Source organism: Rhipicephalus microplus, unplaced genomic scaffold, assembly GCF_043290135.1.
Source record: "Rhipicephalus microplus isolate Deutch F79 unplaced genomic scaffold, USDA_Rmic scaffold_13, whole genome shotgun sequence".
In the NCBI taxonomy this organism is placed as follows: Eukaryota; Metazoa; Arthropoda; class Arachnida; order Ixodida; family Ixodidae; genus Rhipicephalus; species Rhipicephalus microplus.
The window spans coordinates 17,905,939-19,059,371 of record NW_027464586.1 but is presented as its reverse complement, the minus strand read 5'-3'; the positions used below and the strand labels follow the sequence as shown (position 1 = coordinate 19,059,371).

At 45.6% G+C, this 1,153,433-nt stretch overlaps 2 protein-coding genes, 2 long non-coding RNA genes and 1 pseudogene across 5 annotated transcripts in view; 3 read left to right on the top strand and 2 right to left on the bottom strand.

Annotated features, from left to right (window-relative positions):
- Positions 1 to 147,327, top strand: part of LOC119162950 (muscle calcium channel subunit alpha-1-like) — a 1,445,695-nt gene extending 1,298,368 nt beyond the window's left edge. The window contains exons 45-51 of the mRNA XM_075882643.1: positions 5,189 to 5,586; positions 40,494 to 40,609; positions 105,399 to 105,588; positions 112,394 to 112,458; positions 114,405 to 114,482; positions 135,048 to 135,173; positions 147,190 to 147,327. Of these exons, the coding sequence (XP_075738758.1) occupies positions 5,189 to 5,586; positions 40,494 to 40,609; positions 105,399 to 105,588; positions 112,394 to 112,458; positions 114,405 to 114,482; positions 135,048 to 135,113 (913 nt within the window). The 3' untranslated portion in view covers positions 135,114 to 135,173; positions 147,190 to 147,327. The remainder of the gene's footprint in view (positions 1 to 5,188; positions 5,587 to 40,493; positions 40,610 to 105,398; positions 105,589 to 112,393; positions 112,459 to 114,404; positions 114,483 to 135,047; positions 135,174 to 147,189) is intronic.
- Positions 147,328 to 223,770: 76,443 nt separating this feature from the next.
- Positions 223,771 to 785,786, bottom strand: LOC119162997 (luciferin 4-monooxygenase). 2 transcript variants are annotated; one of them, XM_037414886.2, is made up of 11 exons: positions 785,621 to 785,784; positions 720,676 to 720,819; positions 667,242 to 667,449; positions 534,756 to 534,862; positions 529,520 to 529,719; positions 459,091 to 459,259; positions 439,314 to 439,485; positions 435,777 to 435,877; positions 358,849 to 358,993; positions 248,273 to 248,539; positions 223,771 to 224,502 (listed from the first exon to the last, which is right to left on the bottom strand). In XM_037414886.2, exons 1-11 carry the CDS (start codon positions 785,627 to 785,629, stop codon positions 224,363 to 224,365), a joined length of 1,662 nt encoding a protein of 553 aa, XP_037270783.2. In that variant the 5' UTR covers positions 785,630 to 785,784; the 3' UTR covers positions 223,771 to 224,362. The 2 variants fall into 2 exon arrangements, with proteins under 2 accessions (XP_037270783.2, XP_075738757.1); XM_075882642.1 differs by having other exon boundaries at positions 224,396 to 224,502; positions 248,201 to 248,539; positions 785,621 to 785,786.
- Positions 271,751 to 281,736, top strand: LOC119162999 (uncharacterized). The gene is made up of 4 exons (XR_005108617.2): positions 271,751 to 272,247; positions 276,928 to 276,991; positions 279,387 to 279,549; positions 281,334 to 281,736. It is a non-coding gene; the product is annotated as an uncharacterized LOC119162999 (long non-coding RNA).
- On the top strand, positions 510,509 to 517,050 carry LOC142784023 (uncharacterized). The gene is made up of 3 exons (XR_012888565.1): positions 510,509 to 510,656; positions 513,530 to 513,639; positions 516,991 to 517,050. It is a non-coding gene; the product is annotated as an uncharacterized LOC142784023 (long non-coding RNA).
- Positions 785,787 to 1,028,409: 242,623 nt separating the features above from the next.
- LOC119162951 (uncharacterized) lies at positions 1,028,410 to 1,029,168 on the bottom strand (annotated as a pseudogene).
- Between the last annotated feature and the right edge of the window lie 124,265 nt (positions 1,029,169 to 1,153,433).

Here is a 1,153,433-nt window from a genome sequence, read left to right as displayed (position 1 = left end):
CCGAAGCAAAATATGTCGGAGAAATAACAATGCGAGCAGGTGTTTTCGCCAAGCTAGAGTGGATTTGGGACGTGTGGTTTCACTACGGACAAAAACCGCCTGGTCACCATCTAGGTACTCCATCCGCCGAAATTATTGCATTTCGCATTGTACATACGAGCAGGTTTTTTTTTTTTGTGGCAACACGCCGCTACTAGGCCTTAATTCGACCTGAACGCGCGCCGTCAGCACATACAACTGCTATTTGATATCACTGCGAGATCCCTGCTGACTCAGCACTTCATTTCAAAATGCTATTCTGAAAGAGCTAGTTTATTGCAATAACCACTAAGGTGCTGTGAAAGCTAGCTGCATCCGGGGGGGGGGGGGGGGGGGAGGGGAGCCGGCACAACTGTGCAGCTCTTCCTTACAGCGCTGTGCCATCTTACGGTGCCGTGTCGAAGCAGATCGACATTTCACCGAAAGTGTTGTCTAACACTTCTTTTTATATGACATGAAGTGCTCGCGTTATTTATAAGAGTTCTATTATCTATATCGTTGTGTATATCAGTTTTGTATATAAGCATGTCGCGTAGTTATTACTTTCCGCATACTGCAGTCATGAATCGAAAAAGGCGGTTGAGAAACAATTTTAATGAATAAGTGAGCCAGAATACGGAAACCTAAACTGAAATTTGCGTTTTCTTTAGCTCTTTGTGAGCGCACAAACACGCCAACCAAGAACACATTGCACATCGAAGAGCAGTCAAAATGCCTGAAGAAATATGGCAGTTTTGAGTTAAGGTTATGCATATCGATGCTTGCATTTTTCCGTTTATATGTAGCGCCCTCGCTCGGGAGAGCGAGAACTTAATTTCTGCTTTCGAAGCCACCTTTTCTTTCCTCCAATGAAAGTCAGTGTACTATTTTCTGAAAAAAGTAGAGTTTCCGTCCGGCGTTACAGGAGATGGCGTCCGTACACATGTGGTATATTCAATGCAGTACCGGTGTATACTGTATTTGGCCAGCAGTCGGCAAAACTGTCAGGGAGAGAGCCACTTTTGTCGATACACTGAGGGCCAGACAGCAATTACAAGGGGGGTGGGCTTTGAAGCCAAAAAGGAAAAAAAATGGCGATTTGGCAATACTGTAGGAAAATGGTAGTCAAGGAACAAGGTTGCAAATTGAAAGCCCCGCTTGGAGTAAAAACTGCGTCGTCGGCCGTCAGACGGTATACCTCATAACACTATCCCGCAGGTTCCGGACGCCTGCATTAGGCGAAATTAGCTGCAAAGTTTTATATTTGCAGGTATATGAGCTTCAGCAAATGCAACTTTCATCTACAACAAAACTAAAAAGATTTATAATGACGAGAAAGCATCAAAGATCGTCGTGGAAAGCTGGTTTTTGCGTGCAACTGACGGGGAGAAGGTGAAAGTGGCCAGAAGAAGAAATAATAAGGTTTGATGATTGGTGACTATGGTGTATAGTTTAATGAGAAGCTTCACACACTGAGCTGCGCGCGGGCACGACACGCGTGAAACTTTTTATACTGTAGCACTTGCTCCCAAAAGCGATCGTATAAACTTGTACCACTTAGAAACCTTAACAGGCACTTCAAGCTCCGTTGAAGATGTTACCATTCACCCAAAAGCTTCTCTTCCTCCAAAAAGAGGCGGCAGACCAGACGATTTGTCACACATATCACTGTCCGTCTTTCGGACGCATATTATCTGCACATACCCACTACATGTCATGGTTTTGGTACTGACCTATGTTGCAATGTTATTGTCGCTCATAACAACCGTCATCTAAGTTTCCTAGTCTTAAACTAAGGGAAGGCTTGAAAGGCTGACTAGAAGATACTTTTGGTGATGACAGGGTTATGCCATAATAGACGATGTCATATATGATGTCATAGACCTCGGCAGTAAGAGGTTCATTCTTTAGTTATTCAGTGTATAGATACAGCTTTGCCACTAGTGTGTGTGATTTTCGCTTTGCTACGTCAAAACTGAGACGCTTCTCACCGTACCAGCGTCTCACCGTACGTATCCATCGTGTTGGCTATCCTTTGAAAGCGTGAGTGCAACACAGGATCCACGCTGGTGACACATTCATCATGTGTTGACCACCTACAAAGGACTCTTCGCGGTTCTTCGCTTCATGTAGTTGCTGATCAGTGGGTACACGCAAACTCGGAAAAGCGCTCTCTTATGTAGAGAAAACAAGTTACTTCAAATGACTGTGTGGGTTAGATTTCTCGTGGAGGTGTTTAGCAGGGACGGTTTGCTGTATCACTACGCGAGCTCAAGACTACGTTTGCTAAAGGTATGTATTCGAGAACCAGCAGTGACGACACGTACTGACTTGTAGTCTCTCGAGTACTAGTGACACAGAGTGCGCTGATATTCATTTCTCCTATGAAACACCGCTCTAGGAACTTCGAAATGCGTTATTGATTCCGCTGCTAAGCGTAGTCTCAAAGCAATCCAAGCTTGTCGCGGCTTCCTTATTCTGTTTTCTGTCCAGTGCTTAGGTTGAACAAGTGCACTCTTCTCGACAACCATTTAGTTTAGTTTCTAAAACTTTGTCTTGGTGAAATTTACCAGCAACCAATCCTGCAGAGAAGCATAAAATAAGTCTTTTTCTCAAGCAGTGCTCTCAAACTCTCCTTAACCAGTGGACCGCAGTCATGCAGTTGAGTGTAGGGCAGTGGGAGGGATGGATAGTCAGAAGACGTTGCCATTGAAAAAAAAAAACAACTTCGGAGTATCATTTACACAAGTAATGTTTAAGGAGACGTGGTGCCATGATTCCAGCAACACGTTGATACCAGTCTGTAGAATGTCTCAAATCTAATGCCAATCGCGAAATGTAATTTTCTCATGCCTATGTGTTAGAACGACATGGGGTGGTTCATAGAGACAATGCCTTAAACCAGTCATGCTAGTTGCGTAGCTCACGTAGTGCGAAAATTGAAAAAAAAACATTGTGGCAAATACAGTCATGTGCGGGCCGCAAGCGGGAGCTGCATGTTGGAGAGTCCTAGTCTAATTAACAAAATAAGAACATTTAGAAAACTAATGTGTGTTGTCGAAGTGTTCACTCGGAATCTTATTGCGATTCATCTTCATTGCTATTTTCTTCTCAATAACGTGACAGCATGAGGGCGTTCTATAAAACCGCCTAAGTACAATTGCTAGATTAAACTTTTTAAAGGAGAACTTTTCATGTCGTCAGTTTGTGCTAGAGCGTGTGTTTACTATGAAGTAGCCAAAGACGGCAGATTGGAAGTTCTGCGTTCTTTTTGATTTCGCCAATTCATGAAATAAATACAGACAATAATTTATTCCCCACAAGCGAACTAGTTCTCCACGAATGCACACATGGGCAAGATTGGAATTGAAAAATTCATTCAGTGATTGCAAACTCGTCCAATTTTTTGGTGCAGTTTTACACAAACAACACGGTCAATTTAACGGGCAATTTCATGCACGGGCAGTTTCACACAAGTTTATTTGAATATGCGTGGCGCTTTGCTCATAGCGCTATGACAGCGGGTTAGAAAAACGGGAGTGAGGTCACGAAGTGTGTCATTGCGCCTCACCCACTACGGACTTATATATAGGAGTGCGGCGAGCGTGTGGCCTGTTTGGCATGAAGGAAGCATGCGTGAATGTAAAGTGATTGCCGATGCTAATGGCACTAACGCTGCCTGACAAGTAACACAGCTTGCCAGATGCATGCAATCATCAGGTGAATTGCAAACTCATTTTACTCTGAATGAAAGAATGCTTTGGACCTTTATAAAGAATTTCAGAGATCTGCCAAAATTGCCCAAAGTCTTTGGAAGTATTCAACATATGCTAAGTCCTCGCTCTCAATTTTCCTAGACAGAACCGTGTCCTTGCAAAATTCTTGTCGGCTCTTAGTTCACTCTATTCTTGTAGCAGTTCACACCAGTTAGTTTAATGCAGGAGAACAGCGCCAAGAGCACCCACAAAAAAAAAAAGGAAGTGTATGTGACACTTCTTAGGTTACGTCCCGCCTATATGACTCTCTTAAAAGAGGCACGGTGACGCTCTTGTGGCTCACGCGTCTCTCCGTATAGAGTACAGTGGCTCCCAAAGAGGGTAGACGTGCCCTTTTACGGAATCACATGCGACACGTCACCCGAAAAGAGTCACATACCTTTTTTTTTTCTTGGGGCGACTCGTAGAGACAAGCTATGCTCGTGGCTTAATGCTAGTCGCCTTGTCTTTTCAAAACATATGCTTATCAGTAATTTTTTCTGCTTTCCTGTGCCACAAATTTGCTGTCTCAACTAAAAAATGTGTCGCTTAGTTATTCATTCACTTAGGTGACCAAACAAAGGTGACTGAGCAATTTCTACGCTCAAGTGTAAGCTTTTCGTGTGGGAACTATAATTTTTGCACGTGTGAAATGCATTTTATAAGCAATAGGAGCAATTTTAAGAGCAGTGTAAATTAATTTTCAGCCAGATTTGCAACTTACGCACTATTACATAATCAGAGCTGGCTGTTTTCCAACCCAAATCTTACCGTATGTCTTTTAACTTCTCTCCTCCCATCCACTCCTTTCACCTCCTCCTCACACAATTGTCCACTCATGAACAAACACAAAATCGACAAATGCTATTTTTCTGACTATAAAAAAATATATTTATCATCTATGCTGGTTTATAACATCCAAATATTGTTGTCCGATGGATATCGATTGGCCTACTCACGTCGTTTGAAACGCGCTGCTTATCACAAATGCCATTTATATCATACTTAAAAATTCAATAAATTCTGATTTGCGTATTTACTTCTTTTCTTGCATTTCATTCAATATAAAAATACAACCGTGTTTTATGTGGCACCACTGATCTAACTTACTTCCCGTCTTTGTATTTCTGTGCTGAATCCAACTTTCAATCAAACAAAACTCGATCGCAATACTTTGTTTCACTCACGCACCACCTCATCCTCAAATTGCATAATCTGTGTAATGATAAATCGCAAACTAACGATGCAAAAAACCCTTAATGTGATTCCTATTCCAAATCGCAAACTCACGAATACTCTGCCACCTCGAATAACAAACAACAAAAACTGACCAACTCGCATTCCTCACACTCATACCTTTTCCCGCCCGTCCACGATCATACTGATATAAAAAAAAACACCGACGGAACTCGAAGCACGAGCGGCGAAGAGGACGATGGCGGCATCGGTCGCGCACCCACCCCGCCCCCCCGCCGAGGCCTCGTGGGCGCGGTGCGTGCAGGCAGCTTTCGGCTGCCTTGCCTGAGCAAACAGGACAGCCATGAGCGACCTATCCTGAGCTGCAGCTCGAGCTCGCACGACACGCCTCCGCTGTTCCGCCTGGGCTCGTCGGGCCTGCTGCGCGCGGGTACTGAGCCGTCCTCATCCTCCTCGCTGCTCCACCCGACCATGCACAGGATCGCCGCCTCGCTGCGCCAGGCGCCCCTACCAGCCATGGCCGTCGCGGGACTGGCGCCCGGAAGCCCGCCCGCCCTACTTCGGGGGTCGAGCCCGCCGCCCCCGGGACGCTTCCTACACAGGGCATCCTATCACGGTGAGCAGCTTCTTCCTATTGATAGGTCACGAGAGGTTACCGTACTTACCCAATTACACCGCCTCTCCAATTTTTTATGACAGAATAAGAAAAAAATGCTGAATTCCCGATTCTAACGCGCACCCGTTCTTCACCACGAAAGATAAAGTAATCAACTGTGTACTCAGCTCCTAACGTGTTTGAAGTTCTCACGATCGAACAAATTGTGCTAATATTCTGTACGTTCGCAAGCTCATATTCGGTAACACCAGCTCATCTGCGAAACGTGTTTTTGCGAAAATACGCTGAATGGGTTGCTCGGTACTTGGAAATTATCGTTTGTGCATCCTTGCAGCAAAAATAGGTACCAGACGATTCTCTTGTTGCAAAAGTTATCTCGATACACATAATCGGAGGTAAGCATAATATAAAAATTAGCGACCAATTTTTTTAACTCGTGTCGGCTGAAAACTCCTTGAGCACATAATATTGAAATCGATGTATATCTAGAAAACACGAAAGCAACGCATTCCAACCAACATGGCTTCCGGTGAGAACTGTCATGAGTAACGCAGTTTGTTGAAACCAATGACGACTTCTCAAAGGCAATAGATAACAAAAAACAGGTTGATGCAATATGCCTTGACTTCTTAAAAGCATTTAATCAGGTGTAAAATAACGAGCTAATTATCAAACTTAAACAGCTCGAAATAAAAAAATTGACAGATCCCACATAGAGTGTGAATTGATGATACCAAGTACGAATGAACAATATTGGCATGTCACTTCAAAATCAGCCCAACGTTACGAGGAGGAGGTAAAGTAGGCCGTACATGGCTTTCATGTCATGATTATCATGTTTGGTCGTGTCATTTACGTTAGTTGTTAATTAATGTCATGAGATGCCAAAATTCGTATATGTGAAGGTGACTTGAATAGATGGCGTAGGTAAATTACCTTCACCATCAATTAAAGTCACGTGATACAAAGTTTAGTATATGTGGACATAGCGAAACGGCTGCGAGCGTGCTATGAGCGTAGCAAGTTTTACGTGAGGCGCATATTATTAACATGTTTGGACCTGTCATTTACATTCATCATTCTTTCATCACGTAATGCGAAATTTGCTATATGTAAGACGGCCACGAGCACGCTGTGAGCGTAGCGTGCAGTCGTGATTTACATGACACGCATACCATGATTATCATGTTTGGACGTGTCATTTACTTTTGTCGTCTATTCAGGTCACGAGATAACAAATTTGGTACGTGTGAAGGTGGCGAAACAGCCTTGAGTGCATTATGAGTGTCGCATGAATACTCTGCTTCACCACTTTGGTTCAGTGCCAACAAAGCTACGGGGTGTAAGAAAGCCACACGCTTGCGCAGCGAAACGTAGTACCACATTGACAAGAAAGTCTCGAATTGACGCTTTTGGGTGTGTGTTACGCCACATCGATACGTGATATGTTTATGCTTCTTCGCATTTATTTCCTACGCGTTAAAATATTTGTGTCGTTATTGCCGATAACGGTGTTTACAGATCAGCATGACAGCACCCATACAATGCGGCCACCCGCTTCGATCCGGACTTGCTCTTGCTGCACGCCCACTGCGCTGACAGCAGTAAACGAATGGGTGAAATCGACCATCAATTTGTTTCATCTCACTTTGGGAATAAAACATCAGGGACGTTTTGTCGTTACTAGTGAGATATGCTGGTTGCCTAGTCGCACATGCTAAGCTTAACGCGCAAGACAGTGTTCGGGCTGCGTCGCCAGACCAAGAACGCTGCATCTACAAATATTGGACATGCAACCTCACACAGCGCTCAGTGCGCGGTGGATCCTTATTCGGTGGAAACGAAAAAAGAGAGAAATGGATCGTTACAGCGGGAGACGCGAAGCATTACGTCGACGGAGAAACTGTTCTACGAAAGCCACGGACAGCGTCGAAAAAAAAACAGCCACATAGTGAAGTTATCCGCCGACATGAGATTCCGCCGATCTTCATCAGAGCAACGAACTCACGCTTCTTCAAGTTCCCGGTGTAGTTGCCTGTATAATAGCTTTACTGCATTTTTAAGTTAACAAACTAGTCATAATAACTACAATTCAGTAAGCAGACGAAACGGCGCGAATGTGAAGGGGCTAAGCGCCCTTTCTATTAACTGAGGGGCCTGTAGTCTCCACAGTGCTGAAGGGAACTTCTGAAACGGAGAATAGTGATGTTTTTACATGACACGCATCTCATGATTATCATGTTTGCATCAGTCACGTACCTTTGTCATTCATTCTCGTCCCGTAATACCAAATTTGGTATATGCGATGCTAACGAAAGGGCCGCGAGCACATAATAAGTGTAGCATGTAGTCATGTTGTTACATGACACTCATTTCATGATTTTCTTGTTAGAATGCTCCGCTTGTGTTCACCATGCAGTCACGTCATACCATACAGTTTTGCTACATGTTATGTGAACGAAACCACCCAGTACAGCAAGACCATGAACTGTAAATCATGACATGCATGAAATACAAATAATGATTTTCATGTTATGACTAGTCAATTAAGCTTGACATTCCGTCATGTTATGCGATACCAACTTTGGTATCGATGCAAATATTGAGACGGCCAGGACAACCAAAAGTAGTAGGCGGCTAGATAGATAGATAGATAGATAGATAGATAGATAGATAGATAGATAGATAGATAGATAGATAGATAGATAGATAGATAGATAGATAGATAGATAGATAGATAGATAGATAGATACGCTCAATGTCGCTGAAGTTCACTAAGAAATGCGTCGCAATAATTAGCAATATAGAGGAATGGACAAGGTCTTATCTGTGACGTAGGACATAGTATGTGGACATAAACGGCCATCATTCGGATTGTTTAACACTAACTTCCAGTATACTCCAGGGTTCTCACTTCTCATTTATTTCTCAATTATAATAATGACACTTGTTCTGATATGAGTTAAGATGTTACTGTGCGGCTATTGGAGGACTATTGTCTAATTTATTGAAGAATATGTACCCAAAGAGATAAGAAACCCTGAGCGATGTGCTGACGCCTATTGAGAAATGATCTGCAACTTGGAAAATAGAGCTAAATAAAGAAAAAACTGTTGTTATACGCGTCATAAACAAGGTTAAGGACGTCGTAACTCTGATTATCAACTATCACTGTACTATTCATTTTTAACATAGTGAAATACTTAGGAGTGACAATATCTAAAGCCCTCAACTGGACTGAACGTATGAATAATATTTGTTGAACTGCTGAAAAGAAGCTATAGCTCTTACGTCGAAATTAAAGCTCACTTCAGCAAAAGAAAAGTTAACAGCTTATTTATCAATAGTAAGATGTATATTACAATGCGCTATTATACGAGTCTCTTATCAGAAAGGACTAATTAATAAAGTTATGCGAGTACATGGGAGAGCGGCTGGATTTATTCTTCCAAGATACACTTGAGCTGATTTTGTGACAGAGATGCTGCAACAACTAAACTTATAAACTCTTTTGTAACGCCGTCATATAACTAGACTGAAATTCTTGTTTTTGCTTTCTCAAAATGCATTTAATTGATGTGTAGTGCATGATCATCATCATCATTTTCTCAATCACCGCGCCGCGCCTCTCGCGCAGCTGATGCTAGCTCAAGCTGCGCGAGGATTAGAACAAGCTAGGCACTTGGTGTGTCGGACGTGGACAGCCACCGCGGCTCCGCTTCAGGCGTGGAATAAAGTGGCGAGAGAACGACACGACCACGTTGGCCGCCATCCCGTCTTCCTCTCTCGCTACATTGGTGACCCGGAGAACACGCCCTTCGCCGAGCGGCCCGCGGCCATGTTCCCGCAACTCTTCCCGCCAGTGCCGCCGTTCCAATCGACCTACCCCAAGGTATGGTTCATGCAGCTCGATGCCGTTCTTGCGCTGAATGGCGTCACGGACCAGCCGCTGATGCACGCCATTCTTCATGACGCCCTTCCGGTAGAGTTGCGTCATAACTCTGCCACTTCAACCTCCAACCAGCAGCCTTACGATGACCTCTGCTCTGCGGTGCTTGCCAGCTATGGCCTCACCTACCACCCGCTGCCGTTTGCCCGCGACTTTCAGGTTTTCCCTGCGTCGCAGCGTGCTGGACCCTCCGGCCCGAAGCTCTCATCTGACCGCAACCTAACTTCCCCGACAACGTCTCTCTCCACCTTGGGTCCGGCCACTAGCGCAGTGAGTCTCGCACCCGGTCACAGATCCGACGAGGTTCTTGAAGTCGTTCCTGCTGCCGACAACCTGTCCACCACGAAGTGCGTTTTTTCGAAGTCCTCGGCCGATGGTCCTTCTTGCATGCTTGCTACCTCCATGTTTTCCACGAAAGCGACGACACGCGACACCGTGGCCCCACCAGACTCCATGACGACCACCTTGCCGCCCGCATCGGAGTCTGGCACAGGTGACCTTTCGCCCGTTATTGACTTCCCGACCTCGAAGCTTTCGCCTTCAACAACGTCCGATAAACGAGACTTAACCTCTCGTCTGGCCACTAGCGACGCGTGTCCTGCGCCCGACTGCCCATCCGCCATAGTTCTCGACATTTGGGCTGAAGGCAACCAGTCAGCCACGGGGTTTGTGTTTTCATCGTCCTCGGCCGAGGACACTGCAGGCATACTTACCACCGGCTCGTCTCGGCCGACCTCCATGGCTCACAACACGGCTGACACGTCAGATGCTACAACGGCAACATCACCGAACGCCCTGGTGTCTACCATGACTACGGACATCGACACGCCTGCTATTCACCCCCCTGTCGCGAAGGCTTCAGTGTCGACAATGTCCGAAGGTGCCTTTTCACTCACCTCAATGATCTGCGTGTCCTGCCAGCAGCAACCATCCTCGCCCTCGCAGTCTCTCGCAGGCGAAGTTGAAGCCACAAGCTGTCAACCACGACCAAACTTCCGAGATGTTGAGACTATGACCGACGCTCCTGAGGACGACGTGCCTGGTCTGCCTATGTCACAGCAAACCGCACATCTCACGCCTGGCATACAAGCACCCATCTTCCATACCGACCTGCGCACGAACCGACGTACGCCGACTACTGAAGGTGTTTCCCCAAGTCAAGGTACGCCCACTGAGCCTCCTCCAGAGTCCATATCTGCTGGATCCCATGACACGCCTCCTACTGAGTTTTTGACGTAAACCGTAGGCGAGCTGGCGTGTAACTGGACTGTAGGCACACCCTTTTACAAGCCGCTTACGTCATTCACCTCTACCCAACGTGTACAATCCTACTTACTCACTGCCAACATAAGTGGTCAAGTCCACTCATATTCAAATACCACCCACGTCACGACACCTGCGTACCGACATCGGCACCAGTGCTGTGCACGCCCGCGAAAGCACCGCCAAAGCCATTGCTTGTCGATGGGTGGTCTGCAAGACTTCACTACGCCACTTCTAATTGCTTCGCGCGCAGGGGCCCAATCAGCTTTTGTGCACCCGTCGTCACCTCACCCTGAACGCCTCTCTACCTGCAATGCTCACTCGCGACACCCTGTGCGCTCACAGCTAGCCCCAGCTGGTCACCCTCTGACCCACTTGTGTGCAAACATAGTTTCCGAACGCTTACTTCTTCGTCCTCTGCGCAACTCCCAGTGTCGCCCACCAGAGACCCACTGGTTCCCGATGGTCACTACACGTTGACAAACTGGACTTCCTGAACGGACACCTTGCGGATTGTAGTTCATGTATATAGTCTCTTTCTCTTTCTTTGTTATACACACTTCAAATCGCGCAAAGCGCTAGGGGGGGGGGGAGCCCTGTAGTGCATGATCATCATCATCATTTTCTCAATCACCGCGCCGCGCCTCTCGCGCAGCTAATGCTAGCTCAAGCTGCGCGAGGATTAGAACAAGCTAGGCACTTGGTGTGTCGGACGTGGACAGCCACCGCGGCTCCGCTTCAGGCGTGGAATAAAGTGGCGAGAGAACGACGCGACCACGTTGGCCACCGTCCCGTCTTCCTCTCTCGCTACAGATGTAACGCAGTACCTCGTTCCAGGACATGTCCAGAACCTACGAAATGACTACCGCAGTAACTTTCGAATCGTCAAATCTGGTGTAAACACGTTAGCATACTTTTATTTTTCTAGAATCATAAATGACTGTAGTGATTGACCAGAGGCTGTACAGAATTGTGAAACTTTAGAAAATTCGAATTCAAAACTACAAATATTTTCAGTAGTTGTTAAGTAAATCTTAATGAATGCTCACTCTCTTTTTTAAATAGTTTGATGAAATGTACCGAGTCACACAAATTTCATGTAACATGTAGAATTGGGTATTGTGATGCCTAATGCTCTGCAGTAAATGATGTAATATATGATGTATAGATAACGTAGGAGGTAGAGTAAATTAGAAGTTTTTGTACTTTTTTTTTCGTCGGTGCATTGCTTCTTTGTTTGACATGATAGTTATATCATATTGTTCACCGTTTATATGTAATGATAAATTGTGTTTTTCTTTTGATTTTTGTACGTGTCTTCCTAGTTCATGTAAACAATGATTAGGTTTATACCCTTGGACTGGCGCGAGCGATCTGGCAGTGGCTCTTCATCCCGCGTAGAGGTTCTCTGGCACGGCGTCTTACCGTACGGATCCATCGTGTTTGCTATCCTTTGAAGGCATGAGTACAACACAGGGTCCACGCTGGCATGATTCGTATGAGCACGGGCCGTCACGGCAACAGTGGTTAGCTTATGATGTTAACGGATGTGTGGAGTCACGGCAATCGAAAGAATTGAAAGAGATGGCGTCATCTCGCCTGGAATCAATAAACCAATCAGTTTTATTTCACTTAAAATTTGAGAGAGAAGAAACAGGACAGAACTAGAAGCTACTGCTGTTTGCCAGAGGTCCGGCCCCCTTTCACAAATGACAGCAGCACATTGCAGAGAAAGAATAAGCGCAACACAATAAAAACAATGTAATACGCGATACACAATACATTTGCAATACAATAACGTCTGTAGGCATCAATAATGAATGGCATTGTGGATTTTCATTTTCATACCAAATACACAAGTATATATAAACAGGTCTACATACGCACGTGTATACGCTCTTTGGTAACATGTTCAAGACAATTTGAACACGAAGGTAAAAATAGGAAAGAAGAGAGAACAATATTATGCACAACGTTAGTAATCTCTGTGGCACAACTGACAAAATAGTTTCATATAAATCAATTATTCGGCCACTCCCGGAATATTGTTCCGCTCTTTGGGATCCATACGCACACAGAAAAAAATCAATATTGAAAAAATACAGAGAAAATCAGTTAGGTTCATCTTTATTCAATACAGCTGGGAGGCATCAGTCACATCTCTTCTAGAAATGGCTGAGCTGGAAAAAAATTAGCAAATCACCGATACCGTGAACGAATGAAACTGTTTTACCTTTTTTATCATGAACACTTAGGTATCAAAAAGGATACATATCTAAAAGACTCCCACCGGCGGCCTACTCGGTCCCTTCATAATAGAAAAGTAAGCGAGTTCTCTAGTGACACCAATGTTTTCCAGTATTCTTTTTTCCAGGGAACTCCAACCGACTGGAATTCCCTCCCTTCAGCTGTGGTGGAAAGGCCGTCGCTGTCATCCCGTCTACAGGCCCTTCAGTCTATGAGACATAGCCCTGACATAGTATTACATGAACCCTGATGCTTTTTTTTCTTCCATATGTTTACGTGTTCACGTTTTTACCTGTTATTTAATTGTCTTGCTGCTGTGCTTCTATAACTTAATGTACTCTTCTTCTTTTGCTGTTATTATCGCCGCCATGCTTCATATGTGGTTATTGTAACCTTTTTTTGTATTCACTTGTACCCACTGCTGCCTAAGGTCTCAAGATCAGACCGGCAGTACAGTAATAAATAAATAAATAAATAAATGAATGTATAAAGAAATGAATAAATAAAATAAATAAATAACTATGGATGACGTATGCCAAACAAGATATATAAGAGGGGGGGAAGTGCTAATTGAGAGGGCAGAGCGGCTTTGGGAGAGGAGACCAAGAGAGGGCAGCGAAAGAAAGAGCGAAAGGAGTGATCGCTCCGTTTTGACAATTAAATGTGTCTATATCTGCGGCACCATCTTGAAAAAGTCTGCCAGCTTCATGTTCATTGCAGAATCGTGCACTACTTCCTCACCACTACAAGATTTTCTCCGCAGGGTGGTTTAGGGGCCCATAAAGGCTTATTTTACCGTAAAATGCGTTGCGTTATAATGGGGTTAATACCGTATACTGTTACTTGTTAGAAATCTTGCCTTTGATGTAAATGTGAGTTACAGCTCTGACAATATACTTTCATTACACACCGCAAGAACAGCATTAAAAGCCAGGGCGTCCATAAAGCATATTACCATATTGTAAGAAGCCTACAGGGGCTACACAATCACTGCATAGTACTCCAAAAATAAAGCGACAAGATTTTTCGAAAAAGAAGGCTATAAGGCAGGAAGACATTAATTACGCAATATTAGTTAAAGAGGGTTTATAGAAGGTCTTCAGGAACTTAACTTGTGAACAGTTAGCAGGCGATGCCTTAGTAACTTGTGATCTCTCAGTGACATTACTGTAATGAGTAACTCAGGGGACGAATTACAGCTTATGCTTACTGATATGGACAAGGAAAACAGGAGAGTAGGTAGGAAAATTAGTATGCACAAAACTGATTGATTGATATGGGGGGTTTTACGTCCCAAAACCACCATATGATTATGAGATACGCCGTAGTGGAGTGCTCCAAAAATTTAGGCCACCGGGGGTTTTTTAACGTGCACCAAAGCTTGAGCACACGGGCCTACAGCATTTTGGCCTCCATCAAAAATGCCGCCGCCGCAGCCAGGATTCGATCCCGTGACCTTCTGGTCAGCGGCCGAGTACCTCAGGCACTAGACCACCGCGGCGGGGCAGTGTCCTTAAAACTGAAGTAATGTGCAACATTCTCGGCAGATAACAGCGCTTTGCCATTGTTGGAGAGACGCTGTCAGTTCTCAAGGAATATGTCTACTTGGGACAGGCGGTGAATGCTGAGCCGAGCCATAAGGATAACTATGTTCACTGCAGGGCAAATGATTCTATTATGTACCACCAAGCGACGCTGTCGTGAGTTTTCTGTGGCCATGCTATGCCTGCAAACTTTTTAATCTTATCGGCCCTCGTAACTTTGTCTCCCTCTTGTGTGGTTGCCTTTCTGTGAATGAAGTCAGCAACCCTTAATTACCAGTGATTATTCTGCCAACTTGCCCGGCCCCTGTTCGTTTCTTTTTCTTGATTTCACCTATGATGTGGTTAACCACGGTTTGTTCTTTGACCCAATCTGCGCTATTCTCGTCTGTTAAGGCTACACCTATCATTTTATTTCGCTGTGGCTGCATTTTCGAAGAGGGCGGAAATGTTGTAGGCCCGTGTGCTCAGATTTGGGTGCACGTTAAAGAACCCCAAGTGGTCGAAATTTCCGCAGACCTCCACTACGGCGGGTGGTTGTTTTGGGACGTTAACCACCACATATTAATCAATATCATTTTCTTTTGTGACAGAAAAACGTCCCGTTCGCCTTTCCATCTCTAGCAGCTAGCGTGCACGATTGAAAATACTAGTAGGTGAACAAAACAAACAGCTTTCTCATCTTGGCGTGGGTGTTCACAGCGGCGTCTAGAGCACACAATTCCGAATGATCTTGAGAGACGCCTTGTCAGCGAACCGTCGAGAGCGAAGTGTGAGCGGACCAGAAACTGAGGCGCAAGTAGGAGAGAGAGCGAATGGCGACAGAAGGAGCGGCTAAGCACTGCAACTATCATTGTACCTTTCGAGCATAATGTCAGCGTTTTATCAACACAAATGCTACACAGACGTTGGCAGGACAAACGCTACAAACGCGTTTTAAATGCACTTCATTGAGGCGGTGGCAAGTCGTGTTCAAGTCAAGTAGGAGGAGGGGGGGGCTTGGTTTGCTAAGGGCTAGGATGATAAGCGAGCACGCCCGCAGCTTTTGCTGACAGCTGCCGACGCCGAAGCATGAAATGGTGAGGCTCCGGTCGCTCACCATGTCACCATGTCTGACGCCGAAGCGTGACATGGTGAGACGCGCGCGACCACAGCTGTTGCTATGGGAGAGGGCGATGGGCGGATACCGACTAACACCTGGCACAGCCCGACTAAGAAATGCATTGACATTTAAAAATAGTCAAGAATTTTGAAGCAAAATATCGCCGGTTCTATTTTCGAAATAGGTTTGCTTATTTTTATATAAAAATAGGACACTCTTTTTGTATAACTTATAAATACGATATCAACAGACATATCAACAGGCAGCAAGTTCAAACAGGAGAATTAGGCAATTGTCGAAGGGTAACATTATTGAAAAAGAGAACCCTAGATTCTGACAGCTGCAGCTCTTAATAAGCCCATTGCTCCGACAAAGTGGCCTTCAAATGCTGTAGGACCAGCTATCAGTACAATGGCTTTGTGCACCGAGAAAAACGTTGTGAATGTTTATTTGTTGTGCCTTCCAAGGACACATTTTATACATGACTAGATCCAACAATGAATGCCAACTACCCAGTGAATATTCAAATCATGCATTGAGTTCAGCCTAGCGCAACAGAATAAATAAGCAAAGGAACAAATAGTATTTAAATAGAAGAATGCATCTTGCACTGGAGACAAATGCTAGACAGACAGCGATGGACAGCTTCGCACTAGCGTGCGTGGGTAGGCAAGCCTGACGGAAACGCGTAGCTGCCCTTTATTCTCTTTCTCTCTCTTCTTGCCATTGCTTCTCTCCATTCGTCTTCAAGTTTTATCCGCTCTATCCCCTCCCCCCCTCGCTTCCCTATTCTTCCCCAATAAGAACTTCTGTAGGTTGTATTTGCGTGACGTCAGCTTGGTGGGCGTGGCAGCGAAAGTGTGCCAGCTGTTCTGGTGACCACGTTGCCACCATTCCGAAGGCCGCTATAGCGGCGGCATACCGGCAGTCGAGTCTGGCGCTTTCAACAGATGCACACAAGTTACTGCAGGCAATTCGCTCTTGTTTTACGTTATTTGGATTTAGAAGGTACAAGTTTTACCACTTGTGAAGCTGCTGAAGCCATGGGCGATGCGTGCTCGGCTCGCTTGAGGGTGTATATACGGCGAAGAATTCGACGCCGATGCTAAACAACGATACATGGACAAAGTGCCTCTCTAGAGTGTACGTTTACCCACTCAATAGAATGGAAAGGTGGGCTAGTTGGTAATTCATGATGGTTCAGCGAACTGCGAGCGCGGGGGTAAACACAGACACAAAGCAAAGAGGAGGCACACAGCACGAGCGCTCAACTAACAAATGGTTTATTCTCACGTTTGAAGGACATATAAGTACACAAGGGTGCGCATGTCAACAGGAATAAGATGATAGTGTGAGCAGCAAGCATGGCCGAGGAAGCATTGGAACGACATCTCAAACCTATTTCTGTAAAAAGCAATGCCGTAAAAGCCAGAGCAATCTCGCTGGTAAATAGAGTGAACCTAGAAAGGCTCGGCTCTTCTGTGGCAAAGGCCAAATCTGCAGAGTTGGAAATCTTTTCCATAAAATCGCACAAACCAGAAATGCCGTTACGCGCGATTATCTCGGAGAGGAACTCATGGCAGCTGGCTGTGCCGAAATATCTGCAGAAGCATTTATCTGTGTTGCACGTGAACGACCCTTTCTACGTTAAAAACTCGGATGTTTTGGTTGAATAGTTGAACACAAGTGATTTTTCAGAGCTAAGAGCGTTTAGTGTTGATGTAGTTGACCTATATTATTCCTTGCCGCATGATTGGTTGCTAAACAGCATTGAGCAGTGCATTGTGGAAGACAATGACGAACTATCATTCAGAAATCGTACAGGAGTGTCAACCGAGTGTTTTTTTAGAAATATTGACGTTTTGCCTAAAGTCGACCTTCATCGTATGGCTTGGAAACCTATACATGCAGAAATCGAGTGTGTGTATAGGTTGAAGTGTGGCTCCTGCATTAAGCAACATTCGCCTAGGAAAGGTGGACACCACCCTAAGCACTAAAATCTTCAGTTACGTTAATTATTATCTGATTTTTGTAAAGCAATGTGCTGCAGTGAACTATGACGATGTTTTGGCATGCTTCGAGACGGAGGGCATGGGCCTCCAGTTTACCTCGGCGGTTTCGAGTAATCATAAATTGCAACTTCTAGACCTTTCTCTATTTTTCGGAGGCAATATCTTTGCAGGCAATATAACCCTCGATCCGCGAAACCTGTATTAAATTACTCATCTTGCCATTCGAAACTTATAAAACAAGAAATTGTTCTGTCATGCCGTCGTTCAGCGCTCGAAAAAAGCTGTATCCACATGTTTCACTATGGTTTCTTAGCGCAGCTAGGACGGTTATTCGAGGCTGGGTACCCACCGTATCTAATCGCATCGGTGTGTGGAAGACTTCTGCGGATTATGAGAAACGGCGATAAATGTGCGTGTGTTTCTGCAGAATTCAATAAAGAAAACAAACGCGTGGCCGTCATCCCCTACATTCATGAATTGTCGCATGGACTGAAAAGTGTGGGGAATCGGCTTGGTGTGCGCGTTGTTTTCTCTGCACCCAATACATTGGAGTGTATATGCGCCATGGTGCATAGGGCGCATGGCGCGTCAAAAAGCAGAGGAGGTTTGCAGAAACATGGAAAACAATTTGTTAAGTGTTTTTAAGAGTGGTTTATAGCATACCGCTATCGTGTGGTCGCATGTATATCGGCCAGACCGGGCGATGTTTGCATATACGCCACAATGAGCAATTGAGTTCCTTGAGAAAGAGTCCTTTTTTGTTTTAGCTTCACATTGCAATTCCCGCAAGTGTCAACCGTTGTTTGAAAATACAAGTGTACTTTTCCGACATTCGCTTGAAACCACGCGTGAAATTTTCGACGCCTATCACATTTCTAGAAATATGAATCATTTAAATCATTGTGAATCATTGTATTAGCCATCCGTCATTTACACTACTTGACTGCGAGTTTAACTATATTTATAATTCGTAGACAAGTGCATCGAATGAATGCCACGCTTGCTGCTCACACTATCATCTTATTCCTGTTGACATGCACACCCTTGTGTACCTACATGTCTTTCGAACGTGAGAATAAACCAGTTGTTAGTTGAGTGCTCGTGCTGTGTGCCTCCTCTTTGCTTTGTGTCTGTGTTTACCCCCGCACTCCCAGTTCACTGAGCCATCTTGACCCACTCATTCTGACGAGGGAGGAGGCCCCATTTCATACTAAACATGTTGCGAAGATGGAACGCTGAGACATGGTGCATATACAAGATTTGTGATGCGCGAACGACTCAAAGTCATGAAATTTTTGCTTGACTAGTGGGTTTGTCCACGAACTTTTGCTGAAAAGTGAGGTGACTGCCTTGCAGTGCATGAAAATGTAAGATAATCTGAAGATGTATTCTATCTTGAAGCGCTAAAGTCAAGTTTAGCAATACATCGATACTAGTGCGATGTTTGCTTACACAATGCATCGATACCAGGGCGTGTTACTTACAAACTTTCACGTGAAAACACGTACGATTGCATGAGGCAGATTGGCTTGTGGCAAAGTGCACACGAGACTAAAACTTTGACGTGGTTGGTGCACTCAAAACTTTGATCAGTTGAAATAAAAGTATCAGAAGCATTAAATTATGACTAGACCTAGGTTACAAGCCACCTGTGCTTTGACGCAAAGTTACTGAGCCAGGTCACTTCAGCGGAAAAAACGAAAGCGTGTGCCTCTAATTTAAGCTCGAGTCAACTGCGCATGTATTAATACGAGTAGTTGAACGTTTAGTACTCATCTGTGTTGTGCTTTTCGCAGACGTCTTTGCCAGAGCATTGAAACTAAGTGAATTTACTGTGTTATTGTGATTTCTTTAATTTTGGGTTTTGTTCCCATCTAAGTAACTCAAAGTTGTCAAAATCCGAACTCAACTGAGTTCGCATTCGCAAGAAAACCATTTTCTAATGCTCACCCCACAGCATTGTTAAAATTAACCTGGCGAAGGAATAAAATCTAACCGGTTTCGCGTTGTCCAGCTCATCAGCCTTTCATTTTGTGTCATGACTGCACACAAATACCGCACAATCGAACGTAATAACGGATGGTGGGTGTAAAGAACTGCTTAAATTTAGTAATACGCAGATGCACACGCATGTGTACAAGACCATAGTCATGGCGGCAGAAAGCAGTGGCTTCCTCGCATTCCCCGCATCGTGTGCATACAGCCGATGCGTAGGCTGCCAAAGCACAGCTTTGCTCGTAGGTGAATACCACCTATAAAACCTATGCAAGATTGCGCTCTCTACAAGTAGCCGCCCGTTTGTCACCTTTTTCATGTTTAGCACGGCGAGTAATGGGAATGGCTTAGTTTCTGTGGCACATACCTATTATCCTGAGACATTCAAGTGGTTTTGTAATCGCTTAGTTTTTACAAAAGCCACTTCAGCCAGTGTAATGACGTATTATGGCGATGGAGCTAGGATACAGCAATGGATGCGGCAGATACAGTTATACATTTATGAGGAAATTCGCTGCAAGCACAGTGTATATTTTTTCGCGGGCGAAGCTCCTTACGCCGTGGGCTGTTCGTCCCGTGTTTGTAGCAGAAGCCACCTCTCGTTTAGTCGTTAGAATGTTCGCTGGATGGCGTTACTTATTTATGATGAATACATGATGAAAATTGCGAGGTCGTAGTACTTGAAGTGTTCACTAGACGGACAGACACATGGACGAAAGCAAGAACGAGTGGACGGACGGAAGCACGGACGAACTTATGAATGCTTAGCCCCACTCATCATCGTTCACTGAGCGCTGAAAATTTTTGAGTTTTAATGGGGCAAAACCGCCACAGAAGTATGAAGGACGTCGTCACGAAAAGCACCAGAAAATCGGGCCACCTGTGGTTCCTTAACGTGCACCTAGATCTATGCACATTTCACGGAGGAAGTGGCCTCCAGCAGTCGAACACCATAACCACGACACCAGGGCTGGACATGACAGTGCTGTAAATGCATGGGCATGACGCTTTGTTCTAAAGTCCTCAGTAGTGGGGGTTGTGTATACAATACTCGCATTAAATTTGCTCAAATTAGATCAAAAACAAGAATAATCACTGTTGGATCATGTGGTTTGTATGCCAGTGCAGCTGAGTAACGCTTACAAAGAAGCAGACAGGCGTTCCGTTGCTGCCATTGGGAAGATGTCGGACCGAGAGCGATGGCGTTCGCCGATGGTCTTTTTCCCACTTTAGACACAACGCGGGCAGATTTCCGGAGCATTTCGTCTCTTATGATGTTTTCGAGCCAAAATGTCAAGATATTGTTACTGCATATCTGATTTGGGTATGAACCGGTGGGTAGCGGGGAACAGGCAGATGAGAGAAAAGGACGTTCGGCTAGCGAGATAGGCCCCCGGTGAATGACCCCTTGAAGTCTACCAGTACGCCTCAGCGTAATAACTACATTACTAAAGGTAACAATATATTCAGGAATCTTTTCCAGCTCATAGAGGTGCGCACTAGAGTCAGGGCTCAAGTTGTAGCTCAAATAAAAGGCAAGTCGCAGATTTTCAATAGCCCAAATATGGCCACATATCTAACTCACCCAAATAGACACCAAAATTTTTTTCTGTACCCAAATTTGGCTGTTTATTGCGAAACCTGGCAACTATGGCGCTGAGAGCGAGTGCTATATATAGGCGTATCCACCTAGTGGTCTGCTACCAAACTAGAGCAGGCGCCGATACTGGAGCGAGCGTCGCCTGAGCGACGGCGCGCCATCTAGTGCGCGCTTTTGAGACGAAGATCACAGCTGTGTTTCTAGCAATAGCAACGAGCACTAGCGTACACACCGGCGCAATGACAAGAGACACCCCCTCCCCCCTCATTCATCAAAAGGAGCAAGCTCCTAAAATTGCTGAAGTGGAACCTCCCGCAAGGCTTTGCCAACAGTAGTGAATCTAACTTTTGCCCCCCAAAGATCTCGGAAACGTGCGATTTTCAGATGGCGTTGACTTAAACTTCAAGTGGCTTTGATTTGTTTGTTTAAAAGCTAAGCGAATTGTAAGTAAAAGATAGTTGATCGTGATAAAATATTTCGCAGAGACGAGTATCGGTGAATTAACTTCCAATAAAATTTGTCATGAATTCGAGCGTTATTAAAAAAACTAGCTACACAAAGACGCACTTTGAGCATTATTGGGCCGGAAAAGGTTGCCACAATAAACTCGTTGGGTGCGCAAGGAAAACGCTCCTTTTCAATCGCCGGCCGCCAACAGCTCACCATGCCCCTAGTAAAGATGGCTGCTGCAACCACCATGTTACGGCGGGTATAGCTTCACTCGTGGGCGATAACTTCAACACCAGAAATACGTTTTAAACTTTCTTGAGCAGGATTTGTGAACGGGTGCGGCTATAAAATGCTGCGCACTTAATATAGTTCGTTGTCCGTGATATGAATGATCCCTCTATGAAGTACACGTTCATTGTAGTCGCTACTTCGTCCAGCGTCACCTCTTTCCATGAGCACTTCACTCCGCATAGGTTGATGTTGTTATATATGTAATTCAAGCATACTTAGCATTTTGCACATCGTACCAATAAAAGGAACAACATTGCACGCAGTTCTAAAAAACTTCAAGCTGCTCCGTAATCAGATCCGGGATGTGCCCCGGTGGCCTTGTCGTTAGGAGAAGCTCTGCAGCCGGTAATAGCACACCACGCCCCAGTGAAGTGTAAATCTTGCACGTAACCAGTGTAGCTATATGAGTGTGCGCCAAGGTCGGCAGCTACGCTTTTGCGACAGAGGAGACAGCTGTAGGGAATGAGCTGAACGAACCCATTAACGGCTGCGAATGTCTCAGGCTGATGCGAAAAATCGTCGCCACTGAACTTGAAACTGAGGTTCTGTCGTTCTCGAAATCGAAGCTCGTCTTCAGTCAATTTAGGTGGGGTCGCAAGACAGTTTCAAGCGGGTTGTGCTTTTTTGCTGCGCTGGTTCGCACATTTGCGTGCATGACGACGATGCCATAGGAGTGTATAGTGACGCTAGGTGCGACCCTGTGTCGTTTTTATGATACAAGCAGAACCAAAGCTGCAGGAAACTGGGTGCGAAGATCACCTCCGTAATTTATACATGCGAGGGACTTTCGGAAATATTTTTTGTACACTAAATTTCTTCGACCTAGAGCGACAGCTAAGCAATAAATATCTGGCGCAAATGTTTTGCAAATATTACTTCTCAACGCTGTCAATTCGCCTAGCGGAGACTACACTTCAACATTTCGCTTGTAAATATTATTTCTATTGCAGAACTTCAACGTTACTCCAGCATAATTACGAGGGGCACGCACTACTTTCAAGCTTGCCAGCCTGGTGCATTCTTTAACAACACATGCACGTTAGTTACTGCAAAGGTCTGTCAAAATCACTATGCTATAAAAAACAAGCAAATTTATATTGCTTCTGAAATTTTATTGGTTGGGCTAACTACCAGAAATGCGGCGTGCACGAGAAAAAGTTTAACATGCCATAATCGACGATCTAAATTGTCAATCACTGATGCTTGATCTGAATAGGCATGGTAACGTAAGAGTTAAAAAAATGCCCAATTTTGTCGGCCTTCAGCATCTCGGCATTCGCTTCCTAACACAATAATATCACATCTTCAGTATACGAGGCGTACGATTCGGCGGACATCTGCGCCCGAGACGCGAGCATGTTGTTTGCGGCCATCTTTCTTTTAACAGGCTTTCGTTGTGCGAGTACTGCTCCCAGACCAACGCCACCGGTGTCTGAGTTCACTTCACTGGGGGCACCCGGATCGTAACGACGCCGAATGAGTGGCGACGTAAGCAGGCGGCCCAGTGTAAGGAAGGCTTCGTCATGTGCTGGGTTTAAGTTAGCAAGATTAGCTGGACCATTCAGTGCGTATAAGTTGCGTAAATGGGGCTATTACTGACGCAAAGTTGTAAACGGCAAAAATATGAGCAAAAGCCGATGGAGCTACTAAGTTGTTTGAGTGAAGTCACTTTCGGAAAGTCGGATACGGCTCGAAGTTTGTCCATGTCTGGGTAAATTGCATCCTTTCACACACCATGACCAAGTATAGTAAGTTGGCGAGCCCCGAAGCGCCACTTCTTTAGATTAGGCTGCAGGTTTGCCTTAATGCGGCACTGAAGAATTGTGCGCAGATGGTTGACGTGCGTAGGGAAATGAGGAGAAAAGACGAAAGATCATCAATATAACATAAGCATATTTGCCGTTTAAGGTTGCCTGAAATGACGTTCATCAATCGTTCAAACGTTGCAGGTGCATTGCACAGACCGAATGGCATAACCGTGAATTCATATAGGCTTTCTGGTGCAACGAACGCTGTTTTGGGATGGTCACACTTTGCCATCAGAACCTGCCAGTAATCGGAACGCAAGTCCAGTGAAGAAAAGAATTAGGTACCTTGTAGGCAATTGATAGCGTCGTCGATGCGGAAAAAAGGGTAGTCATCTTTTCGCGTAATTTCGTTCAAGCGCCGATCGTCCAGGCAAAATCTAATCGAACCGTCTTTTTTCTTCACTAGCACAACACGTGAAGACCAGGGGCTTGATGACACCACGCTCAAGCGTATCGTCCACGTGCTCTGCAATTACACTTAGTTCCGCTGTAGGGGCGTTGCCGCAAAGGAGGGTGCGCTCCAGTGTAGACTGTGTGAGCTACGGTGTCACTTTGACTCATTGCCATTTGAGGAAGGTCAAATGAATCTCGGAAGTCATGTAGAAGGATTTTTAGCTGGTCGCTTCGATCCGGAGTAGGGTTCCTGTCTATGGAGCGAGTGAATATATCCAAGGAGTCGTCATCCGGCTTAAAAAGAGCAGTAACAGCGTTCAGTTGAAGTTGCTGGCCGGGATCGTGGGACTCGATAGGCACAATAACGTCGTCATGAGTAGGAAAACTATAGCCAAGTGTTTCGTGAGCACATAAGGTGTGAGGACATGGGCTGGGATCGCAAACGACAATTCCGTAAGCATCTTCGTGAGGTGGCAGAACGGCGTAACAGAGACGAACCGTCGCGGCGACTGAAAGCGTCAAATGGCGAGAACACAACGGTAGAGCTAGACAATCCAGTGCGACTGACGGGGACAATGACGGCACTAGAAGGAGGGACATCAATGTTGGAAGCAACAAGAAGCTTGCCAAGGTGAGTGCGCTCATTGTCTGTAGATGGGGCGTCAGAAAACACGGGAAATTCTACCTGAGCGCGAGCGCAGTCAATTAGGGCGTGGTGGCACGACAAAAAATCCCATCCAAGTATTACGTCGTGAAGACAAGTGGTCAACACGAGGAACTATATGTGATAAAAGACGTCCTGAATGATTAATCTCGCCGTGCATGCTCCGGCTGGTCGAATGGGTCGCGCGCTCACGGTATTCAGCAAAACGGCGGAAGGCGTTGTCGTTACATTTAGTATAGAACGGCAGACTTTTCGACTCATCACAGATACGGCGCCCAGTGTGAACAAGCACACGAGTTCGTAGACCTTCAACAAACACATCCGGAACGTTTGCGGCCGACGGGCGAGGACTTCTACAATGAGACGATTTCGCACCACATGCTTCCGGAGCTATGGCAGTCAGTTGTGCGTATCCACGGGGTTCAGTCAGTGACACAGAGAGGAGGGAGAACGGTAGTAGCGTGGTGAGTATCAGCGACGGGGACCGAATGCTCGGGAGTCGGCAGCGGAGTGATGGTCTAGTTCGGTTGGTGACGGGTCGCGTTCCACTGATGGTCGGTCGCATTGACGAGGCTGTTCTCGTCGCGCGTTGTACTGTGCCGGGAAAGAGTAGTCAGAGTACCTCGGTGCGGCCGGGCCAGCTGTAAAGGGCCAGTTATAGAAGCGCGTGACGTGACCTGGATATCCGCATGCGTACCAGATCGGGGGATTGTCAACTTTGCGCCAAGGATTTTCGTTATAGCGCTTCTGTGTTCCTGGAAATGGCGTCAATGGTACTCTTACAGGCTGGGGAGTTGGCAGAAGTGGAGGTCGTGGCGGAGTAGCAGCAACAGCAGCGTAATTAGGTCAATGGTGCAGTGACAGGGGTCGTCTGAGAGGTGGAGGGCAGTGCCTCAGAGGCTTGCACCTTTATTATCTGCTTGATTACGGGCGCAGGGCTTAGTTGTCGGGCTACCTCCTCGCGCACATATCATTTGATTTCGGACATTAGCGTAGTTCTCCACCGAGGGTCAACGCTACGAGAGTTTTCACGGCAGCCGCGGGCCGCCGTGTTATGACCCGTTGTTTACGCAACTTCTCAAAGCTTTGCGAAAGAGTGGCTAGTTCGGACACAAACCAAAAGCTCTTGGCCAGCAACATCTGCAAGGCGTTGTCGTCTATGCCTTTGAAGATGTGTTTCATCGTTTCTGCTTCTGTGATTGCAGGGTCAATGCGCTTGCAAGAGTCGAGCACATCCTCGATGTAGCTTGTGAGTCTCCTCCACCTCTCCTATTGAGAAAGCGTCCACCATAAGAATGGTAGATGCCACCATCCACTATTTTAGTGGATTATGGTGCTGGAAATGTTGGTGGCACATGGTGTATGGTGGAGCGCATGGTGGATGGCGTGCTCAAGCCGGCAGTGCTGGAGCGCGAAGCACCATCAAAACCATTGTGACGAGCTGCCCAGTAAAGAAAAATTATAAATAATTGTATAGAAAACGCAGTACAAAGCAACCGTAAAAAAAGGGTGCGACAGCGCGGAAACGAACCTGCCACCTTCGGGTTCCCAACTGAGCCCACCGACCACTGCACCACGATGACAGATGACAACTTTGGTGTAATAGTCAACTCACCGACTCACTCTTTAACTTCAGTTCTGTTTGTCGCTAAGTTGAGATGGAAGGGATCGCAACTGCTACTAAACTTTGCACGTTTGATAAACACGAACAACTGCTCCCTGTAACAATCACCACTCCGATAAAGGCAACAACGCTGTTTTTTGTTACAATTTACAACCGCAAGAAAAAAAACAACTGTGTGGACTGAGGAGCAGGAAGAGTTAATCAGTGGTTACTGCCAAGTTTAAGATCCGTTTCTCGCTCCTTCCGAAAAGCGATATCTGTTCAGGCTCTATCACGCTTTTGCACTCATTCGATAGATACACCTACAGAATTGATTGTAATGCTTTGCGCCCAATGCACAGCGCAGTCGTGCCAGCGCACCGCTGTTGCTCTGTCCTTAAGAACTACATAACGGCTTGGCAAAAACAAATGGAGTGCACCAGAAAGATTATGCTATCTAATTGGTTGAGTAAGCGTATGAATTGACGAGTCTGTGTTCTCGCATAAGAGCCAGTGAAGTGCCGGCCAGTGTGACCGGCGGCTGTCGGTGAGTATAGGCGTACATTTGGTGTAAGTGCTGCAAACGCGTCACATCGATGTATGTCGCCTTTTTCGCGGACACCGTACACAATGAAAAAAGGCTTCATTTAGGTTAAATGACGCCACATCTGTGCTGTATTGTCATTTTTACTCGTCAAAATTGTGCACTCCGAAACTCAGAAGCGCCGATAACACTTGTACAGGCTCGGTTGGTAGGACTAACCTTTGATGGGAATCATGGTGGTAGACCGCTGAAAGTCAAATTCGCTGGAACTCATCTCGACGCATGTTGAAAGTGAAAGTTTCTGCATATTCGCACGCACTTTGTTAACTTAACTATTGGGCTCAAGCGATAGAGTGTGCCAGAATTGCCAGAGTTGCAATTCTAGCGTTGCGACATCAAGTGACCTCTGCGTTCTGCTCTAACATTGAAAGGGGCAACTGCGAACTGGGGCTCATTTTTTCTCGACAACTGCGCGCAGATGTAGAACATTTAATATTGTCCATGTAACAATTAACAATGTCATTATAAGTAAGGTTAATGAATACAAATACTTAGGAGTGTACTTATCGTCTAACTTAAATTGGCAGCGAAATGTTGACTATGAAACAGGCAAGGCCGGGAAAGCGCTTGGGTTCCTTCACCGTAACGCGAAGAACTTTAATATGTCGACTAAGGAATTGCTTTATAAAACATATGTGCGTTCCGTTTTTGACTATGCGTGTGTCACTTGGGACCCCTCAACAGTACGTGACACAGAAAAACTTGAAAGAGTGCAGAGCTTGGCCACTCGATTTTTTGTAGACGTTACGACAGAAAGTTCAGTCCTACGCTCGCGAAAGAAATATTGCAACGGGATACACTAGATTGTCGAAAACGCAGGCTTCGCTTGAAGTTTTTTTACAACATCTTTCATTCAAAATTTGGCATTGATAGGCATCTTTACATAAAGGCACCTAATTACTATTCCCATAGGGTTGAACATCAGAATAAGGTTATAGAAATTCCTTGCAAAACACATTTCTTTTACAAGTCTTTTTTTCCTAGAACAATACGGGAACAAATCAATTAGACAAGTCTGTCACAGCTATATCGTTTAATGACATATTTTTTGCACTGCAACAATAATTCTTCTTGTATTAGAGTTGCTGTTCACTCAGTTTACTGCTAGTGATGACTGCTATATCCCTGTACTTTTATTTTCCTTTATTATGCATTCTTGATCTTGTAATTAGGCTTTTATCACTATATAAGACTTCATTATTGTATTCTTGTTTACTTGCAATCTTGTTTTTTTGCACAATGATTCACTATGGTGCACGTTAGTGTACACTCATCATCTTCTTGTAAATGCACTTATTTGTTTTTCTGATGCTGCTAGCTATTGTTATCAACTGTACGCTTTGAATTTTTTTTTGCTATTCTCCCTCCACTGTAATGCCATGTCGCGCTGTGGGTATGACATAAATAAATAAATAAATAAATTTATTTACACTGTTCACAGTGACGCCTCTAGTCTTTTAAACATCATAAGAAGGAAACACAAGCGGATGTCAAACTAATGTAAGTACGTGCGCGAAACGTAAACATATTCACGGCCGCATATTCTACGCTGCACAAAAATTGAAGCGTTGTGGACACTACCAGAATAAAAGAAATAAACTTTCTAGAAAGCGTATATTGCAGCGGTGTTTTTAACCGTAAGCATATATATCTACGCTTGAAGAATGAAACACTACAAATAAGTGATTGCACATACTTTCATGTGCTTTTTCAATATGCCACCATTATCCACCAAGCTTCCGTCACGCCACCATCAACCACCTTGCTCACCAAGCCTTCCACCAAACACGTTTTACAACGCCATCATCAGCCGGCGTTTTCCATCGTCACCACCATTGACTCGCCACCACCACTACCACCTGCCATCGTTTTTTCCACTCTTGCCGTCATCAGCCATTATGCCCACTACAGTTTCCATCATATCTTCTAAGATTTCCACCATATCCACTATTCTTTCCACCATATCATATCCACCAACGATTCCAGCACCCACGAACCCAGGATTTTCAATAGGGTCTGAAGCTCTGTGCGTCCCCGTAGTCACTGTTCGGCACGAAGCTTGCGTACCTCAGGGTGACCGAACACATCGGTAATACGTAGCTAAAAGCACCCCAAGTGGCGAGTTTCGAGAGGTGGTTGTTAAACCAGAGACTCGCGAGCTCTTTCACATAGAAGGGTACATATTGCAGCTTTGACGGGTCGTTCCACTTGTTGCTTGCACCCACGTTTTCAAATTTCAACAGTCCATCTTAAACGTCTTGATCACCGGTACTGTCGAAAAAGGTGGATCGCGTACGCCTAGCGCAGTGGACACGGTGGCCATCGGAGGCTGGGTCGTACCTTGCTGGGTGTTTTCGTCAGCCATTTCTGGGAGGGCCGGTAGTTTCCTCTTGCAGAGTTCCAGGATGAGTTACCGTGCTCTTCCACCACCATGAAACGGGATTTATTGGCGCAAGTAGTACTTGCGCAGCAGGTCTGTTAATACGGAAAGCGGGCGGCAGCAACCGACACAGGAATGACAGTCGTAGGACCAACTGCTCGCGCTCGGCTCCTCTTGCCAACATCGTGACCCACTGAGGCACATAATCTTCTTCCTCTCTAAACTAAGAACTTCTAAAGCGAGAACGTTACGGCGTGTTGATTATTCATAGTTATTCATAAAACAGAGCACACAAAACACCGGTAAGAAAGGAATCAGGACAAGCACTCACTATCAACTGAAGTTTTATTGCAGAATCAGAGCATCTACACACTCATCGAAACAGCAATAAAGAGGAGAAAGAGAGAAAGAAGGAAAGAAAGAAAACCAGCACAAAAAAGGACATGCGTCTACGCCAAGAATTCATGCTCTTTGACAGATAAAAGGATGAACGAGATACTAACACGCCTGTCACCTGCCCTCGCTATCCCTACTGCCTCTACGATTTCTCTAGTTTTTTTGCGACATCTATACAGTACAACTGTCTGACTGAACAGTGGAACGCACTGTGGCCTTGCATCACACCACTTACAATGGCCTCTAAGATGGCCATCAATTGCAGTGTTCCTGATTTTGTTTTTATGCTCCTGCAGGCGAACGTTGAGGCATGTGCAAGTCTGGCCTATTTAATACCTACCACAAGAAAGAATAATTCTGTAAACTACGCCTCTTCTACAAAAACCGTAGGCATATTTGTGTCTGATGGCGCAAACATGTTTCCGCTACCTTCTAGCTTAAAAGCCCGTTAGGTGCTGAAAACACAGCCAGCGGCTATCGGACTTTGTTTTGAAATTGTGAGACAATTTGTGAAGGTATGGGATTAGAGCCACTTGTTCTTCGACTTGTTTTTCCTTAGTGGTTCTCTCAATTTGTGCTCTCTGCTCTTCTGTGAGACAGGAGACAGAATTCCCCCTTCGTGCAGGGCCTCAGCGACTGAGACAATAACATGCCTAGGGTAGCCCGCTGCTTCCAAACGTGCAACTTCTTTCTGAAGGCTTTCATCTACCAAGTGTTCGCATGGCTTGCAGACGGCATTTGACAGAAGGAAAGCACAGTGTTCCTTTTGATAAGCTTCGAGTGTGCAGAAGAGTACTCTAAGGGCAGCTTTTTTGATTTTGGTTTGTAGATCCAACGCATGGGGTCATCTTTAAAATGCAACCTAAGATCTAAGAACCACATTCTCAGTGGTCTGGGAAATTTCGTAGTAAAACTGAGTGACGTAAAACACTTATTAAAAGATGCGAGAATTCGCGCGATTGCGAAGTTGCGAAGTCCAGACATTGCACACTAAAACTACCCGCCAGAGTATCAAAAGCTGATTTATCTAAAAAACACCAAGAAGTCGTATACGCACCTAAAAATTTTTACAATTCCAATAACAACCCACGTCTCAGAGAGAGCTCGGTCAAATAGAATGAGGAGCGAATCACTTAAAGACGTGCTATGCACGATCCGATGCAAACACCGTGCTTTTGCAGGTAAATGTCATTGAAAAAATCAACACAGGTCGGCTTCAAGTAAAAAGATAAAAGTTCTGGAAAACGAGGCTCACGAAACTGTCTCTTTCTCGTGACAGGAAAACATAGGCCAGACTGGCAGATGCCTCAACGTTCACCTGCAGGAGCATAAAAACGAAATAGAAAACACTGCATTGACGGAAACCTTGCCGGCTATTGTTAGAAGTGTAACACAAGGCCACAGTTTGTTCCACTGTTCAGTAAGACAGTTGTAGTTTGTCGGCACCGGGAAAAGAATGAGTAGAGAAATAGCAGAAGCGGCAGAGTTAGTGAGGGCAGGTAACAGGTGTGTTAGTAAGTCGTCCATCCTGTTATCCGTTGAAGAGCATGAAATCTTGGCGTAGATACGTGTCCTTTTTTCGTGCTGATTTATTTCCTTTCCTTCTTTCTTTCTTTCTCCTGTTTAGCGCAATTTCTAAGGGTGTATATATGCTCTGATTCTGCAATAGAGCCTAAGTTGATAGTGAACATTTGTCCTGATCTCATTCTGTCCTGTGTTTTCTGCTATCTGTTTTATGAAGAAGTACGAATTTCCAAAGTCGCGCATTTTCTGTCTGTACGTTGCCCAACGTCTGCCTCAAGGAATTCATACCACACACACATTGGCGGTTTCCCTAACGCAGAACAGCAAGTTAGCCAGCATAAGAGTCAGGCCCCGTCAGTATTGAGTACTCACACGTTAGTACTCTGCTAGCCAATCCTAAACGTCCAACTCATTTGAATCGCAGAACCGCTAAACGTGCCAGGACCTCGAAGGGGTTCAAGCAAAATAGTTGTACTGTGAGAAACCGGTTTATTCAGCCAGGCTCGAGCTAAATCATGCTGGTGATGATATTTTCAGATGAAGAATATGTACAGGTGATGATGATATCAAAGAAAATAAACAGTCATTCGCTTGTCGCGCTCACACTAATTCCCCCGCGTGGTGAAAGCGGCCGCCTGGTCGCTTGACAGTATTATGTAATGCGTCGCGCCTCAGGCTTTAATCAAGATACGTGCACTATCTCTGTTCCTCGGCAACGATGATCAGGACTAGTGCAAAGAGGAGAAACGCGGTAATTGACAGGCTACCGTGTATGGCCCAATGAAGCTACTGATGAATTTGTCGCATAGGCCGGGGACGCGTAGTGGAGTCCATAGAAGAACTTCATCACCAGGGGAAAAACTCACAACACGTCGAAACGAGTCGTAGCGAGATTTTTGGGTGTCTTGAGAGAGGCCGGTGTTAACACGGGCCTGGTGACGGCAGTGTGCGAGACAAGATAGGAATTTTTCAGAGAAAGGAGCCATCGAGGGTGCAGGGGCCGATAGGAAAGAGACATCCAGAGCGAAACTTGGCGAGCGACCATGGACGAGAAAAAATGGAGAAAAGCCGGTAGTGCGCCGAGCAGCCGTATTATATGCGAGTGTCACGAAGGGTAGAACTGCATCCCAGTTCGTGTGGTTGGGGTGAATGTACATGGCGATCATGTCCGATAGGGTCCGATGAAACCGTCCAGTCAATCCGTTGGTCTGCGGGTGGTAGCTAGAAGTGATCTTGTGAACAGTGTTCGAGGCACGCAAACTTGCTCGACAATGGAAGATAGGAAAGCTTTGCCCTGATCACTCAGGAGAATGCGTGGAGCTCCATGACGCAAACAGATGTGGCGAATAATGAAATCGGCGATCTCAGTGGCAGTCCCAGATGGTATAGAAGCTGTTTCTGCGTAAAGGGTAAGGTGGTCGACGGCCGTGACAATCCAGCAATTCCCATTGGATGATATAAGAAGAGGGCCATACAATTCGGTTGCAAAAACTCCAAAAGGCGAGGCGGGACAAGGAAGAGGTTGCATTAAGCCAGCCGGAGCAGTTGTCGGTCGTTTTCGCCGTTGGCAATGAACACGGGAGGCGACGTACTTAGCGATGGCTGAAGAGAGGCCAGGCCAAAAACAACGACTTCGTATTTTGTCGTAAATCTTGTGATAGCCTAGATGAGCGGCGGTTGGATCATCATGAAAGGCTTCCAGAACTTCACATGGCAGAGAACGTGGGATGACGTGTACCCACTTGTTGCCATCGGTGTGGTAAATGTAGTGACATAAAGTATCAAAGACAAGCTTAAAATGTTATATTGTCGACGGATTCTGGCGTTTGGAGGAGTAGTAGAGCCGGTGAAGTGGTCAACAATGGTGCGGCAGTATGGGTCGACACGTTGTTGTGAAACAAGGATGGATAGGGTGGCTGGTGATGAACTTAGCGCTGCGATTGGAGAGGTGCTGTCGTTTTGGAGTATCGATGGTGAGTGGCTTCCGCTGGGCAAAGGACAGCGCGATAGAGCATCAGCATCTTGATGCTTCTTCCGAGATCTGTAGGTGACCTCGAAATCATACTCCTGCAAGCGAAGCGCCCAGCGACCAAGGCGACCCGATAAGTTTTTCAGCGATGAAAGCCAGCATAGGGCGTTATCGTCGGTCACGACAGTAAAATCACGGCCGTGAGGATATGGTCGGAATCTTTGCACTGCCCACACAACAGCAAGGCACTCCTGCTCGGTGATAGTGTGGTTCTTTTCTGGAGCGGTAAGAGCATGACTTGCGTAAGCAACGACGCGTTCGCGTGAGTTGTTGTCACGCTGCAAGAGTACCGCAACAAGACCATGACTACTTGCGCCGGTGTGAAGGATGGTGGGTGCGGTGGAATCAAAGCGGCACAGTACCAGATTCGGCGTGAGGGCTTGCATCAGTGCCGTGAAAGCGCTTTCGCAGACTTCGGACCAAATGAAGGGGACGTTCTTTGCGAGGAGTTTAAGGAGCGGAGACGCAAGTTCCGCGAAACCACGTACGAAGCGCCGGAAGTAAGAAGATAACCCAAGAAAGCTGCGCAGGTCCTTTTGACGTAGTGGACGAGGAAAATCGAGGACAGCGGCAAGCTTCTCGGGGTCGGGCCGAATTCCTTCTTTGCTGACAAGGTGGCCGAGAACCTTGATTGTCTTGCTAGCAAAGGCACATTTCTTTGTGTTAAGCTGTAGGCCGGCTTTTGCAAGGCATGTGAGGACTTCGTCAAGACGTTGTAGATGCTGCGAGAATGTGGATGAAAACACTACTATGTCATAAAGATAGCACAGACATGTTTTCCATTTCAAGCCACGCAATACACCGTCTATCATCCGTTCGAAGGTGGCGGGCGCATTACAGAGTCCAAAAAGCATCACATTGAACTCGTACAACCCATCTGGCGTTGAAAAAGCGGTCTTCTCTTTATCAGACTCCGACATTGGTATCTGAGTGTAGCCTGACCTAAGGTCGAGGCTAGAAAAATACTCTGCGCCCTGTAATAAATCCAGTGCATCGTCGATCCGAGGAAGGGGATAAACATCCTTGCGCGTTATTTTGTTTAGCGCACTGTAATCGACGCAGAAACGCACTGTCCCATCTTTCTTTAAACGAGAACAACTGGAGATGACCAGGAACTCGAGGAAGGACGTATGATGTTGCGTCGTAGCATGTCTGAGACGTTTTCCTCGATGCACTTGCGTTCTGTCTGAGGCACGCGATATGGACGCCGATGTACAATACGAGAGCCGTCAGTCTGGATGCTGTGAGTAGCGGTGGTAGTCATGCTGAGGGCGGGCGAGTTCACGTCATATAGAGAACGGTGTCTATTTAACAGGGCGAGCAAATCTTCAGTTTGATCAGGTGTTAAGTCATTGCTTATTGTTGCGGACACAGGTGCGGCAGAGGCATTGAATGGCAGTGATTGTGACTTCGGAACATCGTTGTGGTTGTTCGGAAGAGTAACATTCGCAACAGGCTCACTGTCGACCGTGCAAGATACTGTTGAGCCACAGGGGAGCAGTACACACTCGGGCGTTTGATTCATGGCGGTTAGGTACGTAGAGCCATTGTAGAAGCGAATAAGCCCTGGTGTGATCACAATGCCCCTACGTAGGGTATGACCGTAAGGGAGAATTAGTACGTCGCCATCAACAATGTCGGTGCAATTAACACTTATAATTTCTTCGATGTATGGCCGATGTACATAATATGACTTGGTGACAAGGCGGATGCGTCAATCGTGTTCAAGCGGAGAAGAGTCAGTGGCATTTAGATACAGGAGGCGCTGATGACATGATATGAAAGCGGACGCAGAAGACAAGAAATCCCACCCAAGAATGAGAGCGTGGGTGCACTCACAAAATACCGCGAAAACAATGTGATGACGAATGCCTTCTATGCAGACACGAACGATACACTGTGCAAGTGGACGAATGAGAGCGTTGGTCGCCGCACGAAGAGGTGGGCCGCCGTAAGGTGTGTTGACTTTTCGAAGGCGGGAACAAAAATCAGCACGAATAATCGAAACGGCAGCGCCAGTGTCTACAAGAACCTGAACACGTACACCTTCTACAAACACTTCTATCAAATTGGATGGCCGCTCTGGAGGAATCGTTATCTGTGCATTGGATGCAGTTGCCCTCCTAAAACTGCATTGGGGAGTTTTTCGCGTGGGCGTTCGCGGAATGGGAGGCGGGCCGTAGAGGCGACACTGAACGGCGACCTGGCGAAGGCGACCTGCGTCGAGACGTACGGGAATTCCCAGGCACGTCCGTGTAGTAAGTAGGTGACGGTGAACGGTAATAGGACGACCAGAAGGGTGGTCGTAGGTAGTTCATGGTCGGACGGAAGCTTCGATGTTCTTCGGGAGCGTAGCCGCGTTGCTCGTCTTGTTGGCGCCTTCGGCAAAACCGAGTGATATGTCCTCGATAGCCGCAGTAGTAACAGATTTGGTCGAGGTGGGCGCTGAAGTGCGTGGTAAGGTGGTGCACGCACTGGTGGTGATAACGAAGCCACAGACCTATGGTCTGCTGGTGTAGCCATAGAAATGGTGGGTGCGGCAGAGAGCGCGGCAACTTCGGCGTACGTGCGCGTCTGGCGCACACAAGGACTGTTGGAACACGTCGCACGCGATGCGGAGGCGATCTCTTGCTTAATCAGGTCTTGCAAAGCTCTCTTTTTCAGAAGGGAAAGTAACTTCAGCAGCACAGGAAGAGGAGCGCCCGTGCAGCTCTTCACGAACGATGTCGCGAATAAGCGCACGCAAGTCGAGGGGTGCAGGCAAACGAACGTCGGTGACATCGTAGCTAAGGCGAAGAGACTGAAGCTCGTCAAGTCGCTGACAGATGGTTATCACGTCCTGGGTGGTGGCAAGATTTTGCGTGGCGAGGGCGTTAAAGGCGACGGTGTTAATACCTTTAATAATGTGGCGTATGTGGTCGTTCTGAGACATGCCAGTGTTAATGCGCTTGCACAGTGCAAGGGCATCCTCAATATAAGAGGTGTAAAATTCATCCGACAGCTGCGTGCGTTCAGCAAGTTTCTTCTTTGCTGCCTCAGTGCGAATTGCAGGGGCACCAAATATCTCACGAATTTGCTGCTCGAAAGTGTCCCAGTCGGGAAGATCTGGGTAGTGGTTCTAGAACCAAGTTTTTGCAACATAGGACAAGTAAAATGGGACGCTGCGCAACTTCTGTGGATTGTCCCACCTGTTAAAATCGCTGACGAGGTCGTAGTTCTTGATTCAGTCTTTGACATCATCGCCTCGGAGACCGGAAAACACAGGCGGAAATCACGCAGGCGAGTGTTGTTGGGCGGAGTGGGTGGCGGTGGCTGCAGTAGGACGGTGACGTTGGATGGGCCAGGGTTTTCTTGGGCCGCCATGGCAGGGGGTTGTATGCGACGACCCGAGCGGAGCTCCAGCGAGAACGGGCGAGAGGACTTGAGGGAACGAAAAGCACAGTCCACCACTTGTGAGGAACCAGTTTTTTCAGCCAGGCTCGAGCTAAATCACGCTGGTGATGATATTTTCAGATGAAGAAGATGTACAGGTGATGATGATATCAAAGAGAATAAAGAATGATTCGCTTGTCGCGCTCACATATTCGCAAGAGCACATGAGGTCGCCACATCACCTTCAACCTCAGGAACACCACCTACAGATGCTGACAACGTTACTGAAATAAACTTGACTTGTGTAGTATCGTTGGATACAAACGCCGTACTTTCCGAGTCTAGTGGCTAAGGTACTCGGCTGCTGACCCGCAGGTCGCGGGATTGAATGCCGGCTGTAGCGGCTGCATTTCCGATGGAGGCGGAAATGTAGGCCCGTGTGCTCAGATTTGGGTGCACGTTAAAAAACCCCAGGTGGTCAAAGTTCACTACGGCGTCTCTCACTACGGCGTCTTTCATAATCATATGGTGCTTTTGGGACGTTAAACCCCACAAATGAATCAGCCGTACTTTCCGTCATAGTTGCAGAGTGACCCCTCGAACGACGGCCGTTGCGAAGTCCCATTGTGAGGCGTGGTGTACCCAGCACCTCCACCAAATTTGATGAAGCCAAGATGTAGATTTATACACACTAGAGATCGTCCACCGGATGATCTGGCCGATGAATATTACGCGCAAGTGCTCCACGTTTACCCATCATCTTCATTTTCGCGACCACCGCTAGTTTATGTCTACGTCACACCACATGTTTTTTTTTTCTTCAAAAAGTGCCTGTTTTACTTTTTCCACACTGCATTGATGTAGGCGATAGTTTGACGGACACATGCCTTGTTGGGGAGAAAAATGCATGTATTAATTTACCATAGCCTCGACAATGGTAAAAATACCTTCCAAAATGTGTTTCGGCTTCTATACGGGAGTCTTGATCACAATGAAGCATAAACAGCAAGTTCACTTAATTGTAAGGCTGATTATTTGCATCTTTCAGGCGATTATTATACACAGGCTGAATATTTTAACAGTTTTTGCTCAGCGAGCACGCAGTGTTTGAAATATACAATGAATCGAGATGAAGCCGGGGAGAGAGTCTCTATTTCGTGGTGATGGCGGAAGCATCTTCCCAGTTGATGATATAGTTGGCGCACACATGTCGACAAGTTTACTCGACGTCCATTTCTTGTTTTTCATGTCATTGCTGTGTTCGGATAACCCTCTCTTGACATTGCCTTTCTCTCCTACATAATGTGTGCAAATTGTGCACGAGCTTTTGCAGACCACACCTGCAAACTTCTCGCTCTCTAACTTGTTCTTGACGTTCGTCAGGCTGTTTTAGGTTTTCACGCAGATGTACGGAACATCTATTGTAAATGATCTTGTAGTTGGGCTAGTTGGTAGATTTTTTCAAAAAATCATTTGTGCGCAAACACACGAAATATTCACGCGCACACACACCAAGGCATCAAACACCCACAGCGATGTGTGTGTATGATGCCTTGGTGTGTGTGTGTGTGTGTGCACGATGTGCACGATGTGTCGTGTGTTTCCGCTCAAATGAATTTTGGATGGGGCATCCGTACGTCGTATCGACGTAAAGATCTGGAGAGTGCCTCACTAAAGCCCCGCACATACGGCATCAATGCAGTTTGTTTCTGAAAGATTGCTTGGTTGAACCGGTTGTGAAACATGACAATAGGCTGCATTGATGTATGAGACGGGTAACCACATGCGGCGAACTCTCGATCGATGGTCTCCACGTCTCTACGTGCACCTTCCTTGCTTGAGCAAGTCCACTGATCCCGTTGTAAGAGTGTTGAGACAACAAAGCGTTTGTGGCAAGAATGAATCAGTGTTCTTATATTGAAGTATACCGCCCAAAATCTGTGTTTTTCCTGTAGACGAAGAACTCTGGGCGCCCGTGTTCTCGTTTTACGCGGACGTTGGAGAAAGAAGACAGCCTTTTCATTCTTTTTCCACCTTGCCTTGTATCGAGTCTTCGATTGAATTCAGCGGAGCAGTAAAGGCCTGCAAAGCGTCACGTCGCAAAGCGCAAAAGCAATCGTCAATACACCGCGAGTAATTTTGGTTTGGTATATGAGGTCAAAGCAACACCCTCGACCACTTTTATGGCTAGGTTTGTGACTGCGGCAGACACGCATGCACCCATGACAGTGCCATATACCTGTTTGTAGAACTTGTTCCGAAACGTAAAGTAAGTATTGTGCACGTAGAACTGGAGAAGCCTCGTCAGGTGTGCAACCTCTAGTGGCGTCCGTTCTCGTAGTGTCCCGTCTTACTCCAGGGCTGCTCTTCAGACTTCAACGACGATATCGGCTGGCACTCTTGCAAACAGAGACTTGACATGAAAGGACACTAGTTCTCGTCTTCCTTTGGTTACAAGGCGCACACCTTCCCAATAAAATTTGCAGAATTGATTATGTGTGTCTGATTTCATCTAACGAGAAAATTGGGAACTCTGTGCAGATAGCGACGCAACTTCAATAATATTTAACGGCCGAAATCGACTATGTGGTGCAAGAAACATCAGGTTTATTTATACTCGGAAGGTCATATAAAGCTGGGATGCAGTGGATAATGCAAACTAGTTAATATTACAGAGGATTGCGAAAGACGTCATCCGAAAAACGTCAGCAAGCAATTTCTGCAGGTCCCTTTGAAACTTTGCTTTAGGATCCTTGCTCAGGAAAGCACAGGCACTCTCATACACCAGAAGTGTGGACATGTTGTTGACTAAGTTTTCTGCGTCTAGTAAAACAGGTGCATTGTGTTTGAGGGCAGAGAGAATAACGATTTTCTCGTTATTACAAAAAGATTATATGGCCTCACGCTCTTTCGAGGACAAAAGGGCACAGACGAGGTGACAGAAAGATTACGGCACGCGTGCGGGCTTCATTCCTTCGGGAATAGACTGATGGCATTTCCCACCACACAGACTAACTTCCTTTGGCCACTTTCAACACTTGCGTTGACCGCAGTGAAGGAGAGCGACTTCACTTTTGTTTGACTTGTAAGACAAAATATACCATAAGTTTTGTTCCCATGATTTCCAGCTCCATCTGAAAATTACGATTAGCTTTCTAACGTCTTGTCGTGCGACAGTTCGCGCCAGTGGCTTTGAAGGTAAGCGTTGTCATTCATACGCAACTGTATGCTAGGAGAGTATTCGGGACAATCCAATTGAATACATCGTCATATAAAACAAAGCTTCGTTCTCTAAGTGCCTTATCGTGTCTCTGCGATCCCGAATTCTTGCCTGTTGCAGCTGGCGCTCAACTATTATGATGATGGTTGTTCCAGCCGTCGCATGCACAAGTCTTTGTAGGCAAAGAGGCCGTGGTATCACGCCGCGGGTTTTGCAAGTCAGGTTGAAGTTGAGGTGGCTCTTGAAAAACGACAACTTGCAAGAGAGTGACATTCACTAACAAAAAGAGTGTGACAATACATTCACTACTAAAACTTATTTGCTTTCCTGGAATTCTCGTATGTTCTCATTATAAATGCCACAAACTGTGCACTAGAAGCAGCAAAAATCTGAGGCGCGCCCTGCTTCCTCGTGCCGTCAAGCTTTCTACGAGTGGGTGGCAAGACACATTTGTGGTGTTGCAGGCTCGTCGCGGGGCAGCCTGGGCCTGGACCAGAATCACCTGACGAGCAGTGCGCCGAGGAGACCCGACGACTCGCCCAGCGCCTTCGTGGGAAGCGCCGAGAACCTGGTTGGACGGGTCAGTGCCTTGCGCTGGTGTTTGTGCGAGATTAGTGCTGGAGCAGCATTTTCATCACTTGGTAGAAAGCTGCCAAGCAAGGTAGGGGACCATCGTGCGGGAACGTAGTGAAACTTTTGTTGTATGTTTGAGGTAGCGGGGGAGGGGATAGAAGTGAAGATGAAGGTTTAAACACCTTATTTTGCTTTTTCGTACCCCAGGCAAAATAGCGAAAAAAAATGGCAGTGTGCATGTGTGTGTGGAGGGTGGGGCAGGAGGTCTTCTTAAAGTTACCAACAACACATTCTTGCCTTGTCAAGTGATGCCTGGGTAATACTAGTATAACAGCACCTGTACTGTATTTTAAAATACTTTCTGTCAGAGATCACTCCACGTCAGCTATAACGCATTGTTACGTCTGGGAGTCCAGACCGAACGTCATTGCCTCTGGAAAGGCAATCTGTGTCAAGGCCAGTAAGTGAACCCTCCTGACGTAATCACCTACACGACGTGATCTAACCCGGCGGCGCTGGTGTGTTTTATGCAACGCACGGCGAGCTCTCTCAAACCACGGGCTCGATAGCAGCCCGATGATACAATCGGCGTCATGCTGTCTGGCGAGTCTTACTCAATGCGTGGCAACATCGCTCGTCCATGGGTGCAACCCAGTGGCGGTTTCTCACTGGAGGATTTCGACAACACAGCCAGTGGCGCTTCTGATTGGACGTTGGTGACGTAAGGCATTACCTGGGGCCTACCAAAAGATCCAAGTAACGCGGCGTCAAGCAGCTGACCTCTACGTCAGAGAGAAGAGCGTACTAAGACACCTCGCCTCTTCGAGTCCCTAAGCTGTCGGCTGCAGTGCCGAATATGTAACACGTCTATTCTACGCTGTATATAAATCTTGCCTTAGCTCACCGTCGTCTTGTCCGTTCGTCTATCAGCTCTTCCCAAAAGCAGCCGCGACCTAAGAAACGCGCTACTGAACAACCGTGGTGGCCCGTGACCTTGGCGCACTACGCAAAGGTGTCGGCGGTTGTATGAGTCGTAACAGTGGATGGCAGCTGTGGTACCGGCCGGCGTCAGTGACATTGATGCGGTGAGTACCTGATGTTTTCCCCTTAATTCACCAGACTGCTGTAGAAAATGTTATAGTAGTTTAGAGAAGGGTTTTGCTACGTTGTCACTGTACCACAAGTTGTATCACAGCTCACTCCACCAACCACCTTACATCGCTCCCGCCGCACGCATTTCTCCCCGCACTGGCCACCCACTTCAAGTCTTCCGACCCCGATCTGGCACCTCAACATTTTCTGCATCATTTCTCTGCCGCGCCGCCAAAGAATGGAATGACCACCCCCACGATGTTGTTTCAATCACCTGTTCATCACGTTTTATTCAAAGTGTGTCAATGCATCTGCAATGTTGACCTGTGGCTTTTGTATCTTTGTTGTACAACCCACCCCTTATGTAACACCCCCCCCCCTGTGGGGTCTTTAAGGAAATAAAGTGAAAGTGAAAGTGAAAGGATGTGCGAAGCATTAGAGTAAGATATGATCGTTTCCCGCAAATTTGGAGGGTGTAAACATGGAGGGTGTAAGCACGGCAGTGTTAAAAATTGCTTGTGCGCCTTGCTGGTTGAAGTAAAGTGAGAACGGCAAGTAGATTCTTAACAGGGGCAAACAGCAAGAGGCTAGTGTAAACGATGGAAAGCCTTAGAGTGAAGGAACTCATCGAAATTTGTGAGGAACCTGGCCTTACTTTGGGCCGTGCGAAACAATATCAAGCGATCCTTGAGATCATGAAGGATGAAGGAGTAACAGCTGAGGAAGTCGATGAGGCCTGGGTGGAGATCAAAGCCTACCGGGTGGAGGCTGAAAGGTGAGTAGTGCGCGAACGAGAAGAAGCTGAAAGGCGCGAACATCGCAAGAGAGAGGAGGCCGAGAGACAAAGCACCTGGAGTTGAAAAGAATAGAATTGGCGATCCTACAGTGTTCACAGGCGCTTAGCGTAGCATCTGCAAAGGTTCAGGTCAGTGGGCATAGAATTTGAGACCAACTGCCAGCGTTTGTAGTAGGCGAGGACATGACGAAGTATCTCGTCAAGTTTGAACACGCCTGTGAGCGAAATGCTTTGGAGTGGTCTCTGTGGGCGCAGAACCTGTTAGCTCTACTACCCGGTGAAGTGTCCGACGTGATAATATGCTTGTCGAAAGAAGCGTTTAAGAGTTATGACGAGGTTAAGAAAGTGCTTTTAAGACGCTATACGTTGTCACCCGAGGCTTTCCAGCAAAGGTTCCGGTATGCAAGAGAGAGGAATGAGTCACACGTTGACTTTGCGTTTTGTCCTAAAGCCAATTAAAGGAATGGCTCAAAGGTGAAGATGTTTATGACGATCGCGATAAGGTGGTAGAATGCATTGCATTAGAGCAAATATACCGCTGCATCGAGGATGACGTCAAGCTTTCGCTGCAGGACAAGCTTGGCGAAGTACAGCTGAACAGGGCAGCAGAATTAGCTAAGGAAGATTATACTGACTGAAAGTTGCATAGCCGGGCAGTACGTGCTGAAAAGGGTGAAATAAAAAAGAGCTTTTCAAAGAAATCTGATCAACAAAAACCCACTCCGCACCGTAATTTCAGAAAGGACCTGTCTCCTACGTCGGACATCGGACACTGTAGGGGAAGGTCAAAAAGAAGCAGAGAATTGAGTGAGGTTCCGTAACAACGCACTGATACCACCCGGGCGTTCGAATCATGGAAGCCGCTAATCTGCTACAACTGCAAAAAGGAAGGGCACATGGCGGTAAACTGTCAACAAAAGTTTGCTTTCGCAACAATCCGAGAATCGGAAAAGAGCGTGCGGTTGTTAGAGGCGTATCTCGAGAAATTAGTGGGAAGGGGAAAACGTGTCGAGCACTGCGAGATTCAGCGGCAACTATGGACGTTGTTCATCTTTCGTTGGTGTCTCCGGACGACTTTTCAGGAGAGTGCGCGTGCTTCAGGCGAATCGCCGTGGTGCAGAGTGCTTGCTTACCAATCACTACGGTTGTCATTGAAGGCCTGCTTTGGTTGTCATTAAAGGTAAGCTTCGCACTGAAGCAGCTGTGTCTGTGGCGCTTCCCCATCGTTTTCTTATCTTTTTTTCTATTAACTCTGACCAGCTTCTCAAAGAGCAGGGCGAATAGTTCTCCTCTAACTTAGCGTACATGGCCCTCACGTGATCAAATCGCGGAAGCTTTCGCAGCAACTTGATCTTGTTCAATGTAGTGAAACACCACCTGCAAAAACTGCGTATATATATATATGTCACCTTGGCAGCGAGTCGACAGAACCTCGCACAAGAAATTCCCTGGGTCCGTCACTCAAGCAGTCACTCGAGTGGCCCGTCGCCGAAGCAGCTAGCGCTGTCTTAGTCGGAGGAGGAGACGACAAGGCGCCATTGAGTGAGGGCGAGAGGGGTGCAATGCTCTCGACTGTAGCGGAAAGTTAGAGTGAGTTGTCAAAGGTTGATCAAGAAACGCTTATTCGAGAGCAGTGTGAGGGCTTCTCGAACAAAGCGTTAATGAAAAGTGTGCAATTAAGAACAAAGAAAAAGAATGTTTCATTTTTTGAGAAGGCAGGGCTCCTGTATCGGAGCTACACTAATGTGCATTTATGATGGCACCGTATTTCCAAAGGAAGTCCATGCCGATAATCAGCTGACGTGAACAGTCGCGCAGAACGAGGCAGCTGAGCACAAACATTGACGCACGAATTTTCACACTTGCCGTACAGCGACCCAGCGGTGTTACAACGTGTCCTCCAGCAGTTAGAATTCGCGTTTTATTCTACGGCGTAATCACTTTCCTGAGATCTTTTGCTAGCCTACCGCTGATAATCGAATAGTATGCACCAGTGTCTATTAATGCATTGACCTGAAAACCGTCAATCAGCACAGGTATGTCAAGTGACACGCGGTCACTGGGTTCAGATGTGGAATTCGGCGTTTCTTCTGTACTGCGATTATTCTCTGATGAAATGACTTCTGTGTTGCGTGCAAGCGTCAATGGGAGGTCTTCCGCATTATGAGTCCCAGCGACTTTGCCCCCGAAGGCCGCTGCCTTCAGTTTTCCCGACGAGGGCTCTGAGAGCGTTCCCGTGCCGTCACCTCGAAACGTGACCCAGTGGCTGCGGTTCTCCTCGGCGATGGTGACCGCGATTGCCGTCGTGTAAAGGGTGCACGCTGTTGCGCGAGATACTCTTCGATATTCCTCGGCCTTTGACCAATTTGGGGACGAGGTGAATTGACGGAAAATCCACGCAGGCCAAGTTGACGGTATGAGCGTTCGCGGTAAATGTGACCAGCCTCACCGCATTGATAGCGGAGGGGTCGTCTGTCCGGCGTACGCCAGAGAACAGACTTGCGCGTCGGTGCATGGCGACCATCAATGTCCAAACCAGCGTGTGCTGACTGAATCGCCACTGATGGCATCATTGTCTGGATCGGGACGTATGGCACTGTCTGGATCGGGACGTGCGGCACTGTCTAGGTCGGGACTCGACCAGAAAGAGGCGTGGCAGATCGCAAGGCTTCCATGTACGTACGACGGTGACGGTCAGTAGACACAGGAGCCGTTTCCGGATCAACCGACATCGGTGGAAAACGATGGGCGTACAACACCTGCCGGACCTCGTCATGGATGACACTGTTCATAGAACCAACATCGATTTGCCTTGTCCCGTATATCTTTTCCATTTCTTCCCGGACGACAGCTCGGATGATCTCGCGAATCCATTCGGGGCTCTTGCTCCCAGGAGTGGCGAAAATTTCGGGAGTTGAGGCAGCATTCACTTGACGGTCAAAGAGGGCAGACCGTTGGTGCAGTACTTGCTCCATTGTTGCCGCTTCAGTAAGGAACTCAGCAACACTCTTGGGTGGACTACGCACCAAACCAGAAAAAGTTGTTCCTTCACACCACGCATGAAGAGGTGCAACTTTTTTTCTTCTGCCATAGCAGGATCCACTCGCTTGAAAAGCCGTGTCATGTCCTCGACGTACATCGAGATGGTCTTGTTTGGCATCTGGAGGCGTGACTGTAGTGCACGCTCCGCCCGTTCGCAGCGGTCAGGACTCCTGTAGGTCTCCAAAAGGCGACGCTGGAACTCGCGCCAAAATGTCAGAACATCATCCCTGTTCAAAAACCACGTCTTGGCACCGTCCTTTAGGCAAGTCTACACGTTCCGGAGCTTCGCGGCATCATCCCAGTAATTTGTCGCTGCGACACGTTCAAACTCACTCAGCCAGTCGTCAACATCTTCATGCTGCTCTCCGTGAAAGGGGCTAGGCATAAGTGGGTTCTGGACGGTGCAGTAGATTGGCGTGGAAGGTGTCGGAGCTTGCACGGGATCTTGTGTCGAAGTCATAGTCGCTGCGTCAGTGGTTGGTGTCTCAGGTGGTAGGCCTCGTGGGCGGTGGCTTACTTTGTGAACAGGAGTGTCCACGGGTGCAGGGTTTGTGTTCCGGCTGCTGGGTGGGATCTTGGGCATCGGGTGGATTGTGAGACGTTGTACCCAGCAACTCCACCAGTCCTGTCACGTTTCTTAAGACAAACTTGGTTTAATGGGTTCGTTGAGTCGACTAGCCAAGCAGCAGCTCAGACAGGTCGTCTTTGTCTTCTTTCTCTCCTGGATCTCACTCAAGCATATCATGTGGCAATAATATCTAAGCTTTCCGCTACCAAATATGAAGTGAAATTAGAAAGGCGGCCAAACAAAACTTACCACAGTAACTTGATGGAACCGTGCGTTCAACGTCAAGCAGTCGTAAATCTACTTTTGAATGCTTCAGAGGAAGAGGGAGCACATATTTAGACCTTTAGTTATGGAAGTTAAAGAGGATTAGAGATAATCTTGGAGCAGTTGAACCTAGAGCCTAGGTTAAATGAAGTCCAGAAGGATGACTTAAGAAGGATTGTTTTCGAATTTGAAGACCTGTTTTCGGACTGTCCCGGAAGCATAACGATGATTAAACACGTTATTGATCTACCTTGTGAGGAGTGAATTCGTAGTAAGCCGTAACGACGTTCTCCTGTGCAAAAGCTGATGATGAAAAAAGGAGATCGACAAAAAGTTGCAGTTGGGAGTCATAGTACTGGGTGAGTGTGACTCTACATTCCCTCTAATAATGGTTCACGTGCCGGGAAAGCTCCTAGGCTATGCATCAACTATCGGCGTCTTAGCGCCATAACTCGAGACTAAACTTACCCGATACTAAATCTAGAGCAGAGGGTAGAAACTGTGTCACAGTCTAGTTATATTTCCACTTTCGACCTCATGCGAGGGTGTTGGAAAGGCCCCCTTACGGAGCGCGCAAGCCACTATGCCGCATTCGTTTCCTCATTCAGAACACAACGTCCACTTAAGCTGAGCTTCTACTTGAAAGATGCACCCTTTTGTTTTTCAGGCTTAATGGACCACGTTCTTAATGGCCTCTACAAGTTCGCTCAGTCGTATTTTGACGATGTCGCCATCTTTCCGAATTGCTGGGAAAAACATGTAGAGCATCCGCGAGTCGTGCTCAACAGTTTGAAAGAAGGTGGTCTTACCGCAAAACCGGCTAAATGTCACCTAGGGTGCGGTAAGGTGTCTTACCTGGGACTTACTGCAAGGCGTGGTCAGCGTAGACCTTCATAAATTAAGGTAGCTGCTGTCGTGAACTATCCATGACCAATCACAAAATATGAGATTATGGCATTCTTGGACCTAGCGGGATACTATTGTCATTACGAGCAAAACTACTTCACATTTCCATCCCTCTTACTGACGAGTCGGTTAAGTAGTCTGGGACCCAGAAAAAGAATACGTGTTATGGAAGCTGAAACAAGCCCTAATCAAAAACCCATTCTCAAGGCACCCCATTTTACTGAGGGCATTGTCATTTAATGTGATGTGAGTGATCGTGGCATGGGAGTTAAATTGTGCCAGAAAGACAGCGCTGGTAACGAAAGGCGTGTTTTGTATTTAGGTCGAACACTGAGCTGCAGGAAAGCGGCATACCAAACCTCTGAAAAGGAATGCCCTTGCCTCGTGTGGCCCGTTCACAGCTAGCCTGTTATGTCTCCGGTTCGAGGGTCGTAGTCGAAATGAACCACTGTCCTCTGATTTGGTTAAAGAACATATCGCCTAAAACTGGTCCGGTACTGAGTTGGAGCACGATACTCCTACAGCACAACTTAGACGATTGCTGCGAAAAATGCAAGCTGAACGCTAATGCTGACGCATAGAGCCATGCGTTTTAGTTGGTAGCTTCTCTACCTTTGTCTTTTGGTGGCGAGTTAATTGGGGCAAAATTTTGTTCTCATCACGGCCTTAGCTGAACGTTCTCGACAAAAGTGATCTCATGGGTCCAACTTTAAGTTGTATTCTACTTTATTACATTGTTGTACGTGTAAAAACTTTGAATTCTCATTTTAAAAGTCTTGTGTCCCACATATGCCTCTTGATGTAGAGGGAAAAAATTCCGATAGACACGTAGCTAGGTATATGTTGTACTATATTTTGTCTGGTGTTCTGTCGGGTAACCGATGTCATTTGCCTGCGTCGTGTGTTGTCTGTTGTCGAATCCTTCTTACGAGTTGCAGAACCGTCGACAAGTGCTCTGACCAAAAATCGTAGGAAGAGACGACTGAAGCTATCTGCAAGTTTTGGCGACAAGCCACTGGAACTAAGACCATTTTCAAGAATTGAATGTGTACACAGAACTGAGTCTAGAGCTACATCCTTCCCACGGCCGTGGAGGCAAACCTGGATGAACCTGGCGAACGAGCACGCCCGACGACTGAGCCACGTGGAAGCAGCACGTCTTCCCGGTGCATTGTCTGGCAGCGGAGTTGCTGTTACGCCTGGGAGTCCAGACCGATTGTCATTGCCTCTGGAAAGGTAATCTGTGTCTAGGCCAATGAACGAGCCCGCTTGACGCCATCACCTGAATGACGTCATCTAACCCTGTGGCGCCGGTGTTTCTTACGCAACGCACGGTGAGCTCCCTCAACTCACGGGCCCGATAGCAGCCCAATGATGCAATCGGCGCCATCCAGTCTGGTGAATGTTACGCAATGCGTGGCAACATCACTCGTCCATGGGTGCTACCCGTTGGCGGTTCCTCACTGGAGGATTTTGACACCACAGCCAGTGGTGCTTCTCATTGGACGTTGGTGACAAAAGGCATCACCTGGGGCCTATAAAAAAGCCAAGCGGCGCGTCATGAAGCAGGCGACGTTTGAGTCATATAAAAGAGCGTACGAAGACACCTCGGCTCTTCGAGTCCCTAAGCTGTCGGCTTCAGTGCCGAATAACGCGTCTATTCAACGCTGTACATAAATATTGCCGTAACTCACCGTCGTCTTGTCCGCTCGTCTATCAGCTCTGCCCAGAAGCAGCCGCGAGCTGAGAAACGCGCTACTGAACACCTTTGGCAGCCCGTGACCTTGGCACACTACACAACAGTGTCGGCGGCGGTGCGAGTCATAACAGTATGCAACCTTACACATGAGAGTAGTTGAAAATCCGGCCAGTCGGTTCAACGTAAGACTACTGTACAAGTAAAGCAAGCAAACAGAACACAAAATGAGTATCAACACTGTGCTGACCGAAAAATCAAGCGCTGAATAATCGTTTACCACGCAAACTTGGTGCTCGGCTCTTAACCCGATCTTCACGGGTTCGATCCCGTCCGTGGTGGTCGATTGAGACAAAATGCACCGGATCGTGTACTGTCAGTGCACGTTGATGAACACCAGAGGCGCAACTTTTCCAGAGTCAATATAGCCTGCTCCATAACCATAGCGTGCGTCTCACACGTAAAACTCAATCAAACAATACTACTAATAATAATACTACTATAGTTATAGATACAATGATTATTATTACACACATGTAAATACATTCAGGTCCAACCACAGGGACATTGCTCACAATGAGAGGAATTTCTTGAAAACAAGGCATATAATAAACCTGGCAAATCCCATGTAAAATGGGAATTGATGGTATGCGAAGCACTTATGAAGAAGGTTCATATGATACTTTAAAATCAGGACAACATTACGAGGCGGGCGTAAATTATGCCGTACATGACCTCTATGTCATGATTATCATGTTCGCGCTTGGTCCTTGTGTGTAGTCATCTATTCACGTCCCGTTATACAAAGTTCGTATATGTGAAGCCAACGAGACAATCACGGGCACGCTATGAGCGTAGCCTCTACTCACGCCACGCATGTCGTGATCATCATGTTTGGACGTGTCATTCACCCTCGTCGTCTATTCACGGCATGTGATACCGAACTTGGTATATGCGGAGCTTGCGATACGGCCGCGAGTCTGCTCTGAGCATAGTGTGTAGTCGTGTTTTACATGAAACGCACATCATGATTATCATGTTTGGACGTGTCATTTACCTTCACCGTCCATTCACATAACGTGTAGTGAAGAAGATGAGTGCTACTCGTCTCCTCATCACTTCGTTTTGAGCACTGTGAGCGAGCAACGAATTCGCCCTTTTGCTGCATGCAGAGCACGTTTCGCTATTGCTGACGATATTTATGTTGTCGAGTTTGTAGAGCTCCCGCAGTGGTCCCATAACATTATATTAGGCTGGGACTTTCTCTGCACTCATCATGCCATCTTCGACTGTGCTCGCGCCGAAGTGGAGTTCGCGCCGTTACGTGTCGCTGCTTCACTCGACTCGCCCTTAACCTGCAAAAGTTTTCGTTGCTGGCGACACTTCGATACCACCGTTCTCATCCGCCCTAGTTCCGTATTTCTGTGACGTCTTTAGAGGCTCAACTGTACATTTTTCGCCTTCTGAAACCGCTGTTCACCACAACTGCTTCCCGATCCCTTTCGCCGTTCTGAGCCTATCACGATGGATAAAGTGCAATTCGTGTTTCCACTTCGTTCCCCTCGCCTTCCAAGTTACTGTGTGCTGAGTGCCTGGGGCTCGCCGATGACATTGATTTCTCGAGTGCACGTGTAGGTCCTGACCACCCGACTACGCTACCTATTGACACTGTTGATGGCTGCGCGTCACCCTCCTTCCCATCATTCACCGATGCAATTTCACGCTGTATCGATACCAAACTTACGGCGCAGCAGCGCGCCGACATCATCACCCTCCTCGAGCGCTTCCGCGCTAGCTTCGATCACAAGCAACTGACTTTGGGCTTTGCTTCCACAGTATCTCACCAAATCGACACTGGCCTTCACCCTCTTTTACGTAAGTGTCCGTATCGGGTATCAGCATCTGAGCGTCGTGTAATCGTGAAGCAAGTTGACGACATGTTGAACGTGGCGTTATTGAGCCCTCTAACAGCCTGTCGGCCTCCCAAGTGGTTCTAGTCAAGAAAAAGCATGGCTCAATAAGATTCTGCATCGACTACCGCCGGTTGAATAAGATCACGCGCAAAGGTGTTTACCCGCTACCTCGCATATACGATACCCTTGTCTGCTTACAAGGTGCGGAGTTCTTCTCGTCACTAGAACTGCGCTCAGGTTATTGGCAGGTTCCCATGGCTGAGGCCAATCACCCCAAAACGGCTTCATTACCCCCGATGGCTTATGCAAATTTAACGTCATGCCATTCGGGCACTGCAATGCGCCTGCCATTTTCGAGCGCATGATCGACAACATCCTCCGTGGCCTTAAATGGCAGACATGTCTGTGTTATTTAGACGATGTCTTGATATTATTAAGCGACTTTTCAGCGCATCTTCAGCGCCTCGAGGCAGTGCTTACTTGCCTCACCTCCTCCGGTCTACTGCTGAACTTAAAAAAGGGCTGTTTCGGCGCTCGAAAACTCCTAATTTTGGGCCATGTAGTATCTAGAGATGACATTATTCTGGATCCGACGAAACGCCGTGCCGTTGTCGAATTTCTTAAGCCGAGCGCCTTAAAGAACTTCGCAGCTTCCTTGGTTTATGTTCATATTTTCGTCGTTTATTCACAACTTCGCGTCCATCATATCGCCCTTGACTGACCTTCTTGCCGGCAACCAAGACCTTTCTAGTTGGTCGTCAGCTTGTGATGATGCATTCGCCACACTCTGCCACCTTCTTACGTCGCCTCCTATACTGCGACATTTCGATTCTCTTGCCCAGACGGAAATACACACGGATGCCAGCGGAGTTGGTCTCGCTGCAGCACTCGCCCAGCATAAACCCGGATTTGATGAGTACGTCGTCTCTTACGCCAGCCGTGCACTCACAAAAGCAGAAGCCAACTATTCAGTCACCGAAAAAGAATGTCTAGACATCATATGGGCCATAGTAAAGTTTCGACCCTGTCTTTACGGGCGCCCATTCAGCGTGGTTACAGATCATCACGCATTATGTTGGCTCTCCTCATTAAAAGATCCCACCAGCCGGCTCGCCCGTTGGACGCCTCGGCAACAAGAGTACGACATTCATGTCGTTTACCGATCTGGCCGAAAACATTCCGACGCAGACGGTTTGTCCCGATCACCTCTACAATGTAGTGACAAGTCACCATCTTCGCCTGCCCCCGACGTATCTGCACTTAGTGTCAGCGACATGCTACAGGAGCAACGAAGAGATCCTTGAATCACTTCACTTATCAACTTGTTGAGTCAAACTCCCTCGCAAAATATTCCTAGAGGTACGCGCCGTCAAATACAGCACTTCGTTATCAGAGATGGTTTGCTATACAGACGGAATTATCTTTCCGAAGGACGCCAATGGCTCCTAGTTATTCCCAGATGTCTCCGCTCAGACATGTGTGCCTCCAATCACGCCGACCCACAATGCACCCATGCTGGAGGGTTAAAAACCTACACCCGCCTGTCCCACCGCGCCTACTGGCGTGGAATGTATCGCTTCGTTCATCGCTACATACGTTCCTGTGTCGCTTGCCAGCGCCGGAAGAATCGCACTCCAAGTTTTCCAGCTCCACTACGACCCATACCTTGTCCTGCCCGACCGTTTGACCATGTTGGTATCGATCTGTATGAACCTCTTCCGATTACACCGGCTGTAAATCACGGAGTAATTGTCGCTATCCATCACCTTACGCGTTACACAGAAACGTCATCACTTTCTTTGACGTCAGCGAGTGACGTCGCTCGTTTCATATTGCATCAGATCATTTTCCGTCACGGTGCACCACGTGAACTCCTGAGTGTCCGAGGGCGTGTGTTTTTGTCGGACGCTGTCGAATCGCTTCTCAAGGAATGCCAAGCCATTCGTCACACCACGACTGCATATCATCCTCGAACTAATGGCATTAGAAAACGATTCAACCGTACATTAGGAGATATGCTGTCAATGTACGTCGCAAGTGATCACTCCAACTGGGACAATATTCCCCCTTTTGTAACATACGCGCATAATACTGCTGTCCAGACAACCACTGGTTTCTCTCCATACTTCTTCCTTTATGGTAGCGAGCCCTCTTGCACGCTAGACACCATCCTTCCTTAGCACCCGGATGTTGCTGAGTTGACGACGATGTGACAAGCTGCTAAATACGCGGAAGAGTGTCGTCAACTTGCCCGCTCCCTAACAAGTGCTGAACAGCAACGCCAGAAACACCACCGCGATAGTCCGACACCTCCGGCTTCTTATGCATCGGATGACCCTGTCTGGCTTCGTATCCCTTCAACCATCCCTGGTCTCTCAATGAAATCGGTGTACAAGTATAACGGCCCTTACCGTGTGGGTAAACAAACTTCACCCGTCAATTACATCGTGAAGCCGCTTGAGAAACCCCTTTGATCAACGACGCCATGGACGTGAGACCGTCCACATAGACCGTCTAATACCGTATTACGATCTCTCTATTGTCTCCTACTCATGAGTCGCCAGGATGGCTCTTTTCCGGAGGGAAGGTAAATGTTGTGAAGAAGATGAGTGCTACTCGGATAGGCAGGGGGTATCACTCAGTCTGTGAAGAGCACGGCGTTTGGTTGGCTGGGTACACAGACTGGTTCCGCCATTACCACTTGACTTGTCGCGACCATTCTCCTGCTTTATAAGAGAGTGTCACCATAAAACGCCTTATTTTAAACGTATTACCGAGTTTCGTATTTGTGGAGCTACTGAAATGGCCACGAGAACGCCGTTGAAAATGTAATAAATGCTGCCAGCTAGTGAAACCAAAGAAGAAGATTGTGTTTGGTCATGGCGGTGATGGCTTGTGGCTAAGTTACTTCACGTCTGTTGACGTTTTAGCGACCACATAAATTTTGGTGCTGAAAAACCCTGTCAGGACAAGCCTTCCTTCTACGCATGGCGGACAGGGCTTCTCCTCACGCTTCACGTCGCGGGCGCTGAGGACTTGACGTATCGTGGACGCGAAGATCGGTGTTGGCGCAATAAATTCAGCCAGCAACGGTGCTCTCCCAATAGATGGTCTAAAGAAAGCGCGATTCAGGAAGCGCGAATTTTACTTGACTCCGGTAGCGCCTATATCGCGAAGCTCACAGCCGTAAAGCAACAGTTCTCCGCTAGCAATGATGAGCTGTCGCAGATTAACGAGCAGTATGACCAGTATATCCCAACAGAACGTATCGAAGACGAGTAGACCGCTATCGCGGTATATCACGATAAAGCACTGAGCACGCTCGCTGAGATCGGGGGCAGACTCTCACTAGTGAAACGAGCAAAGACCGGCCATTCACAAGTGGCCAGCGGTGAAAGCACAGCAGCGATGACTTTCAACCACGATAGTCCCACAAGATTTATGACACCCCAGTTGCCGCAGCTGCAGATCCCAACATTCAAAGGCGACTTTGCACAGTGGACAGGCTTTTGGAAGCGATGCCAACAGCTGATAGACCGCAATACTGACCTGACGCCATCCACAAGGTTTTACTACCTGAAGAGCTTTGTATCCGGTGTCGCAGCGCCAGCAATCACGGGTATGCCCGCAGACGAATCTTGCTACGCCGACGCCGTGCATACTCTCAAGGAAAGATTCGGCGATAAGACGAATATTCAGCACTATCTGACGGCGCTGAGAAATTTACCAATGGTGACATCCGTCAACAACATCCGTGGTTTGCAAAGAATTTACCATGTCACATAGTTGAATATTCGCTGCCTTGGAGCTCTGAACGTGCCGACACTGACGTATCCAGCTATGCTTGTCAACATTTTTCAACCAGCTCTTCCGCGGGATATAGTTCTTTCTTTCACGCGAGAAAAACGGCGCCACGTCTTGACACCACAGCCTTCTGACGTATCTACTGCTCGAACGTCCTCGTGAAGTGAACCCGTAGATTCGGCAGGGGCATTCGACGTGAAGCTGAACGACCTTTAATCATCATGCGGGAAGAGCTCGAAACCAGAGAGCAGCATACAACCACAAGTCCACGTCCTGCAACGGACGATCACTTTACGAAGTGAATGGTGATATCCCTACGGCATCAGTGATGCGCATTGCATCTATCGCAGGGATTATTCGGCCGTACTGATCAGCATGGAACGCACAGCTGCCACGCCGTTATTCCTCTTGAGACCAAGAAAGGGCAGCTGCAAAAAGACAACCGGTGTTTTTGCTGCACATCAAAAGGCCACCGAGCGAAAGAGTGCCGTGTCAAGCTTACCTACAGTTGCTGCCGCGGAAAACATGTTTCCACCATGTGCAGCCTTAGTTACAAAAGGGCTTCGATGACAATGAGAACCTCAGGATATAATACAGTGTGCATTTTTTGAAATGCTGTTTCGTCCTATGGACACGTATCGTACACTGGCTAACCACCTAAGCACAATGCGGCCTATTTTCCGACATTCAGCTCTGAGTTGATCGACAACGACAGGAGCAAGTGCGTTCATGGTATTCTAGATGGAGGTAGCCAGAGTACATTTATTCAAGAAGAGCCAGCCCACAAGTTGAACCTTAAAATGATCCGCAAGCCATGTCTCGCGCTAAACACCTTCGGAAGCACTTCAACCTCAGCCACGGAAAAGCGCAACGTAGTGAAAATACAGTTTCAAAATCGATGCATTAGCGTTCCGGTGGAAATAAAGCACTAGTTGTGACTTTCATTTGTCACAACTAGTGCTTTATTGCGTTTTAAGGTTTAAAGCACAAGTTGTGACTTTCATTTGTCACAACTAGTGCTTTGAACCTTCAAACAATCTACAAGCCATGTCTCGCGCTAAACACCTTCGAAAGCACTTCAACCTCAGCCACAAAAAAGCGCAACGTAGCGACAATACAGCTTCAAAATTGGTACAACAGCGTTACGATGGAAATAAAGCACTAGTTGTGACTTTCATAGGTCATGACGTCGCTCGGACATCAGCTAACAACGCATTCATTCAAGAATTAAAGAGACAAGGCAAGGTGCTCACGAACGACTACCGGTATAAAGACACACCAGACGCCGGAATTCATTTGCTAATAGGGTCAGACTATATGTGGCAAGTAATCACCGGTGACGTGTTCCGATCTGCAGACGTACCAGGTTTAGTGGCAATGGAGACAATTTTTGGTTGGGCCATACAAGGACCCATTAGTTAGAAGACCCTCACTGTTCGTGAATCTCATCCCCTGGTCAGCGCCTTGCGTGTAGATGCAGCAGAAGAGGAATTTGCAGTGGCAATCCTGCAATATTTTCCAAAACATTGCTTGTTTAACATCACCGACTGTAGCCAATGTCCTTCAGGCAAAGCTTTCTGGCACAAGCAGACCTTTAAGCCATCTAGTGACAGACACTAGGTAGAGCTAACGTGGATGAGCGACCGCATTCATAGGAGGGACGACTTTGAAAAGCCAGTAACACGCGCATCTTTCACACCGATAACAAGGCCTTTTCAACAAGGTTACCATAAATTGAACAGGACAAGCATTGGGGAGAGAGCCACTGCCCGAACATCGAAGCAGAGTTTGTCTATCGACGCCTTAGGGCGAAGAGCTGACCCTTTTGACTAAAAACTTTAAGCGTTTAACTCAAGGTCAAACGTGAGCAACTCTGAAATAGACCTCAAGAACCGTAAGACAAGCTCCTCGATGACCACCAGTTTTCTTCCGCTACGTGCTGTGAGCCTACTTGTCTGGAATTTACGCCCATCTCATCCAGAACGCTGCTCACATGACACATTCACTTCGCGACAGGCTCTCAGACCTAATTCTCTCGGGAAGCTAAGGTACCGTCAGAGGCGATGGTATGGTCGTTGGAAGAGATGGAGAAGGAAGCAATGAAGAATTGTGACCGCTGCATAAGTATCCTGAAACTTCGAACCAAAGTCCAATGGGGTACTATGATGTTACATTGCGACATCACCCGAAAAACCGATGTTTTTTTGACACTGTCGCGAATAACGTATGCACATTCCGGTAATGATGGACTATTGTGGCCGTACTCCACCAAAGCACAAGAAGCCCGCCCTGTATTTCCGAGGCCCGTCCAAGCTGCATGGACCAGACTTCTTTCGTGCTGCTATTGGGGCAGGGCAGGTTGTTGAACAACACGACGCTATTTGCAGTTCTGAACTTCTCTACGTCGACCCAAGTTCTTTCTCAAGGCATCAATTGAGCTGAACTTTACACCCTCGATGAATGTTCAATTTCTTCTTTCACCCCTGAGATTAAAACCATGACGACACTTGTCATCAACCTGCCAAATAATGCGTTCCTCGACAAATTGATATCTGGCGACCGCTTACCTATCCAAGTTGCAGTGCTCCGAGATGTTCTATTTTCTTATCTGGATATCGTGGACGTCGAAGAGCGTCTTCTTGGCCAGGCAAACGCCATATCTCACCGCATCGACACCAGCGACGCCAGTGCACTCCACAAACGTCCTTATGCGTGTTTCATGCTGAGCGCCAAGATATTCATAGGAAACTCGAAAAAAATGCCAGCAAAGACTTCATCGAGCCTTTATGGAGTCCCTGGGCATCCCCCGTTGTCTTAGTTAAAAAAAGGACAACAGCTGGCGATAATTCGTCGACGATCATCACCTGAATGGGATCACCAAGAAGGACGTTTATTCTCTGCCCAAATCGATGATGCGCTCAGCTGCCTCCACGGTACCACGTATATCTCGTCCCTTGACTTTTCGATCCGGATAATGGCAAATTCGGTCGACGACCGCGACCACGAGAAGACAGAATTCATCTCACGCGAAAGCTTTTACCAACCTATTCAAGCCTTTTGGAATGTGCTACGCTCCGGCTATTTTTGAGGGTATGATGGACTCTCTTCTGCGTGGTTTCAAATGGTCGACCTGCCTTTGATATCTGAACGATGTGATAGTTTTCTCGCCTTTCTTTGAAAGCCACCAGCCTTGTCTCTCGCCAATTCTTGACGTTTTTCGTTGTGCTGGCCTGTAACTAAATTTGTCGATATGCGCATTTGAACGCCGGCAGATTAAACTACTCGGCCACCTTGTTGACGCCACATGTGTTGAACCCGACTCTGGCAAAGTCCATGCAGACCGCGAGTTCCCGGTTGCGCGTTCCACACAAAGAGTTCGTAGGTTTATTGGGCTCTGCTCATACTTTCGCCGCTTTGTCGTCAACTTTGCGGATATTGTTAGGGCCCTCACGGATCTCCTCAAAACGAATGTAGCCTTTCCTTGGGGTGAGGACCAAGAACATTCATTCGCATCACTGATTACCGCCCTCACATCACCACCTGTGTTGGCTCATTTTGATCCAGACACTTGAACAAAGCTTCGCCCCGATGGAAGCGGCCATGGCATTGGTGCTACACCCGCTCAGATACAGAATGGCACCAACCGTGTGAATGGCACCAAGCCTACGCTTGTCGCCTTCTGTCTCAAGCGGAAAAAATCATTCCATCAATGAGCGGGAACGCTTAGCCCTCGTCTGGGCCATCACGAAATTCTGTCCGTACCTATGCGGACGTCCGTTCGCAGTCATCACGGACCATCATGCGCTTTGCTGGCTGTCAACGCTTAAGGACTCTACGGCGAGACTCGGCCGATGGGCACTACGATTACAGGAGTGCACATTCTCGGTTGTGTATAAATCTGGAATGCTGCTTTGTGATGCCGATTGTTTACCCCGACACCCCATTGACACCGTTTTGGAATCCGATGCCTGCGTTTAGCCTTCACTGACTTTGTGCACGTGGTGGATGAACAGCGCCGAGATCCATCCCTGCTGTCCATCATTGACTGCCTTCTATCACTACATACTGACCCATCACTTGGCAGATTCCTGTTCCAATACATTTTGTACCACCGTAGCTTACACCCCGACGGCCCGGAATTTTCACTCGTCGCACTACATCACGTACGCAAGAATATTCGGCAACAATTTCACGACGCTCCATCTTCAGGACTTTAGACGTCTCCAGATTCTACAACCGTGTTCGAAGACTAGTATCCTCGAAAGGTCTTTATTGCTTCTTTCGCCGTTACGTTGCATCTTGTGATCTATACCAGCGCCGAAAGGAGCCTACGAGTCCCCCTGCCGGTCTCCTTCAGCCTATTGAAGTTCCAGTCAAGCCGTTTTATTGAGCGGGGTTGGACTTGCTAGCCCCCTTTCTCTCTTTAACAACTGGAAACTAACGGTTCGCAGGGGCCACTTTATTCCACTTGGTATGCGATCACTTGTGCGCTACCAACCAGCTGCGTGACTGACGTTGCCAACTACCTGCTCTACATCATTCTCCAGCATGGCGCTCCATCCCACCGGCTCACCCACCATGGTTGCTATTTACTATCTCGTCTGGTTGGTGTTTTATTTAGATCTTGTGCTACCCGTCACAACTTCACCTCATATTACCACCCTCAGACTAACGGCCTTACGGAGCGCTTCAATCGCACATTGACAGACATGCTTTTTATGTATGTATCTAGCAACCACACTAATTTGGACATAGCTCTGCTGTTCGTCACTTTCACCTACAACTCGTCGCGCCATGAAACAGCCGGCTACTCACCATTTTATCTACTTTTCGGACGTCATCCCTGAATGCCCTTCGAGACCCTGCTTTCATCTGACCAACCGTCCTCCAGTTAGTACGCTAAGGATGTCATCACCCGAGCCCTCATGGCACGCTTGGTAGCCCGCACTCGTTTATCGTCATGACAGGCAGCACTAAAGTCTCTTTACGAACGTCTACATAGAGATTCCGTCATTTCTGCGGGCTCTCTTGTTCTCCTGTGGCTCCTATCTCGACGTGTTGGCCTCTGCGAGTAACTACTACAACGATACGTCGGGCCCTACTGCGCCCTACGTCAGGTGACACCTGTGACCAATGAGATTTCCGTGACCGCAAACTCATCAGTGGCTACACCCAGAATTGAACTGGTCTACGTTTCTCATCTTAAGTCTTACAACGCCAACTCGCTCATTATACAGGCACCGAGACGGTGCCTTACTGGCTGGGATGGTAATCAGTGTATGTAATTGTCACTTTGGCACAAGCACTGAAATGGCAGACAATGCGTTTGTTGTGGGTTGGACTCTCGAGCTCCCCCGCTGGTCTGCTTGACAGTGCGCCTCTGTACATTGTTAGCGAAACCCGCGGTCGGCGAATAAATCTTTCCCGTAACAATATAATAAACGCTGCCAGCCAGTGAAGGCAAAGAAGAAGAAGATTGTGTTTGATCATGGTGATGATGGCTTGTGGCTGAGTTATTCCGCGCCTGTGAACGTTTCTGCGTCCACAAGGGCAATGAGCGTAGCATGTAGTCAAGTTTTACATGACACGCATATCATGATTATCATTTTTTGACATGTCAATTTATTTTACTCGTCTATGCACGTCACAAGATACCAAACTTCGCCCCACCGCGGTGGTCTAGAAGCTAAGGTACTCGGCTGCTGGCCCGCAGGTCGCGCAATTGAATTCCGGCTGCGGCGGCAGCATTTTTGGTGGACGCGAAAATGCTGTAAGCCCGTGTGCTCAAACTTGGGGACATGTTAAAGCAGTTCTTCTGGTGCTGTAGAACGGATCGATGTTGTTGCGCAAACGGCAACGCGGAAAGCGACGCTGTTGTATTTCGAATCACAAGACAAACTACCTTGACTTGAGACTACGGCGACACACATCAGCTATTTTGTCATTAAAAGTGACGCAATGTCATGTGACGAGACGACAAACACCGTTTGCTTTTGATTTGTTCGACGCGAGAAATAGCTTCCAGCGTCCATATGGTGGTAGCTAGGCCATACGAGCGAGTTCTAAAAACAGCAAAAATTATTCTTCTACATTCTCAAAAATAAAACATTCCTCTGTCTAACTGAAGTATTCTCAAAACAAGGAACACAACACTTGACCAGCGAACGAGTATGGGGTACGCCAACAACTAAAAGTGGAAAAGCGTGCCGCGTCTTTAGCGAGCCAAAAATGTGACGGGCGGTGAGCGCCAGCGTTACTGTAGAACGAATCCTGCATGCAATCTGGGAATTGACCCTGCCCAAAGTGTATGTCTGTATCTTACATACTGCGATCATGGAAGCGCCTGCTACTCGGAGAACGTGGTTTGTAGTAATCCTGCTAACGACGCCGACAAAAAGAGCGGTAGCAAGGTACTATTGGGAAGGCCATGATGAGGTGACATTTCCGGATTGTGTTTATGAGATGTGTGCTGTTATTTGAAGCGGTCTTTGACGTCAGCAGACGCTCAAGAGGGCGAGACACAAGGTAGCACAGCCAGAACATTACTCCATCAGCGGCTCTATACGACTTAAATGTCGTTGCGAATCTCTGCACTAGACCGATGATAATGACATAAATTGTAGTACACCATTGTCCCATCAAGGTTGAGGTTGATTGTGGAGCAGCATGAACGCTCATAAGTGAGAACACTTATCGAGCTACTTGGAGTTACGACGCGCCAATGCTCCAGCGAAACGACGTGCAGCTTAGAACGTGGTCTGTGCATTTCCTTCTACTACGGGGTTGTACCAACGTATATGTCTACTTCAGTGGCCAGATCAACTATGTGCCGTTGCTAGTCGTTCACGGATCCGGATCAAGCCTTTTAGGCCGAAATTGGTTCACTCTTGTTAGAGTGGTTGTTGGCGCAGTTAACCATGCATCCAGCTGTACGTCGGTAGGGGAGCTCTAAGAACACCGAAAGGCGTTTTTTCCCGAAGAAGTACCAGGAAGCAACGGACCTCCAGTCACACTGGAGCTGTGAGAAGATGCAACGCAAAAATTTTTGAAAGCTAGGTCGGTACCTTTTGATCTACAAACGTCAGTTGAAAGTGAACTTCACCGACTTCAAGAGCAAAAGATCATCGAACCGTAGCAACATTCAGAATGGGTTACACCACTCGTTGTCATCCAAAAGAAGAACGGAACCCTACGCCTTTGCGGAGACTACTGGAGCTCTGTCAACCGGTCTACAAAGACATAATCCTACTTACTGCCGACACCGAAAGAGGTTTTTAGCACGCTTCAAGGTGGAAAAATCTTCAGCACCTTGGATTTGACACAAGCCTACGTAGCACTCAAGGTGAGCGAATCAACACCTGTACTGCTCGTGATAAACATCAGTAAGGGTCTCTACAAAGTGAAGAGGCTACCATTCGGTATAGCTGCAGCATCAGTAATCTTCTAGAAATTTATGGAGTCTACACTTGTCGGAATTCCTGGAGTTTGCGTCTACTTTAATGATGTTATTGTCGGAGGAGCCTTCAATGCAGAGCACACAGAACGTTTAGAGCTCATTTTTGAAAGGCTATCAAATGCTAACTTGTGCACCAGCAAAGAAATTTTTTTTTGCGGTGCCTGAAGTGAAGTTTCTTGGACATCAGATTGACGCGCAGAGCATTCAACGCACCGAAGACTAAGTGCGAGCAATCACTGAAGCACGATCGCCTACTAACAAACAAGAATTTCAGTCGTTTTAGGGCTATTAACGTTCTACGACTGGTTCTTGGAACCTTTAGCTACAGTGGCCAACAATCGATACGAGGTCCTGCAGAAAGAAGCCCCATGAACTTAATCACCACACCGCCACGAGTCATTCATCGCCTTAAGGGACTGCTACAGAAATCTACTCTTCTGTGACCATGCGACAAATGGAGATCCCTGCTGCTATCCTGTGACGCATTATTATACGGAAAGGGAGCAGTTATCTCCCGATCTGACAGTTAGAGACGGGAAGCCCCTGTCACTTTCGCATCGCAACCCCTTTCACAGGCAGAGAGAAATTATTCCAAGCTAGACAAAGAGGGACTTGCCATCGTCTTTGCAGCAGACCACTTTCAACAGTATAATACTGGCAGACACGTGACCTTTTTAACTGATTACTGGCGCTTATTGTGTGTTATGGTCCCCCAAAAACCGATGCTACAGAGGTTGTCGCCGCGAATGACACGACGGTGTATCAAGACGTCAGCGCATGGTTATGAACTTGTACATCCAACTGGAAAGAAACACCAGGACAGCGACGCACTAAGCCACCTGCCGCTGGACACCACAAGAGACGAACCACCCCGCCAGGTGACTCATGCTCGAAGCGCTGCCGAACCCTACGCTAACGGCTGATACAGTAGTGGCATGAACGTAGGAGTGCACGGTCTTGAATAAAGTCTACGTAGCTATACAGGAAGGCAACGTGCACAAGCTAAAGGGTGAATACTTCAACGCTTACCGCAAGTGAGCTACGGCGTTGAGCACTCATCGTGGCTGCTCCACATTGGCATCAAGGGTGGTAGGTCTTACGGCACTTTGCGAAGAAGCCGTTTCGCTTGCTCACGCAGGTCTGCGAGCTATCGTTGTCATGAAGAAGTGCGCTAGAAGTTGCATGTGCTGGCCGAGTATCGACCGTGACATCAAATGAGCAGCTCACGATTGCCAGCCTTGCCAATTCAATCACAGAGCCTCACCAAGAGCTCCAATACCATAATAGGAGAGACGAGAAACGCCTTGGCCCACCCAGCACATTCTCTTTGCTGGACCTATCGAAGGATGCTCATTCCTGGTGGTTGTTGACGCATACACCAAATGCCTTGAGGTGAAACAAATGACCACAACGACACTGCCGCTGAGCACACGCTCAGCGGCAGAGGCACCAACGAGGTCCTTTTCAAGCAACTAAGAAATCTGTTATTACGCAGGAATCTAGGAAACCTTGGAATCTTCCATCAACACTGCAAACTGCCACCATTACGCCCTAGCGCGAATGTGGATAATCACTGGCCATCCAGCCGGCACGGTTCCTACGTAACAGACAAGAAGACATAAAAGACGGCTGTACCGACGAAGGATCAGCACACGCTCAGCTGCAGTGGCACCAACGAGGTCCTTTCCAAGCAACTAAGAAATCTGTTATTACTCAGGTTGGTTTTACTTACATTCTTAGTTTGCTTTTATATATATATACATATATATATTGTAAGGCAACGTTTTTTTTACAAGAGTACGTCAAAATCGTACTCTTGTAGGTGGAGCACCCAACGACCAAGGCGACCTGACAAGTTTTTCAGTGACGATTGCCAGCACAGGGCGTGATGGCCTCTAATAACTGTGAAGTGTCATCCGTAAAGATACGGTCGAAATTTTTGTACGGCCCAAATGACAGCAAGGCACTCCTGCTCAGTTATAGAGTAGTTCTGTTCAGCAGCCATGAGAGCACGACTAGCATACGCAACATCTCTTTCCTTTGAAGTCCCATCCCGCTGTAGAAGAACTGCACCAATGCCATGGCCACTCGCATCGGTGTGGAGACATGTAGGTGCGTTCTCGCCGAATTGGCACAGAACAGGGTCGGATGTTAAAGCATGCTTGAGGGCTTGAAAAGCACGCTCGCAGTCGTCGATCCAAACGAAAGTTGGTCCAGATGGCAGCAGCTTATGCAGTGGCGACGCTATGGCAGCAAAGTGGCTGATGAAGCGTCGGAAGTAAGACGCCAGGCCCAGAAAACTTCATAGGTGTTTCTGGAGTTCTGGCCGAGGGAAGCGTATCACGGCAGCAAGCTTGTCAGGATCCTGGCGAACGCCATCTTTGCTGACAAGGTGGCCCATCACCTTGATGTTTTTGTTGGCGAAATGGCATTTCTTTGCGTTTAGCTGAAGTCCAGCATTAGAAATACACGTCAAAACTTTGTCTAAACAATCAAGGTGCTGACGAAAAGAAATGGAGAAAATGACGATGTCATCTAGATAAGAGGGACTTGTTTTCCCTTTCAGGCCGCGTAGAACTGTGTCAATCATGCGTTCACACGTGGCAGGAGCATTACATAAACCGATTGGCATCACGTTGAATTCGTACAGCCCGTCTGGTGTTACAAAGGAAGTTTTTTTTTGTTTGCTTCGTGAGTAGGTATTTGCCCATAACCAGACCGTAAGTTCAGGCTGGAGAAAAATTCAGCGCCTTGCAGAGCGTCAAGTGTGTCGTCGACTTGTGAAATTGGGTACACGTCTTTTCGCGTGATGTTAGTAAGTGCTCAATATTCGACGCAGAATTGCACCGAACCATTCTTCTTTCGGACTAGCACTACAGGTGATGACCAAGAGCTGGACAAAGGCCGGACAACATCTGGTTTGAGCATATCAGCAACGTTGTTCTCGATGATTTTACGCTCTGTAGATGACGCTCGATATGGGCGGTGGTGTACAATTGTATTGCCTTCCATTTCTATTCGATGTACGGCGACGGAAGTGCGAACCAAAATCTTGGAATTTACAGTAATGAAGAACTGTGTTTTGAAGTATAGCCAAAAGTTCTTGCTTTTGCGCTGACGTGAGATCAGGATTTATTGTAGCTGTTAAAGCAGCCGTCGTAGCATCGTCATCAGTGCTCGTAGAGAAAGATCGTGCGTCTGCGTGAAGCGGCATGAGAGAAAGTGGTCTGGTTTTTGTGAAGGAAACGACACTGGTGCCCTGGGGCAGCGCAACAGGCAAAGAAGTAGGGTTAACTGCCGTAACGAACGCTCTACAATCATGAAAGCGCACCAGGCTAGGAGCGATAGTAAGCCCACCAGGGATGAAGCGTACACACGGTGCACGGAACACATCGCCAGTACTGATCTTATCTGATGTCAGGATCAGAATATGCTCATTGCCTGGAGGAATAAAACAGTCATCAGCGGTGACGAAGCGCTGGCTATGAGCATCTTTATCAGACGAAAGCGCAGTATCTAACATACGAATGACCCTCTGACGGCAAGGTATCACGGCTGAAGCTGAGTAAAGAACGTTCCACCCTAAAATGAGCGCATCATTACACGATGACAGAACGAGGAACTTTATATGGTGAAGAATGCCCTTAATAAAGACTCGTGCTGTGCAAACACCAGAAGGCTGAACAAAACCGCATTAGCAGAGCGAAGGGGAGGGCCATCATACGGTGTCTTCAGTTTGCCACACGGGAACACAAGTCCACACTAATAACTGAGAGCGATGCACCTGTGTCCACCAAGACTTCAGTCTATATACCCTCAACACACACTGAAACTAAATTTAAAGGGCGTTCCGGAGGAGTTCGATGCAGTCCGCCAAATGCAGCTTTCGCTCCTGAAGCTGCACTGTTTAGTTTTCCGGGCGGTGATTAGACGCCGTGGTAGCCGGACGAAGTGGTGACGAAGAACGGCGCATAGGTGACGGGGAACGACGGCGCGAGGAGCGGAAGGTATTGGCAGCGTCGAAGTGCTGTGGAGATGGTGAGCGGCGTTGGTACAGTTGGTATGAATGGCGATGTTGTGGAGCAGAAGCAAACTCATCCCTCTCGAGGTCACCATAGCCCCGCCTTTCGTCGTGTTGATGCCGACGACAGAACCGTGAGATGTGGCCACGAATTCCGCAATAATAGCAATTCGGTCGAGTTGGACGTCAGGCATGGAAAGAAGGGGGCGATGCCCTTGGGGCGAGGGCATTCAGTGAGGGCATTCAGTAGTTGACACATACTGCGGTGATTGCTGAGAAGGTGACGCTGCAACAACCTGAGCGTATGTCAGCCTTGGAGTGGTATGCGAGCTCGTGACTTGCTCACACGTAATGGATGCCAGTTCCTTCCTGACGATGTTGCGGAGGCTGCCTGCAGAAGGCGTTATGCGGAGCTCATAAGACGACGAAGTGGCCTGGAGTTGCAGCTACTCGCGGAACATGGACCGTATCAACGCACGGAGCTCATTGTCATGCGTTGGCCTGAGATCTCCTTTATCAGGTTGTAAGCGTATAAGTTGAAGGTCATCGAGTCGCTGACACGTACTGATGATATCCGCCACCATGGTGGGGTTCTTTGCCGCTAAAGCGTTAAATGCGACGATGCCTATGCCCATGAGCAGGTGGCGAACGCGGTCATGTTCCGCCATCGAGCTGTCGACGCGACAGCATGGGACGAGGATTTCTTCAATGTACGAGGTATAAGACTCGTTGGAGTGCTGTACACGTTCAGCAAGCTTCCGTTTGGCTATGTCTGCATGGACAGAAGGGTTAGCAAATATCTGACGGAGCTGCTGCTTAAACATAGGCCAGTCCGGGAAATCCAGCCTATGGTTGAGAAACCATGTCTTAGCGACACCCGTCTGATATAAAGGTAAGCGGGACAGCTTCACAGAATCATGCCAATAGTTAAGCGCACTCACACGGTCGTACTCCTTCAACCAGTCTTCAACGTCTTCACCGAGAAGGCTGGCGAAAATCGGGGGATCTTTTCGAGGGGTGGTGACAGTCCATGAAGGCATGCCCAGGGGTGTAGGTGGGGTGGATGGAGCCGTGTTGTTGTGCTCGTCTTGCTACATTACCGTGGGCTAACTGCGCAGACGGCGACCCGACTGGAGCTCCAGGGGTGGTTGGTAGTCGAAGATAACGAAAATGCGCTGAGGGAGAGGACTGGGGACCGGAAAGCACTCTCCACCACTTTTAGGGCAACGTTTTGGCTGCAAGACGCTGCTTTTTCTTGCCGATCCTCTCCACAACAAAGGTCAGACTGATGATGATGAGCATGTACATATAATAAGATGACGCGCATGAGTAATGCTCACGATATATATATATATATATATATATATATATATATATATATATATATATATATATATATATATACGTTGCGTGCCCATGCTGCTGAGTTATTCGAGTTACACCATTAGCAATTCAATTTGAGCGCACAGGCATAAGTGTGTGCCTGCGCTTGGGTCCGTTGTGAGCATCGTTGTGAGCGCAATGGCTAATCTTGCTTCCGATATATGCCTGGTATGTTATCAGTTGCTTCCAACAGACGGCTCGTGCCTTATTTGTTCCGAGTGTGATTACGGTTATCATTTGGGCGCTTTTTCTGGTACGTGTAAGTCAAAGTACAAAGCAATTGCAGACACTGCCAAAAAAATTCCGCCATATCCACGAATTGAATGTTGATGAGTGGGCGAAGCTCCGGAGGTAAACTTGGTAAACCATGAATCCTCTGTACATTTTGCCCACTCGACTTTATTACATCGTTCCCCCTAGCGTACGTCGCCTCACTAAATCGAACGATTGCCTTCAACCAATGACACGCGCCATATGTGACATCATTCCTATTTTATAAGATCTCGCGTCTTTCATCAACTACAAGTACCGCTTTCTAGTTTATAACATCTTGCATCTTTTCATCATCAGCTACAAGTACCACCATCTAGTAAACACTACAAGAACTAAACCAGAGGTGGCTACATACAGGAGACGGTACCGCCATCTAGTGAACACTGCAAGAACTAAACTAGAGGTGGCTACATACAGGGGACGGTACCGCCATCTAGTGAACACTGCAAGAACTAAACTAGAGGTGGCTACATACAGGCTACAGGGGACGCACAGCCCACGCCCTAAGGAGCTTCGCCCCTAAAAAGCTAGAAATGCCCGACGTGCGTGATCTTATCTGCTCGAGGCCGGCCATAAGTTAAGAGGTAAGCACAAAACGAACAGTCGCTCTCTGAAAAGATGCTCATAGAAATCAATAAAAAGCTGAATGTACTGCCCGAAATCAAACAGAAGCTGGATGTCCTTTTCCAGGCCATGGAAACCGTGGAATGTATGGAAAAGTCTTTTCAGCATCAGCACAATAAAGTATTAGCCGAAATGAAGCTTCAGTCAACTGAGATTGTTGCTTTAAAAAAGAGTTGAAAATATTGAGAACACGAACACCGACCGGAAGTCATGGAATTGTGACAACAAATAAACAGCCTTGAACAATATAGTTGAAGGAATAATTTGGAAGTGCACGGACTTGTGCAGGTTGAAAATGAAAATCTGTTACAAATGATCAATGCAATTGCACAGGAATTAGAGTTGCCTCAGTTAACTAAACATGACGTGGAAGGCCTTCATTGATTGCCAAATAAACGTGGCAAAACCCAAGCAATACTGGTCCGTTTTTTCTCGCGTGTAATAACAGATCAGTGGATGGCAAAAAGACAGGGTATGCGGCAGTCAAAGTCAATTGTGTACTTTCTTGATAATTTGACGGCGCAGAACAAAAAGCTTATGTGGATGATGAGGGCAAAGGCCGCAAAAAAGCAATATGACTTTGCCTGGCACAGCCATGGGAAGCTGTTTGTGCGCAATGGCAGCGGTGAACCAGCAATACAGATTTAATGTGATGCCGACCTAGAAAAGATAATCTAGAGGATCGCCGCTGTTTCTTTGTCATTCTTATCTGTTATACTTTTTTTTCTTTCATGGCAACACAAAACAGGCAGCCTTACTACGATGCTTCATCTTTTAATTTAGCGGTGCGCAGTTCCCTCGTTTGTTAAACTGACTGGATATCGCTTTTTCACGTTAAAATTAGAAGCATGAAAAATGAGGAGTTTGAAATACAGACAGCTTTGCGTTCCTTGAATCACAGATTCGATATACTCGCTTTCACGGAAACTTGGTTCACAAGTGAAACTGATGTGCCGTTTTTCAGATACAAATCTGAGGGGGTATACAGAAAAAGTCGTAAAGGTGATGGTGTTGCATTGTACTTCAGAGAAAATCTTCAAACTGAGGTATTGTCAGACTTTTCTCTTGTCTGTACTCATTATGAATCGATTGCTGTGAAGTGTTCAGGAACTCTGGTTGCTTGTGCTGACCGCCCCCCTTCAAGTGAAACTGTCGAATTTGTTCAGTTCGTGTGTGACCTCCTTGAATATGCATGTACTCTCAATATGCCTGTTATCCTAGTTAGAGATTTTTATATTGATCTTTTGCAAAACAGCTTGCCACGACGTTTATTTCTTGAGGCCATTGGCCCATTTGACTACCCTAGTGTAATCCAGTCACCAACGAGAATAACTGTGGAGAGTGATACCTTAGTAGATCTTTGTGTCACAAATGATGAGTTGTCTGGTATTTTAGCAGGAGTGCTCACATTTGATTTAGGTGATCACCTACTTATGTTTTGTTCCTTTCCCAGATTAATGAGCAAACGAAAAAAAACCACCATCACAACAAATATTATACCGCAGTTATAACCAAGATAATGTGGCTTCGTTTCAATCTATGGTAGAAAGCATCTCGTGGAGTGACGTTTACAATGAAAAAAAAACCTAGTATTGCGTAGGATATCTTCGTTGATTTAATAAAAGACAAATATGATAGCGCATTTCCTTTATTGGTGAAAAAAAACTTACAAAATGTCTCGAAAGCCAGGGGTAACAAGGGAGTTATACAAACGAATTAAGGCACGTAATAAACTATTTCACAAATTTATTAAAGTAAAAGACATAGTTTATCTTAACGAGTATAAAAAACTAGAAACAAGTTAGGCTCTGACATTACAAAAGCCCGGAAAGAATAATACAAGAATAAGTTGGCCGCAGTCTCAAACTTTCCACAGAAAATCTGTAATTGTCTCCATGAATTAATGGGCAAGGTTACCTGTCATGTCCCTAGTGAACTAACACTCGATATTGTCGAATACAGTGGCGGTGCTATTGCAGAGAAATTTAATTAGCACTTCCTATCTTCTGGAGAATAGTCACACAATGAAGATGGAAAGCATAAAATTAATGGGTACATGGCTGCTCCAGTCATCAGTACCATATTTTTAAAACCGTGCAGTGAGCATGAGGTGTTCACTTTTGTGAGTAATTTAGATAAAGGTACTGCAGCAGGAGCAGATGAAATCAAGGCTGAACCAATTATCGCTGTTGCCGATTTAATCAGTGCCCCACTACAGCACATATGTAATGATGCTTTAGATCAGGGTGTTTTTCCAGACAGTATGAAAATTACAAGAGTGGTTGTTTTGCACAAAGGTGGGCCTAATGACAACATCTCTAATTACAGACCTATATCTGTCTTAGCTATGTTTTCTAAACTGTTAGAATACTTGATAAAAGATGGACTATGTAATTTATTTGACAGTAGAAAAGTCCTTGTGAAAGAGCCGTTCGGGTTTCGTCAAGGGAAGTCAACGGAGATGGCACTACTCAGCGTAAAAGACAAAAAATACTTTCTAATATAGATGAAAAGCGATTCACCGTTGGACTTTTTTTAGCTTTCAAAAAAAGCGTTTTACGATATTTTATTTTATAAGCTACCGTTTTATGGCATTTTAGGAGTAGCCTTGAAATCAATTCGCAGTTATTTTTCGTATAGAGTGTAGTACACGTGTTATAACGGCTACCCATCACAGTTGAAAAAACTATTATATGGCGCACCGCAAGGATCTATTTTAGGTTCAATACTCTTTATTATCTATAACAATGGTAATATAGCCATCCCAAGAACTCCTGCAATCACACTGTACGCAGATGATACTTGTGTGTTTTTCTCTGGCATGCAACTCATTAAAATAGGCATTCAAGCTAACGCATGGTTAAAAGAATTAGCATTATGGTTAGATATAAAAAAAACCTAACCTGAATGTTACCAAAACAAAAGCTATTGTATTTAAAGCAGGTTACAAACCAGATAATTTCGAACTTCAGCTTGCATTTGAAAATAGTGTAATTGAACGTGTTTCTTTGTGCAAGTTTTTACGTGTCTTTCTTGAAGGACACTTAGATTGGTGCCATCACATTAATAAAATTCATGCCAACATATCCAGGTCCCTCACTGTACTCCACAAGCTTAGAGACCTTGTTCCAAAATCTCTTAAGTGGCAGCTATATTAAACTCTAATTCATTCACACCTTCACTACTGTATAATGATTTGGGGGTCTTCATCAAAAACTAGTCTTGTTAGGCTGATAAGATTGCAGAAGAAAGCAATGTGATATGTAGAAAACCTATCATACAACGATCACACAGGTTCATACTTTTTAGAACACTGTGTTCTAAAGGTGAATTAACTATATGAGTTTCATTTACTCAGTTGTGTTTTTAATGAAATTAGGCTTAATCCTTCTAGATGTATTTAACTGCAATCTAGTAGCAATGTGCCTTATGAATTAGGATACGACCATTATAAAATTCCACTTGTCTGAACCACCTATGAAACGCAAGCACTTACATATTAAATTCCCAGTCTTCTCAACAAACATACTCAGGTTATAGAAATCGCGCAGAAATCTTTGTCTCTGAAATCTTTCAAAAATATATCAAAGCTCACCTTCTATCCTGCCCTCAAGATTGATAAGTTCTGTACATAGCAGTCATATGTTTCTCTGGTTTCGTTATTTGTAGTGTTATGACTCTTTCTTTATTACTGTACAAATATGTACTCCATTTACTCTGTACAAAAACAATGTTACGCATGCATCATTAGTGTGTTATATTGTACTTCTTTGACCCTGCTCCGAGTGGTGCTTTTGGGTACTTGGGTCCCATCAAGCAGAGGACATCTGCCTTTTGCCCTTGTATTTCAGACATACATTTCTCTGAAATAGGGACAACATCGGCGGCAGTTATTGACACTCTGCAGTCGTTGTTTGCAACGTTCTGACTACCACGCAAGGTTGTGTCCGACAATTGCACTTCGTTTGTGTCCACGGAAATTCTGAAGTTCTACGGAGATTTGATTAGTGCGGTTTAACGTCCCGAAGCCACCATACGATTATGAGGTTCGCCGTAGTGGAGGGCTCTGGAAATTTTGACCAGCTAGGGTTCTTTAACGTGCACCCAAATCTGAGCACATGGGCCTACAACATTTCCGCCTCCATCGGAAATGCAGCCGCCGCAGCCGGGATTTGATCCCGCGACCTGAGGGTCAGCAGCCGAGTACCTTAGCCGCTGGACCACCACGGCAGGGCGAAGTTCTATAAAGAACGTGGCGTCTCGTCTACTACGTCAGCTCCATACCACCCGGTGACCAACGGGCAAGCCGAGCTCTACGTGGCAGAGCTCAAACGTGCCTTCGCTAAAGATCAGTCTTGGACACTTCATTGCCGCGCCGCGCGCTTTCTCTTCAAACAGCACAACACTGTTCAGATCTCTACAGGAGAAACGCCAGCGAAACTGATGTTTGGCCGAGAAATGAGAATCCAGGTGACAGCAATTGTCCCGGAGCTTATGGCAAAGTATGGTTTGAGGAAGAAAAGCTTCCACGTAGCAGGAGAACCGAAAGTGGGCAGTACATATACGCCCGCCAGTTTAATAGAGGACCTGGCTGGGTTGAAGTGACGGTGCTCAAACGCACAAGTTGGCGGTCATGGCTCGTCGACATCGGCGGAAAGGTCACAGGCTGCAACCTTAGTCAGCTACGTCGGCCAGTTAGTTTGTCAAGAGAAGCTTCCATTCAGCAGGTACCCCGAGAGCAGCTTCGTTCCACTTAGCCTGGCATCTCGCTCTGGATGAGTCAGCGCTGCCGACGACCGCCGCACTGAACGCAAGGGAAATGACACTCGGCAAGCCGAGGCTCCGTATCCCCCCAGAGCATTTACGCGACAACAGCGGCCCACAGATTGCTTTCAAGTGACAAAAAAAATATAAGGAGGGAGGAGATTTTGTGTCTCAAACCACCCCTGGGTTGCGAGCGAGTCTCCAAGCGGTACACAATGAATGGGTGGATGACTGGTTGCAAACGACTACTCCTCCTTCGTACCCCGCTCGACACAACGATCCACCGCTCACTTACCCCACGGCAGTTCAGCGTCCGCCCCCGTCTGAGCAGGAATAAACAAGTTGTAACCATTAGAGTTTACCTATGCCTTTTCACTACCGTTCCAGGAGTACGTGTATGGGACGACGACAACCACGGACATAAGTTTTTTTTACAAATGGCATGCGTCCTGTTTTGCAGCAATTTTTCTTGCTATGTGCCACCGCTTTATGAATGACAGAAATATTTCACTTTTTTGGGAATATTTTACATGTTATCTATGACTCAATTAGTTCTACAGATTAGGCTGTTTGGATAAGATTCGTGTTGGCAGGTTTGTCCGACGACAGACCACATGAAAATATATGATTGACGACTTCATTGACTTTCTCATTCCTATTGCAATGAAGGTGCGCGAGCCTACGGGGCGCGGAAGAAGAAGAAGAGTAGGGGAGTGGCGCTTGGACTGTGTGGCTTGGACGCGACGAAATGAACGCCGGCGCGCCCGCGTGCCCGGTCACGTCGAATTGTTGTGGCGCCTTGAGTGTGGCAGGCAGTCACGTTGTTACATGACAGGCATCTTATGATTATCATATTTGCAACAGTCACATACCTCCGTCGACCATACACGTCCCGTAATACCTGATTTGGTGTATGTGAAGCTAGCGAAACGACCGCGAGTGCATCATCTGTGTGGCTGTAGTCATGTTGTTACATGACACGACTTTCATGATTCTCATATTTGCACCAGTCACATACCTTTGTCAACTCTCTCGTCCCGTAATATCATATTTGGTGAACGTGAAGCTAGTGAAACGACCGCGAGCGCATCATGAGTGCGGCATGTAGCCATGTTGTTACACGACACGCGTCTCATTATTATCATGTTCGAACCAGTCATATACCTTTGACATCCATTCACGTCCCGTAATACCAAATTTGGTGTAATTGAAGCTACCAAAACGGCCACGAGCACATCATAAGTGTGGCATGTAGTATTGTTGTTACATGACACGCGTCTCATAATTATCATGTTCGAACCAGTCATATAGCTTAGTCATCCATTCATGTCCTGTAATACCAAATTTGGTGTATGTGAAGCTAGCGAAACGGCCGCGAGCACACCATGAGTGTGGCATGTAGTCATGTTGTTACCTGACACGCGTCTCATGATTATACTGTTTGCACCAGTCACATACCTTCGTCATTTTTTCACTTCCCGTAACACCAAATTTGGTATATGGGAAGCTAGCGAAACGACTGCGAGCGTACTATGAGCGTGGCACGTAGTCATGAATCATGACTTACATGACATGCATGTCATGAACTGCACGTTATGGTCTGTCACGTGTGTTCATCATGCAGTCAGGTGATACCATGCACTTCCAAAGAATGTCGTTTGAACAAAACCACTGCAAGAGCAGCCAGACATTGAAATATAAATCGTGACATTAATAGCATACATGTCATGATAGTCATGTTCTGACCTGTCAGTTATGCTCGTCTCACAGTCATGTTATGCCATACGAAATTTGATATTTACACCATTAACAAAACGGCTCTTGGAGCTAAAAGTCATTGGCGGCTAGATAGATTAGATAGATAGGTAGATAGATAGATATAGATAGATACAGATACATAGATAGATAGATAAATAGATAGATAGATAGATAGATAGATAGATAGATAGATAGATAGATAGATAGATAGATACTGTTAAAGTCGCCGAAGCTCGCTAAGAGATGCTTCGCATTTAAAACGTTATTGTGCCTCGTTGCCTAGGGCTCACCATCGATTGTTGTGCCAATTTGTGGACTGTGAACGTTTCCGCGCAGCCCATAACTCTGCCTGCGGCACTTAAATTGACAAGCTTTCAAGAGCAAAGTCATCTTACTACTTAAACTGTCGGTGGATGTCAAGAAACCCCACGCCAACTCTTCTGCCCGACCCTTCTGCCAGCATTAACCGTCTGATCAACAAGTCACTTCCTTCAACTCAATGGTCCCTGTTGCAGGAGGGCATCGCAAGCTACGCCTCAGTCTTTGATTTTGCCCAAGACGAGACGTCTACCGTTACGACACCGTCTTGACGTACGCAACACCGCATCTATACAGGCCAAGCATCACCGATACGCCAGAAGCCGTATCACGTATCACCTTCCGAGAGAAAAGTCATCGCTGAGCAAGTTGAAGACATGCTAAAGAAGGGTGTCATACAAGAATCGTGTAGTCCGTGGGCAGCTCTTGTCATTCTAGTCAAGAAGAAGGATAATTTATGGAGATTCTGCGTAGATTATAGTCGCCTAAATGCAATCACAAAAAAAAGACGTCCACCCTTTGCCACGTATAGATGACGCCATGGACTGCCTGCACTCTGCCGCCTATTTTTCTTCGGTTGACTCGCGTTCTGGGTATTGTCGAATTTCTATGCGTCCCTCAGAGAAAGAGAAGACGGCGTTCGTAAAACCGGACGGTCTTTTTGAGTTTAACGTTATGCCTTTTGGTTTGTGCAATGCTCCAGCGACATTCGAGAGGCTTATGTATACAGTAATCCGTGGACGAAAATGGGAAGTTTGCATTTGCTGTTTAGTTGAAGTGATTATCTACGGCAAGACTTTTCTAGAGCGAAACGACCGCTTAATACTTGTGTTTGAAGTGGACGAGTTTCTTTCTCGTCCCACTTCCAAGATACCAGCAGCTTCAAACGTGAGCCACAGCACGACCCTACCCTGAAACTCTTGCTCAAAGCTGCACATAACTCCGCCGACAACGACTTTAGAATTTCAAATGGCTTGCTGTATCAGCGAAACTATTCAGCCGACGGACTCCCGTTGCTTCCAGTGGTGCCGAAAAGCCTGCGCCAGGTCGTTCTTCGCTCTATGCACGATGACGTAACATACGGTCATCTCGGTTCCACACGTACGCTACATCGACTACGTGAGAGGTTCTACTGGCCGAAAATGTGAAAGACTACAAATCAGTACGTCTCCAGCTGCTATATGTGCCAGCGCCACAAGCGATCTACCACTGCCCCGGCAGGTTATTTGCAGCCCATCCCTCCAACAACGTCCTCTTTAGAAAAAGTCTGCATCGACTTGCTCTGACCCCTTCCTATGAGCCCATCCAGCCACCGATATAGTATAGTGCGCGTGGATTATTTAACTCGTTACACGGAAACGGACGCACTGACATCGGTCACAGCAGCCGCTGTTCCTTCTTTTTTGTTACAACGGTTTATACTACAGTGTCTAGAAATATGCTGCCTAGTGTGCTGAGCACGCGCCCTCCGTACGAGAGAGGGTGGCTTGGCATGTGATGACTGCACTCAGATGCTACAAGCGGCGCTGCGTGTCGAGAGGGTCAACGAGACAGAATTCACTTCGATCGGCTAGGTCATGAGGCTAGGTCATGAGGTGGGTTGGCGACTTGCAGGACGCGCAGTAGCTTTTTTTGGACGCAAGCGGGCCCTTCGGGATGCAGGATAGCTAGTAACGAATAAAACAACCAGGGAGACTCTTTGACAGGTGGTATGGACAGATAAAATTTCAAAGTGGCACCAGTATCTAAGTTAGGTAGAGTCCGGGGCAGAAATAAACGTAGCCACGAGCGCCGAGCCAATTGAGACATAGGGTATATTAACATGCATGGTGGTAGAAACAGGCTGAAGTGGGAAGAGTAAGAAGAACAGCTAAGGGAGGAGAGGCCGATGGTATACGGTTTTGTAGAAACATATCTAAGCGACATGAAACAACCTCCTCAAAATGCGGACTACGCGTGGGAATATTGTAATAGAACAGAAAGCAGCAGAAAGAGGGTGGTGTTGCGGCATTTAATCTTAAAAGTACAGACTGGAAAAAAGGTCAAGCAGGAGTGCAGGGAACATTTATGGCTAAAAGGGAAAGTGGCAGGGCAAATGACACTCCTTGGTTTAGTGTACTCGTGGACGGGAGCAAAGGCCAGAGAGGAAAACGAGGCAATCGTATAGTGTATATCAAATGACATTCAGGAGTTAGGTGGAGAGTGCGAGATAATTATACTAGGAGATATGAATGCGCACATAGAACATATAGATGGGTATACCGACCCGACAGGCAAAATGATCATGGATATGTGTGAAAGGCTTGATTTGATCATTTGCAACAGTACCGAGAAGTGTGAAGGGCAAATATTCTGGGAGGTAGGAAGGCTGCAGTCCAGTCGACGATAGATTATGCACTGATGTCACATAGGATGTATGATAAGCTCACGGGAATGCACATAGATGAAGGTGGCTCCAGATGTCTGGGTAGTGATCACAAACGTATCAAGCTAAGTTTTGGAAGAGCAGTGAAAGTGGGAAGTAGACAAGATGAGCGACTACAGGAAACTTTTTATTCAGAAAGGCAAATTGAAATAGCTACTTAACAAATTAAAAAAGTAATCACTGAGGATAATAAAACAGTGTGGATATACACGAATCTAATAGACTGTTTGAGCTGGAGCTTGCTAAGGCACGTGTCAAGTCACCCGGGAAAAGAAGACACAAACACAAAAGTTGGTGGGATGAGGAAGTTAAGAGAGCCATAGCAAAACGTCAGGAAGTCTCTAGGGAACACAGACATGCTTAGCTGTGGGGTGAACCGACAGATGATGTTGAAAGAACATGGGAAATTTTTCTAAGCTGTAGAAGGCATGCATCCCTTCTGATCAATGAAAAGATTAGAAGAAATGGAGCTCAGTGGCTGGCAGAAGTACTTTATTTCTCGTCCTACTTCCACTCCCACTTTCTATGCCTGAGTACTTAACATAGAAATGCAGCTGCGAAATTTCGGAATCATCTAAACTCCCTAAAAAATGAAACGAGCCTAGAGCATAGCTTTATAACTACAGCTCAAGGTAATGGGCTAGAAGGGAACAAAGCTGTAGATTATATAAGAGCAAGGGTGACAGAAAAATTCAACAAAGAAGTGCTTTATGCACCACGATAGACAAGGACGAATCAAGTGGTGCAATGGCTCCATTTTCACAACGAGAGTGGGAAAGAACTGAGAAAAGGGTTCCTAGTAGTGCATCAACAGGCCCAGATGGCATTCCAATTTTGTTGATAAAGACATTAGGTCCGAAGTCTAGGCAGGCTTTGAGAGAGACAGTGAGCAAAATAAGAATCGATGGTGAAGTTCGCGATGGATGGAAACTTAGCAGGATGAGCATGATCTATAAAGGAAAGGGGGACAAAGCTGACATAAACAACTACCGTCTTATAACAGTGACATCAGTGGTCTACAGGCTGGCGATGCAGATTATAAGGGAAAGACTGCAGCCCTGGATAGAGAATGAGGGGGTGCTGGGGGAACCGCGGAATGGGTTTCGGAAACACAGGAGGTTGGAAGACAATCTGTTCTCACTGACGCAGTGCATTGAAATAGCAAAAAAAAGAACACAGGCCCCTGTGGCTAGCATTTTTGGGTATCAAGGGAGCGTGCGGTAGCGTGGTTCAAGAGGAATTGTTGAGAATACTGGACACACTTGGCGTGGAAGATGTAGTCACTAATCTTTTGAAGGATATCTATAAAGGTAACAAGGTAATTATAAAGTGGGAAAACAGCTATCCAAGCCTGAAGAGATAAAACAGGGGCTTAGGGAGGCGTCTCCCCTGTCACCCTTATTATCCATGATGTACCTACAAGGATTAGAGACCAAATTAGAGGGAAGTGGACTGGGCTTCAACCTCTCTTTCGTCAAGCAAGGAAATTTCATTGGACAAGCACTACCAGCATCGATGTATGCAGATGATATAGTGCTAATGGCTGACAACAAGGAAGATTTGCAGAGATTGATGGACATCTGCACTAAGGAGGAAGATAGGTTAGATTTCATATTCAGTAAAAAAATCAGCAGTCATGATTTTAATGACAATGAAGGTAATGAGCCATCGTGAACTCTCTTGCAGCGTTCTATGCTAACCAACTGGCCCGACTTACCGTCTTACTACGAAGGTAATGAGTTTAGAATACAGGAGGTCACGCTCCAGATAACAGACAAATACAAATATCAGGGCGTATTGATAAGCAATGGGGCCGAGTACCTAAGAGAACACGAAATATACGTGTCGACTAATGGTAACACGAATGAAGCGGTAATGAAAAACAGGGCACTGTGGAATTACAATAGGTATGATGTTGTGAGAGGAATATAGAAAGGGGTTATGGTTCCTGGACTGACATTCAGCAATGCGGTCTTATGCATGAGATCGGAAGTTCAATCAAGAGCAGAAATTAAGCAACGTGGAATAGGTAGGCTTGCCTTAGGAGCTCACGGGAATAAACTAAATCAGGGAGTACAAGGTGATATGGGATGGACATCATTTGAGGGCAGGGAATTTGAGAAGCGATTGAGAGAAATGGGGGAGGAGGATTGGGCTAGGAAGGTACTCCGCTACTTGTGCATGAAGATGGTCGATACAAATAGGCGGAAGTGAACCAGAAAATTGACCGGTAAATACTTGGAAAACGGCAGGGGCCAAACCAAAAAGAATTATTGGTTAAGAAGAAGGTGAAAGAAGCTGAGACCGATATGTGCAGAAGTGGCATATTTAAGAAGTCCGCACTAGAAGTCTATCGAAGTCTAGAAGTCTAGAAGTCTAGAAGTCTTTTAAGCAGGAAATTCCCAAGGAAAAGATCTATGATTATACTCGGGGTAGTTCTCTACTGTTTGAGACCAGGACGGGAGCATTGCTAACATAGACATATCGGGCCAAATACGGAGGGGTAGACACGGTATGCAGTGCGTTTGGAGAGGAAGAAGAGACTGCCGAACACTTGATTATGTTCTGTAAAGGGCTTCACCCAGGATGATGGCGCAGAGTTTTTCAAACCACTGGGGTTTAGGGACAGTGATGGTAAAATAGACATTAAGCGGGTAGAATTAACTAAAACAAGGTTATCTGATTGGTGGCCGAAGTCGAGGCACAAGTGAAAATGAAACCCTTCACTGCAAAGTACGAATCCTCAATCTTACTATTCTAGAGAAAAAAAATCTATCTAGTTTTGGATGACTAAGTATTACGGCTTGGTGGCGTTAGCCACCACCCGATCTAAAGGGTACAGCCATATCAATTCATCCATGCATCCATGCACGAACGCGCCAAATTCATCTCGTCCTGTTGCTGCCAGAGCCTCGCCGAGTTTAAAATCAGTGTGTTACAGCTACTCTCTAATTTACTGTGAAGTTTGATGGCATCATATGTACACCCTGAGATGTCAAAAGCAATGCAAAGCAAAGGGCGTGTATTGTGCCACTATGCCGAAGAAGTTATCGGTCTAACAAGGAAAAGGTGTCTTTTTCTCCGTACTAACGGATACAGCGCGGTTTCCTGAATGAAAAAGGAAGATCAAGAGAGGGCAGTCAAAAGGCTGAATCCGAAGGCTTTCGTGTGAGAAAAGCAATCTGAGAGTGACTCCATCGAACTACCTTTTCGCATTAGGGTGAATGGTGTCGGGAACGAAATCGCCGTTGAGGCATAATTTCAAATAGGATTATTTATCTGAAAAAATTGGAAATATCCTTTCAAATTTCATTCACACAGTTTTTCTCCCGTTTCATCGTCGGACTCCTTTTCCAACAACGTTTTGGGTATCATATGCAGCGAGTGTCAGATTGTTTATTGGCATGTTATCATTTTTTGTTTTCACAGAAATCCTAATGAAATGTAGCCTTGGGTAAAGGTTTTTAGGTCTTCTTTGATAATTCTTGCTCTCAAGAACAAAGCAAATTTAAAAAATAACTCTAGTGGTTACACTGTCAATGGATGGATGGATGGATGAAAAACTTTTATTGGGGTCCTGAAGGATTCCACCCCGGTTTTATAGGGGTAAGATCACGGGCCGCTCTCACGTTGGGACGGGGAGGCCCAGCCTCACCGGCGCATCGTGGGCCTTCTGGACAGCCTTGAGTTGTTGTATGAGAACCGGACTCGTGAGCATTAAATGAAACTTCTCAAAAAATTTTTCATTTTTTCTTTGTAAAAAGGGGCACCTCCAGAGCATGTGTACTGGAGCACTGTCAATGCTTTTAAAAAATTACTTTCTTTGCGTACTGCAACCACTTTGAGAACCTATCTATCTGTCTGTGCATCTATCTATCTATCTATCTATCTATCTGTCTATCTATCTATCTATCTATCTATCTATCTATCTATCTGTCCATCCGTCCGTTCATCTATCTATCGATCTGACCGTTTGTCTATCTGTCCATCTGTCTATCTGTCCGTCTGTCGATCTATCTGTCCGTCCATCTGTCTCTCTGTCCATCCGCCCGTCTATCTCTCTATTTGTCCGTCTGTCTATCTGTCCGTCTGTCAGTCTGCCAATATATCTATCTGTCCGTCCGTCTATCCGTCCGTCTGTCTGTCCTTCTGTCTATCTGTCCGTCTGTCGATTTATATATCTGTGCGTCTGTCTATCCGTTCGTCTGTTTATCTCCCTATCCGTCCGTCTGTCCGTCCGTCTGTCTGTCCGTCTGTCTGTCCATCTGTCTCTCCGTCTGTCCATTCGTCTATCTGTCCATCTGTCCGTCCATCTGCCCGTCCGTCCATTCCTCAGTCCGTCTGTCCGTCCCTCAGTCTATCTATCTATCTATCTATCTATCTATCTATCTATCTATCTATCTATCTATCTATCTATCTATCTATATCTATATCTATCTATCTATCTATCTAATCGCCTACGTGTGGGTGCCCTCACGATCACCCCTTTACTAGGGTAATCTAAAATTTGTGTGAGCGGGTAAGATGGTTTGGTGAATAAGACTCGCTGGTCCTGACATTGAATAATATCACAACCCCGTCACATACGCCATCAAACCCTTCTCGTCACATCTCTTGTCTAACGCGTGAGCGTTAAGCTGGCACTGGCAAATTTGACCCTACGAATGCAAATAATAAACGTTTGTGTCCTAGCAGAGAAATCGAAGCCAAGCAATCTGCGTAGAAACCAAGTATTCTACGACAGAGCCACGCAAAGTCTTCGAAATTATTTGCAAAAAGAGCCCAATATTTGTGAAACGCCAATGCTGGTTTTAGTGTTGACTATCCATTTTCTCGCATATATTTAGCAGCACTTCATAATGTTTTACTTTTAAAAAAGATACAACAGAGCCACCTTGCATGGCATTGATTTTCAAGTTACGTAAGATCTGCCTGTTTTTTTTTTGGACAGTAGCAGATGGCGATGTGTATGTCATGAAATAATCCTCATTTGGTATTGCAAAGCACCAGTACTGTGAAAGCAATCGAGTAGTTCTTATAAATCATTATGTAAATAACACTACAATAATGCAGGAAATTAGTAGTTGGCCTCGCGCGGCTTGGCCTCCTGAAAGCTTCGCTGCGCTTGCTGAGCGCAAGCATTGAACGCACATGCACCCACTTGCACAGCAGCACACCATGCGGGCACCGCCAGCAGTCATCAGCTGCGGGACCATCTCCTAGCCCGCGCTCAGCACACTAGGCAGTGCAATTCTAGACACTGTAGTCATACTGCGTCACGGTGCTGCACGGGTTGTCAGCAGTGACCGTGGACGGCAATGTATCGCCGATGTGGTTGAAAATATATTGCGCTTCTGTGGCTCCTCTTATCGCCACTCCACCTCTTACCATCGGCAAACTAACAGTCTCACTGAGAGAACAAATCGAACTCTTACGATTATGCTGTCGATGTACGTTGACGCTGATCACAGAAACTGGGACGCCATCTTATCGTTTGTTACTTACGCGTAGTAGTAGTAGTAATAGACTTTTATTCAGCGAGAATTTACAGGCCGACCATTTCGACCGCCTGTGCCACCAGTCGACGCTGTTCTTCTTTTCCTTCGGCGCCAGTCTAGTAGAGCCAGGAGGTGATGGAAAGAGATGGGGGAGGGTAATATCTAGATTGCTGAGCAGTTGGGCAGTAAAACAGGCAGTGTGACAGGTCAGCGTATGGGGAGGGGCAGTCAGGACAGCAGGGGTTAGACCTATATATATATAAAAAGGCGAGAGGGGGTTATCAGGCAGTTCAATTGGATGTGCAGTAGAGATCGAGCCTCGAGCGCAGTGAGTGATGGATGAGGGAGAGGGTAAAGACGCTTGTCGAGCCGGAGCTGGAGATATACCTCCTTGATAGTGTGACGCAAGGAGATCTGCCCTTCGTTATTCGCGGAGCTCTCACTGTCTTCTGAAGGTGTGGGCCAGGGAATGAACGGTGCCCGTTGCAATATATCGCGGGCAAGCTGACGAGCTAGCTCATTTCCGTTAATACCCGAATGACCAGGAACCCAGCGGAGGAAGACAGTGGAGGGTTGAAGAGCAGAGGCCGCTCGCTCGACATCCTGTTGAAAAGCAGGGGGCAACGTGTTGTTCCGTATGTGACGGATGGCGGCGTGAAAGTCGGAGTAAATCGTGTACTCGGGGAGAGAAGGGAGAGAGAGAAATGACTGCATGGCGTGAACCATGAAAAGGACCTCGAGTGAAAGTACATTTGGCGGGTGTAAGTATGGCCTTCTGGTGTGCGTGTCAAGTGCCGAAAGGTGTGGATGGTAGATAACATAGCCACACGAGCCCCGAGGAGCCATGTATGAGGCATCCGTGTAGGCAACTGCCTGTGTAGAGAGAGAAGGAGAAAGATGCTGTGCCGCATGAAGCCGGCCTGCGTGAAGAACGGGAGACATATTGGATGGGAGGGAAAGGATTCGAAGGTTAGAAGCAGCGGTGCTAGCTGCAGAAGGCAAGTTGGGAACGGAAACGGGAATGTGAGGGATACCGGCTTGGGCTAATAGCCATTGGCCTTGACGAGTTAGAGAAAGATGGGCGATCTGAGAGTTGTGGTGCAGAGAAATAGAAGAACGTAATGGATGGAAGCCTGTGGCAAAGTGCTTAGTGGTAGAGGTAGTGACAGGAAGAATTAGAGCTGCCTTGTAGAGGCCTAATAGAGCTCTTTCGAGTGTGTTGAGTTGCGTTTGGGTGAAATGAACGTATTGTACAAAGTACAAGAACTTGTTAAGGGCAAGCGCTTGTGCAACCCGGCACGCATGAGCCGCGTAGAGCCCCGACTGCCGAGTGACAACACGTCGCAGGAGGTAGAGCACCGAGTGGCAAGTCCTCACAGCGTGATGTAGAGCCTGCGCGTTCTTTGTCGCGTACAAAGGGAAGCCAAGAACTTTGCATTGCTGAACAGTGGAGATGAGAGAGATAGAAAGATGTAGGGAGATGAGGGTATTGTGGGAGCGCTGGTACGCAGACCGGTTTAGCAAAAGTAGTTCACATTTCTCCGGTGCAGGGGACAGGCCATCTGTAGCGAGAATGGAAGCGATAACGTCCAGGCCACGTTGCGAAGTATCCTGCACGTGGCCGGGACATCCAGACGTACACCACAAAGTGATGTCGTCTGCATAAAAAGTATGGTGGAAGTCAGGTATTTGGGACAGTTGGGAGGTAAGGGGGGCCATAGCCATAATAAAGGGAGTAGAATATAGAACGGCACCTTGAGGAGTGCCGCGGCTGAGGGAGGGTGGGTTAGACAAATGAGTATCGGCTCTAAAGCGAGCAACTCGATTAGAAATAAATGATTGGATGTAAGAATACATGGGGGAGCCACATGACAGGGAGGAGAGCTGAGCGAGTATGTGGTCATGACTCACGCTATCGAATGCCTTCCGTACATCGACGGTTACAAGCCCATAGATCTGACTATGAGAAGGCGAAATAAAAGTATGCTGAAGAACAAGGAACATGTCCTGCGCACAAACGTGGCGTCGGAAGCCAATAAGAGAAGGAGGGAAATCTCTTTCGCCTCAATAAAAACAGACAGTCGAGTCAAGGCCATTCGCTCAAGAGTCTTGCCAACGCATGACGTCAAAGGGATAGGGCGAAAGTTGGAGAGAGATGGAGGTTTGCCCGGCTTCGGAATCATGCAAATTAGAGAGGATGTCCAAGAGCTTGGAATACAGCCGCTGTTCAATGCTTCGTTGAATGTGTGTAAGAGAAATGCCTTCGCGTTGTCGGGGAGATTACGTAGTGTAGTATATGTTATCTCATCCTCACCGGGTGCCGAGCTGGTAGATTGAGTAGCTAAGGCAGCTTCCAGCTCCCTGAGCGTGAATGGGCGGTCCAGGTCTGGGTTAGCTTTGCCACAGTAATTTGGGTAGGAAGGTGTGAGGGTGTTAGGAGATACAGAGATTTTAAATTTTCAAACACATCAGATGGAGTCCCTTGAGCGAGAGCCTTAGCTAGGGTGGGAGCAACGGCAGGCTTGGTACCTAAGAGAGACCTAAACAGAGACCATGTAGAGCGCGAGTGCAGTGCGGAGTCAAGGCCGTCACACAGCGTGTTCCAACGAGAGTGTTCGAGAGACGTGCCGTAAGTGATAATTTCAGCCCGCAGAGCATCGATTTGGAAGGAAAGTTGGAAGTTGTGTGGCTGGGAGCGCAGAGTGCGTTTAAAACGTTGATGACGTCGCCATAAGCGGAGGAAGTGAGGATCAGGGTCAGGGATGAGGAGTTGAAAACGAGCGTGGCGACTACTGGATGTCATTGCTTCGGAGATCCTCGACGTCCAGTCGTCGTAAGTTTTAAATGAGTCAGACAAAAGGTTATTACGGAATGCTTCCCAGTCAGTGTCAGTGACTCGTTGTTTCCGCCTGTTGTGGAAAAGAGAAGTGATGATGTTTATGAGAAAGTTATCACTGGAAAGATTTTCAGCAGACTCCTGCCAGTGAACAGGAAGGGAACTCCGAGAGAACGCGAGATTGGGTGTAGTGGAACGCTGTGAAACAGTGCCCGCTTGAGTAGGGGTGTCAGGAGTATTAAGAAGGATGAGATGGCGTTCCTGGGCGAGGCAGTGTAGAAGGCGACCTGGTTTGAGTGTTTGGGGATAACCCCAGAGCCTACGAGGAGCATTAAAGTCACCCCCAAGGAGGATATGGGTGGTCGATGGAAGAGAGTGCAGTAAATTGCCAAGAGCACTAAACAAAGAGGACGTGACAGAAGGGTTGTAAAAGGACATCAGAGCGAGAGAAATACCGGTAGATGGTTGGTAAGAGACCACACCAACTAAATGTTTCAGGAGGGGGAGGGTACGTCTAGAGGTTCAACGACAACGTCATTGCGTACATAAATGGACGCAAGTGGCGTTCCCGTTGTAGCGTGATATGCACGGTAGCCCGGGACGGCAAGGGCCGCCCGAGTCTCCTGTATAAGGAGAAAATGGGGTAATGTTTGGCGGGTGAGAAGATATTGGTGGAGAGGGGTCTTATTATGACGAAAGCTGCGGCAGTTCCACTGCAAAATATCGAGGTTCTTTTCACGCGCCATCTAGGTCTTCTAGGTAGAGAAAGCGTTTACGCGTGCGCATTCCTTCTTTTTTTGCCGGGGGAAGCGCCTCTTGCAGAGAGTCAAGCATAAAGGTGAAAGATTCCAGCTGCTTGCTTTGGGTTTCGAGTGTCGTAAGAATCAGGATAAGTGAATTTTCCAGCTGGACCAAACGAGTGTGATGCGCAGTGGCGGTGGTTTCGACCATGTCAGCCAATTTGATTACATGGGAGCTGGAGGTCGGGGCGGTGAGTGTGGTGAGTTGCTTATTTAGCTCCGTGAGTTGAGACGTAAGAGACGATGTGGTAGTTGCGAGTGTCTGCGTCAGTGCGAGTATTTTCTGTTGTAGCTCATCTGAGACGCGTTGTTGCTCGCGCTGGTTGCGCTCCAACATAGCCAGTCGCAGATCGAAGGAACAGCTCTCGTTACCTAAAGATGGTGAAGGTGTGTTTGATGAAGAAGTGCATATGGGAGGTGTTCCCTTAACCTTAGCGGCGTATGAGCCCGGGGGGGATGTTGCGGGAGGTGATAGAAACTCATGCGCTGTAAGGGAGGGCGGCGAAGGCTGAGTGGCTCGGCGCATGGCTGTGCGACGGAGAAAAGCTGCTTTGGCGAAGTCGCGTTGCTTAGCTAGAAAGTAGGGGCAGGTGGAGTCGAGAGATGAGTGGGTGTTGACTTGGCAATGGATGCACCAGGGTTAGGCGCAAACGTGAGCATCGGGATCTGCTGGTAGAGGAGACGCACAGCGGCGGCACTTGGCCGGAACGCTGTGTTGGGGGCATTGATGAGCACGGTGCCCTATAGCAAGGCCCCGAGTGCAAGTAGGGGGCTTAGGTTTATGTGGACGGCATCGGAAAGAGACGCGTTTGAAGTACACAAAGTGAGGGATAATGGTTCCAGCAAATGTTATGAGGACGGATTCAGTGGAGCCCATCATACGTGCAGCGAGTATGTCTGAAGTAAAGAATTCGAGGTCATGCAAGAGCTGAGATGATGTGAAGTGACCAGCGACGTTGTGTATGACGCCTACACATGATATTGGAGGACTGAGGCTTAATGGTGATCGGCTTACCACTAAGTTCAAGGCTTGTGAGGGAGAGTAGGAGGTGGGCAGTGAGAGGTGAGTGCGTTTTCAGAAACACAACGCTCTGAGCAGGTTTGGCCTGAAGGGTGACCTCCGCACTGGTCTTGGGAGAGAGATTTGCGGCGGCTATGATGGTAGAAAGCAGGTCATAGAGAGGCAGTTTCGGCGTGAGTGTTCGGATGGAAGTTGAATTCTGACGGTGATGAGCTCGGAGCGGGGGCGGGCGGTCGAGGCAGGTTCTCGATTGGCACTAACGGTATTCCAGCTGCTTTCAGGGGATGGCGTATTGTCTTCGTTGACCTGCGACGCCGTAAAGTCCATTTCCGTCGATAAGTCGTCAGCTGAAGTGATGGAAGGCAAAACTTCGGCGATTGAAGAAACGATGCTCGTCGAAACGCGCTTGTCGACAGACTCGGAATTTACAATGGGTAGGCCAGACGCAGATAAGGCGGGGAGAACAGCAGGCGTAGTTGATTGCAACGCCAATGCTGCATTACGACTCTCGGGCTCCGGCGTTTGCGTGGCTATCAAGCTGCGAGTAGCAAAGACGTCACCAGCGTTGCACGTTGCTGGACAGTGCGCGCTGTTGAGGAACGCTGCCTGTTGCTGCATTGTTGTAGGCACGGGGCTGGTGACATTGCGAGATGTTGACAGCGGAGGCACGGCTGTATCAGCGGTACGACCGGAGGAGGCTGGGCTTACCGACAGGGCGTCAGTTGTCGTTGTTCTCGAGTGCTGGGCGGGACGCTGCATCGTGGAGGTGCAGGTGCGGCGCTTTAGGGTTAGCGTGGCGCCGCGCCGCTTCGTACTTTGAAGGGACTTGGAAGGCCAGCCGGGGGTCGGACCGGTGCCCGGATGATGTCCGCGTGTCCCGGAAGTCTTCTAGAAGGAATAGTGAGCTTGTCCAGACAATGGCGGGGCCCGGTAACAGGCCAAGAACACGTGAAAGCGGAGCACTCTATGCGGATGGATGGATGGATGAATGGATATGGCTGTACCCTTTAAATTGGGCGGTGGCTAGCGCCACTAATCCGTAATACCTAATGAACCAAAAAGTAGACTTATTTTTTTTTTCTTTAAAAAGTGAGTTTGAGGATTCGTAATTTGCAGTGAAGGGTTTAATTTTCAATCGTGCCTTGACTTTAGCCACCAATCAGAAAACCTCCTTCTAGTTAAGTCTAACCGCTTAAAAGTTTATTTTGCCCTCCCGGTCCCTAAACCCCAGTGCTTTGAAAAACTCTGCACCATCATTCTGAACTATAGGGTGAAGCCCTTCACAGAACATTATCAAGTGTTCGGCAGTTTCTTCTTCCTCTCTACATGCACTGCATACTGTGTCTACCCCTTCGTATTTGGCCCGATATGTCTTGGTTCGCAGTACTCCCATCCTGGCTTCAAACAGTAGAGAACTACACCGAGTATTATCATAGATCTTTTCCATGGCAATTTCCTGCTTAAAAGTTCGATAGATCTCAAGTGCAGACTTCTTAATCATGCTCATTTTCCACATGTCAGTGTCCATTTCCTTCACTTTCTTCTTAACCGATTGTTCCTTTTGGTTTGGCCACGTGCTGTTTTTTTAGTAATTACCAGTAAATTTTCTGGTTCGCTTCCTCCATTTTGTATCGACATTCTTCATGTACAAGTAGCTGAAAACCTTCCTAGACCAACGCACCTACCCCATTTCTCTCAATCGCTTCTTAAATTTTATCTTGCTGTGAGATTCCCTGCCCTCAAATGATGTCCATCCCATATCACCTTGTACTTCCTGATATGGTGGATTCCTGTGAGCTTCTAAAGCAAGCCTACCTATTCCACTTTGCCTAATTTCTAATCTTTCTTGAACTTCTGATCTCATGCACAAGACCGCATTGCTGAACGTTAGCCCAGGAACCTTGACCCCTTTCTATATTCCTCTCACAACATCATACCTATTGTATTTCCACAGTGCCCTATTTTTCATCACTGCTGCATTCCTGTTACCGTTAGTCGTTACGTATATTTCGTGTTCCCTCAGGTACTCGGTCTCATTGCTTATCCATACACCCACATAATTGTTTTTATCTGTTATCTCTAGCGTGACCTCCTGTATTCTAAGCTCACTACCGTCATTGTCATTGAAAATCATGACTGCTGATTTTTCATTGTTGAATCTAAAATCTAACCTATCTCCCTCATTACCACAGATGTCCATCAATCTCTGCAAATCTTCCTTGTTGTTGGCCATTAGCACTATATCATCCGCGTACAGTAATGCTGGTAGTGCCTGATCAATGAGTTTTTCTTGTTTGACTAAAGAGAGGTTGAAGCCCAGTCCACTTCCCTCTAATTCGGCCTCTAATCCTTGTAGGTACATCACGAATAATAAAGGTGACAGGGGACACCCCTGATAAGCCCTCGTTTTACCTCTGCAGGCTTGGATCCCTGTTTTTCTCACTTTATAACTACATTGTTACCTTCATAGATACCCTTTAAAAGATTAGTGACTACATCTTCCACGCCTAGTGTGTCCAGTATTCCCCACAATTCCTCTTGAACCACGCTATCGTACGCTCCCTTGATATCCAAAAATGCTAGCCACAGGGGCCTGTGTTCCTTTTCTGCTATTTCGATGCACTGCGTCAGTGAGAACAGATTGTCTTCCAACCTCCTGTGTTTCCGAAACCCATTCTGCAGTTCCCGCAGCACCCCCTCATCCTCTATCTATGCCTGTAGTCTTTCCTTTATAATCTGCATCGCCAGCCTGTAGACCACTGATGTCACTGTTATAGGACGGTAGTTGTTTATGTCAGCTTTGTCCCCCTTTCCTTTATAGATCATGCTCATCCTGCTGAGTTTCCATCCATTGGGAACTTCACCATCGATTATTATTTTGCTCACTGCCTCTCTCAAAGCCTGCCTAGACTTCGGACCTAATGTCTTTATCAGCATACTTGGAATGCCATCTGGGCATGTTGATGTACTACTAGGAACCCTTTTCTCAGTTCTTTCCCACTCTCGTTGTGAAAATGGAGCCATTGCGCCACTTGATTCGTCCTTGTCTATCGTGGTGCATAAAGCACTTCTTTGTTGAATTTTTCTGTCACCCTTGCTCTGATATAATCTATAGCTTTGTTCCCTTCTAGCCCATTACCTTGAGCTGTTGTTATAAAGCTATGCTCTTAGCTCGTTTCATTTCTTAGGGAGTTTAGCTGATTCCGAAATTTCGCAGCTGCCTTTCTACGTTATGTACTTCTGCCAGCCACTGAGCTTCCTTTTTTCTAATTTTTTCATTGATAAGAGTGGATACATCCCTTCTACAGCTTAGAAAAATTTCCCATGTTCTTTCAACATCAACTGTCGTTTGACAGCTTAGCATGTCTGTGTTCCCTAGAGGCTTCCTGACGTTTTCCTATGGCTCTCTTAACTTCCTCATCCCACCAACTTTTGGGTTTGTGTCTTCTTTTCCCGGGTGACTTGTCACGTGCCTTAGCAAGCTCCAGCTCAAACAGTTTAAATTAGATTCGTGTACGTCCACACCGTCTTATTATCCTCCGTGATTACTTTCTCAATTTGTTTAGTGGCTATTTCAATTTGCCTTTCTGTATAAAAATGTTTCTGTAGTTGCTCATCTTCTCTCCTTCCCACTTTCACTGCTTTTCCAAAACTTAGCTTGATACGTTTGTGATCACTACCCAGACTTCTGGAGCCACCTTCATCTATGTACGTTCCCCTGAGCTTATCATACATCCTATGCGACATCAGTGCATAATCTATCGCCGACTGCAGCCTTCCTACTTCCCATGTTATTTGCCCTTCACACTTCTCGGTACTGTTGCAAATGATCAAGTCAAGCTTTTCAAACATATTCATGATAATTTTGCCTGTCGGGTCGGTATACCCATCTATATCTTCTATGCCAGCCAAACAAAACGGCGCCACTTGGCGGTCTCTTACGCGTGTAACACCACCAAGCATGAAGTTACTGAACATTCGCCCTTTTTTCTGCTTTCCACACGAAATCCACGGAGTTTCCTGGACATTCTATTACCTTTTTCGCATCACGAAGATCTGTCTATCGCTCAAACGTTGTGTCTTGCTAAAGAAGCACATCTACTAGCGAGCCTTCGAACATTGTCTTCTCAAGAACACAGCAAGAGGCACTACGATGCCAAGCATATCCTCGTAGAGTTTTCTTCTGGTGACTCCATTTGGCTGTGTTGTCCTGTTCGCAGAAAAGGATTGTACCAAAAGTTTCTAGCAAACCGTTCCGGCCCTGTCGTGATAGCCACTTGTCTCAGTTACGCGAATTACGTAGCCCGCCTCAAAGAGCACCAGCATAGGATTATTTAACTCACTCGGCGAGCTTCGTCTGCCGCGGGGGGAAATGCAATGAAGACGCACAAGCCTACTGGGTGCGGAAGAAGAAGAGTAGTGGAGTGGCGCTTGGACTGTGTGGTTGGGTGAACCAAACAAGGACTTTCTCAGAAGTACGCTGCGCTTTCCCAACGCCATTTCACCTCATCTCTAAATAAACACAATCACTCGTAACACTACATTTTCTTGAGCCCAAACCCCAAAAAAGTGGATGGAGGGAACTCCACTGTGATAGCTCAAGGGTTAGAGCATCGAACGCGTTATTCGAAGGACGTAGGTTTGATTTCTGCTCACGCCTGGTTATTTTTCCACCCTCTTTTCTTTCTTCTTACTTACATTTCGTTTGTTCTAATAACTTCTCCTAGACATTTCTTGGTATTACTGTCTGTTAGATCTCATTATTATTGTGTCAAGACACGAAAAAACGAGCCCTTAAGTATACACTTCTTTCCCTTATTCATATACGAGGGTCTCGTACTGGCAGACTTGGTGTCATTATGTTGTATACGAGGGACTATTGATGAGCTGCCCGCTCGTAATAAGTTCACGTGCTACGTGATGCCACACATGCGCATAAAAGAGTGTTTCACACTCGTCGCTTGGCTTATAGATGGCACTGACTGACACTCCTACTTCTAAATTCATATATAAACCCAAAAAAGTGGATGGAGGAAAGGCCGCTGTGATAGCTCAGTGGTTAGAGCATCGAACGCGTTATTCGAATGTCGTAGGCTCGATTCCTGCTCACGGCTGGTTAATTTTTCACCCACTTTTTTTCTTCTTATATACATTCCAAAGGTTCTAATAACTTTCCCTAGACATTCCTTGCATTACTGTTTGGCCTCTCACGAATCTGCTTTCCAACAGCAAAGGTATATCTGCATTGTCACCTTCATGTGACGGCGCATTTCGCCAGCTGCACCGCCTGCTGACCTCACCACCTATTCTTCGTCACTACGACCCCGCTGCTGCCACAGAAATTTACACGGATGCAATTGGCATCAGTCTTGGTGCAGTTTTGGCACAACAAAAAAGCACCCAAGCCGAATACGTAGTCGCCTATGCAAGTCGCGCTCTCAAAAAGGCTGAATTGAATTACTCCGTGACAGAGAAGCAGCGCTTAGCCATAATCTGGGCGTTGACGGAGTTTCGCCCGTACCTTTACGGCCATCCTTTCGACGTGGTCACAGACCACCACGCTCTATGTTGGCTGTCCACCTTGAAAGACCCGTCCGGACGCCTGGGGCGTTGGGCACTTCGATTGCGAAAATACGACATCCGTGTCGTATATCGTTTCGGTCACAAGCATGCGGATGCAGATGCACTTTCGCGATCGCCATTAACACTAGGTGTGGCTTCCCTGTCATCCCTTTTTACCACCTGGTCACCAATAAGCACCGCTGACAAACTTTCGGAGCAGCGTAAAGACCCATACTTTGCATTGTTACTCGACTACCTTACCGATTCGTCTGCTGTCCCTTCCACGAGAGTGCTACGCCGGCAAGCAGCCCACTTTTCCGTGCGAGACAATATTCCGTACCGCCGCAACTACATGCCTGGTGGTCGGAATTGCTCCTTGCTGTCCCAACTCATATGCGCTCTGACATCTGCACGAAAATTCATGCAGATCCCCAAAGTGCTCACGCAGGGTTCCTGAAAAACCTACGAAAGGCTGCGCCAACAATAATACTGGTGAGGAATGTATCGCTTTGTGCAGAAATACGTTCAGTCTTGCACCACTTGCCAACAGAACCAGACACCTCCGCGGCACCTTACTGGCATGTTACAGCCGCTACCATGCCCGGCTCTCCCATTCGACCCCGTGGGTATCGACCTCTAAGGCCCCCTCCCATATAGTCGCTCTGGAAACCGGTGGATCATTGTCGGCGTCGATCATCTGACACGCTACGCTGAGACTGCAGATCTACCGGCAGCGACCGCCCACGAAGTTGCACTCTTCATTCTGCGCAGCTTTATTCTCCGCCATGGGGCTCCACGGGAATTACTCAGTGATAAGGGTCGAGTGTTCCTGTCGGAGGTCATCCAAGCTATTCTCGCTGAATGTAACATCAACCACCGGAAATCTACCGCATACCATCCACAGACGAATGGTCTCACTGAATGGTTCAACCGCACAATTGGCGACATGCTGAAGATGTACACCTCCTCCGACCGCACTAACTGGTACGCTGTATTACCTTTTGTTACCTTCGCTTACAACACCGCGACGCAAGCGACTACCGCTTTTCCCCCGTTCTTTCTGTTGTACGGCCGCATACCATCCCACCCACTCGACACTATACTCTCGTACCGCCCTGATGCATCGGAGTGCTCCCCACTTTCGGACATCGCCAGATACGCTGAAGACTGCCGTCAGTTGGCTTGGTATGTGGCAAGTGAGGCTCAAGGTCCCCAAAAGACCCGACATGACGACGTTCATCTCATAGCGCCTACGTTTCGTACTGGCTCCCTTGTGTGGCTTTGGGTGCCCCCACACGTTTCTGGCCTTTCTTCTAAGCTTCTGGGCCGGTAACATGGTCCAGCCCCGCCACGGTTGTCTAGTGGCTAAGGTACTCGGCTGCTGACCCGCAGATCACGGGATCAAATCCCGGCTGTGGCGGCAGCATTTCCGATGGAGGCGGAAATGTTGTAGGCCCGTGTACTCAGATTTGGGTGCACGTTAAAGAACCCCAGGTGGTCAAAATTTCTGGAGCCCTTCACTACGGCGTCTCTCATAATCATATGGTGGTTTTGGGACGTTAAACCACGCAAATCAATCAATCAATCGGTACCATGGTGCATACCGTGTCATTGACGCAACCTTGCCGGTGAATTACATCATCGAGCCCCCAACACAAACGCCCAATTTGCGCCGTCGAGAACGCGAGACCACACACGTCGATCGTTTCAAGCCTTACTACGACCCCCTCATCGTGGCTACTCCCTGAGTCGCCAGAATCGCTCCTCCTCACCCCGGGGGTATTGTAGTGGAGCATAGGCACTAACGCGTGTGCGCCTTCCAAAGAGAACGAAAAACCTCGTGCTCTGATTGCGCGAGAACCTGTGCCGGTTTTGGCAGACTTGCCGTACGCCCATTTTCCGTCGAGACCTCGTAGCGACTTTTCTGTTTGAATAAACATCATCTCAATATATATATATATATATATATATATATATGTATATATATATATGTTATAGAGGTGTATACCTAAAGGCTTGTTTTTCTGTGTTTTGACACAGTAAAATTGAGATCTAACAGACAATAATGCCAAGGATTGTATAGGGGAATTTATTAGAACAAATGGTATGTAAATAAGAAGAAATAAAAGTGGGTGAAAAAATAACCAGCCGTGAGCAGAAGCAGGCTACAGGTGGCACTGACTGACACTCCCACGTTGAAATTCACATATAAACCCCCAAATTGTGGATTGGGGAAAGGCCACTGTGATAGCTCAGTGGTTAGGGCATCGAACAATATATATATATATATATATATATATATATATATATATATATATATATACTTGCTACTTTCAAGTTCCTCTTGTGTGTTTGGCAGCCATGACGTTCAGGTAAATATCCATAATTACACATTTAACGAAATCGATTGTGAAAATAGCGGTCACCAAGTTCCATGGCTTGCATAGAACGAGCAGCAGTTTAGAAGTCAGAATACACAGATCATTGTTTTTTATTTTTGTGTATTTTGAAGGCGGCCTAATTCTAATAGCGTGATTTAAAGCTTAAATGTAAACATTTTAACCAAAATCTGCAGGGCTTGGTAGAAGATTTAGGAAATACGGAAATTCGTAGAAGGCCCGAGGATTTAGGACCCACTTGGTCACTACCTGAAGATCTGTCTTTGTTAGTCATAGAAGCTACTTCATGTCTCGTTTCGTCAAGGCTGTGGCTTTTCGTTTCCCCCACGTTTTCGAAGCTGTGAACTGAGGATATTGTTTTTTAGAGCGCAGTTCAAGTTTTTTGGTGTGTTCAGAATGTGCCAGGATTCGCGCAAGGACTTTTTTCCAGAATTCCTCGCCGTTTCTAGAGCAGAAATGCCATTGAAGTCGATTATATATGGTCAAGCTTCTCATGGACTATGCAAGAGCGCTGCGTTGCACTTCCACGTTTCTGAAGTCGTTCCTATGTTGGAAGAATCTCGATGAGCGGGCGCGAGATTTTATAGAGGCCCGGCAAGACGCACGTTAGCGCGCAGCGGCTGACTCCCACGTCGGGACCACCAGGCCATACCTGTCGGCCGCTCAATGGGCGTCTTGAACGGAAACATTCGCTTTTTCCTGTTAGTAGGTGACTGGACACTCAAAACATGGCACCTTGTAGACTACTCCCTGGTGTTGCTCCGTCTTTCGGCCCTAGTTGCAAGTGGTTAAGCATCGAAGCAGGCTTGCGAACCACCTCGACCCCTGCTTTTCCTTGAATAGCGGAGAGCTCTTCACTGGCGCCCGGCATGTATAGAATGACGATGCGCTGGGCTGACTTCATTTATTTTTTGCCGGTGAGGTGACTAGGGAGGGAGGGTTGTCACGTACTGTGTCTTTCGCAGGTTGTTCTCGACGGTACGGTGGTCATCCTTTGAACACACCTCGTGACACCCAGTTAAAATTATAAAAACGCAAGAACAAACAAAAAACAAAGAAACAATTGGCATCAAAACGAACAACGTTGGACATTTTTGTTAAGTTTTTCCTCTCGAAGGGCCTTCACGAAAGTGGGGAAAGTGAATATTTCAGTTGAGAATTGTAAAACCTGGTTGCTGAGCTGTATTGAAAGCGGTACGTCAATTGAAAAAAAAATAGGAGTCATTTATGCTGTTTATTGTATAATTGAAAAAAAATGCCGTAGTTAAATATTGTGTCATTGTGTTGCTTACCGTTTCTAAAACTCAGCTGTTTCTCCAGTAGTTCGTGAAGTCCACCACATCAGCCAGATTTTAACCCTACCGTCAGTCATGAATAATTTAATATAAGCATTCAGTACCGCGATGGCTGCTTGAAGCTTTATTGCTTTCCGCAAAATCTGTAGGTATTTAGCAATTACACTAGCCTTCTAAGTAGAGCAGGCAATTTAAAGGGGCTCTGGTGACTCAGACCTCACAAGGGCGTCTGCGCAAGCAGGTGTTTGGTGTGTAGCGACACCATGGACCCGAGCTAAGCGGGGTTTCGACTCCCTCCCACGCCCAGCCGTGCGTGGCTTTGCCGTGTCCCAAAAAAAGGGGATCCTGGAAGTTGAGCCGACGCTGGGTGATTTGACCTTTAAGGCACCCGGCAGAAGCAATACACCCTTTTGACCCCGGCTTCACGTAGATTGCACCCCTGGGCTGACCCACCCAGGGAAAATCGGCAGTCTCTTTTTTCCTACATCTTCGCCCTTATCTCTTACTCTTTATTTGTTCTGTCATCTTCCCTTTACCGTTTACTTCCAAATTTCCTGGCGGCGAAGGTTAACCCTGTGTAGTTGCCCAAACTTTAGTATTTATATTCGGTTATAGTGGCGATGCATGGCTGGTGATCTCAAGTATACTTCCTTGAAGCGTCCCCTTGTGGGGCTCGGTGGTGGGTGGCCACCATCGCCGCCGAATTCAAAATGCTTCTTGTGGAAAACCCTTTTCCCGCACTCCCTGATCACCGCCTGAAAACTTGGCGCACTGATGACAGCTTCTTTTCTGCGCACCCAAAACAGACGTTCTTTATTTACCATGTAATTCACAGCCAGAATGAAAACAGTTTGATCTATTTAACCGTTCAATGCCTCGAAAACGCTCACAGATGCAATTGGCCCTGGCTCTAAAACAACAAAGAAGGGAAAGGCAATCTTCTTCTAGAAGTTCGCAACAAGACTCAGTATGACAAGCTCTCAAAACTCGTAGCATTTGATAACATCCTAGTATCAATGGGCCCACATAAGTCGATGAACACAGTGCGTAGTGTCATATCTGATGACGACCTCCTAGAGCTATCTGAAAATGAATTGCTCGAAGGCGAAAAGGAACAAAATGTAGTGAAAGTACCAAAAAATTTATCAGGCGAGACACAACAAAGAAACCGACCCCAACAAAGCACACCATAGTTACCATCAGTACAAGCAACCTTCCTGACCCTGTTAAAACCGGTTACTGTAAGCTTCCTGTCAGACGTTATATACCGAATTCTCACCGAGGTTTCAAGCGTCAGCGCTTCAGACACAGATACAAAACGTGCAGAGGACGCACTAGGTGCGCGAAGTGTGCATCTTGTGAACATGTATCCGAAGAGTGACTCAGAAACCTGTTGCGCTAACTGAGAAAGAGACCATGTTGCCTTCTCTCAATCATGCCCTTCATGAAAAAAAGAGAAACATATATTAGAACTTAAGGTTAGGTTACACCTGTCATTCCTAGATGCACGTCCATAGTTTTCTGCACAAAAACATTCTGAGCCTTCCTTCGCCGACGTGGTGCCACGTTTTATAGTACCCGCGAGATTCACACCGAGTGTGACTGCGATTGTGCCAGAAGCGCCACAGGCTGGAGAAGCCTGTACTGATCCGCCTCCTGCAATAAAGGACCAGCAGACTTCAGCGTCTGCTGGACCCCGGACCACTGCAAGTGCAGGTCCAAAACCACCAAGATGGCACCATCCACCACCTCAGAAGAGGTGATAGACACAAGGCATACTCCTCCGGTGCCCCAGACACCAAAGGAAAGGCGCAGCTCTTTGGAGTGAAACAAGAAAGAGAAATACCACATACAGGACCTCCAACAGGCTCTGTAGCCAAAGAGAACGTTTTTGTATACAGAGCTCCTAACTACATTAAAAATATTGTTACGGGTAACCTATTTAATAAATTAAATACGATGCACCGTGCTCGGCGAACAAGATGGCGACAGTTTATCAACCACCAGCCACCAACGCCGTCTTCCTCTTTCTTCCAGACAGGCTGTGCCGGCTGTTGCGTATCATAACCTCCCGGCGGTAGAAGCACCGTCTCGGTGCTTGAGCAACTCGGATGCGGTAGAAGGAGGGTGATAAGGCTTGAGTCGAGCTATGTGCACGATGTCACTCGAAGGTGACGATGATGACGTTGAATCGGCTGGAACGATCTCGTATGTAACGTCAGTCACCTGGCGAACGACGCGGTATGGTCCAGTGTAGCGTGACAGCAGCTTTTCAGAAAGCCCTACACGTCGAGGGGGGGACCAGAGGGGGACAAGGGAACCCGGTGAAAAGTGCACGCTTCGATGATGGGAATCGTAGAGCTGTCTTTGGTGCTCCTGTGAAGCCTGCAGGCGGCTGCGGGCGAGTTGGCGTGCGTGATCAGCTCGCGCGATGACTTCGCCGGCATACTCCGTGACCGAGAACAGCAAGGTGTCAAATGGTAGGGCGGGTTCTCGGCCGTATAGAAGATAGAATGGTGAATAGCCGGCAGTGTCGTGACGTGACGAATTATATGCGAACGTCACAAATGGCAAATGAACGTCCCAGTCCTGGTGGTCGGCCACTACGTATTTAGAAAGCATGTCGGTTATGGTGCGGTTGAGGCGCTCTGTAAGACCGTTCGTTTGCGGATGGTACGAAATGGCAAACTTGTGCTTGGCAGAGCAAAAGCGCAGGATTTCATCAACGACAGCTGATAGGAAGGTGCGGCCCCGGTCAGTGAGATGTTGGCGTGGAGCTCCGTGTACTAAAATAATATCATATACCAGAAAGTCCACCACATCGGTTGCGCAACTCGTCGGAAGTGCTCGTGTGATAGCGTACCGTGTCGCATAGTCAGTGGCGACCGCGATCCATTTGTTGCCTGAGCTGGAGATCGGGAATGGGCCAGGCAGGTCGAGGCCAACTCGAAAAAAAAGGTTCAATAGGAATATCGATCGGCTGAAGAAATCCAGCTGGTAGGGAAGATGGCTTTTTGCGGCGCTGGCAGGGTTCACAAGCGGCGACGTAGCGCCGAACAGAGCGGGCAAGACCAGGCCAAAAGAAACGACGACGTACACGGTCGTATGTGCGAGAGACGCCCAAGTGGCCCGCCAAAGGAGCGTCATGAAGTTGGTTGAAAACAGTCGCACGAAGATGTGCTGGTATGACGGGTAGCAAGTCATGGCCATATGGATCGAGGTTACGGCGATACAGGATGCCGTCTTTTACCAGGAACATTTGCAGAGATGCGTCGCGAGGCCTTGACTCAAGCTTGCCAATGATGGTTCGCAGCGAAGCATTCAGGCGTTGTTAGTGGCCAAAGTTGAGTAGCTGCGTCACAGACAGAAGGTCTGGAAGGGTGTCAGTATGGGCAGCCTCTTCCACAGGGTAGCGTGATAAACAATCAGCATCTTGGTGTGACCGCCCTGTTTTGTACGTTACGGTGAATGTGTATTCTTGTAATCATAGGGACCAACGAGCGAGGCGTCCTGTGGGATCCTTGAGTGAGGCCAGCCAGCAGAGCGCGTGGTGGTCGGTGACTACCCGGAATGGACGCCCGTATAAGTATGGGCAAAACTTGGCGACTGCCCACACAAGAGCGAGACACTCACGTTCCGTGATTGAATAGTTGCGCTCGGCTGTAGATAGCAGGCGGCTTGCATATGCTATAACACGGTAATGTCCGCGTTGATGTTGCATTAGCATTGCCCCGATGCCATGCCCACTAGCGTCAGTGCAAACCTCGGTTGGAGCTGATGAATCGAAATGGGCTAAAATCGGCGGTGTTGTAAGGAGCATCGTGAGCTGGGAAAAAGATGAGGCTTGATCAGCGCCCCATAAAAACGGGGTGTCCTTCAGGAGGTTTGTGAGCGGGCGTGCAATGATGGCGAAGTCCTTAACAAACCGTCGAAAGTAGGAGCACAAGGCCACAAAACTGGGAACGTCTTTTGCTGACTTCGGAACAGGAAAGTCCGTGACGGCGCGAATTTTCTCGGGATCCGGGCGGACTCCTGCGGCATCGACGATGTGGCCAAGTACGGTTATTTGACGATGAGTAAAGTGGCATTTCGACGAGTTCAGTTGAAGTCCGGCTCGACGAAAAACTTCAAGAATCGCCGATAAACGCTTGAGATGGGAGTCGAATGTGGGCGAGAAAACGATAACGTCGTCTAAATAACATAAGCAGGTTGACCATTTAAACCCTTGGAGCAATGAGTCCACCATTCTTTCGAATGTGGCCGGCGCGTTACAGAGACCAAAGGGCATAACTTTGAAGTGATAAAGCCTGTCAGGAGTGACGAATGCGGTCTTCTCACGGTCCATCTCATCCACAGCGATCTGCCAATAGCCAGATTGAAGGTCGATAGTGGAAAGTTACGTAGCACCGTAAAGGCAGTCTAAGGCATCGTCGATTCTAGGCAACAGATAAACATCTTTCTTCGTAATTTTGTTGAGATGCCTATAATCTACACAAAAGTGCCATGTTCCATCCTTCTTTCTGATAAGGACGACAGGAGAAGTCCAGGGGCTACAAGAGGGTTCGATTATGTCTTTTGCAAGCATCTTTTCGACTTCCTGTTGTATGACTGTGCGCTCGGACGCGGAAACACGGTATGGACGTCAGTGAATGGGACTCGCGTCACCAGTATTGATGCGATGAGTAACAACCCTCGTTTGACTTAAAGCCGTGCTGGCGAAGTCGAAAATGTCACTATAGGACGCCAGGACGTGACGAAGGGCTTCCGCTTGATCAGGAGTGAGGTCTGATGGTACCATGTGGTCAACGTCGACGCCCGATGAAAGTGATAGAGTTGGTTCATGGTCTGAGGTGCAGCAATCATCCACTCTGAAGGGTTCAACCGTATGGTCTTGTAGAGCAGTAATTTCGGCCAGGGAGTTACCTTGTGCAAGAATTTGGGCAGTGAGGGCAAAATTGACATTAGGAAGGCATGTGCGGTTTTCAACGATTGTCAAAATGGTGTGCGGAACAGCGACGCCATGCGTAAGCATCACGGCATGAATTGGTGCCACCATGTAATCGCCGTCAGGTACAGGTGGTGCAGAGAAGAGGTTGATATGTGTGACACAGTTAGGCGGAAGGCGTGCGAAATCAATGCAGCAAAGGCGACTTTGGGGTGGGTTGGTCAGATCAGAAAGTAGAGGCATTTCAAGGTCAAGACAGCCGTCTGGACAATCTATAAGGGCCGAGTGAGCGGTTAGAAAATCCATGCCTAGAATTGCTTCATGAGGGCAATTGTCTATAACGGTGAAAAGAACAGCAGTGCTTCTATCGGCAATAGTCACACGGGCAGAGCACATGCCAATAATCGCGGCAGTTCTCCCGTCGGCGACTCGAACGGCTCGGTCCAAGGCGGGTGTGGCAACTTTCATTAGGCGGCGACGAAGAGCAGCACTCATTATGGACACATGCGCGCCGGTATCGATCAACGGGCGCACAGGTACATTGTCTAAAGTAACGTTACATTATCTGTAACGTTACGCGAGGATTTCTTGCAGAGGTCGTCGTCAATGCAGCTTCACCTCCAGAAGCTGCACTGCCTAGTTTTCCGGTCGGGGGCGCTGCGAATAGGTCGGAGAGGCAGGACGGCGTTGTGGGGGCGAACGAGATTGATGGCGAGCAGGGGATGGTTAGCGGGCGTAGCGAGATCTCGTCAGAGGTGCGGCAGAATCAGAAGATGTGGTCGGCATAGGGGAACCAAAATCAAATGTTGAGGACGACTGGGGGTCAGAAGTGGCCTGGGTAGGAGGCCCATAGCGTGCCAGCGGAGCCCAGTAATTGCGGCAGTGGCGAGCAATATGACCGACACGTCGGCAGTTGAAGCATATGGGCTTGTCGTCCAGTGTACGCCATTCGGACAAATTGCGCTGTCGAGAGTAGTTGGGACCAAATCGATGAGCAGAGGGACGACGATAAAAAGGCTTGGCAGAGTAGACTGGTTGAATGGGGTGTAGGCCGACGTTCGATAATTCTTGACGAACGACGGCTTGTATAAGTGATATAGTGGTCGGTGAAGGTTCAGGCATTGGAAATGGAGTAACTACTGGTTGGGCTGCCTCGACCTCACGACGAATGATGCGGGTGAGGTTGTCACATCAGGGAACTGGGCGGACGGACAAGAGGAAGTAGCAGCTGTGTTCGGCAGGCGCGTGATGCCGTGGGTGACGCGGCGGGCTTTAGCCTGTTCTAGACGGCGGCATTCTGTCAGGATCGTGTCGATGCTCGTGACATTATTAAAAAGCAGCAGGTTGAAGGCATCGACAGCAATCCCTTTGAGGACATGGTTAACTTTTTCTTCTTCTGACATGCGCTGGTCGACCTTGCTACAAAGCGCCAAGACGTCAAGAATGTATGAGACGTACGATTCAGTAGACGTCTGGGCGAGAGTGGCGAGAGTCTTCTTGGCAGCGAGCTGACGACCAGATGAATCGCCGAAAAGATCACGGATCTTCGATTTCAAAAGATCCCAGCTTGTGATTTCGGTTTCGTTGGTTTCAAACCATGCCCGCGGCGTGCCGTCGAGGTAGTCACAACATTGGCGAGCATGAGCGTGGGATCCCAGTGGTGGGTAGCACTGACTCGCTCGTACCGGTGCAGCCAGGAGTCAACGTTGATGGTGCCGTCAGCGCAGAAAGTTCCAGGATCCCGCAGGGGTGGCAGGGTGACGTAGGTTGTCGACTCGGATCGAGAGACCGGTGGGGATGAGGCACTGGCAGTTGAAGTAGCCGAAGAGTCCCCGGTGTTGCGACCGCTGCGCGTCTCCATCGAGGTACGGGAGTCGTCCAACTCCACCAATAATGTTATGGGTAACTTATTTAATAAACTAAATACGATGCACCGTGCTCGGCGAACAAGATGGCGACAGTTCATCAACTACCAGGCACCAACGTCGTCTTCCTCTTTCTTCCAGACAGGCTGTGCCGGCTGTTGCGTATCAATATAGACACAAATTTTACAGTGGAACGTCAGAAGACTCCTGATAAACCTCGACGATGCACAAGAACTTTTACACAATCATTCATAAAAAGTGCGGTGTGTAAAAGAAACACGCCTAAAACCCAAGGTCACTAATTTTCTACGCCAGCATATTGTTTTTCGAAAGACATGAATGAAGCCGTTGCGTCATTTGGTGGTGTGGCCGTAATAGTCAACCAAGGGATTGCATGTGCTTATCTACCACTCGAAACATCTCTTGAATAAGTGGCTATTCGAGTAGTTGTTCTGAACAAACTCGTCACCATCTGCTCTGTCTACCTACCTCCACACCACCATCTTGAAAAACGTGAATGCCAGTCCCTAATAAATAAATTTCCAGAGGCTTATATTCCCCTTGGAGATTTCAATGCTCATAGCATTCTATGGGGTGACTATCACTGCGATGCTCAAGGTCGCCTGATTGAACGGTTCCTATTTACGTTTCGCCCGTGTCTTCTAAATTGGAAGAAGCCCACCTACTACTGCCTCGCCAACAATACCTACTCGTCAATAGACCAGTATTGTCTCTCCATTCCCACTTCCTTTATTGACCAGGAACGCCATCAATAATTCTTATGGAAGTTACCACTTTACGGTAACGTTAAGCGCACCCATATCTAATGAATATCGCCCAAAGGTTCCCAAATGGATCAATGACAAAGCTCATTCCTCGGCTTTTGTTTCGTTCCTAGCCTAGTTTTCGCTTTGATGTGTTCACTGACACGGAATAAAGCGACGTGGTTATCTACTCAGCCAATACGAGGCGTCCCTCTTTTCTGGTCATATATAGTATGGAAATCTGCTCCTGTGCGTCTCTTCTCATTTGTCAAGAAAGAGATGCAGCTCTGTTGATTCATCAGTTAGCACTTGACTCAGTATGCTGGACTAGAGATCGTATCTTTCAAGTCATTTGGGAAAAAGGTCAATCGCACGACTATGGCTAGTCCCTTCTGGCTTCATAAAACTTCTGTACAGGCCACGCATGCTTTCAGTTTCAATTTAAAAGCATTTCTGGAAAATTTTACTCTGCCCATATCTCCAAGTATAGATGCCTGAAAAGTGTTTTGTACGCCATATATAGTTAACGAAACATTGCTCTGTCTGCCGATTTTAGGTGCCTAAAGCGCGCTTTTTAGTGCAGAAAATCCGGGCTCTAATGATTAAGAACCTCGCGTAGGTACTTTGCCTTTTTTGTATATAATAGATTCCTCGGTCGCCTCTTGGGAACCTCCTGTAAGAAAGAGACTTGCCATAATTTCTGCACAGGTTCTCCACGAGCAAGGCCTGGGCAAGTACTGCGACGCCGACTTCGTGCGGGCCACTCAGCTCGAGCTGGCTGAGGCCTTCAACCTGACCCAGGAAGAAATGGACCGGGCGGCGCACGAGATCCTGCAGGCCGAGCGCCGCCGAAGCATGCCGCAGCTGCACCGCCCGGGACACGGCACCAATGACTACGGTACGGCAGGGTCACAGCTTTGCCGCAAAGGCGAAGCAATGAACGTGACAGCAAGATATTGTAAGGTCACGCGCAGACCAGCAGATAGAAACGTGTCCTGCGTTTCTCACGCACAAATGATGCACGAAACGTATTCTCAGGTTAGCTGAACCCTAATAAGCGTCTCACTTTTTTCTTCACTGTGTCTGAAAAGTGCGCTCTTTTCGCAAACGGCGACTTTGCAACAATTGCAGTGACCTTTGTGCGCCCGGTAACGAAACAGAATCGTAAAAGCCGGAGGCCAGCCAAGACGTACGATCATCCCCACCATAAGATATGGGCGCATGAGTGAGCGTCGACCCCATGCTCTTCGCGGGGCAAAGTGCACGTGAGAGATGATAGCGCGCACTGGCGCGTCATGACGCTACGCACCCGCTCATTGCGCCTTTTTGCTGGTAATGCTGAAAACATAATTCATCCCGAGATGCCCGTCAACAGTGGTAAGTGGTAGATATACATAGCTTGCCGTTCGAACGTTGAAGGAAGTGCTGCTCGGTGCCGCAATCGTCAGCGCCTCGCACTCGCGATTCAGAGGACCGAAGCTCGATTACATGCACTGGAGTCTTTTTCAGAATTATTCTTGTATTTTAAATAAATAGATTCGTATACATATACGGTGAGTGTCGGCGACACCCACAACAACGTCGAAGCCGGTGCTGATGCCGGCTGTGGAATCCAGCCGAGGGCGTTCATATAATTGCTACAGCACCAAACAGTCGCAGTTTTGCCTCAAAAGTAAAGCATTGAACGCGATAGCAACGAGTGGGAAGATTACGCGCAGAATGGAAAGCAGATCTAAACGTGCCCTGCCTTGTTCACGCACAAAAGGTGCACGAAACGTACTCACTGGTACATATTCACGCGAATAAGCGTCTCAGTTAATACTTCGCTGTGTCTGAAAAGCACGCGCTTTTCGCAAACAGAGACTGCAATGATCGCAGTGACCTTTGTGCGCCCAGGATCGTTGCAGGTAAACCCCAGGCCAGCTAAGACGTACGATTATCCCTACCGCGAGATAAGGGTGTGTCAGGGAATTTTATGCAGTTTTTAGTTCTTGTCACATCGTTTTCGTATTTTTTATGTTTGTACAGTATAAATTTCATTTTTGTTTTCGCTCTTCGCCTGGGTTAGCTGATCTTTATGTAATTCATGTGTACTGACAACAATGTATGCCACTATTCTCCTTAGTTTTTCTCTACCAATGTTCGTGAAATGTATCATTTATAAATTCTCTGTTTAACCCCCCCCCCCCCCATGAATGCCTAAATTACGCTCTGCGTACGAGTGTAAATAAATAAAAAAAAACCTGCTCTTCGCGGTGCAAAGTGCTCGTGGGAGATGACAGCACGCGCCACCGCGCGATGTGGCGACGCGTGCTCATTGCACCATCTTGCTGGTATTGCTGAAAACACGATGATTCAATTGGAGATGCCCGTCAGCAGCGGTAAGTGGTAGATATAAATTGGTGGTCGTTCGAACTTTAAACATGTGGTTCTTGGCGGCTCAGTGGTCAACGCCTCGAACTCACGGTGCAGTGGACCCAAGTTCGATTCCTTGCGCCGGAGTCTTTTTCTGGATTTTTTTCTTTCTTGCATCTTCATGTATACGGATACGTATACAGACACGGTGAATGACAACAACGCCGACGTCAATGCAGGCGGCAAAATCCAGCCGAGAGTGTTCATATAATTGGTATCGCAATAAAAGCTGCACTTCTCTTTTCTCATATATGCGTGCCGTGGTAGTCCAGCGGCACAGTCCTTCAAAACACGCGTTCGGTGCCTTGATAAAGCACCCGTAAAGGGCCCAAACGTCGAATATTTTGTTTCGTGTTCGTTTAAGTTGACGGGCGCACATTTTCTTCAACCATGGTTTTTCCTCGCCAGACGAGTTTTCGTTAAACGGTACACTTCGTGAAGAAGGTTTGAAGGTTTCGACTAAGGTTGCAATATATGACGCTTTAACATATACCTTACGATCATATATCATGGCATCTTATGCCTAATTGGGCTACGACATGAATATGCATGCGTTGTTTTCAATCCCTTTACTCTAACTATCATAAACCGTCTTTAGAGTGTAGAAACAAAGTCTGTAAGGCTTATTTATTTGAACTTCTCTGCCTATGATTCACTCACTGATAAACTGCAGGCTCTCCTCGCATCTCCGCCGCGGCGACCGGGTTCATGCTCTTGAAATAAATGCAGGAGGCAGTAGTGCACACCACGGAAGAAGACAGAAGGAAATGTCGCTACCACTTGGTTTACCTTAAAAAAATCACAAAAGTATAAAGCCCAGCTCGTCACAGTCGGGCGTGTGCATCAGAACGAACGTATTCACTTGAAAAATCTGCAACACGTTATGGTGAACCGATTAAGCGAAACAACAGATGCAAAAAATGAAGGCCGGGGTAAGGCGCTTCAAGTAGTGAAAAGTAATCTAGTACCCAGCAACGCGGCATGTCTCATGTTGAAAGTGAAATCGCATAATCCATCAAGTTCGCTTTCACGGGTAAATTTACCTAGTCGTTCACACATAGCTGTTCCGAAATATCTCTATGCTCGATTCCCACCACCATTGTTTTATTCGTTTCGCAGCTGTGATCACAAGAGGAAAGTTCTAAAATGATGGACGGTTTCTTTGTATTATGTCTTTACTTCACGAAAGTCGTGCCATCCTCGCAGTTTGATCGCATAGTTTGTACAATAATATAGAGGAGATATTTCTGAATTCGTTTTGATAGAGTGTAGCGTTTCCTTGTGCAGAATTCGACGTCCACAGCGAGCATAATGAATATTTTTTTCCTTGTTTCAGATGGGTGTGTATACAAATGACAGCTTTGGCAAATATCGCGCATTATGGCATCTCTAGGTAGTTCATGTCTCTTGCGCTCATTTGAGCTCGTGAGTAGCACGTTCTTCGAAAAGCAAGCGCAACTGGTTGTTTCGCACTTGCAATTTCTGCTCACACGAGGTATATATATGTGCCAGTGGCCATGTGCACGAGGATCATGCGGCCTCCGTCAAAAAAATTGTCAAATGATGCAATTTTAGTACAGGCGTTCTTAATTTATGCACCTATGAGACTCGACACGACGGTTTTGTGGTTATAAAGCCCGACTGCTCACTCGCAGATTGCGAGATCCACATTCTCTATAAAAGCGGCGATGGTTGAGGCCCGTGTAAGTGGTAGACGCCATCGCGGTACGGGGGCGCACCGCGATGGCGTCTCTCATAATCGTATCATGGTTTCGGGGCGTGAAATCTAAACAATCAATCAATACTTGGGTGGACCTTCGTGCAGCTCGACCCCTTACAAAAAGAAGTTGTTCGTCAGGGTGGGTTGAACCGCCTACTGTGCTTAATTTGAAGCTGGTCGAAACACGAGTGCAGAAACATAGGACAAAAGCAATGTTCCTTTTCAGTGTGCGAAACATTCGGAACATGCCTGTGACAGTGCATCTGATTTTCCGTGCTGCACGAACCATATCCGGAAGCGAGGCCTTTTATTAAGGACTCCATCGTCGTGCAGTGGTTTCCCTGATAATGTTAAGGTTATTATACGCTAAGCGTTCATTTCAATGCTGAACTGCATTTTTCCGCTCATCTGTTTCTGGCGGTCAACTGCGCAATGGCAGACAAAGCAAGTGAATGTGAACCAGACCTGGAGACTGGAGAGATCGTTGATCGCCTTAACGTACAACACGAGTGCACGCCTAAATTACGCTTAGAAGTTGTTCAGCCCTTGTTATGTCTGCGCTCGTTTTATATGCATGTTCTCTTTTTCCGTTGAACATTTATGTATATCACATGCAGTTTCTTGCGTTAACCACAGTTCGAAAAAGTTGGTTGTCTTTGTGCATGCCGCGGCCCCGCATAATCAAATATGTGCTGCAAAGAGAGCTATGCGAACACCCTGCTAGGCAATTCTGTCTGCTTGACTAGTCGCCTAATTACCAGTTATTGCGACTCATTAAGTAGTCACGTACGTCTATACATATGGGCTGTATCTTACTGACTGGTTACGTAAACATGCTCTACAGCAACTGCAAATAAATCGCTGGTACACTCACGATGTGCTTTGTTGTGCAAACGTAAATATTTTCATCGACTAAGTTGAACACACTGTTTTAAATGAGTGCAAGCATAATAGGTTATTCCTCGATAAAAAAGTGTGACTTTTGATTTTTGATTAGTAGTATTACTTCTAGGGCCGAGCACAAGATCGAACAAACATTAAGGGTAATGAAAAGCTATGAAAACAAAATACCCATCAGTTCAGTGATGAAGTGTTACAAGAAGAGCTGACGTGCGCAGGGTACTATGAGTTTAGAAGGGACGCCCAACCACGGTGGTCTATAGTGGCTACGGTACTCAGCTGTTGACCCGCAGGTCGCGGGATCGAGTCCCGGCTGTGGCGGCTGCATTTCTGATGGAGGTTAAAATGTTGTAGGCCCGTGTTCCAAGATTTAGGTGCACATTAAAGATCCCCAGGTGGTCTGAATTTCCGAAGCCTTTCACTACGGCCACTCTCATAATCATATGTTGGTTTTGGGACGTTAAAGCCCACATAATAATGAATCATGCGTAAAGTTTTAGTATAAACTGTGGTATCTTATAGAACACTTATCTATGTTAATGTTAGTATCTACATTGCCCCTGAAATACTTGAGCGGCTCCTTAAAGAGAGCTTGGCGAAACGCAAACGTGAAATTTTCGCAAAACAAGAATATTTTGGGGGAATGTTCGTCGAGGTTAATTATTCTGCCACCATTCTATGCTGCTGATTTTGGTCAACGAGGCAGTTTATCTATCTTCTTGAAATTAGCGTGTAACCGCACAGCAGTAATAAATCTTGTGCGGACGTCACAGCCATGCACGCCTTCCTGAGTGCTTGTTTTGTACACAGAAAGTTTCGGAGCCTGCGATGAACAAGTTATCAACTTTCGTACCAGTGCAACACAAAGTTAAGCATGACTGATGCATTTAGGTCAAGAAAAAAAGCCATAGTTGAGCCAGAAGTTTTTTTCGTGAGTTGAACCATACTTCACATATATTTTTGCGTGTGCTTGTATGTACACCTGTATATACAAGTGGTGAATCCAAAAAAATATCTTTGGCAAGCCCCACTTGCTGCGCCAGTTGAAGACAATTCAACTGTGAGCGTGTGTGTGTGTTGAGCGTAGCAACGTTACGGTCATCAACCTCTTGGCTATCAGTTGTGCTCACGTCAAATTTCGTTGATCCTTGTACAAATAGGCGCGAGATGGTTATAGGTTCCAGAAGATTCGTAAAACGGCCTCGTTAAACAAAATCAGCAGCGTACGGTGGTGGCAGAATAATAGGCCTCGATAGACATTTACCGGGCAGATAATTTCTTTGAAAAAATTTCATGCTTGTGTTTTGTCATGCTTTCTTTTTTGGCAGCCGCTTAAGCACTTGGCACTCAATGTGCGTGTTAAACTATGGAATAAAAACAGCAACGTTTGCGCTGCGAGCTCATAAATTGCTTCGGATTCTCATTACAGCGGCTACAACAAGTCCGACGGAAGAAAACGCTGCGACGCACGTCGAGCTGCCTGTAGTGGCTACATCGCCGACGGAGAACCGCAGCCCGCAGCGGGCCGACGTTGCCGAGACGTCTCCTACGCAACTCCAGTCGCAAGGGCAGCCGTCCGCGAACGGCAAAACTGGAGGCTTCAGGGATACGCCGTTATAGCAGCGACGACCTCTAGAAAGTGTTCATGCCTTCGAGTTGGCTGTTCGGTGACAACGCGGACACTGCGCGTAATCGAGGCGCCTGCCAACGCTGACCGCCTTTGCTGACGTCAAAGACTCGTTTCTTGCCAGCAGGGCCTAAGAAGTATCACTAGGGGAGAACAGAAAGTCTCCTTCTAGTTAAAACAATCGCGCGCTTGGTCGACATGCTGCTTTCTAATGCGACCACTATATGGGCAATGGGTAGATGCGAGCGGGCTGGCTGTGCATTTTAAGTGTTCTTTCTTCTTTCATACGGTGCTTCGCGCTGTCTGGATCCCAATCCAGTTTTGACCTTTCCAATATGTTTCACGGCTGTCAGCTTCAAATCCATGCCATGATGTATTCGTCTGCAGCTCCTGGAAGAGACAGATCGCCACGCGATAAGCCCGTGCGAGACTACCTTCGCATCCGGTTAAACTTACTCAACACGAATCTTCGCGAAATAGAACAGCAATGTGACATTGTCGGCATATACAGCGAGTAATAGTTTATCAAACTGTTCATTGAACGACTCTGTTTTCTCTCTGTCGCTCTACGAACACACATGGCCGACGAAAAGTAACACTTTCTTTGACGGAGTGGAGAGTTCAAGAGCCCGAGTGAAGCTGTAAAAAAAGAAGAAAAAAAATGGTCGGTATACCTGCGCGCGCTTAGCTTTTTTCATGCCCCTCCGCTACCCCACTATAGACTAGCTGCATCGTTCTCACTGTGAGGCCGTGTAAATAGCTGTACAGTCGTCTGAAGGGTCTTCGCAGAAGTTGAGATGTCGTCTGAACACTCTAGTGCCTTTTGATCTCTCTCCTACGCACTCTTTCTTCATAGAGTGACTGTGGGCCTGTAGGACGTAACTATGGCTGCATTTCAATGATTGTGTGCCCCTGCAAAGCACTCCAGCCTAATCACCACACCCTTCATTGTTTCGCTTTGACATTCATCCCGCCTTCACCACTTATTCTGGGAGCCATTGATGTGTGTTGAACTAAAAGAATGCACTGCTCTGTTTGTAGCCCTCCATACACGTGAAGAAATCGTTGCTTGGCGCAACACGTCCATAGAGCCCACACCGCCAAAGGTGAGAGACTTTTCCGCTACAATTAGGAAGAAACGTTTGGCTTGCCTTTGATAACTACGCAATTTTTTTCCGGTTGACGGTGAAAAAGAAAGATCTCAGAAGCAAGCCTATAATATTACCCGAACGTTCAACTCGCGTTGAAACATCAAGTGTTTCACAGACAACAAAAATATATGACTGTCAAGCGCAGTAGTTAAATAGGTCACAATGTCCAATCAAAGGGAAACCGCTGTAGCGAGACACCACTCGTGAAAGGATTCATTTGGTGCAAATTTTCTGCAGTCAGCGTACTCACGCAGGGCGACAAAACGGCAGACATAGCCAGTCTGCAATCATAGCAACTGTTCTTTATAGCCACTGAGTGGTTTAGTTCTAGCAACGTGTAGCACTCGCTAAAGCAAAATATAATATGCAATCTTCCATAAAAAGGAACCGTGTGTAGATGCGAAGCAGTGGGCGCTAACGCTTACAGTGGTGGTGACGCTGGTGCTCAAGGCCGCGTTGTGCAGGTACCTGGGAAGGCGTAAAGCACGCCGTGATGAACACGTGTTTTCTACTGGAAAGTCAATCGCTGCTAATGTGTAAAGAGGGAGAGAAAACCCCGCAGTCGGCTCTTTTACATTGAAAGGGGTTATGAGATCTATTGTTGCCCACCACTGCCGGTATCCGTAATCACTGTCGAACGAGCTACGAAAAAAAAAAGGCCTAGTGCAAAGGACAGAGTGGAGCTCGAATCCTGGTTTGCTGTCTGTATTCTACCACTGGGCCATGCGTGTGCTTGATTCAGGATTATTCGAACTTGCCTTAGGCTTGTTTTTGTTCTAATAACTGCGGCGCATACTTATTGAGGCACGATTCCCCATCGTCGTCAGCCACTGCATGAACAATTGTTACCAAAGTTCTCGCAATAGTTAGGGGATTTCACCCTTTTCAGAAGAATGACGAAAAATAGCATCGCGAATGCTGGCGTACTACCCCAAAATTTATTATCAATGCCCTAGTGGGTATCAAGCAAGTGTGCTTGCAGTAGTTACCCACTAAGTGTTTTGAAAAGGCTCGGAAGTGCCACTCTTCCAGCTTTTGCTGTGATTATGATGCGCCTTCCGCGCAGGGCTAGCTTTGTTTTTTGCTTTTTATGGACGGCGGTGCACATGTTTACATAATGCACATAGGTTCTGTGTGCTCTTGTGTATGCTTCAATATGCAGTACTGGGTACAGTCACGCTAATGCATCAAAGACTAGTGCTTTATAAAAACGGATTATTTATGTTTTATTTCGCTCTCTGCAAGGTAAGTTTCATTGAAATGGTGTGCCAAAGGCACAGTTATGTAGTCATTTTGCCTTCTCTGGATTCTCTGTGAACACATGAGGGGGAGGCTTATGTGGCCAGACGATTATAAGGAATTCGCAGGAATAGCGCGATTGCAGCATGCACACAACCATGTTGATTGGTGAAACATGGACTATACCCTGCAGTAGACGTAGTCAGGGTGATGGTGATGATGTTAAACAACGCCTACAAATTGGACATACATACTGCATGTTTTTCAGTCAGTTAGTAAATCAGGAAACCAAATAAACGTGATTTATTCAATCAACCTAATACTAAAACTGGCTACAAAGTATTTCGTTCTTTATCTTTTCGGGCTAGTTACTGGTCTGACCTATTAAATGAGTATTTATTTATATATCGGAGTGCAGACGCAGTTATGTCATCATGAATCACAAATTGAGTGAGCATCTCGCCGATGCCGTGGTGTCTTGCGTAAGGGTCGCGACACCCATCGGTACTTATCCGCTATGCGTCCTAACAATATAGTGAATTTCGTTCGTATACGTCTTAATTTCATGATTCTGCAGTTTTCTATTCAGCTGCACTTTTGCGTACAACTAGACTCGGGTGTTGCGAATGCTTACGAGAAGTTTTCTATTGATTACGTTTCAGAGGTCCATTTCACGGTGGATTCAGCTTGCTTCGTACAGGCTTCAGAGTGGACAGGCACTTGTGAAGGCGGCAGCCGGTGTGAGTGTCTGTGTGTACGTGCGCGTGTGTTATCTTGTTTCTGTGGCATCACTGTTTATTTGCTTTGTTATTTGTTTGTGCACACTTCGAGACTGGTGGAGTTCTTCGAGAGACATTGGATCTTCTTTTTTTTCGATCATCTTCTGAAATTGTGCAGCTGTGCCAGCCCCCGGTTTGGGGTGCAATACGCATTGTTTACGAATCTACAGGTGCGCACCTTGTGAAGCTTCTTGCCTTGCTTTCTTGCACACGTGCGCTTTGTGAGTGTGTCGCCCTTGCTTTTAACTTCATACTTCGTGAGCGGGGAGAACGAAGTTAAAAATAGAATGGGAAATTTTTACCTGCGCTCCGAAAAAATATCTCACTTTTTCAAGTGCAGCTTCGACAAGTGAGAACAGCACAATAGTACGATAGTGTTTCAGTGCGGTTTTCTGCAATGAGCATGGCGACCAGGTGAAGTCTGGATGACCTGAATCAGCTGAACGTTTCTCTAAGTACTCATGCTCAACACTTTGACGCTGAATTCAGACTAAGATAACCAGCTAGCAATATCCAGTAAGTTGACGCTTACTTCGGGCTCCAGTTTTCACTAGCAAAATTGAATGTGATAACAACTTTGTCAATGGCGCATATACAAAACCGAGTTATCAGCGCATTTAACCTGTTTTGAAATACCGCGAATACAATACAGCAGGGTGATCAGAATGACTGTGAGTTTGTGAGAGTCACTATTCATGAGACAAGTTCTCCTTTTTTTCTCCTGGATGAATGGTGATGTAGCTTTGGTTTGCATTCTTGCTATATTCGTTGATCCGTACTCTACGTCAAACTAATAAAAAACGAAAAGATGTGGCATTTTTCGAAGTTGTATACGCGCATAGAAATGTTGCTCACAGGAATATTTTAGGAAGTGACCGCCATTTTAAACAGCCTGCAGGCTTGTTCTCTCAACTTGCGTAATTCCTCCAACATATTGTGAGGCCGACGTGGAAGTGCACCCAGCAGCAGATGTCGCGAGCTTTTGCATGGCCGCTTCTTCGTAAAAAAAAAAAAAACGCCATGCGCAGTTTTTCTCGCAGGCCTTTCGCGCTTTAGCTTTTTCGCACATTGGTCCTGCCTGTCCTCACTTTGCAGTGGCATTGGCCGACGCCTGCTTTAGGGCGCAACAGGAGGTTCCCGAAACGCTACTACAGGCTAACTAGCTGCACGTTGGTGCGTGAATCTCTTATAAATTGCAGCGACAGTTACGCATATGCAAAAGCATGGCGCAGGGGAAACTTAATAGGTTATTTGTTTGCAAAGGGATTAATTCTTTCTGTTCTATTGTTTGATTATTCGACTCACTCGAATTTTAGAGATTTTGAAATAATTATATATATTCGCAAATGCCGTATATAACGTTAATGCATAGGCAAGTGCCGAGCATGAGTACCGCACCACATTCGGGTTCTTACATATTTTCTCCTTTAGCGTCCCATTAGGTCAGTGACACTTTCAGTTAGTTTAGGCGAAACTATTGCAGAGCGTGAACAACAAGCATGTGAGTTGTCGGACCAAGTATTTTTCATAGTGGTGTATTACACTGTACGGGATAGCGAAGAAGCTTGCAGACAGAATAAAGTGAAAACAATCGTGGCAGTGCAGAATAATACAATGGCTGCTTACTTTCTTTTTATGGTGTCGATACTTTCGTTTGAAATCCCCCCCCCCCTCACTCTGCTTTTCGTGTAACTTAACTTTGAAGACGTTCAACCTACTATAACAATAGATGAAAACGTTCGTTACGAATGAATGCGAACAAAAGCGACAATATGTGCAGTTACGATGTCATCTCGAAGAGACAAAGCAGCGGAATGTCTCGTACTTGGCTGATGATAAATACAGGCTTCTAGTTCGTGCTCTTTTTATACAACGTAAACTGAGTCGAACGGTAAAAATTATATTGCTATGTAATGTTATGATAGTATGAAATTTGTTGGAAAGCAGTTTTGCAGTTCATTACTGCTTTTTAGAGGACACAAGCATCACAGCTTGAATTGGCACGAATGCTGACTCGGTCAATCGCATTTCGTTTGTGCCAACAGCCATCGCCTGGCGGTATCTACGTGGGAGTCCGGGAGGCGCGCTTGAGTACGACCGTAATGAAGCTGAATAAAAACGTCTAACTCGTATGCGTTGACTGGAACGCCACACCGACCATTGTAAAAACATTTAAATAACATTTCTTGTAATAATAAAGACAGTCTTTTACGAGGACTCATTACATATGATTCGTCTTGCGCTAACGAGACGCAGCTTATGCGAAATTGCTTCAGCCTGCGTAACGAGAAACGTTCTATCTTATTTCTCAGGTGGAGAGCCCACCTTTCGTATAATTAGTAACCCTCGAGCGTTGTACTAGCACAGATTGCAGTTGTGTAGAAGGCGGTCGTCGATACAGGCGACGCCTGCGCCGCTTTTCTCCGAGAGTAAAAGTGCTTATCCCCGTAGTGGTGTCGAAGACGCAGAGCTGTTACCATGAAGTAACGAGCAGGAAACAGCAAAGCCGCGCCTTGTACATAGTGGGAGCACGCGCAAAGTGAGCCTTGTGATGATTCGTTGTGTCAGACTTCATTCAGAAATAATGAATATTTGAGGTCGCTATGTCTGAACGCTGTAGTTCATGTAATTATTTCCTGCCTGCCAAAAAAAGTTGTGACGCAAGGCGGTGTTAAGTGGCAGCACTCCACCCAGTGGTCTGTCACACTAACACTAGCTGAAATTCGTTTCTTGTTCACAGTAATTTTGGCTAAGATTTGTCTAACGCCAATAATGCTCAACGAAAAAACGCAAAAAATCATGAAAAGCAGATGTAGACAAAAATGTCATTCAACAACCACTCTTTATACGTCGATGAGCTCAAATAAAAGATTATTCTCTCCGCTGTTTGCGTGTCCCTACCTCTGTGGCATCGCTCTTATTTGAGCTTTAGCGTTCTTGATTGATTGATTGAAACTTTATTTTTGTCCTGAGAAGACGCAGGGGAGACCCCACGCCACCCGGCCAATCCCACGTTGGGACCGTCAAGCCGAGCTTGACGGCCCGTTCACGGGCACTCTGGACGGCCAGGATTTGATCCTTAAGTTCGGGGCTGCGTAAGAGCGGAGCCCACCTGTCTTCGCTGAGGGTGGTGCCGATGGCTTCACATTCCCACAACACATGATTGAATGTGGCTAACAGCCCACAAGCGGGGCAATCCGCACTTGGATACCGTTCAGGGTAGATGGCATGAAGAACCGCAGGGTTAGGATACGCACTGGCTTGCAATAGTCTTAGGGTGACTGTCTTCGCCCTGCACAAGGCCGGGTGTGGGAGAGGGAATACCCTTCTTGACAGATAGAAGTGCTTTGTTATTTCGTTGTACGTAAGTAAGGGTTCCCAGCGAGGCAGAGGGACTGTGGAGGCGGCGCGGTCAGTGAGTCCTCACGCGGCCTCGTGTGCGCCCTCGTTCGGGTTAGAGGTAGCGCTTGCACACCGGAATGTGTCAACAAAGAAGTCTTCGTAGTTAAAGCCTTTGTTTACGGCTGCTACTATCAGCGGCGTTTAGGTCTAGTGCAAGTTACTGAGTGCCGAAAATCCACTAATCTGGTGGACCACAATCAGTGCTTTCAAGCAAAGCGTGGGACGCACAAAAGAGTCTTTAAATAGCACAAAAGAAATACACACACGAGAAAAAGACAATCAAATTCCTTCGACAAGCCTGTTCGGCGTGTCCGAGTTAATATTGTGCAACGGGAAAGTGCGCAAGCACTTTCCCGTAGTACAGTAATAACCATCTTTTGAGCTGAGCTGATCAAACTTATTGCTTCGCCAAGCTTCCCCCAAATTTCGTTCATACAACGGACACTTTACAACTGACTGCCGTCTTTGTCGCACTAAACGCAGGCGCTTTCGCAGGAGATGCACTGCGCCTTGATTCAAGGCGCCCAGTGCGCTTGACGGGAATGCAAACTTGAAGACGACATGAAAAGCCACTGCACGGCACGCTGCCCCCTTTCAGACATGTCCAAGCCGAGCTAGTCGGCTTGCAATCTTCATGACATTTTTCGCGCACGTACGTCTCGTCAGGCGTGCTGAAGGCGGAATCGGAGAACAAGCAGAAAAATAACACGCGATATGCGTCCATGACCAAGGTTACCAGTTGATTCACAGGATGTGGCAGCTTATATTTAATACTGACCACTTGATCAGCTATAGCTTACGAGAATCACCAATGAGGCTGAAGCTACGGCTGCCGCCATGCTTAGTGACGCTCCTTTAGTGTAGCTAAAATTACGGACAGTACACGTAACTGGCGTAAAGGTAGGGTACGGAACGTAAAAAAATTTGGCATGCGCACTCATGGTTAGTTCTTAACGTCAAGTTCCCACGGGAAGCAGCCCAGTGCCGCATGGCCCCTTGTGCGCGAGCTTGCTCCACACTCCGAGAAAGCGCTGCACCAGTTCTCTTTTCGGCGTTTTCCTCCCATTGCGTCAGCACCAGCCAAAGAACGTATATACCCACGTTTTTCGCACTTTTAAAAGTTAATGCGCACAGCCTTTTGAACGTAGGCACTGCTCTGCACGCACGCGGTGGGTTTGCGCTTAGGCTAAGTAGCCCCGTTGCCCCTTTTGCCGCAAGGCATGTTGACGTTTGCGAACAGCGAGCCGTTCGGTGAAGGCCCTCGACTGATGGTTGTTCTTACGCGGCACGCGTGAGAGGTTTCTTCAGGTTTTTCTCTTGTTACGGTCAGACGCAGCAACTGTCTGTGTTTTCGAAGTGGGCGCCCTTCGTCACAACGAACGATGGCACGTGACCACTGACAGGGCAAGTGTTTTATGCGCCTGTCTTGAGTAGTGATATAAATGTTTTCTAACGGTGGTGTAGTAAGCGTTGCCAGTGTTGACGTGCCGTTGCACGTGGTAATGGAGTATTGCCTAGTGGGTGCACTTTACGTCCGCATGCTTCAAATTCGTGTATTCTCTTACCATTTTGGCACTGTGTACGCATGGCGCATAACTATAGGGTGCTTTTATTAAACGAATGAACGAAATATCCTTGTTACGGAGACAAATCTGCGCTTTTGTACAATGTTATCGCTTAGCATGCATTTCCTCCGAAGTGTATCTTCATTGCATTACTGTCTACGACACTTTTACTGTGCAGCGTTTTCTTTAAAATTTATTGTGCTTATCTCAGAAATTGAATGCATAACCACAGATGATTCAATTTTTTTCCTGCTATTGTTAATTATCCTGGTAGCCTGTTTCATAATAAAGGAACAAATCTAGGTACTGTCTGCTGTCTGCTTGTAGTTTTGGCCTGCACGACACCGGGGTAAAAATACCATCTAACCGATGATTATCAGCATCACGATGCATGGTTTCAGAGCGAATGTTTATGTTGATGTGAATATCCGTGACTAAAGCAAGAAAAGAATGTCACTGCCGCATAAAAAAAATTAATGCTGTTTAAGAAGTTTTCTCGAAGATGATCGGATAAACCATGAAACCTTGGTGCATATTCTTATACCACCACAGTAACAAGCCACGGGCTTGCTTAACAACGCGTCCCTATCGCTTCAGCTTCGCTGGCCCACAGCTACGGGTTTGCTTGAGCGCGATCCTTCATCGCTTCCATCTCTCGTGCTCTCCCAAAAAGGTTCTGGCAGTAAGCCTAAGCTGCTGCTGCGCTGCTAGTCCATCGCGCAGCAGTCTTGGTTTCTGGGGCGTTTATGCCGCGGAGCCGTAACTGAGAGTGTTCACTCAGTGAGACCACAGAACACCTATACACTACCATATTGAGAAGGGAAACTTTACGTTTGACAATGCAACGAAAATAAGGGTAGCGGTGGCGTTGTGAACTAACTTATACGACCTAGAGACGGCGCTTGAAGGCCTATCATCATCATCGCTTTAAAGCAATATGGCGGCTGCTTTAGCAGCGGGTGCGGGGGTATGGTGGCTAGAAGCCACCATAGCGGGAGGTCGCGGTGCGTGCCCGCAGGTTTATGGGCGTTTATTCGCTGATATTGCGGGGTGTTATTCGCGCACACAGCACCCTAAAGTTAATATAAATATTTCCGCTATGCCGCCAGATGACCGAGAGGCCTCAAATGGCAAAAGACACGCCAAGCAAGTAAGATTACGTTGTTTGTTGACAATCGTGAATGCAGCAGTACACATGTAAACAAGGAACATTGTCTCTCACAGAGTTGAACAATACATGAAAAAAAGTGATAGCCACCTGTGCAATAAAATTACCCGCTGAAATTGTGCAACCTTGTCCCTTGGCTCGTTCAGTCAGACAACGATATTTACACTGGACACCCATTGCACAGTAATTGATTCTGTGCTGCCCATTGGCTTTGTCACCACACATGCTCTCAAAAAGTGCAGTGTCAGTACGATTCGCCTGAGCCGCAATATGATATTTGACAACGCATTGGCGAGAAGACATCACGTTGAATAAATAAAAATGACCCCACGCTGTTGTGCTAGGTATCCCTGCATTGTTCTCGATATAACATTGTTCTCAATATTGTGTTTAAAATCTGTGTTTTTGACTGCGCGTCCGATCTTTTTACGACTGACTAGATCAACTTCCAGTTGTGGTAAGCAAGTGCATCCTGGGAAAACACCATTTACAGGATCATGTCGAAAAGGAAACTTGGTTTACGTTTCAAAAGAGGTAAAGGGTAGCAGTGACAGGCACTTTAATTGAGCAACACTTTCCAATAATGAAAGCCTGAGTAAGACATTCCAGCAAGTCAACATTCTTGCGAAAGTTGTCACCGATGACAAGTCAAGAGAATTAGCTACCCTTGCCCTTGCTCGCTTACTGTTTATCAGCTGACACACGAGATACAGGATGCCTGTTCGTGCTCCCAAAAGCACTCATTCGTTAAAAATTAAATTATGCACCAGTGGATAACAATCGCAATACAATGCACATAACATATACGTACACAATAGAGACATATGGAACACTAGACAGCTGAGAAGTGCTGGAAGTCATGGTAGCAATGTTAAAAAAATAGGCAGTGAATACTCATTGCAGTCAAATCTGCATAATGAAATTTTCTACAATGTTTATTCAAAAAGTAAGGGTCATTTCCTAATATTTCAGTATTTGCACTTCAGACTGAAGAGTTATGTGCACAGCATAATCTGCTGCTTTTCAGGCAAAGTACTGAAGTGATTGTTCTGTCTTAGTAGTCATCTGTATGACGGATAACGCAGCCACCAATGTTGGCGAATATTGTTGCTCCCGCCTGTTGTGGGGTGCACACTGTATTTACATTTTTGCATGCAAAAGAATCACTAGCTTTTCAAATATACGAGGAGTTGTGCGCAGTTTATGGACCAACTTTGAGGAGTGAGACAAGTGTCAGAACACGGTGTTGAGACTTCTGAAATGGCTGCATGAATGCGTACGAAAAAGAGTGGAGCACCACGCCAAGAATCCAGATCAACCAAACTGTTCAAGTGGACAGGATATTGCAATAAATTGAGGATTAACAGTTACTGGTCTGTGAGGCACAGTTCCCCTTGTAGGCCTCGCTACAATTTGCACAATTGGGGCCGATATGCCCAGACATCGCAAAGTTAGGTTCCAAAAATGCTTACCGACTAACTAAAACAATAAAGGACATCAAGTGGATCAGCGTTTATGGACTGCCAGTGATAAAACAGGGATGACTTGTTTTCGCACAATGTTGCACAAGTGACGACGCTTCACAGTGTACGCAATTGAATTAACAACACAATGGTGCCACCACTCTTTTTCACAAAAACAGAAAAAAATTCAAGTAGTAAGCTTATTCCAGTTGGAAAATGGCGGCTACCATTTTCAAAGTCAAAAAAGGAATTTTTAGTGTTTAATTTCATAAAATGTGGGCAACACGTCCATCTGACATATACTGTGAAACACTCACCAAACTAATAAGTACGATAAACATTGATGACGTCACCAATTCTCATCCAGAATCAGCCTCCTACATGACAACATGCATCCCTGCACCACAATCAGAATCAATGGAAAGATCAAATATTTTGGCAGGAAACACTAATTACTCGCCCCGCTCTCCTGCGCCAGCACCGTGTGATTATTTCGTTTTCATTCACTCAAAACAGTGGCTCGTGGTACGATTGGAAGACCATGATAAATTTAAGATCACCGTTCGCAACAGGTTCAAATAACAAGCGGCAATCTTTTATTCAGATAGACTAAAGAAACTACTGCGACGGTACGAGAAGCACTAAAAAGTTAGCAGTGATCTTGCAGAAAATGAAGTCGATTTTTGCTTATGTGAACCGACCAATAAAAACTTTTGCTAATGAATATTTACTTGCTTGGAACCAAATTTCTCTTACTTTTTGAATGACCTTCATAAAACTGTCATTCTTTGGATCGACAAGTGAATACATGAATTTTTTTTATTTGCGTCAATGGTGCATGGTCATCAAAGACACTGCTCAAACGATGAAAAACGGCATAAGATGAATTCACATTTTTATTCTTCCCTACTTCCTAACTGTCTGCCCCACTCTTAACACAGTTATCCCACAAAGTTAGTCCTTTTGGCTACATATTTCACAGCATTACAAGGAAATAGCTGTTAGTGGACATTCGAAGTATCAACATGTACAAAGACTGACCAACTTCAATTATACCTAATGAGTGCACTCAGTCATTGTTCTGGTAAAAATTAACATACCTTTGAAATGCCTTGTCATGCGTCAGATATTTTACATTGAACAATTATTATTACAGCAAAAGGTCGTTATTTGACTCGGTTAAGTAAAAGCACACTGCCCTGAGCATTTCTATTGAGGGAAATCTTTCGAAAATTTGAACACATTGGTATCCACAACAGCTAATTCAAACTGGCAGCCCCTTGTTTACGTTGCTGCTTGCACAATTCTGTCCAGAGTGATCCCAACATTTTATAAAAACAAACCAAACTAAATAACTAGAGGAGTAAAACAGCTGAACACCAGCATTTCTCAGCAGATGAGATTTCGGATGCTGAACTGGAGCCCTTGGCGAAGCTAGAAATGATGGTCATGGAGTCACAGTGGAACAAATGCAAGCGAATGCAAATTACTGATTACTTCTCATTTTGATTGCGTTAACTCTGTCGTGTTTTGAAGCACAAATATTGACATACGTTGAAACACTAAAACTCACTGCTAGCGTGCAAGTCGGTGCTTGTTTTTGGCGTATTGTCAGCATTATTACATCCTCTGCAGGACAAAGGCCTCTCCCAAGACTGGCCAATTAACTTGGTCCTGTGCTTTCTGCTGCCACATTATACGTACAAACTTTTTGATATCATTGTGCCACCTAACCTTCTGTCTTCACTTCATGCGTTTTCCTTCTCTGTGAATCCAGTCAGTTACCCTTAATGACCAGCGGTAATTCTGCCTGCTTACTACGTGCCCAGCTCATGTTCATTTCTTCTTCTTGATTTAAACTACGATATCATTAACACCAATTTGTTCCCTGACTTACTATGCTCTCTTCTTGTGTCTTAAGGTTACACCTACAGTTTTTCTTTCTATCGCTCGCTGCGTTATCCTCAATTTAAGCTGAACCCTTTTTGTAAGCCTCCAGGTTTCTGCTCTGTATGTAAGTACGGGCAAGACGCAGCTGTTATATACCTTCATCTTGAGGGTTAGTGACAGATTATCATTTATGCTTTGGGAATTTTTGCCGATTGTGATCCACCCATTCTTATTCTTTCTTATTCTTTTAGATTTTTCACTCTCGTAGTCCCGCTCTGCGATTGCTGCCTCTACAAAACACGTCTTGCCTAATGAAAACACGAGTTCTTGCACAGTTTTTTAGTACTTCGATTGTGCCACTCCCGACATGCACGCGGTATTAGTAACTGTTGCCACATTACTATAGTTGCACCTACCACTGCCTCGCAACAGCCTTTACATTCACAGATTTTATACGCAATGTGAAAAAGAAGTGCTGCTAAATATGCTCTACTACAAGCCCATTTGTTACCTAGTTATATGTGATCCTCTATGCAAAGTTTGACACGTAAAGTGAAGTACAGTATGTGAAACCCATGACATGCACTGTCCAAGAATTTTGAAGCCTGCATATTTCCTGTAAACTGAGTAATTCATAAATAAGAAACAGCAATCTGTGCACCCAATTTCACACAGCTTGAACATACTGTTCGCTATCACTGCTTTTAAGCACAAGGGTTCCATTTGTGCGCCTGGCATATTAATGGCGCGTGGGGTTTTCACTGTGTCAACTGTAGAGCTTGTCACGACTGGATGTGGGTAGCTTGGAAATCAATGGGTTCTTTTTAGTACTGCTTTCTGAGAAGAAAAAAAAACAGAGTCCTGAGTAGGGTAAGACATAAATGAATGAGCAAATTATGTTCAACAAATAAAGTGTGTTCCACAATACCTTGCGAGGATTTTGGCACATGAGCTTGCTTTCAGTGATGACACATTCTTCGCTGCCTTGAGGTAGGTTCAGAGTGATGAGGCATCGAAGCGTAAACTGATATGAGCAGTTCCTTGGAAGCTGCGGTTGGGTTGTAAGAAAAAAAAAACAGTCTTGGTTGCTCTGGTAGAAGCGTGAACGGATTTGTGGTGCATGACTAAGAAGAATGCGTATGAGAACACTGCATATAAGAAAGGTAGTGTGGACATAACATTGCTATTTTTGTGAATTTGTCTTGTGGATGCCATTATAATAAGTTCGTTTTAGTGACGTTCTTCAGAGGACAAAGCCAGGTAATTTCCCAACTGAATGGACTATATGGTTCATGAATATGTATTATGCTTCATTGCAAGCTTACGAAAAATGTACAAATGCGTATATGTACTAAATGTTCACTTGGCTCTACTATGCATTGAATTTATGAGCATATATTGCAGCAGACACATCCTGAGAAGAAACAGGTAGAACTTATGCTGTGACCTGTTCTACAAATTTTCGCAGTAAAGATATTTTCACCGATTGTGACAACAATGTAAACAATCTCAAATGCTCACAAGGTGTGCATCTCATTAGCTGTACAATTCGAAAAGCCTTATGAAATGACAAAAACTGTAGCGCATGCAAAATATAAGGGCCATGTTCAGATGCAAAGCAGCGCATTTTCACTCACCGGCGAACACGCCTACATTCTGCAAGATTATTCCGTCTTCGTAGGCAGTCTCCGAGCGATTTCCCGTCGGTGAATTTTCACGCTGGAGGCTGTGCAGCTGGACGTCAGTGAAGCACAGCATCTGACATGGTTCACAGCCTCTAGACACGTTCGCCTCGTCGTAGTGGCCTGTAGAGTCTGACACACAAGCTCTCATTGATATATCAAAGCTGAATTAAAACGGAGCTTTGCAATGCCGATCGATAAAAAGTACCGCGGCTAACCACGGACAATTTGAGCAAATTAACCGACAAAAACGCAATTGATGCCAATGATCTGCTGCTTTTAGAGCGTCAGAATAATGTCATTACTTGAAAAAAAATAATGACCACTCTTTTATTATTAGTAAAGGCAAAAGAAAAATATGATATTCAATTTTTTATAGAAACAACGTATTAACTACTTTTTAACAGTGTTTCGATACATTACAAAATAGAAATTTTAGCCACGTTGAGTGCCCCTAAAAGAAAAAATTCACACTAACTTATCCGACCGCTAAGAGTGGAGTTAGTAGTTTCACCTCACGCGCAAATGAAGCTCGCCGCGCTAAGGTAGATAGAGGGACTTTACGCCGCGGTCGATTTATTCGCCCTCTACGGCCATCACGGGAACTTGAGACTTTCCGGGGCCTGGCAAGACCCCAGCGAGAAGAAAGGAAGCGCGCCAAACACGAATGCTGCATACAGGGGCAGCCCTCTAGCGTTCACCTATCGAGATAGATGACATTGCACCGAGTGCGCGGATGAAGTGGCGGCTTGATGCTTGCTTGACTAAATCGAGGCCACACACCTGCGAAAAAGCACAGCGGTGCCTATACCGGGAGCAATGTCAACTTGTGTACACAGTACCCACAATAGACAAGGCGCGAGCATAAGAAGCTTAACGAGCAAACTCCAAAAAACACGGCTCATCCCTCCGTCTAGGAATCGGGTATAACTAGAAAGTGAAACGTGTTTTAACAGAGCCAGTTGAGCGTTTAAGGAGCACTGTTTCACCACAAAGGCGAAGGAATGAATGCTTCAGCAGCCAATCATATTTTCAGGTGGAGAACTGCAAGCAGCTTGAAATTCGTTTAGCGCACTTGAAGAAGCGAAGCGCGCACGAAATGAGCATAAGGACAGAACGAGTACGCGCTAGAAATTGTCGGAGCTGCACTTCTTCGTGTGTGAGCAGCGCCCTTCTTTCGTAAATGCGGCAGCGGAAGCAAGATAAGTTGCCTCCGTGCTCTTTTTAACCATTGTTAACTTCAAAGCAAACTTGCAGTAGAAGAATGATGGTGGAAGCACAAGACGCACTATAAGCGCGTCCTCACGAGGCCAAGCAATGTGGAGGTGCGCACGCGTCGCAATGCCCGCCTTTCACTACCGATAAAGAAAATGCGCTTGGGTTGTTGAGTTTTGAAGACCACCAAAGGGATATGGTGTATATGAATAGCTTGCCGGTAGCAAGCTGGACAACATACGATTCGTGGCTTAGTGCTTTCACTCCTCGCTGCGGGGCGAAAGGTCCATAGTGTGGCGCCTATTGAGGGAACTTCTTCTTCTCATTTTTTTTGCAATGTGCTAGTATACAGTTTGTGAAGTCATCTTTGGAATGAAAGTACGTCATCGGAGCCGTAGTGGACTCCGGCAGAAAATGCTTTTGTTTGAGACACTAGGTAGGGCGAACCATGCTGGGATAAGTGTTCCTGTTACACTAACGTGAAACGTGGGTTAGGGCGAAGCATGCAGTGTTTCGAGAGGGATTCCTTCGATGAGACACCAGTGTTGCGAAGCCTGAAATCGCGCGTGTAGGGAACGATGTTTCCGCTCGAGTAACGTCATTGACAACTTCGGGGTCTATCATCCAAAGTGGTGCTCCTTCTTCTCTATATGTCTGGTTTCGGCTGTTCGTACGATGTGTCTGGAGGCGTGTTTCACACTAACGTCACCGGTTACTTGTTGGGCGAAGTGTTGCCGCCTTCATGTTTAGTAAAAAGAGGTGACTAATAGGACTTACCTAAACTTTGTGGCGCATGCCCTGTCCTGACAGACCATGACGACATGAGGCACCGATGAGCTGAGACCCTCATGCGCTTCGCGGCTAAAAAAAGCTGTCCACCCGGCCATGTCCGCCTGGCTAGTTTCATGCGGCTCCAAGTGGCAGTAGTCCTCCAGGCTGTAGATCTAAATAAAATAACCGAAACTAGCCACTGCATGGAAGAACATTTCATCTATAGTTGGCCTTTCGAAGAGCAGTGCGCTTGCTACGAAAGTCGAAAGGTAGCGAAATGAGATTGTCAACTATGCTAGCGGCTGGCAAGCACGAATAAGAATAGTTCACGAAGAACATTCAGCAAATGCACACAGTAATTGTGCAGCGAGCATTGCGCAGACGGCGCACGAATTCCCAACCTTTTTTTCTCTATCTATCTATCTATCTATCTATCTATCTATCTATCTATCTATCTATCTATCTATCTATCTATCTATCTATCTATCTATCTATCTATCTATCTATCTATCTATCTATCTATCTATCTATCTATTCGGCTACGTCTGGATGCTCTCTTGGTGGCTTCCGAAACTATGCATATCAAGTTTAGCACAGAACATTACGTGATTGACACGTTATGACATAAATGACGTGTGGTTCATGTAACGAACGTCTTGTAAGTGCCCCAACATGGTGGCCTAGAGGCAAGGTACTCGGCTTCTGACCCGCGGGTCGTGGGATTGATTCCCAGCTGCGGCAGCTGCATTTCCGATGGCGGGGGAAATGTTGTAGGTACGTGTGCTCAGATTCGGGTGCACGTTAAAAAGCCCCAGGTGGCACAAACTTCCGGAGCCCTCCGCAACGGCGTCTCTCATAATTATATGGTGGTTTTGAAGCGTTGAACCCCAAATATCAATCAACGTCTTGAAAAGGTTTCCTCAGCCACGTGTAATGGATACCCCTATTGACCAGAGCCCGCCCATTTTTCACGCAGGAGCCTAGGCTCCCGGGAGCGTACTCTTGCAACAAAATACCATTTTGTTCTGAATTGCAAGGGCGTGTATCTCTTGCCCCATGTTAACATGGCAAGCGGTAGCTCTGGCTCTTTAAAATGCGAAAAAGCGACTGTTCACGCTGCTTCCGCTTACGAGAATTCGTCTAGGCACAATTGCGCTGTGTTTGGATAGGAAAAGAGTGAGCGCAAAATGAAGATATTACTTAGTACTGTCTGCGAAGGTCACAACACGACCCGGAAATTCTGTGGGTTCAGTGCTTTCAGATAGCACATATATATTCATCTGCAACGACTAGTGGCGAGCTCCACCGCTAATGCATAATTGCAATTGCTTTTGCGTCTGTGTCTTTTCTCTTGCATTTCAAAAATTAAAAATAAAAAAGTCCTGTTTTTTACTACTACTACTACTGCTACTACTACTACAGTTAAGAGGAAAAATCACAAGCCCAGTGAGTGAAAGAGTAAGAACTCTTACTGCCTGTACTCATACGTGTTGCAGCTTTTCCGCTTTGCAGCAGTGATTTATGTGCATTTAGCATGGGACACCCAACCACTGTAACACTCTTCCAATGGCAGCATATCAATACTAGGAAGTATCACGACTTTCGCGTGTACACGCACGCACTGTGCGGTTGCTCATTACAAATGTAACGGCGTATTAGGGCGATATAACGAAACACGACGAGTGGAGTGCCTAGCTTTCGACACAATCGAACTGCAACGTGCTCTGACTGTCGAGGCGAATCTTGCATTCAGCGGGTGTCACAGCAGCCCTATAAAGTCATACTCTGTCTTTTCATCATGTGTATGTTCCGGTGAGTGCCAGGCATGACTCGCCGTCGACATGCACACTCGGTGCAGAAGCTCCTTCCGCAGCTGTATAAATGTGCTACGTTGACTCTGGGTAAACGCACACGTTTTACCTAACGATTGACAAGACATGTCGCAGTACAACTGAGCAGAATGCCACGCTTTCCACCGTTCGCGGTTTTTTCCATCGTTATAGTACGCACCTGACCAAGATGCTTCTACAGGCTGCAATGCACCTATTGTAGACATTCCGGAATGTTTGGAAAGGTCTTTTTGACGTTTCACAAGGAAACGCACTATTAATCAGAAGATGAAACTATCAAAGCATGCTTACAGCCGGACCAAGTTTGAAGTTTCGCGTTTGATTTGCGGAGCGTCTGCTATCATGGCAGTTCAGGGAATTTCTTCACCATACTTGCTACAAATGACACGGCGCGCTGCCTAAATTGTGTGGCACACTGACTTCGCTGTGTTCTGCTTGTCACTGGTCCCGTTAATTAGTGCGGTAATCACCAGATTACTTCTAATGGCTGACGTATCAGTCCCAAGAATCTCACCACGAAAGCGTAGACAATTTAGTATTCGCCCCTTTGGCGCGCGAGCGAACGCCAGCTGTGGTCCGAATAACGTGATAGAGTCAAGATTTGACAATAAAAGAGAATATAATTTCAAATAAGACAGAACTAACACCCCACAAATATGCATATTCACCAATAATTAGATAATATATCCCACTCTCCATCACAAGTTACACAAACAACAGGCTACACAACACTACCAGATGCACTCAAAACAACGGACACAAACAACCACAGGCGCTACAATGCAATCTCATGCATTACCAGACCAAAACACATATACACTAAATTGTTGGTCAAACAAATGAGGCCCGAAATTCTTGGAACAAAGCTTGAATAATTCTATTCAAGGAAACATCACTCAAAATCCGGTACTGGTTGTCGATCCATTGCACCCGAGGTTTCTCTTCCAGGTATTTTCACGTCGTCGAATTTGCGCAAACCTCTTCGCCGGTAACACGTCGGTGACTCACGCGCTGAGACTGCAGAACGCGTCTGCGCCCACGGGTGGTAAGTACGCACTTTTTCCTCCTTGTAACACAAGCCTTCACCCTCAGGTGGAAAACCTCTTCATCTCCTGCTTCCTCACTGGCCACACAAGTCTTCGCCTGACGGCGAAAAAACTCTCTTCATATCCTCTGCTTCGTCACTGTAGAATACTCATATCGCCTGACTGCGGCAAACTCTCATCTCCTGCTTCGCCTTATATGTACTCGACCTGGGTTCTAGAAGTTTCTAGTAGTTTTGTCGGTGCGGCGCACAGTCAAGGCTGTGGAAAGTTCGGGACCTCTGTTGTAACGTGACGCAACACTGCATCACCACACCCCTTTCCTTCGAGATTTTTCCAGAGATCGCTCGGTGACAGGTGCGATTAAGTTGTTCGGCATGACCATGATTTCGAGAGATGAGGCAGCGTGCCCTAGGAGTCCTTTGATGGTTGTTTTCTTTTCTAAGTTAGTCATTGTTGCGTCCGAACGGCACCTGGTATTGTCGCGTCGCTAGGATTCCGAGGCGCACGCTTTCTTGAGCGCTTTTTTGTGGCACAGCCCCACCGCTTTAACAATATATCAAATAATATTCCAAAAACACAAATGAGCGCGAACAATCACAGAATACAAAAGTCCCACACACAGAGTCCTTAACTCCGTTCATAATTCATGGCGCCTAACATTCACAACCAAACCCCCAGTTCTATTTCACAATGCAATTCAATTGTACAACACATGAATAACCACTGGTGCATAAAGACAACACTCCATCACACATCTCAAACGATTGAAACGAACAACGGTCTGCCTTTAAAAGACTTGTCCAATCATATCAAATCGTGTCATCGCAACAGACGCTTAGGTCCACTCGACATACATAACACAGAATAACAATAGCACAAACAATTGAGGTTCAACACAGCCAAACACACGCAAATTCATCCAAACTCTTATCCTGTGTACTTCATACTGCGTTTGCGCCTTTTCTGGTGGATCTCGCTTGATCACTTTTTTGTTTTTCTTCCTCCTCTTTTCGCGAGCAATCTCAAAAGAAGGGGTCGGTGAAGTTTCGTTTGTCGCCGTTGACCCATTGGACGCAGTTAAGGTGTCATCACGTTCGACCGGTCTCTGCTGGTTGTTCGCCAACTCGTGCACAACACGTCCTTCAGCTCGATTGACCGAATGCGTCCGCTTTTCAATGTTTCTTGTTGGTGCTCGTTTTGCTGCAGTCTCACTTTTACGGCACGTGTTCTTGTCCACCACGATGTTCTTATCACTGCCTTTGCTTTGCACCACGGCAAAATTTTGAGCGTGGGAGAAATCCGTCTCGGGATTTTCCTCCACTGTATCTCGCGGTAGCCCTGCTGCGGTGGTCTAGTGGGTAAAGTACTCGGCTGCTGACGGGATCGAATCCCGGCGTCGGTGGCTGCGGCGGCTGCATTTTTGATAGAGGCGGAAATGCTGTAGGCCCGTGTGCTCAGATTCCGGTGCACGGTAAAGAACCCTAGTTTGTGGAAATTTCCAGAGCCCTTCACTATGGCGTCTCTCATAATCATGAGGTGGTTTTGGGACGTTACACTCTACATATAATCACTCTATCTCGCAGTACCTGTGTAGATGAAGGCTCCGTCTATGGGTCTTCCCACATACGTTCTGAAACGTTCAGCCCTCATGCTTCGTCGACAGGGGGGTCGTCATTCACAGGGTAGTGTAACCTTCTGGCGAAATTAAGGTGTCTCGACTTCAATATCAGCCTCGGGAAGCATCCTAACCAAACCTTCAATTAGGCAAACTGGCTGAGATATGCCTGCTAATTCACTTTCCCCGAACCACGTGTCTCCACAAGAGAGAGACAGAAGGAATGTAGAAAAGGTAGGGAGGTTAAATAGACTATGCGTCCAGTTTGCTACCCTACACATGGGGAGGGGAAGTAAAAGAGAGAGAGAAGGATAGACACATGTCACATCACACACACAATGCCGAGTTTCACAGGCGGTCCCTCAATGAAGTAGCTGACAAGTATCTCAGGAGGGCTCGTGTGGCTTTCTGTGCTGATGTGGTGCGCGACCAGGCTCCTAAGATCTTTGCTTCATTAAATGGCCGGTCATCGAGTCTATTCAAGGCACACTGGAAAGACCGGCGATCTTCATCAAAGATGACAGTGGAACTTCTGGTGTCTCTTAAAACTGTATTCTTGCCCGCAGCTCTCCCAATTAGCATTGGCATTCCCTTCATAACAGCTGTTGGCCATGTCGTCTTTGCAGCGCCCGCGCAAAAAATTTCTTCCCGCTTTTGAGCTCCGAAAATCTGCCGTTGACGTCTTCATCTTAATCTTTTGATGGTGCATGCACATGGGCTACTTTGTGTGTTTTACTCGCTCCGTTGTGACATGCGTCTCCGTTGTGCCCATTGTGACCACATTCAAAAGATTTCGTTACGTTGGCATGCGTAAAGCTGGTTCGAGAATTGTTCGTGCGATGACCCACTCGATTGCACAGATAGCATTTCGTAACGTTCTCTGGTGCATGCTTCCTCAGGTGCCAATTTCTCCAAATTTTCGGGACTTTCTTGATCATGAACAAACTTGTAACACTTTGTACTTCCAAGAAATAATTGGGTAATTCAAGCATGTCTCCCAGCAACTTAGGTGTCTTCTCTTTCCAGTACAACGACAGGCTCCTGTGGCAACTGGGGATACATTTGGTCAACTGCAGTGTTTTTCTAGTTGGTCACAACACAAACGGCTGAGGTGTGTTCCTTTCTCCTTAACATGCTACTGTGCACTTCAATGCTGTAAGTTCTGGCCATTACTGGTCCCACAACACCACCTTTTTCCTATAGAATTCGAGGCGTGCACGGTTGCAGTTTTAACGGAGTCTTCTTTCTTCTGTAAAGGAAGCTTCGAGAATTTCTCTCTGTAGTAGTTTCTTACTAACTCCATTTTTTTCAACTAAGTCTGCTAGTGCAGGGTAGGTTTTTGAAGCAGCATGTTTGTTGTCGACAGATTAGGTATGGTAACCTGTCAGCAGTTAGGCTAGCTTCCGTTTCTGTTCCAGCATGATGTACATGCATAAGTAGCACCACGTTTATGCAGCTGTCTCGACGGCTAATACATTTGGTCAACTGCAGTGTTTTTCTAGTTGGTTACAACACAACGAAGACTTAGCTGTTTTCAAACTGTCAACTATTAAATTAGACTGAGGCTGATTTGATATGGAAGTCTTGTGCGATTTTTCACTTCTTGGTGAGCTTGGCCAGCTCTGTACATGACAATTGTGGACTATCGTCGCTAGTTCGAACAACTTGTGATTCATACCTGGGGAGTTCTGTTGTCTGATCATCTTGTCGCGCTGCTGTTCATTGTTACTTTCATGAACTACTAGGATTGTGGCAGTGGGGGAAGAGCCGAGACGTTATTTAGCTTGCCGCTTTAAGCAGCGAAGGGTGCAGCGGGTATACCCTTTGTTGCGTGTCAGCATAGAGCGTGCATGAAGTTTTGACTTCTAATTGTGGAGTCACCTCAGTTGGAGGACCGAAATCTAAACTGTTGTAGGTAAGGGCATCAGGTCCACCAGCTAGGGAAAGTCGGAGTATCACCATCGGTTCGATAGATGCAGTTTCTTGACTTGCAATGGTGAAATAAAGCTGAAATCGCTGTGTGAACAGCATCCAGTTCGCCAACAAATCGCCCAATCATGCACTTACGCGCTCAGATGTCTCTGCTGTGGACATTATTTTTTGTAGGAAGATCCGCATTAGGTGAGCTCATGATGCTTAACTGTTGCGTGGAGGTACTCTGCTTTTTTCACTAGTGGTTGTCACTATCGGTCACACTTGAACGGCTCCACAGGATTGACTAAGCCACCCTAACTTGACGCCTTTGACCGAGAATGCAGAGCGAAAACACGAAAATAAGATGCTGCGTGCTACTGTGTTGCGATGATGATGACGATAATAGTGAGTAGAAATTAAAATTTCACAAGTTTCGATTTCAACCTAATTTTTAAAGTGGTTTTGTAACCGTAAAAAAAAGACAAGTAAGGCAGCATAAAAAGGTGAGACAAAAGTTGTTTGCAAAGACCGAATTACTGTACACACTAAAATATCTGCAGGACAACGCTACGAGTTGTACAGCGCAACTGGAGTTTCAGTTTCGCACTGATCACTTGCTTTTTTTTTGCGCCCTCATGATGTGTTTTCACAATGGTTTCCATGTTGCGCTCATCAAATGCCACCAAAACAAAAATGAAATCATGAAAAAAATATAATACGATTTGCGTAAAGAGTATCTAAAATTACCTAGTTATAAAACAAGCAATGGCATTTAAGATTAGCACTGGCTGTATTTGTCTCAGACGCTATACATTGTCAACATCCCTCCGCGCCCTGCATCATGTGCTGTTATAGTCACGTGATAGCTTCGCGCTCAAAGTAATGGAGGTTTCCGCCGCGGTCCCTTCATCTGAAGTTAACAATGTAAAATTTTATTTTATGTAGAGTCTGCGTGGCTGCATTTCTCGGCTTTGTGTTCTGCGGTGCCCCCTCCTGTCCGTGTACAACTAAACAAGGAGTTTGACGGCGGCAACGGCTTCCACATGACCACTCCTCAGGCTGCATGATCGGGTAAGTAGCGGGCTTTGCAGTCTTCTCTTTGTAGCCCTTTTTGCCATCGCATATTTCGTCGCACTAATTTTGACGTAACTGACGTTCACTGCCGGTGTCGCAAAGGCACTTATGATAGTGATTTGGCTCCCGAATTGCGGTTTGACTCTCGTTTCGGGCAAACTCGATCCAGTATAATTTGCACCGCTTAGCAACGATTATTGTTGATCGTGATCAAAATATCTGACCCGTCGTCGTTCTGATCTCTTGCTATAACTATCATCATGTCATACTAACTAGCCCAAACTGCCACACTTCTAAATCAACCCTTTTGACGTGCAAAAGTTCTCGTGTGACACCGATGCAATCTACTGTATGCAACCAAAAATCATAAATCTGCCATTTTTGCGTTCATCACTTTCAATATCTCGATTTATGTAGTGTATACGATGTATGCACTAAATAAAGTCAAAATAACATCAACTATTCAGAATCATTGTTAGGTTGCTCTGTGTGATTATGTCTACAAAAGTTAGTCCTTTAAGTGAGTGGCAGCCCCTTGTTCGTTTAAACAACAGTTTCACGTTGTTTCCCCGGGCCACCAGTTTTGCCGTAACATATTTCGTCGCGCCTGTTATCATGGCCTTCTGCGTTTGGCTCAAGTCAGTGTTATTATATTTGTACACGTTTCTTCATTTTATAGCATTAGTATAATTTTACTCTGATTAGTCTGTGAGGAGAAGACGAATGATTCTATTATGGCAGTTGAAACAACCACAGCCTGTAAAGCGTATTTCTATCGACGTGGTGATTTGCGGCACTATTCATTTGCTTTAACCACTTGCAACTAATTAAAAAAGTGAATAAATGAATGCAACTTTGTTAGGAATTGTGTAACCAATTTTGACACACGAATGCTAACCATTCAAATGTTGACCATAACCTGAATGATCTAATGTTTAAAAATTAACAGATTGGAATAACCGCTTGATAAAGACTGCTTGAAAGTACTACACTGGCTTCAAAGATATTTACAATTCCACTTATAGATTCGAAAATGCTTTGTCACTTTTGTTTGTAGGCTATTAAGGTTTCATGAAGTCTATCCTTACGACATCGTCCCATCTGACCAATGTAGCTCCTGCCCCATGTCAGTGATTGTGTATATCATGCCTTCAACACAGGTTACATATTCTGCAAATGATGAGTGCGGCAGTGTTTTCTTCCTTTCATCTGATCGATAAATTTGCGTAGGTCAGAAAGTTTTGGGGGCCATAGACACTACTTCAACTCCAGCGCTTTCTTCCTCTTTTCTAGTAGAGCTTGTGAGAAACACTGTGCATGCTAAAAGGGACAGCCGTCTTCTTTTCTTGCAGCCCTTCAGATGTTCTGTAGCTCCTTTCTATGCCTAGGATACCTCGCATTCCTAAGCTAATCCTCTGCTAGAGGCAACTTGTCTCGAGTTGAATCTGCAATATGAAGTCTAGACAATTACTTGGAAATCGCTCCTACCACTTTGTGTTAATGTGATCCACACAGAGCACTCTGCAAGGCCATGCGAATGGCCGCCCTTTTGGCCCTTTTTGTGTTCCCCAATGAGAAAGGCAGCAGCGGCTTCCATGGACGAGACTTATACCGCCAACTTGTGCACCACTTTGTCAAAAGCTGTGTTAAGCGCAGGGATTTGATTTCGCAACATTAGGGAATCTCATGTGTTGCGACAAAATGCTGGAGCTTGTGCTGCAAAACTTTCATACTGGGTTTGACAACCTACTCCCGGTCCACAGATTCTACCAAATTAAACAGTAAAAAAGATACCCATATAGCAAGAGATTGTACAGCACTGAAACCCAGCAATCTGTTTTTATTGTTCCTTTAAATACTGGTCAAGTACAGGTCTCTAAGAATTGATGCAGTGCTGGATTCAATACTAATACCCTGCCGTAACAAATACACCTCTATGACCTAGCCAGGAAAGGTAGACTCAAGTAACAGCGTGAGAAATACTTCCAAACACCTGCCAGTGACATTCAACACTTTTCAGAGAAGGATACTGCTCAAACTTCAATAGCATCCTCTGCAGTATATCCATTGCACTGGCAGGCTGTTTATATTTGGTTAATCATCGCACTGAATTTAAAGACTTGTACTTAGCTTGTGCTCAAAGAAAGAAATATTATTAAAAGGTTGATGACTTCTAGTGCTGTAAGATACTCCTGCTTTGTGGGTGAATTTTGGTGTTTCACTAGGCCGAACCAATAGGCTGGAAGTAGAATGTCGTGCCCACTTTGATGCTTTCTTAGGATGTGCTCCAACTTCTTGAAATGCGTAGCTGCTTCTGCAATGAGGCACTAATAAATTATAGAACTAAAGGTGGTTTCTCAGAGAATAACACTTATATTGGTGGAATGAACCTTGTGCTTGGAAGCCATTGCTGCTTTTGTGTAGCGGTGTTCAAAAGTGGCTAAAAGGCGGAACAAGCACTTGCGTTTGCAGAATACTCTGTGGCAATCGACTCATCCTAAACAAGGTTGATGATGCATTCTCCGAGTAAACATCCCATTTTAAGATTGCGGGTTTAACTCAAGATGTGTTCTTGTTGATAGCTGTAAGTTTGCTTACATATGTGATGGATCCTAGGCGTGAAGAGGAGTGGCTGGCCACATCGAAGGCCCAAGAAAATAATAAGGCAACTGTGTACATTGCTTGTACAGTGTCTCTCGCAGACTCAAGGAGGTAGGGAGAAAGTGGTGAAGCACAGGCAGTGTACTTTCTTGCCTGTACAGATCCACCTCTTGAATGGACTAAAAAAAGGCTGCAGCTCTGATCACAGGCAGAAGCGTGTAACGTGTTTTAAACACATGGTGAACACAATTCCTTTAACAAAAAAATGAGCCCCTAAAATTTTCTTCTGTTCACTCATGGCGAGGGTCTTGTTCCTGTAGACTTAATGCCTTTAGGTAGTGTACGAGGGCTCATTGTCAGCTATTAACACGTAGAAAGATCACGTGCTCTGAATCGTGCCCACGAACACTCCCACGTTTACGTGCTCGGAAACAATCGATAATGTCGACAAGAGGACAGCCGCCACTTTAGCTAATTGATAAGAACATCGAATGCATTATCTGAAGGTTGTAGGTTGTCTTTGCCGGTGGTAAGTCGGGTGTTTGTCCACCATAATTTCTGAACATTTTTATTGTAATTACTGTACTATAGTCAAAAAGCTACCAATCTCGTCTCCTGTATTTTTCATGGGCTGATTGTCTGTTCTCATTGAAGAACTGTATATATATATATATATATATATAAATATATATATATATATATATATATATATATATATATATATATATATATATATATATATAAGGGAAAGAAGTGTATACCTAAGGGCTCGTTTTTCCGTGTTTTTAACACAATAATAATGAGATATAACAGACAGTAATGCCAAGGAATGTACAGGGGAAGTTATTAACATTAATGGAATGTAAATAAGAAGAAAGAAAAGTGGATGAAAAAATTACCAACTGTAAGCATATATATATATATATATATATATATATATATATATATATATATATGCACTGCTTTGTAATAAATTTCCGTTGGAAGATGGTGCTGCATTTTTTTATACTTTGTCCCTCCCATTGCATTTGCTCAAAGCAGCCTTGGCACGCGAGTTAACTTGTGGGATAGATATGTGGGCGCACGGTTGTCTACAAAATATCAAGAAGTGATATATGCTGGAACACACTTAAATTCAAATTTAATGTTCTTTTCATATCATTACTTGTAGAACACTCCTTTGGCTTCTGTCTAAACAACCCACTGCCTTCTTTGTCATGAGTTTGTGTTGGCTTCCACAACCCTTGCAAGTGCTCTTCTAGGAGACTTCTTCAAATAAAGAGGGGGGCAGACTTGCATGGGAGTACAAAGGCTGATGTCCTTGCTTTGGCTGCGCATTTTTATGAATCATGCGTATCTATATCTTAAAGGCAATTATCGCCGCTCCCAGAAAGGCTTCATTGAAGAAAGTTTTCTGTGCGGTGAACACGTCTATGCCGTTTTGTGTTCATGTAGCCAGCTATGTTTGCATCGAAACCACGTTACGTCCCACCTCACTTGTTTAGCGCCCTCATAAACCAAAATCGTGACTGAGCATTTTAAAACCTTTTTCTAGGTAACTAACTGTTCCATCCACGATGAGTGTGTCATTAACTACTTATTGCAACAGAAAAAACGCTATGCAAATATTTTGTGTGAGTGCCCAGGCTGTGTCAGGAAATATAATTGAGCCCTTAAATGCTCCTTTCGTTATGTGACATGCAGGAGGATCAGTGGCTCCGGCAGGTACCTTACATAATGATACACTCTGTGCGCACCATTGCAGTCTATAAACAGCAGTTTGAAGGTTTCTCGAAATGCTTGCGTGGGTTGATGGGCTAGGCAGATTTTTGAATACAGTGTGTTTCTTGCACTTAGTCCAGGTCAAAAGTTCGGGGAGATAGTAGGGGTGGAGGAGATTGCAAGGTCAACTGACGCATGTGTAAGCATGCTATCGTTGCACCTTTGAGAGAAAGAGCATTCTATTTTGGTGGGATTTAGAAATGCGAGCAGTTAGGCTACATCTTTTTCGTTTCGCTTATCCTGATATTTTTATTCTGGTGCATGGTTTGATGCTTTTATTTCTTTTATTTTTTTGCATACTTCTTACCCTTGCTGTAACTATATGGAAAGGTGAACAGAAAATTTTTGGTGTTGCAAGGGTTTTGTTATTGAAAAATTACACAGACCTAATGAAATACGCAAAGGTGAATACCATCTAAAAACAAAATTGAGAACACAACAGAAATGACGTCACTCGCAACTAACTTTATTCTTAGAAAATATGCAAGAGTGGGCCTTGCAGCAGCAGCGGCAACAACATGCTCAGAAACCCGTTCCACTTTATACTTCAGGTGGCAACCATCCTACTGGGCTGCATCGATACCAGCTGGTGCTGCGTTGGAGGGGGATCGTCTAGCGTGATGGTGCTGCGCAGGCTCCAGCCGTACATCGCCGCACGTGGAATGTTCCATCGCGTCGACGCTTATGCTGATCCCTTCGTCACTGCACTGACATATCGGCCGACGCCGGTGACATCATTCCACGTGACTGAGAGCGTTCCTATAAAAGCAGCGCCTGGACTATGCTTCGACAGTGGGCCTTGCAGCAGCAGCGGCAACAACATGCTCAGAAACCCGTTCCACTTTATACTTCAGGTTGGTGTTTATCTCCCTGACAAGTGTTACCGTAACGATGACCGCTTTTTGCTGTTGCTGCCTTGCCCACTGTGCCTGAGATGTTTTTTTGGTTGCGTGAGTGATTTAACGAAAGATCTACTAATTTGCGGCGATATAGAATCAAATCCTGGCCCTACAGAAAAAGAAATGCTGCGTGATTTGTTAGCTGGCCAGGGAAAAATGCAGTCTTCGATTGATGCCATCACGGTATCCCAGGCAGACATTGAGCGAAAAATGTCTGCTCTGGCAGACCGAGTTGATTACATTGAAAAACAGCTGTCGGCAATGAACGCATTGTCAGGAACAGTAAAAGAACTTGCGGCAAATAATGTGAAATTGTCAAAACAGCTTACAACACTCGAAGCAAAAATAGATGAGCTGGAAAACAGAGGACGCAGGAATAACCTGATAATATACGGTCTAACTGAGTTACGCACCGAGACTACGGAAACACTCACAAAGGCAGTAAGTGACGAAGTTTTCCAACTCAAGCTTGGCGTATCAGTCAATGGCATTGAGAGAATCCACAGACTAGGTCAAAAGGCTGAAAACAAAGTACGACCGGTTATAATAAAATTCCTGGATCATCGCGAAAAGGTGTCTATCCTGAAGGCAGCCTATAAACTAAAGAACAGTGACCTATCCATATCTGAAGACTTTTCAAGGCGAGTTAGAGATATCAGGAGGCAATTATGGCAAACATCAACTACCGAAAGGGCCAAAGGCGCGAAAGTCAAGCTCTCGTACGACAAACTAGTTCTTGATGGGGTAACGTATGGGTGGGACGACATTAAAAAATCCCGTTACCGCATTAAGAACAAAATTAGAAACTGACAAAGCATCCCACATGACACCTCGCTTAAAATTCTGAATAATAATTGCCGAAGTGTTGTAAATAAGGCTGTTGAGTTAGAAGGAGTTCTGCTCTCACAGAATCCTGACATAGCTTTCCTAACTGAAACATGGTTAACAGATTCGATCTATGACAGCGAAGTGTTTCCACCGGGTTTCAGTGCTTATAGAAAGGATCGCAGCTCGAAAGGAGGAGGTGTATGTATTCTGTTTAAAAAGGGGTTAAAATTAATTAAAATGCCAGATGTGCCTAATGCCGAATGTATCTTTTGTAAGGTCAATCATGGTAACACTAGATATGTATTGGGTGCTTTATACAGATCCCCTGGTCCTTCAGTCAATATTATCGATGAGCTAAAAAAATATATGGAAAATTATGTAAAGCCGGGTGACCGAATAATCTTGGCAGGTGACTTTAATCTGCCAGGTGTTGATTGGCCAACAATGACACACATTAGTCACTGCGATGCTTCCGCAGATACCATGATGGACATTGCTTTTCAACATGATTTATCACAAGTAGTTGAAAGTTACACAAGGATTCAAGGCAGCTCGAAATCAATTCTAGACCTCGTCTTTGTTTCTGGAAATATAACACATGATTGCGTTTGTGACATTGTCCCCGGTATTTCCGATCACCTTGCTGTAGTGCTAACCGTGTGAAATCTTTGTGTCTGTGAAAAACCCAAGGTGACTACTTTTTATAATTTTCGTAAAGCCGATGATGAGTCGATACTCGATATCCTTTCTTTTCATTTTGATGATTTTGCCGATAGTGATGATAATGTAAATGATCTTTGGATTAAGTTTACGGGCATTGTAAGCAAAAGCATTGAGCGTTATGTCCCAACCACGTGTAAAAAGCCCAGAACCAAGAACCCGTGGATAACTAGGGAGACATTGAAATTGAGAAGGAGGGTAAAGCGATTAAAAAAGAAAAGTAAAACTTGTTGTGCTGATTTCAGTTGTCAAGAAAGAATTGCAGAATTGACATCTCAAATTAAACTTAAGGTTATTTCAGATAAAGAACATTACTTTGGTGAGTCCTTACCTAGCTTCATTACTTCATCGCCAGAGAAGTTTTGGAGAACAATTTCTCCTAAGTCAAATGAATGCGAAATATTTGATGACGATGGCAGAGAGATAAGTGATCATGAATCAATCGCGAACCTTTTTAATGAACACTGCAGATCGGTTTACACTGAAGACAATGGTACCTTGCCAACTTTTGATGTCTCCTTACCTCCCATGTCTGATGTTGTTATCTCGGAAAGGGGTATCTTAAACATGTTACTGAAACTAGACACGAAAAAATCACCTGGTCCTGATTGCATACCCAATGACTTTTTAAAAAGGTATGCAGAATGGACATCAAAGTATTTGTACGTACTGTTCTGTAAATCATTACTCGATGGTGAACTACCGCATGATTGGGTAACTGCTCGAATTAAACCATTACACAAAAAGGGAAACAAAAACCAGGTCGGTAACTATAGACTAAATTCATTAACCTCAACATGTTGCAAAATATTAGAACATATAATACACAATCATATCGTAGAGTTTCTCAACAAACACAATTTCTTAACTAGACATCAGCATGGATTTAGAAAAGGTTTTTCAACCTGCACTCAGCTAGTTGAAACCGTACATGACTTTGCGAAAAGTATTAACCACGGCAAACAATTAGATGCAATTTTTATGGACTTCGCCAAAGCCTTCGATAAGGTTTCCCACAAAAAATTACTTTTTAAATTAGAGAAAATACTTAAAAACAAAAAGTTAATGGGCTGGCTCTCTTTCTACCTAACTAAACGACAACAACTTGTTTCTTTTCGCGATTGCAACTCAAAATATGTAATGGTTGGTTCTGGCGTTCCCCAGGGCTCAGTTCTAGGGCCTCTACTGTTTCTTTTGTTCATTAATGATATTGTAGAACAAATTCCTGTTAAAGTGAAACTTTACGCAGATGACTGTGTTTTGTATTCTGAGGTTCATAGCACATCCGACCAACTTCTGTTAAATCAGGCATTTCAAAAAGTAGCCTCCTGGTGCGAGGAATGGCAGATGGTCATTAACTTTGATAAAACTGTTTTTATGCGAATTACACACAAGAAAAAACCTTTGCATTTCAGATACAATGCTAACAACACCTTTTTGACTGAAGTCACTAATTATAAGTACTTGGGGATTTACATATCGAATGATCTCTGCTGGAACAAACACATTACACATGTAACGGCCAATGCAACTTACAAACTGTTTTTTCTATGTCGTGCTCTCAAACTATCCACTCCTTCTGTCCGCCTTTTAGCGTACAAATCAATTGTTTTACCAATATTAGATTACGCCGCTATTATATGGGATCCTTTTACTAAGACTAACATTAACAAACTAGAAAAAGTGCAAAAAAGAGCAGTTCGTTTTGTCTACAATAATTTTTCGAGGACTTCCGTTACTGACCTATTAAGCAGAGCTCAACTTTCACCTTTATCATTAAGATACCGTAACTTAAGGCTTAAGTTTCTGTACCAACTAATTAACGGCCACTATCAAGTAGACATAGCCGATATTTTTGCTTTTTCTTCTGGCTACTCTACCAGGCAGAGACATGACCTCACCATAACCCCCTTTCCCACACGCAATAATTGCTTTAAGTATTCATTTTTTCCTCGCACCATAGTCGAGTGGAACAAACTAACTAATGCAATTGTTTCAGCACCCTCATTGGCATTGTTTTCCTCGAAATTAGAAAGTGCACTAACCAGTTGATTTGTTGAATCGTATTACATACCACTGTACATGCTTGTATAATTGTAGTCTTCTATTTTTTTATTGTATGATATTGCCAGTTGAAGTTTGTATTTGCCCTATACACATTGTATAACCTGTATATATTATATGTCATTGTACTTGCCATTTGTTCATGACTAACTTCATGTACCACCCTGCTAAAATCACCAAAGGTGATTGCAGTATCTGTAAATAAATAAATATAAAAATAAAATATATAAGCGTAGCAACCATGCGCGTGCTCATTGCCTCACATGCTATTAAAAAAACATGCCACAAAAATTCACAACAAAAGAATGATAATAAAAAAGCCACTGAAGAAAAAACAATTCTAAGAAACAAATATTCCCCACCACGCAGAACAACAGATGTAACACTAACACGTATATATCCCTCATTTTTTGTGTAGAATGCTTCCATATTTTCGCGTGCCAAGGTATCATTACTCTTTCCAAGGACGCATACACTGGAATACATAGCCTCACATTTCCAGAAACCACAATGTGCTGGCAAATATGCCAAAAGTTTGTTTTTCACAGGAAGTTCTTGCTTCCTAATTCAGTTCTTTATGCACCGGCACGTTTGCCTGCACATTGTGGTTCCTGCAAGTGTGAGGCTAGGTTTTTCAGTGTATCCTTCCTTGGAAAGACTAATGACACCTTAGCACGCAAAATTATGGAAGCATACCAGATTAAAAAAAGAGATATACCCATGTTAGTATTAAATCTGTTACTCTGCGTGATGGGGAATTTTATTCTTCAGAATCTTTTTTCATCGCTTGTTCTTAGTCTTATCGCGTGTTTTTTGACTAGCATGTGGGGCAATGTGTGTGCGCAAAGTTGTTACGCTTATATATTTCGCTGATTTTCCGAGAAAAAGGTTAGTTACGAGTGACGCCGTTTCTGTAATGTCCTCAATTTTCTTCCCCGATGGTATGCATCTTTTTAGAATTAGGTAAGCATGTACAAACTAGCCCAACAAAATGATTTGTTAAGGTGGCGGACTCACTCCGGCAGCACCCGCTCTGCATTTTATTCACTGTTTGCTGACGTTCTATGCCCAGTCTATTGATGTGAATTGTTTTGCATTGGAAGTTTCACATTCTCCACTTTTCAATGACAGCCAGTATTGTCGCCTAGTCTGAAGCTGTTTTGCATAGCACTCAAAACAGTGCGAGCAAAGACCAGTGGTTTTGCTGTACAAGCCTACCTTGCACTAGAATTGTGGCAAAACTGTTCAACATAATCGAATTAAATTTCCTGAGCCACTTCAAAAAGCATTATGGAGGGTTTCTTTGAAAAAAATGTAGCCAGTGAAGCAATCAAAAAGTCATGCAGGCTTCAATCAAAATGAGCAGAGCAATAAAGGTTTATGAGGGAATAACTTTTTTCTTTTTGTATAGAACAACAATATTGAATAGTTTTCCAGGCTACAATTTACCCAATGTCTATGCGAAGTTGTTTTGCGTTCTGATGAATAGCTCTTGAATGATAACTGCTTGAATTCACAAATTTATGGATCCACTTGTTCAGGCATTACTGACGAGGTGGAAAAACTGTCCAAGATGAAAACCTGAAATTTTCAATATTGAAGCAGCAAGCCTTTCTATGCAGAAAAAATGTCATAAGTTAATTAGAAATATGTGAGACAGAGTGAATTTAGCTCATATTTCCGCTTGCTAGGTTTGTGCAAATATACTTTTTTTCTTCTATTCCTAATTCGCAATTATCGCACATTAGCAGGACTATGTCATGTTTTGTAATTACCAGGGCACACTAAATTTGCGTAGCAGCGCTTGACGCAAAACATTTTCAACAAATAATAAATATTGCAAACATGTTGTGGTGGTGGCGTCATCCGTGAAAAGAGCCATGAAGTTGGCTCGTGTCAGTTCTGAAGTTTGTCAAAACTGATGCCGCTAAACATGACTATGCCGCCGAAACACGTATGGGTTATTTCTCCAGATTTCAGACTTCAGTGTCTAGCCCAGTGGGTATATTTAGTCGCTACGTCTCCAATACACAATTTAACCCCAAGAGGCTGCTTAAAAAAGAAAGAAAGAGACAGAGTGAAAGAAGCAAAGAAGGGAACAAAGCGTGCCACTTTCCTGACCAAATGGTTTGGCAATTTTGCCGAGGATTCCAGGACCCGCTTGGCTGCTCGCTCTTGTAGCCAGGATACTGCAGAAGCGTTTCTGAAGTACACAGAGAACTTGACCTTGCCTTCTATTTTTGAGATTCGTAGGACATTACCTGGTGGTTTTTACTTTGGGGGGGGGGGGGGAGAGGAAGGTTTGGCAGTGTGTGTTCCACGTGACACTGGTTGAAAGGTAGTATAACATTGCACTTTTTTGAGAGACTAGTCTGCACATGTGAAGGGGTGGTGACATGACGCGCGTCGTATTTTTTTGCGAGAGAAGGAGTGGTCACAAGGCCTAGCAGCCTCTATAAACGTTGCACAGATTGGCGACAGTTGCTAAATGAGAGGTAACTTGAATTGTCTGCAAATCATTCCTGAAAAATACTAAGCCACGGAGATTTTTTTACGAGTGCGTGGCGGATAACTTCAGAGGCTACGGACCCCCAGTTTCAATTTTGTTGACCTTCTTAAAGACGCTTTGCAGACTTGAAAGGGCGCATTGACAAGTTTGTGGAAAGTTTGCGGGCAAGTTAGTGGAAAACAAACTTGCATGTGCGCAGTAACTATATCATGAACTGCGAATTAATGAGCCATATTCCCCTGACAGCAGCAAAAAGTGCGGATGGCTGCGTGAGCTCTACAGCGTTCTCAGCCACGCTCAGCAAAACAAACATAGTGTCTTGACTTCTTCTGAAGTTTGGAAACATTATTTTAGTATGCCAACTTTTTAATAAAAAATGTCAAATTACGGTAACACATGTATTGCGAATGATCATTGTGTCCTCGAAGATCATTGATGTGATGTCATTTGCTTGTTGTAGTGGGCAGCGACTGGTCTAGCAGAGAGGTAGCAGGAGTAAAGCTTGAACTGCAAGAAATAGACAAGATGGTCACCATTTATCTCTAGCAAAGCTTAGCTTTAGCAAATAATCTGTTCACTCATGTAGGTCATGTTATATTTTACTTTCTAGGCAACCAGCCTTCACTGACCATAGCGGGACATAACGCATTTACTCTCAGCATCATCCTCCATAGACACCTAGAAAATGAGACGTTCCCAGAAAACATAGACGCACTCAAGCGTATTTCTCCAATCAACTTCTTCGAGTCCTCACTGCTTGCAGCCACAAATGTGTGAGCCGCCTATTCCCCTGTATCTCCCAAATGACAAATTCAATATCCGGACTGGTTTTGCAGCTTCTACTCGCTAAGCCAAGGGTACCAATCAGATAGCGTGCTGTCCAGACACTCAAGATGGTAAAAGCTCAAAGAGGGTGGGAGAGGGGAAAGCAATTTCAAGTTTGAAACAAAAGAATTAAACCTTGAAAAAAAAAAGACTGTGCGTGAGTTTTCGCGATAACCATATCACATGCTAGTGCTATGAGTACTCACTTAGGTGAGCACTAATGAAGCAATCGTTGCGTGTGATCACTTCGTATACCACACCACGGTGCTGCTGTTCTATAACTGGAATGAAAATATCTGCAGTACCATGTGCACAAACTGATGAGATTCTGACAGGTCTACCGTCATATTCGTGAAAGCCCAGTAAGTGTGCAGGTGTGGTGTGAAGTTTCTGTGCCAAAAAGACACCCAAGATCTCATATGCGTTTCTCTTAGAGGATTTGCCGAAGCAGCCTACCTTTTCTGCTTCGCGGTCGACTGTGTTCGCTCGCCAAAAGCTTTCTGCACCTCATGCGGTTTGTCAGTTTCTTGGGGATCCGCCCAATTTAGACCATGCGGCGATGTCACTTGATGACGTCATGATTTCAGAAATTTCGGTGATATATGATGTCAAAAAATGATTTTATTTAGCACTTGTGGAGACCGCGACAGGCACTTCTCGCGCTTGATAAGGCCTCTAAACTTTCCCTACCATGTGTACTGTGCTGTTCATTTTGTAGGAGCGTGTGAATAATATTAACTTTTCACAGTGAATTGAATATTGCCTAAGGCATATCAAATAAATACCCACTTTTTATATTAGAAATCTGCGTGAATATGATAACATTAGAGTAGTTGTTCAAAGTTCAGCGGATGCAATTTGCATCTGTTTTACAAATAAATTGCGGTGCGAGCGTAACTCGTTTTATAGCTGAAAAAATCGACTCATGTGTTGCACTAAATCTGAGCACTGCATTCGTTTATGTAGGTGTGAGACCACCCTCCAAGTATAAATGTTGCGCTGCTTAACCTCATCTTTCCTTCTGTCGGCTGGCTCACCACGCTTGCACCACATCATGACCGATGTCACCCTGATCCCCATTCATATTCTTGAAGGTTTCAAGTAGCTATGCAAGAAAGAAAAAAAAAGTGGCAACCAATACGTCTGTTTAGCGATCCGTGAGGCTAGTATTGTTTTGGCTTGCAAATTTCTTCTGCCGTTCATGCCCTTGCAATCACCATTTTTTCACTCATTGCAAGGCATGAAAAAGGGGCTTTGTGCAATGATAGCCAGGAAGTAGTAAAAGACAGTTTTCCGGGTAGCTTCTGTATATAGCGACATAAGTACCAAGCGGACCATGCGTAACACCCGCAGTACATGTGCAGAGGGGTCCATTGTTAAAGGAAACGCGGGAGCACGTGCCATATACTCTGGTGTTTTTTTAAAACTGCCACATCTAGTGGCACCGTGATCAAGTGAAGGAGGTGACCTTTAACATCCCCTGAAACGGGTTCGCAAACCTCGCCAGCTATCGCTCGTGTCTCTCAACTAACTACATTCCCCCTGTAGGGTTTCTAGAACGAATATGAATAGCATTGGCAGTGAATAACGCTACCGGCTGGAGAGTAAAGCCCCGAAAAGGGGGCCATCTTAGCACATATGTTGAAGGGAGAGTGCACGATGTAAAGCAAAAGTGTTGAAAGGAAAGTAGCAGGACATGACGTCTCACATCATGCCGCAGGGACATCTGACATCATGCCCATTAAGGTCCTGCCTCACAAAGACTGGTGTGCAGCTGCGGCCTGCTAGCAATGTTTCAAAAATACAGGCAGATCTTGAGAAACACTGAAAGTAAATGGTTTATCGGAACAGAAGCTGCTCTAAAATGAAATTTCGATGCTTTCATATTTGTTACTGTTTCTGCTTAGTTTGCTTTAAGCTCCGACAGAGGATATTATAGAGTGATGCATATTAGAGTGATTTGAGTGTCAGAAAGATGGTATGTTGTAACGAAATGTCGTAAAATGCAGGTATTTGGTTGCACAAGTAAAATTGTTGCTAACATAAGGTATACCACTATAATGAACGCTAGGCAATTTACGTGAGTTAGCCATGTTTTGTTGTGAATTTGCAGCTTAACATGATATTAAAGGTAATGCTTCTGCGAAGCCACTCATACAGTGTCTTCATGAAGAGGAAGTACATACATTTTTAATCTTATACGAGAAAGTGTGGAGCAAAAAATTAAGCTTGTCCTATTCTGATAAATTTGAAACATTTCACCTAAGGCAAATGCCTGAAATTGGATCAACTTTGTTTTGATGCTTCAAAGTTAGAAGGAGCAATCTGATAGAGTTAGCAGCCCTTGTTGAGGTAAATACTAACCAAAAATTTGGTAGTCAACTGTTGCACTTCTTGAATTAACACAGGTGGTGTAGCCAAATAAAAGAGACGCATAGATAGCAATTTCCGAGAAAACAGTTCACTGGCAATAGCATAATTATGGGATGCTAGATTATCGGTAGTCAACGCATGGCATGAGTGCTGAGTAGCAATCTTTATTTTACCTTAGGGGGGAATTATGTACGCAAAGATAGAAAGCAAATCTAAAAATATTTGTTCTTTGTTTGAATAAACAATTTTGTTTCTCTGGAAATCTTTGAACATGTGCGAATTAACTTGGAAATAAAACTCTGCTCCTTAGTGATTATAATATGTACTCCGACTCTACACAACAAAATATAACAGATCTACTCAGACATTTCGCCTCCTAGGTGAGTGGAATTCTCAGTGTGCACTAGCTGGCACCAAATTTGTGGAGGTGACCCAATTCACTGATTGTCTCGGATGTGTCTACTCATCCGGATGGAAGCCGTGATAGTTTTTGCACGCTGGCTGGTCACGACGGTCTAACCACGACTCAAAAAGCTTTTTCTTTCCTCTATTTTGTTCCCGAGGGGGCGTCATCAAATTACGGAAGTCGAATGCATGCCCCATTTTTAGGCAGTGTTTGATGAGTTTTGTCTCACAATGCGTGGTTTTAGTGATGTACCCTTTAAGTTCAATAAAACCCGGTGACCACTTCTTGCCAGTTTTGCCAATAGTGTCGCAGCCACCGCAGAGGAACTTGTAAACAACCCTGTTTTGATAATTTGCAGGGGTGCTGTCTTTTGGCTTAGAGAGCATATTTACCAAGGTACAATAAGGCTTGAAAATTGTTTTAATTCCCAGTGGACGAAGTGCTATTCGAACAGAATCGGGAACCCTTTCAATGTAAGGTACAGAAACAATGGGTTTCGTGTTTTCTCACGGCAAACTTCTTGTTCCCTTTTGCATGTGTTTTTGGGTGTCATTGATAAACATGTTCAGATAATGGCTTCATTACAAGTCACGAACCACGTTTTTCATCTATATCACTGCAAATGCTGATCAGTAATGTATGCGACACCACATGCATGAGTGAAATAGGCTGGAAGCGAGCAACAGGGCCCAAAGAGCACAAAGAAGACATTGCCAAAGCCATCCATGCCACGCATTAAAAGGCAAAACTCATTCAACACTGCTTCACGACGGGACATGCCTTCGACTTCAGTAGTGAGACGCTAGCTCGGGAACAAAAGTGCGGCAAGAGAAACCTTCTCGAGTCATGATTCATTAGTGTGACAAGTTGGTGCGTGACAACCACGGCCACAAACTAAGCGACATACAAAACAAGCAGCAAACTGTGTAACCTCCGCTCATTTGGTGTCAAGGCATACTGAGGATGCCAGCTGCATATTTGGTGAAACATCTATGAAGTTTTTGCTATATTTTACTGTTCTAAGTATATGTCTATAGTTTTAATCATGAGCTGGCCTGTCTTTTGGAACATTTTTACATATGCTCCTTAGTTATAACTATTCTGCATACTATGGTGTACCAAAAAACATGCTGATAATTTTAATTTGATGTTTTAGATAAATTTTTATTTTGTTTTAGGTACATATGCACGTGCCAGAAGAAGGAATTTATCTTACTTTTCAGCAGAATTTCATCTAACTTTGCCAGCAATGCAGCTGATGAGGAGTGACAGACAGGAATACTATGCTGTGAGTGCTATCTGTTTCGTAAGCAGCATATTATATGGCAATATTGAACTACTAACAATTTTTTGTGCACCATTAATAATAATTAACTCAACAAACATTGCCACCCTGAAAATAACTTCCTAGACTGAATATGTTTGAGCTGAAGAACTGATATGAGGCTGTAAATAAGCTCAAAATGTCGATTCTTCGCCATCATTAATGAGTAAGGAGCCAATCATTCAGCTCAATAAAGCTTTACAATTTTCATCTCTGCACTATTTCAGTTTCCTCACTGTTGTGTTAGTTCACTGCTGGATTGTTACATAGCTTTCCGCCAGTCCTGGCACAGCTTCCATAGGATGTTGCAGAGAGATTTCGTCAGACGATTCTCTGCAATTTTTAGAGAAGTGTTCACATTTAATTATTTTGTTTGCTTGATAAGCTACTAGTATGGGTCTATTCACTTACTCTTCATAATGCAGGCCCTATTGCCAACCAATTTTCTCGCATCATGGCTTGTTCTACGGTCGTCACAGCCATCACCCTGCCATTGCTGTTTGCCGACACCGTCGACAGTGTATCCCTTTTGGACGTGCCCTGACATGGCGAGATTGTTCACTCAAGTCGAACCACATTGGCAAAGTCTCGAGCAAAGACTGGCAACTTCAACGTGCTGCTCAATTTGCATATGTGAACACCACTGTGCATGTGAAATGTTGTGGCGGTATGGCTGTTAATTGCTTTTCTGATGGTGATGCAGGTTGGTGTGAATTTGTCGTTCTACTCTAAAAGATTGAATTTCCTGTGCCTGCTTCTGTTCCTGTGCCCACAAGTATCATTGTATGTGTATCCGTAGTTGACATTTATGGCGTTATATTTTTGTGACAAATAGAGTATTCGGTCATAATACTCGTTCTGAATACCTCCAAAAAATCAACTTCCTTCCTAACGGCTTCCGCAAACAAGTGAGGGTACTTTGCTACTTTTCCGAAGATACGCATAACCACTCGCTACAAAGTATCAACATGGAAGCTGCATTCACTGAAAATCCAAAAAGTTGAAATGGTAAAACTTTTGGCACACACAGTGCAACAATTGCATTATTGAAAAATACTAGACAGTTATGCAGAGCACTGCATAACAATCTCAAAACAACTTGAACTCACCTCTAGATAGAAATTAATAAAATCTGGACTGCATGAAGAAGAATAATTTTGTCAAGGCAGTTTAATCAACTAATGGACAAAAGCACAGCAACTTGGTGATGAACTGAACAGAAAAAAGTTGCATGCCCTGGGTATTTGTTTCGTGACCAATATTTCTCACTCGGTTGTGGCTGGAAGGTCACTGTTTTGCGCGAATTACACTAAACAGTTGCTCCACTGATCGCGTTTCGCTTTTTCTGACCAGGTGTCAGCTACCTTAACTTTCAAAGGCATATTTTTTTATGTAATCAATCGGTCACATTTATTGAGCCACTTTTCACTGAATGCATGTTCGGCAGTAATCATGAAGTTCAGTTGCTTTCAAACTTATAAGCTTCTTTTGATGTGCAACATGTTTTGCTGCACAGATATAGGCATGTTTTTCTGTTTTGGTAAAAACAAGTTCTTGTTTTCAACCTTTTAGGCTTCGTCAAAACAAGCTGTACTTGAGTTGGATGTGCCAGTTTTTCAATGCTGCTATAATGTCTCTGTTCTTAAAATCATAACATAGACCGTCAACAGCAGTGGCAATCATCATTGTATACAATGCATGCATTACTGTTAGAAAATTACCGACAAGGCAATGGCTGCCTATAGTATCGTGTCCTACTATGTATTTAACACATAGCAGTTTCGCCGGTGTCTTCTTCCTTGCCTATTCACTTCCCACTAATAATGAAAATACTATAAATAAAAGTTTTTTTTCGTCAAACTTTTGCTAAAACTCTATGAACAAGTTGTGTTTTCGTTTTGCATCTGTATTTGTGTTTTACGACCCAGCAGTTGACATAGTATGAAAGAAATTTGCAACGTGTCGTGTCCATATTTATTACTGTATGCCTAAAATGTTTTGTAACACTCCCATTTACGTCTTGCTATGTGACAACAACAAATTAATAAGAAGTAAGTATACTTTGAAAATAAATGTCTTCTTTTTTTCATTCATACGGCATTCAGGTACTTCAACGTGTTCTTTTCTGCCTAAGCTGTGTGACTATATGTCCTCATGGTTGCTGCGATTCTGCTTTGCCCATAAAAGTACTGCAACCTCTACACATGCTCAGTTATTCTAATCATTGCTTACACAAAGCGAAACCACATTTTTCAATGCTCTAAAAAATGCAGTATGTATATCACATGTGTTGGAAGCTTTGGAAATTGAAAAGTTTGTTTTTGGTCTTACGGACATGCACAAGTGTGTTTTGACATTTTTATAGCTTCGCTGTTCCAGCACCACGTGTTTATGCATGTACGAATGTGTTGATAAAGTGCTGTTAGGAAGCAATTTTTGTGCATGGACAATTATAATGAAATTTTTTCACACCATACCAGAGCTTTTTTCCTAGCCAGAAGCTTCGCGGCGGTTGCCGTAACAAGTGAACATGCCTTTTACAAATAACGCACACACAATAGTATACATTTTCTGCACACGTCGCATCAAAGTCAACACGTCACACAGCAATGTTGACATCACGTCGCTGGAATGTTGCCATCACGTTGTTAGTATGTTGACATCACGTTGTTAGTATATTGACATCACGTTGCTGGCATGCTGACATTACGTTGCTGCTATGTTGCAAAACATTGCCGTGATGTTGAAAATGTGATGCTGGACGTTGCCATATCGTCCTGAATGTTACAAGCAACGTTATCATGTGATCAAAAAAGAGGACGCTAAGCGTGTTTAGCCAACGTCGCTGACTGACATCTGGGCACTTTCATTCAACGTAGAGACAACATTCTGCTTTACTTGGGCCAAATCTGGTGCAAAGCAATATAATGTGTGAATTTAATAGACGTTCACATCTTGAGTTTATGCAATACTGTGCAGAAATCACAATATCTCTTAATGATGCATACTGAGGCAAGTAATCATCGGTATCTTTCCAATTGTCGTAATGCGGAACCAAAATAAGCTTTTAAATAAAATATGTTACAAAGCAACTGAATTACCATGCTAGCGATCATAAATGGTGAGCACATTGCAACAAAATAATGCAGTGCTCTATGCAAGACCTAAAAAGTTATAAAACAATAATTGCATTTTAAAAGCATTATTATGCACATCAGCCCTGCTACATTAAATAATTTTTTATTTGTATTTATGCTCGAGCTGTGAATAGCCACATTTCATTGTTGATGGTTCGCAAATGAGGTGACTGCGCCGTCATTTCATGAGCTACAGCTAAGCCACAGAAGGGTGGCTCAGAAATAATGTAACAGCTACTTTTGAACAAAATATTTAAACATATATAATAATCAAGGCGTTATGAAAGTGTGGTGCTGTGTTTATTTTTTGAATGCCTTGTAGAGATCGGTGAAACGCTGCTTGAGGCTCCAGCATCACTGTGGATATGGGAGGTCACTACTATAGACCTTGATGTGTCCTTCGTAGGCACCTGAATATGTAAATGATTGACACAAACGATGTCAGACACACATGTAAGCACCTTAGTTCACATGCGCAAGAAATATAACGCACAGAATGAACCTGAAAGGCACCCAATCCTCCATGGTATACATATGTGAATATTAGAAGAAGTGTATAAACTATTTCTGCCATATACTAGAAAACAGCATGCTTATCACAGTAAAAATAACTAGATTCTTCTCACTATTTTCAACGGTAGAGATAATCTCTTGAAATGTCATTACGAAATTCATATTTAAATGCTTCCTGCATACTACACTTTCAGGAACTGCCAGTAAAAGCCCTCAATGTACATTTATAGTGCGTACATGTATATTTGCTGTCTTTAAACTGTACAATTTGTGCGCTGAATTGGCATCTTGAACAATTTTGTGACGTGAAAATATGCAAATTATGAAGGTTAAAATCACCATGACAGCAAGCAGGATTACGCAGCTGCCATTACACACCTGTGTAAGCCAGACTACTATAGCTCACCCGCACAGAAACGGGGGAGAAGAGTAACAGAAATTTGGCTGCTAAACCGCAGGTTGCGGGAACATATCCCGGCTGCAGCGGCTGCATTTCTGATGGAGGCGGAAGTGCTGTAGGCCCGTGGGCTCAGATTTGGCTGCATGTTAAAGAACCCCAGGTGGTCGAAACTTCCGGAGCCCTCCGCTAGGGCGTCTCTCATAGTCATATTGTGGTTTTTGGATGTTAAACCAAACATATAAATCAGGAATAACAAAAACGACCTGCCAACAGAAGAGTTGGGTGCATGTGCTATCTGTAAGTGCTTACATCTTAATACATACAGAATGCTCATTTCATTTTATATACCGATATTGAAAATAACTGCTATATCAAGAGTGTAAAAGGTCCGGTAACGCTGAATGCCTCTTTAAAAAGTCACCTTTTTTATTAAGTCTATGTAAGGAAAAAGTGACTTATTATGACATCACGTTTTTGTAACAAAATTTACTTTGGCAGCAGCAGCACGACCAGCGAGCCCACGCCTAAGATTTCGCTCCATATTTTTCAGCCGCAACAGGAGAAGACGCTGTGACTGAAAGCACCGTGGATCCGGACGGCGCACTTCGGTACTCGTGTTGGCATCATTTTTTCATTGAAAAGAGAGGCACAACGAAAGATTGCGCTGTTGACGTCACCGTCTGTCACAGCGACGCTACTCAGACACGGCCAACGAATTTTCTACGAGGGGTGCGAACCATCATTTGGCAGCAGCGGCACGACCAGCCAGCCCACGCCTAAGATTTCGCTCCATATTTTTCAGCCGCAACAGGAGAAGACGCTGTGACTGAAAGCACCGTGGATCCGGACGGCGCACTTCGGTACTCGTGTTGGCATCATTTTTTCATTGAAAAGAGAGGCACAACGAAAGATTGCGCTGTTGACGTCACCGTCTGTCACAGCGACGCTACTCAGACACACCAACGAATTTTCTACGAGGTGTGCGAACCATCATTTGGCAGCAGCGGCACGACCAGCGAGCCCACGCCTAAGATTTCGCTCCATATTTTTCAGCCGCAACAGGAGAAGACTATGTGACTGAAAGCACCGTGGATCCGGACGGCGCACTTCGGTACTCGTGTTGGCATCATTCTTTCATTGAAAAGAGAGGCACAACGAAAGATTGCGCTGTTGACGTCACCGTCTGTCACAGCGACGCTACTCAGACACGGCCAACGAATTTTCTACGAGGGGTGCGAACCATCATTTGGCAGCAGCGGCACGACCAGCGAGCCCACGCCTAAGATTTCGCTCCATATTTTTCAGCCGCAACAGGAGAAGACTATGTGACTGAAAGCACCGTGGATCCGGACGGCGCACTTCGGTACTCGTGTTGGCATCATTCTTTCATTGAAAAGAGAGGCACAACGAAAGATTGCGCTGTTGACGTCACCGTCTGTCACAGCGACGCAACTCAGACACGGCCAACGAATTTTCTACGAGGGGTGCGAACCATCATTTGGCAGCAGCGGCACGACCAGCGAGCCCACGCCTAAGATTTCGCTCCATATTTTTCAGCCGCAACAGGAGAAGACTATGTGACTGAAAGCACCGTGGATCCGGACGGCGCACTTCGGTACTCGTGTTGGCATCATTCTTTCATTGAAAAGAGAGGCACAACGAAAGATTGCGCTGTTGACGTCACCGTCTGTCACAGCGACGCTACTCAGACACGGCCAACGAATTTTCTACGAGGGGTGCGAACCATCACTTGGCAGCAGCGGCACGACCAGCGAGCCCACGCCTAAGATTTCGCTCCATATTTTTCAGCCGCAACAGGAGAAGACTATGTGACTGAAAGCACCGTGGATCCGGACGGCGCACTTCGGTACTCGTGTTGGCATCATTCTTTCATTGAAAAGAGAGGCACAACGAAAGATTGCGCTGTTGACGTCACCGTCTGTCACAGCGACGCTACTCAGACACGGCCAACGAATTTTCTACGAGGGGTGCGAACCATCATTTGGCAGCAGCGGCACGACCAGCGAGCCCACGCCTAAGATTTCGCTCCATATTTTTCAGCCGCAACAGGAGAAGACGCTGTGACTTAAAGCACCGTGGATCCGGACGGCGCACTTCGGTACTCGTGTTGGCATCATTCTTTCATTGAAAAGAGAGGCACAACGAAAGATTGCGCTGTTGACGTCACCGTCTGTCACAGCGACGCTACTCGGACACGGCCAACGAATTTTCTACGAAGGGTGTGAACCATCATTTGGCAGCAGCGGCACGACCAGCGAGCACACGCCTAAGATTTCACTCCATATTTTTCAGGTTGGCGAATATCTCTTTATGCCATTGTTCTGCTCTCCGCCACTGCTGCCATGCATTGGTGTGTAGTTGTAGTGTGAAACTGCAGTGACATGTCACAAATACGTTGTTGTTCATGTCGTCTTGAACCAGAAGACAGACGCCCGCTTCTGGCTTGTTCAGAATGTAAATTCGCATTCCACCTAGGTGCCTGCTCAGGCGTTGCGGAAGAAGCGTGCAAAAAACGAAAAAAAACATGGAGGTGCGATAAGTGCAAGACTGGCGGCCAGAAATCTGGGACTGATGCGGAAGGAGTGTCAACTGATAGCATAGTAGCGCAGCAACTACACTCACTTGAACTTAAGATTGGTGCACTCCTAGCTTTGCCAAGCAAGCTCCAATCAATGTAAACAGCTGTGCAGCTTCTGTCGAACAAACTTGATGAATTCAGTGAACGACTGCACTCCCAAGAAACAGCTACGAAAGACTTGTCGAAGAGAGTCGATAAGCTACAGAAAAGCAAGGTAGTTAAAGATGTGGCTTTGATGGCACAAGATTTAGACAAGCTAGAATATCGTAGCCGAAAATTCCTAAAATCCGAAAATTTCCGAAAATTCCTAAAATGTTTCCAGCACTTTCTCTGTTACCAGTCAATGTACTCTTGAAAGCTATATCTAACAAAAAGAAACAAGCCCCGAAAATTATGCTCTTTCACTACATAATTATATACTCTGACCAGTAAGCTTTCCATTAAAGAGAAACCAGCTACTAAAAAAAACTTATAGTTTGTCCCTTTCACTGCTTTGTGATTTAATCCATGTTTATTATGCTAAACGGGTGTCCTCTTTCACACGATCATGTCTGCATGAACTTTTGAACTGGGCACCATATATGCTGAAAGACCCTCTGTTTGAGCCAGACCTACTTTCTTGGTAGCATCTTTGTGCACTAGAACAATACATATCGGTCTAGTTAGTTGATCTAACGAGGTGAAAACAGCTCGCACTTGACAAGGACGGGCAGAAGGAATGACACTTGCACCCTCTGATCCCAGTCCATCCTCGTTGAGGGTACAGATTTCACCTTATCCTTATGGAATAATTGTATTTATAACATTTCTCGCTGCATATTCTTCGTAGCAGTAAAATCTGTGATACCGTCATGTCTAGCCCATGTAATGTATAAAAATAGAGTTGAAGATGGCTTAATTCAAAGATAACAAAGTACATCCAGCACCATGTCTTGTAGCCATTGCTTAGACAAGTGGCACAATCATTTTTCATTCTGCAAAACATATCCTAATTGTATTCATTACAGGAGCCAACAATGACACTAGCACATTCTGTTTGCCTCTTCAGATTATAAGGTACCTTTTTTATCAAACACCAGAAATTATGCAAGAAAAATACAAGTGTATGTTCTGAGGCTTGTTTTTCTTTGTTAGGCACAATAATACTGAGAATAGACAATGCAGTTAAGGAAAGTATAGTGGATGTTTTGAAGTATTTTCTTGTATTAGTGAAAAAAGGAAATTAGAAGAAAAAAGGTAACCTGCCCTGGACAGGTACCGAACCTGCGATCTTCGAATAACGCGTCTGATGTTCTACCAACTGAGCTAGAATGGCGGCTATCCCCCTTTCACTTTTTACGGTATATATGTGAATTTAATCGTAGGAGTGTCAGTCAGCGCTGCCTGTTGCCGTTATGGCTAGTTTGGGACAACTTTTTGTGCCTGCTGGTGTCATGTAGCTTGGGATATTTTTACGAGCTAACAGGTGACCAATTATCCTCGTATGCAACCTCATGGCACCAAGCTTGCCAGAACAAGTTCCTCACTACGAACGAAGGAAAGAAATGCACGTCTAAGGGCTCGTTTGTCTTTGTTAGAAACGATAATTATGAGAACTGACAATGCTACCAGAAAAAGTTCAGGGGATATCATTGGAAGTAAATGTAATGTAATTGAGATGAAAGACTTGTGGAAGAAAAGGTAACTTGTGTTGCACACAGATCGAATTTCTGACCCTTCAACAACGCTTCTGATGCTCTACCAATTGTGCTATCACGACGGTTTTTCCCATGTTCACTTTACGGGGTATATATGTGCATTAAACGCAAGAGCGTTAGTCAGGCTGCCAACTTGTAATAACATCACGTGCTACGTGATGCCACTAGAAAAGAAAAAGTGTCCCACACTAGCCATGATGACAACAAGTGGGGCTGACTCAATCTCCGACGATTAGGTACACATATATACCTTAAAAAGCGGAAGGGGCGATAGCTTCTGCGGTAGCACAGTTGATAGAGCACCACAGGCTTTATTCGTGGCTCGCAGTTTCAGTCCCTTGCCACAGCAAGTTATCTTTCCTTCCACTTTTCTTCCTTGACAATACGTTACAATTACTTCCAATAATATCCTTCATACATTTTTGGCAGCATTACGCATCTGTTAGTTTTCAGAAAATCTGGAAGTCACATGAGGTGGCAATGGTGTGCCCTTCCACCTAAATACACGTACACGAACGCACGCAAAACTGAATAAAAACAAGTCACACACCGTTAAGATGAATGGGATTCACTGTTTCAGATGATTGAGTAAAGGAAAGAATTATAATTTAGGCGTTCGCTGTCTCGGCTGAAACAATATAATGAAAACTAACAGACAATGTTGCCAACCTAACTATAGGTGATGTTATAAAAGATAATTGTATTAAATTGTGAAAAAAATTAAACAAAACGATAACTTGGCGAGAAGTTACTAATACGTTCACGTTTTTTGACAATTGCATTGAATTTACTTTTTACAACATCCCTATTTTGTCCTGGATTGTGTGGTCTGTTAATTCTCAGTATCAATAGTGTTGAGTAGGCTGACAAAGGAAGGATATGGCATTGATACTTTTTAAACACCAAATAGTTTGAGCACCTTAAAAGAGCGAAAGCTGTTCTGAGTATGGCCAGAATATTTAGTTGGAATGAAAAAAGTACACACAATTTCACCAGGCTTTATAACACATATAGAGACATGAAAGTGTGTGCTGTCAGTAATGTTAAGTACTATTATTTTTTTCGCGCTGTGCTCTGTAGCAGGTGTTCTTAGGGCGGTGATGGTGATGCATTATTCATGCACGTCACGGAGTGCATTCATATCTACGGTGGTATATTTAAAAAATCAACCATCTGTATTGAAAAGAAAGTTTGAGAGCATTTATGACGTTGTCTGAATCGAGTTACACGGACTGGGTAAATGCGCCATTTGCATAAAACCAAAAGTCATAAACCAATTTATGCATTATAGCTACGCTAACAATTTCAGAAAACCCGTCTCTTGATAACATGCATGAAAAGCACCATACTAGAATATTTTATAGTGCATGTAATGTCGAGACTACTAGAATCTTGATTGACCTTTTAGAAGCAGGGTATCTCCTTCACGTTCAAGGGGCAACCACTTAGCCTTTTTTTTTGAGATTTTCTGTGAATCTTTGCTGAATTTGAGATATATTCGTGATTGATACATAGTGAACAGATTTCGCTTACACATTGAAACCTATTTTTGTAGTTAACTGCAGTAAAGGACGTCAAACCACTTAGAAATATTCTTTTAGCATTTCAAGCAAATGTGTGAAACGAGTTCAGAATATTGTCCTGAAAAACAATAGCAACTGAAGCAGCACAAGTAGCCGCGGGTGCCCAAAATGTTGCTAGAAACTATTCCTTCTCCTCTTTTCCTCTCAGAGCCCTTTGGAAGTGTTCAGCCACTTAGTGCTTACTTTAAGACAACATTTTTTAAAGTACGTGTTCGTGTTGCCAATGCACTTCCTCTTTGCACAGTTGAGGAGGAGCACACGGCAAGAAGAAATAAGCCAATGAATGAAGCACCACGAAAAAAAGCGATATAAGAGAGGACACCTTTTCTATCATCCAATGTGTGTAACATTACTCTTGCGACAGCATATAGAAAAATTATCCCGGCTATGCATTCATTGTAGACTCATACACAGCTGCAACACCATGAATTATTTCAACTTTGTGTTAGTTTAGGATCCCTTTTTGGCGGCAAGCTAGAAGTATCTGAATTTGTCGACACACAATAAGACGAAGTCTCTTACTAATAGGTATCTTACTTACAGAAGATTTGACAGTCACAGCTTGGCGTACACTCACTCATAAGTCAGGAGTAAGCCTCTTCATTTGAAAGCTGCAAGTATAATGAGGGGCATGAGTAAAGTCGAGTATGAAGCGAGTGAGTACGCATAAGAGTCAGTTGGTACGAGTATGAACGAGATTGTATCGATAAGTGGAAGAAGGTATGAGTACTTATGAGTGCTATAAATGATTAACACTGGTACTTGTGCGTAAACATCGGGTTGCATTGATGTGTAATTCCTTTTCTGACCACCTCCACTAATCAGTTCAATGTGATTAACCAGCCTGTCTTAATTTAGCGTTTCTTTGTTTTTCTGTTTCCCATTATATACCCTTGAATCTTAAATATAGATATTAATCGTGTGCTTCGATCTTCTGAGTTTATGGGAAAGCAAAGAATGAGAAGCAAAATTGCTTCATATGTATATATGTTAAAACTGGCAACTTGATAACTTGCATGAACACAGATAACCAAGCAGCTCAACATATGATTTGAGATCTACAGCAGTTACCTTCTGTGTGACATTACGTATTTATTATTGATAACTACAGACCCATCCCACAACTTTTCAAAGAATAATGCACTTATTCAGCTGTTTATGCTGATGATATGTCACTCCTACATAGAACACAGAGCTTTCTCTAGGACAGATTTGAGTAAATTAGCCGTTCTTTTGTGGATGGGTTATAAAAACACATGTACGTGTGCTCTTAAATTCTTTTTGTACAACAAAATAGAGAAAGTGAAGCCCCTACAAAACAAATTGCTAGTGTTTGCTAATAAAAAATGTGTAGTGTTAAAGTGCACAACAGCAAAGAACCCCACGCCAGAAGCATTTTCGGTGTGTGGTTCTGTGTGTCCATTGTGTCTTTTCACACTACATTGTGATTATTACCAAGCACCATGAATAGCTCAAGAACAATCCCTTATGCATGTATTTATTTTTTTACGTTTTCATAAGTACGACATTCTGCATATGCACATACCTTTTTAAGAATGTTTGTTTTTAAGACCGGTTTCTCAGAAAAAATAAAAATGCAATATATGTCGGTCATGCAGGTACAGTACATTTATATTATCAACACTCTAACTTGTATAACTCAAATTATCTCTGAGGTAGAATAAGTCACTGTTCGCATTTATTACTGAGAATACCAGAAGTTCAATCACACAACTATTGAGAAAGAAAAACACCTGTCATAAAGTCACTTTACGGCAAAGAGTCTTCGTTGTCTGTGTTAATGTGCTGCAACAAGAGTTAAACTAGCGACTTTATGTTTGTCCTCAATCACACCTTAGAAACATAATTCACTCCCTGACATGCCCCCCCCCCCCTGGACCACAATGTAGGCTTGAGGGTAACCAATCTATGTGCATAGGCAAATATTTGTATACCAGACTAACTTATCTTGAATTGAATTCTTTGCAGACATTGACATGTACCTGGAGAAAATGTTGAAACTAGCTCGGCATACTCACTTACTTTGTAGGCAACTCAATCATTTCAAAGACATCAGTATGAATATGAGTGAGTGACAAGCTGCATGAATAAACATGTGTAGGAACTTGAGTGATTACTAAACTGAGTGCGAGTTCACATGTAGCATGAATGTGAGTGAGTCTCAATGAGTGTGAGTCAGTGCGAATTTGTATGCGTGTGACTGCTCGTGACATTGAGTGAGAGAGAACGAGTATGAGTTAGTGACGAGTGATGTGAGTAGAGTCGAGCATTAACATGAGTAAGTAAGTAAGTAGACATGAGGGGACGAATGCGTGAGTATTGAAGGGGGGAGTAGAGGGAATAATCTTCAGTTTATGCATAGATGTGAGTACAGTGTGGGTGTGAGTCACATGAATATCATGCGTTCACTCACACGGCTACAGAGAAAGAAAAACACCTTTGATCAGTGCAAGTACTATAAAATTTCGACCGAGCCCCCCCCCCCCCCTTCCCTACGGGGAATGATAATCTTAACCGATTAGGGAGCGGGCTCTTGCTCGGTCCTCGACAAGTTACTGGCGCTTATTTTAAAACCTCCTGCGAAAGGTAGGGGGGCTCTTGCTTTGGTGGGGAGGCTTAATAAGCCTTTTGTAGGTGCAAGTTTGAGTATAGGTGAATCTCAAGGGGTGCGAGGAGGTGTAGTGTGACATTTCTATTGCATAGGCAACTATAAATCGGGGTTGATACTCACGCTTATAAGTTACATTTTCGTGCTAAAATTTTATATGTGTTTTTATGCTTTTGTATGTGCAGCAATGTTATTCCCATGATACTATAATCTGTTTGTTTACTCAAGCCGGTATTTCTTGTAATCAATACATCACCCTAGTTATCATAATCGTGTAAGACTGTAGTATTGAGAAATAATGAAATAACTAGTCTGGATATCTTGGTGTACCCACAGTTTTCCACCAGGGAGTGAATATTTAGGTTTATCGCAACCACCTTCCCGCTACAAAGTGAAAATATGAGGCATATTCTGCACACTCTCCTTTTAGGTGAATCTTGTGTCCTAGGTGGAACCTGTGAGTGTAAGGTAATGCACTTTTTATTCACTTAAGGCCATTTTTAGTGGGCGCCTTACGAAATTCGTTCATTTCCAAACAGTGTGTGTAATACCACGGTGACACGAGACATTTTAATGTCATTTGAATGGAATGACATTTTCGTCAAACAAGATTATGCGACTGCTACATAGAGATATATAGTTCCACTAGAATCGAATGAATTAGTCAATCGAATGAGTTCAAGGAACATATTGGCCGACGCAGTTAAACCAAGCGTATACCTTCCTATCCCAGAGACATAAAAGGTGGAATTTAACATTAACAATTCGACCTGAATGAATGCAAACAGGCTAATAATGCAGCTTTCTTTTTAGGGCATTTATAATTTCAACAGTAATGGTGTCACAAACGTTTTTACTCTACATCTCGGTGGCACTTGGCCGCCGGCGCTGTGGGCCATGATGTAAACAAGCAGACACCTCTGGGCACGCGTATGCGCGTATCTGCAGTGATGACATCAGCTACACGAGCGCAATCAACCGAGGCAGAGACGCTTGCAAAGCTATGGCAGTTTCCTTGCAAGCTGTTCACCTACATGGGCAAGTGGGAGACCATGTTTCAAAGCGAACAAATGTGAAACGCTCTGGGTTTTTCTTTTGTGTGCAGTCGCACCACAAGATACCAGGTGTGCAACTCTTACTTCGTGTTCAAGAAAACCTGAATAGACGTGAGACGTTCATTTTGCCTTTTTTTTTGTAACGCCGTAACACCGCGTGGCTTGCGGATATTCTATTGGCTGTGTGTATACTGGTTATGCGGGTCGGCTTGGCTTTTGGTGGTCATATATTCTGTGGTATAAAATTTCTATTCATATTTACCTATCAAAGTGAACAAAGAAAACACGTTGACTGGACGGGTACTCACTTGTGACTGTTTATTTCTTGAGTTATTCCTTTCAAAACACGCAAAATACCGTGTTTTTAAAGGAATAACTCGAGGAATAAACCGTTGCAAGTGAGCGCCCGTCCTGTCGACGTTTTTTCTTCGTTTGCGTGGTAGTTTCTTTATTCTTTATTCAATGATCTCCCCGCTTAGCCCGAAGGCGCTGCAGGAAGGGGGTTACAATGTCGAGAAAAACACATCTTCATTAATACAGGACGCTTGTTCATTTGATAAGTGATACCATTCTCTAATGGAACGAACGAAAAACGAATCAGCACACAAATTAGATCTGGTACGGTACTCTAAAATCTTGAAACAATGATCATTTCGTGAAGAGATTTAATGAGGACTGTGAAGGTACTTTTCTTTTCGAATGCCAGTTTTACCATGAAATATTTGGTACAGGAGCTATAGCCGCAGTTTCTTTCGACACGATGAGGGTAATTCCCACCCTAGTTCATTTTCCATATTGGTGCAACTTTCATTTCTTGAGTACCGGCTTAGGACAAACCTTGCAGTTCTATTTTGTATTTTTTCAAGTTTGTAACCTAAAGTACTTTGCCAGGGGTCCCACACGGCACATGCGTATTCAAGCATAGGGCGAATGTATGTTGAATACGCCGTTGATTTCAAACATGCCGGCGCTTGTGTCAGGCTGCGCTGTATAAGATTTAGTGACTTGGCGGCCTTCGCAACAACTGAATCAACGTGTGCATTCCATGAACAGTCGGCTGAAAAAGTTACACCTAAATATTTATAATGCGGTTTTTGTGTTACTATATTATACAATTACAGATTATATACTCTGAAGCTAACTTGGTTTTTTTTACGCGTGAAAGTAACATGAATGCATTTATTGGCATTTAATGTCATTTTCCACCTTGAACACCATTCTTGGATGCGCGATAAGTCGCTTTGGAGCAGGGCGACATCACTCTCATTTCTAATGTTTCTGTACAAGACACAGTCATCTGCAAACAACCGTACATTAGAATGAATTCCTGAGCAAATGCCATTTATATATATTAAAAATAAAAGTGGCCCTAGGACTGAGCCCTGTGGCACCCCTGAAGTGATGTTTACAAAACTTGATTATTTGCCATTTATTACTACACACTGTTGGCGGCATGAAAGGTAATTATCTATTCACACCAGAACTTCGCGGTCAATGTTTAGCGCAGCAAGCTTACTTAAAAGAAAAGAGTGCGACACAGTGTCGAAAGCTTTTTGGAAGTCCAGGAAAAGGCAATTCATTTGTCCGCTGTTGTCTATTTCAGATACTAAATCATGGTTAAATTCAATTCATTGGGTTGTACAAGATAAGCCCTTACGAAAACCATGTTGTTGAGACGCCAGCAAGTTGTTTGTTGATAAATGTGCCATTATTTCTTTGTACAGAATATGCTCTAATGACTTGCAGTGTATGGACGTAAGTGAAATAGGTCTATAGTTGGTTACGTCTTTCTTGGAACCAATTTTATGAATAGGAACTGTATGTGCAATTTTCCAGTCGTCTGGGAGGGCACCGGAGGACAAAGGTTTTGTGTAGATTACGTGCAGGTAAAGAGAAATTGACTCAGCACGCTGCTTTAAGACTCGAGGTGAAATTCCGTCCGGTCCAATTGCCTTATTATCGGTAAGTTAGATTAGGAGCGAGACTATTTGTTTCTGAATATATTCACTCTGCCTTTTTTTATCACTCTGCATTTACCTTTTTCAATTTTTCCGGCCATTTCTTTCTGACTTGATGACATTGATGTCATGTACAATCACAATGACATTGCTTTTACCGCCGCGGTGTAGCACCACCCCGGATCGCATGGGATTCTTAGCTCAGACTGCCATTTGAATCTAGTGAAATTAACATCTCCAGTCCTATTAGTCTGCTACCACTCTTTATTTTGACATATTTCCCTCAGAAAGTTTCCGTATGCTCCGTATAACTTCCTTAAAGGGGCACTGCGACACATTTGGAACAGCCCTGTTTAGCACCGAAACACGCGTAGCGAGGGTTACTGAGACAATTGCAACAAGAAATATGGAAGTTTGTGCACGGACAGTGAAGTTATGAGTACTCAAAGTTCAAAACCCGAGCAAACGACGAAGAGAAGCGTTCTCTTTTGCATTTCATTTGCCTGCTGACGTCAAAGACTGCTTTCAGTCACAGTGCGCGTCTCATAAAGACATTCCGGAATTTTCACCTCATGGTGGTCTTCACACAATACCTCACTACCGCTCTTTTTGACGGCGTCATTAGCATGGTTACTATGAACCACGTGCGTTGAGTAGAATTTTAGAAGACGCTCCCATTATCACAGTGTGAAATACACACGTACATTTTGGGCAGGGTTCTCAGCTTGCATGCAGAACTTGTTCTACGTCAACGGTGGCGCCCACCGCCCGTCGCATTGTTGGCTCACTGAAAACGCGGCATGCCTTTTCATGTTTAGTTGCTTGCTGTCGTACCATAGCCTCCTTCAAGGGCTGTGTTGTGTTCTTTGTTCTCCAAATACATCATTTCGAAACAGGAATGATTTTTTTCTAAGAAAGTATAAAAAAGGTTTTTGGTGTATTTAGCATTCACTCGTATGGCCTAGCTACCACCATATGAATATTGCATGCTATTTATTGCATCCAGACAATCAAAAGTGAACAGTGTTTGTCGTCACGTCACATGACCTTACGTCACTTTCCATAACAAAAATATCCGATGTGTGTCGCCGGTGTCAGAAACCAAGGTAGTTTGTCCCGTGAATTAAAGTAATAACAGCATCGATTTCGGCGTTGCTATTTGCGCAACGATATCAGAGCGTTCCAGAGTACCTGAACAACCAATGAAAAATACATGATCAAATAGTGTCGCAGGGCCCCTTTAAGGAAGTTTCAGTATATTACTTAATGCTTTTCATACTTCCACGTCATTAAATCATTCATTTTTTTTTCCAAGAAGACTTTTACAACCAGTCGGTGGGTCCCTCCGGTGAAGAGCGGTTGAATAACCACTTGAGAGTGCCTGAGGCCCCACGTAAATGGCAGCAGTTACGAAATTAAAGCTCTTAAAATTTTTACTGTGATGTAAGTATGCCATTAGAACAAAACGTTAGACGAATATTCTACAAATACAATAGTGTAACGATTAGACACAGACCAAACTAATAACTATGTATCTGCACTCATGAATACACTAAGCAGTATCAAAATGAACATGATTAAGACAAAGAAAATGCAATACATCGAGTATAGATAACATAGCATGATAAAAAGAAAGATACTAGGCCAGGGTAAAGAAATATTCTCGCATTTCTCGTTTTGTGAACATTAAAATGTTGGGTTCATCATTTACATATTAATTAGGTAGAATAGTAATGGATATCTAAGGGAGTGTAGCAAATAATTCATGCGAGAACGAGGAGTGAGCCACCTGTCAATGCTTCGGGTTTGTGAAACCGTGTGTTGAAGACTTATGTTTGATAACTGAGTCTTTAAAAAATGTTCGGAAGTGTTCCTTCTCAAGGAAGTAGTTGTAAATGAGTCGAAAATTGTACATGTGTTGCATGCTAATTATTTTGTAGCGGTGCAATAGAGCACCAGCAGAAGTACTGCGTTGGATATTTGCAATGTAGTGCAGTGCCCTTTTTGCAATAAGTGAATAGTTTTTACGTTGCCTAAGGTTGTGGTGACCTAGACAAGAAGGCAGTAGTTTATGTACGAGGAAAACAAAACATGGTAGATTTGCACTTTAGCTTTTTCCGGAAGTGCCGACCTCGTGACAATACTCCAGCTGCACGCGATAATGATATAGTCAATGTTTCCACATGACATGACCATGTCATATGAGCGGAAACAGTTACACCTAGACCTTTACGTTTCTCCACTATTTATACGGGTTTTCCCTCAAGAGTTCACGATTGGCGAAGATTAGTTTTCGTTCCCCTCGATCTGAAAAAGACAGCTTTCGCTTTTTTCGCAGGCCATTAGTAGTAGACCACCGCAGTATATCTCATAATACGCTTTTGGCTTTGACAATTATGTCACCTGAATTTTTTTCGTAGACAAAAAGACTGGTATCATCCACGTACAGTATAAATTCAGCATTGTTATTTATGTCGACACTATCATTTATGTAGATATTGAAGAGCATTGGCCCTAAGATGCTTCTTTCAGACACGCCGCAAGAAATGGTTTTATGGGAAGAAAAACAGTTAGCGATTGAAAAACACTGTTTACTCTCAGACAAATATGAAGAAAATAGGGAATTAGCTACTCAACGTGCCCCATACGCGTCTAACTTTCCAAGTAAAATGTGATGATTAAGGGTATCGAATGTCTTGCTATAGTCGACGAAGACACCCAGCGTAAGATTTTTTCTTCGATGTTTTTGATTATCGATTCTTTTTGGGTTAACAACGCAGTCTGTGAAAATTTGCCACGTTGAAAACCATCCTGATTTTTTGAAAGTATGTTGTGTTGTTGAGAAAACTACTCAGGCGGCAGAAAATTATTTCTCTAATGCCTTCAAAAATACAGGATCATTGAAATATGTCCGTAATTATTAGCATCATTAACATCTCCATTTTTATATATGACGGGTACTTTGGCAATTTCATGAGATTTGGGAAGCATCCAGACTGGAGAACTAGATTGAACACGTAAGCTTAACAAGGAGCCAGAAGGTCACTTACATGCTTATTCCCTTCAACCTGAAATCCATCGACATCAATAGCTTTGCTGTTTTTTAAAGATAAAAATGTGCGCACTATTTCTGCTTCATCTGAGGGAACAAAATATATTGTGTCAGAATTGGGGTAAGAAATCTGAGTATTGGCAGTGCTTCTCAGAGGTTTTACGCATTAGCAAAGTACTCACTGAAATGCTCGGCTAAAAGTACACCAAATAGATTATACCCGTTTACAGTTACTTCCGTTGAAGTATTCTAACAGCCTTGCAGTTCAGGGCCTGATTGTTTGCTTTCCAAACCTGGTTGGGGCGCCGTAGATAGATCTCAGACAACATGTGGTCATAGTAAGAGTTTTTTGCCTTTTTTATCGATGCAGTTAGTTTATTCCTGTAGGCTTTAAAGGCATCAAAGTCCGCAGTGTATCTTGTACGCAAAAAATTCTTGAACAGCTGAGTTTCTTTCTTGATCATTTTGAGGTGTTCTCGCCCTACCCAATGTTTTCTTATTTTTCTGTTAGGCGCAACGTTTATGCAAGGAAACATGTATTGTAATGATTCCTGAATATAGACACGAATTCACAATAGCTCTCGTTTGGGTGCATCTGAACGTGAACAGAAGACCAATTTTTTCTCAGAGTCATCCTACAGAATGAATTCATGTTTTTGCTAGACATACATTTGTACCTAATATTGCCATTGCAAGTCATTTTCTGTGCAGCAGTTCTGGGAAATGCAATAAAAACAGGACAATAGTAACTTACCCCTGCGCATATTGGGCCAGCTGTGTCTATGCTGTGTACATCAGTGTCTCAGTGTACATCAGCTGTGTACATCAGTGTCTATGCTGACAATGAACAAGTCCAAGACTGAGTGGCAAGTCGTCGTCACGCGTGTCGGTGTAGTAATGACGCTAATATAGCCACAAGCGGACAATGTGTTAATGAACTCGCGAGAGGTCAGGTTATCTTTCATAAAGTTTACGTTAAGATCACCGCCTATCAAAATGTCGTACCGATTGAACTTTCAATTTTCTACGAATTCTTCAAGGAATTCCAAAAATATGCAGAGGGGACCAGACAGTGGGCGGTAACATGCCACGTACAAGTTGTTCCTATTATTTATGCAAAGCACTTCATAATCAGGTGTAATACACGTATATCCCAAAATTATGTCACAGAGCACGTGTTTTCTTACGTGAATTGCCACTCCACCACCTTGGAGCGTACTTCCATTGATGAAGTAGTGATCAGTGTTAGTGAGATTCAGCATTTCACTTTCTTCATGATACCGTGTTTCAATAAGCATAATCACATTGAAAAGGAAGTTGAATTTGATAAAAAGTGTGCTCAAATCATCTATCTTAGGAGCCGCAGAACGCGCATTGAGGCGAATAGCAGTGAGCATGCTCTGTGACTGTGCCGGAAGTTTAAGTTCAGATGGGAGACAAAATTCCTGATATTCCAAGACGTGCACAAAAAAAAGAACACAAAGCTTGGCTACAAACAGCCTAGGCAATCTTGCAAAGGCCAAAATCAGTTTCCTTGTGCACCATTAGACTCGACTGTGTTTTGCGAGCGAGAGATATTCTATTCTTCGTCCCCACTTATTGCCAGGGATGCTTCCGTTTCTTTGCGATTGCCTGTGCAAGTAGCTGCTTAAGTGTAGGACAGAGATGCTCATTCACAAAAATTTGTTCTTCGCTCGAGATTCCTACGTTGCTATCTTCCCATATTTTCTGCAAGTAACTTTCTGTATATATGACATAACTTCCGTATCATTCCTTATCTTTCATGATGAACTTCCCATATGTCCTACATGATTTCTGTAGCCTTTAAAGTTTTGCTTGAAAGTTTTTTGTATATCCTTCTCAACTTTCGTATGCGTCCTTAAAAATGCACAATTTTTTCGTATAAATGCTAAATATATTGTATAGAGTCCATAATTTTTCCGTATGATTTGTACGGAACGATACAGTAGAGGCTTTTCATAAATGCCCTCGCTTACGACTTCCCCAGCTGATTGACCCAGATAAAGATCTACAGAAAGAATTTTGATCTGAATTTTACACGAGCACGCAACGAAAACCACTGGAGAGTACAAATCATAACGAGAGTTCTTGCACTCCAGGTTTGTTTATTCAAAACCGCAACTCAAAATATGTGAAGTTTCGCAATCACAATTTTGAGTGTTTTTAGTGTACAATGTAAGCACCAACCAGCAATTTGAATTCATACCAATTTGCGCTAACGACAAGTAGAATGCTTCAGCATGTATTGTTGACGAAACAAAACAGCCTCCGCAGAAGCGTTACTCAAACCGGAGTGGAAGATTGCGACGCCCTGCGCAATTAACTGCGGCTTGTCGACGGCACTAGATGAGGAATTGTATTGAGCAAATACGGAAGCGATCTGAAACGCACAACTTACTTCACAAAGTGGGTTGAAAAATGTCGGCCTGAAGCTTTCATTTTCCATTTTATGCAACCATGTCTTTTGTCGCAACTCGTAGAACTTAACAGGCGGCAATATAAAGAGCTTTCGGCAGTAACTAGACTTGTTCTGGCATTCAAATGCGCAACAACCACTCAACACAGTGAACAGCGGCGTCAACCTTGATGAAACGCATTTTAGAGCACAGTGCGCACAGAAGGACAAGTTCGTATCCATCAAAACAGATGCCCTGTGCCCAAAGGAGTCTGCACCTAGAGAGCAAAGATGGCTGTTACGAGCGAATGTAAACAAACTATCATTGCGAGCTGTCACACATGACAGCATCTGGCCAATTTCGACGTGGTGCTGCCGGTTGGAGTAGGGGGAGAAGCGAGGAGACGAGTGAATAACCATGTGCGTCACTGCTTGGAGAAATTATAGGGGCTCTACATTCCATCGCTCGGCGCCAGAACGACCCAACTTCTCACTAAGAGCTACTAATTCGTCCAGACGCACAGTGTCTCTCAAATAAAGTCTAGCTGAGTGCACGAAATATCTGTCTAACTCTGTCAATTGAAACGCTGTACACTCGTTAGCGAGAACGTCGTGACACAAAAAAAATGTTCCGATAGCACTACCAACGACTTGGGGCTCTTTCTCCCCACTTTTTACACACTGTGCACCAAGAAGTCCCTGTTGTAGACGCCAGAATAATTGTCGCTGGTCACACAATTTATGGAGGCAATGACCGGGCGAATTCCAAGGACCAAAGTATTGGTCCCCTGAATTGCGCATCGAAAGCCTTTTTAGGCGCCAGCGAATGCAAGCTATATTCCAAAGACCGAACAGAGGCGAGAGTTGATAACAAATCGAAAATATTTTCTCAAGTATGGCTGAACTGACAACACAATTATGCATACTTGGCAATTATCCGATACATTACATCATCAATCACAAGGTACTTACACAACACTACCAGATACACTCAAAACAATGGACACAAACAAGAACACGAGCTACAATGCAATCTCTTGAATCGACCAAGCAAGGCATCTTCACACTAAAATGTTCATCAAACAAATTCATTCAAAAGCTTTGGAACAAAACTTGTACACTTCTCTTCAAGGAACTAATCACTCAAAGTCTAGTGCCGGTTGCCGATTCATTGAATTCAAGATTTCTCTTTCGCGGACTTTCACGTCATCAAATGTCCAAACTTCAATCAGAAAACTTTTGCCGGTAACATGTCGGCCACTAAGGCACTGCGAGCACAGAACACGTCTGCGCCCAAGGGAGGTAAGCGCCCACTTTCCCCTGCTTGTAACGCAAGCTTTCACCTGCCGGTGAAAAATCTCTTCATCTCTTGATTTGTCACTATAGACACTAGCCTTCGCATGATGGCGGAAAAACTCTCCTCTCCTCTGCTTCATCATTGTAGAATGCGCATTTCGCCTAACTGTGGCAAACTCTCTTCGTCTCCGGTGCGGCCTAGATGCACTCGTGCTTGGTTCTAGAAGTTTCTAGTCGTTTCGTCGGAGTGGTGCACACTCAGGCTGTGGAAAGGGCGGAAACTCTCTCGTTACGTTACGCAACACTGCATCAGGCCCATTTTGAAAATTTGTCAGAGATCGCTCGGTGAAATATGCGATGACATTGGCTGGCATGGCGGCACTTTCCATAGATGAGGAAGCGCGCCCGAGGAGACTTTTGATGCTTGTTTTCTTCTTTTACGCTGGGTTTTGTCGCGTCCTAACAGCGTCGTATTTTCGCCGTTGCTAGAATTTGGAGGACCTTCCTTGAGTGCTCCTTTGTAACACTGATGTAGTCTACACTCCGTTTCAGGAGCTGTTGGCGGCACTGCCTTCTGAGATGTAGGAGCACAGCGAAGAGTCTTTCAAATATTTTACAAATCTCGACTATTTCGCAAATCGCAAACACAAACAGAAAAAATAGTGGGAATCGCTTTTAAATCTAGAAGGTTTAAATATTAGTGAAATCATTAGTGAAAGCTCGCATGGGCGCATCTCTGCGGGGACTTGTTGTGAGTTGGTGAAAAGCCGCTGTTTGTAAATGTGGCGTCGGCCGAGTTGGTTTACTGGAAACCATTTCACACCTTGAAAGGTGTATTTTCGACATCGTACACCTATTTTTTTTCTGCCAAGATTATCCGATGGGGTGAAATTCTCGGTACACTTCAAAACTTCTTACGCCTTGAAGGATGTGAAATGGGTGTATGCATAAAAAGCACTTTTGTATACACTCTTTCACACCCCCAATTTAACCAGTATTTGTAATGAAAGCACCCTTGAAATGCTCATTGACACTTTTATCTTAGAGATGTTATGAACAAGGCGCTACAAATGCACAATACTGTTGGACAGATTTGCTTATAATATGTGTGTACATTAACCATCCTAATACAGGAAGCCTCGTGTACAACTAGCTGCCTGCAGGTCTAGTATTGAATCAAAGCAGGAAGTAAAGCCATGCAACCGAAACGCAGTGTTAATTGATAAAGCGCGCAAACCACAAAGATGGAAGACACAAAAGGAGCGCCGCTTGTCCGATGGAGTCAAGGCCAATCCTCTTATATCTGCTCCTCCTGTGTCGTTTGTGGGATTAGTTAACGTTCACAAAAGGTAAAAACTTGCCTGAATCAAGGTAATGTCTCGTACAATGATATAGCCATGGAACCCCTCCCCCCCCCTCCCGCCCATAGGACCAAAACTCTCGAAGCTGGAGGTAAAACGTCCACCGCCTGCAGAAAACCATCCGTACAGTTGACTAGCCACAACCACTACATCAACACACCACAAGATGTGTTACAAAAATGGACATTGACCTAACGTATTTCTATCAGACAGGTTTTATCTATTTACTTTCGCGAATATTTCTCTTCATGTGTCCGAAGCACTGCGCTGTGAAAGTTGAGAAAGAAGACACCAACCATAAAGAAAAATGCACAAAAAAGATGTCGGTGACCTTGACACAACTTTGCTCACAATGAGAGGAGCCTTGTCGACTAAATTGCAAACAAATAAAGTCAAAACGCAGGTTTTTTCCTCTTTTCGATACTATTGTTTTACCTCTATGGTTCTTGTGCTTTGGTCAAAGCCTCGACTTCATAGACAGCGAGAAATCAACATTCCAGAAATATATTCAGCCGCGGTCTTGTTTTAAGGACTGCAAGCTAAGAACAAATGTTCTCATTTAAGAGTGTGTTGGTAAATGTATGCAATATTTTGTAGAGCAATGTTTTTCCTGAATCGAAATTCCTGATAAAATACCGCTTGTGTGACCATGAATGTACAGTCCCTAGAACCCAGAGAGCTAAGCAAAAGCCATCAGCTTCACTTTTTGACCAGTCTTCACGACGTTAGGTCGGCGAAGGTGCGCTGAATTTTGCTCTTGATTATTACAAATGCGCGCTTTGAATAGCAGCTCGAGCGGGCCACACTGCGTCGCCACAGTGCTCACTGTGGTTCGAATACACGCAACAGATCACTGTCGCAGAAAGAAAGCAGAGGCCCCGCAGCCAGTCAAGGGCCAGAACCGGATCTAGCCAGAGTGCACGCGCCACCAAGTCTAGTTGCCTAGGCAGCCCCTTCGCCCGGATCGTCGCGCGTGCACAGTGGACGCAAAGTGCGTGAGCTGGCAAGCAAACGGCTTTATTTTACTCATTTGGCCTGTGTTACATATATTTATGTATTTGGTCATTCAGTGCATGCTGGTGAAATACCTGAAATAGCCTACTGAAAAAAGTCATATGCCGTCATGCGGAAAGTATACGGATTCCGTATGCTTTTTGCGTGAAATTTACGAAATTTGTATGGGCTTATACAGATGCATACGGAAGCTGTAAGAAAGTGTGGAAAGCAGAATATGGCACATTGAGGACATCCGTTCCTGGTATATGGATAGGCCATACGGAAATAAGGAAGCTATGTTATGGATCATACGGAAATTGTAAGAAAGCGCGGAAAGCAGCGTATGGCACATAAAAGAATTCTTATGTAATACGGATGGACCATATGGTGATACGGTAACTATTTTTGGTTCATGTGGACCACAGGAAAAAGGAGCCTTATTACTAATGAAAAGAACGTAATTTGCATATCCTAATGGCAAGAACCTTGTAATGCAACATTTAAAGCATGGTGTTCAACATAAGGAAGACACATGGGTATGTGTCTTTTGCGGAAAACATTTGTATAGCAAAAGACAAATTTTACTACCCTAGACAAGCTTGGGTCTCAAGCTTTTCTATAGAAAATCTGTAACTTATATTTATTTCCAGATAGCACAATAATAAACACTAATCATATCCGTCTAGTGAACGAACAAGGTTACGCAGGAATAACAATAGTATACATACAAAAATACAAAATACCAGATCGATCGCATGCTCTGTGGGCTTTGATGTATTTGAAGGCAATTGCTGCACAAATACAGCGCCTGTTTGTTTTCGAGGCAAACAAACGAAGTCGTTGATGTTATGCCATCCAGTCTCCTTTCTATAGCATATGTTTGTTCTGTATGCATGCATGTACAATCTAGTATACACCCTTTAAATGAAGCTTATATTATGGTATGTTCAATGCATGACCCGTGAATTATGTTCATCAGGTACTCTTGTGAAGCTATAATCAACAAATCTGCTTGAAGTGCACCAAGACAGTCATGCCATTCATGCCACATATGACATTCCTATCACGACTTTCTTGTGAGGGCTTGTCATTTAGGCTTCCGATAAAGTCATGTTACGCAATATCAAATTTGGTACATGTCAAGCAAGTGAAGCTGTCATGAGTGCAACATAAGCATAGCAGGTAAGCAGTCATGACATGCATGTCAAGATGTTGAAGGAAACACCTCTCATTTATGTTCTTCATTCAGTCACGCAATAGCAAATTTAGTATATGCCAAAGTATCAAAATGCTGCGAGCGCACCATAAGAGTGGCATGTAATTCGTGTCGTGCGCGACATGCATATATTGAATTTCATGTGAACATCTGTCAATATCTTCTTCATACAGAAATGTCATGTGAAGCCAATTTCGGTATATTTTCGTTTGAATAAATGGCCGGCAGCTCCCTGAGACCATGTCTCTTAAATCATGCTGTACACAAGATGTGCGTCATGACTTGCATGCCATGAGCTGACACACACGTTAGTCATACACTCATGTCATGCAATACCAATTCTGTGATATATCAACGTAAAAAATGACAGCTAGAACACCAAGATCATGGCGTGTAAATAATGCCAATCATGGCATGCATGTCATGATTTTGTTGTTATGATCAAAGATTTATGATAGTTGTACAGTCATAATATGTCATGTCAATTTTGGTATGTATCCCGTTACGAAATGGCCAGGGGAGCGCAAAGTCATAGGCGGCTGGAGAAACAAAGTTGCTGAAGTAAAGAAATGCTTAGAGCTTAAAACACAAATAGAATCATCAGCCCAAAAATATAACTCATGAACGAAGTAATCGTTCGCTATTGTGTTCATAATCGTGTCACAGACACCACTATACACTCCGCATAATCATTCACGCCTACTCACACCGATATACACGGTGTTTGACCAGAAATTAATTGGATTACTTCCCGTATGGCAACAGGTACTGCAGCTATTGAAGACGGCTTATGATAACTTGACATAAAATATGTGTTACAAGCCATTTCCTCTTGTTGAAGAAGAGGGAAATATTAGACAATAGCTCTAAAATTTATTGAAGTATTCGAAAATTATACAGAGGAACAACTTGTTCCTCTAGTAGAAGATTGTAATGGGGAAGGGGGTGCTGTGAATAATGCTCGTCCCCTCTGAAGGGCAACCCTGCACACACGCCTATGCAAAAAGGCATAACGACTGATTTGTCTTAGCCAGACTATCAATACAAGGCATCAGCGGGCATCCACTTTTCGCCTCCCCGCTATAATGAACTGCCCCGGTGTAGCCCGTTTGCTACACCGGGTCGGTCTGGCAGTTGTTTTAATTGCCACTGTCTGCACCTTAGCTGTCATGCAGACAGCCCAAACTGTTAACATTTTCAAGCCAATGAAACAACAGGTCCTCTAACACGTGACTGCCCGTCTTACTTCTCGCGACTAAATGTGCTTTCTTCAATGTTCTTTTGATTTGGCGTGGTAATATAAAGTGAGACCAGTATTTGGTCAGCAATGTCCAATCAGACAAATTCATGACTCCTTTTGTCCCCATCGTCATCATTCCATCCCTTCTTCTAATCCCCTTTACACACACTGAATTCAGCCTAAAAAACAACGTTACATGTATCTCAGAGATCACAGTTTGAGGTAGCAAGTGTGTGTCGTTTATAAACTAGCTCTGCCACCTTTGAGTTAAATGTCTATAACAGCACGTACACCTAGAAAAGATGACATGAACCGAGTAAAGAGCGGTTTCCTTAATGCCGTTTATGTTTCAGGTGACCAATCACCGTTATGCATTATTATGCAAAAGCTCCGTGTTGAAGATCCGAAACTTCGTGTGAAGCTGCTTGGTTATTAGTTTTCAAGTTTTCGAGCAAGCAAGTTTTCCAATAGCAAATTTTAGGTACAGACGTGTGAAGCAAATTTGTTTCTGCGCTCTAGTTTCCTATAGACAGCCGGTAGTATTGGTCCACATGATTATTACCTCTTTCAACTACACAGCTACATGAATTGAAAAAAAAAACGAGAGGTAAAAGGTGATGAAAAATCAGGGAGGTTGACGAGGTTGAACTGATTTGCTATACTACAGTATAGAAAAGAAGGGGGGGGGGGGGTCAGACAAAGAATTTCACAGGAAGGCACAACCATACTGTGACCAATAACCCTATGCATCATCATATAGAAGCTGCGCCTCGAAGATCCCAAACCTCATTTCAAGCTCTTCAATCATTAGTTTGGATGTTACCGAGCAAGCAAGTTGAAGTGAGAGTAGAGAATTTTGATTGCAGACGTGTGAAACGAATTTGTTTTTGTGCTCTACTTTCCTATAAACAGCCGGTAGTATTGATCCACATGATTATTACCTCTTTTCACAATACAGCTACATGAATTGAAACCGAATAAAAAGAGAGGAAAATGGTGATAAAAACAGGAAGGTTAAGAATGTTGAACTGATTTGTATGCTAAGGTAGAAGGAGGGGGCACAAAAAGAATTTCACGTGGAGGCACGACCGTTCTGTATGGGCGCAAAGCAGTGCTTATCAGTGATTCACAGTTGGTCACGTATAGTGCTGAGTTGCTTTTGAAATATGCAATAGCCTTTTTTCAGACCACAGTGCAGATCATGATTGCAATGCCATGCTATACAGTAACATCTAAGGGCCTGTTTTCGTGAGAAGTAGGAAGAGGCAACAGGTGCCTTAGATTTTAATTCATGGCTGCATGAACACACAAGCGGAACATGTATTAGTGTGTAATAAAGTGAAGGCGGTTCAGCTTCAGCTTCAAGAGCAGGGCACAATAGCATAATCAGATCCTTAGTGTACCATCTTCTTAATTGCTAGCCGGCCTGCGGTTCTTAGTTGATGCCTAAACCATGCTTCAAGTAAACCAACGTCTGTGCGTGTAACATTGGCTTTTCCAAACTATCCTAGAATGCCCACTGAAAGCGCAGTTCTGTGGTGCTGCCTATGTCATAGCTCGTCCTGTTGTGAAGAAGAATGTTCAAACAATGATTATTGCGCTCATTCTATATCGACATTGTACCCTTACAATAGTTGCTCAGCTCAACCACTTGTTCCAGTCGTTCTTTTTGTAGTATTAGGAACTGAATATTCTCAGAAAAGAGGAAAGTAACCTCTGTGCAAGCAAACACATTGCCACATACGTATTCGACTGTAATATTGTTTCTTTGTAGTTTGCGCACCCAACTCGATAAAATTGCGAATGACGGAAAAAGAATATATGCATCAGACAGATCGGAACATGAGCCCGTGATCACATACTCTGACCTGTAGTGCCCGATAGTGCTGCATCAGCTTGCTTAGCCACTCGCACATCACCATTGATCGGTGTTTATTGTAATCGATAAACGTGCCATACAGCTACTTCGAGCGTTAGTGAGGTGCGATATGTGATCGTACCTATTATTACAGACATATATATTGCTACTGTATCTACACCGCATACCTTTCTGGCATCTTTTTGCTATAAGTTGCCGATCAAACGCGTCTAAAAATAGAAATTTTCATGCTTAAACTTAAGCTTGAGCAATTGAAACTTATTTATGGAGGCTCTCTTGCAACTTAGTCGGCTATCACGCGTAAGTGAAGTGACACGTGGTTAACTTTGGCATTTAAATCTGTTCCATTCAGTATTTGTCTCGCTCTGTCACGAAGGCAGCGCGGGGAACCACTCTAATGCATACGGCGGTGCTGGTGGTGCCAAGTGTACCAGCGAAATCATCTGATCACGGTGGCTTCCCTGCGCTTCAATGCATCAAAATAGCTTGCTCTGAAAAATATCAAAATGCACTACGGAGAAGCATGACTACCTAATAGACATTCTTTAATACATTGATAACCCAGATACAACTACTGTAGGGGCTATAATCCAACGTAAAGCCGCATTACTATGTCAGTGGTTGAAGCAGTGAACAGTCTGCTAGAACAAAAAAAATGTTGGAAAGTTATTTAGCTTGTGTTATTTAAACTGTTGTTGAAGTTGAGTCAATATTTTTGTTTTGAAATGAATTCATCAAATACTAGGGACTTTTTTTAACTTTGCAAGACGATGTTTTTTTTGCAATTAACAATTCAAGACAAAGCCATCCGCAGCCAAAGCTAGCTGTTACTTGTTTTTGTGCATGTGGTGAGTCGTCGTTACATCCTGTTGAAGATTCAAGGTAAAAGCAATAAATTTGCGCAAGGAAGCTCTGTTCCACGTTTGTGTGATGCGCGCGATTCCCGTGTTACTTGGAGTGCCGATGGATGTCGAGCGTTCAAGGAGTCAAAGAAATGCGTGGTGCTCCAAGGAATCCTAGGTTAAGGCTGATGGCGGTGGAGGCATACTACATGGCAGTGCAAGAAAAGGTAAGGTAAGTGGGACAGGTTATTATGTAAAGCGTGCAACTCGGCGCAAGGCATGTGTTATTGCACTCGGACGAAGTGTCGTAAAGGGGCAGCCTTACGTTCTCTCGCGAGCCACGGCGGACATTATGCGCGTTACTGATTGTCTTTGGCTACGCTGATACTTAAGTTACCGAAAACTGAGAACATGCGTGTGTGTAATGATGAAGTTTTTTTATGTGCATTGTCGTAAGCAGGACGCTAGCGGCGCTTGTGTCGTTGCTGACAAAACAGAGCCCGCAGTGCCATTTACGGCTGGGCAGCGTTTTTCTCGCGTTTAGGGAGGATATAACTTTTAATTTGGCTCAATTCACCTAGCGAACCATCTAAGTGGTTATAAGGGGCCTACATTCCCAGTAAAGTGGTTAGTGGTTATTTTGACCTTGAACACTATCTTGTGCTAGTTAAACGTAATCATGTGTTTGCCCTTTGTCGGGAAAAATGTTCATGCAATTGTGTGTACATGCATGTCGTCTTCGGTTGCCAGTAATGCTGTACCAGCCAGTATCTATGTTGGACTCCTTACTGCATGCACCATGTGAGACTTCATATTACGCTAGAGCTTCGCATTTTTACACTTTTTGTGTTGCCAGCAAGTAGCAGAATGCATTACGCTGCTGTGTGGCAGCGGTGTGATTGTCAAAGTGATGTGTTGTTGCTGATGCAAGAATAGGTATGATGGTCGAGTATTTATAATCTAACTAGCTTATCAGACATGTCAGTGTTTTAGCATAAACAAGACAGGGACATAAGGAAGACATGTAATGACAAGACCAGTGCGCATTTTGCATCATTCTTCTGTTCTGATCTTGTTTGCACTAGAACACGTATGTTAGCAGAAATACAGCCACATGCTTTTCTTGCCCAATATGTCATACAGTACAGTCATCAGCAATACAAGCGGATACATTGAAATTAGGTTTTAAAGCTTGTAGCGAAGAAAGCGTAGTAGTGTTAGCAGTGTTAGCCCGAAAAAATGGGAGGCATATCAAAAATGCGGGACGCGCACAGACTGTTATCAGAAAAATGTATTGCACAAAACCTTTTATAATTAACGTTAGCTACATACCTCGTACACATGTAGGTCTGGTAAAATATTTGCTAATTAAGGCGCTTCTTTTTTCGAACCGCACCCTCATTCACACTAAGGGTACAATAATGATATTTTTAGTCAAGTTTCTAAGCAACATGTTTTAACATATTTTTTAGTTGCGACTCTATGTTCGTCTCACATTGTGTTGTTTATACAATGCAAACAGAATAAACTATCCAGCAAGATAAAGACTATAGTTCCTAATGCTAAAACTAAAAAGAAAATACTGGCCTGCTCTGAAGCTAGTGACTTTCTCAGATTTCCCTCTCTCCACTGTCGTTCATCCTGCCATTCATGTTGATGTGTTTTTTTTCACCCACACCTGCAGGGTCATTTTAAACTATATTGAATCTATGCAGTTGGCAAGCGTAGTAATGTACATAACAATGATTACTCAAACAGAAACCTATTTTTTGATGTTCTGTGATTCAGATTTTTATCAATACAATACTAGTAATCATATATTAAACTTGTATTCGGTGTTAGCTCTCTTGTTGCTCACAACTGTACTATTGGCAATGTAATTCAGAAATATTTCTTCATGACCTAGTTGGTATTGCTTACTGCACGACATTCTGCCGCTAGTAAGCAACACACACACGCGAGACGTGAACACGACATGGCCACCCACGTCGTCGCGCTCATGTCTTGTTTATGTGCGTGTTTATTCTTGTGGCAGAATGTCGTAAATGTACCATCTGCGTCAAATGAAACCCAAACAGAAGCAAGCTTTTGGTATAAAATAGTGCGCAACGCCAAGCCATCACATTTACCAGGTGCGCGCATCCGGTAGCATTGCGCATGCCCACGCCTCTCTACGGTGATTTCTGGGCGATACAAACAATACCATTGTCAATGTTTACCGTTCGAGTTTCTTTTGATGTTGATAGTGCATAGAAAAATAGATGGTGCATGTATGAACACGTTTTCTCAGCAAAGGAAACCGGGCATTGCATTGAAAACTAATGAAAGGCTGCTGCACGTTTACTTTCCACCTGTTTGAGTGGCTTGAAATACGTTTCAATTTCTCACCACTCAAGTAACAATGAGGCCGACATTTTATTTTTAAATATCAGGGTGCCTGAAAGGAGCCTGCACGAAAGATGATAGTGCAAGAACCCATAATGGTTCATAGCCAGATGAGGTGGCAATGAAGAAAGTGCGTGTGGCAGAAGCTCTTGCTTCTAATACGATAGTGCGCTGCCGGGTCGAGTTACTGTATTATATCTGTTGTCCGGTAGGGAGCATATATAGCTACTGTACTGTGCGGCTGCGGGCGTCTTCTATCAGCATCTTTATGCCACTGTAACTTTGCCTTACTTTGCATGGACTATAACAGCCCACAATCACACCCACTTTCCCGATTGCCGGCTCAACTGGCTGGGGCAACAAATTACCCGCCTACTGCGCCACCACTGCTGGTGCAAGCTCCCTATGAAATGCTTCTGCGCTTGCATGCATGCCAGTGACTCCTAAACATTTGGTAAACTATGCTCATCTCTCCGATTCGTTGCAGCAATCTGGAGGCTGCAGAGCTGCTTTGCCAGTGGGAAGGGCTAAAAGCCCTGAACATGCATTCACGTACGCTGCAATCGCTGCTCAGTGTTTTCATAGCATCTCTGCAGTAATATTGGATGAATAAAGCAAGCTAGTTGCAATGCAGAGAAAACGAAAACATGGCAACAACGCTCAAAGCACGTGTTTTTCACCTCGAATCAATTACATCATCGTGCACCTTGTGGCTTGCAAAACTTTATGGCATAATCAATTTTTATTTGCTTTATATTGATATCCTGATGCTTCAGCAGCAGTGTATTTGTGACAATTTTGCATTGTTTCCGTATTATACTTCCCCATTCTTGGAAACGAAGCCTAATAATCGTGGCGAAACAAACAAACTACTTCAATATCGAAAAAAAACATGTGATTTTTTGTTGTAAGCGTAATGTAGATCATTGCAATAACTGACTTCACCATTTTTTTTGGCTGTGTTGATAGTGACCTAGTAGCAAGTATAATTTCAGATTAAAGTGGGAATTCATGGCTGCATGGGGTGTGTCATGCTGCTTCGTAACGATGATTATCGATGGTCACTTATACAATGAATGCACATGATGTTTATTTGAAACAAGATTAACAAGTTGCATAGTATCGTCACGTATCATTTGCTAAACAAATGAATATGTCTCAAGCTTGCCTTTTTAAACAGCCCTGAGACCACCAAGAGGTCGAAATTTAATTGTAATGTTGCGGTGCAGTTGAGCGCATATGTAACAATCAGATTTTTCGATGCAATTGTTGATACAAAGAATGCTTCACTAGTTTTCCTCTTTCTGTGCATACTTGGTTGATTAGCTTGTCTCTCTTCCTAGCCGAGTGCTCCTCAACATGCGAGAAGGTAGAGCTGTGAGCTGACTAACAGGTTTTGTGGGTGATGAGCAGGGAAAAATGTGGACAGCATGGTAAACAGTAAAAAGATGGACACTTCAGAGTCTCGGAGAGCAGAAGTGATTGTTTCTAGGAATGTGTAGGACGCCTGTTGCTTGTAGTGCTGTTACTTTTGCCATTGTTGATCGTGTTGACATTCTGAACACAATGCACGTCTTTACTTGAAATGCAAAAAAATATCAGAGGTAGTTTAAGACTTGTTTAAGCAACTGCTTACAGAATTACGCTTTGCTGGCCAAAAACAGAGCTTGCTTACACCTCGTACATTTTGCCCTGCTGCAACATGTTTGTGGGACGGAATATACATAATAACGAGAAAAAAAGGAAATTAGTCTTAGTGGTCCTATGGCAGCAATCGCAAATCTGTGAAAATTATACGGAACTGCTAATATGGCTGCAACTAAACCATTTGCAATGAATCTACCGTAACTAACGGCAACAGATTTATTGTGAATCGGTCGCTTTCGTTACAACTGGACCAGACTTAGTTGTTACTCTTTGCGTGTTTGGTGCTTCTGAGAGGTGGGTAGGCATCATATGGTGGTCACTACATTATAAGCAGTGTAAATAGGTTCGTTCAGGTGCTTTGCTTGCATGTTACAATGTAAAGTGTTTTGGACTAACTGGTGTGACTTGAACCTGTATTGCTGAAAACGCTTAGAATAGTTGTGGTGCAGTTATTGCTGAATGCCTATTTCTTTCAGGCAAATGGTTTGCCTACACGGTGTTGTATGTTGATTTTGGATGAATTATAAATGCTCTAAACCTTTGTTTACGATAGAGCTAATGTACTTTGAAAATATGTCATGGCAGACATTAGTGCAGCAGGTAATGTACTTGAATAAGGCACACGAATTATTATACCTAATATTACAGGCTGTGAAGACACTTGCATGTCTTCAAAAGCATGGTTTTATACGTCGACTACTTTTTTTTTCATTTCAAGAAAACATCGTAGCCTAATTACTATGTGGAAATGAACAATTTCTGCCATTTTTAACTCAAGTTATCACTTGGTGGTAAAAAAAAGCACCTGTAGCATATCCTACCTTTGTCAGCCTACTCGTCTCTGAAACACTGAATCTCATTCGTATTGACTGTGTGAGTCAGTTCCTTGTTCCTTAAGTGTGTGTGTGTGTGTGTGTGTGTGTGTGTGTTTGCGTGTAAAAGGGGTGCACACCGTTTGTCACCCCACAAGATTCGTAGATTTTTTATTGTTTTTTTCGTAAATGATGCCTCTTAGTCTGAAGCTGGCTGAGTGCACCAGTGTTAACAGTTGGCACTTGTTGTGGTTGCAAGTAAGATATGTTTTGCAGCATCAGTCATTCTGCCACTTGCATGAACAATGTCTACTTGATGTGGAGCTGAATGTGCTTTATTTTTTTTTGAATTGGGAAATCTTGCATTCCATTTTCATGCAGCATTGCATGGGCTAGAAGTCACAGGGCTTAGTGAAATAAAAAACATTCAAGAGCAAGGCTGAAAAGAAAGAAATCGCCAAGTATGGTCAACACAGATGTAGGCTACCTTGAAAGATTTGTCTCGAGCTGCATGTGTGTTTTTCAGCAAAGGTCCCCAGTTTCACAGCTAATGCTGACCAAAGTGTGCTGTATAAAACTCTTTTTATTTCAAAGAAAAAAGTCTCATATAGCACAACTAATTTTATATATTTACACGGTTCAACGTATAAAACAAATAAAGGCACTGACAATCATTTTTGTGCTATATGTTTGCTTTAGTTCAGAAGAAAGTCAGTTGATCAGTGTCCAATAATTGAAATTAACACTTAATGCACCGTGAAATCATTTCAGAATTTTGGAGTCTGTCTCCACTATGAAGTTTTCTACACACAACAGACTACCAAGAGCAGGCAGTGAGCACGACAGCAGTACATGTTTGGACACTACAGTTCAGTGCACATGCTTGCATTAAGGCGTGTGCATCCATTCAGAAAGCATGTGTTGCCTCTTGATAAGTCACAGTAGTCACAAAGGCAAAATTCTCAGCATGAACTGCTCTGTCTTGTAAGCAGCTCTAAATAGAGAGCGGCTAGGTAATATCATAATATCGAGCAGTATTGAGCACTAATAGTGGTGTACAGGAAAGCATAAAATTGTACAGCAAACAAAGTAACTCAGTAGCACGACACAAAGCGTCTTCTGCTAGGCTTTTTGGGTTGCTGTTCATTGAGAGATTTAAACGCAATTTGAAAATATAACCCTACCTATATATGAAAAGCATGCACTACGATTCGTGGTCTTCTTATTTCCACCAGGATGTAACCGCACGTAATCGCTAGTTCTCGAATCCATGAACCATTATTATTCTTGCATATTTTTCAGTATAGTAGCACCATCTAGGTCCACATAAGCTATTCCGTTATAGAAGCTGTTCAAAGCATCGAGCTGATGCTGCTTCCCTGTGTATTACTTTACAATTGCATAGATAGCTAGCACCAGCAAAGGCAAGTGAAGCCTCAGAAAATGAAAGAAATGAAATAAAGGTTTCGAATGCCGGGCCATAACTTTAAAATAAAGGATGCCTTGATGTGTCTGAAAAATGGGAGCGGTTCTTTTTGCTGTGCGTATAAGGGATATTATGATTTACAATTCTAAAGACCTTATCTACGACCTTGCGCAGATTGACTTCAAGCAGAAAGTCAGAAGCTGCAGTGGTCTCGAGTAGAGACACCAAGGACCCCCACGGTCTGTAGGTAGAGAAACACATGTGCCAGGAGTGTGTTACCGGGGTACTTTGCTGCTGTTGGATCAAGGAGAATGAAGGGGATAATCCCCAGCAGAACTTCATACTTAGCAGTGCGACTTCATGTATGGTTTAGCATAGCCCTGTCATAATTGCTGTAAAGCTGGGTGAGATTCCACCGGGGTTGCTAGAATGATTTGGGGGTGGTAAGTGGGGAGGTTTTCCTAGCTTGGTAGTGTCGACTTTTTCACTGGTGGTGTTAGTGGTCCCAAGTGGGGCTTCTGTTAAGACGTTCAAAATGATTCTGGCTGCCATGGCGCATGCAGCAGAGGTGTCGAGGAAAATTATCTGTATTGCTTTCTTCTAGATCTGCTATGACAATAACTGTAGCTTTGTCACCTTGGTAAACGTGCAGATGGGTCAAGGAAAATTCTCTGCATTGCTCTCTTCTAGAGCTGCCAGTGTTTTGCAGTGTACATTCTCTCGTATAAACAAAACTTAAGTAAAGGAGCCGATCGGAGAAGAAATGCTGTATTTTTACTCCCAGGAAGCTTTACATGCAGACTTCTCCTTGTTATCATGAGCATCAAGGTTGGGCCAGCATGACCATTTTGGAGAAGTATAGTGAATAATTGGTTGCCCGTTGTATCATGGATGCTACATAATTCATTGATCACGTCTAGTGAAACCAGATTCAGTGGTACACTAGATCATTCACAAGATAGCGAAAAACTCCTATAAATTTACGGTCTCAATATAAAAATGATGTTGTTTGCAGGAAATGCGTATTAACTTTTTCACTGAATAAACGCATGCAGCATAGATCGCTCATATTGTAAGTTCCTGGAAGCACAAATATCTGCGCTATTAGCGGTACCACCCTGTAAACAAATTCACATCTTTGAAAGGCTGTAGGTCTCTTAAACACGACAAAGCGGGAAGCCGTAAAGCGGAAATATATTTATTTGTGCATTCTTTTATTTATTGCTTATGCTTGAATAAAAACTGCGACATCGCGTTGTGCTCGTTCCCAGGCAGCACGAAAACTTTTCCGAGCAGCCGTGGTGTCATATTTTTTGAAAAAATCTTGTGCATTCATGGCCAACACTTTACAAGTGATCATTTGCAAGGTTGCCACCTGATGCACGAAAAAATAATTCAGTACTGTTGGTGTGTCGTTAGACTACCGAGGCTTGTAATAATTCAAGCGCCTCATTATTGTTTAAGCCTTTTCAAAAAAAATTGTTGAAAAAAATTGCCGTCGTGTCGTCAGTTATTAAGATTTGTCACTGCGTTTTGCAGGAGCAAGCATGCAGCCACAACCTCGTTAACGAAGAAAATGACAGAGCTGAAAGAAACATCATTCACAGAAATGCAATGAACAAATGCAGTTCTTTTGGCAACAACAGTTTTTGGTGTGAAAGAAAGAAGCACACGCAAAGGAACCAGCACGATAAATGCAACCACGAACTTCGCACACTCGCTCGAGAAGCAACGATGATAATAAGTCGACATTAGTACATTGGCAGAAACCAACATCAGCCTTTAATGTTTTACCTTCATAAGCATAAACAGCAGCATGAAAACACGTAGCACACAAAAAAGGCTCAGGCTAAGGAAGAAGACGGGATGATGCGCTCACTTTGAACAGTAGTCGGTGCGCTTGAACACATAAAGAAACAACGCAGGCGCGGCTAATGGTTATGGCTGTCAGTTTTATGAGTGAAATGAGGTTTAACGTATAACATAAGTGGCCCAGTTTACAAGAAGTATAACTTGACAGGATGTAGCAATGGGCTTGTTGGTGGTGCTACATTAAGGAAACGTGTGACAATTGTTCGAACTCAGCGCATCATCATGTTGTCATTTTTGTGCACTGCACATTGTCGCGATGCATCAACCCCAACAAGCCCATTCTTACATTATTTCAAGTAACAATTTTAGTACATTGCGTATGTCCTGTATTACGTTCCAGCTTGATTTCGCTCGTTATGTTGAGGGCCATTGCCATCTGCTGCGCCCGGGTTGTTTCGTTCTGTCTAAAGGCGCACTACTACAGTTTCAAGTCAGCGCATCGTCTCGTCGTCTGTCCTAGTCCGTTCTTTGTGCTCCACATGTTTTCATGATGTATTACTACCAACAAGCCCATTTTTACATCCTCGCAAAAAGCAGCTTTAAAAGTACTTATGATATAGATGTTGTGTTTGCATTATGAATCTCGAAGGCAGTAGTTTGTTTCATGGTTGCTAGAAATACGTTAAGCTTGTCGCGTGCATCGCTCATGCAGCGAAACAGTCGAGCCAGGCCAAGCAGTATGAAAAGACCTTGTGGCAGCTCTAATGGTCGCTTGATCGGCTCATAACGGGCTTTGTGATGTATCGTACAGGAACAGTTCCACAATAGATTGGATGCTGTGGGAGCTATGCTGGGACCAGGGGAAAATGGTATAACAGCCGGGAATTGCAGTAATGAGAAATGTAGCAGTAGATTTTCACAATACCTCAAAACAGAAAGACACAATTTCTACGCAATATCATGGCTGCGTGGAGAGGTGTGCAAACGAAGTTCGGAAGGGTTGCTGATCAGGCGAGTCAGTCATCCAGGAACGTAGTGTGTATTAGCGCAGTACATAAAAGAAAGGGACACGACACAGACGTAGAGATAAGAAGGTGCTGAACTTCCAACTGTTTATTTCATGCCAATCACACCCATTTTATACATCCACGACAAAGCACAACTCATTTTGCACATGTTCTTAAACCAAGAAACGCCATTTCCTTTTTTGACAAGGAAATCGATGACGAGCTTACATACAGATGGCCTAATTCTTCTAGAGCCTCGGCTTCTTTTATCTCCCGTATGAGCCGATCTCTAAAACAACCGATAACTATGCAACTATACAAATCAAGGGAGCACCCAAAGCCTCTGCAGTGTGCCGGCCAGAATATTCCCGCTGTAAGCTTATTTCTCGCGTTATAGCAGTTATCGCGTAATCTGTCATTCAGACACCGTTACGTTTGCCGAATATAGTATCCCGCAGGATAATGGAAACTTGTAGATGACACAGTAAACACAATCAACGATTCTAACATTGTGTTTCTTACCATAAGTTGGGGGAGCAACATTTCTTAGGCAAGTGAGCTCCCAAAGCTCCCCTAGTTTCTTGGGCGCTGAAAAAACGACACGTACATTAGGCCTCTGGGCCACTTTCTTTAAGTTGTGAGAAATTGTGTGCATGTAAGGGATTACACCTACTTTGCAGCCCAAGTACTCCGAAACATCACACCTGCTTTCTTTTCGAGACTTTTGGAGAATACATTCGGCCACAGAAACCTGTAACAGAATTAGGTAGCCTGCTTCGGTTAGAGGCTTGCTTTGGGTCTCGAAACTGGCCGCCACCTTGTGGTGACACAATTTGGTCATGGCATTTTCAAAACACAAGTTTCCCCTCCTAATGAGTTTCGGATGCGCGGAAGCGAACCTATATAGCCTTTATAGAGCCTTTAGAGTCTTTGTAGCCACCTAGAAAGAGACCTTCAATATGTTCAATGTGTTTCACCTCATCACACTCGTATTGCGCGAAAGCTGCCTTTCTGGCTCTGCTACGGTCGCAAATGTACTGACTTTAGAAAATGATTCTAACAAGGAGGTGATAGATGTGGCGGAGGCAAGGGCTTATTTATAGTTGTTTTCCATCTGAAATTTGACCAACTCCTTGGCTGCATGAAATCGTGTATATAAACACAATCGTGTATATATAAATTCAATTGCGCATTGCCTTATTCTCTATAAGGCAACTACGAAACGCTACCCTACCAACACTTCATCAATTTTGCCAAAAGGAAGGCTTTCATCTCATAGAAGCCTCTTCAACTTTTTTCTAGAACTTCACAAGAAGTATTTGCAAATAATTCTAGAAGTATTCGCGAAAATTCTGAAAATTATTCAATTTGCCCTCACACTTCAATATTCGAATACACTTTGGCACCCAAACAATAACAATAAGTTTCAAGAGAAGTGGGAAAACCAGAAATACCTCAGCATTTGATCGCACACTCGTGCCACAGAGAATTATCCTTTTTTTTCTTCAAGTACTTTGATGATGTTGAAGCAGGCAAAACCATATAAAGAGTAGCCAATTAAGGACAAACTTGCACCAGAAAGACCTTTTCCTCTTGTTCTTCAAGTGCCTCGACCATAACATTAAGTGTCCAGCAATTTAAGGGCCTGGATCGTCTACGGTCATTACAAGAATCGTTTTCAAATTGTTCTTATAAAGTGTAGCAGATGACATATATACAGGAATTAGGCATGCTAAAATGGGCATTTCTTTCACAACTTCAGTACAGTATACACAACACTCCCCATGAAGCAATTTAGGTTGCCCACCATCCCTTTTTGGGCATGGTCGGAAAATGCTGTCGAGGGTAGTTTAGGCACCTGAGAGCATGTGAGACAGACATTATAGAGCAGCACGCAGCCTGTTATTCGTTATTTTTTATGAGTCACCAGAAAAACGCTGTTTTCCCTCAACAAATGAGGCTCCAAATCAAACTTACTGCGCTTCAAGTGCAATGTGTACAACCGCAAGAGGAGGCTGCCACATGTCCGTGCACCTGTTCGTTATTACACTAAGAAGAAGTCCCATGATAGAAGAAAAAAAGCGCCCAAGGTCAGGACGCACCTTGATAAATAGGCATAGTTTCTTGCCCCCTAGTCCTCCCTTCCTGCGTAGCTTCGAGTGTGCTCACTGGAACGAAAGGTAAAAGAAAGCACGTAAAGCATGTGACAAATTCTTGTAGCTCCGCTAGTACTTCGCAGATTGTAAATTTTTTTTCAGAAGTCGATTTGGGATGAAATAAGTTTCTCTAACGAAGACATTTGATGATTACTTGGAAAGGCTTTTCAGGGCTTCTTCATTACAAGGCAATGCGAACATGTGCCTGTAACATGAAGGTAGGAACTCTTCAACCTGATATGGTTTTGTTATGGCACAACGTAGTCATCACAATTCCAGCTCCCAGTTTTAGATTTAGTCGACCTGTTCCAAAACTTTACCGACTATACAAACCATACCTTTAAATCAGTAAATTATCTAAAAATGAAGAAAATGCGATTCTTATGTGAGAAAATACAGTACATGGATACAATAAAGATAAGTGCAAGCAGAAGGAGTGTAAATGGCATATTTAGGTTGTATGAGGAATGTTGTGGAACTGGTAAAAATGAGTACTAATGCATCAACAGCAAACGAAAAATTTCAAAAGAAGAACAGCTGCCTACTTTATTTATAAGGGCCAAGACTGTAAGCGGCAGTCCTCCCACTGGGTGCTGCCCCCAAAAAAGCAAAAAAAAATTGGATAGTTAAGTCAGCCATAAAATAAGGGGATCCTACGCAAGCATGCAACCATAGTTGGCACAAACGAGCACTTAAACAACATTAAAAAGAAGCCCCCAAGCACAGCCCCTAATGAGCCCCTTGCAGCTACACAAGCCACCAACAGCCGCTTCTCTGAAGCATGCATGCTCCTGCACCCTCCACTGAAAGAAGGAACCGCACCAATAGCGAGCAAGCTTAACCCCAAACACTCGTGCAAAAGCATAAAAAATGAGAACTCAGGACACAATGTCATGTGAAATCCACTACAGTGCTATGAGAAAAGCATGCAACGAACTTGTTCGTTTCAAGGCTTTGCCTTTGTTTTAGTATGCATGAATGAGTCGTGTCAATATTCTTAGAACCAGGGTGCAAATGCCATTGTAGTGCATGATCATCATCATCATTTTCTCAATCACCGCGCCGCGCCTCTCACGCAGCTGATGCGAGCTCGAGCTGCGCGAGGATCAGAACAAGCTAGCGCACTTGGTGTGTCGGACGTGGACAGCCACCGCGGCTCCGCTTCAGGCGTGGAATAAAGTGGCGAGAGAAGACACGACCACGTTGGCCGCCGTCTCGTCTTCCTCTCTCGCTACATTGGTGACCCGGAGAACACGCCCTTCGCCGAGCGGCCCGCGGCCATGTTCCCGCAACTCTACCCGCCAGTGCCGCCGTTCCAATCGACCTACCCCAAGGTATGGTTCATGCAGCTCGATGCCGTTCTTGCACTGAATGGCGTCACGGACCAGCCGCTGATGCACGCCATTCTTCATGACGCCTTTCCGGTAGAGTTGCGTCATAACTCTGCCATTCAACCTCCAGCCAGCAGCCTTACGATGACCTCTGCTCTGCGGTGCTTGCCAGCTATGGCCTTACCTACCACCCGCTGCCGTTTACCCGCGACTTTCAGGTTTTCCCTGCGTCGCAGCGTGCAGGACCCTCCGGCCCGAAGCTCTCATCTGACCACAACCTAACTCTCTCGATAACGTCTCCCTCCACCTCGGGTCCGGCCACTAGCGCAGTGATCCTCGCACCCGGTCACAGATCCAACGAGGTGCTTGAAGTCGTTCCTGCTGCAGACAACCTGTCCACCACGAAGTGCGTTTTCTCGAAGTCCTTGGCCGATGGTCCTTCTGGCACGCTTGCTACCTGCACGTTTTCCACGAGAGCAACGGCAGGCGACACCGTGGCCCCATCAGACTCCATGACGACCACCTTGCCGCCCGCCTCGGAGTCTGGCACAGGTGACCTTTCGCCCGTTATGGACTTCCCGACCTCGAAGCTTTCGCCTTCAACAACGTCCGATAAACGAGACTTAACCTCTCGTCTGGCCACTAGCGACGCGTGTCCTGCGCCCGACTGCCCATCCGCCATGGTTCTCGACATTTGGGCCGAAGGCAACCAGTCAGCCACGGGGTTTGTGTTTTCATCGTCCTCGGCTGACGACACTGCAGGCATGCTTACCACCGGCTCGTCTCCGCCGACCTCCATGACTCACAACACGGCTGACACGTCAGGTGCTACGACGGCAACATCACCGAACGCCCTGGTGTCTACCATGACTACGGACATCGACACGCCTGCTATTCACCCCCCTGTCGCGAAGGCTTCAGTGTCGACAATGTCCGAAGGTGCCTTTTCACTCACCTCAATGATCTGCGTGTCCTGCCAGCAGCAACCATCCTCGCCCTCGCAGTCTCTCGCAGGCGAAGTTGAAACCACAAGCTGTCAACCACGACCAAACTTCCGAGATGTTGAGACTATGACCGACGCTCCTGAGGACGACGTGCCTGGTCTGCTTATGTCACAGCAGACCGCACATCTCACGCCTGGCATACAAGCACCCATCTTCCATACCGACCTGCGCACGAACCGACGTACGCCGACTACTGAAGGTGTTTCCCCAAGTCGAGGTACGCCCACTGAGCCTCCTCCAGAGTCCATATCTGCTGGATCCCATGACACGCCTCCTACTGAGTTCTTGACGGAAACCGTAGGCGAGCTGGCGTGTAACTGGACTGTAGGCACACCCCTTTACAAGCCGCATACGTCATTCACCTCTACCCAACGTGTACAATCCTACTTACTCACTGCCAACATAAGTGGTCAAGTGCACTCATATTCAAATACCACTCTCGTCACGACACCTGCGTACCGACATCGGCCCCAGTGCTGTGCACGCCCGCGAAAGCACCGCCAAAGCCGTTGCTTGTCGATGGGTGGTCTGCAAGACTTCGCTACGCCACTTCTAATTGCTTCGCGCGCAGGGGCCCAATCAGCTTTTGTGCACCCGTCGTCACCTCACCCTGAAGGCCTCTCTACCTGCAATGCTCACTCGCGACACCCTGTGCGCTCACAGCTAGCCCCAGCTGGTCATCCTGTCACCCACTTGTGTGCAAACACCGTTTCCGAACGCTTACTTCTTCGTCCTCTGCGCAACTCCCAGTGTCGCCCACCAGAGACCCACTGGTTCCCGATGGTCACTACACGTTGACAAGCTGGACTTCCTAAACGGACACCTTGCGGATTGTCGTTCATGCATATAATCTCTTTCTCTTTCTTTGTTATATACACTTCAAATCACGCAAAGCGCTAGGGGGGGAGCCCTGTAGTGCATGATCATCATCATCATTTTCTCAATCACCGCGCCGCGCCTCTCGCGCAGCTGATGCGAGCTCGAGCTGCGCGAGGATCAGAACAAGCTAGCGCACTTGGTGTGTCGGACGTGGACAGCCACCGCGCCTCCGCTTCAGGCGTGGAATAAAGTGGCGAGAGAAGACACGACCACGTTGGCCGCCGTCTCGTCTTCCTCTCTCGCTACATTGGTGACCCGGAGAACACGCCCTTCGCCGAGCGGCCCGCGGCCATGTTCCCGCAACTCTACCCGCCAGTGCCGCCGTTCCAATCGACCTACCCCAAGGTATGGTTCATGCAGCTCGATGCCGTTCTTGCACTGAATGGCGTCACGGACCAGCCGCTGATGCACGCCATTCTTCATGACGCCTTTCCGGTAGAGTTGCGTCATAACTCTGCCATTCAACCTCCAGCCAGCAGCCTTACGATGACCTCTGCTCTGCGGTGCTTGCCAGCTATGGCCTTACCTACCACCCGCTGCCGTTTACCCGCGACTTTCAGGTTTTCCCTGCGTCGCAGCGTGCAGGACCCTCCGGCCCGAAGCTCTCATCTGACCACAACCTAACTCTCTCGATAACGTCTCCCTCCACCTCGGGTCCGGCCACTAGCGCAGTGATCCTCGCACCCGGTCACAGATCCAACGAGGTGCTTGAAGTCGTTCCTGCTGCAGACAACCTGTCCACCACGAAGTGCGTTTTCTCGAAGTCCTTGGCCGATGGTCCTTCTGGCACGCTTGCTACCTGCACGTTTTCCACGAGAGCAACGGCAGGCGACACCGTGGCCCCATCAGACTCCATGACGACCACCTTGCCGCCCGCCTCGGAGTCTGGCACAGGTGACCTTTCGCCCGTTATGGACTTCCCGACCTCGAAGCTTTCGCCTTCAACAACGTCCGATAAACGAGACTTAACCTCTCGTCTGGCCACTAGCGACGCGTGTCCTGCGCCCGACTGCCCATCCGCCATGGTTCTCGACATTTGGGCCGAAGGCAACCAGTCAGCCACGGGGTTTGTGTTTTCATCGTCCTCGGCTGACGACACTGCAGGCATGCTTACCACCGGCTCGTCTCCGCCGACCTCCATGACTCACAACACGGCTGACACGTCAGGTGCTACGACGGCAACATCACCGAACGCCCTGGTGTCTACCATGACTACGGACATCGACACGCCTGCTATTCACCCCCCTGTCGCGAAGGCTTCAGTGTCGACAATGTCCGAAGGTGCCTTTTCACTCACCTCAATGATCTGCGTGTCCTGCCAGCAGCAACCATCCTCGCCCTCGCAGTCTCTCGCAGGCGAAGTTGAAACCACAAGCTGTCAACCACGACCAAACTTCCGAGATGTTGAGACTATGACCGACGCTCCTGAGGACGACGTGCCTGGTCTGCTTATGTCACAGCAGACCGCACATCTCACGCCTGGCATACAAGCACCCATCTTCCATACCGACCTGCGCACGAACCGACGTACGCCGACTACTGAAGGTAGTCCAACGAGGTGCTTGAAGTCGTTCCTGCTGCAGACAACCTGTCCACCACGAAGTGCGTTTTCTCGAAGTCCTTGGCCGATGGTCCTTCTGGCACGCTTGCTACCTGCACGTTTTCCACGAGAGCAACGGCAGGCGACACCGTGGCCCCATCAGACTCCATGACGACCACCTTGCCGCCCGCCTCGGAGTCTGGCACAGGTGACCTTTCGCCCGTTATGGACTTCCCGACCTCGAAGCTTCACCTATTGTGATGCACGTGAGGGCTGGCACGTGCATCACAATAGCACGTGCCAGCCCTCACAACTGTGTCTTTATGTCCATATAATTGTCATTGCAATAATGTATTCTAAATGAATAAATTATTAACAGCTCACTTTGTGCTGGCCGCGTCTTTCAGGACTATGAAGTTCTACCATCTATCCATCCACCCATCCGTCTTACATACATGCACACACCTAGTTAAATTTTTATACAAATCAGATTGGTATATCAATATTGAGGAAACAATTGAATTGTATTCAGATAGACTCAGGCATTTCAGAATATTAAACAACACTTCAAGCAATAATTTCATATTCGCCAGCACGACCAGTCAGGTTGTAGTGCCGAGAAGCGGTTCTCTTTGGGAAGTTGGTGAATACTTGTTTGTCCTAAGTGTCCCTGCCTGAGACTCTTTTTCAAAACACTTTCTCTGCGACGGCGCAGCGTCATGTCTTCTCACTTCTTCATAGACTGAGTGTTTTATGCCAATAAAGCAGTGATAGGGGCTAGCTTGTACATGAAACATCACCCTGTGTTTTTTTTTCTAGTGCGTGTATTAGTCAGCAGCGCATCACAAGAATGATGACCATTGGCAACACTTGAAATGCAACACTTCTCTGGCCAACCGAACCATTTCTGCGTTTTTTCTGTCTCTGTTCACTCATGTTGAGCCGTGCCCTGCATAGGTTTGGAAAAAAATTCAAATAAGTCACACTCACTCATAAAATATATTTTGTCTTTTGGCCTCCCATATATTGCATAATTGGTGCTCCAGTTGGTGCCTTGCGGCACTGTCACGTGGTAGTGTAGCGGCCTCCCTCCACATGGCATTGCGCCTTGAGCTCTCATTTTTCACAGCTCACAGATATCTCAATGCACAAGCACTTGTACGCCTACTCAATATTTATAGCTGAGAGGCCAGATCTACAAGGAGGGGGCGAAGGGGACAGTCGAGGTTCCTTAACATGCCCTCGTGTGATTTTTTTTCCGGGACGTTCTCATGAAAATATCTTAGGCGCCATCTCTTTAAATAGAGATGACCTTACTGGGTTGCAGTCACTATATAAAGGTGTGAGATTGAATGGTTGTAACTGGAGCATCAATTATGCAACACACTGCTGTGAAGGAGCATTGAAACCATGTGTGGAAAAGATCATCATATATTAACGGACACTGAAGTCGACTCACCAGATTTGTCAGATTTGCATTGGGCCATGAGTCTGAGTCCACTAGTAAGGCCTAATGAAAAAAAATATTATTCATGAGTGAATGTGCATGACTCCCAAATTTCTTTTTAACCTATGCAGGGTGCTGCTCAATATAAGCACGCAGAGACAGAGTAAATGCAGAAGTGGTTCAGTTGGTGAGCCAATGTGTTATGATTTAGAAGATTGCTTGCGTTGTCCATAGAAGTGTTACATTATTAAGTAGTGCCATCGATCACGTTACATTGCTCCCGAGAAAAGCACTGACCAGAAAAAATTTGTAACAATGCAGTGTGATGTTTTGCATACCAAACAGCTTCTAATGCCACCTTATTAGGGCATCAGTCCGTCTATGATGAAGGCTTTAGAGACGATGCTGCGAAGTCACTGAGGAGGTGTTTTGAAAGAGAGTCTCACACAATGACGCTGAGGAGTAACGAGTATTCAACGACTGCAGCAGGGGATCCCCTAGTCAACACTGCGCAGAGTTTACATGGAGGGACTAGTCGGGCTGGTGATGAAATCATTGCTTGAAGAATTGAATATTCTCGAGTGCCTGAGTTTCATGCTCGTGATGAGCAATACTTGATTGTTTCACCATTAATGTTGAACCCAATTGAGTTGTTCAGTGATTTAACTAGCCAGTTATTTAAAATGAATAATTGCAAGGGCAATCGCATGGACACTTTCAACTGCTGATACCATTGAACATAAGGGCGCAGTTACGAGTGCTGGTGCGTGCTAATTGGATAAGTATCACAACACGGCTTGTTTTCGTGGTGTGCTCTCAGCACTTTCTATTCGTTGAGACTACTGAGAGCACAAAAAAACACTCACTCTCAGTAGCACTCACATTGCCTTTAACCAGTTTTTCGTTTTGTGAGATTGAATCTGAAAAGTTAGGTGCTTACCTTTTCGTATTTATTTCAGACAAAGACAAGTAATATGTACATTTGCCCTGTCTAGGAGGAGTGACAAAAAGGCACGAATGCCTGGCTGGGTGTCACACCCCTTTTTAGACACACACAACTCAAACATCAGTGGCAGTTATCTAAGCAAAATACACAAGGTTACATATAGTATACATATTTTGGCCAAACATATACAGGATTTTCTACATATATACATTGTTCTATATACATATGAAACAGAAAGATTTTCTATATACATATACAGTATAAACTGCAGCAAGGTAAAAAAAAGAGAAAAAAAAAGAAAAAATAGAAAAAAAGAAAACAGAATTATTCTTGTATTGATAGGAGATATGCAGTTAACTTTCTTTTGAAGCATTTCATGTGCATCGTTTCTTGTACCAAGTTTATCACGGTAGGATGATGATTTAAAAAGTCTGCTATAACGTAAGATTGTTTTTGCATACCATAGTTAGTTCGTGTAAAACCTTTAACATACCTAGTTTTTCTGGTTTCGTAAGCGTGTCCTTTTCCCAGAAATTGTCGAAAAAAACTATCGTGGCATAACTTTATTTTCTGAAATATTGTAATGCCTAGCTTCTTTTTCAGTATGTGTTGCATTGTTAATATAGTGTTCGCTTTAAAAAGTGGAGCGGAGTGAGTTATATATGGCACATTTTCAATAACTCGCACAATACGTTTTTGTAAGATATACAGCTTTTTAAGATTTGTTTTTGTTGTTGTTCCCCACACAAGGAGGCAGTATTGTAAATGGGAATGAATTAGTGCGTAATATAGCTGGAGTTTTAACCAACGTGGCAAAAGTTGCTTTGCTCTGCTGATAATACCTATTGAACGTGAGATGCGTCTTGTGAGGTTATCGACATGAGGAGACCAGCTGAGATTTTCTTCGAAAAGAACACCGAGAAATTTATGTATTCTTACACGCTCGATGATCTCGCCACGGAATTTCAAATGTACGTCATTCCTGATTGACTTATTTCGGCAGCGAAAAATTATATATTTAGTTTTTTTGGTATTTAGTTCTAGTTTATTTACAATAAGCCACTCAGATAAATTATTGAGCCATTTGCTAGCTTGCAACTGAAGAATATGTAGGTTCTCTCCTGAAAAAAATACATTCGTGTCATCGGCGTAAAGAATTATATCTGGCGTGAACGGAATATTACCTATATCATTTATATATAATAAAAAAAGGAGTGGTCCAAGGATGGAACCCTGAGGAACACCGTATTTAATTTCACCTAAAACTGATTTTGAATGATTGGTGTCTGTGTATTGGTAGCGGTTTGTCAAATAACTGCGTATAAGGTCAAGAGCAAGTCCCCTAACACCATATTCGCTTAACTTTTTTAATAAGATATCATGCTTAATAGAGTCAAATGCCTTTTTAAAATCAAGAAATATCCCTAGAGTATACTTTTTGTCTTCAAAATTCTGAATTATTTTTTCTTTGATACTTAAAAGAGCCATTTCACTTGACTTCTTTTTCTGAAAGCCGTATTGATTGCCTGTAAGTACATCATTTTTAGTGCAGAAATTCATAATTCTTACATTAATCATTTGTTCGAAAACTTTTGAAAACAGTGGTAGTACCGAGATTGGTCTGTAGTTGTTCATGTCATTTCTATCGCCTCCCTTAAATATAACTGTTACTCTAGCGATTTTTAGTTTATCAGGGAACACGCCTGTAGCCAAAATGAGGTTGCATATGTGCGATAAAGGATTGCTGATACTGCTGACAACTGTTTTTATCGGCTCGGCTTTTATCTCGTCCTGGCCACATGCGGATGCATTCTTTAACTTTAGTATTTGGGTTTTAATTTCATGTTCTGTTGTTGGCTCCATGAAAAGAGAATTCAAGGAGTTATGCATAATGTATGACCTGTAATTATGCCTGTCACAGTTATCACTTACCGATGCTCCACATTTTAAAAAGTGTTCATTAAACTTATTAGCCAAAGATATACCGGTATAAGTTATATCGCTGTCTACGATTTCAGAGACGCTGAGTGGCTCTTTTTGCGGCAGTAGGCCTTTTAATGTTTGCCACACACGTTTGGGGTCATTTAGAATGGTTTCGAACTTTCTTTTGTAATAACAATTTCTTGCTTCTTTGATATCACGCCCTAGTTTGTTTCTAGTTTTCTTATAAACAGTTAGGAGATTAGGTTGTCTAGTTTTAATGAATTGACTAAAAAGTCTGTCTCGTTCCTTCATTCTCCTTAGAAGCACCGTGGTAATCCAAGGTTTCCTACATTTCTTGTTTTGTTTGATAGTAGTTACAGGAAATGCTTCATCATAAAGTTTTTTAAGGTGATTGATAAAATAATTATAAGCAATGACAGGATCCATTAACTGATACAGATAAGACCATGAGGTTTCACTAACAGCCGTTTGAAAAACAGCAACATTGCTTTTGTTAATCTTTCTAAGTTTAAAAGCTTTATTGGCACGCATTCTATGTGTTTTTGAATGAGGGTTGAAGAAAACAAAAATTGGCATGTGATCACTGACATCAGATATCAAGACACCTGCTTCTATGACATTCGTTTGTGGGATAAAGCATAGATCAATTAGAGTTTCGGAGACATCTGTTACTCTTGTCGGTACATCAATTACATTTTCTAGGCCGTAAGAGAGAAATAGATCAAGAAGAACTTGTTTGTTGCGTTCTAGAGACAGCATATTGATGTTGAAGTCACCCGTCGTAACAATAGTCAGACCGAGTTCGGAACAAAAATTCAACATACGTTCTAAAAAGTTAAAAAAGGCATCTATGGCACCAGAGGGCGGTCTATAAATTACCACAATTGCAGTATGGTAGCACTTCATCATGAGGGATTCGTAGTGTGGGTTTACGACTGAAAACTCTGTCACAGTTTCGAAATGCAAATCGTTTTTGATATAAAATGCTACCCCGCCTCCTCGCTTTTCTTTTCTGGATACGGTTGTACATCTGTAACCTGGGAATTGTACCTCATATTCATCGGTGAACCATGTTTCAGAAAAGGCTAAAATGTCAAAGTTGTATTTAAAATCATCAAGAAGCATGCAAACGCGTTCTTCCTTACTTTTCAAGCTTTGCGCATTTAAATGCAGAATAGACAGCATTCCTTTGTATAGCATTCCCATTTGCTCCTATTTAATTCATTGCTTCGTGCTTGTAACAGAACTCTGAGCTCAGACTTTATCTTTGGACCCCGATCGGCATTTGCTGGTATGCTAAAACAGGGGTGCAGCAGCCAAAATACCATTTGGATCAATTTTCGGAGCAGCAAATTGTTACTTTTGGAGCACTAAATTTCAAGTTGGAGCCGGTTATGGTAAAAAAAAAAAACATGCATCATGACATCGAGAATTTGGAGCAGTATAAAAAGGAGGATTACATTCAGAGAAAAAAAAACAGGTATAAACAATTCGACATACTCTAATTTATGTAGTGTGAGCATACTGTTTACTACTATTTCAATGAAGGTAGTATTTAGAACAACCTCGCTAAGGAACCAATGATAAAGTCTATATCAGCGTTTGCTGCACCTATTAAATCAATTTACAAGCTTTGAGAATTTCAATTTCAATTCGCCGAGATTGTGACCTTGAAATTTGGGAGATTCATGAAACTGAGAAGTAGAGGTGGTGAAGAAAAATGACCCACAATTTAGTTTGTTTCTGTAGGGAAGCATAAGTGTCACACACTGCTTCAAAGGATTGCCAGTAGCTTATTTATATGTCAGTGATTATACTGGTACTCAGGATTGAACGGCGTACAAACGCATGAGTAACTGAGTAAAATGTGAAGTGTCTCAGTATCGCGAACTGCCCTTTGTAAATCTCAACACGCTTTTTCGCGGCGCACCGGTCTGGTGCGGCAAAGGTGACTCAACCATCTTTAGAACCAAATTCAACAAATTTTCTAACCACTTACCAGCCCCCTCCCACCATCCCTTTTCAGTGTGGGGCTACGGGCCGCCTCGGCTGCCTTGCAAGGTGCGTTTGACCGAATAAAGTAAACACGGCGCGCGCCCGTTGCCCCGGCGACGATACCAGATATCTATCGCCAGGACCGTGGCAAGGACGACGCAGCTTCAAGACGAAAATGTGTTATGTGCCACTGCCAAGGAAACAGCGCCGGCATTCGCAGCACGTCGAGCTTGTTCGAGCCTTAATAAGCCATAGCCACGTTTTCTGGCAAGAAAACTTAAATTTTCCGTGAAGCGTTGGTGGCTACATCAACAAATTTTAGTTTTGAAGTTCCGTTGTCCCACCGATACGTATCTGTTGCGGTGAGCGGACCGATGGGCATCCAGTGTTGTTACTTTATCTGGTCGATCACATCTCACGAGCATAAGGTGTGTTAAGTTGGTGTTCGGAGATCCGCGGCGCAGGAACCACTTGAGACTGTGGCTGGCAGGAGACTGTTTATTGCTTTCCTTTACAAGTGGACGAGAGGAGGTTATGACGAGGATAGAGTCACCCAGCGAGTGTACACGTGTAACGTGATATGCAGGAGCTGGGGACGAGAGTCCAAGGAAGGCGCCAGATGCGCGGGTGCGTCGGGCCGCACCCGCAAGCGAGGCACAACACATGGAGTAGTTGTTGTCGGTTACGTACGCGTACACAACATCCTTTACCCCCTAGATGGGGTCACCGTATCGGTCATGTGGACGCCGATCACGGTGGTGCCTCGGCGCAGTCTGGTGCTGCGCGCACCCTCTGGGTTAGTCATCGCGAGCTTGCGTCATACAAGTGTCCAGCCTGGCCTAAGCTTTCCGATGTTCGGAGTCGGGAGTAATGGGCAGATGATGCGGCGGCGGTGCTTCTACTGCGAGCGAGATCACGTACGGAGCCGCCACTGTGTCTTGTTGATCACTTGCTGCTGGTCCGTTAGTTAGATAGTTCCACGGCGAATCTTCTGTCGGGTAGGCTTCTGCATCTGGATTTATGTGATCAAGGTGCCGACGAACCGTTCCGCTTCTTGACTTGATTAGCCAAGATCGATGTCCGAGTCTTTTTGACACGGTTCCGCCAACCCAAGCAGGTGCTGCGATGTTGCGGAAGAAGACCAGTTCTCCTGATGGATACCTTTCTTGGCGATTTCGTAGTGCTGTGGTCAGTGGCTACCGTCTCAGCTGGTCGCAGCTGAATGCGTGTCAGTGCCGTTGAGAGTTCGCGGCCGAACATGAGTGCAGCTGGCGTTTTGCACGTCGTTACTGAAACGGTGGTGTGCTGTTTCAGCTGGAAACGAGCAAGCCTGCACGAAAATGTTCCTGACTGATCCTTTGCAAGTGCCTGTTTCGTTTCATACACCATTTTTTCGGCTTGCCCATTCGTGTATGGATGATAGATTGCACTTGTCATGTACGTCACCCGATTCTTTTTCAAAAATTCTTCCATTTCTGCAGAAGCAAAGGACGGGCCGTTATCCGTGACCACCCTTTCGGGAATGCCGAAAGTTGCGAACAGGTTTCGCAGTTCCTCGATCAGTGTCGGCGACCATATATTCCGCATGATGCGCACTTCGAGCCACTTGCTGTATACGTCGACTACAATTAGCAGCATCCTTCCCTCCACAGGGCCAGCGAAGTCAGCATGGATTGTGTGTCATGGTGTCGTCGCACCTTTCCACTGGGGAACTGGTGCTTAAGTTGGCATTTTCTGGTGCTGGCAGCAAGTTTCACAACTGTTGACCACCCACTCTATGTCGTTGTCGACGCCGGGGCATCAAAAATAGCCTCGAGCGCACGCCTTTATAGCCACCGCGTCCCTGTGACCCGCATGTGTTAAGTCGAGCACGTATTTCCTTGCTTTCTCTGGAACGACCAATCTGGCACCCCGGATGACGCAACCTTCCTGTAGCGAAAGATCGTCTTCAAGCTTTGCAAATGCCCAAATTTCCTGCTTGGGGAGGAATTTTCGCAGCATAACAGTGGGTCACTCCTGGTGAGCTCAGCCAGCTGACGCGGTGACAGCTGGAAACGTGGCGCGGACGCAAGCATAAGCACATCTTCCGGAGAGCATGGCTCATCTACCTGCGCGGGCCGTGGCAGACTGCTGATGCTGAGCGCGTCAGCATTTTGGTGCAGACGACTGGGCCTGTACACCAAGTCGTAGTCAAATGTGGCCAATCTGAGGCACCATCGAGTCATCCTCGGTGACAATATCTGAGGGATTTGCTTCTTTTCCTTCATGATGCCTAGGAGTGTTTGGTGATCCGTTTATACTGTCACGTGCCGCCCAGCGGCACATTTGGTGAAAGTGGCTGACGCCATAAACAACGGCAAGACCTTCTTTATCGAGCTGCGAGTAGTTTTTCTCAGCGGTTCCCATAGTTCGTGACGCGAATGCAATGCGAGCCTCTCGGCCGAACGCATCTTTTTGAGCGAGAATCGCGCCGGTGCCTTATGGTGGCGCATCCACAGATAGAATGAGAGGCCTGTTTTCATCATAAAGTGCAAGGACTGTCGAAAACCTAATCATCTTATTAAGCCTCTCGAAAGCAGTCTTGTGTATTTTCTCCAACTTCCAGGGCGTGTTCTTCTCGAGAAGCTCATTTAACTCTGCAGCTACTGTCACTCTGTTCTCCAAAAAACGATCGTAAAAGACGAGAAGCCCCAATAAAGCCTGCAGAGAGGTCTTCTCCGTCGGTTTCGGTTCCTCGAAGATTGTCTTTACCTTCTCGTCGGTCGTATGGACACCCTGAGCGTCGATTTTATGACCGAGAAACTGGACTGAGCTGATACCGAAGTGGCACTTCTCTTGTTTGAGCCGCAAACCTTTGTCGCTGAGCCTCCACAGGACTTGCTCTAGACGTTGCGCGTGCTCTTTAACGTTCTTCCCGCTGACAATAATGTTGTCAAGGTAGGCACTCACCTCCTGAATTCCGGCCAGTGTTGTCTCCGTCATCTGCTGGAAGATGGCTGGCGCAGCGGATACTCCAAATGGGAGACTCTTCACCTTGAACAGTCCTCTGATGGTGTTGGCGGTGAGCAGTGCGGCTGTCTCGTCGTCCACTCTTAGCTGCTGATAGGCCTGGTAAATGTCTAGCATCGAAAACGTCGTCCCATCACGCAACTTTGTGAACACCTCTGCAGTTGTCGGTAGCGGGTACGCCGTCTTTTTGACCACCGCGTTAACTGTGCTCCTGTAATCTCCACAAACGCGAAATGTTCCATTCTTTTTGCGCACCCACACCAATGGTGTGGCCATTTCGGCATGTTGCGTCGGCTCCAGGACATCTTGTTTTTGCAGGCTCTTGGTAAGCTAGGGTACCAGCCATGCTTTGCCGAACTTGGGTGTGGTAGCTTGTTTTATGTCCAAGTGAACCAATGGACCCACGTAGCCGTTGATACCTTCCTTAAATACATCAGGATGGCGTGCGAGAAGATCCTAGATCTCTTGACTTGGTTCGGCGACCTGGTTTACTCCGTGAACACGGATGTTCAGTGTTGAAAACCAGTCACGTCCGAACAGGTTGCACCCAGTCTCTTTCATTACCAGCAGGGGCAACACGTAGTACTTTGATTTGAGACGCACGCAAACTTGTGCCGAACCGAGGGTGCCAAGTTCTTCCCCTGAGCAGGTGCGTAAGTCCAGGGGTTCTCTCGAAAGCTTAGGGGCGTTCGATGGCCACGTTTGGTGGTAGGTACCTCACTGATGAGAGAACATGCGGCGCCCGTGTTCACTTCAAATTTCAGGGGCCTTCCCTCGACATTTACGTCATCGAGGAGTTTAGGGCAGGGTTGTCGCCCCCTCACGGCGCGTAGGTCGTAGCACCTATCGGTGTCTGCGAGGTCGTAGCTCACAGGTTGGGCGTTAAGCAGCTGAGTTCTTTGCCGGGCGTTGAGGTTTCCTCCTTTATGTTTCTTCTTTTTGGAGATGCAGGCGTTCTCGAAGTGACCCTTTTTGGCACAAAAATGGCACTGCGTTGTTCTGAACTTGCAGGTGTCAGCCTCGTGCCAGAAAACGCCTCGGTAGCCGCGGCGTTGCGGAGCCTAATGTTTGGTTTCCTTTTTAGACTGCGAATTCTTGAGCACTTCCGTGGAGCTCGTCGCTCCCTTAAGGCCTTGTTGCTGCTTCGACGCACTTTCAGACGATAGTGCCAAGTCTAACGCGCTTTGAAAAGTCAAGTCTTTCTCCACAAACAGTCGCTGCTCGAGATGCTCGTCGTGGATGCTGCACACCAAACTGTCGCGAAGCATCACATCTTGGGGCAGCTTGGTGGGGTTCACCAGAACGGCTGCGAGGCCTTCTGCCGGTGGTGTCGATGTATCAGACGTTGTCGCTGGCACTTCGAAGTTACAGTCAGCTGACAAGCTTCTGAGGGCTGCAACGTAGTTGCTGATCGACTCTTCCGGCCACTGGTCGCGTCGCTGGAACAACTACCGGCTGTACAACACAGACGGTCGTGGATGGAAGTGTTTCTGCAGAAGGGCAACTATGTCGACATAGCCCACCTCTCCAGGAGTCTTGGGCGCGACCAAGGCGCAGGCAGTTTCAAAGGTGTCGGCTCCGCACAGCGTCAGGAGGAGCGCATGATTTTTGTTCATCGCAGACGTCGTTCGCCACGAAGTAGAAGGTCAGGCGCTGGATCCACGATGACCAGTTCTTGCCGCTAAAAGGCTCGATTGCGGCCTGCATTCCTCCAGTAGCCATGGGCGTAACCTAGAGAGCTGCGCTCTTTATAAATTTCACTTCTCGCCGCCAGTGTTATGTTAGTTTTCGGAGCCCAGTGGCGCAGGAACCACCCGAGACAGCGGCTGCCAGCAGACTGTTTATTGCTTTCCTTTAGAAGTGGACGAGAGGAGGTTATGGCGAGGGTAGAGTCACTCCAGCAAGTGTACACGTGTAACATGATATGCAGGAGCTGGGGACGAAAGTCCAAGAAAGGCGCTAGGCACGCGGGCGCGTCGGGCCGCACCCGCAAGCGAGGCACAACACATGGAGTGGCCGTTTGTCGGTTACGTGCGCGTACACAACAGGGTGGATGGCTTGATCATTTTAAGTGTATTCTAGGCACTATAGTTCAGGTCTGCGCGCTTTGACTGATGGCACAAAGCTGCAGGGAGCCCACGTGGCCTGCATTGCTCACTGAAATTAGAACGCCTGAAAAAAAATTGAGGCTGACTGGGCATTTTGGCACAGCGTGGTGCAATTTGAACGATTTCATGTGTTTGGCGCCGCTCGGTGCAGAAACGGCAATTGTATCAAATTGGCGCAATTGGCGCAGCTGTTGCATGCATGCTAAAAAGACCTGCAGTTAAACTGTTCAAGCTTTAGCAGTGCATTTTGGTGGCTGTTAAGTCAACCATTTGAGTCTACCTGGTTACTGCCTCCTAGTAAGGGTAGTGACAATAACTTTTCTGCGCCTTGTATTTACCTTGCCATTACTTAATGAGACAGGTCTGCGGATGTAAGTAAACTCTGCCTTATTTCAGAGCACTGTGTCACTTAGAGAAGGCCGGGCAAGTCCCTGACTTCCACGTATTTTTGACCCTATCGTAATTATTTTGAAGCACGTATTATTGGATGCGACCAGATGTTTATACTAATTTGTTCAGAATCTTGTGTTCTATTGACCGAATTTAAGTATGCTTTATTTTACAAAAACATTGCATTTTTTGCTCCTGTACATAATTTTAGACAAGTTGTGCACACTTCTTCTAGCTCAAATGAAAGTTATTCCAAAAGGATCAAGTTCAGTTCAGTACACTACCATGTGTTGCTTGAGTATGTGCACAAACAATGAGCATGACATTTTTTGCCATTTTAAAATTATTGTACTGACATAGCAAAAAATGCTATTTCGGGAAGATGGAGTACAACTTGTGCAATGGAAATGATGGAGTTCAACTGTGCCACCTTATCTTTTTCACTGTGTGTGACTTCGCTAATTGCTTAAAGATTACTAGTTTGAAAGCTTTTTCTTTTCCCTAAAAATGCTAAACTTCATGCTTTTTGTCAATTTACAAAGAAAAGAAGGTACAAATATACTATCTGTAGAAGGGCCATTTGCTTTCAGGTCGCTTTCCTCAGTTGATTAAAAAAAGATACGCAGGATGAGGAGCAATACTGAAATATCTCAAGCAAGCACCCCCACCTAAGCAAGTGCCATCCTCTCTCTTTCAAGATATTTGAAACATGCACGAACTGAGCAAGCACCCCCCCCCCCCGCCTTCCTGCCATTTCTGCAGTTTCCTTCTTTTTCTTTATTTAGAAGTGCAACGAGGTTGCAGAATCATAGTGAATGTTTGCATATTTATTAAAGTGTACCAGTTTTGTTGGAAGCACATGCGGCTTTACAACCACCATCTTGATTTTTGATGCAAGACCGAACAAGAACCCCCCCCCCCTTCGAAATCTTGTCACACTCACCATAGTGGGAGCACTTGCTCAGGATTGCACGGTACATTAAAATTATGGAAAAAGAATCTGCTTTCATATCTAGTAAACAATGAAAAAGTACTTTTTTCTTATTTTTGCTCTCCCTGCTTCCTTCGTACACAAGATTAATAACATAACCCCTACAAATATTATTTATATTCGGCACACCATTTAACAATGGAATATGCTGCTCGCTGATATTTTCAACTGCTCTTCTGTCAAATTCATCAGCAGAATTCAGAACTTATATGAACACCTTGTTTACTGTACAATGTGCATATTTTTTGCTCTTACTTGCTTTGTACTTAAGTTCTCTTTTCCTCCCATTTTTGTGTATTCAAGTTTAACCCATTCCTGCATAGGCCCGGGATGGGGCCTGCAGTATTGTAAAATAAAATAGAAATAAGATCCTTTGCAATTCACATAAATTTTGTTCCCTGCACTGACAGACACACGCAGTTTCAACCCTGTTCAAGAAGCATGAAGTTGGCAGACTTGTCAATTATTCTGCCCATTGAAAACATCAATGCCATTGAAAGCTAAATTTCTTAACAGTGCACACTTGCCTGATAGCTTCATTTGGAAGCATGTGAAGCCCTGTCAAGGTGAGGCATCATTGGGAAGGACTGAGGTAGCGGCTCAGAAGTGGTAATTTTGGTTGCGATGCAGCAATGGCTGAAGTGAAATCTAGGCCATGGTGGTGGTAGCAGCAGCTGCAGTGTTTGTGCCGAAGGTGCCTGACCTGGAGGATATGACTGAAACTTAAGGGGTGACAGATAATAGGTACCAAGAAATCATGAAAAAGAATGTTCAGTACATAATAAGAATTTACAACTTAGAGTCACGAACAGCTGAGCTTGTTGGTAGAGATTCATGTTGGACTTCTGTGAACATAATAAGCGAGAAGCGTAGCAAGTAACGGGTGTGTCGTGGGTAGTCCTTACATATACAACTCAGCTCAGAGGCTAAAGAAAGCGATAAATAGACACAACATCAATGTATTTTGGCCACCAATAGACTAGGTACTAGGTGAGATATGCGCAGTCGTGCTGAAAAACAATGAGAAAGGACAAGAAGCTGGACTCCCATTTGTTTCGTAAACACACCAAAAAATTTGCTGATTACCATACAGGCACAAATAAAATGTTCCTTTTAGCTTCGGCCATACCTGCATAGTGCAGATGAGCCAGTGTTAACCAGAGAATAATGAAATATAAGAAAGCGGTAACTACAGGCTCACCAAAAATTTTATCTCCAAATTGTCGAAAGTGTCTTGAAAGCACAGGCCGACCGAAAAAAAACAAATGTGAAGCTCACTCAATCCCAAAACGTATTTGCACATATGGCTCATTCAGATTCCTATTTATGGCCCAATCCGAGTTTTAGTGACTCGACTTGTGAGGGAGTTTGCCGACCTATGGCTGGGAGAGGTTCTGAAGTGTGCCATTCCTTTCCTCCAAAGCCTCTATTTGTTGCTCAATCAAACAAGCTTCAAATACCGAGAGCCATCGTTCAAGGCTCCTTTTCCTTCTTGAATTGCTGCCTTCTGTGACATTTTTGGAGGGGGGAGGGGGGGCTTGGGAGTGTATATATAAACCCAAATTATTACCACTTAGTAGAGACGCTCTAAGTGCTATAAAAATCAGAGTAAGCACTCCTAGCAGAGAAAGCACCTTCCTACTTTCTTCAAGAGGTGTTAATTAAGTAACCTCTTCTCCTCTATCACCATTTTCACTGTTTCTATTTGCCAAGTGAATACGAAGTAAAGCCAAGTATGCATGTGCATTCAAGAAAGTGCTTAAGTAGACGCACAGATGTGCATTTTTAATTCTCAGTGATTCTTCCACTTCCATGTTAAATAGTGACCGATGACTGAGCAAGGGCCTACCCTTCAAACCTTGTCGAATTATCATTCACTCACCTGGAGCACTTGCTGAGAATTTTTCGGTAAACACAACATACTACGCAGTCTGTACTTTCCAGTAACACATACCTCAATACTAGAGTTGCAGTAACTGCCTTACTTAAGTCATCTATACATTCATAGGTTATAGGTTATAAATATTCACTTGCGGAATGTCATACTGCCTGCTGTGTTGCTGACCTCAACAGCTGTATGTGCTCCTTAATTTTTAACTATGCGATTGTTTCACATCATATTTGCAGGCTTATGTTTATGCAGTGATTTAGCCCCATAAAGTTATGAAAATCGTTACAAAATTAATTGCTTAATGAACTGAACAAACACACAGTCAGCATGAGTGTAATTTGAGAAGCTTGCTTTGGCATGCTGACACTCCAGAGATACATTTTAGCTCATAAAATACAATGGCTATATATTTCAAAGTCAAAATGGCCCCCAAATAAACAGCAATTGAAGTTTCATGATGCAACGCATATGTGTTGACAATTTCTTTAGTGTGCCTATCTATCTTATGAGGCCACAGCTCTCAGTTCTTGACGCAAAGCGCCCATGTAAGCATGCCTTGGATAAGTGTGAAGTGTGTGGTATAATTCAATTTTGGGGTGCTGAGCAGTGCAGTGCAGCTGAAATTCATCGAATATTGAGCAATGTGCACAGCACGACTTTCAATACTTAGCAACAAGGCACTGCAATAGTGTAGGAAATTAGAAGCATGATGCACAATACTTACAATGCAGATTGACTGGGAATGAAGCCAGTGTAAAACAATGATCTTGTTGTCTGAACAGAGCAGATAATTCGGGAAAATATTGGGTCAGAGTTTTTGGGCTGAGTAATTCATTTCCCAAAATATTGCAGTACGCTCAATACAGCACAGATGGTATACCATGGTTGGACACAGAGAGAGACTCCAGTGCTGCAAACTGCGTGCTAAGTCAGTTCCTAAAATGTTTAGTAGTCATGAAAACAAAGCGACAAACGCATGCCATTTTGAAATTTCTCTAGCACTACCATGATGTACTCCACAAGTGAAGAAATGAAGGTGCAATACAAACAGTGCAAGCATTTCCATGTGCGCGAAGAAGTTCAAGTGAACCTTCTCCAAGAAGAAGTGCATGGCAGCTGTGTTCGGAGAGAGAAATGGTGATGTTTCCTTGCTAAAATAGGTGAGGCATAAACCCAGAAAGATTCATGAGATTAGCCATCTGCATCTGCTTCTAGTTCACGATATTTGTGACACGCTGTTTCGCTGGCTGCGATTTTGGAGCCGTAGACATTGCTGTCCTTTCAATTGTGTTGCAATTTAGCCACTTGCACAAGCATAGTCAGCTGTGCAGCTGTAAAACAACTCCAAACGGAAAAAATGTTCAGATTTCCTTGGAAAAAAAGATAGAACATTGAAGTCAATTTGTGGAGAAAAAAATGATGAGTGATACAGCCTTTGAATGCCTAGCGTCTGGTGGGTAATATTTATCGAAAATCCTGCATGGATGGTTTCGCTTAACAGATTCGGTATTTACGTACAGGTGCTCCCAGAAAAGCCCTATGGCAGGTTGACTACGTGCTATCAACATATTCTCACGTGGAAAAAGAATCTAAGGCGCAAAGACAAAAGTCATTTGGATGTGTAGCTTTCATCGGCACAACCACAATCACTATCTACGCAACTACGACAACCATACGGTATTTGCCCTAAAACGCACGGCCACCATGCAACGCGCAGCCAGCTCTGAGCTTGATACAGAAAATAGCAAGACAGAGCAGCCAACAGCCCCACGACATCATGCCAGGGGTGACACCGGGGAATCCACGACACCAATTGAAGCGGTGTGCACACAATCAGTAGTGGTTAGGAAGGCGACGACCTCGCACCAGTTGGAGAAAATCATGCGTCAGTAATGCTATGTAGACAAGAAAAGCGCTCCACGAGTTTCTAATTATAGAACAGGTATACAATGTGTTGCTAGTGATTCCAAATGTTCCTCCAAGCATTTAGTTCGTAGTAGTCAATTTATTCATACCTGATATGGTGCAGATGCCAGCAGGACAGGTAACTAGGATAAACAAACACGGTGCCTGACTGTGAGGTGAGCGTCGCCTAGACCAGCTTGTTCACCAACGCGATACAATGCGGCAACGCCTAAGAAGCTCGACTTGGCTAAAAGAAAAACGTTACCGCGGACAGATTTCACTTTCGCAGCTTCTTCAGCACAGCATTCTAGTCGATGTCATTCACAAACATTTGAACATTTTGCCAGGCCGTCACCGCTGAACACGTAGTTTTAGTAACATATAATACCCATTGCACACGATGAACTATGAACAAGATACTGTATACCCAACAATCTGAGACAGCGACAGGGTAGTGCAACTGCAAATGCAAAAACAGCTGAGCGCCCTCACTGAAGCAAACACGTAAAAATAAGCACATTTGTCTGGGATGTGCGTAATATGCAAGTGTAAAATTAGTTGAAAGACGTTACAACCAAGGTCATGTCACTTTAAAAAACACATAATTGTGATAGCACATACAGTCGGTTGTTTGCCACTTCAAATGAAAATATTATTTGGCAATCGCAACACATGCTTCTCTTTCGTGGTCAGTCATAGATGCGGCCGTGCTATTGTGTGCTACAAATTTGCAGCATACACGTGGGGTTACCATGAATAAAGCAAGTGACATCAATAAATGCCAATACCTAAGGAGTGATACAGCACACGGAGAGCCATTGAATTGGTAGCTGGTGCAGACTGCTGCATCCCATGAGCCTTTGCAAGTTTATGCCTCACTTATTCATGGGACATGGCATGACCCTCACTGCAGTATTGTAGCTCTAACTCTCAAATGCCTACAGGGTGCAATTAAGAATAAGCAAAGAGATATGTTGTCATAAAGCACTGTATTTTTTTTTATTTCAAGACAACATGGGGCCACGGAGGAAGCAGTGGGAAGTTTTCAGTCACCCATCACCATACAGACTGGACTAAGCTATCCCTGATTGCGATATCGTTGCTAACATAAAATGTTGGCTAGGAGGCCTGTGCTTTCCCCCAGCCCTGTTCTTCGCTATGTTGCTTGTTGCAGACTCGCTTACTGAACTTCTTGGTGGAGAGTAAAGGAAGTTGCAAGGCAGACAGTTCTGATGAAGCCCTTGATCAACATTTGTTGGGCTGAATACTAAATCACTGAGACTCTTACATTACTAAGTCACAAGTGTGGTTGCTAACTATTAGTGCTGTTCTTCTTTTTCTTTGTAAGAATCATCCTGGCAAAACTGACGTATTTGCGTGTGGTGCCAGTATTGTTATTATTGTTTCTGTACCATTCTTCTTTCTTGTAATTCCTCTGCAGCTTGGGCTATGCTAGGCTGCAGTATTGTGAAATAAATAAATAAATGAGTTGGTGCTACACACTGATAAATGTCTGTGTCAAAATGGCAAATATGTAAAGATGTAGCTGGTATATGTACCTAAACGTTTTAAATGAAGAAGTCTTCATTTTCGCTCTGGTTACTACTTCACGACCGAACAGAACTTGAAAAATATGTAACATAGAATGACTGACCCTTGCCTAGCCAATTAGCGCAAGTGTACTTGAATGAGCAACTATTGTATAGACGTGCGGCTTGTGAAAGCAACTAGGACATTGGAAGTTAGCATTTTGTATATGTTGTTAAACTCAGTTTTACTATTAAAACACCGTTACTTTTCAAGTTCTGACGTTGCTTTCACAGTCACTCAGGTAGAAAAGATTGTGTTGTGCGGCGAGTCGTTTTTTTTCCTCCATCTGCATGAGGTCGGTAAAAATAATTTAATCAGAGAACACATAAAGTTGGAGAGAAGGCTACTATAAATAACCACACAAAAATGAAAACTTAATATGTGTGAGTATTACGCGTGAACAATAAGTAAATGCAATTTAATGCAGGTTTGTCATCAGGAAGAGCGATGTCGACTTGTTCATATAATTTTAACTCTACCGGTGTCACACCGGACATTTCCAGTGCCATTATGGCCGACCCGATTGTGGCTTTTTGATCGCGATCAACAGCAGCAGCTACAACTTATGTCACTGTGCAGCCGCACGTAATAAAGACATTTTAATCCAGATTGGTAATGATCGCGATCAAAATATCTCATGGGACACGAGCGCCCGGTATCAGGTGCAGCACGCCAACATACCAACATACACAACACACGCATAAAATGTGGCTCATAAAAAATAAAACACACACACTCAAACATGTTGTCGTTGTGCCTTTCTTTGTTCGCCTAAACGTACGCCAGCGAAAACGTCATTGAAAATAACATCATAATCACCTCGAAGAAGGTGGACATCCCTGTAAAAGCAGCTCTTCTTGATGTCCTTACCCGGCTCACTTTGCCGATAAAGGTTTTTTTGCCATATCGGCAACGCTTAGCAGAACGAAGCCTTTTTCGAAGCTGTACACAACGGCGCGGTAACCGTCTGCACAAACGACGAACGTGACTTTTGGTGCACCCCGCATTTCAAATGACTCTTCATGGTTTTACTGAAACACATCCGTTTCATACCTGCCGCACAGTTCAAAGAGAAATAGAGGCTGCACACAGAAAACTTTCAAACCCGGTAGCACAAGACAAGCAACAAAACCCATCTCACAACCCGCAAGCGCCATATTGACAGCTAATGACTCCAAAATGGGCTTGTCTTGGCCGCTTGGAGTTAAACGACTCTCCCGAAGTTCACATGAAAAAAAAAACTCGAAGCTGGCATAAAAGAAAAAAAACTCAGTCACAAAGTTTGAAATTTACAAATTTTCATTTTTTTCGCACGCGTAAAAAAGCATGCAGTAGGTTTGATTGGTCTGAATAGTTTATTTTTTCTTCACGCTAATGAAAATGGTATTTTGACTTCTGTAGTGTGGCTGTTCGGTGTGGTTGACTTATAGCTTGTAAACATCCGGTCGCGCAAAAATTCAAATGGCAGCTAAGCAATCTGCAATGATCCCGTTGATTCTAATCGACGCAGTAAAAAAACTGGACCTACCTACAGCGGAGAGCATGTGAAAAAAAAAAAGCTTTTTCGAACTTCAGTAAGCTTCCCAGCTGACTATTCTTCAGCAGCATGCCATGATGGCATACGTTAACTGGCATACATAAGCATACACAATCACCAAAAGAACGCGACCAGTGCACCCAAATTCGAGGAGACCAACAGAGAAACAAAAACACATCAGAGATAAAATTTATCTATGTTAATCTAGATTAACGACGAAAGCATAAAGCGCAGATCTGCGAGGTGTTGACTATTTTTCGTTCAATACACAGGGTAATGGTAGAGATATTCTCGTCTGGGCGGTGTTAGTGTGTGGTGTTGTTTAGAACTTTTTAACGAGCCCTAAGCGTTACACAAATGAGTATTCGGCTGACCTTACTATACCAATAAGCTATAATATATTCTTTATCTTGTATATGCATATGCCAAAACTCAGTGTAAGTAATAGTGTAAAAACAGCTAAGCTGTGGAGAAGAATTATCTTTGGCTAAGTTGTAAATGATGCGTAAAGCTCTTTTTTGAATAACATGGAGCTTCTTTGAAGTGCTGCTAGTAGGAAGAACAATTAAAACGTGAGACAGCTTAACGCACGAGACTGGTCTGCACATCCCTCAGCAACTTTTCTGTTAACAAAACACCTATATTGTTACCTAGCTGGCACAATTTTCATGTTTCTAGAGCTGCAAGTGAGTGATTCCTGTCATAGCACATGCTTTACCCGTGGCCAAAAAAGTGATCCCTTTTGAATTAGCCTCAAAAATTTCTAGTGCACTTTCCCCCCTCACGCTCAATTTTTACTAACCGAAAATTCTACGAAGATTACGATATTACATATAGCGACTTCTACGCGCAGCTTCTTGTTGAAGCAATGCTAACTGCAGCCACATGCATTCCGCAGTTGTAGAAACGTAACATTATTCGCTACATGTTGCCACTAAAACTGCCAGTGCCCAAGATTATCGCTCACCACTATGTGCGTTCAAGGCGCCGCGAACTAAGCGGAACGCCTACAGCCACTTTACGGCAATCAAAGCCTGCCGCACTGCATGCTCACAAACTTCGTCCATAAGGAACGAAAGCGAGGGGTGGAGAGACAGCTTGCGTGACTGTGGAAGAAAACGAGGCTGCAGTCGCTCTTGATATCTACAGACTCCGCGTTTACTCTCTCGTTTTCGATCTATTGGTTACGCCTCCGACGCAGACAGCGAAGCCGCATGACCCAGGAGCACACGCCTAGAGATCAGCTCTCACACACAACTGTATTATCGGTGCCATAAGTGCATGGCCATCAGTAGGATTCTTTCTTAGGCGGTGCAAATGGCTGGTGTGGGGTGGAAGCACTGCCGTAGCTTGGGTGCGTGGAATTGCTAGTGAGGCTTGAGGGGGACAACAACTACATTTTTTTCTCTTAGCGATGTCCATGCATAGGTGTGAAAAGCAAAATGGGTAATAGATACTGACAATCTTGTTAATAATAAGTTAAACAAGAAACAACACAGTATGCTTTCCTATGTGACGTCTGGCTGGCATTGGATTCAGTGCTTCTCATGAGTGCTAATTATCATTAACCTACTGATGTCGAAGCAACACACAAGAATTCACAAGTTTGAAGACTCGATTGCCATCATAATACGGAAATTCAAGCTTGACAGAAAGTATTTCTTGGTTTTGTTTTATAAGTGTAAAACTTCTTCAAATAAATAAACAAGGCTAACAATAGACACTTCTCTTCAATTCTTTGGAGAATGAATTCTCTCTGCAGCTATACTACATCAACAATATCTGAAACAATGCTTGCATGGCATTGGAAGATTACGTCCCTCAATAAAATGAGAAAGATGTCTTCAAATGACGTGTTCTAGGCCTTTGAACAAAACAAAAAACGTGCAAACGGAAAATGCGCAAGTTTGTGGCACACAATTACTCAGATAACACATTTCAAACAATGCACATTCATGTACCACATCATTCGAACAGCTAATGGTAACAATACACATGTCGTGCAAACAAGAGTGACTCAAGTTGTTTTTTCAGCTTCCACGCATTGCTTGAAATGGTTTATCAGTGTGTTTGGTGGCACAAGCTTTCCTCTTCATGATACTTGACTGCGCTATCACAGAGAAGCTGCACAATAACAAATATTTCCCCACACTTTGTTTTGTACGCTTCCATCTGTACCTTTAAAAACGGCCTGTTTAACCTATTTGTAACAGTTCTAATGTCTTGCAAACAAAAGAAACTCAACTTTTCATTTTGAGTTTCCACATATTGCTTGAAATGGTGGATGAGAGTGTTTTTGTGGCACAAGAATTCTTGTATGTGATACCTGGCTGTGTTTATCCCCGTTACAAATAGCTGTCCAATGGGGATGATGCTATACATGCAAGCGTACAGCAAGCCGTTTTGAAAGGTTCAGATCGAAGTGCACTGAACAAAGCGTGGAAAATTATTTGCTATTGTGCACCTTCTCTGTGATAGCCCAGCCAAGTATCAGAAAGAGGAAAGCTTGTGCCGGCAAAAACACTGATAAACCATTTAAAGCAACGCGTGGAAGCTCAAAACAACAACACGAGCCACTCTTGTTTGCAAGATATGAGTACCGTGGCCATTAGCTGTTCAGATTGAATGATGCTGTATATAAATGCGTAAAACAAGCTGTTTTCAAGGTTTCAGACAGAAAAAACACAAAACAAAGCATGGAGAATTATTTCCTCTTGTCTATCTTCTGAGTGATAAACACAGCCAAGTATCATAGACAAGAATTCTGGTGCCACAAAAACACTCTCATCAACCATTCCAAGATATACGTAGAAACTCAAAATGAAAAATTGAGTCCCTTTTGTTCGCAAGACATGAGTACCGTTACAAATAGCTGTCCAATAGGGGTGATGCTATACATGGAAGCATACAACAAGTCGTTTTAAAAGGTTCAGATGGTTTTAAAAGGCGCATATCTGAGGCACCACAACAATACGTCAAATTTTGTATGTGTGCCTTTTACTAAAATGGCATACATAAATATTTCTAAAAACCGTAGCGCTTTTCACGCCGCTCTGATGATGTGACACATCCACAAAAAGTCAAGTGTTTCCAACGCTTTGCAAAAATGGCATGGTGGTGGCACCTACCCGTCACCTTGCGTTCTACGCCTTATCGTCTCCGAGACGGGCGCGCATGCCACACGCTTCATTATCCGAGATAAGTGCCATATAACACTCATGTCTGACGTGTGACGGGACTTGATGCGCTTGTTCGCCTCCGCTGCACGCTCGAGGCACTCTGACGCAGTGCCTCTAGAATACCATTAACCGATTTTCTTGCACAGAACATCAAATGAACGTTTCCTAGACTCTGTCCAGACGCAAGACTATCGTCTTTCGATGACATTTGCAGTGTAACATGGAGACACGGGGCCAATTTTCAACTTGTTAAGCACTACAGTTTGCACGGCATAACAAAAGCTGATGTTAACCTGAAAAACTTGCCTGAATCTCAAGTAGGTCATGACATACATCAACCACTCATGGATCTCTAACAGCCACTTTATTAGTTAGGTGTCTATTAAAAATGACATGCCATGATGGCATAACTTCTATAACTGACTGGTCATAATAAGAAAATCATATCATCCATGTCATGTGTGCTACGTTCTCAAGAAGGTCATGACATACATCATCCACTCATGGATCTCTAACAACTTTATTAGTTTGGTGTCTACTAAAACTGATATGCCATGTAGGCATAACTTCCATAACTGACTGGTCATAACAATAGAATCATATCATCCATGTCATGAGTACTACGATACACAGGACCATATTATGGCGCTTCAATGGGGGATTTTCAATCGTCTTGACTACCAATATTAACATGGCATGGTGATGGTATGAATAATAAAAATGAATAGCGATAAAACAGAAATCAGATTAGTGTAACCTAGTTAGGAATCAGTTATTATGGCTTAATTCGGATGGGCTTAACGTGACGGTGCTGCGGTATTCAACTGGCTAGACAATCTGTGGCTGCAGATATAATTGCTCGTGATTCGCTTAATAAAAATAAGCTTCCTCTTGCTTAATACACACTGCCTCATTATGGCCTTATTCTGTCATTCAACTGGCTAGGCAATCTAAACTTACTCCAAATTGCATGGTTAGATATTCGGATAACCTTTTTCTAGCTCATTCGAAGTTAATTGGAGCGTCCTAACGCAACCATGCGAAGCAACCCGATTCGCTAGTCATTCTCAATTGAATGGGGTCTACTGGGGTCTAATCGACCTCATGGCTCTGCCATTTCTTCTGAGACCGGATGAGCGTGATCAGCTAATCTTCATTAATCTTGCCTAATCGCAATTGACAGGTATATATCACTATAAATAGATACCTATCATATGTTAGTCAGTATAGTTAGTCGATATCGCTGGTATCGACTACCGTTCAATTGGCTTATTCAAACTCCATCACGATGTGATATACTGGCTTAACTAGGCTTTCTCTAAGCATAACCTGTTTTAATCCAGTGGCTTAGCTGATAATGAGCATGAATTCGTATCGACTACTATTGATTGTTTTGACTATGCTTTTTTATTATGAGCTATGATTAACTTGTGTTGAACAAGCTTATCTAAGTTTATCAGCAAGGCAGTCGAAGCATCTGTTCACTTAAAAGGCTTAGCTTCCTGTTAGTAAAATCAGCTTCCTGAAGTGATAATACTGTGCCGCTAGAAAGTCAGGAACAGCATGTTCACTGCCTGCGAGAAAAAAAAAGGGTACGGCCAGATGCTGGACAAGTCAAGAATTAACGTCGCATATGTTGGTGCTGTCGGTCGGACGCCAACGGTAGCATTTCACTGGTGCTTCCCTTTTTTTTGTCGCTCGCGGTTACGAGAAAAGCGAAACATCCGCTAGCCTTTCGCGTGTGAACTATTGCTGCCTGCTGCACACAGCAGCCTTTCAAAGCGGCCGAAAAACGGACCGCAGTACGTAAAGAGCAACGCATCTACAGCACCGTTCCGCCCCGCCACGGTGGTCCAGTGGATAAGGTACGCGGCTGCTGACTCGCAGGTCGCGGGATCAAATCCCGGCTGTGGCAGCTGCATTTCCGATGGAGGCGGAGATGTTGTAGGCCCGTGTACTCAGATTTGGGTGCACGCTAAAGAACCCCAGGTGGTCAAAATTTCCGGAGCCCTCCACTACGGCGTATCTCATAATCAAACGATGGTTTTGGGACGTTAAACCCCGCAAATCAATCATTACAGCACCGTTCCCGCACTAGCCTCTGCGAGCCGCCCGATACTTTTGAACCAATATGACTTCCAGGAGCGCAAAGCGTGTGAAAAGGTGTCTCCCCTCTCGTAGCGAATTCGCTCGCACATCTAGGCACCCTACTTGACGCCACAGCGCCGTGGCACCTTCCGGTACGGCGGGCGCCTATCGCTCGGTAAGCTACTGTGTGCGGCGAGCAAGTGGGGCCACCTTGTAGAGTAGATGTCTCTTTGTGGCCACTTAATTTTTGTGCCTAGGCTGGGTGCTTTGTGGATGCCAGTTGTTGCCAAGTGACTCGTGAGGTCTAGGCCTCCACGGAGCCGCCTGTCACACGTGACACAACCAGATGTATAGTGGCGCTGAGGTGTTGCGCTATGCTTCCCTCATTTTGTCTTGCGATAAAATAATTAGCAAAAACAGCCTTTGTTTTATTTGAGCTAGGCATCTTGATCACTACCGATGTATTTTCTGACAGTACTGACTATTGTGCCGTGTTGGCGAAAAGCCCGAAGCTCCCTTTCCTTTGCTTTACTGCACCGTTTGAATGGGTGTTTTGGAGTGTGCGCTGCGGGATTGATGTACCGGCGCGTACCCTGCGCCTAACTGTTTTCTGCTCATCATCTGCGCCTCTCACCAGGAATGCCATCGATACATGAGGGAAGGACCTGCATTGGACTTTCACAACTGCCCGCAGTCTGGCACTCTCGTGGGTGCTGTTTGGAACCAGAATGCGCGTCGGCGCAACGGACGCTTTCTTGCGCTGACGGCTGCGGTGACGTTGCGGTATATAAACACAGACGTGACGTCATTGAGTTGCACAGTGCAGTGGTGTCAACGAGCAGCGGTGTCGGGTAGCACTGACATTGTTTAGAAATATGTGTATTCACCTTTTGTTGGAGCTTGTGTAGCTCCCCTTTATCTAAATTTGTAGCTAAATGTAGCTCAATTTTTTCCAGAATAAGGTTTGAATTAAGGTTTGGGATGGTGGGGTGCTATCATTCCCTGTTACGGTCGTTTGCGCCTTAAGGCGTGAACGAACGCATTTAGGTTTAACTACCATCGACCGGTAGTTGGCGTAGTGCTCGCATGCAAGTTCCTCATCATCAAGGTTGGTGCGCCAGCAGTAACGCCTCGTGGTGAGGCTGGGTGGCGCCGCTTGAGACAAGAGCGGCTTTTTGAAGTGTGGCGGCTATAGCGAACGGTCGTCTCCCGCGGCGACTCCATAGGGACAGCGTCGCGGATAGAGATAGTGCTGCAAGCTCTGTGGATCTCGACGTTATCCCTTGACAAGTTTTCATGTACCTGCATGCAGCATTTGTTTGTTTCTCAATAAATGGGAAAGAAAAAACAAAATCAGCCCAGGATGAACGCTGACTGTGAGGTCAAACATTTATTCCCAAAAGCCATGACATAAATATGTCTCGCCACACATGGACACGTTACAGAAAGAAAATGAAACCATAAACGGCAAAGCGGCGGCATGCTTCTCAAATTTATCAATTACGTTGCTTGTGCAACAGTTCCAGCGAGTATGACAAGATCGTCTGCATTCAAGTTTTCACCTTTAGAGAAGCAGGAGTATCAATGTCTGATTCAAAAGTGGTCAGATAATTAAAAATTTTGCGCAAATATCTGGTGACGTAATTCGACGGCATGCTGAAGCGAAACATCATCCACACCCTGTACCTTCGCGCATCCACTCACCACAAAGACGTCTCAACACCTGCGATGGCATTCTCAAATGGCATTGATGCGAATTGTTGCCCCCTAAACATCGATGCGAGGCATCTAAGAACATGAATTTTTTTCCACACAAGTCAAGTACAAAATTGAAGTGTTGAAGTACATAAGTAGCGCTGAAATGCAAAGCTCATAGTTGAAGTTGTACATAAATTTAAAGTCAAGAAAGGGCAGCTTATCAGGCCATAGCGTGGCTCGCTCAGCCATATTTGCCTTGAAAACGCATTTCACGGTGTGGTTTTAGCCCCTTCCCGCTGGAGGTATTCATCCCTGAGCTGGCGTCGGTGCGGTTTTCCAGTCTCGGTCTGGGGTATGACGTCGACGAATTCGATTCCGCCATGCAGCTGCTTGTGAGGTGCCACCAGGCCTGCGAGTAACCAATCGCGTAGACATGCATGCATAAGATTGTGATAGCTGGCGTCACGCAGTCATGCATGTTCTACACGTTGAGGAGGCTCAGCTATCCCCATTCAAGGCTCTACTGAAAGGGTAAAGCAGCAACTTCTATTCTTTTTCAGTACAAACATTTAAAAAATGTAAAAATATTCATTGAGGTTTAACCTCCCAAAACAACTGCATGATGATGAGAGACGTCCTAGGGGAGGGCTGCGGAAATTTCGACCACGTAGGGTTTCAAGCATCCACCTCATTCTAGGCACTTAAACATCAAGCATTTACACTTTCAACTAAAATTCGGCCGCTGTGGCTGGGATTCGATCACGTGACCGGCGTGTGAGAGGCCCAGTGCCTTGTATACTAGACCACCATGGTGGGTCACTTAAGAAATGAGAAATGTCCCTTTATTTTATTTCAGAAGTACTGCCAGCCTCACACATAAGGCCTTAGGCAGGGGTGGGTAATACAAAAAAGGAAACAAATATGAAAACACAACACAAAAGAAAACTTGTCAAGCAGAGCTACACCATCAAGAACTAGTGCATCAAAGTGAAACGCCAGTTCGCTGATGATTGTATCTTGCACAGTGAAATTAATTCCGTTGATGATCACCATGTACTGAATAATGCACTTGGTCTGTCTTTTTTTGGTGTGAGGTGTGGCAAATGACTCTCAATGTTGAGAAATCCGTTACGCTTACTGTAGCTAGAAAGAAAGCAATGTCTGATTTCACGTACACTACTAATGACACACCGCTTACACGCATATTTGAACATAAATATTTAGGCGTCACTTTAACGCACGATCTTCGATGGGAAACCCATGTACACAATATAACCTCAAGTGCACTAAAGCGGCTTTATTTTTTCAGAAAACGCCTTCATCTGGCACCCCCAAATACAAAGCTGCTGGCATACAAGATGCTTGTCAGACTAATGTTAGAATACGCCATAATTGTTTGGTTTCTGTACACAAAGGAACTAATTGCAAGAATCGAAGGGGTGCAGAGGAAGGCAGTAAGGTTCATTTATAATAAATATAGGCAAACGGATTCTCTTAAAGAATTATTACACAAAGCTGCATGGTCTGTCAACACTACAAAGTCGGGCGAAAATAGCAAGACTAAAGTTTTTGTTTCAGTTAATTCATGGAGACATGAACATCGACACGTCAAAACTAAGCTCTTTCAGTCGATCTAGGTTAACACGTTACCGGCACTCTCAAGCACTTAATAACTACACTTTTCATTCAAACTGCTTTAAATATTCATAATTCCCGCAAACCATAAAAAATTGGAACCAACCTAGCCCTTCTGTTACAAACACTTCATTTTTGAATGTGTTCTTAGATATGGTAGAAGCAAAGGTACACGCTGAGGAGTTTTTCTGAAAATTGTTGTTCTTTTTCTTTTTTTTGTCCCCTTGTGATTCGTATGCAGGCTCTGTATATTGATAACGTGATTGCATCATTGTACATTTTGTCTTTATATTTGTTGTAATTCGTAGTTTAGCAGGGATTTGTACCCTCACCTTGCTCATTGCTACTACTGCTTATCATGTATCGATTGCTTATTGTTTTGCATGCTAGAAATGATTGCTTCGTGTTTCTTTTTTGTATCATATGTATGTCCTCCCTGCTATGATATCCTTGTGAGATCGGCAGTATTGTTAAATAAATAAATAAATGAGTGCAATAGACGATACCCAACAACAATTCACAAATTTTTCTCGGTTCTTGGTTTTACAATCCCGTTTACCGCTATTGTCGGCATTAACCTTTTTTCAGATTCCTCGTAATCGTTCGAGAGCGGAAAACACTACGACCGCACCAGCCTTTCTCGTTATCCTACGCAATTTATGCAATATGTCATGCATGTAGGGCACTATGGCAACCTTGGCTGCCTTAGTGCCGGCTGCCTTGTCTCGGACGTTTCCCTTTCCTTTCCTGTTATTTTTTCGTTGACGGTGGTTAGCAGGCGCAAAGGATAACCAGATTCCAACAAACGTTTAGCTTGAGCCCACAAGCTCGCATCAAGATTATGGTAGCACGACTTCGACAATGAATTTTAAAACCAGGAATTTGTCACCGCGCGCTTTACCAATTTTGAGTGAGCGGCCGTGAACCGAAGAACCGGTGTGGTTCCTCGCGGTTCATAGCTCCAGCGTACTGTTGTCGGCGAAAAATAGAGCCTGAGGTCAGGAAATGTTATGAAATTGTCATTTGGTATTTAATGCGTCAGCCCCAGGGGAGATAACACTGTCGTGAACATGGTTAGACTATCTGTAAGAGCCACGTCAATGTTGCTATGATCATTATTGACCATAGTTAGTATGAGGTAACCTTTAGCGCCGTGTTGTGTGTAGCGCAATTAATGTGGATGATGCAGAGAGTAGACGTTCGCGCTTGGACTAAGGCGTACACTTGAGGCTGCAATAAAGCGTCTCTTCACCAAACTACAACTCTTCCTTCGCTTTGGCACCGAGCATTCGAGTCATTGAGGGGGCCCATTCCGAACCTCCAACATCTTTCTCACTAATTTGGGAGCTGTTTGTGTGCTGCGAGGAGCAGCGTCAAGACGCTCACTGCTTTGGGACCTAATGGCGTACTGCCAAAAGCAGCATTGACATTAGGTCTGAGCCTGCTGATCGACTTCGGAGGCAGAAGTTGGGCAGCGTAAAGTGCTGCGCGTTGGTAGAGCTGATCAGCAGGGACAGTTGGCCCGACCAACTTTAGACAACGACAGGGGTGGACCGATCGAGCACCCGGAGCATCAAAGAATTCATCGCTACCAGCGGTGGCGATAAGACGGACGTTGTTCCCACCAAAGTGGTCATCCGACGACGCATCACTGCAAGGTGAGGCCTGCATTGTGCTCTTTCGGGGCCCCAATTTTTTTTCTTGCTGAATGCTTTTTTGTTTAGGCACACTCTGAGAGATGGCGGATTCAGAGAGAAGTGTGATGAAAGGTAAGAGTGTGAATGAATTAGATCGCAACCGTGAGTTGATGCTTGAGATTGCAGTGTTAAAGCTCAAGCTTGAGCTAGAGAAGATGGTGCTATCACGCACCTTGTCAGAGGGTCCGCAAAACTGGAACCAGCAGAGCAGTATCGGACAGTACGCGATAGAGCTTAAGGCATTCCTAGCACCTATGCCTACTAATGAGCCGATCATACCCGCCTGGTTCAAGATGGTGTACGCTCTTTTTGTGGCAATAAACATACCGGAAGAAATGCAGGGAACGCTTCTGCTGCCATTCTTAACTGGTAAGATGCGTTCGTTTGATGCCAATCAGGCAGAAGCTGGGGTAATACCTTATGCAGATTTAAAGGCGAGAGTACTGAAGGAGCTGCGGATGACTGCAAATGAGTGCCGACGAATGTTCGTGGAAATCAAGAAAAATAAACAAGTTTTGGAGCCAAGTGACGACTCGCCTAGAAACTATGTTAGCTTACTACGTTAGAAGTAGAGAAATGGACACATTTGAAGGTCTTCGGGAGTTGCTAATAGCTGATAGGCTAAAGCAGTTAATGACAAGTGATCTTCGCTCACTGGTCACTCAGCAGGAAGTAAAGACTGGTTAAATCCCAAGGACATTGCAGAAGTAGCCGGCAATTTTGAGGAATGCCTAGACAGCGGTAGGCGGGGTCGTTACTTCAGTGCCGAACCAAAAAATTTGAATCAGGGACACCAAGCCAAACCTTTTGCTAGAATGATATTCAGCCACAAATTAGGAGCGTGTTTTTGCTGTGGAAAATTGGGTCACCTTCAGAGAGATTGCTAGCTTTCACGTGACACTGCTGCTAATACAGCAGAAGTTTTATGTGTAGCTCACCAGAATAAGCGGTCATTTGTGCGCCGAGCTACGCCTTCGTGAAAGTCTGCCGTTAGAGAAAAAGTGCAGATCTTACTAATAGCGGAAATCGATGACAGGCTGTTAAGTTTGACCTGGAAATTCGTCTGGGCAGACGCCATTGTGCGTAAGCCGGTCCACTGGGGAGGCTCTCAATCCCTTCGGCACACAGTCTGCCAGACGCTGTCGAAGATATGAGTAATTACCCAGATAATGCGGCAAGCAAAGGCAAGTTCCCGTCTTTCAAATGCGGACCCTTTATTCGTCCCTTCAAGCAGCAGCGGTGCCTGACGACCTCGGTGATTCATCTGGCGACGGGAAAGCTGTTGTGACCGGCACCAGAGCTGACAGGAGAGCGGCGCTCCTTTTAATCCCCAATCAAAGAGACAACCGGCCGGCTGCCTATGCCCGCCAAACATTGTCCCTGCTAGCTGGAGGATGAGACGTCATGTCGCCACGACGCCACGACGAGAGTGGACAACAAAGAAAGCATCTTCCTGGAAGAGACCGCGGTGGCCCCCGCAAATTAGGCGAGCTGTGCGGCAGACCCTTTTATATACGCTGTCAGGATCGTGAGAACTCTCGACTAGCGGCTCACACACGACGAAAAAGAGCCCTGCTGGCGCCACCTAGCAGTGCAGTGTATACGACTCAATATTGGACATTCACCTGGACTGTGCAGGCTCGTCCCCCTAACCTGTTGTGTGTGCGTGATTGGTGTTCCACTCGGAGAGGAGGAGCCCGACAGGGCTTACAACGACGCCGCAGAGGGCTGGACGTCGCTCTGAACCATGTAACGGTTTAACCACCACGCTCGTGGTTTGTGAAACCCCTAACCTTTCTTTGCTGTAAATATGTGTAGATAGTGCCATAAACATGTTTTGTTTTTCGTATCCTCTTTTTGTCAGCGTTTGTTACCTCCACCCGGTTACATCCTGCGATCCTACTTCAACCTTAACAAGGCCAAGCGCGAATGAGAAATGATGATATGTCACTTTAAACTGAGCACAACGTTTAGAGGCGGAGGTAAATGATGCCGCACGTAACTTCAATGTCATGATTATTATGTTTGGGTGTATCCTTTACCTTCGTCATCTATTCACGTAACGTGATACTAAATTTAGTATATGTGGAGCTAGCGCAACGGCCGCAAGCACGCTATGCGCGTGGTATGTTTTCATAATCTTACATGACACGCGTGTCCGGATTATCATGTTTGCACCTGTCATATATATCCCCATCCGTTGACGTCACGTAACACCAAATTTGGTATATGTGTAGCTAGCGAAACGGCTGTGGACGCATCATGAAGAGCCCAATATACTCTATTGAAGCGTTCATGAGCACGCATGCTGGGCACAGTGACCCTACGTTAGCAAAACGTGAGCACTCTACAGTTGGACGCCAGGGGCGACCAGCGTCTGTCGACACGAACCGACCGACTGGCGCGAAATGCAACATGCTGCATTTCGCGCCGATTTGTTACCCAGACAACACTGAGTATCTCTCCTTTCGTGACGGAGGGACGCCGGATGTGCTGAAACGCACATACGTGTAAGCGACGCAGTGCGCCACGCTCCGGCGAGTACATGGTGGGACCGGTGCCTGGCGTGGAAACGCAGGCGTGACGCGACAATATGAGCGCCGGTGAGCACGCGCACCGCGTCACGTCCAAATGTGTAGGCGCCTTGACTGTGGCATGTAGTCATGTACTCACATGACACGCATCTCATAATTATTATGTTTGCACCAGCCACATAGCGTCGTCATCCATTCACGTACTGTAATACGAAATTTGGTGTATGTGACGGTAGCGAAACGGCCACGAGTTCATCATGAGCGTGGAATATAGTCATGTTGCTACATGGGACGCATGTCAATATTTTTATGTTAGGGTGTGTCGCTTGTTTTCGCCATGCAGTCTTGCCATACCAAAGCAGTTTTTCAACATGTCATGTGAACGAAACCACCGCAAGAGCTGTAGGACCATGAAGTGTAAATCACGACATTCAAGACATACAATTAATGATTTTCGTGTTTTAATGAGTGAAATAGGTTCTCAATACAGTCATGTTATGCCATACCAAGTTTAGTATCGATAGCATTATTGAAACGGCCAGGACAGCTAAAAGTCGTAGCCGGCTAGATAGATAGATAGATAGATAGATAGATAGATAGATAGATAGATAGATAGATAGATAGATAGATAGATAGATAGATAGATAGATAGATAGATAGATAGATAGATAGATAGATAGATAGATAGGTTTGACGGGAAGCAGTCACAGCAGTGAGTGGTGCGAGAGTCGTGCCGAGATGTATTGTCGGCGCACAACCCTTGCGTTGGTTGGCAACTTCCTAGAAAAGAAAATAAGAAAACGCGTTAAAAAGCCGCTGGCATTGCGGAACGGTGGTGGAATGGGTGCGTTTTACATCTTGCGTATTCCCCGTCCAAAAGGAAAAGTCGTCATACCAGGACCTTCGCGTGTGCGACTCAAAAGGGAAGTATGGCAGCTTGGGCTGGTTGGTATGACATGACGATGGTTATAGCGCGAGAACAAAATGACGACACAGAGACAAGAAGGATACGAAAGACCCGAGACACGAGCTATTTCGTGTCCTTCTTGTCTCTGTGTCATCGTTTTGTTCTCGCGCTATAAATATTGTCAAAGGGACAGTTGAGCTACAAGGTCTTTCGGTAATCTTACCACCGAATTATTTGAAGTTAGTTGTTGTTTTAGTTGTTTTTTGAGGTTGGAAACAGTGTTTTTACGTGACGGGAAGTTACTTTTGTAACAATATTTGTGTTTTTTGTGTTTAGGTGTGTCGTGTTACCGAAGAGTGGTGATATTTTGAAAGAATTTCAGTGAAAAGCCAGTTATTTGTCGGTAAGGGCGGTTCGAGAGCGTCGAACAGGCTGCCAAACGTAAAGGCACAGGTAGCGTTTGATTAAGTAGAGACATTCGCGTTGTTTTTAGAGTTGACTGCAACCCACCCCAGCAAAACTTTTTGTTGGCCACGGACACAACACAGACGGTGATTGTAGATTGCCGCTTCCAAAGTATGGGTTGATGTGAACGATTGGTCGCAGTTTTTAGGGAGAGGCTGAGCCAGTCTCAATGGGAAGCGTCCACAGTTGAATGGTAGGCAAATGAGAAAAAGAAATTGTTCCCACTGAAGACGTGCTGAACGAGGCTGCTTGTGCTCTTTCATGTCTCGGATGATCACTGGCTGCGTGATTGTAACTTTGTGGCAAGATGATGTTTTGTCTCTTTTATATTCTTTCTTTTTTATTGTTATATGGCCACTGAAGCAGATTCTGTTAATTGAATGACTGTGCCAGGAAGAGTATACATTGCACGTTTAGGTGTTATGCGTGATGTTAAGCGTGTCGGAGAGACTATTAGTTCCGGCAAGATGTGAAAAGGTTTTGTTTGTTGTACTAAGCATTTTTATGTTGTTGTTGTTGTGATGCGAGCTTTCCTTTCTGCCCTTTTAGATTGAAGATCTCGGAGAATAAATCCTTGCTGAAGTGCATTGCGTTCTTTCTACAAAAAAAATTGAAGTTTATGTCACGACAAGCCATTTTTAGAGAAAATGTCGAAACAAGTGCTAGACTTTTTCATAAACAAGGAAAACTTGAATCTTTTAGCATTTTCTATCAATGTTAAAACTTTTTATTACACTCTCTCTCAGGCCGAGTTGATGGCGTGTGTGTCGGAAGGTATTGACAGAGTAGGAGCAGTTCAATTTCAAAATACTGCCGGAGTGTCGAGTGAACAATAGTAGAGCTCCGATACTTTTATTTTAACTCGACCTATGTGACGTGAAATTGAAACAATATGAAACACAAGAACGAGATAGGTAAAGGTTGTTGCATAACCCTGTGGTTTAGTGACATGTTTTTAGCAAAACGTAATAAGGTTCTTGGCGAGCGTGTGAAGCACTGATGCGATTACTGATTTTCGATTTGTAGATGACTCTCTGTTTATTGTCAGTAATTATCATAACACTTTTGACGCGGCTGTTTCAGAAACTCTATGTCCATGACAGTGTTATCTCCCCTGGTGCTGACGCACAAAATACCAAATGGCAATTTCATAAGAATCCCTGACCTCGGTCTCAGTTGTTCGCCGGCCAGAGTACGCTAGAGCTATGAACCGCGAGAAAATACACCGGTTCCTCCGTTCAAATCCACTGACTCAAAATTGGTGAAGCGTGCAGTGATAAATTCCTGTTTTTTTCATTGATAAAGTCGTACCACATGATTGATGTGAGCTTGTGGGCTCAAGCTAAACGTTTATTGGACTCTGGTTATCCCTTGCGCCCGTTAACCGCCATCGCTGAAAAAACGAGCAGAAAAGGAAGGGCAAATGTCCGAGACCGGGCAGCCGGCACTAAGGCAGCCAAGGTTGCTGTCGCGCTCTACATGCATGCAATTTCGCATAACTTGCGTAGAAGAGCAGGAATGACTAGTCCAGTCGTAGTGCTTACTGCTCCCGAACGATTACGATAAATGTGCAAAAAGGTTAATGCTGACAGTAGCGGAAAACTGTATTGTCAAAACAAGAACCAGGAAAAATTCGTGAATTGTTGGGGTAGTGTTGATTGCACTCCTTTGACTTGTGATTGCGTGTAGATAGGCCATCTCGAAGGTGTGTCAACGAAATACTTAGAGAACGCAAGTAAAACGTTGAAAAAGGTATATCTGGTCATTTGGCCCTTCACTGTCAAAGATGCGATTGCGTCTTAGTGTTCCAAGACAACCGTATTCTCTATAGGGCGCGTGACAGAACCACGCATGAAATTGTTGAAGCTTATAAAATTGACAAAATAAAAGAAAATGTGTGAGTGTGGCTTACATAGCTTTGTCAGCTAAAAAAATATTTTTATAGTTCACTTTGAAGTTGGCGAGTGCAGTTTGTCGCAATTGATGACGCGTGCATGAGCTGTACTGTATTGCAACAAGCTCATTTCCAGGTTTTAGTGGTCTGTTATTGTTTTATTACCATGTGTGATCACAAATAAAAAGATAGTTTTAAGTTAGTGCTGTGTGTTTGTCTCTGTGTTCTTGTCATGGTGCGCTATACCCTTATAAATGATGAACCACAATTAATTAGCCCGGCAACGTGCCTAAGCCTTCCAAACATGCTGAAAATTATCCTAAAGGTTTCTAGGAAATAGTAAAGCCGCCAAATCGGTATCGCTATGTGATCAGTACGATTCCGTGATATCTGACTTCAAAGTACTATAAGTTCTGATCGAAGCGCTTTGTTGTGTTTTCACTGACGAGCCTGGCGACATCCTGGCTCATATTCTATTTCTTGATCATCCGCCCATGTCAGAACTCATTATGTGTGCTGCACAAGAATTGAAAAGGCTATTGAGTCTCTTGATTTATCTTCATCTGTATGAGTTGATACCACCACCACCATCATCATCATCATCATCATCATCGTCATCGTCGTCGTCGTCGTCGTCATCATCATCATTATCATCATCAGGCTGACTATGTCCACTGCAAGACAAAGGCCTCTCCATAAACCGCCAGTAAACTCGGCCCTGTGGTTGCTGCTGCCAATTTATACCCGTAAACTTCTTAATCTCATATGCCCACCAAACCTTCTGTCTACCCCAACTCTCATGGCTTCTCTGGGAATCCAGTTAGTTATCCTTAATGACCAGCGGTTGTCCTGTCTACGCACTACAAGCCCGGCCCATGTCAATTTCCTCTTCTTGATTTCAACAATGATATCCTTAACCCCGGTTTGTTCCCTAATCTGCTCTGCTCTCTTCTTGTCTCTTGAGGTTACACCTACCATTTTCTTTTCCATTGCTCGCTGCGTGATCCTCAATTTAATCTGAACCCTCTTTGTAAGTCTCCAGGTTTCTGCTCTGTAGCTAAGTACCTGCAAGATGCAGCTGCTATATACCTTCCTCTTGGGAGATAGTGGCAATCTACCTGTTATGATTTGACAGTGCTTGCCAAATATGCTTCACCCCATTTTAATTCTTCTTGTCACTCCTGTCTCGTGGTTTGGCTCCGCGGTTAATACCTGTTCCAAGTAGATATAGTCTTTTACAACATCAAGTGCACTAATACTTATCTCGAAGCAATGTTTTCTTCCGAGGTTGTTGAACATTACTTTCTTTTTCTGCAAAATAATTTTAAGACCTACTTTTCTGCTCTCCTTGTCTAACTCCGTAATCATGAGTTGGAAATCTTCCCCTGAGTTACACAGCAATGCAATGACGTCGCTGAAGCGCAGGTTACTAAGCTACTCTCCCTTAACTTTTATGCCTAACTGTTCTCATTCTAGGCCTCTGAAAACCTGCTTTAGGAAGCGGTAAATAGCACTGAGATTGAGTCCCCCTGCCTTACACCTTTCTTGATTGGTATTCTGTTGCTTTTTTTATGAAGCACCATGGTAACGGTTGATTCCCTGTTCCAATCGCGGCTTGTCCGAATACAGAGATTCTGAGCACCCTCTGATGCGTTGCTGATCCGACCAACTGCCATGGTCAAATGCTTCGCAGCCGCTGGGGACTGAAAGCCGTTAGTTAACTCACGTATGCATGTGGGAGGTAGTGGCCATATACTTCACCAGGGTGGTCAATCCTTCTTTGTTTAGAAGTGCGTCACCGGCGGTGGTGACCGGTGAAGCCGAGTTGATAACGTAAGCTCAAAAATACTGGAAAGTACGAAACATGTATGTAGTGTCAGCCTTCAGAGCATTTTTTCAGCAGTCATTGTCAACTGGAGTGGTGAGACGGCACTGGAAAGCCGGAAAGGTCGTTCGTGTCCCTAAAAAAGGTATTTCTTCCACTCCCAACAGCTATCGGCCCATATCATTCATAGACGTGCGTTTCCTACAAATTAATAGAGCACATCATTTACTCACACATAGCTAATTTTCTTCTCTCTCTCGATTATTTTCACCAAAAGCAGCAAGGTTTCTAAAAACTACTTTGTTGTGAAACGCAGTTAGCATTATTAGTATAGACATCAGCTTTGCCATTGATGTCAACGTACTAGTAGACGCTTTATTCCTGGATTTTAAGAAGGCCTTTGGCAAGTTTCCGCATAAAAGACTTTTCTAAAGCTGTCGCGCCTGAACCTTCACCCACTAAATTGGATCCGAAACTTTTTGACTGACAGAAAACAATTTGTCTTCGTAAACACTAATTCTCCTCATTCATCCAGTAATCTAACGTTAGGTCAGGGGTTCCTCAGGGGTCTGTACTTGGCCCTCTACTCTTTTTATATATATCAACGGCCCACCTGCTAACCTTCCATTTAACATCAGATTATTCACGAACGACTGCGTCAACTATCTGCCAATTCACAACAATAACGACATCCTAGCGCTTCAATGTCACCTAAACTACGTACATACCGGTGCTCAAACTGGCTCATGTCTCTAAACATCACTAACACATTTTTTCTCTCTTTTCACCACACGAAAGACTATCATGTACCTCAATACCTTCTTTGCGATTCCCCTATTCAAGCTGTTACTTCCTGTACATACTTCGGCAATAACTGACCGATGATCTCTCTTAGAGGCCTTACGTCACCAATATAACTAATAAAGCAAACCGTGTACTTGGCTATTTACGCCGGAGCTTACACCAAGCCCCATATTCCGTAAAACTAGTAGCATATACCACTCTTCTGCGACTAAAGTTAGAATGTGCATGTGCCATAAGAGATCCCTATCAATGCAACCTGATTAATACACTACAATCTTTTCAGAATTGTGCGACCAGGTTTATCCTGTCCGATTACTGATATAACAGCAGCATCACAGGGCTAAAATCTGTTATTAACCTTCCCAATCTTGCTGTTCGCCACAACATCACTCGTCTTTGTCTTTTTCATAAATTTTCTCATGCTACCCCTCGTACATCTGTGATCAATTGAGCTTATCGCCTTTCTAGCAGACTCAACCACTTGAAAGCCGTTCACCCGCCTCATGCTCGAACCGTAGCTCACCCATCGTTCTTTTTTGTGTTGACGCCCAAAGACTGGAACGTTCTCCCTGCCGGTACCGTGCACCACTCAAGCTCGGTACTTTTCAAAGAAGTAGTCAAACGTTTTTGTTATTGTTAAAAACGACAGTCTTTTTTGGGACCTTCAACGCAAAAAGTTTGGTCTGTCTGTCTTCATTTGTCTGCTTGTCCACCCTAAACAATACCGGGTACTCTAAGCTGCAACAGCCGATAACCCATACCGCCGACTCCATCCGCAGAGCCCATCAATTTTGCTGAAGATTCAGCGTTCGTACGTGTGCAATTGTCAATTAAATAGCAATTATTGCACACATCTAATACCCCTTAACAACACGTATATATTCTGTATGTGTGTATTTTACTAGAAAAGACATACATATGTAACTATAAGGACTGTATCACGCTGCGCTGGTCATGCAACGCTTGCATGGAAAGGCAAGTGTTTCGAACGCTTCGTAAGACGATGCGGTGGCAGCACCTACAGTGACCTTGCGTTCTACACCTTATCACCTCTCAGCCAGGCGCGTACGCCTGTCTCAGAGCCGCATGCTTCGTTTTCCAAGATAACTACCATATAGCGCTCATGTCTCACGTGTGACTTTACTTGATGTGCTCGTTCGCCTCCGCTGCACGCTCGAGGTACTTTAATACCATTTATTATCATTCGATACCTTTAATACCATTCTGTCTAGGTACTCCAAAATACCATTCACCGATTTTCTTGCGCAGAACATCAAATAAACGTTTCGTTTATTCTCTCTAGACGCAAGATCATTGTCTTTCGACGACATTTCAGATTAACATGCAGATACGGGGCCAGTGTTTTTGACCACCCCGCAAGTAAAGCCCCCTAAACGAAGGTCTTTGAGGTAGCAAAGGTAAATAAAAAATAAATAAAATGATCTACCACAGCCTAGAGGTTTTTCGAACATCGCGGACGCAGTTTGCGCTGAGTGTAGGGTAAGGGAGTGAAACAGAACTTGAGGAAAGGTACGTGAAAATATTGAGCCGACCATTTCTCTTCCTTTGCACAAGCTTATTTTTGAATGGGAATTTCTGATGCTGCTGCTTCCATCAGTTGTCGGCAATGACTCATGAGTTTACAAGAGAGTGATCATATCTACCCGGTACTTTCATCACGCCTCCGGCGGCGAACATTGAACAGCTTTCTAGAGTCATTTGTCCACGACACCCCGCTGCGGTGGTCCAGTGGCTAAGGTACTCGGCTGCTGATTCGCAGGTCACGGGATCGAACCCCGGCTGCAGCGGCTGTGTTTTCGATGGAGGCGGAAATGTTGTAGGCCCGTGTGCTCAGATTTGGGTGCAAGTTAAGGAACCCCAGGGGGTCAAAATTTCCGAATTCCCTTCACTACGGCCTCTTCACAATCATAAGGTAGTTTTGGGACGTTAAACTCCACATATCGATCAAATCAGCATCTGGACACGAGCACGTTATCACCGTTATATTCGACCTCAATCACCATGGTGACATACTAGTTGCTCCATGAGCCCGTTGTCTATCCAGAAGGATCGTACTAGCATCCAGTCTTATCCGCTTTACAGACGGCACAGCCTTTCTTACTTTACTAATATCACTAATGAGCCGAATATGCCTCTGGAAGTTACGGTTGTAGTGCGTAGCGTGGATACAAAAGCTATCTCTGTAGTGGGTACGAATGCCAGTGTTCTACAATCAGGCTCAATAGAACATGTACTCCAACTACTAGGGCTTTTATCAGTGCCATCAACACGGATCTGACTCTTCCGCAAGCAAACTACTGGACAATAATCGAAGGTCGCCAAGGGAAAAAGCGGTGAGAGTGGCTTGACCAAGGCCATAGTGACCTATACAAGCATATGGGAGCAGTGCAGAAATGACTAGTGGTAGCACAGAACACTCAAGCGAACCTGAGGAATACATACTAATGCATAATCGATCGCACAATTCATTCTTTCCAAGTACGCACTCTAAATGTGGAATAAAAAAGGGCTTCCAGAAAAATAATAAACATGGTACATACACAATTTTTCATTGTTGGGGTTTAACATCTGAAAACTACAATAATCATTAGAGAAACCATAATGGGGGGCTCCGGAAATTTTGACCCCCTGAGGTTCATTACCGTGCATTTAAGGCTAAGCACACTGGCCTGAATCTTTTTTGCCTGTAGCGAAATGCCGTTTTCCGCGGCCTAGATTAGATCCCGCAACCTGCGGGTCAGTAGCGGAGTGCCTTAACCACTAGACCAACGTGGCAGGTATGGTGTATGTATTGTCTTACGCCTTCCATGTACATTTATGAGCGCACATGCATTTATGCAAATATATATATATATATATATATATATATATATATATATATATATGTATATATATATATATATATATATACTGTAATATGAAATAGAAAATTGAAATTGGCTCCGAAAATAGTCTTTTTCGAAATGTGCCTGTGGCTGCGAAGCGCAGGAATGCTAGTGTAATTATTTTTCGTTCCACGAGATCGTTCCTTCGTCTCTCTAAATCTTTGGGTGCCTTGGCATTGTACTACCTAAATGTGCAAAATTTTTCGTCGCAATTTATGCTTGGAGAGGATGAAACCAATGCCCTCGCTAACCTAATTGCTCCAAGCATAGTTAAATAAATTGCCTTCAGTTCCTTGAACAGGTGATGCCAATCGCCGCATCTTACCTACTGCATGCGTAGAACCAGAGCGCCATCTGGCCGTTTGCGGACACGATCGGCGCTTAATGAGACCACGCTATCGACTGCAGGCTCGGGCACTGTGATCAACGGCAAGAAACACGGATCATGGCTGACCCTATAAAATCAGCCAGCAAGAACCTACAGCCTCATTGGGCACTGCGGCACAGCTTATGCAATGTCACCTAATCACCTTCTGTTCCTTGAACAGGTTAGTTATTACTGTTATTATGGCTACAAGAATGATGATCGCTTTATTTTTGTGCTGCCGTGCCCCAATGTAAATTTTTCTGGCTTTGCATCATTGTGTATATTGCTTTTCGGTTACGTAGAAATGAACCACGGGCCAGAAATGAAAACAATTTTGAAAGGATTGTGTGATAAGCAAAAGGCGATACAAACTGATCTAGAAAGCTTGACCAAGCGAATGATTGTAGTAGAAAGCAGCCTTAAAGAGATTAAAGAACAAGCCAGTACAATAGCTCAATTGTCAAAAACAGTTAAGAAAATACAGATTACTCTTCGTAAGCCGCAAGAAAGAATAGAGAGCTTCGAAGACTGAAGTAGGAAAGATAACCTAATGGTATTTGGAGTGCCGGAAACCGACAAGGAATCTGCTGCCGACCTTGAAGCGAAAGTGCTCGCAAACGTATTCCAGGAAAGGCTTGGTGTCAACTTCACTACCGTGGAACGAATACACAGGATAGGGAAGAAAAGCTCTAGGCCTCGAATTGTCATTCTCAGGTTGCATCACTACAGGGAAAAGGCTGATATTTACAAGCAGTGCAGAAAGCTGATAGGCAGCGGCATCTTTATATCGGATAACGTTTCAAAGGAAACATTGGCAAGACGTCAATTGCTCTGGGATTCCGCGAAACAGGAAAGAGATAGTGAATGCCATGTACGCTTGAATTATGACAAGCTGCACGTGGACTCGGACGTGTACACGTGGGATCAGTCAAAGAACAGCCGCATGAAGGTTCAGCGTACGAAAAAGCATGCTGCTTCTGTTAAGGATGACTGACGGGAAGAAGAATGTGATCCGAGCAGCTTACGCTTGATCAACTTGAATGCAAAAAGTCTGGATAACAAGATTGGGGATTTGGAATACATATTGGATAACAATGATCCTCACGTCAACACCATTACCGAAACGTGGCTGCGGCCTGAAATAAAAGACCATGAGCTTGTGCTACCAAACAATAAAATCATTCGCAGGGACCGCGATGCGCGGTAGGGGCAGAGTTGCTGTAGTGATTAAGACTGATATATACTGTGTACAAATGGCTGGCATTCCAATACACGAAAGTGTTTGGTGCCAAATTAAAGTAGGTAAAATAACAATATTTTTGGTGCAGTATATAGATCACCTAACTCCCTTATTTCGTGTTTCGAAAATGAGCAGCTTTATTTAGAAGGCCTGAAGATCCGCCGCTCTCGAATTAACATTTCTGGCGACTTCTGCTTGCCAGGCAACGACTGGTCCGAGCTTGGCGCAGAGCCTTGCGAAAAAAATTCCGCCATATCCACGAAGTGAATGATGATGAATGGGCGAAGCTCCGGAGGTAAACCTGGTAAACCATGAATCCTCTGTACATTTTGCCCACTCGATTTTATTACATCGCTCCCCCTAGCGTACGTCGCCGCACTAAATCGAACGATTGCTTTCAACCAATGACACGCGCCATATGTGACATCATTCCTATTTTATAAGATCTCGCGTCTTTCATCAACTACAAGTACCGCTTTCTAGTTTATAACATCTTGCATCTTTTCATCATCAGCTACAAGTACCACCATCTAGTAAACACCACAAGAACTAAACGAGAGGTGGCTACATACAGGAGATGGTACCGCCATCTAGTGAACACTGCAAGAACTAAACTAGAGGTGGCTACATACAGGGGACGGTACCGCCATCTAGTGAACACTGCAAGAACTAAACTAGAGGTGGCTACATACAGGCTACAGGGGACGCACAGCCCACGCCCTAAGGAGCTTCGCCCCTAAAAATCATTCTGAACTGCTCCTATAGATAGACTTCAGTCATGATTTACTACAGGTAGTTCAAGAGTGCACGCGCGTAATTGACAAATGGGGATCGATTTTGGATCTACAGTTCCTGGACGGGATTTTCGCAGAATATGAGGTATTAGTAGAGGCTGGCATTTCAGATCATAAGTTAGTTTATTTGAAAATAAAGTATTACAGTAATACCACCTTGGGCTCAAGGACTGACAGCACAAATATGCATCCGCCAAAGTTTGTTAGAGCCAATGACACGAGCATTATTGATCACGTTTCGCTATGTTTAGATAGAATCAGTAAGACGCCAATGCAATGTGGGCTGAATTTAAAGATATAGTATTTCACTGCATTGGTAGATTTATACCAATAAAAAACAAAAATAAACAAAATTCATGGATAACTCGTGAAATCATACATTTAAAACAAAAAAGTTAGCCGTGACCGAAAAAAAATAAAAGAACACTAAAATTTCCGCACCAAGCACTGCCTTGCGCATGAAGCTGAGTACTGCTAAAAATTTATTCTGTGATGTTACATTGACTGGTTTTATGAGAGATGACCCACACCGTTTTTAGCGCCAATTGTCACAAGACAACGACGATTCTAGAGACATTATCGTTAAAGATGAACTCTGTCAAGCTCGTCAGAGTGATCTCCAGACACTCGTTACATCGTGACCAAGAAAAAAGCCCTCTTTAATGTTTCGTCGTGAAATATATACAGTCAGAATGATCCAATGACTTCCTTAATAACCGGATAAAGGAAACCAATATAGCGCGTGTCTTGGCGCTCGTCTCTGGAGCAGGCGGCCACGGAATGCAGCAGGATGACGTCACATCTTCCCCGTTTTATTAGCATCGTGGGCCTGCCAAAAAAAGGAAAGCATTTCAGAAATTAATCATCAATACCAAGTCTTTTAGGAGCTCGTACGACGCGCCCATATCGCGTCGTTCTTTGCTCAGGACTTGAAGTTTTGTTCATAGAACGAGGCTCTTGGATGTCAGGCTACTTGGTAGCTACGATTTCTTTTTCCGTCGCGTCCGTTGGCTCGCCGTTTCGTGTATGCTGCTCCATCCTTAAGGGGCTTGTTTATCCTCCGTGTGGGAGAAGGAAGAGATGACGCCTGTTTCTGCGTACGGTTTTTCCTTCAGTTTGGACACAGTAGGATCTCGGTGTTTAGAAGGACGAAGGACCATGCTCTCGGCGCCTCTGTCTGAGCCACACTTGAGTGCCTGCGGATAGACAGGTAAGAGGTCTCGCAGCATGACGGTTTCAAAGCACATCTTTTGTTTTTGTCTGTATTTTGCGTCTTGCTCTTTCCAAGAAGCCGTTACTACTTCTGGCTTTAGCGCGGATGGCATGCAGTGTACTTTTGAGCGTAAACAGCGGCTCATTAGCAGCTGCGCTGGACTATAGCCGGTTGAACCCGGCGTGTTTCTGTAGTTCAGCAATGGGATGTAGGGGTCCTCTGCCTTCTTCAAAAGTCTTTTGAGAGTCCCTACCATGCGCTCAGCTTCTCCGTTAGCTTCAGGGTAACGAGGAATTGTTGTGACATGCCTAAAGCCGTAGTTTCTTGCAAAATCAGCAAACTTGAATAAGATGAATTGTGGTTCGTTGTCTGATATTACCGTTTGCGGTATCCAATGTCTGGCACAGCAGCTTTTCAGGTGCTGGATGACCGCCTTAGACGATGTTCCTCAATCCAGCAGGGCCAGCTCAGGATACCTGGAGTTATCATAAACAACGGCAAGATAGGCAGCTCCTCTCATCTCAAATAAATCAATTCCGATTTTCTGCCATGGCAGCACGGTTGTTTCCGATGGAATCATCGGTTCGGAAATTTGGGTACGCTCTGTGGCGCATGCTTGGCAGTTGGCCATGGTTTGTGCAATGTCTTTGCTGATTCCTGGCCACCAGAGAGATTCTTTAGCGCTGGCGCGGCAGCGTGCAATTCCCTGGTGTCCCTCGTGAACCCTCCGAAGCATTTCTTTCCGCAGCGCTCGTGGAATCACCAGCCAAGAGTCCTTCAAAAGCAGCTGCTTGCATACCGTGATGTTACCACGATGCGCCCAGAATGGCTTGAGAAGTTGTGGTGTGTAGTGCTTAGCGGGCCAACCTTGCATACAAGCTTCGAGCAACGACGCACATTCGGAGTCGTTCTTGCTCTGAGCGTATGCGTTCGAGCATGTCGTCAGAGAACGCATACTGAATGACTCCCTCCACGTGAGCCGAAACGTCTGCTTCAGACAACTCTCCGACCGAAAGCGCAGTGTTCATCACTCTCGCGCGAGAAAGTGTGTCCGCCATAGCAATGCTTTTCCCCGGGATGTGTGTTAGCATCAACGAGTACCGCATAAGACGCATTCTTAACCTTTGAATTCTTGGCGGTAGAAAATCAAGAGGATCTCGACCAATTAGCGGGAGGAGAGGCTTGTGATCCGTCTTAAATAGGAACGTGAGGTATCTTAGGAATTCGTCGAAGCGTTCCGCAGTCTAAGTTAAAGGTAATGCTTCTTTTTCGATCTGTGAATACCTCTGCTCTGCTTTTGTGAGCGATCTGGAGGCATATGCAACAGGACGACTCTCACCAGATGGCTGATCCTGGAGGAGTACTGCGCCAACCTCTAGAGAAGACGTGTCCGCCGATACAATTGTCGAATAGCGGGGCTTGTACCTCGCCAGGTCTGAGCTGAGAGTGGTCTTGATATTCTCAAAAGCCGTCTCTTGTTGAGGTCTCCAAAACCAGTCGCTGTCCTTGTTGAAGAGGCTGCGTAAAGGAGCAGACATTGAAGCTGCATCAGGTAAAAACCTTGCGAGATGGTTCATCATACCTAACAAGGATCAAACCTCAGCAACGTTTTGGGTCTGGGCAATCGCTTGATTGCTCTAACTTTCTCGGGGTCTGTACGCACGCCGTTGGCATTGAAGATCACCCCCAATAAGGCGACCTGTTTAACTAAGAAACAACACTTTTCCCTGTTGAGAGTTACGCCTGCTTGTTGAAGTCGTTCGAGGACGTTACAAAGCCGCTTGTCATGTTCCACTTTGTTGTTGCCGTACACCAGAATGTCATCCATGTAGTCCAGTACGCCATATAGGCCTTATAGGACTTGCGAGAACTTTCTTCGAAAAATTTCAGGTGCGGATGTAATCCCGAACGGCAACCTGTGGTAGCAGTACCGCCCGTACTGCGTAATGAACGTCGTGAGCTTTTGACATTCCTCGGAAAGCCCCATCTGGTAGAAACCAGAAGGCGTGTCTAGTTTAGAGAAGGCTTTGGCTTCCTGGAAGCTTCTCATAACTTGCTCAATCGTCAGCAGTTGATGACGCTCTCGTCTGACGAACTGGTTCAATTGAGTTAAGTCAACGCAGATCCTTACTGCTCCCGACGGCTTCATTACAGGAACGATAGGCGCGCACCATTTTGTCGGTTCTTCGACCTTCTGTATCATTCCTTCTCGTTCTAGCCTGTCCAGTTCTTCTTTGACTTTTTCTTTCATGGAAATAGGAACCCGTCGCGTTGTAGACAGACTGTACGGGAATGCACGTGGCACAAGGCGTATGATGTGTTCTCCCGATATGGTACTCGTGCCTTGGAATATCTTGAGATATTTGCTTCCGATATTGTCAGCAGCGTCTCATTCATCTAGGAAGCGAACAATTCCCAGAGCTGGTAGTCCCAACAAGGGCGTGCGCAAGTTCTGCACGACGTAAATGGTTTGTTGTGAACAGCTTTCTTTCCAAGCTATTTCAGCGTCAAACTTTCTGATCGTACGAATGCTAGTATTGCTAGGTTCTTTAGGATCGGCTGCGTTTTCCAGAGAAGGCGGAAGAAAAGGACAATTTTCACCGTACTGTCACTTCGGCTCCCGTATCTACTTTCATGCGGAGCGTCTGGTTGTTTATCTTTACCGTCACGAATAGCTCAGATTGTGTGTTCGCACACTGCTCGACCGTGCCTATAATCTTGCCATCAGCTTCGGCGATGCTATTGATATTTGTGTCTTTTTGCTTCTTTTTTCGGCATGCCTTTTCATAATTGCCCAACTTCTGGCAAAATCTGCACGTTTCTTTTTGCGCTGGACACTTTTTTCGTGGATGAAATGGTCCGGCACAATAACTGCAGTTTTTTTGATGATAAGCGGGCTTCTGAAAGTGAGTAAACGTGCTCTTTGCAGCGGCTTTCTTGGGCTTTACTGCGGCGACGCAAGCTTCTGGGACTGTGCCCTCATGCTCTATTAGTTCTGCTTGCTCTTGCTTTACGGTTTCGCTCGTACGCGCTCTTGCCAAAGCAGTGGCCATCGTTAGGTTGGGGTCCATCTGCAGTTCTTCCGAAAGAATCTGGTCCCGTAGCCCTACTACGAAGCGGTCTGTTATTAGGCGTTCCTTCATGCATGCGAACTAGAATCTGTCAGCTAACTTGCTAAGCTCGTTTGCGAACTGGTCTGCTGTTTCTCCCAGTTGTTGGTGGCGTAGATTAAAGCAAGCACTTTCGTCGACTATGTTCTTGGTGTGGACAAAGTAGACGTTAAGTTTAGACATTACGAGCTTGAAGTCCTCCTTTTCTTCGTCTTTTACGTTTAGCGACCGAAGAATCTTCCTCGAATTTCTGCCCATAGTATAGAAAAGAGTCCTTCCTTGAACTTCGTCTTTTTCTAATGTAACCCAGACACGAATCTGTAGTCTTCAAATTCGACCATCCAGGCGGGCCAGTCCGCTGCGTTCTTGAAGTCGAAGGGCTTAGGAGGCTTGATCCACGCGATTCTGAAGCGCTGTCGCCGATACGGCTTGTTCTTGTAGACGCAGCTGCCAGTCGCTCGCTCGTTGACGGGGCCGTTGAAGCGCTAGTTGGCTACATCGGAACCACTTCTAACACCATGTCAAGCTCGTCAGAGTGATCGACTGACGCTCGTTACATCGTGATCAAGAAAAAAGCTCTCTTTAATGTTTCGTCGTGAAATATATACAGTCAGAATGATCACATGACTCCCGTGATAACCGGATAAAGAAAACCAAGATAGCGCGTGTCTTTGCGTTTGCATCTGGAGCAGGTGGCCAATGAATGCAGCAGGATGACGTCACATGACGTGATGAAATTCTCTCGTATTGAAACTTGTTTTAATGACTTTTTCCAATCTGTGTTTACTGATAGTCCTGCAAATGATTTTTCACACTTTGCGCCACAATCCCCATACATTTCAACAATAACTGAGATAAAGGTGTCATATGAAGGTATTGTAGCACGTTTGCTTAATAATAAAAATAAGAAATCCATAGGTCCTGATGGTATACCAAATGCGTTTTTACGCAGGTATTCAGAATGGGTAGGCTGCTATCTTGATATTATATTTAAGGCATCGCTATTACAAAAAGGAATCCCACATGATTGGCTAGTTGCAAAAGTTGTTCCAGTACAGAAATGAGGTGGCAAGCAAGACATAGGAAACTACCGGCCCTTTTCATTGACGTGCGTGTGCTGCAAGCTTCTGGAGCACATATTATCAAAAATCAATCTATGGTTATCTTGAAAACAAGAGGGTGGTTTTTTTCTAATCAGCACGGCTTTTAACAGAACCTATCAACTGTTACACAATTGGTAGAAACAATTATAGACTTTTCGACTGCTCTAAAGAACAGAAAGCAGATAGACGCTATATGTTTGAATCTATCCAAGCCTTTTGACCGGGTTGTGCACACCAAATTAATAAATGAGCTAAGGGAAATGAATATCAATTATGAAGCGTTGAAGTATGAGCGTGGATCCGCTCATACTTCACAGTTCAGACACAATACGTCGATATAAATGCTAACAAATCGGATCTGCTAAACATAACTTCCGGCGTACCACAAGGATCCGTTTTGGAACCCCTGCTTTTTGTTATTTACATAAATGATATTGCTAATGAGGTAAATGACGACATAACCGTCAGGTTGTTCGCAGATTATTGCCTAATATACCGTGAAATCAATGACCAGAATGATCAGGCGTCACTTAAGCAAGCTCTTAGAGCAGTAGAAAGATGGGCGACTAATTGGCAAATGAGAATCAATGAATCCAAATCAGTTATGCTCAGAGTTACGAACACAAAAAACATGCAAATAAATATCAATATGAGATGAATTACACAACTCTAAACGAAGCTGAATCAATGAAATGCCTAGGCTTAATTATTTCAAATGAGTTCAGTTGGAAACCACACGTGAACAGCATTTGTGCAGCGGTAGTAAAAAAAAGGTATGGTGCTTCCGTCGCAAACTAAAGCTAGCAACACCATCGGTTAAGCTGCTTGCATATTTGACCTTCGTAAGGCCAATGCTAGAATATGCCAGTGCAGTGTGGGACCCCTTCCACTCGGGGTTAATAAATCGAATTGAAGAAATACAGAGAAAAGCCACAGGGCTAATGATATCGCGTTATTTACGAAGTGACTCCGTTTCTGAAATGCTTCAGTTGCTTGAATTAACTACGCTGGCTTATCGCCGGAAAGTCGGTTGACCTAAATTTCTTTTTTTGTCGTTATCAAAAGGACACCTTTATATTGAAACTAAACCCTATCTTCTTCCCAGGCCTTCCAGCAATGTCAGATCATGCAATCAATTTGTGTATTCGGTTCCTAAATGCAATCTCATGTGTATGCATATTCCTTTTTTCCATGAACAATAAAAGAGTGGAATCAGTTGCCAGTGCCGGTACTGAATTCGAAGAACATAGGGAGCTTTAAACAGTGCATTAAAAATATGTCGTGAACATTCAGTTTTGCTATAGTATTGTACATATAATGCCACGGTATCCGAGAATACATCGCGCAGTTACTCCATATTGCATACTATACCACCATGACAATATATGTATGTACGTTTTTATTAACAGCGTTTAAATATTTTTCCTTTTTTATTTAGAAAATTCTGTCTTATATACCATATATTGTATTTGTTTTCGTTTTATGTTTACTGTACCCACCCTGTTACGGCCATAACGGCTAACAGTATTTGTAAATAAAAAACATTCTTCAGCTCGCTTGTAGCGTCGGCCGAGCTAAAAATGCCACAGGAAACAGGTCTACTGAATAGTTACCGTAAGCCTGCCACATGAAGTGAAGACAATTCGACTAAGCCAGACGACCAGGACGCTTATGTGGTGGCCCACCTTTGATGTAATTGAGCAGGGCTTCCTTGTGGGCATCTTTTTCTTCTTCCCTCCCCGGGCGCCGTTCGAGCACAATAAATGCCCTAGGCGCTTCTAGGTACTCAGGGTGCGGTACACCAGCTACGGCAGCTTGTATCACGTCCGGGTGCTCCTGCAGCAGTTCTTCAAGCTCCGCAGGGGCCACCTGTTGGTCCATGCATCTGATAATGTCCTTGATTCGGTCCAGCACGTAAAGCTCACCGCGCGATGTATAATAACCCGTGTCACCTGCAAAGAATCCGGAACATTGTACGCGAGGCTGGAAACCTACATTCAGAGAGAAATTAACTCTATTGACAGGAAGGCATTCAAGCACCGTGACAGACGAGTAAGAAGTCACGGGCGACTACTGGCCCGCAGCTTGAAGATCTCCATTTTTACTCAATAAAGCTAGCATAATTTTCTTGCCTAGAACATTTAATAGCGGTTCACATAGGTAGCTACCGAGATGCGAGAGTAAGAGAGGCAGAACAACTTTATTAGAGTTTTATGCAGTCGATTAGGCTCCCTAGACGCAGGGAGGACGAGTTTTAAAATTTTATTTATTTACTCATTTATTCACCTTTATATTACTTATCTATTTTAGATATTGCAGCCCTGTAAAAGGGCGATTGCAGAGGTGGGGTTTTAAAGTGCAGAAAAACCTTAATACAAAACATACATTAGAAGTAACAACAAAACAATAAAATAATTTACAACAATGAAAGAATTAGGATTTTGTTACATGAATTTCAACAACAATAATCACAAAATTAGTCAGGGGGCGTGATAGAATGTGGCCAATTGAGAAATTCTATAATTAATTTATTGTCACGTTGCACTAGGTAAGTCTCAGGGTGATGTGCCCGTCGAGGTCTTGCTTCCTCGCTGCTGGGCACCGTGATACCAGAGGCATCATGTCACTTACCAAACGTTTCCTGTTCACAATTTAGGTTTTGCTGGCTGCCGCCGCCGTTGAATCATGCCCCGTAAGCAAGTGTCTAAGCTGACAAGGATCACGTCAAATCTGATTCCGTCCTCTGGCCATGTATTTCGTCATCATCTGAGTGGTAGCTTCTCCTTAGTTTCACTGTGCAAGTGGAGTCATCACGTGAGCAGGCGCATGGCCGACGCCACTCAATCCGGCTTTAAAAGACTTGCGCCAATGCTTCTTCACCAGTGGGCAAGGCGAAGCTTGAGGCATCGTATCACTTACCAAACGTTTCTTGTTCACAACACAGGTCAGTTACTCATCATTTAAAAGTTATTGGTTTTGTTATTTGTGCCAAGCCCGCGGACATGCTTGTTGATAGCGTCTGTAAACTGCTTGTTTGTGGTGACGTTGAACTTAATTCGGGTACAGCTGTCGAGGAAATGTTCGCGTCACTTAAATCTGGCCAAGCCACAATCTTATCTGAACTAGCCGACGTTCGCGAACGTCTTTCAACAACAGAAAAAAACTGTGTCAAGTCTAAGTGATAAATGGGCAGAACTTATTGAATGGTTGTTAAAGATCTACGAAAAAACTGCACAAATTGAATCAATTCAGGCTGAAGTTCAAAGTTTAAAACAAGTCATTGATCAACAAAACACTAAGCTGGCGGATTTTGGGGATCGCAGTCAGTGCTGCAACATCATTATTCATGAAACAAAGAACAACAAGGCGAAAGTGAAAAATCGCTGCGACGTGAGAGGGAGAAAGAGATTGACTTTATTTAAACATATCCTGAGGAGGCTGAGAAACGGCCATTCCGACCTTTAATTCAACGTGAGGGCTCTGCCCAGAATGGCGCTGGCAGCCGAAGGCTTGTAGCGATGTCCCGGGCCCTCTGGACTGCCTGTAGTTGCAGCTTGTATTCGTTGCTCTTGAGGGCTTCTTGCCAAGCCTCTTGGTTATTCAGTTGTTCTGCGCTGTGTGTAGGGAACAGCCAAAGCATGTGTTCGACATTGCAATAGGGATGGTTGCAAAGAGTGCATGTGGGTGGTGTGTTGGGGTCGACTCTGTGTGATATGGATGGTGTTATGTACGTACGTGTTTGCAATCTTCTTAGAGGTAAAGCTTGTGCTTTGGTAAGTTATGTGTGCGGTGCTGGGAAGACATGTCTTTGTCCCTGGTAATGTGAAGTGATCTCGTGGTATGTGAATGCTTTGTCCTTGCTGCAGAGATTCTCGTACCGCTCACTCGTCGAGGGGCCATGTCCGTGGCGTGGCATGTGAGCTCACGCGCCAGGTGGTTGACCTCTTCGTTATGATTGCAGGGGTCGAGTCCCGGTAACAGTCTCATGTGAACTGGGAACCAGGATACGAAGATTTGAGTTTTCTCTTTTTAACAAGGGTTTCTTTGCTCTCGTACTCTTTTAATACGTTAACGGTGAGTTTTCCAGTGCTTCTATCAACTAGGCCAGCCGCGAACGTTTGGGTCGCCATCTTAGAGTCTGTGTATATAGTGAAGTAGGCTTGGCAGCTCTGCAAAGGCTTGCGCGATCGCCATTTTCTCTGCTTCGTAGACATGCCTTGTTTGGACGGTTGCCGCGTTTATGAGGTTTCCGTCTATATCAGCGACCGCTATGGCAAACGCCTCCCTGCCGTAGTAGCGGGTGGACTCTACGAATAGCGCGTGCGTATTGTGTTTTTTTGCCTTGTTTATGAGCGCCCTGGCTCTGTCCTTCCTTCGCCATTTTTGAACGTTCGATGAACGTTGCGGGGGATTGGATCAACTCTAACGTGTTTCCTCACGTCACCAAGTTGTGTTCTTTTCTCGGGTTGAAAATTGGTCAAATGCCTGCGTTTCGTAGGTTGAGATGGCCTACCTGCGTCAACGAGAGGCGTGTGATCTGTGCCACTCTCTGAGCCTCAAAAATTTTTTCGGCTGTGTTGTCCAGACCGATTTGCTTGAGTTTCTCGTTGCTCGTGGTGTTGGGCAACCCGAGTGTCGTTTTCAGTTCTTTGTGGAGCATGGAGCCGACCTTTTTGGTTTCAGTCTTCGTAAGTTTCAGAAACAGGAACGCGTATGCTACGTGACTTACGAAGAAGGCGTGATACGCCTTCATGATGTTGTCTTCTAGGAGGCCTGCTCTCTTGTTGGCGATTCTAGCATTGCCTCTTGCAAAATTGTTTGTGCTTTTTTTAAGGCACTTGAATGCTTCCTTGTTGTGGCCCTCCTTGGCACTTAACGTTAGCCCTAGTATCTTAACCGTATGTACTTGCGGTATCGTTTGGCTGTTCTCAGCTTTGATCAATACTTGCTGCTCCTCTTCGTCCAAATTTCGTCGAGGGTGAAAGGGTGTTAAAATAGACTTAGTGGTGGAGAGTGCCAGTCCAGTTTGCCTAAGAAATTCTTCGATTGTAGTCAGTGCTTGTTGAAGGATTCCTTCCAAGGCACCATATGAGGGGCCACATGGGACCCATATGATAATATCATCCGCGTATATGTCATGGTGCACGGAAGGGATTTGAGCGAGCTTCTCAAACAAATCGATTGATAATATGTGGGGTTTAACGTCCCAAAACCACCATATGATTATGAGAGACGCCGTCGAGAAGGGCTTCGGAAGTTTCGACCACCTGGGGTTCTTAAACCCAAATCTCAGCACACGGATCTACACCATTCCCGCCTCCATCGGAAATGCAGCCGCCGCAGCTGGGATTTGAACCCGTGACCTGTGGGTCAGCAACCGAGAGTACCTTAGCCACTCTGACCACCGCGGTGGGGCGAGCTTCTTTTACAACCTGTGCATCGCCACAGTAAAGATCAATGGCGAGAGCACTGACCCTTGTGGGGTGCCGATATTTCCGAGTCGTTCGGGTTCGCCTCATTGCTCTCCTATGCATATGGTAGCAGTTCGGTTTGTCAGAAAGGATTTGAAGTAGTTGTTGAATTCCTCGCCTAGGTTCATGTGCGATATTTCACTCAGTATGTGTTCATGTTTTACGGTGTCATAGGCCTTGGTGACGTCCTGGGCTAATATGGCTTTGGGCGTGTGGAAGAGCCCTTAAAATATGTGTTCCCTTAACATCAACATGGCGCGTCCTGTGTGTACAGTGCCCTGAGGAAGCCAATAATGTTGTGTCAAAAGAGCATTGCTTTCAATGTTGTCCGTGACACGGTTGAATATTGCATGCTCAGCGGTTTTCCAGGTTTCGGAATGCGCGAAACGTTGGCACTACGCCATTCTTGTGGCACGGTACCCGTTTTCCATGCCTCATTTAATTTCTTAGTAATGCTTACAATTGCTTTATTGTCTAAATTCCGTAGCAGTTTATTGTCGATGCCGCCGTCTGGCCCTGGTGCCGACCTGCCATTGAGTTGCTGGAGAGCGTACGTCTTCACTGAATAGTTCGTCTAGCTTTTCTTGCGGTCGACCTCCATATGAGGGATCTTTGATTTCCCAGGCTACTGCTTTGCTTTCCGGTGGGAGATATTTTTGGCCTAGTGTTTTCAGGAGAACTTGAGATCCACCACTATTCTGGGCGTGCTTGTGCACCAATCGTTCAATTTGAAACTAAATGCCACCTCTGGTGGGTTTGTCACTGTCCGCCATTAGGTGTTTGAGCAGCCCTCATTTGCTTCCTGTCCACATTTTGCCATCTGCTTTGTCACATGTATTGTTCCACTGCTGGGCGCAGAGCGTTTTGGCAGGAGATCCGAGTTCGCAGCCAAGGTCCGCTATTTTTATGCGTAAGAGCCTGTTGAGCTCGTTTTTTCGCCACGCTTCTTTTAGGTCATGCTTTTTCTGCAGCAAACTGGTCAGTTGAGAGCCTATGGCCTGGATGGATTCATAAGACTCGACTTTATTGGTGGCCTCATTCAATGCCATTTTTATTTCATTTAAGAGGGCTTCATATAATAGTTCTGTATTTCCCTTCTGCCCCCGCATTTTATGGAACTGGTCCCAGTCTGTGATTTTTGAATTTTCTTGGCGCTTTCGCCTCGTTCTCAACGGCAATTTCTAGGATGCAGTGGTCGCTATCTAGGTCTTCGGCTAGGTTATGCCAGGTAGGTCTGACGTTCTTGATGAAAGTTAGTTATTTATTATTTATTTAATTAGTACCCACAGCGCCCATACAGGCTTTATAGTGGGGGGGGTACAGAAAAGAACATGAAAATTGCAGGTTCACATAAGTTCACATAATTGCATTCACATAAGTAAAAAAGAGAAAAGAAGTAGATTTCCAAAATACAAAAACATACACAGTTGCACCGAGCACAGATGTGTCAGAAAAGTCATATGTATTAGAGAAAAAATCACAAAAAAAATTGATGAAAATCTCATGATAATTAAAACAAAGTGCAGCATTCGTCTAGCACAAGGGCAAATTAACACCAAAACAAAACAACATAGCTTACAACCAAGATACCGTACAGATCATGGCGACTGCCAGGCGCACACACGTAGTCTGCAGGGCTTAGCGGTCCAAAGATTCAATCATTTTTATTGCAGAAAAGAACGCATCCGTTGAAGAAATTTCTACAATTGTGGGAGGAAGTCGATTCCACTGACTGATAGTTCTCGAAAAAAAAGAGTTGCTGAAGGACGATGTATTACATTTATATTCTCTTATCTTGTGTTCATGATCTTTGCGGGCTGAAATGTAGTGAGGCCGGCTTATGTATACGTCACAGGGAATTCGAGTATGAGAATAAAATGTGCTGTGCAATAGCTTCAGTCGAAACGATGCCCTTCGGTGCTGCAGAGACTTCCATTTTAACTTCAGCTTAGCTTCCGTCGCACTGAATTGTCTGTCGTACATAGGTGCATTAAACACATATCTCGCCGCCATAGACTGAACTTTTTCTAATCTTTCTTTATTTGATGATGTTGCAGGGTCCCACACACAACATGCGTACTCCAGTACTGATCTCACGTATGTTTTGTATAGTACCTCTCGGGTTTGCTGTGGAAAAGCACGTGTGTTTCTTTTTAAGAATCCTAAGCTCCGACAAGCTTTATTTACAGTGTAATCCACATGCCGATTCCATGATAGAGAGGGGCAAAAGAAAACACCTAGGTATTTGTATTCGCGCACCATTTTTACCGGAGAGCTGTTTATTGTGTATTCAAATTCACCTGGGTTTCTTTTTCTGGAAAACCTCATGCATACAGTTTTCTTAAGGTTCAGTTTCATTTCCCATCGCTGGCACCACGCGTATATTGCACATAGGTCGTTTTGGATTACGGAACAGTCAGTTTCAGAGGTAATCTGACGATATAAAATGCAGTCGTCTGCAAATAGCCTAATATGGGATTGTACGTTTTCGTTAATGTCATTTATATATAATAAGAAAAGTAATGGTCCCAGAACTGATCCCTGAGGTACCCCTGACGTAACACTAGTTATTTCAGACTGTTCGCCGTTTACAACTACATATTGTCGCCTCTCATGTAGATATTCAGCAATCCATGCAATAACTTGGTGAATAATATTAAAGCTGGTTAGTTTTTTCAGCAATAAGAAGTGTGATACAGTGTCGAACGCTTTTTGAAAGTCGAGGAAAATACAGTCGACCGAAAATTTGTCGTCCAGTGCTGCTGCTAAAACATGGGTGAACTCTACCAGTTGTGTGACGCATGATAGCCCCTGCCTAAATCCATGCTGGTTAGAGTTGAATAGGGAATTACTATCTATGTGCTTTACAATCGCAGTATATAAAATATGTTCAAGAATTTTACTGCACACAGAAGTGAGTGAGATAGGGCGGTAATTATTCACAGCATTGCGCGGGCCAGATTTATGTATAGGAGCAACAGACGCCATTTTCCAATCAGTTGGGAGAGAACTCTGTTTTAACGATTTTTCAAAAATAACTTTCAAGTACATAGACACTGCATGGGAAGAAGACTTCAACATAAAATTAGGCAAGCAATCAGGACCCACTGCTTTCGCACAATCTAGATCTCTAAGTAGTAATTCAATGCCACGAGCGTCAAGTACTACTTCAGGCATGGATGTGGATTCGTGTACCAACAATTTCAAGTCTTTTTGGGGGTCAGTAGCGGCTGAGAACACTGACGTAAAATATAAATTGAACAACTTAGCCTTTTCTGTCGTATCGCTCACGGTAATATCACCGCTGGTCAAAGCGGGAATTGAAATGTTGTCTTTCTTGTTTCGTTTGATATACCTCCAAAGTTCTTTCGGGTTTTGCGTTATTTTACGTTCAATTGTTTTAAAGTAGGCTACTTTCATTTCGACTGTAGCATTATTTACTTCACGCGTTGCCAGCTTCAGTTTGCAAGAGTTCTCTTCCGAGGGATTTCTTTTAAATGAACGGTAAATTCTCTGCCTACGCTTGACCAAAACGTCGAGTTCTCTACAAAACCATGGTTTACTTTTATTACGCCTTCTAGTTAGCACCCATGTCGGAACAAATCGGTTTCTCAGCTCTAGAATCTTGTCTTTAAACAAATTCCACAGCTCTTCTACTGAATAATCATCGGCAAGTGTTTCGACAACAATGAAATATGCCTCCAATGCAGTGTTGATTCCTTGGACATTAGCCTTCGCGTAATTGTACATGCACCGACTCCTTTCACTGTAAGCACTCGTATGTTTCATATTTATCTCACTTAGCACAACCTCGTGGTCACTTATCCCTGGTAATACTTCAGTGTTTTCTACCATTTCTGGCATATTTGTGAAAAATAGATCAAGGATATGACCTCCTCGAGTTGGTTTCAACACTGTCTGTGTTAAAGACAAGAGGTTCATGAAATCAGCCATTTCAGATTTAAAACTAAGAGAACTTCCAGAAGCTATTGGTTGCTCATTCCAGTCGAGATCAGGCAGGTTAAAATCCCCACCTACAACGACGTAATCAGAGGCGATTTTTGTAGCTGTAGCAGTGAATTCACTAAATTCCTTAGTTGAACCAGTTGGCGGTCGATGAAAAGAGCAGACTGATAGTGATTTGCCATTCGAGAGCTTAAGTTGACACCAAACAGCTTCACTCGTATCGTCTGTAGTGCTTATGCCTATAGACGGAATGCGCTGATCTACCAAGATAAATACACCACCTCCATGATAGTTCCTGTCTTTCCTGTAACAAGTAAAGTTATCTGGAAATACCTCGGTGTTTGCCACGTCTTCATTCAGCCATGATTCAGTACCGATAACTACACTTGGTTTGGTCATGCGCACTAAGTCATCGAATATGTCAACTTTATTTTTAATGCTCCTACAGTTTACTAACAAAAAAGAAAGTGAAGAGCATAAGAACTTAGTCGGTCACTTGCACTGCACAACCTTGCCTGAGGTATCATCGTAAGTGTACCTGATGCCGTCCATGTGAAGGGTATCGTGTTTTAGCTGTACTCGTGCGTCCCCGCTTCTATTTTCTCTAGCAAACTGCCACAAAATTCGCCTTTTCTTTCGCACTGGTTCAGAAAAGTCTTCCGACATACCGATACCTGTATCTTTCAAATTCTTGGCCTTTCCTAAAATCAGGTGCTTTTCTTTCAATGACCCGAACCTTGCGATCACGGGCCGCGTTTTTCCCTCTCGAAATTTCCCGAGCCGATGAGCTTTTTCTATCGTTTCGGGGTTAACTTGTAATTTTGTCGAGCATACTTCTTTCACAAGCGATTCAGATTGTGACCAAGATTCGCGGACACTTGTATCAGGTATGCCGTAGAATACCAAGTTATGCTGTCTACTACGATTTTCAAGATCATCAATCTTATTTTGAAGCAACTGTATCACCCCGTGCTGGGTATTACAGCGCGCAGTACACTCAGTGATAGCGGCTTCTAATTTTGACAGCACTGACATTTTTCCTTCCATTGACGACACTCGTTCACTCAAGTCATTTATAGCAGCCTTATGTTCCGCTTGGTTCGCTTCAATGGTATTAAGCTTTCGAACAATCGCGTTTTGCCCATCCAAAATTTTCTGTAGCGTCGCATCAACGACAGGGCCAGGATTCGTTTCGATATCCCCGCAGAGAATTAATAACAAAAAATAAAAGCAAAAACGACGCAGCAGCAAAATCCGACGCTTTGAGTGGTTTCCAGCATCGGAATGCACGCGCACACAGTTATACAACATATGGGGTGGAACCGGCTGGATAACAAGAGCAAATTGTCTACAAAGGGAACATTCACTAACCTGCACAAGAAGCAGAACATGCGTGAACGGCACTGCCATTGCACTGCCGGTTCCACGCCCCAAAGATGCACTGCAGTCGATCGTCTTTTGTAGGGCGGTGATAGCGGTGAACCAAGGTTCGTAGACTGTTGCTGGACACATGTCGGATTCAGCTGCAGTGGGCGTCAACGGTTCCCCATTGAGCGCTTCGCAGATTTTCTCGCTGTTGCCTGTGAATCCTTCGGCGACGTCGACGATAATGCCGTAGTTGACAGCGTGGTCCGTTGAAAGCACCCCGGAACTATATGCAACCTGCACAAGAAGCAGAACATGCGTGAACGGCACTGCCATTGCACTGCCGGTTCCACGCCCCAAAGATGCACTGCAGTCGATCGTCTTTTGTAGGGCGGTGATAGCGGTGAACCAAGGTTCGTAGACTGTTGCTGGACACATGTCGGATTCAGCTGCAGTGGGCGTCAGCGGTTCCCCATTGAGCGCTTCGCAGATTTTCTCGCTGTTGCCTGTGAATCCTTCGGCGACGTCGACGATAATGCCGTAGTTGACAGCGTGGTCCGTTGAAAGCACCCCGGAACTATATGCAACCTGCACAAGAAGCAGAACATGCGTGAACGGCACTGCCATTGCACTGCCGGTTCCACGCCCAATGCCAAATCCGGCATTGTGTCCCGCTGTACCGAATTATCTCTTTTTGAAGGCAGGGCAAGGTTGTTCATCAGCTGCAGGTCCAACGCATTCGCGCTTTCTGGTAACTTGGTGCCTTTGCCTTCGCTTTTTAAGTATTCCCTCTCGGTGCTCCTGGCGTTTAAATCGCCCGCTACTATAAGCGGATTGTCAACCGCCATTTTTACCGCCAAGGTAAGCTGTCTGTCGAAATCTTTTTTCTTACCTGATGGAGGACTGTAAACATTGAGCATAACGATGCTTCTTTTACCAGCCCTGTATGGCAAGATTTCCACCAGGACCGTTTCCAGGCATCTTTTATATGGGGGCGTCCCTTTCAGCGAACATTATGTCCTTCCATATGAAGGTAGCTACTTCTCGCGTCTTGTTCCGCTCGGGATGTAGGGTCGGCCTGGCTACCCTGTACCTCTGTATGCCACTGATTTTTGCACTTTTTTTACAGGCTAGCAATACTTGTGTTAGTGGTGCTTTGCGTTTCTGAATTGAGTTACAGTTCCACTGACAGATCATAATCTCATTACGGTCAGCGGCCATTTTGGCTTGGTAGCTTGTGTGCGTCGGGGCTCGTTACCTCCGCGAGATTGCGTGCTTTGACTGGTTGGACTTTAGCTCTAGATGTTGTGCTCGGCGCGCTTGCCGTAACCGTTGGTTTCTCCATGCTTAGGTTCTGAGGAGCAGCCACAACAGGTGGGTTGACTACCATCTTCTCCAGGCTCACTAACCTCCGGTAAGCTTCGTCAGTGTAAGTCTTAAAGATTTCCGTGAACTTGGCGTGCGTGTTCGCTTACGTATCAATTTTGTCGTTTAGTTTAGTTGTCGCGCACTCGGCATTTGTCAGTGGGGCTTCTTTATCGCACGAGACCATATCTATCTCCTCCGTCGTGTCGCTGTCGCTGTCTACGGCTTTGCGTTTGTGTCTGTTGTGGATCGTTTGTTGTAAGCGTGTTGTCGGTGGTGCCGATGAGCTAATAATAATAATACGTTTATTTCATCATCATTGTGTACATGATGACAGGGGCCCGCAGTAAAAGCTGCAAAATCCGAGGATAGTTCCAATGAAAACTCCAACAAAAAAAAAAACAGCTTGACTGAGCTGCTGACCCCTAACTTGGCGAACAGCAAGGATTCACCAAATGTGCATAATATAACACAACCAAATGTGCATAATATAACACAACCAAATGTGCATAATATAACAGAAAAAGAAAAATGAAAGACACAATACAAGGAAGTACACTTTTAAGGCACAGAAATTGCGAGCGAACAGATAACAGGAATTATGAAAGAAAAACTGATAACAACTCTTTATTTGTCAATGTTTCAAGGGGTGCGTTTTTAGCTGCGAAGCTATTGAGCAGTCGCGGAAGCTGGTTTTTCAGGGTTTGCGTGCCGTAAGTTGTTCGGTATGTTTGAACGTGCCATATAGCTGTATTTCTTGTTCTGCATATATGTTTTCGCGGCTCTAGCAGAGCAATCTTACGAAGTAGAAATGTACTATACTTGATTCAACGCTTGAAGGAATGACAAAGACGATACTCATATAATTTAGTTACTCTCACAATTTTGTGTTTGGTAAAAAGTTCGGTTGTTGTGTGCCAGCGAGGAAGGTTTTCCATTACGCGTAAGAAGCTCTTTTGTAGGACGTGTAATTTGTTTAGGTTTTCTTGTGTCGTGGTACCCCAGACTAAGAGACAGTAGTTTAGATGAGAATAAAATAAAGACTGATAGATTAGGATCATCACGTTCAGCGGCAGCATGTCACGTTTTCTGTAAACAATGCCTATTATCTGCGACAGCTTTCTACCAAGACAGGTGAATTCCGTAGCTGCTCTCTATTCTAGCTATTGAGGCCCGGAGCTCTTCGAGCTCCTTCTTGAGGGCCCTGTTTTCTTGTTCAAGCGCTAGAATACGAGAATTCGGAGCATGCTCTGGCTGTGCCTTAACTTTGGGCAGGCTAATTGTGCTTCGTGATGCACCTTCAACCCTGCTGTCCCAGGAGCCATTGTTCGGCTGCGGCTGCTGCTGCGTGGCTGCTGGTCTTGTTCTCGATCAGGATCTGGAGCACTCCCGATATGACAGGCAGTTGTCGGATCCCGACAGAGTCGAGGGGCGCCCTCCGGAATGAGAACGCCCTCTGGACTGAAAACGCCTTCTGGATCGAGAAAGTCCTCTGGATTGGGATCTCCCCTAGATGGAGAACGGTCATGGATGCTCAAGGCGTTCTCCCGTCCCGGCACCTGGTTGTGGCAGGGTTCCTTGAACGTGACCGATGTTGGTGCGTCTTGACGTTGTTGTGCTTGCCACTCTTGCTTTCTGCGTCTTCTTCTCCTTCTCACTGTGTATGGAATGTGGAAGCGTCTTTTGCATTCGCGATCTCCGGTGGGGTGACTGCCATCGCAGAGCTTGCATTTCGGCTTGCAGTGATGCACGCCTTCTTCTTGTAGCGTTTCATCACATTTGTGACATTTCTTGCTCGTTGCGATTGCGTGCCGGCAAACATTGGTGCGATAGCCGACTCATCCGTACGTTCTGCGAACATCGACTTGTCGCTCGTAGAGAGAGCCGGGAACCATAGCGGTTCCGCACATAACTGTGCTCGGAACACGCAACCTGTCAAAGAGGAATGCGACAACTTTGGTCTTTTTAATGCGTCTTGCCACGATGGCAGTGGGATTTCAGTCGTGCACGATGAGGCGTTTGAGCGTTGCGTCGTCAAAAGGAAAGTCATCGTTCTTCATGACGCCCTTGCTTGTATTATCGGGCGTGACCACGTATGCAGGAACTTCGAACGAGCCTTGGTTTTTGTGCAGTTTCTGCACGTTCGCATATGATGTAGCATTGTTTTGGTGCAGCGTAGAACTAACAATGATGTCTTGCATATTGTTGGGGCAGATCGTGTTCTCCCGTGCTTGCTCATCGGTGATCTGGGCGGCCATGATAACAGCTCTTGCCAGCAGAGCGAGGTCTACTCTGGCTACTTGCAATCCTCCTCTGGGTCTCATAATTACCCTGATCTGGTCCTTGGGTAGGCGGGGTAGCCTGGAAGTGGATACCTCACGGTGTAGTGCTGATTGACTCTTTTTGAAGCCCCTGGGTTGCTTCGATTGGTTGTTGCGCTCTACCGTCCCAGCGGCCGGCTCCTCGTTCGGCGGAGTCATCTGTCTTCGGCGTCCAATGGCGGTGGTTCACCCTTGTCCTTTGAAGATCTCCACGCTAACTTCCATTCCCTCCACGGTTACGGTGGAAAGCAGTTCGATTGCCTGGTTGTCGGCTGCGACGTACGGAGGATGATCCAGTAGCTGCCGCGTCTGGCCGAGCCTTTGGCTACGTCTAACGGCCGTACTCCTCGCCAATCCTAGGTGTGGTTAGGGTAAGCGGGGACGCTCACCACGCCGCAACTTTAAAGTCCAAAAAGATGTTTAGGATTTCACTCAGCGCCGAAACTGGCGTCTCCACTGAAACCACAGAGCTTGCTTGTTCGAATAAGCACAAAGCAAAGTGATCTTGGAGAAAATAATATTTCTCCGCCGAACGAGGAGCCGGCCGCTGGGACGGTAGAGCGCAACAACCAATCGAAGCAACCCAGGGGCTTCAAAAAGAGTCAATCAGCACTACACCGTGAGGTATCCACTTCCAGGCTACCCCGCCTACCCAAGGACCAGATCAGGGTAATTATGAGACCCAGAGGAAGATTGCACGTAGCCAGATCTTGAATGATATTGAATGATATTGTCAAAAGGCACCCGCATACACCTGTTTTTATTCTAGGCGATTTTAACTACCCGAAAATAAACTGGTCACTTCCTTCCTGTTCATTAAGCTCACTTTCAGCCGACAGTTTACATTTCGTGGAACTGTGCGAAGACTTTAACCTTACCCAACTCGTAACGCAACCAACAAGAATGGGCCCCAATTCATCAAATGTTCTTGATCTGATTCTCACCACTGTACCTGACCTTGTCCATTCTATTTCATATATCCCAGGCATAAGTGACTATTGTTTTGTGCACTTCAATCTAACAGGTTCTTTAAGGCGTCGGTCAAACAATTGCAAAACAATAAGAGACTATTCACGCGGCGATTATGACTCAATCAAGAGTGAACTCGAATCGAATTTTGAGAGCTTTGCTGATGGCTTCTTTGATCGCAGCGTTCAACAAAACTGGAACTTGTTCAAAATGAAAGTTGAATCTTTAATCACGCGATACATTCCCACATACGTTATCAAGGGTCGCCAACGCCCCCCTTGGTTCTCAACTGACTTAAAAAAATTGCGGAATAAAAAGAAACGGTTGTTCCGTCAGGCAAAGCAGACTAATTCGTTAGCCCGTTGGCACGTGTACAAATCTGTCCTTTCTGAATACAGAGCAGCTATCAAGGAAGCCAAGCGCGTTTTTCTTAATGATACCCTTCCTTCAATTCTTGTAACCAACCCTTCTAAGTTTTGGAAAACTGTTAAACCTAGGGAAAAGATAAACATTTCGCTTACGAACTCAGATGGGCAGCCAGTTCGCTGTGAAGAGTGTTGCATTGCATTAAATGATTTTTTTGTTACTTCTTTTTCAAGGTTTTCTGCTTCTGCGTTGCCGCAAATGCCTAGTCGTGATTTTTTGCCCATGTATCCTGTTACCGTTGATGCCATTGGAGTGCAAAATTTAATTCACAAGCTTAAGTTATCCTCTTCTTGTGGCGTAGATGAAATCAACTCAAAGTTTCTAAAAAACACTGCATTGTATTCATCAATATACTTGTCCTTAATCTTTTCGCAATCTATTCAGACCTCCACTTTGCCGCTTGACTGGAAGGTGGGGAAGGTGGTCCCTCTGCACAAATCTGGTAATACACAGTCTCCTCTCAATTACAGACCAATTTCCCTAACCAGTGTTCCTTGTAAAATGTTAGAACATATAATTTACTCCAACCTTGTCTCATTCCTAGAATCAAATTCTTTTTTTACTCCCTACCAGCACGGATTCCGAAAAAGTTACTCATGTGAAACCCAACTTCTTTATTTTACTAATGACATAGGATCGGCTTTAGATCGCGGCTCACTTGTGCATTGCATTTTTCTTGACTTTCAAAAAGCTTTCGATAAAGTACCTCACCAATTACTCCTCCTGAAAATTAGTGCCTTAAACATTGACCCGAACATTCTTAAATGGATTGAATGCTTTCTGACTAATCGCACTCAGTTTGTAACAACTAATGGCTATAACTCACCTCTTTCTAAAGTAACATGCGGCGTACCCCAAGGTTCCGTATTAGGCCCTTTACTCTTTCTTATATATATTAATGATCTCCCAGACAGCATTAACTCCGCTATAAGGTTATTTGCAGATGATTGTGTAATTTACCGCGAAATAAACAATGAATATGATAACCAATTTCTACAGTCAGACCTTGACACTGTCTCAACCTGGTGCAATAAATGGCTTATGACTCTCAACTCTAACAAATCTAATGCATGTCAATAACCCGGCGATCTATTTCTCCCCCCTGTACCTACAGAATTAACGCCGTTCCCCTCCTGCATGTCTCTTCATATAAGTACCTCGGCGTTTACATTACCAACAATCTATCTTGGCACACGCATGTTACCTACATCTGTAATAACGCTAACCGAACGCTAGGATACTTACGCCGCAACTTTTCTCGCGCTCCGCTGTCCCTCAAAATTCTATTATACCGATCACTAATTCGCCCAAAGCTTGAGTACGCGTCCGCTATATGGGATCCCGTGCAGCAAAATTTAATTAACGCGTTAGAATCTGTTCAGAACCGCTTAGTTCGGTTCATTTGTTCTAATTATTCCCGTACTGCTAGCATATCAGAAATGAAATCTAACCTTGACCTACCCAATTTAACTGTCCGGAGGAAACTGGCGCGACTGCATTTTTTTCATAAGATATTTTTTCACAATCCATCAATGAAGCGAGACCTCATTTCACAACCGTCATACCACTCATCGCGCATTGATCATCAGCATAAGGTTGCCATTCCGTTTTGCCGCACCAAATTCTTTTCAGCAGCCTTCTTACCGAAAACAGCCGCCGATTGGAACCACCTTCCCTCTTCCGTTGTATCAATAACAGACCCTTTGTTATTCAAGACTACAATTTCTCAGCAATGCTTGTAACTATACGCAGTTTCCATTATCTATCTTTGTCTTGTATGTGCTTGAATTCTTATTCATTTTTAGTTGACTTATGTTGCCTTCCTGATTTGCGCATCTGATACTTGTTTCTTTATTTTGTCTTTTTTCTTGTGTGTTATATATGTTGTACCCACCCCCTCTGTAATGCCCTACGGGCCCTGAGGGTATTCTAATAAATAAATAAAATAAAAGAAACGACTAAAACATTTAGAAAAGCGGGAGCCAACGTTTTCACGTCCGCGCTCCTCGACGCCACCTAGAGATTTGAAGCTGAGACTTGAAGTGGTCGACGAGCTTCTCTCTCAAAAGGTGAAGAAAACCGTCTGCTTCGTTGCGAGAATTCACCGTCTTGGGCAGAAATGTGGCAAAAGGCCTGTGATTGTTTACTTCCAGAACTTTGTAGAAAAAAAAAACTGTCATGTGGAAAGCTAAAAAGCTTTAAAACACAAATATTCATTTGCAGAATAACTACAGCCACTACACCCGGCGCAAAAAGCCGTCTTCTCTGAGAAACTACCCAGCATGGTAAATACCAAGCCAAACGTGTTTTCCTTCCTTAAGATAGGCGAAGTGTTCATGGTAGTAATTACGTGGGGGACGAGGCTAGTATTCAGCATATTATTTTCCGAGAAGCTCGTAGGCCACGTGATAATCAATGATTTTCGACGCCAACTCGTTCAAACGAAAATAGGCTGCTAAGTTTCAATGCTCAAAGTTTAACGAATAAGACTGAACAGCTTGAATAGCTTATTTTCAGATAAGATCCACATATAACGTTGGTGTCTGAAACATGGTTACATTGTGAAATGAATGATGTAGAGGTAATTCCTCCTTCGTATAAATTTTTTCGACGTATTCACACAAGTAGGCGTGGAGGCATGGGCATAATGCTGAAGAACAGTTTCTCGCCAGCGAACTTGCCCAGATAGACGACCACAATAGCCTTTATTTCTAAATGTAAGGTGCCGGGGCCACATGTTCTATGTGCTGTCTATCGGCCCCCGTCTTCTTTCCCCGAGTTCCTACCAAAGCTACACGATCCATGTCGTCGTCAAAGTGTCCTTGTGTATTTTAAAGCTAGAAATTTCAAATCGTCCTCCATTAAGTGGTCACAAGAGTCGAATGCTAACCTGATTGATAACCCTCTGTATGATAATACGCTTTATTTAAACCCCAAGCAAGTGGTACATGAAAACACGAGGGTTATTGGGAATCATGGTTCGACACTCTAGCTCGCATTTCTCGAAAGAGATATTCCCTCGTTTGACGTATTCATTGAAGAGGGTATATCAGACCACGAGCTAATACTGGTGACTTGTAAATTTGCTGATAGTGCGCAACACCCCAAAACAGTTACGAAAATGATAAAAGATATTTAGCACACTGTTCTCGTCTCTTGTATGCCCTCCAGTCATTCGGTCTGATTAGCACTTTCTTCGTCTACTATGGCGAAAGCTTGATCGATGTATTCTTGATATACTATGGCAGCAAGTTGAGAAGGAACTCCACAGTGATGTCATTTCTTTGTGGCTATCTTTTAAACATGCCATGCTGCACTGTTTAGAGTTCCTTGTTCCTGACCACCACGTTAAAACAAGGAGGGCCGATCCCTGGGTAACCCGGGACATTTCACACATTAGGGGAAAACTCAAGCGCCTGAAAAGGAAATCAAACAGTAATGCTGATGTGATTCAAGAACTTCAAGTTGAACTTTTTTGCACACTAACATCATTCCAAGATCTCTTGTTTTTATCAACTTCACTAGGTTTTTTGAAGAATAATTAAGGAAAATTTTGGCAATACTTGCGAAATGAATGTTCTCCTTCAGGAAAATGAAGGGAGAATGGCTCAGTAGTTACCGACTTAACAGAAATTTCCAACATCATGAATGATTATCTTCACTCCATGTTTTCTTCAAAAGATACCGCAAATCCCTATCTTATTTCATCCTTGCCTGATTCGGATTTCATAAGCTGTTAGGCTGTGTTATCACCGTTACTTCGCGAAAAAAAACCCCTCTGGTAACCCTGGCGGCATCCCGAATTCTTTTTTGCGTAAATACGCTAAACCAATATCGCATATGTTAACCACTACATGCTCTTAATCTCTGAAAACAGCAACATTACCAGATGACTGGCGTCTCGCCAGGGTTGTAGCTGTGCATAAAAAAGATGATCGTCTGCTGAAGCAAAACTACCGTCGAATTTTTCTAACGTGTACATGCTGCAAAGTACTTGAGTACATCATTGCTCACTTTATTACCGATTTTCTTGAAAATGGTAACCTGTAGTCTCTAGCGAAGTACGGCGTTATTAAAAAACTACCAACGTGTGCGCTATTTGTTGAAACAGCTCATTATATTGCATAAATAATTTATTCTTCAGGCCAGGTTGATCAAAATTTCTTAAATTTTAGCAAGGCATTCGACAACGTGCCCCACGGCGAACTTCTCTTAAATCAGCGAAACTAGAATTCTCCATCTTTCGTCATAAATGGAGTATTAGCTTATATTGCAAATGACGCACAGTACGTTGACGGGGGTACATACTTCTAACACAATACCGGTGTTATCAAGTGTTCCACAGGGGCAGTTTTAGGGCCGATTCTTTTTCTTACGCACATGAATGACTAAGCTGACATGGTTGAGTCTAACGTCAGATTGTTTGCTGACGAATGTGTTCCGTATAAAAAGTGGCATGCCAGCAAGGTCAGGTTGATCTAAGCCTTGCATTAACGCATGTTAGTCAGTGGTGTACTCGGTCCTGAATCACAATAAACCCCGACAAAACAATACTCCTACTTGGGACAAAAAAGAAACAGCCGTTCACGTTTACCTACCACGTCCAAAGAACGCAAGTACGGGAAGTAAAATGCCCCGCCGTGGTGGTCTAGTGGCTAAGGTACTCGGCTGCTGACCCGCAGGTCGCGGGTTCAAATCCCGGCTGCGGCGGCTGCATTTCCAATGGAGGCGGAAATGTTGTAGGCCCGTGTACTCAGATTTGGGTACACGTTAAAGAACCCCAGGTGGTCAAAATTTCCGGAGCGCTCCACTACGGCGTCTCTCATAATCTAATGGTAGTTTTGGGACGTTAAGCCCCACAAAATCAAAATCAATCAACGGGAAGTAAATGGATATAAATATCTAGGAGTTATCATTTCTAACACATTTTCTTGGTGCGCACATATAACAAATGTCTGCGCATCAACTTCTCGTAAGCTTGGTTTTCTGAGGCACACAATAAAAAAAGCCCTTACGAAATTAAAAATGCTCGCATACAAAGCGTATATTTTGACCAAACTTGAATATGCATCCGTGGTTCGCGAACCTTTTTACAAAAAATATTATTCAAAAACTTTAAATGGTTGGAAGACGCGCTGTACGTCTTGTTTATTTCTAAGGGTAAATCATCTGATTCTCCCACAAAATTAATGAAAGACAGCGACATCCCTGTGCTAGAAAAACGCCGAAGAATCACACACCTGAAACTTTCTCATTCCATTTATAATGGTAAGCTGAGTATTCTTGCCCACAAATACATACAACCATATTCTCCTTGTGCATCTAGGCATGGTCATATGCATAACCCGCTACCATACTCCACTCGGACAAACATCTTTAAAATTTCTTCTTTCCCCGAAATTCAATAGAATAGCTTACCACCTGATGTCGTGTCATCTGATGACTTCGAGAAACCGTTGCTCGGAGCATCCAAACCATGACATAGGTGCACCTTCTCTATATTTCTAGTTCCTATTTTACTGTCTATGCTTTGTCGTCATGCAACATCACTCCTTCAGATTTTTAATCCTTAGTGTTTGCAATACTGCAGGTGTTTTCATGTGTATATATTTCGCAGTGAATATGTATATATTAAGTTTTTTGTTCTTTAATACAGCACTCCATTTCTGCCAATATTTATTCTTATATATCGGTTGTTATATTTTTGTTACAATTGTTGTATCACGTATTTTTGTATTCTTGCAAATTTGTTTATTGCAATAGTTTTTCTTGATGTTTGTATATATTGTTTATAGCAATGTTCTTGAACTTCCTGGTCTTCAGTGACCGCAGTATTTTCTAAATAAATATACACTTCCGTGAAGTCCAGATGCCGCCACCTTCTTCAGGGGGGTGCTGCCCCTCTTGTTCTCGTGTTCACTCGGCCGCGGCTTTTCTAGAGGTACCAAGACATGCAGGACGGTCTTGATTTGCAAATCTTGGTCGTAACTCTTCGTTGTAGTTTCAGGTGCGGCATGATCGTTTTGTTTTCGTCGATGTCTTTCGGATTTTTGCCGTAAGCTGCGGTAGCTCTCTCCTTCACACATACTCTGCTCATGTTACTCGTGTGCACACTCAGACACACGTAATTAGCTAGCACAGGTCTGAGCAGGGAACCCGTCTGTAATTGACTGCATAGCGCCGCTTCTTTCCGGGTAAGCCCCCCGTGAGGTGGCGGCATAGTCTGTCAGTTCGTTTGTTCCATTTCACTATTTCGCTGAAGGCGCTCATCTCGCCCTTGCCACTGTACCACGACGAACACTCAGAGTGGGCCGTGTTTGCAGCCGCGTGGTAGGTTAGTGGTTACGCTGCCGCTTTGGCCGTCTCGTTTCGGTTCGCGCTCCCGCGTTTAATTATGTCAGTGCCCGTTTTTATTGGAAACCACTTGATTATCACTGCACTTTAGCGTCCGCTATCTTCGACGTTGCCTAGTATACGCGCGGCCTCAATACATACTATACCCTGGGCATAGTTCTTACTGCCGTGCTAGAGTCACACTCGAACGATGCTTTAGTGCATCCGGGATCACAGGTGGCCAATCGGTGGCAAACTCCTCCACTCGATGTGCTTATCTACAATGTAAAAACTGTCCTTGAAGCGCACGGCAAATACTGGTGTAATACTCACGGATACCTGTCATTTTATGGAAACACGACGTTAATAGCCGCAAAGGGCAACAGACACATGCTGTATATTCAAACACGGACATATTGGTTGTAGTGGGTAATTTTGAAATTTGGTTAGATTGGTTGCACTGTAAAGGTATTTTCCAACCAAAGACTATTACAGGCTACTTTTGTTGCAATAACAATTATATGACCACTCTTGACGTGTTCTTGCCACCAGCGCCACCGTCACAGTCATGTTCCGTATAAAGTCCAAATTGATATTTTCCCTAATCGCACAGTTTAGACCGTGAGCAGAACGCAGACGATGCGCATACGATGCGCGACACAATACAACGAATTTAACTTAATATGTCACGCTCGAGAGCAGTGAAGTAAATTATATTAAGCTGTCGTCCTGACATACTGCCAGACTGTCTGCGTGTATTACTTCAGCGAAGCAGACATGTGCAATTATTCGTGCACAAGGAATACTCAAAAGAATGTCACAGTATTCCGAGAGATAAATATGCGTATATTAGAATTCTTTGTGAAAGTGGTTTCATTGCAGCGTAAGAATGTTATGCCAAGAGAACACCTACAACCAACCCTATTCAGCGCTGCCGCTAAGCCGAACTTCAAAGTCGAATGAACTAATTGCTCTCGCTCATGTTACTCATTTATTAACGGTTAAAAGCTTGTTGTACGGGCTTATATCTTATGAGTATAGTATTTTTGAAAGTTTACTGTACTTTACTGGTTATCTTGTTTGGTAGCAAAGGAAAACAAAATGAATAGAGATTTTCACTTTTTCTGTCAAGGAAATAATTATCGTGATTAAGAACTGTATCCTATTTCGTCAGGCACTCTCCAAGTTCAGAATTTGAGAACTTGGAAGTAAAGTGTTCATTGCTGTTTGTTTATGTGGGCACAATTTTTATACATTTTTTTTTCGATCAACAATAAGTTTTTCGTAAAAATAACTTCGAAGTCACTGTTGTGAGCCAAAAACCTGCGCGTATAAGTTTAGTCATAATCAGGAAGACTGTCCATGGGACCACGGTATGACTCTGAGTCACGCCGTAGTGAACGGCTTCGTAAATTCAGTCCATCTGGTGTTCTGCCACGCACACTGACATTGCGCACTACACAAGCGCCTCTATCGAGACGAAATTCAGTGTGGCCGCCGCAGCCAGCGTCGATGTTGTGCGACTATAACGTCGCTGCGCTTTTAAAAAAGGCAGTTTGACTTAGCGATCTTGTACAGCAAAAATAATGGAACCAATAAATATAAATAAATAGTAAAAGTTAAACAGTTGGATGCGTATATGAAGAATGAGAAACGATCTACAGTGTGTTGGCGACAGATGTACGCATTGCTATGCAAAATCAATCGTAAAGACCCGTGACAACAAAAAAAAGTTCAATGTGATAAACAACGCAATCGCCTAGCATTCTGGTAATTGCAGTTCTGTCGCGGGCATTCGCGCCTCACGGTCTCGCCTACCGGAAGTAGCAAAATTGGAAGCACGTACTGCACTGACGTTTTCCTGTATTTAGTATTACAAAACACCTAATTGCAATTAAACACCGTTTCAAAAATTGTAAGATGTGCACTCTTTTTTCGTCCCACTTGTTTCTGGAAGTGTTGAGTAAGCTCGATTGATTATTATTTACTTATTTATTTATTTTAACTTACTGCAACCCCATTAAGGAATTTTCGCAGGATGGAATACAAATATTTGATACAACTAGCAGGGCGAACAAAACAAAAAAGAAACTATGGGTGATACAAAATCTAGGCAGATATATATAAAATTTAAGCAACACTTAAAATACAGTTATCAACACAACGAAAAGTAAAATAACCTAGTTGCACAATACGGGAGATGAATCAATTCAGGATGGCTGCAACACCACATCGTTGGACATGAATCGTTGGAAACCTGAATGGAAACGTTTCTAACGTTTCCAACAGATTCCATGCATTTCAGACCCTGCGAAAAATTGCCCGCAGCTTCCCTCGGGGGAACACTGAGGAGGATGCGGACCATATAATTGGTTAACGGGGTGTTAAAGTGGCGACTTACTTGGGTCGATGTCTAAATTGGTTAACGTGGTTGTGAAATGGGGTGTTAAATTGCGACTTACTTGGGTCGATGGCTAAATTGGTTAACATGGTTGTAGGAGGGGGTGTTAAATGAGTGAACACGTACACACGTATGCGAAAGGGCGGCGCTGGTCGAAGGGACGTCGATCATTGTGTTTGTGGATTCGTTGGAATTCATTTCACCGCAACCTTGGACGTCGACGCGCCGTACAAACCAACCGACGAGCGGCAACTGAGCGAGCGAGCGCCGACCTTGAGTATATATACAGCACGACGGCGCATGCACTGTCAGCTGTTGAATGTTCTCGAAGCGCGACGCCACATGCGCGTCCACTGGAGAATCAGGAGAATTGTAGATGTCGAACGCGGTGTGTAGAGGAGGAAGGGTGCACAGATGGTGGAGGAGTGAAGCGCGCGCGGTGTGTAGAGGAGGAAGGGATGCACAGATGGTGGAAGAGTGGGCGACGGCGCGACGGCGCATGCGCGCGCGTCAGCTGTCGAATGTTTGAGAAGCGGTGTGGACGGCGCGGACGGCGCACTACAAGGCGCGAGTATAAGATGCTCCGCATCTAAAAAATGAGTACTTAAAGCAGTTGACGAAAGGAGCGGTTGCCGTACAGCGCGACGTAATAATGACGCCTACCAAGCTTACGGCAGGATGGTGTCAAGGTGCAAAGGTTGTCGCAGAGATAACACCTTCCCCGCGCTGTAGTACACGCTCTGCCCCGAACTATATTCCCCTCATGCGCAAAACGCGCGTTTGCGGCAGCGCACTGCCACTTCAAGCGATTCAACAACTGGGCGCCGGAGCTGGATTAGACGTTTCGCGTGGGCGTCGCGGCGGAGTTCAAGTCACGTGATCAACGTTTCCCGCCTTTCGTCTCGGTCGTGTTGTGCAGACTCCCCTCGGTGCACGGTCCGATCCGTTCGAGTGTTGGTCTTCGTCAACATATTTTTCAAGCAAGAGACTGCGACGACAATTGACGATCGTCAGCACAGGGCTCGCTGGGAATTTTATCGCAGGTACGTGTGCTTCACTTTGGCTTTTGCTATTTTTATTCCACATAACAGGCACGCGAAACGTATATGCGATTTAAGTAAGGCTAGGGGCGCAGCACTCCCGATCAGTTAGCAACGAATCAGCGAAGCGTATAATCTTTATTAAGAGCATAACGCCCGTGGTACAATGGCGTGAAATAAGGTTCCTGTTGCCAAATGGTTTACTGCTCTGACCAGAGCGGCACTAGGAGGTTTATCTTTTGGGCAACAACCATTCCAAACCGTACATTGTCACCCGTTGAGCGCTTAACTTTTCATTTTGGTGGTTGTTAACGTTTGAGTTGAACGTGTCGCATGGGCTCATCGTTGTGTATTTGTGTTGTGCTGAGAATGGTCAGGGTTCATGAGCTCAAGCTGGCGCTATGCATTGAGTGACGTAAACACGTGTTTCTTGAGTAAAATGGGCAAGGTTCCATTTGGCGTTGCATAAATAAATTGCCAGACTTTGGGGTGGTTGTTGCCAGACTGCTGCTAAATTTGGCTGAAAATGTTCTCTTGTAGTTGTGGCTTCTCCGTAAGAGTTTGGTGCCATCCGTGGTGCATTTCACGAGTGCATGAGTGACGCTGGCCGTTTTAATTAACAGAATGAACCGAGCCTACCAGAAGTCCAGCGTGGTGCTGCCGTGCAATTAAGAGGCCGTTTTAATTATCGAAATGAACCGCGCATTACAGAATTCATTTTAATTAACGGAATGAACCGAGCCTAGCAGAAGTATAGCGCGGCGCTGCCGTACAAATAGGAGGCCAATTTAATTATCGAAATGAACCGCACTTCTGCTATGTCATTCCGTTAATTAAAACGGCCTCTTAATGCACAGCAGCGCCGCGCTCGACTTCTGCTAGGCGCGAGTCATTCCGATTATTAAAACGAATTCTGTAATGCGCAGTTCATTCCGTTAATTAAAACGGCCTCCTAATTGCTCGGCAGCGCCGCGCTTTACTTCTGCTAGGCGCGGTTCATTCCGTTAATTTAGTTCGCCTCTTCTTTGCACGGCAGCGCCGCACTCGACTTCTGCTAGGCACGGTTCATTCCGTTAATTAAAACGGCCAGCGTCGCTCCTTCGCGAAACGCACCGTGGATGGCACCGAATTCTCACGAAGAAGCCACAACTACCAAAAAAAATTTGCCGTCAAATTTAGCGGCAGTCTGGCAACACTGACCCTACCAGTCTGGCAACCACTTATGCAATGCCAAAAGGGATCTTGCCAAAAAACGTACGTGTTGCTATATCTATAGGTGTGCAGCTTCTGCTTCAGGGAAGGAGGGAGGTTTGTCGCAGTGCCCCCGCCTTCCCCATTATACGTCTATGTATGGGGCTGACTTTGAGCCCCTCGTGCGCCCGCCTATTATACTGTCCGTTGTTACATGTGGCTAAATGCCTCGACCTATATGTTCACGTGTTACATTTAAATGCTTCGCTGGCAGTGCACATAGTCACGGAATATTTCCTGGAGCCCTGGTGAACCGGTCGAAGTGATGAGGACCCATTGCAGTGATTGAAAGGTCCTAAACTAACACAACATGCTGCGTCAAATAGGTGGCTTTTCTTTCTCTTTGGTATGGATTAATTCAGGTTGCCAATTCGATCTTAGCAGCTTGCAAATGAGTTGAGTGGTCTGCTCCCAAATTACACCTGTTTCTAGCTACGTTTGGGTTTGAAATGCGTGAGCTTTGAAAAAATATTTCTGCGTGCATATGCCATGGGAAACCCAACAGTTTCTTTAGCCATTTTGTAGAGAAAGGGCAACACAAGTCAACTCCGCTGCAATAAATAAATTATCATGCGGTGATGCATACCAAAAACAAAATGCAGCAGTTGTTACAGGAGGTAGTGTTTGTTTGCTTGTTTGTATCAAACAAAAGGCGTTTGTTTGCTTGTTTGTTTGTATCAATAATGGGTTTCACGCCACCCCGTTGTGAAAATTTCTGGTGTAAAACACCTTGTGTGTGTGTGTGTGTGTTTTTGTCTCCTAAGTGCTGTCTCATATTTCCTCGAGTTTTTGTGTGTGATGTCTTCAGGTAGATAATTAAAGGTGTAAAAGTGGGTGGCGTCATCTCCGACCTGACAACCCGTTCTGATCCGACCACTGCCTTGTACTAAAATGTTCTCCGATTGTAATGAGCTTTTTTTTGTGTGTGTGTGTGTGTGTGTGTGTTTGTGTGTGTAGCTCCTCGTCTGAACTTACGACTGCTATTGTGGTGTGCACCATGGAAGCACACTGAGACGTTCAGAAAAGGTTCAATCCTTATAGGACCAATCGGCTAATAGCAAGTGGTCGTTGCTTTTTGTTTACAGCACTGTGTTTCGTTTTGAAAGACTCCGTATTCGTCCATGCACAGCGAGTAAGTGCTGGCACTTTTCGGGAATAAAATGTATTTTTTTTGCTCTACCTAGCATCCTCTTTATTTTTTTTATCAGTAAGTTTTTGCTATAGCATCCACGTATTGCAATGTGCGGTCACGCGATGGTTAGTGTGGTGTGAACGATGATATTTGTTTGCCCTCAAACTTGTCCATCCCGTTTCTCAACAAGATAGACAATCCCTCCTCACCCTCTAATTCCCTTCGGTTGCGCAATCACATCTGTTCACAGGCGAATACTGGTGCATAAAATGTTGTTAATGCTCATCCGTCTGCGTGTCCCCCCTTTTTTCTTTATTAAATACACTGAACAGCATAGCTGTTGAAACTCGCCGTGATTAATCAATCGGAGAACGGAAAGGATCACCATGGGTCTGCTTCGCGTCCCAGAACGCGAGCACCGATTTCTTTGGCCTGGGTTGCAATGCAGCATGGCCTGAGCTTCTCGGGCAGCCGAGTTTGCTCCGAGCTCGCTTGCGGTAGCTGTGGCACGATGACAGTGCGGAGCGCGTGATAGCCGTGTTAATAGAAATTGCTACAGAAAAGCGCGTGGCGTTTGAAACACATGTGGGGCATTTTCGGTAGTTATCAATGAAACACCGCGTGCGAGCACGTCAGCACGCGAGCATGTCAGCGCCACTACTCACTCACCATTTTAGCAGCGCAGCGATGTTAGCGTCATTGTCGTGCTGTATTTTTGCCAACTCAACACGCGCCTCCCACAGACGTGTTTTTTGGGCGTATGTCCTTTTTCGCACAGGTTCTTTCGCTCCACCTGCAGCATGGAAATTTTCACTCTCGAAGGCAACAAGGCCGCTCACGCAACGCTCTCGTGCTAATTCTTTCGGTTCCATGAAGTATTACGGATAAAATAAGGACAAGTGGTCACCAGGCGTGCTCGCATCTTGTCGGCAACGCGGCTGTGATTGGTATGTCGTGAGCGTGGTTAAATAGAGTATGAGATCATAGGGCGGTGTAAAATAACGTTTGCAGGTGCTGCGGGCGCTGCTTTAGTTGCGGGCGCCATATGAGTTTCAGAATCGCGTTTGCTCTTCCTGAGGAAACTTTCACCCCGACCGCAAACCCAAATGCCGGTAGCTGCACACAGCAATTCGCGGGCTTCACGGGTCACGGTCGCCGCGTGGTATTTCGGATTTTCTGCATGCGGGCCGCGAACGCAAACGGCGGCTCACGTTGCAACGCATGTGCAGTGGCAGCTACTGCACCGCAAGGGCTCGCGGTGCGCTATTCTATACCTCCCTTATAGTAGTTACATGGCTTCTTTTACTTCTGCGTGCGTGTGTCCATAGTCTGTGCAGTAAAGCTGGTAGATGAACCATGCGCTCGTTGGCGTTGCGGCCTGAGCACTGCTTCTTGGCAAAAGCAAAAGTGGTGGGCGGATTCGATACTCGCCGCGGGCTTCTGTCAATCAAACTGATGGATGAGTAAACTCGGATACAAACTCGTTGATTCTGAGAAGGCCCGAGTTCAACTCGTGAATGCGATGGTGCCACTGAGACTGTCAAGCGTTTGATGCGGTGAACGCTACGTGGCAGCTTCCTTGCATATAAAACATTCGACCCGCATTTTATCTCCCTATGTCCGTGCACGCGCTTCTCTTGGAACGCCTACTGCGTGTCACAGTGTTCGTGTGCGACGCGTACCGCGTGTCACTGGGACTCTGGTACGCGTTCTTTGCAGTGCACGTGGGAGGGTTCCCGCGCTCTTGTGGGAAGCCCACAACGTTTTCGTCAACGAGCACCGCTCGAGAGACCTCAGCCGATGGTTGCGCTGCCAGTCTCCAGTCATGATAAGGTGCACTTCTGCACTCAGTGGAATGACAAACAAATGGAAGAATGAAGATACCTCTGGTTTGAAAACACCACCCACTCAACTTAGCCGACCGTCCCTGACGCGATGACTGTTTCGTCATAACCAATAAATCGCAGCGCGCTGAGGGGTGGATTTGACGTTTTTGTACTGTTGGGTCATTCAAAAAAAAAGGGGGGGGGGGGGTATGAGCCCACTGGTACATCAGCGCACGACTACACCTCACTTATATGAAATGAGACGAAGCAGCGAGCAGTAGGATTTGCGCTGATTTTGTTGTAAATTTACCTGTTCATAATGCCGTTTGTTTCACAGCAGGAACAAATATATAAGATGGGCATAAGCAACTTCGCCTTTATATCTGCTCAAGTGGAATGTCCAAAATGTTGAGATGCGTTTTTGAGGAAACGTGCTCCTAACATTGGTCAAGTGTATTCCTCTTTATTTTCCAGGAAGGAACCAGCATCGCAGAAAAACTCCTTGAACTGCCACACACACCTGCTATTATTGCACTTGGTATGTTCAAATATGAGCTTTCATTGCACTGCTATATATGTCCGAATAATTATGTAGCCTAACTTGCATTGAATTTGCCTCACATGTTATCACCACATCTGCTCCCTTTATAGTAAGGACGGCAGGAATGATTGTGATGTAAGGAAAGATTATATTGTGCTCCTTTTTCTGACCATGTACAAGAGTGTCTTTCCTTTGGTTAGGGTTTCTGCTGGCTGTGCGTAAGAAATGTTTTTGTCTTGTGTATTGAACAAGTACTTTTTGTTTTTATCTTTATCAACTTGTGAGTACAGCTTTTATTGCGCTCTCGTGGTGGAAAACCCTGTCAGTGATAACCACAAGCAGCCTGCACATTCATTCTATCACCTTGGCTAGCTTAAGTGAGAAGACTGGCTGAAATGACAACAAAACACATTGTCTGCTGGAAGTTGTCAACATGAGGAGAAGGTGGACCAATTCGCATTACCAAACCGTATTGAATTTGTGTGCACTTAACTACTGTGTGCCACCCATCTGCAGCAAACCACGTGTCCAAATAAGACAGCTTATTTAAAGATGTGACTTTTGACACTATCTCTGTCAAAATTTGTTTCTATGCAGCTATGCAAATAACAGGCATCTAAACTAAATCTGTGGTGGGCATCTGTCACTGTACAGCCTTTCAATGCAAGTTATCAAAAAGGAGAGATGCTTTTCACATAAATCTCTAAAGTCATGCAAGAACCTTCATCAATCAGCTCTCTAAGCACTGTTCAGTGTTCAGAAGTGAGTAATAAAAGAGATTTTTGAATCTCCTGCGCAGCTTGCTGCACTCACAAGAAAACAGCTGCTGCTATGACTGCAGGAAGACTTGATCACTGTTTTCCGATAGGTATATTGTTGCAAGCTTAGCTGTGGTAATGCAAGGGAATGTGCTGCACATTGTATTAGCCCTTCGTCATCTTTCAAACGTGGTTGTGGCAGAGTTACAGCCCTAACTTAATAAAATCAGTTTCATTGCTGCTGAGGCAGGGAGTCTGTATTCTGCTTAGCAGCATTTCTGAAATTTAAGAGATAAGTATCTTCACCAGTCAGTTGATGTAATCAGTATAATTAGTCCTTCTTCAAGCCACACATGAAAGGGCATTGAAACACTTTTTCGAAGTAACTATGATACGGATTCTTGAAAAGATTTTTTTGTTTCATGAATTCAATGCCGCAAGAATTTCAAGAGTCCTTCTTGTACGAGCGCAATAACAAAAGTTTGACGCACTCTGAAATTGCATTCTCTCTTCTCTCGTCCTGACAAAAGCGCTGGAAGCTAAGCAGGGGGGGGGGTGGAGTGCTGAATAAAAATACGCCACTCACGCCTTGTGATATTGAGAACTGCTTTTTTTAACCGCAGCTTTTTCAGTAGGATCGCATGTGCACACGTGGACAAGCCACAGCCTCCCGCGGCGATCGCTGTAATGACCGAGCACGCCATGTTCAATTCCCTCAATGTCTTGTAGAAGGCCTTCTATGAGTGCTTTTTTGCTTGCTTCATCATTTGCTGAAGAGAGAGAGCAATGTTTAGCTAAATTTGATAATTTATTGTGAATTGCATGCCTTGTGCCAAGCTATATTACTTAGATCGCGTGTTGTCGAGAATCAGCAGCGTTTGAGACCATTTTCAAAAAGTGTTTCAGGGCCCCTTTAAGCCACCAACCCCGAACTGTCGTGATCAGTGCTGTGATGTCGTGATCAGTGCACATGTGTGGCATTGCGTGAACGCTGATAACCGACCACTTGCTCAATAAACATCTTAGCACTTTTCAGTGTGTTACCATGTATTGCATAAGGAAAACGCTTCAGGTTTCAGTGTGCTGTGACCCTTTACCAGTTCATTCATTGAGTGAAAGCCGCTTTCAAAAGCAGTTTTCGTTTTTAAATTTTTTTGCGACTTCCACAAATGAGCGTAATAATAATTGGAAAATCAGAATCGCATAAACATCATGTTGTATATTGTAAAATTTTAACGATTTTTGTTAAACATTGGGAAGTTAAATAGGCAGTTATATGGTTAAGTGGGAAGACCTTTTAGTCAAGTGTTTTAATTTCTGTTTACTGAGAGTTAACTGTACTCAATATCATCTTCTTTTATTGTCAGGGGCCTCTATCATGTTAGTATATTGTGCAAACATTCAGTTCTCTGTTGGGAACTGTAAGCCATCTGCAGTGACACAAGTTCTATTCAGCCATACGACAAAACGGCACTTGGCTTGAAACCCAATTCATATGTTGTGATGAGGTGTTTTGGATGCAGTAAATGTAGTGGGAACCTTTTTGATAAAGTAGCTATACGTTTCAGACTGCATTGATAATATTAATAATAAAGTGATTTCAATCCTTTGGCTTGTTTGCCATCTTTTCACAGGAAGCATTTTCAAGAAGGAATCTTTTGTGACCTGCGAACAGCAGCTTCTTTTCAACGAGGCTGTGGACTTTTCAGAGGCTACCTGTCTCTTACTTCTGAGCTACTACAATTTCAACTTAGCATATGCTGACCCTGTCACGACTACACAGGACTTTCTTCAGAGGTGAGATGTGCTGATGATGAAATCAGTCTCGGTGTCTTGATCCACCACAGTGGTCTAGTGGTTATGGTGCTATACTGCTGACCTACAGGTCGTGAGATCTAATCCCAGCCATGGAAGCCGTATTTTAAATGGAGACGATAATGCTGGAGGCTCATTTGATTAGATTTAAGGGCCTACTAAACAACCTCAGGTGGCTCAAATTTCTGCAGCACTACACTAAAGTGTCTCTCACAAACATATTGAGAATTTGGGACATGTAACCCTTGAAATTGTGAAAACTGATAAGGAGGAAGCCTAATATCTTGCTAAAGCTGAAGATAAATCTGTCACTACCAGATGATTATATTAGATGTTTTGTTCAAAACCACCTGGTAGTACAACAATACCTATGCCTTCCATCGTTGAATAATGTTGGAAATTTTTTGTGACGAGGCGTTGTTCTGATGTAGGCATAAGGGATCAATTTTCAGTAACGATTCAGTTGGCAGTTTAGCGCTAGTCCTGTTGGGTGTGTTGTTTTATTGCCCTCATTTTTGTTTTTTTTTTGTGCTGCTTCAAGTCATTTATGGAAAACATCAAATGAAGGGAAATTTTTTGGAGAAGCTCACTTTTTCTGAGACGGAATGAAGTAAATTCAACAGACATTAGGGCCAAGAAAATTTTTATGGACATGATACAATTTTTTGTGTCTGATAATGCATGACTACAAATTTTGGTTAGTTGCCACTTGAAGAAGTGCTGTTGATCACATTTCAGCATATAAATAATTTTAGCTCGTAATGAACATATTCCCGCGCTAGGCACTGCTTGAAATTTCTTGTGGTGAAAAGAAAAATGCTGATTTGTTGCTTTTGTCTGTAAAGCTTGGTTTTGTAGGGACTTCTTTGCGTTTGTGGGTAGTCAAGTAATACTCCATTGTATACCTGTATTTTGAACGATATAAATAAAAGTGGTAATATGAGCCACAAACTTTATTAAGGCAAGAATATAGTAGGCCTATGTTAAAAAGAACCTGAAGGAACCAGAAAAAAATGTTATATAGAGTAGGAGTTACATTTACTGAGATCAACCAGGTTGAAGGCTTAGTTCGACACCAATCATTTTACATGCAGTTGTTCCATTTAAGCGTTAGTTCTGTGTACCATTTCTGTTTAATTTGAGGTAACTGTACTCAACGTCATCATACTTTGTTGCCAGGGGTCTCTATCATGTTATTTCTATAAACAACTACCGCTGTCTACTACTAAGCAGCATGGCAAATTGAGAAAGCTGGTAAATATTCATTATAGTTTAACTGTGCAGTGGTATGATACACAAAAAAGAAAGCTTAGACAAAGAAACCTAGTTTTTGCTAAGCTTCTTTCTTCATGCAGTCTCACCACATCTTTCGACTATAATATGGTAATAAAATCAAAGTTACCTTGTTCTCGGTATTCTCTCACTTGCCTCATGACCTGAATAGTGCACAAATTGTAGGGAAGTTATTGCAAAACGAAAAGAAAAAAATCAGCAGCTAGCTTCTGAGATGCAGTTACATGCAACTGGTTTCAATTTTGTGCCCATGCATGGAGCTTATGGCCTTGGCAGATAGCACCATACACTTTAAGTATTGCATAATAATCTTTATAAATAACAAATTATGAGCACTTCAAAATAAAAAATAGAGCATCTTTGAGATGCGCTACAAAACCAGAAAGAAATGCGATAGTGACTTCATATTGTATAAACTGATGTTACGAGAAACCAAACTAAATCACCAGCTGACTTATTTACATGCTTTCTAGGAAGATGTTCAACGCAAACCCGGAAAGGAGCAGTAAATTGTCTAATGGCTCATATCAAGGATCATTGTGGACAACAGTATAATGAAGTTGGTGCTGCAGTTGCGCTGAACAACTCATGTTGTAAGTCGACTTTTGATGGTGTTATTTTCTGATCTCCTGTAGTGTTATTGTGCGTGTATACTTTGTCATTTAATATGGTTTGCATGAATAATTCAAGGTTATTCAGAAATGTGAGGAGATCTATTATAAGAAATGTTTATTGAAAGAAGACAAATGTTTTGCACAAGTAGCCCTTTATGAAAAGAAAGCAAATATTTTCGGATTCGCCCGGTGTGCCACCCCTCACGTTGCACAAAAGCAGAGTGTTATTAAGATTCATACAATAAAAGCTTGTTTATTCAAACTTTTGTCGAATTAGAACTGATGCCCTAGTCCCGGCACAGCCCTGTGTAATATTCTATGGGGAAAGACTCCTGATAATTCGAACAACTCAATGTGAAAGATAATGATTTCAACTGGGAGCCCTCTGGTTTCATCGCTTTTTGCGGAAATTAGTGTAGAGTGATTACTACCATATGTTGCAAAACGAGACTATGTGTAAATTAACTACAGATTCAATACAGCAAAACAGCAGATTTTCTCAGCAGATGAAATTTCTACAAAACTCTTGGTCCGTCACCATTATTTGACAGAGTTGACGCTCTGCCTGACTCTTCTGACGGGAAGCAGCAACCCCGTTTCAGTTTTATTTTCATGTGCAGGCAAGTCTTGGACTCTATAGATAGAAAGATACGCGCTGGATTTTATATATTTTACGGTTGAGAATAATGATTTGCTTGCACCTTCTTCAACTTAGTAATGATGTCGTTAGCTCCAACTGGCAAGACTGCTTTCATGCACCTTTCTTGCACAGCTACAAGGTCATGCCGTAGGCTTGTTCAGTCAATCTGTGGCCTTTTTTCTTTTTCAACAAGGTGCAGTGTCACGCTCGGTATTCTTCGTTTTCCGGTTTCACGACATCCGGATTATAGGACGGTTTTGAGTGATCCCCTGAAAGTCCTATAATTGGGGATCCACTGTATTGTCAGCACTGGTTTTGTTTTTGATTTATTGCCTGGATTACACTTCACGTAGTTTAGTACTAAGACACAGAATGTGAAAAGCTTCTGACACCTTGCATGTCTAGTGAGTACTGGAATAATTTTCCGAATTGTTTTGTGGAAAGTTAAGTCATGCCTCTATTATAAAAAATGAAGCCTCTTCAGTCGCAGATTCATTCTTGAGCCTGGATTTTCTGAATCTTCAGAAGCTGGGGTCTGTGCAGCTTAACAGCACCATCTGGCAGGCGTTATGCTCTAAAATGTTCAAAACATTGATTGTACAGTAAGACAAAGTTTGGCAGAATCAAGCTGCCTGTTTTTGATCTAACACATTGAGCAATTAAGTCGAGTAAAACTGGCAACGCCAGTGCCCGTTTCGGAAGTGTCTGACATTGGAGCAGAAAGTTCAACTGATACGTCAGGTGAAACAAAAACGGCCGGCAAAGGTCTAAAATCGCAAAACAGTTCGAAATACCACCGCAACACTATCAACTGTTCTAAAGATTAAAGATCCTGTACTGGAAAGCTTTGAGAAGTTCTCAGGAAATGAAAGCGCAACCATGATTATATGTATTCGGAAGTGCAAAGAGTGCTTCTCGAATAGTTGAAAAGCATTAGAAGTACAAACCTTTGTGTAAATGGATCTGTATAGACTGCAGAATCCAAAGCCCTAGAGACCCGAATAGGCAAGCAAGATTTAAAGTGCAGTGAGGGTTGGCTTGAACATTTCAAAACATGGCACGATGTGTCATAAAACTGATGATTGGTGAAGGCGCAGCCATGGAGCATGATGTCGTCGATGGATGACGCAAGCGTCGGGTGAGTGCCCTACTTCAGCAGTACGCAGATAGAGACATTTACAACTTGGACGAGGCTGCGTTCTTTTACAAACTATTTCAAAAGCGCGTGCACCCTACTCATGGCGAAACTTTATCAGGATGTAAACAAAGCGAAGAACGCATTACAGTGCTGTTAGCTGCTAACAAGATAGGGGAGGACAAACTTCCTTTGCTGATACTGGGAAAAGCAGCAAAGCCCCAGCCGACTAGCTGGGCCGAAATATTCAACTTGCTTGGAGGCCCGGATGCGGAAAATGTGCCGCTTGACTTACAGCTCCGTGTTATACCAACAATGGCACAAACGCAAAAGAGCCTCGTTATGTTACAAAATAGAGTGTAGGGCTCAAGCGGTGACCATGACCTCATAATTTGCCTCAACAAACTCAAGCAGGCAATCCTCGCGCCCAGCCAAAGCACGCGACAAAGATAGCTGAATGAGTTTTATGTGTATGAATAAAGATATGTTTCACGTGATACCACTTCTGGGAAATTGTCATAGCTAATGTGGCTGTAGTTGCTTACCTTTCATCAGGAAGTTGCGTATATCGAATCACTGCTTATATCGAAATTTTTCTCCGTCTCCCTGACTTCGTTATTACGAGGATTTACCGTACTTATTGCCACAGAAAAAACAGAAAGTAAAGTTTTTGTAAGTACTTTTAGAAGTTACATATTTATGATCTCTAAAGGACAGTCTAGCAATCATGCTTAACGTGGCCACACTTCAGTGTCTCCCTTTTTTGGCATCCACGCAGAAGTCAATCAGCTTCTTTGTTTTGAATGATGATTTTGTTCACTCGTCCAGACATCTTAGGTATACATGTCTTTTATGCTTTGAGGAGTTTGGTTGTACTGTCGATGCATTAGAGCCACTTTTTGTTTCATTTGTTATTGCTAGGTAGATGTATTTTGTTTTGGCAAAGATTGCCTTCTTTTATTAGTGGACGTGTCCTAATATTTTCTGTTTCTTGTGTTTATTTTCAGGTAAACCATAAGACATTGTGCGATTGGCAAAATTAATTCCACCTGTATATGTTCAGAATGACTGGATGTTCAGAGTTTATTTGGCAAGTAGTAGTATGTATGCACCCTTCCCGTCAAGGCTATGCACTGTCTCACTCTTTGTAGAAAGCATAGTGAATGCTATGAGCTTGGCTGAGAAATATCAGGCTATGTTACCACAGGAGGCGTTTTATTGCTTCACTGTAATCTACGTGCTGATCTTAAAATGACACTGTTATCTGGGGCAATGCATGGCGCAGAAAGATGTGCTTTCCACAGTGACATGCTACAACATTTGACCAGCTAGCAGAATCGCAATGTTTACTGACCAGTACCAGCAGCTGCTCTCACTTAACTGCTGAAGAAACAGTGAAGTTCAAGCAAAGCATGCACAACCATGTTTTTTTAAATATTCCACGCAGTCAGTTGCAGTACATTACAGGTTAAAAAACAGCATAGCGAATCGAGTACACAGTTGAGTATTGGGTAAACAAAAACAGATGTGTATATTCATTTTCACAGCTTGAACATCTGTACAGGTCAAAAAAACAAGCCTCGTTATACTTTACTTACAAATTCACACATCATTGTAGGCTTCTGCGAGTAGTGAATTTTAGGTTCAAAGTGAAAAGTAATTTAGCTGTAATATTTTGAAATCGAATTCGAATAGTGTATTCCACATATTATAAAAAATGGTCATGTTCATCGTCTACCGACCCATTTGAACATTATTATTTTCAAGTGAAACAAGGCGCGTGCAAATGTCTGTCTTTTTGGTTCAAAGAAAGTGCAATTACCTTTGAATAGTGCTAGCATAATTCGACTTTCTGCAGAATGCAAGTGATAACTAGTAAAATATGTTAAATTTTAAGATTTGTTATACTTGGAGCATATAAGCCAGCATAACAATCTTTTAAAGTTGAAAACGAAAAATTGATTCGAGGGCAATATGTCAATTTAACTTATAAAAGTACAGCTTTGCAGCAGTGCAAATTATTCCTGCAATGTTTTCATGGCATAGCACTTTCATACAGCAGTGAAACTACATTTTGAAGGGAAGGACATGCACCTATGTGTTGCACGTAATTTCGGACACCTAATTTTCAATCATTTATATTGGAATCAAAATAATTCAAATGTATTAATATTCATCTGAACATTTGTCGTGCTCGAGTATTCGCATAAGCCTACGATATCGCATGAACAGCGCAATATGTATATAAACCGCATGTATGGAATCCACGTGTGGTGAGTGGTAAACTACCTGTGAATATATTATCAATGCATACGATAATAATATAACAAATCGCCTTATAAAAATTTTTTTGTTTACTTTCATCCGGGATGCACTGCACTATTGTGGATCTATATTCCAGGTGCAAACACTTTTTACGTTGTGTCTTTTGCAAGCACTGTGCATTCACTGCATGCAAGTCTGAGTAAATATTGTGGTCTGTCAGCCCGAGGGGAAGATCAGCAAGGGCACCCTTGCTCATATTCAGCACCCTTGCTGATATTCCTCTGGAAATTCGCTTGGAAGAGAAATGGAAGAGGAGTTTTGATATTGCCACATGGTTTGCTTGGGTGAGATCGAAGAGTGAAAGAAGACAAAGACAGTCTCTCTGAGCCGCTGCTTGAGTGGTCGACTAAACAAGCCCACTTTTATCAAGTTTGTCGAGAGTAACGTGACAAGACTGGTGGAGTTGCTGGGTACAACGTCTCACAATCCACCCGATGCCCAAGACCCCGTCCAGCAGCCGGAACACAAGCCCTGCATCCGTGGACACTCCTGTTCATAGAGTAAGCCGCTGCCAACGAGGCCTACCGCCTGAGACACCAACCACTGACGCAGCGACGATGACTTCGACACAAGATCCCATGCAAGCTCCCACACCTTCCACACCGATCTACTGCACCGTCCAGAACCCGATCATGCCTAGCCCCTTTCACGGAGAGCAGCATGAAGATGTTGACGACTGGCTCAGTGAGTTCGAACGTGTCGCAGCGATAAATTACTCGGATGATGCCGCGAAGCTCCGAAACGTGTACACTTGCCTAAAAGACGGTGCCAAGACGTAGTTTTTGAACAGGGATGATGTTCTGACATCTTGGCGCGAGCTCCAGCGTCGCCTCCTAGAGACCTACAGGAGTCCCGACCGCCGCGAACGGGCGGAGCGTGCACTACATTCACGCATCCAGATGCCCAACGAGACCGTCTCGATGTACGTCGAGGACATGACACGGCTTTTCAAGCGAGCGGATCCTGCTATGGCAGAAGAAAAAAAGTTGCGCCACCTCATGCGTGGTGTGAAGGAACAACTTTTTGCTGGTTTGGTGCGTAGTCCCCCCAAAAGTGTTGCTGAGTTCCTTACTGAAGCGGCATCAATGGAGCGAGTACTGCACCAACGGTCTGCCCAGTTTGACCGTCAAGTGAATGCTGCTTCAACTCCCGAAATTTTCGCCACCCCTGGGAGCAAGAGCCCCGAATGAATTCGCGAGATCATCTGATCTGTCGTCCGGGAAGAAATTGAAAAGATGTACTGGACAAGGCAAATCGATGTTGGTTCTATCACCAGTGTCATCCGTGACGAGGTCCAGCAGGTGCTGCACGCCCATCGTTTTCTGCCCACGTCGGTTGATCCAAAAACGGCTCCTGTGTCGACTGACAGTCACCGTCGTACGTACGCGTAAGCCTTGCGATCTGCCACTCCTCTTTCGGGTCAAGGAGTCCCTATCCAGCCAGTGCCGCACGTCCCGATCCAGACAGTGCCGCACGTCCCGATCCAGACAATGCCATACGTCCCGATCCAGACAACAATGCCGTCAGTCGCGATTCAGTCAGTGCACGCTGATCTGGACATCGATAGTCACCGTGCACCGACGCGCAAGTCTGATCTCTTGCGTACGCCAGACAGACGACCCCTCTGCTATCATTGCGGTGAGGCTGGTCACATTTACCGCGAATGCCCATACCGACAACTTGGACTGCGCGGATTTTCCGTCAATTCCCCTCGTCCCCGAATTGGTCAAAGGCCAAGGGATATCGAAGAGTATGTCGCGCAACAGCGTGCACCCTTTACACGACGGCAATCGCGGTCACCATCTCCGAGGAGACCCGCAGCCACTGGGCCACGTTTCTGGGTGACTGCACGGGAACGCTCCCCGAGCCCTCGTCGGGAAAACCGAAGGCAGCGGCCTTCGGGGGCAAGGTCGCTGGGACTCAAAGTGCGGAAGACCTCCCATCGACGCTTGCACGCAACGCCGAAGGCATTTCGTCAGAGAATAATCGCAGTGCCGAAGAAACGCCGACATCCGCATCTGAACCTAGTGACCGCGTGTCACTCGACATACCCGTGCTGGTTGACGGTCTTCAGGTCAGTGCATTGGTAGACACTGGTGCAGACTATTCGATCATCAGTGGGAGGCTAGCGAAAGATCTCAGGAAAGTGATCACGCCGTGGAATGGAACGCGAATTGGAACAGCTGGAGGACACGTCGTAACACCGCTGGGTCGCTGTACCGCAAGAGTGAAAATTCGTGCGTCAACGTTTGTGCTCAGCTGCCTCGTTCTTCGCGACTGTTCGCGTCAGCTGATTATCGGCATGGACTTTCTTCGGGAATACGGTGCCATCATAAATCTCCGGGAGCGCATCGTGACCTTCTCGACTCAAGGCGCAACAGATCGAGACGCTGATAACTGCCGTAGACTTGCGCTGCGTGTTGCTGACGACAGTGTGACGCTGCCACCTCGAGCAACTGTTCCCATCGAAGTCACTTGTGAAGACTTCCAAGACGGCGACGTGGTGGCTGAAAGCAACTTATCACTTCTGCTGCTCCAAGGTGTATGCGCCGCCCGAAGTGTTGTGCGCGTCCGTGACGGACAGTCAACTATACTAGCTACGAACTTCAATTACGAGCACCGGCATCTTTTCCGCGGAACCACCCTAGCTTATGGAGAACCTGTTGCCGACGTCACGGAGTGCTTCGCGTCCGAGGAAACGCATGAGGATGAGGAATTTTTAGACCACATCGACATTAATTCGACGCTGTCAGACGAGAGAAAGACTGCACTTCACGACCTTTTAAGGGAGTTCAGATCTTGCTTCGCCTCTTCTTCTAAAGTCCGTCAAACACACCTCACGAAGCATCGAATTATTACCGATGATGACGTCCGCCCCATCCGGCAGCAGCCTTATTGCGTTTCTGCCAAAGAACGCGAGGCTATTCAGACACAAGTAAAAGAGATGCTCGATGACAGGATTATTCAACCATCCAGCAGCGCTCGGTCCTCGCCAGTCGTTCTAGTAAAGAAAAAAGACGGAACGCTGCGATTCTGTATTGACTACAGGAAGCTTAATAGCGTCACAAAAAAGGACGTCTACACACTTCAACGTGTCGACGACTCCCTCGACAGGTTACGACGTGCGAAGTATTTTTCGTCCATCGATCTAAAGAGTGGCTATTGCCAAATTGAAGTGGATGAACGAGACCGAGAAAAAACTGCGTATGTGACTCCAGACGGACTTTACGAATTCCGAGTTCTTCCCTTCGGCCTCTGTTCTGCACCAGCCACTTTTCAGAGGATGATGGACACAGTTCTCGCAAGCTTGAAGTGGCAAAGCTGCCTTGTCTACCTCGATGATGTGGTCATCTTTTCCGAGAGCTTTGAAGAACATCTGAAGCGTCTGAGAAAGGTTCTGGAAGCCATTCACGCAGCTGAACTCACGCTGAAACCCCAAAAATGCCATTTCGGCTATGAAGAGCTGAAATTTCTGGGACATGTCATTAGTGCGGATGGAGTGCGACCTGATCCAGACAAAACTGCTGCTGTTGCCGTCTTTCTTGTCCCATCAGATAAAAGAGCAGTACGCCGTTTCCTCGGCTTGTGCGCGTATTATCGCCGATTTATCGCCAACTTCTCTAAGATAGCTGAACCTCTTACGCGACTTACCCGAGATGACGTACCCTTTACTTGTGGTGCAGAAAAAGATACAGCGTTCACAGAGTTACGACAGAGAATGCAAACAGCCCCTGTTTTTGCCCATTTCGATGAGGACGCTGCTACAGAAATTCATACAGATGCCAGCAACGTCGGACTTGGCGCTGTCCTTGTACAACGACACGGCGGCGTTGAGCATGTGATAGCTTACGCCAGTCGTAGTCTTTCTCGAGCTGAGACCAACTATTCTACATCAGAAAAAAAATGCCTCGCAGTAGTGTGGGCGACGACCAAATTTCGGCCTTACCTCTACAGTCGTCCCTTCAAAGTGGTGACTGACCACCACTCGCTCTGCTGGCTGGCAAATCTCAGAGATCCATCCGGCTGTCTCGCACGGTGGAGTTTGCGTTTGCAGGAGTTTGATATTACGATTGTGTACAGGTCAGGGCGCAAACACGAAGACGCTGACGCGCTTGCTCGAGCACCTGTGGGGAACGCTGTCAGGGGCTCCGAAGATGAAGATGCCTTTCTCAGAGCAGTTAGTGACTCCGAATTTATGTCAAAGCAGCGGGCAGACGATGAATTACGCCCAGTCATGGATTCCCTGGAAGGCCGCAACTCTGAGGTCCCTAAACACATTGCTCGCGAACTGTCTTCTCTTTGTCTAAGAAGAGGCATTCTTTACAAGAAAAACACCCGTGGTAGCCATACATCACGTTTCCATACATCAGGTTTGCTTATAATACGGCAACGCAAGAAACAACGCGATTTCCGCCTTTCCGACTCGTTTGCGGACGCAACGTGCGCACCATGCTCGATGCTATGCTTCCGTGCGACCAAAGCAATGAACTTGCTCAAGATGCTGAGCAATACACTCAGTACGCCGAAGAAGCTCGTCAGCTAGCTCGCATAAACACCAGTCACCAACAAGATGCAGACGCACGACGTTACAACCTCCGCCATCGAAATGTCACCTACCACCCTGGGGACCGAGTGTGGGTGTGGATCCCTGTCCGGCGACCAGGCTTATCCGAAAAACTCCTAAGCCGTTATTTTGGACCGTATAAGGTTCTTAGACGAATCACAGATCTTACCTACGAGGTATTTCCGGACGGCGCAGCGTCTTCTCGTCAACAGCTTCGACCCGAAACCGTGCATGTCATTCGGCTGAAGCCCTACTTCACACTGTAGCCCTTGTGGTTTCACGTGCTACGACATGCCGTGACATTGCGTTGCTGCTGCTGTTTGTGTTCTCCTGTGTTTTTATGCGTTTTCTTTTTGCGCTTGGCGCAAGCGTTGGCGAAACTTCCTCATTTGCGCTGCGAGTAATGACACTCTCCCTCTTTTGGTTCTCTATATCTGCGTGTGTATACCTTTATTTTTTTCATTTACGAGCATCGAGTCGATGCTTTCAAAGGCGGGGACTATTGCCACATGGTTTGCTTGGGTGAGATCGAAGAGTGAAAGAAGACAAAGACGATCTCTCTGAGCCGCTGCTTGAGTAGTTGACTAAACGAGCCCATTTTGATCAAGTTTGTCGAGAGTAACGTGACAATATTTACTTACTAAATTCGCAAGAACTCAACCACAGCATAAAAACCACACATTCTGGCTCACAGCATTTCCGCAAGTGAAAAACGAGGGGGAGGGGGGCTGGGATACGGGCAACGGCTTCAAGGAGGCAATCGCCCCTACCGCTCGCCCTCTAGATCCACCACTTGTCAGTACATCCCACAAAATATAATATTTACTCGAAATGACATCAAAACAGTGAGCAACAGTGTCCGTTTTACGTTTCTCGCCATCATTAGGACCTACGTATACACTGTTCATGGAGCGGAGGGTTGCGTTTACATGTAACGTAAGATGTTTGTAGGGGACTCTTTCATAAGATAACAGCTGTAACACAGTCACGGAAAGGAGCTTCTTCCGAATGAAGTACTCTGCTGTGATCATAGCTACGTATGATGCACGTAATATTATTTTGTTTTAGGCAATTGCTGTGTTTCAGTCACGGAAGGGTGTCTGTTACTAAAAAAGCTGGGACGGAGTGTTTTGTGGTGGCCGTGCTAACGTTAGCATTCCGTGAGAAGACTCTTCTTACAGAAACCGGTCTAGTTGGTCTCACGGAAGTGCTCGGCACCGCTATACTTTCAGCTTCCTCCGTGAAGGAGGGCCCTCATTTTTACAGTGTAGCCTGGACGCTTGCTGCGGTCTTCTTTGTAGCCCTCGATGATCACACTTCCGCCACCGCGTATACTCTCCCGATAATTTATACGTTCAGTTGCATCCGTACTTAGCAACGATAATATCATGGTGTAATGTGCATAGCTGTACACGTCCTTGATCGCCAAGGCGAAATGCTTTGCCATTGCCCTTGTAATCAAAACGCGTGCACAGAGAGATGAACTGCAGACAATTATTATCTCCAACTCGTAAGAAGTGTGCCGTTTCTTTTTAAGAGGCCGGCTTCCCGTAAAAACAAGCAAATGCTTAGGCGGGCAAATAAAGAACAAAGACAGGTTGATCTGGTGTCCAGGAAACGCATGCCTGAAAGGGAAAAAAAGCTGACGCTTTTGCTCGAGGGCTCACGTACAAAGCAAAGTCTCAAAATCACTTTCAATCCTAAGAACCAATCCAGGGGAAAGCTTACGAGGAACGAAACGACCTGTAGCTACTTTACGGCATCTGACGTAGAAGTGCCGTCGTCGTAGGTTAAATGAAAAGACGAGACGTACAGAGAAAGCGAGCCACCGAAGTAGAGCTGCGGCCGTGGTGGCAAGCCAGTCTGAAGCACCGAAAGTTCTAGACTCCGTGCGCCACAAGCCTCCGGTGCTCGTCCTCTATTTCTCCCGCCGGCTGACCGCCACCACAGCTACGCCACAAGGGGTCCCCACCTAGCGTGTTACACGACAAAGGAAAGAATGTAAAAGATGCATTAAGAACACTATGCTCATGTCCGACAGTTCCTAAAATGTCCGCTGGCAAGTCTGAATGTGGTTAGGGTAGAAGGCGTACGGAGTATTCAAACAGTTCTGGTGGACGGTGGGTCGAGGGTCATGGTAAAGGGATGCTTTTGGCGGTAGCGTGTACAACCAACAAGGTGAAAATCGTTTAAGGGCCGAGAACACACAAGAGCCATTTCGGTGTGGTCGGTTGCCGCGTGCACTCGGGCACTGATGTATGAAAGATGGATTGTAGAATGTGCGTAGTAGGGCCAGTCAAGTGGGCCTAGATGTACGTTCATGTTCATGCTGGTGGGAACGTTGAGAGGGAGTGTGGTTCACGCAGGTAGCGTGTTGACGGTGCTGGTAGCATTACTTTCGGTGGCACATTACCGGCTGAGGCGGCCGCATGGTCTGCCGGGTAGGGTGCAGACAAGTAGGAAGACGAGCGCTCTGTACAGACGAAATGCGACATAGCTCAGCGTTATGACGAGCCGACTAAGAGTAGCAATAGATGTTCTTTTCTGGCCTTTGATGACGTGTATAGCTTAGGTTACGCCAATCAGTTGAGTTGATGTTCGAGCGAGAGCCGATGTTGGGCAAGGAGAGATCTAGTTAGCAGTGGGTCTGTGGCGTCACAGTAGTCAGGAGCCGTGAACGGCATCGAAACTCTCGAGCATGCGTGTGGAAAGACAGGCGGATGGTTTACCTGCATGGCTCCAAGAGCATACATGGTGTGCTACACCTGTGGTGAACCAGGTGGGCAGTCCTCCGAATTTTATGTCAGCGTCTGAACCTCACGCGCGTACAGCCGTAGAAGGTTAGGGTGTGAACTTCTTCAGACATCGTAAACGGTGATGCCTCAACGATTGGGTGGTGTATAGTGTGTTTGACGATTTTTGTGGTTGTGGCAGGCTCCGGAGAGTGCGGTGAGGTTGCCGCCATTGAGCCTGAGCTCCCTGAGTTGTCTCGGGCGAAAGAGATCGAAGAATAAGTATGGCTGGTTGGCATGCGTGGTGAACCGTCAGCTGAGGACGTCGATAAACACATCTGGCGGAGTGATCAATAGCAGGAGCGACAACCTGAACCTCGTCAGCGGGTGTTCAGGTGTGGAAATTGGTGCGCTAGTGGCTGGACGGGAGGTTGGAGGTGACATAGCCGGGAGAGTTCGGTAAGTTTGAAGGCAGGTAGGCGAGCCAGTTGGCAGCGCATGCTGCAGCGTGGTGGCAACGCCGAAGTTACGGGCCGCAAATGCCAGGAGGGGCGTGGAGTCTGCAGGCAGGTCAGCTGGCCCTGCTGAGGTCGTCGAAAAGCCCGGGGTAGACAGTGCAGCCGACCAGGTCTCTGCAACGAGTCCAACGGCGCAAGAGGCGGCTGTCGGTGTCGAATAGTCAACGAAGAGAAGAGCGAATCCCTTCAATTGGCAGAAGCGGTATATCAGAGGCAGGATACGTGAACCTCCTCGGGGTAGTGGGTAACTCGGTCAGCGGCTCGATCAATGGGGAAGCATATTCTCCATCAGCTGCATAGCCGGTAGCCGGCCGTGCAATGGTCTTGTGTGGCAAAGGTGTGAGAGGCGCCCTGGAAGGTGATAAGCCAGGCACCGCTGTTTCGCCCTTGAAAAAAAAGACGACGTTTGATGCGGTAAAACTTGAGCGTGGCGTCTCGCAGATCATCGTACGGGCGAGGGCTCCAGGAGAAGTATGTTAGGTGGCGTTTGGGGTTATGTGGAATATGATATTCTAATACCTCGTACATGAACTCTTGTATCCAGATGCCGTTGCAATGCAAGGCCTCCACAGACTACTGAAACCATGACTCAAGGCGAGAGGTCTGGAACGGTGGCAGTGGTGGGTCGAATTGAAACTGCCAGGCTCGCGCTGGCTGGAACATGGCCGCAGAGCTCGGCGGCGATTATGCAGCGTCCGTCGCTTGGCGGTGTGTCTGTGGTTTCCAATTTGTAACGACGTGACGGCATCTGACATAGACGTGCCGTCATCCCACACTCTAAGGCAAAATGCCCAAAAAAGGATTAACGCACGCGAGTGGTTCTTAAGATAGAGAAAGGAAGAGAAAAATGAGCCCCGTTATTGTCTGCTTCAGTGAGCGACACCGCCACAGAGCTCACGAGGGATGGGGGTGAGGAGGGATAAAAAGGGTAGAAGTAAAGGTATAAAAAAGAGGAAGAAGAAGCAACAACAAACTGAGGGGATAGGAGAGACAGGAAAGATGAAAGCACGGTGACTGGAGTCCGAGGACGGGGTACATTTGCGAGAGATGTTGTCGGCGTCTGTAGATGCCATAGAGCAGGTCGAGTAGGTCAGAACTACACTGTCGTCGAAGGTTGTCGGCGATAGGAGGTGACGTAGGGCGAGCCCAGTCGGGCAAAGCTACAATGCCGCCAAAGATCGCGAGCGCGCAGAGCGCGCGGGCGCACAACCGGTCGGCACGAAATCCAGCGAGCGACCCAAGAGTAACGAAGCCCAATGGGCAAACGCGATGAACGTATAGATCGTTGAGGAACAACCACAGAGGGAAGCGTGCGGCTAATAACCACTGTCTCCACTTGGGATGAACCGCCCGGGCATTACAGGCAGCGCGAAAAGCGTTGCCAAGGTCCAGTCCTTCTCTACAGAACACATGTCCTTCTTCTCCTCTGCTGGCTCAGTCTTTTCCCGTATTTTGCTGGGCGGTTGCGCAGCGGCGCTTTCGGAGTGCTCGACCACGGCCGCCTATATTCGACGATCAAAGAACTACGACGTGGTGCTTGTGTGTATGCCTGGATGAGCGTGGGCCTCTGCTTTAGCGTTTCGCTGCAACCATGAACTCTGGAGCAAGCCTCGACAGGTCACCACACCGCGCTGCATATCTCTAGCTTCAAGATAGTCACGAGCAACACACGACAGCAACCGTTGGAAAGGCCAATATGGTGGCCGAAAAGAACAGGCCTATCGGATATATTTCAGTCCGACTCAGGGCAGAAAACAGCGCTGGATTCTAAGGCAAGTAGGTTATCATCCTTTATTCTACTCTACTTGTCGCGTGTGCGATACGTATCGCGCTTGCCGGCAACGTGCTCGGTCGTGTTGTATATCGCATGCACGAAATTCATCGCGAAGGTCAGATTCGGCGTCTGCAGTTTCCCTGTGTTTTGCGACCGCCTGATAATTGGCCGCCATTGCCGTCGGCCACCCGTACGCTCGCTCATCGAGTGCTTGCCTGTCTTCGCCACCGCGGAGCTCCGTGTTGACGATATTGGGCTTAGACCTCGTCGCATTGTTGCGAGTCACCGAAAATACGTTGCGGGTCCTCGTAAAGAGCTTGGTTGTAGTAGGTCGCGTGCTGCAAGTGCACCAGCACGGGATGGCGAGACTTTCGCTAGCGTGGGAACTCACTGAAAATTGGCCGCCATTACAGTTAGCTTCCCCGTCAGTCGGTCGCAAGCAGCTCGGCAACGTCCGTTGGCCGCGGTGGTGGACTCGCGTTTGCGCGCTGCACTCGCTCGAGTTTGTGGAAAAGGGCCGCATTACCGTCGATTTCTTCAGCGCTAGCTCCAAACCAGCTCTGTGCTATTCGTGGCGGTGGCCAAGCATACGCTCGGTCTTCTGTTCGAAGTTCGCTGGCGGCAGACACTCCACGTGCAGTACCATGTTTTGTCTCGCGTTCGTTCGCTCGAGCTGAACGACGTCACTCGCTTAGGACTCGCCAACTTGTTAGCGGTAGGGTGGTTCGCGGAGGTGTGACTGCGGCCGCCGCTCTTAGGCCGCGTTCACACTGAGCTTTCCGGCCACCGAAAGTGCTCCGAATTCGGTTCGGCGGCTGCGAGATCCGCCGAAAGGGCCCTCTCCGCGCCGATTGCTCACCGACCGATTTTTGCGGCGTCTGCCACCGAATCTGTCACCGCGGACCAATAGGAGCGCTAGTCAAGGAATTTTGAAAAATGGCGGCCAAGCCCTACTCACTTGTTATGCCGCAGTGCACGTAACTGAATGTTGAAACCAACGGGAGTTTAACCTACTCTGTGCCTACTTCGCCTCCGCATTTCGTGAAAGAGGTGACCGAGCTTGCTGTTGGCTTGACCCAGCTTGTTGCGGTCTTGCAGAGCGAAACTAACCCACCAACGTCGCTGGCGTCGGTGGTTTTTCTGCTCTTCCTGCATTAAAAGAAAGCCACTTGCCAGCAATGTAAGCGGTACTGTCTTTTCTTGCTTCTTGCGTGAGAGAATCGTCGAAGTATACACCACCGGATAGCGTAGTAGCGTTTGCGAGGCGCGACAGCAACCTAGTGACAGCGCATCCATCCCCCGTTTGCCCCGTAGTAGATGGCATATTCGGCGGCGCGGGGCGCGTCCAGTGCGAACGACGCTGCGTTTCGGTGGCAGGGGAATTTTGGTCGCTGTAGAAAGCGGATGTTTCAGTGTGAACTAGGCATTAAGCTGTCACGCTACGGGGATCAAAATGATGTCTTTTACGAAGTGTGACATCACGGTGAAATTATCAGCATGTCATATCTCACATATGTTTTCATTTCACCTTGCACGTATTTCTCATAAGCATTTGTATTCATCCTCTGTCACGTGTGACTCACTATTTTCATACTTATTCTGCAGCCGTGGGCACATACCGTGCTGAAGACTGTGCGCTGGCGTCTGCGATACCCGTCATCCATCTCTTTCGTCAGAGCACCTTCAGAAGGTCTGTGTGAGATGTGAACGTAAAGTTATTCGTGTGTCATATTTGAACGCTTGTTTTCATACTAAAGTGCGCGTACTTGTCATATGCGTGCATCTTCATCTTCTGTGACGTGTGCCTAACAATTTTTACTGTATTATTGTACGTGCAGCCGTGGGAACACAACAGACAGAAGGCTAGTTGCGCTGGCGTCTGCAATGCCTGTCGTCTATCGCTTCAGTAGGAGGAGCTCCCCAAGGAGTGAACAAGATTTGACAATGAGACTGTAACTGTACACTTCACCGTGAATTTATTTAAAGGAATGGAGAAACTTCATGTGTATGTAGAAAAATAAAAGATTTTGATGTCTCACTTTTGTCTTTCGTTGTTGCCGTGACTGTGAAAGCAGTTACACATGGGTGGCCAGCTACTTTTTTGCTTTTCTTTTCTGCGGAATTTGTTGGTCACTGCCCACAAAAACAAGCGAAAACAGTATTCTGCTTGGTGGAAAACAAACAAAAGAACAATGATTGAACTGAGGACAAAAAGTTCATCTGACTGGAGTACTTGACTGGATCAACCGTTCGTCCGGCATGGTGCAACTTTGAGGACTAACGGTCGCCCGGTAAGGTGTAAATGTGGGAAGTAGCAGTTGCTCTATAAGGTGCTAATATGAGGACTAAATGTTAGTCCTTTGAGGTGAACTGTGATACTAACGGTTACTCACTAAGGTGTATGTATGAGGATTAAATGTTAGTCCCTTCTGGAGACTAACTGTTAGACCGTGTGCCATTAGTCCTTAAAGGGAATAATGGTTGTGGCAGTCCCATTAGTTCGCAAAAGGACGAACCACACACCCTTTTAACACCCTTTTACCTTAGAGTGCAGGTTAAATGAAAATACAAAACGTACTGATGAAAGCGAGCTGCCGAAGTAGAGCATCGGCCGTGGCGTCCAGCCAGCCAGAAGCATTGAACTTTCTAGGCTCCGCGCGCCACGAGCCTCCAGTGCTCGTCTTCTTTTCCTCTCGCTGGCTGGCCGCCACTACCGCTACACCATGCACAGACCCATTCAGAACGGCCCCTCGCAAAATTCTTGGTAACAAGCCAGGCACGCGGCAACATAGTTTCCCCCACAAATCCTTGGAATAGGAGCACGCTATTGACCTCCGCAGAATTCCAACGGGAGTGTTTTGCAACCGTCAAAGATTATGCAAAAATTTTCCAACGCTATATGAGCATGCCTGTCCGTGGTGTGGTTGTTCGCCATTGCTCTCCCAAATTTCGTGGGGATTCCTAAACCGACCATCAAGATTCCTAAACCGACCATTAAGATACCTTTTTAGGCCAGTAAAGCTTTCCAGTACTTTCGAGCAATGGGAGGCACAGATTGCCAGCTCTGACCCAGAGGTGCAGATTGCTCTTCTGCGTCACGTCGGGCAAGCAGCACCAGTCAGTGGATCCCTGGGCATTGGGCCCCACCCATCAAGCTCATGACCCCTGTCCAAAACCGAATAAAGTTTTTTCTTCCGTTCTTATTTTCCCATCGCATCTATATAGGCGGCGCCTTTTTTCCTGACGAGAATTGTGGCCTTCACGAAGAACCGCTACTTGTTTTGCTTCGTTAGCCTCCTTCGGGATTGGCTAGACCCTGAGTCTTCTTTTGATGTTATCAGGTATCAGAAGAGCAGACGAGACGCGTCCTGTGCAGCTGCTCTTCGATGGCGCTGACCGCTTCTTGCAGCGTTGTGTTGATGCGTCCGTCACTTACTCTCGGTATTCATAGTACTGCCGTTACTCTTCCTAGCCGGTTAACCAGTGGTATCATCACGAGGTTGAAGAGCGATGGGGAGATCACTGCACCCTGCAGGGTTGCCCAGCTTCCCCGCTTCTTCTCTACAACCTGTAGGTCTTCAGAGCTGATTTTGGTGATCCGCTCAATGAGGAAGGTTTTGTATACTCGTATGCTTTTTTCCGTGTTTAGCCTAGATACTGCGGCTAACATAGCTGAGTGCTTGACTTTATTGAAGGCAATCTGCAGGCTTCTCTTCAGTATGAGTCTGTTGCCCTAAGTGCCTGTGATATTGTAGATGATCTGAATGGAATCATCTTATCTGAAGTAAAATCTTTATATACCTACGTTTCATACTCACATCAGATCTGTGGTGGAATGGGCATGTTTCCTACATAAAGAAAAAGCACTAACTAAACTAGGATACCTAAAACCAAGTTTCGCGCCATGTTCCTCCAGATAAAAAGCTGACAGCCTATAAAGCGTTTATCCGACTAAACATTCAATACGCATTGATATTATCAGGCCCCAACGGAGAAGGGAACTGCCGACTTCGAAAGTGTTCAAAGATGGTCGATATGCTTTATTTTAAATATGTACTGTTGGCAGACATTGGTGAGCACGCTAGTGCGAAAGGCTCAGCTGGAAACCGTGGAATAGTGACCTCACACGGAAAGAATAACGTACGTATACAATATTTACCACAACAAAATAAGGATAGAAAAGGATCATTTCATTCAACCTGCAAGTAACCAAATCACACGCTCTCATCACTAATAAACGTTGATGCTGTAACTTCCGACCAGATCCACTTGGCAACACATTTCTTCTATGAACTGTAAGAGAATGAAACGGTCTCCCAGCCGATTTTGTGGAACGCACCACCACAAAAATTTTCATTTTGGCACTGTGGGGCAGTAGGAAGACTGTATTTAAACCCACACGTAGTGGGTCGACTGCAAGAGCGGCTCTCAACCTCGAGGAAAAAAGAAGATCGCCTGCTTCTTCTCTACTGGACAGCCAGCCACGACTGACGCATCGTCCTAGAGCTAGCTACTTCGTACTTTAATAAACCCCCAGTTCTTGTGATTCATCGTGACAAACTGGTGGAAGTGCTGGGTAGTCTCACGAATGTTGCAGACCCTCCAAGGAAGCCGCAATACAAGTTTAGTGCCAGTCAATACTCCCGTGCATCGGACCAGCCGCCAAATCAGGGAATTGCTTCCGGAATTCGATGACACTGCTCCCACCACGTCCACAAACATGACCAGCGCTTTGGTGCAAACCTCGCCAACCGGAACGGAAGCACGACATCGAACCGCTATACGTTAGAAAGCCCACGGGCACCGGCGACGTTGCATAGTACGGAGCGCGAGGACGTTGAGGACTGGTTGGTGGACTTCGAGCGCGTAGCCACCTTGGATCAGTGGGACGACGTGGCGAAACGGGGTCGTGTCTATATCCATCTCAAAGACGGGGCACGTACGTGGTATCAAATCGGGAGGAGCAGCTGACGACGTGGCCAGAACTATCTTGTAGACGTCTGCAGACCTATGCCAGCGCTTATTGCCAAGAAAGAGCTGAACGAGTTATTCTGGCCCGCGTCCAGTCGTCAAACGAAACTGTGACCCCGTACGTCGAAGACATGACGCGCCTCTTCCGACGGGCCGATTCAAGAATGACGGAGGACAAGAAGTTGCGTCACTTGATGTGCCGTGTTAAGGACCAGCTTTTTACCGGCTTCGTGCGAAGCCCTGCGAAGATGGTCGCGGAGTTCTTATCCGAAGCCGTGACAACAGAAAAAAGATGCTGCAGCAGCAATCCAACCAATACGATGGGCAAGTCAGTGGCATGCCTACTGCTGACATTTTCACCGCTGCTGGAACCAGCCATGACTCTCTACGTGAACTCATCCTTAATATCGTACGTCAAGAGTTGCAAAAAGCTGGTGTAACACCTCATCTTACAGTTAGCGCTACTGCTACTGTGATCAACGATAAGCTGCACGAGGCTCCCGGGACACTTTACCTCCTGATAGAGCTGCGCCAGCTCCTGCTGAACATCGCCGTGGCACAATCTACGCGGAAGCCTCGAAATGCCCTCCTGCATCGCCGCCATTGTTCATTCATCCTGTCTCTGCTGTTTCACTCGAGTCGGCGCAGCACATACCATAGTACGAAAGCGCGTACACACCATCGCCATTGCCCTTTGTGCGTGGGGCTTCTGTCGCCCAGAGGTTTGGTGCAACCGATCCAGTACGTCGACGATCGGCGCACGTCTCCTCGGAAGTCTGTTGTTTGGCGCACAAACGATCAACGACTTCTATGCTTTCGCTGCGGTGAAGCTGATCACTTTCACCGCCGGTGCCCAGATCACCGTCTTGGGCTTCGCGGCTTTTCTGCGTACTCGTCGCCACCCCGTTACGGCCAGAGACCACGCGACATCGAAAACTACCTCTCCCAGCAGCATGCACCACCGTTTGCCGGGCGCTAGTCACGCTCACCATCACCGAGGCGATTTTTATCAACGTGCCAGTGATATTCTACTGCATGATCTTCCAGCCCCCGCCGGGAAAACTTGCCGAAGCGACCTCTGGGGACATGGTCACTGAACGTCGAAGCGCTAAAGACCTCCTATTGACGCAGAACCGTACAGAAACTGGTCCGAGATCACCTGCTTCTGCAAAGGGTAGCCGGCTTTCACTCGACAAAGCAGTGACAATTGATGATTGTGTAGTTAATGCGTTAGTGTATACCGGCGCAGACTATTTCTTACTGAGCGGGAAACTGACAACGTCGCTGAAGAAATTAATCACGCCGTGGCATAACTTGCAGACTCGGACAGCTGGTGACCATGTCGTTACATCACTGGGCGCCTGCACAACTTGAGTACAGATTCAAGGGTATACATTCGTAGCAAGCTGCCTTGTTCTACGTGTATGCTGCCGTGACGTCATTCTGGGAGTTGACTTTCTATAGAAAATCGGAGCTATCATTGATCTTCAAGAGCACTGCGTAACCTTCTCAGCCCAGCGAGCGATCAACGTGCAGGATGACGGAAGGCGTGTCGACATACTCCATATTTCTAAACAGAGCATGACGCTTCCTCCATGAGCAAGTGTTCTAGTTGACGTAACATGCTGAGGTTTGAGCGATAACAATGTGGTGGCTGAGACTAATTTAGAACACATCCTACAGCAAGGCATCTGTGCAGCTAGAAGTGTAATATACCATCGAGATTGCCGCTCTGAATTGCTCGTTACAAACTTTAGCAACGAGCATCGACACCTTTTCCGTGGCACTTTAATAGCGTTTGCCCACGAAGTAGCAAACGTGACTAACTGTCTCACGTCAGCACTAGTACATACCGCAGACCCGTCAATGAGTATATTGACATCAATCCTCATTTGTCAACCGATAACCAGACTGCGCTGCGAGTGCTCTTGTTCGAGTTCAGTTTTTGCTTCGCAAGTTGCTCAAAGATCCGCCAGACGTTCATCGCTCAACATAGTATCATCTCGTAAGAGGACGCACACCCAATACACCAGCACCCCTACCACGTGTCGGCTAAAGAACGTGAAGCGATACGCACGCAAATCTGCGAAATGCTTGACGATGGCGTTATCGAACCATCCAACAGCCCGTAGTCATCTCCAGTCGTGCTTGTCAAAAAAAGAACGGGTCGCTACGTTTCTGCGTCGACTACCGAAAGCTTAACAACATGACCAAAAAAGATAAGTACCCGCTACCGCGCATTGACAATTTGCTGGATAGACTTTGTCGTGGCCACTTGTCTTGAAATCAAAAGCGGGTACTGGCAAATCGAGGTAGATCCACGAGACTGCGAGAAGACAGCCTTTGTGACTTCAGACGGCCTATACAAATTTCGAGCACTCCCTTTCAGCTTGTGTTCAGTGCCGGCAACATTCCAGCGAATGATGGACACTGTCCTCACAGGGCTCAAGTGGCAGACTTGTCTACATTGATGATGTCGTGGTCTTCTGTGCCACGTGCGAGCAGCACTTTCACCGCCTGCGCAGCGTCCTGGAGGCTATCCTATCGGTGAACCTCACACTAAAGCCACAGAAGTGCCACTTCAGCCATGAATAACTAAACTTTTTTGGACATGTGGTTAGCGCTAAAGGAGTCCGGGCCGATTCGGACAAGCTTGCCGCTGTTGCCGAATTACCAGCTCCTGTCGATATGAAAGCCGTCCAGTGTTTCCTTTGTTTGTGCGTCTACTATCGCTGCTTCGTTCACGGCTTTTCACAGATAGCAGAACCTCTGACTCGTCTCACAAGGGACGACACGCTGTTTGTCTGGGAAAACGAGCAACAAGCAGCTTTTGATGAACTGTGACAGCGCATGCAATCAGCACCCGTTCTTGTTCATTTTGACAATGATGCTGTCATGGAGGTCCATACTGACGCTAGTAACGGTCGGCTCGGTGCAGCGCTCGTTCAGCGTCCAGAAGACATCGAACGAGTGATAGCCTGCGCCAGTCGCTCTTTATCCCGTGCCGAGGCAAATTATTCCGCTACGGAGAAAGAGTGCCTCGCTGTCGTGTGGGCAATCACGAAGTTTCGCAGGTATTTTTATGGTCGTCCCTTCAAGATACAGACGGACCACCACGCCCTCTTTGGTTGGCAAGCCTGCGCGACCCTTCAGGACGGCAAGCATGGTGGAGCTTGCGGCTGCAGGAATTTAAGGTCACCATCGTTCATAAATCTGGCAGTAAGAATGAAGACGCTGACACACTGTCACGCGCACCCCTTCAAGTCGTCAGTCAGGAAGCTGAGGAAGACGATGGCTTCCTGGGCGCCATTAGCTCATCATACTTGAGCAAACGACAGCGAGATGACGCAGAGATTCGTCCGATCTTCTAACATTTAGAGGGCCAGGGCACAATGATACCACATCAATTATCCTTCTCGTTGACGTCGTTCTGCCTTCGAGAATGTGTGCTGTACAAGAAGAACGTTCGTTCGATCAACCGTGCTTACCACTTGGTGGTTCCTCGAGACATGCGAGACGACGTCTTCTTAGCTTGCGAGGACGTACCCATATTCGGTCATCTGGTCTACTGAGGGTCACTTGCCAGAGTGAGCGAGAGGTACTATTTGCCAGGACTTTCGGCAAGCGTCAAGAAGTAAGTTAAAAGCTGTCGGGCATATCAGCGCCGAAAGCAACCATCTGTTAAGCCATCTAGTTTGCGTCAGCCCATTGGAGCACCTCACGCGCCGTTCAAAGGAGTTGGCATGAACATTCTATGGCCATTTCTCCTGTCTGTGGACAGCAACAAATGGGTGATCGTCGCGACCGACTATTTGACATGCTACGTTGAGGCGCAGGCGATCCCACAAGCCACGGCTTCTGAGGTAGCACAATATTTCATGCGCCACATCGTGTTACGACACAACGCTCCTTCCTGTATAATAACGGGCAGAGGGACGACATTCACGGCACAGCCTTTAGACAAAGCTTTCAAACTGAGCATCACCAGACACCGAAAGACAACTGCGTACAACCCGCAAACCAACGGACTTACCAAGCGACTGAATAAGACCCTCGCAGACATGATCTCGTTGTACATTGACTTACAGCACAAAAAAAAATGGGACCGGATCTTACCTTACATGACCTTCACGTATAATACCACCGTGCAAGAGACCACGCGATTCACGCCATTTCAGCTTCTCTACGGCCGCGAAGTGCAGACCATGCTGCACTCTATGCTACCGTGTCAAGACGAAGACGAGTTGGCAACTGACACCGAGGGATTCGCAGAGCATGCTGAAGAAGCCCGGCAGCTCGCGCGACTACATATTGGCCAGACAGCAGGCAGACGCATGGCGCTATTACACCCGCATTAGTGAAGTATTTTACAACCCCGGAGACTAAGTTTGAATGTGGATTTCTGTCAGTCGCCGTAACCTAATGGAAAGTTACTGAGCCTGTACTTTGGCCCATATAAAGTGTTACGCCGCGTCAGAGGCATGAAATACTAAGTGGTTCCGGACTCAACACCACAGGCACGGAGCAGGACACGAACGAGGCCGGACGTCGTTCACGTGTTGCTCATGAAACCATTTATTGCGCGTTGTTTGTAACTTTTTCTTTGCCGTACACGCTTCTTTGTGTCATTTATTTTGTGAACTTGCTCCTACGTTCATTGATTATTCCTATATTGGAACGCTCTTTTATTTCAACTTTTACTTTCTCCAAATTGGCAATTTCTTTTTTTCTCGTGCTTATGTTGTGACATCGGGGTGGTGCTATGTACTTTTCTTTCCCTCTTTTAGGACTTTTTTTTCTTTTCGCAAGAGAGGATAATGCCACCCACACGTAGTGGGTCGACTGCAAGAGCGGCTCTCAATCTGGAAGAAAAAAGAAGATCGCGTCTTTCTGCCTACTCGAAAGCCAGCAACCACGTATTCTGTGTGTTCATTCTTATCATCGTCGTCGACATCAGCAGTACTAGAGACTTTTAAATCATTAATCCCAGCAAACATCCGTCTAGTGCGAATGATATGGGTGCCAGGCCATCGTAGTATATTTATAAACGAGATGGCTGACAAACTTGCGCGAACATCTCTTGATCTTCCGATTGTGCCAATCATGCCTCCTACAGCTTATGTAACAGCAGCGAGGTTTAGAAAACTTTCCCTTCTTGAAGACTCATCAAAAACCATGATACCGAATCCAGATTTCTCGCACCTGCACTTCACATGGAATAATAAATGGTGTCCCACGCGTAAATTGGAAGTCTTGGTAACAAAATTACGTTGCCGTGTACCACCTCTTAATTTCTACTTAAACAGGTCTGGTCTGGTGCCATCCCCTATGTGCTCAAGCTGTAACGAACCTGAACATATCGACCATTTCCTTATCACATGTCACCGATTCAAAAATCAAAGAATGAACTGCTTCGAAATTTTATTCAGAAAATTAGGAATATCACCTAATACTCCCAATATTTTGTCTTTTGGGGCCATTTCATTGGGACATAGCGACAGGAACATCTGCGGGGCACTCTGCGATTTCATATATAACACAAGAAGATTACCTTGCTGAGTCAGCCATCAGCTCTCGAATTTTACTAGTCACACTACCACTTACTATTTAGCTGATACACTGCAATGATTCAACTTTCAGGAGAATTTCATATAACGATTCCACCACAGATATTTAACAAATTCTATTATTTCTCCCCCCCCCCCTTTTTGTTTTTTCTTTTTTTCTTTTTTTTAACATTGCGCCAAAGTAATTTCACAGTCAAAACACAGTATTCATATTCCCCTAATCTAGAAAATCTATAGGTATTTACTTGCATTAACCACCGGCTTCTTGGCCAATCCCCCTTAGTGGGTGAGAGCCACAAAAGAAAGGAACAAGCAAGCAAGCAGTAATTTTATCACTTGGCGGAACTTCATTTGGTTACGGCCACAGGGATGTATGCTCCGCTGTGTTTGATTACATCAACGCAACTAAAAGATTACCATGCTAGTCAACCACTACCTTTTCAGATCTTTAGTTTATAATTCGTAGTTATGTCTTTCAAAAACAAAAGATGGTTTGACCGCTTGCTCAGCACACATTTTTGTTTTTTGGTAGTATTATTTTAAGCTACTTTTTCAGATTGGCTCCATTTTCAGTTTAGTTTCATTTAGGTATCCTGCCGCCCGGTTCTTGGCCCATCCCCCTTTGTGGGTAAGCGCCATCCATCAAAGGTCATCAGCATCAGCATCAAACCACTGACGCATCGTCCTAAAGCTAGCTACTCAGTGCTGTAATAAACCCCAGTATTTCTGATTCATCGTGACACCATAAATGTGCGAATTGACTAAATAATTTTGTGTATGTTAACTTGTACATTTCTACCTGTATGTCTTTTTTAACGGTAAAAAATTACGTATTGGTCACTTCATAGGTATTCACATGCATATAATCTTTCATTCCATGTATGTTTTATTATAATACGAATGCAATGACTATATCGTGAGTATGTGCTCTGATTATCGACATAACTTATTGCTGTTGAAAAATGCTTAGAGTGTTGGATGCCTCAATCACTTTTGTTATAGCTTTCTTTTTCGTAGGTGTGCGTATTTTGTCATCTTTGTATAGCAACTCATGCTTACAGTCTTTTCAAGTATCAGTATTTTGCAAATAAATAAATAAAGATCTCGTTCTTCAGTAAGATTCTAGGTGGTATTAAAGACACGAAGATGGCACTTGTCACAAACATATTTTTGCGAAAGACGCAGAAAATGGACTTATGAGCTCATACATAACTGTGCAACATGAAGTGTATATTCTATACCTGACTAATACATTTTCTTGTTATTCCAAACGGCGCATGAACGAGAAACAGATAACACTGCACACCACAGCGCTGGTGTTGTTTAGTATGATCAATGTCCCGTTTCTGCGTTGTTCGGAATAACTTTGTTTGTTTATGAACATATCCTTTAAACTCCACTTTGAAATATAGATTTAAGTACTGGTAAAAATCACCACCAATATAAGTGTTGCGAAAACCTGGCGCCAAGTTTTGTTAAGAAAACTGTCAACAAATAGAATATGGAATAGACGTTCTTTTGAATGAACACGTGGGTTGATATTCTGTTGATATTGCCCCCAATATTCACTATTCTAGCTCTTAAGCGGCAAGCTCACTTTAGCTGCATTGCTTTGAAGACCACTGCCCTATGGTATTAGTTCGATCGAGATAATCAGGCTGCAGTGAGTGCAAAAATGCTACCACAGACACGTGCATCAGCCTTTCTTCATGAATATTCCCAAATAAAGCGATAGGGTTAAAGAGCTCGTGTCGCCGAAATTCCACCGTTGGCGTCGGCACCGTTGGTTGTGTGCGAAAAATTGTCTGCGAGCGAGAAATCCAGAAAGAAGGCAAATAAAATAAAGAATAGAATTTTCGGTTCCATTAAGGATCAAACCCGGGTTGTTCTCGCAACAAGCAAATAATCGACCACAGAGCCACGATGTTACTTACAGCTCATTTGGAAAAAAAGCACGACATATTTGTCATGTATTGCAAGGAGTCTCCTTGACGCATTTTGTTCGACGACAGGTGTCACGACAAAAACAAGACTATTCGGTGATGGGTAGGCGCACTTGGGAAGCGATTATACTACGTCGAAAAAGGCCGGGATAGTGCAGCCATCGCCGCTCTAAACACAGAGGAACTTTCAAACACCTCTAAAAATGAACATCTATATCCACCTAGTGGAAAACATATCGTGCCTTTTCAAAGGCGTTGATCAAGCAAACAGCGAACGCTAATGTGCGGCCATCTGTGAGGCATTGTGAGACTCTATATGGCCTCCAAAATGGCGAGTGCGCGGGGTATATTTAGACGCCATGCGACTCTTACTTTAGCTACAAAACTTGTGTGCAGCATTCGCAAGCACGCACTGGACACTGTGTGTGCGTGTGTGTGTAACAAATCATACTAATAAGTATGCACGTAGCGGTTGAACGGCATACTAGGGGCCGCATTTCGCTCTAGCGTTCCACTTTTAAAGCGAAGCTTAAGAGACCCCATTTTTCCGCTCTACTGGTTGCGAAAACGTGCAGCACCACGTTCTTGTCGCAGCTTTGATGAGTCGTAAGTGATGTCTCTCTTTGATGCACTGGAAATGTCCTAGCTGTATCACAATGGCGTGCAGGATGACACCAGGCTGATTCTGAAGTGTTGTTCGGGGGCCTTCAAACAAGCGTCTTGTTTTAACTGTAGCACAAACAATCGTGCGAGCTCACGTCGTAAATATTAGCATCGAACCTACGGTACTTAATATGTAGCACTTATTTTCCTCATCGCGTCAACAAACTGCCGTGACGCCAGAAGCTATATACTAAGCTGACTGTGATGAAAAAATCGCAATATATCCACGGTGTGAATAACTATGAGTGGGGCTAAGTGTCCGTCCGTCCGTGTGGCCATGCCTGAGTCTGACCACCCGTTTATCCAGACATAAGAATTGACGGTCGGGCAGAGGCACGGACGCACGGATAAAGTTACTGAAGCACAGACGCACTGACGGACGCACGTACAGACGCACAGACGGACGGATGGAAGCACGAACGAATCGATGGATGGCTGGACGCACATGTGGAAGGACGTGTGGACGGACGGGCAGAAGTACGGACGGACAGATGGAACCATCGATGGTTAATCATAGAGGAAATGACAGATGGACAGACGGACGGATGGATGGATGCTTCCCCCCATGATCATCATTCACTACATAGATATGCTGTGAAAACCACTCACGTCATGTTGTTACATTATTCCCAAGCGCATCTACTGGGCAAGTAATAATATAGAGGTGGCTACATAATACATACGCAGAGAATGACCCTCGGCCTACGGAGCTTCGCTCCTAAAACGCGGTCTTGTAGCAAACCATCTTAAACAGCGTCGAATGAAGAAAAGTCAAACGAAGTACTTGATAGGTCTGGTTGGCGCTAGACGAAGAAAAGAAGTGAACGTCTGAAGCATCGGAAGCTTCGCCGGTAATGCGATGGTGGCCGACCGAAATAAGGGCTCATCGTTCGACGTGTGGCAGGTCGTTTACACATTTTTAACGTTGCCATGCTAGAGCAAAATGCGACCACGATGAAAGACACGTGCTCAGCTGGTCTTCTTTGGTGCGTGGTCGACTGCAAAGAGCGCGCTCCCACGGTAACCGAAAAAATGCAAAAAATGTCGTCCACATCTTCACACGCGGGAATTTAACTAAATGTGTCACTGACTTGGGGGGGGGGTATCGCGTGGAGGGGGCGCAACAGGGTGTGGCTTGAAAATCGTTAATTGGTGTTTATTCTTAATTATTCATATTTATTGAATGAAGGAGAAGCGCTACCTTCAACGCGTGTTCAGACGCTGATGTGCAATCCAGTTCCTACATCTACGGGGTGGCCAGTGAATGGTTGTGCAGCTAGAGCAGTCACTTTCAAATGTCAATGAATTTCTTAGTCGGGCTATGTCAGGAATCCGGCGTTATTCGCTGCGTCTGCGGCGGTGCCAGCGTGCCGGCAGGTTCTCTGCTCTCACTCCCTCTCCTATAGCAACAGCTGCGGGCGCGCCTATCCTCGCTCGTAGCAACAGGAGGATGAGCTGCAAAAAAAGTGTAGAAGAGGGTAGGTGCAGTGCTTCACCACTTCTTCTGTCACCATTCACTCTCTCTTCTCCCTGCGCCCCAATTTCCTGTCCGGTCACGCCTCACTCTAGAACATTCGCTGGCTGGGCAGCTCTCAAGAACATCCGGAAATGTGTGCTCGAGACATCCCGGTGAAACGCCAACGCCGAGCTGAGGACGGTGTTTGTTTTGTTCGCTTCATAATTTTTAACCATGCAAGCTAGCTACTTGAGCTGAAAACGCAAAAAAAAAAAACGCAACGTGCGGCGAATGGCGCTACTGGCTGCACGGTGTAAGAAAAAGAGGAAACATTATTCCTCTAAGGCTGGGTTTTCACCTGCGAGAAGCCGTTAAGTACGCTATGCAATGCATCCGCATTTATACACGATTCCCTTCGGAAAGGTAGGAATTTTTCGCTAACCGACACCGCCTGTGTCGGCCTTGCGTGGCGAGAGAAGCGGGGGGTGAGCAAACGGTTGGCAAGAGCCGCAAGCATGCGGCACGATAAGCGAGGCGCGAGCATGCGCAGGGGGGTGTCAACAAAGCCGACGCACGACGTGTGATATCGTGCGGCTAAGAAATGCTCTGCATTCATAAAACAAAGTCGAAAGAGGGGTTCACTTGTAGAGTGCCAAGACAGTGGAAGCAAAGCGAGGCGTCGTGTTGTTGGTGTGAAACACTTTGGAGAGATGGCGTTTGTTTAATTTTTCCCAATGGCAGCGCATTTTTATTTAAATGCATGAGATCCCAGGAAGAGTTGCGAGAGAGTGTATTCTCTTTCTCCGCAATAGTCAAGCAGCAAGCCGAGTGGTGGTGCCAACATACCAGCGCGCGAAGCCGATGATGTGTCGGGAGTCGGGAGCATAGTGAATGAGTTGTGTGAGAGACGGCGGTTCGGCAGCCATGAACAGGACACTATAGCACAGCAAACTAACTGATATTGAAACAAAAAAAGGCACACACGAAACAAACTCAAAAGTGCAGCGATTCAGAACATGAGAAATGTTTAGAAACAGTTTACAGAGAAGATGCGCTTACGCGTTTGTGCCTCAACGAAGCATATGCGGCGGTGTCGATGCTGCTGGAAGAGAGGGGCCAGATGGGTTGCCACAGGTACCGCGTCCGCTTGGCGCCAGAGCAGAGCTTTCTTCGTGAACCTTCCCCAGCGTATCCGTTAAGGTGATCTGATCAGTTTGACACCTTCGTAGTCGAGCCCGTTTTCAACATTTTTGAACCATTTTTATGCGTTGTCACGCCGTTGATGCGCTGTGCTGAAACTATTATGCGCCGCTCGACTACGCGACCTACGGAACGCTCAGCTGCCTTTTAAGCCATCGAGTGCCAACCACTCACGCCTCCGCGTCAAAAGCGTCAAATGCGCCTTTCGGCGTCGGCGTCGGAGGGACAAACGTGAGGGGGCGCGAGGGATCAAGCCGGGCTTGATATTTTTGCTACGCTTACCCTACGTCACCACGCGTACAGTGGTGCCAACTAACCAGGGGCAGCGATGCCTTCAAATGCTGTACCTAATCGCCGCTGCTTCGAAGGTTTATCCGAGTGCTTGAAGCAAGCATGGAAACTACTTCAAATGTTCCTGAATGACGCTTCGTAATTTAGAACGACACGACGAACGACAGCGAATGCCACCAGCGTGACGTGGTTTTGTGCCGAGTTCAAGCGACGCCGTCAAATTCAGCCAATTCCGGCCGGCTGCGCTTGCCCCGGTCCTGAGTGCGATCGTCGGCTGAGCGAAAACATCGTACAGACTACTGGAGCATTTCGGTGTTCTGGTGCTTTGATATGTGATCCGCTGTGCCAAAAATGAGTGTAAACAGACTTCGGCGGTTTGTAGCCTTGAGCCTGAGCTCTCACCTTCCGTGGTAGCAACTCAGAGCGGTGTCATCTGCATCCAACCTAGGCCCCTACCGTCGAGTTCGTATGAACCGGCACATGCGAGCAACATCGGCTGAAAAAAAAAATTGACGGTAGTTTCCGTGGCAACATAGACAATATATACGACGCCCGAAACATCGCATAGGGCATACGGAGGAATTTTTATCTGCACCGTGTTTGTTGTCATCATTGGTATTCATCATCGCTGAAAGTGAACCTCGCACTAGCCAGCACGATTCGGCGATGTGAAAACGTACGTGCCTACATATGTGTATTCGCGGATTGTACGAGTCTAATACTTTGTTGGCTTCGGTGCAAATCTTTTTCGCGTGTTGCCAAGCTAATAACAAGCGTGCGCTGGTTGGTAGCAGTGTGTTGTGATTTCATGTCGCCGCTGACACATTCAGCTGTCAGCGGTCCTATTTTACATTGATGTACAAGATAGAAACTCGAATGTGCATTGCTGTGGTGATCGAAAAGAAACTTGCATGATTAACTGCTGCTGGCATTGCCTGCCATTTCACTTCTCGCTTCTTTTGCTTCTCTGCCATGCTCACTAGCACATACGTTGTTCAGCAGCATTCTAACGCACTCATTTTTATTTTTAGTTCATTCTGATTCTCATAGCTATAGGCATACAATGGCGCTTTTCCGTCGTTTTACCGTTTACTGTAATATAGCGCGCGCTTTGTTTGCAGCCGGACAGATAACTGAAAACCCTGCAAGTGAGAAGCACCCAATTTGAAATCAGCTGCACAATGACACGATAGTAGGAAGAAAATATCACCACATGTATGCACGGAATGAATGAAGGTGCACTAGTATTGTACTGCACTTAGTTTAGAAGAAATGCAAACAGTGTCTCATGTTACTTAAAAGACCATTCAGAACTGTGCAGGTATTTTTCTGTTCCTTCAGACGGTAATGAACTGAAAAAATTATTACATGGTTTCGAACATTGAATCTTTGTGTTTCCAAGGACTGCTTCATTTCTGCTCAGTTTTTATTAAATGCATTAACTTGGACTATATATGCATACACCAAAGCATATTCCAAATATCACAATATTCAGTTTAGCTATGTTAGAAAACTTGCCGAATCTTCTGTACAGAACTCTGGTGATAACCTATGACCGGTATCTGTCGATATAACATTTTGAACAAGTTTTATTGTATCTTAGAGTATTTTGACTACTGATGACATGTGAAAGCCCTCTACGCAGTGCTTGGCTGCAATATCAAAGCCAATATCTGTCTCATCAAGAAGTATCAGGTGCATTCTGTAGATGTTAGCGGACATTTCAACTACCATAAAAGTGCAAAAGCCTTCAACACAGCACTGACCTGCAATCACAATCCAGCCTAAAAGTCATTTTTAGTGCTCTCTAACACGTTAAAATAAAGTTATCAAACACTGAGATCATCTACTTGGTTTGGTTCGTGATACCAGTGTGTCTGCCATTTTGTAGGCACTTGTTCTATTTCTCTCACTTTTTACCAGGCTCCGCTTAGGAAGTAGTGATGTTTGTTTACGTTGGTACATTTCTACGCAGTGCTTAGTTCCTATTTTATGACCAATATCTGTTGCATTATTAAGAGCGAGGTGTGCTTTCTTGCATTGCAGGATATTTCTAAAACACACATAATCAAAAGATTCATCATCAAAAGACATCATCGCAGTCTTTTGACCTAAATCTGTGACATCATGAAGTGTCGAGTGTGGTTTTATTCAATGGAGAACATTTTGTTTGCAAACAACGTTCAAATGCCTTCCACATAGGGTTAAGTTGCAATCTTATGATAGATATCCGTGACATCAAGAATTGTCAGGTGTTCTTTGTCACTTTAGAGAATATTTCAACTTCGGATCAAAAGACTTCCATACAAGGTTCAGTTGCAATCTCATGATCCATATCTGTGACATCACGAATTGTCGGGTAGGATTTGTTGCTTCAGAGAATATTTTGATTGTACACAACGTCCAAAAGTCTTCCATACAGGATTCAGTTCCTTATAAAATATGCCCATAAGCAACACCTGTCACATCAAGAAGTGTCAGGGTTAGTTGGTGGTGTTAGAGCATATTTCAACTAGGGACAATGCCCATAAGCATTGTATGCGGTGCTTGGTTCCTGTCTCATGACCAATATCTGTTGCACCACTGGGAGTCAAGCGTGTTTCTTTGCATTAGATGATATTTCTAATACACTCATCACCAAAAGCCTTCGATACAGGGTGCAGTTGCAATCTTATGAACAATTTCTGTGACACCACGAAGTGCGGTTTGTCGCTTTAGACAATATTTCGACTACAGATAACGTCGAAAAGTCTTTTGTACAGAATTCAGATACAGTATGATGACCAATATCTGTCTCATAACGAACTGTCAGTATAGTTAGTTATGTCAAACTAATTTTACCTACAAAACAATGCCCAGAAGCATTCCACAGAGTTCCTACCTTATGACAAATATATATTGTTTCAATAAAGCCAGGTGTGGTTTGTTGCATCAGAGGATATCTCTATCACAGACAACATCAAAAATCAATTTACATAGGGCTCTACTGTAGCTTTATTACCCATATCTGACGCATCATTAGGTTTTTGTTGTGATTATTCAGTTAACGAGTGCTGGAAGTTGTGAAGTGTAAATGTACTGAATGTACCTGGATAGTCAGAATATTATCAATGAGTTTGGTAGTGTAGGTATAGCAACCTGGTGGTTTGTACACCTTGGTTTTTATAGACCTGATTTAAAAGCCTATTCAGGGATGCGGCCGCACGGAAAAGAGGGGGTGCAAGGTCAGCTCCAAAGAATATTATATTAGAAAGGGGGCGCTAAGGCAGCCCCTACATTGACGTAATAAGATGAGGGGCACTGTGTCGATCTGCGGCGATGGCGTAGTGGTTAGAGCAAGCTGCGGCGATGGCGTAGTGGTTAGAGCATCCGCCTCGCATGCAAGAGGTCCGTGGTTCAAATCCCGGTACCGCGCTGTTCCCAACCGGATTAAAAAAAAAATCCGCGTGTTGATGGAACTGCATTAAGAGGCCTGGGGTGCGGCCTCACCGGCAAACACCGCCGAGAACGCACTCCCTCACCAGAGAAGGATTGGCCACCCTGGTGCAGTATCTGGCCACTACCTCCCACATGCTTACGTCAAATAACTCACGGCCCTCAGTCCCCAGCAGCTGCGAAGCAACTGACCATGGCGGCGGTCAGATCTGCAACGCAGCAGAGGGTGCTAAGAATCTCTGGATCCGGACAGGCCGCCATTGGAACCTGAACTTGGCAACGTTTAATGCTAGAACCTTATCTAGTGAGGGAAGTCTAGCTGTACTATTCGAGGAGCTAGAGGGTGTTAAATGGGATATAATAGGGCTCAGTGAGGTTAGGAGGACAGATGAGGCCTATATGGTGCTACAGAATGGGCACGTCCTTTGCTACAGGGGCTTGGCAGACAGAAGAGAACTGGGAGTGGGGTTCCTAATTCACAGAAACATAGCTGGCAACATAGAGGAATACTATAGCATTAATGAAATGGTGGTAGGTATCGTAATTAAACTGAATAAAAGATACAAGATGAAGGTAGTACAGGCTTACGCGCCTACATCCAGCCATGATGACGCTTCAGTTGAAAGCTTCTATGAAGACGTGGAATCGGCAATGAGTAAGGTAAAAACACAGTATACTATAGTGATGGGCGACTTTAATGCAAAGGTAGGAAAGAAGCAGGCTGGAGACCAGGCAGTAGGAGATTATGGCATCGGTACTAGAAACGCCAGAGGAGAGCTACTAGTAGCATTCGCAGAACGCAATAATTTACGGATTTTGAATACCTTCTACCGAAAACGAGAAAACCGCAAGTGGACATGGAGGAGCCCTAATGGCGAAAATAAGAACGAGATAGACTTTATAATGAGTGCACAACCTGGAATCGTGCAGGATGTGGAAGTGATTGGCAAGGTACGATGCAGTGACCATAGAATAGTACGGTCTCGAATTCGCCTAGACTTGAAGAAGGAACGACAGAAACTGATACGCAAGAAGCCAATCAATCAGCTAGCACTGAGAGGGAAAGTACAGGAATTCAGAGTGTCGCTGCAGAACAGGTACTCGGCTCTTAGTGAGGAAACGAACCTTAGCGTAGATACAATGAATGATAATCTAACGAGTATCATTACGGAGTGTGCAGTGGAAGTTGGAGGCAGGGTAGTTAGACAGGACACTGGCAAGCTTTCCCAGGAAACGAAGAACCTAATTAAGAAGCGTCAAATCATGAAAGTGTCAAGTACAACAGACAAAAAAGAACTGGCAGAGCTTTCGAAGTTGATTAATAGACGTAAGGTATGCGATGTAAGAAGGTATAACATGGAGAGAATTGAACACGCTCTGAAAAACGGAGGAAGTGTCAAAGCATTGAAGAGGAAACTTGGGATAGGCAAAAGTCGGATGTATGCACTAAGGGACAAAGAAGGCAAAATAACTACCAATATGGATAGGATAGTTAAAATAGCAGAGGAGTTTTACAGAGATCTGTACACTAGCCGTGACAACCACGGCCTTAATACTATAAGAACTAGCAGTAACCCAGATTACACCCCACCAGTAATGATAGAAGAAGTCAGGAAAGCTTTGGAAAGCATGCAAAGGGGCAAAGCTGCTGGTGAGGATCAGGTAACATCAGATCTGGTGAAAGATGGAGGACAGATTGTGTTAGAAAAACTAGCCACCCTGTTTACGAGGTGTCTCCTGACGGGAAGAGTACCAGAGTCTTGGAAGAACGCTAACATCATCTTAATACATAAGAAAGGAGATGACAAGGACTGGAAGAATTACAGGCCGATCAGCTTGCTCTCTGTAGTATACAAGCTATTTACAAAGGTAATTGCTAACAGAGTAAAGAAAACATTAGAATTCAATCAACCAAAGGAACAAGCAGGATTTCGAACAGGCTACTCAACAATTGACCACATTCATACTATCAATCAGGTAATAGAGAAATGCTCAGAGTATAACCAACCCCTATACATAGCCTTCATAGATTACGAGAAAGCGTTTGATTCAGTAGAAATATCAGCCGTCATGCAAACACTGCGGAATCAGGGCGTAGATGAAGTATATATAAACATTCTGGAAGAAATCTACAGGGGATCAACTGCTACCATAGTGCTTCATAAAGAAAGCAACAGAATACCAATCAAGAAGGGTGTAAGGCAGGGGGACACAATTTCCCCAATGCTATTTACCGCGTGCTTACAGGAGGTTTTCAGAAGCCTAGAATGGGAACAGTTAGGGATAAGAGTCAATGGAGAATACCTTAGTAATCTGCGCTTCGCCGATGACATTGCATTGCTGAGTAACTCGGGGGACGAATTGCAACTCATGATTACGGAGCTAGACAAGGAGAGCAGAAAGGTGGGTCTTAAAATTAATCTGCAGAAAACGAAAGTAATGTACAACAACCTCGGCAAGGAGCAGCGCTTCGAGATAGGTAATAGTGCACTTGAAGTTGTAAAAGACTATGTCTACTTAGGGCAGGTAATAACCGCAGAGCCGAACCACGAGATTGAAGTAACTAGAAGAATAAGAATGGGGTGGAGCACATTTGGCAAGCACTCTCAAATTATGACAGGTAGTTTGCCACTATCCCTCAAGAGGAAGGTGTATAACAGCTGTATCTTGCCGGTACTTAGCTACGGAGCAGAAACCTGGAGACTTACAAAGAGGGTTCAGCTTAAATTGAGGACGACGCAGCGAGCAATGGAAAGAAAAATGGTAGGTGTAACCTTAAGAGACAAGAAGAGAGCAGAGTGGATTAGGGAACAAACGGGGGTTAAGGATATCATAGCTGAAATCAAGAAGAAGAAATGGACATGGGCAGGGCATGTAGCGCGTAGACAGGATAACCGCTGGTCATTAAGGGTAACTGACTGGATTCCCAGAGAAGGGAAGCGGGTTAGGGGGAGACAGAAGGTTAGGTGGGCAGATGAGATTAAGAAGTTTGCGGGTATAAATTGGCAGCAGCAAGCACAGGACCGGGTTAACTGGCGGAACATGGGAGAGGCCTTTGTCCTGCCGTGGGCGTAGTCAGGCTGATGATGATGATGATGATGATCACTGTGTCGATCATTCCCCTCCCCCATTAAGGAGAACCCTCCGCACGTCTATGATTGACGCAGAGTATCCTAAGCTTGAATTTTCGTTAGCGGGAACGGCGCACGCACCAATCTTGATTTCTGGTGCATACCGCTGTAGATACTTTGCCCAATGTCAATTTCTTCTAAAATAGTCAAACGTTTGGCGAGTGAAGCAGTATCAGTATTTGAATGCGGTATTATTTCTTCCGCATTGTACTAAACAGCTCCAGTTCAGAACGTGGTGCTTTGTGCTGAACTCAGAGAGTCTTAAGCCAAAAGATCAAGCAACATTGTGCAGCGGCCTTGGACGTGTGAGCGTCAACGCGGTCGACGAGTGCCAGTGGTTATTTATTTTTATCTTGGCTTTACGTGCCACGACCTAGCGCCTTCTTTTTTCTTCTGTCGCCATCGCGCGCTCTCCGGTTTGCGCGCCGCCCGAACGAGGGCGCTATAGGGCCCCCCGTGTAGACTGGAAGTCGGAATGTGACATGCCGTTTGTGGTATTCCAACGGAAGATCCGTCGTAGATGAGAGGCTTTCTAGGGCGGTCTCCAGGTACGCCGGCTTGAGTCGGTCCAAGCTGACTGTCTCTTCACGGCCGTTCTGAAGTAGAATGGCAGTTTTGGGGGTGCGGTGAAGGACGCGGAATGGTCCGTCGTAGGCTGGTGTCAAAGGTGGTCTGACCGCGTCGTGGCGCACGAAAACTTGTGTTGCAGTGGCCAGATCAGGGTGGACGAATATGGTCTTGTGTTCGGAAGGTCTGGGTGGAGTGGGCCGGAGGTCTTGAACGCAGTCGAGGAGGCATTGTAGGAATTGCTGTGGCTGGCCTGGTAGCTTCGTTGACGTGAAGAAGTCTCCCGGAAGCCGTAGAGAAGTGCCATACACGAGCTATGCTGTTGAGCACTGCAGGTCTGCCCGGATGACCGCTCGTAAACCTAAGAGCACCAGTGGCAAGGCATCAACCCAGGTGGCTCTATTGAGGCGGGTAGTCAAGGCGGTCTTCTGTTGTCCGTGAAGGCGTTCCACCATGCCGTTGGCGCAGGGATGATAAGCCGTGGTACGGCAATGTCTGGCTCCGAGGATGCGATTAAGGCAAGTAAACAGTGAGGACTCAAAGTGACGTCCACGGTCTGTTGTCCCGGTGCCAGGACAGCCAAAATGGGATACCCACGTAGAAATGAAAACGCGGGCAACTGTCTCAGCTGTGATATCTTGAATTGGAACAGCCTCTGGCCAGCGTGTGAAGCGATCGACCATGGTCAATATATAACGGTACCCCTGAGACACTGGTAGAGGGCCCACAATGTCTAGATAAACATGGTCGAAACGACGGCCGGGTGGAAGGAAAGGTTGGGGTGGCGTCTTAGTATGACGGGAGATTTTTGTCATCTGGCAGGGCAGGCACATGCGCGTCCAAGCGCGCACATCACCGTTGATTCCAGGCCAGCTGGGTGAGAAGACGCTGAGTAGCCCGAACGCCAGGGTGACAGATGTCGTGTAGGGAGTGGAAAACGGTGCGTCGTAATGAAGCGGGAACGAAAGGGCGGGGAAGGTCAGCTGAGACATCGCACCACAAGCGCTCAGATGATAATGGATGAGGCACCAGGCGTAGTCGGAGAGAACGGGGGTTCTCCCAAAAAGAGGCAAGCTCTCTATCATCCTGCTGTGCAGAGAATAATGACGCCCAGTCGATGGTTGGCGGTGGAGAGTCGACCACGGCTATACGAGAAAGGGCATCTGCGGCGGTGTTGTCAGCTCCTTTCACGTGGCGGATGTCAGTCGTGAACTCCGATATATAAGCCAGATGGCGGAGTTCACGGGGCACGTACTTGGATGAGTTAGTGCGGAAAACATACGCCAGTGGCTTATGGTCAGTCAGCACGTAAAACGAGCATCCTTCCAGGAAATGCCGAAAGTGCTGTATTGCAGCGTAGATGGCTAGTTTTCCCGGCCAAAGACGCTGTAGCGGGTCTCAGCAGGAAGTAGCTTCCGAGAGTAAAACGACAAGGGTCTCCACTCGGAGTTAATGCACTGCTGTAAGACGGCTCCGACGGCCACGCTGGATGCGTCCACCCTCAACCGAGTAGGGGCGTTGCTGCGTGGATGAATGAGAAGAACGGCGTTAGCGACCGCTTGCTTAGTAGCAGCAAAGGTGGCCTGGGCCTCTGACGACCAAGGAATGGCGGAGGACGGGCCGGCGGTCGACCGAAGGAGGTCGCTGAGCGGTTGTAGCAGTTCGGCACAGTGTAGTATGAAGCGCCTGGAAAAATTCACAAGCCCCAGGAATTGGCGTAATTGGCGCAGTGTTGTAGGCTGAGGATAATCCTGAATTGCTTTAACGTGGGACCGGAGAGGGCGTATTCCTTTGGATGATATGTGATGGCCCAAGAACTCGAGCTCAGATGCGCCGAAAGTACACTTAGAGGCGTTCGCAACGAGGCCTACTGCTGAAGACGTTGGAACAGAGCGCGTAGATGGTGCTCATGATCTTCAGGTGTGCGGCTGGCGATGAGGACATCGTCAAGGTACGCAAACACAGTAGGAAGACCCCGTGTGACCTCAGAAATGAACCGCTGGAAAGTTTGAGCCGAATTGCGGAGTCCAAAAGGCATCCGCTCGTATTCAAACAACCCAAAGGGCGTCGTGATGGTGGTCTTAGGTATGTCGGCGGGCTCGACAGGAATCTGGTGGTACGCCTTAACAAGGTCCACTTTGCTGAAAATTCTGCAGCCGTCGAGGCGCGATGTAAAATCCTGGATGTGAGGTAGAGGATAGCTGTCGTGGACAGTCTTGGCGTTCAACGCTCGATAGTCCCCACAAGGACGCCAGTCACCAGGATCACGCTTTGGCGCCAAATGCAGCGGGGAAGCCCAAGCGCTTGACGACGGGCGGATAATGTTGAGCTGCAGCATGTGGTCAAACTCCCGTTTAGCAATAGCTAGGCGGTCTCCGAACAGGCGGCGTGGTCGAGCGGCTGCCGGTGGACCCCGGGTGACGATGTGGTGTGTCACCGTATGTTTAGGCGGCTGAGTGAGGTTGCACGGTTTAGTTAACTCCGGGAAACTCGCCAAGATTTTTTCGAACGGTGAGGGAGGTATCAGCATGCGAATGGTCATTAAAGCGATGTCGGACAGGACTTCCAAGATGGAGAGACGGGTCTTACCATCTATGAGGCGGCGCCGCCGCACGCTGACGTCCAAATCGAAGTATGAGAGGAAGTCCGAGCCGATGATCGGTTGAACCACGTCTGCGATGACGAAAACCCACCGGAAAATGCAGCGAAGGCCGAAGTCGAGGGTGAGAGATCGGATCCCATACGTTGCTATAGACGAGGCGTTGGCAGCACGAAGCACTTGCCCCTGTGACTTTGAACGATCAGCCTTAGTCGGGGGCACAACGCTAATTTCCGCGCCCGTATCTATAAGGAACCTGGCGCCCGATAGCTGGTCCGTGACCATGAAAAGGAGGCTGGGACGAGAAGGGAGATCACACGCCGCCGTCAGTGATACCGGCAGGCTTCCCTGCCACGAACATGGGGGTGTACACTTCGTGGCTCGGTGTCGGAAACGCCGGTGGTACCAGCAGAGGGGTGGAGGGCTGGGACTCCGAGCATCTCGTGTGCGTGGAAGAGCTCGACGACCGGAACGAGGCGAACGAGTCTCCTGCAGGGGGCTCCGCAGTGCGGCAATGGAGGCGGCGAGTTCGTCGATGCGGGCCTCAAGGCGCGAAATCGCTGTGTCTGCTGGTGGTAAGACAGCGTTGACAGATGGGGAGGTCGCTTCATGAACCTGATCGGCGAGCTCCGCCAGGCGGTCGAGATTGACGTCGCCGGCCGCTGCGAGGACGAGGCGGATTGGCTGAGAAAGGCGTTGGAGGAAGAGCTCGCGAAGCAACGCTGAGTGGGCAGAGACGTCGTGTTTCCCAAAAAGCTGTCGCATTCGGCGCAGTAGTTGGGAGGGGCGCCTGTCGCCAAGGTCCCCCTCTGTATGGAGCTGCTGTAGGCGGACGCGTTCCGAAGGCATGAATCGTTCCAGAACCTTGGTTTTAAGGTGATGATTTGGCGTAGTGTCCGAGGGGTTGGAGAGGACGTCGGAGAGCTCGCTGGCAACGTCAGGAGGAAGGACGGAGGCTACGTGGTAGTAGCGTGTCGTTTCCGAGGCGATGCGGTACAGGGAGAATTGCACCTCGACCTGATGAAACCAAACTTGCGGGTCCTGTGGCCAGAAAGATGGGAGACGCAGTTGCACGGCCGAGACGTCCTGCGGACGTGAGGCTTGTTCGGTTGAGGGTGCATTCGAGTCAGTCATTGTCTTCGTCCGAGGTCACCACTTTTAGGCCTATGCCACAGGAGCGAACGAAAGACACGCCTGAACGATAACCGATGCCAGCCCGGAACGTGAGCCGTGGTTTTACGTGCCACGGCCTAGCGCCTTCTTTTTTTTTCTGTCGCCATCACGTGGTCTCCGGTTTGCGCGCCGCCCGAACGAGGGCGCTATAATCTATTTATTCATTACATACTGCAGACCCTTAGGTCAAACAGGTAGGTAGTTACAAGGGGACATAGTTGAAATAATAATTGGCATAGAGATTATTTGGGGTGAGTGTTTAATACACTTATAGTGAACACAAGGAGCGACATAGCAAATAATTTTTTAATAACGCATGTACCGGACAAAAGAGAAAAAAACACCACAAATTCATACTTCATATCTTGTGCGATTAAAGTAAAAATAAATAAATACTAAATACAAAACAATAAACATGAGTATTTTCACTATTTAAGCCGAGAACGTAATGAATACATAAGTATACAATAAGTACAGCACATGCAAGATGAAAAAGAAAACGAAAAGAAAAGAAAAACGCTGTAATAAAGGTTGTGCGCCCCTTTCCTCAATAGGTGTGACTACACGCTTTTAACGCGTAAGCGTGAACATACCAGTGGTTCGCACTTAACAGCAGCTGATGCCACTCTCGTTTCACTGCCTTCATTGAAAGTGTTCCTAAATCTTCAAGCCACCAACATCGACTATCAAGTACGCGGCAAATCTATCACCCCAGCTGAATTGGAAGCTGACTCACACTGGATCCGTGCAGTGAAAGCACAACATGCTGCTGCGGCCTACCAGCCCATCATTTCAACGCCGCCTTCTCATTCACATGGCAGGAGACTACTCCACCACCGAACATCACCCCCAGTGCTCCCACTCTTCATCACCATGCTTCCCTCACTCGGCTCCCTGCGGAGGACTTCCAATTTGTTCACAGACCAGGATGGGGACTTGACCTCCACACTACAACTAAAGGCGTCCTGCTCCAAATCATCTACAATCTCGTCAGCACCGACTACGCAGCCGCCCACACCGCTGACCGTGTACGTATCAATCCGTATAACTCACTGTCAGCACCCCGTCTGATTCACGCGCACGTCTCTACTTCCGTGCGTCAGAACTCCGTCTGGATACCATCTTCTACCCTTATTTTCCTACGTGGCGGAACCAGACAACGCTCTCCGTGGCATCATCTACAACGTCTTGGACTCCCAAACACAGGACAGATTATCAAATAACTCGTATCTATAATTTAGAACACCTTCTATGCCATCGTTGATGCGCGCCAAATGGGGTGCTGAAAACCTATCCTAATTACCTTTGTCGGACCTACCATCCTCCCCTTCTCGATCGTATTTAGTCGCAGCCTCTACCGTCGCCACCCATTTCACCCGAAAGCCGTGGCCTGTATGAACTGCTCAGCTCCTCGCCATCGCGCGAATGTCTGTACCAAGCCCAAGTATGCCCTTTACTTGCGTTGCGGCCAGACCCACAGGAGAGTTGAGCCGCCGACCTGCGTGCCATGCTGCATACTGTGCAAAGAAGACCACGTCACGAGCTCACGCCCGTGCAAACTGCAATTCAACAGGACTGGCCCGACACCATCGTCCAACTATGAGCCCCAGCACCACCAACCAAGCTCATCCTCCAGAGCTCCTGGCCTTCCCACCCCAGTCACTGATCTACGTCCCGCGATGCCTGGTATTCCAGCCACCATCGCTTCGTTTCTTTCCCGTCGCTACCGAGTTTCGAGGCGCCCACTGCAACCGCCACCACTAACAACATCACCACAGCCACACCACCGGCAAGCACTGGAACGCAGCCTCACACGTCGAACCCCAAAATCACAGCACTCGAGGCTACTCTAACTTCCAAGCAGCTTCAAATTCAAAAGCGGACGTATCAGCTCCAGCTCGCTCTGGCACGTATGTCTTCTCTCGCCCCTACTCCTTCCCTTTCTCCAGGTCCGACCCCTTCACAAACGCCATCTCCACCTGCACCAGCTGAAGAGTCAATGAACACAGCACCATTGACTGCATCATGGCGCGCCTCTTCCCCTACCCGTCAACCCCTTCCCCCAGATCCGCCATTCACCTTCTTCCGACGCCATCGCTCCACACGAGCGTGACGTCAATCGCTAAATAGCCTGCTTCTTGGAGTCATTCAAACAGCGCATCATGACCCAATTCACACGACCTGAAGGGCGCCTAGCCCCTAAGGACAATCACGAGGGCGCCATCGCCAACTCTCACCTTGCAGCCTTAGACACCAGTTTGGCTGTATACCTACGCAAAGCGCTTTTCTGTACCACCCGCAATACTTTAGTAATTTTAGGCAACTTCAACGCCCCCCCCCGCATACCAACTGGTGCTACCCCCAGAACATCCGCAAGGGCCACTCACTCTGGAACTTCATCCACAACGCACGTCTTTTGATTCTTAATGACTTCACTCGCCCTACCAGACTCGGACCCAGTGTCCAACATGACACCAATCCAGACCTTGTCCTCGCCATAAATGTAGCCGACTTATCCGGGTGTTATACAGGTATCTAACTCGGTAGCGATCACTAAATTTTCTGAACCACTTTTTCACTCTCCTCCCTTTCTCGCTCGTCTACTCGTCTTGCCCAGGTAGTGGACTGGTTGGTTGGTTGGTTCCTCAACAACTTGGTAAAACCCACCTAGGGAGACAGCCCATGAATGGGATGGTGCCTTGCTCTTTGAATTAATTCACTTCTTCGAAGGAAGGGTTGAATTCATTAGGTAATATTTTAAAGGTGTTAGATTTCTAAACAAACAAAGAAGTTTGAAAAGGATAACATAATAAAAACAAGAAATGAAAAAATGAATATCTAAAAGAAATGAATTTATCTATGTTTAGCATTTCATTCTTTTAGATTCTCGTAAGAAATTTGCAACAGTGGTAAAAACGCGCCTGTGGCTGAAACCAAATGCGATTGCGCCAAATGAAATGATCACTGGGAGTGCCAAGTTTATGTTGAAGTTTCGCAGGGTTTTTTAGCAGTTTTTTTTTACCTTTGAACTTTTCGCATGACAAAAAGGAGTGCTCCAAACATTCCCTCTCAATACAGTGAAAGCACAGTAGCGACTATGCCATACACGAGCTTTGAAGGAAGGAAGAAGCAACAAAACAGAATAGGCAGGGAGGTTATCCAGAAAGACATCCGGTTGGCTACCCTACACTGGGGGATTAGGGAAGGGGACAAAAAAGACGAAAAAGAGGGAAGAGCGGGAAAAGAAAAAAAGGGGGGAGAGACTGACAGTTTTTTCACTGCAGTGCGTAGAACTCTACGGCATGTCAGAGGCGTTCACACAAGCTTGTCTTTCTCAGAAACACAGCAGGGCTTTCACTGCCTTGTGGGCTGTCGAGGCATGTGCAAGTTGCTGTAATAGCACCTGCACAGAAAGAGGCCGATCATCCAGTCGCCGCATTGCGTTGGCAAGTACTTGTCTATCTGGGGCAAATCGAGGACAACGGCACAGCAGGTGTTCGATATTTTTGTCGGCGCCGCAACCATCGCACGCCGCACTGTCAGTAATTTCCATTAACGTAGTATAAGCTTTCGTTAAAGCAACTTCTAACAAAAGGAGCTGTGAAGGTACAAAATCAATGAAAAGACTCAATGATGCAGCCTTGAAATTTCTATTTCTTCCTTTCTTGATGAACACGATTTGTTTTTCCAAGATAACTTTAGCTGTGAATAGTCTGATAAAAACAACTGAGATTTTCCGAAGTTATTGGCTGTTGTGCGTTTTTCAAAACGTGCTGGTATGACATATTCATAAGTAGGCAAAATAGGTAAAACAAGAAAATCAAGGGAAGATACAGCTGGTGTATCTGCATGCTCTTTGAGAGCTAAACCTCTGTGGCCTGGTACCCAAACTAGTCGAACGAGTCGCAAATGTCTAGAAGTGAGCGAGTAGAAAGTTTCTAAAGTACGCGAAAAAGTTGTTGAGCTTAATTAAGGCAATACAGACTGAGAGACAGTTTGATAGAACAATCCCTGCTGATAGAAACGCTTCCGCTCCATTCATCTCTCTGCTTCCTCTTCTATAATGGACCTCTCGACCTGGACTGAGACCATTTTGGCGGATGCCCGCACCGCTACACTCCCTGCAGCGCCACACTCCACTATGGCAGACAGCCGTCTCTTGCACCTTTGGGAGGCCTATCACGCTGTCCACCATGATGGCAGGCCCAGAAACATAATCGCCACCTGCGCCTCCGTTTGGCTCGGCTCGCGTTGGAGATGAAGGCGTACTGCTCCTCGCTTCAACGACAACAGTGGGGTCAGACGTGCAATCGCATGGCCGGCAATCTTGGCCTCCACGACACTTTGTCGCTTCTCAGGGTGCTGCGTGACCCCACCCATACTAAAGCATCCCAGCGCAACGATGTCTCCCGTCTACTTCGCTCTTATTCACTCAACAATACGGAGATTCTGGCTACCCTCCGGGACCACTACATTTGCACATACCCCTACACTCCACTTCCTGCTCACTCCGGCTCCTCCAACAGCGACCTTGATACCGACATATCTTTTGGTGAGGTTTGTGCTGTGCTACTCAAGCTCCGCACAACCGCGGCTCTGGGGGCGTGCCGAACTATTAAGAAGGCTCTCCGCCACCTGTATACTCTCTCCCTCGAAGCCCTTACTGATCTTCTCAACACACATCGGCAGGCTGGTACGCTTCCCTCATCCTGAAACCATGTTCAAGTCTCTTTCAGCCCCAAACCTGGAAAACCCATTCCCCTTGGGCACCTCCAGCCATCACTCTGACATCTTGCTTCGACAAGCTGTTGGAGCATGTCATCCTGGCCCACCTTCAAGCCTACCTGTATGACTATAACCTATACCCGGACTGCATGTTCCGTTTTCGTCCGCAGTTGTCCACCCATGATGTCATGCTTCAACTTTCCGAGGATGTTTTACACCCATCCCTCTAGAAGTGCATTCGAGCTATCCTGGCGCTGGACCTAACCAAAGCATTCGACAATGTACACAACACAGCCATACTGGACGTTCTCTCCTCCCTTGACGTTGGACACCATGTACCTGCTTACATCACTACCTTTCTTTCCCGCCGCACAGCAGAAATTTCATACGGACCACTTTCTTCTCCTTCTTTTTCCCTAGGCAACAAGGGTACGCCCCAAGGCTCTGTGCTTTCTCTTCTTTAGAACATTACCCTTTTCCAACTGGCAGGCAAGCTTAGCACCATAGCAGCTCTATCTCATGTTTTTATGCCGATGACATCACCTTTGGGGGACTACCGGCAGTCTAGTTATCGGGTTGAGCTGCTCTGTGAACAAATCGGGGCTTTTGCTCCTCCTGCCTTGGGAAGAGGCTGCCCTGTCTCCTCATCAACTCACCTTCTCTATTGACGGCCCACCGTTTTTTCTCGTCTCTACCCTTCGCATCCTAGTACTTTTTCTTAAGTCTAATGATAAGCACACTACCCTCATCACTCACTCAGCAACGCTGTACACCAGACCATGCACCTCGTAGGCCGCATTGCCAACCGCCACCACGACATGTGCGAGCACGGCCTCCTCCACTTGGTTCAGGCCTTTGTTCTTAGCCGCTTCATCTATTTTCTACTGCATTTCTGCCTTTCTCGCACCAAGGACGCCAAATTGAACTGTCTTATTTCGTCAGGCGTGTAAAATAGCCCTGTCCCTTCCCACGTCTACCTCGACCAAGCAGCTACTGTCGATGGGTGTCCACAACTTCCTTACGGAGCTGACGGAGGCCCATCACACGGCCCAGCTTCTCCGTTTCTCTCGCACATATCCAGGCTGCGCACTTCTCTCCACCCTAAAACTCACCTCTATATTGCCTCTTCCCACGTCACTGTACATCCCTTTCCAAGTCTCTTCCCTTCTAGCCGTCGATTCCCTCCCAAAAATCACGCATCCCCAACACCTTCCCTCCCACAGAGTTGCGGGAGCTTCCTCAATCTGGCGTAAATTCAGACGGCAACCCAACGTAGCTCAAGTGGATGCCACCCCATATTGCCACTATGCAGCCCACGGCCTTTTAGTCCCCGAGAACTCCCTCCAACCTATCATTACTGCCTCCGTCTGTACTTTCACCTCGGTCGAGGCTGAAGAGGCAGCTATCGCCCTCGCCATAACTTAACAAATTTCAGCACAATACATTTTCTCCGACTCCAAACCCGCGGTATACAACTACGCAGTTGGACGGGTGGCATCTCTCGCAACAGGCACCATGTTGTCTTGCACCATTTCCTCTCACCCCGTTTATATCATCTGAACAAACGCTCAAGCAAATCATCGAGGCAACGAGGCAGCCAGTTCTATCGCTCGCGATTTGACCGACTGAGCAAGCCCACCAACCACCGGGAATCTATACGCGTGACGCACCTCTCACGCACCACGGCATAACATTGCACTACTACCTTTTCCACCTCACCGTCCGCCTACCACACCAATACTTATCCCGGCACCAACAACAATCGCGCCGACTACAGGCCCGCACCCTCCTTACGTCTTGCCCTCTGCCACCTCAAAACGTACTCTCCAGCCGGCTGCTTAAGTGGCAACTCCATCGCCAACTATGAGAATATATTTTACTCCTCTGCGGCACACTTGCTTCTTGCCTCTTGGCACCTCAGTAGTCTGCAGCAGCGCTAGCGCCTGGCCGGACCTACAACTTCGGCTGGTGACTTGGACGGAAGACGTCATGGCTAGGCACTGCCTGGACGTCACAAGCGACAGCCTGAAGGCCACCCACAACGCTGCTTTTTATTTTATAATTAATATTTTAGTTTTGGCCTTCAAACAAAGCTTTTCATCACCATCATCACCGGAGCAGAAAACGTGCGGTTTACGAAGTTCTTCTGGCATTGACGCCCAACGAGGTATCTTCCCGCTATGTCGGCTTCCCGAACCTTGACGTCTGGACAGGCCAACGCGTCTTCTCCCGTTCCAGTTTCAGGCTCCATCTCATTGGCCAACGTGCCCAGGTTCCTACCTTGAACGGGAGCATTTTATAGTCGCACTTACTCTCAAATCCAGCATCGGCGGTGTCGTTTATACCCCCACGGCGCATGCTCGCTTCTCGTGCCACAAGCTCGCGCCTCGCGCCAACTGTCGTTCCGCCCATACCTCCCTCGCCTCGAAAGGCCGAAGCAGGTGGTGTTTGTTAGTTAAAACGGAATGCTCGCGCTGCACAACCATTCAATGGCCTTTCTGTATATGGAAGGACTGGATCGCACATCAGCGTCCCGCCACCCGTTTAAAGCAACGCTTTTCTTTTATTGAAGAAAATTCACAGCTTTGCCTCAAAGGCGAAGCAATGAACGCGATAGCAACAAATTATAAGATCACGCCAAAAATGGCGAGCAGATTGAAACGTTCCTAGGGTTTGTGTTGCGCAAATGGCGCACAAAACGTACTCACAGGTACTGATTAACGCGAATAAGCGTCTCAGTTCATACTTCACTGTGTTTGAAAAGTGCACCCTTTTCAATCAATCAATCAATCAATCAATCAATCAAAGAACTTTGTTTTCACCTAAAACAAAACATTTTTGGTGAAAAAATGTGGCCGGGAAAAAAGCTGTCCAATGACAGTTTGACAAAGCCCCAGCCACCCATCGGTGGCGAAATGACAGGGTACAGCAACTGATAAAAGTGGGAAAAAATGCATATTGATAGTCGCTAAACAGTTACTAATTGATATCATAGTGCATTCACTACGGGCGCAGGCGCTACAAGGTTCAATGTACCTATTTATACACTTGCTCAAGATAAATAACGAGGAAAAAAAGAAAAAAGCGAAAAAAAAACAAGGACAAAAAACAAAACAAAAAGTAAAACAAAGACAGAAAAGAAGAAAAAACAAAAAATGGAAAGAAATACATTAGGCACTTCAAGTTCATTAAAATGTACAATGCGCAGTTATGTACTGATATGCATGCGCATAAGATTCATATATATATATATATATATATATATATATATATATATATATTACCAGCCGTGGGCAGGTTATTTTTTCATCCACTTTTCTTTCTTCTTATTTACATTCCATTGGTTCTAATAACTTCCCCTGTACATTCCTTGGCATTACTGTCTGTTAGATCTCAATATTATTGTGTTAAAACACGGAAAAACGAGCCCTTAGGTATACACTTCTTTCTCTTATATATATATATATATATATATATATATATATATATATATATATATATATATATATATATATATATATGGTGGGGTGATATTCAATGGATCCGGTGGAAAATGCAGTATAAAAAGAGGTCGACAAACGTGCGAAAAAACACTAGTTTTACTAACGTTTCGGCAGGTGGGCCTGCCTTCGTCGGAGTGAATGACGAAGGCAGGCCCACCTGCCGAAACGTTAGTAAAACTAGTGTTTTTTCGCACGTTTGTCGACCTCTTCTTATACTATATATATATATATATATATATATATCATATGAATAATGAAGAACAAAGCAAAACACAAATACCTTGCGAAACACGTGTATACTACAATATTGGAAAAGGAAAGTTTGTTATGTGAACATACTTATAATTTGTTTTTGTGTGGAATAAAACATCTGTTCCTTGCGTTTCGAAATAGTTTAATGTTGAGGCCCGTGTGCTCAGATTTTGGTGCACGTTAAAGAACCGCAGGTGGTCTAAATTTCCGGAGCCCTCCACTACGGCGTCTGTCATAATCATATAGTGGTTTTCGGACGTTAAGCCCCACATATCAATAGTTTATTGCTGTCGGGACGATGTGTCGGGTACGTTCCATAGTGTGAGCGTGAGAATGGAACATGCCAAGGCGGTTGATATCGGACATGATAAGAAATTCTGTTTTGTGTAAGGTTCACGAGTTTAAGAAGTGAGTCCGATTTCCCGAGTGCTGCCTTTTTGTAGCAGCACAGCAATTTGTAAGTATATAGATCTGATATTGTCACAATTTGATGCTGTTGGAAAAGAGGGGCGGTGTGTTCTAGAAAGGAAGCATTTGAAATAAGTCGAATCATTTTCTTTTTTAACACGTTCAGTTTTGACATATTAAGGGCTGTAGTTTTACCCTGTACCAGGAAGCAGTAACATAGGTGGGAATTAAAAAGCGCATCGGAAAGTAATCTCTATATTTTAGCTGGTATTATGTGTCGATGACGGCTAATTAGTCCTACAGGCTTAGCCGATTTCAGCGTAACCGCGTTTACCCGGTCATTCCATGACATGTGCTCGTTGAAGATGATGCCAAGTATTTTAACGCATTTTTCAATGCGAACAGTGAGCGGACCTAGGACAAGCTCCTCAGGTACTACAGCTAGCGCGCCGCGAGCACGATATATAACACACTTAGTTTTGGCCTCATTCAATACAAGGCTGTTCGCCTTGCTCCAGTCATTCAGCTTCGAACAGAACGCACTTGCTTCAGCTTGAGTGCTACATAATTCCTCGCCTTTAAAAAATGCAGTGCAATTATCGGCGTAAATGATGAACTGACAAGTGGTGTGTAATTGTATTACATCATTAACGTAAAACAGGAAAAGAATCGGCGCTAAAATACTGCCTTGTGGTACTCCACAAAAGATACGCCTGAGACGTGATCTGTGAGTGCCTATTTTGGTAAATTGAAGTCTTTCGTCTAGGTAGGAGCGAAGAAATTGTGATGCAACTCCCCGAAATCTATAGCATTCCATTTTCTGTAAGAGAATATCATGATTGACACGATCGAAGGGTTTGCTAAAATCAAGGTATAGTCCTACTTTGAATGTTTTGTTTTTTATGTTTTCTAATATGAGCTCTTTTAGAAGCAAGAGTGCGTCTTCTGAGAAACGACTTTTTCTAAATCCGAATTCATAGGTAGTTAAGAGATTAAATCTTTTACCAAAGCTCTCGATGTGGGTATTAACAACTTTTTGAAGGCCTTTCGAAAAAACTGGCAATATCAAGGCTGGACGGTAGTTGAAGAAGTTATTTTTGTCGCCTCCTTTATGAATTACTGTCACTCTAGCAACTCGCATGCTACTTGGAAAAACGCCACATGAGATAGCTTTGTTAAATATGTGTGCGATGAGAGGAGCGATCAAATCTAGTACGTACTTAACGGGTTTAATTACTAATCCGTCTTCATCGGGGCTACGACTGTTTCGAAGGCCGGAAAAAAAGAGTAATCACCTCAGAAACAGAAGGCTGAAAAACGAAAGACCGTGATAACCGTGGAACATCTACAGAAGTAACCAGGGAAGTATACGTGTTTCCTATCTGGACAAAAAGTCATTGAAACTGTTCGCGAATGTTTCCCCGCTTAGTAACACATTATCAACCACCATACAGTCAACGGTGTCTGATACCGGCTTTTTATTCAAGAGATTTATTATTTTTTCCAGACTACGTCACTCTTTCGTAGACAGTCATTGTCGAAAATTGTTCTTAAATATTCTTCCTTTGCTTTCAAAATGGCTTTGTTCAATTTGTTTTGGAAACATCTCAATTTCTGCAGCGTTTCGCTGTTGCGTGTCTTAAAGAAAGCCTTAAACATCCTGTTTTTCACGTTGATTAATTTTAGCAAGTCTCGAGTGACCCACGGTTTGCGAGCCCTCTTGCAACCGTTGTACGCTTTAGCTAGAAAAAAAGCGTAATAACACTGTTTAAATATGTGTAGAAACTTATCTACGCATTATTCACATCTGTAAGGGCCGTTACCTGACTCCAAATAATGAGAAAAAGTCTTTCCCTAAAATCCTCAACTGTACGTGTTGATATGTCTCGGTATGTTTTCATTTAATTTCGTTTTTAAGGCGCTGATTGCTGGTAAAGTATTAGCGTGATAGGCGGATGATTGCTCAAATCGGATATCATGACGCGGGAAATTACGTTTCCAGCAACTGTGTTTGTGATGAACAGGTCAAGCAAAGATGTTGATGTTGTGGTAACGCGGGTTGGCGTAGTGATTTCATTGCGAAACCCATTACATTGCAGTGTGATTAACAAGTCAACAGCAGGAGCTGAATCTTTCAATACATAAATATTCAAATCACCACCTATAGTTAGGGTATATGCATTGTTGCTCGCAAACGAGGGCAGTTTGTCGAAAAAAACCAAGAAACCCGCGTATGCTACAATTTGGTGGTCGATAAATAACCCCAAACATTTTGGAGTCTTTCCTAACGCACAAAATCTCCTAGTCTTCCGTGGCAACAGTGTAGTCATCAATCATCTGAAATCCAGAAAAATTAGTTTGCAAGGCCACACCACCTCCTCTACTTCCTTTACGATTTAGGAAGAAGTGGTTGTACCCGGACCTCACAAGATGCTCACTGTCATCATCGTACCATGTTTCGGTAAACATAAGTACATTGAACGCCGTATTACAAAAATAGATAAATGTCATTATGTCATCACTTTTTTATCTGATTGACCTAGCAATAATATGGAAAAGTTTACCCGATTCACTGGTCAAATGGAGACTGCGCAACGAGTGGAGAGAGCTTTGAGTGCCAGTAACTACAACAAAATAGTTCCTGTGAAATCCCAAGGCGTCCGATTCTCCCCACTACGAGATCAGTGAGCGCACGTGCGAGGGTACACGCACCCCTCAACTTTCCGCGCGGCATAGTACGCGAGGGAGATGAGAGCACGCCGCCGCCGTGTCGTGACGATCCGGCGACATTCGCTCATTGTGCCATCTCGTTGATAATGCTGAAAACACGTCAGTTTCCCCTAGGTCGCCACCGCCACCAGTAAAGGGCAGATATAAATAGCTTGCCGTCTCCAAACGTTGCGAGATGTGCTCCTTCGTGGCTCAATGGCTATAGCCTCGCACTCACAATTCAAAAGTGACACGTTCGAGTCCGCACGCAGGATTCTTTTTCGGGAATATTTTTTGGGGGGGTTCATGTACATACTTACATACATATAAATACATATACGTATACGGTGAATGACGGTGACGCTGACGTCGATGGCCACGACAACGCCGACGATGGCTGCAAAATCCAGCCGAGAGTATATATGCATTATCGCAATAGTGGATTTAAAAATTGGCAGATTCCTCGTACACTAGGAATCGATTATATGCGAAACATAAAGGTTGATACGTCCCTTTACAATCAGCACAACGTTGGGGGGCGCAGGTATATTATGCCGTACATCGCTTTCTTGCCATGATTGCCATGTTAGAACGTGTCATTTAACTTCGTCATTCTTCACGTCACCAGATACCAAATATGGTGTTGCGCAGCTAGTGAAACGGCCGTGAGCGCGCTATGAGCGTAGCATGTTGTCATGTTTTACATGACACATTATCATGAATATGATGTTTGGACGTGGCATTTACATTCATCGTCTATTCACGTAACATAACAACAGAGTTGGTATATATGCAGCTAGCAAAACAACTGCGAGCGCACTATGAGCGTAGCATATAGTCATGTTCTACATGATACGCATGTCATGATTATCATGTTTCGACACGTCATTTACCTGCGTGTTTGTTCGTGTTATGCAATAGCAAATTTACTATACGCGGAGCTATACCGAAACTGCCGCGAGCGCATCACGAGCGCGGCATGTAGTCATGTTGGTACATGCCATGCATCTCATGATTACTATTTTTCCACCAGTCACATACATTTGACAACAATTTTCGTCCCGCAATACCGAATTTGGTTAGGTGAAGCTAGCAAACGGCCGCGGGCGCATCAGGAGTGTGGCATGTAGTCATGTTTTTACACAACACACCTCTCAAGATTATCATGTTCGCACCACTCCATACATACCTCTGTCATCGTTTCAAATCCCTTAATACGAAATTTTGTATAGGCGAAGCTAGAGAAACGGCCACGAGCGCATGATGAGTGTGGCATATAGTTATGTTACATGACACGCATGGCATAATTTTTATGTTAGGGTCTGTCGCTTGTGTTCGCCATGCAGACATGTGATACCATACCAGTTTTCCAAATGTCATGGGAACAAAACCATCGCTAGAGTAGCAAGACCGTGAAATTTAAATCATGATATTAATGTTATGTAAGTCTTGATTTTCATGCTGTGGCTAGTCACCTATTCTTGTCATACAGTCACGGTATGCGATAATAATATTGGTATTGATACCTTTATCGAAACGGCCAAGAGAGCTAAAAGTCGTTGGTGCATAGATAGATAGATAGATAGATAGATAGATAGATAGATAGATAGATAGATAGATAGATAGATAGATACGCTCAAAGTCGCTGAAGTTAGCTAAGAATTACTTCGCATTTAGAAGTCATAGTTTTGCCGCAAAAATGAAGCAATGAACGTGATAGCAACAAAATGAAAGGTCACGTGCCGTAAGGCAAGCAGATCGAAACGTGCCCAGCGTTTCTCACGCACAAATGACGCAAGAAACGTACTCAAGAGTGCAGGTTAACACTCATAAGCGCCTTAGTTGTTACTTCGGTGTGTCTGAAAAGCGCATCCTTTTTGCAGACAGAGACTCTGCAACTATTGCATTGACCTTTGTGCGCGCAGTAACTACCACAAAACATTCTAGGTAAAGCCCAACGCCAGCCAAGTTGTCCGATCGTGCCCCATCGCGAGATAAGGGCGCATGGGCGAGCGTCGACCTTCTCCATTCTGTAGGGACAGTGCACGTCTGAGATGAAAACGCACGCTGAATGGATGGATAGATGGATGGATGGATGGATGGATGGATGGATGGATGGATGGATGGATGGATGGATGGATGAATGGATGGATGGATGGATGGATGGATGGATGGATGAATGGATGGATGGATGGACGGACGGACGGCTGCACCCTTAAAATCGGACGGTGGCTAGCGCCACCAAGCCGTAATACCTAATGAACCAAAAACTCTAGGTATTATCATAGATCCTTTCCTTGGCAATTTCCTGCTTAAAAGTTCGATAGATCGCTAGTGTAGAATTCTTAATCATGCCGATTCTCTACATATTGGTCTCAGCTTCTTTCACCTTCTTCTTATCGGATAATTCTTTTTTGGTTTGGCCACCTGCTGTTTTCTTAGTATTTACCAGTACATTTTCTGGTTTGCTTCCGCCATTTTGTATCGACATTCTTCATGTACAAGTAGCTGAATACCTTCCTAGCCCAACGCTCCTCCCCCATTTCTCTCAATCGCTTCTCAAATTTTATCTGGCTGCTAGCTTCCCTGCTCTCAAATGATGTCCATTCCATATCACCTTGTACTCTCTGATTTGGTGTATTCCCGTGAGCTCCTAAGGCAAGCCTACCTATTCCACGTTGCTTAATTTCTTATCTTGCTTGAACTTCTGATCTCATGCACAAGACCGCATTGCCGAACGTCCGACCAAGAACCATGACCCCTTTCCATATTCCTGTCACAACAATACACCTATTGCAATTCCACAGTGCCTGTTTTTTATTACGGCTGCATTCCTGTTACCTTTGGTCGAACGTTCCGCGCGTTCATGGCGCCATCTAGCTGGTAATGCTCAAAATACGGCAGTTCTACCCCGAGATGCCAGTCACCAGCGATAAGTGGTAGGCATAAACAGCTTGCCGTTTGAATGTTGGCGCTCATTCTCTCCGGTAGCTCAGTGGTTAACGCCTCACACTCACAGTGCAGGGGACCCAACTTATATTCTGCACGCCAGAGTACTTTCCTGAATTTCTATTTACTTTTGTTTTGTTATAAATAGATACGTGTACATGTACGATAAGTGACGGCGACGCCAACACCGGCAGCAAAATCCAGCAGAGAGTGTCCATATAATTGTCATCGCAATAAAAATCATAGCATATCTACGGTGTTGTTGAAAAAACAGGTCACTGACCAATGTCAAACAAAACAATGACGTTACGGGACCCGTACGGGTCCCTTGTTCACAATGGAATGACGGCTGAGCAACAGGTTCTCCGGACCATCTTCAATGGTCCGGAGGATTAGGTCATCTTCGGTCCGGGGATTAGGTCATCTTCAATGGTCCGGAGCTCCTCCTAAGGAGGAGCTCCGGACCATTGAAGATGACCTAATCAAGAATGTATACCCCAAGATTTTTATTAGGAAAACAACTAAATCCGTCATACATAAACTGCAGTCAACTAGTCAGGCCATGCATAACACATCGTCTACAAAAAAGCGTGCATCGATTCCTTATATTCGAAATATAAGCGAAGCCCTAGCCCGTCTATTCAGAAAACGTGGTGTACAGATCGCGCATGTTCCAGCAAGCAAGCTTAAGGCTGAGTTGCTAAACGTGACGGATCCTCTCCCTCGGCAACACTTTCCTGGTGTGGTCTACAAGATACCATGCGCCGATTGCGAATCGGTGTACATTGGCACGAGTGGAAATTACTGCAAACGTCTTATGCAACACAAGAATGACGTCGCCAAGGGCCACACAGTGACAAATGCACTCGCAGAGCATGCCGAGAAGACGGGCCACGAGATAAGCTGGGACAACGCACGCATCGTGGCCACGGAGAAGAATTTTACAACCAGACTGAACCTCGAATCACTTATCATTCAGACGACAAGTAACACAATCAATAGATCATCTGGCACACTAAACCACGTGTACTCCCGGACTTTGCGTCATGCGCTCAACGTTACATAAGAACCTGTTGCTCAGCCGTCATTCCATTGTGAACAAGGGACCCGTACGGGTCCCGAAACGTCATTGTTTTGTTTGACATTGGTCAGTGACCTGTTTTTTCAACAATGCCTTTACCTGACCAGACGGCATTCCGTCGAACTCTCGACTACGTGAGCATCCGCCACAAGTATGGACAATCGGCTATCACCAGGATTCGTCAGTTCTTGAGTGCATCTACACGACTGGCAGCCTTCAAGACGCACCTGCGTTTCAATGTAACCTGTAAGTCCAAGCAACTCATCCCAAAATCTTTGCAGTTAAAGCACCCTGTGAAATCGGCATTCGGTCATCATGTCATTTCGAAAGCTGAACGGCAGCTTGTTCAAGCACGGATAGAAGACTGCAAGCAGACTGTGAAGCGCCTTGAGACTGACATTTTCTTCACAACACGCCAGCTGGAATTCATCATGCCTTAATTACTCCCTGAAATACATCTCGTGGCGAACCAAGCATCGCGACGACGAACAGAAAAGCAGGAAACGTCACAAGAGCGCAAACTGAGTGCTTTGCTAGAAAAAGGCAGGAAAACCAGAAAACCCATGTTCGAGGTCAGGAACTTGTCGTCATACGAGCTTACTCCTGCGGAATGCCAAGTTTTGAGCCGTGGTCTCAACTTCAACCAAGCAAAGCAGCCGGACACACGCAAAGTCGTGTGTGCTGTCGAAAACGCTAATGGTCTACTTCAAGAAAGTGAACGAGACGAAATCCGTACGAGAGCAGTAGGTATACTATCAAGAATTCGCAAGTCCGGCTTCCAGCAAGTCCTCTCGGAATACGAGGAAAAAGCGATTAAGGCATTGCACAAAAACAAGAAGATTGCCGTACTTCCTGCGGACAAAGGCAACGTGACGGTTGTGCTTGACCGCTCGACGTATGAGTCGAAGATGACGGAGATAGTGGGGGACTGTACAACGTACGCCAAGATTAACAAGGATCCTACCTCGAAAGTCCAAACGGGCCTGCAAAAGACGCTCTCTAGTATTTTTCAGACGCTTCCTGCATCAGCAAAAAGGTTATACTTCCAGCTGCTGTGCACCAATGGTTCCGCTCCAGCGATATACGGTTTACCGAAGATTCACAAAATCGGAACGCCTCTAAGGCCCATAGTAGATTTCACTCGGTCACCCCTATACAGCCTCTCAAAGTATCTTCACGGCATCCTGGCTCCCCTTGCAGGCAAGACTGAAACTAACCTCCGGAACACCAATGACTTCATAAGCAAAATGAAGAGTATCACTGTGGATGTCGACAAAGTACTGGTTTCATTTGATGTCTGCTCCCTCTTCACAAGTGTTCCCGTCGACCTTGCTGTAGACACTTCCAGACAATTGCTTCACAAGGACACGACATTGGCCGATCGCACACCGTTCGACGTCACCGAGCTGTGCACCTTGTTACGGTTTTGCCTATCGAACACTTACTTCTTGTACAAGGGTGAATTCTACAGGCAAGTTTTCGGTACCGCAATGGGAGCTTCGATTTCGGTCACAACTGCGAATATCACAATGGAAGCAATTGAGCAGAAAGCATTGGGAACATTTCAGCCGAGACCCAAGGTTTTTCTGAGATACGTCGACGACTGCTTCTGCGTGATAAAGAAGAAAGACGTCCAAGCTTTCCTTGACTGCCTAAATGGGGTCGAGACTTCCATCAAGTTTACTGTAAAAGAAGAAAAAGACGGTTGCCTTCCTTTCTTGGATGCAGTTGTAAAAACGTACTCCCACAGGCCTCGTCTTCGCTGTGTACCGAAAGCCAACGCACTCCGGTAGATACCTCGACTATGAGTCAGTCCACCCGGTAGCCCACAAACGCTCAGTGATTCGGTCTTTAGTTCAACGAGCGATTCGCATTTGTTCCGATGAAGAAAGCCTGCAGGAGGAGCTCCGGACCATTGAAGATGACCTAATCAAGAATGGATACCCCAAGATTTTTATTAGGAAAACAACTAAATCCGTCATGCATAAACTGCAGTCAACTAGTCAGGCCATGCATAACACATCGTCTACAAAAAAGCGTGCATCGATTCCTTATATTCGAAATATAAGCGAAGCCCTAGCCCGTCTATTCAGAAAACGTGGTGTACAGATCGCGCATGTTCCAGCAAGCAAGCTTAAGGCTGAGTTGCTAAACGTGAAGGATCCTCTCCCTCGGCAACACTTTCCTGGTGTGGTCTACAAGATACCATGCGCCGATTGCGAATCGGTGTACATTGGCACGAGTGGAAATTACTGCAAACGTTTTATGCATCACAAGAATGACGTCGCCAAGGGCCACACAGTGACAAATGCACTCGCAGAGCATGCCGAGAAGACGGGCCACGAGATAAGCTGGGACAACGCACGCATCGTGGCCACGGAGAAGAATTTTACAACCAGACTGAACCTCGAATCACTAATCAGTCAGACGACAAGTAACACAATCAATAGATCATCTGCCACACTAAACCACGTGTACTCCCGGACTTTGCGTCATGCGCTCAACGTTACATAAGAACCTGTTGCTCAGCCGTCATTCCATTGTGAACAAGGGACCCGTACGGGTCCCGAAACGTCATTGTTTTGTTTGACATTGGTCAGTGACCTGTTTTTTCAACAATGCCTTTACCTGACCAGACGGCATTCCGTCGAACTCTCGACTATATCTACGGTGTGTGATGATGAGTTAGGCGAAGCGCCTGTCAGTCCGTCCATGCTACCGCCGATCTATTCGTTCTTCCTTCCATGCGTCCATCCGCGCGTCTATTTGTGCGTACGCTTGCCTGCCTGTCTGTCTGTCTGTCCATTTGTCTGTCTGTCTGTCCGTCCGTCCATCTAGGGAACACTCCAAATACCGCCTTCTCGCATATTTTCAGTGCATATTCACCATATACTAATACCGCCATTCAGTGGGCATTCCAAGGACTAAACGACAGGTAACTATGCCTACTCCGATAGATATAACGTCTCTAGCCGGTGCACGATATTGCACCAAGTTCATGTTTTTTTTTGCTGCGAGAGTCTTGCGTAAACTCATTTAAATAGACTGTAATACGGTGACGAAGCGAAGTAGACGGACTGTCACGCTCCACTCACTGGTCTTCAAAACAAAACCAGAGGTGTGTTAGGGGAAGAACACTTGGATATAAACACCTACCGTATCAGAACACAAAACGTTAGGTATTTCTCACTTAATAATCTGCTGTTATTTTCATAAATTGTGTTTACTTTCGAGAAAAAAGGAGCATGTTTGTTTTCAAGTGTTGAAAAAATTATTCAATAAATCTTGATGCCAAATCTTGAGCGCAATGACAGAGCAATGCATACCCTGATAGTTAAACTTCCCCTTCTTTCTCCAGTCCCACCTGGTCAAAAATTTGTTTGCAATGAAGTTTGCGTTAAAATAAATAAAACAAGCGTTGATTACACATAAGTTTATACCAATTTGTTTTACACTTAGAAAGGAAGTGTCACGCATCTCAGGAATACAGTGCATCCAAAGAAAATTCGAAGCCTGTACTTCCCATAATTCCCATGCGGTACAAGCGCTGCTGAAAGAGCCCGCCTAGACGCTAGCGCCAGATTACCATCGACGTATTATTGTATGAAGCTCTATGCTCTTAAGAAAATTGCGTAACTTGGTGTCGATTTAGGAAAGAGGCGTCATGCTGTGGCCTTCTGCTATGTGCGGAGTTTGCTACCCGCACTAGTATGGTGCTTCGACGATCGCAATCGTTGTCACCAGGACTTCTTCCTCTTCACGAATTTAATTGTCATAGCTGAAAGACGGAATATAAGGCACAAAATAAATCGGCTTCTAGGCACCATAAACAGGCAAACAGAACACAGTTATAGACCTCCAAAATCATAAATATACCCATCATACATTTCTAATTTCAAACTCACGAAAAAAGATGTGCGCGACCTGAATCTATGAACTAAAAACAAAGAAAATATTATTTATGATGGTAAAAATGCGAAATATTTAGTATAGCAATGTGGCTGTTTTTTTTGCGGATGATTTTCAGAACACGCTTTCTCCTTATAATATTCGTCATGTCGAGTTAAGTGTCCACCATTCCTTAAACACGCTTCTGGGTCCCTTATCAGCATGGTTGAGAATGGCAGCATATGAGTAAATAGCCTGGCTGCTACAAGGCTAGAGTGTTTTTTTTTAGCCAGGGGTTTCGAGCTGACAACTGACATGCACTGGGTTCTCATGGTAACGTTTGCCAGGATTTGCAACACTATGTGTCCATGAAAAAAAAATTGGCCCCGTATCTACATGTAACCTGTAAATGTCGTTGAAAGACGATATCCTTGCGTGTGGTAAGAGTGAACAATTTATTTGATGTTCTACGCAAGAAAATCAGTGAATGATATTTTGGCGGCACTGCTTTAGAGTGCCCCGAGCGTGCATCGGAGGCGAACGAGCGCATCAAGGCGCGTCACACCTGAGACATGAGTTCCACCTGGCAGGGTTCTTAGAAAACAAAGCGTGTGGCCCTGAGACGGGTGTGCGCACCCGTCTCAGAGGTGATAAGGTGTAGAGTGCAAGGCGACGGGTAGGTGCCACCACCATCACGTCTTAGCAAAGCTTTAGAAACACCCATCTTTTCGTGCAAGCGTTGCATGGTCGGCACAGCATGATACGCGCTACAGTCCTTTAAATTACTTATGTGTGCCTTTTCTAGTAAAATATGCACATGCAAAGTATATAGGTGTTGTTATGGTGGCCCAGACTTGCGCAATACTTGCTTATTATTGACAATTGCACAAGTATAAATCCTAAATGTTGAGCAACATTGGTGAGGGCCACGTCAGGGGTCGGCCGTTTCAAATACCCGGTGCCATTAAGAGTGGACAAACAGACAAATGTACAGACAGACAGACAGATCAAAATTTTCGCGTCAAAGGTCCCTAAGAATATCGTCTTTAAAAATGAAATGTCAGACCAAACGCCACTGGCATTATATCTCATGGGCACGTGTCCCAACATGGATGAGGTGACGAACAACAAAGAATGGTCCTGCATCAGTCACATGAGTGCGTGGCAACGCAAGATTTATTCTAGGCGACATGAGTAATTTGCACAATACGTTGCCTGAAATGGAAAGAATGTTCATAAAAATAACGAAATATGCAAATAAAATCTGTCAGCGTTGTTTTTTTTTACTAAGAATCGAGTCAGACGCGAGGCTAAGCTCTCTCCATTTCGTTTGCGTTCGTGTTCTCACAGTTCTGGCGTCGTGTCGGTGCCAGCGCTGAAACTGCTTGGCGTGTTTTCTGTGCGTCGTCATTTGAAACAGTTTCAGTGGCGCAACGACGTGTATCGTGCTAAAGATACATTATCCATGCTAACGTCTTCAGTTGTGCGCGCACAGAAACATAGAAACAGGCAGTATACTGCAACACCGTTCAGGTTGACAACCTGCCTCGCGTATGCCATATAAGGTTAACCTTTCGTTAACACAATATGTTAATGCGTGTGCATCGTGAGATCTTCCGGCTCTGAGTTGCTGCGACACCGAAGAGGGCAGAGAAAGAATTTGGCTTGTGAAGTGTACATGGGGCGGGCGGCAAGCGGTTCAAGCTTACCTCCTCGCACCATGGTTTCGCGACTCATAATGAAGCAAGGTAAAAGAATTCGTCTGGTGCAAAACTCTTCATTGAACACGCAACAACTTCCAGTGTGCAACTAAAAAACAATTTTTTTTCATGTCACCTGTTAAAGCACCCCTTCTACTGTGAATTTTATACAAAGAGAAAAACCCGCGTGTACATTTTTCTCATTTTCACTCTACTCTTCCCAGTTGGCCCTTCACTTCGCATTCGTTCTTCATCGTCCTGCGGCTGGACAAAAACACCTCCCGTTTTTTGAGCGTCGACGCCAGAATTTTGCCGAGCAGACTACACGACACGAAGAGTAGGCGTCTTGGGGCTATGGCTTTACTAATAGCTAGGAACTCTTTAATCTTTGACAGCGCTGAAAATAAATCCTTGGATGAAGTATAGTTAGCAATCATGGAGTTTTAAAAGCTCAGTTTTGTGTGGTAGCGTGTACAACAGTTTCCAACTGAATTCGAAAGCAAAACTTGAGGCTAAATACTGCTCATTGAGGCACATATTTTGTAAATGACATTTGGGCACCAATAGAAATGTAGGCGAAAACATAAAATTGAGGTATTTATACGCACTCTAATAACACCATATAAGCCCTTTTTATTTTTTAATCGTTCTGGAAGTGTTTATCTGCCCAACGCTGCACACGTTTGGTGCTTTATTTGTGAATTTATGCATTTTCCGAGGATCATCGCTCTCCTACGGGCAGTGTTGGATTCAGACTTCACAGTACGCTGTCCAGGCTTGGCGTTGCCTTTGATGTCAACCTCAAGGAAGCGCAACAGCCGAGAGGGTGAGAACACCAGTGACAGCACTGAACTGTACACGGCGAGTAGTGAAGACAGCGACGACAATTTCATCCCTGCAGCGGAAAGTACAGCTAAAAAGAGAATACTCGGCACTTCTTCGCTAGCTAGCGTCTCTACCGTGAAGGCTGCGTGCAGTTGTAAACACCGTACCATACATTTGCTCTTGGGGACTCTTAGATTAACCTGAAGAACATGAACAGGCAAGTGATATCGGCGCATATCGTAGGTGTTGTGCCTATAGAGATAAAGGATATTCGACTCACTCAACGGAAGAATATCTTGGCCATAGACATTGAGCACCCGGCTGTGCTACATACCTTGCAAACTGCCACGGAGCTTGGAGGCATCAATCTCAGTGCTTACATTCCGCAGGATAGTGACATGACGACGGGCGTCATTTATGGCGTTGATGTTTTCACACCGAAAGCAGACCATCCTGCGTGGATATAGCCAGCTACTGAGACAACGAACAGATGGCAAGTATGCCGGCTTGGCAAATCCCGTTGCATCAAGGTGACCTTCAGAGGTGACTGCATCCCATGACTTGTAGAGGTTGGTCACTTTCGTCACTTTCCGACCATACATCCCAAGGGCACTACACCTGACTGAACACCTGACTGAAACTGGGTCATGTTGATGCTATGTGTAACAACAAGCAAGCTTGCCCACGTTGTGTCGGACCCCACAAAGCAGAGGCTTGCGAGCAACTCTCATAAAATGCAGCAACTGCAACGGAAACCACGAGAACTCATCAAAAGCCTGCGCAGTACTCAAGAAAGAGAGGAGCATTCTGAGACAAATGGTTAAAGATGAATCCTTACGAAAGGAAGTGGTAACGATTGTTCAATGACGACGTTCCCGTCGACAGCAGTGCTCGTAAAAAAGAAAAAGCAGTTATCTGCCTAATGTGCCTTCACTTACGCTGCGACTACTACTACCACCCACGCCTTGACCACAGCAATCTCTCCCGCCCCCGCCACCAGGTGGGGTACGTCCAGAAGTGCCGAAAGACACTGTGGCGCAAAAGACAACATCTCACTCTGACTGGCCCGTTGTACCAAGGGTACACGTGTCTACGGAACCACAGCATCGACAGTCAACAACGGCTACGCCCCACGCAGGTAGTCTATTCGCCCAAGAGGTACAAGTTGTTTCTGTATTGAGGTCGTTCAAAAGTGTTATTTGCACTCTCTTGGCTAGTCTACAGATCCCTGCCACTAAATGCGCGCTGCAAATCTTGGACATACTAGAACCAATTTTCGCTGGCCTTCAGTAACAAGATGGCACGTCATAGACCACACCAGCCCTTCCGAGAAAAAGTCAAGCATGCTTCCACAATTCAGTGGAATGCCAGAGGTCTACAGTCAAGAATGCCTGAGTTCAGACAGTTCATTTTCGAGAATAAGTTTCCCATCATCGTAATTTGTAAACAGCATTTTTCAAAAATACTTCAACTGTCGGGCTATGAGTTATTCGCTTCTTTATCGTGCATTGAGCGAAGTCAAGTTGTTAGCGAAGTCTCACAATGAAAATTGCTACGCGTGTCTGTATGTTAAAGAGAAGAAGTTGTGCTTTAGGCTGATAGGCGTATATATAACGCCGTCACGTTGACTGGATCAACAGATATCAAATGATATATTTGGAAACACTCCAGCACCTCGGTTATTGATGGGTGACTTCAACGCCCATCATTCACTGTGGGGAAACATCAGGACAAATAAAAAAGGCACTAATCTAGTTGATCTCGCATCAGAACACGGGCTTCAGGTGCTGAGCGAGGGCAGCCATACTTATCTCCAAGGAGTACCTTATAGCATTCGCCTGGACATGACATCAGTGTCACCTGGCACTGCCACGAAAGACACGGCAAAGACCATATCCCCACGTACGTGACAGTCAGAAGTCTGGACGATTCTGCTTCTACAAGACACTCAAGGGTAATTGACTGGGAAGGTTATGAGATATTAGTGGAGAGCAAGTGCTAGTACGAACCACATGAATACATTGAAATGTGATTTCTTGTACGATGAAGACTTTCACGAAGATATTATCACGAGAGGAAACGATAGACAGGGACTCGAAGTGGACGACTGTTTTACTAAGCCACAGCAGCCATTCACTTTTTCGCTCTCCTCATCTACCCCAAACCCAGCGTGGCTTACCGTCTCCCCAAAGAAAAAAAAGAGGAAGCATCACATGAGAACTGCGGCTCCGAAAAACAATGAGAGGTAGTAAGAAATGTCTTGTCCATTGAGAGATGGTAAAAAAAAGAAGCGAGGAATAGATGTTCAATTGCTTTTAGGCAAGTGCCACATCACAAAGTTCTTGACTTGCAGTCAACGCGAATGGTAATGTTTTCATCCTGGAGACGTGAACCACATTCGAGGAACGTGGTCTACGAAAATGGTGTGATGTGTCTGCTGGGACAACTTCGTAGTCAACTTCCCTGATGCGATGAAGAACTTGGTAGGGTCTGAAGTACCGACATAACAATTTTTCCGAGCATCCACGTTGACGTATAAGAGTCAGAACCCAGACTTGGTCACCATGTTTGTATATTACTGCTCTGTGGTGGACGTTGTACCGTCGAGCATCTAGATTTTGCCGCGATGAAATGCGAAAGCGTGCTAGCTGCCGGGCGTTTTCGGCACGCTGAACGAATACATCTGCGTCCAGGGTAACCATGTCCGGCAGAGTTGGTTGCAGCATGGTGTCAAGCGTTGTGGTGACGTCGCGGCCGTAAACCAGATGAAATGGAGCAAAGCCGGTGGTTTTCTGCAGAGCCGTACTGTAGGCAACTGTTATATACGGGAAGATTTCCTTCCAATTCTGCTGATCCTTGGCGACATACATCGAAAGCATATCTGCAATCGTTTTCTTAAGGCGTTCGGTTAACCCTTTAGTCTGCGGGTCGCACGCAGTTGCTGTATAGTGCGTCGTGCCGCTCAGCTACAAGATCTCTCGAAGTAACTGTGCCGTAAAGGCAGTACCACGATCTGGGATGACAACAGCGAGAGCACCGTGGTGGAGAACGATGGTCTTGATAAAAAAAGTCAGCCACATGGGAAGCAGTTGCTCGCTGGTCGGCTTTTGTTTCGCAGTATCTGGTCAAGTAGTCAATGGCAACCACAATCCAGCAATTACCAGCCATAAACTTCGGAAATGGGCCGAATAAACCAATCCCGACCTTTTCAAAAGGTGCGTGAGGGGGCCGCGAAGGCTGAAGCAGACCGGCTGGTTTCATCGTGGGATTTTGGCGGCACTGGCAGGCTGTGCATCTCTTGACGTACTGCCGGACGGTTTTCGTAAGTTTCCGCCAGTAGTATTTGTCCTGGATCCGCGCCAGAGTACGGGCGAAGCCAAGATGTCCTGACGATGGCTTGTCGTGACAAGCACCCAAAATATCATCGCGGAGAGCAGCAGGAACTACGAGCCGATAAACAGTTTTTGTTTGATGAAAGTTGCATTTGTAGAGAATGTCTTGGCCTAGACAGAAAGATGACAAATCACGCGCATACTGACGTGGTGGTTGTGAGCGACGTCCCTCAAGGTATTCGATCAGTGGTTGCAGTTCTGAGTCTTCGCGTTGCTGCTCAGCCACGTTTAATGATGCGAGAAAAGCAAGGCAACTGAAGTCTTCATCCTTGTCTTCTGCAGCGATCTCTTCGGGTGCGTGGGAAAGACAGTCAGCGTCGGTGTGTTTCTGGCCAGACTTGAGAACCATCGTTATATCGATTTCCTGTAACCGAAGGCTCCATCTTGCGAGGTGGCCCGAAGGATCTTTCAGGTTCGACAGCCCGCAGAGAGAGTGGTGGTCACAGACTATTCGGAAGGGGCGTCCGTACAAGTAGGGCCTGAATTTGGTAATGGCTCATACAACCGCTAGAACTTCTTTTTTTTTCCTCCGCAGATGACAACGTGCGGCTAGCGTAGGCGATGACGCGTTCCACGCCATCTTGATATTGCACGAGAATAGCTCCGAGCCCAAGGTTACTCGCGTCAGGGCGGACTTCTGTGCCTGCTTCGGTGTCAAAGTGATCAAGGATCGGCGGCGTTTGTAGGCGTTGTTGAAGGTCGCGGAAAGCGTCGGATTGTTTGGGACCGCAGTTGAAGGCGACGTCATCCTTCACGAGTTGTTGTAGAGGGTCGGCGATTTTCGAAAAATTTGGTACGAAACGGTGGTAATAAGCACAAAGGCCCAGAAAGCGGCGTACATCATGCTTTGTTAGAGGTATCGGGAACAAAGCAACTGTCATATTCTTCTCAGGGTTGGGGCGAACACCACTGCTGCTGACAATGTGGCCAAGATTTTTAGGAGCGAAGCTCCTTAAGGCATGAGCTGTGCGTCCCTTTATGTAGCCACCTCTCGTTCAGTTCTTGCAGTGTTCACTAGATGGCGGTACTTGTAGCTGATGGCATTAAGTATTACGCTAGCCACCGCCCGATCTAAAGGGTACAGCCATATCCATCCGTCCATCCGTCCATGCGTCCGTCCATCCATCCATCCATCCATCCATCCACCCGTCCGTCCGTCCATCCATCCATCCATCCATCCATTCGTCCGTCCATCCATCCGTCCGTCCGTCCGTCCGTTCGTCCGTCCAAAAGATGCAAGATGTTATAAACTAGACGGCGGTACGTGTAGTTGATTATGAAAGATGCGAGGTGTTATAAAATAGGAATGATGTAATATATGGCGCGTGTCATCGTTCGATATAGTGCGGCGACGTACGCTAGGGGGAGCGTTGCAATAAAATCGAGTGGGCAAAATGTACGGAGGATTCATGGTTTACCAGGTTTACCTCCGGAGCTTCGCCCACTCATCATCATTCACTTCGTGGATGTGGCGGCACTTTTTTTGAGTTCATCGTATTCAAAATAACGTTTTTCCAGTTTCAGAGAGAGGCCGGCTTTGCGAATAGCCAGAAGACCGCCTCAAGCCGCTCAAGGTGCTGTTGAACAGTCGTAGAAATAACGACTACGCCGTCTAAATATACTTAACAAGAGTGACACTTCAGGTCACATAAAACAGTGTCCATCATTTGTTGGAACGTGACTGGAGCGGAGCACAGGCCAAAAGGTAGAACTTTAATTCATAGAGACCGTCAGGTGTAATAAACGCCGTTTTCTCAAAGTCCCGTTCATCTATTTCAATCTGCCAATATTTGCTACGGAGATTCATGGAAGAGAAGTAACGGGCGTGTCGCAGGCGATCCAAGGAGTCATCAATGGGAGGAAGAGGATATACTTCTTTTTTTGTTATCTTGTTCAGTTTGCGGTAGTCAACGCAGAATCGCAGTGAACCATCTTTCTTTTTAAGCCAGAACAACTGGTGACGCCCAAGGACTAGTCGATGGTTGAATTACGTCGTCATCGAGCATTTGTTTCACTTGATGACGGATGGCATCCTGCTCCTTCTGCGACACGCGGTAAGCATGTTGGCGCATAGGTTGGACGTTCGGCTCAGCGATAATTCTGTGCTTTATTAGAGGGATCTGCCGCACTTTCAACGTAGTGGCAAAACAGTCTCTAAAGGATGACAAGAGACTGAGGAGCCTTGCCCTCTTGGGTTCTTCTAACTGGCGAATGACGTTGAGGCGACTAGTCACGTCAGTATTGCAGCTGTTCTCAGTCGAGATCGTCGTAACCAAAGGGAAGGCGTCCAAGTCATCCAATGCATTCAAGTAAGCTATGGTTGTGCGTTTCGCAAAACGACTGTATTCATCACTGAAGTTCGTAACGAAAAGCACAGTCTGGCCATTTCGGAGTTGAACGAGACTTCGAGCAATGGTGACTTCCCGATCAAGCAATAACGTCAGGTTACTTTCGGCGATTCCCGTAATTGACTGCTCCCGTAAACACTCAACAAGCACGAAGATACTACTGCGAGGTGGCATCGTGACGCAATCATCAACTACGCGTAAGGCGACACCACGATGTTCGTTCTCGATTTCGAAATCTGGAGAAACACAGTTAGCAAAACTGATGAACAAATCACGCAGAATAATTATCACTTCATACTCTTGCAGAAAATTCATGCCCAAAATGACCGACCAAGAACAATTGGGCAGTACAAGAAATGACGCTACAAAAGCCGACGCACAAATTTCAAGCCTGGCAGTGCACTTTTCTATAGGGAATACGAGGTATCCTCCAGTGGTGATTAGATGAGGGCCGTCCCATGAGGTCAGCACCTTGTGTAGACGGGTGGCCAATGAAGCACTCATCACCTTGTAATCGGCTGCCGTTTAGACAAGCGCAGTCACCGGATAACAGTCGACGGAAACGGTAATGGCAGCGGACGTTCTGTTGGTGGTTTCCAAAACAGGCTTCAACGGTACGTCGTAAGGCAGCGGCGGAGAGTATTTGCGGTTCGCGTGACAGCGGCCTCACCTCCGTAGGTCGCCGTTTTCAGTTTCCTTGGCGTGGGCTTGCGCCCCTGACACCAGAGGACCTAAAGGTGGGTCGGGCGCTGTGCGTTTATGCGGACGGACAGGGTGATGGTGACCGTGACTGTCGTCGTGGCGGGACAGGAGCGTGATGGCTACCTTCCAAGTAGTCCGCAATTTCTCGCGGGCGGTCACCATAGCGTGGACAACGGGCATCTGGGTGGAATCCGCGTAGGCCTATTCATCGGTAGTAACAGTCGTGGTTAATGTGTCCAACTTCGCCACAATGGTAGCACAAGGGACGATTGTCAGGTGCACGCCAGACGGTGAACTTCCGCGGGCCAGGACGAAAATTGGCCTCAGAAGGTGGGCGATAGGTTGGACTTTAAAAGCGACTGGTGGTCTCAGCAGGCGAATGAGCGAAATGTGCCGTCGACGGCGTAGAAACGCGTAGGGAATCCGCGTAAGAAAGCGGTAGAGCTTCGACCTTCGATGGTGGTGAGGAGTGAACGAACTGCCTGATTTAGTTACGAGCGACGTCCGTAAAGTAAGCGCTACTGGGAGGAGACGCTGCATGAGATTTCCGAACTTTTTCGCGTACAACCTGCCGTATAAGTTCGGTGAGAACCTCCCTGTTATCCCCTCTCAGTACATGCGAGCACGCAGCGGACATGACCGTCTGACGCATATACTGCAACAATCGCTGCCGAAGCATGCACTCTATAATTGTGGCCTCACGTATGAACTCCGACACAGTCGTAGGAGGGTTGCACACAAGGCCCGCGAAAAGTGCCTCTTTTACGCCTTGCATTAGCAGGCGCACCTTCTTGTCTTCCGGCATGTGGGGGTCAGCACGTCGAAACAATTGCGACATCTCTTAGACAAACATGGCGACGCTCGCGTTCGGCATTTGAAAGCACAAAGAAAGTGCCTGCTCCACTCTCTCTTTTTGTTCGGGGTTTCTGAACGCCTCGCGAAGCTGCCGATGCAATTCCTGCCAACTTGTGAATGAAGTGTCGTAGTCCTCGCACCACTCTTTCCGCGTCTAAGAGGGAGATGTACACGTTCTTCAACTTACGGTGATTGTCCCAGTAGTTGATGGCAGCGACCTGGTCGAAATGGTCAATCCAGTATTCGAAATCCTCACCTGCATCGCCGTGGAATGGGTTTGGTGTGCGAGGCGTATTGATGACACAGGGCGCGCTAGCGAATAGGTCACGCTCGGTTTGGGTGGCGGACGTAACAAACATTGACTTGCCAGAACTTGCCAAGGGGTCATACTGTGGTGGCAGTCCTAGAAGGCGGTGGTCGCTTCGGTGGATATCTGCAGACCTTGTGCATAGGCGGTGGTTGCTTCTGGATCAGGACCAGCAGGCATAAGACGTTGCAGTACAGTACCCAGCACTTCCACCAGACTTTCGCGAGAGGAAACGACAGGCAGGGACTCGAGTGGACCACTGTTTTACTAAGCCACAGCATCCATTCACTTCTTTGCTCTCCTCCTCTCACTACTAACCCAGCGTGGCAATATATTCGAAAGAATCGAGACGTACCGCACTCGACCAAGAGTTGGAGCAACTTTGAGCTGATAGCCGGCAAGCCGAAAGGCAATACAGACGCACGAAATCTATAACCTCAGAGAATATAGACGCATTCAGAAGAAAATCCAGGACCGAATGCACAAACTCGAGGAACAACGATGGAAGACTTTTTGTGATTCGCTAGACCCTCAAAAGATTTTGTCTACCATACGGAGGACTCTTCAAGGTATTCAGTCGCATCCGCAACAGTGTACTCCCTTCGCTGCTCTGGCTCTACATGAGCGTCGCTCACATTGATGCTTCTGGTAAATTCCATGCAGAGATTGCCGGCGACGTCTATATACCAACTGATCTGTTGCCACAAAACGTTCCAGTCACACAAGATGAGCAAATGGAAGTTGCTTTCACTATAAAAGAATTTTGTGTAGCATTAAACCCATGCAGGTGCTCATTGTCCGTAGGTCCACATGGAGTGACCTATGCTGCCCATCGTCACCTAAACCCGAAGACACAGCGCTCTCTTCTGGATATTTCCAATCAGTCTTGGCACAATGAAATTGTGCCTGATGAGTTGAAGTGCAGTTGCCTGTGCATTTGTTGAAACCCGGAAAGCCTCCATTGAATCTGGCACCACACCGGCATATAGCTCTACCAAGCCTCGTCAGCAAAGTCATGAAGAGGATGCTGCTTACCCGCATGTAATGGTACCTGGAACGATATAACATCTACCCTGATTCTATGGCAGGCTTTTGACGACGTCGGTCTTCAACCGACAGCTTCTTTCACCCAGTGACTTCTGTTGAGCAAGAGAAAGCTAAGAAGCGGCTGTCGGTAGCTCTATTTTTAGACGTGACAAGTGCCTATGACAACGTGACCCATGAGGCTGTTCCTAATGCTCTCAAACAGCTGAACTTGGAGGTTTTCTCTTTCGATGGGTAAGAAGCCACCTAGCAAAGAGATCCACGGTCGTTCTAACTGAACATAGGTCTACGAATAAGCGTTTCACAAGTCGTGGGGTGCCACAAGGCGGCGTTTTGAGCAGGGCTATTTTTAATTTGGTTCTGGTGGGGCTCACCAAAATGCTGCCACTGACGGCTTATATATCTCTCTACACTGATGATATCTGCATTTCGGCGTCAGGCGTGACACGGACTCCACTGTGCGCAAGTACACAGAAGGCGGCAACGATGACATCGGCATACCTTTACCAGCAAGGTTTGACTATCGTTACAGAAAATGCGCAATGGTGGGGTTCATACATAAACCTATGTCTTTCTACCAATTGTGCACCGATAGCAGATCAATAGCATATAACAACCGTCATAGACTCATAGGTGTCATCGTGGATCGTGACCTAACCTGGAGCCCACATGTCGCCTACCTCAAGAAAAAGCTCATTGGCATTGAGAAGGTATTCATGTGTGTTGCCGCAAAATTATGGGTCCCATACGTGCACTTCGTGCTGCAGCTTTCTACAGCCCTCTTTCTGGGACTTCTCCGGCACAGCCTTCCTGCCCTGTACAACCATGCTATACTAACATCCGTGCGCTACAGAGCGTACAAGCCCAAGCACTTCGGACATGTCTTGGCCTTCTAAGATGCTCATTGACAGTTGTCATTGAAAGTTGCGTGACAGTTATCACACAAGAACAGCCGGTCACAACGCTTATCACTGTCGAGACGCGGGGAGCGCACATACAGCATTTATCACGACCTCAGTCACATTATTTAGCGCGTTTGACGGCACAGAGGCCTCATTCTTCGTTCTGTGGTATTGTGACGAAATATTAGGACATATTACCACCTGGCTTCAAACTTGCGATGCGTCCAGGAGCGGCATTATGGAGTCTCCATTAACCTAACGTGCGCTCATTTCAAAGTTTCAAAGTTTCAAAGTTTATTTGCAGGAAAATGCAAAAACTTCCCTGCGGGAGGCAAAGACTAAAGGCTAAATAGCCTGACGAGGTCTTGACCTCCTGATACAGTCTGCATCAGTGCCATATTACACATATTCACACATCAGTAACATACATATACAAATAAGTGCCATTATACATATCTTATTTAGTTACATAGCTTATTTCTACATGATATACATTCAAAATATGTTTTACATAAACAGGAAACAATTTTGGTATCAAACGATTCAGTTTAAGTATCATTGTTCACAGTAAGAAAAAAATCAACTCAGTATACAAGTATTCCTAAATCATTGATTCCTAGAATCGTTAAGAATGCACGCATGTCACCGCTAGCCCTGAAGCTTGGACTTTGCGCCCGTTGGACGAAAGATACTTTGACAGCATACATGTTTACACCGATGGCTCCTCTAGTTCCAACACCTCGACAAGAGCAGTGGTTGTTTCATCTGGAAATGTGTTGCTTCAATACAAGTTTTCTCACACAACGACGTCGACAACAACAGAGCTCGCAGCGCTTCAAGGTGCAGTCAAGTATATTCTTTGCAGACACCTAATCAATGGGCCATCTTTTGCGACTCCAGGTCAGCCTTACAGAACCTACGGTCTGTTATACAGCACGGGTTACACGAGCTATTAGTATATCAGATAAAGCACGACCACCACAAAATACTCGAGGAAGTTCATGATATTTATTCAAATGGTTGCCGAGTCATTGCCGATTTGTCGGCAATGGCCATGCGGATGAAGCTGCTCGATCGCCTCATGACGAAGATCTGCAAACCTTCATACCACTCTTAAAAACAGACTCTGCAAGGCGACTACGATTACTCGGTCGCCGTATAACTCTCCCACAATGAAATACGCCGGGTTTCTCGAACGCGCGCCTGTATTCCATCGACCCAAACTTACAACTTCGTTTGCCATCCGGGCTCCCACGATGCGCTGAACCTGTACTGTGTCGCATGAGGTTGGGCGTGGAATGTACGAAAGCGCATTCTCGTTTCCTCGGAATGGCGAGCAGTTTGGCATGCAACATCTACGCCTGCGAGCAAACGCTTCCGCACATTCTACGCCGCTGCTCAGCATACCAGTCTGAACGACGTGTTATGGAAGTCAAGCTCTGTCAGCTGAATACACAGCCGCTTACAGAAATGAAGATCCTGGGACCTTCGCCGACGGCTTCGCATAGGCGCAAAGCCACGAAAGCCCTCTTGTACTTTTGAAGCACCACCATACTTCACAAGCGCCCGTGAAAGAACAGTGGGAGACGGTGCTGTGTGGTCTCGAGCTGACTCTTCATCCTTGTCTCTCTTAGTCCTCTTCTTTTCTATCTCTTTCTTTTAAATTATTCCTCCTTTCCCCCTCCTCAAGTGTAGGGTAGCCAACCCAAACAAGCTTGGTTAACCTCCCTGCATTTCCGCTCTATTTATCTTTCTCTCTCTCTCTTAATGTTTCTCATATCAAGGTGGCCTTATAGGAATGCAAGAAACAAGAGAGGCATATTCCTAAAATCTGGTCTCAAGTGATGGCTATGCCAACAATGACAAACTTATTGAAGAAATATCATAAATGTTGCGTATGCGCCTAGTACCTCTTATATACTTCCAGCGCTGCCGTCTATATGGCGTTGCCCTCGAACTAACGAACAAGAAAGAGTGCCACCCAGGTTTCGCTTTCAAGTCAGTATGTGAAGAATAGGAAGTTCCACTTCTGCTTTTGACTGGGCTGTTCCGGTATTCATTGCAGCTTAACAACACAACATATAACAGTAGACATAACAATATACGTCTTTTGTCCCTGTGGCCACCATCCTCTGGCTCTTCTGTGTACTGTGAGTCGTCCTTGCACGTGACGTAGCTCTGAGAAGCAGTAAGGTAGCGTTCATTTTTTTCACGAACAAATGATCGCGCTTGTTTTGATGGCTGTTACGTCCTTGTTTTGTTGTTTTGTTCCACCAGCTTACAGCAACATAGCGTCTTGACCATAACATATGTCATACTGCAGCCAAACCTGAGAATTTCGATTTGCACGCAGCAAGTGTAAATGTTTGCCATTTTTCACCATAGCCAGGCTAACAGAAAACATATCGCATGTGGCTGAGGTTTTAAAAAAAAACTGGTCAATCAGCACCCGTGAACTCCTCTTCGATACCATTTTTGCTATTACGTAAATTGAATATATGAATAGTACAGGCCTGGTGAAGTTTCTTTGCGCGTCCTTGATAGCACGACGATCGATGAGAATAAAAACTATGGAAATATTAAGCTTCGCCTTTAAGAGTTGAACGCGATAGCGAAATCTAGCCCCTAGTGCACCCTTCAACCTCTAAGTGTATACTTATTCATATGTTTTGGTACATGCTCACGGATGCACACAAACATGCACAGAGTAGATTGGACCAGCGCACGCTATTATCGCCAAATGGGCTCATTTTCGTCATAACACCTGGCAAAAAAACCGCGTTATATGGGCCCTGAAACACTTTTTCAAAAAACCATGAAATGAATTCACTAGAAGAGCTTATTGCCTCTCGAATTCAACGCCGCGAAAATTTCAAGAATCCATCCAGTTCGAGTGGAGCTACAAAGGTTTGTCGAATGCAGCAATTGCATCATCTTTTCACTCGTCCCGACAAAGCGCTGGAAGCTAAGCAGGGAGGCCTGGCAGGGCAAAAAACTATTGCGCCTCGTGAACTTGAGCACTTTTAAATGCGAAGCATTTCTTAACAAACTTCGGTGACTTTGAGAGTATCTATCTATCTATCTATCTGTCTATCTATCTATCTATCTATCTATCTATCTATCTATCTATCTATCTATCTATCTATCTATCTATCTATCTATCTATCTATCTATCTATCTATGTATCTCTCTATGTATCTATCTATCTATCTATCTATCTATCTATCTATCTATCTATCTATCTATCTATCTATCTATCTATCTATCTATCTATCTATCTATCTATCTATCTATCTAGCCACCTACGGCTTTAGCTCTGCTGGCCGTTTCGATAAAGGTATCGATACCAAACTTGATAAGGCATAACAAGACTGTATGAAAAACACATTTTATTAGTCATCACATGAAAATCCAGATATGTATGTCATGAATGTCATGATTTATATATCACGGTCTTGCAGCTCTCGCGGTTGTTTCGTTCACATGGCATGCTGCAAAACTGGTATGGTATGATATGATTGCATGGCCAACACAAGCGACAGACCATAACATGAAAATCATTGCATGCGTGTCATGTAACAACACGACTACATGCCACGCTCACGATGCGCTCGCGGCCATTTTTCTAGCGTCACATATACCAAATTTGATATTACAGTACGTGAATGCATCACGGAGGTATGTGACTGGTGTGAACATGATAATCATGAGGTGCGTGTCATGTAACAACGTCACTACATGCCACATTCATGATGCGCTGGCAGCCGTTTTGCCAGCTTCCAGTATACCAAATTTGGTATTACGGCACATGAATGGATGACGAAGGTATGATACTGGTGCGAACATGATAAACATGAGATGCGTGTCATGTCACAGCATGACTACATGCTACGCTCATGATGCGTTCGCGGCTGTTTCGCTGGCTTCACATGTAGTAAACTTGGTATTACGCGACGCGAACGGACGACATAGGTAAATGGCACATCAAGCATGATAATCACGACATGCGTGTCGTGTAACAACATGACTACATGCCACCCTGATAACGCGCTCACGGCCGTTTCACTAGCTTCACATATGCCAAATTTGGTATTACTTGACGCTAATGGAGGACGAAGACATGTGACTGGTGCAAACATGATTATTGTGAGATGCGTGTCATTTGAGAACATGAGTCACAGTCAAGGCAACATGCGTGCCACAGTCAAGGCACCAATACATTTCGACGTGATGCAGTGTGCGCGCTCGCCGGCGTTAATTTCGTCACGCCGGGTGCCGTTCCTGCCTTATACTTGCAGGCGCGCACCGCGCTGCGTTGTTTTGACGCCGGCACGATTGAGCGCGTCCAGCGTCCCTCTGTCACGAAAAGAGGGAGATGCAGTGTTGTCTGGGTAACGCATCAGCGCGAAGTGCAGCATGTCGCATTTTGCGCCGGTTGCCGTCGGGTAACGCCAACGGAAGCTGGGCGTGCCTGGCGGCAGAATATGGAGGGCCAGTGTTTTGCTAACGTAGCATTGCTGTGCCCGCGTGCGCGCGCGTCAACGCTTCTTTCGAGTATACTTGGCCCTTCATGATGCGCTCGCGGCCGTTTTGCTAGCTCCACGTATACCAATTTTGGGGTTACGTAAAGTCAATGATTGACGAAATATATGACTGGTGCAAACATTACAATCCGGACACACGCGTTATGTAAGAACATGACAACATACCACGCTCAAAGCGTGCTCGCGGCCGTTTCACTCGCTTCTCATATACTAAATTTGGTATCACGTGAAGTGGATAGATGTCAAAGGAACACGAAACATCGAAACATGATAATGATGACATGGAAGACATGTACGGCATCATTTACCTCCACCTCGTAACGTTGTGCTGATGTTTAGGTGACATATCCACATTTTTAGGTGACATGTCCACATGACATAACCACGCACGCCTGGACAAGTAGTGGCATCTCGTGGCTATCTCGGTAACTTGATTTTTCGGTCCCAGATGCACAGACAATTTTTCCCTCGCAACAAACGAGGCCGACGCCGGCGGCGGGTTTTCTGCGACATGAGCTCTTTAACGCTAACGCGTCATTATTTTCTAAGAACTTGCCCGTTCTGACGTATCCTTCATCGTCGAAGACATGAGCGGTTGCCTCAGGTGCATCAAGGTACCCTTTGAAGCAGGTCGGTCCCTTCACGCAGATTTCGCCACACTCTCCTGGACCGAGCTTCGCCCCACTGTCAATATCCACCACCTGCAAACAAAAGGCAACAAAAACACTCGAGTCAAACGGTTACAGTACCCGCATGTGAGCTCTATGGTGTGCTCTCTTTCACAAACAACAGAGCATATGCACAGTTTATTTACTTATTTGTCTATTTATTTATTTACCTGTTTATATCAGTACCTTCAGAGTCAGAGGGCATTACAGAAGGGGATGGGTAGCATTTTGAAAACAACATGCTTAGAAGAGAAAAGTTGTCAATTTTAAAGATCACAGGAAGTAACGAACAAGAAATAGTGCACGGTATAATAACAAAAAAGAAGTATTTAAGAAATACAAAGCATAACCAGCCATATAGAATAAGCATCAAGTAAATGAAATAACACTCAAGTAAAAGCACGTGCCTAACAACAAAGAAAATGCATCGTAGCAGCAGCCAGTGTAAAGTTACTGGTGTGTGCAAAAAAGAGAAGATGAAAATAAATGTGCTACAGAAAAATGAAAATATTACATTCCTAAAAATTACGACGATAAGGGGTTAGTTACAGCCAAAGTTACTAGAACTAACTCTGCCGGGAAGTAGGGCTGGGTGGCTGTCGCCAGAACTAGTCGCGCTGCAGTTCAATTTTGTTCCCGTGGCCCCGAGCGCGTGTGTTGTGATCGGCGGCGGCGATGGTACAGTGGCTAGAATAAGGGAAGTGTGTAGACCGCGCCGCGTGCGCTGATGCTCTCCACCGATGCCTCGACCGGCACTGTCTAGGTGGCGCTGGTTGTAGCCTACACGTCGCTCGCTCGGCGGCTCGCTGCAGCGAAGCGGCCATGTCAAGGCTGATTTGTGGCTGATATGTTTTTGCTTGCACCGTAAACTTTATGTGCCTCTACTCTATTGCAGGGCGTAAGTGCATCATATATAAATGAACTTCGCAGCAGATAATATCAAACTTTATCACCGTATGATGTGACCATACCCATAGCATCATAAGTGAAGCTTTACATCAATCGCAAACATCGCGGCCAGCTAAGCTTACCACTGGTAGCGATCGTTCCTTCATGCTAATAATTGTAACCGATTATCATTTCGGGGGCATTGCCATTTCGCAAGGTTATAAGCAAGCTCAACAAGAACAAAGTGCTACTGTGGCATTGATATCAATTTCTTTAATATTGTTACACCTAACATTTTGCATGAGATAGTTTTTAAGGATTTAAATATTCTTGCGTATTCACAGTGGAAATATTTTTCGATTAACAACTGCACAGAAAATCGGACAACGTTTTACTTTTCTTACAAACTTTATTTGAAGTTGGGGGCATAATAGTAGGGAAGAAAGCTAGCACACTACAGTGTGATGCACATCACATCGTTCTTCGAAGCTTGAGGTGCTTTGATCTTTCTCTTGCAGAACTTCTCTGTTTGTTTAGAGATTTCGTGAAGAAGTGAAGTTGTGTGAGAACATAAAACTTGATTATGTTGCTTGTCAGATCTTGCTTGTGTGAGTCACACCCTAAGGATGGTACGGTCTGCGTTGAATTAGGAAGTTCAACTATAGTGTCCCTTTTGAGCTTAATATAACTGAACCACAATGCAAATGTGTCCTGCAGTGCCTCCACAAATGAAAATAGCTCAGGTGACGGGTACAAGAGCCCTCCAACATCACAGAATGTTGTGAATGACACAAGGTCCTTATTTGCGTTCTCGAGGGATGTGAGCAGCTGCTCAAAGCAGTCCCGGCATATCGTTGCCATAACTTTCCTCCGTGCCACATAGCCAGCCAAACAGTACACCAGTCTTGCGTCAATGACTTGCACAGGATACACACGGTCAAAAAGGACAGTCGATGCCTGTAGCACACTTGAAGCTTCGTCCAGGTTTCCAGTGTCCAGTAAATTGTCGACATGGTTGGCCCCTTCATCAGTTCCAACTAATGACGTAAGTGTTCCACCTGTACAGTTGCCCATGTCGGGTGCTTCTATCAAATTGTAAAAGCTAAGGGAATTCATGGCAGTAAGGAACTTGGTTGATGTGGGATGGTCGTTGCATCTGGATAACTGACGAATTATCCCAAATAGCTCTTCGATTGGATCTTGGCTGAGGCGTGAAGTCAAGAATTATTTGTACTGCACTTCCTCTGACAGGTATGTTAAAAGTTCCAAAGTGCCTTGCAGAGTTACTCTTAGACCTTCTTCAGTGCTAGCAGACAAAAAGCCTGCCTTCGTAGGTCCGGTGCAGGCTTCCCAATGGTCTGAGTATGCTAGAACACTCTGCAGTACTCTTTCCTGTTCAGAATTTTTTCTCAGTGCCGTCGAAGGCACTGGAGATGTCATCCCAACAATTAGCTTCTCCATGAAGCGAACAAATTGTTCTGTCGCTTCTCTATATGAACATGACTGAGATTGCTTCTTTGTATAAGAAAAGCCCGCATGTAACCTCAAGGCTGAAGAGATGAGATGCGTAATTAACTTTCATTTTTTCGAAGTTGTTGGTGTTCAAGTGCACTTCTGTAATCTTCGGCATAGCTTTAAACGTTGTAGAACACTTGTCCAAGTCATGAGCTATCCTGATTGGCCTAACATCAACGTGCCCATATGGTGTTTTATAGCCATTTTTGATGAAGCCGTTCCTGATGCACTTTACTAAATGCGGAAAGTCAGACAGAAAGAAAAGCCGCCTCTTGACGTCAGTTGAATGAGGTGCTGAAGGCTTGATAGTTGATGCCGAACCAGATATGCCAAATCGATGCCACATTGCACGGTTCCAAGATGCTCCATCCGTTGTCACATAGTCTACCTTGAGGCCAGCATTCTCTGCCAGGATAAAATGCTTCTAAAATGATTTTGGAAAGCAGTGAGGCTTTCACATTGCCTCTAGATGCAAATACACCCAAGATTTGGTGCCATCAACCTGACAAAAGTTGAAACATTATCACAAGACCATGGTTACATGGAACCTTTTGTCAGCCTCGGGAGGGAAAGAACCAAGGTCTACAAATTCATCAAATTTTTTTACTTCCCCGCTGAACACCAACGTTTTCTGCAAGTTTCATTTCGTCAACGATCATTCCACCATGACGTTCGAAGTCTCCCATATTAGCAGTCTTCTTAGAAATGCCTGAGAGGACACATTTATTAAAACCAAAGCACGTGTCGTACTTCTTCATGAATGCTGTGAAGCATATACGACAGGGTAGCACAAGAATTTTCTCCTTACGCACATGCTCATGAAGTCGTGGGCTCTTCATGTGCATAATGACACACTCCAACATCCACTCCGGGTTGTAGCGCATGCCATTTCGGGACTTGCGCCTTGCACTTTCAAAACACCGCATAAAAGCGTTTCTTCTGTTTAGATGGGGCTTGTCTATTTTGCTCAAGAGTGCGCTTTCTTCAATTTCTTCATTCCTTAGTTTTAGCTGTGAGATGGTCTGGTCGAGAGTCTTCAACTTGTTTCTAAGGCGGCGTACTGTTGAGGTTTAGCTTTAAGCTTTGTTGCATGGGTCAGTTTGCCTGCTGTTTTCTTTTCCGGTATCTCTGATTGAAGAGGAGCTTTCTCAAGTACTTGCAACTCATGCAGCGTCTTTCATCTTGACTTAAGGTACCTTTACACTTGTGGTGGTAGAGCTTCCCATTCCAGACCTTCAAGTTCTTACAAGATGATGCAAAAGGAAACTCACACAACAAGCTTGCCTTGAACACACTGGCATGGCATCAACAGTCTCCAGAAGAGAAGCTGGTTCATATGGCCCATTCATCAAAATCTTCACACCACGCATAAATACTTCATGTGTTATGGCACTTCCACTAGCACAAAACTTAACAAGTTTCTCTGCGTGTAGAAGGCTCATGTCCGAGCTAGGCGTGCACAAGCTGTAGGTGACTTTTAGGGGTTCCTCACTGAATACGTGCCTTCCCCACTAATTTGAAGGAAGTGAAACGGGCTTGTAGTCGCAAACAGGCGCAGCTGGTAGGTCGGGTGGCTACGGTTCATCCTGCGGTGGCTCCTCTTGCAGCTCCCGGTCGTCGTCCTTTCAACGTCTTTTCTGACGAATCACAAGCGGTGGGTGTGATCTCTTCTTAGGGTTTCTTTTTTGCACCACACGTTTGGAAAGGCAGAAAGGAGCATTTGGAAAGATCGATGGGACGGCATGCGGCAATAGTACAGGCCTAGCTTTGTCCAAACGCACTAACTCATCGTTAATAACGTGCTCGAAGTGGCGCGAGATGAACTGCTGATCGAAGTGGAGCTCCCGAACGGCAGCGTTCTTTTCCAAAGGCTTGTCTGCTCTTGGTATATTACGCTGCCGCTGTTGGAACAAATGGTCGTCATTTGGTACTCCTAACAATGAAAGCTTCTGCTTGCACGATTTGTACCCAATTGAGCGTCTCGGCCCAAAACAGTGGCTCTGACATCTGCTCATGGCACACACTCCACAAAAGACATAACGTAGACACGATAAGGATGTCCGAATAGCAAATGCAGCACAAAAGAACAGCTTGAACAGGCAAAAGAATCATGTTTGACCGGCGAGTTGCAGCGTTGAACAACGTGCGCAGCCTGAGAGCCTGACGTGGATGGATGGATGGATGGATGTGGCTGTACCCTTTAGATCGGGCGGCGGCTAACGCCACCTAGCCGTAATACTTAGTAAACTAACCATTAGATTTATCTTTTTTTAGTTTAAATAGTGAGGTTGAGGATTCGTATTTTGCAGTGAAGGGTTCATTTTTCACTCGTGCCTTGACTTTAGCCACAAATCAGATAACCTCCTCTAGTTAAGTCTACCCGCTTAAAGTCTATTTTGCCCTCCCTGTCCCTAAACCCCAGTGCTTTGAAAAACTCTGCACCATCATCCTGAAGGGTGAAGCCCTTTACAGAACATTATCAAGTGTTCGGCAGTTTCTTCTTCCTCTCCACACGCACTCCATACTGTGTCTACCCTTTCGTATTTGGCCCGATATGTATTGGTTCGCAACACTCCCGTCCTGGCCTCAAACAGTAGAGCACTACACCTAGTATTATCATAAATTCTTTCCTTGGCAATCTCCTGCTTAAAAGTTCGATATATCTCTAGTGCGGGCTTTTTATTCATGCCCATTCTCCACATGTCAGTCTCCGTTTCCTTCACTTTCATCTTAACTGATAGGTCTTTTTGGTTTGGCCACCTGCTGTTTTCTAAGTATTTACCAGTAAATTTCCCGGTTCACTTCCTCCATTTCGTATCAACATTCTTCATGTACAAGTAGCTGAAAACCTTCCTAGCCCTACGCTCCTCCCCCATTTCTCTCGATCGCTTCTCAAATTTTATCATGCTGCTAGCTTCCCTGCCCTCAAATGATGTCACTCCCATATCACCTTGTACTCCCTGATTTGGTGTATTCCCGTGAGCTCCTAAAGCAAGCCTGCCTATTCCACGTTGCTTAATTTCTAATCTTGCTTACACTTCTGATCTCATGCACAAGACCGCATTGCTGAACGTCAGCCCAGGAACCATGACCCCTTTTCATATTCCTCTTACAACATCATACCTATTGTAATTCCACCGTGCCCTATTTTTCATCACTGCAGCATTCCTGTTACCTTTAGTCATCAAGTATATATCGTGTTCCCCTAGGTACTTGGTCCCATTGCTTATCCATACGCCCATATGTTTGTATATATCTGTTATCTCTAGCATGACCTCCTGTATTCTAAGCTCACTACCTTCGTTATCATTGAAAATCAAGACTGTTGATTTTTCCTTACTGAATCTTAAATCTAACCTATCTCCCTCATCACCGCAGATGTCTATCAATTTTTGCAAATCTTCCTTGTTTTCGGCCATTAGCACCATATCATCTGCGTACATTAATGCTTGTAGTGCCTGATCAATGAGTTTTTCTTGTTTGAATAAAGAGAGGCTGTAGCCCAGTCTACTTCCCTCTCATTTGGCCTCTAATCCTTGTAGGTACACCATGAATAATAAGGGTGACAGGGGACACCCCTGCCTATGCCCCCGTTTTACCTCTGCAGGCTTCGATACCTGTTTTTCCCACTTTATAACTACCTTGTTACCTTTAGAGATATCCTTTAAAATTAGTGACTACTTGTTCCACGCCTAGTTTGTCCAGTATTCCCCACAATTCCTCTTGAACCACGTTGTCGTACGCTTCATAGATATCAAAAATGCTAGCCACAGGGGCCTGTGTTCTTTTTCTGCTATTTCGATGCACTGCGTTAGTGAGACCAGATTGTCTTCCAACCTCCTGTGTTTCCGAAACCCATTCTGCAGTTCCCCCAGCCCCCCGCATCCTCTATCTATGCCTGCAGTCTTTCCTTCATAATCTGCATTACTAGCGTGTAGATCCCTGATGTCACTGTTATAGGACGGTAGTTGTTTATATCAGCTTTGTCCCCCTTTCCTTCATAGATCATGCTCATCCTGCTAAGTTTCCATCCAAGGGGAACTTCACCATCGATTATTTGTTCGCTCACTGCCTTTCTCAAAGCTTGCTTAGACTTCGGACCTAATGTCTTTATCAGAATAATTGGAATGCCATCTGGGCATGTTGATGTATTACTAGGAACCCTTTTTTCAGAGCTTTCCCACTCTCGTTGTGAAAATGGAGCCATTGCACCACTTGATTTATCCTTGTCTATTGTGGTGCACAAAGCACTTCTTTGTTGAAATTTTTCTGTCACCCTTGTTCTTATATATTCAATAGCTTCGTCCCCTTCTAGCCTAGCACCTTGGGCTGTAGTTATAAACCTCTGCTCTAGGCTCGTCTCATTTCTTAGGGAGTTTAGATGGTTCCAAAATTTCGCAGCCGCCTTTCTATCTTTTTTATGTACTTCTACGGGCCACTGAGCTCTCTTTCTTCTAATCTTTTCATTGATCAAAGGGATGCATCCCTTCTACAGCTTAGAAAAGTTTCCCAATTTCTTTCAACATCATCTGTCGGTTCACCCCACTGCTTAGCATGTCTGTGTTCCCTGGAGGCTTCCTGACGATTTGCTATGGCTCTCTTAACTTCCTAATCCCACCAACTTTGGGTTTGTGTCTTCTCTTCCGGCGTGACTTTTCACGCGTCTAAGCACGCTCTAGCTCAAACAGTCTAATTGGATTCGTGTACGTCCACACTGTTTTATTATCCTCCGTGATTACTTTCTCAATTTGTTCAGTGGCTATTTCAATTTGCCTTTCTGGATAAAACTTTTCCTGTAGTTGCTCTCTTGCCTCCTCCCATTTGCACTGCTCTTCTAAAGCTTAGCTTGATACGTTTGTGATCACTACCCAGACTTCTGGAGCCACCTTCATATATGTGCATTCCCCAGAGCTTATCATACATCCTATGCGACATCAGTGCATAATCTATCGCCGACTGCAGCCTTCCTACCTCCCATGTTACTTGCCCTTCACACTTCTCGGTACTGTTGTAAACGATCAAATCAAGCCTTTCACACATATTCATGATCATTTTGCCTGTCGGGTGGGTATACCCATCTATATCTTCTATATGCGCATTCATGTCTCCCAGTATAATTATACCGCACTCTCTTCCTAACTCCTGAATGTCCTTTGATATACACTCTACCATTGCCTGGTTTTCCTCTGTGGCCTTTGCTCTCGTCCACATATACACGAAACCAAGGAGTGTCATTTGACCTGCCACATTCCCTTTTAGCCATAAATGTTCCTTGCACTCCTGCTTGACCCTTTCAGTCTGTACTCTTACGAATAAATGCCCCAATAGCACCCCCCTTTCTGCTGCCTTCTGTTCTATTACAATATTCGCACGCGTAGTCCGGATAGTTCAGAGGTTGTTCCATGTCCCTGAGATGTGTTTCTACAAAACCGTATACCATCGGCCTCTCTTCCCTTAGCTGTTCTTCTATCTCTTCAGAACAAGCATTTCAGCTTGTTTCTACCACCCTGAATGTAATATACCCTATGTCTGAATTGGCTCGGCGCTCAAGGCTACGTCTATCTCTGCCCCGGACACTACCTATCTTAGATACTGGTGCCACTTTGGAATCGTATCTGTCCATACCACCTGTCAAAGAGTCACCCTGGTTGTTTTCCTCGTTATTAGCTATCCAGCACCCCGAAGGGCCCGCTTGCCCCCCAAGAAAGCTACTGTGCATCCTGCAAGTCGCCAACCCACCTGATGACCTAGCCGCCCATCGAAGTGAATTGTGTCTCGTTGAAAACCACCCCACCTATGCACCTCTCTATTTATTTCTACCTTCTCAAAGCCTTTCTGTCGACTCATCCGCCATATTTCATGGTTTGTATGGTTGGATGGATGGATGGATATGGCTGTGCCCTCTAAGTCGGGTGGTGGCTAGCGCCACCAAGCCGTAATACTTAATGAACCAAAAACAAGATTAATTTTTTTTTAAAAAGTGAGCTTGAGGATTCGTACTTTGCAGTGAAGGGTTCAATTTTCACTCGTGGCTTGACTTTAGCCACCAATCAGATAACCTCCGTCTAGTTAAGTCTACCTGCTTAAAGCCTATTTTGCCCTCCCGGTCCCTAAACCCCAGTGCTTTGAAAAACTCTGCGCCATTATCCTGAACTATAGGATGTTGTCGTATATATACGGCACACGCTGTCGTATATATACGACAGCACGTGCCACCTAGCGGAAACATCTCAAAGCGGCGTCACTACCTCCCATTGCAGCCGCTTGGCGGTGATCACACTTCTAGTATTCTAGCCACTGTAGCGATGGCAAGCGGCTTCCGCGAATGGTGTGCTGTATTCGTACGTCTCTTATCGGGCTATTCTTGACATGGCAGAGCTTCTTGTGCGAAAAGGTATTTGTTTGGTATGAATAGCAGCGAGGAGGAACAGATTTATCTACAGTGAGGTGCGCCGACTTGCTTTGCGCCTGGCTCCAACAGCGACGACCGCAATTGCGACTCCGCTTCAACTAACTTGTTCGCTTGTTTCTTTCTTCATTTATTTCTTTGTAAACATGGTTACACAGTAGTGGGGCCCAAGATAAGCAGCTTGAGAAGCTGATACAAGTAGCCCCGCTCTTTTTCGCCCAGAGGTGACGGGCTGGCAGATGGACGCTCATGAGAGAATTTTCTGTCTAGTCTTGCACGTTACCCGAGAGGTCATATTCTTGTGCAAATGAAAATTATATCATTATTATTATTATTATTATTATTATTATTATTATTATTATTATTATTATTATTATTATTATTATTATTATTATTATTATTATTATTATTATTATTATTATAGAAGACGTTGGTATTGATTGATATTTGCTGTTTAACGTCCCAAAACCACCATATGAATATGAGAGACACCGTAGTGGAGGGCTGCGGAAATTTCGACCACCTGGAGTTTTTTTACGTGAACCCATATCTGAGTACTCGGGCCTACAATATTTCCGCCTTCATCGGAAATCAAGCCGCCGCAGCCTGGATTTGATCCCGCGACCTGCAGGTCAGCAGCCGAGTACTTTAGCCACTAGACCACCGCGGCGGGGCCAAGACGTTGGTAAGGTAAGCTAAACTATCATCGACAAAAGAAGAATCCACGAGATCGGTGATCTTGCACCATCATCTGCGTGCTTTTCGAGCTACCACCCGCTTGGTCCGCTCGTTCAATAAACCCCCTTTACATTTGGTGAATCGTGCTGGGTAACCGCATCGCCTACGCACTGCCATTCCGATCCCGCACGCTGCCGTCGACCATGCAAGTGGACGCAGCCCAACAGACAGTACCTCTAGCGACCACTACTTGCCCCGGCCCGGTTTCTTAGCGAGACCCCCCGATTATTTCGGGCACCGAAGACCAGGACGTCGAGCACTGGCGGTCGTCCTACAAAAAAGTCAGTGAACCAAACAAGGCGATGACGCTGCTAAGTTAGGCACCTTCAACTTTTACTTGGCTCATGTGACGAAGCTCTGGTATACAAACCACGAATCCGAGCTCCAAAACTGGGCCTCTTTCAAGCAGGCAATGTCCTCTGTATTCGGTCTCCCTGCTGTGCGTAATGTACCCGCCGAGCAACGCCTGCGTACATGCGCACAAGAACCAGTGAAAACGAGTACAGCCTAGATCGAGGACATACTCGATCTCTGCATGCGTGTCAATGCCGCAACGAGCGAGAGTGCCAAGATTCAGCACATTATGAAGGGATTCGGTGACGACGTATTTAAAATCCTCCTTGCGAGGTCTCCTGGCACGGTGTTTGAAGTGGTAACTCTGTGCCAGAGCTACGACGAATTGCGGCGGCCACGAGCTCTCACCCATCGTTCATCTTAGCCTAACGAACCGTTCTAGCTGCACTGCACGTCGTGCCTGACCGCTCCAGCCTTCAGCACAAATGAAAGACTTTGTGCGTGAGGAAGTCCCACGTCAGCTTTTTCTCCTGCCGTTTGCTCAGCGCCAAGAGCTCCCGCAGCAGCAGCAAGTGTGACCACCAACCCAGTTGGCTCGAATGCTCCAACATGTGCTTCGGGACCCTGCACTACGGCGTCTCACATAATTATATGGTGGTTTGGGGATGTTAAACACCGCATATCAATGAATGTCTTAACACGAGCAGAACTATACATCAAAGTTCGGGTGGAAAGAACTGCGCAGTTAAAACGATTGAGGCCTCTAGCTTTGCCATCAAATGTTGTCTAAGTTTTTGTAGACGGCGCCCACGCATACGCTCTTTTAGGTAGTGGTGCCGCCGTGTCCCTTATAGACGCCAAACTTGCCGCAAGCTTCGAAAAGTGACCACGCCGTTTGATATGATGTTCTTACGTGCAGCGAATGGAGAACCTGTTCGGCCTATACCCGCCTGCATTGCCCGGCTCACCATTGGGAAGACCACTACATTATTGAGCTTATCGTCCTTTCTTCCTGCCCTCATGACATCATACTTGACTGGGATTTCCTATATCGTAATCATGCCATTATAGATTGTGCCCATTCCGAACTTGAACTGCTCCCGTTGTTCAACCAGGCCTACGGTCACGCGTATGAAGCCGCACACAAGCTAGTTGTCAGAGAAGACACCGACATTCCAACGTCAACAGCAGTTTGCTCCCTGTGTTCTCTGACGGCATGTGTGGTGAAATAGCTTTCTTTGAGCCATGAAGCCTAATTTTAAGTCGAAAACAACTTCTTCTCTCTCATTCGGTCCACTCAATTTCTTATAGAGACAGTGCTCTCTGCCTCACTAATTCATTTCCGTATAACACCAAACTGTTAAAAACAAAGCTCTCGGATGCGTGCAGCCCAGTGATAATGGACAAGTTTTAGCGCGCAGCAATAATCAATTCGAAGCGACCTCTCCACTGTCAGTGCTTTTACCCATTTTGATGTACAGCCTTTGAAAGTATTCGATTTCTCGATCGCAGACGGTCTGTCGCCATCTGAACGACCTGATTTTTTCCGACTGCTGCACCAGTACAGCGATTCTTTCGATGTCGTTCAACCTGCACTTGGCCGGACTTCTATCACTCTTCATTACATCGATATCGGCTCCCATGTGCTATTTCAGCAATGACCATACCGTGTTTACGCGGCACAACGCCAAATCATTTCCGAACACGTGAACAATATTCTGCGACGCAGCGTCATTCAACCTTCACAAAGTCAATTGGCCTTACCTGTAGTGTGCGTTAAAAAAAAGATGATTCCATGTGTGTTTCCGTGAATTACCGGTGCCTAACTAAAACCACTCGAAAATACGTGAACCGTTTATCTCTGATTAATAGTGCCCTTGATACTTTGCAAGGTGCCGTGTTTTTTCATTGTTATATTTGCGTTCGGGGTACTGGCAGGTGCCCCTTTCAGATGCTCATCGGCCAAAAACAACCTTCGGGACACACGTTGGTATATATGAGTATAATGTCATGTCCTTCCGCCTCTGAAATGCGCATGTCACCTTCGAGCGCATTATAGACTGGGTTCTTCGTGGTTTTAAGTGCAAAATACGTCTCCGCTACCTCGACGATATTGTCGTCTTTGCGCCAGACTTTCAAACACATCTTGAGAGTCTGAAAGATGGCCTCAGCTGCCTGAAAAATGCTCAGCTCCAACTCCACCTGAAGGAATGCCATTTCGCTCCTCGGCTACTTACGATTCTCAGTCACGTCATATCAAAAGACAGATAATTCCAGAACCCGCAAAATTACATGCGTTCGCCAACTTGCCTATACCAACTACTGTAAAGCAGTTACGGAGCTTCATAGGGTAAGGCTCTTACTTTCGCCGGTTCGTTCGCAACTTCGCCTCCATTATTGCCCCTTTATCCGAACGTCTAGCAGCGCCACCGGTATTTCGTCATGATTTATGGAGTGTGACAAAGCCCTCTCCGCCATTCGTCGTCTCCTCACTCCACCACCATTATTGTGTCACTACGATCCTACGGCGGCAATAGATGTCCACACCGACGCCAGTGGCGTCGGCCTCGGTGCGGTTCTCGCACAACGCAAGCCTGTATTCGCCGAGTATGTCGCCGCATACGCCAGCAAAGCTCTCACCGAGGCTGAATAGAACTACAGTATAACCGAGAAGGAATACTTGGCGACCGTTTGGGTGCTTGTCAAGTTGCGCCCATACCTTTATGGCCGTGCTTTTGATGTAGAAACGGGCCACCACGCATTATGCTGGTTGTCTTAGCTCAAGGATCCATCGGGTCACCTTGCCCATTGGGCTATTCGGCTTCAAGCATACGATATCCACGTGTATATCATTCCAGCCACAAGCCTATCGATGCTGATTCACTGTCGCGATACCATCTATTTCCTGACATTGCATCTATGCCTTTGACAAGACGTTGGCGGCTCATCACGTGGGCACCATCTCTTCTGCACAACGCCATAATCCAGGGATCGCTTGGCTTCTTGACGCATAATCTGAGGCGCCAACACTTCCGACCGCTCGAACCCTGTGCCGCCAAGCCCCGCCCTTTAGTCATCGAGACGTCCTTTTGTACCAGCACAAATATTCAGCAGATGATAGGAAATGCCTATTAATCCTTCCCTGAACACTGCGCTCTACAATCTGAGCGTCGTTTCATTCCGAGCCGTAATGTGCTCACGCTGATGTCTTCAAAACTTACGAGCGCCAACCTCGGTAAGCCAAAGTTAGCCGAGATGGGAGTTTCTCCAGCACATGAGCCCACAAAACTCCCCTGCCCCAATATTTTAGTCCCTGGCAGGGCGTGAACTCGGCACATGTCATCTTAAAACGCCCCTGCTTAATCACAGAGTTAATGAACGACGTCACCTTGTTAAACTTCCCAGGGAGTTTCAGGTTACGTGGTTACAAACTCCCTATAGGAGCTTTAAAAACCCTCTTTGGGCGTGACGTGTGTGTGTGTGTGTGTGCGCATATGTTTGCACGTCGGTGAGAAACACATGTGCTTTGTGTGGCTAACCGTGTAAGCATCTGTAAACAGGCAACGAAATTATAAGTGCAGCGAAGAATAGCAACGACCGGTTGGTATTTACTGTGAACATTTCAATATATTTCGCACCGTTAAACCACGCTGCACATCGGTCCGATTCCTCAACGAAACGCCGTGAATGCCGCGCTTCAAAGGGCCGAGTAACAAAAACTTCGAAGAATAAAATAATGGTAGCAAAGGTAAGCTGTTACGATCGTCAGCGGCTGCTCCTGGAGTTTCACCACCAAAAACTTCGAAGCAGTCTGAAGTAGGCTTCGCTCGACTACGGCAGGCTGGCCGGCAACCTGTCTGAGAGTGGCGCCGGTGACGCGCTCGCCCCGTCTCCGCCAATAGTGGCTTCTCAAAGTGTCACTGGCATTTCACCGGCTGTAACCTCTAAGTGGTAAGAAGGCCTCGCTATGCCGTCGGTATCAAGCCGGCATCGTATCGAGCTCGCACTGTGCGCCGGCCACCACGGCAAGCGCTACGAGCTAGCACCGACCACCGGCGAGGCAAAGAATGTGTTTCACAAAAAAAATGAAGGCTGCTAGGATGTATAACAGTCTTCTGCGCCTTGCGACCGCAGCTGTCAATGACTAACTACAAGGAAAGCGCCGAACGAGGCGGAGTAAGATTGCCAGCGATTGCACCGTAAGAAGCGGTTCGAAGTAGGCTTCGCTCGACCATTACAGGCTGGCCGGCAACCGGTGTGAGAGTTGCGCCGGCGACGCGCTCGCCCCGTCTCCGGCGATGACGAGTTCTCGGAGTGTCACCGGTATTTCACCGGCTGCAACATCTAAGCGGTAGGAAGGCCTCGCTATGGCGTCGGTATCAAGCCGGCATCGTATCGAGCTCGCACTGCGCACCAGCCGCCGTGGCGAGCTCTGCGAGCTATACATGCAATGCATGCGAGCAACGGGAACGGCGACTGCGAACCGTCTCATTCATTTAAGTCTACCGCTCCGTAGCTTAAACTGCGTGGATAGCGGACACCTATTTCTGTGCATGGGAAAAACAACGAGACGTACACTGCCCATCAGCAAGCATTTTGTGATTGCCAGCTCTCATTCATCGAATCACCGTGCCGTACTCGTGAGTGAGGCCTAGTCGTCGAACGCGGTAGCGGCGGTCTACTTCGGTTCATCGCTGGAGCTGCTAAATGTGCCTCGTAAATGTGTTCATTCAAGACCGCGCGCACTTTATGTATGATTCAGTGCATTTCACGGGTCCACAAACAGTACTGCTAATGAAAATTCAGCCCGTACGACAGAGCGTCAACTGATAAAACTTTTTTGCTATAGTAGAAAAATATTGAATATTAGGCAGACTCAGAATAAAAGGCATGTGTGATGAAGTGCTTACATCAGACCACCGCAAGTTTATACTTACGCTGTGCGTATTTATTGCCTAATTATCAGCGAAATAAGGCTTTTACCAGGGCTACATGGGAGGTAAGAATGTGGTGCCTATATCTATACCCGGTGACTCTATGGTTGGTATGTACTGCGTGTAGCAAGCTGTGGTGAGTGCGAGTGTTGTGATATTTCGTGAACGTTGTGAGATTGTTTGTGTACTTTAAACATTGTTGTGCGCATTAAATGTAATGTAATTAAAGTTACGCTTGCGCATGCTACGGATACTGACGTAATTTTTTTCTCGGTCGATGCAAAAAATTTACTCTCATACTGGCCTGAAAAAGTTCCGCAATGGATGTAAATAAAAACCCCCCTGGCACCATGCAAAAACCCCCTGCTGATGGGGAGTAAATTTTTTACTCCATCTGGGCGGTGTTTATAAAACTCCCATCGGGGCGTGCGCTAGAGGACAAGTTCATTTACTCCCATCTCGGCCTATTTCTGTTTACAGTGTACAGAAAGTGTATTACTGGCGTGGAATGTTTACCTTCGTCCGTGAGTTCATTCACGGCTGCCACGAATGTCAGTGGCGCCTAAACGAGCCACGTCCTGTAACGCAATCATTGCAACCACTTTCATGCCCAGACCACCCATTCGACTGCAATGGAATTGACCTGCACGGATCACTGCCATTGAGAACAACAGGGAACAAATGGGCTACCGTGGCTGTGGATCATCTTACACGGTACGATGAACCTGCTGCTCTTCCCACAGCGACAGCACAAGACGTCGCAACTTTCATCCTCAATCGTTTTGTGCTTCGTCATGGTCCTCCTCACGAACTCCTCAGTGACCATGGACGTGTATTCCTCTCCGATGTAATCCAAGCACTTCTTCTCCAGTGCCATATTGTACACCGGAAGAGTACAGCCAGCCACCCATAGACGAACGGTTTGACTGAGTGGTTTAATCGTACTGTGGGGGACATACTCGCGACGCACGTTGCTTCTGATCAAATAAACTGGTACCTCGTTCTTCTATTTGTGAAATACGCGTATAACAACGCAACGCAAGTCACAGCCGGATTTTCTTCATTTTTTCTTCTGTACGGTCGCCAACCACCACACACCATCAACGCTTTGCTGCCATATGCACCAGATTCTTCCTAATGCACGCCTGTCTCAGAAGCCGCTCGTTACGCAGAAGAGTGCCGCAAGCTAGCGAAGCGGTTTACTACAGGCGACCAACAGCGCCAGAAGGAAAGCCGCAACGAAGACCATCGTTTCTGGATCACTTGTATGGCTGCATGTTCCGCCCTGCACTCCTGGTGTGTCACTCTAGCTGCCTTTTATTACCAGGGTCCTTACCGCGTGTTCGAGCGTACATCAACCGTGAACTCCGACAGGAATAAAATAAACTACAAACTTCAAGCTTCAAACTTTAAACTACGCCAGAGAACCCCTCAAGCCCCCGAACGACCATTGTCAGCGTGGACATGACATCGTTCCCGTAGACTATCTCCAGCCCTACTTCAATGCGCTTGTCCCCACCTGTTAGCTTACCAGGATGGCTTCATTTTTTTCGCCGGGAATAAATATAATGAAGAGGGAAGACTTTGGTCTGATGGGCTCATCTATCATCAACATGAGAAGAAGGCACTAGATCGGCGATCTAGCGCCATCATCTGGGTTCACCTGCGTTCTTTTCGAGCTACCACCCACTTGCTCCGCTCATTCAATAAACCTCATTTACATTATAATTATTATTATTAATATTATTATTATTAGTAGTAGTATTAGTAGTATTAGTATTAGTATTATTCCATTGCTAATAATAATAATAATAACACATGCGGCAGCAGTTGACGCATAAGGCAGTGGTGACGCCATATATAATACGTAGAAACTGCGCGACACAATTATATACACAAGTTTCCAAAAGCGATTGCAAAACTTGGACGAGGCTTGAGCTTCGCCTTCAAAAGTAGACCACGATAGCGTAACCAGCTCCTGTGAAAATCCTTCTTTTTTAAATTAGCTAGCTTCGGTCTCGGTGTATGCCTCATCTATGCCGTGGGGGAACATAAAATTGTGCGTGCAACATTAGGCTTTTCAAACTATCCTAGACTGTGGGAAATGATTTAGTTTCCAACCAACAGTTTTGAAGACCGTCTACTGACAGTAAAATTGTTAGGTGCCAATCCGTGAAGGGCCATCTACGCGTGTGTTAGGCAGCACGCGAGCTTATGTTGGAGCACTCCGTAATGGGTGGGCCTTTGAAAGACCCACTCGTTTCAGATTCCACATGTATGATGCCTGGCGCAATTCAACGTGTCTACCACCTGATATTGCGTGCATTAAAGTGATTACTTCTACTACATCAACGGAAGAATTATAAACATAAGGCCTCGGTTTTTCAGTTAGACACAGTATCAATGGCAACTTCTACTACATAACATTTGTAAGTTTTTTTTCTGTTTCGAAATGGTTTCGATAATTGGCGAGCTTTTGTGCTAGATGATCTAATTGCCTCACAGAGAGCCTCGGTTCGAATAATACTCGTATTGGAAATATTTATTTGCGCGATAGCGTCAAAGAGCTCGTTTCGCAGAAATTCTGGTGTCGGCAACGGCGTCAGTGTCGGCGTCGTTGGCGTCGAGCAAATCATCATCATCATCATTTATTGCATCACCAAAAAATCAAGAGCGATAGAAATAAAATAAGTGATAAAGAATCTGGAGCAGAACCAAACCATTCTGCCAAAAGACCCAGCCAATCAACCGTTACACTCGACCGCAAACCCTGTGAAGAGAAGATAAAAAACCTTTTACAGCCCTGAATACGTGAAAGTCACGAAAGACGTTACGCCCAGAAGTCATAGAAAGCTAAACAAGCTATCAGCTGAAAATTTCGAAAACCTCCCACAATCAAGAATGCTTTACTTGCACCTATATACTTGCGCCTTATCTATATCTATCTATCTACCTATCTATCTATCTATCTATCTATCTATCTATCTATCTATCTATCTATCTATCTATCTATCTATCTATCTATTTATCTATCTATCTATTTTCTATCTATCTATCTATTTATCTATCTATCTATCTATCTATCTATCTATCTATCTATCTATCTATCTATCTATCTATCTATCTATCTTGGCGCCTATGACTTTTAGCTTTCCTGGCAGTTTTGATAATGGTATCAGTTAGCATGAGGCAATCATTAGCGGTGTGTTGTGTGTAGCACGATTAATGCGGCTGATGGAGAGCGCGGAGCCCGTTCCCGACCAGCCACCTAGCGAAACTGATCGCTTCTAGCGAAACTGAACGCGGAAGACCAGCACACGGGAAAAAAAAGGAGACTTCTTTGTTCACCTTGTTCACGAACACGAGCGGAGCCGTTAAAGTTGCCCCCGTCTGGGACTAGAAGAGGAAGCTTACTCGAACACGCGTCTTGCAAGAATCACGTCACGCGCGTTTTTTGAGTTGAAGTCATTGTTGGAATGCAAGTGTGTCATTGAGAATGATGCAGGGACGAGACCAGTGGGCTAACCGAGACGTGGTGGCGGCTCGCAAATGAAGTTATCCTTCCCCACTACACGTGATTACCGAGAATCGTTAGGATGGCGCGGCACCTCACTTTCGCGTGCACACCTGGTCAACGTACAGGGCCTGACAGTGTACTCTCCGCGCTTAAGGAGGCTTCTACGAAGCGACGTTTAATGAGAAATCTGATGAAGCTCGAGCGTTAAAACGACTACCGCCAGAGGTCGGCCGATACACGGCCTGGCATGGGAGAGTGTGCGACACGTGGAGAACCCATCTCTTTGCGTGTTTTATTCGGTAACATGGTGTTTATCAATGCAGTGCTTGTTATGAAAGTGTTTCTGCGATTGGTTGTGATGATGCGAGCCCCAACGAATGATTGGCTTCTATGAAGACGCTTTGTTCAACCGAGGGTAGAACAGAGGGTGTCTGAATGTGAAATGAAGAGCGGAGGTTTGGACTTGGACTCGCGTAGACGCTCGAGGCTGCAATATAGCGTCTCTTCACCGGATTACAGATTTTTTTTTCGTACTGCCACCAAGCACTGGAGTCCACGAAGGGCACCTGTTCCAATCCTCGAGACCTTCCCTCCTTAGCTAGTGTTGAAGCTAGTCGAGAAGAAGTAAATTAACTGGTGCAGTTGACGTGGAATGGAGATCTCGCGGCGAGGAAGGCGCTGAAATCCGAAAAGACCCAAGGATTCCCGCTTGGTTAATACATGTGGACGCTCTCATTGCAGCACTGGTCATTGTAGTGTTCCTACCTAAAAGAACAGAAAAGCATTATAGCTTCACTATAGAACTGGCGTCTATCTTAATCTGCTTTATTCCTAACTTAATCCATCTCTTTTTTCCTTCTCCCGGCTCTCGTGCTTTTTCTTCTTTTGTCCCAAAGCTCATACCACTTCACCATTCCCGGTTTCTTTTATTACCCCTCCTAGGGTAATATTTGAAGACATTTTTAATTGAAGCACATTCAACTGATCCACGTTCACCAGTGTACCAGACAGTCTTGAAAATTCCGTTTTGGGTGGCTGGATTGGTCACAGAGTAAGGACCGTAAAATTTGGCACTGTCATCTCTTATTCCGCTCCTCACTAGTACGAGGTCAGTGACTTGAATATTTGGTATGTCTGCTCAATGCCTCGTGTCGAAATTCTTTTTCATTCGTTTTCGCTATCTCTCCTCCTGTGATTTTTCTTGCCTCTCCTGAACAAACTTGATGTTTTCCAAGAGTCACAACTCACGGTCTGCCTGCAGTATAGGGGTTTCTCCTGAAGAAGCCTTCTGTAGACTGCACCCCAATCCACATGTATAGGATCGATTGTGATGTTTTATGGCGGCTTCCAAACAACATTTCCATCCACCAGAAAATTATTCGTGCATCTTGATGTACTGTTTCACGTCCCGTATGGCACGTTCTGCCAACCCGTTCGCTGCGGGATGGTATGGCGCACATACTTTCCCGATATATTGCCACGTTCCATTTCAGAAGTTTTTGTTATCGTTCCGAAACACCACGTGATTCTCGGCGCAAACCACGCCTGCAGGTTTCGAGAAGGTTCCGGACGGTAGTAGATCATTTCGATAAGATCACGCCCACTGTGCGAACGGTACAGATTGTTCTGGAACCTACGCCACCGCCAGCGATAACGCTAGAACATTCGACGGCAAGGGTATAAATGCCGACGCGCTTCGCCGCTTGTCAGTTGTTGATCGAACGCCGACGCTGCGTTCGCCGCTATCAGTCCGAGACTGCTATCTGTGCAAGACTGCTGCTGTAATTAAACTTTCCCTTTACCGGGCACAGGTTCGCCCAAATAAACAGTTAAATCCCAACACGAAGTTTCCTGTCTCTGGCCACGTCACGACCCCGTGACATCTGGTGGAGGTGCTGCTTCGTTCATGTACCGGACGCCCCCGTCAAGCCATGAACCCAGCCCCCATCGTGGAGAAGACACCGACGCCAACCAAGAGCAGCGAACGAGCCGCCGACAGCAAGGTCTCCCACCGGAGTACGGCCTTCTACAAGACAAGGCGCGGAAGACCAAGACCATGACCTCGACTGCAGCGACAATGACAACCGGAGCGTCCCAGCCCGCGATCGTCATTCATCAACCCAGGGAACCACCAACGTTCCATGGCTCATCGTTTGAAGACCCGGAAACCTGGCTAGAAACATACGACCGCGTGGCCGCCCTCAACCACTGGGAAGACGAAGAAAAGCTCCGTCGTGTGTACTTCTACCTGGAAGACACCGCAAGGACCTGGCTAAAGAATCGGGAGTCAACGCTCCGAACGTGGGATGTCTTCTGCGGCGCATTTCTGCAAACGTTCGCAAGCGCCGCTCGCAAAGAGAGGGCCGCTGCTCTACTCGAGACCCGGGTTCAGCTACCAAAGGAAAAGGTTGGAATTTTCACAAAGGAGATGACCCGCCTATTCCGTCACGCTGACCCAGACATGCCTGAGGAAAAGAAAGTTTGTTTCCTCATGCGAGGGGTCAAACAGGAGCTCTTCGCGGGACTAATGAGGAATCCACCGAACACCGTCCAAGATATTGTATCCGAGGCGACCACCATCGAAAAAACGCTGGACATGCGCACCAGACAGTATAATCGTCGCCTGACTCCAGAATGCGCTGCTGCTCAAGCCAGTGACTCCGACGACCGGCGTGAAACGATCCGAGCGATCGTGCGGGAAGAGCTGCGCAAACTGTTGCCTTCGGCGCAGCCTCAAGTGGATTCGATCGCCAACATTGTGCGAGAAGAAGTCCGGCAATCGCTTCGAATTCCCGAAACACCGCCGCCCGAGCCAGAAACTATGAGCTACGCCGCTGCAGGGCGCCACAACGCTCCTCCCCGTCCACGCCAAAACGCCGCCCCGTCACACTTCCGTCGCCAGATGCCACCGCCGCCACCACCCCAACCGACGTCCTACCGTTGCCCAGCGGGCCAGCGCAGTGCACCGAGGAAAACGGACGTTTGGCGTGCACCTGACAACCGCCCGCTCTGCTACCACTGCGGCGAGGCCGGGCACACATACCGCCGTTGCCAGTACCGACAGATGGGACTGCGTGGCTTCGCCGTCAATGCACCGCGTCCGCAGCCAGGAGATCGGCCACGTGACATCGCCGACTACCTGGCAGGAACTCAATGGACACCCCGAAGTCCTTCCCGTTCGCCGTCGCCCAGCCGCCGCATGTCACCGCACCCCCGGCAGTACTCCGGACCAACGCGGGGCCGGTCTCCTAGCCCGTATCCGGGAAACTAAGGGCAACAACCGGTGGAGGTGCGGTTGCTGTGCGACGCACTACCGAAGATCCTTCGACGACGACGACGCCGCGACGGAGCTTTCCGAACACAATGCCAACCAGGCAAAGCCCTGATGGCGAAAGCTCACTTACCGGAGGTGGCCTGACGACGCAACATAGAAGCAGCGGATCAAGCCGACGCAGCCGTGACCCGACGCCACGCCCTAACTGTAATGCGAGACGGCAAACTAGCGACATCGACGTTCTTATTGACGGCCACAGTGTGACCGCTCTCGTCGATACTGGAGCCGACTATTCTGTCATCAGTGGGTCGTTCGCCTCGAAGTTAAAGAAAGTTAGTACAGCTTGGAAAGGCCCTGAAATCCGCACAGCCGGAGGTCATCTTGTAACGCCTGCAGGAATCTGCACAGCGAGAGTCACCATTAACGACTGTATTTATCCTACAGACTTCGTAGTCCTACAGCGTTGCTCGAGAGATGTCATCCTTGGCATGGACTTCTTATGCCTCCATGGTGCTGTCATCAACCTAAAAACAAAGTCGATAACGTTATCCACAGAAGAAGCACTACCACCGCGCACGCCGTCAGGACACCATGCCTTGAATGTGCTGGAAGAACAAGTCACCATTCCGCCTCGCTCGAGCGTCATTATTTCAGTCGGTGCTCCTAAATCACCTGACTTGGAAGGCGTCGTTGAAGGCAGTCAGCATCTGTTGGTCACCCGAAATATTTGCGTCGCAAGAGGAATAGCAGAGCTGCGGGGAGGCAAAGCAACGGTTATGCTCATGAATTTCAGCAATGAGTACAAACATGTGAACAAAGGAACAACGGTCGCATACATCGAAAGAAATTGTCGAAGCCACCAGTGCTTTCGCCCTCGCCGATTCTGCGGAACCTGCTCAGGGGAACCAAGCCCCTCCCATAGCTTTCGACGTCAATCCCAGACTACCGAACGATAAGCAAGAACAGCTCAAGGCCCTGCTCCTGCAATACGAAGACTGCTTTTCGTTGTCATCGAAAATTCGGCAGACCCCAATCACGAAACATCGCATTATAACTGAAGAAAATGCCAGACCACTCCGTCAGAGTCCGTACAGGGTTTCGACGCGAGAACGTGAGGCCATGAAGAGACAAGTTGATGAAATGCTGCGGGATGACACTATCCAGCCGTCCAAGAGTCCATGGGCATCCCCCGTGGTGCTAGTGAAGAAAAAGGATGGGACCCTACGTCTCTGCGTCGATTATCGCCGCCTGAACAAAATCACAAGAAAGGACGTGTATCCTCTCCCACGAATAGACGACGCACTTGATCGGCTCCATAACGCCAAGTACATTTCGTCAATGGACCTCAAGACTGGCTATTGCCAAATCGAAGTCGATGAAAGAGACCGAGAGAAGACGGCGTTTATAACACCGGACGGCCTCTTCGAGTTTAAGGTGATGCCCTTCGGCCTTTGCTCAGCGCCTGCAACTTTTCAACGCGTTATGAATACAGTACTGGCAGGATTGAAGTGGCAAACTTGCCTTGTGTACTTGGATGACGTCGTCGTGTTTTCTTCGAGTTTCGACGAGCATCTTCGGCGCCTTGAATCTGTACTTCAAGCCATCAAGACGTCCGGACTCACACTGAAGCCAGAAAACTGCAGACTTGCGTATGAGGAGCTCTTGTTTCTGGGACACGTTATCAGCAAGTCTGGAGTTCGTCCCAATCCACGGAAAACAGCCGCCATCGCCGACTTCCCGCCGCCCACTGACAAGAAGGCCGTGCGCCGATTTCTGGGCTTGTGCGCCTATTATAGGCGGTTCGTGAAAAACTTCGCCCGCATCGCCGATCCTCTCACTAACCTTACCAAGGCCGACGTAGAGTTCAAGTGGTAAACGCCACAGGAACACGCTTTCCAGGAGCTTAAACATCGCCTCCAGACGCCTCCGTTACTTGCCCATTTCGACGAATTCGCCGAGACAGAAATACATACTGACGCAAGCAGCGTAGGTCTTGGCGCCGTTCTTGTGCAGAGGGCTGACGGACTTGAAAGGGTTATTAGTTACGCCAGCCGATCGCTATCCAAAGCAGAAGCAAATTATTCCACAACAGAAAAGGAGTGCCTCGCCATCATCCGGGCTACGTCGAAATTTCGCCCCTACCTCTACGGCAGGCCCTTCAAAGTTGTGAGCGACCACCACGCCTTGTGTTGGCTAGCCACCTTGAAGGACGCTTCAGGTCGCCTCGCACGATGGAGCCTGAGACTTCAAGAGTATGACATTACTGTCATTTAGAAGTCCGGCAAAAAACACTCTGACGCCGACTGTCTCTCTCGTGCGCCTGTCGACCAACCGCTACCCGACGACCCGGATGACGAGTACTTCTTGGGAACGATAACTACCGACGACTCCGCTGAACGACAGCGGGCCGACCCGGAACTTAAGGCCCTTATAGAATACCTCGAAGGCAGGACCGCCGAAGTCCCGAAGGTATTCAAGTGCGCACTTGCGTCGTTCTTTCTACGAAACGGTCTTCTACAAAAGAAAAACTTTTCACCGCTTCGAGCTAAGTACCTCCTTGTGGTGCCTTCAGCTCTGCGACCAGAACTCCTGCAGGCCCTGCACGACGATCCGACGGCAGGGCACCTCGGTGTTTCTCGCACGCTCGCGAGGATACAAGAAAGGTACTACTGGCCACGTCTTACCACCGACGTCACTCGTTATGTGAGGACATGCCGGGACTGTCAGCGACGCAAGACACCGCCGACAAGGCCAGCGGGACTTCTGCAGCCATTTGATCCGCCTTGCTGACCTTTCCAGCAGATTGGTGTGGACCTACTGGGTCCGTTCCCGACGTCGACTTTCGGAAACAAGTGGATCGTGGTAGCTACTGACTACCTCACCCGCTACGCCGAGACAAAAGCCCTGCCAAAAGGCAGTGCATCCGAGGTAGCTAAGTTCTTCGTCGAAAATGTCGTCCTACGTCACGGCGCCCCGGAGGTCCTTATCACCGACAGAGGAACGGCATTCACTGCCGACTTAACTCAAGCGATCTTGGCATACAGCCAAACAAACCACCGCCGGACGACAGCGTACCACCCAAAGACCAACGGCCTCACCGAGCGGCTTAACAAGACGATCGCCGACATGCTGTCAATGTACGTCGATGTCGAACACAAGACGTGGGACGCCATTCTTCCGTATGTGACCTTCGCATACAACACGGCGGTGCAGGAGACGACGCAGATATCTCCATACAAATTGGTCTACGGAAGGAGCCCGGCAACGACGCTCGATGCCATGTTACCCAACGTCACCGACGAAGAAAACCTCGATGTGAGCGAGTACCTTCAACGCGCCGAAGAAGCCCGACAACTTGCGCGTCTCCGTATCAAGAATCAACAGACGACCGACAGCCACCGTTACAACCTTCGACGACGCTTCGTGGAATACCAGCCCGGTGAACGTGTTTGGGTGTGGACGCCGATACGCCGACGTGGACTAAGTGAAAAGCTTCTGCGACGGTACTTCGGACCGTACAGCGTGGTTCGACGTCTCGGCCCACTTGATTACGAGGTTGTCCCCGACGGCATCACGAACTCTCAACGACGCCGATCACGACCTGAAGTCGTACATGTCGCGCGCCTCAAGCCGTTTCATGCACGTTAACAAACTGAAACAGTGTTTTTTGTATTATTGTTCTATCGTACTTTATTCATTGTACTTTCTTGCATTATTATTGTACTTTCATCGTTAGTTAAAGCATCGGGACGATGCCTTTTTTCAAAGGGGGGCAATGCCACGTTCCATTTCCCAAGTTTTTGTTATCGTCCGAAAACACCACACGATTCTCAGCGCAAACCGCGCCTGCAGGTTTCGAGAAGGTTCCGGACTGTATTAGATCATTTCGATAAGATCACGCCCACTGTGCGAACGGTACAGATTGTTCTGGAACCTACGCTACCGCCAGCGATAACGCTAGAACATTCGACGGCAAGGGTATAAATGCCGACGCGCTTCGCCGCTTGTCAGTTGTTGATCGAAGGCCGACGCTGCGTTCGCCGCTATCAGTCCGAGACTGCTATCTGTGCAAGACTGCTGCTGTAATTAGACTTTCCCTTTACCGGGCACAGGTTCGCCCAAATAAACAGTTAAATCCCAACACGAAGTTTCCTGTCTTTGGCCACGTCACGACCCCGTGACAATATCATGATCCCTTGCCCATCCCACTAGGTTTTCGGTCTTGAGCGCAGGGCTGTTATCGCATACGATTTACCACGTAGTTTTAAATATGTCTTTTTCTAGGAGGGTTATGACGCTACTTGCATATTCTTTTCGTGCTCGTGCCACAATCATCCTCGTGCATTCATCTATGGCCAGAAGAAAAGCTTGCGTTTTCTTGACTCCTTCACGTTTCTTATTTAGCTCGGCGAGATCCAGGTTAGCTACTTCGAAAGGCACGTTCGAGTGGAAAGGCAGTAATATAGCATCCGTATGCTGTTTATACTCGACTTTGTGTACTTGACACACATGGCAGGAACGATCGTACTGACTGACGTCTTTCTTCATGTTAGGCCATGTAAATCTCTTGACCAATTTGTTGTAGGTGCTCCAAAATCCGTCGAGTACGCCAGATTCTGGGCTATTGTGGTACAAATAAAGAACTCTGGAAACAAGTGTTTGTGGGACTTGATACTGACCTTCAGTGAAAACCAGTTGTTCAGAGCCCTTCCACAACTTCACTTCATTGATTTCTTCAGATTGTTCTGTTTGCTTCGCACCATCAACCTTGATAGAGCATCTGCATATGTCTTATTCCTTGCCACGGCCTCGACTAGAACCACATCATCCCAGTATAGGTTGATCTTTAATTTCCCTTTATCAGGTCTTGATTGCAAAAAGTCGTACGTCACACCCTCGACTACCAACACTTCGCTTTCTATTTTCTGACCCTGTAACTCGGTGTTTACAAAGACCCACTGATCAAGTAATATTACTTTCCTATCATTGACTTGTACCCGTAGGACTCTCCCACTATGCACCCGACGTGCATCCACAATCTTGGCATTTGTAATAGACACAGATGCATTGCTGTCTACGGGAGCCACCATCGGATTGTTTCACATTTCCGTCAAAGTAGGACTTTGACGGGAATGTGAAGTAGGCTAGAGCAACTTTAATAAACAGTCTCATTTGAAGTCATCGAGTGGGACTCATCACCCTCATTTATGATTTTTTTTCTGTCAAATCCTCCTGAGCTTCAATGCAGATATTATTTACTCGACCTCTTAGAGCGCGCCAGGTCAAGTTATAAGAGCTACTTGCGAGGTGGCTCAGTTCTCGTTGACCAGTCCGCTTTACTACGACAAAAATAGCTGCTTCAATTAGTGGTTATGCTTCTTTCCGATGTTGATGGTATGTTCAAAAGAGTCTCGAGGAGGTCATATAGAGTTTTGGAGACCGTATTTGCACCTGCTTCAAGACTTCAGTGTGTAATCTATGCAATAGTAGGACTACTATGGCCGTACATAAAAATGAAGGCTCAGTTAGCTTCAAAAGACGCCGTTTCTCGAAGAAGTACTCGACATGGGAGCTTTTATTGGTTTTGAATTTAAGTGCTGTACTCCATCTATGTACTAGATTGCTTGCGAACGTGGTCAAAAGTTTTTTCTTTAACTGACTCCAAGAGTCACCACTGTCTTCCTGAGTGCATATTTCATACCACTTGAGCGCAACACCTCTCAAATGAACACGCATTTTAGTGATTTGCTCCTCATGAGAGAGCTACCTGTTTTTTTTTTCAGCGGCATATTCGTAGAGCTCAAGCCAACTTTCTGGACTTGAAGAGATACTGTCGAAGGCATCAGGCTCTACGAATTTAGGCACCAGTTTCTCAGCATTTAGAGAGCTTTTAAGGGCTGTCGTGTTTTGGTTTTATTGCACAGTCTATTCATGTTGCAGCTGAAGAGCTTTTAAAACAAGGCTCACCTCTTCCGTCGAAGACCGTGATCCTGAGTCTCTTCAACGCGCTGGTTCAAGAACTAGGTTGTAGAAAGTCGCCACACGCAAGTTCACTTTTACAGCACCTTTCCGCCGTAGTCCAGTTGTGCCCACGACTACTTTTCCCAAAACCAGACTCAAAAGTCCTTCCGAGCAGAGTTCACGAGGTAGGCCCACCGCTGCTTCTCATGAACTTGGTACTTCGAAAAGATGATCTTGTCCGTGGAGGTCTCGTCAACGATGAACGTCACCCACATGTTGGCATTGATGGCCAGCTAAGCCAAAATAATGTAGTGTTCCTACTCAAAATAACGAAACAGCACTATAGCTTCTGTATGGAACTGGCGTCCATCTTAATCTGCTTTATTCCTAACTTTATCCTTCTCTTCTTTCCTGCCCCCGGCTCTCGTGCTTCTTCCTCTCCTGTCCCAAGGCTCATACTGCTACAGTCATAGCCGAAGGATTACAGCGCACAATCCTTTTATCATTTTCAACTGACAAGATATGTACGTTCTTTTCCAACCAAGCAGAAGCGGGGGTAATGCCGTATTCAGACTTAAAGCCGAGAGTGCTATGAGAGTTGAAGATGACTCCGAACGAGCAGCACCTTATGTTTGTGGAAATCAAAAGAGAAGCAGGCGAGCTTCGGAGCCATGTGACAGCGCACCTGGAGACTGTGTTCGGTTACTACCTTAGAAGCAGAGAGGTGGAGTAATTTGAGAGTCTTCAAGAACTACTAATAGCTGATAGATTGAAACAGGTAATGCCGAGTGATCCCCACCCGCTGGTCACGCAGCAGGAAAAAGGGCTGGTTGATGCCCAAGTATATAGCCGAGTTAGCCGCCAATTTGGAAGAGAGCCACGAGAGCGGCAGGCAGGGAGCTGTGCATTGGAGTTGCCGCGGTACTACGTCAAGAGGGCACAATTTAAGGGTGCAAGCTAAACAACTCGCTGGTGCAAGCTTGAACCCTAATTCAGGAGTTTGTTTTCTGTGTGGACGGCTTGGTCACTTTCAAAAGGATTGGAAGCTCTCACGCGACACAGCTGCTAATAAAGCAGAAGTTTTATGCGTAGCTGCTCAGAATGAGTGGTCATTTGAGAGCCGACCCACATCGTCACGCCACCCTACCATCGTGATATACTCACTGATGAGAGACCAGCGTCTTGACATTTCAATGAAAAACAAACCCTGTATAGCGCGAATGGATTCAGGTGCGAATATGCTAGTGATACAAGTGAATGAGGTATCCACTGAGATTTTGCGTGAGAGCACCGGCATAATAAGGCAAACTGACGCTTTTGGGCATGGTGTCACTGCAAGTTTGCTCTATATACCTTTAGGTCTTTCAAACTTGTCGGCAAGCGCTGCTCAGCCTATGAAAGTGCCATGCGCAGTGTCTGATCAGCTAACCACTAGTGTGTCTGTATAGCTAACTCCCGCCAATTATCAGTGTCGCCATCATCATCGTCAAAAACTCATCATCGTCAAAATGTGACGCGAGGGAGAACTGTATAATAGAGGAAGTTAGATTACACCAGTATTAAGATCACACCACTCATATTCACCATTTCATATTCAAAGGTGAATGTTCGTAATAAAGGCGCATTGAACTAGGCTGCTTGTGCTCTTTCGTGTCTCGGATGAACACTTGGTTGCGTGATTGTTACTCTTTGTGGCAATGGCATGTTTTTTCTGCCTCATATGGTTGCTTTTTTGTTGTTGTTATATAGCCAGTGAAGTATATTTTGTGAGTTTAGGTGTGAGTTTTGTGAGTGCAAGAGTCTGCGTCGCAAGTTTGTATGCTTGTTGTTACGTGGGTCGAAGAGACTAATTGTTTTGGCGTGGTGTGAAAATGGCTTGTTTGTGGTACTAAGCACTTTTGTCGTTGTTGTTGTTGTTGTTGTTGAGATAGGAGCTTGCCTCTAAGTTGTAGAACTGCTTCAGTGTATTGAATGTGTTGTGTAGGAATAGTTTTGTAGAATAATTAAGGTAGCGTTTGGGAAGTAAGTTTCTTATAATTTCCTTATAATTTATACATTAAATTTTTTTATAATTTTCATATAATTATATAATATAAATTCCTTATAAGATATACCTATAGCGATGGGTCCATCGCTCTCTTTGGGTGTGTTATGCGGGGCCTGGAGGGCGCATGGAGTGAGTCTCCTGTGTTGGGACAATGACCGTGTGGTGTGGTGAATTTAAAAGACAATATGCCGCAGGACTATGCACGGTGCGCGTGCCCTGTTTCCAGCCAAAGCGAACTGACAGGTGCTGTGGATTTCATTCAGAGTGTGTCTTAATTTTTGTATGTTTCGAGCTCGTTTTCCTTAGAAGAACCATTCGAGCAATATGTATTTATGTCGCTGCGTCGATTTTGAAGTGGAACGCGAAGGTTCTCTTGTCGGGTCTGAAGTGAAAATTGTTCACACATGTGCGCGCACCAAAAGTGAGCCTATTTTGATCAATTTTTTATCGCGTTAGTGGACATCGAGTATCCAGTAATACTCTTGAGGGGAGAGGAGTTAGTATGAGGCAACCATTAGCGGTGCGTTGTGTGCAGCGCCATTAATGCACTTGATGCAGAGCGCGGCGCCAGTTCCCGAACTGTCAACTAACGAAGCTGATCGGTTCCCCGAAGGTAAACGCGGAATACCCGTGCGCGAGAAAGAAAGGGCACGCCTTCGTTCACATAGCTCACGAGCGGAGCCGTCAAAGTCCCCCTGTTTGGGACTAAAAGGGACTCGGACGCGGTTCTGCAAGAATCAAGTCAAGTGCCGTCTCTGAGATTAAGTCACTGTTGGCATGCACATGTTTCATTGAGAATGCCACAGGGACGCGACAACTGGACTGACCGCATGGAGACTAGTTTATCCTCCCCCGCTATACATCATTACCGAGTGTTGTTAGGATGACGGGGCACCTCTCTGTCGCGTGCATACTTGGTAAACGTACAGGGCTTGACGGTGTACTCTCTGCGCTTAGGGAGGCTTGTACTAAGCGACGTTTATTGAGAAAGCTGATGGAGCTCCAGCATGAGAACGGCTACCCACGGAGGTCGGCCGATACACGGCCTGGCTAGGGAGAGTGTGTGTCACGCGAAGAACCTCTCCCTAAGCGTGTTGTATTTGGTGACATGGCTTTTACCAATGCAGTGCCTGGTATTAAAGTATTTCTACGGTTGGTTGTGATGATGCGAGCCCCAACGTGTGTTTGGCTTGTATGGAGACCATTTGTTCAAACGATGGTTGAAAAGAGGGTGTTTAAATGTGAAATGAAGAGCGGAGGTTCGGGCTTTGCTATGCGAGACGCCTGAGGCTGCAATAAATCGTGTCTTCACCGGACTACAGCGGGGGGACTCGCTCGCTGGATTCCGTGGCGACCGGTTGTGCCCTCGCGATGTCCAACTTCAGCGTAGCTCTGGCTGGTTGGGCTCGCCCTACGTCATCTCCTGACGCCGACCTCTGACGACAGTGTAGCTCTCACAGACCAGACTTGCTCTGCGCCATCTCCTGATTCCGACAAGAGCTCTCACAAGTGATGCCCCGTCCTCGGACTCCTGTGACCGTGATTCCATCTTTCCTCTCTGTCCTATCCCCTCGATATTTCGTCGCTCTCTGGCTTACCTCATCTCTCTTTCTCTCTCTCTACACCTTTATTCCTATCATTTTAATCCCTCCTCACCCCCATCCCTTGTGAGCTACCGTTGAGGTGTCGCTCGCTGAAGCCAGACAGTTACGGGCTCACTTTTCTCTTCCTTTTTCTTTTAGAACCACTTTGTGTGCGTGTACTACCGCCCTTCCTTCGCGCTGCCACCGAGTACTCCAGTCATGGACGGGCACTCATTCCAAACTTCAAACATATTCCCTCCTTAGCTAGTGTAGAAGCGATACTGTGTTGCACACATCATGTACAACGTTGCGGAAGCTAGCGAGACTTCTTGCAGTGGATGCATTCGCAACAAAAAGTAGATTTATGTTCTTACTACCAAAAACCAAATTTTTATTTCTTTATTAGAGCGAGAAGTAATTGAACATATTACGTATCTTACAAACAAAAAGGCCGTTTAACGTATGCTCATAGGTGGCTGTATAGATTAGTTTTCACGTGATGTCACATACAGGCTTTCTACTCTAGGCACGTCACGATGGCGGCCACCTCCACTTTCAGTGTCAGTGCAGGATGGAACACCACAGGGTCCTCCAGTACCCGCGTTCTTTTGTGCTCACCCCGGTTTCTTCTGTTCGCCAGTCGCTTCAAAGGGGAGCACAAAGAAGGGCGAGGGTGCACCTACACTTATCAGATTTAACGCGAGTGACCATGAAATGCGCGGAGTTATATACGTTTTGCTGGTCGAACTTCTTGCTTACCGTCCACAGCATTGCACCTGATGTATGAAACGGAGTATAGTCGAGGAAAAAGAAATAACTGTATCGATACCTAAATTGGTTTGGCATAACATGAGTGTATGACGAGCATAAGTGGCTAGTCTAAACACGAAAATCATATGTATGTCAAATGCAATGATTTACATTTCATAGTCTTGCTATCCTTGCGTTGTATTTGTTAGCATGGCATGTTGCAAAACTGGTATGGTATGATATGGCTGTATGGCCGACACAAACGACAGACCCTATCACGAAAATCATGACATGCGTGTCATGCAACAACATGGCTATTTGCCACTCTCATAATGCGCTCGCAGTCGTTTCGCTAGCTTCGCATATGCCAATTTTGGTATTACAGGACGTGAAGGAATGACAAAAGTATATGATTGGTGCAAACATGACATGCATGTCTTTTAAGAACATGACAACATACCACGCTCATGATGTGCTCGCGGCCGTTTCGCTAGCGTCACATATACCAAAATTGGTATCACGTGGCGTGAATAGACGGCGAAGGTAAGTGACACGTCCAAACATGATAACTATATGCTATGCGTTTTATGTAAAACATCACGACGTACTGCGCTTATCGGGTGCTTGAGGTCGTTTCACTAGTTCTACATATACCAAATTTGGTATTGCGTGACGTGAATGAAAGACTAAAGTAATTAACACGCCGAAACATGGCTTCGCTATGCGACTAATACTGCAAATGCGTATTAGTGCATTTCTGCAAATGCACTTAGTGCATTTCTGCAAATTAGTGCATTTCTGTAATACTGCAAATGCGTATTAGTGCATTAGTGTATTTCTCTCGGCATTTGCAGTAATACTGCAAATGCCGAGAGAAATTCACGGGTGCGCAGATGCTTCAAGGATGTAGACTTGAACCCCGTCGTCTGCTACGGCAAGGCGCGTGCCGCATTGTGGGCCAGGTGACGGATATAATTGTTAATACAGGAACTGGGCCAGTCCCACCCACTAATAATTTTCAGAAAACTCCGCACCGTGAGGTGATATACGAGTAATGAAGGAACGGCAAACTCGCGCGTTCTATTTTTCTTCGTGTCCGTCTTGCTGCGCAGTTTTGAAAGACGTTTTCATACCAACTTGCCCAGCTCTAAACGCTTGTCTTCACTCAACTTTCTGCACTGCCAACCTCTCAGCCTTTATGCGTAATTATGGGACACTATAAACAGTATCGAACAGCATACCCTGTTTGCTCTATCGCAAAATCAAGCACTGTGTGCGTTCACGATTGTTTCTTTATTGGATGCGCCGCAGTAAGCTTCGACGACAAAGACAAATATTGAGAATCCCATGCATGGTTTCTAGTTGACTTTAAGTGTACCAGAGCGTCCAATGGTGACTGCTGAGCAGCTGAGCAGGTTTAACACTACAAAATAAATGAAGAGGAATTCAAGCATGATATACAGAAATTGACCACCTGAACGTGCTTATTCTCCTTGATATTGCTACGTGCTACTGCATGGACTTGAAGAAGACAAAGCACATAGACTGGCGCGAGCTAATCTCTAAGGCTGGCGCTGCTCGCTTAACCGGCTAAAAATACATCTGTGACTACCTCTCCAGGTCGGTCTCTTTCTCGTAGCATATTTGGGGAAGTTGAGTTATCCCCGTCCTCACAACGGAACTTCGAAGCGCACGCTCCCCCACGGCTTTCAACATGACTACTAAAGACTCGGCTACATCCTCCTCGGTGACCCACCGTTCTGCCCGGCCTATCAACCCAGTTCCCACAACAACTTTTGTGAAGCTTTCAGCCCTGAAAGACTCTGGAGTGTTCTCGGGTCGCGATGATTCCGAGGTCCACAAGTGGCTACGCCTCTAAGACCGCGTCAGCACCACACACAGGTGGGATCCCACACCTATGCTCGCGAACGTCATCTTTTATCTCGACGGAACTCTTCGTGTTCGGTTTGACAACCACGAGCATGACATTACAAGCTGGAACAAATTCAAGGAAAAGATCCGTGAGCTTTTTGGCAATCTTTTCGGTCGTCGTGAAGCTGCGAAGAATGAGTTGTCAACACGCGCACAATCTTCCACGAACTACTACGTCAGTTGCATTCAGGCTGTCCTCTCACTATGCAACCAAGCTGACGAAATTATGTCCGAGCCTGGCAAAGTTGTTCATAATCTAAAGGGTATCGCCGACGATGCATTCAACCTCTAGGTATTCAACAATGTGTCATCTGTTGAAGCGATTATTTAAGAATGCCGCCGGCTCCAACAAGCTAAAAGCAGGTGCTTCTCCCATCAGTTCCAGCGCCTTCCGAACTCCGCTGTGACGTCCTCGTGTCCCGAGAGATATCATCCACCAGACACCTGTGACAACTTGACGCGACTCGTCAGGCGAGAACTTGAAGTGGCTGCTCCAGCTAAGGTGGGAACAACATCCCTTGACCCTCTACTCCAATTACGTTGCCCCTCATTCAAGCAGTCATCCGGCACGAAATCGAAAGCTTGAGAATTTATTCTATTTCACCACTTCCCCGCACCAACTTCCAGCCCCAATACACACCTGCACGTCTATTACCAACCGGCTGTCCTTCATCATTCCGTAATCCGTCCGCATGGCGAACACACGGTGATAAGCCGACCTCCTTCTCGTGTCCCCAAATTGGGCACATTTCTCGCCATTGCCGAAGTCGCTGGGGCCCTCCTGCGCAAGCCTCCTCTCGTCTCTTCCATGCACGTCCTGCCTATCACCACGAGAACAGCCGCGACCATTTTGCCCAGAAACCTGCTACTTAACACCGCTGCTCCCGCTCTCCATCCCCCCAACATCGCCAGTTTCGTTCTCCACAGCCCCGCCAACCGTCTTCCCCCACCTACCCATGAGGCTCCCTGACGAAAAACCAAGTGTTGCAGCCCCCCGGAGGTGGTGCTTCATCGCACGGATTGATGGAAATTCCTCCTTTGACGATACAGACAGAACGGAAACTTATATACAGCGTATTTGTCACTGCCCTTGTCGACACCGGCCCTCAACTTTCCGTGATGACGAGTGATTTTCGCCCGAAGCTCAAGAATGTTTTCACACCTGTGACCACTCAGTTCGTACCTGTTGCGAATGGCAGAATATCATCTATCGTTCGAATGTGCTCCGCTCATGTAAGCATTGCGGATCTACTCACAGTTCTTCTCTTCGCCTTCCTTAATCAATGCCCCCACGACGTAATCTTAGGCCTCCATTTCCTGTCCGCGCATTCTGCCCTTACCTTCAAAGACGCGTCGCGGAAGCGGCCCCATCCCCCTCTTTCTTTCTCCATGTCCCTCTCTAACCTTCAAAGACGCGTCGCGGAAGCTGCCCCAACCCCCTCTTTCTTTCTCCTCCTACCCTCTGTTTCTTTTTTTTCTTTTTTTAAGCTCTCCCGCTAATCTCTCTGTGACCTTCAAAGACGCCTCTGGCAAGCCGCCCCATCTCCTTCTTTCTTTCTCCTCCTAGCCTCTGTTTCTTCTTTTTTCTTTTTCTTTTTTTTTGCTTTTTGGTTTGCTCCAGCGAATGCGACGAAGATAACTGTTCGGCACAGTATATGTCAGCACTGTAAAGCACCACTAATTTGTCGCTATCTCCCGTTTTCTTCTTGCACCACCATGTGGACGCGATGTGGCATGTTCGCATAGCATGGCACTTATTCGCAAACCCTGACAAAGACCGGTCCGCCGGTTGAAACCGTTGGTAATAAATAAGACAACCGCTAAGTTGTGTTTCTTCTACCTCTCTCTCTCTCTCTCTCTCTCTCTCTCTCTCTCTATATATATATATATATATATATATATATATATATATATATATATATATATATGTATAAATATATATATATATTATAGCGACTCGGTTGTAACAGGTTTACTGGCCGTGAACTCGGGAACGAACAAGCGCAACGGACCCCCGAAAAAGAAGCGCACGTTCAAAGAAGATGATGACTGTCAGCCAGAACAGATGATGATGATTGACTGCTGTTCAGATGAGGATGAAGCGCATAATAGATGCCCACACTGATTCCCCCCCCCCCCCCACTCGTGGAAGCGGCCAGCCTGGCCGCTGCGGGTTGGCAGTAAAGGGGACGAGGAACGTCGTGTGAAATGCTTCATGCGGGAAACGTGTACAATTTCGGTGCTGCGGTAGTGGCGGTCAGTTGGCACGACAAGAGGTGTCACATGATAGTTGACAGGTGAAGTCTGCTCTAAAACAACATATTGGCCGATGAATCGAGGCTGGAACTTGTCGCAAAGACCAGTTGTGCGAATTGGTGTTAATAGCTGCACCTCGTCACCCGGTCTGAATGATACCACAAGGTGAGAGGTGTCGTAGATGGCCTTCCTTCCTTGTTGCGCAGCTTCCGTGTTCATACGAGCGTGCTGGCGGCACTGGGCAAGGCGAGAAATATATTCTTCGCAAGAAGATGGTGATGGAGGGCCATTGCTGGTGAAGAAGGAAACATCGATAAAGAAAGTAGGTGAACGTCCGTAAACGAGATAAAACGGTGAGTAGCCGGTTGTGCGCTGAACAGCGGTGTTGTAGGCGAAAGTGAGGAACGGTAGAAGTTTATCCCAGTTTCTGTGATCCGGTTGAATGTATACGGCGATCATGTCGGCAAGAGTTCGATGAAATCTCTCGGTCAGTCTGTTTGTTTGAGGATGCTGGCTAGACGCCATCTTGTGTGTAGTACCAGAAAAGCGAAGAACTTCACTAAAAATCTGTGATAAGAACACCTTTCCACAGTCACTTAGAAGTACACGAGGAGCACCATGACGTAGTATTATGGCCGGAAGGACGAAATCAGCAACTTCCGATGCTGAACCAGTAGCTACTGAAGGTGTCTCGGCGTAGCGTGTCATATGGTCTACGGTGGTGACTATCCCTCTATTTCCAGCACCAGTACCAGGAAGGGGCCCATAAAGATCGACACCGACGACCTCGAAAGGTGTTGTAAGGCACGTCATTGGCTGTAACTGACCAGCCGGGGGAGATGTCGGAAGTTTGCGAAGTTGGCACGGAGAGCAGGAACCCACGTACTTTGCTACGCTGGTAGAAATCCCAGGCCAATAAAAGCGGCTTCGAATGCGGTCGTAGGTTTTGTGAAAGCCTAGGTGGCCAGCAGTCAAATCGTCATAAAAGGCGTTGAGTACATTATGTTGAAGAGCGCGTGGCAGAACAGGTACCCAGCGTTGGCCGTCAGGATGATATATGCGACGATACAGCACACCGTCCTGAAATTTGAAGTGCTCGAGTTGTCGACGAAGGCGTGCATTGGGTGAACGCTTACCTCCTGAGAGGTGGTCTATAATGCGACGACAATACGGGTCAGCCTGCTGGCGAGAACTGAAGGGTTGTTCATCGTCGATTGGCGGTCGGTACAGCGAGGCGAGCAAGGCAACAGAAGTAGGAGTCACGTCCAAACTGGTGTCGTTGAAGGTGGCAGCTAGAGTGTCGAACGAAGCCGTAGGTAGTGGGCAACGAGAAAGAGCGTCAGCGTCTTGATAGTTTTTGCCCGATTTATAAATAATCTCAAACTTATACTCCTCTAGGCGAAAAGTCCAACGACCCAAGCGTCCGGACAAGTTCTTCATTGTAGAAAGCCAGCATAATGTTTTGTGGTCCGTAATGATGGCGAATTGACGGCCGTACAGATAAGGACGGAACATTTGAATGAACCAAACCACAGCGAGGCACTCCTGCTCAGTGATGGTATAGTTCTTTTCAGTAAAAGTAAGCACTCGGCTAGCGTATGCGATCACCCTTTCCCGTCCAGAGTTACCGCGTCGGAAGAGAACAGCCCCTATACCGCAACCGCTGGCGTCGGTATGCAGGAGTGTCGGGGCGGTGTCATCAAAATGGCCGAGTACAGGCTCTGGCGTCAAAGCTTCCTTCAATAGGTCAAACGCCGACTGACATTCCTCGAACCACGCAAAGGGTGCATTAGAAGCAAGTAGTTTGTGAAGGGGCGCAGCTATTGAAGTGAAATTTCGTATGAAGCGACAAAAATAGGATGCGAGGCCAAGAAACTTCTGAAATCCTTAAGTCTTGTAGGGCGTGGAAATCAAAGGATGGCAGCGATCTGTTCGGGGTCAGGGCGAATACCGTGCTTGCTGACGACATGAACGAGAACCTTGATGGATTTGGTGGCAAAACGGCATTTCTTAGTGTTGAGCTGCAGACCCACGCCGGCGAGGCATGTTAGGACGTCATGCAAGCGCCTCAGGTGCTGAGAAAACGTTGATGAAAAGATGATAATGTCATCGAGGTAGCAGAGACACGTCTTCCATTTGAGACTATGCAGGATGGTGTGGATCATGCGTTCAAACGTCGCGGGCGCATTGCAGAGCCCGAAAGACATCACGTTAAATTCGTATAGGCCATCGGGGGTTGCAATTGCTATTTTTTCTTTGTCGTCATCGTGCAAGGGAATTTGCCAATATCCCGAACGCAAATCAATGCTTGAAAAGTATCCGGCGCCTTGCAGTGAATCAAGGGCGTCGTCGATGCGTGGCATCGGGTATACGTCCTTGCGTGTGATGTTGTTAAGTGCCTGGTAATCAACGCAAAAGCGCATGGAGCCATCTTTTTTTCGTACCAAAACAACTGGGGATAACCAAGGGCTAGTTGATGGACGAATTATTTCTCGTTGGAGCATGTCAGCGACGTTTTCCTCGATGATTTTTCGCTCAGCGAGAGACACGCGGTACGGGCGTTGATGTACAATAGATGTTCCCTCCGTCTGAATGCGATGCGCTACAATGGCAGTTCGGCCCGACGTTGAGGAGCAGATGTCGAAAAAATCGCCGTGTTTCGTTATTAACGCAACTGCTGCGCCTGCATAGCTGTTAAGTCGTCACTGATGAGGGCTGTGAAGGGAGAGGATGATCCAGGCTTAATCATAGAACGGTCGTTGGTAGTGGCACGTTTAAGTGGCGTGACGCTGACAGGCTCAGCATCCACAACACAGGCTACTGCAGTGCCCTCTGACAAGAGAACTTGCTCTGACGTTTCATTCGTAGCAATGATGAGCGCGGAGCCATGGTGAAAGCGTAAGACACCTGGTGCAAGGGCTACGCCTTTAGCGACGCAAGTCGACGAAGGGGACACCAAGACGTCACCGTGGTCGATGCCCTTAGAGGTCAGGGTCACAATTCGTTCTTGATGTGGCGGTAGTTCGAGATCTTCGCGAGCGAACTGGCGTAGTGGCTTGTAGACGCCTTCGTCGAACATGGAGTCCGTGTTAGGTGCAGAATCCGTTCACCACAACATATAGCGGCTGAAGAAGATAGAAAGTCCCACCCTAGAATTAGCTGGTGAGAGCACCGGGTAAGCACAGTGAACTCTATGTAATGCAAATTGTCATCAATAAACACACGAGCAGTACAAAGAGCAAAAGGGCGGATAGTGTTCCCTGGGCTTCGACTAGATTGGGTTCATTATAAGGTGTCATTACTTTTTTCAGGCGTTTGCACAAATCATACCTAATCACAGAAACTTTAGCATCGGGGTCCACCGAAGCGTCCACGAGAACTCCTTCCATCGTAACAGAAACCATGTTCAACGGGTGGGCTGGAGGAATATGAGTCTTACTGTTACATGCAGTTTCTGCTCCGAAAACTGCTTCATTTAGTTTTCCGACCGGTTGTCAGTCGTAAACGAGGCTGGCCGAAGAGGAGAGGAGGAGCGACGGAAGGGCGAAGGTGATCGGCGTAGGCTCGAATGGTAAGTGTTCGGCGTCTCAGTCGACGTGGGTGGAGATAGAGACCGCTGCTGTCCAGATGAATAACGCCGAGGGTAAGAATCCCCAATGGAAAAGTTCCGTTCGCGCATGTCGTACCCGCAACGCTCGTCCTGCTGACGCATGCGGCAGAAGCGTGATATATGGCCACGACATCCACAGTAAAAGCATGTTGGGCGAGACGGGCGCCAAGGCAGGTAGTAGAGAGCGTTCGGCACACAGGGAGATAGCGCACTCAAGTGGACAGACGGAGGGTCGGGTGGCATTGGCCGGAAGTGGACCGGTGGTGCAGCAACTGCCGTGAATGATGGCAGCGGTGAAGTAGAGTTTACATTGCGAGGATGCGCGGCCGCAACTTGCACGTGCGTTGGAGGGCTAGACGGAGGTGGCTGTACGTAGGCTGGACCGGTGAATGATGTTAGTTCTTCCCTTACGATGTCACGCAGGGCCATGCTTGAAGGCTGTGTGACAGAGGGAGAAGGTTGTGAGATGCCGATTGATTGAAGTTCTTCGCGTATGATTTCCCGTATCATGTCACGCTGGTCCCGGTCTGCTGTACGGTGTTCACTTTTTTCAATCAATGAATCAATATGATTTTTATTACAAACCAAAGAAAAGATTACAAGATATCGGGACCGTTATGCTACATTGGCTAGTGATCGGTCCTTATCGGAGTACATAAAAGCAGCTTAGTAGAGCATATTGAGCAATGAACACATATATACACAATTATTTATACATATACCTATTCACATATGCACATACATACTACATACATAGGCACGTGTACATATATGCATTTTGACAACATACCCAAATATAGTTTGTTTCATCCTCGTGATATATAATAAGTGACGGGGTAAAAGCACTTATTAGCGCAGGAGAAAGTGGAAAAAATTGCCCGACTGAAGGCGAACAGAATTAAATTCGTCGAGACGCTGACACGTAGAGACGACGTCAGCGACAGTAGAAGGATTCTGGGCAATAAGGGCATTGTAGGCAATGCTTCCGATGCCCTTCAGGATGTGGCGCAGTTTTTCCGACTTGGACATCGAAGAATGAACGCGCCGGCAAAGCGCAAGGACATCCTCGATGTAAGACGTGTATGACTCGCCGGGATGTTGTTGTCGAGTATCTAGGGCCCTTTTCGCTAGAGTGGATCGAACGGCTGGCGTGCCGAATACTTGGCGAAGCTGCTGCTTGAAGGCAGGCCAGTCGGTGAGGTCGATCTCATGGTTCAAAAACCATGTCTTGGCAACGCCCGTGAGATAAAGCGATACTCGGCTGAGCTTGTTAGAGTCGTTCCAATGATTAGTTGCGCTTACTCACTCGTAGTTATCGAGCCAGTCCTCCACATCTTCGCCGCGGAGACCAGCGAAGATCGGAGGGTCACGCTGGTGGTTTACGATGTAAAGAGGTGGCGCTTGCGGTGCAGAGACGGGAGCAGAAAGGGCATACACCCGCTCAGTCTGAGACATGTTGGCGGACTGAGGGTCCAAGCGGCGGCCAGAACGGAGCTCCAGCGAGTAGGCGTTGTAAGGAGAGGTACTGGGATCGTCAATCGAACTCCACCACGTATGACGACTCGGTTGTAACGAGATTTATTGGCTGTGAACTTGGGAACGAACAAGCGCAACGGACTCGAAGAAGAACGCGCGTTCAAAGAAGATGATGATTGTCAGCCAGAACATATGATGATGATTGACTGCTGTTCAGATGAGGATGAAGCGCATAATATATATATATATATATATATATATATATATATATATATATATATATATATAAATACATATATGAAAGTGGGTGCCTTGAGAAAGGAAGCTGGTACACGTGCGAGAAAGCAAGCAGTTTCTTTATGAATTTACGTTTGGGCCGTGGTAGGGCCTTCTCAGAGATTCTCTGACAAATGCCGTGACTCGGCCGAAACGTAAATCTATAAAGAACTGTTTGCTTTCTCCTACGTGTACCAGCTTCTTATACGTACCAGGCCCACTGAGCTTTCCCACAACATATATATATATATATATATATATATATATATATATATATATATATATATATATATATATATATATATATATATATATATATATATATATGATTATATTCCGAAGGGCTCGTTTTTCCATTTTTTGACACAATAATAATGAGATCTAACAGACAATAATGCCAAGAAAAGTATAGGGGAAGTTATTAGAACTAATTGCAAAGAAGCAGAGTTGGTGTCCTGATAAGGCATGCCCAAACTCACTCTTTAATGACACCACACATTCAACACTACATACAAGGAAAAGATGGGTCTCCTGCGTGCATGGCATGTGGTGGCTTCCCGGATAATGCTCTCGTTGTGTAGGATTGTCCGGGTTGTCGCGCAGCCTCGGGCGAGAGCCTCAAGCACATACCTATAAACGAAAGACCTGCGGCCCTGGAGGAGTGTCTGGTGGACTCCTGCCCGGACATCATGAAGACATTGCTCCAGCATTTGCAACTTCTAGGCCTGTCCGATGGATAGGTCTTTTTTTAGTAGACCCGGACAGGGGTTATTTTATTTTTAAACAAAGTTGTTCTCTCTTCTCTCTGGGTGAAAAGATTACTTGCCGTGGGTAGGAACCAAACCGGCGAACTTCCAATGACGCGTTCGATTCTCTACCACTAAGCTACCACGACGGTTATCTTCCCAGCCACTTTATTAGGTATATAAGTGAATTTAAACGTGGGAGTGTCAGTAAACGCCTTTTGTAGCCATGGCGGTGAGTGTAGCACACTCTTTATGAGCCTCTGTGGCCTTACGAAGCACGTGAATTTATTACGAGCTGGTAGCTGACCAATAGTAACTCGTATAAAACCTAAGGCACCACGTCTTCCAGTACGAGTCCCTCGTTAGTGAATAAGAGAAATAAGTGAGTACTTAAGGGCTCATTTTTTTGTTTTTGACACAATAATGCGATCTAACAGACAATAATGTTAAGAAAAGTATAGGGGAATGTATTAGGCCAAATCGTAATGTAAATGCGAAAAAGGCAAGTGGGTGAAAAAATATCTTGCCGTGGGCAGGAACCGAACCTGCATCGAACGCGTGATTGTGCCAAACATGACATGCCGAACAGCAACCCTGTGCGCAGTCGGGCGCAACGTTTTTAGAACTAGGTAAGTTGCAAAACTCCCCGCGTCAAATTACCCGTCACACGGCGCAAGAACAGCTTCCGGCTTAGTGGTGCTAGCGGCGCTACAAGCTTCCGCTAGCAGACAAAAACGCGTAGTCGTCGTGGCAAGGCGTCTAGGTGGCCGTTCTGTTGTGCTGCTGCATGTGCTGTTGTGCTGCTGCAGAAACTTAATACAGGGGAATATTTAGCGGTGTAAGGTAAATGCAGTATATTTATGGCTTCCTGATCTTCCCATGATAAACGATCCTTCACATATATATAGCATAACATACAAGTCTTTCCGTTAGTTGCTAGTTGGTGTACGTTCGCAATTGATTTTCAGGCACAAAAAAACAATCACAATGTCTTGTATCCCCTGTTGTGACTGTGTTTCTCGTGCCTTTACATTACAAATATTTGGCGCAATCCCGTGGCTTTTCTCTGGTTCTGTAGTCAGCTTTTTTTATGTCAGTCGCATTCTTTGGCAACTTAGACTGTCAAAAAGCTGCGCGTGCGGTCCTTTTCTTCAGCATGTGTCACAAAACGAGCGCTCAAAAAAGGGCGCGCCGCCAAATTCTCGCGACAAAGCGCCGAGAGGTCAAGATAAAAAAAACAAGCATCCAAAGACTCCCCGGGCGCGCGACTCTCTCCCCTCGGAAGCGAAGGTTCGCCGACAAACCTCCTCTCATCAGCACCGGAGCAAGCCTTTGAATGTTCTAGATGGAAAGGGGCATGGTGATGCCGGGTTGCGTCATCCGCCACAGACGGCCTTCGAACCGTCTCGCCCTCTCCCCAGCTTTCGCTGCGCATCGCGCCGACGAAATGATGAGAACTTTCTGGAATCTCGCGGGAAGGTATTTAATTGAGCAGCCGAAATGGGAGATCAGAAGAAGACTGAAGTTAGCGCCAGAGCGCGTAGGGATTCCGCCGTGTAGTCGGCGAAGGTTTTGTCCGTAGTGACAAAGCAGGAGAAGAAGAGGATTTCCACCTGAGGGGTGAAGGCTCGAGCTACAGGCAAGAGCGTGTGTCTACCGCTATCCAGCGAAGACGCGTGGCAACAGCTGCGTGTGTGAAGCCGGCATGTTTCCGGCGAAGAAGTTTGAAGCTTGGAGAGTGGCCAATCGAAGACGCGAGGTTTCCTGGAAGAGAAACTTCGGGGGCAGCGGAACGACAACAACGCTGGACTTTGAGTGAGTGATTCTCGGAAGAGTATCATCCAGACTTTCGTTCCAAGAACTTTGGATTGAATAGGTTTTCTATCTCTTTAGTCTTTGAGTGTCTTGGTTGTTCAATGCAAGCGACTGCATTGTAGCGCGTATTGTTGTCTGTGTCCGTTGTTTCGAGTGTGGCTGATTGTATTGTGTAGTACGTTGTTTGATTGGCGACATATTGTATTCAACTATTGTTGAGTGTGCATACTTGTGTATCGTTTTGATCTGCCATAACTGAGAATATAACTTTGGTTTGTTTATCAACTCTCGGCTCTGACTTGTTCTTTATGCCACAGCCGGCTTCTGCTGGCGCGCCAAATAGGACCACTTCTAAATTGTCCACGCTTTCGTGGTGTGGTTCGGGGGGCCGATACTTCGGCCCTTCAGCCCTTGGAAACCTGTGACAATTAATCTGGCGTCCGCGACAGGACCTTTTGGTTCACAGTGTGTCCAAAGTAGTGAGAAAGAGCCTCGAGTTGTTGATAGTGCTATCGGATGATTTTGTGTGTTGCTCAGTGTTCTTGTTAACGGGTGCAGGGGAGGGTCCCGATAGACTGATTTAGGCAGATACTTTTTACACGCGGCAAGACTTCATTTGCGAGACACATGGATCTCGAAAAGTTAGTCGCTCTTGGTGAGAAGATTGCTCTTTCTGGCGCCGAACTACGGAAGTGGGTCACCCAGAAGGAAAAAGAAGAAAAAGAGAGAGCCAAGGAAGAAAACGCAGCTGAGTTGGAGAGAGAAAAGTTGGCAGCCGAAATGGCGAGAGAAGAAAGAGACGCAAAGGAGCGACAGCTGAGAGAAGAAAGAGAGCAGCAATTGAAGTTGGAGCTGGAGAGAGAAAGACTGGCAGCTGAGAGGGCGAAAGAAGAAAGAGAGGAAAGGGAACGGCAGCGACAGCACGAGATAGAACTCGAGCGGCTACGTTTGCAACAGCGAAGTGAATCTCCGGTCCAAGCTAGAGTTGAAAGAAGCGAACGGGAGGACCACGGCTTCCGCTTGAACCCAAGCCAGCTGCTTGTAGCGTTTGATGAAAGGAAGGACGACCTTGACGCGTACCTTCACAGATTTGAGACGATTGCAAGGAGCCAGAATTGGCCAGAACATCAATGGGCAACTGCTTTGAGTACCTGCTTGAGTGGTGAAGCGCTCAGTGTGTACAGTAGGCTGACGCCGACCGATGTAGCCAACTATGCAAAGGTGAAAGCTGCTTTGCTGAAGCGATTTAGATTTACTGTGGAAGGATTCCGAGACGGATAACGGAGAGGAAAGCCAGCTGATGGTGAGACGGCTACGCAGTGCGCCGCCGGACTTAGCCATTATTTCGACTGATGGATTGAACTTTCAGGGACAGCGCAAGAGTATGATGAGCTCAGAGAGCTCCTAATTAGAGAACAATTTCTTACTAGTTGCCACCCAAGCCTGTCGCTCTACTTGAAAGAGAGGAGAGCTAAGTCACTTAAAGACATGCTGGAATTAGCTGATGAATTCTTGGAAGCGCAAGGTAGCACAAATTTAGCCAAGGTCAAGAAGGAGTGTCCCGAAGATTCAAAGAAATCGGCATTAGAACAAAAGAAGCGTGCACCGGAGAGTGTTCCGCGATGTTTTCTGTGTAACCGAGTGGGTCATCACGCCAGCAAATGTCGAACTAACTTTACGAGTCCCACGGTCGTAAAATGTTTCAAGTGTGGTCAGACTGGGCACAAAGCAGACGCATGTCGAAACGGAGAGAGTCAAACTCACCAGGTATCCTGCGTGCTAGCAGCACCGAAATCTGATGATAATGCCATCACCGACAGATTCGTAGAGTTGAAAATGGGGAGAAACTAGCTATTGTGGGTGCTGTAATGACAAAACAGCCAACCGGTGTTACGAAGGGAAGCCACCGCTGCCTGGAAAAGTTGCGGGCAAGAAGGTTACGGTGTTAAGAGATACCGGCAGCTCCACTGTTATCGTGCGGAGAAATTTGGTACGGGAAAGTGAGTTAACAGGCAAAACAAAGCCAGTTTGCCTAATTGACAGTACAGTTCGGATTCTTCCCGAAGCAGAAATTGAGATCGAAACCCCGTACCTCAGCGGGAAGGTTACCGCTCTATGCATGACGACCCCCCTGTACAACGTCGTCATCGGAAACATCGACGGGGCGCGAGGACCGAATGATCCAAAAAGTTTGGGAGAAGACCCAAAAACAGAGCCCTCGCCAACCCAGCGACTGCGAGATAGAGTGGAGGAGTATCCCGTGACGGATCTCACTCGAGCCAAAGGTAAAGCCGCGGTGCACGAGACAGTGAATGAGAAGATGATCGTGTTGAATGAGTTCACGAGCTGGGCAGCTGGACATACGTCGACATGATCTCAACCGACCGACAGTGTGAAGGTGACGGAGTCGGCCAGCCAGGCTCAATGTCCTGACATGAACAAGCGGGTGACAGGATCGGTTGAGCGTTATGACCCGCTAACAATGTCGGAAGTGACAACGATGGCTGAGACGTCGCCTCAGATACCATCGGTGGAAAGGGCTCGCCCGAACAAAACAAAGAAAAACAAGAAGAGATCGAGCGAGCACCGCAAGAAAGGACGCAAGCGCAGCTTGAAGTACACGGTATAGATGTTGAGGTCGAATCGGAATGTGTATGACAGTGCTATATGTTAAGTTAATGTGGTTGTTGTCCTGTGTCACAACTGTATGTCGAGTGATTCAAAATGTTTGTTACGATGATTGATATGTGGGGTTTAACGTCCCAAAGCCACCATATGATTATGAGAGACGCCGTAGGGGAGGGCTCCAGAAATTTCGACCACCTGGGGTTTTTAACGTGCACTCAAATCTCAGCACACGGGCCGACAACATTTCCGCCTCCATCCGAAATGCAGCCGCCGCAGCCGGCATTCGAACCCGCGACCTGCGGGTCAGCAGCCGAGTACCTTAGCCACTAGACCACCACGGCGGGGCGTTGTTACGGTGATGTGATGTATAGTATTGTAACATTGTTGTATTGAGAGAACTTTGTACAATTGTATTCTTTGGAATATGTGATGGAGTGTTGAACTCCTGTACCTGTGGTTATATTTCATGTGTTATGAGATTGAATTGCAATGTACATTTGTATTGAGTGATCTATTGTGGATGTGACGTGTCATGATTGACGGACTATGTTACAGTCTCTGAGAGTGTGGGGACTGTTCGCGCTCGTTTGTGTGGTTTTGAATATTAGGAGATAATATTCTTTAAGTAGGGGGCAGTGTCACAAAACGAGCGATAAAAAAGGGCGCGCCGCCAAATTCTCGCGACGAAACGCCGGAGTGACGCCGCGAGGTCAACGATAAAAAAAAGAAAACAAACATCCAAAGACTCCCCGGGCGCGTCTCTCTCCCTCGGAAGCGTACGTTCGCCGACGAAACCTCCTCGCGTCGGCGGCCGAGCAAGCCCTGGAAATTTCTCGATGGAAAGGGGCGTGGCGATGCAGGGTTGCGTCATCCGCCGCGGACGGCCCTCGTACCGTCTCGCGCTTTCCCCAGCCTTCGCTGCGCATCGCGCCGACGAAATGATGTGAATTTTCTGGAATCGCGCGCGGAAGGTATTGAACCGAGCAGCGGAGATGGAGATCAGGAGAAGATGGAAGTTAGCGCCAGAGTGCGTAGGGTATTCCGTCGTGAAGTCGGCGAAGCGTTTGCCCTTAGTGACAAGGAAGGAGAAGAAAGAAGTTTGCGCCAAAGTGCGTAGGGTATTCCGCCGTGTAGTCAGCGAAGCTTTTGTCCTTAGTGACAAGGGACCAGAAGAAGGAAGTTAACGCCAGTGTGCGTAGGGTATTTCGCCGCGTCTGTCGGTGAAGGTTTTGTCCTTAGTGACAAAGCAAGAGAAGAAGAAAGTATACGCCAGAGTGTGTAGGGTGTTCCGCCTTGTGGGCGAAGCCTTTTGTCTTCTGTGACAAAGGAGGAGAAGAAGAGGATTTCCACTTGAGGGAAGAAGGCTCGAGCTACAGGCAAGAGTGTGTGTCAACCGCTATCGAGCGAAGACGCGTGGCAACAGCTGCGTGTGTGAAGCCGACGTGTTTCCGGCGAAGAAGTTTGAAGCTTGGAGAGTTGGCCATTGATACGCGAGGTTTCCTGGAAGAGAAACTTCGAGGGCAGCGGAACGACAACAACGCTGGACTTTGAGTGAGTGATTTTCGGAAGAGTATCATTCAGACTTTTGTCCCAAGAACTTCGTACTGAATAAGTTTTCTAACTCTTTAGTCTTTAAGTGTCTTGGTTGTTCAATGCATGCGACTGCATAGTAGTGCGTATTGTTGTCTGTGTTCGTTGTTTCGAGTGTGGCTGATTGTATTGGGTAGTACGTTGTTTGATTGGTGACATACTGTATTCAACTATTGTTGAGTGTGCATACTTGTGTATCGTTTTGATCTGCCTTAATTGAGAATATAACTTTGGTTTGTTTATCAACTCTCGGCTCTGACTTGTTCTTTATGCCACAGCCGGCTTCTGCTGGCGCGCCAAATAGGACCACTTCTAAATTGTCCACGCTTTCGTGGTGCGGTTCGGGGGGGGGGGGGGGCGATACTTCGGCCCTTGGATTTGGCCCGGCGATCGCCTCCCTAATTAAAGGGACCGGTGACACCCGCATAACAAATTTGGCATTACATTACGTGAATGGATAACGAAGGTATGTGACTGGAGCAAACGCAATAATCATGAGACACGTGTCATGTAACAACAAGACAACATTCCACGATCATGATGCGGTGGTGGTCGTTTCGCTATCTTCACTTATACCAAATTCAGTATTACGTGACGTGAATGAATGACGAAGGTATGATACTGGTGCAAACATGATAAACACTCCATGCGTGTCATGTAACAACATGACTACATGCTACACTCATGATACACTCGCGGCCGTTCAGATGGCTTCACATCTACCAAACTCGGTATTACGTGACGCGAACGGGCGACATAGGTAAATAACACATACAAACATGACAAGCACGACATGCGTTTCATGTAACTACATAACTACCTGCACACTCATTATGCACTCGCGGCCATTTCGCTATCTTTACATATGCCAAATTTGGTATTACGTGACCTCGATGGATGACGAAGTTACGTGACTGGTGCAAACATGATAAATATGAGATGCGTGTCATGTTAGAACATGACTACATGCCACAGCCAAGGGGCCGTTACATTTCGACGTGACGTGGTGCACGTGCTCAACAGCGTTCATTTCGTCCATTCACGCCAGCGTTTCCAGCCAGGCACCAGCCCTGTAATATGCTCGTTGGCGCGCTGCGTTGCTTTGAAGCATGCGCGTTTCAGCGCGTCCGGTGTCTCTCCGCCACGAAAAGAGAGAGACGCAGTGTTGTCTGAGTAATGCATCGGTGCGGAACGCAGCATGTCGCAATTAGCACTTGTTGCCGTCGGGCGGCATTCACGGAAGCTGGAGGAGCCGGACGTGCCTGGCGTCAGACTATAGAGTGTTCACGTTTTGCTAACGTAGCGTTGCTGTGCTCAGCGTTCGGGCACGTCAACGCTACATGGGAGAATATTGGGCCCTTCATCATGCACTTGCGGCCATTTCGCAAGCTCCACATATAATAAACTTGGTGTTGCGTGACGTCAATGAGATGACGGAAGTGTATGACTGGTGCAAACATAATCCTGACACGCATGTCATGTATGAAACTGAGCAGATGCCACGCTCATATGGTCTTTTCACTCGCTTCACATATACTAAACTTGGTATCACGGGACGTGTATAGATGACAAAGGTAAAAAACACATCCAAATATGATAATCATTCCACGGAAGTCATGCACGGCATCACTCACCTCCACCTCATATTGTTGTGCTGATTTTAAAGTGGCATATATACCTTTCTCCTTCGCGCTTCGCATATAATCGATTCGCACAGTACGTAGAATCTGCCAATTCTTTAGGAACGATGCTCCTCTTAGACTAACCTTGTTCTGCTTCAGGCGTAGCCAGCAGAGTAAAAAACGAGAAAAAAATGCAGTATCTTCTGAACAGTCTAATAGATGGCGCTTTCTTATAAAAGCACATTCAAACTGCAGTTGAGTCAGGATATTGCGACATTGCCTCCTCAAGTTTCGACATCGCTCCGTTTTGCACTCAATGGTTCTCAGCGCAAACCGCATCTGCAGAGTATCAGAAGGTTCAGGATGGCAGTATATACTTTGTTATTATCACGCCCTCTTCGCGAACATTGCCGATGATTCTATGATCTACGTCTCCGGAAACTATAACGCTAGAAGATTGGGTGGCACGTGTATAAAGCCGACGTGATTGACGACCGAGGTTCTGTTCAGAGCTATTGGTGCCAGTTGTATCACTGTAGTCTGACCATCAGTATGCGAGCTACAAGTGTGGGCGAAATAACATTTTCATCTTGTAAATATAACCTGCTTTCTTCGTGCATGTCACAACACAGTGAGAATATTCGAGATGGTGCTGTACTGCTACTGTCCGAGAAATACACAAGTCAGCCGAGGAGACATTAGCAAGTGTGGGCAAGGTGAACAAACGAGAAGCTTATGTCGACAACAGAACGCACGAGTTTCCCGAACAGTGGTTACGGAAGAGAAAGAGGTACGGAAAACAAAACACGTTTGATTGGTTCAATGGCCACAAGACCCCGCTTCCGCAAACTAGTTGTGGAAGTGGGAGGGGACAAGGCAGCCGGCGGTACAAGCGCAAGTAACCTCCAGGTGTGGGACACTGCAGCTGAAAGGTCGGAGCACGTGATAATCACCGGGAACTCTAATTTAAATGGATGCGCCGAAACAATCAAAGAAAATTTAACAGGCGACAAGAGGGTTTCAATAGGGACGTTCCCATGGCATAAGCTGGAATCGGTGATGAGACAAGCGAGTGCAACGCTCACAGCTAAAGCTAATGCACAGACCTAGGGATAACTGCGGTTGGTCTAAACGATGTCTTGTTTGAAAAATCGGCAGGACTAGTGATCACATTGGTGAAAGGGGTTGATAACACAAGTGCCATTTCCCCTAAGGTAGAGGTGGCATGCACAATACCGGAGTTGTCGGTGCGTGACGGCAACTTGCAAAGAGCTGTTGTCGACATAAACAAAGAGAGAGAGAGAGAGAGAGTGTGTACTTTAATTAAGGTTCTGAAGGGGACTTGGAACCCGTTACGGGGGCCAGCGCGGTGGCTACGCCCATGTGGGGACTGAGACTCGGAGCTCGCCAGCCACCTTTTGGGCCTTCTGGATGGCTTGGTGTTGAAGGGCCCTGTCTGGGCTCCTGAGGTAGTTGATCCAGTCGTCCTCGGTAGCAAGGGACCCGAAGCTAGCGTTGAGCGCGGGACACTGCCACAGCATGTGACTTAAATTGCACCTTGGGTTTTGGTATTTGGGGCATTCTGGCCTTATACCTGGGAGGTGTTTGCTGCAGATATAGGGGCTGGAGTAACTGTGCGTTTGCAGCAGTCGAAGCGTTAATTGTTGTGCTTTATTTAGTGTTGAGTGAGGTGAGTGGAATTCCTTTCTAAATAACTTATAGTGCGAGCAAATTTCGTGATATGATAGGAGTGGCTGCCGGAGCGTGTTGGTGTCTCTGGCCAGTGAGCCGGATCGCGACCACGCGTGGCACATAAGATCACGCGCGAGGTTATAAGCCAGCTCATTACCGTTGGGGACCCCTGGTTGAACATTGATTCCTTCATGACCCGGGAACCAGTGGATGGGCTTATCTACAGTTATTTGAACAGATGCTAGAATTCTTAATGCCGCCTGGCAAAGTGTACCGTGGAGGTATGCCAGGGCAGCGGTTTTGGAGTCGGTAAATATTATTTCGCGCTGAGGGAGGGCTAGAGCAAGGGCAATGGCCACTTGTTCAGCCTCGCAGGCTCTCTGTGTTTTTACGGTAAGAGTATTACGAGCTGTCCCGTCTGGGGCGACCGCCACAGCTGCAATGTAGGGTTTGTGCACGCATTTAGCGGCGTCTACGAAAACCACGTCTGTCGCGTGTAGGTTGGCCGCTTTTCATAAGGCTTAAGCTCGTGCCCTTCTTCCAGTCTGATTGTGCACCGGGAGCATGTTCCTGGGCAAGGGTAGCACTGTGATTTTTGCATGAAAGTGTTGTGGTAACGGTTCTGGTTCGTTGACTTGAGTTGGGATAGGAAGACTTATGTGTGAAAGGAGTTCCCGACCCGCAGCTGTCGAAGACAGGCGTATGAGTTGGGACATTCTTTGTGCTTCTGTGATTTCTTGGAACGTGTTATGTACCCCAAGGGCTAGCAGGTGCTGCGTGCTTGTGGACATGGGTAGACCAAGTACTCGTTTCGTGCAATTTCGGATGAGGTTGTCTACTTTAGTTTCATCGCCTTTGCTCCACGGGTGAGCGCAGACAACGTAAAAAATGTGGCACATTAGGAACGCATGAAAGATGCGTAGTAAGCTCTCTTCTGTGAGTCTTGCGTGTCTGTTAGTGAGGAGTCGGGCGAGGTGAATGACTACCTCAGCTTTTTTGGACAGATGTGTGATGGTTAGGTCATTTTTGCCATTACCCTGCATGGTAACACCCAGAATTAAACCGACGACACTATCGGAATTACCGAGCCGTCCATTGTGGAGAGGTGTATGGTATGTTCACCTTTTTTTCGGCCGTACCGCGGTGGCAGAAGCAGCAACCCGAACTTAGATGCCGATAGCCTGAGGCTTGAGGGCTTAAAAAATGTTTGTACTGCAGTTACTGCACCCTGAAGGCTCGCTTCGATTTGTCCATCGCTCCCTCCAGTGCGCCAGATAGTAATATCGTCGGAGTAAAGCGCGTGTTCCTCGCCTTCGATGTGTTTCAGCTCTTGCGAAAGTTGTCTGAGGGCTAAATCAAACAGAAACGGTGAGAGCACCGAGCCTTGCGGGGTGCCGCACGGGCCTAGGTTGTAGGTGTCTGAGTTGAGATCCCCAACTTTAAGTGTGGCTGTTCTGAATCTTAGGAAACAGCTTTAAGTGTGGCTGTTCTGAATCTTGGGACCCGGGGCTGACTTAGTATTGAGCTCTGCTATTACCACGCGTATTTTAGCGCTAGTTATAGCCTGCTCAAATGGGTCGTGTGTGGCCCCCGCGTAAGGTGGATAGTCCTCATGTGAGGTAGGTTCTGTGCATAGATACCGGGCTGATGCAGCATTTAAAATCTGCGCCTCAGTAAGTTGCCGTCCTCGCGCTTTGTGTAGCAGTCTATGTAGGGTTAGTCGTTGCTCTGACTTTGTGGGCTTGTCGCAAGGCAGATGCCTGTGAAGATCCCATTTTAGTGTCTTTCTCATGCGTGCGTCGAGCGAATTACACACCTCATTTCACTGTTTGCGTGCTAGTGTCTGTCTGTACTCTTTGATTTGTCGGTTCAGCAATGCAATTCTTTTCCGTAGCCTACGAATGAGTTTATGCATTCTCCATCTTTCTTGAAGACTTTTGTGAGCCTCCTGGAGATGTGCGAGGTGGTTGTCCATGTGGTCTATGTTTCATGTTGTTGAAATATTTTGGTAGCTTGTTTTAGGACCCGCTGTAGTCTCGCAAAGAGCTCAGAGAGAGAAGAGTAATGTTTGGTGTCTTTTTTTACGTATTTGCCTAAAGAAGTCCCAGTCTACTATTTTAAAGTCTCTGGGCTCGAGGCTGCCTTCATTGAATGTTGTGATGCAGACAAAGTGATCGCTACCAAGGTTAGCTCGCAGATTAACCGATGTGAGATTCGATACGTTGTGTACTAGGGTCAGGTCAGGGGATGGTCCCGTGACACAGAGTTACCAATGCCTGGGGGGTAGAGAGGTCGTTGAGTAACATTAGATTGTGTTGAGTGATGCGTGTTTGTAAGGGGCGTCCTTTCTGTGTTGTGCAATTGTAATCCCATTCTGCATGGGGGGCGTTGAAGTCCCCTGTGATGATTAAGGGATGGTTGCCTGCTATCTGCATCGCTTTTGTTAGTAGTGTGGTGAATGTTTCTGTGCTGTGTGAAGGTGAACTGTACACGTTAAGGATAAATACCGATTCTTTAATGTGAGAGTTGGGAATGATCTCTATCGTCTGATGCTCTATTTTGAGGTCTGGGCGTACTGCATGTGTCTTGTAAGCATAAGGCTTAGCCACACAGGTGGCTGTTCCTCGAGCTTTGTTCCCACAGACGGCCTCGACTCTGTATCCGCGAAGAGGGAATTGTTCAATGCACGTTTCCTGCAAGAAAATGATGGCTGGTTGGGTTATAGAGCCAATGAATTGTTGTAACGTTTCTCTCCGCGTACGAAGGGTACTTGTGTTTCATTGCCAAATTTATAATGATTGTGGCGATGCCATTTTAAGGTCTAGGTATTAGCCCAGTACGCTTACTGCGTGCCATGTCCTCCTCCAACACCTTAGTCCTCGCGTCCATTTGTGCCGGACATGCAGCCAACTCGATAAGTTGTTTCTGCATGCTCTCTACTTAAGCATTGAAAGTGCTATACTCGGCCGTGGTCTCTGCGCGGTGCTGATCTAGTATCGCATATATATTGGCTGTAAACCGTTCAAACTCGGATTTCTCTTAGGCCTGGAGCGTCGGGCCAGCCCGTTTCTTAGCGCTGCGTATCGAGACGGGGCCGCTAATAACGCTACCCTCACGAGATTCGGGGGCCTGTTATTTTGCTAGCTCTTCTTTAAGCGATTGAATTTCTTTAGCCTGCTCCACATACATGCGTTTTAACTGTGCTAGTTCTGGGTCAGGTTGCTGTGGCGAGTGTCCCTGACGCTGCCCTGCGCGGGCCTTACCTCTTCCTGCCACCTTGTCGGCCCAGGTAGGCTGGTCAGTGGAACTAGGATTTCGTAGGCTTAGGGGAGGTCCTTAGGGTTCGGTGGTATTGTCAAGAACCAGGCTGAGTGCTGGGGTGGGTGTTTGCTGCTGGGCTTGCTTTCGTCGGCGACGGCCCTGACGACGACGGCGCACCAGGAAAGGCAGCTGGCAGCGATGTCGGCATTCGCGGTCGCCCGTGCAGTGTGCTTCGCCACATAAGGCACACACTGGTTGGTTGCTTACATGTGGGTTGTCCGTCGGTAAGTGTCCGCAGTGGTCGCATTATGGGTTGGAGGAGTACGGTACACGTCTTGGCGATAGCCCACTTGGACGCAGGTGCGGCAGGTGTCTATTTGGCGCTTGTACAACGTGCATCAGTAAATGAACTGGCCGCATTAGACGTAGTTGGGCACTTTGAGCCCGTTGAAGATCAGAATCACAGCTGCAGTGTTCTTGATGAGACGCGCTCCCAGTAGGATTGAGTTGCGCGGTTGGATTAGCATGCGGTTGAGTGCGGCGTCGTCGAAGCCAGTGTCAACGCCGCAATTCACGCCTCGGCTCGTGATACCGGTAGGTGAGAGATAGGCTATGACCGGGTGTCTCTGGTCGGTCAGGATGATGTCGGTTACTCGACTGTACGCTGCTGCATCAGTAGCGCTGGGCGTACTGACGACAAAAATGATTTGCATCGAGTTGGGAAACATAATGTCCTCCTCCGTTACCGACGGTGCTAGCTGAGCTGACATGGCTGGTGCGGCGAGAAGCCTGTACGGGTTGCAGGCTTGCACATTGAGGCCGCCTCCCGGTCGCACGATGACTTGAATGTGACTGCGTGGCATCATCGGCAGCCGGCTCACAGCTGCGATGCGTCGTAGAGTAGCGTTAGGCGTTGCTGTCACGCCTCGTTGCGTTCCCGAGTGGCGGGCTGCGTGTGACTTCTCGCACGATTCTTGCCTTCTTTTCAGAACGGAGAACCATCCATTTCCTTGTATTTCCTCAGGGGTGACATCGTCCCCCTCCACGGCAATCTGCTGCGGCATCTAGCAGCTGGCGTGCGAGCACCGTAGGCGAAGAGGCTGGCCAAACCTCGCCTAGGCTTAGCTCTCTGGTGCAGCCAAAAAGCCTCTAGAATGATGAAAAACGAACCCACCTTGGTGAACCAGGTGCCGAAATGTTCAGGTGAACTTCGCAGAAGAGGGTCCCTGCAGCTCAGGAATATTGGAGGCCGCTGACCGGTCAGAATTGGCATTCGTAGTGGAGCGCGATGTGCGTGCGTCCGCACACCAGTCCGAGAGATGCTCTCCGTAAACAAAGAGAGATAGCAGATTAGTTGAGAGAAAGGCTTTGAGGTAGTGCAAATGAACGGAGAGGTGCATAGATGGGATAATTTTCAACGAGGCCGAATGCTCTTCGATAGGAGGCTTGGTCATGAGGTGGGCTGCTTACTTGCAAGACGCTGTTGCGGATCCCAGCTCTGATGACCCGTTGTTTCGGACAGAGCCTGCCCGGTCTTTTGTGGTAGCGTGGTGTAGCTTCTGGTTGAAAAAACGAGCGCTTAGAAGATGGGGGTACGAAAAAACAAACAGGTTTATGGCACTATTTACAAATACTTACAGCATAGAAAGGTTGAGAGTTTTCACAAACCACGAGCGTGGTGGTTGAACCGTTACACAGTTCAGAGCGACGTCCTGCACTCTGCGGCGTCGTTATAAGCCGGCTCCTCCTTCTTGAGTGGAACACCAATCACACACACACACAACAGGCGAGGCGTACGAGCATGCACGGCGCACGTGAACATCCAATATTGAGTCGTGATCACTGCACTGCAAGGTGGCACTAGAGGCGCTCTTCCTCGTCGTGTGTGTCGCTGGTCGAGGGGTCCCAAGCTCCGGACAGCAGACATCAAACGGTCCGCCAATCTGTCCGCTCAATTAGCAGCGCAATTTGTGGCAGCGGCCGCAGTTTCTTCCAAGGAAGACGCTGTCTTTGTTGTCCTCTCTGGAACGGCTTACGGCGTCGTGGCGACACGACGTCTCATCCTCCGGTTAGCAGGGACAATACCTGGTGGGCATAGGCAGCCGGCCAGTCGGCTACTTGTTTGAGGATCAAAAGAGCGCCGCTCCCCCGTCAGCTCTGCACGCTGGTTCCGAGAGAACTGGGATTCCAGGCGTGGGAACGCTGCCTGGCTACGCTTCTCAGCGACAGCATGGCGCCTACTGACGACGGTCATAACAGCTTCCCCCTCGCCAGATGAGTCACGGAGGGCAGCAGTCACCGCTGCTGCTCGCAGGGACGACGAAAGGGTCCGTAGTCAAATCCTAGGAACTGGCCTTCGCTTGTGGCATGGTCTGGGTAAATGCCGAATCTTCGACACCGTTTCTGAAATTGGACCACATGCACAAGCAAGCACTCGGCACCCTTCGAACAAACCCAAGCCAAAAGAGGGATGGGAAACCGATTTTTCATTGTTAGCTTTAATAAAAAGCTCGCACTCAAAACTCTCAGGACTCACTTGCGCTGAGAAACCAAACGTGCTACCTTACATATTTTGCATGAGAAGTTGCACGAATAAACTAAAATATCAATTTTGGTACATCAAGAGCACCCCAGAATGACTTAGAAAGAGCGGCTGAGCGCGTCAACGTTTCCATTCAATTTGCCCTTTACCTAATGCCAAAATTATATTTCGAAGAATCAAGCTCTGCCTCACAAGGCGACTGTTCTTTGATGTCATGCTTTGCAGCCAAGTAAGGAGACACTGGTCTGTCTCTACTTTTAATTTAGTACCCCTGAGATAGCCTGCAACTGATGAATGGCCTACACAAGGCAAGCGCATTCATTTCCTGAAGCGCAGTACGTTATCTCACCAGAGCCCAAATTCTGGCTCAAGTAGAACGCATCACACTCGTTGCCACTGTCGTCCTGACATAGAATGGCTGTCTCCTTCTTTTCGTCGCTGACTGCTTTCATCGGTTCTGTCCCGCTGAGAGCATTGGTTCGGTTCCGGATTCAGCGAGCGCTAAGATTGTCCTAACGTCCGTTTTTGTTTACGTGTACCAATAACCGTCTACTACTGAGACATTACGCTCACGAGCCTCCCGAAAGCTTAACCTAAGCTGTGACCTAACGGTCTACCTCAACGGTTAGGGAAAGCTTGATGATCTTCTCATGGTCACTCAATCAATCCTTCAACACTCCGTGTACAACACAAATAATTCTAGGTGCAATACTCATCAAAAGCACCTCACAACAATTGCATAGGTTTTATGCTGAAACCATGCATCAATGGTTCTCAATTCTCATAGCGCGCAACGACAGCTCCACAGTGTCGCGCCAAACTTACGTCAGTTCACCTAATCATTGAGTATAGGTGAACATCTTCCTGAAATGCTCCTTTATGTCACATCCACATGATAGTGAAGGCATACGACATTGCACTAAATCTATGAAACACTAGAAAAATAACGCATTTTCGTACTAATGATTCAAGCACTTCAAGTTCAGCGGGTTTCCTTCGGTAAGCTTTACATCAAATGTTGTAACCTATACAAAAAAAGAACAACTCAAACTTTAATCTCCAATGTTGCACTGAATAACCATACTTAGTACGCGCGTGCAACATTTACTCAAACTGACCGTGCCTCCCTTTCTACAATAGATTCGCCTGAATCGCAAACGATGGGGTCGTGGTCCCGGCGTTTTTCGAACACTCCAGAGGCTACAAATGCACAAACTCTAAGCAGTGCACTGCCGTCACACCTCATTTTTCACTTCGGCCTCTTCCCCTAAGGAATTTGAAAGAGACGCCAAAAACAGAGGGAAAACTGGGGCCACTGTCCCTTTGTGCTCGCCCCGACGCGGTTTTTAGCTTTTGTGATCTTTCGACGTTGACCCTTCGCACAAGGCCGCCTTCCTGAAGTTGTCGAACTGAAACGCGTTTTTCCTTTGGGTGATGCACCTCCTTTTCCCCCTCCAAAGATGGATCACCGCTTGTGCCAGGCTGAACGCCACCATTGACGTTTCCTAAAACTGATTGAATGCCTACGCCTTCGTCTTTTTGGCGACGGGTTGGGACTAGTCCTAGGCTTAGGCAGTGCCGAATGCTTTCGCTTTTTTTGTTTTTCGGCGATGTTTGCTTGCCTCTTTTTTCTCGATGCCATCATCATGTCGCGTCGTGACCTCAGAAGTTGGGAAGTTCGTTGGAGCTAGTGCTAGGTCTTTCCTCCCGCTAACGCTGTTCGAACTCTGCGTCACGACGGACTGTTGGGCCAAATTATCTTTATCAACGCTGATGAAACATATAACTGGGCACTCTCCGATGGCATCGCTGCCCTGAAGCGTCGCGTTCTCACTCTGTTTAGCAACTGCGCTAACATTGCCTACATTTGAAGATGTCGAAACACCCTCTTGAGGCACGAAGAAGGTTTCCAGCTCTTTACTGGGCCCATTAGGGCTGCTGGCACCTTCTTCATCCACGCAAGGAGCGTCTTTTGCCATCGTCCCTACCTCCAGACAGGCCAAGGCCTCGTTCTCTGCATGCTCTACATTGACGCATTCAAGAATATGCGGGCCATTTTCTGGCGCGATCTCTGTTTCTAGTGCTTCATGACGCGCCTCAATTACTGGCGCTTTGCGACGCGCCTCGCTTTCAGACCTTGGTCTGAGTCTTTCTTCCTTTTTGCTAACAGAGTTTACAAATCTCCTGATTAACTCTACTTTAATAACTTCATAGTTGTTCGCGTGCTGCTCACTGAGTCGCGGAACAACATCCGCTGCCTCGCAGGGCAGAACCGTGAGTAGCTTCTGAGACCACGTGTTTCGCTTACACGACAGTTGCCTACACTTTCGTTCAAACAGTCTAAGATACAGGCCCATCTCCCATGTTACCTCATATGGCTGCATGTACCTAGACATCTAAACTCTGCCTCAATGTCGAGAAGAAGTGCTCCTCGCTGGTGTCCCAACCTCATACTCAACTCATAGTCTTGTTCGAAAAACTTTATCTTGAGGCCTTCTCTTTCGTCCTCACTCTTTCCTTCCATCTTAGCTGCTCTTAACTTTCTTTCAATGATGAGGTCCCATTCTTCGCTTAGTTACTCATCATCCACCCCCAAATCATTAATCGCTTGAATGATCATGGGTTTTCGGGCCAAACCTTTTGTATCGATCCCCAATTCCTCACACAACAGCAACAAGTCTGACTTCTGCAGCTCCCGTAATTCCATGATCGTACTTAGTGCTCGCTACTTCCAAAATAACTTTCCGAAACGGCGAAACTGAGTCTTTCGGCAAAGTTAACTACCAGTTCTAAAATTTAACCCTCTTTTAGAACCTGGTTCACTCAAGGGAAAAGCCAAGCACTCACCCATACGTGATCGATGTCTCAAGCCAGCTGCTTCCCTTGGGCCGACTGTTGTTGTCACTTGTAGCTTCGTATCCCACCGCTGCCAACCAGTTTTTGTGGCTCGGGGTGCTGAGTCGTATCCCACCGCTGATGACCCGTTGTTGCGGACCGGGGTCTGCCCGGTCTTTTGTGGTAGCGTGGTGTTGCTTCGGGTTGAGGAAACGAGCGCTTACAAGATGGGGATACGAAAAAACAAACAGGTTTATGGCACTATATACAAATATTTACAGCATAGAAAGGTTGAGAGTTTTCACAAACCACGAGCGTGGTGGTTGAACCGTTACACAGTTCAGAGCGACGTCCTGCACTCTGCGGCGTCGTTATAAGCCGGCTCCTCCTTCTTGAGTGGAACACCAATCACACACACACACAACAGGCGAGGCGTACGAGCATGCACGGCGCACGTGAACATCCAATATTGAGTCGTGATCACTGCACTGCAAGGTGGCACTAGAGGCGCTCTTCCTCGTCGTGTGTGTCGCTGGTCGAGGGGTCCCAAGCTCCGGACAGCAGACATCAAACGGTCCGCCAATCTGTCCGCTCAATTAGGAGGACAATTTGTGGCGGCGGCCGCGGTTTCTTCCAAGAAAGACGCTGTCTTTGTTGTCCTCTCTGGAACGGCTTACGGCGTCGTGGCGACGCGACGTCTCATCCTCCGGTTAGCAGGGACAATACCTGGTGGGCATAGGCAGCCGGCCAGTCGGCTACTTGTTTGAGGATCAAAAGAGCGCCGCCCTCCCGTCAGCTCTGCACGCTGGTTCCGAGAAAACTGGGATTCCAGGCGTGGGAACGCTGCCCGGCTACGCTTCTCAGCGACAGCATGGCGCCTACTGACGACGGTCATAACAACGCGCAGTAGTTTTTTGGGAACACGCAAGGCCAAAATGTGCAGGATAGCTAGTAACGAGGAAAAGAACCAGGGGGACTCTTTGACAGAAGGTATGCTCAGAAACAAGAGAGAAGGTCAAAGAAGAGAGAAGGCGTATGTTTCATTTAGTTCCATTAACATGCAGGGTGGCAGAAAAAAGGCAAGATAGTTAGAGATTGAGGAGCAGTTAAACCAGGAACAGATAGGTGTCTATCCGGTTACAGAAACAAAAATTAGAAACTTCGAAGAGCCACCGCAGATTCTGGGTAAGAATAAAACAGGATCATATCAAAAAAAGAAAGGTGTGGATGTAGGAAGGCTAATACATAGCAAAGCCAAATGGGGCAGAATGAAGCAAACGTTTTCAAAGCACCTCTCGGTTTCGGGAGAAAGAAAACGTGGCTAGTTGTAGCTTACTTGTGGACTGGGCATAACTGCGGGAAAAATAATTTAGAGATGGTGAATTGAATTCGCACCGATATCAAATATTTTGGTCATAGGGCTGACATAACCTTCTAGAAGACATGAATGCTCCTATACAGGACCTTTACGGATATTTAGACACCAATGGCAGGTTCTTTCTAGATCTCCGTGAGCAACATAGTCTTGAAATAGCTGATGCGGGGCCTAAGTGTGTGGGGCAGATCCCGTCGAACGTCGGACACAGGTAACCAATCAGTGACTAATAACTTATTATAGAGGGAATTTTTGACAAACTCAGAAAGATGAGAATAGACGAGCAAACAATCAACAGCTTGGAGAGTGATCATAAACGCATAATATTGCAAATGGGATTTGAAGCTTAAAGACAGAACATCCCTATTCAAAATCAGCGTGATGCCAGTACGTTTTTTGGCACTGGTACACGCTGGAGACACTGGTACACTTTTCTAATCACTGGCACTTCGCTGGGCGCACTGGAAAAAAGCTGTCATACTAGTAGGGGCACTGGCACAACCGCTATGATGCTGGTGCGCACTGCGAAGCACTGGAAGCGCTGGAATTTTCACTGGCAAGCGCTAGTGAATGCTGGAGCATGCACTGTTTCTACCAGCGCAGCGTGCACATTATTGTAGCATGTGCCATGGTATATTTCTGTGTCGTTGAATATAAAACGCTTGATTCGACGCACGGAGAGATGCTACTGTAACAGATACCAAGGATACGTAATTTTTGCTGCGCACGTACGTATCGCAGCAATTATATAGCACCTTTTTCGCATATGCCCCCGCGTATACCGGTCATTATAGCTTCATCCGTGTATCGCTGTAACGATTCAAGTTCCAGTGTTTGTAAGCCTGGAGTGGCACGCCACTCCTAACAGAAACAGAAAATTGTTTTGGCCACCTAGTTGACGAAACGTAAATGAGCTCTCTCGATTGCTTCGCGAGGTTTCCCAGTGGAGGCAAGGAAAAAGCTGTCGTTCGATTTCCCCACACCGCATAAATGTATGTCTGCCCATGCTTACCTTTCTGCTTACTTGAGGTAAGAGTTAGAAACGTTCCCAAGCTCAAATGCAGATGTTTCAACCATCCCAACTTACTGCGTCGAGAGCGATCTTACCCAGTGCCCAGCCCAGCGAGCATTAAACCTGTCGGGCCGACCGCGTTGGTATATATGTTACCGGCGCTTATTGCTTCGTGTACGCACAACTTTAAATTGTGAGAATAACTGTAAAGTATAGTTCAGACATCCATGAACCTAAAGCAACTATGTTGTCTTGTGTCGATGTTCGCACAAGAAGCGCTGACGCTCGAACGTCGCGCTTTCAGCTTTGCAGGCTGTCACCGAAAGCTGCCGGCCGCACTTAGCCGGTATTTCTATGACTGATATGTAACAACACACAATTTTCAGTTGGTAATCTTGTACACCTTCGTGAACTGAATCCCTGGAATACGTTTTCAGTGAATTCCATTGGTATTTCTAAGGGTGTTTTATTACTTGTTGGTATCGGTATAACTGCATATATCTGTACACTGGCACGCCCGTTGTACACTGCCAGCGCAGGCCAGAAAAACGGCTGTCGCTGGCCATCGCCACTCCGTAAAGGCATTTATGGCATTTATTGACCTTCCACGTACTTAAGGTAAAGTTTAGGTAACAGTTAAAATGTTGGCAAGCTCAAATGCAGGAATGCAGGGCTCAGTGGCAGCGCCACAACGCTGTCTTCTAACACGCTGGTTTTTGCCGTGCAGATGATCACCGCCGCTTTCTGCCACGTGTTGCTGCCTTTCGTGCAGACGGTATGCACCGTGGCGCCAATGGAGCATGCACCATCATTCTACCACTAGCCAAATCAGATTGCCGTTCCGCTTGTCTTGGCTTCACCGGAGGAACGTATATCGACACCCTACTACTGGATGCTCCAGCCATCGTGGGATTCCGCATCGAAAGGGACACTGTCAAGTCCGCCAACTATAAAGGAGCAGCAACCATCGCGACCGCTTTGTGGGCTTGGTGGCTGCGTCACAACGCTGTCTTTTAACACGCTGGTTTTTGCCGTGCACGTTAGTGCAAAATACAGCCAATTTAATAAGAAATCTAGTGATTACTGTTTGGTGCAGCTCCCGAGCTTCAGTGCTGCCTTGCTCTGTTTGGTGAATGTATACAAGTCATCCAGTCTTTTCTGTTGCTATCAGATGTGGAAACCAATCCAGGGCCTAGTATGAGCGATGTTCTCGCTGAGTAACAGAATTTGACAGCCAGGCAAAGCAAACTAATCACTGAGGTGCAAAGCTTAAAGAATCAAGGTATGAGTACCGATAAAACACTGACGAATCTAAGTAAGCGAATGACGGAACTTGAGCAACACTACCACGCACTCATGCCTTTACGCAACGTATTAGAAGCAGTGCATGCTGCTGCTGGTGTAACTGGTCGCCTGGTGTCGATTCTCGAGAGGCGCATTCATGACGCTGACAACCGGTCTCGTAGAAATAAGTTAATATTGTATGGCATTCCTGATTCCAACTCTTCTGAAACCTTTACGCAGTCCGAAAAATTATTCATTGACGAAATTCTTGAGCACATGCACTTAAGCCTTGATGATAAGAAAATAGAGCGTGCACCCCGGCCTGGACGGTACTCACCTGGCCGTAACCACCTTATCATAGTTAAATTTGCGCTCTACAAAACTGAAGAAATAGTCCTGGCTGGTGGTCGTAAGTTAAAGGGGAGCAATTGCACAATTGGCGAAGATTTTTCACCAGCCGTTCGAAATGCCCGCAAACATCTTACTGCTTTCGGCTAAAGTAAAGCAACGCCCTTCAAACTACGTTTCAAGACACTTGTCATAGGATCTAAACGCTATGAATATGATGAATTATCCAATGTCGTTAAAGAGAGTCACTAGCAATCAAAGCGCAACAGAGGTTCAGGAAACCCTCGCCCCATTGCCACAGTGAATAATCTTTCTTTATTTCTTATTTTCACTAACGTCCGCAGTTTTCTTCCAAAGCGTGAAGATATATCAAGTCTTGTTTCGTCATCTAGCAGTAATTTACTCATCGCTACAGAAACGTGGCTCGCGGGCGACATTCGTGACAACGAGATATTATCACACTTGCCAAACTTCGATGTTCATCGTCATGAACGCCTAGGAACGCGAGGTGGGGGAGTTTTTATAGGATTCAGCAAGCAATCACCTTGCACAACAATTGCGCCTCCTGCTCGCCTCGAGATAGCCTGGCTGCTTCTCCGCTCATTCCGCCAGGCTGTCCTGCTGGGAGTCTGTTATCGACCCCCTGTTAACAGCCCCGATTTTCCTAGCAAGTTAAACAGCGTTCTGTGCCACGTTTCAGCTGCGCATCCTAATGCTCATATTCTATTATTCGGCGACTTTATCTTCCCTGGTATCAACTGGCGTAACTTATCTTCCGGAGCATCAACTAACGCTGAGGCCAGAGATTTCATCGACGTGTGTTTAAACTTTAATCTTTCACAGCTTGTTTCCGAACCAACACGCGCTTCGCGTGACTGCGCGAACGTCTTAGACCTTATACTAACTAATCACCCAGGCAGCTTATCATCTTTAATCTTTTTTTCTCCTATCAATGACTACAAAGTTCTTCACGCCACATTTTCATTTTCCGCACCACCACGTGCAAAATGTAGCAAAACAATCAGCCTACACGGTAGTCATTGATGACAAATTAGCTGCCTTTCTACCTAACTTCAAGTCTCAATTTCACGAGCAATCTATTGATGATAACTGAGTGCTCTTTAAAAGTAAAATAATTCGAATAGCAGAGAAACATATACCAAAAATTACTTTCTGTGAGAATCGGCAAATGCCGTGGTTCACTAATCACTGAAAGCGTTTAGAAAATAAGAAAAGATTTTTAGAGCTGCTAAACAGGGTACAAATGCTAACGCTTGAGAAAAATATTATTCGGATGAAAAAAATGTATCTATCTGCTGTTCGTGGGGCCAAGCATGCATTTTTTTAACAATCAATTGCCCAAAATACTTAGAAAAAAACCCAAAGAAATTCTGGCAAGTAATAAACCCAAGTCATGTTGGCGCCTTAACATTTGCTGATGATTCGGGGAACATTATGTCTGATACTGACTGCGCCACAACTTTCAACAATGCCTTCGTCTTAGTTTTTTACGAAGGATAGTAGTGCTCCTCTACCTTTACTGTCTAGCAAAATAGTATCCAGTATGCCGGCCATTACGTTCAGCGTAGATGATATTTCAGATGTGGTTGATAACCTAAAACTTTCGTCTTGTGCCGGTATCAATGGTATTACCTCAATACTGTTAAGAAACACTAAATATATATCCTCGTAATTTTTGCGTCTGTTGTTTGCTCAGTCGCTTTCAGTACGTTGCATTCCTCACGACTGGAAAGTGGAAAAAGTCATTCCCCTCTACAAAGGAGGTAACAGGCTTCACGCGCTAAATTATCGCCCCATCTCCCTCCCATATCTGCCAAGTAAAATCATAGAGCACGTCATTTACTCACTCAGTATGGAACATTTGGATGTCAATATTTCTTTCATCCTGCAGAACATGGATTCCGCAAGGGCCTTTCTTGCGAAACGCACCTAGCTCTTTTCATTCACGACCTTTATACGAATCTTGACTGTAACAAAGAAACTAATGCTACCTTCCTCGACTATGAAAAAGCTTTCGACAAGGTTTTTCACCGACACTTGTTACATAAACTTTCCTTCCTAAACTGAAACGCCGACGTACTAAAATGGCTTGAAGCGTTCTTAGTCAACCATTCGCAATTCGTCAGCGTCAGTCGTCAGTCCTCCGTCCCACTTCCGGTTACTTCAGGTGTCCCCCAGGGGTCTGTTCTCGGCCCACTTCTTTTTCTGGTATATATCAATGACTTACCCCTTCATGTAACTTGTAAAATCCGTATGTTCGCAGACGACTGCGTGATTTATCATACCATTAACAATAATACTGACGCAGATACATTTCAGCTAAATCTTAACCACGTGCAGTCTTGGTGTAGCCAATGGCTAATGACTCTCAATCCAAAAAATGCAAACATATATCATTTACCCGTAGTCAAAGCCCCTTTACTTCTCCTTACATGATAGCCAATAGTCTAATTAAAACAGTCTCGTCATTCAAGTACCTAGGAGTCTTACTTCATTTGATCTTAACTGGAGCACACATATAAATAGCATTCAGTCATCGGCAAACCAATCACACGTCTTCTTGAGGCGCCACTTACGTCATGCCCCGCGCGACGTAAGATTACTAGTGCACATAACACTAATCAGGCCTAAAGTTGAATATGCTTCACCAATCTGGGACCCACATCAAAAATAGATCATCGACGCACTTGAGTCTCTTCGAAATCCCGCATCAAGATTCATTCATTCATCCTACTCATATGACGTAAGCATATCCACCCTAAAAGAAAAATCTAAGCTACAATCCCTCTTACACCGTTGTACGATATCCAGCCTTGGTTTTTTTCACAAGTTTTTTTTACGGTTCACTTAACCGCATGCCGTACACCACCCCACCATCAAGAATATCGCAACGCACTGGTCACCCGCTACAGGTTTCCAAACCGCGCACACACACTACTACCTTCTCTACTTCATTTTTTTCTCGTACAGCGTCAGAGTGGAATGCCCTTCCGCACCATGTTCTACCTACAAATAACTGTCACATGTTCTATGCTGCTGTGTCTTCTGTTTTACCAAATTAGTTGCCCTTGATTGTACTTAACGCGAGTCTTTATTTCTACAGTGTTCATTGTTTGTTATTGTTGTATTTATTTGTACAGTGTAAATTTTTTGCAAGATTTTCAATAAATATTACGTTATATTGCCACATTATGTTGTTTCTTCTAATGTTACCAAATAATTTACTTAGCGCGTGTTCTCGTTTTCACAGTGTATCAACATTTTTTTCTTTTACTTTATTTTCTTTTTCAAAGTTCTATTGGTTTTTTATTTTCATTTGGATTTACCCTATACATGTTGTCCCCACCCCTTATGTAACACCCCTATAAACGGAGCCTTTAAGGAAAAAAACTCCCAAGCATTTCCCCGAGGGTGAACATGGTTAAGTGCGAATGCACGGGGTGATGCTATGAGGGGTCTTTATTAATTCGCACTATTATATTTATTAATCACACTATGGTGCCTTTATGGTGTAATGGTTCCTGGGAATCGCAATTTGACCACACGGGGGAGTTTACGTAAACTCACTGGCGAATGCCAAGGGTTTATAACTTTACTCCCCCTCATAGCATCACCCCGTGCATTCGCACTTAACCATGTTCACCCTCGGGGAAATGCTTGGGAGTATTATTACTGATGATGACGATTAAAGTGTAATAATGAATTTAAGTGTTGTTTGTCATGAAGCATTTGTACACAGATGCATTATATATAAAGTATAATTTATTTACACTTCACGATTTTCGTACGATGCATTAAATGCACACATGGCGAGCGCGTCACACACATACACCCAAACTACACTACAGAATAGCACCTATTCGTGTTATCGTTGTAGCTCACGGTTAGTGAGCTACAACGGCTTCGGAACGGCTTCGGGAACGTGCACTCGCCGTTGACGATTGCGAGCGGCGTCTTGACGCCGGCCTTCATCGCCCTTCTCCGCCTGACGCTTGCGTTGTCGTTCCGTTTCTTGGGCCGCGTTCGCGGCTCGACGCTGACGCCTCATCTCGGCCTCGCGAGCGCGCAGTTCACCATCCGCTGCACGCTTCGCCCGCTTGTCCTCGGCCTCGCGAGCGCGAAGTTCGGCATCCTCTGCACGCTTCGCCCGCTTGTCCTCGGTCTCACGAGCGCGCAGTTCGGCATCCGCTGCACGCTTCCCCCGCTTGCACTCGGCCTCGCGAGCACGCAGTTCAGCATCCGCTGCACGCTTCGCCCACTTACGTTCGGTCTCACGAGCCCTTCGCAGCGCCGCCTTGTCTTCCAACGTCGGCGAAACCACCGCGGTACCGTCACCTCCAACGACGGGTGCAGTGCTGGCATTCGGTTGTACTGCATTCGTTGTTGATGGTAGCGTTGCCTCCGGGACACCCATCGCACGACCCGCTCTCGACGGGAGACTGAGAGAGAAGGAGGGCGCGCGAGAGAGAGGGGTGCGCGCGCAGCTGCCGCGAGCGAGGAGAGCGGAGGAGCGAGCGAAGGGAGAGGGGTACGCGCGCAGCGGCGTTAAAGATATAAGGCGCGTTACTGACACCGATATCAGCGTCGCGTCCGTGGCTTATTCGGTAGAGCGTCGCGCTGCGGCCCGCCAAGTCCTCTTTCTTTTAAAGATAGAGAGAAGATTGCAGACGTCGCCGACGGCGGTGAATGGTTTGGGGTAGCTTATAAAGTGTATTCACACTTAATAAACTGAACAGAACTTAACTTCAAGAATCGCAACTCAGCTGCTTCGAGAGCAACCTTCCCCAGTGCCCCGTCCCAGTGAGGCCCGTCGTGGCAGCCGCGTCGGTGTACATGTTGCCGGCGATTTTTACTTTAGGTAGGCACAATTCTAAAGTGTAAAAATGACTGTAAAGCACAGTTTGGGCATCTTTCAGCCTAAATAGACTATTTATCAACATGTGCGGTGCCTGCACATGGAGCGGCGATGATTCATGTGTCGTGCTTCCAGCAATGGAGGCTGTCACCAAAAGCTTCCTTGGGAGCACAGGACCCGGTACTTCTCTGACTCGTATGTCAGAACGCGCAATTTCAAGTTGGTAATTCGGTACACCTTAATGAACTAGCACACTGGCATACTTTTTTCAGTGGATTGCATTAGTCATTTTTTCGGCGGTTTCTTAGTTGGAAGTATCGATATAACGGCACCTATAGTAATCTTGCCCGCCGGATGTCTACTGCTACATCGTCGCTTGCGCGAAAAAAAATACTCAATATTCACTCGTGTGAGCGAATAACTTCCAAACAGAACATTTAAAAGATCTGTACATGTTGACCAGTAGCTAGTGCGAGAACCGACTATTAAGAGAAAAAAAAAACTATCGGCAGCAACTGCTGACAATCTGTGGCTGATCCTCCAGTCAATTTGAGATTTTTCAAAGATGGGGATGCTTCAAAAAACTTTGCGTGGTTGCTGATATCCGCACGTCATTACGTCATTCGGTGTTCGTCACTTTAGAATCAAGACGCAATGGTTCTTTCGAAAGTAATATGGTGCCAGTTATCCTCAATTCAAGCCGAACCCTCTTTGGAAGTCTCCAGGTTTCTGATTCGTAGCTAAATACCGACAAGATACAGCTGTTATATACTTTCCTCTTGTGAGATAGTGGCAATCTACCTGTCATAACTTGAGAGTGCTTGCCAAATGTGCTCCACCCCATTCTTATTCTTCTAATTACTTCAATCTCATGGTACGGCTCCGCGGTTATTACCTGCCCTAAGTAGACATAGTCTTTTACAACTTGAAGTGCACTATTGTCTATCACAAAGCGCTGCTCTCTTCCGATGTCGTTGTACATTACTTTCGTTTTCTGCAGCATAATTTTAAGACCCTCCTTTCTGCTCTTCCTGTCTAACTCAGTAATCATGAGTTGAAATTCGTCCTCTCAGTTATTCAGCAATGCAATGTCATCGGCGAAGCGCAGGTTACTGAGGTACTCACCTTTACCTCTTATTCCTAACTGTTCGAATTCTAGGCTTCTGAAAACTTCCTGTAAGCACGCGGTAAATAGCATTGGGGAAATTGTGTCCCCCTGCCTTACACCCTTTTTGATTGGTATTCTGTTGCTTTCTTTATGAAGCACTATGGTAGCAGTTGATCCCCTGTAGATTTCTTCCAGGATGTTTATATATACTTCATAGACGCCCTGATTCCGCAGTGTCTGCATGACGGCTGATATCTCTACTGCACCAAACGCCTTCTCGTAATCTATCAAGGCTATTTATAGCAGTTGGTTATATTCCGAGCATTTCTATAATACCTGATTGACAGTAGAAATGTGGTCGATTGTTGAGTAGCCTGTTCGAAATCCTGCTTGTTCCTTTGGTTGATTGAATTCTAATGTTTTCTTTACTCTGTTAGCTATTACCTCTGTAAATAGCTTGTATACTACAGAGAGCAAGCTGATCGGCCTGTAATTCTTCAAGCCGTTGTCATCTACTTTCTTATGTATTAAGATGATGTTAGCAGTCTTCCAAGGCTCTGGAGCTCTTCCCGTCAGGAGACACCTCGTAAACATGGTTGCTAGTTTTTCTAACAAAATATGTCCTCCATCTTTCAGCAGATCTCATGTTACCTGATCTTCACCAGCAGTTTTGCCTCTTTGCATGCTCTCTAAAGCTTTTCTCACTTCTTCTGTTATTACTGGTGTGGTGTCATCTGGGTTACTGCTAGTTCTTATAGTATTAAGAGCGTGGTTGTCCCGGCTACTGTACAGATCTCTGTAAAACTCCTGTGTTATTTTAACTATCCTATTCATATTAATAGTTATTTTGTCTTCTTTGTCCCTTAGTGCATACATCCAATTTTTGCCTATCCCAAGTTTCCGGTTCACTACTTTGCCGCTTGCTCTGTTTTTCAGAGCGTGTGCAATTCTCTCCATGTTATACCTTCTTAGATCGCATACCTCATGCCTAATAATCAACTTCGAAAGCTCTGCCAGTTCTATTTTGTCTGTTGTACTTGAGACTTTGATGATTGGACGCATCTTAACGAGATTGTTTGTTTCCTGGGAAAGCTTGTCAGTGTCCTGTCTAACAACCCTGCCTCAAACTTCCACTGCACACTCCATAATTATAGATACTCGTCAGATTATCATTCTTTGTATCTCGCTGAGGTTGGTTTCCTCACTAAGAGCCGAGTACCTGTTTTGAAGCGAGACTCTGAACTCCTGTACTTTACCTATTAGTGGTACTTGATTGATTGGCTTCCCTCGTATCAGTTTCTGTCGTTCCTTCTTCAAGTCAAAGCGAGTTCGAGACCGTACAATTCTATGGTCAATGCATCGTACCTTGCCAACAAATTCCACACCCTGTACGATGCCTGGGTGAGCGCTCATTAAAAAGTCTAATTCGTTCCTATTTTCGCCATTAGGGCTCCTCCATGTCCACTTGCGGTTTCATCGTTTTCGGTAGAACGTATTCAAATTCCATAAATTATTGCGTTCTGCGAATTCTACTAGTAGCTCTCCTCTGGCGTTTCTAGTACCGATGTCATAATCTTTTTTTACCTGATCTCCAGCCTGCTTCTTCACTACCTTTGCATTAAAGTTTCCCATCAGTATAGTTTACTGATTTTTTTTTACGTTACTCATTGCCGACTTTACGTCTTCATAGAAGCATTCAACTGAAGCGTCATCATGGCTGGATGTAGGCGCGTAATCCTGTACCACTTTCATATTGTATCTCTTATTCAGTTTAATTGCAATACCTATTTCCCTCTGATTAATGCTATAGTATTCATCTCTGTCGCCAGCCATGTTTCTTTGAATTAGGAACCCTACTCTCCGTTCTCTTCTGTCAGCCAAGTCCTGATAGCAATGGTCTTGCCCATTCTGTAGCACCGTATAAGCCTCATATGTCCTCCTAACCTCACTGAGCCCTATTATATCCCATTTAACACCCTCTAGCTAATCAAATAGGACAGCTAGACTTCCCTCACTAGATGAGGTTCTAGCGTTAAACGTTGCTAAGTTAAGGTTCCAATGGAGGCCTGTCCAGATCCAGAGATTCTTAGCACCCTCTGCTGTGTTGCAGATCTGACCGCTGCCGTGGTCAGTCGCTTCGCCGCTGCTGGGAACTGAGGGCCGTAAGTTAGTTGACGTACGCATGTAGAAGGATTGCCTACCCTGGTTTCAGATACTGCACCAGGGTGGCCAATCCTTCTCTGGCGAGGGAGTGCGTTACCGGCGGTGGTTACAGGTGAGGCCGCACCCCAGGCATCTTAATGCAGTTCCATCACCACGCGGATTTTTTTGTCTGGTTGGATTTGAACCACAGACTTTTTGCATGCTAGGTGGATGCTCTAACCACTATACCATCGCCGTCATTTGTGTAACCTAAGAGACAAGAAGAGAGCAGAGTGTATTAGGGAACAAACGGGGTTAAGTATATCATATTTGACATCAAGAAGAGTCAATGGACACGGGCCAGGCATGTAGTGCGTAGACAGGATAACCGCTGGTCATTAAGGGTAACTAACTGGATTCATAGAGAAGGCAAGTGGTTTAAGGGGAGACAGAAGGTTAGGTGGGCCGATGAGATTAAGAAGTTTGCGGGTATAAACTGGCATCAGCAAGCACAGGACCGGGCTAACTGGCGGAACATAGGAGAAGCCTTTGTTCTGCAATGGGCGTAGTCAGTCTGACGATGATGATGATGTTGATTGTGTCAGTCTTGACTGTGCAATTTGTGAAAATGAAGTTGAACGGCGCTTTTTTGGATAAATAGTCATTTTTTAACCCCAGGTGCATGTTCTCACGTGGCGTACTGGGTAGCATACTCGGTTTGAAATCAGGAAGTGGTGAGTTCAAACCCCGTCAGGAAGTGTTTTATTTTTGTACTTTTAACTTTTGTCCTTTCAATATGAATGCGGGCTATTTTACTTATATATTTATTTATTTGTGGCGAATGGGCTTCCCAGTTTTAACTTTGTGAATCTATTTTGCGCAGTGTACTGGGACACTGCCACTCCAGCGTCCTAGTACCTGCGCTGGGAGATGCTGGTACCAGCGCCATACTGGGCTTATAGTCAGTTATGGCACTGAACGCTGGTACTCAGTGGCGCTGGTTTTTGCAATAAGGATAGATTCGAACTATGGAAGTTCTTATTTTAATGACATAAATAAGCAAGTATAGCCGCAAGAGTCGAGGACGAAGTAGGACAACTGCCTGGCGAAGACTAGGAGTATAGACAGCTGTTACTATTAATGACGTGGGAAATGAAAAACGAGTAGAAAGTTATTTGCTCGAAAAGAAAGGCAAAGACGTAAAGTTTGGGAAACAGAGAAATCTGGGAAGCAATCGAGAAATGACGTGAGGCATGATGAGAGCATAGACAAGCAAAAAGGGAAAAGTGGCTAGAGTATAAATGAAACGAATTATAAGAAATGTATCCAAAGAAAAAAAAATCATTCTGCAGGAATTGGTTTCGGCAAAAGGTAAAGATGATTGTGGATGTTTGTTGACGAAGATTTGCTAAACGAAGCAGGGCGTGCCCAGAAAATTTTGGAGGCGCCTAAAAGCGTTAGGTAGGAAGTCTGTCACAATGCAACAGCATAAGTTCGATGAAGGAGGAAATAAATTAGAAGGGTGCCAAGCACTAGCTTACATCCGAAAGGTAACAACAGATTCGATTAAAAAGATTGCCCAGGAGACTACCCGGAGAAGATTCAGTACTGAGGAAAAGTTAGTACTTGAGAATTTCAGTTACATGAAGGCCGATGGTAAAATTTCTAAGCGCACTACTCCACGTTTAGATGGGCTATCCGTCAGCCGCATTAACAAACTGGGAAACATCACTAAAGACCCACTGCTCAAATCAGTAGAAAATGACTTACAGGAAAAAGAAATACCACACACTTTGAGGAAAAGTAAAATGAACCCAAATGAACCTAATCTCTAAAGGCAAGAAAGAAAAGGTTAACATTTGCTAGTATAGACCGCTACCCATTACATCTGTGCTATACAGGCAGGTGATGCAGGCAGTAAAATTAAAAACAAAAACGTGGGCACAGCAAGATACTATATTGGGAGAACTTGAGAATGATTTCTAAATTGACAGGCAATTAGGCGATAACCTGTTTGTTCATACTTAGCCTAAAGAATATCTAAAATAAAAAAACAGGCCTTACATGTAGCTTATCTGGACATCACTGGGACACATGGCAACGTTACTCGGGAATTTTTTTGAGAAATAATGAAGCAAGTGGACAGAGGTGTTGAGGGCATACAGCTTTTGAGGACAATATACCGAGAAAATGCAGCTTGCATACAATGGGAAGGAATAAGTAGCAACAACCGCGTCGAAATCAGCAAGGAGCTCAGATAGGGATGTCCTTTGTCCCCCCTGTTATATATGCTGTACACCGTGAGGATGCAAGAGGCACTTGAACGTAGCAATTTTGGGTTTAATCTGTGACAAAAACAGGCTAGCGTGATTGTTGAATAGAGGCTTTCATGAATATTTGATGCAGATGATAATTTCCCATTTGCAGACAAACACGACGATATTCGGCGGCTGGCAGATAAATGCGGTAGAGAAGGCGAGGCTCTAGGACCAAGATTTATGCAGCAAAATGTGGATTGATTATGTTCTATGATCGCAAAGACCAGGCGGTCTCAATACAGGACCGAGAATTGCCGAGGGTAGGGAGTAAAAATATCTCGGAGTGTGGATAAATTAGGCGTGCACGTTAAAGAACTCCAGGTGGTCAAAATTTTCGGAGCCCTCCACTATGGCGTTTCTCATACTCATATGGTGGTTTTGGGACGTTAAACTGCACATATCAATCAATGTGGATAAATTAGGACGATAGATATTTCGAGGCACAGGAAAAAACAGCAGAAGCGATAAGAAAGAGAAATGCTGCAAATAAGAAGCACAGAGCATTATGGTGATACAGTAGGTACGAAGTGCTTCGAGGTCTGTGGAAATACGTCATGGTTCCAGGGCTTACATTTGGGAACTCAGTGGTGTGCATGAAGTCAACGGTGCAATTGTGAAAAGATGTGAATCAAATGACTCTTGGACGCCCCGCGTTGGGCGCTCACGGGAAGAGAACGAATTAAGTTGTAAAGGGGGATATGGAATGAACAGGCTTGAAGTTAAGAAAAATCAGACCAAAGTGAGATTTGAAGAGAGACGTAGGACAATGAAGGAGAGTAGATAGGCAGAAAAGGCGTTCAGGTATTTTTATAGGACGCACGTGGACACAAAGTGGAGAAAAAGAACGAGGAGGTTCAGCAGTAAATCTACAGCTGGCAGTGTGGGTGAAATGACAACAATGAGCGTTTACCGAAAAGTCAGAGAGACGAAGTTGACTTATTAAATGACAGCAATAGAAAAGCAGCCGGCTCTCAGTAGCTACTGAAACGACAACAAGGAAACAGGACGGGGGAGTTTTTATAACTCAAAGGAAAGCACTTCACTGTTAAAATCGAGATCTGGTTCCCTTCAAACGCGTACTCATAAAGCGAGACTCTAGAATGAAGAGGAACAATGTACATGCTGTAGAGAAGCTAAAAAATGATCAAACACGTTGTGATTGAGTGTGGGGATAACCACACAGGTGTGCGTGTGGATGCAAGCCTACTTATGGCTTTGAGTTTTAGGGACAAACATGAAAAGCTGAACTCGTCCACGATAGACGCAAGAAGGAGACGGTTAGGGTATTTGGAAAAGAAAATTAGCGTTAAAGAACAGAAATAACGAGAAAACGAGGTCATTTTAGCGGAAGAGGCGTAGAGACAAAACACGAGTTTATATTTTTTGTTATAATTAGATCGATCTATTTGAAGTAGTTAAGGCGAACATAGAGAAAGTTTTCATTAGTTTTCCTGCTGGCCTGGTGCGACACATGTCACCGCATCGTTATAAAAAGGGTGCTCATAGAATCCATGCATCCATCCATCCGATTGGCTGCTTCACGAGCTGTGCCTGGGTGCGCGGGGATCGAGTGTCTCTCAGTCTCCTGGATCTTCACCCTACGTGACGAATTGTTGGTGGGGCATGGACGAAACAGAGCGGTGGGTGTGGAGCGTCGCAGCGTCTCAGGCTTGTCATCAGACAGAGAGACAGACAGACAGTCTGTCGGACTTGACGTGACTGACTTGACCTGACTTGACCTGACTTGACGTGATCTGACTTGACCTGACTTGACTTGACCTGACTTGACCTGACTGGAGCTGCCTTGATTTGACCAAGCAACCGACCGACCGACTGACTGAGTGAGGGACAGACGATGAATAGACAGATGGATGGAAGGACGAACAGATGGACGGCCGCACCCACGGATGGCCATGCGCATGCACAAACGAACAAACAGATGACCGCTTCGTCCCAGTCATCATCATTCACTACATAGATATGTTGCGATTTTTATAGTAGCAGTTGCTATATAAATTTGGAACAATATAAAAGCCCCGCACGGCTAGAATGTATTTAAATAAACGTTGTCATGCCAGCAACACACAGATGCAAGCATCCAGATTTTAGATTGTATTGTATTTTCAAATACAAACTTTAAGCAATGCAACAATTTTTAATACCTTGATGTTCACGTACGGCATTGGGATTCCTGCTGTCTTGAAGTCATGACATTGTCCTCGAGTGTAGGCAATGGCACAGCAAACTTCTGTGAGACCATAACCTGCAAAGTACCGGATATGCAGCACAAGTTGGAGCAAGAAGCATTCTGGGGCGAATGCTCCTGTGGCTTAAAAGTGCCGTGTTCTGCGTGAGTTGGGAATGTATGATGTGGCAAGGCACCACCACGAATTTTCCCAAGATCTGAACGTTGCATGTACATAATTTCAAAGCGAATACTTGAATATAATGCTGTTCTGACAATGAAAAGTGCACCGCTAATAATTTATTACTATACAATATAAAACAGGTTAAGTTCACCGCTAACAATTTATTACTATAAAATATAAAACAGGTTCGAAGCGTTTTTATTGCTAGAAGCGTGTCATGGTTCTGTACAGTGATTACGTGCTTGTGCACCTGACGGGTTAGTAAAGACTATGGCCCCTACGGTTCCCATTGTTTTGCAAGCGTTACAGATATTGAAATATCCCAGCAAATTGACATTTTTATTTGGTTGGAAAAACAGTAACGAACCTATTCATGGCATATCTGTGCACGCTGTGTAAAGTATCAGATGTAAAACACGCTCTATATGCCTAAGCATGTGTGGCTCAATAGCTCAAAGGGGTACAATTCTTGTACGTCGTGCTTAGCTTTCCGTCTGCTTTACGTTCCAGACAATTACATTACAGTTACCACTAATACCATCCCATATACTTTCGTTGGCATCATTATTGGTTAGTGATGCTGTCTTGCAAACAAGAACAAACAGTTAAATTTTCCCTTCATACCTTCACCCACAGCAAAAGTCTTGTTCTGGCTTACTAGGTGCCTTCAGGCCGGCTGCGAGCTTGTGATAAGCTTGCGTCCTACGTGACGCGAACAGGGAGGAAAAACGTGCTCAGAATTTGCTGCAATATGTACGAGCGGCGCCGACTGACGCTCCTCTGTTGAATTGCACATACGTACAGCGGTGAGTACTGTTAGGGGGAACATGTGATCGCGTGGCCGTGCTGCGCGCAGTGCCAGTGTGCTGGCGCGGGCACGAATCGAAGCGTAGCGACACATGCGCACACGGATACACGGGACCTGCTTTACGTTGTTGGCTACATCGCTCGAGCGCACCATTCCGTAGTAGCTCAGTGCCGCTCTCGTTTATCTGTAGTACAACAAAAGTGGCACGCTCGTTTGCGCTTCCGCCACTTAAATTTGATGCGCGGCCGCGCCGGCTGCACTGGCGTTCCGCAGAGCACTGCCACGCTGAGCCGTGTTCCCCCTAACAGTGATCACCGCTGCACATGAAGTGAACCGAAAGATGACTGCCGCAGAGCATTGAACGTGTTATTCGAAGATCGCGGGTTGTGATTCTTCGGTGGCAAGCTATATTCCCGTCCACTTCTATATGTTCGCATTTATTTTACAATCACCACAAATAAAAACTTCAGATTGTAGTGAGGTTTAAGTACTAATAGGCTATGTTTGGGGCAAACAGAGTTTGCAACAAACTTTCTGAAGGTACCCTTGACCAGTTTCAATATTACCGCACTTCGCGATACCCAATCATTCTATTACCATAAATATTATCCTACTCCTAAAAAAGATGATTCGTAATCATAAAAATAACATCATCTCCTACTAAAGGGAACCATTTGTAGATGCGAAGCAGCAGGTGCTAACGCTTACACTCGCGGCAACGTTGACGCTGGCTCTTATCACGTCGCTGCGCACAAGAGACACCTGTCGAGGCATAGAGTACGCAGTGATGAACCAGTGTTTCTTCCTGGAGCATGTCAATCGCTGTTAATGAGCAGTGATAGACAGAAGACTCTGATTGGACACAGATACCCTCAGTCCGCTTTTATTTAACGGGCATGGTACGAATTGTTGTTGTTCAACTACGTACAGGAGAAAGCTCCCACCGGCACTACCTTCAAAGTCAGGATTCAGTACCTGTACATATGCGTTAGCCAAGGAAATGTGCAGCATGAACAGTCGGCGTTTTCTATCAAGAAACACACTAACAGACGCTGCCTGCGTTGGCGCTGCGAGACAAGAGAGGGGGAATAGTAGGAGACAAGACTGCGCGGAGCGTATACGCAGGCGTTGCAAGGGTGGTTACGCTGCACACTAGATTGAGCTCTACCCCTAGCATCTTCGCCTCTCAAAAGGTACAGCCTAGGCTTCACAGTACCACATGCAGACGTACCGTGGCACTGAAGTCTGCAGCTGCTTTGAAAATTGGATTAAAACATTTTCTGAGAGAATAAGGAACTTGAAGTAGAGCGAAGTGTCAGACAACGCGTGCAGGTAACAATATGAGAGAAGGGTTGACTCATTTTTGATAAAAGAACAATGAGGCTTATTAGCAAGAATGCTGCTGACGGTGTCAGCAACGTGTTGTCAAAGAGCGGTAAGCTAAACATCGGAGAGGTGAAAAATTGAATTGAAGAGCGGTCATACCCAAAGCCGGCTTTAGGAAAGCCCGAAATGGCGCAAGGAAAGCAAGGGTACACTTTACAATAATACAAGGAGATGTACTTCGCCGTTTCAAGCAAGATCAAGTTGCCCGTGCAAATGCAGATATGAAGCGAAATTCAGTGAAAAAAAGCAATGCAGATGCACGTGGAAGGTAAGCAAGTGACGCACCACGTTTATTTGAATGTGAAAGCATCCGCGTGAGTGCATGTGAGGGCAGTATTCTAGGTGGACATGCGGGATTTAGGGGCAAGGGTAAACAGGTTAGTTATAGAAATGACTAAAGCAAGACTGCGGTATTGAAGCAGCAAAAGTTGGCTCACATAAAAAGCTGGTTATCTAACGCTATTTTATTTGCCAAAGCTGAGACAGGTCGGTTGCAAATTTACAAAGTTTTAATGTCACGACAGTATTACTGCAACTGTGCATGATTATGCAGTAACAGAGTAATAATACTAAAAACGGTAAAATCTTCAGCTGAGAAAATCACAGGTTGCTGCCTTGTCATAGGAGAAGAGGGGGGACGTTTTTTTCATCTACTCATCAGCCGTCAAGGATGAGACGAGCATGGTCCTTTGCGTACTTACCTAATATCACGCGAAAGCCAGAAATACCCTCTTTGTTTGTATTCATGAATAATATTCTTCATGCAGCCCTCGAAACCTTGCCGTAGTATCTTTCGCGTCTGCCGTGCGCTGATTACGTGAAAATTAGGAATGTCCCAGCGTTATTCAAAGCAGAAATAATTTTAGATGTATTTACGAATGTTACCCTCGGGCTAACAATTTATCAACTGGCGATGTTGCCCAGCTGATCGTCAACGACTTTCGCCGACAGATGACGAGGCAAAAGTGCAAAGTTACCCGACTCCTGTTAAGAAAATCGCGCTTCCGCCCACCTTACTATGCGCGAAAATTTCCAACAATACCCTGGAAATAGAGTAATGAACCAACGACTGGCAACGTTGTAGACACTTTTGTGTCTTATACGCATGAAACAAGCATGGGAGGCGCTCAGCTCACCGTGAATGATGAGACAACCTCGGAACAATTCGCCCAGTTGCCTGAGCACCAGTTGTGGGATCGAACTTCCAGCAATGAACACCGCCCGTAAGCTGCTCACATCCAGAGGGGGCGGAAGACCTCGCTGAACGATGTGCAGGCCGTGTGTAGGGTACAGCACCAGTGTGGTCACCTGCGACCAGGACCATCAAGAGAATGGCTCTAGAAAGTTAGGAAAACTCCGCTAGCTCACGTCGCAGGGATTAACCGTGCCAGTATGTGTGCAGAAAACGAATCGTGTTAATCAGTTTAGAACAACTAAGGCCACAGAATACAAAACTGGGGATATTTTAAAGGATGTATGATTTGACATGAAATAGGTAGCAGGTTCAAAGTACTTGTCTTTAGTGGCTTATTAAAAAAAAGCAGGCACACATTCACCGTGGCACACAATCACAATTCAAAAGGCAGGCACACATTCACGATTATAAGCGCCAGAATTCGCCCAGATACAAAAGCATAGGCTTTTCATTTTTTAACAAGAGGCTGATGGGCTAATTGGTAGTGCGTAATTAAGAATATTAAATTGTCTGCGCTGTGTGCTGTTTTGATATGTTACCCGCCATGTGATTCTTTGCACTACTCCTTTTTTTTACCTTGTCGATTTGGTTACGGAGATGAAGTGAAGGACGACGAAAGGCAGAAGACGTAGGCGGGCGCACGAATGTGTTAGTCAGTCATATGGACCCTTGCCTGTGTTTTTATCAGTAAGTGCGCCTTCTATATAGGTCGGCAACCCCGTATCATACAGGTAAAAGGTGTTCGGTACAAACGCAGGCAATGAAACTCTCAGTGGACATCTCATCACTTTCGCAGCCTTAAATAGTGTTGAGCCCTCTGCGTAAACGTCACCGTTTTCTTCCTACGCGCCACCACCATCATACAATTTTTGGCGTCTTAGGATCACGGCACATTATACGGGAGCGGTGGCGTCGACGCTGGAGATTTGTTGGGAATGTTTGAACGCGTGGGTGCACCGAACCAATGGGATGCCTCACTTTAGTTTTCTTCATTTATTTACAGATACTGCTGTCTCATGTTGGAGACATTGGAGAAGTGATTACAATAAACGAACAAAAAGAGCCGAAATAAAAAAACATACAATTACGTAATTAGACAGCTGTTCAACAAACAATAAATGATCAAACAAAAGGAACAATAGCAAAACTAAAAACATCAAATTACTTATTTTTACACTTTTTTAACAAACAGCGCATGCGTTAGTCGTTTCAATGCAGTGTCCAGATTATTACAAGTGTCAACTGTGACAAAAAAGAGTATTTATAACAATCATTAAATTATCTGAATAGCACAATGTTCAATAAATTCTATCAGCGAGTGACATGGGTAGGATGATTGGTGAATGAAATGGACGGTGGCTATGCGAACGGAGTAGTGCACGATGTTATGTAGCAAGGTAAGCCGATCACACATACGTCTGTGTTCTGAACCATTTAGCAATAAAGCCCGATAGTGCTCTGAAAGGAAGAAATCACGGTCATAACACTTAAAAATGAATCTAATCACTTTTCGCTGGATGGCCTCAAGTTTATGTCAATTGCAAGATGTGGTGGCCACACTGCAGCCGCCTATTCAAGAAAAGGCCTGACCAGTGATTTGAAGGCTTTAAGCTTGCATTCTTTTGTGGTGCCTTTTAGCGTTCTACTTAAGTAACGTAATTTCTTAAGCGATTTTGCAGAAATAAGGTCGATGTGTTTGTGCCACTTCAAGTTAGGAGAGAATACTACACCAAGATACATAAATTCCTGAAATTTTCTAGTCTGTGATCGGAGTCGCCATATCTAAACTGCATTGGCTTCTATTTAATTGTAAAAGTTATTGACATAGTTTTCTGAAAATTAAGCCTCGTTTGGCAAGTTCTACTCCATTCGCGAAAGGAAGAAAACACATCATTAAACAAAACTTGGTCAGTGACGTATAATGGAATACAATACACAGCCATCGGCGTATAGGCGGAGATTAACGAGAGTGGTAATGACCACCAGAGTGACATCGTTATTGTAAATTATGTATAAAAGGGGTCCCAAGACAAAGCCTTGTGGAACACCTGAAGAAATATGAGCTTGTGACGACTGTTCGTGGTTTTAGCGAACAAACTGACTCCTTAGGTGCAAATAATCCGTAATCCAATCACGTTTTTTGTCAGCATGTGGGCCTGTAAGAAGGTTACGAAGCTTGAGCAGTTTTTTGTGAAATATCATGTCAAAAGCTTTGCAGTAATCAATAAAAATGGCATCGACTTGTTGGTTGTTATTAAGTGATGAGGCGATGTCATGTGTAAACTCAATCAATTGTGTGACAGTGTAAAAAACGCTGCGGAAACTATGATGATGCTGTGAAAGGATATTGTTGTCAGTTAGGTATTGAATAATGTGCTTGTGAATAATTTACTCGGGTAACTTGAAGCACGTGGATAATAATAAAATAGGTCGGTAGCTAGAAATGATTTCATTCTTACCCGATTTGAAAATAAGAACAACATTAGCGATCTTCCAAATTCACGGGACCTCCGGAGTCAAGCGATTTCTGGACATTGGCTAAGGCGTTGTCTTGCTTCAAAAGCACGGTAAAAGCGGCTGCCGAAAAAAAGAAAAAACTCACTAGATAGAATGAAAGCAAAGAAAAGATGTGCTAGATATTTGGCAAGCCCTTTAGCCATTAGATTGACGCCAAAAAATTGACCTGCCGTACGAAACATTCTACGAGTCATACTTCTCACACAACCTGGGCGTGCTGGCTCTCTGCTGATAGGCCGACAGTGACATGACGGAAACATAGAAGGTCGAACACGTGCTGAAGGGAACTGCCAGCGACGCTCGCTGCCTCCTGATGTGCAAAGCTTTTTTTTTACCGTAGGTGCAATCATCAAGGAGTGTCATTATATAGTCTAAGAAAGCGAAAAGCCGCCACGTTCTGCAGCCGTTTGCTAAATTCCCAAACGTGGCTGCAACGCTGACTTGCAAAGAACACTCCACACATCGACGTTCATTGACACCGGAAGACCTAATTCACATTGTTCATTGTGAACTGGAAGCAATGGCGCCCTGAGCATTTAATTCACACAGCAGCAGTGCCACCCCTGTTATTGTTCCTGTCACTCAAATCAACGTTCAAGAGGAGCTTGAAAACATTGGAGTACATTCCGTTTGCTCTGTCAGCACGCTGAGAATAAGTGAATGTCTTCGACCAATGGTTTTCTCCGCGTCTTTGCAACCAGGCTGAGTGAAGAACTGTAGATGACCGCCTTCTATGCTTCAACTGCGACCACAGTGCACATAATGCTTGTTACTGCCACAAATCATTGTCTTTGGCACCTCGCGGAATCATCTGCAAGACCCGTTTGGACGGCACCGCCAGCACCTTTTCAACTGCGCTGATTTCGACGCAGTTGAGAATTCTGCACTTAGTACAGCCGCTCGCTTTGGGCAGGTGGACACCAATCTAGTCCGTGGCAGACACTTCGCACATCCTCCCGTTCACCGCAGCCACGGCGCCAATCGTATACTGTAGATTCCGGCTGCACCGTTAGGGAAACCAAAAGATGGAGCCCCCGAAAGCGTTGCCGCAGTGATGACTACTGCAGCGGATTGCCACTCCATACCCGCCAGACGAAGAGTAACGGACGTTGAATTAGACAGCGTAGTTGTCGAAGCACTTGTCGACACTACAGGGCGCCAACATATTGGTTATGAGTGCATGCCTATGCACACGTTTAAAAGAAGCCCTGACGACAGCAAGTACACAAATTCTTAGTGTCGCCGAGAGCGGCACACTAGTAGTTTCTAAGGTTTGTGCTGCCCACTTAAGTATAGGCGGCCAACTTATTTTAGTCCTCTTCACTACAATTTACCACGGCCTTTATTATTTTTTTATTTATTTAGAAAATACTGCGGTCACTGAAGACCAGACAGGTGGGAAACATAACAATAAACAAGGTATGCAAACATCGAGAAAAAGTATTGCGATAAACAAATTTGCTAGAATACAAAACGGGTGATACAAGGAATGTAACAAAAATATAGCAACTCCTTCATAAAAATAGATAACGGCAAAAACAAAGTGATGCCTTAAAGTGAGAATAAAAATAACATAAACATTCGCACAGCCAAATTTATAGATACAGAAACGCCTGAAGTATTACAAGTACTGAAGACTAAAAATCCAAAGGAGTAATATTGCATGAAAACAAAGTACAGACATTATAACAAGCACTACAAATGTGGAGAAGGTGCCCCTATGTCATGGTTTGGATGCTAAGAGCAATGCTTTCTCCAAGTCATCACATGAAACGACATCAAATGGTAAGTTATTCCGTTGAATATTTATTCGGGGAAAGAGAGAATTTTTAAAGATGTTACTTCGAGTAGAGTATGGTAGCAGGTTATACATATGACGATGCCTAGATGCGCGAGGAGAAAATGGTTGTATGTATTTGTGGACAAAAATCTTCAGCTTACAATTAAAAAGGGAGGGAAAAAATTTTAGGCATGCGATTCTGCGACGTTCGTCAAGTACAGGGATGTCGTTGTCTTTCAATAATTTTGTGGGAGAATCAGTTAATTTAAACTTAGAAAAAATAAAACGTACAGTGTGTCTTTGAACCATTTCAATTTCTTGAATATCTGTTTTGTAGAATAGGTCCCAAACCACTGATGTGTACTCTAGTTTAGGCAAAATATACGATTTGTACGCGAGTATTTTTAGTTTCAGAGGGGGCTTTTTTCAATTTCTGCCTCAGAAAACCAAGCTTACGAGCTGATGCGCAGACATTTGTTATATGTGAGGACCAAGAAAGTGTTTGTAATTGTAACTCCTAGGTATTTATATTCATTGACTTCCCGTGCTGGCGATCCACGGACATGGTAAGAACACGTGAGTGGCTGTTTCATTTTTACATGCGGAGCATGTTATACTAGGTGCTAGTCATGCGCCGTCGCCGTCCGCAGCTTCCCTTCCTCCTCCGCCAGCAATATATGCATCCCTTCCTCCTCTCAACACAGTGTGCGCTACGCTCACTTATCCCCTCCGTGCACTGCGCGACCTTTAATTTTACGTGTGCCAGCTGTATGCTAACACGCGCATGTGCAGGCTAGGGCTGGCGCTCGCTATAAATAACCGAGTGTCGGGGCGCGCCGCCCTTCGTCGGTTGGTTTGCGTCGTCGCTCCACGTTCGATGTCGCTGGTTAAAATGTATGCTAACGAATGCACAAACACACGCGCTTGAAGACGTTGACTCCGAGTCCCACTTCACCCTGGCACTGCTCAACACCAGGTCACTGTGCGCTCACGCAGTTGACGTCGTGCGAGATCCCGTACTCCGCAGAGTGGACGTGCTTTGCTTCACCGAGACTTGGAACGCCAACGATGACGTCGACGTTGCGGGATACGCTCCGGCCGCGTGCTCGCACGGGTTCCAACGACATGCGGGCGGCGTGGAAACCTAAGTCAAGCGTGACGACGTCGACTCCGTCGAAGACCTCCAACAGCTGCCCGACGCTCAAGAACGCGCCAATGGCGAACACTGCGTCGCTAGCGTCTGCGGAGTCGACGTCATGACGATGTACCTTGCGCCCAACCTACCGCGTGCCGCCGCGGAGACGTACGTCGACGAAGCCGTAGAATAATACCTGGAACAATGATCGCAACGACCACCCTTCGTGATAGTTGGTCACTTCAATGTCGACGTCATCAAGGACCATTGGGTAATCGACTACATGGAGTCGCGGCACTAGCCGAAGCGAGCAACGCACGACGGCAAATATCATCCGACCACGGTTCGCAGGACGTGCATCGAGCACATCTTTGCAAATTTCGACCTTCGACCGCTGCACCCAGACCCACTCACCCTTGTTACGACCGTCATTCTTACTGAAATTTTTCGGCCTTTGTGAATGGCACGAAAATATTTCGACGCATTCCAACCCAGGATGTGCTGTCAAGATGGGTTGAATTTCTTTCGGCAAACCTGAACGAGGGGTTCGAAGCTGGTTCGCGGAAAGGAAACGTATGAGCCAAGAGAGGCCATGTCGAGCTCGACTCAAGAAAGGCCATCGTGTTTGCTGCGAGCAAGGCTTTCAAGGCAGACAAAGAGGCAGCTGGGCCATTTTCTAGGTCACTGAGGATCTGGAAATCTTGGAACCAGCATGGTATTTGCAGTTCAGGCAGAAAGCTAAAGCCAAACTGGTTGTGGTTGCATCTTGTGAAAAGATGCGGAGCCCCGGGGTATGTGCAGCTAAGCCACAGCTTCTAGCAAACAACCAGGAATGGATGGTGGGAGTGAAAAAAAGGATAATGCACTATCTGCTGCAGCCCTTGCCGGAGCGCGCCTCGGCGACGAGGAATTAGTTGACTACTCCTCCTTCCTTCCTTTCTCCATAGGATAGGCTGAATGGGATTGCATATTTTGACAATATGCTGGCCCACTAATACATTGTCCCACTCAAACAGTCAGGCAAGTTTGACACGTGTACTGGCAGCCGGTTTTTCGAGCCTCTCCCAGCTGCCAGAAGAATCTTGGAAACCAAAATCATCGGACTTGCGCGAAACTTGGTGACGTGTGCGAAAACATCGGTGCAGTGCGTTTGTGACCACGTTTGGGCATCGTGTAGACTGTGCCCTCTCCACATGCGTTGTCTGGTCTCTTTCCCCGCCCGCGCAGGTGGAGAACCAAGACCATGGAGCGCCGTATTGGCTGAAGCCACGGATAATGCGCCCAGGGTTGGAAGGCTTTTTGTGTATTTCTAGTTCTACAGTTCAACAGTTCCCTAGTACAGTTCTGATCACTTGATCACCTCTTTTCTAACTCTCAGTTGCTAATTGTGTAAGTAAATTGCTGTCGTTTTTACGAGCGCCTCATCTGACTTGGTCGACGACGGGTCCATGGACGGGGCCCACTACCAATATCAGACCCACAGTACCCGGAGTCGCAACAACTGGTGGCAGCGGTGGGATAGCGTCAACCCAAGTCGCAACCACTGCATGGCAGTGGTGGGATAGCGTCAACCCAGGTCGCAACCACTGGATTCAGCGGAGAGATGGCGTCAACCCAGGAAGCAACGACTCGACGACAGCAGTCAGGTGCTACGACCCCATTGACATAGAGAAGCGATTGCACGACAACGGTCGGATGCACCGAGCTCATCGACTTGAGAGGCAGTCGAACGGCACCTCTGGGATGACACGAGGTCATCGACCGGGAGAGGCAACCGGAAAGCACTGCTGAGATGCACGATGCTGGAGGCATCACTGCAAGCCGGGTGAGTGTCGACTTCTCTGTTACACTTTACCAGGCATTTACTAATGTGTGAGTAAAAGATGGTAGAGAGAATAGCTTTTTTGGTCACTGTGTAACCGGCATCAGGCAGATTGTGAGATAGTTTGATTGAGCTATAGTTAGGGGGTGACGGCAAGGTTAGCAGTGACAGAGCTATTTTAGTTATCAGGTTAACAGATAACTTGTGTCGGGCCGATAATTGTGAGATAGCTTGTTCAAGCTATAGTCTGTGGGTGACGGCAAGGTTAATGGTGACAGGGCTGTTTTAGTCATATGGTTAACAGATAAATTGCGTCGGGCAGATAATTGTGAGATAGCTTGTGGGTGACAGCAAGGTTAACAGTGATAGAACAGAATTCCGTGTAAGAGCTTGAGGAAGCTTTTGCAGACTAAGTTAACAGGTAACATGAGGCAAGGCAGGAATCTAGGGCTGTTGTTGTAGTCGGGGTTAATTAGCTGCAAGACATGAATAATTTCTGGAACAGAGAACGGTGCCGGAAGCAGTCATGATTCTGAAAGCCCTGCGAAAACCCGTATTGCTAGCAATCGCAGAGGTGTTTAAACTGGATGTGTCGGACTCCCCAAACAGAACAGAACTGATCGAGCGGATCGTCGGGACAAGAACAAGCGACGAGGACCTCTCAGGGTATGTCGAGAGCGTGCAACAGAGAAAGCGGGCAGAAGCCCACAGAGAAGAGGCAGAAGAAGCCGAAAGAATACGTATACACGAGGCTACGATGCAGGCCTTGTCTGAGAGCATAGAAAGGTCGTATAATCGCATTCAGGAACTGCATCAGGATCGTCGTCCGTCGTGTATATGTGAAGTATGTGTAAAGCCAAAAAGGTGCGATGTAGTGGCGAGTACGGGGCAGTGTGAAGTCACCGAGAAAGCCGCTTTTTGTGAGGTAACAACCAAGAAAGGTACGCGTCTCTATGAGTGCGACATGCAAAGTGACCCTTCAGCGGAGAGAAGAGAGCAACAGGTCGTTGTTAGTGAAATTGCGCCTAGGGAAGGTACGCGACTCTCCGGTGGTGCGAAGATAGTGCATGTAGAGAGCGGGACGGTGGCTGTTATGCAAACTGTAGCAAGTCCAAAGGTGTCCCATGTGAGACCGAGGCTCGTTCCTGTCGCGCTGGTGGCGTTATTGAGCATATTGATGAGCTGGAGACCGCGCTCGAGACTCAGCAAGGGAATGACCTTTTGGAGGTTGAAAGAAAGGACGACAAAGGTAGTCTTAACTGTAGCGAAGACATACTGCTACTGAAACCCGACAGTACTGCCAGCGAGGGCGAGCTGCTGTTGAAAGTATCGCCTACAAATAGCGCGGGGTCCATGGACGGGGCCCACTACCAATATCAGACCCACAGTACCCGGAGTCGCAACAACTGGTGGCAGCGGTGGGATAGAGGGTGAGAACCTCAGAGGGTGAGAAAATACATTGCGAGGCTGTCGTATGTGTACAAACAGGCGCAAGTTCGGCGGAAGATCGTTTCGAGGAAAAGTCTAAACCCAGCAGCATGAACAGAGCTTGTGCAGTGTTAGAGACATGCTTCGAGCAGCGGCACGTAAACGATCGGCCGGACGATAAAAACTACCCCGAAATTGAGAAGGACGCGAATTTTGAAGAGTTCAGACCTGTGGAGGGCCCAGCATCTGGTTTTGTGAGGGGTAGCGCCGATAAATTAGCCTGTCAGAGCAATGGAGCGGAGAAACCGAAGGGCAAAGGCTGCAGAAAGAATGGTGCACAGGCACGCCTGAACTGTAGGGTTGCCGATGACGCAACCAGAGAAGTTTGTAACAATCAAAGAAAGGTTATACGTAAGCCTCACCGTAAAAGAAGGAAGCGGGGACGTGCGGCACCACAAAAGGTGGAGGCAGAGGGCACGCCACAGCGAAAACGAAAAGGTTGGCCATCGGGCAATTGAATAAAATGTCCTTTGACGCGTAGGGTCAGGCAAAATTGGCGAGAGAGGAGTAGCGGAAAGGGACACATGTCCTTAAGAAGGAAGGCGTGGTTGAAGGGAACAGGTTTGCATCGACAACTATGTCGACAGATTACTAAAAGAAAGGTTGTTGGTCCTAAATTCAGGGTGGAACCAATTGACACAGGACAATGACGAGTCTTTCGCCTGCACTTCAGGAATCTTCTGTGTTACAAAGAAAGCCGCTCGAAATCACGATTGAGGCGAGATAGCAAAGCTGGGCTAGGAGTTCGCGCTCATTGTCGCCTGTGGCGATCGCGAAAGCCACAGAGGACACGACCGCCACGTGCAAGATTGAAAGCGTGAAAGTCAGCTGCAAGCTTTTCTCAGAATGCGACCCAGAGTTTCTGGAAGAAAATCATTTGAATATTCTTCCAGTTTTGAACCTTTGAAGTAAAGTTTTCATTTGTATATAAGGTTTGATAGGAAAACAGACTGGTTTCAAAAGGTTCGTGCCAAACGCGGTACGTTCTTTTCCTAAACATTTGCGATTTGCGCGTTTAGAAGATTTTAGATGGTACGGAAGCGTACGTTTGGCCCTGAAATGTTACAGCGCCCTTTAAGTGCGAATAGAGCTAACGCACCTGAAGGAACCCAGCGCGTTCTTTATTCAAGAGGCTGGCATTATAAGGTAACATTAACCGAACAAGACCATTACGCAAGGTTTAGTTCCGGCACTAGTTTTTTTTTCTTAAATGTCATGTGATGATTTAAGCGGGGCGTTGGCGTAACCGAAAGTCGAGGTAGGAGCGACATTTATGACCGTTGTAAGATGCAGCCGAATCTAGTGTGAAAGATTTGAGTCTGTCAGGGTGTGTTCTACTACAGACGTGAATAACGGTAATGTTTGAGCTTGAGTTATAGCGTGCGCAAAAGCCGGCACGAAGGCTTACGTTTTTCTTCGTGTGTAAACGGAACTCATGCGAGAATTCTTCGTTTTGAGCTTTTCATTGTTTTGCAAGGGTCCTGTTTAGGTAGTGGAAGAGCCTACTGAAAGCAGCTCGAAAAACCAGCTTACTAAATGGCCAAGTGAATTTTATCAAGGTGGAGCATTGTCCACTCTCTGAGCTACTGCCTTTGTTCTCTAAGAATGCTGCCTTCTGCGTTGAAGCGTCGTTTTGCAACAGTGTACGTTTGACATACGTTTCAAAGGGAGAAATACCCCATGGCAACGCTGAGTGTTTTAGTCGCTGCCCTGACGCGAACGGCATTTTCGAGAGTTCTGAAATATTTTTTTCCTGACCTAGACAAGGACCATTGATTAGGTTTTGTTGTTATATTGTTGCATTTTAGAGTTTGTTGAACTCATGATGAGTATATTGAAGACACCACTATTGAGGGTTTCAGGTATGGTGTGCTTCCGATACTGTTATTCTCTTGCACTCAAACGTAGGAGAGGAATTCAGAATAACTAGTGTACTTCTTTTAATTATGTAAAAGGGTAAACATGCCTGGTGGGGTTTGACGGAATTGTCTGGCGCTCACTAGGTGAGTGGTTGTGTTTCATATGCGTATTTTTTATTTATTTAATAGTGTAAGACTTTCTCAGGCTCATACAGGGTGGGCGAGCAAATCTACACAGTTGCTTACAAATCAGGCAATATCGCACATAGTGGAAGAAACAGAATCACAAGATGATGGTGAAAAAAAACTTGAATGATGAAAACAATTGTACAAAATCATGGACAGGTCACAAAACATCGAGGTATCAGCAGAGGGTACAGTGTGTTCGGAAGCGCTCTTAAACATCAAAGAACAAAAGCTGCTTTTAGTCTTCATAAAAAAGGCTTTCTACATTCCGAACAAATGAATCTGGAGAGGAAAGATTAACGCATTCACGTGGCAATTTGTTCCACTCTTCAACTGCTGATGGGAAGAATGAATATTTAAAAGTATCGCAGCGTGACATGAATGGTCTGATTCACTTATTGTGGTTGGTACGTAGGGAGTGATGGTTAGGCGGCTTTATATAGTTGTCTTTATCTATGTTTAAACCGTTGTGATACAAAAGAAAAATAAACTTTAAGGAAGAGACACGGCCACGGGCTTCAAGGGTCGGCAAGCACGCCCGCCTGCACAGCCCAGTGACACTGTCATGTCTCGAATACTTAGAATAGATAAAGCGAAGGGTCTTGCGTTGGACAATTTCTAATTTGTTGGAAAGATATTTTTGGTGGGGGTTCCAAACTATGCTGGCGTACTCGAGGATCGGCCTTATGAGAGATTTATATGCTGTCAGTTTTACATTAGAAGGCGCCAATGCGAGTTTTCGACGCAGGAACCCTAGCTGGCGATAGGCTTTTGTGTATGTGCTGCTTATATGTGCATCCCACTTCAGTTTATTTGTAAAGGTAACGCCCAAGTATTTAACAGCGTCGTTTCTTGCAATGTTTGTGCCGACCAAATTGTAACTAAAATGTTGTATTGTTTTTCTGCGAGTTATGCTAAGGCAAGCTGTTTTGACACATTACTTTCCCTTCCCTAATCAAGGCACCAACATGCAATGTTAGCTAGTGTGGTATTAAGTCTAAGCTGGTCATCAGTTGTGCGGATACTGGTGTAGATCACGCAGTCGTCAGCGAATGATCTCATTTTAACGTTAGGTTCAAGGCACATATAGATATCATTAACATATATTAGGAACAAGATGGGTCCTAAAACGGAACCTTGTGGTACTCCGGAAAACACTTCCGATGAATCAGAGGCTGTGTTGTTTACGGTTGCATACTGGCTTCGATTTATTAGATACATTTTTATCCATGCTATTAAGTTACTGTGAATACCAATAGACACAAGTTTGGGAATCAATTTACTGTGAGGCACCTTATCAAAAGCTTTGGCAAAGTCTATAAATATGGAGTTGGTCTGCAATTGTGATGTAATAGTAGTTACGAAGTCATGCGTTATTTCCAAGATTTGAGTAATGGTAGAAAGGTTTTTACGGAATCTGTGTTGGTTTGGGTGCAATAAGTTGTTATGTTCTAAATAAGTAGTTATTGCCTTGTTGATTGCATGTTCCAACAGCTTACAGCAGCAGCTAGTTAGCGAGATAGGCCTGAATGTTTCTATGGACAGCTTGCTCCCGCCTTTATGAATTGGAATTACCTTTGCACACAACCAGTCTGCAGGTAAAGAAGCTGTTAGCAGGGATGCTTTAAAAAGTGCTTCAAGGAAGGGACATAGTTGCTCTGTCTAGCGTCGAAGGAATACATTTGAAATATTGTCAGGACCCACTGATTTCATAAAATCGATCTGCAACAGCAGGTTCAGAATACCTTCCGTAGTGACAACAACACCGGGCATTAAAAAAGGATGCACCGGAGCAACAGGGCTGCTTGGTGCGCCTGCACGTGTAAATACTGACTGAAAATACCTATTGAAAGCATTGGAAACGGCCTGCGCGTCCTTTACGATAGTACCCTCCATTTCTACTTCAGTTGTTGGGTTTTCAGGCCGTGCCAAGAAACGCCAAAATTTTTGCGGCTGATCTGTCATGAAGTGAGATAACGTATGTGAAAAAAAAAGTTTTTCTTGCATTTCTAATTTCCGCCTTAAGCTGAGATGCAAGTTCATTTAAGATGATTGGATTCCTCTTTTTCTTGCGCATTCTCTGTACCCTTCTTTTAAGGTGAACAATACGGCGATTGATCCATGGTGCTTTTCTTTGTGTGCGTTTTATTTCGTTGGGATAAAATTTTGTTGATTGATTGATTTGTGGGGTTTAACGTCCCAAAACCACCATTTGATTATGAGAGACGCCGTAGTGGAGGGCTCCGGAAATTTTGACCACCTGGGGTTCTTTAACGTGCACCCAAATCTGAGTACACGGGCCTACAGCATTTCCGCCTCCACCGGAAATGCAGCCGCCGCAGCCTGGATTTGAACCCGCGACCTGCGGGTCAGCAGCCGAGTACCTTAGCCACTAGACCACCGCGGCGGGGCAGAGAAAAAGTCTCTAGCGCTGTGTCGAGGTAAGCAATAACACAAACATCATTAGCTCTGGTGTAGCCTTTCCCGGCTATCCGTGAATTTGTGCCATCGGGTTTGGTATTTAAGCATTCAAGGTTAAAAGTTGATTGATATGTGGGGTTTAACGTTCCAAAACCACCATATGATTATGAGAGACGCCGTAGTGGAGGGCTCCGGAAATTCCGACCACCTGGGGTTCTTTAACGTGCACCCAAATTAAAGCACACGGGCCTACATCATTTCCGCCTCCATCGAAAATGCAGCCGCCGCAGCCGGGATTTCAACCCGCCACCTGTGGGTTAGCAGCCGAGTACCTTAGCCACTAGACCACCGCGGCGGGGCACAAGGTTGAAAGTTAAGATTAACAATTTGTGGTCAGATATATCATCTTCTACAGTGGCTCTACCGGATAGGTTATCGGAAAGAAAAGCTAGGTCTAGTATGGAGCGAGTGTTTCCTTGAATTCGGGTTGGTTCCTCGACCAACTGGTACAATGAAAAATTGAAGATTATGTTGTATAAGAGCTCGCTGTTGGCGGTATTTCCAGTGCTTGTTAAGTTTTCCCAGTCAATAGCGAGATTGAAATCCCCAGTAAGTAATAATTTGGTACGGGGGGTAACCTTATCAACCAGATAGTCATGTATTTCTAAAAGGTAATCATCAGACGCATTTGGCTTTCTGTAGATGCCACCGATCAGTACTGGAGCATCGTGAGCAAATATTGTGCACCAAATGCTTTCGTGATTTGCGATACCCTTTTTTCTACGATATTGCAAACCACGTTTTATTGCGATGACGACCCCGTCCCCGCGACCATCACGATCTGACCGAAGTAGGCAGTATGAAGAAGGAACAATTTCAAAATCAAGAATGCCTGGGTGCAGCCACGTTTCAGTTATCACGACAATATCAGGAGTGTACGAAAATAACAATTCTTCTAGCTTGCCAGTTTTGTTAACAATGCTACGGACATTCAAACATACCAATGAAAACAGTGTGGCGGCTTGCGGGTGTCACGCGTTGCTTTTCGCGCGACCATCGTGACGAGCCCTTCTCAGGGAAACTCTTGCATTTTTGGCTTCATCCCATACGTACAAGTCGTCATCTATCTTTAGTTTATCAAATACAAGAGTGACCTTAGCACCATTGTCCCGATCTTCCTTTGCTGATTGCCATAGTTTTTTGCACAGGTCCCGAACTCGTGCGGAAAAGTTTTAGGATATCGATATCGCTGTTCCCTTCAGTTTGCCGCAATTACGAAGCACTAACATTTTTTCAGAGAAATTGTACAGCTTAAGAATTACTGGCTGCTCTCGATTTTGTGTTTTCTTGCCAATTTGGTGCATGCGTTCTATAGATGTAACATTCACCTTGAGGATGTTTTTAAATATGCCCTTAACAATCCGCTGTTGTAAATCTGCATTTTGTTCGTTATCACTTTCTTTCACGCCATAGATTACTATGTTATTCCGGTGGCTCCTGTTTTCCAAGTCTTCTACCTTAACTGATAGCTCACGCACCTGTTTATTTGTTTCTACAGTCATCACCTCATGCTCGGCGAGTTAATCCTCGAATTGCTGTAGGCGAGCTAACTCTTTTTCTATGGCAGTTAATCTTTCCTGTACGTTGCCTACTGTAGTTTCTACGTGTTTTAAGTTTTCGGAAAGAGCAGTGAGCGCTTTGTTGGTCTTTGTTCCTTTAGAATTCTCTTGAGGAGGTGGCTATTTAAGGTGGCTTCTGAACCAGTCTCTGAGTCGGAGCGGGGTCCAGGGTTTAACTCCACATCACCTGATGTTAACAGCAGTAGCGTAATAACAAGCAAACAATCACACAATGAAGAAAGCAGACTCTGTGGGCCCGGCAACACTACTAAAGTGAGCGAATCAACCCTAATAGAGCAGACAGAATGTTTTTCACCCACCTGGACAAAAAAGTATAAATTCATGAGCAACCGCCCGAACACGGTGCTGCCAAACCCACTGAAAGACTGCTGAAGATGGCTCCGGGTTTTATGCTGAAGCTCAAGCGTGTCCGCTGACGTCACGCGGTTGACCACATGGTAGGGGAGGGGCACTTGAGGCGCTGCTTTTCATGATGGTTCGTCGACGGGGCTGTCCGGCACAGGCGCGACGATGTTTTCCTGCGGTGGGAAGAGTTCCGCCGGGCCAACGACGGAATCCACCCGCAGCAGGGCGATCTGGACGAAAAAGTAGAAATTCATGAGCAACCGACCGAACACGGTGCTGTCAAGCCCACTGAAAGACTGCTGAAGATGGCTCCGGGTTTTATGCTGAAGCTCAAGCGTGTCCGCTGACGTCACTCAGTTGACCACATGGTAGGGTAGGGGCACTTGAGGTGCTGCTTTCCATGATGGTTCTTCGTCGACGGGGCTGTCCGGCGCAGGCGCGACGATGTTTCCCTGCGGTGGTAATTGTTCCGCCGGGCCAACGACGGAATCCACCCGCAGCAGGGCGATCTGGACGAAAAAGTAGAAATTCATGAGCAACCGCCCAAACACGGTGCTGCCAAGCCCGTATGTGATGTCTGTTGAGCCAAAATGAAGCAGGTGGTCACTACTTCATCAAGGACAGTCTTCACCAGACCAGACGTCAGCGCTGATCTCTCCGAACTGTGGCTGCAAACCTCAGCCCATCGAGATCTTCACCCCACCGCGCGAGAGACTGTTACGACCGTCATCAGTATTGAAGTTTTTCGGCCTTTGTGAACGGGACGAAAATATTTCGACGCATGACAAGCCCGGGTGTGCCGTCAAGACGGGTTGAATTTCTTTCGGCAAAACCAAAACGAGGGGCTCGGGACTGGTTCGCGGAAAGGAAACCTATGAGCCAAGAGAGGCCATTGCGAGCTCGACTCAAGAAAGGCCATCGTGTTTGCTGCGGGCAAGGCTTTGAAGGCAGACATGGAGGCAGCTGGGCCATTTTCTAGGTCACCGATGATCTGGAAATCTTGGAACCAGCATGGTATTTGCAGTTCAGGCAGAAATCTAAAGCCAAACTGGTTGTGGCTGCAACTTGTGAGGAGAAGCGGAGCCCCGGGATATGTGCAGCTAAGCCACAGCTTCTAGCAAACAACCAGGAATGGAATGTGGGGGTGAATAAAAAGATATTGCGCTATCTGCTAGAGCCCTTGCCGGAGCCCACCTCGGCGACTAGAGATTAGTTGACTGCATCTCCTTCCCCCCTTTCTCCAAAGGATCGGCTGAATGGGGTGGCATATTTTGACGATATGCTGGCCCACCACAACATTGTCCTACCGAAACAGTCAGGCAAGTTTGACACGTGTACTGGCAGCCGGCTTTTCGAACCTCTCCCAGCTGCCAGAAGAATCTTGGAAACCAAAATCATCGGACGTGCGCGAAACTTGGTGACGTGTGCGAAAACTCGTTGCAGTGCGTTTGTGACCACGTTTGGACATCGTGAAGACTGTGCCTTCTCCACATGCGTTGTCTGGTCTCTTTCCCCGCCCGCGCAGGTGGAGAACCAAGACCATGGAGCGCCGTATTAGCTGGAGCCACGGATAATGCGCCCAGGGTTGGAAGGCTTTTTGTGTATTTTAAATTCTACAGTTCAACAGTTCCCTAGTACAGTTCTGATCACTTGATCACCTCTTTTCTAACTCTCAGTTGCTAATTGTGTAAGTAAATTGCTGTCGTTTTTACGAGCGCCTCATCTGACTTGTTCGACGATGGGTCCTTGGACAGGGGCCCGCTACCAAACTGAGACGCGCAGGACCCGGCGTCGCAACACCCTTCACTTTACGGAACATAAAGCCATCATGCTCAAAATACCCAAATCGTCTAATCAATAAAAATCGTCTTTCGCAGCATACGTGCATGCGTGTTCACTCGTGTTCTCTCGTGCTCACTCAAAACACACGCATGACGCAAATTACATGTCACATTTATCGCAGTTCAACATATATGCTCCACATGCTACCCAGTGTTCCCACTCGGGAAACTGCGGTCATTTTTTTGTCACACGTAGGAGTATTGTTTTGTCAGGGTTTACTGTCATTGACGACCGAGTACACCCCTCACTATCTTGTGTTAATGCAAGACTTAGATCAACGTGATCCTGATGGCATGTCACTTTATACAAAACGCCGTCATCAGCGAACAATCCGATTTGAATAGTAGACTCAACCATGTCGGATATGTAATTTATGTATATAAAAAAAGAATAGTCCCTAAAACACTCTCCTGTAAAACGTCTAACGATACCGGTCATGTGCTAAAAGTATGTCGCCCCACGTCAATGTACTGTGCGCGATTTGAAAGATATGCATGTATCCAATTTATGACAACAGATGGTAAATTCAAGTTTCGGAGCTTTAAGGGAAGTTTGCCTTGAAAAACGCGGTTGAATGCCTTGCCAAAATCTAAGAAAATAAATCAACCTGGCTTGAAAAATGAAATATTTGTGAAATATCATGAACTGTCTCAACAAGCTGCGTACACGCTGATAGGCTGGGACATTCGGACACGAATATTTTCAAAACAGTGAAAAAGTTCATATGTGACTCGTATAGATTAGGTAGGTGAAAACTACTAGAAATTTATTATTCAGCCTTCCTAGTCAAAAGGTCTTAAGTCTCCGGGAGATTAAACAAAATAGTGCAACTTAAAATTACAATCATTCATAAATGACGTTACAATAGAAAGATTATATCAATATTATTTTAGCTTCTACAAAATATAAATATGAATCCAGTATGTATAATCCACCCTTCTCATGACGGATTCTCCATAGTGCGTAGGTGCCAATGATCCAAGGAGCATCGTCATCATCATCTAGGTAGCCATGGAATGAACTCACCAAAGGATGTTAATGCCTGAAGAATTCACCGCCAAAATTTTTTTCGAAGCTGTCCGCTACGAGCGTAGTTGCAAAAGATTGTTCCACGCTGCAATCGCATTCTCTCTTTTCTCGCTCCAAAAATGACGTGGAAGCTATGCAGGCCGGAAGGACACAGGGAAAGCAAATACATCACGCGAACCTCGTCATTTTGTATATTTTATTATTTTACTTCAAATGCGTGGCTTTCCGGCGCGATCACTTGCGCAGACGTGGACGAGTCACGGCCTGCCCAGTCATCTCTGCAACGACAGAACGTGCCATGCTCAAATGAGCCAATGTCTAATGAAACGGCTGTGACGATTTATTTTTAATCTTCTCCTGTCATCTGTTGAGAGAAAGGAAACCAATTTTAAGCTGGCTTTGATTATTTATTCTATATTCCAGGCTGCCAGCTGTGCTAAACATTTGGCTGGCGTGTTTTAGAAAGGCTCTACCCTCACTTGGCAACGTTTTTTTTTACCTTGCTGAAATAGATTAGCAAGGCTTCTTTAAGAAACTACATTTGCGCAGCATTTCCAGTCGTCTACTTTCTTTGTACTTTTCGCGCCTTTGGTAGCACGGTTTATTATTCTTCAAACGCTTTGCGAAACACAACACGCTTTGTGAAGACAAACGCTTTGCGAAGACAAACGCTTTGCGAAAGTTCTGCTATCACACAATTCTGTCCAGCTTTAATAAGCAAACTAAACGCCATACAGAAGCTGGTTTCCCGATGTACGTTTTGACCGCCGTTGCTGAGTGTCTACTCAGAGAAATCAGAACGAGCCCAGAAAATAATGCTCAGAACCGTACAAAGGATAAGGGACGTGGGAAACGAAACTTCGTCGTTGTTCGCTATATCCACGGCGTCACCCACAATATCAAAAAAGTAGCCAGCAGGTGCGACGTAGACCTGGTTTTTTCTGCCCCAGAAAAACTGGCTAGGTTGTGCAGAGCCGTGAATCCTGGTTCGAGGGGCGAGCGAGGCTGCAAAGTCAAGCATCGAAAGAAGAACGTTCCATGCATTGAAGGAGTGGTGTACTCACTACCCTTGTCTTGCGGCAAGTGGTACATCCGCCAAAAAGGCAGGTGTTTAAATGAGCACGCTCACAACGTCTCCTCTACAGTTTCGGGCCACCTCGGCATTCATTGCCGAGACTGCGGCTGTGTCCCTGATTTTCAGCTTTGTACCGTCATTAGGCGGCATCGGAACCAGTTGATACGTGAAATTTATGAGGCTTCAGAAATAGAAAGGCTGGGCAGTGCATGTGTCAGCAGGCCTTCGATTGCGCTATCATTAAAAGAAATAGATTTTCTTCGGCACGTTAGCACACGTGCTGCTCATGGTGCGTTGTGAAGATGACTATGTGGTTGTTAGGTGGATTCTGTTGTGTTTGTTTTGTATTTTCTTTTTTTGTTAGATATTGCCCAAGTATATATTGTGCGGTTCTGGCAAATAAATCTTGTTGTAAGTTCAGTGCCGCTGTCTGTCTCCTTCTTTTTCTTGTCTCTCGTTATTGGCGGTGTTATTTATGTGAATCATGTCGTACCAACTCGCCCAAGCAACCACGTTAGCTACTTATTATTCTTCACACTGAGAGTAGACTGACCTAATGCTGCGCTTAGTTTTACCTACCTTGTATTTCGGAATGGGCATAAGCACTTGGGCCAGGTCCTTGGCTGCCACTAGCACAACTTGAACATGATGGGTGAGCATTGTGAAAAGAAGCCACATTGGGGCAGCATGCATCAGCGGCAGGTAGGCTAGGAATATGTCACCCTTGCGGAGTCCTTCGTTTTTGTACCTGCAAGAGCGGCGTGCCCAAATAACCAAAATAATCGCCCATAAGTTTGTGTTATTTCCCCGTGGAGGGCTGTGCTACAGTAGAAGTTATCCTGTGTAGATAAAGCTAGCTTCAATGTGCTGTGATAAGGCCGAGATGATTTCTCAAAATATTAGGGCATAATATATGGCACAAAAGCGTGGCGCATACCCTCACTGCCTACTGAAACCATCACACCGTAGTATGCGGTGTATGTTAGAGTGTATGTTTGATTGATTGATTGATTGATTTGTGGGGTTCAACGTCCCAAAACCACTATATGATTATGAAAGACGCCGTAGTGGAGGGCTCCGGAAATTTGGACCACCTTGGGTTCTTTAATGTGCATCCAAACCTGAGCACACGGACCTACAACATTTCCGCCTCCATCGGAAATGCAGCGGCCGCAGCCGGGATTTGAACCCGCGACCAGCGGATCAGCAGCTGAGTACCTTAGCCACTAGACCACCGCGGCGGGGCTTGTTAGAGTGTATGTTGCTCGGCAGAGTCGTATAACGTGGCGCCTTAGATTAGAATTCGCCCTCCAGCTCTTGAAAGAATAACTCTTTCACACTATTATTTACATACACATGCATATACACCTACGGAAAACATGAATTTGATGCCGCAAAACTCACCGAGAGTATTTAGTTATTCGCTATCACAAAAAAATGCAGGAGCTCGAAAGGATAAATCAGCACTAGATAAGGTATGCATTGCCTAACTATCGCTTCTTTCTTTCTTTGTTTCTTTCTTTCTCTCTTTATTTTCTTTTTTTTTCTTTCCTTCTTTCAACTTGAGTACATATTGATTTATTTCCCCGCCGCGGTTGTCTAGTGGCTAAGGTACTCGGCTGCTGACCCGCAGATCGCGGGATCGAATCCCGGCTGCGGTTGCTGCCTTTCCGATGGAGGCGGAAATGTTGTAGGCCTGTGTGCTCAGATTTAACTGCACGTTAAAGAACCCCAGGTGGTCGACATTTCTGGAGCCCCCCACTGCGGCGTCTCTCATAATCATAGCGTGGTCTTGGGACGTTAAACCCCACAATTCAATTAAATCATATTGATTTATTTATGTATTAATTTATTGATACTGCATATCCCGAGAAGGAAGCATAGCAGAGAGAGCAAGTAAATACATATATACTATAAAATACAAATCAAGTGACACTATCAAAATCAGACAAACACTGCACTGTCGAAAATACAGAATCAAAAACCAAGATCAAGAACCTAAAGAAATGTGTATTGGGTTACAGTTTTTTAAATACATATCTGTTTTTTATAAACTACAAAAATAACATAAAGTAAAATGCTAACATAAAAAATTCAAAAATAGAAACGCCAGGCTTGCGTGGAGTTCGCCACAGAGTCACAACAAAAGTAGGAAGAGCGGCTTTTCAGAGCCTTTTCTTAACTCTCTTTGAGCAACTGCTTCAAGCACACTTGCCGGGTAGCCATTACGCCATTATAATTGTAATTGAAGGGCAGTAGGCCGCCATTTACTATGCTATCTTTCGTCATTCTCCGGAGAAGCGTGGTATCCGCTAAACACTTGCAAGAAATTTTATGCCAATTGGTCATGCAGTGGCTGACGACGATGAACACGACGCTGCCTGCGTCCGGCTTGCGAGACGAGAATGATGGAAAGCAAACGGTTGGCACGAGACGGGAGCATGCGGCACGATTTGGTAGACGCGAGCATACGCAGTGAGGGCGTAGACAACACCACTGAGGCTGGCTTTGCCATAGGGGTGACCAGAAAATGCTACGCAATAAAGAATTGATAGCCTGGACATTTAATGTTGTGGAGACTGATTTAATGTCATTTGTGGTTATATACATATATCATACCGATGACTGAATGGTAAATGCCAAGAATAAGAGCAATTGTTTGATTGTAGGCTAATGTGCACTTGAATCGAAAGGCTGAACTCCTTCATTACAACAACACGGATGGTTGCTGTTTATCTCCGATGCTTTGCGTGGCTCTAGGGTAGCTGCTTCTGCGTCGATGCATTGCTTCCACCTGCCGATGCAAGGCTCCTTTTCTATCTTCTTGCACAGTGCGTTTTTTTTTGTTTCCGACAAAGTAGAAACGTTGTGCGAGGTTGCTTGTCCGGTATTTAAAGATACAGCATTCTTGGTCGGGTGACGAAGCCCGAGAACTTCCATGAAGCGTTAGGCTTAGCTGTTGCGGCTAAGCAAGCGGCATGTCTCGCTAATAACGACAAAACGTACCCGAAGCTTTATCATCACAGCAAAATGTATGAAGTCGAGTGCTGAATTGACTATCTATTTATTACTGTCTGTGCAGTGGGCGTGTGAGAAGAGCAACTTCGGTTCAAAGCGGGCGGTCGCGTCTGCATGGGTGCTTCAATGTTGATCCAACTCAAATAGTTAAGTGCATACGAAAGAAATGCAAAGAAAAATAAACATAGACGTATTGGTGTAGCGTAACAGACACCAAAAAACACCAGTTTTAGCTACCCCTGTCAGTTGTAAGGCACCTATATCTGGGACTATGTTTTGCTGGGCGAGGTTGGAGCTTTGTTACACCCCATAGTTTTTGTATTGCGGTACAACAGTGGTATAATGAAGTAAAAGGAGGGGGCAGCCACGTCGAGTTTATAAATCTTACGAGGTCGTAATAAAAGAGGACAGTATGCTAAAGCAGTTCACAGCTCTACCACACGGTCTTTTTTGTCCTGCTTCACTGGTATATGCACGTTGGTACATCTGCTCCATCACTACTAATACCCCCTACACATTCCTTGATTTTAATTCCTTGCTGGTACAGTAGAGTACAGGTGCTAAGAGTTTTTGCGCACATAAGAAGGACGGATTTCCTTCTGACCAATGGTCACATAAACCTTTATTAGATGTGAAGCCTGCGTATTGCTGTGCCTCCGTACGAATGCGCCGCGCACCTCTGGGCTTGGCGCCGTGCCATGTAGGCCATGCTGTTGCTGTGGGTTGGCGTCACACGCTTCCTCGCCTGCAGTTCGCTCGGCACGGCACCTCTGCCGCCTCGTCCATTAGGGCCCTTACACGCGCTATCCACACACTCGCTCCGCACGTGGCGGGACCCCTGTCGCCTTCAAGCAGAGAGCGAAATGGCGGCCCGGCGCCAAAATGCAACACAAGCGTTAGCCGCATGAGCTTTGCATGAGCGGCTTTGATGCGCACTCTGGTTGTACAATGCGACGACTGTTGAGGCTGATAACCGTTTGGCGCAGCTTCAGTTTTCGAGGTCGGCAAACATCACCAACAGCAGATGACGCTGAGTTCTTCGATGCGTTCGTTCAAGCCACCGCGCTTATCATAAAATGGAGGCTGCTGTATTTTCACAATGCGTTTTTCGACCACAAGTGTTGCGTCGCCGTAGTCCTCTGTGTTCGAAGTTAATTACGCGCTCCCTTGTTGTTGTTGTCGCCGTCTTTACTGCGCACAGGTTGTACCGCTTGAGTTGCATTTGGCGCAACGGCGATCTTTTACAGCTAGCAGGAATGCAGACACCAACGCGCACAAACGCTTTGTATTACAACGAAAAAAAGTCTGCAGTGGCAGCGGCATTGCACGCTGCGATACCACGATGCTATCAACAAATAGCTGAAAGAATTGACTGGTCAATAATGTTTATGATTGGGCGCTGGTGTATATCGTTGTGTGCGGCTTGCTAACGCACTCTTTACTTTGCTCTATATAAGGGCACGGTTGCTCTATAATATGTCACAATGAGCTCGACAAGTATTGAAGTAATTGAAGTTTCAGCCTATAAGAAAATGTTTAGCATGTGTGATATATTCATTAAAGCTGGAATTATTTGTATGCACATATCAAGTAATCTTGCATCATGTGAGACGCATTGTAGCTTGTTTTTATATTTATGCAAATATGAAGCGTAATGTGTGTTTACATATCATTCATTATGCCTTTTTGCTGTCGAAAACACATGTCTACGTTTTTTGTTGGTGTACTTGAAAAATGACACCACAAACTTTGCTGTTATTTTAACTCATCTGAAGGTTTCACAATTTATTTGCTGCAACCCATTCACTTCTATATTCATGTTGCTCACCTCATCATCTTTTCCCGTTGGCAATACGGTTCATTATATAGCCCGACACAGCCTCTATGCTACATGGACTAACATGATGTCATAAGAAGGTTTTCATTTTAAAATATCAGGTTTCTCCACCCACTTGAATGTTCTGTGGATGATGTGTGACAAATTTTGGTGCTTCATCTCCCTTTTCCCCCGCTTGAGTAAATGTTAGCAGGATATCTTCTGTTTGGTTGTGTTCACAGTGGTCCAGTAAAATTCATGTTTAAATGAATTGATTTTTTTCTTTTTGGACGCTAATAAAACCATGAATCTCGTTCACTGACGCATATTTGTGCTTACTCTAAGCTAAAACTCCTTTCTCATCCCTCAAAATCTCAATCTTTTCTTAGGAGCCTGAATTCTTCTGACCATTTCATATTCCGCTAGCTGGCGCAGAATGCCAAATGCAGTAAAACAAGGGCAGCGCCTCAGGCAATCTTTCTATGATCAGTTGAGCAGTGCACAACGTCTGCTTCTAAGACACATTTGTGGCTAGAAATCTTTTTGGGGCATAATTGTATCAAAAAATTCAGATCATTTGTCACTTCTGCAATTCATGAATTTTAAAGTTCTTACCTTGGTGAAAATGTAAATGTGCTAAAATGTGTAAGGCTTCAGAAGTGAGAAAATCTGTTCACTCCTCAGTGGACAGAGAGAACACTTCTGTTCGCTATAACTCAGGCTACATAAACAAGAACAGCCACACGTAGTGTAATACGCTGTGCAAGACCATTCTATTGGCACAAGACATCGCCTTGGCTTTAACTAGCAGTCCTCGGGACCGCTGTGATACAACTTATTATCTCTTGTTTTTTAGCTGCCAAGTTAATCAGTATGGACTATTTTGCAAAATCTGCCACATCTTCTTGAATTCTTACTGGTGTGAAAGTGCTTGATTTCCAGCATTTTATTACTTGTATGCATGCCCTTCTATTCTAAATGTGCATTGAATGTGTGCCTTCAATTTATGTGTAAACAAGGTCATGGCACCGATTGACAATACTGAAGTGAGCACCACAATGTGTGTGGGTTGCCACAGGGGCGTAGGCAGATTTTTAAATATTTTTTGTGGCCGCGGAATTGGAGGAGGGGCACCAATATGATCCTAAGTGTGGCCGTGTCCGTGGATTTGATTGAGCGTGATTTTGCACTCTGTATACTACAGAAGAATATATTCGAAAAAGGGAGGAGGGCGCAAGCCCGGTGTGCCAACCCCTGGCTTTGCCACTGGGTTGCATCAACGTTGTATGCCTTACCCTAATAAGTATAAGATGTGTATGCATAGCTTCTTTCCACTGACTACAGGGTCAACATGATGTGACAAGTGGAGTTGAGATGGCGTATTGGCATGCTAATGTTTTTTTGTATCATCCCAAAATCAAATATCAGTCATGCTGTACTATCCGATTGAGCCGTTTTGTACTGTCACCTGTGGTAGTAATGTTAATATTATTATATTTGGGGTTTAACGTCCCAAAACCACCATATGATTATGAGAGACGCCATAGTGGAGGGCTCCGGAAATTTCGACCACCTGGGGTTCTTTAATCTACACCCAAATCTGAGCACACGGGCCTACAAAATTTCCGCCTCCATCGGAAATGCAGCCGCTACAGCCGGGATTCAAACCCCTGACCTGTGGGTCAGCAGCCGAGTACCTTACCCACTAGAACACTGTGTAATGTAAATGTAGTTGGTAGATCACTAATTGTTTTTGCTGATAACATTAGGTGAGTGTCTTTCATAATGCTCCTGTAATACTGAAGCATCATCAGCAAATTACAAGCCCTTTTTCAGTGAGTGTGATGATACATTTTATCTGTATCTGACAGTCTGTTGCCATAGAACATATTAGGAGTGGCAAAACATACACCACAAGAAGATGATTACTTGCAGTGCTAGTACTTTTGTTGTATGTGAAATATTCTATCTGTAGGTGTTGTTTGACTAGAAAATTTTGCTTCAGAAAAACCACGTTATTGGAAAAATTCTGTTTTTATTTGCAGTGAATTTATATCTTGCCCATGGTATTCCCTTGTCTGTAAGCAGGCTATCACAGCATTCCTATACAATTTCAATACTGATTTTGAATATTGCTTTTTAATGACACCACTGTGAGAACAAATAACAGTAGATAGAAGTTCACCTGTGGCATTTCTTCTTCTCACTGTGGTGATGCGCAGTGCCAAATTTCATTCATGCATTTATTGAGTATAAAGCTTTACAAGTGCAGAGGGGGCATCAAAATCTACAAAACAGGGTCCTGGTGGCTGACCATCTGCCACTAAATTTTATTACAAAAAGTATAGCACAATAACAAAGTGTCAAAAGGTCAGCACCTGCTAAAATTATAAAATGAAAAGACATGGACAGCTGCCCGGTATGTGTAATTTATTCTAAACTAAACCACGATAATGCACTGATTGAAATTTAAAATGGGTTCAGTGGTGTCATAAAATGAGATTTACCTTCTAGCACACGTGCATTCCTTCTAGCAAGCTGCTTAAATGGACAAGGAGATGAAAGCTTGCAACAAATGACATAGGATAGAACAATCAGCCACATGTGCCATTGTACTAATTGTAAACTGTTACAAGTTACGGACAATCAATTCATTAATATTGTCTGAATAGCTTTTACATCCTCTAATGAAAGACGATAATGATTGCATTACACAGGGTAGTTTACTAGCAGCTTCCACAGGATATAGCTTAGGGTACGCAGGAAAACAGGTCACGTTGTTCTTGGGTTGTAGTACAGACTCGGAGCTCTTGGGCACCCCTTTAAAACAGCGCGGAATACGTTGCATGCAAATGTGATACTGTGAGCATGTTTTACAGTAAGCTATTCATATAAACAAGTATAATGAAAACTGCACATTAGCGCTATAAAAACAATTTAAGACTGTGATGTTATAAAGCCACAGCAGCCAAGCCATTGTACTGAAAGTGAATTGATCGTGCATTCACATACTCAATGCACATACACACATCACCAGTAATGCTTCAAACCTTCCCATATTGACTATGCTACCGACCACAAACAAGCTAAAGAATATGTTTGAAACACCTGAAGAAGATTCAGTTTGAATCTGCGAGATCATGTACACTCACATACGTATGCACATAGTGATTATATTGCACCCACTCCTGATTTCCTCAAAAAAATCTCAACTATGTCCAAACAAATCCAAACAAGCCTGACAAATCATAGCTTATTATCATTAACTTATTACACTGAAAGCAACCTAAAGTGGGTCGTCAAGAATGGCACTGTGCACGTCCTGCTTATACTGGTCGGCATGCATGTTGTAAGATGCTTTCTTCGCAACAAACTTGGCCATCAATTATTTGTAGTACAATTATTTGTAGTACAATAATTATTTGTAGAAACACCGTGGCGTCACATCCAACGCCAATAAGGAACTGTACCCAAAGAGTAATTTTTAGTAGGAATCAATCCAAATCAGTTTAATCAAAACCCACCTGAACCCAAGCCAAAAAAATATATGTTGCCAATTTAGAGCAAAACGTTCAAATGTAGGACATCATTTCGAACCCACAGTACCACAACTGAACACATAACGGAAAATATGTTTTTGGAAGTGTGTCTGCGACCACAATGCCAATCACTATGCCAGTTATTGGTTTCAAACATTTAAAGTGGTTCAATGCAAGTGTAAACAGCATATGTTGCCAATTACATGGTGAGTTCAACTTTAACAATTCTTGCACAGTGACATTTTTGCATAGAAAACTGGCTTCCACAACATTGCAGAGGGGATTACACATGGCAAAAAGTTGCCTGCCATTCAGTAAGTACACCTCTAGGGGCAGTCCCAGCAGTAGGGAGGGGAGGTTGTGGGGGGCTGGAGCCCTTGAAAATTTCCACCTGCTCTCTCCTGCCACCACAAAAGCAAACATAGCGAAACGCAGCACAGCGTCCCGGCCCCCTGAAGGAACTCGCGTATCATGGGTAGCCCCCCCCCCCCCCCCCCATTGTAAAGAAATCCTTATGCCACCTCTGTATGCCTTTGTTTTCTGCTACCTGTCACTTTGTTGTCGCATTGGTAGAGCAACCGCCCCGGAAAGGCGTTGGTCTCTTGGTCGACCCTTGGACCAGGATAAATTTTTCGGCAAATAAGAAGCTTTTTCTTGTAAGACATCCGTACAGATTTCCTTGTGGCCTCGTGCCACAAATGGGTGGTTGTCTAGTTTTCATTTCTGAACCCTCCTGCCCCCTTGCAGGTTTCCACAGCACTCATTTGCATTGCTTTGTTGTCTCATGTTACACAAAGCAATTTATTATTTCACAAACATTAACAAGCGTGTGTTCCTTCAGAATTATGCATTATGCCGTACCCTCCAAAGGGACCATGTGTTTCAAATGATTCATCCTGCTTTTCTTTCTTGTTTTTCAAAAAAAGTGATAAAAGCAAAGCATTTCGATCTAAATATTATCTGGCAACACACGTGACATATTCAAGTGCGAGTATTCATTGGCCCAAAATAAAGAACCTCTTGTGCATGCTTGCGGTGTGGGTATTGTTATGATGATAAGAATGGAAGCTTGTTTCTTGCTTCCCGTGAAGCACAAAAGCTGTACATTCATGCAAAATGGTTTGCTTTTGTGCGCAACGAACACAAGTAGTGTTGACCAACATCCTACGCAAAGTGGAATCTTACATTGCAATTCTACATTAGGACAAAACTATTTACTTTCTTATGGGTACTCGCATGCTAGTCATATTATCTGCTGAAGTCACTGTAGTGCTCAGATTCTAGTGTTACGGACCATGTGGTCACTGTAACTCATTAGGATTCCTTCAAAAGAACTGTGGTGGTGGCTACATATCTCTTGGTACCACATTATGTCGACTGCATTTTCATTGGAAGGCGAAGATCACCATGCTATGCGAATGAAATATACAAGGTATGCCAGTAATTGTCTTCTGCTTTCATTTTATATTTTATGTTCCAGCACTTGTTCGGTCGTGCCAACTTTGCTAATTCTTTTTGCATATACCCCAGGGTTATGCAAGGAAGATGTTGCCACGTGAAACTCAGCTTGAAAAATACTCTTGCAGGGCATCTTCAACTCAGTGTGCACTCAAGGAACAGTGCATCATGGATGCGTCCGCTTGTTTGAAACAAACTAAGTGTAAACTTTGTTTTGTACAAGCACTTGCGTTGATGACGCACTTTACTTTTTCTTTTTATTAACTTCAGTGTGACTGAATTAATTCTGCCGCCATGTCATATATGGTGTACGCTGCTGTTGCCAGAAGAAAATAGACTTTCTTGTTGTATTGCTTTCCAATCAGATTCTGCATTCAATATTTTTAACACTCCTAATCATCGCTCCCATAGGATTTCACTGAGTGAATTCCGGAAATAATTGTAATAAAATTGGGTGGACTTTCATTTGTAGAATGCGCCTGTCAAAACTGAGCATTTGTTTAGACTGGCACAATCTAATGACAAGAGCATGTCTTCACCAGTGAGACAATGAGGATGGTATGTGCCCATATGGTATCCCTGCTGAGGCATTTGTATATAAAGCAGATGCTCCTGTAGAAAGAGGATGCATTCTGACAATGCAAGGGGACAAGAGGACCGTTAGGTTGTCAAGAACTTAGAGGCTTTGGACAAGCAGTGTCACATCTACGACATTTTCCGTCAACTGACAGTTTACAAGTCCTGGTTGACTGGAGACGTGTCATGTTGATGTGGTAGAGAACGCAGTATTTGGTGAGGAGTTTAAAAAGCAGGCCAGTGGTACATCAGCCAGACTAAAAGTCTGTCGAGTTCGCGTAGAGAACTTTGTTGTAACGACGAAGTATCGTTTGTAGTTGTTAATGGGCAGGCCAGCTGACAGACTTCCTTAGTGTAATAAGAGGCTATAGACAGCACTGTGCACTCTGATCAGTCAAGGCTGTTAGCCGGGAATGTTTGAAGTGAACAGCCAATCCCTATTTCAAGGTTATCACGTGAGCAACAACCAAGAACTACAGCAGTTCTATGTCCCAGAATACACTGTCGAGAAGAAGGTGGTATCACGCAAGCTTCACACACTCTTTTGCTGTTTGCTGTTCCTTAGGCAGCGATCGCTCTCGCCTGGACAAGCTGTGTAAATGAAGCAGTGCCTAGCACCAGCTGTAACATATTTTCTCAAGTAATTCTGTAATTGACTGCGGAGATAAAAACCCTCGAAGAATACACTTGGATTGCGACGGAAGGGCTCGAAACTGAGAGAAATTAAAGGTGTACATTTTGCCTTATTGGTGATTGTTGTAGCATGCAACAGGCAACGAGGAAGAGAAGCATGCACAATCTTGATTTGCACTGTTCATGCCACTAGGCCCCTGCGATGTTAGGCAAAGCAATGGTCACACGGCAACTTTCATATCTCGTGCAACTGTACAAGTATGTTGATGTGTACACGTGAAGAATACAGAAGATCCTGTTTAGTGAAAAAAGGTTGATCCCTGCAGTTGGTCTCGGCCAGGTGTCGACACAGTGTGAGCTCATTCCCGTACAGCCAAATTACAACCTGGCCCCATCGTGCACAAGGCAGATACCCAGACCCAGTGCCCCAAGCACGACAAGTGCAAGCCTCAGCCTCAACCTCGATCTATGTGTATTATTATTTGTGAGCTTGGGCTCGACTAGCGTTAACAAATCAGACCCACAAGCCACTCAGACCCACAAATGATATTTGTTTAGAAACAAAACACATCACTTCAAGAAAAGAATGGTACTCCAGCCCAAACGTCAAATTATTTGCCAAACTAAAATGAGTGTGCCAACAGCTTCACAGCTACTGCAACTTGAAACAGTCGATGTAAGTGAAGTAGGAATGTAAAAGAGGCGGAAAACACGAGCTACCATCACAGACAAGCGGAGGATTCACCAAGCCTTATTAAGGGTCAGTGGATGTCCCAGTTCAAACAACAAAAACAGGAGCGTGGGTCAAAGACAATAATTAGAAGAATTTATGACAGGCTGTGTGAAATTCAGATGGAAGACAGCATCCTGAGAAGGAACCGTGTACTCAACAGGGCAAACCCTTCCTCAGACAAACACATTGAAGTCAGTGAGCCAGAGACAGAGCAACCAAAGCAGACTGGAATTTCTGCTGGACCTATAATACATACAGCCTCCAAAGAGGCTCCAAGCTTTCACAGTTGGTTGAAGGATTGACTTCAGCAAGGAATGAATGTAGCAAAAAAGATCCGCAGATGCAGGGACGTACCGACTCTTTCGTGAGTGGGGGGCAAACCTAACTATACACACACACACACACACACAAATATATATATATATATATATATATATATATATATATATATATATATATATATATATATATAGATATATATATATATATATATATATATATATATATATATATATATATATATATATATATATATATATATATATATATATAGTCCAGTAGATCCTCCGTGAGCGGTCACAACGTGGTTTATTTCGAAGTTTCGGCCTAGAGTCTGGCCATCATCAGGATTGAAGGTACAGTTTGTTGGTGCTCAGCTTTATACAATCTCAAATCAGAGGGAAAGAAAAGAGGAAAAAGACAGAAAAAAAGAGAAAAAGAATATAAGGTGGACTCCCCTCGGGAGCCCCCCTTCCACTCTTCCTTCCACTTCGCCCTTCACCTCTCTCCCCTTTCTCCCCTTCACCTTTCTGATGTCAGTGGTCTGTGTATGCTTCCTTTCACTGACGCATTCTTCCCGACCAGACGGCGCCTCCTGGCACTGGCGGTTCGGGGTGGGGCAAAAAAGAGCTTTTTTAGGAAGCTCTAAGCCTTTAACTACTCGGAGCCCCGTCAACATTTCGTCGTAGAAAGAGGGGTACCGCGTATTGGGGCAGAGGCAGATAAGCGGGCATTTTAGGAAGTTTTAAGCCTTTAACTACTCGGGGTCCCGTCAACATTTCGTCGTAGAAAAAGGGGTGCCGCGTAGTGTGGCAGAATATGGTAAGCAGGCGCAATGCGAATTCCTTGCCCTTTTCTGGATTACGCGTGCAGTGGGGGCCTCCCGACTGTGCACAGGGTTGCTGTTGGCCATGTCATGCATGGCACAATTGATTGGGTAGTAAAATAAAACAGAAAAACAGACGACAGCTGCACTTAGGAAGAGTAGTTACACTTGGAATTGTTTTGAGTTATCCAGTGCCCTTCGCAGCTGCAGTGCCGTGAACTCAGTTACTATTTTCAATATTGCCGTTATTGTTTTCTAATGCTTCAATTGCTGCAAGTGTTCCAGGATTCTCATTTATTTTTCTATCGAGGGTGTTAAATCGATGGATAAGGTATGACTCTCGTTGTTCACGTTCTAGTCTTGATTTAAATCCCGTCTCTAAGAGCGTTACTGATAGATTGTCGAATGCATGGTCGGGAAGATTGAGATGTTTTAATAGAGGTAGACTTGGCGCTGATTTCACAAGGGCTCTGTGATTATTGAAGCGAATCCTAAATGGTGTTTCTGTTTGTCCGGTGTACTGCATACCACACACGTCGCATTCGAGTAGGTATACCACATTAGAGGAATCGCATGTTAGGTTTCCTCGTATGTTAATCGAAAACTTGGATTGTGTGCTGGTTGCTTTGTGTGTTTCTCGCATCATCTTACATACAAGACATCGTGGCTTTAAACAAGGTTGGCATGAGTTATTGGGGGGGGGTGATGTGTTAGTTTGAGAGTGGACAAGTGTGTTTTTGAGGTTACGTGGTCGTCGGTAAACGACGCCTGTAGCGGATGGAAATGCGCGTTTCAGACGCTAACTTTGTTCCAGAATGTTGTAATGTCGTTTAAGAGTTTTTTTACATTGGGGAAGTTTGTGCTGTAAGTCAAGCACAGGTTTGTTCGTTGTGGCTCTTCTTGCGGTGGTCGCTTCATAAGTAAGTCTTCACGCTTTAGTTTTCTCGCTTTTCGAACAACGTCATTAATTACATGTGGGGGGTATTTTTGTTTCTCGAGCATAAGTTTCAGCCTCTGTGAGCTCATGTCAAAGTCAGCGTCTCTAGAGCAGATTCGCTTAAACCGGTGAGCCTGGCTGTATGGAATACTGTTTTTACAGTGGCGTGGATGATCGCTTTGGTAATGGACGTATTGTTGTCGATCCGTTGGCTTGCGATATAGGGTTGTAGAGAGCTTCTCTTCTTCTATCTTTGTGGTACCATCAAGAAAGTGTACGGTTACTTGCGAGTATGTGTGTGTGATGTGTATGTTCGGATGTACAGCATTGTAAGTGTCGATAAAGCTGAGAAGTTCGTCCTCGCTGTGGGTTCAAATAAGAAAAATGTCGTCGATGTATCTTCTGTATATCATTGGTTTCAAGGAACTTTGTGCAAGAAATTCAGATTCTAGCTTTCCCATAAATATGTTGGCATATTTAGGTGCCATTTCGGTGCCCATAGCGGTCCCGCTGATTTGTCGAAAATACTCTTGGTTAAACTCGAATGAATTTATTTTGAGGACCATCCTCGTCAAAGTATCGATGGCAGAGAAATCTGGGGTGTCAGATTGTCTATGGTTTGTGTACATTTTTTGTAATGCAGCTATGCCGTCATCGAGAGGAATATTTGTATACAATGAAGAGACATCATGAGTAACCAAGTACGAGTTTTTCGGCCCACACAGAGCTGCAATGTCTCGAAGAAAATGTGTGGTGTATTTTATGTACGACGCGAAGGTGCACGGAATGTGGCTTATTAGTTTGTCCACGTACCCTGATATGGGTTCAGTTATTGTACCGATGCCTAATGTGAGTGGTCGACCTAGGTTACCGGGTTTATGAATTTTCGGGAGGATGTAGAAGCGACCTGGACGAGGGTATGCTGCTCGCATCAGAAGGTGCCGAAGACCCAGCAAGGTCATGCATCGACTACCAATTCAAGCAGTTGCCACCAAGACGCTTTCTTGCTGCGGATGAGCTTCAGCAGAGTTTGATGGGTGTCGCTTTGATAGCCGAAACCCTCAAGGGTGCACTCGGTCGCGGAGACTTCGAAGCCACCACGGGGTGGTCGACTCAACCAGCAGCTCCCGTGAATATCCGTTCAACACAACAAGATACTCAGGACAAGAACTCTGCATATCAACATACACCAGGAGCCCCACACCAGGAGCCACACTCACCCAACATCACAGATGAGTTCCCCACGATCGGCCAAACTGTGACTCTTGCGAGCCACAAGCACCTCTCACCATAATCAACAGCGCACCACTACTAGGGGGGAAGTCTGCTGAACAGTCAACACGCGTCCCTCCATATCGGATGTCGACACCAAAAGCACTACACCACTGCACGACAGCACCACAACATCACTCCTCAAAGGGAAGCCTGCCGAACTACCAAACCGCGTCCCCCTATCGCGGACCCCGGAACTGCCTATGAACACGTTCGCCGGGAGCCCAACGCCGAAATCCTCCCTACAACGACGAAGGCCTGCCGGACATAACTACAACCTGGGCACCTCATCAGTGTCATCCCCGCACCCAAAAGAAGATTGACTCGTGAAATGTAGGTCCAGCTCATCGCTTCCCAGTGGCAATGCCACTTTCCTTAAAGTGCGAAAACTTGCTGACAAACGAATTAGACATGAAATGCATAAATCAACATTGCAAGTGTTCCTTCGTGCTAGAATAGCCCCCAAAGGTATGAAACTCTCCCTCACACCAGCCGCTACAAATATAGAGGAACACAACCAAATAACATGTAAAAATGTCCTCCTTGAGGCATCTCTTTTTTTAACAGAAATCGCTCCTAATCACAGTGATAAGCAGGTAAAGAAACTGGTCGCTATGACCAACAACATTCTCGGCCACAACACTTTATCGAACGAAGAACTCACCCGATCAACAGAATTTGAACAGAATAAATACCAAGCCATCATGACCACAAAATCTCATAAACTCAAAAGAGGCCATGTGCCCAAACCCGCGTTCCCTGATATAGTTCCTTATCGCTACAACACCACCACCCAGCAAACCACTAACGGTACAAACGAGCACCCGTCTAGGAACACACCCTGTGACACTGTGGTTGTAAACTTATCGGACACGACCTTGTCACCCGACGAAGAAATACTGCTATCTAAGGGACCAAGCTTCCTCCCGACCACAAAATTTTTCGATGAATTCCACTTGCTCTGACACCTCGACAAGTTTGCTCGAAGCTTAAGGTTGCGCGAATATGTCTTGGACAGACCCTCTAACCACGAAACAATTCACTGTCGTAAATCAAATGACTGGACACCAAACAGTAATCGAGACGAGTGCTTGGACCTTTATATCACCACAGTACAGAAAGATATAGTACACGAATACCACAGACAGAAAGGAAACCGAGAAAACTTGACAAATTCTGAAAAACTAAGTATGAGAAAGTTGGCATCTAAGACAGACATAACAATAAAACCCGCTAACAAAGGAGGAGCAATTGTAGTCCTTAATGAACTACAATCCTTAATGGCACTGGACAACTCAAAACAATTCCAAGTGTAACTACTCTTCCTAAGTGCAGCTGTCGTCTGTTTTTCTGTTTTATTTTACTACCCAATCAATTGTGCCATGCATGACATGGCCAACAGAAACCCTGTGCACAGTCGGGAGGCCCCCACTGCACGCGTAATCCAGCAAAGGGCAAGGAATTTGCATTGCGCCCGCTTACCATATTGCCACGTTCCATTTCCCAAGCTTTTGTTATCGTCCCAAAACACCACACGATTCTCAGCGCAAACCACGCCTGCAGTTTTCGAGAGGGTTCCGGACTGTAGTAGATCATTTGGATAAGATCACGCCCACTGTGCAAATGGCACAGATTGTTCTGGAACGTACGCCGCCGCCAGCGGTAGCGCTAGAACATTCCACGGCGGGAGTATAAATGCCGACGCGCTTCGCCGCTTGTCAGTTGTTGATCGAAGGCCGACGCTCCGTTCGCCGCTATCAGTCCGATACTGCTATCTGTGTGAGACTGCTGCTGTAATTGGACTTTCCGTTTACCGGGCACAGGTTCACCCAAATAAACAGTTAAATCCCAACACGAAGTCTCCTGTCTTCGGCCACGTCACGACCCCGTGACATCTGGTGGAAGTGCTCCTTCGTTCATGTACCGCACGCCCCCGCCAAGCCGTGAACCCAGCCCACGTCGCGAAGAAGACACCGACGCCAACCAGGAGCAGCGAACAAGCCGCCGACAGCAAGGGCTACCACCGGAGTACGGGATTCTGGAAGACAAGGCGCGGAAGACCAAGGCCATGACCGCGACTGCAGCGACAATGACAACCGCCGCATCCCTGCCCACGATGGTCATGCATCAACCCAGGGAACCACCAATTTTCCATGGGTCATCGTTCGAAGACCCGGAGTCCTGGTTAGAAACATACGACCGTGTGGCCGCCCTGAACCACTGGGACAACGGAGAAAAGCTCCGGCGTGTGTATCTACCTGGAAGACACCGCAAGGACCTGGATAGAGAATCGTGAGTCCACGCTCCGAACGTGGGATGTCTTCTGCGGCGCATTTCTGCAAACGTTCGCGAGCGTCGCTCGCAAAGAAAGGGCCGCTGCTCAACTAGAGACCCGGGTTCAGCTACCGAATGAGAAGGTTGGAATTTTCACAGAGGAGATGACCCGCCTATTTCGTCACGCTGACCCAGACATGCCTGAGGAGAAGAAAGTTCGTTTCCTCATGCGAGGGGTCAAACAGGAGCTCTTCACGGGACTAATGAGGAATCCACCGAACACCGTCCAAGAATTTGTATCCGAGGCGACCACCATCGAAAAAACCCTTGACATGCGCACCAGAAAGTATAATCGTCGCCTCACTCCAGAATGCGCTGCTGCTCAAACCAGTGACTCCGAAAACCTGCGTGAAACGATCCGAGCGATCGTGCGGGAAGAGCTGCGCAAACTGTTGCCTTCGGCGCAATCTCAAGTGGATTCGATCGCCGACATTGTGCGAGAAGAAGTTCGGCAATCACTTCGAATTCCCCATACACCGCTGCCCGAGCCAGAAACTATGAGCTACGCCACTGCAGTGCGCCACAACGCTCCTCCCCGTCCACGCCAAAACGCCGCCCCGTCGCACTTCCGTCGCCAGACACCACCGCCGCCACCACCCCCACCGACGACCTACCGTTCACCAGCGGGCCAGCGCAGTGCGCCGAGGAAAACCGACGTTTGGCGCACCCCTGACCACCGCCCACTGTGCTACCACTGCGGCGAGGCCGGGCACACTTACCGTCGTTGCCAGTACCGACAGATGGGACTGCGTGGCTTCGCCGTCGATGCACCACGTCCGCAGCCAGGAGAACGACCACGTGACATCGCCGACTACCTGACAGGAACTCGGTGGACACCACGAAGCCCTTCGCGTTCGCCGTCGCCCAGCCGCCGCACGTCACCGCACCACCGACAGTACTCTGGCCCAACGCGGGGCCGGTCTCCTAGCCCGTATCCGGGAAACTAAGGGCAGCAACCGCTGGAGGTGCGGTTGCTGTGTGACGAACTACCGAAGATCCTCCGACGACGACGACGCCGCGACGGAGCTTTCCGAACACAACGCCAACCAGGCAAAGCCCTTACGGCGAAAGCTCACTTACTGAAGGTGGCCTGACGACGCAACATGGAAGCAGCGGAACAAGCCAACGCAGCCGTGACCCGACGCCACGCCCTAACTGTAATGCGAGACGGCGAACTAGCGACCTCGACGTTCTTATCGACGGCCACAGTGTGACCGCTCTCGTCGATACTGGAGCCGACTATTCTGTCATCAGTGAGTCGTTCGCCGCGAAGTTAAAGAAAGTTAGGACAGCTTGGAAAGGCCCTGAAATCCGCACAGCCGGAGGTCATCTCGTAACGCCTGCAGGAATCTGCACAGCGAGAGTCACCATTAACGGCCGTATTTATCCTACAGACTTCGTAGTCCTACAGCGTTGCTCGAGAGATGTCATCCTTGGCATGGACTTCTTATGCCGCCATGGTGCTGTCATCAACCTAAAAACAAAGTCGATAACGTTATCCACAGAAGAAGCACTACCGCCGCGCACGCCGTCTGGACACCATGCCTTGAATGTGCTGGAAGAACAAGTCACCATTCCGCCTCGCTCAAGCGTCATTATTTCAGTCGGCGCTCCTGAATCACCTGACTTCAAAGGCGTCGTTGAAGGCAGTCAGCATCTGTTGGTCACTCGAAATATTTGCGTCGCAAGAGGAATTGCAGAGCTGCGGGGAGGCAAAGCAACGGTTATGCTCACGAATTTCAGCAATGAGTACAAACATGTGAACAAAGGAACAACGGTCGCATACATCGAAGAAATTGTCGAAGCCACCAATGCTTTCGCCCTCGCCGATTCTGCGGAACCTGCTCAGAGGAACCAAGCCCCTCCCATAGCTTTCGAAGTCAATCCCAGACTTCCGAACGATAAGCAAGAACAGCTCAAGGCCCTGCTCCTGCAATACGAAGATTGCTTTTCGTCGTCATCGAAAATTCGGCAGACGCCAATCACGAAACATCGCAGCATAACCGAAGAAAACGCCAGACCACTCCGTCGGAGTCCGTACAGGGTTTTGACGCGAGAACGTGAGGCCATGAAGAGACAATTTGATGAAATGCTGCGGGATGACATTATCCAGCTGTCCAAGAGCACATGGGCATCCCCTGTGGCGTTAGTGAAGAAAAAGGATCGGACCCTACGTTTCTGCGTCGATTATCGCCGCCTGAACAAAATCACAAGAAAGGACGTGTATCCCCTCCCACGAATAGACGACGCACTTGATCGGCTCCATAACGCCAAGTACTTTTCGTCAATGGACCTCAAGACTGGCTATTGGCAAATCGAAGTCGACGAAAGAGACCGAGAGAAGACGGCGTTTATAACACCGGACGGCCTCTTCGAGTTTAAGGTGATGCCCTTCGGCTTTTGCTCAGCGCCTGCAACTTTTCAACGTGTTATGGATACAGTACTGGCAGGATTGAAGTGGCAGACTTGCCTTGTGTACTTGGACGACGTCGTCCTGTTTTCCTCGAGTTTCGACGAGCATCTTCGGCGCCTTGAAGCTTTACTTCAAGCCATCAAGACTTCCGGACTCACACTGAAGCCAGAAAAGTGCAGATTTGCGTATGAAGAGCTCTTGTTTCTGGGGCACGTTATCAGCAAGTCTGGAGTTCGTCCTGATCCACGGAAAACAGCCGCCATCGCCGACTTCCCGCCGCCCACTGACAAGAAAGCCGTGCGCCGATTTCTGGGCCTGTGCGCCTATTATAGGCGGTTCGTGAAAAACTTCGCCCGCATCGCCGATCCTCTCACTAACCTTACCCAAGCCGACGTGGAGTTCAATTGGGAAACGCCACAGGAACACGCTTTCCAGGAGCTTAAACGTCGCCTCCAGACGCCTCCGTTACTTGCCCATTTCGACGAATTCGCCGAGACAGAAATACATACTGACGCAAGCAGCGTAGGTCTTGGCGCCGTTCTTGTGCAGAGAGCTGACGGACTTGAAAGGGTTATTAGTTACGCCAGCCGATCGCTATCCAAAGCAGAAGCAAATTATTCCACAACAGAAAAGGAGTGCCTCGCCATCATCTGGGCTACGTCGAAATTTCGCCCATACCTCTACGGCAGGCCCTTCAAAGTTGTGAGCGACCACCACGCCTTGTGTTGGCTAGCCACCTTGAAGGACCCTTCAGGTCGCCTCGCACGATGGAGCCTAAGACTTCAAGAATATGACATTACTGTCATTTACAAGTCCGGCAAAAAACACTCCGACGCCGACTGTCTCTCTCGTGCGCCAGTCGACCAACCGCTACCCGACGACTCGGATGACGACTACTTCTTAGGAACGATAACTACCGACGACTTCGCTGAACGACAGCGGGCCGACCCGGAACTTAAAGCCCTAATAGAATACCTCGAAGGCAGGACCGCCGAAGTCCCGAAGTTATTCAAGCGCGCACTTGCGTCGTTCTTTCTACGAAACGGTCTTCTACAAAAGAAAAACTTTTCACCGCTACGAGCTAAGTACCTCCTTGTGGTGCCTTCAGCTCTGCGACCAGAACTCCTGCAGGCCCTGCACGACGATCCAACGGCAGGGCACCTCGGTGTTTCCCGCACGCTCGCGAGAATACAAGAAAGGTACTACTGGCCACGTCTTACCACCGACGTCACTTGTTATGTGAGGACATGCCGGGACTGTCAGCGACGCAAGACACCGCCGACAAGGCCAGCGGAACTTCTGCAGCTAATAGATCCACCTTGCCGACCTTTCCAGCAGATTGGTATGGACCTACTGGGGCCGTTCCCGACGTCGGCTTTCGGAAACAAGTGGATCGTGGTAGCTACCGACTACCTCACCCGCTACGCCGAGACAAAAGCCCTGCCAAAAGGCAGTGCATCCGAGGTAGCTAAGTTCTTCGTCGAAAATATCGTCTTACGTCACGGCGCCCCGGAGGTCCTTATCACCGACAGAGGAACGGCATTCACTGCCGACTTAACTCAAGCGATCTTGGCATATAGCCAAACAAACCACCGCCGTACGACAGCGTACCACCCACAGACCAACGGCCTCACCGAGCGGCTTAACAAGACGATCGCCGACATGCTGTCAATGTACGTCGATGTCGAACACAAGACGTGGGACGCCATTCTTCCGTATGTGACCTTCGCATACAACACGGCGGTGCAGGAGACGACGCAGATATCTCCATACAAATTGGTCTACGGAAGGAGCCCGAACGCGACGCTCGATGCCATGTTACCTAACGTCACCGACGAGAAAACCTCGATGTGAGCGAGTACCTTCATCGCGCCGAAGAAGCCCGACAACTTGCGCGGCTCCGTATCAAGAATCAACAGACGACCCACAGCCACCGTTACAACCTTCGACGACGCTTCGTGGAATACCAGCCCGGTGAACGTGTTTGGGTGTGGACGCCGATACGCCGACGTGGACTAAGTGAAAAGCTTCTGCGACGGTACTTCGGACCGTACAAGGTGGTTCGACATCTCGGCCCACTTGATTACGAGGTTGTCCCCGACGGCATCACGAACTCTCAACGACGCCGATCGCGACCTGAAGTCGTCCATGTCGTGCGCCTCAAGCCGTTTCATGCACGTTAACAAACTGAAACAGTGTTTTTTTTGTATTATTGTTGTATTGTAATTTATTCATTGTACTTTTTTGCATTATTATTGTACCTTCATCTTTAGTTAAAGCATCGAGACGATGCCTTTTTCAGAGGGGGGCAATGCCACGTTCCATTTCCCAAGCTTTTGTTATCGTCCCAAAACACCACACGATTCTCAGCGCAAACCGCGCCTGCAGTTTTCGAGAGGGTTCCGGACTGTAGTAGATCATTTCGATAAGATCACGCCCACTGTGCAAATGGTACAGATTGTTTTGGAACGTACGCCGCCGCCAGCGGTAGCGCTAGAACATTCCACGGCGGGAGTATACATGCCGACGCGCTTCGCCGCTTGTCAGTTGTTGATCGAAGGCCGACGCTCCGTTCGCCGCTATCAGTCCGAGACTGCTATCTGTGTGAGACTGCTGCTGTAATTGGACTTTCCGTTTACCGGCCACAGGTTCGCCCAAATAAACAGTTAAATCCCAACACGAAGTCTCCTGTCTTCAGCCACGTCACGACCCCGTGACAATATTCTGCCGCACTACGCGGCACCCCTTTTTCTACGACGAAATGTTGACGGGACCCCGAGTAGTTAAAGGCTTAAAACTTCCTAAAATGCCCGCTTATCAGCCTCTGCCCCAATACGCGGTAGCTCTCCTTCTACGACGAAATGTTGACGGGGCTCCGAGTAGTTAAAGGCTTAGAACTTCCTAAAAAGCTCTTTTTTGCCCCACACTGAACTGCCAGTGCTAGGAGCCGCTGTCTGGTCGGGAGGAATGCGTTAGTGAAAGGAAGCATGCACAGACCACTGACATCAGAAAGGTGAAGGGGAGAAAGGGGAGAGAGTTGAAGGGGGACGTGGAAGAAAGAGTGGAACGGGGGCGCCCGAGGGGAGTCCACCTTAAATTCTTTTTCTCTCTTTTTCTTTTTGTTTTCTTTCTTATCTTTTTTTTCTTTTTTCTGTATTTTTCCTCTTTCCTTTCTCTCTGATTTGAGATTGTATAAAGCTGAGCACCAACAAACTGTACCTTGAATCCTGATGAAGGCCAGGCTCTAGGCCGAAACGTCGAAATAAATCCGTTGTGACCGCTCAGGGAGGATCTACTGCACTATATGCAACGCTACGGCCACTCAACCACCATGCCTGCCTATATATATATATATATATATATATATATATATATATATATATATATATATATATATATATATATTGTAGGCATTCATTAAGCACATCTACTTTCTTTACACATATTCATCGGCATGAGTGGCCGTGATCTTCATCTGCTGCGGGGACTTGGCTTGTCAGAGTTCTGTGCCTTGGACGTGGTCGCTTCATCGTGTCTTCTGGGCCTAATAAAGGTTGCCTTCACCGTTACATCACAAGTGGTGGAGTGTGCTCTACGATCTTCCGTCCTCTCCCAGCCCGATCTGCCTCCTGGATCTCCGGTCAGGTCGTCGTTTGTGCCAGGTGTCAGGTAACATGCCTCAGGAGAAGCCAACCGGTGCTTCTTAGTCTACCTCCACGGCCCCGGCTACCGCGGCCTATCCATCGTGGATTATCACCGCGCACCAGCGTGAGCCGCCCACGTTCGCCGGACTTCGAGGTGAAGAGGTGGAGGATTGGTTGGACCAGATCAATCGAGCGAGTTCCACTAACAACTGGGATGGTCCTACCAAGCTTCGCCGTGTTTCTTTCTATCTGACAGGCGTAGCGAAAACATGGTTTTTCAATCATGAAACGGACATTACAGACTGGACACGGTTCAAGCAACAGCTTCGCCAAATTTTCGGCACCCCGGGGGTTCGTTCAGCTCTCTCGAAGAAGACACTGGATGTTCGCAAGCAACAATGCGGTGAGTCTTACACATCCTACAAAGAAAATGTGCTTGCTCTCTGTCACCGTTTCAACAAATTCATGTCTGAATCTGAGAGAGTTCGTCATCTATTGAAAGGGATCGGCACGGTCGCGTTCAATGCTTTGGTCATTCAAAACCCGACAACAGTCGCTGATGTTGTTGCCACGTGCCAACGCCTAGAGGAACTTGAATCCCAACAGTTACCACCGGACAGCACTGAAAACACCACCACGACTGATGCCTCATTGCGTGGCATCATCTGGGCGATTATACGGGAAGAGCTGCAATTTTTCGGCCTCTCAATGCCACCGAGTCCACCTCCCCCCTCCAACACTGTTTTGCGCGACGTTATCAAAGAGGAGTTGGCGTCCATGACTGGGCCAGCGTATGTAGACTCTCCAGTACCTCGACCCCAGCCGACGTACGCACAAGTCCTCGCTGGATCACCACCCGTCGTACAACCAATGCCTGCACACTCGACGCCTGTCCCGCTGGCTTCGTTGACTCCGAGTGCGCCTAGCCAACCCTTTCACCCACCGTGGCAGCCGCCTCGTCCAATTTGTATTTACTGCGGCTATCGGGGCTATCCGACATTGCACGCGTCTGTCGGAAGCGTCAGCAGGACGAACGTCGTGGGTTCGACACCTACGGACGGGATGATGGGACAAGCTGGTACGCTTTCCAACGTCGTCCTTATGATCCACCGCTACGTCGCTCACCGTCTCCAACTGCGACATCTGAGCCAACCAGTTCTTAACGCTCTACTAGACGCCGCTCACCCTCACCCCTCCGCCGCTTCACGTCTCCATTGCGACTTGTCTCGCAATTCACCAACCAACGCCCGAAAAACTAACGTCTGCAGCTTTTGGAAGAAAAGCTGCCACGAACGAAAAGACAGACGTTCCTCCAGTGCGTCCATATAATACGATATCTGTTTTAATAGAAGGTGTGTACGTGGACGCTTTAATAGATACTGGTGCTTGTTTATCTGTGATTGATCGTTCTTTGTGCTCAAGTTTGCGAAAAGTCACCACCCCTTATGATGGACCCACACTGCACGCTGCTCAAGGGGACGCCATTAGACCTGCCGCAATGTGCACCGCTCGTGTTTTCATAGCTGGCCTTCTTCAATTTGTGCAATTTGCTGTGCTGAGTTCGTGTGCCCACTAGCTTATATTAGGCTGGGATTTTCTGTCTACGGGGAACGCTTCCATCTGCTGTCGAGAAAATGTTGTTCATATGACGAAAACTAACTATGCCCTGTATGCGAATGACAAGCCCATTCGCTTGCTCGCTGCTGAAGATACCGAGCTACCACCTGGTCATCAGCGGATAGTTGCCATCACTTCTAGTGTGATCGACTCTGGTGATGTGTTTGTACAACCATCTGCACGCTGTCTCGCAAGAGGTGTAGCCCTTGCTTCCGGTCTAGCGCGGTTCCACAATGGCTCCGGACTTCTCTACGCTACAAACCAGACTTCTGAGAAAATTCTCATTACTAAAGGCACCACAATGGCTTGCGTTTCTGAATGTCAACCTGTCTCTGTTGTCCCGCTTATGCCAGCGTGTTCTGACCTTCCTTCTATTGGACGTTCACCAAGCGCTTCTGTTCTTGCTGCGACTACTAGTCCAGAACTGACCTCTTCACAGACAGATCAGTTGCTTCCCTTGCTACAAAAGCATAGGAGATTGTTTGATGCCCATTTCTCATCTCTGGGACAGACGTCCATTATTAGGCATCGTATTCAGACCGGTGGCACTTCCATCGTACGCCGTCGACCATATCGCGTCTGTTCGTCCGAGCGTGAGATCATTGAACAAAATGTAGCCGATATGCTGCAACGGAACATTATACGTCCTTCCGCGAGTGCTTGGTTATCCCCTGTTTTTTTAGTAAGGAAAAAAGATGGCTCCGTGTGATTTTGCGTGGACTACAGAGCACTTAATAAGATTACCCGCAAGGATGTTTACCCCATGCCGCGCATAAACGATGCTTTAGATTCACTGCAAGGTGCTGAGTACTTCTCAAGCCTAGACCTGCCTTCAGGTTACTGGCAAATACCCATGCACAAGGCTGACAAAGAAAAGACAGCGTTTTCAACACCACGTGGGCTGTATGAATTCAACGTCATGCCATTCGGCCTTTGCAATGCTCCAGCAACATTCGAGCGGATGATCGACACTGTTTCACGAGGCTTGAAGTGGAAAACTTGCTTGTGCTATTTAGATGATATCGTTATTTTTTCGTCAACCTTCCCTCAGCACTTGCAACGACTGGACGAAGTTCTTACGTGCCTTGCAAACGCAAGCCTTCAGCTGAACACCAAGAAGTGCCGTTTTGCGAGCAAGACGATTAAATTGTTAGGCCACATCGTAAGCAGGACGGTATTCGTCCCGATCCTGACAAGATTTCCGCTGTCCAACACTTCCCGCGTCCTGAAAAAGCCAAAGATTTGCGCAGTTTCCTCGGCCTGGCTTCTTATTTTCGCCGATTCATTCGACACTTCGCCTCAATAGCTTCACCATTGCACAAGTTGCTCGGATCAGGCGTCACCTTTGTGTGGTCTCCTGAATGTGAAGCGGCGGTTGCCCAACTGAAGTGTGCACTCACATCCGAACCAGTCATCTGCCATTTCGACGAAACCGCTCCTACGCTCCTGCATACAGACGCTAGTGGTCGAGGCATTGGTGTAATTCTCCTACAGCGAGACAAATTTTCACGTGAGAAAGTCGTCGCATACGCGAGCCGTGCACTGACCCCTGCCGAAAAGAATTATTCCATCACCGAACAGGAGTGCCTAGCGGTCGTATGGTCGATACAAAAGTTTCGACCTTATCTCCACGGCCGCCACTTTACTGTGGTTACGGACCATCACGCCTTGTGCTGGCTCTCGACAATCAAGAACTTGTCCGGCCACCTTGGTCGCTGGCTTCTTTGCTTACAAGAATACGACTTCACGATCACATACAAGTCGGGAAACAAGCATCAAGACGCCGACGCACTTTCGCGTTGCCCGCTCTCTTCGGAGCCACTTAACAAACCCGCCACTGCCGCACTCGAGAAGCTTTCGGCCGTCTCTTCCCTACATGTTTCGTCATTAGCTACTGTGGACCCAACTTCTCCAAGCGAGTGTGGTTTGTTCTTATCTCACCAACGTGGTGACCCTTACTGTCACCGCATCATGGACCATCTTGACGGGACTTGCAGGCCCCCTAACGCCCGTCTCCGCCGACAGCTGACGCAATTCAAGCTCAACAACCACGTCCTGTACCGTCATATCTACCACCCTGATGGTCAACGCTGGGTGTCCGTTCTACCTCGGTCTCTTCGGGCTCAAGTCCTCAAGACAATATCACGACGACATGGCTGCTGGACACATGGGCTTCCAGAAAACGCATGACCGCATAAGATGTCACTACTACTGGCCGGGCTTGTCCACCTGTGTCGCGAATTACGTTGCCTCATGCGCTCTTTGTCAGCGTCACAATCTACCTACATCAACTCGAAGTGGACAATTACAACCGCTCCCGTGTCCCCTGCAACCATTCGAGGTAGTTGATATTGACCTGTATGGTCCGCTTCCTGTGACTGTCACGGGCAATCAATGGATAGTTACAGCTGTGGACCACCTGACCCGCTACGCCGAAACAGCTCCCGTGCCTTCTGCATCAGCTTCGGAAGTGGCCGACTTCATCATTCGAGCAATAATCCTTCGACACGGAGCTCCTCGTGTAATCCTGAGCGACCGTGGAGGAGTATTTCTTTCAGAATTTGTTGAAGAAGTGCACAAGGCATCAGGCACTACACACAAAACAAGCTCCAGTTACCATCCTCAGACGAACGGCCTGACTGAGCGCTTTCATCGTACACTGTCAGATATGATAGCGATGTATATCGAACCCGACCACAGAAACTGGGACACCATTTTGCCATTTGTCAATTTTGCGTATAATACCTCTGTACAGCGCACAACCGGTTACTCGCCGTTCTACCTCGTCCACGGTCGCTTCCCTTCTTCTTTCCTCGATGTTTCGTTCTTCTCTGCGCCTGTCAAACCATGTTCATCTTCAAGTGAAGAATACGTGTCTCGTCTACTTCATTGCCGCCAGCTGGCTCGCGTCAACACTGAAGCCAAGCAACAGGATCGCAAGCTTGAATATGATGCCTCTCATCGTGCCGTGTCTTTCAGCCCTGGCGATGAAGTCCTCCTTCTTGCACCCATTCGCCCTCCCGGACTCTGCGAGAAGTTTCAATTACATTTTATTGACCCCTACACTGTCTTGGAGCAAACGTCTCCTAAGAATTATCGCATGGCACCCGTTCTTCTTCCGATGAACCGCCGCTACAGGGCAGCAGAAATAGTCCACGTATCCCGCATGGAGCCTTTCATACGGCGTTCATCTTCGCTTTAAACTGCGGCCAAGAACTGCGGTCAGGATGACCGCTTTCACGTGGGGGGGGGGGGGGGGAGTTAGTGTAGGCATTCATTAAGCACATCTACTTTCTTTACACATATTAATCATCATGAGTGGTCGTCATCTTCATCTGCTGTGGGGACTTGGCTTGTCAGAGTTCTGTGCCTTGGGCGTGGTCGCTTCATCGTGTCTTCTGGGCCTAATAAATGTTGCCTTCACCGTTACATCACAATATATATATATATATATATATATATATATATATATATACTCATCGCGTAGGGACCAATTATAAACTATCTGCTAAGAGAATAAACTATTTTAAATACGGCAGCATATAGTTCGCGATTGGTTCTTCGGCTTTTAGAATTGTCTGTGTGCCATGAAATCGCCTACCTCTTACATCACGTCAGGAATCTGTCAAGTATCGCGGTGTTCATTACAGCGCATATACATTAAACAGGGCATTCACGCACCGAACAATACCTAAAACGTTTTGGGGTAGTTGTAGAGCATGTTCTTTTAAATAGTATTCATGTAAAGTAGCCACCGGTCACATTATCAACGGTTACTTATAGCAGCTTCTGAGATGAAATGACTTGAGCGTTATAGAATATTTTCACTTGCAGCATCAAGGCGTTTAGTAGTTCGTGCGCGCACACATCTCTGTGAGCTCGTCCTTGCTGAGAGAGAGAGAGAGAGGAAGAGAGAGAAATAAGCAGCGCTGCACGTGTGTGCTTCTTTGCTGTCCAAGTTGTATTTTGAGCCGCAAAAGACAACTCGAGTTGAACAAAAACCTACTAGCCCGCCTCTCAATTCCACCTTCATAGTGCTAAAAACCATGCTCTTTCACCTTCTCCTTGGTCCGAAGGGTCAAGTTAAAGGACAAGCTTAAAAGCTAAGATTCCCACTGTGATCAAGTCCACTGTTTCGTTCATCGCCAATTTTCATGCTGCCACCATCGCTCGAAGTTACCGTAAGCAAGGCTGATCATCGTAAGCAAGGTCTAACGGAGAGTAAAGCGGAAACCCCTTTTTGGCGCTTCTAGGTAACACTACGTCAATTACCAAGGTTCGTAACAATAATCAGCTCAGTGTAACTTAGACAAAGCAGCATCAATGATATCTATTTTAGATAAAAAAATAATTTTCCTGAAGCCGCAGATGATTTCACCAGTTCATAATAAGTTTGCCCGTTCGCATCCGTAACTGCATCAGCCAGTCGCAGAAGAACAAAAGCGTGGACAAGTTATTAAATGATATTGGTCCCTGTTCAGCGCTGTCCTGCTCTGCAATGCCACAGCACAAGGCACGAAAGCGTCACTTAGGCGGCCCACACCGGAAAAGCCCACAAGGAAAATCGTCAGAACTACAATGTTGGAGAAATTTCACTATATTGTAATATTCTCTCGTAATACCATAATTCAGTGAATACTGTGATGAAGAAAACTTCGCCTCAATTGTTGCTTTCCTCGACGTGCAGCCAACAGTCACCACTGTCGAAAGTGGGGTGTTTGCGTCCCCTTGCCCTCCCCGGCTGGTATGCCTATGCACAGATGATAAAACCATCATTTGCAGCATCCTACACAAGCCACACGCATCTTTGAAATTCTCCACTTTCTCCTTATCTTAGAAGACACTGGGTTGAGGGTAGTTGGTATTCATCCATAACATTTGTAAGCGCTAAATGCACGTATGTAAGACGAGCGAACCACTTGTCATTTGTCCTTCACTCGTGTCACGTACGAGCATTTAGCGCTTGCAAAAGATACAGATCCTTCTTCTTTGTTCATTTACAATACCTCCTCCTTTCCGAGCACATGAAGTATCAAATGTCTGCCCCTCCGACTCTGCACATAGGCCGCTTCCCCACCTGAACCTTCATTATGCATTTCTGCCTCTATGTAGCCCTACCTATTCGTGTACTTCAGCGCTTATTCAACTCGGTGAGTTTCCATTAAAAAGACCTTGAAATGGTTTTCTTTAAACTTTCGTCAGCGTTTAGGTTAGAGCATCATGAAACCACTCGCACTGTAGTAAAAAGAAATGCCCACTACCGCAGCGACATCGACACGTTGGCGCGAGGAGCGAGCTGGGACTGCATGGTTGCTGCTGCGACGACGCCCGTATATCCGGCCAGCTCTTGCTGCTTCTGTCCTTACGCTGCTACCGCTTAGAACCTTGCATTTACATTATATTATGGTGGAGACTGCTGCGGTTTTCCCCAACCTTGGAATTACGTAGCCGAAAGCTGCCGTCCGTCAAGCCTGACGACGCTGTCTTCACCCCCCCCCCCGCGCTTCGGCACCAAGTGGCTGTCCCGGTGCCCAGCTCCTGCATGAACCCGACATCTTCAGCGGCACAGACGAGAAAGACGTTGAGGATTGGTTGGAATCCTACGAACGAGCCAGCGCTACCAACAAATGGAATCATGCCATGAAACTGGGTACCGTGATGTTTTATTTAGCGGATGTCGCCAAGCTGTGGTACAGAAACCACAAGATAGACATTCGTACTTGGACAAACTTCAAGACCTGTATCACAGCTGTTTTTGGACGCCGTGGGGTGCGCAAACTTCGCGCAGAACAATGCCTACGAAGCCTGATCAACAAACTGGTGAGACATTCACCAGCTACATCGAGATTATCCTTAACCTCTGCCTGCGTGTTGAGCCGACGATGCTGGAAACTGACAAGCTACGACACAATATGAAAGGCATTTCCGACGACGCCTTTCAAATGCTCCTCTCGAAAAACCCGGCCACTGTCTCGGAGCTCATCGAGCTGTGTCTAGAGGTTTGACGAACTCCGACGACAGCGTCTTCTCACGCGACACTCTAACGTCCGGGACGACACACTCGCAAGCTTGACAACCACTCCTGACCATCACTCGCTGCTATCGCAGATCAAGGAGTTTGTTCGCGCTGAGGTCGCTCGTATGCTGTCACTGCTACCGGCAGCCGGCCAACCACCATGACATCTGCCAGCAAACGTTCGTGAGGTCATCCAGGAGCAGGTTTGCGCGGCTCTGCCACCTGCCCGCGACACTTCGCCGTTGTCGATCCCTGTGGCCTGTGCCGAGGTGAATGCCCCTCTAAGCTATGCTGAGGTTGCCGCAAGGCCACCTTTCCAGACTTTTAGGTCACTACCATCAGACGTGCCAACTCCTCGGTTCGCTAAGCCAAGGTCCCTCCAGAGTAGTGGACAATGGCGTACACCCGACAATCGACCAATATGCTTTGCCTGTGGGTTGCCTGGCCACATAGCGCGATACTGCTGTCGGCGTGTCCCTGCCTGTCAAGAGAACTACCACCAGAACTTCGAACCTGTCTCTTACGTGCCACCGCGCCCTTCGTTCACTGGCTCTCAGCATCCCGACCAGATGCCATCGTACGCCGACCACCACCCTCCTGCTAACCGTGGCTCGCCATCACCTCGACGCCACTCGCCATCACCGATGCGTCGTCATCCTTCATCACCGAAGCGGGAAAACTAAGTGCCGCAGTTCCAGAGACAGGAACTGCGACACCCGCGAAATGACCAAGGCCTCTCTCTTCACCGATGAATGTACTGGACGTATATGTGGACGGCGTCGCTGCGCTCACTCTTGTCGACACTGGTGCCGCAGTTTCAGTGATCAGTACCAGACTCTGTAACTTGCTCAAAAAAGTTATGACGCCACAAGCAAGTATATCGCTTCGTAGAGCAAGCACAGAGCACGTCACGCCAGCCACTGCCTCTACTGCTCGCATTGCGATTGAAGGCCTCATCTATGTCGCCGAATTACTAGTGTTGGATTCCTGCTCCCATGACCTCATTTTGGGCTGGGACTTTCTCTCCGCTAATAAGACTGTTATCGACTGCTCGCGCGCTGAGGAGGCATTTGAAGTGTTTAGCGACGCTACTTCGCACAACGCTGTTGAAACCTGAGCAAACTATTTGTTGCTGAAGACATTACGATACCGCCGCACTCTTTTGCCCTTGCCCTGGTGTCTTCCAATCTGCTCGCCGAGTCAAATGACCTTTTCACGCCATCTGCCGTTTTCGTTCGTCGCAAGTGTTCGCCGCTACCTCATGCCCTTTTGGAACTTCATGACAGTGTCCGCAGAATGCTCATCTCGAATCTGCTGTGATCTCCTGTAACACTACTTCGGGCCGAGTGCGTCGGCCGTGTTTACATTCTCGACCCTTCTGCAATTATTGACATGCCGACTGGTTCTTTTAAACACGAAGTCGCTGGATTTACGTGTGCCTCTTCGCCGCAGACTACTAGACCTGACATACTGAGCAGCTCCATCGCCGACACGTTAACCGTCTCGCAACGTGCTCAGCTTCTCCGACTCCTGAACAAATTCCGTACTTCCTTTGACTTCCAGCATATTTCCCTCGGCCGCACATCAGCTGTGTGTCACCGCATTGACACCGGCACCAATGCACCACTGCGTCAAATACCCTATCGCGTGTCCGCGACAGAGCGCCAGGTTATCGGTCACCAAGTAGCTGACACGCTCAAGCGGGGCGTCATCCAGCCTTCGAATAGCCCGTGGGCATCACCAGTCGTTCTCGTTAAGAAGAAGGAAGGTTCAATTCGCTTCTATGTTTACTATCATCGTATTAACAAAATAACTCAAAAGGACGTTTACCCCTTACTGAGAATCGACGACGCCCTTGACAGCCTCCAAGGTGCGGAGTTCTTCTCTTCTATTGACTTACGGAGCGGCTACTGGCAAGTCCTCATGGTACCTTAAGATCAGCCTAAAGCGGCCTTTGTAACACCTGATGGCCATTATGAAATCTGCGTCATGCCTTTGGTCTTTGCAACGCGCCCGCAACATTCGAGCGGATGATGGACAATCTTTTGTGTGGCCTGAGGTGGAAAACATGCCTGTGCTACTTAGATGACGTGGTTATATTTTCGCCAGAGTTTCCCACGCATCTCCGCAGGCTAGATGAAGTACTACAGTGCTTAACTGATGCCGGCCTTCAGCTGAACCTGAAAAAATGCCGCTTTGGTGCAAGTCAGCTCATGATCCTCGGTCATGCTGTCTCTAAAGACGGTATTCTTCCTGACACCGCCAAGCTTCAGGCAGTTGCCGAGTTCCCCAAGCCCTAATCTCTAAAGGATCTGCGCAGCTTCCTTGGCCTCGGCTCATATTTCCGCCGCTTTATTCGGAATTTCGCGATGATCACCGCCCCCTTGACTGAAATTTTACGGAATGATTCGAAAAGTTACACTTGGTCACCCGCCTGTGATGATGCTTTCAAAAACTTGCGCCACCTGTTAACCTCACCGCCAATTTTTCGTCACTTCGACCCGACTGCTCCGATTGAGGTACACACCCATGCAAGCGGTGTTGGACGCAGCACCGTGCTCACGCAGCACAAATTGGGATTCCAGGAGTTGGTAGTCGCTTACGCAAGCTGTACCCTCATGAAAGCGGAAAAGAATTATTCTGTAACAAAGAAGGAGTGTCTGGCATTTATTTGGGCTCTAGGTAAATTTAGACCGTACCTACATGGTAACCCTTTCGACGTAGTGACCGATCACCATGCACTTTGTTGGTTATCCACGTTGAAGAACCCCTCCGGCCGTTTAGCTCGTTGGGTTTTGCGGTTGCAAGAGTGTGACATGCGTGTTGTCTACAGGTCTGGCCAACGTCACACTGATGCCAACGCCGTATCACGTTCACCTGTATTATCGGAAAGCTCCGCCTGTCTATCTGCCGTGGACGAAACGGTTGCGTTTCCAGCAAACTGCGACAGGGCGTCTCAGCAACGTAAGGATGGCTGCATCAACGCTCTTCGGCGATTCCTATCAGACCCATTGACTTCTCAATCTTCTCGAACATTGCGGCGTCAAGCGGATCACTTGGAGATCCGTGATGACCTTCTTTATCGCAGGAATTACAAGTCTGACAGCCAAAAATTGTTACTGGTCATACCTCGCCAATGTGCTGTATGTTCAGTTTTTCACGCTGACCCTCAGTGTGCACATGCGGGCATCTTCAAAACATACGCTGGACTTTGCTCCTGGTTTTATTAGTGAGGCATGTACACCTTTCTGCGGAAGTACATTTAGTCATGCTCGCAGTGCCGACGACGGTAAGCTCTGCATCATCACACATATGGTAAGATCCAGCCAAGTCCTTGCCCATCTAGGCCTTTAGACCGCGTAGGAATCGATCTGTACAGACCTGTTCCATTCACGGCTTCCGGAAACCGTTGGATTGTTGTCGCTGTTGACTACTTGACGCGATACGCAGAAACAGCCGCTTTTCCTGCTGCCACAGCACGCGACGTATCATCTTTTCTCCTGCGAAACTTCATTCTCCGTCAAGGCACACTGCGTGAACTTCTCAGCGACAGAGGACGTGTGTTCCTTTCTGAAGTCGTCAACGCACTCCTTGCCGAATGCCGTATCATTCACCGAACTACCACCGCCTACCATCCCCAAAGAAAAGGCATGACGGAAAGATTCAACCGTACTCTTGGCGACATGATATCTAAGTATGTTGCCTCAGACCACTCCAATTTCGACCTCATTCTGCCTTTTGTGACATGCGCCTACAACACTGCTCCAAAGGTGACTACGGGCTTTGCGACATTTTTCCTGTTATATGGCCGAGACCCTTCCACTATACTAGATACCATTCTGCCCTACCACCCCGATTTCTCCAAGTATACGGCCATCTCTGAAGCTGCCTGCCGCGCCGAGGAATGCCGTAGGCTCACCCAGTCGTTCACAACCATCGATCAATGGAGACAAAAATCTAGGCGTGACGAAAACCACCCGTAACCCAACTTTGTTCCGGACACCCTTGTGTGGCTTTGGGTTCCAGCTGTCCCTACAGGCCTTTCTTCGAAGCTTGTTTCAAAATACCAGGGACCCTATCATGTTGTCTCGCAGACTTCACCTGTTAACTACAACATCGAAGCCGTGACGCCATCCACAGACCAGCGCTTTCGGGGTCGTGAAACCGTTCACGTACAGCGGTTGAAACCATATTACGATCCGCTCGTACTCTATTCTCCGTAATTCGCCAGGATGGTTCTTCTTCCAACGGGGAGGATATGTAGTGAAGACGAATGCCAACTACCGCAGCGACATCGACACGTTGGCGCAAGGCGCGAGCTGGGACTGCCTGGTTGCTGCTGCGACGACGCCCGTAAATCCGGCCAGTTCTTGCTGCTTCTGTTCTGACACTGCTACCGCTTATCGCATGGCATATACATTAGAGCACCATAAATTGAGTGAAACACAGTGTACCGAAGCCACTACAGACAAGTATACCATGCCCTCCTTCTCACCTATGCCAGACCGCCGCAACTCAAGCGGAACGCTGGCGATTGCAGAGCTCTCATGAGTGCGCTCACCGTTTTAAGCTTTTTTCACTCTAGACCACCGAGATGGCACACCGACAGGTTGCGTGCACTCTCGAAGGCCAACACGCAGCGCGCCTGGCAGCACGCACGCCGCCTGGCAACAGAAACAAAGACCACGAAGTAAGTGGTTGATATCTGCTCTAAGAGGTGCTGCCACCCTACTAGTCAATCTTACTGCTGCACAATCTACAGCCCATGACATACAATCAGATAAGCCGCCATGTTGACGTGGCTGCTGAGGTGCTCTGGACAGAGCATGTTGCTCTATGAATGGGCAGTTTAAAAGGCATTCAGCCGGGTTGCAACGATCCGCACCAATTTCCAGCGATTGGCAGCTTTAAAGCGTAGTAATAAATTACACAGTTTACGTAGAGTGCTCAAATCGGTCTCTGAATAACTTTTGAGAATTAATGTACCAGCCAAATGTGTTTGTACAAAATCACAAAACCGTTAGAGGTTCCTTTTAACAAAATCCCTTTGTTTTATCGGCCACTAATATACGTCATAGTAAAACAACCCTATTACAAAATGCCTAGCTATAATTCATCGTCATCAACAACCACAGCAATTAAAAAAATCACAGCTACACAAGAGCGTGATTTGCTTAACAGACACATAGTAGGTAATTTGCAGTCGCAATTGCAATTGGCACCCTGGAAGCCATTAGAACAGCCAACATTCTACAATGTGCACCAATTTTCCATTCTTCACTGCATGGTTCACGTGTTCATAAAGAAATAAAGAATGGCAAGGAAATGTGAAAACAGTGAATGGGTGCTTCTAATGCTATCACCCTGCACTCGAGTATTCTCAATGTTCTTGACAGCAAGGCTATGAATGGCTTGCACTGCTGGCCCTAAAACAGCCATGTTACTGTACCAACACAGTGGGTTGCAAATTCTGATGTTACGTTAGTGCTATCAGTACATTACATGCTGGTTTCTTTCACGCTAAGAAGCGCAGCCACTATTACACAGAACACACAACACAAGCGCTTGTTGTCTGTTCTGTGTAATAGGGGCTGCGCTTCCTAGCAAGATGGATCCATACCAACTGGCCCGATATAATTGTTTACTGGTTTCTTTGTTATTCATGCACAGAGACACAACAACAATCCAGCGACGTCTTTGTCTCGTCAAAACAGGCTAGCCTCAACGTGATTAGACTGCCCCGAAGTCACCTAAGTCGCGATATTGGAATGATGTCTCACATTTTTTAATCATGTCTTACATTAATGACGCAGGCTACTAATATACAATAAAACGTCGATAGGTTTCTAAAAAAATGCGCACAATAAATGCAGGATCTGATAATATTGTCATGACCAAGAAAGACGCTGGCGCTAGAGCAAAGAAGAGAAGGACAAAGACAGAATAAGAACAGCTATACTCCTTTTTCGATTTTCGGCTTTTCTTTCTATATATTTTTTCAGCCCAAAATTACGTTTTCTTTGAAAAACCATTAGCCTTTTAGTTAAGATCTAGCCGCCCGGTTCTTGTCCGATCCCCCTTTGTGGGTGTGCGCCAGAGTGTCAAGGATCATCATCATCAGCAGCAGCAGCAGCAGCAGCAGCTGGCAAAGGATTGGGTGTTGTCTCTTTTCTCTCCATTACAATGACGCAGTGGACGAAGAAGAAGTCTTACGTCCTGGCTTTGTCATCCAGGACAGCCACGGTAAGCGCCGCTTCTCGCCGCGCTGCTCGCGGCGAGAAGCAATAACAGTTGTGAAGGATAGAGCCTTTGGATATGCCGGAGTCACGTCGAGGCACGAACAACTAAGTGAGACAAAGATTCTTAATCCTATTGAGGCTGCAGTAGAAAAGGCGATGTCGAAAGCGCTGGAACACATAGTTACGAGCGTGAGTGAGTGTATCTCTCAAGTGTTTGCTCACAGATGACTGTGGGCAAACTGTGGGCGCAGGTTAGCCAGATGAGGACAGAGGACGTTCGAGGACAACGAGAGACTTTTATACACACGAAGACGGACAAATGGATAAACACAACATAAACTCACACAGATATACACGCGCTAACGGTCCTACGCGAAGAGAGTTATTGTTCTTGTTCGTTCACTCACATTCTACTCTTGGGCGTGAACGTTGCTCTTCACCTTGAGCTCTCTGGTAGTCAGGAGGCGCGATGCCTGGTGCTTGCGGAGTTCCTACCGAGGCGGGGCTCGGTCTAGAAGAGAACCGCCAGGGCCATCCCAGTACGGTGGTCAACGCCTGGGCTTGCCACCGAGAACAGCGTACCGCCGACTGCCGCGAACAGAGCCGGGACAGCGTCTCGCTCCGAGACCAGAACAGCAGCTGGCCGTGACGAACGCCGCTTCAGACCAACGTGGGTGCGAGGTGGGGCGATGCCCAGTCCAGGACGCACCTGAGGACTTCAACGCCGGGACGAGGCCCGGACACGGAGGGTCAGAACGAGCAGCCGGGACGTGGCCCGAACCTTTCCTTGCGTTCTGCTCTCTGGCGAGGTGGGGCGATGCCCAGTCCAGGAGGCACCCGAGGACTTCAACGCCGAGACGAGGCCCGGACACGGAGGGTCAGAACGAGCAGCCGGGGCGCGGCCCGAACCTTTCCTTGCGTTCTGCTCTCTGGGGTCAGCCGAGCTGTCCCCGTGGCTCGGGAGCTTTTCCACGTGGTGCGCGCACGAGCACGCGCATGGGCGCGCTCATAGTTTTAGCGCTATCACCATCATCATGATTCCCGCGCACCTTGAATTACTAAATCGGCCCCGCACACCGATTTTTCTACGTCAAAGCATGACGCAAACTCTCCAGGGCAGCGTTTTATACCACATCTTCCCCCCAGTTCAAGAACAGCGAAACGCTGGGTTAAGAAGGGTCGACATGTTCATAGAGTAGACAACTTATTACCCGCGTCATGAGTTCTTTGTGTAAACACACACACACACACACACAAAATATATTTACACGGAAAAAGCAACTATTAATGGATCATCTCTAACATGGTCTGTCAAATGCAGTTCTATGCGAAATCTCTCAGTTAGACGTCTCTCGCCGTTTTTTGATTGGACTTGGACGCCGATCGCTCGCATGACATGTCGTCTGTCCCGTTGACGTCTTCAACATGAGTTGGCCCACGCCATCTCACGGCCTTCTGCCGCCGTAGCAGCAGGAGGGTAGCAGTCGCTTGGAAGCTCCGCGCTCGAGCTACAGCTCTCAGCCGCCGCGTTCGTCCCAGTAGCACACCTGGGTCGTGCCAGCCACCCGGAACGGCAGCAGGACCAGCGGCCCACAGCAAACGGGAACTCGTACCCACTCGGGACGGCAGCCGAAACAGCGGAACCTCGCCTGGTTCCTGGGCCAGTCACCCAGCCGGAATCCAGGACAATACAGAACCTAGAGGACGTCTCCTAGTTCCCCGGACCGGTCGTCCAGCCAAGAACCGTCTGTCCTAGGCCGCTTCGCTGCTTCGAACGCTGTCACGTGCTTTCCGGTGTTGAAGTGTTGAAGAATATAGGAATGCCTTTAGCTTGGTACCTTCGTTGTTGTTATGCATCTAGTTCGAAGTCCATTGTCGTGTTGCAGTTCAGTTCAGAATCGGTCAACCAGGTTTGTAATCTTCCTCCTTTTCTTCCACGTACTAGCGCAGAACCAGAGTTCTTTCTTCCTATGTGCTTCTGTGTACCGAGGTGGCTTCTCGATGTTCCTATAGATGGAGCAGTATTCAATCCAAACATCTGGGTCCGAGCGCCAAGGTACGCAGTCCAAAGCACGCCACATCTTTCGGTTGTCTTGAAGTTGGTGTGCCTCCGCACGGTACGGAGTACCATGTTGTGGGCTCACATCGTTCCTAGCCCTACTACTACTCTGGCAGTTCCGACCCCTCTTGCTCGAATTATGATCATCTTCTGGCTCTATTTTAGGGTTTTTCATTGCCATTCGCTTTTCGTTGGGCTCCGAAGCAAGAGTCTCAGATACGCATGACGTGCTCTTTCTTTGGCCGACAGTTTTCATCTGACGACGGCAGAAACCATGCTGCTCCATACTTCTGTCACCTTCAATGCCATCACGTATCTGCTTACCACATTCACTTGCAGATCGTGTACACAAAGCTACATCATCATGTTCTTCGACATACACTTTTGCGAGTGTGTCTGACAGACTTGTGTCCACATCATGGATAACTATCTCATCCTTGAGATTATTGACTTGGTCCTCTTCATTAACCTCCTTAAGCGTTACCCTATTTGCAATCTCTCGGATTTCCAAAATAGCTGTGCTGATCTCAGACAACAGCTTCTCTCCTTCCTGTCGCAAACACACACGCTCATTGTCATTTTTGCACATGTACCGCAGTTCGAAATCAATTCTCTTTTGTTCCTCATCAAGGTCTTCTTGTAACATTCGCTCTAAGTCGGCGCAAGACCATCCGACCTCCTCTCCAATACAAAGCAGTCTTTGCACGTTTACAGGCATCCTGTGTGCGACCAATTCTCGCCTGAAAGATGTTGAGTGCCGATCCTGGCAAGGCCCATGTCCGTTCCAATTGCGTGCAATTTCTCCTAATCCATCGGTTCGTCCCGCCCGTCTGGCTCTCGGCACGAAGGTAAGGCCGATCTATCCTAGAATCTATCCTGGAATCTATCCTGGCAAGGCTCGCCAAAATTTGTGGGCAAACTGTGGGCGCAGGTTAGCCAGATGAGGACAGAGGACGTTCGAGGCCAACGAGAGACTTTTATACACACGAAGACGGACAAATGGATAAACACAACATAAACTCACACAGATATACACGCGCTAACGGTCCTACGCGAAGAGAGTTATTGTTCTTGTTCGTTCACTCACATTCTACTCTTGGGCGTGAACGTTGCTCTTCACCTTGAGCTCTCTGGTAGTCAGGAGGCGCGATGCCTGGTGCTTGCGGAGTTCCTACCGAGGCGGGGCTCGGTCTAGAAGAGAACCGCCAGGGCCATCCCAGTACGGTGGTCAACGCCTGGGCTTGCCACCGAGAACAGCGTACCGCCGACTGCCGCGAACAGAGCCGGGACAGCGTCTCGCTCCGAGACCAGAACAGCAGCTGGCCGTGACGAACGCCGCTTCAGACCAACGTGGGTGCGAGGTGGGGCGATGCCCAGTCCAGGACGCACCTGAGGACTTCAACGCCGGGACGAGGCCCGGACACGGAGGGTCAGAACGAGCAGCCGGGACGTGGCCCGAACCTTTCCTTGCGTTCTGCTCTCTGGCGAGGTGGGGCGATGCCCAGTCCAGGAGGCACCCGAGGACTTCAACGCCGAGACGAGGCCCGGACACGGAGGGTCAGAACGAGCAGCCGGGGCGCGGCCCGAACCTTTCCTTGCGTTCTGCTCTCTGGGGTCAGCCGAGCTGTCCCCGTGGCTCGGGAGCTTTTCCACGTGGTGCGCGTACGAGCACGCGCATGGGCGCGCTCATAGTTTTAGCGCTATCACCATCATCATGATTCCCGCGCACCTTGAATTACTAAATCGGCCCCGCACACCGATTTTTCTACGTCAAAGCATGACGCAAACTCTCCAGGGCAGCGTTTTATACCACAATGACACAGCTGGCTTCTGCAGTAGCAGTACCGATGGCCAAGTCGGCACCTTGTGCAGTGGAAGAGATACCGAATTTAGCCCCACAGCGACAATCCCGAGAGGAGAAAACCCCAATTTTGTCCGTACCTCCTACGTCGACCCACGTGGAGGATCAGAATGAAATGGACGTATGCCAAGATTTCAGGCGTCAGAAGCGCACTGGATCTGCTTTAAAATATCCTTGCCCAAACACAAAACCCAAAAAGGGCAGCGAAAATGCCAGTGCACTTAATAAGGAGAGTATTTTAGAAGCTGCCGTTGCTGGAGTGTTTCGCTCGTCAACATAGATACCTTGAAAGTACTACAGTGGAATTGTAGGTCTCTGATTTCTGCTTCTATTGACCTACTTTGCTTAATTAATCAGTTATATCCGGATATAATCTTATTACAAGAAACCTGGCTTAACCCTGTTAAGAATTATCATTTAAACAATTTTAGAGCATTTCGGTTAGGCCATCCATCACTAGGAGGTGGTCTACTTATACTAATCTCGAATAAATTTTGCCGCACAGCGAGCATAGCTTTTCAGCTTATGTCCACAGACTGTGAAATTTTGGCAATCGACCGCTCTCTGCCAGGGCACCACCCTTTTTCACTTATAAACGCATATTTTCCTACGGGTTTGCATAATACTCAACAATTAGATACTGCCTTAGCTAATTGCAAGAATGATTTCCTTCTGACGGGTGATTTCAACTCACATCATGTTTCATGGGGATTTCGAACAGACCCTTCTGGTACTCTTCTGTGGGATTGGATAATTAATAAGAACCTTACCTGCCTAAATGATAGACAGCCTACATTTGTTCGCGGACGGACACGATCGGTTTTAGATCTCACGTTTTGCAGCCCAAGTGTTTCAATAAAGTCTTGGAAAACAATTGATTTTTCTTCAAACAGTGACCATCTTCCTGTATACTTTAAAATCTCACGTGCTGTGAAATCTATTGAAAGGACAGAGAAAACATTGATCAATTACAAAAAATTTAAAGACTGCTTGCGTTCCAACATTAGGGCAGTGTCCAGTGGTCAAAATGAAGACCTCGGCAGAAATCTCTGTTCGGCTTTAAAAATCTCCAAGAACACTTCAGAATTTGTAATTGCTTCGTCGTCATCCAAAAGTGTCCAACCTAGTAGATGGTGGAATGATGAGTGCACACGAGATTAGAGAAGAAGAAAAGCTGCATGGAAAAGACATATGTAATCAGAGTCCAAAAAAATTGGAAGGATTATCAGTTCATTGTAGCAACAATTAAACGCACTGTATCGGGAGCGAAACAGCAATATGACCAAGAGCATTTCGAGTACCTGTCTAAATCAAATAACAAACGTGCTTTATTCAACTTCCTTCGTGGTAGGAAGAAGACCCCTATACCAGAAAACGTTGACTCAGTAGTTTACACCTCACAGGAGCTACAGGAATCATTGAATCAGTTGGCTAAAGAATTAGAAAACAGGTTCTCAACGCATCTTCCTAATTCGGCTTACACAACAACCATCTATGACTACACAGAAATATTGACTTCCAAATTAAATCAGGCTATGGAAAGATTGCCAAATGCAGCACCAGACCCCGATGGAATAACAAATGCAATGCTAAAAATACTTCACAGGGAATATCCGAATGATCTGTTAAGTCTCGTCAATTATTCCCTTAGAAGAGCATGGATCCCCTCTGAATGGAAGATTGCGAAAATTATACCATTGCTTTAAAAACAGGAGGCAGGCTATAATTTAGACAACATACGACCGATAGCCTTAACATCTAATGTAGTAAAACTTATTGAAAGGGTACTTCATGGTCGTATAATTAGGTTTATTAACGAGAAACAACTGTTGAGTTTTTCCCAAATTGGCTTTAGATCTGGATATTCCATATGGCATGCACATGTAGATCTGGAAAGTCGTATTCATACTGCCCGTCACAAAAAGCACTTTCGGCTTTAGTAATGTTAGACATATGTAAAGCATATGATAGCGTAGAGTATTCTATCTTGACTAATCAGTTATGGAGTCATGGACTTCCACCTTATATAGTAGCATGGGTGACGGAATTTTTAAGTAGAAGAGAATTCTATTGTTATCAAGGCGGTTTCTCTTCCTGTAAGCACAAGCAAACCCGAGGTGTACCTCAGGGGTCAGTACTTTCCCCGGTTTTATTCAACATATTGCTTAGTACCATCCCTGTTCATCCAGTTGTGAAAACCTATGTTTATGCCGATGACATTGCTTTCTTTGCAATGGCACATGACTTCCACTGTCTCTACACTATCTTGCAAGCATATCTTAATAAAATAAAACATTGGCTGGATGGATTGATGTTGAACCTGAATACCGGTAAATGTGCTATTCTCATTTTTCCAATCAAAGATCCCGTGCACATATCTATTAATTACAAGCTTCAAGATATCCCACAAGTACAATCATTGAAATATCTTGGAGTTATGTATATTGAACGTCTAAATTGGCGCCCTCACATTGAATACATCGCGACAAAACAGTACGTGCCACGGGCGTATTGCGGAGGTTGAGCAATTGTAGATTGGGTATGTCCGACCTGTGTTGTAGAATGTAGAATTGTAGAATGTATGTAGAAAATGTATGTCCGACCTGTGTTGGAGTTTGGCTGCATTCTTTTTTCTGGTGCACCAGCCTACAAACTTCGGCTGCTCGTTCTGTTGGAAAGAGAGGCTTTACGGCTCTGCTTAGGACTTCCAAAGTATACTGCAAATGCAGTGTTATACCTTGAAGCACGAATACCAACCTCATTAAGTCGCTTTAGTATTCTTACTGTGCAGACCTTTTTACGACTATATGAAGCGCCGTTTAACCCTGAACAACCCTACTGAAAAGTTCCGTATGAAATCTTACGGAAACTATATGGACTCCGTAACATTTTCTTATGCTACATACGGAAAATATATGGAGTTTTATGGAAATATACGGAAGTTGTATGGCATTTACAGAAAGCTTCTTATGGAGCATATGGAAGGATAAGGAAATTGTATGGCGTATACGGAAAGCTTTTTATGGAGTATACAGAAAGCTAAAGAATATGTATGGCATATATGGAAAGCTTTTTATGGAGTATATGGAAGGATAAGGAAGTTTTATGGCGTGGATGGAGTGAGTTTTATGGAAAATATGGAAAGATAAGGAAACTTTTGGAGCATACGGAGAGTTCATTATGGAAGATATGGGAGGATAAGGAAAGTGTATGGAGTGTACAGAAGCTTTCATAAGGAAAATACAGAATGTAAGGTCTAACGGAAATATACAGATTTTGTAAGGTGCTTACGAAAATGTGCAATAGTGTAAGAAAGGAATGTGGATTGTTGCAAAAATGTGGAAACTCTACAGTTGTTGTCACATTTTCAGCAGGAAATCCGAGCTTTATAAAGTTATAAATGAATGAACAGTGACATATATAGTACAAAAGAATAACACAGGCTAGTCTGTGTTGTCAGTCACCACTGTTTGCCCTTTTTCAGAATGAATACAACTTCTGCAGATGACCAGGTGCTAAAGTCTGTCACACGGAAAATGTGTCATTCACAAGGAATGGCAATAACTGTCATTTTACTTGCATGCTGTCACACGAAAACAAATCAAGCAAGAAAAGCATAACTTCAAGGGCTCGTTTTTTGGTAGAAACAATAATAATGAGAACTAAATTCAATGTGAATGAACTTGTCAATATTAACGAAACTGTTCTCATTAACATTGGCAAAGAGAACAGTCGTTTTAAAATATCGACCATCAGCTTAGCTCTCCTGAGCACCGACAAAAGAAATGAAAATCTATGAAAACTAATTGCATGTAGCCTAAAAATAATTTTTATTGATAGTATATGTGCTCCTAAAATATAAATACAGTTATACACAACTTGCCACAGCTTCACGACAGAAACGAGGTAGGGGCAGAGGGAGTGGTCAGAAAAATAATTAAGTATGAGAGCACAACTGATATGTACGGACACATAATGGTGCTTATCATTGATGCACGGATGGTCGTGTATAGAGCTGGGTCGTTTCGAGATCTTCAAAAGCATTGTTTCAGACCACCATGCAGATTACGCTTCAATTGTAGTGCTATATAAGACACAACTTATGGGCCAGCTGTAATGAATAAGAAGATTATAGGTTAAACAAATGCTTTAAAATATATCATATCATGGCTGCATGGACGCATACAAGCTATGTAAAGCGCAATAAAGTGAGGACGCATGGGCTTCTCTTGATGCTTCAGTTCTACATAGATGCTTCAACTGTGCTGCAAAGAAATTTAACCAAAGTCTGTGTGTACAACATTGTCCATTTTAAACTATCTATATGTATATATAAAATTCCTACTGCGGGTTAAGCTACGTAGCACTCCATAACTCTTCCTTTTATTAAGGGCAACTTTTCAAACAATCAACATTATTCATTTTCTGTCTCATGAATTCGTGCCCGCAATTCTTGGTTTGGCTCGATCACAATTGTGCAGCCCTTATTTTGGAGGAATCAAAAAACATCAACCAAAATATATTTTGGAACTGCTTCTCGGTGATATTGCCTTCCCTCAACTACCACAGCTTGAGATGAGTCATATAGCAAGTCTTGCGCATACCTAGGGCCTACCCTTGAAGAAACTGGTCCGGCTGTGAAATGCTCAGTTTTTTCTCAAATAAACTTTTTAGTTTGAGTTTTCTCAGTTCTCGAGTCCCTTCACAATCAAGCAGACCCAATGTTCCCCTTAGTCCTTAATTTTGTTATAATATGAAATAAATAAATTAATTATTAATGAAAATAAAAATACTAATAACTGTTGTGCAAAAAACACAGTCTCACATACGTACTTGAACGCAATATTGCTTTTATTTTGTTTTATAACCTAAGGCATTAGAAAAGATAGCAGTACAATAAAAACGTTGAAAAAAAAAACCAAAAAAATATAGATTTGGCGGGACTCGAACCTGCGCCACTTAGTTTCGCTCGCGCACGTGAACTGAGTGCGTGAACTTGCTAAGCTATTCGCGCTTTTTTTTTCTTTATTGCCTTCTTGACTACAGGTCAAGCTAATATGACAATCACTATCACACGTGTTTCATGCGTGACAACGCGTCAAACAAAGATATTACATCTTCATTACAGTCGGTAGTCTTATACACATCTCGCACTTTTATAACAGCTTCCACGAAACACTCATTAACGGATAGAACTCTCACATCACAGTGTCTGTACGATAGCATACTACGCCAAACCGAATGAAGACCAAGTACAAATATAACATCCAAATTTTGCACAGAACTATCACAAGGCAAAAAACGAATTCCATGTGAGGTAAGAGGTAAATCTTTTTTAAAAGTCCTCTGTAAAATGTCCCAAAAGAAAATAGCGTTCTTACAATCAATAAACACATGTTCAATGGTCTCAGGTTTGTTACACAGGAGACAGCTGCTTCCCCATAGTACATACATCCCTCTCTCTTCAAGCCACGTTTTTACTGGCAAGGTTCCCGTATGAAGTTTAAAAAAGAAGGTTTTCACATTCGGTGGTATACACATGTTTTTCACTTGCTTTAGTACGTCGTGACCATATGATTTTTCATACCTTGAACGGTACAGGGGCACAGGAAAAACATTCTGTATTAGGTCTTTCATAAGGCGCTTTCTTTTCACATTAGTTAGGTAATCTATCGAAAACCTCGCCCTTGAGAAACGATATGACAACACAACTTCGCGCAAGAAAGGTGACAATGTGTGTCGTTCTCGCCTGTCTGAAGATACAAGGAAGTCAGGCATGTGGTGTAACAGCGTTGTTTGAAATAAAGAACGTAAAAAAAGAGTCTCTCTGGTCTTTAATGAGCAGGAAACGTGATATTACTTGGTTAAGAAACAGATGGCACAGAGACAGCCCTCCTTGCTTAACTCGCCGAAACAAGTTCGTTCTAGATGTTCTCTCCCAAGTAGAGCTCCAGATGAACGTGGCGAATATCCTGTGGACTTTTTGAATGGTTTTACGCTTACAACTAAGTACTTGCAAAAGGTACATAATTTTAGCAGCCAGAAACACCTTGCAAACAGCTGACCGAGAGAAAATTGATAAGCCACGACCGCCCCATCCTTCGGCGGTCGCGCGCAGTTCTTGAGCCTTTTCAAGTCAAAATGCTTCACTGTCTTGATACCTGTCCAATGGTACCCCTAGGTAACGACTAGGCGTCGTGAGCCACTGAATATTTCCAAAGCAACTGGGCGTAAGGTCCCAATTACCATGCCATAAACCAATGCTTTTTTCTTTGTTCATTAAACTTCCACTCGTGTCACAAAACCTTTGAGTGATTTTTAATAACGAAGTGACACTCGCTCTATCAACTGCAAAAAAGGCAATATCGTCGGCGTATGCCAAAACACGCACTTCACATGACTGCAACCTGAAACCATTAATCCCTGCATGGTGAATCACTTTCTGAGACAATGGTTCCAAAAATAGAGCGAAGAACAAAGGACTTAAAGGACACCCCTGGTGCACGGAGGAAAGTACTTGTATGCGCTGTGAGAGTTCTCTATTTACAATTAAATTTGTGGTTGAATTTTTGTATGCCAATTTAATACCTTTACATATGATCGCACCAAGACCAACGTACTCAGCTAGCATGAAGAGTATATTGTGTGGAACCATGTCGAAAGCCTTGGCTAGATTAATTTGCAACATAGCTACCTTTAGATGCTCAGCGTCACAATACTCCAAAATGCTCCTGGCAACATGAATATTCGTGAATATGCTCCTACGCTTGATGCCGCAAGTCTGATGTGACCCGACCAACTTGTACATAACTCCTTGCAACCTCCTAGCCAGAACTTTCATAGACACCTTATAATCTACGTTTGTTAGCGTGATTGGCCTGTATCCTGTCACTTTGCGTAAAACATGTTGCTCTTTCCCCTTAGGAATCAGCACGGTGTGTGCTCGATTAAACGATGGAGGCAGAGTTCCGCGATCTAAAGACTCTGAAAAAACCTCATGCAATGCGGCGGCCATATCCTCCTTGAACGCCTTGTAAAAGGCGGCATTAATGCCATCTGGACCAGGTGATTTGCCCATGCCGAGATCATCGATAGCCTTCTCAATTTCCCCTATACTAATAGACGTTTCCAATAAATTTGTGTCCTCAGCATTAAGTGTCGGCATTTCTATCAAGAACTCATCTACGAAACCCGGCTCCTTTGGTTCGCGATAAGCAAACAAGTCCTGATAATAGTTTTCAAAAGCTTTCATAATATCTTTATGTTCTTTCAATATTTTACCATTCTATTCTATCTCTAGTTTGTCGTGAGCTCGAGCATATGCCTTTTCATCTGACAAGGCTCGCTTTGTCGGGGCATCACCCACGAGGTATCTCTCAGCTCTTGCTCGTATAATTGCGCCTTTATATTTATCTTCTTCAAGACATTCAATTTTGTTTTTGACAACCTGAAGTTGATGTGTGAATAAGCCCGGGTTTTCTGCTTCAATATTCACCAAATCATTTAGCTCTGCCCGAAGCTCACGTTCCTGTTTTCGAGCTTGATACTGCATGTAGCAACCACACTCTATTGCATTCGTTTTTATCTTTTGCTTAAATAATTCCCATCTTTCCGTGGCACTCCTTTCTGCGTTTTTGAAAAAATTCTCGATTTCCTTCTTTGTCTTACCTACAAACCCTTCGTGCGTAATGATCTTAGTATTCAGTTTCCATGTTTCCCATACAACCTTCTTTTTGCACTTTCTACCTATCTCAAACAAAACTAAGCAATGATCACTGAAGGAAACAGCATAAACGTCATAGTTCTGACATAAAGGTACTATCTCAGAACAAACATATGCTCGATCTAGTCGTGCGTGACTCGAACCTTGAAAATGTGTGAAGTGCTGGCGACTGCCACCCATCGCAAACAGAGCTACGTCATGTAAAAAATACTTACTAAGGCTGTCTCTAAGAAAACCAACGCTTTCATCACCCTAATTTAGCAGTATACGTGCAATCTTCTTGGGTCAAAACACAATTGAAGTCACCCAACAGAATCCCACATTTCTGACATTCAAAGTACGCTTGCATTTCCCGAAAAAAGCAAACATCTGTCTCTCGAATTTGTAGGTGCGTATACACAGATAACTCTAAATTTAGTGTTCCCGTAACAAAAGTCACACAAAACAAAACGCCCATGTAGGCAACATTTGACCTCTTCCACTACAATACCAAGAGAGTTCTTGACAAAAATAATACATCCGGCTGATGCTCCCACTGCATAGCTCACACACGCATTGTACCGCAATGAAAATTCTGCTACCAAGCTATCAGTCACGTCCTCAGTACTAACTTTAGTCTCCTGAACCGCGAGCAAGTCAAGGTCTTTTTCTTGCATCAAGCGTTTCAACTGGTACTGTTTGCGACGCGTTCCTAGACCACGTACATTCAGCGTACCAATGCGTAAAGGTGCAGTCATGCTAGCCATGTTGATGACAAAGATGTAAACTACAATGCTGCGCTTACCGTGTCTCGTATACCGTACAGTGGGAAAGCCGGGGTCTTACGCGTCTAGATCCTGTCCCCGAACCGGCGACGATGACGCCGACCGGGTTTCGAGGGCATATTTTTTTACTCTTAGCGCCCGTGACACGATGCCACAGACGCTCCGGGCGTTTCAGGTTGCGTTCCGTGCTCTCCACTCGGTAACGCTTGCCGCGTCCCGTGGTCGCTTCCGGAGACTTTGTGCCGGCTTCTGGCGTAGCGTTTTCGCCACTGGTACCCATATCTTCCTCCATCGATTTTTGAATGTCCTGCTGGCCGCCTGTTGTGGCCAACTCCTCGGATTCTTTCGTTGAGTCTTTGCCATCTTGCGTTGTCGCGTCGGCTGTCTCTTCTCCAGTTGCCTGAACCGCGGCGTCGGGTCCCACGGCATTGCTGCCAGGGGCCAACTTCTCAGCTTCTTCGGCGTCCATTAGATTATCTTGGGCGTCGTCTGTTGGCAGCACGGTCTTCGTAACTCTAGCATAACTCCTGACGCAATCTTGACTTTCATGACCAAACGCTCGGCATACACCATAGCGGGGAGTCTGGCAGTCTCGTCGTATATGTCCTTGCATGTGACACCTTAGGCAAAGCGGTGCCCGACCCGGGGCCACAAGAAGGACGGTGCCCCCTCCAATCTTAAAAAGGTGCGGCAAGTCTTCTAGCACCACGCCTTCCTTCAGTTTCAGTCGCACCACCCTCGTCATCGATATCGCGTGTTCAAAGCCCGCGACGGTCCAGTTGTCGTTGGAAACCTCCAGAACTTCACCAAACTCACCTAACACTTGTCGAATGCTCTCATTGGAGACCGCAAAGTCAACCCAGTGGATTTTCACGGTTACATTATGTTGGATAGGGTCGATGATAGCACAGAAGCCACCCTTGACTCGGAGTCCACCTGTTTTGAGTAATTCATCTTTGTCATCCTTGCTTCGCATCTTCACCAGCTAGATGTGATTCATCTGGAAGGCTCCAATGCCAGTGATCGCCTTGATGAGTCCCACTTCTTCCAACGGGGCCCGAAAGTCTTCCAACCGGTATGGTCTTTTTTCCAAATCCCCGTGCAGAAACACACACTCTTCCATACTGTCACCCGACGGCAATGTAGGCAACAAAAACCGGTAATCCGATGGTGCAGAAGGGAACCTAACACCGCGGCCAGCAGCGGCCGCCGAAGCACCTCGCACGGAGCGAGCCATCACACGTCCGTCTCCCACCGAAGCCGAACGCAGAGTGTGCTAAGCTATTCGCGCTGAAACGTGCATATGAGTTTAAGTCATGTATATAAATTTGCTTCTCACACGCTATGTGTTGGCATATTTTTGTACGATATGCAATTGTATCTATTGTTGTGTGCATATGTTTTGTGATTGTATATACGTCACATGCTTTTCGCATGTCTTTCAACTATAGATTGCTGCCCCGCCGCGGATGAAAACAAGTATTTTTACACCCACACACAAGCTTGGGCAGTTGAAGGTTGTTTCCCGGGGCTCTCTTGCGATTGAGTCGGCCACCACAGGGAATTAGAGTGATACGCCATTAATCTCTGCATCTAGCTGTATTCCACTTAGTAGCTCTATCGCTTGATGACAAATCGAGCGCGGGGTGCGACGCTATTGCACACGACCATGCCTCGCGTAGTGGTGACATCAACTGATTGCGCCGGCCGGCTTGCTTCGATTTGCTTCAGAGCAAAGAAATGTCATACCTTGAAAGATTGCGTACTGCACTATGTCAAAATGTTACTGCTTTGTAGCCATCCTATGATTCATTGAGAATTGATAACTCTGATATCACTACTGTAGAGCTTTGCGTCGGCGACACGCACCGAACGTGAAACCGCACTACCTCTGTCGTAGAAGCAGTAGGAGGCTGTCGTCTGCTAGAACAAAAACAAAAAAAGACCTGCGAAAATATTCATAAGTTGTAAATTGTTTTTTGAATAACCGTTTATCACTTTTAAAGTTATTTTGCTAGATAACATACATTTTTTTTCAGTTTATAGCAGCGACAGATGTTTTTTTTTTATTTTCCTCACACAGATATCTAAGCCAAATCCATTCACAGCTGAAGCCACATGTTGTTTGTCTTTGTTTCCGTGGACATACTCTCTCATGTGTTCGCGCTGCTACACACGAGAGCGAGAAATGTTAAATTTACGCAAAGAAGCGCCGTTCCTCGTTCGTGTGATGTGCTAAGATTGCGCCCTATTCCCGCGGTTGTTCGTGTGCGGATCAAGTGCGAGTCGTCCAAGGAATCGGCGGGTTGGGCGGGCGCTCGAAGGACTCCGAGGTGACGGCTGACGCCTGTGGTTGCTTCCCTCAGGACAGTGTGAAAGAAACTAAAGGTAAGGGGGACACTTTTTTATGTAGACCAAGTATGCCACTCAGTGCAAGTGTGTGTTGCTGCACTCGAACGAGGCGTCGTGATACGGCAACCTTACGCGCCTTTGCGAGTGCGGTTGCCGATTCGCTTTGACAACGCTAACGCTAGCAGAGCCATGGCGCATCGGCGCGGCCTTACTGGAGCTAATTGGAGACAACTGCGGCAACATGCATGTGTATGGTGATCGATTTTTTCATATGTGCAATGTAGTGAGGAAGACGCACACGGCGCTTGCTACGTTGTTGATTAAACGAAGCCTGCAGTGCCATTTGATGGAAAGCAGCATTTTGTTTACGTTCGCGGCCGATACAATTTGTAACTTGGCTCGATTCACCTAGCCAACCGCCTAAGTGGGTTGATTAGCATACGTTCACGGTAGAGCGTTATTATGCCCCTAAACAGTGGCGTGTGCTGGTTAAAAGATATAATGTGTGTGCCTAGTGTAGAGAGAGAGGTGTTCGTGCAATCTGCATATGTACCTGCAAGACGCTTTTGCTTGTAACTAATAATGTACCGGCCAGCACCTACATTGTACGCCTGACTTTGAAGAAAACTTCCATGCACAATGTGAGATTTTGTAATCTGCCAGAGTTGGTTTTTATAAAATAATACACTGCCAGCATGTTCAAAATATGTTTCGCTGCTGTGTGGCAGGGGTGCGGTTATCACGCTGTTGTGTAGTTGCTGATGCAAGCACTTATAGTTTTGATGCGTTAATATTTCTCATCTAACTCATCAGGTGTTTGGCTGTTTCAGCACAAACAAGGCAAAGAAAGAAGGAAGACGGGTAATGACAGGACCAGTGCCGACTTTTGTTTGCAGGAGAATACCCATGTTGGTGTATTTATTGTGACAGCCTTTCTGTGTTGCTTTTTTGCCCAATTTATGCAACAACACAGTTGTTAGCAATATGAGAGAGAACACTGAAATTAGCTTTTAAAGATCATGGTGACTAAATGCCTAGTAATTCACAGCACAAAGTAACAACAAAAGACATCAGTATGATCAATGTGGACGAGTACAGTCTTGCATCTAAAAACTATATTGTGCAAAATGTTGCCTAAGTAAGAAACCTCTCTATGTTTGCAAATAGTGTGACGTCACTTCGTGCGCCGTGCCAGCCATTCCCTCCCTCTGTGCAAGGGCTGGTTGGCAAGGAAGTTGTTTGTGACGTTCCTGATAGACCACTGAGATGTATGCGATTCTAAACCTGTAGCCTAATATATACATAATCTTTTGCGCAGTTACATCGCTGCATCTGACACCTACAACTTATTTGCATATTTACATTGCTCCCTTAGGACCTAACACACAAACTTGTTGTTTGCCTTGTCACTTCATGAATATCGAGCGGTAAAGGTACTGAGTATATGTGAAACAAGAATCTCTGCTTATAACATGAAGACATATGAGGCCTTCGATAAAACGAGTTATACCTTTATTGGGAATGCGTACTCGTCGGGGCGATTCGTACATGCAGCTTCAGCAAATGGTATCTTCCAGCCCGGTGACCGTGCATTTTTTTCTGCACACAGCGCAAACACCGAGATGTACCCACTCGCAGATGGTCGCGTCAAGTGCATATTTACCTTGACTAAAACGTCGAATCAAGTTTTTTCATCGACCGGTCCCTGCCATGAGTGCTAACGTCTTCGCAAACAAGACACATTGTTATTGACACTGCACACACCACACACAATATTCTCAGTACAACCTATATTCTCAATACCTTTCAATACTTTTCATGCCGCAATCAACAGTCCACATTTTTGAAGACTATGCCACTGTTCCTCGCACAGGCCACCACGTGTGTTCACTTCTTCAAGATAAACACAGCGTGGCAAATATTTTACCACACAGCTAGATGTTTGCTGACACATACTACAGCAAATGTTGACATTGTAACGTGAAGTGTAAGCTTTGAAAAATTAAAACTTGCCCCAAACACCGCGCGACTGTACCGGGCTGAGCCACTAGCGGGAGTGTTTTCGCAGCCACACCTTTTACATGTGCCAGTGACATCATGCTATGACGTTCCTCGGTAGGAGCCTATCGCTGCATACTTCATGTGAATGAGGGTCCTGTTAGAGAAAGCAGGCATTGTTGATTTCGTAACTTGTTCATTTCCAACTGGGCCTTCATTTACACGAGTTGTCTGACTGATATTCAGGCGAACTTTTGTGCAATAAATTAAACAGTTGGCAGTCTATGCTTGCCCCTTACTGTTGTTACTGATGTTTCTTGTTGTTACTTTGCACTGCTCATTACTGCTCACCTACAAAAACTAGCCTATCTTGCTGCTGTTTTGAACAAGATGCAGCTGGCAAGTGCGATAGTGTTCATAACTCTAAATTCTCAAGCAAAAATTATCGTTTCATAATCAGTTAGTTGCATTCATATCAGTACATTATAATAAATCATTGATTAAACATTAATCCGTGTTCCTTCACATAATGCTCACAACTTTTATATCAAACTGAATGGTGTTTATAAAAAACATGGGTTTTAGCTAAACTTCATGCTCTTTTCTTGAACAGCTGACAAAACGCTACTGAATGCTTACTTGCCATGAATTGGACTGTGTTTGAAATACATTGCAATTCTTCACCGGACTGCCAGTACACTTCACATTGGGGGAACATTTATTAACCATGGATTGATTAATTAAGAACGGAAAGAAAGAAGCGGCAGGCCGGGATACTTGATATTGGCATCCGTTTTGCTACCCAGCGCATTATCATGCAAACTTCCTATAGAGTGGTTATGCGTCTTGTATGTGTGTCTGTAAACGAAGAACTTTGGGTAGAACTATATTTATCTAACAAATGGTTGCAGGACTGTGGAGGCTGTAGGGATGCTTAGGAATGGTGGAATCCCTGGACATGTGTTCAACCTTGCTGCATCAGCTCCTTGGTGTTTTCACGGCGTCTTTACAGATGTGTTGGGTGAGTAAAGCAAGCAGGTTTCAACACAAGGAAAAGTATAATATGGCAGCATCTCTTGTACGTGCCTTACATCCCAAGTATATCAAATATTTATCTTGCACCTTGTGGCCTCTAATTTTTAAAGAGACACTTCTTTTTGCTTTATATTTGAGTCTTGATGCTTCGACAGCAATGTATTTGTGATTGACAGCAAGTCTTCTTGAACAAATAACTGATCTCAATAATGACAAAAAACCCTTCATACTTGGTCCTTAGCATAAGCTAGCACATACCTGTAGCAGATTCATTTATTCATTTTTTTCTGGGATGATAATGGGCAAGTAGCAAAGGCAAGTTCAGATTAGAGTGGTCGGTGACGTCTGTTTAGGCTCTGCCATATTGCTTTGCAACCAGAGTTACTTGTGGCCACATATACAATGAAGCCACATGACGTGCATTCTAAATGAGATTACCATATCACATTTTGCTGCATCTCAATGTGTGCCAAACAAACGCAGATATCATTAGCTTGCCACTATAAAGGGATACTAAACCAACACAAGGTTGAAATTTAGTCGTGGTGTTCCAGCTGTGTATGACTCTACAATGGATGCATAGCCGTGGTAATTTGTCTATGTGTTGTCGCAATAGTAATGTTACACACATTGTACGATACAAAAGAGGTCCTCGCTTATTTCGCTTTTTTTTCGCAATGCTTCTTTCTTGTCTCTTCTTGCCATGTGCTCCTCCTCACTGTACAAGGAGCAAGAGTAGTTGGCACACAAACACGTATTTAAAAAAAATGTTGTAAGGTGAGCACTGAGAAGCTGAACACTTCCGAAAGGCTCAAAGAGGTAAAGGTATTGTTTCTAGCTACTTTTTGGGCACCCACAGCTAGTTGTGCTGCTGCAGTTAGAAAATGAGTTAAATGTTAAAAATTCATTGGAGGTGGTTTGGCACCCATAATTGCAGTTACATACAGAACTAGGTTTTAATGCGTAAGCAAAATCTGTTCACTCTAAATCAATCCTAATGATATCTGAAATTCAGGAAATATTCACAGAAAAGCTCAGGAAAAGGCTAAGTGGTTGCCCCTTGAATGTGAAGGAGATACCCTTCTTCTAAAAGGTCAATAGACAGTCTAGTAGTCTCGATATTACATGCACTATAAAATATTCTGGTGTGGTGCTTTTCATGCATGTTATAATGAGTGGGGTTTTTAATAGAACTGTTGTCACTTTGCCCTGCGTTGCTGAAATTGTTCACATAGTTATAATACATGAGTCACTTTATGCCTTTTGATTTTATGCAAATGGTTTGCTTACCCAGTCGGTTTAACTTGATTTGGATAAAAACATAAATGCTTTAAACTTTTTTTATTATACAGCAGGTTTATTTTTAAAATACGCGACCATTGATGTGAACACAGTTGGTGGCGTGCTTGATTAATCCTTCACTATCACCACTCTAACTACACCTGATAGAGTGCATAGTGTGACAAAAGTAATGGTACTTAACATTACTGGCAGCATACACTTTTATGTCTCAAAATGTGTTAAAAAGCCTGGTAAAAATGTGTGTACGTTTTTTTTTCGCTCCAACTAAATATTCTGGTCTACTCAAAGTAGCTTCCGCTCTTTTAAGGTCCTCAAACTATTAGGTGTTCAAAATAAGTATCAATGCCATATATGCTTTCTTTGTCAGCCTACTCACCACTCTAATAATGAGAATTACCCGACAACATTACCCAGTAAAATATAGGGATGTTATAAAAAGTAATGTCAATTCAATTGTCAAAAAAACGTTGCCAAGTTACGTTTTTGTTCACTTTTCTTTTCACAATTTTGTTAAAGTTACTTTTGATAACATCCCCTATAGTTTGTTTGGCATCATTTTCTGCTAGTTCTCATTATAATGTGTTCAACAAAGACAACAAACCCTTAAATTTATAGTTCTTTCCTTTACTCATGAATCTGAAACAGTGAATATCAGTAATCTTAGCGCTGTGTGACTTGTTTTTTTTTTGATCAGTTGTGCATGTGTTCAAGTACATGCATTTAGGTGGGAGGGTGAACCAATGCCACCTCCTGTGACTAGCAGATTTTCTGAGAACTGACAGATGCATAATGCTGCCAAAGAAGTATAGGGATATTGGAAGTAATCGTAACGTAATTGCAATCGTAATGTAATTGCCAGTAGGCAAAAAAAAGCTGTCGCACACTTGCCATAATGGTAACAAGCAGCGCTGACTGACTCTTCCATGTATAAATGCACATATATACCGTACAAAATGAAAGAGGGATAGCCGCCATGGTAGCTCAGTTGATAGAGCATCGGACATGTTATTCGAAGTTCGCAGGCTCGGTCCCTGTACAGGGCAGGTTATCTTTTTTTCCTTCTACTTTTCTTTCTTCACAATTACAACACTTCTATTCTTCTTGAAGACTTTCTGGTGTAAAAAAGGTACCTTATAATCTCAAGAGGCAAACAGAATGTGCCAGTGCACGAGTTAGCTCTTGTAGTGGTTACAAGTAAAATATGCTTTGAAGAATAAATCATTCTGCCACTTGCCTAAAGAATGATTTATTCACTTGCCTAAAGAATGATTTATTCATCCAGTGCCATGTCCTGTTCTTTATGATTATTCATAAAGAACAGGACATGGCACTGGATGCACTTTGTTATTTTTGAATCAATCTGTCTTGTATTCTATTTGTACAAATTACATGGGATACACATGGGGGTATCACACACTTTATTGCCACAAAGATTATGCAGCGAACAATGTTATGAATGCGAAATTGCATAAGGATAAGGTGAAAACTGCACCCTCAACGAGAATGTACAGGGAGCACAGGGTGCCGGCGTCATTCCTTCTGCCCGTGCTTTTCAAGTGCGAGCTGTTTTCACCTCGTTCTGACCAACTAACTAAATTGAGATGTGTTGTTATAGTGCAAGAGGATGCTCCACGGGAAACTAGGTTTGTCTCAAACTCTGTGTGTGTCTTTCAACCTATATGGTGCCCGGTACTAGAGTTCATGCAGACCAGATCGTGTAAAACAGGACCGTGTCAAATGGACCGTGTAAATAAAATAAAATGGACCATGTAAATAAACAGGATCGTGTAAAATGTCGTTTTTGTGTGCAACTGTAGTTGTGGTTGTGCTGAATGGCATTTCTTTATATACACTACATAACAAACTTGCTCCTTTAGAGTCGAGTGCATCTTCGGATCGATTGTAAATGTTTGCATATGTGAGGCCTTAAGTTTTATAACAAATTCCTCAGTGTGCCACGAGGAAATGTGTGTTCAGCGAGAATTGGCATATCATTATATACAACTCTTAAAGCCTCGTCTACAACTTTGTGCAGGTTGACCTTGAGCAGAAAACGAGGAGCGGCAGCAGCCCCCAGAAAAGAGCAAGCACCCACGAAGCTACCGAAGCTCTCTTCGACAGGAACATCATGGTCACTGTGTGGCATTGAAAACCATTGCAAGGAGTGCCTTATCAGTACACTGTGCTGTTCTTTCATCGCAGAAGACGAAGTTGACCACTCCAGAGGAACTTCACGCTGTGTATTGTGAGTGCTTCAGTGGTTTTGTTTTTGTCCAGCCAGCAGTTAAGAAATCATGTGTCAGATTCAGCCGGGATGGCTAGAGGGAGTCGGGCAGGCATGTTTGGACATTTGTCTAGCCAAGTAGTGCCAATTTTCGCACTGGTCCTGTTGGAGTTACTGCCACAATCACAGAAGCTACGTCACCTTTCTAAATGTACAGATGTGTCGGGGAAGATTAGCTGCATTATTTCTATAACTGATAGCTGCCAACATTCTTCATTATACAGGAGTTTTGTTCCTCACTTATGGGTGTAAAGCCCTCCACAGAAAAAATGCAACACGTCTACTTCCAGAAGGCTCCAAGGCCCTACTTGTAGGTTTTTTCGGCTTGTATCATAAGCACCTCGTTTGGGTGTACATGAACATTTTATAAACATGTACAGCGAAAAATTTGGGTGGCCGGTCGTTTTGTCGTTATCATGTTCCTCGCAGTATTCTTAAGCATGTTGTGCATTACGTTGTCAATCTGGTTCATGTGCATAGAAGACATTACGAAGTTTCAGGCTACAGTATAAAAAGCCTGGAAGCAAGCTATCAATAATTTTTTAACAGAGTTGCTTCATCTCATACATGATACATCACTCAACTTTCGTGCGTATTCATCAATGTAAGCTCGTCTTAGTGTTATCCAAAATGAAGATGTGAGTCGACAGATGGAAACATCTAGTGGGGTAATCAGGGTGAACAGTGGAAGTGCCTCAGACAGGCTGGCCGATGTTGCGATAGGAGGACCTATTTTTTAGAAGTCACCTTGTCATCCTGGGCGTGTTAGTTTAAATGGGGTCAGTAATGACATCATCTTTTGGTGTAGGCGTGTGTGCCTGTTAGAAATGTTTGTCTGAAAAAAAAGCTATAACGCAGAACAGTGCAGCCCTTGCTTCTTTTCAAGTTAGGTTGCGCTGATACAAAGTGTTCTCCTGTCGGAGGTTGGGGGTAAGGGAAGCAAAAAAAAGATAAATGATAGAAAAGAAGAAAAAGGAAGAAAGAAAAGGGGGATGCAAAGTAAAAGTAGTGCTACACTGCTCCTACCTTGCATCCCCCCTTTTCTTCTTTTTTTCCCGTGTTTTCTTTTTTCACCTTTTTTGTTACATTTGCATTGTCCCATCTAGTGCATGAATCAATGACACATGGCTTTGCTATAGCAAAGATGCCTATGTGGTGTTGGATTGAACAGTGCATTGTACTTCATTCAGTTAATTACAGACTGATCAGTCTTGCAATAAGTGCTTCCTGCCTATCACCACACATGTTCAAATGAAAAGTTTGTGCTTGGCTCTTAGTATGCTGGTATATAGCTTGTGTCTTGGACTACTCAAAATGAATGTTATTTTGCTGCTGTTTATGGTAATGAATTTATCCAACATGAAAATATCTTGCTTTGCGAACTTTGTCGGACCTGCCTTTCTTTTTCTTTCCTATGCAGGCATTGTATGTGAGGGAGGCAGTAACAGAGAGGTGATAGCTTGAGCTTCAGAAGAATAAATGCTGGCAGTGAGGCAATTACACATCAAACATCCCAGCCATTTTGCCAACCGTCCTAAATGTGTTTTGAAAAAAAATATTGAGCTCGGTTACTGCATTGAAAACAGCAAAATGCTAAAATATATCGCAGAGAACAAAATGTTAGGCCACGTTGGTGCCTTCTGGACTTCCCAGGATGTCGTCTGGGTGTTGTTTGTAAAAAGTAAAAAGTGTTTCAAAAATACTGCCTCTTCTACGCCAAATTCGGTCTAGGTATTAAGTAAAGGTGATTGTGTGTAGTGCATGAAGCTCAGTAATATTAGTGCAATTTTTTTGCCACATCAAAAGCAAGGAAGCAGTTCTCTTTATATGGCAAGTTATATAATTACACTTTGTCTTAAAGTAGAAATGAATTTTTGAAGTTTTCTTATGATGGCTGTTTTCTGCATTTAATATACGACAGCTTCCGTTCCGAAGTTCTCCATGGCCCTCAATAGGAGACTTCAAAGATCATTTTCCTCATTTATACAAAAATTGTAATGATAACACTTGCCATATAACAAGAATTGTTTATTTGCTTTCAACTTACACATAAAAGTAATTTTCAATTAGACAAACACACAGCTCAAGTTGCATCTCAATGTGGACAAAAACGATTATATAGTGATATTTGTAATCTGGACCTAACTATATTTTTTTTCGTGAAATATAACTTCTGTGCAGTGAGTATTTGTGGCTCAAATATTCATACAAAGTGCAGTAATGCCATACAAGAAATGCAAACGATAAACAGTTTGGCTGAATTCTTCAAAGCCTATGTAGCGCAAAAATTGCACTAATGTTACTCGGCTTCAAATACTTTAAGAAGCACCTTTACTTAATATGTAGATCAAATTTGATATGGCAAGAAAAAGCGGTACTTTGAAATTTTTCTCACAAATAAGACCCGCACGACATTCTGCGAAATTCTGAAGGTACCCACGTGACCACTACTTTTTTCTCTTCAAAACATTTCTGCAAATAGCTATTTTCAGAAGAGTAAATTACCATCATTTTTAAACTATACATCTGTGATGGTCGCCAGGCAGTATGGTTTGTATGTTTGGTGTAGAATAGCCCAGTGCGAAAAACAACAAATGTCTGAGCATCCTTTGACGCTCGGGCAATTTCGAAAGCAATTAGTTGTTAGCAGCAATTCAGTTAAGCCCTTGTCTTTATGCTTAGGCCCAGAAACAAAACACAAGTAACCAAAGTAGTCCTAAGAGTCATGCAGTCTCGCTGTTCGAAGGCTTGTGGAGCCTAATTTAGTGCAAGCTTCACCATTTTTTAAAAATTCAGATTCAACCAACAGGTTTTGGAGGCACAGTGCATTTTCAGCTAACTTGTTTCACACCAGTTACTTTGATAAAAAGCGGGAAGTAGAGGTAAAAATACCATTTTAAAGGCATTGTAGGTAATAAAAAAAAGGACTGCTTTCTTTTTTGTGTGGTGCTTTGCCTGAACGCTGTGCTTTTTGTGGTATAGTTCATTGTCTAGTGAACATAGGCCTTAAAAACTAACATTAGCCATGTTGAGGTCGATTTCTTGGTTATAGTCATAGTAGCCATATTCAAAATATATGACTTCAAACTTGAGTGTTCTTTTGAAGATGTTTTTTTGCATAATGATATTTCAGAGTCTTAGTCAATTTTGTTATAAGAAAACGTGATGTCATAATAGGATCACTTTTTGTAGAGTCGTTCAGTTCTACCTTACCTTTTACATTCCTAATAGAGCAGTTATTTTCAATATCGGTATTTAAAATGGAATGAGCATGATGTATGTAGTAAGGTGTAAGCACTTACAGATAGCACATGCACCCAACTTTTCTGTTACAGTTTATTTCTGTAATTCTTGATTTATATGTGGGGTTTCACGTCCGAAAACCACGATATGATTATGAGAGACGCCGTAGTGGAGGGCACTGGAAACTTCGACCACTTGGGGTTCTTTATCGTACACCCAAATCTGAGCACACGTGCCTACAGCATTTCTGCCTCCATCGGAAATGGAGCCGGGATTTCATACCGCGACCTGCGGGTCAGCAGCCGAATTTCTGGTATTCTTGCTCCCCTATATATGTGCAGTTCGGTTATAGTTATCTGGCTTGCACAGATTTTTAATGGCACCTGCCTCTTCCTGCTTGCTTTCATGGTGATTTTAACCTTCATAAGTTGCATAGGTTTAACTCTCAAAATTGTTCAAGATGCCAATTTTGTGCACAAACTGTATAGTATAAAGGCAGCAGATGTACATGCACACACTATTAAATGTACATTGAGAGCTTTCACTTGCAGTTTCTAAAGTTTTACTGTGCAGGAAGCATTTAAATCATAATTTCATAAAGACATATTAATCGATTATCTCTACCATTGAAAATCGTGACAACCGTGTCATCTTTAAAAGAAGAAATTGGCCTGTCCCCTCTATCTTCCCGCCGCCGCATTGCCACCCTTTGCTTGTTTCATAAACTTTTTCACAGTCCACTTGCAATCGAACCTTACATTCCCCCCCCATTTCGCAGGTCATATCGCATTGGCCATGTCTTTCAAGTTGCCCGTCAACGTTCCCGCACCGTTACTTTTGCTGCCTCATTTTTTCTTCGTGCAGCAAAAGACTGGAATGACCTCCCCCACCATATTGCAGCAATCACCTGTCCACCAACATTTACGCATAGCGTCACAAGCCATTTTTCAAACTAATTCATGGCTTTTTTGTACGTTTTTTGTAACCCCACCCCTTATGTAATGTCCCCCTGGGGACCTTTAAGGTAATAAAATGAAATGAAATGAAATGAAATAACCATGCTGTTTTCTTTGATGTGGCATGCTGTTTTCTTTGATAATTTATACACTCATTCCTTCTATTATTCACATATGCATAACATGAAGGATTGTTTGCCTTACATTTTCAGTTTCATTCTGTGTGTTATATTTCTTGTGCATGTGAACTAATGTGCTAACATGTGTCTCTGACATTATTTGTGCCAATTATTTTCATTTCCAGGTGCCTATGAAGGACACATAAGTTCTATAGCAGTGACCTTCCAAATTTACAGTGGTGCCAGAGCCTCAAGCAGCATTTCGCCGATCTCCACAAGGCGTTCATGAGACAAACACAGCGCCACACTTTCACAGTGCTATGATTATTATTTATGTTTAAACATTTCGTTTTTAAAATTGCTGTTACATTGTGTTTTGTGCCACCATCCTGTGGCTTAGGTGGAGCTCGTGAAATTACGATGTAGTCACCTCATTTGTGTACCATCAACACTGCAATGTCACCATTCACAGCTTGAGCATACAGACAAATAATAACTATTGATTGTAGCAGGGCTGGTGTGTATAATAATGCTTCTCTATTGATAATAATAACTTGATAAGTTCTTTAAATCTTGCATAGAACAGTGCAATAATGTGTTGCAATGTAACCACCATTTATGATCGCTAGCATGTTAATTTAATAGTTTTGTAATGTACTTTATTTGAAAGGTAATTTTGCTTCCGCATCACGACAATTAGAAAGATGCCGATGATTCAATCCCTCATTAAGTAGCTTCTTAACACATTTGTTTCTTTCAAGCCTTTGTTTACTCATTAAGGTTGTTTCAGATAGCAAACATATTTCACCTTCATGCAACATATTAAGAATGAAATATTCATATATATTTCTACACAGTACTTGCTTTTGCAAACAACGTGAATGGCCAATTGCTTTTACTCGAGATCTAGGATGTCCATTTGATCTTTGCAAGATGCAGCAGATAGATGCATGGTTTCTGCATTATGCTGATTTCCGTAAGCTGCTTATCGGGTAATTTAGCATGATATGGCGCTTTCCGGAAGCTGCGGATGTCCGCATCTTTTCGCATGATATGGCGCTTTCCGTAAGCTGCGGATGTTCGCATCTTTCCGCATGATGCGGCTTTCCGTAGTCCGATAATTGCGTATGTACGGATCCATATATGCGGAACGTTTCAGTAGGGAAATTATTTTTATTTCCAATCATGACCTATTTTTCTCCGTGCATTGGCCCAGATTTACCAAACCACAAATAGTATTTGTTTAATCGTTACTTGAGCCCCTAAATGTACACGTTCGTGATCTGATTCCCTTAACTGAGCAACAAAATTCTCCAGAAATTGTTTACAGTGATATCTTCCCAACTCACGCTAAGCTGTTACCTACAGGCATTTTAAATGGTTTATTGCAGGACCATTTAAGTACTCTGCCAACAATTGTCATTATAGCAACGGAAGCATCTCAATCACATGAAAAATCAGGCGTTGGAATATATTGCCCCGTACTTGATTGGTCATTTTCACTTCGCTTACCGGATTTTCTTCCTGTCTTTTTGGCTGAATTCATGGCAATATTGTTAGCTTTGCGAAAGGTAAATATTTCCATTCCAGTCGTAGCAGTCATAACTGATTCATTATCAGTGTGCTCTTCTCTGTCCGCATCTGGTCACTCACCTATAGTGAAACTTTTTAAATCGTTGATCCCCTGTCATCTCCGAAGTATTCATTTAATCTGGACACCAGAGCACAAAGGTTTGTTGTTAAACGAAATAGATGATTCTCTTGCGAAGGCATCCCTTTCGACACCAATTATTCCTATTTTCCCTCATACAGTATACATTACGGTGGCGCGATTTCGCACACTTAAAATCAGGCAAAATTTATCTGACCATGCACTGACGGCTTCTCCAGAGTACAAACACTTATTTCCCTGGCGCAGTGAACTGACTAATTCAAGGATGATGGAAGTTGTCATCACAAAATTTCGTTGCCGCGTTACCTCCCTCAATTTTTACTTGCATGGATCAGGTATATTGAATTCCCCTATGTGCATTTACTGTAATCAAGAGGAAACGATCAGTCATTTTTTATTACATTGTCGCCGTTTCGATTTATTCAGGCAAAGCATACTAGCACCACCTCTTCAAAGACTGGGCTTGCAACTATCACAACCTGATATTCTTTCATTTGGAGCCTCTACACTGGGTTTCAGCTACAGGGATGTTTTATTCGCCGTTCAAGAATACATCACTGCGACTAAACGATTTTCTTGCTAAATTGCTGTCTCACTATTTTTCTTCTTTTTTTTCTGCAAACTTGATATCGGTATTTCAAATCAAAATTAAGTTACAAAAAAATTTGTAGGAATGACGCAATGCTGAAAGTTTAGGGCAAATTCACCTTATAATCGGCCAATCCCCTTCTTTGAGTACGAGCTATTTGCACAGAGAAACAACAACAACAACAAGCGCCGCTTGAGGACGGCGTCAAGGCCTCCTCGGCAGCTGTTCACCTGCCGCCACTGTCACCACCGTTCGCGAACGGCGTCAAGGCCTCTTCGGCGGCTGCAATACTCGTTACTGATACCGTTTCACAAGGGACGCCGTCCACGCGTCCTTGGCTATGGATTCTGCTGTCAGCGCAAGCCGACAAGTGAACCCTCTGCAGAAAGCCACCGGTACGTGTCTTCGTGGTTCGTCGGCAGCATCGGCGTCTTCATCAAGGAATGCCGTTCACGCTTCCTTAGCGATGGGGTCCCACCCGCCGCATCAGCCACCCTTCAGACCACCTGTGGACGGCGTCCAGGTCTCCCCTGTGGTTCAAGGTCATGACCTGATTGAAACCCTGCCACTGTTTCACGGCAGGGATCCGCACCGACTCCTGTCCCTTGGGAATGCCGCTCACGTTTCCCATGGCCTACATTCCAGTTGCGGTACTCTTTCAACAAACGAGCCGCCACGGAACGCCGTCCAAGTTTCCCTACTCGTCGACCTCACCGGGGTGAGTGCCGCAATTGCTACTTACTCAACGACCACGACCACTGACTCTTCAGGCTTAACGCCCGACAGCACCGCGGACCTGCGGTGTACCATCGCACTACTCCGTGTCGAGATAGCGAACTGACAGCGTTGATTGCCGAGCGAGCTCCTACAATGTTGCCAGCACTTTGTGACTAACGCAGTGTTGGATGTAGCTGCCTCATACGACCTTGAGGTAAGCACACCGGAGCAAGGCAGGGAGCTTTGGTCTTCTCTGATCGAGCTCTCACACCAGCTCGACTGCTTCGCGTCGGTGATCTCTGCGTTGCCACCTGCCACCTCACAATCACCAGCCGTCTGCGAACTACCGGAATTCCACGGGGTCCGGAACGACGCCGACAGCTGGGTGGCAACCGTCAATGAGATAGCAATGCGCGAGGCCTGGACCGAAAATCGAAAATGGACCGTGGCTGTAGACCATCTTCGGGAAGGTGCAGCGGCGTAGCACAGGTATGAAGGCTTCAAGCAGCATTCCTGGGTGGAGTGGAGCTCCAAGCTCATAGCTGCCTTCGGCCGGACACTCTCCGATCTCCCTTCTACCACCCAGTTCAACCTGACGACAACCGTGGATAGAAAGAAGACAATCTTGGACCAGTGTGTACCACATCAGCAGTCATTGGCCGAGCGTGTGAGCTACATCGATGCATTCAAGGCAGAGAGAGCCAGCATCTGCCTTTTTGGCAACGTGTACGATCTTGCCGACAACGACAAGCCCGCCATTCTGACTCCCAACGTACAACCTGAACGTCGCGCAGACCCCCATGAAGTCGTCACCATGGAAATCGCCCCTGATTGTTCAGGCCATGACCAGCTCGGTCAAAACAAGAGCGATAACAGCAAGGAAGCTGCGGGCACGTCGCATCATGATTGTGTCCAGTGGCCAGTGAGCACTCACACTCACCCTCTGTTGCGCAAGCATTTTCCGGCTCGACATTCAAATGCGCATAAAAACCACACCACCCCACTCAGACGACATAAATGTTTACTCGGCAAGCAACGACTGCTGCAACACACCCACTGTCGCCCACCAAATCTCTACACAATGTTACAGCGTCGTAAAGACAGACCACCGAGGTAGAACCAGTTTTTTACCCCCGAGCCTTCATCAACCAAGGTGCGAGTGAATGGCGATGCCCAACGTCAACAACGACACTGTGGTCGACCAAGGCAGCAAATACTGTCTCAGCGTGCCAAGTCACAGCCTAGACGGGTCTGGCCCAGGCGAGGAAGTCAATGCCACCCGCCAGAACTGTTTTCACCAAGTCTTCCGAACACGTCGAACCTTGGACAAGATCAACCACAACGATGCAGCCAGTCTCAACCTCCCGATAGACTTGTGGCACACTCCTACACCCAGTTCCAGCGTGGTAGAGGCCGACCTCCGGGATGCAGCCAGTATCGAGCACGAGATCTACTTCTGGCAGATACCCGGACCAAATCGCAGCATGGCCGAGAGCGTCAGCCGCAATGGAGCAACCAGTGCCGGCCGCCTGAGTCCACACCACTTTTTCTAGAGACATCGTGGCGTGCAAAAGTGCGACCGGCTTGAGGCAGCCAGTGCCGTCCACCAGAGACGCTTTCCCCAGACCATCGCTCCATCTTGCTCCGGGCTGACCATCACGATGCAGCCAAGCCTGCCCACCAGAAACTTTGCCGCCAGCTCCGCGCGCGCGCAGTCATGTCCGAGTGTTATGACCAAGAAAGACGCTGGCGCTTCGGCGCGCGGGTAGCTAGAGCAAAGAAGAGAAGGACGAATACAGAGTAAGAACAGCTAGCCCAGGATCGGGTGTTGTCTCTTTTCTCTCCATTACAATACTTATGATCCGAATTGGTTTAATGTATTTTCACGATTGCGAGTGTAGCAGCCGGAAAAATGATTGCCCTGTCACAGTGATCTAGTGGCTGAGATACTCGGCTGCTGACCCGCAGGCAGATGGATTGAATCCGGGTGGTAGCGGCTGCATTCTCGGTAGAGGTGAGAATACTGCAGGCCCGTGTGCTCTGATTTGCGTGCCCGTTAAAGAACCGCAGGTGGTCAAAAGTTCCAGATTCCTCCACTACGGCGTCTCTCATAATCATATCATGGTTTTGGAATCCTAAACCAAACATATGAATCAGCTGGGAAATCGTATTAGGCAGGAATTTATTAGTGAGGTGATACTGTATAGGTCCACACAACTCCACGAGCTTACATATTCAACGAAAAATTATGGTCATCAACTGTGTCTAGATTCAAATTTTGAACCAAGAGACAGTGTGCATCCAGACTGAGTTCAATGGGCAGCAGACGCACTAGGCAAAGTGACTGATGTCAGTGCAACCGTGAGAGTAATAAGTATGGCTCAACTGCGACTCCGAAAACACATACCTATCTACAGAAAGCTCCTAGTGGGCATGAAGCACAGCAATAGGGCAAACATTGCCACTCACTACTGGTGCATAAAAGATTAGACAGAAAAAAGGGAATAATAAAAAATAATTAGCAAAGAAATAAATGCATATATAAATACATAACCTGCATGTTGTAGTTCTGGTTAACTGAGGTGGAACTGCTTAAAAAGCATATGCTATGATTTGAAAAATAATAATAGATGTATAAATACAAAAAGTAAGCAAACAAAATCCTTGCGCGACACTGCTTGGCTGGAGCTAATCCACATTCACAGAGTGGAATAGCTCCAGCGTTTTGCAGAAATTTTCGCAACACCTCCACCGCAAAAACATGCACATATAGCTGAACTTATTCATTATAGCCTGCTTTGAAGATTATGCTGATTTCATTTACCCGAAAAGCCTCAACAACTTCCAACGACCGGTTATCAGTGTACAGGATTGCCAACAAGTTCCTTCGGCTACTCTGTACCGATAGCGAAATATCTAATACCGACAAGAATGTTGAATTATCATTGTATTCATGTGATTCATTGATAAAATATTTCAGCTGATTGAGAGACAGCATTCTTCTTTGCAGACAAGGCGTACATTTTCCATTTTCTGTGCACTATTGGGAAGGAACAGATATTAAACACTGAGATAACGATAATAAGCATTTTTTTGCATAAAGTTTTATCCATATGACATGTGTTTGAAGCATTTTGCTACACACTTGATGATGACAGAGGCATGTTTACCAAGACAGACATGGGCATTTCAACAGGATATTGAAAACATTGTTTACCTTTCTTCAAATGCTTGATGCATGCAGATAACCATCGCACATTATATCAGTTGTCATGGTGTTCAAGTAATGTAGCATGACTGCGTGCAGTTTTGACAAAATTATTGATGCTGTATTAGCAGCTACTGTCGAACATCTGCAACTTATTGCAATGCTTACACTTGCTTTAAAGTTGGTCTACCATAACGTATTTCACGTATTTATAGACTATTGATCATGATGCGCACCTTAAATAGGGGGGGGGGGGGCACTTGCACAAAAAAATTTCTTGTATGCAAGCTTCTCTTCAGGACACATGCACGCAACTACACGAATCAGAAACTGAGCTGTACACTCTTAAATATTCCACGGTGTACACTTCATGAACACACTGCACTACATTAGACAGAATCGCTCAAATGTGACACGACCCACAGAATTTCACCACAGTGCTACACACAACAGCATTCGTAAGGCATTGCGCATTACGAATTACAACAATGTCTGGCAATAAAACTTGCTCTTCCTTATCGTAGCAGAAGCTAGCGTTTGCAAGCGTTCAAAATTTGTGCATGCTATTTGCTGCGACGAACGGCACACACAGCACAGCCGACGCTTACACTTGTTGCGATAATTACAAACTTTTAACTTCGGCAAGCACTAAACGCATATCCTGCTTTAGAAAGGTGGATAATTACATCACGGAAATCTTCGAAGTTCTTTGCAATTACACTTGAAAGATGGACGGTACAACCCAGGAAACACACAAAACGACGACACTCGCATCCACAAACACTGTGCTCGTTTCTTCGTTTCCGCTGTCGATCGCGCGTGCTAACGAACAGTGAACACTGGCTGGCTACTGATATCTCTCCGGGAATCTCATAGCGCTTACAATGGTCACAACGATAAAATCAGCTGTTCTTTTTTTTCATGTCACTGCAGCACCCGCTTCAGCAAGCGCCATGTTTGCCAAGCGAGCCGATGGGGCGGCCGTCCAGGCCGCTTCTCGCAGTAGAAGCGAGCCATGCGAGCCGGCTGGCGGCTCGTAAAAGTTGAGAGCCACTCTGCCTGACGTCACAGAGACGGCCTCTCTCAGCCATTTGCACTGTGTGGGTGTGCGGAGTGGGTGTGCTGCTAGAGCGTGTAAGGGCCTTTACACGCTACCTGCACAGCCGCAACGCACGTGCCGGGACTGTTGCCGCTCGCAAGCGGGGCACAAATGAGCCAATAGGCGACGCTCTTTCACCCTCCGCAGTGTCGCCAATTGACTTATTTGAACCCCGCTTGCGTGCGGTAGGGGTCCCGGCACGTGTGTGGCAGCAGTGTGGGAAGCGCCTGTAAAGGCTCAAAGGGCCCTTACCCCGCAACACCTGCTGCGACCACCACTCGCAACACCACCCACTCGTCAGTTCACACGCAATAAACCTGACGCTCGCCTAACACACGCGTTGACACATGTCCGTACGCATCTCCTACAAGACCTATATCAGCCATCGCTGCAAAAAAATCTTCCAGTGCTTGCCGGAGCAGCCTCGTTAGCGCCGTTCAACCCGGGTGCAATGCTGCTGCTTTTCATCCTATAAGGGTTTTTGGGAAGGTGGTCTAAATTTTCTAAAACCTTGCCCGCCACTCCTGATCCAAAAATATCATCGGGTTAGTTCATATTGTTCACAAGACTTATTTCATGTGTGCGAGATTGAGGAGATTGCCATATGCCACGCTTCAAATGAGTAGAAGTGAGCAATGAGCTGTACTGCTTCTTGGGTATATCGAGCAAGCTCTTACCCGAACGTCACGAGTTCGGCGATGAAGTTACGATGACTAATGAGGCCAGCCTTGGGCAGACCGGTAGATCCACTGGAGTGGAAGACGATGGCCACGTCGCCTGGGTCGGCTGGAGCGGGACGCTTGAAGGCATTGCGGGGCGTTTCTTTCAGCGTCGCAATGTTCGCCATGCCGTTGCGTTCTCCAGCTGCCACCAATGCCTTGTAGAGCAAGGGGGATGAGCAATCAGGCTTAGTCAACTAAAAATGGTGAACGCCACCCAACATGACACCTTCATAATTCGCATTCACTACTTGCACACTCCTTGAAGTAGACTTGGTTAATTTTTGTTTTTATACGCATTTTTGGCCACACGCCATCATCCAATAATTCTGCACTTCCGCACAATAGAGCCTCCCTATGGTACGTTTTGTTCTACAAGATCTTGCCGATTTTCATGAGCAGTCCCCACCTTTTGTTTTTCTGTGCCACATTGGTCGGGTTTTGGTTAGGGCCGGGACAAATGGTATCGTTAAAAGCAAAGCTTTCGACATGAACAGACGTTTGGTGACTTTCCCGCTAGGCGAACAACGCATGCACCGGGGAAATGTCCAAAAGGCGAATTTTTGTTGTTGTTGTTGTTGTTGTTGTTGTTGTTGTTGTTGTTGTTGTTGTTGTTGTTGTTGTTGTTGTTGTTGTCGTCGTCGTCGTCGTCGTCGTTTCCTCTGCACATGGCTCGTACCCGAAGGAGAAGATGGGCCGACTATAAGGTGAAATTGCCCGATACCTTCAGCATTGCTTCATTCCTAGAAAAACTTTACTTAGTTAATTATATTTTGAAGTGCGAATTGCAAATTTGAAGAAAAAAATGAAAGTTTTGAGCCTACAATTTAGCAAGAAAATTGTTTAGTCACAGTGATGTATTCCTGAACGGCGAATAACACATCCCTGTGGCTGCGACTCATTGTAGAGGCTCCAAGTAAAAGAAGAGGAGGTTCTGATAACTACAAGCCCAGTTTTTCAAGAAGTCGTGCTAGTATGCTGTTCCTAAATAAATGGAAACTGTTACAACATAATAAAATTGACTAGCTGTTTCCTCTTGATTACAGTAAATGCACAATCCGTGCTCATTACACCGGTTCTATGCAAGTAAAAATTGACGAAGGTAACGCGGGAACAGAATTTTGTAATGACAACTTCCATCATCCTTGAATTAGACAGTTCACTGAACCAGAAAAATAACAAATGGTTATAACAAATGACAAATGGTTGTACTCTGGAGAAGCTGTCATTGTAGGGTCTGATAATTTTTGCCTGATTTTAAGCGTGCAAAATCGCGCCACCATATTGTGTACTGTAGGTGGGAATACAAGAATGATGGGTGTCGAAAGCGATGCCTTCGCAAGAAAATCAGTCATTTCGTTTAACAACAAGCCTTTGTATCCTGGAGCCCAGACTAAAAATATAATTTAGAGATGATATGGAACCAATGAGACGAATTTATACATATAATTAGATCGTAAACTTGCGGCTCACACCCACCTTGGGGGTTCACCAAGAATCAGGTAGCTTAACAGAAAAGGCAATATATATAATAAAGTCCTACCGAAAAGAATAACAACAAGATTATTGATTTTTGGTAAATTATTCTTGAGAAAAAACTGAATGATTTAGTTCCTACTGAAAAGCGATAAATGATTGATATCAAAGAAAACTTTCCTGTAGCCTACATCGGTGAACCAAGAACCTTTTGGTATTGAGGTTATTGAGTAAATTTCTTCGACTGTTCAATGAAATTTTGCACGGCCTCGCACACTTTAACGCTGCTGTGTCCACGGGTGTGTGCAACTAGGGAAAGTAAAATTTACGTTGTCAAAGCTAATTCAAGGATTTGTAGCGGTATTCCTAGTGATACCTTCCTTAATTTTGAAGATGTTCGACAAGAGGTTAAAAAGTGATCTACAGTTTCCTGTTCTCCACAAAAAGAACAGAGCGAGGAGACAATCAAACGTGATCTAAACAAATAAAACTTTAATGGAGGAATACGGCAGCGTAATCGCCTGATTAAAACTTCCAGACATCAATTATGACACGAGAAAAGTTTCCAGGGTGTCATTAGATGGTTGAAATCGGGTGACATTTTTTTTAGAATGGCGTGGAAAATGCTCGCATTATCATTTGCCTCCGAAATTTAGCTGCTACTAGCTTTGTAGGGGTAATATTGGCAGCTGGTCTGTCTAACGCCGCTTTCGCAAGTGCATCAGCGGTTTCATTTAGAGCTATGCCTATATGCCTCGGCACCAATGCTAGTCACACCTGAGTTAAAGGATTTGGTGCTATGGAGTTGAATGTGCTTAATGCTTTGAATCACCGGTTGCCGTGAATGCACTGCGGACTGGCAAAGAGTCCGTTATTTTTTCGCCGGAATGTATTAAGGTTAGCTGTTTTCGAAGGGCCACTACTGCACCTGAAAATTTTGCAATAAATATAGGTGTGAAATCTGGAATTCGGAAAGAAAAAGACCAGTCTAGAACAGGGCAGAATACGCCATAGCCGCTCTTTTCATCATTTTGTGAAGCGTCCGTCGCAATGATGACCTGAGATTGAATTCCTAGCAGGTATAACAATGTGTAACGTTGTATAACGGTGTTCTTGCTTCTTTGTCTCGTTTCGTTTTTTACTGTATTTGCTCAGAGTGTACTATTTCTCTACCAATGCAAACTTTGCTTAGCTTATCTTTTGATGTAGATTCTATCGAGCTTCATTTAGTGTCATTTTCGTTACCCCCTTCCCCCCCCTCCGTCCTGATTATTGGGATCTTTTGTGGGGCCTCGGGCAATGTGAAAGAACAAATTAAGATAAGTACATAACAATCTTGTCAATGTAATCTTAATCTGCAAGAAAGAAGCATAGCGTCAATTCAGTTGCCATTCGCCCCGTGTTCTCAGATTTGGGTGCACGTTAATGAAACCCAGGTGGTCGTAATTTCCGGACCCTTTTAAAATCATCATTTGCTTTTCGGATGTTCAGCCCCAGATATCAATCAACCAGTTGCCATTCGTAATGCCCACACACTGTAGCGCTACCGCGTGGGATTCAGAATTGTCCTCTCAAGGATGGTCAGTCGGAAGACAGTGCCTTGTTCGGCTGTGCTACTCTTAGGGTTAATACGCTACCAAGAAACAAACACTGACTGTTTTGCATGTTTCCTGCATCAGTAAACAAATGGGACCATCCGTGGCATGATAAATGTGATCGCTCGAAGTTTTCATGAAAATTAGCACAACTCACGCTTTCAATGATAGCCCGCACAGTACGCATATTAGCTTCACGGGGTTTTTTATAAGTACGTAGGTTGGTTAAATATTATCACCTGACCTTTGCAGTTGAAACTCGGCTTCTTTTACGAGCATATAGCATTCGACAGTGCTTCTTGTTGTGCAATATTTTCATAACAATGTCCGCGGAATGTCGCATGACCTCGCGGTTTGCTCTTCCATAACTTTGGTGTGCGTTTGTTGATAGGTGGCAGCACACTGCTGGTGATTTGTTTGTGAATGAGTTTCTGAGCAGAATTTAATCCGTGCTCCGATAAACGTGGTGAGTGAAGCCATATTGGTATTGTCGAAGTCGTATGACAGATAAAATTGATGAAGTTGCTTTTAGAATTATTGAAAGAAGCCATCTTGACTACAAAGATATTTCCCTGGACGTAGAAGGCTGTCGACGCACCAATGTATAACCTTGACAGCAAGAAAGACAGCGATGATGAACGATCAGCTGCTAACTCACGAGGAGCCTATCGCACTTCAAGTCCCTTCGTGCATAAATGTTTCTTTTTCACGGTCGTACGTCACTTTCATTGCATTGAATGCATATTATTTTCACCGAGGTCAATGTAAAAGCATACACTTTTTCTGCAGAAGAGTGTGCATTGTGCATTGAATTGCTTCTTGTTCATTGCATGTATTCCAATTACTGCGGATATTATGGAGTTTCACATGCCGCTGACCCACTCGAGTTAGACCAGCGAAGCGAAATGGTTAGAGTGATAACACGTGCTGTGACTACTACAATTCACACCTTGTCGCTAACTTCAGTAGGTCACCAGTACCTTTTGAATGGCGTTGTTCGAGAAATTTTCGAAGTTCTGACATTGCGAGATGCATACGTGTGCATTCTATTCAATATACATTCTTTGATCGCGCTGGTGGAACCGGCAACTTCAGAGTGTGTGATTTGCGCACATCTATTATAGCTGTGCGCATATAGACGTGCTCACGCTGAGCACGTCTGTGACACAAGCGCCACTTAATGGGATGTTAGATGCTCTGTCGAAGAAACAAGTTCACGTTTCTGAGAGTGCAGGTAATGAAGTTGGTATATTATGTATGCAAACTATCGCCGCCTTAAACATTTGTTCTCGTGCTGTCGATGGCGGCCTACTACTGCAGCAAATTCGTCAGGTGGGAAGTAATTCAGATCAGTGAAATTGACTACGTCCATACTATGTGCATGCTGACTCTTCACAAGTGTTCAATTGTCAGTGTCAGAATATATCAGCTGACCCACGTAATAATCGAGGCTGAAGTAACTGATAGGCCGGGAGATTTCTGAACCATCGATTACCCTTTTCAGTAAAGAGTTAGACTATCTACGTAAAGATAGGGTATTTCAGACATTGCGTGTACTCATGATGTTATTAAAAGGTTATGCTGATATATGTGGTTTACAGTTGCTGCAATAAACAGTGTTCCAAGTTTGTTGCTATATGTCTCACGTCTTTCTCTGTCCATGTTTTTTCGTGCCCTATAAAAATACCAAATTACCTTTTCTTTAGCCGATCGCACGTTGCATGTTTTGTCGAGCGTAAATTTTCTTTCTGTTTTACCAGAATGCTTAAAACTTTTTCATGGGGTGCTCCTTTTCCGCTGTTATTTAATGATTTGCATAATAATATTGGTTTTGTTTTTTAATGACTGAATTCCCGCAATGTGTATAGCTAAATTTATATAATGCTATATAAATTTAGCTCTATAATATAAGCTAAATATATAATGCTATATAATAACAAAGCAAATCAATGCTTATTCCTGCATAAACTGTAATTACTTAACAAAGCAACATTGACCTGGCGATTTTTTAGGATGATATGAAATCTGTGCATGAGTGATTACGTACTTAGCACAATGGGTTTATACCGTAATCACGCTTATGATAACGATGACGGTGATTTGCTAAAAAGGCAGCCACATACCTTAACAGAGGGAATGTTTTGGCACACTTCCTGAATTTTGTCGGCAGTTTCCATATCGGAGTAGACGAGAGTAGGTTTCGTAGTCATCAGGACTCGGGTCATTTCTCCTGCGTGGAGCACAAGGAAAGAATGGCGCCAGAACACAGAAATACACCACGCTCACGCCAACGAAATAGCCACGACAAGGCAGCGACGCTAACGCCGTCACCATTCTGAAAGGAGCACTTTTACCCAGCCCCATGAAAAGATCTTTCAGAATGGACAAAAGCTTAGTTTTGAAACCAACGAACATCAGCTTTTGGCCAGAACTGTAGAAAACAGAGCAGAACAAAGTGAGCGCGAGCATGCAACCAGTGAGGCTGACGCTTTTTTCTTTCGCTTATTTTTCCCCGGTGGTTTGCGTCATCAAATTTTCTTGCAATATGTATCAGCTAGTCCAAATCATGGTTACAATTTCTTAAGAGTTCTTTATTACGCAATAAAATTCCTCAGATTAACGCTAACGTGACAGAGTAATGAAATGTAGCAATTAGAGTTGATATTAATGGGTCAAAGAAAAGTTTGCTATCTAGACACACAATCTGACTAGCTATAACATTCTTTACGATAAATGTGTACTTGGCCCGGCTTGTGGATTGTTCATGTGTAATTTATATGACATGGCGATGCTTAAAATAAATACACTCCAAGGCAAAATTACCCGAAAAAGGAGTACCGGAGCCCAATAGGCGCGCGCGATGAAGTGATAGACCGTTGAGGAGCAACCACTGAGGGAAGCGTGCCGCGCGAAACCACTTACCCCCGTATTCTAGAACGCCCCTTGACTCAACGCCCCACCTTTACTTGATGGATGGATGAATGGATGGATGTATATGGCTGTACCATTTAGATCCGGTGTTGGCTAGCGCCAGCAAGCCGTAATACTTAAAGAAACAAAAAGTAGATTTATTTTTTCCTTAAATATGGAGGTTGAGGATTCGTACTTTGCAGTGAAGGGTTTAATTTTCACTCGTGCCTTGACTTTAGCCACTAATCAGATAACCTCCTTCTAGTTAATTCTACCCGCTTAAAGTCTATTTTGCCCTCACTGTCCCTAAACCCCAGTGCTTTGAAAAACTCTGCGCCATCATCCTGAACTATAGGGTGAAGCCCTTTACAGAACATTATCAAGTGTTCTGCAGTTTCTTTTTCGTCTTCACACGTACTGCATACCGTGTCTACCCCTTCGTATTTGGCCCGATATGTCTTGGTTCGCAATGCGCCCGTCCTGGCCAAAAACAGTAGAGAACTACCCCGAGTATTATCATAGATTTTTTTCTTGGCAATTTCCTGCTTAGAAGTTCGATAGATGTCTAGCGCAGACTTCTTAATCATGCCGATTCTCCACATATCGGTCTCGGCTTCCTTCACCTTCTTCTTAACCGATAATTCTTTTTGGTTTGGTTCCCTGCTGTTTTTCCAAGTATTTACCAGTCAGTTTTTTGGTTCGCTTCCGCCATTTTGTATCGACATTCTTAATGTACAAGTAGCTGAATACCTTCCTAGCCCAACGCTTTTCCCGCATTTCTCTCAATGGCTTCTCAAATTTTATCTTGCCGCTAGCTTCCCTGCCCTCAAATGATGTCCATCCCATATCACCTTGTACTCCCTTATTTGGTGTATCCCCGTGAGCTCCTAAGGCAAGCCTACCTATTCCACGTTGCTTAATTTATAATCTTGCTTGAACTTCTGATGGCAGCGCCATCTTTAGGCAGAGAAAGTCACTGCATGTCAGTGACAATTTGCTGCTATTTTTCAGTAGCTCAGCGTCATTTTCAGCTGAGCAGTGGCGCAGTGCGCGAATCTGTCAAGTAAAGGGTTAATGTCGAGTCGAGGAGCGTTTGTGAATATGGGTGTTAGTCTCTAAACACGCTCCAAAGGAATGAACCGCCCGGGGTTGCAGGCAGCGCGAAAAACGTTGCCAAGGTGACCAGCCCTTCTTCTCCCTTCTCCCCCTGTTCTGGTTCCGTCTTTCCTCGTATTTTGCCGGCGACGGTTTGCGTTGCGTTGCACTCAGAGTGCTCGACCACGGCCACCCGAATTCGACGATCTAAGAATTACGACGTGGTGCTTGTGTGTACACTTGGATGAGCGTGGGCTGCTGCTTTTGCGTTTCGCTGCACCCATGAAAGCTGGAGCAAGTCTCGACATGTCACCACGCCACGCTGTATATCTCTGGCTTCAAGATAGTCACGACCAACACACGACAGCAAGAGTATGGAAGGCCATCATGGCGGCCGAGAAGACAGCAGGCCTATCGCATATATACTTCAGTCTGACTCAGGGCAGAAATCAGCGCTGGATTTTTTCGCAAGTAGGTTATCATTCTTTATCCTACTCTACTTGTCGCGTGTGTGACACGGATCGTGCTTGCCTGAAATGGGCTCATCGTGTTGTGTAACGCACGCACGAAATGCACCGCGAAGGTCAGCTTGGGCGTCAGCAGTCCACATGTGTTTTGCGACCGCCTGGAAACTGGCCGCCATTGCCGTCGGCCTCCCGTACGATCGCTCATCGATACTCGCCTGTCTTCGCCGCCGCGATGAGCTCCAGGCTGACGATATTGGGCTGAGACCTCGTCGCTGTGTTGGGAGTAATCAAAAACACGTTGCGAGCTCTGGTAACAAGCTTGCTTGGAATAGGGCGCGCGCTGTAAGTGCACCAGCACGGGCTGGCGGGGCTTTCGCTAGCGTCGGAAATCGGTGAAAATTAGTTGCTATCACACTTGGCTTTCCTGTCAGTTGCTCGCAAGCAGCTCCGCGCCGTCTGTTTGTGCGCTGCACTCACTCGAGTTTGTGGAAAAGGGCCGCATTACCGTCGATTTCTTCGGCGCTGTTCGTGCCTGCGGCCAAGCGTACGCTCGCTCTCTTGTTCGAAGTTCGCTGGCGGCAGACACTCCGCGTGCAGCGCCGTGTTTGGTCTCACGTTTGCTTGCTCGAGCTGAAAGATGTCTTTCGCTTAGGACTCGTCGACTTGTTAGCGGCACGGTGGTTCGTGAAGTTCTGGCTGCGGCCACCGCTCCTATGCTGTTGCGCTACGGGGATCAAAATTCTGATTTTTTAAATACTAATTGTACTCTGCTTGAATACTTTTTCCCGTTAGACCCACTACTAGCCTATGGCTATGGGTCTAATCATGTTGTGCATTTCATGAAATGTAATCATAACAACCTCAATAAAATGAAAAAATGAAATTGAGTCTTTGACGATGTGTGACATCACGGTGAAATTAGCAGTCATATCTCACATATGTTTTCATTTCACCTAGCACGTATTTCTTATATGCATTTGTATTCATCTTCTGTCACGTGTGACTTACTATTTTGCATACTTTTTGTGCAGCCGTGGGCACACACCGTGCTGAAGACTGTGTGCGCTGGCGTCTGCGATGCCTGTCATCGATCTCTTTCGTCAGAGCAGCTTTAGAAAGACTGTGTGAGATGTGAAGGTAAAGTTATTTGTGTGTCATATTCGAACGCTTGTTTTTAGATTACCGTGCACATACTTGTCATATGCGTGCATCTTCATCTTCTGTAACGTGTGTATATTTTTTATATTATTGTACGTGTAGCCGTGGTGAGACGTCCCCCGCTACGCCACCGATTGCCAAAGAGAGGGAAGACCACTCAACCCCTTGTCCATCCGTTTGCCTCTTGGCTATGTGTCTCAATCACTTCCCACATACAGGAATTCACGCTGGGGCTGGGAAGTAAGAGACGCTACGACCTGTTCCTGTTTACTGATTCATTTATTTCATTAATAACTGAACCCGCATACATCAACCACTACACAAAATTATAACACTGATTTAGGCACTCGCGACGTTCGACACAGGGCAGGCACATAAATAAAGTAACTGTAACAATACAAGGGTATGCATATAAAAACACACGACGACACAAATGATGAAGTTAATAATTATTAAAACCGCCCAATGCCTCAATATGCCGCATCGCTTCCCGCAATGTTCGTTTAAGTAAGGGAGGTGAAGTTCGTCTGACAGAATGTTCATGTAGTCGCGGCCTCGGAGTTGGCTGCTCGAATTGGGGCCGAAGGTTGGTTCTTGGCGTCGAGGTATGATCTGTCCAATTCGTCAGCGTCTTCATCGTCTTCGTCGTGCCTCTCAGTGATTTCCATCTTAGCCCTCTTTCGTAACGCTCCATTCACTCGCCTCCTATCCCTAACTTTCATTCCTCATCGTACCGTCCTTGCCCCTCTACCATCTCGAGCTCATCGCATCGTATATCTCTGACCCCTCGTATCGTCTCGTAGTCCGTTTTTGTAGGAGCCGACTCCGCCCCTCCGTAGCACCTAACAAATTGCCACTGTTGGCACGACACATTTCTCTGTCAGTCAGAGTTTATCATCTTCGACGGCCGCCGCGGCCCGCACCAGTGGAAAACCCTCTCCCAAGCAAAGCCGAGCAAGTAACAATGTTCAAACTCAAGCCTCAGGGAGAGAGATGGGCGAGCCGTCCGAAGACACTTTAATTACAGGCGAACAATGGTCCCGATGCTTCCGGTACTTGATGAGCCGATGTCCAGACCAAGTCTCAACGTTTCCATGCAGCTCGGTGTCTCCCGCGAAATTCTCTGTAGCCACCGTTTCTTCGACATTCAATGCTGCGGGTGGCCATCCGCGCAGAACGCAGTAATGAGTCCTGGAGCCACGGAGGCTGACAGAAGTCAGACCCGACCCAGCACAGGCGCTGCGGCAGAGTCGCATTCCCCGAACCAACAAAAGGTGCTCTGCTCCTCCTCCATGCCACAAATCTGAAGGGTGCGCGCGGATTGCCTCCACCGTACACTGTCACACTGTCTGTAGACGACAAGGCGCCACCCGGTCCTCATGTTTGTGCGGGGGAGCGAGAAAAGTAGAAATAATCCTTCCAGGTACTCCACTCTGGAATGCCCATTCGTTACACTGAAGGTTTTCTTTTCCATTTTATGCGTGGGTTTAAGAAACGAGCGAAAACATCTTGAAAGGACCGGGGTTCAGTTCGTGTTTGCGGGGACGTCACAGTGGGAACACAACAGGCCGAAGGCTGCGTGCGCTGGCTTCTGCAATGCCTGTAATCTGTCGCTTCCGTCGGAGGAGCTCCCCAAGGAGTGAACAAGATTTGACAACGAGACTGGACTTGTACACTTCAACATGAATTCACCTAAAAGAATTGAGAAACTTCATGTGTATGTAGAAAAATAAAAGATTTCGATGTCTCATTTTTGTCTTTCACTGTTTCCGTGACTGCGAAAGCAGTTATACATAAGTGGCTAACTACTTTTTCGCGAGTTCTTTTCTGCGCAATTTGTTGCTCACTGCGCTGAAAAACAGGCGAGAAAGTTATTAGGCCTGGCGCAAAATAAACAAAAACAATGTTTGAACTGGGGCCCAAAAATTCACCCGATTGGAGTATTTGAGTGGATCAACCGTTCGCCCGGCAAGGTGCAACTGTGAGGACTAACTGTTGCCTGGTAAGGCGTGAATGTGGGGATTAACAGTTGCCACATAAGGTGCAAATCTGATAACAAAATGTTAGTCCTTTGAGCTGAATTTCGGGACTAACGGTTACTCACTGAGGTGCAAATGTGAGGACTAAATGTTACTTCCTTGAGCTCGTGTTTGGGCACTAGCTGTTACACCCGGTGCCGCTAGTCCTTAGAGAAATTAATGGTTGTGGCAGCCCCATTAGTCTCCAAAAGGAGGAATCACACACCCTTTTAACACCCTTTTGCTTTAGAGTGTATCAAATACAAACCGAAACCAAGAATTGCATTGCTGCGAACATGGCCGAAAGAAAAGAAGACGGTCAAATATAGTAAATTATAATAGCAATAACAACAATCAACTGAAAGCTGCTAGACATGCTCGGAACACGTGCGGTTTACTACTGCGCAGCGCAAGAAAGGGGGGCCTCTCTCATCAGCTCTTTCGCTCAGAGGATGCAGTGGAATTGTCGTAGTTTTTCTCAAACGTGCTCCACTATCCGTGATTATAATCAAAGACATCGCCCGTTGTTCCTTCTTCTCCAGGAGATGCGCGGCACGTGCTCGCTTCCTGGTTACCATGCCTTTCAGACACCAACCTTAAAACAATAGCGGCAGCTTCCCAAAAGCCAGGCAGCGCTTCTGGTGCGTATTGTCTGCCCGGCCATTCAATTAGACATTGCCGATCTCAGTTCTAATGTTCACGAAATAGTAGCTGTTAAAATTTGTCCTCCTGGCCTAAAGCCCTTCGTGGCCGTGTCTGCGTATTTTCGCCCAGGAAATGTTTCAGTTGGACCATACACATGGCTGGAGACGCTTAAGCAAGCATGTAAAAACCTCCCTCTGCTCATTGGAGGTGATCTTAATGCTCATCACCCTGCCTAGGGTGCCCGAAAGGCGAATAAACGCGGAAAATGTCTTTATGACGCTATTGAACTCTCTTCTGTAGAAATTTGTAACGCCCCCGACACCCCTACAAGAATCGGATTACATCAAGCTCAGACACACGACCCCAGATCTCCCGCTCGCCAGCCCACGATTTGTACGGCACTGGACAGTCTCCAGTCAGTCATGGGGCAGTGATCATCTACCGATATTCATAGCACTTAATATAAAACACCTCCGGATCAAAACAACAACAACGATGACTAATTGGAATACTTTTCGTAGTAATGTTACTGGATCATTCTCGACAGTTGAGGGCCTTCTGGACATTGTTCAACAGGCCCTTGAGCTGGCACACAAAACAGTGCCATGCAAAGACCATACTCAGCCGATGGATAACTATTTAGGCAATTTATGGGAAACAGCAGAATATTTAGTCACTAGATACCACTCGCACGGCAAAGGACTCTCCGACCTCATAAAAATTAAGCGCCAATTTAAGCTTATCATTGAATGTCAGCTCCAACTTCAAAGTGAAGCCTGGCAATCCACTTGCGAACGCCTTGGCCGTGTACCTGGCTTTCAAGGTCTATGGCGCGTTTTTCGTAGCCTCAGCGGGAAAGGAAAAGGCAGCTCTCCTATGGCCAAGCTGTTCCTCAAAGCGGATCCGTCCATTATGGAAGACGAAGATATTACCATTTTCTTTCCTCTCGCTTCACTCACTCCCCCTACATCTCCGAAAGCCAGCACCATAACGCAACCCGATCCGAATCTTGATCGCCCATTTAGCATGGGGGAAATGTTAGCAGCCATCAAACACTGGCGTCCTCAATCGGTGCCTGGCCACGACCGAATCACATGGCAAGAACTCCGCAACCTCGGAAAGGAAGCCCAGGACGCACTTTTGGTGGTAATCAATGACCTCTGGGCCTCAGGAAATGGTCCAGAGAACATTTAGCTGTCTCTCATTTATCCTATTCCGAAACATGAAAAAGAGAAGACCCTCTGCAAGAACCTCCGGCCAGTATCTTTAACGTCTACTTTATGTAAGCTCATTGAACGCATGATTCACATACGCATGTCCCATTACCTCGAGATAACCCGGCCGGCATACCATCCAGCCCAGGCGGGTTTTCGCCCTAATCTCGGCACCCATGACTGCCTTTGGCTGCTACGGCGCGTTATCAATCGTACTTCAACGAAGATGTTACCTGACAACTTGCTGGCCGTCGACATGCAGAAAGCGTTCGATAATGTTCACCATAACGCTATTCTTGAAGAACTAGCTAAGCGGCTACCCAAGTCAGCGTGCGGAGACATCGATTCGAAATTTCCTTGCCGCTCGGCCCATTCTCTTAAGCGGTGCATCACCTGAATGGAGCCCATAGACTTACTACTTGGACAGAGGTGCTCCACAGGGATCTATTTCAGGACCGACGCTGTTTAATCTGGCCACGAGCAGGGGAGCAGAAAACCTTTAATAGGACAACACGGCTAGATTCACCATCTACGCCAATGATATTACTATATGGACTGAGGCAGTGGATTATTCTGACAAAGAATCAATGCAGACTGAACTGCAGGCAGCCCTCCTTAGTTTAGAGTCCACTCTTAAGGAAGTAGGCCTTCAGCTGGCTCCACATAAGACAGAACTTATAAGTATAGATGGCAAGAATCGGACCAACCCCAAAATATGTATCTCATTTCATATCGCATCACACACTATACAATCAAAAAGCGGACAAATCAAAGTTTTAGGTTTACCAATAGCCAGCTGCAACAGCCCACAAAAGTGGGTACGTGGACTGCGGCAGGCATGGCCAGCCACGGCACATAAGATACCTCGACTGTCCAACAAATACGGACGTGCACGCAACAAGCCTGTCGCACTCTTGCAAGAGCTGCGGCTGTTGGAAAGATTTTGTACGGTGCACTCAACGGATATCCTAAATTTGGAACGCCTTCATGGGGCTACTCTTCGTACCATCACGGGGCTCCCTAAACGCACTAAGATATCCGCCCTTGAAAGCGCAGGGGGCTTGCCCCCTCTGCAAGACGTCATCCCTGAAGCCCACACTCGACACCACATCCACCTGAAAAACACGCCACAAGGTCGTCGCCTTCTGGCCTGGGATTGTCAGCGGCATGATGACGCACCTGTTCTGAATCAGTCCTTACCCCCATGGGAAACTCCAATAGTCTCTCGACTGTTCCGTCGCCACATATCTCGTCACAATAATATTGCCCCCGAGTTTCTTGCCACGCGACAACTAAGGGAAGCAAGCTTAGATACCATCGACATATACGCGGACGCTGCCATTAGCGATGACGAAGCTTGTATGGCATGGATTTGCGCGCAGACCACCGGGTACACTGGGGCCTACAGGTGCGATCTACCGAACGGTACCCTTATGCATGCCGAACCACTTGCCATATGGGGTGCGACTGCAAGCCTCCCATACACTATACAGAAACCCCTTCGTGTCTTTACCGACTGGCACACTGCCTACTCGGAAGTATTCCACCCAGGGTCCGAGAATGCTACAGCTGCTGCTATTCAAAGCATAATTCGTAGGCATGAAAAGCCGATAGGCCAATAGAAATTATCTGGACGCCGGGGCATACGGGTGTGCCCGGGGGCAATACGGCGGCGCACGCCGCTGCTGCTTCCGCAGGTGGGTCGACAAATCTTTCTCTGCCCCACCCCTCAGGGTGAACCCGTACGAGCTCTTAAGTCAAATGGCTTCCTCGGTAGCCACAATGCACTACGTACGAACGTTCCTGCGTCATGCTAGTCAAAAACGCATTGCGCAGGTTACCCAACCAGTCCTATTTTCCAGCAAATGTAAGCTTTCATGCTCCCAAGAAGTTTTCATTATTATGGTCCACGCAAATTCTGCATACACACCATACTCTAAGCAAAATGGCGACAACCGGATATTGCGACAGTGACGAGCGATCACTGCGGGCTGCGTTGGCGTGCAGACGTTCACCACCTACTGTAGCAGTGTTCCATATTTGAAAAAGGGCGAATGGCCATACAAGCTTTGCAAACCACAAATTATCGTGAAGCGCTCCTTACGGACCCGGACACGCAGTTATTATTTGCCCAATATGGAAGTTAGAGTGGCCTGATCAAAGTGGTTTAGGGGGTCCGACAAACCACAGTACTGACCCTATACCGCCTCAGTACCAGTAATGGTGAAGGCAATAAGTGTAGAATGAGTGACACTGTGAACTAGTAGTGTAGTTAGAAAGTCCTGCTTATCCCCACAGAGGCCCTGTGCCTCCCCCTTTTTTAAATAAAAGACTTTCCATTCATTCATCCTACAATATAGTACAGAGTATAAGGCCAGCGACCTCAAGCCACCTCCGTACCTATGCTCTCGCGTTCCATTTTACATCCAGTGGTGCCCATGGGAGAGTGCAAAGGAACGCAATGGTCTGCGTTAGTAAGCCGGTTTCCGAAAATATTTTATTATTCATAATAATATTATGGATGACAAGGCCGAGTACTGTGCCTAAAAAAGTCTTGCTGAAGTTCAAACAAGACTCGCTTGCAAATGAGCGCTAATCTGTTTCTCTCTGTTCGTCAACATCACACTGCTGTTGTTTGAATCAATTTCTTACGTCCTCATCCCACGTATGTCCTTATAACATCGCCCACTGTCGGAACACTCTTCCCTCCCTCTCGCTACACTACTCAGCTCTCATGAGCATTGCGGTGGCTCACGGTGATGGGTCCGCCCAGAACAGCCTTGTGGTTAAAAAAGCAGCTTTAGGAAACAAACAGCCGCCCCAATCGAAGCGCCAAGTGGTAAGGACGAAAAGGTTACCATCATTCCGCTTTCTTGCTGTAAAGACAATTGAAAAGTGCTAGTGATTCGCTTGATTTCGATATCTTTTGATCGAAAAAATATTACCCTAACATATACTGCTTGGACTGGCCGGTGCAACATATTTGGTCAGCAGAACATTTATAAGCCACAAAATGCTCGAGAAAAAGTACAATACATCACATATCACACGCTTACCAACAACTTCCAACTGTTTCTAAACAGCACTAAAGGAAGAGAGAAAAAATAAAGTGTTTTCGCGTATTAGTAAAACACACCGTTACGATACAGAAAGCACCACTCTTATCACGAGCAATGCTAGGTAAGCGAAAAAATGCGTGAAAGGAAAATGCTGCTGGACACCCCTCTATCAATTCCAGCACCAAACATCGTGAAGTAATAGACTTTACCAGTGCTTATCGAGTCCTACATCGTCTCCAATCAGTAAAAAATAAGTACATCTTGACTTGTGGGTGCGATAGAAATGGTATACGACGTTTAGGAAAATATCAAATGAGCCAGCGTTGTGAAGGTGCAAAAAATACGTTTGAATTTCATGACGTCACGTACAGAGGATGCCGCACAAAATTTAAAAATAAGTTTCAACCTTAATATCTCCACAAGTAACGAACTTAAAAAAGCAAGACAAATGCATTAGAGTTCTCAGAGTGCAGTTTGTCATTCTAAACAGAGCCATCATTTAACTTCAGTGTGCCTTTTAGACGACTTCTTTACATAGATCAAATATGAGAGTTTATTGTCAGTGATCCCGGCCATGGACGTCAAAACATGAGTGATGGTGCAAAAACAAGATTGGTCAGCACTCAGTTGGTGCTCTCAGCAGTTGATAAGCTGTAGAGACATATGCAATTGAGTGAATACATTTCGCACTAACAATACAACTTGCTCAGTTGGACACAGGTCCCACTCCGTCTCCTGCGCTGTAGGCGTCGTCTACTTAATCCCACTGACGTGTGGAAAGGCTTATGGCGGTCAGGTTGCCAGGTGCACCTGCGTGAGCGCCATAATATTGTGCATAGTGGGATGCAGGGCCAGCTTCGCATACATTGCGATGCATTATTAAGCATTGTTAGTGGTTACAGCGCTCTCTTAAATCTGTGTGCAGTAGTGGTAAGGATAGGTTCTAGCAGACTCGCGAATTTATAGGCGCGGAAAAGATGCAAAAATTAGGGGCAGCTGCGTAAGAGCTCCACCTCCGACACTGTCACGGGCTGAGCGTGATTACCAGGCCAGGCTGTTTGAAAAACGTGTACAATTGTTGTGATTTGACTGGAAGTGTGTTCAACCAAGTGAGGCGCTGCCCCCCCCCCCCTGACTGTCCGCATAGAGAAGACACCTGTCTTGTCTATTAAAAAAAATCTTTGAGACGTATGTCACCACCAGAATCTTCTCAAGCAATCACCATTAACTGGATTCTGCACTTTCCCGAAAGAGCTTCAGGAAATCAAGCAGGCTGACACCACCGAGGAGTATTTCAATATCGAAGAATCAAGATCCGACACCAGTAACCCAAAGAAAACGCTGTTGTCTTCCTGACTTTACTTTTAAATAATTTTTGTTTTTTCTTTGCTTTCTATTTTCTTTGTCAGCAAAATTTTTTTGGCTTTTGCGCCGTTCAGATTGATGCAAAGCAGCTTTTTAGCTAGCTTGTGTAACGCGGTCGGTTCATGTCTCCATGCAAACGCATCTTATTCTTTTTTTTTTTTTGCTTTCCATCTTCCTTGTCATCAAAATTCTCATGGCTTTTGCCCTATTCAGTTATTAGATGCAAAGCAGCTTTTTGACTAGCCTGTGTAACGCAGTCGGTTCGTGTATCCATGCCAAGGCATGTTATTTTTTTTGCGAAGCATTTCTTAGCGACCTTCGGCAACTTTGAGCCTATCTATCAATTCCCTTCAATTCCCTTCAATTCAATTCCCTTCAATTCACATTATTACCTTAAAGGCCCCCTAGTGGGGTATCTATCTATCTATCTATCTATCTATCTATCTATCTATCTATCTATCTATCTATCTATCTATCTATCTATCTATCTATCGATCTATCTATCTATCTATCTTGCCGCTTACGTTTGGGTGCTCTCGTAGTCACCCCCTTAGCTTGGCGTTAACTAAAATTAGCATGACAGGTAAGATGATTTTATGAATGTTACGCGCTGGTCAACACATGAACCATGTCACAATCCCGCCGCGTACGTCGTCAAACACTTGCGAACAGACAGTGGCACATACACACGGGTGTGTATGTGCCGCTGGTATGCGGTTATGTGCTACAGGTGATTGTCACATAGTATCTACCAAAAAACGACGAAAATACACATGGGCACTTTTAACGCGCGAGCGTTAAGAAATACCCGACATCAGAGGATCGCTGCGTGGCTCATCGGAGATCGGCTCAACGTCGAGCGGCAGGATCCTTTTAGCTAAGATTTGGTTTGCTTTTCATTCCTCGTATTTCTTGTTAGTTTCTCTCAACTGAAACGTTGTTGCAGGCCTTCAGAGGTCAGGCGAGTCAGATTATTCTGATGTCTTTCTCATCACCCGGCCAAGGGCACTCCCCTTGGCTGGCCTCACTACCGGTCAAGGATTGGCCGCTCGATACCTTGCTACGCAGTGGAGAAAGCTACGTCCCTGTGGCTCTGGTTCCTACAAATGGTGGTTCCATTTCAATGAAGAATCCGAAGGTGATACAAGTGGAGCTTCAGAAAGCCTCGTCGCTTTTCCAGAAGATTACTGAGGTCCGCCAGTTCGGCCGAGGTGGTATCCTGTGCTGCTCTGCAGACCAGGATTGCGACCGAGAGCTTCTGAATTGCTCTGAATTTGCTGCACAGCCAGTGAGCCCGTTTATTCCAGATTATCTTGCATGTACGAAGGGCATAGTTTGTGGGGTGGATACGAGTCTGGCACCTCAAGAAATTCTTGACTTATTTGCTGTAGCTGGGGCAGTTTCAGTATATCGATGCACCCGAACGACTGATAAAACAAAATCGCCTACTGAATCAGTTATAGTAACTTTTGCAGGAAGAGTTGGCCAACAGAAATTAAGGCATGACCACTAATCTACAAAGTAGAACCACTTTCCCCAAAACCTTCGCAGTGTTAAAAATGTTGGCGATTCGACCACAGCAGGAAAAGATGCAGATCACAGGCAAGATGTCGTCTGTGCGGAGAGAGTCATGACAGCTGCGATTGTAAATCTGATGATCAGAAGTGCTGCTTGTGTAATGGAGCGCACCCTGCAGACTCTGCTGAATGTGGCGCAAAAGAAAAAGAAATTGGTGTTCTAGAAATTATAGAACGCAGGCGTTGCTCTAGGAGGGAGGCGGTAGCAGAAATGCATGAAAGATCGAAAGCTTACGCAGGCTTAACATCCCGGCACAGAGCGGTAATGGATGCATCGCTCGCAAAGTCGACAACTGAGGCTACTGAAAAGTCCACTGAAAAGGCAATGCAGCGTCTGGCAGCTACTCTTTTTGAAGCCTTGGCTGGTATGTTAACACAACAGCTGACACAAATCATTGGTACAGTTTCTGTGCAAAATCGGGATTTGCACGCTCTGTTGATTTCAAGGGGTACAGAGGAGGAAAATCAGATAGTCAATTATAGATCTATCTCTCCGAAAGCAGGACCTCCAAAAAATAGAGTTCAACCTGAGTCAGAACCTGTGACAGATGATTCAGGAGACTTGTCAGATATGGACACAGAATCTCTAAGAATTTTGAAACGTAACAGATCTCCCCCTTCAAAAAAGTCTTCTCAGAACCCAAAATTCAAGAAATGCTTGTCAAAGAAAGACTTCTTTGAGAACCTTTCAAAAAATGATTTCTTGAAAAAAGATATTCTGGATCAGGCAGTTTCTTGTGGCGGTATAGCATCAAAATAGGTTTCCTAAAAATTCTGCAGTGGAACCGGCGGTATATTTGGTCGGCAACTACCAATTTACAATATATTTCTTCGCGAATTTCTCCCGACATCATTGCCAATCAGAAAACCTGGCTTGCTAACGGTAAAAAATTTTACATGAAAAATTATCGATTAATCCGGCTGGATCGGCCGAGTAGAGGTGGTGGTCTGGCTTTCTTAATATCAACTAAATTTAGTCACAGAGCCAAGATATCGTATCAGAGTATGGATACGAATTACGAAATTCTGGTGTTAGACATAACACTACCAGACTGCTCGCCTTTCTGTTTTGCAAATGTATACTTTCCTGCAGGAGTTCAAGACACGAGATGCCTCGATATCATGGTAGCTTCATGCAAAAAAGAAATAGTACTGTGCGGTGATTTCAATTCACACCATGTGTCTTGGGGCTTCAAATCTGATGTATGCGAAGACGTTTGTGGGAATGGACGTTTGATAATAACGTTTCCTGCTTGAACTCACACGTTGCTACATTTGTAAGAGGTAACTCTAAATTGACTTTTCATTTAACATTTTCCAGCTCCACTTTAAGCATATCCTCGTGGGATATAATAGACTATGCTACAAACAACGACCACCTTCCCATTACGTTTGAAATCAAGTTCCCGAGGTTTAGTTTGGCAGGGAAAGTTGGCTCATGCGTAAATTACGCTAAATTACAAAAAGACTTAAAATGTACGTTAATTTTTCGCGAGGCAATGCAGGAAGACCTTGGGGCTATGAGTCTATGTGCGGTGTTGAAACGATCATTAAAGAATTCAATGTTTACTGTAAACTCGAACACAGCGGGATCCTTTAGCCCGTGGTGGAATATAGAATGTGTCAGGGGGTATAGAAAGCGAAAGGCAGCTTGGAAAAAGCTGCTAATTAACCAATGCCCCCAAAATTGGAGTGATTATAAATTCATGGCCGCCGATTTTAAGCGTCTAGTGCGCAAAGCAAAAGAAGACGATGGTATTAATAACTTTAATTATCTGTCTAAGTCTAAAAGTAAGAAAATGCTTTTCAGGTTTTTACGTGCAAGAAAAATGATTCCACAGACAGAAAGTAGCCATTCCATCATTATATCTCCTCGCGAACTCTCTGATTTCTTGTAAAATATTGCTAAAGGCTTGCAAACCAGGTTTACGACAATTTATGCCAAAGTCCATGGTGAAACGAAGGGTGGATTGTGATATCCAGGAGGTATCTTCAGCTGAACTGGCGGATGTGATGAAGAGCTTACCGCCCGCTGCTCCCGGACCTGATGGGGTGACCTCTAAAATGACTAAAGTGCTATACGAAATATCCCCACATGAAATCCGTAATAAAGTCAATAATTCACTGAAAAATTCTTGGATTTCGGCAGACTGGAAGCTTTCCAAAATATCTCCGATACTTAAGAAACAGGAAATGGAGTTTACTCTGGATAACATAAGGCCTATTTTATTGACATCTAACCTAGTCAAGCTTGTAGAAAGAGTCTTAAATGCCCGTATAATAAAATACATCAATGAACATACAATACTAAACCCCAGACCAACCGGCTTTAGATTGGGATACTCCATTTGGTGTGCACACGTGGATTTGGAAAGTCGCATACAGCTGGCTCGGCATCGCCGCGAATACTGTGCACTAGTCACTTTAGACTTAGCTAAAGCGTACGACAAAGCGGAATATCCTATCCTAATCCAGCAGATGCAAGACTATCGCTTTCCAAAATATATAACAGCATAAACTACAGAGTTTGTGAAAGACAGAGAATTTTATTGCTGCTTGGATGGATGCTCTTCTGAAAAATATGAGCAAACACGAAGTGTACCTCAGGGCTCAGTATTATCCCCGGTGTTATTAAACATATTACTAAGTTCTATTCCAACTCATCAGAATATCCAAATTTACGTATATGCAGATGATACTGCTTTCTCCGCAACAAGCAGTGATCTGCACTCATTGTATCAGGCATTACAGAATTACATGAACATGCAAGAAGGATGGCTTGACAATATTCATATGTCATTGAATGTCAAAAAGAGTGCGCTTCTGCCATTCTCTTTTAAGGATCGCGTCAACATTTCTATGATGTATTGTACTGAGCTCATTCCCCAGGTCGATTTCCTGAAATACCTAGGCATCGTATATAATAGAACGCTAAATTGGAAAAGCCATAAAGACGAGGTTGGCTGCAAAGCGTCACATGCCTTGGGGTGGTTACGCAAATTGGGAAACAGAAAAATAGGATTGCGTAGGAGTACATTGATAATGATTTACAAGATGTATGTGCAGCCTAATATGGAATTCGGGTGTGTATTATTTTCAGGCAGCGCGGCTTACAAGATGAGACAATTAATATTAATAGAAAGAGAAGCTTTGCGCTTGTGTCTTGGACTGCCGGAATTTGTGGCAATTAATGTTTTGTATGTGGAAGCGCGCCTTCCACCTTTGTTAACTCGGTTCGGAATACTTACAGTTCAAACTTTCTTAAAAATTTTAGAATTCGCCTGATTGATTGATTGATTTGTGGGGTTTAACGTCCCAAAACCACCATATGATTATGAGAGACGCCGTAGTGGAGGGCTCCGGAAATTTAGACCACCTGGGGTTCTTTAAAGTGCACCCAAATCTGAGCACACGGGCCTACAACGTTTCCGCCTCCATCGGAAATGCAGCCGCCACAGCCGGGATTCGAACCCGCACCCTGCGGGTCAGCAGCCGAGTACCTTAGCCACTAGACCACCGCGGCTGGGCTCACCTTACATCAACTCGTGCAACATTTGTACATATATTTAGCGTCATTTCGTGACGTGTCGCTCAATAAAAAGTTGCCACACGGCCACATGCCCTCCGCCTGCTTCGCATAACGTGGATTCCCAAATACATGGGATCTGCCAATATTATTTGCTTTCCATCTACATTTTCTTAAAAATTCTTAATGATTTAGCCCTAATCAGTTATCAGAGGCAAAGCAGCTTTTGCACTAGCCTGTGTAACGCAATCGGATCATGTCTCCATGTCAATGCATCTCCTTTTTCTTTCCATCTTCCTAGTCATCGAGGTTCTTGAGGCTTTGGTCCTATTCCGTTATTAGATGCAAAGCAGCTGTTTGACTAGCCAGTGTGACGCTATCAGTTCGTGTCCTTCATGCCAATGCATCTTACTTTTTGTTTTGCTTTCCATCTTCCTTGTCATCTCAATTCTTTTGGTTTTTGCTCCATTCAGTTATCAGATGCAAAGCAGCTTTTTCACTAGCCTGTGCAACGTTGTCGGTTCGTGTCTCGATGCCAACGCATCTTTTTCTTTGCTTTTTATCTTCGTTGTCATCACAATTCTTACGGCATTTGCCCTATTCAGTTATTATATGCAAAGCAACCTTTTGACTAGCACGTGTAACGCTGTCGGTACGTGTGTCAATGCCAACGCAGCTTATTTTTTTTTGCTTTCTATGTTTCTTGTCATCAAAATTCTTGTGGCTTTTGCCCTTTTCAGTTAATAGATGCAAAGCAGCTTTTTGACAAGCCTGTGTAGCACTGTCGGTTCGTCTCTCAATGCCAACGCATCCTATTTTACCTTTTGCTTGCCATGTTTCTTGTCATCGAAATTCTTGTGGCTTTTACTTCCCTATTCAGCTAATAGACGCAAAGCTGCTTTTTGACTAGCCTGTGTAACGCTGCCGGTTCGTGTCTCCATGTCAACGCATCCTAATTTTCCTTTTGCTTTCCTTCTTTCTTGTCATCTAGATTCTTATGAATTTTGCCCTATTCAGTTATTAGATGCAAAGCAGCTTTTCGACTAGCCTGTGTAACGCTGTCGGTTTGTGTTTCCATGCCAATGCATCTTTTTTGTTGCTTTCCATCATCCTTGTCATCAAAATTCTAATGACTTTTGCCCTATTCTGTTATCATATGCAAAGCAACTTTTTGACTAGCCTGCTTAACGCGGTCGGTCCGTGTCTCCATGTCAACGCATGCTTTTTTTTGCTTTCGGTCTTCCTTGTAATGAAAATTCTTATGGATTTTGTCCTATTCAGTTATTAGATGCAAAGCAGCTTTTTGACTAGCCTGTGTAACGCTGTTGGTTTACGTCTCCGTGCCAACGCACCGCATCACGTTCCCCCCGCCGTAGTCGCTGGAACGATGCTAGTAAGTAAAGGCAGTAAAGCTGCCGCTGCACGCTGACGTCACTCTTTCCTTCACCCGCAGCATCTGCCGGCTCCTGTCAACACACCTAGGTAGTGTTGCTCCTCCGCCCGGTCGCAACACACTTCTTCGCTATATTTACCCTCTCCACCGCCCGCAATGGTCCACCACATGTCGAATGGAAGCACTACTTTGGCTCCTTCACCTGCCTATAAACTTACAGAAAATCCAACCCGCCTTCCGTGTCTTTGCGTTTGAAAAAAACTTTTACTCTATGAAAGGCTACTCCAGGTTTCGCTTTAAAACATTCTTCCAACACCCGCGTTGACACCCATTTCATCCGAGTCAATGATGTGCGCACCGCTGCTACTTCGCATCCCATCATGGTTTCCTTCGGGGAGATGGTCCGTAATTTTTCATTTCTTAGTGGTTGACGCCTGTTATACTTGTGGTAAGGTCTGGGGTACTTTCATTTACATTTTTTTTGCCTTACAGTAATTGTGTGAATGCTTATGTAATACGTACGTAATCTGCCATTCTGTAAATTGAACATCAGCTGAAAGTCAGTGCTGCTTTCTGCTCTGTTCGAACTTACGCTACTTTGTTGCGCTGTGAAATTCGCCGCGTACGTCCCTACGACTGACGTGACCCCAACGTGGGGTCAAAGGTGTGCCGTTTACGTAGGCAGTGCAAGATCATTTTAACTGCAAGAAGCGTTGAAAGGCGAGAGATAGCCTATTCGTCGACTCACAAAAAAAAAGTAGGTTGCGTCGTCAAGTCGTCGCACAGTAATATGACACTGTTGTTTTCTTTTGAATTGTGGCCCCATTTGAACGCGTTAGCAGTTTCGCCTGGTTTGTACTAGGTCTTTCGATGCCACACCCATTTCGTCATTTTCTACACATTCCCGTCACACGCAACACGAACTTTTTTGTTAGTGTGTGCTGTTGACCTTCCTCTTTGAAAGCATTAGGCACATTAAAGACGTTTCCCTCGTCAGATAGTTTACCGTAGCACTGCTGAAAAAAAAATGCCAGGCCTGTGCGCAAGGCGCAGCATAGTCAAAGCGAAAACTACAAAAGCGGCGTTTCAGATTATTTTCTAAACACTCATTGGGTAACTGCTGCGAGCACGCTTCGTTTATGCCCACTACGGCATTATGATAAAAAGTTTTCGGTAGTAGGCCGGCACTCGCTATGCTATTTTTCGTCATTTTTTTAAAGCGTGGTATCCGGTAAACTAATATTATAATAATAATTTTTATTCTGGAATGTTACAGTTACATACCACAGAGATCAGGCAAAAGGAAACAGACGTGACTGTTTCCTGACTAGGCCTATATCCCGGCACGTGAACAAAACAAGGACAGCAGTGAAGTAAGCGAAAACATCCAGTGCATCACAATTCAAAAACGTCACAGTTGGGTTCGAACTAGGTGTGTTCGCTAAATACCTTCATATTGTTACTCACCCCGCTGACGGTGAGTCCACGTTAGGGTGGCTAAAATTCTAGCCATCCTACCCTCGCCATGACGGAAGCGGTACCCCTGAATTGGCGGAACGACAGCTGTCTGCTTAAAGTGGCAACCACTGGCACGCGTATGCCCGCGTCTACACGTCAAATGCATCAAATGCACCTCTTGGCGTCGGCGTCGGAGGGGCATACGCGAGGATGCGCGAGGGATCAAGCCGGGTGAACGCCTCCTCTATTTAGATGCCTGCCGCATGAGAAGAAAACCAGCTGCCACACCCTTTTCTTTCTTCATTTTAGAATGTTCTCGGTTGCTAGCGTCACCTGTGGCGGACGGTGCGACAACGCAACACTTTGCATAGCCTCCGAAACAGTGATGTACAGTTCCAGGTCTCGAAGAACTCTAGACTGACGTGCTCCTATGGGCCGAAGATGAAAAACGCTTAGCTGGTACCGCCCGCTGCCATGATGACGGATGGATGGATGGATGGATATGGCCGTACCTTTAGATCGGGTGGTGGCTAGCGCCACCAAGCCGTAATACCTAATGAACCAAAAACTATATTTCTTTTTTTTCCTTAAAAAACGAGTTTGAGGATTTGTACTTTGCAGTGAAGAGTTTAATTTTCACTCGTGCCTTGACTTTAGCCACCAATCAGATAACCTCCTTCTAGTTAAGTCTACCCGCTTAAAGTTTATTTTACCCTCCCAGTCCCTAAACCCCAGTGCTTTGAAAAACTCTGCGCCATCATCCTGAACTATAGGGTGAAGCCCTTTACAGAACAATATCAAGTGTTCGACAGTTTCTTCTTCCTCTCCACACGCACTGCATACTGTGTCTACCCCTTCGTATTTAGCCCGATATGTCTTGGTTCGCAGTACTTACGCCCTGGCCTCAAACAGTAGAGAACTACCCCGAGTATTATCATAGATCCTTTTCTTGGCAATTTCCTGCTTAAAAAGTCGATAGATTTCTAGAGCGGACTTCTTAATCATGCCCATTCTCCACATGTCAGTCTCCGTTTCCTTCACTTTCTTCTTAACCGATAGTTCTTTTTGGTTTGGCCACCTGCTGTTTTCTTAGTATTTACCAGTCGACTTCCTGGTTCGCTTCCTCCATTTTGTATCGACATTCTTCATGTATAAGTAGCTGAAAACCTTCCTAGCCCAACGCTCTTCCCCTATTTCTCTCAATCGCTTCTCAAATTTTATTTTGCTGTTAGCTTCCCTGCCCTCAAATGATGTCTATCCCATATCACCTTGTACTCCCTGATTTGGTGTATTCCCGTGAGCTCCTAAAGCAAGCCTACCTATTACACTTGCTTAATTTCTAATCCTGCTTGAACTTCTGATCTCATGCACAAGACCGCATTGCCGAACGTCAGCCCAGGAACCATGACCCCTTTTCATATTCCTCTCACAACATCATACCTATTGTAAATCCACAGTGCCCTATTTTTCATGACTGCTGCATTCCTGTTACCTTTAGTCGTCACGTATATTTCGTGTTCCCTCAGATACTCGGTCCCATTGCTTATCCATACGCCCAGATATTTGTATTTATCTGTTATCTCTAGCGTGACCTCCTGTATTCTAAGCTCACTGCCTTCGTTGTCATTGAAAATCATGACTGCTGATTTTTCCTTACTGAATCTAAAATCTAATCTATCTCCCTCATTACCGCAGATGTTCATCGATCTCTGCAAATCTTCCTTGTTGATGGCCATTAGCACTATATCATCTGCGTACATTAATTCTGGTAGTGCCTGATCAATAAGTTTTCCTTGTTTGACTAAAGAGAGGTTGAAGCCCAGTCCACTTCCCTCTAATTTTGCCTCTAATCCTTGTAGGTACATCATGCATAATAAGGGTTACAGGGGCACCCCTGCCTAAGACCCCGTTTTACCTCTGCAGGCTTAGTACCTGTTTTTCCCACTTTATAACTACCTTGTTACATTTATAGATACCCTTTAAAATATTAGTGACTACATGTTCCACGCCTAGTGTGTCCAGTATTCCCCACTATTCCTCTTGAACCACGCTATTGTACGCTACCTTGATATCCAAAAATGCTAGCCACAGGGGCCTGTGTTCCTTTTCTGCTATTTCGATGCACTGCGTCAGTGAGAACAGACTGTCTTCCAACCTCCTGTGTTTCCGAAACCCATTCTGCAGTTCCCCCAGCACCCCCTCATCCTCTATCCACGCCTGCAGTCTTTCCTTTATAATCTGCATCGCCAGCCTGTAGACCACTGATGTCACTGTTATAGGACGGTAGTTGTTTATGTCAGCTTTGTCCCCATTTCCTTTATAATAAAGATCATCCTGATAAGCTTCCATCCATCGGGAACTTCACCATCGGTTGTTATTGTGCTCACTGCCTTTCTCAAAGCCTGCTTAGACTTCGGACCTAATGTCTTTTTCAGCCTAATTGGAATGCCATCTGGGCCTGTTGATGTACTACTGGGAACCCTTTTCTCAGCCCTTTCCCACTCTTGTTTTGAAAATTGAGCCATTGCACCACTTGATTCGTCCTTGTCTATTGTGGTGCATAAAGTACTTCTTGAAATTTTTCTGTCACGCTTGTTCTTATATATTGTCGCGACGTCAAGAGAGAGGTCGTACTCGAAGACGCTGAGAAAACAGCAGTGGGTCGGTCTTTTTGTTAACCGCGTGAGAGAGAGTTCCTCATCTTTCTCGTTGTTGCGTTCTGCATAAAAGCGTGCAGATGCGCGTATGCGCTGTCGCCTTCGTCTTTTTCGCGGGACGCGTGTGACATTTGCCTCCCTCCAAAAATGGCATCGTCCCGATGCGCAGCCAGGCACTCTACTTATAAAAACGCACATATGCACCAGCACGCACAGTACAAACGAGAGTTAGCTGGACAAGTAGGGTTTCATTCGGATGACATGCACGATTTCGGGTGAGCAGCTTCGGCGACTGGAACTGCAATTGCCGTCAGGAATAACTTCGTAGTTGATGTCGTTCAATCGTCGGGTGACTCGATATGGGCCAAAGTAACGTCGTAATAGCTTTTCTGAAAGTCCGCGTCGTTGTATTGGGATCCAGACCCATACCTTGTCGCCTGGTTTGTAGGTTACCAATTTATGTCGTAGGTCGTACCGTTCCGCATCTTTGTGTTGCTGGTGACAAATACGCACGCGGGCTAGCTGTCGGGCTTCTTCGGCACGCTGACCAAATTCTTCGGCGTCAGCGTGAGTGTCGTCACAATCGTGCGGCAGCATAGCGTCCAACGTTGTAGTGACTTCGCGCCCGTGTATTAAACTCAACGGCGTCATTCCGGTAGTTTCCTGCCGGGCAGTATTATAGGCGAAGCTCACATAAGGCAAGATTTCGTCCCAGTTCTTGTGTTCTGTGTCGACATACATGCAGAGCATGTCTGCGAGAGTCTTATTAAGCCGCTTTGTTAGTCCGTTCGTTTGTGGGTGGTACGCCGTTGTTCTCCGGTGAGCTGTACCACTGAGCCTGAGAACCGACTCCAAAAGTTCTGCCACGAACGCAGTTCCTCTATCCGTGATGAGAACTGTTGGAGCACCATGCCGAAGGACGACGTTTTCTATGAAGAAATGAGCCGCTTCTGCTGCTGAGGCCCTCGGCATGGCTTCTGCGTAGCGAGACAAGTAATCAGTGGCGACAATGATCCATCTGTTCCCTGTGGTAGAAGTTTGGAATGGGCCCAGGAAATCCATTCCGATTTGGGCGAATGGCTTTGCTGGCACTTGAACGGAATGTAATAAGCCTGCCGGCCTGCCGGGTGGTGCTTTGCGTCTTTGACAGTCGGCACATGTTTGGACGTGATGTTTCACAGCAGCAGGTAGGTTAGGCCAGTAGTAACTGTTTTGCAGACGGGACAATGTTCGAGTGTAACCGAGATGACCACAGGTGACTTCATCATGGCAGGCTTCCAGAATTTCTTTTCTCAGTGATGCAGGGACGACGAGCAAGTATGGGCTGCCGGTGGGAGAAAAGTTTTTCTTGTATAGGACGTCGTTCCTTAAACAAAAAGATGGCACTCCTCTCGCAAAAATTCGCGGCACGTCTTCCCGTCGTCCTTCTAAGAAATCGATAAGCGAAAGCAGGTCAGGGTCACGGCGCTGCTCTTGTGAGATAGTGGCCACGTTGATGACTCCCAAGAATGCGGCGTCCATAGACTCGTCATTGATAGCGGCAGGCTCAACGGGTGACCGCGAGAGACAGTCTGCGTCGGTGTGCTTCTTCCCTGATTTATAAATAATGGTCATATCAAACTCCTGAAGCCGAAGGCTCCAGCGTGCTAAACGGCCGGATGGGTCTTTCAAGTTAGTGAGCCAGCAAAGCGAGTGGTGATCACTGACGACCTTGAATGAGCGGCCGTACAGATACGGTCGAAATTTGAGAACCGCCCAAACCACGGCGAGGCACTCTTTCTCGGTAGTCGAGTAGTTCTCTTCCGTGCGAGAGAGAGCTCTGCTGGCATAGGCTATCACTTTCTCGGAGTTATCTTGCCATTGTATCAGGACGGCGCCCAGGCCTACATTGCTTGCGTCGGTGTGAAGTGCTGTTGGCGCTTCCTGGTCAAAGTGCGCCAGAACCGGAGGCGTTTGGAGGCGTTGGCGTAATTCGTTGAACGCTGTTTGTTCCTTTTCGCTCCAAAGAAAGGGGACATCCTCTCGTGTGAGCCGCGTCAGAGGCGCCGCAATAGACGAAAAGTTGGCGATGAATCGTCGGTAATAAGCGCAGAGGCCTAAGAAGCGTCTCACTGCTCTTTTGTCATGCGGTGCGGGAAACTTTGCGACAGCGTCGATTTTGCCCGGGTCAGGTCGAACACCTTCGTGGATGACCACGTGGCCTAAGAAGCAAAGTTTATTGAAACCGAAATGGCACTTCTCTGGCTTTAAAGTCAGGCCAGCCGAACGTATAGGTTCTAGAACAGCGAATAATCGACTTAGGTGTTCCTCGAATGTAGCTGAGTAGACGACAACGTCGTCTAGATAAACCAAGCATGTCTGCCACTTAAGTCCTGATAGCACAGTGTCCATTAAACGCTGAAAAGTGGCTGGCGCTGAGCATAACCCTAATGGAAGCACTTTAAATTCATAAAGACCGTCGGGCGTCACGAAAGCAGTTTTCTCACGGTCTCTCTCGTCGACCTCTATTTGCCAATAGCCACTTCGCAGGTCCATCGATGAGAAATAGCGTGCATGCCGCAGCCGATCAAGAGAGTCATCTATACGTGGCAGTGGGTAGACGTCTTTCTTCGTTACTTGGTTTAACTTGCGGTAATCTATACAGAAACGCAAGCTGCCATCTTTCTTTTTAACCAATACCACGGGGGATGCCCAGGGACTCTTGGAAGGCTCTATTACGTCATCTTGGAGCATCTTCTGATCTTGCTTTTGGATCTCCTCACGTTCTTTCGGAGCCACACGGTATAGGTTTTGACGGATCGGTCTCGTATTTTCTTCAATGATGATTCGGTGCCGGGTCAGTGGTGTTTGCTTGACTTTCGACGTGCACGAAAAACTATTTTTGAACTGGTGTATCAGCTCTAGTAGGCGCTGTTTTTCCGAGGCTGACAGGGTTGAGCAAATGTTGACAGACAAAGGTGTCGAGGCTGGGATGGTCGCCTCGTCCGGTTGCAAAGCGAAGCAATCTCTGGCTTGGTCCACGTCGTCGTAGTAGGCAATCGCGGCGCCCTTCTGGATGTGACGACGCTCGTGGCTGAAGTTGGTGATGAGCACTTCTGCCCGCCCATCAATTAATGCCAGAACGCCTCTCGCTATTGAACCACCTTGCGTAAGCAATAGCGTGTCTATTCGCTCCGCTATCACCTCATTACGGCACGGCCGTTCACACAACACCGACACAAGGCAGCAAGATCTCGGCAGGAGCATCACATCATCGGCTACACGTAAACGTTGCAGTTGTTCTTCAGTGGTGGCGTCGACGTAAGGATGGGCGGAAAAGGTGACGATACGTTCTGGGATGTTGATGACAGCACCGTACTCTCGCAGAAAATTCATACCCAAAATCAACTCTTTACAACAGTCCGGTAAAATGACAAAAGTGGCGACGAAGTTCGAATCATCGATTACGAGCCGAGCGGTGCATTTACCGGTTGGCGTCATTAGCTGCCCACCAGCACTCCTTATGCTCGGCCCACTCCACGGCGTCTTAACCTTCTTAAGGTGGTCGGCGAGCTCTTGTCACATAATAGAGAAGTCAGCACCAGTGTCAACCAGTGCTGTTACGTGGTGTCCGTCTATAATAACGCTGAGGTCGGCACGTACAAATTCATTGGCAGTAGTACTCGTGGTTGTTGTCGTCTTCGTCATCACCGTCGTCACGTCGTCTTTGTGTAGAGGGAAGGGGGTCTTTTTGGCGTCTCGGCAATTGGCAACCTTGCCCCCGGAGGTCGCGGCAGTTAGTTTCCCTGGCACGGGCTTGGGGAGCGGTTTCTGATGGCGTCCGCGTATCTTTGGTGATTCAGGGAATTCTGACCTCGTGCAGGTGAGGGAGACCGCCAGCGACGACTTGGTGAAGACGCTTGGTTGGTCGGTAGGTGATCAGCATCATGGTCACGAGGGTCTTCAGAATAAAAAGAAGCGGGCCGAGAAAAGTTTCCAAACCGGGTTTCTCGATGACGGCAGTAGCGCGAGATGTGGCCTGGTTCGCCGCAGTGGAAACAAAGGGGTCGACGGTCGGCGGTGCGCCACAAGTCGGTCCGACGTACTGGTGGTCGCCGCACAGGTTCACGCTGCCACCACGGCAAGGTAACGGGCCGTGGCTGAAAGGGTGGTTCTTCTGGGGCAGGCGGATGACGGCGGAAGGCATCAGCATACGTCAGTGGACGTGGTTCGGGTGGTGGCGCTGGTGAGGGAAAGGCTTGCCGTAGTTCCTGGCGCACAATTTCTGCTACAGAAGCAACTGGGGGATCGGTAGACGGAAGGCCGAGGGCCCGCAGCTCTTCCCGCAGGATTTGTCGAATCATTTGCCGTAAAGAGTTTTCAGAAACGGCGGCGTTTTGAGCGGCGGCACCAACAGGCGTTTGGTCGGGCAGGCGGTCAAAGTGAAGGCATCGTTGCCGGAGCGCCCGCTCAATGACAGTCGCCTCTTTGATGAATTCATCCACTGTTGTTGGCGGATTTCGTACAAGGCCGGCGAAAAGCGGTTCCTTAACTCCCCGCATCTGATGACGAACTTTCCTTGCCTCGGGCATGTTAGGGTCAGCGCGGCGAAATAGGCGGGCCATATCCTCAGCGAACATGGCCACGCTTTCGTTCGGCTTTTGCATGCGGGCTTCGATCATCTGCTGTGCGAGATCCCGTCGGTTCGTACTCAGGAACGTCTCGAGAAGCTTTTGGCGGAAACTGTCCCAGGTTTGGAAAGTAGGCTCCCTGTTCTCGTACCATGTGCGAGCGCTATTTTCCATTGCGAAGTAGGCACGGCCAAGTTTTTCTTGCACGCTCCAACAATTCACCACAGCGGTCCGCTCGGACTGGTCGAGCCAGTCCTCGACATCTTCATACGGTTCTCCACGGAAGACTTCGGGAACACGAGGAGTCTCAAAAGTTACCTGGTAAGGGTGAGTCGTCTGGGCCGGGGGAAGATTCGCAGACGCTGAAGGGGCCGCCATGTTGGTAACCGGAGATGCCGTCAAGAGTTCTGGGCTTAGGCCTAATAGGCGCCGGCTGAATCGGTGTACTGGAGTCGCAACAAGACGTTGAGGCTCCGGACTGGGTGTACGGCCCCGAACAACGCTTTCTTGCATCAGGTTGCACGCCCCAGCACCTCCACCAGTGTCGCGACGTCAAGAAAGAGGTCGTAATCGAAGACGCTGAGAAAACAGCAGCGGGTCGGTCTTTTTGTTAACCGCGTGAGAGAGAGTTCCTCATCTTTCTCGTTGTTGCGTTCTGCATAAAAGCGTGCAGATGCGCGTATGCGCTGTCGCCTTCGTCTTTTTCGCGGGACGCATCTGACAATATTCAATAGCTTCGTCCCCTTCTAGCCTAGCACCTTCGGCTGTAGTTATAAAACTCTGCTCTAGGCTCGTCCCAATTCTTAGGGAGTTTAGATGGTTCCAAAATTTCGCAGCTGCCTTTCTATCTTTTTTATTTACTTCTGCCAGGCACTGAGCTCCCTTCATGCTAATCTTTTCATTGATCAGAAGGAATGCATCCCTTCTACAGCTTAGAAAGGTTGCCCATTTTCTTTCAACATCATCTGTCGGTTCACCCCGCTGCTTAGCATGTCTGTGTTCCCTGGAGGCTTCCTGACGTTTTGCTATGGCTCTCTTAGCTTCCTTATCCCACCAACGTTTGGGTTTGTGTCTTCTTTTCGGGGTGACTTGTAACGCGTCTTACCAAGCTCTAGCTCAAAGAGTCTAATTATATTCGTGTGTGTCCACACTGTCTTATCATCCTCCGTGATTACTTTCTCAATTTGTTTAGTGGCTATTTCAATTTGCCTTTCTGGATAAAAATTTTCCTGTAGTTGCTCATCTTGTCTCCTTCCGACTTTCACCGCTCTTACAAAACTTAGCTTGATACGTTTGTGATCGCTACCCAGACTTCTGGAGCCACCTTCATCTATGTGCATTCCGCTGAGCTTATCATACATCCTATGTGACATCAGTGCATAATCTATCGTCGACTGAAGCCTTCCTACCTCCCATGTTATTTGCCCTTCACACTTCTCGGTACTGTTGCAAGTGATAAAATCAAGCCTTTCACACATATCCATGATCATTTTGCATGTCAGCTCGGTATACCCATCTACATCTTCTATGTGCGCATTCATGTCTCTTAGTATAATTATCTCGCACTCTCTTCCTAACTCCTGAATGTTCTTTGATATACACTCTACCATTGCCTGGTTTCCCTCTCACGCCTTTGCTCCCGTCCACAAGTACACGTAACCAAGGAGTATCATTTGACCTGGCACTTTCCCTTTTAGCCATAAATGATCCTTGCACTCCTGCTTGACCCTTTGCCAGTCTGTACTTTTATGAATGAATGCCCCAATAACACCCCCTTTCTGCTGCCTTCTGTTCTATTACAATACTCCCACGCGTAGTCCGCATTGTTCGGAGGTTGTTCCATGTCCCTGGATGTGTTTCCACAAAACCGTATACCATCGGCCTCTCTTCCCTTAGCTGTTCTTCTATCTCTTCCCACTTCAGCCTGTTCCTACCACCCTGCATGTTAATATACCCTATGTCTGAATTGGCTCGGCGCTCGTGGCTACGTCTATTCATGCCCCGGACTCTACCTATCTTAGATATTGGTGCCACTGTGGAAACGTATCTGTCCATACCACCTGTCGAAGGGTCTCCCTGGTTGTTTTCCTCGATTATAGCTATCCTGCACCCCGAAGGGCTCGCTTGCCCCCTAAAAAAGCTACTGCGCGTCCTGCAAGTCGCCAACCCACCTAATGACCTAGCCGCCCATCGAAGTGAATTCTGTCTCGTTGAAAAGCACCCACCTATGCACCTCTCTGTTTATTTCCACCACCTCAAAGCCTTTCTCTCGACTCATCCGCCATATCTCTTGGTTTGCATTGACCGCCGCTCTTTGCAGGGTGCTATCACGCACCGGTACCTCCGGTATTGTGCGTATCACTACCTGTACCTTAGGAAAAGTGGCGCGCATGTCATCGACGCCTTTCGCCAGTGTGGCTGCTAGTCCTGCTGCATCTTCATTTAAGACATCGTTTAAACCGCCTGAAACTATCACGAGGTTTCGTCTATCAGCTGTCGTTTTGAGCTTTGCGCTCGCTTGCCTGATGACTGCTTCCAGCTTGCGTCCTGGGAATGCCCCTACTGCAACCCTCTTGTCACCTCTTACCCTCTCTTTGATGGCTTACGTGCATCGATTTAAATTCGAGTCCCCAGCGATTATCACATGCTGTGACTTTTCAGCTGGAGCGTACTGCACCTGGGGGCTACTTGCACCTGTGACGCCGGCTGCTTTGTTCCCTCCCTGCCCCACCACTACCTCGCTGAAGCTGGGGCTTGCGACAGTTGAACCGGCTAAACCTGTTTTTCCAAACTTGCTTGCTTTTCCTTCTCCACCGTTCTGGTTGCCGGTTCCATACTGTTCTCTCGGTAGGTCGCTTCTTTGTTCAGCTTCGCTAGCGCTTCCTCGGCGAACTTCAGTTTTTCTCCCATTGCCCTCGTTTTCTCTTGCTCTGTCGCCAACGCAGTCTCGAGCTCGGCGATTCTCGTCAGCAGTTCACTCTGGGCAACCATCATTTTCTCTATTTTTTTCTCGACCTCACATTGCCTACACTTGGCGTCAGCCTCTTCTCCATCCTCTTCTACGCTTGGGTCCACTTTCAAACCCACTCCACATCCTGAACACTTTACAGTCTCTTTAACCATGCCTTTCTAACAGCAATTGTCCCTATACTCAATAATTACTAAACTCGAGCCCTGCACTACGAAAAAAAAGAAAGTCTAAGCTCTACTACAAAATGTCGCGTGTTCAATGTACGCGCACCTCCCCCACGGGGTGGCAAAAGAAAAAAAACAACAACAAAATTCAAACACACACACCCGCTCTAACTACTAAATACCTGGTGACTGGCCCCCGAAAAAGCCGTACCATAAAATAAGTGCTACGAAGATTTCAACCGCTGCCTTATAATTATAAAGACAAGCTCAAAACATGCAAAAACACTTATCTGCGCAGTCGATCCGGAGCGCTCAAAAAACACGTCCATCCACCTTGACCGCCCGAACCGCCCGAACTCGGTGGCGCTTGTTTATAACTGAAGACAGGCCAACTGCGCTGGGAGCGCGAGCCATTTCTCAGGCATCTTTCTAGAGGAGGCGTTGGCTGGGCTTGATATTTTTGCCAAGCGTACGCTACGTCACCGCGCGTACAGCGGCGCCAACCATCCAGGGGCCACGCACCAACCAACCAGAGGCCGCGATGACTCCGAATGCTGTGCCTAATGGCCGCCGCTTCGAAGGCACGGCCGAGTGCTGAAAGCAAGCACGGATACTACTCCAAACATTCCTGAATGAGTGCTTCCTAATCTAGAACGACAACGACACGAGGAACGACTGCGAGTGCTACCAGCGTGACGTGGTTTCGTGCCGAGTTCGAGCGATGCCGACAAATCCAGCGAATGCAGGCCGGCTATGCTAGCGCCGGTCCCGAGTGCGATCGTCGGCCGAGCAAAATGAGCATATCGGTGTTCTTGTGTTTTGATCTGTGAGTTTCTGTGCTAAAAACGAGTGTAAAGAGACTTCGGAGGCTCGAAGGTTCGAGCGTGAGCCTTCGCCTACCGTGGAGGCAATTCAGAGTGGTGTCATCTGCATCCAGCGCAGGCCTCTACCGTCTAGTTCGTATGAACAAGCAAATGCGAGGAACTTCAGCAGAAAAAACTCTACGGCAGTTTTCGCCGCAACATAGACACCATATACGACGCCTGAAACATAGCGTAGTTTATGCATGAGAGTTTTTATCTGCACTGTGTTTTGTTTCCAACATCGGTATTCATCATCGCTGAAAACGAATCTCGCACTAGTCACCACATTTCGGTGATGTGAAAACGTACGTACTTATAGAAGTGTATTCGCGGATTGTACGACGCTGGAACAATCATTGGCTTCGGTGCAAATAGTTTTCGTGTGTTTTCAAGCTAATAACAAGCGTGCGCTACTTGGTAGCAGTGTGAGGTGACTTCGTGTCGGGTACCACTAACGCTGAAACATTCAGCTGCCAGCGGTCTCATTTCCATTCACGTACAAGACAGAAACTCGAGCGTGCGTTGCTGTGGTGATCGGAAAAAAAAGTTGCATGATTAAATGCTGCTGGTATTGCTTGCTATTTCACTTCTCGCTTCTTGTGCTTCTCTGTCACGCTCAGTAGCACATACGTTGTTTGGAGGCATTCTAACACACACGATACTCATAGCTATAAGCATACAATGGCGCTTCTCTGTCGTTTTACAGTTTACCATAAGATAACACGCGTTTTTTTTACAGCTGGATAGATAACTGAAAACCTTGTGAGAAGCATCTGATTTGAAATCAGCTCACGATGACATAATAGTTGGAACAGAAGATCACCACATGTATGCACAGAATGAATGAAGGTGCACTAGTATGGTACTGCACTTTGTATAGGAGAATGCAAAAAGTACCTCATGTGACTTATGAGACCTTTCAGAACTGTGCATGTATTTATCTGTTCCTCCAAACTGTAATGAACTGAAGATATTATTCGATGGTTTCGAACATTGAATATTTGTACGTGGTTCTAAGAAGTGCTTCATTTTTGTTCAGTTTTTAATATATGCATTAAATTGGATTGTATATATGCATGCACTTAAGATTATCCAGTTTAGCTCTGTTGGAAAACTTGCCAAAACTTATGTACGGTGCTCTGGTGCAATCTTACGATCGGTGTCTGTACCATCAGAAATTTTGACTATGTAAAGCATTATAGAGTATTTTGACAAATGATGACATGTGAAAGCCACAGTGCTTGGCTGTTATCTCAAAACCAATGTCTGTCTCATCAAGAAGTGTCAGATGCATTTTGTAGATGTTAAACGATATTCCAGCTACCATCAAAGTGCTGAAGCTTTGAACACAGCACTGATTCGCAATCACCATCCAGCTTGGAAGTCATTTGTAGTGCTGTCTAACACGTTCAAATAAAGTTATCAAACATTAGATTGATCTACTTCGTTTGATTCCTAATACCAGTGTGTCTCACTTTTTGGAGGCACTTGTTTTATAATAATGTTCTATTTCTCTGATTTCTTACCGGGGTGTACTCAAGGGTAGTGAAACTTGTTTACCTTGGCACACTCATTGTGATATTACTGTTTAAATCCTTTCATTTTGTATATATGTGCGCCACTTTTGCAGTAGCCTCACATTGGGTTGCCGTATTTGAAAATAAATAAATATACCATCCGAAATTGTTCCACGCTGTGCTCCGTTCCAATCTGATCACTATTATTTGTTGCATCATGATGTGTCGGGTGTGTTTTACTGCATTGGAGAACATTTTGGCTGCGTTCCATGAAGTGTTCAGTTCCAGTATTATGACCGATATCTGTGACTTCATGAAAAGCTAGGCGTGGTTTGTCATTTTAGAGAATACTTTAACAACAAACAACGTCCAGAAGTCTTCCATACAGGGTTCAGTTGCAGTCCTATGGCCAATATCTGTCTTATCATGAAATTTTCAAGTACAGTTAGTTGCATAAGAGCTTACTTTGACTACAAAAAATGATCAGAGGCATTCTAAGTAGTGCTTGGTTCCATTCTTATGACCAGTATCCATTGTATCATTAAAAGCCAGATGCGGTTTCTTGCAGTAGAGGGTATTTCCTAATACACTTATCATTCAAAAGCCCTCCGCACAGGGCACGACTACAGCCTCATGACCTAAATCTGTCACACCATGAAGAGCAGGGTGCGGGTTGTTGCATTGGAAAACTTTCGCCTGCAGACAATGTTCAAAAGCCTTCTATACAGGGTTTAGTTCCAGTATTATGACCGATATCTGTGACTTTATGCACAGTTGGATGTGGTTTGTCATTTTAGAGAATAATTTGACTAAAGGCAACATCCAGAAGTCTTCCATAGAGGGTTCAGTCCCAATATTATGACCGATATCTGTGACTGCATGAACAGTTGGGTGTCATTTGTCGTTTTAGAGAATACTTTGACTAAAGACAACGTCCAGAAGTCTTCCATACAGGGTTCAGTTTCAATGTTATGACCACTATCTGTGACTTTATCAACAGTTGGGTGTCGTTTGTCGTTTTATAGAATACTTTGAGTAAAGACAACGTCCAGAAGTCTCGCATTAAGGTTTCAGTTCTAGTATGACCGATATCTGTGACTTCATGAACAGTTGGGCGCTGTCTGTCATTTTAGAGCATACTTTGACTAAAGACAACGTTAAAAAGTTTTCCATACAGGCTTCAGTTCCGATACTATGACAGATATTTGTGACTTCATGAAGAGTTGGGTGCCATTTGTCGTTTTAGAGAATACTTTGACTAAAGACAACGTCCAGAAGTCTTGCATTGAGGTTTCGGTTCTAATAGTATGACCAATATCTGTGACTTCATGAACAGTTGGGTGTCGTCTGCCGTTTTAGAGATTACTTTGACTAAAGACAACGCCCAGAAGTCTTGAAATAACGTTTCAGTTCTAATAATATGACCGATATCTGTGACTTCTTAAACAGTTTGGTGTCGTATGTCGTTTGTGGTGTACACGTATCTCGAAGGATTACGGCCACCAGCGTGGGTCCGGTCTTAGCGAGCCGCAAGGCACGCCTTAACCGTCGCCGTGGCGGGAACACGATACTGCTCAAAGCCGCAACACTTTATTGTGGCAACACCAAACGCAGTACCGCCCGTTGCAAAAAGGCGCGGTGGAAAAGCAAGCAGGCTTATCCACGCCACGGGCACAAAGTACTACACAGGGTGCCAAGAGCACGTCTCCGCGGTAAAGGTGATACACGGAGACACCGGGACCAAGGCCCGGTTGCTCGAGCGAGGGCAAAGGTGCTCGCGTTGGCTTCGAAGGGAGACGGGTCGGCGTAGCTAGGCCACGCACTAGGACACCGTACCACCCTTCGGCCGTGCGTACGCAGCGGGGCAACAAAAGGTGAGCGTTCGCTTCGGGCGTGAGGCGCCGTCAGCGAAGTCCCACGAGCCCCGTTGACGGGAGTCGACGGATGGAAAAGATAGCGTGGCTCACCGTTTGCTGTCCCGTAGAGTATCTGACCGCTCCCGACGCAGCGCGCGAAAACCTCTAGGGAGGCTCCACGCGCGTCGCCACAGACAACATCCGCTACCGGGTGACGGAGTTAAACGTCACTCCGCCCTTCCCAGTGCGGCAGACAGTAAAGGAGGGCAGACATGTCGGGACATGAGAACGGCAGAAAAGGCGGCAAAGCCCGCGAAAAGGCAGTGGGCTAGCCTCAATTCCTACATCCCCCTCTCCTAAATTTGCCCTTTACCGGTCTGCAAAAGGCAGCTGGAGGTCACCCATGCAGTTAAAATGACAGTGCTATGAGCGACAGCTAACCTCAGTCCAGCCCTGCTACTGCTGCTAAAAATGATTACAAAGGAGAAACAAAAACATAAATAACACAATAAACACATGAAACTATACAAATAACAGCGGAAGGGAGCAGAGAAAAGTGGGACTAGTGTTCGTGGTGCTGAAGGGGGATAGCGTCCACTGCGCGGAGGGGCGGAAAGGCGTGACAGTGTCCGCTGGGTGCGATGCCCGAGTGGGAGGTTAGAGGTACCAGAAGGGGGGCTCACTGATGGCTCGTTGCTGCTCTTGATAAGCCACGAGCCTGACGAACGCTGGCTCGGCTGTGCTTCGGAGGCTCCGCATTTTTGGCTCGATGATGAAGCTGGGACGTTGCGCGAAGCCGGGCTTCTCCAGTGGTCAGGGAGGCCGAACCAAAATTGGCTGCGAGGCGCCCTGGCGTTGGCCAGCAGCATATAGCTGTTTTCAGCTGGCCTCGCGCAGGAGCCTTGGTGGAAAAGGCAGCAGGGCTTCTTCGACAGCGGCCGAGAGCACAGCACAACCAGATCGTCTGACGTCAGTGGGTCAATGCCCCTCCAGCACCTTCAGTGTCCGCGTCGATGGGGGGAAGCCGTGACGCACTTTTCGCGGGCTCGCACTGAAGTGTCACGCACTTGCACGCGCACAGAAGCACGCACGCGCACCGCCGACAGCTGCGCGAGCGTCCTTAGTCTCTCTCTCCCGGCGTGCACCGACACTCAAGGTCACACACAGATCCCTTCGAGGTAGACGAAATGAACACGGAAAAAAAAGTAAACACCTAGCAAACTGACACCGAACATCTGGCAAAAAAACATAAAGTACAAATAACACTTATTATTAGATAAAAAGAACATAAAATACACATTAACACTTAAAAAAAGAAACACTGCCAGCAGACAGGGCAAGGTCAACTTCTTTACGAGAAAAAGCCGTAAAGAAGCTAACCTATACTGAAGCTAGACAGTAAACTGAGAGCCTTAGGTTGCGAAGAAGTCCGCCGTCCGGCGCGAAATCACAAAGGTGACCGCTTCCTCAGATTATACCGGTGCAGGGTCCGAATGCGGTCCGCCGCCCCGGATGTGCCTCGTTGCTGGCGCGAAGTGCGGCAGGGCTCTGGCGCGAGCTCGTCAGACCATGATACAAAGGGTTTCAGCTCTGCGATATGGGCACGGCTGAGTTTTCCCGTCTGGGGATCTTTCAGCAAGGACGCGGGTGGAGTGCAAGCTTTCTCCACTCGGTACGGACCAAGCCACATAGGAGCAAGCAAGGTTGAGAACCCCTTACTGGCATCGCTAAGAGCGTGGTTGCGCTTCAGGACAAGATCGCCCACCTCAAAAACTAGGTCGCGATGCTTGCGGTCATACTGGGCCTTCTTGCTGAGCCCTGGCTGACGCCAAACTTTGCCTTGCTTTGCAGAAAGCTCGACAAAACCTGTCCCGAAGTGCCGACGCGTAAGCAGAGCAGTCTGCCGGCGCCTCCTCGTCCTCGAGCTGGCATTGAGTGACGCTGGTCACCGGATTTGCCAACTCCCTTCCAAAATTTAAGAAGGCGGGCGAGAAACCAGTTGAGCGACTCTCGGATGTTCGAATAGCGAAGGCGAGCTCACTCAAATGGTCTGCCCAGTCCTTTTGACTTTCGGCAAAGGCCGGCAACATCGGTTTGAGCGTACGATTGACGCGCTCCGTCAAATCGGACTGGAGATGGTAGGGTCAAAAGGTGCAGTGATCAATTCCGAGGGAACGGCACATGACACCACACACCCGAGCGGTGAAATACGAAGCATTGCCAGTGATGAGCGTTTCCGGGAAGCCGAACCGGCAAAACACTTCCTGCAGCTTCTCAAGCACTGCTCGCGCTGTCACCTTTCGAAGTGAGAAAAGTTACACCCATTTTGAAAAGTGATCAACGACTACCATCACGTGAATGAACCCCTGCTTACTTCTGGGAAATGGTCCCATTAGATCGCAGGTGGCCACTTGCCACGGACGCTCGCTGACAATCGGTTTCATCAGACCGGGCGGTTTGCCACCCCTTGATTTCACCGTTTGACAGACGCGGCAAAAACAGCAATAGCGAAAAATGTCTCGCTTCATGCCGGGCCAGGTCACAACGCGGCTCAGTTTTGCGAAAACCTTCGAGCCACTCAGGTGACCGCCCATGGGTTCGTCGTGAGAGGATCGCGACAGTGCGGCTCTCAGACTTTTGGGCCTAACCACCTTAAACGGGTCTATGGACTCGTCGTTAGTGGCTATATACTTCAGCAGGAGCCCGTCATGGTCCAGCAAATATGAATCCGCCGGGGACTCAGCGACACACGCTGGTTCGTGCCCCCTATTCGCGCCTGCTGCAGGGCAAGCAGCGTCACGGCGCACCGTCTCGTCGAGACAGTCGTTATCGGCGCCCGCTGCAGGACAAGCAGCGTCACGGCGCTCCATCTCTCTCAGACCGTCGCACATTTCGCGACAAAACGGGTCACTTTGCTGGGCCTTCAGAAGCTTGTAGCGAGAGAGGAAGACGAGACGGCGGCCAACGTTGTCGTGTCGTTCTATCGCCACTTTATTCCACGCCTCAAACGGAGCCGCGGTGGCTGTCCACGTCCAACACACCAAGTGCGCTAGCTTGTTCTAATCCTCGTGCAGCTCGAGCTAGCATCAGCTGCGCGAGAGGCGCGGCGCGGTGATTGAGAAATGATGATGGTGATGATGGCACTACAGGGATCCCCCCCTAGCGCTTTGCGCGATTTGAAGGCATATGAAAAAAAGAAAGAGAGCGAAAAATGCTATATACATGAACGACAATCCATAAAGTGTTCATTTGGCCAGTCCAGGTTGTCAACGTTTATGGGCCATCGGTAAGCGGTGTGTCTCCGGTGGGCGACTCTGGGAGAAGCGCAAGGGACGAAGAAAGAAGTGCAGGGTCGCTGTGGTCGCCGACAAGCGGGTCTCACGATGTCCTGGCCGGACAGGCCGAGAATGGACCGTGTGTCGCGAGGTCATGCTGTTAACGTCAGCAGAGGGTCGGCAGTGCTTGTTTTGACGTTGGGGTCGACGCAACACTGACCTCAAAGACGAGACGGTGGCCAACGTGGTTGTGTCGTTCTTTCGCCACTTTATTCCACGCCTCAATCGGACATTGCGTCGGATAGGCCGAGTAGGCGCTTGCGCCGTCTTCAGGGATGTGACTGCAACTCGTGGCTGCGTAGCAGGGCGGCTCAAAAGTTGCCGCAATGTGTGATGCCAAGCAGGTTGTCGTCGCCGACGTAAGGTAATGGGTGGTAGACACGTATGAGGTATGAGCGTCGTCGCGGTTGTGACACACGAGCTGGCATTGTGGACACGCGTCTGGTTGTTGCCGTCTGGAGGCAAAGACTCCGGGGAATGGTGGTGGTGGAACCCAGTCAGCGTGGGCTCGCCGGGAGTATTGGACGGGACACATGCGCTCGTGGAATGACCTCCGGTAGTCCGCGCACGAGGGTTGGCGTGCAGGTCGGCATAATTGATCGCTACCTCTAGCCAACACCCCCTAGATTGCTCCACCGCAGGCGTGGTATGCCTGGTGAGCCCAGTCTGAAGCGGACCGGGCACGTCGTCCTCAAGCGCGTCAGTCATAGTCGCAGCGTCTTGGAAGCTTGGACGTGGTTGATGGCTGGTGGCTTTAACTTCAGCTGAGGGAAACCGCGAGGATGGTGGCAGTCGTTGCTGGAAGTACGTGCGGAGCATTGAGGCTGGTCGACAGTCGCCTTCGCACATCGCGGAGGGTGACGGTTCCGCAACCGGGAGGTGAATAGCGGGCGTGACATTGCCCATAGTCGTAGTAGCCACCAGGGCGCTCGATGATGTTGCCGGCGTAGAACCTGACGTGTCAGCCGTGTTGTGAGCCATGGAGGTCGGCCGAGACGAGCCGGTGATAAGCATGCCTGCAGCGTCGTCGGCCGAGGACAATGAAAACACAAATCTCGTGGCTGACTGGTTGCATTCAGCCCAAATGTCGGAAACCTTCGCGGATGGGCAGTCGGGCGCAGAACACGCATCGCTTGTGGCCAGACGAGAGGTTAAGTCTCGTTCATCGGACGTTGTTGAAGGCGAAAGCTTCGATGTCGGGAAGTCAATAACGGGCGAAAGGTCGCCTGTGCCAGGCTCCGAGGCGGGCGGCAAGGTGGTCATCATGGAATCTGGTGGGGCCACGGTGTTGCGTGCCGTCGCTTTTGTGGAAAACGTGCAGGAAGCAAGCATGCCAGAAGGACCATCGGCCGAGGACTTCGAAAAAACGCACTTCGTAGTGGACATTTTGTCGGCGGCAGGAACGACTTCAAGAACCTCGTCGGATCTGTGACCGGGTGCGAGAATCACTGCGCTAGTGGCCGGACCAAAGGTGGAGGGAGACGTTGTCGGGGAAGATAGGTTGCGGTCAGATGAGAGCTTCGGGCCGGAGTGTCCAGCACGCTGCGACACAGGGAAAACCTGAAAGTCGCGGGTTCCCGGCAGCGGGTGGTAGGTGAGGCCAAAGCTGGAAAGCACCGCAGAGCAGAGGTCATCGTAAGGCTGCTGGCTGGAGGTTGAAGTGGCAGAGAGATGGCGCAAGTTTACTGGAAGGGCGTCATGAAGAATGGCTTGCATCATCGGCTGGTCCGTGACGCCATTCAACGCAAGAACGGCATCGAGCTGCATGAACCATACCTTGGGGTAGGTCGATTGGAATGGCGGCACTGGCGGGCAGAGTTGCGGGAACATGGCAGTGGGCCGCTCGGCGAAGGGCGTGTTCTCCGGGTCACCAATGTAGCGAGAAAGGAAGACGAGACGGCGGCCAACGTGGTCGTGTCGTTTTCTCGCCACTTTATTCCACGCCCCAATCGGAGCCGCGGTGGCTGTCCACGTTCAACACACCAAGTGCGCTAGCTTGTTCTAATCCTCGGCAGCTCGAGCTAGCATCAGCTGCGTGAGAGGCGCGGCGCGGTGATTGAGAAATGATGATGGTCATGATGGCACTACAAGCTCTTCTCTGCTGAAAGCGATGCCCATTCTCCCAAAATGGGGGAGCCTGGTATCGCGCCCACTCAGGATCGCAGCAACAACCGCTTGAGTCGGCGTTACGGGTTTGCTCTCGGCCTCGTGGCCTTCGGAAAGCTCCGCCGCTCGGTCGCTTCGCGGTGCGCCGCTTACCTGGTTAGCAGCCAAGGTTTGTCCGCATGGAGACTCGCCCTTCTCGCCGAATGGCGGCGAAGCTGCTGTTTCGCCCCCGACGCTTGCATGTGCTAAGGCACCGCTAGCGGCTGTCGCACCGGGATCAAGGTCCCCGGCAGACAGTGGGGCACGAGATAGCGCGTCAGCTACCACGTTGGTGCTCCCCTTTTGATACTGCACCGAAAAGTCATAGTGCTGTATCAGGAGAGCCCAGCGCGCCAGCCTGCCGGCAGGCTCATGGAGCCGCATCAGCCAGCTGAGCGCACTGTGATTCGTTTGCACTACGAATTTCGTCCTATCAAGATAGACGTCAAACTGGCGCAGTGCAAACACGATGGCGAGGCACTCCTTTTCGGTCACGAAATAATTTTTCTCCGCAGAGACCAAGGAGCGGCTGGCAAAGGCCAACGGCTGCAACAAGCCATCGTATTCCTGTAGGAGAAAACCTCCTAAACCCAGATCACTCGCACCAGTTTGTACAACGAACGGTCTGGTCAGGTCGGGGAGCTTGAGCTGCGCTGTCTCCGCTATGGCGTTAGACAGTCGGCAAAACACCTCCTGCTGCTCATGTCCCCATTGCCACTCAGCAGACTGTGATGCGATGGTGATGCGACTGGTGCGCGTAATTGTGAATGATTGAAAAGTGCGCGAAATTAAAGGATGACCGAGTGCACGTGCTGGGTCGCCTGAACAACGACGACGCCGAGGACCGGTACACGTGAGAGCGTGGAGCGCAAGCATCCAAGACCATAAAGCAAACAAGGGCCAATGGCTGATCACCACGGAGTTTTGAAAGGCCAATCGGGACGAGACAAGTGTGCCCCAGAGGAAGCCAATCCTGAAGGGCAAAAGAGCTAGTAGTTCGAGGTGAACGAGGGAAGAGGAAGGTCACAGCTGGGAGCTGAAGACAGGCAGTCGGGTGGCAGACCTGAGCCTTCTGGACTTCACCCGGTCTGGACCTCCGGACAACGCCTTCCAAGGACGGCGAGCTGCCTCAACGGTCGAGACCAAGGCCTGCAGATTCCGGTGCGGGTGCAGCAACGGCAGTTCGGGTCACGGGCCTGAGCCTTGCAACCAGCCACCTCATCGGGCGAATCTGGGCCGCCACAGGCATCACCGAGCGAGTCCCGTTCCATCGTCGCCGCCAGCGAGCATCGGTACACGCCGTCGCCACCATTACAGCAGCAACGTTTTGGTGAGATCGAACTTGCTCTCTTCCCTGCACCGCCGAATCACCGCGTCAGAACTGCATCATGTAGCTGTGACTTTCCGTCGGCAGTTTCGGGACTTTAGATGTTTGTTTTCCTTCTAAATCCCGCTTTTAGCCAGCTACTCATTTCTTGTAGTTTGTGTTTGAGTTTTGCTTCAGTTCTGCAGTAAATGTTTAGGTGTTGTTTGTTAAGCAAACGGCTTTGTCCTTATTAGAAAAAACTCTCCGGGGCTCAACCAGGAGGAACAAATCAGCAACAAGAACCCGCATCACAAACTGGCGTCCGCGACAGGACAAAGCCGTTGGTTTGACACCTTCATTTATTGACGCGGATGACATCATGTCGAATATGCGAGAGCTAATGGCCTTGGCGGATCGCATGGGAATTGATGGGGCGGATTTTAAAGCATGGTACGAGGAGAAGGAGGCACGAGCACGAGAGGAACGGGCTGCGGAACGAGAAGCTCGAAAGGAACAGTTGGAACGGGAGACGCAGGCCAAGAAGGAGCAGCTTGAGCTCGAGACGCGCGAAAAAGAAAAACAGCTCGAACTGGAGACACGCGCAAAGAAGGAGCAGCTGGAATTAGAGAACCAAAACCTGCAACTGCGTCTTAGACTTGCCGAAGCTGAGAATAGCCGTGTAGAGACAAGAACTGTTGACTCAGCACCAGGCTCAGCACAAGAAAGGAGTGTTTCATGCAGCGTGAATCCTCATAAGTTGATACCGGGATTTAATGAAAGCCGGGACGACTTGGACGCCTATTTAAAAAGGTTCGAGAGAGTCGCCATCGGTCAAGAATGGCCTAGGGACAAATGGGCCACAGCTTTAAGTTTATGTTTGAGCGGAGAAGCCTTAAAGGTGTTTGGAAGACTTTCGCCGGAGGATTCACTCGATTATGATAAAGCCAAGTTGGCGTTGCTCCAGCGTTTCCGTTTTACGGCCGAAGGGTATCGGGAAAAGTTCCGACAAAGCAAGCCACAGGACGGCGAAACAGGCAAGCAGTACGCAACTAGGCTACTGAGTTTTTTCGATCGTTGGGTCGAAATGTCGAGGACCGGAAAAGAATATTCGGCTCTTCGTAACTTGATAGTTACAGAACAGTTCTTAAGAAACTGTCATCACCGTTTGGCACTTTTCCTGCGAGAAAAGAACTTCAACAAGCTAGAGGACATGGCCGAGGCCTCAGATAACTTTTTAGAAGCTCAGAGGCAAGTCAACCTGTTAGTTTTCCGAGAAAAAGTGGAATCTAAAAGCAATACGGAAAAAAGTGGTAGTTACTCGGAGAGAGGAGCAGTACGTTGTTTTGTATGTGGCAAAATGGGTCACAGGGCATCGGAGTGCCGATCAAGGCCAAAACAACCTTTCTGTGGATATTGTCAGAAGGCGGGGCATGATTCCAAAACTTGCTCAAAGAAGAACGGTTCAGCCAACAAGACGTCATGTCTTTTGTCGCCAGAGGAGCACTCAACGGAAGTGAAGCTTTCACCGGACAAAGAAGAGGACATGGCGGGCGCCGTGAATACTCACCCGAAGTTTGCCACACACAAAATGCCCGTGTTACAGGGCCGAATCTTTGGCCGAACCGTCTCAGTGTTGCGGGATACGGGTAGCAATACACTGGTGGTGCGTCGTTCTCTGGTACCCGATGAAGCCCTCATAGGTACTACCGCTACGCTATTCTTAGCCGATGGCAGTAGCATCATCGTTCCTGAGGCGGAGGTGGAAATTCATTCACCTTATTTTTCTGGTACATCTATTGTCAAATGCATGACAAACCCACTCTACGACCTTATCGTCGGAAATGTACCAGGTTCACGTGAAGTCCATGACCCCGATACCAAGTGGGAGGAAAGGATTCCGGTAAAAACCTACCCCAACTATATAGCGAGTGGAAAAGGAGCAGATAGAGAGGATGGTACCCTGAAGTCTTCAGTGGTTGGTATCAAAATCCGAGAGCAACGGTCAATCTCCTCTGAAATCGATGTACCCACCTTGAAGACGACCCGAAAGGATCTTAGTGCCGCTCAAAAACAGGACAAGACCCTAGATTCTTGCAGGAGTAAAGTAGGTCAAGGGCTACAGGGAGGATCAAAGTCCTATTCGTTCGAGATAGAAAAGGGGCTGCTATACCGCTATTATCACCTACCATCTGGTAAGGTGATTCAACAAGTAGTAGTGCCCCAAAGATTGCGCAGCCAAGTGCTTACTTTGGCGCATGAAACCCTGATGTCGGGGCATCAAGGAATAAAAAGAACGATTGATCGTGTTCTACAATCATTTTACTGGCCAGGAGTTCAAGAGGCAGTGAGGAGATACGTGCGCTCTTGTGACGCATGCCAACGAACCTACCCCAAGAGCAGAGTTGGTAAGGCACCACTAGGTCGAATGCCTTTGATAGACACCCCATTCGAAAGAGTGGCAGTGGACATTATCGGGCCTTTAAAGCCAATATCACACATGGGTAATCGATATATACTAACACTAGTGGACTTCGCTACTAGATACCCAGATGCAATAGCCCTGCCATCCATCGATTCAGCCACAGTAGCCGAGGCACTGGTAGAGATGTTTTCTCGAATCGGGTTCCCGCGTGAGGTACTTTGTGATCAGGCATCATGCTTTACATCGGAGCTAATGAGAGAGGTCAATGACTTGTTGGCGATCAAGCATCTCAGCTCCACACCCTATCATCCCATGTGTAATGGCTTAGTGGAGAGATTTAATGGCACACTAAAGCAAATGTTGCGTAAATTGTGCCAAGAGGAGCCCAAGACATGGGACCGACTATTAGCCCCACTCCTGTTTGCGTACCGGGAAGTCCCGCAAGCCAGCTTGGGATTTTCGCCTTTTGAGCTGATCTACGGTAGAAATGTTCGAGGACCTCTCAGTCTACTTAAAGAATTATGGACCGGAGACAATCAAAGCGAGGAAGTGAAGACAACATATGGGTATGTCCTGGATCTCAGAGATCGCCTAGAAAAAACATTGCAGTTGGCACAAGAAAACCTGTCACGAGCTAAAACAACGCAGAAGAAATACTATGACCGGGGAAGTCGGATGCGTCGGCTAAAGGTTGGAGACCGCGCCCTCGTACTACTTCCCACGACGGAAAACAAGCTTATGATGCATTGGAAAGGACCTTTCAGGGTCACAGGAAAGAAGGGTGACTCTGACTACTGGCTGGATATGGGACATACTACCAAGCTGTTCCATATAAACATGTTAAAACGCTACGAAGAGCGTCCTCCAGAAATATCACCCCAGTCCGCATCTTTCATTGTAGTGGAAGAGGAAGAGACAGACACGCCAGTGCCTACCTTTAAAGCTACTGAGGGCTTTGGTACTGAAGCTATCAAGCTTGGTCCTAACCTCAGGAATAGACAAAGGGAAGAAATTGACGAGCTCCTAGCCACCCATAAAGACGTCTTTTCCGAAGTCCCCGGCAAGACAAACTTGTTAGAGTGTCGTCTTAAACTGACAACGTCCGAGCCTATCAACACTCCACAATATCCGTTACCATTCGCAATGAAAGAGGTAGTTGAGAAAGAAGTCGGAGAAATGCTGCGACTCGGAGTGATTGAAAGGTCCGACTCACCTTACAACTCACCATTGGTGCTGGTGAAGAAGCCCGATAAGAGTTACCGTACTTGCATCGACTTCCGTCGCATCAATGATGTGTTGGTCTCCGACGCAGAACCAATTCCGAGAACGGATGTATTGTTTACAGAGATCGGCACTAGAAAATTCTTCTCCAAGTTTGACCTTACGAAAGGATACTGGCAGGTGCCCTTGGACAAAGAATCCCGGCTAAAAACGGCATTCTCCACCCAATCGGGACACTACCATTTCCTCTATATGCCATTCGGTATCAAAACAGCGTCCGCAGTGTTTACCCGGCTAATGAGACGTCTCCTTCAGGGCATCCCGAACGTCGTTCATTATATCGATGATGTTCTCGTCGCTACGACAACCTGGGAGGAACACATGCAGACTCTGAGTGAACTGATGAATAGGATTCGAGAAGCAGGACTCAAAATTAAGCCCCAGAAATCGGAGATTGGAATGACGTCGATTGTGTTCCTGGGTCATCGACTGGGAGATGGAACAATTCAGCCGGTAGAGGACACGATCATAAAAATCGCCAAAGCCCCATTACCCACTACGAAGAAACAACTACGTTCGTTTCTTGGCTTGGCAGGATATTATCGTGATCTAATCCCTCACTACGCTGAGAAGGCACTGCCTCTGACAGAGATGACAAAGAAAAGGGAGAGTAACAAGATCAATTGGAATATTGAAGGGCAGACAGCTTTCGAAACACTAAAGCAAGCTCTGGCGTCTGGACCTATTTTAAAGGCTCCGGATCTCAAACGTGGATTTGTACTCCGCAGTGACGCCTCCGATTCTTGCATCGGTGCAGTCCTTATGCAAGAGCACGACGGTGTTTTATACCCGGTAAAATACGCCAGTCGTCAGCTACTGCCTCGAGAACAGAACTACTCAACAATCGAGCGGGAGTGTCTCGCGTTGGTGTGGGCAGTGGAAAAGTTCCACATATTTTTATATGGGACATATTTCACGGTTCAAACAGATCACCAACCGTTGCAGTACTTATCTCGAGCAAAACACCTCAACAGCAGAGTTCTGCGGTGGAGTTTAGTACTGCAAGAGTACAACTTTCACGTAGAACATATAAAGGGATCCGAGAATGTTGGAGCCGACTACATGAGTAGGTTGCAGTGAATATGTTCTGTGTGTTATTATTACAAGGTTATGCTTGTGTGGTGGACTGTTACTGGAGTTAATGACTGTATTTGTACTGTTCTTAGTTGCTGCCAAAAACTTTTCTTATTGTTGTTGGTTGAATGTTACGTTCTGTGGACTCGGTGTTTCGACGTGAGACATGTCAACGAAGAAGCAGTGTGGTGCCATCGGTGTGTTGTGATAGCTTGTGTGGTGCGCATCGAACGACAGTTTTTCAACGGGAAAAACTTCTTCGAAAGGGGGCCATTGTGATGCGATGGTGATGCGACTGGTGCGCGTAATTGTGAATGATTGAAAAGTGCGCGAAATTAAAGGATGACCGAGTGCACGTGCTGGGTCGCCTGAACAACGACGACGCCGAGGACCGGTACACGTGAGAGCGTGGAGCGCAAGCATCCAAGACCATAAAGCAAACAAGGGCCAATGGCTGATCACCACGGAGTTTTGAAAGGCCAATCGGGACGAGACAAGTGTGCCCCAGAGGAAGCCAATCCTGAAGGGCAAAAGAGCTAGTAGTTCGAGGTGAACGAGGGAAGAGGAAGGTCACAGCTGGGAGCTGAAGACAGGCAGTCGGGTGGCAGACCTGAGCCTTCTGGACTTCACCCGGTCTGGACCTCCGGACAACGCCTTCCAAGGACGGCGAGCTGCCTCAACGGTCGAGACCAAGGCCTGCAGATTCCGGTGCGGGTGCAGCAACGGCAGTTCGGGTCACGGGCCTGAGCCTTGCAACCAGCCACCTCATCGGGCGAATCTGGGCCGCCACAGGCATCACCGAGCGAGTCCCGTTCCATCGTCGCCGCCAGCGAGCATCGGTACACGCCGTCGCCACCATTACAGCAGCAACGTTTTGGTGAGATCGAACTTGCTCTCTTCCCTGCACCGCCGAATCACCGCGTCAGAACTGCATCATGTAGCTGTGACTTTCCGTCGGCAGTTTCGGGACTTTAGATGTTTGTTTTCCTTCTAAATCCCGCTTTTAGCCAGCTACTCATTTCTTGTAGTTTGTGTTTGAGTTTTGCTTCAGTTCTGCAGTAAATGTTTAGGTGTTGTTTGTTAAGCAAACGGCTTTGTCCTTATTAGAAAAAACTCTCCGGGGCTCAACCAGGAGGAACAAATCAGCAACAAGAACCCGCATCACACAGACTTACCCAAGAGTTTGCTCAAGGGCGCCTGCAGTCGGGCACAGGACGGAATGTAGGAACGGTAAAAGTTGACCATTCCTAAAAAGCGGCGAAGGTCACGTACGTCCTTGGGCACGGGAAAATCGAGAATAGCTCGAAGTTTCTCCCGATCCCGCTCTATGGAGCCTTCACCCAGCGTAAACCCGAGAAACTGAACACAGGTCTGCGCTAATTGGACCTTAGCGGGGTTAAATGTCATCCCGGCGGTCCAAGTGTTCTTCGAAGCTGTCCAAGTGCTCTTCGAACAGGGGCCAAGTGCTCTTCGAAGGTTCGTGAATAAATCACGATGTCGTCAAGGTAGCACATGCAGTATGACCACTTTGCTTCCCCGAGGACGTGGTCCACGAGTCTTTGAAACGTCGCAGGAGCATTGCAAAGACCAAAGGGCATACGAGTAAACTCGAACAACCCTCTGTGGGACGTGAACGCAGTTTTACACTGGTCACGGTTACTCATCCGGACCTGTAGGTAACCTTTAGAGGCGTCAAGCGTGGTAAAATACCGTGCATCACCCAGGTTACCTACGATAGAGTTTATCGTGGGGAGCAGATAGGCCTCCTTACGAGTCACTCCATTCAGACGGCGATAGTCGACGCACAGGCGATGACTGCCATCTTGCTTAGGCACCAGCACAATTGGAGACGCCCAGGAGCTAGACGAGCGGCGAATAATGCCAGCCGCAAGCATGTCATCTAGGAACCCATCGATAATCTGCCTTTGGCGAGACTGACGGGCCTTGGGTTACACTTCAAAGGAAGCGCGTCACCAGTTTCGATCACATGGCTCACTAAATCAGTGCAGCCAGGTTGATCGGTGAAGAGCTCGTCGTACTGACGTAACAGTGTCGACAGACGAGCCTTCGGTGCTTCATCCAACTGAGTCGCGCAGGCGACCAAAGGATGTAGTGCCTCTTCGTGTCGTGTCAGTCGATCCACGCAGGGGTTTCGAGCCGATGAGCACGGAACGACAGGGTACGACCCCGGAGTGGGCGCACGACACGGTTCGTGCCGCGCCTCTCAATCCCCAAGGGGACTGTGAGAGGGCAAATGCGGTGAGCGGGGGCTTGGACCCAAACTCTGCGCAGGGCACGTTTCCGACGCTTCTGCCGCAAAGGCGACGGTAAGCACCGGTGGGCTGATGAACGGCTTGAGTTGGCGAAATGGGCCATCACGATAGCCGCCATTCGCAATGTCCACAACGATACCGGTTTTAAGGAAAAAGTCCCGACCGAGAATCACTGGGACATTGAGCCCTGGAAGATGAACGAGACGGCCGCTTCTCATTCGATCTCCCCATCGGACAGTCAACCTTGCAGCGCCAGGCGAATGGGCCACGCCTTTCGCAAGGGTGAATGTCGTTCGGCTGTCCCGCAAGTGCACTGAGTGCTTCTGCAAGTAGGACAACACCGATTCGCCAAACAACGAGGCGCTAGCGCCCGTGTCCAGCAAAGCCGAAAATTCGCGGCTGGCAATGGTGACCGGAATGAACGGCGCGTGCATATAAGCAAGAAAAGTGCTTGCCCTGCGCGCAGAGGGAAGAAGCAAAGTTGGGTCGCTCGTGCATTCACGAACGACCCGGAAGCCCGTTTCCCTGCCTCGCAGGAGGCCTGCATCCGGTGCATTTCCTTGCTATGTGCCCTCTTTCACGGCAGCGGTAACAGCGCACTCCATCATGGTCTGTATTCCCAGACGGAGCAGCCTCGAGCAGACGTGATCGGCTCGCTACGTTATCGTAGGATACGTTTCTGCGAACCGCACCTCCCACATTACATTGGGTCGGAAAGCGTCCCTGTGGGGAGGTTTCAGGTGGAGCAGCGCAGGCTGCCCGCCTTTCATGCGTAAAGGGGTCAAGAGCGCGATCGCTCAACTCCCACGCACAGCCGGTTGCAGCCGCAAAGGCAGTGCCGAGAGGCTGTTGCCGTTGGGGACGGGTCATGGCCCCTCTCCAAGCGCAGCGCGGCTGAAGGGCATCGCTGGCTGGCGGCGGCGGGCGATAGGCACGCGCGGCGAGAATGTCGCCTTGGATGCGCTTCGCCTCGGCGGCCAACTCTTCCAAGTTCCGGAAGCGGCCACCGCGCAGGTATGCCGACAAAGTCGGATGTGCTTGCCGTATCACCCGTTCAACGCGTTCCTCGTTCGAGGCTCGGGGCTCAGCGATAGAAGTAAGTTCGTCCATCGCACGTACATACTCCTGTAGAGACTCGTCAGGAGCTTGTGTACGGAGCTCGAGCTCTCGCCGCATCCTACTTTCGTAGTAAGTGGGTAGGAATTCGCGCAAAAAGACCGCACGAAATTCCTCGAGGTTTGCTGCACGGTTAACCGGTAAGCCGATACCATCTCGCCGCCGTGTCAGTCGGTGCAGCTGGAACAACACGTTCGATCACCACCTTATCATCCAAACCCATCGCTCTCTGATAACGTGACAGGGAGTCGAGGCAATCTCGGGCGGTGAGCTGATCACCGTATCCGCTGTAGGTTGGCAAAGGCAACATAACAGCGGGGTGACCGCGTTTCGGACCAGCCGAAAGCGTTTGCACAGCTCCCGAGAGTGCTTAGATCATCTGCACGGCGTTTTGCAGCAAAGTCTACGTCGTCGCACCGGCTTCGTAGGAAGCCGTTGGTGCGTTAGCGGTGTGGTCGAGCGAAAGCTAGCAGTAGCCCAGCTCGATCAGTGGGCGGTTTCAAACAGACCACCGCCCTGCGTGCCCTTCCCAGAGCAAAATAGGCTCCCGGTTGTAGGATTGGCCTGTTGTCGAACCAAAGGCGCACTTGGTGCGGCTACCATCGACAATTCAGGCGCCTGCTCAGCGTGTGGTAGATGTGTCGGTTGCACGGCTGATGGCGGGCAAAAGTTGGCGAGGGCGAAGGCCTGCACCCCGTCAATTCCGCAGGGAACCGACTGCGAGCGCTGTGCCGACAAACTGCCATCCCGAAGGGCACATTAGCAGCCAGAGGTGCTCGTGCGTAACGTTCGGGTAGGGCAAGAGGCCCATTCCGAAGAAGCGACGCGCCATCTCCAAAGGGAGCGGCTAGGCGCCTCGTGTCGTCACCGCAATGAGGGGTGCCGACACGGACGGGTGCAGAAGGGTTCCCGTCAATAGAGGCAACGGCCTCCTTGTGCAACGCGGCATCCGCTAAAAGGGACAGCGGACAAAGGTCCCGCGAAGCAGCCATGTTGCGACGAGCCCGAATCGCGCAGGCGAACTGACTCGCTAAGAGCAGTCAAAAGCTAGAGCTTTTGATACCGCGTTGGGCGCCAGTGTGGTGTACACGTATCCCGAAGGAGTACGGCCACCAGCGTGGGTCCGGTCTTAGCGAGCCGCACGGCACGCGTTAACCGTCGCCGTGGCGAGAACACGATACTGCTCAAAGTCGCAACACTTTATTGTGGCAGCACCAAACGCAGTACAACCCGTTGCAAGAAGGCGCGGCGGGAAAGCAAGTAGGCTTATCCACGCCACGGCACAAAGTACTACACAGGGTGCCACGAGCACGTCTCCGCGGTAAAGGTGATCCACGGAGACACCGGGACCAAGGCCCGGTTGCTCGAGCGAGGGCAAAGGCGCTCGCGTTGGCTTCGAAGGGAGACGGGTCGGCGTAGCTATAAAAAGCTATATATAGCCGTAGCTATAGGCCACGCACTAGGACACCGTACCACCTCTCGGCCGTGCGTACGCAGCGGGGCAACAAAAGGTGAGCGTTCGTCTCGGGCGCGAGGCGCCGTCAGCGAAGTCCGACGAGCCCCGTCGACTGGAGTCGACGGACGGAAAGGATAGCTTGGCTCACCGTTTGCTTTCCAGGAGAGTATCTGACCACTCCCGACGCAGCGCGCGAAAACCTCTCGGGAGGCTCCACGCGCGGCGCCACAGTCAACATCCGCTACCGGGTGAGGGAGTTAAACGTCACTCCACCCTTCCCAGCGCGGCAGACAGCAAAAGAGGGCAGACATGTCGGGACATGAGAACGGCAGAAAAGGCGGCAAAGCCCGCGCAAAGGCAGCGGGCTAGCCTCAATTCCCACACGTTTTAGAGAATACTTTGACTAAAGACAACGTCCAGAAGTTTTGCATTAAGGTTTCAGTTCTAATATTATGACCAATATTTGTGACTTCATGAACAGTTGGGTGTCGTCTGTCGTTTTAGAGAATACTTTGAGTAAAGACAACGTCCAGAAGTCTTGCATTAAGGTTTCAGTTATAATATTATGACCTATATCTGTGACTTCATGAAGAGTTGGGTGTCGTCTGTCATTTTAGAGAATACTTTTAGTCAAGACAACGTTCAGAGGTATTCCATACCGGGTTCAGTTCCAATATTATGACTGATATCTGTGACTTCATGAACAGTTGGGTGTCGTTTGTCGTTTTAGAGAATACTTTGACTAAAGACAACGTTCAAAAGTCTTCCATGCAAGGTTCAGTTGCAATATTATGACCAATATCTGTCACATCATGAAGTGTCAGGCACAGTTAATGCATTATAGCACATTTCGACTATGGAAAATGCCCGAAGGCATTATACGCAGTATTTGGTTCCTATCTCATGGGCAATATCTGTTGTATCAATCAGCACCAGGTGCGCTTTGTTGCATTGGAGGATATTTCGAACATACACATCAACCGAAAGCCTGCTACTCTGGCCTCAATTTTATTCGTATGACTAACTTAAATCTGTCAGATCATGAAGTTTCAGGTGTGAGTATTAAGTAGCGTGCTATAAAATATGATGTGTAAATATACTGAAGGTACCAGCATATTCAAGATATTGTTAATAGACTTGGTAGTTCAGGTATAAAAACCCGGTGGTTTGTAAACCTAATCAGGAGAGCAGCCGCCGCCTCATTCACAGGAGAGAACGGGGGGAGCTGAATGTCAACTCCGTATATTAACATAATAGAAAGGGGGCGCTAAGTCAGCCTCTACTTGGAGGGGGGCACTGCGATAAACTTTTGCCTCCCCCCCCCTCCTTAAGGAGAACTCTGCACACGCCTATGATAGACGTAGTGTGCTAGACGCGAATGTTCAATCGCGGGAGCGGCACACGCACCGATGTTTATTTCTGGTGCATACCGCTGAAGGTACTTTGGGCACTGCAATGTCAATTACTTCTATAATAGTCTAAACTGTAGTGGGTGAAGCACTATAAATTTTTAACTTGTTCTCATATCCTCTAAAACATATAAACCTGCTTCAGCTAGGAACGTACCGTTCTGTGCTGAACTTGCTCAGTTCTAAGCCAAAAGGTCAAGCAACATTGTGCATCGGCCTTGGACGTGGTCATCCCAGGCCAATGCACACCCTAGCGTGGGCTTTAACCACCCTAGCATGGGCGTCAACGTGGTTGACGCGTGCCAGTGGTTGCGCGCCCTTTTCCTCCACAGGCACGACTAGACGCTTTTGACGCGTAGGCGCGTGCATACGCGTGCCAGTGGTTCGCACTTAAGGCCAAACCACGGTACGGCCGCACGCCCGGTTCCGCTTCGTTTTTTTCTGTGCAGGCCCGCTTTTCAACCCGCCCCGCCACGGTGGTCCAGTGGCTAAGGTAATTGGCTGCCGACCCGCAGGGCGCGGGCTCGAATCCCGGCTGCGGCGGCGGCATTTCCGATGGAGGCGGAAATGTTGTAGGCCCGTGTGCTCAGATTTGGGTGCGCGTTAAAGAACCCCAGGTGGTCTAAATTTCCGGAGCCCTCCACTACGGCGTCTCTCATAATCATATAGTGGTTTTGGGACGTTAAACCCCACGTATCGTCATCATCATCATCCGCTTTTCAACCCGTCCAGATGCAGCGACAGCTTTGGGAGAGGAGGAGCCCGCAAGTGCTCTAGGTTGCTGATTGGATAAAAAAAACGGAGGCCCATGACGTCATGGCACAAGTCGGAGACGGTCGTGAATGATGACGCTAGGCTGAAGCGACGAAGCGAGTGGCAAGGTCTAGTCAGTAGCCGCGTAAACGAAGCTTGTTTGGGCGTTATTGCAATTACCACTAGAGTTCATGAGCATCCACACATATTTTCATCGAAATGCAGCACGCCGGCGCAACCGTCCTGCTCTTGTCACTTGCTGCTATCGCCGATGGAACCTGACGGAGAGTTGTGTTTACGCGAGGTTCGGAGACCGACGATTTCGTGTGTTTCGTGCCATCGTTCGCTTTGACTTGGAAGCCGGAACGTCAACATCTGCAGGTGTCATCTTCGGATGACAAATACTTGTCGTCGAAAGTGTTCGATCGCTGCAAGCAGCACTTGTGATCTGTATGTGCGTCGTGTTCGTGGTTCATTTGTGAGGAGTACTGGGTGTTGACACAACCTGCGGCGATAAACATTATAGCCGTCATTCGACATGTTTTGCGGCATGTTCGCTGCTTTGCCGCGGGCAATATGATGTGGTGACCGCGTTGTGTCCGAAGTGCTCGATCGTGTCCCAGTTGACAAAGTTTGCGCACGAGATACCGGTTGGGGTATGGGCCTGCGATATTCTGCAGCGGTGCTAGACGCAAAAGTTATTTGCGGTGTCTGTGTGCTCTGAAATGTGCTGTGAAAAGATGGTGTTAGTGGGGCTTTATTGTGTATCTGGCATTTCGATACAGAAATCTCATCAAACTTGAATTTGCTGTCTAGCTTGCGTATGTTTTGTTACAAGATTTTTTCCGCACTTGCACGCTTTGCTTTCATGCAGTGCTGTATTAGATACGTGCAAGAATGTTGGAGTGATAAATGACAGCTTCATGTAACGTTTATGTCTAACGTGTGAAAACAATACACACAGAAAATTTCAAATAAGGGAAGTCGTGATGCGAAAGTATTCTTGGTGTTTCTTAACCACAGCAAAACATTATCGATAGTCAAGTGAAAAAAATTGTTGCGGTTCCCTACAAATTTCCATATTATAATCGAAGGCTATATACACATATGGAAAACTACAGTATAGCTAACCAAAATTGTGTGTTCAATATAAAATCTGTTAACGTACAACTGTCACAACAACTTATGTCGAACTTTCGAGCAGTTATGATGATAGTTACAAAAGCCAACCGAGTTGCCGAAATAGTAGTTTTCAGTACATTTAAGATTGACTTTTGCTCATTTTATTGTTATTGGCGCATCTTTTTGCCATGAAACTTTCATTTAATGCAAACGAAATCGTCCCGTATTAACCAAACAGTTTTATTGGAGGCTTCTTCCGGTACGTTTTCATTACCAATTTTGTTTGCACCTGGTGCTGGATACCGTGTACTAAAACTACTCATGCCAGTAAAATATTCCCATAAGCTATTTTGCACTAGCCGCTGATAGGCTGAGAAAAGGGCACTGACAATAGACATCTTCAGGTGTGTTTTACTTGAAACATGACGCACCCATGGAGTGAGTGAGCATGGGCTGAGGCCTAATCGACATCTGCATAAAAGAAGCTAATATAGATGTTATTGTGATTTTAGTACGAGAGTTAATCAGCATTTGAGGAATCATTCATCGAAAACAACAGGGCAGTGCTAGGTTTTGGATGTAGTATCACCCATGGAAAGGCAAAAAGTGTGCTTTGTACTTGAGTGTCAAGTGCTGTCAATTCTGTGTGTTTCATGCCATGAACTCCTCAAGTAATCTCATGCAGGTGTAATCTACATAGGAGTCATGCTCATTGAACACAAACGTGGAACGTATTGGAGTGCTGCGTTCGGTGTCCAGAGTACACAGGGAAGTGCATTTGCCTCTTCATCGCTGTCATCCATGTTTTATTGTTTCTGAACTATTTTGCTGTTTTCCTCTATAGTGACGGCATCGCTTTTGAGGGACCATTAGTGTTCTTTGGCGTATACCAGGAGTGGATTGCAGCAGCTTTAGATGCTGTTTTATGTGTTGTGCATCATGCAATGTTTTGTGTTACTAATTAATCTATGCAGGTAATCAGTCATGTGCTCTTCTTGATCAAACTATAAAAGCTGAATGTATCTGCATTTCTCACGTACTATTTGTTTGAAAACTTAGTTACCTGTGGGCTTCAAATGCATCTTTTGGTGAGGTGCAGCTCCAAAGTGGCTTAATTCGCATTTGTTGACAGGTCTATACACTACTTGGAGGAGTGTTTTAATTTGAATCTTGGGTGCCTTAATTTTTTACGCGGACGCTATGCAACCGGACGATATGCATGGATATGGTTTTGTGTTCGGACTGAAAGATTTCGCACACGAAAGAATCATAACTTCTCGATTCTAGCAGGTGCCTAATTGTGTTGGTTTTCAGTACAGGCACTTGTGAGAGAAGATGACTAGTGAACACATTTGATGGGGGCTGTAAAGTTAATCTTGATGTTTTACATATCTTTGTGTTCAGGTAGAAAGCTATGTGTGTGTAATAATCCAATTAATTCACTACAATAGCTGGGATACTGCCCTTATTTTGAGAACAGGATCAGGTGTGTTCGGATGATCACATGCATAGAGAAACCCAATATAGATGATCGTTTCATGGAAGCTTTATACTTTTATTAGGTTCTGATTGCAAATGATGCAGCATCAGAACTTGTAAAGTATAATCGAAGCCTTTGTTGTACAAATCTAAGCCTAGTAAAGCAGCATGCATATGCATATCATCCTTGACATTATTCGCAAAAGACATAGTATATTTATTACTAACTCTAAGGGGATATTGTGGTATATTCTCCTCATGTTGTATAACATTAAACTGAAATCATACTATTATGATCACTATGACAGGGAATACGGAAGTGTATGGCAAATAGCCCCGAACACGTTGTTGCATGATTTATGGCAGCAGCTGATCGAAACACTGGAAAGGATGTAAAATCGATGACTTCGTTCGTCGATGAATGGGATTTCTAGACGAATAGACCTGGAGAGATGAAGCAGTGAGTCTCAACGCTGCCATTCATTTCAGTAAAACAGCACAAAGATCCTAGTGCCACGCTTCATGCCTCGTTTTTCTGTTTTCTAGCGTGCGCTACGATCTCTGTTTTTAACAAAGAGCATCATGGTTCCTAAGCCTTGCCACTGCCGCCTTGCTAGTGCTGATACAAAGCAACAGATGATTGTATCCCTAGCTGCTTGTGAATTTGACGTGATAATGAAGCATAGTGTGTCTACAGCCATTCCTATCCACTCGTGTTCTCTTTCACACTGCTCACAATGATACACTGGTGCTCTTGCTCTCTGCCCCCATTGAAATGCAGCCAGCATCACCAGTTATCACAACTTATTTCCTTATGCTTAGCAGCACAACACTAGGCCTGCTAAGCTACCATGACACCAACATTACAGTGATGAGTACAATTGTCAAGAGTCGGATATAGCAAAAAATTATTCTAGGTTTTCATTATTGAGTCACTGCACATTCCAGGACAACTTGGGTGATTGGTTATGCACTGTGCTATTACTACCATGCTTCTAATCGGTATCGCACCTTTTCCAACAACACTTTTTGCCAGAAGGGATACAAAAACACTCATTTTTTTTTCCTATTATCATATTTGATTCCACGTGTGTTTATACAAGCAAAGTGTTTTTTGTGAATATACGGAAGATCGATTTCACTGCAGCACAGAAAGTGCCACAACGGCTCCAGCCTTCAGTGCAGAACATGTCCAGCTGAAGTTTTGAATAATAACTCGCAGGGACAAGTGAGCCAGATAATAAAGCTTGGGGTGGGGGGGGGTTGTTTACATCTACCAGCATCCACTGCTAGTAAAGGTTAAAAAGCAATGTATATTTTAATCATTAAAATAAAACTTCATGCTTTTTTGCGTTTTTGGAGCCGCACTATTAGCATAAGTGAAACTCGTCATTGCAAAAAGCTCTGGCAAACATGCATTTTCTTTTTCCAAAGAGAGCTGCAGCTGTTTTGCATTTACAGTTGCCAGAATCTAGTCCTATCTCTATGAAAATGCATGCTTTGAGCATATTTTAAAATATCTTAGTGCACTGTTTGTTCAAACCACGAAATAACTGGAATAATTTATTGAGAGTATCTTAAACGTGGCGTCCTAAGCACTTCCTTCAGTGTGAATGAGGCATACTTGCTTTCCGTAGAAAAGTTATAACTGTGTCTATGAGCTCAGCTCGTCATTGTTAGGGTGAGTGTTGAAAAGACTGACCCTATTTAGGAATGTTCTTCACATGAAGATTTGGCTTGCTACGTGGGAAAAAGTGCAACAGTAAGGTTTTAGTGAACACAATAACAGTAAAACCAAAGAATAAATACATGTGTTACTACCTCTCTGAAAAAGTATTGCCCAAGTGCCGCAAGCAATGTGAAACTGTGAATGCTGCAATGATATGAATTGAGAAAGCAGGGGAGAAGTGACGCCCCATAGTCGATCAGCACACACGGTAAGGTTTAAGCTGCAATACATGAAAGACTTCAAGCCATGTGTTGTGCCACTAAAATTGCATCATGCCATGACGCTGAGTTTCATAGCTCATTGCACCAAATTGTTGGAGTATATTATGGACCTAAAGTATCACTGCAGAAGCTTCTCAGTAAGCTCATGTCGGTGTTCCTGCCCTCACACAGTGCCCTGTTAATCGCTGCTAAGTTTATTTGTGATCCAGTTTCTCAACATTCATTGTTCTGAAAAGAGATTTTCATCACAGTCCTTTCTGTATTACAGAATGAATATAAATTTGATTGAATTCGCTTCATGCCCACCCCAACTTGAGAGTACTCGCTCACATTCATATTCGTGTCTAGTTACTCACCCTCCACGCACTCATACTGACTCAAGTCTTTCAAATGAGTGTACCTGAGCATACTGACCAGTTAGTATACCAAGCTATGCTCTAAAAAACTAGTTGTAATTTAGACAACAGCTCCAGCAACCTGAAGTGCCGATATGATGCGTAGCCATGTATTTTTTGCGAGACTCATCTTGAAATTGCAGTGCAATTAAAACAGGCCGATAACTTCATGCTCCGGGGGTTGTCCCTTTCTACTACAGCTGTTTACTAAAGAAAAAAGCGACAGCTTTTGTTGCTGTTCGCCGCATTAAACGAAAAACCCAGATGATCAAGGTTTAGCCAAATTTGTTGTGCTTTCATGCTGTGAATCAATAGAAAAACTGCTGATTGAAGTTTTGCAAGCTTCATGTCATTCATATTTTGTTTACCCTGAGCAATCCGGAGGTAATGCCATGGCAGGATATTTATGTTTTTGTGAGCAATCACTACAATAATCAACAATGTAACTCTGCGTGTTTTGTGTTTGTTACCATTTGGATGCTACAAGCTTTTTTGTTTTGTTTATTTAATGTGGTCAAACAACGTTAACACCATTCATTATGTGACACAAACTATGTGTTTGGATTTATAAGGCTGAGATTGTAGGCACTGTTAGACTTGAAGCAGTCCATATGTTATTGTTGCTGGAACCCTCTTTCTGCAATACCCTCAGGCGAAATGCAGGCAACGAATTAAGAAATAAGTTAGTAAATACTAGTGCGTCAGTAATGTGGCTTCATAAAATGCACTACATTGCATTTCTAATAATTCAGTGAAGTACTCACAGATAGTTGTGCTAGTTTATCTGACAAAGCAAGGTTGAGCGCACCTTGGGGGGGGAGGGGGAGAATGTAAGTGAGGTATAGCTAATGGGAACTGATCTACAAAATGGATTCAGCATGAGACTCTGTGAAACACGACAGGGTCCCCCCATCTTAATGTGACTATGTTACTCTTCAATGCCTTAGGTATGATAAAATAGAACCACACACAAACCACCTAATCTAGGAGCAAGACTCTATGGGAACCTCATCCCATGTCACAGGAAATCGTATCTTTACCCAAAATAGCAACAAGCCTGAACAGTTGCCCTGCGCAGCAGCCAGTAGGATGCAAACACCTTCTTAACTGATACAGTTACTGAGACAATAACTCCAACTACTAGTGCGCGCAGTGTCTGGCAAGAGTTATTTTGCGATCATTTAACAAAAGACCCAACATATGGCCATGGAAGATGTGGCTTTGCAATCTGTAATTGTAAACCAATTGGCAACCACTAAGCTGCATTAGCCGACAGGGCCCTGCAAAAGGTGCTCAATGCATGGCTAAACTCAAGAATTTGTTTTCGGGCAGTGTTTATGTGGTGAATGGCTAACTTTAGCCACAGGTAGTTGATGTGAAGCCACGTAAGTACTTTAGTGCAACCCAATCAATTCAAGCATGAAGAAAATGTGGAGAGTGTCAGAACCCGCACAACTCTTCCCTTGCCCTGGCTCATTTATAGTAACCGAGCAGTCTTTATTTCAATAATGTTGTTTTTCATTCTGTAACATGTAGTCTCGAACCGCAGAGGTTAAGTTATTTTGACTGAATATTCATAGATGGATCTGAAGAAAAAATATATTTACATTGGTGACACAGCCAATCCTCATAACATTTCAAAATTTCACAATCAGTGTGTCTTATGGAGTTGCAAAATCGGTTTATCGACACCTAGTAGGTCAGTTGCTGTTTACGTTTCACTGAATCAAGTGCAGTAAATAACAACAGAAGATCGCGTAAAAGCTTGCACCAACCAAGGCAGGAAAAATACTGGGATATGTACCAGCAAAAGCAAATAACTATACTAGCAGAAGGGGGAAGTAGTATATGAGGTAAATACAAAAGCCAAATACCAATCATCAATATGTACACATGTACATAATATAGAATAACCGCATATAGGGTCGCAATCGTATGCATAAGAATATCAAGGGAAGACATAATGACATCGTAGTTATATGCTTGGTGAAAATGTGACACCAAATATAAACAATTGAATTAACATGTATAGTTGTAAAAATCATCTAATTAAAGAGGTATTTCTTTAATGTGTTGACTTCAATTTGTCATCGTTCATACGCGTAGTTAGTAGCTAGACTTCATAATTTAGTTAGATGAGATGACCACTAGATTATATTATTCAGACACAAATAGTGTTTAAGTGATTGTTCGTTGTGGCATTGAAGTTTGCATTGTCCTTCATGAAATCATTCGGATGCTGCTGCATTTTTCTTGCAAAATTTCCAGTTTCACTTATTCACGAGAATGAAAACCAGAAAATTGTGAAGCTATGTAAAGGTACAGGAGACCTGAATACTATCGTTGTAAATATATAATTGTGATGTGTATGTGCATAAAGCAAAGATGATGGAAAGACAACTTGCCCCCAACAGTGACTGAACCTGCCACCTTTGGACAATGCGGGCGATGATATACATTTTGAGTTACGGTAGAGCATGAGGTGCATCATTTGAAGGTTTCAGGTTTTGTGCTTGTTGGTGGAACTTGCCTTTCGTCCACTTTGTTGTTATGCACATCTATATCACAATGGCTATGATACACGTAAAACAATACTGTCAACTATCCCCATACCTTTATCGGCCTACTTATCTTTTGGTTTTCATTTATGTTGAGTTAAACAAAAAAACGAGCCCTTTGAATTTCCTTCTTTAATTGATTGCATAGTGGGCCTGTGTAAAAATCAATGAAATGGGCATTCGTCATCTTCCTTGGTGTTTTAAGCTGACATTTATTATCGCATTGATCGACATCTCTTACTATGGGCACATTGCGAAGAGCTATGGGCATGTGGGTTGGTAATAAACATGAACGGTACAGCGTGCTGTTTTCATCACACTCTGACCTTGGTGTCAAAAATTTGTTGCTAGTATGGCTCTTGAATGGATCGTGGGTGACTCGAACTGCTTTTCATTACCATTCAAGCTACAACTGCTTGAAAAATAAATGAAAAACAGTTAAGAATGTAGATGTTATGTCGTTCATCTTTCCTTCCATATTCACTGTACACTGTTATATGATTGCTGTCTTTTCTTGTGTCCTTTGGGGTGAATCTTTCTAGGTAAAGGGAGCATCGAAACAATGTCTGTGTGCATTGTAGGAATATTGGCTATTATGCTGCCTTAGGATGTGTACTTTTCATTATGTTAAATATATTGTCACGTGCGTCCTGTCAGAAAGACGAAAGCGACCGTGCATCAAGAAGGATTTAAAAATTGCTGGAGTGAAAATCGTAATTTAGGAGTGAAGCCGTACCTCTGGCAAGATGGCGGCTGCGGCGGCCACTTTACTAGGGGCTTGATAAAGTATCGCCGTTAAGCGATTTAGAACAGAGCGTTTCACTCGCACGCCCAACGAGTGTATTGTGGAAACTTTTTCGGGTCACATAGTGCTCCAAGTGCGTCTTAGAGTTACTAGTTTTTCTTAGTGAGCCTCCGATTGGAGGCAAAGCCCTTAGAATATTCAGTCACCCATACTCGTTTTTGTGTGTTATCTCGCCGGAAACAACTGTCTTTTACCATAGAACTAACGTAGAATTAACACTAACATATCAAAGCCACTTGATTTTTAAGTGGGCTTTATTAGAAAAGAGCCTGTTTCCGCCATCTTGGCAGTGGCAAAAGATGGCTTCGATTCTGCTTGCAAGGCATTGCGGTAGCTTCCACTCCAGCAATTTTTTTATTCCTCCTTGCCGTGCATACGCGATCTGCACGCTTTTATGTAGAACGCAATAACAAGAAAGACGAGGAACTCTCTGGCGCGCGGTAAATAAAAAGACTGACCCGCTGCTGCTTTCTCAGCTTCTTAAAAGACAACCTCTGCCTTCTCGTCAAGACAATATGAAATGTGTGTCTGCCCATTGGTCTGTGTATGAGTCGTAATATTGCACAACCCGCAAATATTTCCCCGCACATTCCTAGTTCGGTAGGATGAGGAATCCAGCACAGGTAAAGGAAAAAATGGCGAATTGAGAAAAACGTAAAAAAGCTGGAATAGATTGATATATAAAAGTGCTGCGTATTATTAGCACAAATGTCACAAAGCTGCTATTCACAAACAATTAAAACTTACAAGCGAAAAATCTACTTCAGCACGAAACCGCTAAGTTAGCCTTCAGATAAAATTTCACAAGGTAAGGGAGTGGGGGAGGGTTCGGACGTCCTGCTGGGGCGCGCGCATGAGGCCCGGCCACAGCAGGTTGCCGAGGCCTGGTTTGTGACACTGTGGCTTCGTGCCTGCACTGGGCACTTCATTACAACAGCCCGCGGTACTGCTCTAAAGGAGTAGCGTTTCGGGGGGGGGGGGGGGGGGATTGATATTTGTGTTTGTCTATCTCAACCTACATGTCTGTAACCTCGCGATTAATGGCTGATCGTCATCAGCGTGCCTACTTGAATAATCTGGTTTGGAACGTGTGCGGGAATGTCATGTTCTAACAAGCTGAAGCGCGGGTACGTTCAAGCACGGCGATGTCACGCAGAACGCACCTCGTGCAGATGGGTTGATTGCATGCTAGATACGGCCGCTTAAGCGAATATCAACAATCACGCCGGTCAAGGCCGCTCTGTAGAGTTTCTAGCGTCCACGACCGCAACCATGCAACTCATGCCGCTGCAAAACAGAACGTAACAGTGCACGTACTTCGTTTAAATTGAACCCGCAAGAAAAAAATTGTACGTTTTGTGTCGTCTGCTGGTAGTCGCCATCGAACATCTCTGTTTCGCCGAACGGTTGCCAGCACTTCACGAACATCGCGTGGCCCAATCAGCGTGCTCTTGCATTCCGCTCGTGCGGCCCCACCGTGAACAGCCTCCGTTTCCAGACCGGCTGAAAACCGGAACGGTCCTGAAAAACGGAGCAGAAGCGGCCGTGCGGCCGTACCGTGTTTAGAGCCAAACCACGGTACGGCCGCACCCCAGTTCCTCTCCATTTTTTCTGTGCGGGCCCGGTATTCAAACGGTTCAGATGCGGCGACAGCTTTGAAAGAGGAGGAGCCCGCAAGCACTCTAGGTTGCTGATTGGATAAAAACAAAACGCTGGCCCATGACGTCATAACGCAAGTCAGAGCAACGCCTCCTCTAAAAAGATGCCTGAGGAATGGCTCGCGCTCCCAGCGGAGTTGGCCTGTCATCTGTTTTAAATAAGCTCCGCGTGGTGGCGCTCGCGACCGACACCATTCAAAAGTTCAAGCAAGATTAGAAATTAAGCAACGTGGAATAGGTAGGCTTGCTTTAGGAGCTCATGGGAATACACCAAATCAGGGAGTACAAGGTGATATGGGATGGACATCATTTGAGGGCAGGGAAGCTAGCAGCAAGATATAAATTGAGAAGCAATTGAGAGAAATGGCAGTGGAGCGTTGGGCTAGGGAGGTTTTCAGCTACTTGTACATGAAGAATGTCGATACAAAATGGAAGAAGCAAACCAGGAAGTTGACTGGTAAATACTTGGAAAACAGTAGGTGGCCAAACCAAAAGGAGCTATCGGTTAAGAAGAAAGTGAAGGAAACGGAGACTAACATGTGGAGAATGGGCATGATTAAGAAATCCGCACTAGAGATCTATCGAACTTTTAAGCAGAAAATTGCCAAGAAAAGGATCTATGATAATACTCGGGGTAGTTCTCTACTGTTTGAGGCTAGGACGGGAGTACTGCGAACCAAGACATATCGGGCCAAATACGAAGGGGTAGACACAGTATGCAGTGCGTGTGGAGAGAAAGAGGAAACTGCCGAACACTTGATAATGTTCTGTGTTGTGTTCCAAGCACCCCTGTGTCGCCAGCGAGCCTGCGAAGGACCGGTTGCTGAAACTGCTTCCAGATGTTGACTCCTCCCCTTCCCCCGCTCGGTGCAAACGAGTCACCGTCGTTTCCCCCGGCAGTTCGGCCGCCGCCTCCATCCGAATAGGAATAAACTTGTTTTCAACCGTTCGAGGCTGTCTGAGCTTTTTGGACTACCGCGACCAACGCGTACGTCTATGGGCCGACGACAACTCCGGACATAACAGTGGCGACGAGGAAGTGGATTTGGACCAACGCTACGCAACGGTATTGACAAGCTACAAGCTATGGCTACGCACGGGCTCCCAAATCGGCTACCCGAATTCAACGGCTCATCATGGTCATCGTGGTTTGGACGCCTGCAATTTTACTTCGAGGCTAACAACATCACTGAGGCAGCAATGAAGAGGGCCAACCTGCTAACGCTGTGTGGGGAGCAGACATACGACACAGTCTGTGCCCTGATTCAGCCCACTCCAGCAGCCGTTGACTACGACGACATCGTAGCAGCGCTATAAGAGCACTATGACCCAAGGTTATCGGAGGTCTACTGTCAAGCCCGCTTCCAACGGCGAGACCAACTGGAACGCGAAAAAGTGGCCGAATACGTAGCGGCTCTCAAAAAGCTCGCTACTGACTGCAATTTCGGGACGTTGACCGCGACAGCTGCAGCTACTGCGCAGGAGGGAAGATCGACTGCCACACCTGCTAACACCACTATGCTCCCCTTGGACGTTATGTTGCGTGATTGTTTTGTGTGCGGACTGCGTGACGCAGGCCTACAGCAACGCCTGTTCGCGGAGACGGGTCTCGCCTTCTCCAAAGCCTACGACATCGCCCAACGAGCGGAGAGCGCTGGTCACCAGCAGAGGGATATTCGACGGAACGTCGAGCCGGTGCATCACACCAGTCAGCAGTCAGGTCATCCCACGTCTAAGGCGAAATCAAGCAGAAAGGCACGGCGCAGTTGGCGATGCGACGACATGCACAATCCCCAGGTATGTCGATACAAGACAGTGACTTGCATTTTTTGCCAAAAACTGGGACACATTGAAAGGGCATGCATCTCGAAGCGCAAACAGCTCGGACCGAAGACTTCAGTGCTTAAGTAAAGTGTGGGATTGGGCTAGTTGGTAATCCATATAAAACTTCTAGGCGCGTAAAACTTCAGACAACTAACATAAGAGACAAGGACTCTCTCTCTTTTCGCCTTTTGATTTTGTGTGATGTTTTTGCAATCTCTCTTTTCGCCTTTTGATTTTGTGTGTTGCTTATCTTCTTTCTAATATATATATGTGTGTCGTAGTAGTAATAAAATCAGTTGAAAGTCTGCGCTCGTCCTTGTCTCTTATGTTAGTTGTCTGAAGTTTTACGCGCCTAGAAGTTTTATATGACTTCAGTGCAACGGAACAACAATGTCGACGCAAAGGAGGGCCAGACGCAAGATACAAGCCGAACAGCACTAACGTCATCGGCACTATATGACTTAAACGCCGTTGTGAACCTCGGAACGAGACCGAAGATAACAACTGAAATTATGGTACACCAGCGCCCTATCAGGTTTAAGGTGGATTCCGGAGCAGCATGTACGCTCATCAGCGAGGACACTTTTCGCGCTACTTGGCGTGAGAACGCGCCAGCTCTCCAGAAAGACGACACGCAGCTGAGAACGTGGTCCGGACATTCCCTTCCACTGCTGGGCTGTGCCAACGTAGACGTGTACTACAATGGGCAGACCCATCAGCTCCCCTTGCTAGTCGTCCACGGTTCTGGATCAAGCCTTTTAGGACGAAATTGGTTCACCATCCTTGGAGTGGTCATTGGCGAAGTTCACCACAACACACTCAGTTATTCGTCAGTGGAGCAGCTTCCAGATAAGTACAAAGCGGTTTTCTCCGAAGAAATACCAGGGAACAACGGACCTCCAGTCACACTGGAGCTGCGGGAGGATGCGACGCCGAAATTTTTGAAAGCTAGGTCGGCGCCTTTCGCCCTACGAACGTCAGTCGAGAATGAGCTTGACTGACTGCCGAAACAAGGAATCATCGAACCGACGCAACATTCAGAGTGGGCTACACCACTCGTTGTCGTCCGAAAGAAGAACGGTACCCTACGCCTCTGCGGAGACTACAGGAGCACTGTAAACCTGGCGACAAAAGCATCTTCCCACCCACTGCCGACACGGGAAGAGGTCTTTAGCGCGCGTCGTGGTGAAAAAATCTTCAGCACCTTGGACTTGACACAAGCCTACCAGCAGCTGAAGGTGAGCGAATCAACGTCTGAACTGCTCACATTAAACACTATTAAGGGTCTTTACAAAGTTAAAAGGCTACCATTCGGAATATCTGCAGCGCCAGCAATCTTCCAGAAATTTATGGAGTCTACACTTAACGGGATCCCAGGTGTTCGCGTCTACTTGGACGATGTTATTGTCGGTGGCGCCTCCAATGAAGAGCACACAGAATGCTTGGAGCTCATTTTGGAAAGGCTAGCAAATGCTAATTTGCGCATAAGTAAAGAAAAATGTGTTTTTGCGGTGCCTGAAATGAAGTTTCTTGGACATCAAATTGACGCGCAGGGTATCCATCCCACTGAAGACAAAGTGCGTGCAATCACCGAAGCACGAGCGCCTTTTAACAAGCAAGAACTGCAGTCGTTTTTGGGGCTATTGACGTTCTACGACCGGTTCTTAGAACATCGAGCTACAGTGGCCAACGATCTATATCAGCTCCTGCAGAAAGAAGTCCCATGGACTTGGTCGCCACGCCACCAAGAGTCATTTGTTGCCCTTAAGCAACTACTTCGCAAGTCTACTGTTCTGCGACACTACGACGAAAGGAGACCCCTACTGCTAGCCTGTGACGCATCACCATACGGAGTGGGAGCAGTCCTATCCCAAGTTGACGACCAGGGACGGGAAGCCCCGATCGCTTTTGCTTCGCGCACCCTATCGCAGGCAGAGAGGAATTATTCCCAGCTAGATAAAGAGGGACTTGCCATCGTCTACGCAGCAGATCACTTTCGGCAGTACATTACCGGCAGGAAAGTGACTTTCATAACAGATCACCGGCCCCTATTGGGTATTATGGGTCCCCAGAAGCCAATGCTACAGACATTTTTGCCACGAATGACACGATGGTGCATCAAGATGTCGGCGTACAATTACGAACTCGTACATCGGACGGGGAAGAAACACCAGAACGCCGACGCACTATCCGCCTGCCGCAAGACACCACAATAGATGAACCACCCCCGCCGGGTGATATACTCATGTTCGAGGTGCTGCCGAACCCTCCGCTAACAGCTGACACGGTAGCAGCATCAACGCAGGAGTGCACTGTCTTGAAGGAAGTCTATGCAGCTATTAAGAAGGCAACGTGCAGAAGCTAAGGGGTGAACACTTCAACGCTTACCGCAAGCGAGCTGCGGAGTTGAGCACTCATCGCGGTTGCGTCACCTTGGGATCAAGAGTTGTAATTCCAGCGGCACTTCGCGAACAGGCCATGTCGCTTGTCCACGAAGGTCATCGAGGCATTGTTGCCATGAAAAAGTGCGCCAGAAGTTATATGTGGTGGCCTGGTATCGAGCATGATATAGAATTAACAGTTCACGATTGCCAGCCTTGCCAATGCAACCACAGAAGCCCACCAAGAGCCCCTATTCCTGAATAGGAAAGACCAGACACGCCTTGGCACACCCTGCACACTGATTTTGCGGGGCCTATCGAAGGGTGTTCGTTCCTGGTGGTTGTAGACGCATACACCAAGTGGCTGGAGGTAAAACAAATGGCTACAACGACATCGGCAGCAGTTATCGACACTCTGCGGTCGTTTTTTGCAACGTTTGGCCTACCGCGCAAGGTGGTCTCGGACAACGGCACTCCGTATGTGTCCACAAAGATTCTCAAGTTTTACAGCGACAACGGCGTCTCGTCTGTTACATCAGCTCCTTACCACCCGGCTACGAACGTACAAGCCGAGCGCTACGTGGCTGAGCTAAAGCACGCTCTTACTAAAGACCAGACTGGGACAATGCAACGCTGCATCGCGCGCTTTCTCTTCAGACAGCACAACACTGTTCAAAGCACTAATGATCAAACGCCAGCGAAATTGATGTTCTGACGAGAAATGAGAACCCAGCTGACAGCAATTGTCCCGGAGCCCTCAGCGAAAGCACCGTCGGAGGAAGAAAAGCTCCCGCATAGCAGGAGAATTGAAAGTGGACAGTGCATATACGCCCGCCAGTTCCACAGAAAGCCCGGCTGGGTTGAAGCGACGGCACTCAAACGCGTAGGTTTGCGGTCATGGCTCGTCGACATTGGTGGAAAGGCCACACCCTGCCACCTTAATCAGCTACGCCGTTCAGGTAATTTGCCAAGGGAACCTCCCTTTCAAGCAGCAACCTCGACGGAAGCTTCGTTCCACTTAGTCTGGCATCTCACACCAGATAAATCGACGCTGCCGCCCGCCGGCCCTGAACACAAGAGAAACGACACCCAGCGAACGGAGGCTTCTCTTCCTTGTGCGTCCAGAGCGTCTACGCGCCCACGGCGGCCTTCAGATCGCTTCCAAGCGACAAGCTAAGGAGGGAGAAGATGTTGTGTTCCAAGCACCCCTGTAAGCCCGTGTACATGGACGCGACGGGGGCGGGCTGAGTTGAGTGGTGGGTTCAGCTTACCTCGACGCGCCCGAGTTTATATGAACTCGCACGGACGAGTTGAGGTGATCGGTGATCGCAGCGACGCTTTGCGTCGAGCCGAAAGCCCGTCTTCCGGTACCGGTTCACGCTCCTCCAAGCCTGCGCTCTCGCATCTCGCCGCTGTGGGCTGCGGTTTACGCAGTTGCCGCTCCGCCACCGCGATGGCTGTCTTGGTATTCTTTCTCAGTTTGCACCAGCTGTACTTTATGGTTGTGTTGGTGCCTTGGCTAACACTGCACAACGTGATGGCAGCAGTGGTTCTGTTGCGGCACAGCGCTCGCCGCAGGCGTATCCGCAGCCTGACGCACCGTCCTCTGTTCACCCCTGGCTGGTGTCTCCAGGAATTCGCCGTGATTGATAGTTTGAAACGCCTTTCATTTGTGTACCTGATGCTGTGGCAAATCCTTTGAAGCCCTACGCACGAGTCATTTTTTGCAATGGTTGTGGCTTGTCGCTAATACGAATTAAGCGGCGCCCTGAACCTCGTTGAAAATTTTAAATTGAAATCAATAAGCAGTTTTTAAATGAAAATTACTAAAGACCCTCATCAATCGTTGGAACAAAGTGTTCAGTTCTACCACAATTAAGTGCACCGTGTTCCCCTTGCCTCATACGCTCACCCTGTTTGGCTAATCTGATTTCTGTGGCTTTTGGACTGGACAGTGAGATCCTTACACGATGAATTTTTAATCTGAGGGCTTGTGATTACAGTTGGAATGCAATATACATTTTTGAGTGAAATTTCTATCAGCTTACGTAAAAATTCATACGGCCGCATACCATTCTGCCGTAATTTTACACCTCTATTACTATTGTGCCTTGTTTATGCTTAAAAACAAAAGTAATTTGATATTTTTTATATTTCCTTGCAGGATTGGAGCAAATCACTCAGTTTTATCTCGTTGACTAAAGCTAGCAACGTCGTTATTTCATCATCTGTCCACATGGTGCGTGGAGCCCGCGAGGATGTCATCGTGCGTAGCGCGCGCGTACCGGCCGACAAAGAAAGAGCAACGTCGGAGTAATGGGGACAGGGGAAGCGGAGACCGCGACGGGTCACGAGCCGTCAACTCAGCGCGACCGGTTATACATGCCCTTTCTGAGCGCGGCGAGTTCGGTGAACCTACCCCCTGTCTCCGGGTCGACAGGACTCGACGCGACGACTCTCCGCCCCGACGCGTCCGCTTATACATGGGGAGGGCGAGTCCAGAAAACCTGTTTATTTCGACTCAACGCGCCCTCGTCGGGTCAATGTAAACGGGGCTTGTGTCACGAGCGAGCCTGCGAAGGACCGGTTGCTGAAACTGCTTCCAGATGTTGACTCCTCCCCTTTCGCCGCTGGGCGCAAACGAGCCGACGTCGTTTCCCCTGGCAGTTCGGCAGCCGCCTCCATCCGAATAGAAATAAACTTGTTTTTAACCGTTCGAGGCTGTCTGAGCTTTTTGGACTACCGCGACCAACGCGTACGTCTATGGGCCGACGACAACACCGGACATAACATTCTGTAGAGGGCTTCACCCTATAGTTCAGGATGATGGCGCAGAGTTTTTCAAAGCACTGGGGTTTAGGGACCAGGAGGGCAAAATAGACTTTAAGCGCGTAGACTTAACTAGAAGGAGGTTATGTGATTGGTGGCTAAAGTCAAGGCACGAGTGAAAATTGAACTCTCACTGCAAAGTACGAGTCCTCAAACTCACTTTTTAAGGAAAAAAAATATAATTTTTGGTTCAATAAGAATTACGGCTCGGTGGAGCTAGCCACCGCCCGATCTAAAGGGTACAGCCATATCCATCAATCCATCCATTATGTTATGGTGTTTTTTGAGCGCTCCCGATCGACTGCGCAGATAAGTGTTTTTGAATGTTTTGAGCTTGTCTTTATAATTATAACGCAGCGGTTGAAATCTTCGTACCACCTATTTTATGGTACGGCTTTTTCGGGGGCCAGTCACCAGGTATTTATTAGTAAGTACGGGTGTGTGTGTCTGAATTTTTTGTTGTTTTTTTTCTTTTGCCACCCCGTGGGGGAGGTGCGCGTACATTGAACATGCAAATTTTTGTAGTGGAGCTTGGACTTTCTTTTTTTTCGTAGTGCAGGGCTTGAATTTAGTAATTATAGAGTATAGGGAAAATTGGTGTCAGGAAGACATGGTTAAAAAGACTGTAAAGTGTTCAGGATGTGGACTTGGTTTGAAGGTGGACCCAAGCGTAGAAGCGCATGGAGAAGAGGCTGACACAAAGTGTAGGCAATGTGAGGTCGAGGAAAAAATGGAGAAAATGATGGTTGCCCAGAATGAACTGCTGATGAGAATCGCCGAACTCGAGACTGTGTTGGCGTAGAGCAAGAGAAAACGATGGCAATGGAAGAAAGACTGAAGTCCGCCGAGGAAGCACTAGCGAAGCTGAACAAAGAAGCGGCCTACGGAGAAAGCAGTAGCGAACCGGCAACAAGAACGGTGGAGAAGGAAGAGCAAGCAACTTTGGAAAAAACAGGTTCAGCTGGTTCAATTGTCGCAAGGCCCAGCTTCAGCGAGGTAGTGGTGGGGCTAGAAGGAGACAAATCAGCCGGCGTCACAGGTGCAAGTAGCCCCCAGGTGCAGGACGCTCCAGCTGAAAAGTCACAGCATGTGATAATCGCCGGGGTCTCAATTTAAATCGATGCACAGAAGCCATCAAAGAGAGGGTAAGAGGTGACAAGAGGGTTGCAGCAGGGGCGTTACCAGGACGCAAGCTTGAGCAGTCATGAGGCAAGCGAGCGCAAAACTCAAAACTACAGCTGATAGACGAAACCTCGTGGTAATTTCAGGCGGTTTAAACGATTTTTTAATGGAGATACAGCGGGGCTAGCAACCACACTGGCGAAAGGCGTCGATGACATGCGCGCCACTTCTCCTAAGGTACAGGTATGTGATATGCACAATACCGAAGGTAGCGGTGCGTGATAGCAACATGCAAAGAGCGGTTGTCAACGCAAACTAAGAGATATGGCGGATGAGTCGAGAGAAAGGCTTTGAGGTGGTGGAGATAAACAGAGAGGTGCATAGATGGGGCGGTTTTCAACGAGACAAAATTCACTTCGATGGGCGGCTAGGTCATGAGGTGGGTTGGCGACTTGCAGGACGCACAGTAGCTTTTTGGGGGGGCAAGCGAGCCGTTCGCGGTGCAGGATAGCTAGTAACGAGGAAAACAACTAGGGAGACTCTTCTACAGGTGGTATGGACAGATATGATTCCAAAGTGGCACCAATATCTACGATAGGTAGAGTCTGGGGCATAAATAGACGTAACCACGAGCGCCGAGCCAATTCAGACATAGGGTATATTAACATGCAGGGTGGTAGGAAGAGGCTGAAGTGGGAAGAGATAGAAGAACAGCTAAGGGAAGAGAGGCCGATGGTATACGGTTTTGTGGAAACACACCACAGGGACATGGAACAACCTCCGAACAATGCGGACTACGCGTGGGAATAATTTAATAGAACACAAGGCAGCAGAAAGTGGGGTGGTATTGGGGCATTCATTCATAAAAGTACAGACTGGCAAAGGGTCAAGCAGGAGTGCATGGAACATTTATGGCTAAAAGGGAAAGTGGCAGGTCAAACGACACTCCTTTCTTTCGTGTACTTGTGGACGGGAGCAAAGGCCAGAGAGGAAAACCAGGCAATGGAAGAGTGTATATCAAAGGACATTCAGGAGTTAGGAAGAGTTCGAGATAATTATACTAGGAGAAATGAATGCGCACATAGAAGACATAGATGGGTATACCGAACGGACAGGCAAAAAAATTCGTGGATATGTGTGAAAGGCTTGATTTGATCATTTGCAACAGTACCGAGAAGTGTGAAGGGCAAATAACATGGGAGGTAGGAAGGCTGCAGTCGACGATAGATTATGCACTGATGTCACAAAGGATGTATGATAAGCTCAGGGAAATGCACATAGATGAAGGTGGCTCCAGAAGTCTGGGTAGTGATCACAAACGTATCAAGCTAAGTTTTGGAAGAGCAGTGAAAGCGGGAAGGAGGCAAGATGAGCAACTACAGGAAAATTTTATCCAGAAAGGCAAATTGAAAGAGCCACTAAACCAATTGAGAAAGTAATCACGGAGGATAATAAGACAGTGTGGACGTACACGAATCTAATTAGACTCTTTGTGATAGAGCTTGCTAAGACGCGTCACAAGTCACACCGGAAAAGAAGACACAAACCCAAAATTTGATGGGATGAGGAAGTTAAGAGATTCATAGCAAAACGTCAGGAAGCCTCTAGGGAACACAGACATGCTAAGCAGCGGGGTGAACCGACAGATGATGTTGAAAGAAAATGGGAAACCTTTCTAAGCTGTAGAAGGGATGCATCCCTTCTCATCAATAAAAGATAAGAAGAAAGGGAGCTTCGTGGCTGGCAGAAGTACATAAAAAAGATAGAAAGGCAGCTGCAAAATTTTGGAACCATCTAAACTCCCTAAGAAATGAGACGAGCCTAGAGCAGAGTTTTATAACTACAGCCCAAGGTGCTAGGCTCGAAGGGGGCGAAGCCATTGAATATATAAGAACAAGGGTGAGAGAAAAAAATCAACAAAGAAGTAGTTTATGCACCAGAATAAACAAGGACGATTCAAGTGGTGCAATGGCTCCATTTTCACAGCAAGAGTGGGAAAGGGCTGAGAAAAGGGTTCCTAGTAGTACATCAACAGGCCCAGATGGCATTCCAATTATCCTGATAAAGACATTAGGTCCGAAGTCTTAGCAGGCTTCGAGAGAGGCAGTGAGCAAAATAATGGTGAAGTTCCCGATGGATGGATTTTAGCAGGATGAGCATGATCTGTAAAGGAAAGGGGGACAAAGCTGACATAAACAACTACCGTCCTATAACAGTGACATCAGTGGTCTACAGGCTGGCGATGCAGATTATAAAGGAAAGAATGCAGGCATGGATAGAGGATGAGAGGTTCTGGGGGAACTGCAGAATGGGTTTCTAAAACACAGGAGGTTGGAAGACAATCTGTTCTCACTGACGCAGTGCATCAAAATAGCAGAAAAGGAACACAGGCCCCTGTGGCTAGCATTTTTGAATATCAAGGTAGCCTACGATAGCGTGGTTCAAGAGGAATTGTGGGGAATACTGGACACACTAGGCGTGGAACATGTAGTCACTAATTTTTTAAAGGGTATCTATAAAGGTAACAAGGTAGTTATAAAGTGTAAAAAAGAGGTATCCAAGCCTGCAGAGTTAAAACGGGGGCTTAGGCAGGGGTGCCCCCTGTCACCCTTATTATTCATGATGTACCTAAGAAGATTAGAGGCCATATTAGAGGGAAGTGGACTGGGCTTCAACCTCTCTTTACTCAAGCACAAAAAACTTATTGATCAGGTACTACCAGCCTTAATGTACGCAGTTGATATAGTGCTATTGGCCAACAACAAGGAAAATTTGCAGGAATAATGGACATCTGCGGTAATGAGCGAGATAGGTTAAATTTTAGATTCAGTAAGGAAAAATGAGTAGTCGTGATTTTAAATGACAACGAAGGTAGTGAGCTTAGAATACAGGAGGTCACGCTAGAGATAAGAGACAAATGCAAATATCTGGGCGTATGGATAAGCAATGGGACCGACTACCTGAGGGAACACGAAATATACGCGACGACTAAAGGTAACAGGAATGCAGCAGTGATGAAAAATAGGGCGCTGTGGAATTACAATAGGTAAGATGTTGTGAGAGGAATATGGAAAAGGGTCATGGTTCCTGGGCTGACCTTCGGCAATGCGGTCTTGTGCATGAGATCAGAAGTTCAAGCAAGATTAGAAATTAAGCAACGTGGAATAGGTAGGCTTGCTTTAGGAGCTCACGGGAATACACCAAATCAGGGAGTACAAGGTGATATGGGATGGACATCATTTGAGGCTAGGGAAGCTAGCAGCAAGATAAAATTTGAGAAGCGATTGAGAGAAATGGGGGAAGAGCGTTAGGCTAGGAAGGTTTTCAGCTACTTGTACATGAAGAATGTCGATACAAAGTGGTGGAAGCGAACCAGAAAATTGATTGGTAAATACTTGGAAAACAGCAGGTGGCCAAACCAAAAAGAACTATCGGTTAAGAAGAAAGTGAAGAAAACGGAGACTGACATGTGGAGAATGGACATGATTATGAAGTCCGCACTAGAGATCTATTGAACATTTAAGCAGGAAATCGCCAAGGAAAGGATCTATGATAATACTCGGGGTAGTTTTCTACTGTTTGAGGCTAGGACGGGAGTACTGCGAACCAAGACATACCGGATCAAATACGAAGGCGTAGACAGAGTATGCAGTGCGTGTGGAGTGGAAGAAGAAACTGCCGAACACTTGATAATGTTCTGTAAAGGGCTTCGCCCTATTGTTCAGAATGATGGCGCAGAGTTTTTCAAAGCACTGGGGTTTAGGGACTGGGAGGGCGAAATAGACTTTAAGCGGGTAGACTTAACTAGAAGGAGGTTATGTGATTGGTGGCTAAAGTCAAGACACGAGTGAAAATTAAACTCTCCACTGCAAAGTACGAATCCTCAAACTCACTTTTTAAAGAAAAAAATAAATCGAGTTTTTGGTTCTATAAGTATTACGGCTTGGTGGCGCTAGTCACCGCCCAATCTAAAGGGTACAGCCATATCCATCCATCCATCCATCAATTATCACGGCAACGGGCGGTACCAGCTGAGCGTTTTTCATCTGCGGCCCCTAGGGGCGCGTCAGTCGAAAGTTGTTCGAGACCTGCATCTGTACACCATTGTTTCGGAGGCTATGCAAAGTGTTGCGTTGTTGCACCGTCTGCCACAAGTGACGCTAGCGACCGAGAACATTTTCAAATTGAAGGAGGGAAAGTGTGTGGCAGCTGTTCTTTTTCTCATGCGGCAGGCATCTTCCTAGAGGAGGCGTTGGTCGGAGATGGTCGTGAAACATGGCGCTAGGCTGAAGCGGCGAAGCGATTGGCAAGGCCTAGTCGATAGCCGTGTAAAAGAAGCTTCTTCGGGCGTTATTTCAATTACCACTAGAGTTCATGAGAATCCGCGCATATTTTCATCGAAATGCAGCACGCCGGTGCAACCTTCCTGCTCTCGTCACTGGCTGCGATCGCCGATGGAACCCGACGGAAAGTCGTGTTTACGTGAGGTTCGGAGACCAAGGATTTCGTGTGTTTTGTGCCATCATTCGCTTTGAATTTGAAACCGGAACGTCAACATCTCCAGGTGTCATCTTCGTATGACAAATACTTGTCATCAAAAGTGTTCGATCGCTGCAAGCAGCACTTGTGATTTGTATGTGCGCCGTGTTCGTGGTTCATTCGTGAGGAGTACTGGGTGATGACACGATCTGCGGTGATAATTTTTACCGCCATTATTCGACATGGTCTTCGGCATGTTCGCTGCTTTGCCGCGGGCAATATGATGTGGTGACTGCGTTGTGTCCGAAGTGCTCGATCGTGTTGACAAAGTTTGCTCACGAGATACTGGTCGGGGTATGAGCCTGCGTTATTCTGCAGCGGTGCTAGACGCAAAAGGTATTTGCGGTGTCTTCTGCTCTGAAATGTGCCGTGAATAGGTGATGTTAGTGGAGCTTTGTAGTGTATCTGGCACCTAGACACATGAATCCCATCAAACTTGAATTTGCTATCTCGCGTATGTTTTGTTACAATTTTTTTCCGCACTTGCACGCTTTGCTTTCATGCAGTGCTGTATTAAATATGTTCAAGAATGTTGGAGTCATAAATGACAAATTCATGTAGCGTTTATGTCTAACGTGTGAAAATAATACACACAGAAACTTTCAAATAAGGGAAGTCGTGATGCGAAAGTATTCTTGATGTTTCTTAACCACAGAGAAACCTTATCGCTAGTCAAGTGAAAAAAAAATGCTGTGGTTTCCTACGAATTTTCTTATTATGATTGAAGGCTACATGCATATAGCTACAGTATTGCTAACCAAAACTGTGTGTTCAATATAAGATATGTTAACGTACAACTGTCACAACAACTTGTGTCAAACTTTCATGGCAGTTATGATGATAGTTACAAAAGCCAACCGAGTTGCCGAAATTGTAGCTTGCCAGTACCTTTCAGATTGACGTTTGCTCATTATATTGTTATTGGCGCACCTTTTTGCCATGAACCTTTCATTTATTGCAAACGAAATCGTCCCGTATTAACCAAACAGTTTTATTGGAGGCTTCTTCCAGTACGTTTTCATTACCAATTTTTTTGCACCTGGTGCTGGATACCGTGTCCAAAAACTACTCCTGCCAGTAAAATATTCCCACGAGCTATTTTGCACTGTTGCTGATAGGCTGAGAAAAGGGCACTGACAATAGACGTCTTCAGGTGTGTTCGACTTGAAACATGATGCACAAATGAAGTGAGGGAGCAAGAGCTGAGGCCTAATCGCCATCTGCCTAAAAAAAGCTAATATGTATCCTACTGTGATTTTAGTACGAGAGTTAATCAGCATTTGAAGAATTATTCATCGAAAACAGCCGTTCATCGCTATGTTTTGGTAGTAACATCGCCCATGGAAAGGCAAAAAGTGTGCTCTGTACTTGAGTGTCAGGTGCTGTCAATTGTGTGTGTTTCATGCCATGAACTCCTCAAGTAATCCCATGCAGGTGTAATCTACATAGGAGTCATGCTCATTGAACACAAACGTAGAACGTATTGGAGTGCTGCGTTCGGTGTCCAGAGTACACAGTGAAGTGCACTTGCCTCTTCAACGCTTTCATCTATGTTTTATTGTTTCTGAACTATTTTGCTGTTTGTTTTCCTCTATCGTGACGCCATTGCATTTGAGGGACCAATAGTGTCTCTTGGCGTACACCTGCAGTGGGTTGGAGGAGCCTTAGATGCTGATTTTTGTGTTGTGCATCATGCAATGTGTTTGTATTAATAATTAATCTATGCAGGTAATCAGTCATGTGCTCTTTTTGATCAAACTATAAAAGCTGAATTTATCGGCATCTCTCACGTACTATTTGTTTCAAAAGTTAGTTACCTGTGGGCTTCAAGTGCATCTTTTGGTGAAGTGGAACTTCAAAGTGGCTTAATTCGCATATGTTTACAGGTCTATACGCTACTTGTAGGAGTGTTTTACTTTGAATCTTGCATGGCTTAATTTTTTATACGTGGACGTTATGAAACTGCGTGGACGTTATGCAACATGTATACGTGGGCGTATTTATACGTCGACGTTATGCGACTAGTATTTATACAAGCAAAGTATTTTTTGTGAATATACAGAAGATTGATTTCACTGCAGCACAGAAATTGCCGCAACGGCTCCAACCTTTAGTCAGAACATGTCCAGCTAAAATTTTAAATAATAATGCGCAGGGACAACTGAGCCAGTTAATAAAGCCTGAGGGGGGGGGATTTACATGTACCAGCATCCACTGCTAGAAAAGGTTAAAATGGAATGATATATCTTAATCATAAAATTAAAACGTAATGCTATTCTGTGTTCTTGGAGCCGCACTCTTAGCAGAAGTGAAACTCGTCATTGCAAAAAGCTCTGGCAAACATGCATTTTCTTTTTCTAAACAGACCTGCAGCTGTTTTGAATTTACAGTTGCCAGAATCTAGTCTTATCTCTATGAAAATGCATGCTTTGAGCATATTTTAAAATATTTTAGTGCACTGTTTGTTCAAACCACGAAATAACTGGGATAACTTGTTCACAGTATCTTAAACGTGGCATCCTAAACACTTCCTTGAGTGTGAATGAGGCCTACTTGCTTTCAGTAGAAGAGGTATAACTGTGTCGATGAGCTCAGCTCGTCATTGTTAGGGTGAGTGTTGAAATGACGGACACTATTTAGGAATGTTGCTTCACATGAAGGTGTGGCTTACTACGAGGAAAAAAGTGCAACAGTAAGGTTTAGGGTTACACAATAACAGTAAAAACAAAGAATAAATACAAGTGTTACTACCTCTCTGAAAAAATATTGCCCAAGTGCCGCAAGCAATGTGAAACTGTGAATGCATGCATTCATTTGAATTAAGACAGCAGGTTAGAAGTGACGCACCATAGTCCATCAGCACACACGGTAAGGTTTAAACTGCAATACATGGACGACTTCAAGCCATGTGTAGTGCCACTACAATTGCATCATGCCATGAGGCTGAATTTCAAAGCTCATTGCACCAAATTTTGGAGTATATTATGGACCTAAAATATGAATCACTGCAGAAGCTTCTCAGTAAGCTCTTGTTGGTGTTCCTGCCCTCACACAGTGCCTTGTTAATCGCTGCTAAGCGCACTTGTGATCGAAGTTCTCTACATTCGTTGTTCTGAAGACAGAGTTTCATCACAGTCGTTTCCGTATTACAGGATGAAAATGAATTTCATTGAATTCGCTTCATGCCCACTCCCACTTGAGAGTACTCGCTCACATTCATACTCGTGTTTACTTACTCACTCTGCACGCACTCCTATTGACTGAAGTCTTTCAAATGGGAGTAACTTAGCATACTAACCAGATAGCATGCCAAGCTATGCTCTAAAAAAAGAAGTTGTAGTTTAGGCAACAGCTCTAGTAGCCTGAGGTGCCAATATGATGCATAGCCATGTATTTTTTTTTTTGCGAGACTCATTTTGAAGTGGCAGTGCAATTAAAACAGGTCGCTAACTTCGTGCTGCGGGGCTTGTCTGTTTCTACTACAACTGTTTAATAAAGAAAAAAGCGATAGCTTTTGTTGCTGATCGCCACGTTAAACAAAAAACGCAGCTGACCAAAGTTTAGCTAAATTTGTTGTGCTTTCATGCTGTGAATCAATAGAAAAACTGTTGATTGAAGTTGTGCAAGCTACATGTCATTCATACTTTGTTTACCCTGAACGATCTAGAGTTAATGCCATGGCAGAATATTTATGTATTTTGTGAGTATCTACTACCGTAATCAACAATGTTCTCTGCGTATTTTGTGTTTGTTACTATTTGGATGCTACATGTTTTTTTTGTTTATTTAATGTTGTCAAACAACGTTAACACCTTTTATTATGTGACACAAGCGTTGTGGTTAGATTTGTAAGGCTGAGATTGTAGGCACTGTTAAGCTTCGCGCAGTCCATATGTTATTGTTGCTGGAAACCTCTTTCTGCAATACCCTCAGGCGAAAGCAGGCAACGAATTAAGAAATAAGTTAGTAAACACCAGTGTGTCAGTAAAGTGGCTTCATATCATGCACTACATTGCATTTCTACTAATTCAATGAAGTACTCAGAGATAGTTGTGCTAGTTTGTCTGACAAAGCAAGGTTGAGCGCACCTTGGGGGGGGGGAGGGGGAGAATGTAAGAGAGGTATAGCTAATGGGAACTGATCTACAAAATGGATTCAGCATGAGACTCTGTGAAACACCCCAGGGGCCCCCATCTTAATGTGACTATGTCACTCTTCGATGCCTTAGGTATGATAAAATAGAACCACACACAAGCCACCTGATCTAGGAGCAAGAATCTATGTCAACCTCATCCCATGTCACATGAACTCGTATCTTTACACAAAATAGTTCAAGCCTGAACAGTTGCCCTGCGCAGCAGCCAGTAGGATGCAAACACCTTCTTAACTGATACAGTTACTGACACACTAACTCCAACTACTAGTGCACGCAGTGTCTGGCAAGAGTTGTCTTGCGATCTTTTAACAAATGACCCAACATATGGCCTTGGGAGACGTGGCTTTGCAATCTGTAAGTAGAAACCAATTGGCAACCATTAAGGTTCAATAGCCAACAGGGCCCTGCAAAAGGTGCTCGATGCATGGCTAAACTCAAGAATTTTTTATTCGGGCAGTGTTTATACAGTGAACGGCTAACTTTAGCCACAGGTAGTTTATGTGAAGCCACGTAAGTACTTTAGTGCAACCCAATCAATTCAAGCATGAAGAAAATGTGGAGAGTGTCAGAACCCGCACAACTCTTCCCTTGCCCTGGCTCAATCCATAGTAACCAAGCAGTCTTTACTTAACTATTGTTGTTTTTTATTCTCTTACATGTAGTCTCGAACCACAGAAGTTAAGTTATTTTGACTGAATATTCATAGATGGATGTGAAGGTAAACTCTATTTACATTAGTGACGCAGCCAATCCTCATATAATTTCAAAATTTCACGATCAGTGTGTCATATGGAGTTGCAAAATCGGTTTATCGACACCTAGTAGGTCAGTTGCTGTTTACTTTTCACTGAATCAAGTGCAGTAAATAAAAACTGAAGATCGGGTAAAAGCTTGAACCAACCAAGGCAGGAGGAATACTGGGATATGCACCAGAAAAAGCAAATAACAATACTAGCACAAGGGGAAGTAGTTTATGAGACAACTACACAAGCAAAATACCAATAATCAGTATGTACACTTGTACAAAAGATAGAATGACCACATAAAGTGTTGCAATCGTATGCATAAAAACACCAAGGGAAGACATAATGACATTCTAGTTATATGCTTGGTGAAATGTGACACCAAATATAAACAGTTTAAATAACATGTATAGTTGTAAAAATCATTTAATTAAAGAGGTATTTGTTGAATGTGTTGACTTCCAGTTGCCATCGTTTATACGCGTTATTAGTGGCTGGACTTCATAATTTAGTTAGATGAGATGGCCACCAGATTATATTATTCAGACACAGTTAGTGTTTAAGGGATGGTTTGTTGTGGCATTCAAGTTTGCATTGCCCTTCTAAAAATCATTCGGGTGCTGCTGCATTCTTGTTGCGAAATTTCCAGTTTCACTTATGCATGATAATAAAAGCCAGAAAAATGTGAAGCTAAGGAAAGGTACAGGAGACCAAAATTGTACCGTTGTAAATCTACAATTGTGGTATGTATGTGTGCAAAGAAGGTGGATGGAAAGACAACTTGCCTCCAACAGGGACTGAACCTGCCACCTTTGGATAATGTGCGCAATGCTATACAACTTGAATTACGGTATAGCATGAAGGGCAACATTTGAAGGTTGCAGGTTGGGTGCTTGTCGGTGGAACTTGCCTTTCGTCCACTTTGTTGTAATGCACATCTGTATCACGATGGACACGATACATTTAAAACAGTACAGTTAACTATCCTCATACCTTTATCGGCTTACTTATCTTCTGGTTTTCATTAAGGTTGAGTTAAACAGAAAGACAAGCTTTTTGAATTGCCTTTTTTTATTGATTACATAGTTAGCTTGTGTAGAAATCGATTAACTGGGCAATTCGTTATCTCCCTTGGTATTTTCAGCTCAAATTTCGTATCGCAACGATGGACATCTGTTACAGTGGGAACATTGCGAAGAGCTATGTACACGTGGGTTGGTAATAAACATGAACAGTACAGCGTGCTGTTTTCATCACACTCTCACGTTTGTGTCAAGAATTGTTGCTAGTATGGCTCTTGATTGGATAATGAATGACTCTAACTGCTTTTCATTACCATTCAGGCTACAACTGCTTGAAAAATAAATGGGAAACACTGAGATTGTAGATGTTACGTTGTTCATCTATCTTTCCATACTCACTGTACACTGTCATATGACTGCGGTCTTTTCTTGTGTCATTTGGGGTGAATCTTTCTAGGTAAAGGGAGCATCAAAACATGTCTGTGTGCATTATAGCAATATATACCTTTACGTTGCCTCATGCCGTGTACTTTTCGTTATGTTAAGTATATAAAATGTGTGCCTGCCCACTGGTCTGTGTATGAGTCGTAATATTCTACAATATGTAATTATCTGCCTTCACAATCCCAGATTAGTAGGATGAGGAATCCCGCACAGGTAAAGGAAAAAAATTGGCAAATGGAGAAAATTTTTAAAAACTGGAATAGATCGATGTATAGAAGTGCTGGGTATTTTTATCTCAAATGTCACAAAGCTGCAATTTACAAACAATTATAGCTTACAAGCGAAAATCTACTTCAGCACAAAACTGCTATTTTTCAGATAAAATGGCACAAGGTAAGAAGGGGAGGGGAGTTCGGACGTCGTGCGGGGGCGCGCGCGTGATGCCCGGCCGTAGAAGGTTGCCGAGTCCTGGTTTGTGGCCCTGTTACATCGTGCTGGTGCTGCACACTTCATTAGAGCGGCCCGCGGCGCTGCTGTATAGTAGTAGCATTTCGAGGGGGGGGGGGTGGATTGAGATTTGTGTATGTCTGTCTCGACCTACATAGCTGTAACCTCGCGATTGATGGCTGATCGTCGTCAGTGTGCATACTTGAATCATCTGGTTTGGAACGTGTGCGGGAACGTCGTGTTCTAACAAGCTGAAGCGCGGGCACATTCAAGCACGGTGATGTCACGCAGAACGCACCTAGTGCAGATGGGCTGATCGCATGCTAGATACGGTAGCTTAAGCGAATATCAATAATCACGCAAGTTAAGGCCCCTCTGTAGAGTTTCTAGCGTCCACGACCGCAGCCATGCAACTCGTGCCGCTGCAGAACAGAACGTAACAGTGCACGTACTTCGTTTAAATTGAACCCGCAAGGGCAAAAGTGTATGTCTTGTGTCGTCTGCTGATGATAGTCGCCATCAAACACCTTTGTTTCGCCGAACGGTTGCCAGCACTACGCGAACATCATGTCGGCCAATCAGCGTGTTCATGCATTCCGCTCGTGCGGCCCCACTGTGAACAGCCTCCGTCTCCAGACCGGCTGAAAACCGGAACGGTTTTGAAAAACGGAGCGGAACCGGGCGTGTGGCCGCACCGTGTTCAGGCCTTTAGGCCATTATGGCCGAACCACGGTACGACGGCACGCCCGGTTCCGCTCCGTTTTTTCTGTGCGGGCCTGGTTTTCGGCCGGTCTAGATGCGGCGACAGCTTCTCTGCTTCGGCCGAAGGGTACGAACCCGCAAGCTCTCTAGGCTGCTGATTGGTTTAAAAAAACAGTGGCCCAAGACGTCATCACGCAAGCCGGTCGTGAAACACGGCGCTCGCCTGAAGCGACGAAGAGATTGGCAAGGCCTAATTAGCAGCTGCTTAAGAGACGGCTTATTTATACGTTATTGCTATTACAATTAAGGTAATGAGCATACGCGCATATTTTCATCGAAAGGCAGCACGAAGGCTGAATGTTCCTGCTCGCGTCACTGGCTGCGATCTCTGATGGAACCCGAAGAAGAGTTGTGCTTAGGAGAGGTTCGGAGACCGACGAATTTGTGCGTTTCGGGTCATTGCTCGCTTTGACTTGGAAACCGTAACGTCAACATCGGCCGGTGTCATCTTCGGATGACACATACTTTTTGGCAAAAGTGTTCGATTGTTGCAAGCAGCGTTTGTGATTTGTATATGCGCCGTGTTCGTCGTTCATTCGTGAAAAGTACTGGGTGATGCCACAATCTGTGGTATCACCGTCATTCGACATGTTTTGTGGCGTGTGTGCTGCTTTGGCGCTGGCAATATGCTGGTTTGACCGAGTCGTGTACAAAATGCTCGATTGTGTCCCCAAATGACTAAGTTTGCTCACTAGATACCGGCCGGGGTCTCAGCCTGCGATGTTCTGCAGTGGTGCTAGAATCAATAGTTATTTTAAGACGTGTGTGTACTCTGAAATGTGCCATGAACAGGTGGTGTTAGTAGACCCTAATTGTGTATCTGGCATCTCGATACAGAAAATGCATCAAACTTTTATTTGCTGTCTAGCTCGCGTGTGGTTTGTTTCAAGTTCTTTCCGCACTTGCACGCGTTGCTTTGATACAGTGCCATATAAGATACGTGCAAGAATGTTGGAGTCATAAATGACAACTTGAGGTAGCATTTATGTATAATATTTTAAATTAATACACACAGAAAATTTCACATAAGGGAAGTCGGGATGCGAAAGTATTATTAAATGTTTTGCAACCACAGGGAAAGCTAATCGATAGTCAAGTGAAAAAAAATGCTGTGGTTCCCTACAACTTTCCATATTATATTCGGAGGCAATATGCATATTGTCACGTTACTCTCGACAAACTTGATAAAAAATGGGCTCGTTTAGTCGACTACTCAAGCAGCGGCTCAGAGAGATCGTCTTTGTCTTCTTTTCACTCTTCGATCTCACCCAAGCAAACCATGTGGCAATAGTCCCCCCCTTTGAAAGCATCGACTCGATGCTCGTAAATAAAAAAAAAATGAAGGCATACACACGCAGATACAGAGAACCAAAAGAGGGAGAGTGCCACTACTCGCAGCGCAAATGAGGAAGTTTCGCCAACGCTTCCGCCAAGCGCAAAAAGAAAGGGCACAAAAACACACGAGAACACAAACAGCAGCGGCAACGCAATGTCACGGCATGTCGTAGCACGTGAAACCACAAGGGCTACTGTGTGAAGTAGGGCTTCAGCCGAAGGACATGCACGGTTTCGGGCTGAAGCTGTCGACGAGAAGACGCTGCGCCGTCCGGAAATACCTCGTAGGTAAGATCTGTGATTCGTCTAAGAACCTTGTACGGTCCAAAATAACGGCTTAGGAGTTTTTCGGATAAGCCTGGTCGCCGGACAGGGATCCACACCCACACTCGGTCCCCAGGGTGGTAGGTGACATTTCGATGGCGGAGGTTGTAACGTCGCGCATCTGCATCTTGTTGGTGCCTGGTGTTTATGCGAGCTAGCTGACGAGCTTCTTCGGCGTATTGAGTGTATTGCTCAGCATCTTGAGCAAGTTCATTGCTTTCGTCGCACGGAAGCATAGCATCGAGCATGGTTCGCACGTTGCGTCCGTAAACAAGTCGGAAAGGCGGAAATCGCGTTGTTTCTTGCGTTGCCGTATTATAAGCAAACGTGATGTATGGAAGAATCTCGTCCCAGGTTTTATGTTGTACGTCCACGTACATTGACAGCATGTCCGCTATGGTCTTGTTAAGCCTCTCTGTCAGTCCATTGGATTGCGGATGATAAGCCGTTGTTTTTCGATGACTTGTGCAGCTCAGTTTGAAAATGTCCTCCATCATTCGTGCTGTAAACGACGTCCCTCTGTCCGTAATCACGCATGACGGGGCACCATGCCGTAGGACGATTTGGTGCACGAAGAACTGCGCGACTTCAGAGGCCGTGCCACAGGGTAACGCTTTTGTTTCAGCATAACGCGTGAGATAATCTGTCGCAACTATAATCCACTTGTTCCCAGAGGACGACAAAGGGAAGGGCCCGAGAAGGTCCATTCCCACGAGGTCAAACGGTGTCCGTGGTGGTGCGATCGGCTGGAGCAGGCCCGCGGGTCTCACAGGCGGAGTCTTGCGGCGCTGGCACTCACGGCAGCCTTTCACATATCGATGTACACTAGTTGATAGTCGCGGCCAGTAATACTGTTGGCGTACTCGGGCGAGAGTTCGCGAATAGCCCAAATGTCCTGACGTGGGCTCGTCGTGGCACGCCAGAAGGATTTCATCACGCATGTCAGTAGGAACAACGAGTAGGAAAGCCTTGTCGCTACCACGGGCGTTTTTCTTGTAAAGAATGCCTCTTCTTAGACAAAAAGAGGACAGTTCGCGAGCAATGTGTTGAGGGACCTTAGAGTTGCGGCCTTCCAGGGAATCAATGACTGGGCGTAATTCATCGTCTGCCCGCTGCTTTGACATAAATTCGGAGTCACTAACTGCTCCGAGAAAGGCATCTTCATCTTCGGAGCCCCTGACAGCGTTCCCCACAGGTGCTCGAGAAAGCGCGTCGGCGTCTTCGTGTTTGCGCCCTGACCTGTACACAATCGTAATGTCAAACTCCTGCAAACGCAAACTCCACCGTGCGAGACGGCCGGATGGATCTCTGAGATTTGCCAGCCAGCAGAGCGAGTGGTGGTCAGTCACCACTTTGAAGGGACGACCGTAGAGGTAAGGCCGAAATTTGGTCGTCGCCCACACGACTGCGAGGCATTCTTTTTCTGACGTAGAATAGTTGGTCTCAGCTCGAGAAAGAGTACGACTGGCGTAAGCTATCACATGCTCAACGCCGCCGTGTCGTTGTACAAGGACAGCGCCAAGTCCGACGTTGCTGGCATCTGTATGAATTTCTGTAGCAGCGTCCTCATAAAAATGGGCAAGAACAGGGGCTGTTTGCATTCTCTGTCGTAACTCTGTGAACGCTGTATCTTGTTCTACGCCTGAAGTAAAGGGTACGTCATCTCGGGTGAGTCGCGTAAGAGGTTCAGCTATCTTAGAGAAGTTGGCGATAAATCGGTGATAATACGCGCACAAGCCGAGGAAATGGCGTACTGCTCTTTTATCTGATGGGACAGAGAAGGCGGCGACAGCAGCAGTTTTGTCTGGATCAGGTCGCACTCCATCTGCACTAATGACATGTCCCAGAAATTTCAGCTCTTCATAGCCGAAATGGCATTTTTGGGGTTTCAGCGTAAGTTCAGCTGTGCGAATGGCTTCCAGAACCTTTCTCAGACGCTTCAGATGTTCTTCAAAGCTCTCGGAAAAGATGACCACATCATCGAGGTAGACAAGGCAGCTTTGCCACTTCAAGCCAGCGAGAACTGTGTCCATCATCCTCTGAAAAGTGGCTGGTGCAGAACAGAGGCCGAATGGAAGAACTCGGAATTCGTAAAGTCCGTCTGGAGTCACAAACGCGGTTTTTTCTCGGTCTCGTTCATCCACTTCAATTTGCCAATAGCCACTCTTTAGATCGATGGACGAAAAATACTTCGCACGTCGTAACCTGTCGAGGGAGTCGTCTACTCGTGGAAGCGGGTAGACGTCCTTTTTTTGTGACGCTATTAAGCTTCCTGTAGTCAATACAGAATCGTAGCGTTCCGTCTTTTTTCTTTACTAGAACGACTGGCGAGGACCAAGCGCTGCTGGATGGTTGAATAATCCCGTCATCGAGCATCTCTTTTACTTGTGTCTGAATAGCCTCGCGTTCTTTGGCAGAAACGCGATAAGGCTGCTGCCGAATGGGGCGGACGTCATCGTCGGTAATAATTCGATGCTTCGTGAGGTGAGTTTGACGGACTTTAGAAGAAGAGGCGAAGCAAGATCTAAACTCCCTTAAAAGGTCGTGAAGTGCAGCCTTTCTCTCGTCTGACAGCGTCGAATTGATGTCGATGTGGTCTAGAAATTCCTTATCCTCATGCGTTTCCTCGGACGCGAAGCACTCCGTGACGTCGGCAACAGGTTCTCCATAGGCTAGGGTGGTTCCACGGAAAAGATGCCGGTGCTCGTAATTGAAGTTCGTAGCTAGTATCGTTGACTGTCCGTCACGGACGCGCACTACACTTCGGGCGGCGCATACACCTTGGAGCAGCAGAAGTGATAAGTTGCTTTCAGCCACCACGTCGCCGTCTTGGAAGTCTTCACAAGTGACTTCGATGGGAACAGTTGCTCGAGGTGGCAGCGTCACACTGTCGTCAGCAACACGCAGCGCAAGTCTACGGCAGTTATCGGCGTCTCGATCTGTTGCGCCTTGAGTCGAGAAGGTCACGATGCGCTCACGGAGATTTATGATGGCACCGTATTCCCGAAGGAAGTCCATGCCGATAATCAGCTGACGCGAACAGTCGGGGAGAACGAGGCAGCTGAGCACAAACGTTGACGCACGAATTTTCACTCTTGCGGTACAGCGACCCAGCGGTGTTACAACGTGTCCTCCAGCTGTTCGAATTCGCGTTCCATTCCACGGCGTGATCACTTTTCTGAGATCTTTCGCTAGCCTCCCGCTGATGATCGAATAGTCTGCACCAGTGTCTACCAATGCACTGACCTGAAGACCGTCAACCAGCACAGGTATGTCGAGCGACACGCGGTCACTAAGTTCAGATGCGGATTTCGGCGTTTCTTCGGCACCGCGATTATTCTCTGACGAAATGCCTTCGGCGTTGCGTGCAAGCATCGATGGGAGGTCTTCCGCACTTTGAGTCCCAGCGACCTTGCCCCCGAAGGCCGCTGCCTTCAGTTTTCCCGACGAGGGCTCGGGGAGCGTTCCCGTGCCGTCACCCCAAAACGTGGCCCAGTGGCTGCGGGTCTCCTCGGAGATGGTGACCGCGATTGCCGTCGTGTAAAGGGTGCACGCTGTTGTGCGAGATATTCTTCGATATCCCTTGGCCTTTGACCAATTCGGGGACGAGGGGAATTGACGGAAAATCCGCGCAGTCCAAGTTGCCGGTATGGGCATTCGCGGTAAATGTGACCAGCCTCACCGCAATGATAGCAGAGGGGTCGTCTGTCTGGCGTACGCCAGAGATCAGACTTGCGCGTCGGTGTACGGCGACTATCGATGTCCAAATCAGCGTGCGCTGGCTGAATCGCGACTGACGGCATCATTGTCTGGATCGGGACGTATGGCATTGTCTGGATCGGGATGTGCGGCACTGTCTGGATCGGGACGTGCGGCACTGGCTGGATAGGGACTCCTTGACCCGAAAGAGGAGTGGCAGATCGCAAGGCTTCCGCGTACGTACGACGGCGACTGTCAGTAGACACAGGAGCCGTTTCCAGATCAACCGACGTGGGCGGAAAACGATGGGCGTGCAGCACCTGCTGGACCTCGTCGCGGATGACACTGGTGATATACCCAACATCGATTTGCCTTGTCCCGTACATCTTTTCCATTTCTTCCCGGACGACAGATCGAATGATCTCGCGAATCCATTCGGGGCTCTTGCTCCCAGGGGTGGCGAAAATCTCGGGAGTTGAGGCAGCATTCACTTGACGGTCAAACTGGGCAGACCGTTGGTGCAGTACTCGCTCCATTGTTGCCGCTTCAGTAAGGAACTCAGCAACACTTTTGGGGGGACTACGCACCAAACCAGCAAAAAGTTGTTCCTTCACACCACGCATGAGGTGGCGCAACTTTTTTTCTTCTGCCATAGCAGGATCCGCTCGCTTGAAAAGCCGTGTCATGTCCTCGACATACACTGAGACGGTCTCGTTGGGCATCTGGATGCGTGATTGAAGTGCACGCTCCGCCCGTTCGCGGCGGTCGGGACTCCTGTAGGTCTCCAGGAGGCGACGCTGGAACTCGCGCCAAGATGTCAGAACATCATCCCTGTTCAAAAACCACGTCTTGGCACCGTCTTTTAGGCACGTGTACACGTTCCGGAGCTTCGCGGCATCATCCCAGTAATTGATCGCTGCGACACGTTCGAATTCACTCAGCCAGTCGTCAACATCTTCATGCTGCGCTCCGTGAAAGGGGCTAGGCATGAGCGGGTTCTGGACGGTGCAGTAGATCGGCGTGGAAGGTGTCGGAGCTTGCATGGGATCTTGTGTCGAAGTCATAGTCGCTGCGTCAGTGGTTGGTGTCTCAGGCGGTAGGCCTCGTTGGCGGCGGCTTACTCTATGAACAGGAGTGTCCACGGGTGCAGGGCTTGTGTTCCGGCTGCTGGACGGGGTCTTGGGCATCGGGTGGATTGCGAGACGTTGTACCCAGCAACTCCACCAGTCTTGTCACGTTACTCTCGACAAACTTGATAAAAAATGGGCTCGTTTAGTCGACTACTCAAGCAGCGGCTCAGAGAGATCGTCTTTGTCTTCTTTTCACTCTTCGATCTCACCCAAGCAAACCATGTGGCAATATTAGGAAATATACAGTATATCTAACCAAAATCGGGTGTTCAATATAAAATCTGTTAATGTACAACTGTCACAACAACTTGTGTCAACCTTTTATGGCAGTTATGATGATAGTTACAAAAGCCAACCGAGTTGCCAAAATTGTAGCTCTCCAGTACCTTGCACATTAGCTCTTGTTCATTCTGTAATGAAGTAGCGGGTCGTGCAAAGCTCGGAAAACGCATCGCCAGTGCTAAGCACGAGACGCTCGGCCAAGACGTTGTCGCTGATTTAGCTGGCTAGGCCTACGCTCCTACCTGGTCTAGAAACACAGTTCTGACTGTCTCAGTTTTTTGTTATAATTGGTGGAGTTTGCTGGGCCTCAATGCAATCCTGGAGTTGCGAAGCCGGACTCGACCAGCTGCCATAACTACTGTATCTACCACAAGCCCTCAAGTTATGGCTCCCCAGGCCATTGTGTGCTCCGGCGCGGACCGTCAGCAGGTCTTTCTCATATTCAGCGGCACTGACGATCCCGACGTCTACGGCTGGCTGGCTACTTACGAATTCGTGAGTGTCTTGAAGCAATGGGATGAAGCCACAAGACTGGCCACTGTCTGATTTTACCTCAGTGGCATTGCGCACTTGTGGCTTCGGAATCATGAGACCGACGTTCCCATCTGGACAGCACTCAAGGCAAAGTTCAGCGAAGTCTTCGGTCATCCTACTGTCCACAAACATCGTGCGGAGCAGCGCCTTCAGTCGAGCTCTCAACTGCCTGGTGAGAATTTCACAAGTTACATAGAGGACATCATTGACTTGTGCAAACGCGTCGATGTGAACATGACAGAGGTGGACCGCATCAAGCATATTTTTAAGGGTATCGGCAAGGACGCATTCCGGATGCTCATTTCATATAGTTGACATCCCTATACCGTCCAACTCCTTTTCTGCCTATCTTGACTTTAACCATGCCGATTACACCAGTATACTGGACCATCTTTTCCATGAACTTGCTTCATTTGAACTACTTGCGAATGATTCAAACACAAATGTGGAAATACTATGGGCAAGCTTGCAATCAGTCGTAACACATAGCGTTTTAACTATGTGCCATCTAAAACAAAGAAAACACGAAAACATAATCCCTGGATAACGCGTGAAATTATTTATTGCAAGCGTAAAGTAAAGCGCCTCGGAAAAACTTTGAAGGCAAAACCTACTCCACAAATTCGGAACAAGTTGGGTCAAGCAATTACTAAGATGAAATCCCAAATAAAAATGACCAAAGCAAACTATTTTACAAGTACACTACCCAACTTTTTGAAAACGTCTACCCAGAAGTTCTGGAACTACCTTAATCCCAAAAACCGTATTAGGCCCGCAGCCCCGGAGGAAAGCAAAGATAAAGCAAACTCGCTAAATAACTATTTCCAATCTGTTTTCACGATTGATGATGGAAATGTGCCTGATGTTGACATTTGCAACACCCGACATATTGAACCACTTGTTGTGACAGAGTCCGGAGTGCTTAATTTGTTGTTAAAATTAGATAATATAAAGGGTGCCGGTCCCGATAACTTGCCAAATGAATTTCTTAGGCGATATGCTGAATGGGTAGCCAAATACTTGTGTATACTTTTCAATAAGTTCCTGTCAACCTGTTCCCTCCCCCAAGATTGGAAAATCGCAAAAGTAGCTGCTGTACATAATTCTGGTAGCGAAGCTGACCCTTCAAATTTCAGACCCTTTTCACTAACCAGCACAACTTGCAAACTACTAGAACACATTATTCTTAAACATCTAACGTTGTACCTTGACCAGAATCACATCTTATCGCCACTACAACACGGTTTTCGCAAAGGACTATCTACAGTTGCCCAACTGGTTGAACTAATTCACGACATCTCCCTCAATGTAGACTGTACAAAAAAACTGATTTATTTCTATTAGATTTCTCAAAGGCGTTTGATCGGGAGCCACACAAAAAAACTTTTAAAAAATTTAGAAGCAACGATAGGCGCAGGCCCACTTACTGACTGGATCGACAATTATCTGAGTAACTGAACACAGTATGTGCAAGTCAATCACGAAAGTTCTACCATAGCCAACGTTACGTCAGGTGTACCGCAGGGCAGTGTTTTGGCCCCCATTTTATTTTTGATCTTCATTAATGATTTACCTGCTGGCATTGGTGTTATTGTGAGGCTTTTCGTCGATGATTGTATACTTTACCAGGAAAAAAACGCCCCAGAAGATCATGTAAAACTGAACTTTGCCTTGCAATTCATATCTATGTGGTGTGCTCTTTGGCAAATGACCCTGAATGTCAAAAAATCTGCTCTCTTAAGAATAACAAGAAAAAAGCAAGTATCTGAATTTGTTTACGTTATAAATAACTCTCCACTTCCGATAGTGACTGAACACAATTATCTAGGTTTAACTTTGACGCAAGATTTTAGATGGGATATCCACGTTAGACATGTCACATCAGCTGCATTAAAACGGCTCTTTTTCCTTCGTAGAAGTCTCGCTTCCGCGCCGCCTGAAACAAATCTTCTAGCCTACAAAGCATTCGTCAGACCTGTCTTCGAATATGCAAACGTCGCGTGGTTTCCCTTTACAAACAATCTCATAAATGCCCTAGAACAAATACAATGAAAAGCGATAAGATTTGTCTATATCAAGTACAGAATAACTGACTCACCCACAGAACTTTTAAAAAAAGCAGGTCTCTTAACAATAAAAAACCGCGCTAAACTGGCACTTCAGAAATTCCTATATCAGTTAGTTCACCAACAGCTAAACATAGACAGTTCAAAGTATATGTCATTTAAAGAAACAAGGCCAACACGACAAAAGCAATCTCAGACACTGAATGAATATCAGTGCTGGACGGACTGTCTGAAAAATTCTTTTTTTCCACTAGCAATTCGCGAGTGGAATAACTTGCCAATCAGTATAACAAACAGTCAATCTTTGGAAACTTTTTCATCTCTGCTCGAATGTTATTTATTGTCTTCAGAACTGACGAACCCTGTTTTTTTCTTGTCCACTGCTTGAAGTGCTCACTTTTTTTTCAGTACTAGTTGGAATTGATGTCCTATGATACTGAATGTATTTTAGTGGTACAGATGTAGTCATCAAACATATTCCTGTCGGCTTTGTCTCACTCGTTATTATAATAATTCATTGAGTACCCTCTGTGTAAATCTTGCCCTTTCACAATATATGTGCCCTTCCTGCAATAATCCCTAATTGGGATTGGCAGTATGTGTAAATAAAAATAAATAAAAATAAATAAAGCCCTGCTACTGTCGCCCAGGTTACCGAGCTCTGCCAAAGCTATGATGAGCTCCGCCGGCAATGTTTCTTCACTCACCGTGCTGTCCTACATCAGGAATCGATGTCCGGCTTAACTCTATCGCAAGATTCCGTCATGCTCTCGCAGATCAAAGAATTTGTGCACGATGAAGTTGCCCGCCAACTCTTGCTCAGCTCCAACCTCCCGGAGCGCAGTGCGCCGCTTAGCCCTACACTATGGACTATTATATAAGATCAAGTGTTTGAGGCTCTTCCTCCGCAGCTGGAGCCACCAGTCAATGCACCATTAGTACGCCGAAGCAGCAGCACAACCATGACCACAGATGTTCCAAGCACCGCCTACACTGCCTGCTCTTGTTTATGCCATCCAGCCACCACGACCTCCAGTTCGCCGAGTCCCTAATCCATGGTACACTGCCTACAACCGACCAATATGCATTTCGTTTGGTGTACCCGGACACGTCGCACGTCTGTACCGCCACCGCCCACTCCACTCACGTGAAAACTCACGTCCTTATGAGTACGATCACATGTACACTCCCTACACTCCAGACCCCGAATTGTACGCTACTCGACGAAGCCACCGACCAGCTTCTGATCGCCGATCTCCTTCTCCACGTCGACGCTCACCCTCCTCGATGCGCCGGCGCCGCCATACAATCGACGCGGAAACTGAATGACGCAGCTCCCGAGGCAAGAACTGCGTCCTCGTCGCAAAGCACAAGTCCTCTTCGTTCGCCGCCGAATGTTATTAATGCCGTTCTGAAATACCCGTACCTGCCCTTATTGATACTGTTGCCGCAATTTCTGTCATCGCCGAAAAAGTTTGCTGTTTAATCCGAAAGGTGACAACGCCTTGATTGGGCTCGTGTCTTAATCTGTCACTTCACAGCCTGTGCAGTCTGTGTGCGCGTGTACGGCCAGACTTGTAATTCAAGGGGTACCCTACGTACTGCAGTTCGTAGTACTTCCGCACTGTTCTCACGACATCATTTTAAGTAGGGATTTTCTCTCCCATAACCAAGCCGTCATTCATTGCGACCGTGCCGAAGTCGCCTTTTCTCTCCTTGGCGATGCTCTACGAGTGGACGATCGCCCTTCCAACGTGAAGTTGTTCATTAGTGACGACGTCCAGATCCCTCCATGCGCTACTGTCTTCGCACCTGTGTCACAGTCCGCCGTCGTCGACGCTACCGCATTCTTCATGCCTTCCGCTGCTTTTGTGCATGGTCACTCCTCCCAGCCGCTTTCTCCACTTATACCACTCCCAGCCGCTTTCTTTACTCATCAAGGTGATACGACCGACGTGTTTGTGGAGAATTCGTTCCCATTTACGATTACACTGCTTCGAAGCGAATGTATCACCACGATAGAATCATTAAAAACCATCGCTACACTTCCTGATGACGTTCCTGTTGAATCATCTGAAGTCAGCGCCCTCTCCTGTAGTTCCGTGAGTTGCCTTTCCACGACCGACATTGTCAACCGTGTCATCGACGAAGGCCTAAACCAACAACAGAGGTGTGACCTTTTGAGCCTCCTTGACAAGTTTCCTCCATCTTTTGACCATCATAGTGCTATTTTAGGTCGAACATCTACTGTATGCCACCAGATTGACACAGGTAATCACCCAGAACTATGACAGCGACCATACCATGTTTCGCCGACTGAACGCCGTGTCATTGATGAAGAAGTAGGTGACATGCTAAAGCGTGGCGTCGTTCAACTATCAAACAGTCCTTGAGCGTCGCCGGTTGTTTTAGTTAAAAAGAAAGGTGGAAAAGTAAGCTTTTGCTCATATTACTGTCGTCTAGACAAAATAACACGAAAGGATGTTTATCCTGTGCCTCGAATCGATGACGCCCTCGACTCTTTACAAGGCACAGAGTTCTTTTCCTTCCTTGATCTACACTTTGGGTACTGGCAAGTGCCCATGAATCCGGATTGTAGGCCAAAAACTGCCTGTGTTACACTAGACGGCTCATACGAATTTAACGTGATGCCATTCGGCCTATGCATTGCGCCGGCGACATTTAAGCGCATGATGGACACAATCTTACGAGGCCTCAATTGAAACACGTGTTTGCACTACTTAGATGATGTAGTGGTACTCTCACCCGAATTTCCCACGCACCTTCGTCGGTGGGAACAGGTTCCACGCTGCCTCTTTGCAGCAGGCCTCAAACTAAACCCTAAGAAGTGTCACTTTGGAGCACGTAAGCTGACCATTACGGACACGTCATGTCGAAGGATGGCGTTCTTCTGGAACAGCACGTTAAGCTACGTGCTGTTCACGAATTCTCGAGGCCCGCGTCTCTCAAGAAGCTGCGTAGTTTTATTGGGCTTTCTCAAGAAGCTGCGTAGTTTTATTGGGCACCTCTGACAGACCTTCTTCAGAGAGACCACAATCTATCTGCATGGTTTCCAGCCTGTGACAGTGCATTTGCGAAGCTCCGTGAACTACTTACAACACCACCTATACTGCGTCATTTCGGTGCAAGCGCTCCCACAGAAATTCACACAGATGCTAGTGGTGTCGGTCTTGGCGCTGTACTCGTTCAACGAAAGCGTGGTTACCGAGAATTCGTTGTTGCGTACGGGAGCCACACTCCTACAGGAACAGAAGCAAATTATTCGGTAATTGAAAAAGAATGCCAAGCGATTATCTGGGCCATTACAAAATTTCCCCTTATCTGTACGGCCACCCTTTCGATGTTGTTACCGACCACTACGTACTCTGCTGTTTATCCTCCCTCAAAGATCCCTCCGGACGCTTGGCATGATGGGCTTTACGACTCCAAGAGTACGACATTCATGTCATTTATCGCTCAGGCCAGAATCACGCCGATGCCGATGTTCTTTCGCGTTAACCTGTTTCTCCTGATATTGCGAGTGTCTCTAAGACAACTTCCTTCCACTATCAGGACCCATGGACATGGCTTCGGAGCAGCGCAAAGATTCGTGGATTGCGTCTCTGATGAATTACCTATCTGAAACACTTGCCCACCCGCCATCTCGAGCGCTACACCAAGAAGCCTCTCACTTCGCCATCCTTGATGAAATTCTTTATCGCCGCAACTACATTGCCTAGAAGTATACTGCTTGGTGGGCTGATTAGGAGATTGCCCCGCAGCTTATGACTGCTGGCGGCGCCCGCATGGTGCGCTGCGGTGCGAGTGGGTGCATTTGCGTTGAATCCTTGCGCTCCACAAGGGCTGCGAAGCTTTCAGGAGGCCAAGCCGGGCGAGGCCAACTATTATTTTCCTGCATTTTCGGAGTGTTATTTACATAATGCTTCATAAGAACTACTCGATTGCTTTCACAGTACTGGCGCCTTGCAATAATAAATAAGGATTATTTCGTGACATACATATCACCATCCGCTACGGCCCGCAAAAAAACAGGCAGATCCCACGTAACTTGGGAATCAATGCTATGCAAGGTGACTCTGCTGTAATTTTTTTTTAAAGTGAAACATTGTGAAGTGGCGCTAAATATATGCGAGAAATCGGATAGTCAACATTGGAACCAGCATTGGCGTTTCATGAGCGTTTGGCTTTTCTTGCAAATTATTTCGAAGACCTAATATAGCTCTGTAGTAGAATACTTGGTTTCCACGCAGATTGTTTGGCTTCAGTTTCTCTGCTAGGACACAAACGTTTATTTTTTGCATTCGTGGGGTCAATGTTGCCAATGCCAGCTTAACGCTCTTGCGTTAAAACATTGTGTCGAGAAGGCTTTGATGGCGTACGTGACGGCGTTGTGAAATTATTCATGTCAGGATCAGTGAGTCTTATTCATGAAACCATCTTACGCGCCCACACCAATTTTTGATTACCCTAAGTTAAGGGGGTGATTGAGAGGGCACCCAGACGTAGGCAATTTGATAGATAGATAGATAGATAGATAGATAGATAGATAGATAGATAGATAGATAGATAGATAGATAGATAGATAGATAGATAGAAATATAGATAGATGGACGGACAGACAGACACACTGACGGATTAACAGACAGACGGACAGATAGATAGATCGACGGACGAACAGATAGACAGACGGATAGACAGACGATATCTTTTAGAATGGGCGCATTGCAGAGAGCATGTATATGTGGGTTGGAAATAAACATGAACAGCACAGCGTGCTGTTTTCATCACTCTCGAACCTTGCTGTCACAATAATGTTGCGGGTATGGCTCTTGATTGGATCATGGATGATTCTAACTGCTTTTCCTTACCACCCAGGCTACAACTGCTTGAAAAAAAAATGAGAAACACTTCAGTATGTAGATGTCACATTGTTAATCTTTCTTTTAATCTCCTTTGTATACTGTAATAGGATTGCTGTCTTTGCTTGTGTCATTTGGGATGAATCTTTCTAGGTAAAGGGAGCATCAAAGATGTCTGCATTCGTTGTAGAAATGTTTGCCTTTTGCTAGCTCACGCTGTGTCCTTGTCGTTATGTCAAGTATATAAAATGTGTGCCTGCCCACTGGTCTGGGTATGAGTCGTAATATTGCACTTCCTGTAATTATTTCCCCTCACATTCCCAGTTTGATAGGATGAGGAATCCGGCACAGGTAAAGGAAAAAAACGGCGATTTGAAAAAAACGTAAAAAACTTGAATGGATCGGTGTATAGAAGTGATGAGTATTTTTAGTGCAAATGTCACAAAGCTGCCATTTACAAACAATGAAACTTACAAGTGAAAATCTAGTTCAGGACAAAATTGCTATGTTAGCCCTCAGATAAAATGTCACAAGGTAAGAGGGGGAGAGTTCGAACGTCGGGCGTGGGTGCGCGCATGATGAAGCCCAGCCGCAGCAGGTTGCCGAGCCCTGGTTTGTGACACTCTGGCTTCGTGCCTACGCTGGGCACTTCATTAGAAAGGCCCGCGGCGCTGCTCTTAAGGAGTAGCGTTTCTGACGGGGAGGGATGGGGGAGTCAAATTAAGATCTGTGTCTCGCTGTCTCGGCCTACAATCTGTAACATCGCGTTCGATGGCCTGATCGTCATCAGTGTGCCTCACCGTTGCGGACACGCTTCCTACCTGAATCATGGCGTTTGAAACGTGTGCGGGAACGTCCTGTTCTAACAAGCTAAAGCGCGGGCACGTTCAAACCCGCCGATGTAACACCGAACGCACCTAGTGCAGATGGGCTGATTACATGCTAGATACGGCAGCTTAAGCGAATATCAACAATCACGCAGGTTAATACCTCTCTGTAGCGTTTCTAGAACCCATGACGGCAACTATGCAGCTAGTGCTGTTGCCGTACAGAACGTATCAGTGCACGTGCTTTGTTTAAATGGAACCCGCATGGGCAAAAGTAATTGTTTTTTGTCGTCTGCTGAGAATAGTCGCTACCGAGCGCCTCTGTTTTGCCGAACGGTTGCCTGCACTTCCCGAACATCACGTCCGCCAATCAGTGTGCTCGTGCATTCTGCTCGTGCTGCGGCACTGTGAACAGCTTCCGTCTCCAGACCGGTTCGAAACCGAAACGTTCCAGAAAAACGGAGCGGAACCAGACTTGCAGCCATACCGTGGTTTAACCTTTAGTGGTGCTGCCTTACAACAGACAAAAGCCGAGTCCAGCTGAAAGGGTGGAAGGCGCCCTTGCAATCTGCTGTGGCAACCAAACCAGCGGCAGCGGCGGCATTGATACCCAGGCCAATTATACTGATGATCTGTCAGCCCAGCGTTGCAGGCACGTACCCGGGAGGTGCGTTCTTACGGCCCGTCGACGCCGAACGCCGAACGTTCCGGGAACCGAAGAAAGCAAGTTGAGCGGCAGTGAAAGGCGGGGGGTTCTTCGAGGAAGATCCGAGCAGAAAGGACTCCGTGCCTGGCACTCTCAACGGCAGCCAACCGGTAGTCGAGAAGAGAGACATTCCTGTGTTCCGATTGGATTGTAGGAGTGTTTGAATGGGGAGATAAGGGATGGAACCAGGGGTGCAGAGAGAAAGAGAAAGAGAAATGAATAAATGTCTCTATCAAAATGGTGGCCGAGTGGTCCTTTCCTCAAGGTGCCAGCAGACAAAAAATCTCGTCTTCGGCTTCCTAGGCGTCAACAGCAAATGTCACGCAACAAGCAAGGTGACTTGAAGACCAAAAACGGAACTTAGTTATTCAAAATCAAAATTATATAGCAGACAATGTTGTCACGTGCTGTGAAAGGTCTTTAACTCAGAAGAAGTTGGGACGCACAGAAAACTGGCAAGATGACTGACTCAATACCAACAACTAGCCAGAGCGCGCGCTGCCCCAGAACATATTTCATTCTACTGGGCCACCATGGCTCGTGCTCACCGTACCTAGTGGGCAAGGGGCATTATTCGCCATCTGAAAAAAAAATATGGGCATCACTCCAATGCTCTGATAGTACGTAGGCAAAGTCTGGGCAAACCAGCTGACAATATGCGTATGCACAAAAACAAAGCAATCGGGCTCTAGTGCAGTCGCACTACAACGTGAAACACTGCTTCAGTCGCACTACATGCACAATCTCCGAGGAGTGCCTTTGACGCCATGGCGAAAACGCCCCGTGAGGGAATACCTCGTAGTTCACATCGCTCAGGCGTCGCAACAATTTGTATGGTCCAAAGTAGCGACTGAGCAGTTTTTCTGACAATCCTTGGCGTCCGACTGGAGTCCACACCTACACTTGATCGCCTGAATGGTAGACAACTTGTTGATGGTGGGCGTTATAGCGGCATGCGTCTCTATCCTGCTGGTGCGTAATGTGTAGGCGTGCTAACTGACGTGATTCTTCGGCGTACTGGGTAAGCTCCAAAGCGTCAGGCGTGATAAATGCGTCGCAATTGTGTGGAAGCATCGCATCAAGCATGGTCTAGACTTCACGACGAAAGACAAGACGAAAAGGCGTTAATTGCGTATTTTCTAGGACGGATATATTGTACGCAAGTGTGACGTACGGTAGCACCTGGTCCCCGTTCCTATGCTCGACATCTACGTACATGGGAAACATGTCAGTGATGGTTTTGTTGAGCCGCTCTGTCAAGCCATTGGTCTGTGAATGATATGCCGTGGTTCTGCGATGGCTCGTGTAGCTTAGCTTGAATACGTCAAATGAGCTAGGCCATGAATGTTCTTCCTCTGTCTGTGATTACGCACGACGGGGCGCCACATCGAAGAACGATGTTGTCTGTAAAAAGAGGGCAACATCAGAAGCTGTAGCGCGTTGTCGTGTCTTTGTTTCGGCATACTTCGTCAAATAGTCTGTGGCTACTATACGATCCATTGTTGCCAGCAGAAGAGAGTGGAAAGAGCATCACATAAATCATTCCTATTTCATCGAATGGCGTCCTAGGTGGTTCAATTGGTTGAAGATGCTCCGCGGGCTTCAGTGGCGGCGGTTTGCGGCGTTGACATTCCCGGCAGCTTTTCACATATCGCTTAACGGATGCGGAAAACTTAGGCCAGTAGTACGCTTGCCGAAGTCGAGCGCGAGTTCGAGGGGAACGTAAGTGACCAGATGTGGGCTCATCATAACAGGTGAGAATAGTGTCGTGACGCATGTCAGTTGGCACGACTAGAAGATAGGCTCTATCATAGCCTTTAGTTTTTCTTATACCGTACCCCTCTCGCATGCCGAATGGTGACCGACTTATAGAAATACAGTAGGGTATGGAAGAGTTACGTCCCTCAAGGTTTTCGATAACTGCGCTGATTTCGTCGTCCGTGCGCTGTCGTATAATCAGATCTGCTCTAGTAAGGGCCCCAAGAAAACCACCGTCTTCCTCGGTGTCGTGGCCACAAGCTTGGGCAGGGGCACTAGACAATGAGTCGGCATCTTCGTGCTTGCTACCCGATTTTAAAGCAATCGTGAAATCTAATTCTTGCAGACGAAGACTCCGTCGTGCTGGTCACCCGCACGAGTCCCGTAGGTTGGCTTACCAGCGGAGCGAATGATGCTCGGTCACTACCTTGAAGTGGCGTCTATCAAAGTAGGACCTAAATTTTATCGTGGACCATACAACAGCGTTGCCCATTTTTTCTGACGCGGAGAAGTTGACCTTGGTGCGAGAAAGAGTGCGGCTAGCGTACGCTATCTCTCACTCCGTGCCCTTTTGAAGTTGGACGAGGAGAGCAGCAAGACTCACATTGCTGCCGTCAGTATCAATCTCAGTATCAGCGTCTCGGTTAAAAGTAGGGAGGACAGGCGGTGTCTGCAAATGCTCCCGTAGTTCAGAGAAAGCTGCGTCCTCTTATGCCTCCCAGACGAGGCGCGTCTTCACGAGTGAGTGAAGTGAGCGGTTCAGCAATCCCACAAAAATTGGTTATAAAGCGGCAATAGTACGCGCAGAGCCCTAAAAAGCGATGTACTGCCTTTTTATCTCGTGGAACAAGAAACCACGCCACGGCGGTGCTTTTGTCAGGGTCTGGTCGAACACCATTCACACTGACAACATGACCGAGAAACTTTATTTATTTATAGCCGAAGTGACATTTTTCTAGCTTCAGCGTCAGGTTAATAGAACGGAGCGCTTCCAGAAAAGTCTGCAGACGCTTCAGGTGCTGCTAAAAGGTCACAGAAAACACGACATCATCATCCAGATAAACTAGGCACGTTTGCCACTTTAGACCAGTGAGAACAGGGTCCATCAATCTGTGGAATAACGCAAGTGCGGTGCAGAGGCCGAAGAGAAGCACCTTTATTTCATATAGGCCACCCGGTGTAATAAAGGTGGTTTTTCGCGATCTCATTCACCAACTTCGCTCTGCCAGTAGACATTTTTCAAGTCTATCAATCAGAAATATTTGGCTTGCCGCAGTCTGTCAAGAAAATGATTGATGTTGAGCAGTGGATAGACGTCTTTCTTAGTCACGCTGTTGAGTTTTCTGTATTCTACGCAGAAGCGCAGTGATGCATCTTTTTTTCTTTTTGAGAATGACCGGAGATGACCACGGACCCTTGGAAGGTTGAATAACGTCATCCTGCAGAATCTGTTCGACTTGAGCATTTATCGCGTCAGGTTACTTCGCCGAAACGTGGTAAAGGTGTTGTTTTCTGGGCGAGGCGTCGGTATACGTAATTATTTGGTGTTCGGTCATTGATGTCTGGTGAACTTTTGAGTTGAATACGAAGCACTCTTTAAATATTGTAGCAGCTCACGTAGCTAAGTCTGTTGTTGTTCCGACAGGGTCAAATTGACATCAATTTTGGCAAGTCAGACGGTCACGTCGTTCGGTGTCGGTCGACACCCATCGTCGGCTGATTTCGATTCAAAACATTCCACAATGTCTGTGACAAGATAGGCGAAAGGGATGGCGGTGGGACGAAACAGGTGCCCGTACGCGTTACTGAAACTAGTCGCAAGCAGGGCAGAGTATTCGTCATGAAGCGTGACGAGGCTGCGTGCAGCGCAGACACCTAGCGCGATCAAAAGCCGCAAGTTGACTTTGGCGACAACCTCACCATCCCGTAAATTGTCGGAAACCACATCAACTAGGATGCTGGAACGCGAAGGTAACGTGATATTCTCGACAGAAACGCGGAGCGTGCTGTCATGGCTGTCGTCGGATTTGTCGGTAGATCCAGCTGTCGAAAACGGTACGTTACGCTCCCAAAGATTGTTAATTGCGCCCTACTTCCACAAAAGTTGACCCTCAGGACTAGGTCACAAAAATAGTCACGAAGTACAAGGCGTCTGCCGAGAAACATATGCCTTGAATGCTCACTCTGATAGTGCACATGCCGATTGGGGTAAAAACACGCCAGCCGGTGGTATCAATTTCTGTTTTTACCCAGGCGTCACAACTTTCTTTATGAGCGCTGCTAGTTTTCTGCTCATGATTGAATAGTCCACACCTGTATCCAATAACGCACTAACATCGTGGCGACCGTGGACTACCACATGCATCTCCAAAAAAATCTGCATCTGGCTATCGTCACTGTCGTCAGTGAATCGCTGAGAGTCTGTGCTTGCGTCGATGGGAGGCCTTGCTTGCGTCGAGTGTCAGTGGCCTCGCTCCCGAAGGTCGCTGTAGTTAGTTTTCCCGCAAGGGGTGTCCGAAAATTTGGAGAAGATTGTCTTGAGGAAGGGGACCGCGATTGCCGCCGCCGTGGCATGCACTGCTGTGAGAGGTAATCTTCGATAGCTCTCGGTCTTTTACTAAATCTCGGCCGTGGTGAGTTGATGGCGAAACCCTGCAGGCAAAGGTGGTGATAGGGACATTCCCGGTATACATGTCCCGCTTCACCACAGTGTTAACACAGTGATCGTGTGTTCGGTGTGTGCCGTATATGTCGGATTTCCTTGCAAACGGCTGTTGATTTTCCCGAATTTTCAAGTGGTGAACTGGCTGCAGCGAAGCAAGTTCATCCTGAGGCGTAGGTTTACCAAAGCGTGGTGAAGCAGGAACATATCGACTGGCAGCTTCCGCGTATGTTGCACGACGTTGACCCGTCGGGTAAGGCGGGACATAACTGGAGGGTGGCACTAGCAGAGCTTGTTTCTGACGATGTTCCAGACGGACCCCGCAGTAGGTTGGGACTGGCACTGAATCATTTGTAGCTCGTCGTGCGCCACCCATCTAGTGAGGTCGCAGAGAGAGTCGATGTAAATGCAGCTTCCTTATTTGAGGTTGATGCTGCTTCCTGCACTTCCACTCTGGCCTTCTGATGAAGCGACATTCCCTTACTGGTTGCACACAGTAGAGCGCTGCTGCAGCACTTGTTTGATAGTTCTGGCTTCGGTCAGAAACACCATCACGGTCTTTGAGGGACAGCGAACGAGTCCAGCAAAAAGCCGCTCTTTCACAATCGCATGAAATGGCGGAGCTTCTTTTCTTCTGCCATGTCAGGGTCGGCTCGACGAAAAAGGCACGTAATGTTTTGGACGTACTTCATGACGCTCTCATTCGACATTCCTATGCGTGACTGAATCTGTCGCTCGGCTCGTTCACGGCGATTGGGATTGGCCCAGCTTGCCAGCAGCTTACGGTGAAAGACGCTCTGAGAGGAAAAGGGTTCACGCTTTCCATACTAAGTACGAGCGCCGTCCTCCGTACACGTTACTCATCTTGTCGAAGTCGGTCCAATCATTGTAATCTCAGACCCTTTCAAACTGAGCCCGTCAGTCCTTGACATCCTCCAAGGCGGAATCATGGAACACCTTGGACACACGTGGCTTCTCCAGCGTAGGAGGCGCGGCTGCAGGACCTTCCATGGCGTTCGGGGATGTCGCTGGCGTCATCTCGGGCAGAGGTCCAGCTCAGCAGGTAGTCCTCGAAGTCTTCGCCTTGTGCGGTGAACAAGTGTTGTCACTACAGGTACATGACTACCTGGAGGTGTTTGAAACATTAGCTGGGTGTTACCCCGCATCTCCACCAGCTGTCACGTTCTACAAAAGGTCTTTATCTCAGAAGAAGTGATCCGGTGGGGACATGCAGAGAAAATGGCAAGATGGCTGACTCAAGAACAACAACTAGCCAGACCGCACGCTGCTCTAGAACGTGTTCCATTCTAGTGGGCAGCCATGGCTCGCACTCACTGTATTTAGTGGGCAAGTGGCAATATTTATTACTATACCCTTGAAACCCAGTGAAGTAAAATTATAGAATAGAAGTAGACATTGGAAGTGCAAAATACAAATGCACGTACATAAACTTCGAGAAAAGAAGTGCATCATCCTGGATCAAAGAGCAATCTTACTCTCTTTTCAAAGTAATATACAGATCTGCTTATCTATGATAACTCAACAACAGAACGAGTACTATTACATGTGTTTACTACTAGACGATCAAATCATTGCATGACCTAATTTGTTCTAGATCTAGCTGAAACAATCAACATCCTTCGCAAATTATATTCGGTGTCTCGAGTGCGGTACATATTGCTGAATGAAGCAAAATCTTGTTTGATGCGGTTATAAATAAAAACCATCAGTTTTAATTTGTAGCCTTCAGTGAAGCACAGTTGATCAAAAGCAGAAAACAAATTGCTATGACCATCTGATCTTCTTTTTAATAGTTTCAATGCTTTCTGTTGCATTCCGATCATGTTTTGTGCCTTGTTACTTGTGTCCCAAACTAAGTTGCAGTATGTGAGGTGCTAATGAACAAGAGAAAGTTATAGCTACTTTGCCACCGAATGTGGATGGAGGTGTTTAAATTTGCTTAGAACACCTATTAATCGGGCCATTTTCATTTGTACATGACTGACGTGATCAGACCAGCTCAAGTCATGGCGGAAACGTACACCCAGGAACTTACAGCTACTTTGGCATAATATTTCTGAATTACCAATATATAGCTTTGAGTTGTGGTTTATTGCTTTGTTTTTTTCGCAAGGAATACAGTGAGATTCCATTTTTATTTTTATTCTCAGTTTATTTACACTCAAACATCTCTATATTTTTCAAGCCAGCTATTCGCTCTCTGTCCAAGTTCTTTTAGACTGGAGCCAGAAAAAATGTTAGTGTCGTCTGCATATAGATAATGTTTGAAGATAAAAGAATGTTTACAATATTATTTGTGTACATAGTGAACCGGAAAGGTCCTAATATTGATCCCTGACGTACACCATAATTTATTGTTTTGTATTTAGAGCGAGTGTCATTAAGTAGCTTTGTGTATTGTTGTAGTCTAGTGAAGTAGTTTACCATAAGACTTCTCGCAATACCACGGATTGCTTAAATTCCTAATTTTTCTAGCAGTATATCATATTGAACCGAATCGAACACTTTGCTGAATTCAAGAAATAAATGAGTAGTAAAGTGTTTTATCGAAATGTTGCAAATTAAGACATTCTTTTATAGAAAGCAATGTGGTCTTAGCCGATTTCTCGAGTTGAAAACCATATTTATGATCACTTATTACATTATTTGCGGAAAAGTAGCTAAACAATTGCGTGTATCGTTTTTTTATCAACCATGAAAAATTGGCAGAACTGACATTGCCCTGTAATTGCCGAATTCTATTTCCTTCCGACTTTAAAAGAGAACAGTAACACGGGCTATTTTTAATCTCTCTGGGATCATGCCAGTTGCCTACATCTGGTTTATTATATAAGTCAACGGTTCTATAAAGCAACTAATAGAATTTTAACTGGGAATTGTTAGATGTCCTCATCAGCAGGAGCACAAGTATTTTGAGAGAACTAATATAGGTTGTAATTTTTGCTTCTATTGTTGGCGTCAAACAATCTTGACCTATAGTTTGATGTGTGAATGCGTGACGGAATAAAGGTATTTTTAGGTAAGATAGTTGAGGCTAAATATTTACCCGCTTCCAGGAAATGTTCAATGAATCTGTTGGCTAACGCAACGCCATTATAAAACTACCCTTAATCAGCATTTCAAAGGGTGGGTGTTGTGCTAGGTCTGCTTCTAATTCAATATTTAACTTCTTCCCATATCTGCTAAGAATTGTTACCTATGTATGAAATCTTTTTTCTGTTAAACGACGACTTTTCATTTTAAGATGAGTGTTCAACACATCACGAAACATTTTGTACGCGGCTAGTATATGAGGACTTTTTGTTATGTGAAATTCAAAAAACATCAATTTTTTTCTTTTTATTCCCATAAAAAGAGCCTTGTTTATCTAATATTTTCTTGCCTTTCCGTGTTTTCTGTTTGCCACAACCGAAAAAGCGACATTGTATTGCTTAATAACCTTCGTAATAATATTAAGATAGGCTTTATTTGGGTAGGTTGCAATGTAGACACCTGTCAAATCAGTTGTTTTCAATAACTCACACAAAATAAGGACTGTACTGGATTTGTTAGTTCTGCGTGAGAAGATAGGCGAAGTTCGTTTTTTTGCTTAGTACGACTAGTACAAAGAACGACAAGCGATCTCTTACACCAGATAAAAACGCCCCGGAAAAAACCACGTCACGAGAAAAGTTTGTGTAGCAAAGATCTTCACTTCACTTCACTTTATTACCTTAAAGACCCCGGTGAGGGTGTATAACATAAAGGGAGGGTTAACAAATGGAGGTTACAGAGGGTGATCTTCTGACGAACAATATGTATTCATGTTTTGCGCAAACGTTGATGAACACGTGATGGCTGCAATGCCACAGGGAAGGCTATTCCTGTCCACTGCTGTGCGAAGAAAAAAATGACGCAGCAAAAGTAGTAGTGCGAGCGCGTGTGCGTGCGATTGACTAAGGATGGGTTGTGCTGTGAGATATGCGCGTTGTTGGGATGATGTAAGGTGCTTGATTGAGGGAACTGTGAAAAAACTTGTGAATCAAACAGAGGCTTGCGATGCGGCGACGCACAGAAAGATTAGCAACATCAATGTCACAATACTTTTTTGCAGACTAGTTGGTTCATACTTGAAAAATTGAATTGCTGCACAAACTTGAAGAAAACAACAAGAGAGACAGGAAAGAGTTCAGCACTCTTTCCTGTCTCTCTTGTTTTTTTCTTCAAGTTTGTGCAGCAATTCAATTTATCAATGTCACGTTTTAGGGATGATATGCTTATGTCGTATGAATAGAGTGAATGAACCTAGTGGCACGATTCTGTACAGATTCTATTTCGTTTATTACGTATATCTGGTGCGGGCTCCAGATGGGTGCTGCATATTCTAGTTTAGGTCTGATGAGCGATTTCTAAGCCAGAAGTTTCATGTCTAGTGGTGCGTGACGCAAAGGACGCTTTAGGAAACCGAGGAATCTGTTCGCGGATGATATGATGTTGATATTTGTGTTCCAGGAAAGGTCATATGTTAAGGTGACGCCTAGGTATTTATATGACTGAACTTGTTCAATAGCGGAATTAGAGATTTGGTATGACAATGATGAAAGATAACGCTGGCATTGAAATGAGACGAGTTTACATTTAGTGGGGTTAAGCTTCATTAACCAAAGATTATACCACTGTTGCACGAGATCAAGATCCTGTTGGAGTATAGTTTGATCAGAAAAGTTAGTAACTGTGCGATAGATGACACAGTCGTCGACAAATAAACGGATATGGGAAGATACATAAACAGGAAAATCATTATTATATATTAGGAACAAGAGGGGTGCGAGTACAGATCCTTGGGGGAAAATGTTACTGGGAGGGATCTAGAACGGGTATTTTTAATGGAAACGAACTGAGAGCGGTTAGTAAGAAATTGTGTGATCCATGCAAGAATATTGCGGTGCAGGTTCAGCTGGGAAAGTTTTAACAGTAGGCATTTGTGCGGTACTTTATCAAAGGCTTTTGCGAAGTCGAGAAAGATTGCATCTTTCTGAAAGTAACGGTTGAGAGAAAAGTTTATATTGTGAAGAACCGGTTTATTCCGCCAGGCTCAAGCTAAATCACGCTGGTGATGATATTTTCAGATGAAGAAGATGTACAGGTGATGATGATATCAAAGAGAATAAAGAGTCATTCGCATATAAACCAGTTCATCACAAGTGATGGACTGTGCTTTTCGTTCCCTCAAGTCCTCTCGCGCGTTCTCGCTGGAGCTCCGCTCAGGTCGTCGCATAAAACCCCCTGCCATGGCGGCCCAAGAAAACCATGGCCCATCCAACGTCGCCATCCTGCTGCAGCCACTGCCACTCACTCCGCCCAACAACATTCGCATGCGTGATCCACCTGTGTTTTCCGGTCTCCGAGGCGATGATGTAGAAGACTGGATCAAGAACTACGACCTCGTCAGCAATTTGAACAGGTGAGACAATCCACAGAAGTTGCGCAGCGTCCCAGTTTACTTGTCCGATGTTGCAAAAACTTGGGTCTGGAACCACCATCCGGATCTTCCGGACAGGGGCACTTTAGAGCAGCAAATTCGTCAGGTATTTGGTGCCCCTGCAGTTCACACTGAGGCAGCAAAGAAGAAACTCGCTGAACGCACGCAGCTGCCGGGTGAATCTTACACCTCATATTGAGGATGTCCTTGCACTGCGCAAGCGCGTTAACACGGGCATGTCTCAGAACGACCAAATACGCCACTGTCGCCTTTAACGCCCTCACCACGCGAAATCCTGCCACCACCCAGGACGTGATAACCATCCGTCAGCGACTTGACGAGCTTCAGTCTCGTCGCCTTTGCTACGATGCCACCGACGTTCGTTTTCCTGCACCCCTCGACTTGCGTGCGCTTATTCGTGACATCGTTCGTGAAGAGCTGCACGGGCTCTGTTCTTCCTGTGCTGCGGAGGTTACTTTACCTTCTGAAAATGACAGCTTGCGAGACCTGATTAAACAACAGATTGCCTCCGCATCGCGTGCGACGTGTTCCAACAGTCCCTCCGTGCGCCAGATGCACACGTACGCCGAGGTTGCCGCACTAGTGCCGCACCCACCGTTTCTGTGCCTACAACAGCAGATCATACGCCTGTGGCTTCGTTATCACCGCCAGTGCGCGCACCGCCTTACTACACACCTTGGCGCCCACCTCAACCAATCTGTTACTACTGCGGCTATCGAGGATATATCGCTCGGTTTTGTCGAAGGCGCCAACAAGACGAGCGACGCGGCTACGCAGCCGAAGAACATCGAAGCTTCCGTCCGACCATGAACTACCTACGACCACCCTCCCGATTGTCCTATTACCCTTCACCGTCTCCTACTTACAATACGGACATGCCTGGGAATTCCCGTACGTCTCGCCTCAGGTCGCCTTCGCCATGTCGCCGTTCAGTGTCGCCTCTACGGCCCGCCTCCTATTCCACGAACGCCCACGCGGAAAACTCCCCAATGCAGTTTTAAGAGGGGAAACGGCATCTCATGGACAGCTAACCATTCCTGCAGAGTGGCCATCGAATTTGATAGTAGTGTTTGTAGAAGTTGTACTCGTTGAGGCTCTTGTAGACAATGCCGCTGCCGTTTCGATTATTCGTGCTGATGTTTGTTCCCGCCTTCGAAAAGTCACCACACCTTATGGCGGCTCACCTCTACATGCGGCGACCAACGCTCTCATTCGTCCACTTGCACAGTGTATTGTTCATGTCTGCATAGAAGGCATTCGTCATCACATTGTTTTCACGGTATTTCGTGAGTGCGCCCACGCTCTCATCCTTGGGTGGGATTTATTGTCTTCTGCGTCCGCTTTCATATCATGTCATCAGCGCCTCCTGCGTCTAAATGCCACTGACGCTTCTCCGCTTGAAAACGATGGACGCATCCGCCTTCTCACCAAATCAGATTATGTACTTTGGTCATACATCGAAGAAATTATAAGTGTAAATTGCACCGACATTGTGGATGGCGACGTACTAATTCTCCCTTACGATCATACCCTACGTAGGGGCATTGTGATCACATCAGGGCTTATTCGCTTCTTCGATGGGTCTACGTACCTCACCGCCATAAATCAAACGCCCGAGTGTGTTCTGCTCCCCTGTGGCTCAACAGTATCTTGCGCGGTCGACAGTGAGCCTGTTGCGATTGTTACTCTTCCGAACAACAACCACAACGATGTTCCGAAGTCACAATCACTGCCATTCAATGCCTCTGCCAAACCTGTGTCCGCAACAATAAGCAATGACTTAACACCTGATCAAACTGAATATTTGCTCGCCCTGTTAAATAGACACTGTTCTCTATTGATGTGAACTTGCCCGCCCTCAGCATGACTACCACCGCTACTCACAGCATCCAGACTTACGGCTCTCGTATTGTACATCGGCGTCCATATCGCGTGTCTCAGACAGAACGCAAGGTGATCGAGAAAAACGTCTCAGATATGCTACGACGCAACATGATACGTCCTTCCTCGAGTCCCTGGTCATCCCCAGTTGTTCTGGTTCAAAAGAAAGATGGGACAGTGCGTTTCTGAGTCGATTACGGTGCGCTAAACAAAATAACGCGCAAGGATGTTTATCCTCTCCCTCGGGTCGACGATGCACTGGATTCATTACAGGGCGTAGAGTATTTTTCTACCCTCGACCTTAGGTCAGGCTACTGGCAAATGCCAATGTCGGAGACTGATAAAGAGAAGACCACCTTTTCAACGCCAGACGGGTTGTACGAGTTCAATGTGATGCCTTTTGGACTCTGTGATGCGCCCGCCACCTTCGAACGCATGATGGAAGGCATCTTGCGTGGTTTGAAATGGAAAACATGTCTGTGCTATCTCGATGACAAAGTAGTGTTTTCATCCACGTTCTCGCAGGATCTACAGCGTCTTGACGAAGTCCTCACACGCCTTGCAAAAGCCGGTCTACAGCTTAACACCAAGAAATGTACGTTTGCTAGCAAGACAATCAAGGTTCTCGGCCACCTTGTCAGCAAAGAAGGAATGCGGCCCGACCCCGAGAAGCTTACCGCTGTCCTCGATTTTCCTCGTCCACTACGTCAAAAGGACCTGCGCAGCTTTTTCGGGTTATCTTCTTACTTCCGGCGCTTCATACGTGGTTTCGCGCAACTTGCGTCTCCGCTCCATCAACTCCTCGCAAAGAACGTCCCCTTCATTTGGTCGGAAGACTGCGAAAGCGCTTTCACGGCATTGAAGCAAGCCCTCACGTCGGATCCGGTAGTGTGCAGCTTCGATTCCACCGTACCCACCATCCTTCACACCGACGCAAGTAGTCAAGGTCTTGGTGCAGTACTCTTGCAGCGTGACAAAAACTCACGCGAACGCGTCGCCGCTTACGCAAGTCGTGCTCTTACCGCCTCAGAAAAGAACTACACCATCACCGAGCAGGAGTGCCTTGCTGTTGTTTGGGCAGTGCAAAGATTCCGACCATATCTTCACGGCCGTCAATTTACCGTCGTGACCGACCATAACGCCCTATGCTGGCTTTCATCGCTGAAAAACTTATCGGGTCGCCTCGGTCGCTGGGCGCTTCGCTTGCAGGAGTATGACTTCGATGTCGCCTACAGATCTGGGAAGAAGCATCAAGATGCTGATGCTCTATCGCGCTGTCTTTTGCCCAGCGGAAGCCACTCACCATCGATACTTCAAAACGACAGCACCTCTCCAATCGCAGCGCTAAGTTCATCACCTGCCACCCTATCCGTCCTTGTTTCACAACAACGTGTCGACCTATACTGCCGCACCATTGTTCACCACTTGACCGGCTCTACTACTCCTCCAAACGCCAGACTCCGTCAACAACTTAAACAATTTAAGCTCGTCGGTGATGCTTTATGTCGCTACATTTACCACATCGATGGCAACAAGTGGGTACCCGTCATCCCACGTTCTCTGCAACGTGAAGTTCTGGAAGCTTTTCATGATGATCCAACCGCCGCTCATGTAGGCTATCACAAGACTTACGACAAAATACAAAGTCGTTGTTTTTGGCCTGGCCTCTCTTCAGCCATCTCTAAGTACGTCGCTTCCTGTGTCCATTGCCAACGGCGAAAACGACCAACAACTGCTCCGGCTGGCTTGATGCAACCTCTTCCTTGTCCCGCCTCGCCTTTTGAAGTCGTTGGAATCGACTTGTATGGCCTTCTTCCTATATCATCCAATGGGAATCGCTGGATTGTCACGGCCGTCGACCACCTTACCCGCTACGCAGAAACAGCTTCTATACCATCTGGGACTGCCACTGAGATCGCCGATTTCTTTCTTCGCCACATCTTTTTGCGTCACGGAGCTCCACGCATTCTCCTCAGTGATCGTGGCAAAGTCTTCTTATCTTCCATTGTCGAGTAAGTTGTGCGTGCCTCGAACACCTTTCACAAGACCACTTCTAGCTACCACCCGCTGACCAACGGATTGACTGAACGGTTTCATCGGACCCTATCGGAAATGATCGCCATGTACATTCACTCCAACCACACGAACTGGGATGCAATTCTACCCTCCGTGACATTCGCCTATAATACGGCTGCTCAACGCACTACCGGCTTTTTTTCATTTTTTCTCGTCCACGGTCGCTCGCCGAGTTTCGCTCTGGATGTCTCTTTCCTTTCGGCCCCTGCACCCTCGACGGCTCCTTTCTATGAAGAATTCCTATCTCGTCTAGCACGCTGCCGTAACCAGGCCCGTGTTAACACCGGCCTCTCTCAAGACACTCGAAAATATCACTACGACTCGTCTCGCCATGCTGGGAAGAATGAAAAAAAATGTTGTTGCTGTCGATTTGTTGACTAGTGTTGGGAACTCAATCGTATTCGTACAGCCATACAGCAACATCATTTCAGTTAAGGCAAGTTGAATGAGAGATTTATTGATAACATTATTATTGAAATCGCTGAGTGCAATAACATGCCATTTATTTATTTCGCGTTTTCTAAACATTCCGAGATAAACTGGATAAGTGTTTTCGTGAGGGGGTTGGTACAGCGCAACGATAAAGATGATCTGGTGTAATAGGCTAACACATTCGGAATCTTCAACAACACCCGTGTATTCTCTCTGTACACCAAAAGGATGATCTTAGGCGCATGAAGATGATCACACCCCCACCCTTTTATTTTTTTCGAAATTGATTTAGATGTTTTTTGCCAGTGAACGGAAAGATGTCTTCCTCTGAGAAGAAGCACGTTTTGGTAAAAGCAATAAAATCAAAATTAGGATTTATCTGCTTTACTTCAGCTTCGACTACATCTGCTTTATTTTTTATGCTTTGCGCATTTAGGTTATGAAAGGAAAGGCCACTATTTGTGCTGTATCTAGACGGGTTTAGCAGTTTTGGACATCAATCTGCAGAAAAGTAGGCCATATTGAACCAACTTCTTTCCAGAATAAACGCACAGTCTGCTCTAGGAAATTTTGTCTAAGTCGTTTTTATTGTTGATGTGGATGGCACAAATAATAGTTTTTTTTCGAGCAGATATCTTCCTTTTATTCGTGCAGACGAATTGGTAGTGTGCTTCCGTTCCCCTTGCTTTTGCGAGCCACAATAGCATCTTGTTTTTCCCAATTAGGTCCTCAAAAAGTTCACGTTGTTTATATATTGCTTTTTATTTATTTTTTATTTAATAATACTGCCAACCCTCGCTTGAGGGTCATAACAAAAAAGGAGTAAAATAGTACGTACAAACAGAAAACCAAAGCAAATGGCAATCAAAAAACAATCCACACAAGAAACCAAAATTGGCAGTTGTTCAATTCAACCACGACCAAAATAAGCATCGATTTCTTTGTTAAAAGATTGCACATCGATACTATTAACAACATGGTGGGGTAGACGATTCCATTGTTCTACAGCATCCTGAAAAAATGAGAACCGAAAGATGTCAGTGCGAGCGTTTAGAGATTTATTGGGACATCATGATTCAATCTAGCGCTACGTTTCCCAGGACGGCGTATGTACTTGTCTTTAGGTATTTTTAATATTCCTTGCATTACACGATATACCGTTACAAGTTTTTGTTTTTGTCTTAGAATTTTCAGTGGTTCTAAATTTCATGAATTCAGCATGTCGGTTACTGAATCCAACCTTCTACGTCTAGAGCACACAAACCATACCGCACGCCTCTGAATACGTTCTAATTTGGTAACAAAGTGTTTTTGGTGAGGGCTCCAAACCACGGAGGCGTACTCCAGTCTAGGTCTAATATATGTTTTGTATGCGAGCAGCTTAACGTGTTACCGTGTTTTATGCAATTTTGCTCGAAGATAACAGTTTTTTAAATGACTCAGAACAAACTGACTCAATATGACGGTGCCATGTTAAGTTGTTTGTAATTGTCACGCCTAAGTATTAAAAATGTTGTTTCACAGAGGTTGTTGCTCTCGATGCAGTATGGAAATTTGAGAACATTTTTCTCATTGGTAATGTGTAAATAGGTTGTTTTTTGGTTATTTTTGTGGTTAATTTGCATATTCCATTCGCAACACCACAATTCCAAGTCTTCAAGGCACTTGTTCAACTCAAGCTGATTATCAGTACAGCCTACAGAAATATCATCAGCATAGAGTTTCATCTTAATGGGGGCTTTACAATAATACTGTGGGCATTTGTTACTTGCATCGTCCTCATCCCTGCATGATCACAATCACCATCATCCTGTTGTCTCTTTGTCCTCATTGCCACTCTGGTTCATCATCATCGTCATCGTCTGTGTACTGGCTCTGCCCGTTCGTTTTGCGAGGTCTTTCCTCAATTAAACGCTGTCGCAACCAAAACTACCAAGACTTCATACGTGGCGGAGGTGGATTTTCGGTCCTCTTACCACCCGCAGCCCGCTCTACCCGCTGGAGCTTCGTTCAGGCCGCCGATTGCGCCCACTGTCAGGCAGCATGTCCCAGACCGAGCCTACCGGCGCTCATGTCATCAACCACGCACCGACGCAAGCTGCCCCTTCTATTTACATACACGGACATCAGCGGGAACCCCCGCTCTTCGCTGGTCGTCGTGAAGAAGACGTAGAAGACTGGCTCGATGACTACGACCGCGTAAGTGTCGCTAACCGGTGGGACGAGGCCGCCAAACTGCGTTACGTCCCAGTTTATCTGACCGGAGTCGCAAAAACATGGTATTTTAACCACGTCATTGACTTACCCGACTGGGCTACCTTCCAGCAGCAGCTGCGACACGTTTTCGGCACCCCGGACATTCGATCCGCCGTCGCGAAGAGGACACTTGATATATTCGCCGACAACATCCCGGCGAATCGTACACTTCAAACATCGAGGATGTCCTCGCACTGTGCCGGCGTGTCAATCAATCCATGCCGGAATCGGACAAAGTGCGCCACATATTGAAAGGCATTGGGCCTGTTGCCTTTAATGCACTCGCTGTGCAAAACCCAGCTACCATCTCTGATGTCGTGACGACATGCCAGCGCCTTGATGCGCTGGACTCCGTTCGCCTCCAACCAGACATTGGCGACCACCACTCCACGTCAGATGGCCACCTGCGCGACCTCATCCGGGACATTATACGCGAATAATTGCGGTCCATGGGCTTCACACCTCCTACACCACGACCTACACAGCCTTCGGGAATGCCCTTACGTGACATCATCAGGGAGGAACTTACAACGCTGACCGGCGTTGTGCCCGTACAGCCACATGCTTCACGCCCCATACCCACGTACCCTGAAGTTGCTGCCGTGCCTCCCAGCGACGCCCACGCGGCTTTGCCGCATCCATCCTACGCGTCAGTTGCTGCCGCTCCCCCGGTCAACTACCATCCGTACCCCCTGACCCTCCGGCCAACCTCACCGCGCTATCTACAGGTGCCCCGAATGTCTTCTATTCCCCACCGTGGCGCTCGTCTCGCCCTGTTTGCTACTACTGTGGCTATCGCGGCCACATATCTCGTTTCTGCCGAAAGCGCCAGCAAGATGAGCGACGGAACGACGTGCTTGAACGGGATTTGTACGCCGGGGCGTCTTATCAAGGTCGGCGTTATTCGTCTCCCCCGCACCGTTCTCCATCTCCTCCTGCATCGACTGCACCACAAAACAGCCGAAACACGAGACGCCGCTCGCCTTCGCCCTTCCGCCGTTCCACTTCTCCACTTCGGCCCGCCTCATTCACCTCTGAAATTCATTCGGAAAACTAAGTGATGCAGTTTGTGGAGGAAACACTGCATTCGGAATCAGAACTGAAATTCCTCCATCGGGCCCGTGTAACATGGTTTCTGTGGAAGTGGAAGGAGTGCGAGTCGATGCTTTGGTGGACACAGGTGCGACATTGTCTGGGATACGTGCTGATTTGTGTGAACATTTAAGGAAAGTAATGACGCCTTACGATGGCCCCACATTAGTTGCTGCCCAGGGAAACGTCATTCGCCCTTCCGCGTTTTGTACTGTGCGTGTTTTCATCGACGGCATCCGTTATCATGTCCAGTTTGCTGTCCTGTCCCACTGCTCTCACCAACTAATTTTAGGGTGGGATTTTCTATCATCTGTTTCCGCGGCGATTTGTTGTGGACAACGCGTCGTTCACCTCGCTGACACGGACTACATGCTTGACGACGACAATCAGAAGCCACTTCGTCTGGTCGCTGCGAAAGACATCGAACTGCCGCCACTACAAGAGCAAATTGTCAGCATTACGTCCAACGACATCTATCACGGGGATGTATTGGGTCTTACCGTCACCACTTTGCGTTCGCAAAGGTATAGTTCTTCCGTCCGGTGTCGTTCGTTTTTGCAATGGCTCGGCACTTGTCACCGCTGTCAACTCTACACCGGAGAAGATCTTACTGCCACAGGGCACTACTGTGGCCCATGTTGCTGACTTCGAGCCTGTATTTGTCACGCCACTTCAGGCCATCGCATCCAAAGAGCCTTGCCTCGGTGAGCATGTTTCTTCATCCGCCTTTACCACCGCTATCAGCAGCGAATTGACATATTCACAGAGGCAGCAGCTGCTCGCATTGTTACAGAAACATGCAAATTCTTTCGACATTTGCTCATCTAAGCTGGGCCGCACATATACTACAGCACATCGAATTCAAACTGTTGGGACATCTATCGTACACCGCCGACCCTACCGCGTGTCTCTAACCGAAAGAAAAATTATAGAAGAAAACTTTGCGGACATGCTTAAACGGGAAGTCATCCGTCCTTCATCTAGCCCTTGGTCGTCTCCCATTGTTTTGGTCCGCAAAAAGGATGGCTCTGTGCGTTTTTGCGTGGACTGCCGGGCGCTCAATAATATCACACGCAAGGACGTGTACCCTATGCCACGCATTGACGACGCCCTTGATTCCCTACAAGGCGCAGAATTCTTTTCAAGCATCGACTTGCGTTCTGGGTACTGGCAGATTCCCATGCATGAAGACGATAAGCATAAAACGGCGTTTGCGACCCCCGACGGGCTATACGAATTCAACGTGATGCCTTTCGGGCTCTGCAACGCACCCGCGACTTTTGAGCGCATGATAGATACCGTGCTGCGCGGTCTGAAATGGAAAAGTTGCCTGTGCTACCTGGACGACATTATTATCTTTTCGTCAACGTTTCCTGAGCACCTAGAACGACTGGATCAAGTTCTGACGTGCCTTGCCGGCACCGGGCTTCAAATAAACACTAAGAAATGCTCTTTCGCTAGCAAATCTATCAAGGTCTTAGGACATGTCGTTAGCAAAGATGGCATCCGGCGCGACCCTGACAAGATTTCTGCAGTCCTTCACTTTCCGCGTCCCGAAAAACCAAAGGAGCTTCGCAGTTTCCTTGGCCTCGCCTCCTATTTTCGCCGGTTTATCCCGAACTTCGCTTCTATTGCTGCTCCATTACACCAACTACTCGTTTCGAACGTCCCCTTTCTGTGGTCTCAAGAATGTGAAACGGCATTCGAGCTGTTGAAGCGGTCACTCACGTCTGAACCTCTGCTCTGCCACTTTGACGAAGCCGCACTGACTATCCTTCATACCGACGCTAGCGGCCTTGGTATAGGAGCCGTTCTTCTACAACGCGACAAGTCTTCCCTAGAGAAGGTTGTTGCATATGCCAGTCGCGTACTCACCCCTGCTGAAAAGAACTACACTATAACTGAGCAAGAGTGTCTGGTTGTGGTTTGGTCGGTCCAGAAGTTCCGTCCCTATCTCCACGGCCGTCATTTCACAATCGTTACGGACCACCATGCCTTATGCTGGCTTTCTACACTGAAAAACTTGTCCGGACGCTTGGGTCGATGGATACTACGCTTGCAGGAGTACGACTTTGACATAACTTACAAGTCCGGCAGAAAACATCGAGACGCCGATGCTTTATCTCGTTGCCCGCTTCCAACTACCCATATCAGCGTTGGTGAGAACTCAAACGCCACATCTACCAAAGTTCATACGCTCGCATCAATAACGCAACCCTTTTTGGACGACCAGGCAACATTTATCTCCCACCAGCGGTCCGATTCATACTGCAGACGCATGATGGACCACCTTTCGGGAGTTTCTCATCCACCAAACGCGCGACTCCGTCGTCAACTCCTGCACTTTAAGCTGGACAATGGGGTTCTCTACCGCCACGTCTACCACCCTGACGGTCAGCGCTGGGTTCCTGTACTGCCACGCTCTCTTCGACTTCAGGTGCTCGAAGCCTTCCACGACGACTTGACTGCTGGTCATCTTGGTTTTAAAAAAACTCTTGACCGCATTCGATGTCGTTATTACTGGCCTGGCCTTTCTTCTAGTGTAGCGCGGTACGTCGGTTCCTGCTACCCATGCCAGCGTCGTAAACTCCCCACGTCTGCACCTGCTGGACCTCTACAGCCACTTCCGTGCCCGTCAACGCCTTTCGAGGTTGTAGGTGTTGACCTTTACGGGCCTCTCCCCGTCACATCTACTGGCAAACGATGGATAGTGACCGCCGTGGACCACCTGACACGATACGCTGAGACTTCCTCTGTTATTACAGGCTCAGCTGTAGAAGTTGCAGACTTTATTCTTCGCGCAATAATACTGCGTCATGGGGCTCCTCGTGTACTGCTTAGTGATCGCGGCAAAGTGTTCCTGTCACAAATGGTAAATGAAGTACTCCGCGCTTCTGGAACTACTCACAAGACAGCTTCAAGCTAGCACCCTCAGACATATGGTCTCACAGAAAGATTTCACCGAACCCTTGCAGACATGATAGCCGTTTACGTCCAACCCGTCCACAAAAACTGGGATACTCTTTTATCATTCCTGACATTCGCTTACAACACCGCCGTTCAGCGAACAACTTGCTACTCACCGTTTTACCTCGTGTACGGACGCACCCCGACTACCTTTCTCGACGTCTCCTTCTTTAGCAGCCATGGGAATTCGTGTCAATCTTCTAGCGAAGAATACATTTCCCGCCTGGCTCAGTCTCGCCATCAGGCTCGCATCAATACTGAAGCGAGACAGCACGAGCGAAACATCACCTATGACGAATCCCACCGCGTTGTGTCTTTCCAACCTGGTGACGAAGTGCTGCTTTTGACACCTATTCGCACTCCTGGTCTCTGTGACAAATTCCAACCACGCTTCATCGGGCCATACGTTGTTTTAGAACAGACTTCGCCGGTTAATTATCGTGTGACACCACTCGTCGCCCCAAAAGACCGCCGCTACCGCAGCACAAAGATTGTCCACGTTTGTCGCATGAAACCTTTCACGTGACGTTCCCCGTCACTTTGACTTACGGCGGCCAGGGTGTCCGCTTCCAAGTGGGGGGAATTAGTGTGGGCATTTGTTACTTGCATCGTCCTCATCCCTGCATGATCACAATCACCATCATCCGCTTGTCTCTTTGTCCTCATTGCCACTCTGGTTCATCATCATCGTCATCGTCTGTGTACTGGCTCTGCCCGTTCGTTTTGCGAGGTCTTTCCTCAATTAAACGCTCTCGCAACCCAGACTACCAAGACTTCATAATACTTATATCGCTGATTTAGAATAACAACAACAGCAGGGCAAGAACGGACCCTTGAGGCACACCTGAAAACACATCTAGCGTAGTTTAAAAACAACCATCAATCCTCGCCGCTTGGTTGCGGTTACTCAAGTATGCCCCAATCCAATTTATAAATTCATCACTGAATACCATTTTTTCTGAGTTTAAAAAAGCACTTTAGTGTGGTTGACAACATCAAAAGCTTTAGCCAAATCAATGCAAATTACATCAACTTGTTTGCGTTCGTCTATAGCCAAACTTAAACAATGAATCATTCTAATCAACTGTGTCACTGTGGACTTGCCGCTTCTAAATCCATGCTGACAGTCATTAAGTAATTCATTGACCTCCAAGTGAACCATGATATGCTTTGCTATAATATTGCCGCATTCGACCTGCACAGGAGAGCTCGCGCACCCACAAAAGAAGACGAAGCTCTTGCCCGGTCTTCTTTACGAGCGCCTTTCGTTTTAATTAAAATGAGCTCTTCTATATCAGGCTCCTGCTGTGTCTGTGTCGTGACACTAGTGAAGGTGCTGGGTACATGTCCAGGACACCTTCCAACAGCCCAGGATCTAGACCACAAAGACTTCCGCTCGTCGAAACACCCATTCACCGCGCCAGCCGCGGCCTTTTAGGCCTGAGCCCAAAGTTCGGTACTTTGACGGAAAACATGACCGCGCCCGAAAGCAGTTGCCCCACTATGACGAGCCCAAACACGACACAGGTGACTGTTTTCACCCCTAAAATTCCTGTGGACTTCAATGACAACACATATGAGGACGCCGATGACTGGCTTGAAGAGTTCAAGCGCACAGTCAACGTTAACGGGCGGAACACCGCACAGAAGTTGGGGTACGTGTATTTTCCTCTTCAAGACGGGGCTCGCACATTGTTGACAAATCGCGTGTGGTCAACGTGGGACGAGTTCCGGCGGAAGTTCCTGGACACCTTCGCAAACACCGAAAGGCGGGAGCATGCACAACGACTCCTCGAATCACGGATTCAAAAGCCCAACGAGTCTAATGCTATGTTTGTTGAGGACATGGCTCGTCTCTTTCATCGAGCCGATCCCGATACGTCCGAGAACAGAAAGATCAGCCACTTCATGCGCGGTGTTAAAGAACAGCTGTTCGCTGGTCTCGTGCGGAACCCACCTTCAAGCGTTCGAAGGAGGCGACCGCCATCGAACGCGCACTACAGCTACGCTACCGCCAGCACGACCGCCCAAACAACAGCGGACAAATCAGCGCAACCTCCGTGACCACTGTGACACCAGACGAGCGTTCTTTGCGTGACTTGATACGCAAAATTGTGCAAGAAGAGGTGAAGAAGCTCGCCGCCACACCAAACGACTGCGCGATTGCGTCGGTCACAGAAGTTTTTCGCCAAGAAATAAGGCAAGCGCTTTCACTTCCCGAGCCGAACACTGAAATAGTTAGGCCAACATATGCAGATATTCTCCGTCGACAGCCTAGATACAACGTGCCGCCACCTCAGCAGTACCACCAGCAACAGCCGCCGACAGTGCCTTGGTACAACAGGGAAATGTCGACGCCGATGCGAGCCCCACTCCGGAAAACCAACATATGGCGTACCCCTGACTACAGGCCCATGTGCTTCCATTGTGGGGAAGCAGGCCACATCGTGCGGTATTGTCCTCATCGCGTTGCCGGGTACCAAGGATTTCCGTCCAAAACCACTCGGCGCTATTTCGATGGAAGACGCAACGTTGATACGAGCACGACGATTCCGCGGGACGTTTCTCCTGGGTTCCGGTCACGCTCGCCCTCCCCTGGTCATTTTCCTTAATCTAAGAAAAGTAGCACCATGGACATGGTGAGAGGAAGATCTCCCAGTCCACGCCGGGGAAACTAAAAGCAGCGAACTTAGGGGGGAAGGTTGCGAATTGCCGAAGAGTTGAAAATCCACCATTACCACCGCACGAAGCGCCGCACATTTCGAATGAGCCGACGAAAGACGAGATTGTCACCGCCGACATTACAATTTATATTTACGGTCACAACGTGACCGCACAGGTCGAGACTGGTGCGGACTTTTCGTTAATGAGTGCGAATCTGGCCGACAAACTCAAGAAGGTAAAAATAGAATGAACGGGGCCGCAAATTAGAGGAGCCGGAGGCCAGCTGCTGACGCCTACCGGAAAGTGGACCGCACGAATCAAGATCGGGGATTCATCATTCGTCGCAACCTTCGTTATTCTTTCTGAGTGTTGTAAACAGGCCATCTTGGGTATGGATTTCTTGCGGGAATACGGTGCCATCATAAGTACACCGGACGGTGTACTGACCTTCTCAGCGGACCATAGCGCAGCGCTGCAGCGCAAGCCCATGCGCGTGATTGACAACGTGACCATGCCACTTTCTTCGTGCCGCCTCGTCTCTTTCACGTGTAACACGCAGAATACTAAAGAAGATGTCGCGGAACAAATATCGACGCTTTTACTCTCTCGAGGAATCGCTATTGCCAGAAGTCTCGTCAATTTAGTGTCTGGGCAAGCAGAGGTCCTGTTGACAAACATCAGCGACGAGCATCGACACATTACAGAGGGTACCACATTTGCATACTTCGAGGAAATTGTACCATTCCGCGAGTGTTTCGCAGTACAACAGGCTGAGACACCGGCCGCTTCAACATCACTGCCTGTCAACGTGAGCACAGATTTATCGCCAGCGCAAAGGCAGAGCATTCTAGATATACTCGGCGAGTTTGAAGATTTTCATCGACCTCGAGGGTAAATCAAACGCCACTGAAAAAGCACCGAATTATTACGGAAGAGACGGCAAGACTAACTCGACAAAACCCATACCAGGTGGCACCGAAAGAACGCGAAGCAATACAAGAACAAGTCCATAAAATGCTCAATGATGATATCATTCAGCCATCAAAAAGCCTTTGGGCATCACCGGTAGTGCTAGTTAAGAAGAAAGACGGCAGCTTACGCTTCTGTGTGGACTACCACAAGCTGCACCCCGTGACAAAGAAAGACGTATACCCACTACCGCGTATTGACGATTCACTTGACAGTCTGAGGCATGCACGCTTCTTGTCGATAGACCTGAAAAGCGGTTACTGGCAAATCGAGGTCGATGAGCGGGACAGAGAATATACTGCTTTTGTTACGCCTGATGGGCTTTATGAGTTTAAAGTCTTGCCCTCAGGATTGTGCTGAGCTCCAGAAACATTTAAGAGACTGATGGACACGTCCTATCAGGCCTTAAGTGGCAGACGTGTCTAGTATACCTCGACAACGTCATTCTTTTCTCAACTACATTCGAGGAACATCTAAGACGGCTGCTATTAGTATTTCGAGCAATACGGTCCGCTGGCTTAACGCTGAAACCTGAGAAATGTCATTTCGGTTTCAAGAAACTTCGATTCTTAGGACATGTGGTGAGCCAAGAAGGTGTTCGTCCGGGCCCCGACAAGAATAACGCCGTTCGGAAATTTCCGGTGCCAACAGAAAAGAAGGTCATAAGACGTTTTCTTGGCCTTTGCGCCTACTACCACCGGTTTATCGCCAATTTCTCGCACATAGCGTCGCCCTCAACACGCATAACGAGAGACGATGTTCCATTTTTATGGGGCGAAGAGGAACAAGCAGCATTTGACGATCAACGACAGCGCCTGCAGACACCACCTGTGCTTGCTCACTTTGACGAGTACACTCCAACCATGATTAACATCGATGCCAGCAACGTAGGTATAGGCGCTGTACTCGTCCAGTGGCAAGATTCAGCCGAGAAAGTGATTGCATATGCAAGTAGGACGCTTTCCCGTGCCGAGTCCCATTATTCCACAACGGAAAAGGAATGTCTTGCTGTAGTACGGGCAGTTCTGAAGTTTCGCCCGTACCTCTACGGCCGTCCGAAGCCACCTAGTCAGCGACCAACACTCCCTTTGCTGGCTGACCGACTTGAAGGACCCATCCGGTCGGCTAGCGCGCAGGAGCTTACGCCTACAAAAATTCGATATGACGGTCGTCTATAAGTCGGGACGACAGCACTCTGACGCTGATTGCTTATCCAGGTCGCCTCTAAAGCAAGACGATGTCTCAGAAGATGACGACATGGCATTTTTTTGGGTGGTTGACACAGTCACTATTGCGTCTGAGCAGAAAGAAGACAGTAAGTTGCTTCCTCTTATTAATTTTCTTAACAGACAGTCTACAAGCGTTCCCAAGATATTTGCAAGGAGCCTGCTGTCATTCTCCTTGCGCAGTGGTGTCCTTTACAAGAAGAATTTTGCCCCCAGCGGGAATGACCACTTACTTGTCGTCCCGACATTCATTCGCGATGAGATCCTGAGCGCTTGCCACGATGAGCCAAACTCCGGCCACCCTGGGTACACGCGCACATTGGCCAGAATCCAACAGAAGTACTACTGGCCGAAGCTTCCAGGCACTGTAAAGCATTACGTCCGCACGTGCCTCGATTGTAAACGACGAAAATCGCCACCTTTAAAACCAGCCGGATTGTTGCAACCAGTTCAAGTGCCCATCATGCCTTTTGCACAAATTGGAATGGATCCCCTTGGACCATTTTCGACTTCGCATACTGGAAACAAGTGGGTAATTGTCGCTACGGACTATCTTACTCGCTACGCAGAAACAAAGGCTTTATCAAGTGGAACCGCAGTAGAAGCGGCACAATTTTTCATTGAAAGTATCGTTCTGAGGCATGGTGCTCCTAGAATTATAATTACGGACAGAGGTACCGCTTTCACGGCCATGCTCTTCAAGTCAGTGCTCTATTTGAGTGGAACAGCGCATCGAAAAACTACCTCCTACTACCCACAAATCAACGGCTAAACAGAACGCCTCAACAAGACAATTGCTGATATGCTCAGTATGTACATCAACGTGGATCATAAAAATTGGGACAACGTTCTACCATACGTGACGTTTGCCTAGAATACGGCGCAGCAGGAAACTACACGGAGCACGCCATTTAGTCTTCTTTATGGCCATGACGTAATGACAATGCTTGATGCCATGTTGCTGCACGACTGCGACGATACAGACATGGATGTTCAAGCCTTTACCCAACGATCTAAAGAGGCGCGGCAGCTAGCACGCGTGCGAATCACCCGGCAGCAGAGTTACGACGCACAACGTTATAACCTGCGACACCGATACGTCAATTAGCAACCAGGCGAGAAAGTGTGGGTCTGGAGCCTGATTCGCCGACGCGGTTTTTCTGAAAAGTTACTGAAGAAGTACTTTGGTCCCTACAATGTTGTACGGCGCCTAAGTGGCGTGAATTATGAGGTCATCTCTGACAGGTTCTCGCGAGCTCAAAAATCTGAAATCATACACGTTGTGCGGATGAAGCCATATTGCAGTGATCCAGTTGCGTAATACGTCAACTACATACATCACGTATTCTGTAGCCGAGCATCGGGTCGTTGCTCTTCCTGGAGAAACGCAATTGCCGCATTCAAGCAGCAGAGAAGAGCTCGCGCAGCCACAAAGGAAGACGTAGCTCTTGCCCGGTCCTCTTTACGGCTGCCTTTCATTTTAACTAAAGTGAGCTCTTTTATATCAAACTCCTGCTGTGTCTGCGTCGTGACAATATGCTCTATAACCTTGCAGCAAACCGACGTAAGTGACACTGAATGATAATTGCTAATAACCATTCGGCTGCCGGCTTTGAACAAAGGTATGATAATTGCACAGACCCAATTTTGTGGAAGAGAGCGAGCTTCTAAAGATTTTTCGAAGATAATAACAAGAAAGAATAATACCTATTCTGCGTATCTTTTCAGAAATGCAGTTAATACTTTGTCCGGGCCGCTAGTCTTTTTCGCATCTAGATTTAGTAACCGAGAAAGTACACGTTTTTGATCAAATAACGAGGGTTCCATAGGGCATGCGCATGAAGAATGCACGTTGCTATCACCACGCACATCTGACAGCATCGTGAACACCGACTGGAAAAACCTGTTGAACTCGTCTGCTATCTCAATCTTTTGCGTCACTGTTCTCGATCCGGCAGTGATCTGTTCATTTTTTCTGTTCTGCCGTTTATATAAAGCCAGAACTTTTGAGGCGCACTCTTAATGAATTCAGCGAGGGTATGTTGGAAAAACTTACTCTTTGATTCGGACAAGACTTCTTTTACAAATTTACAAGCTTGAGATAGTTCGGTAGTGTTCCTGCCTTTCTTCGTAACCTTTTAATTTTTCTTTTCGTGTGAATTCTATTCCTCGTTATCCATGGGCTGTGTTGTTTTATCTTTTTAGGACCAGACGGGATGAATCTATGTACACAGGTATCTACGATTGTCTTAAATGAATTCCATATAGTCTCAATGAATTCATATTTTGAGGCGGACTGAAATTCGTCGAAGGACTCTTCTAAAAAATCCAAAATAGAAGTGTCATCTGCTTCCGCAAATTTTTTAGTTTTTACACGGGATACAGGCTTTGAGCGAGCAGTTTTATTTGTGGTAATATTGGTAACAACTAGCCGGTGGTCAGATATGCCCTCTTCTACTGACACCACGTAGTCTTCCAACTGAGTTGACAAGAACACAAGGTCGGGCATTGACTTGGTTTCTCTAGTTATCCTAGTGGCTTCCTTCACGATTTGCGTAAGGTTGTGTGAAAACAATATATTTAATAACTTATCTCCACTTGCAGTTTCGATATCTGATTTCCCAGTTAATAAGACGAATGTTAAAATCACCAGCCATTATCAACCGTGTGCTATCGTTTATATTTTTACCGCGAAAAGTATTTATGTCATCTAAAAATTCCGGCAATGTAGCGGGAGTCTATAAGTGGCTCCAATTAGGTATACCAGGTTTTCGTAAGTTAATTTACATTTACACCATAAGGACTCCCGTGAGGTGTAATCAATTAGTGCTGCATGAATTGAAGATTTCACGACAATCGCAACGCCGCCCCCTCGGGATTCTCGATCCCATCTGAACATAGTGTATCCCACCGGGACAATGCAGTCGTTTGATATGGGCCTGCTAAGCCACGTTTCTGTTATGATTACCACGTGAGCTGAGCGTGATAATATGAGATACAATAGATCAGTCACTTTGCGACACTACGAGCGTTTAACAGTATGACCGTTAGCTATAATAATGACGAGGTTACACCTGGAGGACTGGGGGGGGGGGGGGGGTGAGATTCATTTGATGCCTCTAATGGGGTATCTCGATCCCCCTTGCCCCGTTTGTTCTGTAAAGTGAAACGTTTTTGCATTTTATGGTCCCTGCCATAAACGATAGTTATAGCGCGAGAACAAAACGACGACACAGAGACAAGAAGGACACGAAAGACGCGAGCGCTAACTTCCAACTTAGTTTATTGCACATAGCGCGAAAACATGTGGCACAAAGGGCAATGCATGAGTAACGGAAAAAATAAAAGCACAAAAAGGCAAAGAAAAGTCTATAAGAAAACGAAACAGAAAAGTAAAGGTAATATAACTACTTGCGCGCACCGAAACCTTCGAGGAATGGCGATAGTTATAGCGCGACAACAAAACGACGACACGAAGACAAGAAGGACACGAAAGACACGAGCGCAAACTTCCAACTGAATTTATTGTGCAGAGCAGGAAAATGTATAGAGGAAACATTAACCATGTGATAAAAACCATATAGCACAAAGAGCAGAACATGAGTAAGAGAAAAACAAAAACAAAAGCACATAAAAACGGCAAAGAAAAATCTACAAGAAAACGAAACAGAAAAGTACAGATAATATACCCACTTGCGCGCACCGAAATCTTCGAGGAACCTTAGCTCCTTCTCGGACAGAGCCATGGAGGGCTTGGTAATATAAGGCACTTGTTCGCGTGCCATCTGCGTGGCCTCGACAATGACTCGGATGCGCTCATCTTTGTGCTTGTACACCGTCGCTGTGTCCTTGAAAAGGGGCACACAATTGCACTCAGTGCAGTGCTGGGCAAGAGAACCACGTTTCTAACATTGATAGCGTGTTCTTTCAGCCGATCGTTCAGACACCTTCCGGTCGTTCCGACATAACAAGCACCGCATGAAAGGGAAGTCCAATAGACAACTTCCCGGGAGCATGCCGCATACCTGTTTCTATGTTAACTCTGCATTCCGCTGGTGACTGCGTTTTCAGGGGGTTTGTAGATGTGGTGAGGCTGATTAATTTGAACGATGCCGAGAACAGGACACGAACTCTAACACGTTTCCCGATTAACTTGAGCCTGTGTGATATCTGTTGTATAATATCACGGCTATCCTTTCACGTTCTGTATCCGTGTTGCTCAGATTCTGTCGCTGCCTCTGCTCTGCCTTATTAGTCCGCAGTATAGTCTCAGCAACGGAAGCGATAAATGCGTCGCGGAAACCCGAAGCCTTAAGCCGGGAAACTTGAGCTTTGAAGCTCGCAGAGATATTGTGGGCACACGACCTATTTAAGGCCATTTCAAGACAGGTTCGTGCTATGTCTTGCTTACCTAACTTGCTGTGAGCGTAAGAAAAAGAAAGTAGAGGTTTCTGCGCACGTGGTTCATAAAACCAACAGATGTGCTGTGAGCTAAAACCCGTCTTAATTACAAAGAGCGTAACTTGTCATTCTTGGGCATTACATGTGTCAACACAAGAGGCTTTAAACAATCTTCGCACACACATATCGTTTGAGTCACAAACGAGTGGAACATAGAAGAATTACAATTTAGAAGAACCAAGAAATCATCCACGTATCTGAATACTTTGACGACATGCGAGCCTTCTAACTTTTCCTGAAGTTTTTTGCTCATTTTTGCCAATAGAAGATCACTGAGTATAGGTGCTATGCATGAGCCGTTTGAAACACCCTTTTTCTGCAGATAAATGCAATCGTTCCATTAAACAAAAGTTGAGGTAAGGTACAGCAAAACCAGGTCAAAAAAATCTCGCGCACTGGTGCCAGTTTTTGATTGGAAGTTCGATTCCCCGAAACTTTCCTTGTTATTCCTTATTCATTCAATACCTCATCGTGAGGCAGAGAGTAGTATAGGTCCTTTATGTCAATTGAAAAACCAAATATATTAAATTGATTTGACTGTTTGAAAAATTCTATCAGAGCCTGCGAGTTTTTAATAAAAAATGGGTCATCAATCTTTAGACACTTTATATAGATCTGAATAAACAAGCCGTGCTGCTTTTGCCACGTACAACTTTCTGTCACAGTGACACAGAAGGGCAAGTCAGCCTTATGTGTTTTGGCAGAAAAAAACATGCTGAGCTTATTTTCGTCACTTTTGCTAATATGCTGTGCTAACTGTTTTAACTCTAGTTTACGACACATTTCCTGGTCTGCGTTTTTACTCTATCTAGACGAATGTCTGTACAACATTTTAAAACAGAGTCGATAGCTGTAACCGCCTTTTCCAGGTACAAGCAATTAGGAAACACGGCGAAACCACCCTCTATTTCTGACGGCACGACAAAAAGTTCATTGTCTCTAAGAAACTTGGTTGTCTTCCGCAACGGAAGGCTTTTGCTGGTAGGCTTACTTGTAGGAGTACGTCGACGCCTTCTGAGATGCACCTGTCCGAATCCTCTGGTGAAGCGCTGCCAGCAACAGAGCGCACCATTGAAAGAAGCTCGGGTGTGGACCTCTCTCGGTCGACGGTGAACTTCGGACCTAGGGCGAGGGTGCTGTGGACGTAGTCTGGGAGGACGACGTCACTGCATGAGTGGACCACATCTGATTGCCGGGGCTTCACTGGGTGCTGCGTACGAAGGCTAGTGAGCTCACGTGACCACAGGCAGTTTGCAGTGTAGTTGATTCGGTCGCAGTACTCTCGCCATCTTCTTTTTTTCACTCCCGGTGTTAGATCTTTCGTGTCCTTCTTGAATATGTGTCGTCGTTTTGTTCTCGCGCTACAACTATCGTCATGCCATACCAACTAGCCCAAGCTGCCACACTTCCAGCCATACAGCCTGCCATCTACTTTGAGTTTATCGTGAACCAGCGTTGTTTTTCCCCCAAGCCCTATCTGCTGCCGCAATATTCCATAGTTTCTTCCATACATGTACAGTTTCTTGGGCATAATCGTTACTCACACTAATCGAACTGCCTCTCAGTTTGCCACAGTTCATCAATACGCGTTCCATCTCTTTGAAAACATAAAGTTTCATCATGACCAGCCTAATTTTTCCCGATTGTTTTCTGCCAATTCGATGAATTCTTTGTATTGTTGTGGCCTGGAGTTCGAGTATTTTGTGAAACACGTTTTCCACAAGAGACGCCATTAAGTCCGTCTCAGTTTCAGAGTTTTGCTCAGGAATGCTGAAAACAATAAGGTTATTTATTCGACTTCGGTTTTCGTATGCAATAGGTTTTTCTGCCTGCCGCTGCATGACAGACTCTGAGTATTCAATTCGTACAATCATTTCTTAAATTATTGCAAAAGATTGTGCAAGTTTGTCGGTTTAACATTTAGAGCTGCTATATCTGCCTTAAATGTTTTAGTCGCGTCGCTGGTTTCCTTTTGATTTCTTCAGAGTATTTCACTTCGCAATCCATTGCGCTTTCGTGTACTGTTTTCGAAACCTAATGAGCATGACCGGGGTTCTGTCTGACCTTGAGGAATGCAGTGCAGCCTATCAACATCATTCTTTGTAAGCACTGACAACTCAAGATTCTTCGCCAGTTCATTCACTTTGTTCACAATATCCGCGCGTTCGTTGTCAGGCAAACCAAGAATTTACATGTTTTGTTTGCTGCTGTATTGATTTAGGGCATTCACCTCCATGCGCAGCTCTGCAATTGTCAGTTTGTGATTAACTGCTTCGAGTGCATCAATGGTCTTTTCTAGGGCTTCGATTTGCTTGTCATGTTTATTTGAAGCTTCTACAAGCTTATCATAAGTGTCGGACATGTGTTGCATAGATGTCTAAATGCTGCTCACTGCATCTTTAAGACTTGTTATCTGATAGACCTTTACTCTAAGCGCATCAAGTGTTCTGTTCTTGTCTGCCAGCTGCCTGCTCAAAGCAACAGCCACAGAGCAATACTGCTGTCGCACAGTGGCAGCGCTTCGAGACACTGTCAAGCGTCATGTCTGACACTTCATATTCGCCCTCACTTCAACGCCTTTAGATCTGTATGTGCGCTCGCTAACACCGGAGCACTTTCCAATATGAAAACGCAAACCACATTCCGTTCAATTCATGCATTCGTCATCTATCAGTAATTCCTCAGAACATGCTAGACACGTTTGGCCAGGGTCTTTGCTCATGGCCCAAGCACTGGCTGCAGATCTACAACAGTTACAAAGCGATAATGCACAGAAGCTTTTCTAGAAGGCTAAAAAACGCGTTACAGAAAAAACACTCTCTCGGGCAGCAGAGCAGAAGCAAAATATAGAGCTGGATACAAGTGAGGGAACATCTGCGGAATAGCGAACCAACCTGCAAAAGTCAGCAAAGTTTTCAGATGCCGCTCCAGTGTCTTCACTGCCGCAACCACTGCCCGAGTGTGAACACCGATGTGCAGTAAGCGTTTACAGCTGATTTCATTAGATGACTATTGCGAGGAATTTTGTGCTAATTGTTCATGCAGTGGATGACGACAATGAGGAATTATGTCTGAAGTGGGTATGCGTCACAGTTAATAGCTGAACAAAAAGCTTTTGTAATGGGTTGGGGCATTGAATGACCCACTCGTTACGCTGTTCGCATTGTGCGACGACTGCTTCTTCTTTCGCTGTTTTGAAACCCTTTAAAGTCGTATTAACGCGATTGCTTTCTCGACTTCAAGCCTGCCTAAGGCAAGTTTGCCAACAAGACCCAAGCACCAGCGTAGCTCAGTGGTAGAATACTGGGCTGGCAACCAGCCACCTGCGCTCGAGCCCACTGTGTCATCGGTACAAGATTTTTTTTTCAATTCGTGCGCTGTGGTTATGGACACCGTCGGCGGCTGCGGCGGACAACTACGGTAATGCACGAGACCCGAGTTGTGATCTCATAAGAGCTTTCGCTTTAAGATACGATAAAACTACGTGAAACCATCTAATGCAAATGCCAACATCCTTATGAATAAATATAACGCTGACGCAAATACTCACTCGCATTGAACACAGTCTTGACGCAAGTAATCTTCGCTCCAGCGAAGATCACTGCGATGAACGCCATTACCAAGTCGACGCTGTTGCCAGATGCAAATGCTACCATGTCTCCACGTGCCAAGCCAAGAGCTTGAAATCCAGCCGCGATGCGTTCGCAATTTTCCATGAGCTGTCTGTTGGTGTGAGGTACGCCAGTTTCTGCATCCACCTGCACTACCAGGGTTGCTAGAATATTAGTTCACCCCTTAGATAAACGCAATTCTTATTGAAATTTTTTTGTAAGGCGTGAGCACATCAGGAATCTGGTGAAAATCAACTGAACAACAAGCAATGACTGGCGGAAGCAAAACGCAAAGTGCTGACTTTCAAGAATGATTTATTAGCGAAGAATTGTACATATACATGAGAGAAAGGTGGCCATGCGCAAAAAACTTCAATAGGTATGCCAGCGCCAATTCTTGTCACTGGCTGATTTAACACGAAGCTAGTAACATCGCGCTCTTACCAAAAGAGCTAGCGTATCTCGACCAATGTTAAGTTTTTTACTAGCTCAATCAACGGCTGACACAAGTTTATGCCGGTCTTATCACCGTCATGGTACATGCAACCTTCTAGAATGCCCACATTTCTTGTATTGCGCAAGGATGAGCAAATGTGTGCAGACCACGGGATCACGCGGCGGAATGCATCGACGTGCCATTTGCCTAGGTCGCGCCTCCTGTGGTGCGCATGCTCATTCCGTTGGTAAGTTGGCTTCTCATATGATTGATTTGTGGGGTTTAACGTCCCAAAACCAACATTTGATTATGAGAGACGCCGTAGTGGAGGGCTCCGGAAATTTTGACCACCTGGGGTTCTTTAACGTGCACGCAAATCTGAGTACACGGGCCTACAACATTTCCGCCTCCATCGGAAGTGCAGCCGCCGCAGCCGGGAATCGAACCCGCGACCTGCGGGTCAGCAGCTGAGTACCTTAGCCACTAGACCACCGCGGAGGGGCGAATTCTCCTATAAAACAAATATTATGTGGGGTCTATAATACATATAATTGTATCTGATGGTGTATACATATGGGTCTATAATACATATATCATATCATCATTTATTTAACCCTTAAAGGCTCCTTGCGGGGTATTACATAAGGGCGAGGCAAAAACACAATTCAACAGATGCATGATTGTCAATGGCACAAAGCATAATCGAAAGTGAACTACATGATAAAAAACAATGTCAGCAGAAGGAAAAATATATATATACGTGGAAGAAAACGGCAACAATTGTAAATTAACAAACATATCAAGTGATTTGTGATAAGCTGTTTAAATTTTAAGGGGCGTTCTTCGTGCACTATGGATTCAGGCAGGTTATTCCACTCTTCAATGGCAGTAGGTAAAAATGATTGATTGAAAGCGTTAGTTGAACCATGTAAGCGCTGTAAACATAGGGAGTTGAAGAGGCGACGCGATAAACGGGCGGGAAGTAGAAGAACGGTATTGCGTTGCGACTGGAAATTATGGTATAGTTTGTGCAGAAGGCAGAGCCCAGTGACCTTGCGGCAAATTTCTAGAGGAGGGAGGTTGAGGAATAGTTTGATACTGGTAATACTTAAGCGAGAACTGTATTGTGAGGTGATGAATCTGGCAGCGCGATTTTGAATTGCTTCTAATGCGTCGATTAGGTAATTTTGGTGAGGGTTCCAAATAGCAGAAGCATATTCAAGTTTAGTACACCTGAGGGTTTCGTAAGCTAATTTTCGGATTTGCGATGGGCAGGACGTAAGCGATCTTTTAATGTAGCCAAGTGATTTTGCTGAAGCGGAGACTAGTTGTTCTATGTGCTCGGACCATGTTAGTTTACTTGTTATTATGAGGCCGAGATAACGATAGGAGTCGACCTGGGTTAAGGGTTGGAACTTCACAGAATACTGGAAGGAAAAGTTGGTGCGCTTGCGCGAAACTTGCATGAATTCACATTTTTGTGTATTAAGCTGCAGCAGCCGACGCGAACACCAATTATGTATGTCACACAAGTCATTCTGGAGTGTAATTTGGTCAGTGCAACATGAGATGCGACGGTAAAGCACACAATCGTCTGCAAAAAGGCGGATGGTGGATGAAGTTTTGTCTGGAATATCATTAATAAAGATTATAAACAAAAAATACCCAAGAACGGAACCTTGCGGTACACCGGAAACCACATCAACACGGGTTGATTCACTATTTGCGACAACAGTATACAAAACACGACCGGTTAAAAATTTTTAATCCAAGATAGGGTTAAGGGGTCTATACTATGTACATTAATTACAAAAATTATGTGGGTAATACAAATGTTATGTCTCGAAACCTCTACTTGATTGTGAGAGAAGCCGTAGTGAAAGGCTCCGGGAATCCAGACTAACTGGAATTCTTTAACGTGCACCGAAATTTTAGCACACGGGCCCACACCATTTTCGCCTCAATCGAAAATGCAGTCACCGCAGCCGGGATTCCATACCGCAACCTTTAGGTTATCAGCCTAGTGCCTTAGTCACTAGACCGATGCGGTGGGGTTGGCCTCTCCTATCGTTCATTCGGAAAGATTAGAGCACTCACAGGTAAAACGAAACTTGGTGTCCTTTTTTTTTTTGCTAGGTCGATCTTTGTCGAAGGGGCTCCAGCGAATCCGGTTCAAGCACCTGGTTGTCATTTTGCACCTACCAATTAGAACAACTGAGCATGTCTAGCATCGAAAACCTAATGAAATCAAGTATGCAAAATTATCTTTTCTCGCCTCGCTTGACTTTGTTGCGTTAAGGAAGTTAAGCCTAATCAGCCTATATAAACGAGTAAGAACAGTTGAAACTTGTTGTCTTCATGATAAGCCAAGTTAGGCTTTGATGATACCAGATGAGTCAAGATACGTATAGCCAAACATCATTAGGTTGATTAAGGTATATCTTCATTAACCAAACTGCAATTATTCCATATAAGGCCAATTTAATTGGGCTCAATTATTCCAAATTTAATTTTGAATGAGCTAGGAAAAACAGAGCCCAGAACGGGACTAGTTATTCCCCACTGAATGTATAATAAATAGGGTCATTTCAGTATATTATTTTTTGATTGAGACACAGATGTCTCATTAGGCAAAAGATATGATTTTGATATGTGGGGTTGAACGTCCCAAAACCACCATATGATTTTTAGAGACGCCGTAGGGGAGGGCTCCGGAAATTCCGACCACCTGGGGTTCTTTAACGTATACCGAAATCTGAGCACACGGGCCTACAACATTTCCGCCTCCATCAGAAATGCGGCCGCCGCAGCCGGGATTCGAACCCGCGGCCTGCGGGTCAGCAGCCGTGTATCTTAGCCGCTACACCACCGCTTAGGGGTGAGTGAAAGATACTTCAATTAGGCTTAACTAGGTACTGTTTGCCTGATTTTTGACATGAACTATTTTAAGTGAACTTAGTTTCATGTCGCAAACATAAAAAATGTTATAAATATATTTACTCTTAACACTAACGAGATATGATTTAGCTCAACGACGCTTGACTCGGCCAAGAAAAATTATTGCCTAATTGAGCTTCCACTCTCAGACTTTATGCGTAATTCGATCTCACTTAGTTTAATCGTTTATTCGGGTTTAGTTAGGTATGATGTAAGTAGACGTAATATTGCTCCAATTAGGCGATTCTATGATCAACCACGTTAAACTACATTCATTTATACCCACCTTAAAGCGGGCTACGTAACTAAGTTAACCACTTATTTAATGCTGCTCTTACCTTTCATGTGCCCTAATAAATATAGAAGTGCCTTCTGGCAGTCTGATACTTTGGGACCTCCTTATTCTGTATCTAATATGTAACCCATTTTCTGTACATGTAGTAATAATGAATAAACTTGAGCACATTTATTTATGCGACATAAAATGCCAGTATTCAAGACGTGTTGGGTTAAAACTCAGGTTAAATAGTGAGCCTGAGTATTGGTCTCAGCTAACATTATAATATTCCAAAGAGCCTAAATATAATCATTTCGGTTAAATGTATTTACTTTTATCCTTTACTTGGTATCTCTGGACGCGAAAAATATTGACTGAGTTTAACTAGCCCCAATTAGGCTCGCTATATTAAAGATAATTATGTTCGTCAAAATAGGAGGCGCCTTCATCACATATGTCAAACTAGCTTTAGTTTTATTCACTGCCACTTATCTTAACCCCGTCTAGAATGATAACAGCTAACATGTCTAGCCTAATCAGTATAAGCTTATCTTAGGCAAAGTGTTACTTGCTTGATTTTAGTAAAAGTGTACAAACAACTTTTCGTTTATCAGTTGTCGAGGTATGACATTCTGTCATGCACTAAATAAAAGAGTACTGTTGCATGTACGATAGCTTACTGAAACACTGGTCTATATGTTGATGCTCATGTTCTACAAAAAACTTGAACATATGATTTTAGGAAATTTAAGCAAAAAAAAATGGAACACTGTGAAACAAAGAAAGATCAAAATTGCAAATGAACTGGTTGATGTTTGATTAGTTGTTGCGTCATTTGATGATGAACTTAACATGAAGTTCAGAAGTCACAAGTCAGGTGCAGAAGTTATGAAAAAAGCGTATGCCACCGACATTTGCTCACTCTTTTGAATTTTAAGTACAGTTATCATATTCCAGCATAGGTTTGTAACAGTAAACCACGACCAAAACAACGAGTGTACTGTTGTAGAGGTAATTTACCAGCTATAAAAATCCCCATTTTCTACAAAGCAACTGCATTCAGAAAGAATAACCATTTAGGGGTTCATTCTGCACCATATCTTGACCCCAACTGCCCGTGGACGTTTGCGAACTAGATGTTCAAAAGCATTATTTACTTGGAGGGACACCTACCTGTCCACCACTAATTTTCGTACGTCATACTTGACCTTCGTGCGCGTTCCGGCGTGCACTTGAACAGCAGTGTCATGCTGAATAAATGTAAGAGTAGCCACTCCCAATCAATAAGATCAGTCAGAGACTGAAGATGAGTAAAAACCGCTCTATATTTCGAAAGACTGCACATAAATCCTAATTGCGAAAATAAGTAATCGATGAAATCCTGAAAAGGGGCTGCTGGCCCAGCGTGCAGCTCGCGACAGTTGGCGCATACGAAATGCAGATGTTAGAGTAGGCACACTAAAATATCATCCAACGTTTACGTGCGAAAACTCATTGTCTTGACAGCTCAGATTAGGCTGCTGTCACTGACACACGTGTACCTCGCGACACAAATGAGCAAAATTGCTCACAGCATACGTACGAGCGAGAAACATACGTATAGGTTAGATTGATATGTGGGGTTCAACATAAAAAAACCACCATAAGATTATGAGAGACGCCGTAGTGGAGAGCTCTGGAAATTTCGACCACCTGGGGTTCTTTAACGTGTACCCATACTTAGGTTTCTACTGCCGAACACAGCCTAGTCGTGCCGCTATCCGCGAATTTCGGTGAGCGAAACGCCTGCGGTTCATAGGGAAGCACTGAAAGTGACGCACAAACGCACTAAGTTATTTGGCCTTGCGGAACGGCGCACCACGAACCAAAGTCGGAGTCGAAAGCACTCACCATGGTTATCTCAAGTTCATGAAGCCCTGCAGATTATTTGCTGATCAAATGCATGGGCAAACAAACGCCCACGGCACGAAAAAAATTCAAGGTTCCGCCAACGGTTTGTAAAATAAACTTGGTAGATATATACCTCGCAAAAAAAAAAACGCACACACTCCTCCATGCAGTGGTGTTCTGGTGCAATGGGTAAGACGTCTGCTTCATGCGCATGTGGTCGCGAGGTCGATTCCAGTGCTCAGTGCACATTGCGATCTTAATCGCGCACATGTAGATAATTGTAATACGAACAATTTTTTTATTACCTGTGGTCATAATATCTACCGCATTGTCCACAAGAAACCTCTCTCAAATGCGTAAATGGCTTTTTCTTCGCCACCTTGCCAGGGCCAGGCATTCTACGCAAATGTCACGCCTAATCGCAGGCGTGACAGGAACAATTGCCAGGAACAAATACACTTAAAATTGCGGCTTATATTTGCCCGACTATTCCCAAGGCCACTTCATATCGGGCTGGTTTCTATGAAACACGGCTGTGGCGCTGCGTAAAAGCGGCCATACTTGACTTTATTTCCTGCCTGCAGGCGTGTATTCTAGCCAGAATTCGACTAAGAGTGATACTTAGGCTTGGCTTAATTTGGTGCTACCATGGTCAACTGGGTTTGTTCGATTTCGACTGCACATCGATTTATCTAGGGTTATCTATGCCTCACTTGGCTAAAGCGACAAAAGCAAGCTGGCTTGAGTTAATTTAATTTTGTATAATTGCCTTCATTAGGTTATACGATGCTAACCAGTCGAAAAATCCACCAGGCCGTGTCTGGTGTGTTTTTGCCGTTCACACCAGAGCGGGAATTCAGGCACGGTTTCTGGTGTATACGGCCGGTCTGGTGTATACATACGGCAGTTTTCTGGTGTGACACGCTTTGGTGTGTTTTGGCCAAACCCGGGCTGCTGTGTTTTCGGAAATTCCGGACTGGTGTGGTTCGGTAAGAACCAGGCTGGTGTGTTTTTGCATGACGGGTTCTCGTGTATTCCTTCTCTTTACGTAACTAAATGCGCTGTGGATGAAAACATGCACTTTTACGTGTCCATTGCAAAAACAGCAGACTTTCACAGCAGTGTAGGACTGAAATTGACTTCTCTGTTTATTTTTTTTTCTTTTCCCGTCTCAGCTTAATTTTTGAGTTGGCCTTCGTTGTTTCCTTTTCCACGAGGCTATAGGCAGCACTGCACGGCATGGAAAAGACAAACAATTTATTGCAACATTGCCCAATTTGAATAATGAAGTTAAATATGTTTGTTGCAGATTTCTGCGCTTACTTTTAGAAAAAAATTAACAGTGAGCAAATATTCTAACTTTCAAACGTTTTTCGAGTAGCACTTGCTAGTCGGTCATTTTCCACTGAAAGTTTTACTATTAAAACTTCTCAAAGTTAACAGTCAATGCCCAATTGACCGTGGCCCCTTCAGAACTTTTTTTTGCTTTAATTCTCCACATCCCCACTTCACGGCAAAGCTGCCTTTCAGGCAATTGTAGCAAATGCATTGATTCGAGAAAATGCTGGTTCCGAAATGGAGATGCACTGTGCCGTTACAGTCACCCGTTTAATTTTGTTAATATGCTTCACTCTTTCGTGGGCTACGCTACGGGCATAATCAGATTGACTCAAGAAAGCGCTGGTTCACACCTGCTTGGCATGGGTGGAAGCTTTATTTAGTGTTTCAGAGAAAAGGTCGAAGAGAATTGTACGATCCTTCTCAGTATTTGAACTTTCAGGTGTTTTTATACACAAGGCATCTGCAGGGTAGATAAGCAACTCGAAATACGAAAGGACCACGCCCTTGTCCACCAATTCAGAAGCGCTTCTACAGAAGTTAGTGATGATGGAGGGGGGAGGAACCTGCCACGTTCAAACTGTTGTCGACACCACATTTGTTGCACCAAATATGATAAATAACTGCGATCCAGCCCGCAATGCCTCATCTTCGATAAAACAAGAGAGCACCTTCCCTCCAGATCTTCACCAACCTAGCCGAAAAATATGCCATATTCTATCCCATATTACTGTGTTTAAAATATTTTGTAACTTTTCTTCTGTAGCTTCACTTCGAACTATTAAAAAATATTCAACAAACTTTCAAGTTTATTTGATTCTCAATCACACTTCAGTATTGGAATTTGTGTCGCACACAGCATTTTGCTATTCGCACAGATCTAAAAAATAAATTACACAAATTCATTTCTGTTCATTAACAAATGACTACCGCTGAATTACAGCATTTAATTATAGGCTCACTAACGAAGCACTAGCAGTAAAAATATACATTTGCAAAGAATTTCATGTGCTTCTCATAGAGCCTAATCAACTGAGAAACTCATTTTTAAAAGTAGGACTAACGTTCAAATACCGTGACTAAGGGAAGGATTACACATCATGAAACCGCAACGGCTAGAATGTCAGTACTATCATAGATCACAGTTGAGCTTTTCCTTCCGCAGACCATTACAGACAATAGAGAACATGCAACAAGTAGATCCCACCTAAGTTTTACCAATACCAAATTATTTCTGTATGCAATTATTGACAAAAGCAAAGTAGCAACGTCTTTCAGCATTTCCCCCATCAGGCATGTACAGCCGTTGGGAACTTGAGCGCTCCGACGCTTGGCCTCGGCTCGCTTGCACTTAGGCCACAGCCACCAAACGTTGAAAATTATATGCTTGCTGCAGTTAGAGATAGATGCTGTGCATGGCGGTTTCAATAGTGAAATTTTGCCTCCAGTCTGCCCGACCGGCGAGTCTAATGCATTCACTTCGCACCCCGTTTTAGCCACGTTTCTCTCGTGGCTACGTTATCGTGCGCGCCCATGGCGTTCCTTGTTCTATGCTTATCTTGAATAAGAACCATTCCATGGTGCAGCTTACCGACCTTATGAGTTTGAATTCGCAGAAAAGAATCACATGTATAATTAGCAGAGCAAACGCATGTTCATGGTGTTTGTAAAAGTCGCACAATAAATAAATCTCAAATGTGGTGGCGTTATTCATGTTCTGATTCAATAACTTCCAGACAGCGTCAATTGAACTGTTCTCGCTGTTTAGAGTGTGCCTTTCTGTTCGGTTCACGCTGAAAAGAAAATGTCGTATGGAGCGCAATGTGCGCGTGTTTTCAGGCAGAAAAGCGCATGATACAACGCAAACGAAGCAATTTTTGTGTGTAGTTATCGCATAAAAGCTTTAACTGCCACCTTAACTTCAAATCCTAGAAGGCATGCTAAAGCCCAGGTATTTTTACCCAATCAAAAGTTGTGCCCTAAGGCCACGTCTTCGTTGTAGCGCACACCGAGCACGAAGGCACGCTCTAAATTGCGAGATAAGTTCCATTCACGCTGTCTGAAAATTATTGAATCAGAACATTAACAACGCAACTGCTCTTCAGTTTTATTGTGCAGCTTTTACAAGCGCCTTAAGCGTGCGTTTGTCTGCTTTTATACGTGTGATTCCTTTTGACGAGCAGCTGCCGAATAAAACACGAATTGTGCGTAAGCTATCGCACGCAATGATTCTTTGTCGAGAAAAGAATAAGAAAACGAATGCCATGGGTGCACACGATAACGTTGCCACTAAAGCTACGTGGTGAAAACGGTATGCGGAGTGATGCGGAGAGAATGCATTTGGCGCGCCGTTCAGGCAGTCTGGACACAGAAATTTACTAGTAAAATCGACGCGCGCTACATCTATTCTTAACTTGATCAAACATATTTTTAACGCTTGATGGCATTTACCTGAGTCCAAATGAGCTGAGGCCACGCGTCGGAGCGTTCAAGCTAAAGGTGCTGATGGCTCTACAGCATGAGCTTTACTCCACCACATGGGGCCTGCTTCGACCGACGCTAACGCTGTCTAGTGTTGCACACGGTTTATTTACTGCAACAAATAATACATGAAGCATGGGTCAATTTCTCCAGTGAATTTCCAGCTCACTTGTCTCTAACTGGTGGGTCGAATACACGCTTAGCGGTTTCGTTTTCGCCACATTTTGCTCGTGCATATTTTTACGCAAGGTCATGAAATTCGTTGCCAACGCTAATCTCAGCCATGACCCATTGTGTGAGAACTCACGCACTTTTCTACTTTTAAATTGCAGCTGCTGCTAAAAAGTAAAGTATTAAAAAAACAGAGGAAACGTACAGTCATAGTGCTTGTAATTATTCCACATTAAATAAATCTGAAATGTGGTGGGCACTATACAAATACAGTTGGGCTTCTATACAAATATATTGCTTCGTTCAAGGAGCAACTGCGATTTTGAAAAAGAATTGTCTGTTAGCTGTCACACACAATGGTTCATTGTAGAGACAAGCATATGGCAACAAGTTTTATGGGCATGCTTGGAACATAGCCACGAGCGAAACAAGGCAAAAAAACAACTTGCCAAGTGAGTGCAATAAACAGCACCAGCCAGACAGACATGAAACCAAATATACTATTCAAAACAACCCCCACTCCCTCTATACTATTAGGAGCAGCAAACATGCAGAGCCCAACACTTGGCAGCAGTGCCATCAGTCGAAGCAAGTCAAGGAGCTGCGTCAAAGCATTCAAGTTAAGTGTGCCGATGGCTGAAATTTCTGTGGCTCGAAATATAATTTGAAGCTGTGCTGATAAACAGGGCACTGTAGTCACCAAATTAGAAACAAGCTATAGAACGCATGCATAAGAAAACATCCACTCCAAGAAATGAGCAAGCTTTCTCACTAACCACCCTATGCTTCATCTTCTTGTGGAGGCAATTGCTGCTGTGCAGGCTTCTGGCCGCCTTCTGCCGCAAACCAATTTCAACAGTTTCCGTGAAGCTCCTATGCGTGCCGTACCGACCTCCGTCTACCTCAATGTGGTGGTAGACCACTTGACCAAATGGAAGTCTTTGGAACTCTCATCAGCCGACTGTAGGCGGCCCTTGAGGGCATCACACCATTAGCTCGGTGAACCTGCGCACACACGAACCAAAAATTATTTCATAACAAAACAGCAAACCAGCACTGATTACCTCATCCCGGCGACTGAAACGATGTGGTCAGTTTTATAAGCTCTGAAATACAATTAGAACTGAAACACATGCAGTAGAGCAGCGCTGATTTGTCCTTGAGAGGACAGTAAGAATCGAGCTTAAGAGCTGTAAAACAGGCCAAACAAAATAAAAAGGCTCTGTGTAACCACACAAAGCTTAGTTTCAATTCATGCACTTGAAAACAAAATGTGCAGTGTTTTCTAAAAAATCTACTCATTTGAGATAAGCACCAAAAACCTCTAGAGCACCTGTTGTGTCACATTCACTATGCCACTATTGCAAAAACTTGGCAAAAAAGGCCACACTTATAGCGATAACTCGATAACTGTCCCCAGGTGAGCCAATGTCAATGAGCGATAACACAGCCCTCTAAGCAAACAGGACAAGTTTCAAACTTTAAGAAAGATGTGGAAATTTTTTCAGCCATATTGGTGAAGTCTGGTTGCTTCGGCATGGAATTACACTTAAAAATGGCTGTGATTTAGTTCAGATATGCCTGGGTGTGTGTACCGAGATATACTAGTATTGTTATTGGAGAAATTTATCTAGCATTCGTAGTAGCTTTGCGAACACAGCCTGCCATACGAAATATCTGGCAGGCTGCATCCACAAAGCTGCTGCGTATGCCCACTAAATCTACCTATTGTTTTCAGACTGGTTCTCTACACGGCTACACTTTCAAGGCATGTGGTTCATTCTTCCTCTGTGTCTTTAGCTCGGTGCCTCTTTTTCGTTTCGTTCTGACGTTCATGGCCCCTTTAAGCCCACGGCTCCGACTCACTTTATATATCTGCCAACAATTCCAACCGAGCCACCACTTCTATATTTCTGAACAAAGTCTGAAAGTCTGAACAGCACAATAGAGTGGAACACGCACACACAAAGTTGACTTTCAATTGTATATGCAGTTGCAATGTGGTTTGCTTATCCTCTTTCGCATGCCAGATGACGCGGTGAGTGGTGCATGCAACCACCGGACGCAGCAAAACGGGGATATTGTAGCCAATGTAGCTGCCACTACAATATCATGAAATAATATGCATAGTCGAATGGGAGTGATTTACTGTCTCACTAAGGATGGCGTTTTTTATAGCCTCAAGGTGGCATGGCAGTGATGGTGAGAGTCATGATATATTTTTTCTTGACCGGCACGCGCTGATCATATTGTTTGGAAAGATTAGGCAATGATGATAGCATCTAAATATGAGGCGTTTATGATCATTGACACAACGAGCACATAAACAGAAGTGGTGTGGACACACAGGGGACCTTGCACACTTGAGCTGGAAACACTTCACTAGCAGACAATAACTGCTAATGAAGAAACACCTGAAGAAATGTCTATATTCACAGGGAGCAAAATATTGTATGAGTAGTACTAAAGGAACCTAAAAGCTGGTAAACCTCGGGCTTCGCAGGTCGCATGCTTGTTTCCAGGTTTTCCTGAAACATGAGCGCTGTGGTGAAGAGCATTGAAGACCATATGTCGGTTACCTAATGATAAAATATCGCGTAAGCTAGTGCTCTTCCAACTAGACGTAGGCACCCTCTGAAGGCCATATTTGCATGTACTAATATGTTCAAATACAGTTTCTTTTTTCCCGAGCATTATTGTTCACTAGGATGACATATATGATATATTTCTACGTTTTTGTACCCAGTGATGTTTAAGATGCAACAATATATGTTCTGTTGAAGAACTTGTGATGTTATCGTTATTCTTTCCTTTTATATTTGTGTACCCAGCTCCTGTATTAGCCCTGCATTGGGCTGCAGTACTTAAAATAAATTCAATATCACTAATCAGTCGCTTGCATCAGTCACGCTCACTGCATTTGGGACAAAACACGTGACCAAGAACTGTGGTCTTCGACAGGTCAGCTGAATACTATCGTATAACCACTTCGACTAAAATCTTCGCAAACCACGGTTCCATGAATTTGAACTGCGCATAGCATAGCATCCTTTGACATGCCTCTTTCGCATCCACGGCAGCTCGGCGTTAGCACATACTATTGTATATGCAGTTGTGGAACAGCACATGCAAAGTTTCGCCTTTGTGATGCGCGTGCGTTCTGAGCCAACCTCTCGCAGGCTCCCTTTACATTATGCTCTCAAAGCTACACCTGCAAGCTTTGCGTACGGTATTCTATACGCTGGTTACATGTAGCTAGTGGTCAGCAAGCGCTCTGGGACATCACCTAGTTGGTTAAACACGATGTGGTAGAGCGCATCGCAAGTACGAGGTGAGGGGGGATTCTCTTCTCAAACGAGGCTAGCCAAAAAAGACATTTAAACATACGCACACCATACGCGTACCATGTAATGAGGAAATACGACTTTTACTTCACCTGTTGTAGGCAGAAGTACGGTGCCGTAGCGGCCGCCTTTGGTCTTCTCATCGATGCTCCCTGTAAGCACTGTTGGCGTCCCCAGGGGTGAAGCCGTCAATGTCCTTGCGGCTCAATGGACTCGCTCGCTGGGTTCCGTGCTGACCAATTGTGCCCTCACGATCTCCAACTTCAGCGTAGCTCTGGCCGACTGGGCTGGCCCAACGGCATCTCCTGAGGCTGATCTTCGACGACAGCTTAGCTCTAACCTACTGGACTTGCCCTACGCCATCCCCTGACGCCGACAAGAGATTTCGCAAGAGGTGCCCCGTCCCCAGACTACTAAGACAGTGTTTCCATCTTTCCTATCTCTCCTAACCCTCATATGTCGTCGTTCGCTGTCCTAGCGCATCTCTCTTTCTCTCTATACCGTAAATCCTATCCTTTTAATTCCTCCTCACCTCAATCTCTTATGAGCTACTGTTGAGGTGTTGCACCCTGATGCAGACAGTTGCGGGGCTCAGTTTTCTCCTCGTTTCCACAAAATAATCACTCCCCCCCTCCCTCTGGCTCAATCATCGCTGCACTAAGGTGGCCACTACTACCACACGCTCTTCGCACTTATAGCTTGATTGATCTAGCCAAACTGGTATAATATATAAAAGAACTGCGCCTCAGCATCACTTGACATGCGAGCGATCGTTCACGCACAGATACAGTGGCTAGAATAGGATAGTGTGATGAGCGGCAAGCGGTGCCTATGAAGCGCCTCGAAGTCTCTGAGGAGGAGCCGTGTAGGGGCGCACACAATCGTTTATACGTTGTTTTCACGTTTTTGACAGTTTCGTTGGGCGCGTTCGTCCTTGTTTTTTCTATTGTGGTGGCACACCCGCACCAATGCTTCTGTATGCACTCTCATGGCGCGAAAACAAAGTCATTCCTTCGTCCCGGGGTGCACTGCAGGCTACAAGTCAGCTAAAATAAAGCATGCGTTGTTCGGCGTTTCAAAGGACGAAGCTCTGTTTGCGCAGTGGCAGAGAGCAATCCCTCAAAAATACTCACTCGCCTTCAAAAAAACTTGGCTGTGTGTGAGCTGCACTTCGACAAGAGGTCGAGAGGTACATCTCCCGAGAGGTACATCTCCACTTCAAGCACACTGTGATGGTGAAATTGTCCGCATTGATGGGCGAGCTTGCCATTGGGGTCGAGCGAAGGTTAATTGAAGAGCACCCCTCCCCATTATTTGAATGTATGAGGCAGATTTTGCTCCCCCCTCTCAGGTGCTGTCGAGGAGGGAGGGGGGACGCCCACGCCCTTTAAAGGCTCCTCGTGCGGATGCCTATGAGTAGGACTTTCAAAGAAGCTCTTCGCATTTGTAGACGCTCTTGTAATCCCCTTTTATAAGTGGTTTAGCTACAATGAGCTTCGCAGTGACAGCTTGAAAAAGCTTGTTTCCTGATTGAAAAAAAAATGTTACACTGGGCTACGCACAACAAGGTTCGAGCCTCACCAATCAAGTGAACAAGTTTTTTCTGCTCCCCCATTTGCGTCTTTACACAAAGGCACTCCATAAGGAGTGAGCCTCTTCACGTGAAAAGAGGAAGTACCTGACGCTCAGGAGCGTCATCGTAGGCTATCAGCCCAAGGAAAACGATATTCTGTGGGGTGCTTGTGAACTATAAAATTTTTTTTGGGGGGGGGCGGATAAGAGAAAGCATGGGACCAATAATTACGAATTTATTGTTGTAAACAGATAGTGAGGTACTACTCGAAAATGCTTTGTATGACCACTGTGCAAAAAATGAAAGGTTTTGATCCAGATACCGCTCGTGATTCTCGTGTCTGAGTTTGACGTTACGAATGATGGGGCTTTATTTACAAAATAGTTCTTAAGGAAAAGATGGTTGGCCGTGGAAGGTGTTGCAAGCGATGGCTCACAACTTCGGTCATTGTTCAACTCTTCTACCACTTCACATCGACAAAATGCATCAGTGCCGTCACGCGCTCACTTTCGGCACCCTGTCGATATATCAGTTCAATCGCGCAACCGCGTAGGCGCTATGTAATTCCAGAAGGTAACTAACATGATTTCTCGGCCGCTCTTTCAAACCATTCACGAGCAACAAAATATATTTTAAGTGTTTCACATTGTTCGCACGCGTAGTTGCTTCCCATTTCTGCACAGCACATCGGCGGCTCGGGTGACGTGGGATGGATGGATGGGTGAATGGATCGATGGATGGATGGATGGATGGATGAATGGATGGATGGATAGATGGATGGATGGATGGGTGGATGGATGGATGGATGAATGGGTGAATGGACGGATGGATGGATATTGCTGTATCCTTTATATCGGGTGATGGCTAGCGCCACCAAGCCGTAATACCTAATGAACCAAAAACTAGATTTATTCTTTTTCTTTAAATAGTGAGCTTGAGGATTCGTACTTTGCAGTGAAGGGTTTAATTTTTACTCGTGTCTTGACTTTAGCCATCAATCAGATAATCTCCTTCTAAATATTTCTACCCACTTGAAGTCTATTTTGCCCTCCGTGTCCCTAAACCTCAGTGCTTTGAAAAACTCTGTGCCATCACCCTGAACTATTGGGTGAAGCCCTTTACAGAACATTACCAAGTGTTCGGCAGTGCCTTCTTCCTCTCCACACGCACTGCATAATGTGTCTACTCCTTCGTATCTGGCCCGATATGCTTTGGTTTGCAATACTCGCGTCCTGGCCTCAAACAGAGAACTACCCCGAGTATTATTATAGATCCTTTCCTTGGCAATTTCTTGCTTAAAAGTTCGATAGATCTTTAGTGCGGACTTCCTAATCATGCCAATTCTCTGTATATCGGTCTCAGCTTCCTTCACCTTCTACTTAACCGATAATTTTTTTTTCGTTTGGCTCCCTGCTGTTTTCTAAGTATTTAACAGCCAATTTTCTGGTTCGCTTCCTCCAATTTGTATCGACATTCTTCATGCACAAGTAGCTGAATACCTTCCTAGCCCAACGCGCATCCCCCTTTTCTCTCAATCGCTTCTCAAATTTTAATTTGCTGTTAGCTTCTCTACCCTCAAATTATGTCCATCCCATATCACCTTGTACTCCCTGATTTCGTGTATTCCCGTGAGCCCCTAAGGAAAGCCTACCTATTCCCCGTCGCTGAATTTATAATCTTGCTCTAACTTCTGACCTCTTGCACAAGACCGCATTACCGAACGTCAGACCAGGAACCATGACCCCTTGCCCTATTTCTCTCACGACAGCATACCTATTGTATTTACACAGTGCCCTGTTTTTCATTACCGCTGCATTCCTGTTAACTTTTGTCATCACGTATATTTCGTGTTCCCTTAGGTACTCGGCCCAATTTCTTATCTATACGCCCAAATATTTGTATTTATCTGTTGTTTCTAGCGTGACCTCCTTTATTCTAAGCTCACTACCTTCATTGTCATTAAAAATCATGACCGCTAATTTTTTCTTCCTGAAACTTATTACCGCAGATGTCCACCAATCTCTGCAAATCTTCCCTGTTGTTGGCCATTCGCACTATATCATCTGCGTACATCAATGCTGGTAGTGCCTGTTCAATGAGTTTTTCTTCTTTGACGAAAGAGAGGTTGAAGTACAGTCCACTTCCCTGTATTTGGTCTCTAATTCTTGTAGGTACATCATGAATAACAAGGGTGACAGAGCAAACCCCTGCCTAAGCTCCCGTTTTACCTCTGCAGGCTTGGAGACCCGCTGCTCCCAATTTATAACTGCCTTGTTACCTTTATAGATATCATTTAAAGATTAGTGACTTCATCTTCCACACCTAGTGTGTCCAGTATTCCCCAAAAGTTTCTTGAACCACACTATTGTACGCTCCCTTGATATGCAAAAATGCTAGCCACAGGGCCTGTGTTTCTTTTCTGCTCTTTCGGTGCACTGCGTCAGTGAGAACAGATTGTCTTCTAACCTCCTGTGTTTCCGAAACCAATTCTGCAGCTCCGCCAGCATCCGCTCACCTTCTATCGATGCATTCAGTCTTTCCTTTATAATCTGCATTGCCCGCCTGTAGACCACTGATGTCACTTTTATAGGACGGTAGTTGTTTATGTCAGCTTTATCCCCCTTTCTTTTATAGATAATGCTCATCCTGCTTAGTTTCCATCCATCGGGAACTTCATCATTGATTATTATTTTGCTCACTGCCTCTCTCAAGGCCTGCTTGGTAATCGGACCAAACGTTTTTATCAGCCTAATTGGAATGCCATCTGGGCCTGTTGATGTACTATTAGGAACCCTTCTCTCAGCTCTTTCCCACTCTCGTTGTGAAAACGGAGCCATTGCGCCACTTGATTCATCCTTGTCTACTTTGGTGCATAAAGCACTTCTTTGTTCAAATTTTTCTGTCACCCTTGTTCTTATATATTCAATAGCTTCGTCCCTTTCTAGCCTAGCACCTTGAGCTGTAGTTATAAACCCCTGCTCTATGCTCGTCTCATTTCTTAGGGAGTTTAGATGGTTCCAAAATATCGCAGCTGCCTTTCTATCTTTTTACTTACTTCTGCCAGCCACTGAACTCCCTTTCTTGTAATCTTTTCATTGATCAGAAGGGATGCATCTCTTCTACAGCTTAGAAATATTTCCCAATTTCTTTCAACATCATCTCTTGGTTCACCCCGTTGCTTAGCATGTCTGTGTTCCCTAGATGCTGCCTGACGTTTTGCTATAGCTCTCTTAACTTCCTCATCCCACCAACTTTTGGGTTTGTGTCGTTTCCGCGATGACTTGTCACGTGTCTTAGCAAGCTCTAGCTCAAACAGTCTACTTAAATTCGTGTATGTCCACACTGTTTTATTATCCTCAGTGATTACTTTCTCACTTTCTTTAGAGGCTATTTCAGTTTGCCTTTCTGAGTAAAAAATTTCCTGTAGTTGCTCACCTTGTCTGCTTCCCACTTTCATTGCTCTTCTAAAACTTAGCTTGATATGTTTGTGATAACTACCCCGACTTCTGGAGCCACCTTCATCTGTGTGCATTCCCCTGAACTTGTCATACATCCTATGTGACATCAGTGCGTAATCCATCGTCGACTGCAGCCTTCCTACCTCCCATGTTATTTGCCCTTCACACTTCTCGGTACTGTTAGAAATGAACAAATCAAGCCTTTCACACATATCCATGATCATTTGGCCTGTCGGGTTGGTCTACCCATCTATATCTTTTATGTGCGCATTCATATCTCCTAGTATAATTATCTCGCACTCTCCTCCTAACTCTTGAATTTCCTTTGATATACACTCTACCATTGCCTGGTTTTCCTCTCTGGCCTTGCTCCCGTCCACAAGTACACAAAACCAAGGAGTGTGGTTTGCCCTGCCACTTTCCCTTTTACCCATAAATGTTCCTTGCACTCCTGCTTGACCCTTTGCCGGTCTGTACTTTTATGAATGAATGCCCCAATACCACCACCCTTTCTGCTGCCTTCTGTCATATTACAATATTCCCACGCATAGTCCGGATTGTTAGGAGGTTGTTCCATGTTCTTGAAATGTGTTTCTACAAAACCGCATACTATCGGCCTCTCCTCCCTTAGCAGTTCTTCTATCTCTTCCAACTTTAGCTAGTTCCTACCACGCTGCATGTTAATATACCCTGTCTGAATTGGTTCGGCGCTCGAGGCTACATTACTTTCCGCCCCGGACTCTACCTATCTTAGATACTGGTGCCACTTTGGAATCGTATCTGTCCATACCACCTGTCGAAGAGTCTCCCTGGTTGTGTTCCTCGTTACCAGCTATCCTGCACCCCGAAGGGCTCGCTTGCCCCCCAAAAAAGCTACTGCGCATCCAGCAAGTCGCCAACCCACCTCATGACCTAGCCGCCCATCGAAGTGAATTCTGTCTCGTTGAACCCGCCCCCCCCCCACCTATGCACCTCTCTGTTTATTTCCACCACCTGAAAGCCTTTCTCTTGACTCATCCGGCATATCTCTTGGTTTGCGTTGACCACCGCTCTTTGCAGGTTGCTATCAAGCACCGGTACTTCCGGTATCGTGCATATCACTACCTGTACCTTAGGAGAAGTGGCGCGCATGTCATCGACGCCTTTCGCCAGTGTGGCTGCTAGTCCTGCTGCATCTTCATTTAGGACATCGTTTAAACCGCCTGAATTTATCACGAGGTTTCGTCTATCAGCTGTCGTTTTGAGCTTTGCGCTCGCTTGCCTCATGACTGCCTCCAGCTTGCGTCCTGGGAACGCCCTTACTGCAACCCTCTTGTCACCCCTTACCCTCTCTTTGATGGCTTCTGTGCATCGATTTAAATTCGAGTTCCTGACGATTATCACATGCTGTGACTTTTCAGCTGGAGCGTTCTGCACCTGGGGGCTACTTGCACCTGTGACGCCGGCTGCTTTGTTTCCTCCCTGCACCACCACTACCTCGCTGAAGCTGGGCCTTGCGACAGTTGAACCGGCTAAACCTGTTTTTTCCAAACTTGTTTGCTTTTCCTTCTCCACCGTTCTGGTTGCCGGTTCCTTACTGTTCTTTCGGTAGGTCGCTTCTTTGTTCAGCTTCGCTAGCGCTTCCTCAGCGGACATTAGTCTTTCTCCCATTGCCCTCGTTTTCTCTTGCTCTGTCGCCAACGCAGTCTCGAGCTCGGCGATTCTAATCAGCAGTTCACTCTGGGCAACCATCATTTTCTCCATTTTTTCCTCGACCTCACATTGCCTACACTTCGCGTCAGCCTCTTCTCCATCCGCTTCAACCCTTGGGTCCACTTTCAAACCGCCTCCACATCCTGAACACTTTAGAGTCTTTTTAACCATGTCTTTCTGACACCAATTGTCCCTATACTCGATAATTACTAAACTCGAACGCTGCACTACGAACAAAAAAAAGAAAGTCTAAGCTCTACTACAAAAATGTGCGTGTTCAATGTACGCGCACCTCCCCCACGGGGTGGCAAAAGAAAAAAAACAACAACAATAAAAAATTCTAACACACACACACCCACACTAACTAATAAATACCTGGTGACTGGCCCCCGAAAAAGCCGTACCATAAAATAAGTGCTACGAAGATTTCAACCGCTGCCTTATAATTATAAAGACAAGCTCAAAACATGCAAAAACACTTATCTGCGCAGTCGATCCGTAGCGCTCAAAAGACACGTCCATCCACGTTGACAGCCCGAACTGAGCATGCAAACGTGTGTCAGTGCCACCTGGTGGTTTCCTCCCAAGGCGGTACGCTCTAGCCGGCGCGTTCATCACACTTCCCTAGTCTAGCCACTGTAGCACACAACTTTAGTGGAGGCCATTAAAAGGAAAACACGCAAGTGTTGCTAAGAAGGCCGTAAAAGGGGACGTTTCACCTCTAAAGAAAGGTACATTAGCTATTAACTTTTTTGCCCTATCAACTTTGCTGTTTCAATCAAGAGAACCTGAACTCTAAATCATAAATATAGCAGTAACAAGCGTAAAACCCTATCATTATTTATATATGGTGTCACTTGTTTTTTGCATATTGAGTTTTGGTTTCAAACGACACCAAAGCTAGTAAGATTTTTCAACAGTGAGCTAAGGATTTTCATAATTTTTTTTCTAGGTTCAGAACTACTTCTCCTAGTAATAGATTAAGCCGGCAAAATCACGCTGGTGCCTCATTCAAATGACGCACTAGCAGAAACAGCAATACTGACGTACGTGTCGGACCTTTTATTTAGAGCTCCAGGTTTACGCCTTATTTTCTTCTAAAGAGAAACCTAACGATTTATTTGAACCAGCCAGGCTAATTCTCCCACAATTTGACATTTAAAAAAACTTAAAATGTAAAGTATTTTTACACGGTAATCCAAACTTGCGACATGTGGAGTCGCGTATTTGGAGGCAGTGCGCCGACAGACTAAACTATCGCAGCAAGCCGAGGACCATGCTGCAATAACAGCACATGTACAGTCGTACGACGAAATACTGCTATTTCATTGATATAGCATAGTTTGTGTGTGTGCTCGCGTGCGTTTATGCATGAGTGCGCAGGTGTTATTTCTTGTTGCTTCAGTATCATGCACCTGTTGAATTGATGTGCTCGTGGAGGTGGTGGCAGTGTTGGCCAGTCAAAATAGCCGGCGCGTAGCGACTCACGAAAATTCCTATGCGGACTGTGTGGAACCGGAAAAAAGCATCGTCTACTACCCTAGATTACGCTTAGATAAGTGCATTTTGAAAGTAATTATTGTCATCTGGCAATGTTCATTCTCATATGGGGCCGTTACGTTCACGGTCATGTGAGGCAACCGGTTTTTTTTCCCGTAACCTACAGCTTTCCTCCGCGGGCCGATACAGTCAGCCGTTCCACGTGCATCAGCTGGGCACCCAGCGTGAGGAGCAGGAGGGGGCGGTTGTAGTAGTGTTTGATTTTGGCAGCAGCGGCACGACCAGCGAGCACACGCCTAAGATTTCGCTCCATATTTTTCAGCCGCAACAGGAGAAGACGCTGTGACTGAAAGCACCGCGGATCCGGACGGCGCACTTCGGTACTCGTGTTGGCATCATTCTAACATCGAAAAGAGAGGCACAACGAAAGATTGCGCTGTTGACGTCACCGGCTGCCACAGCGACGCTACTCGGACACGGCCAAGAAATTTTCTACGAGGGGCGTGAACCATCATTTAGCAGCAGCGGCACGACCAGCGAGCACACGCCTAAGATTTCGCTCCATATTTTTCAGCCGCAACAGGAGAAGACGCTGTGACTGAAAGCACCGCGGATCCGGACGGCGCACTTCGGTACTCGTGTTGGCATCATTCTAACATCGAAAAGAGAGGCACAACGAAAGATTGCGCTGTTGACGTCACCGGCTGCCACAGCGACGCTACTCGGACACGGCCAAGAAATTTTCTACGAGGAGCGTGAACCATCATTTAGCAGCAGCGGCACGACCAGCGAGCACACGCCTAAGATTTCGCTCCATATTTTTCAGCCGCAACAGGAGAAGACTATGTGACTGAAAGCACCGTGGATCCGGACGGCGCACTTCGGTACTCGTGTTGGCATCATTCTAACATCGAAAAGAGAGGCACAACGAAAGATTGCGCTGTTGACGTCACCGGCTGCCACAGCGACGCTACTCGGACACGGCCAAGAAATTTTCTACGAGGGGCGTGAACCATCATTTAGCAGCAGCGGCACGACCAGCGAGCACACGCCTAAGATTTCGCTCCATATTTTTCAGCCGCAACAGGAGAAGACGCTGTGACTGAAAGCACCGCGGATCCGGACGGCGCACTTCGGTACTCGTGTTGGCATCATTCTAACATCGAAAAGAGAGGCACAACGAAAGATTGCGCTGTTGACGTCACCGGCTGCCACAGCGACGCTACTCGGACACGGCCAAGAAATTTTCTACGAGGGGCGTGAACCATCATTTAGCAGCAGCGGCACGACCAGCGAGCACACGCCTAAGATTTCGCTCCATATTTTTCAGCCGCAACAGGAGAAGACTATGTGACTGAAAGCACCGTGGATCCGGACGGCGCACTTCGGTACTCGTGTTGGCATCATTCTAACATCGAAAAGAGAGGCACAACGAAAGATTGCGCTGTTGACGTCACCGGCTGCCACAGCGACGCTACTCGGACACGGCTAACGAATTTTCTACGAGGGGCTTGAACCATTATTTGGCAGCAGCGGCATGACCAGCGAGCACACGCTTAAGATTTCGCGCCATATTTTTCAGGCTGGTGAATATCTTTTTATGCAATTGTTCTGCTCTCCGCCGCTGCTGCCAAGTGTTGGTGTGTAGTTGTAGTGTGAAACTGCAGTGACATGTCACAATTACGTTGTTGTTCATGTCGCCTTGGACCAGAAGATGGGCGCCCGCTTCTGGCTTGTTCAAAATGTAAATTAGCATTCCACCTAGGTGCATGCTCAGGCGTTTCGGAAGAAGCGTGCAAAAAAAAAAACGGGGGAAAACATGGATGTGTGATAAGTGCAAGATTGGCGGCCAGAAATCTGAGTCTGATGCGGAAGGGGTGTTGACTGATAGCCTAGTAGCGCAGCAACTCCACTCACTTGAACTTAAGATTGATGCACTCCTAGCTTTGCCAAGCAAGCTCCAATCAATGGAAACAGCTGTGCAGCTTCTGTTGAACAAACTTGATGAATTCAGTGAATGACTGCACGCCCAAAAAACAGCTACGAAAGATTTGTCGAAGAGAGCCGATAAGCTAGAGAAAAGCAAGGTAGATAAAGATGTGGCTTTGATGGCACAAGATTTAGACAAGCTAGAATATCGTAGCCGACGCATAAACCTAGAAATACATGGCATTAGGGAAACTGAGGGTGAGGATCTTGTGGCAAAAGTGAATGAAATTACGAAACAAATATCACTTCCCTCCCTGACCCGCAGTGATCTTGAAACCATCCATCGGCTACCCGCTAAGCTAGACAAGACTCGTGGCATTATTGTGCGCTTCATGAATCAGGAAACAAGGGACAACTGGCTCTCAAAGCGGCGACAGCTAAAAAGCGAAAACAGTAACACATGCATTTGTGAGAACATGACTCGACAGGCACGAAATCTGCTCACTATGACCAAAGAATGGGCTAGGAAAACGGGTTTTGCATTCGTGTGGCATGCCAACGGTGAGGTGCTTGTGAGGCGAGCGAATGGCGAAAGAGCAGTGGTCATTCGGGGAAGCGAGGACATGATACGTTTTTTTTTTTCTTTATTCATACATATCCCCGCTTTGCCAGAGGCGTTACAGCAGGGGGGTTACAAAGTTGAAAAAAATACATCTTCATTAACACTGCACACTTGCTTAGATGTCAAACAATTCCATTCGTTAATAGTTTTAACAAAAAACGAGTTTGAATACAGGTTCGTCCTGGCCCGGCACGGCTTTATTTTGTGTATGTGGTCTGTACGTTGAGATATGTAATCTGGTCTTTTTAAGTAAGTGTCGCTGTCTAGTCCCGTTTTTTTATGAAATATCTGGTATAAAAGCTTCAAACGCAATTTTTTGCGACGGGACGACAGTAACTCCCAGTTTAACTCCTTTTTCATTTCGGTACAACTCTGCTTTTGTCCGTACCGACCCAAAACAAACCTGGCTGCTCTGTTTTGTATTTTTTCTAATTTATTTATCAAACCTGTTTGTGTTGGGTCCCAAAGAGTACAGGCATACTCCAAGATTGGACGAATACAAGTGAGGTAGGCCGTGCTTCTAAGGTTAGGATCTGCACATCTCAAATTTCTTTGAATATAATTCAACGCTATCGCGGCTTTGGAAACCACATAATCCACATGTGCATTCCAGGAACAATCATGCGACAGCAATACACCCAAATATTTGTACGAGTATTTTTTATCTAATTTATTTCCTCCTAGACAAAAATTTGCATCAAATATTTTTTTCTTCTTTGTAAAACACACATGAACGCACTTATTTGTGTTTAACTTCATTTGCCACTTAAGGCACCATTGATGAATACGTGCAAGATCAGCCTGCAATTCAAGGACATCATGTTCTTTCTGAATTTTTCTGTAGACTACGCAATCATCAGCAAAGAGCCGTATACTTGAGCTTATATCTTTGTTAATGTCATTTATAAAAATTATGAATAGCAGAGGCCCCAATACAGATCCCTGGGGGACGCCCGAAGTGACCTCTAGAAATTCCGACTTAGTACCATTCAGGACAACACATTGGCGGCGTTGTGACAGGTAATTCTCTATCCAATTAAAAATTCTCTCATCTATATTAAATATTCGTAATTTTTCGAGGAGCAGAGGATGCGAAACAGTGTCGAAAGCTTTACTGAAATCTAAAAAGATGCAGTCTGTTTGCCCACCTAGATCAATTTCGGATACTAGATCGTTGTAGAACTCGAGAAGCTGGGTCGTACAGGAAAAGCCCTTACGAAAACCGTGTTGAGTCTTTGTTAACAAATCGTAATCTAATAAATGCTTCATTAGAGCCTTATATATTACATGTTCAATGATTTTACATGATATCGAGGTAAGCGAAATAGGTCTATAATTCGTGACGTCTTTTTTAGGACCTCCTTTGTGGATCGGGACTACATTTGCCACTTTCCAGTCTTGTGGCAACTGGCCAGTGCTTAGTGATTTTTCAAAGATCAGGTAAAGGTAGACCGAAATGGGGTTAACGCACTGTTTTAAAACTCTTGGAGAGACACCGTCAGGGCCGATAGCTTTACTGTCGTCGAGATTCCTGAGCAAGGCCTCAATACCGCTGACACTAATTACAAGAGGTTCCATGAGAGGAACACTGCTATTTGGCAAGGGTGAGCTCAATGCAGATTTAGGAAGAAAAACGGATTGGAAGTAATTATTTAGGCACGTGGCTTTATCCGTATCATTGGAAAGAGTGCGTCCATCGAAAATAAGTTCATTTATTCCAACCGGATCAGACCCACATCCCTTTAGATATTGCCAGAAAGGTTTAGGATTTGTACTCATATTTTCATTCAATCGTTTAAAAAAATGCTGCTTTGCATTTACTGATTCTTCTTTATATTCACGTGTTAGCTCCTGTAGCTTCTTATAATGAACTTTACCTTTCATTTTTTTGTATTTTTTGAATACCCGTCTTCGTTTCTTAATTAGTTTCAGGATACTGTAAGTCACCCACGGTTTTTTACGTTTCTTAAGCTTAGCCGAATCCATACTTGGTATGTACTGCTCTGAGAGTTCGAGTATCTTATTTTTAAATGTGTTCCACAAATACTCTACACTGTGTTCCTCTACCAAGCATTCAAATACAGGCAAATAATCAAGAAGCCTTGCGGAAATTGACGGATAGTCGCCTTTGTCAAAAAAGAACAACTTTCTTCTGATACTCTTCGTGATTTTTTGAATTTTTGTTGTAACGCCTGCTACTACAACCTGATGGTCACTAATGCCTGGAATGATATCAACGTTACTTACTAGATTAGGGGAGTTGCAAAAGAGAAGATCAAGGGTATGCTTAAGTCTTGTGGGTTCTAAAACGTACTGTATCAACCCAAAAGTGTCAACAATGTTCTTCATTTCTAGGTTATTACGGCTGGCATGCAGCACCTCGCATGAGTGACTTCGCCATTTTAGATCGGGTAAATTAAAATCACCTGCTAATAATATCGTACGGTCAGACGCCTGTGAAACGATGTCACCTAATAATTGCAAAATACTGGAGTTCACGGCGGGCGGTCGATAAAACGTCCCAGCTACAAAAGAAAAATTGTTACTGACTGTAACAGTACTCCAGACAGATTCGACAGCGTCATTACCGATATCAAGATTAGCGGATGAAAGGGACGAGTGAACTAACAAGAAAACACCACCCCCATGATTCGGCCTATCTTTACGGTAGGCAGTATAATTGTTAGGAAACACTTCATGATCAGAGATGGATGGGTTGAGCCAAGATTCTGTACCGAACACGACATCGGCCTTCACGGTATCAAGCAAGCCAGCGAATTCGTCTATTTTGTTTATTACACTTCGGCAATTCACTACTGCAATAATTAAATCACGATGAACGCAGATGGTACAATTTTTCTGTCATCGTTTAGACAAGGCAACGACTTCTTCCTTTTCATCATCCCAAGTAAATGCTCTGCCGTTTATAATCAGTTTATCGGCTTTTAGCTTAACCAGGTTTTTCTTATCCGCCCTTTTCACTTTACCATATTCCCAAAGCTTCTTTCGTACAGTGCGCGTTTCGAATGAATAGTCCTGCTCAATGCTGTACTGTGTACCTTTCAAATTCTTGGCTTTTTTAAGGACGACCTCTTTTTCCTTATCAGATGAAAAGTTCACAATAATTGGCCTTTTTTTCCGTTCATTAAAACGACCTACGCGATGTGCCCTTTGAACTGATGTCAGTTCGTATCCGAGTTGGGCAGTGCAGATGCCCTTAACGAGGGCCTCAGACTGTTCCCAAGTTTCATGCTGGTCATTATCGTCTATCCCGTAAAACACAAGGTTCATTCTACGGCTTCTGTTTTCGAGGTCGATATTTTTCTTTTGAAGAATTCGCATCTGATGAGTTAGATTCTTTATTACAGTGGCTTGCTCATGTACCAATTTCATGACGCTTTCTATATGGCCCTCGGTCATCTCTAGCTTGCTCTTTATTTCAGCTATGTTAGTATCACTGTTAGTTATCCTAGTATCAATATTCTCTAACTTACTCATAATAGTATCCTGCAACTTCTTCAAATAATCCATTTCACCTTTATCGAAAGGCCCAGGATTGAGCTCAATGTCTCCAGAAAGTAGTAGAAGAAGAGCAACATATAGCACTCGGTTCACAATAAAGCGAAAACGCTTCCCATTAACTCCAGTGCACACTCGCACCGTGGTGCTCGCGACACATGCCTTTGTGGGAGGAGCCGGCAACGCTAAAAGTGCTTTAGGAATTTCAAGCATACGAACAGCACTAACCTGCAAGAGCAGAAGTATTTTGAGCTTCATGTCGGCAAGCGTGCCGGCTCCAATTCCCACGCAGCCAAGGTGTCGCGCAAATATATACGCCAGTTCTGGGTCACATGATGTTCCACACATGCAGCGACTGTCGCCGTCGTAATCGCGCACGCAAGCGGCCCAACAATGATCGCAGCACTCCTCGTCCAGCGATGAAGATGCTCGAGCTGATGACGCTTTGCGTGATGTATCCGCAGATGGGATGGCAGAACACACGTGTACCGTATGCCCGCCGAACGGCTGATGCGCAGTTTCCGTCCAAAAGACCGCAAAAACCTGCAAGAGCAGAAGTGTTTTGAGCTTCATGTCGGCAAGCGTGCCGGCTCCAATTCCCACGCAGCCAAGGTGTCGCGCAAATATATACGCCAGTTCTGGGTCACATGATGTTCCACACATGCAGCGACTGTCGCCGTCGTAATCGCTCACGCAAGCGGCCCAACAATGATCGCAGCACTCCTCGTCCAGCGATGAAGATGCTCGAGCTGATGACGCTTTGCGTGATGTATCCGCAGATGGGATGGCAGAACACACGTGTACCGTATGCCCGCCGAACGGCTGATGCGCAGTTTCCGTCCAAAAGACCGCAAAAACCTGCAAGAGCAGAAGTGTTTTGAGCTTCACGTCGGCAAGCGTGCCGGCTCCAATTCCAATCATGAAGTGTGGTAACATTGTGTATTTCTCGGGTGATCCAGTCCCAAGATGTCGTACTCACCATTCGAATTCCTACGCGATCTTCCAAACTTAAGAAGCGGCTCTTTACTCTCAGTTTTTCATTTAAATGCTAGAAGTTTAAGAAAGAATTTTGATGAGATAAGCATGTTGTTGTCGGAAACTAATTATCCATTTGATATAATTTGCTGGAGACATGGCTGTCATCTGATGATGATTGTGTTTTGATTGATGGTTATCAGTGCATTTCTGCATACCGATTACGAAAGCGTGGTGGTGGTGTCTGTGTGTATGTCCGTACCAATCTCCCATATAGAATTGTTGCCGAGTTTAAGGTCGTAGGTGATGGCTATGAGTGTATAATTTTAGAATGTTCTAATGCGTTATTTTCTGTGATTTATCACCCTCCTACTGGTTCAATAGAAAGCTTTTTGAATTTCATTGAGAAATCACTGGAGAGATCTCTAGATTATCGCTTACAGACTGTCTTGGTAGGTGACTTTAACACCAATGTGTCACTAGATAACCCCAGCTACGTACGCCTAAATGAACTAATCGAAGCATATGGTTGTATGAATGTAATTAGCACCCCAACAAGAATAACCGCCACATCGGAAACAACGTTAGACCTATGTATTACAAGTTTCGATACTACTGATGTCAAAGCAGGCGCAATTACTACCGACATTAGCGACCATTTTCCAACATACTGCTTCCTACCAGGCAATCGTGTATTCAAAAGTAAAGATGAAATGCTTTTTAGTAGTTATTCTAGCTGCAACATTAAACTTTCGAGAACCTTATCTCTGGAAGTGACTGGAGCACGGTTATAGAAGAAAGAGATCCAAATAAATCATACAACTTATTTTTAAAACACTTGACATCTTTATATGACGCGTGCTTCCCTCTTAAGCCCTACAAAAAACACAGAAAATGCAGAAAACCATGCGTGACAGTGGAACTATACAACAGAATTAAAGTCAAAAACAACCTTTTTCAAGTTTTCCTATCTTACAGAGACGAAAACGGTTTACGTAATTTCAAAAAATTTCGTGATACACTGAACAAAGATTTGAAGATAGCCAAGACGGGGAATATTACATTAGTATATTTACCACTCATACAGGAGACGCGCGCCTGCTGTGGGACACAAGAAATCAGCTCATTAACAAAAAGGAGATATCCATACGAATAAAATTGAAAAACTGGATATGAGTAAACTAGAAATCGCTGACACCTTTAACAAACACTTTTTAACAGTTGGTGAGTTTACCACAGACAGCACGGAAACGTGTTGCGAAAACTATATAGCATCAAATTACCCCTCTAGTGTATTCCTGTTTCTTACTGATCAACAAGAAAAGGTAAAGCTAATCACGTCATTAAATGATAACTGTGCTTGCGGCCCAGATGACATTAGGCCAAAGCCTTTAAAGGCTATAAGTCACATTATCGTTACACCTTTAACACACATTTATAACTTGATGCTATCTTCAGGTGTTTTTCCCGATCAAATGAAACTTGCGAAAGTAACTGCCATCCATAAAGGTGGGTCATTTGATGAGCTTAACACTTACAGACCTATATTTGTATTCTCTGTGTGCGCGAAAATGGCTGAACGAGTTATATATAAGAGGATTATAGACTTTCTAAACGCAAACAATGTGATAGCAAAAGACCAGTATGGATTTTGCAAAAACAAGTCTGCTGAGTCGGCTCTACTCAGCATCAAAGAATACATTCTAGACAACTTTGAAAACAAAATCTTTACACTAGGAATATTTCTGGATTTTAGAAAGGCATTCGACAGTATACAACACGATCTACTTTTACGAAAACTACCGCATTATGGCATTCGGGGTACCGCAGCTCAATTATTACAAAGTTATCTCTCGTCTAAAAAACAATATACCGTTGTAAATAATACACACTTTCAAGTTGAACACATTAAGTATGGTGTCCCCCAGGGATCGATTCTTGGACCAATCCTATTTCTGCTGTTCATTAATGATATCGTAAATATCGATGGACACAAGAAAATAATATTGTATGCTGATGACACAAATGTATTTTTCGCAGGTTCACACGTATGTGAACTATATAAAGAAGCTAACGTTTGGATGGAGAAACTGAATTCATGATTAAATGCAAATAACATTCAATTGAATATCGCTAAAACAAAGTACATGTTTTCAAGCCTAAAGGAGTAGCTCACATACCATGCACACCAATTTACTTCCAGAGCACCGAGATTCAGTGCACAACAACAATAAAATTTCTAGGAGTTCTATTCCAAGAACAACTTTCTTGGTATCTTCATATTGACGCGATAAAAAAGATATTTCCAGGAGAATCGTCATTTTAAATAGACTGAGATACTACGTCCCATCAAATGTCAAGCTGCAAATTTACTACGCACTAGTACATTCACAACTGACATACTGCTCCCTGGTGTGGCTAACAACGACCACCACAAACCTTAATGCTCTGTTGATATTACAAAAGCGTGCTATACGTGCTATATCTAACACTCCCCTTTACGAAAGTGCTCGACCATATTTTAAAATGTACAAAGTACTGCCTATAAAACTGTCAAACAGACATAAGCTATGTCTAGAGATATTACACCAGTATAAACTAAATGCATCACTATTCTTTTTACACATATTATGCGAAACAAACACCATACGAGCTGAGAAAGAGCCTAATATACAAATATAGATCACGCATGAACTAGGGTGACCAACGATTAGCGTCAAAAATTCCAAATATTCTAAACAAACACCCAACTATATTACAATTACTGGAAGACGGAATTTCAACTATACCATTAAAAATAACGAAAGAGTTCCTAGTGGATGAAAGCGATGCTTTTCTTGATTGTTGAAATTTGTAGTTAATGGTGTTTTTGTATTCGTTGCACGTTGTTCATTCTTGTCCCTTGCCTGTTGTTTATTATGCTCTAATTTGTCTTGTAGAGCAACTCCATTTTCTAGTCAAGATGTTTCTTGTTAATTTATTTGATAGAAAACATGCATTTGTTTGTATTTGCCACCACTCGAATAAGGACTGTTTATATTTCTATCCTTTTATTCACACTTCTGGCAGTTCCTGTTTGACTATGGTACCCGTGTAAGGTAACACGTGATGTAAGTTTCTGAGAACTGTACTTGTGGTATGTTTCTGCTTTGCTGCAAGGGTAGCACGACCAAGTCAGGCTTTTACTTAGCCTTTAGTCGTGTCCCCCAAGACAATCTTGTTCAATTTTGCCTTGAATAAAAGCAAACCAACCAACCAACCAATAATAATGAGAATTCAAGTGTAATAATGGGTATTCTGCAGCCTACGTATGAAGATTCAATAAAATTTTAATTAATGAATTGAATAAGCAACGCTCAGTGGTGAAAGTTGAGATGGGAGGAATTTCTACCGTGGAACGTTTCTGTTAAAGCTACTGTGTGCTGTGTAAAAAAAAGCTAACCTAATAAGAAACCATTTTGAAGAATAATAATTGAGCTGTGCTGTGATGTCATCCTTTTCATTCAGTGTTGCTAGTTCTTCAAAACAGTTAGCATCTGCAAAGACAGTGATAGAGTAAATAGTGTGGATGAGACAAATACTCTTTTTTACCAGAGCCATGAATGGTATGTTCTCATGACTTGTCCGGTATTATAGCTTCTGTGATCTCTTTATGATCGCCTCAATTTGTTGTGCTCATTTTCAGTTTCACATCTGCTGGCTGTCATGCTGTCAGTGTAATTGAAGCCCAAATATTATGAAAGCTATTTTGAATCCAAAGTGGCATGCAACAAAATGTACTATTACATGACCTGATTCCTTGCTCGTTCCTCTTGCTAGATCACTTAGTTGCAGAAATCAAGAATATATTGCTTGTTGTCCAGAATTGCTATAACACACCAGTCAGTAGCACGAAGTTTCAATAGCATGTACTTTTTAATAACATTCTACACTGGTAGTCACTTGGAAGCGCAAAAAAACATCGTTAACTTAAGAAAGCATGTGTCATGCCAGCTTCAGTGTGTACTGCTGCCTACATATTGACAACATTCGAGAGCTGCCGTTGTCGTGGATTTCAGCTTATATAGGTGATGACTAACTTTGTCATGTCACTCCTATGTCGTTTGTTGCTTTGTCTACAAATTCGATTTTGTGCTTACACTTCACGATCTAACATTTATTGGATAAATGCTTAATAATGTCTTTCTGATGTTTTCTTTCTCTTTATTTCTATGCCAGCAAATTCAAATGAGCTAGCTGAGGACATGTTTGGACTCGAAGGCGAACCAAGTTTATGATATAATTTTTCTTTTTACAGTCAGCGAAGTTTACATTGCTCCGGAAAGTAGTCGAAATCTCCTGAAGATGCTCAAGTCATCGTTGGTGATGCAGATCTTTTGTTTTATAATAATAAATTCAGCAGTGAGCAGGCGTGAACCACGAAAAAGGTGAAGAATATTAACTTATTTTGTTGCACATTGTGATGTTGACCCGATGGCATGGTTTTAGTGGCCCCATGCACCAGTATGGGCAGTGTTGATGATGTCAGGCACAAAACAAACAAAATGGCTGCTTCTACGTCACCAACAGTTCTTTTTTATTTGGAAGATTACCCGCAGCGTCATCTTAGGCACTATTGCAGGGGCACAGTGCCTCATAGAATAAATCCGCAGTCTTGCGGCCAATTATATAAGCTGGTAACGTACTCCATTCGACAATGGCTTTGCGCAAAAAATGCTTAAAACATAACATAATCCAATGGACAAAGAATGCTTAAAAATACTTCAAATTGCCGTACTTCAAATTTGTGGTCATGACGAGAGGAATTACAATGCGCTGGTTTTAAATATCCTAAAGGAATAAAACCTGTTTTTTCTTATAGATTGAATAAAATAGTCTCAATTTTAGATCACGTCTTTGATCTTGTAAGTATTGTTAGTTGACTTCTCTTTTCATACATTGAGAGCTTTCAGTTCGGTCATTGTTTCTCAGAACAAATCTTGCTGCTATCGACTGAATGCGCTCTATTGCATAAAAGTGTACTTTTGAAAAAAGATCCCACACAGGCCAGGCGTACTTCAGTATTGGTCTGGCATAGGCGTAATATGCGGCCTGTTTATTCTCCTTCGTTATTTGTTTAAGATTACTTTGTGAAAAGCCTAGGGCTTTTTCAGCACTGCTGACAACACTGGCAATGTGTTGAGACCATCCCCCATCCACAGAAAATTTGACAACCAAGTACTTGTATTTGCGTTCTTTCCTAATAACTTCATTGTTTAAGATGTACTGATTCGTAACCCTATTGACCCTTTTGGTCAAAGTGACGTGAATGCCTTTATTAGTAAATAGTACCATATCATTATTTTTACACCATACCTCCACGTGATTAAGGTCATCCCGAAGCTGGGTGGAATCCGTTTGATCGGTCAGTTCAGTATACAACACACACTCGTCAGCAAACATTCGACCGTGAAAATGTGTCACTATCTTGAGCTTGGGTGAGGATGTGTTCAAAAGCTTGTTTCATGCCGTGGTGTCACTGTTCAGTAGGAACTGACACTGATGTGTGCTTAATCTTTCAAAATGCGCTGATCCTTACTAGTGCAGTATCTAAGGCCCTTGAAGGCTTTGCGTCCCGCCGCGTTGGGCTAGTGGCTAAGGCACTCGGCTGCTGACCAGCAGGTCACGGGATCGAATCCCGGCTTTGGCAGCTGCATTTTCGATGGAGGCGGAAATGTTGTAGGCCCGTATGCTCAGATTTGGATGCACGTTAAAGAACCCGAGGTGGTCAAAATTTCCGAAGCTCTCCACTATGGCGTCTCTAATAATCATTAGGTGGTTTTGACGTTAAAACCCACATATGATATGAATCCATGCAGGCTTTGCCTTGTATTTCATGCTAAAAAAAGCTACTGGTAATTTTTGCATCATTACCTTTGATTACAGATTTCACAAAATATAAGCCATTCAATTTGTGCAACTTTTAAAGTTTTGGCAAGCTTAGAAGTCCCATATAAGTGAATGAAACTTGTGAAACTATTCTATTTGTAATCTGCATCACCCGTCAACATTACAGTCAGTAGGACCTTGCACGCATGGAGGTCAATTGTGCACGTACAGAAAAAAACTGATACAGTTTTACAATAATTGCGTGGCTCTTCGCTTTGTGGAATGTGCTGCACTGGTGAACGCCATATAAATTGCTGTCATTGTACCTAAAGATGCCATGTCAAATTTTTTCTCACGCATGTATACACATATTTGTTTGTCGTGCCCCAGACATACATACGAGCTTGGTACAAGTGACCGCTTTGAACACAGTTTTTTTATTTATTACTATGTGAAGGCTGCGAAACAATACAAGGCTGACTATAGGTGCTCCCATATTCAAGTACCTAACTTGCACAGTGTTCTGTTGAACTTTTGAATTATTTATTACTATTAGTATCTGTTGGGCAAGTATACTAGTATCTTGTACATATCAGCTGCCATTGAAAAGCTTTGTGTTAGTGTAATTAACTATGTATTCTGAAATAAACTATACAAACCACTACATGGCGGCGGTTTCTGTGCCTTTTGTCGGTCATAAGTTCCCCAATATGTACAGAGTTCGTGTTCCCAGTAAACTGTAGAACAGTCTTGTGTTCTTTGATGATCTGGAAACCACCTGGCCTAGACTAGCTGTGGTGCGCCACACGAAGACAAGGTTTGTGCAAAAGATTGTGACATATCAGAGAGGGGTATGAATAGGTCAGTAAACTTACTCATGAGTCAACTAACTCATACTCAGATCAAGCAGCAAGTCTGAGTCGGAGTAAGTTTGAGTGAGTAACATTTTGGTAAGTTTTAGCAGAGTCCTTCAATTTTACTGGTCACGAAACTGCTCCGTAACTCAATGGGAGAGCATCATATGATGTGTTGGGTTGCCGCGCGGTGACGCCACCATCTCACTGAGGGGATTCGTCGGGCTGGTCGGGCGGCGTTGCGCTGGCTCGAACGACGCTGCGAGTTCTTTGCTTTGTGTGGGAAACGTGCATATCGTGCTGTTACGATGCGGCGTTAGTGCAGCGACGATTCCGAACACGTGTTGTGTCCCGGGATGTCGTTCCGGGTACAAGGGCAGAACAGAAAAAGTTTCCTTGTTCTGTTTACCCAGTGACGGCGTGCTGCGCGAGAAATGGAAGCGCTTAATTCCAAGGCAAGAAACGGGTGACTTTTGCTTCGACTCTAAGTATGTGAGAGTGTGCGAGAAGCATTTCGATGACAGTGAAATCGTCCACGCAGATAAATTTGTGGTGAATGGCGAAAAAATGTCACTTCCGCGCGACAAGCCTCTTCTGAAGCCTTGTGCCATTCCAAGGAAGTTTGACGGCTTGCCAGCGTATTTGACGAAGCCGAAGCAGCGGTCACGGACCCTGACAAGAAGGTCCCCAGCGAAGCGACGTCGTGAGTTGTCCTCATGTGCCCGTAAAACAGAAGTTCACGCCAAAGCAGGCACATCGGGTGCCGCGTCGTGTGAGGAAGGTGAGTTTACGTCCAATGTTGTTTTAACTTTCTTGCCCGTGCAGTGATTATATCGGTGACATTTCGAAATAGTGTGTGAGCTGAAAATGCGCTATTTGAAATGATTTTTGAAATTGTTTTGCAAATATTGCACTGCTCACAGATCTTGTCGGCGAGGGGCCAACGCGCACTTCGGACTCGGCGTGCCAGACAGATCAATTTACCAGCCCTCTTGCCGAGGTTAAACTGCTGAAGTGCCAACTTCGGGCAACGAAACAACAGCTGACCTTGTGTCAGACGAAATTGGCCAAGATGAGAGTGCAAGCGAGCCAGCACAAAAAACTTGAAGAAAGCCTTCAAAAAATGTCAACCCGCACGAAGTTGATTTTTGATCAGTGCGTGATGAAGGCGAATGCCAAGTCTCGAAAGCTGCCAGATAAGTTTAGAAAACAGGCCAGCGCGTGTAGGATGTTTGGGAGCAGTGTTGGTGTATTTCGGTGTCAAATTTGGTTGTTTGGATTACCCCACCATGCTTCTTCGATGAAAATACACTTTAATGTTAACATTCCTCGGGCATGTTGAGAATATTGATTCAACAGGTCATATGCGTGTCACCACATCGATTTTTTTCAGCACCCCCTATTTTTTATAACTCCAGCAGTTTCAAATAAAAGTTGTGTTTGCTTTCCACAGCATTCCTTTTATCTTTAACGTGCCAACAGTCTCACTTTGCAGTGTCTGTTGCTCATTGAGGATGAATACAATTAAAGACGGATGAAGTTTTATATATTTTCGTATTGCCCATACTACAAGGTTGGAGAATGCGCTGCATATGTTTGCAACGTGTCAAATGCTATGGTTGCATAACTTACGATATGCCAGAGAAACGCCAGATCGCATGTATTTATCCTGAACATGGTTCCTCTGTGCCTACTGTTCATTGGGCTTTCAGCACATGCAGCTCGAAAGCAGCATACAGCATGTCATGGAATGGGGTATTCTTGAAGCACCTGCGCATGAACCTGGTATAATTTGCTTGTATCCTTTTAGCAGTTTCGCTACTTTAAATGCATGTGAAATCCATTATAAAACAACTTTACTATTTAATGCATGTGTTTCAGTATGATGAGCCCCCTCTCCTATTTTTGGTGTCTGGTGCACACACATTATGCATGCATATAAAGCATCTTGTCTGTGTCATGTACATGCATGTAATTCCAAATGCACTGCACGAATGTTTTTTATCCTGAAGGCCCACTATGTAGCATGTTTCGAAGTGTGAGAACAGTTCCCTACTTTTCTGTTTACGTACAGGAAAAAATGGCTTTATGACTGTCTCCTTCTGAAGGTTAAAGTCGACGTCTGTGTACACGTTCCTTCATGAGAACGAATTTCTACCTCTCCCTAACCCCCGCACTCTGTACACTTACATGGAGAACCTGAAAGCTGACTTTGGGTTTGATGCAAACTTGTTTGCTGTTCTCAACGAAAAGCTTGCAGCGGTCCCAGAGAGGGAACGACGAAGTTTGGAGAAATATCTATATTTAAAATCGAAAGCAGTGCCTGTGACTTTTGACATTGTTCCTAAGCCATTTGGCCATTTCTATTTTGCAGGAGTATTCATGTTTTATGAGATGAGTGTTCGCAAAAGCCTGCATGTCAGAGAATCTGATATGGCCCTGCTTGGAAAAGTCAACTTCGCTGAACACACCAGGCCAGGGAATAACGGGAAAGACACTGATCGTGTGTTGGTGTTCGTGTTTCGGTCCTTTCTTGGGGGCTGGTCGCAAACTGTGGGAACATTCTGCGCTTCCAGCGCTGCTCCTGGTTCTGTTGGGGCCAAATTGCTGCTGCAGTGCATTGTGCTCTTGAGAAATTCTGGCGCTGTTGTCCAGGCTGTGACATGCGACAATTGTACAAGCAACCGGTCAGCTTTGAGGTCGTTGGGTAACAACTTTTTCCTGTAACAATCCTAGAGTACTGCTGTAATATATGGTTATACAGCTGAAATTTCTTCTTTCCAGGCATACATGGGGACAGAAAAAACCCAAAAACATCATTTAAACACCCCTGTGACCCGTCAAGAGAGATTTACACTGTCATCGACCCACCGCACATTTTCAAGTGCATAAGAAACAACCTTCAAAAGGTTGGGAAGTTTCTGGTAAGAAAAACGAGGCGTGGTTATGCTATACTTTGCTGTACAAATTATTTACAACAATAATTGAAATTTTGTTTCAAGCTGCCAGAGCGTGACGTTTACCACGATCATTTCAAGTCCCTTTTGGGGTATGAGGAAGACCAGGCTGGACTCCGAGCTGTGCCTAAACTGACAAAAGCCCACATAATGCCCAATGCCTTCCAGAAAATGAGTGTGAGACTTGCTGTTCAGGCAAGTAATATTATGACTTTTTCTTGTGCAGCAGGTAGCATGTTTTGGAAACTACTCCTTCAGCCACACCTTACTGATTTTTTATCTTCAGTTGTTCAGTGAATCTACAGCTGCTGCACTGGAGTTTTACAGCAGGCAAGATGTGTGCAAGGAGCTGCATGATTCAAAGGCGACCGCGGCATTCACCAGACGAATGAACAGCCTGTTTGACTGCTTGAATTCTCGGAGGCCAGAGCACGTGCAGTATAAGGAAGCGGAGCACATTGCAGTGAGAACTACCACTCGAGACTTTATATGTTATTATGGGTATCCTGCTTTTATTTATTGTTGCAGATGTAACATGAATATTTTTCAGACATTAAAAGAGAACCAGACATGGCTGAACAACTGTTGTGATTACATTGAGAGTTTGCCGAAGCAAAGGCAAGTCTGCTTCCTCACCAAGCCCACGTCTGAAGCACTGCGAGTAACCCTACTCAGTACTATCGCACTTGTGGAGAACCTTCTGGCCTCAGGTTTTCGATATGTGCTGGTTGGAAATTTCGGACAGGATCCTCTTGAGGTAAACATGTAAGCTTTTTTATTTCTGCATTGACTAATCTGTTGTCTCACTTTCAGAGGTTTTTCGGCATTGCGAGACACGTTGCTGGTGACGGAGGGCAACCAACGATTCAACAGTTCCTGTTCATATACCGAAGGCTTTCGGTCAACAACCTTGTCCGTCCACCCAAGCGGGCATCAGTTGATGGTGACGGGCCGCAGTTGCTGTTAAAGCTGCAGGACCTCTTCAACAAGGAAGCTGCTCCTGTCAATCATGTACGATGCCTTATTGAAAACAAAAGAGCTATTGATAGTTTCTCCATCTGGAATATATTTTCCGGCGAGGAGCTGCTAAACAGACGTCCACTCAAAATATGCACAGAGTTCATCATTTACCTGTGCATGATATTTTTCCACGAACATGCATGTAAACAAAGAAAATTCTCGTTTCAGGTTGACTCCCTGGCCATTCTCCTGGATGACGTTCTTTTGGAGCCGACTGAGAGTGAGGAAGAGGCCCTCGCGGACTTGTCTCCAAAGGAGTGCATTTTAGACTTCCTTGCCGGCTATGTTGCCAAAAAATTTTCTGAGATGTGCTGCACCGACTGCGTGGAGTCTTTAAGTTAAAAGGCTTGCAACGATCACCAAGTGACCTCATTCTTGTGAAGTCGAGAAGTTACCTTCATCTCCCCTCCACCAAACTGCTAAACCTCCTCCGAATTGCTGAAGAGCATGTAGAAGAATTTACGGTGAAGCAAACTGCGTGTGCTGGTGTGTACATGGGCATTGTTGAGAAGGTTTTGCTGGACAATCGTACAGCTTCAGCTGCTGTCGGTGGCCCCACCCACTTTGTTGGGATGACTGCTGCAGTTCTACACCTTTTTCTTCGGTGCCGCCTGCATTTTTTCACACGCGAAAAAAATAAGCAGTCACGTGTGACGAAGCGAGCAACATGCCCAGCTGGTGGAGGGAGAAAGCCAAACTGAAGGAGTAGTGTAAAAGCAAAGCAGCCCTTTGCGAGCCTCCTGGACCTATAACTGTATAGCTCACTTATAGGCGGAGTTTTGTTTGATCAGTAAAATAGTAGCTGTGTTTCCTTACTTGTTTGCAAACTTTATAACCTTGTGGTCAGGCTCGCATACAAAAAAACTTTTCTGGTGTCTTTGTGCTTTCACTTTTAATATTTCCACGAACTATCGCTCAGGATTCGCTTTTGCTTTGTAACCATGCGTGGCCGCTTCCAATTTTTTATCTGGTGTTTCAACTGAAGCGCCCGTTTGCTGTTTTTTTTGTACGTCGCGTCGGGCAATATTCTTGATATGGAAAGGTTGTCACCTTGTCACTAACTTGATTTCTTGTTTGCTCGAAAATATTGTCGACCCTATTTTCATGGATCGAAAACTAATGACGTCCCGAGAGCAATTCACGCATAGCAAATGCCGCGTGACTCACTTTATCGATGTCTTCTGTGCAGGCCACGCTGCGGACTGCTTCTTTGACGTTTGCGTTTCCTTCTAGTCTTTTGCAGAGCATGAGTTCGCTTTAATAAACTTAATTCAGTAGAACTTTAGGTTTGTCTTTGTTGCGTGGCAATATTCTGTTTCGTCCGTGTGCTACACATCAAAGTGCAAACAATAAATTTTTGTACGCTGCACCACGCTCTTTTGTCTCCCTTCATAATATTGAAATTTATTTTTGTAGCATGTGATAAAAGTTCGTGCTTCCTTTTTTGCAAGGATTCAAAAGCGGGTTCGCGGAAAGACACACAGTGCAACATACATCATTTCGTGTTTTGATCCTTTCCCTTTATGCAGCGCTTTTAAATGTTACTGTACCAACCTCATAGAAAAGAGAATATTACTGGATATCTGGGTGCTCAGCGCATTCCAGAGCACTCAACAGATTCATAAAAGCCTACTGTGAAGGACGCGTACCTGCTTGTTTTCAGTTTTTTTTTCGTTGCATTATTGATAGGCCCGCAGCAGTCCACAGCTACGGAGCTACCGTATGTATTGTGGTTACAAAGTTTTCTTGAAGGAAACAAACAAAAGATATTTTAAAATCGGTAAACAAGGCGCAGCGCTTGCACCCAAAGAGGCGAAAGCAGTTGCCGTTCGTGGCCGAGGTCTGCGGCGATTTACTCGAAAAAATAAAACCCCATTGGAGGCAGGTGGTATACACAATAATTAGGCGATTCATTGCTAACAACTACGAAAATAAAAAAAGAAACCCAGCGCGCAGAGACCAGAAGCAGCGAGCGTTTTCATGCCAAAAGCTGGCAATTATGCCACACGCGCGGCGGCTGGATCTCCTTAGTGCGACGGTGGCGCCAGTAGTGGCGCCCGCGGACCCTATATGAAACTAGCGCCGAAGTTTCGTGAACAGTAAAGCATTGAAGGTCTCTGGTTTTAGTAAAAGAGTCCGGTTGAGGAAAATTCGGGGGTGAGTTCAAGTCAGCCATAAGCACAAAATTTATTTTTCAAGTGAACATGCATGGGTTCCAGTTTTTGTCGACTTATGGTCCTATCTATTCAACTTCATTACTATCAGCCTTATGTCGGCTTATGTTCATAATTGTGCCTACAAACATGCTTCAGTGCACTACAGTTTATACTCCATCTATATACTTGTTGATAAGAGGCACAAGTTACGGTAGTGGGTCTTTGGCCTTAGCCCACAATCTTTTTCACAAGACGTTGTTTTGATAAAAATATCTCTGTGAGTTGCCTGGAGGAAGAAGAAGAAGCCGACCAGTGCGGGCGTTAGAACATCGGCTTCCGCTATCTTCAATGATTGTGTGCGGTTTGCCGCCTACAATCACCGTGATTTGCGCACCAACGTACGCACCAAGTTACGAGAATTCCGTGGACACCGTATTTATTTCGGTGGGTGGACTCTTTCTCTACTTTTGGCCTTCTGAAGTGCTTACGCCGCCGCTGCCTCGCTACCCCTAGCGGGCTAAGCCTTGCTCCGGTGAGCCAAGGTGGGTAGGCTTGGGCCTATCCCGCAAGTTTACCCCGTTCATCATGGAAATCGTCGAGGGCGAAGCAATATCGCCTGAAGAAGCGAATGGCCCAGGCTGGATTACGGCGTACAACCGTAAGCCAAGCAAGAGCAAAGCTAACCAATCCCAAGACGCAAGACCAACAAGTACGCGAGGGAGACGTAGGGACGGCGGCCGCACCGCCGAACCGAGAAGCGCGTACCAACGCCTCGTCGCTACCTCAAGACTCCCTCAACTTCCGAGGGACACATTTCGCATAATCGTAAGGCCCCGAGATGGCCTCAACGTGGCTAAAATCACGCCGGTGCAGTTTGAGCAAGCCCTGGCGATGGCCGCCGCCCTGGCTCCTCAAGACCTCATGGAAGACTCTATATGCCCAAATGTCACCCAGAACATTTTTGTAGTGTGTACCCCAATCGAACGAAACGCACGAGCTTATACCACGGTACAGCAACTACGTCTGCGAGACACTCTGTACCGAGTTGCTGTATATCCGGCTCCACCCGATAACACGTGCAAAGGCGTCATCCGAGGCATTGACATTGACCTCACCGATACCCAGCTCCGAGAACTGATCGTCACAAAGCGCAACCCGAGTGCCCTGGAGGTGAAACGCATCAAGAACACCACAGCCGTCACCATCCTGTTCCAAGGAATGCAAGTTCCCAATTATGTATACTGCGGGGCGAGCATAGTTCGATGCACGCTTTTCCGCAGACACACGGAAGTTTGTTACAACTGCGGCAGCCTCGGCCATCGTGCAGACGTTTGCCCTAATCCTAACACAACGTGGTGCCGAAAGTGCGGACTCAAAACCCCACCCGAAAACCACCAATGTAAGCCCCACTGCACCCTCTGCGGTGGACCACACCCCACTGCCGATAAGGACTGCAAACGTAAATTTCAAGTTCCGTACATCGTACGCCAACGACGACGCCGACGCCGTCGACGCGGTCGTAGCCGCTCCCGAGGATCGAGTGGAGCCAGCTCCCGCGATTCCAGCGCCACCTCGAGCACCTATGCGACATCCAGGCGAAGCCGCTCCCTCACACCGACAGCGAGACGTCGCAGTGCCCAGCGCAGCCACTCCCGCTCCAGGAGACACTCCCCATCTCGCCAGGCTGAGCTGACATGGGCGGACCGAGTCCAAGGGAAGAAACCACCGCTACGGAGCACGCCGCCAGTCACAAAGGTAACGCGGCCCTCATTGCCAGAGCATGAAAGCGAGGTAGTTACAACTCTACGAGCAGAACTAGCAGGTCTTCGGGCAACCATACAACAGCTCACCACACAACTAAATGAGGCGAGGCACCAAATACAAACTCTCACAGCTCCTAAAGATCCCCCCTCATCCACTGTAGATGTTAGCAAACCTAAACGCAGAGCCCCACCACTCCGCGAAGCGGACACGAATGACAGCGACTCACCAGAAGACACTCTAAACGAAATCTTACGTCTCACGCGAGAAAACCACGATAACATCGACACGCTGTCACGCCGGGTGGAAGCACTAGAGCAAAAAGCCACCATAAAAGCTAAAACCAAAGCCAGAACAGTAGTTTCTGTGGATCCTACGGCAATTCTGCCTGGGCCACCAAATTCAATGTAATCATCATGGCTTCCACAACCCAAAACACGTTAGAAATTTGGCAGTGGAATTGCGCTAGCTTCGCGACCCGTAAAACCCCACTGCTGCAGTACATTAAAGCGCAACCCAAGAAGCCACACGTAATATTACTGCAGGAGACCCTTTGTGATACTCTCACATTATCGGGTTACCACCCCATCTCACAACGAGGGGATACCAAGAGAGGTATAGCCACGCTGATTAGCAAGAAATTTGCTCACATAGTACATGAGGTATTACCCACCCGCAGCCGCCTGGAAGCGATACTCGTCGAACTCGTACCAAACCGTTTTTTAAAACAAAGCGTTTTTATCCTTAACGTTTACAGCTCCCCGTCAGACTACAGACAGTCCTTCCATGCGCTCTTAACTAAAGCCACAACGCTCGCGCGAAACTCTCCGCTTGTTATAGCAGGCGACTTCAATGCCCCCCACCCGTCATGGGGTTACCCCCAGGCAACGGCTAAAGGCACTAACCTCACGCGAGCAATTGACGACTTGTCCCTCACACTCATCACAGATCACCGATTCCCTACGAGACTTGGAACATCGGTACAACGCGACACTACGCCGGACTTGGTATTTACCCGTAACGTAACAGGCCACACCTGGACCAATACGCAGGAAAACCTGGGCAGCGATCACTTCATCATACGAACCGAACTACCCAACGCATCAGCTCCACCCCGTACATTCACGCTAACGGACTGGGATGCCTTCCGCACCCTCCGCAAAAACAACACAAAGGAATACAACACATTCATCGAACTACTCACCTCACTTCAGGAAGACATAGCCAAAACAACGAAAACAATACAAACAGAACTCGAGGTCCCGAGAATGGACCCACATCTGGCACATTTGCTCGAGGCAAAAGCGTCAATACTCGCGCGCTGGAAAACACAACGACTAAACAGACGCTTACGAAAACGTCTATCAATACTGAACCAAGACATTGCCAAATATTGCACGGAGCTCACACGACTCCAATGGCATGAACTCTGCTCAGCGGTCGACGGCCGCATGCGAACTGGGGGTAAATGGAACCTCCTAAAATACATGCTGGACGACTGCGAAACAAAAAACAACCAGAGTCATGCCATAGACCGGCTCCTACACTCGCACAAAAAGATGGGAGGAACAAACTCATCCTTTCTTGAAGAAATCTCCAAACGTCACCTCCCCTTAAACACAGCACAACCCACCGACTACCCAGAAATAGAATGCGAAACGATACCCGAACTCGACGAACCCTTCACGGAGTCAGAAATTCGGGAGGCATTACACAACCTCAACAGCAGATCAGCCCCCGGTCCTGACAAGGTAACCAACCGCCTGTTGCGAAATTTAGACGACCAAGCCATCACACTACTCACAAAAGACATTAATTACATGTGGGAAACTGGCCAGGTACCTGAACAATGGCGCACGGCCACGGTAATCCTTCTCTCAAAGCCAGGTAAACCACTCAACTTCGACAATCTACGCCCGATTTCCCTAACCTCATGCATAGGAAAAGCAGCTGAACATGTCATCCTAAATCGTGTATCGCGCTACATAGAGGATCACGAACTCTTTCCGTTCAACATGGTCGGGTTCCGTCCGCACCTTTCAACACAAGACGTCATGCTATTACTAAAGAAACAGATCTTCGACTCAAAAACGAGAGATGTTCGTGGCATTCTCGCCCTAGACCTCACTAAAGCATTCGACAGCGTCTCACACCGCTTTATACTGGAATCCATTGCCAGCCTTGGTCTCGGTAAAAGATTCCAGGCGTACATTCGTTCTTTTCTGCAAAATCGAAAAGCTCAGCTGCATTTATCGCAACTTACATCCGACACTTACACATTAGGTTCCAACGGGACACCACAAGGGGCAGTCATTTCTCCACTCCTTTTTAACATAGTAATGAAGGGACTATCTGACAAACTCCGCGAGATCCCAAACATAAACCATGCTATATACGCAGATGACATCACCATCTGGTGCCCGGGAGGCTCATTGGCGGAGTTGGAGCAGGCCCTTCAAACTGCTCTCAATACCACAGAAGCCTACTTAAAAAACACTGGACTTCGTTTGTCGCCCACAAAATCAGAGTTGCTACTGTACCGGCAATCTCGCCAAGGCGTTCGTAACTTAACACCCTTAGGTGATCTACCCATAGCGCTACACGCCAAAGATGGGCAGCGAATACCCCGCGTGGACTCCATACGCATTCTCGGCCTCCTCGTCGAGGCCACTGGCTGTCATGCAAGAACAATTAAACATATCACAGCTAAAACCGAGAACATGCTCCGACTCATTCAGCGAGTCTCGGGTCGTAGACGAGGCCTTGGAGAGGCCAACCTTCTGCGCATATACCACGCGTTCCTAATGAGTCACATCAATTACGTCGCCTCTGCCCACAACTGGACGAAGGTAGAAAAGACGAAACTAAACACACTCATGCGCAAAAGCATTAAACAAGTCCTTGGTTTGCCTCAAAACACGAGCACTTCCCGTCTCGACCAACTAGGCATGCACAACGGCATCGATGAAGTGATCGAGGCCCAGACCACGGCCCAAGTGATCCGCCTCTCCTCCTCCAAGGCAGGCCGCCGACTTCTAAGCGAGGCCGGCATGTCCCCACACCCCTGCCTTGAACGCGCAGTAACCCTCCCCAGAGTTGTCCGAGCTACTTACATGGTAACCCCATTTCCGCGAAATGTCCACCCACAACACAACAAAGGCAGACGGCTGGCCCGCGCTCGCGCGATCCTAAACCGTACCGCCGCGAATCGCAACTCTACCGCATTCGTCGACGCAGCGCAATACGGTAACTCCTCCTCTTTCGCACTCGCGGTAGTAGATGGCGACGGAGCCCTACGCTCAGCCGCCTCGGTTAGGCTATCAACAAGCGCCATAGCCGAACAAGTTGCTATAGCTTTAGCGATGACCGACCCCTCACTCACTAATGTCTTCACAGACTCTCGCGCCGCCATTCGGGCTTACGAAACCGGCAACATCGCTCCAGAAGCAGCCCGCATTTTACAAACACGGAAATATACGGGCTCGCACTACCTCTCTTGGTTCCCTGCCCACATGGGCAAAGACGTTCACCCACAACAACCCAACCTCAACGAAATGGCTCATGATCGAGCACGAGAACTGACCCGCCGTGACGATCAATCAGCCACCGAAGAGCTGGGCCCAGACGTGCAGTTTAATGACCCACTACTCACCTTCCATGAAATTACCTCCCACTACCGACACAACAGAAGCCGATACCCTTTACCCCATTCAAAACTCGAACGCGCGCAAGAAGTAGCCTTTAGAATGTTACAAACGAGATCGTACCCATCACGGGGCCGACTCAGCCATTATAACTCAGACATAAATTCACAGTGCCCAGATTGCACAGAAGTGTACTGTTCACTCGCGCACATGCTCTGGCAATGTCCCGCGTTACCTCAGGGACCTCTCACCAGTGAGTCCGACTGGGAGGAGGCACTCAGGAGCCCCAATCTCCGAAACCAACTTAAGGCAGTCCAGAGGGCCCAAGAACTGGCGGAACGCCACCACGTTCCAGCCCCGACTCGGGCGTCGCCTACGGTAGCGGCTGCTAGGATGTCCCACGTGGGCACCCTGGTGGCTTAAACTCCTCAGGACCATATATTAAAGTTCTTGACTGACTGACTGACTGTGAGTTGCCTTACAATAAAAATGCCCTTACTGAATTGCTACCTATAACTCTTGATGAAAGCTACGAGGTCAAAATGTACAAATTTCGGCACCAATTACGGTGAATATAAGCATTGAAGGAGTACTACGTTTCAAAATTTTTGTATTGTTGCTTCTAAAAAAAGTTGAGGTGCCAATAATTTATAGCTATTTGAAGTGCAGTTGATATATTTATCTAACCGCTCCCTAAAAGATTTGTTTTATTATCGAGGTTGTGATATTATAGTGATACGTAAACAGTGTGACATATGTCTAAGTTACAAGGAGATGGTAACAAGCACTGAGTAGATAGCTGTAGGTTTATTGTACGTGTTGCATATAAACAGTGAAGGGTGAATGAACATGCGGGTGCTCCAAGATCAATATGGATTGCACACAAGCACAGAGCTTGCTAATAAAGCGTGCTGCTCTATCTTGATGTGATAGAACGGGGTTGTCTTACGGATGCGGGCAATTTGACAGAGCTTCGTAAATAATGCAGCTATGCCACAATACATTGAAATAGTACCGCAAAAATCATGACAATATGCTTTTCACAATGAGGTGGTGCTTCAAAGAGCTCTACGGGCGAAGATGAATTTGGTATTTGTTTGTCAAGGGCCTAGCGTACTCTCCAGGGCAACAATAACTTCGAAATGAAACTGAAGTTCGCTAAATGTGTTTTCTAGTTTTATCGTCAATTGTGAGTATTAACAATAAATGCCAAGGAAACTAAAGAGCATTGGCACTATTTTTAGAAAAGGTAACTATAGGTTAACGTACTCATGAGTCAACTCACTGAAAATGATTGAGCCACGAGTCTGAGAGTGACTGGCTGAGTACTATTTGTTGAGTTTTAGTACAAGTGAGCCTGGTTGAAGAAAATATTAGGGAGTGTGAGTTTGAGTGCACTCGGTTGAAGGAAATTTGTAGTCCAAGCCCCAAGAAAAAAAATATTTATTGAGTCCACCTGAACAAATCTAACCAGAACACACCCCACCAGTGTGGTCTTCCCACCAGAACACATCCCACTAGAACATGTCTCACCAGAACACACAATCTGGGTCGGCGTTCTCACAAGGATACACTACAATGAATCAACTTTCACACTAGAACACATCCCCCAGAATACATCCCACCAGAACACACCGCAGTGGTTCAGTGTTCTCACCAGAACACAACACTCCAGGCCTGATGTATACACCCCAACTCACCAGTGTGTTACGGTGTCTCCACCAGATCACACTAGAACACACCAGACACATTCTGGTGGGATTTTCAACTGGGTTACTACGTTCGTTAGACTCATTCGCTGATGCAAAAATCAACGCTTACACAGCGCTGAACCCTACCCCTGCAGCCGCTGCGTAACAGAACTACGTATAATCAATAGAGCAACAAAAACAACACACATTTGTTGGTTCGGCTATGAATGCCTTAACTGCGTCAGACATGAGGGGCCATGTGATAAGACGGGACGGAGATGTGCACTGAAGGAGACGTCACGTCGGCAGATGGCGCGTCGATGCATTCCGTCACTATGGTCTGCACGTTCTTGCTCACGCCTAGACATCACTTCGCTACGAAATGTTTATCGAAAATCACTGCTGCGTGCCACAGAGTTTTTTTTTAATATACTGCAGGCTTGCTCAGCCCTTGCAGAAGTGGTTACATAAGGCAACAAAAAAGCAGCCATAAACAAAATGGCTTGAACTTTAGAAACAAAGGGTTCCGCGGTGCTAATTTTTACAACATTATGAGGCAAGTTGTTCCACCTAGAAATTGCTGAGGAAAAGAGCGAATGTTTTTGTAGGTTGACGCGACTAGAAGGCTGCCAAATTGTTTTGCTGCGGTTTGTTCTTGATGATTGTGAGAAAGGATTATGCAAATAACGTGACTTCAGACTTTTGAAAAGATTGTTGTACAAGAGATAAACAACTTCAAGCTTTAAAACAGTTCTTCGTTTTGAAAGTGGTTCAAGGTTTGCTCTCGCTAATAATTCAGAGACGCTAGATTGTCTAGAATAGACAGAATATATAAATCTAGCCGCTAGTTTCTGTATGCGCTCAAGTTTTTCAGTTACATGTTTTTGGTAAGGGCTCTAGATTAAGTCATCATGCTCTAATGATGGTCTGATGAGTGCTTAGGGGCAAGTAGTTTGACATTTGGTGGAGTGTTGCGCAACTTTCTTCGTAAGAATGATAGCTTGTGTTCGGTAGTCTGACAGATGGAGGAGATGTGAGAATAAGGCCCAAGTATTTTACCTGATGACATTTTTCGAGTGCAATGTTGCTATTAGTGTATGTGAAACCAGTGGGAATTTTCTTATTGGGAATGTGATGCACTTGGTTTTTGACGCATTGTCTCCTACCCCATGTATTGCATCACGAACAGATAGACTCTAAGGAGTTGTTCAGTTAGATTTGCTTATTCCCATGGTGGGCTACACTATATACTACGCAGTCATTGGCAAATAGACGCATTTGAGTCGTTTCATGAACCTTGAAATGAATATCATTAATGTACATGAGAAACAAAATTGGAGCGAGAACGAACCCCTGAGGAACCCTTGAGTAAACCTAAAGTTACTGTGAAACATGTTTTCCAATCCTCACGCGTTGTGTTCGCTTTTTCAGTATACTGGAGGTCCAGAAAATTATTTTACTGTTTATTCCAAATGCGAGTAGCTTTGTGAGTGAATCTTCATGCGGAACAACGTCGAACGCCTTCGAAAAGTCTAAAAAAGTCGCATCTATTTGGTATCCATCACTAATTGCAGTAGCAATTTCGTCTGTCAGTTCAGCCAGCCGTGTTACAGTTGAAAGGCCTGATCTAAATTGATGTTGCTAGCTGTAAAGTAGTTCGTTGTTTTCCAAGTGGAGTATTATGGCTTTAAAAATCACATGTTCCATTAATTTACAACAAGTGCTCGTTATTGAGACTAGACGATATATTAAATTCAAATTTTGAACCTGATTTGTGGATTGAATTATGTTAGCGCTGCGCCAATTGTCTGGTAACGTCGCTTACTCCAGAGAGGTGACAAATATTTTATGTAGATATCTAGGTACCCATACGGCATATCGGTTTAAAAATGAATTTGTGAATTTGTGATATTGTCGAGACCTTTCTAGAAGACAAAAGATACCTGCTTTGTTTATGGTCGATTGCGGAATCGGAAATCTCAGTGCATACGGTTCTAGCTGGGCATTGGAAGCAGATTTCGTGAAAAAAGATGAAAAAAAACACGTTTAGTTCCTGTGCAACATCCTGTAGTTCATAAATAATGTCATCGTGCATTTTGATCCGTGAAATGGCTTAGCTTTTGTCAGCTAAGTGTCGCCAAAATTTCTGAGGACTGTGCGTCATAAAAGAACACAAATGTACTTCGTGGAAGCGTGACTGCGCATCCGTGACTTTCTGTCATAAAGTCGAGATAAGGCTCTAGGTGTCGGCGTTGCCTCCTTTTTTCCGCCGGCGATTTATTTTTCTTTTCAAGCGTATCATTTCTCAAGTAACCCAAGGATATTCTCGATTTATACGCTTTTTTTCTTTGTGGAATAAAATTAGTTTCACAAAAAGAAACGATGCGTTTGAAACATCACCATAGTTAGTTCACGTCTCTCGACTCATTGAAGGCCACAAAATTTGTCTCCAGGAAACAACGTGGCAGGATCGTCTACATGAGCAGAGGTTGCTACGTATATTGGCATTTGTGTTATTGGGCTGTTGATAGGGAACAGAATGAGATGATGACTTTGTGATCTGAAGTGCTATTTGTTGTGGACACTGTGCAAACGTGTAGCGAGCTGCTCACAAATAATAAGTCAAGGAGCGATGATGAAGCAGTTATTAGGGTATCTTCAGTAACCAGTTGATATAATGAATATTTAAACGCGGTGGACAACAGTAGATCCGAGCTGCATGCTTCTCGTCCGTCATGCGAAGGATTGTTCCAGTTTATTCCGGGTAAGTTGAAATCCCCCATGATGATAATTTTAGATCTTAAATTAGTGTGCCTTGAAAAATAGTCTTGCATCTTTTAAATGTATTCTGGTTCTGAATTCAGAGCTCTGTACACGCCCCCTAATATTACGTTCTTGTCACCGTACGTGATTCTGCACTATAGGCTTGCTTTCCTTGTCCGGAATATTGTCTACTACAGAACATTTTAAGTTATTTTTAATTGCGACTGCCACTTCTCCTTCTCTTGATTTTCTGTCCAAACGAAGCAGTCTGTATAAAGGTGGAACTCTTTCAAAATCCTGCACTCCCTGTAGCAGCCACGTTTCAGTTATTACTAAAATATGCCCCGCCGCGGTGGTATAGTGGCTAAGGTACTAGGCTGCTGACCCGCAGGTCGCGGGATGAAATCCCGGCTGCGGCGGCTGCATTTCCGATGGAGGCGGAAATCTTGTAGGCCCGTGTGCTCAGATTTGGCTGCACGTTAAAGAACCCCAGGTGGTCGAAATTTTCGGAGCCCTCCACTACGGCGTCTCTCATAATCATATGGTGGTTTCGGGACGTTAAACCCCACACATCAATCAATAATTACTAAAATATGAGGTTGGTGCGTTAGGAATAACTGCTCTAGTTGATTGAATTTATTGACAACACTCCGAGCATTCAGAAAAAGAACGCTGTTTTTCCGAGTGCTGTCATTACGTGTTAATTTTATTGCGTCCTCCACGCGTGGATGAAGTGGTGCTGGCCGTTCGTGTGGACCGGAAGTTTTGCTTTAGCTCAATCCTCACATTTTTTATTAGGTCCCAAGTAAATATTTTTTTGTCAACCTTTCGCTTGTCGAAGATCAATTTAAATTTCGCCTCTTTTGCTCTGTCGCTTGCGGAAGACTGCCATAATCTAGCTATCAGTTCTCTCACTCTTTTCGAAAAATCCTTAAAAATAGAAAACGATGTGCCATCAAGTTTGGAGCAACTAGACAGGATATTATATTTCTCAGAAAAGTCAGAGTTGGATAATTACCGGACGAGTTCGGTCATCATTTCGGGTGCCTATTCTGTTCATGTGTTCGAGGGATTTCACCTCAAGGCGCAATATCTCCTTAAAAATATTATGCCTCACGGTGTGTTCAAGTAATTTCACATCCTCCTCGAGTTCCTCCGGGATACCTTGAATGACTAACTTATTGCGTCGACTCCTATTCTCTGGGTCATCCAGCTTTATAGTTAGTTCGTGAATATGCTTTTCCATAGCGAGGCGATTTCGTTCCAGCACGGCTAGTGTTTCCTTCTGTTTTTTCAAAATCGTCACATTTCGTTTTCAATTGTGGTTAGCCTAGTCGCCATACCATCAACATGATTATTTATGAGTAACTACAAGTGAGTCAGGTGCTGCGACTACTCAGCGACCTGGAATTGATGGGTAGTACTTGGATTTGTCCACTTTTTGTGCTTGCGGGCTTGAAACGCACTTGTGGCTTTGGTATTGCCGTGTTCCAGTTTTCTTTCAAATGAAATTTACAAATGGTGGGTCTAAAAGATCAATTTAGTGAAGTGCAACTGTTGAATGTTTGCTGATTTTCGTTTCGGAACAAAGCAGCTTGAAGCCACGCGAAGCCAACTGGATCCGAAAATACGAAGATTAGACAAATTCATGGGCTACTCATCATTTCCATGCTCTCCGAAACGGAGAGTGTTGTACTCCCCTAGAAACTAGCGCTAGAGTTCCTTCTAGTGTGTTTATAGGAAGCTATGCTGTGTTCTACCATCGTCAGTCTTTGCTGCGCTGTTATCATTCTCATGAATGTTCATAGCTGTGATTTTAACATTCTGGCAAAAGATGCTGCTTCAGTATTTATGCGAATTCTCTCATTGTGAACCTAATTAAAAATCAATAAGTAGTGGTGTATATATTTGCGATACAAAAGATAGAATGGACATTAAATGCCCAAAAATATAATTCATGTGATTTTCATGGCAAAGAAACTAAACGCAGTCGACGAGTAAAACTGCATATACCGCGCACACAGCTCTAGGATGAAACAAAAGAAATAAAGAAAAATTAACTATGCAAACCGCAACAAAAGTAACGTACTCGTCGAGTATATCATACACATAAAAAACAGAAGCCTGCGCTTTACGAAATGTTGATAAAAGCATTTCAATATGACAAACGAACGTCCTGTATGTTGAGCCTGTAGGCCATATGACCTCGTAAACTATGGTTGCGTTTACTTGACCAGAAGTGCCTGTCTCTCTGCCCGCGCAACGCTATTGACCTTGACAGTACCACCACCATCCACTACAGAGTTTCCAGACGCCTTGCCTTAGGGTAGAATCTTTGTCAGTGGATACTGAGGCACTTGTATCCCATTTAAATCACAATTGTCTCGCCAGCAATGTTAATTTGAAGCAGGTACACATGGTAGTATACCCTCCCATTGGAAATTTTTGTACACCAGTATCTTTCGATGCTTGCTAACGCTTGGAATGAATATATTTGGAAAAATATTGTGAACCCACCAGTGCGATGCCCACAGGTTGCACGTCCCACACGTTTCTGAGATGTTCTGCAAGGTCAACATCTGGAATCTTGAGGCCCTGGACTGTGGACTTCACGATGCGGTCTTCAATCGTAACGTCGTCTGCAAATCCTTGGGTTGTGTTCTGCATGACGAAACGTACCAATCATTTTTCATACATGCGTAGTTTATCAGTAAATTAGTGTTATAGTCTGTTTTTTATCGTCATAATATTGCCACGATACTGAGGGGACGCGTGGAAGAAGAGGAGATTGAGGTTGGCATGAGTGGTGATCTACACCAGATCCCTGGACTCTTGCATGCCAACCTCGTAGCAATATGACAAGCGCAATTTTGTAGTTAACTTTTTGTGTCTGTTTTCTATGGGCCATATTGTACTGAAATTTTGTTTACGTACTACGATTGTTACGTATTGCCACAACTATATTTTTATTTTGTTATCTATTGCGAAAAACAGCATCCCCAGCGTGATGCCTGCACATTTGTTTGGCACTGGTACACGATGCTATTTACTGGCACTTCGCTTGACGCACTGTGAAATAGCTGTGTCGTTGTCACGAGGCTGTTAAATGGGAAAGCTCTCGTGTAGGTTCGTGTACAGCAAAAATCACCTATTACATAACCACCGTCAAGAAATGAGCCGAAGAGACAATTTGTTGCCGTCAAATCCCTAACACTATATATATTTACGAAACTTTCAAAAATAGTAAACAACAGAGAAAAAAACACAGCATGCAAAAAGACAACGAGGTTAACAGGAAGAAAGAATGGTTAAGGACGCGAACAGTGCGTGGAAATAAATGTTCAGAAGGAAAATAACTCCCATTAGAAGATAGCGGGATGCGGTGCTTGCAGCGGAGGCTCTGCTACCAAGACATTGACGCACTAACGCAGATGGTGACAGCGGTGACGCAGGGCTTGCAACTGACGCGACGGAGCAATGGTGAAGACGCACTCGTGCAGCAGGGAAAGATTGGCAAATAGGTAGAGACGCTCACGTCGTTGACTGGCACGGAAGAAAGCGTCGGACTGGTCGAGGTCAGTGACCTTTCAGCGTTCGGCAGCCGCAGCTCGCACACGAACCCGGAGACGTTCTTTGGCAAACGCCAGAAGACGAGAACAAGCCTGGCCCACGTCAGGTGTCGAGAAGAAGCTCTGTGTCCAGGTGGGAGCCCACAGCAACCTTGATGCAGGAGCTCTGCTGGCCGCCACCCCCATGCCCTGGCCACTTTCTTCACTCGGCCCCAACTCATCTACGTCTGCCTAGCTTCGATGTTCTTCTCCCATGGCTCTCCTAAATCTCCGTGAAGGGACCTTATTAGACAAAGATGTTTACGCCCACACGCGCCACAACCGAGTGTCATCTTCATCGTCCTCTTTAGTTGAGGCTGATGGTGTGGCGCAATTTTAAAACACGCAGTATCGCATCACAAAAGCCCCCATCCCGAAAAGTTTTTCCGGCATGAAAAAACTGCAAATAAGTTCGCGTTGCACCACACACAACACACTTCCTTCCCAACGTTCACTACAATCTTACTAATAATCCACTTATTGTGCTTTACACGTTCACTGAAACTTCTCTACACAGTTCACAGCCAAGTTGCAGCGTCCTGCCCAAAACTAAGACAATCACACTTCTTGTGAAATTAGAGCTTTAAACTCAGGATATATACAAACCATCTAAGTCCTTCTCCATGTGGTTTAAATACGGATGCAGCGACCAGTTATTTGAACTCGACTCTAAGGTTATAGCGTCCCACACTAAACGAACAGAATAACTGTTTCTTTCATCTGAATGCAAAATGAAAACTTTGCTGAATTTCCGACCAGAAATCTGCGTGTATTGCTGCCTCAGAATTTTATCCACATGGCCATCAGCCCTGCCTGCGGCATCTGTCACTACACCTGGTGCCATGCAGACAGACACTGCTACAAATTCCTCCGTTTTCTATTTGGCTTGCACACAATGCACATGCTCCTTCATATAACTTTTTTTTTGTTTTGCAAACTGAATAATTTCGTAGTCGTTTCCTCCTCTTCACACGGAACGCTACACAATTTACTTTGACATGACGTATTTATTACGCCATGTTCAGGTGAGCTAACTGTATGTTCCTCACCTATGCATGCGCCACTGCTTATATCTGCTAGTGTTACTCAGGATGGTTCCACGGCTACCACCACAGAGTTATCTACAAGGCATACGCTCCTTGCAATATCAATTGTTTTACTTCGTGCACCCGAATAATCGGCGTCTCGTCTAGAGAGTGCCCCTTAGTTTCAAATATGCCACCAACAACAAATGGCCTTTCGTAAGGGTTGTCTAGAGGTCTCCCTACCTCTTCTATTATTGTGCATTCCGTTGCACTAGTTTGCGTTGCCGCATGGCTATATAACGAACTCGACTGTCCCTTCTCTGAAACTTCTCGCGAAGCCAGATTGGTCATGGTCACCAAACCTCGACTGTACTCGCCCTCACTCTTCCCTTCAACTGTGCCATCCACTTGTTGGGAATCTGCACCTAAAGTATCACCACAGACGTTCTCAAGTGTGCCGTCGAAAAGAGAGACCGAATTACTAATAAAGGTCCTACTATCGGAGAACACTTTGGTTATCTGCTCTTTGGAGCTCAGATACGAAAATTTCTATCGCTAATCTCTACCTTTCAGTCCTCTCGCTTCGGTCTCTGCCAGTTTCAGCCGCAACTTAACCGTCGTTTGCGTTAGCTATTCAATTTCATTTTTCTTCTTTCTCAGTTCTCTTTCAAACTCCATTTGCTCCTCTCTGTCTTTGCGAATGCGCCTCTCGCGTTCTTCACACCAAGCCACCATTTCCTCGCCTTCTAGACCCATGCGTCTTGGCAACTCTTCTAGGTACACCCTACTCATGTTCCTGTTCTAGTGTGAAGAGGTAAGTGGAAAATCGTCTCGTCCTGTCACCTGACGCCAATTGTCCCGAGGCTATTTATTGGGCAAGCTCCCGTGTATGTACGTGTAAAGCAAAAACCACCAATTACATAACCATCATCAAAAAACGAGCCGACGAGACCATTTGTTACCACTAAATCCACAACACTCTATATATTTACAAAACTTTCAAAAGATAGTAAACAACACACAAAAAACACAGCATGCGAAAAAATTGGCCCGAATCTACATGTTACACTGTAAATGTCGTCAAAAGACGATAGTCTTGCGTCTGGAAAAAGTGAACAAAACGTTTATTTATTGTTCTGCGCCAGAAAATCGGTAAATGGTATTCTGCAGGCACTGCCTTAGAGTGCCTCAAGTGTGTGCCGGAGGTGAACGAGCGCATCTAGGCACGTTAGACACAAGTGCCATCGGGCAGTTATCTTCAAAAACGATGGCGTGCAGCTCGCCGAGAAAGATGCACGCCAGTCTTGGAGGTGAGAACGCAAAGCGACGGGCAGGTGCCACCACCGTGACGTCGTAGCAAAGCGTCGGAAACACCATTTTGAGTACGCGTTGCACTATCAGCACAGTGCGATTAAACGCTACATTCCTTAGAGTTACTTGTGTGTGCCTCTTCTAGTATAAAGACAGACATAGAAAACATCGAAACGTTGTTGTGGTGATTCAGATATGCGCAATAATTACTTTTCAACTGACAACTGACAACCGCAAAACTATAAACGATAAATCTTGAGCAATATTGGTGGGCGCTGCGGATGGGGTTGGCAGTTTGGTGCTGTTTGAGATATCGTTAGGGGAGACAAACAGACAAATTTACAGACAGACAGGCAGGCAGACAGACAGACAGACGGACAGACGGACGGACAGACAGACCAAAATTTTTCCATCGAAGGTCCCCAAGAAAGACTATTGTATTAAAAAAGAACGATGCAAACAGGAAGAACGAATGGTTAAAGAAGTGAGCAGTGCGTGGAAATAAATGTTCAGTGAAAAATAACTCTTATTACAAGATAGCGGGACGTGGTGCTTCCAGCGGAAGTTCTGCTACTAAGGCATGGACGCACTCACGCAAATGGTGACAGCGGCGATGAGGGGCTTGCAACTGATGCGACGGAGCAATGGTGAAGACGCACTCGTGCAGCAGGGAAAGATTTGCAAATAAATGTAGACGTTCACGTCCTTGACTGGCACGGAAGGAAGCCTCGGACTGGTCGAGGTCAGTGACCTTTCGGCGTTCGGCAGCCGCTGCTCGCACACAAAGCCGGAGACGTTCCTTGGCCAACGCCAGAAGACCGAAACAAGCCTGGCCGACTTCAAGCGACGAGAAGAAGCTCTGTGTTCAGGTGGGAGCCCGCAGCGACTTTGATGCAGGAGCTCTGTTGGACGCCATCCTGTGCCCTGGCCCCCGTCTTCGCTCGGTCCCGACTCAGCCACGTCTGCCTAGCTTCGCTGTTCTTCTCTCACTGGTAAGTGCGCTGGCTTAACTACTGTGATGCTTGTGCACACTGGAATGCGATGGAAACTCTGGAAATTTCGCTGGAAAATGCTGGTGCATACTGGAGCACTCACTGTTGCTACCAGCGTAGCGTGCACATTTATCTGGCATGTGCCGTGGTTAGTTTTGGTGTCGTTGAATATAAAACGCTTGACTCGATGGCATGGATAGACGCTACCCGAACAGATCCAGAGCATACGTAAATCTTCCAGTGCACTTGCGTATTGCATCAATTTTTGCACGTTTTTTGGATGTCGCCGCTTATACCATATTCGCATCAGTCGTGTATTGCGGCAACAATTCCATGTTGCACTGTTTAAAAGCCTGGAGCGGGGCGCCACTACTAACAAAAAAAGGAAATCGTTTATGGTGCCAAGTTGACGAAACGTAAATGAGCTCTCCCGATCGCTTCGCAAGGACAATGAGGTTCACCTGTCGTTCAATTCCACAACACCGCGAATGAATGTCTGGCCATGCTCATCCTTCTACTTGCTTCAGGTAACAGTAAGAAATGTTCCGAAGCTTAAATGCAGAAATTTCAGTCATCTTAATTCACAGCGTCGAGAGCGACCTTACCAAGTGCCTCGTACCTTGAACAAGGCTTAGGCTTATACATATCGTACCAGCGGCGTCGGTGTGCAGGCTACCAGCGATATTTTCCTTTGGGTACACGCAGTTGTAAAGTGTAATAATGACTGTAAAGTTAAGACATCTCTGAGCCTAAATCAATCATTTCTCCTTTTGTGCGGTGTCCGCATAAAGAGCGCTGACGGTCTATGCGTCGTGCTTTCAGCTACGCAGGTTGTCATCGAAATCTGCCGGCCACAATAGCCGGTACTTCTCTGAGTCGTATGTAAGAACACGCAATTTCTAATTTGTAATATGGTATGCCTTAGTGAACTAACACGCTGGCATACTTTTTTGTTGGATTGCATTAGTATTTTCTTGAGCGGTTTTAGGTGAAAGTTTAGGTGAAGTCTGTACGTTTGTCTGTTTGTCCACCTTTATGTTACCCTAAACAGCACCAAAGTGGCCTAACGATACTTCGAATGGCCGACCCCATCCGCAGCGCCCACCAATATTGCTCAAGATTCAGTGTTCATACTAGTGCGATTGTCAATTAAAAAGCAATAATTGCGCATATCTGCGGCACCATAACAACACGCCAATATTCTGTTTGTGTGTCTCTTACTAGAAAATGCATACATAAGTCATTCTAAGGACCATACCGTTCATCACGTTGCGCTCACCATGCAACACTTGCACGAAAAGGCAAGTGTTTCAAACGCTTTGCCAAGATGACTTGGTGGTAGCACTTACCTGTCGCATTGCGTTTTACACCTTATCACTTCCGAGACAAGCGCGCAGAGCGCGCGCGTTTCGTTTTTCAAGATAACTGCCAGATAGCGCTCATGTCTCTCATGTGACGTGACTTGATGTGCTCGTTTGCCTCCGCTGCACGCTCGAGGCATTCCGACGTAGCGCCTGCAGTATCCGTTTCACTGATCTTCTTGTGCAGAAAGTCAAATAAACGTTTTGTTAAACCTCTCCAGGTGTAAGATTATCGTCTTTCAATGACATTTGCAGTGTACCATGTATATACGGGGCAAATTTTTTCTTCGGTGCGCAATTTTATTTTTCCGAGCTTCTCGCGCACGCCTATGCGCTTCGCCGTTATCTGCCTTTCAATCACGCCTTGCGAGCAGCCCTTTACGGGGCTACAATGAAAAAAAGTGTAGTTACATTTGTTCTCTTTATTTTTTTATTTCTCTTTTATCTCCATCAACCTCAACACGACGTTCGTCGCCACGGCCGATGGCTGACAAAACACGCGGGCACCCGTCCACTCAACAAACCAGGCACTCTAGTCCATACCAGGTCCCGCAAGCATCAGGCTGCCAAAAGTAGCCCCAATGAAGAGCTGCCGGCTGATACACCCAAGTCAAGACCTCATCGTCGAGGAGCTTGAAAGCCCGCAACGCTTCGTCGCAGGGGACTTCGAAGAAAAATAACGCCACGGCCACCAAAGTCAAGACAGGCAGAATGCCGGCCATCTTCAAGCTGTCCGGCGTTTCTGTCTCGGCACAGACAGACTCCATCTAAGTACTGTCGCCAATGGTAAGCATAGAATGCAGCACGTCCACCTCATCCATGCCCACGACGTCCTCCTCCAGGGAGCATAAGACGCCAGCCTCCTCTCCAAGCTGCAGAGTGGAGAGCGAGGGCAACCGGATCAGCTGCCTGTGAACTTCGCAGAGAAATGGCGCACTGGCTGCACCAGCGAACATCAGACCAGCATGCGCCCCCCCCCCCCCTTACTGCCGGAAACCTGTTCCGTTCCATCTTCAGGCAGGAGAACGCAAAGGGAGAGAGCGAGGAGCCAGCGGTTGCACTCCCGCTTGGCGCATTCTCTAACAGTTTCCCCCCATCCACGGCAATGTTTTCAACGGAGAGCGGGAAGAACCACTGACCTCCACTAGGGAGCTGGATGGCGCACCGGCGCTACCCGAAGCGGTAGCTTGCGAAGCCACCGGAAGTGCCGCCGCTTGTCCCGGAAGGAGGTGGTCTGCTGCGCTACGCGGTACGCGCGACGCGAGTTATGCCGGCGTGCTGCTGTTCTTTGGATCGCGTTTCGTTAATTTCTTTTTTGTAAATACTTGCTCGTGGTTAGAAGAGTAAGCCAAGTAACAATAAGGGCTATGTAGGCGCAGATCAGGGTTTGTTTAATGGGCTTTTAATGAGACAGCGTATGCACGTAAAACTGCATTTTTTCTGACGCGCATCCATTTTCTTTTTCTCAAGATTCGGAGTGGCTGTCCGGTCTTGTACAAAACGTGGGATCTAGCGACGCAGGCCGCGTTTATAGAAGCTTTTACGGCCGCTTGCACGTGTCTCTGCGGGTTTCTGAGTGTTGGTTGTATTTGTTTGGTTTGCTCTCGATCTTTTCCTTTTTTTTCTCGTGGTAGAGAGTGGCCGTCGCTTGAGGGTTACGGGGGGCGTTGCTACCAGTGTTTTCAGCCCGGATTTGGTAATCCACCAAATCAAGTCCCCAGGAGACAGTGATTGGTCTGTGTATCGGGGGTTGGAGCCTAAGTAACCCATCAAAACCACGACACAAGGGTTGAATCCTCAACTTACCTTAACCTTTACTGCACCTAAATGAGAACTTCAGCAACAAAGTTTCCTATAACTCAGACCAAGCTGTTCCCTGTTTTATTATAACCAGTGTGTTTTATAATAAAACCGTGTGAATAGAATTCACTCCACATAAGCTTGATATCGATTTATAGTAACATAGAACATGAAACTGAAAAAAAGGACCTGAAGGCCGAATGGCCTGTTTATTGGAGCTGATGAAGAAGACACGTACTGGTCAATTTGTGTGAATGTTTTACTGGTGCTTGAGTAGGATAAGCTTTGTCAGCTGCTTGCGGATGTTTGATCCAGTTACCTTGGTCGTCGCCTTCTTCGCGGTGTGATGCATCCTTATCTTTATATAGGAGGCGATCACCCACTTTACCAGTCGCACAAAGTGGTTTGAGTCAGCCGCGGATTCGAACATGTGGTCATGTAACTCGGGGTATAGCTTCTCAAGGTGACCGGAAAGCTCTGTCATAACTGACTGCTGGTACAAGTTGCAAGACAAATACCGGACAGCTTTACCACGCCGTTCTACGCATCGCAAATGCTCCGTGCTCATGCTCCGTGCAGGTCAGTTACGGGGAATTAAGAATGATTTAAGGGCACTTACGCATGAAACGTCTTTCCAGAAGACTTTTCTGGCCTGCTTGTGCAATTAACAGCACAGCAGGCAGACATTCTTTTGAGAGAAGTCCAGAAAACACGCACGCCGGCAGCAGTCAGGCGGGAGCAAGCACCGGCTTCCGGGACAAGGCCACCGACTTCCGGTGGCTTCAAGCCGGCGCGCTCTAAGCACCATCCAGCTTCCTAGTGGAGGTCAGTGGGAAGAACAGGTTGTGCTGGGCGAACCTGGTGAAGAGCAGCTTGCGTCGTCTGCCAGCGAGACAACCGAAACTGCAGCCTCCGCTGCGCCACTGGATTCCACCCCCCTCTCCGCATCGACAGACCCTGGGATTTCTCGTGCCCTTCCCGAGGGTGAACCGGAGCGCGGGCCTAGGAAAGTGGACCTGACGACAGGAGTGGTGGATTCCCTATTACCCTCTCCTCAACACACAACATCATCCTCTCCCTCAGAGGAGAGCACATGAGCGGCATCTGCTGCTGCCAGCGCTGCTTCACCGACCACTGCCACCAGAACTGCGGCTTCAACACGGTCTGTATTCGACCCCATGCGCCCCCTTAAACTGAGTGCCCGTGCCAATGCGGCCAAGCAGCCTAAACAGCACAAGCACATCCTCCCTTCCACGAGTTGTGTTCTTGGCCCTCCAGGCGAACAGTACCCTTAACTGGCCTCAACTGGAGCTCCAGAAAACACAAAACTGTCCACCACAGGTCTCAGTCCCGAAAGGCACAAACAAGCAGCGTGCACAGAAAGCCACTTTTAAGGACGGCTTCCAAGGGTGCGCGCACAAAAACCAAACAAGTATCGGCTTCCCATGACGCTGTTGGGCAGGCAGAGACAATCCTATTTTGGCCAGTTTAGCGAAAAACAAGCTTCCGCACAACATCACAAGAGGTTATTTCCGCCCAGCTCTTTGCCATCCAAACTGTAAGCAAACGTTAGCCAAGGTGGGAGTTTCTTTATCACATGAGCCTTCAAAACCCCTATGCCCCAAATATTGACTCCCTGGTTGGAAGTGAACTATACACATGTCCTCGTAAAACACCCCCTGCTTAATGACAGAGTTTATGAGCGCCATGACCTTGTTAAACTTCCCAGTGAGTTTCAGGTCACGTGGTTACAAACTCCCTTTAGGAGCTTGAAAAAGTTATTGGACGTGACGTTTGCGCGCGTGTGTGTGTGTGTGTGTGTGTGTATGTATGTAGGGGCATATGTTTGCACGTTGGTGTGAAACACCAGTGCTTTGTGGGGCTGAACGTGTAAGCACCTGTCGAAAGGCAACAAAATTATAAGTGCAGTGAAGAATTGCAACGACTGGTTGGCGTTTACTGTGAACGTTTCAATATATGGAAAGCTTATATGAAAATCAAGAAGTTTATTCGCCATGACTCTAGTACTCCAGATGTTAGCAAGAAAAAGACGTGCAGTTAGTACATACACACCCAGAACCGCGCATGTTTTGAAAAATATTGGTGCTCGTTATGGCGTAAACGTGTTGTTCTCAGCACGCAATAAAGTTTGTATTGTGTGTGCGTTGTTGGATGGAGCGTTGTATCAGCAGCCAGGGAAAAGGAAAAAAAATGTGTTTCCAATCATGTCCACAAATATGTGCCTTGTGCAACTTGCGTAGTTTATGCCTTTCTACTATTTTGCGGCTGCGGATACGCAGTTCAAATAGGCCGGTGCATTAACGTGCACTTACGAGAGCATGAGCTGACACTATCAGGTGCTGCAATGACGTCTAATTTGGCAGTGCATTGTAGATTATGCGGATGTTTGTGCTACTTGCAGAAAACTTCCATCAAATATAGATATGTAGATCAGCGCACACGTGAGATAGCTGAAGCTTTTTTTATTAAATTTAATAATAAGTGCATAAGTCATACACCTAACACTCTTCAAGATGAAGAATACAACTTCCTGTTAAATAAGACATGAAACGTGTTGTGCTGTAGCACATGTTCTCATGTGCACAGTTTCGTTTACTTATTGTCTCTTAAAAAGGTCCTTTCTTGTTCAAATTTTTTTTCAAATGAGAGTTCAGCGCTGTGTCCCTTCTCTGTCCGTATCTAGTCCGTTGCGCGGCAGAACATTCCACAATTTCTATATATGTCGCACTGTTGAACCATGCTGGACATAGGTGCGATTCCTTAACAAAATGCCGTGAATGCCGTGCCTCAAAATAATAATATAATAATAATAATTTTTATTTCCATCAGCGATGGAGGAGACTGCGGGTAAAAGTTGCTTGAAGGCACAAGCAACTTGACAGAGGCCCGCAGCCACCCCTACAGTGCAGGCAGCGATGGCAAACATTCACATAAAGAGAAAAAAAAAATCACAAGAAACACATATTCGGAATACAGATATGTCTAAAAAAACACATCAGTAAGGAAGAATGAAAAAAAGCAATATTTTACACTATTTACTATGTTAGCATGAATTGATGAAATGCTCGCGCAGTGTTCGTGCAGAAGTTATTTTCAATTCAATGTGTAATTTATGAAATGAATTTAAAAGGGTTGGCAGCGTGTATGATAGCTTCTGCATAGAATAGCTTGTCCGCGCAGTGACCACCTTCCACTGTTCTATGTAACGAGTGCCGTATGAATGGGTGTTTTTGGCAAGATGAGATAACTCGTGGAAAAACTTTAGGTTTTCTTTTATCTCTCGTTTGAACGCTATACTTAACTTGTAATTGTATAGGGTAAACACGCGGATGACATTTCCCTTCAAGAATAAATCTGAAGTATGGGAATTGTAGGGTACATTGAAAAGCGCCCGTAGAAATTTTTTCTGCAGTACATGAAGTCTTTCAAGATTTGTATATGTCGTCGTACCCCATACCAAAAAACAATAATACAAGGAAGAAAAAAAGAGCGCATTGTAAACAAGAAGCTTTATTTTAAAAGGTAATATCAATCTGTGACGCGCCATCATACCAACCACACGAGATAGCTTGCCTAAAACTGATTCGATGTGTAAATCCCAAAGCATATTTTGTGTGAAGGTAACTCCCAGTATTTTCACACTACTCACTATTTCTATTGCTTCATTTGTGTAAAGAAGGGTGATGTGATCGCAGGTTATCTGCTTAGATTTTGGTCTGAAAATCACGGCTTTTGTCTTTTTAGTATTAATTTGCAAAACGTTTGCTGCTGACCATTCTTGGAGCGCCCTTAGAGCAGTGTTGGTGTTATTCTGAAGGCTACCAAGTTCAGGTGACGAAAAAAATAGGCTAGCGTCGTCAGCGTACATAGCGTATTTCGCATCACTGTAGATATTTACTAGGTCATTGATGTAAACTATAAAAAGAAATGGGCCGAGAATACTACCTTGAGGAACGCCTCTGCTGATGTGTTTTAAGTCTGAACGGTAATGCTCAATCTGGACGTACTGATGGCGATGATCTAGATACGACTTCACGAGGTTTAAGCAGTGCCCGCGAATACCATAGGTTTCAAGTTTTTTAAGTAGTATGGAATGATGGATACAATCAAATGCTTTACTGAAATCAATGTAAAGGCCGAGCACAAGATTCTTGCTTTCAAATTGTGTTAAAATGAATTCTTTTTGTTGTAGCAAGGCTAACTCAGTAGAAAGGTGTTTTCTAAATCCAAATTGGGCTGTAGATATAAGATTGTGCTTATCGAAAAAATTAGACATTTGCACGTGTATAAGTTTCTCCAGCCCTTTGGATAATACTGGTAATATCGAAATAGGTCTATAATTTTTGATATCGTTTATGTCACCTTTCTTAAAAAGCACAGAAACTCTTGCGATCTGCATCCTCCTGGGAAAGATAGCGCTCGCCAAAGACAGATTAAAGATGTAGGTAAGATATGGACAAATTAAATCAAGCACATACTTGATTGGACGAACCTGCATGCCCTCAACGTCACAACTTGAGCTATTTTTAAGCGAAAGAAAAACTGACAGTACTTCAGACTCTGTAAATGGGCGAAGGAAAAAGGAAGATGGATTGCTATCAGGCATAAATTTTGTAATATCAGCAGATGCACAAGAATTAGAATTGCTCACAAAATAATCATTAAATGTATTCGCCAAATCATCGCCCCATATTTCGTGGCCACCAAGAAATAGCTTTTCTACACGTGGAGACGATTTACGGCGATTTAAGACAGTATTAAGCTTTTTCCATAACATATCGGGTTTTTTCGAGCAGCTATCAAACTCAGCTTGAAAATAGCATTTCCTGTGTGACCTTAGTTCTTTGTTTAGTTTGTTTCTAAGCGACTTGTATTCTTTCAATATGCTTGGTTCCTTACTTTTAATGAACTTGTGATAAAGCGCATTTTTACACTTAATTTTTTGTAACAATTCAGGGGTTATCCATGGTTTTCTTATTTTTTTACCCAATTTAAACTTTTTTTGTGGGAAGTGACGCTTATACACACGAGAAATTTCATCAATAAGTTTACTGTATGCAATGTCAACGTCGTCTATTTTCCGAATTTGCGGAATATCGCTAAGTAGCAATTCAGCTCTAAAATTATCCAAACCTGTTTGTGTAATATTTTGAAAAGAAATGTACTGATGCTTTTCATTTATCGTGAAATTTTGCTTTCTTAGTAGAGCAAATATTGGGAGGTGGTCACTAAGGTCCCACGTTATTACACCACTGTTGGCTTTTGTAGAATCGATATTAGTAATAAATAAATCTAACAGTGTTTCGCTTTCAGTAGTTACCCTTGTCGGTACATAGATTAAAATTTCGCATCCGTTAGAAGTCAGCATGGTTAACATGGCCTTTTGTGGTGCAGAAATGGTCAACAGGTCGATATTAAAATCACCAGCAGACACCAAATAATCGCCAGTTTCTGAAACAAATGATAACAGCTGTTCATAGAAACAAAAGAAACTAGGAAGATTTCCACTTGGTGGTCTATAGCAAACGGAAAACATACAGTCATTCACACGAGCTGTTATTATTTCAAAATCATCACAACAGATACAAAAGTTGGAAAGCAGCTCGCAGTTTACGTGCTCTCTTAGCAACAGCATAACGCCACCGCCTCGGCGATTAGTTCTGTTTACACAATACGATTGATAAGACGGAAATTTGAACAAATCACGATCATCCCTGCACCAAGTTTCACTAAGCATTACTGCATCAAACAGAAAATGAAAACCATTGATGAAGTCATTTATATCTTCTTCCTTGTTATAGAGTGAACGAACGTTTAGATGAAGGCACTTCAAGGAATGTGCGTGATGACTTGTCACAAAAGCGTCTAGCTCGTGTGGAAGAAAGGGACTTTGACTAGCCATTTTGAGGAATGAAATAATCTAGATACAGTCAGCAACTAGCAGGCTTAGACGGGAAAGTCGGTCCTGTGACGCACTACTAACACGGAATCGCCGTCAGATTTGCGCAGCAGGATTTTCCCGTTCTTGTGCCAGGCGTATTTGTACCGATTTTCCCTCGCCCATTCCTTAGCCTCTCGAAGCAGTTGCCGACTTTGGCTGGTCAAGTTCTCTTGGATGAACAGGCTTGATTTCTTGAAAAGGCCGAGTTATAAAAATATTTCGAAGAATAATTTAATGGTAGCAAAAGTAAGTTATTAAGATCGTCAGCGATCACTCCTAGAGTTTTACCACCTAAAACTTTGAAGTGGTCTGAAGTAAGGGGCGCTCGACCACGGCAGGCTGGCCGGCTACTGGTGTGAAAGTTTCGCCGGCGACGCGCTCGCCCCGGCTCCGCCAGTGGTGGGTTCTTGCATCTAAGCGGTAATTTCCAAACCATGGTACGTCCGCACGGCCGGTTCCACTCAATTTTTCTGAACTGTTTCGGTTTTCAGCTGGTCTGGTGATGGAGGCTGGTCACGGTGGGGCCACACGAGCGGAATGCACGCGCACGCTGCTTGGCCGACGCGATGTTCGCCAAGTGCTGGCAACCGTTCGGCAATACAGGCGTGTCTGGTGGCGACTGTTATCAGCAGACGACACAAGACGTATACTTTTTTTTGCCCATGTGGGTTCAATTTAAAGGAAGGGGCGTTGTGTCGAGGGCCACATCGTCCAAATATCAACTGTGCACCGCCGCTACCACGTGGCTCGCTGGCAGTCAGGTAAAGAAAAGAATTTATTCAGTGAAGCGAGTGATATATATATATATATATATATATATATATATATATATATATATATACATACGATAGGCAGTCAGTGACGTTACTATCACGTGTTCCGGGATAAGAGCTATCAGGATGATAGCACAACCTGGCTACTCAAAAGTTTTACGCATTGGGAATTCTACTGTGCAATATGTAACCAACCGCAAACAACTGACCACGTTTTCCTACACAGTTGCCAAGGGGTGCACTTTTGGGATGTTTCACAGGAGGAAATTGAAAAAAAAAATTTCAATTATACACTCATAGAATCAGGCTCCTGGCATTATATTTGGCAACAAATTACCATTTCATTTAATAGTTATGACAGCCTTGCTCATGATACACCACTCTCGAAAGGCCGGATTTCACAGTGACCATGACAGGAGACGAGAAAGACAGTATTTTAAAGAAAGTATAATAATGTTTGTTGAGGTACTACGAACAATAGAATATGTTCCTTTATAATTAGAAAGGATTAGAAAGGCATGATTAACTAATAGGAAATTTTAAGACGTGATGCTGTTTAGGAGTGCTTGCTGGTCATGGTAGCGTTTGTTCGGTCATGTTTGTTGTGTATAATAATATATTTATCTTATGCCTTAGTGTGTGACGTCCTAACGGAAATGAAGAAAAAAGGCGTGGCTCTGTGGTAGAACTGTGTGCTTGCTACGCAAAAAAAAAAGCTTCGAATCAATCTACACTAACGCCCAGTGCTTTTTATCATTTCTGCGCTTTTCACAATTTTTCGTCACACACAAAACAGTTATGATGACGCTAGTGTATTGCTTTCATTCCCCTACTCATTCCTCCTTTATGCCGGATTGTAAACACAGTTGTTTCACTCACTCACTCGCTTAACTAACGATGCCGATGGCGACACCGGAAGTTTTATGAAACGAGCTCCTGAACCCTGCCGGGCTGAAGTGTTCTATATCCGGGCGTCGAACTTCCGACATCTCACGCCACGGCGTACGGTGCAAACCACTAGGCCAGGGAGTGTACGTTGTTCATCATACTATCGGCAAGCCATTTATATACACCACGTACTCTTGGTGGTCCTCAGAGCTCAGTACCTTCAGCGGGTTTTCGTCATGAATAGTGAGATCGCGCTAAGGGCAAACGTTAGGCACGCTCTACAGCTCGTCACTCCGCTGGCTGCCATGCGCGCGAGCCTCCACAGGACACTGCCTGTGCATGCGCGCTAATATCGTGGCTCACGAGCTATGTACCCGTTGTTCTTCCACTGCAAGCTTGCTTTCAAGTTAGAGTGGTTAAAGAGAGCAAGCAGGTCACTTCACTCGATGCCACAAACGCGTTCACGAAAGGACCGCACTGCTAACACACGAAAAATTGAAATCTGTTAAACATAGCACTCGTCCTGTGTATATTCATGCCTCCATTTTGTTCATCTTTCTTTCTGTTTGAGCCGCGTGTATAAGGGCCGAGCATTCACAGTTGTCATTCCGCGCTCCTCTTCCTAATGCTTATTTCTGGCGTGCTTTCTGCTTCATGTGCACGCTGCAAAGTTCCAGCTGCTTGCCGTTCTTCGCGTTACGTGACCAATCTTGTCTGTAGCGTTCACTCACTCGTCCTTGCGGCATCATCCTGGCACAATAAACGGCCACGTTCTCTGTGAAGTCACGTTTCACTTTCATGCTACACTGAAGTATCAGCTGCGCTATGTGTTAGCGCTTTGTTGCCCTTCCACTTTTTACGGCAGTTGAAATACGCATCGGCTGCTGCAAGTTCTGTTAAGCTGTTTCTTCCATCAGATCTATTGATGCAGTGTCGGTGAAGAGAAAGGCAAGAAAATTACCTCAATTGCTAGTGCCGGCTACGGCGCGGACACTGCATTAGCTGCAAGTTTTTGCATTGTGTTTTAGACATTTTCAGCTAGTTGTTCTGCTTATTTTAGGCTTTTTTTATAAAAACGAATGGTGGGCACGGTAATAACCACCACCCACCTTTATAGTGGATTAATGTAGTGGCTGAATGGTGGGAAAAGCCCATCATAGCGCATGGTGGGTTATGGTGGGTGCTGCAGTGCTGGCAACACTTGAGCGCAAAATGGCGTGAGAATAAACGTGATGAGCTGCCACGAAAAATAAAAAAAGAATTCTATAAACAGTATAAAAAAACACCCGGTCCGTAAAAAAAAAGTTAAGGTGCCACGGAGGATCGAAAATGCAACCTGCGGATTCCCATTTGGAGACACTAACCACTGCGCCATATCAACATGAGGATGCTTAAGCGTAAATAGTTAGTAGGAATGCAAACTTACGGTTCAACTTCAGTTATGTTTGTCGTGTACACGACATAGACGATATCTGCACCTGCTACTAAATATTGCACATTTATTAAACACAAGCAACTGCTCCCTGTAACGATTGCCATTGTGTTAATGGCACCAGTACTATTTTTTACAATTCACAACTGCAAGAAAAAAAAACCAGTGGACTGGGGAGCAGCAACAGTTTACCGGTGGGTTTTGTCAAGTTTAACATCTGTTTCGCGCTCGTTCTAAAGGGCGACGTCTGCTCAAGCTTTTATGATGCTTCTTGGCTCTTTCCATAGATACGCCCACCTAATTTATTTGATTGAGTATTGGGATGCTTTTCGCGCAATGTAGAGGGCGGTCGTGCCAGCGCAATGCTGTAGCTCTTTCGCTAAAGCAACAACTACATAACGGCTTGGCCAAAACGAATGCAGTGTGCCGGAAACATTACACTTTGGTTCCCCCAGCATACGAATTGCCACGTCTGAGTTCTCGCACAAAACTAGAGAAGTACCGGCGAGTGCGACCGGCGGCTGTCGGTGAGAAGAGACGTACGTTCTCTGGGAGTGCTTGAATCGCTTCTCATCAATGTTTGTTGCTTCTTGACCAGACACTATACACAATGAAAAAGGCTTCATTTAGGTTAATTGATGTCATGGCTGCGCTGTATTGTCATTCTTAGTCGTCAAAATTGTGTATTCTGAAACCCGGAAGCATGGATAACACAATTGTACGGGCTCGGACGGTAGGCCTAACCTTTGGTGGAAATCATGATGGTAGAACATGCGTGTACAGATCCCAGCTTGGTACACTATATAAATTACTCGCCATTATAAGCCCACCAATCATCTGCTTACTGCGTCCCAGCATTAAGGCAATGGTGGGCAGAGCTTCTCAGCATGGTACACCATGTGGCCCACCATAACAAGTAGCACCCATCATCTGCTTAGTGCTTTCCAGCATTACCGCAATGTTGGGAAGAGTTTCTCCGCTTGGTACACCATGTGGCCCGCCATAATAAGCACCACCCACCGTATGCTTAGGGCTTCCCAGCATTATCGCAATGGTGGGCAGAGTGTCCCATTCTTGCCCACTATCTAGCCTATGCTTTTCACTATCATTTCCACTTTACCCATCATCTGTACACCATACCACCCAGTATGTCCCGGCATATCCACCATATTTTCCACTACGTTCCACCATATCCATCATAATTTCCACCATGCCCACTATTATTTCCACCACGCCCACCATGTTTTCCAGTATCCACCATGGAAATTTTTCCGATAGGGATATATACCTTACTGCCTTAATACATACGAAGCAGCTCTTCGACTAGCCTGTGTGACGCTGTCCATCCATGTCTCCAGGCCAACGCGCTGCACTTACGCCCGCTCGCAACAGACTTCTCGCTCGCTTCACTCTGCATTGCCCGCAACGCTCGACCACACGTCGAGTGGAAACACTCCTTGTTCTTGGTTGTCTGAAATGGAACCTACTCGAAACTTAACCCGCCTCTCATGTGTCAGCGTTTTAAAAAACGTTCACTCGAATTAAGGCTACACCCAGTTTTACTTCAAACCATTCTTCCAGCACCCGCATCGACGCCAGTTTCAGCCGGATCAGCGGTGGACGCGCTGCTGCTTCACGTCCCATCATGATTCGTTTCGAGGTGTTGGTTCACTATTTTGTAACTAGACTTCCATTTTATGACTTCTACAGAGCACTTTGCTGTGAACTTGATGACACCTCACGACATGTGTGGGGGATGCTAAGCATCACCCCTAAGATGCTCTACACTTAGGACAAAATGAATTGTGCGTTCGTTAGTACAATAAGGGGAGGACAAGACAACGCAGGCAAAGAGCCTCTGGTGTCTCGTCCTTTCCTAATCGTTCTATGCGCTGTTAACACCGTTTGAAGTGTTCATAGCACTGTCTGCTTTCCACAGTATGTGATTAGTGCTCCGCGGAGAACTTGAGAGGGCCAAGCTATTGAATGGTATTGTCACTTGGCAAGAAGCAGGCAAAAAAGTAGATATACAAATAGATATGAAGAAGAAAGTGAATAATGAAGGCAGAAAACTAGAGAAATCAATGTAATAAGAAAGAAATAAAGTAAGGCAGGAGAAAGAAGAAAATACAAAAAAAGGAAATAAAAAATGTAGCTTTGCTTTTCCTTAAGGTTTGACATTGTGTGAAGCTGCCCTCATTTGTTTGCACCGTTGCCAGGACTGTTGTTGAATGAATGATTATTTTTTTTCAAGTGCAAACAATACAATTCATTTTGAAAAGAGAAGACTGAAGGCATTCAAGCCCGACGAGGTCATCCCACCAGAAACAATAGCGTGCACATAATCATGGCAACAAAAAAAATACGAAAACAACTGAAAAACTCACAAAAAAAGTCAATAATTGCGTACAACTTTTAAAAACTTAGAAAGAGAGAGCAACATTTTGCAAGTAGATCTATAGTCAAACATATCAATATTGACACCGAAAACATTGAACCCAAAATAGTAGGCAATATGCTTTGAATATAACTGAATCAAAAAGTTTAAAGAAGTAGTATATTTATTTGGCGCTTCATTGTTTTTTTCATAATCTCTGAGTTTAATCCTGTCTGTGAGCTCTTTAGAAAAAAATAGGTTTGGTCTACGCCATTTCATAGGGGTTCTAAATATTCAAAGAAACTGGGCAACAGACCTTTATTCTGGCTCGTCGGATGGTCCCACAAAGAGAGTGTGTGTAAAGGAAGCCATCTCCACCCCGTTAATTCAATGCTTTACTGATACACTGCTACTATACACGACAAGCTGCGTTGTATTATACGTACGTTTTAGTGATATTACATGGCTATCAAACACGCCACAGTATAGCCTTAGAGAAGCCTCAGCCACGCGGCTTAGGGTGGTGTCCACCTCAAGTATATCACGGGAGGTAATAGGGAATATGACGAGTTCAGTTGCCATATCAAGCTCTTGAAGCCCAAATTCAATGTTGTCCTACCGGGTACCGCCAGCATTAGCATAACATTTGCTATCTGACATTATGAGCGCTTCTAAATGATGCACATCTCAGAAAATTTTGAACCCCCGTAAAACTGCGGAAACTTAGAGTAAACTGAGGCGAATGAAAACTCACAGCCTTTCCGCAAACGCGAAGCGATGAACGTAATAGCAACAAATCGGAAGGTAACGTGCATATTGAAAAATAGACCGAAACGTGCCTCACGTTTCTTCAGCACAAATGACGCACGAAACGTACTCACAGGTTCAGATTCACGCGAATGAGCGTCTAAGTTGCTTTTTGGATGTGTCTGAAAAGCGCGATTTTCGCAAAAGGAGACTGCAATGGTTACAGTGACCATTGTGCATTCGCCGGTAACTATAACAGAATCGTTCTAGGTAAAGCCCGAGCCCAGCCAAGACGTACGATCATCCCCTCCTCCCCACTGCCAGATAAGGGCGTGCGAGGGAGCGTCGCTTTCCTCCTCTAAGCAGGGCAAAGTACGCGTGGGAGATTAAAATATGCGCTGCTGCGCGATGTGATGACGCGCGCTCATCGTTAAATCTTGCAGGTAATGCTGAAAACGCAATGTCCCCCGAGGTGCCCATCAGCAGCGGTAAGTAGTAGATATAACTGGCTTGCTGTTTAAAAGTGACGCGCGGGCTCCTTGGTGGCGTGGCTCATTCTGCTTGCAGCCACGGTAGTGAACAGACGCTGAATATAGGGCTCCGTCGGAGCGGCTATAGCAGCCCTTGAGGGCCGCAGTAACAGGGCAACTGAAGAGTGCCAACTGTTTCTGCCTGATCTGCAAACAGGACGCGTTGCTTTACCTACTGCGTTTTTGCATGGAGACGTTCGAGTGAGACCCTGGAGAGTTGATGACTTCAGAGATGCGTTGGGTCCCACTGGACTGCTTTCGGACGTCACTGCACTCAGAGCGTATCAAATTATTCACGTCTGGGTGGTTACGCTGACTGAAGAAGACACGATAAAGAAACTTTTACTTCAATAAATTTCAGGTGAAGGGACACCGGTGTCTTATCGTCAATTTCCAGGACCAGCAGATAAAACTTTCGTTTCATTGGCTGCTTCACGGAGTCGTGGATGAGGATGTGCGGACGGTAATCGTGGTCGGCAATACGGTCGAAATAAATCAAGTACGCTGGAGAGTCGACGGCATCAGCGAAAAAGGGTCGATGACCATAACTGTGCTACTCAGTTTAAAGAGTGGAATTACGGTTGAGGACCTTGCGCGCGAAGTGCGAGTTGCAGGGTAGTCGGCCTTAGCCGTGGCGCAGGGCAAGCCTATGCGATGCTTGCTGTGCAAAGGGACCGGACAAGGACGGCGGGACTGCAGGGTTCCACGGTGTACATTTCGTCGGTGATTTGGTCATCGAGAGGCCCAGTGCGTGCGGTCATATGCAGCTGTTATTATAGCTGTAGCATGCGATGATATCGGAGAGCAGACCATGGACGCCGCTAAGGCGGAAGACACGGATACAGGGGCAGGAAACGCTGCTAGTTTTCTGGATGAACATTGGTCGGTTTTGCCTGAAGAGCTTGATACAGCGTCTGAACCCGAGGACAAAGAAATGGCTACGGTAGACAGAAGTCAAGAGAATTCCACTGAAGACGCGCAAAGCCAACCAGCGGAGATGTCGACGCAAGCAGCGGCAAGACGTGACATGCCAGCGCACGGAATGACCCATGAGATCAACACGAGCTAGGCAGTCAAGCGTTCGCTGAAGCAATCAGCAGGCACTCCTCACTAGAGCAAAGTTAATGTACCTCCAGTGAAGGTGATGCCGGCGTGGTGTTTGGGCCTCAGAACGAGATCCAATCTACCTGTGGACCTACCTGTTGGCACTCCAAGGAACCAGCAGCAAACTGATGTCGGACCATTGGATGGTGCCGGAGACGTCGAGCTTTCAGCTAGACATACGCGGTAAGCCCCATGCTCCGGGCCTACACTTCTTTTTAGTGTGTAACAATGGCTAATCACTTGGCACTGAAAATATCAACCTTAAATGTATAAGGTTTGGCCAAGAAAAAGCAGGCTCAAAGGTAGCACTTCTTATTTGTCCAAGATATCGACTTGTTAGCCATGCACAAGACAAAATTGGAAGGTCAAAAAGAGACCCGGAGCGTGAAGCTGCGGTTTACTTCTAAATATGAAGCCGTAGTTATTCACGCAAATGGAACTTTCACGGGTTGTGTGTTTTTGGTGAAAAAGATCCCGGGATAGATTGCTCAAAACCATTTCTCTTGTGTCTTTGGCAGAATAGAGATTTGTGATTTCAGTACTAGCGAATTGTAATGGCGCGTCATTTGTGTATATGCGCCGAACGTGGAGGCGCACCAAGAAACTTGTTTTTTGTTAATTAAGCAACATTTACAACACTAAAACAGCTTGTTTTATTGGAAAATTTTAATCATGTATTTAGCGCGATATATAGAGTTGATAACCCTCATGTCTAAGATAAAAGTGTTGAAGTGCTCTATAACTTGCTGAATAAATCCAACCTGGATAATGTAACAGAGTGCCTCGAGGCAGGTAGCAAAGCTCTTTTTACACATTTTCAGGAAACCAGTCACGCACGCCTTCATAGGATATACATGGCCAGGCAGGCGATAGATAAAAACATTAGTTACAGTCTTACCTGTTTCTTTCTCTGACCATTCCCTATCAGAAAAAAAAAACGAATGGTGGGCCTGGTGTTAACCACCTTCCGCCATTATAGGGGATTAGTGTAGTGGGTGACTGGTGGGAAACGTCCACCATGGCGAATGGTGGGATAAGGTGGGTGCTGCAGTGCCGGCAACGCTTGAGCGCGAATCGGCGTCAGAATCACCATGGCGAGCTTCCACAACAAATAAAAAAGAATTGTGTAAGAAACGGTGTAAAAACACCAGTCCCGTAAAAAAAACAAAGTGCCAAGGAAGATCGAACGTGCAACATGCGGATTCCCATTAGGAGACAATAACTGCCCCATACCAACGTGAGGTTGGTTGTGTGTTAAATAGGAAGTTGACTTACAAACTTACGGTTCAAGTTCAGTTATGTTTGCCGTGTACACGACATAGACGAGATCTACACCTGCTACTCAAAATTGCACATTTATTAAACACAAGTAACTGCTGCCTGAAACCATTGCCACTGTGTTAGTGGAACCAACGCCATTTTTACAATTCACAACTGCAAGAAAAAAAAAGCCAAGTGGACTCGGGAGCACCAACAGTTTACCGGCGGGGTCGGCCAAGTTTAATATCCATTTCGCGCTCGTTCTAAAGGGCGACGTCTGCTCAAGCTTTATGACGCTTCTAGGCTCATTCCATAGATACGCCCGCCTAACTTATTTGATTGCGTATTGGGATGCTTTTAGCGCAACGTAGAGGGCGGTCGTGCCAGCGCAATGCTGTAGCTCTTTCACTATAGTAACAACTACATACCAGTTTGGCCAAAACGATTGCAGTGTGCCGGAAACATTACGCTATCATATTGGTTCCCTCCGCATACGAATTGCCACGTCTGAGTTCTCGCATAAAAGCTAGAGAAGTGTCGTTGAATGCGACCGGCGGCTGTCGGTGAGCAGAAACGTACTTTCTCTGGGAGTGCTTGAGTCGTGTTGCTTCTTGAGCGGACACTCTACACAATGAAAAGTGCTTCATTTAGGTTATTTGATGTCATGGCTGCACTGTATTGTCATTCTTAATCGTCGAAATCGTGTATTCTCAAACCAAGAGGCACGGATAACACACTTGTACGGGCTCGGTCGGTAGGCCTAACCTTTCGTGGAAATCATGGTTGTAGAACATGTAGCGTACAGATCCCAGTTTGGTACACTATATAAATTGCCCGCAATTATAAGCCCATTCATCATCTGCTTACTGCTTCTCGGCATTATCACATTGGTGGGCAGAGCTTCTCAGCTTGGTACACCATGTGGCCCACCACAAGAAGCAGCACCCATCATCTGCTTAGTGCTTCCCAGGATTATAATAAAGGTGGGAAACGTTTCTCAGCTTAGTACACCATGTGGCCCACCCTAATATGCACCACCCACCATATTCTCAGAGCTTCCCAGCATTATCGCAATGCTGGGTACGTTGTCTCATGATTGCCCACTATCTATTCTCTACTTTCCACCATCATTTCCACTTTACCCATCTTCTGTACACCATACCACCCAGTATGTCCCGGCATACCCACCATCATACCATTAGGTCCCACCATATCCATCATATTTTCCACCATGCCCTTATATTATTTTCACTACGCCCACTATGTTTTCCAGTATCCACCATGGCAATTTTTCCGATAGGGTTGTCTTGTACAATGTAACGTGGGACTTGAACGAAAAGAAAAAAAATTTGTTGGGATAATTGGATGTTCAACGCTAAAATACTACGGGTTGGCAATTTTATTAACTTTGTGATCGAGCAATTAAGAACGTCAAAGTGATCGGCACCTGTAATACTGGCAAGGAATGAGAACTTTCGAATCAAACTTTAAAATGAAAGCCATATCGAGATCTAGTGCTTTAATTCATGAAGAATGAAAAAAAATGAACTCATAACAATGCTTAAGGAATAATGGAACTAGAAAGTATGGATCCCGGTGCATATAAAGAAGATATTTGAACGTTAAAATGACAAATTGGGCTTTTTGAGTATTTGAGCAGAAGCGATACAGCGGAGCCTTTTTTCGTGATGACGTGACATCGACACCACCGGGAGCGGCTGCCTTTTGCAAGCGCTCCAGCAAAACTTCTGTTTCTGACTGCTTAAGTCATTCAATGGCAACTTGAACAAATGTGAAGTTTTCTACAGAGTCGACCACATCAGCTGAAGTGATTTCAGGCGAGTGCTTCGCATTTCGCGTCCACCAAGACTGGTTTTTGGCAGCAGTCGACTACCTCGATGGGCGTACCAGCTAGGCCTACCAACATGGTCATCCACGAAGCAGAGGGAGAGGAGCTTCCCTCTGGCGAAGCTCTCGATGACGATGAAGGCAGCTGGTGTCAAGTGTATGCCAGGCCAGAAAGCTCGCTTCATCCTCGAAGAAACTGACGCCTGCCATCAACACTTCTCAAGAACAGTCACAGAATGTTCTCCCATTGACTCGTCACAGTGCCCCCAGACCCCCTCGACTTCCAGCTGACGACTACAAGATAGTCCTGCGAACACGTGCAGGCCTCAGCTGTGCTGACACTCCTCTTTTGAAGCTCATACAAGCCGTCCTAAAAGTGGCAGTGCTCACAAGCTACCTACGTTACAAATACCACATCAACTCTGTAAGCAACATTTTGCTCATAAACATAGCGGACTCAGAACACACCAAAGCCTACCACCATTACAAATTCATCAAGATGGACTAGCACAGCTCTGAAGTTCGCCATATTACCAACCCATTGAATACCTGCCAAGGGGTCATCCGTAATATTCCTATGAAACACACACCTGAAACCATCTTGTCAAGTCAATTGGGCTAAGACAGAATAGGCCTCATCCTGACCGGAGGTCGCATGGGATCTACAACGTTCATCTTGGTAACCTTTAGAGGTATGAGCGTGTCTTTTTACATAAGCTATCAGGGTGGCATCACTAGATGCGTACCTTATCGGCATAAGACGGAAGCCTGTAATCTCTGCCGCAAACTTGGCCACAGACCAGACGTATGCCCAGGCACCCTTCACTCTTTATGTCCAATGTGTCATTCCGAATTCACTCCTTGATGAAGAATGTGAACCTAAGTGTGCAGTGTGCAACAGTGAGCCCACCACCGGCTCGCCCCAGTTTCAACAGCTCTACAAGCATAAACCAAAGAACGCACCCTCAACTTTCGAGCAAGATGCACCTCCATTCCTAGACCGAAACACATCTTTCAAGAACGCCCCGAGAAGAGGCTCAGCCAGTATCACAAGACAACAAAGCCGAAAAAGCCGCAGCCACAGCCGAAGCCACAACAAAAGCATTCATCAAGACCCAAGCTCTCGAACTGGCCCTGCACACGATGTGAGCTGGGCTGATGTAGCCTCCCCTGAAAGCTCCATTTAAAAGCAGCTCATACTATTGCAAGATGAGATTTTTAAATTGAGGGCAGAAAATGCAAAAGTACGCTTAATGCTTCAGTCCTTCAAACAACCATCTTACTCCCAACAACTTCCCATCTCATCTCTGGCCCCTACTCCTATCTCACCACAAGCAGCTCCTCCCTACACCACCGCTATAGCTAGAGACACTGTTGTGGTCTAGTATAGTGACGTGGTGGTGTCTGTGAAGTTGGTGGCACTGTAGTGTTATGTAAAACGTGCTCGGAGGTGACAGCAGCGGTGCTACTCGATTGAGCGGCGGAAAGACGATGATGACATTGGCGCAATACGTCACGCATGAAACAGCGGCCCGCCAAAAGGAAGAGGACGTTTGCGCGAAAGGTTGTGCTGCCAATGCACCAGGGGGAAGAAGAGGAAGACAAGTCGGGGGCAAAACGAGATTGAGCTTGCTGGAGTGAAGATCCTGGGTGTCGCGCAACTGCGGTGTTGGGTTCCGGACCCGAACGCGAGAAGTCAGGCAAGGCCAGGATGCTCCAGTGGCCCATGTTGTACTCGGAGGTACGCGGCCTTCCAGAGTTGTGGCCATGACTGTTCAGGGTCACGTTCCAGGTCTTCGTTCCGGCCGTGACTGTTCAAGGTCACGTCCCAAGTGTCCGGGCTTCGACTGCGGTCCTGAAATCCGTGGAGGGCAGAACTTTCCTGATGGTGATCATCTCCTCGAGCGGGCATCGGTAAGCGGCCACAGTTCTTGCTAAGACAAGGACTACCTCGTCTTCCACCAAGCGTCGACTTGCTTGGCGGAAGACGGCGCGTGACTTCAGCTGCTGAGACATTGCCAGCGTTCACCGCCTCAACCCTCTAAGCCACCGCCACCTTCAATGCCACCGGTGACTGTTAATTTTCATAAAAATTATAGCTGGACAACCTATAGGACGTGTTTTAGTTAGTCAGCTTAGACTCGGTGTGTGTACGTTGCAACTTTATCTCTTTTTTTCTTATATATGCTTGAAGTTTCTACTTTTTTACCTACTTTAAGCGGCTTCCTAATTTCTTAGCTCTGAGGCTTTCGCTCCGAGCAGCAGTTTCCTCGACCGTAAACCTGCATCGCGCCCGCTCAACCACCTGCGCAAAACTGAAAAGTCTCGACTCCCACATTGACATTTCAAGAACGAGTAGATGACGCCGAAGCGAAGCTAGAAAAGTTGACAAAGTTAAAGAGAAAGTAAACAAAGTTCAGGAAAAACTAGACAATTTTATCACCTTCTCCACAGGTTCCTTTCAGGAACTACACGAATCCGTGGCCTCGATACAACAAGCCATGTTACCGTTGCAACAAATTCTAGAGTCACGCAGTGGATAGACACGATCCACGCTAACCATGAAGAGCTTGCCCAACCAAAACCATATTAACCTAGCGAAAATGGTTCCTTGTAACCACACTAAACTTTTCGTATGGCAATGAAACTGCAGGGGGTTCCGCCAAAAAAGGGGAACCTCCTGCAGTACATCAAATCACAAACTACATCTCCCCAATTATTGCTGCGTTACATGAAAAGAATGGTGTAGTGCAGCTGCCAGGTTAATGAACGCATCAAAACCAGGCTGATACCAAACCAAACACTGCTGTCCTAACTCAGAAGTGCCTTACAGTTACCTACACAAAATTTGCTGACATGGACTTTGAGCACGAGTTTCTTTAAATACTACCTGATAAACTTAACTCACCATTCTTATACATTCTAAACGTATATAGTAGACCGCAAGTGAAAGGCCGCTACTTCGATTTCTCACTCGCCCGAGCTACAACGTTCGCAGGCAAGCACACCGTCCTCATAGTGGGGGATTTCAACGCCTTCCAGCCAGCGTGGGGTTTTACCGCATCTACACCAAAAGGCAGAGCCCTCTGGTCCCATATACCGGCACATTGTTTTACGCTGCACAACAACCCGGAGGAGCCTACTCGTTTGGGGGAGAGTGTGAACAAAGATACATCCCTCAATCTTACCCTCACTCACAATGTCTCACAATGGTTTGGACTAACACCGAAACTAATCTTGGAAGTGATCACTACATTATTAGCATCACTTTACAACTAAAACACAGACCAATTGCACCGGAACCACTGATGCTCGCAGAGTATGACAAATTTAGAGGAATCCGCAACAGCACCACTCCCTCACGTATTGGAGACCTTACTGAGTTGACTCAACAGCTTCAAAAAGATGTTGAAACCAATGCGAAAACTCTACCCCCGACACCCCGACAACTACTCTCGACTCCAAGCTTCTCCACATGTGGCAAGCAAATCAGTGAATTCTGCGATGGCGGAAACACTAGCGCCACAAAAGGAAACTTCGCTTTAGAATAGCGCAGCTAGACCAAGAAATCGAGGGATACGCGATTCAATTCGCGGCACAACAATGGGGCCAGCTTTGTGAAGGATTACAACACCACCTCAGTATTAAATGAACGTGGCAACTTCTTAGACATCTGCTAGACCCCAGCACTTCTTGCACCCGACACTGCCAGGCTATCACTAAACTGTTACACAAGCGCAGTGGTCATTTAGGACAGCTCTTCGATCACCTCCGCAAGTTTAATTTACCTCAATTACGTAAGGATTCTATACCTTCTTACAAAGGAAAACGTACTGAGTCATTAGATGCTCCGATGAGACATTAGATGTGAGAAGTCAGGCACACCCTGGCAACACTCCGTGCCACGTCGGCTTCAGGCCCCGACCACGTTAACAACAAATTACTTTGAAATTGAGACCCTAATTTTAATAAAGCTTTGACTGAGTACTTTAACGACTGTTTTGACAAGGTCACTCTTCCACCTTCGTTCAAAGATGCCAGAGTCAATTTATACATAAACCGAACAAAGCTCCTTTAGTAAAAAATCTGAGGCCCAATTTCTTAACATCGTGTCTCGCAAAGACTATGGAGCACGTTGTGCTTGCACACCTCCGTAGACACGTGGAGGCTAATGGACTACTGCCTCCAGAAATGATTGGCTTTAGGGCCTCACTTTTAGCGCAAGACGCGACGCTTCGCATTCAACAAGACATCATAACTCCTGAGCGAGGATACTCAGGTGATCCTTGGTTTGGGCATACATGGAGTATTCATTAACCCAGCCCACTTAGCTGTATACGCTGGCCTCAATCACATTTCTTGTGGCCCTGAAATGTACTCTTACATCAGAAGCTTCCTCACAGACCACCCAGCTGCGTTAGCATTAGGACAGGAACATTCCAAACCATATACACTAGGCAGCTTTGGAACGCCTCAAAGGTCTCTGCTCTCTCCAATCTTTTTTTACCCTGGCTATGCTACCTATACCCAACCCTCTTCAACGTATCCCTGAATTGAACTTCTCCATCTATGTCGATGATACCAACTTATGGGTTAAAGAAGGTTCGGATGGACACACTCAAAACACCCTACAAACTGCTGTAGATATAATAGCAGAACTAGCATCTCAGATGAATCTATAATGTACCCCGAGTAAATCAAAGTTACTCCTTCTACCAACTCATAGTCGGAACAAACACGTTCCAATGATCGAAGTTCATATAAATGAGTGCTTTATTATTAGAATATCACGCATTCGTGAGCTAAATTTATTTATCAAAAACAACCGACTTAATACGCACACACTCGAAGCTTTAGCAATACCGTTGAAAACACCTTAAGAATGATCAGAAGAATCTCAGGAAAAACTGGTGGGGCCCGAGAGTCAGAGCTACTGCGTGTAATACAAGCTTTTGTGATTAGTAAAATCACATGTACTCTCCCTTACCTACACCATAAATTAGCAGAGGAGGAATTGGTCAACACCCTTCTCCGCAGACTTCAAAAATTCGCGCTAGGCATTGCAATCGATACCTCTAACGCGCGGCTACACCAGTCAGGAACGAACATCTTGCACAGTGCAAGGCTACGAGTTGTTACGACGTACCTAAAGAAGAAGAGACAAGAACAGAAAGAGCGCTGCGCTCTTTCTGTCCTTGTCTTTTCTTCGGCGGCACAATAGCTACATCGTACCAGTAGTTACGTCGTAACTATTCGTAGTCTTGCACTGTGCAAATATGTTGATGCCCTATCACCAACTAGCCCAAGCATCTGTCTTACCAGACAGTTTCACTACCCTATTTGAAATCAGTGAAGCCCATTTAACAGCTCTATACGCAAAGCTCGCGACCACCAGAGCAGGTCACCACATTTTGTTGTCGACCTGAATGAACTACACCTCACTCACCAATGCTAAATACAACATTCCACATCACATACACAAGTAATTATTCATACCAACCCTTCCTGAAACATGCATCCAACAAATACTAAGCGTCAAATCCAAAGAGCAAAAGCTCTTCAAAAATTGCATGGAGCCAATGAAGTGCTCTATTTTGACGCGGCCGAATATCCATCCTCCTCATCCTATGCCCTCGCTGCTGACGATTATAATGGCAAGGCGGTCACAACTGCTTCCATCACTGTCAACTTTTCGGAGGCAGAGGAGGCTGCCTTCCCTTAAGGTCTACTGATCCCGAATATCACTAAGATTGTAAGTGACACCGAAAACTGCCATACGTAACTTCAGTGCAGGTCACATTTTATCAGCGACCCTTTCAATTCTTAAGAAACATGCTCCCACCCAAGACGTTGCTCTCATATGGACACTCGCGCATGAGGCCTGAGTGGCAATGTGTCGGCTCATACCTGTGCTCGAAGAATGACCGGCCAAGTGCAGGCCCCCGAGAGCGCCTTAGACTACGCAGCCTTTTTCCACGCGAGAAATCGTCTTTTCACCTTCCAAGATGTAACAAATCACTATCGCCCACAGCGCACTATATACCCCCACCTTACACCATGGAGCTTTGCGCTACCTTGAAATACTATGGCGCCAGTTAAAGACACGCACGTTTCCAACCCCATTTTTTCGCCATCTATAACCCTGTTATATACCCTCCCCCTTGTGCAATTTCTGTCAACAAAGAGCTAACCTAGACCATATCATGGGGGGCATACTCGAAACCCACCACCTTATTCTCTACACATTAACAGTAAGGTGCAGCGGGAGGCTGCTATGTGCAGCTCAGCGCCCGAGGTCCAAGACTAGATCTTGGATTGGGCCAAGATGGTAGTGGGGACCTACGCTGGGTAGGCTCCTCTGACACTCCGCCACTGCACCTTTCCCTCTTGAGGTAAATATAGTTTTCTCCTCCTCCTCCCTTCTTTGTGCTAGAGATGAGGCGTGGGCTGTGGGAGAGACGCCTACAGAGCGCGCCCTTAGAATTGAGAAATCACGAGTGCGTTGCAATCACATTACCGTAATGGAGGAAAATAAATTTTGCTTGTAGCGCCACGCTAGATTTAGCCAGCTGGCCGCACTAAAAATGAAGTGAGCCGCGTTGCTCATGTAGCGCGAATCACGAGGAATTTGAAATGACTGAGTTCTTGGCCTGGCCAGACGCGGCAGCAACGACTTGACCTGTGCCTGCGCCCCAAATAAAAGCTGTGACCTCGGCACGGGCTTGTCACCGCCGTCTCGCCTCTCCTTCCTCTACAAATGGTGACCCCAAATAATGGAGAAGCATGCAGCGCTGCATCACTGCCTCTGAGCTGCGCGGCCATGTTCCAGCCGGTTCAAGCCTTGCAGCCGCACTTTGACCAGCGTCTGCTACCATACCGGACATGAAGGGTATGCGCTTCGACGAGCTACTGGCTGCCATCCCTCCACCACTCTGCCCGCTGGTGCCGCCCTTTACCCGACCTTACCACAGGCATGGCTCATGCGGCTCGATGCCGTTCTTGCTGTGAATCGAGTCGTGAATGAGCCGATTATGCACACCACCATGCTCGACCTACTGCCACTCAAGTTTTGCTATCTTGCTGCCAAAATCAAACACAATCCCACAGCTATATGACGCCCTCTGCACTGCGCTGGTTACCTGCAATGACCTCACGTACCGCCCACTTCCGTGGTCCCGTGAAGTCGGGGTTACCGTTGCGTCGTAGCGCGCGCTATCAACCGGCCCACATTTCTACATTTAAATTGAGTTCACGCACCTGGCTTCCCAGTTTCTTTTGAGTCATAGCGAGCGTTATCGACCAGCCACCATCCCTGTCTGATAAAACCTGAATAGAACCGTGCGGCGCGGTGTGCATGCGACGCGTGTTTAGGATATAGCCGCCACAAGAGAAGAGGGAAAATGTGGCATTCCATCAATAAACCATTACCGAGCGCACGTCAGTCTCCCTGTCCTCTACATAGTCTGCTGCCGTGAAACTCGGGAGAAGACTGACGTCCTGCACCGAAGACAGACCGCCTGCGAAGCAGCAGAGGAATAGTTTGAGCCGCTGCTACAAGGCTGATCATGTCCGCTACCGAAGCTCCACAAGTGGTGAATCCTGCTCCGGCCAATCTGCAAGTCATCTAGGATGACCTCCAAGACAAAGACACCACACTTGCAGATTTCAACAAAGGAATCGTTGACCTCATTATTGATGACCCTGAGTATGACGAGGAATGGACGGCAGCACTTGATTATCATGAAAAAATCCGCAACAATATGAGCCGTGTCCGCTACCTTCTTGACTCAGTTTCAAGGCCTGCGGACAGCAATGGACCTGTAACCGCTACCGCACCGAGCCCCAAGAAGTCTCCGCTCAAGGAAGTTCTCTATCACCACTGCGAGTTGCCCTACCTGTGCAAGTTTCGGGTAGCGCTTTCTCTGTGGATCTTCGCGCGTGGCAGAGCTTCAGGGAGCATATTGAGGCCATGATCTTCAGCAATCGCAAGCTTTCAGACATTGAAAAGTTGGCCTATTTGATGCCGTGTGTAACCGGATCAGCAAAACGTGCGATCGAAGGTGTTCGACTGCAGCAAATGAACTACGCGGTAGCTGTCAAAGAGCTCCAAGAGAGCTCTCGCCGTCATACTGCCCTTGTAGACAAGCACATCGAGAGCTTGCTTGCCATCGCTACTGTGGACCATTCCTCCAAGACATCACAGCTGCGCGAACTCTACGAAGAAATACCTTTTAGCACCAGCTCCTCGATAGCGTCGGAGTTAAAGTGTCGAAGTACGCGGTTATACTTCAGCGTGTTCCCAAGCGATCGCTACCCGAAGACGTCGCTGTTCTGTACCGGCAATGCATGAAGGAGGCCAGGCCGAACGACAGGGTTATTCCAATGTTACGTCAAGAAGAGGTGTGCGACATGATGCAGTTTTTTTGGATTCAGGTTGAGAGCAGAGAAGAGAGCTGCCGTTCGAGGTGCCCACGAAAACCCAGCTCCGTGGGACACAAGAGAAGTGATCCTCACTTTCAGCCGCCGGTACCATCAGCATCAGCACTGGTCGCGGAATCTCCAAGGAATGGCCATGCTTCTCCGTACTTTTGCGGACTCCGTGAGCACATTGTAAATTACTGTCAGGCTACCATGACACCTGATGAGACTCGGATGAAGCTAATCTAGAACAGCTGCTGCTTCGTCACAGAAAAGGACACGTCGCGCGGCAGTGCTGCAATGCAGCGTGGCTTAAGAGGGAGCACTGCGTGAAGCATCATCTTACCATTCTTTGCAAGATCCGGAAACCGGTAAACCGCACGGATGTCGACAGCAGCGACAAAACGAAAAGTGATGGTGTGCCAGTGATCAACAATGCAACCAGAAGCAGTTATAGACCGCCATCTTCAGCAGTTCTCATGCAAAGGACCACAGTATGAGCGTCGGGAAGACACAATTCTTTGCTCGTTCGTATACTGCTTCACACTGGCAGCCAAAAGACATTTATACGGCGTAACTTGTCTACGATACGTGGTCTACCTTCCGTAGACACAGATGACCTGTCTCTGCTAATATTTGGCACTTCCAAACGTTCCCCCACCTACCAATACTAAACCGTCAACTCAAGCTGCAGAGTCATTTAGATGCCCGCGAAACGCCGTTGAATGCTGTGGAAGTACCAGAAGTCTGTACCGTGATCATGCCAACTCTCAGGAAGATCTGCTGATGCAGTTGTGCGGCCGCAAGATGCTTGTAGCCTAGGAAAAACAGCCAAGATGTCAACCAACCCAAACCATCAGTGCCCTCATTAGATCGAACAATTGGCGTATAGTGACGAGGACAATCGAACACCCTATTAATGGCCTATGTGCTGTTGAGATGATCTTTGGTTGGCTGGTTCAAGACATCTACCAAACAGACACCACTAACGACATTCTTCAGGTGAAGTAGAGCACATGTGCTCTTTTTTCTGTCATGTGAGTGCCATAGAGGTCACATCATGCCTCACTTATCCGACAGAGTTGTGGCAACTTGGTGCGATAGGTATCACTGACCCTCCGGAAGCAACCAGCGTTTGGGACCAAGAAAGAATGAGTCTGTTCAGTCAGTACGTGCACAAGGATGCCAGTCGGTATGTGGTTCCGCTTATGATCAAGTACCAGGGAATAGCACAAACTGAAGTGTCGCGGAAAACCGACTTAACTGCCAACTTCAGCGCTTCCAAGGACCGCCGAATTTGTTGGAAGAGTATGATCACGCCATTTGTCGCCCCAAATGTGTCCATACATCTGGAGAGCCTAGAGCAACCGTTGATTACCTTCCTCACCACGCCATAGTACGCCAAGAAACTATCACTACAAAGATCCGTGTAGCGTTGGACGCTTCTCTGCACGAACGTGGAGCGTCGTTCTTCAACGATATGTTCGACAAGGGGGTCAAACTTGGTCTTAAAAGTCCTGGTAGAATTGACATGTAACCAAGTCATTTTGACAGCAGACATCCAGAAGGCTTTTCTACGAATTGCATCCGAGAAGAAGACCGTGACGCCCTTCGATTTTGATGGGTTAACCGAATCAACGATGAAGAGGGGATACCACATTCCATCGTCGAATGGCGCATGAGTAGTGTGCCCTTCGGAGCATTCTCAAGCCCATTCTTCCTGGCTGCTACATTGCAGCATCACATCGAGGATTCGAAGAAGTCCAAGTTAGTAATAGCTTCACGTCGGGGACGCCATTTCATCGGCATGTCGTAATTTTTCGTTGCTTGACTGAGAACACCGCATGCACCATTGAAAACCCAGCAGAAACTGCGGTAGGCAGAGCGTCTTTTGCCTACCAAAACAGCGCCACTGCGTTTTCGTGGCGTTAGTCTAGTGGAATTCGTCTATAGTTTTTCTAAGAGGTGTTGACAAGAGCAAGGAATGAGAGAAACACAGGAAGTGGTGCGTAAAACACGCTCGCAGTACTTGAGCCTTCACCTAGCTGGAAAAGCTGTCTAGTAAAACCATACCAGCAAACTATTTTTTTCGCTACTTTATAGTTAGCTATAACACCGTGCAACATGAACCATTCGTTAAAAAGCCAGAACAAAACAAAGCGACGCTGTTTTATGATGACAAAAGTCCCGCTACACTAGTTCAATCAGTGTATAGACACACTCATGTCGAGATGCTATTAATGAAGAATTCGAAGTACAAGGATGGCAAAGGAAGGATAGTTGGAGCAAAGCGTGGTTTTTAGCTACGGCTGAAAACAGTGGTTAGCAGGCGTGTCCCGCAGGCAACACTGCCCGCCACGGCAGCTGGCGTCACGCGAGAGCAGCGGTAGAAGCGCCGCATCTGAATCGAACGCGCGTCCACGTTTCCTCCCGCCACTCGGTCGTTCGCATGTGAAACAGGCTTTGCGTGTGTGATTATTTTTCCCGTATGCTTGTTTTCTGTGGAAGTCCTGATGCTGCCATATCTGAAATTAAGCTGCTCTAATCCTCCTACGAACATTTCTTATTTAGAATCAGTGTATATAGACGCACTCAAACGCACGCACGATGGTTTCCCGTGTGTAGCGCGAAGGTATATGCGTGCACACACACACACACACACACACACACACACACACACACACATATATATATATATATATATATATATATATATATATATATATATATATACTGCCGCATTGAGTATGATGCTCCAAGAGAACAGCGAAGAGCACGTGCAGCGACAGCGAGAGAGAAAGACGAGGTTCTCATCCGATCTGTTTTGGCAGCGTTCTGGTACAATTAAAGCAAGTTGTCCTGTATTCAAGTGCTGCTGTTTCTGCATTGTGACACTGGTGGAGGTGCTGGGTACATGTTCGGGATGCCTGACAACAGCCCCGCATCTAGTCCAGAAAGACTTCCGCGCATCGACACTCCCATTCACCGCAGCAGCCACAGCCTGTTAGGCCTCAGCCCGGAATTCGGTCCATTGCCTGAAAGCATGACCATGCCAGAAAGCATGACGGCACCTGGAAGCTCTGGCCCCAACATGTCCAGCCCAAGCACAACACAGGTCACTGTTTTGAACCCTCGACTTCCGGTTGATTTCCAATGAAACACATATGAGGACACACACGACAAGCTCGAGGACTTCGCACACACAGTGAGTGTTAACGGGTAGAATCCGTGACTCATCGACACCACACAGAAATTGGGCTAAGTGTATTTTCCGCTTCAAGACAGAGCCCGAACAAGGTTTACGAATCGCGTGTGGTCGTCTCGGGACGAGTTCCGGCAGAAGTTCCTCGATACGTTCGCGAGCATCGAAAGACGAAAAATCGCACAGCGTCTCCTAGAGTCATGGATTCAGAAAACAAATGAATCTGTTACCATGCTTGTTGAGGACATGGCGCGGCTGTTTCGTCGAGCAGATTCCAATATGCCCGAAGCGAAAAAGGTTAGCCAACTCATGCGAACGTAAAGGAGCGGCTGTTCGCTGGTCTCGTATGAAACCCGCCTACAAGTGTTGATGAAGTCTCCAAGGAAGCGACATCCATAGAACGCACACTGCATCTTCGCTACCTGCAGTATGATCACCCAACCCACATTGCACCGATCAGCGCGGCAGCCACGACCACAGCAACAACACCCGACGAAATTTCTTTGCCCCAACTGATACGAGAAATCGTACAAGAAGAGGTCAAGAAGCTCGATGCCAAACCAAATGACGGCGCGATTGCCTTCGTAACAGAAGTTGTGCGTCAGGAGATCATGCAAGCGCTCTCGCTTCCTGAGCCGAACACGAGCACCGCCAGGGCAAGCTATGCAGACATAGTCCGCTGGCAGCCAGCGAAGGCGCCGACACCGCATCAGTACCACCAGCAACATCCGACGACAGCGCCTTGGTACTAGAGAGAATCCTTGTTGCCGAGGCGGCCACCACTTCTCAAAACTGACATCTGGCGTACCCCTAACAATGAGCCCATGTGCTTTCAATTTGGGAAAGCAGGCCACATTGTTCGGTATTGCCCGTGTCGCGTCGCAGGGTACAAAAGGTTTCCTTCCACCATTCCTCGATGCCATTTCAACAAAACACCTGACGTCGACACGAGTGTCTTGACCCCACGGGATGTCCCTCCTGGGTTTCGGTCGCGCTCACCCTTAGACGGAGCTATTCTCCATCCTCTAGACGGAGCTCCACTAACATGCAAAGAGAGAGATCTTCTAGTCCACGCCGGAGAAACTAAAAGCAGCGACCGCAGGGGGAAGGTTGCGAATTGTTGAAGTTCTGAAAATACTGCCGAGCGAAGAGACACAAATTTTCAATGATTCGACGAAGGATGGAGGCGGCCGAAGAAGCTGCCATAGCCCTCGCGATAGCCACCATGGACGCCGAGGTGATAATAGGCGACTCGCAGGCGGCGATGCGCAACTACGCCAGCGGCCAGATCTCCCGCGAAGCAGCCCGCATTCTCCAAATTCACGAACGCAACATCTGCCGCAAAAACGACAGTTTCCTCGTATGGACCCCCGCCCACACGGATCCTCCGCTTGCGGGCAACGCGACTGCCCACGCCGCGGCTCGAGGACTTACACGCCGAGCTGCGACGCCTGCCGACAGTTCCGATGTCTCGCACACTTCGACAGCGATGCGGGAATGGACAGGGGGGGATCGCATGACCACTTACAGAGACATCACGCAACACTACAGACTGAACAGATGCAAATATCCACCACCCCACGCCAAACTAAACAAGAAACAGCAGGTTGCCTGGAGACAACTACAGACACACACGTACCCGAATCCGGTGATCTTTCGCCTCTGCTACCCAGGCATTTATACGTCCGACGCGTGTAAGGCGTGCGAAGCCAGAGCGACGCTGCAGCACATGCTGTGGAAGTGTACCGGTAACGCGCAGCAGTCCCCTACGAACCCGGTAGACATGGCAGTCTCGAACCGCGAGGCGCGATGGGAGGAGGCTCTGCTCAGCCACGACCTTGCCGATCAACTGTGGGCCGTCCGGCAAGCCCAGGATGCCGCCCGGGTCCAAGGACTCGAGGCCGTCACCTAGGCCGGGGTGCTTGTAGCCCCACCACGCTCAATGACGCCGGACATGTTCAATAAAGTTTTTACTCACTCGACGAAAGATGGCGTTGTTATTGCCGATGTTGAAATTACGATTGATTGACATGACGTCATGGCATTGATCGACACTGGCGCGGACTGCTCCATAATAAGTGAGAGTCTGGCAGACAAGCTCAGGAAGGTTCAAATGGAATGGACATGACCGATCAGAGGAGCTGGAGGGCAGCTACTCACACCTAACGAAAAGTGCACCGCAAGAATGAAGATATGGCATGCATCTTTCGTCACAACTTTCCTTATTCTTTCCGAGTGTAGCAAACAGGCAATCTATAGGGATGGGTTTCTTGCGTGAATATGGTGCCATAATTAATATACCGAATGGTGTACTGACCTTTTCAGCGGATCAAAGCGCAGCGCAACGCCAAAAATGCCTGCGAGCCATTGACGATGTGACCGCACCTCCGTTATCGTGACGCCTTGTTTTGGTCACATGCAGCGCGCAGCATACTGGAGAAGGAATCGCTGAACAAGTATTGACGCTTCTACTCTCTCGCGGTGTTGCAAATGCCAGAAGTATCGTCACTGTTGTGTTCGGTGAAGCGGAGGTTCTGTTGACGAATTTTACCAACGAGGGACGACATTGTAGCGGGCGATGGCGCCGGTTATCACGATAATTTTATTTGTGTGCGCATACCAATTCGTATGCCCAGGCGCACGGCGCAGACGCAGCCAACATGCCTCACTTTATCTCCGGAGGGCCGCGGAAGATACGCAGTCACGCCCTTTTTGGTTGTCGCTTTCGAAGCCTGTTTTTCTTGGAAAATAAACTAGTCTTGTCCCAAACTTCAAAGAGTGTAGGTGCCTTCTTTTCGCCCCTCCGTGGGGCGAGTACGCTACAAAGGGGTGACCCGGATATTTGGAAAAACAGCAGCCATGTCAGACGAGGAAGGCACTTTAAGCTCACCAACAACCAATGCTTCCGAGTTAAAACTTCCTCAATTCTGGCCGAAAAACCCCAGGTTGTGGTTCAGCCAAATGGAGGCCCGCTTCGAGCTTCGATGCATCCCATCGCAGCAGTCGAAATACTTGCAAGGTGTTTCAGCGCTGCCACCTCACATCGCTGACACCGTAGACGATTTGCTCGCCTCCACTCCATCGAAGAAGCTCTACGACGAACTAAAAAGCACCGTCCTGAAACGTCTTGAGACGTCCGAACAGAGCAGGCTGCAACAACTCCTGTCTCATGAAGAGCTCGGTGATCAGCGTCCCTCACAACTACTTCACCGAATGCGTCAGCTGCTGGGCCAACAAGCGTCTGAGGAGCGTCAACATCCATTGCTTCGCGAGTTGTTTTTGCAGAGATTGCCAGAGTCAACACGGATGATACTCGCTGGCCCAGATGACGTGAATCTCGAACGTCTGTCTCAGCTGGCCGACCGCATCACCGACTTCAATAAGCCACCAAAAACGTCTATTGCTTCAAAGGGAAGGCCCCAACATGCAGACCGGTTAGGTAGCTTAGAGGACAGAGTCGACCGACTGGCTGAAGCAGTTGAAAACCTCGCCATGTCCGACAAACACCGGCCTGCACGGCATCGTTCGCCGTCTCGTGGTTAAGGCCTGCAGCACCGCGGACACTCAAGCGAGGCAGAGCAGAACATCTGCTGGTACCACCGTCGTTTTAGAGAGCAAGCCACTCGCTGCACTCATCCATGCTCGTGGACGCGAAAGGTACCGGTCAGTCGCTAACGGCGGAAAGCGACACGGGCCATCGTTCAAGCCGCCTCTTCTTCACTGTCGACCGCATCACCGGCCAACGCCTCCTTGTCGATGGCGGAGCGGAGCTATCTATCCTACCAGCAGCAGCTCAACATCGCCGGCGGGGTGGCAAGTCCGTTTTGAGCCTAATTGCAGTCAATAATACTGCTATTGTAGCATATGGAGTCCAGTCAATGACGATAGACATCGGACTCAGGCGTACATATCCATGGCTCTTCGTTGTGGCCGACGTCAGAATTGCCATCCTGGGAGCGGACTTTATGAGCCACTTCAGTCTTGACGTCAGCGTTCACGATCGTCGTCTCAAGGATAAGGTCACTTTGCTCGCTGTTATCGGACTAAAGTCTGACCTGTCCTCATGCGGCATTTGCACTTCAACCCAGAGTCAAACTTTCAAGAGATTCTGGCTGAACTTCCTGAAATCACCAGACCTCGGAACACCGAACTGCCAATCAAACACAAGATGACGCATCACTTTGTCACCACCGGACCGCCCGTCACCGCTAGACCTAGGAGACTCGCTGGACAAAGACATGAATTCACCCGTCGTGAGTTCTACCACATGCTACAACTCAACATTATTCGACCTTCTTCCAGCAACTGGTCTTCCGCGCTTCACATGGTTCCAAAACAAGAGTTTGGTGACTGGCGGCCTTGTGGTGATTATCGGGCACTCAATGCTGTGACAACGGCAGACCAATATCCTCTCCCCCACATCCATGATTTCAGCGCTCACCTTGCGGGAACGACCATCTTCTCAAAGCTGGATCTGATGGCCGCTTATCACCAGATTCCAGTAGAACCAAGCGACATTCCAAAGACGGCCTTGACAACGCCCTTCGGCCTCTTTGAATTTGTTCGTATGCCGTACGGACTGAAGAACGCGGCACAAGCTTTCCAGCGTTTCATGAATGAGGTCACTCGCGGACTGCTCTTTGTTTTTGTCTACTTAGACGACATTTTGGTTTTCAGCGAAACACTGGAGGAGCATGAAAATCACCTGCGCCTCCTCTTCAAGCGTCTTGACGAGCACGGTCTGGTTTTGAAGCCCCAAAAGTGCATCTTTGGTGTTCAAGCACTAGATTTCCTAGGTCAGCGAATCAGCCCACAAGGCATCTTGCCGCTCGAATCACGGGTGCAAGCAGTGAGGAAATTCCCCACGCCTACCTCTTTTCGCAGGTTGCGCAAGGGCTAATCAACTTCCATTGGGCTAATCAACTTCCATAGGCGCTTAAGCTCATCATGTGCACACATTCTACAGCAGCTAACTGAATTGCCGCGCCGGGATGGCAAGAAAACGCCCGAGTTTCACTGGTCAGTGGACCACAAAAAAGCCTTCCAGGACGCGAAAACTAAGCTTGCCTCCGCAACACTTCTGATTCACCCGCTTTCCGACGCGCCAACGCGGCTCATGGTTGGCGCTTCAATGACGGCAGTGGGAGAAGTGTTGCAACAATACGACGGCAAGGACTGTAAACCAATAGGTTTCTTTTCTAAACATCTGAAACAGGCGGAAGTGCGCTACAGCACCTTTGGAAGTGAGATGCTGGCCATTTATTCCTCCGTAAAGCATTTGCGTTTCTTCGTAGAAGGCCGCATTTTCCACATTTTAACGGACCACAAGCCGCTGACGTATGCGTTCAAGAACAACAGTTCCTCAAACTTGGAAAAAGAACTGCGCCAACTTTCTTTCATTTCCGAATTTTCTACGGACACCTGCCACATAGCGGGGAGCAAAAACCAAGCAGCCGATGCACTCTCCCGTTTTGACACTGTTTCAGCGTCCGTCTACTTTGAGACATTAGCCGCCACCAAGCGGGAAGATCCAGAGCTAACCGACATGAGGCACAATACACTGTCACTGGTGCTCGAAGAGATCCCGCTACCACACACAACGACTATGGTCACATGCGAAACATCGCGGAAATCTCCAAGACCCTTCGTCCCCGCCCAGTTTCGGCATGCAGTGTTTGACAGTCTTCACGACCTCAGCCACCCAGGAATCAGCGCGACGCAGAGGCTCGTCACTGACCGCTTTGTGTGGCCCGGAATTAACGCCCACGTTTGAATCTGCGCGAAGACATGCCGAACATGTCAAGCGGTCAAGGTGACTCGTCACACGCGCACAGCACTCCAAGTATTTCGGCCACCACAGTGTCGTTTCGACCACGTGCACTTGGACTTGGTGGGACCTCTTCCTCCTTCCCAGGGTTACAGACACCTACTCACTTGTGTAGACCGCTACTCACGGTGGCCCGAGGTGACGCCGATTCTGGACAGCGCAGCCAGGACCGTCGCGTAGGCGTTTGTGGCCACAGGGGTTTCACGCTATGGCTGCCCACTGCGCATAATGACCGATCATGGACGACAATTCCAGAGCAACCTATTTTCTGCGCTTGCAAGGCTTCTGCCAACATGGCTCCAGTACACCAAGGCTTGCCATCCAGCGAGCAATGAAATAGTGGAGCAGCTACACCGTCAACTGAAGGCATCTTTAACGGCCAAATTGGATAGAGTGCACTGGGTGGAGAAGCTCCCTCTCGTTCTTCTGGGCCTGCGTACGGCGATAAAAGAAGACTTCGGATTCTGTACAGCAGAAATGCTGTACGGCTCTACAATCCGACCACCGGGCGAATTCTTCGGTGAGAAACCGAGCGCTACGCCGACGCCTTCAGAACATATGGAAAGGCCACATTCCTGGTTGGAGCACCTGCAATCCAGCGCGCCACGCTCAGCCGCAACCAAAGAGTGTTTTCTTTCCCAGACATGAATAAGGCAACCCACGTGTTCGTGCGACGTGACACAGTGAAAGCGCCGTTGACTCCGGCGTACGACGGGCCCTTCCGTGTGCTTTCGTGGTCGCACAAAACTGTGACCATTCGTGTTCACGACAGAGATGGCGTCGTTTCTCTCGATCGCGTGAAACCGGCTCACCTCATGAACTAACTCGTACATTTGCTCGTTTCTTTCCCAGGCTCCGCAGTCTAGGGGGGACCCCTTGTAGTGGGCGATGACGCCGGTGATCACAATAATTTTATTTGTGTGCGCATACCGATTCGTATGCCGAAACGCGCGGCGCAGACGCGGCCAACACGACCCACTTTATCTCCGGAGGGCCACGGAAGATATGCAGCCACGTTCCTTTTGGTTGTCGCTGTCGAAGCCTGTTTTTCTTTTAAAATAAACTAGTCTTGTCCCAATCTTCAAGGAGTGTGGGTGCCTTCTTTTAGCGCCTCCGTGGGGTGAGTACGCTACAAAATATTACACAAGGAACTACAGTTGCCTACTTCGACGAGATCACCGAAACCCTCGAGTGCTGTGTAGTACAACAGGACAAGCTGCACGCCACGTCAGCCCCACCACCTAATGACGTAAGCACGAATTTATCACAAGCGCAAAGACAGCGTGTAGTATATGATTCACATAAAAAACAGCGCCAAAAACGAGAGACAAGAAAAAGAAGGAGACAGACAGCGGCACTGAACTTACAACAAGATTTATTTGCCAGAACCGCACAATATTTACTTGGGCAGCTTCTAACAAAAAAAGAACATACAAAACAAACAATACAGAATCCACCTAACAACCACATAGTCATCTTCACAACGCACCATGAGCAGCACGTGTGCTAACGTGCCGAAGGAAATCTATTTCTTTTAATGATAGCGCAATCGAAGGCGTGCTGACACATGCACTGCCCAGCCTTTCTATTTCTGAAGCCTCATAAATTTCACGTATCAACTGGTCCCGATGCCGCCTGATGACGGTACAAAGCTGAAAATCAGGGACACAGCCGCAGTCTCGGCAATGAATGCCGAGATGGCCGGAAACTGTAGAGGAGACGTTGTGAGCGTGGTTCGAGGGGCGAGCGAGGCTGCGAAGTCAAGCATCGAAAGAAGTACGTTCCATGCATTGAAGGAGTGGTGTACTTACTACCCCTGTCTTGCGGCAAGTGGTACATCGGCCAAACAGGCAGGTGTTTAAATGAGCGGCTGAAAGAGCACGCTCTCAACGTCTCCTCTACAGTTTCTGGCCATCTCGGCATTCATTGCCGAGACTGCGGCTGTGTCCCTGATTTTCAGCTTTGTACCGTCTTCAGGCGGCATCGGGACCAGTTGATACGTGAAATTTATGAGGCTTCAGAAATAGAAAGGCTGGGCAGTGCATGTGTCAGCAGGCCTTCGATTGCGCTATCATTAAAAGAAATAGATTTCCTTCGGCACGTTAGCACACGTGCTGCTCATGGTGCGTTGTGAAGATGACTATGTGGTTGTTGGGTGGATTCTGTATTGTTTGTTTTGTATGTTCTTTTTATGTTAGAAGCTGCGCAAGTAAATATTGTGCGGTTCTGGCAAATAAATCTTGTTGTAAGTTCAGTGCCGCTGTCTGTCTCCTTCTTTTTCTTGTCTCTCGTTTTTGGCGCTGTTTTTTATGTGAATCATGTCGTACCAACTCGCCCAAGCAACCACGTTAGCTACTTTCATGTGTAGTATATGTTCTTCATTAGTTCAAAGACTGTTTTCATCGACCTCGAGGGTCAGTCAAATGCCACTTACGAAGCACCGGATAATAACGGAGGAGACGGCAAGGCCAATACAACAGAAACCATTCCACGTAGCACTGAAAGAGCGTGAAGAATTTCAGGAGCAAGTGAACAAAATGCTTGGTGATGACGTCATGCAGCCGTCAAAAAGCCCTTGGGCATCGCCGGTGGTGTTGGTTAAGGAGAAAGACGGAAGCTTGCGATTTTTTGTCGACTGCAGCAAGCTAAACCGTTTCACAAAGAAAGACGTGTAGTGCATGATCATCATCATCATTTCTCAATCACCATGCCATGCCTCTCGCGCAGCTGATGCGAGCTCGAGCTGCGCGAGGATTAGAACAAGCTAGCGCACTTGGTGTGTCGCACGTGGACAGCCACGCGGCTCCGCTTCAGGCGTGGAATAAAGTGGCGAGAGAACGACACGACCCCGTTGGCCGCCGTCCCGTCTTCCTCTCTCGCTACATTGGTGACCCGGAGAACACGCCCTTCGCCAAGCGACCCACTGCCATGTTTCCGCAACTCTGCCCGCCAGTGCCGCCATTCCAATCGACCTACCCTAAGGTATTGTTCATGCAGCTCGATGTCGTTCTTGCGTTGAATGGCGTCACGGACCAGCCGATGATGCACGCCATACTTCATGACGCCCTTCCGGTAGGGTTGCGACATCTCTCTGCCACTTCAAGCACCAGCCCGCAGCCTTATGATGCCCTCTGCACTGCGGAGCTCGCCCGCAACGGCCTCACGTACCGACCGCTTCCAGGAACCCGCGACTTTGGGGCTGTCACTGCGTCGCAAAGTGTGCTAACAACTGTGGCCCCACCAGACTCCATGACGACCACCTTGCCGCCCGCCTCGGAGCCTGGCACAGGTGACCTTTCGCCCATTATTGACTTCCCGACCTTGAAGCTTTCGCCTTCAACAATGTCCGATAAACGAGACTTAACCTATCGTCTGGCCACTAGCGACGCGTGTCCTGCGCCCGATTGCCCATCTGCCAAGGTTCTCAACATTTGGCCTGAATGCAACCAGTCAGCCATGAGGTTAGTGTTTTCATCGTCCTCGGCCGACAACGCGGCAGGCATGCTTACCACCGGCTCGTCTTGGCAGACCTCTATGGCTCACAACACGGCTGACACGTCAGGTGCTACGACGGCAACATCACCGAAGGCCCTGGTGTCTACCACGACTACGGACATCGTCACGCCTGCTATTCTCCCCCCGGTCGCGAAGGCTTCAGTGTCGACAATGTCCGAAGGTGCCTCTCCACTCACCTCAATGATCTGCGTGTCCTTCCAGCAGCAACGATCCTCGCCCTTGCAGTCTCTCGCAGGCGAAGTTGAAACCACAAGCTGTCAACGACGACCAAACTTACGAGATGTTGCGACTAAGACTGACGCTCCTGAGGACGACGTGCCTGGTCTGCCTTTGTCACAGCAGACCGCGCATCTCACGCCTGGCATATAGGCACCCATATTCCATACCGACCTGCGCACGAACCGACGTACGCCGACTACTGAAGGTCTTTCCCGAAGTCAAGGTACGCCCACTGAGCCTCCTCTAGAGTCCATATCTGCTGGATCTCATGACACGCCTCCTACTGAGTTCTTGACGGAAACCGTAGGCGAGCTGGCGTGTAACTGGACTGTAGGCACACCCTTTTACAAGCCGCATGCGTCATTCACCTCTACCCAACGTGTACAATGCTACTTACTCACTGCCATCGTAAGTGGTCAAGTCCACTCATATTCAAATACCACTCACGTCACGACACCTGCGTACCGACATCGGCACCAGTGCTGTCTAAGCACCGTCAAAGCCGTTGCTTGTCGATGGGTGGTCTGCAAGACTTCCCTACACCACTCCTAATTGCTTCGCGCGCAGGGGCAAAATCTGCTTTCGTGCACCCGTCGCCACCTCACCCTGAACGCCTCTCTACCTGCAATGCTCACTCGCGACACCCTGTGCGCTCCTAGCTAGCCCCAGCTGGTCATCCTGTCACCCACTTGTGTGCAAACACAGTTTCCGAACGCTTACTTCTTCGTCCACTGCGCAACTCCCAGTGTCGACCACCAGAGACCCACTGGTTCCCGATGGTCACTACACGTTGACAAACTGGACTTCCAAAACGGACACCTTGCGGATTGTCGTTCATATATATAGTCTCTTTCTCTTTCTTTGCTATATACACTTCAAATCGCGCAAAGCGCTAGGGGGGGAGCCCTGTAGTACATGATCATCATCATCATTTCTCAATCACCGCGCTGCGCCTCTCGCACAGCTGATGTGAGCTCGAGCTGCGCGAGGATTAGAACAAGCTAGCGCACTTGGTGGGTCGGACGTGGACAGCTACCGCGGCTCCGTTTGAGGCGTGGAATAAAGTGGCGAGAGAACGACACGACCACCTTGGCCGCCGTCTCGTTTTCCTCACTCGCTACAGACGTATACCCATTACCGCGCATCGATGATTAACTCTACAGCCTGAAGTATGCACGCTACTTCTCGTCAATGGACCTCATAAGTGGGTATTGCCAAATTGAGGTCGACGAGCGAGATAGAGAAAAAACGGCTTTTGTAACGATTGATGGGCTTTATGAATTTAAAGTCTTGCCCTTCGGATTGTACTCAGCCCCGCAACATTTCAGAGACTAATAGATACCGTTCTGTCAGGCCTTAAGTGGCAGACATGGCTGGACTATCTGGACGACGTCATTGTTTTTTAAAAACGACCTGAGCAGGTCGCTATAGGTATTCAGGGCAGTAAGGTTTGCCGGCCTGACATCGAAACCCGAGAATCGTCATTTCGGTTTTAAGGAACTCCAATTTTTAGGCCGTGTGGTGAGCCATGAAAGTGTTTGACCTTATCCCGATAAGATTGCGGCCGTCAGAAAATTTCCGGTGCCAACAGATAAGAAAGCAATCAGGCGCTTCCTTGACCTATGCGCATACTACCGAAGGTTTATTTCCGATTTCTCACACATAGCCTCGCCGTTAACACGACTAACAAGAAAAGACGTTTCGTTCACACGGGGCGGCGATCAACAAGCATGCAGCATTTTACGACCTCCGACAACGCCTGCAGGCACCGCTTGTGCTTGCTCGCGTTGATGAGGAGGCTCCTACTATGGTCCACACAGATGCAAGCAACGTGGGTTTAGACACTGTACTCGTCCAGCGGGAAGACTCAGCCGAGAATGTTGATTTGATTGATATGTGGGGTTTAACGTCCCAAAACCACTATATGATTATGAGAGACGCCGTAGTGGAGGGCTCCGGAAATTTAGACCACCTGGGGTTCTTTAACCTGCACCCACAGCCGAGAATGTGATTGCTTGCACATGCTAGTAGGACGCTTTGCCGCGCCGAGTCCAACTACTCCACAACAGAAAATGAGTGTCTTGCTGTCGTATGGGGGCTTATGAAGTTTCGTCCGTACCTCTATGGTCGTTCCTTTCACGTAGTCAACGACCATCATCCTCTCTGCTAGCTGACCAACTTGAAAGACCCGTCCGGTAGGCTCGCACGATGGAGCTTAAGCCTTCAACAGTTTGATATGACAGTCGTGTATAAGTCCGGACGGCAGCACGCCGACGCCGATTGCTTATCAATGTCACCAATAAAGCTTGACGATGACACAGAATGTCACAACATGGCGTTTGTAGGAGTCGCTGACACCACTACGATTTCGTGCAAGCAGAAGGAAGACAGCGAGTTGCTTCCCCTTATTAAACTTTTGAATGGCCGGAGAACAACCTTCCCTGGAAGATTTGCAAGGAGTCTGCCGTCATTGTGCTTACGAAGGGATGTTATCTATAAGAACTTTTCTCCCTGAGAAAGCACCAATCTACTTGTCGTTCCGACGTGAATTCGTGAGGAGATACTTGGTGCATGCCACAATGAGCCAACGTCCAGTCATCTCGGAAACACACGCACATTGCCAAAATAAAACAGAAATACTACTGGTCAATGCTTCCAGATATTGTAAAACATTACATGCGCATGTGCCTAGATCGCCACCGACGAAAATCGCCAGCGTCAAACCAGCTGAACTATTACAACCAATTCAAGTGCCCATGGTACCTTTCGCCCAAATTGGAATGGATCTCCTCGAACCATATCCGACTTCCCATGCTGGCAACAAGCGGGTAATAGTCGCCACTAATTATCTTACGTGCTACGCTGAAAGAAAGGCTTTGTCAAGTGACACCGCCGTTGAAACCGCACGATTATTCATAAAAAATATCGATCTCAGGCACGGTGCTCCGACAATCATAATAACGGATCGAGGTACCGCTTTAACGGCTGCACTGCTGAAGACAGTACTTGAGCTCAGTGGAACAGCCCATCGGAAAACCACTTCCTATAATCCACAAACCAATGGCTTAACAGAATGTCTCACCAAGACTACGTGAAAGTGTGTACATTGACGTGGATCACAAGAACTGGTACGAAATTCTACCGTACATCTCGTTCGCATATAATACAGTGCAGCAAGAAACTACACGAAGAACGCCGTTCAGTCTCCTTCATGGCCGTGAAGTGACGACGTTACTTGACACCATGTTGCTGCACGACTCCAATGACATTGATTTGGATGCTACATCTTTCACCCAACGAGCAGAAGGAGCGAGGCAGCTTGCACGCGTCCGAATCACCCAGCATCAAAATTACGACGCCCAACGTTACAATCTGTCACACCGACACGTCATCTATCAACCCGGCGAGAAAGTCTGGGTATGGAGTCCTATCCGCCGCCGAGGACTGTCTGAAAAATTGCTGAAGAGGTATGTTGGCCCTTACACAGTTTTAAAACGCCCGAGTGTCGTTAATTACGTGGTCGTTCCGAACAGCCCCTCGACAACTCACCAGCAAAAACAAGAAATTGTGCACGTTACGCCAACGAAGCCCTATTTTTCGGACTGATTCGCACCAGGCATCTACTGAACCGTCTCTTGCAGAAGAGCATCGGGATGCAGCTCTCTAGAGGGGGGCGAATTCCGCATTGTATATGCCGCGCTAAGAGAACAGCGAAGAGCACGTACAGCGAGAGAGAAAGACGAGGTTCTCATCCGATCTGTTTCGCCAGCGTTCTGGTGCAATTAAAGTGAGTTATCCTGTAATCAACTGCTGCTGTTCCTGCATATATATATATATATATATATATATATATTGTGATGTACTAGACAGAGAACAAGAGGCAACACCTGATCCTGGGCCAGCTGTTCTTATTCTGTCTTCATCTTCCTCTACCTTCCCTTAGCTGCCCACGCGCCGAAGCGCCAGCGTCTTTCTTGGTCATGACACTCGGCCATGAATGCGCGCGCGCGGAGCTGGCGGCAAAGTTTCTGGTGGGCGGGCTTGGCTGCATCGTGGTGGTCAGCCCGGACCACAATGCAACATGGTGCGACGGTCTGAGGGAAGCGTCTCTGGTGGGCGGCACTGGCTGCCCCGTTGCGGCCAACGCTCTCGGCCGCGATTTGGTCCCGGTATCTGCCAAAGGTAGATCTGGCGGTCGATATAGTGGCTGCATCTCGGAGGCCGGCCCTGGCCACGCTGAAACTGGGTGCCAGAGTCTTCCACAAGTCTATCGGGAGGTCGAGACTGGCTGCTGTCTGCATCTTTAGTGCCAACTTTCTCCTCATAATTTTGGTCAGTGACACCAGGAGTGGTTACCTTGGGCTCTACTGGCACCAGCGCCGTAGGCGGTTCAAGCATAGGCGATGCTGGTGTCTCCAGTTGCCTCAGTAAAGGTGATATTAGGGCTGGCTTCTCTAACTGAGCTGTATGAAGACTGGTATCAGCCTCTTCCACTGACATAAAGGCATCGAGTACCGGCGCGGCTACTGAGAGCAGCAGTAGCGTGTCGCACCTGCGTCTGACGTCATTCGTAGGGCAGGCGGAGAAGCTTTCCCCCGCGCGGCCGGAGGGCTCCGAGGAACCTTCGAGGTGTTGTTCCACTTCAGCTCGGTGTGCGAATGGGGTTGCGTCGGTGAAAGGCAATGCAGCACAGTCGAGATGATTCCTTGTGGCTGTTTCGTTGTAGCAATGCCCTTCAAGAGGTCCGACTTCTGCAGCGGCCTCTGGCCGCAGTGAACTTGCTTTGGGAGTTTCTCGTGTGGTAAGCTGCAGCGCACAGCTGCATCCTCGAGGTGGTAAGCCTCTGGAGCTTGCTCCTCGATACTGGCCAGGTTGGACGGGGTGGTGGTGGAGAGGTGGTAAGGATTACGACCGAAAGCAGCTATGAGCTTGCAGCTCCACTCCGCCCATGACTGCTGCTTCCAACCTTCATACCGGTGCCACGCCACTGCACCTTCCCGAAGACAGTCTATGGCCACATATCATTTCTGATTCTCTGTCCAGGCCGCGCGCATTGCTAGCGCGTTGACGGTTGCCACCCAGCTGTCGGCATCATTCTGGACCCCGTCGGATTCCGGCCGTTCGTAGGCGGCTAGTGATTGTGAGGTGCAGGTGGCAACGCAGAGATCACCAACGCGAAACAGTCGAGCTGGTGTGAGAGCTCGATCAGAGAAGACCGAAGCTCCGTGCGTTGCTCCGGTGTGCTTGCCTCAAGGTCGTATGAGGCAGCTACATCCAACATTGCGTTATTGTCACACAATGCTGGCAACATTGTAGGAGCCCACTCGGCGATCAACGCAGTCAGTTTGTTAGTCTCGGTGCGGAGCAGTGCGATCGTACGCCGCAGCTCCACGGCACTGTCGCACGAGGCTTCTGAAGTACTTTGGTTCGCGTCCGTGAAGTACGTGGTTCTACTAGTACTCACGGTGGTGATACGCACGTCCAAGGAATCATGAACAGCGTTTCTTGGCGGCTCATGTGTTGGAAGAGTACCAGACAGGGAATGCAGGCTGTGCGAAGCTTGAACAACAATCCCAAAGTACAGGAGGCCATGCGTATTACGGCTGCGAAGTGGTAGCATAGTGTCCATTGGGTGATACCCTGGTACCACAGAGGAGGCATGGACACCGTCCACTGATGGTCCGATGGGCTGCTGAAGCGGCGGCCGGGTTGTTGACTCCATCGCCAAAGAAGCGTGAACGGCGTTCCTGGACGGAGAAGCCCGCACTGCCGACGAACCACGAAGACACGTACCGGTGGCTTGCCGCAGAGGGTTCTCTTGTCGGCTTGCGCTGACGGCAGAATCCATAGCCAAGGACGCGTGGATGGCGCCCTTGTGAAATGGTACCGGTAACTTGTACTGCAGCCGCCGAGGAGGCCTTGACGCCATCCCCGAACGGTGGTGGCAGTGGCGGCAGGTGAACATCTGCCGAGGAGGCCTTGACGCCGTCTTCAAGCGGCGCTTATCGCGGCTGTCCTGGATGACAAAGCCGGGACGTAAGACTTCTTCTTCGTCGACTGCGTCATTGTGATGTACTAGACAGAGAACAAGAGACAACACCCTATCCTGGGCCAGCTGTTCTTATTCTGCATCTTCTTCCTCTACCTCCCTTAGCTGCCCACGCGCCGAAGCGCCAGCGTCTTTCTTGGCCATGACAATATATATATATATATATATATATATGTATATATATATATTTATATGATTTAGATCTAACACACAGTAATGCCAAGCAATGTATAGGGGAAGTTATCAGAACCACTGGAATGTGAATAGCTAGAAAGAAAAGTGGGTGAAAAAATAACCAGCCGTGAGCAGGATATTCCTGCTCTTGGCTGGTTATTTTTTCACCCAATTCACTTTCTTCTTATTTACATTCCATTCGTTCTAATAACTTCCCCAATACATTCTTTGGCATTACTGTCTGTTAGATCTCAATAATATTGTGTCAAAACACGGAAAAACGAGCCCTTAGGTATACACCTCTTTCCCTTATATATATATATATATATATATATATATATATATATATATATATATATATATATATATAAATATGAACCAGCTCCGTAAAGCAATCACCGAACAACAATATCCTTCACAAATATTTGAAGACGCTCTCCAGAAGGCCGAATGTCTCGATCGGAAAGAGCTCATCAGTAACGACAAGCGATTAGCGCCACCTTTCCGAACCAACCTCGTTCTAACGCATTCTGCGTCTATTCCTTGCGTGTCAGAGCATTATAAATTACTGACACAGAGCGATCGGCTTAAGGACATTTTCACTGAATCACGGCGGGTTGTATATCGGAGATCAAGGAACTTGCGCGACATTGCAACTTCTTATAAGACTAGATTGATTGCTCCCGTTGGTTGTCACCCCTGTAAAAAAACGCGATGTAACGTTTGTGTGCACATGACCACTGCGACTGTTACTAAAAGCATGGCATCTAACTTTTCACTCAGAATTAAAGGGGACTTAAATTGCGAGAGTAGCAACATCATTTACTTACTTGAATGCTCAATCTGCCCCATGCAATACATCTGTCAAACCGAGACATCCTTTCGCATCCGTTTCAACAACCACAAATCACACGTAAACAGTTTGCAACATCTTCATTGTCCAAGTATTTTAATCTACCAGGTCATTCGTTTGACAAGATTATTGTGACACTATTAAAATCAGGCTCTATATCGCACCATGATCGCGAAATTCGAGAATCGTTCTTGATTCACAAAATCAATAGTTTGTTATCTGGCATTAAAGAATGCGTAGGCAAAGTTTCATGCCTTTCTACGATACCCTGACGTCCGAAAGTTTGCAAAATATTTAAAGAAACATCCATAACGTATTCTATACTTTCTAAAGATTATCACTTATTTATTTTTTTTCATGCGTGATCCTCGTCGTAAATGATCAATGTTACAAATGCCTTTTCGCATGCCCACAATCTTGTCTAATGTATTACATTTTTAATGGTTTTTTAGTGTAGTCACGGCTGTTTCAAAGAATTTTTTTGACATATGCTGATCGCACGTGTTTTGTACTGACGTGTTCATGCCTGCCCATAAAAGCAGCCACACACTCGTATTTCTGTTAATGCTTACGAAGGCCGCGCCCCGGCCGAAACGTAGATTGAACAACTACCAAATTTTCGTAAGCGTGCTCCTTTATTTTCTAATAATATATATAAATATATAAATACAAATATATATATATATATATACATATATATATATATATATATATTGTTAAGGCGTTTATTACCCGGCAACGAGCGAGAATATACAATGGCGACAGTCACAGCCAAGCAAGGGCTCTCAGTGCGAGCGGCGTCCTTGTTGGGTAGCCCCACTAAAAGGTACTCAAGAGTTCGACCCATTTCAGAGTTCGGAGGCTTCGCTACAATTGCCCCGGGGTCGAAGAGGGAGTCGCCTGGCGACCTAACACCTTGTTACTATGAGCGGGTCGTAATAAGCATTCAGGCACTCCGCGTTGGCGATGTCTCGCCCACGGCGGCGCATGTCCAAAGATTGTTCAACAGGTTCGATCAGATAGCTGACGGGTGAGGTGCGCTCGATGACACGGTAGGGGCCTTCGTATTTGGGACGTAGTTTGGAAGAGAGGCCAGCTGCAGAGGTCGGGATCGAGAGCCATACAAGCGCACCAGGAAGGAACGTGGGCTCAGAAGTGGTGGAGCCTTCACGAATACTCTTCCGCCGCTCTTGCTCTTGTGACGTAAAAGTCTTAGCAAGCTCGCGACACTCTTCAGCAAGCCTGGCTGTCTCGGAAATAGGTGTACACTCAGATGGATCCGGCGTGTACGGGAGTATCGTGTCCATGGTGTGCGACGGTTGCCTTCCGTACAGCAAGTAGAAAGGTGAAAACCAGTCGTGCTCTGAGGGGCGGTGTTGTAGGCGTAGGTGACGAAGGGCAGTATATTATCCCAATATAGTGTGGTTGGCAGCGACGTACATAGAAAGCATGTCACCGAGGGTGCGGTTAAAGCGTTCGGTGAGGCCATTCGTATGTGGGTGGTAAGCAGTAGTTTTGCGGTGAACAGAATGGCACTCCGTCAGAATGGCTTCGATGACTTCCGACAAGAAGACACGGCCTCGATCGCTGAGAAGCTCTTGGGGTGGTTCATGGCGCAGTATAAATCGATGCAGCAGGAAGGACGCAACATCACGCGCAGTAGCCGCAGGGAGAGCGGCGGTTTCGGCGTATCGCGTTAAATGGTCAACGGCAACGATGGCCCAGTGGTTACCAGCCGACGTCAGAGGAAGTGGTCCATACAAACCGATACCTACGCGCCCAAAGGGGCGGTCAGGGCAAGGTAACGGTTGCAGACCAGCGTGCGACATGTGGGCTGACAGTTTACAGCGTTGGCAAGTCAGGCAAGAGCGAACGAACTGCTGCACATAGCGGTACATCCCACGCCAGAAGTAGCGTTGTCGGATGCGATGGTAGGTTTTGAATACCCCAGAGTGCGCGCATTGCGGATCAGAAGGTAAGGATTCACATATGTCTGACCGCAGACTGCGGGGTATCACGAGTAACCACTGCCAACTGTCGGCGTCATAATTGCGTCCGTGTAGGAGGCCGTCACGAATGGTGAAACGGCGAGCTTGACGACGCAAGGCACGCGTGGGTGGCGTTGCGGATGGATCAAAGAGCATGTCGATGAGCGGGCCGATCCAATTATTTTTTCGCTGTTCGGTAGCGATGATGTCAACATCAATGGCAGAAACAGCAGCCGAGGATACTGAGCAGAGCACATCATTTTCAGCAGAGGGGAGCGCGAGAGGGCGTCGGCGTCAGCATGCTGGCGTCCGTTGCGATAGAGCACGTGGATGTCGTAGTCTTGTAAGCGAAGAGCCCAACGGGCGGGACGGCCTGAGGGATCCTTTAATGATGAAAGCCAGCATAGTGCATGATGGTCGGTGACGACATCGAATGGGCGACCACACAAATAAGGCCGAAACTTTGTAAGAGCCCAAACGATCGCCAGGCACTCTTTCTCCGTGACGGTGTAGTTTTTCTCGACTCTCGTGAGCGTACGGCTTGCATATGCTACGACATATTCAGGGAATCCGGGTTTTCGCTGCGCCAGGACAGCGCCGAGGCCTACACCGCTGGCGTCCGTGTGCACCACCGTTGGGGCTGTAGGGTCGTAGTCGCGTAGAATGGGAGGCGACGTCAACAAATGGCGGAGCTTCGCGAACGCGTCGTCGCACTCGGATGACCACGAATTGAAGGGCCCGTTGCTTCCAAGGAGCTTCGTCAGCGGTGATATGATCGTGGCGAAATTTCGTATGAAGCGTCGGAAGTATGAGCACAGGCCCACGAAACTACGCAGTTCTTTGACAGATGCAGGTTTGGGGAATTCGGCCACGGCCTGAAGCTTGGCAGGATCAGGAAGAATGTCGTCTTTGGACACGACGTACCCCAGTATGGTGAGTTGCCGTGCTGCAAAGCGGCACTTTTACAGATTTAGTTGCAAGCCGGCATTGCTCACACGTGCGAAAACTTCTTTCAGACGTTGGAGATGCGTGGAGAAATCCGGAGCAAAGACAATGACATCGTCGAGGTAACACAAGCACGTGTACCATTTCAAGTTGCGCAGAACGGTGTCCATCATGCGCTCAAAGGTCGCAGGTGCATTACATAGACCAAACGGCATGACGTTGAACTCGTACAAGCCGTCTGGCGTGACGAAGGCGGTCTTTGGTCGAGCGTCGTCAGCCATGGGTACTTGCCAGTACCCCGAGCGCAGATCGAGAGAAGAAAAAAAATCGGCTCCATGAAGGCTGTCAATCGCGTCGTCGATGCGTGGCAGTGGATAAACATCCTTGCGAGTGATCTTATTGAGCCGTCTGTAGTCCACACAGAACCGTCTTTCTTAGCAACAAGAACAACAGGAGACGCCCATAGACTGTCCGAGGGCCGAATAACGTCGCGTCGGAGCATATCGTCAACCTGATCATTATTTACTCGACGTTCAGCAGGCGACACGCGATATAGACGTTGCCGTAAAGGTGGATGGGCACCAGTGTCAATGCGAGGCGTAACAACGGACGTGCGACCGAGAGAATTTCGCCCGACATCGAAAGAAGAAGAACGATATTCTTGCAACAGGTCCACAAGTTGGGAACGCTGTACGGCCGTAAGGTTGTCAGCGATGGAGGGGCCAAATAGATCAGCAGATGACGAATCAAGTGGAAACAGCATTGGTGGCACACGACCTGTGACCGCGCGTGTCATCGGGTACGTCCAGGACTTGTGCGTCGTCGACTGGTTCCGCTCTGCCGAGACATTCCCCTCGAAGCAAGGTAACAGCGTACGGGGACGGGTTGGTTACAAAAATAGCAGTGTTGCCCTGGTTGACCTGCACGGTCGCGAAAGGTACTAGCAACCCTTTCCTGCTGCAAGCGCGGTCAGATGGCGAAACAAGTCCAACGGTGTCGGAGAGACCAGCGCAGTAAACAGACACAGCCGTCGTCGAGTTTGGAGGCACTGTTGTATTGTCTTTCGTTAGAATCTTGCTCAGTGTCGGGGGACTGTCTTCTGGCGTCAAATGCGAGAAGGGTGAGAGCTCAATTTCGGCGGTGGCACAATGGATGACGGCGTCATGGCGGGAGAGAAAGTACCATCCCAGGATGACGTCATGAGAGCATGCCTGAATGATGATGAACTGGGCGACATACAGAACGTCCTGGATGACTACGCGAGCTGTGCACCCTGCTGTAGGATGAATGCGGTGCAAACTTGCAGTACGGAGGGATAACCCAGAAAGTGGCGTCGTCCCTTTTCGAAGTAAGCGGCAGAGTTTTTCGTCCATAACTGATACGGCAGCTCCAGTGTCAATAAGAGCCGATGCACAAACACCGTCCACAAGCACGTCAATGACATTCGAGGGGCTGCTCTGAGGGCTTTCACATTGCGATAGCGTCGCAGTCCTTGCCTCGGGGACTGCGAAGACTAGTTTTCCCGCTCATGAGCAGCCGCACTTGGCCGCATGGGGGACAGGGAACGAAGTCGTGGAGACGGCAATCTTCGAGATGGACCTGGGCGAGACCGAGGTGGCATAGACGGCGGTTCTTCGTGATAAGGACGGCTGAGTTGGCCAGCAACAGGCGAAGAAATCGGAGCCGGCTGTGCGCGATAGCAATAACGGGTTACGTGACTGGCGTAACCACAGGCAAAGCAGATGGGCCGGTTGTCGGGTATGCGCCATCTGTTCACCGGGGTAGGTCTCACCCATGTCGTAAGGGCCGATGGACGGAACGGTGGCTGCATGGTTGACTGAAGCTGAGGCTGAGGGGTTACGTCAACATACGTAGCGGGCATACCCGCTGCAAAGGACGAAGGTCGTGCAGCAGCTTCAGCGTAGGTCAGAGGGGCGGGTGCTTGAACGACTTGGGGCGGCCTGGCGACCACTTGCGCGTAACTCAGGGACGCAGGAGCCGGAGGCTGTTGGGGGTGGTAAGCAGGCATTACCTCTGCTATTTCCTGTTCAATCGCTCGGCGAATGGGAGGGAGAAGGGTAGTAGCCGATTGTTGAACAGCAGGTCGGTGGGCAAAGGGCAGGAGCGAGAACTGACGCGCGATTTCCTCACGGATAAAGGACTTCAGGTCTGCCATCAACGCCACTTGGTCACAACTGGCCTCTAAGCCAGCAAGCGTTGCAGCTTGTGGTGGGGAGCGTCGGGTCATCGAACGCTGCCGGCGGAGCTTCTCGTAGCTCTGGCACAGTGTGATGACCTCAGCCACCGTGCCGGGGTTTTTGGCGAGCAGCATCGTGAAGGCATCATCGTCAATGCCTTTCATGATGTTTCGGATCTTGTCATACTCGGACATGGCGTGATTGGATTCGTTACATAGGTCCAGGACATCTTCAATATAGCTGGTGAATGACTCACCAGCCTCCTGAGCACGTTCACGCAAGCGCTGCTCGGCTTGCAGCTTGCGAACAGCAGGGCGGCCGAAGACGTTTACGATTGCGGTCTTGAAATCGGACCAGGTGGCAAAATCGGACGCGTGGTTGTTGTACCACAAACTGGCGACACCGGCAAGGTAAAACACCAAGTTGGTCAGCTTGCCGTCCTCGTCCCATTTGTTGGGGACGCTCACGCGCTCGTACATGGCGAGCCAGTCCTCCACGTCAGTGCCATCAGCGCCAGTGAGGATGGGTGGATCGCGGATTCTGGGGAAACCGGGACAAGGGGGTGGCATTGGAGGAGGCGTTTGCTGAGAAGCGTCGTGGTACATAGTAGATGGCAGGGTACGTGATAGTAGCTGCAAAGGCATAGACAGGGATCGCAGCACTCTCCACCAAATTGTTAAGGCGTTTAATAGCCGGCAACGAGCGAGAATATACAATGGCGACAGTCACAGCCAAGCACGGGCTCTCCGTGCGAGCGGCGTCCTTGTTGGGTAGCCCCACTAGAAGGTACTCAAGAGTTCGACCCATTTCAGAGTTCGGAGGCTTCGCTACAATATATATATATATATATATATATATATATATATATATATATATATATATATATATATATATATATGGGATATGGCACAACGGGAGCGTTGTCAACAAGGATAAGTATTGTGGGCATTTGTTACTTGCATTGTCCTCATCCCTGCATGATCGCAATCACCATCATCCGCTTGTCTCTTTGTCCTCATTGCCACTCTGGTTCATCATCATCGTCATCGTCTGTGTACTGGCTCTGCCCGTTCGTTTTGCGAGGTCTTTCCTCAATTAAACGCTGTCGCAACCCAGACTACCAAGACTTCATAGTATATTTATTTCCCAACAGTTTCGGGAGGGGTCCTCCCTTCATCAGGGGATGAGTTATACTCATCCCCTGATGAAGGGAGGACCCCTCCCGAAACTGTTGGGAAATCAATATATTTATCCTTGTTGACAACGCTCCCGTTGTGCCATATCCCATACCTTCACGAAGACTAACTGGCCCATTGAATTATTACTCCCACTATATATATATATATATATATATATATATATATATATATATATATATATATATTGTTACCACATGTGTAATTAGGTATGCGCACTTTTGTAGCGGGGACCATGGTGGTCGCAGAAGAAGAGGACGTTCGGTTGGCGGCAAGAGCTCGCTGGTGTGCGTTCACAGCTGTATACCGTCGAGTCTACCGTTACGTCGGCTCTGAATAAACCCCTCTCGTAGACGTAACAGAGTGGTGGAGGTGCTGGGTAACGCCAGAACGGTTAAATCTCGGTGATCGGTCGTACCTTGGTGGCTGCCGGTAGTTGCAATACCTGGCAATGTGTTCTTTGAAGCCACAGTTGTAGCAGACTGGTAGAGGACGCTCGCCGAACCAGTGCTGAGACCGGTCAGCTGTGAAGAGTCGGTGACGAGCTTGCTTAGAGGGGGCTGCCCACCTCTGTGTGGCGGGGCCGTGACGAAGGCGTTGGCCATATCGCTGGTCGGCCGCGATAGAGTCACGACGTAGCCGCGGATTTCCAGTTTCGCTGATGTCTGTTACACATACTGATGGTGGCAAAGGAGCTAATGGCACCGCCGTGTAGTAGGGTGGATTTCTAGGTGGATAAGGAATGGTTTTGTCAACCCTGCCACCTTGTCGCTGCAGCTCTTCACCCACAAATGCCCGAATAGTAGCGGCAAGGTCAGTGGGCGGGCTCACGTCGACGTTGGCGACCCTTCTCACGATTGCCAGCCAACCAAATTTTGGGGCGATGCGACGAGTCTTCAATTTTTCAAACGTGCGGCAGTGATGTTGGACGTCGGAGGCAGAGGTGAGGTCATCCCTGCCTATCAGAAAATTGTAAACGTCTTCCGCTATGCCTTTCAAGAGGTGTCCGACCATGTCTTCTTCAGGCATCTACGGGTTTATAATCTTGCAATGCTTAAGAACGTCCTCTATGTAAGCAGTGCACGTTTCTCCAGGAGTCTGGGCTCTTCCAGCAAGAGCCCGCTCTGCGCTTTTCTTTTTTGAGTCGCAGTCACCAAAACACTTCTTCAGTTCTTCAGAAAAAAGAGCCCATGTTGTCAAGGACTCTTCATCGTTTTCATACCACATCAGGGCAGTGTCTGTGAGAAACAGCGCGACGTTTTCCAGCTGATCGATAGAGTTTCAGTGGTTGTACCGGCTCACCCTTTTGTAGTGCGTTAGCCACGCGTCCATATCTTCTCCTGCCATTCCCGCAAACGGGCGGGGTTCCATGTCGTGATGACTAGGTGTAGCCAGCGTAGACGTTCGCCAAGTCGAGGCAGTTGATTCCTGACCTTCGCTCTGGGCTATGACGACTGTTGTCGGCGGCAGACCGGCAAGACGACGGCTCCGGCGAACTCCAAACAGCTGTGGCTCCGTGGTACGTCGACGTGCCGTACCCAGCACCTCCACCACTCTGTTACGTCTACGAGAGGGGTTTATTCAGAGCCGACGTAACGGTCGACTCGACGGTATACAGTAGTGAACGCGCACCAGCGAGCTTGCTTGCTTGTTCCTTTCTTTTGTGGCTCTCGTCCACTAAGGGGGATTGGCCAAGAAGCCGGTGGTTAATGCAAGTCAATACTTTTAGGTTTTCTAGACTAGGGGGATATGATTACTGTGTTTTGACTGTTAAAATAATTTGGCGCAATGTAAAACAAGGAAAAAAGGGGGGAGAGAACTAATACAATTCGTTGAATATCTGAGGTGAAATCGTTATAAGAATTCCTCCTGAAAGTTGAATCATTGCAGTGTATCAGCTAAATAATAAGTGGTAGTGTGGCTAGTAAAATTCGAGAGCTGATCGCTGACTCAGCAAGGTAACCTTCTTGTGTTATATAAGAATTCGCAGAGAGCCCGGCAGATGTTCCTGTCGCTGTGTCCCAATGAAGTGGCCCCAAAAGACAAAATATTGGGAGTATGAAGTGGTATTCCTAGTTTTCTGAATAAAAATTCGAAGCAGTTTTTTCTTTGATTTTTGAAACGGTGACATGTGATAAGAAAACTGTCGAAATGTTCAGGTTCGTTACAGCTTGAGCACAGAGGGGATGGCACCAGACCAGACCTGTTTAAGTAGAATTTAGGAGGTGGTACACGGCAACGTATTTTGTTATGAAGACTTCCAATTTACGCGTGGGACATCATTTTATATTCTATGTGAAGGGCAGGTGCGAGAAATCTGGATTCATTATCATGATTTTTGATGAATCTTCAAGAAGGGAAAGTTTTCTAAACCTCGCTGCTGTTACATAAGCTGTAGGAGGCATGATTGGCACAATCGGAAGATCCAGAGATGTTCACGCAAGTGTGTCAGCCATGTCGTTTATAAATATACTACGATGGCCTGGTACCCATATCATTGGCACTAGCACCAGCGAGCTCTTGCCATTAACCGAACGTTCTCTTGTTCTGCCACCACCATGCTCCCCGCTACACAGGTGCACATACCTAAATTACACATGTGGTAACAATATACTGGCAGACTTGGTGCAGTTAGGTTGTATACGAGGGACTATTGGTCAGCTACCCGCGCGTAATAGGTTTACGTGCTACATGACGCCACACAGGCTCATAAAAGGGTGTTCCACACTCGCCGCTTGGCTACAGATGGCGCTGACTGACACTCCCACGTTTAAATTCACAGGGAACGTCGCTGTGATAGCTCAGTGGTTAGAGCATCGTACGCGTTATTGGAAGGTCATACGTTCGATTCCTGCTCATGGCAGGCTAATGTTTCACTCAATTTTCTTCTTATATACATTACATTGGTTCTACTAACTTCCCATAATTATTCCTTGGCATGATTGTCTGTTAGGTCTTATTAATCATGTGTGAAAAGTTGGAAAAACGAGCCCTTAGGTATACACTTCTTTCTTATATATATATATATATATATATATATATATATATATATATATATATATATATATATATATATATATATATATTGAGAGTAAGATATCAATGGGCCATTTAGTATTTGTGAAGGTATGGGATATGACACAACGCTAGCTCTGTCAACAAGGATAAATATATTTTCTTCCCTACAGTTTCTGGAGAGGTCCCCCTTTTTCAGGGGATGAGTTTTACTAACAACGACGTTCAAACTTCGTGGCTCGCACGTCACCCTCGCCTAGAAAGATGTTTGCGAGAGTGAGAGAGAACTAAAAAAACAAACAAAAAACAAACAAAAAACAAATAAAAAAGAAACAAACAAACAAAACACTGTGAACGCTGAGCACGAAACCAGACTGTGCACATCCAAATGTCGGTGTAAGTCCACATCCGGTTCTCATCCTGTGCTGGCCAGTAGTCAACGTGTGTCGGGCCACCCAAGATTGTCGCCGTGGTGGCGGGAGGGGCCCGCGACGGCTTGCGTTAGGAAAGAGTGTCCCCTTAATAGGTCGGTCGGCTCTTTACCTTTCATCTTCGCCCATTTCCGCTTAACGGCCATCAAGTGGAAGGCGAGCATAAACACTTTGTATGCACACGTGACGAAAAAGTATATATAACAAAAAGGAAAAAGAAAAGAAAAAACCCAGAAAGAACATTGTACACGTACGAGTCAGTAAGAAAAAACAAGCATGGTCTCGAGCTATGAGTCTTTGGCACCAATTTCCTCCTGGCTTACTTCTTGTAGGCAGAAGAGTCTTCTGGGGCTCTCGTGGATGCCGGCTACTAATGTTCTAAATTTTCAAATGAAATATACATCACGCTGTTCGCGCTGGCGCCTGTTTGAGAAAGCGGACTGTAAAAGAGTTAAACTGATATTTTTCAAACTGTGGTTTGGCAGGCGCAGATGTCTAGATAAAGGTAGCTTCGGCAGTGAAGTGGCGTGGTACCGGTGATTATTGAACCACTGCCGACATGGCGTGTCTGTTTGGCCGATACAGTCTTGTCTACAGATGTTGCAATGTAGCATGTATACTACGTTACTGGAGACACAATTAAGGTTTACAGTTGTGCAGAATTTGAAATCCGAGAAGTTCGCGTTTGATTCACGTGTTGTGACCATCTGTGGGCATACCTTGCAATGAGCTTTTTCGCAGGGATGGAACCATGATTGAATTTTGTAGGGGTTTGTTTTTGCTCTGAGAAGAATGTCCTTCAGGTTTTTACTCCTGTGGTACGCCACGTGAGATAGCTTCGCTAAAATTGAAGCTAATCGTTTGCTTTGCCTAATTATGTTGAAATGGCGGGAAAGTATGTTGTTGATTCGTGGCACTGATGAGAAGTAAGTTACTATTTTACTCTTCATTATATACTTACTCATATATATATATATATATATATATATATATATATATATATATATATATGTATGTATATATATATATATATATATATATATGTATATATATATATAGAGAGAGAGGGAGAGAGAGAGAAATATATATTTTAGAATATCCTTGTATTCTTAGCCTGCATAGTGTGCATGCATATATCTGCGTTAAATATACTCTTGCACACATGAACAAACCTGTGTTCTGAAGTAGGTGGCCTTATTCATTAGAAGCCTGATAACACGGATCGGGAACGAAAAAGAAACAGCATTCCTATTACAATCAAAAGTATGAATTTCCTTGTCTCAAGATACACTGGCCTAGGCATAACTCTGTTCTCTAGCCAAGTGATAAACATGCGTCTGCACAGCTTTTGACTGGGCAACAGAACCTAATGGAATACATGCAATCGGCAGCACAAGTTGCAGCGTGTAGTTACTTTGAAAACTGTTAAGGCTTTCCCTGTAAATATGTTCCAATGCAGCAACGCAGGGCTAATTTATTAGAACCTTCGGGGAGGCCCACAATGCATGAGCCGTTGCCTTACTCAACCTCGGGCTTGTTAGGCAGGTCCTTGAACTTGTAGTAAATGTTTACTGGTTTACCGAAGAGGCTTGATGTTTGCGCGCCCAGCACCAGTGTTTCCACAGTTTTTCGATGAAAATACTTTATGCCTAAGAAAAAGAGGCGGCCCGCAGCCAGCTATTTGACAAAGCAACGCCATCCTAGTCCCCCTCATAAAACTCCAGCACAGTGCCAAGTAAAAGGGCCGCGTTGACGCTGTTAGGTGCGACCATTTTTTTATAGACCAGTGTTACCAGAACACAAAGCGTTTTCTGGAGTTGGGAATAGCCATAAAGAACGGGAAGTGGGGAGTAGTATTTCTACTGTTCATCTTTTTTAGCCCAGAACCACACACTCAACTTTCACTGAACTCCATTAAATACTTACCAATTATTCGGGATGGGTGACGATGGTCATGTATGAAATAAAATTAAAATCTGCAATTATATCATAGTGACCTTTGTGCGCTTCCACATGATTTACCGAATATTCACGGCGCATCTGCGTGTGTTCAGTGAAGCAATATGCACATTTTATCTTTTACGTCTATTGAAGCTCAGTCGAAGTCTGGCGGTTTTGCTGTCTCTATTTCGGCGTCTTCGTGCGTGGTCACTAGTAATGTGGAAGCATACAGTCAATACCAACTAGCCAAATTAAATAAGTTATGATGTTTTAATGATTTAACTGACAAGTGCGCCTCTCACTGCCTTAAAGTTAGTGACTCGCACTGTGCACAAATATAAATGAATAGTGCACCAAAAACTGACTTTAGTAGATCACAAATTGTTTTCAGAAAATATTTATGAAAGTTGAAATATTCAAGCCTCTTCAATATTCTTAATAGTTATATAAGGATGCGAGAATGACGAGTTACCTGTGCCATTGTCTTGTACCAGCGAATGGTGTACACTCAAGCAGACTGCGGTAACACTGCGCCGGACCAGGTTGGCCTCTCTAAAGCTTACGACTACAGTAAACAAAGAAAAGGTTTTGTTACACAGGTGCGCGACGCTCCAATTTTCGATTCCCAATGCAGCGGGTCTGAGCGGATGAGCTGGGTTGATTGAGCCTCGCAACGGTTACCAATATAGGCCCGCGACAAAGAGCAGAGCGCACATCCGGTCTGGGCGGGAAAAAGAAAAACAAGTAATGAACATTTGTACTTTGTGCAGCTGTAGGCGTGGAAAACGCGTGGCGCGGATGGCGTTTCGGGACACTGTAAAAAGATGCGCAAGGGTACATATTCTGCCCGTTTAGATGACCAGTTTTTTACCTGAGCTGAAATAGCAGTCCGCAATTAAAAAATGCTATTTCACAATGCCAAAAATTTTATAAACGACATTGATAGGTGCATCTATTGTCTCCTACGCAATGCTGTGATACAACCGCTCAAGGAAAGTCACACAATCCTCAGTTCCGAATACACAAGCTCGCAAGGTGATTCGTGTATTGTGGCATCTTTTCTGCAAAGCGTTCGCGCTTGATCAAGCACGTGCCTGTCATGATTGACTGTTTCGTAAGAGCACGTGTATGGGGTGTATTTCAACGACAAAAGCATCTTTGTCATTAAGTAGCTGTGCCTGGAGTGCGTATGCTGGAATGAGTCACAAGACACTGATGCGTACGTGCCATAAACTTTGACGAGCTTCGTCTACCACACTCTCATTTTCTGAATATTAGTGCCAAGCCGGATGAAGGCAAACCTGGCCGGCCACGCTCTTCAAAATGTTCTTTGATAATCAGAGAACACGTCGCGTTTGTCCGTAGCGGTCGTGGTGCGAGACGGCTGACACGCAGGCACGGAATTGAATTCTGGCCATTGTGGCTGCATTTTCGATGAGGGCGAAAGTGCTTGAGGTCCGTGTACTTAGATTTAGGTTCAAAATAATGACGCTAGTTTCTCGAAATTTCTGGAGCCTTCCACTGCTATGGCTTCCATCATAAATGTATCGTTGTTTCTGTTCTTCAAAACGTGGCTATCATTTTCTTCCTTATAAGAATAACACATATCCAAGTAAAAAAAAACCGACAAAGCACCACTGTCGGCCTAAAAAAACTACTACAAGTTTGCAAAGAAATGTCCCCTGCCCAATAAACATGCTGTCGCTGCAACGTCGGTTACGGCTAACGGTCCGATGAAGGTATATTTGCTGACCCCGATAAAGGAACGTCTCGGTGCTTGCTTGCTGACTCTCGAGACAGACAAACTTGCCTCTGGTACAATAAGATTCTCATATCTGCATCACCGACAACGATGAATTCACTGTTCGCATCGAAGCTTTTCACTGCGTAGCTCTCCGACACCGACAACGTAGCAGACAGCGACCGAGCGGACGTTGCAAATGGCGCCCGCTAATAGACGGGGCTGTGTATTCAACTCGTATGCTGCGTTCATGGAAGCTTTAGTGAACCCAAAACAGAAAGTATTTGATACATCAATAGCTCTTAAAAGATCGCTGCAAGCTTAAGCGTGCAGTGCTTCCTTCAGGGTGACGAAGGTTCGTCGCAGATGAAACAGGCTTATTTCCCTCCCCCGCCCCCTTGTGCGTGATACTAAACCTATGTTAATAAGCGATTGGTGAAATTTTTTTATGGCCCATGCGCGTCCCGTTTCTGGTTTCACGCTCGCTTCAACACATTTAGAAGAGTGACACTACGCGGCCCTGCGCAAATGCGCACCAAACTAAACTGGCATGCTGCGGTCGGTCGCCTAATTTGTGCAACGACATCCAAGATCCAATTTAGGGTAGTATAAAAGGGAACCTCTGAATTTAGGTGCGGCAACTCGAAATTTTTGTAACGAAGACCATTTACTCACAAAGGTTTATAAATACTAATGTGGAACCGAAATAGAGGGTTCGTGGGAATAGCATAGCAGGCATGTTCTTACGCAGTCTGATATTTCACTCTAAGGCAAAACTACCTGGAAAGAGTTACGGAGCCCAATAGGCGCGCGCGATAAAGGGATAGACCATCGAGGAGCAACCACAGAGGGAAGCGAGCCGGGTGCAAAACACTTAGTGTCCAAACACGCTCCCAAGAGATGAACCACCCGGTTAATGAAGGCAGTGCGCAAAGCGTTGCCAAGGTCACTAGCCGTCCTCCTTCTCTCCTGGTTCAGTATTTCTCCGTATTTTGCTGGCGACGGTTCGCATTGCGTCGCGGTCGGAGTGCTCGACCACGGCCGCCTGTACGACGCGGTGCTTGTGTGTATGCTTGGATGAGCGCGGGCTGCTGCTTTTACGTTTCGCTGCACATGAAGTCTGGAGCAAGTCTCGACACGTCACCACGCCGTACTGTATATCTCTGACTTCAAGAGAGTCACGACCAACACACGACAGCAAGAGTTAGGAAGGCCAACAGGGCGACCGAGAAGACAGTAGGCCTATCGCATATATACCTAAGTCTGACTCAGGGCAGAAATCAGTGCTGCATTTTTTCGCAAGTACGTTATCAGTCTTTATTCAGCTTTACTTGTCGGGTGTGTGACACGGATCGCGCTTGCCTGCAATGGGCTCGTCGTGTTGTGTATCACACGCAAGAAATGCATCGCGAAGGTCAGCTTGGGCGTCAGCAGTCCACCTGTGCTTTGCGACCGCCTGGAAACTAGCCGTCATCGCCGTCGGCCTCCCGTACGATCGCTCATCGATTCGATACTCGCCTGTCTTCGCCACCGCAATGAACTCCAGGCTGACGATATTGGGCTGACACCTCGCCGCTGTGTTGGGAGTCGTCGAAAACATATTGCGGGTTCTGGTAACAAGCTTGCCTGGAGTACGGCACGTGCTGTAGGTGCACCGGCACGTGCTGGCGGGGCTTTCGCTAGCGTATGAACTCAATAAAAATTGGTCGCTATTACAGTTGGCTTTCCTGTCAGTCGGTTGCAAGCAGCTCGGTGCCGTCCGTTTGCGCGCTGCACTCGCTCGTGTTTGTGGAAAAGGGCCGCATTACTGTCCATTTTTTCGGCACTAGCTCCGAACCAACTTGGCGCTGTACGTAGCGGCGGCCAAGCGTACGCTCGCTCTCGTGTTCGAAGTACGCTGGTGGCAGGCAGTCCGCGTGCAGCACGATGTTTGGTCTCACGTTCGCTTGCTCGAGCTGAACGACGTCACTCGCGTAGGACTCACCAACTTGTTGGTGGCAAGGTGGCTCGCAGGGTTGTGGCTGTGGCCGCTGCTTCTAATGTGTTGCGCTACAGGGATCGAAATGAGTCTTTGATTATGTGTGACATCACAGTGAAATTATTAGCATGTCATATCTCACGTACGTTTTTATTTGACCTTGCACGTATTCCTCATATGAATTCGTAGTCATCCTTTTTCGCTTGTGACTCACTATTTCACCTACTTATATTGCAGCCATGGGCACACACTGTGCTGAAGGCTGCGTGCGCTGGCGTCTTCGATGCCTGTCATTCATCTCTTCCGTCAGAGCAGCTTAAGAATAACGGTGCAATATGTGAACGTAAAGTTATTTGTGTGCCATATTTTACACGCATGTTTTTATATTCACTTGCACGTACTTGTCATATGCGTGCATCATCTTCTGTCACGTGTGTCTAACTATTTTTAATTTCTTATTGTACGTACAGCCGTGGTAACACAACAGGCAGAAGGCTGCATGCGCTGGCGTTCGCAGTGCCTGTCATCCACCGCTTCCATCGGAGGAGCTACACAAGGAGTAAACAAGATGTGACAACGACGCCGGACTTGTATGCTTCACCATGAATTCACTTTAATGAATTGAGAAACCTCATGTGTATGTAGGAAAATAAAAAATTTCGATGTCTCACTTCTGTTTTTCGTTGTTGCCATGATTGCGAAAGCAGTTACACATAGTTGGCTAACTACTTTTTCGCGTGTTCTTTTCTGCGCTATTTGTTACTCACTGCGCAGAAAAATAGGCGTAAAAAGTATTAGGCCTTGGGAAAAATAAACAAAAAACAATGTTTGAACTGGGGATAAAAAGTTCATCTGATTGGAATATTTGAGTGGATCAACCGTTCGTCCGGCAAGATGCAACTGTGAGGACTAATGGTTGCCCGGTAAGGTGTACTTGTGGAGATGAACAGTTGCTCTGTAAGGTGCGAATGCGAGGACTAAATGTTAGTCCTTTGAGCTGAATTGTGGGAATAGCGGGTACTCAATAAGGTGTGAATGTTAGTTCCTTGAGCTCATCTGAGGGGACTAACTGCTACACCCGGTGCCATAGTCCTCAAAAAGAATAACGGTTGTGGCAGCCCCATTAGTCACCAAAAGGACGAACCACACACCTTTTAACACCCTTTCTCCTTAAAATGTCCTGTGCACTGTGCAGCTGCAGCACTCGTCCTTTCGCGCACCACCCTTTCTTTCGTTTTTGCACAATCCCCCCCCCCCGCGTGTTTTCGTATCAAATCCCAGAAGATGCATAGCGAAAATGCAGAGCCGCTATAGGCTGAAGGCAATCACATGCTATAAATGCCCTTCCGGTCTTTTTTGTTTGTTTCGATCAAGATGGCGGCGCGCATCGACGCTGGCGTAACGCTAGTTTTGCCGATAGTTGCAGCGCGAGAACAGAACGGCGACAGAGAGACAAGAAGAACAAGCAGCTTCTAGTCTCTTCGTCGTTTTGTTCTCGTGCTATAACTATTGTCATGTCATAACAACTAGCCGAAGCTGCCACACTTTAAGCTAGTTTCCAATACGCCAGTGAGGCTTGGTGAAGCTGTACGCTGTAGAAATTACACCGACACGTATAGGCTTTTCGCCGACGGTGACGCTGAAACAAGTTGTGTTCTTACGCAGCTGGTTAGCTCCGATTTTTTTTATTTATAACACTTTCGTTAAGACTGCTGGCCGGCTAAAAAGACGTGCCACTTGAACTACTCCGCATATAAGCTGTTCTGAGGTAAGTGGGTTTGTAACACCTGTTGAATTTGCGCTGGGGTTCTCTGTGATCCGCGCGTAAACTAACACGCTGTGGTTCTCTGTGATCCGCGCGTGAACTAAGACGAAACTAACTTGTTTCAATGTTAGTTGTTTCTTGATGCTGGGATGTTTCTCGATACGCCGCGCGCTCGCCCAATGGTATTTGCCATCTAATTTCTCTTTATATCACGCGACGAACTACCAGCTTGCGCGCTGTTAACGCGCACAGTGGTCATGAAGCTCATGTAGTAGAGTAGAGTGGTTGGAGCCAAGGCGATTCTCAGATGCAACTCCGCATTTGAGAAGGACACGCATAGCGTGGGCTTTACCACATTTAAAAGTAGATAGCGCAGTTCTTCCCAGCCTGATGGGTAATCCAACGTTCAAAAATATTTTGGGCTGTTTCGAAAAAACAAAGAAATATGAAGCAGAAAATGTTACAAGTCAGTGAATTCATATGTTTGTCATGTTGAATAAAACATGCAGTGCATGTAGTAGTGTCCATGCACTGTTGTCCATGCAACCTAAGTATTTGAAAAAAAATTATTGCGAAACGAAAAACATGGCTACTGAATTCAGAAACATTGTTGTACAGAACAGATATGCGTGGTATTTTCAGACGCATCTATTGAAAACATTGTACCCATTTTTTATTACTGTCTGTGAACGTATATTACACAAAAGTGTTGTTGATACAAATATCGACAAATGACCTTGAAAAAGATTGCTTTCACACAAAAAAATTGCAAGAAATAAGTTAAATGGTACACAGTATGAAAAAAAAGACAAAAGGAAACAGACGTGTTCGTTTGTAAATAAATAAACTGCTTTATATTTCATGCACTTCTGACAATGAAATAATTTGTGAGTAACAGCACACGTCTGTCTCCCTTCGTGCCATTTATCACTTCACTATGTTTCAAAATCAATTATTCTAATAATTGATTAACCACAAATAGGTTTCCTAGACTGTGCATGATTTGAAAAAAATTATTATGTGAAAGAAGAGTACTTCACATTGCATTTTATCTAAAAGAGACATAATGTCATGATCACAATAAAATGACACTTCTCTTCTTAATTTAACATAACATGCAGCAACCAAACAGGTATTATCTTGTAGTGGAAACCGGATTAAAACACCTCAATATGTGAAGCAGTACTAAATTTCGGAGCAAAATGTGTGTTACTTTTACAGATGTCACGAACTTTCACCAAAAAGTCATTCACTGAAATATATCGTCACGGGCATTACAAACACACGTACGAGAGAAACGAATGTATTTCCATTATTTTCAGGTAGGAGCGACACCCCAGGGCTACCAGCATATCGCGCGGTGAGTCTGTTTGTTCTTCATTGATATGTCTATGATGGCGCAGTTATGCCCACTGCCTCTGAACTATATGTACCCCTACCGTTTGCTCAAGCCTCACTGTGGTGGTTCTAGTAGCTAAGACACTCAGCTTTTGACACGCAGGTCGCGGGATCGACACCGGGCAGTGGTGGCTGCATTGCCGATAGAGGCGAAATTGCTATATGCACATCTGCCCAAATTTTGTTTCATGTTCAAGAATCCCATGTGGTCGAAAATTCTGGAGCCCTCCACTACGCTGTCCCTCATTCTCATATGGTGGTTTTAGGTTGTTAAACTCCGCATATCAATCAATCAAGACCTTTTGCTGAAATAGTCGCTTTCTTCGTCCAGTTCATGTGAATGCACAGTCCACCCAATGAAGCTTTCTTTACAGTTCGTCCACAGCTTAGTTAGTTTTATTGTTTCTCCTAGTGAATTTTAGAATATCATGTTTTTCAGCAAGCATGAACTGCCCCTAGAAATCGCTCATGAACATTAATGTTGCTTTCGAGTTAGCACTAGGCTTACAATACCACTTGGTAAGCACATACGTGAGCCTGGACATCTGATTTATTTATTGATTCATCCTCAGTTTTTTTGTTACGCCGCATACACTACCGATCTCCAGTAGGAGTGAATTTCAAACTCTGTAAAAATAAATGAAAGAACGTTTAAAATTATCTGAGGAATCTCTGTATGCGTAACCTTAGTGCTGTATGTGACAGCACTCAGCATTGCGCGTGGCAAAGTAATTGTTGAAAACAGTGCTGGTAATGAAAAGCAAGCAAAGAATAAAATTTCGCAGCTGATTGATCATAAACATGGTAAAAAATATGAGCAGAAAAATCACAGCAAGCAGTGTGAGATTGCATGTCGAAAAATTGGTAAATACAGCATCCTAATACATCTTCCCACTACAGCCACACTCTGTGTTTTTATTTATATATTTGTTTGACTATACATGATTGCCGTAGTGCAGGAGACAAAAAGCAACATCATGAGTCACCTCACAAGGCCTCTATAGCTCTGCACAATACGGTCTTCACACAGAGAGACTACATTGGCAAAAAAATACAAGAACACGATCAGAAGGTGGAGACAATTGCGTTGCCTTGTTACGTCTGTAGATAGGTACAGTAAACGCAGTGTATTCATACAAGAGAAATATTTGTGCAAGAGAAAGCCTTTCTGGACCCCAAACTGCCAGGCTACAAAAATCTTGCTGTAGGCAGGTTTCATCTTAACATGTATGCATGCAGACTTCAGAAACAAATTACCTGTATAGTTTAAGCACTAGTGTGTGGTCGTAAAAATAGCATGAGAACCATGAAATTATGAAGTGAGCAAGCAGTTGTTAAATTAAACTGTGACTTTATAGTGATGCATCACCACAATCGTGTTTTAAAAAGTGCTTTCAGATTAAACACAAAAGAAACAGATCTACTAAAACGGGAGCTACATGCTTGCATGATGCAAAGCAACAGCCACAACAAACCCTACGATTGGCCAGAATTACGGTAGTGAAACCAATAGGAACCATGGAGCTAGAAAAACAGCTGTTTCACAGAGCCCTTACTCGTCGGGAACATAAAAAGGAATGCAATGATTCGAGCTAAAGATCGAGCAGGAAAGTCGCTAACTGGATATAGTAATAAAGTAAAATCACGGTTGAGACAGAGATATGGTATGAAGAAAGGCAGGTAGGTTCACAGGAAAGCAAGGATCTGGTTTACTACCCTGGACTTGGTAAGGAAAACAGAATGTGAGAGAAAAAGAGAGCGGGAGCAAGTGGAAACACACACGCACACGAAAATGTCACAAACATTCGACGAGGCGGGTTGATCGCAGAAACTTCAGCAGGACGGTCGAACTCGGAATATATGTATAGACAGGCTGAGCTTTCGGACAAAAAAGGGTGCCCATTCTCGTTCGAAACTACCGTGAACACTGTTTGCAGTCCTAAAGTATCTGGTAGTGTCTATGATTAACGAAAATGCGATAGAGCAGCAATTTCACGTGCTCTGCTCTTACAGCTTTGTTGTAAACTCGGATCGTCATGAAAGCATTTCATGTCTTCTTAATAACTGCGTGTAAGTAAACATCGCCAAAAACTAAGCAATCGTAAAAAAGCATGTAAATCTGTTACTGCCAAAGCTATCATTCACGGCACACACAGAGAACACCCGGCCTGGAGAAACACTGTCTGCAAGCAGATATAAACATCAAATTACTCCACGATGAAATGGCACACTAATATAGAATGACGATCACTCACAACAAACACAATAGACACCTACATAGAGAAAGCACTTTTGCTGAAAACACTGTGTTGTTGGTAAAAAAACCTAAACCACGAATTGCAGCATCGTGAAAGGGCACAGTAATCTGCAAACAATATCACCCACAGAAAATGCAGGAAACGCCAACAAGGAGATGCCAAGCCTGCACAACACACTATGCAGCACACAAATAGCACGAGACCACTGCAGTCTTCTTGCCATTTGTCCAAGGCCTGGCTTCAGCTTCGCTTTGACTGTAAGGCTTATGTCATCTTGAGCAAAGACACCTACCCATTGCGATTCCCTTGCTTGAGTTGGTTGAGCGAGAAAACACACAACTTAGGCAAAGCTGCTAATGTGACGCTATTCTTTCTTCACGTGACTTTCCGCAGCTTTCTATGTAGTAGATGTATAAGTAGCATCACGTTTATGCAGATGTCTCGGCGACTGATACATTTGGTCAGCTGCAGTGTTTTTCTAGTTGATCACAACAAAAACGGCTGAAGCATATGTCATAGGTATGCTTCTTTCTCCTTAATATGCCACCATGCACTTCAACGCTGTAAGTTCTGGACATTACTGGTCCCAAAAGAACGTTTTTTTTCCTATGGAATTCAAAACGTGAACGGTTGCAGTCTTAATGGAGTCTTCTTTCTTCCGTAAAGGAAGCTTCGATGCTTTCTCTCCGCAGTAGTTCCTTATTAATTCCATTTTTTTACTAAGTCTGCTAATGCAGGGTAGGTTTTTAAGCAACCTGTTTGTTGTCGACAGAGTAGGTATGGTAACCTGTCAGCAGTTAGGCGAGCTTCCCCTTCTCTTCCAGCATGGTGTACTTGCATAAGTAGCATCATGTTTATGCAGCTGTCTGGACGACTAATACAGTTGGTCAACTGCAGTGTTTTTCTAGTTGGTCAAAACACAACTAAGGCTTAGCTGCAGTTATCACACTGTATAATAATAAATAAACTGCGGCTAATTTGACCTTGAAGTCGTTTGCGAGCTGCCACTGCTTGGTGAACTTGGCGAGCTCTGTACATGACAATTGTGGATTATTGTCGCTAGTTCGCACAAATGGTGATTCATACCTGGGGAGGTTTGCTGTCTGATCATCTTGTCCCGCTGCTGCTCATTGTTATATTCACGCACTTCCAAAACTGAGGCAGTGGGGGAAAAGCCGAGACGTTATTTAGCTTGCCGCTTTAGGCAGCGACGGGTGTAGCGGGTATACCCTTTGTTGCGTGTCGGCGTAGTGTGTGCATGAAGTGTTCATTTCTTTTTGTGCAGTTGCCTCAACTGGAAGACCGAAATCTAAACTGTTGAAATAAGGGCAACAGGCCCGCCAGCTACGGAAAGTCGGATGATCACCATCCGTTCGATAGGTGCAGTTTCTTGACTTGCAACGGTGAAATAAAGCTGAAATCGCTGTGTGAACAGCATCCACTTAGCCCACAAACCACCCACCGTGCATTCGCGCACTGAGATGTCTCTGCCGTGGACGTAATATTTGCGAAGCATTTCTTAACAAACTTGGGTGACTTTGAGAGTATCTATCTATCTATCTATCTATCTATCTATCTATCTATCTATCTATCTATCTATCTATCTATCTATCTATCTAGCCACCTACGACTGTTAGCCCTCCTGGCCGTTTCGATAAAGGTATCGATACCAAACTTGGTATGGCGTAACAAGACTGTAAGGAGAACATATTGCACTAGTCATGACATGAAAATCATGATATAAATGTCATGAATGTCATACATTACATTTCATAGTACCACTGCTCTCGCGGTGGTTTCGTTTACATGGCATGTTGCAAAACTGGTATGTAATGACATGATTGCAGGCTGAACACAAGCGACCGACCATAACATGAGAATCACGACATGTGCGTCATGTAACAACATGGCTAGAAGCCACGCTCTAGATATGCTCGCGGCCGTTTCGGTAGCGTCACAGATACCAAATTTGGTATTACGGCACGTGAATGGATGACGAAGGTATGTGATTGGTGCAAACGTGATAATAATGAGATGCGTGTCTTGTAACAACATGACTACATGCAATGCTCATGATGCGCTCGTGGCTGTTTCGCTAGCTTTACATGTACCAAACTCGTTATTACGGGACGCGATCGGACAACATAGGTAAATGACAGATCTAAACATGATAATCATGACATGCGTGTCATGTAATAACATGAACACATGCCACACTATGATGCGCCTACGGCTGTTTCGCTAGCTTCGCGTACATCAAATTTCTATTACTTGACGTCAATGGATTACGAAAGTATGCAACTCGTGCAACCATCAAAATCATGAGATGTGTGTCATGTGACAACATAACTACATACCACAGTCAAGGCACCAATACATTTTGACTTGACGTGGTGCGCATGCTCGCCGCCGTTGCCACGCCAGCCACCGGTTTAGCCATATTTTGGCAGGCGAGCGCCGCGCTACGTTGCTTCGACGCATGCGCGTTTCAGCGCGTCCGGCGTTCATTCGTCACGAAAAGAGGGAGATGCACTTTTGTCTGGGTAGCGATTCGGCGCGAAATGCAGCATGCCGCATTTCGCGCCGGTGGCTGTCGGGCCGGGTCTACGGACGCTGGTAGCGTTGGTCGCGCCTGGCGTCAGACAATAGAGTGCTTGCGTTTTACTAACATTGCGTCGCTGTGCCCAGCGTGCGCGCGCGTCAACGCTACCCAGGCAGCACACCGGCGTTGGGCCGATCTTGGACCCCTATTGGCTAACGTCAGCCACAATATTGGCCCAAGCTCGGCATGTCGGCATAGTGCAACTTCTTCCGATGTAGGACCGATGTTCAAGCCGACCTGGGACCGACGTTTTGTCATTGCATCTGCCAATATCCAGCCGACGCCGTCTTACTCTACACATGCCAATTAAGCCCCGTCCTTTCACCGGAGTCGTTGCCAACATACATCCAGCATAGGACCATTTTCGGGCCACTTTCTTGCCAATGAAATGCCAGTATTACGCCAGTATTCGCTTTACGACGAATATCGGCTACCATTGGCTTTGCAATATTCCACCGCTATAATAAGGGCTTTTCACTATTGGCGTTCCTTAGTAGGTTAACTTTACATTACGCCCCCCAAACTTCCCCTAGCTGCTTATAGTAGCCCCGTATGAGCTTCACGGAGTAGTATACTGCAAGGCGACTGACCACTTGATGACTAGTGTAGAAACACTACACGATTCCATTGAATCGTCTACTTTCTGCCTGTTTTGTTTCATTGCCTATTACCGTCCCCACATGTAGAGCATAAGACTGCACAAGTCTAGTTAATCTCCAGTTTTCTCCACACATTCCGGCTCAGTTTTACAAAAAATTGTAATTTAGGCTGTTCCATCAAGTATTAGCTAAAACATTAACTAAATTAACTGCTTGGTGCAAATATTCCGCACACAAGCGATACGCAGTGATTGCATTGTTCTTCCAGGGTACAAGCTTTTCAGGTAGAACAGAGATTCACGAGGCGGCGGTGCTGCTATCATTGTTAAAAGTTCCATCCCAACTTGCATGATACAATGTGATGTTCGCGAAACTGTATGGTGTAAGATTACATTCAACAATATACTATATATTATTGGCTCAGTATACAGACCACCTGCGTGTGAGTCTCAGTTTCTGGATTTGTCAAGTGATTTTTTGTGTGACCATGTTAACGGGAGCACGAGGTTGATAATGGCAGGACACTTCAACTTGCCTCACATTGATTGGCAAAATGTTTCGCCGGAGGAGTCTGAAACAATTGGCTGCGAAAAACTTTTGGGATTCCAATTCTGTTATGGCCTGGAACAAATTGTGCAAGAACCAATGAGGGTTGCAGGTTCGTCGAAGCCAGTGTTATACCTCGTGTTTTCCTCTCAAAACACAACAGATTATGTTTCGAATATTTTAGATGGCATGTCCCACCACAAAATGCTGTCTTTAGTCATTCAAACTAGTGCATGCACTTTAGTGAAACCGTTCCTTCCGATAAAAGTAAAGGGCTTTTAAAAGGCAGATGACACTTCCATCATAGATTTTCTCGAGCTCCACTTTAATAATTTCGAGCGAGCATCATGTTGAATCTGTGGAGCGATTTTGGCAGAGATTTAAGGCCAACGTCGTAACTAGCGTTGGTCGCTTTGTCTCTACCCGTATTGAGAAAACACGTAAAGGAAATTCCTGGATAACGCGCAGCAATATACATATGAAACGGTGAATTAAGAGATTAAGGAAAAGTAAAAAAAGAGTGATGGAAGTTGCAGCTACAAAAATCAAGTTGAAAGAAGCCTTTGTGAATTCCAGAAATAAGTTCTTTATCAAACGCTTATGAACTTCCTTAAAGAATTGCCTTCCAAATACTGGTGTTACATCAGTGACAGAAAGGAAAGAATTGAGCAGATCAAACATGAGGGTTGTATCCTGAAAAATAAGTTAAAGACTTAGCAAATACATTTATTCGCTTCTTTCAGTCCGTTTTCACAATTGAGCAGGGCGATAAGATAGGGGCATCCATCAGGAATAGTGCAACTACGGCAATGGAGCCTGTTATATCAACCGCGAAGGTGTTTTTTAGTTACTGCTTGAGCTAGATGCGAAGAAAAGAAGTGGTCCGGATAACCTACCAGAAGTTTCTCAAGAGATACGCAGAATGGGTCTCGTTTTAATTAGAAATAATATTCGTGAAATCGCTTGAGACGCGATCACTTCCGCAAGACTGGCACAATGCAGTTGTAATTCCGATTTTTAAAAACGGTAACCGCTCGTTAGTAAACAATTACCGGCCCGTATCCTTCACGTCGGTTTGCTGTACCCTTATGAAAAAATTTAATTTACTTTTCTAAACAGGCTAATGTCATTCGACATCACAATCTTTAAACTGTCTATTGTCAGTCTAATGCGCTTTCCTAATGCGTACCTAATGTGAGTCTAGTATTAATTGTCCACCGTTAGTTCATAGAGTTATGACATTAGACTTTCTGATGACTATAGTCTAGCGTAAGTTTATAGAGGCCCGACCTGAGAGTTTCTGGTGACCATTGGCTAGCGTCAGTCTATGGAGTCCTGAAATCTGAGTTTCTGATGGCCGTTGTCTAGTGAAGTGCTATCGAGCATAAGCATTAGGTTGACATCAAACGTCGCGTTGTAGACTAAGGCCCTATGCCATCAACAGAACATTTGCTGAAAAGCAGATCAATAAATCACTTCATTATTAATATGAAAGTGTGCACAAATTACAGGATTGTAAAGGAAATACCATCAGACCACTTCCACCAACGAACACATGATTGTTTTTTACATGTCATAATCTTTCAAAGCCAATAAATTATGCTGCAAGTATATATAGCCTGCATTTAGAAACACGCATTACATTGTCAAGCAATACAGTTCTGATAGGACAACAAATGGAGCTAGATCGTCAGTGTTTAAATTCTTGCGAAAGTACTGTTTCATAAGTACAAACAAACAAAGAAACACCAAGTGAGACATTTCCAGGAATAACTGCATTTGTATTTAATTTTCGACTTTGCACTGATGATAGGGTCTTTTGTAGCACCGTCGTGGTGGCACCGCTAGTGTATTTAAAACCTGCAAGAGATAACATAAAAACTTAGAAAGCACTAAAGCATACATTTTAGCGCAGCACATGAATGAACATTACATTTGGTGAGTTATGCCTTTTTAAAATATTGATATATATTTATCATTTATATTAAGTAATACCTCTGGATTCAATGTCGAACCACATAGGCTTGAATTCATGCTGCGTTGGAAAAAAAACTAACCACTATACATCAGTTCAGAGAGCTTCTGATTCATCAGTAATGGAGAGAAGCCAGCTATCACGAACAAAGGAATCAGCTGAGTCAGCTTCTCTAAGGCAATATTGCAGAATAACCTCCTTTCACGCCTCGCCGCGGTGGTCTAGTGGCTAAGGTACTCGGCTGCTGACCCGCAGGTTGCGGGTTCGAATCGCGGCTGCGGTGGCTGCATTTCCGATGGAGGAGGAAATGTTGTAGGCCCGTGTGCTCAGATTTGGGAGCACGTTAAAGAACCCCAGGTGGTCGAAATTTCCAGAGTCCTCCACTGCGGCGTCTCTCATAATCAAATGTTGGTTTTGGGACGTTAAACCCCACATATCAATCAACCTCCTTTCACGTTTCCAATGGCACCCAATGTATGACTACGGCATGCAACAGTGGGTCTATTCCACAACTTCGTTTCACGCAAAGCTTCCACATTAAAATCCCTCTTCTTAACCTGAGAACTATTGAGGGCTCATGCTGAGAAGTGCAAAGTCATAGGCGTGTGCAGGGTTTTCCTACACTTGGGTGGCAGGGAGGTTCACCACGGCACTCCCCCTTACTTAGTTAAGTAAGCTTCAAATTTGGTAGGCCCCCTTTTAGTTAACAAGTTGGGGGAGAGGGGGCTCCCCCCACTCTTTGCGCACGACTATGTGCAAGATGAAATTGAGCAATAAGCAGGCACAGGAAACGTAGAGCTACGTCTAGGTGATAAAGCTACACAAGTATAGTGAAAACAATTAAGAATTGTGTTTTTTGCAACCTACAGTATATTACACAGATATGCATGTTGTAACATGTTACAGGTCGTTTCCACACATCTTTCTACAAGCGACAGATTGTAGGAAGCAAGCAAAACATTTTTGTAGCCTTAATTGCTATTGCATATAATTCAATAGATAAAAATACATTATTTAGGTACCTTAAGAGGCGACAAAAGCTTTATAAAAAAGGAAATATTTTTACCTACCTCCATGCCTTGGAGTGCACAGTTGCCCATGTTCACTAGCAAGTGTTGCAAATTATGAAATTGATCGTTGGTCATTATTAAGCACAAGAATCCGCACTGGGGTGTGTTGGCCCTTGCTGAACGTCTTGATAGAACAAGGATAGGAACTCTTTCTAAAGAAAAAATTCAACAGCAGAAAAAACATGCACAATCAAAAGGGCGACAACACAAACTAGCACTACTTTGTGTTCTCTCCCTTTTTTCTGTTCATATTTTGCCGTACTTTGGAAAAGTTTCTAGGCGACGAATTACCAACCCGACCAAACACTTGCTTTATTCAAGTATTTAAGGAAATAGCACATCACAGTGTTTAACTCATGACTATTTCAGACCATGCAAATGCCAAAACTATCGCCTGAACCCTTACGTAACAAAGATATTACAATTTAAAGTGTATGTAGAAGCTCAGCGAGGAAATGAAATGTACACTCAGGAGTGAACAGCATCATGAGCTGAGACACTGACACAGAAAGAATAATGGATGCAGCAGTCCATGAATTTGCTTGCACTCCTGTTTCCTACCAAGTACGTACCAACATGCCCAGTATGGTCAACTTATATGTACAGTACTCACGAATTGAAACAGGGCACTCGTAGCGCGTGGCTGTCAAAGCATGTGCCGCTACTCATGGGTGCTCGCGGAACCAGGATGTTGCACTGTTGTATAGAGTGAGGGCAAAAAGAGCTAAAGAACAGGCTTACTCCTTCCGGTAGCTAAAGAGCTGGCATTTAGTTCACAAAGTGCACACTGCTAGTGTGGTGCTGCAAGGCTCGCACATTTTTGCATGCATGTAGCCTGAATGGATGGGGACGGTGCGAACCATTTATATTGTGACGCTTGCAGACCACGCTCTCGATCGGCACCCTTCGACAATGGCGCACATAGGCTGTGCAAATAAGAAATTCAATACCGATAAGATGTCGCACCTGAAATGTGATTGTTAACATGGTAAATAGCTGCTAAAAATCATAGAAAGTTTTACAAGCTTTTTGTCACGACGAAAAAGAAAAGCACCAGCCACGCGCCTGTTTCCGTGCAGCAATGAAACAATAACTTAGTACTTTCATATCTCACCCCAAACAGTGAATACTGCGGCCATTTTGCGTAGCAAGCACTTGTAGAGCTGTCGGCCACAGAAGAAGGAGCGAGCTTCACGCATTTTTATTCAACAATAGGCCACAGTTTGCCCTAACAACACTAATACAAGATATTATTTTCATGTTGCATAAAGAAAAGTATGCCACACACTTTATTTCTTTTCGAGACAGAAACGACGAAGCAAACTTTTCATGCCTTTGCTCAGATGTTTATCATGTCTATAAACACCCTCAAAGCGCAATCTACTTACTGAATTCTACGTCTTATTTGCACAGCATGTGTACTGCATTGCCTAAGCACGCTGAACAAGAGGGTCGTCTGCTGGCGTGGCAATAAAAGGGGTGCGCAGCGGCGAGCCAGTTTGGTAGATATTCGAATGTGCGTGAGCCTTGCAGCGCTGCCCTGGCCGTGTATACGTGGTGAACTAAAGGCCGACAATTTGGCAATCGGAAGTAGTCATGCTCCATAGGTCTTTCCTCTATCACCCTATATTACAACGCAACACATTGGTTCTACGCGCACACACGAGCGGTGGCACATGCACCGTCGGCCACACGCTCCGAGTGTCCTGTTTCAATCTGTGAGTACTTTACTTCCAAAACAGCATGAATTTATTCAACAAGTTAACTTTGCAGTCCAACAAGGCTAGTCAAGGCACTATTACACAGATTACACTTCTCTATGATAGGCCTCTATGTCTTGTGAGCTGTGTTACATAAACACATGCATGGTAGTTTCATAGATTGTAGTGAGAACATGTTCTAAACAATGTGATGAAACATGAGTATGTGCTGCCTCCCAAGAAAAGCTGTCCCTTATTCAGATGATCAAACTCCCAGGCAGAAGAACTTCCTGAGAAGGCTTTGTTAGAAAGGAATAACTACTTGCATGTTGCACAATGTTACTTAAAACAAGATTGCACTACAACTTATAACATACCACGAATTTCCTTATACACTTGAAAATTTGAAAACTAGCTGAAACAACAACCGCCCTGACTCCCTTGAACACGAATTCGCCAAATTAATGTGGCAGAATGTGCACATAGCAAAAGTGTGCTTATATCAATTCATTAAATTTTTAGACTTCAGTGGTGTTTGCTGTCCTTATAAAAAGCACTAAAAATGAACGACGCTTCTACTTTTAAAAAAAGAACTTCGTTGAAAATCTTTTATTTCCACTAAAAAGTTTAAGGTAAAAGCAATCATCCCGACAATGAGTGAAACATGACTATAGGTAAGATTTCACTGCACACAATTTCATGGCAGTCCGAACAAAATAGATGTTGATGGAGGAAACTTGAAAAGACCAACAAATAATATGAGAGGGGATTTCGCTTCAGCCAACTTTCTAACTTATGTGATATTTAGCACATTGTAACACAAAGGCCATGAAAGAGGACGCAGCACGTGCCCCAACTTTATATAAAATGGTTAACTGCAACCCAAGCACTAAAAAATACAGGGTGAGCATCATGCCATAAATTTTTGTGCTTCTTTTGTAATAGCCCATTTTGTTTAAAGTGCACCAGTCTCATCCTTGTGTTATACTGAGCGAACTATTACTTAATGTTTAACAATAATGAATGTGTTCCCCTTTGCAACCCTTTAACAATAACTCTTGCCTTGCTCAAGACAGCAGTGTCAAAAACAGCTGTTCCCATTATCAAGACGTATCCGAGTGTCACAATGTTGGCTCCGACAACATTCCAAGTTCAAGGATTACAAACCAAATGAGGCATGTTCCATGTACAAGGAGTAGTGTTCCATGTCCAAGGAACACCTAAGCTAAAAGACACTGTATGATATACCTCAATGGGTGCTAGGTGTCCGAACTATCACTCTGTGGTAAGAAAATGAAATGCCTACCACTTAATAAGGCTCGTCAGGGCTTGCAGGAAGGCCGCTCCAATCGTGCACTGCAACCTGTCCTCTGTGTAAGGACCATGAACAGCTGCCATCTCTCCAACATACATAAAAGATACCACAAAATATTCGTTTCACACACAACAAACGTTATATCACACACAGATAGCGAGTATCAAACATGTCTCAGCAAAGTGTATACTGATACATTAACCGTAGCTGTGGCATCGCACGTACGCGTCCGCTTCAGCTACGGGAGGTGCAAAGTTCGATCCCCAGTGCCGGCTGGCCACCCAGCGGTAGCTAAACAGGGTACAGGCGGGCTTCGAGGAGCTGTGACGCGTCGCCCCAGTTGTGAAGCTAACTCTGCCTGGAGGACTCCCAACCCATTGTGCGGGACCCGGTATCCTCATAATCATCAGCCTGACTACGTTCACTGCAGGACAAAGGCCTCTCCCATGTTTCACCAGTTAACCTGGTCGTGTGCTTGCTGCTGCCCACTTATATACGCAAACTTCTTAATCTAATCTGCCCACTTAACCTTCTGTCTCCGCCTAATCCGCTTGCCTTCTCTGGTAATCCAGTTAGTTACCCTTAACGACCAGCGGTTATCCTGTCTACGTGCTACATGCCCAGCCCATGTCCATTTCTTCTTGATTTCAGCTATGATATCCTTAACCCCCGTTTGTTCCCTAATCTACTATGCCCTCTCCTTGTCTCTTAAGGTTACACCTACCATTTTTCTTTCTATTGCTCGCTGCGGCGTTCTCAATTTAAGCTGAACCCTCTTTGTAAGTCTCCAGGTTTCTGCTCCGTAGCTAAGTACCGGCAAGATACAGCTGTTATATACCTTCCTCTTGAGGGATAGTGGCAATCTACCTGTCAAATTTTGAGAGTGCTTGCCAAATGTGCTCCACCACATTCTTAATCTTCTAGTTACTCTAATCTCGTGGTTGGGCTCCGCAGTTATTACCTGTCCTAAGTAGACATAGTCTTTTACAAATTGAAGCGCACTATTACCTATCTCGAAGCGCTGCTCTTTTCCGAGGTTGTGGTACATTACTTTCGTTTTCTGCAGATTCATTTTAAGACCCACCTTTCTGCTCTCCTTGTCTAATTCCGTAATCATGAGTTGCAATTTGTCCCCCGAGTTACTCAGCAATGCAATGTCATCGGCGAAGCGCAGGTTACTAAAGTACTTTCCATTAACTCCTATCTCTAACTGTTTCAATTCTAGGCGTCTGAAAAACTCCTGTAAGCACGCGGTAAATAGCATTGGGAAGATTGTGTCCCCCTGCCTTACACCCTTCTTGATTGGTATTCTGTTGCTTTCTTTATGAAGCTATGGTAGCAGTTGATCCCCTGTGGATTTCTTCCAGGATGTTTATATATACTTCATCGACGCCCTGATTCCGCAGTGTCTGCATGACGGCTGATATTTCTACTGAATCAAACCCCTTCTCGTAATATATGAAGGCTATGTATAGTGGTTGGTTATATTCTAAGCATTTCTCTATTACCTGATTGATAGTATGAATGTGGTCGATTCTTGAGTAGCCTGTTCAAAATCCTGCTTGTTCCTTTGGTTGGTTCGATTCTAATGTTTTGTTTACTCTGTTAGCAATTACCTTTGTAAATAGCTTGTATACTACAGAGGGCAATCTAATCGGCCTGTAATTCTTTAAGTACTTTTCATCTCCTTTCTTATGTATTAAGATGATATTAGCGTTCTTCCAATACTCTGGTACTCTTCCCATCAGGAGGCACCTTGTAAACAGGGCGGCTAGTTTTCTAACAAAATCTGTCCTCCATCTTTCAGCAGATCTGATGTTGCCTGATCCTCACCAGCAGCTTTGCCTCTTCGCATGCTCTCCAAAGCTTTTCTGACTTCTTCTATTATTACTGGTAGGGTGTCATCTGGGTTAATGCTAGTTTTTATAGTATTAAAGTCGTGGTTGTCCCGGCTACTGTACAGATCTCTGGAAAACTTCTCCGCTATTTTAACTATCCTATCCATATTGGTAGTTATTTTGCCTTCTTTGTCCCTTAGTGCATACATCCAATTTTCACATATCTCAAGTTTCCTCTTCACTGCTTTGACGCTTCCTCCGTTTTTCAGAGCGTGTTCAATTCTCTTCGTGTTATACCTTCTTACATCGGATACCTTACGCCTATTAATCAACTTCGAAAGCTCTGCCAGTTCTATTTTGTCTGTTGTATTAGAGACTTTCATGATTTTACTCTTCTTATGAAGATTCTTCGTTTCCAGGAAAAGCTTGCCAGTGTCCTGTCTAACTACCCTGCCTCAAACTCCCACTGCACACTCCGTATTGATACTCGTCAGATTATCATTCATTGTATTTACGCTAAGGTTGGTTTCCTCACTAAGAGCCGAGTACATGCTCTGAAGCGAGACTGAATTCCTGTACTTTCCCTCTCAGTGCTAGCTTATTGATTGGCTTCCTGCGTATCAGTTTCTGTCGTTCCTTCCTCAAGTCTAGGCAAATTCGAGACCTTACCATTTTATGCTCACTGCATCGTACCTTGCCAACCACTTCCACATCCTCCACGATGCTGAATGTGCACTCATTATAAAGTCTATTTCGTTCTTATTTTTGCCATGAGGGCTTCTCCATAACCACTTGCGGTTTCCTCGTTTTCGGATGAAGGTATTTAAAATCCGTAAATTTTTGCGTTCTGCCAATTCTACTAGTAGCTCTCCTCTGGCTTTTCTAATACCGATGCCGTAGTCTTCCACTTCCTAGCATCCAGCCTGCTTCTTCCCTACCTTTGCAATAAAGTCTCCCATCAGTATTGTATACTGTGTTTTCGCCTTACTCATTGATGATTCTACGTCTTCATAGAAGCTTTCAACTGAAGCGTTGTCGTGGCTGGATGTAGGCGCGTAAGCCTGTACAACCTTCATATTGTATTTCTTATTCAGTTTAATTACGATACCTACCACCCTTTGATTTATTGCTATAGTATTCCTCTGTGTTGCCAGCTATGTTTCTGTGAATTAGGAACTCCACTCCCAGTTCTCTTCTTTCAGCCAATCCCCGATAGCAGAGGACGTGCCCATTCTGTAGCACCGTATAGGCCTCATCTGTCCTCCTAACCTCACTGAGCCCTATTAAATCCCATTTAACATCCTCTGGCTACAGGAATAGTACAGCTAGACGTCCCTCACTAGATAGGGTTCTAGCGTTAGACGTTGCCAAGTTCAGGTTCAGGTTCAGGTTCAGGACCCGGTATACTGATACATAAAGAGTAAATCCTTGAATAAAGAGATCATGGCACAATCAAAACAGGCAATATTGGACTAGCCCCTTCTTGCTGACAATTAACAGAGTGCTAATGAATGTTTGGCATTCACAAAACTGCGCAATAACACTACGCAGTGCATGCACATGTGTATGGGTGGTCTAAATGATGAAAACAATGTTTGCAAAGAGTGGATGGTTTATGAGCACATGGTGTTGGCACTCTGTTGGTACTCTTAAGCGAATTACCATGTAGTTTGACGTTTCTTCACAAAAGTTATCTGTTGGATTTCTTTTATTGCATAAGCCCTTCGCAAAAATAATAATATTCTGAAACTCTCTGTCAACATCTGGAAACATAGGAATAAGATGTTTTTGCTTCTAGTTTACTGCGTCACAAAACAAAATAAATACTAAATCCCTGAATGCTACACATAGGTTATAATACATCCTCGTCGCTCAAGCAAGTAGGCGATATCAGTAAAACACTGATGTAATAAAGAAAGCACGAAAATACAACTTGATGTACCTTGTATGCTTCAAGGAGAAAACAAAGATTTATATAGCTATCAAAAGTTCACACAAATATTGCAATAAAGGGTGTCATGTATTAGCTTAATTAACTAAATTGAATACCTATATTCTTCTACTAACACTCGATATCAACATATATTCAATGCAGCGGTAGGAGTGTACTCTTAGTTTCAGCACATAGTGTACATTACTGAAATAAGTATACTTCAAGTTAGCTCTCCTAAAACATTTAGGAGGCAGCTAGGGTGAAATTCTAACAATAGAGAAATTACATGGACTTCTGACACAAGGATTTGGAGCACAGCCACGAAAACATCCTTGGTGCGTGCTTGACAGGGCTGTGCGTTTTTCTATCTACGTTCCTAATCGTGTGTGATTGTTTTGCGCGTAAAAACGCACAATCTATTGAGTTGGGTGAACGTGAACTGCTCTCGCGGCACCAGTATGTTTAAAAGCAGACACGTTTACAGGGTGACAAGGGATCAAAGGATAATCTAGTGCATTAAACAGCCAAAGAATGACAGCACGACCAGAGGCCTCATTGACCGAACGATAAATTACGTAAAACATTTATGAGACAGCTAGGGTGAAATTCTAACCATAGAGAAGTTACATGGATTTCTGACACAAGTATTTGGAGCGCAGCCACGAAAACATCCTTCGTGCGTGCTTGACAGGGCTGTGCGTTTTTCTATCTACGTTCCTAATCGTGTGTGATTGTTTTGCGCGTAAAAACGCACAATCTATTGAGTTGGGTGAACGTGAACTGCTCTCGCGGCACCAGTATGTTTAAAAGCAGACACGTTTACAGGGTGACAAGGGATCAAAGGATAATCTAGTGCATTAAACAGCCAAAGAATGACAGCACGACCAGAGGCCTCATTGACCGAACGATAAATTACGTAAAACATTTATGAGACAGCTAGGGTGAAATTCTAACCATAGAGAGGTTACATGGATTTCTGACACAAGTATTTGGAGCGCAGCCACGAAAACATCCTTCGTGCGTGCTTGACAGGGCTGTGCGTTTTTTCTATCTACGTTCCTAATCGTGTGTGATTGTTTTGCGCGTAAAAACGCACAATCTCTTGAGTTGGGTGAACGTGAACTGCTCTCGCGGCACCAGTATGTTTAAAAGCAGACACGTTTACAGGGTGACTAGGGATCAAAGGATAATCTAGTGCATTAAACAGCCAAAGAATGACAGCACGACCAGAGGCCTCATTGACCGAACGATAAATTACGTAAAACATTTATGAGACAGCTAGGGTGAAATTCTAACCATAGAGAAGTTACATGGATTTCTGACACATGTATTTGGAGCGCAGCCACAAAAACATCCTTCGTGCGTGCTTGACAGGGCTGTGCGTTTTTCTATCTACGTTCCTAATCGTGTGTGATTGTTTTGCGCGTAAAAACGCACAATCTATTGAGTTGGGTGAACGTGAACTGCTCTCGCGGCACCAGTATGTTTAAAAGCAGACACGTTTACAGGGTGACAAGGGATCAAAGGATAATCTCGTGCATTAAACAGCCAAGGAATGACAGCACGACCAGAGGCCTCATTGACCGAACGATAAATTACGTAAAACATTTATGAGACAGCTAGGGTGAAATGCTAACCATAGAGAAATTACATGGATTTCTGACACAAGTATTTGGAGCGCAGCCACGAAAACATCCTTCGTGCGTGCTTGACAGGGCTGTGCGTTTTTCTATCTACGTTCCTAACCATGTGTGATTGTTTTGCGCGTACAAACGCACAATCTCTTGAGTTGGGTGAACGTGAACTGCTCTCGCGGCACCAGTATGTTTAAAAGCAGACACGTTTACAGGGTGACAAGGGATCAAAGGATAATCTCGTGCATTAAACAGCCAAGGAATGACAGCACGACAAGAGGCCTCATTGACCGAACGATAAATCACGTAAAACATTTATGAGACAGCTAGGGTGAAATTCTAACCATAGAGAAGTTACATGGATTTCTGACACAAGTATTTGGAGCGCAGCCACGAAAACATCCTTCGTGCGTGCTTGACAGGGCTGTGCGTTTTTTCTATCTACGTTCCTAATCGTGTGTGATTGTTTTGCGCGTAAAAACGCACAATCTATTGAGTTGGGTGAACGTGAACTGCTCTCGCGGCACCAGTATGTTTAAAAGCAGACACGTTTACAGGGTGACAAGGGATCAAAGGATAATATCGTGCATTAAACAGCCAAGGAATGACAGCACGACCAGAGGCCTTATTGACCGAACGATAAATCACGTAAAACATTTATGAGACAGCTAGGGTGAAATTCTAACCATAGAGAAGTTACAAGGATTTCTGACACAAGTATTTGGAGCGCAGCCACGAAAACATCCTTCGTGCGTGCTTGACAGGGCTGTGCGTTTTTCTATCTACGTTCCTAATCGTGTGTGATTGTTTTGCGCGTAAAAACGCACAATCTCTTGAGTTGGGTGAACGTGAACTGCTCTCGCGGCACCAGTATGTTTAAAAGCAGACACGTTTACAAGGTGACAAGGGATCAAAGGATAATCTCGTGCATTAAACAGCCAAGGAATGACAGCACGACAAGAGGCCTCATTGACCGAACGATAAATCACGTAAAACATTTATGAGACAGCTAGGGTGAAATTCTAACCATAGAGAAGTTACATGGATTTCTGACACAAGTATTTGGAGCGCAGCCACGAAAACATCCTTCGTGCGTGCTTGACAGGGCTGTGCGTTTTTCTATCTACGTTCCTAACCATGTGTGATTGTTTTGCGCGTAAAAACGCACAATCTCTTGAGTTGGGTGAACGTGAACTGCTCTCGCGGCACCTGTATGTTTAAAAGCAGACACGTTTACAGGGTGACAAGGGATCAAAGGATAATCTCGTGCATTAAACAGCCAAGGAATGACAGCACGACAAGAGGCCTCATTGACCGAACGATAAATCACGTAAAACATTTATGAGACAGCTAGGGTGAAATTCTAACCATAGAGAAGTTACATGGATTTCTGACACAAGTATTTGGAGTGCAGCCACGAAAACATCCTTCGTGCGTGCTTGACAGGGCTGTGCGTTTTTTCTATCTACGTTCCTAATCGTGTGTGATTGTTTTGCGCGTAAAAACGCACAATCTATTGAGTTGGGTGAACGTGAACTGCTCTCGCGGCACCAGTATGTTTAAAAGCAGACACGTTTACAGGGTGACAAGGGATCAAAGGATAATCTCGTGCATTAAACAGCCAAGGAATGACAGCACGACCAGAGGCCTTATTGACCGAACGATAAATCACGTAAAACATTTATGAGACAGCTAGGGTGAAATTCTAACCATAGAGAAGTTACATGGATTTCTGACACAAGGATTTGGAGCACAGCCACGAAAACATCCTTCGTGCGTGCTTGACAGGGCTGTGCGTTTTTCTATCTACGTTCCTAACCATGTGTGATTGTTTTGCGCGTAAAAACGCACAATCTCTTGAGTTGGGTGAACGTGAACTGCTCTCGGGGCACCAGTATGTTTAAAAGCAGACACTTCTACAGGGCGACAAGAGATCAAAGGATAATCTCGTGCATTAAACAGCCAAAGAATGACAGCACGACAAGAGGATTGCATGACCGAACGATAAATTACGTAGCGCAACGCGAATCTTTAAAACAAGCAATGAACGCACAGAGCGACTGTTTCTTACGGTGATAATATATAAGCCACCACAAACATACCTGCCTATCGGGTCTCTGGTTCGTCATCCTCGCTGTGCCAACATGCCGCCCGGGCAATCGCTTCCTGCATACCATTAGTCACGCAATGAAGTAGCCCAGTTACGTAGTTCAGTGACTTTCTTCAACTTACCGAAGTTTTGGCATAGGCTGTGCACTCTTCAGTCGCCCGTCAAAAAGCTCACACTCTTGCATAACATCAGTCACTGCTTGTCACACCAGGGGTCAAGCATTGTGTTCGGAAGTACACTCGACATTGAATCACGCGAACAACACGAATAATCGATAATAGGAGGAATAAATCACTTTTCAGGGCGAACACGAAGGTGCACGTCCGATGTGGCTGTTTGGAGCAGGAAACGTACTGCCAGTCATCGTCCACTTCTCGATCAAAGCAGCAGAACTTCCCGACACGCGGAAACTATGCCGTAGACGAATTCCAAAGGAGGATCAGTATACAATTCACGCAGTATCCATCAACATGGCAATTATGTAACCGCGAGCTTGCATCACACGTCCTTGCATGAAGCTGGTGGTCAGCGCGCAGTACAACGAGGCCTGTTGCAACTGCTGATTTACAACCTCAACCAAAATAAGTGTGCAGGTGGCAGCACTAACAAGTCACTAAATAAATATTTTAAATGAACAAAGAAGTGGATTTATAACATTTCAAGCCAAATGAAGCCTTCCTAATTATTATTTTGCAGTATATGTAGTTATGCAGTTGTTTTTATTTTGTTTTGCATAAAAAGGTTTCACAACTCATGTAAACAGCAATGGTCATCTCTGAGTCCCTGCAACACAATGCGAATAAGTACAGATCTCAAGGGCAATGCTTTTGCAGCAGCGGCTTTGTTCTTGTGCAGAAAAGAATAAATGACATGCATTCCTGCTCCCCAGAGAAGAAAGGTATCTGACCGGGTGTCCGTTCCTTTACGTCTCTACGCAGTGGTGTTCTGTGGTGGCGTAGCCAGGGGTTGGCACACCGAGTCCGTTAGCCCTTTCTGCCCTCCCCCCTCCCCGCGCCTTTCGGTTGATTTTTTTTCGGCGTGGCATACATAGAGCAAAATGAATATTCGCCTGCTCCTCCCCTCCCTTCCCCGAGATCAACGAGGGATTATTTCTTTACCCTCCTTTTTTTATCTACGCCCCTGTCTCTACGTGACAGCTAGCGTTGCGACAGCAAAACAGTGGCGGGGTGAGAGGCATGAATCTGCATTAAAACTTCTATCCCTCTCCATCACGCCATCACTCTCGACCACCTACCGGAGGCGGGGAGGGGGGAGAGGGGCACACATTTGGCAGCTGCCGCTCCCAACCGTATTTTTGTGGTAAAAGTGTGACTGATATTTAAAAACGCTTTCTTATGCCCACTAGAACGATACGATGAGTTTATCTCCTGTGCTGCCCTTGGTGCCCACTGAGCCCCACCGGGGTGGTCTAGAGGATAAAGTACTCGGCTGCTAACCCGCAGGTCGCGGGATCGAATCCCGGCGGCGGCGGCTGCATTTTCGATGGAGGCGGAAATGTTGTAGGCCCGTTTGCTCTGATTTCGTTAAAGAACCCCAGGTGGTCGAAATTTCCGGAGCCCTTCACTACAGCATCTCTGATAATCATAACGCGGTTTCGGGACGTTAAACCCCACAATTCGATCAAGCAATGGTGTCCACTGATCAGCAAATGTAACCATCCCCCTCCATGAAAATGGCAAATTGGCTGGCCTATGCGACTGTTCGGGGTACCGCTTCAGCATAAGCGATCGACGCTATGCTTGTTAGTTTTAAATTCATATTCAAAATTTACGCGCGCAAGGTGGTGGAAAGCACCCCTGAATGCCCCAGTAAAGTTTGCTTCCACATCGCGCTTCTGGCTTGAATATCTCATCATCATCATCATCATCATCATCATCATCAATAAAATAATAATAATAATAATAATAATAATAATAATAATAATAATAATAATAATAATAATAATAATAATAATAATAATAATAATAATAATAATAATATTATTATTATTAATATTACTGTTGTTGTTTTTAGATGCACATGTACAACCTTATAAGTGTTTCTGAGCACGCTACATTAATAAGCCAATAATAAATATTTAATTAATAATGAAATCGCAAGCCTTAGATGCCTCATTAAACGTAAAATTTGACCGTTGGCAGCGTCTCACATTCTGTAAAATAGGGAACGATAGATGCATGCAAAAATTAATCACCACGTGATAACGTGTCATCATAGCGTCATATTATAAAGTCATTACATCGCATACGGTCCCATCATAGCTTTTCCAAAGGCCGGCTAGCTGATTGGCTACGCAAAATGATGTCATTAATGGGGTGTCAATATTGCGATGTGGAGTCAATGCATAACCACATTAGTTGCAGAAAGTTTTCGAAGGGCGGCAGGATCAACACACTGACTGTTTGGAAAAAAGAAAGAGATGGCTATCACCTTCGAGTTGTCTTACGTGAATGCATAAGAAACCCTAGATTTTATAATAATAATAATAATAATAATAATAATAATAATAATAATAATAATAATAATAATAATAATAATAATAATAATATTATTATTATTATTATTATTATTATTATTATTATTATTATTCCCCGCAGGGCCGCCTGCGTAAGCAAGCGTTTGGTGTGTAGCGTTACCACGGACCCGAGCTAACGGGGGGGTTTCTACTCCCTCCCACGCCTAGCCTTGCGTGGCTTTGCCGTGTCCGGGGAAAAGGGGATCCTGGGGGTTGAGCTAATGCTATGTGATTGGACCTTTAAGGCCCCCCAGCGGCGGCAACACACCCCTTTGGCCCCGGCTTCACGTAGACGGCACCCCTGGGCTTACCCACCCAGGGGAAATCGGTAGTTGCCTTTTCATATTTCCCCTCTCTCTTAGTCTTTTCTTTGTCTTTTCTCGTCTTTAAATTTATTCTGTCTTCTTCTCTCTTCCATTTACTTCCGATTTTTTCTGGCGGCAAGGGTTAACCTTGTGTATGTGCTCTGTCTAGGGCACATTATATTTGGTTATAGCGGCTGTGTACAGCTGACGTTGACATGCCTCATATAAATTTAGGACTTGTCACGTCCCCGTGTTGGGCTCCATGGTCGGCGGCTGGCATGGCTTCCGAACTCATATTTATTTTATGGCTTTTTCTTCTCTCCCTTCATTGCACGATCGTCCTCTCTCGAAGAGAGGGCGCACCGAAGAATTTTGCAACTATTTCAGCAAACCGAAAGAAACCTTTCCCCACTACCATCTGCTGAAAAAACCATCATTTCCCCGCTACCATCTGCTGTGAAAGTGCTGAAAAGAACGCCAGAACAATTTCGTCTTTCGTTGTTTCCAAAGGCCTCACCACTACACGTGGCCCAGGTTACCAGGCTACAAGAATGGCCAGTGGGGATCCTCTCTTCGAGGTAAAAAGTCAGAGCCAGTATGAAAACCTCTCGAAACTAGAATCGTTTGGAAACATGCCTATCTCAATTACACCACACCGCTCACTCAACATTTCCCGAGGCGTTGTATCTGATCAAGACTTGTTTGGCCTGACTGAATATGAGCTCCTTTAGCGCTGGAAGGACCAGCAGGTGACACAAGTACAAAAAATCAAAACTAGGCGTGATAAGAAGGAAGTCCCAACAAAACAAATAATTGTGACGTTTCGCATCAGTACACTGCCCGAACATCTCGAAACAGGATACTTGAAGTTGAATGTGAGACCCTACATTCCCAACCCACGACGTTGCTTCAATTGCCAGCGATTTGGTCACGGCTCTCAGAGTTGCCACGGCCAACTCACCTGCGGAAAGTGTGCCACCACAGGACACGCAACAGACAAGTGTAAGGTTGAGGATGGGGCCCACCGCGCAAACTGCGATGGTGACGATCCCGCATACTCCCGAACCTGTCTAACATGGAAAAAAGAAAAAGAAATTGTTACAATCAAAATTAGACAAAACATTGCTTTCCGAGAAGCCCGTCAACAAGTATCTGGTCTTTTCACAAACAAACCATCGTTCGCCGATGTAGTCCAACAGGGGGCAGCACAACAATGGCCTGCGGCAACTGCCCATGCCAGGCACAGTGTGCCCAGGCAGTTGCCTATGCCCCCCCCCCCCCCATAGTGGGAACAGCCAAGGCTGTCCTGTCACTCGTCCTCACGGCCACAGCCACGGCCGCTGCAAGCTCTTGCAGCAGCCAGGGTATCCCAGCAGCAAAGGAGGTTCCCTCGACATCTAGCTCGAGAGGACCAAAGGTTTCGCCCCCCGAGAGGAAGGAGACTGGAGGGTTTGCCGATATGAAGGCCTCGTCTCACCAGGCGAGGCCCCAAGCCCGAAACATCAGCTCGCAAATGCGGGCACGCAGTGCCTCTGAGGAGGCAATAGACACCACGGTGCCCCTGGTGCAGAAAGATCGGCGTAGTTCCCTGGAGCGCGCCAAAAGAAATAAAAAGCCAATAACGGGGCCCAGCGACGGCCCTGTTCTGTGAGTCTTAACGTTTAGCTTAAGCAGACACACCCATTTTTTCTTACACACAGCACTACGTTAACTCCAATATGGCAACACAAATAATACATTGGAACGTAAGAGGACTGCTTAGAAACCTCGATGATGTTCAAGAGCGCTTTTGCAAACATTCGCCGAAAGTGCGGTGTGTACAGGAAACTCATTTAAAATCTAAAAACACGAATGTTTTGCGTCGGTACGTTCCCTTCCGAAAGGACAGAGATGATGCTGCTGCGTCATCCGGCGGTGTAGCCATTATTGTTAATCAAAAAGTAGCATGCACACATTTACCACTACAAACAACACTAGAGGCAGTGGCTGTTCGAGTAGTTCTTTTCAACAAGCTCGTTACCATCTGCTCTTTGTACATACCCCCACACCACCGTCTTGGAAAACCAGAATTCGAGTCCTTAATAGATCAACTACCGGAACCTTATCTGGTCCTTGGTGACCTGAATGCTCATAGCAGTCTATGGGGTGATTCTCGCTGCGATGCACGAGGTCGTCTCATTGAACAGTTCCTTTTTTCCTCCGGTGCCTGTCTGTTGAATAGGAAAGGGGCGACATATTATAACCTTGCCAACAAAACTTACTCTTCCATAGATGTCAGCATCGCATCTCCTTCACTTGTACCATTACTCCAATGGAAGGTTCTAAATAATCCCTACGGAAGTGACCATTTTCCTGTCGTTTTGAGTACACAAACATCATACGAATGTCCTCCACGAGTTCCCAAAGGGCTTATACACAAAGCCGACTGGGAACAGTTTCATAACAATGCTCAGTTATGTGACTGACATATGTGGACTAAGCATTAATGAAGCTGTGTAGTACTTCACAGCTCTCCTTATTAACGCAGCAGCCAAATGCATCCCACAAACATCTGGACACCCCGGCTAGCGACACGTCCCATGGTGGAACACTGAGTGTCGTAATGCGCGAATGGAGCAGAATAAGGCATGGAGGTTGCTTCGGAACTCACCAACAGCCGAAAATCTTGACACCTTCAAGAAAATAAAGTCTCAAGGCAGGAGAACGCGTCGGCAGGCCAGAAGAGAAAGCTGGCAGAAGTTTTTGTCAGGTATCAATTCATACACACAGGAGGCTAAAGTCTGGAACATGGTTGGTAGAATAGCAGGAAAACAAGTACACACACTTCCGTTCGTAAACACTCAGGGTGATACCTTGGAAGATCAGGCGAACTTCCTCGGTGCACACTTCGAACGGGTGTTCAGCCTGTCCCACTATACTGACACTTTCCAAAAATACAGAACAAGAATAGAAAAGCAGAAACTCGAACACAACTGCACTAGAAACGAGGCATATAACCAAGCTTTCAGTCTAGCTGAACTCCGAATATCCCTAAACTCCTGCAGTACTTCTGCCCCAGGTTCTGACCGTGTGATGTATAAAATGTTAAAAAACCTACCAATCGAAACGCGAAAAACCTTACTTTGTTTGTATAATGCTATTTGGTTTTCTGGCACTATCCCAACCTCCTGGAAAGAGGCTATCATTATTCCCATTTTGAAAGAGGGCAAGGACCCTTCTTTATCTTCGAGTTATAGGCCCACTGCACTTACAAGCTGCTTCTGCAAAGTCTTCGAAAAAATGATAAACTGCCGACTTGTACATTTCTTGGAAACAAACAATTGGCTGGACCCATTTCAGTGCGGGTTTTGAGAGAGTAGATCCACCACCGACCACCTTGTTCGTATCGAGGCAAAGATCAGGGACGCTTTCGTCCATAAACAATATTTTCTCTCTGTGTTTCTCAATATCAAAAAGGCTTATGATACAACATGGCGCTTTGGTATTCTGAGAGACCTGTCCCACCTTGGCGTGCGCGGTAGAATGTTTTCCATAATCGAGAGTTACTTGTCCAATCGGACATTCCGTGTCCATGTGGGTAGAGTTCTCTCCCAAACATTTGTCCAGAAAACAGGCGTGCCGCAAGGTGGTGTATTTAGTTGTACACTTATTTATTATCAAAATGAATTCCTTGCGCCTGTCCATCCCCCGCAATATGTTCTATTGTACATATGTCGACGACGTTCAGCTTGGCGTCAAATCATGCAACTTGGCAATGTGTGAGCGGCAGGTTCAGTTAGGCTTAAACAAGGTCTCCAAATGGGCAGAGGAAAACGGATTCCGACTGAACCCACAAAAAAGTACGTGTGTCTTGTTCTTCTAAAAGAGAGGCATGCACTCAGAACCCGACATTGAACTCAACGATCAACGTCTGTCTGCAAATGCGGAGCACAAATTCTTAGGCCTAATCTTGGACAACAAGTTGACCTTCGTACCGCACATCAAGCATTTATTAAAAAAATGTTTAAAAGCCATGAATGTTTTAAAAGTGTTGTCACGAACTGCGTGGGGTAGTGACAGGCAATGTCTCATGAATTTGTATGGAAGCCTCATTCGCACCCGCTTAGATTATTGGGCCGTTGTCTATCACTCTTCGACACAAAGTGCTTTGAAGATGCTGGACCCCGTGCACCATTTGGCGTCCGCCTTTCTACGGGTGCTTTTTGCACCAGCCCCATAGAAAACCTTTACGTTGAGTCAAATGAGGGGTCGCTTCATCTGCAAAGAACTTACATGTCCTTTGTTTATTTTCTTAAGGTGAAAGCAGACAAGAAGCACCCCTTATACTCTACTATTATTGATTTGTCGAGCTCCATTCTGTTTCAAAACAGCCCTTCGATGAGGCAGCCCTTCTCAGTTCGCCTGAAGGGTCTAGCTGAGGACACTGGAGTGTCACTTGAACACAGTTTAATGGCTCCTGTAGCATACCCGCCACCGTGGCAGTGGCAGACTATAGATTGCGATGTGTCTTTCCTAGAAGTTACTAAACGTGCGCCTATTGCCCATATCCAAACATACTTCCTGGAACTTCAACACAAATACACGCGTCCTGAGTTCTTTACAGATGCCTCTTAGTCCAACTCCTCTGTGTCCTACGCTGCTGTTGGCCCTTCCTTTTCGGATGCTGGCCCTCTACATCCAGGCACAAGTATCTTCACAGCAGAAGCTTACGCGATACTTGTGGCAGCTAAACACATCAAACAATTACAAATACAAAATTCAGTAATTTATACAGACTCCCTCAGTGTAGTAACGGCTCTGCACAGTCTTAAAAAAAAGCCTGTCCTCGTCTCACTTTACTCCATTTTATGCACACTCTACACACTCAACGAACATGTTTTAGTGTGCTGGGTGCCAGGGCACCGTGAGATTCAAGGAAACGTGATGGCGGATCAGCTTGCTGCATCCGTCCTCGAAATCAGTGCCACAACACCCATGTCGATCCCGCTCCTTGATCTTAAGCCGTTTCTCAGACGAAAGCTCAGGGACTTCTGGCAAAGCAAGTGGGATAGACACACACAAAACAAGCTACACGTTATCAAGCCACACCTTAGCCATTGGCCTCCAGTATCAAAATCACGTCTAACAGAGGTAACTCTAACAAGACTCAGGACAGGACACACATACACGACACACACACATCTTTTGTCTGGTGGCGATCCACAATTGTGTGACAAATGTGGTGAGGCATTAACAGTTCTTCAGGTTTTAATCCAATGTAAACAATTACACACTCTAAGAAGACAACACTTTCCATTGCCCTACCGACAACATATACCATTACACCCCGCAATGTTTGTCGCTAGGGAACCACTTTTCACCCATAAATCATTGCTAGCTTTTTTAAGAGATGTCGGTTTTCACCAAGTTATATACCAAGGCATTGCGTAGCGTGACCTCTCAAGAGAGGTTGCTGCTGCAGGGACTACAGTTAAAAGCACTTGCCTCGCAGCCCTTGTACATAAGGGCGCTGATAAGGCACTTGTGCTAGTGCAAAATATTTTTACATGTTTTTATTATCAAAACCTTTGTCACCATTTTTACTATGATTATCACGCCACTGTCATGATCTTAATACTTATGTTTTTACCCGCAGTATCGCGAAGAATTTTAAGGCCCTTATACAGCCACGCACCATATCATTGTCCGCATCTCTACTCATCGAAATAGCACTCTTTGGTTATCAATTGGCCCTTGCGCCACAAAGCGCCACACATCATCATCATCATCATCATTATTACTATTATTGCTCTCATGGTGCAGCTGATTTACAACTAAGCATGTGTAAGAAGACATTCTCTTGATGTCGATGTCAAATTTACTGAAACATGGTCGAAAAATATATGGGAATAGAAACTGTTTAGGGTTTTAGATTTCCGAAAGACATGTACGTGGATGTCCAGATCAGCAAGTAATTGAATTACTCTTAAGTACACGTTAAAAAATCACAGATCGTCGAAATTTCTGAAGCACTCCGCTACGGCGTTTTTCATAATCATATAGTGGTTTTGGGATCTAGAATTCCCGCGATTATTACGTTTAGTCGTGAGAAATGGAGTTTTTGTTCGCTCTAAATGATTAACGCAAATTTTGTTATTGTGATGTGTTTTGACATTAGGACATTCACTGGAAAGTCTGCGTACTTTGACCATCAGAAATCTTGGTGCAGGTTGTCATCTGAGTCTCCATTGCACACCTGATGCTAAGAGACATTAGGCTTTGCAGGTCTAATGTCAATCTAATGACTCGTTAGGTGTGCATTAGCTGCACATTAGACTCTCAAAATTTATTTTCATAAGAGTAAAGTTCTGGAATATGTATTAGCGAAACATATTCTTAGTTTTCTTGATTCTAACCAGTTACTTTGCGCAAGCCAACTTGGGTTTCAGCATGGTCTTTCCACTGTGACACAATTAGATGAAATGCTTCATGATTTCAATAGAAACAGTAATGCCCTTCTGCAGACTGATGTAATTTGTGTCAATTTTAGAAAAGCCTTTGATAAGGTCTCTCATCGCAAATTATTTTTTAAGCTTGAAAGATCAGGAATAAGCGAAGAAGTATTAAAATGGATAGAGGCCTCATTATCCGCACGTCAACAGGCTGTAAAAACTGAAAATTACACTTTAAGACCACTGGCCGTGTATTCGGGCGTTCCCCAAGGATCTGTTTCAGGACCAATTCTTTTTCTGATTTTTGTTAATGATCTATCTTCAATAGTTGAGGCTCCCATTGCAATGAAACTTTTTGCAGATGACTGCTTGATTTATTCCCCAGTTACTTGCGAAGGTGACCAAATTAATCTGAACAAGTGGTTACAGGCATTCGATCAGTGGTGTATAGTATGGGACATGGAAATAAACTATAGCAAGACGAGATTTACGCATTATCACTCTAGTGGGTGGGAATGGTCATTAATGTATCACATCGGAAGTCACCCTTTAAATAATGCCAATTTTTTCAAATACCTAATTGTGCACACATTGATTTGGCACTCGCATATCAATAACATCTGTTCAAAGGCAAACAAAAAACTGCATTTAAAAAAAAGCTGGAACATGCCACACCAGACGTAAAACTAACTGCTTACAAAACATTCATACGTCCTGTCTTGGAGTACGCTAGTACCTAATGGTTGCCTCACCAGAAGGTGTTGTGGCCAAAAAATGAAAGAATACACAAATTAGCAGTCTGTTTCGTATGCGGTAGATACCGACGCACACACTCAATCACAGCTTTGTTAAAATCCTGTGAGCTTGAGTTTTTGGAATATCGCAGGCGAACATATCGCCTCAAATTTCTTTTTAAGAATATAAGCGGGCAAACAAAGATGAATAAGGATTTATAACTTCAGCCCCCTGGAAGGCGATGTGGTCATCTTAGTAATAGTAGGGCAATTTCACCTGATTTCACACGCACGAATGCTTTCCGTCACTACTTTTCCCCAGACACAATAAATATGCTGAATAGTTTACCCACTGCGGTTGTGCAACAACCATAAGTGGATTTCTAAAATGCATTGGACGATTTTCTTTGCAGCGATACGTGCTAAAATCTGTTGTCAGCAATTATTCGTTGATTTTTATGTGTGTAGTCACTGTTGTTTGTTTCTTATTTTTTATTGTTGGTTATTCATCTCGTATTTATATGTGCTTTTGAATTTTTCTTTTTTGTGCGAACGTTATGTACTTTGTGACACCCTCCCTTTAATGAACCCAAGCACGGTTCTGATAGTATCAAATAAATAAATAAATAAATAAGAGTACAAAAGCACAATTTTTTGTAACTTCATTTCAAAATATACCAAGTCAAACCTTTTATTGAAATTTCAGTTAAGCTTTTCAAGTTACTGCTGTTCAGTAATACAGCCCAAACTAGGAGGCGAGTTCAGCAAGGCTCTATGGCCATAGGCCTGGCCAGGGCAGCAGAGGTGGGGCGATGTTTTAGAGGCTCCAGCAGGAGATGAGGCAATGACGGTGGGCAGCCCAGGGTCCTGCAAGCAGCGATTGGGCAGGAAACCAACCATCACAGGTTGTCGCAGATCCCAGCCCTGAGGGGAGGCAGCCATTGGATTGCATATTTATGAACACATGTGTAAAGTGCCTTTACTAACCTCCATCGAGGCCAACAAACTTCAACAGTCCCGTCTTGATGAAACGCTGAGCTTTTTCAAACACCTGCATACGTGAATAGAAATAAACACCTCAAAATAAGTTCTAAGCACTGCAGTATAACTTATATGCAAGCTAAAACAATAGAAAACAATGACAGCAGACGTTATAATGAACTATTGAGATCTACATTCATGTAACCATTATGAAAAGAAGTGTAGAAATACTTCAACAGTCATTGTGCAAAAAATCTGCCACGGTCCAAAATATTTAGGAATATGTTTGAATGAAAGTTGAATAAAACAAGCTTGTTTGACTAATTTACAAATAAACACAAGTTTTTCATGATTTCTAAACATGACTTACAGGGTTGCAAGCCAGGTGAACTAGTCTGCAGCTATAGCCTATGGCTGTATATATTTATAACAGGACAACAAGACAAACGACCGCACGAACTTTCAACTCTAGATTATTCCTGGGCACACATCAGTTAATACTGCACAAGAGGATGACTGACCACCACATAGACAACACAAGGTGAAAAAATCTATGAAAACCCGATTTCAGCGTTGACACTTGTGGATTTGTGAAAGGTGCCTGTAAGAGTTCTAAATTGGTATCTCCAAATGCTATGAAAGATATGCTGATGTGGTTTCCCATGTTGTTCTTTTCACATCAAATAAACCTCCGAAATTTCACGTGCTTTTCGGGACTTGCATGGATCCGAAGTCTTGGTTTCATAGGAGACCAGGACTGGATAGTTCGCTCACCAAAAAACAGCACTTGGCAGGGAGTCGCGACACAACTCATCCATTCGCGCCCAGACAACCGGCTTTAGGGAGAGCATGCACTTGTGCGTTGCCGTGCTTCACTTTGGAACGAACAGCTCTAAAAGCCATTGCGCCAGTGATACTGTACTGTGATTTAAAAAAAAACTGTCTGAAGGATACTCTCACATAAATAGCACTTGAAAATAGAGAGAAGCTCTACAAAGTGGATTGCATCTATGCATGAGGCATTGTAGAGAAAGTGTTGTGCAGTAATGACAACTCCCTTGTGATCATTTTCTGGTTGGGATTTAGTGCTATGGTAGTACCGGCTTCTATGCCCGTGCGGCGACGATACTACACTGCGCACTTCTGTAGTTAAAAAAAAACGAATAAGTAGTGGCATCGGCATCACTTTTTTTTTCTCTGGCGGCATATGTACACCTTGTTTGCGGTATGTATGTACGTGGACGTTGATCAAGCAAACCACTGTGACAGCATAGCACGGGTGGTGTCACGGTAATGCTTGATAGCGCGAGATGGATCTCCGACCACAATGACTGCATTTAGATGGGGACGAATTATAGAAAGAACACCCGTGAACCAAAAGATATGTGCACATTGGAGAACCCCAAGCGGTCACAATCTTGGTACGCACCTACAGCACACCTCAGAGTGATATCTTGTTGGTACATTAAGGCCTCGCAATTATCGATGTTGATCAGACATGTCCTTTTTAGGCTGACACAGGCAAGCGGAAAAAACTGAAATTGTGTGTTAGGTGAGGTAAACAACAAGTAAACATAAAAGACATATTATAATTCTCTAGCATCGCATAAATTTCGATGTTACTTAGCCACGGCAGCAAGTGAGAAAAACGCTGGCCAAATTGGCTGGCTTCATAAAGCTAAGCTTTGAGTAGTCCGCTCTTTTGTTCCTAACAAGAATCCTGTCTTTAGCACAAATTAAGTTCTATAGAGGCGCTTCGGCAACGAGTTTTCACCGCGAGAGTTTCTTTCTTTTATAACAGTTCAGAGGCGCATGAACGTGGCCCAGCACAATTGCGGGCAACGCAGCTTTTCTTTACACGCTACTGTTTACAAAAAAAGTCTACCTGCTTATCGTTTCTTTCACTACACGCAGTGGCAACAGCTAGAGTTTGGTGGTGATGGTCAAATGGACGGATGCATTGAAACTTTGTTAGTATTGAAGTTCACTACTCAACGCTCAACGGGCCAGATAAAGGAAAAGTTTACAATGCCGTTTGTTGCATAATATGCTCGTTTCATTTTCGGCAAAACACCGTTAATCTAAACTGGTTGGCCCTGGTCTCCAATGTTGGCTGCCTTCCCTATCGATTAAGTACAGCAGACACGCGCCATCCGGGTTAGAAACGAGCCCGACAGCCCTAGAAAGGAGAGCGAGAGCAGAATTTTGCTCGGCTGAGCACTTGGATGCAACGCTGTCTCCTATTCATACGTTCTCCCTTTCCTATATACGTCCTTATTTTTTCATACTGTTGCGCTTGAATACGTAGCAGTACCGCCAGTGCCCTTTGGTTTTTCTTTTTGAAGGAAATATATTTTCTCAGTGCACCGGGGAAGTTCTAGAAGGAAGATATAGAATTGATTGATATGTGGGGTTTAACTTCCCAAAACCACCATTAGTTTGTAAGAGACGCCGTAGTGAAGAGCTCCGGAAATTTCGACCACCTGGGGTTCTTTAACATGCACCCAAATATGAGCACATAGGTTAGCACCATTGCCGCCTCAATAAAAAAATGAAGATGTAGCAGAGAGATGGAACACAGCGCGCACTTACAGCCAATTTTCTTGCACAGATGGCAGCAATATATATATACGGCCAAGAGGGCGAGGAGATCACGCAGAGAAGAAAGGACAAATGATGGCGCATGCGCCAAGCCACCTTATTCTAGTCGTAAAATGACAACCTAACTAAAAAGATGCCTGTATTCATTATCTGACAGATTTACAGGTATCTTTTCCGTTAAGTTGTTTCTTTAGGTTTGGAATAAGGTGGTCTGGCGCATGCGCCATCATTAGTCCTTTCTTCTGTGTGTGATCTTCTCACCCTGTTGGCTGTATATATTTTTCCACCATTTGTGCAATAAACTTGGTTGTAACTGTGCGCTCTGTCCTATCTATCGGCTATATCTTCCCTCTGAAACATTCTCTGCGCACTAAGGAAGTCATCATCATCATCAGCCTGACTACGTCCACTGCAGGACAAAGGCCTCTCCCATGTTCCGCCAGTTAACCCGGTCCTGTGCTTGCTGCTGCCAATTTATACCCGCAAACTTCTTAATCTCATCTGCCCACCTAACCTTCTGTCTCCCCCTAACCCGCTTCCCTTCTCTGGGAATCCAGTCAGTTACCCTTAATGACCAGCGGTTATCCTGTCTACGCGCTACATGCCCTGCCCATGTCCATTTCTTCTTCTTGATTTCAGCTATGATATCCTTAACCCCCGTTTGTTCCCTAATCCACTCTACTCTCTTCATGTCTCTTAAGGTTACACCTACCAATTTTCTTTCCATTGCTCGCTGCGTCGTCCTCAATTTAAGCTGAACCCTCTTTGTAAGTCTCCAGGTTTCTGCTCCGTAGCTAAGTACCGGCAAGATACAGCTGTTATACACCTTCCTCTTGAGGGATAGTGGCAAACTACCTGTCATAATTTGAGAGTGCTTGCCAAATGTGCTCCACCCCATTCTTATTCTTCTAGTTACTTCAATCTCGTGGTTCGGCTCTGCGGTTATTACCTGCCCTAAGTAGACACAGTCTTTTACAACTTCAAGTGCACTATTACCTATCTCGAAGCGCTGCTCCTTGCCGAGGTTGTTGTACATTACTTTCGTTTTCTGCAGATTAATTTTAAGACCCACCTTTCTGCTCTCCTTGTCTAGCTCCGTAATCATGAGTTGCAATTCGTCCCCCGAGTTACTCAGCAATGCAATGTCATCGGCGAAGCGCAGGTTACTAAGGTATTCTCCATTGACTCTTATCCCTAACTGTTCCCATTCTAGGCTTCTGAAAACCTCCTGTAAGCACGCGGTAAATAGCATTGGGGAAATTGTGTCCCCCTGCCTTACACCCTTCTTGATTGGTATTCTGTTGCTTTCTTTATGAAGCACTATGGTAGCAGTTGATCCCCTGTAGATTTCTTCCAGAATGTTTATATATACTTCATCTACGCCCTGATTCCGCAGTGTTTGCATGACGGCTGATATTTCTACTGAATCAAACGCTTTCTCGTAATCTATGAAGGCTATGTATAGGGGTTGGTTATACTCTGAGCATTTCTCTATTACCTGATTGATAGTATGAATGTGGTCAATTGTTGAGTAGCCTGTTCGAAATCCTGCTTGTTCCTTTGGTTGATTGAATTCTAATGTTTTCTTTACTCTGTTAGCAATTACCTTTGTAAATAGCTTGTATACTACACAGAGCAAGCTGATCGGCCTGTAATTCTTCAAGTCCTTGTCATCTCCTTTCTTATGTATTAAGATGATGTTAGCGTTCTTCCAAGACTCTGGTACTCTTCCCGTCAGGAGACACCTCGTAAACAGGGTGGCTAGTTTTTCTAACACAATCTGTCCTCCATCTTTCAGCAGATCTGATGTTACCTGATCCTCACCAGCAGCTTTGCCCCTTTGCATGCTCTCCAAAGCTTTCCTGACTTCTTCTATCATTACTGGTGGGGTGTAATCTGGGTTACTGCTACTTCTTATAGTATTAAGGCCGTGGTTGTCACGGCTACTGTACAGATCTCTGTAAAACTCCTCTGCTATTTTAACTATCCTATCCATATTGGTAGTTATTTTGCCTTCTTTGTCCCTTAGTGCATACATCCGACTTTTGCCTATCCCAAGTTTCCTCTTCAATGCTTTGACACTTCCTCCGTTTTTCAGAGCGTGTTCAATTCTCTCCATGTTATACCTTCTTACATCGCATACCTTACGTCTATTAATCAACTTCGAAAGCTCTGCCAGTTCTATTTTGTCTGTTGTACTTGACACTTTCATGATTTGACGCTTCTTTATTAGGTTCTTCGTTTCCAGGGAAAGCTTGCCAGTGTCCTGTCTAACTACCCTGCCTCCAACTTCCACTGCACACTCCGTAATGATACTCGTTAGATTATCATTCATTGTATCTACGCTAAGGTTCGTTTCCTCACTAAGAGCCGAGTACCTGTTCTGCAGCGACACTCTGAATTCCTGTACTTTCCCTCTCAGTGCTAGCTGATTGATTGGCTTCTTGCGTATCAGTTTCTGTCGTTCCTTCTTCAAGTCTAGGCGAATTCGAGACCGTACTATTCTATGGTCACTGCATCGTACCTTGCCAATCACTTCCACATCCTGCACGATTCCAGGTTGTGCACTCATTATAAAGTCTATTTCGTTCTTATTTTCGCCATTAGGGCTCCTCCATGTCCACTTGCGGTTTTCTCGTTTTCGGTAGAAGGTATTCAAAATCCGTAAATTATTGCGTTCTGCGAATTCTACTAGTAGCTCTCCTCTGGCGTTTCTAGTACCGATGCCATAATCTCCTACTGCCTGGTCTCCAGCCTGCTTCTTCCCTACCTTTGCATTAAGGTCGCCCATCACTATAGTATACTGTGTTTTTACCTTACTCATTGCCGATTCCACGTCTTCATAGAAGCTTTCAACTGAAGCGTCATCATGGCTGGATGTAGGCGCGTAAGCCTGTACTACCTTCATCTTGTATCTTTTATTCAGTTTAATTACGATACCTACCACCCTTTCATTAATGCTATAGTATTCCTCTATGTTGCCAGCTATGTTTCTGTGAATTAGGAACCCCACTCCCAGTTCTCTTCTGTCTGCCAAGCCCCTGTAGCAAAGGACGTGCCCATTCTGTAGCACCGTATAGGCCTCATCTGTCCTCCTAACCTCACTGAGCCCTATTATATCCCATTTAACACCCTCTAGCTCCTCGAATAGTACAGCTAGACTTCCCTCACTAGATAAGGTTCTAGCATTAAACGTTGCCAAGTTCAGGTTCCAATGGCGGCCTGTCCGGATCCAGAGATTCTTAGCACCCTCTGCTGCGTTGCAGATCTGACCGCCGCCATGGTCAGTTGCTTCGCAGCTGCTGGGGACTGAGGGCCGTGAGTTATTTGACGTAAGCATGTGGGAGGTAGTGGCCAGATACTGCACCAGGGTGGCCAATCCTTCTCTGGTGAGGGAGTGCGTTCTCGGCGGTGTTTGCCGGTGAGGCCGCACCCCAGGCCTCTTAATGCAGTTCCATCAACACGCGGATTTTTTTTTTAATCCGGTTGGGAACTGCGCGGTACCGGGATTTGAACCACGGACCTCTTGCATGCGAGGCGGATGCTCTAACCACTACGCCATCGCCGCGCGTCCCCACTACGCCATCGCCGCGCGTCCACTAAGGAAGTATATTTATCTAAAAAAATGGAATACCAACCTGCTCAAGTAGCCACTTATTTAGTTTTGTTACGGCGATGCGCGCACGCACCATCTCTACCAGCCGCCACTCTCCTCTGCGGGAGCAGCTGAGAAGCGCGCTCTCACCGCCAGGGTGGCCGTTAAAATTACAGTGCTAGTTCCCTATACTAGCAACGTTTACGATTCGATGGTACGGGTTCCAAAGAAAAAACTTTCGAGAAGGATAACTTAAACATAGCAAACTTTGAACGACCCATTTACCTGGCATGAGCGACAGAAGTCAAACCTGATTGGCACATCATCAGCACTATGTGGAGGACCCTAAAGAACTAGAGATGGCCGGACTGTAAAGACGCAATTTTATACTCAATTGAATCCACTAGGCAAACAAGGTTTCTTTGAGGTAGAACATCTTGATTGAGGAGGTACATGTACGAATAAATTTTCATGCAACTGTGAGGTTGCTAGAACAGAAACCAGTTGTAGATAACTCAATTGAAGTTTTGATTGTGTAACTTTGGGCTAGCCTTTTTTTCCCGTCATATTCGGCCAAAAACGACTTTGTCACAAAGCTGCCCCACACGATGTAGTCATTTGCCCCACCTCCTATCCCCACCTCAGTATAGCCATTTTTATTAAAAATGCGGATCAATAAAACGCTCCGTAGTGAGAGGAAAGGTTTTATAAACGATCTGCCATTATTCATTTGCCTTTATATTGTGAATTCTCCAACAAGGGAAAAATATGAAAAATCTGTCACAAAGTAACCCCATTTCACGGTAGTACACGTCTTCGACATCTAAGCTAAATTCACTGCATGCCGTCGGATCATTCTGCTGCAGAAATATCACGATAGCCCCTGAATTGGGCGCAAAAAAGGCATCATAATAATGCTACGCCATGCCCCAAAAAAACTCATGGCTGCTGTTATGGCGCTACAACAAAAGGTCAATGACAAGGCCAAGTTCAACGAAGTGATAGGACTAATTTGTAAGTGAACCTCTGATGTTTAACTTGAGTAAAATCAAATATTGCTTCAAAGCAGTGTTTGCAGTGACTGGTGTTGCACCAGCAGTAGGAAATATCTTCTTAGAGGTACACTAAAGAAAACTAATGTCTCAATTTAGACTGACATGCTGCACACCGAGACCTTTCGTGCCACAAGTTCATTATCAGGGGAGAAAATTAGGGTTGAGGTTTGTTTTTTTAATTTCGTGATGCTCAAATTTTGAAAATGTATTGTATTTTTGCAACAATAGATTGACGAATATTTCTGAAACTTAGTATCTTAGGTCAATCACGCCGACAGATGACAGCGTACTTAATTTTGATTAATTATTATTTACGTAAGACCCAGTACACACGTTTGAATTTTATGATGTTCCATGGTTTCGTGTGAGAATATCAAAGCGGCATCTCCGCCCACATTTTCTTTTCGCACGTTTCCTCTCTTACCTAGCGTCGTTTCGCGGTACAAGTGTTATTTCCAGGATTGAGAAAATGTACTTGACTAATACGCGAACAATTTTTTTTTGTTTTAGAGTCTTTTAAAGGTGTAGCGAGACTATTTTGAGACATCGCAAAAGAGACATTTTTAGTTTCCTCTGTACGCAAGTAGCATTACCACTTAGCACACAATAGTCAGCCAGCAGGCATAAGATAGTTACACTGATTTTAAAGTTTCCGCCGCAGAAGAATGGCAAGCAATGGAGTGGACATTATCATGACGAGTCAACAAGGTTCCCCCGAGTTTTCAAACGGAGTTTCCGTGCAGCCTAAATCACAGAAATTACTGTCACGGTCAATAGGGACATTGCACTCATCGTTTATATGTACCACGAGCAGATCGCTTATCTGCCATTAGTACATAGTGAATTGCCAAGTTCCTGCAACGTCACATTGCCTTGTCACGTTACGAAAAAGCCACCCACTTGATATCAATACTATAAGTGTTTTTAAAGGTAGAGGTAATAAAAATATAAGCGATGCTTTCCCCGGCAACACGAAACTCTCCTATTGAACCCAATCGTCTTCTATAAAACAATAATTCCTAAATACTGAAAATTCATCTCAGTACTAATTTAGGTGATACCAACAAGATGAATCGGGACAGTAATATCAGGTGGTTTGGCAGTATGTATTTCGGTATATGCACGATTACCTGATCAATTGTGAAGGGAACAATATTAACGAATAGATGGTATATCACAGCCTCTCTATAGGCGCTCGCTCGCTCCGTGCTTTTATGGCCTAAGCAGCCGCCGCGAGAAAAATATATTTGTTTTTATACAATGTCAGCGCACTCCGCATGAGGGCGTCGAGAGCCAACTCTCAAGAACGCCTTTTGCTGCATAAGCATTGCAATGTAAATCAGCTGTACCCTGCCACTTTCTCGTGCCAATTACTTTCCCATTTGTAAGAAGCAGTGAGAGTTCCAAAGGTGTGTGTGGGAACAGCCTGCATTTTTTGGCACTCATGCATTGGGTAATTAATACGCACACGCAACAGCACAAAAATCTTTTTTTTTTCAAGGCTCGAACACAATCTATTTGCGGAATACGAAAATGCTTGAGGCCTGTGTGGTTGTATTTATCATTTAGGTGTACGTTAAAGAGCTCTACATGGTGAAAATTCTCAAAGACTTCCACTATGGCATCCTTCATAAACATATCAGTGAAATAACTTCCTCGAGCAAAAACCCTTGACAATCGCAGTGTATTCTTGAGCCATACATTGAAAATTTCCTGCTACTGGCATGTCTGGAAAGTATGGACAAGAGTCACGCAGAAGGGTCGGCGCTAATTCTGAAAAGTTTCTCCGGAGTCTTCTAGTTAATTGTGGAATTATTATTGGATCAAAATGACATGTCATCTGGCTTTCTTTACAAGCCCATAAAAAGTATTTCTAGTTAGAAACGATGACGCTACTTTAGCTAAAAGCATCGTGACAGAGTTTCGCCAACAGCGCTTTTTTTTTCCTTCAGGCGCAATGAAAATATATTAGTTTTAATGAGAACATTTTCTGATTCTCTGAAATTGTATTGTTCCCCTGCGTCTCTGGCGAGCCATATTGCTTATCAAAATGTGTCACATTTTTACATCGGCACTGAAGATTACATCTGGGATTGTGTGGGCTTCGGGTTTTTTTTTTTTTGCTTCAACGACTTTCCAAAACTGTATCACTACATGCTCTTTCATGTTTCTAACTTTTGTGTTTTCATTTTGAACAATTCTTGTTTTCATTGACATTCTTATTACTATTGCTATTACTCCTGCTATAGTGAGTGCTATTTACACCTACTTGTGAAAAATAGTGACCATCCCTTATATGCTTTTACTTTCACCTTTTTGAAGGACTTATTTATATAAACACGAAGTGTGATACTTTGAACAAAATTGGGCAAACTTTATCACTTTCATGGGAACTGGCTTCCAGCATATGGATTCAAAGTATACGTTCCAAAAACTATTTTTAACAGAAAAAAAAGATTGCGTTGTCTGTCATTTCGTCGGCCAGTTAGTGACGGATCTTGTGGCCGAGCCTTCTGAACGCGACGCAAAATGGTACATGTGTGCAGAATGGACTATTTATCAATTTAATCCTGTCTTGAAGAATCAGAAAGAGTTGTCCTATATGCGTTCTACCATGTTTCTATTTTATTGGTACCACCAGGAAGTGTGACAGTAGAGATGAACCTGAGCATTATTTGAGTGCGCTAGTTTTTTTTTTTTTTCAAAGGACGGTGGCGAGTTAGTTTAAAACGAGATTGCAGCGATAGGTAGAAGCACAGCCTTTTTTTTGTACACAGGCCGTAAAGAAAGCGAACGTGCGCCTCCAGACTGGCCACAGGTAGATATATTCGGCACAATAAAGAGAAAGAATGACTTGATTTAGATTAACAAACTGTGGTCTGTGAACTCATATGCTACAAGTTTCACTGTCACTTTGTTATTAATGAATAAAGATCAAGGTCAATACTACAATGTTAAATTTCATGCTTAATCATTTTCCAGGGCTGCAACATCAGAACTTTAATTTGGAGCGATTGTCGGAGCAGCAAAATGTTACTTTTGGAGCACTAAAACTCAAATTCAGAGCAGGTTACAAGAGAAAAAACTTTCGTTTTTTCCCACATAAGGCCGAATTTCGAGAAGCTTGAAAAAGAAGACTTAGATATATATATATATATATATATATATATATATATATATATATATATAAGGGAACGAAGTGTATACCTAAGGGCTCGTTTTTCCGTGTTTTAACACAATAATAATGAGATATAAGAGACAGTAATGCCAAGGAATGTACAGGGGAAGTTATTAAAACCAATGGAATGTAAATAAGAAGAAAGAAAAGTGGATGCAAAAATTACCAACTGTGAGCAGGAATCGAACCTACGACCGTCCAATTACGCGTTCGACGCTCTAACCACTGAGCAATCACAGCGGCCCTCCCTCCATCCAATTTTTTGGGTTCATTGAACGAGGGTCTCGTACTGGCAGACTTGGTGTGTTTAGGTTGTATAAGAGGACAAATTAATCAGCTGCCCGCTCATAAGTTCACGTGCTACGTGACGCCAAACATGCGCATAAGAGTGTTTTCACACTCGTTGTTTGGCTTATAGATGGCGCTGACTGTCGCTCCTTCTTCTAAATTCACAGATAAACCCAAAAAAACTTGCCACTCTAAACTAGCACTGGTGTCCAAGCGATAGCCGACACAGTGTCCAAAACAAGCCTCGGAATGCAAACCACAGGTCAACAGCACGAGAAAAAATGAATTCCTTGTTATCATGGCAGAACGAGACCACTTGCTAGGCTAAAAAATAATTGGAAAACTGATGGACTTTTGAAACACCCAACAGCGTTGTACAGATCTTGTGTAGAATCTGCTGCCATCTAGCAGACACCAAGCGCATTTCTGCAATGTTGAAGGCTGGGCGCACTCCACCTGTGCAGGCATGGAATGTCCATATTAACGTGTGGTTGCAGATAGGGGCGACAGTACCAACAAATTTTTGTGCTATGCTGCTCAGACTGAGGAAACTGGGATGCTAAAAATATTTTCAGGAAATCAACCTCTATGTTATTTGACTTCCTCGTGGCTGACGCGAAGGGCCAGATCTGTTGCTAATTTTGCTGCTTACAAATAAATGCCTGTTTATATTCTCCGTTCTACAAAGACAGCATAAGCACTCATCACAGCACGTTCTTTCATGCCATGCCAGAATGAAACAGTTTTTGCACAGTGTGAATGCAGGCACAGACAAACCGGCCTTGCCCACGAGCTTCAAAGCTGCAATACGGCTGCTCATGCTTGCCTCTGCTGCTGTGTACAGCATTACTTTGTCGATCACATTGCGATAACAATTCCATATTAGCCACGTAACTTCTGCATGCCATCAATTCTCATCGAATTTACTGGTTGTGCTCAAACATGTCGCTTATTGTTAGTTGCTCATTGTGGAGTTTAATAACGTAACATTTGGTGGTGTGGTTTGCACACGTATTGCTTCACTTTGTGTACTTTTCAATTGAAATGGCGCTCTTTGGCCATCAATTGGCCCTTGCGCCACAAAAAAAACTACTACTCATCATCATCATCATCATCATCACTCAAACTCACTTATACATACTTCGCGCTTAGGGCTCAATATGACCCAGCCCCGCCGCGGTGGTCTAGTGGCTAAGGTACTCGGCTGCTGACCCGCAGGGCGCGGGTTCGAATCCCGGCGTCGGCGGCTGCATTTCCGATGGAGGCGGAAATGTTGTAGGCCCGTGTGCTCAGATTTGGGTGCACGTTAAAGAGCCCCAGGTGGTCTAAATTTCCGGAGCCCTCCACTACTGCGTCTCTCATAATCATATAGTGGTTTTGGGACGTTAAACCCCACATATCAATCAATCAATATGACCCAACAAAAATTTCTTAAACAAGACTCACTCGGCCTCAAGCTCACTAAAATATGGCTCACCCTTACTCACTCATGCACATGGCTTAATTTGAGTATGAGTGAGTCTTGACTAAGTCAACTCATAAACTAGTTGCTGACCCAAGGTGTCAAGTTACGGGGCGATCGATCACAGAGCGCCCAAACTTAATAGGCTAGATTAAATCAATCGATCAGATAGATACTACACAGACCGACTGACAGATAGATATGGTTAAGGTGCTTTAAGTTCGCTAAAAAATGTTCTGCTTTAAAGAGCAGGTGACTACCAGCAGCTCAGCCCCTAAAAGAAGTGTGACTTTGAGACTTCAGCTTTTCTGGTTTCTATCAATAGAAAACACTTACGAGACATTTTGAAACTTGCCACTCTGTACTAGCACTGGTGTCCAAGCGATAGCCGACACAGTGTCCAAAACAAGCCTCGGAATGCAAACCACAGGTCAACAGCACGAGAAAAAATGAATTCCTTGTTATCATGGCAGAACGAGACCACTTGCTAGGCTAAAAAATAATTGGAAAACTGATGGACTTTTGAAACACCCAACAGCGTTGTACAGATCTTGTGTAGAATCTGCTGCCATCTAGCAGACACCAAGCGCATTTCTGCAATGTTGAAGGCTGGGCGCACTCCACCTGTGCAGGCATGGAATGTCCGTATTAACGTGTGGTTGCAGATAGGGGCGACAGTACCAACAAATTTTTGTGCTATGCTGCTCAGACTGAGGAAACTGGGATGCTAAAATGATTTTCAGGAAATCAACCTCTATGTTATTTGACTTCCTCGTGGCTGACGCGAAGGGCCAGATCTGTTGCTAATTTTGCTGCTTACAAATAAATGCCTGTTTATATTCTCCGTTCTACAAAGACAGCATAAGCACTCATCACAGCACGTTCTTTCATGCCATGCCAGAATGAAACAGTTTTTGCACCGTGTGAATGCAGGCACGGACAAACCGGCCTTGCCCACGAGCTTCAAAGCTGCAATACGGCTGCTCATGCTTGCCTCTGCTGCAGTGTACAGCATTACTTTGTCGATCACATTGCGATAACAATTCCATATTAGCCACGTAACTTCTGCATGCCATCAATTCTCATCGAATTTACTGGTTGTGCTCTAACATGTCGCTTATTGTTAGTTTCTCATTGTGGAGTTTAATAACGTAACATTTGGTGGTGTGGTTTGCACACGTATTGCTTCACTTTGTGTACTTTTCAAGCATTCTTGTGCTCTTTCAGAGGCAGCAGCCAATTTCATAAGGGCAAACCGATTGCTGTGGCCCTCCCCCGGTTTTTTATACCCTAGAAAGAGCAAATATGTTATTCCAAATGGTGATCCTCCTTAATAAAAAATCTTATATCCACCTTTGTGTGCCGTAAAATATTAATAGATGTCTCAAGTGTGTTAAAGCTATTCAAAACTGAAAAAATGCTGTTCTGCCAAATCTGTTACCCTTAACTGTGGGTGCGCTCCCACTCTTTGGCATAAAGGTGGTTTCACAAATGTTCAGTAGGCGATACAAAACTGCCGTGCTGCGAACGGCGTGAAATTGTAAGGTGCAAATAAGCCCCAAAAGTGATGACGTGAACCCAAATATTTTACACCTACTGGGCTGTTTACGAGCACATGCCCCCCTCTCAAAAGGGTATTCATTGAAATACCAGTTATTCAGCACCTACTTTACGAACACGCTTTTAATTTTTCGTTTTCGCAAAGAAGAATAAAAGTTTGAAAATTTTACTTGTGTGTAAATGCTGTAAAGCGTACGTTGATGACTACAGCAGCAAAGAAATTTTTACTTGAAATATAAAAAAAGTGGAGCGATAAATTGCAGGGGCTATTTTGTAAGTATTCTATCTAGGACAGGACAGACATGAAAGAAAAGAATGAAATGGAGTCATACTAGATTGTTCGAGGCTATTCTCATGGTCGAGACTTGAGAATAGCCACGGAAGGTGCATAAAACGAGTGGAGGCCACATTGCGAAAATAAAATGGAGACAAAATGGCTGATTGACAAACTACCTCTTCTAATCGAAACTCCACCTACAAATCTGAAGTAACGTTGCTCTTAATAAATTTTAGGAGCATTTTAAATAAGCTAGACACCCTAAATTCCTTCTTGTACACATGTTCCGCCGACATTTTGATCGGTACGGAAACGTGGCTGTCGGCCGACATTTCGAACTCTGAACTTAACTTTCCTGCACAGTTTACAGTTTTTCGCAAGGACAGATCGGTATCGAAAGGAGGAGGAGTAATTATAGCTGTTAAACAAGAATTCCAACCGTCAGTTATTGCTCACGACTCGTCCATCGAAGCAATTTGGGTTACTGCGCAGTCAGCTCACACTACCGTAATTATCGGTGCCTGCTACCGACCCCCCGATAGCGGTCCAGAGTTCGTCGACTTGCTAAATGATTCACTCGAGTATGTGCATGCCCATTATCCAAATTCTCTTCTTATTCTCGGCGGCGACTTCAACTACCCAGGCATAGATTGGGCATCTTCTTCTGTCAGCAGTAACAGCTCCCACCGTCACGAATGCTTGAGTTTTCTACATTTGACACACGTCCACCTCATGACCCAGTTAGTAACAGAACCTACACGTGGCAATAACATTTTAGATTTACTTTTCACTAATAATTCCCAGGAAGCTCTTACCCACGTGCTTGAAGAAATTAGCGACCACAGAGTTGTCCATTGTTCACTATATCTACCACGCGCCGACAAATCAAAAGTAACTAAGCAGTTATTGAATTACGCATGTGCTGACATCGATAAAATGAACCGTATGTTAGATGATTTTATACCAATATTTGAGTCAAGTTTTGAACATCGCGCTGCAAACGAAAATTGGCTTCACTTCCGTGACACACTAAAAAAAATAGAAGAATGCTGCGTCCCGAAACTAACAATCAGCACCAAAACAAATGACCCGTGGTTCACACGCGATGTCAAAGATGCCTAAATAGGAAGAAACGAGCTTTTAAAAGGGCTACACGAACTAATACTCCGGAAGATTGGCTTAATTATAAAAATCTTTCAAAACAAGCGGAGGCCTCAATAAAAGAGGCCAAGGAAAAATATTTTAACTGCACCTTACCTAACCTTTTGAAAACTGACCCCCAGAAATTCTGGCGCGTGGTGAACCCTACAGCCTACCCTTCTGAGCCAACTCTACTGAGTGATCAAGGCATAGCGTTGTCGCCAGAGGAAAGTGCTGAATGCTTCAATGAATTTTTTGCATCAGTGTTCACGGAAGAACTTCCACTAGACTCACTGGCACTGTTAAAACCTACCATTCACGACCCTTTTTCTTCAATTACAATAACTGAAAATGGTGTCGCGCAAGCTGTACAACGCCTTCCTCATAAGACTAGCCCGGGGCCCGACGGAATTAGTGCCAAACTCCTAAAATTAACCTGCCACAGATCAGCGTATTTATTGTCGCTGATCGTTCAGCAGTCGCTTGACACGGGCTGTGTACCGGAAGACTGGAAATATGCCTTTGTTAAGCCCATATACAAATCCGGCCAAAAGTCAAGTCCGAACAACTACCGTCCAATCTCTCTAACCTGTATATCTTGCAAGCTATTAGAACATATCATTTACTCGAAAATTATATCTCACTTGAACAGAAACAACATCCTCATCCCAAACCAACACGGCTTTCGGGAAAAACGCTCTTGCAACACCCAACTATTCGAATTGTTGACAGACTTGCACAAATCCATGCATAGCTCTGCTCCGACAGATGCTATTTTTATAGACCTTTCAAAGGCTTTTGATCGCGTCCAACATAACCGATTAATAACTAAAGTCCGTAACCTCCAGCTTGATCAGAAAACAATCCAATGGATTCAAGAGTTCCTCTGTAACCGGTCGCAATCGGTCAAACTTAACCACATAATTTCCAGAAAGTGCATGGTAAAATCCGGTGTCCCCCAGGGCTCCGTGCTCGGACCATTATTATTTTTGGTCTACATCAATAAAATTGGATCTAATATTGTTTCTTCTCTACGCCCATTCGCAGATGATTGCGTTATATATAAGGAGATTACCGAACCGAATGGCAGTAGCATTCTACAGTCAGATTTGTTAAAACTCGCAGAGTGGTGCAATTTGTGGCAGATGCACATCAACGCTGAAAAAACCAAACATATTAGATTTACTTCCGTAACCAAACCCTCATCATCCGTCAGATACATAGTCAATAGCACCATAATTGAGACCGTTTCATCCACAAAATACCTCGGCATTTTCTTTAGTTCCGACCTAACCTGGAACAGTCACATTGAATACATCACCAGCAAATCATCAAAAAAACTCGGTCTTTTGAAACGCCGCCTCAGATGCGCAAACTTGAAAACTAAACTTCACGCATATCAAGCTCTGATCAGGCCTTCACTAGAGTATGCGTCAACCATCTGGCATCCACACACGGCAATGTTATCTGATATGCTAGAATCGGTACAAAATAAAGCAGCTCGGTTTATCACCTCCTGTCATTCTCGTCACCAAAGCGTAACATGTCTTAAGCGTTCTCTGAACCTTCCATTGCTTGCCACGCGCAGAAAGTTGTCCCACCTATGTTTTTTCCATAGTTTATATCATAGTGACTCGTCCTTTTCCCGATCATTCATTCACCCAGCTCCCTACGTTTCTGATCGCGTTGGTCATGCACATAAGGTCAATACAATATATTCACGCACTAAGAAATACCAATTTTCACCTCTGCTGTTATCCATTAACGAGTGGAACGCGCTGCCCTCAAACATCGTCGCTATTACAGAAACCTTCCTTTTCCAGTCTGCAGTACAAACTTACTTAGAAGTTGACAATAATTTGTAACCACCATTGACATTTAATGTGTAACGCATGCTTAGAGAATGTTTATTGCTATTTCTTGAAATATGTTTCCTGTTATGGTGGGCTGCTTACTGTGTTTTTTGCTTATTGTGTTATTAGTAATGTTGCTTGGGCTATCGGTCTGTTTGATTACTAGTATTACTCCCTGACATGTTGTTTTACTGATGCTATAGTAACCTCTTGTATGTATCCCCCCTTATGTAATGCCCTCCGGGCTCTTAAGGTATTTAAATAAATAAATAAATAAATAAAATAAAAAGTGAGTAAAATGTTTCATTTCAAGTTAGATGTGCGATAAATTGCAGGGGCTATTTTGTAAGTATTCTATCTAGGACAGGACAGACATGAAAGAAAAGAATGAAATGGAGTCATTCTAGATTGTTCGAGGCTATTCTCATGGTCGAGACTTGAGAATAGCCACGGAAGGTGCATAAAACGAGTGGAGGCCACATTGCGAAAATAAAATGGAGACAAAATGGCATCGGAACAACAAGGATTTGATTGAAATGACGCGCTTGAGCCCAAACAATCGAATTAGAATGTTTTGCACCTCACTTACCATAATTCTGCTGCGAAAATCGCAACAAAATGTCTCCTCCATATTTCAACACCACCTAGCATATACTCAAGACACAAATAAATGGTTGAAGTCATTCCAGTCTGCAATCTCAAGATTTGAAAACCAACATGTGCCAATAATGATGATGTGCTGTATTCAATTTATATTTTTACATGTGTTGGAAGCATTTCCAAATTCTCCTGGCTTGCCTACAAGGTTTTTGATCCCTCTTGTTCTTTCATTCTATCTCCTCCCATTCTAAATAAAACGCTTACAAATCAACCCCCACATCGACATCGGCTGTTTCTAGTTTATACGCTTTGCAATGGTGTAACAGAGCTTCCTTAGCCCCCAGCTGTGTCTTGCTATAGCCTCTTCTCCGCCACCCTGCACCTCATGAATAGAAAATAACTAAAGCAATCCCGATTTTAAAACCCGGCTACCGCTGCGGTCCACTTAAATTGCTCCTAAACTACCTCCTATAATTTTTTTAAACGTTCGAAGTAAACACATGCATCATAAGCAAAAGGCTGCATGATGAATCATTCTCCACGTGGCAGCGCAACAAGCCGCCAGTGCTCCACAAATTCCAAGAAACAATCCCCCCATGCCCTTCGGGGTAGCACGTGACATCAAGAAAATGAGTCTGACGTGCAGAATAACTATGCTGCAATTGGTCAAGCAGGCACCTATGACTTCCTGTTAGCCTGCAATAAGCTGTCCACGCCACTCGTCATTGTCGTGATGCCCACATGCACGCACGTGCTTGCAAATAATGTACTGTGGCCCGTAGGTCAGGGTTCATACCGACACAATTCGTATAAACACCGGCTGGCTCAAAAACAGCGATTTGCCTACAAGCACACAGTTGACAGAGGGTGGAGTCGCGGCAACCGTAACAAAACAGTGTTTGGAGCTCATCGATGATGTAGGCCGCGCGAGATTGGGAGAGGTGCTCGGCAAGAAGGCAAAACGGCTTTGGGAGAGGTACCAACGTAGGGTAGTGAAAAGAAGAATGAAAGAAATGATTACTGTGCTTGGATAATCAAAACTGCCCTATACAGCACCGTTTCAAAAATTTTAACGGCTTTATGCTTGTTGTGCACTTGCGCACATCTTCTTCATCACAACTGAATTTCCACCTCTGGGTGGTTAAATATTGCATCCTGTTTTTGGCTGCATGCAGTATAGCACATACTGCTTGCCAGCACTGTTCCGGTATTACAATTATCCTTGGTGTATGGCTGTGAGATTGGTGACCTCGAAATCAAGCGTTAAATGTTTAGACCAGCAGTGCTATTTCCTCTGGTACACACTGTGAAACGTGGGACTCTGGTGCAGCCTGGCATAATCTACATTGATATTATTAGAATGGTGCAGGAACCTTAGTTTGGCGCGTTTGTGCGCAGAAGCAGCATCACTCGATAAATATTGGGGGGCCGTTTACATTATTAAAACCACACGAAGCTAAAAGACAAGGCAAGCATCGGAATTCAGATGAATTATACTTAAAATTTCATATTTTGTTTCGGACTCGCCATGAGTGAATTTTCAAAACAAACTGAAAGGTATTGCTGTGTTTGCAAAGCAAGAAAAAACGAAAAAGTAACTGAGACGACATAGGCTCGCGTCATGTGGCGGTAAGCTTAGACAATTTGCAAATTAAAAGATTACCTGTACTTTAATATGACCTTCGAAGCGAAAGAAAAAAGATCGATCACTCGGGTCGCACGTTCGCGACTAGCCTCAACTGTTCGTCCTACTTACTCGCCGAATACTCGTACACTACGGCGAGCGGTTGATTAAGGTGCACGTGAATGGTATGAACAAGAAGACACTCGTACAGCAGAACAGTAACTTATACTCAAAAATGTAATCTGGCTCGTCGCTGGCGTTGCTGAGGCAGCTGGAATTTTCTTTTTCTGCCCAGAACCCGGATGACAAAATCAGTGTTGCCAGGTCTTGTTAAGGAAGCATCGTCGAAATCGGACAAAATCGCCTGAAATGTGACCAGAGAAGTATTTATTCACGACAAAACTACAAGTGATTTCAAGCCTCCTTAACAAAAGTGATATTTAGCACTCAGAAAGGCAGCGATGGTGTAGTCAACCAGCCAATGTCAAAATCTACTGTCGCTCAGCTTGAAAAGCTGGTATGATGACCGAGGTCGTGGTTGGCGCAAAAGAGTGTGAAACAATTTTGTAATGAAGTAGCATGCAATTGATAGCTTTTATACAGCACCTGCTGTCTGTATAACCAACAAAACAAGCGTACTACTTCTTACGACTGTGCTAAGCTTGCGTTGCGTGTCACACAGACACCTAACATAGTGGAGAGAATAAGACGGTTGCGATCTGCGCATCGCAATTTCCGTCTTTCAGGCCGTGATTCAGCTAACATCTTCACCAAACGTTTGCGTGATTCTGCGCCAAACACAACCTGAGGGGTCTGATCACGATCAAAAGACACCGTTACAAAGAATCAGCAAGAAACATCAGACGGTCCTGGCAAAAGTGCGAAAATCAGCATCAGCTGATCCGATTGCAGCATATATTTCCTTTCATCATGCCGGAGTTCCGAATGGTATGCAGCTGCAGTAGTCTTGAGCTCCACATGCGTGAAAAGCCTCGGTTGTACGTGCGAGAATGACGCGTAAATATAAAGCGAGAATGACGGCCGTAAAGAGGCGAAGAAGCGCACAGTTTTCGTCCTAATTAATTTAAGTGGTACTATGAGGCGCTAGGCGTTGCCACATGATTGAGTTCAAACTATACAATTCAACACAATAATACCGGTTCAGCCACACCATGGGTTCGATGCTTCACCCAGAAATAAACAATGGCTACGCCCTTGAAAACGTGACCCAGCATGGTCACATGTGTGTGTACTTTTAATCTCAGATACACATCGCTTTGATTGCGACATACAGCAGACCACATGAACATGATACGGCAGCTCATAAAATACAATAACAAAACATATACACGTGCATGCTTTGTTAGTAAGAAATGTGCAAAGCCATAATGGTCCACCTACGCCTGTCCACTATTAACTTAGTCCTAACAACATTACATGTATACACTCTGGAAAAGTACCTGATTATGCTAACAGCGAGCGTATAAGCAAAACATCGCAAAAATAACGAGGACTATGGTAGAGTGCGCACACCACAAGCGCTAATTTTCAACACTTTGGACAGCTTCAACATAAAGAAAGCTCTGAATCAGTGCAAAGCGATTGGTTAAATTATTACTTGTGTTTTAAGGTATAGGAATTGTACCTGCTTTTTTTTCGTTGCAATGATAATATAGCACACTACATTATTACTGTTTCATAAATTAAACCATGCAGCCACCACAACAGTATGGAATGGTTTTTTGAGAAAGAGTTGTAGTGTCAGGGCTCTGATGACAGAGAAACAAAGAAGAAATTATTATGCATATGGCAACTCAACCATAAAATTGATGTACTACAAAAATTATATTAGAAGCACTGCCTCAATTTTGCGGCAATTCAAAAAAATTTTTGAGGCAGCCATACCAAATTACGTATATATTTACAGATTTAGTCGATTTCACTCAGCCCCTTTGTGTGGTGTGTGTTGGTGTTACTGTGTTTTGCGAATGGTGCTGAAGCCTACATCAAGATGCCGACGGCATATCACCAACAGTCAACTAAGCCCAGCTGTTTCAACCCAGCACCTCACATTCGTATATTATGTCAGATATATGATGCAGATTTCCTCCGAAACTGACCTCATGTTGTTCAACCATCAAATCTTTTAAGATGTGTAGATTTCAAATAACAAACTGATAGTGACACCGTTCATCGTGTCTGATCTTCTACATATGCCATGCAGCATGACAAATTTCAGACACACATTTCCCCATTTTCCCCAGCCTTGAATTCTGTCATGCTTGCCTTGACAACCTACTCATCGCGAGTTCGTCAAATGAGCACAGTTCACATCTGAATTCTGTTATCTAACATTTCAGCAAGGTACATTTGCCAGCATAAGCAGGTGTTCATTTGATGTCCAAAAGCTCACCTATTCTAACCTCATGTCCTCCGCATCCAGTATTCAGCTCTACCCAGGCAGATATATAGGTATAGAGAGCTTCCCATCTTCGAATACTAGATGCTGATAAGCCCTCAAAGCTTCTTCGTCTTATTTTTCTGAACTACGTACTATACTAACCTTTTGTACCAAGGTGCCAAGCCATTATACTTATTCCCTCCACTTTGTGCTATTGATTCACAGAAATGCTAGTATTTCAACCAAGAACTCCCACAAAACCATAAAAGGGGACCCATAAAAGGGGACCCAGCACGCTCCCCTGGAGTTCCCCAGGGGAGCGTGCTGGGTCCCCTTTTATTTTTGTTATATACAAATGACCTACCAAACCGCGTTACGGTCCCGATAAGGTTGTTTGCCGATGACTGTGTTGTTTATAGCAGAATCGAGACTGAACATGACCAAGTTATTCTAAACAACAATCTTCAAAGAATAAAGGATTGGTGCGAAGAATGGCAAATGAGTTTGAACACAGAAAAAACAGTCTTTATGACTATAACTAGAAAGAAAGCACCTCTAGATTACAACTACCAGATTGGCAATGCTTTCCTCAAGCGTGTACAAAACTATAAATATCTTGGGTTATGGTTCACGACCGACCTCCGGTGGAACACTCATATTGATAATGTATGCTCCAAGGCTACCAAGGCATTGTATAGCCTTAGACGTAACCTTTATACCGCCCCATCTGATATAAAGTGTCTTGCTTACAAAACTCTCGTCAGACCTATTATCGAATATTCTAAAATTGTCTGGGACCCTTACACAAAGACAAACTGCAATAAAATAACAAAAATACAGCGACTTGGTGCGAGATTTATTTTTAATAAATATCGCCGACATCATTCTCCTACTGAGCTCTGTAAAAAAGCTGGACTGGATAGTCCTGAACTTAGGACGAGGATTGAGCGTCTGAAATTCCTCTTCCAGTTAATTCATCATCATTTTAAACTAAACTATTCAGATTACTTCCAGGTCAACACACAAGAACACTCCAGACATCGCCATAATATGTATATACCACCCCTAGTCCCACGTAACGATTGCTTTAAGTTCAGTTACTTTCCACGTGCTATTGAAGATTGGAATATGCTGCCAGAGTCTATAATTGGTTGTTCCTCGCTTACATCATTTGAACAGAATCTAAAACGTTTATTTTCCGAATAACAGTGACATATGTTTTTTTTTTGGCGTGTGTGTGTACTTTTTGTTGGTTGCATGATTCTGCAGTAGTTGTCTTTCAAATCTTCAGCGCGGTGCAAAAGTGCCGCCTCAAATGCGTCATGTGCTGTTCTGCGCGTATGAATTGCATCGCATGTGTGTTCCATTTATGTATGTTATGTATAACTTCGAGTTGCTGGTCACAATAATACCGAGAAATTATCTCGAGACCTGTACGGTACTTCTTTTTTGCAAATAATTGTTTGTACTTCCACCCTGTAACGGCCCACTTCTGGGCTAACAGTATAAATAAATGAAATGAAATGAAAAACTCCATATTAGAACTCTATATGAGACCAAGAACTCCCATAAAAACGTTTGGGGATCAACAGTGCTTGCTCGACAGTATATGCTACTCCCTGAATATCAAATGAGAGTTCCACTATACATCATCTACGACATCTTGAATGCAATTTGTGCTATATCACCTACTCGTCAAAGGAGTACATATGGTGGCCAATCAGTTCCCTGACATGTCCTGAAAACTTACGCCCACTATCTGAGCAGCATCACAGCATTTTTTTGTGGAGACTGAAGCCAATAATTCCTCAAAAATGTCACTGTATAATGTGGTTGGCCCTGTAAACATATCCAGCAATGTGACAATGTGACTGAATCTTGAAGTGCCGCAAAGCAATCTACTCAGGTGGTACGTACAGCCACCTGATGCTATACCACACCCTATGTTATTTGCCTCGAAAAGTCTGAATTTCCCGTGTACTTGGGTGTATGTGAAAGACTCTCTAATTGTGATTTACGCAATTGTTCATACAAGTGGGCATAAATGGTAAGTGCTTATGACATTACATTATTACATGGAAGAAATGACGTGATTTCTTCATAGAATATGTGAGTACATCTCTTACCGGTACATCTTACACTCCCTCAGTTACAATCGTTGCATCCATATTCCCATGAACTGCAGCAGATGTCAAACATATCCGAAATACACAATAGGAGCTGTCAACATTGTCATTGATGCCCTGTCACATAGCCCAAACAACATGTTCACCGGTCCCAGAGAAATATACACCTTAAAAAAGTGGCGACTAGTTGACATGAGAACAAATTTTGCCATCTGCAAGAAATATAAGCTTCGACGCTGCTAGACTGTCAGTGATGCAGGGTCGTTTGCCAGTAACAGGAGACATATTAGCTTCAACACATCCTGTGACTCAAAAAATGACCATTTGGGCCCACTTGCAAGCACATTTAGGCATATTACTAGACAGTCTTTCATGCCCAAATATGCGGTAAATTCAAAGGCTTCCCCAGGCAGATAACGTAAGGTGTATGGCATCACGTGGTTTACGTACCATCTGTGTCGAATGCTTTGCAGCACTTCAACATTCAATCGCATTGTGACATTGCTGAATAGTTTTGCAGGCCCAACCACTTGATTCAGCGACGTTTCTGAGAATCTTATCGTGCCGTTGACTAGACTGCTGCCTTGCAAAAGACAAATTTGTAGGCTTGTGTTGATTGGATAGTTCAGCATTGGGTGGAATAAATTTTTACTTCAGAAATTTCTAGGTCAGGCACAGTTGCTCCTGCTTTGTAGCTGCATGCTACATCGCTTATGTCATCCTTGGTCCCAACAAATAGAGAAAGCCAATACGGACCGACAGTATTCCACCAAGCCCTGCCTCCCAATGAGCAATGAAGTTAATGAAACGTAATTGCATGACATTCAAAGCAGACATTGGTTGCAACACTGCAAAACTTGCTTTAGGCGTAACTGTAGGTTTACCCAGTGATGATTTTACCGACTTACAGAGTACATGATTTTACTTTGATCGACACAAAGCCCACCTACCTGCCAGTGACTACACATCTCGTCTATGTTACATCATAAAGAAGCCTCTATCTATAGCTGTGTGACAGCGCATTAGGAGGCACATATGGTAGCAGTAAACTAGACTGTTGTACACGCATGCGTAATGAAATGATATGAGCTAACCATCCCTCATTGGTGTCATGCTGCCAACTTTAAAAAAACCTTTCTTTGAAGTAACTTTTACTAAAGTTTTTGAAAACAAGACAGATGTTTCACTTTCTATGCAGAAGTCATCCTTAGTGCACAAATGGCCTTAAAGAGCAAGAATATCCCACTTACATAACGTCAATAAACATTCGCCACAATTCCATGATTAAAATTGCATGTTAAGTGGTTGTCAAGTCAATCTAGCTAATAAAGCCTTTACCAGCATCATTTTTTCAGGCAAAGTGAAAATAGTTTTTCTGTGTTTTATGCACTTGTTATATCTCAAATAATAATTTATGTGCGAAAAAAAGTAAGTCTGGAGAAAGGAAACTATAAAAATGTGACTGAGCTAGATTTAAAAACATTGTTAGAAAGAAACTGCAAGATCTCACATGCCAAATATACAAAAAAATGCACTGCTGCTGAAAACACAGGCAACATTTTTCAGTACTACAAACAGTCACTCACTCGTAGCTCAAGATTTATTCATAAATATTGCCTTTAAATTGTGAGGACCAGTCTTGACACAAGCTGTCAAATGATCCTTCTCATGTTGTTGAGATTAGAACAATTTTTTACGCATTTTCCTGTTTGTAACGTGTACGTCCGTTGATTTCTTGAAAGACAGCCAGCTGGCCTTAGCCACCCTACTAAACAGAAAATTATTATAGGAGAGCGAGTGTGAAATAAAACTCTCTACCTTTACAGGAACAAGCTTGCCAGATCGGTGAGGAGCACTTGTTTCCACAGACTTAAAAAAAAGCAGGAGGGAGGGGGCGGAGAGGGGTATGTCATTCTGTATTTCAGAAAACAACACGACGCCATAAGCGTGCGTGTTCTTTGTTTATAAACAATTTAGCCTACGTGTTATGTGTTCTATGCATCAGCACATATGAAGTCATGGAAATGTTTTTTTGCGCGTTGTACTGTGGGCTCAATAAGGTCAACGTACTGCGTAAGCTAGCTTGTGTTTTGGCAACAGTAAAGCTATATATATATATATATATATATATATATATATATATATAAAAGTATAAAAGTAATCTACAAAAAAACGCTCCACAACAAAGTTTTAACTCGCGACGACTCACGAAGACAAGGTGGCCGACGCCCACGCACTCCACCACACTTTACCAACCGCTCGCTGCAATGTTGTAGGTAGTTTGTGTGGTCATTGCAATACAGTATTCGAGCGTCGGTGCCTTTGTCAGATTACGGCAAATGCGTGTGTTGTTCGATTGATTCACCGTGACGTGACTGATAACTCCAGTTCCCACACGTAGAGCACTCGTCTGCCATAACTAGTACAGCACTGTGAACGCGAACAAACCAAATCGGTCAAGGCGATAGCATAACAGGACACACGTTGCGACACGTTTTGCGTCCAATAACCACGAAATCGAAAGCGCTTGGCGTGGCATCGCCGGCGTGATACGACGAAACGAATGCCGGCGCACGTGCACGCTGGGCCACGTCGAAGTAGGTCACGTACGGCTGTGGCACCTGTGGTTGCTTCATCGCACAGATCTGCTCAATTTTCATCTGGGGAGCACCGCATCAGACGTCTGACAGGCGACAAACTCGATAGATCTTTATCAGTAAAATATTCTACCTTGCGCAACTTCAATCAACAATCATGCATATTAACTAGGTGTGCATGATTTATTGACAAAAATATATAACTTATGCACCCGGCATATTACTCTCTCGAACTTGAAAAATCGACACGTGAGTGGGAGCAGAACAGCGCCAAAAGCAGCAGACGCAGAAATCAGCTCATACCAGTCGTGTTATGCCAACGAAGTTGACTCGTTAGCCGACGCCGGCAATAACGCTCGAACGACAGGCCAATAATACCAGCCTAATAATCATGGCTCCGTTTATATTGGCTGCTCGTTGTACAACTCGGTCCAATGTGGCCGTTCTAATACACTGGCACAGCCAATAATGGCGGGAAGTTCCGAATGCTGGTCTAACATCACCGTTCTATTCGGCTGGCTCAGCCATTATTGGCGGTACGTTGTCAAATCTGGGCCATTCTCGGGCCATAAACTGCCGATCTATCCCCAATATTGGGCCAACGTTCTGTGCTGCCTTGGTACATGCAAGTATAATGGGCCCATCATGATGTGCTCACGACCATTCTGCTAACTCCACATATTACAACTTTGGTATTACGTGACGTCAATGGATTACGAAAGTATGACTGATGCCAACATGATAATGCCGACAAGCGTGTCATTTAAGAAAATGAAAACATACCCCGCTCATATCGTGTTCACAGCCGTTTTACTATAGCTCCACATATACTAAATTTGGTATCACGTGACGTGATTAGATGACTGAAGTAAACGACACATCCAAACATGATAATCATGACATGTAAGTCATATACACCATCATTCGCCTTCACCTCTTAACATTGTACTGATTTTAGAGTGACATATCACCTTTCCTCATTCGTGCTTCGTATATCATCGATTCCCAATTAGCGTGGGATCTGGCAATTTTTAGTAGGAAGATCCGCATGAAATCAGCTTACGATGAAGCTTAGCTGTTGCGTGGAGGTACTATATTTTCTTTCACTGGAGGTTGCCGTTATTGGTCACACTTGAAGAACTTCTCACGCTTGAATTGACCACTCGAACTTGACGCGTTTGACCGAGAATGATGAGCGAAAACACACGAAAAAAAGGTGCTCCATGATACCGTGCTACGATGATGACAATTATAACAGTGAGTCAAAACCGAAATTGCACAAGTTTTGATTTCAACTTCATTGTTAAGCTAGTTTTGCAACCGTAAAAACATACGGGTAAGGCAGTATAAAAAAAGAGACAAAAGCTGTTTGCAAAGAACCGACCTAACTGTATGCACTGAAATATCCGCAGGACAACGCTATGACCTAATGAGGCTCATTTAGCAGGAAAGTGGTTGATTGTGCACGCCTCTATAATGCAGTGTGTTAAACTCGGCTGATCAAACTGCAGCCCAGTTGCGCATTGTTGGCATCGTTTTCTGTGATAAGTCATCTGCCTCACCATAGGTTCAGAAAATTTGTGAAGTTCGCTTACACTCACTCCTGAAAATATACCTTGCGCTTTGGGCTCGTTCGGAATAGGACTCAACAAAATTTTCCTGAGCCGCGATCACACTCACAGAAATTTTATTCAACCGGACTCACTCAGACTCAAACTCAAAATATTGCTCACCCATACTCATTCAGACGCAAACTCACGGCTCGATGATAATCTGAGAGAATTAATCGACTCATGACTCATAAGAGTCCACCAAAGCGTCCGTGCTCTTTCACACGAATATCTCACGTCATCGGTGCTCTTCTTGGCGCCTTTTGGTACTGTACCCTCGATTACGAGTTTAAGTGAACGATACTGTTTAGTAGACGTGAGTCGCGGTGATTGTAAACGCTAATCTAGACAAGGTTGGTTTTATGCTGAAGGTCAATAGTTAGAGTTGGGCAAAAAAAGCAATGAACCCACTCAAGAAATATGATTTGCACTTTGAACTCACACTCGTAAAAGTTTTCTTTAACTGGACTGACTAGGAATCGTATTCGCAAAAATACCATTCACCCGGACTCACACCGAAGGTTCGATCTGAACCTCGTAGATACTCGAATGAGTTCGTCAAACTGTGTACCTTCTCACTGACCACACTCATTGGCTAAATTTTTACATTTTTACCTGCTGGCTTCGGGGGGGGGGGGGGGGGTCGTGTTCTGAACACCCCGAAAAGTGCACAAAAGGAAGCTCGAAGCGACAAAGCCTGTTTGAAATCACACCGCAAATATTATCTTAACGCATATGGTCACATGGTCGCTATGCGTCAATTTTCCATGGCAGACCCTGTTTCACAGTGCATGTAGCGGAGTTTGCAGTGCCAAAGTGAACCTTTTTCTACTAAATTTGCGCTCATCAAAAGAGTTGGCGGTTGGGCGAGTTGGTGCTTTGACATAGAAACCGCCGTGAGGGCACACTTACACAAAACACACAAGAAGAGAGATGCGAGGACCGGCGCAAACTACTAACGGGCCTTATTCAAAGAACATCCACATCTTTATATATCAACACCCTGCGCAGGGGCACCGCCACAACAGCCACGAAAATTTTAACCAGACCAGAAAGAAATTGGAATTCAGCATTGTACAGCACAATTGAAGTTTCACTTATGCGCTCGTCACTTGCTTTCTTTGCACCCTCATGATGTGTTCTCACAATTGTTTCTAAGTTGCACTTATGAGATGTCACCAAAACGAAAATGCAGTCATAATTAAAATGTAATATTGCAACTTACACGTAGTATATTTAAAGTTAGCTAGTTATAAAACAAGGAATAGGATTTGAGATTGGCAATGACTTTATTTGTCTCAGAGGCTATATATACGTTGTCAACATCTAGTCCCGCCTTGCATCATTGGGCTGTTATAGTCACGTGATAGCATTTCGCACTCGAATTATTGGAGGGTTCTACCGCGGTCCTTTCATCAGTAGTTAACAAAAAAATGTTAGTTTATATAGATCTGCGTGGCTGCATTTACTGGCTTTGTGATCTGCGGTGCTCCCTCCTGTCCGTGTACAACTGAGCAAGGCGTTCGGCGGTGGCAATGGCTTGCACCAGATCACTGTTCACGCTGCATGATCGGGCGGGTAAGTAGCGGGATCTGTCACCAAGACCGTTTGCTATTTTCTCTTGTGCAGCCTTTTTGCCCTCGCATGCTTCGTCGCAATAATTGTGCCGTTAGCCTGTTCACTGCCGATGTCACACGGGCACTTTTGATCGCGATCTGGCGCCCAACTTGTAGTTTGACTGGCGTATCGGCCAAACTCAATTCAGAATAATTTGCACTGCTTAGCAATGATCATTTTTGATCGCGATTAAGAAATCAGAACCAAATCAACCTTATTGACAAGCAAAAGTGCTCGTGTGGCACCGATGCAATCTATTTTGTGCAGCCAAAGAAAATAATGATTCTGACATTTGTGCGTTCATTCATTTTCAAGATCTCGATTTATGTAGTGTATCCGACGTATGCACTAAATAAATAAAATATTACCAACTACTCTATTCTCAGAATCATTGTTAGGTTGCTCTGTGTGTATATATGTCAACAAGAAATTGGCCCTTTGAATGAGGGGCAGCCTTTTGTTCGTTCAAACAATTATTCCACCATGTTTTCCAGGCCACCAGTTTTGCCGTAACCTCTTCCGTTACGTCTGTTATCATGAGCCTCTTCGTTTGGCTCAAGTCAGCGTTGCTATATTTGTAATCGTTTGTTCGTTTTATAGCAATAATATAATTTTACTTCAATTAGCTGTGAGGAGAACAAGTATGATTTTATTATGGCAGTTCAAACAAGTGCATCTTGACACTCGAATGCTAACCACTCAAAGGTTGACCCTAACCTGAATGAGTTATTATTTCCACCTGGTGTTCTGTGCCAGTGAACGAAACAGACGAAGACGAGCAGCCCGTGCCAGCGGAGAGGTCCTTCTCTGTGTTTCAGATTTTGACAGTCGCGTCTTCTTGTACGTTTCTTCGATCTGCTAGCACGTGACAACTGGTGGAGGTGCTGGGTACCCTATGCACTGAACCCCTCCCAATACAAGAAGCTCCAGCACCATACCGGCGGTTACGCCTGATCACCGTGCGAGCCGAAGGATCCGTGGACTGCACCCGAGTTCAGACTTCTCTCAGAGAGGATGACGGCCCCAACTATCCCAGGCAGCGCCGTCCCAAGTGGCTCCAACCCAGCCGGTATGGAAGGCGCAACGCCAAGGCACTATGCGCTGTTCAAACCACGAACGCCGAATCCCTTTCCTGGTGCTGTCCAAGATAATGTTGAGGATTGGCTAGTCCACCAAGACTTCGTCGCCGCTCATAACATGTGGAATGACACAGACAAGCTCCGACATGTCTACTTCAGTTTGAACGACGGGGCGCTTGTTTGGTACGAAAACCGGGAAGGTCTGTTGCCGTTATGGGTGGACTTGAAACGCTGACTTCTCGAAACGTATGCAAGTCCCGATCACCAAGAGCGAGCTGAACGTGAACTCGAGTGCCATATGCAAATGCCAAATGAAGGCGCAGCAATGTATGTTGAGTAAATGACGCGTCTTTTTTGACGAGCCGACCCTCACATGCCGGAAAAGAAGAAGGTGCGATACCTGATGCGTGGAGCGTCACTCCACGCATCAGGTATCGCACCTTGTTCGGTGGTTTTGTAAGCAGCCCCCCCCCCCCCCCCCCCCACGACTACGTCACAGTTTTTTGCTAAAGCCGTCCTAATTGATAGCACGCTTCGGCAACGGACACAGACGTACGAGCGACAAGTGAACTTTGCCTCTGCTACGGACTACATAGGCGGTTTTGGAACCACGTCCACTTCTTCCGAGAGCTCACACGCTCTGCAATTCGCGAAGAACTGCAGAAGTTTTCAGTACCCTCGGCTGCCACTGTCAGTTTTTTTGTCCGGCATCGTCCGAGATGAAGTTCAGCACGCAATACGAGAACCGTCCTGTCAGACAGAGCCGCGGCCCCTAAATGACTTCCCTCGCATGTCGTATGCACAAATTCTGCTCCAGCCAGCACCACCTTTGACTCCGCCTCCCATCGCGGCCCCTGCTATGCTTGTGGCAGACCAAACTCTGCGCCAACCTGCACCACAATTCATTCCGCCTCATATCACGGCCCCAGCCAAGCTTCAGACAGTCCAACCATACCTCAGCGACCGCCGACCGATTCCGCGAAAATCAGACGTGTGGTGGGCCCCTGATCGACGTCCTCTTTGCTATCACTGTGGCGAACCTAGGCACATCTACCGACAATGCACTTATCAAGAGCTGGAACTTCGTGGTTTCTCGGCCCACTCCCCACTTCCTAGGCTCGACCAGCGGCCTCCGGAAATTGCGGACTACGTTGCCCAGCAGCGTTGATCGAAATCTTGGCACCACTCATGCTCTCCATCACCGCGGTGGTTCTCAACAAATCATCGCACCTATTCGGGCATGGTGCAGGGCCGGTCACCTAGCCCGCGTCGGAAAAAGTAGCCACAGCGACCTTCGGGGGCAAGGCCGCTCAGACTGGTCATGCTCAAGGCCCCCTATCGACGCGGACTGAAGGTACCAACATTGAATCGACAACGACATCACCGGCTGATTGCAGAGGAGTTTCCTTAGATATTCCTGTTCTTCTAGATGGTCGTGCAGTCAGCGCTTTAGTGGACACTGGTGCGGGCTATTTCGTAGATAGAGAAAAACTGGCCGCCCAACTGAAGAAAGTAACGACTGTTGGAACCGCATGCCAATTCGTACAGCTGGCGGGCATATCGTCACGCCACTCGGTATGTGCACGGAAAGATTGCAAGTCCGCGGTTGTACGTTTGTTGCCAGTTTTAGCGTTCTCCAACAGTGCTCTCGAGACCTAATCATTGGCATAGATTTTCTCAGGGAGCATGGTGCTCTGATTGACATTCGACGATGTCTAGTCACTTTCGCGGCCACAAACGTCACAACAGCTTACGCTAACCCCAGCCACTCCCGAGTGTCTCGTCGCGTCATCGACGACGCTGTCACATTACCACCCCAAGCAACTGTTGTGGTTCAGGTGGCGTGGTACGGAGTGAAGCACGGTGAAGCATTCGTGGAAAGCAATCACTCGCTTCTGCTGTCTCAGGGTGTCTGCGTAGTGAGAAGTCTTGTCAAACTTCGAGATGATCACTGCGACTTTTTTGTCACAAACTTCAGCTACGAGCACCAGCACCTTTTTTCTGGAACTGTGATTGCCAATGCCGACTCAGTCGCCAATGTCATTGAGTGTTTTGCTTCCGAGGCCATCGGCACTGCTGAAGTGCCTTTCTGCATCGTCAACGTCAATCCAACGCTTTTTTAGGCGAACAAGCAGCGTTTGAGCGAGCTGTTGCTAGAATTCCACGCATGTTTTGCACGTTCTTTGAAGATACGTCAAAAACCGATTACGGAACACCGTATTATCACCTACGACGACGCGCATCACATGCGGCAGCAGCCTTATCGTGTTTCGCCAACCGAACGGCACGTGATTCAAACGCAGGTTAAGGAAATGCTTCAGGATGGCATGATACAGCCTTCAAGCAGCCCTTGGTCATCACCAGTCGTTCTTGTGAAACATAAAGATGGCACGCTTCGCTTTTGTGACGACTACAGGAATTTGAACAATGTCACAAAGAAATACGTGTACCCGTTGCCCAGAGTGGATGATTCTCTGGACAGGCTGCGCCGCTCGATGTATTTTTCGTCCGTCGACTTGAAGAGTGGTTATTGTCAAATAGAGGTCGATGAACGTGACCGGGAAAAGACCGCTTTTGTAATGCTGGATGCCCTTTATGAATTCAAAGTGCTCCCTTTCGGCCTCTGTTCTGCTCCAGCCACATTCCAGCGAATGATGGACACCATCCTGGCAGAGCTGAAGTGGAAAAGCTGTCTCGTCTACCTCGATGACGTCGTTGTGTTTTCAGAAACATTTGACGAGCATCTTCATCGCCTTCGGAATGTGCTTGAAGCCATTAGATCGGCCAATCTCACACTCAAGCCTGAGAAATGTCATTTCAGCTATGAAAAATTTAATTTTCTTGATCACGTCATAAGCGCCGTTAATGTTCGGCCTGATCCTCACAAAAATGCTGCCGTCGCCAATCTTCCAACTCCAACTGACAAGAAAAGTCTTCGACGATTTCTGGGTCTGTGCGCGTATTACAGGCGCTTTATTGAAAATTTCTCCAACATTGCGGAGCCACTGTTACGCCTCACGCGTGATGGCACACCATTTGTCTGAGCTGACGAACAGCAGACTGCCTTTGCGGAATTACAGCGTCAGCTCTGTTCCCCTCCCGTGCTCGGCCACTTCGATGAAGAAGCTGACACAGAAGTACGCACTGATGCCAGCAATATTGGGGTTGGAGATATTTTGGTACAACGACAAGATGGCATTGAACGGCTAATGGCCTACGCGAGTCACATACTGTCTCGCGCAGAATCTAACTATTTTAAATCAGAAAAAGAATGTCTCGCGGTCAATTGGGCAATTAAAATGTTTAGGCCATATCTCTATGGAAGACCATTTAAAGTAGTGACAATGTTTAAAAATTAGCAGAGTGGAATAACCCCCTGATAAAACTACTTGAAAGTACTACGCTGTCTTCAAAGACTCCTACAATCCCTATTATAAATTAGAAAATGCTTTTTCACTGTTGTTTGTGTGCTATAAAGGTTTCATGGAGTCTATCATTAAGACAGCGTCTCATCTGACCCACGTACCTCCTGCTGCATGCCAGTCATTGTTGTTACGCCTGCGAGTCCACACCGAACGTCAATGTCTCTACAAAGACAATCTGTGTGAAGGCCAGTGGTCAAACCCGCCTGACGCCATCAACTTAACGACGTCATCAAGCGACGGCGCCAGTCTGTCACGCAACGCACAGCGAACAGCTTCAGCCTACGAGCCCGCGGAAGTAATCGGCGCCTTCCAGTGTGGCGAGTCTTACGCAATGCGTGGTCGCGTCACACGACCTTGGGTGACTGTGGACAGCGGCTCCGCGTTTGAAGAGCATGATGCAGCCAGGGGCGGGCCCCATTGGCGGATTCTGACATCACGCCCAGTGGCACTTCTGGTTGGACGTTGTTGACTCATAAGATCCACACGGTGCCTACGAAAGAGGCCCGGCGGCACGTCGTGTGCAGTAAACCTATGTGTCAGAGAAGCCTCTCGTCGGTCCGGGCCCTTTTGCTGTTGGTATGGCTGGTGTCTTTGTAAGCGGCGAGTTTCATTATCCCCTTCATAACCTCGTCGGCGGTAAGCTTCGTAACAGATAGACAAGTCGACGGATGCGTGCGAGAGAAGACATCTGCGTTCTTCGGGTCCCTAAGTTGTCAGCCCTAGTTCTGATTTTGTAACGCCTCTATTTCTATGCTGTACATAAACCTTGCCTTAACTCACCATCATCTCGTCCACTCGTCTATCAGCTCTGCGCAGAAGCAGTCGGAAGGTGAGCAACACGCACTGCCAAACGGCTGGTGACCGTGTCGGTGGAGTTCGGAGCAGTGGCACCTTCAGGATCGTGTCGGCGTCTCGGCTTCGTAACACTGAATGGCAGCTGCGGGATCGGCCGGCGTCAGCGACATCGATGCGGTGAGTGCCTGATGTTTTCCCCTCAGTTCACCAGACTACTCTAGCACAGGTTATAGTACTTAAGAGGAGGGCTGTGTAAAGCATTGGTGAGTGAGCTTTGATCGTTTCAAGCCAAGTCAGAGAACTTTGTAACCAAAGTTAATGCATAAGGGTAAACACGGCAGTGTAAAAAATTGCTTGCGCGTCTTGCTAGTAGAATTATAGTGGGCACCGCAAGTGCATTTTAAACAGGGGCAAACAGCAAGAGGCTAGTGTGAACGATGGAAAACCTTTGAGTAAAGGAACTCATCAAAATTTGTTAACTTTTCGGCATTACTATGGGCCCTACGAAACAAAAGCAAGTGATCCTTGAGATCATGAAGGATAAAAGAGGCTGAGGAAGTGGATGAGGCCTGGGTGGATGTCAAAGCACGCAGCGAGGAGGCTGAGAGGCAAGCAGTTCGCGAACGCGAAGAAGCTGAAAGGAGAGACGTTCGCGAACGTAAAGAAGCCGAAAAGCGCGAACGTTGCGAGCGTGAAAAGGCCGAGAGACAGGAGCGCCTCGAGTTGAAACGAATAGAATTGGCGATCCTACAGTGTTCGCAGGTGCCTAGCATATCTTCTGCGACAGTTCAGGTCAGCGGTTAGAGAATCAGGAACCAGCTACCACCGTTCGTTGTAGGTGAGGACATGGCGAGGTATCTCGTCAAGAATGAACACGTCTGTGAGCGAAATGCTTTAAAGCGGTCTCTTTGGGCGCAGAACCTGTTAGCTGTACTTCCCGGTGAAGTGTCCAACGTGATACCGCGCTTGTCGATGGAAGCGTTTGGGAGCTATGACGAAATTAAGGAAGTGCTTTTGATACGTTATAAGTTGTCAGCCGAGGCTTTAAGGCAAAGTTCTGGTATTCTAAACAGGGGAATGAGTCACACATTGACTTCACGGTTCGTCCTAAAGCCGATTTAATTGAATGGCTCAAGGGCGAAGGTGTTTATGACGATCGAGATAAAGTGGTAGAATGCATTGCATTGGAGAAATTTACTGCAGCATCGAGGAGGATATCAAGCTTTGCCTGCAGGACAAGCTTTGAGAAGTACAGCTAAACAAGGCAGCAGAGTTAGCTGAGGAGTACTACACTCGCTACAAGTTGCAAACTAGGGCAGTGCGCGTTGAAAAGGATGAAAAAAAAGAGGGCTTTTCAAAGAAAACTAATCAGAGGAAACCCACTCCACACCAAAATTTCAGGAAGGACCCGTCTCTTACGAAAGACACTGTATGGAAGGGCAAACGAAAGCGGAGAAATCGAGCGAGGTTTCTAAAAAACGCAAAGATACCACACGGGCGTTTGAATCACGGAAGCCACTAATCTGTTACAACTGGAAAAAGGAAGGGCGCATTGCAATAAACTGTCAGCAAAAGTTTGCTTTCGCAACAATCCGAGAATCGGAAAAGAACTTGCGGTTGTTAGAGCCATCTCTCCAAGAAATCAGTGTGATTGGGAGAACGTGTCGAGCACTTCGAGACATAGCGGCAACCATGAACGTGGTCGATCCTTCATTGGTGTCTCCGGATGACTTTCCAGGAGAACGCGCCTGGACCAGACAAGTCGCCGAGAACCAGAGTGCTTGCTTACCACTCGCTAAGGTGGTCATTGAAGGCCCGTTTGGTAAGCTTCGCACCGAAGGGGATGTGTCTGCCACGCTTCCCGGTCGTTTTCCTTATCTTTTTTCTAACAACTCAGAGCAGCTTCTCAAAGAGCAGGGTAAATCGTTCCTCTCCAACTTAGCGTACATGGCTCTCACGCGATCGCAACCGCGGAAGCTTTCGCAGGAACTTGATCTTGTTCAATGTGGTGAAGCACCAAGTGCAAAAGCTCCTCTTCTGCGTGACCTTGGCAGCGAGTCGACGGAACCTCAGGCAGGAAATTCTCTGTGTGAGTCATCTGAGCAGTCTCTCGAGCGGCCCGTCACTGAAGCGACCTGCGCGGTCTGTGTCGGCGGAGGAGACGACATGGTGCCATTGAGTTAGGGGGTGCAACGCTCTCGCCTGCAGCAGAAAGTTGGAGTGAGCTGTCGAAGGTTGATCGAGAAACACTCATTCGAGAGCAGCATCAGGACTTCTCGAATAAAGTGCTAATGAAAAGCGTAAACTTGGTAAAAAAATAATGTTTCCATTTTTGAGAAGGCCAGGCTCCTGTATCGGAGCTACACAAATGTGCAAGATAGCAAGTAACAGCCGCTCTTGGTACCACAGAAGTACTGTCGTCATTTATTATGAACTGGTGCATAAAAATGCGTGAACAGGGCACCTCAGCATAAAAGAAGATTTAGGCTGGAGATTCCCTTGAGTTTTATTGGCCGAAATGCTGGAATAATATGTAAGACTTTGTACGCTCATGCGAAAATTATCAGAGAGCGGGGAAATTCACAAACAAGTGGAAGGCACCAATGAATCTTGTGCCCATTATCACAGAATCTTTTTGGCGCCTTGTAATTGATAATGTAGTGCCATTGCCAAAGTAAGGCAAGTTTGTCGGTACATCCTGACGGCCCTCTGTGTAGCCACAAAATTTCCGGAAGCGATACCACTTAAGGAGCTCAATTCCGCTCATGTCTCAGATGCAATGTTATCTTCATTTGCACGCGTCGGATTTTCGCCTGAATTTCAATGTGACAATTGTAGTGTATTCACCAGCTGCCTTACCTCTACCTGTTTGCATAAATGCTGAATAAAAGTAGTGCACAGGTTGATCCATCACCCGCAATCTAATTCGTTAGAGCGTATGCATTCTGTTCTGAAACGGATACTGAGAGCTCTTTGCAACGAGCACAAATGCGACTGGGAAGCGTGTGTTCCTCCCGCTATTTTCGCATTGAGATCAGCTCCTCATGAGAGTCCTGCTTTTAGCCCTGCAGAGCTTGTGTATGGCAGGAGTTTGAGAACACCATTGCAAATGCTTCGCGAGTCCTGGGAGGGATTCGATGAGGATCCTAACGTAGTTGCGTATGTTATAGAACTCCTTCAGATGCTTGGAAATACAAAAGATCTTGTGGAAAGCCACATGAATGCTGCACAAGTGTTGTCAAAGGACTACTACGACAAGTCGGCAAAACAGCGCTTCTTTGAAGTAGTTAGTGAGGTAATGCTGCTGCGGCTGTCCAAAAAGAACAAGCTTGAGGTTCATTGGAAAGGGCCCACCAAGTTAATATTGAAGCTTTCTGATACCAATTATGAAGTGAAAGTAGGAAGGCGGCTGAACATAATTTACCACAGCAACTTGATGAAACCATACGTGCAACGTTAAGTAGTTGTAAATCTGCTTCTGAATGCTTCAGAGGAAGAAATAGCAAAAGTTTTGAGTTCTAGTGATGTAATCGAAAGGTTATCGAGGTAATCTTGGAGCAGTTGAACCTAGAGCCTAGGTTAAGTGAAGTCCAGAAGGTGGACCAGAGAAGGATTGTTTCCAAGTTTGAACACGTGTTCTCGGACCGTCCAGGAAACGCGACGGTGGTTGAACACGATATCGCTCTAACTTATGAGGAGCCAATCCGTAGCAAGCCGTATCGTTGTTCCGCTGTACAAAAGTAGATTACGAAAGAGGAGATCAATAAAATGCTGGAGTTGGGAGTCATAATACCTGGTGAGAGTGACTATACATTTCCTCTAATACGGGTTCAAGTGTCGGGAAAAGATCCGAGGCCATGCATCGATTATCGGCGTCTTAACGCTATAACTTGAGAGCAAACTTACCCGATACCAAACCTAGAGGAGAGGGTAGAAACTGTGTCACAGTCCAGCCATACTTCCACGTTAGACCTCGTGCGAGGGTATCGGCAAGTCCCCCTTACGGAGCGTGCAAGCCGCTATGCCGCTTTCGTTTCTCCATTCGGAACGTAACGTTGACTTAGGCTGAGCTTTGAATTGTAAAATGCGCCCTTTCTTTTTCAGGCTTAATGAACCGCGTTCTTAAAGGCCTCTCTGAGTACGCTCTGCCTTATCTTGACGATGTCGCCATCTTGACAAACAACTGGGAAGAACATGTCGAGCATTTACGCATCGTGCTGAACAGGTTGAAAGAAGCTGGTCTTACCGTGACCTACTAAATGGCACCTAGGGTCCGGCGAGGTGTCTTACCTCAGACATATTGTGGGGCGTGGCTGGCGTAGACCTTCAGAAATTAAGGTAGCTGCCGTCGTGAACTAGTCAGGACCAACCGCAAAGTCGGAAATAAGGGCATTTTTTGGGCCTAGCTGGATACTATCAGCACTACGTGCCAAACTACTCTAGTATTGCTAGCGCTCTAACTGACGCACTTCGAAAGTCCGAGCTTGGTAAAGTACTATGGGACTCAGAAAAAGAGAATGCGTTTTGCCAGCTGAAACAGACCCTATGCAAAATGCCCGTACTCATAGCACCCGATTTTGCTAAGAGATTTGTGATTCATTGCGACGCGAGTGATTGTGGCATGGGAGCTATATTGTGTCAGAAGACAGTGCTGGTAATGAAAGGCCAGTTTTGTACTTAAGTCGAAAACTCAGCTGCAGGGAAGAGGCATAAAGTACCTGTCTGTGAAAAGGAATGCGCTTGCTTCGTGTAGGCTGCTCAAAAGCTAGCCTGTTATGTCTCTGGTTCGAGGTTTGTGGTCGAAATGGACCACTGTCATCTAATCTAGTTAAATATCATGTCGCCTAAAGGTGTCTGGTTACTAAGGTGCATCAAGATACTCCAAAAGCACAACTATGACGTTCGCTACAAAAAAATAGAAAGCTAAACGCTTATGCAGATGCATTAAGCCGTGCGTTTTATTTAGTACTTTCTGCACCTTTCGGTTCCTCGCTGGCGATTTGGGGCAAAATTTTGTCCTCGTCACGGCCTTAGCTGAGCGCTCTCGTCATGAGGGATATCAAGGAGCCAACTTTATGTTGTATTCTAATTCATTACGTTGTTGTACGTGTAAAATTTTGAGTTCTCATTTTAAGGGTCTTGTGTCCCACATGTGCCTCTTTATGTAGAGAGAACGAAATTCCGATAGACACGTAGCTAAATATATGTTGTTAGTTACTTTGTTGTTCTGTAGGGTGACTGAGCGCCCTTCCTTGTGTCGTGTGTTGTCTCATGTCGAACCATTCTTGATAAGTTGCAGAACCATGGACAAATGTTATGACCAAAAATCTTCAGAAGAAACGAGCGAAGCTGGCCGGCTAATTGTGGCGACATGCCAGTGGAACCGGGATCCTTCCTCAAGAATGGGACGTGTTCAAGGAACGTAGTCTGGAGCTACATTCTCCACATGGCCCTGGAGGTGAACCTGGAGGGACCTGGCGAACGAGCGCGCCCGACATCCGAGCAACCTGGAAGCAGCTCGTCTTTCCGGCGCATTGTCTGGCAGCGGGGGTGCTGTTACGCCTGCAAGTCCACACCGAACGTCGATGCCTCCGCAAAGGCAATCTGTGTCAAGGTCAGCGGTCCAACCCGCCTGAGGTGATGAACTCAACGATGTCGTTCAAGCGACGGCGCTGGCCTGTCACGCAACGCACAACGAGCTCCCTCAGCCCACGAGCCCGTTGAAGAAATCAGCGCCTTCCAGTCTGGCGAGTCTTACGCATTGCGCGGTGGCGTCACTCGTCTTTGGGTGCAACCATGTGCAGCGGCTCCGAAATTATTGAGCATGACATGGCCCAGTGGCGGACCCCATTGGACGGTTTTGACATCACGGCTAGCGGTGCTTCTGGATCGACGTTGTTGACTCAAAGGATCTACCCGGTGCCTTTGAAAAAGGGCCTGCGGCGCGTCACCGGCAGTTGACCTATGTGTCAGAGAAGCCTCTCGTCGGTTCGAGTCCTTTCGCTGTCGGCGCGGCTGGTGTCCTTGTAAGCGGCAAGTTTTGTGGTGCCCTTCGTAACCTCGTCAGTAGTGCGCTTCGTATAGAGAAGCTGACGGATGCGTGCGAAAAAGACATCTCGGCTTTTCGAGTCCCTAAGCTGTTGGTCCAGGGCCTCATTTGTAGCGCCTATATTTCTACGGTGTACAGAAACCGTGTCTTAACTCACCATCGTCTCGTTCGCTCGTCTATATGCTCTGCGCAGAAGGAGTCGCGAGCTGAGCAACACAAGGTACCAAACGGCTAATGACCATGTTGGTGGAGTTCAAAGCAGTGGTGCCTTCGGGACCGTGTTGGAGTATCGGCTTCTTAACATTGTGCACATCATCTCTTTAACACAGTTCCATACTTCTGCCTGTGATGAGTGCTGCAGTGTTTCCTTCCTTTCATCTGGTCGATGAATCTGCGTAGGTCGGAAAGTTTCGGGGACCATAAACACTACTTCAAGTCCAGCACTTTCTCTCTATTTTCTAGTAAAGTTTGTCACAAACACTGTGCATGCTAGGTGCGACTGCAGTCTTCTTTTCTTGCCTTTCAGATGGTCTGTAGCTTTTTTCTACGCCTAGGATACCTCGCATGCCTAAGCCAATTCTCTGCTAGAGGCACCTCGTCTCGAGTTGGACCTGCAATATGAAGAGTAGACACTTGCTTGGAAATTGATTCTACCACCTTGTGCCAAGGTGATTCACGCAGAACATTTTGCAAGGCCATGTGCATGGCCGCCGTCTTGTCCCCTTTTGGTTGCCCCAACGACAATGGCAGCAGTGGCTTCCATGGACGAGACTTATACCGCAAACTTGTGCACCATTGCACCATTTTGTAAAAAGCTGTGCTAAGTGCAGGTGTTCGATTGTGAAACATTCGGGAATCTCATGTATTCCCACAAGATGCTGGAGCCTGTGCTGCAAAACCTTCATACTGGGCTTGACAACCTACTTGCAGTCCACAAATTTTGCCAAATTAAACACTAAAGAGTTATCTACATAGAAGGATAATGTATAGCACTGAAACCTAGCAATATGCTATTATTGTTCCTTGAAATACTGTCAAGTGCAGGTCTCTAAGAATTGATACAGTGCTCGATTCAATACAATAACCTGCCGTTACAAGTACACCTTGATGACCTAGCCAGGAAAGGTAGGCTCAAGTAACAGCGTTAGAAACACTTACAAACACCTGCCAGTGACATTCAGCACTTTCCAGATATAGATACTGCTCAAAGAAATTCGATAGTATCCTTGACGCAGAGCGATAGATCTTTTGCGCTGGCAGGCTGTTTAGATTTGGTTAATCATTGCATTGATTTCAAGGACTTGTACTTGGCATGTGCTGAAAAGAAAAATATTAATGTAAAGTTGATGACTTCTAGTGCTGTAAAATCATCCTGCTTTGTGAATAATGTTTTGGTGTTTCACTAGGCAAAATCAATAGGCTGGGCGTGAGATGTGGCGCCCACTTTAAAGCTTTCTTAGGATGTGCTCCAACATCTTGAATTAGCGTAGCTGCTTTTTAAATGAGGCACAAATCAATTCTTGAACTTAAGGCGGTTTCTCAAAGAATAACACTCATATTGGTGCAATGAACCTTGTGCTTGGAAGTCATTGCTGCTTTTGTGTTGCGGTGCTCAATAGTGGCTAATAGGTTGAACATGCACTTGCCTTTGTATAATTCTCTGTTTCAATCATTTCATCACAAACAAGGTGGATGATGCATTCTCTGAGTAAGCATCCCATTTTAATATTGCGGGTTTTGCTCAAGATGTGTTGTTATTGGTAGCTGTAAGTTTGCTTAGGTGTGTGATAGGTCCTAGACGGGAAAAGAAGTGGTGGGCCACTTCAAAGGCCCAAGCAAAAAATGAGACAGTTATAGTACATTGCATGTGCAATGTCTCTCGCAGACTCAAGTAGTTTGGGAAAAAGTGTTGAGGTTTGGCAGGGTACTTTTTTGCCTGGGCAGATCCACCTCTTGAATGAACTGAAAAGGCTGCAGCTCTGATCACAAGCAACGTGTGTAACATGTTTTAAACGCATGGTGAACACAATCTCTTTCACAAAGAAAAAGAGCCTTTAAAATTTCCTTGTGTTCATTTATAGCGAGGATCTCGTTCCTGTAGGCTTAATGGCTTTATGTAGTGTAGGAAGCTATATTGTCAGCTACACGTAAAAATATCATGTGCTACGAAGTGTGCCAACTAAAACTCCCAGGTTTACGTGCTCGGAAACACTCAATAATGTCGACAAGAATACAGCCGTCTCTTTAGCTCAATTGATAAAAGCATCGAATGCATTATCCGAAGGTTGTAGTTTCAGTCTTTGTCGGTGGAAAGTTTTCTGTTTGTCCATCCTAATTTCTTGAAATTTTAATCGTATTTGTTATGCTACAGTCTAAAAGCTACTAATAACGTATCCTATATTTTTCATGGGCTGATGGTCTGTTCTCTTTGAAGGACTCTATATACATCTGCAGTGCTTTGTGTTATATTTCAGTTGGAAGGCGGCACTGCACCTTTGTATCTCTCGTTCCTCCTCTTGCATTTGCTTGGAGCAGCCTTTGCAGGTGAGTTAACTTGTGGGATAGATATGGTGGACATGCTTGTTGTCTACAAAATATCAACAAATATTGTATGCTGGAACGCATTTAAAATCAACTCTACAGTGCGTGTCATACCATTATATTCAGAACACCCCTTTGGTTTCTGCCTCAACAACCAACTGCCTTCTGCGTCATAAGTTTGTGTTGGCTTCCACAACAGTTGCAAGCGCTCTCCTAGGAGACTTCTTGAAATGAAGAGGGGGCCGACTTGCATGGAAGCACAAAGACTGATGTCCTTGCTTTGGCGGCGCATTTTTGTGGGTCTTGCGTATTTACGTCTCAGAGGCAATTATCATGGCACCCAGAAAAACTTCATTGAAGAAAGTTGTCTGTGCTGTGACCACGTTCATGCGGTTTTGTGTTCATGTAGCCAGCTTTGTTCGCATGAAAACCACGTTACGTCCCACCGCACTTGTTTAGCACCCTCTAACTGAGCACTGTAAATCCTTTTTTAGGTAACCAACTGTCCCATCCACAAGAATTGTGTTGCTAAATACTTATTGCAACAGAAAAAACGATATGCTGATATTTATTGGGAGTACTCAGGCTGTGACTATGAACAATAATTGACCCCTTAAATGCTCCATTTGTTCTGTGACATGCAAGAGGGTCAGTGGCTCATACAGGAACATTACATAATGATACACTCTGTGAGCAGCATTGCAGTCTATAAACAGCAGTTTAAAGGATTCTCGGAGTCTTTGCGTGGGTCGATAGGTTAGGCCAATTTTTGAAGACAGTGTGTTTCTTGCACTTAGTCCAGGTCAAAGGGTCAGGGAGATAGTAGAGGTGGAGGAGATTGCAAGGTCTGAGGACGCATGTGTGAGCATGCTATTGTTGCACCATTGAGACAAAGAGCATTCTCTTTTGGTGGGATTTAGGGATGCGAACAGTTAGGCTGCATCTATTTTGTTTCGCTCATCCTGATATTTTTATACTGGTGCATGGTTTGATGCTCTTATTTTTTCCGGTGTACAGCTGACCCTTGCTGTAACTGGATGGACAGGTGAACCAAAAAAGTGCCGCCATATCCACGAAGTGAATGATGATGAGTGGGCGAAGCTCCGGAGGTAAACCTGGTAAACCATGAATCCTCTGTACATTTTGCCCACTCGATTTTATTACATCGCTCCCTCTAGCGTACGTCGCCGCACTAAATCGAACGATTGCCTTCAACCAATGACACGCGCCATATGTGACATCATTCCTATTTTATAAGATCTCGCGTCTTTCATCAACTACAAGTACCGCTTTCTAGTTTATAACATCTTGCATCTTTTCATCATCAGCTACAAGTACCACCATCTAGTAAACACTACAAGAACTAAACGAGAGGTGGCTACATACAGGAGACGGTACCGCCATCTAGTGAACACTGCAAGAACTAAACTAGAGGTGGCTACATACAGGGGACGGTACCGCCATCTAGTGAACACTGCAAGAACTAAACTAGAGGTGGCTACATACAGGGGACGCACAGCCCACGCCCTAAGGAGCTTCGCCCCTAAAAATTTTGGTGTTGCAAGGGTTTCGTTATTAAAAAATAACACAGTACTTACTAAAATACACAAAGATGTATACCTTCGGCGAACATATTGAGGACAAAATAGAAAAGGCGTCACTCGCCACTAACTTTATTCTAGGAAAATCGGCGAAATATATGAGCGTAGCAACTATGCGCGTGCACATTGCCTCACATCCTAGTAAAAAGCATGCACTAAGATTGACAACAAAATAATGATGACAAACAAGCCACTAAGCCCCGCCCGGATGGCCTAGAGGTGAAGGTACTCGGCTGCGCTGCTGACCCGAAGGTTGCGGGTTTGAATCCCGGCTGCGGCGGTTGCATTTCCAATGGAGGCGGAAATGTTGTAGGCCCGTCCCCACAACGCATAGCAACAGATGTAATACTAACCCGCCTATTTCCCTCCTTTTTAATGTAGAATGCTTCCATAATTTCACGTTCCAAGGTATCACTACTCTTACGAAGGACAAATACACTGGAAAACCTAGCCTCCCATATACAGGTACCAAGTGTGAGGCTAGGTTTGGCAGCAGCGGCAGCGTCAAAGAACGAACGTCTGATGCAGCACTTTGCGTTGTTTGCAGATTAACAGGAAATGGCTGAGGTCAACACCACAAGTATCGGGAACCCGCCCCCCGCCTGACTGTTCTTAGTGGGCGTACACCAAGCTGCTTCAAATCAAGTCAGGAATCCCGCCACTACAAGCAAACAGCGCTGCAAGTCAACGACGCACTATAATGCAAGCCCGATGGACCCCGCTACACTACATTGGCGGCAGCGGCAGCGTCAAAGAACGACCGTCTGATGCAGTGCTTTGCGTTGTTTGCAGGTTAGTTGTTTCTCCGCGTGTTACATTTCCTTCATTACTTCTCTCGCTGCTGCTGCTGCCAAGTGTGGCAATGTCGTCAACTGAACAATGCCAAGTTTTCCGTGTACAACTTGTAGCGAGTGACCCGCTAATAAAGTGCAGTGATTGCAATAGCAAGTGTCACACCAGAAAATGTGCTGGAGTTTTGGACACAACAAAAATGTCAAAGGGCGAGCCGTATCGCAATGCTTGTCGTTGCGCAGTATGCAGACGTTCCAAGTCTCGGCCACAGCTGTCCGATAAACCTAGCTTTGACCCCGATACACAGAATATAGGGCATGGCTGAAAACAATTCAAGAACAACTCGAGTACTTGGTGCCATTGAAGGAAACTGTATAACGCCATGAAGATAGTGTACAATTCATGAGTGAACGTTATGACGTACTGTTAACACGCACGGAGTGCAACGAGCAGGAATTAAATGAATTAAATCGGAGGCTGGAAAAAGTGGAAGCTCAGAATGACGAGCTTGTACACACGAGACGCGAGGTCAATGGCCTTGAATGGCGGAGCAGGCAGTTTAATCTTAAATTTTACGGTATACAGACAGCTGAAAACAAGTAACTTTGTCAGTGAAATAAATAAAGTTGCAGCCACAATAATATTGCCCCTTCAGGACAAAAATGACATTGTAGCCATCCAACGCCTCCCTTCCAAGGGAGATAAGATATCCGTCGTAATCTGTCGCTTTGGGAAACAGACCATGAACATGTGAGGGGAGAATAGGAAGAAACTTTCTGATGTGCATGAGGACTTGTTCTTGCTGGAAAATTTCACGAAAAGGACACGCTCTCTGCTTGTTGGAACAAAAGTCTGGACCTAGGCTAACAACTTCAAATACATATGGCACAACAACAACAAAGTATTCATGCGCAAAGTAGACGGCGACCCAGTGGTGGTGGTCACTAATGCTTGCGGCCGCGACCAGCTAAGTGAAGATGAAGAACAATAAAGCCAATTAGAAATACCATAGAATCCGCCCATCCCGAAGACTACGTGCAACCGCACGCTTTTGATAAGTACCTAGGTACTTCGTTTTCGAAGTCATTCAAATGTTTACACTTAAACGTAGGATCCATCCCAAACAAAGCAGCTGACTTGAATCTATTCTTAGATCAAATAAAGCCATCATTTGATGTTCTAATGTTAACTGAGACATGGTGCACACAACAATTTGAAGTCTTTCGTAAAACATCTTATCACACTGTCTATCTCAATCGCCCCACATGCCGTGGCAGCGGAATTTGTATTTTGGTTGAAAAGGCATTTTCTTGTGAAATGATACCTGAATTTTCTGCGATGACGCATGACTACGAAATATTGACCATAAAAGTTCAAGGCACTCTTCTTGTATGCTTCCGTCCCCCAAGCGGCTCCCTGACACATTTTTAGAATATCTTGAGACACTTCCTAATTTTGTGAATAATAGTCAGCTTAATGTAATTTGTAGTGGCGATGTTATTATTAACATGATGAAATATGATACGTCGCAGCTTAAGCTAAATGTTCTGCTAAAGTGAAATGGCTGCCAAAACGTAACCACACTACCCACCAGACTCGCGGTCAACTCGTCATCACTCATTGACACATTCGTCAAAAACTTCCACTCGAAAACCATTCGAACCGGAGTACTTGTATCAGATTTAGGTGACTATCTCCGTATATTTTTATGCTCTAAGCAACACGCCCGAATTAGGCAAACAAAAACAACTCATCAGGTAGAGCAAATTACAGAAACAACTCTTGCTATTTCTATGATAAAGTAGCCTGAACCCATTGGGACAGTGTATTTAGGGGAAAAACGCCAACAGCGCCTATGACGATATTTGTAAAGTATTCAAATTTATATACGATGCTAGTTTTCCGTGTACACTTTTTAAGAAAAAATTACGAAAACCTTGGGTTACGGCAGAGTTATCAGCAAAAATTACTAGAAAAAATGCGCTGTACAACGAATTTCTCAAAAATAAAAGCCAAGAAGCATTTGAAACTTACACGGTATTTCGTAATTGCTTGGATAAAAATCCCAAAAAAGCAAGGCGAGACTACTTCACTACTTCATTTAATTCAACTTCTGGCCGTGTAGACACGATGTGGAGAAAAGTAAACACAAAAATAAACCAAAAGTTTCCAGCTGAACGAATACACACTCCAGAAATAAACGACGTAGAGGTCACGGGAAAGGCGCTTGCAAACTCCTTCAATCAGCACTTTGTTAATATTGCTTCTCACACTACTGTACGTAATGACCTTAGGGATATACCTCCCACTAACAGCACCATTTTGATTGATACCGTAAATCACTTTGATATAAGTACCACAATAATTAGTTTAAATAACAGCAACACAAAAGACTGGGATGGGTACCAAGTTAAATCAAGAAAGCACATCGCACATCTACTCGGCCCATGTATTGCGCATATTTTGAATCTATGTATAGGTCAGGCTATCTTTCCTGAAAGTATCCAGATTGCAAGAGTAGCAATTGTCTTTAAAAAAGGTGACCAAAATAATATTGAAAACTATAGGCCATTATCGATACTTCCCGTCTAATATTCTCGAAAAGTAATAATAAATCGACTATCGCAACTTGAACAGTACATAACATAATGTCGGAGTGCCAATTTGGGTTTCGCAAGGGTTCTAGTACACAACACGCTTTGCTGACACAAAAAGAAGATCTACTCACACACCTGGAGCCAGGAAAGCTTGTTCTAGGAATCTTCATCAATCTGTCAAAGGCATTTGACCACATTAATCACAATCTGTTACTTGAAAAGCTCGTGCGGTATGGTATTCGGGGAAAAGCCGCATCGCTGGTGCAATCCTATCTTGAATATCGAAGCCAAATAGTTACTGTGGACGGTTCTTCCTCTGATCCTTTGCCAGTTCTAGCAGGAGTACCGCAGAGCAGCATTTTAGGACCTTTTTTATTTAATATGTTTGTGAATGACAGTCAGTATCGGGCCGCATGCTAAATTCGTTATTTACGCGGACGACACCATTATAATCTTAACTGGTAGCGTAGCCAATGATTTAATTGATGATGCAAACTCAATTTTACTTAAACTCGATGTATGGACGCAAAAAATTGTTTGATTAATTTGATTGATTGATTTGTGGGGTTTAACGTCCCAAAACCACCATATGATTATGAGAGACGCCGTAGTGGAGGGCTCCGGAAATTTTGACCACCTGGGGTTCTTTAACGTGCACCCAAATCTGAGCACACGGGCCTACGACATTTCCGCCTCCATCAGAAATGCAGCCGCCGCAGCCGGGATTTGAACCCGCGCCCTGCGGGTCAGCAGCCGAGTACCTTAGCCACTAGACCACCGCGGCGGGGCGCAAAAAAATTGTTTGAAAGTAAACATTGCTAAGACTAAAGCTGTGCTTTTCCGGGCCAGAAATAAAACAGTAATAATCAACAACACAATATCTTAAAGATCAACCGCTGTGGAAATAGTACCATGAATTAAGACTTTAGGGGTAATTTTTCACGAAAACCTTTTCTTGGGATAGTCATGTAACTTCTCTAATCGGGAAGTTATCACAGGTAGTTGGCTTAATGTACCGCCAATAGCAAATATAACCACGCAACATTATGCTGTTGGTATATAATACTTCATTTTTGTCTAGAAATAATTATTACCACTTAGTATGGGCATCAAATACGCAAACGAATCTACAGAGTATACACCGACTACAAAAAAAGTTTATTACAGTTTTCAACAACCACCCTACGCATTCACTTACGCAACACTTATTCCCGAAATATAATATAATGCCTATTGCAAAAACATTCGATTATTTACTGTGTAAAGCAGTAAAACAGGCTATACGGTTACCAACTCCCCATTTTTTTCTAAACTTGCAAAACTTCAAGAAAGCACCAGAACCTATCGAACAAGGCATGTTGAACTGTTCTGTGTCAAAACATACAGAACTACATATGAACTGCAATTCTACGCATTTTTCGTCACTGCTTGCGGACGTTCTTCGCTCAGTCTATTGATTCGGATTGTATTGCATTATAAAGCTTACATTCTCCACTTTCTAAGGACAGCTAGTATTGTCGCCTAGTCTGAAGCGGTATGGCACAGCACTCAAAACTGTGCGAGCAAAGATCAGTGCTTTCGCTGTACAAGCCTTCGTCGTACTGGCAGCGTGGCGAAACTATTCAGCATAACCAAATGAATTTCGCTGAACCACTTCATAAAACAAATTGCAAGATTTCTGTGAAGAGAGATAGCCAGTAAAGCAATCAAGAAGTCATGCAGGCTTCAATCAAAATGGGCAGAACATTGTAAGTCAATGAGTGAATAACTTTTTTTTCTTTTTTTGTGTAGAAAAACAAAATAAAACGAGTTGCCAGGCTAAAATGTACCTAATATTTCTATGCAAAGTTCTTTTGCATTCTGACAAATAGCTCATGAATAATAACTGCTTGAATTTACCAACCTATGGATCTTCTTTTCAGGCATTACCGACGAGGTGGAAAAACTGTCCAAGATCAAAATCTGAAATTCTCAATATTGAAGCAGCAAGGCTTTCGATGCAGAGAAACTTGTCCTAAGCTAATTAGAAAAATGTAAGACTGAGTGAATTTAGCTCATTTTCCTGCTTGCAAGGTTTGTGCAAATTTACTTTTTTCTTTCAAGGCTATTTCACAATTATCGCACATTAGCAGGACTACATCTTGTTTTGTAATTACCAGTACTCACTCACTTTGCGTAGCACCGCTTGAATCAAAAGATTTTCAAAAAATAATAAATATTCCAAACATTTTTGGTGGTGGCTTCTTCTGTGAAAATAGCCATGAAGTTGTCTCGTGTCAGTTCTGGCGTTTGTCAAAAGTGATGCCGCTAAACACGACTATGCTGCCGAAACACGTATGGGTCATTCCAGACTTCAGTGGCTAGGCCAGTAGGTAAATTTAGTAGCTACGTCTCCAATACACAACGTAACCCCAAGAGGCAGCTGAAAAAAAGAAATAAAAAAAGAAAGAAACAGACGTTGTGATAGAAAGAAAGAAGCGAACAAAGCGTGTCACATTCCTGACCAAGTGGTTCGGAAATTTTGCCGAGGATTCGAGGACCTGCTTGGCTGCTCGCCTTTGTTGCCAGGGGACTGCAGAAGTGTTTTGAAAGTACACAGAGAGCTTGAACTTGCTTTCTCTTATTTTTGAGACTCGTAGAACATTACCTAATGGTATTTCCTTCGCGGGGAGGTGAAGAATGTTTGGCAGTGTGTGTTCCACGTGACACCGGTTGAAGGGTAGTATAACTTGTTCCAGAGACTAGCCTGCATATGCAAAGGGGTGCCGACATGACGCGCGTCTGTTTTTTTTCTTGGGAGAGGAGGGGAGGCCACAAGGTTAAGCAGCCTCTATAAGCGTTACCTACAGTGGTGCCAGTTGCTAAATGAGAGGTAGCTTGAAATGTCTGCAAATCATTCCTGCAAAGTACTACTCCCTCAATATTTTTTTGATCAGCGTGGTGAATAACTTCAGAGGCTACGAACACCAGTTTCAATTTCCGTGACCTCCACAGAGGCGCTTTTCAGACTTGAAAAGGGCCTATTGACAAGTTTGCGGATAGTTAGCGAGCAGGTTGGTGGAAAACAAGCTTGCATGTGCGCAGTACTTACATTGTGAACTGTGAGATGATGAGCCATATTTTCCTGACTGCAGCAAAAAGTGCGGATGGCTGCGTGAGCTCTAAAGCGTTCAAAGCCACGCGCAGCAAAACAAACGTCAAATGTCTTGACGCCTTTTGAAGTTTGGAAAAAATATTTTCAGTATGCCCACTTCTTAAAAAAAGATGTGTTTGCTAGCGTAATACTTACTCTCACATTACGGTAACACATGTATTGCAAATGATCATTGTGTGCTCGAAGATCTTTGATGTGATGCCATAGGCTTGTAGTGGGCAGTGATTGGTCTAGAAGAGAAGTAGCAGAAATAAAGTTTGAACTGCACAAAATAGACAAGACGGCCACCATTAACCTCTAGCTTTGGCAAATAATCTGCTCGCTTATTTACGTCAAGTTATATTTTACTTTCTAGGCACCCAGCCTTCACTGACGAAAGTGGGACAAAACGCATTTACCCTCAGCATCGGCCACCATAGACACCAAAAAAATTAGCCGTTCACCGAAAATGGAGACGCACTCAAGCGTACTTCTCCATTGAACTTTTTCGAGTGCTCACTGGGTGCAGCCACAAATGTTTGAGCCGCCTATTTCTCTGCACCTCCCAAATGACAAATACCATACCCGGACAGATTTTTTCAGCTTCACCTCGCTAAGCCAAAGGTCCCAATCAGCTAATGTGCTGTACAGGCACTCAAGATGGTAAAAGCACAAAGGGGGTGGAAGGCAATTTCAAGTTTGAAACAAAAGAATCGGAGCCTTGATAAAAGTTTTTGCGTGAGTTGTTCGGTAACTATATGACATGCTAGTGCTATGAGTACTCACATAGGTGAGCTCTAATGAAACAATCGTTTCGTGTGATCACTTCGTATACCACACCACTGTGCTGCTGTTCTAAAACTGGAATTAAAAATATCTGCAGTACTATGAGCACAAACGGGTCAGATTTTGACAGGTCTACCGTCGCATTCGTGAAGGCCCAGTAAGTGCGCAGGTGGTGGGCAAAATTTCTCCCCAATAAGACTCCCAAGATCCCATATGCGTTTGTCTTAGAGGATTGTACGCCGAAGCAGCCATCCTTTTCTGCTTCTCGGTCGACTTTATTCCCTCGGCAAAAGCTTTCTGCACCTCATGCGGTTTGCCAGTTTCTCAGGGACCTGTATAATTTAGACCAAGTGGCGATGTCACGTGATGACGTCTTGATTTAAAAATTTTGGTGATATATGATGTCAACCAATTGTTTTATATGGCACTTGTGTAGACAGCAACAGGCAATTTACGCGCTCTATAGGGCCTTTAAGCTTTCCCGATCATGTGTTGTGCTGTTTATTTTGTAGGAGCGCGCAAATATTATTGACTTTTCCCACTGAATTGAATACTGCCTAAGGCATACCAAAGTAAAGGCCTACTTTTTGGATTAGAAAGCCAAGTGAATATATCACTATATTTGTGGTTCAAAGTTGCATGGGTGCAATTTGCATCTGTCTTACAAGTTATTTACGGTGCAAGTGGAACTCATTTTATAGCTGAAAGAATTGACCCTCATATATTTCACTCAATCTTAGCACTGCATTCATGTATTTTAGTGTGAGACCGCCCTCTAAGTAGGAATGTTGCGCTGCTTGACCCTATCTTTCCCTCTGTCTGCTCACCACGCTTGCACCACATCATGACCGATGTCACCCGGATACCCATTTATATTATTAGGGTTTCAAGAAGCTATGTGAGAAAAAAAAGGAAAGTAAGAAAAGGGCAACTAATACATCCCTTGAGCGATGCATCAGGCTAGTAATGTTTTGGCTGGCAAATTCCTTCCGCCATTGATGCCTATGAAATCACTATTTCTTAATCATTGCAAGGCATGAAAAAGGGGCTTTGTGTAATGATAGCCAAGAAGTAGTAAAAGATAATTTTATGGGTAGCTTGTCTATGCAGCGACATAAGTATCAAGCGGACTATGCGCAACACCCGCAGTATAGGTGCAGAGGGGTCCACTGTTAAAGGGAACGCCACAGCACATGTCATCTGCTCCGGTGTTTTTTTTTTTTACAAACTGCCACATCTAGTGACCACGTGATCAAGTAGAGGAGGTGACATTTAACATCCCCTGAAACGGGCTCGCAAATCTCGCCAGCTATTGCTCGTGTCTCTCAACTCACTACATTCCCCCTGTAGGGTTCCTAGAACAATTATGAATAGCACCGGCAGTGAATAATGCTACCGGCTGCAGAGTAAAGCCCCGAAAAAAAAGCCATCTTAGCACTTCTGTTGAAGGAAGAGTGCACAATTTAAAGCACAGGTGGAGAAAGGAAAGTAGCAGGGCAGGAAGATCACATATGCCGCAGGGACGTCTGGCATCATACCCATCAAGGTGCTGCCTCACAAAGACTACGGCCTGCTAGCAATGTTTTAAAAATACAGGCAGATCTTCAGAAACACTGAAAGTAAATGATTTATCAGAAGAGATGCTGCTCTCAAGTGGAATTTTGATGCTTCCGTCTTTTTTACTGTTTTTTTGAGTGTGCTTTAAGCTCTGAGAGAGGCATTATAGAGTGATGAATATTAGAGTAATTTGAGTGTCAGAGAGACGGTATGTTGTAAATAAAATGTCCTAAAATGCAAGTATTCTGTTCCTTTGCACGAGGCAAAATGTTGCTAACAGAATTTATACGAGTATAATGAAGGCTAGGCATTGTAACTGAGCTAGTCATGTTTTCTTGTGAATTTGCAGCTTAACATGATATTCGAGGAGATGCCTGTGCCGAGCCACTGGTGCAGTGTCTTCTTGACAAGGCAGTACCTAATCTTTAAAATCTTATACGACAAAGTTTAGAGCAAAAAAGCTATGCTTGTCCTACTCTGAAAATTATGGGAAACTTCACTTAAGGCAAATGCATGAAATCGGGTTAAGTTTGGTTTGATGCTTTAAATTTAGAAGGAGCAATCTGATTGAGCGAGCAGCACTCGTTGAGCTAACTACTAATCAAAAGTTTGGTGGTCTACTGTTGCACTTCTTGAATTAACACAGGTGGTGTAGCCAAAAAGAAGACGCATAGATAATAATTTCCAAGAGAACAGTTCACTGGCGATTGCGTAATTATGGGATGGTAGATTATCAATAGTCACCTCAAGCGTGAATGCTAAGTAGCAATGTTTTTTTTTGCCTCAAGAGAGAATTATATAGGCGAAGATTGAAATGAAGTCTATAAGTATTTGTTTTCTGTTTCAAGAATTTTGTTCAGGAAATATTCGAACATATCTCAAATTACCATGGAAATAATACTCTGCTCGTTAGTGATTATATTATGTATTCCGACTTTACACAACAAAATATTAGGAAAACTACGCAGACATTTAGCCTCCTATGTGAGTAGCATCCTCACACTGCACTGGCGCCAAATGTGTGGAGGGGACCGAACTTCCTGATTGTCTCGTATATGTCTACTCATCCGGATGGAGACCATGATTGTTGCTGCACACTGACTGGTCATGAAGGTCTAACCACGACTCGAAAAGCCTTTTCTTCGTTCTCTTTTGTTCCCCAGCTGGCTTCGTCGAATCACGGAATTCGAAGGCATGTCCCATTTTCGAGCAGTGTTTGACGAGTTTTGTCGGAGAATGCGAAACTTTTGGGATGTTCCTTTTGTGTTCCTGAAAACTCGTTGACCACTTCCTGCCCGTTTAGCCCACATAAGTGGAGTCGCAGCCAGCACACAGAAACTTGTAAACAACCCTGTCTTGATCGTTCGCCAGGGTGCTGTCTTTGGGCTTAGAGAGCACGTTTACCAAGGTAAAATGAGGCCTGACAATTGTTTTATTTTCCAGTGGACGAGGTGCTACTCGAACAGAGTATGAAAAACCTTCAACTTAAGGTACAGAAACAATGGGTTTGGTACTTTCTCATGGCACAATTCTTGTTCTCTTTTGCATGTGTTTGTGGATGTCGTTGATAAACCTGCTCCGATAATGGCTTTGTTTCAATTCCCCAACCACGTTTTTCATCTATATGACTGCAAGTGCTGATCACTTATGTATGCGACACCACATACATGAGTGAAATGGGCAAGAAGGGACCAAGAGGGCTCAAAGAGCACAAAGAAGACATTGCAAAAGCCACCCATGCCATGCATTACAAGACCAAACTCGTCGAACACTGCTCGACAATGGGACATGCCTTCGATTTTAGTAATGAGACAACGCTAGCTCGAGAACTAAAGTGGGGCAAAAGAAATCTCGAGTCGTGATTCATTAGTGTGACAAGTTGGTGCGCGACAACAACCGTGGCCGCATACAAAGCGACATACGAGACAAGCAGCAAACTGTGTAACGTCCACTCATTTGGTGTAAGGGCATACTGAGGAGGCCAGCTGCATATTTGGCGAAACGTCTATGTAGTTTTGCTATATTTTGCTGTGCTAAGTATGAGTCTATATTTTTATTCATAAAGTGGCCTGTCTTTTGAAACAATTTTACATCTGCTTCTTAGTTATAACTACTCTTTATACTAGCGTCTACCAAAACATGCTGATAATTTATTGTGATGTTTTGGTTGATTTTTTTGATATTGTTTCAGGTACATCTGCACGTGCCAGAAAAAAAAAGAGCAGGAGAATTTCATCTTACTTTGCCACCAATGCAGCTAATGATGATTGACAGAAAGGAATACTACGCTGTGACTGCCATCTGTTTGGTAAGCACCATATTATTTGGATATTTTAAACTAATAACAAATTTTCGTGCATCATTTATATTGAATATATGAATCAACATTGCCAATATAAAAATCTTTGTTAGAATGAACATGTTTGAGCTGAAGAAATGAAATAGAACCGTAAATGAGCTCGAAATGTTGATTTTTTGCCAACATTATTTAGTAAGAAGCCTATAATTTAGGTCCAAACAAAGCTTCAAAAATTTCATGTCTGCACTATTTAAGTTTCCTCATTGCTGTGTTTTTTCACTGCTGGATTGTTACATAGCTTTCTTTCAGTCCTGGCACAGCTTTCTTAGGATGTTGCAGAAGGATTTTGTTAGTGACGTCTCTGCATTTTTAGAGAAATGTTGCCAATTAATTATTTTGTTTGCTTAATAAGCTACAAGTAGGTGTCTAATCGCTTCATTTTCATAACGCAGGCCCTCATTGCCAACCGATTGCCTCGCATCATGGTCGTCACAGCCACCACCCCGAAATTGCTGTTTGCCGACATTGTCGACAGTGTAAACCTCTTGGACGTACACTGAACTGGCGAGCTTGTTCACTCAATTTGAACCACATTGGCAAAGTCTCCAGTAAAAACTGGAAACTTCAATATGCTGCTCAGTTTGCATATGTGAACTTCACCGGGCATGTGAAATGTTGTGGCGGTATGGCTTTTAGATGCTTATCTATTGGTGATGCAGGTTGGTGTCCATTTGTTATTCTAATCGAAAAGATTGCATTTCCTGTACTTGCTGCTGCTCCTGTACATAATAGTGTGATTGTATGTGTAGTTACATTTTTGTGAGAAATAGGGTACTCGGTCATAATACTCGTTCTTGTTACCTTGGTAAAATCAAATTCCTTCCCTACGACTTACGTAAACAACTAAGAGTACTTTGCCACTTTTTCAAAGATGCGCATAACCACTCGCTACAAAGTATCAACTTGAAAGATACATTCACTGAAAATTCAAAAAGTTGAAATGATAAAATTAGTGGCACCCACAACACAAGAAATGCATAAGTGAAAAATACTAGACAGTTATGCAGAGTAGTGCATAAAAATCTAAAGATAACTTGAGCTCACACCTAGGTACAAACTAATAAAATCTTGACTGAATGAACAAGAATAAATGTGTCAAAGCAGTTTATTCATCCAATGGACAAAAGGACAACAACTTTGTAATGAACTGAACAGAAAATAGTCGCAGGCCTTGTGTATTCGCTTCGTGATCAATATTTCTCACTTTGTTTTCGTTGGGAGGTCTTTGTTTTGTGCGAATTACACTGAGCAGTTGCTCCACTGATCGCGTTTCGCTTTTTCTGACCGGATGTCAGCTACCTTAACTTTCAAAGGCGTATCTTTTATGTGATCAATCGGCCACTATAAATGAGCCGCTTTTCACTGAAAGCGTGTCAAGCAGTAATCATAAGTTCAGTTGCTGTCAAACTGATAAGCTTCTTTTGATGTGCAACATGTTTTGCTACATATATTTCGGCAGGTTTTCTGTTTTGATAAAAACAAGTTCTTGTTTTGTACCTTTTAAACTCCGTCAAATCAAGTTGTACCTGAGTGGGATGTGCCAGTTTTTCAATGCTGCTATATTGTCTCTGTTCATGAAATCATGACACAGATTGATTGATTGATATGTGAGGTTTAACGTCCCAAAACCACTGTATGATTATGAGAGACGCCGTAGTGGAGGGCTCCGGAAATTTCGACCACCTGGGGTTCTTTAACGTGCACCCAAATCTGAGCACACGGGCCTACAACATTTCCGCCTCCATCGGAAATGCAGCCGCCGCAGCCGGGATTTGAACCCGCGCCCTGCGGGTCAGCAGCCGAGTACCTTAGCCACTAGACCACCGCGGCGGGGCAATCATGACACAGACAGTCAACAGCAGGCAGTGGCAATCATCATTGTATACAATGCATGCATTATTGTTGGAAAATTACTGACAAGGCAACGGCTGTGTATGGTACTTGTGTCCGCCTATGTATTTATCACATAGCAGTTTTGCCAGTGTCTTTTTCCTTGCCTATTCACTTCCCCACTGATATTTTAACTACTATAGATAAAAGATTTTTTCGTCAAACTTTTTTTAAAATTGTATAAACAAGTTCTTTTTTCGTTTTGCACCTGTATTAATTATTTATGACCCAGCAGTTGACCTAAAAGGAAAGAAACTTGCATTGTGCCTTGTTCATAGTTATTACTGAATGCTTCAATTGTGTTTTGGAACACTCCCAATCATGTCTTGTTCTGTGACAATGACAAATAAATAAGTAAATAATCTTCGTAAATAAATGTCTTTTTTTCCGTCATGTGGTATTCAGGCACTTCAGCATGTTCTTTTCTGTCTGAGCTGTGTGACTGCATGTCTTCATGGTTGCTGCAGTTCTGAACATAAAAATACTGCACCCTCAACACATGCTCACTTATTGTAGTCGTTGCTTACACAGAGCAAAACCAACTTTTTCAATGCTTTAAATTTATGCAGTATGTATATCACATGTGTTGGAAGCTTTGGAATATGAAAAGTGTGTTTTTGGTCTTACGGACATGCACAAGTGTGTTTTGACATTTTTATAGCTTGGATGTTCCAACACCACTTGTTTGTGCATGTACAAGGGTGTTGATAAAGTGCTGTTAGGAAACATTTTTTGTGCATGGACGATATTAATGCGATTTTTGACACCATACCAGAGATTTTTTCCTAGCCAGAAGCTTTGGGGCGGTTCCCGTAACAAGTCAACAAGCCTTTTAATTATGCCCCGCCGCAGTGGTCTAGTGGCTAAGGTACTCGGCTGCTGACCCGCAGGGCGCGGGTTCGAATCCCGGCTGCGGCGGCTGCATTTCCGATGGAGGCGGAAATGTTGTAGGCCCGTGTGCTCAGATTTGGGTGCACGTTAAAGAACCCCAGGTGGTCTAAATTTCCGGAGCCCTCCACTACGGCGTCTCTCATAATCATGTAGTGGTTTTGGGACGTTAAAACCCCACATATCAAGCCTTTTAATTATAACGCACACGCAGTGGTATATATTTTCTGCGCATGTCACATGAAAGTCAACACGTCACACAGCAATGTTGACATCACGCTGCGTGAATTCTGCCATCACGTTCTTGGTATATTGGCATCACGTTGCTGGCATGCTGACATTACGTTGCTGATATTTTGAGAAAATATTGCGTGATGTTAAAAATGTGATTCTGGACGTTTCTACATTGTCCTGAATATTAAAGGAAACAGTATCATGCTTATTTTATTTATTTATTCACAATATACTGCGGCCACAAAGAGTCGTGCAGGTGGGAAAACATACAGCTTCAAAATTACAAGCACAAATGGAGCCGTAAGGCACGCAAGCTCACACAAAAAGAAAACAAATCAATCTTACGGCATATCTAGAAGTATTATCAGTGCAGCCTGTCAGAATAAAAAAATAAAACAGTTCTGAGGAGAGTGAAGCACACTATAAGAAGTATAAAGGTAAACAAAAAAGAACTCTTCCTGGAATACACTGGGAGCGTAAATGCAGGATTTGCAAATTATGAAGTAACACTGCATCAACAAAACACGCAGTGAAAAAACGACGAAATGCAAAACTGCAAAGATGAACATTCCCTGGTTTACTGCATTTCAAAATCAATAAATAGCGCACTATCAAATGCACGTGCAGATTTTATAGACACAATATTTTCAGGCAGCGAATTTCAATCAGAAATAGAAAACGAAAAAAAAGAGTAATTAAAAACATTAGTGCGCGTTTGATAAGGAAGTAGACTATGTGCATGTCAATTTCTCGATGTAGGTGACAAAAAAGGCCGAATAAATGCACGCACATTCACTATAAGTCTGTTAGGAAGATGATGGTGAATCTGTTCTCTTATATTTGTTGAATATGAAGCGTACTGCCTGTCCCTGTACCATCTCGAGCCTATGCTTATTTTTTTTTGCAGTGGGGATACCAAAAACACTAGCGTATTCAACTTTAGGCAAAACATAAGAGGGTAGGCAAAATCTTTGAAGTTTGTTTAGAAGTTTACTGTGGGATACGCGGTCAAAGGCTTCGTTAAAATAAAAAAAAGATTAAATCAATCTGACCAGCAAAATTGAGCATTAAAGCAACCTCGTAATTAGTGGTAGGAAGGTGTATGATTATTGAAAGGTTTTTACGAAATTCATGTTGGTGATCAGATAGCAACTTATTGTGTTCAAGAAAATCGATTATGGAATGTACGAGTATGTTTTGAAGTATTTTGCACCAGGAACACGTCACCGGGCGACACGCCAATCATCTGGAATGATGACTAGCTTCACACAGGAACGAAAAATAGCACTGAGATTATATGACACAGGCTCGGCATACCGGTGCAAAACAGCATTGGGAATGTTGTCGGGGCCACTTGAAGATCTTTCTTTAGGTTCAGTAAGGGAGAAAAGACATCTTCTAGAGATATAAAGTTGTCGTCAGAATCTGATGGCCCAAATGACTGGACGCTGCTTTCGGCTGGAGAGAATACAGAATGGAAGTATTCATTCAACACGTCAGCTGTGCCACTTGGTTCCGTTATAAACATATCCGCTTCTTTTATTTCGCCTATTTAATTAGATTTTGAGCCAAGAAAACGCCAGAACTTTTGAAGATTTGTGTTAATAAAAGTACGCAAAGTAACCTTAAAATATTTGTTTTCTGCGCAAGACAGCACAAGGTGTAATTCTTCTCGAAGTTTACGCAGCGATTCATTATAGGTAACCTTTTTTTGCTTGTTTAAGCTTGCGCTTCAAATGAATAATGTTTCTATCAACCCGTGGGTGGTGTCAGTCTGACTTAATACGCCTCGTAGGAACAAAATTTTCAATGCACTTTTGAACAGTTGCGTTAAACTTATTCCACATATTACTTTGTGGAATATGTTTGTGGAATAGGTTGTGGAAATACAAATATGGGCGCGCAAATTATCTGCTACTTCCCACAACTCATCGAGAGTAGTGTCATCATTTGCCTGATGAAAGTTGCCTGATGAAAGCATAATCAACAATGCTTCTGCTGACAAATATAAGATCTAGAATTGCGTCGCCCCTTCAGATTCACGGATGGTTTCATGAACAACTTGAACCAAGTCGCTTTCCAGCATTATATCTTGTAACGTGTTGTCAAGCAAACGAAACGTAGTGCTGCAAGCCAAATTGATTGATGGCAGATTAAAATCCCCAGCCATAATTAGTGTTCCGCAAACGTTTGTCGTCACGTAATCTGATAAGGACATCAAGAATTCAGGGGGCGAAGACGGAGGTCTGTAGACCGCACACAGTGTAAGTGCATGTCCCCAGCAGTCTATCTTTAAAAAAAGACTTTTATGATTTTGTACTTGCGGTAGTAATGCAGCTGATAATGTGTTTTTAAGATAACTGCGACGCCACCTCCCCGTGATGTGCGATCACGACGGAAAATGTGGTGCGATTTGTCAACTATTACTTCGTCTGGCAAGCCATCATGCAGCCAAGTTTCCGTTATTATCGTGATATGGGGATCGTGGCTAAGAAGGAGGCACTCGATTTCATTTGTTTTGTTCACTATGCTATGATCACTCAGATTAAGTATTCTAAGACATTTCGACCTTGCGCATGCATGGTTTCATAGAACATTTGACCTTGTGTTCTGGCGGAGTTTCACGGATTTGCTCCTTGCCTCTGCGCTATCGCGCGTAATTGCCTTCGGTGCAAGAACTGCTTGATCATTTCTGTCTTCATCCCACATGTAGAGTACGCCATCTACTTTGTTAGTTTGTCATGAAGAAGAGTCACCTTCTTGCCGTTTGCCCTGTCTTCTTTCCCGGAATGCCGCACAAGCCATCGCTTATGTCGTGTCGAAGAACTGTAGTCAGTACTAATCGATATATTAGTGCTTTTCAATTTTTTGCATTCTGCAATATGGTCTCCTTTTCTGTGAAGTCTTGGAAATAGACAATGACTTGCCTCTTTCGGTGACTCCTTCCAGAACAATGAATTTTTGCCACCGATTTGCAATTGTGTCATAATTTTCTGCCAAAAAGATCCGAAATCACCATCTCTATTAGCATTTGTTCATCCTTACAGCTTTGTTCCAGAATGCCATAAATGACGAGGTTATATCTTCGACTACGGTCCTCAAAATCAGTAATTTTTTCAGCCGGTTGGCCTAGCCTATGCTCAAGTGAAACAATTTTGGTCTGAAGAGTTTTGATTTGCGAAAATTTGTCACGAATGTCTGCCATCATTTTGTCAAACTCATTCTAGTGATTGCTGAGGGCACTTACTGTGGTTTCGGTAACTACTAGTCTACTCCTTATATCGAAAAGTTCTCCAAGTATTGCGGATTGGCCACATTGAAGTTCCTTAAAACATTTCCTCGACAGTAGGTCCGGGATTTTTTTATACATCGCCACATAAAATTAGTTTACAAGCACACAAGCCACAAAACGCCATCAGAACACATGTCCGTGGGCACGGGACAATCAATAACGTACGATCGTCACATCGTATGCTAGAAGAATTTAAACAAACCTGGACAAAAAACAGCGTAGATTTTGTTAGCAGCATTGCCCTGCCGTATCGCCGTGCCCACTGCCGAAGAACCGTTGCAGACTTTTTTTTTATAAGCAGATCTTGTGACGTCGTTGATGACGGAAAGGCAAGTGAGTGCTGGTGATTCTGTGCAGAACGGTCTCATCCGGAGGCAAGGGACAGCGTTGAAAGCCGAAGCCATTCACGCTATCACCCATGTTGAGCTCTGAGCAAGTGCCGGCAGTCGATGATGCGACGGCGGGGACGGGCAGAAAGGCCTGGACAAAAAACAGCCTAGACTTTGTTAGCAGCATTGTTCCTGCCGTATCGCCATGCCCACTGATCAAAAAAGAGGACGTTAAGCGCTTTTAGGCAACGTTGCTGACTGATAACTAGGCACTTTCAATCAACATTGGGATAACAATCTGCGTTACTTGGATTGCTGGTGTAAGAAGCTAGCCTGATGAAAAGCTAGAAACAGTATGATATTTTATGGAAAACCTAATATTGAGAAAAATAGCAGAAGGTTTACTCGTCAAAGAGGATGTAGGTGGTGTTGGTTTCGCATTAAGAATAGTATGTGCTGTAATTTGTTTCTAGTTAAGGAATATGTAATAAATGGCAAGTAATAACTATATCTGAATAAACAATGTACTTTTGTTAGGCAAGTTTAAGGGAACAAAATGACAGCATATCCACGGGGTGAATGATGGAGAGTGGGACGAAGCATCTGTCTATCCATTTTTTCTAGCTTCCGTCCATCCTGTATCGTGCTGGGTCATGCTGACCATGACTCATGATGCGCACTCCGGTGCGCACCGACCGATTATGCCTAATATAAGCGGCGACAATAAACCCGGCAAGGCATTGCTGCATCCTGCTTCATCGGTGACCGTCTCAGTCTTTGATCAGCCTACCTGGGTCTGATACATGGTGTCAGAAGTTGGATCGACGGCGGATGCTACCACATCGCTTCGCCGGTGCCGACAATCATGGAACTACTGAAGCCACCGGACCGACTATGCCTGACAGGAAATGTTCAGAAGAACTGGCAGCTTTTTAAACAAAAGTTCGAATTGTTTCTACAAGCAACAGAGCCAGCTACACGACTGACAGAAGCTGCTAGAACAGCCAGGCTCCTGACTGCTGCTGGGGACGACGCTTTAGAAGTCTTCAATAACTTTACATTCGCAGAAGGCGAGAACAAGCAAGACTACCAGACTGTGGTAAAGAAATTTGAAGAGTACTGTGCAGAACAGCAAAACGAAGTCTACGAAAGATATGTCTTCAGGACAAGGACGCAAGATGAAGCTGAACCAGTGGAACATTTCATAAGAGACCTGCGCAAGCAAGCAAGGTATTGCAACTTCGGTCCGCTTGCTGACTCGATGATACGCGACCAAATCGTATTTGGCTCCTGGAACACTAAACTGAGGGAAAAGATGCTACGCGAGAAGGACTTGACGCTCCAGAAGGCCGAACAAATCTGCAAAGCAGCAGAGCTCGCGAACAAGCAAAACGAAGCATGGCAAGGTAACGAAGCAAGAGTGGACGCCACCGAAAAACGTTACCTACATCGCACCCAAGGCCGGAAAGCTCCTGTCCAGTGCTGCAAGTGCAATCGAAGACATGAGCCTAGGAAATGTCCCGCCTTTGGCAAAATATGCCGCGCCTGCGCAGGCCGAAATCATTTTGCGGTTTGTTGCAGAAAGTATGAGGTCGACGAAGTACAAGAGGAAAAGGAAGACTTTGCAATCTTGGACGTCACCGTGTGCGGAATCCAGAAAACAGATTGGATTGTTAAGGCCCAAGTTGGACAGCAAGAAGTTGCATTCAAAGTAGACACTGGTTCCCAAGCCAATTTATTACCACTGTCAGTGTACAAAAGATTCCGAACGAATCCACCCCTCAGGGCAAGTAATTTCGTTTTACGATCCTATAGCGGAAACGCTATCATGCACTACGGAGTGACAACTCAGGTGATTACGATCAACGAGCGTCGGTGCCTTGCAGATTTCTTCGTTGTGAAGCGGGGCCAGAGTATATTAGGTCTCGAACTGGCTGAATCTCTAGCACTTGTCTCCAGGGTGGTTGATTTCGTAACCACTGAAGGGATGACTTCAATGACGCAACGGTCTCTCCCAACGACGCAGAAATTCAGCCACCTCTTCGAAGGCACTGGGTGCGTGAAGCGGCAATATCGTATGGTACTACATGACGATGCGGTTCCAGTGATCCATGCAGCGCGACGCGTTCCTTTGGCCTTACGGGAACCCCTACAGAAAGAGCTGGTGCGCATGGAACAGGCGAACATCATCTGCAAGGTGGACGAACCAACTGATTGGGTAAGCCCGCTTGTTATTGTAAGAAAAAAAGACGGTAGCCTCAGGGTATGCATGTATCCAAGAAGCATAAACGCATGCTTGAAACGCGAACACTACCAGATGCCACAACGCGAAGACATTGAGGCGGAGCTGTCTGGTGCGAATTTCTTCAGTCGACTAGACGCTAACGCAGGGTTTCACCAAATTCCCCTTGATGAACCTACCTCAAAGATATGCACGTTCGCCACGCCGTTCGGGCGCTACCGATTTCTTAGACTTCTATTTGGCATTGCATCTGCCCCCGAAGTCTTCCAGAAAACACTGAGCGAGATTTTTGACCATTTACCCGGAGTTAGAGTGTACATTGATGACATTCTCGTGTGGGGAGCAACCAAGCAAGAGCATGACAGTCGCCTTCAAGCCGCTCTATGCGCAGCCCAACGCGCAGGGCTAACATTCAACAGGGCGAAGTGCCAGTTTGGAGTGCAGAAGATAGTTTTCTTGGGCGATGTTATCAGCTCAGCAGGAATTCGTCCAAATGCAGCTCTTGTAGACTGTTTGAGCAAAATGCCCGTACCAACTGAAAAACTTGCCGTACAACGTATGCTTGGAGTAATAAACTATTTTGGAAAATATGTGCCAACTCTCGCTGATAGAACGAAGCTTCTTCGAAGCCTGATACGGAAGGACACCGTATTTGACTGGACCGAAAAACACGCTCAGGAATGGCACGCAGTCTGCGAAGCGCTGCGCACTGCCCCGCTCCTCGCTATATTCGACCCCGCGAAAGAGACAAAGATAACGGCAGACGCATCTAAGGATGGCATAGGGGCCGCACTGCTCCAGCGACACTCCAGTGGCTGGCGTCCTATCGCCTACGCGTCACGAGCCATGACCGACGTTGAAAAGCGTTATTCTCAAATAGAGAAAGAAGCGATGGGTATAGCATACGGTTGCGAGAAGTTCCACCAGTTTGTGTACGGTAGGAAAATTGTGATCGACACCGATCACAAACCGTTGCTGGCCATTTCGTCCAAAGATATCGGGAACATGCCCCCAAGACTTCAAAGATTTTTTCTGCGCTTATTAATATACGACTATGTTCTACAGTTTGTTCCAGGCAAAGAATTGGTCCTTGCTGACATGCTCTCAAGGGCCACACCGTCAGAGCGTGAAGACACAGTGGATTTTGGCGACATTCAAGTACACGCAGTGGCCGTTTTGTCATCTTTAGTGAGTGAAAGAACGAAACAGCTTTTGTCTCGGGAAACATCTAACGACCCGGAGCTACGTGCGGTAGTAGAAAGCTTGTCGTTAAACAAAGACTTCGAAGGAACACTCAAGCCGTTCGCCTCTGAACTTTCAGTTGTCGATGGAATTCTTCTGAAGGGCTGTAAAGTAGTTATACCAAAGAAACTGCGTCCAGAAACCCTAAGCCGCATTCACGAGGGCCATCTGGGTTTAAATAAGTGCAAAGCTAGGGCACGGCGTTTAGTATTTTGGCCTGGTTTGAACTCTGACATTGCTGACGTTGTACGGAATTGTGCTGTCTGTAAAACCTATGCGTACAAACAACCGGACGAGCCCCTCTTGCTACGAACCCCTCCTGATCACCCTTGGTACCGAGTGGGCGTAGATCTTTTTTGTTATGCTGGAGCCACGTACCTTGCTGTTTTTGATGCCTATTCCAATTTTCCAGAAGTTGAAAAACTCGAGGAGACATCGGCAACTGCGGTTATCGACAAGCTGGCAGCCATCTTTGCAAGGTATGGAATACCGATGGAAGTCTGCACAGACAACGGCCCCCAGTTCGCAAGTCACCAATTCGCCACGTTCTCCAGACGGTACGATTTCAAACATATAACTTCGAGCCCAATGTTTCCACGTTCCAACGGGCTAGCAGAAAAGGGTGTCCAAATTATAAAGCGGCTGCTTAAGAAGACTGGGACCACACATGAAGATTTTTGGCTTGGGTTACTTGGTTACCGCTCTGCTCCCTTGCAGGATGGCCGGTCGCCGGCGGAACTTCTGCAGGGCAGGCCTCTACGCACTAGGATCCCCGACTTCAACCTGCAGCCCAAGAGTCCTGTAAAAAAGCGCCAGCAGACGTCGTCTGGACGACCGCTGAGACCACTCCTACCGGGAGACGTGGTTCGCGTGAAAGGCCAGGCTTGGTCTCAAAAGGCTAAGGTATTGGGAAAAGTAGCCCCGAGGTCCTACAACGTCGCAACAGGAGAGGGGAGAACGCTGCGGCGTAACCGCCAACAGCTGCTGGCAACCTCGGAGCCATTTACGTACTCCAGCGACAGTGACACTGACGTCGGAGATGATGACGCAGAAGAGCCTCCACATCAGAGCCCGCCTCGCGTGACTTCGCCGGCACCTAGAAGATCCGCGCGCATTAGGGAGGAACCAAGACGTTCAGCATACGGCCCCAACTTTGCTCAAATAGTTTAGCGGCTAGTTCCGGCGGAATACTGTTGAATTTGTATTTTTTCTATCGCATTGCACTTCTTTTTTACGCCTTGTTAAAAAAAAAAGGATGGGAGATGTATCGTGCTGGGTCATGCTGACCATGACTCATGATGCGCACTCCGGTGCACACCGACCGATTATGCCTAATATAAGCGGCGACAATAAACCCGGCAAGGCATTGCTGCATCCTGCTTCATCGGTGACCGTCTCAGTCTTTGATCAGCCTACCTGGGTCTGATACACATCCATGCGTCCGTCTGTGCGACCATCCAGGCGTTCATCTGCCCATCCATACGTGTGTCGTCTTCTCATGCGTCCGCACGTCTGCCCTTACGGCTGTTTCTCAGTTCGTCCATGCATTCGCCCCTGCGTCCGTTCATGAGTTCATCCGTCCTTGCAGCCATCCATGCGTCCGTCCATGCATCTGTATGTGTGTCCGTTCATCCATCCAGTCAACACTCCAAGTACCACCATCCCGCATCTTTTCATCATATATGCGTTCATCTGAATGACCGTCTGTGCGTCCATCCACCTGCCAGAGCGTCCGTCGGTTCATGCGTCCACACGTCCATCCGTGCATCCTTCCATGCGTTCGTCCATGCATCCTGCGTCCATTCATGCGTCCATCCGTCCATGCAGCCATCCGAGCGTCGGTCCATGCATCTGTCTGTGTGTCCTTTCGTTCATCTAGTCAACACTCCAAGTACCACCATCTTGCATCTTTTCATCATATATTCCTGATATAAAAGCACCGCCATCCAGCGGACATTCGAAGGACAAGACGATAGCTGCCGCACACAGATCTTCATATGGCTTGTGCTTCTTGTCTATTTCCCACCTCTAACCACGTCGAGTACATGGTATATGCTAGTTCACTGTATTTATGACACTACGGCCCTACGCTCGCTAAACCTTTCTAAAACCAAAGAAGTTACGCACAGCGAATATAACCTAGCAACCCTCTCTTGCCAGATAGTGCTCAATGTACATGCCAATGGCTGCTAATTGGGAATGAGAGACAGGATAATTCGGCTTTCAGTTAACGCACATGCTGCGAAGTTTTTATTTTTCAACAACGCAGAGGAGAAATCTCTCACCGGCACCACCTTGCAGGTCTAAGCGTAAAACCGGTTACACACTACAATTAGGGACAAACGGTTGCCGCTTTAACGAGCTTCGCCCCTAAAACAAACGCTTTTAGGGGCGAAGCTCCTTAGAGCGGCACCTGTTCGTCCCTCATAGTCGTAGTAGTAGTCGTAGTGTGTAACCGGTCTTGCATTTTTATCTCCATGGTGGTGCCAGTGAGAGATTTTTTCTGTGCGTTGTTGAACAATAAAAAGTTCGCAGCGTGCGCGTTACCTAAGAGCCGAGTTCTCCTGTATCTCATTCCCCCTTAGAAGCCATTGGCATGTACATTGAGCACTATCTGACAAAAAAACGGTTGATACGTTATACTCACAGGGCATAACCTCCTTGGTTAAAGAAAGGTTTAGCGAGCGTTGGGTGGCAGTGCCATGAATACATTGAACTACCCAGGCAGCACAGAAGGTTGGCCCAATATTGGGGATAGATCGGCATTGCCTGGCCCATGAACGGCCCAGTTTTCACAACGTACCGCCAAGATTGGCTGTGCCAGCCAAATAGAACGGTGACGTTGGACCAGCGTTAACAACGTACCCCCAATATTGGTTGTGCCAGCCGAATAGAACGGCTATGTTGGACCAGCATTAACAACATTCCGCCAATGATGGCTGTGCCAGTCTATTAGATTGGTTATATTGGGCCAGCTTTCAGAACTTTCCGCCCATATAGGCTGTGCCGGCCTATTAGAACGGACACATCGGGCCAGGTTGTACAAGTAGCAGCCAATATGGGCGGAGCCATCCAATAAGACCGGCATTATGGGCCCGCCGTTTGACCGTTATTGCCGGCGTCAGCTGAAAAGTCAACATCACGATGTCATAATATTAGAATATAAGCCAATTTCTGCGTCTGCTGCTTTTTGGCGCTGTTCTGGCCCCAATTCACGCGCCGATTTTTTAAGTTAGAGAGAGAGTAATATATGTGCCAGGCACAATATTAGAACTATCTTTTCGTCATTAAACCATGCGCAGCTCGTTGAAATGCATAATCGTTGGTTGAAGTTGTGCAAGGTAGACTATTTAGGTGAGAAAAAATTACCGATCAAGTTTCTCTGTCAGACGTGACGTCCGATGCGGTGCTATCCCTACGTATGACGAAGCTGCTGCGGATACCGCTGTCATACGCGTGCATGTAGACGTGGAATATCTGACGCAAATCTTATCGTATCATGTGTCGGGCTAGCTATCTACGCGACCTATTCGAATCTGTTTTGCATTCACAGCACAGTACGGGTTAACGGCACTCGCTGCTGCTTGACGTGTAGGAAGAGCGGGGGTCGTCAGTTGCGTTATGGTGACTGAATCATACAACATATGCAGTTGCCGTGATCTAACACACAGACGCGCGTGCGCACGCACGCACGCGCTATATTCATGCAACGACCACACGAATTCCCAACAACATCGCAGCGAACGGTTGGTAAGGTGTTGTGGAGTGTGCGGGCGTCGTAGGGCACCCTGTCGGTGCCCAGCTCGTTGCAAACGCGAATTTCGGCGTGGAACGCATCTTTTTTATGTACTTTTTTTACGTGTGCCCAAAACGGTAGGCTGCGCGATACGAGAAGTACGACACACAAAAAAAGAATAAACGTGAATGCATAGGGCAAATCGTTAATAACAAAAAAAAAACAAACGCACGCACGCTCACGCCACTGCAGTGGCGTGAGCGTGCGTGTTTTTTTGTTATTAACGAAGCACATGTGCTTCCATAAAACATGACAGCCAAGAATGATGAAGTATTCATTTACATACAAATTACTATGAGTTGCTGAAACTCACGCAAAAGAACATAATTTTCTTCCTTGGATATTGATCGAGTGCCTTGGAATTATGCTATGTGAATTTGACACATCAACAGTGCATTATGATTCCCACCATAAGGGGCCACAATCTTGGCAAGTAATAGAAGTACTCTTCCCACCTGATGTGCACCTAACGTAAAGAGGCCTTGTTTCTCAAGTTAGCAATATATATTATATATATACATATATATAACCACTGGAAAAATATACCAGGTGTAACCAGAAAAAGGTGCACCTGCAGTTTTAAAGTTTAAAAAAAGCAATGACATGCCAACCATCCAAAATAGAACGCCCGAGAAAGGAGCATCAATCAGTATTACAGCAGCTAAAAGCCTGCTAACAGCTGAAGGTAGTCATGCTGCTCTTCCATTCAAGTATAGTGTACATTGAGAAAAGATACTGAAGATACACCATCAGCAAATGACAAAAGCAATACAGACAGAGCTTTCTCTTATAATACAAAAAGTCTTTAGCTGAGGAGGCAAATAAGTCATTGGCACACAATAAGTGCACAAAAAAAAGCAAAAATACAGTAGACTGAAGAAGGGAAAACCCATAGCAAAAGTTACCATACTCCTGAGTTGTTGCTTTGCGTGCAAATGAAGCTAGCGTGAAGTTGAACACTAGATTAAAGCACCACAATCAAAATCTGGAAGTCAATGCTTTAGGAATAATACAAAGTACTGAAGAAGCATGCAAAGAGCATTCCTGTGAAGGCAAATATAAGAAAAGACTGAAAGCTATGTGGCCCTGAACAAGACAACACCACAACCAATCGAAGAGCCGTTCGGACACACCAGCAGTTCTGGCCAACACTAAAAAGTCACAAAAACATACCTTTAATGCCTTTTTTACAAGAGAACTTCAAAAGAAATGTGCATACACCAATGCCAGAAGTATCGATGGAAGCTATTACTTATATTCAGCTCTTCATTGAAACACTGACAGAAGATACTTGTACCTGGATGCTTAATTACTTTGGTACAACTCAAGAGCGTCGACGCCAAGTGGCAAAAAAATTATGATGGAAGACTACAATGTGATCAAATGCACACGTCAACCACCAACCAAGGTCCTATGCTAGAATGAATATCGCAAAAAGTCTTGAACGCCTAATGTCACTGGCTCATACTCAGCGTTCTCAATCAAAATCTTGACCTCCCACACAGCATATTATTTCAACAACCTGCCACCTCTCACCATGTCATGAAACAAGCTCGAGTATACACAAACCCTCCTCATCGTTAGGTAGTTAGATAGCTCCACTAGTGCTTCGCTCTCGGAACACATAGACCAGGGCCGTAACTAGACGGGTAGTGAGGAGGTTCTGAGCCCCTGAAGTATTTTCATGCTCTGACTTTTCGTCCACAATAGCTTAATCTGGGCAAGTTGGTTCATCGTGGTTGTGTTCTAGTAACAGTGAGAGAAGTTCAGGAAGAGACAAAAAGGACAGGAAAGAGCGCTGACTGCCAACTAAATTTTATTGAAGGTACTACGCCCACTTTTTTACAGAGTACAAGAACAGTGCTCATGCACAATGACACATGTGAGACCATGATAATATAATCTTAACTGAGAAAAGAATACTCTCTCTCCGAATGGATGAGTGAAGGTATACTGATGCACTGATCCATGGCCTTCCTGACAAGAAAATGCTTTCACAGTCTCTCTTTCATATCTTGTTCTTGCTTTTTTCAAAAACAGTGTTTTATGAAACATAGAACTGCACTTACATTCTTTACAGTGTATGGCAATGCGACTACCATAGCCATTCTTAACATTTTAAGCATGCTGTCTTGCTCAAACATTGGGGCATTGCCCAGTTTGTCTTATGTTTACGTTTGCACGTGTCAATAGTATCTCATACACAACATTAGATTGGCATTCAGTATACCTATTCTCGTTACGAATGGTGAAATAATGGCTATTCCTGTTGCTTTTTAGTACACACTTTTGAAAACTTGCAAGGGATGGCAAATAACAAGATAAAATCATATCGGCTCGCTATTTTCTTTATATTGTGAAACACCTTATGTACGTACGGTATAGCATGCAAAGATCTTTGGTCATTCTGTTTTTATTTTGGTCCTGTTTTGTTTAACTTGACTTTCTGCAGGAGGGTTTAGCACACGGGTGTGATGGTGCTGTTGGGATATCCAGCATCCTTTAGTCTTTTAATCTGGTTTTTAAGGCTTACCTCATCCTTGTGCTCACATGACTTCTGAAGGGTGGCCTCAATGCACGTGGTGGCAATTCCTCTGTGTAAATTGTGTAAATGTGTAATTATGTGTTATGATGTACTAAAAAAGATGTCCCAAGAATCAGAATAAGTGACAGTAGTCAAAGTTTTTGTCACTGCCTTTATACAAATACCAGTTTATTTGTTGCCTCCTGCAGTATTTTAGGGCCTCTTATATAGATAGGATGTTTTCTCACTTTTATTACATTTTTGTATTGATGATGCCATATGCTCAGGAGGTAGAATGTCGTTGTGTTCTTTCTGATAACTTCTAGCTTCTGAGCAAAGATAATGTTTCAGAAAAATGAAAAAAGGCTAGCATAATATTAAGACATGGGAAGAAAGCAGAGTTTATCAAAAATGAATGCATTAGTTGGGAATGAGAAAAAAAGATGGATGACAGGTCAGTAATGTCAATTAATTTATATTAGGACACATGAAATGTAGCAGAGGGTGGCAGGTGATTAGTTCCAATGAGATCGAGAAATTATCAGCCATAATATGAAATTGGCTCATACAGGACAGGGAACATTGATTGGGCTTCCACCCTGCAGTGGACATAATATAGGCTTAACGCTAACAATGATCAAAGCCTGTGAAATTAATGCTCCATGAAATGAGCAGTACTGCACAGATTGCTGTGCTAGACTTCCCATTTTGCATGTTTTTACCAGCTTATCCTGCTCGCTGTTCAGACACAAAGCTTCCCCAGAAAAACAATGTTATACTTGGTGAGGATAATGCCAGTGAATCCAGTGTTTTATCTACACCTTTCCTTGCTTAAGTCCTCCTCCAAACTATACGATTTTTCTTGGAAATGCTCTGCTTACAGCACACCAACCGATCAAGTGAAACAACTTTATTGGGGTCCTGCAGGACGTGCCCTAGTATGCAATCACCATTTCACTTCACGTTACAACATACTGGTGGTAAACGTATTCTCTGGCAGGGTACAGAAGTGCATGCACTGAGCTAGCTTGTGCAGCGCGGTCTCTTCCAGAAAGCTGAACCTATGTTTGGTACAGAATTTTGTAACCACACGATGCTTGCACAGATTAAATGTGGCCACACATAGCAACTTCTGAGCTTTTTTATGAAATGATCTCGCAGTATCTGAAAACATTTGTTTTTTTGTTTACTTCATAGTTCCCAGTGAAATATTTCTCTTGTTCCTCTCATTGAATAATGGCATTTGGTGTGACTAAGGTGTTCCTAATGCCTCACTATGAGATCAGAAAAACGATTCTCCTTGAAATTGCTTCACAAGCATTTCCTAAGATATTGAATGACACTGCTTGCACATGTACAAACATTTGCTAGTTTTATTGAGGGTTGATGATAAAGGGAATCAGTTGGTGCATCCAAGCCGGACAGAGATTGACTGGCCCTGAAAAAGGCCGTTTAGCTATATATCTTGCAGCTTGTTCCAGGTAGACAGGGCTTCATTCTGTAGAAATGGTAACTCATCACACTGGTTCCCCAGCATGAAGAACATAACTTGATGCTAACACTGACTCAGATGTTCTGAAATGTCATAGAGGGTACATGAAGGCTGGGTACATGAAGGTTGCAGTTATACTAACTGTACAGTCAGCATGCTTGTGTGATATGTGCATAGCTGCATCAAAGCCACGTGTGAGAATTGCGTGAACAGCTGAAAATCTCAATGGCAGCATAGCTTAAGAAGTCTGTCATCCCTTTTTTGCCAGTTTCCAATATCATCCTTCCCTTTTCATGCATCTTCTTTCAATATATCTGGGGTTTTAATTCCCAAAACCACGATATATTAATGAGAAGCAAATTTTGAACATCTGGTGTTCTTTAACATCTTCACTTGTTTGCAGCGCAACACCAGAAACACAGGACAGGGAAGGAGCAAAAGAGAAAGAAAAGACGGCGCCGACTCTGAAAAAGACGGCACTGACATCATGACACGCACATGTCGTGATGTAAGCTGCCCAAAGAGTGGCCTCCCGTGAGAATAGTGAAGAATTGGGAATAGGATCTACCAGTAAGGGCTTTGTGTGCAATTCACAAACAGTGAAAAAGATCCACCAGGGGTGAACCACAGGTACGTGGTGCACTCTAGTTGAGAGAGAGCAAAGTAAAACAGATGTGCCAGACAGGAGATTATAAATGGTTTTGTCTGGAGCTGGTGCCAGACCGAGCTCTTATTAAGCGTAAGGGAGTATTGAGCGCCAGGCCAATCTGATCCCATTCCTGTGATGGGGTGCAATGTGATGACAGGTGCGAATTCCATTTTCTTTTTTTCCCATGGGTTTAGGGAAATAATTTTTCAGGGATCAGATGAAAATACCTCCGACATACATAATAACATGCTTATTCTTGGGCGTAGTCATGCCTAGCCACCAGATTGGGAGAAAAAGGAATGTTTCTCGAAATGTGCGATAAAGTGTTTGGTGCTACGCCTTGACGGAAGTATTGATAGGTGCTTTGGAAATCGGTACGCCATTTCTGTAATCGTTGAATATGCAACTACATGTGCGCTGTCTCTGACGACACGTGTGGAACGGCGGTCATCAATCTGTCTTTGCATTGCGGAGATACTTACATTGGTGCTCCGCTAGAGGGCTTCACATCGGCTGCCATCATCATATAAAGAAGCCGAGGCTCACGGTTGGACACCATTGGCAACGGCGACAGTGCAACGAAGCTTCGCTCTTGTACTTACGCACGATTTTCTACTACGCAGTTATCCGAGCTTCAACGCATCCGACAAGGATCCGTGGACATCAGCCGCTTTATCGTGGAAGCAAGCCTGCTGCGCTGTCTCTGACGACACGTGTGGAACGGCGGTCATCAATCTGTCTTTGCATTGCGGAGATACTTACATTGGTGCTCCGCTAGAGGGCTTCACATCGGCTGCCATCATCATATAAAGAAGCCGAGGCTCACGGTTGGACACCATTGGCAACGGCGACAGTGCAACGAAGCTTCGCTCTTGTACTTACGCACGATTTTCTACTACGCAGTTATCCGAGCTTCAACGCATCCGACAAGGATCCGTGGACATCAGCCGCTTTATCGTGGAAGCAAGCCTGCTGCGCTGTCTCTGACGACACGTGTGGAACGGCGGTCATCAATCTGTCTTTGCATTGCGGAGATACTTACATTGGTGCTCCGCTAGAGGGCTTCACATCGGCTGCCATCATCATATAAAGAAGCCGAGGCTCACGGTTGGACACCATTGGCAACGGCGACAGTGCAACGAAGCTTCGCTCTTGTACTTACGCACGATTTTCTACTACGCAGGTTAGTAATAATAACCCACTTTCCTTGCGTTTGCACTGCCGTTGTACTGTCGTCGCTGCCATAATTTTCGCTTATCATTTTCTGCGTCTAATCGTGTTGCACATATCTGTACTGCCTTGCTCGATTTTGGGCAATGCCTACTACTGCTGAGCTGAGCAAAAAAATTCTTGATCTTGAGGCTAGACTGAACGAATGTCCTGATAATTTGGTTGATGCCATCTTTAACAAGTTCATCGTCAAAGCACAGCTATCAGGTGTGAACTTCGCTGACATCAATAAACAAATAGGTGAGCTGGTAGCTACTGCCGAGTACGTGAATGGTGTCGTAGAAAGTTTGCAGAGAGATAACGCCTCTCTGATTGCTGAGAACAAGGCGTTAAAAGCACAAAATGCGGCATTATCTCTGAAAGTCTCACAAATGGAGCAATATTCCAGGATTAATAACGTCGAGATCAAGGGAATCCCGGTGACAGGAGGTGAAAACTGCGTTGCGATTATGCAAGCTATAGGTGATAAGATTGATTGTAAACTGGCACCCACTGATCTCGACGTTGTTCACCGTGTCTCGACCGTGAAAGCTGGCGCAAAGAATTTGCTAGCCCGCTTCAACTCTCGTACGAAGAAATCAGAATTCCTAAGCAAGGCTCGGAAGGCCAAACTGCACCTGAATGATATTGTATTATCTGGAGTCACCAACAAACCAATCTACATTAACGATCACCTCACCCCCGAAAATAAGGCGCTATTTTCTCAGGCACTAGTTCTAAAGAAGTCCAACAACTGGAAGTTCTTGTGGACAGACAACTGTCAGATAAAGGCCAGACGGACTACAGAGAGTAAGGTGCTCCGCATCACTTGTGAAGCCGACCTATCCAAAATCTGTTAGAAATTCACTATAAATTCTGATTTACTCCTTTGTGTCACTTAGGTCGATTCACCTATGGCTGCTTATTTTTCTACAGACAATCTTAACAGGTTTCTTTCGCCTACGTTCCACTCAGCGATTCATATTAATGCAAGAAGCATCCGGAAGCATTTCGACGATATACAACTTCTTTTATCCGCTCTTGACAACCCTTTTTCACTTATCGGTATCTCTGAAACCTGGCTTAACGATGACGACAAAAATCTATTTGATCTTCCTTCGTATAAGTCTGAATATTCGCATAGAGCAAACAACAATCATGGTGGCGTTGCTGTTTATATCAAGTCGAACGTACACTATAATCGACGATACGACATAGAGTTAGATGTCATTGATTGCGAAAGTGTTTGGGTTCAACTTAACTACGATTTTCTTAAACTTGACAACAAGAGCTTCATCTTTGGGTGCATTTATCGATCCCCATCTTCATCAGTGAAAAATTTCTGTGAAGCCCTCCAAAACGTAATGCACACATTGGCTCTCAATCACGCAAATGTAGTGATCATGGGTGACTTTAATATTAATTTGCTTGACCTTTCTTCTCCTAGTTCTTTGAACTACTCCAGTGTTTACCAGAGTTTTGGCTACGAATGTTTAATATCCATTCCCACGCGCTGCATCAATAACGGAAGTACCCTGATCGATCATGCACTCTCTAACTTATCTGTAGCACCGGATGCAGGGGTTCTTAAGGTCGACATCAGTGACCATTACCCGATTTTCGTGCGCTTCAACTGCCACGCTACGCCAACTAGCATATTTTTCATTAGGCAACTTCTAGACAGGGAGTCGTTCATTCACGATGTTATGTCCACTGACTGGTCCTCACTAATATGCTTAGATGATCCACAAATGGCCTACACAGAATTTTCATCCATATTATTGTCCTATATTCAGCGCCATACTCAGGTTTATAAATGTAAAAAAGTTTACGCCAGTCCTCAGAACCCTTGGATTACTGAAAAGTTATTGAAGCAGCTAAGAGCCAAAGAGAACCTTTATAGAAAAACAAAACGAAAACCTTTTAATACAAACCTGATTGCACGTTACAAAAGACTTTGCAACACCCTTACATTACAACTGAAAAATGCTAAAAAACAATATTATGAACGAAAGGTTAATGAAGCTGGTTCAAACATAAAGAAAAAGTGGGAAATTGTCAACTCTTTTTTGAACAGGAAGGGCTGTCTCTCTAGCATCACCACCATTAATTATAAAAATGTTAAGTATGATAGCCCGTTAGAGATTGCTGAAGCTTTCAGTGACTACTTCTTTAACACTGACGTCATCCCTGATGCTGATTATCAGCTTCCCCTTTCTCGTCTGCCACAATCATTCTTCTTATTTCCTACCACATGTCAGGAAGTACATGATGTCATTCGAAACCTGAACACAACAAGTGCTGGCCCTGATGGTATTTCCCCAACAAACGTAAAAATAATTGCACATGCTGTTTCTGATATTTTATCATCCATAATTAACTTAGCTTTCAAAACTGGTATTTTCCCTGTAGAATTGAAAAGTGGCAAAGTTGTTCCTGTGCTTAAAAAAGGGGACCGTACACAAATATTTAATTATCGACCCATTTGCATCATACCTTTCTTTAGCAAAGTATTCGAAAAATTGCTTGAAAATCGCCTGTCCAAATACCTCCATAAATTTCAGGTTCTTTCACTTTCGCAATTTGGTTTTCGTCAAGACTATTCTACTGAACTCGCTCTGTTATCTTTAACCGAAAAGCTAAAGAGAGCAATAGATAAGGGCTTATATGCAGGTTCTGTTTTCATTGATTTTACCAAAGCATTCGACACTATCAACCACTACATTCTTTTCTTGAAGCTTGAAGCCATTGGCGTAACTGGTCCTGCACTAATGTTAATAAAAAATTACCTACTCAATAGAAGTCAAGTTGTAAGTCTGTCAGGTTTTCAATCTACACCGAAGGTAACAAATATTGGAGTCCCTCAAGGTTCTATCCTCGGCCCACTTCTCTTCATAATCTATATCAATGACCTACCAACTTCGCTTACCACTTCAGAGTCCTTACTTTACGCAGATGACACAACAATTATTAACACTGATAATTGCCTCCGATCTCTAACACAGAAATTAAATAATGATCTTTCAAGCTTGACTGCTTGGTGTTTCCATAATAAGCTACAAATCAATCCCACCAAAACTAAGTTCGTTGTTTTTCACTCTCACCAACGTGAACATAATCATATCCCGCCAATATTTATAAATCAATTTGCAATTGAAGCTGATGAGGAGGCCACTTTCTTGGGTATACAACTTGACCGCAATTTGAAATTTCTTTCGCACATTGCTCTCCTACGACGAAAAATGGCTTACGGCATACGTGTTCTGCTTAAAGCCCGTGATATATTTTCCCAACCTACATTACTTTCATTGTACTACGCTTTCATTCATTCTCACCTTAATTACTGTATCACATCCTGGGGCAATACTTACAGTAGTCATCTTGTTTTCCTCCAAACTATGCAAAATCAATCTATTAGAATACTTACCCATAGTCACCATCGCTGTAATGCTATAGCACTCCTACAAGCCAACAACATCCTCACGGTCTGTGATACTTTCAAATACAAACTAGGAATATTACTGTACAAGCAAATCAACAATCTGCTTCCTGTGTCCATTATCCCTCCATCTAATCTAGTGAATACTAACCTGACTAGATTTGCCCACAATCGGAATTTAATCTTACCAAGGGTTCAGAATAATTATGGGAAACAAACAATTTACTTCAATGGAATCCATTTCTGGAATACTATACCTCCTGCAATCAAAACATCGCAATCCATTGGCAAATTCAAAAAAGAACTGAAGACGTTCCTCTCATCACAATCATGATCCGGGTAGCTTTCGTCACTTCCGTTAATCTCCTTCCTATTCATACCATCTCAGAACATAGGTGTAAACATCGTTTCATCACCATTCATTGCTGAAACAGATGTGACATTGATCTTCTGTTCATTATGTATTCCAATGGTTTTTTTTTTTTTTTTTTTTTTTTTAACTGAATTGTCCTGAAAGATGTATAGACGTGCCTAACTACCTTATTTTTTTTATCTTGACCTCATTGGGAATTTTTTGTAAAATTTTAGAGGCACTGCTTTACCTTTCTTTATTGTGTTGACTGATTTTGCAATTTTCTCTACATATAGGAGAATTGATTTATTCTTATTTTGTATGTTGTCTGCTTCTGGCTTTTTTTTTTTTTTTTTTTTTTTTGCGTTCACTTGGTATTTTTAATTTATCCTTCTTTCAGCTTGCATTGTATTTTTTTGCTTCTTTTTTTACTGCTGTTTGCTATTTCAATATATTTTTTTCTATATTCATTACTGTAGGAGGTCCCGATTCAGTCCTTGACTATGGGACCTCCTTCTGTATACTAATAATTTGTAATGCTCCTGATGTCATAATAAAATCATTTCTGACTGACTGACTGATGTGCCACTGCTAGGGATAGCGTGACACTCCCAGCCATTTCGGGGTAAGCCGTTTTAATCTACAAGAATATGTTAATGAGCCCGTTCTCCATCACAGCAGTAGCTGTGGCCATTCCTTCAACTAGGCCTACTGCAGCGCCAACTAAACGTCTGCATGAATTTAGCGCTAGTACCGTACATAATAATCAGCACGTGCCTTGGGTTCACTTCGATGGGGTTGTGAATTCATCTTGCGTGACAATGGTTTAAGTTGCATGCGTGCCTTAATCATTATAGCAATAGGAGACCATGATTTATCGTCACGCATGGTGTTGCTTAGCTCGGTACTCAGTGTTCGAAGCAGGTTCCGCCTTGTGAGTGCATGAGAGAGGCACAAGAGTTGATTTCTGCTCTGTGTTTCTATAATTCCCTAGCCTGTATTATACAGGAAGCGGATAGTGCTGGTGTGCGTCAGCTGCCTCGGTGCGCTCTCAACCGCCTGCCTGGTAAGACTGATAGCTCATTCTATCAGCGCCTTGTCGTACTACCTCCTCACACTGCGCTATGTCCTCCACTTGGAGGACATGATGACGGAACAAGATGATACGAAGCCCAAAACCGCAATGTTTGCAAGCCACAACCCGAGCAAACAATTCAACGGTGAGGCCAGAAAATCTACCTGACTAGGCCTGGAGCAACAAGCCAGAGAGCATATTCTTGGCTGGATAGATGGATGGATGTGGCCGTACCCTTTAGATCGGGCGGCGGCTAACGTCACCTAGCCGTAATGCTTAGTGAACTAACCACTAGATTTTTTTTCCCCCTTTAAATAGTAAAGTTGGACGGGTACTTTGAAGTGAAGGGTTTAATTTTCAATCGTGCCTTGACTTTAGCCACCAATCAGATAACCTCCTTCTAGTTAAGTCTACCCGCTTAAAGTCTATTTTGCCCTCCCTGTCCCTAAACACCAGTGCTTTGAAAAACTCTGCGCCATCATCTTGAACTATAAGGTGAAGCCCTTTACAGAGCATTGTCAAGTGTTCGGCAGTTTTTTCTTTCTCTTCGCATGCACTGCATAATGTGTCTACCTCTTCATATTTGGCCCGATATGTCTTGGTTCGCAATACTCCCGTCCTGGCCTCAAACAGTAGAGAACTACCCTCAGTATTATCATAGATTCTTTCTTTGGTAAATTCCTGCTTAAAAGTTCGATAGATCTCTAGTGCGGACTTCTTAATCATGCCAATTCTCCACATGTCAGTCTCCGTTTCCTGCAGTTCCTTTTTAACCGATAGTTCTGTCTGGTTTGTCCACCTGCTGTTTTCTAAGTATTTACCAGTCAATTTCCTGGTTCGCTTCCTCCATTTTGTATTGACATTCTTCATGTACAAGTAGCTGAAAACCTTCATAGCCAAACGCTCCTCCCCCATTTCTCTCAATCGCTTCTCAAATTTTATCTTGCTGCTAGCTTCCCTGCCATCAAATGATGTCCATCCCATATCACCTTGTACTCCCTGGTTTGGTGTATTCCCGTGAGCTCCTAAAGCAAGCCTACATATTTCACGTTGCCTAATTTCTAATCTTGCTTGAACTTCTGACCTCATGCACAAGACCGCATTGCCGAACGTCAGCCCAGGAACCATGACCCCTTTCCATATTCCTCTCACAACATTATGCCTATTGTAATTCCACAGTGCCCTATTTTTCATCACTGCTGCATTCCTGTTATCTTTAGTCGTCACGCATATTTCGTGTTCCCTCAGGTACTCGGTCCCATTGCTTATCCATACGCCCAGTTATTTGTATTTATCTGTTATCTCTAGCGTGACTTCCTGTATTCTAAGCTCACTACCTTTGTTATCATTAAAAATCGTGACTACTGATTTTTCCTAACTGAATCTAAAATCTAACCTATCTCCCTCATTACCGCAGATGTCCATCAACCTCTGCAAATCTTCCTTGTTGTCGGCCATTAGCACTATATCATCTGCGTAGATTAATGCTGGTAGTGCCTGATCAATGAGTTTTCCTTGTTTGACTAAAGAGAGGTTGAAGCCAAGTCCCCTTGCCTCTAATTTGGCCTCTAATCCTTGTAGGTACATCATGAATAAGAAGGGTGATAGTGGGCACGCCTGCCTAAGTCCACGTTTCACCACTGTGGGCTTGGATACCTGTTTTTCCCACTTTTTAACTACCTTGTTAGTTTTATAGATTTCCTTTAAACGATTAGTGACTCCATCTTTTACACCCAGTGTGTCTAGTATTCCCCACAATTCCTCTTGAAACACGCTATTGTACGCTCCCTTGAATTTCTGCAGGCTGGTAGGAAGCTTCACAGCGCAGCGCCTGATCTTGTGAAACGGCGCAGCCATGCAGGCAGGGCATTCAATTCCCTCCCTATTTTTTGTATACTACTGTCCTTGTGTACATCGTAGAACACATAACAGTAATGATAGCAAACAGATCATTGATTCGGGTAGGCTTGGTGTTTTTATTTAAAATGGAACAACGAGGAAGCTGCTGAAGCTCGTGCCTGTATACAGCTGCTTTATATGGAGATGAAACTTTAACGAAAAAAAAATGTAATGATAAACAGTAGGCTCATAACAAACAACATTTCTCTGAGGGTGCATGGAATATATGTCCCATGCAAGGCTATGCATTGCAGTCCTTACTGCATTAATTATGTACACGTACTGCAGGGCATGCAAGTGTATGCAGAAACACGCTGACGAAATGACATTTTTTGCTACATACAAACGTGCACCGCACCAAATAAGACGCACGTGTTTGTATAGTCAGGGAACACTCGTGAATATTGATGAAATCACACAGCTCGCTTACAGTATAAAACAAACACAATTGCGAACAATAAAATGCGACGCTGTTTAAAGAGGCGGACCCAGGTTACGAGGAGAATTATCAGTATGGCATACACACCACGTGTCAAGCTTTTGCAACATCTAAAGAGACTAAATATGGAAAGTTGCCTTTGTAAGTTAACATGACAGTACCAAATGGAGAAGCCACACGAGAGAACAATTCATTGTGGGCTAAAGAATGTGTTTTAAATATTATACACAGCTTTGCAAGATAATATCGACGAGTTTTACTCGTCTAGGTGTGGGAGCTGTAGGCCTGATAAAATGCGATGCTGCTTCAGAGCCTTTTTTTCGTAATATTGCAATTTTATTCAACTCTTTCAAACGCGGCACCGTAAATTTCTACCGGGTGCTCGAACACGGCAAGCAGGTCGCGGGGCAAAATCTTTGTAACATTTTATTACCGAAACAGCGATACTAGCAATGCTTGAGCTGCACTTGCTGTTTTCTAAATTGTAACCTCCTCAATCTCATCACTGTGATCAGGAAACAGAGAGGAAAAGTACAGCAGTAGTACGTAGAGAAATATTCAATTTCAAGCCCTTTAGCAATATCATCTAAACAAATTGCCAGTTCACTGTTGAATTCTCGATGGAAACAAACAGCTGATCAGAGACGCAAGCTTGGCTTGGCACTGGCTTGGCCGTTCATACAGAGCCAAAAGCCGCTGCAGGAAACTGAATTGCGGATCGTATTGAGACAAAATATTTTATACATTTTTGTTTTCTTTGTTTCATTTCTCTAATTGCTCTTGTGATGGCGTGGACCGCGCTTCGTGATCTCATGTACCGGCGCACTGTTTTTAAGTTTAGTATGGCGCACGATAATACATGATTGCGTGCTTTAATTTAAAAAGGTTCGCGAGTATGGCAGCAACACTGCAATGTCGGGAAGAGGCACGGGGAAGAGGATAGTAGTAGAACCAGTAGCAGCTGCATGCCCGGGTGGAGCGACTGATGCCCAGATGGAGGAATGTCAACCCGATGCCTTTTGTGTTGGCCGTTCTGGCAGTTCCGCCGACTTTATAGAAAGAGACGACCCCGTCGCTTGTCCTCTTCTCTTTTCCTTCGGGCATCAGCGACAACATTGACGGACGACGTGTTCGACTTCACCGTGCACGTGAGTATAGGTTGGTTTTTCATTCGAGTGAATTCTTGTTCAGATTTGCAACTTGTCGACTTCATCCTGATCACCTGTCACCGGCAATAAGTCACATACGTGTGATATTTAGGTGAAATAAATTATAATGCACATTTTCTGCTCCATTTGCGTGACTTAGCTACACCAGGACATGAGGTAAAGCCTTTGTCGCCTAGCCACTAGCAGGCAAGATCGATCACTCGCATCCTTCAGTTCACGAATCAACGCGCCTGCCTTAAAATTAGTAAGCTGCTCGCAAAGAAATCTTACCGAGGCAATTTTGTTTTCTGTGAACAATGCACCGTAGATTTGTCTTGAATAACAAAAAAAAACTTGAAAAATAAATGTCGCGACCTTTTAGAAAACGCCGTGTCTAAGAGCTAGACGCGGCATTTTGTAAAAGGCTCATTAAATTCAGTATGTTTTCGTAGTTTCTGCTTGAAATTATTATTGTCTATGAATTTCATGGCCCAATCTTTTGCTTTGGCTGAAAATCTCGGCGGCAAAAACTTTGTTCAGTGTCCCTTTAAGGGCAGGTGTAGATGCCATCATTTCAGTCGCAAATCTTTTTGCTAGTCGGTCGGCTGGTTAACAGTAAGGGTACTAACTAGAGTTCCAGATTTCATCAGCAACACATCGTCATGGCTTCATCAGATGCTGCATTATGTACATTCTATCCTCGTTTTTAAATAGGTGTACCGTATGGTCCACTGTTACAGGAAACAAGCGAGCTCATGGACAGTGAGCCATGTGGTGCTAACTGGCAGCGAGACTTGTGAATGGGACGCATGCGCATAGAATCGGGGTGCGCCCAGTTTTGTCTGCCATTTCTCCGCCTGTACGCATGACAGCATTGGAAAGCGCATCCGTATTTTAGCTGCGCAATTTATCTAGCCCAGTGCCTCCTGCTTCAGGGATTTCCTGTGAGCACAAAAAATGCATGATTTTAATCGTTGCTTCAGTGTTTTGCAAGTTGTCACCGTAAAGCGCATCATATTTTTCGCATAATGCTCGCTGCAACTAGCAAGTTTCGATGACTCAAAATGCTGTTCAGGTCTGATGTAGCAAACATTTTAAGCTCGTCCTCGTGACCATGAAATATTGGTTTATTAAATAATGGAAGGCAGAGTTGGTATCAGTTGATTTACAGTGTGAAAATGAAAAGTGCGAAGGACCGTGCCTCGCAAGTAAGCCCCGAGAGCATGAGCAGAGAAGTAGCAGATGAGGATGCTCATGCGCTGCATTTCAAAATCTCACCAGCACTAATGCTTGACGGACTGCTGGCCACGCACTAGCGTGTTCTTTCTGAAACAGGACTTTGGCCCTGTAAGCAAGTTCTTGAAGGGCATAAGTAAAACGTAGAATGGGCCCCCTAAATGCACCCATCCTTGAACCATTGGGCTTATGAATTAGTGCCCTTTTCAAAATACAACTATTCTGAGCTATGAATTGTGACAGAACAGTGCACGAAGTTTATAAATGGGAAAAAAGTCTTTAAATGTCCCCTTTATACATAGTGTTCTTGTGATGTCACTTCTGCCGTTGTCGCCCTCTCCCGCCATGCCCGGGTAACTCCCTGGGTACCTACGGCAGTTCACGTGCTGCAGTGCGGTTTGTTGGGGGCTCGTCATCTGTTGCTGTGAGCGATGTGGAAGCATTGTGGTTTTTTGTTGTCTTACTTTAACGAGCTCATTGGATTAGGAAGGCCTCGCTCGTTCACTCGATACAAGACCAGATAATCAAGATGTGCGACACATATACCAGCCACGGCGTACACCGGCTGCCCGCCACAACCTATGAGGGCCTATTATCTTGCTTTCACTACAAATTGCCTGGCCCAAAAACAAGTGAAAGCTCAAAATCTCTCGAGCCGCAATTTTAAGAGTGGATGTGCGAAGCGCAGCTGCTCCCATCGAAAACTAGTCGTGCAGAGCTAGGCAAGTTTACAAGAGATATAATATTATGAATATATTGTCACGGCCTACGCCACCAAAGTAGCAATGCCCCCCCCCCCCAAGTGTTTTAAACAGTGCTGATGTTGAGCTTGAGCCTCTTTGATTGCAATTTGTGGAAATAGTCGAGGAAAATATTATACAAGGCAGATAGCGACTTTGCGTGATGTGTACCGCGGTAATGCCAGTCATCACTTTATTTTTCGCGTATGCTTTAACACACTTTTCACTTTGTATTTTGCTTTTGTTTTACTCTAATGTACAGTGGAGTCACTGAACATGATAGAGACCGATAGAGACCGTGTATAGAATTAATTGACTAATTAAAAAAAATCCTGACGCCCAACTTGAACCGATCGGCTATACTTCAAAGTGAACTAATATTGTTTCCCATTCTTTATAGTTTGTTCCAATGCAATACCAAATCTCCGCGATTGCCATAACGATTTTAACCGCCTTCCTCGCCATCATGATTTCAACTGCGGACAAGTTTGTATGTACAGTATCTTGGTAAGCTATATCTGTTTGCAGGTAAATACTTGGCTATGGCACTTACCCGTAATGAAGTTGCACCTGAAGATGCAAATATTGCAAAGTTTCTTCAAGTAGCTTTTGTTAATCTGCACCAGCCAAATACGCTGGTACTTTTAGGAAAATCGGAATGTGCGTTCTCAATTTCAGGTTATAACTTTCAGCGAAGAAACACCCTAAGCTCTGCTCCCTCTGCGTGGACTACTAAATCAACTTGCCTCACTAGCAGCTCATAATTTCTCAAACTTGCATCGTGAGGCAAAACTAAACGGGTGCAAGCACGAGGAGGCAACATGGCAGTTGTAGGCGATAGATTCGGTTGGTGCCCGGGCATGTTGGTGGCGCATTTCGGAAGTGACGAAAAGGCGCTGCGAGATGCACGTGCACACTCTGTATAGTTGCTGTATTGGACAGCAAACTTTTTTTCTTATCTGAGCAGTTTTACCAAAGGAAGCTTCATCATATGGCGTGATAAATGAAGCGAATCCACAGGTTGAACCACATCATAGCCTCGCTGTGCTTTTGTACTTTTTTTAGCTCGCAAAATTTATTTGTACATATAAGTGACAACTTGCCAGTAATAAGGCAGCACTTGTTTCTTTACCATATGATCATCTCCGGTGTGCTGCTGCCTCAATATTTCAAATTCTAAGCATTTACACCATTGTATGCTAACTTTTCCTTCAAAGTGAGACAAGCCACATGTGTATCGTAGATCAAGAAGCATGCCAGTTTTACGTACTTGCTAGGTAAACATCAGAAATGCACAGTTGATCAAAAATACTAGTTTAATGGTGCATCTACATAGCAAAGCACCTGTGGCACCTCGGGAACAAGATAATGCCACATATGTTACAAGAGATAATTAAAAAAGACAGGGGACGTTCCGTGAACAAATAGAAACAAAAATAAAATGGCACGTGGCAGCGAGCGAAGGCGGCAACGGGGGGGGGGGGGGAGCCCGTGGGACTTCAGCGGATGAACGTAAGGTGTGTGTTTAATATGTGGAAGAAAAAAATTCAAAATTTTGGCGACTGAAATGAGGGTGACTTAGTGAGTGCGCTCATGACGAGAGTAAACACGGTTATTATTTTTTTTTTCAAATCTCTTTTGAAAGCCACAAAAAATCTGTATGTGGTGCAGCCTAACAGAAGGTCCGTGAAGGCAAATTATGAATTCGTCGTTGTACAAAGGCCTATTTTTTTTTTTTTTTCATGCGCACCATCTCCGCCGCAGTGGTCTAGTGGCTAAGGTACTCTGCTGCTGACCCGCAGGGCGCGAGTTCGAATCCCGGCTGCGGCGGCTGCATTTCCGATGGAGGCGGGAATGTCGTAGGCCCGTGTGCTCAGATTTAGGTGCACGTTAAAGAACCCCAGGTGGTCTAAATTTCCGGAGCCCTGCACTACGGCGTCTATCATAATCATATAGTGGTTTTGGGACGTTAAACCCCACATATCAATCAATCAATCATGCGCACCATAAATAGTGCTCAAAATTTAATTGCATATGTTGTTTTCACCCTTGCTGTATTCTGTGCTGTTTATGATATAAAAAAAAAGTAGCACGCTGAAGTGGTGCTGCTTTTGGGCAACAGTTGAAAATGGCGGGGTGCATGAATGCGGAATACTGCCGCTTACACTCAAATCACTCTTGTGGTCACCTCCCACTGTTTGCAGCATGTGTTGTGTATACACAGCTGCATATTTCCTAGCTAGAAAAATTTGATTTTAGGTGTTTCACGCCATTTTTCATGTAACCATTCCACAATTGCACACACTGATCAGCAGGCTTTCAATTGCGCTGAAGGACACAGGTGCCATAAAATTCATAGTCGATTCTTTCAAGAAACCGTATGTAAAGGCTGAAGCTTCATGCGTACATACACACACACATACCATATTGTTTTTTGTACTTTATGAAAGCTGCGAAGGTCTCATGTGCCTCCAAGCGTAACCTGTCTTATTTATTCTCCATCACCGCAAAAGTTTTGTGAGTTTCAAATAAAAGTACTTTGCGCATGGCCACTTTTGGGTAATTTTTTTGTGTAGGTGTTATTTGAGCAGCCTAGAGTGTTTACTTTATAAGCCTGTATGTATATGTTGCATTATAAGGATGCAGAATGTGTGTAGCTGTACAATATAGATGAAGTGTAAAAATTAAGTGTGTCTATTGTAGTGTTCTTGCAACCAATCTTACCCCCGTATTCTAGAACGTCCCTCCACTCAACGCTTCACCTTCACTTGAGATGGCTGATGGGAGCGCCGTCTCTAAGCAGAGAAAATTGCTGCATGTCAGCAATAATCTGCTGTGATTCTCGAGTAGCGCAGCGTCGCTTTCAAACGAGCAGCGGCACAGTGCTCAACTCTGTCAAGTGAAGAGGGAAAGTCGAGTCGGGGAGCGTTTATGAATATGGGGGTTAGTTTTGTTGTCTTGTTAACCTGCCATTATTAACACTGGATTGATGCTACTTTGCTCTAGCTGTACGGTGCTCTCCAAGGCTCAAGGAGGCACCGCACGGGAAAGGCTCGGAGCAAACCATGCGTGAGTTTCCTTTCATTGTTACACTACGCACGTATTAAGTGATAGACTTTAATGTATGCTATTTGTATTGTGCAAGTTTGTGGGGACATACAACTTCCAACACTTATATGTTTTGGCAAAACACTTATATGTTTTGACGAAAATCACGCAAGAATGAGAGAAGCTTGTGCAAAAATTATGCAAGAGTGTAAGAAGCTTTTGCAGAAGTCTGTGAAATGAAGTTTTGAAATTTTGTGGCAATGTGTCATTGTACAGTGGTCAACAGTCTTGCTCAGCATGCTTGACTGCAGGGCTCCCGGCTGCACAGGCGCATCTACGGAGTGCCTGATGCATGATGGGCCAAATGTCAGCCTGCACACTGGTGCCTCTTATCCCCGTTTGTCTGTTACATCAGTGTCTCTTGTAAAGGGGATCAACTGTGCTACCTTTTTTTTTTCGAATGTAATGAGTTCTTTTTCCAGATGATTGTTGTTTTAAGGTAGAGCCTCACATTTCTATCAAATACTGAAGATTCTATTTTTCCTTCTAGATGCTATGAAGTCACTCCTTGTGTTACAATAGAGTGAACACTGTTATGAGAAAAGCTACTTTATGGAGTTAACTCACTCCATATTGTCTTAACACACAGAATTGGTGAAAACTACACTCCATTCCAGCTGCATTAGGAATAATATTCATTTGCATACTTCTGTTTCTTTTGTTTGTTTGTTGGCTGGAGGTTTGGAGTATAGGGTGGCCAGAGGGCACTGCGTAGTCTTTCTTCATCTTCCCAATTTTGTGAACATCAATTGATAGCCGTATGGGAAGCAGCCAGCATGCTGAAACAGCGGTGCAAGCATGCAACATGTTCAGCATTGAATGCAGTCAGTTGCTGTGAGCAACCTACTGCATACAATTAACTGCGAGTGGTGAACTAACGCTGCACTATGTGTGCCTCCTGGAAAGCTGCAATGGTAAAGTGCCAGAATCGTATAGTAACATGGATAACATCGCAATTTGTTTGTTGAATAATTTTGCAACAGAATCTATGGAGTTTTGGATAAATTTGTGTATCTGCCTGGTTCATCAAAGCTACAGAGTCAAATGCGGTATATACTCGCGTATTATGTGTACTTTTTTTGTCAATCCGGTCATGTGCGAAGCTAGTAGGAATCGCTGGCCTAAAAGCTCAACTGGGAATATATGTTGCAGGCGCTGTCACAGCTGTCTCAAAGCGGATTGTCATTTGTTTGCTAAGCCTGTTCAAATGCCCCCATTTTCTTGAAGTTCTTCCGAACAGTGCTCACAAAAACCAGTTCCCACGACAGGGTTATACCAGAGAACATAAGTACTCTCCAATAATTTTCGGGAACCCAACGTAAAGTAAGATGCAGACAAGGAAGCGCGATGCCAACACAGTGCTGTGTGTGTCGCCCTTCATGTGTGTGTGTGTCCATTCCTTGTCCCAGTCTTCTATTGCGTTGTGTTCCCTCCGATATCTAATCAACACACCTAAGCTTCTATGCTAAGTCTTATTCAACGCACTCTTCTGCTGGCTCCCATACTGAATATTGCATGTCGAAGAACTCCACGCTGATGTGCTTAGCGGTAGCACGGTTTCAGTTTTCTTCGGTAAGCTTTATAACAGCAATCTGCCTCGTATATAATTATTGTAGCCTATCACAAGGAACGGTAAAAACGCAATGGCCAGATGGCGAAACCGAAAAAAAAAGAGTGCGAAAACCTGCCTCATCTAGTTGATGTGACAGGTCCTTGCACGCGTTCAACATCTCTGCTGTGTCTCGGGAATACATTCTTGCTGTGGAAGAGGTGGGAAGATAGGAGGCAAACCTTTAGGCATTTCGGACTACACATAAACAGGTTTCAGTTTTCAAGTTCGATATTCTAGGGAAAGCATAAAAGTTCATGGAAGAAGGGACCTTGCACTCAGTCCATTTTGTGTAAGACTGCACTCGCCTGCTCGACAAGAGATGTGCCTGACCAGAGCATCATGAAGTCAAATGTGTCTGTGTGTGTGCTGGCAAGGTGGCTCGGGCTGGTTGGGGAGGGCAAAGTATGCGAGCAAAAAGTTTCTTGTAGTAAAGCAGGCTGGCTAATTATACTGGTGAGCAAATTATGTGAGGATGCAAATTGTGCGAGTAAATATGGTATGTACTCTTGTATGTTTCAGCTCTATTGCTACGGATCCTGCGGATCCAACTTGGCATCCGGCAGCAACAAAGACAGGTTCTGCAGGAGGTGCGACAGCTGAAGCACAAGGTACGGCTCTTGTCCGTGCCTCAGCACGCCCAGCCAGCACAGCGCCCCTCTGACCTTCCCCGGCTGCCTGCTGGTACAATTGGAGAAGTGGAGGCAGCAGAGGCAGCTGTGCAGAGTAAAGCTGTGGCTGCAGCTTTGGTGTATATTTCTTGATTTTTAATATGCCTATGTAACATGCAGAAATTTAGTACTGCTTTAAGATACTGTGTTTCGGGAAACAAACTAGTCAGGTTATCTCATGAGCCACTGTACTACAGTCGAATATGAATAATTCGTACTCAAAGAGGCCATAAAATTTGTTCAAATTAAAAGAAGTTCAAAATAATGAAAGTTACCGTAATTACTTGAATCTAACACGCACCTTTTTTCCGGTTAAGAGAGTTCATAAATCGCATGTGCGTTAGAATCGAGTACGAAAAAAAAAATGAATATGGTCATTCTATTGCCATCGCCACTTACAAAATGGTCGCCCCCTACGTGCGTCGGCATGGCGCGTCGGTCATTTCTGCCTATGTGTTTCCCATGCGCTGCACTTCATACGTGTGCTGAGGAGTTCGTCATCTTGTAGTACATTAGCATCGACGGCATGGTAGGGCCGACTCCAAAAACTCGACGAGTGCACCACAATGCTGCTTCTAAAAGAAAAGTCGTTGCGTGTGCCGGAACGGACAGAAATCGGGCCGCATCGCGGTCATTCGGAGTTACCGAAACGTGCGTGCGGGACTGGCGGAAACAAAAGCAGAATATTGTTGACAGCAAAGATTCATGCAAAGGCTTCAGTGGACCACAGCAGGGTCGGTTTCCACAAATTGAAGAGCTGCTCGGCGAGTATGTGATTAAGCAGTGAGCGGCACAGCGGCCCGTGACGACAGAACTGCTCCAAGTGCAGGCTATGCAGTTAGCCTTAGAAAAAGGGCTAATGCAGAGCCATTTTAAAGCGAGCAGGTGCTGGCTAACGAACTTTATGAAGAGAAAAGGCTTTTCCCTCCGAAGGCGAACGGGCATATGCCGGAAGTTGCCGGAGGAGTACGAAGAAAAGCTTCAGAGTCTTCAGAGGTTCTTCCTAAACTTGCGGCACAACAACGGCTACCTGCTTGGGCAAATCGGGAATGCCGATCACACGCCTCTTTACTTCGACATGCCTGGCACCACAACCGTCTAGGAGAAGGGGGCGAAGCAAGTTTGTGTACTGACATCGGGCCACGGTAAAACTAGAGTGACAGCAATGCTCTGTTGCACGTCAGATAGGCATAAGCTTCCCCCGTACTTCATATTTAAACGGAAGACGCTCTCAAAAAGAGCCGTTTTCGCGAGTGGTGTGATCAAGCGGGCCAACGAGAAAAAAGGGTGCGCGTTGCAACCGATGTCTTAGTGTTTTTTTTTTTTTTGTCGTGGAAACCGGGCGTGCATTACAATCGAGGGCGCGGTAGAATAGAGTAAATACGGTAAACAAGCGGAGGGCTCACCATGCAGTGATGCATGTGCATGGAGAAGTTTTATTCACAAATTACAGGGGATCCGTCATTAATTAAAGTAGTCAATACATGTCTGTACACGTTGGCCTTGCAACGAGTCAACAAGTTTTGCATGCAGTTTGCAAAGCATTTGTACTTTGGCTTCAGTATTCTCCTGGCAAAAGAAGTTGCGCGCGGCAATGTCCAGTGCTGACACTCTTCGAAGACAACTGTGTTTCCACTGTTACCATCTGCGCTGCAGCCGGAGCGTGGCCAGCACATGATGAGAATGGAGGAGCGTCTCCACCTGGAGAAAAGCAGATCGGCATTCGAGAGAGAAACACTCTGCGGCAGCTTTTTTTTTTTTCTCTCTTCATGCGCGGTGTTGAAAGGAGAAGAGTCTCTCAGGAAATGCAAGAAAGGAACTCTGGACGTATTCTTCGTGGTGAAGACACACAAGCCACACATGCCATTCAGGTGTATCGTCAGTGAACGCGGTACTTGGTTACAACAAGTTAGCTCTTTTTTATTTGACCACTTGCGGGGGCTCGAGTTGCGGGACCCATTCTTAACAAAGAATTCGACAGATGTCATTGCTTTTCTAAAAAAGAAGCAGAAGGAAATAGGTTTTTTATTTTCTATTGATGTCGAGGATTTGTTCTACTCTGTACCGCATACAGAGCTGTTTAAGTCTGTCCGAGAGTGCATTGAGTGTAATGGAACTGTTGCATTTCAGAATTCTGTGGGCATTAGTGTGGACAAGTTTATGTCGCTCCTCGAGTTTTACCTTCGGGCGACGGTTGTTTCCTTTGACTCAGGCTTGTTTGTTCAAAAGAAAGGGATATGCATTGGATCTTGCGTTGCCCCTGTGCTGTGTAATATTTTTTTATCTTCCATTGACCGGGATTTAGAATCCACGTTTGACAAAGGCACTGTCCTGCAAATTTTTAGATACGTGGATGACTTTTTGGTAGTTTTAGCAGCTGATTTTAATCTGACTTATGACAACACCGTACAAAGCGTATTATGCTACTTTAAAAACCTAGGGAAAGGCCTGAGTTTTACGCATGAGGTGCCGCTGAACAATAGCCTCCAATTTTTAGACATAAACATTAGATGTTGTGATGGAAACGTGTGTTGGATGTATTCGCCAAGAGCAAAGAAAGAGCTGTTACCGTATAACTCTTCACACTCTAAAACGGTAAAGAGGGCCATCGGTTCTCTTTGCCTTGAATCTGCCCTGACAAAGTCATGTGAGCACATGCTTGAGACGAGCTTCACCGCCCAGATAGAGAGACTAAAAAACGCTGGCTTTCCCAGTTCTGTTTTGTCAGCTGTTGCTGAAACGTTACTACAAAAAATGAAAGGAAAAAAGAAAACCAAACAGACAGGTCCAGAGCAGAGGATACCACAGGTGTTGCCTTATACGCACCGTGTAGCGCATGGCTTGAAAAAAGTGGCGTTCAGGTTTGGAGTGTCCGTGGTATTTTCCGCACCAAGGAAATTGGGTGGTTTGTGTGCACGCATCGGGAAAAAGAAGAAGTTTCAGTGTGAGGCGAAGCATGGGAAGGTTTTTGTGAAGTGTGTTGTTGGCGTGGTGTATGCAATTCCATTGACGTGCGGGATGTTATACATAGGCCAAACAGGGCGTTGTGTGAATTTTAGGGCCTGGGAACATTTCAAATCACTTGAGAAAGGCACAGGCTCCAATCTAGCCCTTCATTGTAAACAGTGCAATTGTAAGCCACTGCTGAACGAAATCAAGATTTTAGGCAAAAGCCATGAAAAATTGGCACGGGAAATTTTGGAAGCTTTTCATATTGCAAAGAGTGGGGAAGCATGCTGCAGCGATAGCTCCGTGACACTGCGCAGGAAGGAAAACACGTTCCTAGAATCTTGTTTGTAATCTGTAGCGATTAGTAGAGCGAAGAAAGCTTTGAATGGTTATGAGTCAGTTTATTACTTTGGGCAATTTTTGGTTATTTTTTAAAGAGCACTTAGCTTCACCATGTGACCGTATGAGTATATATACTTGAGCCACGCATATGTGAATAAACAGTTGGTAGTCTGGCCTCTTTCCTGTCTCCTTCTTCGTTTCCTGTGTGCGTTATTTTATTGGCCGGAAGTTTTTCATCTGAAGCAATGCACCAACTAGCCCAACAACGAGTATTATTGAAATATCTTTCTCATACAGTGGGCCCTTTTCAATGTTCCTATCTTCAGGGTGCTCAAGTACACGTCCTCATCGGTCAAATTGCCACAGCTATATGCCGTGCAAGGTGTTACTCCTATTACCTACGAAATGGTCTGGTGCCACCAGAAATCGTGGCCTTTTTCGGAATGGCTACACCGTCTAGTGGACACGTTAAGCGTATCTGCCGGATCATGAAGTCTGAATTATGGAGGCAGGTTAGACTACTCTACGATTGGATTCGGGTGCTGTGCTGTGCTAGCGACGCGGCATGGATTGTTGAAGAAAAAATGAGGACCTTCAGGCGAATAGCAACACAGAACACCGAGTTCCTGTGGCAAGGAATCCTTCCGTTCTTGCCGAGGAAGGCTAGAAAGGCGACCACGAAACCTTGCAGTCTTGTTCTCCTGGACGGAGCGTCTGTTCCCGAGGGTGTTGCTGCCGTTTTGCAGAAAGGCCCGAAGTACAGCGTGCCGCCTACGATCCAAGCGCACGATCTACTCGCGTTAAACAGGAAGTTGGCTTATAAAGCTGGAGATGACAGTGAGCGGTGTCTGTTGGACGGTGTTGACAGCATCATGAAAACTGCGCGGAAAAGGGACCTTCTACCAAAAGACAGCACACGGCATGTCGTCTCCTACTTTGAAAGGAACAACCTTCGACTACTACAAGGAGATAAAGAAGGCGGATTCGTGGTGATGTCTGCGACAATGTACAAGGAAAAGGCCACTGAAGCTTTATCGAAGAACTTTGTACAGGTGAGCAGCAAAACTTGCAGAGTGAAGACTAAAGCGATAGCTATGTGCAACGGGATGCAGCTTCCTAGGTTAGCCAGTGACATCAGGAAATGCAAGAAAGGAACTCTGGACGTATTCTTCGTGGTGAAGACACACAAGCCACACATGCCATTCAGGTGTATCGTCAGTGAACGCGGTACTTGGTTACAACAAGTTAGCTCTTTTTTATTTGACCACTTGCGGGGGCTCGAGTTGCGGGACCCATTCTTAACAAAGAATTCGACAGATGTCATTGCTTTTCTAAAAAAGAAGCAGAAGGAAATAGGTTTTTTATTTTCTATTGATGTCGAGGATTTGTTCTACTCTGTACCGCATACAGAGCTGTTTAAGTCTGTCCGAGAGTGCATTGAGTGTAATGGAACTGTTGCATTTCAGAATTCTGTGGGCATTAGTGTGGACAAGTTTATGTCGCTCCTCGAGTTTTACCTTCGGGCGACGGTTGTTTCCTTTGACTCAGGCTTGTTTGTTCAAAAGAAAGGGATATGCATTGGATCTTGCGTTGCCCCTGTGCTGTGTAATATTTTTTTATCTTCCATTGACCGGGATTTAGAATCCACGTTTGACAAAGGCACTGTCCTGCAAATTTTTAGATACGTGGATGACTTTTTGGTAGTTTTAGCAGCTGATTTTAATCTGACTTATGACAACACCGTACAAAGCGTATTATGCTACTTTAAAAACCTAGGGAAAGGCCTGAGTTTTACGCATGAGGTGCCGCTGAACAATAGCCTCCAATTTTTAGACATAAACATTAGATGTTGTGATGGAAACGTGTGTTGGATGTATTCGCCAAGAGCAAAGAAAGAGCTGTTACCGTATAACTCTTCACACTCTAAAACGGTAAAGAGGGCCATCGGTTCTCTTTGCCTTGAATCTGCCCTGACAAAGTCATGTGAGCACATGCTTGAGACGAGCTTCACCGCCCAGATAGAGAGACTAAAAAACGCTGGCTTTCCCAGTTCTGTTTTGTCAGCTGTTGCTGAAACGTTACTACAAAAAATGAAAGGAAAAAAGAAAACCAAACAGACAGGTCCAGAGCAGAGGATACCACAGGTGTTGCCCTATACGCACCGTGTAGCGCATGGCTTGAAAAAAGTGGCGTTCAGGTTTGGAGTGTCCGTGGTATTTTCCGCACCAAGGAAATTGGGTGGTTTGTGTGCACGCATCGGGAAAAAGAAGAAGTTTCAGTGTGAGGCGAAGCATGGGAAGGTTTTTGTGAAGTGTGTTGTTGGCGTGGTGTATGCAATTCCATTGACGTGCGGGATGTTATACATAGGCCAAACAGGGCGTTGTGTGAATTTTAGGGCCTGGGAACATTTCAAATCACTTGAGAAAGGCACAGGCTCCAATCTAGCCCTTCATTGTAAACAGTGCAATTGTAAGCCACTGCTGAACGAAATCAAGATTTTAGGCAAAAGCCATGAAAAATTGGCACGGGAAATTTTGGAAGCTTTTCATATTGCAAAGAGTGGGGAAGCATGCTGCAGCGATAGCTCCGTGACACTGCGCAGGAAGGAAAACACGTTCCTAGAATCTTGTTTGTAATCTGTAGCGATTAGTAGAGCGAAGAAAGCTTTGAATGGTTATGAGTCAGTTTATTACTTTGGGCAATTTTTGGTTATTTTTTAAAGAGCACTTAGCTTCACCATGTGACCGTATGAGTATATATACTTGAGCCACGCATATGTGAATAAACAGTTGGTAGTCTGGCCTCTTTCCTGTCTCCTTCTTCGTTTCCTGTGTGCGTTATTTTATTGGCCGGAAGTTTTTCATCTGAAGAGTCTCTACATAGCAGGAACGAAAAACAGGGAAGCGTGACACCGGCGCGTTGCAGATCGGCATGAGAGAGCCAACTCTCTGCGACAGCTTTTTTTCCCCGCTTTCTCTTCATGCGCAGTGTTAAGAGGAGAAGGGTCTCTACGTGGCAGGGACGGAAAAAGCCGAAGCGGGGCACAGGAATGTCGCAGATTGGCATTTGGCAAACATTCCACCGCAGTCTTTTCTTTCCTTTTCTTCATTTTCTTCTTCAAGCACAGCGATGAGGTGTCTGAAGTGCCACCGCAGGATTGGGCGGGGTGCTGAGAGCATTTTCGGAGCGCGGTATAGCTTTGATAGGACCACAGCGTCAGTTCGAATTAAGTTGGAATTAATGAGATTCGACTGTATTTACTATAGTCTGTGAAGTCCGAGTGAACTGTCCTAAGCTAGCAGACGATGTAGGCGGCATCGTGTGTTTGATGGGCAGTGACTAGCAATAGCCTGCTTAAAACAGGCATTCAGTAATTTTGTTCATTTATCACCCTATTTCGTGTCCGCTGCGGCTCTCTCTACTTTGAGCTACAGTTCACCCTGCCTTGTGTTAGCCGATTTCTTACTTTTTTAAAAATCTAACATGCACCCAATTTCGCAGTGTGAAGAAAAATGCACCTTTGTTTATTGTGATGAGATTTCTATAGCGACATGCCTCTTTGTTGGCTATCACAGAAAAATATAAACAGCAAATGGTGCGACCATCTAGTGCGACCTTTATTTTTCTATCAGTTTCATCTATGACCAAGATTTGGTCACTTTAAGGTTGCCTCTTAGTACGCCTTGATCGTGTTCATTTATCTTGTTGTGCTCTGCTTACAATGCATTGATTAAAAACATGTCCAAGCTTCTTTTTGAATTCCACATATTTTATCGTTTTTCACCTGTAGAAGCTACTCCTGGTCAACATTCAGGCAAAGACATTGTAACCTCGAAGAAACGTGTATTGGAATTTGAGCACTGTACAAAGTAATTATACTATTTCATAGCTAGAATCAATATTTATTAAGGGTTATAACAGTGTTGTATTTGATTTCATAACAGCGAAACTGCATTCAGAGAAGGACTCTGAAAGGTTCTCACACCGAGTGTGAGAGGGCTGATGTGGAAACCATTTTAGGTCAAGTGAGTTGAAGTTAGCGTAAAAAAACAATGAAATGTTGTGATGCCCAAAAATTCAAGTTGTTGTTTTCAGTGTCCTCTTCTTGCAGATTTTTATCATGAAAACATTTCGATGTGCTGTTGCGTTCACCCCATCTATGCTTTTTGCATTTTTTTACAGTGCAAGCACCTCCTGCAGATTGGGGCACGTGGCCTCCGAGAAATTGGTGTGAATGCCATGAAGGCTGTATTGGCACATGACGTGCAAGTGCTGTACAGCCTTCATGGCAGAAAAGGGAAAGGGCCTTTGTGAACCTGAGGCTCTGTAGATTAGTGACAGGTTAGACTTGTTCATTGTTTTATGTGTGTGTACCCTTGTGTATTCTCTGTACTGCAGTGCTTCATGTGTACTATGGTATTTCTGTTCTTGTATGCAGATGTCATCTGCCAAAAAGCAGGGTGCGACCAGGCGGAGGCCCTCAACTTTATTAAGAGGTGGCTGCCAGGGTCTGGTGATCGCTGTGGGGGCAGGAAGCGGCGCTTCAGAGAAGCATTTGTTGTGGAGCAGCCCGATGATCCCCACTCTCAGAGTGCAGATTATCGGCTGCTCGTGGCAGCTGGCTTCCTGCCCAGCCACAGCAGCCAGGGCCTTGATAGCACCACTGTCACTGTGCCCCCAACGCAACCTGACCTGCAGTAGAGCGGGCCTTTTTTAGTTGTGTATATATATTTTTCACTGTATACATTTTTGGTTGTACCAAATAAATAAAAAAAAACAAAGAATAAATAGTCTGCAGATTGTCGGTGGTGCACTGTTCGGCTAGCTTATGCTGATTCGGAAGCACCATCACCATGTTTTAGTTACAAAAAAATGCTCTAAACTATGAATATTCTCGATTACCATGTGGGGGACATATGTGGGGATTGCAAGTGGGGGACATACGCTTTCAACATTTACTTCCTAACGACTTTTTTGATCTGCTGTACCAAATACCAGTACCAAATAAAGCACTCGCTATTGCAAAAGATAAATTGGTAAAAAAATAAACTACGCTTCTAGTGTTAGCAAAGGGAATGAGGTATAAAAGATGAAATAGATCGAGTAACTGCTTTCAGTTCTCAGCATTCAATTTTCTGTTGCCCCAAGTATACAGGGCTGCAAAGCTACAAGAGCGGGTCATCGAGGCATATTGTTTAAATCTTCCGGTAAGAAAAATTCCCTACTAATAATGGTTACATAATGGCAAGTCAATCAGTAGCCAATATTCGTCGCGCAGGAAACATCGGTGTAATAACGGCATTTGATTGGCTGCAATGTGGCCCTGGATTGGTCCAATGTCGGTCGTACATCCGTAGCCAATATTCGTCGTGCAGCAAACATCGGCGTAAAAATGGCATGTGATTGGCTGAAATATGGCCCAATGTTGGCCGAACATTGGCAGCTTTGTCGGCAATACGATGGGCCTTCGTCGGCCCAATGTTGGTTGCATACTGGCTAAAACATCGGCAAAACGTCGGCCCATCATTGGCTTGAACGTCGGCCCGACATTGGAAGAAGTTGCACTTCCGACGTCGGCCCGACGTCGGTGCCGATGTTAGCCGATGTTGGTCCAAGATTGGTCCAACGGCGGCGTGCTGCCTGGGTAGTATGTACCATGAACTTGAGGTGGTTAAAGGTGGGAAGTAATCTTCCGAAGCGCAAGCCATAAGAAAGTGTGCGTGTGCCACCTCTCATTTAGTCCTTGGAATGTCCGCTGGATAGCGGTGCTTCTTTATGAGGAATATATGATGAAAAGATGCGAGACGCTGGTACTTGGAGTGTTGAATGAATGGACGAACGGACACACAGACAGATGCATGGACGGACTCATGTATGGCTGCACCGACGGATGGACGCATGGACCGATGCAGGGGCAGATGCATCGAGAAACGCAGGGACGGACGCACATATGGACGTGTGGACGCTTGAACAGACGCACGCACGGACGGGCGAATGAACGCACGGACGGCAACACAGACGGACGCATGGACGGACAAAAGCAAGGACGAATGGACGGACGGTGCTTCGCCCCACTTTCCATCATTCACTCCGTGGATATACTGCCATTTTTTGGGAGGGCATGGGATTTTGCATTGTAATATTATTGACATTAGTAAACCTTACACATTGCATTTTTAAGAAGAGCCTGTACTTCAATACCATGACATGTCTTGAGCGTGTTCCATAACATGTTTAAGTCGTACCAACCGATCAACAATTGGTTAGTTCACTTGAAAGGCAGGGAGATGAGTGCTCCCTGCCTTTTGCAAAGTGATGTACACTTACCAGAGGTAGCTTAGAAGTTTATAATGACGCTATTCCAGAAACGCATTTATATTTTTTACATTTCTGTAGCATCAAGTTATTTCAATGGCGTCAAGCAGAGTTGTGATAAACGAAAAGATATTCAGGAATCAACTCCCGTCTTCTTTTTTGACTGTAGTTGAATAAGATAGCACTCATATGCCAGCAAAATCGGGTCCAAGGGTTTTTCGCGTCATGGAAAGGACAGAATTCGAGGATAAATATGATGCCAAAGGGGCATGCACACGCTCCCGGATTTACGTTGTGCACCACTTCACACTTTGCAACAAAATCCACGGCGTTCATCGTAAAACAATCCGCGTATACATTGCCAACAGCCGCGAAAACATTTGACAGCAAAAAACCCCAACATTTCGGCGTACGTCATGCCTGCAGCGCACGGACGGCTATGTGTACGGAGCGGGACTTCAGCGCGGCAGCGCAAATGGAAGTTTATTGCGTCCTGTCAAACATATGATTGCGCGCCAAAGGAGCTTGCACAACACATCCAGGTTAATAATGTTAAACATCAGTGCGTCCATCGTGAAATGGTTTTCACAACCGCGCGCAACCCATGTCAGCGAGAAACCTTTATTTTTACAACGTACGGTGTCAACCAGCTGCGCAAAATCCACTTTCTGGATACCGTCATCTTGCTTGATAATGAACAAAAATAAACACAATAGACCAGAAGCGAATTAGATCATGTGACCTTTTTCAGCTAATAGCGGCGCCACATTTTCCTTACACATCTCCTGGGATATGATACGGAAACACGCTTCCCGGCCCAGTTGAGTACTTCAGCTAACTCCTCCCCCCTCGCAATCTTCTACCATAATTTTTTTGTACACACAGTGTGAAAGGTTGGCCATAACACAAAAAAAAAAATTTCCAATTACCTGTCCACAAACGGAACAGCCTGTCAGAACAGAGTGGAAAGGCCAATTCTTCAATACGGTACCACTGTGAAGCCATGACGTCTTGTCTACCGAAGAATCGTCCACTCATTTGAGATCAAGTAGTCTCGGTGTAGTCCGCATAGACATAGCTTTTTTTTTAATGTGTTATGCACTCATGCACCACTATCTCAGAAAACTTAACAGCTGTTTCAAAGCCTCCCACACACTGGAACGTCAGAGACGATTCTTGACCACTAGTCTAGACCAACCATGAATTTACCACCCAATCTCCCTAACTAGCATCACATATAATATGTTCGCATACAGTGCCATCTAAGCTACTAAAATTTCTGGACTCCATTTCGTTTTCACAGACCAGTATGGCTTTAAAATAATGTCGCTTTATGAAACCGATTTATAAATCGTTCCATGAATACCACATCGTAATCATAAATGAGTATGCACGACAAAAATTGTGCGCATCCCACGACTGACCACTAGTTCACAAAAAACGACGAAAGTAAGTAAGCTCAACAAACAGGCATGTGACACTGAAATATGTGTAGCCTTTCCGCAAACAATCAATATGATAAACAGGCATGAGTACACATGGAAGGGATTTCTAAAAGCATCGTGCCACCTACTTGAAACTGCGAAGCAATGGCATATGTGTGTTATCCATTGTCGCACTTAGCGGTTATAAAAGCTAGTGTGCCACTTGCATCTGACAATGGGCAGCCTTGGGTCGCCCATGCAAAAAAAAATTACACTCTCGAAAAAGCAGCTGTGATGTGAGAAACAATTGGTGCAGCTGCATGAGATTGGTATTTACAGCATCGATTGAATACGCCAAGCTAAAAGCAAGTTCCGACAAAAGTTCAACAATGCTACAGCCAAGGTCAAGCGAAGTTCAAGCAAAAGTTTAGTTTCGCCACAGCCAAGTTCAAGCAACAGTTCATCGTTGTTACAGCTAACCAAACGAAGTTAAGTTGAAGCTGAAGTTCGACAGCCTACTATGTTGGCTAGATAATGCTGCAGCTAAGCTCAAACCAATTCAAGCATAACGTAAGTCTAAATACAACCACAAACCTGAGTAAGGTTTCTCAAAGAACGAGGCAAAGATTTTTCGCAGTACTGCCCCTATTTAGTAAGTCAGTGTATGGGGCAGACTTTGCCCGTCCCCATCTTTTAGATGACTAGGAACTGCACTTCCCCCAGCCCACCACCCAATGCTCAATCCTGTGAACACAGCAATGTATTAACATCGAAACAATCAGTATGCCTGCGTATCATTTATTCACGGCTCAGTGCAAAGTTAAATTTTTGTGAATCGTTTTTTTAAACCTAAACTTCCTTCCTCTTCTCATAAAGTTTATCTATTTATAGATTGACTTTTTAATGACTAATTTTCTTGAATAGCAGAAAGAGTTTGACAAAGTTCTTCAAAATTCTCCCAAGTGTTTTCCCGTGCGTGAACATGGTTAAGTGCGAATGCACGTGGTGATGCTGTGAGGGGGAGTAAAGTTAAAATCTGTTGGCATTCGCCAGTGAGTTAACGTAAACTCCCCCGTGTAATCACATTGCGATTCCCACGAACCATTAGATTTTCTCGGGAAATCTTGGTGAGTTTACGCGTATATGTGGGAGTATATTCGCACTATATTGATGTTTATGTCCGCGGCCCGCTTCGCCCGCTTGCGCTCGACATTACGGGCCCTTCGCCACGCTGCGTCGTCTTCACCGGCGCGGCATCTTCAATAACGCGTGCAATGCTCGCATTCGATTGCGTTGTACTTGTTGTTGGAGGTATCGCAGTCGAGGTTGATGCCTGTGATAGATCTATACCTATCCCGACTTGCCATTCTCGAGCAAGTCGTGGCTGCGCGGGCGCGTGCAGCCACGGAGCGGAGGGCAGAGCGCGCGCAATCACGTGGTTTATGACGTCGCTGCGCCGTTGCTACAGACGCTCCTCGCGCCGTTGCTAGGAGAGAGAAGGAGGCGCACCGTGGATGGCTGATTGAGGGTCGCTTATAAAGTGCATTCGCACCTAAAACTGCTTTCGTTAAACTAAGCAAATTAAATATACACCCTCGTCTTCCCACCTAGCATACTCAGTCTGTTGCACGCAATGGCATGACATCTAGCGAGCTTGTTTATTCTACTGTGCCAACGTTAAGACATTTATTATCAAAATATACATTATTGACTTTCCGAAATATCTTCTGATGTCACTTCTGATGGTTGGAATTTGTGAATTGACCCACCATAAGGACATTACGACCTTTCAAATAATCTAGGTTCTTTAACGGTTGTAACAAGTGGTTCACAGAGCTAAATTGTGTAATATGAAAAGTACTCTGCTAGACTTAAACTACCAGTACCCCCCATTTCGATCGTTTGAAATGTAAGTCATTTAAACCTTTCTTTTCGTTCGGCTATCTGGCAATCGCACTAATATTGTTAGCAATGCTGATCACATGCTAGCTGATCATCAGCACGTCATCTCTTCTGCCTCTTTTTCTTTAAAGCTCAATCTTTCACGAAGCTGGTAGGTAGAAAAATTGGATATTTGGCCACTGTGTGAGCATCCATATACATATTAGCAAAATACTAAATCCATTAAAACTTTCTCAGACTACAATTTCCAAAGGTTCGACTAACAACTATAAGAATGCAGCAAGTGCCACGCCCATCACAATTTTCTCCTGCTCGTTGATGTTTTGGAGTTCAAAGGATCGGAACCACCTTCTTGGGTCAAATTGTCTGCGTAAGACATGGTTTATTTTGTGAATCATCATACAGCTAACATTGTCTTACTAATATCAGAACCATTGCTTTTTGGTTCACTTTAATACACTCCTGTTTCTGTCATATTTTCTACACCATGATTTAAAACAATAATTATAAACCCTTTGCTTCCATGCATTGTCTGTTGGTTTCATGCGGTTGTGTTTAAAATGTATACCCCTATTTAATTAGAACATTCACTTGTTTTTCAACCTCTACCCTGTGTATTACCATACGGCTTTGAAGGCATAAATATGTGCATAATAAATAAATGTAATTAAGGCACAGTGGATGGTGCTGCCTTGAAAATTGTACATTATTTGAAAGTGAAACTAACTAATTGAAATGAAAGTAGGTATGCTGATACGGACGTCCTTGTTAAAAAATCAAGAATAAATTATTCTGTAAAGTACGATAGGTTCTCGCTATATATTGCTCACAGCTGTGCACAAGAAAAAAATAATCTGCTAAAATGGCTGTCCAAGAAGGCGGATGAATTCATGCAGTGAGGACTCAACTCAGCAAGAGAACCTAAGAAAAATTGAACAAAGCTGATCTATTCATTACGGACCTAGTTGCTATAATTAAGATGATGTTTCTGAGAGTAAGTCCTGTATTCGTATTGCTATCTTGTTTACGTCAAATGCAAACATGAATTCTATCGAGTTCAAAGTAAAGCCAAGGACTTGTGCTCATATCTCACAGCTTAACACAACGCTGCATTTAAGGTATACACATTATTACTCAGAAGCTTTCACTTTCAAAAACGAGAAACGAAAGTTTGAATCAGTTAGATAAAACTAAAATTATGATCTTATATAAAACACCGTTTATTTGTGTGCAATAAGCAGACATTCAAGGAAAATTATTGGTTGCTGGCCTGGTGTTGAATAATCAGGAGGGAGCAATTTCGGCACTTAAAAGCAGCAAACTAAGCTAAACCCACATACTTCTGAAAATGAAGGAAAAACAAGTATTACAAGTGCTGTACAAAAAATTTATTGACACCATATCAACTATACATGTCAACACACAACAAATGTACAACCGAGAACCGTGGTCTTCGAGTGACAGTGCTTACTCACTGCGAAAAAGTAAAGGCCTACAGTCTACGGATAAGTGCCAACAACCTCAAGATGTGCACGTATAGTACCTAATATGGAGATATGTGCTTACATTTATAAATGACCTCGTATTCAAGAGTATATGCCTAATTGCCTCAATGCCACCGGAGGGTCAATTTGATTGAACCAGCACTTACTTCATTTCGAAATTGAGAACTATCATTAGCTGTCGCATCAGAATGATGCTACAGCACCATTGCTGCTACAACCCACGACACTCTATGCAAGCGGAAAAACGAAACCCAAAAACAATGTTTCACCTTAACAATAGGAAAATTTTATGCTGAGCCCAAGAGAGGACTACGACATGCTGAGTCCAATCATAGAAATGAAGTGTATGGGTCAAGCGTAGCATAAGAGCATTGATGAGAAATTGTACGAAGCGTAAAGAGGAAAAATCTCGTGGCCCAACACTAAAAGAAACGAACAAGTCATACAAGCCAAACTGATACTCCTTGCAAATTTTGAAAAGCGAGTCCAAAGATGCTAGATAATTTGACGTCGCCTTAATGTTTATCCAAAAATGAATTCTGCAAGGTGCAACCAACCTTTGTATGTTTTTTAAATAATCTGCATCTTCTGTCTTTCGTCCAACACATCTCTTCATTTGTGAAATAATTCAATCAACTAAGATAGGCCATGTCTATGTTTCACAAGTGTGTCAGACTCCCCCACTTCTGAACACTCTACATTCCTACCTCCCTATGGCGAAATTTTCTTGTATATAATTAAGCAGATAAGCTCAGTGAACTCATTAACGTGATTTAAGAGATTTATTACTAGCTAAATACAACAAAAGTAGTTACCAAGTTTTCTAAATCAGCAGTCTTATTTAATTTGGGCAAATAAGCAAACTATTCTTAAGTTCTGCTGTAGGTGGGAGCACATGAACAGTCACCCGCGAGTCGAAATGATTCCAGTGCCATCAACTGCATATTACCCATAGTGAACATTCAGTATGTACTTCCTCTCATTTTCCCTTACCTGAAGCTTTTCTGTATTATGTTGTTGTACACGGTCAGTCCTGCCATTTTTCTTGTCGGAAGTGTGTAGATGTTTTATTCCATCTAGATAACAAAGGTAAAAGTTTGCATGCCTGTTCTTGGCTTGGTATATAATAGGTCCCACAACTAGGGGCACAGAAGGACAAATCCTCAACTGTTTTTTTTTCTTCGAAACTGTGCATCAACTTTCGCAACTACAAATTTTTATTCAGTTTATAAATCTGTATGAGGGTGTTTCGATAAACACGGAGTCCTTCTTTTTCCAACCAATGACTTGATGTTATCTGTGCTCTTTCTGTATATTTCAAAGTTTTAGGGGGAATAGAGCTTGTTTGTATGGAAGCTCCTGCTCACCCATATCATTGTTTGTCCCTGTTGGTGCTATTGCTTCGCACAACTCAGAATATACTTGACTTACTCGTACCGACAACCACCACGTCTGGGCATGAGTGTAGTAACAAAGCTGCTTGTGAGCATCAAACTTATACGTGTACATGCCTGCCGTTTGGAAAATGTTCACATACCTATTGGAAGCCTACGCATAAAAAACCTGAGAAATCATACAGACCAATGTACTTAGAATGATTGTTGCCTCACTACATCAGTGTAACTTTGAAATTATATTTCCCAAAGCAGCGTGCAACTTACAGAAAAACACGATGATTGATCAACACCACCTAAGGTAAGCTGCAGTGATCAAATAAATAGTGTAACCAAAAATAAAGGACAAAAAGTCTTGTAAAAACCATCGTGAACTTACAGCGCAACACCAGAACAATTACAGGACAGGGAAGGAGCAAAAGAGAAAGAAAAGACGGCGCTGTTGTTCGAGTTAACAGATAGAAAAGAGCCCTGTGTACTAGAAATATAATGTAGTAAGAGGGTAAGTTGGGCCAGTTAGTTAGGATCTATCGTGAACTTACAGTGCAACAGCAGAAAAAAAATACAGGACAGGGAAGGAGCAAAAGCGCCGTCTTTTCTTTCTCTTTTGCTCCTTCCCTGTCCTGTATTTTTTTTCTGGTGTTGCGCTGTAAGTTCACGATGGATCCTAACCAACTGGCCCAACTTACCGTCTTACTTCTTGTAAAAACAACTGACATTCAAATTTAGAGCATACTACAATTATCTTTGCTCTTTCCAAGTAACAGACCAAGAAAAAACTAATTTGCCTTAGAAAATGTGAAAAAAAGCAGTGTGTAGGAAAGAAAAAGATTTTCATATATAGAGCAAAGTACGTTGCTTCTTTAGTACTGACCATTCACCTGGGCATCTCAAACTTTTTTCTAGGTGGCATATTGTGTGTGAAAGCAGAGCATCTACAGAGCACATTTTGTGGTTTATTCAAAGCAGCTGATTCTTTTCGTTGATGCAGCAATAAAACTCCACTGGTATTGTTCAGGCTACAAGCACAAAAGGCATATGCTTAAGAACTTTTTCCAGTGAAGTCGGTGCCCATTAAGCAGCATGTAGGTGTACTGCAAGGTAGTAGCAAGTTTGGGATCACGACGGCGTTGAAAAGGCAGAATCGCCTGATCAATGCATTGAACGAAGAAGATGCTCGTCATGATTATTACTATATACAGATGAACAGGATTGTCAAATTCTGTGTATCTTGCTCCTACATGAATTACGCCTCGCGTGGAAGTGGCCAAGATGGCCTCTGTTAGTGGTGGTGGTTTATCTCACATGAATGGTTTCAAGAGCGACACCTGAGCAACCTGTGTGCCAAGAAAACGGCTGTCGGAAGGCATGACAATGGGAGTTACTAGATAGTTCACAGGAGACGTATGCTTGATGAAACGTAACTGAAACACTTCACACAGGCCAGAAACTCGCGTTGGAGTCTACAACGATACCTAGTCTTTAGGGTTAAATTAAAAGACGCGGTGAGCGTACTTGTAGCCACTCTTAACTGCACTTGCTGGCTTGGTGCGTCAGTGACAAGCGGCCAGGCGAGAGATTAGGTGCTCACTTGATGACACCGATGAGTTCATAGGGACATCAAATAAAAAAGATGCCGTGTAGTGATGTCGCTTGACGGCCATAGATGAGAAAGAATGCGGAACAGTCCGTGGTGCGCTGCGTAGCGGTAATTAGGTATTACGGCTTGGTGGCGCTAGCCACCGCCCGATCTAAAGGGTACAGCCATATCCATCCATCCATCCGTACGCAAAGGTTACGAGTGGCAGGATGGTGTTCCAGTTGGTGTGGTCGGCGTTGATATACATAAACATCATATAAGACAGAGTTTGACGGAAGCCCTCTGTGAGGCCATTAACCTGCAGCGAGTAATTTTCATTATTACCACGTTTCGTAACCACCAGTTATGCTAAAAAAGTCATCTTGCTTTACTTAACAAGTCACCAAGTCTTGAAAGATTCTTGAAGCTTTCAGGCTAATTGTGAACTGTAATATAATTTTCTCTATAACACTATAAGAAATAGGCATATAATTAGCACATTTATGCGTGTTTTCACGTTATAGTTTCAAGCACACATCACGAATGACTTTTGCTGTCATAACATTGTCTTACGATGTACTCGATTAACTTGCTGAGCCGTCTTTGAAGCGAAGCTTTCATTTATTTGGGCTAGTTCCTTCGACGTGTGCCCGAGGCACTGGCAAAAAGTTTTTTCAGGGGACCTGGTTCACGTCCTTGAAGGGAGGGCTGAGCAGGCCAATGTGATAGACCGTCATTTTATGCTCTATGCCACAGGAAAATGAAAAATCGGTGGTGGAGAGGGATTGTAACTTTCTGGCTACACCACTCTTCATAGGCATGCGCATGGGCGTAGGGGTGGATGAGGTGGGGGCACTAAGCGAGCCCCATACATGTTGATGCATTCATAGGGCTCGAGGGGGAGTGCTGTGATAGCTCCTCTCTCCCTTGAAGGGGAGCCGTGTGCATGCTTATAGACATTGTAAAGAATTTACGCTGTGCAATTTGCACAAATCGCTAATGAAACACGAGGATGACTGTGGTGCTCAAACTTTAAACCATTCATTTTCGTAGTATTCACGTGAAAGATATGCATTACAATACTGACGATTAGAGGAACTATATCTGTCACAAAACGTACGCGTTCAAAAAAGCAAGTCCTTTTACTTCACCGCGGTTGTGTAGCGGCTAAGGTACTCGGCTGCTGACCTGCAGGTCGCGGGATCGAATCTCGGCTGTGGTGGCTGTATTTTCGATGAAGGCGAAAATGCCGAAGGCCCGTGTGCTCAGATTCGGGTGCACGTAAAAGAACACCAGGTGGTCAAAATTTTCGGAGCCCTCCACTACGGCGTCTCTCATAATCGTATGGTAGTTTCGCGACGTTAGACCCCACATATCAATCAAGGCAAGGCATTTCAGGTGATCGTGTTCCGGGTGCATGTTAGCTAATCTAGCGTTTGTCTTTACTTTAAGGCTGCCTCTTTGAGGTAAATGATGCAGGGCTCAGGTGATTGTATGATTTAAACATGCACATGTGCGCATTATTTGTCGCGTTCGTATAGAGCAGTAATATATGCGCCATGATTCCTGTGTTTGCTTATTATAATGGGATCAGATCTGCATCTTGCGCACTGTATCGCTTATTAGTGCACTTGTGATTCCTGTGGCCACCTAATGGTGTAAAAATGCAACACCAATGTTAAAACGCTTCAGCAGCACCTGGCACAACATGTCCAGCCACCCATGACCACGACGGCTGTGACTAAAGTAAACGTTTGTTGACCTTCTTGTGTTAATTGGCAGTTATTATTTAGACAACAAAATGAAATATGTCAACAAAGAGCGTGGCCCTGAGCATGTTTATTTAATGTGCTACTTTCCATGCTGCACAACAGTTTTTCAAAAGAGTATCAGTTTTTTCTGCTTTTCTTTCCTCCTGTTGAGTTCCTTTACGTACTTGGAGTGCAAAACAGATAATAACACAAGCCGCACATCCTTGGGCTTTTAGGTGGCCAGTTATCTTTTTTTATTGTGTATTTATCTCGAAAGCTATGCTTTTCGGTACTGGATACGCAAGTGATCACTCCGACTCTTAAATACGGACGCGAATCCATAGTCGCAGCCTTTGGGTTGCCGGCACAAGAGGGGCACGTCATTGCTGTTGGATTCGGAATTCCTATTTTTATAGAATACGAGTTTAATTCGACCTTTTCGGTAGTCTACCACACTGTGCATACCACACTCTGCAACACTTTGTCCGGTAAACCCAACCGTCCTGTGCGAGATGTGGTAAAACGGCGATAACTACACTTGGGATCTGCTGCGCAAACAGAATCTTGCCTGGATATAAAAGCAACCCGATTACTTTGTCTGTCCGGTAAGTGTTGCTTATTCTTCTTAACATCAATCATGCCGTAAACTGTGTCTTTGTCTCGCTAATTAACGCCTGGGCGGGTGCGGGCATTATGCAACAAGCATAATGCTCAGCGTAGTGGCAAAACGAGGAGGTTCATTTCGTGTGTCACAGTGCGAAATTTGAATAGGGACCGAGTTTTCTGATCGGCATTAACACACTTATGCGATGAGGGCGTTGGGAAATCGGGCTCGGCGGTATTACCACGATACGGTCCACTAATCGGATCCTGTTCATCATGCAGATTATGACGTCCTTCGTCCTGCGAACGTTGCTACCTCTTCTCGTGGTATCTACGAGCGCTCCTTTGGCACTTTCGCACCCGTGCACCAGCTGTGTCATGAATTGGCACATTGGAATGGGCAACCAATCGTCCTGTTCAGCCACGCCACAAGTCCAAACATGGATCCTCGACGAGATGCTATTCACCATACCGCCATCGTCAACAGCCAGCCAGCTGCCTATAAAGGAACAGCGACTAACCCCCGCGCGCTGTGCACTCGGTGGCATTGCCACGATACGGTCCATTAATCCGATCCTGCTCATCATGCAGGTTATGACGAGCTTCGTCATGCGAACGTTGCTGCCTCTTCTCGCGGTATCGATGAGCGCTCATTTGGCACTGTCGCACCCATGCACAGCTGTGTAATGAATTGGTGCATTGGAATGGACAACCAATCGTCCCGTTCAGCGGTGCCACAAGTCCAAACATGGATCCTCGACGAGATGCCATTCACTATATCGCCATCGTCAACACCCAGCCAGCTGCCTATAAAGGAACAACGACAAAACCCTTCCCCCCCGTGCGCTGCGGGCTCGGTGGCATTGCCACAATACGGACCACTAATCCGATCCTGTTCCTCATGCTGGTCTGTCAACCACATCCTCTTTTCGCTAATAAAACAAGTAATTATTGTTTCTTGCAGCTACCGAGGCCGCAGTGCTGTTTTTACATTACGTTTGAGTGCCTTTGTGTGATTAGATCTCTATTTTTGCTCGTCAGGAATATTGAATGTAATCCTGGTCCAGATAATGCCACTCTGCTTGCCGAAATGAAAAAGCTTTCCGCTGGTCTGGCGAAATTGATCGCTGAGGTGCAAGATCTCAAAAATCAATCTGTGGCATCGAACGCATTGCTGGACGCTTTGTGTAAGAGACTGAAGGACCCGGAGGGTAATTACCAATGTATATTATCCTTGTGAGCCGACTTGCAATCCATACAGACAGACAGCAAACGTACGGCGCAGCTGATTCATAAACTGGAAGCGCGTGTAGACGAAGCTGAGAACCAGTCTAGGCGAAATAACTTGGTTTTTTACGGCCTTCCAGATCCGTCTGCATCAAAGCCTTCATCGTATTTCGAAAAAATTATCATAAATCACTGCTGCGACTACCTCAGTGTACGACTTGAGCCTAAAGAAATGGAGCGGGCACATAGAATTGGTCGGCATTCATGTAATCGCAAGCGCCCAATTATAGTTAAATTTGTGTCCCATAAATCGAAAGAATCTGTCCTTTCAAAGAGGCGTAACTGCAATGGCACTGACTTTAATGTTGCCGAATATTTTTCACCAGCGGTTAGGAACCCCCGTAAACACCTTGTTGCCTTCGCTAAAAAGAAATCTGCACCCTATTCCCTGCGTTTTAAAACACTATTTATGTGGCCAAACCGCTACATATACGACGACGCTTCTCAGACGGTAAAAGAAGCATAGCAACAACTTAACAAGACAAAAATAAACTGTTGTCCGAAAGTAACAGGCGAGTCACTTCTTCCTATCTCAATAATCTTCATTAACATACGAAGCTTCATTTCGAAAACGCGAACAAGTGTCCAACCTTATACTAACATCTAAAAGCAACATGTTAGTTCTTTCCCGATGGAGGCGGAAATGTTGTAGGCCCGTGTGCTCAGATTTGGGTGCACGTTAAAGAACCCCAGGTGGTCTAAATTTCCGGAGCCCTCCACTACGGCGTCTCTCATAATCATATAGTGGTATTGAGACGTTAAACCTCACATATCAATCAATCAACATGTATGTTCTCACTGAAACTTGTCAAAAAACACCATATATCATCATCATCATCACTGAAACTTGGCTTGGCAACCACATTCCAGACTCAGGAGTTCGGGCTGATTTGCCTAATTTCATTGTGTTTCATGATGATTGTACGGGTTTACGGAGAGCAGGCCTCCTTATAGCTGTCAGTCAGCAATTATCATGCTCCGTTCTTAGTATCAGGTGCAACTTAGAACTACTTTTATTCATTGTCACACCGCTCCACAATCAGTACTTGTTGGCGTTCGCTACAAACCCCCTCGCGGTAGCTAAGATTTTGCCGCTGAGCTAAACAATTTACTATGTGATATAACATCTATGCACCCCAAGGCTGACCTACTCCATTTCGGAGACTTTAATTTTCCAGATATTTATTGGCACAATTTAACTGCCCACTTAGTAAATCATACAGAAGCGAAACATTTTCTTGATGTCTGTCTTGACTTTAATCTGACTTTAATCCCAACCATCGCGCATTACACAACGTACAGCTAACGTATTAGATTTAATACTAACAAATCAACCTGACAGATTATCGTCAATCACCTATCTCCAGGAAATTAGTGACTGTAAGGTTATTCATGCAACCTTCATCTCTGTGGCAGTTCCGCGCTTGTCAGTAAAGAAAAACTATACATCTATTTAGCAAAGCGAACTACGCAGCTATCCGTGATGACTTGCGTGAATTCTTGGCTTTATTTGAAACATCTTTTAAAGAACACACCATCCATACAAATTGGCAAAGGTTTAAAGAAACAATAAACAGCCTAGCGGACAGGTTCATTCCAAAAATAACATTACGAACGCAGCCAGAAAAGCCATGATTCACCGATTCTTTAAAAAAGTTGCATAACAAAAAGGAACGTTTATACCGAGAAACAAAAGGTAGCACAAACGGAAGCGCATGGAATAGATATTACACAGCGGAACGTGCATATTTATCAGCTGTCCGTGAGGCGAAAGAATCATTCATTCACGAACATCTACCCAAGATGCTGGTCAACAATCCAAGAAAATTGTGGCAGGTGGTTAACCCTCGAGATATAAACAGCAACACACTAGTTAACGATAACGGTGAAACGGTCGATGATGTGGAGTGCGCTAACATTTTCAATGCAGCTTTTGCGTCAGTCTTCTCCAAAGAAGCTAACGTACCGTTTCCTTCTAGAGCTACGAGCACATCTAATGCCATGCCAGAGATAAATTTCTATGTCGATGGTATTTTGTCCTTAATTGACAATCCTAAACTCCCATGTTCAGCCGGTGTCGATAACATAAACTCAAAAGTATTAAAAATACTAAAGATATCAGTGCTGTTTATTTGTGTCTATTGTTCTCCTAGTCACTTTCCACTGGAATCATACCCCATGATTGGACGGTGGGAAAGGTTGTTCCGATCTATAAATCAGGAAATAAGACCTTCCCACTTAACTATCGCCCCATCTCATAAACAAGCGTACCCTTCGAAATCATGAAACATGTCATTTATACAGAAATCATGAATTTCTCAGACTCAAATAACTTTTTTCATCCTTCAAAGCATGGGTTTCGGAAAGGGTTTTCCTGCGAAACCCAATTGGCAACGTTTCTACATGATCTTCACACTAATCTAGATACTAACCTACAGACAGATGCCATAACTTCAGACTTTGCGAAAGGATTCGATAAGGTACCACATCAACGATTGCTACTAAAACTGTTTTTTGGCTATTGTACACCCCGTCATCTTACAATGGATCGAAGCATTTTTTCATAACCGCTCACAGTTTGTCTTTATTACCAACAGCTCACCTTATTCCCTGCAAGTAACACCAGGAGTTCCACAAGGATCTGTTCTCGGGCCCCTTCACTTTTTAATATATATTAACAATGTGCCTGCTCATGTAACCTGTAATATTCGCATGTTTGCGGATGATTGTGTCATTTACAAAAAAATTAATAATACATTTCACCAATATTCTCTTCAGGAAAATGTTAAGTCTGCAACAATGGTGTGATTGCTGGCTAATGACAATAAACCCAAATAAATGCAAAGTTGTGACCTTTTCCCGCCGACGTAACCCTCTGGCTTATTTATACGCAATCAATAACATACCATTAGATGCTGCGTCCTCTTACAGATATCTTGGTGTTACCATAACTAATGATTTGTCTTGGAATACACATATCACTAACGTCATCTCATCTTCTTATAAAGCACTCGGTTTCCTTAAACGCCATCTAAAACAAGCTCTAAATCATGCAAAATTACAATCCTAAACCATAATCCGCCCTAAGCTTAAATACACATGCGCAGTATGGAGCCCCCACGAAAGATATTTTATCAACGCTCTCGAATCTGTACAAAACCGTGCTACAAGGTTCATATATTAGCAATATTCATATCATGTCAGTGTGTCGTCTCTTAGAATTGAATTAGGACTACCGACACTTGCTACTCATCGCCATGTATCATCCCTATCTCTTTTTCATAAGTTTCATCATTGTTCGCCTAATCAACCACCGTACATTATTTCGGCTGGCTGAACGTCACATCGAACTCGGCACATGAACCAAGTGGGCTGCCCTCGTACTCAAACTGCAACCTTTTCAGGTTCTTTCTTTTTTCCCACGGCCACAGATTGGAACAGCCTGCCCCACGAAATATCCACCCTAACCAGCGCACCCACAATCATAAGAAAAAATATCCGATCATTTTGCAGTATAAAAACTACTGGATGTCACTTTCATCATTCCACCTGCTTGTATACATTGCACAATCATCTACCCATATTACTCATACCATGTTTAATAATGCTTATACACATGTTATTTCTAACTATTGTATAAAGAACATATGTAAACCCACCCCTTATGTAATGCCCATGTTGGGCTTCTAACGTAATAAAATGAAATGAAATGAAATTAGACCTTTTTCAACAAATTGAACCCCGGTTGGAGTTCGATCGTGATAAATAGCTCTCATGTGAGACAAGTGCTACGTGGTCTATTCTAAAATGAATGAAGTGGATGAAAATTTAGTATGTCTTAAAAATGTAATATCTATTGACAGTTTTTTTATCACCAACACGTCATGATCTCCGTAATCTTCCTTAATCATGCTATTTATTATTCCTGTTTTATCATTTGCTTCTGAATATCTTCATGTCATTACTTCTTTTAATAGTGAGTATACCATTACGCCATATACTGTTTCTTAGCTGATATTATTCAAGCTTGATCATTTTTGCAAACACGTGCATATATTGTATAACTTCTGTATGCGCGAAATACACGTAAGACAAGCCAAGTACACAGGACAAGCACTGCTTTCAACCCAGATTTTATTAAGAAGTAACGACAAATACATAGGTGCAACCAGCACAAAGGAAAAGCAGGACAACTAGACAGTATAAAAAGAACAATCAAATGAAATGGCATATTATCACTATGCAGCGTTCATTCGTGCTAACACATGTCAAGAGCGTACGCACAAGTTTTTGGCTATATTCATAACGAATGTCATTGCGATCTTGCGTTCTAGGTGTACATGGCCATGCGAGATAGCATTCGCAATTGATGTAATGTTTATCAGCAGGCTACTAGGACACCAAAAATTTATAAATTGCGTACTTAATTTTCATTACAATGTCCTGCTGGCTCAAATGTACTGTGGCACGAAAAAATAACACCAGTTGAAAAAATATCCTCGTTCGAATTCAAAGCAAGGCTAGCCTAAAGCTGCTCGCAACTTGGAGTCAGCAATATTTGAAACTGTGACCGCGTTCATGAATTTGGGATCACAATTAATGATGATCAATGCACATGAATGGTAATTGCTCTCTAGTTGCTCCATGGGGCATCAGAACTCACTGAAGCCTCTCAAGTTGGCCGTTGGAAAATTATCACAGACGAGGAGGGATTTCGAGCTGCGCCTATACGCCGCTTCGTGTACGATAGCTTCTCTTTAGGCGTCGAGTTCGTCAGTGAAGAACAGAGAACTGTGGTGCTTTCCAAAAAAGGATAATTGGTTAATTGAAAACAATCTTCATGAACTGGTGTTCCACACTTGCGTGTGTATTTTGCTGCTAGCAAATCTAAAAAGCGGCAGCGCTGCACCAAAAGAAAAGTCGCGTGCCAATTGGCTGAGGTGATATATATTAAGGTGGTAGGCCACCTTCAAAAGTCATTTTTCTCTCAAAATAAATTTTTACTGTTTTAATTTTCCTGCACGCCCAAACGTTCACATATATGTTGCAACACAAATTATCCTCCTAGCGTCATTTGTTTGCGAGTTACAGCAAGTTTTTTTATACCCTATTCTTCTATAGCACTACCGAAACCACATTTCCAACTGTGGTGTCGGTTTTGAAAAATTCCAAGAGCTATGCCGCTGTCAAAGACATGTATGGAGAAGACAGTGTGCAGAAACTGAAATGTATTGGGCATGTCCAGAAGGGTGTTGGCTCCCGCCTCAAAAAACCGAAGAAGACAGTGCGTGGACTCGGTGGTAAGGGAAATCTCACTGATGCCCTCATCAACCAGCTGCAAAAAAACCATGACATCGCCATAAGGGCTAATGTAAGGAACCTTTCTGCAATTAAAAAGGCTACCCTTGTCAGTCTTTTTCATTGCAGCTCTACCGACAAGCTGCCGAGACATGGCATGTGTCCACTTGGACCGAAAAGCTGGTGCGGATACCAAAGGGTCGAAGCACTCGGCCAAGGGGAATATGTACACAAAGAAGGACTCTCAAATTATGTGCTCAACAAAGTTAAATCTGTATACAGTGATCTGTGCTCTGATGAACTTCTAATGAAGTTCCTTCATGAAAAGACTCAAAATGCTAATGAGTGCTTCAAAGGTCTAACATGGCAGCGCGCCCCTAAAGAGGTCTACGTAAGCTTGCCTACAGTAATGTTTGCCTTGCATGATGCTGTGGCACACTTTAATAATGGCAGTTTGAGCACCCTAAATATCCTGAGGCAAGCTGGCATAGAACCAGGGTACCACACGACGAAAGCATGCATTGGCAGGGATCACCTGCGCATGCAGAATGCTAAACGCAAGTCAGCGGATGGGACAAAACAGGCTAGGAAGAAAAGACGAGCAGCCTGCCGAACAAAAGGAGACACTAATGCTTCCGCAGTAGAACCCAGCTGTAGATCTGGTGCATTTTAGGCATGCATGCGAAGATTGTGACCCTTTTTACAAGCTCGGAAATCTTTGTTTACGTTTTTTCTGAAAATACCAATTTGCTCCAAATGTTGTGACGCAAACTTTCATAACGTATTGCTCAGCGTACACTTTGAACTGAAATTTTGCACAATGATTTACAACATATATATCTGTGCGGTGAACTAGAATAAAAGAAATCCATCGAATATTTTTTCAGTTCACGGCTGAATTCTCCAAAGGGTAAGTCAATATTGGGTCTTTTTTCCCGTTTTCCTGGTTTTTTAGCATTACTTCTTTGATATTCACTGCATATTATTTATTATAGTTTATTTATTTATTTATTTATACAAATACCCTAAGGGCCCAAAGAGGGCATTACATAGGGGGGGATGCAAGTGAGTTTACAAAAACGAGGTGTGTACATATAATGGTAAAAAATGCACACAAAAACCATGAAATACTTTAGGTGACATTATAAAAATAGAGCACAATGCGAAGTGGTAACGAGAAAGTTTGGGACAAAAATACACAAGGCAAATACAACAGTAGTGACAAGTTCACAAGATATGCGAATATATTGGGCTAAGGAGGGTTTCCATCGAAAAACACTGTTAGAGCAGCTTGAAATAGAGTTGATTCTGTAAGCGACACTAGAGATGAGGGCAAGGAATTCCATTCTGTAATTGATAACACTAGCGGCGAATTTTGATACAAGTTCGTTCGTGCAAATATTGGTTTTATTTTATGAACATGGTCTCGCCGAGTAGATACATTGGGAGCAGGCAGAAGGTTAGCTCGAGCAAATGTGGAGTTTCCATGATGAAGATTATGAAAAAACACCAGACGTGCAAATTTTCTGCGTGAGCCAAGACTGACAAGATTTAGCCTTTTCTTCAAGGCAGATACACTTACGTAGTGAGAATATGAAGACATGATAAATCGGGCTGCTTTATTTTGAACTGATTCGAGTAGATTGGACAAGTAAGCGTGATGAGGGTGCCAAATTATAGAGGCATATTCCAAAGAGGGCCTTATGAGTGAGATATACGCACGAAGCCTCGTATCAGTGTTTGCGACATGTAGGCGTCGTTTAAGGTATCCTAGTTTTTTGCATGCTTTGGAGGTGACGTGTTCAATGTGCGCATTCCAGTTTAAGTTTGACGTAAAAAGTACACCAAGGTATTTAATCGAGGATACTGAGCCAATGTTAGCACCACGTATTTTATATTGATTAGCGTTCTGGCGAATAGTTGAAGCGAATTGCACGTGTTTAGTCTTTGAAATATTGATTTCCATTTGCCATATGTTGCACCATTCTGTTAGCCTATTTAGGTCTAATTGTAGAGAAATGACGTCACTGTTGCTGGTTATGGGTTTGTAAATGACGCAATCGTCTGCGAAAAGGCGTATTTGAGATGCGAGATTAACGGCTATGTCATTTATGTATATCAAAAATAATAATGGGCCAAGGACGGAGCCTTGGGGAACTCCCGAGATGACGTCAGCACGGGTAGAAAAGCAATCTTGCAAACTGATTACCTGAAATCTATTACTAAGGAATTCTTCAATCCATCGCGTACAGTTGTAATCAAGTTGTAAATTTCTGATTTTAAGTTTGAGGCGATTGTGAGGCACGCGATCAAATGCTTTAGAAAAGTCAATGAAGATGGCGTCTATGTAAAGTTGATTGTGTATTGAAGTGTGAATATCTGTGACGAGTTCGAACAGTTGAGTTTGACATGAGCGATGTTGACGGAATCCATGTTGGTTATCAAGAAGCAAGTTGTTTTGGTTGAGGTAAGTTATAATGTGGGAATACAAAACATGCTCAAGCAGTTTGCAGGAGATGCATGTTAGAGAAATTGGTCTGTAGTTGGTGGGATCTGTGGAGTCACCTGATTTAAAAACTGGAATCACTAAGGCAGATTTCCAATCTTCTGGTACGCATCCTGTATCCAGCGATTGTTGAAATATTAAAGATAGCAATAAAGACGAGTATTGGGACGTAAATTTTAGAAGTTTGGCGCTTATACCATCCGGACCGGGGCTGGTTTTATTAGGGAGCCTGTCAATGGCACGAGATATGCCATTTTGTGATATTACGATGGGCAAGAAAGGGTACTGGATGAGCGGTTGATGAGATATATGAGCATCATGAAGTGCGTGTTCCCTAGTAAAAACGTCGGAAAAACATTTACGAAACTTGTTTGCGCTATCTATAATGCTCAAAGTCACGCCATTTTCAGTAAGTAAGGGAGCTGCATGATTATGTTTGGGGTTTACAACTTGCCAAAACTTTTTTGGGTCAGTTTTCAGCATATTTGGAAGGATAGAGTTGAAGAATTCGTTTTTGGCGTTAGCAATAGCTGTTTCTGTAAGACGTGATATGTTCTTGTAGTTTTCCCAGTCTGCTTGAGTCTTTGTCCGAGAAAACTTTCTGAAAGCTCTTTTTTTCTTGTTTATGCATTTTTTTACATCGTGGTTAAACCAGGGGTCGTTCGGCCTTGAGGTGATGGTTATCTTAGGTATACAGTTAGCTTCAACTTCCTTCAGTCTGTCTCGAAACAAACACCAATTGTCATTTGCAGATCTATTTTGGAATTCATTTGAAAAGTCTGCGGCAAATGGTGCTAAAATGGCCATCATTTTTTCAGTATTAGCGCGAGCGTAACTGAGAATACACTTCTTCATTTTCTTTTGTACGGTGGATTTCAGTGCAAACGAGCAGTGTACGACATTATGGTCACTTATTGGATCAAGCACTCGGACTTCACTGAATTCAGGATGATTTGTCAAGATTAAGTCTAAGATATGATTGCCTCGTGTTGGTTTTTGTACAACTTGAGATAAATGATGAAAATGCAGAGTATGCAAGAAATTAACACATTCAGATCTATTGCTGTTTTCTTTCAGAGAAGAGTTTGACCAGTCGATATAAGGGTAGTTAAAGTCTCCCCCTACTATCAAAATGCATTTCGGATATTGAGAAAAAATATGTTCAATGGCGGTATTAAATAAGTGTACAAAGTCTGACCGATTGTCAGGCGGGCGATAGCATGCAACAATCACACACTGCGCATGACCAATACGCGCGGTAATCGCAACTAGTTCTAGGGGAGTATCGACAATCAAAAGTGAAGGATTATAATCTCCTCTGATAGCAATGATAACTCCGCCTCCTCGAGAATTTTCCCTGTCTTTGCGAAATATCTTAAAAGACGGGAGCAGAGCTAGTTCACTGTCCGCGACGTCGCTGGATAGCCAGGTTTCAGTACCAATTATAACATCAGCAGAGCAAGTATGCATCAGTGCCTTTAAACTGTCTAGTTTGTGATACAGGCTGCGGAAGTTGGCCAAAAGTAACGAGACAGTATTTGAAGATACAGCTTTGGATTTTTCTGCAAGTTTTTGTCAAGTACGCGATGACTGGTTGCGTGTAGGAACTTCTACGATGTTATCTTTGACAGGGTCATATCGGTAGATGGAGCCTTTCAAGTGCAGAGAGTTATAACGTATAGAAAATGGTTCTGTTCCTTCACGATTACTCCTGGCATATTCACGCAATTTTCTGCGAGCCAACTGAACTTTGGGAGAAAAATCTTCTTCTATCCATACCTTCGGGAAATCGAGGTTTTTCAGTTTGGGGGCGTTCCGTAAAACTTCTGTTTTGGTTTTGAAATTGAGGAACTTAATGATGATAGGCCTATGAAAGCCAGGACGGCGCTGACCAATACGATGAGCGCGTTCGATGTCGCCAACGTTAATCTTCAAGTGGGTAGAACAGAAATCTTTCACGATGGTTTCGGATTCGGCATATCCCTCCTGACCATTTTCAGGTATGCCTTTAATTATTAGGTTGTTACGCCTCATTCTGTTACTGATATCGTCTACGACATCAATGAGCTCATCATTAGTTTTTCTTATGTTAGCCTTAACTTCATGAACGGATGTCCTGACTGCGTCAAAGTGATCCTGTATTTCTTGTACACTACTAATTTTGCTTTCAATAGCGGTGATCCGGGTGTTTAGATTAGCAACTTGTTCTTTCACATCGTTTATGTCTGTCGCGACTTCTTCACGAAACTCCCTAAGGAAGACTAGGACGTCGTCAATCTTGGGACCTGGATTGGTTTCAACGTCTCCCGCTTGGAGCAGTAGCAAGGCGAAGCATACTGATAGTAATCCTAGCGAAGGTCTAGGGCAAAGAGCGAGGATGAAGTGCGAACTGTCACTGAAGGGAACGACACTGCTGTACCGGGGCTTATGGCGCACAGAGAACAGACCAATGCGTGCCCGGTGAGTGCACAGATCAACACCCATTTGAACAACAATCAAAGTACAGGAAGGGGGATAAGCAGCCACAAACAATTGCACTTAGCTAAGTCACAATAACAAGCACAAAATTCCTACCTATGATAGAAAAGTGCACAACTTAGCACATGCTGCGTGTGGCCGCAAATCCCGATGAATTCCCGTTGAGGCGATGCTTTTATAGGCGTAGGTGGCACTGTTTCTGATGGCGCAGGCGCAGACTCCGTGAGGTTATCTCCGCAGTCAGCAGGTTCTTTACGTCATGCAGATGCGCGGAAGAAGTTGATGACGGACGGCCAGGCAGCGTACAGCGGCAAGCACGAGTCAACCTATGATAGAAAAGTGCACAACTTAGCACATGCTGCGTGTGGCCGCAAATCCCGATGAATTCCCGTTGAGGCGATGCTTTTATAGGCGTAGGTGGCACTGTTTCTGATGGCGCAGGCGCAGACTCCGTGAGGTTATCTCCGCAGTCAGCAGGTTCTTTACGTCATGCAGATGCGCGGAAGAAGTTGATGACGGACGGCCAGGCAGCGTACAGCGGCAAGCACGAGTCAACCTATGATAGAAAAGTGCACAACTTAGCACATGCTGCGTGTGGCCGCAAATCCCGATGAATTCCCGTTGAGGCGATGCTTTTATAGGCGTAGGTGGCACTGTTTCTGATGGCGCAGGCGCAGACTCCGTGAGGTTATCTCCGCAGTCAGCAGGTTCTTTACGTCATGCAGATGCGCGGAAGAAGTTGATGACGGACGGCCAGGCAGCGTACAGCGGCAAGCACGAGTCAACCTATGATAGAAAAGTGCACAACTTAGCACATGCTGCGTGTGGCCGCAAATCCCCAAGTTCACTGCATAGCTCTAGTCATTAGTTACACAAGTGTCAAAACTTTACTGATTAAAGCCACCCATTAGTGACTTATCACAGCTGGAGTGGCAAGCACGTTTAATGGACTTTTTGAAAAAGATTACCTCGCAATAAATATATATGCAATGTTTTGCACTGTAAATAGCTTGGTAAATTAAATAGGACATGCCGGTTTTGAGAAAAAAGTTATTTCAACGCTGCCTGCCCTTAAAACGTTTTTGTTTTTGATTGGCCTACCACCTTAAGCAATTTGGTGATCAATGCATCAGTGTCTTGTCCTTGTGTATATTTGATAATGAGTTTGCTTTTTATCTGATAGGTTTTGATAGTCAATTACGCTTTTCGTGTGATTGAACGCATGCGGGACGGCTTCACAAGATCAGCTACGGTTTATTAAAAGCAAGTTGCCAGTGTGCGCTTTTGCATGTATGTTCTTTGGTCTTTCTTCAATTTCGCGCCAACGATGTTTTACAGAATCATTATAAACATGTGAACACCATTTACACATGCTTTGAAGTGTCGATATTGTGATCTCATGCCAAGCGCCTGTTGACGAGATTACACATGTCGCGCTTCCATGATTTCTGTGAGCATATTTAAAGGGCGAATGTCGTTAGCTGTGAGTGTGATTCACTATGCCGTGGTAGACGCAACAAAAATGACATTACCACCTAATGTCATTCGCAGGGAATGACATTACAAGTGACATGGTTATAAGAGAAGAACTTATTACACATCGCACCAATAGTGTCAGCTAAATAATTGCCAAGGTGCACACTCGATGACTGCACCAAGCGCGCATTCCAAAAATAAAGCTTCTTGCTTGTTTACTGGGCTAATATACTGGATGCAATGAATGCTTGGGAGTAGTACGTTGTGGCTATTTTTTCTGCAAATATTATTTAGATGCAATTGAGGCTTCGACATACGCTAGTCTGGGTGAGAAGAAATATAAATGAAAAGACGAGGACGCCCACCACAAGAGAATAAAAATATGTTAACGTTGCGGGGACCCAAAATAGCAGCCTTGTTCCCAATGATTGTGGACAACGCTCTGGTTTTGCGTGCTGGAGCTTCAAACATGGAGAGAATCAAGAGTGTTTCACAGCAGATAATATAGCAAGGAAAGTGATTTGTAGCGTGAGTTGAATTTCAATACAGAGTAGCGTGAGATGAGTACCAATACATAAGGAGCAGGGCACATCACATTGAAAGCATTTTGCAGGAACTAACCATGGAACTTGGTTTGAATTGCGGCTCGGCATCTGCATGGATAGCTCATTTTCATGTGACAGGAATAAAGCACTTGCACACAGCAAAAGTAAATCACAAGTCATGTGAAACACTTCAAAGTTTATAGACTGCAAAACCAATGCTGTGCAAAAATAAGCGTCTTATTGTATTTGCCATGGTTGCATTGTGTAGGAAAACAGTAAATAGCTTTGAATTTTCCTAAACATTAAAGGGTGGGTAGGAGGGAAAGCATCCTGAGATGTGTTTGTCAGTCCTTCTATGCATTTAATTACCATGCTGATTGTTGAACCCTGTCGAACATTGAGCTTGCGGCATGCGAGCACACGCTAAACTTGGTTGGAAATACTAAATTGGCAACTTTAAAATGGGTGCTTCAAGAAGGCTGCCAAACTGACAACTATACTAAATGTGTCATAACACTTCAATGTTTATTCTGTATTGTTACCGCATTTATTGAGTCAGTTTTCTGATGCTTTGTTGCTTGCCTTGCCGAAAATGAAGATGCTATGACGTTGTATATGTCAGAAAGGCCCAGAAAGCTTTTGTTCTCCTTAGACAAAAGCCGAAAGAAAGCAATGCCAAATAGAAAGACATGGCTACTCCGATTTTATCTGTTTTTAAACGTGCTGTTACTCAGAAATGCTTAAATCAACACTACAGTCAGATTACGATGCATGACTTTTTTAAGGTTTTATAGTCCACCTAAAAGCAAATGGGAGAATTTTGATTTCAGTGAATTGAAAAGAGCATGTAGTGATCGAACGCCTCAACCACGCCATCGTGCTTAGCATTGGGCTGGCATAACCACTAAGCCAGTTTACTATGTTTTATTTTGTTGCGGTAACAAATCTGCATCGCGTGGCTGCAGTCATCAAATTTTAATCTCTCGAGAACCAGCATAGTGAGAAAGGTTGGAGAAGAGGGGGGAGGGTTTAGGGTAGATCTTCAACTTTGCCACCAGACGTTGCCATCACATGTTCATTTCTCTTTCATTGTTAGTTGTCAATGTTATTGTCCAACAAGAAATCGGTCTATAAATTTACAACTATTCGAAAGAAAGCCTTTTTTGTAGAATATGCGATTCATTTCTGAAGGGTATTTGACATCAGGGTTTGAGATAAACATAGATAGGAGACTTTATGCGACGTTCTTGTTTAAATGCATCGTGACTGCATGGAGTGCCTTTTGAGACCAGTCATGTTTCTTCAGCTTAGCTAAACAAAGCATCTAGTTAGGTAATCAGGGTTAACAGTGGAAGTGCCTCAAACGGGCTGGCCGATGTTTCGATAGGAGGACCTATCTCTTTCAATGGTGTCTTGTTATTCTTGATGTGCTAGTTTTAAGGGGGTTGTAGAAAACAGATTGAAGATGGAGCTCGGAGGCGAGAAAGAAGTAGCCAGGGTCACGCTCTGCATATTTTTTTTATTTCCTGTTCTGTCAACAATAAACCGAAGACGTATCGGTTCTGTGGTCTCTCTGGTCCTTCTGAAACATGGTGCCGTGACCAGAAGGATCTGAAGACAGACGCGCAGACTTCAACCCCATTCCCAACAACGGCTTGTAGAACGAAGCAGCGGCGTCTGGCTCAAGGACGAACCGTCGAGAGAAGGACCACGACTGACGACTGTTGGAGACGCACATAAAAAGGCAAGAGCTCTTTCAACACGTTGTAAGCATGAATAAAGAGGTCCTTTCGAAGAAGCGGCGGAAGACACTTCGAGCAAATGTGACGACGCTTACGAGCGAAATCGATAAGAAGATCGAAGACGACGCCGATCAAGCGCAACTTATGACGCTTCTGAACCAGATGAAGAGCGTGTCACAGACGCTAAGACAAGTTACCGAACAGATAGAACCGTTCATTGAAGAAGACGACGAGGAGGCAGAATTTGAGAGTTTTGCAATACAAGATGAAGATCGTCGCTGCAACGACAAAAATAGAGGAGCAATTACGCGAGTTAGAACAAGCGACGCAACTCACTACGAGAATAGACACGGAACAGGCGAGTTCAGTGCAAGGTACTAACGAAATCTCGGAGACGCAAGAGCTTGTTAAGTTGCCACGTCTTGAGATGATCAAGTTTGATGGGAAAAAACAGCATGGCCAAGGTTTTGGCATCAGTTCGAGACATCGGTGCATAACAGAGTGAACATGCCGAAGAATCAAAAATTTAATTACCTTCTGGCGTCTCTGAGCGGGGAGGCTGCGTTCCTCATAGAAGGTTTGCAGTTTTCTGATCAGAATTACGAGCATGCAGTCGCTCTTTTGAAAAAAACCTTCGGACGAGAAGATAATTTCAAAAAGACCTACATAAGAGAGCTTGCAAATTTGGAAGCCGTGAAGAGTCTTAAAGATGTAGATGGGTTGAAGAAGCTCTTCCAAAAGTTGCAAGTGAACACACGAGCACTGCAGTCGTTAGGAGTGAAAATGGATAGTTATGCCACAGTGATTGCTCCTGTTGTAAAATCTGCGCTACCGGCGGATATGAGGATTGAGATGAAGATGAAGGAGTTAAAGAAAGGTGACAACAGACCAGCAACTACGGAATAGGACTCAGCGTCAAGAGACAGCACGAGCAGTTTGAAAAAAATTATGGAGTTTTTAAACATATATATACGCAGCAGAGAAGAAACTCGAGAGGAAAAATACGACGTTAACCAGTCACCGCACAGTATGAGGCGGACTAGAACATCTGCTCTTCAGAGCACCTCGATGAAAAAATGCACCTTCTGTGAGATGACTGGACACTACACGGAAGATTGCAGAAGAAGCATTAGTATGCAACAGAAGAAAGAAGCCTTGCAACTGGAACGAAGGTGCTTCAGATGCACCAGACCTCACCATGCGGCGAAGATATGCCGCGCTATCGTACGCTGCAAAACATGCAAGGGAAGGCACGCGACATCCACGTGTCGACCACGTACGCCTGCAGGAAAGTCAGCACAGCAGCAAAGCGGTAATTATGTTGAGGAAGTGCGTAAAAGCGCGCAACCTGACAGGTTATACACCAGCAAGTCCTGCAACATGCACGCACAGCAGTCTGATGAACACAAGTGCATACTACTGCAGAAAGCCTTTTCGTGGACGGAGGGAGAAGACAGCGGGTGCTACGCACGGATTCTGCTGGACAACGGAAGTCAGAGGACATTCATTCTCAAAATATTGTCAAGAAAACTAGCGTGCAAGGTAAAAAGATCCGAAAGGATTACTGTAGGATCATTTGGAGGAGGAGAGATGGAACTAGACATGAAAGTCGTCGAGGTCAGCGTGAGGAAGGATCCCATCTCTGAGCCAGTCACGATTGAGGCACTGGAGATAGAAGTTATATGCTGTGATGTGCTACCATCGCCACCGTTGAAAATACACGAAAGAGCAAGATCGATGGGAATTTGTTTGGCTCATGACAACGAGAAGACGGACAAAAAAAGAAAAAATATGAAAACTTCTATATTAATTGGAGCAGATTATTACTGGACTGTAGTCACTGGTCGCATTTGCGAGATTCATCCAAAAATAATGGCAATAGAAACAATATTGCGATGGACGGTTGAAGGTCCTGTAGGACTTCATTGTGTGCCGATTAAATCATCGACGGTTATGGTACTCAAGGTCAGTGCCAAGCCGGACACGACTGTTGACGAACTGCAGAGATTCTGGCACTTGGAAAACATGGGCATCAAGGAGAAACCAGCAACAAAGATGAACAATGAACATGTGCTAGACTACGTCCAACAAACAATGGAGTTCAAGGCAGGAAGATACCAAGTGTGGCTACCATGGAAGGAAAACGTGACATTAGATGACAACAACACCATTGCAGAGAAGAGGCTTATCCAGGTGACCAAACAATTATGCAAGGATAAAGATGAACTCCTAGCCTATGACAAAGCTATTCGAGAGTACTTTGAGCAAGAAATAGCAGAAAACGTCGAAGAAGATGCTGGATCTGATATACAGAACAAATTTGTATACTACATGCCGTATCAAGCAGTAATTAAGAAGGACTGAACAACGACAAAAATACGGATCGTCTTTGATGCATCGTCAAGCCAGAATCCAGGTGAATCCTTGAATGACAACTTGGAAAAGGGGCCACACCTAAACCCCGACATCACAAGCTTGCTGATGAACTTTCGACATCACAAGATCGCTATGTCAGCCGACGTGGAAAAAGCATTCTTGCAGATCAAGATACATGAAAATGACCGAGACGCACTGCGATTTATGTGGTGGGAAAGAATACTTAGCGAAGATATGCCAACCCCGAAGATAAAAACATAAAGGATGACGAGGGTTACTTTCGGAACTACACCAAGTAGCTTCCTTCTAGCGGCCACAATTCATCGACATTTGGACAAATTCGAAGAAAAATATCCTGCAGTTGTGGGGCACCTCCGGAAAGGAATCTACGTCGATGACGTTTTACTAGGAGCCGACGAATACTCGACATCAACAAAGATATACAAAGAAGCACGAGATATTTTTCGCAATGAGGGAATGAATTTAAGAAAATGAATTTCAAATGACACCGAGCAAAGAAAACTCTTTGAAGAAGAAGGAGAGGATCTGGATCGAGGGATAAGAAAAGAGGGACAAATCAAGATTTTGGGACTGAAAGAGAATTTCGTAGATGACGTGTTGAGCTTTCCCGACACTACATGGCAAAATGACAAGGACATGAGACAACTCTCAAAAAGACAGGTTTTGCAGGCCATGGCAAAGCTATATGACCCTTTAGGTTTTTTGACACCATTATTAGTTAGAGCAAAAATAGTGCTGCAAAAAATTTGGATGGATAAACTGCAATGGGATGACCTGTTACCAAGCCAGCATAGATCAGCTTGGAAGGACTGGTCGGAGGAGCTTCCGCACTTAGATGACTTCACCGTCAACAGATGCTATGACAACAGGCAAGCTGAAGTGAAAGCATTGACTCTACACGTGTTCTTCGATGCGAGTCTAATGGCGTATGGAGCAGCAGCATACATTGTAACAGAATACTCCTATCGAAGCAATGAAGCCAATTTGATCATTGCAAAGGGTGGAGTCGCTCCAATCAAAAAGATCACCCTAGCAAGATTGGAAATGTTGGTGGCCTCAATATCAGTCAGATTGGCCAGTCATATAACTGAAAATATCATCAGGAAACTGAAGAGTGTGAAATTTTGGACTGACTCTCAAATTGTGTTATGGTGGATAAAGTCAAACAAGACGAAAGATGTGTTTGTTTGCAACCGCGCAGCAGAAATTAAGAGCAAGTCCAATGAGAGTCAATGGGGTTATGTTAAAAGTGCTGAAAATCCTTCGGATTCGAGGACAAGGGGGATTAAGATGAAACGTTTGCTGGACAGTGAATTATGGTGGAAAGACCCCACGTGGATCAAGAATAAAAAACAAAGACCTGATTATTACGTCACGCAAGAATCGGACAGTGATGACAACAAAGACGAAGAAAAGACAGTGGCATGCTTAACTACCACCACGAGTGAAGAAAAGATAATTGATGTGAGCAGATTTGGATCATACAAGAAAGCGTTACGAGTTACCGCGTGGGTGATGCGTTATATAGGAAACCGACGAAAAGAAAGGAAGACAGGTTCGCTGACAGGAGAAGAGTTGGACAAGGCAGAGTTTGTGCTGATTAGGCAGGAGTAGAAAACGCTACAAAATGCAGTGACACGAATATATGGTAACATGAATCTGTACGGCACGAACATCTTCGAAGATGATCAAGGTGTCCTGAGAGTAAAAGGGAGGCTTCAGTGGAGTGATTTGAGCTTTGATGAGAAGCATCCTATTATTTTACCAAGAGAAAGTCACTTTTCAGAACTCCTAGTTCTGAACGCGCATCAAGTAACAATGCACGGTGGCGTTGCGGCAACATTCACACATCTAAGAACAAAGTTTTGGATTCTGCGTGCCCGACAGATGGTGAAATATGTGATAAAGAAATGCATCACATGTAGGAGATTCAATTCTAGACTAATGTCACAAGAAATTCCACCACTACCAGATGACAGGATAACACAGACGAGGCCATTCGACACAGTTGGTATAGAGTTTGCTGGACCGCTAAATACTCGAGAGGAGAAAGGCGAAAAAGTTACAAAGTTTTACATTGTGATATTTACGTGTGCAGTAACAAGAGCCATACAACTGGAGTTGGTCAAGAGGATGTTATCAGAAGCGTTTATACAAGCATTCCGAAGATTCGTAGCTAGAAAAGGACTGTGTACAACTATTTACAGTGATAATGCAAGAGCATTCAAGAAATCTGAGAAAGAGATGAACAAGATATTAAAGATGAAAGATGAGAGGGTTCAACAGTATACCAGTAACCTGAAAATAAAATGGAAGTTTATTGTAGAGTTAGCTCCATGGTGCGGAGGATTTTATGAAAGACTGATCAGTAGCTTTAAGACATCCATGACAAAAACTATAGGTGCTCGATTTTTGGATGAAGAAGAACTATGGACTGTGGTTGTTGAAGCAGAAGGAGTACTTAACAACCGGCCTCTTACTTATGTGTATGACGATCCTAACGAACCACAACCCATCACACCAGCGGACGTTATAGAAGGCAGGCAAGCAATGAACAAGCAGGAAGAACACAGACTCGGAGAATACAGTTTGCTGTATTACTGGAGTGCAAAAAATAGGCAATAATAACATGGTGGACCAGATGAAAAAAGGAGTACCTGAGGGAGCTTAAGAATGCCAGCAGAAAAACAGAGCGTCACACAAATGTACAAGAAGGAGATGTACTTCTGCTTGGAGAAGCGCGAAAAAGAACTCAGTGGAAACTCTGCAGGGTCGAAAAGATTTTTCCAGGCAAGGATGGAATAGTGAGAACACGCTTGCTTCGTACGCCTGAAGGAAAACTAGTCAAGAGGCCGATTCAACTGTTGTATTCACTTGAAGCTTGCTTCGGTTGAATCTGGCTGGCGGGAAGATGTAGAAATCAGATTTAAGATGGAGCTCGTAGGCGAGGAAGAAGTGGCCAGGGTCATGCTCTGCATATTTTTTTTATTTCCTGTTCTGTCAACAATAAGCCGAAGACGTATCGGTTCTGTGGTCTCTCTGGTCCTTCTGAAACAGGTGTTACTAGTGATGTCATGTTATGGTGGTGACGTGTGTCCCTGTTGATAACCCTTGTTTCAAAAGAAAAAAATATACAGCATGTGAGTGCAGTCCTCGCTTCATTTCAAATTAGATGGTAGTGATTCCAAATGTTTTCGGAAGGTGGAAAAGAAAGAAATAAAAATAGCAGATTCCACGTACAGTGGCAATTGATGATATGGAATCAAAGCACGAATGAGGAAGGTTTATATGTCCCTTCAAAATCCCCACATCGTTACGAGCTGGAGGTTAATGATGCCGTAAATGACTTCCGTGTCATTATCGTGTTTAGATGTGCCCTTTACCTTCGTCATCAATTCACGTCACGTGGTACCAAATTTAGTATATGTGGAGCTAGCGAAACGGTTGCGAGCACTCTATGAACGTTGTATCGTATGTTCTTAAATGTTTATTATGTTTGAACCAGTCAGATACCTTCGTCATTCATTGACGTCACGTAACACCGAATTCTGTACATGTGGAGCTAGCAAAAAAGCCACGAGTGCATCTCAAAGGGCCCAATATACTCCAATGTAACGTTGACGGTAGCGCACGCTGGGCAGAGCGAGCTATTCGTTAGCAAAACGTCAGAACGCCACGCGTGACCAGTGCCACCAGCGCGACCTGCGTCCGTTGGCGCGGCCCGATGCACACCAGCACGAAATGGGACATGCTTCATTTCACACCCCCTAGGTTACCCAGACAGCTCTGCGCTGCCTCTTTTCGTGAAGGAGGGACACCGAACGCGCTAAAACGCGCGTGAATCAAAGCAATGCAGCGCGGTGTGTGCCTGCGAGCATATGGCAGGACCGGCGATTGGCGTGTACACGCCGGATTGACGCGACGAAACGAACGGCGGCGTGCACGTGCGGCGTGTCATGTCGAAGTCTATTGGCGCCTTGACTGTGGCATGTAGTCATGTTGTCACATGACACGCATCTGATGATTATCAAGTTTGCACTAGTCACATACCTTCGACATCCAAAGACGTCACGTAATGTCAAATTTAGCCTATGTGAAGGTAGCAAAATGGCCGCGAGCGCATAATCGGTGTAGCATGTAGTCATGTTGTTACATGATACGCAAGTCATGATTATCATGTTTGGATGTGTCATTCGTCGTCCATTCACGTCGCGCAATACCGTGTTTGGTACATGTGAAGCTAGCGAAATGGCCACCAGTGCATCAAGAGCGTGGTATATAGTCATGTTATTACAAGACACGCATGTGATGTTTTTCATGTTAGAGTTTATCGCTTGTGTTTGCCATGCAATCATGTCATACTATACCAGTTTTGCAATATGTCTTGTGAACGAAACCTTTACAAGAGCAGCAAGACCATGAAATGCAAATTATAATATTCACGATATACACGTGATGATTTTCATGTTATGGCTAGTAAATATGCTCGTCATACAGTCATCTTATGCAATACCAAGTTTGGTATTGATACCACTATCCAAACAGCCAGGAGAGCTAAAAGTCGTAGGCGGCTAGATAGATAGATGGATCGATAGATAGATAGATAGATAGATAGATAGATAGATAGATAGATAGATACATAGACAGACAGATAGATAGATAGATAGATAGATAGATAGATAGATAGATAGATAGATAGATAGATAGATAGATAGATACGCTCAAAGTCGCCGAAGTTTGCTAAGAAATGCTTCGCATTTAAAAAAACACGCTATATAGGAGCCGTGTACTGCAAAGTGGTGGCTGCTACAATCACGAAAAAAGGAAAAAGCTTTGAAGCCGGCAGACGGTCGCCGCGTCCAGCCACAACAAAGGGTTGCCGACGACAGCGGTGGACGGCAGCGCCCGAACACGTATAAATAAAATGCATAACAAAAAAGGAGTTGCAAAAGGTAAAGAGAAGCCGGTGCAGAACTTTTAAATGCCAAGATGTCGAAGGTAGGTCATACTGGCTGGGGTCTGAAGAGCACGTGTTTAAAGGGGAAGGTCTTTGGTTAAACTATGCATTCAGTATCCCCGTAGATGGCCCGTTCAGCGGAATTGCCTCAATAATTTCTCGGAATGTTGGCTGAGAAAAGGGGAAATGGAGAATGCATAGGAAATGAGCAACGATGATAGAAAGACAAGAAGAAAAATAAATAAGAAAGGTGGGGGAGAGGTAGGCGGAACGTTAGGAAAAACATATAACACAAAAAAACAGAACGAAAAAAAGAAAGAAACACACGGAGAACAATCTTGGTTGGCAATCACCTTAACAATTCGCGGTAGGAGTGCTTTCAGAAGCGAGAAAAGAGAAAACAAAACAGTGGTTCAAATGTTCTAGAAAAAAAAAACTATTTAGGTATATATATGGGTTGACATATATCATAATTATCGTTTGCATCGTTAAGGTTAATGCAACCCCAGAAAGTTCTCTGCGTCTTTCTTTCTTTTTCTCTTTTTTTTTCTCGTCTGTTTACCCTAACGTTTTGACTGCCCCCACCGCTCTTTTTCTTTCTGTTTTCCTTCCTTTATCTTTGTGTTTCTCTCATTGTTGCTAATTTCTTTGGCAATTTCAATTTCCCTTTTTCTCAGCCAACATGCCACCAATTTTTTTAGGCAATTCCGCTGAGCGGGCCAATTACGGGGATACTGAAAGCGTACTTTGATGAATGACCTTCCCCAATAAATACGTGCTCCTCAGACCCTATCCGGCATCGTTTAACTTCGACGTCTTGGCATTTAAAAGTAGGTTGCCTACTTCTCTCCCCTTTTCGTAACTGCTTTCTTGTTGTGCATCTCACTCATAGGTGTTCGCGTACAGGCGTGCTCCACTGTCATCGGCAACCCTTTGTGGTGGCTAGACGACGCGACCATCTCCCGCTTCGAAGTTTCAAGCTCTTCCTTTTTTCATGTCTGTAGCGGCCATCCCTTTGCAACACACCGCTCCTATTTTGCGTGTTTTTTTATCCACCCCCTTAGAACGTTTGAATCCGTACCACCTAACTTGAAATGAAGTGAGTATAGCACTCTTCTGCTTTAGAGTTTTTTTTATTCTTTTTGAACGATGATTACCAACATGGACGCGGGCCACCATCAGGAGATGGCGTCGCTACTTACCCCTTTAAAAAATAACACGCCAAGGATGATAAGGCGCCTTTGACAAAGATAGGTCCTCCTATCAAAATGTCAGCCCGCCTGTCTGAGGCACTTCTACTCTTCACGCTGATTATCCCACCACCTGTTTCCACCTGACGGCTCCCACCTTGATTTGGGATTTCCAAACAAAGCATTGCAGCACGCACAAAAAAAGGATCGTGTAGGAAAGTTTCAAAACTTGTGAAGCCACGCGGTGCCAACGGACAGTCCACGGGCCACGTGTTGGAAACCCCCTTTTTAGAAAGAAGTTAACCAAAGGCAGAAAAATGTGAAAAGAGTACCTTGTAACAGTATTACCTAATATGAGGAATTCCCTACAGCTCAATAATATAGAGAATGTTGCAAACATAATCAGTATGCCAGGGCATATTCCTAAATCTGATTTTATGTATCTATCGTGAACTTACCTACAGCGCAACACCAGAAAAAATACAGGGCAGGGAAGGAGCAAAAGAGAAAGAAAAGACGGCGCTGACTCACAACTGTTGTTTAATGGAAAAAACGGGGTGAAAAGTGTATATATAGGTACTGGTAGCCTACATCACAACATGCGCAGAATACGAGGTGCACCAAGGTAACGTTATCACACTAATGGCAATAAAGAAGATTGGCCTAAATAGCTTGAATCTTTTTCATGCAGTGTGACGGATGGTTCACTAACGCACTTGCTACCCCTAATCTTTATAGGATATGCCTTAGCGATTTCTCTTGTTAGCTGGTTAGGATGCTTGAAGATGATGGTGGTTCTCTGAAAAATGGGACGACAACCGCATGACTTGCAATGTTCTGGCAGATCAAGTCGCGCGATCCTTTGAAAAGATAACTTATGCTCTCTTAAACGAACGTTCACACATCGGTTCGTTTGTCCCACGTACTCCCTGCCACATGATAATGGAGTTAAATACACAGCTTTTTTTACGCATGCGATGTACTTGTTCCTATGATTCACAGCGCATCTCTCGTTGGCTTGTTTATTCCTCAGCGCATTATCAACCATCGGGCAAATGCGACCTACCTTATGTTTGGCAGAAAAAAAGAACATCGACACCATACCTTGAGCCTACATTTTTCAGCCTATGTGCCAATTTGTGTACATAAAGAAAAACTGCTCTTTTCTTTTTCCAGCAAAATTTTCTTGAGCTCTTCTGTGTTTCACGAGCTTAACGATCCGAACCATTGACCCACACACAGACGAAATCACCAGGTAAAACGGTTAGTAGATGCTGGGTAGCCTGACAAGGTGATTTCGTCTATGTGTGAGTCAATGGTTTGGAGCGTGAAGCTTGTGAAACACAGAAGAGCTCAAGAAAATTCTGATGGAAAAAGAAAAAGAGAAGTTTTTCCTTATGTACACAAATTGGCGCACGGGCTGAAAAACGTAGGCTCAAGGTATGGTGTCAAAGTTCCTTTTTCCGCCAAACATAAGGTAGGTCGCATTTGCCCGATGGTTGATAATGCGCTGAGGAATAAACAAGCCAACGAGAGATGCGCTGTGAATCATAGGAACAAGTACATCGCATGCGTAAAAAAAGCTGTGTATTTAACTCCATTATCATGTGGTAGGGAGTACGTGGGACAAACGAAACGATGTGTGAATGTTCGTTTAAGGGAGCATGGGTTATCTCTTCAAGGGATCGCGCGACTTGATCTGCCGGAACATTGCAGGTCATGCGGTTGTCGTCCCATTTTTTAGAGAACCATCATCATCTTCAAGCATCCTAACCAGCTAACAAGAAAAATCGCTGAGGCATATCATATAAAGATTAGGGGTAGCAAGTGCGTTAGTGAACCTTCCGTCACACTGCATGAAAAAGAATTAGGTTATTTAGGCCAATCTTGTATATTGGCATGAGTGATAACGCTACCTCGGTGCACCTCTTATTCTGCGCAAGTTGTGATGTAGGCTGCTAGTACCTATATATATACATTTCACACCGTTTTTTCCAATAAACAACAGTTGTGAGTCAGCGCCGTCTTTTCTTTCCCTTTTGATCCTTCCCTGTCCTGTATTTTTTCTGGTGTTGCGCTGTGTGTAGGTTCACGATGGATCCTAACCAACTGGCCCAACTTACCGTCTTACTACTCATGTATCTATGCTGTTTTAAAACTAATTCAAATGTTTTGGAAACATTATGTAGCCAGTTTTATTTTTATGGTATTTAAACATACTTCAGACCAGCATTTTGGTCCAAGCAGGAGAGCCAACAGAAATATTAGGCGCTTTGTAACAAATATAAAAAAGACAGAAAAAAACACATTTATCTATACTCGAACAGCGGTCACAAGTCTGTAAAGAGCAACAAAATTTATACCACATTTCAACAAACTAATTACAAAGTAGATAACTTTCCAGTGATATAGCACAATTTACAACCGAAAAAATCGCGTGAGGCAGTGAATTCCAGTCATTAACTAAGTGGCACAAAGTTTCGCACAGTGAAACATGGCCTGTTGCCGCTCATGCTCTTTGTTGAGTGACAGACTGAGCTTCGAGATGGGTGGTTTCCTCCTCAGTTTGTCTTTCTTACTCTCTCCCATCTTTCGTTTCTTCTTCACTCAAATCTCTCATCCTTTCGCTCACTCTATTTTATGCCCTTTTGCTACATTATACTATTAGGCGCGAACACATACCATGGCACCACCATGCAAAAGCGTCTTTATGATGTGCGCAGTTGAATCGCTGCGCCGTTGTCCCTTGCAAAGCCTGCAGCCACTATCGCGTCTCCTTTATTATTATTGTGAATATTCCTGTGGTACTTCACACAAAGAAATTAGTATAGTACTGCTGGAGCTTCTTCGCTTACTTTACGAAGTGCTAAATAGATGCCCCGGAAAAGCGATGCGCTACTCATAATGCGTGACTGCCGGCGTCGCCTGCTATGGCTACCGAAATTAAAACCACGGGGGCTGAGCACGCTGCTCCTGTGTCGAAATGAAGCATCAAATATGTATTCACGGTAAAGAAATTAATTTTAGCTGCAAAAAATGTGCGCGACCACACTGCTTCGTTCATTGTAGCTTTGCATTTATAAACGGGCCGCTGTTGACATGACAAGCATAGGCAAATGTACATTTTTGTACAGCACACATAGTCCTACAAAGCACAGTCCATGCCAATTTCCCACTTTGTGGGAAGCAGCACATCATTCTTACAGCCACAACCTTTCTGCGATGGTTGAGGGAAAACGTGAAAACCACGCACACGCTTGCCTCATTCAGAGTTTTCACTTTTCTCTGTGGCATGACCCTGATTTATTGCGCTTAATTTCTACGGTGGTAAAAGTTTCACATTCGATCACCCTCAATTCACGCATAAGTGGAAATGAGTAATGAATGGTAGGTTCATTTCCAAAGCTTTTACCAAGGAGTAAATCTAGATAAAAAATTGTGATAAGCCAGTCGTATAATTTTTAGCCCTTGAATGAGCATGCTGTGAGGCCTTGCGTGCCGTTATCTAAACAGCAATTTCATGTTTAAGTCAAATTGCCAGTGTCGACGTTCTTTACAGCTTCATTTATATGCTTTGTGATGTTTCCTGGCAGCTCTTAGAAGATGAATCGGTTTTTGAACCTGACCACGTTTTCGACTGATTATAAAAAAACATTCAGAAAAAGTGACAGTGGCTATGGGCGTGTTCTGACTGAAGACCCGTCATTTGAACCCTGTGAGTTGAAGTCGCAGACGAGAGGGGCGTTGGCAGGAAAGGAAGAAAAATAGAGGAAAGAGAAAGGCGTTGGCATAATTTTTGTGGGAGGAATGTGGGTGCCTCTTTGATAAGAATTGGGTTCGGGCGGGCAGATCTGCTAGACCACTATTTTGTGTGCTATTGTGCGCTATAACATAGAAACAATGAGGGGGGGGGGGAGAACGGGCTTGGTGTGCCGCCTCCTGACTACACTACTGGCGGATGTAGACCCTTGTGATCGGGTACCCACATGGCGATGTACAGCCGGGTAGGAGGGTGGGAGTGCCACAGATGGCGGTTAGGTTAGCTTGGCGAGAGAAGTAAGCTTTAGCAAAAATTGGTGTGGCAAATATATGATGTAAGAAAAAAGGTTTCGTCGATTGTGCTGGCCGAACACGCAGAAGCTAGTGCACAGAAAATAGACCGGAATAGGGTAAAATTAAAGAACGAAACTTACAGGGTATGTCCTGATTCTCTGGAATCGAGGCAACGGCGCACAGTTTTTACGTAATGACAGCAATTTCCTCCACACGTTCACACCTACGTTTCTTCTTAAATATATTTTATCGGACTGTTAGCACCTTCAATTTTCGTTGTGAATGCAGCTCCTGTGTGGAAACTGAAACGTTTTGCTTTTATGGGATCATTCAGTGCCGGTGCTCGTTTTAACACTATACGTTTGAAATAAAAACTACAACAACAGAGAAAAAAAAAAGGTGACAGTGGCACAGCCAGCGGCCATGACAGTGCCTTCGCGTACGTGGCGCACTCTGGCACGCCGTCAGTAACTTTTACTGCAACTTTCCACATTGTATATTCTGCAGAAGTTTACAAACACGAAGCCAGAGCAAAACAACACTGTTCAAAATTGAAACACCGCGAAGTCACGGTAAAAACAACCCATCCAACCGCCAGATTTCTTTCGCCAGAGTGAGGCGAGATCACGTTATCCAACCATGCACATCGCAGCGATTGCAGCGCTCGTGCCTCCAGTGGTGGGCCTTGCGCCCAATACTTGGGTATGCTGTGTTGAGAAAGTGTGTCTAAATAGCAGTGATTAGGATGCTCCTACACATAGAATGCATGTGGGTTTAAATCCAACCTTGAGAAAAATTTCTGGATAACAATTTTCTCCTGTTTATTTATACCTTTCTTACTGTTTCTTCGTTCTTCCTGTTGCTTTCTGTGTCTGTCTCTGTACTTTTTCTTGTGAGCTCTGTTGCGGATGATTGCGGCGGCGCAACACCGAGCAGGAGAATCGAAGAAAGAAGAAGTTAGGCACGAGCAGTTGGGATAAAGGGACGTTCTTATTGTAGGGCTTGGGTTTAGAATACGCGACATCTTTCTGGTGCCGAAACCCCCCGGTCACGCCCTTCCAAGACCTCTACTTCCGATGGCGTCATTGAAGCGGCTGCGCAAGAACCGTGGCGTAATCAGGACCAGTGTCAAACGAACTATCCTGACAGACGAGCTGCCAGCCTCTGTTCGAGATGCCAGCCAGGTCGACCCCCACCAGCCGCCCCGACAAGGAGCGCTCTCTCAGCGATAAACTTTCACTTGATGTTCATGTTGGTCGCATAATCTCGCAGAGCTGGCAGGATGGTCTTGAGAACTTGAGGCTCCCTTATTGTCCCTTTTGCAGGGCGATGCATTGTGTCCCCGACGTTTTGATATACTGTCAGTGGGGTAAGTGCGCGTGGTCGAAGTGGCAAGGAGTGGTTCTCTCACGTATCCCGCGCAGCTGTGGCGCTGCTGTAGATTTGGGATGGGCGAAGGAGCGTCGACTGCTACCTCTGATTGCGAAACAGCAGGAACTTTGTTTCCAAATAGACGTATTTGAACTAACGCAACTAGATGAGTGCTGATGGAATACTATTTAGTAATAAATAAGGACTAGGCCTGTACAGAATAAATGTATGATTATTTTATTGCCTGCAATGACTGAGTGGTGTAGTCAACGGGCAGCACGCAGGACCTGTGCCGTTCTCCCCCCCCCCCCTCTCCTAAAATATTTTTCTGTTGATGTTACAGAGGAAAAAGTGACAGTCGACCACATTTGCTTGTTCGGCACCCTCTTCAGATCAAGGTGGTGTTCCTACCCCCAGAATGAAAGTTCTGCCTGCGCCTCTGTATTAAATAGGATTCATCTGCACCTTCAGGTCATGGACAATTATAATCGAACGAGTCTGTTGTAAATGTAGATCCTATAAATTGCGAGTAAAATATATTTAAAAATGGTTGTGCTTCTTTTTGCACAGATCAGGAAAATATAAAGAGGTCACACGGGCAGTCTTGCGCGAATTAGCGCTGTGATCCTGCCATGCTTTTTATCGGTGAGCCTGCAATCCTCAAAGCTGGCACAGCTGACATATCTGGTATAAATTTTGAATAACGATTGATTTCACACATTTCATTGTAGCAGAAATTTTTTGAGGAGTTAGGAAAGGGGCTTTAAAAGTGATGCAATAGTTCAAGAAAAATAGAACGCAGTGCAATAGCCAATGCAGCACAGAATATTGGCTCAATGGTAGGAATAGATTGGCAGTTCATGGCCCAAGCTAGCTTAGGTATGACAACGTATCACCAATAATGGCTGTGCCAGCCGAGTAGAACGGCGATCTTGGACCAGGATGGTAACGCTCCGCCAATAGTGGCTGTGCCAATCTCATAGAATGGTGTTGTTGGGCCCTCATTCAGGACTTTTCGCCAGTATTGGCTGTGCTAGCGTGATAGTAGGGCCACATTGGACCAAGATGTACAAGCAGCAGCCAATATGGGTGGATCCATGCAATGAGGCTGGCATTATTGACCCGTCGTTCGAGCGTGATTTCCAGCGTTGGCTAATGAGTGAACTTCGTTGGCATAACATTGGACTGGTATGAGCTAAACCTTCGTCTGCAGCTTCTTGGCGCTGTTCTAATCTCACTTCACGTGCATTTTTTCAAGTTTGAGAGAGTAATATGCCGGGCGCATGAGAAATATATTTCGTGTCAATAAATCATGCACAACTTGTTGATAAGTCTGATTGTTGATTGAAGTTGTGCAATGTAGGTTATTTACTGTGAAACATTTATCGAGTTTGTCGCCTGTCAGACGTCCGATGCGATGCTTTCCCAGATGAAAATTGTGCAGATCTGTGCGATGAAGCAACCGCGTATGCCTCTGCCTTACGCAATAAACTTCGACGGGACCCTGCGCATGCGCGCACCGGCTTTCATTTCGTTGCATCACGCCGGCAATTCCACGCTAAGCGCTTTGGACTTCGCAGATATTGCACGCAAATCGTATCGTATCATGTGTCCTGCTATGCTATCACCGCAAACGATTTTTTTCGCGTTCCCAGCGCTCTACCAGACAACGGCACGCAAGTGCTCGACGTGTGGGAACTGGGGTTGTCAGTTGCGTTATGGTTATTGACTCGTACAACAAACGTATTTGCCTTAATCTGACACAAGCACAGATGCGCGCATCCTGTACCGCCACGACCACACAAATCACCTACAATCAAGTATAAGAATTGTTGTTTTGCGCATGTGCATACAAGATTTATGCGACCTACGTGAAATTATGTATGTATTTTGTTCACTAAAAGGAAAAAGTACTAAGCTCTCATTTTGGCTTATGCATGTACAGTGAATTACGCGATATTTTTGTAAAATGCCTGCTGCTCTGGAACGGGTTCTTGGGCTCTCTCAAGATGTCTCCGACATCTTTTCGCCTAAGGACCTCCGACTTGATGTTGTTGGAAATAAACTTGACTTGACTTGACTTGACTTGACTTGACCTACAATATTGCAACGAACGGTTGGTAAAGTGTGGTGAAGTGCATGGGCATCGGGCACCTTGTCTCCGTGGGTCATTAAGAGTTAAAATTTTGTGAAGGAACATTGTTCTGTTAATTAGTTTGATATATACATATATACATACATTGCCCTACTGTAGCCAAAACATCAGCTAGCTTACGCAGTACGTGGAATTAATTCGGCCTGCAGTACGACGCGCGATAAAAACGTTTCCGGTAGTTTATACGTGTTGATGCATAAACACATAGAACATATATTAAATTGTTCAAAAACAAAAAAACACACATGCTCACGGCGTCATGTTGTTTTGATCAAATACAGCACCATAGTCCCCTCCCCCCTTCAGCTCTTTTTTTAAATTTGGGGAAAGTAGGAAGGGCTTTGCACAGATCTAGCAAGCAGGTCCCTATAAAGTAGAGAGTTTTGTTTGACACCCACAGTCTTTTATTATTTTCCGTTTAGTGGGGTGACTATGACCAGCTGGCTGTCTTTCGAAAATCATTGGACATACACGTTACAACCGGAAAATGTGTCAGAAATCGCGGTAATCTCCAAAACGTGGGGAGGATAATTTGACAGCTGGTGTCAGAACTGGTATTCAAAATTGAAAGGCAAAATCTATGAATAAATCTTAAGCTACGAGAGAGTGACTGTTTGTAGTACTGAAGACTATTGCCTGTGCTGTCAGTAGCTGGGCATTTTTTTATTTGACCAGTGAGATCTTTAAATATCTTTCGTACAGTGTTTTTCAATGTACCTCATTCATATTTTTTTATATTTTCCTTTCTCCAGACTCAATGCAGAAGAGCAAACAGGATTGTTGTGATCAGCGAATAACTAGTTCATTTGTATTAATTAAAATACTCTGCAGGCAATTTTGTGGTGTATCTGTCTTCAGGACGTTCTGTAATCAGTGGGAGAGTCAATCAGAACTAAAAGCAAGCATAATTGAACGGCTCAGTTTAACAAAGTAGCTGGTGCAAAGCACTCTTCCCGTATTTTGTATCTTCGTGACTTATACTGCTCTACACACACAACAATCTCATTGCTTTTTATAATAATGCGGTAAATGAGCATTTTTTCTCAAAACTTTTTAAACTGCAATGACTCTTTTCACGTTAAGTTTGACATGCAGATCAAAAAATAAGCTTATCTGTATTAGTAAAGGCTGAGATAGTAACGTCCATTAGAGGGGTAGTTTGACTGATTAGCCCATGAAGGCACAAAAGGGCAAGATAGGTGTTTTATAGTTCATGTAGTGGCTTAGCCAAAGAATGGGGCACTGGGCTAATGGCCCACTTCTGAAAGTTACAGCAATGGTATACAAAGCACCAAATAACACATACTCGGCTTGCCTGCACTGAACACCAAGGACGCAATGCTCCCCTTCCCTCCACCACACCAAGTTCTGCCTACTTAACGGGTTATAAGTGCCCGCGGCCTAGGTTCAACCATTTTGTCAAGGTTTATGCGACCTTGTGTTTGCAAACGGAAAATTTGCTAAACGAAACAAATATAACCCTTTAGCAGCAGTGGGTACATTTGCGTACGAAGTTTGTTTACGCTAGCTGTGTAAACTTGGGGCCAGAATAGAACATGATTGATTTGATTGATTTGTGGGGTTTAACGTCCCAAAACCACCATATGATTATGAGAGACGCCGTAGTGGAGGGCTCCAAAAATTTCGACCACCTGGGGTTGATTGATTGATTGCTTTATTTGCTTCGTCACAGTACAGTGTAACAGGAGGCGGAGGGAAAAGCCGTAATGACGGCTTGAGGGATCCTCCGCCCCCTTTGTGAACAATGGCAGCAGATGAAGGACATCACAATATCATACACTTTCACATTGTTTTACGTAAAGATCATGCCACAAAGGAAGGAAACCTGAAAACGTAGTTGATACATAGCTTACACAACAAAGAAACTTGCAGCAATCTTCTGCACCTGAATAAATACATAGTTTATAGAACATATAACATAGTTTGCTACATAGTTTATAGAACAAAAAGAGCCGCTAATTCTGCGACACCTAAATGAGACACATCTATACCTTTGCTAATATAAGTATTCAGAATTCGCGGTAGAGTACATCGAAGCATCTGAAAACCATAATTAGTGCGAAAGTACGGAACGTTCCACATTTCTGTATTTCTTGTTACATACGCCTTTTCCTTTAAGCAAAGATTCGCCATTTCCGTAAACAAAAAGTTTGCGCGTTTGCAGCTAAGGCAGTACTCTCGTAGTAGTCTGTATTGATATAGGTCATTCACTTTGATTATCTTATATTTTTTAAACAGTGGGTCACTAGGTGCTAGAGCTGTAGCGTTGTCTATCAGCCTCAGTATTTTCTTCTGTATTCTCAGTAATTTTGTTAAGTTTGTTTCTGTAGTTGTTCCCCAAACCAAATAGCAATAGTTAAGATAAGAACTAAACAGCGATTTGTATATCAATAACTTCACCGAATTGGGAATGAGGTACCGGATACGGCTGAGTATTCCAGTTATCCGGCCTAATTTTATTTGAATATTATTTACGTGGTCATCCCATTGCAAAGAACTGGAGAAATGTACCCCAAGTACTTTCACTGACTTCACTATTTCTATATCTGAGCCTCTAAATACAATATTATTCTTCAAAGTCACTTGTTGACCTTTCAAATGAAAAACTACCGCTTTTGTTTTAGTTGCATTTATTCTTAACTTATTGTTACTTGTCCAGTTGTCTAACTTCTGTAAGACGTCATTAGCTTTATTAGAAAGAATAACATCTGATGATGAGGTGACAAATATACTCGTGTCATCTGCATAGATAATAAACTTAACTTCTGGGGAGATATGGACTATGTCATTAATATATAAAGTGAATAATAAAGGGCCAAGAATGTTCTTTAACATGCACCCAAATCTGAGCACACGGGCTTACAACATTTCCGCCTCCATCGGAAATGCAGCCCCCACAGCCAGGATTTGATCTCGCGACCTGCGGGTCAGCAGCCGAGTACCTTAACCACTAGACCACCGTGGCGGGGCGCCAGAATAGAACAAAATACATAGTTCGTTAGATGAACTGAAGCTTCTCCCTAGTCAGTATGTTCTGACTAGACCTCGGTCTGCTGCGCACAACCGTAGCCGATCACTTTAGTGAAGGGACTGTTATCTTTAATGGGTCGATGAAATGGTGTTCTACAACCAATATCAAGTGTTGCTTTTCTTCTATCGAAACTAATGCAATAAAAAACTAATTGTACACCCATAAGGAGCGTATAATTACATTTTTTACATCAAAACTAAATGTTACTTACAGCACAATGATGACGTTTTTATTTCATGAAATTTGCAGTGGGTTGCTGAAGCTCACACAGAAGAACACATCATTTTCTTTCTTGGAATGTAATATGGAGTGCCTTATAATTGTGCTATCTGAATTTGACACATTCAATGACAGTGCATCATATTTCACACCTGAAGAGGCTATAATCTTAGCAAGTTTTATTAGTACTCTTCGCACCTGAATACCAGCTAACTAAAAGACGAGGCCTTGCCTGTAGAGCTAGTAACACACACTCAGCACATCACCACTGCAAAGGTACACCAGCCACAACTAAGAAAGGGCACACCTGTAGTGGTTAGTCCGCACTTTTCATATTTTCTGTTGCGCCAAAAGGCTGCATAAGTGAGCAATGCATCCAGTACCAGGAGGCTGCAACGACAAAGTCCTACTTACGAAAAACTCACCAGCTGAGAGGAGAAGCACTGACATGCCAGCCATGCAAAACAGAATGCCAGAGAAAGGAGCGGCGATTACTTTTAGTGTGCATAAAAAGATGCTGTTAGTAGAAGCTTGAAACGTTGCTGATCTTCCTGCCAAGTAAGATAACGTTACTTTGAGAAAAGATACTGAGGAGACGCAGTCAGCAAATGACAAAAAAGAACATACCGAGGTTTTATCTTCATTACATGAACAGTCTTCAAACAATAAGGCGAGTAGGTAAAAGACAAACAACGAATGCACGAGGGGGAGCTGTCACCTAAGGTCGTCAGTAATCCAATTACACAGGCTGAAATTGTGTGTTGTGCCAGGGGTAGGCACAAGAAAGATGGAGCCCTTCCCCTCCCCGAATTTTTGCCTGACCCCCGTGTTGTGTTATGACTATGTGTTATGGCTATGTTCACAAGAAGGAACATAGTCATACCAGTTACCCTCCCCTTTGTACCCCCTGACGAACCTCATTTATTGTGAGTGCACCCCCGGTATAGAACAATCCTAGCACCAACCCTGGCTAAAATACATCAAGAGCAACAAAAGCTCGAAGAAAATGTTAGCACCACACTTTGACTGCTTGCTTTGTGTGCAAATGAATTTAGCGAGTAGTATGGGGAACGCAAAATAAAAGCACCACAATCAACAGCTGCTAGTACTTGCTTTTACAATAATACAAAGTAGTTAAGATGCATACAAAGAGCAATCCTATGAAGCGAAATATTATAAAGCAACAGGAGGCTGTGTGGACCTGACTGAGACAACACCACAACAAAAAGAAAAACCTTTCAGGCATGCCAGCAGTTCATGCACAGCCTTGATAAGTCATGAAACCTTTATTGCCTTTCTTGCACAAGAACGTTAAAAAGAATACACACTGAAGGAGAAGACAGCCATTACTCGCATCCGGCTCCTATGCACCGATGGAAGATTCTTAGAGCTGGATTCCTAACACTGCCTTCAGTGAACATACCCTCTTGAGCGTACCCTCAAAAGTGCTGAGTGGAAGTGCGCGAGACATGATGACAGACTAAAATGCGACACAATGACACGTCAACCACCAACCATGAACTTAGGCTAGAGTAGATGCCGCAAGAAATCTTGAACACTAGCTTCAACTCAACGTTACCAACACAAATCTCGACCTTCCTGGCAAGACAAGATTGTTCCGATGACTTGCTGCCCATTGCCATTATGTGAAACCGTGACTAGACATGTCCGTCAGCGCACAGCGCCACACTGCCATTTGAGTACACAAGAATCTCACAGCCACTGAAGAAGAAATTGAAGGTATGAGCATTCTTCACACACTGGGGGAAATTGTACCAAAAAGAAGAGGAGTCATGCTACTCCTCATTTTAAATATATACAGCCCTTTAAGGGATAAAGGTGCGGATGTCCCTTACATCTTTCGGAAAGCAATAATTCCGGTGAATGATGCAAAGGTGCTCAAACTAGGCAATTTAACGCTATACCCCCCGAGTGGAGATACCCGAAATCCAACCCTAAGGGACGCAGCTTATGGAGCATCATACACGACCTAAGTGTCAGTATCCTCAATGACCCACTGCAATGCACGCCAGTCATAAACAGCCTGTGTAAGTAACTTCACCGGACCTCTCTCTATGCAAAAACGCAGAGGGTGCCCGATGGCAAAACTTGATTTCATTTTAGCGGTAACCATTGATATAATCACAAGCAATGTAAAAAAGTTAGCCTCAGCTCGCATTAAACATTGGAATAAATTCCGCCATCTGCGCAAAGAAACAGCACCCGATTCCGTATCAGACTTGAACGGATGAATATATTCTCTGAGTCGAGATGTTGATGCTACAACATACCAAACAGACGTCACTCCAGAACAGCCATCAACAGATTCACGCCTTCTACATAAGTGGGAGGCGCATGAAAGCCTAATGCGCAGATGGCAGCGCCAACGTGACAGCAGTAGGCTCCGCCACCGCATTTAGAGGTTCGAACGCTAATTAGAAGCCCACACTGGTGAGCTAACACGCCAACAGTGGCGCCCACTTTTGCGGCAGCCGCAATCATCAGATGGGCTGTGAGAAAACATGGCAACTTCTCCTACACCTGCTCGACCTTGGTAGCTCCAAGTCGACGGCACGCAAACAGCTTCCGCAAATTGTCCATCACTACCCGAGCACCAATGAGGAGCTGCTGGAGGAGCTCCTCACTCGCTACATCAACGCGTCTCAAAAACAAAGCAGTGCAGAGAAGTTGCCCAAGTACACTGAAACCGCCAACGAACAGTTGGGCGCCGATATTTCGGAAAGCAAGGTTTGCGTAGCGCTACACAAAGTGCTCACAATATCGGCACCCGGTCCTGTCGGGGTGAATCATAAGACGCTCCGCAATCTCAATACTAAGTCAACAGGGGTCATTACTGAATATATCAATAAGTGCTGGAGGTCCGAATATTTACCACCAGAATGGAAACATGCAAGGATCACCTTTATACCGAAACCGGGGAAGAAACTCGACCTGGAGAGTCCGCGCCCAATCTCGCAGATCTCTTGCCTGGGCAAAATATTGGAGCAGTTGTGCTTTGTTGCCTGCAAAATTTCACGAAAGAGTACCGCCTAGTTCTCCCCCCCCCCTACTTACGATGATGGGTTTCAGGGCCCATCTATCCACTCAGGATGCACTCATGCAGTTGCACCACGATCTCCTACGACCTGGAAGTGGCAGTAGTGCCAACGCTTTGCTCGGTCTCGACCTTCACAAAGCATTTGACAACGTGAAGCATAGTACCATTTCAGGTAGTAAGTCTGATCTACGATTTGGAAAATCGATAATTAGCTACATCTGTGATTTCTTATGTAATCAAATGGTTGAACTCTCAGTGGGTGATCTCCGTTGTAAGCTCATCACTCTCGGTGACCGCGGTACTCCAAAAGGAGCCGTCTCGTCCCCATTTCTATTCAACCTCACTATTAGGTCACTACCTCCCAAACTTGACACGATACCCGGCCTGTGATGCACACTCTATGCACATGCCATCACGCTTTAGATGACGGTAAGATCCGATGGTGAAATCGAAGAGACTTTTCAAAGGGCTACTGAAACAGTCAATCAGCACGTGTCAGATTCGGTTTTGGAGCCCCCACAGAGCAAATCGAAGCTACTATTACTGCGACCACCAGACCACCGCAAAGTTAGGTCTCCACTTCCTAATATTATTGTGTATGTCAAAGACACGCCAATTACACAGGTGGCCCATATGAGAATGCTCGAACTCGTCGTGCAAAAAAACCACCCTAACAACATAACACTACACTGTCTCATCATAACGGTGAACCAGACGGCCCGTTTTATGTTTCTTGTGAGAGCGCGCAATCCAGGCATAAGGAGAAAGAACTCCAACAGATAATGTAAGTCTTCGTTTTGTCAAGCTTCACGAACGCCCTTCCTTATTTGCACCTTCTTGAGTCTGAGCGAGCTCAACTAAACCGCCTTATACGCTAAGCGTTATGGTGGCATTGGGGCTGCCCCGAAACACCTTGACCGAACACCTCCTCAGTCTTCGGCTGCACAACACCTTAGATGAACTCCTTGAACCACATCTTATGGCAAAAATTCAGGATTACAGGCGAGCAAGACTGGGCGTAGGACTTTTGCTGAAATTGGCCATGTGGTATTTTCTACGGGTAACGATCCTGCTGTCAGCCCCCCTCCCCCACCATCACAAACAAATTTCTCATAAAATCACTGCCAAAGAACATGTTGGCCAACCATCACGACGATGGAAGAAAAATGAGGGCCGAATTATTGCACAAAACGTGCGCATCCAACCCAACCCTTGCGTACCTTGACGCCACCCAATACCGAAAGTTTACCAAAGCACATGCAATAAGAATAATCACTCTCCCCGGCAACAGCACTAATTCACCTAAAAAATAAACCGCTACTTCTGTCAGTGTGCTTAACACAACAGAAGCCGAGGAAGCAGCCATAGCGCATGCAGCATTGATTGATATGTGGGATTTAACGTCCCGAAACCACCATATGACTATGAGAGACGCCGCAGTGGAGGGCTCCGGAAATTTCGACCACCTGGGGTTCTTTAACGTGCACCCCAATCTGAGCACACGGGCCTACAACATTTCCGCCTCCATCGGAAATGCAGCCGCCGCAGCCGGGATTTAACCTATGACCTGCGCGTCAGCAGCCGAGTACCTTAGCCACTAGACCACTGCGGCGGGGCAGCGCATGCAGCAGCAGCTAATGCACCACTATCATCCGAGTCTAACCATTTTATCTTGGTTTGTGCTGATTTCGACTAATCGCAGTTAGTTGTTTCGCCTTCTCGTGTCACACAAAATTCATTGTCACTTATAGACCTTATTCTAGCGTCAGTTAAAGATGTGGCTTTTTCGATCACCTACTTGCCTGGCCTAAGTGACTATGACATTTTGACTTTCAGCCTACTTACAACACATTCAGAAACATGCTTATGGTTCAAAATAATAAATATTACGGGAAAGCTAACTACGACGCTATTGATGAAGAGCACATATTATTTTTCGACGCTTTTCTGCCTGGTGTATTCAACCGTTCAGTACAGAGTAACTCGAATATAATTAAATCCATTGTTTCAAAACTAGTTTAGAAATATGTACCTTGTCGTCGTACTTTGCCAACAGTAAGGCACCCTGGTACAATAGGTACCTCAACCGACTAGCCATAAAAAAAAATGTTACTTCTATAGAACAAAACTTCCTAAAAAGCGTTGGTTTGCATATAAAATAGCCGCCTCGTCATTTATTTCTGCTATGAAATGCAGCAAACTTTCGTTTTTCAATATTACTCTTACAGACATGCTTAAAGCTAACCAGAAAGGCTTTTGGAATGCACTCAAGGACAAAAACGACCCTAAGTTTACGCTATCGTATCCAGCTGGTGACCCCGTGCGGAAAACCCTTACTGTCCCTGTGTTGAATGAGACCTTTGTTCGATCATTTTCATCTGCGAAAACCAATGATATGCCCAACTTCCCACGATCCAACAATCTTTTCATGGACTCGATTGTTTTTGATTCCTTAGAAATTGCAAAGGTAATTGACAATGTAAAAATAAGTTCCACAAGTGGTACAGATCAGATCAACTCAAAATTTCTCAAAAAACACAAAAAATGCTGTTCAATTATTCTAGAGTGTATTGTTTTGCAATCCTATGTCTCCGGATCTTTACCTGAAGACTGAAATTCAGGCAGAATTGTACCAATCTTCAAATCTAGAAAAAAGAGTGATCCCTCAAACTTTAGTTCTATTTAATATGATGCTTCCAGGCTCAGCCCCACAAATGATGGTATGTTGGAATAAATCAAGTTCAAAGTTCAAAGTTCTCACTCGGGTCAGCTCCATAAAAAATTTTTAAGCACATCATCTTCACGCATCTTGTAAACTATCTAGAGGATAACAGTTTCTTTTAGACCTCGCCACATGGTTTCTGGAAATCTTTCTCGTGTGAGGCTCCGCAAATCACATTCAAAAACAACCAAAAGGTATATGTTGACTCTGGTTTTATCGTAGATTGTGTTATTTTCGACTTTGTGAAAGTTTCCGACAATGTTAACCACTCCTTACTGAAGCATAAACTAAGTTCTCTTAGTATTGAGCCCCAAGTACTCATTCGGATTTGTGAATTCCTTTCTTGCCGTGTACAGTGCGTCACAGCCAACGGCTTTGACTCTCCTTTAGCAACAGTCGGTTCCGGTGTACCTCAAGGGTCTGTACATGGTCCGCTGTCATTTCTGATCTGCGTTAACCACCTACCTACTATCATTTCACCCCAAGCTTGTTTGTTTGCAGATGACTGTCTCATTTACCAGAAAATAACCAGCGATTCAGACGTGACATCACTACAAAATGATTTCGATACCGTATCACAGTGGTGCCGCACGTGGCATATAGAACTGAATGTCGCTAAATGCTAAAACATTTGCCTAACTAGGCGCAACGTCACCTCTCCGTCCTATTTTCTTAACAATTCACCCCAACAAACAACAGCTTATCATTACCTTGGCGTTCACATATCTGATAACTTGTCATGGAAACACCCCACCGTCGCTAAAACTATTGTTTTATACCCCCTACGTTTGCCCTCAACTAGAATACGCCTCATCTGTCTGGGGCTCGCACAGCTCTGCATTATCAGAAAGCATTGAGGCAGTATAAAATCGCTCTGTTCGCTGTATTTCATCTAACTACGATCGCAATGCCAGTGTCACAAACATGAAAGCTGCTCTTAATCTACCTCCAATAGCAACACGTAGGAAACTGTTAGTTGGGAGGCGGCCACGCCGCTCCAGCAGTAAACGTGACAGTCGGACCATGCCAACAGAAAAGAACAGCCCGTTTTATTCACACTCGTGAATATATATAGGAAAGTAAGGGGGAGAGGGAAGGGGGATAAGATTGTGCACATGCGCACTTGAGAGCTTGGGTCGCGTCGTTCAATGGGTTACAGCATTTCTTCCCCCTTAGTAGCCAAAACGCACGACCGGTTTCTTGGCTCGTGTGGAGCGACGTAGTACGTATGGTTGCGATTCTGGGGTACTCTGAGAGGTAGCCGGCGCCGTTGTTTCTAGTCGTACCGGCCCTGGAAAAACCGGTGTAGATAGCCTCGACATGTCGTCGGCTGCTGGCGTTTCATCTGGGCTCCGCTTGCGAACTTGATCCACGTGGCGGCGGACAAGGCCATCCACAGTCTTTACCTCCAGGAGGCGAGTGCCACGCGTGGCCTCCACTGTGCCTGGGAACCACTTGTCTCCGGCGCCGTAATTTCGCACGTACACGTAGTCTCCCGGTGCGAAATTCCAGCCTGGGTCACTCGCAGCTTTGGCAGGATAGACTCTGGAAGGAAAAGACATCTCCATTCTTGTGCGCAGACGGTATCCTAATAGCCTCTCTGAGGGAGAAGGACCCTCCTGGTGTGGTGCGTTCCGATAATTGCACAATACACGTGCCAGTGAGGTGGGGAGGCAAGTGCCGCCTATCTTCTTCAAGCCATCTTTGATAGTGCGCACGGCTCGCTCTGCTAGTCCATTACTCTGGGGGTGATAGGGAGGTGTTCGAATATGCGCAATGCCATTGCGCTCCATGAACTGCTCGAACTCTCGTGCCGTGAATGGCGTCCCGTTGTCAGAAACCACCGTGCGCGGTATACCAAAACGGCTAAATATCGTTCTGAGGGCCTCGACTGTGCTATGCGAGTTGGCCTGCGACACGGGAAGCGCCTCAATCCACTTGGTGTGCGCGTCGACAACGATGAGTAACATTTTCCCTTTTACTGGTCCCGCATAGTCCACATGTAACCGCGACCACCTTTCGTGCGTCTCGGGCCAATTTACTGGTTCTTTTGCCTGAGCCATCGGCAACGCTTGCACACAGTTTTGGCATGTCGCCGCAACGCGCTCGATGTCTTGCTCTACGCCGGGCCACCAAAATAACGATCTGGCCTTCGCCTTCATGGTGGAAATTCCTTGGTGGGCTTCATGCAGTAGCCTTAGCAACTTCCCGCGTGCTGCTGTCGGCACTACAAAGCGATGGCCCCAGTAAAGAAGTTCTTCACTAACAGACAGCTCATGCCGCCTTTTGTAAAAATCGGCGATTTCTGTAGTTTCCGTGTCGAGTTTTTTCGGCCAACCTTCCCGGGTATACTTGCGTACCTGGAAAAGTACCTCATCCGCGACGGCGAGTGCCTGGAGTTCCTTCCATGGCAGGGCCGGCTGATCCCACTGGTCCAGGGTCAGAACTTGAGCTTCGTCCTCCTGGTCCACTTCTTCCTGCAACGGTTGGGGTAGACGGCTAAGAGCATCAGCATTGCACATGAGTTTACCCGGTCGATGTTGCAACCGATAACGGTAGGCACCAAGTATGATGGCCCAACGCTGAATGCGCGCAGCGGCCATAGCCGGCGTCTGACGATCCGCTCTTAGGAGACCCAACAGTGGTTGATGGTCGGTTAGAAGCGTGAACTGTCTGCCCAGCAGATAATCTCGGAATCGCGTGACGCCATAAACCAGAGCCAACGCCTCACGTTCAATCTGTGCATAATTCTTTTCTGCGGCAGTAAGCGTCCTGGATCGAAATCCAAGGGGCTGATACTGTCCTTCAATTCGGTGGAATAGTGCCGCTCCCACACCGTAGGGTGACGCGTCGCACTCCAGAAATAGCTCTCGTGCGGGATCGAAGTGAGTTAACACAGGCGCGGAACACAAAACGGCTTTTGCTTTTCGGAAGGCATCGTTTTCGCGCTCATCCCAAGACCATTTCGATTTCTTTTCCAGAAGAAGGTATAGGGGACTCAGGAGCGTGGACAGATTAGGCAAGAATTTATTGTAGAAAGTTAGCATGCCCAAAAAAGACCGCAATTCCGTGACATTGTGAGGAGTCGGTGCCAGCTTAATTGCTTCGATGTTCTTGTCTGACGGGTGCAACCCTGCCGCGTCAATTCTGTGTCCTAGATACGTAACTGACTCCTCACCTATTCGGCACTTGTCCGCGCGGAGCTTCACGCCGTACTCCCTGAACCGCTGCAAGACTGCTTGCAGGTTCGCAGTTGGCTTATCGTTCGCATCTGCTATCAGGACGTCGTCTAAGTACGCTTGAACCCCTGGGAGGCCTTGCAGCACCTGCTCAATTGTTCGTTGAAAAATCGCAGGGGCCGAGGCTATCCCAAACGGTAGCCTGTTATAACAAAAGAGGCCCTTGTGAGTGTTTATAACCGCTAACTTGCGCGAATCTTCGTCTAGAAGAATTTGGTTGTAGGCATCACGTAGATCCAAGATACTGAACTGCTGCCCTCCACGAAGCGTAGCGAAAATGTCGTCCACTACGGGTAGAGGATAACTTTCCATTTCACATACTGGGTTTAGAGTAACTTTGAAATCGCCACAGATGCGGACTGTTCCGTCACGTTTCAGCACTGGCACCACCGGGGTTGCCCATTCTGAATAGGAAACTGGCGTAATAATGCCTTCGGCCACGAGTCGATCTAGCTCGGCGGACACTTTGTCTAGCAAAGAAAATGGAATTTTTCTTGCCTTACAGAACCTTGGGGTTGCTCCGTCTTTTATATGAAGCCGTGCTGGTGGTCCCTTGATGGCTCCCAGGCCCTCCGCAAAAAGGTCTGCGTACTGTTCCAGCACGGGTGCCGCTGTCCGACTCTCCAGCTTCCCGTCCGATGAGAGTGACGCGATGTGAAGAAGCGGTGCCCCTTGTGTCTCGAGCATCTGTAACAGGTCACGGCCGCAAAGGCTAGGACCTTCGCAGTCTAACACAACGAGATCGCAGTCAACTGTTGCAGACTTGTAGGAAGCTTGCATTTTGACAATGCCCCGCACTGGTATCTTCCCAAGATAGCATGACAGAGTTAATGCAGCTTTACAAAGCGGTGGCCACTTATGACGATAGGCTTCGTATATCGCTTTAGGCACTACGCAGACAGGTGAACCTGTGTCGATTATCATATTCAGTGGCACTCCGTTCCATGTAACCTGCTTGTGTAGGGGCGGAACCAGGCTTCCATTACCCTTCACTGACCATATTTGTAGTGCGTTACAATCGTTATCTTCACTTTCCGCTGAACACTCTGTTATCGCGAAGGTTCTGTTGGTGGTGGCTGTCCGGGAGCATACTCGCGCCAAGTGACCTTGTCGCCCACATTTGTAGCACCTGCGCCGTCGTAGTGAGCATTCCCTGGCTTGATGTCCCTGTTTGCCACAGCAGCTGCAGTGCTGCGATAAGCTGCTCCGTTCGCTCCTGCTGATTTCGGGTTGCCTGCTACGCTGCACGTTGAACACCCCAACGGCGTCACCTTGCCCGGTCATCTGTTGCGACCCTAACTCCGCGCTTTCGGCTGCTAGAGCTAGTGCTTCCGCTTCTGCCAGCGTCAAATCCTTTTTGGCTAATAGTTGTTTCTGCAGGTTTTTCGAGCGCACTCCACAAACGATGCGGTCCCTCAGCATTCGCTCCAACATTGAAGAGAAGTTGCAGTTATGCGCTAGCTTGCGAATCTCGACGATAAACGCCTGCACGGACTCCCCTTCTTGTTGGTTTCGGTGAAAGAACTTGAAGCTTTCTGATATCTCGTTAGGGGACGGATCATAGTGCTCGTTCAAGGTTGAAACAAATTCTTCGTAACTCAGCGAGCTTGGTTTTCGCGGTGCGTTTCTGCCGCAAAGGATTTCAACGGTCCTCGATCCTAACGCAGCCACCAACAAGGCCCTTTTCTTCGCGTCGTCCGTAACTTCGTTCGCTTCGAAGTAGGCGTCAATCTTAACGAGATACGCTTGCCACTTATCTGTCTCCTCTGCAAAATCCGGAAGCTTGAGGGCCATGGCTGCGGGCGGGCTGATGGGCGTCTTCGTCTTGGTCTCGCCGCTGGCGCCCGGCTTACACGTATCGGTGGGTATTCTCGTCGCCACTGTTAGTTGGGAGGCGGCCACGCCGCTCCAGCAGTAAACGTGACAGTCGGACCATGCCAACAGAAAAGAACAGCCCGTTTTATTCACACTCGTGAATATATATAGGAAAGTATGGGGGAGAGGGAAGGGGGATAAGATTGTGCACATGCGCACTTGAGAGCTTGGGTCGCGTCGTTCAATGGGTTACAGCAGAAACAATCACGCATTTGTATTTTTCATAAATTGTACTACAATAACCGTGCTCTTCGTTCTTTGTTCATACACCCAGCTCCATTTCGCTCACACTGACTTGATCATCATCACAATGTTAACAAGCCCAATTTTTCACCTACTACAGGCTCGCAATCATTTGTCCCAAGGACAGTAGGTGATTGCAATCACTTACCAGCCTTCATAACTGATATAGCAAATAGAACTGCATTTGAAAAATGTCTTATCCAGTGTACTGAAGTTCTACATGTTTATTTTTCCAACGCATTGCACTTTACTGGATTTCTGCGATTGCATTGTATGATGCCTTCAGTTTTACATTTTTGTTGTTATTGTTCATGCTCTTGTTTTTATTATGCACACCCCCACCATCTGTGTAATGTATTTATAGCCTGAGATAATATAAATAAATAAATAAATAATCAATTAATACTCAGTGACAGAAAGGCTGCTGTATCCAACTTCGCAAGTGTCATTGTGGCCCCCACAACTCTGCGTTCGCTGTTCCTCAGAGTCCTTACACATGCTGAGAAAAACGCACTATGCTCCATTGAGCTGGTATGAGTAGTGGTTCACGCGGGGAACCCGGGGAACGAGGCGGCTCACCAATATGCTCGAGAATTCATCAACCAAGGCAGAGTACCCAATTATGATTCGGGAAACCTTGGTGAATCCTTGACTGACATCCTCCCTTGACATCACGCAGTATTTCAGTCTTTCCAGGCGGTCGAAACCACCCGTACACCATAAACTAACTAAGCGCCAGGAAGTTATCGAGCGCCGCTTATAAGTGTGGGATTGGGCTAGTTGGTAATACACTATTCAACTTCTCAGCGCAAAAACGTCCGACAAGTAACACAGAAGACGAGGACGAGCGCAGACTTTCAACTAATATTATTACTACTACGACGCACATATATATGTTACAAAGAAGAGGATAAGATCACTTGCCTAGAAAACACAAAAACAAAAAACACAAAAGCTAAAGTCAAAAGAGACTGCAAGAAACCGCGTGCTCACCCCGGACCACCACGTGCCGAATTTAAACGCGCCAATTTTTTTTCGGATAATGCTACTGATAGTTTGCTGATGCAGCTGCCTCGAGCGATTGCTGCAGCTTCGATTACAAGTCTTGTGCCTCTGTTAGGGTGGGACGCGAGAACCCTTGCCTTTTCGAACAATGACTCGAACCCCCATTCCGAACAATGAGTGGCCAAAAAACCACCCCATCCTGCACTTCCTATTTTCTGGCAATGTTCCTGAAGCCTTACATTAAGGCACCTGCATGACAGATCAACGTACTCAAGTCCACAAGACAGGGGTACACCATAAACAATCCCTGTTGCACACTCAACAAACTTTTTTCGGTGCTTAATCTTGCAGCTGCTCACTGTGGTTCCTACAGGAGTAGTTCAGCCAGATAAATTAAACACCTTCATATCCTTGCCCATACATTTATGCACGCATATACCCCGACACAATTGATCCGCATTGATCACAATGTCGCTCAATAGACACACTTATTCAGATTCTCTGGCCCTGCCGGGAAGATCCGCCTCTTCCCATCTCCTAGCCAATCTCTCGCCATAGAGGTTGGAGACAGTTCCGGCTTCCACGAGCTTGGTAGTCAGCTCCAAGCCGTACAAAAGGCAGATGAGGTGGCCACCAGGTTCAGCCTAACGGATCACCTACTTTCTTAAGTATGATGACAATAAAGTTGTGTTCTCTCTCTCCGCTTTGTCCAAGCGTGTCCGAAAAAGAACTGCACACCAACTATTCTCGTCGTGCTTTTTATATCCTTCCTTCATCACAATTTCACCCTTTTTCCATCCGTATTGTTTATCATTAGTCTGAAAAAAATGCTGGCGCTATCATGGATGCTGCCTACTGTCTTGTATCGTATTCGCACGTGCAGGCTACTTTTTCATCGAAGTTCTTTCTGTGTTCATTTTTTTCACTCATTTTTTAACGGCACTGCCCACCCATCGCGCAACGTCCATCGTAGACATCGACTGCCTGTTCAAGCGACCTTCGTGCATAATCAATCTTTCACAATTTTATCAACTTACATTTGAGGGCAATGTAAACTCCACGCGTTAAGCGATAAACGCGTGGTATTTTTGAATTTTCGCACACTTTAAACAAAGGCTAGAAAAAATTCTGCAGAAAAGTTATTTCACTGAAAATGAATAAATTTATTATTTATGGATGAGCGCTACAAGTTTTCTTTTGAAAACTTTTATCTAGAGTCGCTTTATAAAGTTCATTAAGTACTTTTTGTTATTGGCCGAGTTTGCCGGATTGCAAGAAATATTTTGAAGTGGTCTATATGGCTAACAACAATGCTGCGTTAATTGAAGACACATAATGCTCAAGTTTAGTTTTTTTTTTCACTTGATGCTTTTGACCTGAAAAACCCTGTATAGCTATACTTTATGTCGGATAGAATAATTAAAGGCACACTGAAACAGACTGCATCTTTACAGTCCATTGCTAACACTTGAACAATTGCAGATGTAGTTTTATTTTTGTATCTTTGTTCTCTTGAAAAAAAATTGTAGGCAGCCAGATTTTGTTCAGTGTAACGCGGAATAGCTGCGGCTTCTTGACGCCAAGTCGCTTGTTTGCTCTCGCACTTACTATTTTTGAAGCAGTGACTCGTCTGCTCAGCACAGCAACTGCCACAAGTGGTCTGAGTCTTATGCAAGACCTGACACTTGCATGAGACAGTTTGTGGTGTACTTTTTCAGTCAGCATTTATAGGCTAAATTATTCTCTATTACCGGTTTGCTAAGGCAGCTCCTTTGCTAGGGGCGAAAATACAACAAGGATCCTCACCCACCGTGTGGCCTTTTCGTTATGATTCAGTGCGTTGTGTACATGACGTAAGACCGCAATTGTAGACATTGACCACTTGGCCAGACACAATCTGTGATAGACCACACGTTTCTCAGCAAAGCAGCTGTAAAAGAACACAGCAATTACACTACGTATCCACTTTCTTTTATTCATTGATCTTGCGACCCATAACTCCTCGTGGTAAAGTGGTGACAGGAATGAACTAGGGCGTGCAAAAATGATACTGCACGTGAAGATCTTGAAGAATTTTCAAATACATGCAGAGAGGCGACCTGTGTCCGTTTGCCTTAAATCAATCTGACAAAGACTGTTACATTCATAACTATTCTTATTGCTGGACATTTTGACAACTTTTCTTGTGAAAACTCTGATGAAGGCAGCCCTATGATCGTTATAAAAAATTAGAATTCTAACAAGAACTAACCAACAATAAGAGGTGTTACTGGAGTCATGGTTCATCCAAATCACTGAAAACTGGAACCACGACAAAGGAAACTGCCTTCTGTATACATTTATGGGCCAACTACGCAAGAAAAGTGAGGCACACCAAGTTGCGAGTGAATTGACCTGTCCCGAGCCCTCCCCATCCCATCAATCTCACGCAACCACCGAAACCACCAACTCTTGATCACTCTCACCGCCAAAGAAGATGCACGCTTTCCCTTTTTCGTTTCCGCAGCTAGTTCGTAAAAGAAGTTGAAAATGGCTCAATGACACCTCCGCTGTCACTCGTCCCCGTAAAGAAAGATCAAGTGGATTCTCGAATGTCACAAAATAAACTCGCCCTTAGTTTGGAGCCGTTTGAAATATATAAATATCTAACTAATGTTGTTTGACAAAAGTCTTTTCGTTACACATGTGCTGCTAAAAGTCCAAGTTATTTCATCTCCAATCTCTACTCCGTTTTAAGGTATAAAAGCATGACACTTTCTGTAATTCAATGCCTGGGACATGAGCCACGAATGCACTGTTCATCTCTCGCCTTTTCTTGTTTTTTGCATATTGCTAAGTACCTCTGGTCGTGTTTTACACATGCACCTCTCACGACTGCCTCTGAGCAGCTGGCATTGTCACTTCACGTTACGAAGTTGTACGGTTCCGTCCAAACTTGTTAATTTTTATTGGACTACACTTTCATTACCCAAAGAGAGCTCTTGTCGGCATAGGCTCATAAAAAACAATAATATTAAATTCTAGTACTGCATCCTGATTACTGTATTTTAATCACCAAAAGACATAATGAAGGCCCTAAACCAGTTCTAGCATCCAACTTGGAAAATATTGTAGCATACGCAACAGTCGAAGTAAGCTCTAAGCTGTAGGCTTCTATAAGACGGCCTGCTGAGCTTGCGTAGGTTATTGCAAAGGTGGTATCTTCCTGCAACTTTGGGGATCACTACAAAAAAATACATGTCTGTTTTTAGGCAACTCAAAGCATCATCTCCAGTTTGTCAAGTTTATCTTATACCAGACTCTTGAGTAGAATCAGTGAAATCGCTATCTGCCTTAACACCAATAATGAAAAGGCCACTGCTCCTGGTTTATTTTGGATATAGTACTCTTTAATCAGTTTATTGTGTCTACTGAGCAGTGACCTAAAGGCTAGGGACATCGGTCGGAGGCTCGAGGCTTTGAATGACATAGCAGCACAGATGTCTATATGCAGGGGCGCAAAAGCTGCGCCTATTGTTTCAAATTGATAGAAATACCCACCGTTGCGCCAAGGCGCGCCAAAACAACGAGATTCGTTGAAATTGCACCACGCTTCACCAAAATGCCTCACAATTCTCAGAACCTTCTCAGTTGCGCTAATGTCAGCGAAAAAGAGACACCTTATCAGCCCCCTTGCACTTTGCGTCACCAATCAAACCAACCACGCAGACCTTATCCCTAAAACGTGGTGTAAGTTATATACTCTTAGGGTGAGGACACTCGCTATACGTGATCGAGCAGATAAAGTATAGGTTCAAGAAATTACGCAACACTCTTATGGATCCGCTGAACACTGAGGATACCTTCGGCTGGACGACGAAACTTCAAGCCAAAGAAAAATGCGTTGCCATAGCCATCAACGCTCCACAGGAAATGTGAAGTTTTGAGTCAAAAAACACGGCTACGGCATGTCAGGAACGTATGCTGTGTGTCAACGTACTCATACCTCAAGAATTAGGCCACAGATTGTGCCTTATATTCACAGGCTCTCGCACAATTTTAAGAAATTCGTGGGCAGGCATGGTGTACCGATGGTGTATTCGGCGCCCGAGAAATTCTAGAAACTGTGCCAATGCATCTGCCATAATGAAAAGCGTGGCGATGAGAAAAAGCATGAGAGGCCATATGTTAAATGTTCCACGGGGGTCGTGTACTCGATACCATTATCTTGCGGCAATGTGAACATCGGTTGAAGCAAAATATGTATTACTACAGGGTAAGAGAACATGCCCAAAAATTAACAAAACAAGAAGACAAGTATGCGCCTCTGGTTCCACATGCAATCTTGTGTTGTTGTGAGGCACAATTTCCTGAGACAATTATGCTAGACAGAAGCACAAGACAAACGGCACGTGAAGTGTTAGAGCCATTTTTCATAGAAAAAGATAGGGGTCAATGTGTAAGCACAGCTTCGCTATCTTTGTTCCCTCGTGAATCTCAGTTCATCGGTTCTAGGCATTGATATGATAAACAGTATGTCTTGATAGTGTACGTTTTTCGCCTTTTCTGATTATATTGCGCGCATGTGTTCCATGTATGTATTCAAGACTTAAGGCTGTGAATAAATTAGTTGAAAGTGAGCGCTGTGCTTTTTCGTTGCCTGGGTGTGTCTGTTCGTGCATATGTCAAGTGCGCTCAAATTAATTTTTTAATGTTATACCAACTAGCCCAACAACAAGGTATTTTACAATCATTTCTTAAACAGTGGGACAATTTTGTTAGCCGTTATACGTTGCATCCTAAACTGATAGACTTGTGCGCAACATCATCGAGGCCAAGTGCAAAGCCAGAAATTGCGCCTTTTGCGTACAAAAGGGCATCCTTCTGAAGAAGTCCGTGCCATATTCGGAGGTGTTCAACCGTCCTGGAGAGACATAGAAAGGATCTGCAATGTCTACAGGGCGGAATTATAGAGGTGGGTGCGTTTCTTTTACAAGTGGCTTCACGAGGCCCACTACAGTTTCTTTCCGCAATGGCTGGCTTGTCAACTTCTACGAAGGCTGAGGCAGCAAATGGGCGTACTCGCGGAATGAAGGTGGAAGCAAGTCCTGAACCCACTGCTCAAGGTGTGTGGAAAGCGAAATAGGGAAGAGTGGAGGGGCATCATTGTACTCGATAAAGTATTCATTTCGAGAGGTGTCAAGAGATGGCTTCAGATGGGTCCTAAGTTTGCCAGTCTGTAGAAAATTTCTGCCCATGAGCTTGTGGCACTAAACAAGAACGTGTCTGCGAAAGCCAATCAGGACCGGGACAGATGCCTGCTAGATGGTATGGATTATTTATCAAAATGTGCACCACAGACTCTTGGTAGACCTAAACATAAAAGCTTAGATTCTTTCCTATTCCATAGACAACAAATTGAAAGTTGTCGTAACCGACAACGAAGGGTGCTTTGTGCTAATACCTGTGGGAACGTATAATGAGATGGCTCTGGCTCCCATAAAAAAGAAATTCCACCTAGTTAAGAAGGCAGCGACTTGCGTTAAGTCAACGTTCGTTAGGTTTCACAAGAATGCATGGCTTAAAGTGCTAACCAGGGTAATAGAGAACAGCAAAGGAAGCAACGTAACCATTTTTTACGGCCAAGGCACACACACCGGATATACCCTTTCGCACTTCTGTTAGTGAAGGAGGATCCTGACAAATTAATGTCAGTAGATTTCTTCAGAGCAAGTTAAAGAATTTTAGGGTAAATGATCCTTTTCCAACGAAGGGATCAAGCGATGAGTGCCATTTTTGGCGGTCTTGTTGGGGCAGGCAGCGCCTTCTCAGTGGATCTTGTAGATCTTTATCATTCCTTGCCGCAAGGCCGGTTTCTTGCCTCTGTAAAATTATTTTTATCAACGACGCAGGCGGTAATGTAGACAATTTTTATTGCATTTAAAATTTTTATCTTAATGTAACATTTATCATGTTCGCCAAAGCGTCCTTTCTTCAGCGGCAGGGAATCTGCATTGGCTTTTGTACCGAGCCGGTTCTCTGCGATAAACGTTAAGTGAAAGTAGATAGACTTCGATAATGATTTTAAGAGGGGACTGGTTTCGGAGGTTTTTAGACAAGTTGTCGATTTTTAATTGTTTTATATGAGCAGAAGACCTTACCATTCCTGAATCTATTCTAAACGTTTTTGAAAGGCTTGGACTAGGGCTCTTTTACTGTTGAATTATGGCAAGAAACATGTTTTGAATTTTTAGACTTGAGCATCACGTGGAACGATGAGCCTTTTTGCTGGTTTATCATCTTCGTGTTAAGAAGAAGCTGTTGCCATGCAATCTGTCCATTCAATGATTGTCAAGAGGGGTGTAGCCTCTCTTTGCTGGGAGGCGGCGTTGACAAAGTTGTACCCACACAGCATGGAACGCAGTTTTTCTAATCAGGTGAGCCTATTAGGTGCTGCTGGGTTTTCTCAATCTGTCATTACGGCCGTTGCTGAATCTCTTTTTCAGGAGTTTAAACATGGAACACTGGAAGCAATTATTGCTACCCAGCCCACAGGGACTAGGTCAGAAGTTGTGCCTCATGTTTATAGACTCTAAAGCAAACTTAAAAAAGTCGTGGGCAAGCACGGTGTACCGAAGGTGTTTTCGGCACCCGTGAACATCGGGAAATTGTGCCAACGTATTTGCCATAGCAAAAAACGCGGCTGCGACAAGAAGCATAAGAGCCTCTATGGTAAATGTTTCTCAGGGTTCGTGTACTCGTATACCATTATCCTGTGGCAAAGTGAACATCGGTTAACCAAAAGATGTGTAATTGACCAGTTAAGGGAACATACCCAAAAATTAACAAAAGGAGATGACAAGTATGCCTACCTGGTTGCGCATGTCATTTTATGTGCTTGTGAGGCACACTATTCGGAGGCGAAGATTCTAAGAGCACAATAAAAATTCTACGTGAAGTGTTAGAGCCATTTTTCATAGAAAAAATAAGTATCAATGTGTTAGTGCCCCTTCGCCATCTCTATTTTGACGTGAACCCCAGTTTATTGGTTCTAGGCTGTGAGAAGAGAAACTGTAGGCCTTGATAGTGTACGTTGTTGGCCTTCTTTAATGTTATTGCGCGTATGTGTTCCGGGTATATACTGAAGCTTTGGTCCTGTGAATAAATCAGTTGGAAGTGAGCGCTGTGCGTGTTTGATGCCTGGGTGTGTGTGTGCGTGAATGTGTCATGTGTTTGCGCTCAAATAATACAATATTTTTTATATGGTATACAACCAAGCCGAACAAGAACATCTTTTACATCATTAGAAATGCTTCTAAGCGTGGAAGAAGGCCACCCGAGAGCCCGATCTCACGTATCTGCTGATGCAGCGTGAAATACGCCATCACATTGTCTTGAAGCCTTTTAGCCTCGTGTGCCCGTGACTGAGTCGTATGGTTCTGAACTGCTTGAGTTAGCCCCGGTCTTGGAGCCACTTGAGCTTTCTTCTAATGTAGTTATCAACAATGTCAATACAAGAGATGTAGCATATAAAAGTGCTAAAGCTTTACTATCATGCACTGTGCCGTGGTGTTCTGCCCATGATTCTCAGGGATGTATCTGTTTCGAAAGAGGAAAGCACCACTGCATGCCGAAGCAGAGCATGCTGCTCATGTAGAAAAAAAAACGAATCAGCAACACAAGCTTTGCGCTAGTTGTGCCGCTGATGACCAGTCTGCTATAGTATAGTGCGTATTTAAAACGCCCAAATAAATTATGACTAGTTTCCGCTGCGCATTCTTTTATTCTATATATGTTGCTTCACTGACTTTGCTGTTAACTAAATAAGCCTAAATATTTAATAGCGTAAAGAAACAAATGATGAAACAAGAGAATGTTACTTGATCCATTTCTAAAAACAAAACTGGCACTGCAGCAATGATTCTGGGTGCATCAATTTAGTGAAAAAACAAGCAACTAAATCTTCAGTAATCACGGACAAGTAATGATAAATCCTGAAGTACGACGTGTCGAAACTACGATATGCTAACGAGGCGTGCCGCAGAAGAGGACTGGACTGGCAAAATTGGGCCCCAAAGCCCACAGCACGCGCGTGCTTGTAGCCTGTGGGGCATAGTTTTTCTCTGTTGCAGCAGAGGAGCGTGCCTAGAATTACAATCATATGAGGAAGATTCACGTGTATTTACACCTACGTACACGCAGTGGCCTAACTAGATAGGATATCACTCATGGCGAATAGCGCTATCCTATACTAGATAGGACAGTGCTCGTGCCACTCGTGATCGTAATGCCAGTGGTTTTTTTTCTTGTGATTATTGTCTTATGTGCAAAAGACCCCATCTGGCTGTCTTGGTTAAGCGAATGAACGCTCTATTGAGTGATTGATTTAGTGAATAATTGATTTATTGATGGATTCACTAAAACAGACTGATGCCGCCTTGGACGTCCACGCATCATGCGGTGCAACAAAAGCCAACAAAAAGAGAAAACATTAGCTAATGGCACGTGCAGTGGGTATCGAAGATATGCGAAGCAAGAATGAAGAAGGTTGACGGGCCACATCAAAATTAGCAGAACATGGCAGGTCACAGGTAAATTAAGCCGTACACAACTTCCACGTAATGATTATCGTATTTGGACGTGTAAATCACATTTGCCATCTATTCACGTCACCTTATAACAAATTTCATATACGTGCAGCAAGTGAAACGGCCACGAGCATGCTATAATCGTAGCGTGTAGTCAGATTTTACATGACACGTATGCTATGAATATTTTGCCTGGACGTGTCATATACCTTGGTGGTCTGTTCACGTCACGTAATACCAAATTTGGTTGAGCTACCAAAACGGCCACGAGCACGCTATGAGCGTAGCATGTCGTCATGTTTTACATGTCCCAAATATTATGACTATCATAATTGGACCTGTCTTCCACATTCGTCGTTCATCGGCGTCACGTATTACTAAATTTGGTGTATGCGAAGCTAGCGAAAAGGCCGCTAGTGCATCAGGAGCCTGGCATGTTTTCAAGTTGCGATATGACACGCATCTCATGATAACCATGTCAGTACCAACCACATACAGACCTTCATTGTCACTTCTCGTCCCGTAATACCAAACATGGTATAAGTGAAGCTAGTGCAACGGCGACGAGCGCATCATGTTCAAGGTACCTTTATACTGCGACGTAACGTTGATGCGCACGCACTCTGAGCTAGGCTAGTAGAACGCGAGCATCCTGTAGTCTGACGCCAGGCGGAGCGACGCGCGCGACAAGCGTTTCTCCGTACGGCCCGGCGGCAATCGGCGCGATATGCGAGATGATGTATTTCACGACGACGTTACCCAGACGGCACTGCGTCTGCCTCTCTACGTCACAGAAGGACGCTGGGCGCGCTCAAGCGCGCATGCGTCAAAGCAACGCAGCACAGCGCGTGCGTGCGAATATAAGGCCGGCTGATCGGCGCTTGGCGTGGCATCGCTGGCGTGACGCAACTAAACGAATGCTGGCGCAAACGCACGCTGGGTCACGTCGAAGTGTATTGGCGCCTTGAGTGGGGCGTCTAGCCATGTTCGTACATGACGCGCATGTTATGATTATCATGTTTCCAACAGTCACACACCTTTGTCATCAATTCACGTCCCGTATTATCAAACTTAGTACATGTGAAACTAGCGAAACGGCCGTGAGCGCATCATGAGCGTGGCATGTAGTCATGTTGTTACATGATACGCACCTGATAATTATCATTTTCCACCAGTCCCATACCTTTTCCATTCATTCACTCACTCACCATAATACCAAATTTGGTATAAGTGAAGCTAGCGAAACGACCACGAGCGCATCAAGGGCGATGAGCGTGGCATGTAGTCATGTTGGTACGTGACACACATCTCATCGTTATCATGTTTCCACCAGTCACATATTTCCGTCGTTAATTCACGTCCCTTAATACCGAATTCGGTAGATGCGAAGCTAGCGGAACGGCCACGATGCATCATGAGTGTGGCATCTAGTCATGTTGTATGACACGCCTGTCATGATTTTCAAGTTATGGTCAGTCGCGTGTGTTCACCATGCAGTCATGGCATCCCATACTAGTTTTCAACATGTCATGTGAACGAAACCACCGCAAGCGCAGCAAGACCATAAAATATAAATCATGACATGAATTATATGTGATGATTTTTATGTAATGACTAGCCACTTATGCTCGTCATACAGCCATGTTATGCCCTACCAATTTCGGTATTGATACCATTACCGAAACGGCCGGGAGAGCTAAATATCCTAGGCGGCTAGATAGATAGATAGATAGATAGATAGATAGATAGATAGATAGATAGATAGATAGATAGATAGATAGATAGATAGATAGATAGATAGATAGATAGATAGATAGATAAAAACGGTCAAGTATCTAAAAAATCGAGCTATCTTATCGGCAATAAACAATTATGGAAGCTTCATTATTCAGTTTTAAATTGCATACGAGCAATATTTGCCATTAAGTGTGTTTAATAAAGCAGGCTGACCACTAGAAATATTCGAAGTGGACGGCTCTCGCTTCAGCAGGGTGTTCAAACGAGGAAAACAAAACTCCCCAAAAACTCTACGAAACAACAAAGAGCACCTTGCAGTCTGGAGTCCAAACAAAAGAAAACAAAACTCGCCAGATACCCTACAAAAACACCGCAAACGAGGGTGTTAGTGAAAACCTCATTTTAAAGTTCGTTTCATATATTACCTTTGCGATGCCCACGGGAACATGATCCTAAAAGTGCCATTAGGGCTAAAACGTGTTTACAGTGCATCGGTATGCCGTGCCTGGCCACGACATTCTTGAAGTTGTGCGAGTACTTATGAATTTAATGCACAGCTTGTGGCCTAATGTTCGAAGGCTGGGTAGCAGCCATCGCTTCTCGTGTTCCTCGTTTAAACTTTTGCAGAACTGATTCAGCAACTGCCGTTATGACGAATCGAGAGAACCCAGCAGCCTCTAATTGGCTCACCTCATTGAAGAAAGTAAGTTTCATGCGGTGTGGGCATGGCATCTTCAGCGCTGACTCCAAGCAAAGAGATGCAATGCCATTTTTCACAATTTTGGGTGGGCAGGAATCGGAAGGCAACAACTCCTTCTCAACACGAGGATAAGACCATCAAAAATGCTCATCATTCCACATGACTCCTCTGCCCATTCTAAAAAGTGCAGAGGAGCTTTTCGGGGCGATTCAGCAGTAAAGAAAAGCCCTTGTTCTAGCCCTATAAAAATCTTTAAAATCAAATTTGGACATTTAAGGCGTCTCTGTTCATCTAAAAGAATTAAAAATTGTCAACATACCTAAAACTTTTCAGCCTCCCCCGCCCCCTCATGAAAAACATTGGCGAAGTCCCTAGCTATATCTGGTAAAAAATATATCGCAAATACCCGGTGGGACGCAGGCACTTATGTAGATTCCCTGCCGCTGAAGAGAGGGCGTTTCTTCAAACTTTATACAGGTTACACAAAGATAAAGTTGTAAAAGTGATAAAAAATTGTCAACATTAACGCCTGCGTCATCGATAAAAGCAACGTCACTATTCTCTTTAATGCAGGATTTTACAGTGTCTAGACGCTTGTCTTGCGGCACGGAATAAGAAACATCTACTACATCCACGGAAAATTTGTTGCCTGTACTATCACGAAACTGCAAAAAGTCGCAAACATCACTTGAACCCTTCGTACGGAAAAGGTCCCTCACCACAAGATTCTTAGCTCGCTCTGAATAAATCGGCTACCGTTAATGTGCTATGATCCTCCTTCACTTACAATAGTGCGAAAAGATACAACCGGCCAATGTGTGTACGATAGCAAAAAGCATGGCTGTGAGAAAACTCATGAGAAAGCCTTTGTAGTTTTCCACGAGGCTCATGTACTCCATACCCATATCCTGCAGAAAAGTTAACGTTGGCCAAACCAAACAATGTAATAATGACCGGTTAAGGGAGCACGCTCAAAAATAACAAAACGAGGTGACAAGTATGCGCACCTGGTTGCGCATGCCATCTCATGTGGTTGTGATGCACAATTCTCTGAGGCAAAGATTCCAAGCAGAAGCGCTAATAAAACTGAAATTCAAGTGTTAAAGACCTTTTTAATTAAAAAATAAAGATCAATGTATAAGCGCACCTTCAATGTCATTGTTACCAAGCGATTTCCAGTTTATCGAACTTAGGCTCTGAAATTGAATAACTGTACGTATTGATAATGTATGCCGTTGGCCTTCTATAGGTTTAGTGCATACATGTGTCGTATGTATATATTCAAGCATTCGAGCTATGAATAAACCAGGAAGGGAATGTTGTGTGTGTTTGATGCTTGGGTTTGTGTGAGAGATAGTGATTGTGTCGTGTGTTCGCGCTCAAATTAACTTTTAGAAATATTGCACCAGCTAGCCCAACAATAAGTTCATCTACAGCTCATGTTCAAAATTGTGCTTAGGTGTTAGGAGGCTTACATCGACCTATATAAGTTATTCATTTTCATAGACGTAATATGAGCAAGAAGCTACGGGCTCTTTGCCTAAATGTGCCGCAAATTTCCAGCAGCCCCAGGCTCTCAACAGAATGTGTTTCGTTTGTTGGAGCAATATTTAACAAGTAAAAGGAGTCACTCGCCTCATGGTTGGTAAGTGGGGACAAGAAAGTGAAGAAGGGAGTGTTGGAAGAGTGTGGTGGCACGCATCCACTAGTGTTGAACTTGTAGGGGCAAGCTTTCCACGGGACGTAAAGCGCTATACGGCTTCGCTTTGGTTCTCGGGAAGCCCACGAGTGAATATTGTGAGATCTCGGCTCGATGCCTCCGTCCAAGAGGAGCCCGGCGCACTTTTACCCCACTTGCCCCACGCTAGTTACGCCACTAGGTAAACGTGTCTAAATATAAGTACTCTAGTGGGAGTACTTATACTAAGTCTTGCCTACTTTGAAATGCTAGAGCAACGGTCACGATCAAACCCGTTTATTCGCATCGGCAGCCGAGCCCAGTAACTACTGACAGAAATTCTGTAAAAAAAGAAAAAAGGAGAGGAAATACTTTACGTTGGATTCAAACCCACACCACACCAAATGAACTGCGCACTAACTACCCGCTTGGTCGCTACACCAACTCGACCATAATGCCTTTTTTTGTTTTTTCATGGTGTTTATTAAAGTATTTGCGTAGTAAAAAGTCAAGCAAACAAAAGTACACTCAAATGCAAGAATAACCACTCAAGCACTACTTATAAACACTCAATGGCTAACAAAGCGTGAGTTCTTCCCATCGAGTGTTCTCGACACCGTTGTATGCAAATAAGAAAATGTTGAGGCCAAACAGCTCCCCAGGCCGCACAGAATTTCGGCCCAATGTTGGGAATAGATCGGCAGTTAATGGCCCAAGAATGACCCAGATTTGACAACGTACCGCCAATTATGGCGGAGCCAGCCGAATGGAATGGCGATGTTGAACCAGCATTGACAACGCACCACCAATAATGGCTGTGCCAGCCTAATAAAACGGCCCTGTTGGACCAGCAATGACAATGTTCCGCCAATAATGGCTGTGCGAGTGGATTAGAACATTAAGGTTGGACCAGCATTGAGAACTTCTCGCCATTATAGCAATGCCAGCGTATTAGAACGGCCACATTGGCCCGCGTTGTTCAACCAGCAGTCAATATGGGCGGAGCCATGCAATCAGGCTGGCATTGTTGGCCCGTCGTTCAACCGTTATTGCCGGCGTCGGCTGAAGAGTCAACTTCGTTGGCATAACATTGCACTGGTTTGAGCTGATTTCTGCGTCTGCTGCTTTTGGCGCTGTTTTGGTCACACTCACGTGTCGATATTTCAAGTTCGAGAGAGTAATATGCCGGGCGCATGAGTACTATATTTTTGTCATCAAATCATGCGCACCTAGTTGATATGCACGATTGTTGATTGATGTTGCGCAAGGTAGACTATTTTACTGATAAACATTTATCAAGTTCATCGCCTTTCAGAAGTTCGATGCGGTGCCTTCCAGATGAAAATCGTGCAGATCTGTGCGATAAAGCTACCACGGATGCCATTGCCATACGTGACCCACTTCGACGTGACCCGGCGCGCGCGTGTGGTGGCGTTTGTTTTGTCGCATCACGCCGGCAATGCCATGTCAAGAACTTTTGATTTTGTGGATATCGGATGCAAAGCGTATCGTATCGTGTGTCTTGCTATGCTATCACTACGACCGATTTGGGTTTTTTCGCGTTCACAGCGCTGTACCAGTTAACAGCAAACAAGTGCTTGACGTGTGGGAACTGGAGTGTTAAGTTGCGTTACGGTGAATGAATCGTTCCACACACGCATTTGCCGTAATCTGACACACGCACCGACGCTCGCAACTCTTATCGCATTGACCACACGAATTACCTACAACATTGCAGCGAGCGATTGGTAAAGTGTGGTGGAGTGCGTGGGCGCCGGGCACCTTGTCCTTAAGTCCGTGGGACATCACAAGTTACAACTTTGTAGTGGAACGTTTTTTGTTGATTATTTAGATATATATATATATATATATATACATTGCTTTACTGTTGCCAAAACATCAGCTAGCTTACGCAGTACGTAGAGTTAATTGAACCCTGTTATGACCCTCAAGCGAGGGTTGACAGTATAAATAAATAAATAAACCCGCAGTATGACGCGCAAAAAACCATTTCCGTGAGTTCATATGTGCTGATGTATAGAGCACATAACGCGTAGGCTAAATTGTTTATAAACAAGATACACGCATGCTTACGGCGTCGTGTTGTTTTATCAAATACAGAACCACAGACCCCTCTCCCCCTCCCTCCCTCCTACTTTTTTATGTCTGTGAAAAGAAGAAAGTGCTCTGCACAGATCTGGCAAGCAGGTTCCTGTAAGGTAGAGAGTTTTTTTTTTACACTCCTGTCCTTTAATACTTTTCGTTTAGTGGTGTGGCTAAGGCCAGCTGGCGGTCTTTCGAGAAATCAATGGACTTACTCGTTACAAACAGAAAAATGTGTCAAAAATTGCTGTAATCTCCAGTATATGAGGAGGATCATTTGACAGCTGGTGTCAGGACTGGTCCTCACAACTGAAAGGTAATATCTGTGAATAAATCTTAAGCAATGAGTGAGTGACTGCTTGTAGTACTGAAGAATGTTTCGTTTGTTGTCAACAGCTGTGCATTTTTTATATTTGGCATGTGAGATATAAAAATTTTTTTCTCGTTGTGTTTCTCAACCTAGCTCAGTCATAATATTATCGTTTTCTTTCTCCAGACTCAGTGCAGAAGAGCAAACAGGAGTGTTGTGATCAGTGAATAACTAGTTCATTTTTCTTAATTGTCACACACTCTTTGTGCAAATTTGTGATGTACGTGTCTTCACGACGTCCTATATTCAGTAGGAGAGTCAAACAGAATCAAAAACAAAGAACGGCTCAGTTGGCCAAAGTAGCTGGTGCATGTCACTCTTCCCATGTTTTTTATCTTTGTGAAAAATACTGCTCTACACGCATGAAGTTCTCATTATATTTATATCCATGTGGTGTATGGACATATTTACTCAAGGCTTTTCAAACTAAAATGACCCTTTTCACTTTTAGTTTGACATGCCGATCCGAATATTAAGGTTATCTGTATAAGTAATGGCTGAAATAGTCACATCCACCAGAGAGGCAGTCTAACTTATGAACCACTAAAGACACAAAAGTTCAATATGGGTGCTTCATAGTTATTGCAGTTGTCTAGCCAAGGAATGGGACACTGGTCAAATGGCCCACCCCTGAAATTTTTGGAAATGGGATACCGATAACCAAATAACACAATCTCGACTTGCCTGCACTAAAGACGAAGGACGTCATCCCTCTATCCCTCCACCGGACAAAGTTCCGCCTATAGCACAGCTTATAATCCCATGGCCCATGTTCAATAATTTTGTCAACGTTTATGGTACTTTATGTTTTCAAATGGAAACATTTGTCTAAGAGAAACAAATATAACCCTTTAGCATAAGTGGCTACATTTGTGTATGCAATTTTTTTATGCCAGCTGTGTCAACCTGAGGCCAGAATAGAGTAAAATACGTTGTTTGTTAGATAAACTGCACCATCTTTCTAGTCAGTGTGTCATGACTTGACCTCAATCTGCTGCGGACAACCGTAGCTGATCACTCTAGTGAACGAACTGTTATCTTTGATGATTCGTTCAAATCGTGTTTTAAAACCAACGTCAAGTGTTGCTTTTCTTGTCCCGAAATTAATGCGATAAATAACTAATCGCACATACATCAGGAGCTTATGATATTCTTTTAATGTCAAAACTAAATATAACTTACAGCAGAACGATGATTTATTCACTTTCGAAGAAGTTGTAATGAGTTGCTGAAGCTCACCCAAAAGAACATGTCATTTTCTTTCTTGGAATGTAATATTCAGTGCCTTGCGGTTGTGTTATCTGAATTTGCCACATTTATTGACAGTGCATCCTAATTCACACATGAAGGCGCTAAAATCTTAGCAAGTGTTAGTAGTTCTCACCGCACATGATTTGCAGCTAAATAAAAAAGAGGCTTTGCCTGTTGAGGTAGTAATAATACTCTAGACATCATCACTGCAAAGATACACCAGCCGCAACCAAGAAATGTCGCACCTGTAGTGATTAGTCCGCACTTATCATGTTTATTGCTGTGCCAATAAGGCTGGCTTAGTGAGCACTGCATTCAGTACCAGGAGGCTGCAGCGACAAAGTCCTACTTACAAAACACTTACCAGCTGAGAGGAGAAATACTAACGGGCCAACCGTCCAAAACGGAATGCCAGAGAAAGGAGTGGCGAATACTTTTACAGTCCATAAAAACATGCTAATAATTAACAGTTGTAACGTTGCTGGTCTTCCAGCCAAGTAAAATAAGGGTACACGGAGAAGAGATACTGAAGATACCCCATCAGCAAATGACAAAACAAGAACCGATAGAGGTTGGTCTTCATCAACAGCCTTCAACTGATAAGGCGAGTAAGTAACTGACAAACACTGAGTGCACGAGAAATCTGTCACATGGGGTCGTTAGCAGATAAATGACAGGCTGAAATTGAGGGTTGTGCCAGGGTGTGATGTAGTATAGTAGAATGGTGGTGTCTGTGAACTGAGGTGTTACAGCGGTGTTATGTACAACGTGTTTCAAGGCGACGGAAGTGGTGCTTCTTGATTGAGCGTCGGAAACACGATGATGACGTGGCGCGAAACGTCACGCATGAAACTGTGTCCCACCAAAATAAAAAGTTTGCGCGGATGGGTTCCCCTGCCAATGCACGAGAGGGAAGAAGAGGAAGACGAGGTAGCCCTTGCCTTAGCAAGAAGTGCGGCCGCTTACCGATGCTGGCTAGTTTTGAGGAGATAATCAGCACCCGAAGGTGCCACCCTCCACGGGTGGTTTGGCACCATAGTCGAAGCTCGGACACCAGAGACGTGACCTTGAACAGTCAAGGCCGGAACGAACGCCTGGAACTTGACCTTGAATAGTCACGGCCGGAACTCTGGAAGGCCGCGTACCTCCGAGTAAACCGTGGGCAGCTGGAGCGTCCCAACCTTGCCTGACCTCACGTGGTCGGGTCCGGAACACGACACCGCCGTCGCGCGACAGCCAGGATCTTCTTCACTCCAGCCAGCTCAATCTCGTTCTGCCCCCGAATTGTCTTCCTCTTCTGTCCTCTCGTGCAATGGCTGCGCAACCTTTCGCGCAATTTTTCTCTTTTTTGGCGGGGCACAGTTTCATGCGGGACGTTTCGCTCCAACGTCATCATTGTCTTGCCGCCGCTCAATCGAGAAGCACCACTGCCGTCGCCTTCAAGCACGTTGTACATAGCACCGCGGTGCCACTACAGTTCAGACACCACCATTCCACTATACTACATCACAATAGGCACCTTTTCAGTAAAGTGTTTCTGCACGAAAAACTGCTGCTGAATTCTTAAATGAAGTCACTCTGAACCCACACTCATACAGTTCACTATATCGTCCAAAGCTCCACATTCACTAACCACTATAAACACACGAAGCGAAAAAAAGTATGAACTCGTCTAGCTTACGATGGAAATCCCCGAATGAGCCTGTTTAGTACACCAACTTTTTTCATATATACCATAATAATTAAAAAACTACACATCAAGATAATGATACATTACACGCAACTTGTTCAACTGTTCACATAAAACACCATTCCTCGGTCTGCAATCAAGATCCATAAGAAACCACCAGGAAACCGAACTTGATGCTTAAGTTATAGCGTCCCAAACAAGGCGTTTAACGGCCCTAACCAATTGACAAGAGCGAGGAATGCGACGCCGGTGAAAGAATTGTCGACCGTAAGCTCGTCTGAACCTAAAGCTGTGTATCACCAGACGCCCAACCTCTAAATCACAAGCATACACGCTGGAATGACTTTATGCAAGTTGGAAGCGTTGCCTCCAGGTGCGCCAGTACAACCACATCTGAATGATTTCATCCACCCAGGAACGCCTTGCTTGAGCTCGTAAGCCGACAATTGTTCAGACACCTTTCTAAAAGCGACCTCTTCAACCGAAGATGCCAGAGAGCACCAGTCGGCGTCCTTCGTCGTACAATGACCTGCTGGATCATTACTGCCTTCGGGTTCAGTTTCCATCACTTCAGCTTTTTGTCTTGCTTGTTCATCAAAATTTCGACCCTTCTACCTGAGTCATCGTGACTACCCTCATTGCCACATAGAGCTGACCTACATTGCAACTCTACTCTCTGTTCGTCAACAAGTGTTTCTGCATTTTGCTCCAGTTTTCTCATGGAAGCATTATCTTTAATTTCTCGAAAACTCAAGCCCTCTCTCTGTATGGGCGAGTTATAATCGTCGTGAAAAACTGTGTGCCTAGCGCCTGTTGCTACATCCAGTGGCCCAAAATGGCAGAAACTATATCGTAGCCTTCATTACGGCATTCGCCGGCGTTATTTAGGAGACCTTTTACTGCTCCTACAGTGGAGCTCTTCAGAGACAATCCTACCTCTGCATGAAGTGTGCTTGACTTCTCGCAGATTTCAGCACACACTTCACTTTGAATAGAACGTTCTTATTCCATGCTCACGAAGCATTCCCGTGCTTCAATAAGCTCCTCGAGTCTCCTCGTTTCTAGGCTACTCACCTCCCTGTCATACTCTTCCATAGTTTCATTCTCTAGTGAAAGGTCATGACGAGGTACAGGGTCAGCCTGAAGTAAATTCAAATCGCTCGTGATGTAACTGCTGTCAGAGCATATCCCAGCCACTGGTTCACTCCTCTGTATCCCCAGCTGCCCCGTTCTTGCCATCGCAAGCTCGAGTCCCCGCTAGAGTTCTAGCGTCTCTAATTCGAACATTTTTTGCCGCCTTTCTCTCTGCAGCCCGGTTCTCACGCTCTCTCTATCCGCTTCTCAACCACAGTCTGAACTCTGTTCCCTTCAGCCCTATGCGTTCAGCCAATTCAAATATCTCCCACGTGCTGGTCATGGTTCGCACTGCCTCCGACAATCAAGATGAAAAACAAACGACTTTGTCTTGTCGTGGATGCCAGTTTGTGATGCAGGTTGGCGGTTCAATAAATTGTTGGTCGGAGAGTAAGCCCCAGAGCAGAGAAATGACGAAGCCGTTTAAAGTAAAAGAAGAAAAGTAGAAACTTTAAGCATAATTAAGAAAAAGAAAAGACATAAAGTTGCAATGTACCCAGTCTAAGCTGGCAAATAAAACATGTCCCGTAAGTTGTCTAGCTATAATGTTTATAAAATCAACAGTCACCGGTGTCGTTGATGGTGGCGGTGGCCTGGTGGGTTGCGGCGGCGGACGCTGGCAGTGTCTCAGCAGCTGGATTCACGCGCTGACCAGCGTGGCGACGCTTGGCGGAAGACGAGGTAGCCCTTGCCTTAGCAAGAACTGCGTCCGCTTACCAATGCTAGCTCGTTTAGAGTAGATTGATCACCACCCGCAGGTTTCACCCTCCACGGGTGGTTCGGCACCAGAGTCGAAGCCCGGACACCAGAGACGTGACCTTGAACAGTTACGGCCGCAAGGAACACTTGGAACTTGACCTTGAACAGTCACGGCCGGAACTCTGGAAGGCGGCATACCTCCGGGTAAACCATGGGCAGCGGGAGCGTCCCAACCTTGCCTGACCTCACGTGCTCGGGTCCGGATCTCGATACCGCCGTCGCGCGACAGCCAGGATCTTCACTCCAGCCAGCTCAATCTCATTCTGCCCCCGACTCGTCTTCCTCTTCTTCCCTCCCGTGCAATGGCAGTGCAACCTTTTGCGCAAACTTTCTCTTTCTTTTGGTGGGACGCAGTTTCATGCGTGCCGTTTGGCGCCAACGTCATCATCGTATTTCCGCCACTCAATCAAGAGGCACCACTGCCGTCGCCTTCAAGCACGTTGTATATAACACGGCGGTGCCACCACAGTTCACAGACACCACCATTCTACTATATTACATCCCACAGAATAGACACAGGGAGACTGGAGCCCGCCCCATTTCCCAATTTTTGCCTGACTCTTGTGTTTGTTATGAGTATGTGTTACGACTATATTCCCAAGAGGAAATATAGTCGTAACACAATGGTCAAGTTCACTGCCTATCCTCTGCTCCTCATGAAGGACCTTGCTTAACGTTGGTGCACCCCTGGTATAGACCAATGCTGGCACCTCATCATCATCATCATCATCATCATCATCCTCATTATCATCATCATCATTATCAGCCTGACTACGTCCACTGCAGGACAAAGGCCTCTCCCATGTTCCGCCAGTTAACCCGGTCCTGTGCTTGCTGCTGCCAATTTATACCCGCAAACTTCTTAATCTCATCTGCCCACCTAACCTTCTGTCTCCCCCTAACCGGCTTCCGTTCTCTGGGAATCCAGTCAGTTACCCTTAATGACCAGCGGTTATCCTGTTTACGCGCTACATGCCCGACCCACGTCCATTTCCTCTTCTTTATTTCAACTATGATATCCTTAACCCCCGTTTGTCCCCTAATCCACTCTGCTCTCTTCTTGTCTCTTAAGGTTACACCTACCATTTTTCTTTCCATTGCTCGCTGCGTCGTCCTCAATTTAAGCTGAACCCTCTTTGTAAGTCTCCAGGTTTCTGCTCCGTAGCTAAGTACTGGCAAGATACAGCTGTTATATACCTTCCTCTTGAGGGATAGTGGCAATCTACCTGTCATAATTTGAGAGTGCGTGCCGAATGTGTTCCACCCCATTCTTATTCTTCTAGTTACTTCGATCTCGTGGTTCGGCTCTGCGGTTATTTCCTGCCCTAAGTAGACATAGTCTTTATAACTTCAAGTGCACTATTACTTATATCGAAGCGCTGCTCCTTTCCGAGGTTGTTGTACATTACTTTCGTTCTCTGCAGATTAATTTTAAGACCCAGCTTTCTGCTCTCCCTGTTCAACTCCGCAATCATGAGTTGCGATTCGTCCCCTGAGCTACTCAGCAACCCAATGTCATCGGCGAAGCGCAGGTTACTAAGGTATTCTCCATTAACTATTATCCCTAACTGCTCCCATTCTAGGCTTCTGAAAACCTCCTTTAAGCACGCGGTAAATAGCATTGGGGAGATAGTGTCCCCCTGCCTTACACCCTTCTTGATTGGTATTCTGTTACTTTCTTTATGAAGCACTATGGTAGCAGTTGAACCCCTGTATATTTCTTCCAGGATGTTTATATATGCTTCATCGACGCCCTGATTCCGCAGTGTCTGCATGACGGCTGATATTTCTACTGAATCAAATGCCTTCTCGTAATCTATGAAGGCTATGTATAGTAGTTGGTTATATTCTGAGCATTTCTCTATTACCTGATTGATAGTATGAATGTGGTCGATTGTTGAGTAGCCTGATCGAAATCCTGCTTGTTCCTTTGGTTGATTGAATTCTAATGTTTTCTTTACTCTGTTAGCAATTACCTTTGTAAATAGCTTGTATACTACAGAGAGCAAGCTGATCGGCCTGTCATTCTTCAAGTCCTTGTCATCTCCTTTTTTATGTATTAAGATGATGTTAGCGTTCTTCCAAGACTCTGGTACTCTTCCCGTCAGGAGACACCTCGTAAACAGGGTGGCTAGTTTTTCTAACACAATCTGTCCTCCATCTTTCAGCAGATCTGATGCTACCTGATCCTCACCAGCAGCTTTGCCTCTTTGCATGCTCTCCAAAGCTTTTCTGACTTCTATCATTACTGGTGGGGTGTCATCTGGGTTACTGCTAGTCCTTATAGTATTAAGGTCGTGGTTGTCTCCGCTACTGTACAGATCTCTGTAAAACTCTTCCGCTATTTTAACTATCCTATTCATATTGGTAGTTACTTTGCCCTCTTTGTCTCTTAGTGCATACATCCGACTTTTGCCTATCCCAAGTTTCCTCTACACTGCTTTGACGCTTACTCGGTTTTTCAGAGCGTGTTCAATTCTCTCCATGTTATACCTTCTTACATGGCATACCTTACGTCTATTAATCAACTTCGAAAGCTCTGCCAGTTCTATTTCGTCTGTTGTACTTGACACTTTCATGATTTGACGCTTCTTAATTAGGTTCTTCGTTTCCTGGGAAAGCTTGCGAGTGTCCTGTCTAACTACCCTGCCTCCAACTTCCACTGCACACTCCGTAATAATACTCGTCAGATTATCATTCATTGTATCTACGCTAAGGTTGGTTTCCTCACTAAGAGCCGAGTACCTGTTCTGCAGCGACACTCTGAATTCCTGTACTTTCCCTCTCAGTGCTAGCTCATTGATTGGCTTCTTTCGTATCAGTTTCTGTCGTTCTTTCTTCAAGTCTAGGCGAATTCGAGACCGTACCATTCTATGGTCACTGCATCGTACTTTGCCAACCACTTCCACATCCTGCACGATTCCTGGGTGTACACTCATTATAAAGTCTATTTCGTTATTATTTTCGCCATTAGGGCTCCTCCATGTCCACTTGCGGTTTTCTTGTTTTCGGTAGAAGGTATTCAAAATCCGTAAATTATTGCGTTCTGCGAATTCTCCTAGTAGCTCTCATCTGGCGTTTATAGTACCGATGCCATAATCTCCTACTGCCTGGTCTCCAGCCTGCTTCTTCCCTACCTTTGCATTAAAGTCGCCCATCACTATACTATACTGTGTTTTTACCTTATTCATTGCCGATTCCAGGTCTTCATAGAAGCTTTCAAATGAAGCGTCATCATGACTGGATGTAGGCGCCTAAGCCTGTACTACCTTCATCTTGTATCTTTTATTCAGTTTAATTACGATACCTACCACCCTTTCATTAATGCTATAGTATTCCTCCCCTACCCTATTAACTCAACCCTATTACTCTGTAATTTAGCCAGGGCACCTACCCTGGCTAAAAACAGTAAAAACAACAGAAAACTCAAAGCAAACGTTAACACCATACTTTGAATTATTGCTTTGTGTGCAAATGAATCTAGCTAGAAGTATCTGAAACATCAAACAAAAGCACCACACTCACTCAACACTTGCTAGTACCTGCTTTCATAAAAGTACAAAGTACTGAAGAAGCATGCAAACATGCGAGGCGAAATATTATAAAGCAACAGTAGGCTGTGTGGCCCTAACAGAGACAACACCTCAACAAAAAAAAACTTTTCAGTAATCTTAGCAGTTCATGCACAGCAGTGAAAAGTAATAAAAACCTGCCTTCAATGCTTTTCTTGCACAAAAACGTTAAAACGAATACAGACTGATAAAGAGGAAAGCCATTACTCAAATCCGGCTGTTACAACTGATGGAAGATACTTGGACCTGGCTTCCTAACAATTGCTTCAGTACAACTCTTGAACATAGCCTCAAAAGGGTTGACTGCAAGTGGACGAGACATGAAGGCAGACTACAATGCGACACAATTTCCACGTCAACCACAAATCAAGAACTTATGCTCGAGTAAATGCCGCAAGAAATCTTGAACACTGGGAACACTCATCGTTCCAAACCGAACTCTCGACCTCACAAACACAATAAGTATGTTCCGATGACCTGCTGCCCATCGCCCAGATGTGAAACAGGAGCATACACACACACACACCACTCATCTTTACGTGATTAAAATACTCTTGCTTTCAGGTTTATAGAAACCGTCTCACCAAATTTCTCTCTAATAAGCTCACCACATTCGTCGCTGCTGGGAGTGTGTTCAAATTAAGAGACAAAAGGCACTGGTGGGGCACCGTGAATGGTGTTCTTTACACTCGGCTTATATGTCAATAATGAAATAGAAAACACCGTTGGCACCTAAATGGAGCATTACTACCCAAGCGATACTCCCTATGAACTACGCTTTGATCGTTTTCGATTGCCTTTTTTCAGAACAACATAGGGTAAGCAAACTTTATCATATCAATTACATTATCTACTCCACGGAAATAGCTTTGACCGTGAACTTTTGAAAGAACATAACTCTAAAAACAGCGTGAAGAAAAAAAGTTAGGATGTTCTTCCTTCGATGTTAGAAGCCTGAACTGTATTATTCATTATAAATATTTATTTTATGTCGTTCGTGCTTTTGCATATAAGATGAACATTGCTCAATTTCTTTCTTTTCAAATGTATTTCTTTATGGTACTTGGTAATTTTGTCAGAAGTTTCTCCTTGCTGAATTATATATATATATATATATATATATATATATAATATTTTGGTACTGCAAATTGGTGATGACTGTTGTGTCTTATTTTAAAACGTATGTGTAGACAACAGTTAAACTTGTTGAATTTGAATTTTTGTATCCCCTCATTCGAAAGCAGAATGAAATTTGTATCCTTTGTTTCACTTCACCTGAACAAATGTATGGGTGGAGGGACCTTAGTCAGACAGAGGTAACCAGCCTTTAGTCCCTTCAACCTAGGCAATCATTGTTTTTGTCTGAATGAACAGTGAATAAGTGATTGAAGAAATGAGCAATGGCCTGCATGGTAATTTTTGACCACCTTTCACATCTGAGCCATTTGTTATATTCACACTGACATGTTAGGGTAGTAGTTGTGCATAATGAAAGGCAAGAAAGACATAAATATCAGAAAGAGAGGCATGTAAACTTTGAGATATCTTTTATTATTTGCAAATTTGAAATGTGTTAGAAATAAAAAAACATACTGTTGCTCTAATGACACTGTGTATATTATAGAGAAATAGTTGTACTGTGTTTCTACTATTTTTTTACATGCAATGAGTAGATAAAGCCAGGCTTGCTTAAGCTGAAATGAGGCTTGAAACTGATAAGAGAATGACAATCAACATGCTTTCTTGTAGAGCCCCTGTCAGGCTCGGCTCTCATGTTCATTATTATCAATAATATTAAATGTATATTGACAGGGCTCATGTGTTCCTCAATTTGTATGACCTTCTAATGCTATGCCTTGCTCTAAACAACTTTTTCAATATGAAGAATGCCATCACTAGCTGTCCTCTTACTTCATCTGCCTTGAATGTGTTTGATTCAGTGAACTGCAGGAAAGTTTGCTGCAATGACCTACTGTCAGCGACAAATTGAGTTCATTGAAATAAAGCTGCCGGGAGTCTGAATAGTAGCATTATTTAGGTGTGCTAGAGTTGACTAAACAAATAACTACTCAGGCAGATGATACACAACAATAATGGCAACAGTGGAGTCGAAAAGAGCTCATACTTGTGGATTTTTACTTAAACAAGTAGGGGAAGAACTACTATTAACTAATATTGAGATCCAGTAAGCTTGCTGGTTTCTAGATTGACACGACAAAGAACGAAAATGAGACTTTTGAGTAGCGTGTGCGAGCACAGGCTTCCTAAGTTGTCGTGTGATGATGTTTTGAATAAAAGGGAACTAATTAAGAAGGTACATTTAAAGTGAAACACAATCATGCATCAGCTTTCTTTCAAAATACTTTAGGGTAAACAAATCTTTCAGTGTTGTGTACAACTTGTTTTTTATTTTTTGGTATTGCTGGCCAATTTTGCGTATTGCCATGTGTATGTAGTACATAACTGTTCTGTTTTTTTGAATAAACTTCAGTCGCCAATCGGCACTTGCGTTTTTCGGCACTTTTTTCAAGGTGTATATTTCTCTGAGACAGGTGAAAATGTTGTTTGAGCTATGTGACAAAGCATCAATGACAATGTTGACAGCATCTATTATATGTTTCGGATATGTTCGACATCTGCTGAAGCTCATGGGAATATGGATGCAGTGATTGTAACTGAGGGAGTGTAACATGTATCGATTAGAGATGTACTCACGTATTCTATGACAAAGAAATCGCGAAATTTCTTCCATGTTTTAATGTAATCACATAAGAACTTATCATTTATGCCCACGTATAAGCTAAATAAGTATATCACATTTAGAGGGTATTTCACATACAGTCAGGCAACTTTCTCAGGCAAATAACATAAGGTGTAGTATAGCATCAGGTGGGTGTACGCACCACCTGAGTAGTTTGCTTTGCGGCACTTCAAGATTCAGTCACATTGTCACATTGCTGGATATGCTTACAGGGCCAACTACATGATACAGTAACATTTTTGAGGATATATTGGCTTTAGTCTCCCCAAAAAATGATGGGATGCTGCTCAGAGAGTGAGCTTAAGTTTTCAGGATATGTCAGGAAACTGATTGGCTGCCATATGTAGGTACTCCTTTGACGAGTTGGTGATCTAGCACAAATTGCATTCAAGATGTCGTACGATGATGTATAGTGGAACTTTCATTTGATATTCAGGGAGTGGTATATACTGTCGTGCAAGCATCTGTTGATCCGCGAAAGTTAGTACGGGAGTTCTTAATCTAAGGGAGCTCAATATAGTAGCCTTTGTGTGTATCAATAGCACGATAAGGAGGGAATATATATAATGGCCTAGCACCATGGTACGAAATGTTAGTATAGTACGTAGTACACAAAAACTAGACGAAGGAGAATGTAGGGCTTATCAGGATCTAGTAGTCGGAGATGGGAAGCTCTCAACACCTATATGAAGCTGCCTGGGTAGAGCTGAATACTGGATGCGGAGAACGCGAGGATAGGACAGGTAAGCTTTTGGACATCAAATGCACACCAGCTTATGCTGACAAATGTGCCTTGTTCAGATGTTGGATTGCAGAATTCAGATGTGAACTGTGCTCATTTGACGAACTCGCGATGAGTAGGTTGTCAAGGCAAGGATGACAGAATTCAAGGCTTGGGAAACTGCTGAAATGTATGTCTGGAATTTGTAATGCCGCATGGCATATGTAGCAGATCAGGCACAATGAATGGTGTCACTATCAATGTGTTTTCTTCGAAATATACACGTCTTGGTAAAGGATTCGATGGTTGAACCTTATGAGGCCAATTTCGGAGGAAATCTGCTATATATATGTAACATCATATGCGAATGTGAGGTGCTGGGTCGAAACAGCCAGGCTCAGCTGACTGTTGGTGCTGAGCCATCAGCATCCTGATTTTGTTTTCAGCGCCATTCGCAGAACACAGTAACACCAACACACAGCACACATTGAGCTGAGTGAAGTCGGCACTATATGTAAATATATGCGGAATTTCGTAAGGCTGCCTGGAAATTTCTTTTGAATTGCAGCCCAATTGAAATAGCGCTTGTAGTATAATTTCTGTAGCACATCATATTCATGGTTGAGTTGCCATATGCAAAATTATTTCTTCTTTATTTCTGTGTTATCAGTGCCTTGAGACTAGAGCTCTTTATCAATGAACCATCCCGTACTGCTGTGGTGGCTCCGCAGTTTAATTTAATAAACAGTGATAATGTAGTGTGCTATATTGTCGTTGCAAAAAAAGAACCAGGTACAATTGATTAAAACACAAGTAATAATCTGACTGATTGCTTCACACCGATGCAGAGCTTTCGTTGACGGCTAACTGTCATAAATGATGAAAATTAGCGCTCGTGTTGTGCACACTTTATCAGGGTCCTTGTTATTTTTGCGATGATTTGCTTATACGCTCGATGGTAGCATAATCTGGTACTTTGTCAGAGTACAGATGTAATGTTGTTAGGACTAAGTTAATAGCGGACAGGCATAGGTGGACTGTTATGGCTTTGCGCATTTCTTACTAATAATACGATGTTTTGCTTATGTGCTCGATGGTAGCATATTCTGTTACTTTTTCAGAGTGTACACAAGTAATGTTGTTAGGACTAAGTTAATAGCGGACAGGTGTAGGTGGACTGTTATGGCTTTGCACATTTCTTACTGATAAAGCATGCACGTGTATTCGCTTAGTTATTGTATTTCACTTGCCGTCATATTGTGTTCACGTGGTCTGGTGTATGTCGAAATCAGAGCAAGGTGTATCTGAGGATAAAAGTACACACACATATGACCATGCTGGGTCACGTTTTCAAGGGTGTAGCCAGTGTTAAATTCTGGTTGAGGTGTCGAACCAACGGTGTGACTGAAGCGGTACTATTGTATTGAATGTTATAGTTTGAACCCAACTTTGTGGCAACACCTAGCAGCGGATACTACCACTTAATTAATCAGGACGAAAATTGTGCGCTTCCTCGTCTCTTTACGGCCGTCCTTCTCGCTTGGTGTTTGCGTGTCATTCTCGCACGTACAGCCGTGGATTTTTACGCATGTCGAGTTCAAGACTACTGCAACTGCATACCGTTCAAACCTCCGGCATGACGAAATAAAATATATGCAGCAATGGGATCACCTGATGCTGGTTTTCGCGATTTTGCGAGAATCGCCTGATTTTTGTTGCTGATTCATTATAACGATGTCTTTAGATCGTGATCAGACCCCTCAGGTTGTGTTTGGCGAAGACGTTAGCTAAATGACGGCCTGAGAATCGGAAATTGCAATGCGCAGATCGCGACCGTCTTATTCCCTCCGCTATGATAGGTGTCCGTGTGACACGCAACGCAAGCTTAGCACAGACGTAAGAAGTAGTACGCTTGTTTTGTTGGATATACAGGCAGCTGGGGCGGTATAAATGCTATCAATTGCATGCTACGTCATTAAAAAAAATTGTTTCACAGTCGTTTGCGCCAATCACGACCTCGGTCGTGATACCAGCCCGCCAAGCTGAGCGACAGTAGATTTTGACATTTGCTGGTTGACTACACCATCGCTGCCTCTCTGATTGGTACGTTTCAGTTTAGTTAAGAAGGCTTGAAATCATTTGTAGTTTTGTTGTGAATAAATACTTCTGTGGCCACATTTCGGGCGACTGTCCGATTTCGGCGACTCTTGTTTACCAAAACCTGGCAACACTGATTTTGTTTCCAGGTTATGCGCAGAGAAAAGAAAAGTTCAGCTGCCTCAGCAACGCCAGCGGCGAGCCAGATTACATTTGTGAGTAAAAATGTTCCTGTTCTTCTGTACGAGTGCCTTCTTGTTCATACCTGTCACGTGCACCTTAATCAACAGCTCGCCGTAGTGTGCGAGTATTCGGCGAGTAAGTAGGACGAACAGTTGCGGCTAGTCGCGTACGTGCGACCCGAGTGATCGATTTTTCTTCTTTCAATTCGAGGGTACATAGTAAAGTACAGGTAATCCTTTAATGTGCAATATGTGTAAATGTCTCGGGTGTCTTTTAGAAAAGTGCCTGCCTGTCACCAATGCTAATTTTATGTGCCTGGGTGTCAAACTTGTGCAGTGGATCGGCAGTGTGAGCTAAATGGTGCATACACGTAGCACATGTCGCACTATTTTGCGTAACCGCGTCTTTACGATGCACCTAAAACAAGGCCAACTACTGCAGTCTGTCATGGGTTCAGCGTGGCTATTATGTGGAGCATGGCCCATTGCAACTACAGGCAGCTCTCTGTGTGGGAGGTTAGTACGCTAGACAAAGCTTGTGTAACTTGCTAGCTACATTATATATAATGAGCTGTGACGTTTAAAAGCTTCGCGACATCAATACGAGTAAATAAAAGTAGCATCAATATTTACGTCAGTTACTTCGCAGTAAAGAATGTTGTGGTGGTGGTTATGTTGCTTCTAGTGGGGTTAGCTTGGCAGACAACAAAAGAAGGTCTGAGTTAGTTTTTCATTTTTTTTTGCTTTGCAAGCCCAACAATACTTTTCAGTTCGTTTCGAAAATTCACTCGTGGCGAGTCTGAAACAAAATATCAAATTTAATGTAATAAATCATCGCAATTCTTATGTTTGCCTTGTCTGTTAGCTTCGTGTGGTTTCAATAACGTAAACGCCCCCCCCCCTTCCTCATCGAGTGATGCTGCTTCTGCGCACAAATGTGCAAAACTAAGTTTTCTGCACTACCATAATAAAATCAATATAGATTATGCCATGCTGCACCAGAGTCGCACGTTTGACAGTGTGTATCAGTGGAAATTGCATTGCTGGTCTAAAGATTTGTCGCTTGATTTCGAGGCCACCGATTTCACAGCCATTCACCAAGGATTAGTTTAATACTTGAACAGTGCTGGCACGCAATATGTGCTATACTGCATGCAGCCAGACACCAGATGAAATAGTTAACCACCAAGAGGTGGAAATTCAGTTGCGGTGAAGACGTTGTGCGAGAGTGCACAACTATAAAGCTGTTAAAATTTTTGAAACGGTGCTTTAATCGCGGAGTTTATTGCGTTTAATTATGTAAGCACAGTAACCACTCCTATCATTCTTCTTTTCGCTACCCTCCGTTGGTACCTCACCCGAAGCTGCTTAGCCCTCTTGCCGAACACCTCTCCCAATCTTGCGCGGCAGACATCATCGACGATATATTGCTCCAAACACTTTCTTGTTGCGGTTGCCGCGACTCCACCCTCTGTCAACTGTCTGCTTGTTGGCGAATCACTGTTGCTGTGCCAGCTGGTGCTTATAAAAAAAGTGTCGCTATGACCCCTGTCCTACAGACCACAGTACCTGATTTGCAAGCACGTGCATGCATGTGGGCATCACGACAAACGATGAGTGGCGTGGACAGCTCATTGCAGGCTAACAGGAAGTCATAGCTGCCTGCTTGACCAATTGCAGCATAGTTATTCTGCACGTCAGATTCAACTTCTTGATGTCGCGTGCTAGCCCGAAAGGCATGGGGGGATTGTTTCTTGGAATTTGTGGAGCATTGGCGGCTTGTTGCGCTGCCACGTGGAGAATGATTGATCATGCAGCATTTTGCATATGATGCACACGTTAACTTCAAACGTTTGAAAAAAAAATAAAGAAGGTATTTTAGGGGTCATTTAAATGTACCGGAGCGTTTGCCTGATTTTAAAATAAGGATTGATTGAGTTTTTTGCTGTTCAAGAGGAACAATTCAGCGTGGCTGAGAAGAGGCTATAATGAGACACAGCTGGGGACAAAGGAATCTCTGTTACGCCATTTCAAAGAGTATTTACTAGAAACGGCCTATGTCGATGTGGGGGTTGACTTGTAAGTGTTTTATTTAGAATGGGAGGAGATAGAATGAAGGAGCAAGAGGGATAAAAAAGCTTGTAGGCAAGCTAAAAGAATTCGAAAGTGCTTTCTACACATGCAAAAATATAAAATAAATACAGTACAATATCAAGATTGGCACGTGTTGTTTTTCAAACCTTGAGATTACAGACTGTGATGTTTCGGCCATTTATTTGTGTCTTGAGTAGATCCTAGGTAGTGTTACGACTCGGAGGACTCATTTCGTTGTGATTTTCGCAGCGGGATTATGGTAAGTGAGGTGCAAAACAGGCTAACTCGATTCTTTGGGCTCAAGCGCTTCATTTCAATCGAATCCACGTTGTTGGGATGCCATTTTGTCTCTATTTTATTGACACAATGTGGCCTCCACTCGTTCTATGCACCTTCCATGGCTATTCTCTTCATGTCTTGACCATGAGAATAGCCTTGACCAATCTAGCGTGTCTCCATTTCATTCTTTTGTTTCATCTCTGCCCTGTTCTAGATACAATACTTACAAAATAGCTCCTCAAATTTATCGCACATTTAACTTTAAATGAAACTTTTTACTCTTTCTTTATATTTCAAATAAATAATGCTTTGCTGCTGTAGTCATCAACGTACGCTATATATAGCATTAACACACAAGTAAATTTTTTAAAACATTTAGCCTTCTGTGCGTGAAAAAGAGAATTGAAAAGCGCATCCATAATGTAGGTGCTGATTAGCTGGTATTTCAATGAATACCCTTGGGGGGAGGGCATGTGCTCGTAAACAGCACAGTAGGTGCAAAATATTTGGTTTCACGTCATCATTTTCGGGGCTTATTTGCACCATACAATTTCACGCCGTTTGCAGCAGGGCAGTTGTGTGTCGCCTACTGAACATTTGCGAAACCACCTTTGTGCGTAACAGTGGGAGCGCATCCACAGTTAGGGGTAACAAATTTGCCAGAACAGCAATTTTTCAGTTATCAACAGTGTTAACACACTTAAGAGATCTATTACATTTCACGGCACACAAAGGTGGATACAATATTTTTTATGAAGAAGGATCACCATTTGGAATAACATAGTATTTGCTCTTTTTGTTGTATAAAAATTAATAACAAGAAGAGGGTCACAGCATTCGGTTTGCCCTTATAAAATTGGCCGCCCCTTTAGAAAAAGCCCAGTGAATGCTTGAAAAGTAAACACAGTGAAGCAATGCGTTGCAAACCACACCACCAAATGTTGCCTTAATAAATTCCACAATAAAAATGTAACAATAAGCAACATGTTCGAGCACAACCCGTTCATTAGATGAGAATCGATGACATGCAGAAGCTACGTGGCTAATATGTTATGGTTATCGCAATGTAATTGACAAAGTAATGCAATAAACAGCAGAAAAGGCAAGCATGAGTGCCATGATGCAGTTTTGAAGCTTGTGCACAAGGCCGGTTTGTCTGTGCCTGCATTCACACGGTGCAAAAACTGTTTCTTTTTGCATGGCATGATAGAGCGTGCTGTGATGAGGGCCTATGTTGTTCCACACCTGCATGGAACGGCGAACATAAACACGCATTTAATTGTAAGCGGGAAAATGAGCAACAGATCTGGACCTTCGCGTCATCCACGAGGAAGTGAAAAAATATAGAGGTTATTTTCCTGCAAATATACTTTTACCATCCCAGTTTCCTCAGTGTGAGCAACATGGCACACGAACATTTGTTGGCACTGCCGCCCCTATCTGCAACAACGCGTTATTATGGACATTCCGTGCCTGCACAGGTGGAGCACGCCCAGCCTTCAACATTGCATAAATGCGCTCGGTGTCTGCTAGATGGCAGTAGATTATACACAAGGTCTGCCAAATGCTGTCGGGTGTTTAAAAAACACATCAGTTTTCCAAATATTTCTTTTTTAGCCTAGCAAGTGTTGTCCTCCAGCCATGATAACAAGGAATTCCTTTTTTCTCGTGCTGTTGACCTGTGGTTTGCAATCCAATTCTTGTTTAGGGCAGTGTGTCGCCTATCGCTTGGACACCAGTGCTAGTACAGAGTGGCAAGTTTCAAAATGTCTCGTAAGTGCTTTCTGTTCATAGAAACCAGAAAAGCTGAAGCCTCAAAGTAACGCATTCCTTAAGGGCTGAGCTCCAGGTAGTCACCTGCTCTTGAAGCAGAGCATTTTTTCAGCGAACTAAAATTACCTTAACCAGATCTGTCTGTTAAGTGGTATGTATAGTATCTATCTGATCAATCGATTTAATCTAGCCTATTATGTTTGGGCGCTCTGTGATTGTCTCCCTAACTTGACACCTTGGGTCAGCAACTCACTTATGAGTTGACTTAGTAGAGACTCGCTCATACTCAAATTAACCCATGTGCTTGAGTGAGTAAGGGTGAGCAATATTTTAGCGAGCTTGAGGCCAAGCGAGCCTGGTTTAAGAAAATTTTGGTGGGTCAAAATGAGTCCCAGGCGCGAAGTATGTATAAGAAAGTTTGAGTGTTCCTAATTTTTTGCCAACTAATGTTTGACATGAACCAAATCTTGCATGACAGGACAGAGTATGTTATAAAAGGGTTTGATACAGCAATTCACTGACTTTTGGTTTCTATATTATACAAGATGTTTATTTACACTACTTACAAATGGGTAAGAGAACCAAAAATCTATGGCTGACTGTTTTAAAAAAGTGTCTTTTAACTGTATTTTCGATCCCTGATTCACCCTGCACCGACACTCTTGTCTTCCTCTATTGCTCGCTTAACCGTCCAGTGTACCAAGGAACTGTCATGCAGTTTCTCTATCATATTGGGCGCGAGGCCCACCACCGGAGGCGCGAGTGCTACAATCACTGTGACGTGCTGGGTTGGATCACGTGATCTCGCCTCGCAATGTCAAAGAAAAGCTGGCAGTTGCATGTGTGATCTTACCGTGACTTTGCAGTGTCTTCATTTTCGAACAGCGTTGTTTGCTCTGGTTTCATGTGTGCATACTTCTGCAGACTACACAATCCGCAAAGACAGCAAAAGATACCGGTGGCAACCACAGTGCGCTACAGACGTGAGGGTACTCTCACGGCGGCTTGCAGTGCCACTGTCACCTCTCTCTTTTCGTGTTGTGGTTGTTATTCAACTATAGGGTTAACGTGAGCACCGACCATGAATGCTCGCGTAAAAGTGGAACACTTCAGTGTCCGCGAGAGAGCCACGCTCACAACTAAATATGAATGTGCGAACAGTCCAAATATGTATATTTCGAAATAGGATGTAGGTGTGTATATCTGGGGGAAGTTGCTCTCATTGTCATTACACTCAAGATTGTGCATTGTTGTTGTCCGAATCGTCAGAGAGTCTAGATATAGCCCGGAAGTACAATTCTTGTCCCTTTATTTTGGTAATTTCACCTTATTGCAGATTATTTCATTGTCAGTTGCTTCTGTGTGTTCGGCCAGCACGTTTGACGATACCTCCTTTCTTATATCATACATGTGCCGCTCTTGTTACAACTAGTTCTCTCGCCAAAGTAACCTAACAGTAGCCTGTGCCACTCCTACCCTCCTTCCCGGCTCTCCTTCTCTATGTCTGTACTCGATCACACTGGTTTCCATCCACCAGTAGCGTAGCCAGGGGGTGGCACACCAGGCCCGTGCTTCTGCCCTCCCAATATTTTCCAATGGTATATAGGGGCGCAGAAAAAAATGATCTACCACATCTACTTGCCTAGCTGGGACTTGTTCTAATCAATGTCACGCCCCCTCCAAAAAACATTTCTGGCAACGCCTCTGCCATCTGCGACCTCAGCTCACAAGGCTCTTTGCTTATAGATTACGTCTGTAGGATGGGCCCATAGCCGCTGTCACTTCCTCTCAATGCTGTTTTGATCTACAGGTGAAAACTTGGTAAACTTTGAAAACTCATTCATCATCCATAAGCTGCCGTGAAATATCACACAGTTTGTGAATAAAGCTTAAAAAAACGGGAGACTCCTCTTTCATGGAAAGCTATGAGGGCCCACGCCCTTCATTTTTTGTCTTGAAGTTGCATCGTTCCAGCCACGGTCCTGGGGATGGACATCTGCGGTACTGTCGCTAGGTCAAAAGTATCACGCCGTTGTTACTTTACCTGGTCGAACGCGCCTTCAAGGGAGGGCCGAAGTGATACCTAACCCCACGGTGGGAAAAAAAAACATGGTGGGAAGTTGGGGAAGGGGAGGTGTAGTGATTAGAAAATTTATTGCCTTGGGATTCTAACCCGTGCAGGGAATCCTGAAAAGACTACCTTTGCCAGTTTACAACAGCGCGTTGCGGAAAAGCGTATTGCGATTTGCAAGGGGCTGTTATCTCTAGTCACGGGACACAGCATATAATGTTCCCTTACTCATGCGTTTGTACGCTGCCTAATTATGAGTATCAGTGTAATCACTGATGTCTAAATATGCTACTGGAAATAATTTGAAGCAGTGTATGTCATTTCTTCTCTAAAGAAGCAAACTAACTTGTGCACAAGTTTTTTTTTCACCACCTGTGCTCTTCGGTTTCAGGAATCTACCAAATTTCATGGTCGCAAGCTTGGCAGATCCATATTTAAATTCGCAGGGTCTGTCAATTGATTTTACAGGCACAGCAAATGCTAATATGGACTTTATCATTGTTGGCTTAGTGGGGTGGTTCAAAATACCACTTTCATTGAAAAAGTTGTACAATTTAGGTGATGTCGAATGGTTTATACATGATTTGTTTCTAAGTGTAAGCCTCCTTTTTATACTGCTCAAAGTTTGGTATTCAGATATGCAAATTGCATATTTTTTGCCTGTAGCCTGCTCGAAATTTTTATTTTAGTGCTCCAAAATTGATATCTTGCTGATCCTAAAATTGCTCCAAGTTGTATTTCGGCTGTTGCACCCCTGACTTTTGTTAAACAGTAGCTTTCAGTGACGCTGTGTTCAATAGGCAAACAATTGTGACATTCGGACATTCTTTTCGCATTTCTTCTAATGCCCCCGTAGTCCAACATGCACCTACCAGTCTGATCAATATAACTGTTGGCGCATGGCTAAGAAATCTTGTACACTACTCCTTTAACACAAGGAACGGTGGAGCTTCGGTGTTTCTGACCACATTCACCTTTATTTTTGGTTTTGCCTTTGGCCCCGAGCTTAACAAGTGTGCAATTGCTGCCCAGCTTGAGAGCCGTACATACCACTGCCACATCATATCTGGACGCGACACTCTTGTGCTCATCTTGAGAACAAGTCTAACAAGTGTTGTGTATTTTCATGTACTAATAAGAGCTTGTATCAATAAAGATCTTGAACGTGGGGCAGGAGGCTTAAGCGGCTTTAATGATTTTTCTCACAGACTTCACAATTTTCTGAATTGTTTGATCCATCTCGCCACTTTTTCGCAGGATCGAGTGACCGCATAATCTGGCAACCCTGCTGTTGGAAACCTCTAGATCTTAGCAAAAACACTGTTCAATACCTTGCGCACACATGACTTACACACAACCTTCTGTACCAAAGATGCAGCCAATCCATTTTTGATCACTTTGGAATATTCTAATATGCATAGTAATAGAGCTTGTTGCGACCTCGGCCGTTACTGCCAACTCACATGCATTGCTAAGGAGTGAAACAGCTGCTCACATTGCGCATTTTTGATACATTTCCATTTTTCTGCACCAAGCTGCTCTAAAAGCATTGTAATCAAGAAAATTGCACCGAACTGCTCCGAAACAGCGTTGAAGCTCGAACTTTGATGCCCACCTCCGCTTCAGTGGGGAACAAGTGGCGAGTTTGACTAATAAGACGGACCCAGTTGTGTGTTTCTTTTTACTTTCCATCTTTCTGGTGACAAAGGCTCCCATGGTGCCGCCGTGTTCTTTAAATTGTAGCAAATATGCGTGGCCCAACATAAATGTGACGCCGTGCATTGAGCGTGCTGCTTCTACTAGCAAGGCTGTGTGTTCTAGCGCCACTTTCGGCAAGCGAAAACCACCGAATTTGGTTGCAAGCATAGCAATGTTGACTCTCCAGTTCTCTGTCGTGGATAGCGCGTTCCTCCAGGCATTGTGGCTGTCGTGTCGACGCTGCTGCCTGCGATCCCTTACAAGTATGTGTTTGTTGTGAGCGAGTAACTGTAAACGTAATTTTGTAAACGTCAAAAGTCATTTTTTTGCTGCATCCGACGCGTCTCCCGGTTGCTCTGGCACGTGCACATTGGATCTCGAAATGGGTTCCGTGAGTGGCAGAATGTGTACAACCTATTCCCAGTTTACACCCATTAGCTACTAATTTATTTACACAGGCGAGTTCTCTTTGTATTTTGCATTTAAAAAAGTCACCGCAAATGAAATCCGCACGTCAGTGTCTGCAAGTAGACAAAAACACTTGGTTACATGCGAAGCCGCGGTGACAAAACGAGTGTTCAAACCATTGTAAACAATATTAACGGGCATCTTGGCGCTTTATTCGTGACTCATTACGCATCGGCAATCACTTGGCAGAGTTTTAATTTATGGCGATTCGCCACTGCTTTGTTTTGTAATCGAAACTCGCAACAAGTGCTTAAAGAGGTGTCGCTGCACACGTGCCGGCCCTGGGCTACACGAGCTTTCGGCTTATCTCAATCAGTGTTTCGGTCGGTGGCAGTGTGACCTCGTTTTCTTTTTTTCTTTTATTTTGCAATAGAACCTGCATCTCTATGATCAGCGGTTGGTTTGCGTGGACAGAGATTTTTTCACCTGTGGTGCGCGAGCACTTTACGCGAGTCACGGAGCGGTGCGGGCAGCGATTTCATGTCAATGTATTATTGGGAGTTCATCGATGGTGATGACCTATAGATATTGAAAAAAAAAATAAAACTGGCCAACTTGTGCTATAATAATAGCGCATGGTTGTTCATGTGGAGAGGCGTTATTAGTATCACTCGCTTATCACGTAGTGCCCAATGCACGCGCTTTACGAGATAGTCTATGTGGCGATATTTCTTGGCTCTCGCGTTGCACTCTTGGAGGTGGTCCTGCATGAAATGGCCGCGACCGGCAGTGCAGCACTCTTTTGTTTGTCAAAAGCTCTTGACGCTATCATGTCAGGCTTTTTTTAAGCGAACGACCACTGTTACGTCACTGAGATTCTCGTGCAATCACAACTTTTTTCATTTTTTTTCAGTGTGATGTTTTTAAATGTTTTCGCAGAATCTAGCTTTCAACAAAACCCTTTTTTTCAGATATTTCACGTGTTGCGAGGGCTAAATAGCTCACGATTGTGGTGTGTAAAATACTGCAGTTCATACCTAACGATCGTCTGTTCAAAAACTTCCTTCAATGTCCGTTTCAGTGGAATGTGTATTATAAGCCAATTAAAATATGCACAGGTGCCGCCACGTTGCTAAACATTGGTATTTTTAAGCTCCCAGGACAACTTCTTAAAGGCTTGTAACTGCTCCAAAATTCAAATTCTGCTGTTCTAAAAACTGCTCCCAATTTAGTTTCAGCCGTCTCAACTCATTTTGAGTAAGGCGTTAGCATTAGGTCTAAAAACTGAAGGTTTATTTCCTGCGGCAAATCTGTCGTAAAGTGAAGTACGCTTCCATTATTTTTAGAGACATAAAGAGCAAAACAATTTTTGCATATTGGTAACTGTAATTTCATTATCCCAAAAAAAAACTCTCTTTCCGCGACATGATGCTTGGCATCAGAGAAAACATGCAAGAAGAAAATTTGGGTGGAAATTCCGAGGAGATTGCCAAGCCAAACACATTGACGTACGATATTGATGGCGTCTGTTGGGGGAGTCCCACATAGCTTCTACTCAATAAAAATGAATGTACATTGTGTTCAGTGGGTGCTAGGCCTAGCTTACGATGGCTGGAAAATTTCATTGAGCCAATGTTGTGAGAATACGAAAAAGACGTTTTGAAATTTTCTACGTGATGCTCTTTAAAAATAGCATACAAATTGCTAGAATGGCCGACCCCACTGGCGTTGAGGCCTTATTTTGTAAGATGTGTCGCGACAAACAGTCCATGGTCATTGGTGTTGTTTACAGACCCCCTGGTACCAGAATTGATGCTTTGCAGAATTTAAAGGAATACATTGGTCTCCAGATAACGAAAGACACGAAACTTGTGCTCTGTGGTGACTTCAACCTACCTGGTATTGAATGGCCCACCTTCTCTTCTGGTACTAATGATACTCTCGACAACGAGGAGTTGATCGATATTGCATTTAGATTTGATTTGGTTCAACTAGTTCATGAGTATACACGTATTCACGGAAAAAGCAAATCAATACTGGGCCTTGTTTTTGTTTGGTTCAATATTGACGGTCACTATGAGCGTGAGGTGCTGGATGGTCTCTCAGATCATAAGTGTGTCTTAACTCAATTTCGTTTCTCTCTTCCAAAGACAAGGTTGAAAATGACTCGTGTTCCAATTTTCTCTGCTGCTAACGATGTTCGTATTTTAGACAGATTGGAGTCTGTGTATGATCACTTTTTGAGTACTTCTATGGACACTATGTGCGACGCCAGCTCTCTCTGGGTGAAATTTAAGAACACAGTACACGCATGCATTGACCTCTATGTTCCCTTCCGCTATCTACCAGCAAATCCCTCGAATCCATGGATCACCCGTGACATCACTCATTTAAAAAGGAAAATTAATCGATTGAACAAACGGTTCAAAAGAAATCGTAATACGAAGCTAAAGGAAGAAATTTCCCAACTCTCTCGTAAACTAAAAGACCTACTGCAAACAGAGCGGCGTACATTCTACGCTGTGTGCTTGAGCAGCATGATTAAAGAATCGCCCTCCAAATTTTGGCGAAGTATAACCCCTAAGCACTCGGAAACTAGCAATTTCATAATAGATAGCATCTGTACCTCAGATTCTACAGAAATCTCGAATTCATTTAACGAAAACTTCAAGTCCGTATTTACAGTTGACGACGGAACTATCCCGCCTTTCGATAAATATAGAATGCTGCCATTTGTTGAGGATGTTATAATTAGCGAACCCGGTGTACTCAATCTGCTCCTCAACTTAGATGTAAAAAATCTCCAGGACATGATTATATACCCAATGCATTTCTAAAGAGATACGCGGAGTGGTGCGCCAAATTCCTTGTTATTATTTTTACTTTGTCTCTTTCAACTGGCGTTCTGCCGGAAGATTGGAAAGTGTCCAAAATTAAACCCCCCTTTAAACAAGGGGATAAACAGTCAGTTACAATTTACCGTCCTATAGCTTTAACCAGCACTTGTAAATTATTAGAGCACATCATTCATAAGCACATATCTACTTTTTCAACAACGCATTCGATTCTCTCTTCAGCGCAACATGGTTTTAGGCACGGCTTTTCCACTGTGACCCAACTTGTCGAAACCGTACATGACTTCGCCGTGACTATCAATGACCGTAAGCAAACAGATGTGATATATATAGATTTCGCGAAAGCGTTCGACAAGATATCTCGTGTAAAACTAATGATCAAACTACATGCCATTCTTAAAAATGATAAACTTTGCAGTTGGATTAAATCAAACCTTACTTCTCGTTACCAATATGTCATCTTCAGCGACACTCCTTCTAAAATAGTACCTGTCACTTCCGGTGTACCCCAGGGTTCGGTTCTGGGTCCGTTGTTATTTCTTCTTTATGTTAACGACATTGTTGGCGAGCATGACATGAAAGTTAGGTTGTACGCTGATGATTGTCTGATTTATTCTGCTGTAGACTCTTTGGATGACCAGATTAACCTTAATTTGAAGCTGAACGATGATATTCAGTGGTGCAACACATGGCAGATGTCAGTTAATTATAAAAAAGTGCTGTTATGTTAATCACAAACAAGAAGCAACCCCTTATTTTCAATTACACAGTCGAGAATAACGTTCTAACGCGAGTAACTGAGTATAAATACCTTGGTTTACATATATGTAACAACTTGCATTGGGATAAACACATTACAAACGTTGCAAATCAATCAATGTATAAACTTCACAACTTGAAAAGGTCTATCAGAAATGCTCCAACAAGCGTAAAATTACTAGCCTATAAAAGCGTCGTGTTACCAATTCTCGATTATGGAAATGTAATTTGGGACCCTTTCACGGCGGCTAACTTATCTAAATTAAATCGTGTACAAAATAAAGCCGTCCGTTTTATCTTTAATTGCTATGGCCGCGTATCAGTTTCGGAACTGACAGTCAAGGCTGGTTTATTGAACATTGCAGACAGAAATAAATTATGCCGCTTACGCTTTCTTTTTAAAATTGTGAAGAACCTTCTCAAAAGCGATACTCATCAATACTTAACGTATTTTTCTTCAGGTCATTCATCCCGCCACCGTCACTCACTGAAGTTAACCGCCTTCCAGCCGAGAATCAATGTCTTTAAGTATTCTTTTTTTCCAAGAACAGTAAATTAATGGAATGGCCTTGAAAGTCATGTTGTCGAGCAAACTGATATTAACAAATTTGAAAGCCTACTCGACTTTTAAACTTTTCTGTCTTGTTGATTACTTGACACGTGTTCTGGTTCTCGGTGCATATTGCACTCGCCGGGCAATATTGTGCACTCTTCTTTTTGCAGTGTGTGTTGTTGCAATGCGTGTATCGGTTTCTTCTTTTCTTTTTTGTGCCCTTCGCAAGATCCTAATCACGCACCACTGTGAACTGGCATATGTTATGCGTTCGTTTTGTCTGTTTTATTGTGAAATGTAGCACACGTTTCTTTCCACCCTGCTACGACCCCTTCACTGGGGTCAGCAGTATTGTAAATAAATAAATAAATAAATGCAGGGGTGAAACAGCTGCACTCAATGCACCAAGTTGATAAAATTCCTCATTTGTGCTCCGAACTGTGCGAAAATCGTGAAATTTGTCCACATTGCGCCACGCTGCGCCAAAATGCCCGACCAGCCTCAAAATTTTCTCATTTGCCCTAATTTGAGCTAGAAATGGAGACCACTTTACGCACTTGCAGTTTGCATCATCAATCTATGCGGGCAGACCCTAAAACGAAACTGCAGTGTAAGATAACTGCTCATTAGGTCAAGACACTCGTGAAACTCGATCGATCAGATAAAGTAACAACGCCGCATGCCTGTCGGTCTGCTGACCGCAGAAGATATATACCGGTGGGACGATGCAACTACGACACAAAAAATGTGTTGCCGTAGCCAGCAACACTTCGTTGGAAATAAGAATTTTCTCGTCATCAAGTGCGCCCATGGCATGTTAGGAACCATTAGGAACTAAAGGTGGAAGTGAACAAACGATCAGCATATCGATGATGATGATGTGTGGCGCTTTGTGGCGCAAGGGCCAATTGATGGCCAAAAAGCGCCATTTCGATGAGTAGAGATGCGGACAATGATATGTTGCGTGACTGTATAGGGGCCTTAAAATTCCTCGCGATAATGCGGGTAAAAACATAAGTATTAAGATCATGACAGTGGCTTGATATGCATTGTAAAAAGGGTGACGAAGGTTTTGATAATAAAAACAAGTAAAAATATTTGGCACTAGCACAGGTGCCTCATCAGCGCCCTTGTGCTCAAGGGCTGCGAGGCAAGTGCTTATAAATTTAGTCACTGCAGCAGCAACCTCTCTTGAGAGGTCACGCTACGCAGTGCCTGGGTATAATACATGGTAAAAACCGACACCTCTTAAAAAAGCTAGCAATGATTTATGGGGGAAAAGTGGTTCCCTACCAACAAACATTGCATGGTGTAATGGTATATGATGTCGGTAGGGTAATGGAAAGTGTTGTCTTCTTAGAGTGTCTAATTGTTTACATTGGATTAAAACGTGAAGAGCTGTTATTGCCTCACCACATTTAACACACAATGGTGAATCGCCACCGGACAAAAGATGTGTGTGTGTCGTGTATGTGTGTCCTATCCTGAGTCTTGTTAGAGCTACCTCTGTTAGACGTGATTTTCATACTGGTGGCCAATGGCCAAGGTGTGGCTTGATAACGTGTAGCTTGTTTTGTGTGTGTCTATCCCACTTGCTCTGCCAGTAGTCCCTGAGCTTTCGTTTGAGAGACGGCTTAAAATCAAGGGCCGGAATTGATATGGGTGTAGTGGCGGTGCTCTCGTGGACGGATGCAGCAAGCTGATCCGCCATCACGTTGCCTTGAATCTCACGGTGCCCTGGCACCCAGCACACTACAACATGTTCGTTGAGTGTGCAGAGTGTGCATAAAACTGAGTAAAGTGAGACGAGGACAGGTTTTTTTAAGACTGTGCGGAGACGTTACCACACTGAGGGAGTCTGTATAAATTACTGCTTTTTGTATTTGTAATTGTTTGATGTGTTTAGCTGCCACAAGTATTGCATAAGCTTCCGCTGTGAAGATACTTGTGCCTGGATGTAGAGGGCGAGCATCCGAAAAAGAAGGGCCAACAGCAGCGTAGGACACAGAGGAGTTGGACTTAGAGGCATCTGTAAAGAACTCAAGACGTTTGTATTTATGTTGAAGTTCCAGGAAGTATGTTAGGATATGGGCAATAGGCGCATGTTTTGTAACTTCCAGAAAAGACACATCGCAGTCTATAGTCTGCCACTGCCACGGTGGCGGGTATGCTACAGGAGCCATTAAACTGTGTTCTAGTGACGCTACAGTGTCCTCAGCTAGACCCTTCAGGCGAACTAAGAAAGGCTGCCTCATCAAAGGCCTGTTTTGAAACAGTATGGAGCTCGACAAATCAATAATAGTAGAGTATGAGGGGTGCTTCTTGTCTGCTTTCACCTCAAGAAAATAAACAAAGGACATGTAAGTTCTTTGCTGATGAAGCGGCCCCTCATTTGACTCAACGTAAAGGCTTTCTACGGGGCTGGTGCGAAAAGCACCCGTAGAAAGGCGGATGCCCAAATGGTGCACGGGGTCCAGCATCTTCACAGCACTTTGATTCGCAGACTGATAGACAACGGACCCATAATCTAAGCAGGTGCGAATGAGGCTTCTATGCATGTTCATGAGACTTTGCCTGTCACTACCCCACGTAGTACGTGACAACACTTTTATAAAAATCATGGCTTTTGAACATTTTGTTTTTAAATACTTGATGTGCGGTATGAAGGTCAACTTGTTGTCCAGGATTAAGCCTAAGAATTTATGCTCCGCATTGACAGACAGACGTTGACCGTTCAGTTCAATGTCAGGTTCTGAGTGCACACCTCTCTTTGGGCAGAACAAGACACAGGTGCTTTTTTCTGGGTTCAGCCGGAATCCGTTTTCCTCTGCCCATTTGGAGACCTTGTTTAAACCTAACTGATCCTGCCGCTCACACATTGCTAGGTTGTATGACTTGAAGTCAAGCTGGACGTCATCGACATATGTGGAATAAAACATGTTGCGGGGGATGGACAGGTGCAAGGAATTCATTTTGATAATAAAAAGTGTACAACTAAGTACACCACCTTGCGGTACTCCCGTTTCTTGCACAAATGTTTGGGAGAGAATACTGCCCACACGGACACGGAATTTCCGATTGGACAAGCAACTCTCGATTATGGAAAGCATTTTACCGCCACACCCAGGTGAGACAAGTCTCTTGATATGCCAAAACGCATGTTGTGTCGTAAGCCTTCTCGATATCGAGAAACACAGAGAGGAAGTATTGTTTGTGGACGAAAGCGTCTCGGATCTCTGCCTCGATACGCACCAGATGGTCGGTGGTGGATCCACCCTCTCGAAACCCACATTGGTATTGGTCAAGCAGATTGTGTGTTTCAAGGAAATATAAAAGTCGGCGGTTTATCATATTTTCAAAAAGTTTACAAAGGCAGCTGGTTAGTGCACTGAGCCTATAACTTGAAACTGAGAAAGGGTTCTTTCCTTGTTTCAAAATAGCGATAACAATAGCCTCTTTCCAGGAAGCAGGGATGGTGCCAGAAAGCCAGATAGCATTGTATAGAGAGAGTAAAGTTTTTCGCATTTTGAGCGGCAGGTTTTTCAACATTTCATACGTGACATGGTCGTAGCTTGGGGCAGAATTACTGCAAGAGATTCGTGATGTTTGTAGCTCAGCTAAGTTGAAAGGTTGGTTGTATGCCTCGTGATTGGTACACTTGTATTCTAGTTTCTGCTTTTCTATCTTTGCTTTATATCTTTGGAAAGCTTCAGTATAGTGTGACGAGCTAGACACTTGCTCGTAGTGTGCACCAAGGAAGTTCGCCTGATCTTCCACGCTGTCACCCCGTGTGTTTACGAGTGGGAGTGAGTGTACTTGGCTTCCTACTACCCTACGAACCATGATCCAGACTTTAGCCTCTTGTGTATATGAACATTATTCCTGATAAAAACTTGTGCCAGCTTTCTCTTCTGGCCTGCCCACGCGTTCTCCTGCCTCGAGATTTTATTTTCTTAAAGCTCTCAAGGTTTTCCACTGTCGGCGAGTTCCGCAGCAACCTTCATGCCCCGTTCTGTTCCTTTCGCGCGTTCTGACACTCAGTGTTCCACCACGGGACGTGTCGTTTGCCGGGCAGTCCAGATGTTTGTGGAATGCACTTGGCTGCTGCGTCAGTAAGAAAAGCCGTGACGTACTGCACAGCTTCATCTATACCTAATCCGCATATGTCAGTCCAACATAAGTGAGTAATCTTTTGAAATTGTGATGGTGTAATGTGGACCCAGGATCCGGAATAAATCAACCGGCAGTCAGGTGACTCTGTACACACAACACAGACTTTAACACAACCGATAACTCTTACGATTCACACACAACACACTATAGCGTTCCTTATTTACATGCCAAAACGTCCTACGCGCCTCGGCACACGAACTGTCCTGCTCGCCGTTATGACTGTTGCCGCTGCGGCAAGGTCGGTCGTCAGTGGTGTTCCTTGTGCAGTCACGCTGCCTTGACCGTGGTGAGGTGGTGGTGGTGGTGATGGTGGTGCTGCAGGCCGGTAGATCACAAGGCCTCTGCAGTGCAGGTTAATGGCCCGTCGCCAACATGAGCCGCGGCCACCTCGTGCCACCCCTCGGGCCCCAGGACCTCAGGCCACGAACAGATTATGCTGCCGGTCCCCGTGTCAGCGCCGGCCACAGAGCGGGAAGCCAGCTCACCAAGTCTGCAAGGCTGCCGGACACCTGGTTGAGTGACGCAGCCCGAAGCAGGAAGCCAGCTCACCAGGTCCGCAAGGCTGCCGGACGCCTGGTTAAGCGATGTCGCGACCCGAACCGCCGACCAGCAGCTGCCGTTCGAACTGTCTCACGCTCCAACTGCTCGAGCCGCACGGCTCGCTCGCGCTTCCTTTTCCTCGTCTTCGCCTCCAAGCGTACCGCAGAGCAGAACTGCCGTTCCCTCTTCGCCCCGTCACGGGCCACACAATCCACATCATCACACAACCCCCACTTAAGATAGTTGTGAGCAACTATTCCACTCTACGCCAGGCGGTGAGTAGGCAAAAGTGCAGGCGCGTTTGCAAAGAGGGAACAAGTTCGCACGAATCCGAATGGTTGTGATCCACACAGCACGCAATGAAAAAAACACACATGAAAAATACACAAGTGGAGAAAGATTAGGGCAATTCAGATGCGACTTAAGTAGCCGGCTCCTACATTGTCTGAGCCTTTTATGTATTCTACGCTAAAGCTGTACTCTTGTATTAGTAAGCTCCATCGTAACACTCGATTATTGACGTGTTTGGCTGACTGCAAGTACCGGAGTGGCTGGTGGTCGCACTGAATAATGAAGGGTTTGCCGCGTAAGTAAATGTGAAACTTCTGAACAGCCCACACGAGCGCTAAGCATTCACGCTCTATTGTGGAATAGCGGGCCTCTCTAGGCAGCAGATTGCGACTAGCATAAGCGACCGGATGTAAAATATCGTCCCCACTGTTTTGCAGAAGCACTGCGCCGATGCTTGTGCTTGAGGCATCAGTACGGAGCACGAAAGGCTTTGAAAGATCCGGTGCTTGCAGTATGGGACTTGCCTTACTAGTGACAGCACGTCGCTGCCAGAGTGCAATGCAGATGCAAACGGGGCTGTCGCGCAAGCACCAACGGCGGAGGGGGTGAGGGAGCGGCTACTTCCTTCCCAAGAGAGACGACTGGGAGAGGAGGGCAGGGCAACGGGACTGTTCGTTGCACGCCCAAGGTGGCGCTGGGCAGCGGCTCAAATGGTGGGTGAAGCGTCTCTCAGGCCTTCATCTCGCACTCTCGTGCCAGGTGGTCCACCTCTCCGCAGTGGTAGCAGCGGTTGTTGGAGCGTGTGGACCGGCAGTTGCGTGCTATGTGCCCGCGCTCATTGCAGCGGTAGCAGACGTCGGCCACTGCGTCGTTTCCTCCGGCCTCTGGGCAGTCCCGGCTGATGTGTCCCAGGTGTCCGCAGTTGTAGCACTTGCGGTCATCCCGCTCGCTGTTCGGGCAGTCCCGCGAGATGTGGCGCAGCTTGCCACACAGGTAGCACTGGAGAGAGAGGCCAGCGCCACTCCTTCTCTCGTCCTGCTCGCACTCCCTGGAGATGTGTCCCTGCTTGTGGCAGATGTAGCAGGTCTTTTCCTGCTCCTTGCACTCGCGTGCAATGTGGCCCATCTTGCCGCAGTTGTAGCACGACATTTCATCTGGGCCATGCTGGCAGTCCTAGGAGATGTGTCCAGTGCCGTTGCAGCGATAACACCGGTCCTCAGCCTCCTTGCAGTCCCTGGCGAAGTGGCCTATTCGATTGCACTTGTAGCACTTTTCTCTGATGGGAGGCTTGTAATCCATGCAGCCACGGGAGGTGCCACGGCCTCCTCGACACTCGACTTGCTTAAAGGTCCTCCCCTTAGAAAGGCGGTAATGTCGATACAGTAGACCAGCCTCTTCAGAAAAGTGGTACGTCGTGTCTTTATCGGAGTGAAACTCCTTCCCAATCTTGCTGAAGCAACACTTCAGACTTGGGTCGTCTTTTTGGCTCTCAGTTAGCTGCACTCGGGTCACTTCTAGCGAACCAGCTAGCGGAATCTTCATCATACTCTCCGTCTTTCCCTGCGTCAGCACGACGGCAGAAAGCAAGGTTTACTTTTCCCAGCATGCCGGGATTTTGCTCGAACCAGCCGATTCAGGGAACAGGGCGTCAGAGTACTCCCAGGTAGTATCTGGCTCCTGTGGTCCTTTTAATCCTTGAATATTGCCGAGCACGAGGTCGTACAAAGGGTTAGTCATGCATAAAGCAGTTACATCACCAACGAAGTAGGGCGTGTGTATCTGTATGTTTGCTTCCGGTAGTTCCTTGGCCTTTCCATCTAAAAGCATAACTCTTGCCGTCTTCCCGGTCAGGCATCGATCCGGCATGAACTCGCGTCGGACGATGGTCGTGTTGCTCCCTGTGTCTCGTAAGACACGTGCGCGTTGTCCAAGCACCCGTCCTTCGACCACTGGCATGTTTTCGACTAAGAACATAGGTTGGTTCTCGCACTTCTTGGGGCATTCAGCAGCGCATGTCTCATCCTTGAACTTGGCCATAGGGAAGTAATCCTGTTTTTTCTGTTCTATCATGGCACAAGACACCTACTTGTCTTTGCTCTGATCCTTGCCATCGGTGGCTTTGTGGCCAAGCCGCCCACATGTTTTGCATTTCACAGACTCTTTCGGAACCGCACGACAATCCCGAGCGCTATGTCCTTTGCGGTGACACAGAAAGCAACTCGGCTGTTTGTACTGTGGCATAGCACCAGGTTTATTTGCCTCCTTTGTATCATCTGCAATTTTACCAATGTTATTGACTCCCTGTGCTTCGAGAAAGCGGTCGGTGCACTCTGAAATGGATGTAAGGGTTTTGCAATCGCTCTCTTTCAGGAAGATGGCCAGCTTCGGATTACAGCAACGCAAGAATTGCTCGGCTATAACATGGTCATGAAGACCCTCAAATAGTTTGGGCACATCAGCCATCTCAATCCAGTTATCAAAATAGCTCGAGATCCTTGCTGCTAGTTGTTTCCCTGTTTCGCCATCTTCAGGCCGGGCTTTACGAAATTTGTCTTTATATCCTTGTGCCTTGAATCTGAAGCGCTGAAGTAGGGCTTTTTTCACTTTATAATAGTCGAGGGCCTCGTCAGCAGTCATTTGACCAATGACAGTGAGTGCCTCACCAGTTAAGCACATGCCTACGGTTACTCCCCATCTATCTCTTGGCCATTCTTGCCCAGTAGCCACGCGTTCAAACCTCTGCAAATACGCGTGCAGGTCATCGCGTCGCTCGTCAAATAGCGGTAGTAACTTCTACGGATTCAGGCATGACGGGTTTCCCCATGGGGCGAGTGCTGCCGCCGCAGATGGCTCACTTTGAGCACTTTCCTGAACCTGGAGCTTAAGTTGGAGGATTTGCAGCTGCCTCTCGTCTGCTAACCGTTGCCTCTCGTCCGCTAACCGTTGTCTCTCGGCTGCTTCTTTGGCCTCTTCTCTCTCAGCTGCGCGCTCATCTCTCTGCCTAACTTGCTCTCGCTCAATCCATTCGCAAAGTTCCGCGCCAGACAAGCCTAACTGAGCTGCTACAGCCGCTAACTTATCGAGATCCATGTCTCTCGTCTTGTGCTGCGTGCACACACCTGACTGGCGATTCCCGCGTTCGAGATGTTACTGGCGGTATCCTGGCAGGCTCGCCAAGTTTGTGATGGTTTAATGTGGGCCCAGGATTCGTAATAAATCAACCGGCAGTCAGGTGACTCTGTACACACAACAGAGACTTTAATACAACCGATAACTCTTACAATTCACACACAACACACTATAGCGTTCCTTATTTGCATGCCAAAAACGTCCTACGCGCCTCGGCACACAAACTGTCCTACTCGCCGTTATGACTGTTGCCGCTGCGGCGAGGTCGGTCGTCACCGGTGTTCCTTGTGCAGTCACGCTGCCTTGACCGTAGTGAGGTGGCGGTGGTGGTGATGGTGGTGCTGCAGGCCGGTAGATCACCAGGCCACTGCAGTTGAGGATAATGGCCCGTCGCCAACATGAGCCGCGGCCACCTCGTGCCACCCCTCGGGCCCCAGGACCTCAGGCCACGAACAGATTATGCTGCCGGTCCCCGTGTCAGCGCCGGCCACAGAGCGGGAAGCCAGCTCACCAGGTCCGCAAGGCTGCCGGACACCTGGTTGAGTGACGCAGCCCGAAGCAGGAAGCCAGCTCACCAGATCCGCAAGGCTGCCGGACGCCTGGTTAAGCGATGTCGCGACCCGAACCGCCGACCAGCAGCTGCCATTCGAACTGTCTCACGCTCCAACTGCTCGAACCGCACGGCTCGCTCGCGCTTCCTTTTCCTCGTCTTCGCCTCCAAGCGTACCGCAGAGCAGAACTGCCGTTCCCTCTTCGCCCCGTCCACACAATCCACATCACCACACAATCCACACAATCCACATCATCACCACACAATCCACATCATCACAGAAATTGTTCCCAGTCGGCTTTGTTTACCAGCCATTTGGGAACATGTGGAGCGCATTCATATATTATTAGTGTACTCAAAACTAAAGGAAAATGGTCACTTCCGTATGGATAATTAGTGACTTTCCACTGAAGTATTGGTACAAGTGAAGGAGATGCGATACTGAGGTCTATGGAAAAGTAAGTTTTGTTGGCAAGGTTATAGTATGTTCCCTCTTTCCTATTCAACAGACAAGCACCTGATGAAATGAGGAATTGTTCAATGAGACGACCTCGTAGATCACTGCGAGAGTCCCCCCACAGACCATTATGTGCATTCAGGTCCCCAAGGACCAGATAAGGTTCAGGTAGTTCGTCGAGAAAAGACTGGAATTGAAGTTTTTCAAGAGCATGGTACGGAGGTATGTAAAAGAGCAGACAGTGACAAGTTTGTTTAGAGTAACTGCTCGTACAGCCACCGCCTCGAGGGAAGATTGAAGGGGTAATTGTGTGCATGCTATACCTTGACTAACTATAACCGCTACACCACCGGATTATGTCAATCATCTCTATCCTTTCGGAAGATTACGTAGTTATGAAAAAAGTTTGTGTTTGTTCGTTTTAAGTGTGTCTCTTGTACACACAGCACTCTTGGATTGTGTTCATGGAGGAGTTCTTGTAAGTCATCGAGGTTTCGAAGAAGGCCTCGGATGTTCCAATGTAATATTTCTGTCTGCATATTTAAACAAGAGAGATGCTGCTGTGTGCACAAAGAGTATCCTGTGTTCGAGTTAGCTCGTTAATTCAGGTGGCAGGACGCTCGTCTGGCCCCGTTATTGGTTTTTTATTTTTCTTGGCGTGCTCCAAGAAGCCACGCCGTAGTTTTGGTACCAAGGGTACTGTTGTGTCCATTGCCTCTTCGGAGGCACTGGGTGCCCGCATATGCGAGCTGGTGGTTCGGATTTTAGGCCTCGCTTGGTGAGGGGAGGCCTTGAGACCAGAGGACCCTGGAGTCTCCGGCCTCAATTCGCTAGGAGGCGGAGTAGACTGAACTACTGCCGCTTTGGGGGCAGGCGCCACAGCCGACGGCTCGCTCTGCGCTGGCCGAAGGGGTGGCGAGGGAGGGTGTGGCGTTGCCCTCTGACGCGCCGCATCAGCATATTGACACACCTCGATGGGCGCATGAAGAGGAAGAGGTAGAAGCGGTCTGGCGCACGAGCAGCTCGGTCGCCGGTTTCTGGCTCTGAGCTGTACCGATCTCAACCATTTTCCTGTAAATAAACGCGTTCCTTCGTCACAGTTGTGGTGGAAGGTGCTGGGTAAGCCAGCTACTGTCAAGCGAGACCGGAGAGCAGCCGTCTACTAACGACGGAACCGCAAGAGCACGAGCTTCGCCGCAGCCGTCGACTAGCGGGCTTGCCACCACTACCTCAAGATATGAACTTGGACGGAGACATCCAGCAGCCGGTCGCGAGGGCGCCGTCTTTCCACTACCGAGAGCCACGCACATTTACAGGAAAACCTGGCGATGACGTTGAAGAATGGCTCAGCCACTATCAACGGGTGAGCCGAGCCAATGGCTGGAATGCGGCCAGCCAGTTGTCCCACGTGGGTCTATTTCTCGATGGCAGTGCTTTAGTGTGGTTCGAGAATCACGAAGACACCTTGACAACATGGGACCAGTTTATGGAGGAGATCAAGAAGTGCTTTGGCGACCCTGCGACGAAGAAGAAACGTGCAGAGCAAATGTTGTCGCAGAGAGCTCAAGCTTGTGGTGAGACATGCAGAACCTACATTGAGGAGGTACTGAAACTGTGCAAATGTGTGGACACCAACATGACGGAAGAGGACAAGGTGGGCCACATTCTCAAAGGAATTGCGGAAGACGTCTACCACTTCCTTATCGGCAAGGAGAGTCTTGAGTCTGTGGCCGATGTGATTGGGCACTGCCGAACGTTTGAGGCCCTGAAGACTCGCCGCATCACTACGAAGTTCGGACGCCTTGCCAATGTTACGACCGTCGCCACTGTCGATGTGTGCCAAGACTCCGTGCCTACCGACCTTTCGTCAACGATTCGCCTCATTGTACGTGAGGAACTTCGTCGTCACCTTTACGCGCCCTTGAACGCCCGAGAACCACCGTGCGATACACCGTCCACAAGTATCAATGCTACGAGTTTCGAGGAGCGCAGCTATTCCAACCGCGGCCCTCAGCTAAGGGCTCCACCACCGGCGTCTTCTTATGTAGAGTCGCCTCATGCTCCCCACAGTCGTTACGGCTACAACAGCCGTCCACCTCCTTTTGCGTCTCAGTGGGAACAGAGCGCCGCGTACCCTCAACATCCAGCGACGTTCCCTATGCCCCGTGAACGGCCCGTCTGCTACCAGTGCGGTGTTCGTGGACATATCGCCCGATTTTGCCCAATGCGACGTAATCCACGTTCGACATTCCCTCAGAGATCCGCGACGTTTGCACAACGAAGCCAACGGCCTGACTACACCTACTGGCCCCCCAACCCAACTGACGAGCGGCACGCCTACCAGCCGATCAACCGGAGTGATTCGCCCGGATCTGTGCGCAGCTTAACGCCGCCCACCACCCGTCCACCTCGGTCACCATCTCCACGGCGCCGGTCACGAATGTCGTCTCCGCCACCGGGAAACTAGCCAGCGCGGCCGACGGAGGTGAGGTCGCTGGACGTACCGATTTTCATCAAAGAATGCCTCCACCAGTTTCTATGCTTCAGAATAAGGTTCAGGTACTTGTTGACGACGTTCCCACGATGGCATTGATAGACACTGGCGCAAGTGTTTCCGTGATGAGTTTAGTTTTTAAGCAACGACTGGGCCGTAAGGTTATGTTTCACTGGGACAAACCTGCCACATTTCGGGCAGTGAGCGGCGCATTCTTGCGTCCTGTCGGCGTCTGCACTGCGTCTGTTAGTGTTGCCGGTAAAACGTTCAAGGCGGAATTCACAGTACTGGCTCAATCAACGCATGACGTTATACTTGGCATAGACTTTTTGCGAGAGTGTCGTGCGACCGTGGATTGTGGAGCAGGTGAGGTTCTGTTGTCTACTCTCGCCCAGCAGCCTGATTGTGAGAAAGGTAACCTCACTGTAGCTAAAGATGTACTTCTGCCAGCGTGGTCCACGGCCAGCGTACAAGTGACCACTTCGGAAACCAACTCGAGTTTGAATTCACGTGACATAGTGATTGAGCCATTGCCTGTAGCTTGTCTCAAGAAAAACATCTTTGTACCACGGTGCATTGTATCTCTCGCAGACGAGACGGCTCAATTATGGGTGATAAACAGCTCACCCGAGTCGGTTGTACTACCGGCTGGTATGCGCCTTGCCCTGTTCGAAAAGCAGAGCAGCACCTGCATTGGAGCTTTAAGCGATCTTGAAAGGGCGGGACCGGAAACTTCTGGTATGGAAGCTGAATTTTCAAAAATGGTTAGCAAGTCCATTTCCTCACAGAAGCGCAAAGACCTGGTTGCACTGCTGGCGAGACATGCTAAAGTATTTGATTTTGCACGGACGGTGCCTAGGGCTCAGATACCGACCACGCGCGCTCGTCACAAGATCGATACTGGCTCTGCTCATCCTCTCCGACAAAAGCCCTATCGCGTGTCCGTGTCCGAACGCAAAGTTATTGCTGAACAAGTTGGCGAGATGCTAGCCACTGGTGTAATTCAAGAATCGTCAAGTCCGTGGGCCGCACCTGTTATTTTGGTAAAGAAAAAAGACGGGTCCTGGAGGTTCTGTGTTGATTATCGGCGTCTCAATTCTATAACCAAGAAGGACGTGTACCCCCTCCCCCGCATTGATGACGTAATTGACTGCCTTCATTCAGCTTCCTACTTTTCTTCGGTAGACTTGCGATCCGGGTATTGGCAGATTCCCATGGATCCAGTTGATAAAGAGAAGACGGCTTTTGTAACGCCAGACGGTCTATTTGAATTTAATGTTATGCCGTTCGGCTTGTGTAATGCTCCGGCAACATTTGAACGCTATATGGATACCGTCTTGAGAGGCCTTAAATGGGAAATTTGTTTATGTTACCTGGACGATGTGGTTATTTTTGGACGAACTTTTGAAGAACATAATCATCGCCTTGACGTTGTTCTAACATGTTTGGAGAAAGCCGCCTTGACACTGAACTCAAAAAAATGTCGTTTCGGTGAACGGCAAACACTGGTTTTAGGACACCTTGTGGACAAAGCTGGTGTTAGGCCGGACCCGCAGAAAGTGGACGCCGTCAGCAAGTTTAAGCAGCCACAGTCTATCCGCGAGCTACGAAGCTTTCTGGGCCTATGCTCTTATTTTCGCCGCTTTGTACCTAATTTTGCTGAAAAGGCCCAGCCACTGACTGACTTGCTGCGCAAGGACGTCCCTTTCCACTGGACACCAAATTGTGAGTCAGCGTTTAAGCAACTAAAGTTCGCTCTCACTTCCGGGCCAATACTATGCCACTTCGATCCCTCTGCTTCCACGGAAATCCACACCGATGCCAGTGGAGTTGGTCTCGGCGCGGTGCTTATTCAACGACACAACAATGCTGAACACGTCGTCGCCTATGCAAGCCGGTCCCTGAGCAAGGCAGAGCGTAATTATACGGTTACCGAATTGGAGTGCCTCGCCGTCGTTTTCGCCGTACACAAGTTTCGCCCCTACATCTACGGTCGTCGTTTCTCAGTCATCACCGATCATCACTCTCTTTGCTGGTTGGTGAGCCTACGTGATCCATCTGGTCGACTTGCGCGATGGGCCATACGGTTACAAGAATTTGACTTCACGGTCCGCTACAAGAGCGGTAATCGCCACGCAGACGCTGACTGCCTGTCACGGCTTCCTCTACCAACGACCGAGTGTGAAGCTGATAATTTTGACGATTTTATCACAGCTATTGACTCTCATTTTCCTGACATCGCGGCTTTCCGGACAGCACAGCACGAGGATCATTGCTTAGATCACCTGTTTGCCTCCGCGAATGACCCGGCCAGTTCAAGCTCTTTTGTAGTCCATGACGCCGTCCTTTACAAGAAGAATTATTCTGGCCAAGGCGCCCGTCTGCTTCTGGTAGTTCCACGCGCTCTACGTCCCCAAATTTTTCGGTTCTGCCATGACAACGCAACCAGTGGGCACATGGGCTTCGCCAGAACGTTTCATCGCATCCAGCAAAGGTTTTACTGGCCCAAGATGCGACGCGACACAGAAAAATACGTAGCGGGTTGCGAACAATGTCAACGTCACAAGCGTCCCACGACTACATCACCCGGACCTCTCCATCCCGTACCACCTCCTAGCTCTCCCTTCGAGATTGTTGGTGTCGACCTTCTAGGTCCGTTTCCGCGGTCAGCCAGTGCCAATCGATGGGTCATCGTGTGCGTCGACCACCTGACGCGCTACGCAGAAACTGCGGCTATACCTACTGCAACAGCCTTTCACGTGTCGCAGTTTATGCTTCGGCATATCATTCTCCGTCATGGCCCTCCACGAGTCGTCATTAGCGACCGGGGACGTCAGTTCGTCGCTGACGTCGTTGAAGAGATCCTACGCCTGTCTGCCAGCCAATTCCGCCACGCAACCCCGTATCACCCCCAGACGAATGGCCTCGTAGAGCGGACCAACAGGACGCTAACGAACATGTTGTCAATTTATGTTGATGCCAAGCACAAAAACTGGGACGAAGTACTGCCCTATATCACATACGCCTACAACACCGCGAAACACGAGACAACAGGGTACGCGCCCTTTTTCCTGCTCTACGCCCGCTCCCCTCGCAGTTGCCTCGACACCATTCTGCCTTTTACGTTAGATGTGGAAACATCGGTTGCCGAGTCACTATGCCGCGCTGAAGAAGCCCGTCGCGTCGCACGCCTTCGAACCATTGCATCTCAACAGCGCTCCAAGACCCGGTACGACGCCCACCATCACTCCGTTGCCTACACAAAGGGTGACCTGGTGTGGTTGTGGACACCTGTCCGCAAACGTGGTTTATGCCAAAAGTTTCTGGCCCACTACTCCGGACCATTTGTAGTCATTGACCGTCTCAGTGACGTCACATACGTCATCTCCGGCGTCACAAGCAATGGTCGGCGCTCTAGCAAGACACAGCTGACACACGTCGCGCGCCTCAAGCCATATCACCACCAACCTTCCTATTGACTCGCCCAGTGGGCATCGTCTGCGAACGGGGGAAATGACACACCTCGATGGGCGCATGAAGAGGAAGAGGTAGAAGCGGTCTGGCGCACGAGCAGCTCGGTCGCCGGTTTCTGGCTCTGAGCTGTACCGATCTCAACCATTTTCCTGTAAATAAACGCGTTCCTTCGTCACAATATGTAGCGCCATAAAATGGCGACACTCTTCGTCTTGCTTCCTTGAATGTGATATTTTCCTTAATTTTCAATGTGATGATTTCTTTTTCTGTTTTCCAAAATGAGCAAGACCATGAGTATGCGGCACGATTTCCGCCACAGTTCACACAGTGTACTTAAGTAAAGTGTGGGATTGGGCTAGTTGGTAATCCATATAAAACTTCTAGGCGCGTAAAACTTCAGACAACTAACATAAGAGACAAGGACGAGCGCACGCCTTCACACAGTGTGATGGTTCTTCGCGATTGTCAGAATTGTGGCCTGCACTCCACATTGTGCACAAGTTTGGTGACCACGACAGCTTTGTGAGCCGTGGCCACACTTCTGGCATTTAAAACAACGACGTGGGTTAGGTATGTATGGTCTGATCGACGTCTTAGTGTACCCTGTTTGAATACTTTCTGGCAGATTACTGGAAGCGAACGTGAGTATTAGGTGTTTTGTTGGCGTTACCTTGTTGTCTCTTCTAATGGTGATTCTTTGTACATTGGTCACATTCTGACTCTTCCACCCCTCCAGAAGTTTCTCTTCAGTCAAGCTGAGCAAATCAGCATCAGAAACTACTCCACGGGTTGTGCTCATAGATCTGTGTGGCGTTACAGTAATGGGAGTGTCACTAAAAGTTGAAAGATTTTGTAGCTTTTCAAACTGTTCTTTTTCTCGAACTTCAAGGAGGAGGTTTCCGCTGGCAATTTTGGTAACTTTGTACCCGGCTCCAAGAGTTTCTGTGAGACGTCTGGCTACTACAAATGGGGATACAGTTCTGGCTTGCTTGCTGCTTATCTCACTATGGATAACATGAAAAGGGGGAAGTTTTTACTTGATCGGTTGAAAAATCTCAAGTCTTCGGTGCGTACGCGCTTTGAGGCGGTACGATCACTTAATAAGGGAAATGCTTTATGCATGCCAGTTTAATTTTCTTCTGAAGCGTTGGCGGCCACCCACCACTGAGCCCAACGAGGGGACGCTACAAGTTTGCGGAAGCTAAAACCTCCAGACGCCAGCCGTACAACGCTACTATAACCCAATGCGCCTAGACCAAGGTAGGCTATTTGGACAGGGTTAACCCTAGCCGCCAGGAAGTTTGAAAGTAGACAGAAGAAAGTAGAAGACAGGACAGACAAATAGTGAGAGATAAAGACGAAGATGTAGGGAGAGAGAGATTTGAAAAGGCGACTGCCAATTTCCCCTGGGTGGGTCAGCCCAGGGGTGCCGTCTACGTGAAGCCGGGGCCAAAGGGGTGTGTTGCCTCCGCCGGGGGGCCTCAGAGGTCCAATCACCCGGCGTCGGCTCAACCCACAGGATCCCCTTTTCCCCGGACACGGCAAAGCCACGCATGGCTAGGCGTGGGAGGGAGCCAAACCCCCCCCCCCCCGTTAGCTCGGGTCCATGGTGTCGCTGCACAACAAACGCCTACTTGCGCAGGTGCCCCTGCGGGGTATCAGCATATTGAGCTTGTACACTACCACGTTTAGTTCATGCCGTGACCCCGTAAGTTGCCATAGCAACGCCACATGCGATAGATATCCGGTGTCATTGCGAGGCCAACTGGCACGTGCCCTTATTACTTTATCTGGTCAAACACGCCTTGCAAGCAACCCAAAAAGTTTTGCCCTAAACCTAACCCATTCACGAAAAAAATAAGGGGGATGGAGCTGTGGCTCGAAAATTTCTTGGTCTTGTTCTAACCCGTGCAGAAACACCACTTTAACCACTTTCGCTATAGTACATGGGTTGTCTGAGGAAAATGGTTATAATATTTACGAAGGGGCATAGAGTTGTAGTCTCTAGACACTGCACAGTTTGTTGAATGACTGATGTATAAATTTCCACCCACTTGTGAGAACTAATACGGTCGCTGATGTCTGAAAAAGTTACTGGCCAAATTATTTGGAGTAAAATATGACATGTCTGCAGCAGTAAAAAGTCAGTTTTTTTTACTTCTAAAGGGTACCTCATCATTGTTTTCTAAGTGGGGTAAAGAAAGAAAATACTACTATGTTGAAATAGAAGTGCTCATATTCACTGTGCGTGATTTAGGGAATGCTAAATGGCTTGCATATATATATATAAGAAAAAGAAGTGTATACTTAAGGGCTCGTTTTTCCGTGTTTTAACACAATAATAATGAGATATAACAGAGAGTAATGCCAAGGAATGTACAGGGGAAGATCAAACCAATGAAATGTAAATAAGAACAAAGAAAAGTGGATGAAAAAATAACTAGCCGTGAGCCGGAATCGAACCTACACCTACGACCTTTGAATAACGCGTTCGATGCTCTAACCACTGAGCTACCACAGCGGCCTTCCCTCCATCCACTTTTTTGGGGGGTTTATATGTGAATTTAGTAGTAAGAGTGACAGTCAGCACCATCTATAAGCCGAACGACGAGTGTGAAAACACTCATATGCGCATGTTTGGCATCACGTAGCACGTGAACTTATTATGAGCGGGCAGCTGAACAATTGTCCCTCTTTATACAACCTAAACACACCAAGTCTGCCAGTACGAGACAATCGTTCAATGAAATAAGGGAAAGAAGCGTATACCTAATGGCTCGTTTTTCCGTGTTTTAACACAATATTAATGAGATTTACCTGACAGTAATGCCAAGGAATCTACAGGGGAAGGTATTAGAACCAATGAAATGTAAATAAAAAGAAAGAAAAGTGGATGAAAAAATAACCAGCCGTGAGCAGAAATCGAACCTACGACCTTCGAATAACGCGTTCGATGCTCTAACCACTGAGCTACGGAAGGCCGCTGTGGTAGATCAGTGGTTAGAGCATCGAACGCGTTATTCGAAGGTTGTAGGTTCGATTCCTGCTCACGGCTGGTTATTTTTTCATCTACTTTTCTTTCTTCCTATTTACAATCCATTGGTTCTAATAACTTCCCCTGTACATTCCTTGGCATTACTGTCTGTTATATCTCATTATTATTGTGTGTTATATCTCATTATTATCTCATTATTATTGTGGAAAAACGAGCCTTCAGATATACACTTCTTTCCATTAGTTCATTGAACGAGGGTCTCATAATGGCAGACTTGGTGTGTTTAGGTTGTATAAAGAGGGACAATTAATCAGCTGCACGCTCATAATAAGTTCACGTGCTACGTGACGCCAAACATGCGCATAAGAGTGTTTTCACACTCGTCGTTTGGCTTATAGATGGCGCTGACTGTCACTCCTACTTCTAAATTCACATATAAACCCCCCAAAAAAGTGGATGGAGGGAAGGCCGCTGTGGTAGCTCAGGATTCCACTTCCGGACGCCGAAGCGAACGGACGTGTGATGGAAAGCTCCAGTGGAGCGGCATCAACGGCCTGTTTGAGTCGCGGAAACAGGTGTTTTGATGACGTTAAAGATTATGAAGTTGTGTCGCCAACCCTTCCTACAGGGCATATTGTTTTAAATACGTTTTTTTTGCACGCTGACGTACGAGCCCAACCTTATCGAGTTGAAGATTTCCGCGACACCTTGGCCAGCCTGCGACTGCTCCCCTAAGTGGTTGCTTTGGGGGCGTATAGGATTAGTCAGGTGTGGGCGGTAACGTTCAAGAACATGGAAGCTGTCAAGACGATTCTATCGCAAGGCGATATCGAGGTAAAAAATTGTCGCTGCCTTGCCATTGATCCAGCAAACCAGGATGTGCGTATGAAAGTGCACTGGCTGCTGCACAATGTTCTCGATGAGGATGTGCGACGCGCTTTCGAGAAGTACGGCCAAGTGGTTGACGTCAACAGAGAGCGGTGGCGTGTAAATGGCATCAGTGAAAAAGGCTTCACTACCCGTATTGCGACACTTTGGTTGAAAGTGGGCGTCAAAATTAAAGTCCTGCCTCACCAAGTGAACGTAAGCGGTGAGCAAGCTTTGGTGGTTGTTCCGGGCAGAGCGCCAGTGTGCTCTGTCGAGCAAAGGGGTACATACGGCGAGATTGCCGTGTGCCACGCTGTGGTGCCTGCCGAAAATTTAGCCACGAGGAGAACGACTGCACGTTGTCTTATGCCAGCGTCGCCGGACCTCCGAATGGCAACCACCACGCGGAGCTGTCAACGAACGAGCATGAAGCTGAAGAAGCAGCGAGCGCGACTGCGAAGAAGGAACAGGTGACCCCAGAATTGGTGAAACTGAGCAGGCCTAGTAGGATGGACAATGAAAAGGTCGAGAACAAGGCGTCCGAACCAGAGCCAGAGAAACCAATAACGACAGACAAGCCAGAACAGCACCTGCCGACTGTGAAGGCTCCCAGCGACGCAGACACACCGCAAGACGACATGGTAATCAACGACAGCGCAGGCAGTGGACTAGCTGGAAAGCGACCAAGAGACATTGTTGGTGAAGACTTCACTACCTCCGGAGACGTTGGTCGAGAAGAACCACCAGCAAAAACCACACGAATGAGGGGACCAACGTTGAAGTCATGGCCAAACTTGCCGACTAATCCACGGGCGCAGGCCAGACAGCCTTCGCAAAAGCTTCCTGGGACTTGAGTTTTTTGTGCCTTTTTCCGGATGGAAAGTAACCCGTGGGTGAGCGGAGTTTACACACACCATGCCTCTGTAAAACGTGAACCGATCGCCGCAAAATTTTCAGTAAAACTAAAGCCGTTTTGCAGAAACGTTCACCTAAAGTAAACACTGTGTTTTGTACTCCCCCCCCCCCCCCCAAACAAAAATCATGGCTTTCAATATAGAATCAGCCTTACGCGTCGCAACTTTTAACGTTAGAAGTTTACGCTCGAAGAGGACAGTATCAGTTACGTCGTTTGTTTCTTGAAAATGACGTTCATATCGCCGCTGTGCAGGAAACAAAAATTGAATCTGAAGAGCAGACGGACACCATATTTTTGAACTTCCGCTCCAGGTGCAATATATGTGTGAGTCATTCTGTAGGTACTTCAGGCGGATGTCTTCTGTTTATAAGGAACACAATTGGTATTGTCAAAAAAAGTGTACACAGTGATAATGAAAGGCAATTAATTGCATGTGATTTTCTTCTTTTCGGCATTAGTTGGCGCGTCGTGTGCGTATATGCGCCAAATAGACAACAAGATAGGAAAATATTCTTTGAAAGTCTTGATACGTATCTATCATGCGAGGAGGCAGTTATACTTCTAGGCGATTTCAACTGTGTGTGTAATGCCAAAGACAGGGCATGTAAAACCCTTGTACGTGACTATAGTGCCTTGGTGTTGGATTCAATGGCGCGTGAGCGAAACGTGGAAGACGTGGGATATGTACTGGGGCAGGGTACTCACTATACGCATTACCAGCTCAACAGTCAAGCTAGACTTGACAGAGCATACGTGTCTACGTCCGTGCTTCCTATGTGCCAGGGCTACACAGTGAAAGATGTTTCATTTAGTGACCATAGTCTAGTAATGTTCACCATTAATAAAAAAGAAAAGCCCAAATTCAATTGGGGACTCTGGAAGGTAAATTAAAAGCTGCTTGAAGATGAGAAGTTTGTAGAAAACGCTGAAAAGGAATTAAAAGAAGTGGTGAAAGGTAACGCAAGTAGTTCAATTTACACAAGGGAGTGCTTCAAGAAAAAAGTAAAAATAGAAGCAATTGGAAGGTCAGTTTCAATAAAACGCACTAACCTGAAAAAAGAAAGGCAACTGCAATGCTAGCTTGATTTTTTGTTATGTCAAGAATGTGCGCAACCAGGAATGCGCAGTAATGAAATAAAAAGAGTGAAACAAGAATTCGAAGCCGTAGATACGGAAAGGTACAGAGGAGCGGTGGTACGCGCACGCGCAGAAAGATTATGCTGTGGCGAGGTTCCCAGAAAACGTGCCGTCACAGATGGAAAGAGCTACGCGACAAGAAACGAGATAAGGGCGATAGAATACAAAAGTGAAGTCACCACAGATAAAACCGAGATTGAGCACGCACGAATTTGTAGAATATTTCCAAGAGCTGTTGGGGGGCGTCAGAGCGGACACGAGTACGTATAGTCGGCGTCTTGTCACTTATGCCGAAGCTTGAGGATGACGTGAAAGCGAGATTAGAAGCACCCATCTTGGTCAAAGAAATCGAAATCACCATTGAAAATTTGAAAAACGGTAAAACACCCGGTCCAGAAAACTAGGTGTAGCATTCTATAATAAATATAAAAATCTTGTGGCAGAAGCTTTGTGGAATGTGTTAGATGAGGCATACGAAAGGAAAGAGTTACCAATATATTTTCGGAGAACACACATCGTATTAATCCCAAAAACTGAAGATCCCAGGAAACAGCTGTCCGTCACATCCTACAGACCCATAAACCTAGCGATTGTTGACTACAAAATATTTATGGGTGTTTTGGCCAGGTGAATTCAAACAGTGATTACAGAAATTGTCGGACCACATCATACTTGTGGCATAAAAGGTAGAACAATTATGATGAACATTCATATTGCCCGAAATATGTTAGAATGCTGCGATGAGTTTGACGGTAAAATAGCTATGGTACAACTCGATCTCGAGAAGGCATTTGACCGCGTGAACCATGATATACTTTTCAGCATTCTTGACTATGTCAATATAGGGTCTGTGGTGTTGGAAGGGGTCCGAATGCCGTACACGAGATGCACTACGAGAATTGTAATAAACAAACAGCTTAGTGATAATATACAAGTATTATCGAGTGTAAAACAAGGATGCCCTGCATCGGCACTGCTTTTTGCTATATATTTAGAACCTCTATGTCAGAAAGTGATACATAATGATCAGGTGCGGGGGTTTCATTTGATGTCTGCAGAGGTCAAAATACTTAGTTACGCTGACGATATTGCTGTGTTCTGTGAAGATCGGGACAGTATCAGAGAAGCACTAAACGTTGTGAAATTCTTCTGTGATTGCACTGATAGTAGAGTCAACTGGAGTAAATGTCTTGGAATACGGCACGAAAATTGGCAGAGCACACCATCAATATTTGAAAGCATTACATGGAAGGTTATACCTGACAAGTACTTAGAGGTACCTCTCCAACGCTACAGAGACACAACAGAATATTGGAAACAAGAGACAGAGCAACTAAGAGACAAGACAAAAATGTGGGGTGGGCACGATTTCTCAATGTTGACGAGGTCAACAGTGAGCAACATATTTCTTATTTCACGAGTATGGTATGTTTTACAAGTGCTATTCATGTCACGTGTTGCTGCACAAAAGCTACACAGAGTGATCGCAGTGTTTATCTGGGCGTCCACGTGGGAAAGAACAAGCCGAACAAATCTGTTCTGTTCTGTGAAAAGGGGGGGGGGGGCTTGGTCTTGTACACTTGTTCCTGGGGCAGATAGTATCTAGGTTTGTTTTTTTACGAGATCAAGATGATCGTTTTTGAGAACGTTAATACATGTGCGGTTGTCCCATTTTTTGCCTGATTTTATTGTAACCACAGTCAATGGGGTGACAAAAAGACTTAAGGGGTACATGAAAGAAGTGATTGCTGCTTTGGAAATATTGAAAGCGCGATTTTCGATGGAGTATCTCTCTGGGGTTTCGCGACAGAGACTGTGCAAGGACCTTGTAGAAACTATGTTGCCAGAGCCTCTGTATAAATCATTGTACTCTAATGGGCCCGGGGATGACGTCTTGAAAACAGTGAAGAAGATGCCAATTAGACCATCAATGAAGACATTCTTTTTCAAACTTCAAGCGGCACACTCCCTACCAATCCATGACTCCGAGAAAAAGGAATATTCGTCCTGTCAGTTGATTGCACTATCTGCAGAAAACTTGAGACAGTTGACCACATCTTTCTAGACTGTACTGATGCAGTCTTTCTCTGGGACATTCTTCAAAAGACTCTGAAGAAAGACCTGTCAGTTACACGGTATGGCATCCGTTTTTTGCCGGTCATAAATGTAGGCGGTGTGCCTTACGATATGTTCATGGTATTGGTCCTTCACAGTGTGTGGCGAACACGGATGGCAGTGCGAAACATAGACGTGAATCCCCGGCCCGCTCGAGGGTTCTTCATAGAAAGTGTACAGTATTTGATGACTGCATACGAGGCACAAGATAAGCCAGAGTGGTTGCCATGTTTAGATAAGTTGGTGGGCATAAAGCGTCTGCTTTTTTAACCCCCATGTGCTGGAAGATGTGACAGCACTTTTTCACGTGACACGGCACTGTATTCCTATACTGACTTGTAATGTTTGCTAAGCAGGCAATAAAGAAAAAAAGCTGTGGTAGCTCAGTGGATAGAGCATCGAACGCGTTATTTGAAGGTCGTAGGTTCGATTCCTGGTCACGGCTGGTTATATTTTCATCCACTTTTCTTTCTTCTTATTTACATTCCATTGGTTCTAATAGCTTCCCCTGTACATTCCTTGGCACTACTCTCTCTTATATTTCATTATTTTGTGTTGAAACACGGAAAAACGATCCCTTAGGTATACACTTCCTTCCCTTATTTTATTGAACGAGGGTCTCGTACTGACAGACTTGGTGTGTTTAGGTTGTATAAAGAGGGACAATTAATCAGCTGCCCGCTCATAATATGTTCACGTGCTACGTGACGCCAAACATGCGCATAAAAGTGTTTTCACACTCGTCGTTTGGCTTATAGATTTTGCTGACTGTCACTCCTACTTCTCAATTCACATATAAACCCCAAAAAAAGTGGATGGATGGAAGGCCACTGTGGTAGCTCAGTGGCTAGAACATCGAACGCGTTATTCAAAGGTCGTAGGTTCGATTCCTGGTCACAGCTGGTAATTTTTTCATCCACTTTTCTTTCTTCTTATTTACATTTCATTGGTTCTAATAACTTCCCCTGTACATTCCTTGGCATTACTGTCAGTTATATCTCATTATTATTGTGTTAAAACACGCAAAAACGAGCCCTTAGGTATACACTCCTTTCCCTCATTTCCTTGAACGAGGGTCTCGTACTGGCTGACTTGGCGTGTTTAGGTTGTATAAAGAGGGGCAATTAATCAGCTGCCCGCTCATAATAAGTTCACGTGCTACGTGACGCCAAACATGCGGATAAGAGTGTTTTCACACTCGTCGTTTGGCATATAGATGGCGCTCACTGTCACTCCTACTTCTAAATTCACATATAAACCCCCCCAAAAAAAGTGGATGGAGGGAAGGCCGCTGTGGTAGCTCAGTGGTCAGAGCATCGAACGCGTTATTCCAAGGTCGTAGGTTCGATTCCTGCTCACGGCTGCTTATTTTTCATCAACTTTTCTTTCTTCTTATTTAAATTCCATTGGTTCTAATAACTTCCCCTGTACATTCCTTGGCATTACTGTCTGTTATATCTCATATATTTATATATATATATATATATATATATATATATATATATAATTTCACGTAAGAGTGAGGGTAGCTCGAAGACAGGAGACCGGGAGGCTCGTAGAAATAGATCGCGATCCGTTTATTTGGCGTACTTGCGCCCACTAAAGGAAAGCAGACACATCGGCTTAGCGGGTGGCGAACAGCGTGTTCGACGGCCGTCGGGGAACAGAATGTCCCACTGGATTGCAAGGCGCGTTCACCATCCGAGATACAGTCGCCGTAGCATCTGGCGCTATTTTGTTATCAAGGAATGGTTGACGTGCGGGCCACGATCTGCGCAGATTAATCGAAGTGCATCCTGGACCATGATAAGGCCGCGTGCCGGTGGTATCGGCATGCGCAACACTATCCGCAATACGCTTCGCGTCATTGCTCCCCTCCTCAACGTAAGCATTGACCCGATGCTTCGTTTAAAATAAAACCAAAACAAAAGGACAGCCTGTGCGAAGGTAAATGTCAAAGAAGCATGAATCACGCACACATAAACAAAACAAGAGATGCAAACAGGGAGCGTCCTTTAGCGCACAAGATAGGGCTTCAAACGGGCTACGTGTACCACTTCTTGTCGTGCGCGGCGTCGTTGGTATGAGCTAGCCACTTAAGGGACCACTTCATAATCCACTTCACCCACTTGACGGATGACTTTATATGGGCCGAAATAACGGCGCATGAGTTTTTCGCTTAATACGCGGCGGCGAACGGGCGTCCAAACCCAGACTCTGTCACCAGGCCTGTATGTTAAATCGCGTCTCCGCAGGTTGTTGCGTCTTGCGTCGTTTCGCTGTTGGTTTTTATGCGCAGACGAGCAAACTGCCGGGCTTCTTCTGCGCGCTGAAGGGAGGCGGCCACGTCTAGGTTCTTTTCATCGGTGACATTAGGCAGCATGTCGTCTAGGGTAGTAATGGCATCGCTCCCGTGGACGAGATTAAATGGTGTCATTTTAGTGGTCTCCTGCACCGCGGTGTTGTAGGCGAAGACTACGTAAGGCAGAAGTAAGTCCCAGGTCTTGTGTTCTGTGTCCACGTACATAGCGAGCATATCGGCAATGGTCTTCTTCAAGCGTTCCGTGAGACCGTTTGTCTGCAGATGGTACGCAGTTGTTGTTCGGTGATCTGCATTACTGTAATGTGAGATTGCGTGAGTAAGATCAGCCGTAAACACCATTCCCCTGTCTGTTATTAACACCTCAGGTGTGCCATGATGGAGGAGAATTGATTCGACACAAAATTTGGCAACTTCTACGGCTGTGCCATTCGGAAGGGCCTTAGCTTCAGCGTATCGGGTAAGGTAATCAGTGGCCACTATGATCCATATGTGGGGAAAGGTCCAAGCAGGTCCATACCAATCTGTTGGAATGGTCTCGACGGGGGTTCAATTGGCTTGAGAATTGCAGCTGGTTTTGTTTGAGGTCTTTACCGGCGCGGACATTCATAGCAACTCTTGACGTACCGCGCAACATCTGAGGAGAGGCGGGGCCAGTAGTATCGCTCTTGAATTCTGTGGAGTGTGCGTGTAAAACCGAGGTGGCCTGCAGTGGGTTAGTCATGTAACGCTTGTAAAGTTTCTTCTCTGAGGCTGCTTGGGACGACAAGAAGGTAAGCTGCCTTAATCGGTGCGAAGTTCTTTTTTAACGACCACCCCGTTTTGCACACACAAGGAAGATATCCCCCGCTTGAACAGTGCAGGCGGTATGGAGGCCTTTCCTTCGATGTAGTTGATTAACTGTTGTAGGATCGGGTCTGAGCGCTGCTGTAATGCAAAGGTGCTGCTGCTGATAGGCCCAAGAAAGGCATCGTCATCTTCATGGCTTGGTGGTGCGCCTACAGGGGCTCTTGAGATGCATTCTGCGTCGGAGTGCTTACGACCACGTCACACTCCCGAAGCCATAGGCTCCATCAAGCGAGGTGGCCAGAAGGGTATTTCAAACTGGCCTTCCAGCACAACGCATGATGGTCCGTTACGACCTTGAAGGGTCTGCCGAGTATGGGCGGAATTTCGAGGTGGCCCATACTATCTCAAGACACTCTTTCTAAGACGTGGAATAGTTCACTTCCGCTTTCGACAGTGAGCGGCTGGCATACGCGATGATGCGCTCGCAGCCCTTGTGCTTTTGAACAAGAATGGCACCTAAGCCGATGCGTCTGGCGTCTGTATGTATCTCAGTTTCGGCATTTTCATCAAAGTGACCCAGCACCGGCGGCGACTGTAAACGTTGTTGAAGTTCTTTGAATGCCTCACGTTGCGCAGCTTTCCATTTGAAAGGGGCGTCTGACTTGGTGAGCTGCGTCAAAGGGTCAGCAATGTGTGAGAACTTCTTGACGAACCACCGGTAATAGGTGCACAGTCCTAAGAATCGGCACACTGCTCTCTTATTTTGTGGCTGAGGAAACTGTGCGATAGCGGCTGTCTTCTCGGGATCTGGTCTTACGCCATCTTTGCTTATAATATGGCCAAAGAAGTTTAGTTCTTCATAGGCAAAATGGCATTTTTCTTGCTTCAGTGTCAGCCCTGATGACTTAATTGCGTCCAGTACCGTCTGGAGCCTTTTCAGGTGGTCGCTAATGTTGGAGGAGAAGACGACCACAACGTCCAGGTATACGAGACATATTTGCCACTTGAGGCCTGCCAGTACTGTGTCCATTAGACGCTGAAAGCTTGCTGGAGCGGAACAAAGTCCAAATGGCATCACTTTGAACTGATACAATCCATCCGGCGTGATGAAGGCGGTCTTTTCTCGGTCTCTTTCATCAACCTGAATTTGCCAATAACCTGTCTTCAGATCAATGGACGAGAAGTACGTTGCATCACTAAGACGATCTAAAGTATCGTCGATCCTTGGTAAAGTGTACACGTCCTTCTTGGTTACACTATTCAACCGTCGGTAATCAACACAAAACCAAAGACTTCCGTCTTTCTTTTTGACAAGGACGACTGGGGCTGCCCATGGGCTTTTCGATGGCTGAATTACATCGTCGTGTAACATTTCCTCAACTTGTTCTCGGATGGCCTGACGTTCACGTGCCGACACACGATAAGGGTTTTGATGGAGAGGGCGGATGTCTTCTTGTGTTATGATTCGATGCTTTGCCAGAGAAGTTGGTCGGCCCTGTGAAGAAGTAGCGAAACAGTCGACATAACGCCGAAAAAGGTTCTGGAGCAGTTGCTGCTTGCATTGAGGAAAGGAAGGATTAATGTCGAAGGACAGCTGTGAGTGGTGGCTCTGTGGGACGATGGTCGCTGGATTCGAAAGGGCGATGGTGTCGCTGACTTCCGCGATTTCATCGAGAAAGGCAATGGTCGTGCCTTTGGCCTGGTGACGGTGTTCTTGGCTGAAAGTTGTTGGCAACACTGGACCCTTTTCATTCCGGAAGTCCGCAATGCCTCTTACGATTGCATTATCACGACCAAGCAAAAGCTGTATGTTGCCTTCGACGACGCCATGGGCATTTTCGGCACTACCAGTGGTTACGGAGATTAGGGTCGTTGATCGGGGTGGGACGCTCACGTCATTCTCGATCACACGGAGGGCTGCGCGATTATGTGGTGCCGAGTATGAATTTATGGCTTCATCCGAGGAAAGTTTGATGGATCTGGACGCCAGGTCAATAACTGCGTGATGTTGAGTCAAGAAGTCAATGCCGAGAAAGACGTCACGGGAGCACTGTGGGAGCACCAAGAAAGTCGCAAGGTATGTGTGACCATCGAATATCACCCTTGCAGTACATCGCCCCGATGGGGTGAGGAGGTGGCCTCCCACTGTGCGGATCGGCGGGCCGTCCCAAGCCGTCCTAACCTTCTTCAGTTGTGCTGTCAATGGCCCGCTGATGACCGAGTAGTAAGCCCCTGTGTCAATAAAGGCAGTTACCGGGTGGCCGTCGATAGATACTTCAAAATCAGTGGCACGTGGGCTGAAGTTGCGCGTTGGTTTTGGGTTCGGGTCACGGTTTCGTCTTGTTGCTTCGTTTTGCTTCGTCGTCGGTGGAGGGTCTTCAGCTTTTCCTCTTGAAGCAACCTTACCTCCAAAGGTTGCTGGTTTTAGTTTCCCCTACGAAGGATTGGGGACCTTCTTCATTCGTGGTTGCTACGGTTCGGTGACGTGAAGCGTGGGGATGGTGGTGATGGAGAACGGCTGGATAAGTACTCTGTATCGCGCAAGTAGTCTTCGATTGCCGGAGGTCATTGTCCAGGGCGTGGCCTTGGTGCCCGAGATGAGAGGCCATGCAGTCCCATCTGCCTCTAGGGGCAGTTTTGAAGAATGTAGCCGGCCTCACCACAGTGAAAGCATAGGGGATGGTCGTCGGGAGTTCTCCATGTGCCGCATTTTTTTTTTTGGCTCGGGCGTCTCTCGTATGTAGGGTGGGCGAGGAAGGGCAGACGGTTACTTGGGGCTGCAGCGTACCGTCGAGAACTGGGCTGGTTTGGTCGGGGTGGCCTAGTGTTCACTGCAGCGGCGTAAGTCATTGCTTCGGCCTCTGTTTCAGTCGTCGCTGATGAAGAGACAAGGGCCTGCTGGACTTCATCACGCACTATGTCTAAGAGAGATGCTGCTTGGGGGGCTGGGGGTAGGAGGTAGCAATCGACGTAGTTCTTTAACCACTTCTCGAATAGCTTCCCGCAGATTGTTGGTGGTTAGCCCACCTCGAATCGGTTCCGAGTAGAGCGAGCTGAACTGAAACGGGCAGTTGTATTGCCGAGTCCTGGCGTCCAGGGTCATTTCTATGGTGTGCGCTTCTTCAGTAAATTCGGCGACTGTTTTAGGAGGGTTCCTTATGAGGCCGGCGAAAAGCGACTCCTTCACCCCTCGCATTAGGTATCCGACCTTTTTGTCTTCGGTCATGTCTTGGTCCGCTCGCCTAAATAGACGTTTCCTTTCTTCGAAGTACACGTTTAGGGTCTGATTGGGCTGTTGGGTCCTCGAATCTAGAAGCAGCTGGGCCCTTTTTTATCGCATGATGCTGGTGAAGGTCCTGAGCAACTCATTCTTCAGAAATTACCAGGTGGTGAGTGTGGTCTTATGGTTTTCATACCACGTTTTGGCGGGGCCGTCCAGGGAAAAGATAACGTATCGCAGCTTCATTTCTTCATTCCACCTGCTTATGGTAGCCACGCGCTCGAATTGGTCGAGCCATTCTTCTGGGTCTTCAGCGGCATAACCATAGAAAGTTGGGGGCACCCGCGGCTGCTGTAGCATGACAGGGGTAGGTGATTGCGGGGTGCTCATGGTGGCTGTGGAAGCGTCCTTTCGTGGGCGCGTGGGGTTCGGTAGCGCTCCCATCTCAGGTGGCCGGTTTCGGAGGCGGCGGCTGCTTCGAGTATCTGTGTCTTCAGCGTCCTCGTTCTCTGCAGTGGCTGTTTTAAGGTCGTTCTTGTGCATACCCCGCACCTCCACCAGATTTCATGTAAGAGTGAGGGTAGCCCGAAGACAGGAGACCGGGAGGCTCGTAGAAATAGAAGGAGATCCGTTCATTTGGCGGACTTGCGCTCACTAAAAGAAAGCAGACACATCGGCTTAGCGGGTTGCGAACAGCGAGTTCGACGGCTGTCGGGGAACAGAATGTCCCACTGGATTGCAGGGCGCGTTCACCATCCGAGATACAGTTGCCGTAGCATCTGGCGCTACCTCGTTATCAACGAATGGTCGACGTGCATGCCACGATCTTCGCAGATGAATCACGGTGCATCCTGGACCATGATAAGGCCGCGTGCGGGCGGTATCGGCATGCGCAACACTATCCGCAATACTCTTCGCGGCAATACATATATATATTTCAATCTAAGCCTTCTTTTTCAAGCTGCTTGAAATTCGGTCTTTCGTGATAAAAAAAATAAATGTTTTTCCGCTTGTTAGCTGCTCCGAGTTTGAGATTTAGTGCTCCGAAACTAACATTTTGCTGTTCCGAAAATTGCTCCGAATTCTAGTTCGGCTGTTGCACCCCTGGCAAATGTTTGGGTACGAAATTTAACATTGAATATATAACCTTGGCTCTTATTCATTAATAATAAAATGACAGTAAAACTTGTAGCATTAGAGTTCTCAGACCACAGTTTGTTAATCTAAATCAAGTCATTGTTTCTCTTTATTGTCCAGAATACATCTACCTGTGGCCAGTCTGGAGGCGCACCCTTGCTTCTTTATAGCCTGTGTACAGGAAGGAGGCTGCGCGTCTACCTATCGCCGCAATCTAGTTCCAAAATAACTCGCCGCCGTCCATTGGAGAAAAAGGCTAGCGCACTCAAATAATGCTCAGGTTCATTTCTCTTGTCACACTTCCTGGTGATACCAATGCAATAGAAACATGGTAGGAAGCATATATGACATCACTTTCTCATACTTCAACACAGGAGTAAATTAATAAATATTCCATTCAGCACACATGTACCATTGAGCTTCGCATTCAAAAGGCTTGGCCACATCATCTGTCACTAACTGGCCGACGAAATCAAAGACAACGTAATCTTTTTTTTTTCCGAGAAAAATTGCCTGGGGAACGTTTATTTCGAATCTACATGGTGGCAGCCAGTGCCTACCAAAATGATAAAATTTGCACATTTTTGTTCAAGGCATCACGATTCGTGTTTGTTGAAAGAAGTAGTTCACAAAGGTGAAAGTAAAAGCATAAAAGGGATGATCACAATTTTTCACAAATAGGTGTGAATAGCACTCGCAGTAGCAGGAGTAATAGCAAGAGTAATAAGAATGTCAATAAAAAAATTATTGTTCAAAATGAAAACACCAATGTTAGAAACATGTAAGAGCATGTAGTGATACAGTTTCCGAAAGTCTAGTAAAAAAAAAGAAAACAACCCCAAGCCCACACAAGCCCAGATGCAATCTTCAGTGCCGATGAAAAATTGTGAAACATTTTCATGTGCAATAAGGCTTGCCACAGACGCAGGGAAAAAATACAATTTCAGAGAATCAGAAAATGTTCTCATTAGTACTAATATATTTGCACTGCGCTTGAAGAAAAAAAAGCAGTGTTGGCAAAACTTTGTCGTGATGCTTTTAGCTGAAGTAGACACATTGTTTCTAACCAAAATTGCTTTTGTGTGGGCTTGTAAACAAAGCGAGGCGACTTGTCACTTTGATCCGTGAACATTTTTATGCAATTAACAAGAAGAATCCGGACAGTTTTTTCAGAAGTAATTAGCACTGACCCCTCTGCGTGACTCTTGTCCACACTTTCCAGAAAGTCCAGTAGCAGTGAATCTTCAATGTATGGCTCAAGAATAAACTGTGATTGTGAAGAATTTTGTTCTAGGAAGTTATTTCACTGATATGTTAATGAAGGATGCCATAGTGGAAGGCTTTTGGAGTTTTCACCATGTGGAGTTCTGTAACGTGCACCCAAATGATAGATTCAACCACACAAGCCTCAAACGTTTTCGAATTCGGGGAATAGAATCTGTTCAAGCCTTAAAAAAGGTTTTCTGCCGTTGTGTGTGCGTATTCATTACCCAATGCATGAGTGCCGAAAAATGCAGGCTGTCCCCACACACACCTCTACTACTCTCACTGCTTCCTACAAATGAAAAAGTAATTGGGACGAGAAAGTGGTGGGGGACAACTGATTTACAATGCAGGGCGTATGCGGCAAAATGCGTTTTGAAGAGTTCGCTCTCGACGCCCTCATGCGTAGTGCGCTGTCACTGTATATAAACAACTATATTTCACGCGCGACGGCTGCTTAGGTCATAAAAGCTGGGAGCGAGCGAGCGCCTAATGACCGGGCAATATCTACGATCCATTCGTTAATATATTTCCTTTCACAATCGATCAGGTAATCGTGCATCTACCGAAATACATACTGCCAAACCATCTGATATTACTGTCCCGACTCATCTTGCTGGCATCACTTAAAAGAGTACGGAAACGAATTTTCAATATTTAGGAATGGTTGTTGTATAGAAGAAAATTGGTTTCAAGAAGAGAGTTCGTGTTGCCTGGGAAAGCGTCGCATACGTTTTTAATACCTCTACCTTTAAAAGACACTTTCTGTTTCGATATCAAGTGGGTGGCTTCTCCGTAACATGACAAGGCAGTGTGACGTTGCAGGAACTTGGCGATTCAATACGTACAAATGGCAGATAAGCGATCTGCTCGTGGTACATATAAACCATGAGTGCATTGTCCCTATTGACCTTGACAGCGATTTCTGTGATTCAGGCTGCATGGAAACTCCATTTGCGAACTTGGAGGGACCTTGTTATCTCGACGCGGTATTGTCCACTACATTGCTTGCCAATACTCTGGAACAAAAACTTTAAAATCAAAGTAAATATTTTATGTATGCCGGCTGACTATTGTGTGGTAAGTGGTAATACTACTTGCATACCGAGGAAACTAAAACTGTTCCTGAAATTGTGTCGGTGTACACCTTTCGAAAACGCTAAAACCGAAAATATTTTTTGCGTGTTAGCCAAGTACAATTTCTCAATCAAGGAAATACCACTTGTACCGCGAAACGACGCTTGGTAAGCGAGATAACGCGCGAAAAAAACGTGGGTTGAGATGCCGCCTTGATCTTCTCACACAAAACCACATCACATCATATAATTCAAACGGTTCTACTGGGTCTTACATAAATATTATTTCATCAAAATTTAGTACACTGTCATTTATCGGTGTGATGGGCCTAAGATACGAAGTTTCAGAAATATTCATCAAGCCAATGTTGTGAAAGTACAATACATTTTCAAAATTCGAATATCAGGAAATTAAAAAAAAATAAACTTCAACCCTATTTTTCTCCGCTGATAATGCTTCTGGCATGAGAGGTCTCAGTGTGCAGCATGTCAGTCTAAACTGAGACATGGGTTCTCTTAAGTGTACCTTTAGGAAAATATTGCAAACTGCTGGTGCAACACCAGTCACTGCAAACACTGCTTCGAAGCAATATTTGATTTTATTCAAGTTAAACATCAGAGGTTCACTTACATTTTAGTCCTATCACTTCGTTGAACTTGGCTTGTTGTTGACCTCGTGTTGTGGTGCCTTAACAGCAGTCAAGAGTACTTTTGGGGGCATGGCGTAGCGTTATTATGATCACTTTCTTGGCCCAATTCAAAGGCTATCGTGATATTTCTGCGGCAGAATGATCCAAAGACATGCAGCGAATTTATCTTATATGTCGAAGAGCTGTTCTGTCTTATATAGGGGTTACTTTGTCACAGATTTTTCATGCTTTTTTTCCTTGCATGAGAATCGTCAATATAAATGCAAATGAATACTGGAAGAACGTTAATAAAACCTTCCCTAGCACTAGCGAGTGTTCTACTGGTGCCATTTTTACTAAAAATGGGTCAATTGAGGTGGAGAGTTGACGTGGGGTGAATGACTCTACAACGTGTGGGGCAGCTTTGTGACAAAGTTGTTTTTGGCTGAACAAATGGCTCGATTGAGGTGGAGAGGTGACGTGGGGTAAATGACGTGTGGGGCAGCTTTGTGACAAAGTTTTTTTTGGCTGAATATGATTAGGAAAAAAAGGCTAGCACAAAGTTACACAATCAAAAGTTTATTTGCGTTATCTACAACTAGTTTCTGTTTGAGCAACCTCACAGTTGTATGAATATTTATCCATACATGTACCTCCTCAATCAAGATTTTTTACCTCAAAGATACTTCGTTTGCCTAGTGGGTTCAATTGAGTACAAAATTGCGTCTCCACAGTCCGGCCATCTCCACTTCTTTGGAGTCCTCCCTGTAGTGCTGATGATGTGCCTATCAGGTTTGGCTTTTGTCACTCTTCCCAGGTAAAGGGGTCCTTCAAAGTTTGCTATGTCGAAGTTATCCTTCTCGAAGGTTTTTTATTCGGAATCCACACCATCGAATCCTAAACGTTGCTAGTATAGGAAACCAGCGCTGGAGTTTCCATGGTCACCTTGGCGGTTAGAGCGCGCACATCTCAGCTGCTCCCCCTGACCAGAATGGTGGCTCGTAGAGATGGTTAGTGCGCGCATCGCCGTAACAAAACCGAAAGAGTAGCTACTTGGGCTGTTTGGTAGTGCATTTATGAGAGAAGTATACTTTCTTAGTGCGCAGAGAATGTTTCAGAGGGAAGATTTAGCGGAGAGATAGGACAGAGCACACACTTACAGGCAATTTTATTGCAAAGGTGGGGGGTTATATATACTGTCAAGAGGTGATAAGATCACGCACAGAAAAAAGGACAAATGATGGCGCATGCGCCAGACCACCTTATTCTAATCTTAAAATGACAACTTAACTGAAGAGATACCTGTCAATCTGTCGAGTAAAAAATACAGGTATCTTTTCAGTTAAGTTGTCATTTTAAGACTGGAATAAGGTGGTTTGGCAGATGCGCCATCATTTGTCGTTTCTTCTGTGCGTGATCTCCTCGCCCTTTTGACGGTATATACAATCCCGCCATCGGTGCAATAAATTGGCTGTTAGTGTGCACTCTGTGCTATCTCTCTGCTATATCTTCCTTTTCCGATGGAAGCGAAAATAGTGTAGGCCCGTGTGCTCAGATTTGGGTGCACGTTAAGAACGCCAGGTGGTCGTAATTTCCGGAGCCCTCCACTACGGCGTCTCTCATAATCATATGGTGGTTTTGGGATGTCAAACCCTATATATCAATCAATGCTATATCTTCTTTCCGAAACGTTCTCTGCGCACTAAGAAAACACATTTCTCTAAAAGAAAACAAATGGCGCTGGCGATACTGCTGCGTATTCAAGTGCAACAGTATGTAAAAAGGAAGACGTATAGAAGAAAGGGAGAACGTAGAAAGAGGAGGGAGCGTTGCATCCAAGTGGTCAGCCGAGCAAAATTCCGATCTCGCTCTTCTTTCTACTGTTGGGCTCATTTCTAAACCGGATGCCACGTGTCTGCTATATTCAGTCGATAGTGAAGACAGCCCCCTGTGGAAAGAAGGGCCAAACATTCAAGATTAAGCGGTGTTGTGCCGGAAATGAAACGAGCATATATGCAACAAACGGCAGTGTAAACTTTTTTTTTTATCTGGCCCGCTAAGCATTGAGTAGTGAACTTCAAGACTAACAAAGTTTCCATGCGTCCATCCATTTGAACATCACCACCAAACTCTATCTGATGCCACTGCGTGTAGTGAACGAAACGATAGGCAGGTAGTCTTTTTTTTTTTTGTAAACAGTTGCGTGTAAAGAAAAGCTGCGTTGCTCACAACAATTGTGAGGGCCACGTTCATGCACCTTTGAACTGTTATAAAAGATACTCTCGCGGTGAAACCTCGATGCCGAAGTGCCTCTGTTTAACATAATTTGTGCAAAAAACGGGGTTCTTGTTACGAAGAAAGGAGCAGACTAGTCAAAGCTTAGCTTTATGGAGCCAGCCAATTCAGGAAGCGTTTTTCTCATTTGCTGCTGTGGCTAAGTAACATCGGAATTTATGCGTACCAAGAGAACTATCAAATGTCTTCAATGTTTACTAGTTTTTTAGCTCACCTAACATACAGTTTCCGTTTTTTCCGCTTGCCTGTGTCAGCCAAAGATGAACATGTCTGTTCAACATCGATAATTGCTAGGCTTTAATGCGTCAAAAAGATATCACTCTGAGGTAAGATGTAATGTGCGTACCAAGATTATGACCACTTGAGGTTCTCCAATGCGCACATATCTTTTGGTTCATAGGTGTTCTTTTTATATTTCGTCACCATATAAATGAAGCCGTTGTGGTCAGAGATCCATCCCGCGCTATCAAGCATAAGACCGCGACACCACCCAGGCTACGCTGTCACAGTGGTTTGCTTGATCAACGTCCACGTATATACATACTGCAGACAGGGTGTACATATGCCGCCAGAGAAAAAAAAGTGATGCCACCGCCACTACTTATTCCTTTTTTTTACTACAGAAGAGCGCAGTGTAGTATCGTCGCCGCACGGACATGTAAGCCGGTACTATCATATCACAAAGTCCCAACCAGAAAATGATCAAGAGGCAGTTGCCATCACTGCACAACACTGTCTCTTCAATGTCACATGCATAGATGCAGCCCGCTTTGCAGAGGTTCTCTCCGTTTTCAAGTGCTATTTATGTAAGATTAGCCTTCAGACAGTTTTTGTTTTCAAATTATAGTGCAGTATTACTGGCGCAATGGCATTTTGGAGCTGTTCGTCCCAAAATGAATCACGGCAGCGCCACAAGTGCGTTCTCTCCCTGCAGCTGGTCGTCTGGGCACGAATGGCTGAGTTGTGTAGCGACTGCTGTTTTTTGGTGAGCCACCTATCCAGTCCTGGTCTCCTATGAAACGAAGACTTTGGATCAATGCAAGTCTCAAAACGTACGTGAAATTTAGGAGGTTTATTTATTACAAAAATAACAACATAGGAAACCACATCAGCACATTTTTCATAGCATTTGGAGATACCAATTTAAAGTAAATAGAGGAGCCTTGCAATAATCCACAAGCGTCAATGCTGAAATTGGGTTTGCATAGATTATTTCATATTGTGGTTTCTATCTGGTGGTCAGTCATCCTCTTGTGCAGTAATAGCTTATGTGTGCCCAAGAATAATGCAGAGTGAAAAGTTCGTGTGGTCGTGTGTCTTGTTGACCTGTTATATATTTATACAGCCATAGGCTATACCTGCAGACTAGTTCACCTGGCTTCCAATCCTGTAAGTCATGTTTAAAGATCATGAAAACCTTGTGTTTATTTGTAAATTAGCCATTCAAGCTTGTTTTAATCAACTTTCATTGAAACCTATTCCTAAATATTTTGGTTTGTGGCAGATTTTTTGTGCACAATGATTGTTGAAGTATTTGTTCATTTCTTTTCATAATGACCACATGGCATTTGATCTGGATAGTTCATTGTAACGTCTGCTGTCATTCTTTTTTATTGTTTTTCATTGTTTTAGCTTGCATATTTATTTATTTATTTAATGCATACTGCAGACCTTCACAGGTCCAAGCAGGGGGGCACGGTACAAGTAGTAAGTACATGTTAGGCACTCAAGTCACATAGAAAAGGAAAAAGAAAAGAATTCAACATACAAATACAGGTTTACACACCCAACACATAGTTTACACACAGTAAATGAACCAAATTGAATCTTTATACAGAGTTTAGAAGGTTCCATTCTTCCACTGTTCGTGGAAAAAAAGAAAATTTAAATACATCTGTCCGTGCAAAATAAGGTGTTAGGGTTCCGGGGTGATGGTGTCTCGTATGCCTTGTCGATATGGGTGTCAGGTACTGTGTAGGGTCTAGTGCTGTTTGTCTTTGAAGAAGTTGGGAAAGAAAATTAAGCCTAAATGTCTTCCGTCGTGACTCAAGGAGTTCAATGCCATTAGCTCTAATTAACTCAGAAGGTGAATCAGTGTGACGAAACTCAGAGTATATATACCTTACAGCTTTCCTTTGGATTCTTTCTAGTTTGTTGACGTTTTTCTGTGTGAACGGGTCCGATATTATGCATGCATATTCTAACTTTGGTCGGATTATTGATTGGTAGGCCAGGAGTTTGACATCAGGAGGAGCGTTTTTTAATTTGTGTCGTAAGAAAGACAGTTTACGGAAGGCGGAAGCGGAGATATTGTCAATATGTTGATTCCAAGATAAATTACTTGTGAGTGTTACTCCTAACTATTTGAACTCAGAAACTTGCTGTAGAGGTGACTCATTTATAGTATAAGTATACTGAAGTGGATTTTTCTTCCGGGTTATACGCATGCATACAGTTTTATCTAAGTTCAAAGCCATCCCCCAGCGATTGCACCATTGAAAAACATTAAACAAACTGTGATTAAGGTCATGTTGATTTTCCGGGCAAGTAATTTCATTATATAAGACACAATCGTCTGCGAACAGACGAATTTGCACAGATGAACATACCACACTTACAATGTCATTTATATACAGCAGGAACAGTAGGGGTCCCAAGACACTCCCCTGCGGTACTCCAGAGGCGACAGAAAGACAACCCGATCGCTGATCCCCAATTTCTACGTACTGAATTCGGTTTTTTAAATAATCAATAACCCAGAAAACTAAGATGCGAGGAAGACCAATATTGTTCAATTTTAGTATTAGTCTGTCGTGAGGAACCCTATCAAACGCTTTACTAAAATCCAAGAATATCGCATCAGTTTGACCGTTATTATCTAGAGTAGATGCAAAGGAATGACATATAGTGAGCAGTTGAGTCACAGTTGAAAACCCTTTTCTGAAATCATGTTGAGAATCAATTAAGACAGCATTTTTTTTCAAGATAATCGGTGATATGATGCGCGATTATATGCTAAATTAATTTACAGCACGCTGATGTTAAGGATATTGGGCGATAATTATCAAAAAGCAAGCGGTTACCTTTTTTAAATACCGGTGCAACTCGGGCTGCCTTCCAGTCACTAGGGAGCTTTGAAGATATCAAAGATACACGGAATATAATCACAAGATATTTCGCTATAACTTCAGCATATTGGCAAAGAAAGGTGTTTGGAATATTATCAGGACCGCTTGATTTCTTAGTTTTCAGTTTTAAGAGCATGGAAAATACACCCGGGTACGAAACAAAGTCAGCCTCTGTCGTGTGAAACGATGGAACATCAGATGGATATAGACTTGCGCTAGTAAACACGCTATGGAAGTATATATTGAAATGCTCAGCTATAGTCTCGTTGTCCGTAACAATAGATTCATTTACTAACATTTCGGATACAGTCTTTTTTTTATCCGTCAAGTGGTACCAAAATTTTTCAGGGTCATTTCTTATGAAGTTTGGGAGAGTTGTTTGGAAATCATAATCCTTAGAAGAACGCACAGCTTGTGCGAGGCTAGCCTGTAATGGTCCGATTTTAGTCAAATCCGCACGCTTCTTTTTTAGACGTTTAATTTTACGTTTCAAGTGAATAATACTACGCGTTATCCAGGGGGTCTGTTTGTGAGTTTTCTTTTTTCAGCTCGGGACAAATTTAGCTAAACAGTGTTCATACATTTTTTAAAACTGGGCCCAGAGAGCGCATACGTCATCACTGTCAAAGTCAACAAGACCGGTCTCCAGATAATCAACTATGGACGCGTCATCTGCGCGGGAGTAGTCTTTGAAAGACCGTACTTGACAGCGTTTCTTATCACCACGTTTCAACAGTGGGACGGAAAGGCCCACAAGATAGTGATCAGATAATCCGAATTCGACAGACACGGTATATTCGCTCAACGCACAATTGAAAAATATCAGATCTAAAACTGAACTGCAAGACCCTTGGACACGTGTTGGGTCGTGAACCAGCTGGGCCAAATCATGAGTGAACATAATACTAAACATAATGTTAGCATGCTCAACATTCTGGTGACCAGCGTGCATTAACTCCCAATTAATAGTTGGTAGATTGAAGTCACCTACAAGAATAATTTTATGTTTGTGATATTGAGGCATATGTTGCTCAAGTTTGCTTAAGTATTCAGGGGGCGTGTCTGGAGGGCGGTAAAGCGCGTATAAAATAAAATGCTGACCCCAACAAGATAATTTAATGCACAAGCACTCCAAGTCAGCAATATCGTCCAGCAATATGGCTTCAATCTGTTGTTTGATTAGAACCGCCACACCGCCACCCCTAGAGGCGCGGTCTTTGCGAAAGACTTTGTAGTTCGGTGGGAATATTGTATCATCACTTATTTCGTTGCGTAGCCATGTTTCAGTAATCACTGTAACGTGCGGATCATGCTGGAGTAAAGTGATTTCAAGGAGGTCAGTTTTAGTTACAATACTTTGCGCATTTACATTAACAAGGCGTAGGTTTTTGTTTCTACTGCTGAATAGGGGTTGATCGTTCCTGTCATCATACTCGTTAGGTACATGAAAAGGGGCATCGCTCAAGAGTCTGGCGTCGACAGCGACTGGGCGCGCTGCCTCGTCATGGGGCAGCTTAGATCTGGGTCGTTTTTTTTGATCAGTACTCTTTCATTCTTGACATCATCCCACATATAACATTGCTTATTAATGTAGAGTTTATCAAAAGCCAATGACACTTTTTTCTTATTCAATCGGTTCTGTTTTGCACTGTCCCAGAGCTTCTTTCTGACATCCCTTATTTTCCGTGAGAAGTCTTCGCCAATAGAAATTCCTGTGTTCTTAAGCTTAGCTCCCCTTTTCAGTATCTGTGCTTTGTTCCCGAAGTCAAGAAGCTTGAAAATGATAGGCCTAATCTTATTTGGTGCCGGTTTACCCAAGCGATGAATACGTTCGATTGCTACTGGATCGAGCTCGAGGATATTTGCAATGACTTTGCTATTAACGGCTTCTTGAAGGCATTCGCTATTTTCGTCCTTTTCTTCAGGTAGTCCGTAAAATATCTGATTGTATCGCCTGCTGTGGTTCTCCAGGTCATCAATTCGCCTTTCGAGCGTTTTTATTACGGAATTCAACATTCCTATTTCATTCTGGCAGCTAGAAACGCTATTTTCTAGTCTAGTCAGAGCCTCTAATTTCTTGTCAATATCACCCAGTCGTTTTTCCTTGATTTCTTTAATGTCAGCGGCAATTTCGTTTAGTTGTTTTGCTATTTTTGCAAGGTCAGGACCAGGATTGACTTCAATGTCACCCGCCAATAACCCGCGAAGCAAGCTCACAAAGCACCTCACATGGCCGAGGGCACGGCAGCACCAACAAAAATGGGCTATCGGAGCGGAAGCACTTTCCGTAGCGTCTCACCTGCGTGAAGAACACAAGCGGATTGTCAAGCAGCCGCATGCTGGTGGTGCCACCCTGCCCAGTGAACGCCGTCGACGAGGTAGGCCCTTTTATATCCCATTCCAGAGGTGGCGCCGCCCGAATGTTCCATGCGCACTCATTTGCGCATGTCGTCGATGCGTGGCTTGTATTCAGCAACCACCGAGGAGCAGGTCCAACGTTGCTGTCAGTTGCATTCCAAAGTTGATCATCCGTGATTAATCCGGGCCGGCCGGTGCACTCGCCATCCGCAGGAAGTACGATGCTCAGGAAGCACTGCTGTATATGTCATACAGCAGTGCTTAGAACTTATTTTGAGGTGTTTATTTTTATTCACGTATGCAGGTGTTTGAAAAACCTCAGCGTTTCATCAAGACGTTGCTGTCGAAGTTTGTTGGCCTCGATGTAGAATAGCAAAGGCACTTCACACATGTGTTCATATATTTGCAGCGCGACCGCTGCAGCCCCTCAGAGCAGGGATCTGCGACAGGCTGTGATGGTTGGTTTCGTGCCCAATCGGAGCTTGCAGGACCCTGGGCAGCCCAACATCATTGCCTCATCTCCTGCTGCAGCCTCTAAATCATCACCCCACCTCTGCTGCCCTGGTAAGCCGTAGGCCCATAGAGCCTTGCTGAACCCGCCTCCTAGTTTGGGCTGCATTACTGAACAGCAGTAACTTGAAAAGCTGAACTGACATATACATGGTTTGACTTTGTATATTTAGAAATAAATGTACAAAAATTGTGTTCAGGCATTCTTATTTATATTTTGCTTGTGTGCGGAATATTTGCACCCAGTAGGTATTTTAGGTAATGTTTTTGAGCCAATACTTGATTGAACAGCCTATGTTACAAATTCTCGCAAAACCGAGGAGGAATGTGTGGAGAAAACTAGACAGTAACTAGACTTGTGCAATCTTATGCTCTACATGTGGGGAGGGTAATACGCAATGCAAGAAAAAAGGAAAAACGGACGATTAAGTGGAATTGCGTAGTGTGTTTACACTAGTCATCCAGTGGTCAGTCGCCTTGAAGTATACTACACCGTGAAGCTCGTACGAGGCTGCTATAAGCTGCTATGGGAAGTTCTGCCTGCTAAGGTTTGCCTGCTAAGTTTGCCTGCTACGGTAGATAAAGTTTGCCTGCTAAGGTATGCCAGTAGTAAAATGCCATATCAATAACGGTGTAATATAGGCAAGCCAATGTTAGCCGATATTCGTTGTAAAGTGAATGCTGGCGTAATAATGGCATTTCATTGGCAACAAAGTGGCCCGAGGATGGTCCTATGCTGGAGGTATGTTGGAAAGTACGTCGGTGAAAGGACGGGCCTTCATAGACATGGCTAGGTGGGCTGGCGTCGGCTGGATATTCTGGAAAAGGCAGAACGTCGGCGCCAGGTCGACTTGAACATCGGCCCTACATCGGAAGAAATTGCACTTGGCCGAGATGCCGACCTTGGCCCAATATTGCAGCCGACGTTAGCCAATACGAATCCAAGATTGGTTCAACGCCGGTGTGCTGCCTGGGTCTCCAAGATGGAGTACCAGTCCGGTCTAATGTATCGGTCATCGCAATTGTTTTTGAGGTGTATAGCCATTTGAACGAAGTGTGTGCTTGAAGAGGTGGTGGGTTCTGCACTGCGGCCTTGCATTCATGTCTTTCAAAAGCTGTGCATACTCATGAGGAAAAACAAATCATATGGCACTTCATCAAGCGCTGCTGGTGGAAGATTACGTATTGTGTGATAATTGATGACCAAATATTTTTTTTCATTGCTCGCTGAAGGGCATCCCAAAACATTATGGCATCTTTGCAGCCAACAAAGCAATGTTCGATCGATTCTGGCCCATCTCATAGACGGCAGGTAACAGACGCAATAAAAATATATTTTCTTTTTAACCATGTGTTTACCGCCAATTACTCAGAGGGGAGTTTATAGAAGAACATTTTTGAATTCGGTGGAATGTAGATTTTGCGCACCTGTTTCAACACATCGCGGCCTGGAAGATTGTAGTACAATGAGCGATACAACGGAAGTGGGAGGAGCACGCTTAGTAGATCCTTATACAGTGCGTTGCAGGATACTGTGTACAGGTATTTTACAGAAAAACGAGCTTTAAGGAAGTGAACCTAGAGGTCAACTTCCAGCATGAATCACCACAAGCATGGGCGTTCGGAGAAGTTTGATGAAACAATTAAGTTTGGTAGCAATCAGCGAATGTAACTTGCAAGAAGGAACGGATTACAGGATGGAAATTGTCTCGAAAAAAGATTAATCGTGAGACTATTTCTCATCGATAAAGGTGTTTTATTCCTGACCTTCCCTCGATAACAGGCTTGAATATGTTGTCATGGCACATTAGCTCAGAAGTCGAAGACCATATGAAATTAGTGAAAATCCGAAGAAAGCGTTGTCTATAAAATCTTGCGCAACGAATAAGTTGCAATACATATTAAAGCTTTGTTGCTAAGAAAGTATTGCAAGCTTCAGCTCTCCGAAAGATTGAAAATCGATAGAAAACAAATGTCTGGGCCTGTCGTTCAATCTTACGGGCGCCCTCCTTCCAGTAATGCGCACTGAATATATATGCATGCTATGGTAAACCGAGGTATGTTGAAAGAGCTCTTTTTGAATTATTCCTGCAAAGTGGTTCGGCGTGCTACCCCATAAGTCTAACCACAGTCCTAAACTCTTAGAGGCATTTGAACGAGCTCCTGATGCCATGCCAAACTTTTCAACAGTAAATAACACATTTTCGACACTTGGCTTTTCTGTGGAAAAAGAAAGCAACATCGTCTGCATAAGCTAATACTTTAACTTTTCTGCCTAATATACTGAAGTACCGAATGCAAATAGACTCTGCTATGCTTGATTGATATGTGAGGTGTAACGTTAAAAACCACCATATGATTAGGAGCGATGCGTAGTGCAGGGATCTCCAAATTTCGACCACCTTGGGTGATTTAACCTGCGCCCAAATCTGAGCACACAGGCTTGCAACATTTCTGCCTTCATCTGAAATTCAGCTGCCACAGCATGGTTCGATCCCGCAATCTGGGGGTCGGAAGCCGAGTACCTTAGCCACTAGATCACCATGGCGGCACGACTGTGTTATGCTTAAGTACAGCGGTTTTAGTTCAGTGCAAACAGAAGAGGTGACATCAGGTATCCTTGTTTAAAAAAAGTTAGAATAGGAGCACGCTTGGAGAGTTGACCACTTACAATCAGACGAGTTGAGGGTACACTACAGCAAACATCAACGCCTTTAAGAACAACTTTGGCAACAAAGGTATGCCCGAGAAGGAAAAAAAGAAAGGAATGACAAACACGACCAAAGGCTTTTTCGAAGTCTACTTGTAGCCTTGCAAGATTATCTTTAAAAACTATGACAGTATTGAAGCACTGTACAAGCGACATGTATAGTGTTTTGTATGAATCGACTCCTCATGCCACATGTCTGATGAGATCCAATGAGGACTGACATCGCAAATTGCAGCCTACACTCTAAGGCAACTTACCCAAAAAAGGAGTAACGGTGCCCAATAGGCACGCGCGATGAACGGATAGACCGCTGAGAAGTAACCACAGAGGGATGCATGCCACGTGCAAGACACACAGTCTCCAAAGCGATAAACCGTGCGGGTGAGTCGGGCCGTGCGCATACTGTTGTGAAGGGCACGAGCCGTCCTCCTCTCTCCTAGCTCGGTCTTCCCCCTTAATTTGTTGGCGACGGTTGGCTTTCCCTCGCAAGCGGAGAGCTCGACGATCTAGGTGTTGCGCCGCGGCACTGTGTGCGTAAGTTTGGATGAGCGTGCGCTGCTGCTTTCACCTTTCGCCGTACCCTTGAAGTCTGGAGGAGGTCTCGACACGCCGCCTGCCGCACTGCATAACTATGGCTTATTCAAGATGGTCACGACCAACTCTCGACACCACCGGTTGGGAATCAAGCCCAACATGGTGGCCAACAAGACAGCAGGCCTATCGGATACATATTTCAGGCTGACACAAGGCAGAAATCTGCGCTGGATTCTTTCAGGTGATCATTCTCTATTCGGTCGGACTTGTCGGATGTGCGATACGGATCGCGCTTCTCGGAAACGAGCTTGGTCGTTTTGTTTGTCACACGCACGAAATGAAGCGCGAATGTCGACTTCGGCGTATGTAGTTCGCCTGCTCTTTTCGACCGCCAAGAAATTGGCCACCGTTGCCCTCAATTTCCCAGGCGCTCGCTGATCGAGTGCTCGCCTTTCTTCGCCACCGTGATGAGCTGCGGGTGGAGGATATTGCGCGGAGATCTTGTCGCTGCTTTGCGAGTCGTCCAAAACACGTTGCGGTTGCTCGTAACGAGCTTGGTTGTAGTATGTCGTGCGCTGTAAGTGCACCAGAACGGGATGGCGGGGCTCTCGGTAGCGTCGCAACCAAGTCTGTGAAAATTGGTCACCATTACAGTTGGCTTCCCCATCAATCGGTCGCAAATAGCTCGGCGCCAGCCGTTGGCTGCGGACTCGCGTTTGCTCCCTGCACTCCTACAGGTTTATATAAAATGGCCACATTACCGTCGGGTATTTTAGGTGCTCTCTCCAAACGAACTCGGTACTGTTCGCGGCGCCGTCCCAGCATACGGTCACTCTACTGTTCGAGGTTTGCTGGCGGCAGACGCTGCACGTGCAACGCCGTGTTTGTCACGCAATTGCTTGCTCGAGCTGAACGTCAGCGCTCGCTTAGAACTCGCCGCCTCGCTTCCGGCACGATGGTTCATGGGGCCTCGGAGTTATGACTGCAGCTAACACACTTGAGTGCTACGGGGATCTAAATGGGTCTTCGACAATGCGTGACATTCAGGTGAAATTATTTGCATATCCAATTTTACTCGTATGTTTTTATCTCACCTTGCACGTACTTGTCATATCTGTGTATATTCGTCCTCTGTCACGAGTGCATTGCTATTTTTACAATCCTATTGTGTGCAGCCATGGGCACACATCGGCTGTGGCTGTGTGTGCTGGCGTCTGCAATGCCTGTCATCTATCGCTTTCGTCGGAACAGCTTCGTAAGGACTGTTAGAGATGTGAAGGTAAAGTTATTTGCGTGTCATATTTTACACGTAGGTTTTTACACCAACTTGCACATACTCGTCATATGTGTGCATTCTCATCTCCTGTCACGTGTGGCTACTAATTTTTATTATTTTGTTGTGCCACCATGGGCACACAACATGCAAAATGCTGTGGGCGCTGGCGTCTGCAATACCTGTCATCTATGGCTTCCGTCAGAGGAGCTTCACAAGGACTCTACAAAATGTGGCAATGATGCTGGACTTGTGCGTTTCACGACGAACTCTGTTGAATAATGAAGAAATTTCATGTGTATAGATGAAAATAAAAGTTTTGAATATCTCACTTTTATCTTTCGTTGTTGCAGTAACTGCGAAAGCAGTGACCCACAGATGGCTAAGTAATTTTTTGCGTGTTTTTCTCCGCTATAATTGTTTCTCAATGCACAGAAAAACAGGCGAAAAAAGTATTAGGCCTGGCGGAGAGTTAATAGAAAAACAATATTTGAATTGAAGATAAAAAAGTTTAACCTATTGGAGCATTTGAGTGGACCAATTACTCATACGGACAGGTGCAACTGTCAGGACAACTGGTTGCCCAGTAAGGTGTAAATGTGGGAACTAACGGCTGCCCAATAACGTGTAGGTGTGAGGACTAAATATTAGTTCTTTGAGGTGCTTTTTGTTACTAACGGTTACCCGCTAAAGTGTAAATGTGTGGAGTAATAGTTAGTCCTTGAGCCAGTCTGTAGGGTCAAACTGTTAGATCCGGTGCCGTTAGCCCCTAGATGAATTAATAATTGTGGCATCCCTATTAGTCTTCAAAAGGACGAGTCACACACCCTTTAAAACTCTTTTGCCTTAGAGTGTACTTGATAATCCTTTTGCGAAAACTTTGTCGTACACGTTTGACAGCGATATTGGTCTGTAGCACTCTACGGAGCACAATTTGCTCTTTGCAGTAATTTTTGATTTTATTACAACTTGACTTTTGCAAAAACATTGCAGGAGTGTATTAATTTTGTAATCTTTTTGAAAAATATGAAGGAATATAGGAGCCAGCGTTTTTTTAAATCTTTGAAAAGTTTGCCAGGGACGACATCAGAGCCAGCTGTTTTAAATAAAGGCAAATTGTCAATTGCCTGCTCCATTTTCTGTATAGTAATTGGTCCATTGATGACAGCACAATCATTTTCCTTCAAGGGGTTCACAAATGAAACAAAACTAGCCCTGATGTGAACGTCAGGATCATCAGAGGAGAAACTAAATGTACAGTTATTGCACTTTTTGAACGGCAAAGTAATCTCTTTTATACTTTTCATGAGCACACCATTAGAGTCAAGTCTAAAATAACTTTAGAAATTGCATGACATTGTTCATCAAGTGAAGCTTGGAGCGTCAATTGCTGAGAGTTTAAAGTGCGCTGGTTCCGAGATCAAATACGTGGCCCTTGGTAGCGAGCAGCATCATATTTTTCAAGTTCGCATTTATTATTCTCAAAGTGTTTGATGTACTTTCTTAGCATTTCGCATTCCATCTTATAAAAATAGAGACTTTTAAGAACTATCTTTTTTTCCATTCTTTCTACGCAAAGACTTAACAGCTCCCCTTTTTAAAGCTCTAGCACAAACTCCTTGCTTTAAAAGCTTCCAAGCAGTGAAGCTACGCAAACCAATGGAAAAAGATTGCCTCATTGTAATTTGTACACGATTCAAGAATTCATGTTCACAGAGGAGCTTCGCCTTCGTTTTCCAAAGGGCTCTTTGAGAAGGAAATTGCTTGTGATAATCTTCTTTTAGTTGCGCTATAAAAATACAATAGTCTGCGAATGATACAGCTTTGGTGCTGTAGGAGATTTTACGAGAGTGGTGTGATGAGGGCACGCAAATCTGGTGAAGTAGAGCGTCAGAACTGCCCTGTACTCTTGTATGCGCTGTTTGCCAATTCGAGACCCTAATTTCTATCAGTCCTGCATTATCTACAATACCGGATAAAAGCTCGCCACGCCTGTTCTTCTTTCCACAAAGGTTAATACAACCATTAGCACAACATACGTAGTTGAAATTTACTATAATTACCGTTCATCTGTCAGCGTCAAACTACGTACTTTTTCTAATAATTCAAGTTGTTTTGGAACCTCAACAAACGCATGATAAATCGCCACGGTGCTCCTTGCAACAAATACTCACAGCATATATATCTCTCCTATATGTTTTGTAAAGAGCTCCACCCGATCGTCCAAGATAATCGAGTGGGTTTAGGGACAGTGGAGGCAAAATAAAACTTAAACGGGTAGAAATAATCACGAGGAGGCTAACTGACTGGTGGCTACAATCAAGGCGCGAGTGAAATTCAATTCTTAGGCACATAGTAATGGTACTTATTGGCTACGTGACGTGAGCCACTGGCAGATCTAAGAGGCCGAGCCGCATACACCCATCTATCACTATGAAACATTGGAATGCTCACGAAATCATCACTGGAGACCAACCGAACATTCAAGCAGGACATTGCAAAAGAAAAGATCTACAGTAATTTTCGGGTAGTTCTCTGCTTTTTGAGGCGAGAACGGGAGTATTGCGAATCAAGACGGACCGAGCCGAATGCGAATGCACAGACAGACACGTTATGTAGTGCGTGTGGGGAGAAGGAGAAAACAGCTGAACATTTGATAATATTCTTCGAAAGGCTCCATCTCATAGTCTAAGATAATGGCGCAGAATTTTTTAAAGCAATGGGGTATAGGGAGACTGAAGGCAAAATAGACTTCAAACGGTTAGAAATAACCAGGTGGAGGCTAACTGATTGGTGGCTATAATCAAGGCATGAGTGAAATTCAATCTTTCAATACATAGTGATAGTACTTAATTTTATGGGTAGGCGGAGTGCCCTGCCGCACCATCTAAAGGGCACAGCCGGATACATCCATTAATTTATGTGGAATATTGGAATGGTTACGAAATCGCCACTGGACACCTCTTGAGCATTCGACTAGGACATTGCAGAAGAAAAGATGTAGGATGACTCTCGCGTACGTTTCTGCTGTTCAAAGCCAGAACGAGAGTATTGCGGACCAAGGCGTAACGAGCCCATTGCGAAGGCACAGACACGTTATGTAGTGCGTTTGGAGAGTTCGAGGAAATGATTGAACATTTGATAATGGTCTGTAAGTGGCTCTACCCTATAGTCCAAATTATTGGCGCAAAGGCAAAATATACTTCAAATGGCTAGAATTAACCAGGAGGAGGCGAACTGATAGGTGGCTACAATCAAGGTGCGAAAGAAATTCAATCCTTAAACACATAGTGGTTATATTCAACTTGATGGCTACGTGGCGTGAGCTGCTGCTTGGTCAAAAGGGCACAGCTGGATCCATCCATCCATCCATCCATCCATCCATCCATCCATCCATCCATCCATCCATCCATCCATCCATCCGTCCGTCCGTCCGTCCGTCCGTCCGTCCAACCATCCACCCACCCACCCACCCATCCATCCATCCATCCATCCATCCATCCATCCATCCATCCATCCATCCATCCATCCATCCATCCATCCATCCATCCATCCATCCAATCATCCATCCATCCATCCATCCATCTATCCCTCCATCCATCCATCCATCCATTCATCCATCCATCCATCCATCCCTGAAAGTTGGGATATAAGATAGCCCGCGCCGGCACTGGGCTAACGGGCGCGCGCCATCGTTACTTTATCTGATTGAATCTGCTTTGCAACCGAACCGAGAAGTTGTGCTCTAAGCCTAACCCCACCATGAACGGAAAAAAAAAGAAAGAGAGCAGGAGGGTGTGTTGGTACGAAAATTGCTTGGCCTTTTTCTAACACCACATATCGCTGGTTAAGTAACGTTCACTGCAGTACATGGGGTCCCGCGGAAATTTGTATTATGAATTGTTAGCACTAGTAACGAGATAACGCTATGTGTTTAATTACTCATGCTTGTATGCACTGCGTTAGTTTAAGTCCTAGTAGGATCGCTCACGTATAAAAATTACTAGAAATCATTTGTAGCAGTGATTGGCATTTATGCTGTGCTAAAGAAAGATAAAATCTTGTGCGCCACTTTTTTTCTCGCCACAGCTATCTTGGGTTTCAGGAATTTTCCTAATTTTAAGACCACCAGCTAGGCAGAGTCACATTTGAATTCACAGATTGTGTAAATGAATTCAACGGTCGTGGAAAATGCTAATGTGAACTTCATTGTTGACTCGGTATTCATAATACTGCTTTTTATTGAAATAGCACGCTATGTTCACTCTACATGATTTCAGTGAGTTGAATGCTTTGTACATATATTTTTATTGTAATTGGAAGCCTTTTTTTTTGAGAGTGCTTCGAATTCGGACTTTCATGATAAGAAATGTGTTTTTTTCTCGTAACTTGCTCAAAATCTGGATTTAAGTGCTCGAAAATAATATTTTGCTGCTCCAAATTTGTTCAAAATTCTGGATTGGTTGTTGCACCCCTGTATACAAACTAAAACGATCGAATCGCAGTCGAGAAGGGGCTTGCCTACGCCGCTGTTCACGACACAACTTGTCGGTCTTGTTCATGACAACTGTAACGAGGGCTTCGTTGCAGATTGGCAAACATGAAATGAATCTGTCTTACGCAGTTAACAGTTACTTCTTCGGGCTTGCACACGGAGCATTCAAGCAGTTCCTTGCTGCCATAACTGCACAGACCTATCAGTCTGCTCCAAGGCCACTCACTTTGTGTTTTCACTTTAATTCTCGAAGGTTCACGTAATTGCTAAACTTGCTGCCATCCTGGTTTGCTTCTGCCCCATGGCATCAGTGTTGATAGAGGTGAACAGCGGCTTTCTTGTCCATAGTTTTTTTTTCTTTTTCTAGTTTTGGTGCCCTCGACTGTCTTGTCTAGCTTGAGTGAGCGTGTCCTGAAGTGCAAGTCCTAAATTCTTGCAAAACCGTTTAGACGAGCAAGTTACCAGTAGGCTCACGACAAGCCAAGGTGTCAGGCTCTAACAGCTTTCATTGCGTACTTTCACTTCCTCGATATATTTCGAAGCACAGTGTAGAAGGCGTCCACCATTTAATCAGGCATCTCTGTATGTTAGTAGAAGAAAATGGATTCATAGCTCTTGCTGTCTAGGTGCATGATGCTGCCAGTGCGCACAACTTTGATGGCCTTGACAGATTCTAAGGCCTAGTTATTTTCCTGAGTGAAGAATCACATACCTGTACTTGCGGGTCCATGCAGTGCAGGAGCAATTTATACCTTGGTTTATTTCGTGGGAGAGGTGAAACCTGACGTAGCACGTAGTCAATAAATTGTATAAGCCACGCATGCTGTCCTCTGAGCTGTCATAGGGAGAGTGAGAGACTGCGAAGGTTGTAATGGAATGCTGGCAGTTACGCACATCATGCGAGCACCTATGTATTTTGTGTACGCTATACACCGTGTAGAAGTTGCGGGAGGTGTTTGTGAAGCCTTGACGATGTATGTACCAAGCAAGGCTGGAGCTCGGAAGCAGAAAAGCAAACAAATATAGTCGATGTATGTACCCAGCATGGCTGGAGCTGGGAAGCAGAAAAAGAAAACGTTTTTTGAAGCTTAAAAGAAGAAAACCTACTTTTCTTTGCGCGTTACCTGATAGGCACATTTAACGAGCATTTCAATGTGGCCACAATTTGCACGTGAGTAGCATCCCATACGTGTGTTACCAAAAATAGCTCACATGTTCCGAAAAAATCCCTGAAATCCTCATTTATATTAGGTTGGTACTTCTATAGCAACAACATTTAAAACTAAAAAATCTCGCGAATAAAAGCACAGTGTGTAGCAATTTTTATAGCAATGGAAACAATAGGCATTAGGCTTAACTTATGTATTGCTTTTTATCATTTTTCAAAATTTGATGCTCAACAGCTGAGATACTCTGTTGTCCTACCAGTAAAAGAGTCTTGATGCTTTGTGATTGCAGTATAAAACATTTCATAGTGATATGTCACCTTTCACAATTTTTGTGCAGACATCCCTATCACGTGTTATGTGCTCTTTTTGGTGTTCGTCTTATTCGTTCTTTGTTGAAACATTACACAAGCAACTTAGAAGTGTAGCAGTTTGGGCTAGTTGGTATGACAAGACGAAAGTTATAGTGCGAGAACAGGATGACGACAAGGCGACACGAAGGATCTGAGCACTCACTTCCAACTGAGTTTATTATGCAGAGCGCGAAAGCATACAAAGAAGACAGTAAACCATGTGACGAAAACCATGTGGCACAATGCATGAGTAGCCCCGCCGCGGTGGTCTAATGGCTAAGGCACTCGGCCGCTGACCCGCAGGTCACGGGATCGAATCCCGGCTGCGGTGGCTGCATTTCCGATGGGGGCGGAAATGTTGTAGGCCCGTGTGCTTAGATTTGGGTGCACGTTAAAGAACCCCAGGTGGTGGAAATTTCCGTAGCCCTTCACTATGGCGTCTCTCATAATTATATGGTGGTTTTGGGACGTTAAACCTGACAAACCCAAATCCATCCATCCACAATGCACGAGTAAGGAAAAAAAAGCAAAAGCACAGAAAAAGGCGAAGAAGTGTCTATAAGGAACCGAAACAGAAAAAAGTAAAAGAAATATAACGGCTTGCACGCACCAAAACTTTCGAAGAACCTTAGTTCCTTTCGGACAAAGACACGGCACCAGTTCCCATGCCATCTGCGCGGCCTCGATGATAACTAGGGTGCGCTCATCCCTGTGCTTATACAGCGTCACTGGGTCCTTTAAAAGGGGCACACAGTCACTCAATGCAGTGCTGAGCAAAAAGACCATATTTCCTGCTTCTAACAATGTTAGCGTGTTGTCTCAGTCGATCGTTCAGACACCTTTCGGTCGTTCTGACGTAACCAGCACCGTAGGGAAGCGATATTCTATAGAGTACTTCTCGGGAGCGTGCCACATAACTGTTTCTTTGCTTAACTCTACATACAGTTGATGACTGCAGTTGCAGGGGGTTTGTATATTTGGTGAGACTGATTAATTTGAACGGTGCTGATACCAGCACACGAACTCCCGCACGTTTTCCGAATTTCTTGAGCCTGTGGTATATCTGGTGTTTGTACGGAACAATGGCTATCCTTTAACACTCTGTATTCGTGTTGCTCGAATACTGTCCCTGCCTCTGCTCTGGCCTATTAATCCGCAGGATAGCCTCTGAAACAGAAGTGATAAACGCCTCAGGAAAACCCGAAGCCATAAGCCTGGACACTTGAGCTTTGAATCTCACATAGATGGTTTCAACGCACGACCTGTTCTAGGCATTCTCAAGGCAGGTCCCTGCTATGCCTCGCTTTACTAACTTGCTGTGAGCGGAAGAAAAAGAAAGTAAAGGTTTCTGCGCGTGTAGTTCGAAACTCCAACAAATATGCTGTGTGTTAAAAAACAGTCCTAAATTCTAAAAGCGTAACTTGTCATTCTCGGGCATTTCATTTGTCAACGCAAAAGGATTTAAACAATCTCAAACACGCCTATTGCTTGAGCTGCCATTGAGCGGAACGTAGAAGGGTTACAATTTAGAAGAACCAAGAAATCATCCACGTATCTGAAAATTTAGACGACATGCGTGCCCTTCAATGTTTCTGCAGTTTACTGCCCATTTTCACCAATAGTAGATCACTGAGTGCCTATATATAGTAAATCACTGAGCACCTATATATTAGTTATATTATAGCGATATATAATCGCAATAGTAGATCACTGAGCTCATGCATAGCACCTCAACTATTTTATTTGAAATGCCTAAGAGGCCCACACAATGGGAATTAAGTCATAGAGACACCAGTGTATGCATTACATGGGGTATTGCAAAAAAAGATTGTTAGTTCTTGAAACTCTCTCATTTCAAGTAAGTCAGTTATACATTTAGTTCAATTTAGTCAGTTACAACCAGTATTCCATAGTAGTGGTCACCTTGAAAAACATGTGACAGCTTTGTAGATATTTTTTCTCCTGTTAGATGGGGCCAGGGTTCCTACACAGCTTATTTATTCTCACTTTTCCCAGATGTACACGCTAAAAAGAAAGCGATAACAGAAAAACGGGCTCCGTTTCTCCTTTGCAGCGACTTTCTCCCTTTCGGGCGCCTTATACGTCGCGCTCTCTCGCGGCAAGGACCAAAGGAGAAACTTTTCTCTTCAGTGTTCAAGTTTCTCCTCAACCATAGGGGTCCAGCACGTGCGCATGCGCACGCCGAGCCTAGCCAACCGCAGCCAGTCGCATGCGATTACTTTTACCTACGGTTGATGCAAGCATTACAGGAGTGACGATCGTACTTTTGTTTCATTGGTGTTGAGTAAAAGCCTTGTTTTTGTATCGCCAGGTGCCTGCACGATGCTCCCAATGCTCCCGTGTGTGTCTCGTGTTTTTGCATACTACCAATTTGTTGCGAATACAAGAAGCTCTGCTTCCCTAAATGGTCTGGCGTTATCGATTGCCTAAAACTGCACACAAATAATAGATTTTTTTCGGTGTCGACATACTTGGTAAACATAGGCGTTCTCAGTTTGGAACGGCCCCATTAGCGCTCATAAATTCAACTAGGTGCATAAAAATTATCACAGTTGGTTTTTCAACATTCTAGTAAACGTGACTCCACTGCATAGTCCACATGTTAAAGCACGATTATATACAATTACTGGAGTTATACGTGCCACTACCACCATATGCTTATCAGGCACGCCATGATGGGGGTCTGCGATGAAATTCGACTGACTGAAGTTTGTGGCCGTGAATCAAACCATAAGCAAATAAGTGTTCTCTAAATTTTACCCCCATCAAAACACGGCCGCCGTGGTCAGGAGTCGAACCTGCGCCCAACAGCATCAACACAGTACGCGCAATGAGGCTATGCTACCACGCCGGTGAAAGCACAAAAGGAGACGGGCGGCATAGTTTCACCGAGCGTTCATTTTCGAGGCTGGGTTTGAATCATAAACGGTTTAAATAGCATCATAACTACACTTATCAGAAAAGTAAACCAATGGCTACTGCAAATTTAAACCAATTCCCAATCGCAAGTCTTTTTAATTGCCCATGCCAGCACTGTTAGTTAGGACAGAATTACCCACGCGAGCCGTACACCCCTCTCGTTTACATGATTCTCATTTGTCGTGCGAAACTCAACACAAAATTCTCTTCAAAAAACAGCTGTGCACAGCAGGTAAGTACTAAAACTCTAACTCACCTTTGTGAAAAGTGTATTTCAAATTCAGAGTAATAGTAACCATCACAGCCACACGCTAACAACCTAGTTCCCAGTTGTGGCACGCACAATGACCGCAAGTTGACCCCTACAGAAATGCCGTTTAGGGCACGCATATAACTTATATCTGGCAACATACAAGCCATATATGTTAGCATATGTGGCTTCTGTTAACAATATATGGATGAATATCTGGCGGTGTCGATTCATATATTGTGTTATATACAGCCACATGAGCCGTGGTTGGTCCATATAAGGAGTCAAATCCAGCCTTCTAAGGCACGGCCACATCATTTGCAACATATCAAGTAGATTCTTACAAGTGGCAGTACTCCCTTATATTGGATGACATCATATGCATAATAGCACCACGATCACAAAGATTTATGCGGATTGTCATACATTACAATCCATTCACAAGAATGACCTGTTTATTTTCTACAACAAGGGTAATAATTATACATATGCTTTTTGCAGTGCAAATAAACAAACAAAAATTTTGGTTAGGTTTGTTTAGGTGATAATCACAACTATGCATGCATTCTTATAGTTTAGTTTTCTATGGAATTTAGGTTTGCAACAATGTGTTGCAATTATACGACGTGAATAATGTATACAACTTCAGACATGTTTTACAAGGAATTGTGTCAGGTCACAAAACTTATTGTAGCTCCCTAACCTCGCTAATATGATCAAGCAATCCTGTATAGTATTATGTAAAAACGACATGCATGGAACTTATATTGTTCACAATGATGAGTACTTTGGAGTGGCAGCAATATATATCAATATCAATGCATTTTTGCTTGCATATCGGTGGTGAAAATTTCTCATTACTTAAAGGTTTTGATGGATTTGATGGATATAAAGGTTTTGTTGTTGTTGCTGCTGCTGCTGCTGGTTTGTTATTGTGTCTCGAAAAACGTCCAACATGTCGATTCCATGCTCTTTCAATACTGGTTCGTTACGTAAGGCTTATGAGTTCTATATTTTTAAGTTATTCTAAGTTTTTCTACTTGCGTTAAATGTGCTGCCATGCGAGGCCTTCGTTCTCTCTCTGCTGACAGATTATCTCTCGAGAATCCAGTTCTCCTATAGCATTCTGCAAATTGTACACCGCGATATGTCTTTTTCAACTTGAGTATTTGCATATCTGATCTGGAATGGCCTTGCTAAGTTCACCAGTAACACCACTGAGTGAGTCCAGAAATCTTTCATAAGCATTTACACCCACCGTTTCACTAGACTCTTTTCAACACTGCTAGAATATCGTCTTTCGTACCACTTAACGGCCCACAAAATTGTCCTGAGCTATTATATCTTCACAAGCTAGTTTAGAGTAAGATATTCTGCCCTTCCCAGTTGTAATGATTTTCGAATTCCGCGTAAGGTATCTAGAAGGAATCGACCATTGCATGTACCTGCCAGCTTCTTCCCACACTCTATTCTTCACAGAATAGCGAGTCTCTCTACTGTCGACTTTCTTGATTTGTTATGTTTTTCATAGTACACAGTCATTTTTTCATCAGTGATGTTTGCCCTGTCCTAATATAGATTTGCGCATGTACAGATTCTTTCCCTTTCCGTCTTTAAGGAACCCTTCCACATAGTTGCGTATATTCCTCAATAATTTTCAGTACCATTTCATGAATATCTTCTCTTTTATTTATTGTATCTATTATAAATTGATTTCCTTTGTCTGCGTGTTTTCGCTCTCTTTATTGATTTGTTTTTCTGTAGACAGTCTGTAATGCATTGTTTCTTGTTATTGTTTTATTTTTGTGTGTGCGAGCATGAGCGACCTCATAGCTGTTCCTGGATACGTTAAATAAACGATTGCTCGATGATTGCTTCAGTAAATACTATTCCTAATTATATATATGCTTGAGAATAAGATAATATTCTTGCTGAAACGCGTCCTGGTAGCCAGCGTACAGGAAGTAGTTACTGCATCTTCGCCAAATGGCTGTCTCAAAGGTCATACACCTGCAGCTTTCTGGGCCCGCGGGTATAATCTGAGCTTTATTGTCCCAAAAAATTCGCCTGACTGCATTGCAGCTGTTTGCAAGTTTGCAAGAGATGCGCGACATAAAGAGTGTGGAAGAAAGCCAGTCTAGGAGCGAAAAATTTGGGGAACGTTTTCTGCACACATCAGTCAGTCGACACAGCAGACAAGAAGTGCTGTGGCGCATTTCAAGTAACGACGAAAAAGAAAAATTGTTTGCGAAGAGAGGCAGTCATATGGTAATAATGTTTCATTATTATATCTGAACAAATGAAACTTCGCTCACCCATAGGTTTAGAAAAAAATTAATTTCAGTGATAAGCGTTTAAATCATTGATCTCAAGGGTTATGTAGGTTATACTGTCAATACTTCAGTGTGGTCATCCGCGCCATTGTTCCGTCTTTGCTCACCGGAGTCATGGGTGAGCTATAAATGGTGTCACTTTTCATTTATTTTGCTCCTATTTTGGGTTCAACTACTGCTGCAATATACACAAGATAATTACGCAGCTCTCAGGGATCTACTTCGCTTTACGTGGTGCAATTGTGGACGGACGTAGAGGTGTTTTTTTATGCGTGTGCGTGTGTAGGCCACTGGAGTGGCAATCGTCAGCTTTTCGTGGGAACAAAGTGAACACCCATGCTTGTGGGCAAGCTTTTCTTCACAACTTCTCCCCAAAGCAGTAAGAATGAACGTAGTGGCCTTAAGGTGTATCTGGATTAACAGGCTCTGTAAAAGACAAGTTTTGGGTTAAATGTTATGGTAAGTTAATCATTTTCATTACCCCCGCACGTTTATTTATTTATTTAAAAATACCTTACAGGCCCTTGTTGCAGGGCATTGTGTAACGTTCTTCACAAACATTATGATAACTCAGAAATATGATAACTCAGCGCATTACATACTTCGCGAGTATATAACTTCATTAAAATTGTGGTTACGTGAATAGGCTGTTTTGTTTGAGCGATACGACCACACTGTCGTTGTCTGCTTGTTTCAGACAGGGTTCTATTTATTCGGAAACTCTACACCAGCAGAATATGTGTTTCTTGCTATTGCACTTTCCGTTAAAGTATTGATGTACATATAATATTTTTGTATTTTTCTCGTTTTAACGCTTGAGAATTCACCAAGGATAAGTCACAACTTGCTCATTTACAAATGAAAAACAATTGCATATCCGGAACGTGCCCATACTAATACATTCCAACAATCATTTTTCATACGCACATCCCGAGACTGGAATGACCTACCTGCTGAAGTTGCTACCATCCTGGACCAATCTCGTTTCAAACACGCCATTGTAGTGCCCCCATAATTAATGTACCCATTCTGTTGCTGTCGCTACGATATTGTAACCCTCTTTTCTAGCATTGTGCCGCACCCCTTTATATGGAAGTGCCGCCATAACTTCTGTACATAGTCTGTTGTCGTTACCATGTTGTTACCCTTGTTTCAAGTGCCGTGTCATGCCCACCCCTCATGTAATGTCCCTATGGGACCTTTGAGGAATAAATAAATAAATAAATAAATAAATAAATAAATAAATAAATATCTCCATCTCTAAAGATGTCACAAGATTTATGAGCCCTCGTTTTAATTTGCCTTTCTTCGCTCACTTTCCCCTTGTTTTTATAATTACGCGTGTTTCGATAAGCATACGTAGTGAAAATGCATTGCTATTTTGATTCTTCAAATTAGAGTGTAGTGCACTTGGATCAAAATGAGACAACCTAAACATTAGCCTATGATTTTATTTACACAACCTACAGTTCGGATCACACAGGCATAACTTCGACTGGAATGACACATCACAGCCAATATTATCGTTTCAGATGATCGCATAGTTATCTTGAGAAATCGCACATACCCGTATACATAGTTACGCAAAAGAATGTGCTGTAACGTTTTAATCCGAGAGCACTGTACAGAATTTTACGCAATCCGACAAATGAGTTCGTCGGATGCAATATAGGGTCTGCTACTGTGTAAACAAACTGGGGGACCATTAGGCTCCGTTTTTCATAGTTGAACACGATAGCAATATTCTTTCCCTCTTGCATATTTCAAACACTCAGTGTGTGCTTTTTGGTCTATGTTGCTACTTGAACAGTTTTAGTTGTGGAATAATTCTAGGTAATAGAGAAAGTTGAAAGTGTCTTGCTTCATTGAAAGTTTCACTCATGGCTGCATTCTGTGTAAAAATGTATAGTATAGCTTAAACCACGAGCAATATTATGTCATCTTAACTGTGTCGCGCAAAAAAAAATTCGAGTACAAAGTACGCCTGAACACAGCGCATACTTGCAACTGAATCTTTGATTAGAGAAAACAGACATATATACGTGGTTACGAGAACACGTGCGGTGAAAGAAAATGATTAGATGAGCAGACAGATTGTATTATTGATTCATTTCCAGAACAGCTTCCTCCGGGGCAAGCAACATACCCGAGCGTTGCGCGACACATGAATCACCAGCTGTGTTTATGAGATAAGCTTCTTCAATTTCCCGTGAGACTATGTCTCTGAATCAAGCTTTAACTACCATATCATCAAACAAGGGCGTGCAGCCGCACCCTCTACAATTCGATGATAAGTTAGTGCATGGAAGTCTTTTTAGTAAAGCTTTGTGATCCATAATGATAATATTGATACATACCAGCCAATACAACGTGGCTGCATGAAAGAAGAGGACGAAGTCAGTATTTTATATATTGTTACGTGTAACTTCTTTTTAATCTGTTCAACACGCAGAACTCGACGAGCAAGATGGTGCCTGTCCAGCATCAACCAATAAACTAACTTCGTCTGTTTCTTTCAAGAGCCGTGTTGCAGCGCCTGTTTCGTATCAATTTTTGAATCCAAAATAATACTTCCAACATGATAGCGGAGTGCCGCATACCGAGCGATATCCGCACAGTGAAACAAACCTAATATAAGTCTGCTCATCATATCTTTTTTTTTCACCCCACGTACTCTCGTGACCGCATGCATAAATCTATTTTTTCCAATAAAGTTTCGCCCCGCCGCGGTGGTCTAGTGGCTAAGGTACTCGGCTGCTGACCCGCAGGTCGCGGGATCGAATTCCAGCTGCGGCGGCTGCATTTACGACTTACGACGGAGGCGGAAATGTTGTAGGCCCGTGTGCTCAGATTCGGCTGTACGTTAAAGAACCCCAGGTGGTCGAAATTTCCGGAGCCCTCCACTACGGCTTCTCTGGCATAACACATCTTCTCTGCCCGTATTGGCTAAGAGCTGTCGATGGCGGCCAATATTTCTACTACTTGTGAAGTCATGGCGTTACAATTCGCCTGCTGTGTTTTGCTCAAGGGGACACTCAAAAACGAAGCTTTTCGTGTAAGAAGTATCAAATCTCAGTGATGATTTAATTCGAGTATCTGCTACTCATTGCAAATGCTGTATTTTTGTATTGTGTGAGAGCCTGAACAGATATTGAGAGCCAGAAATGTGCCAAGGCTGCCATCTTCAGATTGGCACAAGTTGCTTGTACAGAAGGTTGTTACCTTAAAGTACTTTGCTGGCTTTGCTTAGTGACCGTATCGCTAGACATAATGCTTTATTTATGTGTTGTCCTCGACATGCGCGTTCTGCGCTTCAGGCAAGGAACTGTAGTGCTCGTCACGCAGTAAGGAGCAGTGGTTGTGTGTGTAGCATATCTTCTTTCTTCTCGGGAAGCGTGCACCTTCTCGGAACAGTATTGTCTCCCGAACGGCGAAGTGCTACGATATTTTGTTTAGCATTCTGTGCTATATTTGTTTTTGGGGTATTTACTTCAGCATTCTGTGATATTTCCTACACTTGCCAGTGTTCATTTCACCTTTCAAGGGAACAGTATTCTTTTGTCTGTACAACCAGGTATGATGTGACCTAAGGCAACAATAAACAGAGTGCACTGTTTTTTGCTCAATCTAGCTGTTAGTAATAAAGTTAACCTAAATCGTCGAAACTCGACACGAATGTTGCTGCATGCATGTAAATCTGTCCAACACAAAAAACTACCTACCCACTGCCAGGGTTTAAAGGAAAACCAAGGAAAAGCAACATTTTGCGTATTAGTAATATACAGATAATAATCTACGAAACAGATTGACACAACGCTTTGTAAGCGTGAAAAAGAAATGTGTGGAGATGCCTCCTCGAGATTGCCGCACCGAGCAATGTGACATTGTACTTTTTGGCGGAGTATACTGGTTTCCACGTAGTTTTGAACAAGTAAAATTGAAGTACATTGTTATCTGCTGATCCCATAGACCTAACCCAGCAATTTCGAGAACTTTTTGTTGAGTAAAAGGTCACCTCAGGCCAGGAGGTCTCATAAAAGCCTTGTACAATTTCTCATATGATTTATTTTGCTTCATTGGAAATGACAACTTCTTCTTATCACCAAAAGAAGACACATGCGCAAAAAGGACATCTTTCTTTTCAGTAACAATGGCAATCGATTGCTAAATAATACTGAGGATACAAACCGGAAAGTAATGAGGTAGACATAAAAATGAATATGATAAAATGAAAGTTGAATGGCTTGACAAAACAAAGAATTTATTTGAAAACTGTGCAGTAGACTGTACTCACGAGAGAACGTAATTTCAAAGAAATAAATTCACCAATGAAGAATAGGCTGGAGCACATTCGGCAGGCACTCAAATATCAAAAAATTTGCCACTGTTTTATAAAGAGAAATGTATAACACCACTTTTTATTGCTACTTCTGGCGTATGGGGCTGAAAATTAGAAAATAAGAAAACAAACAGAGCGAAAGCTGAAGACCACACAGCCTGTAATAGAATATTGAATGGTAGGAATAACATTCAGAGATCGGAGGTGTGCAGAACGGGTGAGGAAAAAGACAGGAGTTTCACTTATCCTAGCTTACATTGAGCGAAAAATTGAACTTTGGGTGGTCACGTGATACGAAATACAGACAACTAGGAGGCACAGTAATAGCTAGAGTTTTGTTAACTAGGCATGGAAATAGCAGTTGAGGAAGGCAGAGTTTACATAGAGTGACAAAATTTGGCAGTTTGCAGGGATAAAATTGAATCAGCTCGCACAGGATAGGGTAAGCTGAAGATTATTTAGGATGCTTTCGTACTGCTGTAGACTTACACACGCCGAGAATGAAGATGCAGGCAAAAAAGTCACAGCTTTGCCACAAAGGTGAAGCAACGAACGTAAGAGAAAAAAATTTGAAGGTCCCGTGAAGAATGGCAAGCAAATCAAAACGTGCCAAACGGTTATCACGCGCAAGTGACTCACGAAACGCACTCACAGGTAAAGATGAACGCGAATAAGCCTCTCAGATGTTGCTTCACTGAAAAACGTGCCCTTTTCGCGAAAAGAGACGGTAGAATGATTGCAGTGACCATCGGTCGCCCGGTAACTACAACAGAATTGTTCCTGGGAAAGGTGGAGGCCAGCCAAGACGTATGATAATACCCACCGTGAGATAAGAACGCGCGATAAGGATAGCGTCCACCCCCCTCCTTTCCGCGGGGCAAAGTACGCATCGATTATGTGCGCGTGCGCCGCCACGTCGCGATGATATGGTGACGTGTGCTTATTGCGCCACAATGCTGGCAATAACAACACGATAGTTCCCCCTAGAAGCCCGTCAACAGCGGTAAGTGGTAGACATAAATCGTTTGCCGTTCGAACTTTTGCGTAGCTGCTCCTCGGTGGCTCAGTCGTTAACGCATAGTATTGACGATGCCTATGTCCCACTTTTGATCCCGCGCGCTGGAGTCTTCTTTTAATTATTTTTCTTGCGTATACATACATATATATATATTTATATATATATATATATATATATATATATAAATATATATATATATATATATATATATATATATATATCATCATCATCACCCTGACTACGTCCACTGCAGGACAAAGGCCTCTCCCATGTTCCGCCAGTTAACCCGGTCCTGTGCTTGCTGCTTCCAATTTATACCCGCAAACTTCTTAATCTCATCTGCCCACCTAACCTTCTGTCTCCCCCTAACCCGCTTCCCTTCTCTGGGAATCCAGTCAGTTACCCTTAATGACCAGCGGTTATCCTGTCTACGCGCTACATGCCCTGCCCATGTCCATTTCTTCTTCTTGATTTCAGCTATGATATCCTTAACCCCCGTTTGTTTCCTAATCCACTCTGCTCTCTTCTTGTCTCTTAAGGTTACACCTACCATTTTTCTTTCCATTGCTCGCTGCGTCGTCCTCAATTTAAGCTGAACCCTCTTTGTAAGTCTCCAGGTTTCTGCTCCGTAGCTAAGTACCGGCAAGATACAGCTGTTATATACCTTTCTCTTTAGGGATAGTGGCAATCTACCTGTCATATTTGAGAGTGCTTGCCGAATGTGCTCCACCCCATTCTTATTCTTCTAGTTACTTCAATCTCGTGGTTCGGCTCTGCGGTTATTACCTGCCCTAAGTAGACATAGTCTTTTACAACTTCAAGTGCACTATTACCTATCTCGAAGCGCTGCTCTTTGCCGAGGTTGTTGTACATTACTTTCGTTTTCTGCAGAATAATTTTAAGACCCACTTTTCTGCTCTCCTTGTCTAACTCCGTAATCATGAGTTGCAATTCGTCCCCCGAGTTACTCAGCAATGCAATGTCATCGGCGAAGCGCAGGTTACTAAGGTATTCTTCATTGACTCTTATCCCTAACTGTTCCCATTCTAGGCTTCTGAAAACCTCCTGTAAGCACGCGGTAAACAGCATTGGGGAAATTGTGTCCCCCTGCCTTACACCCTTCTTGATTGGTATTCTGTTGCTTTCTCTATGAAGCACTATGGTAGCAGTTGATCCCCTGTAGATTTCTTCCAGAATGTTTATATATACTTCATCTACGCCCTGATTCCGCAGTGTTTGCATGACGGCTGATATTTCTACTGAATCAAACGCCTTCTCGTAATCTATGAAGGCTATGTATAGTGGTTGGTTATACTCTGAGCATTTCTCTATTACCTGATTGATAGTATGAATGTGGTCAATTGTTGAGTAGCCTGTTCGAAATCCTGCTTGTTCCTTTGATTGATTGAATTCTAATGTTTTCTTTACTCTGTTAGCAATTACCTTTGTAAATAGCTTGTATACTACAGAGAGCAAGCTGATCGGCCTGTAATTCTTCAAGTCCTTGTCATCTCCTTTCTTATGTATTAAGATGATGTTAGCGTTCTTCCAAGACTCTGGTACTCTTCCCGCCAGGAGACACCTCGTAAACAGGGTGGCTAGTTTTTCTAACACAATCTGTCCTCCATCTTTCAGCAGATCTGATGTTAATTGATCCTCACCAGCAGCTTTGCCCCTTTGCATGCTCTCCAAAGCTTTTCTGACTTCTTCTATTATTACTGGTGGGGTGTAATCTGGGTTACTGCTAGTTCTTATAGTATTAAGGTCGTGGTTGTCTCGGCTACTGTACAGATCCCTGTAAAACTCCTCCGCTATCTTAACTATCCTATCCATATTGGTAGTTATTTTGCCTTCTTTGTCCCTTAGTGCATACATCCGACTTTTGCCTATCCCAAGTTTCCTCTTCAATGCTTTGACACTTCCTCCGTTTTTCAGAGCGTGTTCAATTCTCTCCATGTTATACCTTCTTACATCGCATACTTTACGTCTATTAATCAACTTCGAAAGCTCTGCCAGTTCTATTTTGTCTGTTGTACTTGACACTTTCATGATTTGACGCTTCTTAATTAGGTTCTTCGTTTCCTGTGAAAGCTTGCCAGTGTCCTGTCTAACTACCCTGCCTCCCACTTCCACTGCACACTCCATAATGATACTCGTCAGATTATCATTCATTGTATCTACGCTAAGGTTGGTTTCCTCACTGAGAGCCGAGTACCTGTTCTGCAGTGACACTCTGAATTCCTGTACTTTCCCTCTCAGTGCTAGCTGATTGATTGGCTTCTTGCGTATCAAGTTCTGTCGTTCTTTCTTCAAGTCTAGGCGAATTCGAGACCGTACCATTATATGGTCACTGCATCGTACCTTGCCAATCACTTCCACATCCTGCACGATTCCAGGGTGTGCACTCATTATAAAGTCTATTTCGTTCTTATTTTCGCCATTAGGGCTCCTCCATGTCCACTTGCGGTTTTCTCGTTTTCAGTAGAAGGTATTCAAAATCCGTAAATTATTGCGTTCTGCGAATTCTACTAGTAGCTCTCCTCTGGCGTTTCTAGTACCGATGCCATAATCTCCTACTGCCTGGTCTCCAGCCTGCTTCTTCCCTACCTTTGCATTAAAGTCGCCCATCACTATAGTATACTGTGTTTTTACCTTACTCATTGCCGATTCCACGTCTTCATAGAAGCTTTCAACTGAAGCGTCATCATGGCTGGATGTAGGCGCGTAAGCCTGTACTACCTTCATCTTGTATCTTTTATTCAGTTTAATAACGATACCTACGACCCTTTCATTAATGCTATAGTATTCCTCTATGTTGCCAGCTATGTTTCTGTGAATGAGGAACCCCACTCCCAGTTATCTTCTGTCTGCCAAGCCCCTGTAGCAAAGGACGTGCCCATTCTGTAGCACCGTATAGGCCTCATCTGTCCTCCTAACCTCACTGAGCCCTATTATATCCCATTTAACACCCTCTAGCTCCTCGAATAGTACAGCTAGACTTCCCTCACTAGATAAGGTTCTAGCGTTAAACGTTGCCAAGTTCAGGTTCCAATGGCGGCCTGTCCGGATCCAGAGATTCTTAGCACCCTCTGCTGCGTTGCAGATCTGACCGCCGCCGTGGTCAGATCTGATATATATATATATATATATATATATATATTGCCACATTCCATTTCCCAAGTTTTTGTTATCGTCCCGAAACACCACACGATTCTCAGCACAAACCGCGCCTGCAGTTTTCGAAAAGGTTCCGGACTGTAGTAGATCATTTCGATAAGATCACGCCCACTGTGCGAACGGTACACATTGTTCTGGATCCTACGCCACCGCCAGCGATAACGCTAGAACAATCGACGGCAAGAGTATATATGCCGACTCGCTTCGCCGCTTGTCAGTTGTTGATCGAAGGCCGACGCTCCGTTCGCCGCTACCAGTCTGAGACTGCTATCTGTGCAAGACTGCTGCTGTAATTGGACTTTCCGTTTACCGGTCACAGGCTCGCCCAAATAAACAGTTCAATCCCAACACGAAGTCTCCTGTCTTCGGCCACGTCACGACCCCGTGACATCTGGTGGAGGTGCTGTTTCTTTCATGTACCGAACGCCTCCGTCAAGCCGTGAACCCAGCCCACGCCGTGAAGACACCGACGCCAGCAACGAGCAGCGAGTTAGCCGCAGGCAGCAAGGTATGCCACCGGAGTACGGGCTTTAATGGACAAGGCTCGGAAAACCAAGACGTTGACGTCGACCACGGCTACCATGTCAACGCGGGTTCTACCTGCACCACTCCTGCTCCATCAACCCAAAGAGCCGCCAACTTTCCGCGGTTCGCCCCTGGAAGACGCGTAAAGCTGGATTGAAAGGTTCGACCGCGTCGCCACCTTCAATGACTGGGCAGATGAAGACAAGCTATGTCATGTGTATTTCGCCTTGGAAGATGCTGCTCGGACCTGGTTCGAGAATCAAGAGCGAAGCCGCACAACGTGGACGCCTTTCGCGCCAGGTTCCTCATCACTTTCGCAAGTGTGGTGCGCAAGGGAAAGGCGGCAGCTCTATTCGAAACCCGCATGCAGATGCCAAATGAAAACGTGGCGATATTCACGGAAGATATGATTAAACTCTCCCGCCACGCTGACTCCGACATGTCCGAGAAGAAGAAGGTGCGTCTATTTATGCGAGGAGAAGAGCAGGAACTCTTCGCCGGGCTGCTCAGAAACCCGCCAAAGACGGTCGCCGAATTCATTTCAGAAGCATCAACGATAGAGAAGACGCTCGAGATGCGCACGCGGCAATATAACAGTAGCTTCTCTTCTACAAGCTACGCCAACATTCAAGCGCTCGGAACCACTGGCTTGCGTTAGACGATCAGAGTGATCGTGCAAGAGGAGCTGCGAAAATTACTTCCTTCTGCGCAACCTCACGTGGAATCCATCGCGGACGTCGTATGACAGGAGATCCAGCAGTCGCTGGGCGTTCCTCAGCCCTAAGAGCCGCAGCTGCAAGTCATGAGCTATGCTGCTGCAGCGCGCCACCACGCCCCTCCTCCACGCGCATGCCAAAACGCCGCCCCACCGCACTTTCGTCGCCAGACACCACCGCCGCCACCCCCCCCCCCCCGACAACCTACCGTTCGCCAGCGGGCCAGCGCAGTGCGCCGAGGAAAACCGACGTTTGGCGCACCCCTCACGACCGCCCACTGTGCTACCACTGCGGCGAGGCCGTGCACACTTACCGCCGTTGCCAGTACCGACAGATGGGACTGCGTGGCTTCGCCGTCGATGCACCACGTCTGCAGCCAGGGGAGCGGCCACGTGACATCGCCGACTACCTGACAGGAACTCAATGTACACCACGAAGTCCTTCCCGTTCGCTATCGCCCAGCCGCCACATGTCACCGCACCCCCGGCAGTACTCCGGCCCAACGCGGGGCCGGTCTCCTTGCCCGTATCCGGGAAACTAAGGGCAGCAACCGGTGGAGGTGCGGTTGCTGTGCGACGAACTACCGAAGATCCTCCGACGACGATGAAGCCGCGATGGAGCTTTCCGAACACAACGCCAACCAGGCAAAGCCCTGACGGCAAAAGCTCACTTACCGAAGGTGGCCTGACGACGCAACATGGAAGCAGCGGAACCAGCCGACGCAGCCGTGACCCGACGCCACGCCCTAACTGTAATGCGAGACGGCTAACTAGCGACATAGACGTTCTTATCGACGGCCACAGTGTGACCGCTCTCATCGATACTGGCGCCGACTATTCTGTCATGAGTGGGTCGTTCGCCGCGAAGTTAAAGAAAGTTAGGACAGCTTGGAAAGGCCCTAAAATCCGCACAGCCGGAGGTCATCTCGTAACGCCTGCAGGAGTCTGCACAGCGAGAATCACCATTCACGCCCGTATTTATCCTACAGACTTCGTAGTCCTACAGCGTTGCTCAAGAGATTTCATTCTTGGCATGGACTTCTTATGCCTCCATGGTGCTGTCATGAACCAAAAACAAAGTCGATAACGTTATCCACAGAAGAAGCACTACCGCCGCGCACGCCGTCAGCACCATATGCCTTGAATGTGCTGGAAGAACAAGTCACCATTCCGCCTCGCTCAAGCGTCATTATTTCAGTCGGCGCTCCTAAATCACCTGATTTGGAAGGCGTCGTTGAAGGCAGTCAGTCTCTGTTGGTCACCCGAATTATTTGCGTCGCAAGAGGAACAGCAGAACTTGCGGGGAGGCAAAGCAACGGTTATGCTCACGAATTTCAGCAATGAGTACAAACATGTGAACAAAAGGAACAACGGTCGCATACATCGAAGAAATTGTCGAAGCCACCAGTGCTTTCGCCCTGGCCAATTCTGCGGAACCTCCTCAGAGGAACCAAGCTCTTACCTTAGCTTGTGACGTCAATCCCAGACTTCCGAACGATGAGCAAGAACAGCTCAATGCCCTGCTCCTGCAATACGAAGATGGCTTTTCGTCGTCATTGAAAATTCGGCAGACCCCAATCACAAAACATCGCATCATAACCGAAGAAAATGCCAGACCACTCCGTCAGAGTCCGTACAGGGTTTCGACGCGAGAACGTGAGGCCATGAAGAGACAAGTTGATGAAAAGCTGCGGGATGACATTATCCAGCCGTCCAAGAGTCCATGGGCATCCCCCGTGGTGTTAGTGAAGAAAAAGAATGGGACCCTACGTTTCTGCGTCGATTATCGCCGCCTGAACAAAATCACAAGAAACGACGTGTATCCTCTCCCACAAATAGACGACGCACTTGATCGGCTCCATAACACCAAGTATTTTTCGTCAGTGGACCTCAAGACTGGCTATTGGCAAATCAAAGTCGACGAAACAGACCAAGCGAAGACGGCGTTTGTAACACCGGACAGCCTCTTCGAGTTTAAGGTGATGCCCTTCGGCCTTTGCTCAGCGCCTGCAACTTTTCAACGCGTTATGGATACAGTACTGGCAGGATTGAAGTGGCAGACTTGCCTTGTGAACTTGGACGACGTCGTCGTGTTTTCCTCGAGTTTCGACAAGCATCTTCGGTGCCTGGAAGCTATACTTTAAGCCATCAAGACGTCCGGAGTCACACTGAAGCCAAAAAAGTGCAGATTTGCGTATGAGGAGCTCTTGTTTCTGGGGCACGTTATGAGCAAGTCTGCAGTTCGTCCCGATCAACGGAAAACAGCCGTCATTGCCGACTTCCCGCCGCCCACTGACAAGAAGGCCATGCGCCGATTTCTGGGCCTGTGCGCCTATTATAGGCGGTTCGTGAAAAACTTCGCCCGCATCGCCGATCCTCTCACTAACCTTACCAAGGCCGACGTGGAGTTCAAGTGGGAAACGCCACAGGAACACGCTTTTGAGGAGCTTAAACATCGCCTCGAGACGCCTGTGTTACTTGACCATTTCGACAAATTCGCCAAGACAGAAATACATACTGACGCAAGCAGCGTAGGTCTTGGCGCCGTTCTTGTGCAGAGGGCTGACGCACATGAAAGGGTTATTAGTTACACCAGCTGATCGCTATCCAAAGCAGAAGCAAATTATTCCACAACAGAAAAGGAGTGCCTCGCCATCATCTGGGCTACGTCGAAATTTTGCCCCTACCTCTACGGCAGGCCTTTCAAAGTTGTGAGCGACCACCACGCCTTGTGTTGGCTAGCCACCTTGAAGGACCTTTCAGGTCGCCTCGCACGATAAAGCCTGAGACTTCAAGAATATGACATTACTGTCATTTACAAGTCCGGCAAAAAACACTCCGACGCCGACTGTCTCTCTCGTGCGCCTGTCGACCAACCGCTACCCGACGACCCGGATGACGACTACTTCTTGGGAACGATAACTACAGACGACTTCGCTGAACGACAGTGGGCCGACCTGGAACTTAAGGCCCTAATAGAATACCTCGAAGGAAGGACCGCCGAAGTCCCGAAGGTATTCAAGCGCGCACTTGCGTCGTTCTTTTTAGAAAACGGTCTTCTACAAAAGAAAAATTTTCACCGTTTCGAGCAAAGTACCTCCTTGTGGTGCCTTCAGCTTTGCGACCAGAACTCCTGCAGGCCCTGCACGACGATCCGACGGCATGGCACCTCGGTGTTTCTCGCACGCTCGCGAGGATACAAGAAAGGTACTACTGGCCACGTCTTACCACCGACGTCACTCGTTATGTGAGGACATGCCGGGACAGTCAGCGACGCAAAACACCGCCGACAAGGCCAGCGCGACTTCTGCAGCCAATTGATCTACCTTGCCGACCTTTCCAGCAGATTGGTATGGACCTACTGGGGCCGTTTCCAACGTCGGCTTTCGGAAACAAGTGGATCGTGGTAGGTACTGACTACCTCGCCCGCTACGCCAAGACAAAAGCCCTGCCAAAAGGCAGTGCATCCGAGGTAGCTAAGTTCTTCGTCGAAAATATCGTCCTACGTCACGGCGCCCCGGAGGTCCTTATCACCGACAGAGGAACGGCATTCACTGCCAACTTAACTCAAGCGATCTTGGCATACAGCCAAGCGAACCACCACCGGACGACAGCGTACCACCCACAGACCAACGGCCTCACTGAGCGGCTTAACAAGACGATCGCCGACATGCTGTCAATGTACGTCGATGTCGAACACAAGACATAGGACGCCATTCTTCCGTATCTGACCTTCGCATAAAACACGGTGGTGCAGGAGACGACGCAGATATCTCCATACAAATTGGTCTACGGAAGGAGCCCGGCAACGACGCTCGATGCCATGTTGCTCGATGCCGGCAACGACGCTCGTTACCAACGAAGATAACCTCGACGTCAGCGAGTACCTTCAACGCGCCAAAGAAGCCCGACAACTTGGGCGTCTCCGTATCAAGAATCAACCGACGGCGGACAGCCACCGTTAAAATTTTCGACGACGCTTCGTCGAATACCAGCCCGGTGAACGTGTTTGGGTGTGGACGCCGATACGCCGACGTAGACTAAGTGAAAAGCTTCTGCGACGGTACTTCGGACCATACATGGTGGTTCGACGTCTCGGCCCACTTGATTACGAGGTTGTCCCTGACGGCATCACAAACTCTCAACGACGCTGATCGCGACCTGAAGTCGTTCATGTCGCGCGCCTCAAGCCATTTGATGCGCGTTAATAAGCTGAAACAGTGTTTTTTGTATTATTGTTGTATCGTAATTTATTCATTGTACTTTCTTGCATTATTGTTGTACCTTCATCTTTAGTTAAAGCATCGGGACGATGCCTTTTTTGAGAGGGGGGCAATGCCACGTTCCATTTCCCAAGTTTTTGTTATCGTCCCAAAACACCACACGATTCCCAGCGCAAACCGCGCCTGCAGTTTTCCAGAAGGTTCCGGACTGTAGTAGATCATTTCGATAAGATCACGCCCACTGTGCGAACGGTACTGATTGTTCTGGAACCTACGCCACCGTCAGCGATAACGCTAGAACATTCGACGGCAAGAGTATAAATACCGACGCGCTTCACCGCTTGTCAGTTCTTGATCGAAGGCCGACGCTCCGTTCGCCGCTATCAGTCCGAGACTGCTATCTGTGTGAGACTGCTGCTTTAATTGAACTTTCCGTTTACCGGGCACAGGTTCACACAAATAAACAGTTAACTCCCAACACGAAGGCTCCTGTCTTCGGCCACGTCACGACCCCGTGACAATATATATATATATATATATATATATATATATATATATATATATATATATATATATATATATATATATATATATATATATATATATATATATATATAGATGAAGTAGATGATCGGAGTTTCTTCCGGCTACCGTAATAAAAGTTATATACTTCGAGAATAGTGCAGTATAGGAAACAAAACAATAAAATATTTATTTATTCCTAACAGTTTCGGCTGGTGGACCAGCCTTCTTAAAAATGAGACAAACGGGCGAACGAGGTAGCAACAGACAACAAGAAGCAGAAGAAGGAGAGGAACTAGAAAGGAGCGACGGAGAGCCGCCGCAAACGATATTTATCTATATATATATATATATGACGTAAGAAAGTAGCGACGGTTGGTAGAAGCAGAGGAGGAAGAAGAGAGAATAGAATAAACATGGGGTATGAGCCAGGCCACGTCGCCCATTCATCATAACGTCACAGTAGTCGACAGGATGGAAACCTGCCTGCCCCTTCATCAGTCACTCATCATCGACGCAGTTCCGCAGAAGACGCCCTGACCATACATTGACTACCGAATCATCGCCTAGGAGGACAACGACCAGCACCATGACAGAACCATCGGCTGACCTCGACATCCCCAAGTACACCGGATCAGCGGACGACGGACCCGTACAGAACTGGTTCAACCACTTCGAACTCCACTCTACCGCTGCATCTTGGTCGGAACGGGAGATGGTTAAGAACTTCAGCGACTACATCTCCGGTGAGGTATTTAAGTTTTACCTGATACACATATTCAAAAACGACGAATCATGGCAAAAGATCAGAGAAGAGATAATTGCCCATTTTAACGACTACGACAAGGACTTCCTCATTACCGGCCTTCTGCATACAACCACACGCGGCCGTCACAGGCCACGCTTATTTCTCAAGGAACGTAGCTTTCCGCCAGGTTTCCCTTCACGAAAGCCGGTATTTTCAAAGTCGTCGCTCCAGCACACGACACGATACGTTGCTTACCCACCTCATGCACTTCATTTTTCGTCTCGCATACGTGGTCCACCATCCGGTTTTCCATCACGCTGTTCTTCAAGCACTCCTAACGCTCACCACTTGCCTTATAAGGACGCCGTATTTATGGTAGATGACCTGGCGCATCGAGAAAATACCCTGTCCAGCCATTCTTCTTCCGTACGGTTTCATGCGTCACCATCCGGTGCACACACCGTCGACAGTCTAAGCAAAACGGAACGCTCAGACGCATCGAACATCACACGCTACCAGGCGCAAGAACCACTCGAAGTGAAAAGCGAAAAAGAAACCCGTGAAGAGCTCCCTGTCATTTCTACGGCACCGCAGACTTGCCAAAATCTGCAGTTCAAACCTAGTAATGCCATGCCACCTGTGGTGCCCACATGCAGAGCTCACCAATTTATGAATCGAACAAATTCAGAAGTACAAGATACATGAAACCCCGTACAAAGTTGTCTTTCGGAAGCGTGCGTAATGAACCACGTCACCGAAGCCTCTGAAGAGCCTGCTAGCAATGATGGCGCATTGCCAACTATGCCCGACAAGCAAGACACTAGTTCACCAATCATCACCTGTCTACAGGACGCATCAAACCTCGAAGGAAATGAATGCCCAATTCCAGAAGGGGTGCCAGTACAGCCTTCTCTTGAGCAGCCTCAGGATAGCAAGCAAAGCCAAGTTCATAAACTCATGCTACAACGAGAGAGACTGCATCGAGGGCATCGACGAACGCAAAATTCAACGGAAGCGCACTCACTAATAAAAGAACATCGGAAAATAAGATCTCTAAACTAAAGACCAATTCAAGATGTCAGGCACTTTCGCACAAAGAAAAGTCACCAGAAACACTACCTGCACCTGCTATTACACCGACTGCACCACCACAGAAAGCGCCGAGAAAGACGCAAAAGCTCTGCTTGCACACCGAAAACACTCAGACACTTCGTAACAGTCTGTCAAAAAGCACGAAAGCAAGAAGCACCGGGATTGCACCATTCACGACAAAAAATACAACCCCGACGACATCCGAGCTGCCAATGCAACAATGCGTTCCAACCCTGCTCAGTCCCCAGAACAGTTCAAGCAGTATTGTCAGGGTTCATGTGTAGCCCACTCTGTCCGGAACGCAACAGTCAAGCTCGTCCACCAGAGTCGTCATAAAAATCACCGGACAGCTCCCTCGACCTTGAAGATTTATTGAGATTGTGAAACTCTGTCGGGACGTGAAACTGTGAATTTGGCCATTATTTTGTTTATTCTCTGCAATTTGTTGTAGCTTGTAACCGGTGCCATCTTTCGGGAGGAGGGGGAATCATGTGACGTAAGAAGGTAGCGACGGTTGGTAGAAGCAGAGGAGGAAGAAGTCAGAGTAGAATAAACATGGGGTAAGAGCCAGGCCACGTCGCCCATTCATCATAGCGTCATATATATATATATATATATATACATGTGTGTGTGTGTGTGTGTGTGTTTGTGTGTGTGTGCGTGTGGTAGTGGGGAAGAGGGAGAGAGACAGTATCTAGTCGGAGCACCTGGAAGACGACTACGACGAAGAGCTGAGCTCGTGACAGTGACTGACGCCCCTTGCACCAGGCAGTGGGATTTAGTCAATAAACCCCCTTATAATTTGGTGTAAGTGCTGAGTAGCCCTCAAACTGGAACTACGAGGTCGCACCTAACCTCCAGTGCCAGCAATGCTGGAAGAACTCTCCACCCAAGGTATCTCGCAAGTTTTCGCCTCTACGTGTCCTGGCGTGTGGCCACTGCGTCACCCACTGATCTTCAGCGGCGCTGATGGCCAAGACGTTGAGGAGTAGCTGGCTACTTACCACAAGGTGAGTGCAGTGAATAAGTGGGACGATGCGGCTAAGCTGACCTATGTGAGCTTTTACTTGTCCGGCATCGCTAGTCTATTGTTGCGCAATCACGAAACTGACATTGCCAGCGGGGATTCATTCAAGGCCTCCTTTTCGCAAGTTTTTGACCGCCCTGCTATGCGAAAACTCCGCGCAGAACAAGTACTTCGTGAGTGCGCTCAACAGCCAGGAGAGACCTTTACAGCTACATTGAAGACATTGTTGACTTGTGCAAGCGGTAAACCCAGCGATGCTCGAAGCTGACAAAATCAAACAAATCCTCAAGGGCATATGCGATGCCGCATTTCAAATTTTGTTAGCCAAGGACCCACAAACCATAGCCGATCTCTCAGCTGGTGCCAGAGTTTTGACGAATTACGCAAGCAACGCACCCAAACACGGCGCTCTCTGCAACAACGTGACTCGATCGCGGCCTTGACTCTCGGAGACCAGAACAACATGTTGGCTCGCATAAAGCAGTTCGTGCGTGAGGAGGTCGCTCGGCAGCTCTACATTTTGTAGAGCACGCCCGACCCAGCACAAAGGCATCTTCTGGCCCCAGATCATCTGGCCTCGGCCATAACGCTCGTCATACAAGATGGGGTAGCTGACGCTTTACCTTTCACTCGTTCACCACCTCTGAAGATCGCACCCTTGACGTATGCACAAGTCGTTGCAGCCAGAGCACCACCTCACCGGTCCCTGTTCGGTCATCACCAGTTCCGTTCAGCCGGCCGATTTCAGCGTTTCCAAATCCGTGGCGCACCGCTGACAACCGCCCGATTTGCTATTCTTGCGGTTATGCAGGACATGTGGCTCGCTTATGCCGCCGCCGCCTTCTCGTTCAGAGCGACACCAAGCAAAGATCATCGCACGACTTTCGGCGCTTTAACAACACGGCACGTCAACGAGGATCCTCTTCACCCGACCGCCCTCTCTTAGTCAGTCACCCATCTCCGTCTCCCCGACGTCACTCACTGTCATTTATTCGCAGTCAATCCGGCCCTTCAGACGCGGAAAACTAGATGCCACAGTTCCGGGGACACAAACTGCGTCGTCATCGAAACAATCAAGTCCTCGCATTTCTCCGACAAACCTCATCGATTTTTTTGTGAATGGCTACCTTTGCTCTTGTGGAGACTGGTGCTGCCGTTTCAGTAGTTGATTTAAAACTTTGCCGCCTGCTTCGGAAGGTTACCATGACACCAAAGGGATTGTCCCTCCGTAGTGTCAGTGTTCACCATATTCGACCATCAGCTGCCTGTACCGCCCGCGTGCTCATCCAAGATGTTTTCTATACTGTTGAATTTCTTGTGCTACAGGCATGTTCTCAGGATGTGATCCTCGGCTGAGATTTTCTGTCTCGTAATCATGCGGTTATCGACTGGGCTCGTGCTGAAGTGGCCTTCTCTGCGTTGTGTGCCTCGTCTGCGGCATTTCCGTTGAACAAGCTGTTTGTCGCTGACGACATCGGCATACCAGCGACTAGCGTAGCCTTTGTTTCCGTGTCTTGTGCCGAGGTGTCTAAGCCTGCAGTGTTGTTTACGCCTTCCCCAACATTCCAAAGTCGCAAGAGCCTCACGTTGCCGTTTGCAGTTCTAGATAGTTTGGCGGGTGGTACCAATTTGCTTGTCACAAATCTCTTGCCGTCTCCCACAACCTTGCGTCGCAGAGAATGTATTGGAATATTTCAAGACTTCGAAGTTTTCTTTATCTTCGGCCTGGACGGTGAAAGGGATTTGCAGCTTAATGCACTGAAGCCATCTGCCCGTTCACCTGTTCACGAAAACATTAATTTGTTTGGCCCCTCAATCGATGGCGAACTTGAAAAACCACACCGCGAAAAGCTTTTAGAACTTCACCTGTTTCGCGGCTCGTTCGATTGCTAGCAGATGTGCTTAGGCAGAAGGCACAACGTTGTCCATCACATTAACACCAGCTCCCAAGCACCTCTGCGACAGCGTTCCTACCGTGTATCTCCTTTTGAGCGTCGTGTGATCACCGAGCAAGTGACGTGCATGCTTCAATATGGCGTCGTTCGGCCGTCCAGCAGTCCTTGGTCTTCAGCTGTGGTACTTGTGAGGAAAAGAGACGGCTCGATTTGCTTTTGCGTCGATTACCGCCGTTTAAGCAAAGTCACGCTTAAAGACGTATACCCTTTGCCACGCATTGATGATGCCCTGGACTGCTTGCAAGGCGCTGAATTCTCATCGCTAGACCTATGGTACGGTTATTGGCAGGTCCCCATGACACCATTTGATTGTCACAAAACTGCTTTTATGACGCCCGATGGCCTATACGAATTTACTGTAATGTCCTTCGGCCTTTCGAATGCGCCAGCCACATTCGAAAGGATTATGGATACCGTCTTGCGTGGGCTAAAATGGAAGACATTCCTGTACTACTTGGATGATGTAGTTGTTTTCTCCCCTGATTTCGACAGCCACCTCCATCGTCTCGGGGAAGCCTTGAGCTGCCTCACGAGCGCAGGCCTTCAATCAAACATGAAAAGTGCAACTTTGGAGCTCGGAAGCTCACAATACTTGGCTACGTTGTGTCAAAACATAGAGTTCTCCCAGACGCAGAGAAGCTTCGTGCTGTCGCTGAGTTCCCGAAGCCTACGACGGTGAAAGCGTTTCGCAGCTTTGCCGGACTTTGCTCGTACTTTCGCTACTTTGTGAAGAACTTTGCTTCGATAATAGCACCACTGACACAGCTGATCACTGGCGATGGACACCTCTCTGATTGGTCGCCAGCATGCGATGATGCTTTTGCAACATTACGCAATCTCGTTACTTCATCACCTAATTAACACCCATTCAACCCTACTGCTCAACCGAGGTGCACATGGATGCCAGTGGCATAGGGCTTGGCGCTGTCCTTGCTCAACGCAAGTCTTGCTTCTCAGAGTATGTAGTTGCATATGCCAGTCGCATCCTAACCAAGGCAGAGCACAAATACTCGGTTTCCAAAAAGGTATGTTTGGCCAATGTTTGGGCACTCCAAAAATTTTGTCCTTATTTATATGGACGCCCATTGATGTAGTTACAGATCACCATTCACCCTGTTGGCTCGTTTCATTGAAGGATCCTTCGGGCCAGCTTGGACGTTGGGCGCTACATTTACAGGAATCTAAGATGAGGTTTACATTTACAGCAATGGAAAATGAGGTTAAACACAGACAAATCCGTCTTTATGCGAGGAACCAACAAAAAGAATATTTTGCCATTTACATATCAATCCTGTACCCAGGCACTAGCTCAGGTTGTTGAGTATAAGTATCTTGCCCTATTGGAAAAATTGCCATGGTGGATACTGGAAAACATGGTGGGCGTAGTGGAAATAATAGTGGGCATGGTGGAAATAATAGTGGGCATGGTGGAAATTATGATGGCTATGGTGGGACGTAGTGGAAAATATGGTGGTTATGCCGGGACATACTGGGTGGCATGGTGTACAGATGATGGGTAAAGTGGAAATGATGGTGGAAAGCAGAGGCTAGATAGTGGGCAATAATGGGACACTCTGCCCACCATTGCGATAATGCTGGGAAGCCCTAAGCATATGGTGGGTGGTGCTTATTATGGTGGGCTACATGGTGTACCAAGCTGAGAAACTCTTCCCACCATTGCGATAATGCTGGGAAGCACTAAGCAGATGATGGGTGCTGCTTGTTATGGTGGGCCACATGGTGTACCAAGCTGAGAAGCTTTGCCCACCATCGCGATAATGCTGGGAAGCAGTAAGCAGATGATGGGTGGGCTTATAATGGCGGGCAAATTATATAGTGTACCAAGCTGGGATCTGTACACTACATGTTCTACCATCATGATTTCCACCAAAGGTTAGGCCTACTGACCGAGCCCGTACAATTGTGTTATCCGTGCTTTCGGGTTTCAGAATACACGATTACGACGATTAAGTATGACAATACAGCGCAGCCATATGGCATCAATTAACCTAAATGAAGCATTTTTCATTGTGTATGCTGTTCGCTCAAGAAGCAACAAACATCGATGCGACGCGATTAAAGCACTCCCAGAGAACGTAATTTAGTGTCTTCTCACCGACAGCCGCCGGTCGCAGTCGCCGGCACTTCTCTAGCTTTTGTACGAGAACTCAGACGTGGCAATTCGTGTGCTTGGTGAACCATTATGATAGCGTAATGTTTCCGGTACACTGCATTCGTTTTGGCCAAGCCGTTATGTAGTTGTTGCTTTAGCGAAAGAGCAACAGCATTGCGCTGGCGCGACCACCCTCTACATTGCGCGAAAAGCATCCCAATACTCACTCAAATAAATTAGGCGGGCGTATCTATGAAATGAGCCTAGAAGCGTCATAAAGCGTGAGCAGATTAGAACGAGCGCGAAACGGATATTAAACTTGGCAGACCCCGCCGGTAAACTGTTGCTGCTCCCCAGTGCACTTGGTTTTTTTTTCCTTTAAGTTGTGAATTGTAAAAAAAATAGCACTAGTGCCAATAACATAGTGGCAATCGTTACAGGGCGCAGTTGCTTGTGTTTAATAAATGTGCAATTTTTAGTAGCAGGTGTAGATCTTGTCTATGTTGTGTAGACGACAAACATCTTAAGTTGAACCTTAAGTTTGTACGCCAACTAAGTATTTAACACGCAAGCACCGTCATGTTGGTGTGGCGCAGTGGTTAGCGTCTTCAAATGGGAATCCGCAGGTTGCACGTTCGATCCTCCGTGGCGCCTTGTTTTTTTTTTACGGGACGGGTGTTTTTTTATACCGTTTTTATAGAATTCTTTTTTATTTTTTGTGGCAGCTCGTCACGGTGATTCTGACGTCATTTTGCGCTCAAGTGTTGCCGGCACTGCAGCACCCACCATACCCACCATGCGCCATGGTGGGTGTTTCCCACCATTCACCCACTACATTAATCCACTATAATGGTGGGTGGTGGTTTCCACCATGCCCACCATTCGTTTTTTTCCGATAGGGTGGTGTCACTCTAACCAGCGACCTCAGCTGGAATAAGCACTTCTCTAATATCTGGGCGTCGTCTTTCCGTAAACTTGGCCTTTTGTGACACAAACTGAAGCATGCCCCTTCTACTGTAAAAAAACTAACATATTTGACTGTTATACGCCCCTCATTGTAATATGCCTCAATCGTCTGGGACCCATACACATAAAGAAACATTGAGGCTCTCGAACTAATCTAATGCAAAGCGGTCTGTTTTATTTACTCAAGGTACCGAAAAACTGATTCCGCCACAAACCTTATGAAAGAAAACAGTACACCCACACTTGAAAAATGTCGTAAAACTCACAGGCTAAAATTAATTTTTCTTTTGAATAACAAGTTGTCAGTAAACCATGATTTGTATCTGAAACCGCTTACGACAAGGCAAACCCGGCATCGACCAACTCATTCATTACACCGTATTTCGCCAGAACAATCATTTTCAAATACTCGTTCATTCCTCAAACCATAAGAGAGAGAGAGAGAGATAAAGATGCAAGGAAAGGCAGGGAGGTTAACCAGACGCACATCCGGTTCGCTACCCCGCACTGGGGAAGGGATAAAGGGGAGAAAAGAGGTTGCAGAGAGATGAGAAGGTACACACAATCACGAGCACACTCGGGGAGCACACACAGTCTACAGGCGGTCGCTCAGGTTTGTTGACTTTAGGTAAAGTAGCAGTGCTTTAGTTGCTTTCTGCGGAACTCAGGCAGATGCCCAAGGTCTTAGTATCTTCTGCACACACAAAATGATCCGGGGTCAAGTTGATTCAAAACCATCCGGAGCTGGCATCGCTGTGTGTCGTAGCAAGCGCAGCTGCACAGGACGTGTTCGATCGTCTCTTCAGCTCCGTAGTAGTCGCATATAGGAGTGTCTGCCATACCAATGCGAAAGGAGTACACCTTTGTAAATGCAACACCCAACCAAAGGTGGCATAACAGTGTCTCATCGCAGCGGGGAAGTTGTGATGGTAGCTTTACCTTGAGCGAAGGATCCAGTTTATGAAATCGACACCTTTGGAAGCAGGTAGACGACCAGAACGTGCGTGTGAGATCTCGAGCCAGCAGGTAAAGTTGTCTTGCTGCATCATTTTTTGATAGAGGAATCGGGACTACACGGGTTCCTTCATGGGCTGAGCGGGCTGCATCATCGGCTAATTGATTTCCAGTAATACCAATGTGTCCAGGCAGCCATTAATATATAATATCATGCCCTCGTGCTAGAGCTTCATGATGGCAATGTCTTATTTCTTGTACCAATTGGTCATCACTCCTGCTACGCATGGCAGACTGCAAACTCTGAAGCGCTGCCTTCGAATCACAGAATATAACCCATTTTCCTGGACGTTCGTGAACGAGATATTGTAAAGCAGCCCTTATAGCAGCAAGCTCTGATGCCGTAGATGTAGTCATATGCGACAACTTAAACTTGATTGTCATTGCTGCAGCCAGAATTACAGCGGCACCTGATGAGCTGCTGGACGAGACGGACCCATCAGTGTATATCTGCGTTCGGTCTAAGTACAACTCATGTAATAATACCACTGTTGCTTGCTTCAATGCTACTCTGGAGTGATTGCTTTTCTTTTTGATTCCCGGAATTTCTATACGTACTTGCGGCTGGTCGAGGCACCACAAAGGACATGCCATTCTTGCAGCTGGCGTATATCCTGATTGAATGCTGTTTAGGTGCTTGGCTATGACGTCTGAAAACGTAGCACGTGGTCTTCCGGAGGGTAGAAGGGCCAAGTGGTGGTCGGGGATATGGCTGGCATGTCGAATGTGCGCTCTGAGGCAATCCACAACTCTATATGTCCTGACCGGATGTTCTTTGGCAAGCATGGTTGTGGCATAAGTAGAAGCGCATCAGGGCAGTCCTAGGCAGATACGCAGTGCGTGACCCTGCAAACTCTCCAATGAATGAGTATTGGATTTGCAAGTGTTAGTCAGTACCGGCAAGCTGTAGCGCAGTAGACCCAAAAATAGGGCCCTGTACAGCTGTAGCATGGAGGCCACAGAAATTCCCCATGCTTTCCCGCACATGAATTTCATTATATGCACAATAGATAGCTGTCTCTTCTGCAAGTACGCACATTGTGGGCTCCACGAAAGACTTCTGTCGATTATTCTGCCCAGGAAACGATGCGTTCATGCATATTTGACACTCTGCCCATTGATGTAAACAGGATATGGCGTCATTGGCTTGCGTGTAAACGCCATCAACGCGCACTTCACAGTTGATATAGTCAGGCCTTGTTTCTGAAGGTAGGCTGTTGTGAGGTTTGCTGCCCGCTGTATTCGTGCACGCACCTGAGGGCGAGTAACTGCAGCAATCCAGAGGCAAATATCATCGGCGTATATGCATAGGCACACCGACTTTGGCAGAACCTTCACCAGACCAATGAGGGCAACATTGAACAATGTGGGGCTTAAAACACCTCCCTGAGGTACTCCGCAGTATGTGTAATGTTCAGCAGTTGTACCCTCATATGTTTGCACAAAGAAACCCCTGCCAGTTATATAATCCTTTATCCATTGAAACATTCGTCCACCAATGCCCATTGCTGCGAGAGAAGTGAGGATGGCATCGTGAGCTACATTATCATTTGCACCCTTCACATGAAGAAAGAGTGCCACTGATATGCGCTTGCGACTTTTTTCTTGTTGAACAAATGTCGATAATTCAAGGACACAGTCGAAGGAGGAGCGGCCCCGAGGAAAGCCTGCCATGCAAGAAGTGTCTTTTGTGTATTGTTCCAAGTACCACTCGAGACGAAATAGAACCATTCTTTCCATCACTTTTCCTAGGCAGCTTGCGAGGGCAATAGGGCGATACGCTGTCAAGTCCAATGGTGATTTTCCCGATTTCAAAAGTGGTATTAATAGACTTATTTTCCATTCTCGGGGAACACTGCCGCTGAGCCAGGAGTTGTTGAAGCATGTTAAAAGTTCTTTTCTGGCTTTTTGTCCAAGGTGTCCCAGCGCACTATAAGTAATACCATCATGACCTGGCGATGGAATGCGCTTAGAAGCGACTAACGCACCTTCCAGTTCTTCCATCGTGAATGGAATGTCCATTTCCGGTAATCGCGTCTCAGGAACGATCCCGGCGTCGATTCTCTCGTTCATAATATTCCTGGCAACTCTCGTGCGAAATTCTTCCGGCACCCCGAGTTCAGTTTTTCCAGGTTGAAGTGCCAAAGCTTTAAAAGGGTGCCATTGTTGCGGAGAGGAGCGAAGACCACAAACTGTTCTCCAGATATATGACAGCAGTTTGTGAGGGTCTAGAGATTCGCAGAATGCTTTCCATCGTTCGCTCTCCAGCTTGTAAATGCGTCGTTGAATTTTTTTCTGGAGCCGCCTTGCTTCCCTGAGATCGTAAATTGATCTTGTGCGTCTGTATGGTCGTTCAGCACGCCTTCGTATAGCTCGTAATCTTTCCAGTTCGATGTCAAACTGTATTATTTTAGACGAAAATGGTAATTTACATTTAAACGCTTGCATAGCTTTCGCTATGGTATTTTCCAGGCTGCAGGCGAGGCCTTCTTGGCAAGCGTCCTCAACACGCTATGTAAACATGGACCAGTCAGTGCCAATTATAACACCGGAAGAGAAATTTTTATGATACCATCTATCGTCACGTAGGTGGGTATGTGATCACTCCCATGAGTCTCAATATCGCAAAACCATTTAACTTTGTGAGAGAAGCACCGTGACACCATTGTCAGGTCAAGGCAACTGCCATACGTGAGACCCCGCAGATATGTGGGGGTACCATCGTTCATGATGGAAAGGTCGTAATGGGAAGCGAATGTAACAATGTTTCGGCCCCTGGCATTCATCCTAGTGCTTCCCCAAAGCATGTGATGGGCGTTGAAGCCACCGGTGATGATCCAAGGCCCACCGGTCCTCACTAGGATGTCTTTTAATCTGTCGCAGTCAAATTGCTATGACGGAGATATATATCCACCAATAAGCATGAACGAAACTGCATCCTTCTTCACACGAAGACACACGTACTGATTGTCGTCATTTGAACTTATTGGGTGCGAAAGATAAGTCAAGTCTGTGCGAATGTAAACAATTACTTTGCTTCGTTCTTCGCAAGCGGCTGAACAAAAAGCTTCATAACCGGACAATCTATAAGGCGTTGATACGTTTGGTTCACATATGACAAGTATAGGGAATTGATTGGCCCGAACAAATTGGCGAAAGTCCGAGATACGGGACTGCATGCCTCTGGCATTCCACTGAAAAATCGACGCATTTTTAACTTCAGTGCGGAAAATGAGATTTTGTTGAGCCATTGTGCTTATACGACGTCAGCAAGAACTGGATTCAGTGCATCCAGTATTTGCAGTGCACTCTTGGCAGACGGAGATTGTATGCTGCTAAGTAGCGTGCGAATCGTGGCAATTAGTGAGTGCATGATTGCAGTCACTTGCCTGTCTTGGTTGGAAAGATCTCGAACCGGGATCGCGGACTGGCCGTCATGAAACTCCTTCGGTTCGCTTGATGCTGCTTCCCTTTGAAGTGCAGGCCACTCTGTCGCAGTTAAGGTATGCTCACTGGCTTTGTACTTTACAGCCTTTCCCACGGCATGTGGTCTGGGAGGCAAAGGAGGTGGTACTGATGAGGGATCTGGCAAACGTGTCGAGGAGGTAGCGGGCGTCCTTGAAGACCGACGTCGACGTGAACGACGCCCTCTGACTTTAGCTGCGGCTTCTCGATGAGATGAGTGATCTCCTTCAAAGTGGCAATTTCCTTCTGAATACGCGGGCAGTCGTTCGATGTGGCTTCATGGGATCCATTGCAATTAGAGCATTTCTTGACAGTCGCGACACACTTATTCGCTTCATGTGGCTCGGCGCAGCGTTGGCATACCACCGAATTCTTGAAGACGCTGCTCACATGTCCAAGTTTCATGCATTTACGGCACTGGAGAGGCTTTGGAAGGAAAGGCCGCACAGCATGTCTGAAGTACCCCACCTTCACATGAAAGGGGAGTGATGTGCTCCTAAACGCAATCTTCACACAGTGAGACTTGCCTAGCCGGGTGACATCAACAATTGGAGTATCAGTTGTTGACTTGACAAGAAATTGTAAGTCATTATTGGAAATAGCCACATCTATGTCGTAGATCACGCTGGTTACTACAACACATCCCAAGGGAACATGAGAGCGCACTTGGTTGCCGTCCAAGTCAGTTACACTGCGCAGAACGCCCAACGCACTTGTGTGCAAAACGTCCACAGCTAGTATATTCTTTCTGGCGTTCACTCTTATGTCCGTGATCTCATTTGGCACGAGCGTTTCCAGAGACCTCGACACAGACTGTCTGTTAAGGCGTTTCATGCTGACGGTAGGAAGTGCAGGCAGAAACAGGATGGTATAAGTGTTCGACTTTGGCGCTTCGCTTACAGTTTGAATAGTTGAGGATGATGATGTCCTCATGTTTCTCCTTTTCGCTTTGCGGCTCAGCACAGGTTGGAAACCGTCATCTGAAAAGTCTTCGAACCATAAACGACTGGAACTGCCTACCTCAATCGTTAAGCGGCTCTGTAGAGGCACTTGAGCGTATTTAACCATAACCTATGATATATTTTTTGTATCTTTTGTATATGATGAATCTTTAATTGTTCTTGCTGTTTTACACTTGTGTGCAACGCTATGATCTTGCTCCTCCTTTTGGGGCCCATAAATAGGCCTCCAGTATTCCGTAAATAAAATTTATATTCACGTCACTTACCGCTCAGGCCACAAGCATACCGACGCAGATGCTCTTTCTCGTTCGCCCTTTTCTTCAGCCGTTGCACCTGTTTTCTTTGCCGAAGCTACCATCGACAGCATCGATATCGCTGACATGCCTTCGGAACAACAGAAGGACCCTTGGATAGCCTCGCTCACCGACGTTCTCTTCTAGTCTTTGGTGACACCACGCCAGCGTCTACCTCGTGCGCTACGTCGACAAATTCCTCATTATGCGATACGAGATGCCATGTTGTACCGTTGCAACTATCAGCCGGCTGGTAGGAAATAGCTTCTTGTTATACCTCGCCATTTGCGCTCCAACATGTGTGCGTACTTCCATGCAGACCCTCAAAGCGCGCACGCTGGCGTTTTGAAAACATACGAGCAGCTTTGTCAGCGATTTTTCTGGCTTGGAATGTACTAGTACGCTCACAAGTACATACGCTTCTGCTCTGAGTGCCAGTGACGGGAAACAACTTTTCATGCCTCTGGCGAATTACAACCACTGCCGTGTCCAGCTCAGACGTTTGATAGAATCGGCATCGACCTCTACGGCCCACAACTTTGTACTACTGTTGAAAATTGCTAGATTATTGTGGCCGTTGACTACCTAATCCGTTACGCTGAAACCACCGCTTTGCCAGGCGCTGCTGCTCGTGATGTCGCCTTGTTCATCTTGCGTAGCTTTGTACTTCACGATGGCGCGCCACGTGAGCTGCTTAGCGACTGTGAGCGTGCGTTTCTATCGCAAGTCGTCCAGCAGCTTCTCAGTGAGTGCAATATTATACATCGCACCACTACAACCTATCACCCACAGACAAACGGTTTGACGGCGTGCTTTAACTACACGCTCGGTGATATGCTCTCTATGTATATATCCTCCAACCATTCTGATTTGGACTTGGTGCTCCCTTTCGTGACCTAGGCGTATAATAGGGCCACGCAAGCAACTACTGGGTTTTCACATTTTTTGTACTGTACGGACGTGAGCCCACTTCTACGTTTGACACGATACTTACTTACCGCCCAAATGCTTCAGAATACCGCCCAGCCTCCGAACGTGTTCAGTGTGCCGAAAGCTGCCGCCAATTAACGCATTAATTTATGTACGACACTCAAGGTCTTCAAAAAGAGCAACTTCACTAAGAAAAGTCTGCTCACAGCTCTCCCATAGGCTCATTTGTATGGCTTTCGGTTCCATTCTAGCCCCCCGGCCTCTCCCGAAAGTTTGCACCCTAGCGTGCATTGAACGATGCGTACCGCATCGTTCAATGCACGTCACCGGTCAACTACGTCGTCGAACTAGTGACACCTGTGGATGACAGACGATGCCAAGGTCGTGAAACAGTTCACATTAGCCGCTAAAACATTACTATGATCCCTTTGTGCTTGCTTCACTGTGAGTCGCCAGGTAGGCTCCTCTCTACCAGCAGGACAAATGTAGTGGGGAAGGGGGAGCGAGACAGTATCTAGTCGGAGCACCTGGAAAAGGAATACAAGGAACAGCTGAGCTCGAGACAGTGACTGACGCCCCTGGAACCAGGCAGGTGGTTTAGTCAATAAACCCCCCTATAATATATATATATATATATATATATATATATATATATATATATATATATATATATATATATATATATATATATATGCGCTTTCACATTACAACTAATTGTTCTCCCGACGTGTTGTTGGGAGCCCCGTCTTTTTCAAGAAATAATGCCTTTAAAAAGACGGCGCTCCCGTAGAAACGTCGGCAGAATAAACAGTTGTTATGTGAAAGCTCATCTACTTTCATATTTATAACCTTGCGGCAACCGAAGCTATTCTTCTGCATATATATTGCTACAGCCCGACCATCGCAGAAGACGCGTGCCACACTTCGCGTTCGTAAAAGCCGCCAAGCAAGTAGCAAGAAACCCGCGCCATAGAACGCCGTCCTGCACGCGCCACGATGCAACGCCACGGGACCGGCACGAGACTCGAGGGGCAAAGAAAAAGACCGACAAAGTTGGAGTCAGCGAGCAAGAGACATTTTTGACTGAACATTTTTAGCTTTGAGTTTACGGGCACAACTTCGCCCTAAATAAAGAGTTTTTATAGTACCAGGTGCTACATTTATTCCTAACAATCTGGTGGAAGTGCTGGGTATAATTCCAAGCCCACCACAGGCAAGGGAAAGAAGCCCAGATCCCAGAAGATTAGAGCCAGCGGAATTGACACCTGTGCACCAACGCACGAGTCGCCAACTAAGTGGTGAGCAGCGCGAGTTTGGCCCCCTAATTGACTCATCAAGACCTGCCGAGACCTCAAGCACAAGCGTCGCTGCAATGGCCACCAAGTTGATGCCATCTCCATCTCACCTCCTTTTGGATTCGCCACGTACACCAGAGGTCTTCCACGGTGAGACCTTTGAAGACGCCGAGGACTGGCTTGAAGGCTTCGAGCGCGTTGCACGTTTGAATGGTTGGGACGAAGCCCGAAAACTTCGTTACGTTTACGTCGCCCTGCAAGATTCGGCACGTACGTGGCTTGAGAACCCCGAAGCGTCCTTGCTGTCGTGGGACGACTTCCGACGAGAGCTAATCGCAGCCTATCTGAACACGGACCGCAAAGAGAAGGCAGAGGCTGCTCTTCAGGCGAAGAACCAACGGAATAACGACAGCATGGCCATGTACATAGAAGACTTGTCGCGCCTCTTTCGCCCAGCTGACCAAACCATGGCCGAGGAGAAGAAGTTGCGGCACCTAATTCGCAGAGTAAAAGAAGAAATTTTTGCAGGCCTGGTGCGTAATCCACCCCGAACAGTGGCGGAGTTGCGGTCCGAGGCAACGACCATGGAAAGGACACTACAACAACGTGCGCGACTGTACAACAGAGACTTCAGCGTCTCTTCAGTCAGGGCGGAGTCAACAACCCTCCCCACCAACGTTGACGTCCTCCGGGAAATGGTGAGGGCTATTGTTAAGGAGGAGCTCAAGAAACTGCAACTCCCCCAAAGTCCTCCAGCGATGCCCTCAATTGCGGACGTTGTACGTGAAGAAGTGCGGCAAGCAATTATTCAACCGCAGCCTCAGGTGCCAGGCCACACGCAACCAGAACCTCAGCCACAGCTGTCGTACGCGCAAGTCGTACGGCAAGACATGAGACGCCCGAGCTTTGCACAAGCTCCCATTATGCCACCGACCTTTCCTCGCAGTACGCCACCGCCGATGACAGAAGCGAGACCCCGCAAAAGTGATGTATGGGGCACGGCAGACCGGCGGCCCCTCTGCTACCACTGTGGTGAGGCAGGTCATCTTTATCGAACATGCCACTACCGTCGGGTCGGGCTACGTGGCCTCCCAGTGAATGCAACCTGCCCTCCTAACGGTGAGTGCCCTTACGAAATCGAAGAATATTTATCTTCGCGCTATGCCTATCCAAACACTCAGCGACATGAATCGCGTTCAATTGCACCAATGCGCTATAGGTCGCCGAGTCCACACCCATCATCTACTTTTCCGTGGAGTCGTTCACCAAGCCCGTGACGGGAAAACTAGAACCAGCGACCTGTGGAGGCAGGGCCGCTGATTTTCGGAAAACTGAAAACCCTCCATTGCTAACCGGATCAGACGACGACACTGACACAACGATGGACAAGCGCAGTAATGGTGACGTGACATCCGAGCTACAAGTCAGAATCGATGACGTCGAAACCATAGCGTGAATATACACAGGTGCAGACTACTCAGTAATAAGTAGCATGCTCGCAAAGAAGTCGAAGACAGTGCCCACTTATTGGACCGGACCGCAGATACGCACCGCCGGAGGGCATTTAGTCAGCCCCGTAGAATTTACACAGTGAGAGAGGTCATGTGTACGTCTGCAGTTTTCTTGTTCTCCCCGAATGTTCCCGTGAAGCAATTCTGGGCATGGACTTCCTGCAAGCAAATAGTGCCATCATCGACTTGCGGAAATCCCAAGTTTTTTTCTCTAAAGAGAACGCTGTTGCCGTGCGTCATGCGGAGCAACCAATTGTTTCGTCTCTTCGTATTGTAGATGAAGGTGTGACAGTGCCGCCACGTACCAGCGTGACAGTTTCTGTGAAAAGCGAAGTTTTTCGTGAATATGCCGGACTAGCTGATGGAATTATCGAACTGCTGCTCACAAAGGGGATACGCGTGGCGAGAGGTCTAGTGAACCTGCGGAACGAATATACTGATGTGCTATTGGCTAACTTTACCAACGATATACAGCATGTGGCGAAGGGAGCAGCCATAGCATCACTTCATGACTACGTACAAGTCTCAGATGTTTGCACCATAGAAAAAGTACCTACAACGCCCTTAACAGTGGACAGTGTCCTCGAGAAAATAGATATTGACCGAAAGCTTTCATCTCTGCAGAAAGACCAGATTGTGGAGTTCATCAAGGAATTCGTACAGTGTTTTTCGTCTTCATCGAAAGTCGGACGTACGCCTGTAGCAAAGCACCGCATTGTAATCGAAGGGCATGTTAGACCAGTATGTCAGCATTCATACCGAGGAGCTCCGAAATAAAGGGAGGCGATAAAGAAGCAAGTACAGGATATGCTCGACGACGATGTCATACAGCCCTCCAAAACCCCGTGGGCATTGCCGGTAGTACTAGAGAAGAAGAGGGACAACACCATGCGGTTGTGTGTTGATTACAGAAAACTCAACCTCGTCACGAAGCGAGACGTGTACCCACTCCCACGAGTCGACGATACGTTGGATAAACTGCCCAATGCTCACTTTTTTTCATCGTTGGATCTAAAGAGCGGGTACTGGAAAATAGAAGTCGACGAACAAGATCGTGAAAAGACGGCGTTTGTGACACCCGACGGACTCTACGAGTTCAAAGTACTCCCATTTGGTTTGTGTTCTGCTCCCGCTACCTTCTAGAGGTTGATGAACACTGTGCTCTCCGGCCTCGCATGGCAGTCATGTTTTGTCTATCTTGATGACGTAGTAATTTTTTTCACTACGTTCGAGCAGCACGTACAGAGATTGAGATCCGTACTGGACGCTATTCGTATAGCTGAACTCACGATCGAACCCGAAAAGTGCCACTTGTGATTCCGGGAGCTTCGGTTATTCGGGCACATTGTCAGTTCTCACGGTGTCCGCCCAGATCCGGATAAAATCACTGCGGTTGAAAATTTCCCAAGGCCAAGAGACAAGAAAGCTATGCGACGTTTCCTGGGGCTTTGTGCCTACCATAGGCGCTTCGTTGAAGACTTCTCCAAGATTGTGGAACCACTGACATGGCTTACGAAGGAAGGTGTGCCATTCATCTGGCACCAAGAACAAGAAGACGCCTTCTCTGAGTTACGACGGCGTTTGCAGTCACCTCCCATACTCGCTCATTATGAAGAAGATGCCAAAACAGATATTCATACGGACGCCAGCAACGTTGGTCTCGGTGCTTTTCTTGTTCAATGGCAGAACGGGGAAGAAAAGGTTATTGCTTATGCAAGCCGCACTCTGTCGAAAGCTGAGTATAAATATTCAGCTACGGAAAAGGAATGTCTCGCTGTTATATGGGTCATCAGTAAGTTCCGTCCATATTTATACGGTAGACCATTCCGAGCCTACAGTGACCATCATTCATTGTGCTAGCTTGCGAACCTTAAAGATCCTTCCAGAAGACTTGCTAGATGGAGCCTACGTCTACAAGAATATGACATCACCGTAGTCTACAAGTCTGGTCACAAGCACAACGACGTGGATTGCTTGTGACAAGCACCAGTCCAGACCTCGTCTCCTGAGCTTGAACAAGAAGACTCTGCAACTGTGAATGTGTCGGAAATGGCTCATCATCAACAAATGGACGCAGAATTACTTCTGCTTATTCAAAACTTAGAGTGGCAGGAAGTCGAAGTACCGCGACTTTTCGTCCGTGGACTACGTTCCTACGTCCTCCGCAACAACGTTCTCTACAAGAGAAACAGAAACTTTCAACACACCGGTGAAACGTTCCTACTGCTGATACCATCATCACTGCGAGTGGAAATTTTAGAAGCGTGTCATGATGACCCTTCGCCAGGTCACTTGGGCATTAGTAGGACTTTGGCAAGAATCCGCCGGAGATATAACTGGCCAAAATTGATGGATTAAGTACAGCATTACATAAGATCATGTCGAGAATGCCAAGGACGCAAAGTACCACCCCTTAAACTAGCAGGTCTTTTGAAACTGATAGAGCCACTGAAAGTACCGTTTGAGCAGGTTGGAAAGGATTTGCTCGGACTATTTCCTATGTCATCGCTCGGGAAGCGCTGGATAGTTGTAGCAACCAACTACATGACCCGGTATGCCGAGACGTAATCTCTCACGAAAGGAACGGCAAATGAAGTGGCTCAGTTTTTTGTGATTCAGATAGTGCTGCGACATGGCGCACCAAAACTCCTTATAACTGACAAAGGAACTGCGTTCACTGCCAGGCTAGTACAGTCTGTCATAAAACTAACGCACACCGAACACAGGACTACCGCATACCATCCGCAAACTAACGGGTTAACTGAAAGGCTGAACATGACACTTGCTGACATGATCGCGATGCATGTGGACGTCGAGCATCGGACTTGGGACACCTTATTGCCATATGCTACATTTGCATGCAATTCCCCGTTACAAGAGACAACCCACTTCACGCCATTTCAACTTGTTTATGGTCGGACAGTAATAACGACATTAGACGCGATGCTGCCTGTCAACTGCACGAATGAAGAGGACCCTGACATAAGCGAATATGTAAAAAGGGCAGAAGAGGCGCGAGAACTAGCACGGAACGGCATCATTCAACAGCAGGACGCCGACGCACACCGTTACAATCTAAGACGAAGGGACGTTCAGTACTCTCCTGGAGACCAAGTGTGGGTCTGGACACCTGTACGTGCACGTGGCCTATCAGAAAAGCTTACGCAGCGCGATTTTGGTCCTTACAGAGTTCTTCGTCAGCTAAGCCCATTAAACTACGAAATGAACCCTGAAGGTCAAGTATGCACAACACGACGCAGGAATCTCCCGGAAGTTGTACATGTAGTACGCATGAAACCGTACTACGACAGGAACTGAACAAGTGAACTGACTCACGTCGTCTAACACAAGGACAAGTCCTATGGTTTAGAAACTGTCAGCCGGCTCTACGCATCGGGGCGATGCGTGCTAATGCCACAGCTCGATCATCGCAGAAAACGCGTTCCACAATTCGCGTTCGTAAAAGCCGCCAAGCAAGTAGCAACAACACGGCGCCATGGAACGCCGTCCTGCACGCGTCACGATGCTACGCCCCGGGACCGGCACGAGACTCGAGGGGCAGAGGAAGAGACCGGCGAAGTTGGAGTCAGCGAGCAAGAGACATTTTCGGCTGACCATTTTTAGCTTTGAGTTTACGGGCACAAGTTTGCCCTAAATAAAGAGTTTATATAGTACCAGGTGCTATAATTATTCGTAACAATGTATATATATATATATATATATATATATATATATATATATATATTGTAGTGGGGGATTCGCAAGGCACTGACTAGTGGGTGTGAAGCGGGAGCATGTGCACGAGCTGTAGGCGCTTGCCTGCTCAAGCATTTTAGATGCGTACCGGTTGCATGCCTTCAACCTGGCGAAAAAATAACTTGCCCTCTCCAGGTAGGTTATTTTTCCCCCACCTTTCTTTACTGTTATTTACATTATATTGGTTCTAATAACTTCCCCTATTCATTCCTTGGTATTACTGTCTGTTAGATCTTATTATTATTGTATTTATATATATATATATATATATATATATATACTTGAAGGGAAGGCACGACAGGTCCGGGTATTTTCTATATTGAATTAACTTGCAGAAGCACATAAGAAAAGGATCGTATTTACTAACGTTTCGGCCGTGGCACGGCCTTCGTCAGAGTGACTCTGACGAAGGCCGTGCCACGGCCGAATATATATATATATATATATATATATATATATATATATATATTGTGACGACGAAGACCGAAACTGGCACTCTGCCACAGACGCGCATGCTAGGCGAGCGAGGAAGAAGCAGAATAAGAACAGCTGGCCTAGGATCGGGTGTTGTCTCTTGTTCTCTGTCTCGCTCTTCACAATGGCGCAGCCGACGAAGAAGAAGTCTTACGTCCCAGCTTCGTCATCCAGGACAACCGCAATAAGCGCCGCTTGAGGACGGCGTCAAGGCCTCCTCGGCAGCTGTTCACCTGCCACCACTGCCACCACCGTTCGGGGACGGCGCAAAGGTCTCCTCGGCGGCTGCAGTACACGTTACGGGTACCATTTCACAAGGACACCATCCACGCGTCCTTGGCTATGGATTCTGCCACCAGCGCAAGCCGACAAGTGAACCCTCTGCGGGAGGCCACCGGTATGTGTCTTCGTGGTTCGTCGGCAGTGCGGGCTTCTCCATCGAGGAACGCCGTTCACGCTTCCTTGGCGATGGGGTGCCACCCGCCGCTTCAGCTACCCTTCAAACCACCAGTGGACGGCGTCCAGGCCTCCCCTGCGGTTGTAGGGCATGACCTTATTGACACCCTGCCACCGTTTTGCGGCAGGAATTCGCACCGCCTCCTATCCTTTGGGAATGCCGCTCACGCTTCCCATGGCCTACATTCCCGTTGCCGCACTCTTTCAACATACGAGCTGCCAGGGAACGCCGTCGAGGCTTCTCTGCTCGTCAACCTCACCGGCGTGAGTGCTGCAACCGCTACTCATTCGAAGACCACGATGACCAACGCTTCGGACTTCACACACGAGAGTGCCGCGAACCCTCGGCGTACCATCGCGCTACTCCGCGTCAAGACTAACGAACTGACATCGTCAATCGCCGAGCGAGCTCCTACAATGTTGCCAGAATTGCGTGCCACTAACGCCGTGTTGCATGTAGCTGCCTCGCACGACCTTCAGCCAAGCCCATTGGAGCAACGCAGATAGCTTTGGGGCACCCTTCTGCAGCTCTCAGACCAGCTCGATGGTGTTGTGTCAGTGATATCCGCATTCTCACGTGCCGCCCCACCATCGCCGTTCACCTACGAACTGCCGGAATTCGACGGGGTCCGGAACGGAGCCAACAGCTGGGTGGGAACCGTCAATACGCTAGCAATGCACGTGGCCTAGACAGAGAATCAGAAACGATATGTGGCCTTAGACCGTCTTCGGGAAGGTGCAGTGGCGTGGCACCGGTATGAAGGTTGGAAGAAGCAGTAATGGGTGGAGTGGAGCATCAAGCTCATAGCTGCTTTCGGTCCAATTCCCTGTGCCACCTGCCCATGTAAGTCGACCTTCTCTCGAGACGGAACTCGGGAAAAGCCCGACCTAGAGGATGCGATTCGAGCCCCTACCATCCTGTCATCTCTCGGTGACCAAGATGTAGGGAACAATCACGATCGTGTAACTCTGTCTTGCACAGGCATTTCTGCTGTCGTATTTAGAGCTCCTGAGGAGCACCGGCCCGACGATGCAGCTGTGTCCGGCGGGTCCCTGATGGCAAGATTAGCGCAACGCTCCGCAAGAGGTCCCAATGCAGGTCGTGCGGTGGACTTACAGGCACCGGCCCCCCATCCTACTGGATATTTACCACCTAATGAGACAGGTCTTTCTGCCGAGTCTAATAACATCCCATCTGACTAGACAGAAGAGGATATGCGTGCGACGCATGCACCGCCTGAATCTGTAGGGTCTTCTATTTTAGGAACGGCTTCCGTCGAGAATCTCCCGCCGGTACGCAGCGTGGCTTCAAGAATCGCTGACCTCAGAGCGTTCGGGAGCCCCATAGCGACAACGCTGCGCAAGTCAAGGACTACGCAAGTCACGGCACAGGAGCTACGCCACAGGTCAGCACGAGGACTTCACCCCAAGTTCGTTCTTGGGGTGAAGACACCCCAAGATGTCTAATCGCACCGAAAAACATCTCTCGATCCGCAGAAAATTGCGCAGACGGCTGCATAAGATGCTACTCGTTTCGTTGCCGGATTCATCATTTCCTGCCCTGTTTTCTAAAATTTGGTGGGACAAAGAAAAGCGTTCTGTGATCAACTTTCGACCATGTCGATCCAGTCGGGGCCGCCCGCCAGAATCATCTCCAAGAAAACCACACCACCGCAGAAAACTTCTACCACGAGAATGCCTGCTCGGTCCACCAAAGGAAAACCGGAGTCAAACTACTTTCTCAGAAAAGTCACAGCGTCGCCGAGGCGGTAGACTGCCACGCGACAGTCAATGTCGTTCCGTGGAGCCATTAACAAAGGGACCAACCAGAACCCAGTCCCCACCATGACATGGCGAACCACCCGGGCATAGCAGGTGTCGGCCGCCGGAGCCAATTTCAACAAACTTCCAGCGTGGTCGGGGCCGACCACGACGATGCAGCCAACCCCGCCCACCTGAAGCAATGTCAACTGCTGCAGCTACCCTCACCCACATGAACATTGTCGTGTGGCTCATCGACAATGCTTGCAGTCATGGCCGAGTGTGATGACGAAGACCGAAACTGTCACTCTGGCACAGACGCGCATGCTAGGCGAGCGAGGAAGAAGCAGAATAAGAACAGCTGGCCCAGCATCAGGTGCTGTCTCTTGTTCTGTCTCGCCCATCACAATATATATATATATATATATATATATATATATATATATATATATATATACATGAGCGCGTGTGTGTGTGTGTGAGTGACGCATTAACAAGGTGATTCTAGGTGAAGCCGACAAAGAGGAAACGCGCGTGCATTAGAATAAATGCATGGCATCTGGACCACGACGTGTCTCTATTTTGTAGCGTCACACAAGTTGACAGGATCAACTTCATCAACGTGCCATGGCTCGGCCAAAGCCTCCGCTCAATTTACAGAAGTTTAGGGGAACACCAGAAGAAGTCCCCATTGACAAGTGGCTTCTTCTTTTCGACATGAAGGCAGCCGAGGCGTCATAGAGTCACCGCGATTGGATCAGTCACTTCAGCAAATACATTGAAGGGGAAGCGTTCAAGGGGTACCTGACAGAGATCTTCGGCAACGGCGAGGCAACTTGGAACGATACCAAGCACGACATTCAAGCCCGCTTTGCTACAACTCACGGAGATGCCTTCCGTCTCTTTTTAACTACCGACTGAAAGGAGGGCAGACCATCAAGGACTACTATGACGAGAAAAAGCAACTGGGTTCCTTGGCTGACCTGAAAAAGTGCCACGTAATTTCTGGACTGACTGATGGTGTTTCTCCTGATGTGGAACTGGCGCTCACCGGACTGTCTTTCAACTCGTCATTAGAATGGCTCACCACTGCTCAACGGATCAAGACATCTTTAAAACGGGTGAGAGGAGTTTCCTTTACTCGTAACGCTAGTATCTCATCAAGAGCTCCACGTCACTTCAGCAGACCGCAGCAGCCAAGAATAACTCCTCAACCGCGTGACCCGCAAAACAAAGGTAGATACTGCTCAGCTGCTGGTTTCCCACGACAGTTTCACTGGCACAACGAATGTCCGCGCCGCGGCAATGTGTCCGCTATTGATACTGAATGGGGAAACGAGGAGGGTGACCCAAGGTTTCATTAAACGCTTCAGTGCTCTCATCAACAGAAAACCAGTAAGTGCAATCCTCGATACAGGAGCAACAATTACTTGTATCAGCGAGGATGTGTACAAACAGCTAGAACTTCCGTTTATGAGAGACTCCAGCATCATGGTTTAAAAAGTTGCATCAAGCATTGGAACTTTGGGTCGCGTAAACATTCAGTTACAAATTGGGAACGTCATGAAGAAAGCTTATGCACAAGTGCTGCGAGGCATGTGAACGCAATTAATTCTTGGCCTAGACAGCGCTTTGTACTTCAATCTTTCTGTAAATCTCGAAAGCAAGTCAGTGACACAAGCACGTGAGTATACGAACCTTCCGCATCACAATGAAAAGAAAATCATTCAAGGCCCGCTGATGTGAACCTTGACTTCAGAAAATTTATTAGAGCATGAGTCTACAGCGCTCGACTATCTTTTAAGGAAGTATGACGAGATATTTTCGAATTCTCAGACAGATGTTGAATCCATCACTACTGAGAAACATAGAATCGCACTTACCAATGCTGTCCCGATTGGTCGAGCACCATATCGATGTTCACAGGCAGACAAAGTGGAGATCAACAAACAAGTTGACGCTCTCCTCAAGCAAGGTGTTGTGAGGCCTTCATTATCGCCCTACGCCGCACCTGTCATTTTAGCAGAAATGAAAGGTGAAGGACCCACTCTTCTATTTATTTTATTTATGACATACTGCAGGCCCAGGTAAGGGCCCAAGCAGGAGGGGCATGGGAAGTACAAATTATAATAACCAGAGGGAAACAACATTGTAAGTATGGAACGGGAAAAGAAACAATACAAAAGTTGGCATAAAAACTAAGCATATGCAAAGCAAATACAAGGCAAGAACAAAAAGGCATACACAAGGCATACACAAAGCATAAAAAACTTAACATCTTAACTGAGCAATAGCGTCAATATTGGACAGCTGTTCACAAGGCAAGTTGTTCCAGTCTGACATTGTACGCGGAAAAAATGAATACTTAAATACGTTGGTTTTAGTGCTATAAGGCGTTAGGGATTCAGCGTGGCGATGCCTTGTCCGGCGTCTTCGAGCGGAGTTATGAAAGGCTGCGGGTTAAGGGATAAACGGTTATTTTTCAGCAAGAACATAAATTTTAGTTTGAGAATTTTACGCCGTAGTTGTAATGTTGGAATGCTATTAGTTAGCATTAGGGTTGATGGGGAATCAGTTGAACGGTATTTGGAGAAAATGAATCTTATTGCTTTACGTTGTATCATTTCTAATGCGTCAGTGTTACGTTTGGTGTAAGGGTCCCACACAGTACATGCATATTCTAATTTGGGTCTATGTATTGACTACCGGAAACTCCATGCCATAACGGTACCCGACGTTCAACCAATTCCACGTATAGATGATATTCTTGACCACTTGGGAAAGGCGGAGTTTTTCACTACGTTGGACGAAACGTCGAGATACTGGCATGTCCAAATGCATCCTGACCATGTTCAGAAAACAGCATTTGTCACGCATGATGGTCATTTTGAGTGGTTGGTATTGCCGTTTGGGTTGAAGAACGCTCCGGCTACATTTGAAAGAGCCATGAAATCAATAATAGCAAAACATCAGCTCACCAATGTTTGTAATGACTTTGACGATGTGGTCGTATACTCAGAGACATTTAGTGATCATATACGACACCTTGAGGTGCTATTGAAAGCTCTCAAAACCGAGAACGTAATACTCAAGCAAAAAAGTGCCAATTTGCACGCTGCAGCATTGAATACCTGGGCCACAAAATTTTATAAGGAACAGTGACACCTAAGCAATGTAATGCGGCTGCCATACTCCAATTTCTTACAAAAAAACGAGAAAAAGATCTCCAGCGTTTTGTGGGCACTGTAAACACCTAGCGTCAGTACATCCCCCACTTCAACAATATCGCTCTTCCACTCAGAAAACTACTCCACAAAGGCAGCAAGTGGGTGTGGACAAAAGCATGCAAGCAAGGCTTTGGTGAACTGAAGAAAAGAATAACTGAAGAACCGGTGCATCGCATATACGACCCTTCGAGACCATGTACTGTGTACTGTGACGCATCTGGCGAAGGCATCGGTGCAGAGCTAAAACAACCTGATGACAAAGGCAAAGAACATCCTGTGGCCTACTATTCCCGCAAACTACTTAAGCACGAGGTGAAATATGCTATTACAAAAAGAGAAAATCTTGCCATTGTAGATGCCATTGATAAATAACATTGCTACCTTCATGGAAAGTCATTCAATGTTGTAACCAATCGCTCTGCACTCCAGTGGCTGAAGAATATTAAAAATACTCAAGGTCGTCTTTTTCTATGGTCTTTGATTGATTTGTGGGGTTTACCGTCCCAAAACCACCATATGATTATGAGAGACGCCGTAGTGGAGGGCTCCGAAAATTTTGACCACCTGGGGTTCTTTAACGTGCACTCAAACCTGAGTACACGGGCCTACACCCTATGGTCTTTGAAACTGTAAATGTATGATTTGAACATCAAACATCAAAAGGGCGCAAGTAATGTCGAAGGAGATGCGCTCTCTAAAGCCCAAATAGTTATTCTTTTGTCACACAACGACCTTCAGCGATGCAACAATGAGCGTCCAAAAGGAACGCATTCATAGAAAACTAGCATCATCATCGTCAAAAGAAAACGACTGCGGAAAATATACGTGCCCCTTGAACTACGCCCAATCATTCTGAAGAATGCACACCAACATTTGGCGCATGTCAGAGTGAAGAAGACGCTATCACACCTGTCTCCGCAATATATTGTTCGCATATGGTAACGGATGTTTCCACTTAAATTGGGCATTGTGATAGATGCAAGAAGGCGAAAACAAAAAAGTTTGGGACGCTTGAATCGCTGCCCCCAGCTGAAGAGCCCTTCGACCTCTTTGCAATAGACACCATTGGAGGATTTTCTGGATATGGCTCGTCAAAAAGGTAGGTTTATACACTTGATTATTGATCACGCGACTCGATACGTATAAGCGTTTGGTCATAAAAGTGAGAACAGCGACGCCTACATTTTATGCTCAAAAGCAACTTTTCTTTTGAAAAACCGTTCAAGCTCCTCTCAGATTGTGGAACAGGGTTTACTGCAGCAAAATTTAAGCAGTTTTAAAACGTAATCGTATACACCAGCTATTCACCTCATGACATGATCCACAATGCAACGGCAGGAACGAGCGGACAAACCAGACCATCAAAACGGGACTTATATGTAAGATCAATGACGAACCACTGAAGTCTTGGACTAAGCTGCTTCCGGAGGTACTTGACGAATACAACAGAACACCCCACGAAGTGACCGGCTACGCACCTTCCTTCCTGATATATGGCTTTCCATCTTATCCTACTGTACTGGAACAGCGAGAAGAAACTGTCGAAGAAGCGCGAAAAACTGCAGTTACCTTTTCTATCGCCTAACACAATAAGAACAAAGTCGTATATGATAGAAAATTTCTTCCGATTGAGTTCCAAGACGATGACGTTGTCCTTTACGAGACACCATGGCATCTCAACAACGGCAAACTGAGTACCGTCATGGAAGGACCTTACATGATTCTACGCAAGGTCTCAACAGTGAACTATGAGAACCACCGCTCCGCGCTACTCTTATGTAGAAACGTGAACTTCGGATCACGGATCTTCGGATCCTGCCCACGGCAAGTTGTCTTTTCAACCACATTTCTTCATATTTACATTACAGTTTGCTCTAATATCATCCCCTATACTTTCCTTGGAATTATTGTCTGTTAGATCTCATTAATATTGTGCAAAAACACGGAAAAACGAGCCCTTAGATACACACTTCTTTCCTTATTCATTAACGAGGGTCTCGTACTGGCAGACTTCGTGCCTTTAGGTTGTATACGAAACATTATTGGTCAGCTGCCCACTCGTAACAAGGTAACGTGCTACGTGACGCCAAACAGGTTCAAAGGAGTGTGCCACACTTGCCGCCATGACTACTGGTGGTGCTGACTGACACTCCCACTTTCAATTCACATATAAACCCTATAAAGTGGCTGGGGGGAGAGCTGTCGTAGTATCTCAGTGGTAGAGCATCGAACGCGTCATTTGAAGGTCGCATGTTCAGATCCGGCCCACGGCAAGTTCTTTTCACCCACTTTTCTTCCTATTTACATTACAATTTGGTCTAATATCTTACCCTATACTTTTCTTGGCATTATTGTCTGTTAGATCTCATTAATATTGTGTAAAAACACAGAAAAACGAGCCCTCATGTATACACTTCTTTCCTTATAAATAAATAAATAAATATATATATACATATATATATATATATATATATATACTGAAGACGTTTTTCAAATAGGCTGAACGTGCTTGGGAAGAGAAGAAACACAACTTACACACAACCGGTAAGAAATTGGGCAACCGCTACGTGGTGTCTCTTCTCTTCCCAACTATGTTTGGCCTACTGAAAAAAAACTTTTTCAGCAAATATATATATATATATATATATATATATATATATATATATATATATATATATATATATATATATATATATATATATATTCTTACAAGGAAACATCTATTTGTGGATGTATACAATGGTAGTTCGTGACGACAATGGCTGGGACCAGTTTCTATCCACTGCGTAGTCTTCTTCCAGACAGACAACGTGTACCGCTTTTTGTCACAATTCCACTACTGCCTTGTGTCACTACCCCACGGCGTTAAAGCGCCGACCCGGCGCTTGTCACGAGAGCGGAGTGTTGGGTGACACATAAGGCTTCAGTCTTATGACGTGCACAGCAGTACATGGTGGTGGCGTTGAAGGCGCTTTATCGTCGACTCGCTGTATCTCGTAGGTTAGGTTAGTGACCTTGCGTAGGATTTTGTTTGGTCCGTCTTAGCGAAATAAGAGCTTTTCTGAGAGTTCGATGTGACGACAAGGTGTGCACAAGAGTACTGGAGAACCGGGTGCATACGAAACTTCACGGTGGTGACGAATGTACAGATCTCTCTGAGAGGCTTGAGAAAGTATGAGTCATTCTCAGGCAATCTGTCATGCTGCATTGGCTCGTTGTATAGTATCGCGGATGTATGTGACAGGAAACAGCCTGCGGTGTCATGTCTGGAGGAGTTGTAAGCGAAGGTGACGTAGAGAAACGTTGCATCCCTGTCGCGGTGGTCTGGAGAAACATACATCGACAACATGTCGGTGATAGTGCGATTCAGGCGCTATGTAAGTTCGTTATAATTTGTGGATGGCATGGCGTTGTGAACTTGCGGTACGTCATGTTCATGCTTGTGGTTTGTCATGTCCACGTTCATCACGTCCAGTCACGTCCATGCTGACGATGAGCTAAAACAGCACCAAATCCTTGGCCACTGGCGTCATTACGAATTTCTGTCGGTGCTGTCTGATCGATGTGAGCTAAAATTGGCGTAGTCGTGAAAGCCGCAATGAGTGCCTCAAATGCAGCACATTGAGGCGAATTCCAAGTAAATGGGATGTCTTTTTTAAGAAGCTCAGTGAAAGGCCACGCAATATTGGCAAAATTCCGGATAAAGCGGTGGAAATAGGAGCACAAAAGAGGGAAGCTCCGGACATCCTTAGCAGAAGAGGGTACGGGTAATTCAGTCAATGCGCAAAATTCGTCCGTGTCAGGCTGTACTACAGATGCGTTAACGAGGTGACCAAGTACAGTTATTTTGCGACGGTCTAAACGGCATTTCGAAGAGTTCAACTAGAGACCAGCGTTGCGGAATACTTGGAGAATACTGGACAGTCGCTCGAAATGGCTTGCGAACGTCAGTGAAAAAACTTTTATATCATCTAAGCAGCATAAGCAAGTGTACCATTTGCAGCCATGCAGAAGGGAATCCATCATGCACTCGAAGGTGGCCGGCGCATTGAAAAGCCCAAACAGAATTACTTTAAATTGACATAACCCATCGGGGGTTACAAATGCTGTTTTTTCTCGGTCCCATCGGTCAACAGCGATCTGCCAATAACCAGACCGAAGGTCAGTGAACGAGAAAGACCATGCGCCACGAAGGCAGTAAAGGGCGTCAGGGCGTCATCTACTCTTGGTAAGGGGGGAACGTCCTTCTTAGTGACCTTGTTGAGATGTCTACAGTCGACGCAAAACCGCCATCTGGTGTCCTTATTTTTGACAAGCACGAGCAGGGATGCCTACGGACTAGATGAGTGTTCGGCGACGCCTTTATCGAGCATTTTCTCGACCTTTTTCTAGATGCCAAAGCGTTCGGCAGCGTAGACACGATAAGGGTGGTGGTGTATTGGGTTAGCATCGCCAGTGTTGATGTGATGGGTCACAACTTATGTCTGGCCTAGAGGGGGTTCTCAAGATTGAATATGTCCGCATAGGATATCAAGAGCCGGTGGAGGTCTTGTGCTTCCGAGGCTGGAAAATCTGGCGCTATCATTTTGGCAATGTCGATGCTTGAAAGGTTGGGTGCAGTGAGCAAGTTGACGTGCGGAGTAGGTTGCCGAGCTGATAGTTCAGAGATATAACACTCTTGCAAGGATGACACGACGCCTAGTTTAATACCAGCAGGCAGCACATGCGCAGATTAACCAAAGCTCAAAACCGACAAATAGGCCTGGTTGTGGCGTACTCTAGCCATGGTGTGCAGAAAAGCAATGTAATGCTTTAGCACAAGGTCAGTAATCGGTAAAACGACATATTCACCATCGAATCCAGGCGAATCACACACGATCTGCACGTAAGTCGCTGCTTGCGGTGGAAGATGCAGCAACTCGGTGGCAATAAGGGGACTTTGAGCATCACGGGCAACAGCGGTGTCAAAAGGCAGTTCCAGATAGACTCTGGCAGTTCCAGTTAGATTTTGCTGGAACTTCCAGAAAAGGCAGTTCTAGAAAAGGCAGTTCTAGCTAGACTTTGCTGGAACTGCGAGAAAAGGCAGTTCTAGAAAAGGCAGTTCTAGCTAGACTTTGCCGGCAGCAATGCCGGCGGCAAAATCTAGAGCAGAGTGTTCATATAGTTGCTATTGCAGTGAAAGAATGACACTAATATTGTAAACATGGCAACTGTTTACCCTTTGCTGCAAAAATCAGCAGTGCTTGACAGAATAAGAAGGCAGACAACAACGAAGTTTGAAATCAGCACACTTGTTTCCACATTCAGACCTTTCGTGATGGTTTAGTGGATAATGTACTCGGCTGCTGACTCGCAGGTTGCGTGATGAAATCCAGGCTTCTGCGGCTGCACGTTCGATGGAGGCAAAAATGCTGTATGTCCATTTGCTCAGATTTCCGCGCCGAGTAAAGAACCACAGGTGGTCAAAATTCCCGGAGCCATTGACTGCGGCATCTCTCATATTCATATAGAGCTTTCGGGATGATGAAATCCGCACATGAATATTTTCCGCATTTATGATATAGGAGAAGCCAAGCTAGTCCTCTTTCACTGAAAAATTTTGCTGTAGGAGGTTGCACAGAAACGCACAGGTGTGAAATATCTGGCTGGTATTGTCGGATGTCTTTACATGAACTAAGATATCTAAACATAAAATTTCTTGGTGCGCCTTACAAACCTCTCAACATGTATTCTAGCTGCAGCAATCTTCCGAGTAGCATTTATATATTTCGCAGAAAGCTGCCTTCTCATCTTGAATGGTCGTATAGAAATCTTAATCGCTGGTGGGAAAATAGCGTCCATCCAAAGCCTTTATCTACCATTACGCCATCGCCAGGTTGCAAGTGATCTAACAGTTGAGTTTTCTCTCCAATTTCGGTGTCGCTTCCTTGACCGCCAAATGATTACCGTACAACGAATATGTAACTATTAGGTGCGACACCTACCAAGGTCTTCAAGGTATGAAAGTTTTTTAGGCTTTAGAAGTTTTATTTTAGCTTTTAGTTTTGGGAACTTTTCGATACAAACTTCAGTGCAATCCAGATACCACTCTGGTATATCGCAAATCTGAAAATGCCAATTATCTGAATATAACGTTCAGTTAACCGGCCACTCTTTTTTATCCGACCTGACAGTTGAACAAGCTTTATTTCATGCAGTTTTTCAAAGGTTGTGTGCTGCTATCTGGGATGCAGTGTCGGCTGACCATTCTGGGACAAGATTTGTGTAGTGGAGTTAAGAGCGGACACTTCACAGTTGAATATGTTCAGTCAACTTAAGATATGTGTTTGAAATTGTTCTCCAGACTGAAGCGATGTGAACTTTGCCAACTCTTTGAATGGTCTGTGATTGTATAGTGATTGCCTGGTAGGCGTGTGGAGCGTAGTATCGTGGTACGCATATATAATCTGTTTTTTTTTGGTTGCTCACGAAGAAAATGAACTAAATGAGACCTAACAAAGTGGCTCATTGGGCTGGTTGGTTTTGGGCTAGGTTTTTTTAACAGCGCCGAAAATGCGTGGCGGACAGAAAAAGAATGGGGCAAGCGGTCCTTTCTAACAAAACTTTTATTGACAAAGAGTCTGTTAGTAACCCTAGTGAACAAAAAAAACCAGTGAAAAATGACAGAACTATAGATACAGAATATCCTCAACAATCACTGAGCCTGCAACGCCGACCCTCGCACCAAAAAACATAGCTCTGTCTCTGAACAGCAGCTAATGGCTTGCCTATACATACGCTCCATTTAAGCGCCATTTCTCAAACGCTTTAGTGCCGTTTCACGTGCTCGCCGCACAGCCACAACGCACGTGCCGGCACTGCTGCCGCACCCAAGCGAAGGGTGAAAGAGCGTCGCCAATTGGCTTAAATGTCCCCCCCTTGCATGCGGCAGGGGTCCCGGCAAGTTCGTCACGGCTGTGCGGCGAGCACGCGGAACGGCCCTTAGAGAGGCCCTGCCATCACGTCTTGGAAGCTATCCTCCTGGCACAGTCAAAGCGCCTAAAAAGAGAAAAGTAGCAGCGCCCTTTGCTCATTTCTGTGGCGGCGGCAAGGGACAGGAAAAGGAAACGCATGGGCATTTAAAGGAAGCGAGAGGCCACCACAGCGGGAAAGCACAAAAATAAGGCGGCCATCTCCTATATGCACCCTGTTTCGCATCACCTGCAGAAAATAGGACAACGCATCAACGTGAAGGTGGTCGTCAGTGCGCGTGAAAGTTGTTCCAGTTGACAAACAGGACTTGCCTCGTTGAGAGAAAGGAAAAACAGTGAAAGATGAGAAACAGGACGCCATTTGTCGACAGTGTGCTAGGCATAGTGTACAGGACCCCATTGTCTTGCGGTGCATGTCACGTGGACCAGACAGGCAGATGCCTGAACGAATGCTTACAGAAGCGCGCTAATGATGTTCGTAAAGATGGCTTCCTGGTGCAACCCGTGAGCACGTGTGGGTGCACTCCGCTGTTCGAAAATACAACAGTTCTAGGTAATAATAAAGAAGAACACGAGCATATAATTTATGATGCTGTACAGATTGCACTTGAAATTAGCGCATGCGTAAGGAAGCCATCAGTTGCTCTGTTAGAGAGAGCTATGTTTTCTTGAGGTGCGAGGGTCAGCGTAGCAGGCTCAGCGATCGTTGATAATATTGTTACGAAAAAAATGACACGAGGCGTGTATATTTAGAATCTATATTGACACTGATGCGTATAGCATTGACTAAGATGGAGGAGAGTGCGCACAACAGAATGACCATCCGACTTCATCGTTGTCGTCTTCTTATTGCTGATGTGTCAGCTACATAGCAGTACCCCCCGGTGGTAAAAACACTGTCTCGGTGCACATTCATTACCGTTTTAAAAAACGCAGGCGGTAAGCTTTTAGTCTGCTGAAGTGCACAGTATCGCTGGGAGTACTTGCAGGCAGCGTTGCTGCCTCAGATGCAGGAATGATCTTATAAGTGGTTTCGGTTACATGGTGGATGATACGGTAAGGATCCATTAAGTAAGACAACTTCACTGATAAGTGAAAGCGACAAACTCGGCATCACAGGAGAACGAGAGAACCTGATGAGAAGCGAACGTGCCCCCCCCCCCCCCATGGTGTAGTGGCTAACTTACCCGGCTGCTGACCTGTAGGTCGCGGGATAAATTCCGGCTGAGTCGGCTGCATTTCTGGTGGAGGCGGAAATGTTGTAGGCCTATTTGCTCAGATTTCGGTGCACGTTAAAGAACCCCAGGTGGTCCAAAGTTTCGGAGTCCTCCACTACGGCGTCTTTCATAAGCATATGATGGTTTTGTGACGTTAAACTCCACATACCAGAAACGAATGTCTACATGCCGGCTTTCGTAGATGGCCTTCTGGGTGGCTTGAAAAGCTGGAAGCCTAGAACGGGTGATTTGACGTGTGTGGTTGGCACGAGAAATAGCGTCGTGTGCATATTCAGTTGACGGCGTTGTAGTTGTCGGAAGTAGGGTGTTGAGTGGTAACGTCGGATTGCGGCCATAGAGCAAATAAAATGGTCAGTAACTAATGGTGTCATGGTGCGAAGAATTGTACGCGAAGGTCACGTGATGTAGCGCCAGGTCTCAACCACGGTAGTCCTAAGAGGCATACATCGTGAGCATGTTCGTGAGGGTGTAATTTAGGCATTATGTTAGGCCAATTATTCGGGGGTGATAGAAAGGGGTCAACTTGTGCTGCTTCGAAGAGCGCAGAATATCGTCGATTGCTGGGGACAGAAAGCCACGGCTGCATTCTATGAGTATTTGGCGAGGAGCACCGCCGTGTAGGATGAGTGACACGATGTAGTCCGCAACGTCAGAAGCGGTGCTGAGGGGAGCGCTCGAGTGATGGCATACCTAGTCGTGTAGTCTATAGCAGCGGCGACCCACTTGTTGCCCGATTTCAACTCAGGAAAAGGACCGAGATGATCTATAGCAACACGGAAGAAAGGTTTGGTTGGGATGGAGATCGGCTGAAGAAACCCAGCTGAGGGCGCAGTAGGTCGCTTCTTACGTTAGCATTTCTCGCAGAAGGACACGCAACGGTGAACGAACCTTACGAGACCACGTCAAAAGAAGCGGCAATGAACATAGTCGTACGTCCGAGATACACCCAGGTTACCAGCAGTTGCTTCATATTGAAGCTCGTGCAGCACGGTTGAGCGCAAATGTTTCGGCACGACAAGAAGAAGCTCAGGGTCATCTGGCTGGAGGCTACGATGGTACAGCGTGCCATTCAGGAGGAAGTACATGTGAAATGAAGTGCGGTTCAGAGGAGATTCTAGATGGCCAATGGGTTGTCGCAGGGAAGCATCATGACATTGCTTATCATCAATATAAAAAACTAGGGTATCGCATGACGCTGAAACCAGGCTTGATTTTTTATTCGTCTGGCTGATCAACAGGGTAGCGGGATAAGCAATCGGTGTCCAGATGAAGACGTCCAGACGTGTAAGCAACCGAGTAGGAGTACTCCTGTAGGCGTAACGGCCAACGGCCAAGTCGTCCAGAGGCTTCGTTCAGAGAAGAAAGCTAACACAGTGCGTGATGAACTGTGATGACACAATAAGGACGGCCATACAGTAAGGACGGCCATATAGTAAGGACGAAATTTCGAAATCACCCAGACAAAAGCGAGACATTCCCGTTTTGTTGCAGAGTGATTGCGTTCAGACTATAAAAGCAGAAGACTTGCATATGCAATGACACGGTCGCTGCCCCGCTGAACTTGCGCCAAAACTGCACAAACTCTGCGATCACTTGCGTTTTGGCGTACTCTGTAGGAGCATTGGGGTCGAAATGAGCAAAAATGGGCGGTGTCATTATTTATTTATTTATTTATTTGCAATACCCTCAGGGCCAAACGGCATTACAGAGGGGAGTGGTTGAGAAAGAAAAGAAAAATAATTTTTACAAAATGCAGCGGCGAATCTTACATCGAGCAGAAAATCTTAATTATACAGGTTAGCTAACAGGCTTTATGGCAAACAAAAATGCGGGAATGATGAAAATTACATCAAGACAGGAAAAACGACAAGAAAATAAATACTGTACAGGAACAACACAGCATCGGGTAATACAATACTTTGTTGGCTGTAATTACACATAACTAGCTAAGACACTTTTGAAATGAAGGTGATTTACAATGGTTGCCGCTGATGCGGGAAGCTGGTTCCAGTCCTCAGAGGTGCGAGGTATGAAAGACTGAGAAAAGGCGCGAGTCCTGCAAGAAGGCAACCCGACCTTAAGGGAATGATCCAGCCGGGGTGAGATATAACTTGGAGGCAAGATAAGACCGTCCCGCAGCGATGTGTGATGAAACAGCTTGTGAAACAAGTTGAGACGAAACATTTTACGACGGGATGAAAGTGAAGGTAAGTTGAGGCTAGATTTCATGGCTGTTATGCTAGCTGTGCTGTTGTAATTAGAAAGTATAAAACGAATTGAGTTATTCTGTACCATTTCAAGAGAGTGTATTAGGTTGGCATGACTAGGATCCCATACTGCAGCGGAATATTCGAGTTTAGGTCGGATTAGTGTAGTGTGAAGAAAAAGTTTCAAGAAAGAAGGGGCCGTTGAAAAGTTGCGGCGGAGGTAACCTAACATTCGGTTAGCATTTTTAATGACGTAATTACAGTGAACAGTCCAGGTAAGATCAGTTGTTGATTGATTGATTTGTGATGTTTAACGTCCCAAAACCACTATTTGATTATGAGAGACACCGTAGTGGAGGGCTCCGGAGATTTCGACCACCTGGGGTTCTTTAACGTGCACCCAAATCTAAGTACACGGGCCTACAACAGGTCAGATCAGTTGTTATATGCACCCCAAGGTGTTTATAGTTTGTCACGGATAGAAGAGGGGTGTTATCAAGGTAATAGTTTGGAAGTTGATGGTTCGCTCTCGAAACACGTAAAAATTGGCATTTCTTATTGTTTAATTCCATGAGCCATGTTTTACACCAAAGAGAAATGGAGTTAAGATCAAGTTGAAGAGAGGTAATAACGCTATCATGAGTTATCTCTCAGAAGATTACGCAGTTATCCGCAAATAAATGAATATTTGAGGTAATACAGGACGGTAAATCATTAATGTATATAAGGAAGAGCAGTGGGCCTAGTACGGAGCCTTGTGGTACGCCGGAATGAACGGCACTTGGTTAGGAGCTTACATTATTAACTGAAAGAAATTGAGAACGATTTTTTAGAAAACATTCGAGCGATGTTAGACGCCTGGGATCCATATTAAGTTCACTTAATTTGTGCAACAGCAAGTTGTGACAGACTTTATCAAAAGCTTTGGAGAAATCTATGAATATGCAGTCGGCAGAGCTATTTTGGTCAAGAATAACGTTTAATTTGTGTGTAAAGGATACAAGCCTGGTTTCGCACGAGAATGTTTTCCTAAAGCCATGTTGGTGACGCGTAAAAAACGAATTAGACTCAAGGAAGGTTGCAAGGTTAGAGTACAAAATGTGCTCCAGTATTTTGCATGGAATGCTAGTAAGTGAGATGGGTCTATAGTTTAATGGGGAATGCTTGTCACCGGACTTGTGAAATGGCACAATTTTGCCAATCTTCCATTCGATTGGTAATACGCCTTCGTGAAGAGACTGTTGAAAAATTTTAGTAAGAATAATGGATGAGTAGGCACAGGTACGTTTAAGGAACTTGGTGGTAATCAGGTCGCAGCCCGGGGCGGATGAAAGTTTGAGGGACTTAATTATGTTTTCTACACCAACAGAATCTATCATAATTGGGAACATGATTGGGTAGTTATAGCATGCCTTAGGTGGCAGAGGAACATTAATAGTACGACAGAAATTGCCAGTGAAAGAGATGTTGAGAGATGAAGCGCACTGCTCAGGGGCTACCGCGTCTCCAGAGCTATTGATAAGGGTTATTGTTTGTTCACTACTTGGGTTTATGACGCGCCAAAACTTTTTAGGATCGTTGGATAGCATGGATGGAAGAGTGGTATTGATAAATGTGTCTTTAGCAGATTGGATGACTTTGATGTACTCAGCAGACGCTAATTTGTAGGCATTCCATCGGGCAGCGTTGTTAGAACGCTTTGCTAATCTGTATAGACGCTTCTTTTTGTTGGATAGCCATTTATAGTGGTTATTAAACCAGGGGGCGTGTAAGTTTGTAGTGATAGAGCGGACGGGGATGTAGTTGTTGGTCAGTTCATCTACCTTACGTATAAACAGATTCCAATTAGTTTGGACAGTGCGTTCATCGAAACCCTCCAGAAAAGTGTCAAGAAAATTGCACAGGTCATTGTTAATGCCTTCAAAGTTTGCTTTATTATAATCGCGAATTATTTTGGTGCTCTTAAGCGGCTTCGGACGCGGGAGCTTAATGTTGAACGAAAATAAAGAATGATCACTTAGGCCCGGTGCGTCGGTAATGTTCGAAACAACGTCAGGACTGGTTGTTAGTACGAGGTCAAGGGTATTGGCGGTTGAAAATGTTGTTCTTGTCGGTTCATGAACTACTTGAGAGAAAGAAAATACAGGGCACAGGTCGACGAATTCTTTGGCCACTGTTGATAGTGGAAGTACGGTAGGTGGCTCAGTAGCCCAATTAAGATTAGGAATGTTGAAATCACCCAATAAAAATAAAGGCGGGCTAGGATAACGAGAAGAAACTGTATGTGTTATGTCATGAAGGTCATTTAGGAAGTCGGAAGTGTGATCGGGGGGACGATAGCAAACGCCCACGATTATTTTCTGATGACCAAGTTCAATGATGGCTCATAAGATTTCTAAGTTGCTTGGGATATGAATACAGTGGCATTTGAGGTCTTCCGAAATTACCAAAAGGACACCGCCCCTTCGACGGTTATTTCTGTCGCAGCGATAAATTGTGAAGTTACGAGTGGTTTGAAAAATGATGAGCGGTGATTAGCTGAGAGAAGGCGTCAGCTTGAAGAGGACCCCAACAAAATAAGAGGTCTTGTTTTAAAAGGTCGGTGAGTGGCCGTGCGAGTGCTGAAAAATTTTCCACGAACTGTCGAAAGTAGGAGCAGAGGCCCACAAAACTGCGAACATCATGGACAAAGCGTGGGACTGGGAAGTTCATTACAGCGCGTACTTTCGCCGGGTCTGGTCTGGTCTTCTTGTTGACGCCGGCAGCGTCAACAAGGTGACCGAACACGGTAATTGAAAGACGACCGAAATGGCACTTGGAAAAATGAAGCTGAAGGCCGGCCCATCGGAATATGGATAAAATGGTCTATAGGCGTTCAAGGTGGGTTGCGAAGGTAGGCGAGATGATCAAGTTGTCCAGGTAATACAAACATGTCGACCATTTAGATCCTTGTATGAGCGCGTCCATCATTTTCTCGAAGGTCACTGGAGCTTTGAAGAGACTAAAGGGCATGATCATGATTTGGCAAAGACCGTCAGAGGTAACGAAGGCGGTTCTTTCTTGATCTATGTCATCTACAGTAATTTGCCAGTAGCCAGATCGGAGGTCAAGAGATGAAAGGAAGGTGGCGCCATGGAGGCAATCGAGGGCATAGTCACTGCATGGTAAAGGGTATACGTCTGTTTTTGGTAGTTTTATTGAGGTGGATGCAGAAACGCCATGAGCCATCGTCCTTTTTTACTAATACTACGGGAGATGCCCAAAGGTTCGTTGATTGTTCGATTACGTTCTTCGTAAGCATTTTGGTCACCTCCTTTTGAATCACTTCTCGCTCGGACGCATACACCTGTTGCAGCCGACAGTGAATTGAGGCAGAGTCACCAGTGTTGATTCGGTGAGTGACATTGCTGGTCTGGCCCAAGGAACGCATGTGGACGTCCAAAATTTCACTGTATGTGTTCAAAACCTGGCAGAGAACGTCGGCCTGGTGAGGCGAAAGCTTCGATCCGATCAAGTTTCAAAAAATAACACCGTCTGAGCTGCGTGACCGTGAGACTACCCCTCAATCAGGAGCAGAGACAGCGACAATGCTGACATCATAATCTGTTATGGCAATTGTCCGGGCTAGAGACATCTGGCAGGGAAACACTTGAGGGGTGAAAACAAACTTAAGGAGCGAAAAAAACACACAGTTATCCGCTATGATCGCGATGGTATAAGGAATAACACTCTGCGTCAGCCGAACGTCAGTAATCGGCGTAACAATATAGTCACCGTCAGGAATAGGATAAGACAGATGCTTGGGCTAGTTGGTGATTGGGAATCAGCATATTTGCACAATGCAAGACGACAAGTAGTTACGACGTAACAACGCAAAAGACAAATGACAGAAAGAGCGCTGACTTCAACTGACATTTTATTAGCGAAAACGCTGGAAATATAAACTCGTGACAAAACATCACCACGCAATCGCACAACCTATTGTATCACAGCAAGACAATCAACATTTCTTTGAATGATTACGACGCCACAGCGCAGCGCAAATTCTCGAACTATTGCGTCGAAACCAGAAACTCGATTTCTTTTTTAGCCAGAGCAAAAAGATATGTGGGGTTGAACGTCCCAAAGCTACAATATGATTATGAGAGACGCCGTAGTGGAGAGCTCCGGAAATTTTGACCACCTGGGGTTATTTAACGAGCACCCAAATCTGAGCACACGGCACAACAACAATTCCGCCTCCATCGGAATTGCAGCCGTCGCAGCCGGGATTCAAACCCGCGACCTGCGGGTCAGCAGCCGAGTACCTCATCCACTAGACCATCGCGGCGGGGCTTACTCAGAGCAAGCGAAAACATGCTGATACATCGATTACCCAGTATTTGGATTTCATTGACCTCCACAATTTGGGTATTCATTGCATAGATTGTGGTTGCAGACCGGAATTCAAAAAAGTGCACTTTTGTAGCCAGACACCGTCACCTACTAACGCGAGAAATTATGGAGGCCAATGGAATCCTAATACTAGGTGATCGATGTATCAGCATGCCTTCGCATGCTTTGACTAAAAAAGAAATTGAATTTCTGGCCTCGACACATTAGTTCATGAATTTGTGCTGAGCTGTGACGTCGTAATCATATATTGAGATGATGGTTGTCTTCCTGTGATGCAATAGGTTGCGCGACTGCGCGGTGATGTTCTGTCTCGAGTATATATTTCCAGCGTTTTCCTTAAAAAATTTCAGTTGAAGTCAGCATCCTTTCTGTCCTTTGTCTCTTCTTCTGTAGTTGCGTTGGAAGTACTCGTAGTCTTGCGCTGTGCAAATGTGTTTGTGAGTGCAGGAGGGGCCGATGACACAGACACGTACGTGACGGCTCGAGATGGCAGACAAACGAAAGTAATTGGGCTCAAGCGGCTGGTAGGCTTTGCAGAGTTGTAGGCAAAGATTGAAGATCGAGGCTTAGGTACCAGAGAAGCAGTCAATTGAGGCCGAGCGTCCTGAGACGATATTGAGGCCAAGTATGAATTCTTGAGGGCGACAAGCTAGCATGGCAAAAAAGACCATGGTATGACGAACAGCAATACTGATACGAGCAGTGCCCATTCCGATGACTGGTACAGTACCACCATCGGCAACACGTATTGCCTGTGTCGTAGACGGCGTCATAATTTTTAGCAAACAGCGGCATAGAGAAGTGCTCATAATAAACAGGTGCGCACCTGTTCCAATGAGGGTGGTCACCGAAACATGTCGACTTGTACTTCAAGCAGGCTGCGGTGCTTGGGAAGTGTCAATAGAGGAGTTGCGGCCGTCATTGGTAGTGCAGGCTCACCTCCATAAGCTGAAATATCTAGTTTTCTTGCTGCGATCGTCCAGAGAAACTCGGGGAAGAAAAAGCGCTGAGGTGGCGGAGAGCGGGATTGGCGACGTAGCGGTGAAGGGAAGCGGGAGTAGTGGTGACCAGGCAAAGTGGCGTCAGTGGGAGGCTCGTAAGATCGCGACAAATAGAAATTAGATGGTGCGGCAGCTGAATGTGCAGGGGTCGTGCGCAGGGGTAAAGAAGGTCTGACATGGTTGGTTTGACCATTGGTGCCGGCAACAGCGAGAAACGTGCCCAGGCTGGTAGCAGGGAAAAAATAGGCCGGTCATTGGTTGTTCGCCATTTTGAAGGGTTGCGGAAGGGCTTTGTAGGAGGTTAATAGCGAATGTGTCCTGGGGAGTAGGACGGGACGTCAGTTCGAGACAAGGGACACGCTGGTAGAAAGCCGATGTTCGCAAACTCCTGCCTCACCACAGCTTGTATGAACGCTACTGACGGCTGTTGTTGGTCAGAGGTGAGCGTCGAGAAAACGGGTGGCTGGAGAGGAGGTGGACAGGCGGCTTTCAATTCCCGACGAACAATGTGCGCGACGTTGTCATACGTGGGGGACTGGCGGGCGGCTTCAAGCGATGAGGTTTTGGCTGTGTTGAGCAGTCGGGTGAATCGCTGAGCCATACGGCAGCTCTTGGCTTCTTCAAATCGCTGGCACTCTTTAATAATGGTGGCGATGGTGAAACGTTATTGTATACTAGAAGATCTATGGCGTCGTCTACTATGTCTTTCAGCACATGGGCCATTTTCTCAGATTGACTCATATGCTCGTCAATCTGGCGTCATAGGGCGATGACGTCGTGAACGTACGTGACGTACGACTCCGTCGACGTCTGCGAGCGAGCCGCCAGTTGATTCCGCGCAGTAATCTGTCGTCCAACGATGTCACCAAAAAGGTCGCGGATCTTCGCTTTAAAGGAGTCCCAGCTTGTGATCTTCACTTCGTGCGTCTCAAACCACACCCGCGGTAGGCCATCCAGGTAAAAAAAACACATTGGTAAGCATAAGAATCGGGTCCCACCTATAGCTTGTGCTGAACCGTTCGTAATGGTTGATTCATTCGTCAATGTCAACCCCATTCTATACAGAAAATACACCATAATCATGAGCAGGAGGTAGAACGACATACTTAGAAGTCACAGAAGGGGAGGATCGTAAAGACGATGGTTGTTCAACCTGTGATATAGTGGGACTTGTGATGATGCGGCCAATGAGGAGCTTCGTGATGAAAACAGGGAAGTACCTCGCACTTCCACCACAAAGATGTTACGTAAAAATGACACGAGGCGTGTCTCTTTAAGTTCTACATTGACAATGGTGCGTATAGCATCGAATAGGATGGAGAACAGCGCGCAAAACCAACACACCATCCAACTTCTTCGTTGTCATCTTCTGATTGCTGATATGTCAGCTAGGTAGCTATGTTTTGAATGTTTAAATATGTCATTTCTCAGTTTTTTCTGTTTACTCAGCTGTGTTAACAGCCTTCTTGCTCAAAAAAGTTTACCTGTAAGTCAGCACTCATTTCGTCCTTTTTCTGTCCACCGTGATTTTTTTGCGATGTTTAGCCCAACCTAAATGGGCGCCTGTGTGATGTAGAGTGTACGTTTGAAGTGTGCGCCTTCGAACTACCCAATATTATTAAAAGGGCGTGCACGAACGGCGTCCCAAACGATGATCGTGACATCAAGGAAATGTCGAGCACGAGACGCGAGACGTATGACATTTACGTGCAAGTGGCCAAATAGAAATTCACCATGGCAATTCCAGGGGCGATAACTGGACACCACGATACTTCAGCATCACCAATCACTTGCTTACACGGTAACCCAGCAAGCCCAGTTTAGAAGCGGCCGAGTAGATCCGAGAAGCGCCACAGCAGTTGTAAAGGGGATCATGGGCGGTTCAGGGACTAGCAGGGTAAAGACAGCTTGCCAGTGTTATTATCGTGGTTTGGCCGAGTGCCTGGCGGAGGTCTACAGTCCGTGCGGGCTGCTTCGCTTGACCTCAAGCTTCGACGGCCCACGTAGTACACCGGGAACCTACTGCAGCCACCAGGTCTGTAGCGCTACCAACATCAACGGGATTGTGCCACGAAGGAACGAGATGACATGGCAATTGAGGGTTTTTGTCTGTTTTGTCTGTTTTTTTTTGCATTTTGTGAACATATACATGTACGCTCCTCAAAATAAAAATTTCTTATTAGTAAGCGCTCCCCTCCGCCCCTTCTCTTGCCATGTGTCTCTCGTGCTGCATTGTTAATAAACAAGAAGAATGGTGTGGGCAACAGAAAGGCTTGCGTGAGTAGCTAAGGAAATAAAGAAGCCTGTGTGTTTTTTTTACTCTGGCGATAGAAGGACGTGTCAAGTAGTTTTCCTTATGAGTGCTTCGCAATTGGTGACCGAGTACGTTTGAATCAACCAGCATTGTGGGCTTGATCAAACAAAAAGTCGTGTAGCCATGTCAACTACACGACTTTTTGTCAACAGGGGCCACGGCGCTGCTTTTTCGGCGCAGCGCTCATTGACCATGTTTGCTCAGGTGCTGCTCTATGCCCTTGGCCTGCTGTCACCCGTTACCCTTGAGTGGGTCGTCTTGCCCCAAGCCGGCGAAAAGGAGGGACCGCCGAGCTTCTGCGGCCTATCCTTGGATGTGCTGTATGCTGCGCCGCCGTGTTTGGACACATCACTTCCCTTCATCCGGCAACATGGGACAGCATCGGATAACCCGGCAGTTGATAATAGCGCACATTTCGACGGCAGCTTGGGCCACGGCGCTGCTTTTTCGGCGCAGCACTCATTGACCATGTTTGCTCAGGTTGGTTACTATGAATCTTGTTATTACCGTGACAATGATGTCTGCTTTTTAGCAGTGCCGCGGCCACCCGATTTTTTGAAGCGTGTACGTTCGACTGCCCTGTGCCTTTGGCGCCTTCTCATGCGTAGTGGCGATGTTGAATCAAATCCCGGTCCTATGACTAAGGCGCAAGAAGAGAAGTTGGAGATAGTGCATGAAGCTGTTTTACGTCTTGAGGCCAATAATGCAAGCGTGCTTGAATCGGTGAATAAGATTTTGCAAATCCACTTAGAGTTAAAGACCAATTTGGACTCATTGACGAAACGTGTTCAAGTACTTGAAAGTAAAATGGAGTCGGTTACGCCAACGGGAGCCTGGGGAAACAACCAGGGTATCTCAAACCTTCAAGCCAAGATTGATGACCTGGAAAATCGTTCCCGTAGGTCAAACGTAATATTCTATGGAATTCAGGACGGGGAACGGTTTGAAACGTGGGAAACGTCTGAACGCCTTGTGCGTGATTTTTGCTCGAACCGTCTTGACTTTTCAATCTCCTCGCTAGCTAAAGCTCACCGAATAGGTCACTTCTCCACAGAGCAAAAGCGCCCTATCATCGCTAAACTGTTCAATGAAAAAGAAGTGGAAACGATCCTGAGCAAAGGCTTCAAACTCAAAAATACGCCCCTCAGTGTTGCACGTGACTACTCTGAGGCTGTGCGGGACAAGCGCAGAAAGTTGCTGCAATTTTCAAAAACAGTAAAGAAAGAAAGAGATCGTGTGCGTCTTGTTTTCGACAAACTGTGCCTAAACAAAGATACTTACATTTGGGACACAAGTGCTAATTGCGCAGTGCATGTCGACGCTCGCGCTGCAAAGGACACATTGACATGACGTGCCCCTTCAAAAGTACAGGCAGCCGCACCATCTCGTCCAGATGGAAAGGTCGCTTTTTTATACACTATTATCAGAAGTGTTCTTTCTAAACGTGTTGAGCTATCTTCACTAATCGACCCATGCTCGCCATCTATCTTCGCACTAACAGAAACATGGCTCAACGATACTGTTTCTGATAGTAATATTCTTGTCAGTCAAGCAGAATTTAATTTTTTCCGCTGTGATAAAAAAGATCGAAGAGGCGGTGGTGTGCTAATTGCAATTTGTAAAAAATTCATTGCTGTACCCATTATTATTAATTCATTTCTTGAATGCGTTTTTGTTTCTTTGAGGCTTGTTTCTACCGATTTAATTATTGGTGTTTTTTATCGCCCTCCTGACTTGAATTCAACGTTCGAAAGTGAATTTAATCGGGTTGTTGTTGAAGTATGCACGCGGTTTCTCAATGCGGTTTTTGTCTTTTTCGGTGACTTCAACTATCCAAATATTGAATGGTCTACGCTATCTGTTTCATTCACCGACACCCAGGCACAGGAATTTCTAAATTCTTGTCTCGACTTTTCGTTGTGCCAGCTTATCGAAAAACCGACACGTTGCTCGACCACATGCGCAAACATTCTTGATTTACTCTTAACTTCTCATTGCGATCTTTTCACTGATATAGGCCATCTTGATGGTCTTTCTGATCATGACATAATCACGGGAAACTTAATATGTTCACTCAACGAAAGAAGAGTTACCAACAAGCATATAAGGTGTTACAACCGTGCCAACTTTGATGAAATTAGTGCCAAATTGTCCAGTTTCACTGGAGAGTTTTTATATACCCATTTGTCGCGTTCAATGGAAGATAACTGGAACCTTTTTAAAAATGCTCTTTCAAACTTAATTGATCAATATATACCAGTCATTACCATAAAAACAAGCAACGTCGCTCCGTGGTTCAATAATCAACTGCGTCGACTTAATAATAAAAAAAGCGACTGTTCAGAGTAGCGGACAAAAACAGATTATCAGATTCATGGTGTCGTTATAAAACATGTGACAAGTTATACCAACGCCTTTTAAAAACTACTCGTCGTCGTTTCTTCAGCCATGATTTGTCATCAATGCTAAAAAATAACCCTAGGCGCTTTTGGCGCACGATAAATCCTAGTAACCAACCTGATGTAAATCTCGTTAATACTGATGGAAGCCCTGTTCCGGAATCCGAATGCGCTCAGTTATTAAATGATACATTCTTATCAGTCTTTACTCTTGAGGATACTACTTCATGCCCTAACATAGATGTAGTTGCCGGTATTAATATGTCGGAAATAATAATTGACGAAGCTGGTATCATATCTTTACTCGAGAAGTTGAAAACTTCGTCTGCATCCGATCATAATGGCTTCAATAACAAAATACTGAAATATTTCCTCAGGTATCTATCGCTTTTTGGCAGCAATCTTTTCTCTATCGTTATCATCAGGCACTATTCCTCACGACTGGCGAATAGCAGAAGTAGTGCCGCTATTTAAATCTGGTGATCGCTCATCCCCGCTTAATTACAGACCCATATCTTTAACTAGTACCATATGTAAACTTTTGGAACACATTATACACGCCCAGGTAATCTCCTATTTAGAGGAACACAATATCATCTTTAAATACCAGCATGGTTTTCGCAAGGGCTATTCATGCGAAACTCAACTCGCGAGATTTACCCATGACATGCATTCATCATTGGACGCCGGCATTCAAACTGACGCTATATTCCTTGATTTTTCAAAAGCATTTGATCGTGTCCCTCACCATCGGCTCTTACTAAAACTTAGGCAGCTTAATATTCAACCACTTGTTATCGCCTGGCTACAAGCCTTTCTTTCCAGTAGAAAACAATTCACGTCTGTCAATTAGTTTAACTCTCCTTTTGTTGAAGTCTCATGTGGAGTTCCCCAAGGAAGTGTGATTGGTCCCTTGCTTTTCCTTATTTATATTAACGACTTACCCTCCTCCGTCAATTCTAAAGTTAGGCTTTTCGCTGACGATTGTGTCATTTACCGTACCATTTCATCTGAAACTGATCGACAATCTCTACAATCTGATCTTGTCTCTTTAACTTCGTGGTGCACAGCATGGCAAATGACACTAAATCCTTCAAAGACTAAGCTAATGTGTTTTACTAAAAAAGCGTCCCGTATTCCAACGTCTTACTTACTAAATATTACTTCAGTGGAGCTTACGATTTATTATAAATACCTTGGGGTTAACATTCAGTCTGACCTGTCATGGCATCACCACATTAACGTCACCCTTGCTTAAGCAAATCGCTCACTCGGGTTCCTTAAACGTAATTTGAAACACACCCCCTCGCACTTGCGTAAACTGGCTTATATCACCCTAATCCGTCCTAAAATAGAATATGCCTCAGCCATTTGGGATCCTGATCAAGACTAAATTATTGAAAACATCGAAGCCGTGCAGAACCGTGCTGTACGTATTATTTTTTCTGATTATTCACGTCACACCAGCGTCACTTCATTGAAACTTCGTGCCGAACTGGAACTCTTATCACGTCGCCGTAAAATTGCTCGCTTATCACTACTTCATAAGCTCTACCATCACACATCACTTCACGAGGATTTCTTTAGGCCACCCCCTGCCATCTTTCCGTGCCGCGATCATCCCTTTAAAATCGAACGCTTCCCTTGTCGCACTTTTCATTATGCTAGACCCTTCATACCGCGCACAATAACCGAGTGGAATGACTTACCTTCAAACATTGCAAACCGTCACCGATATCACTGAATTTCAGAACCTACTAAACATGAGTGCAAGCGTGTGAACCTTTTGCGGCATCCCCCCCTCTTTTTTCTTTTTTCTGCAAACCGTGTTTTTTCTAGAAACTGCGTATGTTCATGGTTCGTGTTATTTATTGCTGTGTTTGCCTAATTCAGTTATTCACACGTGTTTTTGGTGATGTTGCCAATCCTTTATGCTTAAAGGCGCGTGTGTTTGTAGTAAGCTAGATTGCGTTTTATTGTACTCTTGTGACTCTATTTCCTTCTTTGATAGTTCAATTTTAATGTGTTATAGCCCCCCCCCCTATGTAATACCCTCCTGTGAGAGGGCCCTTAGGGGTATTCTGAATAAATAAATAAATAAACTACCGGCAATGAACATCCGCAAGCCTCAACCGACTTGGTGGATGCCAAGACCTACTCAACCACTACGGTTATCTATCTATCTATCTATCTATCTATCTATCTATCTATCTATCTATCTATCTATCTATCTATCTATCTATCTATCTATCTATCTATCTATCTATCTATCTATCTATCTATCTATCTATCTATCTATCTATCTATCTATCTATCTATCTATCTATCTATCTATCTATCTATCTATCTATCTATCTATCTATCTATCTATCTATCTATCTATCTATCTATCTATCTATCTATCTATCTATCTATCTATCTATCTATCTATCTATCTATCTATCTATCTATCTATCTATCTATCTATCTATCTATCTATCTATCTATCTATCTATCTATCTATCTATCTATCTATCTATCTATCTATCTATCTATCTATCTATCTATCTATCTATCTATCTATCTATCTATCTATCTATCTATCTATCTATCTATCTATCTATCTATCTAGCAGCTTACGTTTGGTTTCAGTCGTGATCACCCCCTTCAAGGGGTACTGACACAAAATTTCGGCGCCGAGATAGCCTGTAAGGTCGATTCTCGTTAACATCGGTAAATCATCTGCACGATATCAACAGGTAATATAGCTTGGAAGGTATTTTATATTATTTTGATGTTTGCGCGGTCATCACTGGAAACATTGCGCATGCGCATCACGCCTTCCCCGAAATTATCGTTCCACCGCGCGCATGACGTCATGAATGCACTCTTCGTCGTCTGAAAGCCGCATTTTTGTTTTCTAAGCCCATGCATCCTGCATTTTAAGATTTCTTTAAACATCTGTGCTTGAACAGAACAAGACAAAAAAATTGTATATCTATGGGGGCGTGTGTTTTCGTTCCTTTCAAAGTTGTTGTCCATGCAACGCCCTATATAAAACAACCAAACATCTTTTGGTTTCGTTTGGTTTGGTTTGGTTTGGTTTTTGTGGTACATAGGCAGCTTAGGCCATCATGCACCAAACGCATGGCAATGTTCTTTCAAATTGTTGGGATGCCTCGCCAAGTCCTAGGCAAGGGCCTTGAGGATACCAACCAGGTCTAAAAAAAACTTCGATTGTCTTCTCAAAAGTGGGAAGCCCTACGAGGTGTTCCTGTGTATTTAGACGATTCAGTGTATAAGTTTAGAGATTGTCTAAAAAAGCTGCTTATTTTAGGAAGCTAAAAACTGCTGAGTTATCAACAAGCGCGTCTTCACTTAAAAGCAGTGCAGAATGAAGAGGTATATGTTGATTGTAAAATACGATAAAATGTTTTTTTCTGTAATTCTTCGAGTTTAGTGCATGACAATAATAATGATTCACTCATTGCTCGCCTCCACACTTCCGACTTGGAGGATTGTCCCCTTTTGCTAGTAAGTAACTGTGGGTGAGGTGTGTGTGTCCAATGCGTAAACGACATAAAACTACTTCTATAAGCCGTTCTTGGTGTGAGCAGGACTTCTATACTTCTACGGTGGGTTTCACTAGGTGGAGCTTGTTTTCTATTTGAGTGCCATCTATCCTGCCATGCATTTCTGAGTTTGTGGTGTACTGACTTTACGACATCTTTGTAGGGAATTCTGACGTTCTTTATCTCTTTACGTCGTGCTTTTGCTGCACTTCCATCTGCTTTTTCGTTTCCACAGGTTCCGACGTGGCTCGGTACCCAGCAAAGCTTTATGTTGTGTTCCTGTTGTATAACTGTTACTATGTTGTGTAGAATGTCGCTTAATATTGGTACACACGTATTTCTTAGATGAAGGGCTCTCAGTACACTTAATGAGTCTGTGTATGTGTAAACTTTTCTCGATGTTTTCATTTTTGAATTTTTTTCACGGCTGTTGATACAGCGTAGTATTGTGCGGTAAATACGGATGCACTTTGTGGTAACCGAACTGTATGTTCGCAGTGACTGTGTATTACCGTACTTCCAACAAATCCTGTCGATTTGGAACCATCGGTGTAAAATGTTGTGTGTCTCGCGTATTTTGCCTGAATTGCTAGAAATTCTTGTAGTATATGCAAATGCGCGGTTTCCTTTTTTTGAAATTGGGTCAGCGTGAAGTCGCACACAGAGGGGAGGCAGTACCAAGGAGTGAGTGCATTGGGTTTCTGAGCAATCATCGGCAATGTGTCCTTTATATTTAAATCTTGGCACATCTCTTCAAGTCTGACGAGAAGCGGGCGGCCTAATACCTTGGGGTTTGTTAATAAATAGTGTCCTGGATGAGCACTGAGTTACTATAGCCTGACAAAGGTGGTTGGGCATTGATCGAATCTTTAAAACATATGAGCATGTGAGCATGATTATTCTGTCTCCCAGTGATGGTTCATTTGCTTCTACATACAAACGTTTTACAGGTGACGTCCTAAATGCACCGGTTGCGAGGCGCAGACCTTGATTGTGTACCGGATCCAGCTGTGTTAGATAAGATTTTCTTGCTGATCCAAATATTATACTACCCTAATCTAGGCAGGATCGTACAACAGAGCAATAAATTTGTAGTTGGCCTGTCCTATGTGAACCCCAGCGTTCGCGTGATAGAACCTTCAGTATGCTCAGAGATTGGGATGCTTTTTTTTCTTTAATGCTTTTATGTATGAAAGGAACGTAAGCCTTTTATCAAATACTATACGCAGAAACTTATGTTCTTTCTTTAATGGTAATTCGGTTTGATTTAGGTGTAAGGCAGGGTCTGTCTGTGTGCCCCGTTTGAAAGAGAAGAGAATGGCCACAGTTTTTTGTGCAGAAAAGCGGAAACCATTTCGGTCTGCCCATGTTGTTAGTTTGTTAATCGCTAACTGCACTTGTCTTTCACATGTCGATGTGTTGAAGGATTTGCTAGCTATTTGGAGGTCGTCGACGTAGAGTGAGTACATGATGAACTTGGGTATTACTTTGCTGATCGAGTTCACTTTTATGACAAATAGTGTTGTGCTTAGAATGCACCCTTGTGGTACTCCATTTTCTTGAGTGAAACTTTTCGATAGTGTTGAACCTAGGCGTACCTGAAATGAACAATTAGATAGGAAGTCTTTGAGGCAGTTCAACATCCTTCCACGGATTCCTAGCTCAGCCAGGTCCGGGAGGATTCCGAACCTCCAGGTAGTGTCGTATACCCTTTCTAACTGAAAAAAGACGGCCAGACGATTATGTTTGTGTACGAAGGCTTCACGAACGGTGTGTGCGTGTCGTACTATGTGATCGGTTGTGCAGCATGATTTTTTAAAACGGCAATGATGAATATCAAGGAGTTTGCGTGATTCTAAGACGAATGACCGCCTGATAATAACAACACTTTCGAAAGACTTTGCGAGACAGCTGGTGAGAGCTATCAGTCTGCAGCTACTAGCACTGGTTGGTGGCTTTCCCGGTTTCAAGAAAGGGATAATGATGCCTTTCTTCTAAGCTTCAGGTAATTTTCATGATATCCGAACTTGGTTGAAGAATGTTAAAAGTATTTCTACAGCCCGTTCGGAGAGATGGGCTAACAATTCATAGTGTATCTCGTCGGGCGCCGGTGCAGTTTTTTTGCCTGCTGTCAATACTGTGCGTATTTCTGAATAAGTAATTAGGCAGTTGTATGGTTCGTTTTTGTTTCCACTTGTTGAATGTCTTTGTTTTTCGGCTGCGTGTTTCTGTTTCAAAAATGATTGTGTATAGTGTGACGAGCTGGAAACAGCTCAGAAGAATTCACCTAGAATATTCGCGTGTTCTTCAATACTTGTCTGTACGCAAGGAGGCGTCAGCAACGGTACAGTAAACGGAGAAAACTTGCCGTCTATCTTCCGGACCAGTTGCCACATTTCCTTTGATGTGGTGGTGCTGTTTATGGAAGAGATATACTTTTGCCACGATGCTTTTTCAGCATTGTGACGTATGTGTCTGGCCTTGGCTCTAGCTTTTTTGAAAACTTACAAAATTTTTCGGTGTTGGGTACCTGCGAAAGGTCCCTCAGGCTTTATTTTGCTTCTTTTTAGCTACTCTACATTCGTATGTATACCATGTTTTGCGATTTTCTTTTGCGAGTCTAGATGTCTGAGGAATAGATAGCCGGGCAACTGTTACGATGCAGTTTGTAATATGTTGAAGCCTTCTGTCACTAGTTTTTCCAGGCAAGCTTTTTCTTGGAATAGGGCCCACTCGGCTTAATGTAGCTTCCAACGTCATGTTTTTTGTTGAATGACTTGAGATGTTGTTTGGCTGATTAGTATGGGCAAATAGTCGCTTCCATGTGGGTCGTTTGTAACAACCCACTTAAAATCCATAAAAAACAGAGGGTGAACAAAAAGATAAGTCTATGCAGCTCATTTTTCTTGAGCTAGGAGAGCAGTAGGTTGCTTTTTCTGTATTGAGTAGGCATATGTTATAGCTCAAAAAACATTTTTCAATAATTTGGCCTCTAGTGTCAGTTTTTTCACTACCCCAAAAAACGGAGTGTGCATTAAAATCTCCAACCACAAAAAATAGCTCTGGCAGCTCTTCTATAAAGTGTTCTAAATAAGAAATGGATATTTTTAAATGTGGCTCGAAGTATGCGCTGCACAATGTAATCAATTTAAATGTGTGTATGGTGGCCGCCACAGCTTCTATTCTGGTTGTAAGTTTGTGTTTTCGCGCTGGTACTCTGCTCTTGACTATAATTGCAACACCGCCTGAGAGCCTACTTGCCTGCTCTCGGTCGTGTCGGAATACACTGTAGTTCTTCAAAATGTTTCTATGTTTATGACCTAGATTAGTTTCTTGTAAACACAAGGCCACTGGTTAGAAAGTGGCTAGAATGTCATTTATGTCATTTAAGTTATGTAAAAGCCCCATACAGTTCTAGTGTATAAAAGCCATGTTTTATGTTACGAGAAGTGTAAAACTTAAGTTTTGTTATCAGGCCCAGTGATTCTGGGCTTGTCTTTTTTGCGATCTAAGGAGTCCCACGGTCGTTCTAACGTCGATGGTTTAGGACTACCCTGACTTGTGTCCATCGCATCACCTGACACAATGGACGTCCGTCCTGATTGTACGGATTTTTTCTCGTTTAGCCTCACCACATGAAGAGAGGCTTTGAGGCTCGCTGACCCTAGGGTTCGCACAGCCTGAGTTGGAGGTAGTGGTGCAGCGTAAGCTGCGTCCATTTTGGGCGCTGGGTGGCCTGCCCTGACGTCACTAGGTGTGCCCTGAGCAGGCGTAAAAGCCGCCGTGTTGCCGCGCCCTGTTGCAACACAACGGGGCGCGGCAACACGGCGCCCCGTTGCCGTGTTGCCGCGCTGCCGTGTTGCCGTGTTGCCGTGTTGCTGTCCATCAACGAAAGACGCTTCCGCGCTTCTCTGAAGCTGATGTTTTCCTTAACTTTGAGAGTAATCATGCTTTTTTTGTTTTCATATTGGGCAAGCACACGAGTATGCAGGATGACTACCCTCGCAGTTCACTTAGTGGTGTGGTTCGACTTCGCAATTTTCGCAAGTGTGTTCGTGAGAGGCACACTTAGCACATGTGTTTTGGCCTCTGCAGCTCTGCGAGCCGTGGCCGTATCGGTGGCATTTAAAGCAGCGTCGCGGGTTTGGTATGTACGGGCTTAGTTTGATATTGGTGTATCTAACCTCCACAGTTTCTGGTAGTATGCTCGATGCGAAAGTGAGAAAGAAGTGCTTTGTTTGTATTTGCTTTTTTTCACGTTTGATTTTTATTCTACGCACATTTGTGACAATTTGCTCCTTCAGTCTGTCCAGGAGTTCTTCTTCAGTTATATATTTGAAGTCATCATCAGAAATGACACCTCGGACAGTGTTTAGTGATCAGTGAGGTGTAATAGACGCTAAAATGTCTTCGAAGGCAGTGCTTTTTGAAAAGTTCTCATACTGGTGCTTGTAAAGTACTTCCAAAAAAGTAGGTCACCATTGGCTAGTTTCTTGATTTTACACCCTTGCCCTCAAGTGTCGGTTAGGGTTCTGGATATTTTGAAGGAGGAGACATGTCTTGCTGTTCTTTCTGAGTGCTCGCTGTGAATCACATGGAATCTTGGGATTGTGCATTAGTTGTTAGTGAAAATTTTGATGTTACATCGGTGCGCGTCTTTTTTTGAGGGTGGTGATCATGTGAACAGACTGGAGAGTCCATCTAGTTTGTGTGTGCTTCAGCCGCAGTAGCAGGCGCCTACCATGGAGCCCAACAAGCGGACGGGACAGAGCCTCACGTGCAAGACCTGCCCATGCCAGCTGTATACCACGACTATAACCGAATATGGCTTAACTCAGGGTGGTTAGCCACACATGGTTAACCCTTGCCGCCAGAGAACAAGGAAGCAAATAGAAGAGAGAAGTAGACAGGACAGACAAAATGTGGGAAGAAAGACGAAGATGTAGGGAGAGAGAGATAGGAAAAGGTGACTCCCCTGGGTAGGTCAGCCCAGGGGTCCCGTCTACGTGAAGCCGGGGCCAAGTGGTGTATTGCCTTTGCCTTGAAGGTCCAATCACCCGGCGTCGACTCAACCCCCAGGATCCCTTTTTCCCTGGACACGGCAAAGCCAAGCATGGCTAGGCGTGGGAGGGAGTCAAAACTTTCCCATTAGCTCGGGTCCGTGGTGTGGCCCGAACGCCTACTTGCACAAGTGCACATGTAGGGCCAAGCATCTTTTGCAGCCGTTCATTTTGGCACCAGATCGTATTATGGCTAGGGTTACTGATGATGAACGACGCTCAATTGTCGATCTTTCCCTGGAAGGTTATTCCGAGCGGCATATTGGTGCTTTAGTTAATAGGCCCCTGAAAACTGTGAACAGGATAATTCAAACGTACAAGTATGAATGTCGCATTCAGGATGCACCCCGCGCGCCCCGCCCTAAGTCTACCACTGACGATGAAGACGCCCTCACAGTTGCAGCTGCTGTTCGTAACCCTTTCTTGCCAGCCCCAGCAATACGCGACGACTTTGATTTCAACGTTTTGGACACCACTGTTCGACTTCGCCTGCGTACTGCGGGCCCTTGCAGTTGCGTCGCAGCGCAGAAGCCACTACTAACGGCGGCACACAAGAACGCACGACAGCAGTTCGCTGAGTTGCACGAAGCATGGACATCACAAGAGTGGGGTCGCGTCATTTTTTTGGATGAGTCGACGTTTTCGACGCGACAAGACCAAAGATTGCGCGTTTAGAGACTACCATGCACACGGTGAGGCAAACTTCCTGCTTTGAAAAGCAATTGTATTAGTTAACGTCAAAATGCCACGCAGGAACAACCCAGACAACGTGCAAGGTGTTTATGCCAGTGGGAGATCGAGTGTGAGCGTGTGGGGTGCTGTTTCAAGATATGTTTTAGGGCCTCTGCAACGTATACGTGGACACTTATCGTCGAAACAATACTAAAACATTTTGAACAATATGCTGTTGCCTTATGCGAGCAGTCTATTCCCAGACGGCGATTGCCTCTTCCAACAGGACCAGTCACCGTTACACACGGCGCGGGCTGTCAAGGAGTTCCAGGCGGAGAAGCACATGCAGCTACTGGATGGACTCCGAAAGGAGCGGTCTTGAATGTGATAGAAACCATGTGGGGCCGTCTGAAAGTCTCTTTGGCAAGAAAGCCCCTTTATTCCGCGACTTCGGACCAGTTGTAGGCGCAAGTCAGCAACGAGTGGGAAATCCTGAAAGCTGGTCGGAAATATGTTCGATCACTTTACGACTCGTTACCGTCCAGAATAGCTGCAGTCGTTGCTGTAAGTGGTCACAAGACTCGCTATTAGATTTGCTCATGTTTTTATATTTGTCCTCATGGTCTCGCTCAACTTGAATTGCAAAAGTGCAATTTTCTTGAATAAAAAGTTTAATAATTATCCCTCTTAAACTCACTTTTTCCCTTCACGCGAAAATCTTCAATCCACATGGACCTTAATATGCAGAAGGTATCAGCACAGCGAACAAAAATGAAGCTAGCAGAAGACGAACAAGCGTATCGATGACGTGACGCGCTTGGTGGAAAGAGTGTTTCGCAAAGCACATGCTGCGCATGTGCAATGTTTTTTACGATGGCTGTTACGTGGGGCTAATAGTGCCGTCGGCCACGCGCTCGCGTGTTCGCCCTAGCAGTGCTCACAACTGTACATGGGATCTGCCGATTTTTTTTCTGCAGCGCTTGCCCAGCCTAAGCTTCCTTGATAAAACAAGTTTCCAAGCTAGCGATACTTTACCCTTTCCTCTTCACTCATGTTCCTGGAACACCCCTTAGAATGTTCAAATATTACATGAAAAAGCGAAAGTTGGGGTTCAGTTGCTATGGTGAATAGAAGTAATGAAACCAAATAAAAAGAAATGGGTCTCAAAATAAATGCTTACCTTTATGAATTGAACGGTATAACACTAGAGCACGTGGAATCTGCCGTACTCTACTGGCAACGTTGCGCAGCTAGCAATATATGTTACACCGCTAACCAAGGCGCCTCGCGTCGTACATCGTA

Coding starts and splice junctions, on each gene's coding strand:
- LOC119162997 (XM_037414886.2), bottom strand. Junction 459,260..529,519: donor GCCGAACTCGTGACGTTCGG/GTAAGAGCTTGC, acceptor CCGCTCTTGCAG/GTACAAAAACGAAGGACTCC. Junction 224,503..248,272: donor CCTGCTCAATTACATCAAAG/GTGGGCCACCAC, acceptor GGTTACTCGCAG/GCCTGGTGGCACCTCACAAG.